The following is a 1,045,816-nucleotide window of genomic DNA, read 5'->3' on the forward strand; positions in this document are numbered from 1 at the left end:
AAACAGCAATATCACGAAATATGCAGAGAATGTGGTCAGAAACTGTATGGTATGTTTGAAGTACAATCCCGGTAGGGGAACCCCAACTCCAGCTGGTCATTTTGCGCCTCCAACGTATCCGTTCGAGGTTTTGCAGCTCGATTTCATTCACATGGAGAGATGCAACAATCTGAAGTATGTGCTCGTTGTTGTTTGCGCTTTCTCCAGGTGGGTGGAAGCGTACCCCCTTAAAGACAATACTGCCTTGTCAACTGCCAAAGCCCTTGTCAAAGAGTTCTTCCCGAGATTTGGCATGCCTAGAATCGTCTGGAGTGATAATGGAAGTGAATTCGTAGGACGTGTGATGAAGAGAGTGTGTGAGTGTTTAGGCATACAACAAAAATTCCACTCTGCGAATCACCCCCAATCAGCTGGATTGGTAGAGTGCTACAATGGCACTTTGAAGCTCAAATTAGCCAAGATCCAAGCCTGTACAGGTCTTAAGTGGCCTGACGCCTTGCCCCTGGCACTCTTGTCAACCAGAATGACAGTCCATTCCAGGTTAGGACTTAGCCCCCATGAGATAGTGTTTGGCCGCCCAGCCAACGTCTGGGGCGTGCCAAGACCAAACAAACTCAGCGAAATAGAGCACCCCGTACTGCTTGACTATTTGTGCGAATTGACAACTAAATTGCGTGTTTTACACCAACAGGTTCACAGTTCCTCTCCACCAGCCTCTGACGATCCAGGTCACTCCATCGCACCCGGCACGTGGGTCTTGGTGCGGAATTTCCAGCGCACAAACAACGGACAGCCGAGGTGGACCGGACCTTACCTGGTACTTCTTTCCACGAGATCAGCGGTTCGGGTGGAAGGCAAAAAGAACTGGGTGCACGGGACCCATTGTAAACGGGTCCCTCTGCCCCTTCCATACGACCGGTGGGTCAACGAAGGAATTGCCGACTCCGAGACAGAATCCATACCTCGCTTCATCCCTTTCAGCGATGCACGTTTAAAAGAAACTGGTACCGAAAAGGAGAGTGATCATATTTTACAAGGACTTGTGCCACCGTCTATGCAGTTGGACACTACCGAACCTGAGACATTGTTTGAAGACCACACCGTACCTGGGAAACAACAATATAATCTAAGGTCAAGACAAAGAGACTAATAAAAAACAAACGAATGTGATTTTCCCTTCCCCCAAGAACTATTTTTGATTTTTCATCTCTCTCTCACTCTCAAGAAACTTGCTCATTTTTGATTTTCGAACCGCCATTCGGTTCTGCTGCTAGGGTCGCGGTTGAAGGCTGGGGAGTGCAACTGGGGACGTTTAGGTCAACGGTTCTGGTTGGTCCAAGGGAGTTACCCCGGACTGAACAGAGCGCACTCCCTGGCAGAACCAACCTACCACCGCGGGCAGCAACTAGAGGATGGAGTTTCCTAGGGTAAAGAGACCTACCAGACTCACGAACTTTGAAAGACAACTATGCACTGTACTGGCCAAAAGAAGGTTTTTGATAACATGTATTTTAATGTTGTGTAGCATAACGATGTTTTTGACTGGTTATACTCTATTCGTATTCCAAGTTACTTTTTCAAATGACACCCGGCCACAGCCTCCTCCTACTATCTCTCCACACTACTTTCACCCTCTACCTGAACACGAGTCTGCCAGAAGACTCGAATTTGTAAATAACTCATTCATTCAACTTCTACACCAACACCAGTCCATAATGAACACATCGAACTGTTGGATATGTGGACTCATGCCACACACAACGGATAAGGGTATCCCATACTTCATCCTGCCTTTCAGTTATTATGGTTCTCTGTGGGCTTTCCAGACCATGTTCCTATTCGCCCTAGAACCATACCCGACCCGTTCTACTGAAAGTGATTCCAGTAACAAGGCACTAATAGCAGGGATAAGAAATATGAGTAGAGAGTTCGACACCTATCTTACGATTCCCAAAGATGAACTCACTCCGTACACTCGTTGGAACGTAACTAAATATGGGGTTTACCTGAGTAAGAGCCAGACAGCAAAGAAATCCCGCCCAGTTTGGATAGTACCCAACCGAGGTCACTTATGTTTACAAGGTATCGGCAGGGATCCCAAAGCACAATTAGGAAAGAGTATATGCACGGAAACCTATGTGTTCGCTTCCCGAACTTCCCCTATACTATTAGCAGCCAAAGGCACGTATTTCGTCTGCCATGACCAAGCTTACACCTGGTTGCCCCCTGACTTCTCAGGTACATGCTTTATCGCATTTCTGCTGCCTCCCACCTACATGGCCAGAGCAGATTACCATCGGACAAGGACAGCTAGAGGTGTCGTGAGTAAAGACGACACCGCGGGTCAGGAATTCGCTGACTTCGCAAAGGGTTTTCTGCCATTTTGGGGGCCTATGGTGAACAGCAGGAATATTCGCCAGTTATCGAGGATAGTTGAATCCGCCGTGATTACAACGGCCGGAGCTCTTGGCAATTTGACGACCGAACTTCAGTCGGATCGACTTATGACTCTTCAGAACCGAGTTGCCCTAGATATCATACTCGCCGATCGTGGTGGTGTGTGTAGAGTGATCTAATCCAGTTGTTGCATTTTCATCCCTGATAACGCACCGACAGTGTACCAGGCCATCTCTAAGTTACACGAGATATCTGGTTCCCTTCACGTAGAAAAAGGGGACTGGTCCTTACTAGGGTGGTTCTGGGGACTGATCGCTACATGGGGATGGAAAACACTGATCTTCATTGGGATGATCTTAGCACTTCTGTTTATGTTCTGCCTGTGTGAAAAGTGCGCTCCTGCACTATGTGGCCTCTGTGCTACCTCATGTGTACGGAAGCCTGTGTCAAGGGACGAACTGAGCAACAGAATGATGCTACAACAGCATCTCCACGAATTCCTTCATACAGATTTAGACTCGGATTAACATGAATTATTGCCTTATATGAGGGCAAAATGAGGGTCTGTGGTTCTGAAATTCTGGACCCTACCGTTGTCCCGGTATCGAGGTCCAATACTCGTGTCCCGAAACATCAACGTACCATGACGAATTTGGTGTCGACGAACCGATAATGATTAGGACATCATTCCTATGCATTTGCGTCATGATCGAGGCATGCTAACACCCCTGAATCGTAGTTTCCGTCCCGACCCCTCAGACTCCATTTTGTAAACGGTATCCATCTTGTGTCTTGCCCTCATGATAAGTCAATTAAAGGTCGAGCTTGATCTAAAAGGACACGTCCACCTTCCCTGACTTCCCCCTGACCTGTCCCAACTGACTCCCTTGCCTCCAGCCAAACCTGTTTAGGCAGCTCCTCGCCCAGTGGCCAAACACGATAGCATCAATGCACAACATACCACAAACCATTCACCACATACAGATCATGTTTTCTACACACATACACACCTGTCCACGCTCCCTGTTTATGGCCAGTTTTATGACTAGGAGGTGCCTTCTTTTATTGGGGCTTCACCGATATCTGATGGGAGTTCCGGGCCTGGCTACGTAATCTATCACGAATTGGACATCTAAAATACGGGCTTGCCTACATGACTTCGCTCTTTTGTATTATTGTAGAAATATGTATATAGCCATATCATAAACTCAAGAATTCTTGCTTGCAGCTATTATTTTTGTATATAAGGAGAAGGCTGGTTCTGTAAAAACGAACAGTCTCCTGAGAACACATGACCCGTGCTTGTCGTGCTTCTAGGACACCTGTTACTTGGTAGCTATCAATAAAACTTGATCTCTGACTGCGACTAGAAGACTCCGTGTTTCTGTGGTCCGAAACAAGGGGGAACTCAGAGGTCTTCGGGTGTTATTCCCTGACACCACCGGGTTCTTAAAAACCCGGTACCTCAATGGAGGATATTAAATTGAATGTTCCTGAAGCACGCATTCGTGGAGACCTTTTTGGGATATTCTAGGGCCTTTTCCCACTCTTTATCATTTAATACCCGTCCCGCTTCATCTTCCTGTGTCTGCTGTAACAAGTCTAATGGGTGGAAGAACAGTTCCCGAACGGCTTTGTATAGACAGGTAACTAAATGTCTACCTTCTCCCATATGTAGTATGGTGTGTATCAACGGGTGTGTCAGGGGTACCCCTCATTTAGATTCCAGTAGGGTTGACTGCTGTCTAATAGTTGCCTGTGCAGTAGGAACTGGCCCGGTGGAAGTTCATAGTGGGTGCCCATTTGGACATATGTCCTTAGCTGTCCATCTTCAAACAGGGATTCCACCTCTCTGACCTAATGATCAGTCCATACCTGAAGGGCTCGGGTGGTATAGTATTTATCGTTTTGGGGAAACCCTACCAATGGGAGCAGAGGTGAGTACAGGTGTTTCTCTCTGGACATAAGATGAATTTACAGCATGCACGAACGAGCTATGGATACTTGTAGGGGATAAGTGCGAAGTGGCTTTGTACCTAGCAATAGTAGTCTCCAGATTGCTGGGAGAGGTACCCGACCCTCCTCTGTGATTGTCTCTCTTATGTGACGCTCCGCTGTCCAGTGTGACAACCACCTCTAGGCATTAACTTTAGAAGAACCCTTCTTCCAACTTCACAGAGACAGGGTGGTCCTTCGCACCAACCCTAAATTCCTTCCAAAGGGCATCTCCCACTTTCATCCCAATCAATCAGTTGAGTTGCTATTATTCTTTCCACAACCAGACTCCGTTACAGAAAGGGCTCTCCATACATTAAATGTCAAAAGAGCCATTATGTACTACATTGACAGAACTAAAACATTTTGGAAAACAAAACAACTATTTGTTGCGTTCTCACCCTCCTCACAAAGGCAACCCTATATCCAAATCCGCAATCTCCAGATGGATAGTTTAATGCACTCAAACTTGTAATGTTAAGCCCTAAAGATCTTTACCTACACCCCCTAGAGCACACTCTACTCAAAGTAGGGGCTTCTATGGCTTTCCTAGGAAACCTCCCACTAGCTGACATATGCAAAGTAGCTACATGGTCTACACCACACACCTTCACTAAACATTATAGTGTGGATGATGTTTTAGCACACCAACAAACTAATGTGGGACAGGCAGTGTTACATACACTCTTTCAAACAACTACAACACCCACAGTTTAGCCACCGCTTTGAGGAGCACGGCTTTGCAGTCTATTCAAAGCATATGTATCTACAGCTACACATGCCTCAAACGCATTATGCTACTTACCTGTAAGCATCTGTTCGTGGCATGTAGTGCTGTAGATTCACATACGCCCACCCTCCTCCCCAGAAACCAGTGGCCGTTGCAGTTTCCTTTACCTTTTAACTGTGCATGGACATCTCTTTACTATAATTAAACTTTACACTCCATTCTCACCCGCCTATGGGGACACAATCTACAATGGAGTCGATGCCCATGCTCGTTATCACCAAGAGGAGGAGGAGGAGTCAATATAACTTGTGACTCAAAAGACTTCTTCGAAGAAAAACAATTTGCACACATCAGGATCCAACACTAGATGGCAAGAGTATGCAAAGCATGTGAACCTTCAGCACTCATTGCCACAACCAGAAGCCTACAGTTTGAGTAACATAAGCCTTTTCAAGTAGACAGGAAAAGGCCAGTGGTGTTCCGGTTTTTAAAATGTATGTTGACTGTTTGTCTACCTCTGCATTGACATTTAAATCTGGAACTGGCTCAGTTACTGTTTGCTCAATCCGCGCACTTATTTAGCCTTCAACTTTTCTTTCGTGCCTATGTTTGCGGCTAATTTTCATCTAATCTATTGTATACAGTTTCCTGTTTTTTTTTTTACTGCCTCATCCATCTAAGCTGAAAGAGTGATTGCACACAATGTATAATTACATCTCAATGGCTGATGGACACAGAAGGGAAAGCCAGTTGTTTTTACATATGGATATGCTCCCAAGGACATAAGTAACCAAAGCATTACAGGAGCATGCAAATGTAGGGAAGTCCGTATTTAAAACTATTTAAATAGATATTATCTAAATGGTCTGTTCACTATATTTCAAAATTCTATTTTCTTGGGATGGCAGGAGTTTTGCTCCTTAACATTATTGCCTAGAGTTGATGTTAATGGAGGGAGATGATAGTTTGGAAAATAAGTGGTTTAACACTTCATTAGGTAGTAATTTTTCTTGGTGTTACCTGAGATCCATCCTAAATGTGTTGAGAATTGATGGGTGAATGCTTCAACAGGTGATTAAATAATATCCACTGGAAGAAAAAGTTACTTTCTTGTGTAACATTACCGTTGATGGATATTGTGTTTCCTATGCAGATACATAATTATCCATCCATGCCGCTTAGTATTCCTTGAATTCTTTTCAGTTACTCTTGTTGTAATAAATGTAGGAACTATTAGGTCTCATTGTAGCAATGCACCCTAACATCACAGCCTATGACATTTGTAAAACTCAAAGCTGTAGTACTTGAAAATAGTAAATAATCTGTATTTTGAACACAGTACCCATCAGAACGAACTGTACCAAAGGTATATCTTTTTTCCCCTTTTGTCATCACCTGCAACATACAAAGCACACAAAACTCATGTTAGATACTATAACTGTAGTTTAATCTTTAGATTCGAGCCACCAACTCCTCTAGTACCCTTTCCTTTACTATCCTCTATGTATGTCCTACATTGCCGCATATCTAAGTAGTCTCAATTAGTTTGTCCCAAACTAACAAAATGTTGAATAAACTGTGATCATCTCCTGACAGGGCCCTGGCCTTAAACCAGTATGAGGCTGTTTATCTCCAGGATGAATGTGATATCTGACTTATAGTGCAGTGGGACCTTTGAGCTTCTTTTTGGTGTTTGCCATGGGATACCACTAACCATACAGTCTTTCCATTTTAGGATTAGTCTGAATATATTGCATCTTTTTGCCTCCTCCTTACCAGAAAGAATCCAATTTGTACACATATATATATTTACATCTCCACCTTTTCTACCTACACGTGGGTTGCCTCAAGGCTCTGTATATTTAACCTGTATTTAACTGTTCCCATATCAGCCGACAGAGGGACAGTTCACTAGATATATTTCAGAACATTTATTCTGGCAGTTACAGCACTCCTGAAGCAAGTGCTCTTTCAAATAAGGGTTTCCTAGTGAAGGAATAAGCAGTCCTGGTTGCAGTGCTCTTCATCCGTGCTTCTCCTGTAAGCCTGCATTAGGTCTGATCTTCCTAGCATGCTGCCCAAGGAAAGAATGTAACAGAGACCCCGATGTTGCAAGGTGCCTTCTCTATTATCCATGCCTCCTCTTCTATTGGTCGGCCTGTCTTTATACCTTCATCTCTTTCTTGTGTTTTGCACATTCAAATCTGCTGCTTTTGAGGCATAATCAGAGGAAAGCTGAAAGACTTGTTACCCTGTTGTTGCCAGCGACTTTTCTTCTGATGAATTTGTGTTGGGTAGTGTGGCCACTTCTTGTCTTTTCCAGGCTTAAAGCCTTCCCCAGACTCCCTGCAGGCTTCTCTGCTGGCTTGTGGGAGGAAGACTGTGAGGCATAGCACATCCTTGCTTTTCGTGCCTATCCGGCTCTGGTAAGTGTGTCGAGGAGGCTTGAGGACTACAAAGGCAGATGCAGCTGGTACTCCTTTACTCCTTTGAATGTAAGAGCGGTTGGATGGAGGCAGGCAGAGCAATGTTGCAATTTAGGTTAATAGGGCAGATTAGGGTGGACACAGGGAACAGGGCAGAGACAGACTGCAAGCGGAATATTGTTGCCTACTGCGGTTGCAACGCAGACTACGATGAGGTTACGGGAACAGGGCAGATATGAAAGGTGGCAGCAAGATCACTGTTGGGAACTTACGTTTCCTATAGTACGGAATTTTTTCAATATGCAAATTACAGTGAACCTAAGATAAGAGTTTATAATCTGGAAAACATCCGTAATATGAAGCTGTTAATAAACTGTGAGGAGGGATGGCCACAGGAGCCTACAAGCTGATTCAGCATGAAGCTCAATAACTTCTTTTTTTCTACAGAAGCATCACTTGCATTGTGTCTGTATTTCAGCAAGACATCTCAGCCCTCTAGGGATTGTGTCCATGGTGTCATCAGTCAAATAAATCTCTTCTGAAGTTTAAAATAGTTGATTTCACCACAAGATACAAACCAGTTATACTAGACCTAGCATGATCTCTGATTCGCAAACCTGATCCATTCATTCAGGATTGCTAAGGTCCTCTGTTCTCATGAAAGCTGTCCTTCATGTAGCGGAGCTGAGAAAAAAATACTTTCTATACACTTCTTTTGAGGAGCGTATTCCTTCCAAAACTGTATGCCTCACGTATATGGCCACACACTTAAATATAGACCAACTAGCCGATTATAATCTAGAGCCATCATCATAAGCAACTAAAGACCGAGTACTTGCCCTCAGTAATGCGTTTTCTGGTAGAGACTCTAGTTAGCCTCAGGTTCTTCATCTTCTGAATATCCTCCAGGTGTCAGACTGGATCTGGAAAATTTTCAGCAGTAACTCTGCATGCTGGTAGGTGGCACTGTATGGGTCTACCCTGATGCAGTTCGGTTCCGGAAATGACATGCGGAGCCTTATAGGTGCCACTTCCTGGTGTTGATGTTCATTGCTTTCAAGTGTGTCTGTGCCCCAGACACAGAGCCCCAACACCAAATTGGTTGTGACCAGTGTGCAGATTCCTAGACTTGGGATCTTATTAATGGAAAGAGTCCAGTCACAGAACGGGGATAATGGGAGGGTCAATGAGCAATCGGCAGCTAGAAGGAGACTGCCTGAAAGAGCTTTACAGAAGGTATGTAACTAATTTTTCTGATACAGACTTCTAGCTGCAGATTCCTCACTTTTTGAATAGATACCAAAGAAGTACCTATTTGGAGGTGGGCTGGTGAATGGACTCAAACCAAAAAGTCATGTAGGACCGAGAGGTCAAAATGTCCCTCTCGGCAAACCAGACTGTTCAGAAAATAGTGCTTTGTGAAAGTATGGAGGAACACCCATGTAGCTTCTTGACATATGTCCAAGAAAGGGACTCCCCATACCAAAACAGTGGTAGCAGCATTGGCTCTGGTAGAATGAGCATGCAGTCCTTACGCTGTGTTTTGGCCACTGCATAGCAGATCTTGATGCAGAGCATGATCCAGCATTGGTTGGTTCTCTTCTGCACAACCTTGCCTTTTTGTTTTACTGCCAGAGAACCCCACAAGAAGCCGATCTTCCACCCATTTTTTCAAGTATGATCATTATTAAAGTTTAGTTTGTTTGGGGTCCAAACAGTGGAGTCTCTCCTCCTCAGAGGGGTGAGATGGAGCATAGAACACCGGAAAGGTGATGTGTTGACTGACATAGAACGGTGTCACAACTTTAACAAAAAGGATGCTCTTGCCCACAGAACCAGCTTGTTTTGGAAGAAGGTGGTGTAAGAGGGTTAACACAGAGCTTGAAGCTCACTTATGCCGCTCTGATGTAATGGCAATGATAAACTCTGTCTTTAGAGTGAGAAGCCCCAAAGGGCAACTGTGAAACGGCTTAAAAGGGAGCACACATCAGTATGTGAGGACCAAGTTAAGGTCCCAATGTGGCATGACAAAAAGAGAGGAAGGTAACAAATGTAAACCTTTCAAAAAGCGAGTAATAGCTGGAGCCTTAAACAAAGAGGGCTTATTCAATAACCATAACAAAGCAGAAAGGGCCAAATGGTACCCAGAGCACAGCCTTGCCAGACTATGGACAAAACAAACACAAAAAACGTTAAATAACTTTGCCTGTAAGGGGCCTATCTGCTGTGTACCACACCAAACCACATAGTCTTCTCAACAATAGGAGTATACACTTTTTTCGAGTGACTCCTCGCTGCCAATATGACATCAGTCGCCTCTGGAGGAAGGTCGAAGGTGTTCAGCTGTTGCCGGTTAATCTTCAAGTTTGAATGTGTGGAGTGCGAAGGCCCGGGTGCTGTCCTCTGCCCTAATGCTGCAACCGCAGATCATCCTGAAGGTGCTCATGCCTTGGAGTTCTGGATGCCATACCCTCCACACCCAATCAGAACCACCAGGTTGACGTGGGCCTGGTTGGTACTCATCTTCCTGAGAACTCGTGGCAGGTGTGGTATCGGTCGTAAATGCATACAGGAGTCCTGAGTTCCACTTGAAGCGGAATAAGTCTCCGAGTGAGAGACACCTTGGAGACTTCCGCGTTCAGAACTGCGGACGTGTTTTCTCAGCAGTGGCGAACAGATTAAGCTAAGGTACTTTCCATTCATGAAAGAGATCTTGCGCCACCTCTGGTTGTAACTGCCACACATGATCCACTGAACTCATCTGCCCTGGCATTCAAAGAGCCTGTCAGTTGGTTTTCCACCAGGATAATTCTTTGGTGGTCCAGCCATGTCCAGAGGCACAGGGCCTCTTGACAACATCCATGACCCCTCAAAGCCCTGTTTTTTGCATTACCACATGGAGGTAGTGTTGTCCGTGAGCTCCTGCACCAGCCTCCCTTTAAGGGAGGACAAGTATACGAACATAGGAATCCTGCAGGTTCAATCATCCAGTCGCCAGGGTTTAGTGCAGACAAGACCTGAGCCAATGTGCGCAATTTGAATCTTTCCTTGTAAAGAAAGAACTTGAGAGAGCATAGGTCTAAAATAGGATGAAGACTAATGTATTTTTCTTGCACCAGAAAGTAGCAGGCATAACCAACACGTTCTTCTGGCATTGACACCCTCTCGATAGCCAAAAGGACTTGCATTGTTTGCATAAAACGGACAGATTGTCCTCTGTCAGTCGTTAAGGACATGGTGGAGGGTGTGGCAGTGTAGAAGGGCAGGGCAGAGCATACCCCTTCTGAATAACTTGGGGGACCCACCTGTCCAATATATTGGCCAGTCACCCGAGTGTGAATCATTGGATCCTGCCTCCCACCGGATGGCCATGCTCCACTAAGGGCATTCTAAACGGGGTTGTTAGTTGGAGCTGCAGTAGGGACACTGGACTGGGCAGCCCATTGACCTTGACTATTGGAGTGGTGTGTAACACATCCTCGACTGCAAAATTGCTGGGGACCTTGTTGATGTTGGATTGGCTGATGTTACAGGATGCCTCTAAAAACCACAAAAAGAGCAATAGGACTGATGCAGCTGAGGAGGTCAGGCAGCTTAGGGAGCATGCCATGGCCCCACTCTCTTTGGGCCGCTCCAGACTGGACCGGTCTTGTCTCCAAACAGACGAGTGCTATCAAAGGGGATGTCCTTGATGGACGACTTGACATCGCCTGAAAAACCAGTGGACCTCAACCAAGCGTGGGAGCCACAATGAATTGTGAACCTGCTGCGTCACAACCATCATGTACAGCCTGCTCATGGACAGGTAGGAGATCTTCAGGAACACCTGGGAGGACATGCGCTACCGAATCCAAAGGACATGAGAATAGAACCCCAAAAGTCAGCTGGCATTTACTGATCTAAGAGCCAACTGTTGGCTGAGAAGACTCTCTTGCCAAACATCTACACTTGTTTTGACTCCGTATTAAGGGTAGTATAGAAAATGTATTTGGGTTGGTCCTGTTTGTAGATGACTTCACAACCAAGCTTTCAGGGGAGGGGTGCTGAGATAAAAATGCAGAGTCGCCATGGATATGGCAATGGCAGCTTGGGATTTGGCGGTTGACTGGGGTATCAGAGCAAGGTGTGGCCCTAGCCCCCAACAAGGTATCGTATGTGCCTAATTGAAAGGCACTGGATGTTTGCCCCTTCTGTCTTGCCCTCCAAGGTGGGAAGCTGTAAGTTAAGGACCTCGGCCACCCTACACATCACCATGGCGTAAACAGCTCATTTCTGTTGCAGGACCAGGGGGTGACAGGAGCCTGTATTCAGGGGAGGTGTCAAGGCCGCTGGCTTCTTGTAGGTCATCTTATCAATTCTGTTCGTCGTATGGCTGGCTAATCTCATCACCCACGTCATAATCATTGTCTGAATCAGTGATGAACAGGGACTATTGGGTATGTGTTCTTGTGGAGGCGGCAGGTTGAGTGGAGAAAGTGGCTGGCCTTGGCCTCCGAGAGAACAATAGTTACCTCATCGTCTTGCATGGAACTGGCCTGGCCCGTAGCACTTGAGGAAAAGTCAAGAATGGAGCCAGATGTGGCTCCGTGATGGACTCGGAAGATCAACCTGGCACCAAGGGGGAACCTGCAGGCGTTATTTCCTATGGAGAGCGTCTTGGCTCTGCGGGCCCAAAGGGCACCAGAGGAAGTGTGCAAGGATCTGAAGAGTCGGAGCATGGCCTCATAGAAGTCTTTGATCTGCTTCAGAGTGACAGACGGCCCCAGAAACTCTGTTGTGCTGGAACAAGTTGCGGGATAGGCTCCGATGTTAAATGACTTTAGGAGCGAGATTGAGAGATATGACACCGCTGTCTCGCCTTCTCAGGAGAATGTGAGTGGTGGGAAGGGGCAAAATCACTGTTTTTTTATTTGACTTTGATCAAGACAAGGACTGAGCCCTGGAACTACTCCTTCAGCTTCTGGATCTGGAATGAGACCAGGACCAAATGTTCAACTTATACCCGTCTTGTTGCAGGGTATTTTGTTGCTTGGTGATGTATAGTTTTTTTGTTTTTTTTTTAATTCTCTTTATTGGATTTTCACAGCATCGTATAAACATTCAGCTATGATAAGCATCATGAACATAAAACAATAAAAATAAACCCTTTAGCGGTACAAATTGTGATCAGACGCTACAATACATGCGATCTTGTGGTCCCATTCCAATAAAACATACTATACAGACCAGGTAGTATGAGAACACACCACTATAGACATTGAAGCAATTTATTCTATTTCATTTTGAGTTTGTAGTAGTAAATAGTCTCTCAACGGCGACCATATGTCTTTAGGTCTGGATGACATCGGGAGTTCCTCTGCATACAACTCTAACTGTTCGCGGCAGTACACTAAGTATTTAAGCCAGTCAGCAACTTTGGGGGACAGTTTGCTATCCCAAGTGAACATAATTCGCCTTTTGGCGAGCAGGAGAGCCACCCTAAGAAATCTACTCCGAGCGACCTTCAAATGAGGGACATAGCCAAGGAGACATTCCAAAGGTGCACATTGTAAAGTGATTCCTGTCATGGAGTGCCTGCGTTTGCATTGATCGGTGTCCCTAAGGCCCATTTTGTACAATTTAACAGGAGTGTGATACATTTGATGAATGAATTTAAAATGTATGATATGTAGATTACCGTTAGAGGTAAGACGACCTGTTAATGTGCAAATCTGTTCCCACTCTTGTGGGAGCATCTGGAGAATCCGTACAGAGTTCCAGCGCTCCAGATTGTTGTCTGGCCCACGCACCGTTTCTCCCTGTACCGCCTTATGTAGTTTAGTAATCAATTTCTTCTTAGTTGGGGTAACCAATAACAATTGAAGCGACTGGAGAGTAAGGGGCTCCATAGGGAAGTTGGGATAGTGGTCTTTGATTGCACGTCTCAGGCGATAAAGGGAATATTGAAAAAGTAAAATAGGATTCTGAATGTAATCTAAATCATCCCCCAAAATATAATTACGCCCCGGAAAGAGATCGCCCATGTGTGTAATGCCAACCTCCTTCAGAGCTTTCATGGGCCCTTGTTCCAGAGTTACCGATAAGGATGCGTGACCAGCCAAAGGTAGAGCAGGTGCGTAAACAAGAAGCTTATGAGCGCGTTTGCCAATCACTTGACGGGCTGCAATTCTCGTGTCAGTGGTATTGATCTTAAGTTTAGGCGTGTGTCTATGAGTGTGCGTGAGGATGCTCGCGAGCGGAACAGGGTGTGCGTCCTCGTCCTCTACCGCAATGTGTGGGATAAAATCATGTGTCCGAAACCAGTAATAGGCGTATTGGGCTTGAGCACAGAGACATTATAAATAAAAATCAGGAGCCGCAAATCCCCCTCTATCATAAGCAAGCTTTAGCGTATGCCAGTTAATTCTGGGCTGTTTATCACCCCAAACCAATCTCAGGAGTTGGGTTTGTATTGTTTTGAAAAATTGCTTTGTGAGTTTAATCGGGATGTTGCAAAAAATGTATAAAAACCTGGGGTGGATTACCATTTTGATCAATGCAATACGGTCTGCCAATGACAACGGGAGATATACCCTCCCATCCACTTGTTGCACTAGGCTACTGTAAGCCTTGACATAATTCTCCTTAATTACAGTGTCGGGGTTGCGTGCACCCAAACACCGAGGTACTTTACCGGATCAGTGGATCACACCAGAGGGTACTCTTAACTGGGGCAGAGCAGTAACTAACGTCAAAGGGAGAACAATCGACTTCTTCCAATTTATCTTTAGTCCAGAGAACAATCCAAATCTGATATATTTGTGGATAACTGGGGAGAGATACTGCTGAGGATCCCGTATGAATAGGAGCATGTCGTCTGCATACATGGAGATACCAACCGGCCGATGATTAAAATTGAGAGCAGCATCCCTATGGCACTGCCGAATCTTACAAGCCAATGGCTAGGGGAGAGGGGTTGGCCTAACGGCTAAGGCGCTCGACCTCGGACCTGGGGATCTGGGTTCGAGTCTCGGTAACGACGCCAAAAACCTCCTGTGATTCTGGGCAAATCACTTAATCTCCCCGTGCCTAAAAAAAAAAAGAAAAAAAAAAATGAAAGTGTGTTCTCATGTAACGTAACTGGTGCTATGTAAAGCGCTCTGATACCTGATTCGGTTCGGGTCTAGTTCGCGCTATATAAAACTCTGCAAAAAAAATGGCTCCAAAACAAGAGCAAAAAGGAGAGGGGATGGGGGGCATCTGTGTCTAGGACCTCTTTCGATATTAAATGGTTCCGATATAAAACCACCCACTCGCACCCTCGCTGACACGTCAGTTTAAAGCACCTGTATCCATCTCGTCAATATCGGAGGGAATCCCAGCCTTTGCAGTATATGCAACATGTATCTCCATTCTATGGAGTCGAACGCTTTGGCCTCTTCGAGCATAAACCCAGCCGTTGACAACTCCGGGTTGAGAACATGGAACATAGCAAAAATAGTGCGCAGGTTGTGGGAGGTGGAACGCTCAGTAATAAACCCGGACTGATCTGGGAGCACAAGGAGTGGCATCAGAAGTTGGATTTTTATAGCCAGTATCTTTGCCAGTATTTTAGCATCTAAGTTAATCAATGATCGGGACGATACGACTCACACAATGTGGGAGATTTGTCCTTTTTAAGAAGAGTAATAATCAGGGCTTGTCTTAGGGAGGGGGGGAGGATCCCAGATTGGTGTGCCTCCATGTACATTTCTAAGAGATGAGGTACTATGAGATCATCATATGTCTTATAAAATTCTGCAGTCAGGCCATCTGGTCCGGGGCCCATATTATTAGTGAGAGAAAGAATGGTTTCCTTTACATCCGCCTCATCTATGGGCAGACTCATGTATTCCCTGTGAGCGTTCGATAACCACACACAGGCTATGTCTGATAGGTATTCATCCATTGCCTCTTCTTCCATCCCACCCGAGTGGTGTACATATCCGCATAGAATTGCCTGAATTGAGCCACTATGTTTTGAGGGGTAAAGTGTGCCGTATCGTGAGGATCAAGTATGTGATCAATCTGGTGATGGTCAGCCCAAAATCTCAATGTAGAAGCTATATCCTTACCAGGACGACCTCCTTCTCCATACTTACGAGCCACATGTCGCCTTGCAATGTATTTTGCCTCTGTGTCAGCTAATGTATTATATTCTGTCAATAGATCATGTACACGTGCTAGCAAGTCGCGGGTGGCGTAACAAAGTACTGCTTTTCCAGTTCACCCAGTGCTTTTTTGGTCTTCGTCAGCTGGCTCCTGATGTCTCTAAGGATCCCTGCTGTGGTACTGATGCACACTCCCCGTATCGTTACTTTAAATGCTTCCCAGAGTGTGGACTGGCTCTCCACCGAACCACATTAAACTCAAAGTATTGGGCAATAGCTGTCCTAATGGTGTCATTATAAATAGGGTCAAGTAGCGCCTTGGCCCTGAATCGCCAGGTGAAAGGACGGAGAGGATTTGTCGGGATGCAAAGACTTAAGCTAACGGGGTTATGATCTGATAGCGTCTGCAGCAGGGTATGCACATCTGTTGCCCAACCATTAGCCTCCTCGGTCAATAGCCAGTAGTCATATCGTGACCAGCTGTTGAACGCCGGAGTGACATGTGTACCCTCAAAAGCCTCTGTGTTGCGCAAGCGCCAACATCGACTAGCCCAAATTCCGCCATTGCATCACGCACGCACTGGGCCATCTTAACAGTGCGCACTCCTGATGGATTGGATTTATCTACTTGTGGGTTAAGATGAGTGTTTAGGTCGCCTCCCTATAAGACTGCGGATTCGGGCCATGATCGCAAGATATTGAGCATGCGTATAAAGGGCGTGGGATCATCCACTACAGGACCGTACATGTTAACAATCGTGATTAAGGACATACCCAGCTTGCCCTGAACCATGGTCCAGCGGCCCTCAGCATCTGTGCAAGTGTGTATAGGCAGAAATGTCAACCCTCTCTTGATGAGAATGAGCACCCCTCTGGCATAGTTAGAATAGGATGCCGATAGTCGGTAGCCTGCCCATCTATGTGCCACCCTGGTTTCTGTGTGTTTGCTTAAGTGCATCTCCTGCAACAACGTGAAGTGTGCTGCATGTCTATCCAAGTACGTTAAGACCTGGCGAATCTTCTTGGGGGTTTTGAGACCTCGTATATTCCATGTTATGCATTTATACATTTCACCCATTAACATATCCCAAGGTACTCACTATCCTCTGAATATTGGATTGCAGGTAATGAATGTACCATTTGATGAGGCCAATGACTGTAAAGCACAATCTGATCACCGTACCTTTAATTGTAATCAAAACTAAACCAATCCCTCCCCCACCCCCTTCAGAAACCCCCTTTTGCCAAAGACTGATCCCAATACCAAGACCAACCCCAACAATAACAAAATTCTGTAAAACAGAATGTGGGGTACACCCATTGAGTAATGTAGCGGCAAAAAAATCACTCCCAGATGAAGACGGGAGAGGGCCGCCTATGTGTGTAGAAACCCCCCCTCCCACCTTCCTCCCATCCGAGTCTCAAAGGAGAGAACCTTCTGACAACAGTACAGACTCGAGGAGCACCCACGATAGCAAACGTAGGAGCTGTAGAAAATGAAGGACCTGCAACTCAGCCTGCCCCCAGAAACGGCTGGGAGCCCAACATATTTTGTTAAATAGCAGAGGACATGAAGATAAGAGACCCCTATGCAGAATCATATAGGTGCAAAAACATATAACCTCTGCACATCATATTATGCAAACCTGCCAACCACCCTACGTGAGTATAGCAACTTCAACTGCGGGTGCAGCTCTACGATACAGAGCTATTCACTAGTGTGCAGCCCATTATAATAGAAACAAGCAGTAATGATAATAGGATCATACACTACTCAATCATCAACATCAGAGGTAGAGCCCGTGGAATTAGGTTTTCGTCGTAGGGATCTAGCATAGTCCAGGGCCAGCTTCGGATTTGTGAAGATTTTTGCTTTGTCCTCCGGGCCTATGCGCAGACGAGCTCGGTAAAGCATTGCGTACTGGATTTGTTCCTTCATGAGCAATTTCTTGACCCCCTGAAACTCCTTGCGTGCAGCCTGCACCGATGCTGTAAAGTCCGGGTAAACTACAGGACATTACCTTGATGGTTTACAGTTCCCTTTTGGCGAGTGTTGCGCAGTACAGTGTCTCTATCTCTAAAATTCAACACGCGAGCGACGATCGCCCTGGCGGGGGGCACCCGGTGTAGGACACGCCGCCAGCGATCTGTGCGCCCTTTCTATGGCGAACAAGTTGGATAGATTGTCCGTTCCACAAATATCCCGCAATAACGTCTCAACATAGTCTTCCAGGCGCCCTACATTTGTTGATTCCGGAAGGCCCAAAATGCGCACATTATTGTGCCTTGAACGCGCTTCAATGTGCTCATTCTTCGCCTGTATGACAGACAATAATGTTTCCATATCTGTGGTTTTGACGGTCACTTGTTATAGGCCATCCTCGGCATCCGAAATTCGCTGCTCAGCTTCACCTATCCTTGCCGCATGTTTGTCCAGCTTGGAAGAGAAATGATCCATGCAACCATTAAGGTCTTCAATCTTGCCAACGATGGCCTGCAGACTGGATTGGATAGCAGCCAGCAATTTTTTCAGTACGGAGGGGGCCGGAGACGTCGAATCCAGCTCTGAATCTGAGGCCGTGGTTTGTGAGGACTTGCCGCCTTTACGGAGTATAAAAGTAAGCCTGGGTTGATTTTTTTTTCCGGTTTGCCCATCTCTGCGTTAGAGTATAGGAGCGTGGGAGGCCCAGTCGCACCACCGATGGTCCACAAGTACAATGAGCAATCCACCACCCGGGGGGCAGCGCGGCAGAGTTTGTGGCGTGCAGTCCGCGCAGCACGGTCAGTCACTGGCAGCAAGCCTGATATCAAACCAGACAGCACAAGCAGGGCAGCAAAGAAGGATGTGGATGTGGATGGGTATCTGTAGTGAGCAGCTGCCCACGATGTGAAGATCTGTCCAAAATGACCAATTGTTTTACCAGCCTGTGGGGTGGGGTGTGGCACAGCCGGACACACCCTCTCAGATACCCCAGGCCACAGCACCGTCAGCCTTGAAACGCTAGTACCGGCAGAGGGGGGCCCTGTATCCCACAGCAGGAGGCCTTAGTCTATCCACAGCAGCCAAGTCGTCCTGTAAAGCGAGCAGCAGCAGGCAGACACTAGTCCAATGTGCGTGAGATTATGAATCCGCAGTACACTCAGCCGCCAATCTAATCCCGGGCAAACTTGCAGGACATATGGTCAGCGGTCCCGGCCCCGTAGCGGCCCACTTTCCAGAGCGGCACCGGGCCCCCGCGTAGCAACGCACGCCGAGTACCTCGCGGCTCCAGTACCCGCAGCCGAGGACGGGACCTCTCCTCAATCCGGGCCCCACACAGCTCCAATCCGCAGCAACGGGCACCCCGGGTTCCGGATCTTACCAGGGAGGCATCTAGGGTGCCGCACAGCAGGTAGTGAACTCAGGGAAGGGCGCCCGACAGCAGCCTCCTAGCCGCCATCTTAGCCGCAGTTAGGACGCTCATCAGTCGTTCCGCAACCCTCACAGACGATTCCACCGTCAGCTACCTCTCCGATGACGAGGCGCCAGCATCAGCGCTCACTGTCGTCCAAAATGCGCCGATGGATGGCACGGCAGGAGCAGGATAAAGTCAGGATAATTACGGCAGCCGGCAGAGCTACACTACTGTGCGGCTATCTTGCTGTGTGCCAAGCCACGCCCCCCTTGGTGATGTAGAGTTTGACCGCTATGTATCATATGGCCTTCTAGCTGATGGATGCGCATTCACTGCAGGCCTTGAAGTTGTGATTCAACCCCAGGCGCCACAAGCAAATTTGATGAGGTTCTGTCACAGGCATTTCTTTGTGACAGCCCTTACAGGGTTTAAAACCTATCATTTAGGGGCATGCCATTTCTCTTGCACGGTGTAAATTTTGGATGAGGTAAGGCCCTCAAAAAGATGTGAGGAAGCTACGGATCCATATCTTGTGGCGCGGGAAGAAAGGAACTGACATCAGCGCACATGAGTGGAATCTAAATAGGCTCCACGTAGTCTTTCCAGAGTGAAACGGCATGTTGCCACCTACTGGTGCGCAGGACTACAGCTGAAAACTTTCTGGATCCAGTCGGATGGCTGGGGAATGTTCAAAAGATGAGGAATCTGCTGCTATAAGTCTCTATCAGAAAGCAAAGTTCAAACACTCCACCTTGTTCTATTCTGTTCTAATGCACCTCTTCAAATTGTTCCCTAAAATTCTGAATCGTGCACAGAAATATCTTTGCTATATTATCTACATGTTTCCAAGGCTTTCTCCCTTTCTGGTTCACTATCATTCATGCTCATCATTATTTCCTCTGGTTTCTCTATCTCATTCACTCTCACAGCCCTCTTAATAACTCTGTCTGCCTACTTTCCATCAATCCTGTTTCTCTTTAGACATTTTTGTCTCTAATTTCTCCCCATTCTCTCTCTTGGCAAGCACATAATCTTGCTGTCCACTATCCCTGATAACTCTCTTATGTGTGAGGCACTATAAGGATGTTTTAAAGATGGATATAGCCCTAGTTGGGTATTATGACTTGTAACTTTATCAAAACCTTTTTCTTCTTGTGACCAGAGATATATTGAGTGAAGATGAAGAGGGAGAGAAAACCGATCAGTCTGTGGATGACGTGTTCGTTCCTTGTTCAGTTAAGAAGTATGTATCTTATTGTCTTTGTGTGACAGTCCTGGCTTTTCAATATGTTATGGTCAGCTGTTGATTCTGAGGATTGTTTAAACTGTAGCAGAAAGGTGGATTATTTTTGTAACTTTGTTAAAAAATAAACATTCGTCAAGAGCACCACTGTGAATTAAACAATGTGTCAGGATGGTTTATATTAATTCCTAGAAGATAAATATTTTAGGAATATTTTTCATGTTTTATGTATGGTGACAAACGATAGTTGGGTGTCTGTAACCTGTTTAATCGTTCAAACTGTAGCTAAAGATCTTGCGGACCCAAAGCTTTTGCATATAAAAAAGCACCTGAAAAGCTAGTGGATGCTGTGCCTTAATGGCATGCTCAGAGCAACAACTTCTTAAGGGGTGGAGAGGATACCAGTCCCCCTTTCCTTCAGACCTCTAGGGCCAATCTTAAACGTTTTTGAACTGCCATGTTAAATTTTTGATCATTTTGGTTTTCATTGAGAGATAACCGATCCTTGGAAGGCTTTGTCTGGGTAGGTTTTGATAGAATAAGCACATCAATCACAGGTCAAATACAACAGTGCACCCACTTTTGACCAAGTTTATTTTTAATTTGATGTGTCACTATTAAGAATAGCTGTGTCCTCAATGTGACCTTGAGCAAAACCTCTTGGAAATCGGGTCAGAATGAAGTTGGAGGAAGCAACTCCCTATTTAAAAAGAATATTCGATGTGAGGTTCCTTTTGTTGTTCTTTAAATGTCCTTACACATGTTTTGCGCTTATTGAGTCATGCAGCATCAAGTGCATAAGGGCCATAGGGAATGATGATAGTAAGATGCAAGAAATAAAGGAAGGACATGGTTTTTCTGCCTCTGTTTTCAGGGAATTAGTCTGCATCCATTGTTAGATGGGTCAAAGTAAAGTGTGTTCTTTCAGTGTTTAATATCTTTTTTAATTCCAGCTGCCTCCATCCCTAAACTGGGAGAAAAGATTACTAAAGCAACCTGTAGTAAGATTGCTCATGTGTGTTCTGGTGTGCCCAGGCTGCCCCATGAGATTTTCGACAAGCCATTACTTTTTTCACTAATGAATACATCTTTTATTTCTTCTGTGGAGATTTTTATGGCTGCTCGGTAAGTTAAGTTTTCTTGGTGTGTTAACACCCACACTGCTTCTAGTCTTTGCCTGTACTGCAAAGTAAGTACACCCTGCAGGCCTCCCAGTGAGAGAGAGCATAATAATCTGCAGAGTATCTTCCACTTGTGGAGAAATAGAGCAAGAGATGAAGACTTACCTTGATGGGTTGAGGGAGAGGTTGCTCCTTTAAGCTTTGGTTGGACTCTCCTTGAGAACTCTGCATTTGTGTCGAAAGAAAGCCAATGATGTGCAGGACCCCAAGGAAAAGTACCTTTGCCTAGTGACAAGCAGCAGAGAAACTGACCTCCACTATAGCTGAACAAATGTCCCCACTTCTAGCCAAGCGATACCAAAGGGGATGATGGACAGAGCGTTTGAGCAAATCAAACACTCACCCCCAGTCAACTGATCTGGGTTTAATCCATTATCATTCTTTAGCTCACTCCACCACCCTAGTTCAGACATGGCCATATGCAAATCAGACTGACCCAGTGCCTCATGGGAACAGTCCAGCCCGCACTGCCAAGCCATGTCTTCCCTGGACCAGAAACCAGCATCCTGGGACCGATTTCGGGTTCATAACCCTCATCAGCCAGGCCATCTTGAATCCAGTGGCAGAGTAAGCAAGGGACCCACGTCTGGGGATACCCTGCCAACTTAGGGCGAACAAAGTGATACCAAATGGAATGATGGACGGAGCGTTTGAGCAAATCAAACACTCACCCCCAGTTAACTGATCTGGGTTTAATCCATCATCATTCTTTAGCTCACTCCACCACCGCAGTTCAGACATGGGCATATGCAAATCAGTCTGACCCTGTGCCTCATGGGAACAGTCCAGCCCGAACTGCCAAACCATGTCTTCCCTGGACCGGAAACAAGCATCCTGGGCCCTGTTTCGGGTTCATAACACTCATCAGCCAGGCTATATTGATTCCAGTGGCAGAGTGAGCAAGGGACCCACGTCTGGGCATACCCTGCCAACTTAGGGCAAACAAAGCGATACCAAAGGGAATGATGGACGGAGCGTTTGAGAAAATCAAACACTCACCCCCAGTCAACTGATCTGGGTTTAATCCATCATCATTCTTTAGCTCACTCCACCACCCCAGTTCAGACATGGCCATATGCAAATCAGTCTTACCCTGTGCCTCATGGGAACAGTCCAGCCCGAACTGCCAAGCCATATCTTCCCTGGACCGGAAACAAGCATCCTGGGCCCGGTTTCGAGTTCATAACACTCATCAGCCAGGCTATCTTGAATCCAGTGGCAGAGTGAGCAAGGGACCCACGTCTGGGCATACCCTGCCAACTTAGGGCGAACAACGTGATGAGGGCTGAAAGCCCGAAACCGGTCCTAGGATGCTTGTTTCCAGTCCAGGGAGGACCTGGCTTGGCAGTTCGGGCTGGACTGTTCCCATGGAGCACAGGGTCAAGACTGATTTGCATGTGGCTAGGTTCAAACTGGAATGGCATGGTGAGCAAAAAAACGACAGATATAGGCCCATATCTCTGTACTGGGGTAAATGTTTGACATTGTTCTGCATTTTGTCCATCAACTGTTCTTTTTACATTTATCATTCTCACTTCTAGCCAGCCTGGCCAAAATCACAAGCCTTGTACCACATGTGCTGCATCAAGGACTGAGCCGTGCCAGAACTGTAGGGTTCAAACATATTTTGAGAGGGACTTGATGAACTTATCACCGAAGACCATTGGGATACTCACCAAAGTCTTCATAAGACACATTGGCAAATTTGGAGCTGGAGCTCAGGAGCATGGCCTTGTGCCTCCTCGCTGTGGATTGGGCACGACTTGGAGAAACAAGTATTGGAAAAGCCAATAGGTCTCATCAGTGCAAGATGTATTGGCTTTGTCAATGTTAATGTCTTTTAGTCATGTAGCCTAAGAGCACACAATGGCGATTCTCCTATTATCATGCCTAGAGAATCTAGATTTCATTAAAGAAATGGAGGCTCACATTATGCAATGACTTTTAATTACAGATCCAAGCCAGTCGCATCACAATACAAAGGTTTCATTAAGAACACTGAGAAAAGGTAAGACATTACACATAGCAACCAACAGCCTCTTTTAAATCAGGCGAAAGAAGATCCAGTAGATTCCAGAAGATTCGAAGTAAAAGAGAAACAAAATTGAAGAAGGTAACCAGTCGTCTTCCTGCTGATGAAACATCCAAAGTAGATTAAGTAGAAGGGTTATCTGAAAGAAAGGAGGCAATGAAAATTGTATCCTAAAAACAATGTAAACTGTTTCATAACCAGGTGAACAATTGAACAATAAATTATAAACATTTCAAAATACATAACATTAAGATTATAAATAACATCATGTTAAATTATACCCAATACCAAACAGGGATGGGTTGGGCGGGATAATGTGAGCCTCCGTTTCTTTAATGAAATCTAGATTCTCTAGGCATGATAATAGGAGAATCGCAATTTCATTACAAGAACTGAGGCTACATTATGCATGTTGGTAGTCCTGTAAAACTACATTAGACATGTGTTCAATTGGTTTACAATAATGTCTTGCAAAGGTATTTGCGTTAGACCAGTCAGCAGCTTTAAGGATATCATCCAACTTACCTCCGGACCAAAGAGACTTACTTGCCATGGCACCTCTAAGGGAATGAGCTTGAAATTTGGATATATCAATACCAACTAGAGACATAGCAGACTTAACCCATCTGGCAATGGAAGTGGAGGAAATAGCCTTATAAGGCTTAACAAAGGAAATGAGAAGCTGATTCTCATTAAGCGGACGAAGGTTAGACATAGCTATATCATAAGCTTTCATACATTCAAATACACAAAGTTTCGGACAAGGATCGAAACGAGGATAGAAGATTGAATCAGACATGGTCTTGGTTCTTTTATAGACCTCAAATTTTACTCCAAATAAATGATATGAACTATTAGAGATCTCAAGAGCTTTAGCATCAGAAACTCTACGACAGGAGATAAGGCAAAGAAGAGTTGCAAGTTTAAAAGAAAGAAACTTTCTGCTCAAAAATGAATTATTTGGCCAGGAAGTGAAGAGATCTAGAATCAAATTCACATCCCAGAGAGTATCATATTTCGGCCTTGGGGGTCTCTTTAGACGAATGCTCTTCATTACCCTACAAACAATCACATTTTTACCGATTGACTTGCCGTTAATAGGGACATGACCAGCAGAGATCGCCAATCTATAACAGTTGATTGATCTATAACTCAGTCCCTTGTCGAAGAGTTCAGCGAGGAAATTCACTATATCAACGATAGGTGCTTGAGTGGGATCCAAATCCCTCTCCATGCACCAACGAAGCCAGCATTTCCAGATATTGTTGTATCTGTAGTGAGTTCCCGGTGCCCATGACTCTCTGAGGAGATTAGAAGCTGATGACGAAAGTCCTGAGACTTCGTTAGATCGCCTGACACTCTCCAGGCAAGAAGGTTCAAACTCCCTGATAGGGTCATTAGGTGAGGATCTCCGTTTACATCCGTAAGGAGATCTTTCAGGGAAGGTATCAGAAATGGAATTTCGAAGGTCAGTTCCAGAACAGTGGGGAACCACGCCTGTGTTGGCCAGAAGGGAGTTATTAAGACTAGAGAGCATTGGTCTTGCCTCACTTTTTGCAGGACTCTCTGTATCATTGCGAATGGGGGAAAGGCATAAGCATTGATCCCTGACCAGGTTTGTAGAAATGCGTTCACTTCCTGTGCGCCGGGATCCGGCATCCAGCTGAAGTAACGCTCTAGTTGAAAGGTGAGACGGCTCGCAAATAGGTCTATCTCGAATGGACCCCAATGTTATGTTATGTTATGTTAATAACTTTTATTCGGCGCACAGCTGCCCCAGCGAAGGGGCGTCCTGGCGCCTGTCCAAATGCCACAACACAACAGATCAGAGCCGGAAAGAGAAGAGATCAATTGCCAGAAGCGAACAGGTGGGTTTTAATAGCGCGCCTGAAAAGAGTAAGACTATCCAGGGCACGGATGTGTACAGGGAGAGAATTCCATAGGTCAGCTGCCAGGACACGAAAGGAGCGCCCTCCCATCCTACTCAGTCTGAACCTAGGCTTAATCGCCAGATGGTGAGATTCAGACCTAAGGGACCGTGTGGGCAAATACGAAGCAATGAGGCCCGCAAGGGCAGGAGGGGAGGAAAGCTTCAGAATCTTAAATGTCAGACAGAGAGCCTTAAATTTGATTCTCTGTCTGACCGGAAGCCAATGAAGGGAGGTCAAAACAGTGGAAACAGAGCACCGTCTCGGGAGGCCCACGATGGCACGCGCAGCAGCATTCTGCACAATCTGAAGCCTAGAAGCCTCAGCCTGGTTCACTCCAAGTAGCAAGGCGCTCCCATAGTCCAATCGCGACAAGATGGAAGCCTGAACCACCAGTTGCCGCGTGGGGGGGTCGAAGAACTTAAGGACAGGTCTCAGTCCTCGCAGAATACCAAAACAGGTAGCTGCTACCTTCTTCGTATGGCTGGCAAAAGAAAGATGGGAATCCAGCCAAACCCCCAGATTTTTAACTTCGACCGCTGGAGTGGGAGAAACCCCCAGTTCGGGAGGCCACCACTGGTCTCCCCAAAGTTCCGTCTGCCTCCCTAAGATCAGGACCTCGTTTTTTTTAGCGTTAAGCTGTAAGCAGTTGCAACGCATCCACTCAGCCACAGCTATAAGTCCAGCTCGAAATCTGGGCGCATTCACCTCAGGGTCCCCGCTAAGTGTTACCGCCAGCTGCGTGTCGTCGGCGTACGATGTCATGGTAAGGCCACATTCCCTGACGACAGCAGCCAGCGGTTTCACATATAGATTAAACAGTGTAGGACTTAAGGCGGAGCCCTGGGGAACTCCCAGACCGAGAGGATGGAACGAGGACTGGCCCGGTGGAATGGCCACTTTAAAACACCGGTCCGAAAGGAAGGAGCGGAACCACTCAAGAGCTTTCCCGCCGATACCCACTTCCTCCAAGCGCCGCAATAAGATGTCATGAGACACCGTGTCAAATGCGGCGCTCAGGTCTAACAGCAGGAGCGCCGCTGTCTGCCCCGCATCAAGCACTGACCGCAAGTGCTCGGTCATGAAGAGCAGGGCCGTTTCAGTGCTGTGTTGAGTGCGGAACCCATTTTGACTCTCGTCAAGAATGTTATTACGAGAGAGATGGGTAGACAGAATGGTGTTCACGTGTGCCTCAGTGACCTTTGCGGTCCAAGGCAGGAGGGAGATGGGCCGGTAGTTTTCCGGGAGCAAGGGGTCAAGATTAGGTTTCTTCAAAATAGGGCTGACCACAGCTTGCTTCCAGGATGGAGGAACCACGCCCTCAGTAAGGGAAAGATTGATGAGATCCAGGATGGGCTCACGACACAGCGGCGGAAGAAGAGTAAAGAACTCCGGCTTCAATGGGTCTAAGGGAGAGCCAGATTTAATTTTGAGGCTTAGAGTGTCAAATACCTCAACAGACATAGCCGGCAAGGAGGACAAGGTCTCCACAACCAAAGTCTTCGCAGTACTCGGAGCTTCCGCGGGGACGGAAGATGTAAAACCTCGGTAGATTGCCTGCACCTTCTCCACGAAGAAGGATGCCAGGCTCTCACAGTGTGAATCCGTGCAAATTTCTATCGAGGTGGTCCGTTTCCCCATTAGATCCTTAAGTACCTTGAAGATAAGCTTGGAAGGATTGGAACTATTGGAGAACTCAGTTGCATAATAAGCTGCCCGAGTTTGACAGATGGCTCTGTGATAGTTTTTGAGCTGGGCAAAGTACAGTGATTTTAACATGGGGTCAAAGGACTTCCTCCAGACCCTCTCAGCTTGCCGGCACGTTCTTTTAAGCTCGGCAAGGTTCTCATTGTACCAAGGACTGCGGGTCTTAGCATGACATTTAGACCAGCGCAGAGGTATGAGAGAGTCGAGGGCCGTGAGAACCCAGTTACAGAACTGTTCATAGCCCTGTTCCACATTCTGCAGTTTGCCTAAGGGCTGTGCCTCCAGTATCCCAACAAACTCCTCCAACTTGAGTTTCCGCCAGCTACGCTTGAGGATCTGTTCATCCACAGGTTTCAATAAGAATTTAGTGAGTCGAAGACAGCGACGTTCAGTTTCCAATCGCTGTAGTCGGAAAGGAATCTGGAATTCCAATCGGCAGAAACGTTCGACTTCCCTGGGTAGTATTCCGCTCTGAGGGCAATTTTGTGTTCTAAACAGAACATCCAGAGTTTCCTTGCTAGGTTCGAAAGGTCGGCAGACTTCGTACCTCCCAACCGATTGATGTAGGCCACTGCCGAAACATTGTCCATTTTCAGAACAACCGATCTCCCTTGAATTGAGTGCTTGAAACTCACAAGGGCGTATAGGCCAGCAGTAAGTTCTAGGAAATTGATATGGTGAGATGACTCCTCCTGAGACCAAACACCACTTGTATTCTGGTCTAGGAAACAAGCACCCCAACCATGAAGGGAAGCGTCTGATTCCAGCACAAAATCCGGTTCTGACCCGAAAATTGCTTTCCCATTCCAAGCTTCCAGGTTTTCTAACCACAAGTTCAGTTCTGTTTTGGCCTCCAAATCTAGGGTGATTCGGTCTTCGTACCAAAGACCGGACCTCAACGCCCTTCCTTTTATCCTTTGCAAGGCCCGGTAATTCAGAGGGCCTGGGAAGATCGCCTGAATGGAAGAAGATAAGAGACCTAGAAGTCTTGCCAGTTCCCTTAAAGGGATTTCCTCCTGTATTAAAACATGACGAATCTCTTTCTTGATCTTCGAGATTTTTGAAGGAGGTAAAAGGAGAAGGCCCTTGGAAGTATTCAGAGTGAAACCCAAAAACTCCAGAGATTTGGAGGGGGTTAGAATAGACTTCTCTTTGTTGACAATAAAGCCTAGACTTTCCAACAGATTCAAAACCGTTTCCAGGTCTATACGAATCTGAGTCAGGTCTTGGGACATTATCAAAATGTCGTCGAGGTAAATAATAAGCCGAACGCCTCGTTCTCTTAGGAAGGAAGCTACTGCTCTCATTACCTTGGTAAAACACCAAGGGGCGGACGAAAGCCCGAAGGGGAGAGCCTTGAATTGATAAAGATGATTTGTATTTCTGCCATCGGGATAGTGAAGTAGGCGTCCTTCAAATCTAGTTTTACTAACCAGTTTTCTTTTTGAAGAAGGTCTCTTAGGAGATGTATTCCTTCCATTTTGAAGTGCCTGTAAACCAGAAATTTGTTGAGGCCCTTCAAATTTATAACCGGTCTCCAACCTTTTCCTTTTTTCTCCACAAGGAACAAAGAGCTTACGAAGGTTAGAGAATCCAAAGGAACTTCTATTATCGCTCCTTTCTCGAGCATAGAGTAGATCTCTTCCTCTACTATCTTCTCTTTTTCTATTGAAATAGGAATATCCCTCGGTAAAGAAATTTGAATCGGACTTTGAACGAAATCTATCATAAAGCCTGTCACTGTGGACAGGACCCAAGGGTCTTGTGTTATTTCCTCCCATTTTTTTGAAAAAAGACTGAGTCTCCCTCCCACCTTCGGAGGGATTGAAGCGGAAAGTAAAAGATTGGAACTTACTTTGAGGATTTGATGAGAATGCAGCTTGTGATCTTGCGCCTCTGGCTCTGTTTCCTCTTCCACGGTAGAAGCCGTTGTTATAATTATTTTGCTGTCCACCTCTTCCGTAAGGACGTGATCGCTGATAGGGCCTCTGGTTAAACCTCCCGGAAGAAAGGCCCCTTCTAAAAACATTATTGCTGAATACTCTCTTTATATTCTTTTGTGCCTTATCAAGTGCAGTAAAAGTTGAGACGTACTTTCCCAAAGATCTTATAAGCTCTTCACCAAAGAGCAGGCCTTTTGGGTTCGAGGATGGCTCCTTCTCAGCCATATCTGTAAGTTTAGGGTCTAGTTTAAAAAGGATGAGCCTACGCCTTTCAGCGTTAATGCTGGAATTGGCATTACCTAGGAGAATGAGGGCTCTTTGACTCCAACCTCTTATTAGATCTGTATCAAGCTGGGTACCTTTAAGGTAACACTCCTCAGCGGAGTCAAGAATTCTGCTAAGTGGACCAACCACATCCAGTAGGCGATCTTGGCACCCTTTAAAGGCTTTTTCAAGAGATTTAGGGGGGAGAACATCTCCTCTCCCAAGGGATTTAGAATACTATCCTTGGATGTAGAGGAGGGTTCGTCCTCCTGACCAAAAATTCCAACATCCCCATCATCCAAGTCCAGAACATATTCGTCTCGATCTATATCATCATCATCATCTGAGCCCTCCTGGTAGTCTTGAGCACTTTGTGGCAATGAGCCGCTAGGGGCATCCAAGGTATTTGGGCCACAAGTGGCACCCGATTTGATGTGTGTCATAAAAGACATCTCTATTATTTGAGGTGTAAAGACCTTCCAAAAATTTTGTGGTGCTAGGACCACCAACAATATCAGAGGTGCTAGGACCTCCCGTTCTCACATGGGTCTCGGTAGCGGTGTTGTTACTTTTTTTGGTACCTTTTGCTCCCACTTTCTCACCTTTTATAAGGGGCAAATTGGGCAAAGGTCTCCCTTAAACAGGATTTCATTTCCTTCTGGATCATAGTCCGAAAATCCTCTTTACTAAAATTAGGGATTGTAGCACTGTTTCCTTCTGAATCTGAGTCAGATACATTTTCCATCTTGTCCTTATATATTATTTATTTATTTATTTATTTAATATTTTTTGGTAATAAAATGCTATTCGCCCCTACTTGTATTCTGTACTCCCCACTGTTAATATAGGGGCTAAAACAAGGGGCTGAATATAATTAAGGGAGTCTTAAAGGAAGAGAGTAAGCATAGGCATAAAATATTGAAGTGCCTATAGCCCTCGGTTTATAAAATTTTAGCGCCCAGTGACTCAGTGAATAACTAGAGAGAAAGCTGAAACCGCGATGCTCCGATGCCTCCAAACAGCTGATTACCAACTGTCGGGCGAGTGAGGAAAGTCCCTAGGCGAGACACTCACGAAGCGTGAGACTCGCCAGGGAACTTTCCTCTAAAGCGCGTCATGTGCGTCTTGTCTGTTACCCTCGGCCGAGGTAGAGAAGGCTCCACAATATTCGCTAAGCAAGTGGAAGGCTCCACGTTATTTGCTAAGCGGTAAGAGCATTGGGCATGGCAGCGCTTCGTTTGTTAGAGGCAGCGCCTTAAGACTACGCCATGCATGTGCTACAAAGCGGAGGATTCCTCGGGCTCTCTGCGGGCCTTTCAGTTACATTGCGAGCTGCGCGTGGCTCATTGCAGGCGCGTGGCACAGTGCTGGTCTAACGTTCTACAAACATTTTGCGAAAAAAACAACAGTGTTTAATGCGGGTAATAACCCCCTGTGGGGTTATATGCACCTTAATCTAAACGATCTAAATCTCCCAGAACCATTCCCCCTTCAGCGAGCGAGTGACACGATCGCAGGGGAAAGGGTATCTCGTTAAAAGGAGTATAAAGCGACATAACTAAAGCTTTGAAAGGGAAAAGAGATAAAGGAGGAGAAGGATCTCCATAAATTGCAGATCCGGGGAGGAGGGAGGGTAGGAAGTGGGGTAAGGCCATAGAAAGATAATCAGAAAAGAATTCAAAAGCAGTATGATGTGAGAATTAACTCACCTTTAAGTTAAACCTCCCCAGAAAATAATGTCTATAACAAGGTTAAAAGACAATAATCTTAAAATAAGAGAGGATGAAGTGAGCTACTTATCTGTTTGGAGCCGCATTTAAAAGAGGCTGTTGGTTGCTATGTGTAATGTCTTACCTTTTCTCAGTGTTCTTAATGGAACCTTTGTATTGTGATGCGACTGGCTTGGATCTGCAATTAAAAGTCATTGCATAATGTAGCCTCCGTCTTGTAATGAAATTTAAGCAGGGAAGCCCGTTGAAAAATGTTTAATTTAGTCAGCTGAATGCGGGTAAAATGTGCGATTGCTTTAGAAGTTCTTCTGAAAAATATTCTTTATGGAAACGTGCACAGAACAGATCGGTATACACAACACTTTGTAAAATTTCAGAGAACCCTAATAAATGTCGCGTTGTAAACTCTCACTGTTCTTAGTGCAGTTATAATTGAAATGCAACAAGATATGCGCGCTCCTGTTCACCACAACGATCAGGAAAGAAGTAATGCTGTAGAAAGCGGCTGCAGAGAGCATAAAAAATAAGGTTACGATTTTGGCCTCCAACCCCAAACTCTCATCCTTGTATGCTGAAGCTTTGGCGGTGTCTTCACCGTTAATCAGCTCATGCTGACATCTGCAAACTCTTGCCGTGTCCACAGGAATGCAAAGAGATTTGCGCATGTGCAATGAGTGCTCAGGGAGTAGAGAGGGAGGGTGCCACGCAGCTCAGGCTTGGCAGATTGCAGTCAGTACCAATCCTCATTCACTTTACAATGTATGTATCAGCCATGTCTGAAAGGAAACCTTTTCAGCAGGATACCTTAGACTCTAAAACATTAGGATATAACAAGCCAAACTTACATTTCCCAGTTTCTTCAACGGATTTCAGCTATTTTCATGCTTTCGAAAATATGCACTTTTTTTTTCAATTGTAAAATGTTAACAATATAACATATTATAATATTACTTTATACAGGGATAATGACATGTCACTCTTGACAAATGGATGATTGTAGTGTTTAACTTGTATGAATGCTGGAGTATCTCTCGGCCCTAGGATTGAGTGGGTGGAAGGGGGGTGAGGCAACAGAAGATGGAGGACTGAGGGATTGAAAAAATGAGCCCTTGTGTGGAGTGCTCAAACACAAATAAAAAAGTAGCACCTAAAACAGGAGAAGTGGATGGACAAAAGTACTTGGTCCATGCTCTTGGGGAGGGCTAAACACAAGAGGAGGCATGACACATGCACGCCATGGACATATGGTGACAAAGGATATGAGAGTGACAATAGAGCAAGCAAATGTAAGCCTATGGGCGGGCTAAAGCCCACGGATTGAAAACAACGTGTCTCTTTGAGACAGTGTATGCGCTGTCTAGCTGAGACCTAACTAGGGCTTATCAGGCCAAGGACCTGCATGGGGCATCGGGTCTACCCAATCTTGATTTGCTATAACCTAGTTCCTGAAAGACCAAGGACTCAGCCAGGGCTCACAACAGGTGTTCTTCAGGAACCTTAGAAGGTGATGGCTGACTTTCGGAATGGTACACCCTCTTCTGGAGAAAGAGGGACAATGAGACTCAAAGTAAACAGGAGATTTCCACATTTTTCTTGCAGAAGTGAATAAACAGCGGCTGCTAAACTCACTGACGTGGAATAAGGATTCAAACACATGACTTCAGGTGTTTCAAATCGGCCAAATCGAACATTTGCTCACCTGGGAGTTCTAGAATGGTTGGCTTGGGTTGAGGGTTGGAGGCTGACCAGACTTGTGATGAAGAGCGAATTTAGGCAGAAGGCAGCGAGTTGCAAAAGGAAAACCAGCATTACTTTTCTTGCTCATATGCAGGGCTCTGGATATATGGAGTCTTTTTCAATAGCATCATTGTCATCAGTCTCTATCAGATCTGGTTTTCGGCATCTTTAAAGACACCCTATGAGTCGAAGGGCTCCTGAAGCACTAGCTGTGTGGAAGAAAGGACCGAGCTTCCATGAGAGAGAAGTGCCACACAAAAGATAACTGCTGGATAGCCTTATCCATAAAAGACTGTAGGCAGGCATTATATTCTTCAGTGGTGTGACTCCGCTGCGCTTTCTGAGGCAGAAGGGAGGGATGATGACCCCATCATGCCTATTCAGAGCATAATAGTTCAGGTAGTTTAGGTAGAATTAGAGGTTAGAAAGGCCAGTAATAAACCCAGTATTGGTACGATTGTAAATAATATATATAGTTGTTGAAAAGTCAAAGCTGAAATGAAGGGAATGTGAGCTATTGGCAAGGCAGCAAAGTTAATGTTTCCAGACAACATCAATTTTGACAGGCTTGCTGAAAATCCATTTAACTGATCTTTTTTCACCCTAAAGGTGTCAGTGGAGAAACTGCCCCAATCTGATCAGAGGAGAGTGGGACAAAGTAACCGCTGCTGTGCAAGGGGGTTACTATAGATATGAAAGATGTTTGATAAAGAGGATGAAGTAAACCATCCTAATGGGTGATAGCCCAAACCAAGATGGCCACTGCTTACTGAGTTTCACCACTTGCCCTGGAAGAGACTATCGTCAAGGCGGGAACATAAAAAATGGTAGACCACATTAAGGAGTAGGATTTACTTGGGCGCTCCCTCACTGGCCCTTGGATACTCAAGAAATGCGGAAAGAAAGGTGTATGCATAGAATGGTAATGAGACAAAAAGTGCTAATGGGAGTATAGTAGGGGTTCTTCCAGAGAAGATGTGTACTAGATAGACTGCCCTTGACAGAGGGAGGTCTTTGAGGAGCAAAGATATCTGCTCGAACATAGGAGAAAGGTTAAAAGCTAAACAAGAAGGGTCAAAGCAAGGGGATATTCTAAAGAATACGTACACAACAATAAAAAGAAAGGGCTTTGAGCATTGTATCTATATGTACTTCAAATGATTCCTTTGGGTTAAGTTTGCACAATACAAAATTAGGCAAATAAATAAAGGATTCAGTGAGTGAATAAAAATTAAGAGGATACAGCAACGCCAGGGTAAGGCATAGACACACAAATAGGTTTAATCTTTGCTCTTAGCTCCCTATCTCTACCAATAAACTTGGAACAGGTTTTCAAGAGGTGTCATAAAGTCGTTTTTCTTTATTGCTGGGATGAAAGTAATAAAAGGAATATGTACACAACGCCTTGTCTTTGTTGTGTCTGATGCAGGTGGGAAAGAGTTCATTACGTGAGCAGAGGTGTCTGAGGTCTTGGTTGAGGGTTTGGCATTGTGCAGGCAGTCCCAAAAGTGTGCTGCTGTCTAGTCTAGTCTTGAAAGAGAAAATACCCAGGGTGTAAAGAGGAAGTTAATTGAAAGTTAAAAGGTAGCAATAGGCTTGATTCTCTGAAGAAGTGAGAACTGGTAAGGCGATGCTGAGACCGGTTTACTAATGTAAAGTTTGAAATTAATGAAACAGTTGAGTGTGACATACGATTTTAACTGAAGAGGAACGAGGGGGAGTGTTGCCAAGAGCAGCCATACAAGAAATCCATGAAGCATCACGGGACTCAAGGGAGTAAAGAGAGATGAACACACTCTCTGTATTAGAGTGATTACGCTTCTCGATGTGAAAGGACCTCCAGGTGAAGGCTATGGCCTTTCAACCTTTGTGAGGCATAATTCAGTGGAGAGTGACAGCCAGGTGTAATCCTTAGTTACTCCCTTGGACTGTGTGGTATGTCAATCAAATTATAGCCAATCCTGCACAGGACAGCGGTAAGTCAACAACCACAACAGGAATAGCACAGGACTAGAGACAAGTCATATTTGTGTCTGGTTTTTTGAATATAAAGGTGGGAGCATGAGTCCCACAAGTTGTTCAACAAGACTGTTCAGGAGCGCAGTTAAACTGGATCACCAAGACTTTAGGTTGCTTGAACCAGGACAAGGCACCAATGTCTGCCAGTCTCCTTGCTGGGTGAGGGGCCATCACCCAGGACTTCAAAACTAATCAAAACATCAAAACCAATTACCCTGCATCTAGAGCACCAGCCTTCTGCCTGCCAACACCAGGGGATCCTCTGAGGAAGAGGTGGAGGAGAGGGCCTGGATGGAGCGAGGCCCTGTGAGGATCCTTTCATGTTGATCCTGGGAAGTCGATCCCGGGGAGCTAAGTGTGAGATGGCTGGTCTAGTCGGGACCCATGAACAATTGGTGGTACCAGTGTGCTGAATACTAACACAGGACCTTTTTAGCTATTAAATAATTGGGAGGTGGGATTATAATGCGGAATCTTCAGTTAGACAATCCACTAGAAAAAGCATTGCTGAAGGTAAGTTGCACTTTCTTGTAATGGATACTTTTAACTGCAGATGCCTCACCTTAGGATAGATACCAAAGCAGTTCCACACCCCACCACCATAACGTGGAGGTGAAATCAGACCAGAAAGTCTTGCAGGACTGAGCGGTCGAAATATCCTTCCATCCGGACTTGGCTTTCAAGGCAAACATGTTTTGTGAATGTATGGACTGATGCCTATGTTGCAGCCTAGCAAATGTCAAGGACAGGTACTCCGCATGCCAATGCAGTGGTAGCAGCCTTGGCTCTGGTCGAACGGGCTTTCAGATCTTCCAGACCCTGCATCTTGGCCAGTGTAGCAGATTGTAATGCAGAGGACAATCCTCAACTCAGTCCTGTTTAGTACAGTCTTTTTTTTCTGTGCCCCCAAATAACCCTGCAACAATGTAATTGTTGACTCGATGGTCCTTGCTCTGAAAAATGTCAAAACTTAAAGCCCTCTTGGTGTCCGATCGATGGAGTCTCTCCTTTTCTTTCAAGGGGTGAAGGAGATTAAAGAACGCTGTTAGAGTAATGGATTGTCCAATGTAGAAAGGAGTCACGACTTTTGGCAAGAATGCTGCCCGAGTCCTCAGCACCAGCTTTTCAGCAATAAAGGGGGTGTAGGGCAGTTGCACTAAAAATGTATGAAGTACACTTACGCGAGGAGCTGATGTAATCGCAGTGAGGAAGGCAGTCCAGATATACATCAGCTCAAGGGGCTCACATATGAAGCCACAGATAAAACAAACAAAAAGGATGTTTAACAGCTTTGCACACACCACACTAGGCCACAAATTTGTCGCAATGTTCAGCATTAATGGATTTTGTGGAAGGTAACCTGGTGGTAAGGATGGCATCCACTACTTCAGGTGTGAGATCAAAAGCTGGCAGTTGCTGCTGCTCAGTCTCCAGGCATGTAGGTGTAGATTGCGCAGATTCGTTGCCCTGTTGTTGAGACAGGAGGTCCTTGCAAAGTGGTAGCCTGATCAGAGGACGGATGCTCTGGTCATACCAGACTTCTGCTTTTTTACTTCACTCACTGCAACATCACGGATTGACTAACAACCAAACCCTGATGAAGCCCTCATGAACAAAACACATTGGATGGGCTGATGTGCAATTGTTCTAATAAATAAACTTCAATAAAGTGGATTGAAACTGACCTACACGACTCCTGAGAAAGTTTAATTGGACATTAACAATGAACATATGTGGATATAGAATTGCATGGAATTTGTCGTAATGCTGTGAATTGAGCTAAACTGATTAAATAATTGTATGCTCCTTTTAATTTGTGTTTGTTAGTATTGGATTGTTTTGTGACTGCAGTACAGAGGGGTCATGGAAAGGTGAGCATAGATAAAATATACTGTAACTCAATTTTACACAAAATTTTACACAAGCACAAACTACTCCACCTTTAAATATATACATAAAGCTTATGTTACCCCAAAACTGGTTGCAAAAATGGATCCAACTAGGCCTGACAACTGCCAGAAGTGTGCGGCTGAGCACGCTGACGACTTTCATCTGGCATGGAATTGCCCCCCTGACCTTGCATTCTGGGAGACTGTCTTTAAGCATCTGGCATTAATGGTGGAATCGGAGCTGACCCCCCTCCCCACTGCTTGCACTGCTGGGATAAGTCCGTCCTCCAGCGGCTGGGATGCTGCGCTTTACTGGTATTGCCCTGCTACTAGCCAAGAGGCAGATCTCTTTACACTGACACCTTCGGGTAAAGTCCGCGCTATATAAAAATGCATAAATAAATGAATAAATACATACATAAATAAATTGGGGGGTGCCTGCGCCACAGTCAGTGAAGGCCTGGATTAGGGCTCTCATGTACTGCAAGACTACTAGCAACAATTATGCAACACTGCTGTCCCTAGTTTCTCTATCCCAAGAACATTTCGCAGCCGCTCCGCTCCTATTTGCTACTCCTCCCTGAACTCACTGACTGATACAAATAGATGTGTTGTTAGCTAGCCAGCTATAAAGAATAAAACTGCATGTACCTATCCTTGTATGAATCTGCATTGTTATGTGATTGTTGATATTGTATTCGTCATTGCCATATCATATGCTAATGTCTACTTAACATACTATGTACTGCTTTTGTCATGGCAATCATTTTTTGAAAAAAGTATCCTTAATATTTCGTATGTGTGCAAAACGTCACGTAATACCTGTGTATGTGCTTGAATGACTTGTCTAACCTACAAACCACACAATGGATGAGTTTCCGAGAGGCCTCTTCAAAACATTCCTTTTTGTGTTCTCAGCACAGTGCTTAAAAAAAGTATTGCAACCAATGAAGCTAAAAGGCTAGAGGAGCCGAAGGAGAGAAAGAAACCAGGGCCAAAACCAGGCTGGAAAAATAAGTTCAAGCCTGAAAGGTGCGTAAAGATTGAGGAATGCATGGCAGGCATATAGAAACTGTTTTGAAAATGCACCATGAGAGGTTACCTTTGCTGAGTGAGTCTTATCACTGTGGTATTTTTGTTACTTTTCAGAGAAGAGCTGCCTACCATTTATAAGTGTCCTTACCAGGGATGTACTGCAGTATATAGAGGGGCAGATGGCATGAAGGTAGAGTATAGAAAGCATGATTGATTTTTTTATATCTGGTCTCCTATTACTCACGTTAAGTGCAAAGGCAAGTATATAAGATGCTTAAAGGTCTGTGTACAGTTAAGGGTTACACATTTTCCTTGATGAAGCTTTTTTATTTATCTGCGTTGATTGCTGTAAACATTGGTCAACTTCTTAGGCCCCAAGATTTATAGGTGCTACTACTGAATTGAATGATAATTAGAAACAACAAGGGCAACCCTGATTTAAGAATTATGTGTATTTTATCATCTCTTCCTCGCTTCTCTTTTTTTGTCCTGCAAGAGAGGTTCCTCTAATGCTAAGGCCCTTATTAAAAGTGGCCCTAATTCCCTGGAGCATTAACTCTGGGGGTGATACTACCACCTGGGATAGTAGCCTGGTGATTCTGGACCCAGTTACTCTATTAAACTGTTGCAAGGCAGGGGCTGCGGGCATTAGCACAAACTAGGCCCCACTCTAACCCTGCAGTATTCCAGGGAGAGCATACAGTGCTCAACCCTGGCCTGCAAATGTTCCCTTGACCCATTGCCACCCTTGGACCTCCCACTGACATTTTCAGGAGATTTGCCCCTGGAATTGGAGAACAAACACTGAAAAGAAATCTCATATTCATGAGTCCTTGAGTTATTCTTCATTCCAGGGACAGATCTTGTATTTGCATTTTTGTTTTGCAAGGGCTATTGACTGGGATGTGAGATTCCTCACCAAAATTCATCAAGCATAATGAGGACCAATGATTCTTTTCAGTTTCTAATTTCAAGCTGGTCTTTTCTTCAGTAAACCTATTTGCACTTTTCTATTTCTTCCTTTTGTAAAAATGCTAAAGGATATGTTTTTTCCTGTATTTATGGCTTTTCTTTTCATAACTGTGTTTAATGTGGAAAAATGAGGAGCAAAGAAGACTTGAAATTGCTGCTCTCCCTGTCTGAAAATCATGATATTAAAACTGCATGATTGTGAGATCGCATCTATTGCAGCTTAAAAGCATGAAGAAAGTAGGCTGCTCAAAGGCAGAATCAGACTTCTATATCTTTGTACTACTTCAAGTAGGGGCTGTGCTGAAGCCTAGAAGCAAGTGAGTAAAGTAATTATCAACCCCTTGTGAAAACATGGATTGATTTCTCTGCCTGTCATCTTTCGTGTTCAGAGATACCCTCGGAAGACCAACATAGTCTAACTTTTTCTATTGTACATGGAGTCCTTCTTGCATACCAAGAAACTCTTGCTTTTTGGGCTGGAGAATATGAAAAGATGTGTATATGCATATGTATATGTATATATATATATCTGGATGGAATTACACCAAATTTGGCAGAAAGCTAGCTTTTAGTTTTGCAGATTGTGCTTTTTGTTTTTTGGTGTAAATCAGTTCAATAGTTGTTGAGAAATGTAAGGAAATCCAAATTTGTATATCTACGACCTCAAATAATTTGGAAACCAGGACAATCTTGTGCTGAGATCTGCTGAACTCTGATTGGCTACCAACACATCAACCAGAAAGTGTTGGCAGCCGGCACAAACAAAATGCAAGAAACAGAAAAGGGGGCAGGTTAAGAATACCCTAACCCCCTAGCCTTGGTTGTGGGGTCCCAGAGGGACTCCACCAGGGCAAATAAACATTTTTTAGAAAAAGGTTTTTGCCACAAAATCCTGACAAATTCCAAATTTGCAGCAAAAAAACAAATGCTGGTTTTGATAAAGGTCCCCAGTAAGACCAGGTCCTGGTGGCATTTTATTTTTAAAAAAATAGAGGGGGGCACACAGGGGACCCCCTCCTGAAGCTCACTGGGCTTTATTTCAAATAATGAAGGGAGGGCCACCTGGACCCCTCTCCTGGGATTTCTAGTAGCCCTGCGGACCACCACCGCCCGGGGCTTTCCTATAAATATTGAGGTAGGGAGGGGGGGGGGGCACGCAGACCACCCCTCCTGGGCTTACAGATGCCCGTGGCCCACCACCTCCCCAGGTAAAAAAAATAAGTAAATTGTGGGGGGCCACATGGACCCCCTGGGCCACCACCTCCCCAGGGCCAAAATAATATTTTAAAGTGGGTCCACCTCCTGAGCCATATATGGCCCGAGGAACCACCACCTCCCCGAGGCAAGCCTGTCAACACAGAAGGAGAGGGCCATGCGGCCCCCTCCTGGAGCCGCAAATGGCCCTGGGGACCACCACCTGCTATGTCCCCGGGGTGCCCCACCACACAGACATAGCTGTTTCCTCTGACTTGGCGCTCCCGTCAAGTCAGAGCAAACACGAAATCCGATCCCAGCAAACGAGAGCTGTAAAACCGCACCCACTTGCAGAGAGCAGAGTTTTGGGCTGTTTCCGTGGGCAGGGACACAGACAAAAGAATTGCTCTCACACACAGGGAACTGTATGTTTAGCAGCTCCCTGTGTGTTAGAGCAATGCCGGCTCCCTCAGGAGGCCGGTAGCTCTTAGCGACCGCAGGGGCATGCAGGCTCCTCCCGCAGAACCCCAACGGTGCTGACTGGGTGCCCTGGGTGGGTTCCAGGACACCCAGAATTTGAAGTCCGGGCTCCGAAGATGGGGTCCCCAGGGCAGTTTTGGCCCTGATGCTCATTGCACAAAAAGTAACCTCAACAGTAAGCATCTACACACATAAACATAGCAGTGACTCCATTGAAGCTCCACTTTTCAAAGGACATATGATCCTAACTCCTGGGCTTGGTGAAGGCATAGCCAGTGTGTTTCCTCTGCAATTCCATAGTATATTGAAAAACGATCTTAAATCCTGCATTGAGGTGACTGCATTGTTGATCTATTGGAGCGCAATCTGTATGTGCCCATGATGAGTGGGCTGTTTCGTGGCCTCTCCTGGTGAGAGCAGAGTCCATGGTTCTTCCTTTAAATTGCTAGGAGTATGCAAATGTGAAAGTCACTTGGATGCTTCCCCATTTGGCCCTGCCCACCTTAGTAGTATCCAAAGGTCTTCCTGCCAGGATGATGGTCGACTTAACAAGCGCCCCCCCCCTCTGCGTGTTTCCCACTGATTTAGGTGAAGAGTTCTTGATACAGAGGAATATGAGGACATCTCCACTAAGCAAAGAAGCACTTATTTCCTATAGTTAAGAGGAAGGACCCTTGTTTGATGGAGATTTATCTCTTTGAATTCTCGTTGTCTTCTCTATATGAGGATTCATGTTATCATATTTTTCTGTATAAAGACACACTTAAAACAATCACATTGCCAAAACGCACACCACTGATAGCATTTCCTCGTGCTCCTTTACGCAGCTGTGTTGTTGAATACATACTGTACATTTACCCAAGGAGGTAGCGCTTAGTAATTAACAAGTAGAAAGAACTCTACTTGGGTAGATATTTTGTGCAAAATTGTAGACTCTTCTTGGATAAAAGGGCAGGTGTGGTTCCTTTGTGGTCGAGTCACCCACACAGACACTTAAACACTCACATATCCACTGACAGATGCACTCAGTCACTCACTCACACACCCACTCACTGACTCATATAGCCACTCATACACCCATTCAGAAACTCTCACATCCACTCAGACACATACACCCACTCACAGACCCTCTCAGACACTCATGCATTTACTGACAGACCCATACCTCCACTGACAGACCCATACATCCACTCATACACCGACTTACAGGCCCATTCAGAGACTAACACACTCACTCACAGACCCATTCCGAGATTAACAGAACCACTCATACACTCATGGAGGCACTTGCAAACCTACTAACAGACTCACTCAGACACCCACTCACACTCCCAGTGACACACTTATGCAGCCACTCCCAGACTCATATAGACATTCACAATCACATTGAGAGACTCACGCACTCCCTCACACACCCACTCATGCACTCATTACCTCACACACTCCCTCTCAAAGGTTACAGTTAGGAAATAAAATTTTTAAAAAACCTTAGAGATTCACTTAATATGGTGATGTTATGGTTAGGCAATAACATTAAAAAACCTTAGAAATCTAAAAGAAATCAAAGTTACAGGGGCATTATAGTTAGGAAATAGAATTTTAAAAAACATTCAAATTCACTGAAAAAAAACAAAGGTTACAGGGACGTTCTGCTTAGGCTCAGATTTTACTCGTAAACAAAACCGTACAAATTCAGCAGTTCTAGTTACCTGAGCTAACTACTACTTAGACCTCAAATATTACATCACTCATGACATTGTCCGTGAAGTAATTCTAGTACTTTAGGGAGAACCTTTCAATGTGTAGAAGCTTTTTCCCCCAAAAATAACTTATTTACTTCATTCACTGTCTTCAGCTAAAACCGTACAAATTCAGCAGTTCTAGTTACCTGAGCTAACTACTACTTAGACCTCAAATATTACATCACTCATGACATTGTCCGTGAAGTAATTCTAGTACTTTAGGGAGAACCTTTCAATTTGTAGAAGCTTTTTCCCCAAAAATAACTTACTTACTTCATTCACTGCCTTCAGCTAATCTACCTGTTCTCACAAATGTGTGAGGTAATTTATACTAACAAAGCCTTCACTTTTTGTGGTGTGCCTTTCCGGTGGGAGGAAGAAGACTGCCACAGACATCTCTCAGTATATGTAGTGTGCCTTTGACCTACACATTAGGTAAAATTATGTGGGTTCTGTCAGAAGATGTATAAACAAAAAACGTCTGCAGGACTGTGGGTGAGGAGCTCCAGGACAGCTGACCACCGCCCCTCCAGGGTCTCATGTGAAGAACTTTCTAGAGGTGGCCACTGCAGATTCCACAACCACAAAGGGGGCATGCTTGGAGACTCTGGTGATGCAGGTCCTGCTGGTGCGGGTAAGACTGATTTACAACCAAAGCAGCCTAGGGAAACTGTCCTGTCATAGCTCTTAGGTGCTTGAGCCTTTTTGACTTTAATATAAGTTGGTGTGGGATTCTTGAAACTCGGACTACTAGTTGGGCTTAACCTGAATGCCGCCTAAGGTGGGTGGAGAATTACCACTAGGGGAAGATGAGTGGGACTCGGGAATCTGCCTCTAAAATCACGAGAGACCATACCCAAGGGGACTCTGTATTGCTTGTGACTGCTGAATGTCACTTTATGTTATATAAATACTTTTTTTTTAATAAAAACAAGTATTTGATTAGGCAATCATTTATTGCTACTGATGACCATATTTTGAGTTGTGTGCCTATGTTCTTCCCCTTGTGTTCACCCACACCCGAGAAGTCTTCGACTGCTTGACCTGTACTACCACTGAGAATCAAGTACTGAAGGGGTACTTGGCCCATTTGCACAGGACCCATAGTAGGTCAGGCTGAGGGACATCAGGAGTAAAAGGCCCCTTGCCCCTAGTTAGGCTTAGTAGCTCCTGCTTGAATTAAACAATATTACTTTGAGGACGTTCTATGTAAATAGTAAAACACATGTACAATAAATGATAGATCTCAGCTAGTATGGACTTACTGTAATGCAACAATTCAGGAACAAAGTTGTTATGATAGAGCTCGATGGAGAGAGCAGAGTCATCGCTAATGGAAAATAGTAAGAATAGGCGGGTGGCAGCATGGGTTGAGGGGTGAAGAGGATTGAGTTCAGTCGTCCGCCCCGGTAAGAATTCGTTCATAAGGAAGATCTTAGCTCCCTTCTTGAAGGCAGAAGTAGAGCTTATTCCTCTGATGTGAGGGGGAAGCAAGTTCCAGATTTTAGGGGCCGCTCCAGGAAGGCTCTGTCATAGGTTTTCTTCTTCTGGAATAATGGTGGTTTCAGGACTAGATCTCTGGCGCTCCGCGAAGTTCCACCTCCCCCTGAAATCTTGATTTTGTTTTAGCAAGATACATCAGTGTTTTGTGGTGGCGGGCTTTGTGAGTAATACAGGCCAGTTTAAGTTGAATTATGGCTTCGAATAAAAGCTAGTTCAGAGCCTTCAGATGAGGAGAGATGTGGTCAAATTGTTTTGATCGTGTTAAGAGTCTTACTGCAGAGTTGAGGCACATTGTTAGGGGAGCAGTGGAGAATCTTTGAATCTTTTAGGGCTTGACTACCATACAGCTTTTTGCTTTCTGGTTGCGAAAGAACCCACTCATAGATTACCATTGGTTGGCTTTAATGTCACTCTCATTTTATTTGCTTGTTATTCAGTGACTTGTTTTGCTCTTCTTGTGTTTGTCTCTCCATTGAAGTGTAGCCTCTTTACCATCCTTATTATTGCATTGCTTTTATTCTTCCACTGTCTACATTCAGGTAACTTCTTTTTCCTTTTTCTCTCAGCATACACCCCATGAGAGTGTGTGTGTTTTCGAGCTCTCTCCCATATTTGCTGCATCCTCTTTAAATATCTCCCCCGCCCACACTCTGTGTATCTCTTCACCCCTCCCAGCTTGCCTGCGAAAGCATAGCAACAGATTTATTTTTGCCAAGGTATGACAAAGAGCAATCTTTATGGATTTCATTTCACAGATTGCATGAAAGATCAGGCCTTGGCACACAAAGGCATTTATGGTGCACTCATTTAGCTGACGTTTGAGGCAGAAGGTGTACTTACCATGACTGAAAAGGAGATGTGTGATCTTCAGGGGGTCCATAAATCTACCACTTAGGCTAAGGATGAGGACCAGCTGGTTCCTACATTTGTTTCAATTCTGAATCATGTGGAAAGTAAATTAGGCCTTGTTAAGCATTTTTCTTTAAATTCTGACACTTCCTTATAAAATTCTGTTCAGTTTCCTCAGTGAAAGATAGGTGTAAACTAGGCCATTCCTTTTATAAAGATTGAAAATAGTGGATTCAATGTAATGTTCGGAGATACCTTCAGATGTGCGTTTGTTTTTCCTGCAGTATTTTGATTTTGGTTATCTTTTGCCTCTTTTAAAATGCTGCTATTCCATCGAGCATTGTCAAAGTCAATAAGTTGGCAGTTGTATTATAAAGGCGAGATATTGGTTTTGTTAATACTTGTTTTAAAGCTGTTAAATTACACTATGATGGTGGTTAGTTATAAGGTCTTGAGTTTGTTTTCTTTTCGTTTTAGAAACACATTAAAGAGCATCATGAGCAGGTGCGAGAGAGGCCCTGCCCCCACCCTGGCTGTAACAAAGTATTCATGATCGATAGATACCTTCAGCGCCATGTAAAGCTCATACACACAGGTAAGTTTAATGAGCAAACTTTTCTTCCATGTGGCACAGAAGACTGCATTAAGAGGTTACATTTATGACCTTCTTGTGGAATAGGACAAAGAGATATAAGAACTAAAGTGGAATAAGATTGTTAAAATGAATGCCATCTGAATTTAAATAAAAATAGACCCTACTTAAGTGATAGTAATGTCGCAGTTTATTAATTTTCTATTATTTTATTAGTTTTGCAAGTAAAAAGAGCAACCAAATACAGACTAGTAAAAGAGTCCCCCAAATCCAAACTCCACTGTGTCTCAGTTCCCACACTACCCTGTGGCCAAACCCCAACAAGATTCTTTTCCCCAAGCTCTGTTGGCAATGTACTGGACTGATGACCCATCCCACTTCTCTGAAGCCACTTTAGAGTCCATGTAATTGCACATGCCCCCTTTTCTGACTGCTAACGTTCCTTCTGGAGCCCCATCAGAAGACCGTCATTGTTATCTAGCATGTTGGTTTCCTAAAGTCTTTGGACCGTACAGCCTCTTAAACTGGTGCTCGACCCATCCACCAGGGTAGTGTGCTACCTTTCCAATCCCAGCATGAACCACATTCTGTGATACAGACAAGCTGATCTGGGGACCCATAAGTGTCTCCACCTGCAAAAGATCACCTGTTAAACCACTAAGAAAAAGAAAACCTACAATATTCTGTGATTCTTCTCTCCCAGACGTCATCATCTATGGCAAGCAACTCAGTAGGACTAATTTAGTCTTGTACACCTCAAAAGTTCAAGTGGTCTGCTCAATATCTAACAGTAACCCATCTCAGTAGCAGCTTGATAGAGGACCGTGCCAAAAAATGTGGAACATTATTCCTCTCTCCCCACTGCCAAACCTCTGACTTATTGCTCTCTGTAGTATGATGTCAAACAGGAGTAGGATGCCATCTATACAGTATATTCTGATTTGTTTTTCTGGCAGAGTCTTCACCTTTTGAATTAAGTGCTGTGAGGAAATGTGGTGTATTATATGATGTAGTTGTGCAACTTCACCATGCTGTACACTTACCAACCCCTTTAGATCCATTAAGTTTAGTTTGTCAATCCCTCAGCTCAACTCAGGTTAGCTGTGTAGCTGTGAAACTGAGCAGCAGGCTTACACTGAGGGACGAGTGCAAAGCATTTAAATAGCGCCAAAACTATTGAAGAAGATACCGATACTCGAGAAACCCAACACCAGTTTATAAAAATGGACTGTATTTTATAAGAATTTAGACACTAGAACAAAAAGATGCACTGGATTGTTGCAGAGATATGAAATGTACAGATAATAATAAAGCATCTTCACTCACCCTCAAATGAGCCTTGGCAAAGTCAGCGAATTTGCCACCAAGACATTTTTTTTAGGAAACCTGGGTTAAATGTCAATGTGGTCGGGTAGAAGTACTTGGGGAGACCACCTCCAGCAGGGAGCTAGTTCGAAAGACAAGCAGGGTCCTTGGAAACAGTTACCTCCACAGAAGAAGCACTCCTCCAGGAGATCCAGGCACTTTATCTGTGTTGCAGTGGATTCCTATGGAGTGGTTCTGATGCAAGGGATGAAAGATGCTGAAGATGCTCTACGGATGCTAAATGGTTGACGGGGATCTTTCGACAGGCACTCCTCAGTCCATGAAGATGGTACGGGGGGTCCTGGTTGCAGGCTCGACTTAAACAAGGTGCTCTCACGTCTGGCCAAAGTCCAGTCGCCGCTGGACTACCAGTCGCACAGTGTCCTGGTCACAGGCCAAGCTTTCCTGACTTGATAACTTGCCTTCTGAGGTCTCCGACAGGGCTCAGTGAATTTGGGTGCAACTCTGTGCATTGAGTCTTGGTCGCTGGTGCTGCCCTGCAGCGGTGGTAGTGACTTGAAGATGTTAGGCTTCCAACTTGCTTCAGTTTCCAGCTTTTGTGTCCTGGTGCTACAAACAGAAGACCATTCGACTGGCCCTTGGAGTCACTAGGCTTCATTGGGCTCTGGAGATCACTTCTTCTTGAGCTGGACATGGCAGGCTTTCTTTCTAAAGAGACAATAGCAGCAACTCGGTACTGCGTGAACCAGTCGCACAGCTTCAAAGAAGTAATTTGCAAAACTTTTTGTATTCCTGATTTAATGTTTTATTCCATAGTTATCAAAGTTCATCCAACTTGACTTTTTCATTCACAATAAAACTGTCCAAAAGTCCATTTGATTCACAGGCTCTCTTTCTAGCCACCAGGTGCAGTAGGTGCAGCCCTCAACGGTGCAGCCTCTCTTTGCTGGCCCCTCAGTGAAGCAGGGTAGTCCTTCTTCCAGGTCAGTTGAGATCTGAGGTCTAAGTGCAAGGGTTGGCCCTTTTATACTCGAAAAATGCCCTGGGCAGGATGTGGTGGTAACCAATGGACTACCAGGTCCCTCCCACCTGGTGACCACTTGCTGTGGAGTGTGGCTTTTGGCTATCCCAGGATGCAACTTTCTGCCTACTCCCAAGCGTGTCCATCTCACTAGACCACCCCTGGGGTGTGGCTACCTTAGGGCTACATGCCCCTGGGGAACCCGGTTTAGGAACTGGTTTCCTCTCTCTGCTCCCCTTGCCAGCCTGTCTACCTAAACAGTGGGTCAGCCCTACCCCATAGTGTCACACATCTGCTCTTCAAAGGCTCCATGTGTGCCCAGAAAGTCACTGCCGTTTTAAAGGCAACAAAGTGGCAGCTTTGTAAAGACTGCACACTGCCACAAGTTACATTAATTTTGGTTGCACCATTCCGGAGTTAGCACAGCTGACATGTAAGCGTCCAATTCTGCACTCACCGATTGGGCGACCAAGTCTTTCCCTAATAAAAACTGTAGTTTTGCATGCTTACTGTTAAGACATGTAAGGTACATGTCCTGCCAGAGTCATATGTTACACCCTGCCTTAGGACTCTGTAGGCCTGCCAGAGGGGTGACTTACACAGATGTACAGGGGAGGTAGTGGGCAATGGCAAAGACGGGCTACCGGTGCACGACTGCTCTGCCAGTCTGTAGTGGCATACTGGGGGACTAGTTTTACTTGGGGGACCTGCGGGTGGCACAACTAGTACTGCAATCCCTGGGCTACCCCTCTAGCTTACAGGCCTATCTGTATCAGGGTACCATATATTAGGACTTGCAGGTAAGTATGCCATTACCAATTGGGTACAACCAATTTGACATACACTTTAGGGTCAGGGCACTGGTATTGAAGTCTGATTACCAGGCCTCAGTGGACTATCCGAGTCGAGAAACAGCAGCATGAGCCCAAGACTTGAGGGGATCATACAGAAAGAGCCATTTCCTTACAGGTGCCGGTCTGTATCTGGAAAAAACTTGAAATAGCTCCTGAATGCTGGAAGGGGACACCATCAGTCTCCTATGCAGCTGATTCAATCCTAGACATGACTTGCATAAGCACCACCCTACCATGTTGGCATTGATTCCTTTTTTTGTTCTTGAACGTCCTTTATTGTGAAACCAGAGCACTGAGTGACTTTGCTAAGAGCCTGCCAACCCCATCTCTGGCACAGAACTTCAACTGTGCCAAAGGCCCTGCTTGATGTTGTACCAGTGGCTTCTGTATTAGATCTGTTGGCGTCTCCCAAAGATATGGATCCCTATTCTGCAATTGGTTATCCCATGTTGCACTAGATAATTATAAAAGCGCAGCCATGTGGGAACCAAAGTCAATTTCTACTCTAGACAGTGATGTAATTCAAATTCCTGACCCAGTTCAGCACGATAAGGACAATGATGAGGAGGCAGACAACTTTCTCCCCATGCATTATACTGATCTCTGTATTAATTTATAGAATGCCAGTGGCCTTAACTCTGCTCTTCATTCTAAACATGTGCCCCCTACTTAGGAAAACCTCTTGTTTTTGGTTTCATTAAGGATGGTGGCTACCTCTTCCAAATGAAGAGACAAAAGCTAACCTACTTACAGAAACACTCTAAGGTTTTGGAAAAAGGCAGGCAGACCCAAGCACATGTCATTGTGGTGCGCCCTGGTTTGCACTTGGAGCATCTGGCACTCCAGACTTCAAACCCTGAGCATTTTCCTCTGCAACCGTTTCCCTTTCAGACAGATTTTATGCACCAGAAAGAGGGTAAGTTATAGCATCCGAATCTCCACTATTTACACCTTCATTCGTGGAGATTGGGAGGCTTTGACCTTCCACTGGAAGTGATGGATGTCCCTCTGGATGCCCCTGACCTTTCTTTAAATGTATATATTTGTTGACCTCTTGCAAGTGAAACTGTCAGAGTTGTTTTCTGCTCGTTTTGCCTTTGGCCCAGCAAACATTTGCCATGGGCATGGTTAAAGGATACTCATCTGCCCTTTCAGCCTCTCTTCGGTTGCCTGCTCATCCCTAGTTTCCTACTACTTCCTTTATCATGCTGCAGTGGGACCTCAATTTCCAATATGTACTGCTTCTTTGTTCATTATTCAATGGCATTTAATAATGAGTCTCAGTATCGTCTTAAAATTAAATATTATGTAGTACTCACATGTATAGGTGTTTGTAGGAAGGGATAAGTATGGGAAAAAAACTTCAAATCTAAATACATTCTAAATGGTTTTAAGAAGAGATGCATATTACCACCCCCTTCTTTTTAGCTTCCACATTTCAGGTCTCCTGGATGGAGGTTTCTTTACTGCAGAATTATTTCCTAGAGAATTAGCCAGCCAACTAACACCTGTACAATCCCATTGGATAGTATATGTCAATTACTACTCTTCAAAAATAAAATGTCACTAATACAAAGCATTTAAAACAAATGTTATCATACAGAGTGGTAAAGGTTTTTTTTATTCATAAAACAATTTATATTGATGTTATCAAAGAAAAAGACTAAACCACACAGTGCAAATGAGCTGTGACATTTGTGGATTAACAATCACATACATAGTTATAATGCAATGCTATAGTAATCCCAGCATTTTCCCAACCTTTTTATTTCCGCGTCCACCCTCATGAAAAATAGACTGGTTTCTTCTAACTTGCACACAGGTACATATCCTTGTGCCATGCCATCACTTCGAGTGAACTTGCTGAGTTCCACAACCGGGATATATCTCTTTTGGCAACCAAAGCGCCCAGTTCCACCAGAGTGCAGTGGCTTCTGCTGCCTCCCAGATCCTCCATTGGGCCAAGCCTCTGCACCATGTGGGCCTTCCTCCATTCAGTATCTTTCAAAGAGCCTATCCATGATTCTCAGCAGGTCTTCAGAGGGGTAAATAGGGTCTGTGAATTATTGACTAAGGATCTATAAACACAGGAAATGCCACTCTGTCCCAGGAGACCGATGAGCAGTTTGTCCTCTATGGAGATAAGCTGAGGTTCCTCCCCGATAGACGCTTGGTGGTTAGACAGGGCATAACAAAGTTGCAGTAACTTATAAAATTGGGACCGGTGAAGGTTAAAATCTGTCTGCAGCTCTTGCAAAGACCACATATATGCTCCCTGCCAAACGACTCCTAATGTGGAGATGCCTATAACATCAGAGTAGCCAAACCCATTTAAGTGAGCCACTTAGTCCAACCAGTTATCTCTCCAAAAGAGGGTCTGAATCGTCCATCTGGTCCAACGGAATGCTAATCTCCTCCAAGAAAACAAATCTAGTAAGATCAGGGAGGGTCCGGGGCACAGGTGTTCCATAGAGCCTGTCCATGATGGTTTTCCATCCTATAGATGCTAGTGTCACCTAATTAGCCTGGTCGTCCCAGCCTCCATCAAGCCAATTATTCAGGAACACCAGCTGAGAGGCTCAATGGTACAATTGTAAGTTGTTATACAACAAAAGTGGGGGACGCGGGCCTGTTTTCCACTCAGGCAAGAGTGGGAGGTCCAGCACAATGGAGGCCTCAATTGGCATTAACAAACAAAAAGGGGTGTTGTGCTGTTCCTCAGTGTCGAATAGTTGCTGGAGTCACAGGTGACTTGGTCCCACTATATCCCAGAAGGGTATAGTTGGGGATCCATATGTTGGATCTTACAGCTAGATTCATCATAGTCCCGTTTTGCGAGTCCTTAATAGCGATTATTAAGGAATCGCTATTAAGGACTTGCAAAACGGAATTCATGTAGGAATAGCAAAAAATATTGCGATTCCTACATCATCCTTATTTGCGATTAGCAAATTGCTAATCGCAAATAAAGAATAACTTCAGGCCCATAGGAATGAATGGGGAGTTATTCCTTACTTGCGATTAGCAATTTGCTAATCGCAAATAAGGATGCGATTTCAAGGGTGCCAGGGGTGTCCAAAGGACCCTGTAGCACCCCTGAAATGGAAATGTAGCCTGATGTTGCGCACACACATGTCCAAAGGGGAGAGGGGTTGGCCTAACGGCTAAGACGCTCGACCTCGGACCTGGGGATCTGGGTTCGAGTCTCAGTAACGACGCCAAAAACCCCCTGTGATTCTGGGCAAATCACTTAATCTCCCTGTGCCTAAAATGAAAGTGTTTCCTCATGTAACTTAACTGGTGCTATGTAAAGCGCTCTGATAACTGATTCGGTTCGGTTCTAGTTCGCGCTATATAAAACTCTGCAAAAAAAACAACAAAAAAAACCATACCATTTTTCTAAGTTTTCGCTATTTACCACGAAGTCAGACTTCGTGGTAAATAGCGGCAGGAAATTGCGAATTCGCATATTTTAAAAGTTTCATGAATTGCATTTAAGGAATCTCAAATAGAGATTCCTTAAATGCAATTCCTCGCAAATATGTGATTTCGCAAATAGCGATTTTTGCATTTGGGATAATGAATCCCAAATGCAAAAATTGCGCTCGCAAAGGGCCAGATTCTGAGAATCTGGCCCTTTGCGAGCCGATTTTTCGTTCATGAATCTAGCTGTAAATGCCCTCACTCACCCTTTCAGGTGTCATGCTTCATCATTTGGGCTGCTCCTCGTTTTATTCTGGGGGTCTCCGATCCTAATTAAAACAGTGTACAAGGCAATCGCCCGAGGATAATGACTCGTGTTGTCCTTGTTAGAGTGTCTTGGTCAACATGTTTCTCGCTAACCTGTTAATTCAACTAGCGATTCTTCAGGACCTAGAAATTGTTAACTACATCTAGAGTTGGCGGCGTGTTGTGTCATGCATAAGGGCAGTCTAGGTTAGACTCAGTTACCTTATTACAACCTGGAACTACCCAATTTAGATGGTCCCAAGGCTTCAACAGTTACCGGTGGATTCACGCACAAGGCAATGCTCCTGTTGGTAAACAAGGTTCACGCGTTGTGCGGATGCCTCTTGACCTGCCCAATCCACCGGGTCTGGGAGTCATTATCCTCGGACGATTGCCTTGTACACTGTTTTAATTAGGATAGGAAATCCCCAGAATAACATTTTGTCCTTCTAGGTACTCCCAATCCTATTTTAATCACTTCATCACATCTATACAATTCTGGCCCCACACCCGCACTTCACCAAACGGCAGTTAGACAGAAGATCTCCGGTAAAGTGCCCCTCTCTGAGGTGAGCCCGTTGGGTATTGCACCGCCTACCCAACGAGGAGCAGCCCAAATGATGAAGCATGACATCTGAAAGGGTGTGTGAGGGCATTAAGATCCAACATATGAATCCCCAACTATACCCTTCTGGGATATAGTGGGACCAAGTCACCTGTGACTCCAGGAACTATTCAACACTGAGGAACAGCACAACCCCCCTTTTTTTTGTTAATGACAATTGTAAGTCGGCCCTCATCAAAGGTGGATTTCATACATTTCCTGAAAGCAATGTGCTGACTCAGTCAGCCCAAAGGAAAGAGCACACCCTGGCCTGTATCCCCGTAAACCACTGTTTGGGAAGCGGATACGGGCTGTTTTGTAGAACATATAAAAAGCGCGGTATTGCCATCATCTTAAAGAGAGCCACCCTCTCCAGTATGTTGAGAGGCAGGCGGTTCCACCTCTCTAGGTCTCCCCGCATCTTACGGCCTAGTTAATGAGCAGGCCCAAGGCCCACCTATATAACTTGTGGAGGAGTCTCTGTCCTGCAGTCTCCAGGTTGGAAACAAAGAGCAGGACATTGTCTGCGTATAGGGCAATACGGTCTTCCAGGCCGACTCCCGATTAAAATCCCTGGATCTGTGCATTGCACTGCACCCGTGTCGCCAAGGTAAAAATGAGAGTGGACAAGGGGCACCCTCGTCTGGTGGCACGCGGTATCATCAGGGAAAACTAGGGAATTATTTAGCGCCGAGACGCCCACGGGTATTCGTTCGCGCTTAACAAATTGCAAAAATAAATAAAATAAATCAGTAACGGTAATTTGACCAATTTATAAGGGCTTTCATGTTAGAGAGGGTGCATCAATAAACCAATTGGGGGTATTGTTTATGATAATTACCAGATTTGTGGTATTGATTATGATAACGTTCAGATTAGTGGATTTAACAAATTGTTTCTTAGTCTTGGAAGGGTCGAAGGATTTACTCTGGATTTTTTCTTAGAAGCAGCAAATCTGAAGAATGATGCCCCATGTTGCATCTGCTCAAACTCAGCAGTACTTGAAGGAACAGCATTCCTACATAGCCACCCTTTCCTGTCTCTTATAGTGAAAGTGTCTTCAATCAATTTAGTGGAGGATTAATTCATGCTTAAATCATCAGTGCCATAGAAAACATCTACACTTCATAATGGATTGACAGAACTAACATTTCGTCTGCATGGAGTACCTTGGTGATCTACTTACAAATAATAGCATGAAATTTCACTACTAAGCAAACAACACTGCTTAAAATTCCTTCCTACTCCAGATATCCGAAGCATCAAATACAGACTACTCCCAATCCAGACTGGGGTACCTGACACCTCCATCAAGCTCTTCCCCACCTTAACCAAATTCCTACTACCTGGCAAGAACATCAAGAAACAACTAGTCCAAACCTGTTTCAAGGCCGTGAATGTGGACTGATTTGAACTTCAACTTTCGCCCAATGCCAAGTCATGTTGATTCTTCTGGGACAACAACTTCACCCCTCAAAGAACACATCACCAAGAAAACCAAGATGGCCTGGTATTGGCTCCCTATACTAAAAACTTGAAAAGGGTTCTTCCAAGAAAGACTTCAGAAATGCTGTTCAGTCTCTTTAACTCTGCTCCTAAATGCAATGGCACATCTCAAGTGCATGAAGAACAAGTAAATTACCTTTAGTGATGCTCTTTCTGGTGGATACTCTATCTAACCACAGAATTCTCACCTTTTGAGTACTCCCAGCCGTCAGAGTGGATGTGACACCTGGGGAAAAGCCGGTAGGTGGCATTGCTTAACTCCGTGTTGACTTTTGTTACGTTCCGGAAGTGACGTACGGAGCCTCATGTAAGCGCCACCCAAGCGTGCTGACATCAGTTACTTCTTAGCCTGTTGCGCCCTCAGATGCAGAGCTCAACAGCATATTGGTCCTGACAAGTGTGCAGCTCTATAAGCTTGGACCTTTGTAGATAGAAAAGAGTCTAGTTCACAGAATGCAAAGGCAGGAGGGTCAGTGAGGAATCTCCAATTACAAACCGTATCTACCAGAAAGAGCGTTCCCAAAGGTAAGTAACTTGTTCTTCTGATGGCTACTTCTAACTGCGTAGTCCTCACATTGTGCATATATACTAAAGTGTTACCTACCAGATGCTGTGTCTGTGAACTGGCTCAAACCAAAAAGCCCTGCAGGACTGAGCGAGCAAAGTGCCCACCTCGTAGGACCTGGCTGTCCAGACAGTGGTGTTTCATAATCTTTTGGAGCAACACCCATGTAGCAGATGTGAAATGTCCAGTAAAGAGTCTTCACACTGGTGCAGTGGTAGCAGCTTTAGGTCTAGTGGAATGAGCCTTCAAGTCTTCCGGGGTCAGCTTTTTAGCCAGTGCATAGCAGAGTTTGATGCGGAGAATGATCCAGCACTGCTCTGCTTTTCTTTGCTCTAGTGAATCCAACAAAGAGCTTATCGTCCACACTGTGTTTCTTGGTACAATCACTGTTGAAGCTGAGAGCTGATGTAATTCTTTCTCCTCCTTTGAGGGGTGAGATGGAGCAAAGAATGGTGGGAGAGTGATGTTTTGCCTGTCTTGAAAAGGAGTTACCACTTTCAGGAGAAAAGAGGCTTGGGTTCTCAACACCAGCTTGCCTAGTAAGAATGTTCTGTATGGTGGATTGGCAGAGAGAGTTTGTACTTTACTTACACGTCTTACCGATGTAATGGTGATGAGGTAAATGGTCTTCAGAGTAAGAAGTTGTAATGGACAGCTGTGCAAAGGGAGTACACATTGGGGATTTACTAACTAGATTCTTTTCCCACTGGGCCATGATGAGGGCTGTATCAGAAACAAATGTTGCAGTTGTTAAACCCCCTCCCAAAAAACGCATCACAACAATTTATTTAAATGAACAGGGCTGGTTTAGCGCCCACAAAAAAGCTGAAAGAGATGAAAAATAACCTTGAACCCCTCCCATGCTCATGACGAGCTGAGCTCGTCATGAGTCACGGCGCTCCAGTGCTCATGACAAGCTCAGCTCGTCATGGCCCGTGGAACGCTCAGGTGCGGGGAGAATTCATGTCATGAGCATGCGGGCGCTGTGCGCGCCCCCCTCCCCCCAGCACAGCAGGTGAATAATCCCTGCAGCGAAGGGGTTAACTGTGCCCATAATAAGTCCTTGCTGGGCTAGACACTGTTTGGTGTGAAGTGGGCAAATCTGCTGAGTACCACACCAAAACCCCTGACTTGTAATAGATCTATTCTGATTTCATGGAGGGACATCTGGTTTCTAGAATCACATCAACTACTTTGGAAGGAAGCATGAATAAAGCCACCTGGTGCCGTTCAATCTCCAAGCATGGAGATTAACATTGTGCCTGACCCTGTCGTGCTGCTGCGACAGAAGATCCTGCTGAAGTGACAGCCAGATCAAAGGACAGATGCTTATGCTCAGAAGTTCTGGGTACCAAACTCTCCTTGCCAAGTCTGGAGCCACAAGGATCACTTGGGTCCAGTTGTTCCTGATCTTCTTCAGATCTCTGGGCAGGAGAGGTAGCGTCAGAAAGGCATTCAGAAGTCCTGAGCTCCACCCTAGACAGAATGTGTCCCAGAGAGCAGCCTTGGAAACTTCCAACGCTCAAAAATCCAGACATTGCACGTTCTCTGTGAATCGAAAAGATCAAGCCAAGGTTCTTCGCAAAAAATACCTTATACCACCTTCAGGTGTAGTTGCCATTTATGATCTGCTAGTCGTCAGCGGCTGAGTTCATCCACCCTGATGTTCAAAGATTCCTCCAAGTGGTGTGCCACCCGGAAAGCCTATGGTGTTCCAGCCACTTCCTGAAGAATAGCGCCTCCTGACACAGGGTCAACGACCCCACCCCATCCTACTTATAGCAGTATCACATGGCGGTGGTGTTATCCATGAGCACCTGCAGCAGCCTCCCTTTTATGAATGGCAGGAAGCACTTAAATGCCAAGCAGACGGCCCGCAGTCCCAGGAGTTTAATTAGGAGCTGGGCCTCTGCCAGAGACAGATACCTCTTTTTTTAAACCAATACCTCCCCAACCCAGAAGCGATGTAACAGTCACTACTGCGGGTGGGGTAGGAAGAGGGGTCTACCACTGGCCCATTCGCTCTCCAGCGGCCACCACTGCAGATTATTTGTAGTCCCCGCTGAAATCTGGACCTAGTCGGACAGATCCAACCTGATGCTGCGACCATTGGGACTTCAGGTCCTACTGCAGAACCATATACAACACACAACAGAGCTGACCAGGTCTGGAAAAAGTGTGTAGCTGTACTGGCGAAGGTGCAAAAAATGGATGCATGCATGAACATATGATGCTGAGAATCACTGACTAGATGAATCCCATCAGACCACCCATTATGGTGGAATTTACGTCATGTGGGATCTTACTGATCATTCCAAAACACAACCGACCTTGTAGTGCCGATATGGAAATGGATGTCAGGAAACTAGCTGTGATATTCATCATGAAGTGATATTTACTAAAGTGCAGTGCTTATGTGACAGAAGTGAAATAAAATTGACTACACGGGCGTTGTAAAATATTCAAACCGCACTCCATGTGTCAAGAGTTAAAAACACGCCGAGTAATAAGATTACCCTATGGCGTTGTGCAAATCGGTCGACATGTTTCAGCCCATGGGGCATTGCCCCGGCTTTCTTCAGGACCATAACCAGAAATGCTACTGCAACTATGAGTGAAGTGTTAAATCAACAACAGACAATGTACTAAGAAATAGGTACATATCTACCAGGAACCATCACATTTGAATGCCCACTGGAAGGATAGGAGAACATCTTCTTCCCAGCTTTGTGTGGGTGAAGACCTCACCTCACCCGGCAACCGCTCGGGAGTATGAGGCCCCGCTCTGTCCGTCGGTGCCTCCGATGGTGAAACGAGCGGAAGTGGACCTGCATATCTGAGAGAAGTTGGCCTGATATAAAGTGCTCACTATTCTAGTGATCACTTTGTATCATACCAAACAACCCTTATTGATGATTGGTTGTAAGTCAACCTTTCAGACCAGCTATCCTAGTAGCATGGACACGAGCAGTCTTCAGGCTAAATTCTAGAGGGCGTGTTAAGCCAGCTGTTTTACCATCACATATACCCCTTGAACACCAAGTGAAAGGACACCACACAAGTTGTTATAAAAATATAGGATATTTATTAATAACAGTTCTACCCTGAACTCTTTATGAGTCAGGGAGCTAAGCACAATACAAAACTCTTACGAAAATACTTCAAGTTGCACAATTTACACAAATGCCCGAGGGGCACGAAAAACCATATACTACAAAAGTGGAATGCGAAATACTAGCAGGTAAGTAACAAGATCCAGAGGCTTCAGGATCGCTAGAACTACACTACTGAACCTTAAGATTACGAGCAGGAGGCCCAGGGAGATCGGGTGCAGAGTGTGCACTCTCACACGGGATGCGGGAAGAAGTCTATGGATGCTAGATTTCGTAAAGTTAGTGTTATCGGACGAATCGACCAGTTAGGCTGAAAACGAAAAAGGATCTGGACACTTAGATAGTGAACCTACATGGGAGCACCGAAATGCTCGAGTTACCTAGCTCAGGGGCTGCGGCTGCATAGGGTTCAAAAGACGTCTGGAATCCTCGTTACAGTCTATGGAGCCTGAAAGAAGAAGTTGCTGGCAGGCGACCAGTGATGAAGTTCGATAGGATCCAAGCCTGGATCGGAGTTGAAGATGACCTGAAAGCAGAGGGGACTCAGTTCTTGATCACTAGCCAGTGATCAGATGGGTACCAGGATGGCACCGGATGAGGGCACCTCGACCAGGTGAGTGGGCGACGCTTGGCTCTGCAGTCTCTCGGACCAGGAGGCGTTGTCGGCGACCAGGATGGAGGGCGAGCTGTCCCACGAGGGTGTCTGCTGTCGGCGCTGCTGAAACCAGAATTGGAGCAACAAGCCTTGGCAAAGGCAAGCCCACGCGGTGGACTCAAGATGGCGTCTGGAGTGGACCAGGAGGGTCCAGGGTGCTCCTCTGTTGGAGGGGAGCAAGGGCCAGTCTGGAGCAACCAGACCAGCGGTGAAATCGTCGTGGTACGTCGTCAGGAGGGTCACTAGCCAACGGGCAAGTGACCGGACAACGTGGCAAGCAGCAAAGAAGCAGAAGGGCCCCACGCAGATCTCGTGGATGCTGGGAGGCTGGACTTCGGTGCTGGAGCTGCTTAGGGTTAGGGCTTCTCAAACCCCAGTGCACTTACTCGAGGGTCTCTCGGGGGTCGTGCTGGTGAAGCGTCGTGCAGGTCTTGAAGATGGCTTGTCCCACGGGTCTCGTCGCACCCACGAATCTCAGCTGTGCTGGATGATGTAGGTAGAGGTCAGAGATGGCAGGGAATCCGGGTCTCGTCGAGCTGGGCAGTCTGGATCCAGAGGATGGACTTACAGCACACCGCAAGAGCTTCGGTGGTGCCTGCTGGTGCAGGGTGGCTACTCCTTAGCCACAAGGGAGAGTCTTCAGAAGAGTCAAGAGTTCCTTTCGTGGAAAGTAGTTTCAAGATTCAGAATTATCTAATTTGGGAAGGGGGCCTGCTCCTATCTTTATACTAAGAAAAGGGGCTGGCACGCGACTAAGTCCTGCCCTATGGGTGGGACTAGGAGGGGGGTGGTTACACCCCTCTCCTTTGTCCGGTCTCTCCCCAGCTCAGGGGCTGGTGTGCCCCAGGAACTGGTTTGAGCCGGCATATGCACAGTGAGCACCGGGGTGCCACTTGCAGTCACCTTCCTTTCAGCCCTGCCTACCTGGGATACACAAAATCCTGTCTGGGATGGTGCTGGCACCGCCCCTGACCGGAAACCCTTTGTCCATGCCTCCGTTGCTGGAAGGACTCCCAGCAGCAGGAGGGCAGACTTGTGTCTCGGTGGCAGCATCCATTTTGTGGAGCTGAGGCTATGTCTGACTTTAACCGGGGTTCACAGTTACATACATGTCGTGTCCCTCTAGAAGGGTGGAATACTAACCCCGTCGCCAGAATTGGCGAGGGGTTAGTATTCCAATTCGTATGACGCCTTACTCGACATGTTTTGATAATGCTATACCAAAGTTAGCATTTAACCGCGAGGATTATAATGCACTTAAGAGTATATGGTATCGCGTTATCATGGAACAGCTATTTGGACTTGGTTCCGCAAGCTGCAAACGGGCTCAGCTCATGCCAGAGCACCATCTCACATAATTCCAAGCACTCTGCCTTCAGGATTGATAAGGCCTGCCATAGGAGTGACTGATAGGAATATATGTGTCCATTTTAGGGTTAGATATAGGAATACTATATCTAAAGCAAAGGGTGTTTACACCACCTTGCCCCAGCTGTCGTGCAGCCAGTTGTGTCTGTTTGGATGGCCAGCCAGGGGTGGCATAATACATGCTTCAGCCCCTGGTAGGCCCTGGGTACACCTATGCCCTGGATACCTAAGGTATGCTGTACAGGGACTGATAAGGTGGCCCAGTACCAATTGGTAAAATGCACCTAAGGTACATGGTTGTAATTTAGAGAGAGAACAGCTAGGCTGTGGGTCTGATTAGCAGGCCCACAGCCAGGGAAAGTCGTAAATCAGTGAAGCAAAAAGCAAAAATCTGGGGTGGCCATGGGATTGCAGACCCCACTCTCCTACATAACCCCCCCCCCCCCCAACTTAGGGACATTAAACTAACCTTGACCAGGTGAGTCTTCTTGCTCTAAGTGGAAGTACCTGGAGAGACCATCTGCATTACCATAGTCAGTTCCTGGGCGGTGCTCCACTGTAAAGTCCATCCCCTGTAGGGAAATGGACCACCTAAGAAGTTTGGGGTTTTCACCCTTCATTTGATTTAGCCATAAGAGGGGCTTATGGTCGGTCTGAACTTTGAAGTGAGTACCAAACAAGTATGGCCTCAACTTCTTCAGGGCCCAAACCACAGCAAAGGCCTCCCTCTCAATAGCTGACCAACGTTTCTCTCTAGGGGTCAGCCTTCTGCTTATAAAAGCAATGGGCTGGTCATGACCATCAATATTCAGCTGAGATAGAACAGCTCCCACACCCAACTCAGAAGCATCTGTTTGGACAATGAATGGCTTGTAGTAGTCTGGACTCTTGAGAATAGGTGCAGTGCACATGGCCTGCTTTAGGTCATCGAATGCCTTCTGACAGCTAACTGTCCACTGAACTTTCTTTGGCATTTTCTTACTTGTCAGGTCATTAAGTGGAGTCACAATGGTTCCATAATTTCTGACAAATTTCCTGTAATAACCAGACAGGCCCAAGAAAGCTCTGACCTGTGTCTGGGTGGTTGGAGGCGCCCAGTCCTTTATGGCCTGTATCTTGCTCTCCAGAGGTTGAACTTGGCCTCCACCTACAAGGTGGCCCAAGTATACAACTTGACTCTGGCCTATCTGGCACCACTTAGTAGCCTTGATAGTGAGGCCTGCCTTTTGCAGTGCCTCTAAAACTTTCCTCAGGTGGATCAGGTGATCCTCCCAGGTGGAGCTAAAGACAGCAATATCATCTAGATATGCTGCACAAAAGTCATCCAACCCAGTGAGAACCTGGTTCACCAACCTTTGAAAAGTGGCAGGGGCATTTTTCAAACCAAAGGGCATCACCACAAATTGGTAATGACCTCCTGGGGTAGAAAATGCTGTCTTGGCCTTGGCATCCTCAGCTAACCTGATTTGCCAATAACCAGCTGTTAGGTCAAATGTACTTAAGAAAGTTGCAGAAGCCAACTTATCTATCAGTTCATCTGCCCTGGGTATTGGATGGGCATCTGTCTTAGTGACAGCATTGAGACCCCTGTAGTCTACGCAAAACCTCATCTCTCTCTTGCCATCCTGGGTGTGAGGTTTAAGCACTAGAACTACAGGACTAGCCCAAGGGCTCTCTGAGGGTTCAATGACTCCCAATTCCAACATCTTTTGTACTTCAGTTTTTATGCAGTCCCTGACGTGGTCAGGTTGCCTGTAGATTTTACTCTTTATAGGCAGACTGTCTCCAGTGTCCACCTCATGTGTGCACCAGTTTGTCTGACTGGGGGTCAGAGAAAACATTTGTCTGAAGGATTGCAGGACCTGCCTACAATCCTGTTGCTGATGCTCAGAGAGGCTGTCCAAAAAGACTACACCATCTACTGACCCATCATCAGGGTTCTGAGTGAGCAGGTCTGGGAGAGGGTCACTCTCTTCCTCCTGTCCCTCATCTGTGGCCATGAGCAAGCCCATGTCCTCCCTGTCAACAAATGCTTTGAGTCTATTCACATGAAGTACTCTGTGAGGGCTCCTGGGAGTTCCCATGTCCACCAAGTAGGTGACTTCTCCCTTTTGTTCAATGATGATGTGGGGTCCAGACCATTTGTCTTGGAGAGCTGCTGGGGCCACTGGCTCCAACACCCACACCTTCTGTCCTGCATGGTATACAGTTAGGATAGCCTTTTGGTCATGTCAAGCTTTTTGAAGTTCCTGGCTGGCCTCAAGGTTTTTAGATGCCTTCTCCATGTACTCTGCCATCCTGGAGCGGAGACCAAGTACATAGTCCACTATGTCAAGCTTAGGCTTTTTGAGAGGTAACTCCCATCCTTCCTTCACAAGACATAGGGGTCCTCTTACAGGATGTCCAAACAAAAGCTCAAAAGGGCTGTAACCAACCCCCTTCTGTGGGACCTCTCTGTAAGCAAACAGAAGGCAGGGTAAAAGGATGTCCCATCTTCGCCTAAGCTTTTCTGGTAACCCTTTTATCATCCCTTTGAGGGTCTTGTTGAATCTCTCAACAAGCCCATTGCATTGTGGGTGATAGGGTGTGGTGAATTTGTAATTGACACCACATTCCTTCCACATAGCAGTCAAGTATCCTGACATAAAGTTTGCACCTCTGTCAGAGATCACCTCCTTAGGGAACCCCACTCTGGAGAAAACTCCAACCAGGGCCCTTGCCACAACAGGAGCTGTAGTGGTTCTAAGGGGAATAGCTTCTGGATACCTGGTGGCATGATCCACTACCACCAGTATAAATCTGTGCCCAGATGCTGTTGGGGGGTCCATTGGTCCAACAATGTCAATCCCCACTCTTTCAAAGGGAACCCCCACCACAGGTAGTGGTATAAGGGGGGCCTTTGTTGTGCCACCTGATTTGCCACTGGCTTGGCAGGTGACACATGAACGACAAAAGTTCTTAGTGTCCTCAGACATATGGGGCCAGTGAAAGTGTGGGGCAAGCCTGTCCCAAGTCTTATTCTGGCCTAAGTGACCTGCAAGGGGAATTTCATGGGCCAAGGTGAGAAGGAAACCTCTCAGAGTCAAGGGGATGACCAGCCTCCTGGTAGCACCAGGCTTGGGGTCTCTTGCCTCAGAGTAAAGGAGTCCATCGTCCCAGTACACTTTATGGGCACCTGTGGCATTCCCTGCAGCCTCAGCAGCAGCCTGCTGCCTGAGGGGTTCAAGAGAGGAACAGTCTAACTGTGCCTGCCTCAAGTCTGCCCTGGAAGGGCCCCCTGTCCCAAGAAACTCAACCTGTTCAGGTTCAAGCTCTTCTAGGACAGTTCCTTCTGGGGTCTTGGGGTCAGTCTCCTGAGAGAGCTGATCCTGTTCCTGAGGCAGGGGGGGAAGGGTCAACCTTACCCCTACTGCTCTTTCTCTTGGTTAGTGTCTGGTCCATTGTTCCAGGATCCAGCACTAGTTCAGCTGGGCATTTCTTGGCCTGTGACCTAGTCACAGCAAGGACATGTGCTGACAAACCTAACATTTCCACATGAGTCCTATACTCCCCATCTGACCATAAGGAGGATTCCAAATCATTGCCCAAAAGACAGTCCTCAGGGAGGTCTGAACTAACAACAACCCTTTTGAGGCCATTTACCCCTCCCCAGGAGAAGTTAACAAGTGCCATACTATGGGAGGTAGTGGCATTGCTAGCATTGGTCACCAGGTAGTCTGCTCCCAGTATTACCTGGTCAGGGTCCACAAAGTTAGGTGTCATCATGGTGACACTGGCACAAGTGTCCCTGTAGGCCTGAGCCATTTTTCCATTAATCAAAGGCGTCTGCCTGTACTTGCCCAGAGTACTGGGACTTATTGTAGGGGTCATATTCATGTCCCCAGTACAAACAAGAACAGCCTGAGTAGGTGTTCTGACTAAGTCAGAGCCCGCCTCAGTTCCCAGGGTTAACCCCACTATAGCCTTAGGAGGATTACTACCACTACTAACTGTACTAGGGGGTGCAGGTGCCTTAGGGGCAGTAGTGGTTGGAGTTGGGCCTTTCTTGGTGCACTCACTAAACCAGTGAGTATTACTTTTGCAGTACTGGCACCATGGTTTCTTCTGACCATTCTTCTTCTTTTGGGAATTCTGGGAATTCTGGGACCCACCCTCTTTAGATTGTTGGGGCCCTGTTGAAGACTTCTGGTCATTTTGCTTGTTCTCATTACCCTTGGGATCTGCTTTCTTCTGGCCACCACCCTGGTTCTGGTTCTGCTGCTTGACCCTTGTCCTGACCCATCTGTCTGCCTTCTTTCCCAATTCTTGGGGAGAGGTCAGATCTGAGTCAATAAGGTGCTGATGCAACAACTGATTCTGACAATTACTTAAGATTTGCTCTCTCATAATTAGATTATACAATCCTGTGTAATCAGTAACTTTACTTCCCAGTAACCAGCCTTCAAAAGCCTTAGTGGCACAATCTACAAAGTCAGCCCAATCTTGAGACTGAATTTTCTGGGTGTCTCTGAACAGCAACCTGTACTGTTCAGTGGTTAAGCCAAACCCATCAATCAGTGTATTTTTCAAGACTTGGTAATTGTTAGCATCCTCAGCTCTAGTAGTGAGGAGCTTATCTCTACCTTTGCCTTCAAAGGAGAGCCACAAAATAGCTGCCCACTGACTCTGGGGGATGCACTGGACAGTGCAGGCCCTCTCCAAAGCAGTCATCCACTTGTGGATGTCATCCCCTTGTTTAAAGGGAGGCACTATTTTACTCAGGTGTCTAGTGTCAAAACTCCTGTCTTTATCCTTAGGGATATTGCTGCCACCAGTGGGGACTACCCCACTTAACTGGTGCTCTCTAGCAAAGGCAAGCTTCTCTTTGGCAAGGGCAAGTTCTTCCCTCTGAATCCTCAGATTAGCCTATTTCATCCTTGCTTCATGTTCTCTTCTCTGAGGGGAAGTCAGTCTCCTCTGGGGAGAGATCATTCTCCTCTGAGCAGAGGCATGAGAGTGCACAGAGATGTTGGAGTCCCTAGAATGAGATCTATCTCTTCTAACTCCAAAGTTAGGCCTGCTTAGGGTCAGTACTGGGGGTCCCCCAGATCCTTCCCTATGTAAGTCTATGTTGGCCCTAGTAAGCCTGACTAGCTCAGGACCATTGTCTGCCTCATCCCCAGAGATTTCCTCTTCCTCCACCTCCTCTTCTACTTCCTCAGTTTCAGGGAGGTCAGGATCACCAAGGGTACCTTCTAAGGGGGGCATGCTCCCATCTGTTTGAGAAGCTTTCCTAGCATCAAAAGTCTCTAAGAGACCTAACAGAAAAGGAGTGGTAGGGTTAGAACCCTGTTTTAGTTTCCTGGAGGTACACAATTGTCTCATCTCCTGGAAGCTAAGGCCTGCATATCTGGAAGTGACCTGTGGAGGGTCAACAGCCACAAGGGGAGTCTCTGAAGACTCTCCATGGGTAGACATGCTTCTAGTGTGGTGTAAGTGATGCACCTACCTACACTATGGGTTTACCTACTGATCCCTTGCTAAGAGTTGTAGTCAAGGTGTGCTAAGCCTTGTTGCACTACAACAGCTGGTTCAGTAGAACTCAGAGTATTCTAAGTTAAGTTATATGTACCTGGGTACTTATGTGATCTTTCAATTGATATTCTTAGGATACGTGCGAGGTAAACCAACAGCAAGCTCAAATCCCAACCGCTGCACACCAATGTGAGAAGTTGGCCTGATATATAGTGCTCACTATTCTAGTGATCACTTTGTATCATACCAAACAACCCTTATTGATGATTGGTTGTAAGTCAACCTTTCAGACCAGCTATCCTAGTAGCATGGACACGAGCAGTCTTCAGGCTAAACTCTAGAGGGCGTGTTAAGCCAGCTGTTTTACCATCACATATACCCCTTGAACACCAAGTGAAAGGACACCACACAAGTTGTTATAAAAATATAGGATATTTATTAATAACAGTTCTACCCTGAACTCTTTATGAGTCAGGGAGCTAAGCACAATACAAAACTCTTACGAAAATACTTCAAGTTGCACAATTTACACAAATGCCCGAGGGGCACGAAAAACCATATACTACAAAAGTGGAATGCGAAATACTAGCAGGTAAGTAACAAGATCCAGAGGCTTCAGGATCGCTAGAACTACACTACTGAACCTTAAGATTAAGAGCAGGAGGCCTAGGGAGATCGGGTGCAGAGTGTGCACTCTCACGCGGGATGCGGGAAGAAGTCTATGGATGCTAGATTTCGTAAAGTTAGTGTTATCGGACGAATCCGACCAGTTAGGCTGAAAACGAAAAAGGATCTGGACACTTAGATAGTGAACCTACGTGGGAGCACCGAAATGCTCGAGTTACCTAGCCCAGGGGCTGCGGCTGCATAGGGTTCAAAAGACGTCTGGAATCCTCGTTACAGTCTATGGAGCCTGAAAGAAGAAGTTGCTGGCAGGCAACCAGTGATGAAGTTCGATGGGATCCAAGCCTGGATCGGAGTTGAAGATGACCTGAAAGCAGAGGGGACTCAGTTCTTGATCACTAGCCAGTGATCAGATGGGTACCAGGATGGCACCGGATGAGGGCACCTCGACCAGGTGAGTGGGCGACGCTTGGCTCTGCAGTCTCTCGGACCAGGAGGCGTTGTCGGCGACCAGGATGGAGGGCGAGCTGTCCCACGAGGGTGTCTGCTGTCGGCGCTGCTGAAACCAGGATTGGAGCAACAAGCCTTGACAAAGGCAAGCCCACACGGTGGATTCAAGATGGCGTCTGGAGTGGACCAGGAGGGTCCAGGGTGCTCCTCTGTTGGAGGGGAGCAAGGGCCAGTCTGGAGCAACCAGACCAGCGGTGAAATCGTCGTGGTACGTCATCAAGAGGGTCACTAGCCAACGGGCAAGTGACCGGACAACGTGGCAAGCAGCAAAGAAGCAGAAGGGCCCCACGCAGATCTCGTGGATGCTGGGAGGCTGGACTTCGGTGCTGGAGCTGCTTAGGGTTAGGGCTTCTCAAACCCCAGTGCACTTACTCGAGGGTCTCTCGGGGGTCGTGCTGGTGAAGCGTCGTGCAGGTCTTGAAGATGGCCGGTCCCACGGGTCTCGTCGCACCCACGAATCTCAGCTGTGCTGGATGATGTAGGTAGAGGTCAGAGATGGCAGGGAATCCGGGTCTCGTCGAGCTGGGCAGTCTGGATCCAGAGGATGGACTTACAGCAAACCGCAAGAGCTTCGGTGGTGCCTGCTGGTGCAGGGTGGCTACTCCTTAGCCACAAGGGAGAGTCTTCAGAAGAGTCAAGAGTTCCTTTCGTGGAAAGTAGTTTCAAGATTCAGAATTATCTAATTTGGGAAGGGGGCCTGCTCCTATCTTTATACTAAGAAAAGGGGCTGGCACGCGACTAAGTCCTGCCCTAAGGGTGGGACTAGGAGGGGGGTGGTTACACCCCTCTCCTTTGTCCGGTCTCTCCCCAGCTCAGGGGCTGGTGTGCCCCAGGAACTGGTTTGAGCCGGCATATGCACAGTGAGCACCGGGGTGCCACTTGCAGTCACCTTCCTTTCCGCCCTGACTACCTGGGATACACAAAATCCTGTCTGGGATGGTGCTGGCACCGCCCCTGACCGGAAACCCTTTGTCCATGCCTCTGTTGCTGGAAGGACTCCCAGCAGCAGGAGGGCAGACTTGTGTCTCGGTGGCAGCATCCATTTTGTGGAGCTGAGGCTATGTCTGACTTTAACCGGGGTTCACAGTTACATACATGTCGTGTCCCTCTAGAAGGGTGGAATGCTAACCCCGTCGCCAGAATTGGCGAGGGGTTAGTATTCCAATTCGTATGACACCTTACTCGACATGTTTTGATAATGCTATACCAAAGTTAGCATTTAACCGCGAGGATTATAATGCACTTAAGAGTATATGGTATAGCGTTATCATGGAACAGCTATTTGGACTTGGTTCCGCAAGCTGCAAACGGGCTCAGCTCATGCCGGAGCACCATCTCACATAATTCCAAGCACTCTGCCTTCAGGATTGATAAGGCCTGCCATAGGAGTGACTGATAGGAATATATGTGTCCATTTTAGGGTTAGATATAGGAATACTATATCTAAAGCAAAGGGTGTTTACACCACCTTGCCCCAGCTGTCGTGCAGCCAGTTGTGTCTGTTTGGATGGCCAGCCAGGGGTGGCATAATACATGCTTCAGCCCCTGGTAGGCCCTGGGTACACCTATGCCCTGGATACCTAAGGTATGCTGTACAGGGACTGATAAGGTGGCCCAGTACCAATTGGTAAAATGCACCTAAGGTACATGGTTGTAATTTAGAGAGAGAACAGCTAGGCTGTGGGTCTGATTAGCAGGCCCACAGCCAGGGAAAGTCGTAAATCAGTGAAGCAAAAAGCAAAAATCTGGGGTGGCCATGGGATTGCAGACCCCACTCTCCTACATCTGACATCAGCAAAATGCTGGAGGCGAGGAGCCCCCATCAGCCTCAGAATCATCCTATTTGAGATCCAGGACAGAGGCTGAAACACAGCCCGAATGTCCTGGACTGTCTCTGAAGGGATGGCCCGGAACTTCACAGTGTATGGAATAGCTCCAATTAAGGGAAGCATCTGCAGTGGAGTCCGGTGTGACTGCTGCGCATTGATAGTGACCCCCAGTGATAAGAGGTTTGTGACAGTCTAGAGGTGGCTGACGATTGCAAGGGGCAAGTATGCCTTCAGCAGTCCGTCATCAAGGTAGTAGACCATACTCTTGACCGCTGAAGATGTGCTACAACCACTGCTATCACTTTTGTGAATACCTGAGGGGCACTGGTGTGGTTTATGGGGAGCCCAACAAACTCAAAATGGTCCTGCCCCACAGTGAACCACAGGTACTGCCTGTGGCCCTTTTGGATGGGGATGTGGATGTAAGCATCTTGCAGGTCCAGTGCACCATACACTCTCCAGTACCGAGTTCAAACAAGACCTGGGCCACGGTGAGGATCTTAAACTTGTCCCTCCTCAGAAAACATTGAGGGGGCTAATGTCTTGTATGGGTCGAAGGCCTCAGTCCTCCTTTGGCTCCAGAAATTAGTGGGAATAATAGTCAGTTCCCACTTCTGATACCAACACCATCTCTATGGCTTTCTTTTTTTTTGTTGTAACTTTTTTTATTATATAAAACAACAAAAATAAAACACATCAACAAACAAACAAGGCAATATGACGAAAGTACAATCATTAGGCATGTGCTCAAGGAGGACGGGAGATATGATAACAGGAGAAGAAATCGTCGATTACAGATGAGGGGGGGGTCGAAGGCGAAATTGCATATTAACAGCACAATATACCACAGCATTGCCGGAATGCAGGTCAGGGCGATTGAGAAGGACTAGTGATCTCTACTTCTGGTGGCGTACATATATCTCCCCGGTATGAGTTCCACTGGTTCCAGATCTTTCCCCATTTCCTGGGTCTACCTCTTGCTATATACACCGTTTTCTCTCTGAACATACACCAGTCCATACTCTCTTTCCAGGCAGTCACTGTAGGCGGCCTCTGGGACCCCCATAATTGTGCAATATCTCGTTTAGCTACCATATTCGCCAGAGTCACCCATCGAAGCTGCGACACACCATAATTATTTGGGCCCCACACGTTCAACAGACATTGCCGGGCCTCTGGCATCATCACAACACCCGTTACTTCATTCATCACTTCATGTATACGATTCCAAAAACGCATCACCTCAGGGCATTCCCATATTATATGAAGATAGGTGCCAAGGAGACCACAACCACGCCTACATAAGCCATCAGCGGAATAGCCCATATGGATCAAACTGGGGCCGGTGACATAGATTCGATGAAGGATCTTAAGTTGGACCAGGCGGAGACCGGCCGGAATAGCCACCTCCCTGGGAGAGGAGACCGCGGATTGCCAGTCCTCATCATCAAGTTCAATACCATCAGCAATCCAGGTGTCCCGCAGGCGATCAAGCAAACTCGATCGGTCATTAATCATCTTTTTATAAAACAATGAGATGGTACTATCCGGCACATAGCCTTCTAATATACGGTCTTCGAGGGGGGAGGATTCCGGAATGTCACTACCCACCGGAAACACAGAATTCAAGGCATGGCGTATTTGAACATAACGAAAAAATTCCCTGTCACTCAGCTGATATTCCACTTTTAAGTCCGAAAAGGTCTTCACCCCACCTTTAACCCAAAGATCATGCACTTTACTAATACCGATCATGTCCCATTTATCAAACCCCTTCGTCTTCCATAGACAACCTAGTTTTGCGGAGGCATAAAGCGGAGTAGCGCCGGTTAATCTGTTGCTCCAACCCATAGCTGCGGTAGCACTATGCCATACACGCACAGCTATAGCGGTAGGTCCCAAAAGTCGTGAATGGGAAGATCCGGAGTAGAACGCCCTGTTGTAATCACCACACGGGAGCAGCCACCTATCCATTTCAAATGCTGGATTCAGTGCCGGACCATACATTCCATGGTTGATGGCAGCAAGTTGGGAAGCCCAATAATACCGTAGAATATCCGGAAGCGCTATGCCGCCATCATACCAGGGAAGTGTCAATTTCGGAAGAGCGATGCGTGAACGTCCGCCCCATAGTAACAGCCTCTGCAAGGACTCTATCTCCCGAAAATATTTTGACAGGATCACATCAAAACTGCTACGAAGTGCATATAGGAATCGCGGTAAAGACATCATTTTAAAGAGGGCCGCACGCCCTCTAGGAGACAACGGTAATTTATGCCAGCGCACTACATCCGAGCGCAACCGTTGGAGTGGTGGGAGTAGATTGCGTTCATAGCGAACCGCCGGGTCCAGCGAGATAAACACACCCAAGTATTTAAAACCAGACTGTGACACCCAGACGGGGCAGCCCCGCGGTAAATGAGGGACACCACCCGCGAGCACATAAATATAGGATTTCGACCAGTGAATAACCAGGCCAGAGTTCTTCCCGAAGGAGTTAAGCACGTCGAACAACACGTTAAGCGATTTGTGGGGAGATGTGAGCTACAATAAAATATCATCCGCGTACAAGGAGATACGGTCTTCAAAGTCCGGAGTCCACCGTATACCATTCATTGAGGGCTCCCACCGTAGCCAAGCAGCAAGTAGCTCCAACGCAAGAGCAAAGAGAAGCGGGGATAACGGACAACCCTGCCGTGTGCCCCTTCCCAAGAGCAAAAGGCATGGAGACCCGACCATTGACCACTACTTGCGCCAGCGGCGTTTCATACAGGTGTTTGACCCAACTAATAAAGCCAGCGCCAAAACCAAACTTGGCGAGTGCGGCCCAAAGATACGACCATTCAATTGTGTCAAATGCCATTGTGGCGTCCAGGGACGCCAAGATGGCCGGTTCGCGCAACGTCTGGGCCCTCGCGAGAACACCATGCAAACGCCGCAAATTCAATGCCGTGTTACGATGAGGGATAAAGCCCGACTGATCCGGATGAATAAGGTCGCTGATCACCGTAATCAGACGATTAGCGAGTAACTTGGCAAGAATCTTAGGCTCCGCATTTAAGAGCGAAATAGGTCTGTAGGACGCGCAACGATCCCGTGGCTTACCCTCCTTGTGGATTACCACAATGGTCACCAGACGCTGATCTCGAGGGAGGGAGCCATTTTCTCGCGCAGCCAAAAACATATCTCGAAGATAAGGTGCCAGCGTATCAGGTCGTAGCTTATACAATTCGATAGGGAGGCCATTGGGACCCAAAGCCTTGCTGGAGCGAATAGAGCGGATCGCAAGAGCTACCTCATCCACCGAGGGCGCGGCATCCAAACAGTCCCGATCCGAGTCTGACAAACAAGGAAGTGCGATATTTTTAAGTAACGACTGAGAATCCTCCTCGGGCCTGTCGGACACTGAGGTATACACCTCTCGGAAATGATCAGCAAAGCATTCAACAATTGCAACTGGGTCTGTCACACGCATACCATCCAATTTCTCAATCACTGGAACCACACGACTCGCTCTCTCCTTTCTATCCAGCCAGGCAATCAATTTTCCTGCTTTGTCGCCCACATCATACAACCGTCCCTGCTGTTCTCTACTCATCATCTTGGCCGCATCAGTAACCAAAGTTTTATATTCCAACTGCTTAAGGTGGAGAATATGCAATGCGTCTCGAGTTACATCTCGCTCCAATGCAGACTCTAGTTCAGTAATTTCTGTCTCGAGACCGACAATTGCCTCATTCTTACATTTCTTGGCACATCCAATCAAAGACAAGGCCTGCCCCCTGATGACAGTCTTAAAAGCTTCCCACAACGAAACGGGCGAGGACACGGAACCCACGTTTTCAGCAAAATACAAATCTAGTGATTTAATCAATTCAGTGCGGGTTTTGGGGTTAAGAAGATACCAGGGGTTAATCGGGGCTACCCTCCCTCCAGCGCCTGTGCTCAAATTAAAATGAAACCAGAGAGGGGAATGGTCTGATATACCCCGAGCCAGGTGTCTAATCTCTCCAATCGAAGGGGACAGGGCAGCCGGAACTAGGATATAATCCAATCTAGAAAGACTACCATGTGCTCCCGAGTGGAAAGTAAACTGTGTCTGGTCCGGATGCATAAGCCGCCAACAATCCACCAGCCCCAATGTCTCCAGGAAGTCACCCAACCAGGATTGCGCAGCAGTAAGGTCTCTGGGTGGATAGCGGTCCGCTCTGCCGGAAACAACGGAATTAAAATCACCACCTAATATCAAAACACCCTCCGGGAGACCCAAAACCATCCGCCCCAAGTCTGCAAATGTTGTGGATTGTAGGCCAGGAGGAACATAGACTGACACCAACTAAACTGTTCTTCCTTCCCACCTCCCCACAAGCGCTACATAGCGACCCCAGGTGTCGAGAGCCACATCATCAACCTCGAGGGGGAGTGAAGTCTTAAGCAATATACCCACCCCTCTAGAGCTAGATGTAAATCCAGAATGGGCAGCAAGACGATAACCCCGTCTGTTAAGAGCGTATCAAGTATTCCCAATCAAGTGTATCTCTTGTAACAGTACAACGTCAGGCGAGAGGCGCCGCAACAGCTGCATAACCACCCCTCTCTTTATCCGATCACCCAACCCATTCACATTCCAGCACAGAACCCTCAATGCCCTACCCCCATCCAGACCCACGACGAACTCCCATCTCAGAACGAGCACCACACCAATGTCCGAAATAGTAATAGTCCGTTGCCTTGAAAAAGAAAAAACAAACAACCCCAACACATTTCCCCCCCTCCCCCCAATGTTCCCCGCATAACTCCCCCCCACCCTGCACCCCTGCACAGACTCGGAAGCCACCCCAATTTGCAGTGTGCCTGTCGCCCTAACAAAGAAAAAAAGGGAGAAACACAACTAATCTACACAAAGAAACCCCAGAGGAGGAAAGGGTCCCTTTGTCCCCGCTACCTCCCAGGATACACAGGGAATGATCAAAGAAGTCAGTGAGCCACAGCTGTCCACGGTGAATAGTACTTCGGACACAGAAACCATCATCATTCTTGGTCCATTAGGCCCCCTCAGCGCCACCAGTGTGGTCTTGGCCAGCACGGCGAGCGGGCAAAGTATCCAACCAATCACTTGCTTCCTCAGGCCGGATGAAAAAGAATGTCCGATCATCGTATTCAACACGCAGTCGGGCCGGGAACAACATCGCGTATTTCAACTCCATGTCTCTAAGCCTCCGTTTCACCCCTTGAAATCCCATTCGTTGCTTCTGGACCGACTGGGAGAAGTCCGGATAAAAGTTCACAGCAGCATTCTCGAACTGCGTAGGACCGCTTTTCCGCGCCGCCTGCAAAATGGCGTCGCAGTCCCTGAAGTTGAAGATTCGGGCGATAATCGGACAGGGGGGAAAACCGGGCTTTGCCTGACCCCCCGGCACCCTGTGTGCACGTTCAATAGCAAAGAGTTTGCTCAAGCCCTTGGGTGCGAGATGATTGAGGATAAGGTCTTCTACTCGAAGATCAGTAGAGCGTGAACTAGAGTCTTCCGGGACCCCAATAATACGCACGTTGTTGCGCCGTGCACGGCCCTCAAAATCCTCCAAGCGACGAGCAAAAAAGTCATTAGCAGTTCTAAGGTTGCGCACTTCTGTTTGCAAGTCGGAAACATCCGTAGTGAGGCTGGATGTCTTTAGATCAAGCGACTTCACCTTCTCGTTCGTCTTGGCCAAATCAGTTCTAATTAGGTTGACATCAATGGCCACCGTGTCCAGTTTCAGAGCCAGGGCTTCATACTGTTGGCCAATAGAGGTCTTGACACCAGCAATGGCACCCATTACGTCCTGCAGCGTTAGGTCCGCCGACATCGCAGGATCATCGACAGCCTGCTCCCGGGTCTTAGGTATGCCACCGGGGGATCCTTTAGAAAGTGTGTAGCGGTCCATGACATTCGTCTGGGCTGAGCCCCCTCGGAAAGTGGTCTTGACTTTCCGTTTTTCACCCTCGGACTTGCCCGTCATGGCGAGCCGGGTGCCCCGAAGGGAGGCTTGGGATCTGGTCCAAATGGCTCCTCGGAATTCACCCACAGGAATACCAAAGGCAGAGACGAATCAATATGAATCCACAGCCAAACTACCGTTAGCTCCGAGCCCAAAGAACTGGCATAGGGGCCAGCCCGACCAGTCCTCACCCGCAGAGGGGATACAGTGTGCAGGAGAAACGAAACCGAAAGTGAAGTGAGGCTGTGAACTGATCCCCGCCAGCCGCTGTTGTTGAATTACGCTCCGGGTGAGACCGCTACTCAAGGCCCAGGTTGTTCCATGGCGGAGGCCACAAACTTCAGGATGGCGTAACTCGGGGACCCGACGTCCGATTCCGATCCTGGAACCTGCTAGTACATCAGCCGGACTGTGTCTTCAATGATCTTCCGTCGAATCAGGATATTGTCCAGGATAAATGCAGGAGGCGGCGAGGGTCCTCTGGAGCCCTGTGCTCACGCGGCCATCTCGGATGCGCGCGAAGCTGCTCCCTCTATGGCTTTCTTGGCGGAAGGGCATGCACTTCCTCTGTAAGATGGACAGATGGTCTTCCGTCAGCAGCCCTGAGGTGACAATAAATGGAATGGCAAAATCCTGGTGGGTAAATTACAGGATCCACTTGTCTGAAGTGATTGTTTGACACCCTGGGAAACCATGCTGGATCCTGCCTCCAGCAGGGTGGCCATGTGTCTGGAGGGATACACTAAAGAGATTTTACGGCTGCTGCAGCTCTGGGGGCTGGGGATTGAGCTTTTGGCTGCCCCTGTCACAGTTGTCTATGAATGTTGTTGCCTTGACCATGAAGGGCTGTAGGGTCTGCTGAGCTGGCTGCATAGGTGAGTGCTGCCCATATTTTAATGCCCCTACCATAGCCACTGAGGGCACTAAACTGCAGGAAAATATGAAGCGTTGGAGCACGCAGGCCCAAGGAATACACTGTGGCCCTGCTATCCTTGGAGCTCTTGAGGGCTAAGTCCGCCTTTTTGTTGAAGAGGTGAGAGCCATGGAAGGGCATGTCTACTAAGGATGATTGGATATCCCTGGGGCAGCCTGTAGATCTCATGCCATCTTCTCTCCTGAGTCACATTGGTGTCAATTCCCTGACCAAGGCAATGTGTAGTATATATAACCCATAAAGAACTGTGAATTTTTCTGAATCTTGGCTGTTAGAAATTGGGTCTCTAGTTGGCAGAGGTATGCACCTTATCCAAGTAGGGACCACTCTCCTAATCAGGGAAAGCTACATACACACTAAAAGATAACCTGTGCTCACCTTCTGTTAGCTTGGCACAGAGCAGTCATTCTTATCTAAAGAGGCAATGTGTAAAGTGTTTCTGCAACACATATACAGAGTAACACAATGTCAAAACACCACAAAAATACTCCACAATGGTTTAGAAAACAGAGAATGTTTTTATGAGAACATAAAGACCAAAACTACAAAAATCAAATAAGTAGAATATGAGTTATTAATTTTGAAAGAATACATCAAAAAGTAGAGCTTGGTGTCAAATAACGCTTAGGGGTTACTTAAGGTCATGCTGACCCGGCCCAACCACGCAGGGATGTCCTCAGATTGTCTTGGCATCAAAGGGCACTGCGTTGGTTCAATCGGCACAAAGTTGTCACTGCGTCCATTATGACGCAAAAGCAGCAGTAGAATCCACTTCAAAGGCTCAGCACTGGATTGCCACCTAAGACAGGGTATGACTCACAGATAGCAGAGTCCAGCAGCAGTGGTGTAGGACGTCTTTGATGCCCTTAGACTTTAGAAACAGGGGGCAAGCCCTTGGAGTCACTCCGGGTTCAAGTGAGATGGGTCCAGCCCTTGTCATCAGCAGGCAGCAGGGCAGCTCAGCAAGGCAGAACGCAGTTCCCTCAGAGCAGCAGTCCGGCAAAGGGGTAATCCTTGTAGCACAGCAGTCTTTACTCTTGGCAGAGTTCTTCACATGTCCTGTAGTGTACTGTCTTTGTAGGGACATTGTCCCAGTACTTATACCCAAATGTGCCTTTAAAGTGGAGGTGACTTCAAAGCAAGCCCTTAAAGTGCACAGGCCCCCTTTCATTCCAGCCCTGCCTCCAGACTATCAGTAAGGGGTAATCAGGCCCTGCCTACTCAGATGTGTCAGCTCCCCCTCCCTCTTCCTGCCCAGGAAGAGCTATCAGAATGTGTAGATGAATGAAGATGAGTTTTCTGTCACACCCACCCCTCCTGTGTTTGTGGCTGTCTAGATGGAATGCACAAAAGTGAAGCTGTCACCCATCCCAGCCATATTTTTCGTGACAGGCTGCAGGCACACAGAGCAGTAAGACCAGAGAAATGCCCACTTTCTAAAAGTGGCATTTCTAAAATAGTAATGTTAAATACTACCTTGCCAGTAAAGATGATTTATCATTACCATTCCAAAGATACAAAACATGATGCAGTTACTCCTTTCTGATCAGGAATTACAGTTTAAAAGTGTTTTAGGGAATTCCCAATGTTAGACTATTTATTTTATTTATTTTATTTTATACACTTATAAGGCGCGCAGCTACCCAAAAAGGGTTTCCCGGCGCCGAGACACAGTACAAGATAGATTTAGTGGAACGAAGCCAGCAGAATCTATTTCTCAAACAACCAGGTCTTGATGCTTCTCCTGAACCTGGCGTAGTTCTCCTCCTTGCATATGTGGGGAGGGAGTGCATTCCAGAGAGTGGGTCCTAGATGTGAAAAGGACCTCCCTCCCATTCTTGCTAACTTTAACCTAGGTACACAAAATTTCGCTGCTGATTGTGAACGCAGGTTTTGTTCAGGAAAGTAAGGGCGGGGTAATGTCTGAAGATATTTGGGTGCCGTGCCGGCTTTAATCCTGAACATGTAGTTCAGGGCTTTGAACCTAATCCGGTTTTCAACCCTAAGCCAATGCAGGTCCCTAAGGTATTTTGATGCGCTGGTTGTTTTAGGGATTTTACATAGTAGTCTGGCGGCTGAGTTTTGTACTAGTTGCAGTCGCCTGACCACGGCCTGATTTGAGCCAAGGTACAGGATGTTGCCGTAGTCAAGCCGAGAGGTTATGATGGCATTGACTACGGTCTTTTGGGTAGCGGAGGGCAACATCCACAGGATTTTTCTTAGCCACTTCATGATGGTAAAACAGAGGCCGACGACCTTGTTGGCCTGTTGTCTCATGGAGAGAGCATTATCGACAAGTACCCCCAGATTACGTACATAGGTAGCTGGCTGGGGAAGTTTTCCCAGGCCAGAAGGCCAGTGTGCGGAGTTCCATAAGTCTTGGTTTTTTCCGAGAAGGAGGACCTCCGTTTTTTCTCCATTTAATTTCAACTGGTTGTTCGACATCCAGCTGAAAATGTCGTGGAGACCTTGCTTAAGAGTAGAAGGAACTGAGGAATTGGATTCGGACAGAGAAAAGATGATCTGAGAGTCATCAGCGTAGGTCGTGAGAGTAAGTCCTGATTTATCTGCAATGTCTGCCAAAGGACGAAGGTATAGGTTGAAAAATAAAGGGCTCAATATGGAGCCCTGAGGTACTCCATGGGGGTCACTGAACGTTTCAGAGCAGGCAAGGGAGGAGGTTATTTGGAACGTCCGGTTTGTCAGGAAGGACCTGACCCACTCAAGTGCAGTTCCACCGATGCCATTCCTATTTAGCGTAGTAAGTAGCTTTTCATGCGAGATGGTGTCAAAGGCCGCACTCAAATCAAGAAGAATGAGTGCGACCGTTTGACCGTCATCCAGGTGTTTCCGGATGTTCTCGGTTACCCCTAGCAGAGCAGTCTCAGTAGAGAAACCTGCCCTGAAACCTGACTGTGACGGATGAAGGAGAGAATTCTCTTCAGTGAAGTGGGTTAGAGCGGCGTGAATATGTCTTTCTAGGAGTTTTGAGAAAGCTGGTAGGAGTGATATGGGTCGGTAGTTGGCAAGTATCTCGGGGTCAGCTGTGGGTTTCTTCAAAAGTGGACTGACCATGGCGTGCTTCCAGAGTATAGGCACGGTCGAGAGCCTGAGAGACGAATTTAAAGTGTCAGCGATAATATTCAGGGAGGGAACCTCCAATTTTTTCAAGACACTGATGGGAATAGGGTCGCGGGGGGAGCCAGACTTTATGGTTTTGAGAGTGGACATCAGCGTCTCGATAGTAATCAGAGGCCAGTGGTCTAAGAAGTTAGTGGCACAGGGTGTGGACTGTGAGTCGTCTTGTGAGGCTGTTAAACAAGTATTCTGGTTTATGTTGCTGATTATTTTATCAATTTTTTCTGTGAAAAAAATGGCGAGATCTTGGCATTGAGCTTTGTTTAGCGGGCGTGTGGTAGCAGTAGTTTGTGCACCTGCTAATTCCTTCATTGAAAAGCGTTCTTGCCTTGTTAGTTGCAATGTTTATGGAGTTTGTGACGTAAAGGGCTCGGGCCTTTGAACAGGCCATGTGATATTCATTTCTTGCTTTTAGATATATCACTTTTTTTTCAGGTGCGTAGTCTTTTCGCCACTGTCTTTCGAGTGCTTTGCACTTAGATTTCACTGTTTAGATGATCATTAAACCAGGGGGCTGGGGGGTGATGATGAGTTCCCTTGAAGTGAAGGGGGGGGAAGACAAATGTCTGCGGCCTCGCTAAGCCATAGATGAGTGGTATTGGCAATGTTTTCCATATCATTGCTATGAGTTGGAGGGTTTATAGTTAACGTGTGATTTAGTTGGTCAGTGTTGAGTGTCTTCCAGTTTTTCATAGAGGTGCAGCTGGGTGGGGACTGGTAGTTTTAGACTGAACTGGATTAAGTAATGGTCTGACCAACAAACAGGAGTTGTTTTGAGCCATCTCAGATCATTAATATTAGAAAAGATTGGGTCGAGCAGGTGTCCTGCTTTGTGCGTGGGTCCGGAGTTCAGTAATCTAACGTTTAGTGCTGTCAAATCGTCCAGCAGGTTAGAACATGTGGTATTCGAAAGATCTTATAGATGCAAATTTAGATCTCCTATCAGCGAGACATTTTTTAAGGAAAGGTGGTAAGGCGTGATGTGATTCGCTAAGTTCCGAGCCCACGTGGTAGCATTTCCAGGGGGCCTGTACATCAATAAACCAGAAAAGGTAAAATTGGGATTTAGGGTACTTTTGAAGAGTGCAGATTCACATTCGGGGATGTCAACCGGCACAAGGCTACTAGTTAGTTCTCTACTGAAGATGATGGCGATCCCGCCACCAATTTTACCCATTCTATCTTTCCTGACTATGGCATAGTTAGGGGGGAGGGCAGTAGCTACATCAGAGCCAGCGCTGTCGTGAAGCCAAGTTTCTGTTAGAAAAAAAACACAGGCTTTGTCCTCCAGTAATAGGTTAAAAATGTCGTGTTTATGCTGAGGTAAAGAGCGGCAGTTTATACTGTAAAATAAAAGGTCTAAGGCCTTGGATTTGGGTTTATGTCTAGGAGTCATACTACCTTCTGTCGGGTCAGGGTGGGGTATGAAGTTGGTGAGAGTGAGTTGGCAGTTAGGGCATGAGGTTATACCTGCTTGGTCAGGCCTAAGTGAAATGCAGTTAGCATGGAAGGCAGTGCGTAAAGCCCGCAGCTGCTCAGAATTCATACCTGGGTTCCGTGTGGCAGACTCGACATAGCTAACGGCCTCGTGCTCCGTCCTGGCCCGGACGGGCCCAGACGGGCTGGTCTTTGGCTTGTCTTCGGAGCGTATACAGCGCTGACGCTGCGCGTTACCTCTGCGCGTTATAGGTGACATTAGGCTTATGTAGAGGATGGGCTCGTATTCAGCTCCGCCTCTACAACACTCGCCCAATCAGTGCCTGGACCGGGAGAGAACCCGGAAGAAGATACCGCCCTTCACCCTCCACTCAAACAAGCCTAGTGCTTGCGGTGGACCGGGGTTTCAGGGGCGCCAAGTGGCTCTGTAATAAGTAGCTCCAAACGTAGTTAAAAGGAACAGAGTGCAATTTTTCACATCAATCACACGGCGATAGGAAGAAACTTTCACGTCCGCGCTGCCACATACGTTCGTAACAGCACGCGGGTGAGTGTCTGTGTCAGATTCAATTTTTAACAAGGTACGAAGTGCAATTTTAAAATCTTAAACAATCAGGAAAGAATCAATATTATTGTTAAAAATCAATTCGACTTGCTTTCTGTTTGCGCTACAACATGCAATCTTTCCAGTGTCATCTGACTATGAGAGGAGTAGGCCTCACAGTAGTGAAAAATGAATTCAGCTGTTTGTCACTACGAGGATATGTAGAACTTAACAGTATATGTCCTACCTTTTAGTTATACAGCTCCCTCTCCTTAGGGCTGCCTATGGCCTACCTCAGGGGTGACCTATGTGTAATAAAAGGGAAGTTTAAGGCTTGGCAAGTGTTTTTAAATGCCAAGTCGAAATGGCAGTAAACTGCACACACACGCAATGGCAGGCCTGAGACCGGTTTGAAAGGCTACTTGTGTGGGTGGCACAATTAGTGCTGTGGGCCGACAAGTAGCATTTCATTTACAGGCCCTGGGTATATGGTATACCCCTCTAAAAGGGACTTACAAGTAGCTTAAAATATGCCAAACAGGTGTAAACCAATCATATCATGCTTAGAGAAGAGAGAACATGCACTTTGGCACTGGTTAGCAGTGGTTAAATGCTCAGAGTCCCAGAGCCAACAAAAGAGAATTCAGGAAAAGAGAGGAGGAGGAAGGCAAAATGTTTGGGTTGACCATTCAAAGTGAGCCATTTTCCAACAGTGGCTATCCTGAATGAATTGTGTAAGAGTGGGGTGCAAGTCCTCTAGGAACAACAGGAAGTACCTGGGCGATGGAGTCCCAAACATCTTGACTATATCAGCCCAAAAGATAGCTGGTGTTGACGGACTTTAATGCCAGGCCGGTCGAGAAGAACATGCAATTTCTAAAGGTTTTGATGCATTTGCACTCTATCAGGTGGTGTGGCAGACACGGCGTTTGGGTTCGACTGCTCATGGATGCTTACACCATTAAGTTTCTGGGGTATAGTGCTGCTCTGGGAAAGATGGGTCACCTGGCAGGATGGTGACACCTGGCTTTCTGCCTGTTTACCAGCAGTTGGAAACAGCTTTACCATGTTTCAAGAAGGGTATCCATGAGGACCTCATTTAAAGGTAATAGGGGCCTCAGTAATGGTCTGTCGGGGTTGGAAGACTTTGGTGAGAACATTGGTTTTCACTCCCACAGTAAGCAATTGTTGGTCAAGAACCTCAACCGCCCTTCGCATCACGACTGCGAAGGAGGAACTTACCTCAGTTGTTGTCCCACGTGGACAGATCAGCCCAGTGTTTGGAGAAGTACCTAGGCCGTTAGCATCTTGTCGCTCATTATACCAAGTGTCTTCAGTGTATGGTTGAGCAAACTTCATCATGGTCATTATCAGGGTCTGATTGTGGATGATTTGAGCCGATGGGTTGCTGAAAAAAAAGCAGACTATTGGGATCAGGCCGTAACCTTGGTCAAAGTCAGAGAGCACTTTTGTTGCACTTCGTCTGGCGTAGGTTGTGATGCCAAGGCCGATGTTAGCACCAAAGCCAGGGCAGGTCATGAAATGGGTCCATATGTTACAGATGGCGTCGAGGGCGGGCTCGCCAGCAGAGTCCGAGTCGGAGGTCTTCATGGTTCCTTGGGGCACAAAGGAGCGCTAGAGGGAGCCAGCAGCATGCTGAAGAGGCACAGCAAAGCTTCACATAATTCTTGGATTTGCTGCGATGTGGCTGAAGGACCTGGAAATTCGGGTTGCCCCGGAACAAGAGATTATATCAGCTTCGAAGGAAATCCAGTTCTGGAGCGACCAAGAGGCATGTTTACTTCCTGGCGCCTTATCAGCAGTTCAAGAGGGCAGGAGTTCTGCTTAGAATTCTTGTGCTTCTTTCTTGACATACTTGATGACTTTGACCGGAAGGAAGATTGGCTGCAGGAAGGTGGCCTTCCCTTAGACCTCAGCCTCTCTCGGCATGGAGCCTTTCTGGGTTTGGTGACATACCGCTTTGCCTCAGTGTCTCAGATGGCCTTCGGATTCATCATGGCGCAGTCGCTACGGAACTTGGATTCGTGGTCGGACCTCATGCACCAAAGACAAATGTGGTAGGGATCTGTCAGACATTTGCTTTCAACTGTGCATACAAGTCTTGAATCCTGTGGTTTTAAGGGGTGACATTTTCTCTTGCGCACCAGTACTAAAGTGTTCTAAATATGTTGGAAGTCTTGTGACAACATATCTGTCTGGTGGCACAGAATGAAAAGTACAATTCAGCGCACTTGGGTGATGCCTATATGCATCTGCATGCCACTTCTGGAGCTGAACGATGTTGATGCGGAGATGCGTGACGCCAACTACCGGTTTACAGGGGTACTGCTTGAACATTTTCAGATTCAATCTGATGCCTGGGGAACATTCATAAGATGAGAATTCTACAGTTCGAAGTGTCCATCACAAGAAATATGATCACATCACCCCCACACTGATAGAACTCTGCAGGCTTCTCTTGTCTACATGAACCATCTTTAAAACCAGCCACATTATCTACAAAGCTATCCTGACTAGCAGCCCAATGTATCCGGTTGCCCTAATACATCCATGGGCAGGGCACCTTCAGAATGGTAACAGAAGTGCAATAAGGAGAAAACAAGGCAACAGGCCTCTTCATAGCTGCACCTGGAACTGCTTCTCTTTGTGCATCAGAGCAACCCTTACCATGACTCAAATTAGGAAAAAGTAGAAAAGGCACCTCTTTAAAGAACATTACATCATATCACAGTAACAGTCCATTTCCAGTTTCACACCCCAGCTACCAGTCACTCTATGACTATATCTTTTGCCTTGACCATGTACAGATCTCTGTTGCCTTTTAGGTATGTGTACACATAGACACGCATACTTACACATACAGGTCCTTCCTTTCTGCCTTATCTCTGCACTAATTTCTCACCAAGTTCATGGCATTGAAGGCGCCTCTTCTACGTTGATGAGGAACGGGGTCAAGACTGATTTGCATATGGCTGGGTCCAAACTTGGGTGGCGTAATTAGCAAAGGAATGATGGATCTAACCTAGATCTCCTGCCTGGGAGTGAAAGTTTGATTCATTCAGCATTCCGTCCTTCATTTGTTGCAGCAGCATTTTTCACCCTAAGTGGACTGGGTATACCCAGACATGCGTCCCTTGCTCACTGTGCCACTGGATTCAAGCTAGCCTGGCTGATGAGGGGTGTTACCCCAAAACCAATCCCAGGATGCTTGTTTTCAATTCAGGGAGGACCTGGCTTGGCAGTTCGAGCTGGACTGTTCCCATGAGGAGCAGGGTCAAGACTGATTTGCATATGGCTAGGTCCAAACTGGGGTGGAGTAGTGAGCAAAAGAACGATTGATTTAACCCAGATCTCTTGGCTGGGCTGAATGTTTGATTTATGCAGCATTCCGTCCATCATTTGTTGCTACCGCACGTAAAGAAACATTAGCTGCTAGGAAACACAGTGGACTTCTAGGTTACATGTCTTCCTACATCCTGCTTCTGCTGCATTGCCCCTTCTGTATTTGGCCAACCAAAGAGAAACTATACATGCAATGGCAATATGTTAATAGAGACCAGAGCAATCTCGTCATAATCATTCCACAGTTGATAAAAACACTTGTGTGGAAGATAAACAGCTGCAGCATCTTTGCATGGCAAATTGGTAACAATCTTTCTAGTAAGTACTCCATCTATCTGCGGATTCCTTACCTGTTAACTATCCCCCAGCTCCGGACTGGATCCCAAAACTTTTCATAACTCTGTGGCAGTCATGGGCATTGGCTACATCTCAGAATATCAGGTGGAGGGAAGCCAGGCTTTCCTCCTCAAGGTTACAGAGGAACCCACAGTCCTCGCCCAGGGTCCACTGTGTCCAGTCCTACCAGGCTAGTCTGGCATGAGGCAACCTTCTCTGCAAACCTTGTAGAGACTGCCAAAAGTAAATGTTTGTGACATACGCCCAGCAGGTTTGCCTATGGCGCCTCCTGTTCTTTCTTCTGACGCCGGTCCCCTTTTTAGCAGATTCAGAATCTTTTTCCGGTGCCACGCTAATTTCTGGAGCCGTCAGTGACACTGCAGCATATCTAAGATTTCTGTCAAGCCAAGTTCCGGCTCGTTGGCACATTACTCGATCCTTCTGGGGTGCCTCCAGGCTTCAAAGAATCAGAAGGGCTACACCTGGGACTCGGCAGGTGCGTCTGCCCTTGGTGCCACTTGGACCTGCTACAGGCTCCACTCCGGCTTCACAGCCAACTTTGAATTCGAAAACCCGGTACAAAGAATTGCAACCCATTATCCCCTACTTATGCCATGTGCTTATAGGAGTGATTGGAGATGGTGGCAAAGTGGCAAAACTTAACATTTGTTGTGGCTTGGGCACCACAGATTGAATAGGTGAGGCACTGTACACCAGTGTGGTTCTCAGTAAGCATGCCTGGATGAGGTCCACAGGCTTCTCCGTCTACGTCCTGTCCATGTGAATGGATTTTGATGGCTCTTACCTTTTGGGCAAGAAAGAGAAAGTTACTTACTTGCAGTAATGATCTTTCTGGTAGATACTCTAGCTACCTGTAGATTTCTCACCTTTAGTACCACCCCAAATATCAGTCTAGATCCAGAAACTTCAAAGCTTTGAGGTTGCCAGTAGAGGACACGTGACTTGGTCGGCGCTGTGACGTCAGATGACGCCACTGATTTCATATAGCACCTAACCTGGCATACCGACGTCCGTTACCCTGTACTTTTTCTAAGCCTTCAAGGCGAGGACAGAGTGACACCAGTAAAAACTTTTCATAGTACCAAAAGAATGCATAAAGGGACTTTATTAAAGGTTTTTTATAAATCCTCCATCAAACCGGGAGTTGGATGAGTTGGTCAGGAATCTGCAGTTGATAGTATCTGATGGATACTTCTACCTTCAGATTCCTCACCTGTGGAACAGATTTCACAGCCATACTTTACCCAGTAAGAAGGTTGATGGATGATTATATGAGGAAGACTTATAAAACTGACCTAGAGAAGTGGCCATCTCTTCTCACTCCCAAGTTGAGTCAGTAGTGCTTAGCAAATGTGTGCAGGGAGTCCCAAGTTGCCGCCTTGCAAATATCTGCAATGGGAACGCCCTGAGCAACAGCAGATATGGAAGATATGACGCTGCTGGAATGAGCTCAGATCCCTTCAGGCGGCTGTGTTTATGCCAAGGAGTAACATGGTTTAATGCAAAGGATGATCCATCTTGATAGCGTCCTTTTCTAAACCAGCTACCCTTTATTGGCACCACCTTAGCCAATGAAGAGCTGATCATCCAACCTGTGCTCCTTGGTGTGGGTTGGTGTTAGTTGACTGATTGCCTAGGATCTAATTGAGTCAACCGCTCCTCCACCTTTGTGTGATAGGGAGAGGGTAAAACATTGCAAGGGTGATGGGCAAGATGGAAGGAAGTGACCACCTTGGGAAGGAAAATATCTCTGGTTAGCAACACAAACATGTTTGGGGAAAAAGGTAGTAAAAGGAGGATGACGGCTGAGGGCTTGTAACTCACTGACCCGCCTAGCAGACGTTATTGCAACCAAAACACAGTCTTGATTGTTATCATACCAAAGGTACAACTGTGAAGGGGCTCAAATGGAGTCCCCATCAAAAATGTAAGAACCAAATTAAAGTCCCATTGTGGAACCACAAAGGGAGTGTGAGGAAAAAGGTTGGTCAAGCCCTAGAGGAAACGCATAAGATCCGGGGACCTAAACTGGGAAGGGTGATCGGCAGACATAGGAAAGCAGACATGGTGCCTAAATTACCTTTCACAGTGCCAATGGTGCATCCTGTCTAAGCCAGGGAAAGCTCAAACTTCAACATGTTGGATTACTCTGCCTGCAAGGGATCCACACCGTTGACAGCATACCATGGAACAAAGTTGCCCCGTGGAGGGGCAACATGCAGTAAGATGACATCTACCCCCTTCTGTGGCAGCTGAAAAGAGTTCAGCTGTGCCCGCTCAGTCTCCAAGCATGTAGGTGGAGGTCTCGGAGTTTGTGGTGCAGATCTGTTCCCCCTGACTGGGAGAGAAGATCCAGCTTGAATTGCAGGTGGAGCAGTGGACACGTGGAGAAACGCAGGAGGTCTGCATGCCACATCCTTCTCAGCCTTTCCAGGGCGATCAGAATGACTTGGGTTTGGTCTTGGTGAATCTTCCTCAGAACTCAAGGAATTAAGCGTATTGGATGGGGGGCATGTAGTGTAGCTGAAAGTTCCAGCTCAACCAAAACGCTTCCCCCTAGACTCTCTTTAATGGATACTAGAAGCAGCAGAACTGTGGGCTTTGAGCATTTCCTGAAGAAGCTAACAAGTCCACCTGAGGAGGGCCCCAGTGGGCGAAGATGTTCTGGGCTTCCTCTGACGGAAGATGCCATTCATTATTGCGAAGATGATGCCGGCTCAGCCAGTCAGCTCTGACATTCAGAGACACCACTAGGTGATTGGTGATGAGCCATATCCCCTGGCTGTGTGCCCAAGACCACAGTCATAACGCTTCCAGACAAAGGTGGAGAGCCTACTTCCCCTTGTTTGTTGATACACCACATCGGAGTCGTGTTGCCTGTCAAGATCTGGACGGACCGACTGACAATAGAGGAGAGTAAGGCCGTGAACACCAGATGAAGCACCCGCAGTTGTAGCAGATTGATGTGAAATACCTGTTTCTGTGGAGACCAGAGGCCTCTGATCTCCAGATCTTCCAGATGAGCGCACCACCTCAGATTGGAGGCATACCTAGCCAAAGTTGATACAGGAGTGAATGCCATCCTGTACATTAGGTTCGCCTCGTTCCCTCACCAATCTGATGAAGTCCGCAAGATCTCCCCCGTATTGTATCCACTGCCTGTGAGACACCACTGTACGGCCCTCATGTGCCAACATGTGTGGATGACTAGATGAATGAGGAAACCAGCCAACCTAGAAATCACACAATTGCAGGACTGGAATTCTCATGCCTGGTTGGAAGAAGGGAATCATTTCCAGGATGTCTTAGACCAGTGATCCTCAAAGTACCACCCAGGGGCCGCCTGCGGCCCTCCTGACCTTCATATACACCCTCCGGGTTAACAGCAGCACTGGGCTGCTGTTTACCTCAGAGAGCACTAACATTCAGAAAGATGGTAAGTAAATGGGGAAGCTTTTACTTACAAGCTAACTGAAGTAAAGGAAAATAATCTACTAAGAATCTGCTAAGAATCAACATTTAACCACCCTCAAAGCCCCGCTCCCATCCTGCTAGCTTCAATGCGGCCCTCTGGATCACCACAGACCATACTTTGCGGCCCTCAGAAAATGTTTGTATCTATGTCTTTGACTCTCTTTGAAGGTAGAAAGGCGTGGGGAAAGTTGGTGTCCAGTACCAACCCTATAAACTAGATTCTTTGTGAGGGCCACATGTGAGAATTGCGCTCTTTGATCATAAAGCCCAGGTCAAACAGCAGAGATGCTGTCGACTGCAGAAGGTGCAACACCAACTCTGGCAAACTGGCTTTGAGGAGCCAGTAATCCAGGTATGGAACGACGAGAATGACTGACTGTCTGAGATAGGCCACCACCACTGCTATCACCTTTGTGAAGATTCAAGGTATCATTGTCAACCCAAAGGGTCGTACCTCATATTGGCATTGTGCAGATCCAACCACAACCGTAGGGACTTCCAGTGAGACTGCAAGATAGGAATGTGGAAGTACACATCCTGCATGTCTAGGGACACCATCCAGTCTCCAAGTTCCAATGCCAGCAGGCGTTTGGCACGGTCAGCATCTTGAAGTTTTTCTTTTTGAGGAAAAAGGCAAGGCTCCTGAGATCCAGGATAGGGCTTGACTGCCATCCTTCTTGGACACCAGGAAGTAACGCACTTAACAGTGTGGCCCTTTTTCTTCTCTAGCACTAACTCCACTGCTCCTTTAGTGGCCAGGTGGTCGGGAGGGAGGCAAGACGGCAGTGGGTGCAGAATAGTAGACAGAAGCTGTAGGAAAAGAACGGAGTAATCCTTTTCTACAATTTGGAAGACCCATTGGTTTGAAGTGAGGGCGTTCCTGGCCTGCAGAAATGGAACACCTGTCCTCCAACAAGCTTTGTGTGGGATTGAAGAAATTAACTAGGCCTGCTTTCATTGCGTCGCTGAGTAGGGAGAGGAGGAGGAGGAGGAGGAAGAGGAATAGGAATAGGGTTGCAGCGTAGATCCTTTTACCCTGCCACAACCTCCATACTGCTTGACAAGCAGGTTCTGCTGCTGTTGCTGCAGGAGTGACTGTGGGTAGTGGCGGGAACAAAAGGAGAATCCTCTTCCGAAGCCTTGAAAATGACAAACGTTTCTGTATTCCTTAGCATGCGGAGGCTGCAAGCCTAAGGATCTTGTGTTGGCTTTGCATGTCTCAAACGTATCCAGTGCAGGGGGCAGAGCCTGGCCAAGCAGCTAGATGGCCGCTCAATAGAGAGGCTCCGCCGGCTGAGTGAATAATCCTAACCTATCCTGTGCCCATCGGATCCCATTCAGAGTCCAATCGGCTGTCTATGTTGGTGAGGAGAGGAAGAACCTAAAATGGGCACACCGTTGACTCCTAGGGCCTGAGGAGAGCTGGGGTGGCGGCCTGTGAGACGCCAAACTAAAGTGACTGCCTGCCACAGCAATACTGTGTGCTCCTTTTGGATTGGCGATTACCTGGCAGGAGGCGTCATTTACTGCTGTTGCCAGAGCCGGTTTCACCTGCAGCAGGAGAGGAGCGCTCGAGTACTGCGCCAGTTGAGCAGACTGTGAGGGGTGTGCTGGCAGGCCCAAACAGGCTGTGGACGCTTCTCCAATGGGTGGGTGACTGACTGACTGACTGATTTTTCTTGTAAAGCGCACTACTGCCGAGGCGTCTTGGCGCTGCATTAAAGTCAGGCATTTACTTCGGGCCTGTTATTATTACTTGGGAAAAAGCCATGTTTTAATTTCCTTCCTGAACGCCCGTCTGTTTGACAGTCCTCTAAGTTGAAATGGAAGTGTGTTCCAGAGTTTGGATGCCAGGAACGAGAAGCGCTTTCCTCCACAGTGTACTCTTTTTATTTTTGGGATTTGGGCCAGTCCAAGGGATGAGGATCTGAGAGTTCTGTTTGGGACGTAATGTGCAAAAAGAGATTGATCATCTTTCGCGCCCTCTCCAAACAGAGCTTTGTGGACAAGACATAGTGATTTAAATTCTATTCTTCTCCGAACTGGAAGCCAATGAAGGTTTCTGATGGCTTTGGATGTAGGGTGATGTCTGGGAAGCCAGAGCAATACTTTGGCTGCTGCATTTTGAATGGCCTGAAGCTTATCCAGTTGCGCCACTGCCATTCCCAAATAAAGTGCATTGCAGTAGTCGATTCTGGACATGATGCTAGCGACAACTACCGTTTTCCTTAGGTCAAAAGGGATATTTGGGAGAATCTTTTTCAGTCCTCTTAAGGTGAAAAAACATGCGGACGTGACCTGAATAATTTGTGGAGCCCAAGTCAGGTTTTTATCAACTATTACTCCTAAATTCCTGACTTTTGAAACTGGTGTCGGTCGGCCCTGCCTCATTTGGCCACCATTGTTGACTCCAGATTTGATCCTTTGTGCTAAATTCCAGGACTTCTGTTTTTGCCGGATTAAGTTTTAAAAAATAAGTATTCATCCAGCTCATCAGGGATGAAATACAATTACAGAAGTCCGTGGTTCTGGTGTCTTCTGACTCCGCTAACGATACTATGAGTTGTGCATCGTCAGCATAAGATACCAATTTGAATCTGTGGCTTTTTATCATTCTGGCTAGTGGAGTTACATGTATATTGAATAATGTCGGTGATAAGGCCGATCCCTGAGGTACTCCTCCAGGCAGGGTAAACTCTTCTGATTTTAATCCGTTCCAGCAGATCAGTTGCTTTCTGTCTGCTAGAAAGGATAGTAGGAGGGAGAGTGCTGTGCCCCTTATTCCCACCTCCTGCAGTCTTTGACTCAGCACGGTGTGGTTCACCGTGTCAAAGGCTGCAGTTAGGTCCAACAGGACTAGTATGGCCCTTCCCCCTGCATCGGTTACCTTACGTATTTCTTCTGTTGCCATTATTAAAGCAGTCTCCGTAGAATGTTTAGCACGGAAACCATGCTGAGTGGAATCTAGCAAATTATTTGTCTCAATGAAGGTCATTAATTCACAGTTGATGGCCTTTTCTAGTACCTTTGCTGCAAAAGGCAGACAGGAGATGTGTCTGTAATTCATATCCACTTGAGGGTCCATTTTTGTTTTTTTCAAAAGTGGGCGTATGCAGGCTTTTTTCCATGCCTTGCGGAACATTCCGTCAGACATACTCTTGTTAATTAGTGGGGCTAGGGCAGCACTAATAACTTTTGATGCCATATGAACTATATGAGGAGGACAGGGGTCCAAAGGTGAGCCAGATTTTATGCTCAAGACCACTTCCTCCACCCTATCATCTGAGATTGGGGAGAACGACAACAGACCAGTCAGTTCCTTCTTCCCTTCAAGTTGTCCTATATTTACTTGATCTATACTTTGTCTTGACTTTTCTAAACCGTCATACACTGTTTGGACTTTATTTTGGAAGAAGCTGGCTAGCTTGTTTACAAAATCTTGTTCTGGGGTGAACACTATGTCTCGTGGACATCTCATCACTCCGTTAACTGTTTGAAATAATTCTTTAGACGAATTTGCAGCTTCTTGTATTCTTATCGTAAAGTAGGTAGTCTTTGCTTGTAAAATTGCCGCCTTAAATTCTTCTAGAGCTTTACAGTATTCTTTTTTAAGCTCAGAGCTATACTGGGATCTCCAATGTCGCTCTTTCTGTCTGCATTTAATCTTTATCTGCTTTAGGTCAGGTGAATACCATGGTGATGAAACTTTTCTCGTTTTTGACTTCTTAATTACCTCAGGTGCCACCTTATCTGCTGCTTCGTTTAACCAGTTGTAGAAGTTCTCGATTGATTTATTTAAATCATTGGATATATCTGGTTCCTTTGTTAAAGCTAATATGAGTTGCGGTTCCTCTATAGATTTCCATATCCTGTATTTATTATCAGGGGGCTGAACAGTGCGCCTTCTTGTAAATATTGTTGGTACTATGTCAAAATACACCGCATGGTGATCAGTCCATGGCAATGGGCAGATTTTCCTGATTGATAAACCAGAATTATTGGTACATATCCCGTCTAACGTATGTCCTGCTATATGTGTAGGCCCATCAATAATCTGAGTGAGATCAAAGCTGGCCAACTTATCTAGCAGGAAATTTGTTTCTGGATTGTTTTTATCCTCCAAATGGAAGTTAAAATCTCCCAGAATTGTAAAATGTTCCGAGTCGAAGCAGGCTTCTAGTTGATTAAGAATAGCTTGTAGGAAGCCTGCCTTGGGTCCTGGGGGTCTGTAGATTAGTAACCCTGGGAATATTTCTACTTTATTTTGTTTTATGGAGAAGGAGATAGCCTCTGTGTCTTCTATATACTCAGGACTTATCTTGACTGAGTATTCCGAGCGATATATTATCGCAATTCCTCCGCCTTTAGCTCCAACTCTGTCATGATTCGTGATGCGGTAACCTGCTGGAATTGTTATGTGCCAATCGAGGTCACTCCTTTCGTTAGCCCAGGTTTCTGTAAGAAAAACCAAATCGGGTTTTTCTAATTGAATCATACATTCTAGTTGGAATTTATGTTTTACCATAGATCTGGTGTTTAATAGAATACATTTCACAGGAGTAGGAGCCTCCATCTTTGGAGGACGATGTGATGACAAAACATTTCCTTCACATATATTACAGTTCGCATGTGATATCTCAATCAGACCTGGTGCTATGATGTGTGGATGACATACTCGATTATTTAGGCTATATAGTTGCTCATTTGTATAGGTCAGCCTAGAAGTTTGCACAGGGAATCTGGCCCTGGGCACGTCTCTGGCGCGGACGGGCGCAGACGGGCTTGCATTTGGCGCTCCGACGGCGTGCCCGCTGCGCTCGTCCGCTGCGCTGACTATACATCCCTCTTTAATATAAGAAGTGACGTGGGGAGGGAGTGAACCACAGTGGCGTCAGCACCAACTAGAGCGCTACTCTTCTAGTGGGTCCACTTCCTGGACTCCGCGTTAGCACAGAAGTTGTATTTGGTGTGCTTAAGCCCCAAAAGTAATTATGAAGGTGCCCGTGAGTTTTAAAATATTTACATCTATGTTAAAAATTCCCAAACCTTTGCAGCCTTAGCAAAATGTGTCCTCTAACAGCGAGCAGCGGTGCTTAGTCCTTTATATAGGAAGTGACGTGGGGAGGGAGTGAACCACAGTGGCGTCAGCACCAACTAGAGCGCTACTCTTCTAGCGGGTCCACTTCCTGGACTCCGCGTTAGCGCAGAAGTTGTATTTGGTGTGCTTAAGCCCCAAAAGTCATTACGAAGGTGCCCGTGAGTTTTAAAATATTTACATCTATGTTAAAAATTCCCAAACCTTTGCAGCCTTAGCAAAATGCTCCCCAAGGCTGGTTGTAAGGGCTGGCCCCTGAATAGAGGCACACCGCTTGCGGAATGTGCCGGCTGCACTCCAACAACGGTGCGCTGGGCCCCTGACTGCAGTGGGCAAGGCACCTGCAACCGATGCTAACAGGGATCATATCGCCGTGTGTGAGAGGGGAGCGCCCTAGTGCCACACCCACATGGGCCAAAGAGGTCTCCCAGGCCAGTGGGGATTCCCAAGGCTGGCTTTGAGGGAGGGACTCTGAAAATAACCCCACAGTCTGAACTCCTTACACAGAAGCACAAACTGCTCCCAAAAGCAGGACACACTGGCTTTCTTTGCTGAGCGCTGGGACTCCCCTGCCTATGTGAGGGTAATGCAGGGTTGACAGATTCCTTGCCCCCAAACAAAAGCGAAAGAACTGTAAGTAACAGCAAACTAGCATATACAAGCCCACGGTCCTGAGAATGATATTTTGGCCTACATGCTAAGGGAGAGGCAGAGTCCTCCATCTATTTCTTCACCCCTGACTACACGTGAATCCTTCTTAGGCGACTGCCTCCACACATTTATTGCCCACTGCTGCACCTGTGCCATCTGTGTTACAGGTCAAACAACAAGGTAGCAGAAGAGAGGTGAAGAGCCGCATCTGAGCCCATAGAAACAGACCAACCAGTGAGTCCGGGCAGGGAGCTTCACTGCTGTTTGCCAGTCACATAAGTGCCCCAGAGTACCAAGATGGAAAAACATGACACACAGCAATCAAGACGCCTATTCGAAAGCAAGAGTACCCAGCGCCGGATGGAGATGGAGCAGACACAAGAACACGGCTCAGCCCCACCTGTGGTGGAGGTCGGCCACGAAGACTATCTAAAAGAATTTCCAGTCAATGTCAAAACTAGCCTTAAAGCAATTGGCGCTGAAGTGTTCCTTCATGTTAAGTGATACTTGAGAGTGTATAATTTGCGCCATGTCCTACAATGCATGGTTGTATCGAGCGAGCACACAATTAGTATTAAGGGATTTTAGGCCCATGCTCCCTGCTGAAAGATTTTGTCCAAGCCTCCATTCATTTTGATTCCCTGTCAGGAGAGATTGTCGCAAAGGTGCCTCCAGATTCTGCCCTTGAACAGGAGGCTTGTATTACCGGCTTTCCTGAGATGGATGGGAAGTCAAGAAGGCTGGGTCGCCAGGTGCTGAGCGATACCGGCGGGACATAAGGCTATTCACTGCTGGCGATGAGGAGGGTTTCTCCCATGCTACTAGTACTGGGTCCAACAGAGCATTGTTCAATGTGAGAAGTGGCATAGCTGAAGTCACTGAAGAAAGAAGTGAGGACATTAATTTTCGTCTCAGTGAATGGCAATTTCAGATCCAACACCTCAGCAGTGTTGAGCATTACCTCTGCTGTAGATGGGCCTTTGGGACAGGCAATGGTGAGTTCAGGCAAGTGTTCAGGCAAGGTGTCCAGCCCTCTTGCAGAGGGCAGTCCTTGAAAATCTAAGGCGTCTTGGTTGAGGTTGGCCTCAGAATAGAGCTCCACTGGGTTGAATAAGTCAAGAAGATTTCATGGAGGCGAGCACTATACGCCTCCTCTTTCAGAATCCTCTGGGCTTCTCTTCGAGAATGAACTTGCGGTTCGATGTTGGGTTATGGTGCCGATGACGCCGTATCTGGACCCAAGCAGGTGGTTGAGGTGGAGGCAGCGATAGTGGAGGCAATATCGGAGCCATCCACAGCAATGGTTGTGGTGCCATGAAGCGAAGTTCAGGGTCAAAGCACTAAGGCATCCCAGATGGCTCTGAAGGAATGGCCATACAGGGCATGTAGAGTGGGGAGCGTTGTGGCTGCACTGGGCCCCCAGGGGCACCAGATGGCTTTTGATGCCTTTGCGAAGATGGCATGCATGGAGTTAATAAACTCTGCCAGAATCGCACCAGGCGCTGGGAAGTCAGGTAGTGCTGTGGAGTTGCTGGTTTCGAGACTGGAGGTTGATCTGGAGCCGGTTCCTCTGGGGAAGTAGGTCTGCACAGGGGACTCTCTGTGGGGGATAAGAACAAGCTCCAGCTCGGATGTCGAAGTTCCTGTTGGAGAAAGAGATTTACATTTAAGTCGCTTTTTGTCCTTCTTATGTTGGCAGTGCTTCTTATCCAACAATGTCGATGGAGAATGTGAGCGGGTAGACCGTTTTTGGTTGCATCAAGCATCCTTTGCCCGAACCATAAACAGTTTGGCCAGGTGCTCTTTAAAAGCTTTAGGATTCATGCTGAGGCATCAAGAACACGACTTAGTGTCCTGGTCAGAGCCAAGGTACCATAAACAAATAGCATGGGGATCTGTGATAGGCATTTCTCCTTCACAGTCTCTGCAAGGCTTAAACCCTGACTTTTTTGGGCTAATCATTCTGTTGAAGAAAGGTCATGTATTTTTGAAGAATGTGTGAGGAAAATATTTCTCTCAAAAGAGAAGCTCTGGCAAGGCAAAAAGTGGACTGATGATGATACGCCACTGTGGATCTTGAAGCTTTGAAGTTTTGGATCCAGTCTGACACCTGGGGTTGTTCTACAGGTAAGGAATAAACTGGTAGAAGTATCCATCAGACGTAGACTCAGCCCTTGACCGATTTAAAGATAGTAGGGCCACTGCACGCTCTTTGAGCCTGTCCACTCATCACTTCAACCACACCAACAGTTTTGTCCCCTCCGTGGCTATGGCAGGGGTTCCCAATATCGCTGTCACGTTCAGGCTGCCCAGCAAACTCTTCAGCCTTTTCGTGGCTGAGACTGTGGTTCCCACAGACCACATGGACAACAGTGGCAGCATGCAGCAGAGTCTTCTGCTTCTCCAGGAGCCTAAAAACCTCTTTAGTGGGTCTTTAAAGCCACACTTCATCCCTGTGGGAAGCTGATTCTGACATTTACTGTCAGGATGTCCGGTGACAACTTCAGACAAGTGTGTGCTGCAGATTATCCAGCTGGGTCACACCCTATCATTTTCTGTCACCGTGCCTGACCTTCCACCATCCTGAGAACAGCTGATGGGGGGACCACCTGTCCCCTCTTACAGCAGGAAGTGTAGGCTCTTTTGGCCAAATGTGTCATATAGCAAGTGCAGACATCAGAAGTAGGCTGTAGTTGTTACTCCTGATATTTTCTGGTGCCAAAGAAGAACGGAGGCCTCTGTTCTATTTTAGACCTTCACGTTCTCAGTGCCTTTCTGTGGAAGGACACATTTAAGATTCTCACCCTGGCCCGTGTCTTCTCTGCCCTCAACAATGGTGACTGGAATGTAGATTTAATGTGGACTCATGTCCCTATGAATCTGTAGTATTTGTAATCGTAATTTTTAATTCTGTGTGTATAATTAATTGCAAATGTGTATGATTTATGATGTTATTATGATGTATTTGTTTTTAATTTACTGAGATAAATTCTCTCCTTTTTTTATGATCATTTTATGTCATTATTTTATTGTCTCATATAGTTTGACTTGTGTCTTTGAGTCTCTATATGATTTTTATTGATGTGGAAATAAAAATATATATATTTTTTACATATACATTAGTTTATGACAATTACTTTGTCCACTGGTCCTAGACGTTTTGGTCACTTATTTTACAGATGGCCTAGGTTGTTTTACCCACATTGGTTTTTACCCTGCCCTAGGAATCTGTGTATTATCGATACCCAGGGGGTCCTTGTTTTTTCTCAATTGGAATGTAGATTTACACATACGTGATGCCTATATTTCCACATACGGGACGCCTATATTTCCACTTTTCAGATCCTGCAGGCTCAGAGACGCTATCTACAGTTCACGGTGGGGCAGAATCATTTTCAGTTCCCTGTAATCCTCTTTGGCCTCATCAGTTCCCTTCTGTTGATCACAAAAGTGATTGCAGTGGTTGTAGCACACCTCCGGAGGTTGGGGTTCCAGTCTACCTCTACTTCAATGACTGGATGTTGAAGGCAGGCTTGCCCCAGGCAGTAGTCATCCACCTCCAGACTGTAGAGAACCCCCTCACTTCATTGGGGGTTCACTATCAAAGTGGTGAAATCAAACCTGACAGCTTCGCCAACGCTCACCTTCATTGGAGCCACTCTACACACTGACGTTTCGTTCCTTTCCCCCGATCGGAAAGTCCAAGATATTCCACTGTGATCTCGATTTTTCAGCCTCTGTCCTGGGTTTCAGAGAGAATGACTCTTTGGCTATTCGGACTGATGGCTTCATGTATCCTATTGGTCAAGCATGCAGGTAGCATATGGGTGTTTTACACTGGGATCTGAAGCCAGTGGGCACAGCATCAGGAGGACCTCTCCGATCACGTCCATATTTCGGAGTAGACTATAAAAGACTTGCAGGGGTGGTTGCTTAACTGTAATTGAGCCTACAGCAGACCCTCTGCCTACCACACCCAGCGCTAATAGTGATGGGCAGCACCTTGGCAGAGGTGGAGATCAGAGACATCTGGTCTCTTGTGCTGTCCCAACTCCACATCAACCTTCTGGAGCTGCAAGCCATCCGCTTAATGTTGTTGAAAGCCTTCCAACCACCCCTCAAAGGGAGGCTGGTGCAGGTTCTCATGGACAGCACCACCATGTGTTATTACAACAAACCGGTCTAGTTAGGGTTGTGAATGCTTCATCAGGAGCACCACACCTCTGGAAGTGGCTGGAAAACCAAGGGATCTCCATGGCAGTACACCACCTGTCAGGATCTCTGACTGCCAGGGCAGACAATCTAGCGGATCACAAAAGTCAGTTACTTCAGGAAGTGGAGTGAGGTTTCTTCAGGGAATGAGGAGGTTGACTCGAGATGATCACCTCCTCTGAGAACATGCTGTGCCAGCACTTGCACGAGTTGATGTATCCAAGGCGTCTCTCCCACTGGGATGCGTAAAGCCTAGAATGGAACTCTGGATTCTTGCATGCCTTTTCTCTGATTATCTCGATGGTTGGAGATTGACTGATGACAGTTGACTGCCTTCAATCTTCCTTCTGAGGTTGTAGATGTCATCTTAGCAGCCAGACGCCCCGCAACAAAGTCAGTATACACCTATTGTTGGGACAAGTTTGTGGTTTGGTGCAGCACTCAAAAGATTGATTCATTTCAAGCCAGGTTATCTGAAGTATTGCTTTTTGTCTTGTCTCTAGCCTAGCAAGTACTAACTTTGGGCACAGTTAAAGGATACCTTTCGGTTCTTTAAGCTTTTTGCAATTAGATCAGCCGTCTTTGTTAAAATCACCCATTGTGATACGTTTTTTCAAGGGTTTCTGACATTTGTTTCCACTGTTTCCCTTTATCATTCCTCATTGAGGCCTTAACCTGGCCCCACCTTCTTGATGTTGACTCTCTTTGAACCACTGCACAGCTGTTGACTACGGCTTCTCATCCTCAAGACCATATTCTCATCCAATAACATCGGCGCAGCGGATGAGTGAGCTGCATGCCCTCTCTCTGTCTGCCATACACTAACTTCTTCCCATACACGCTGGTCCTGAGAACCCAAGCTTCCTTTCTTAGTGATGATTCCTTTTCACGTCGGGCAAAGCATCAACTACTGTCATTCTTCACTCCACCTCCCCCTCTAAGGAGGAGTGTCTCCATCGGCTGGATCCAGCTTTTATATCTATCATACCAGGGAACATCGTGTGGCCTATCAGCTCTTCGTGGGAATCGCTGCAACGAAGCAGGGCAATGCAGTGCAGAAGAGGGCCATCGCTCTGTGGAATGTGCTCTACATTAAGCTCTGGCCAGGGGGCAGCCCACAGACGGTTTGGTGGTTCACCAGAGACATGGCTGTGTGTATTGCATTGACACGCAAATGTTTGTTCTGGATATTTGCCTGGCTGCTACGTGAGCGTCACTTCATACATTTATGAACCACTATATCGTGCACAGCAGGGTCTGTCGGGGTGGGCATTTAGCCCGCTTGGTCCTGCAGAACGTTTTGGTTGGATAAAGTTCATAGAACCACCTCCTGGGAGGTAATTCTTTGGTATCTAATCAAAAGGTGAGTAATCTGCGGTTATAAGAAGCTATCAGAATTTACTTACCTTTGGTAACGCTCTTTCTGGAAGATACTGCACCAAGAGGTTCCTGTCCAACCCTCCCATCCTCACCGGTCTGTGACCTGGGCTCTTTTCCAACTAAAAAGGTCCAAAGTACAGAGATCTGGACACTTGGCAAAGCCAATTTATGGTCTGGCTCGGAGTCTGACGTGAGCACGCGCAAGTGGTGCCTATAATCTCTTGCCGAGTAGGACAACGACTGTGTGTAGCTGCAACGTGCCACCTACCGGCACACCAAGGTACTGCTTAAAAACTTCTGATGCAGTCTGACACTGAGGAATATTCAAAAAGAGAGCAATCTGCAGTTAGAGTATCTACCAGAAAGACCTTTACCAAACGTAAGTAACTTGTTTTTCTCTGTAAACCAAGTAGTGCAGCACAAATCCCTACACTGGCTTGACATTAAGATCTGTTTGCAGGGTAGGAAAGGCTATTGTCTGTCTGGCAAGAATTTTGTGGCTTTTGGTCAAACAAATGTGACAAGATGGACTGAATCCTGCATCGTGAGAGCTTATATTCAGGTGGTTAGACTGCTTTATGATGCGGTTAGAGCGCATTCTACCACAGGCATGTCCGTTATGACCAATGTTTTTGCCGCAGTTACCTTAAAGGCGATCTGCAGACCCACTTCAGGGATTACTAAATTCTTCTAAAAACATTATTACCCGTATGTGCAGTCCAGAGTAGAATCTACAATGGGGACAGTTGGTGCTTGCAAATCTGTTCACTAAAGGTGAGCCTCATTTCTGCCTACCATTTTTTTTTCTGTTAGGCTGCTTTGTTAAGCTTATTTTAAGAATGTAAATCTATTAAAGGGCCAGTGGTTAAGAACGAAGAAAACTACTTGTGTCTATGCTCTGGCATTTTTAGCTTTCATAGAGTTTTAAAGATCAGGGCAGTCGAACCTTGGAGAAGTTTTGAGGGCCGTGTCTCTCTACCTAGTTAGGCTGAAGTTTTGGTCACACTATTTTGTGGATAGACACCAAGCATTATGCAGCTGTTTAATTGTTGACTAGCTAGCAAGCAGTTCTCCTTGACGACAGGGGAAAATAGTTCAGGCATACTAATAATGAAAGATCCAGTACCGGAGAATTGAGTTATAAATAAAATGTCTTATTCGGAGTACTAAATGCTTTCAGTCTTAAGCTCATAGTCTTTGTTTTTTTGGGGAGGGGGAGAGGGGACTGGGACTCATCCTACATCCCTTGGTACAGTATTCAGTGCTGCAAAGCTAAGACTGTGAAATAAACTGTTACTCACCTTTGGGAACAATCTTTCTGGTGAATACAGCAACTACCCGCAATTTTCTCACCTGTTGAATATCAACAGATGCTAGAATGGATCTGGAAACTTTTCTTATCCCGAAGCAGCACCCACATGACATCATTGGAGCCTTATAACACCTACCTGTTGCACCAACATCAGTTCCCTGTCAGTTTTGTCTCTTCAGTTAAAAGCAGAGCTATTGAAACGGCAGCTCAGTCATGACAGTTCAATATAACAACTCGGTTGAACTCCTTTAGAATGGTGGCCTATGATCATCCTTCGAGGAGGTGGGTGGGATCTGAGAAGTCTGTAGATATCATATCCAACAGAAAGATAGTTACAGAAAGTAAGTAACTTTTTCTTCTGATGGATAAATCTAGCTGCAGATTTCTCACCTGATAAATAGATTCCGAAGCAGGCCTTCCTCCCAGTGGGCAGGGCTAAAGGAATAGTCAAACTAGGAAATCCTGTAGCACAGAGCTTGCAAAATGGTCATTCTGTTTACTGCAGCATCTAACTAATAGTGCTTTGCAAAAGTACAAAGACATGCCCATATTGCCATCTGCCAAATTTCAGCCATATGGACACTTCTGACTTTACTCTGGTGGAATGAGTGAAGATACCCTATTGTGGTTCATTTTTGGCAAAGTTCTGGCACATTCTGATGCTCAAAATAATCCACCACAATAACGTCTTCTTCTGGACTGCCGTGCACTTCTCTTGCTTTCAAAGAACTGGATACCATCAGACCTGATCTCCTTTTTTGGTCACTTTAGTAATTGAACCACACAAAAGGGGATGAGAGGCTGCTTGTAATAAGTCTAAGCACTAAAAAATCCATCAGTCTAAGTCCCATGTTTTCTCCAGATAGGCCTTATGCTCACTGTGCCACTGGAACCAAGCTTACTCTGCTGATGAGCTCAGAACTTTAGAGAAACCCGTCCTAGGTTGCTTGTGTGCCGGTTCAGGGAGGACCTGGCTTGTCAGTTCAGGCTGGACTGTTCCCATGACAAGCAGGGTCAATAACGATGGGTTAGAGTGCTACTCTGAGCCATTGCCAGTGATTAGACTTATTGCAAGCAGTCTCCCATCACCTTTTGTGTGTTTTGCTATAGTATTTGACTACCTTCCAGGTGGTGTACTCTCACCACCTCCTTGGTTGAATGTGGCAGAGGGTAGAAGGCAGGAAAGAAGTATGGATGATGGAATGACCCTATGGAAAGGCATTACCTTCTTGGGCACCAAAGCCTCTTTACCCCTGAAGACTAGTTTATATGGGTAGAAACCCGTAAAAGGCAGGTGAACACACATAACTGGGAAGGAAGACTCTCAAGGATGTTGTGCCTAGTACACCCCTATAAACAGGGGCCTTGAGAGGATTATAAGTGAGGAATGGTCACGTTGATAGAAAAGCCCAAGTCAAACAGCAGGGATGCAGTTGCCTGCAGGTGGCCAGACAAACTCTGCAGCAAGATGGTATTGAGATGGTATTGAGCAGCCAGTTATCTGGTACTAGAACAATGAACTCCCCAACTTTCTCAGATATGCTGCAACCAAAGCCATCAACTTTGTAAAGAACTGAGCTGCAGATGTTAGTCCAAATGAGAGGACTGCAAACTCTACCACAAAACGCAGTTAACTACTCTGTCACTGAAGTATCGGTATGTGGCTGAAGGACATCATCCAGTCTTTCATATCCGGTGCCAGAAGAACCTAAGTCAGGGACAGCATCTTGAACTTGCCCTTGTGCAGTAAAACAATTTAGAACCTGATGTCTAGTATCGGATGAAGACCACCATGCTTCCTGAGAACCAGGAAGGACAGAATAGCACCCTAACCCAATGTCTTCCTATGGGACCAATACCATTTATCCTACCTGCAGCAGGACTACCACCTTCTGCTGTAGCATCCAAAGGTGATCCTTGTATTGAAAGAACTCCGATGAGGGATGTGCGGACAAACCTGTTGGAAGGCTAGGGCATACCCCCTTTTTATTATTTGCAAACCCCACTAGTTTGAAATTATGGCATTCCAGGGCAGAAGAAAGGAGTATACAGGCCTTCGAACAGGCTCCTATAAGGGGAAGATAAAGCAGCTTTCCAGATGGCGCAGGATAAGAAGGAGGAGGGCTCCTGGGCTTCCCTTTGCCTCTATATTGGCAAAGCAGCTGGTGGTTCAGCTGTTAGATCAGGTATAGGGCTGGCTCAGCTGAAAGGAAAAGCCCCAAAACAACTTGAATCGTTAATCATCCCAGGCTGGGGATTGGAGACCAAGGGAGCGGGTGGTGGCCCCTCCAGCCTTTAACCTTTCCAAGGCAGAGCACTCCTTGTCCCATAACAGACGAGCCCTGTCATAGAGGGTATGCTGGACTGAAATAAGTCATGCCACCTCACGCTATGGAGGAACCAATAGCAGGCCACAGAATCCACTGTGTCCAAGCCTGCCCCGATGATGCAAGACATCTTGGCCCTTTTGCACCACTTAAGGTGGCTGGGAGACAATGAACCACCAGATTTGTCATCTCCCAGAAGGAATATGTGTATCTGGTGGGCAGAAGGGTAGCATTCATGGGTCTGAGGGCTAGGCTGTCGGCTTAGAAGCCCTTCTTGCCAAAAGTCTCCAAATATTTGGACTTTCTGTCATGTGGTGATGCCGGGAAGGAACCTGGGTTCTGTTTCAAACCGGATAAAACATTCACCATCCGATTCTCTGGCGTTGAATGGGTTGAAAGGAAGGTCTGATCTTCTGAGAACACGTGTGTACTACCTGGCAATAAGCCAATTCAGAGCTGTGACCAAGGTTGGTTTGTCTCATGCTGAATTGTCAGGCCAAGCAGCATTGAATGATAAGAGAGGCTCTGACGCCACCAAGGTGGACTCCAACACTGCAATTAATATATTTTACCTGGCTTCCACTGTGGGCAGGTGTAACCAAGTCCTCCACTGCCTTCCTGAGAAGTGTATGGAATGACATCTCATTTCCTTTAGGCATTCCATCTCGGCCTTAGAAGATGTATCAAGCCAAATCGCTTTTGGGAGAGCCTGGTAGTCCCCTGTGTTTAACAGCGTTGGTGTGGTATCAGTTCAGGCTGCAACATTTCTGATTTACTCTACCAGTCTCTGGCTCTCCCTCTTGGGCTTATGTATTCTATTTTTAATAGTGTGTATTCTTCCAGAGAAAGAGGCAAGGAATGCATGCAGGGGCTGCAACAGTGCTGGTAGTAGGATCCAGCTGGTGCAGACGCATTCCCTGAGCAGGAACCTTGCAGTCAAATGGCACAGAGTGGGGAACCGCCAGGAGAAATCCAAACCGAGCCCCAAACAGCAGACCCATGAGGGCTGAAGGTGCACCAGGGAAAAAAATAACCTGCCTGAACAGTGCTGTCATGCCATTGAGGAATTCATTTGGGAAGGCTCCTGGTGCCAGAACTCTTGGTAAGGTAAAGCCGGAGTTTTTTTGGGCGGTCATTTCCATAGGCACAGCAGTGAACTTTAAAACTAGAGGTCACAAACGCACTGGAAACATGAAAAATCACAGAGAGCAGCTCCGGATCAGCAGTGAGTGGCGTGAAAAAAATTGAACTGACATTGGTGCTCTAAGGTGGATGCCATGAGGTTCCAGTGATGTCATGCAGACACTGCCTCCAGTGCCGAGATGGAGCCAGCACCCCCTACGAATGCACAGGGCCATGAAAAGTTTCCGGATCCCACATGTCACCTTCGGATATGCAACAGGCGAAGAATCTGCACGTGAATGTATCCCATCAGAAATATATTCTCCTTTCTTGACAATTAATTGTTAGTGGCGCCTTCTGTGCATTTCGCTCCCTGTGACATTAAGATGTTTTCTTTATCTTATTTACAGAGGAAAGGAATTATATCTGTGATCAATGTGGACAGACATTCAAACAACGCAAGCACCTTTCAGTCCACCAGATGCGCCATTCGGGTGCAAAGCCCCTCCAGTAAGTATGTGCTATTAAGGTCTGTGCATATTCTTCACAATAAAACTGGTAGGACAGAACTGAAAGCAAGTATATTAAGGACCATCTGGCAAATAAAATAAACCATTTCCGATTAAAAAGTTAAGAAAGAGCAAGAGCAGGTTATCTCACAAGTCAATAAAATATGGCAATAAGCAATGTAGAATAGGATAGCCGTGTTACAACCAAAGTGCTGGTTTAAAAAAAGCTTTTTGCATCACCAGGTATTCATGAGATAGTGTGGGTTAACTTCCACTTTAAAGCAAAGTTTCATCTAAACAGCTGTAAAAAAAGGTGTGTTGTAGTGTGTTTTTTAGAGGGACGGAGTGCAAGAAACCAGTTTTATGTTAGTTTGCCTGCAGAACCAGTTATTTATAAACGTGTTACTGAAGGCAAAATAAAATGAAAACTTTCAGAAAGTTAAGCCGTTGACATACCAGCAGGTGCATCAATTCAGGTGGGTATCAGAGAATAATACTTGGCACTCAAACCTCTAACCACCAGTTACTTTGTCAGTGGTTTTTATATATGAAATACAAGTATAATTCCTTTTACGAGAGTTAATCACCGTTATTTTCTTGCAAAGTCCACGTAAATGCACCAGTCCTTTTATTCTGATTACAAAAGTAATTGAATTCTTTCCAAAATACAAGAGTATTCCGTTTTTTTTATTCATTCGTCACAGGGGAGATTTCAAATATCATCCAAATTTTACATACGATTTAACACGTATTTCTGTCCTTTTAAAGAGAGTCATGGCTCATGATTCCTGTCAATCACATTTTGATTTTTTCAAGAAATGAGATTGGCTGGATAAGGTCTCTAAAAATATTTTTTTCTGCCCATCTTGAGTCTCTCAAGTAAACTGGGATGCAACAGTTTCACACCTTGGAAAACATTTTTGCATAGCCCTGGGGCAACCCTTAGAGCTATCTGAACCAAGAGGAGTATTAAGGGGTTCGCAGGTACATGGAAAACTCACGTGCTACACTAGGAAAAACTAGCAAAACCGACATGTAACTCTTGAGTCACAATAGATGTGAGAGTCACACAGACGGCGATTTTAAAGCTGGAATTGACTGCCATTTTGCGTTTGACTCTCAAATCACTTGTGATTCGAGAGTTCCATGACTCTTGAGTCACTTCTGACTTGAGAGATTTCTGCTTAACAAACAAAACAAAGGCAAACTCTTCAACAAGTGTCTGACCATAAGCAAAGCACTTGCACCCACCCCCTCCTGTGCACATTTGAAGGCTATGCACTGAGGTGGTAGGCTAGAGGCAGGGGAGTGAGTATATGGCCTGCTGCAGGCAAGGCCCTTCAACCAACATCTGCAGTGCTCAGCCTTATGATGGGTTAACTGAAAACAGGGACCACAGGGCTCCAGTAGCAGTGGCTGATGACAGAGGGTTGGGTGGACGTATTCGTGCATGACTCTTGATTAATTTGTGATAACTCCAGTGTCTGTGTCTTGTTATGAAGTCCCTATTACTGGGGGTCAGTTTGTCGCCTATCCACAGACCGACTGACTGTCTGACTGGCATGCATGTGCATGGCTTAGGCCAAGTAGCCAGAAGGGCATTGAGAAAGGCCTCTTTAAATGGCAAGAAGGACTCGGATGAAGCTGGCCCTGATTAAAGAATCTCCCTTAACACATTCCATTCACATCTAAAGTGGGCAACTGCAGTTCCAGTGCTTCATTTGCCTTCCAAACTACCACTGCAATCAAAGCAATGTTTTCCACTAGTGGCGGAGCGGACAAGTCTTGCTCTGTTGGATGTGTATAGCCCACTGGCATTTTCTAAAAAGTAATCCTCAGCATAATAAGGGCAGGTGAACCTGTCCTCTTTCTCATTATTAGTGTCTTGAGGAAACATAGGGTGCTTCTTGCACTAGGTCTGAGTCAGAAGCAACAATGGTATGAATACTATGCTGGTACCGGCATAGAAGCAGAGGTATGGGATTGGAATCTAGTTGTATACCCACTGGTTCTGCTCCTGTAATTTCCTAGCTGGACATATGCCATAATCGAGTGATCTCAGTTCGGGGTCAGAAAGCCGTGCCACGGATGGCACCAGCACCGAAAGAACCAGCGTGGGCCTTAGCACCAATGTAGAAGTCAGTGATGGAGTTGGCACAGCCGGGTAGTGGGCCTCGCTGGTACAGATAGTGTTGGGGTTGGATCTGCCCACAGAAAACTGACTGGAGACCCTGGCAGTTTTTTTGGGGTCCAAAGTTGTGCCAGAGGGAACCAGAAGTGCACCAAAGATCTGCAGTAAGGCCTCTTTAAAGGCGGTTGTTTGCTTTGGCATCACAGATGACCCAGGAAATACAAGGTGCACCAGAACCAACTGGGTGATGGGAGATTGGTTTGGACTCAGGAGGCAGGGGGGTGATCTGTATTTTCTCACTAGATTTCTTACACTTGTGTCTAGACTTCGACTTACCAGAAGAGTTTGACCAGGAATTGGATTTTTCACAAGAGCTGCCTCTAGATCGGGACTGTAACTCATCATGCAACTTGGAGCAGAAACAGCAGCTGTGTCTCTACCAGGAACTCTACTTATGTTTGGAGTGGTAGAGTTTTACCTTCTGTTTTAGGTCGGGACATTGTTCTAAACTGTGAAAAGATTTTTTGGAGTCGTAATAAACATTTAAGGGCACAGAAAGAAAAGATCTGACCTTGATGTGCAGAGGTGGCGCTTTTATGTGACTCTGCTCTGTCATTCCAGGGCTTTACGAAGTCATCACATGGACACATGGCGCAACCTATTGGCACACAGTAGCATTGCTGAAGAATTCTCCAGATCCAATCTGGGGCCTGGAGATATTTTAAAGGTGAGGAATCTGCAGTTAGAGGTACCCATCAGAACATGTTCTTCTGTTGGATACTTCTTCCTGCAGATTCCTTACCTCTTTAACCAAATCCAAACAGTGCCTTTAAATTTAGGGGTCTGAGAAAAAGGTGAAACCAGAACATCCTGCAAAACAGATCTAGCAAAATAGCCACTGCACCAGACTTAAAAATCATAGATAATAATGCCTGGCAAAGGTATGGACTGAAGCCCAAGATGTAAGCTGGCAGATATCCATGATAGGAACACCCGCGGACAATACTGAAGAAGCACTCTATGCGCTGTTTTAGCGGGCTCTGATGTTCTCAGGAAGCTACTTCATGGCCATAGTATTGCAGATTTTGATATACTGCACGATCTAGTCGGAAATTGTCTACTTCTGAATTGCCTTGGTTTTCTAGGAACTAAAACCTCCAAAGATTAGTTGATCCACTATGCACAAGTCCTGTCATTGTAAAAACTGAGGATCCTTAAAGAATACAGACAATGCATTGTCACCTCCTCTTCTGTGGGATTAGGAGGTTGGTGGAGTGATGCACTGACCCACGTGAAACAGTAACTACTTTCGGCAGTAAAGAAGCCTTGGTCCGAAGGACCAGTTTGTCTGGAAAAAGTGTGGTAAAAGGACATCACACAGACAAAGCCTTCAACTCACTATCCTGTTAACCCGAGGGATTGGTATTCAAGAACACAAGGCCTGAGTCACAAGGGCTTCCACAATCGTGCCGGTGGCCACACAGTTGTGGAGGGGTCGCTGCACTCCGGGCGGAATTTCCACAGTGAAAATTCTCATTGCGGAATTTCCGCCAAGACAGGAGTCCACCATGACAAGAATGCAGAGACTACCCCCAACCGCTGGGCCTCCGCCATAGTGTGGAGGCCTTTTGTGAATCAGGTCCACAGTCATCAAGATAAACAGCCACACATGACAACAGTGCAAACACATCAATAAAGTGAGCATAAAGGTATGGCCCCATTGAGACATAACAGAGGGAGAAGGGGAACTCTTACAGAAAATGTATGCTAAATGGAGGCTTTAACAAAAGTAACAAGTGGCTCTTAACAGTGCCAGCAGAAGTGCTTTGGCAGCTCTAGCAAACGGCAACACATCATATAAGAAATGGTTAACATCTGCCTTGGCGCACCAAAGACAAAACAGGACCAACCTCCAAAACAACTATACAGATCAAAGGAACACGGATTGTCTGTCTCAGTATTAAGGCTCTGGAGTTTCAGGCGCCGCACATTCCCTGCCTACTGTGAGAGATCTGCCCCAAATGGTAAAGGAACTGGAAGGCCCTGAGATAGTCGAAACAGATCAGAGTACCACACCCTGATCGAGGCTAGTCCAGCGTTATTAGGATCAATTGTACTAAGGCCTCTGATTTCCAGTGCATCGAGAGGACCACCAAGACTGAGAGAGGAGGCGTTGGTAAACACTGTTGTCGCCTGCCCGGAGGGGGGTGGTGGTGGGGGGGGGGGTTGTAGAAACAATTGCCACACATAAGATGATCTGATGCCTACAAGCACTCCAGCTCTGAATCGGCATTCTCTCCAAAGAGGCAAACACCATCTGAAAGGCATATCTGTATAATTTATCTGCACATCCCCTAAGTCAGTGGAACACATCAATGCATGGTGGAGGATGGCAATAGAAGAGACATGGGTGGTGCCACTGATTTCCCTGTATCCAGAGGTGTGAGGTAAGCCATCAAAACATGTGTTCCCCAGGAGCTGGATGATGGGGACAGGTGACCTTGAGGTTTACCGCTGTGACTGGTTTGCTCTACAGGACAAAAATGGGGTCCATCAACGCCTCCTTGAAGGAAACAATGTTTTAGCCATGGAAGATGGCCGTAAAACGTCTATTCGCCTTATTTTCCTCTAGAGGAAAAGGCAACTGGAGGTCCTCTGTGGCTTTATGAAGAACAATAATCAACGAGACAACTTCCTCAGTGGAAGGCACCAAAGGGCAATCCAGATCAACCTTCAGGGACGTATCCATGCCATTGGCGTTCTGCAGGGCTAGATAGTCACCAACATCTGCACCAGGGGAAGTAAAGAAAGTTGCTCCTCTCACTGTTATGATCATTCTAATGATAAATGATACTTGCCATTTGAATACGTTCCGAGACAGAGTCAAACAAACACCTCCACTCTCCCAAAGTACTCATAATGAGGCAAAGGCCTTCAAGCAGATTGTTGTGTTTTGCGGCAGGACCTGATCAAAATATCCTTTGTCTTTGGAAAACGTGCTATACTTTGGCATTGATCCGAAGTCAGCATTGGAGCAGCTAACATGCCCTTTTGTGGAGAAAGTGTATGGTCAGTTGGTGACACAATGGCATCCAGAAGAGGCCAAGCGCGGTTGACTGGCGTCCGGGATGAAGCTGCTAGTGGAGGTCAACTTCTTGTGGCCTGCAGGCACTCCGAAGGGGGCTGGGATGCAGTGGATGGCCATCTCTGCTTGAGTGAAAGCCACAACTTTTATGAGGTCAGCAAAGAGCTGGAGGCTCCAGTTTTGGGGCCAAATCAATGGTTCCAACTCCACCAAGATACATACAACATACATTGTGCTGGTCCAAGAGCTTCACCTTGTTCTGACAGGAATAGATCTGTATGAAGGTGGGATCTCTTAGAACTTATCAAGGACTGAGGAACATCATTGAGATTCCAGCAGGGCAATTTTTGTCATAAAGGTCCCTGAAAGCGATGATGAGAGAGACAGAGGAGAAGAGACACTGAACCGGTGCACAAAGGGCTATGCGAGATATGCACAATAGGGAATGGGACCTGACACTATCACTTCTGCACCAGGCACTCTTGGCATAAGCCTGATGCATATGGAACAAAGACTTTTGGGCAGAAAACTCTTGGAAGAAGAGGATTGGGGCGATCTGTATTACATACTCCAGGAGTTTGCAGGAAAGTGCTGTTTAAATTCCTACAGTTCAATATCCTGTGTAAGACATACATTTCCCCGTTAACATGATGTATCCAGGTGCACTGGCAGGGTGTCCTACATGTGAGGCTCTAGAGACTAGGTATTTTCATATGATCTGGAGCTGCATGGATCTGAAAAACTATTGGGCAGTAGCAGTGCAACCACAGATAGTCGGTTGGAATTAATACCAGAATCATGCTTACTGGGTCTAGTCTCACGACCCTAGACAAGAAAGGCCACTAATAAATTCATAGACCATTCACTAGTAATGGTGAATAGCAATGAAAACCTGTAGGGGGGGAGAATATCACAAAGTGGAGCTCAGAAACAAGGCAATGGGCCCAGTGCCGGAGGGAGACTAAAAGAGGGCTGAGAATGCCAGACTTAGAAGGGGCAGGAACACAATCCTCACTACCCTTACAGGCAATGATGATAACCATAAACAAGCTTGACACAGCACTGGCAATCGCTGTCTAATAGATTATCAGAACTCTGGTAACTGGGTAGTCAATAAACAGGGGAGGAAAGCGGGTAATAAATTATTGACCCTGAACTGATGTCATCTATGCTCAGTGTTTGAGAAGCCAATAATGCACTGCCATATTTTATACAGGAGAACCAAGATTTCATTATGGAATGTGGCTTCCTGAAGAAACTAAACAACAGAAGTGCAAGAGAAAGAAGATAAATAAATATATGGACAGTAATGGCTGTTCAACAGTATGATTATGATTTTAAATAATAAATCGAACCATCACAAATAGCAGAGCTCATGCTCATAGTAAAACTATAAAATATCCTTTGAAAAGAAAATCCTGTTCTGACATAAGCGTCAAGGTTTAGACACTGCAGTTTTCAGGGAACTCATCCTATAAACACTGATACATTTTTTGAGAGGAAATGCTCTAAGAAGAGCAACTTCAGATCCCTGCTTAGGGTTGTTGAAAAATGCAATTGATGTCAGTGTGTCAGGCTGGTGCTTGAACTCTGTGATGTAATTTGCTGAATGGATCCCAGATATGAGGTGCCATCTATTGATGCAGGAGAGCTGTTTCCAGTTTTCTTATCCAGCCTGGCTCCTTGAGGAGATTAAAGAGGTTAAGAATCTGCAGGTCGAAGTATCCATCCAAATGTCATCTGCAATGGTTTACAGGCATGCATCCTTGTCAGAAGTTATCTAACTGTGAGTTTCCACGTTAACGCAGCTTTTTTGTGCCCTGCATGCTTGAGTCATGCCAGTATGCTTAGGCGTACCACAAGTAAGATTTTGAAACCTAGAGCAAGGCTCTGTGGTCTGTAAGGACGTGCCTAGCTTTCCTCTTTAATACGTGGGACTACTGCCCATGTACAGTGTTCTAGACGCTTGCTGTGGTGAAAATATACTGTAGAGTTTGGTGGAAGGTGGAGACCACAGTCTTCGTAGTGCAGAGGAAACAACTCTGCTGGAACCTGTCTTTTGTCTCTCCTATAGGTCTTCCTCCCAAAAAGTGAATGGAGACCAGGTGGAAGGTCTTTGCTTCTTACTGCTTTTCTTTTAGGTGCTCCACTTGGAGACACCCCTCGTCACTCCCAGCTGTGGAACCATCACTTGGGAACAAAGATTGTGGCAGCTCTCGAGAGGAGAGACACACAATTTGAGTGAACTACTTCAGACTGCTTCTAGAACGGTCTCATGGAATCAACATTCCCTGCCTGGAAACTGACTATAAGAAAGGGGCTGAAACTTCCCAAAGGTGAGGTGGCACTGCGCAGTGTGTCAAGGAATTCTTGTGATCCAGGACTGGTGTCACTCACAGGCAGTCTCCCTGAAGTGAGGGGGACAACAGCTGAAATATGCTTCTAACACTGGAAGAGAGCTGGTATGAAGCCTGTCTGGCCTACTGAGAGAGGGGAGCGGAGGGCAGGACGAAGACTGGTCTAGAGTAGAATCCCTGCTATGTGCCCAGTAGGAAGGACTGCTGAGGAGTCTGGACTGACAAGAGGGATGTTGCAAGAGCCAATCCAAGTCCTGAAGAAATGTGGGCGTGGCCCACCTGCATTACATCAAAGAAAGAACCTCGCGCAGAGTCCCACTAGCAGGTAAGCCAGAACTAATTTGGGACTAAGCTGACTCGGAGATCTGAGACCGGGACTAATTGCTAAGTGAGCTGAGAAGGAGCACCCTAGAGACTGAACTGAATTGGACCTAAGCTAACTTGAGGGTGTAGAACTGAGACCAGGGCCTAATTGCTATGTGAATTTCGAATGAGTGCCCGAGAGACTGACCTACAGGTCATAGATACGGTTTCACAGTAAGCTTGTGCCTGTAATTTTACATTTTCCTGTAGTACCTCATTAGAACCCTGTAGCCCTGCGTGCACGCATCTGATAGAGACATCTAGCCACAGATTCCTTAGTTTAGAATATCCCCAGGCGTCAGACTGGATCCGGAATTTTTTTTGCAGCAGCACTTCTGCGCGCTGGAGGACAGCGCCACACGACCCCGCCCTGACGTCGCCTTTGTACCTGACGTCAGCGAGGTCATATAAGTCCCTCCCGGTGAGTTGATGTCAGTTTCCTTCTTTTCTGCGTGTAACGCGAATCCGGAGTACGCGGTTCCTCTGGTCTGTTTTCAGGCCCCTTTTGATGCTTCGCGTTTGGAACAGTGTGCAATGCCTTCGGGCTTTAAAACGTGTACCTCCTGTTCTCGGCAAATGTCCGCGACGGACCCACATCTTATCTGTATGTGGTGTCTGGGTGACCACCACGACTCGATGGATTGCGACGCCTGCCAGCAGCTCAAGCCGAAGTCCCGGCGGGAGCTCCGGATGAAGCTCCTTTCAGCTCCCCTGTCCCAGTCAGAGTCATCTCGACCTCCGGCCTCCTCATCGCCAGAAGGTCCCTCTGGTTTCCAGTTCAGGCGTCTGTCGCCCTCTGGGGGCCCGGAGACGTCATTCGCCCCTTACGGGGAAGTCACGGCGCATGTCGCCGAGGTCCTCGACCTCTCTTCCCTCTGTTGTCGGGGCAGTAGTTGCAGTAGTTCCCGGAGCCCTCCGGACGTGCGCCCCCTGGAGTCACTGCTCCCCTATCAGTCTTTTCCAGGTGCAGGGGCGACTCGGACCCAGATGGAGGCTTATGCCGTGGCACTGCAGGTTTTCCTTGGGTCCTCTCCTGTGTTGTCAGGGTGCGGCCCAGCTGGGTCCCCCTCTATGACCGATATGGTGTTGTCACGGTGTGGCCCGGCTGGGTCCCCCTCATCGAACCATGGCACCGCTGCCACGCCGCATAGTCCCGTAGGGCTTCCTGTGGCATTGCGGGTGGTTGCTGGTGCTCCAAGCCATGCTTCGGGCACACCTCGGCCTTTCGGGCAGGCGGCCGCCTGTCCGGAGCCGGGGTTGGCGCCGGTCCGATACCCCTACCCCGACTCCGCTCCTTACTTCAGAGTTTAGAGCCTATTGTGGCTGAGGCTGAGTCGAAGGCTTGCCTCACCGGCTCTGGTGCTGTCCCCTTCTTCAGAAGCGGAGCTGGTTGTGGTGGATGTGGAGTCGGCGCCGGACGAGGCCGACTCGGCGCCGGACGAGGCGGGGTCGGCGCCGAACGATGTTGTTTTGGCACCGCCCCGACGCCGAATTGTTGACTTTTCTCCGGGCGCATCCGGAGAGAGTTTGGCATCGCCTTTATGTCCGGCGACGCCGGATATATCCTTGCCTGCCCCCCCCAACCCCCCTTTAGAATTTGTGGACCCGGCAGGATCCCCGCTTCCTCAGGAGCCCCATCAGGACCCCCATTCATCGATGGTGCTTCCTTCATTTAGGCATTGGTCGCATCCTCACTGTCTGGGAAGGCTTCGTTTACAGCCCTCACCTACAGATGTGTTGCTGTCCCCTCCTCGGAGGGCATCTGATGCCGGTGCGGCGTGTCTTAGAGTTTTCTCCATGGCCGCTCGTGTTCGAAACATACAGCCCATTGCCTGTGGACCCTCTACTTGATGTCCCTCACCACGGGTCGGGAAATGTGGAGCCACTTCTACCCTTTAAAGCTTCTCTTTATGATGCCCTTTTGGGCACCTGGGCTCGGCCGACTTCCGGTGATCCGGTGGCTCATTCTGTCTTACACCGCCACCGTCCTGCTCCACAAGATCCAGTTTGTTTATTTGTTCACCCAGACGTGCTTGGGTTTGTTTTACAAACTGCCTTCCCTTCTTTGCCTCAGTTACTGCTTCCTCCCTCCAGGGAGACCAGATGGCTTGAGTCGTGGGGTCGCAACATCTTCACCTCCATTAGTGCTGCCCTTCGTTCACTGAATACAGTGTGTGTTCTGGCTCGGGCTACCTCTGCCCTGTGGGACTCTGCAGAGTCTTTGCTTTCCACCACCTTTGAAGGCGCTCGTGTTGACCTCCTTCATCTTCTCAGGGATGGCTGTGAACTTGCTGAGTTTACGATTGGCTCGGCCTTGGATACTGCTGACTCCTTGGGCTGAGCTATGGCTGGTTCGGTTGCCTTACGACGCCATGCTTGGTTGCGGGATAGCGTCTTCCCGGAGAATATCCGCAAGCGCCTGGTTGATCTGCCTTTCGATGGGGTTCTGTTGTTTGATGCCCACACCGAACCAGCTGTTCAACGCCTCCTTGCGGGCTTTCGGCCTCCCCCATAGGTTTGTATTTAGCAGGCCTCTTTTTCTCATGATCTGGGGTGGTTACCTTCTGGTTTAGCATCCTTCAGATGCACTATACATTTTAGGCTGGCAGTAAGCCTACTGTGGCGTTGTTCCACAGATCATTTGTGTTTGGGCCTCTGACTGTGGTTTTCCCTATGAGGTGTTCCCCGTTGTTTAGGGGTGTGACATACTCCGAGTGGGGTCCTTGTATGCTATTGTATAGCTCTGCTATCTGTCAAATGGTCCTAGAAATCCTTTTTGGCTCTGTACGTCCACTGGCGCTTTTATCTTACCATTGTACTGTGTTTAAGGTTGTGACTTTTGACGCTCTCTCCTTTACGCCGTGGGTCACATTGTATATGTGCCTTAATCTCCTGTATTTATCACGCTTAGACTGAGGCTACCTTCTACCATGAATGCACTACGTGAGTTCCTCTTATGGGACTCCTTGTTTGAGATAGATAAATATATATATATATTTCCTCTCCGTTCCTGTGTCACCCACAGGAACCCAAATGAAGTCGCACTCTCACCATTCGTTTCTCAGCAGCAGTGTTGATTTATTATTTCAATCAAATTCCAAATGAAGGTACAGGCGAACAACCTATGCGTTTCGGTATGCTTATACCTTGGTCACGGTTGGTGTGTTCTCAACAAACAGCGTTTTTTGTAATTATCAATTCATTACATCATTTCCTGTTTCTTCACAATGAGTCCAATAGTACATTATGGGACATACAGCTTCTACATTTACAATTTCAAAATCGCAAAGAGTGTATTTTGGTTCACAATTACATTTTTAAATTATATTGTATCAGTTCCTTGTCATTTTGATGTTCACACAGTGTGGAAAAAAGTTGAATTAAGCATGTTCCAAGGATGTGATCTATTTGATGACTTCTTTTTTTTTTAATAACTTTATTGTTCAAGCCACGTTGCTTCTTGAATTGATTTCATTCTTTTTATTTGGTCCTTCCTGGCCCACGGGAAGGACCATTGACATTGACAAAGCCAGAGTGGGGAAATGCATCTGTCAACGCTGGAGGGGGATTTTAATATATGAAATAAATATTTCTGCACGGACCTGTTCTTGAGTTTGCTCCTGCTTGTGTAGGCTGACACGCATCCATCGCTGACTGTGTTTGGGATATGGATATATATATATATATATATATATATATATATATATATATATATATATATATATATATCTCCATGGATACCCTTTTTTCTATATATCTCCAACTCGCCCTTATTCTAAGTAAGTGTTTATGTTCAGCGCAGTTAGGTGCACTTCGCTGCTTCTTTCTTGGTGCCCACATGCTGGACTATATATATATATATATATATATATATATATATATATATATATATAACACGAACGCCGCTTGCCTGCTGAGCTGCTTGAGGCGGGTGCTTCTGTCGTGCAAACGGCATTGCACGTATGAATATTGAAACACGATTGTGTCCCTCTTCTAAAGACACGCAGAGCACACGGGGAATTTCGTTCAGCTTTTTTTATTGCATCTAGCATGACGCGTTTCGTCTTGCGACTTCCTCAGATGCTGTGTGCAATTCAGGAAAGCAGTTATTAGCACGAACATTTAAAAGACAGCCTGTGGCCCCTCCTTTCCCGGCACCAGCGAAGAAGGACTCTTTTCATGGTCCTCCCCCTCCGAATTACTTGGGTGCCATTACTCAGTGTGTTTATATATTAAGTTTTCTTTGGTGCAATTTTGTTTTCATTGCTAAATATACTGTTCATTGTCCTCCATCAGTTCTGGATGTTACACACTGTTTGTTCAATGGTATGTTGGTCCGGTGAACGTTTGTTCAGCCATTCGGTCCGCTTCTTCCCCTTGACACCAGCCGTCAATGACAATTCCGCTCCTGGGTGTGCCATTTTAGGTGCGTGGCATTCCCTTGTGTAAGTCACAATCCAACTCGGTTGGCAGGTGGCAGGATTCATTTGTGACGGCGGTTCAGGCAGGCATGTATCCACAGATGAAACACGAACGCCGCTTGCCTGCTGAGCTGCTTGAGGCGGGTGCTTCTGTCGTGCAAACGGCATTGCACGTATGAATATTGAAACACGATTGTGTCCCTCTTCTAAAGACACGCAGAGCACACGGGGAATTTCGTTCAGCTTTTTTTATTGCATCTAGCATGACGCGTTTCGTCTTGCGACTTCCTCAGATGCTGTGTGCAATTCAGGAAAGCAGTTATTAGCACGAACATTTAAAAGACAGCCTGTGGCCCCTCCTTTCCCGGCACCAGCGAAGAAGGACTCTTTTCATGGTCCTCCCCCTCCGAATTACTTGGGTGCCATTACTCAGTGTGTTTATATATTAAGTTTTCTTTGGTGCAATTTTGTTTTCATTGCTAAATATACTGTTCATTGTCCTCCATCAGTTCTGGATGTTACACACTGTTTGTTCAATGGTATGTTGGTCCGGTGAACGTTTGTTAAGCCATTCGGTCCGCTTCTTCCCCTTGACGCCAGCCGTCAATGACAATTCCGCTCCTGGGTGTGCCATTTTAGGTGCGTGGCATTCCCTTGTGTAAGTCACAATCCAACTCGGTTGGCAGGTGGCAGGATTCATTTGTGACGGCGGTTCAGGCAGGCATGTATCCACAGATGAAACACGAACGCCGCTTGCCTGCTGAGCTGCTTGAGGCGGGTGCTTCTGTCGTGCAAACGGCATTGCACGTATGAATATTGAAACACGATTGTGTCCCTCTTCTAAAGACACGCAGAGCACACGGGGAATTTCGTTCAGCTTTTTTTATTGCATCTAGCATGACGCGTTTCGTCTTGCGACTTCCTCAGATGCTGTGTGCAATTCAGGAAAGCAGTTATTAGCACGAACATTTAAAAGACAGCCTGTGGCCCCTCCTTTCCCGGCACCAGCGAAGAAGGACTCTTTTCATGGTCCTCCCCCTCCGAATTACTTGGGTGCCATTACTCAGTGTGTTTATATATTAAGTTTTCTTTGGTGCAATTGCACACAGCATCTGAGGAAGTCGCAAGACGAAACGCGTCATGCTAGATGCAATAAAAAAAGCTGAACGAAATTCCCCGTGTGCTCTGCGTGACTTACACAAGGGAATGCCACGCACCTAAAATGGCACACCCAGGAGCGGAATTGTCATTGACGGCTGGCGTCAAGGGGAAGAAGCGGACCGAATGGCTGAACAAACGTTCACCGGACCAACATACCATTGAACAAACAGTGTGTAACATCCAGAACTGATGGAGGACAATGAACAGTATATTTAGCAATGAAAACAAAATTGCACCAAAGAAAACTTAATATATAAACACACTGAGTAATGGCACCCAAGTAATTCGGAGGGGGAGGACCATGAAAAGAGTCCTTCTTCGCTGGTGCCGGGAAAGGAGGGGCCACAGGCTGTCTTTTAAATGTTCGTGCTAATAACTGCTTTCCTGAATTGCACACAGCATCTGAGGAAGTCGCAAGACGAAACGCGTCATGCTAGATGCAATAAAAAAAGCTGAACGAAATTCCCCGTGTGCTCTGCGTGTCTTTAGAAGAGGGACACAATCGTGTTTCAATATTCATACGTGCAATGCCGTTTGCACGACAGAAGCACCCGCCTCAAGCAGCTCAGCAGGCAAGCGGCGTTCGTGTTTCATCTGTGGATACATGCCTGCCTGAACCGCCGTCACAAATGAATCCTGCCACCTGCCAACCGAGTTGGATTGTGACTTACACAAGGGAATGCCACGCACCTAAAATGGCACACCCAGGAGCGGAATTGTCATTGACGGCTGGCGTCAAGGGGAAGAAGCGGACCGAATGGCTGAACAAACGTTCACCGGACCAACATACCATTGAACAAACAGTGTGTAACATCCAGAACTGATGGAGGACAATGAACAGTATATTTAGCAATGAAAACAAAATTGCACCAAAGAAAACTTAATATATAAACACACTGAGTAATGGCACCCAAGTAATTCGGAGGGGGAGGACCATGAAAAGAGTCCTTCTTCGCTGGTGCCGGGAAAGGAGGGGCCACAGGCTGTCTTTTAAATGTTCGTGCTAATAACTGCTTTCCTGAATTGCACACAGCATCTGAGGAAGTCGCAAGACGAAACGCGTCATGCTAGATGCAATAAAAAAAGCTGAACGAAATTCCCCGTGTGCTCTGCGTGTCTTTAGAAGAGGGACACAATCGTGTTTCAATATTCATACGTGCAATGCCGTTTGCACGACAGAAGCACCCGCCTCAAGCAGCTCAGCAGGCAAGCGGCGTTCGTGTTTCATCTGTGGATACATGCCTGCCTGAACCGCCGTCACAAATGAATCCTGCCACCTGCCAACCGAGTTGGATTGTGACTTACACAAGGGAATGCCACGCACCTAAAATGGCACACCCAGGAGCGGAATTGTCATTGACGGCTGGCGTCAAGGGGAAGAAGCGGACCGAATGGCTGAACAAACGTTCACCGGACCAACATACCATTGAACAAACAGTGTGTAACATCCAGAACTGATGGAGGACAATGAACAGTATATTTAGCAATGAAAACAAAATTGCACCAAAGAAAACTTAATATATAAACACACTGAGTAATGGCACCCAAGTAATTCGGAGGGGGAGGACCATGAAAAGAGTCCTTCTTCGCTGGTGCCGGGAAAGGAGGGGCCACAGGCTGTCTTTTAAATGTTCGTGCTGATAACTGCTTTCCTGAATTGCACACAGCATCTGAGGAAGTCGCAAGACGAAACGCGTCATGCTAGATGCAATAAAAAAAGCTGAACGAAATTCCCCGTGTGCTCGGCGTGTCTTTAGAAGAGGGACACAATCGTGTTTCAATATTCATACGTGCAATGCCGTTTGCACGACAGAAGCACCCGCCTCAAGCAGCTCAGCAGGCAAGCGGCGTTCGTGTTTCATCTGTGGATACATGCCTGCCTGAACCGCCGTCACAAATGAATCCTGCCACCTGCCAACCGAGTTGGATTGTGACTTACACAAGGGAATGCCACGCACCTAAAATGGCACACCCAGGAGCGGAATTGTCATTGACGGCTGGCGTCAAGGGGAAGAAGCGGACCGAATGGCTGAACAAACGTTCACCGGACCAACATACCATTGAACAAACAGTGTGTAACAACCAGAACTGATGGAGGACAATGAACAGTATATTTAGCAATGAAAACAAAATTGCACCAAAGAAAACTTAATATATAAACACACTGAGTAATGGCACCCAAGTAATTCGGAGGGGGAGGACCATGAAAAGAGTCCTTCTTCGCTGGTGCCGGGAAAGGAGGGGCCACAGGCTGTCTTTTAAATGTTCGTGCTAATAACTGCTTTCCTGAATTGCACACAGCATCTGAGGAAGTCGCAAGACGAAACGCGTCATGCTAGATGCAATAAAAAAAGCTGAACGAAATTCCCCGTGTGCTCTGCGTGTCTTTAGAAGAGGGACACAATCGTGTTTCAATATTCATACGTGCAATGCCGTTTGCACGACAGAAGCACCCGCCTCAAGCAGCTCAGCAGGCAAGCGGCGTTCGTGTTTCATCTGTGGATACATGCCTGCCTGAACCGCCATCACAAATGAATCCTGCCACCTGCCAACCGAGTTGGATTGTGACTTACACAAGGGAATGCCACGCACCTAAAATGGCACACCCAGGAGCGGAATTGTCATTGACGGCTGGCGTCAAGGGGAAGAAGCGGACCGAATGGCTGAACAAACGTTCACCGGACCAACATACCATTGAACAAACAGTGTGTAACATCCAGAACTGATGGAGGACAATGAACAGTATATTTAGCAATGAAAACAAAATTGCACCAAAGAAAACTTAATATATAAACACACTGAGTAATGGCACCCAAGTAATTCGGAGGGGGAGGACCATGAAAAGAGTCCTTCTTCGCTGGTGCCGGGAAAGGAGGGGCCACAGGCTGTCTTTTAAATGTTCGTGCTGATAACTGCTTTCCTGAATTGCACACAGCATCTGAGGAAGTCGCAAGACGAAACGCGTCATGCTAGATGCAATAAAAAAAGCTGAACGAAATTCCCCGTGTGCTCGGCGTGTCTTTAGAAGAGGGACACAATCGTGTTTCAATATTCATACGTGCAATGCCGTTTGCACGACAGAAGCACCCGCCTCAAGCAGCTCAGCAGGCAAGCGGCGTTCGTGTTTCATCTGTGGATACATGCCTGCCTGAACCGCCGTCACAAATGAATCCTGCCACCTGCCAACCGAGTTGGATTGTGACTTACACAAGGGAATGCCACGCACCTAAAATGGCACACCCAGGAGCGGAATTGTCATTGACGGCTGGCGTCAAGGGGAAGAAGCGGACCGAATGGCTGAACAAACGTTCACCGGACCAACATACCATTGAACAAACAGTGTGTAACAACCAGAACTGATGGAGGACAATGAACAGTATATTTAGCAATGAAAACAAAATTGCACCAAAGAAAACTTAATATATAAACACACTGAGTAATGGCACCCAAGTAATTCGGAGGGGGAGGACCATGAAAAGAGTCCTTCTTCGCTGGTGCCGGGAAAGGAGGGGCCACAGGCTGTCTTTTAAATGTTCGTGCTAATAACTGCTTTCCTGAATTGCACACAGCATCTGAGGAAGTCGCAAGACGAAACGCGTCATGCTAGATGCAATAAAAAAAGCTGAACGAAATTCCCCGTGTGCTCTGCGTGTCTTTAGAAGAGGGACACAATCGTGTTTCTATATATATATATATATATATATATATATATATATATATATATATATTATCTCTCTCTCGCTCTCTCTCTTTTTCTCGCTCTCTCTCTCTCTCGCTCTCTCTCTCTTTCTCTCGGTCTCTCTCTCTCTTTCTCTCTTTCTATCTATCTTTCCCACACTGTTGGAGGATGTGGTCTAGAACTCTGAGGTTCTTTTCATCGTTTAATACATGTTCCTCTTTACTGCTACTATTGGCACTTTTGTGTCTCTATTGTCATTCCGGTGGCGGCCTTTTCATTGGGATATAACCTTATGCTGTATCTGCGTACCTGTGGGACGGCTCCTTTAATGCCGGTCATTCCAGGTTTTGTGCCCTGCATTTCTGTATTTGTGGGTTAGTTTTCACCTTGGCCCTCAAGCTACCTACTTGGGCCGTACTATGTTCATTTTAGCTACGCCACCCTGTTGTCCCGGTGGCTGCGTGCTTTGTGCATGTATCAGTTATGGCCGCACCAGTGTGCTTCAGGTTGATACTGCTTGCCTCTGTCGCCCCAATGGTGGCTCGATGTGCACTTGGCGTGTTTCTTGCCTCCGCCTCTTCTCCTCACATGTTGTTCAGTTCCTGCCTCTTGCCCTTCGGTTCGTGGATATGGCTTCTCCGGCCTTCCTTCCATGGGCTAGCCTGAAAGGTTTCTGGTTACATATCTTCATGTTTTCCTCAACCTTTGGTTGGCGTCCACATAGTGCACCGTTCAGCTGAGAGTGCTCCTTCTTCCTCCTGCATTCTGGACTCTCTCGCTCTCTTTTGGCCTGGGATACAACTGGTGCCGTTATACCTCCATACTTATACGGGTATTGTGTCGCGCCATCCCATACTTATACGGGTATGGTGTCACGCCATCCTGGCTTTTTAAGATGCCTTGTTTCCCCATTATCTTTTGCTCTTCGTGAGCTACTTGGGTTACTGTCTGGCTGTTCTGCCACAGTTTTTTCCCATAGTCCATCATTAGTTGCTGGCTAAGTGCTTCGGGCACTTTCTGTTGTTCTGTCGCAGACCCACCTCCCTCCTGGGGTATGGCTGTGGTATCTATTCTAAGTTAAGGAATCTGCGGCTAGATGTCTCTATCAGATGTACGAGTTGCTTACCTTCAGTAACGATGTCTCTGGTAGAGACGTTGTCTAGCCGCAGATTCCTTAACGCCCACCCATTCTCCCCGTTCTGCGAGGACCTTGCTAGGTGGACTTCTCCATTTGCCTCCTTTCAGTTGCCATTTGTTTCCTTTCCAGGGCACTCACATTGTTGTGCCTCTTTGGGTGTTACCGTATGCGGCTGACTCCCTCCAAGGGGTTTCTTTCCTGTAGGATGGTGCCTTTTGATTCACCTTCATCAGGAGATTCTTCTTCTTCTTCTACTTCTTCTCCTTCTTCTCCTGCTGCCTTCCCTCCCTCTTCATTTACTCGGGGCTCTTGTCTCCTCTATGGTTGTCTTCTTTGGAGATCTGTTGAGCTCTGTTTCAGACTTCCATTACTATATGGGAAGTGCCAGTCTTTTTATACCTTCTTCCAGTGGGTTGTTATTCTTTCTGTGCTCCGTCCTTGTTGGACGGCACGATCCTACATAGTAATAACAGTCTATTTTGTCTGTTGAGATATTCTTTCTCACAGCTTTGTTCCACTTTTGCTTTTCACTTGTATGTAGACAGTGTCTGACACTGTCTTTTACGATGGTGTTTTGCACCATTCGTCTTCTTTATTTCATGGATTTTTCATCCTTTGCACACTGTTCCCATTCTTTCAGAGTATTTTGGGTGGCTCCGCAGCACAGGAGGGACTTATATGACCTCGCTGACGTCACGTACATAGGTGACGTCAGGGCAGGGTAGTGTGGCGCCATCCCCCGATGCGAAGAGGCTTCTGCAAAAAAAATTCCGGATCCAGTCTGACGCCTGGGGATATTCTAAAGTAACCCCTTCCATGCGTTAGTCGGCTAACGGCCGTCGCGAGCACTACCGCCGTAGTGCTGCGCACATCCGTTGGCCGACGCGGCCCCTCCCACTCCTTTAAACCGCCGCGGTAAAGGATTGTGATGCTAGACAACGTCTCTATCAGATACATCGTTACCGAAGGTAAGTAACTCGTACTATTTGTATAATATTGCCCAGTGGCTAATAAAATACTTCCCTTTTTCATAAAGATAAGCAGTGGTTTGGTAAGTCATTATTTTTATCCCTTGGGTGATTGTTGAGTGCTAAGTCTTTGTTCCACCCACTCTACCTCCATGAGGAAGCTTGGACTGCTCGCAACACTACCCTGAGATGCAAGTGATGAAAGGGTGTTTACTTGGTGCTCAGTTTTACGTGCCCTAGTAGATAAGGTCACAAGCTTGCAGTGCAAGGTCCCCAACCATCTCAGTTGTGTCCCAGTCACCCTTGCTTGCCCCGGGCCTCCAAACGGGTTCAGCAAGTTGTCTAATGTATTTTAGTAGTGTTTGTGTAAATATTGGTATTGGGAAACACTGTGTTTGAATTCTGTGGTGATCAATGGTATAGTCTGTTCATTTTCTCACTTCTTGCAACGTTGATTTTCAGGTGTGAAATTTGTGGTTTCCAGTGCAGGCAGCGCGCTTCTCTCAAGTACCACATGACAAAACACAAGGCCGAGGCAGAGCTGGAATTTGCCTGTGACCAATGTGGGAAGCGCTTTGAGAAAGCTCACAACCTGAATGTTCACATGTCGATGGTACATCCACTGACACAGAACCACGAGCAAGTCCGAGGTTTGGAGACTCCACAGGTCGTCGTACTGGGAGATAAAGACCAGACGCAGACTGTTGCTTCTAAAGACGTTAAACCAGAACTGGTTAAGGAACAGGTGCTCAGTTAATCTGCTGTTTGTATAGATTTGGGTGTGGTTACCCAAACCTTCCTTACACGTGTCCTCCATGAAAGGAGCAGGCATTAGGCACATTTTAAAAATTTCCTCAAAGGCACTGGACTTTGCATCCGCACCATCCAAATGAATTTTTTTATTGAATTTAATTATTGCTTTTTTGGCCAAGAGGCATTTTAATACTTCATGTGAAGGCATATGATGGCTTCTTTGTGCTCATGGTGATTCAGAAATAGAGGTTCCATCCATTTGTACTTTTAAAATCATGCATTTTTTTTAGCAATACACCTGAATTTTCATGACCATTAAACACTGCGCCTTGATCTCCCCTCACACAACAAACAAAACAGCCATGAGGTTAAACTTATCACCTGCTGTTTTTATTATGAAAAGAGCTTCATAGTTATGCATGGTAATAAATTATTTGCATAAACATGTGTTTTTTCATTTTAAATATTGAAACTTGTTCTAAATGACGCTATTCCCTCCCCAGATATTTCAAACATTCTAGCAGCAGACTGGATCCTCAGTGTGCTTTTTAATCACTCAGTCGCAGAGGCGGTTGGAGTTTTTATGTTCCAAGCTATCAGAATGTGTCACTTGCCCCATCATGGTACTTAAGCAATGCCGCCTTGTCCTATGCCTTCTGCTTCAATATTTCAAACCCAATTATCAGGCCACAAGAATGTACTGGGAGCCTGTCTGTTAGTTAGAGTTTATTCAGCTAATCCTATATTTTATTTTAAATGCTTTCAGGATTGAAGATTTGCAGCAAATGCAAGGAAGCTATGTGTAAGTTTGACACCCACAGTATGCAGCGTTTGGCTGGTTTTGCTATGCCTGCCGGTATGACGTTGATGTCTCCAAGCGGTAACTGAGGTCTTGGACCAAGAACCTGGTCTGTCATAGAAAATGTAGGAGAAGAGCTTCTTCCCTGGGCCACAACCACCCATGAATTAAATTGGTAAATGACTTTAATGGTAACAAATCGAGTTCGACTTGTACCAAGGGAAGAAAAACTGCTCTTGTGCCTTTGTCATCTTTTGTGCTTTAATGGTAGTTTTCTTTTCACCATATCTCTTTATTCAGTTTTAATGATAGCAATACATAACAGAGCAGTGCAGTGGAATGGGCATCATTTCGCATTCTTGCCACTACCAGTCAAGTCATATAATATAGGAATCACAATTCCATAATTACCTTGACCCAGTAGTTGGTATAAAATGTAACAGATGCATAAACTAAGATCCAGTAAAACCAAAATGAGCCTAGGAAAGCCATTCAGGGAGTTAGCAAATATAGGACAATTGTGGACTATTGCTTCGGCCCAGTATGGATGTGTATGTTATGTGGGATCAAGGTAACTTAGCCCCTCCGCAAGATTGTAGGTGCAATAACTGCCTGATACTGTACATGTTTTTCGCTTCAAGGACTATGGTTTGATTTGACCTCTATTTTTGACCGGAACCCGCTCCACTGTGTGGGGCGACTGCAATTCGACTCATTTTAATTCAACTGAACTACCGACATCAGACCTACCTTACGAGGTGCACAATGGTCGTGTAGGAGATTGGAAACGTTTTGGAGGTATATGTTCGCCTGTTTAGACGAAGTCCTGAGGGTTCTGGCCCTCATGCACGTCACCACGGACCTAAATTTGGGCCAGTATGAACTAACACATGCGATTAGGCCTCATGGTGGACAAAAGAGACATCACTTGTAGATGGAAAGAACATGGCTCTCCTTCCATGGAAGCCTGGGGAGGGGGTTGCAGGGGGTCTGGACTAGTGCATCAGTTGGGACATCTGTGTATGAAGCCAGGAGCTGTTCCCATAAACATGCTAACGTCTGGAAGAATTGGGCTGACTACAGAGGCATGATCCTAGACCAATGTAGACAGCAGCAATTGACTGGGAAATACAGGCATACAGGGCTTGACCCATAGACAATTTTTGTATGTAACTAGAGGTGTTGGGCCTGGAAGAGGGCAGAAGTTTTGGGGAAAAAACTGGGGACTTGTACACCATAACTGTTATGTTACTGCTTTGATGTTGGCAATGTCAAAAATATACCAAGATCAATAAAATGTGCTATAAAAAAAATCATGAACAAGCACTAACCACTGTGCTGTATCCCATATGTAAACGGGTTGCAAACATTGAGTATTACTTACAGCATTGAAGGACTTGCGTCACCTGACAAATATTTAAGGTAATTTCACAACACAAAGGGTCTTAACTCCCCAACTAAACATTTAGTAATACTTACCCTTCTTAAAGATTCAGGAGCTGACGTCTGCCTACTCCAAAAGACTGATCTCCTTATGTCTGACACCTGCAGAATGAAAGCCAAGTTCTCCTAGAAAGAAATCCAAGTTAAGGCTAAGAAAATGGAGGTGTCTATTCTCTGTAGCCGATCCTTTGATGGGGAAATAGTCGAAGTACACTCCGACAACAAAGGTAGGGCACGAGAGCTGATCCTCAAGATGATACCACTAATGCACCATTGTAAACGTATGTGCCCCCAACTCCCCTTAGGAGCCATTTCTGCGGACATCTATCTTTGATTGAGGGCAACTTGAATGTTGTAATGGGCAATAAGATCGAAAGAACACCCTCTTGACAAGACTCTACACTGGTGGATTCATCACACTTCAAAGAGTGGCTACAAGAACTTGACTTCGGGACACTTGGAGAAGTGTCCATGACTCCGAAAGGGTTTATGCTTTCTTATTATACTGCTCATAAAACATATGTACGACTAGACCACTTCCTCTTAGATCAGCGTTTGATGAGTGCAAAACAGGACATAGAGATAGTTTTGATGTCTCTCTCCAACCATGCTCCACTAACACTCAACCTGTACACACCCTCACTTAGACACTCTTTTTGGAGATTCAATGAGTAGCTGTTGTGACCCAATCAATGGAGGAGACTGGGAATATTGTGCAGGAGAATAATACCCTAGATATTGCTCACACAACCCTCTGGAAATCCCTTAAGGCATATACAAGGAGCATATTCATAACAAAAGGTTCGAGGCATGTGGGCTGCTGAATTCATATCTGTGCATAGATCGCCGCCTAGTGTTGGGTCCGGATGATTGCACTTTGTTGTCTTGGAAGAGTCTTCGAAGTATCACGAGATAGGTGACTCCTCCCCTGGACTACAGTGCGCATGGGCATCTTCTCCATCCTCAGATTGTTTTTTTCCGCCATTGGGTTCGGATGCAAACTCCTATACTCCAACTCGGAACCGAAAACAAAACTTTTGTAAAGGCCAAAAGACCTTCGACTTCGTCAGTATTGTTCTCGTTCGGTATCTCTCTACTCGATCGAAACTTCCTTCTCGAATCGGTCGTCGACGCGGGCCGTTGGGCCTTTTCGACGCCACGTGAGCCGACCGTCGATGGAAAGAAGCCCGTTTAAAAGGTGCCTACAATGCCACTCCAAGTTCCCACATACTGATTAACACTCAGTATGCAACAAGTGCCTTTCCCCAGACCATAGGGAAGAAACCTGCCCACCCTGCGCCCAGTTTCGATCCAAAAAAACTATACGAAACCGACGGGCTGCTAGACAAGAAATGCAGCGATGATGACCAGGATCTGCAGGACGCCCCAGACTCGGACCTCGAAATCGTCACAGTCGAGGACTACTCCAACTCCGACGATGAAATCCCATCGGGGCAAATCATGAGTACACTACCCCTGACACCAACTAGCCCGTTACCAAAGGCTCCGGTCGAGGCATCGCCAAAAGGCCTTAGCCAAGACCATAAAAAACTTTCGCCAGCCCTGCCTTCCGGCTCGGCTCCGAAACCGAAACCTTAAGAAACACCAGGGCCCAGTACCATCGGCCCGAAGAAGGTTCCAGAGCCAAAGAAGGTCACCGACCCGAAGGGCGTCGATCCAAAAAATGCCGCACAGCCAAAGAGCGTCTAGCCAAAGAAGACTGTCGACCCCACAAAGGCCGTTCAGCCAAAAACCGTCGACCCCAAAAGGCTGGTCGACCCGAACAAAGGCATACAGCCAAAGGGCGCCGAACCGAAAAAGGTCGCCGACCCGAACAAGCCTGCTGTTCCGAAAACCGTCGACCCGGCAACCGGTGCCCTATCGAAACCAGTATCGAAGCCGGACAAGCCTATCGACCCGAAGATAACGGCTCCTAAGACACCAGTCGATTCAAAAGAGAACATCGACTCGGTGAAAGACACTCATCCAAAGAAGTCTACAGAGCACAAAAAACGTGTCGACCCGAAAGTTCCGGTCGACCCGAACCACTCGTCGACCCGAAATCAGGGCCCGAGCCAAAAAAGTCCAACAAAACTCCAAAAGTCGTCGAAAAACCAAGTGTTACCGACCCAAAAAAGTCTAACACTAAACCCAGGACTGTAGAGAAAGAATTATTCCACCCAGATCCATCAGACGACCAAGCTAAAATATACATTAACCCAGAGACTAGTAAAGTTACCATCCTGCATATGAAAAAGAGGCCTTTGTACCAGATTCACCTATTCCACTGAAGAAAAAGGACTTTGGGACTTCTCCCTCAAGACCCTTCATCCCTTTTCAACCTATCATGCCTACCACACCTTTTGCTCCTTCCTCACCTTCTCACCACGAGGACGATGAGGGAGACACAGGGTATGAGCCACAGCCTCAATATGATTTCCCACAAGATCCTAACCAAGAGGAACCTTGGGAAGAGTCAACAGACCCTTATGACACCCATCCCATCCCTGATGTACCCACTTACCCTACTAAGCTGTCACCTACAGACGACACAGTAGTCTTAAACCAACTCATAGACAGGGCAGCACAATTCCATAATGTAGACATGCATAGTGACCCTGTGGAGGAAGACTTCCTGTTTGACACATTCACTAATGCAGACAAAAGTGTCAAAATGCTTCCAATGCTAAAGGGAGTTCTAAAACATGCACCTGACATATTTAAGGATACAGCCAGGGCACGAGTAATCAATCCCAGAATAGAAAAAAAGTATAGGCCAGCTCCCACAGACCCTACTTACATCAAGGGCCAGTTGCCACTAGACTCTCTGGTGGTTGCTAACGCATGAAAAAGAGCCAACTCTCAGACTACAGGGGAAGCACCTCCCCCTGACAAAGAGTCAAAAATTCTAGAGGCATCAGGCAAAAGGGTAGCTGCACAAGCCTCCAACTCATGGAGGATTGATAACACACAAGCCCTACTGGCTCGCTACGACAGGGCGCACTATGATCAGCTCGAAAGCCTTATGCAACACCTACCCGAGCCTTTTAAAGCACAAGCCAATGATCTCATCCAAGAGGGAAAGTTCATATCAAACGCCTCCATCAAATGTGCGCTCGACGCTGCTGACACTGCAGCCAGGTCAATTAATACTAGCGTCCTGCTACGCAGACATGCATGGCTGCGTATTTCCGGTTTTAGGAATGAGGTGCAGTCCACCATTCTTAACCAACCGTCAATCCAGATTTTCTATTTGGCCCTGCTGTCGACACCATATTGGACAAAATGAAAAAGGACACAGAAACCGCAAAATCTATGGGTGCTTTGCAATTTCAGCAAAATAGGGGCTCCTTTCGACGCTCCTCATACAGAGCAAACACACGAGGAAATGCTTCGCAAACATCTGCCTCATACAAAAGTAATACACACGGTTCCTTCAATAAGAACACATCCAGAGGAGGTTACAGAGGTAACAGTAATAAGGGAAGAGGGCGTGGAGGCAATAACACCAGAGCCTCCACTACCACAAAACAGTGACTTCATTACGCTGCCTCCAGACCACTTAACACCTGTCGGAGGCAGAATACAGCAGTTCCTACCTGTCTGGCACGCAATTACCACGGACAGGTGGGTAAGAGAAATTATCCAGTCTGGTTATTGCCTAGAACTGTTTTCTACGCCACCAAACATACCACCCAGACATCGTCCTATGTCCACAGAACACATCACCCTGCTACAACAAGAGGTGAAATGCATGCTGCAAAAGGGGGCCATAGAGCAAGTCCCTTTCCACCAACAGGGGACAGGAGTATACTCCCTATACTTCCTTATTCAAAAGAAGGACGGTTCCCTCAGACCAATATTGGACCTCAGACCCCTAAATCAATACATACTGTCGGAGCACTTCCATATGATCACACTACAACAAGTGCTCCCCTTGCTACAGCAAGGAGACTTCCTAGCAACACTAGACCTCAAGGATGCGTACTTCCATATACCCATCCATCCAGCCCACAGAAAATACCTCAGGTTCACAATAGAAGGTCAACACTACCAATTCAAGGTTTTGCCCTTTGGGGTTACCACGGCTCCAAGAGTGTTTACAAAATGCTTAGCGACAGTGGCGGCACATCTCGGGAGGCAACACGTCCATGTGGACCCTTACCTGGACGATTGGCTAATACAAGCAAAATATAAATACCTCAGTGGCAAAAGCATATCCAAACTCAGCAAGGATAGCCAGCATGCAGATACTCATTCGCAAATTCCTGCCACAACACTCCTTGCCAGCTCAAGTCTTCATGCAGGAATGCCTAGCACGGCAATGGAACCAGGCTCGTGGACAACTAAAAGACCTAGTGTTGGTAGACAGTCGCACTCACAACTCTCTGCAGTGGTGGAACCCACAAAACCTTTCCAAGGGGCGACTGTTCCAAGAGCCGGTTCCACAACTAGTACTAACAGCGGACGCATCACTGACAGGCTGGGGAGCCCATCTCCTTTAATACACAGTACAAGGGCTCTGGACAAACAAACAGAAACAGCTGCATATCAACCAACTAGAGTTGCTAGCAATATTCCTAGCCCTGAAGGCATTTCAGAAATACTTGTGCAACAACACGGTGTTGATCCGAACGGACAACATGACCGCAATGTACTATATCCAGAAACCGGGGGGGACGCACTCTCCACAGCTGTCCCATTTGGCACAGAGCATATGGAAATGGGCGATTCCCCCCAAAAAATTTCTCCTCGCAGAACACCTCCCGGGGAAGGACATTCAGATTGCCGACCTGCTCAGCAGGCACAGCCAACAAATACACAAATGGGAGATTCACCCCCAAGTTCTCCAGCCCTTCTTCGAAGAGTGGGGTCACCCAGAGGTAGACCTGTTTGCCACAAAAAAAAACTCCAAATGCCGGTACTTTGCCGCCAGGTTCCCACATCCGTTGTCACTGGGCAATGCGATATGGATGAAATGGTCAGGCAGATTTGTGTACACTTTTCCCCCAGCACCACTGATCCCGCTGGTGGCACGCAAACTGCGACAACACTCACTCACACTAATCCTAGTTGCTCCCACATGGGCGAGACAACCATGGTACACAACGTTCCTAGAAACTTTCAGTGGTTCCTCATCAAAGACTGTACCTTGCTCCCCATCTTCTAACCCAGAACCATGGAGAAATAAGACACCCAGCTCCCAATCAGATGAACCTAGCGATCTGGTTCCTGAAATCTTAGAGTTCAGATACCTTAACTTGCCCCCAGACTGCATGAACATCATTAGGGAGGCAAGACGACCAACCACACGAGCGTGCTATGCAGCTAAATGGAAGAGATTTGTTATTTACTGCAACAATAACCAAATCAATCCATTAGACGCTTCCATACAAAACATATGTTACCTGCTGCATTTACACACAAGTAACTTAACATACTTTTCTATACGACTACACCTTGCTGCTATAGCAGCATACCTTCAAAACAGGCAACACCTTTCACTGTTTAGAGTACCAGCAATCAAAGCCTTCATGGAAGGTTTAAAAAGGGTGATCCCTCCGCGACACCCCCTTCCCAGTCTGGAATCTAAATATCGTGCTTACCAGACTCATGGGACCTCCTTTCAAACCTTTACACTCATTCGAACTACAATTCTTAACGTTGGAGGTGGCATTCTTAGTTGCCATTACCTCACTCAGAAGAGTGAGCGAATTACAGGCACTAACAATTCAAGAACCTTTCATGCAGATACATGCTAACAGGGTGGTTCTTAGAATAAACCCCAAATTCATGCCTAAAGTTGTATCCAATTTCCATATCAATCAAGCAATTGAACTGCCAGTATTCTTTCAGAACCCACAGTCAGTAGCTGAGAGAGCCCTACACACACTAGATGTAAAAAGAGCTCTACTTTATTATGTGGACAGGACTAAATAATTTTAAAAAACAAAACAACTATTTGTTGCTTTTGCACCACAGCACAAAGGAAATCCTATTTCAAAGTCAGGAATAGCCAGATGGTTAGTTAAATGCATTCAAATATGTTATCTCAAAGCTAAACGCACTTTAACCGTCCCCCCTAGAGCACACTCTACTCGGAAAATGGGGGCATCCATGGCTTTCCTATGAAATATTCCCCTTGAAGACATCTGTAAGGCAGCCACTTGGTCCACCATACACACTTTCACTAAACACTACTGTGTAGACGTGCAACCAAAACAGCAAGCTGCTGTAGGCCAGGCTGTCCTCAAAACTCTTTTCCAAACTGCTGCAGCTGGCACAGGTGGCCACCGCTAGAGGAGATACTGCTATTCAGTCTATGCACAGATATGAATTCAGCAGCCCACATGCCTCGAACGGAATATGCTACTTACCAGTATGCATCTGTTTTTGGCATGTAGGGCTGTTGACATTCATATCGGTCAAATTCATAGAATAACCAACAGAGTGGGGAGTGCGGGGTCACAGTTCAGGAAGACCATGACATAGCCAATGTGTTTCACAGCTTCTACCAAAAACTGTACTATAGAGAACAGGTGAGTCAAACAGAAGTCTCTCAATATAAGCAAAATTCCCCTGATCGATCTCTTGGAATGGCAACAAGCCTCGATGAACCTATCTCCAAGGAAGAAATAGTGACGGCAATATCTAAGCTTTAAGCTAGAAAATCCCCATGCCCAGATGGCTACATAGCCAATTTTTATGAGTTATTCGGCTCAAGTGCCTTGAGCCTGATAAAGCTATTTAATGACATTGCTAACTCAGGCAAGCTTCCCAAAACAATGTCTAAGCGTCTGTGGTGGCCATGCACAAAACAGGCTAAGACCCAACCCTGTTCTTCTTGTATCCCCCTATCTCCCTCTTGAATATCAACCTGAATTTCTTCATAGGCATCCTTGTGCAATGACTTGGTCACTACCTCACAGACAAAATAGACATAGACCAGGTGGGTTTCATCCCTGATCGCCAATGAGGTGACAAATCGAAAACGTTGCTCCACATATTTGAGAACAAACAAAGAAAACGCAAAAATGTCCTACTCCTTTACTTTGATGCCGAAAAGGTAGTTGATTGAGTTGACTGGATGTTTGTGGAAGGCGCCCTGCACAGCTTGAAATTTGCACCCCTTCCCCATTTTCTTGAAATGGGTCATGGGAAGCTATCCCCATCCTACAGCTAGGAAAACAGTGAATGGCACTACACCCTCCCTTTTCAATAAAGAATAAGGCACAAGACAGGGATTCCCCATCTCTTTCCCCTTATCTTTGACCTCGCAATTGTACCCCTTTCCGGTGCAATGAGATAGAATGAGACAATTAAAAGGGCTTCCATTAACAAAGAGGCATTCAAACTCACAATGTTTGCTGATACAATGTGCTCTCTAGCGGACCCCCTGACATCCATGATGCAAGCGGTTGGGGGGCTCCTCAGCTTCCAATCACTTTCCAACTTTTAAATTCATCTCAGTAAATCAGAGGCCCTACTGTTACATCCCATGCCTCTCGAGGTCTCAGCCTTAAGCACACTCCTCTTTATCCCATGATCTAGAGACTCTTTAACGTCGCTGCGGATGATCTTAGCATGCACCACATTACAGATAGTAACCCTAAACTACGCTAAGATGTTAAGACTTATGACCATATTTCAACAAATGGCACACCAAACAAATTTCTTAGTTGGGGTGCCTGATGGTAGTCAAGAGGAGGGTCCTCCCCCAGATTCTTTACCTGTTTCATACTCTCACTCTGTCACTCCCACCCACAATGATTAAAAGACTCCAGACTTCCAGCAAAATAAACCACCTCGCACTGCCAGCAAGACCCTCTACTGCCTAATTAAAAAAGGAGGACTTGAACTTCCACACTTAGTATCATATTTTTCAGGTTTCCCAACTACACTATCTCATTGAACAGGGAGAGAAGCAAACCACAAAACGATGGTGCTTCGTCGACCGGATCATAGCTACAACTCCGCTCTAACAGTTTCAGTGGTTTTGTAGGTCACAGAGAAGCTGGGGGCTCTACTCCTATCCAGTCAGGAGAATTACAATGCCCATTTGGGACAGGGTAGATCTAAGACCTGGGTTCATGACCTTCGCCTCCCCGTTCACACCTATATTTTTTCATTCATATTTTACCTGTGCTTGAGAAGACCCAGCCTTTAAGGCATAGAGGGAGGGGGAAAGTGCCTCACAGTCGGTTCCTTCTTCAGAAACCAGCAGATACTCTCCGAAGAACTTAAAGGTAAATTTGGGTTATCAAAAATGGAACACTTTGCATATACCAACATTGGCTGCTAAACCCTACAATGAAAGTGGGAGCATCACGACCACTTACACGCCTAGAAAAATGGTTAAAGAATGGACCACATGATTGAGCACGAATATCCATATTATGCACATATTTCATTGACTTCCTCTCCCATGATAAGACACTGGGTCAGAGAAGATGGGGGTGGACGGTGGAGTAGTTCAAACATGTGGGAGCATTGCTGTGTCGCATCCTACCCTCATCAAGAGGATGAGGGAAGTCAGAATCACTGGGAACACCCTCAAGTGGCTGGAAGCCTTCCTGGAAAACAAGAGCTTCCTTGTGTGCGAAGGTTCACTTTACTCAACCGTCCCCCCTCTACAGTGTGGAGTCCCACAGTACTCCTCACTGTGCCCCTTTCTTTTTAATCTGCACGTACTCCCAGAAATCGTACAGTCACACAGTCTTGCCTTAGTGTCATACGCAGCTGAGACGCAAATCATCATGGCCCTTACATTCGATGTCAGCCGAAACTCCACTCAACTTAATTATTGCCTTAAGGAGGTCACAGACTAGATGTCCGCAAGCAGTCTGAAAATCAACAGCAAAAAAGCTGAGGTACTTGTTGTCGGGAACAAGTCAAGATGGCTGGAACTGTCATGGCCAGAACAACTAGGAGAATTGCCTAAGCCTGCCAAAGCAGTAAAAAGTCTGGGTTTCTGGATAGATATGAACTCACGATGGAAAAACAGGCCAGAACACTGGATGGGGTCCACTAGACGGATAGTGGTACAGGGTCTAATAAACTCACAATTAGACTATGGTAACTTCCTCTATTTAGGAATGTCCAAAATATGTGATAAAAAATACTCCAAGTGGTCCAGAAGGCTGCAGCAAGAGTCCTTCACAAAATATCTAAGCACCAATCAGCCACACCAGCCCTAGTAGCCCTTTACTATCTTCCGGTTCAAAAGAGAATCCGTTTCAAGGCTCTTTCCATCGCAGATCGGGGCTGTCATGGGAAAGGTCCACTCATCATCCAGAACCTACTTACCTCCTATGTTCCAGGGAGATCTCTTCGATCAAGCAGTCAAGGGATCCTGTCAGTGCCCAAGGTCAAAAGAGCGAAAAGCTGAGACCGCTCCTTTATGGTTCTTGTTCCCACGCTTTGCCTGCCTCCCTCAGCAGTTAGCAGTCTGCTTCAGAAAACTTCTTTAAACCCACCTTTTCTAAAGGGTGGGTTTTAGATGAAAGGTTCATGCAGGTATTCCAGAGAGGTTGCTGCAATTAGTGCAGGGAGGCCCGGTCTGGTAGCTATGAGCTATATAAAAACAACTGTATTGTTAAGATTTTCCAGATCCAGCGTAGTGTGTGTGGAAGCTTGGAAGGCCTGACTATAAGTTTGGCGTAGTGGAAATAACTTCATGCCAGGGTAAATATCACATGACTTTAATGAATCGTCTGACCGCGAGTTAAAAACTGCATGTGATCTTTAGTCCGCGTGCACCATTTAACATGTGCTATTTACCCCACGCAATATTTACCACATCAGAAAAAACGCATGTTATAAATAACACCCAATTACAAGTATAAGATGCCATTAAAAACCAGTGGAAAATAGAACCTAAAGATACCTCCAGTCAAAACCACAAGGTAAAAATTGCTTGAAGTATAGGGAATGAAAGAAAAGCTGTAAAACAATACATAAAATACAAGATCAACATAATACACAAAAAAATTATATAGAGCTTGAAAAATAAAATGTCACACACACACCTGAACACAGGGCCAGACCTACATAAACAGCCATGGACAGGTGATGCTCTCATAGGTTTATTGCAGTAGCTCCCTATTCCATTACTTAAAGCCACCATGGATAAAGTACTTCTAGGTCACTATATTATGCTGTGCCAGATCCATGTTTTTTCTACAACAAACATTGCAGCATGACAATGGAAACGAGGCCAATGACCACAATTGCTGCAGCAACAGGAGAGCCAGAATTGACACAGTAAATCTGGAATCCATAAACATGAATCAACTTAAGGTCCAGGGGATTCACAGCCTAGTTTGGACACCATACAAAACATATTTTCGTTATTACGGATACCGTGGAGCCCAACATAGGGATCAACTACCACCCCTCCTTCCTGAAAATGTTAGCAACATTAGAATTCTTTGCCACAAGCACCAGACAACAGGATTGGTGTGTGGCATGTCTCAGTCAACCTCAAGCAAAATACTCTTCTAAGAGATGGATCCTTTACAGAGATTGAGTGAACAGCATATACAGTTCTTTAGGACACCCACACTCCTAATGCCAGCAAAGCAAACCTATGTGCTACAGCAGGATTTCCTGGCATCCTTGGATCTATTGACTGCACTCATGTACACCTGGTGGCCTTCTGTGGACATAAACAAATGTGTTGAAATAGTAAATTGAAGCACACTGTTTATGTGCAAATGCTGTGTGATGCTTATCTGTGTATACTGAACTGGTGTGTTAGGTGTTTCAGACGAAACCACAAGGTCATGATCCTGACTAAGAGCAACATAAGTCAACCTCAACCTAAGTCATGCTGTGGTAACACATCACCCTAATTGTACTGGGCAGACAAATGACCTCTTTGTCATCAAGATTACAACGCAATATGATTATTGTAGTCCAATCTCAATACATATCATCAATACCATTGGAGGGATGGTAACCGATATGATGTTGTATTCATGGATCAAAGTGAATATGTGCAACAGATTACATGGGTTACTCTCCACAAGGATGATGAGTCTCTCACAAGTCAACTCTTTATGAACCTCATGTACTTCTACTAGAACTCTGATGTCTCCTACCTTGGGTTCCTCCGACCTCAAGACCTTCTTTTATCTCTTCCACACCAGACATATTGAGGATCGTCATAATTTTATCTTCCCAAAGTTTGATGTAGAGCTGAGGTGGAGAACTACAACCAATTGCCATGTTCTAGTACTTGCGCTTTGCTTGCAACTTGATCATGTACCTTGAGTTTCATAGTTTTTAACCTGTTTTTAATTTTCTCAACATCATGTGGATATGTTGATTCATTATTGATTTTGTCAATTATTTCCTCCATAAGTATGTTTTTGATGGCATCTTCAGCATGAGATGGCACAATACATGTCATGGTTTCTTACTACCTACTTGGCCAGGACCACCAGCTCACGATCAGTAAACTTTCACTTCTTTTCCCTGCCAGGCTCCATGATGGAAGAGTCTGGGAGATTTCTGCTTGTGATGAATGAGTAATATCAGAGGATGGCAATGGATTCTGTTAGTCTTATTATTTTTTTTTTTTTTATTGACAACACGAGAAAGAGGAAAACAATTTGATACAACAAAACCAACTGTGGAGAAAAGAGACAAAATACAAAATAGCAGAATGAAAATGAAAACAGTTACATTACAATGCAAAACATTAAAGAAAATATAGAAAATATGTTGTTGCGGGTAATTTTCCCTATATATATAAAAAAAAATAATGAAATAGGAATAAATGTTTAAATGTTTAGATAATAAAGGTAAAACCAACAAGATGATGGACGTAATGCTGCACATTGGCAAAACATTCACCCCCAGTCACATTTCTGGGTTTAATCCATCGTTATTTTGCTCACCACGCCACCCCAGTTCAAACATGGCCATATGCAAATCAGTCTTGACCCTGTACCTCATGGGAACAGTCCAGCCTGAACTGCCAAGCCATGTCTTCCCTGGACAGGAATCAAGCATCCTAGGACCGGTTTTTGGCTATCAGCCGTCATCATCCAGGATAGCTTGACTCCAGTGGCGTAGTGAGCAAGAGACCCACGTCTGGGCATACCCTTTCCACATAGGGCGAACAGCAAAACCAACAAGATGATGGACGGAATGCTGCACATTGGCAAAACATTCACCCCCAGTCACAGATCTGGGTTTAATCCATCGTTCTTTTGCTCACCACGCCACCCCAGTTCAAACATGGCCATATGCATATCAGTCTTGACCCTGTACCTCATGGGAACAGTCCAGCCTGAACTGCCAAGCCATGTCTTCCCTGGACAGGAATCAAGCATCCTAGGACCGGTTTCTGGCTATCAGCCGTCATCAGCAGGATAGCTTGACTCCAGTGGCGTAGATATTAAAGGGGCCCCAGATTTGATCACATTTTGATAATGAGCGAATACCTCTTAGTTTAGCCAGGGCATGCTCCATAGAATAGATTTCATTGACCAACGACCACCATTCCATGATATGTGGGGGTTTCGGGGAAATCCAGGCACGTGCGATGACTAACTTGGCACATGACAATACGATAGTTACTAAAGCTTGCTGCGGGATAGTGGTGGTATGTGTATCTAGTAATACAGAAGGTGCCGTAAGGGAGGGTGAGGAGACCAATTTTAATTTCATTATTTTGTCCAGAGCTGACCAGAACTCGGACAGTACTGGGCAAGAAAATAGCATATGTTCCAGATCCGCAGCAATAAGACCGCATTTGGGGCATTTAGTTCAATCACTGAACAAGATATTCGAAGACCACTTAGAAATCCTTTCTGGTGTGTGGTATAGCATGCAAGTGGTTTTAAATTGCTGGAGTCTTAAGCTTGAAGATTGAACAATATTGTTGATGTTACAGAGAGAGGAAGCAATCTTGTTAGTAGTTATATTAAGCCCCAGCTTAATGCTCCATTTTTCGGCTAATTTAGAGCAGTCGCTGATTTGATGAGCGGTGAGGCACCCATAACCCATACTAATTAAAGATTCATTCTTGGGTGAGTAAAAACAATCCCAAATATCAGAATCCGAGATTTCGTGTATTTTCATCTTCCGAATAAGAAAATAATAAATTTGAATATATTTGAATCTCATTGATTCTGTCACTTTCTATAGAATTTTAAGTTTCTCAAAGCTCAGAAAACCGTGAGTGCCATATAAGTCCCCCAGTGATCTGGCTTAATATTTTGGTTTTCTGTAAAACTTCTTTTTTTCATCCTAAACTTTTGTTATGCGGCAATCCCGGACTTCCAGGGGTTTTTAGTGATGGCTTGGCAAATATATGGTCGGCATATGGTATAAAAACACTGGGGGACTTATATGGCACTCATGGTAGTCTTATTTCAAGGTGCTTTGTCCACACAAAATGAATGTACACTCCCACACAGAAAAGAGTTGTTGGTGTACTTTCGGGATGTCCTAAAGTTATTTGTATGCTGCTCTGTCTGTTACTGATCTCTAGGGATTCATTTCCAGAATCCCGGAACTTCTGGTGCCTGAAAACGGGCACTTCCTGATGTTTTGTGTATGTGCTATTCAGGAACGGCTTGCATCGAGAAAAAGAGGGGTGGCGGGGAAAGGGGGTCAGGAGGTTGGGCAATGGGGGACAACGGAGACCAGAGGTGCAACTAGAGGGAAATTTCGGGGGCGGGGCTACTTAATATTTCAGGGGGCGGGGGTGCAAATTCTTCCAGCAATCCACAGAGTGAAGATGCAGGGGCTCTAAGAAGGGTTGAAAAACAACAGTCTCATTAACAAGCAAATGGTATTTTAAAGACCTGTGAAGTACTCAGGTACGGCGTATGTGTGCCCGGTAAGCAGTCTCAGCCAGGGCTGCCACATGCGACAGGGGGGCGCTGATGCCCTTTGAACCCAATGGGTGTTGCGCGCCTGACGCAGACAAACAGAAAAAAACCAAAAAGAACTTACCTGCAGTCCTCCAGGATCTAGTCGCACTCTTTTGCTTCTCTCCGCTACCGGCAGGCACAGGCTCCGAGCCTGCCCTGCAGCCAATCCTGAAGCTGCTCATGAATGACAGCAGCTTCAGGATTGACCGGAGCGCCTATTATTTGTGCTCCAGGACAGACTGGGAGCATGTGCCTGCATTCTCCAAACCCAGCAATGCAGCTGGGGTTGGAGCGAGCTTCACTGCGCATGTGGGTTTGGTCGGCCTCAGACGGATGGCCAAACCCTCATACGCAGGGAATGCAGTGCCCACCATGCCCCTCAAGCCTGTCACCACCCTGGTGGCCACGCCATCAAGACTCGGCACAAGAACAATAAAACGATAATAAAACAGGGTTTAAAGCTGTTTCATTAAACTTTTATTTTTCACAATTTTGAAAGTGCTGGCAGGGGGAGCGACGCTCCTCCGCCATAGCGGAGGAGCCGCTGCTAGTGCTATTTATCGGGTAGAGTATTCACCATGAGCACTAAATAACACACATTCCATATATAACACGTGCTAAATAGCAATTCCTGGGTGCAGGGTAAAAACTCATAATCAGTCTTATTTTCCACATATGCGATTTACCGAACCACGTGGGATTGGTATTTACCCTAAGTGCAAGTTTGGTGTTTTTTTATCACCAAACTCGTAAACCAGGCATAAGTGTGAGGTATCTGTGGTTAGGTTATCAACCACATATAGCTTACTAAAGCTAAGTAACTTGTTCATCCCTCCACTCTGAGAAGCCCAGAAGTATTGGCCAACTTTTGCATCTCTAATTAGGCGTTCCCCGAAAAATTCTTCAAAGAATGTTAATCAATCAACGTCAAGGCTATATCAACCAAAAGCCAGTCTTTATATGAATTCCTATGTGATTTACAACCTGTAAGACAAACAGAGTTAGACTGGAGGGCACTATAAATGATGAACACATCACCCTTGATAAGTATAAGCAGCCAGCCTCGATCCTTCTCAACCTTATTGGTGCTTATGGCACCACTGAGCTCAACATTCCGCTGTAGAACTTGAGAGGCTGGTTTGGTGTATGTGGCATCGCTCTTAAATTAATCAGTTTCGTATCCCCACTCGAGTTCAAATGCTACATGCGACTGTCTCAGTCAGTTTACAACATCATCAGTAAATAATCTGTCATATGTAAGGCGTAAATGCACACATTTAAACGGGCATGGTGGGCACTGGGTAGCCCTGATCATTATTACTACAGCCCGATTCCCACATCCTCCTGTGCTCGCGCCCTGCTGATTCGCCGGTCTGACTCCGACGTCCACGCCCCACGCTTGTTGCAGCTGCAGGCTGATTGCAGACGCTAAAGTTGGATTCAGCAAGTGACGCAGATAACCATTTCGTGCACCCCGGGTGAACCTTCTGCGTCAACCGGTATCTGGTGTGAGTTTAACCGTGAGCTGGTGAGTTTGTCGGTCCAGATAGTTGTGTCGCACTTGTTACGTGAACTTGTTAGCCTGTCAAGCACGCTGCGCGGCAGTGCACGAAGTCGACTTCTGGTAGTCGGGCCCGCGCGTGCTGCGGCAGTAGTGAGGCCGAGTGCGCGCGGGGCAGGAGGGGCAGCTGCACTGTGACTAGCGCCTGGTCTCGGCCGCTGGTGTCCAGTATCTGTATTAGGCCGTATGATTTAGCAAATCCAGACAACACATTTACATAACCTCCAAGGTTTTAAATTACTTTTGTGTGATATTTCTGTGTTTTCGGTGTGCTCACGTGTGACATTTCTTTGGCGTTGAGTGATACTGTAGGTAGCGAGTAAAAACAAGCAGTTGTGCTGTGCACCATTGTGCACAAACCCCGAACATAGGGTGTGTATAAATGTAGAGCTAGCATTTGTTTAACTTGGGAGCTATTAGTTGCAGCCTGGAAGACAGATCGCTGCTGTAGTAACACATTTATCTTACTGATGATAAGGATCTTGATCCCATGAAATCACTATTTGATTGGACCTGAGGCATTGAATACAGCCGCCCACACTAGCATTGGTCTGGTATGATTTACAGCTAATTCACCAGTGAGAAAAGGGAAATGCAGATACGAGAAAGTAAAGTGCCATTGGCTATAAAGCTAGAAAGCTGGTCGATATTAGTAACACAAGACACCTCATTTAAAATAAGGGTTCTGATTGATTTTCTCCATAGTCAGACAAAGAAATGTGAAATATGTATGCTTTTTATTTCACGTCATTTAACTTTTGGGGAAAAAAACATTTAGACTTCCCTACAAACGTCAAATGTATTATGCTGCTTCTGTGAAGTTTGTTTTACTAGTTCACTCAGACTCACCAAGAAGTGACACGTGTGATATTGCCTCATCTTTATGTTAGGAACGCTTCATGTCTCCCTTTCTCTGGTGCTGCAAGGAATTTTGTGCCTAAACAGGGCACATGTCCTAAAAAAGAAGTGGAAGGGGGGGGGGGGACTAACCAAGTTACACAGTAAGCAAGTGACATCGCACGTGGCATCACAGGAAGTGACCTCACAGCCCATGACCTCACAGGAAGTGACAGCAAATCTAAAGACCTCACGTATGTTTAGAAGGTCTATAATAAGTACATTTGAGTGCATTGTAATATTTTACAAATGAGATTTTGTGTTGGGGTTGTGCCCAAAACATTGATGCATCCCTGACACACAATCTGGGCCTCAACTAATACATTAATTTTTTTTAACCCCTCACCTGCTGGTGACGGAACCACTCCGTCATCAGCTGCGGTCGCGCTGTGCTGATGACGGAGCGGTTCCGACACGGCCCGCTCGGATCGCCTGCGCGGCGCGGATTCCGCGCCTCCGCGGCGCGGATTCCGCACCTGCGCTGAGCGTTCCATTGAACGGGCGGGGCCGTGACGGAACAGCTCCGTCATAAGCACAGCGCAACCGCTGCTGGTGACGGAGCGGTTCCGTCACCAGCATACGGCCGCCCCCCCCCCCCCCTTAGTACTGCGGCGGAATAGCCGCCGCAGTGAAGGGGTTAAACACTGCCACAAAGAAATTGGCAACAAGGATAAACGTGGCAGTACATGTGTTCTGCGTAATTTTTTGCAAAGTCTGTATTTTAAAATACATTACGGGGTGAAGGCACCTGCTGCAGAGATCTTTGTGTGCCCTAAAATCTCAGGGAGTAATAATATTGGTAAGATAACTCTGGAGTATAAAGTATTCGCTGGACAGATCAGTGTTTTGTCTAGTCTCAGTTTTGAATCAAAGTAGCATAGAGGGTTACTATGTCTCCTGCAAAGCACTTTATGTAACAGGCAGATTACAGATTTTTAAATTTATGTAAATGGGAAAGTGGTTACTGCTTTTAACACAGAAATCTTCTTTTTACTTGCAGTTCATAAATTGTAATCGTCTAAGCTAGCACAGTGAGCTATGAAGGACACGTGGCTCCTACACCTTGTAACCCTCACTGTATTATGTAACACATTCTGCACATTGATTTACACACATATGATTTATTGTCAGTGTATAATGTGTACGTGTGATGTAAATCGCTCTGATGCACTGCATAGGTATGAGGAGTGTTAAAACGCTATAAAAGCAATTAAAACAAAATAGTGGTATTTACATTATTTGTGTAAATACTGGGACAGACGAACACATCTGACATTGTTACAGTGCATGCATATATCTCATATACAGTGACTGTATGTAGAAAGTCAAAAGCATGCCTTTCTTAAGTACCTGTTAAGTGATAACAAGATTTGCGCCCTTGTTTTCCCTCCATTGCGTCTAGGTGTGAGGGTAAGGACTGGACTGGGAATCCAGATCAGCCCTGGAATTTTTGTCCGACCCTGCTTTGTTGATTATAATCTTGAAGCACTACTTCTTTTGTTACTGGCGTCCGATATTGTAGCACTGCTGCAAAACCAGCACCATGTAACAAAACCGCCCCCCCCCCCCCCCCCCCCCCCACCTCTGAAAAACCGGCACCACCCTCCCAGCCTCTCTGGGAAACGCCCGATGTCCGCTACGACCCAGGGCAAGTCTCCCAACAGCTCCCAGACAGGATATTCCAACTAAAGGATGCCTGATAAGCACTTAAATTTGGCTTCTGTTATGGACAATCTGGAATCTGAAAAGCCCCTTCCCAGCCTGCATGTTGGTGTTCGGAACAAAAGCAGACAACATGTAGGCGCTGCTGAAAGCATCCTGGTGTCTGAAAATTACACTTTGATACATTTAGCATATTTCTGTGGGTCCCAACCTCTTGGCAGGGTGAACTGTGTCCACCCTGTGAAAATAGTGAGTAGACACTCTCTACCCACGTGTACCATTGACATGTGGCCTGGGCCTAAAGTTCTTTGACAGGGCAGGGTGTTGGGGGGGCAACCAATGGGGATCAGTGTCAGATGGCAATAATAGGCTTTGTCCAAGTAGAAGGTGAGTTTCAGTCATCAATCCTTTCCCTCTCTCCTGTGTGTATCACTCTGGCTGGGAGGCGGTAGTGATGTTAAATAGTTAAGTACTTTGTCTAAATTGCACCAGCACTACTTTTTTGCGCCTTCGGCCGCCGTCCTTACCAGTCAGAGATTACAGGTTCACAATTAGCAGCCCACCCATGCCAGAAGATCCAGCAGCTGCATGTGTATCTCAGAATCCGGCGGAGATAACAGAGGGAGCACAATTTTTTTTGCAACCGGGAAAGATGCAATGTATCCCTTGTGCCGTGTTGCCATGTAACAAGTCCGCAAGGCCCACTGGCAGGCTAAATTGCTTCCCAGGCAGAGCGGTAAGTGCTGCACAGATGCTGTTTTTGAAGTGCCTCATGAGCCCCAAAGCATGTCCGAGAGCTATATATGCATGACCAATACATTTTAATGCAGTGTTGTGGACACCAGCATTGAAATGCGTTAGTCTAACGCTTGATGCGTGGTACTTGGCAGGGCAGCACCATTGGTGGAAGCCAGTTGATTGATAGAATTGAGGTGGGGACTTAGCTTTTGCCTTCGATCTCTTTCTGGGAGAATCGGAATGCATATTCTTATGATTATTTAATCTATTCTCAGCACGACTTCAATGAAGCACGGAGCAGTAGGCAGATCAAGTCTGTGAGGGCCTTAATTAGTGCTGATCACGACGGTCTTCCTTGCACAGGCCATAAACAGTTTGGCCTCCCTCTTGATGGCTTTAGGGTTCATCTTCAGACAAAGTCACAGGTTTTTTTTGTGTTTTTTTTAAATTTTTTTAAATACCTTTATTATCGAAAAAGCCATACAAATACAGACCTACAACCCCACAGGGCCGGTCAGTGATATTTCGCAACACAATTGAAAACAATACAAGGCCCAACATCCCCTAGACTCAGTTGCAATGTTCACATGCCAAGTTACAGGGTTGGTGACTATATGAGGATAAGCAAAAGGTATCATTTTTTATATTAAACAAACAACACAAAAACAAAGTCCGAGGTAAGAGTGTTATTGAAGTGACTATCTCCACAAGCAGGGGGGGGGGAAGGCCAGCCGACGTGGCTGGCCTAAAGAAGGATAAATCCTAAAGGGGCGGAAAGAAGGGCCAAGAGTGGACAAACAAACTGTGTGGTGTATGATAAGAGCGTTCCGAATGCGAGGTCATGGAGACAAGGGGACAGTAACGGGATCTACGGAAGGGGGAGTGCAAATCTCTCCTCGATACGCATTCCACTGACCCCACACCTTCCCCCATTTCCTAGGCCTACCACGGGCGATATATACAGTTTTCTCCCTAAACATACACCAATCCATGCATTCCATCCATGCCGATGACGAGGGTGCCCTCTGGGACCCCCACAGTTGGGCTATGTCCCGCTTGGCGATCATGTTACCAAGTGTGGCCCACAAAGTCTGTGACACGCTGTAATCATTGGGCTCCCAGACGTTCAGAAGGCATCGCCTAGCCTCTGGCATTAAAGACACACCCGTCACCTCTTCCATGATGCCATGCACACTTTTCCAATAAGACACCACATCCGGACATTCCCATATAATATGGAGAAAAGTAGCAAGCATACCACAGCCACGTCTGCACAACCCATCCAATGAATAACCCATCTTCATCAGCCCTGGACCCGTGACATAGACGCGGTGTAATATCTTCAATTGCACAAGCCGTAGACGCGCCGGAATCGCCACTTCCTTTGGAGACGACACAGCGGTCTGCCAGTCCTCGTCCTCCAGTTCAAGCCCATCCGCGGTCCAAATACTGCGGAGCTGCTCAAGAAGGTCAGAGCGATCGTTAATAAGCTTCTTATATATAAGAGAGATGGTACTATCAGGGAGGTATCCATCTAACACCCTATCTTCCAGGGGGGAAGATTCTGGGACAACGGCACCAGCCGGGAATACCGAAGCAAACGCATGGCGAATCTGGAGATAGCGGAAGTATTCCCTATCACTCAAACTATATTCCCGCTGGAGTTCGGCAAAAGTCTTGATCCTGTCCTTAATCAATAGGTCCCCCACTCGACTAATACCTATAAGGTCCCACTTGTCGAATCCCTTTGTCGCCCAGAGATTCCCCAGTCGTTCAGCCGTTGCTCTAGTCAGCCTGTCTGTCCACCCCGTGGCAGCCGTCGCACTAGTCCAAACTCGCACCGCGACTCCAGTGGGACCAGTGAGTGACTTCCTAGCCGCTTTAGAGTAAAGCGCCCTATTGTAGTCGCCACCCGGTAACTGCCATTTATCCATCTGGAATGCAGGATTGGAGATAGGGCCATACATAACGTGGTTAATGGCACTTAACTGAGACGCCCAGTAATAGCGCTTGATGTCGGGCAGTGCTATACCACCATCATACCAAGGCAGGGTCAGTTTCGATAACGCAATGCGAGGCCGCCCGCCCCATATCAATTGTCGTTGAAGGCCCTCAACCTCACGAAAATACCTAGCAGGGACCAGATCAAGCGTATTTTGAAGGGCATAAAGGAATCGGGGGAGAGACATCATCTTAAACAGGGCCGCCCTTCCCAACGGGGACAGCGGCAAGCCACACCAACCCGCGACGTCCGAACGCAGCCGACAAAGTAGCGGCAGTAAATTTCTCTCATACCGCACAACCGAGTCCAAGGAGATATAGATCCCCAGGTATTTGAAGCCGTCACGTACTACAGGTATCGGGCAGATACGGGGCAGCAAGGGCAGTTCTCCGGTGAGCGGGTAAATACAAGATTTGGTCCAATTAATGGACAAGCCGGAGTTTCTCCCGAAGGAGCGCAATACGTCAAACAACACTCCTAGAGATTTGCGAGGGGAAGTCAAGTACAGCAAGATATCATCCGCATATAATGAAACACGATCTTCATATCTCGGGGACCAACTAATGCCCTTAAGCGACGGTTCCCATCGAAGCCACGCCGCAAGGGGTTCAAGAGCCAGTGCGAAAAGCAAAGGTGACAGAGGACAGCCCTGTCTCGTACCTCTGCCAAGAACAAAGGGCTCCGAGGCCCTACCATTCACCACCACTTGAGCCAATGGTTGTTCATAAAGGAGCCGAACCCACCCGATGAAACGTGGGCCAAAACCGAACTTTGCGAGAGCCGCCCATAAATATGGCCATTCTATTGTATCAAAGGCCATCGAGGCGTCCAAAGAAACCAAGATGGCCGGCTCTCGAAGTGACTCCGCCCGTGCCAGAACGCCATTAAGACGGCGAAGGTTGAGCGCCGTATTACGGTGGGGGATGAAGCCCGACTGGTCCGGATGTACTAAGTCGCTAATCACCGTAATTAGACGATTCGCCAATACTTTCGCCAGAACCTTAGGCTCCACATTCAAAAGCGAAATCGGTCTATACGACGAACACTGTTCACGGGGCTTCCCATCTTTAGGAATTACCACAATGGACGCCAACCTTTGATCCCGGGGAAGGAGTCCAAGATCTCGCGATTCCAAGAACACGTGGCGAAGACGCTGCGCCATCTTGTCCGGGCACAACTTATACAGCTCCACCGGAATACCATTCGGGCCAGTGGCCTTGCCCGAACGAAGGGAACGGATAGCAGTCGCAATTTCATCGACGGAAAAGTCCGCTTCCATGAGCTCATGGTCAGACTCCGAAAGACTAGGCAGCGCAATGTCTCTCAATAATAAGTGTGAGTCCTCCTCCGGTCTATCCAAGACCGGCGCATAGACTCCACGGAAATGCTGAGCAAAAGCCGCAACTATCCCAACAGGGTCCACGACCCGCGAACCATCCACCCCTTCCACAACAGGCACAACCCTATTCAAACAGTCTCTCTTGTCCAACCAAGCAATCAACTTCCCAGCCTTATCACCAACATCATACATTCGACCCTGTTGCACACGATACAGCATCCTGGCTGCGTCCGTCACCAAGGCTTTATAATCAGCCTGCTTGAGGGCCAAAACATGTAGCTTCTCAGGTGTGACCCCGGACTCCAAATCCTCCTCCAAAGCCGTGATGTCACGTTCAAGGCAAACAACCTCCTCATTCTTACTTTTCTTCGCGCTAGCAATCAAGGACAGGGTCTGACCCCGAATCACCGTCTTATAGGCCTCCCAGAGGGAAACGGAGGAGGATACCGATCCCACATTCTCATTAAAGTAGTGTTCCACACATTGAACCACTGCGGCCCTAGTTTTGGGGTTGCGTAGGTGCCAGGGGTTGATCGGGGCTACACGGCCCTCCGCTCCCAAAGACAAATCAATCCCAAACCAGAGTGGGGAGTGATCCGAGATCCCCCTAGCCAGGTGACGCACTTCCGTTACGGAGACCATCTGCACCGCCGGCACCAGGATATAGTCAAGCCTCGAGAGACTACCATGTGCTCCCGAGTGGAAGGTATACTGTAACGTGCCAGGGTGCAAGTGTCTCCAACTATCCACTAAGCCCATCGCTTCCAGAAAATCACCCAGCCATGACTGCGATCTCAAGAGAGTTCTGGGGGGGTTACGATCGTCATCGCCACTAACCACTGAATTGAAGTCGCCACCCATTATCAACATGCCTTCGGGGAAGCCCAGAACAACCCCACCTAAATCAGAAAACGTAGTGGACTGTAGACCTGGCGGGACATAAACAGAAAGTATAGAAATCGTCTTCCCCTCCCATCGCCCCGTAATGGCCGCATATCGACCACGATCGTCGAGCACAACGTCATCTATCTCTAAGGGGAGGGAGTTACGAACCAAGACGCCCGCCCCCCGTGATCCCGTGGTGAAACCTGAGTGCGCTACCAGACGATACCCCCTCCTATTCAGCGCATGGCAAGTGTTCCCTATCAAATGAGTTTCCTGAAGCAACACAACATCGGGTGAAAGGCGTTTCAAGTATTGCAAAACCAACCCCCGCTTAATCCTATCACCCAGCCCGTTCACATTCCAACTCAACACCCTCAGCCCCCTACCCCCCATTGTAAAAAGGTACCCAACGTCCCCCCCGCATTAGGACAGCCACCTCCAGCAAAACTTGTATTGAAATAAAACCTCGGAGTAAACAAAGAAACAGAAACCCCACCCCCAACACACATCCCCCCACCCTGCACCCCTGCGTCGATCCAAAGAACCACCCCAACTTGCAGTGTGCCTGTCGCCCCATTAAACTAATCTACAAAAAGAGAGAAAAAACCCCTTGGAGGAGGAAGAAACCCGAACCCTCCCACCCCCGGGTAGTCAATTCACATGCGCTCAGTAATAGTCAAACCAGTGCTGCAAGTCATTAAAGCCGGTCCTCCGGAGGGGACTCACTCCATCCGTTCCTCCAGACCTCCCTCAGCACCGCCGGAATGTTCAGATCGATCGCGCTGCGTAGGCAAAGTATCGAGCCAGTCACTAGCAGACTCCGGGTGATCAAAAAAGAAAGTGCGCTCCTCATATTCGACCCTCAAGCGGGCCGGGAACAGCATAGCGTACTTTAGGCCCACATACCGGAGGCGTCGTTTCACACCCATGAAGCTCATGCGCTGCCTCTGGACTGACTGCGTGAAATCCGGGTAAAAAGTAATAGATGCATTGTCAAATTTCATGGGCCCACCAGAGCGCGATGCCTGGAGAATAGCATCTCTGTCCCGAAAGTTGAAGATCCTGGCTATAATGGGCCGTGGCGTCGCTCCCGATTTAGGCTTACCACCAGGGACTCTGTGGGCACGTTCCACAGTGAAGAAGTTACTGAGACCCTTAGGTGCCAAATGGTTTAACACGAGGTCCTCAACCAAGAGATCCACAGACACCGCTGCAGAACTTTCCGGAACGCCAATGATGCGGACGTTGTTCCGCCTGGCCCGGCTCTCGTAGTCATCCAGCCGACGCACAAACAAGTCATTAAATTTCCGGAGATTGCGGACTTCAGTCTGTAGTTCCGAAACATCAGTAGTAAGACTTGCAGGTTTAATGTCCAGCGATTTCACCCGCTCATTAGTCTTTGCAAGGTCTGTTCTGATGAGGTTAACCTCGATAGCCACAGTGTCAATTTTCGAGGCCAGTGTCTCATACTGCTGGCCCATGGAGGTCTTAACACTAGCAATGGCGCCCATGACGTCCCTCAGCGTCAGATCGTCGCCTGCAAGTAGATCTTCTCCAGAATCACCCGTGGTTTTACCCACCCCCCCAGGGGTGCCTTTCGGGCGGGCGAAACGATCAATGGGGTTAGACTGAGTCGAACCCCCACGATTCGTGACCCTGGTGGCCCGTTTCTCACTCTCAGGTCTACCCGACATGGTGGCCAAAGAGTCCTGGCAGACCCCTGGGAGGGTACGGTGAAGGCAACTCTCCGGAGATCCGCCGTGTATGATCAAAAGGAACGAGAGACAGGAGATGCGCTGGGGGCGGGCTGCTAGGCGTAGGGCAGCAGTACTGGCAGGCAGGAGGCCACAGAGGACAGCGACCAAAAACGAAACCGAAAGTACCACGAGGGTTGCAGACAAGTCTCAGTGGCCGTTGTTGTTCGATTACCACTCGGGCATTTCGGCAACTCGAGACCGTGGGCATCCGCTGATGTAGGCCATAAAACTCAAGATGCAGCAAGTCCGGAGTCCGGCGGCCAAATCGAATTCTGGAAGACAATTTGGTATCAGCAGGGCATCCTTCAATCGAACCCGTCGTCTAAATCAGGATATTAAACAGGATAGTCGTAGGAGGTGGATGGGGTCTCGGGAGCCCTGTGCTCACGCGTCCATCTTGGATCCGCGCGTAGCTCCTCCTAAGTCACAGGTTTTTTAATCATCTCTTGACCAGAGACACCACAGGCTTTGTAAGGGTACATGACGGGCTTTATAGCCAGACTTTTTGGTGAACACATGTTCCTAATGCTCTGCAATGTTTGAAGGAAAAAAGATTTTGGAGAGCAAATAAGAGAGAGATGATTCAGGCCTGCATCAAAAGGACAGAAGAAACAACTGATTTTTTTTTTAAACATATTTTATTGATGTTTCTCCAAGCATCTTACATTCATACAATACAATCTAGGTCCTCATTGCAGTGTTCCATCCTCAGGATACAAATCAACATTACCCAACAACCCAAAAATAAAGAATGTCTGTCAGGAAATGGGGAGTAGTATATGGTGTGGTTGTGTGACCTCACAGTGTAATACACTACCAGTCCCTTTAGGACCTGTCAGGTTTTGTTTGTCAAACCTTTTGCTAAACCCTGTGTGGCTGTGGCTGTGGCTCTGACCAGTCAGGCTTACACAGAGAAACACGTGCAAAGCATTTGAACAGCACTTAAAAAATCGAATAACAACCTAACAAGGGTCTCAAGAAATCTTCGGACTACAATTTGTAACAAGCATTTGTAATGCAATAGGTCTCGCATTTGCAAGAGTTTGGGCTATTGGCATTTTAAATGTAAATGCCTTTTTTATGTGTGAACCGGAACACAAGCAACCCAGGACTGGTTTTGCCCTAGTTCTGGGCTCATCAACCAGGCACATCTTGGTTAAAGACTGATTTGCCTATGGCTGGGTCTAAAGTGAGGTGGCATGGTGAGATGGATGGATTAACGATGGATGCAATGCAGCCCAGAGAAACGACCAGTGTTTGAGATTGATTCAGGCATTCCATCCATCACTTTTTATATACTTTAAGGAATTAAATAATGTAATTAAGGTGGAAATCGCTCTAAAAGTGTTGTGCACGATAGTATTAATGTATATATGATTAAAACGATATCTGGAAAACATCTGCTTCATTGCTAGGTTCTGCATCGAACCCAATGAAGTGGAAAGGTCTAAATCCACATTCCTATGAGGATACACCAAGGGAAAGTAATTGTAGTTGATGAGTAAGGAGAGTCATGAGAATCTGTAAAAGATGCCAACATCTTAGAAGGAAAATGTTACCCTCCTCTAACCACCAGTTTGCAGCTTATTTCGTTTTAGATTTTGCCACACAGCCAAGACAGAGTATTATAACACAGATATAAAACAGATACTTGCAAGCGAAGTTCAGAGGTGCCCGTTGGGACTTTAGGTGCTAGGGGGCCAAGGTCCAAAGTACCGCTTCCAGTTTTGTTTTACCTGCCCTGTGGTGTCCTGGTGCAGAGGTACTGGTTGGGATGGTAGCCTTGAGTGCTACACAATTGAAGTCAATGGGACTTGAAACAAGAGCTGCAAGGAGGGACTTGGGGGCAAGTCCGGGTGAACCCAAAAGAGGCTCAGGTCGAGGGGACCCCTAGGACAAGGGGACGCAATCAAAAGTTGTGGACCCTGACTGTGGCCCTCAGGTGCAGAGGGTCTTGGCTGGCTGGTCACTAGTGTTTAAGGGACTCACGGCTGTCTGTAGATCTTCGTAGTTAAGGAAAACAAAACCACAGAGCCACTCTGGTCGTGTGTCTTGTTTGTCTTGATGTCCCTCGATGTGCAGGAAGGCTTCCAAGGCAGTGGTGTCCAGGCTGGACACAGAAAAGCCTTGACAGATGCAAGTGCCCTGGTACGCTAGGTATTGGTGCAGGAGAGCTCCTAGAGGGTCTAGTGTCTCGAAATTCGACCTCCTCCTGAAGTTATGCTCTCCCTGTGGGCCCAATGGCCAGCATCACGGTAAACCGGCAAATTGTGGTCAGTGCTGCAGATGCAGGGGTGCGGCTCCTCTACCCCAAGGAAGATAATAGCTGGATGTGAAATTGCTGGACATGAAATTGCTGGACAACCCTCCAAGTGTTGGGAAGGATGCACAGCCACTGGACAAGTGGGGTCTTTGCAGTTGTTAAGCGCTGTGATATCCTTTGGTTTTTGTTTGCGCTATATAAAACTTTATAAATAAAATACAAATAAAATTAATTTAGGGGCGCTTTGGGGAATATGCTGAAGTAGCCAATGGGTGACTACACCCCCTATATGACCACTGTCTGTGAGGAGTGGGCATAACACTGACCCAGAAGTCCCTATTTCACCAAAAACAGATTGGTGAAACCCTTCTCTGGCTGTTCACTTCAAGCAGCCCACCTTAGGGGTGTGGGTAGCCTCTGGGTGCAACACGACGCCTGAATACCTAATTTCCCAACTGCTCTGGTGCTAACTGGGCCCCACGGGTTGTATTTCAAAGACAGCGGAGGCTAATAATTAATTTCCCTCCTGCTCTGGTGCCAAATGGGCCCCAGGGCAGGGGGTGGTGTTCCCAGGTCTGGGGTGAAGATGGGTTTGCATTTGAAAGGTGGCAGAGGCTTTGAAGCTTTGGCCTTGATCTGCTGAATTCTTCACCATCCTGCTGGAGACAGTGAGAACACCTTCTGGAGAGCAGGCATTGTTTTTGACCTCTGGGAGCCCGAGCTCTTCCTTGCAGGAGGTCGGAAACCCATTTGTGGTGGCAAGCTGGAAGATACCAGTCAGCCAACACACTAAGGGACTAGTAGGGCTATAGGGGGCACATCTAAGGAGCCCTATAGGTGCATGTCTAAATAAATCTGATACTGGCATCGGTACAAATTTAATAAGACAAGATGTTTGATACCAAACACCATTATCAGTGAAGCCCATATGCAGTTCGGTAACTGGCAATGACCAGTGCTCAGTACATGTCCTCAAAATGGCTTCCTGGGCACTTGCAATGCCTAGCAATGGAGCTAGGCATCACAGGGGTATATCTTCTCATTCAGATGTACCCTTCCATGTAATATAATGCACCCTGCCCTAAGTCTCTAAAGGCATGCTGTAGGGGTGACTTACATAAAGTATATACAGTGTACATGGGCATTACACACTGGGAGTGGGCAATGTTGTATTTTCGAAGTGGCTCGTGCCATCTCATGCATCCTACAATGGGAGTTTGCAGGTCATTGGTGTGCGGATCCCTTTGGGTAGCATAATGCATACTGCAGCCCTTAAGGACCTCTTTAGTACCCAATGCCCTTGGCACCAGGGGTACCATTTACCAGGGTCTTACAAGGGTGCCAAAGCATTTGTGAATTGGGTTATAATTAACATGTGTGTAGTTTCAGGTAACGAGTGGTGGGGCCTGGTTAGCAGGGACCCAGTGCACTTCCAACCAAAAGCATCAGTACCAGTGGCAAAAAGTGGAGGCAACCATGTCTGAAAGAAGCCCTTTGCTACAGTGTTCTTGACCAACAGTATGCAGGAGGCTACCAGTCTCAGAGTCTCAGAGTCAACCTCATTGAAATTCAGGACAGGGGCTGAAATACCTGGATCATATCCTGTCCGTGTCTGGATCATATCCTGTCCGTGTCCTGTACTCAACTTTCCGGGGGAAAGGCATAGAACCGAGCAGTGTCCCGAATGGCTCCATTGAAAGGAGCATCTGAGGAGTCAGGTATGCCTTTAGCTTGGTGATACTGAGCCCCAAAGATGTCAGGAGGTTTTCCGTGGTCTGGAGATGGGCGATGTCTGCCTGGGAGGAGCCCGCCTTCTGCAGCCGATTGGGCGTTCCAGTCTTCTCCTACCTTGGCAAAGATGTGCTGAAACGACTGCCATCCCATTCGTTAACACCCAAGGTGGGCTGAAGAGATCAAACGGTTGTGCAGCGAACTGGAAATGCTCATGTTCCACTTATCTGGAGTACAAGATTGGCAAGTCCTGTTTTCAACTTTTTATGTTTTTTCTTTGACTTATCTGAAGATTCGGAGTGCAATGACAACCGGCCTCAGGATTGACTCTGGTGAATCCTGGATTGGGATCTACCTTTAGACTTGGACTTGTCACGAAGTGGCGTTTTGTAGGGGTACGGAACGTAGAGTTTCGCCTTCTAGTCCCGTATGGCCTTTAGGTTCATCAGTGCGCAGTCATCTGCAGGCCTTGGAGTCATGACTCGACCCCAGGCACCAAAGGCAAACCTGATGAGTCTGTCACAGACATTTGCTTGCGACAGGTTTTAAACCCAGTAAGAACTGTTGTTTTGGGAGGGGACATTTCTCTTGCACAATACAAATATTAAAAAAAAATGATAGTGTGTTGTGGTGGGGAATAAAACATCTTGCTGCCAATACTTGGCTAAGCATCATTTGATCCACATTTAGCATGGACAGCGGTGGTACAAGCTTGCCACCTTGGGGTTTTTCTCTGGTTTTGATATTAGCACAATCAATACTTCTCACATAGAGGCAGGCAGGAGTCCTGTATCCCAGGCCTCCATATAACCTTTAGGAGCTTTTCTAATAAGGATCCCGTACAGGCCTCATAATCTGCTGGCAGCCCATCCCCTCCAGGTGTTTTAGCTGTCTTGAATGATTTCACAACCGTTCGCAGCTCCTGTAATGTCAGCGGCTCCCCCAAAGACTTTCCATCCTCTGGGGTAAGGTGCGGTAAGTGCAGGTCACAACACTGTGAACATTTTGAGTTAAAGGGTCTCAAGAGAGACAAGAGGGAATTCTGGAACTGGTCTGGTGGCACAGAAAGAAGGAAGTGATGTATGCTCGCTGGCCTGGTGCCTATATAAGCCCCTCACATCATTTCTCGAGCTAAAATGGGTCCTTCAGGGGGCGTGGCCAAGATGGCGAGGTGAGCGGACGCACTCTCCGCGAGCTCCTCCGACCTCAGGCCCCCAAGCCATAGAATCGCACTGATCTCCCCCCGGTTAGTGGCGGTGAGGTGGCAGAATCATACGTCCACCGGTGGTCCATCGCTGGACGGCTGTCCTGCAGGCGTTTTAGCGACCGGAGGTCTCAACGAGGCGGTGATTCCTGGAGCGTAGCCTTGACGCGGCTCCGAACGCGAGGCCTCCTGGGGGACGGGCGACACCGAGTCCAGTTCCGAGAGCCATCGGGCGCCCCGCGCGGCTTGACCCCTGCACACAGACACCGGCGGACTCCGAGGTGGGGGTGACGCCCAGAGGCGGTGTCGGGGGGTTCCGCCTGACCGGAAACGCTCACGCGAGGCCGGGGACGCGGCCTACTACTGGAGCATCCCGGCCCCTGCCGCAGACCAGGCCATCGCGGAGCTGCCGCATAGCGCCACGCCTGCGAGAGTAAGGAGCACCGCAGTAAACGCCCCCGAGAAGGACACAGCTGCCCGACAACGGCACCCGATGACAGGGGAGGCCCAGGGACCTGTCCCGCGTGGCGCTCGGGGGACACGCTGGGAGGGGACTGGGCGCTTAACCCACCTGAGCGCCAGTGGTCAGTGGAGCGCGGAGGCCCCAGCTCGACTCCGATCACAGTGTCGAACCGGCGGGGTGAGGGTCCCTGAACCCGAAGGCCGGCGGGAACACAACGCAGCGCAGGCCGGGGACGCAGCCTACAACTGGAACGGGGTGGCCCCCGCCTCGATCTGCACAGCCGCCCTCCCGGAGACGGACAAGTGGAGATCCCGCAACAGTGAGGAGAGCTACAGGACCCACGCTCCCCGGGGCCTAGGCCCCCGACGGCCAGCGAGGGAGTGGGCGCGAGTCTGGGCCGCACTGGGCCGCGGCTGGAGGCGGGGCCGGCCTGCGTGTCGGTGGGGGTGTAGCCACATCGAGCGCCCGGAGACACATTAGCGGCACCCCAGGAGTTCTACCCGGCCCTGAGGCTGGCCCCAGCACAGGCCTTTGAGGGGGCCCAACGGGCGGAGGACGACGGCCTCGACCCTGAGAGGGGGCTAACTACGCACTGTCGAAGAAGCCAGTTCTGCAGAGAGGAAAGGCCCGAGGGTCCCAACTGGGCCGACATAGCCCTCCCACCCGGAGGACTGCAACCGAAGGGGATTGGTGACCCCCGCAGAGAGAGGAGACGGCCTACAACCTCATACGGGAGAGGCAAGCTGCGACGCGGAGATTGACGACACCACCTCCCCGGCCGGACTCTAACCGGCGCGCGGCCGCCCCGCATCCAGGCCTAGCTGCCCGGCTGGCCCTGCCAGAGCACCAACACCTCCCATGATGGCGGGCAACAGGGGGCCGAAGAAGGGGGACCGGACTCTGCCCGAGATGTTGAACAAGGGAACTTCGAAATCTGACAAAGGACAACACTCGCCAGGCCCCTCGAGAACCCCGCAAGACGTGGAAGAGAGAGAGCCGCCGGTCACCAGATCCTTCCTGGAATCTTTATTTAGCTCACTGCGAGACGACTTTCAGACGCTGAAACAGGAGGTGGCCGGAGAAGTCAGAGAAGTACGGAGGGAGGTAGATGGCCTGGGCGAGAGAGTAGCCACCTTGGAGGAAACTGGTCACTCCAGAGACGAGGAGATCGAGCACTTACAGCAGGAGGTGCTCCGCCTTCGAGACCAACATCTGGACCTCCAAGCACACAACGAAGATCTTGAAAACCGGTCCCGCCGCAACAACATCCGGGTCCGGGGAGTGCCATCCATGGAAGAAGGAGAGGACGTTACCACTTATCTACAGTGCATGTTCAGAGAGGTACTGGGAGAGGCGGAGGACTTTCCTATCAGAATAGACAGAGCGCACAGAGTGGGCCTAGCGAGACGGACTTCTGCGCTGCCACCGGACATCCTGGCCTTCCTGCCGGACTACCCGCTTAAGGAACGCATCCTTCGTGAAGCTAGGAAGCAACAAGCAACAATCGCTCAGCTTCCGGGGGCACTCTATCGCGCTTTTCCAGGACTTGTCGGCAATTACGCTTCAAAAACGCAAGGCATTTAAGATTGCGACTGACTTTCTGAGAAGCCACGAGACGCAGTACTCTTGGGGGCACCCTTTCAGGCGTATCTTCCGCTGGAACGGCATTTTGCACCAACTACGCTCCCTCCAGGATACATGCGAGGTGCTGGGCATCACCGCATCGGACGAAGACCCACCCACACCGTGCCGCAGACGCACCACTAGGGATGGCTGGCAACGGATCTCGAACCGCCGGTCCTCTGCTTCGTCCACCCGCCCGGATTCACCCACTATCCGGTCCGGCATGGGCGGAGCGGTGCAGGAGGCTGCCAGGGGCACAGCCACCAATAACGTCGCGCTGACAGCTTAAGAAGCCTCCGGTGGCTGAGCGATGCAGCCTTTCCATGATGCAGGTTTGGGAGTACGGGGGGGTGGACGGGGGTGCAGTGGCCGGACGTCCACTACAGTAACCGACCACGGTCTTGTCCTTGAAGGGCCGGACTGGGACTATGAGAACCTGGGACTTGTTGCGGGGTAGGGGAGGAGGGTGGTGGGGATGGCTGGGGCGGTTTTTGTTGTTCTGGAACTTAGGGGTTGTTACAAGAGTTCAGGGGGAGTTGGGGGGAGAGGGGTGGGGATCGTCCAGTGCTTTTAAGGCACCTACTTTGACCGGGAAGTACCTCCATACACTATTTAGCACAGAGCCGCCCTTCCTAGGTCCCGATCCGCTGCGTGCACTACAGCTGTTCTTACAATGATGGCGGCCCTTAAGGTAGTGACCCTTAATGTAAAAGGGTTGAATAATCCCGTAAAGAGGAAAGCAGTCTTGTCCTTGCTTCAGAACACCCATGCAGATATTTGTCTCTTACAGGAGACCCATTTGCTGGCCCGTGATTGTCACAGGATGCGATCCCACAAATTTCTTACACAATTTTTTTCGTCCAACACCACCAAGACAGCGGGGGTGGCAATCTTGATTTCCCGAACATTCAGGGGGGAGGTTTTACATAAGTTTACAGAGCAGAAGGGGAGGCTTCTGGTGTACAGAGTTAAGTCAGGAGGGCTAGTGTTCACCGTAGGGTCGATATGTAGCCCCAACGAACATCAAGAGAGTTTTTTTCACTCAGCCTTAGTGGATGTCACAGCCACCGCATATAGACACATCATCACAGGAGGGGACCTAAACATGGTATTCGACTCATCTCTAGATAGATCGGCCCAGAGGTACCCACAAACGGGAGAGATTTCACGAAGTGGTAAGTCCCAACTAGAGGACCTAGATCTTCATGATCTTTGGCGCCACCTCCACCCCACCGACAGGGACTACTCCTATTACTCGCATGTGCACAAGACGTATGCGAGACTAGACCACCTCTTGGTCACAGGGCCAGTACGTGACCTGGCTACAGCGTCTGAAATAGGGGTTCTCTCCTTATCAGATCATGCACCCGTTACGGGCACCTTTCGCTTACCACCAGTGTCGTCATCACGCGGGGTTTGGCGCCTCAGAGACACACTGCTGCATAAAACAACAGTAGTGAAGCATATCACGGATTCGATCCGAGATTATCAGACCCACAATGATAATACCGACACCTCATTAGCAACGCAATGGGCGGCCCTGAAGGCGGTGCTCAGAGGCGAATTTATAGCAATATCATCTGCGGAGAATAGGGAACGACAGCTTAAACGTGACGAACTCACGAACAAGGTCCGCGAATTGGAACAGGTACATCAGCGCACGGGAGCCCCTAGGGTTTGGAAGCAACTTAAGGCAGCGAGGAAACTCCTGTCGGCTTTAGACATGGACAGAGCGGAGTATGCGGCGCTGCGTTTGAAGCATGCGTACTATACCGGGGGGGGGGGGGGGACAGGTGTGGCCGGCTGCTAGCGAACAAGCTCCAAGTGGTGCAGCAGCGACACTTGGTGAAGGAGCTCCGGGCCTCGAACGGCGAGACGGTCACGGAAGACGACCGGATAGCGGAAACTTTCCGTCGTTACAATGCAGACCTGTACACTGGTGGGCCCCCAACGCCGCGTGCGGAGGCGAGCTATCTGGACTCGGTCGACCTCCCTTCCTTAGCCCCGGAGCAAGCGGAATATCTAGAAAGGGACATCCGGATTGAAGAGGTGATCACGGCCATTTCTAATCTCAAGCGTGGGAAGGCCCCGGGCCCGGACGGGTATACCTCGCTCTTTTACAAAACGTTTTGCTCTGTGCTGGCCCCTGTCCTTACCAAGCTTTTCAACTCATTCTCCGCACCTGGAGCTATTCCGCCTGATTTACTCCAGGCAACTGTGTCAGTTATCCCCAAACCGGGGAAGGATCGAACTCACTGCGGCTCATACAGGCCGATTTCCCTCCTGAACGTTGATCTCAAGCTCTACACCGGGATCCTTGCGGCTCGGCTGGCACTCCACCTGCCTGGACTGATTGAACCAGACCAGGCGGGATTCGTCCCGGGACGTCAGACGATAGACAACACAAAGAGGGTGGTTCACCTCCTGGAGAAAGCCTCCCGGATCCCTGGGGAACGAATGTTGTTGGCTGTGGACGCGGAGAAGGCATTCGACCGGGTCCACTGGCCCTACTTGGAGCGGGTCCTGGCAAAGGTGGGGATAGGGGAGAAGTTCCGCACCCTAGTGTTCAACTGCTACAAACTCCCATCGGCGGTAGTGCGGGTGAATGGCTGTAGCTCCCGAAGGTTCACCATAGAGAGGGGCACCAGGCAGGGGTGCCCATTGTCACCGCTGCTATTTGCTTTATATATGGAGCCTCTGGCTCAAAGGCTCCGTCAGAACCCGGCTGCGACGGGGGTGAAAATGGGGGGTTATACCCACACGATTAGCCTCTATGCTGATGATGTCATACTGACGGTAGCTAACCCGAGGGGAGCGCTCCCGGCGTGTATTGCTGAGCTGGAGGCTTTCTCGGCGGTTGCGGGCTTCAAAATGAACATGGGAAAATCCGCAGCCCTTGATGTCTCCTTGACCGCGGCCACGAGAACTCAGCTTCAGAACCTGTTCCCCATGCATTGGTCTTCGGACCTTGTACCCTATTTGGGCATCCTCCTGGCACCCACTCTGCCCGCTATGGTGACCGCCAATTATGCGGCCCTGGGCAAGACAATCAAGGAGGAGCTGGGGCGTTGGGACAAAGGCACTCTGTCCTGGCTGGGTAGGGTGGCGGCCGTTAAGATGACGATCTTGCCACAGGTTCTCTATTTGTTCCGGGCCCTGCCGCTCATGCCCCCCAAGGGGTGGATCCAACAAACGCAGTCGGACCTTGCGCGCTTCATCTGGCAGGGCCGCAAACCCAGGCTGAAGAGGGCTCTCAGCACGCTGGCCCCGGAGGCAGGAGGTCTGGGTATACCGGACTTGCGCAAGTACTTTCAAGCGGCACAACTGCGCTATCTCGTTGAATGGAGCAGATGGGAGTCGGATAAACACTGGCTCTTCCAAGACCAGGCTGTAGCGGGCAGGCCTCTGCAAGAGGTGCCCTTCTTGCGCAGAGCACACCGCCCCCCCAATCTCTACGCGTCTTTCGTCACGCGTGTCCCTCTGGAGGTATGGTACGCCACCAATCTTGTTCATGACCTCACCACGTTCCCCTCCCCGTTTACACCATTAGTCGAGAACCCCGATTTCACCCCCGGCATGGAGCGGGGTGCCTTTCAGAGTTGGCGGCCAGCGGGGTGCAGAGCGTTGTTTCATATGTATGACCCAGAGGGCATTATCTCATTTCAGGACTTCAAACGCGAATATCGTCTACCGGAAACGGAGAGACTGCGATATATGCAGGTGCGACACTGGGCGTTGCAACCGCAAGTACGGGACTCGGCGGACAGAAAGCTTACACCCTACGAAAAGTGGCTTGTGACCCGCACTTCAGATGCGAAGTTGATCTCGGATCTTTACCGACTTTTGCAGCCCCCCTCTTCTCATCTTTATAATCCGGGTAGGGAGCGCTGGGAGCGGGAACTGGGGAGGACACTGAGTCATGCAGAGTGGGACCAGATTTCATACCGGGCACAACACTCTGCTTACCACACCGGACTTACCGAAACATTCACAAAGGTGACCACTTACTGGTATTACACTCCAGAGAGATTGCATGAAATGTATCACAGTGTGGAAGACAAATGCTGGCGGGAGTGTGGGCAGGTGGGCACACTTGTTATGTTATGTTATATTGAGTTTATGTAGCGCACGGCTATTCTGAAAGAGTGTCCCGGCGCTTTCCACAGGCAGCTCGGTGTAGAATAACACAACAAGGAACAACAGATACAAAGAAAGAAAAGAAAAACCCACCAGAAAAAGCCTAAAGATTAAAAAGCCTAAAGATTAAAAATCCAGGTCTTCAGGCTCTTCCTGAACTGAAGCAGATTGGAGGTGCTGCGTAGCGCCAGCGGAAGCGAGTTCCACAACTGGGGAGCCTTGAAGCTGAAGGAGCGCCCCCCAGTGCGGGCCTTCCTCACACGCGGGACCACGGCATTAAAGAGAGATTCGGACCGCAGTGAGCGGGCTGGGCGATATAAGGCCTATCTTCGCTGCAGGTATCCCGCACCTAAACCAAACAATGCTTTGTGCATCAGCGTCAGGGATTTAAACATGATCCGCTTCCGGATAGGCAGCCAGTGAAGCGTATGCAGCAACCCAGCAGCTCGTGCACGCCTATGCAGGCCAAAAATGGCGCGGGCAGCAGAGTTTTGTGCCACCTGCAGGCGCTGGACCAGATAATCAGGAAGGCCATGGAAAAGGGCGTTGGCGTAATCCAACCTGGATCCAATGAGCGCTTGCACAGTAATGCGCCTATGCTCCACAGACAGCAGTGGTAGAAACTTGTGGAGCATCTTCAGAATGCCGAAACAGGTGCCAGCCAGCCCAAGGACATGAGCTCTCAATGAAAGCTTATTGTCCAGCTTGACACCAAGGTTTTTGGCGACCTGTGATGACTGTGCGGGAGGACACATGTCAGACGGCCACCATTGCCGCCATTCAGGGTCGGTGACACAGCCAAAGAATAAGACCTCCGACTTACTGGAGTTGGCCTTCAAACTGTTCCGCTGGAACCAGTCGAAGACCATTCCCAGACAGCCCCGAATACTCTCTCCATCAAATGCCTGGTCTTTACCGCATGTGAAGAAGAGTTGCGTGTCGTCGGCGTAGGACACGATCTGGGCCCCATAGGCCTCCACCGCAGCCGCCAAAGGGGACATGAAGATGTTAAACAACGACGGGCTCAACACAGAACCCTGTGGAACCCCGACTCCCAATGGCGGCATCTCGGCGGAGCTCTGGGAAACCCAGATCGTCTGGCGGCGGCCTTCAAGAAAAGATGTAAACCATTTGAACACCGTCCCCCTAATGCCGATGTCATAAAGCCTGGCGAGAAGCATCTCATGGGGGACGGTGTCAAAGGCCGCCGACAGGTCCAACATGACTAACATGGCCTTGCCGCCCACATCCAAGGTCTCCCTGATGATCTCCGAGACCTCCAACAACGCCGTTTCCGTGCTGAAATTAGGACGGAATCCGGATTGGGATGGATGGAGCAGATTGTTGGCTTCCAAAAAGCTCGACAAGACTCCATGGACATGTTTCTCTGTGATCTTGGCCAGAGCCGGGAGAAGTGAAATTGGCCTATAATTGGCCAGAACCTCGGCATCAAGACCAGGCTTTTTCAGGAGGGGAATTACCATCGCCCTTTTCCAGGTGCGTGGGACACTCCCCTCCCTCAAGGAGGCATTGAGGATACGGTTGACCAGGGGGTTCACCACCGCCGCCATCCCGGCCAAAAATTTGGCAGGGCAGGGGTCTAGTGGCGAGCCTGATTTAAGACTGGCCAACAGCACCCGGGACGCATCGCTGGAAACAGCTGGAAAGTCTGACAGCACAGCGACAGGCATGGACGGTAACCCATGTCCCGCCCCGGGGCCGCAGCAACCCTCCTCCAAGCTCTCCAAGAAGGAGGCCTGAATCGCCTCGATCTTGTTGGTAAAAAAACTGGCGAGATCACACGCCCACGCATCCGATGATACTGGCGGGGTGAATGGGAGGTAGGGGTCGTGAACTCCTTCACAATGGTGAAGATCTCCTTACAGGAGTTCGCCGACGCCTCAATCCTCCTAGCAAGATATTCTTTCTTAGCACCTAGGATGTCCCGGTGATATGCCTTCACAACCGCCCTATAGGCAATTTTAGCCTCCCCGTCGTACTGAAGGCGCCAGGCCCGCTCAGCAACCTTACATTGGCTGCGAGCTACACGCAGCGCCTCCGTGAACCACGGCGCAGATTGCCGTATTACCGTGGAGCGGGGGGCTGCCTTAGGGGCAAGATCCTCCAACCTTTCAGTCAACCACAGCTGCAGAGCCTCAGTGTCTCTTTCCAGATCCCCCGAGAGGTGGCAGGGATGTTCCGTGAGCGCCTGCTCCAACATATCAGGCGTCACTCTGTGCAACGCTCTTGAGGCTGGTCTAGGCAGCGTGGGGGCGCTGTTGTCCGGCCGCCCATTCTCCAGCACGGAGAACCTAATCAGCCTATGGTCCGTCCAGAGCACCGGCAGGGTTTCGATATCAGCAATCGGGACTGACGAAAACACTTGATCGAGGGTGTGCCCTTTCTCATGTGTAGGACCCGACACAAACGGTGCGAGGCCCAACGGGGATGTAATGTCCAGCAGTTTAATAGCATCCGGGTCATCTATCACGTCAAGGTGGACATTGAAGTCGCCTGCTACCACACAATGCTGTGTAGATAGCACCAACTCGGAGATAGCTATCTGCAAGAAAGAGCCCATGGGGCCTGGTGGCCTGTAAACCAGCAGCCCCTTAAACGCTTGGCCCGGGGATAATCTAAGTGTAAAGGCAAGAAACTCAGAGCCCCCGATGGGATTCAAGGGGAGAACCGAGCAGGAGACGTTCTTCTTCACCACCACAGCTACTCCGCCACCCCTTCCCTTAGCTCTGTCCTGCCGGAAAATGTTATACGCCGGTGGAATGGCAGAGAAAATGTCCGGATTGGACGCCTCTCCCAACCAGGTTTCGGTCAGAAGAAGACATAGGGGATTTTCCCTAACAAGGAGATCATGTATGTGCTGGGCATGGCTACCTACTGACCTCGTATTGAGCAGCAGGCATAGATGTTTAACACGAGCCTCAACTAGCCTATGGGCGTTGGCTGGTGTCCAAGTAGGCGACCAGCCGCAGCCCGGGCAGCGCCGTTTACCCTTGAAGCGCCCCGGAAAAACCACGCGACAGGAGCAGGAATAGGTCTGCATTGCGCGTAGCGTCGCCGAGGTGTAACAAATCATCCTCACCCACGCCTGACCGGACCGTAGTCTACCGCCGCCCCGACGCCTCCGGAACTCTGACGGGCGCAGACGGGCAGACTCTGGTTCGGCTCAGGCGCGAGTCAGGTGCTTCCGCTGCGCGTCAACCACTTACGCATGTGTTATGGGAATGCCCATTGCTACACCCCTACTGGAAGGAGGTCTTGGACGAAATAGACAAGCACTTTGATATTGAATTGCCACGCTTCCCTGCGTATATACTACTAGGTCTCCCTAACCGGTTGATGTACCCCCTTAAGTCCCGTAGAGGCAGACAGATTGCAATAGCGCTGGGATCGGCCATTCAAAACATTCTTTTACACTGGCGCACCACCACGGGCTGGCTACATAGGTTATGGCATGTCTTGGGCATGGAGAAGTTGTCGCTCACAGTGGCGGGTGACGTGGAGCAGTTCAGAGAACTGTGGCAACCGTTTCACTCACTGTTGGTCACGGAGTTTAAGGAACTCACATGTCCACGATATCTTAGACTTCTGAGACTAACGTCGCCTGCAGATGCCACTGACTGATGGAGTGTACATTGGGATGGTTGAAGGGAGAGGGCGGCGGAGAGAAGAGTGCACAGGGAGGCACGCTAGGCACTGGACGGGGAGGGAAGGGGGGGAATAGGAGGGGGAGGAAGGGTGGGGGGAGTTTATAATGGGGATTGTTTATAGTGTATTGTTGTCGCTGTATAAATATCACTGACGAAGCCGGCTGGTTCCTTCGTTCGCAGAGCCTTTGCGCATCATTTGCACTCCAGCATGGCGATAATGTAACACAAACCTTTTTGCGACTGTGGTTTCTTGTTTTTGTAAATGACTCAATAAAATGCTTTAAACCTAAAATGGGTCCATCAGAGTCGCACTGTGCCACCTACTGGAACACAGAGGTATTACTGAACAGTTTCTGGATCTAGTCCATGGGTACTCACAAACTTTCTCTCGGAGCCAAATTTACAGTGTGGTTTGTGGCTGAGGGCCGCACCGGTGGAGGCGGGGTCAGTGGGGGAGGGGGAAGGGGCTAGAAAGAAAAAAACTGTGACCATGAAGTTGAACACAGGCCCCTGCAGCTGACGCGTTCATCCACTGAGCCAACAGACCAGCATACACACACATCTCTCTTTCTCTCTCTCCCTATCTCTCCCTCCCTCTCTCTGTCTCCCTCCTTCTATCTCTCTCTCGCTCCCTCCTTCCCTCTCTCTCTGTCTCCCTCTGTCTCTCTCCTTGTCTCTCTCTGTCTTACCTCTCTTTCTCCCTCCCTCTCTTTCCTTCCCTCTCTCCGTCTCCCTCCATCTGTCTCCCTCTATCTGTGTCCCACTGTCCATCTCCCTGTCTCCCTCCCTCGTCTGCCCTATGTCTGTCTCCCTCCCTCCCTCTGTCTGCCTCCCTCTGTCTGTCTCCCTCTATCCCTCTGCCTCCCTCTGTCTCCCTCCCTCCCTCCCTCTCTCCCTCTGTCTGTCTCCCTCCCTCCCTCTGTCTCCCTCCGTCCCTCTGTCTCCCTCCGTCTGTCTGTCTCCCTCGCTCTGTCTGTCTCCCTCGCTCTGTCTGTCTCCCTCGCTCTGTCTGTCTCCCTCGCTCTGTCTGTCTCCCTCGCTCTGTCTGTCTCCCTCGCTCTGTCTGTCTCCCTCGCTCTGTCTGTCTCCCTCGCTCTGTCTGTCTCCCTCGCTCTGTCTGTCTCCCTCGCTCTGTCTGTCTCCCTCGCTCTGTCTGTCTCCCTCGCTCTGTCTGTCTCCCTCGCTCTATCTGTCTCCCTCGCTCTGTCTGTCTCCCTCCCTCTGTCTGTCTCCCTCCCTCTGTCTGTCTCCCTCCCTCTGTCTGTCTCCCTCCCTCTGTCTGTCTCCCTCCCTCTGTCTGTCTCCCTCCCTCTGTCTGTCTCCCTCCCTCTGTCTGTCTCCCTCCCTCTGTCTGTCTCCCTCCCTCTGTCTGTCTGTCTCCCTCCCTCTGTCTGTCTGTCTCCCTCCCTCCCTCTGTCTGTCTGTCTCCCTCCCTCCCTCTGTCTGTCTGTCTCCCTCCCTCTGTCTGTCTGTCTCCCTCCCTCTGTCTGTCTGTCTCCCTCCCTCTGTCTGTCACCCTCCCTCTGTCTGTCTGTCTCCCTCCCTCTGTCTGTCTGTCTCCCTCCCTCTGTCTGTCTGTCTCCCTCCCTCTGTCTGTCTGTCTCCCTCCCTCCCTCTGTCTGCCTCCCTCCCTCTGTCTCCCTCCCTCGCTCTGTCTGTCTCCCTCTGTCTGTCTGCCTCCCTCCCTCTGTCTGTCTGCCTCCCTCCCTCTGTCTGTCTGCCTCCCTCCCTCTGTCTGTCTGCCTCCCTCCCTCTGTCTGTCTGTCTCCCTCCCTCTGTCTGTCTGTCTCCCTCGCTCTGTCTGTCTGTCTCCCTCGCTCTGTCTGTCTCCCTCGCTCTGTCTGTCTCCCTCGCTCTGTCTGTCTCCCTCGCTCTGTCTATCTCCCTCGCTCTGTCTGTCTCCCTCGCTCTGTCTGTCTCCCTCGCTCTGTCTGTCTCCCTCGCTCTGTCTGTCTCCCTCGCTCTGTCTGTCTCCCTCGCTCTGTCTGTCTCCCTCGCTCTGTCTGTCTCCCTCGCTCTGTCTGTCTCCCTCGCTCTGTCTGTCTCCCTCGCTCTGTCTGTCTCACTCGCTCTGTCTGTCTCCCTCGCTCTGTCTCCCTCCCTCCCTCTGTCTGTCTCCCTCCCTCTGTCTGTCTCCCTCCCTCCCTCTGTCTGTCTCCCTCCCTCCCTCTGTCTGTCTCCCTCCCTCTGTCTGTCTGCCTACCTCCCTCCGTCTGTCTGTCTCCCTCCCTCTGTCTGCCTCCCTCCCTCTCTCCCTCTGTCTGTCTCCCTACCTCCCTCTGTCTCCCTACCTCCCTCTGTCTCCCTGTCTCCCTCGCTCTGTCTGTCTCCCTCGCTCTGTCTGTCTCCCTCGCTCTGTCTGTCTCCCTCGCTCTGTCTGTCTCCCTCGCTCTGTCTGTCTCCCTCCCTCTGTCTGCCTCCCTCCCTCTGTCTGTCTCTCTCCCTCTGTCTGTCTCCCTCCCTCTGTCTCCCTCTGTCTGTCTCCCTCTATCCCTCTGCCTCCCTACCTCCCTCTGTCTAACCTACCTCCCTCTGTCTGTCTGTCTCCCTCGCTCTGTCTGTCTCCCTCGCTCTGTCTGTCTCCCTCGCTCTGTCTGTCTCCCTCGCTCTGTCTGTCTCCCTCGCTCTGTCTGTCTCCCTCGCTCTGTCTGTCTCCCTCGCTCTGTCTGTCTCCCTCGCTCTGTCTGTCTCCCTCGCTCTGTCTGTCTCCCTCGCTCTGTCTGTCTGCCTCCCTCCCTCTGTCTGTCTGCCTCCCTCCCTCTGTCTGTCTGTCTCCCTCCCTCTGTCTGTCTGTCTCCCTCCCTCTGTCTGTCTCCCTCCCTCTGTCTGTCTCCCTCGCTCTGTCTGTCTCCCTCCCTCTGTCTGTCTCCCTCCCTCCCTCTGTCTGTCTCCCTCCCTCCCTCTGTCTGTCTCCCTCCCTCCCTCTGTCTGTCTCCCTCCCTCTGTCTGTCTGCCTACCTCCCTCTGTCTGTCTGCCTACCTCCCTCCGTCTGTCTGTCTCCCTCCCTCTGTCTGTCTGTCTCCCTCCCTCTGTCTGTCTGTCTCCCTCCCTCTGTCTGTCTGTCTCCCTCCCTCTGTCTGTCTGTCTCCCTCCCTCTGTCTGTCTGTCTCCCTCCCTCTGTCTGTCTGTCTCCCTCCCTCTGTCTGTCTGTCTCCCTCCCTCTGTCTGTCTGTCTCCCTCCCTCTGTCTGTCTGTCTCCCTCCCTCTGTCTGTCTGTCTCCCTCTGTCTGTCTGTCTCCCTCTGTCTGTCTGTCTCCCACTGTCTGTCTGTCTCCCTCGCTCTGTCTGTCTCCCTCGCTCTGTCTGTCTCCCTCGCTCTGTCTGTCTCCCTCGCTCTGTCTGTCTCCCTCGCTCTGTCTGTCTCCCTCGCTCTGTCTGTCTCCCTCGCTCTGTCTGTCTCCCTCGCTCTGTCAGTCTCCCTCGCTCTGTCTGTCTCCCTCGCTCTGTCTGTCTCCCTCGCTCTGTCTCCCTCCCTCGCTCTGTCTCCCTCCCTCCCTCTGTCTGTCTCCCTCCCTCCCTCCCTCCCTCTGTCTTCCTCCCTCCCTCCTGTGGAAAAGTAAATTTTGCCATGTTTTGTGTCCCTACGCGTCCTCCATCATATGTTATCTGTGCATGATTAATATGCATATGTATTCCCCATGTTCGATTAATGACGCAATTACAGTTGTGTCCATCTCTAGTATGCCAGTTCCCAGGTCTCGTGAATACTACAAATATCAGGCCTATTTAAAGCTACGTTGCCACGTTTTTCAGTATGCACGTTATTTCATTGTAAAGTCCCCGTTTCTAGGCCTCAAAAGGGCCCGGACACTAGATTCAGCTCCTGTCTCCTGAGCCTCGCTGAGGAGCGATACAGCCCCCACCTGTATCCTCGACCCTTCACTTACTTCCTGCCTCGCAGTGCCCGGCTCGGCCTGGCTCTGCCTCTGAGTCTGCCAAGAGTATGTTATGATTCTAGTTATCAGTCCAGCCCTCCTTCTCTGCATTCCTAAGCTACTGAATCGCATCAATAGTTTCCGTCATTGTCTAGCCTTTACGTCTCCCTGTAAGAGAAATACTGTATTAATGGTCATTTAATATTCTTCATCACGCACTACATGTAGAATAATGCATGCTCCAGTCTTAGAATCAAGTTAGCCTCTCCCCTCCTGACTCTTAGTTTATATCAACATGTTCTCTAAACATCAGATACTAGATAGGGTTTAGGTACATGTCGCCCTGACTCTCCAGACTTCAGTCTCTGCTCCTAGCACAGAGTTCATAGCCCCCAGCTTCTCCTAGTAACACGTCATTGTCAGTTTGCGCGCACCACCAGGTTAGAGGTCCCGGCTCCTTAGGTAGCCCCCTCCATGTTTCCGCCCCATTTATGACATATTCTGTTACGTTTGCATCACATGTTTATGTATACGCCCCTGTTACACCCATTTTCACCCTTATCTTTCGCGACTGCTATTGACCACACCCACTGCTCCGCCTATCCTATGTACTGTAATGCAACTGTTTTTAGTATATATGTTCGTGTATTGTTATTAAATGTTAGCGCGCTCATCCCAGATCCTGCCCGGCAGCTGTCGGGGCCCCCCTGTCAAGAGCTGCCATCCTATTCCTGTGCAGGTTGTCCTGTTCCTGTCCTTATGCTGTATTAAACCTGCAAACTCCTACTACCTCGAATCTTGACTCTTATTTATTGAGCTATCTGTTATTGCTATGCCTAGTCAAACCTAGATCCGGTATTATTTATTTATATACCACATAATGGCGCCCGAACAGGTACTTGCCCTTTCCCCACGCGCCGGTGAAGCCACGCCGGCCCCCTGACCCTCTGCAGCCGTGACGGAACCATACCGTGCACGTGCAGATATTTCTGCTTCAAGTATCCCTCAGGCCCACGGAGGAGACGGAGGTGGCGGTCCAGCATCCAGACGAGGCGGTGGAGGAACGCGGCGAGTCCCGACCAGAGCCCAAGCCGAGAGTCCAAGGTCCGAGGTATCCGGAGGCCCACCCGTAACAGAAGTCCGAAGTTCGTCCGTCCGGCGTCGAAGCAGTCCAGTCCAGTCTGAGGCCTTTCCGTTCTTGCTGCCCGGTGAGTACCATTGCTGGGGTAGTATCTAGACAGGGTCAATCTAAATTGTCTCTGGTCCGATGGGTCTGGGTACGCAGATCTGAAACGAAGTGTTCACCTAGGTGGATACGGGTCTTGATGCGTCCCTTTATGGGACCGGTATGTTCCGTGCTGTTTCAGCAGCGCATCCAGTAATTCTAGTCTGTTCCGTTCTCGAGAAATTCATGTGTTTCTGTTCTCAGTGTTCCAGATAGTATTCTGTCCGAACTGTTGCTTCATAATGTTATTCAATGTATTTTCAATGTCGTGGTATGCCTGAATTGTTTTCTCAATTGTTATTGTTCCTCGTGTATTGTATTGTGTTCAGATTCAAGTTTGCAATGTCCCTCTTTTCGAGATTACGTCAGTTAAAAACTAGAAAGGGTCTGCTAGAAGAAGCAGTTCCTGTCCCGCCTAGGGACAGTCCAGGTCATTTTATGTATCAAAAGCATGGCATAAGTGCCATATTATATCTAGATTTATGGGTAGAGTATACCAAAGAATTAGAAGAAAAGTACAGATGGCCTGTATCAGGCACCTGGGATGCCGAGTGCATCATGCGAGTAGAAGAAGCATTATGGAAAAAGAAAGCCAGACAGTCACAGAAAGATGCCATCAAGTTATGGCGCAAAGAATCTCATAAAAGAACCGAAAAAGAAATCAGAAAGTCTGAATTAAGTAGAGAATCCTTAGAGCGAGCACAAGAAAAAGAATTAATCGAGATAGGTGAACGAGTTAAAACAGACAGTCAGACAGACAGAGGCATGCCCTCATCAAGGGTATGTATCCTCTTCTTGCCGAGGGCTTGCCAAAAGCGACCCCGGAGGCATCCAGTAATTTTCCGCCACCACTAGTTCCGACCAAGCTACGTCACAAACCGACCGCAGCTGATATTTTCATTTCGTCCTATTTGGACGACACAGTCCCGGAATATGCAAATCCTGTTCCTGTTCCGCCGGTCCCTGTAAATCAGGCAATTCCTGCTCCTCCAGACACCGGAGTACCTGCTACGGCACCCCCGGTCCAGCCCGCCATACAAGTCCAGCCTGCATTTCAATTTCCCACTTTGCCAGCACGAAGAGCATCAGTTGACGACTCTAGTTTAGGGGCCGCAGGGGGAGGTCTGTGTGGTATCCTTCCCTCTGTTAACCTGCCTCTTTACCTCACCCTTACTAGAATGTTTTCCTTAGAACCTGATGATGTACTCTTGTTATGGTTCTAATCAGTCCAGCACAACGACAGTTGCTGACTGCCTATCTCTGCTGTGGATGGGATCCTTTCTTCCTCTGATAAAAATAAAGAAACCTTTTTATCAATATACAATTGATATGTACTTCTTCACATTGGCGACGAGGATGGGATAGATGATAAAGACTCCCTTCTACTTTCAACATTATAAGAAGAAAAAGGAAAATTTTCTCTTGACAGAAAAGGATCTCAACACCAAGCCTCAACTCAAGGTACTATATAGTACAAATATAAACTCCATAACTTGCAGCTTAACAAGACTTGTTTTCAATTTACATTAATTAACTTTAGTTAATGTGTCTATTTTAATTTTAGAGGCTTGATACTACATCTATCTGCTTTCCACTTAATTTAAAAACAACAGACTTTAACCAAAATAAATGATTGGATGGCTTTAACCAATTTAAATAATTAAGTGCCTACAAGGTAAAATACCAATTTACTAAATACTCGAGCACTGGACTGTAGGAAAGACTATTTTAAGCGTCTGCCATGCGTAAAGCTCGTTATGAATGAAATGTCAAACTGAAGTGTCTGCTGTGAACGACACATGATTTAAGAATAAATGCCTTCGTTTTCCTGTCTGCCAAGCTGAATACAAAACTTCGTTTTCCTGTCTGCCAAGCTGAATACAAAACTTTCCACTTCTATTTTAAGCGTCTGCCATGCATAAAGCTTGTTATGAATGAAATGTCAAACTGAAGTGTCTGCTGTGAACGACGCATGATTTAAGAATAAATGCCTTCGTTTTCCTGTCTGCCAAGCTGAATACAAAACTTTCCACTTCATGAAAATACAAACAACAAAGCCTTTCATTGCTTAATTATCGTGGCTACATACGTGCAGTTTAAAAATAAATAACCATCGACATCTGCACGCTCCTTAGTCACGCTCCATTACAGGCATTCATGCACGCGTTAAACTGTTGTCTCTGTGACGCTCCAGACTATGTGGCACAGTGACGCTTCAAACAACGCTGCGTTTCAGGATTTCTACGCTGCGCTTCACTGACATCACAGTGAGCCTCCTTGCATGGCAACGCTTGCTATTCTTGGCAACCGGCTCGTCGGAGGTCTGTTTTCGACAGCGCTGCATTTCACAATTTACAACTGGTTACAACAACGTAAACAAAATAAATAAAATAAAAGGATGACAGCCTTTATTTTATAATTTCCTCGTAGCATTCATAGACTTCTACTGGACAGACTTTGCTGATTCTAAGTCCAAAGAGATCTTACCTGCGCTGACACACTCAGCTCATTTGATGTGTGCAGTTCAACTTTTACCTTTAAATATACATTTCTTCATGAAACTTAAAGGCTCATTCCACACTTACTAACTTCCTAGTGAGTCTCAAAGACTTCTGATAGACAGGTATTACTGGTTCTAAATCCTAGGACATCTTACCTACGCTGACACACTCAGCTTCTTCTATGTGTGTTACCTTAGCTGACGTACTCAGCTCCTTCTGCGCTGACACACTCAGCTATTACTTCCATTGACGCTTGATACATTTATTCTCGTTCTTTTATATTTAATCTCTTCTACTAATATTTGTTTTTTACAGGTCATAGTCAATTTCGATACTCAATGTTACTACTGTTGATGTCATTTTGTTTTGCATAGTATATTTACATTAATACTGTAAGTTACATTGATACTTGAAGTGATACTTACTCATCTTACATAGCAGTTTTGTTTTTGTATTTCTTTAATTTGCCAAAGTAATGCAGAACGTTACAGCTGCGCCGTTCTTCCTTTCAAAACCAGGTGATCCTCCTATTCGCTGGTCTAAATGGAAAAAAGTATTTTTAAATTATGCGAGAGTATGTGGCACTTCTCTTTCTGCAGAAAGGAAGTCCGCACTGCTAATGCACTGCTTAGGCTCTGAAGGGCAAGATGTATTTGAGCATTTGCCTGAATTAACTACTGAAGAGGCCGACAATTTAAATGAATTTGAGGTCAACATTAAAAAACTAGACAAACACTATCTGCCAAAAGTGAGTACCATCTTAGAAAGGTACCACTTTGGCAGACGCATGCAGAAAGAGGAAGAGTCTATTGAGACTTATGTCACGGCTTTACGAAAGTTAGCTGCCACTTGCAAATTTGATGGTACTTTAGAGGAAAGACTGCGTGATCAATTCATGCTAGGATGTTGTCTAGAAAAAATTAAGGACGAACTGTGGCAAAAAGATGATCCTAACTTAGACGAAGTTATTGCTATAGCCAAAAGACTAGAACACTCCAATGCATGTGTAAAAGTTTTTAAGAAACAGAAGGAGATCTTGGAGGAAAAGGTTTTTGTGGTTAATAAAAATAAACATACAGAGAGATCAGACCCAAGATCAACTTCTAAAACCTCTAAGAAAGTGTACGGTACATCTTCTTCTTCTCATACTTTTTCAAGAACCTCTACCAATTCTAAGTTAAAGTGTTACCGATGCAACGCCTTAGATCATTTAGCTAATGATAAGTCATGTCCTGCCTTGTCTTCTAAATGCAATAATTGTGGTAAAGTAGGACATTACTCTAAGGCTTGCAGGTCTCAGGTAATCAGAAAGAAAAAGCAAGTGAAGGAGGTATTGATTGACGATGACTCTGACTCTGATTCTGATGATTTACATTGTGAAGAAATTTCTGTATTTGATGATGACTATAATCCTGATCCGGATGAACTACACTGTGGTGAAGTATCCTTGTCCGATGGAAAAAAATGTAAGGGTGCTGTTGATGTTGTTTACATTGATAATTGTGAAGTCAAGATGCTATTTGACTCCGGAGCAAAGATCACTTTAATTCCTGAAACTTTCTTTGATGAAAAACTGTTTGGAAAGGTGAAAGTTTTTAAACCTGACATAAGGCCATTGGCCTATGGTAGGAAGCCTATAAAAATTGTGGGTTACTTCATTGGTCATATTGACTACAAGGGACGACTCACTACAGGTAAAATCTACATCTCATGTAGGGGTGACAGCATCTTAAGTTGGTTTCATCAGGCTGATTTACGTATTGCCTTATTTCCTGGTGAAGACCCCTGCATTGTGTTAAGAGATATGGTCCCTCACCCTGAGGACAATCTTTCTTCCTTAAAGGATGCAACTCCATCTACATCTGGCTGTAATGAGGTATCAATTCAAAAATTCTCTGATGTATGTAAGAAGGTTGGATCATTTCCTGATTGGCGCAGATTATATGAAGAAGTCTTTAGCGACAAACTTGGTTGTCTTTCTGGGTATATTCATAACATTATCTTAAAGACAAATGCTGTTCCAGTGGCATGTAAAGTGCGTAATGTTCCTTTGGCCATGCAAGAACCAATGCGATTGGAATTGAATAAACTTTTGAATGATGGGATTATTGTTAAGACGGAGGCGAGTGAATGGGTTTCGCCAGTTGTTTTAGCTCATAAACCCTCAGGCGAGATTCGTTTTTGTGTCGACCTCAGGGCTCTCAATAGGGAGGTTGTGGCAGATAGATATCCCCTTCCTAATATCAACACCATGTTGACTCAGTTAGGAGATGCCTGCATGTTCTCCACTCTAGACCTGAGGGCTGCTTACCATCAGGTGAGGATTGATGAGACTTCCATGGGATACACTACTTTCATCACGCCTTTAGGAACATTTAAGTTTACTCGCCTGCCTTTTGGTTTAATATCTGCAGCATCTGTTTTCCAGCGAGTGATGGAGGATGTATTAAAAGGTATTGTGGGAGTCAAAATTTATCAAGATGACGTGCTTGTGTTTGGCTCCTCACAGGATGAACATGATTTAAGAATTAGGTCTGTCTTGGAACGATTTAAGGACAGAGGTTTGACTTTAAGAGAAAACAAGTGTAGATTCAATTTGACTGAAATTGACTATCTAGGTCATTGTTTGACTCCTGATGGTGTCAAACCTAAAGACAAGTTGGTGAAGACCATACATAACTTGCCTACACCAAAGTCTAGGGAAGAGTTAGTCACCTTTTTAGGTATGGCGGAATATTATAATAAGTTTATACCACACTTCGCCAATAAAACTTCTAACATGAGGGCTTTGTTAAAGAAAGGGGTGAAATTTACTTGGTCTCAGCTTTGTCAAGAGGAATATGAACTTGTTAAACGAGATCTAAGTCTGGCTCCCTCATTGCGTAGCTTTGATGTTGATAATAGTTCCATTTTGGTCACAGATGCCAGTTCCCGGGGACTAGGTGCTGTACTCAAGCAAATGAGAAACGGAAAGGAGGTTACTATTTTGTTCTTATCAAGGTCTTTAGTTGGTCCAGAATTGTCATACTCGGTGATTGAAAAGGAGGCACTTTGTATTTATTGGGCCATTAAGAAACTGAAGAAGTTCTTGTGGGGCAATGCTTTTGTAGTTCACACTGATCACAAACCACTGAAGGAGGTCTTTTATAAAAAGGGTCTAGATGCCATTTCCTCACGTATCTGTAAATGGGTTATTGCTCTTCAAGAGTTTGAATTTGAAGTGAAGTACTTGCCGGGGGTGAACAATAAGGTTGCCGATTGTCTCTCTAGGTTGGTTGTGGAGCAAAATAACCAGAAGGATGAATCATCAGAGGATTCATGGGAGATTGATGAGTTTAAGGTGTGTGAGGTTGTAGAAGGAATTGTTCAGGAGTCTGATTGGCGGGAGGCAATATGTACAGATCCTGAGTTACAAGAGGTCTGTAAGTTGGTGAGTGAAGGTTGGCCATGTCTCAAGAATCTGAGCGATAGTGCCAAGAGATATTGGAACGTCAAAGATGAGTTATCTTTAAAGGATGGTTTATTGTGGAGAGGTACTAGACTCATACCACCTTCATTAATCAGGGAAAAAATTCTCCTCTTGGCTCACCAAGGACATCAGGGTATATCCAAAACTAAGGAAAGGATACGTCTGCATTTCTGGTGGCCAGGTATTGACCTTCTTGTGGAACGTATGATTCGTGATTGCATTGAATGTAGCTCCTCTGATAAGGTTTGTAAAACAAGATGGTTATTAGGGATGCCCCTGTGCGTTGTTGGCAAGATGTTGCATTGGACATCCTAGGTCCCATTTCTTCAGGAAACAACTCTCAACGGTATGTCTTAGTCATGGTAGATATGTTCTCTCGTTGGCCTGAGATAAAAATCACTCAAAACATTGAGACTAAAGATGTTGTCAAGTTTTTACGTGAAGTTTTCAGTAGGGAGGGGTTTCCTGAAACCATCCTTACTGATAACGGGGTACAGTTGATTTCAAAGGAGATGGAGGAATTTTTGGCTGGTAAAGGTGTTAAACACAAGCGTTGTTCACTTTATCATCCGGAAAGTAACGGTATGGTGGAAAGGTTCAACCGAGTCCTTAAAGAATCCATTCAAATCTCTAAAGACCAGGGTTCAGATTGGAAGGTTAATCTTATGGAGAGGGTCATGATCTATAGAATTACACCACATTCCTCCACAGGTGAGGTACCTTTTATACTTTTTCGTGGTCGCACTCCGAACACATCTTTATTTCAGACTTGGATGAGAAATTTGGGGGTGGAAGCTAGTACATTTAACAAGAATCCAGTCCTAAAGCAAAGCTAAGAAAAGAAAAATCTGAGCTAAGAAAAGAGAACTTTGATAGCAGACATGCTGTCTCTACTACCAAGGTTTGTGTTGGTGATCAGGTGAGAGTCCGTCTTCCACTCAAATCTTCAGGTCCGAAGTTCTCCTCTCCTTTTGTTGTTTCAAAATTGTTTCGTAATGCTGTTAAATTAAATGATGGAAGAATCTGGAATTTGAATCGCATTGCTCCCTTTTTAGGTTCAACTGGGAGACAAACTACGAACATCAGTCGGGCCAAGAAATGTGTGCATCTTAAATCTGATGTTAAGGCTGATGTCCCCACCAGGAAAAGTGGACGCTTATGTCATGCTCCTTCTGCTCTAAATGATTACATTTTAAAATAAAATTTTCATCCTGTGTTTTTTTGTGATTCAGGGGAAGGTGTGTGGTATCCTTCCCTCTGTTAACCTGCCTCTTTACCTCACCCTTACTAGAATGTTTTCCTTAGAACCTGATGATGTACTCTTGTTATGGTTCTAATCAGTCCAGCACAACGACAGTTGCTGACTGCCTATCTCTGCTGTGGATGGGATCCTTTCTTCCTCTGATAAAAATAAAGAAACCTTTTTATCAATATACAATTGATATGTACTTCTTCACAGTCCTCCTGGAACCCCGCCGCCACACAAGCGTTTAACGTTAGTCGAATTACATGCACAAGCGTCACAGCGTACGCCCAGACATCAGTCTGTTGCAGAAATAAGAAAAGCCCTTACCGAATGTGGCTATGACCCAGTCCCAGGCGAGGATAATATGGTTTTATATTCATTACGCGTAAGAAAGGTGACCGAGTATCTAGTCACCCTGCCAGATATGAAAGAAGATCTAGACAGAATATATCGTTTCATCCGTACAGGGGATGATCCAGAAAGTATTAGTGACGTCATGTCTCAAAGGAAAGTTGAGATCCAGCTCATGTTATTAAAGTTCTTGATTAATTGTTTAATAAGAGAACAAGATTACCCGACTAAAGATCAGGCCGAAATGAAAATCCTGACAAGGTGGAGTGATAATATAGCCGAGGGTAAGCATAAGAACATCAGTAGTATAGAGAGTATGTACAAGAAAATCCGTAAGGAAATAATAAGGTTACACGAACAACGTAAAGCAGCACAAGTAAGCGAGAAAGAAAATGACTCTTCTACAGAAGAGGTAGAGGACGAGAATCCCGCCAGAATAGCGTATGTAGGAAAATCTAGATTTCCAGACCGACATTCACGTCTAGACTACAAGAAAACTGTTCCTCATCCGGCACCAGAACAAGGTTCTCTAGAACAAGTATTTCAAGCTACCGATCACATTCTGAAATCACGAATCGGTTACAGTGAGTTAAGTACTATGCATGAACAAGAACTAGTCCGATCAGCAGTCCGATGGATTACTGATTCTACCACTTTTCCAGACGAAATAGTGGCACAAATGTTTCTGAAATTGCCTCCAGCCGAGCAACGACTGGTGGGTATGTATATGATCCAGCACCTCATTACATTGTATGAGGGTCAACATTCTGATCCAGGTCCGTTACATGATGTCCTGAACGAGTTACTCCAGTATAAATGGAAAGGTTTAAGTACCGATTTAATTAGTGTCATTCTAGAACAGCGCCACAAATATAGTATGTTTTTGAACCCACATTTTGTTCATGTCTCACCTCCAGAAAGTAAACCGTTTTACATAGACAGACAGAATCCGTTACGAGAAGTACACCCAGTTAGGACAACAGATGGTGAAATGCAACGAGTATTTGTTTACACCCCGATCACAAAGATGGAACTCCTAGAGATGAAAAAGTTAATTCCCTGTCATGATAAAGATCCAGCAGGGTTCCACCGAGAATTAAAAGACATGCTCCGTATGGGAGAATATACGTATCCAGACGTTATTAAAATGCTAAAGGTTCTGTTGCCCGCAAGGGTATATGAGAAACTCAAGGAAAAAGATTGGGAGGTGGGAGAGAAAAAGATCGATTGGACAGTCCTAGAAGCTGAAGACAAGGCACGAGTACCAGGTACCGGTCTTGGAGATAAATGTAAAGAATTACCAGAATTGTTAATACAAGTTTTGCCTAGACTATTGACAACTAGAAAGGAAGACTGGGATGCAATCTCAGCCTGTAAACAGAAACAAGACGAAGACACTAGTGATTTTTATTCTAGATTTGAGAAATGTTTTAGTATAAACAGTGGCCTCAAGACAAGTAGCGAGTCATACCCTCATCTTTTTGTTACTAAATTAGTCGAGAATTCAAGTCCACAAGTTAAGAATCGAGTTTTGAAAGTCGAAAGTACCTGGCAAGCTAGTACCCCGTCCCAGATGTTACAGATGCTTCAATATCACCAGAATAGAATCAGAGAAGAGCAAGAACACGAGAGAAAACGTATGAAAGACACGAAAATGAAAGTACTAGTTGCACAATCTGTTCCTCAAGACAGTCAGAAGAGGGGTCCGAATCAAGCCAGTCACCCTGCAGCTCCCGTTAAAGGGAACTGCAATTATTGTAAACAGCCAGGTCATTTCATAAACGAGTGTGCAGTTCTGAAACACAACATAGCTACCGGTAAGACTAAAGAAAGACCACGTCCGCCTAGACAAGAACAAGTTTCACAGACTTCTCAGCCACAGAATGCACAACAGACAGTTCCAGCACCGCAGCCTATTGCTGCAACACAGCATGTTACACAGCAGATGTACCAGTATGCACAATCCGAGTATCCAGAGTATCAGCCATATTCATGAAACAGCCTAGAGAGGGAGGTAGGCTTGCCTCTCATCGAGATACCTGTAGATCAAGAGGGTCCCTATGTTCATAGTCAAGTATTAGGGAAAGATAGAAAGTTTTTGATTGATACAGGGGCAAGTAGGACCACCATTAGTCACGCCGAAGTTCCAGGGGCTCCGCTCTCAGGCTCTAGAAATGTTTCCCTTGGATTTTCAGGAAAGCCTATCGTAAATGAAATATCAAAGCCAATTACTCTAGAAGTAGGTCCATTGTCCCGCACTACTGATCTGTTACTTACTAAGTCCTGTCCAGAAAATTTATTAGGCATTAAAACACTGAAAGAATTAGGTGCAGTTATTTGCTGTTCCCCAGAGGGAATACGATTGTTCCTACGTGACTTCAAGGGTCACTATGTATTACGAGATTTTGATCCAAGATTGTCTAATGTTCCGCAGCATCTATGGGCGCAAGGTCCAACTGATGTTGGTTATATGCAAATCACACCCCATCGTGTGACTCTCAAGCCAGGTGTAGTGTTACCACGAATCAGACAGTACAGACTGCCACCTGAGGCTGTAGCAGCCTTATCCAAAATTATTGACGAGCTCATCGCTCAGGGAGTAGTTGTAGAAACTGACTCCAATGTATGTAATTCTCCGATCATTCCAGTCATGAAACGTACTGATCCAAATGCACCCCCAGTATATCGATTAGTGATTGACCTTCGAGAACTCAACAAATGTATTATTCCCCAGTACCCAGTTGTCCCAGATATCTCTTCCCTATTGACAGCCATTGATTCAGAAGCTTCATTCTTCACAGTCATAGACCTCAAGAACGCATTTTTCAGTGTCCCCATTCATCCAGACAGCCAGTTTCTTTTCGGATTTTGTTTAAATGGAAGGAGCTATATGTTCGCACGCGCTCCTCAAGGTTTCACAGAAAGTCCTAGTATTTACAGTCAAGCACTTAAGAGACAACTAGACAATATTCACATGCCAACTGACACTGCCCTGCTCCAGTATGTCGATGATCTACTGATCACAGCCCGTTCTGAACGTGCTTGCGAGCGAGCATCCCTTACAGTCTTGTATTTCCTAGCCGAGATGGGGCACAAGGTGTCCCCTTCTAAGCTTCAATTCTGTGTCCAGCAAGTGATCTATTTAGGCCACTTACTGTCCAAGAGGGGTAGGCAGTTGACACCAGACCGTATCCAGTTAATAGCGAGTCTTCCTCAGCCCAAGACCCAGAAGGAGGTACGTGCTTTTATCGGCCTTACTTCTTATTGTAGACAATGGATTCCTCAGTATGCATTTCTAGCTAAACCACTGATACAGTTAACGACACAGGAGGCAGCCGTATCGACTGTCCTCCCTTGGACATCTGAACATACACTTAGTTTCAATGAGTTAAAGAAAGCTTTATGCCAAGCTCCAGCTCTAGCTACACCGAACTACAGTAAGCCTTTTACACTTTTTGTCACTGAACGCAAAGGTACAGCATTATCTGTTCTTACACAAGATCAAGCAGGACAATACAAGCCCTGTGCTTATTTTTCGAGCACATTAGATCCTGTAGCCCAGGCTCTGCCTGCGTGCCTCAAGTCAGTTGCAGCCACAGCACTAGCTATCAGACAAAGTGATTCCATAGTATTAGGACATTCCTTGACAGTACAAGTCCCACACTCCGTGGAAGTTCTTTTAAACCGAACACAGACTCAGCACTTGACAATTGCACGTTTAACAGGTTATGAATTGACACTGTTCCAGCCACACATAGAAATCAGACGCTGCAACGTTCTAAATCCTGCTACACTGTTACCGTCAGTTAATTCAAATCCTGCCACACACGACTGTGTGGAAGTAGTTAACATTATGACAAAGCCAAGACAAGATCTGACAGATATTCCATTACCAGATCCAGACCTGACACTTTATGTGGATGGTTCATGTATGAGAACAAGTACAGGAGAACTAGTAGCCGCGTATGCAGTGACTACTGACACTGAAGTTATTGAAACACACCGTATTGACACCCTGTCTGCTCAAGCAGCAGAGCTAGTTGCTCTGACTCAAGCCTGCATACACGCCAAGAATCTGAAAGTTAATGTTTACACAGACTCACGTTACGCATTTGGAGTCGTACACGACTTTGGAGTGCTCTGGCAGGAGAGAGGTTTCATGACTTCTCATGGAACCAAGATTCAGCATGGTCTCCTTATTCAGGCTCTGTTAGATGCCATACACTTACCGACATCCATTGCTATCATGAAATGCAAAGCACATACGAAAGTTACCGACATTATTTCTCAAGGTAATGATCTAGCAGATCGCACAGCCAAGCTTACAGCACAGACTCCAGACATTTCAGTTAAGCCAACACAGACACATACTCCAGATCTGACTACCTGTATGACAGTTAAGGACCCTACTCAAGATGTCATAGATATCCAGTTACATGCTACTCCCGATGAAATCAAGAAATGGTCCGAACAAGGAGGGGTCCAGACAGATCAGGGATGGGTAACGAAGGGTAAAGCCACATGGTTTCTCCCCGACTCCATGGTTCAAGTCATTATCAATACCGCACATAGTCCAGCACATTTAGGAGAAAAAGCTATGTTAGACAGTATCCAGAACATTTGGTTCAACAAGCATTTACGAGCTGCAGCCAAGCAGAAAGTCCGTACCTGTATGATATGTTGCCAGTTTAATCCAGGTATAAGTGTCCCGGTGGAACAAGGTGGTTTCCAGCCCCCTGACCACCCATTCGAGGTCCTCCAAATGGATTATATTCAGATGGAGCGATGTCGAGGTTTCAAGTATGTCCTTGTAGTGGTATGCGCTTTGTCCAGGTGGACAGAAGCATATCCAGTTCCAGATTACACAGCCACGACTACTGCCAAGCAGTTGGTTCGTGAATTCTTCCCCCGTTACGGACTCCCTAGAGTCGTATATTCTGATAACGGCCAGCCATTCTCATCTGAGTTGATGAAGCACGTTTCCCTATTGTTAGGGTACCAGTGGAAGTTCCATTGTGTACGCCATCCTGAAGCAGCCGGTCTCGTAGAGAGACATAATCAGACCCTGAAAATCCGAATTGCAAAAGTTTGTCAAGAGAAAGGTGTGGACTGGCTAGTAGCTCTGCCAGTTGCTCTGTTCTACATGCGCATGGTCGCACATTCCAGATCAGGTCTGTCCCCGTACGAGGTCGTATTCGGCCGCCCCCCTAACATGTGGGGTACACCTAGACCCCGAAGTATTACCGATGTTTCAAGTAATATGCTGACAGATTACCTAGCTTCCTTGATGTCTGCCCTCAACTCTTGTCGTTCACAGGTTGCCGCCGCATTTCCAGACAATACCGAGGTGGCACCGCATGAAATCATTCCCGGATCCATGGTTCTTGTCCGAAATTTTGATTGTTCAAGTCCGCTGGAGCCTCGCTGGAAGGAGCCCCGACAGGTCCTCCTGGCCACCCGTACAGCCGTGAAGTTGGAGGGACGCAAAGGCTGGGTGCATCTTTCGCACATCAAGAAATGTTATGGATTGAAGCCAGTTTCAAAGAACATTTCCGAGGATTTAAAGGACTGCCAAAGTACTATTCTTAAGGACTGTCCCGCAAAAGACAATGTTACTGCACCCTCCCTGTTAGAGAAAACTCCGCAACAGGAGTATAAACTTAAGTTAAGGTCTAGTAAAATAAGTCAGCCAGTTTGATTGTCTAAGTCCTCCCCTAGGTGAAACGGTTAGACCGGTTTCTGACATGTATAAAATAGACCCCCATAGTGAGAGAGTTAGTCAAAACTCAATCCGATGTATCGTTTTCCTAAGTTTCATATTATTTCTCAGTATTATGATTTCCTGCACCAGTTATGCGTTTTATCTGTATTTTCCAGTTTCTCATGTAAATAAGTCTTCTAATGTTACAGTAGAGCACACGTTTAGTGATCTGCCTCCTCATGAACTCTCTTATCGCCTCGCTATGCGTAACAATTCTTTTATCCGCATGTTACATTATTCACACCAGACCAGCAATGCCACAAATTGCTGGGTGTGTGGTCGACTCCCCCCTTTCCAGACACCGAAGGGAGTTCTGCCACTCTTTCCTTATCCATTTTCACATAATGGTTCGTGTGGAGCATGGTCCACGTTAACGTCATCCTCAACAGATATGTCTTTTCTTAACAGTACATGTTTTCCAGACAAGCAAGGTCTTCCCCACAGAACAGGGTTAGATCTAGAAAATGAAGTTTACAATTTAGGTAATTATTCTTCGAATTTCATGGTCCTGAATGTTCAGTCTGATTCTACTCCAGACTTACCTGCTATATCAGTACTACCAGTCAAAGGCGAATTATGTGTCCGAAATAATGGTTCCGTACATGTAGGACATAGTGATTGTACTACTATTGTCAAATATAGTGACAGTAGGAAATCTATTTTCAAAGCTTCACGTCATTCTTATTTTATTTGTGGTCAAACCGCATATGTTCGTCTGCCCCTCGATTGGGAGGGAACATGTTACATTGCCTTCCTACTGCCACCAGTTTTCCTAGCCCCATCTGATTATCATAGAAACACACATCTAGTACACGTTAGACATAGAAGGGAGTCCCCGATTGTCGATTATACTGAAACTGCTCTAGAACAATATACAGATTTCAATAGAGGTTTCTTCTTCTTTATAGGACCTATCCAGAACAGTAAGCTAATCCGTAGGTTAACCAGAACCCTTGAAGCCGTAGTGAATGAGACTGCCTCTGCCCTAGGTAATTTAACTGAAGAGCAATCTGCTATGAGATTTGTCGTGCTCCAAAATCGTCTCGTCCTTGACGTCATACTGGCCGATAGGGGCGGGGCCTGTAGAGTCATCGGATCTAGTTGCTGCATTTTCATTCCTAATAACGCACCGTCTGTTTATTCAGCTATAACCAGACTCCATAAAATTGCCCATCTGTTACACCAAGATCCAGGCACCTGGACATGGTCCGGTTGGTTCTGGAATATAATTTCCGCCTGGGGATGGAAAGTATTGTCCTTTTTAGGTATTGCAGTAGCGATCATATTCAGCTGCTGCCTCTGTATACAATGTGGCCCTGCGATTTGCGGCATTTGTGCTACCTCTTGTATTCCTAGTCCCAAGCCCCGTTCTAAGTCCCGTTCCAAGGCAATTCGGGACGAGCAAATGATACTGTATGAAATGATAGATGGTATCATGAATATTGATGTTTCCTGATGGAAACGTAGTGACAAGGAGGGAATGTGGAAAAGTAAATTTTGCCATGTTCTGTGTCCCTACGCGTCCTCCATCATATGTTATCTGTGCATGATTAATATGCATATGTATTCCCCATGTTCGATTAATGACGCAATTACAGTTGTGTCCATCTCTAGTATGCCAGTTCCCACGTCTCGTGAATACTACAAATATCAGGCCTATTTAAAGCTACGTTGCCACGTTTTTCAGTATGCACGTTATTTCATTGTAAAGTCCCCGTTTCTAGGCCTCAAAAGGGCCCGGACACTAGATTCAGCTCCTGTCTCCTGAGCCTCGCTGAGGAGCGATACAGCCCCCACCTGTATCCTCGACCCTTCACTTACTTCCTGCCTCGCAGTGCCCGGCTCGGCCTGGCTCTGCCTCTGAGTCTGCCAAGAGTATGTTATGATTCTAGTTATCAGTCCAGCCCTCCTTCTCTGCATTCCTAAGCTACTGAATCGCATCAATAGTTTCCGTCATTGTCTAGCCTTTACGTCTCCCTGTAAGAGAAATACTGTATTAATGGTCATTTAATATTCTTCATCACGCACTACATGTAGAATAATGCATGCTCCAGTCTTAGAATCAAGTTAGCCTCTCCCCTCCTGACTCTTAGTTTATATCAACATGTTCTCTAAACATCAGATACTAGATAGGGTTTAGGTACATGTCGCCCTGACTCTCCAGACTTCAGTCTCTGCTCCTAGCACAGAGTTCATAGCCCCCAGCTTCTCCTAGTAACACGTCATTGTCAGTTTGCGCGCACCACCAGGTTAGAGGTCCCGGCTCCTTAGGTAGCCCCCTCCATGTTTCCGCCCCATTTATGACATATTCTGTTACGTTTGCATCACATGTTTATGTATACGCCCCTGTTACACCCATTTTCACCCTTATCTTTCGCGACTGCTATTGACCACACCCACTGCTCCGCCTATCCTATGTACTGTAATGCAACTGTTTTTAGTATATATGTTCGTGTATTGTTATTAAATGTTAGCGCGCTCATCCCAGATCCTGCCCGGCAGCTGTCGGGGCCCCCCTGTCAAGAGCTGCCATCCTATTCCTGTGCAGGTTGTCCTGTTCCTGTCCTTATGCTGTATTAAACCTGCAAACTCCTACTACCTCGAATCTTGACTCTTATTTATTGAGCTATCTGTTATTGCTATGCCTAGTCAAACCTAGATCCGGTATTATTTATTTATATACCACACTCCCTCTGTCTGTCTCCCTCCCTCTGTCTGTCTGCCTGCCTCCCTCTGTCTGTCTGCCTACCTCCCTCCGTCTGTCTGTCTCCCTCCCTCTGTCTGTCTGTCTGTCTCCCTCCCTCTGTCTGTCTGTCTGTCTCCCTCCCTCTGTCTGTCTGTCTCCCTCCCTCTGTCTGTCTGTCTCCCTCCCTCTGTCTGTCTGTCTCCCACCCTCTGTCTGTCTGTCTCCCTCCCTCTGTCTGTCTGTCTCCCTCGCTCTGTCTGTCTCCCTCGCTCTGTCTGTCTCCCTCGCTCTGTCTCCCTCGCTCTGTCTGTCTCCCTCCCTCTGTCTGTCTCCCTCCCTCTGTCTGTCTCCCTCCCTCTGTCTGTCTGTCTCCCTCCCTCCCTCTGTCTGTCTCCCTCCCTCCCTCTGTCTGTCTCCCTCCCTCCCTCTGTCTGTCTTCCTCCCTCTGTCTGTCTCCCTCCCTCTGTCTGTCTGCCTACCTCCCTCCGTCTGTCTGTCTCCCTCCCTCTGTCTGTCTGTCTCCCTCCCTCTGTCTGTCTGTCTCCCTCCCTCTGTCTGTCTGTCTGTCTCCCTCTGTCTGTCTGTCTGTCTCCCTCCCTCTGTCTGTCTGTCTCCCTCCCTCTGTCTGTCTGTCTCCCTCCCTCTGTCTGTCTGTCTCCCTCTGTCTGTCTGTCTCCCTCTGTCTGTCTGTCTCCCACTGTCTGTCTGTCTCCCTCCCTCTGTCTGTCTCCCTCCCTCTGTCTGTCTGTCTCCCTCTGTCTGTCTGTCTCCCACTGTCTGTCTGTCTCCCTCCCTCTGTCTGTCTCCCTCGCTCTGTCTGTCTCCCTCCCTCTGTCTGTCTGTCTCCCTCCCTCTGTCTGTCTCCCTCCCTCCCTCTGTCTGCCTCCCTCCCTCTGTCTGTCTCCCTCCCTCTGTCTGTCTGCCTCCCTCCCTCTGTCTCCCTCTGTCTGTCTCCCTCTATCCCTCTGCCTCCCTCTGTCTCCCTCCCTCCCTCTCTCCCTCTGTCTGTCTCCCTACCTCCCTCTGTCTGTCTGTCTCCCTCTGTCTGTCTCCCTCTGTCTGTCTCTCTGTCTCCCTCTGTCTGTCTGTCTCCCTCGCTCTGTCTGTCTCCCTCGCTCTGTCTGTCTCCCTCGCTCTGTCTGTCTCCCTCGCTCTGTCTGTCTCCCTCGCTCTGTCTGTCTCCCTCGCTCTGTCTGTCTCCCTCGCTCTGTCTGTCTCCCTCGCTCTGTCTGTCTCCCTCGCTCTGTCTGCCTCCCTCGCTCTGTCTGCCTCCCTCGCTCTGTCTGCCTCCCTCGCTCTGTCTGCCTCCCTCGCTCTGTCTGCCTCCCTCGCTCTGTCTGCCTCCCTCGCTCTGTCTGTCTCCCTCGCTCTGTCTGTCTCCCTCGCTCTGTCTGTCTCCCTCGCTCTGTCTGTCTCCCTCGCTCTGTCTGTCTCCCTCGCTCTGTCTGTCTCCCTCGCTCTGTCTGTCTCCCTCGCTCTGTCTGTCTCCCTCGCTCTGTCTGTCTCCCTCGCTCTGTCTGTCTCCCTCGCTCTGTCTGTCTCCCTCGCTCTGTCTGTCTCCCTCGCTCTGTCTGTCTCCCTCGCTCTGTCTGTCTCTCTCGCTCTGTCTGTCTCCCTCCCTCTGTCTCCCTCCCTCCCTCTGTCTGTCTGTCTGTCTCCCTCCCTCCCTCCCTCTGTCTGTCTCCCTCCCTCCCTCCGTCTGTCTGTCTGTCTGTCTCCCTCCCTCCCTCTGTCTGTCTCCCTCCCTCCCTCTGTCTGTCTGTCTCCCTCCCTCTGTCTCTCTCCCTCCCTCTGTCTCTCTCCCTCCCTCTGTCTCCCTCCCTCCCTCTGTCTGTCTGTCTCCCTCCCTCCCTCTGTCTGTCTGTCTCCCTCTCTCCCTCTGTCTGTCTCCCTCCCTCCCTCTGTCTGTCTGTCTCCCTCCCTCCCTCTGTCTGTCTGTCTCCCTCCCTCCCTCTGTCTGTCTGTCTCCCTCCCTCTGTCTGTCTGTCTCCCTCCCTCTGTCTGTCTCCCTCCCTCTGTCTGTCTGTCTCCCTCCCTCTGTCTGTCTCCCTCCCTCCCTCTGTCTGTCTCCCTCCCTCCCTCTGTCTGTCTGTCTACCTCCCTCTGTCTGTCTGTCTACCTCCCTCTGTCTGTCTGTCTACCTCCCTCTGTCTGTCTACCTCCCTCTGTCTGTCTCCCTCCCTCTGTCTGTCTCCCTCCCTCTGTCTGTCTCCCTCCCTCTGTCTGTCTCCCTCCCTCTGTCTGTCTCCCTCCCTCTGTCTGTCTCCCTCCGTCTGTCTCCCTCCCTCCCTCTGTCTGTCTCCCTCTCTCTGTCTGTCTGTCTCCCTCTCTCTGTCTGTCTGTCTCCCTCTCTCTGTCTGTCTCCCTCTGTCTCCCTCTGTCTGTCTCCCTCTATCCCTCTGCCTCCCTCTGTCTCCCTCCCTCCCTCCCTCCCTCTGTCTGTCTCCCTCTCTCCCTCTGTCTATCTCCCTCCCTCCCTCCGTCTGTCTCCCTCCCTCCGTCTGTCTCCCTCCCTCTGTCTGTCTCCCTCCCTCTGTCTGTCTCCCTCCCTCTGTCTGTCTGTCTCCCTCCCTCTGTCTGTCTGTCTCCCTCCCTCTGTCTGTCTGTCTCCCTCCCTCTGTCTGTCTGTCTCCCTCCCTCTGTCTGTCTGTCTCCCTCCCTCTGTCTGTCTGTCTCCCTCCCTCTGTCTGTCTGTCTCCCTCCCTCTGTCTGTCTGCCTCCCTCCCTCTGTCTGCCTCCCTCCCTCTGTCTGCCTCCCTCCCTCTGTCTGCCTCCCTCCCTCTGTCTCCCTCCCTCCCTCTGTCTGTTTGCCTCCCTCCCTCTGTCTCCCTCTGTCTGTCTCCCTCTATCCCTCTGCCTCCCTCTGTCTCCCTCCCTCCCTCTCTCCCTCTGTCTGTCTCCCTACCTCCCTCTGTCTGTCTGTCTCCCTCCCTCTGTCTGTCTGTCTCCCTCCCTCTGTCTGTCTGTCTCCCTCCCTCTGTCTGTCTGTCTGTCTCCCTCCCTCTGTCTGTCTGTCTGTCTCCCTCCCTCTGTCTGTCTGTCTCCCTCCCTCTGTCTGTCTGTCTCCCTCCCTCTGTCTGTCTCCCTCTGTCTGTCTGTCTCCCTCCCTGTCTGTCTCCCTCCCTCTGTCTGTCTGTCTCCCTCTGTCTGTCTGTCTCCCTCTGTCTGTCTGTCTCCCTCCCTGTCTGTCTCCCTCCCTCTGTCTGTCTCCCTCCCTCTGTCTGCCTCCCTCCCTCTGTCTGCCTCCCTCCCTCTGTCTGTCTCCCTCCCTCTGTCTGTCTGCCTCCCTCCCTCTGTCTCCCTCTGTCTGTCTCCCTCTATCCCTCTGCCTCCCTCTGTCTCCCTGTCTCCCTACCTCCCTCTGTCTGTCTCCCTCTATCCCTCTGCCTCCCTCTGTCTCCCTCCCTCCCTCCCTCTGTCTGTCTCCCTCTCTCCCTCTGTCTATCTCCCTCCCTCCCTCCGTCTGTCTCCCTCCCTCCCTCTGTCTGTCTCCCTCTGTCTCCCTCTGTCTCCCTCTATCCCTCTGCCTCCCTCTGTCTCCCTCCCTCCCTCCCTCTGTCTGTCTCCCTCTCTCCCTCTGTCTGTCTCCCTCCCTCTGTCTGTCTCCCTCCCTCTGTCTGTCTCCCTCCCTCTGTCTGTCTCCCTCCCTCTGTCTGTCTGTCTCCCTCCCTCTGTCTGTCTGTCTCCCTCCCTCTGTCTGTCTGTCTCCCTCCCTCTGTCTGTCTGTCTCCCTCCCTCTGTCTGTCTGTCTCCCTCCCTCTGTCTGTCTGTCTCCCTCCCTCTGTCTGTCTGCCTCCCTCCCTCTGTCTGCCTCCCTCCCTCTGTCTGCCTCCCTCCCTCTGTCTGCCTCCCTCCCTCTGTCTCCCTCCCTCCCTCTGTCTGTTTGCCTCCCTCCCTCTGTCTCCCTCTGTCTGTCTCCCTCTATCCCTCTGCCTCCCTCTGTCTCCCTCCCTCCCTCTCTCCCTCTGTCTGTCTCCCTACCTCCCTCTGTCTGTCTGTCTCCCTCCCTCTGTCTGTCTGTCTCCCTCCCTCTGTCTGTCTGTCTCCCTCCCTCTGTCTGTCTGTCTGTCTCCCTCCCTCTGTCTGTCTGTCTGTCTCCCTCCCTCTGTCTGTCTGTCTCCCTCCCTCTGTCTGTCTGTCTCCCTCCCTCTGTCTGTCTGTCTCCCTCTGTCTGTCTGTCTCCCTCCCTGTCTGTCTCCCTCCCTCTGTCTGTCTGTCTCCTTCTGTCTGTCTGTCTCCCTCTGTCTGTCTGTCTCCCTCCCTGTCTGTCTCCCTCCCTCTGTCTGTCTCCCTCCCTCTGTCTGCCTCCCTCCCTCTGTCTGCCTCCCTCCCTCTGTCTGTCTCCCTCCCTCTGTCTGTCTGCCTCCCTCCCTCTGTCTCCCTCTGTCTGTCTCCCTCTATCCCTCTGCCTCCCTCTGTCTCCCTGTCTCCCTACCTCCCTCTGTCTGTCTCCCTACCTCCCTCTGTCTGTCTCCCTACCTCCCTCTGTCTGTCTGTCTCCCTCCCTCTGTCTGTCTCCCTCTATCCCTCTGCCTCCCTCTGTCTCCCTCCCTCCCTCCCTCTGTCTGTCTCCCTCCGTCTGTCTGTCTCCCTCCCTCTGTCTGTCTCCCTCCCTCTGTCTGTCTCCCTCCTTCTGTCTGCCTCCCTCCCTCCCTCTGTCTCCCTCCCTCTGTCTGTCTCCCTCCCTCTGTCTGTCTCCCTCCCTCCCTCTATCTGTCTCCCTCTGTCTGTCTCCCTCTATCCCTCTGCCTCCCTCCCTCCCTCTGTCTCCTTCCCTCTGTCTGTCTCCCTCTCTCCCTCTGTCTCCCTCTGTCTGTCTCCCTCTCTCCCTCCCTCTGTCTCCGTTTGTCTGTCTCCCTCCCTCTGTCTGTCTGTCTCCCTCCCTCTGTCTGTCTCCCTCCCTCCCTCCCTCTGTCTCCCTCCCTCTGTCTCCCTCCCTCCCTCTGTCTCCCTCCCTCTGTCTGTCTCCCTCCCTCTGTCTGTCTCCCTCCCTCTGTCTGTCTCCCTCCCTCTGTCTGTCTCCCTCCCTCCCTCTGTCTGTCTCCCTCCCTCTGTCTGTCTCCCTCCCTCTGTCTGTCTCCCTCCCTCTGTCTCCCTCCCTCTGTCGGTCTCCCTCTGTCTGTCTCCCTCCCTCTGTCTGTCTCCCTCCCTCTGTCTGTCTCCCGCTGTCTGTCTCTCTCCCTCTGTCTGTCTCCCTCTGTCTGTCTCCCTCTATCCCTCTGCCTCCCTCCCTCCCTCTCTCTCCCTCCCTCCCTCCCTCTGTCTGTCTCCCTCTCTCCCTCCCTCTGTCTCCGTTTGTCTGTCTCCCTCCCTCTGTCTGTCTGTCTCCCTCCCTCTGTCTGTCTCCCTCCCTCTGTCTGTCTGTCTCCCTCCCTCTGTCTGTCTGTCTCCCTCCCTCTGTCTGTCAGTCTCCCCCCCCCTCGGTCTGTCTGTCTCCCTCTGTCTGTCTCCCTCTGTCTGTCTGTCTCCCACTGTCTGTCTGTCTCCCTCTGTCTGTCTGTCTCCCTCTGTCTGTCTGTCTCCCTCTGTCTGTCTGTCTCCCTCCCTCTGTCGGTCTCCCTCCCTCTGTCTGTCTCCCTCCCTCCCTCTGTCTGTCTCCCTCCCTCTGTCTGTCTGCCTCCCTCCCTCTGTCTGTCTCCATCCCTCCCTCTGTCTATCTCCCTCCCTCCCTCTGTCTGTCTCCCTCCCTCTGTCTGTCTCCCTCCCTCTGTCTGTCTCCCTCCCTCTGTCTCCCTCCCTCTGTCTGTCTCCCTCTGTCTGTCTCGCTCCCTCTGTCTGTCTCCCTCTGTCTGTCTCCCTCTATCCCTCTGCCTCCCTCCCTCCCTCTCTCTCCCTCCCTCCCTCCCTCTGTCTGTCTCCCTCTCTCCCTCCCTCTGTCTCCGTTTGTCTGTCTCCCTCCCTCTGTCTGTCTGTCTCCCTCCCTCTGTCTGTCTCCCTCCCTCTGTCTGTCTGTCTCCCTCCCTCTGTCTGTCTGTCTCCCTCCCTCTGTCTGTCAGTCTCCCCCCCCCTCGGTCTGTCTGTCTCCCTCTGTCTGTCTCCCTCTGTCTGTCTGTCTCCCTCTGTCTGTCTGTCTCCCTCTGTCTGTCTGTCTCCCTCTGTCTGTCTCCCTCTGTCTGTCTGTCTCCCTCCCTCTGTCTGTCTCCCTCCCTCTGTCTGTCTCCCTCCCTCCCTCTGTCTGTCTCCCTCCCTCTGTCTGTCTGCCTCCCTCCCTCTGTCTGTCTCCATCCCTCCCTCTGTCTATCTCCCTCCCTCCCCCTGTCTGTCTCCCTCTCTCTGTCTGTCTCCCTCTGTCTCCCTCTGTCTGTCTCCCTCTATCCCTCTGCCTCCCTCTGTCTCCCTCCCTCCCTCCCTCTGTCTGTCTCCCTCTCTCCCTCTGTCTGTCTGTCTCCCTCCCTCTGTCTGTCTGTCTCCCTCCCTCCGTCTGTCTCCCTCCCTCCCTCTGTCTGTCTCCCTCTGTCTCCCTCTGTCTGTCTCCCTCTATCCCTCTGCCTCCCTCTGTCTCCCTCCCTCCCTCCCTCTGTCTGTCTCCCTCTCTCCCTCTGTCTGTCTCCCTCCCTCTGTCTGTCTCCCTCCCTCTGTCTGTCTCCCTCCCTCTGTCTGTCTCCCTCCCTCTGTCTGTCTCCCTCCCTCTGTCTGTCTGTCTCCCTCCCTCTGTCTGTCTGTCTCCCTCCCTCTGTCTGTCTGTCTCCCTCCCTCTGTCTGTCTGTCTCCCTCCCTCTGTCTGTCTGTCTCCCTCCCTCTGTCTGTCTGCCTCCCTCCCTCTGTCTGCCTCCCTCCCTCTGTCTGCCTCCCTCCCTCTGTCTGCCTCCCTCCCTCTGTCTCCCTCCCTCCCTCTGTCTGTTTGCCTCCCTCCCTCTGTCTCCCTCTGTCTGTCTCCCTCTATCCCTCTGCCTCCCTCTGTCTCTCTCCCTCCCTCTCTCCCTCTGTCTGTCTCCCTACCTCCCTCTGTCTGTCTGTCTCCCTCCCTCTGTCTGTCTGTCTCCCTCCCTCTGTCTGTCTGTCTCCCTCCCTCTGTCTGTCTGTCTGTCTCCCTCCCTCTGTCTGTCTGTCTGTCTCCCTCCCTCTGACTGTCTGTCTCCCTCCCTCTGTCTGTCTGTCTCCCTCCCTCTGTCTGTCTGTCTCCCTCCCTCTGTCTGTCTGTCTCCCTCTGTCTGTCTGTCTCCCTCTGTCTGTCTGTCTCCCTCCCTGTCTGTCTCCCTCCCTCTGTCTGTCTGTCTCCCTCTGTCTGTCTGTCTCCCTCTGTCTGTCTGTCTCCCTCCCTGTCTGTCTCCCTCCCTCTGTCTGTCTCCCTCCCTCTGTCTGCCTCCCTCCCTCTGTCTGTCTCCCTCCCTCTGTCTGTCTCCCTCCCTCTGTCTGTCTGCCTCCCTCCCTCTGTCTCCCTCTGTCTGTCTCCCTCTATCCCTCTGCCTCCCTCTGTCTCCCTGTCTCCCTACCTCCCTCTGTCTGTCTCCCTACCTCCCTCTGTCTGTCTGTCTCCCTCTGTCTGTCTCCCTCTATCCCTCTGCCTCCCTCTGTCTCCCTCCCTCCCTCCCTCTGTCTGTCTCCCTCCGTCTGTCTGTCTCCCTCCCTCTGTCTGTCTCCCTCCCTCTGTCTGTCTCCCTCCTTCTGTCTGCCTCCCTCCCTCCCTCTGTCTGTCTCCCTCCCTCTGTCTGTCTCCCTCCCTCTGTCTGTCTGTCTCCCTCCCTCCCTCTATCTGTCTCCCTCTGTCTGTCTCCCTCTATCCCTCTGCCTCCCTCCCTCCCTCCCTCTGTCTCCTTCCCTCTGTCTGTCTCCCTCTCTCCCTCTGTCTCCCTCTGTCTGTCTCCCTCTCTCCCTCCCTCTGTCTCCGTTTGTCTGTCTCCCTCCCTCTGTCTGTCTGTCTCCCTCCCTCTGTCTGTCTCCCTCCCTCCCTCCCTCTGTCTCCCTCCCTCTGTCTCCCTCCCTCCCTCTGTCTCCCTCCCTCTGTCTGTCTCCCTCCCTCTGTCTGTCTCCCTCCCTCTGTCTGTCTCCCTCCCTCTGTCTGTCTCCCTCCCTCTGTCTCCCTCCCTCTGTCTGTCTCCCTCTGTCTGTCTCCCTCCCTCTGTCTGTCTCCCTCCCTCTGTCTGTCTCCCTCCCTCTGTCTGTCTCCCTCTGTCTGTCTCGCTCCCTCTGTCTGTCTCCCTCTGTCTGTCTCCCTCTATCCCTCTGCCTCCCTCCCTCCCTCTCTCTCCCTCCCTCCCTCCCTCTGTCTGTCTCCCTCTCTCCCTCCCTCTGTCTCCGTTTGTCTGTCTCCCTCCCTCTGTCTGTCTGTCTCCCTCCCTCTGTCTGTCTCCCTCCCTCTGTCTGTCTGTCTCCCTCCCTCTGTCTGTCTGTCTCCCTCCCTCTGTCTGTCAGTCTCCCCCCCCTCGGTCTGTCTGTCTCCCTCTGTCTGTCTCCCTCTGTCTGTCTGTCTCCCTCTGTCTGTCTGTCTCCCTCTGTCTGTCTGTCTCCCTCTGTCTGTCTGTCTCCCTCTGTCTGTCTGTCTCCCTCCCTCTGTCTGTCTCCCTCCCTCTGTCTGTCTCCCTCCCTCCCTCTGTCTGTCTCCCTCCCTCTGTCTGTCTGCCTCCCTCCCTCTGTCTGTCTCCATCCCTCCCTCTGTCTATCTCCCTCCCTCCCCCTGTCTGTCTCCCTCCCTGTGTCTATCTCCCTCTCTCCCTCTGTCTGTCTCCCTCTCTCCCTCTCCCTCTCTCCCTCTGTCTGTCCCCCTCTCTCCCTCTGTCTCTCTCTCTGTCTGTCTCTATCGCTGTCTGTCTCTACCTCTATCTGTCTCTGCCTCTATCTGTCTCTGCCTGTCCCTGTCTCCGACCCTATCTAGCTCCGTCTGTCCCTGTCTCCAACCCTATCTAGCGCTGTCTGTCTCTGCCTCTATCTGTCTCTATATGTCTTTATCTGTCTCCATCTCTATCTGTCTCACCTCACCTGGCTCTCACCCCCTGCTGCCCTCCCACCTCACCCGGCTCTCACCCCCTGCTGCCCTCCCACCTCACCCGGCTCTCACCCCCTGCTGCCCTCCCACCTCACCCGGCTCTCACTCACTGCTGCCCTCCCACCTCACCCGGCTCTCACTCCCTGATGCCCTCCCACCTCACCCGGTTCTCACTCCCTGATGCCCTCTGTCACCTCACCCGGCTCTAACTCCCTGCTGCCCTCCGTCACCTCACCCGGCTCTAACTCCCTGCTGCCCTCCGTCACCTCACCCCGCTCTCACACCCTGCTGCCCTCAGTCACCTCACCCGGCTCTCACTCACTGCTGCCCTCCGTCACCTCACCCGGCTCTCACTCCCTGCTGCCATCTGTCACCTCACCCGGCTCTCACTCCCTGCTGCCCTCTGTCACCTCACCCGGCTCTCACTCTCTGCTGCCCTCCATCACCTCACCCGGCTCTCACTCGCTGCTGCCCTCCATCACCTCACCCGGCTCTCACTCGCTGCTGCCCTCCATCACCTCACCGGGCTCTCACTCCCTGCTGCCCTCCCACCTCACCGGGCTCTCACTCCCTGCTGCCCTCCCACCTCACCGGGCTCTCACTCCCTGCTCTGCCCTCCCACCTCACCGGGCTCTCACTCTCTGCTGCCCTCCCACCTCCCTCACCCGGGCTTTCAGTCCCTGCTCTGCCCTCCCACCTCACCCGGGCTCTCACTCCCTGCTGCCCTCTGTCATCTCACCCGGCTCTCACTCCCTGCTTCCCTCTGTCACCTCACCCGGCTCTCACTCCCAACTGCCCTCCATCACCTCACCGGGCTCTCACTCCCTACTGCCCTCCATCACCTCACCAGGCTCTCCCTCCCTGCTGCCCTCCCACCTCACCGGGGTCTCACTCCCTGCTCTGCCCTCCCACCTCACCCGGCACTCACTCCCTGCTTCCCTCTGTCACCTCACCCGGCTCTCACTCCCTACTGACCTCCATCACCTCACCGGGCTCTCACTCTCTACTGCCCTCCATCACCTCACCAGTCTCTCACTCCCTGCCCTACCACCTCACCCGGCTCTCAGTTCCTGCTGTCCCCCCCCCCCCCCCCCCCACCCCCCACTCCCCTGTGGTTCAGCCTGGGCTGACACAGCCTCCCGGGCACCCCAGTACTTCATAGGTCTTTAAACGACCATTTGTTTGTTAATGAGGCATTGTTCACCTTTTAGGGCCCCTGCAGCTCCACTCTTGACTGTGGCTGGAATCGCCCGGCCCCCACAGAGCAGTCTCTCTGATTACGCACTGCTGCTCCCCGAGGTGTTTGCTGAAGTTAAAAAAAAAAACACACACAGGTGCGATGTGTCTCAAGCTCCGCGGGCCGCCACTGAAGGCTTGCCGGGCCGCTACTGGCCCGCGGGCCGTACTTTGAGTACCCCTGATCTAGTCTGATGCCTGGGAACATGTCAAAAGGTGAGGAATCTGTGGTTATAGGTCTTTATTACAAAGAGCGTTACTGAAGGGAAGTAACTTGTTCTTCTGATGGATACTTCTAACCACAGATTTTTCACCTTACGAATAGATGCCAAAGCAGTGCCCTTCCCAGTTGGTATTAAAAGGAACAATGGTCCTTAGCAGACTGAAGAATGAAAAACGAAAATACAATATAGAACACAATGGGTTACTATATGAATCCACTGTCCAGCCGGACGTGGAGATTTATTCAACAATAGTTAAGAATATAGTCAACAATTTCTATGATGGGGCACAAGCCTGTACCCTATATTGGGAAAGAAGTGTGGAGAACAATAAAGAGTGATCAAACAAAACAAATAAACATAAATACAGGCAAAAACTTTGAGCTGTGGCCACTCGCATGTATTACACTATGCAGCGAGTTTAACCAGAAATAGAAACCACAAAAGTTAGGCACAATGGAAAACTGTGGTGCTATTTACAAATGTCGACGTTTCGATCCCATTGCTCATTAATTCTCGGGATCATCATCAGGACCAAATCAATACATTTGCCTGGGAAAAGTAATGATGGCCTGTTGGGGTAAAGAACAGGGAGGGAAAAATACAGTGGTCTATGAGAGACAGTTACAAAAATGGATATAACATTTAGGAAAACAGCTAGGCAGCGAAACAATTAGTGACTTGAGTAAAATTGGCATGGCGAGTACAATTTCAACCGGAAAGACACGTGTGTGGTTAAAAGGTGTCTTGACTCAAAACCTGAAACAACATGATGTTGCTGGGGTGCAAGGAATACTGTTTATCGTGCTTATGGTACACACACATTGCCGCGATGGTGGCTTAGGTGATCGAAGAGATTATGGGGCGTTCATCAATATTTGGAATTACACGAGGCTGTCGAGTAAAGGTGCTTCTACCGTTTAAACCAACAAGCGTTGAAGCAATGCGACGTGTTGATAATTAAGCGTTTGGGCGTGATTTAAGGAATCGGAAGTTGAACGCTGACTCGGTCGAGTGACTATGTAGGAGCCAGGGTGGGTGCCCGCAAGGTCGAGGGAGTGAGCTGAACAGTTCAAGATCTTACCAGAATTACATTTAGGCACTTGTTCCAGCCAAAGGGAACGGCGCGGTAGCCGCCGGATAAGTGCCGCTTTTTAAACCCAGACCCTATGGTGGAAAGGAAGGACCCGGGTTAGATTCCGTGCTAGTAAACGGGGGTGAGGCAAGTTATGGGTGGTGTTTGTAGAAGCCACATACCTAATTCGGCAGGGTGGGAAATTTACTTCGGGTGGAGGGGGTTACATGACCCGTATTGTCCAGGTGGTCGGGAGCGCCCGGGGATCAGGACTTCTGGTCTCTAAGTAGAGCCTGCTGTAAGAAATTAGGGAAGGAATAAGCCGTCTGGCAATGGGAAAAGCTGATTCCTCATGGTGATCAGACACACAAGGGGTCTGTTCTTACCTCAGTTTTGATAAGGAGGGCTAGAAACAGCAACGATGTGCTGCACGCGTCAATGGCACGATGGATTGTAAAGACAAGCTGGATTTCGCACGTAGCTCCTAAATAGGGAAGCCAAAATGGGCGCCAGTCCCGGGGGAGTCTAAATAAAGGAAGGACTTGTGTGTGGTTTCGCTGGGATATGATGTCGCCATCTTGGAGTGGTGTTTAGTTTGTTTGTGAGGGTGCGAATAGACATGCAAAGGGCATGCTGTGCGGCAAGAAGCATGCATTGAAACAAATAAATTTGCAATAAGGATTATACATGATGCGATAGCAGTAAGGAATTACAGGTTTGAATTAGCATTTAGAAATTAAAAAGTAAGGAATAAGAATTCGGGCAACAGTATCATTTTGGCAAGGTCATGCAGTTCAATACATTTTAATATAAAACCGTTTTGAAGGAGTAAAATTGTGATTCTCCTATAATTAACTAGTAGCAGAATTTACAATAGGGAGGCCCAATCCTCATTTCTGTTAAGGCCACTCCTAATTGTGTCAAAGAGAATAATTGCCTTAAGTTCTTCACGGTTTAATAATAATAATAATAATACCGGCATTTATAAAGCGCGAACAGCTACCTCACAAGGAGGTGTCCCGGCGCTGAGTGATCGTTTTTCCAGGTAGGAATGGGCGGAGAAAGGGGAGAGAGTGTTTAGTTATTCTGGGAAAAGAGCCAGGTCTTTAGCTGCCTCTTAAAACTGGCTTCCGTTGGAGCCAGTTGGATGTTGACCGGTAGGGCGTTCCAGAGTGTCGCCGTGCAGGCAGAGAAAGATCTGCCTCCGAGTCTGGCTCTCTTGGCGCGGGGGATGGAGAGCAGGTTTCGTGAATTAGAGCGCAAGCATCTCTCCTGATAGTATCTGGGGAGTCTAAGCTTTAAATAGGAGGGGCAGGTCCCCTTTTGGGCTCTAAACGCCAGAGTTAGAGCTTTAAACTTGATTCTGCAGGCTACAGGGAGCCAATGCAGATCGCGCAAGTACGGAGAGACATGCTGTTTAAAAGGGATGTTTTTTAGCAGTCTCGCAGCCGCGTTCTGCACGATCTGCAGTCGTTGCACCAGATATTTGGGTAGGCCGAGGTAGAGGCCGTTTGCGTAGTCCAGTCTGGAAGTGACTGTAGCATGGACCACCGACTTGCGACAGTCTTCAGGCAGGAGGGACAGAAATTTGCGAAGGTTTCTTAGTTTATGGAGACAGCACGCAGAGACCTGCTGTATATGTGAAGAAAAGGAGAGACTCTCATCCCATCTTACTCCCAGATTTTTCGCATTGGTGCTGGGTAGAGGAGGGATACCCATTTCGGAGGGCCACCACAGACTTGGGGGGGGCCGAGTATGTTTGCCAAAGAAGATGACTTCCGTCTTGCTTGCATTCAATTTGAGTTTGTTTGCATTCATCCATTTGGCAACATCTCGCAAGCATCCCTTCATATTGCTGAAGGCTGCCTCTGAGACGTCCGAGAAGGGGAAAATTAATTGTGTGTCGTCGGCGTATGAAATCGCCTTGACACCCCAATTAGCAATAAGGGAGAAGAGAGGAGCCAGATAAATATTAAAAAGTAGTGGACTGAGGGCCGAGCCCTGAGGGACACCACACCAGAGGGGTTTAGGTTTTGAGGAAAGGGGGCCCAAGGCTACTTTCTGGGTACGATCCGTGAGATAGGACTGTAGCCAGCCCAGAGCCTTATCTTCCAGGCCTGTGTTTTTTAGCCTTGACAGTAGCCTCACATGGTCCACAGTATCAAAAGCGGCAGATAGATCCAGGAGCACCAACATAGCCGATGCTCCTGAATCTAAAGACCACCTGACCGACTCAGCCACTTCTATCAGAGCGGTCTCAGTGCTAAAACCCGCCCTGAAACCCGACTGGGTTTCATGTAGTGTGTCTCTTTCTTCTATGAACCTGTTCAGTTGGCGCTGTATCAGTTTTTCAAACATTTTGCCAGGGGCTGCTAACAGGGAGATTGGCCGGAGATTGCTCAAATCATCCGGGGCACCGTTTGGTTTCTTTTTTAAAGGCAGGAGTGTGGCATGTTTCCAGCAATCAGGGAATAGACCAGTTTTGATAGATGTATTCCAGATATGTAGCAATGAAGTGGCAATTGAGTCCGACATCATTTTCCATAGCTTGGGCGGGCATGGGTCATCAGGAGCCCCTGATTTACATTTTTGTAGTTCCCTTTTGGCCTCGGCGAGGGAGATAGGATGAAATTGAGCTAAGGCGGGGAGGGAAGCCACATTATCATTTGTGTCGGACATAATTGTGGGCTCGGGACTGGTGAAGGTGTCGTAGACTTTCTCGATCTTTTTATCAAAAAAGACCGAGATGTCCTCGCAGAGTTTCTCCGACGGAGTCACTTCAGTTTCAATTGCCCGAGGTTTAAAAAAGGATTGAACAATTTTAAAAACTTCCTTGCTGGATTGTTCAGCTTGCTGAATGGAGGTCGCAAAGAACAATTGTTTTGCTTTTTTTATGGATTTGTGGAAAACACGCAGGGCTTCTTTATAGCAAATTTTTGCTGATGTGGAATAATTTATCCGCCAGAGACGCTCTAGTTTTTTGCAATGACTTTTTTCAGCCAATAGCTCAGTCGAGAACCATGGGGCCGAGGGGGATTCTCTGCGTGATGTAGCAATTTTTGCAGGCGCGATAGTATCCAGCGAATTACCTATCCAGAAATTTAGAGCCACGGCGTCCAAGTTCACATCTGATGACAGAGTTGGAGTAGTGGCTGAGAGAGCAGGACAGAGAGTCTCTGCTGATATGTTGGCCCAGTTTCTGCGAACATAGGATCGTCTCCCTTTTGTCTGGTGGTGGGAAGGGAAGGCGAAAGAAAAAGGGATTAAGAAGTTTAGAAACTGTCCCATATTTCCTCCTCTTGGTGGCAATTTAAGTGCTTTCAAAACTGTCCATCGTAGGTCATCTGCGTCCTGGTTTGCCTCTGAGAAATGTTCAACCAATGGTGCGTTGGGTGTTTTACATCTTATTCGGCTCCTGTGTTGGCCAATTCTGGTTTTGACTTTCTGAGTCGTTTGGCCAATGTATAGTTTCTTGCACGGACAGTGAATCAAATAAATGACATTTGTGGTGTCCCAGTTGGTAGGTCTGTGGAATGGCTCAGACCAAAAAGTCCTGCAGGACTAAATGGCCAAAATACCCTATCTGTCTGACTTGTCAGTAGTGCTCCATGAACATGTGTTCTGACACCTGCATCACCGGCTGACAGATATCAATGACAGGCACTCCATGTGCCAGCACATTGGTAGCTGCATAGACCCCCTTAGAATGGGGTCATGACCATTCTGGAGGATGCTTCATAAACAGTGTGTAGGAGATCTTTAAGGAGAAGATTTTCTACCTTGACAAAGTCCTTTTCTGCCCTGCCTTTCTTTGCCCCAGAGAACTCCAGAAAGTGCTGAACACGATGACCCTTGGTATGATCAAAGTAAAGGTTAAAGCCATTTTGGGGTCCTGCTAATGTAGCCTCTGGTTCTCTTTCAAAGAATAGGGGGAGCAAAGAACACATGCAGGGTGTTCGAGTCCCAACATGAAGGGAGTCGAACAACCTTTGGCAAGAATGTCGGCACGTACCCACTGGCACTAACTTGTATTTGAAAAAGATGATGTATGGCAATTGCACTGAAAATGCTTGGAGTTCACTGATGCGACTAGCTGACGTAATTGTAATGAGGAGGGCAGTCTACATGGCCAGGCGATACAGCAAGCAGCTATGCGTGGTTACAAGGGACATATGCATGAGGAAAGTCAAGACCAAGTCAAGATCCCACTGAGACATCACAAATGGCTTAGGAGGGAACATGTGTGCCAAACTTTAATAAATCTTATCACAACCAATAATTTAATGAAGGACAGTTGGTCCAGTAAAAGAAGAAAGGCCAAAAAGGCAGACAAATAACTTTTAAAGGTACCCACGGCAAGGCCTTGCTGGGCAAAAGATTAAAAAAAAACGCCAAACAGCTTTGCTTGTAAGGGATCAGTTATATGAGTGCCACATAAGGCTAGATCCAAGCAGTTGCTTCCACTTGCTTCCACACCCTTTGCATGCTCTAAAAGTTCTTTAGATGGCTCCCTGTCGAAACCAGGAAAACCGTCACCTAAGCCCTTGTCACCAACCAACTCTACTACAGCAACGCGCTCTACGCAGGAATCACCATCCAACTCCTGGAGAGACTCAAGACTATACAAAACTCAAAGGCCAGACTCATCCACAGCCTCCCCAAACAGACCCACATCACCCCCCACCTTAAGAACCTCCACTGGCTCCCTGTCCGGAAAAGATGCCAATTCAAGATGCTGATACACACCTACACGTCCCTTCATGACCAAGGACCAGCATGCATCAACCGCTGCTTGAACTCCCACTAACACTCCACAGACCTGCGCTCCATCGTCCTTGCTCACACTCCCCACACCCGTCGAAGCCACAGTGGAGGACGATCCTTCTCCTATCTCGCAGCCAAGTCCTGGAACAACCTTCCCTTCCACCTCTGAACAGCATCCTCTCTCACAGAATTCATAAAGGAACTCAAGATCTGGTTCTTTGACTGATCGCAGAAGGAGCCTAGCACCCGGATACCCTCTTGGGTGGTTAGCCACACTCTACAAATCCTGATTGATTGATTGATAGATTGATTGATTGACAAGTCTACTAATTTGTCCCAGTACCAAACCAAAATTGAGTTCATGCACCTCGTCTTTGGGCTCAGTAGGCCAGCCATGGGGTGTCTTATGAATATTACAAATGAAATTACCACCTCAGGCAGCAGATAAAACTGTCAGTTGCCACTGCTCAATCTCCATGCATGTAGAAGTAGATTCCACAGATTGGGGTTTATGACCCCGCCATGTTTCTGTGTCAGAAGATTGTCCTGAGCTTTGTCACAGGACAGATGTTCATGTCCAGAAGTTTCAGGTACCACACTTCACTAGCACAATCCAAAGTCACTAGGATGGCTGGGGCCTGTTGTTTTTTTTGTTTTTGTTTGTAATGAGTTTTATTTAAACAACTACATTAGTGGAGTGCACACAAAAATATTTAGCAGGTGGTCCCATATTTGCATAAGTATATTGACTGGTTGAGTATAGGCTAATATGGTGTCCATTATGAATTGTGAGTGTGCTAATCAAGTTGATGGTGAGATAGGAATTTAAAGAAGATTGTTAAGATATGGCAATCAGAAAAAGAAGGGAGGGACAGTAAGACAGGGGAGGGACATCGCCAGGAAAAGTGACTTTGGATGGGCGTAATCAGTATTGTATTTAGTATTGTATCATTTTGTCGATTTGATAAGAATGAGGAACATAGGTTTGAGGGATTTGGTCAAATGGCCTATTGGATTTAGAAAAGTGTCATAGTTGGTGAATTGTTTATGAGGACTTGTGGAATGACATGTAATCATCTAGCTTCCTCCAAATGTTAGTGTTTGAAGGGGTCTTGAGGCGTAGGAATGTGTTGAGGGAGTGGTCTGCAATTCTGATGAATTGTGTCCATGCCCTCCAAGTGTGTATAGATAATTGATTAAAGTCTTTCCATTCAGATCGGATGGATTTGAGGATGATTATGTTAAGGATGTCAAGCAACGAAATGTCATTTAGTTGAAGAGTGTGGGTGATCAGTGGAGAGAATATGCCAAAGGTGATGGAAGGGATGTCAGGTGGCCAAATAATGTTTAGTATTTTGTGAATAAATGAGCTGATATCAGTGCAGAAGTTTTTGTTCATATTACATTCTAGAATAATGCATTTAAGGTCGCCTACGCTAACCTAACAGCTCCAGCATAGATCAGAGTCAGCTACGCCTAGTTTGTGGATTTTCGCAAGAGTGCAGTGTGACCTATGAGCTGTCCTTAATCTACATTGTGCCAGAAAGGGGGCTATTTTGTTTTTCGTCAGATTGATCCATGTTTCGTCCCAGTTGGTGTCTGAGGGAGTGGGATCATATATGGTGTGGAATAACATTGTCATTTCTCTTGTATGCCAGTCAATAGTTTTGGCGTTTTAGGTATGAGCAATGATTATATTTTAGATGCTACTTGTCCGTTAGATTTCAGTTTATATAGAGTAGATAATAAGTCTGGTTCATGATGGGGTTTGAGATTAGACATTAGGACTTTGTTCTTTAGAAATTTGTAGAAGTCCAATTCATCTAGTTTAAATTTAGATTTGATGGTTGAGATGGGAAGGGGATCAGAAGAGGGGGCGAGGTCCTTCAAGTACTATGTCTTTTTGTGCCCAGCCTTTATAAAGATTGTTTTCCCTTCAATCTTGCATTTGATATTATGCCAAAGGGAGCCAAATAAGGAGTTGGATATTTTTTGATTTAGTTTATTATCTAGTTTACATGGGCTGTGCCTAAAAGTAATTAAGTGAAGGGGTCGTAACAATTTTTTTGTAAATAAGTATGGGGATAGCGGTTAGAGGATGTACATGTTTCCGTTGATAGACAGCCAAGTTGGTGCACGTGGGGAGGAGAGGTTGAACCAACATATGCTTTGCCTGGCCAGAAATGCTGTTTGGTACTTGCGATAATCTGGTAAGTTATGGCCAACTTGGTGTTCCTCTAGTCTGAGTTTCTTAAGTGCTATTCTCGGTCTTTTGGAGGACCTTAAAAGTAATTAATAATGTTATCCAGCCTTTTAGAGAAGTCATCAGGGAGTAGAATGGGGGACTGCTTACAAGGAAGTTATCAAATGAGATATAATCATTTTGGTGGTTTCTATGGAGCCCCACCATTTAATGTATTCGGAGGACTATTCTAGCAGGTCATTAATGTGTAGGAGTGTTTTTTTCGTTATATCTTATGGATGGTATCGGATTCTTTTTTTATCAAATACCCTAGATTTAAAAAAACATTTGCTCTCATTTTAGTACTGTATTGCCAATTGTTGAGCCGTTGTAATGATAATTGAATGAGAGAATGTCTGTCCTGTCTTTATTGAGGTGTATCCCAGCACCTGTGCATATTTGTGTATTGTGTCTAGGATAGCTGGTATGGTTGATGTGACTTGTTCTGTGAATATCAGTACGTCATCCGCATATGCTTCTAGTTTTTGGAGCTTCAAAAGGGGATGGGTTGCACACCTTGTTTTTCCTTTTAACGCGATTCATCCATTTATATCCTGTTTATAGTCAAGCGTGCTCAATGGTAGCGTGCCCAGCTCCTGTGACACGTGATTCATTAAGTCACTGCGTGGGGACACCATGTGAGTGCCCCAAACCATGGCACTGTCGCTGCTGCTTCTTGCCAACATCATAACCATTTACATCCATTTTCATCAAGTATATTCAATGTATTCATCTTTTCAATCATTATCTCAACCATTTTTTCACTCCACGAGCAAGGGATTGCCAATTTTCTACTGTTTCTCATATCCAAGATGGGCCATCCGAGCCTCGTCAATCAAGAATACGTATAAGAGCATGTTTCATCATAAGCAGTTTATTAAAAACCCAATGCATTTCGGGCCTCTGGGGGCCCTTCGTCAGGGGTAACTGTAAAGTTGATTAAACAAACATTAGTTTACACTTCGACACTGCATAAAATAAAATCTTAATTTTGTCAAATAAAGTTCATTTTAAAGAGACTATCATGCATTGTATGAACTCGCTGTGATTTAACTGGGAAGATGTAAAAATATTCCCTGGGAGTATATTAAATTTCAAACATTAGTTCATAAACAGTTGTTCATTGACAATCCGTGTGGTTACCTAACCCCTATGCATTCATATATTGACCTCCATGAGGCCCCACACGTCCCTGCACATAAAAAAATGATTACTGGTATTCAAACTACTCTTTTACTCACGCAAAGAACTAACGTACAAAGGCAAACACCTATGTGATTAATCAACCCCGTATCTAACAGAGATATACTATTCACCCCATTTGCCTACAACTCGTTGCGAACATCACGCTTTCTAATTAAACGATCGAACTTTACTTAACAGCACGACCTCATACTGAAGTGTGCTGTCTCTCTATCAAAGTTCAGCATAACATAATGCACCAAACGTCTGGGGATCCCTGATTTTAATATCCTATAACCACGTAACATTTCACATACCCCCGTTACATACCTGCTAAATAACATTCGTCTTTTGCGTTTAACGTTGAGAAAGATTTCGACTGTCTAGCGTGTCGCCTCCCATTTAACGCCTTCTACACCCCTCCTTCCAACTCCACCCTCTCATTACCACGACGGATGGAACACCTGTTAGACCACAATCAGCCCGGACCACGTCTAGTTTTTGGAGGCATGCTGAACATGGTATGCCTGGATATTTACGTTTATTCTAAAGCTAATGAGGAATGGTTTTAAGGCAATACAGGAGGGTGAGAGTGCATCCCTGTCTGGTGCCTTGTTGAAGATTGAAGCTATTGGTTAAATGCTCATTGAAATTATTTTGCTCATAGGCTGGTTGTAGAAAGATAGTAATTTTTGGAAAGTTGTGCCCTAAGTTAAAAGTGTTTCAAAGTAGCTTGGTGAAAGGCCCAGGAGGCTTTATCGAACACTTTTTCAGCATCTAGTGCTACCGCACAAGCTGGTTCATCCAGGGTATTTGCTTTTTCAACAGTCTGACTGAATAGTCTAATGTCCGTGCTGCCTTAAATGAAGCCAGTTTTTGAAGGGCGTATAATTGATTTAAGAATGGGTTCCAGTCTGAGTGGTAGAATTTTAGCATAAATGTTACAGTCAGTATTTATAAGGGATATCAGGCAATAGCTTTTCAATAGTTTGCGGTCTTTGCTGTCCTTTGGGATAAGTATATTAGTTGCATTTGATGGTGCACCTGTGTGGGCAAAATGATCAAAGCGAGTCTTAAGAGGATGAAATAATGATGGTTCCCAAGTGTGGTAAAAAGTAGCTGGGAAGCCGTCAGGGACCAGATCTTTCCCTGTTTTTAATGAAAAGGTGGCTTTAGCAACCTCTTGATGGGAGAGTGGCTTGTTTGGGAGTTCTCTTGAGTGATCATTAATATGAGAGATCATTAGTTTTTAAAGATATTGTACGCATTCTTCATATGTTACATGATTGCTTCTAAAGTAAAGTTTAAAATAAAATGAATTTAAAGAGGAGAGAATGTCTGATTCTTTAGAGGAAGTTTGCCCTTCCTTGGTGATAATGGTTGTAATTTTTTTTTTCTTTTAAAAAATGAAGCTAAACGTTTACTGATTTATTGCGGCCATGGAAATTAAGGCTTTTGTTTTTTTGAATGAGAAGGTAGGCCCTGTTGCTTAAAAGTTTGTTGAATTTGTATTTGAGTTTTACTAGGATCTCAAGAGTCTGTTTTGACGGATTAAAAAGGAGAATCTTTTCAGTTTAGATGTATGTACTAAATTTCAAAAATTTGTAGTTGTCCCCTTTGATTTTCTGGGCCATAATTTGGATAATTTGGTTCTGCGAATTGTAGATATTAGGGCATCATAATTAATTAGTGTAATTGGAGCAGGAGTCAGATTTATTAGAAAGGTAATTTGTTATTTCTTGTTATCTATTTCTATAGATGTGTGGTCTTCCAAAAGGATATTGTTCGTTTTCAGATTTTTGAGGGGTGGAGGGGAGGATTAACTTGTGTGAGAGAGTATGAGATAGTTATACATATATGATTGGATATCAAGATCGGTTCAGTAGTAGGGTTGGAAGTGTTGCCTACGCTATCCTCATCCACTAGTAAGTAGTCTATTCTTGAGTGAGTTGTGAGGGTTGGAGAAGAACGTAAAGTCTTTTCCTGTGGGTTAGTTAGTTGCCATAGATCTTTAAGTCTGTGTGTGTTGAATAGGTTCAGCATTTGGGTACTTCACTTCTTAGGTCTGAATATTAATTTGGACAGTCTATTGGTGGTTATTTCCTAAGGAGGGTTAAAGTTGCCCCCTAAAATTAGTATGGATTTATGGGGGTTCAAAACTAGCTTTTTGTTTAGTTGTTTCCAGAATTCCTGATTGTGGGACGTAAGGAACGTATATATTCATCAAATACATTTCACTGTCATTCTTTTGTAGTCTGGTAAGAAGCCATCTGCTGTTATCATCCAATTCTATTGATATGATTTGGAGGTTTGAGCTGTTGGATAGGAGTGTAGCAAGGCCTTTATTTTTCCATTTAGCCGAGCACAGGCAACGTCATTGGTCCACTTTTTATGCAGCAAGATAGAGTCCCTTATTCCTATTAATTCCTATTTCGTTTCTTGAAGGAGCACAATGCCTCCTTTTAGTTTTTGGCAGTAGTCTAGGGTTTTTTTCTTTTAAGAGTGTTGTTTACGCCATTTGTTTTAAGAGACAGTATTTTAATATTCTGCATCGTGAATGTGTGCATGTTTAGAGTATGCACCCTACGTGTGGGATAAAATATTATGTATGTTCGTTTTTCTATGAATGATCCATTGCAGAATTGTTTCAATGAATGTTAGAAAGATTGTATTGCGAGTGAAATGGTGGTGACCATGTTCATAAGATGGTAGGAGAGTAAAGAGAAGAATATGGGAAGGAAGAGCTAGAGAAAACAGCATACTTCAAAGAGCTGTGGCGCCTCCTCTCTGATTTGGTGTGGGGTGGAGCACGCAAACATGTATCCATTCGAATATTGCAATGTACGATTCTGGATGGTGGCCGGGAAGTGCCCGACCTCAAGTGTTATTTTGCAGCAGCGAAGTTGCAGTGGCCTATGCAATGGTTAGCAGGAGATGCTATGGGGAAAAGCAGGATGATTGCTGATTACCTGAATGGTCTAGGGATATTGGAATGGTTTTTATCGCCAGGAGGCCCCTCCAGAGGCTTGAACAGAATGGCGCGCATTGGAAAGCAGTGCTGGAAGAGATTCATTCAGCTGGGCTGAGGACTGCCACCGTGTGCCCCTCAGCTACCACTGTGGAGCGTGCCTGAGATGAGAACCCTAACCTGCACTATGTCATTAACTTCTTTTAAACCATGAATTCACTTGCCTCATGGTTTACAAGTATATCTCTGCCACAGTTCGACTTTGTAATATTGTTGGAAAATGAATTCCTGGGTAACATTTGAGTCGGTTAAAATTTTATTATGTGTTTTACTGTTAAATTTTATCTGTTCTTTTATGGCTGTCATTTAGCCGAATAAAGATTTTTGACTGACTTACTGACTGAGAACCCTAAGGGATACGCTCGACCCTGCTCCCTGGCAGCAGTGACCTATATCAGAGATTTCTAAGGAAGCAAATACTGCGTTGGGCGCTGGCCAGTTCCTGACTTCTAATGCCCTGATACTTGCAATCAGGAATATCTGGACGGTAGAGCAAGAGACCCCAGCCACTCATAATGGGCTGTAATGTATACTGAGCCATGGGCTGGGTCAACAGTGCTCTATGCAGTGCTGTGGGTGGTGCATGCGGGTTTGGCTCAACGCTGCAAACCCAGGTGGGACGCATGTCTGGGTACAGTGCTGACCCCTAAGCAATGGCAGATGACGCTGGGTCAGTTGAAGCGAATTTCCCGTAATGCTCGCCTAAAGTTACCCAGTTTAATTATCTACATCACACTTACCTCACCCCCTCCGCCTACACAAGGTGTTTCCGGGGGTTGTGTCGGTGTGCCCATAGCAATCCAACTTTTATTCACATGGTATTGGAGTGCCCCTCACTACTGTGTACGTGGGGACAGGTTATGACACATGTCTCTGAGATCATAGATGTTCAATTACCGGGGAACCTTTTGCTCTGCCTGCTGGGTGTTGCAGAACACAAGAAGTGCACTAAGTGCTATTTAAAACTAGCCGATTTGGCTGCGGGCCTCTACAAGCGCCTAATAGCTATATCATCGAAGGCTGCACAGCCTCCGTCCATAGATTGCCGGCTCCGGGTGGTTCCGAGGTGGGCGATGGCAGAGGCTGATGTTGTGGCAAGGGAGGCATGCATGCGGGTGGGCAGGGGCTCCACCAACAAGGAAAGGAGCTTGTGGGGGAGATGCAGTAGTGCAGCTGATCCTGGCAAAGGAAGCCTAAGTGATTTCCAAAAGGTGACCCTAAGTTGAAAGGGTTGTAGAAAGGAGGTCCAGCCTGGGAATTGCTTTTATTTTCAAGCACTCCCAAGGCTGGAGCTTTTGCTCTACTGCTAGGAGTGCAGTGCCCTCTAGGAGTGGACTTTATGGCTGGCTGCATTTTAGGTGGCCAGAAGGTTGTTAAAAAGACCGGCTAATGGAGTATGTTTAAAAAATGTTTAATTTAAAAGTGTTTTCAAATGGTTTGAACCATGTTTTATTTAAAGAGATAATTTAACCATTCAAGTAATTTAAAAAAAAGGAGCAGTATTGGCTCTAACTGACTGCACAGGTGTTTTGTATTTATGTGTACAATAGCACTAAACCTTCTAATGGTCCTACTGCTCCGAAACCAAGGATACTGATTGGGTGTTTTGAAATTTTGGATACAGTGATAGGTTACATTGCTCTAAAATACTTTATATTTACTAAAATTGATGACATAGAGACTTGTGATTGGAGGACTTCCTTGTCCAGTGAGTGAGTTAGCCTATGTGTCTCCTCTCTGGTCCGGACTTAACAATTGTATTCCATAATATGGATGGCATAGAGACTTGTGATTGGAGGTCTTCCTTGTCCAATCATGCCCTTGTGAACACAAAAGTTTAATGATAAAATAACAAGCCAAGGACACTGATTGGTTGATTTGAAATTTTATATACAGTGATTGGTTACACTGCTCCATAAATACTTTATATGTACGTACAATTGACGGCATAGAGGCTTGTGATTGGAGATCATCCTTGTCCAATCATGCCGTCTTGAACATTACGGTTTAATGATGAAATACCGAAAACAAGACCAGACACTGATTGGTTGATTTGAAATTTATTTTGGATAGTGATTGATTACATTGCTCTTTAAATACTTTAGTTAACAAACAATAGTGATATGAAAAGGCTTCATGTGGATGAGATGACGGAGGCTGGCTTAGTAAATGGTGCATACCTATTCAAGGGGTGCACCATGCACTAATCCAGGCAACCCATATGTTGTTTTTTTTTTTTAAATAAACAAATGTTATTGAAATTGTGAGTACATACAGGCCTCAAAGGCCTACACATTGCGAAATCATTAATAACACAGCAGACCTCAATGAACACAGAGAACTATACCCACAAAACATGTATAACATGGACACCTCTCCCCCCAGACGGCCACCCTGTGTCACCAGCCACTATGTGGTACAAATAACCTTATCCCAAACCAAATATCTGTATCTTCATGTCCAAGGCTGCATCTGCGGATTGAGCCGGGGGCAGTGGGATACCTCGGAAGTCTGCCTAATGCTTCCAAATGTTTCTGTGCTTCTGTGGGCATCCCCTTGCCTGGAATACTGCCACCTCCATCCCCATGCGGCTGTCCATGGCTATGCTCCATTAATTCACCACGGGTGGGGACTTTGGTTTCCAATATCGGGCGATGTCCCATTTGGCCAATACTAGTCCCAAAAACATCAGATGCTGCTTGTATTTGTTCCCCCTGATCTCCTCCGTACTATGGAGAAGAACTAGTTTGGGCTCCAAAGTGATCTCCCAACCCAGGAACCGGGCCAAGTCAGAGGTCACCCCCGCCTTGCAACGAAGGCACAGAGGAGATTATATCACTCCCTTCCGACATAGGCTGGGTCTAGTGTAGCAAGCTCTATGTAGGTGTTTGAAGTGGATGAGACAATAGCGTGATGAAATTAAAGCACCCTGGGGGCCGGTAAGGCCTCTGTCCAATTGTAGCTGTTGAGATTTTCTATCTCTCCCTCCCATGCCACCTGCAGCGTCTGTATTGTGGTAGGGCTGTGTGTACCCAGGGTCTGGTATAACTGCTGAATTTTGTACGGCCCATGTCCCCAAGAAGCAACCTTCCCTCTAATAGGGTGTATTCCGGCAGCTCTGTTAAACCTAGGATATGGGGGGCGTTGACATGTCGGAACTGTAGATATTTATAGAACTGGCTCCGGTGGAGGTGCGATTTCTCCTGCAACTGTTGGAAAGACTTTGAGTTTGGCACTGTATCACATCTCCTAGTATGGACAAACCTATAAGGTTCTGCCCTTTAAAACTCGTAGTCCTGCAACCTGGCGCAGGTCCACCCCGTGCCATAGCAGAGTCTCTCTTGTTAGTTAATTACCCCATCCCATTCGGCAGGTCGTCTGCAGCCATAATTGGATAACCACTCTGGTGGCCAGAGGCAGATGGTTGACGCCATCCCGACTGTATACATAATCGAGGACTGATCTGTTCCCCCTTGCCCGTCTCTCAACAGTGTATACAGGATGGGATTGATCAATGTACTACCAGTCATTAACAGTAAGAAGGTGAGAGGCGATATAATAGGACAACACATCCACATTCGTGATCCGCCCACAGTAAGTGGACTGAATGCACGTGCGAAGGGTCTCCTGGACCGCAAACCCCCCCTCACCCCTCCATAAGAAGTGATTGTGCGCCGCATTTACCTACTGGAACCATGAGTCTGGTATGTTGGGGGGATCATGCTTTTACCTCGTTGTGGACGAGGGGTAGTAAGGGGTTGCTGTTTTGCTGCCAGGAGATGGTCGGGCCCAGGGAGACATAGACCCTCAGATATTGGAAGACCTCAGTGGCCTTGGTCAATTCATCCACCCACACCACTCCCCCTGAGTCCCGCATACCAGTAATAATACCGAGTCTGTTGGGTTCATGTACAGCCTCAAGGTTTCCCTAATGACTCACAAGATCTGCAATATCTGTGGGCCAGACAATGCTGGGTCTGTGAGGAAAAACAGGACGTAGTCTGCGTATAGGTGGATTCTGTCCAACGTCTCTGCCGTCCAGTCAAGACCACGCACTAGTAGATCTCGTCTCACCCATGCAGCTAGCGGCTCAATTGCTAATGCAAATAGCAAAGGGGACAGCAGGCAATCTTGCCTGGTGCCCCTACATACTGGGAATGATTTGAATATCACACCCGCCACCTGGACAGACTCTGACAAGTCGGTGTATATGAAACGAATATAGGCGAGAAATAACCCTTATGGTGGTTTTAGTGGTTTTTGATAACCATAGAAAGCTCTCAAAGTGGTAGCTGTGGAGAGGAGCCTTCATCTTATCTTGGAGTGTTAAACAGCTTATTTTACCAGTTTATTCTTATGGTGTAAGTTAAATGAAAGAGAACCACACAGTATTTACATAAAAATACTTCTATTTATTACACAACACTTACTAACACATTGGTATATCTAGAAGACTCAGAGGAGCTCGGGACACCTGAAACCACCCAAGGTAAGTATCCTGGAACCCTACGGAGGCTGAATGCAAAGTGGAATCACAGTCGTGTGTCCAGTGGAAGTCAATCGAGAAGTCGCGGTTGCAGATTTTAAGAAGAAGGACCCTTGCCAGAGGACCCCGAAGAATTGCCTTAGAGGACGGAAGGTTACAAGCCACCACACCCGTAGATTCCCAGTGAACCCGGTTACCTACAGCAGGGAAGCCAGGTGTATAGGGGTCAAGAGACATTGGAAACCTCCGTAGACGACAATGGAAGACTTAGAAGAAAATCCCTCTGCAGAAGACAGTGAAGAAGTACGGTGGATTCCAAGGGTGTATTCTGTATGGGAAGAACCTGCAATCAGAGGGTGTTGTGTAGTTCCTACAAATCTATATAAGATTGGTGCGTTTAGACAACATAAACTAATGGATTGGTGTTCAGACTGATTCCAGACACCCCCAAAGTATATATTAGTCTGCAGCTAGCTCACAGTGCCACTATAAGCCCGACAACCTTACCAAGGAGCGAATAGTTTCTGGCAACTATGAAACATGACAACTTTGATCCGTCAGTGATCGTGGAAACAGTTCAGAACTTTTCGCTTAGTCACTTGTGCTCACTCATTCTCAGACAGATATACAGAATAAACTGTGGGGAAGTTTTCAATAAGCATTTATTGAACCAGCGTCATTCTAGTATAAAATATGTGTACTGCAACAACCATTAGGCAGAAACAGTAGTCATATAGATACATGGCAGTAATCATGAGTACTCCTAAGATACAAACCCTAACTAAATCTACTCATCATGTATGTAAGTGTATAGCCAATAATCCCTCTAGGAAACAGCCAACCCCATTACTTGATTGGAGATAAGGAAGGACCCCGTCTTGGTCTTGAGTTGGACACCCCGCGAGGGATGTCAGACCACTGTGTGCTGGAGAGTCTGCGTGCAGGGACTTCAGTGTCTCGTACCAGCATGGAAGCTTCTCCTCTGGTTTGCCCAGTGAAGATGTGGTACTTATATAACCAAAAGGTACCCTCAGGGATTCTACCTAGACGTGTCATGGTACTGTGGGCCTGTCGGCCAAGGAAGACGATTGTGGTGACTTTTGTACTGGGTTATTATACAGAAGATGATAACCCTGCTGTGATACTAAAAATTCTCATGCATAATAAATTAGGCTAGTTTTCGAAGAACCTTGTCGCTCCTGCTGTGAGAACCAGGCGATGCGGATGAAGACCAGGAGCCGTGCACAAACTGTCTCACGTCGGATGTTGGTGACTAGGTGGTCGGTGTCCGGCGCGAGCACCAACAGGCCTTGGTAGCCGCACCTAGAATGGAAAACTAAGAAGGAGCAACGTTGGGACCAACAAGGTCCAAGGGACTCACCAACAGCAGGAGAGTTAGAACAGGCCCAAGCAAGCAGGGGAGCCCACTGAAGCAGCAGAGGACCCTCAGGAGGACCCACATGCCGAAGGCACAGGGTTCGCAAGAGGACCTTGAGCAGTTCACCAAGAATGAAGGCCCATAGTGCAGAGGCTGTGGTGAGGATGCTGATCTTGGAGGAAAGAGATGCTGTAGAGTGGAGTTTCTTGTAGCCTTGTAGCCCGAAGATCTCTGGAATGCAGAGCCAAGAAGCCTCGGCAATGGCAAGTCAATGTGGTGCACAGGGATCAGGACCAGAGGTTCAGAAGAGGGATACTGGCCTGAAAATCGCAGAGAGGGCGGCTCATGCCTCAAGGAGTTGCAGAACCACCACCTGTACTTCTGAGCCTCGGGAAGTCCATAGGACGACAGGAGAAGCAGACCGGACAGCTTCATTGCGGTGCCTGCAGATGCAAGTGAGTGACTCCTTCACTCCAAGGGAGATTTCTTCAAGTGTCCTTGATGCTCACAGCTCTGTTGAAGAACCTGGCAGAAGCACAGAGACAGACGACGAAGACGACTTGCAGAAGGAAGACCGGGAGCAGCAGGAGTCTTCCTTGGTGCAGTCTCGGTTCCAATGGAAGCCCAAGTGTCCAGACGATCGAAGAGTGATGTAGTTTTAAGGTTGAGTCTTGTCCCGTGACAAATCTGAGGACCCAGAAGGGTAAACCCTTTAATACCCTAAGGAAATGGTTGGAACTACTCTGGGTTCCCTCTCAGAGGAGGAGCTGTACAGAGGGGAGGATACTTTATCCACATTCGCACCAGAGCAGGAGCCAAGGACTCCCTGAACTGGCTCAAACTGGATTATGCATGAAGGGAACCAAATGTGCCCTTCAAAGCAATCTGGTGGCTTCGCAGTGGGGATTTGAAACAGAACGGTTGGTCTTGCAGACTGAGGAACACTGACGAAGCTGTTAAATAACCCTTGGTAGTATCAATTGCTCAACTTCTCTGGGTAATGAAATGTAAAAATTGCAGAGCCTGGTATAACTGGAGTAAGCCAATTTTGTAGAGGGGTGAGGCACTGAAAGAATGACGTCACCCACCTGCTGTGGCAGCTGAAAGGAACTCTGATTTCCCTGCTCAATCTCCAGGAGATTGGGGTTATGAGGAAATGTGGTTTATTATATGATGTGGTTGTGAGAACTCACTGTGTAATAAACTCATGTAGGAAGGTGGCTCTGTATATACTATACCAAAGTACGGTATAGTGTGCACAGACTATAGGGATCCCCAGAGGTATAGCAGAGTCTAAATTAGGTAAGTACTAACAGCTCTTTGTGGTAGTGTGGGTAAGTAGTGAGGCTTATCCAGAGGGTGTGTTAAGCATTTATTGTATTCACTCAATCAAGGGCTGATTACACACACTCAGAGACAGAATCCAGACCAATTAGGTAAGTATTAAAAAAGTATACTAAAGTTTTATTTTAGAACTAAGCAGGACTTGGCACAGGTAAATTAAATATACTTTTAAATGCAAGACTGTTCAAAGAAATGCAGCTGTGCTTGAAATTGCAATTGTTACATTTTTGTATATGCTTTTGAAACAGTTTAAATTACACAGTAATTATTTTTCATTACTCTTGGATTACTTTGAGTACTGGGGCGGTATGCCTAGATACCACACCTTTGGCACTCCTAATACAAGGTAAGTACGACTTTTTATACTTTCCAATTAAGTTATCTTTTCTTCATACTACAACAGTTCAACAGGTACATTTTTAGGCCCAAAATCTCCGAACATCGGCTCCTATGGGGAAAAAGTGTTAGTGGTATCTTGGGTAAGTACACAACTTACGACGATGAGTTTTGGGGGTTAGGACCAAGGTTCCCCAAGGTCTAGATGGGCACTCTAGTTGCACCACCAGCGGCACTGCGGTGGCCGGGTGCAGAGTGCAGGGGCCCAATGTTAGCCAATGGGGCTAAGGGGGCCTGTGGTTAGGGTGTGTGGGACGAAAGCTCCTGGGGTTAAGGTTAAGGTCAAGGTCACCACTGGAGGTGCCAATGACCAGCACAGGAGCTGCTCCACTAGTGGCACCGGGTGCTGGGTGCAAAGAAGACGTCGGGACCCTTTGCTTTTTAATGGAGACCTTTGGTTTTGCAAAGTTGCTGCAGGCTCAGGCAGGGAGTTCAGGATCGCTGGGGAGACCTCCTTGGGGTGTTGGGCCACCCAAACTCGGGCCGTGGGCGTTGGGTGCAGAGTAGTGCAGAATCGTGGGGTCCGGATTCTGTGGTGAGTCTTTGCTTGAGCAAATCCAGTGCTCACCCGAGACAGAGTATATAACATTGTTGCAGGGCAGGTCCTCCGGGCTCTGGGTGTTGCTGGCTGCTAGGCTCGCCTTAGTTCTTGCTGTCAGCAGGTTGTAGATGGGACAGGCTGGTAGGGCTGAGGCCAAAGCAGTTGGTGTTCTCTTCTTCTTCCTGGATCAGTACGGCTCTTCATTCCTTCTTCTTTGTTCCTCGAAATCTGAGGAGGCAATGTTCAGGGTTACCCCTAAATACTAAAATTAGGGTTGTTAAAGGGATATGCAGGTCTGGACCAATGGGTGCCTTCCTTTGGGTGGGTACACCCCCTATTAATCCACCCTCCAGTGGGAGGAGACTGATATGTGTGCTTCACCTCTCCTCCTCCACCTGAGGGGGTGGGGTTGGCAATGGAAAGCACACATCTCTTCCTAGCTTGGTTATCCCGCCAATTATCCCGCCCAAAGTGGGAGCCAGAACTGGTGGAAGCCAGTTACTGGGGGCAGCAAGAGGCAGGGACAGCTTCCAGAGAGGGCAGGCCTTTGAAGCTTCCCCTTTCGTGGACCCAGCCTATCCGGAGGAGGAGGCATGACACCTCTGCCCAGGATGGGCTTTGTTTCTGGACCCAGAGAGTGGAGGCTGTCTGACCAGGGGTTCAGAAACCTGTCTGGTGGTGGCAAATGGCAGGCAGCCATTCAGGAACCACACCAGGGGTGGTCGATTTTCAGGAGGCATCTCTGAGATGCCCTCCGAGTGCATTTTCCATTAAATCCCACACTGGCATCAGTGTGGGTTTGATGTGCTGAGAAATTTGGTACCAATGTTCCCTATTTTTAGTAAAGCCATTATGAAATTGTGGAGTTCATAATGACAAACTCCCAGACCATATATTCTTTATGGCTTTACCACACTTACAATGTCTAAGAATGGACTTAGACACTGTAGGGGAACAGAGCTCATGCCACTGTACCCTCACCTTAGGGATAGTGCACCCTTTTAGAGGGGTGACTTACCTAGGCCTCGGGCAGTGAGTTTCAGGCATGGCACACAATGATGCTACAGGTGTGACCGGCGCATAAGTAAGAGATGAAAAAGCGCGCGCAGCAACATTTAGGCAATGTGACCAGTTGATCAGAGACGGCATAGAATAGTTACATACATCGTTTTTCAAGCAGGTAATCTGGAATCTTCTGAGGGTATTTTTGTTCAATGGCATAGAATGGGAATGCAGGCATTTAACACATGTACGTTAGTTGGGAGCAGAGAGGCAGTCATTTGATTTCAAGGTCACGTTAAACTCACTGGGGGCTGTTTAGTGTTTATCCAGCAATGCGGGCAAAGTTCTGGCAGGTTTTACATCGAGGTGGAGAGGGGAAGGTTACCGCGCTGAATTAACTCTACATTTGCAGAAGGGCATTGAGGGTTAGTTATTTTGTTAATCACTTAATCTAAAGGGGTGGATTATGTAGGTTTTGTTTACAGCATGCAAAGTTGAAAAAAAGTTTACTGTGTAGCAAAATGGCAAATTAACGTGGGTTATTTTATTGTAACAGCTTCCCTCGAAGAAGGGCAATTAAAGATGCCCGAAATGCATTGGGAATAAGATTTTTGCTGAAATCCATGGAATAAATGTCCTGACGCAGGGTAGTAAGAGGCCTGGATGGGCACAACTATTTTGTGTGAAGTTTATGGATATTTGGACAACTTTATCGTGATTAATCATGTCAAATTGGAAAATAAGTGAACATTTCAGAAATAAAACAAATTAAATATTGAAAAGCTTGCAACACATTTTTTGAAGCTGTGCGAATGGGTTGCAGCATATCCATGCTGCATGTTGTTGATTCTAAAGTTAATCCGCGCAAGGAGGCGAGGTGTGGGCCCAGACTGCACGCAAAAAAGGATTACAATGATAACTAAGAGGAAATTGACAAACAGGTGTGCAACGGCTTCCTTCATGTACACAGGGATGTGTGCCATGTTGACTCTTCACTTTTCTCTGCACCAAAACGTTCAGCCGGCTGTGGCAGTGTGTGTGTGTGTGTGTGTGTGTGTGTGTGTGTGTTAAGGTGCAGGGCCTCCAAGGGTGGCACAATAGGTGCTGCAGCCTTCATGGGCCTTCCCTGGGCACAGTGCTCTTGGTACCCATAGTACCTTTTACAAGGAGCTTACCTGTGGCCAGGGATGTGCCAATTTTGGAATCAAAGGTACAGTCTTGGGAAAGATCACAGGCCCTGAGAACCTGATTGGCCGGGACCCAGGGCACATCAAGTGAGGTTGTATCAGATGTCAGGCAGAAAGTGGGGGCTAACCATAAAAAGAGACACTTTCCTACAACTCACAACTATGTCTTGGGTCCAGTCAGGCTCGTTTGTCAAACCTTACCTCAACCCTGGGTAGCTGTGGCTTCGAGCAGTCAGGCTTAAACAAAGGAACATGTGTAAAGTATTTAAACACTACCTAAAACACTGGATAAGAAACAAACACAGCTCAAGACATTCAACACCAGTTTATAAAAAAAGACTGTATTTTTATACATTTTTAGACACTGAAATACGCATGGGAATTGTAAATTACAACTTTTCACTCAACCGCGAACAAGCAGTGGCAAATTCAACAATTTTGACACTTAAAAACTTTGTCAGGACTCTTTGGTCAAAGTATAATGCGGTTACTTCCAGGCTAATTTGGGCAACTAACTGACAGGGAGCAGGTCAGGGGGACTAACAAAGTCCCAAAGAACAGTTGCCTCCAAGAAGAAGCAGTCTCCAGTCCAGTTCCAGCGTTAATGGCAACTTCCTATTGACGTCTATGGAGTGTTCCTGATGGCAGTGATACAGGTTGCTAAAGATCCTGAGGATGCTTTGATGTCGACGGGGGACTTCCTGCTAATACTCATCGGTCCACAGTCCTGGTGAGGTGGCTTTGGCCATGTGGGTCTGTAGGAAGCTGGATTGTTATGTCGTAGTGCCAAGGTAAGGGCACACCATACAAAAAGTCCAGATTTTTTTTGGTAAAACAATTTTTATTGCAGAGGTCGGTGCAAGGTATACAACATCATAGCCATTATTTTCGGGGATCGTAAATATTCACGCCAGATCTAGTCAGTACGTACACAGCCTTATAACCCGCATCCCGGAGGCCGGGTGGCAATTAAGCGTAAAGCATAAGTTTCTAGCCTTTTGATGCAGACGTTGCCCGCAGATCACCGCCCTCCGCTTTTAAGTTTCCCCAAACCGTCTCCTCCTCAGCATCTAGTAGTGGGTGGATGAGCTTACTATAATTATTGGATTAGTACAACTTTCCCCCCCTCCCCGCCCTCCTGGTGTCTGTGCCTATAGTCGGTGTTCGCATACTCAGTGGAGTTGGTAGTGTCAGGATTTGAATGCCAATCATTGGGTGTGTGTGTCTGGTGTTAGTGCTGGGACTAGAACCGCCTCCCCCGGGGTCCCAGGGCCTACTATTTCCTCCTCCTCGTCACTCTCCGCCGCGCTGTCCCTAAGAGCCCGGACTAGAATCTCCCATGCTAGCGCCGCTTCCTGAGCTTTCTCATCTGCCTTACGCCTGGCCAGCTGGTACCTAAGTGTGCTCTCCGCCGTAGCCCATTTCAGAAATTCGTTCATCCATTTCTGGTGTGTCGGTGCCGTCTTTGATTTCCAGCCCTTGGTTAGCTCCCTCTTTGCAATAAGTAGGCCCATGTCAATAAATTTACTTGACAGTTTGGTTCTGCGTGTGTGCGGAAACCAGTGTAAGAGTACAACCGCGCTGTCATACTGCAGGTCTCTATCTGTTACCTCGTTCAGAGTATCCCCCACCCCTCTCCAGTAGTCTTGTAATTGTGGACAGCCTCTTAGCATGTGTAATAAGTCAGCACCTAGTAGTGCACATCTGGGGCACGCTGCATCCTCTGCGCCAAATTATTGTGCTATTTTGTTCGGAGTGAGGTAGGCCCTATGAAGAATGTAGAGATGTATTAATTGGAAGCGGGCGTTTCTGGTGCCTTTCCTAGCTCTCTGAACCAATTGGGACCATGTTGTATCTGGGATTTCTGTCTGTAGGTCAATCTCCCATTGTGTTTTGAGGCGCGCTAGTGGTGGCAGATTGTCCGTATGCATTCTGGAGTAAAGACATGTAACCGCCTTGTATGTCCCTGCTGCCATCATCATGTATTGGCACGCCGGTGATGTTTTGGGTTCAATTAGTCCTTCCCCCCAATGCGCTTGAATAGTCCTCACTACCGCCGCGTGCAGTAAATAGTCTCCTCGTGGGAGATCGTATTGCTCCTGCAGAGTCTGGTATGGTGTCAGCATCCCGTCGATGTATAGGTCACCCACCATCTGTAGACCCGCCTCCTCCTAAAATTGGAGGTTCGACCAATCCCCTCCATGTGGGAGCGCTGTTAACATACCTATTGGGATCTCGGGCGCATATGGGTGGCCAGGACCGGCACGCTTTTGCATGCTGTTCCAGCATAGCCTCAGCGTCCTTTCCTCCTGGGTCAACCCTCTGAGTATTAGTTTCTGCTGCAGAGCTATATACGCCAATACATGGCGGGGGGTACCCGCGTCTCTCTCTTGTTCAGGTCCCCGATACACCCTCGCTACCTCCTGCGTGAAGAACTGCAGTTGTGCAGCCAGGTAATAGAGCTCGAAGTCTGGGACCGCCAATCCCCCCTGATCCTTCGGGCGAGTTAAACCCTTCGACGCTCATGACGAGCTGGGCTCGTCATGAGGTAGCCTCCTCGCACGCTCATGACGAGCCCAGCTCGTCATGTAAAGTGCACTTTACAGATTCCCAGCGTACGGGCGGAATTCCGCCCGCACGCATGCGGTTAAAGTCGCCAATGCTATTCTCCTCCTGCCTGTCCCCATAGGAAGGACACTATGCTAGATTTCAGGCGTTTGAACATTTCTCCCGGTATCCATACAGGGAGGGTCCTAAAAAAGTACAACAATCGTGGCAGAGCGATCATTTTAAGTAGGGATACTCGTCCCGTCATGGATAGGGGGAGGGTAGCCCAGAAGGACATATTGCCCTTCAACGCTCGAATACAGCGACCAACATTTCCGTCTAATAGGTTTGCGGGTTCGTGGTAGATGTAAACCCCGAGATGGTGCAGGCAGTTAGGTTCCCAACGCAGATTGAGGTTGGTCGATGGACACCTCTCTGCCTTCCGGAGCGGAAATAGGCAAGTTTTCGTCCAGTTCACGTTTAAGCCTGAGATACCTCCGAATCTCGCTAGTAGGTCCTCCGCACCCTGTACTGCCTCTTCAGCATTATCTAAGAACAGCAGAAGATCATCTGCGTACAGCGATATATAGTGGCGGGTCCCTCCAGCTTCTAACCCATGGTAAGAGTCACCTCTTCTAGCCAGTGTCGCTAACGGCTCCATCGCCAGAGCAAACAACAGGGGAGAAAGTGCACACCCCTGTCTTGTTCCCCTGTTTACTTCGTATCGATCCGATATTAAAGCTCCCACTCTCACCCTAGCGCCCGCTGAGGCGTAAAGCACCCTAGTCCACTGTATATAACCATACAAAAAGTCCAGATGACCCTTACTTGTTTACATAGCTTACTTTAATAATCCCAAGTGCTCTATTTGTGGTAGTGTGGTTGAGCAGCTTAGGCTTATCAAAAAGGAGTGTTAAGCATTTGTGTACACACAGTCAATACATGGTTCACTCACTCCAGAAGAAATATGAGACTAATTTGTAAAAATAAAGTAGATTTTCATATCACTTTAGACACCAAACTTTTGAGAATAACTTTTGGAGATATCAATTTTACAAAGAAAATGCAAAAAGACTTCAATAACGGTTTTTGAGGTCTGAACCTGAAACTCTACAATGTTAACCTACTGGAGGAAAAACACTGGTAGCAAAACAATATGCAGTTGAAGTTCAGAGGTGCCCTTTTTGACTCCAGGTGCTTGGGTGCCAAGGTCCAAAGAACCGCCAGCAGTTTGGGTTTACCTGCCCTGGGGAGTTGGGTGCAGAGGTGCTGACCAGGATGGCAGCTTTAAGGTGCTACACTGGCAAAGGCAATGGTGCTTGAAACAAAAGGGCTGCAATGAGAGACCTGGGGACAAGTCCAGGAGAACCCAAAGGAGGGTTAAAGTTGTGACGACCCCTAGGCCAAGAGGACACAGTCAGTTGTGAACCCGGGCTACGGGGCTTGGGTACAGAGGTTCTTGGCTGCTGACCACTTGCGTTTGAGGCTCTCATGGTCATCGGGCGGTCCTGCAGAGGGAAGGAAAACAAGACAACAGGTCAACTCTGATAGTGGATCTCATTGTTCCTGGAGTCCCTTGTTGTGCAGAAAAGTCTCAAAGGCGGTGGTGTCCGGAGAACAAACCTTGGCTGTTGCAAGTGCCAAGGTACTCAGGGTATTGGTGCAGGGGGTTTTCTGGCTGGTCTAGCATCTAGAAACTCGGTGAAGAGACAGGGCTGACCTTCTAGAGCCACAAAGACCTCCTCCTGTTTTGCTGCTCTCTCTTTCAACTCGATGCCCAGCAACACAGGGTACCGGACAAGTGTATTCAGTGCCTGCAGATGCAGGAGAATGGCTCCTTCATCCCAACAGCTCAGCTAGATGGTTGGCGAAGTGTTGGGGAGGATGCACAGTTGCAGGACAATTCGGGTCTTTGCAATTGTCGAGGTACCAGCAGCCAGGCAGGGTGTGGCACCAATTTTACTGCAGGTCCTCAATTCTCATGGTGTCACCTCTTCTTTGTCCTTCTTCTGTTCCCAGGTAGTCGAATCTGTGTCTCTGGTGTCGGAGGGCCCTCTAAGTACTCGATTTAGGAGTGTGTAAGGGAATATATGGTAGTAGCCTTTGGGCTACCTACCACTGAGGTGACTACATCCCCTATATGACCACTTCCTGTGGGGAGTGGTCCTATCCGTGACCCAGAAGTCTCTATTTTCACCAAACACAAGATGCTGAAACCCTTCTCTGGCTGTCCACTTCCGGTAGCCCACCTTTGGGTTTGACTAGCCTGCGAGTGAAACACGCCTCCTGATCATCTAATCCAACCCCCCACCCTCTCCCCACCACTCTGGAGCCAAATGGCCCCCAGGGCAGAGGGGGGTGTTCGCCCCGTCTTGGCAGAAAACAGGATTGCTTTTCAAAGGCGAAAGAGGCTTTGAAGCCCCTGGACTTGAGATGGTATTCCACTAGCCATACTGCTGGAGGAGGGGAGACACCTTCTGCCGAGTAGGCATTGATCTGACCTCTGAGAGCGTGGGCTCTCCCGGCAAGGGGCAAGGAAAGCTTAACCTCACAAAAGCAAGGAAAGTGTGTCACCTGCCTTCTGATATTAGTAGAGCGTGGAAGGGTCTCAGAAATGATAAAAAGCAACAATTATCTATGACCCAAGAGAGAGTATGGAACAAAATATATGGAGAGAAAACAGGAGACAAATAAAGGCAACATTTATTAAAGACACAATCAATATATTCAAATGCAAAAATACAATGAATCAACAGATCAAGAGAGAATACGGATCCAAATTATATATTGTGCTGAAAAGAAGTTAAAAAGGAACAAAATAATTTTTTAATAATTTTTTTGACATACACAAATCAAGATATTTAGTCCCCACTAACAGAGATATCAGCAAATGGAAGACAAATTTCAGACGCATACAAACAAAAGCTCACATTCATAAATCTACTCACTCAATTGAACCACCTCGCATCCAGCATTTATACAATAAATATATATACATATATACAACAAAGCGAGGATAGAGACCACAACAAAATAATATGGGTGGACAATAGGATCCGAGCATTAACTAAAAGTCCTTGTCCAATGGTCTCAGTCCCGGCAAGGGGTCAGAAACGTGTCTGTGGTGGCAGGTTGGAAGGGACCAGTCAACCAACACACTTAGTGACTAGTAGGGCAAAGGGGTCACCTTTAAGGTGCCCTCTGGGTGCATGTCTTCATAAACACTATACAGGCATTATTATTGATTTATTAAGATTAGGTGTTTGATACCAAACACCATTATTTTCAGTAAATCCATTATGTAGTTGGGTGGCTTCAGTGTCCAGTACATATCTTTAAAATGGCTTCCTGATGACTTGCAATGACTTGCAATGGAACTAGGCATCACAGGGGCATATCTGCTCGTGCAGATGTGCTCTCACATATAATATAATGTACCCTGCCTTAGGATTCTAAAGGCCCGCTGTAGTGGTGACTTACATATAGTACATGCAGTGTAATTTGGCATTGCACACAGGGCCTATGCAATGTCGTGTTTTCCAAATGGTTTGCACCATTTCATGCAACCTGCTGCGGCAGTCTGCATGCAGTTTGTGTGTGGTTCCCTTAGGATGGCAAAATACATGCCACCATGCTTAGGGACCTTCTTTAGTACTCATGGCCTAAGTACCAGGGGTACCATTTACCAGGGACTTAAAGGAGTGCTAAAGTCCTTGCCAATTGGGTTACAATTAACATTTGTCTTGTTTTAGGGAAAGAGTACTGGCACTGGGGCCTGGTTAGCAGGGACCCAGTGCACTTCCAGCATCAGTACCAGTGTGCAAAAAGTGGGGGAGACCTTGTCAAAAAGAGGCACTTTGCTACAGGATCAATATCCATCGAAGTCCTCTTTGATCTATTAAATGTCCAGTTGCCACCAAACTCCCGGCCTCTGGTAATAGCCATACCAGCAGTACCCTTGTTCTGGCAATAGCGCTCCTTCAGGGCAACCAGGCAACAGAGAGATGCCTCTTCTGGGTCCAGCAGACTCAGGTGCAGCTTTAGAGCATTAGAACTCGGTCTCCCGGACTGCGCTGTGGTGAGGAGCGACGATCTGGTGATCTAGGCTACCAACCGACCGAAGCAGACTTGTTCAGCTTTTGTGGCCCTGGACTGCAAACAGGAAGAAAGCCAACTGACTCTTGGACTTACAGCTTCTAGCTGGGCTTGGGTTGAACTTTTCTACGAGTAGAACACCGCAGGCACAGTCCTCTCTTCCCTAGCCCAAGCAGCAGCGGGTGCAGCAATACATTCGGTACACTTTGGTGCAGCTCTTCTTTGCCATGTCCTCAGTCAGCAGAGCAATTCTTCTTCGGTCCTCTTTTCCAATATAGGCATGATCTGAATTCTGGGGTACAGTAGTGTCATCCTCTTTTCCAATCCAGGTAAGATCTAGGTTCTAGGGGACAGAGGGGCCTTAAGTATGACCAGGAAAGCCCTTAGGGGAGGTCGTGCTCACTAGCCAATGAGCTACTTGGTTCCCTCCCCTCCCCTCCCCTCCCCTCCTGATGACAACTTCCTGTGAAGTGGTTTCTGGCAATGCCAGAGTGCACTATTCTGCCCTCTCCCAAGATGCCTGAACCCTTCTCTTGGTGTGTGAAGCTTGGAAGCCAACCCTAGGGGTGTGGCTACCTCTGGGCTTGAATCCCACAGGAAAACTGGTCAGAGCAGTGTTTTCCCATCGCTGTCCCTGATGCCCTTCTGTCTACCTAGACAACTGAGCAACCCCTCTCGTGTTTCCTTGCAATTTGCCCATCAAAGGCAGCTTTCCCTTTGAAGCTCGCCTTTTGGATTCTCACCCTTTGTGACTTTTCCTGCCAGGAGGAGATCAACATAACTTATTATCAGTAGATCTTTTGTAAGCTTTCCTGGGAGTCGTTCACACTTGTCCCCAGGAAGTTGCCTTGAGGACAGACCTTTGTGAGCAACCAGAAACAGGTACCGGAAACCTTGGGCAACAAAGTGGAAAATTATTAAAGTTGAACTTTGCCTACCAGTGACATTAAATTCGATTTAACCAATAAATGCACTGATTCTTTTGATACCTTGAAGTACCAGTGTTAGTAGTTCTATTCAGGAGTAGCAGGGTTGAGAAGGAAGCTTGTAACACTGTACTTGCCAATGGGGCTACTAACCTCTTTCAGAGTAAAAACGACAATCAAGGGTTTCTACTGTCAAAACATGTAAAACACGTTCTACTTTTTAACATACTTAGGTCTCAATAGGTCTGCTTTAGGGGTGACATATATATTAAAATGGGTGGTTTGGCCTTGGTCATTGGCTTATAATGGTAAATTTGAGTTGGCAGTGTAAAACTGCTCTGTCAATGGCAGGCTGGGAGTCATGCTTTTGCCTTGTGGCACAACTAGTGCTGTAGTCCACAAGAGACACTTTAACTCACAGTCCCTAGATACCCCGGTACCATATATTTGGGACTTACAAATAAGCCAAGTTAAGCCAATTGGGGATAAGCCAATTAACCATGTACCTTTGTAACGGTTAGAGCACATGCACTGAGTCCTGATTAGCAGAGCTCAGTGTATTTTAGGGCCATTACACCAGTCAAATCAAATCAAAATGAGCTTTATTCGATTTTGAAAAGTTAAAATCATAAAAGCATACACATAATCCAATAATACATTTTCATTCTATACATAAAAATATACAGATATAAGCAGCAATCATTTTAAAAAGTTAGACTTAAAATCGGGGTAATTTCATTCTTCCATATAACCTATAATTCTGAGCATATGTCCCATGATTCAGTTGTTGACAGCTTTTCTAGTCCTCATAACATTCTTTAGGAACCCCACCATAGACCCAATACAGTAATAATTTTCAAGCATCTGTAAATATATAAAGGCAGGGCGACATTGTCTCCATCCGCCCTGCTTTAATAGGGTGTTAACCATCTTCTCCTCTCTTTGTTATATAATTTACAAATAAAACTACATGCATTGTACTTTGTCTGGATACCTTGTCACTGGGACATTTACATAATTCTCTTGACCAATCATTTACAGTTGGATATGTGGTTAAATGATGGAAAATCCCGAGCCTAAATCTTGTCCAAAGGTATCTGTCATATACACCAGTCAAATGGGGGGGGGGGAGGGGGAAGAAATGGGGTGAACCTGCTAAAAAGCCTCTTTTTTTCAAAGGGATGCAGCACTGTCCCTTCCGGTTGGGAGAGGAGGTCCGATCTGAATAGCTGCTCGAGTGAGGGACATAGGGAGAAGCTCTGAAGGCCTGCATACCAGACCCTCTTTGGCCAATCCAGGGCAATGAAAATTACTTGGACCTGTCTTGATTAATTTTTCCAAGGCATCAAAGGTATATGAAATGCTGCTGAAAGTTCCACATCAATTAAAACGTCACCCCCCCCCCCCCCTCTCAAGGCTCCCTTCAAAAGATACTGGAGGGCATAGAACTGTTTTCATGGAGTATTCCCATTGTGCGAATATGTCCTAGACTACCTATGATAGGAGACGCCACTCATGATTGGTAAGCTAATGCCAGCTCAGGTTCTTGGTTTTGATATTCAGTGACCCCTGCTAGGTGATTGGCAGTGAGCCAGATCCCTTGCCGGTGTACCCAAGTCCACTCTCAACACTCCGAACAAGGTGGTGAAACCTACTCCCCCTTGCTTGTTCACGTATCACATTACTGTTGTGTTGGCCTTCAAGATCTAGATGGACAGACCTTGAATGAAGTGGAGGAAAAACTTAAGTACTAACTGAATCGCCCACAGTTCCATAGGTTGATCGGAGAACCTATTCTTCAAGAAACCAGAGACCTCTGATTTCCAGATCCTTCAGGACAGCCCTCCACTCTGAGGTGGAGGCATCAGTCACTGCCACAGCTATGTTTGGATTGGGGAGAAGGCCATCCCGCAGCTCAGGTCAGCCTTGTTCCACCACTAAACCACTTTTTCCGTAACACTGGAGGAAATCACAATGGAATCAGACAGGTTCCTCCATACAGTAGCCACTGCTGGTGGAAGTAACACTGTAGGGCTCTCATGCACCAGTCTGCATGCTTGTCTTGGAGAATGCAGTAAGCCTGCAGACCTAGGAATCGTAGCATCCTCAGGACCGGAATGTACGTGCCTCATTGCAAGGACAGGACCATCTCCTTTATTGCTGTATATGTAGTGCATAGACGGCTAGTGTCCAGCACTGACTCTATATACTGGATTCGTTGGGCGCGGCTCAGGTCAGATTTGGGCTTGTTGATCAAAATGCCCAAGGCAAACATCAGGGACCGTGTTGACTAGACATGGCGCAACACCACCTCTGGCAACCCAGTGTTGATCAGTCAGACATCAATTTACTGAAAAATTGGGATGCCTGAACATCTGAGATGGCCCACACTTACAGTCATCACTTTGGTGAAAACTCTAGGCACCGATGCTAAGCCTAAGATGCATAAGGCAAACTGGCAATACATAAAACTGACTAGAAAGCGCAGATACCTCCAATGCGACCGCAGGATAGGCATGTGGAAATAGCATCCTACAGGTCCAGTGACACCATCCTGCGACACTTGTACTTCTCCTTTATGAGGAAATTCAACTCTCTGAGTTCCAGGATGAGACACACATTCTAACCCACTGGACAAATAAACTGGGACAGGTTAAAACACCTTACATCACTGGCAAACAGAAGTATTCCGGTGTTCATGTTTTAAATGTGGACACTCTTCTAACATGTCCCAGCCACACAACGTTTTCTACCAAGGTGGCTCATAAAGTCTAGAAAAACAATTGTCCACTAGAATTTCAAGACAGTGAAGCACTCAGTTTCTGCAAATTCGTCTTGGTTGACTTTAATTGCTTTATGGCACAAACCAACTTAGAAACACTTGCGCCCATAAAATACACACCTGTCTTTTTAAGTAAGGAACAACAAACACTGTGATAGCACTGTCTTTGGCCAGGCCGATTCTAGGAGCTGTATTGATACCCAGGCCTGAAATATATGCTGGAAATGAAGACACTATGCCTTGGGTGGAAACTCTTTTAAATAAAAAACGTCCTACGCATAGCTGTACATAAATTCGTGTTTTACAATATAATGTACTATAAATTAGGTTGACGAAAACTTCATATGCTTAGTAACCTTAATGACACTAAAAAGCAATAATATCATTAAAAAAACAAAGGCTACAACGCTGAGAAAAAATCCTCAACAAGCCATTGGGGCTTCTTCAATGCAAACTTAAAAGCTTTGCCAATTGCGGCAGTCAATTGGTTTGTTTTGAAGATCAGCCCACTTACCTTGGATAATGTGTGTACATTTTGCACTCGATGCACAGTAAAAGAAAAGTCAAAGAAAACCTACTTGCAAGAAAAAAAATTCAATTCTCAATTACTCCTTGTGAGAGAAATTTGCTGTGAGTAGCTTTCAGATGTTTTATCACTTGTATAGTGAAATTAAGGAAACCTGTTTTCCAGACGACATATAATTAGGACTACCCTGTCGGCATAAAAAAAAAAGGCAACTGGGCTTTATCGGAATAAAATGCATTCCATCCTGAAAAAAACAATGCTGAAAGCGGGCGCCGGGCTAAAATATAAAGCACGGAGTCTGTGCACATTTAACCTATGTTAACGGCAGCCCGTGAAGCGGGCACCACGGATAAAAAAAACAACCATGAAACTGGCGCCATGGTGGCAAAATATTAGTAGCACATAATAAAACCCAATACATAAACACTTTACTGCGTAATAAGACTGGTCGGTGCTCCTTCTGATAAAACGAAAGTGATGCATTGGGAGCACCAACCAACAAGGAGCCAGGAACGCAGGAGTTAAGCAATGACAAGCAGCAGGCGGGATTACACTTGCTATACTGCTTACAGCAGGTCTTACAGAAGAGCACGCATACTGGCTAGGCTCGATTTAAATATAGCCTGTATTTTTATGTATCACAACAAAAAAGATCTACCGGAGGACTTTTTCCCTTAGCGCGAACAAGCATTGTCAAATTCAACAAATTTGACAAACATTTTCAGGAGAAACTTAGGTAATTATCAATGCGGTTACTTTAGGTGACAAACTCTGGCAAGGATCTAGTCAGGGGGACCAGCACGGTCCTCAGAAACCGATAACTCTGAGAAGGAAGCAGTCTTCAGTAAGTTCCAGGCTCTATCATGCCTTTGCCATTGGTTCCGAAGGAAGTGCTCCTTATGAATGCCTTACCTGGTACAGCCTCTAACCGCACATTCCTCATCTTAGAATACGCCCCAGGCATCAGATTTGATCTGGAAAATCATGGACAGTACCTTTGCATGCCGGTAGATGGCATCAATCAGCTCCGCTTCGACACTGTCTGCGTCAGATGTGACAGTGCAGTGCCTTCATAAGCGCCACCCTGGCATGCTGACATCAATTTCTTTAAGGACTGCTTCTGTGCCAAGAAACGCAGAGCCATGTTAAAAACAATGTACCAGTGTTAAACAGAGTGCAGAATCTAGTGGGATCTTTTGGCGAAGAGCCCAGTTTGCAGAGCAGGGAGGATGTTCGGGTCAGTGAGGAATCTGCAGATAGATGAGTCTCTACCAGATAAGGCATTAGCAAAATAAGTATCTTGTTCATCTGATAGAGACTTCTAATCACAGATTCCTCGCCTTAGATACCCTAGCAATACCTCCCTGGAGGCGTGACTGCACACTGGCTAGACCATAACGTCCTGGAAGCCAAACTGGCATAATGCCTTTCACTGCGGACTTGGCTGTCAAAGCAGTGGTGTTTGGTGAACATGTGCAGAGATGCCCACGTGGCTGCCTGACAGATGTCAAGGATGGGGAGCCTAAGTGCTAATGCGGTGGTGGCGGCTTTACTGCTGGTGGATGGGTATGCAGCCCTTAAGGCGGTTGTTTCTTGGCTAGTGCGTAGCAGACTTTAATACACAGTACAATCCAGCAGTAGATGGTGCGCTACCGGACATCCTTGTCCTTCTGAGCCCCAGCAATCCGGATAAAAAGCTGATCATCCACCCTGTGGGGTTTGGTACAATCAATATAAAAGGAGTCAGCTTGTTTTTTATTGATTCAATGGAAGCAGGCAGAGCGCTGCTCTGGCCAACATGTAAGGGGATGATCCCTTTCAGGAATAAAGAGGCATGTGTTCAGAGGACCAGCTTCTCCAGAAAAAACGTGGTGTATGGAGGGTTTATGGCAAGAGCTTTAAGCTGGCTGGCCCTCCTGGCCGATATAACGGTACCAGAAAGGCAGTCAGCCTTTATGTTAAGGAGCAAGAATGGAGAAGCTACACATGAGGAAATGAGAGCAAGGTTCAAGTCCCATTGGGCACGACAAATTGGGTAGAAGGAAAAAGGGGGAAACCTTTAAGGAACCTAATCACAACTGGTGACTTAAAAAGGGAAAGCTGATCCGCAACCGCAGGAAAGCCTAAATGGCTGACAAATAACCTTTGACAATACCCAGTGTAATCCATTGGTAGGAAAGAACAAATAACAAAACCTCCTACGGAGGTGCAAAAAGGGTATCCACCCATTGTGTAGAGCACCGTGCCACAAACATATCCCAACAGCAGTTGTATATGAGTTTGGTAGAAGGATGCCTGTCTGCCAGAATAACATCACAGACCTCGGGAGGAAGCTAAAACACCTTCAATTGTCACTGCTTAATCTCCACGCATTAAGTTGTAGAGTGCGCAGGTTCGGGTGCATCACCCTGTCCTTTTGCTGCAAAAGGAGGTACTCCCGAAGGGGCAGCCTGATCGAAGGAGCAATGCTTGAGCTCAGGAGATATGGTACAACACCCTCTGAGCCCAATCCAGAGCCACTAGGATGACTTTGGCCATGACAGGTGATAGTCTCCTGAAATCTTTGAGATAGCAAATAGTCTTTAGAAATCCTTGGACCCTTTTGTAGGTTTTATTACCTCCTTTAGATCTTACAGTAAATCACAAAAAGTCGTTTACAATGGTGTGTGGCCCAAAAAGAACAAAATCTAAAGCATTGTCGTCCAGGGGAATGAGATTGAGAAGGTTAATAATTTATCTTACCTGGGAATTGTTTTTAACGCTCAGCTAACTTGGGACTCACTACTAACCTTAAGACATTGCAAACAGTGAGAGTAGTAGAGGCACTGTTTAGATTTGAAGTAAAGCTTGACCAGAAGCCAGTGAAAGAGTTACTTACTCTCCTCAGGACAAAGTGTTTCTCAATCGCCACTTACGGGGCGGGAGTGCGGGGTTACGCTAATTATGCCAAGCTCCAAAGAATAGAGAATGATTTCATCAGAAGACTCTTGATGGCCCCAAAAAGTGCTTCAACACTTTTGCCATCCAGAACTGGGTTTAGAGCAGTGGATGACCGAGTAGGTCTTGTTCCCCTTATTGCAATTGGCTAAGATGTGGAACACACCTGAATTGGATTTTACTAGATCCATTTTATTGGATTGCCTCGCTCATGTTAATGTTCAAAGCATCCCATGGTTAAATTACCGTAAGAGTATGTTTCTGAAGATCGGTTTGAGTGAATTATTCATTAACTCTATAAATATGCCACCCAAAGCTGTTATTAAAAATGTTCATGGAACTTGGACAAATGCATGTCATTTGCAGGCACTGAATCAGTGGAAATTCAGTGAGCCACTTATATTTAGCTATTAGGCCTATCATCCCCGTTTTGATCTTATTTACCTGATGAATTTTCAATATGGAGTCTATCTGATGAGATTTCGTCTTTCCCTGGTCCATTTCTTGGTGACCTTTCCACTGCAATGTACTTGGTCGAATAATTTATGTCCCTGTACATGTGATAATTTTCCAGCACTTTGCACTTTTTTCTTTTTTGTCCTAGCACAAATCTGCTGGTGGTAAGTATTTATCTCCAATATTAAAGTCTTTACGTCCCTGTTTCTTTATTGAAGGTTACAGGTTTTTACTGTCTTTGGATTCAGTTGCCATTTGCTGTGCTGTTTTAAATTTTATAAAAGGAACAATTGTAATTAGAAAGAAATATGCTTAAGGGGTGGGTGGCGTACCTTGTATAGCTTGACCTAAAATGAGACCGGGGGTTGTCAATCTAGTTTTATCCGAAGATTCTTTGTTTGAAATGTTCCTATGATGAAATTTTGTATTCTGTGGTTTAATGATTTATTTAAATCGAATAAAGCTTCATGAACCCTCTGACTTGGGTCTGGTCGGTCCGAATCTTCCTGAGAACTCGGGGCAGTAGTTGTATTTGCGGAAAGGCATACAGGAGTCTTGAACTCCACTTGAGACGAAACGCGTCTCTGAGGGAGAGCCACCTTGGAAACTCGAACACGCCAAACCTATGATAGTGCGCATTCTTGGCGGTAGTGAAGAGATTGAGCCAACGATTGCCCCACTCTAAGAAAAGAGAGCGTGCCACCTCTGGGTGCAGATGTCATTTGTGGTCCGGCAGGCACCTGGCTCAGCTCATCCGCCCTGGTGTAGCCCGCCAGGTGTTGAACAACTGGAAAAATGACCTAGCACTCCAGCTAGTTCCAGAGACACAGAGCAGAGCCTCTTGGTGCAGGGTCCACGACCCGACCCTGCCCTGTTTGTTGCACTACCACATGGCAGTGGTGTTTTCTGTAAACACCTGAACCAGGCTCCCTTTGTTGGATGGTAGGAAGCCTTTCAGTGGCAGAGGGATCGCTCTCAGCTCCAACAAACTGATGTAGAGCTGGGACTCAGCCAGAGACCACAGTCCTCTGATCTCCACTCTCCCAGATGGCTGTCCTGGCCCAGAAGTGACTCATCTGTCACCACTGCGAAATCCGGATGGGGAAGGGAGAGGAGTCTGCTGCTGACCCAATCACTGTTCATCAGCCCCCACTGCAGGTCATTTGCAGTGCCCTCCGCTATATGGACCAGATCAGAGAGATCTCTCTGATGCTGCGCCCATTGGTACTTCAGATCCCCACTGCAGAGCCTGCATATGCCAACAGGCATGCGTTACTGGAAGGATGCAGGAGGCCATCAGGCTCAACAGCCCCAAAGTCAGTCTCACCGACATCCAGGATATCGGCTGAAATATCTGTATCATAGTCTGAATGTCCCAGACTCTCCATTCCGGAGGATAAGTCCGATGCTGTACTCTGTCCAGAATTGTTCAAATAAAAGGGAGCGTATGGGAAGGAATTTGGTGCGACCTCCATACGTTGATGGGAATCCACAGCGAATGTAGGAGGTCTGCCATAGTCTGGAGGTGGTAGAAGACTACCAGGGGCGAGCAGGCCTTCAACAGCCAATCACTGAGGTTGGGGAAGACTGGAACCCCCAACCTCCACAGAGGCCAAAGGGTTTGATTTGATTGATCGATTTCGTATGTATTTTGAATAATTCCGTTTGATAACCAGTTAATTTATTCACAAATAATGTTGCAACTGATCCCCTTGCTAGAATGCTGCCTTTTAGTTCATATCAAAAGAAAAAAGCACTGTCTCTAACTCGGATGACATGGTACCGGCCGGTGCGAGAGTCTATGTTGGGGGATGGCAGTCCGGCTCCGTTTTGGAGTCTGGAATGACGAGGGGGTTGCCAACACAAGCCGTTGCCAGAAATGACAGAACTGAAGCATGCTCTGTGGAAGGCAGTGGTCTTGTAGGTGGAGTCACACCGGGTCCATTGGACCCACCTGGTGCCGTGGGTGAACCTGCCAGTGGTAATCCAGTAGGGGACCCTCCTGACCCCAGGGGGGCCAGAAGGTGCTCCAGAGGGGATATGGGGAGTCCTGATATGAGGAGTATGGCCTCATATAACTCCTTAAGTTAGGCTGAGGTCACTCTGAGAAACTCTGGGAGGTGCGGAGCAGACCTAGGCTCCGCGTAGGATCGAGGCCTTGAGCGATGTCATTGTTCCCGCACCTCATCCAAAGATGTAGACTGGCGTGGAGAAGTTGAAGAACACTTTAATGTTTTGCACTTGTGGGACTTGTCAAATGTTTTTGATTGGGTCAACAAACGTCAAGTGCGGCTCTGCGAACGGTCCCGGAACCTTCCGTGTGACCGGGATTGAGAGGGCCATGGGCTCTTCGGGTGGTTAGGAACTTCAGGAAATGTTCCCTTGCATGGCAGTGCTTTCCGGCTCTGGAGTCGTGGTCCTGCCCCAAGCACCACAGACAAACCAAGTGTTGGTCTGTTAAAGACATCTACCTGTGACAGGCACCACAGGGTTTAAAAGTTGCTGTTTTTTTGGGAGACTACCCTCACACAGCAGGAGAAAGTATTTCTCTAAACGTCTTCCACTAAATGTTGAAAAGAAGTAAAAAAAAATGACTGAGGGTAGCTCTTCCTGATATGCGCTAGCTGTCATAGAAAGAGAAGAACTAATAACAGAGCGCCAGGGTGGTGTCTTTATAGGCACCACGCACATCACTTCGGGCATAGCCAAAGCAGAGTTGAGGACGCCACCTACCAGCGTGCAGGGGTACTGCTCGAAAATTTGCGGATCCAGTCTGATGCCTGGGATAATTTTAAGGTAAGGAATCTGCAGCTAAATGTGTCTATCAAATATAGCACTGCACTAGAGTAAAATAACTGAGAAAAACTAAGGATTATCAGGAAAGAGCACGCTCCAGATCCGCATCGAAGGCATGGAAAAAAGGGAAACAGCATTATTGCATCGGGATAGGCGATATATGGCTTCAGTGACGACATTTGACACCACTTCTGGCACCCATATTGAGCCAGCACCCGAGGGTTGGCGTGAGATCTTTACCATTTCAGGATGCAGTCTAAAGCCTGGGATTATTCTACAGGAGAGGAACCTGCAGATAGAAGTATCCATTAGAACCTAAAATTCCATTAGGACAATGTATCTCAAGCCAAGGTGTGTTCTGGTGGCATCGTTGGTGGTGGTGAAGTTTGAACTGGAGCCAATAGAGAAGAGCAAAAAGGTATAATACATCTCAGATCAATAAAACAAATTAAGAACAACTCAGGCCATTACACTACAGCATTCTCCAACTCAGTAAGTCCTGTAGCTACATGTGAGTACACACACATTGCATATATGTAACAGTTACAAAGAAGTTTAAGAATTGCACTGTAGCGGGCTGAGGAGTAATGGGCAACAACCTAGTTTTTCTTCGTGCTGGTTTTATTTGTTGAAACAAAATATCGGTACAAGTTTTCCGAATGTGTGTTCTTCTCGGAGATCTGCTTCTCTCGGGACGCTGTTTCCTTCGGGTAGCCTCCTCCTTCCTCCGAATCGGGCTCCGTCTCGTCTCCACCTGGTCGGTCTCCGTGGTTACGGTACTCGCCGCCTCGGTCGAAGAGACAAGAAAGGGCGTCTCAGTGCTATGTTACAGCCACACTCGTGAGGGGAAGGGAGTGATGGGATTCACCGGGGTCTATATACAGCTAGTGACGGGACTGAATGGATAGGGGGTCCAATTATTCTAGGTTCCCTCTTCTCTTAACCCAGCCCGAGATACGATCACGTACCTCTGTGAGCCACACGCCTCCAGGTCGCGTGTGGCTGGGCGGCTTGTGTTGCCGTCGGCCTCCAGGCTCCCGCGCCGACAACGGGTCACTCTGCACCTCCACTCCCTTGGTAGATGTTACACCGGGTCCTCTTCCTTCCGTACTTCCTTCGGTCCTTTCTCTCCAACACACTTCTCTCCGTTCGCCGTCCTCCACTCCGGTGTACAAGCACACCTGACAGTCATCACCTGCTGGTTTTACGTCGTGTCGGGGCTCCTCCTCTTCCCCGTGGCTCTCCCAGTTAAAGGGGCAGTCCTCGATATCCTCCTCGTTGCAGCTGTAACGTTCTGCAGGCATCGACCAGACCTGTGTTTGAGAAGGCTGAAAAGACAGGAGGGGGGGGGGTCACAAGGTAAATACCCACGTGGGGTGGAAGCGGTCTTCGAGGTGCCACACTTAGCAATCCCAAGAGGCATATCTTAACATTACATTCAATGGTCACACCTACCATCTCTGTCAACGTCGTTGTGACTTGTTCCCATTATTCGTGTATCTTTAAACAAGCCCATGCCAAATGTATGAAGTCAGCTTCGTCCTGACCACATCTCTTACAACACGCTTCCGTACGGAACCATACTTGTACAGTTTTACAGGAGTATGATACGTCTGGTGCAGATACTTGAAATGCACCAAGCGCAAATTTCCATTTGACGTTAACATTCGAATGAAATCACAAGATATATGCCAATCTTCTTCTGTTAGTGTTGCGTCTAGTACTGAGCTCCATCTGTCCCTGGCTGCGTGTGTGCTCCCGTTCATCTCATTTTGCGCTACAGTATACAGACGGGATACTAAATGTGTGGTATTCTTAGACGCAAGTATCAATTGCAATGTGTCTAGTTGTGGTGGTTCATCAGGGAATGTGGGATATCATTTTTTGACCGCTTCCTGCAATCTAAAATGAGTAAGGCGAAACAGTAGAGTTTGATTCTGCACATACGACAGATCTTGCATGGTTATGAACTTCCCATTTTTATATAGGTCTCCTAGTGTGTCCAGGCCTATCTGCTGCAATAATCCCATGCCTACCTTTTCGTTGGTTACCGATATTTCAGGATGGAAGTGAAGTGGTTGGGTCGGTGCGTACAGTGGTAGTTTGTTTGCCATCTTTCCAAGTCTATACCATGCGTTATTCGTGGCGTCAATAGTGTTAATATCTTTATCGTGTAATGGCTGGCGCTTGTGCGTGATGATTGCTGTCAGTGGTATGGGTAGTGCGTCTCCTTACTCTACAGCCGTGTGTGTGAGGTATGGTATTTGGTGATACCAGTATGTTGCATACTGCGCTTGTGCACATAGGTAATATAACAGAAAGTCTGGAACACATAGCCCTCTTTTGGAGTATGGTAGTGTTAATGTGCGGAGTCCAACACGAGCTTGTTTGCCTGCCCAGATCAGCCTGGTCACTGCTGATGTTATATGCCGGAAAACCTCCCTTGGTGTGGGAATTGGGATATTATTAAATAGGTAAAGGAGTTTGGGGAGAATTACCATTTTTACAATCGCTATACGATCGGCCATAGAGAGTGGCAGCTGTATCCAGCGATTTACTTTCTCTTCAATGGAAAGCAGTGCTCTACCATAGTTAGTTCGAATGACAATGTCTGGGTCCCTGTGAAACCATATGCCTAAGTATTTGATGGGATCTTCTTGCCACTCCAACAGGAAATCAGTGGTGTGTGGCAATGTGGTGTCCGTAAGTGGGATAATGGATTTGTCCCAATTTATCTTGAGTCCAGACTGCCCTCCAAATTTAATATATTCCCGTAACAAGGGTGCTAGATGAATCTCGGGGTCACGAACATATAGCAACATGTCATCTGCATATAATGATATGTGCAATGGCCTGCCAGGGAATTGTAGCGCAGATGGGTGATGATTTTGCCGTATTGTGCATGCTAGCGGCTCTAGGGCCAGGGCAAATAATAGGGGAGATAGCGGACATCCCTGTCGCGTGCCGCGCTCTATCACTATGGAGTCGGAGGTGTAGCCATTGATTCGTATCCGAGCCACTGGCTGTGTGTACAATAGTTTGACCCACTGGACGAACAGCTGCGGGAAGCCCATCCTGTTTAGTACTGTAACAAGGTAAGTCCATTCAATGGAATCAAACGCTTTGGCAGCGTCCAACATTACTGCCACCGCTTTAGTACGTGGTATCAGATAGTGGGATATTGCGAACAGGCTGCGAGTGTTATGTGTGGTTGCTCTTGATGGTATAAAACCAGATTGGTCTGGGAGGACCAAGTTGGCCATAAGAGGCTGCAGACGTGTTGCAAGTATTTTAGCCAATATTTTTGAGTCCACATTTATAAGGGATAAAGGGCGATATGAATCGCATATCTCTGGGTCTTTGGATGGTTTTAACAGTGCAATCACCATCGCTTCCCTGAGGGTCGGTGGGAGTATACTTTTATCAAAAGCGTCCCCAAACATCGCAACTAGATGCGGAGCTAATATGTCAGCATAGCGTTTGTAAAATTCACACGTGAACCCGTCGGGTCCGGGAGCTTTGCCATTCGGCAGGGTCTTAATTACGTCAGTAACTTCCTCCACAGTAATCGGGAGTGATAGATATGACCTCTGTGTGTCCGAGAGCCAGGCAATAGCAACGTCCTCAAGATACTTGAATATTTCATCAGGTGTTACAGTAATCTGGGTTTTATAAAGTACGCTGTATGTTTTAACAAATTCTCTCAGGATACCTTGGGGGTCTGTGCTTATGGCTCCCTCCTCGCCACATATTTTTAATATCTCTTGGGATCCCCTTCCTTCACATATTTTGGCTGCTAGTACCCTGCCAGGTGTGCCCCCTTCCCCAAACGCACGGGCTCTGGGACGTTTGTGTATGTATTTGACCTCATCTTCTGCAAATGTTTGATACTCAGTGAGTGCCGCCCTTATTTCCCCCAAAAGTACTGTGTCTTGGGTTAATTCGTATTGGTGTTCAAGCGACTTCAACTTCATCTCACAACGCTCTAATTGTGCCCTAATATCGCGCAGTATCCCTACCGTGGTGCTGATGCATACCCCTCGTATCGTGGCTTGAAAAGCCTTCCACAGTAAGCTTGGATCTTCCGTCGAGCTGACGTTCAGTTGAAAGTAGTCTTCGATCGCTGTGGTTGTAGTGTTGTCGTACAATGAGTCAATGAGTGCAGTGGCGTTGAACCTCCAGCTATATGGAGGTGGTGCGTAATGTGGTATTTTAAGGGTCAACACTATTGGGTTGTGATCAGATAGGGATTTGGGCATGTGTTTAATGTCTGTTGTCCATAACAACTCGTTCTTGGAGCCCAGCCAGTAGTCAATACGTGACCAGCTGTTGTGGGCAATGGAGGTGTGTGTTGCTTCGCTAGCGTCTGGATGTCTTGTCCTCCATATATCATGTAAGTGTAAGTCCACCATCATGTCTAGCACTTTGGTTCACGCTTTTCTATGTGGTTCAGTCGTCGTTCCCGATCTGTCTACTCGATCATCTAGTGCTAGGTTTAGATCCCCACCCCCTAGCAGGACATCGTCTCGTCTATCATGTAGTTGTTGCCATAGTTCGTGATAAAATTCAGGAGCATCAACATTCGGACCATATGTATTAATAAGGGTGATCTTGTGCCCCCTCAGCACTCCTGCCACTATCACATATCTTCCTTGTACATCACTTATGACGTTTTCAATTTTAAAACTCGTACCTTTCTTTACCAGGATCGAGACACCTCTTGCATATGAGGAATATGTAGAGTGATAAGCTGTCTCTGCCCACTTCTGGCCTATTCGGGTATGTGTGGTTGGCGCAATATGGGTTTCCTGCAACAGTGCTACATCTATATGCCACCTGTCCATGCAGGCAAACAACTGTCTTATCTTTTTTGGATTGGCAAAACCTCTTATGTTCCACGTTAGCCGATTTAACGTGGATCTACCAGGTATCTTGTGAGTCATGATGCATCTAGATATGCAAACGTAAGAGCGTGAATATGGTGTAACTGCAGCTCTCGTCGGTCACAGGTCCAAACGTACGTACTCATTAAACATAGATCATACAGAAACAGTGTACTCTGAGTCTCAGCAATGCCTCTTAAGCGCCATGGCCTAAAAACAACAACATTATCCCCATCCCACCTCCCTCCTCCCACATGGGCAGCCCAATTCTGCCGAAGACATGACCCCTTCTTAAACTTCAGAAACTTCATAAACCGTGTGGGGAGTACCCATGTAGAGGTCAGCCTAGGGTGCACTTCACCATCCAGTGTATGGATGTGGGCAGATCATCATTAGGTTATAGGCAAATGTTACATGTCTTAACCGAAACCTGGATGATCCACATGTTAGGGTATGAGCGCTATCTCATCGTACAGTCAGCTGCATTTATATCAACGATTGAACATAACAGTCTTCTACAGCAGATTACAGTTTCCCAAACTTGAGATATGTTCAACAGTTTCATGGTATTAATCATTGTAATTGTGATAGGGAAATGACAAAAAGAATTGATCTCTAACTTGCTCGAGTTACTAGAGCTTAAGATATCAGTAAGGTGGGTTACTGACACCGTGTTGACCATATCGTCATATATCTTGCTGGCCTAAATAGCATGATAGAATTCAGTCTTTCTCAAAGCTGCATGTATTACTAGTTAGGCCTGTGTATGTCTGAGGAGTTACAGGTCCATTCAGTTCTCAATACTGAGCCAGTCTTTTGTGAGCAGGTTGACGTTTGCTTGGAGTATTTTAGTAGCCATAAACACTCCAGTGGGTACTTTACTGTATGCATTACAGAGGTTGATTCCACCTCACCTCTGCGTAAGATGTTCTATCATGAGAGCGGTGTGCTAAGGTGTAACTACGAGCGTGGAACAGAAGTCCGAGGCCTTCATTTGGGCCGTATATGTATTATTGTGCATCCCATAACTCACCCCTTTATATTCCAACGCACAACTCATTTTGTGTTACCTCTGTACATCGTATCATTCATGGACTGGTTGTTTCCGATACAGTGCAAATGCTGATTATAGCACACTGTTACGTGAAGTAGTCTAATATGCAGGCAGTTTGCCAACGTGGAGCTAAGAGCGCGGAGTGGGATATCGTGGCCATCATTTGGGTATCAAGTTCCTTATTATACACTCCATAACCCACTTCAGTACATTCCACAGCACAACTTATCGTGTGTTACCTTTGCTATGCGTACCACTCTCATACATTTCGGAACCGATCAGTCCCGTTCAGAGGAGTCGTAGTGTAACCAGATGCACAACAGTTCTGAGATGTACACTGGCCACTGTGTCACATACATGCCTGTGCCCGAAATCACTCATTCTGAGTCATGTGACTGACCAGCTTGGTTACATTCCTTGCGTTGCTTCGCGATTTTCTTAAGGAAGTCTTGTGCTGCCTTCGACGTGGAGAGGATTGTTGTCTTGTCATCCCAGTTGACCTTTAACCGTGCAGGATACAGCATTGCATAGTCTATCTGCATGGTGCGCAATTTAGCCTTTACATTCGCGTATTCCTTGTGCGCCTGTTGTACCGCCATGGTATAATTAGGGTAGAATTCCAACTTGTTGCCTTGATGGGTCACTTGCTGCTTTTCTCTCGCCATCCGTAAGATACAGTCTCGATCCCGGTAATTCAATATTCGAGCCACTATAGGTCTCGGAGCCGCTCCCAGAGGTGGACGAGGGGCCAGCGATCTGTGGGCTCGCTCCACTATTAACAGCGGGGATAATTGTTCCGCACCGAAGATCTCCCGACATAGATCCTCTACATAGGTTTCCATGCGTCCCGTGTTTGTTGACTCCGGGACGCCCGCGATGCGGATGTTATTTTGGCGGGAGCAAGCTTCTAAATCCTCGGCCTTGCTTTTTATCACCTCCAGCACTTTCTCCATGTCATCACATTTAGTAGTGGTTGCCTGCGCCTCATCTTCTACCGCCGACAGCCGATTTTCAGCTTCGTCTAGGCTCTTACCTTGTCTGTCCAGCTTTGCTGCCATGTTGTTCACGCGAGTCGTGAGATGGTCCAGTTTACCATTAATATCTTGGAGACTTGTTTGAATAGCTTTCAGAATGGACTCCATGTTAGGCTCCGGCGCTCTTTCTGTTACCGCTTCGGCATCAGATTGGGTTGTCGGCCCTCGAACTGATCTTCGTGCCTCAAACGTCAGTTTTGCCTGCTGCTTATCTGGTTTCCCCATTGTGTTCAAGTGTTGACCGTTGACGGGTGGTTAATGGAGCAATGTCTGGTCGCAAGTTGTGTCCTGGTTCGCGCCTGAGCGCTCACAGTATCGATGAAGCAGTGAGGGTTGCACAATGGTGGATCAGAGGTAGGCGCGAGTCTTTCAAGCCCTGTTTGCCGGCTGCAGCATGTTTGCGGACGTGGTGATCTGCCGTGGTCAATTATCTCAGCTGGAAGGTATATATAAGCGCTGTTATTCGTTCACGAGGGAGATTTTCTGAACAGCCATTCCAACTAGATTTGCGGGACTTAGCGCAATAGTTGCAGGATGTGCTGGTGTACTGTCTCGAAATTGCCCACAGTAGCGAAGGCTCTGGACGTCTCTGTCTTCCGTTGCCAGCCCGTGTCAGCGCAGTTTCCTCCACAAAATGGCTGTCCCCAGTTCACAGCATGGATGACCCCACCCTTGAAGAATTAGCAGTGGTGCGCTTCTTGAATCAACAGGCGCGCATGAAAGAAACCAACTATAGCATTTCACGTCGAAAGCATTCTGCGCACATTGTTGGTCGCATGGTATGTTATCGTGCCGGGCGCTGTACTTGAGGTCATAAAGCATGTAGAGTCATACTGACTGCGCACGCGTTGTTATCCATGCGCCCAGAGATTAGCCTTTACATCTAGCTGCCGTGTCCTATATGAGCGCATTGGGGCTGCATACATCCATAGACGATTCGCCACATTTGCCGTGATCTGCAGCAGTTATTTGGCAAATCAAATAGGAGCATATCTTCAGCTCATTATTGCGAGAGAGCTGTGGGCGCCGCCATCTTGTGCCATTGCGTGCGCTCGTACCTCTTAATTACGATTTCGGCCGTATATTCCCAAAACTATACTGCACTGTTGCAATGCGCACTCACCGCTAGTCACCGCATGTTTATTTCAAGCCGCTGCGTCTCTGTTTGCAATCGCGGCCGCTGGAGACTTTGGTTACGCGGCTCCAGTATTTCTTCATTCCGCGGCCGCCATCTTGCTTGTCACCGGCCGCAGCTCACAGCCACCTCGCGGCGTTTTAATACTTCATTCACCGGCCAGTTCCACTGCCAGCAACCCTCTTCGGCTGCCCAGTACTTTCCAGCGCCCGATGTTGTGTTCGGCTACATTTGGGATGTCATTTCACCGCTGTTTGAAGTCAGGTCTGAGATCTGCCCGGCGGAGCTGCCTCAAAAATCAGCCATGCCGCTGTGCGCCCTCTAGCGCCCCCCGAGAAGAGCGAAAAGGGATAGTAAGAGGGGGCAATGTTAGTCTTGGCACTGGGCACCGGGCCTGAGAAGGCAACTGGAATCAGAGTCCGAGCCAAAGGTACTGGAAGCAATGGGAGAAAGGGAGCAAAAGGAGCTAGGGTAAAGCCAATTGGTGTCTCACCAAAGGCAAAACCCAATGTACCCATGGGTCCTGAATGTGCTCCAGAGGGGACCGCGGTCTTGTGAAATATGTCAAACACGGCTTCAAGAATAAGGCAGGGTCCGTTCCAGGGGCCAGAATTTCCGGGTTTTGCTGACTGGGTTGAGGTCTGAATGACTGTTTCACAGGCGTCCGTGGATCAGGGACCAGCACCAGGTCCGAAGGAGATGTAGGTGCCAGATGCTCTGGAGAAAGGTGAATGATCTTCAGCTCTGACATAGAATCCCAAGGGAAGGAAGAGTGTCTTGGTGACTTGCCTGGATTTGTCGTTTCACTGCTTATGGTTTTTTTTTGGGAGGACTTTTAACAACTGCGGCGACTCCTTCGAATTCATCCTGGGTTATGACTTTCGGATGGCTCGATGATAGTATAGAGCCCGGGCCATAAATAGTTTGGCCCCCTTTCCTTTATGGCCGTGGAGTGCATACTCCTGCATGATTGGTAAGACTTTGCAGTGTGGTCTGGCCCAAGGCAACAGAGGCCAATGTAATGTGTGGATCGATGATAGATATTTGTCCTTCACACTCCCTGCAGGGTTTGAAGCCTGAACAGTTGGCAAGTAACATTGTTATTCTGCACCTAGATGTTTTGTTGTAGAAGACAAAAACGTCATGTGGAATTCCGTGAGTAGAGTGAAGCTTTGGATCCACATCAATGGCATGGAAAAAAGGAAACTGATGTCAGGGCGTCAGTGAAGGTGCTTAATGCCTCCAGTAATATCAGGATGACATTGTTTCTAGAGCTGAAGTGGAATCTTCAAGGACCAAAGACTGGATACCAACCGGACTGCTACTACTTTCAGATAAGTGTGAACCCCAGGATTTTCTACCTTTTGTGTTTTTCTGGTCAGAAACCAAAGACCTGATGCTGCTTTTTTAAATTCTCTGTAGAACTGGTTGTCCGTTCTCAGAGGGGCTGATAATATCTCTCTACACTCTTCACCCTGGCGCCCCCCACATAGGAAGCTATGGAAATCCCTTGATGCCTTTTCCTTTAAATATGATCCTCCTTGAATCACATAACGTCCAATAAACTCATACATCAATTTTACTGAATCTCTTGATGACTACCAGTACACAACCACTCGAAATAGGACACCCTCCCTATGGGTCTCTGTCACGAATATGAGCCCTCTCACCTGTCCCTCCACATAAGGACTGTTCCACATAAGACTAGCCTCACGCTACCCCATTATGTCTTCATTATTACATCGACGATGCGATACGGGAGGAAATGTGAGAGTTTCTTGTTACCTACTGTTTTGACATTAGGTTTGTACTTGGGATATGTGACTACGATTACAATATCTGAAAGAAACACGTAGTAATAGATTACTTACCTTAGAATTACCCCCAGGCATCCGCCTGGATCCGGAAAGTTTTCGTCAGCAGTACCCCTGCGCGTCGATAGGCGTCGTCGTGCGGCTCCGCGTGCGTCGTTCAAGGGATTTTAATGAACATAGGGATTTTTGATCACTTATAAGATGAAATCGTGTGGGTTTAGTAATTTAGGCCCAGTAATGCTATTTATGCAACCATAAAGAAATTAACTCTATGATCCGGACTCTTTTTAGGATAGACATATGCGACTACATTATTGAGGGTACTCAAGATATGAAACACATGTCCTGAGGAAGGTCTCCTGCACGAAAGAATAGAGACCGAAACGTCGACTGTGGCTTTATCTACCACTGAATGTTTACTGAATTTTGTTTATCGTAGAAAGCTCATGCAATTGATGTAACTAGGGCTTTGTGAATTAATGGTTTCCCTTTTACATCTTTGCTATTCATCTTGTACCCAACCTTTTATGTTGTTTTGAAAAAGAAAAAGATTAAATATTCTTTGTTTATACACACTTGCTCCTTAATCTTTGTTTGCTCTCTCTCCTCACTGATTACTTATGAGTAACAGCGCTAGAACATATATCATCTTTATGGTTGCATAAATAGCATTACTGGGCCTAAATTACTAAACCCACACGATTTCATCTTATAAGTGATCAAAAATCCCTATGTTCATTAAAATCCCTTGAAGGTACTCTTACCCTACTATACGTTTTGCCCAAACCCTCAAGGGTATACTGGGTCGCCCACTATCAATTTCCGCGTGCGTCGTTGGCGTCAGGATGACATTGCTGGAGCTACTTAGACTCACCCACGCACGCTTACGTCAGTTTTCTTTTTATGCGCCGACAAGCGCAGATCCGGGAAGAGCAAGTACCCCCAGTCCCTTTTTGACTGAATTTTTTCGAGGCCTTTTACCTCATTTCTTCTGAGTTGATCGACTCCTGGTGTCATAGGGATGCTCAGCTTCAAGAACTGCGGGACTGTCACTGCATTATGTCGGTGACGGACCCTCACCGCGTGTGTCTCTGCTGCCTGGGGTGCGACCATGACTCCAAGTCGTGCCCCGAATGCCGGGCCATGGCGCCAAAGACTTTGCGGGAGCGGTCCCAAAAGTTGCTGGAAGTCCGGCAGTCGGCTCCGCGCCGCTCAAGGTCCCGGTCCCGTGGGAGGTCGAGGGAACGGTCGCGGAGCCGTCACCATCGTTCCTCTGGATCTAAGTCTTCGCACTTAGGGTCAGGTAAGTCGAAGCATTCCAAGAAGAAGTTGAAGAAGCGCTGTTGCTTTTCGACTTTTCCTTGCCTGTCGCGCGACTCGGCTGAGGGTGGTGCCTACCCCGCGGCTCCGGCGGAGCCTGCAATGTCGCCGCCGACCTACCCACCCTTACCGGGGCTCTCTGCGATGCCTGCACAGGTGCAAGAGTTTCTTGCTACCATAGCCCGACTCTTTGGGCCGTCTGACCTGCTGGTGCGCCTTCGGGCCCCGCAGGCCCGACTGGGGGTCCTTCCTTTCCGACGCCAGTGGCTTCGGCGCCGCCGTCTGCTTCGGCGCTGCACCACTGCCCTGGATCCGGGCTCGGATCCCGGGCGACACTGGGTGACCTGATTACACCTCCACCAGTGTCGGCCCCACCTTCGACGTTGTCCGGTACTACTGCTGACGTCGGCCCCGGTTTCAGCCCTGAACCGGACGCCTTGCCGGAACAGCGTCGCTGGACGCAGATTCAAACGCCGATGGGGCCTTTTTACCCCTACATCCGTCCGTCCTTATTTTCGGCCTGTTTCACAGACTTCGGAGGAAGGGGAGGACTGGGAGGGGTCTGAGGACCCTCTCACACAAATGTGGTTATGACCCGGACTGGACAGAGGATTTGGAGGATGCCAGAGGTCTAGACACCGCGTCTGACCTAGGCATGCTGTCTCCTCCTTCCGTGGCTACGGAGGAGGGAGCAAGTTACGCAGTGGTGTTGCGTAGGGCGGCTGAGGCTCTCCACCTCGAACTCACTACAGTGGCTGTCAAGACTAACCTCCTGACAAAAGTGCTTCAGCCGGCGGCTACCTCTTCGGAGCCCTTGCTGCCCTTTAACGATGCACTATCTGACGTTCTTTTGGGCACTTGGTCCAGGCCCAACACAGGGGCTCCTGTGGACAGGAACATGGTCCAACACCGTCGCCGGGCTCCGGGGGACCCCTCCTTCTCTCCCAACACCCCACAGCCGAGAACTTGGTTGTCCAAGCCTCTGCATCCCAGAGCGCATTCCCTTCCAAACCCCCGGATAGGGAATCCAAGAGGCTGGAGCAGCTTGGCAAGAAGCTGTTTTTATCTGCCAGCTTAGGGCTGCGGTCAGTGAACACCGCATGCTTCTTGGGCCATTACTCCCACTCTGTGTGTGACACGGTTGCGCAGGTGCTGCCCAGCTGTCCGGAGAAGGCCCAGACCGTACTCTCCCAAGCTATTGCAACTGGGAGGGATGCAGGTAAGTTTACCATTTGTTGTGGGCTTGATACCGCCGACTCGCTAGGCAGGGCAATTTCCACGACGGTGGCGCTTTGGCACCACGCCTGGCTGAGAACCACTGGCTTCTCGGGGATGTCCAGAACACTTTGATGGACATGCCCTTTGATGGCATTCACCTTTTTGGCAATAAAGCGGATAGTGTGTTGGAGCGCTTTAAGGACTCACGGGCTACGGCCAAGTCCTTGGGCCTGTCGACCACTCGGCCTCCCCGCCTTCTGCTTTTTGCTTCTTTCGTAGCCACGGAAGGGGTGCCCCATCATGTTCATTCCAGAGCCACTGGCCTGCGCAGCAACAACCTCAGCGAGGCCGCGGATGTGGGAACCGTCGAGGCGGTTCTGGGGCCAGCGGGCAGGTCAGTCCACACCCACAGCATCCACTTCAAAGCTTTCCTAGTCCGAACTTTCAGGCCCATCAAACGCCAGTGGGCGGCAGAATACACCATCATCTCCCCCACGAGCAGGACATCACCTCGGACAGGTGGGTGCTGCAAATAGTCCAAAGGAGCTACTCCCTCCCATTTGCGACTACCCCTCCAGCCATGCCACCTCAGTACCCCCGCATGTCGGGGGACCATTGTGCGCTTCTTCAGCAGGATGTAACGGCCCTCTCGGCCAAGGGGGCCATCAAGCTCGTTCCTGGGCCAGAAGTAGGTCGTGGTTGCTATTCCCACTACTTTCTGGTCCCCAAGAAAGACAAGGGCCTGCGTCCTATCTTGGACCTCAGGGACGTCAACGGCTATCTCCGGAAGGAGAAGTTCAAGATGTTGACACTAGCTCAGGTCTTTGCTGCTCTCGATCCTGGAGACTGGATGGTAGCATTGGACTTGCAGGACGCATATATCCACATCCCCGTCCTGCCGGCCCACCAGCATTACCTGCAGTTCACAGTGGGCCACGAGCATTTTCAGTTTACCGTGCGCCCCTCAGGTGTTCACAAAAGTGATGCCGGAGGTCGCAGCTTATCTGTGCAGATCAGGGGTCCCAGTCTTCCCCTATCTCGACGACTGGCTGTTGAAGGAGGGCTCGCCCTAAGCTCTTGTTTCCCACTTCCAGACTATGGATGACCTCCTGCATTTGCTGGGGTTTTCTATCAATGTGCCGAAATCGCACCTGATTCCCTCTCAGAAGCTCCTCTTCATCGGAGCGGTTCAGGACTTGGCGCAGTTTCGGGGTTATCCTCCGGAGCAGCGAGTTCGGGATATTCAGGCTATGATTCTGATCTTTCAGCCTCTATCCCGGGTTTCGGTCAGTATGACCCTCCGGCTACTGGGCCTAATGGACTCCTGCATCCTGCTAGTGGATCATGCCAGATGGCATATGCGGGCTCTGCAGTGGGACCTGAAGTTCCAGTGGGCACAGCATCCGGGCAACCTGTCCGATCCCGTCCAGATCTTGGAGGGCACTGCATGACAAGTACAGTGGTGGCTCACAAATCGCAATTGGGTCAATGGCAGATCCCTCTCCCTTCCCCAACCGGAACACCACACAGTTGTGATGGACGCGTCCCTTCTGGGATGGGGCGGCCATATGGGAGAGGTGGAGATCAGAGGCCTATGATCTCCGGTGAAGTCTCGGCTCCATGTCAACCTTCTGGAGCTTTGGGCAACCCGACCTGCACTGAAGGCATTTTTTCCCTCTGTCATGGGGAGAGTAGTGCAGGTGTTCACAGACAACACCACCGCCATGTGGTACTGCAACAAACAGGGCGGGGTAGGGTCGTGGACCCTATATCAGGACGCTCTGCGCCTCTGGACATGGCTGGAACATCAGGGCATTTCCCTGATGGTTCAACACCTGGCAGGTTCTCTAAACGCCAGGGCAGACAAACTCGGACGTGGCACAAGGTTTCTTTCAGCAGTGGGGAGAGCCTTGGTTAGATCTATTCGCCACCGAAGAGAACGCGCAATGTCATCAGTACTGTGCGTTGGAATTTCCAAAGCGGCACTCGCTAGGCGATGCTTTTCGTTGCGAGTGGAGTTGCGGTCTACTATACGCCTTTCCGCCTATACCACTGCTACCCAGAGTGCTGAAGAAGATCAAGCGCGACCAGGCCCAAGTCATTATTGTGGCTCCGGACTGGGCTCGAAGAGTATGGTATCCCGAGCTACTCCGCATGGCGATCGATCCCCCGCTCCGACTGCCTCTTTGGGAGGATCTTCTGTTGCAGCAGCAGGGGAGGGTCCTCCACCCGAACCTGTCCAGTCTCCTCCTCCTTACGTGGAGATTGAGCGGCGGCAGTTGACGTCTTTTGACCTGCATCCCCACGTTTGTGATGTTATCTTGGCAGCCAGGCATCCCTCCACTAAAACGGTTTACGCCTGCAGGTGGAATACATTTGTGACATGGTGCACAGCAAAGGCTGTGGATCCCCTTTCTGCCCCTCTTTCAGAGGTTCTTCTATTTCTCCTTTCTTTGGCCCAGCAGGGCTCTGCTCTGGGCACTGTCAAGGGTTATCTCTCGGCCATTTCAGCCTTTTTTACAGCTTCCAGATCAGCCTTCCCTTTTCAAGTCCCCTGTTGTAAATAGAGTCTTAAATTAAAAGGCATTACTCATCTTTTCCCTCCTGTTCCTTTCATAATGCCTCAGTGGGACCTGAACCTGGTTCTGACCCATCTGATGTGTGCTCCCTTTGAGCCACTTCACAACTGTCCTCTTCGTCTTCTCACTTTAAAGACTGCTTTCCTGGTTGCCATCACCTCTGCCAGAAGAGTGAGTGAGCTCCACGCTTTTTCATCTAAACCTCCTTTTCTCTCTGTCCATCCGGACAAAGTTGTTCTAAGGACTTGTCCATCTTTTCTGCCAAGGTTGTCACTGCCTTTCACATCGGGCAGACCATCACTTTACCCACCTTCTTTCTGCCTCCGCATTCCTCAAAAGAGGAAGAGAGGCTCCACCGGCTGGACCCAAAACGTGAGCTCTCATTCTACCTTAACCGCACACAACAGTTCCGGGTGGATGACCAGCTATTTGTTGGCTACGTGGGCGCCAAGAAAGGTCAGGCCGTGCACAAGCGGACCATCTCTCGATGGGTCATTCTGTGCATTAAGGCTTGTTATTCTTCGGCTAAAAAGGAGCCTCCGGTGAGGCTACGCACCCATTCTACCAGGGCGATGGTAGCCACTACTGCTATGGGACGGAGAGTCCCCTCGCATGACATCCGTCAGGCAGCTACGTGGGCCTTGCTGCACACGTTTACCAAGCATTACTGCCTGGACAGCCAAGTCCGGAGAGACAGCTTCTTTGGCTGTTCTGTTCTCCAGGACTTTCTGGTGTGATCTTGGTTCGTAGACCCACCACCGGGGTTGGTATTGCTGGGGTATCTACTCTAAGGTAAGGAATCTCTCACTACGTAACGATATATCTGTAAAAAACATTAGTGGTGATAGATTCCTTACCGCCCCACCCATCCTCTCCGTTCTGCGAACTGATTTCTAGGGTTAAGGTCATCCCTTTTCAGAGCCGTAGTTTCATGGCTCCAGTGGTCAGTTTCTTGCATGGCTCTGTGTTCCTGGCGCGGAAAGTTGTGTACAGAACTGACGTCCGCGCACGTGGGCGCATCTAAGTAGCTCCAGCGACATCATCCTGGCGCCAACGATGCACTCGGAGCCGCACGACGACGCCTACCGACGCGCAGGGGTACTGCTGACGAAAACGTTCCAGATCCAGTCTGAAGCCTGGGGGTAATTCCTTCTTCTTTTGTAGTTCTTTCTATGTTCTTGTTTTTCTTTGAAAACCCAATAAAAATGATTTGAAAATAAAAATAAAAAAAGGACTGGTTTGGGCATAACCTTTATACAAGGCCGCACCCAAGGTAGCCACAGAGAGTTAAGAGATCTCGCAAGACCTAGTGCAAGGTCCAATGAGATCTCTGAGAAAATGCGCTCTCAAGCGCAGTCTTAAGAATTGTGTTAGTTGGTGTTCTTGTGGGTGGCAGATGGCTTTTTGACTAGTGAGGTCATTGTACTGGTCTGACTAGTACCTGCTGCACTTAGGGCACAGTGGATGTCATCACCAGAGACAACCTCTCCCTCTGCCACAGTCTTTTGTCTTCTTCTCCTATGTGTTTTTGGGAGGTGTTTTATCAGTTCCTCCGTCTCCTCACATTTGTATTTATCATATCAGCATAGAAGACCCATAAAATGGTGATGGGCCCGGGAGTGGTGGCCCCCACCAACACATACTTGCTAACTGCGCCAATACCCTTGCTATCCTGGTCTGAAAGGGTGGAGTTTCATGTTGCCTATGCCAAAGCGTGTTTTCTCTCTGCATGAATGACTATGGAGTCTGGGGGAACCAGACTCATTGTAAAGTGGATCCAAGGGTGAGACCGTATGATTTTTTTGGGGCCACCCTGGGCTTTACTGGCTCTTTAAAACTGTCTGGGGCAGTTATCAACATGACCTTTAGTATAGAGCTGCACTTCCCTTTCAGTTTTAGAAAGGGTCTCTCTACTAGGAAGTCATCCTCTTGAAGGACGTGCAGGTCCACCTTGCAGTGTTGGGCAGCCCTCGAAATAATTGTATGTTCGGTGGTAGCATAGTGGATTGTGATGGTTTGGTGGGTTAGGGGTACTATGTCCTGGTCCTCAGTAGGATTGATCATGTAGTCCTCCCATGGGCAACCACTTCCCTAGGTAATAGGGGCTCATTATACTGGTCCAGCAGCTCTTAGGGCTTCCTGGTTCTAAAACAGTGTGGACTGACCTGCCAGGGGAGTCAGGAGATGGTGGCCGAGGTGGAGTCAGATGTTGGGGGGTAGTGGTTGGAGGGAGTGCCTGGGATTAGGAGGCTGGGTGGTGGGCTTGTGTTCCTGTCCTGTTTGTTTCTGTAGGTTGGGGAGACCTGGGGTGCCTTGAAGGCCAATTCTTCTTCAAACTCAAGCCAGTGCTCAGGCGTTAGAGCACATGTGGGAAGCTTATCGAGAGGCACCTTGTTAAGGATGCTTGGAGTCATGGATCTTAGCGGTAGAAGGATGGGAGCCTCTGCCGTGCCCAACTTCAGCATTCAAGGAGGTTTCAGCATCAGTCTGGTAGCAGCTTTCAGTAGTTATCTCAACTCCTAGGATATTTGACATTTCAGATTGAAATCAGAGTAGACTGCCTTCAAGGCTCAATGCATTTGGGAGGCAGTTTTGCAGGCTTCAAGGGCTATCCTCGAGGTCAACCAGCACCTGGTGTTGGAACTGTACTCAAAGGTCGCTACCTTTTAGGGCTTGACATGCAACTCCCATATAAGTGGTGCTCTACATGGGCAGCATGCTTTTGAGGTTAAAGGCTTCATTACTAGATATTTGGCCACCACAGCTACTGACTTAGGCGTGGTCCTGATGTGAGAACCTGAAGGTTTCAGAGCTGGAGCCTCTGCTTTGTCGTGCGAGGAGACTGTGTTGGAGTGGGGTGTGCACTGCACTGGCAGAAGGCCTAAGGGGCCTGCTTCCACTGTTTTGGTGTCTAGAGTGTCTCCTTCCCCGAAGATGTCAGCCTTTTCGCGTAAAGTTTCTCTTTGCATCTTTGATGCACCTAGCATCTCTCTACAGTACCTGAGTGTTTCTTTGCACCAGATCGTGAGGAAGAAGTCGCAGAAGGTGTTGTTGTAATCGGGGGAAACATTAAAGCGGTGTTGTGGAAGGGAAAGGCGTACATTGTGTTTCTTCGATGGTTGTGGACTGGTGGCTGGTCATTTATTCAGGACATGGGTTACCGAAGGGTGTTGACCAGGAGTCACAGAGGAAGCTGTTGTGTAGAGAAGGTTCACGGGTTGTCTTCCAAATCGTTGGTCTCAAAAAGTCAGCAAGAATGTGTTGGTCTCAAAGCCTATACTTGAAACGTCCAAATCCAATATCTGAAGACAACAATCTGAGGTGGCCTGTGTCTTTATGCACTGTAGACTACGGGGGAAATCACAACAGGTCTTGTGATACTGAGTTCTTTGAACAAAACAAAGTTGGAAAGTCCAGCCTCAATTCTAGATGCAGGAGTATGTAGAGCTTGTGTATCAAAAGCCACACATGCTACAAATGAAGTGTGACTGAAGTAAAGTAACTTGTTCTCTTGGAAAAGATAACCACGTTGTGGGAAGGTGACCATTATAATCTGGCAGCCTGCCTAGGTTAGAACGTGAAAGTGTGCTCCAGCTTTGAAGGTATTGCTGCAGAGCATCTGCAGTAGGGCCACTTGATAACACTGCTTTTTTGACCCACCACCATTCTCCCTCCCTTCATTAGCAAGATCAGCATAAAACATGACAAGATCCACTCTAAAGGAGTTACATTTTTTATAGAGAGTTTCGTGCAGATTTGTCTAACAATGCCAGAGTTCTAAACAAAAAATAAAATCATAGTATCAATTTGAAACTCTGACCTATACACATGTATATATCGCCTTTGAGCTGTGTGGTCTTTTTAAAATCATGCCATATTATTGAAGCATTAAAAAGGCATTCCATTTCCATCCCAAGCCGTTCCTTAGTGTTATGTTTTTAATTTCAGGACATTCAGACACAGACTTCTCAGAGAAAAATATATTTCAGTTTATTTAATGAAATACTGACACATTAATTTCACATAAAGGTAAGTCACAAAGAGAAAATATAAAAATAAATAACTTTTCACTTTCTTTTCGAGTAGTTTGTTAATGTGCAACTGGCTTAACTAGTCATAAGAACTCTTCTTGAACTAGTACTCCTTCCAGGGCCCACCATGTCCGTCATCTGTTCGGGTTGAGAAATATCCATTTCTCGCCTGTGTATCACCATGGCCCCTTTATAAATGTTTCATTTAGAAAAGGATAGGTTCATCATACAAAGTTTGATCCAACGACGATGAGGACATGTTGAGAAGTGCAGCTCTCACTTCTGGATCAAATTCTCCACAGAAACCAAGTATCTGCAGAAAACACACAGAAGAAACAAAGTATAAATCATACAGTACCAAAGGGACAGTGCAACAAATTCCCCACAGAGTACCAGTGTAGCAATATTTAATGACCATTAGCCGCCCCCTAGCTTCTGTTAAATCATATTTACATATCTTAGGTATGCTTGAGTTGGCCCTAAAGATTTAAAACTGTAGGGTACCAGCTCATTGGCACCATCGATTCCAAGCAAGCACATCGCAATGACGGAACCCATGATTTTGAAGAGTGTTCTCAAAAGCCATGGCTTAAGCAATTATTTCTCAATCATACATTTATAAAGCACTGCAAATCACCCCTAGGGGTCGCGAGGCGCTGGAGCTGTTGCTGTTGCATGAAGGTTAGGTTATTCAAACATCCAGGTCTCCAGTTCTCTCATGAATTGCTGTAGTGTCAGTGCGGTCCAGAGGTGCAGGGGGAGGTTGTTCCAGGCCATAGCAGCCAGGTGCGAGAAGGCACGTGCTCCACTGTTGGCTCAGTGGATTTTTAGTGTTATGTGAGGGATGCTGAGTGAAGGTGTCTGGTCAATTGGTAAAAGGTCAGGTGTTTTTTAATGTATGCTGGCCCTTCGCTATGCAGGGTCTAGTATGCGTGGATCAGCATCTTATATATTTATTTTATTTATAAAGTTTTATATAGCGCGAACAAGATCCCGAAGGATATCAGAGGGCTTTACAAAGGATGAAAGGCAGGACATAAATCAAAATAACGACATCAAGAATATGCCACAAGAATAATAGCATAATTCCCAGATAGATGAATCAAGGAGAGTAGTGCAAAAAACAGGTATAAAGCAGGCTACGGTCGGGGGCACACATAATGAGGAAAAGAAGAGCATAGATCCAATATCAACATCAAGTAGGAATACACAACAGGAATAATGGCATGATTCCTAGACAAATGAATCCAGGAGAGTAATACAATAAAGAGGAAGATAGCAGGCTACGAAGGGGGGCACATAATACGGTGCAGAGGAGCAACATCACATGATGGTACCTGAAGGTACAATGGTTGTAGGATCAATGATTTCGAACAAATTATCCCAACCCAGTTAAGGTACAAATTTGTTCATTAGGAACCTTTTTTAAAGCAAAGGGATCTTACCAGTGGCAAGTATTCTGATTAGTTGAACTGGCACCTCTTCTGGATCAGGAGCCAGTGTCGTTTCTTAAGATGGGGTGTGATGTGAGTCCTTCTGGGGAGGTCGAGTGTGATTCTTGCTGCTGAATTCTGTACTTGCTGAAGACTTTTCAGTAGCTGTGAGGTGATTTCTAAGTAGAGCTTGTTTACAAATTCCAGTCTGCTGATGATGAGGGCCTGTGTGACAGTCCATCTGATGTTGATCGGGAGCCATCTGAAGATATTGCATAGCATGCAAAGGGTTAGGAAGCAGCCGGATGAGATTGTGTTGACTTGTTTCTTCAGGGTTAGCTTGCTATTCAGGATGATGCCAAGGTTGTGGGTGTAGTCTGTTGGGGCTGGGGGTTGGCCAAGATCTGCAGACCACCACGTGTCATTCCATGGCGAGGGGTTGTTTCCAAAGATGTGTACCTCTGTCTTCTCTGTGTTGAGTTTAAAACAGTTGTCTTTCATCCAGTCCGCGACGTTCATCATGCCTTTGTGGAAGTTGGCTTTGGTGGTGTCTTCGGTTAGTGATAGGATGAGCTGGGTGTTGTTGGCGTAGGAGATGATGGTGAGTCCGTACAATCTGACTGCGTCGGCCAGTCGGATCATGAAGGTGTTGAGGAGGGTGGAGCTGTGGGATGATCAGCAGGTGATTTTCTTGTGCTCTGAGGTGAACGGCGGGAAGCAGATCCTTTGGGTTCTGCCGGTTAGGTAGGAGGCCATCCATTTGAGGGTGTCTCCTTGGATCCCGATGTGGTGGAGTCTGTTGATCAGGATGTGATGAGATAGTGTCAAACATGGCGGACAGGTCGCGGAGGATGAGGGCTGCCATTTCGCCACGGTCAAGGAGTGCTCTGATGTTGTCGGTGGCTGCAATGAGCGCTGTCTCAGTGCTATGGTTGGCTCGAAATCCGTATTTGGAGGGGTCCAGGAGGTTGTGGTCTTCTGGGTGTTGGGTGAGTTACTGGTTGATTGCTTTCTCAAGGACTTTAGCTGGATAGGGGAGCAGCGAGATGAGTCGTTTGTTCTTCAGATTGGCTGGGTTGGTTGATGGTTTTTTCAAGAGGGGTCTAGCTTCCCCATGCTTCCAGTCCTCCAGGAAAGGTGATGGTGGTGTTCAGGACCTTCCTGAGCTTTTTGCCAATTGTCTTGTATCTATGGTTGAAGACATGGTGGGGACGGGGTCAGTGGGTGCTCCCGAGTGCATAGAGTTCATAATGGCGATGGTGTCTTGCGTGGTGAGGGGCTCCAAGTGGGTAAGCAGGGGTTTGTGTTCGTAGGTGTGAGCTGGTTGATGCTTTTGATGGTTGGAGTTCGATATTCTTGTAGATGGCTGAAATCTTGTTGTGGAAAACATCAGCAAGGTTGTCGCACAGTTCTGAGAGGGTGTGATGCCGTTCTCTGTGGCTGCGGGGCTGGAGAAATCCCTCAGGATGGTGGGGATTTCCTTGCTGCCGTTTGTGCTAGCTTTGATGCAGTCTGCTAGGGCGTTCTACTTTGTGTCTTTAAGTAGGGGGTGGTACTGCTTGAATTAGGTTTTGAAGGCGGTGTGATCTTCCGTCTTTTTGCTGATGCACCACTTCCTTTAAAGTTCCCAGCAGATGCATTTGGTGGAGTGCAGTTCTTAGTTATACCAGAATCCTATTTTGGTTGATCTTATGGCCTTGCCCGTCTTGGTGGGCGATGGTGTTGGCGCATTTGGTAAACCATTGGAAGAAGTTTTTTTCTGCTTGTTCTGGGTTGTGTAGTGTCTGGGAGGCAGAAGCCTAGGGTGTTGTCCCACTGGTCTTCTGATACTTATTTCCATACTCTGTATGTAGACTTGGTGCGAGGGTGGGTGGGTCCTGAGATGGTGATGTGGACGCGGTGGTGGTCGGAGCAGGTGAGTTGTATGGCGTGGCTGTACTTGAATCTGTTGCTGGAGGTGAAGATCGGGTCCAAAGTGTGTCCCGCACTGCGGGTAGGTCCTGTACCGCAGACCTCAGAATACTCCTCGACCATGGAGAAACGGCGGCCCTGATTATCCTTGACCTCTCCATGACATTCAACAAAACTACCACAACATCCTCATCAACAGACTATATCAAATTGGCATATGGCAAGACGCCACCAAATATATAATTTGCGGCATACCACAAGGATCATCCCTGTTTTACATGATCGCACTCGCAGATGTTGTCAGATCCCACGGTCTCAACATAATCCCCTACGCAGACGAGACTCAACTGATCCTCTCACTCACAGAGGACCCCGCCAATGCCAAAACGAACTTCTGCAGCGCCATGACCAACATAGCCAAATAGATAAGAGAACTGCCTCCAACTCAACTCTGACAAAACTGAAGAACTGATGTTCGGGAAGAACACCTCCGCATTGGATTACTGCTGGTGGCCTGCAGAACTTGGACTGACACCGACCGACCATGCACGAAACCTTGGCATCATCCTCGACAGCCAACTGACCATGAAACGACAAGTTAATGCAGTCTCCTCCTCCTGCTTCCACGCACTTCACATGCACCGCAGAATCTTCAGATGGATCCCAACCAAAACCAGAAAAACCGTCACTCAGGCCCTTGTCACCAGCCACCTGGACTATGGCAACACCCTCTACGCTGACATCGCCATCCAGCTCCTCAGAAGACTCCAGACCATACAGAATGCTGCAGCCAGACTCATCACAGTAAGAGCATGCTGACGGGCCGTGCTGGGTGGGAGAGGGGCTGCTGCTGCGGGGTACCGGCCCACACCTGACCCGGGGCCCCGGCCGAATCCGACCCTGGGTGCAGGCTGCTGCACTTTGGAAGGGAAGAGGGGGCCGTAAACGCAGGCTGAAGGTGCTTTGCCAAGGCTCTGCTACTGCGCTCTCCGGTTTCGGCCACAGTCAGTCAGTGGCCCCGGATCGGTAGTGGCCCGGCCTCTCTCTCCTTCTGGGCTGTGAAGGTTGATGGGAATGTGACAAATGTAGTGTAACTACACTATAAAGAAGTAAAACAAACAAGATGGTCGACTGGTAGGAGCTCTCCGGAGATGCTCCAAACGCTTGGGATCCCTACAAACAACTGGGAGGTTTTTTAGGTGTTCCAGAATTACAAGGCGCACAGCCAGAGTATCCGTAAAGTTAGGGTAGAAACAAAGGTTATTCAATGGTTGGTACAGGCAATAGGGCGAACGGTAAATCCTCACAACCGCTCAAAGATGGACCAAGCTTGGTCCATACAAGAACAAAAGAAAACCACAGTGCCCCTGCACTATACAATAATGTTAGGCCTACTTATAGGAACAATAAACGGAACTTTTCGCACCAACAACGGATCACATCCAAAACTTCTTTCTCTATTTTGTCTAAACATGGTCGCCAACTGTTTAGCTATTTGAATGAATTGGGTGTTGTTCTATTTGTTCTTTATACTTATCGAAGTGACATTGTTGATACCATACACCCTAATAACATTATTGTATAGTGCAGGGGCACTGTGGTTTTCGCTTGGGATCCCTACCTTTGTTATATCCCTGTTAGCGACAGTCACTCTATTGGAAAAGAATGCCTAAGAGTAACAGGATATTTTCGTTTCACACGGAGCTTATCGCACATGGCCCTGGTCACGATTTGATCTCCTACCTTAACTCGGACACCGGAGGGGACGAACGGTCGGACGCCACTGGCGAGACGGATTATGGTTGGGCAGGCTAGACAGATCACCGGATTATAGCAAGCCTCGGAGACTCCAGGTGGAACCTGCAACGAATCCATTGCCTACTGAGCGAGACCTCGGGATCCAGATCTGGCCGCTCCTATTTGCGACCTTGGTGTGCTCCTGCGACCTCCCGGACGAGGTTGTGCAGCGGGACCAGCACGCATGTAGGGGTCAGTTCAGACCGATCGCCGCTGTAGCAAGCCCTGTGACCCTGGATGCAGTGGCAGCGGATCTATCACGCTCTGCAGTTGCAGTTTCTACGCGGTGATGGATTAGGTTTTAGGTCAGCTGATCCACTCCCTGCGGCTTCAGTAAGGAAACTACTCCCAGCCCGCCCCCCATCCGGATTATCACACAATAACGCCGATATCACGTTGGCTTAGACTCATATGGCGGAAGCTTTCTTTTGCAAGGTTTTTCATACGGCGATCATGACAGCATAACCCCAGTTCATCAGGGTGGACATGAGCTGAACTACAACCCGATCGGACGATTAGGAGAACGAGTGCAGCGGCGACTGCCTGAACGGTACTAGTGCTCTTGTATTTTGCGGTTATCCTGTCCCTATTATTATTTTTATCTTTGATAGAACTTTACACTTATTAGGAGGGCAGTGGAACTGGATATTACACCCCAAAATGGCTGATCACATGTTAGTACAGGAACAAAGGGGCCACGTCCATTCATTGGCCTCTCCTCAAAATGATTAGCAGCAACAACTACAACTGAAATAGGACTTCTCCCTGGTCAATCCCAGCTCCCTCGCTGTCCCCCTACCACTACAACAGATTTAGGACACTTCATTGAAACAAATAAAGGACTACAATGCCTTTACCTTCTCCCCATCAGAAGTAGGTCTGGTCCTTGAAACAAACATAGGACTATGCCACCACTACCTTTTCCTCTCTAAACTGTCGGCCATCTTGGACTAGTCTTCTGACTATTCTTTGCCTCTCTAAACTGTCGGCCATCTTGGACTAGTCTTCTGACTATTCTTTGACTAACCTCTTGGCAGACATGCTCGGAACGCTCTCTTCAGCTGCTAATCTCCATTTTAGCCTCTCTCTTCCCTCCTTATAGTATCGGCCCTCTACATCATCTATTTCTTGACTAGTCTTAGTTAACCACTCCAGATACCTCAATCACACTCCCCCAGCTGCTCCCCACCTCCACAGTTCTACATACTCACAGCACCCTCACCCACAACATACTTACCACCATGGAACTCTCCGGCACTCACACATACATTATCATCTACCCCCCCCAAGCTCTCAAAAAAATCTGCCAAAAACTTCAAACACAACTTTCTGAAATCCCACCCAGAAACACCCTTTGCAGATCCCCATTTTTCACCCCGTATTGGACGCATGACCACCGACATCATATTCTACACTAAACGCAGAGCAAAATGGAGGAAAGCCTTCCATGCCCTACTCACGGTCTCCTCTTCGAGGAAGTCCGCACATGGTTTTATGATGACCATTACCCCATCACAATTCTTCCAAGCAACAGCAACCATTACTATTTACAACAATGGGACTTTTCTCATCCAGGCCACAGATCCTAACCTTAACCTATTTGATACTCTATTTCCCACCATTAAAGATAATGTAGCCAATTCACTGACCCCCCTCCCAACCCATCCCTACTCCCAACACCCAATCCACTGCTTCTCCCACTCAGTCCCACACCCTCCCACCCCCTACATTCTTGACTCCTGGATCCCCAGAACCGCACGCCATCCTGAACCACTCTACCCCACCCCACAACACAGACACCCTTTCTACATCTATCCACACTGGTTTCCCCAGCCCCCCTCCGCCTCGCACACCACCTCACATTCAGCTCCAACGCCCCACACCCTTAACACCTGGGTGCCCAGAGTCTGATGCAATCCTTAAGCCCTCTACTCCTCCTCACAACATAAATCTCCTCTCCCCTTATAGCCTCCTCGCCTCCATCACCACCCCCCCACCTCTCACATCCAGCCCCTCCCGTCTATCATAACGCCCATACCTCCCACACCGATCATACCTTCATCCTGTCACTTCCCCTCCCCGCCACCTCCCACACCCAGCTCACCTCCTCTCACACCACCAACGCTCCCCCTCGCTACACTTGCTCCCCCCCTTCCTCATCACCCCTCAACCTCTCACACCTTAGCTCCTCTCCCCCGCTCACATCAACACACTCCTGCCCTCCACACCGTGCCCCCCCTCCACCCCCATCCCGCCTTCCTACACCATCCCACGCTCCCCCTATTCCTATACCACCTCAAGTCTCCCGTCCTCCTTCACCTCCCTCCCCTACCGCATCTCTCCCCGCCCTCCCCATCTCGATAATCACCCACGTACCTACCAGGGAAACTCCCACCCCTACTCCTCCTCCTCCTCCTCCTCCACCCACCCTAACATCCCCCACACCTACGTCTAACCCACACCCATCTTTCTACCCTCCCCCCACCCATACCTTTCCCATGAACCCATTGAACCGAATCAACTCTCCTCAACCTACCCTTGGCTCTCCCACTACCCCCACTTCTACTGTCCCTAACCACACTCTTGACAAGATCATGTCCACCCTTCAACAAATCAAAGACGAGCTTCAAACATTCAAACTACTTTTCGCAAGCCATCTTAGGCTCCCCTCTCCACCTTGTACCGTGTTATCCGGCAAGCACCCCAACCATCCCACACTCTTTCACAAACTCAACCCCCCTTACTGGACTTCTATCCCTGCCCCTAATTCTTCCAACCGCCCTCTCCGCTGCACCAATCCATGGACACGATATGACATACGTACCCTACTACATTCCTACAAATCCGCTCCCACCACCCACATAGCCTCTACGCATCTACCCATCCCCACCAATCAGTTCAACCCTCGCACGCACCCCCCCCCCCCAAAATAACTCACCTTTGTCCACTCACCTTCCTATCCCCACCATCCTCTCCAACCCTCACAGGCCCCCCACTCAAAATATTAGAGGCACTATCTCCAACAATCTGAAAACAGTCACCCTCACATTGGACCCCTCCACCTCCCTTCTTAGCCCACGGCTCAAATGCACACTACTTAGCTGCAGATCTGCCCCCAGACACGCATCTGACATAGCTGACCTCATTATCGCACATGACTTAGACCTTACCATACTCACCGAAACCTGGTTAACTGAATCCTCATCCCCCCTCATCGACATTCTAGTTCCCCCTAACTATCACATCATCAGATTAGATAGGACCGGCAAAACAGGAGGTGGGATAGCATGTATTTTTCGCAGTAGCTTTTCAGTAACCAAAGCCATCTCCCCTACATTCTCCTCTTGTGAACACTTCTGCCTCGATGTCAACAGCGAGGGCAATCCAGTGTGCTCTCTACATATTATCTACCACCCACCAGGTGACAACCTCGTCTTCACTGAACACCTCATGGACATGATCACAACTAATTCGGGTCGACAAAACACACAAATATTCCTTGGTGACTTCAACCTTCATTGGAATGATCAGAACGACTCAGTGGTTAACAGTCTCAAAAACTTCCTCAAAACCTTAGACCTAACCCAAATCTGCAACAGCCCTGCCCCATGACAAAGGCTCTATCCTTGACCTCATTATCTCCAAAGATCACACCACCCACCTTGACTCAATCCAACCTTGTGACTGGTCCGACCACCACATTATCACATTCTTCATCAATGAACTGGTGAAACTTCACCCAGCCCAATCCACCAAACCCAAGGTATGGAAAAGAGACTTGAGGAATCTCAATCCCATCTCCTCACCCTCCCCCAGCTACAACCTACTCATACCCCCCTATGGCAACGACGACGTCCAGGCCCTTACCGAGCACTACCTCAACTCAATGACTACGATAATCAACGAAGTTGCCCCCCCTCAGCTAAAGAGAATCTCTTCCAAAAGCTCAAAGCCGTGGTATGACAGTCTGCTTACAATCAGAAAAAAGTTCCCTTGTTGGCCACAGCTATTTTAACCACGTGTACATCATATACTTAATGCTACGGGTGACAAATACACAACAATTTTTTGGGATTTTTCTTCACCAATATATATCCTTTTTATTTTTATCAAGTATAATTTATTCGTAGCTTTGCTTACATATGTATATTTTCATTGAAGAAAAAATTTCATATAAGGTACAAAAATTGTTCACACATCATAAATACATCTATAATAATTCAATAATACATTCAAAGGAAAACAATATACCATATCACACACAATTGAAAAGAAAAAAAGAATGAAGGTAATTACATAGCTAATTCTCTAACCCTGGCAATCCACAACGATTCAAAACATACATACTCATTCATACTAACATTGCATACACATACACTACGTGCGAAAAAAGGGGAGTCTGAGTACTCGACAGCAGGGAACTCTGCTGATTAGCAGGTCTCAGGAATCAAATATGAGACCCCGCACTCTGGTCTACGCGCGTTTCGGCGGCATATACAGCCACCTTCCTCAGGACCTTTTTCCTCTAACAGACACAGGAAACCAGGGGACACTGTGATGCATCAGCAAATACTATGATCAATGGAACCGATAACTTGGGCCATAGTGGAGACGATATCGCAGTCTAGCAAATCCCTATATTGGGCTTGTGGGAGTTCATATGGTATTTAGGAGATGGCACGAAGGTATAATGCTTCAATGCAAGGAAAGTTTCTTCTGAGCTGGCTTACATCCTACGTATGGGGTCACTGTACTGAGTCCCAATTCTTCTGTTGTCGTTACTTATTTCCACGGACATGCGCGAATCTCTCCATCAGAAAATCCAAAGTACGTCACCAATTCTTACTACACTGGTTGTCAGATCCTGCACGAAGTGCAGCGCCAAGGTCGGAACTCCCACCGGTACAGATGGTTCCAAACCAGTCTGCTTAACAAGGACAGGCGAGACATGAGACTAGCAGAACGCAATTGGCGATCCACCCCATCAGCTATGCACCTCAACACTCTGAAGAAAAAAAGAAATGCCTACTTCAGAAAAACCAAACGAACAAAAGCAAACTTCTTTAGCCAGCAACTAGACCAAGCAAAAAACCGACCAAAAAAGCTATTTGAACTAATCAAAACTCAGTCCAAAGATGAACCACAGCGAGTACATAGTACAACCAGCACGCTACCATCCTGTGAAGAATTTTCTTCCTTCTTCAACACAAAAACAATCATCAAGAAAGATCTCCTCACGGATCTAAACCTATTCTCTAACCCCAGCAGCATAACACCCGCCAAACTAAAGAACAATGCTTCCTGGGAATCCTTTGAGACTTACACGGAAGTCTCTATAGGCAAGATCCTAAGTACCCTGAAGCCCTCTAACCACTTCTCGGATCCTCTACCTGCAAACGCCGTAAAGGACCTCAGCCCTTGGCTTCTCCAGCTCTGGACCAAAATCATTAACAGTACTCTTCAACAAGAATCTATCACAGACTCCCTCAAAGTGGGACAAGTATCACCCATACTTAAGAAACCCACAGCTGACCCTACTGACCTCAACAACTACCGCCCCATCACTAATATCCCCACCTTAGCCAAACTGTTAGAAAAATGTGTCCACCTCCAACTGACTAAACACATCACTCATTTTGACCTCCTCAACCAACACCAATCTGGCTTCCGTGCAGGACACAGCACAGAATCAGCCATGACTCACATTATTGATGACGCACTCCAAATTCTAGACCAAATTGGCACCTGCCTCCTCATCCTACTTGACCTCTCATCTGCATTTGACACGGTCAAACACGAGAACCTACTCGATCTCTTGAATATCAGAATGGGCATCTCTGGGACAGTACTCAAATGGTTCACCTCCTTCCTTCATAATCGGACCCAGAAATTCAAAATTAATAACGCCATGTCCACACCTGTTCCAGTTACACTTGGTGTCCCGCAAGGTTCCTCCCTATCACCGACTTTGTTCAACCTAGTCATGGAGCCACTCTCCGCACTGCTTCATGCCTCTAATGTGCAATTCCACATGTATGCGGATGATACCCAACTCTACCTAAAACTACAATCCCCTGAAGACCTCAAACTTCTCAACTCAACACTTAAAGACACACAATCATGGCTGGCAGAGAACCATCTCAAACTTAATGCCCTAAAAACTGAATTCCTCCTAATAGCACCCCCTGCCAAAATCCCCATCGCCCAGGACTGGCTAAAACACCTCACTGCCTTCAACGTCCAACCTATCATTGTGGACTCAGCCAAATCCTTAGGCATCACCCTCGACTCCAATCTTAATATGCAACGACATATTAGCAATGCAACCAAGGGAGCTAATTTCCAAATCAATACTCTGAGAAAGCTGAAACCCTTCCTCCCAGCCAACGACTTTAGAACTGCCGTTCAAGCACTAGTAATCCCTCGGATTGACTATGGAAATACCACCCTCTGCGGCCTCCCACTATCAACAACCGCACCATTAAGAGCCTCCATCAATGCTGCAGCTAGGCTCATAACCGGATCAAAAAGACGCTCCCATATCTCTCCAGACTTAAAATCTCTGAATTGGCTACCGCTCGAAGCCAGAATAATACTGAAAATCGCATGCATCCCTCCCAAAGCCTTACATCACAGCTCGCCCAGCTACATTGCTCAAAAATTGACAATCTCAGGAGGCTCAAGAACCACAAGAAGCACAGGCACTCTCCTTTTGAAACCACAAAAATTCCACAAGAAAAAAAACTACAAACTGAGGGCACTCTGATTGCAGGAGTGCACCAGCAGAGGGGAGTGGCTCACACAACCGGGAGGTCAGGAGCTACTCAAAGGTAAATGTTATGTTAAACTGAATATTCTTCATTCCATTCTCCTGGAAGCTAATGGAAATAGGTAGGAACATTTTTTAAAACTGTTTTTATTGAAACATTAGCAGGGCACATTACAGTCAATTGGCACAAACAGTGGGTATCATAGGTTAAAGTAGACGTCAGTGACAGTATATTCATCAACAAAGCCTGATATAACAGACTCATCTCCGTTGGCACATCTCTGGAGCCCCTCCCTCCCCCCGCCCCCTAGTCAGATTCACTCACCCCATCTAGCATTGGTGGATCACATAAATAACCTCTGTACTTGTTCCAGGCACCCCAAATTTTGTCCCATTTTCGGGGGCACCCACGGTGCAGGGACACCACTCTCTCCGCCATCATAGCCGCATCCAAATCAATGCACCAGTCTTTAAGCATCGGTACCTCCCCGGAACCCCAATATTTGGCAATATTTTGTTTGGCATACATTACACCCAGCGTCGCCCAATCCTGAGCAGGGTGGGAAAGATCATTCGGCTCCCATAGGTTCAGCAGGCAGCATGTCGGCTCCGGGACAACTGATACCTCCACCACCTGCGACAGTGTTCTCATGATTTTATTCCAATATGCTGTAATCTGGGGGCATTGCCATATAGTGTGAAAGAATGTTCCCACCTCCCCGCAGCCTCTAAGGCAGAAGTGGTGCGTGGGCCTTCCTATGGTGTGTAGGGTGACCCTAGTGTAGTATACGCGATGAAGTATCTTAAGCTGTACCAGCCGGAGTCTCGAGGGTATAGCCACCTCCCGCAGGGAGGACAGCGCTGTCTGCCAGTCCGCCTCGTCGATTTCTCCCAAGTCCGTGGACCATCTGTGCTTAAGTTTCAGTGTTGGGTCCGGTGTGTTATTAACTAGTTTGCGATATGTGAATGAGGTCGCTTTTTTGGGCATGTGCTCAGTAAGCAGTATGTCCTTTAAAGGGGTGACCTCAGGTACATCGGTGCCTGGTGAAAGAACCGATTATAGCGCATGTTTGATCTGTATATATCTAAATTTCTTGGTGGGTGCTAACTCATACTGGTTCTGAAGCTGGTCAAACGGTATCACAGCACCTCTCTTCCATAGATCTCCCACCGTGGAGATACGTATCAGGTCCCATGCCCGGAATCCCTTGGATTTGCGAAGTCAGAGTCAGAGTCCGAGTCAAAAACACTTTATTCGATTAAATTAAAATCATAAAAGTATGCTATACATTCAAAGTTGATCACTGGGATATACAAAAGAATTTTTATATAAACAACGTTAAAACAAGAGACATTATGTGCAAATTTCCAATAGTACGATTTGCGAAGTCTATCCAGCTGCCGTGCCGACCAGAGAGGAGTAAAAAATAAAATAAAATGTAAATGTAGTGCTTATATAGCGCACGAATCACCCCCGAAGGGGTCTCAAGGCGCTGTACACATACCGCTGTGGAACCCCTCCTGGCCTTTCCCTGTGAAGTGCCCACTCCTGGGCACCCCCAAGGTGAAGCCAGCAATCCTAGCGCTGTTGGGGCCGTTGTGGAGATTAAGCAAGCTATTGCCCAGAGTTGCAGAGTGGGACGCATGACTAGAATAGGCACCGAGGCGAGAATGATCAGGTCCGGGGAAATTGAGCCCAAGACCCGCCGAGGCGGGAATTGAACCCTGGTCCCGGGCCAGACCTCTGCATCAGGGTCTGCCGCTTTAACCATTGAGGCAATAGGGTAGGATGAGGCGACCTCTCGCCCCAAGTCAAATGCACAGCAAATAGAAGCCTTTGTGGCTGTTCAATAGTTAGTCCATCATGTAATCCTCTGTAACCATTTCTACCAGTATTTAATTCTGTTTTTTAAACTTTTTGTTCTCTCCAGTTTATTCAGTACTCCACACACGGGATCAGTTGTCAATTTTCCAAGCTTCTCATGCATAAACTGTGCCCATCCGGACCTCTTGCTTAAACACAACAGTTGCAAAGGTTCGTTCCACGCAGTGTTTATTTAAAACCCAATGCATTCGGGGCTGAAAGCCCCTTCGTCAGGGGACACTATAAAGTAACAACAATGAACACATGTCACTATTACAGAACTCCACACTACTATAACATTGATGAAAAAATATAAAACAGTATACCATGTACATAAACGCTATTGTCTTAATAAAATCCATTATCTGCGAGTTGCTGATTGACAACAAGTGAATGATTTAAATAAACATTAGCTCCCTGTTCACTGGGCGCACCCTTCTTTATACTACTAGGGAATATTTTTACTAAATATAGCACTCGACCTAAACAGAGAATACGAATCAACCCGCCCCCCACGGTACCCCACACGATTTATGACCACATTAAAATGTAACCTCTAATCTCCGCCGTAATTAGCCAGGTGTTCACATTGCACTTGGATCTTACATTACCTTCACGGTTCACCCAAATCTTTACTTAGTGCTCTAACTACGTGTTCCTAAGTGTGCAAAACGCACTTACCCCTCATTCTATTCCTCCCTCCCTATCTCGTAAACGGCGTAAGAGTCCCTTCAAGAACCACATTATTCCGTTTAGGAGCATCTGTTTAACTTAACGGACATTCACGTACCTGCTAAAGAAGAATAAACTTCGTACTCCTCACATTTCACATGGTGTGACTGTTCGGCATTTCTAGTGCTTTTAAACCTTACCCTACCAACAAACTCTTCCCTGATTGGTGCTGCTCTCATTATGTTCCCACCATATTTCTAATGAAACACTACTACACGGATGTCAAAAAACTCTAAAACCCACAATGCATTGCAACAGTACATTTGTAAAATTTGAATAGGCACTATTTTAATCTCCATCAATACACATTTCACAGTTATAATGTTCGTTCATTCCAAAGTAACATGTTACAAAAGCCTCATCCTACCCTATTGTCTAAATTAGAGGGCCACAGGGCAAGGCTCGATGTCAAGCTGCACGCATTCTTATCAATGATGGATAAAAACTGTGAAAAATGATTACATAAAAAATGGTGTGCATCCCGATCTTTCCGAATTGCTTTAACCATTGAGCCACACTTCTCCTTTGAGTGATAGTATTTTTGCATTTAAGATGGATCTGTGCCGCCTACCAGATGCTGACTGTGTGCGCGGTCGGTCCCAAGAGGGAGGAAGAGGCACCCTAATCATATAGTGCAAAGAGAATTCCTGCCTCTCCCAGCTCATACCTGTCCGCCTGGAACGCCGGTTCCGTCTGGGGCGCGTGTAACCATTGGTTAAATATTTTCAATTGGGCTACCCAATATTATAACTGAATATCCGGAACGGCTATACCGCCGTCGTACCAGCCCCGAATCAACTTGCCCTGCGAAATGCGTGCCGGCTTATTTCCCCAGAGCAGGCAAGAGACCACTGCATCGATATTTTTTAAATACTTTAAAGAGACGGGAAATGGGGCATTCTCCAATACATATAAAAAGTCGTGGAAGCGTCATCATTTTAAAAAGGGCTGCCTTGCCCAGGAGGGTCAGAGGCAGGCTATGCCAGTGTTTCACATCATTCCGACAGCGTTCAAGGGGGGGCTCTAAATTTTTAAGGAGAAAATCGTCTGATCTGGCCGTTAACTACTTGTGTAACGATATATCTGTAAGAGACATTAGTTAGTATTAGATTCCTTACCTTAGAATATCCCCAGGCGTCAGACTGGATCCGGAAATGTTTGCGTAGCAGTACCCTTGCGCGTCGGTAGGCGTCGTCTGCGGCTCCGCGTCCGTCGTTGGCGTCGTGGGCGCCGTGAAGACGTCGTCGGAAAACTTAGACGCCGCCTCCGCGTGCTGACGTCAGTTCGTAGACACAGCTTTTCCGCGCCAGAAACGCAGAGCCATGTTAAAAACCAACACCAGTGCCATTGAAACTAGGGCCCTGAAAGGGTACAACCCTAACCCTAGATATTGGTTCGCAGAACGGGGAGGATGGGTGGGTCGGTAAGGAATCTAATACTAACTAATGTCTCTTACAGATATATCGTTACACAAGTAGTAACTTGTGCATCTGAAAGAGACACGTTAGTATTAGATTCCTTACCTTAGAATAGATACCCCAGCAATACCAACCCCGGTGGTGGGTCTGCGAACCAATAATCACACCAGAAAGTCCTGGAGGACGGAACGGCCAAAGAAGCCATCCCTCCGGACTTGGCTGTCCAGGCAGTAGTGTCCTGCAAACGTGTGCAGCGATGCCCACGTAGCTGCCTGACAGATGTCTTGTAAGGGCACACCCCTGCCCAGGGCAGTGGTAGCCGCCGTCGCTCGGGTAGAATGAGCCCGCAGTCCAACAGGGGGCTCCTTCCTAGCCAAGGAGTAGCATGCCTGGATACACAGGATGATCCACCGGGAGATGGTCCTCTTGTGCACCGCTTTCCCCTTCTTCGCGCCCACGTAACCAACAAAGAGTTGGTCATCCACCCGGAACTGGCGTGTGCGATCCAAGTAGAATGAGAGCGCACGTTTTGGGTCCAGACGGTGGAGCCGCTCTTCCTCTTTAGAGGGATGCGGTGGCGGGAAGAAGGTTGGCAAGGTGATAGACTGCCAGATGTGGAAGGCCGTGACAACCTTGAGCAGGAAAGAAGGTTTGGTACGCAGACAGAAAGGAAAGGTGGAGTACAAGAAAGGGCCTGGAGCTCACTCACTCTCCTGGCAGAGGTGATGGCAACCAGGAAAGCAGACTTCAAAGTAAGAAGGCGAAGAGGACAGTTGTGAAGTGGCTCAAAGGGAGGACACATCAGAAACGTAAGAACCAGGTTCAAGTCCCACTGAGGCATCACAAACGGAACAGGAGGAAACGTGTGTGTCATGCCCTTAAGAAATCTATTTACAATAGGGGACTTGAATAAAGAAGGTTGATCAGGCAGCCTGAGAAAGGCTGAAAGGGCAGAAAGGTAGCCCTTGATAGTGCCCAGAGCAGAGCCCTGCTGGGCAAGAGAAAGAAGGAAGAGAAGGACCTCAGAAAGAGGGGCATTGAGGGGATCCACAGCCTTTGCTGTGCACCATGCCACAAATCTGTTACACCTGCAGGCGTATACCGACTTCGTGGAGGGACGCCTGGCTGCCAGAATGATGTTACAAACTTCAGGAGGCAAGTCAAATGGCCTCAACTGTCGCCGCTCAATCTCCAAGCATGGTGGTGGAGACTGGACAGGTTCGGGTGGAGGACCGTCCCCTGCTGCTGCGACAGAAGGTCCTCCTGAAGAGGCAGACGAACCGGGGGATCGACTGACATACTGAGTAGCTCTGGATACCAGTACCTTCTCGCCCAGTCCGGAGCCACAAGGATGACTCGGGCCCGGTCGCGCTTGATCTTCTTCAGCACTCTGGGCAGAAGTGGAATAGGCGGAAAGGCGTACAACAGACCGCAACTCCACTCGCGACGAAAAGCGTCTCCGAGCGAGTGCCGCCTTGGAAATTCCAACGCGCAGAACTGATGACATTGCGCGTTCTCTTCGGTGGCGAATAGATCTAACCAAGGCTCTCCCCATCGCTGAAAGAGGCCTTGCGCCACGTCCGAGTTCAGACGCCATTCGTGATCCATCATGCACCGACGGCTGAGCTAGTCTGCCCTGGCGTTCAGAGAACCTGCCAGGTGTTGAGCCACCAGGGTCACGCCCTGGCGTTCCAGCCATTGCCAAAGGCGAAGAGCCTCTTGACAAAGGGTCCACGCCCACCCCGCCTTGTTTGTTGCAGTACCACATGGCGGTGGTGTTTTCCGTGAACACCTGCACTACACTCTCCCGGACAGAGGGGAGGAATGCCTTCAGTGCCAGACGAAACGCCCGGAGCTCCAACAGGTTGATGTGGAGCCGGGCCTCCGCCAGAGACCAGAGGCCTCTGATCTCCGCCTCTCCCATGTGGCCTCCCCAGCCCTGGAGGGACGCGTCCGTCACAACTACGTGCTCCGGTTGGGGAAGGGAGAGGGATCTGCCGCTGACCCAATCGCGGTCCGTAAGCCACCACTGCAGCTGTCTCCCAGTGCCCTCCGAGATCAGGACGTGGTCGGATAGGTTGCCCTGATGCTGGGCCCACTGAAACTTCAGGTCCCACTGCAGAGCCTGCATCCGCCACCTGGCGTGATGCACCAGTAGGATGCAGGAGGCCATCTGCCCCAGAAGCCGCAGCGTCAACCTGACCGAAACCCGGGATAACGGCTGAAAGATGGGAATCAGAGCCTGAATATCCCGGACCCGCTGTTCGGGTGGATAAACCCGAAACCGTGCCGAGTCCAGAACCGCTCCGATGAAGAGGAGCTTCTGAGAGGGGCACAGGTGTGACTTCGGCACATTGATGGAGAACCCCAGCTGGTGCAGGAGGTCTGCCGTAGTCTGGAGGTGGCTGACGACTGTCTGGGGCGAGCCCGCCTTCAACAACCAGTCGTCGAGGTAGGGGAAGATTGAAACCCTTAACCTGCGCAGATGAGCTGCGACCACCGCCATCACCTTTGTGAACACACGTGGGGCGCTGGTAAGGCCGAAGGGGTGCACGGTAAACTGAAAGTGCTTGTGGCCAACCATGAACCGCAGGTAGCGCCGGTGGGCAGGCAGGACGGGGATATGAAAATAAGCGTCCTGCAAGTCCAACGCTACCATCCAGTCTCCTGGGTCCAGGGCAGCTAGGACCTGAGCCAGTGTCAGCATCTTGAACTTCTTCTTCCGGAGGAAGCCGTTGACGTTCCTTAGGTCCAAGATAGGCCCCTTTGCCCTTCTTGGGTACCAGAAAGTAGAGGGAGTAGCAACCACACCCTACTTCTGGCCCAGGAACGCGCTCGATGGCCCCCTTGGCCAAGAGGGCCGTAACTTCCTCCTGCAGAAGTCGCAAATGATCCCCCGATACACGGTGGTTCTGCGGTGGCATGGCTGGAGGAGTCGCCTCGAAGGGGAGGGAGTAGCCCCTTCGGACGATTTGCAGCACCCACCTGTCCGATGTGACAGTGCGCCAGTGGAGGTGGTGATGGCGAACCCTGCCCCCCACTGGCGTCTCATGGGCCTGAAAGCACGGACTAGGAGGGTTTTGAGACGGATGCTGCGGGGGAAGGTGTGGACTGACCTCGCCATTGCCCTCAACCGCCCGGACGGCGGTTCCCACGGCCACCACCGCGTTGGGTATTGCCCTGCGGAGCGTGGCTGTCGTCGTGTGTGGGCGCACCCCTTCCGTGGCCAGGAAAGGAGTAAAAAGCAGCCGATTGCTGGCACGGCCCGAGAGGCCCAAGGACTTGGCTGTAGCCCTGGAGTCCTTAAAGCGCTCAAGCGCATGGTCTGCTTTGTCGCCAAAGAGGCGACGGCCATCAAACGGCATGTCCATGAGTGTGTTCTGGACATCTGCCGAAAAGTTAGTGGACCTCAGCCAGGCGTGGCGTCTGACCGCCACCGTCGTTGCCATCGCTCTACCTAGCGAGTCGGTGGTATCCAGCCCACACCTGATGGAATATTTGGCTGCATCCCGGCCCTCCACAAGGGCTTGGCCGAGTTTGGCCCGTACCTCCAACGGACACTCTGGCAGCACCTCCGCGACCTTATGCCACACAGAGTGGGTGTAACGTCCCAAGAGGCAGGCGGTGTTGGAAGACCGCAGGCCCAGACTAAGGGATGAGAAGATCTTCTTCCCATACTGGTCATACCTCTTGGATTCCCTGTCCGGTGGGGCCGACGGGAACGCGGTCTGGGAATTGGAGGCCTGGATGACCAGGCTCTCGGGGGTAGGGTGGGTGGACAGGAAACATGGGTCGCCCGGGGCTGGGCGGTGGCGTCTGGCCACGTTCCTATCTACGGGCGAACCCATAGCGGGCTTGGACCAAGTGCCCAGAAGAACGTCGGTCAAGGCCTCATTAAAGGGCAGCAGAGACTCGGCCGAGCTTGACTGCGGTTTAAGGACCTCAGTGAGGAGATTAGTCCTCACGGCCGCGACGGGGAGCTCAATGCCCAAGGCCTTGGCAGCCCTCATCAGCCCCACACTGTAGGTTGCCCCCTCCTCCGTAGCCACGGTAGGAGGGGAGACAAAACCAGTGTCTGGAGAGGTGTCCAGGCCACTTGCCTCCCCAAGGTCTCCTGTCCAGTCCTCATGAGACTGACACTCTCTGGTCAGAGGGTCCTCAGACCCCTCCCAGTCCTCTTCAGCACCCATCTCCTGAAACTCAGGGTCCTCAACTAATGGGGCCTGTTCATAGAAGTTAAATTCTCCAAACGACGTCTGGAGCGGCGCCCATCGGGGCGGTCCCGACGCCGGAACAGGAACGAAGGGAGGACCGGGGACGGCGCCGCCCGAGGCGACACCTGAGGGTCCGACGCCGGGGAGGTCGTAAGGTCCACCGGCGACGAACCAGATCCCAAAGGAGGTCCAGCGGTGTCCCGCGGCGCCGGGCCCGAAGGCGCCGGAACAACTGAACCCCTCGGCGCCGGGCCCGGCGGCGTCGGGATAGCGGGAACCTGCGGTGCCAGGCCCGAAGGCGGCGTCGGGGCCGTAGCACCCGACGGCGTCGGGCCGAACCCCCCGACCCGCTAGGGTTCCCAGACGGGTCCGCTGGGCCCGAAGGCGCCGCGGAGCCCGTCGGAGGAGATTCCTCATGGCCATGAGGAAGCGCTCAATCTCCTCCTGCGTCGCGTGAAGCCCAGGGACCGTAGGGTATGGGGCTGGACGCGGCGCCTGCGACTCCGTTGGAGCCGTGTGGGTGGTGTCACCCGAACCCCCGGCCGCATCGCGCGAGCGACGAGGGGAGTCCGCAGAGCGATGACGCCGCTTGGAATTCTTGTGCCTCTTACCTGACGACGACTTCGACCCGGAGGAGTGCGGCCTACTCTCGGAGCTGTGGAGGCTCCGAGCCCGCGACCTGTCCAACGACCTCCCATGGGACCGAGACCTCTCGCGGCGCGGGACCGACTGCCGGAGTTCGAGTCGCCTGCGGGACCGCTCCCGCCTGGCTTTCGAAGAGAGGGCGCGGCAGTCGGAGCAGGCATTGTCGTCGTGATCGACGCCGAGACAAGTTAAACACCATCGGTGAGGATCCGTGACCGACATCAGACGGTCGCAATCCTCACAGTGCTTAAAGCCGGGCATCCCTACGGCACCGTTAGAGTCGAAGACTCGAGAAAAGATCAAAAGCGATCAAAAAGGTTAGTCAAAAATGACTAGGGTTACTGCTTTTTCCAGATCTGCGCTTGCTGGCGCGGAAAAAAGAAGAACTGACGTCAGCACGCGGAGGCGGCGTCTAAGTACTCCGACGACGTCATCGCGGCGCCCACGACGCCGACGACGGACGCGGAGCCGCAGACCACGCCTACCGACGCGCAAGGGTACTGCTACGCAAAAATTTCCGGATCCAGTCTGACGCCTGGGGATATTCTAAGGTAAGGAATCTAATACTAACGTGTCTCTTTCAGATATTTAAAAGAGCCTTCCGTGACCATAAGTGGGACGTCCTCCGGGAGCAGCGGGGGCGGGCCTCTAAGGACGAACAAAACTGATTTGGACCAATTGATGGTATATCCCGACACCCGACCAAAGATCTCGCAAATATTCAAAAGTACTAAGATAGAGCATCTGGGGGAGGACAGGTATAAGAGCACATCATCCGCATATAGGGAAATGCGGTCCTCCCATGTCGCAGTCCAATTAAGTCCCCGAATCATGGGGTCCCATCGAATCCAGGCAGCCAATGGCTCCAGCACCAGGGTAGGAACATTTTTAAGTGCAATGTGAATAAACGCCTGATACAAAATGCTAACAATACCAGAACTGCAAACTAATATCTGCCACTGTTGAGGAAAGCAATAATTAAGGCAAGTCTGCTTTAATGTTGTAATGAAGGTATAAACTGACTTATATACAGTATAATGCCTTTCTGTAGCTTAGTTGGGGTAGGAAAATTGCACAGTTGCAAGTAACATTGCAAAATAAATTTTTAAATAGAACATTTAAAAACGGAGCACTTATAACGTTATGGGGCAACGTTACTGACCGTATACCACAAAAACCACTCATAGCAGTTTGAACAGGTGGTCTGCAGTCTCATCGTCAATAGTCCAATAAAATATCTATGCTGAGTGAGTCATCATATGCCAAGGCAAGCAAGCCACCACAGACCTATCAGGCTTTTCTGTCCTGTATTTTGGGCAAACCCCACACTGCATATCCTTCAATAACGCATGTCTCTCCACAGGGCATGGGGCACAGATTTGACTTCATTTTCTATATTATCTCTGTAAAAATGATGTGGGTAATGTGATTATGCAGTTTCATCTTTAAGATGATTTGCAGTATTTGTAATAGCGTCTGTTTTTATTAAGGGTGAGATGAGAATTGCATGTGGTGATCGTGTTGACTACTTGCCTTTGGAAATGCTTTTTCTGGTAGATACTTTAACTGCAAAATAATCCCAAGACGCCGTCTAGATCCAGAATTTTCACAGTAGTGCTCCCGCTACTCCCCGTGCCGCCTCCCCATCACCGTTAGCCTTGTTCCGCCCCAGAAGTGACAAAGCAGAGACATTTATAAGCCCCAAGCCTGACCTCTGTCAATTCCTTGCTTGAATTTCCATTCTCTCAGACGCAGTGCACAAAGAATTAGCTTGGAGCTCACTCATGCATCAAGCCGAAGTGATTGCAATTAAGATAATTTTGGGAGCCAGAACAGGCAACGAGCAGCAGTGCATTGGTTCGAAGAGGAATATCAGAACTAAATGAAGATCCCACTATAGCAGTACAAATGGTTTGGGATGGAACATGTGTCAAACCTTTAATAACTATCATCACAACAAGGTGATTTAAACAATGACAGCTATTCTGGCAAACATAAAAAGGCCTGAAGTGCTGACAAATGACCTTTAATAGTGCTCACCACTAGACCTGCCTGGGGCAAAGACAAAACAAACAATAAAACATCCATCGGTTTGGCTTGTAAGTGGTCTCTATTACAGACTCCACACCAGGTCTCAAATCATTCCCAGCGGCTGGTATAAATGGACTTTTATGAGGGATGCCTGGAAGCAAAGAGGCCATCCACAACTTGGGGAAGGAGGGAGATTGAATGCTGTCAATTGTGCTGTTTTAGGTGCAGGACCCTGTCCTGCTGTTGCAACAAGGGATCCACCCGAAGCTGTAGCCTGATCGGTGGGACAGATATTCAGGGACAGAAGGTATTGGTACCACACTTTTCTAGTCCAATCTGGAGCCACTAAGATAACTTGGGCTCAGTTGTTCCTGGTCTTTTTCAGACCTTAGGGCAGGAGAGGCAGCGGCGGAAAGACATACAGGAATCCCGTGCTCCACAATAACCAGAATGCATCTACAAAAGAGAGCCTTATTTGAAAAATCCAGCCTGCAAAAGTTTTGACAAGGCGCAGTCTCGATAGTGGTGAAAAGTTCTAGCCAGCGAACTCTCCATTGCTGGAAGAATACCCTGCACTACCTAGAAGTACACACACCATCCAATCTGGCGATCAAAGATCCCACCAGGTAATGTAAGACCATGCCATGACGGTCCAGCCAAGTCCAGAGACCAAAGGCCTCTTGACGCACAACCATTGCCCTGCTTTTTTCAGTACGACATGGCTGTGATGTTGTCTGTGAGGACCTGAACCAAGCTCCTTTTGGTGGCAGGTAGGAACGCTTTCTGCGCCAGGCGAATGGTCTGCAACTCCAGTAGGCTGATGTGGAGGCAAATCACTGCTAGAGATCAAGGTCCTCTGAGCTCCACATCTCCCAGATGATCTCCTGAGCCCATAAGTGATACATCAGTAACCTGCATCAACTCTGGGTATGGTAGGAAGAGGAGTCTGCCTGCTGATTCAATTGCATTTGAGCAGCCACCACTGCAGATCTTTTGCAGCCTCCTCTGAAACCAAGGGAATCCTTCAAGTGGTGGGCCCATTGATACTTCAGGTTCCACTAAGAAGTCTCCCAGCTACTGTTACTGAGACACAGGTCTGAGGCTGAAATAGTAGGATCATAACCTGAATGCCACGGAACCGCACCATATCCAGGATGGCTCCAAGGAAAGTAAGCATCCGCAAAGGAGCCTTGTGTGACTTTACTAGTTGATAGTGAATCCTGATAATGTCAGGAGGCTTGCCATAGTCTGGAGGTGGTCTACAATTGACTGTGGCAAGCCCACCTTCGGCATTCAGCGATCGAGGTAAGGGAAAACAGGAATCCTGAACCTTCAAAGGTGTTCTGTGACCACCGCCATCACTTTCATGAACACCAGAGGGACACTAGTGAGGCAAAAGGGGAGCATGGCAAATTGAAAAAGCTCCTGGCCTACTTTGAACTGCAAGTAGCATATGGCGAGTGCAGGATGGGTACATAAAAGTTGGCATACTGCAAGCCCGAAGCCACAATCCACATGCCTGGATCCAGGGTATACCAAATCTGGGTAAATGTGAGCATCTTTAATTTTTCCTTCCGTAAGAAGGCATTCAGAGAGCAGAGGTACAACAAGCGTAACCACCAGTTACTATTTCCTGGGCTAGAATGCTCTCTATAGCTTCTTTAGCCAAAAAAGCCTGTACCTCTTGCAACCACGATAGACAGATGGTCCTCTGAGAACCACTCTAACGTGGGTATAAGATGCGGCGGATCGGAAAGGAATGGCAGGGTATTGCCCTACTAAATGATCTGAAGGAGCCATCTGTTGGATGCTGTATTTTGCCACCGGTAGAGGAAATGCCTAAGCCTGGCTCCCACATGGAGGTTGTGTGCCACTAGGGGCAAACTAAAGTGATTTGAAGGCTGTTGTAAGAGTAGCGGGGAACTGGATGGTTTGTTGACCCTGGTGACCTGCATATAGTCTGCTTTGCCAGCATCTCGACCCCAAAAGGACAAGGGTGCCTGTGGTGGTGGTGGCGGCGGGCCTATACGGAACAACCACAGGAGCGCCCTGAAGGAATACCACCAGCGCATAAGAGACACCAAACGGACCTTCATAAGAGACAAAAGTCTGGACCAACAGCAAGGAACTGTTCAACGTCATACAGCAGTTCTCAAAACCCCCCAGCGAAGCCGCGGACGTCACACCGTCCCAGGAACTCTGTGACATGCTCAGCTCCTACTTCCATCGGAAGATCAAGGTCCTCTAAGACAACTTCAGCGAACAGACGCCAGACACCACCCCCCTCCCCACCGCCACCGATAAGCCAACCATCATGACCTGGAATCCCGCCACAGTCAATCACATCACCGCAACCATGAAGAAAACGCACTCAGGAGCCCCAACGGACCAATGCCCACCGCACATATTCCACAGGGCCACTGCCGCCATCACACCCAAACTAGGTCGGACCATCAACGCCTCCTTCAGATCCGGCATCTTCCCAGACAACTGGAAGCAGGCAGAGGTTAAACCCCTCCTCAAGAAACCTACGGCTGACCCAACGGACCTGAAAAACTACCGGCCCATCTCGCTCCTCCCCAACGTGGCCAAAGTCACTGAGAGACTCGTAAACACCCAGCTGACTGCCTTCTTCGATGAGAACTCCATCCTAGACACCTCCCAGTCTGGATTCCGCAACAATCACAGCACTGAGACCGCCCTCCTCGCCGCCACTGAAGACATCCGCATGCTACTCGACCAGGGACACACTGCAGCCCTCCTCCTTCTAGACCTCTTGGCAGCCTTCGACACCGTTTCACATTGCACGCTCGCAGCCAGACTTCACGACGCGGGGATACAAGGAGCCGCCCTCGACTGGATCCAATCCTTTCTCTCCTTCAGAACACAGAGGATCAGACTCCCTTTCTTCCTCTCCGCTTCCACCGATATCAACTACGGAGTACCCTAAGGATCCTCACTCAGCCCCACCATAGTATCCTATGCCGACGACATTCAGCTCATCCTCTAACTCACGAAGATACCTGACTCTGCTTCCATGAAGGAATGAAGAACGTTGCAGTCTGGATGAAATACAGCTCCTTGAAGCGCAACTCAGAGAAACCCAAGGTCCTCATCCTCGGACCCTGCACCTCTGCCTGGGACAACACCTAGTGGCCTTCCGCCCTTGGAAATCCACCCACCCCTACAGATCACGCACGAAACCTCGGCATCATCCTCAACTCCTCCCTCTCCATGAACCCCCAGATCAACGCCGTTGCTTCCACCAGTTTCAACTGCCTGCGCATCCTCCGCAAGACCTTCAAATGGATGCTCCCAACTGCAGAAGGACCGTCAGCCACACACTCATAACCAGTAGACTGGACTACCGAAACGCCCTATATGCCAGAATCAACAGAACGCTTCAACACAGACTCCAACCCATGCAGAACGCAGCAGCAGCCAGACTCGTCCTCGGGACACCGCATCAAGAACACATGACCCAACACTTACGAGACCTCCACTGGCTCTCCGTCGGGAAGAGGGTCACCTTCAAACTCCTTAACCACGCCTACAAATTACTCAACAACATCGGACCCAAATACCTCAACGAGAGAGTCTCCTTCCACGTACCCAAGAGGAACCTCTGCTCTGCCGACCTCGCCCTGGCAGAGGTTCCCCGCATCCGCAGAAACAAAGCAGGCGAGAGAGCTTTCTCCTACATAGCAGCTAGGACCTGGAACGAGCTCCTGTGAACATCAGACGCTCCCCGGCCCTGCACATGTTCAGGAAGGACCTCAAGACCCGGCTCTACAAATGATCAGGAGCTGCTCCCCCCCAGCCCCCTAGCGCCTCGAGACCCTCTCGGGTGAGTAGTGCACTTTATAACCCCCTGATTGATTTACACTGATGGTATGCTGAACCTCTGGAGTATTCCTGAGATGGAGGAAACTGCTGAGGAATTTGCCTAGCATGAATAGAAAGGCCCAAGAAACGTGCCATGGCCTGGCTCTGTTTCAAGCATTTCAGTTCTGTTTAAACATTCTAGGGCATAATCAGCCTTCTCATCAAGCCAGCGAGACCTGTCAAAAGGCATATACATGAGTGAAGCCTACATGTCTCCAGAGAGGCCTGTGGATCCATGTGTGATGCAAAAGTACCAGGCTAGTTCCAACTGCTCTGCCCAAGCAGTCAGTAGTGTTTACTCAAAAACAAATGATCTAGTTAACATCCTGACCATCTGGACGATTGCAGCCAAGGAGGCACAAAAGGTTTAATGGATTGCTGGCAAGATCTCACTGACCATGTCCCCAGAGTCATGTGAATATTGCCCGAACAAAAAGCTGGCACTGACCAACCAGAGGGCCAGGCTGGATGATGAGAACACCGAAATGGGTTCAAGAAGCACAGACAGTGCAGAGGACGGATCTGCCGGCGGTAAAACTACTGGAGGCCTCCGCAGATTCTAAGGGCCTGAAGGCGTGCCTGAGCGAGCCTAGTGTGGGAAAATGGTGTATATTATATGGCATGGTTGTGCAACCTCACTGTGTAATTCACTTACCAACCCCTTTAGGACCCTGAAGTTTCATTTATCACACCTTCAGCTCAACCCTGGGTAGTTGTGACTGAGCAGCAAGGCTTACACAAAGAAACTAGTGTTAAGCATTTAAACAGCACCAAAACAATTGAAGAAGCAATCGAAAGGACACCAAAGAAATCCAACACTAATTTATAAAAACAAACTGTATTTTTATGTATTTTGAGACACCACGATGAAAAAGATCCAGTGGAAGGTTCTGCAGATATAGAATTTGCAAGGTATAGTAAATCGATTATTTCACTTAAGCGCGAACAAGCACTGGCAAATTCAGCACCTAGACACTTTTAACCAAAATAGTTTGGCTAGTTGAAATGCGGTCACTTGGAGTCACCTTAGGTGATCAACTCCAGTAGGGAGCCAATCAAGGGGGACCAGCAAGGTCCCCAGAGGCAGTTACCTCAGTGAATGAAGCAGTCTTGAGTCTGTTCCAGGCACTTTTATCCATTGCAGGGCTTTCCAATGGAAGTGGTCCTGATGCAAGGGATGAAGTATGCTGAAAGGATGCCGTAATGTGTCTTGCTGTGACTACTCCTTGGTCCACAATTGGGGTGAGGCGGGGTCCTGGTCACAGGGTTGATGTCCCTCGAAGTCCTCTCGGGCCTGGCAGAAGTCCAGTCAACACTGGGCTACTGGTCACCCAGTATCGTGGTCACAGACCAATCCTTCCTGGGTCGATAACTCGTCCTTTGGGGGTCCCAGCTGCACCCCAATGACACTTCCAGGCTCAGCGAACTGGGGTGCAACTTTGTGCATCAGGTCCTGCTCCCTTGTGCTGCACGGCGGCGGTTCGATGACTTTGGTCTACCAACTTGCTATTGCGTCCCCCTCTGCTGTGAATAGGAGGCTAGCTCACTGACACTTGGAATCTCTTGGCTTTGGTTGGGCTCTGGAGTCTGCTTCTCATGTAGATCACAGCAGGCATAGTCTGTGTTCTTTGCTAGCCACCAGGTTCAGCAGGAGCAGTCCACGCTGGTGCAGCCTCTCTTTGCTAATTCCACAGTGCAGCAGGGCAGTCCTTCCAGTCCAGCCGCAATCTGAATTAGGGGTGCCAGGGGTGCCCTTCTTATGTTAAGTAAGTGCCCTCAGGGCAGGATCCTGGTGCTAGCCAATGGGCTACTAAGTTCCTTCCCACCTGATTCCCACCTCCTGCGAAGTGTGGCATCTGGGCATCCCAGGATGAACCATTCTGCCCACTCTCAATATGGCAGGGCCCCTCTCCCGGTGTGTGGTGCTCCCTAGCCTACCCAGAGGTGTGGCTACAAAGGGGGCTTCTAGCCTCAGGAAAACCAGTTTGGCAACTGGCTTCCCCTCTCCACCCATAAGTGCTAGCCTGTCTGCCTGAACAATGGAGTAGCCCCTCTCTCAAGTGTTACCTATTTGCTCTTCAAAAGTGGCTTCACCTTCTTTCAGGAGGGAGTTGATACCTTCTTCCAGAGCATGCCCTTATTGTATCTATTCCTTGTAGTTGTTTGCACATGTCCCCAAGGGGTTAACAATCTGTCTCGGCTACAGGACCGCATGTACAACCAGTATGTGCACAGGGGACTGAGGGCAACAAAGTGGCAACTTTGCTAAAGTGTCAAACTGCAACTTGTAACATTAATTTTGAATCAGGTTGGGCTTAATGTAGCAAGTTGTTTAATGCCTTGGATGACACACTTTGGTCACACCATTCTGGAGTTAGCACAGCTGGGGGGTTGACATGGAACTCTGCACTAGCCAATTGGGCAACCAAGCTTTTCCATAGTAAAAAGGACAGTTTAACGATTTTACTACCATAACATGTAAAATACATGCTCCGCCCATGAGAAGCATTGCACCCTGTCTTAGGACTCTGTAGTAACTGACTCCACGCAGGTTGGTGATATTCAGGTAGATTTATTGAAGATAGATGGAGATCAGTAGTACATCAGTAGATAGCCCCACCAGGAGTACCCAGCTAGGCACTCAGCCCTACTCCAACTGACAGCTTCATAGAACAACACTCCAAATGACATCACACCAGAGTGTTCTACAGATGGAGTAGTGGGAAATATGCATACAAATAATATACAGGATACTACATATCCTCTTTTCTAATAAAAGCGAAAAGAACATAATCAGGTGTATAATCATGTAGACAGAATTAAAGAGAAGAGAAGTGTAGAAACAAAGCCGTAGATAGAAATAAAGAGAGAAGACGTGTAGAAACAAATCTAAAACTTAGATAAGAAAATAACACACCACAGAAAAGCATAAGAGTGAGCAGAACCAGAATAAAAGGCGTATAATAGAGAAACAAAGAGTGTTGAGGAACCAGCAGAGAAGAGAGATGAGGAAGTATATAAAATACAAATAGAGATACCATATTAGATCCCATAATAGACATATTACTCATCCTCCTCTCTAAACACGAAAAATGAAGGAAAGTTAAAGAAAAAGCAGGAAAACCATCAATGGCAGTTCAAATCACACCTACTGGCCAGGTAAGCTAGAAAAGGACAGCACAAATCAGGGGAAAACGAATAGATAGTGAAGGAAAAGAGAAATTAAACTCAACCCTCACTATCACAAATAAGAAGAAAATTAAACACAAGAAAATTTTAACTGGGCATAAGTGAAAAACACCAAACAAGTATTAGGAATAATTCGCCTAGAGTAAACTGACCCATGGATAAAGGAAAGAGAAATTTTGTACCTACAGGGGTAAAAGAACTAACATGGTCAATCTCCGGAGAGATACTAACATGCGTAAAGTTAGTAACAACACAAACTTACACCAAAAACCAAAAAAAAACGGAGGTGAGAGTAACATAACAATACCATATGGAAAATTATAGTGCACAGAACTAATGGGACAACATCCATTAAACATTACCCATATACATGAGAAAAAGTGCACAGAACTAAATTTAGTACCTGAAAACAAATCTATCTCTCAAGAGAGAAAAAGATAGTGTACTATGTGAGACAGGACTAAGTCCACGCAAACACCTCATGTGTATCAGACAGAATGTGCATTAAAATTAGGAATATAATTCCAACACACTTCATGAAGAGGGAAAACGCACCTTACATAGAGGTGAAAAGTTAAATAAATTATGCACATATGAAATTGTGGGAATAGTTCCACGTAACTAAAGACATAAATAATGGGGAAAACCCAAAACACACCTCGCGGAGAGGTAGCAAATTTGTGTACATATGAGTGGGACGAAAGTTCACATATACTTAGTGAATTTATTTGCAAGAAAAGACAATATACACCTCAGTAGAGGTAGAACCATAGTGTACTTGTGAGGTAAGTATGGAGTAAATGTGATTACTAAAATTGAAAACTTCACCATAAAAACAAATCCTCACTATCTTATAACAAAAAATAATGTACACTAAACATAATATCATATAACAAAACACTGTATATTTGTGGTGTGAATTGAAATAGATCAATACTGATGCACAAGAATAATGACTAAAAGTGTAGGAAAAGACTAGCACTATGAACATGTGAAAATGGACATTTCAAAACTGCATCAAATAAGTACTAAAATTAGACACTAGATGGCAGTGTAATACCGGAACTCTGATGATTGTCTCAAACTCGTTCTTCTGTCAAAAGTTACTGGAGCTCCGATATTTCTTTTACTTTTGCTCTGCCAACATCCCTTATTTTGTATATGTCCTCGAACACTACAAGTATATCATTACTCACCACCGATGTCGACTGTAGGACTCGAAAGTTGACATTTTTTGCGAACTTTCACAATGTTATTCACTTCGATAACTAAACAAACTGTAATGATAATTTTAATAAATTGTTATGCGTATCAGCGAAGTCACGCGTTGCTGGTTATGCGGTAAACCTGCGAGTGAATATTGTTTTCATTACTCTCGATTATAAATGTCAAAAGATAGTACACAGCTGGAATCTAGAAGATGGAGTGAAATGAAGATGATCAGTCCAATAATTAAGGAAGATCCTTTATTCAGTCGAAGAGCATAGTACAAGTAATCCAGCAAGATCAACATCCAAGAATAACTGACACATACAAAGGATGCACATAGCTATGACATGTATAACATTCTACATCAATGATGACATAACTAGAATGTGTGAGGTTAAAGGAACAGAGCATAAAGTAAGCAACACAACACATCTCCCTTTCTAATAATAAAAATAAAAAAATAAAAGAACCCGGAAAAATACAATGAGTGGATAAACTTAAACAAACATAAACTAAAAGAAAAAGGAAACCACTACTAATGGTTTGTGATTTCCTCTTTGTGATTTCCTCTCTAACTATTGTTAGTGATATAATCTTTAAGCCACAGAGGAACCACCCTCTTCCTTGAGGAATGGCGGAGAGAAGGATCCTCACAAGTAACAGAACCATCTTCCATAGGAATGACAACAGAATCCTCAGGTATGTTACTAGAAGAATCTAAATTGTCACTTCCAGAAACAACTGCACTAGGAATATCACTAGAACCAGAACAAATCGCTGCTTCAGAATTGTCAATCAAATCATTGTTCCCACTAGAACCATCCATATCCAAATCTTCTGGTTTCCATTTGTTAGAGAGATCAGGTTTAGAAGTACAATTAGGACTACATCTGGCAACTCTACTTAAATTCCAGACTTTCCCATTGCTAAGTTTAACGGAATTCTTTAAAACTTCCATTACTTGAAAGGGTTCAGAAAAGGTAGATTCGCCTTTCTGTACCTTAAAAGGTTTTTTAATTCGAATCCAATCACCAATACTTATCTTGACCTCTTTAGATCCATGTCTCAAATCATGATACTTTTTACTTTTGTCATGGACCTGTACCAATCGTGCCTTAACTAGATCATTAGAGTAAGGCTCAATCCCACCAGAAAACAACCAAGTAGGGATGCTTTTAGAACGTGGTTTCCTACCTTTCATTAAGACAAATGGGGAAACACCAGTTGAGTCATTTACAGTAATACGATAATTCCAAACAACTTTCCCAACTTGAGTTGGCCAATCCAAATTATTGCTAATGGAAAGTTGAATAGTGTTTTTCAAAACTCTGTTAAAACGTTCTACTACTCCATTGCCACCAGGATTATAGAGGGAAGTGGTTCTATGTCTAATACCAAGTTTACTGAAATATCTTTTCGCCTTAACAGATAAGAACTGAACACCATTATCGGTGAGAATGCAAGAAGGAATACCCTCCGTAACAAAAGTTTCATCCAAGAAACTTAAAACAGAATCAGTATCTGCTCTCTCTACAACCTTAACAACCGGCCATTTCGAAAACAAATCAATAATGACTATCAAATACCGATTAGAACCATCTTGATCTTGAATAGGACCCATAATATCCACAGCGACAGATTCCCAAGTAGATTCAGGAGGAGAACACTCCAACATAGGAGGGCGAAGGGTACGTAGGGTTTTGTCTGCAGAAGCACAAATGACACAATCTCTAACAATCTTTTCTATTTGAGAATCACAACCAGGCCACCAGAATAAATTCTTTACCAAGGATTTGGATCTCACAATCCCGGGGTGACCTTCATGGCAAAGTTCAATGATCCCTTCACGCAAACCACCAGGAGGAACTATTCTTTCACCCCTTAATAAAGTCTCGTGAGCAACAGAGAGTTCAGACCTGACTTCCCAAAAAGGTCTAAACATATCGTCCAACATATCTTTTTTATCTGGCCAACCTTCAATAGTGTAAGAAATTACCTTTTGTAAACATTCATCAAGCATGTACTCATTATTCCATTCTTCTTTGCCGAAAGCTGATAGGCCTTCATCATGAACATATGCTATTTGTAATTCATTCCACTCATTATTATCAACCTCCTCTAACATTACGGGCATCCTTGATAGAAAATCTGCAAGGACATTGCTTTTGCCCGGCACATAAACAATCTTGTAAATGAAGTTCTGTAGTCTCATAGAAATTCTAGCCAGGCGAGCAGAAGCATTGATAACTCCTTCGGTAGTCAAAATTTTTACCAATGGCTTGTGATCGCTGCGTAATAAACACATTTTACCCCATACGAAAGATTTGAAATGATCCAGTGCCCAAGCACAGGCTAAGGCCTCCCTTTCTATAATAGGATACTTTTCCTCACAAGGAGAAAGAGATCTTGAGGCATAGGCTATTACATTTTCCTTCCCCTTCTCATTTATTTGCACCAAAACAGCTCCTAGACCCTTGTTACTAGCATCAGTAGTAATTACATTGTCTAAAGATGGATCAAAACTGTGTAGAGCAGTGGTCTGGGCAATAGCGTTTTTGATATTCATGAAGTCTTCATTACAAGATTTACACCATTCAAACTTCACACCCTTTTTTAAAAGTTGCCGAATATTGAATGAGACACTCGCAAAATTAGGAACATATTTAGAGCAAAACTCAGCCATTCCTAAGAACGACTTGATGTCATCCTTACTTGTAGGAACAGGAGCTTCAGAGATTGCTGAAACCAAAGAGGGTTTGGGTTTAACCCCTTCAGCGTCAATGATATGGCCTAGGTAAGTTACACTTTTCTGAGCAAATTTACATTTTGAATGTTCAATAGTAAGGCCTTTATTTTCAAGAATATTCAAAACTTTATGTAGCCTTGATAAATGTTCATTTTCATCATCTCCGAAAACCAGAATATCGTCCTGAAAAAATCGGACACCTTTTTCTCCCTTAAATAATTGGTACATAAGTCGTTGAAAAACAGCAGCCGCTGAGGCTAAGCCAAATGGCATGCGTTTATAACGGAAGCAACCAAAAGGTGTCACGAAGGACGTAAACTTCATTGAATTAGGGCATAAGGAAATCTGGTGGTATGCAGATGACAGGTCTATGGTAGAAAACCATTGGGCATTACCAACACTAGAGACCATCTCATTGATTTTGGGAAGTGGGAATTTATCAACCACTATGTTGTTGTTTAAATACCTTAGGTCTACACACAACCTGATTTTGCCGTTGCTACGTCTTGCGACGACAATTGGCGAAACCCATTCACTCGCCTCAATAGGTTCTATGATGTCTGTAGACACAAGTTTGTCCAGTTCTTTACTGACTTCATCTCTCACTAAGATAGGCACATTTCTACACTTGTGGACCTTTGGACAGGCATCATCCTTTAGTATGATTTTATGTTCAAAACCAACTAAATTCCCCAAAGTTTTACTAAAAACTTTTGGAAATTTCTTTAAAATGCTATCCGTAACAATAGAACAATCATCAACTACTAGGACTTGTTCTTTACTATTAGGATCTAAGATGATGTGGAGTTGTTTTTGGTCGAACCATCCTAAAACAGGTGGTCCTTTCTTCGAGATGTACAGTTTCCCTCTACACTCCCTATCTTTGAACCTGAAAACAAACCAGCGAAAACCCAAGATGGAAATAGGGTCTCCTAAATAACCTTCAGGGTGGATATCCGATGGTAATAATCTCTCCCCCACATGTTGAATAAATGAAGATTTCCACATGTCTTCATTAACAATGGTATAAGGTGAGCCCGAATCGGCATAAATTTTTACAATTACACCACCAATACTCATTGTACAAATAGGTTTGTTAACCATATCCTCATCTCTTATTCTTAGCACTAACTTATCATGAACATTCATCACAAGATTGTCCTCAACATCATTTTCAAAATTCTCTTCTTCATCAATGTCATTTACGAAATTTACTTTGCTTCTCTTTTTCCTATTACATGCTTTCGTTAAATGACCTTTCAAACCGCAACTAGCGCATTTGGTTTTTAACCCAGGACAACTTTTGAAATCAGCCAAATGGTCTAAACTGTTACATCTGTAACATTTAAGTTTAGTTGAAGAAAATTTGTTGTTAGAACTAAAAGACTGCCTAGAATTGTAGTTATACCTTTTTTTATCAGTAGCATTAACTTTGCAAACTACATCATTAGACATTGCACTATTATCCTTCTTTATCACATTAGCGCATCTGCCAGACATTTCTGCTTTGCGTGCAATGGCAAGAATATCATCTAAAGGAGAATCTCCATTTATCCATAACCTATCCTGTATGGATGTATTATAGGAATGCATAACAATTTGGTCTCTAATTAACTCTTCTTGTAGAACACCAAATTTGCAATCCAAAGACAATTTCTTCAAATCAGCAAGAAAATGGTCAATGTTTTCCTCTTTAGTCTGTTTCCTGGAGAAAAACTTATACCTCGTTACGCCAATACACACTTTAGGAGCAAAATAAGTGTCTAAATGTAAAAGCGCTAACATATAAACATTTAAGTCTCCAGGAAAAGAGGGTTTAGTCATGGTTTCATATACTTTTAGTCCCACAGGACCTAAGGAATGAAGAAGAAGTCTCTTTTTTTGAGCATGAGACATATTTCCATCCTCATCTAAGGCATCTATATAGTTGCAGAAATATGGTTTCCACTCCAACCATTTAAGTGGTGGTTCGTTAGCTGAAACCCAAAATGCCTGAGGAGGACTAATATTATAATTAGGTTGAGTCATTCTAAATGTGAAACCTAGACAATTCAATCAAAATAAAAATGCTGGATACAGTACTTAAATATCAATAGCAAAAAGAACTAATGCATAAATATATAATATGCTTATAGCGGTAAAGCAGTGTTAAATGCTCATTTAAGTTATCAAAAACTGCCTGAATAAATAATTCAAAAAAAATAATAAAATGAAGAGGTGTGCGAATCACCGTAGGTAGTAACTCGCTGATGAGAGTGAGGAAGGTGTGCGAATCACCGCTGATGAATAAAGATGTCACTTTCTTTCCGATCGTAAAACTCCCCCTTTTAAGTCTCTCACGAAGGACTTCGTATCTTTCCTGACTTCCAGTTTACTTAAGATGGCCGCCAACGTGTTACGTCACACGCAATAGTCCCACAATGTAACGGAGCGTCAGACGCCACACGCAAATGTCCCAGAATGCAAAACAGAGCATTAGACTTCAGAGCGTAGCATTCTGTTCTTCGAAGGTGGAATCCGAAGGAAGAAGCTGACGGCAAACACGGAGGATAGGCGCAAGGTGATTACTTTTAAAATAAGAATGGTGCGAGCTGTTGAGCGAACAGAAATGATTGTGAGCTGTGACGTGAGGTTGGTACAACGGTAACGGTAAAATGCTTCGTATCCTTCGTTACCATAGTACTAATGTCACACAAAATCAACAATTCCACTCCTATTCAAAATCCGGTCGCTGTAAAGTTCTTCTTATATTTTTTTAAAGGCAATAATCCAAAATATAAAAGCGCTTGCCAAATTAAACGTAGAATATTTTAAGAAAAAGGAGTTCAATAAGTTCAATAACAGGCTCAAGCACACGAAAGTCAAATCATACTAGTCAATAAAAAAATGGTATAATCACCAAACAGGAAAATCCTTCCTTGTCTGTTGAGAAGTAAATGTTCTTTCCTCCAAAAAAAAAATTTTTTCCAAAGCAGGTAAAAGGAATATTCCGCGTAGGTTCTGCTCTTCGAATCCCGTCGCCAGTGAAATGAAGATGATCAGTCCAATAATTAAGGAAGATCCTTTATTCAGTCGAAGAGCATAGTACAAGTAATCCAGCAAGATCAACATCCAAGAATAACTGACACATACAAAGGATGCACATAGCTATGACATGTATAACATTCTACATCAATGATGACATAACTAGAATGTGTGAGGTTAAAGGAACAGAGCATAAAGTAAGCAACACAACATGGAGGCACGTACTTTACGCTGTGCCGGGTGGTTGCAGGCACGTACTTGCTGCGAGATGTCTGATAGTAGCAAGTACGTCATAAATAGATCGCCATAGTCTGGAGGTCATGACGAAGGACGAACGAACACAGAAGAGCTTCACCATTATCCTTTGTGATCCTTAATACGTCATCATTAGGAAGGCAGCGCTGAAAAGGTGAAGAGCTCGCCTGACCAACCGTCACTCACTGACACTACACGGTGAGATGATGAATTGCCAGGCATAGTATATTTCAACGCTGAGAAGTATTACAAGTAATTTCTTTTTTTTTTTTGTAGATGGAGATACTTATCCATTGTTTCAGACAAGATAAAACGCTGGTATTCAGTTAGGCTCAGAGTTAAAGAATTGTATTAGTTTTTATGCTTGGAAATTACTGAGAGTTAATGAAGACAATTTAACCCTATCAGTTCTGTGTATCCTCTGGAACAATACTTCACGAGGATGATAGTTTGGTGGCAGTAAATATTCATTCCTTTTTTCAGGAATCGTGTTATAGATGAGTAGTGGCAGTTGTCTGGTGTAGGGTATAGCACGCTTTGGCTTGTTCAAAGTCACACACACACAGCACGCTTGAGCAGGGCTGTCGGAAAGTTTGAGGTGCTGCCAGCGTTGCTAAGAAAGACTTTTGCACACACTGTAGAAGAAGCAGGCAAAATGTGTAGTCATGTAATAGGTGAACAGATCACGCAGGACACATACTGGCAAGCTTACCCTAACTGAAGAAACTGGAACTTAAACTGGCACTTTGAGCGTTGAGGGCGACCGATGGAGGTCACTGGTGAAAGCTTGAGGTTCAGAGTAGGAACAAAGGATGTCTTCAGTGGTCCTCAGAGGTAGCAGATGCAGGTTCTTTAGTTCAAATCGTCGCCAAATAAATGTAGTAACTGACTCCACGCAGGTTGGTGATATTCAGGTAGATTTATTGAAGATAGATGGAGATCAGTAGTACATCAGTAGATAGCCCCACCAGGAGTACCCAGCTAGGCACTCAGCCCTACTCCAACTGACAGCTTCATAGAACAACACTCCAAATGACATCACACCAGAGTGTTCTACAGATGGAGTAGTGGGAAATATGCATACACATAATATACAGGATACTACAGACTCGCTAGGCCTGCCTTAGAGGTGACTTGCACGCATGCAGGGGTAAGTCGGGCTTGGCCATTGCTTTGAAAGTGAAGTCAGGCCAACAGTTAAACTGCCTTCAGCCTGCAAAAGGCAGGCTGGGAGTCTTGCTTCATCGTGTCCCACCCAGTATGGCACAACCAGTGCTGCAATTCCAGGGGGGACCCTCTAGCTTACATTCATTGGGTACAATTTACGAGGGACTTAAAGGTAAGATAGCCCAGCCAATTAGGTAGACATTCAGACATATCGGTTTAAAGGTAAGGAACAGGCACTGAGGTCTGGGTAGTAGGCTCAGTGCTGCAGAGGATCCTTACACACTGACAGGAGGGGGTGCTTGCAGGGGATCCAGCAAGGGCTATGTGTCCCCAACGTTCAAAGTCTTGTGGGTGCCTCAGGTGGGTCCGGGGCACCCACCTTAGGCCTCAGGGGATGGGTTCCTCGGGGCCAGTATAGCCTTTAGAAGGGACTTCACACACCCTCCCCTTTAAATGAATGTCAACCCTGGGGGATTGAGGCCCCAGGGCCAGTATTAGCTCAGGGAGGGGGCTGAACGCCCTCTCCCCTTTAAATGAATGTCAGCCCCAGGGGTTAGGGTACCCAGGGCCTTTTGAGGCTTGGGAAGGAGCCACCTCCACATAAAAAAAAACAATTAGCCTCCGGGGCAAGGGGTCCCGAGGGCCAGACATGGACGCATACCCCCCAATATTAAAAAAATCTATATATTAATTTCTGACTCTGGCTGCCAACCAGGATGGGTGCTGGTAAGGGATCTGGCAGGGCTACAGGGACCCTAGGGCTCCCTCCGCAGCCCACAACTAAAACAAAACAAGGAGGGTGTCTTAGGTGGGCCCGGAACACCCACAATAATACACAAAAAAATAAAAAGAGGGGAAATTAATAATAAGTGAGCGGCAAAGTGACACCAGATTGTTATTCACTGCTCCGAGCAAGGAGCACCCCATGATACTCTAGGGCTCTTTTCAAGTACATATTTTCTTGCTGGTGGTCCCCTAGAAGATGTAAGAGCACCACCAAGCATTTTAAAAAGAAATGTTGTGGGGTGCTTCATAGAGTGGCTCACCCCACAGCAGCATGTTAAAAAAAAATAAACAGCAAGTCTCCTGGGTGATTAAATCCATGACCCAAGGAGAGCTTACCATAATTTTTAAAAGCACTCAAAGGCATGTTCATGTTTTTTTAAATACTTTATTTAAAATATTTTGACAATTACTTTTATTAAACACTGCAATATGTGAATTTATGAAATATACATTGATTATTATTTGGTGACTTTTTGACAACGCCAGTATGTCTGCCTTACTTAAAATGACACCCTTTCTACATGTTCTGTGATATCATTGATAACATCACTGCAACATCTGAAATGACATCATTGTTGACAACACTGCATGGCAGGGCGCGAGTTACAGTTACTTTAGGGCGCAAGTTGTAATTACTCTGGCTGTTGAAGTTACTCTTGGGGGTGGGGTGCTGGGTGAGTAATGTAGGGTCCCCAGGCACAGGACAAGCTATCTGGCAGTTGTATGGGAGCCCTGAGCAGGGTTTGGACCAGAGCCCCAGAAGGATATACGTAAGAACTTTGTTAAATGAAAGCAGGATATCTGCACTGGTCTGCCCCAATTGAAGAGCCTTAGTTAAAACATTAGTTTTAACTTCCACTGATGGGAGCTGGATATCAAAGGCCTCAGCTGCCCTTCTCATGACCCTGGTGAATGATGTACTCTCCTTAGTGGCCCGACCAGGTGGCAACACCAAACCGGAGTCTGGAGAAGTGTCTATCCCGCTGGTGTCACCCTGCTCTTTGTATCAGTTCTTCTCAGGGAAGGACTGAGCCATATCCTCAGTGGGGTTGTCCTCAAAATCAGCATAAAAAGACAGGAGCCCTGTATTCGAGCCCAACGATTGCAGGGGTCCAGGCAGCGTCAGTCTTGACCCTGGACAGGGCCACTGCAGTGCAGCCTCAAAGTCAGATAGAACTATAGGATCGCCACCGTGCGGCATAGGTGGCGGTCGGTAACAGTGTTGAGGGACTGAACTCTGGCAAGGGTTGCGCAGCCCGAAAGGGGCTCAGGACTGGAGTCAGTCCGGGAATGGATCCAGAGGTGCCAGCCGGTGTCAGTGAGGACCAGCGACGGTAATCCTGGTGGAATATTTCTTGGCCAAAAAGCGTGCCAGAAGGGGCTCAGGACTGGAGTCAGTCCGGGAATGGATCCAGAGGTGCCAGCCGGTGTCAGGGAGGACCAGCGACGGTAATCCTGGTGGAATATTTCTTGGCCAAAAAGCGTGCCAGAAGGGGCTCAGGACTGGAGTCAGTCCGGGAATGGATCCAGAGGTGCCAGCCGGTGTCAGGGAGGACCAGCGACGGTAATCCTGGTGGAATATTTCTTGGCCAAAAAGCGTGCCAGAGGAAGTCGGTAGCTCAAATATGTGGGCCAAAGCCTCATAAAACCCTGGAAGTTAGGCTGGAGTTGCTTCAGCTCCAGGAAAGTCCTAGAGGTGTGGAAATGGGGTCCACGCTGACTCTGCAGTTTGAGTGCACAAGCGGAGCCTAGAGGCATGGGGACGCCCCATGCTCCTTCCGGGGTATTCGAAGGGTGTGGAGTAGTCTGGCAACTTTATGATTTCTTTTTTTATTTAAGTACCCAAAGACAATGTCAAGGATGACAGGTCGAGGAACAGCTCTGGACTCTGGAAGTGGGCTTGAGATTGCCTGCGGGACCGAGTTCATCCCCAGGAGTGACGCATGGTCTTGCATTGCTACCCCGCAAGGATCTTAATAGACCGCTTTCAAATCGCCTTCAGGTTCATCGAGAGACATTTGAGCAAAGACTTGGAGTCATGGCCTGACCCCAAGCACCATGGACAAACCACGTGGGGATCAGTCACAGACATCTACTCTATGTAAGCCTGTAAACCTGTAGATTTTGGAGGGCCCATGTTCCTAGCACACTGGAAACAAGTAGAGAAAAATGGCCCGACAAATTTCGAGAAAAGGTTGTTAAAAAAGTGACATGGCAGCTCTCAGAATCTGTGACTGGAGGTGCCGAAATAAGAAACTGACATCAGTCTGCTGGGATCCCGCCTAAATTGGAACTGCGCACATCACATCCGGCACGGACGACTTTGACACAGAGTTGTTGGCACCATCTACTGGCACCCAGAGGCTCAAGATTTTCCAAATCCAGTCTAGAGCCGGAGGAATATTCTAAGGTAAGGAATCTGTGGTTAGAAGTTTCTTCCAGAAAGAGTAGCGAATCTGAAAGAAGCACAGGGTGAGGTTCAGATATAGCAGGAGTTAGCTATAGAAAAAAACAACAGTAATAGGGTCATCCAAATAAGGGTTGAAACTGTCAGTACCCTGATGGGATAGAGGATTCGGTAAAAAGTGATAAGGCAGCGGAGTATAACCACTCTGTATATCACATTTAAAAGAATAATGCTGTAATATAGAAAACTGGACATCACTTAATGGATCTGTATTATCAGGACCAACTTATCCAAGTGTTACTTACATTTTGCATGTCATACTCTTCAAAAGCCTGTATGACCTAGCTCCAGAAGTCAGCCATTCCCCTCCTACGCCATCCACAAGCCTCCTCTGTAGCCCAAGCCCACTGAGACACATACGGCATCCAAGTATGGTTGGCTCTTTGTTTGCTTTACCACAAATGCCAGTAACTGGTGAAAGTGTGCTAACGTTAAGTGATGCTCACCCAGATGTATGAACCATACATTGCACCAAGGTCTCATCAGTCTAGCCTAGAGGAATGGTGCTGCCCACTAGAAACATAAGCTTGGGCCATTACTAAATCTAAGGTGTAGTCTGTTTTAAGTGTTGGTTTTTTCACCAGTAACTGCTTCCTGTTCCTAGAAGGTGGAGATCCTCTTCCAGTCATGGAAGGAAGCATCACAATGGAAATCATATAAATGTAGGGTAGAAGTACGAGTTACTTACCTTCGGTAACGATGTATCTGGTAGAGAAGATTCTAGCCGCAGATTCCTTAACGTAGTAGTATCCCCAGGCGCAAGACTGGATCCGGAAAACTTTTTGCCACGGCATAGCGCGACTCCGCCCAGGCGTCGATCGCGCACGTGACGTCAGAGAGGTCACATAAATCCCACTCCGGCGCACCTACGTCAGTTTTCTTCAGAGAACTTTTCCGCTCCACAACGCGGAGCCACCAGACAAACTGTAAGGACATGGGAACAGTGTGCGAATAGCAGAACATTTGGAAAAAGGGAAAGCAGTGCCAGACACTGTAGTACCCAAAGGCAGGGAAAAGAATAAAGAAGAACAGAGCCCGGCCCTGAACCGCCACCCTGCCAGAATGTAGACAGTCCCTCCCCCCTTGAGACAAGGAACGCATGCAAAATGTCATGAGAACATGTAGCAGGACTATAACCCCAACCAAGAACAACAAAGGGGAACCAGTCCCAGGACAAACAGGGAACGACAACCCTCCAAGGCAACCCTAGCACAGAGTGCGACAATCCCCCAAGGAAGAAGGGCAAGACACAGCCAGGTGACCCCAATGCAAAGGGTAGCAGAGGGGCCAGGACCCTAGAAACAAGAGGGAGGAAGGGGAGGGACGAGATGAAGGCAAAACACCAACCCTGAAGAAACCAGGGCAGAGGAGCACAGGAGTACGTATAGACCCATCCTCCACATTGCCAAAGAGGAGGCAGGAACAAGAAACTAGACAAAAACATCCTGTCAAAAGAGCGAAGAATGCACTCACAGAAAGAAAACAAATTACTTATCTGTAACTTTTGTTCTCTAGTATTGGTAACATTCATAGATTCCCAAAGCTTGTATCATTCCCCGTCGTCGGAATGGGAGTCTCGGTAACAAAATATCATAGCAGTAGGTACATTCCCTTTTGTAGCATATCCACCTCTTTTTTGCAAAAGAGACCAAAGCAAAGCAACAGCCAATCAGATTAGCCTCACCCCATAGAACCCTCCTGAGAGAACCTCAGAGCCTCAGAATTTCGTAGCCGTTGTATAACAGTTATAACCAAACCTGCTGAGGGCTGAGCTTTCCCAGGGGAGGAGGGTGGGCGCATGGGAATCTATGAAAGTTACCAATGCTGGAGAACCAAAGTTACAGGTAAGTAACTTGTTTTCTTACTCCAGTATTGGAACTTTCATAGATTCCCATAGTTTGTATCGGAGTGGCTAGCAGTCAGAGAGCACGTTTTGCTCCCTCTTTATCATCTCTTCCTCCATTACCTCTTTTTTTTTTAAACCTTAATAAACATTGCAATCACATAAAGAACACATAGCAAAATGTGCAAGTAACAGTAAGAAAAGGAAGGAGGGAAGAAAGGAAAGCTCACCACTCAATGGAAGAGGTTCCTCAGGACTGCCTGGCCTACAGCCGTGTCTTCTAGGCAGTAATGTCTCGTGAAGGTGTGCGTGCTGCTCCAAGTTGCAGCTCTGCAAATGTCTTTAATCTGAACTCCCGCAAAGAGAGCCGTAGAGGAAGCCATGGACCTTGTGGAGTGTGCTCTAACTCTGCCTTCTAGAGGCTTGCCCGCTGCAGAGTGACAGTAATGTATGGCACTGGAGATCCATCTAGCAATACCCTGCTTAGACAGGGGTAAGCCCTTGCGAGGAGCACTAAAATGCGATGAATAATTGAGAAGATTTTCGTAATCCTTTAGTGTGGTCCAGATAAAATTTCAAGCACTGCTGCACATCCAGTGAATGGAGTGACCTTTCCGCCGGCGTGGAAGGTTGAGGAAAGAAAGCCTTGAGAATCACTGGTTCGTTGAGATGAAAGTCTGAAGGCACTTTTGGTATGAACTTTGGATTAGTCCTTAGAATTACAGTATTTTTTTTAATTGGAAAAAAGGTTCCCGTGTTGTGAGAGCTTGCAATTCCCCAATGCGTCTTGCAGAAGTGAGAGCAAGAAGGAGTGCCAGTTTCCACGAGAGAAATTCCATATCTGCCCGATGAATCGGTTCGAAGGGATGTTTCATCAGCTGGGCGAGAACCAAGTTCAAATGCCATGTGGGAGGCGGAGGCCTCACAGGAGGAAAACCTGAAACAGACCCCTGAGAAACTGTTTTGACAATTCTGGATGACCAGAGAGAAGGTCCAGATGCAGTGCGGCTGTAGCGAGAAACTGCCGCTAAGTGAACCGTTATGGATGAATGAGCCAATCCTGCCTTAGCCAAGGACAGGAGATAAGGAAGAACCTGATGAGGCAGAGATGAGAAAGGGTCAACACCCTTCTTCTGGCACCAGATGCAAAATCCTTTCCATTTCAAATGGTAAGTCTTGTTAGTGGAAGGAGCTCTAGCCTGAGAGAGAACATCTCTTATCTCGTCAGAGAGGTGAAGGTTTAGGAACTCTCGCTGCTCAGGAGCCATGCTGACAGGTGTAAGGAAGGAGGATCCGGATGTCAGATCTGACCCTGGGACATCGTGAGAAGATCCAGGATCACCCGCAAAAGATGTGGAGGGGCCAGAGAAAGGAGGTGAAGCTCCGTGAACCAAAACTGCCTCGGCCAAGCTGGAGCTATTAGGATCATCCTGCACGAGTCCGTCTTGATCTTCTTGAGTAGCCTTGGAATCAAAGGAATGGGGGGAAAGGTGTACACAAATGCTCTTGACCAAGCTATCGAAAGCGCATTCCCCAGCGATCCTCGATGGTGTAGCCTGCTTGCGTAAAACTGGCATTTTCTGTTCACCAGGGTGGCAAAGAGATCTATTGATGGTTTGCCCCACCGATGGAAAATCTCTTCCAAGACAGTCTGGTTCAGTTCCCATTTGTGGCTGACTGACGAAAGCCTGCTGAGCCTGTCCACCTTTTCGTTTAGCACTCCTGGTAGGTGCTCTGCTTGTAGTGATATTCCGTGTAGGATTGCCCATTCCCAAATTTCTTGGGCCTCCTGTGACAACAGAAGAGGTATGGTGCCCCCTTCCTTGTTTATGTAGTGCTTGGCTGTGGTGTTGTCCATGCGGACGTGAAACCGCTGAATCCTGCAATCGTTGAAGAAATGCTTGCAACGCCAGACGTATCGCTCTGAGCTCCAGTAGGTTGATGTGAAGAAGGCGGTGCTGGGGCAACCAATGCCCGCTTACATGTAAGCGCTGAAGCACCGCACCCCAGCCCTCCAGCGAGGCATCTGTCGTTACCACTTGAGGAGCTGGATCGCTTACGAAGGATAGACCTTGGGATAAGTTCTCTTCCTTCGTCCACCACAAGGCTGCCTTTCTCATTGCCACAGTAATCACCACCTTGTAGTCGAATGAGCCGTGAACTTGTTGCCATTGCATGTCCAGTTGCTCCTGAAGAGATCGCATCGCAATCTGCAGTGGGGTATTAGAGGAATGCATGAAGAAATCACTCCTAGAAGGGATTTGTAACGGTGTACTGAAAGACACTTTCTTTTTCTCAACAAATGATCCATGGACCTCAGTTTTTCTTGCCTTTCGAAGGATGGAGAAGCCTTGCTGAGAGTCGTGTCCAGGATAGCCCCCAAGAACCGTGCTGTCCTGGAAGGGAAGAGAGACGAATTCTCCCTGTTGAGAGTGAGACCCAGATTCCTGAAAAGGTTCGTACATGCCTTGACCGTTTCCTCCGCTGCCCCCCTGGACGGGGTCTTCAGTAACCAGTCATCCAGGTAAGGGAAGACCTGAAAATGCTGCTTCTTTAGGAAGGCTGCCACCGGTGCCAGCACCTTGGTAAAGATGCTTGGGGCAGAGCGAAGTCCGAAGGGTAAAACTTTGAATTGGAAGTGGCTCTTGGCTACTGTGAATCGAAGAAAATACGCATCTTCGAGATCGAGAGTGGCCATGAAATCTCCCGGATTGAGGAGACGTAAGATATCCTGGAGCGAGACCATCCGAAAGGATTGAGAAATTAGATAGGTGTTTAGCTCCCTGAGATCTAAGATGGGGCGCCATTTCTCTAGCGTCCTCTTGACCAGGAAAAACCTGGAATAGAAACCTTCCCCTTTTTGAGAGGAGGGAACCAGCTCTACCGCTCCCTTGAGGAGCATCTGATTAACTTCGAGCCGCAAGAGCCGCAGATGTTTCGAAGGCATGGCAGCAGGGGGTTTGGAAGGTGGTATTTGAATAAATTCCAGTGTATGGCCCTCTTGAATGATGTTGAGCACCCAACGGTCTGATGTTATCCGTTTCCAGTTGTGGAGGTATTGAGACACCCTGCCTCCCACAGATGTTGATGGGGAGGTGGGTACAGCAGGCAGAGCCAGAATGCCGCTATTGCCTCTTGGAAGAATCACGTCCCTGGCGATTCTACTTTCCTCTAGCACTGGACCTAGAGAAAGACGAAGTTTGGCCTTGTTTCTGCTGGTAAGGTTGTCGATACGATTAGGCGTTGACCCATAAGAAGAGTACCGTTGTTGTTGGTACGAACCTCTGTAAGAAGTAGTACTCTTTCCTCTGGCTCCCCAGAAAGGAACCTTACGATACGGAAGAGTACCGAGAGATCTAGCCGTCTCCGTATCCTTTTTTTATGTCCTGGAGGGCATCATCGATATGCTTGCCAAACAATGCCTCGCCATAAAATGGGAGGTCCAGGATCTTGTTTTGGACCTCCGGCCTGAACCATGTCGCCCTGAGCCATCCTTGGCGACGAAAAACCGCTGCGCCTGCCAGCGAACGGAAAGCCGTAGTGGCAATATCCATGGCACAGTCTATCACCTCTGCCGATGTCCCCTCCCGCTCCTGCAGCATCTTCTTGGCCTCCGCCTTGGACTCCTGGAGGAGTTGGTCCAAATATGGTGATAGATCACACCACATTTGGCGATCATATCTGCCAAGGATCACCAACGCATTCGCTGCCCGTACCGGAAGACTTGCCATTGAGGAACATCTCTTCCCCACATTATCAAGGCGCCTGGCCTTTTTATCAGGAGGAGTTGTCAAGGGTGCAGAAGGATTACGTGACTTTCTCTGCGCCAACTGCGATATTACTGAATCCGGTTTCGGTTGCCCAATCAAAGACGCCGGACTATCCTCAGGGGCCTTGTACTTCTTTTCCAGGCGTGGCAAAACTGGAATCCCCGTAGCTGGGTTCTTCATTGCCTTCAAACCCTCATCCTAGACATGGCGGACAATGGGAATGGACCGGATTACATTCCTGTAGGGCTCCTTAAAATCATAGCGGAAGCACTCTGTTTGCACAAAAGGCATTGGAAGTGTGAACCTACTGGAGGGCTCTCTCCATCAGCTTGTGAAAACCCCCAATATCTGCCGGGGGAGAGTCCACTGGGTCCGGATTAGGTGACGCTGGGTCCGGGATCACATAATCATCCCACTCTTAACCTAATTGTGAAGGACCATGTGCATAGCCAAAAGAGTCCTGATCATCCCCATCAGAATCCTCTTCTTCCTCAAGCAACAGTGTGGGAGGCAAGGGGGTAACCCCTCCTTGGAGATGTCATATCCGGCGTTATCCTCTTTAAGGAAATTGTAATCCTCTCCGTCGTCGACGGTACCGTCGGCGATGGGGTTGCCAAAGAAACCCTAGTCGACGAGGTCCTCGACGGAAGATCCACCGTCGATGGCTGAATTTATTTATTTTATTTATTTAAAGAGTTTTATATAGCGCTGGCTAGACCCAAAGGTATCAGAGCGCTTTACATGAGAATCAACAATGTAACAGAAAAAGTTCAACAATTACACAATAGATCGAAAAATAGGATGAGACATGTAGGACTGTTTGGAAGAGAATCAAGACCGTACAATGCTTTTGCTAATAATTACACTTCTGGAACAGAAAGGTAACTTCATTATACTTCTGAAAATAATAATTAAAAAATCTATTTTGATTAGGCGAGAAGCTGCCTTTACTATAAACAGTAAATACCAAGATAAAGACGGTAGAAAGTGGGCATCAAAGGTAGGCCAGGTACACTTCTAATTACTTTATTCGTTATTCTTCATTCCAAATGATGACAAAAAGCTATTTTTGTTAACTTTTCTCTAGCATAGTGCATTGTGGAGAGGGAGAACTACGCATAGGAGGTGAATTCAACACAATACTACACACAGATATAAACAGGTTCAAAGCATGTTATAATACTCAGAAAAACTCCAACTTCACTCACACAACTAATCATCGATCTAAATTTAACGGATGTTTGGAGGGAGCAACATTTAGACAAAAGAGAGCACGCTTTTTCATAGTGTGCACTAAACACATCCCCTTTGAGAGCATTAATAGCCTAAATACTAGATAACTTGATATTAGACTATGCATCGGTCCAACTCTCGTTAAAATAGTCGACGACGAGCTGGGCGTCATCGACACCGCCATCGACGAGACCGTCAACGCTCCTGCCGTCATCTTCATCGTAATTGCTCCCGTCGACGATACCGTCGTCACTACTGCCGTCGTCGACACCCTTATCGTCGCCGCTGTCGTCGACACCTTCGTCGACACTCTCGTCGTTGTAACCGTCATCGACGCGCCCGTCGACGCTGCCTGCACCGTCAAAGGTGTAACTTTCTTCACCGGAGATTTAGAAGCATTCGTCGGCTGAGTCTTTTGTAGCGTCGTCGACGACTTGGAATCTTTCTCTGACTTCTCAGATGTTAGAGAAGAGGCCTTCTTAAACGCTTCTGTAGCTGAAGATAGTGCTTCCCTATCCTTTACACTGTGGTGAGGAGATTTGCCAGGACTCCGGCTTTCAGACTCACGAGGGGTCTTTTTTGAGGCCTTAACAGGACGCTCTGAGGATGGTGAAGGGGAAGCCCTACCCCTTTTGACTGACCTTCTGGATGAGGTAGCAGATGACGAATCCTCACTGTCACTTGACAGAGTTTCCTTCCTCGACTTCAGCTTCTGGAGTCAAGTGAGGAGGCGACCCTCAAGGTCCCAGACGGTCTTTAATAGAGAAGGTGCGGCAGATCTTGCAGTCCGCAGCCTTATGATCAGGGTACAGGCAATAAATGCAGTCCTTATGCCTGTCCTCCACATACAGCCTTTTTTTGCCACAGGTGGAACAAGCCTTGAAAAGGGCTTTCTTCTCCTTGTCAGACATTTCAGGTGAAACACCTAACAATTCTGAAGGAAAAATGCTGGAAAATCTGAGGCTCTGAGGTTCTCTCAGGAGGGTTCTATGGGGTGAGGCTAATCTGATTGGCTGTTGCTTTGCTTTGGTCTCTTTTGCAAAAAGAGGTAGATATGCTACAAAAGGAAATGAGGCCTAGGCCTTTTTTCTTTCGTACCTACTGCTATGATATTTTGTTACCGAGACTCCCATTCCGACGACGGGGAATGATACAAGCTATGGGAATCTATGAAAGTTCCAATACTGGAGTAACATAGCAATCCACCAGAAGGTGGGTGCAGAAGAACAAGCTAAAGGTCTTCGCAGAACGGGGAGGAAGGGTGGAATGGGAAGGAATCTGCGGCTAGAATCGTCTCTACCAGATACATCGTTACCGAAGGTAAGTAACTCACACATCTGATAGAGACTACTAGCCGCAGATTCCTTAACGTAGAATAGATACCCTAGCCATACCCAAGGGGAAGGAGGGTCTGCGAAAGGACACCACCAGTCCGGACAGAACAGAGGGCCCCAAGGGAACAAGTACAACGACCGGTCGAGGAGCCCCGTCCTCCCAGGCAAGGGGAACCCCCACAAGCAAAACACCACCGACCCCAGAAGGGTGTGGGAGAAAGAAAAGAAGAAAGAGGAAGCCCTTCCACACTCAACAGAGGAACAAGGGCAAGGCCAGGGAGGGCCGAAGCACCCCACGCCCTGCCAAGGCAACAGAACCCCCAGCCTATGCCAGGCAAGCAAGAGGGAGAAGAAAAGCCTAGAGGGCCAAAGGAAACAAGGGAAAAGAAGGCGAGCCCACCATAGGCGGAAGGTCACAGACCAGACAAAGCGGCGCAGGCAGCAAGAAGCAGCCAGAAGAACAGCCCGGGGCCCTTAGGAAGACCGGACCGGTTACGCCTGAAAAAAAGGGGGGGGGGACACAAACCGTCCCAGCCTCCAGGACAGGAGCATGAAGGTGAGGAAAGGCCCGGATACACCACCCAGAGGGGTCCGCGCACACAAAAAGAAGCATCTGCAACATACAGAAACGCCACGGAGCGGAGAGGCCCGAAAGCGACCACAACTCCCCAGCACAGCGCAAGCTATATAACAGCTACCACTACCCCACATTGGGTACGTTAAGTCCCAAAACATGGGAACCCTCTTTGGAAGAAACTTCCGCAGCAGAGGACAACCAAAAGAGCCACGGGGGAAAAAAACCAGCAGAAGGCTTATCAAGCACCCCAAGAGAAAAACAGAAGGCCTATTCTCAGGACCAATCTGTGCACATGACTGAAGGAAAAAACACACCGTCAACAAAGGGCCGACAGGCAGCCAACAAAACCACAGTCTCAGCAAGGAGGACTCGAGTGGCCATAAAACACACAGCACAGCAAGGACAACTTGCCCAAATGGAGGTCCAAGAACCAGATCAACTCACCAGTCACTGAGGGGGAGGAGGAGGACGAAGCCCTGCCAAGAACCTCTGGATGGCCGAGTCTGCTGGGACGGTGGAGACAGCATGGAGGGGAAGGCAGTTTGCAAAAGTGGGCTGGAGGTAGAGGAGTGGAGGGAAAGACACGCCGGGTCACCCGGTGCTGGAAGGTGCCGGTGCAGGAGGGGTTGGGGCACTGTGTCCCCCGTAGCGGGACGCTTCCAAGTCCCCATCAGGGACAAAAGAAGAAAACCCTCAAAGGGAAGCAAAAGCTCCCTCCCACCAGAGACCTGGTGGAGAACCTCCAAACGATGATCAGCAGGGAAATGAGCCACCGGGTCACCCATGCGCAAAATACCCATAGCCGTAGACACAGCGCGAGCGTAGGCCGCACCCGCCTTCGTATGGCCTCGCGGCGGAGAAAGCAGCTCCTCCGTGGGCGACGGCTGCAAACTAAGGCGGACGTCCCCGAAGCCAAGCGGTGCTGGCAAAGGCCAGACCTGAAAGGTAGAAGGAGGGACCGAGGAGTGAGGGACCTGACGACGCCAGGGAAAAAGCCACCACGCGGCGGCCTGTCTCCGTTGAGGACGACAACAGCAGGCACCCAACCTCCGGAGAAGAGAGAGCTTCCGAAGACAAGTCCGCAACTCGACGCCCGTCGGGCGCCGTAGAGTCCGCAGCCTGAGGCAGGACGTCATCACCGTCCGGCGGCAAAGGAGACGCCGGGCAGGTGTCCCCGAGGTCACACAGCGCCGGAGCGGACCTAGAGCCAAATTGGCCAAGGGGCGGTGCTGGAACGGCGCCGACGAGGAAACTGCCTGCGTGGAGGGACGAGAGGGACCGGGGGAGTGACAAGAAGCCCTCCGCCAGCTTCGACCCTGAATGGGATGTAGGGGGTCCACCGACTCATGCGGCACCGCCGAGGCCGATTCAACCGCCGACTCGACTTCCGACAAGGCAGCCACTTGCGCGGAGGGGCCCGGAGGTGGATGAGGGGTCCCCGCCCAGCCTCGACCCATAGCGGGATGAGGGGGGTCCGCCCACCCCTGTGGTGCCGCTCGGGCCAGCAGCTGCCAGTGCCGTAGTGGGGTCACCTCAGCCGTGGACAAGGCTGCTGCCTGTCCAGAGGGCCGAGAGGGGTTCGGGGATGAGGGCCGAGAGGGGTTCGGGGATGCGACCCGAGCCCCGGCGACCTCCTGCTACACCACAGGGACTCCCCGCAGGAGTTTGCGGCGAGGCAGAGGCGCCGTGGTCCAAAGGAGGGACCCCTGAAGGGCCACACCCCAACAGCACCACATCCTCCAAGCCTGGAGCCGAGCCAGTCGGGGCCGGAATCGCCGACGACGCTGCTGAGGGCCCCGCACAATGCAAAGGATACGCCGACGTCCCAGGAAGGGAAGGAAGAGGGAGAGATGCCAGCGAGGCCTGCAAAGCCGCCACATATGTCCCCATTTGGGCTCTCGATGCCCCTCACCGGGAAACAGTGGATAGGGAGACGAGATGCGGGGCCGCATCACCCGCGGAGAGCCCACGCCCCCAACAGGCCGGAAACCAGCTCTCGGGGACAAACTGCGGCACTTACCCACCGGGGAGCGATGCTCGTGTGGGGCAGGAGAGGGATGAGGACGACGACGACCTCTTCGAGAACCTTACGCCGAAGCTGATCGAGGGGAAGAAGCCGACCCCCGCCGCGACTTAGGCTTCAACTGTTGGCACGCCTCGCAATCAGGGGAGCTGTGATCTTCCCCCAAACACCACATGCAAATGAGGTGCGGTTCCGTCGGCGACATAAGGCGTCCACACGTTGAGCACGACTTAAAGCCTGAAGGTATTCGCACACTGTTCCACAGATAACACACAAGGTGAAAAGAAAAAAGAGGGGTCTAAACAGGCCCAGGAAAGAGAATGGATCCGCGTTGCACGCGGAAAAGGAAAAAACTGACGTAGGCGTGCCGGGGTGGAACTTATGTGACTTCGCTGACGACGCCTGGGCGGAGTCGCGCGATGACGTCCCCCCGGCGCGCAGGGATGCTGTGGCAAAAAGTTTTCCGGATCACGTCTCACGCCTGGGTATAATTCTACATTAAGGAATCTGCGGCTAGTAGTCGCCATCAGATGATGTGGCATTACTTTTAATACTGTTACCGTGGGACTCCACCCATGACGACAGGGACAATTCAAGCATGTGAATCTATAAAAGATACAATAATGGAGAACTCATATAACCAAAATCAACTTAAATATACAAAATATCTATGGTGCCTTCAGGCAAACTTGACAATGGACAAATTCAACTACCTGGTTTATGTGCAAAAGGCTCTTCTTTGGGCACTGTGGAATTGAGCGAAGCAGATAGTGACGGCTCTGGGTTATCAGCTCCAGAGAATCAATCTAGAAAAAAGAAAGTAGGAGTATATTCAATATATGTTAGTGAGTCACCTTGCTGACCCCACCGTAAAAATGAGTATCACAGAACGCAAAGAAATTGAACTTGTATCATAAAATTGGTGAATTTCCACCGAACATTTAATTTTTTTTTGCTAGTTTAAAGGCTCAGTTAGAATCAGTAGACTTAGGAGTTGTCATTTGTACATTAACACTAGCTGTCACCATTTGTCTATGGGGGACTAAATCGCATGATGAACAAGTTACTTAACCTCTGTAATGCCTTATCTGTTAGAGACTCTATCTGGTTGCAGACTCCTTACCTTAGAATATTCCCAAGGCATCAGAGTGCACTAGAAAGTTTTTAAGCAGTACTCCTGTGTGCCGGTAGGTGGCGCTGTTGGGCTCGGTGTCGGCCACACCAGAAATGACGTAGACCGTGCCTATATAGTTGCCACCGCAGCATGCTGGCATTAGTTCCCTTCACAACTTTCCACGAGAGGAGCGCAAAGCTATGATAAAGACTGACAACTGATTAAAATGTTAAGGCCCTTAGAACAGTGACCCTTACACTCTAATTAGTTTGCAGAGCAAGGAGGATCGGTAAGGATTCCACGTCTAGATAGAGTCTCTACCAGATAAGGCGTTACCGAAGGTAAGTAACTTGTTCATCTGATAGTGACTTCTAGCTGCAGATTTCTTAATTTCGATTAGATCCCCAAGCAATGCCTCCCCAGAGGTGGGTCTGCGAATCTGATTTAAACTAGGGAGACCTGCAGTATCGAATGGGGAAAGTGCCCGTCACAATGGACCTGACTGTTCAGGCAGGAGTACTGGTAAGCATGTGCTGAGATGTCTACGTTGCTGCGTGACAGATGTCCAGGAAAGGGAATTTGCAGGCTAAAGCCTTGGGTCTGGTGGAATGTGCACACAAGCCCTCACGGGATTGCTTTTTGGCCAACTTGAGATGGTCAGTTTGTACACGGCCTTCTCTTTCTTGACCCCTACATACCCCACGAAGGCTTGATCATCCACCCAAAACGCTCTGGCCTACATGTAAAGGAGTCACAACCTTCAGAAGGAAGGAGACACGGGTCCGGACTACCAGCTTACATAGATATATGGTGGCGTAGGGAGGGATGTACCAAAAGTGACTGCAATTCGCTGATCCTCTTGGCTGATGTAATGGCCACTAGAAAAGCATTCTTGATGGTCAATAACTGGAGAGAGCAATTGTGCAATGGCTAAAAGGGTGCACACATTAACAAGGTCAGGACGAGGTTTAAGTCCACTGGGGCATGATGAATGGCCTGGGGGGGGGGGAAGAAACATATTGCAAACTGTTGAGAAACCTAGCCACAGCCAGTTACTTGAACAAAGAAGATTGTTCTGGAAACCGCTGAAATAGCTGATAAGAAGCCTTAAACCATGCCCAGAGAAGGCAGAAGACCATGAGAAAGGGGTGCAGAAAAAGGACTGATGTTCCTAAATGCACCCCATGCCACAAAAGTATTACAGTGTCAGGCATATACAGACTTGGTGAAGGAACACCTGCTGGCAGAATTACATCTCAGACTTCGGGAGGAAGTCCAAAAGCTGTGAACTGTTGCAGCTCAATATTCACACATGAAGGTGAAGGGTGCTCAGGTTTGGGTGCATGATTTTCTCTGTTGCTGTGACAGAAGATCCTCTCGAGGAGTAAACCTGATCAGGGGACCAATGCTCATGCTCAGCAGCTTGGGATACCAGACTCTCCGTGCCCAATCTGGAGACACAAGAATGGCTTGGACTTGGTCGTTCCTGATCTTCTTGAGACCTCTAGGCAGGAGTGGTATTGGCCAGAAAAGCGTGCAAGAGGCCAGAGCTCACTCGAGACTAAAAGTGTCTCTGAGCGAGAGCCACCTTGGAAACTCCAGCACGCAAAATTGCTGACATTGTGCGTGCTCAGCAGTGGCGAAAAGATCTAAACACGCTCTCCTAACTCTTGAAAGAGACCTTGCACCACCTCCGGATGTCAATGCCATTCGTGATCCGCTAGGCATTGACAGCTGAGTTTGGCGCCATGGGGTTCAGAGAACCTGCCAGGTGCTGAACAAAAAGGGAAATGCTGTGACGTCCCAGCCATGTCCAGAAACGCATGGGCTCTTCACAAATGGTTCACAACCCTACCTTGCCTTGTTTGTTGCAGTACCACATGGTTGTGGTGTTGTCCATGAACACCTGCACCAGCTTTCTCCTTATCGAAGGAAGAAAGGATTTCAATGCCAGTCGGATCGCCTGGAGCTCCAGAAAGCTGATGTGAAGCCCAGACTCCGCCGGAGACCAGAGTCCTCTGATCGCCACCTCCCCCAGTTGGCAATCCCAAAAGGGATGCATCTGTCACTACAGTCAACAATGGCTGGGGAATAGAGAAGGGTCTGCCACTAACCCAATTGCAGTTCGTCAGCCACCACTGCAGGTCTTTTGCAGTTCACTTCAAGATCCAAACAATGTCTGAGAGATTCCCCTGATGCTGTGCCCACTGGATCTTCAGGTCCCAATGCAGAGCCCTCCCATGCCAATTGGCATGTGTCATCAGAAAGATGCTGGAGGCCATGAGAAACAACAGCCTCATAATCAGTCTCACTTAAAACCAGGATAGAGGCTGAAACATCTATATCATAGCCTGAATATCCTAGACTTGCCGTTCAGGAAGATAGACCTGAAACTGCACTTTGTTCAGAACAACTCTGATGAAAGGAAGCGCCTGAGAGGGAGTCATATGTGACTTTCGCACCGTTGATCGCGAGCTCCAGCAAGTGCAGGAGATTTGCCATAGCCTAGAGGTGACTACCTGTGTCGAGCTCGTGTTCAACAGGCAATTATGGTAGATGGGGTAGACTAGAACTCCAGACTTTCGTGGATGAGCTGCAACCACCAAAATCACCTTGGTGAACACCCAAGGGGCGCTGGTAAGGCCAAACGGGAGGACGGCAAACTGCAAGTGCTCTTGTCCCACAGTGAACTGCAGGTAACTTCTGTGGGCAGGCAGGACGGGGATGTGGAAATATGCATCCTGCAAGTCCAGCGCTAGAAGGTGCAGGTCAAGGATAGGACGAAGGCCTCCATCCTTTTTGGGCACCAAAAAGTAGCCGGAATAACAGCCAATGTCTAATTCTGATACCAAAACCCTCTTGATGGCTCTGTTGGCCAAGAGAGCTAGCACTTACTGATGGAGCAATGAGAGGTGGTCATACGTCGACTGTCATATGTGGGTTGCCTGGGTGGTCACAAAGGATATGGAGTAGCCTCTTTGGACAATCTATAAAGCCAGCAGTCTGATGTTACTGACTTTCGGTGGGGAGGATGATAGCATATCCTGCCCCCTACTGGATGCCCATGATGGTAGGATGGCAAACTAAAGTGGTTTGGAGGCTGTGGCGGCTGGAGGGCAGGGGATGAAGGACTAGCCCGACCTCCAGCTAACTGTCCCACGTGGACCTGCGTCAAAAGCTACAAAAAGGATAGGAAAGGGTGGAAGGCGAGCTGGGTTTGAGGAGAGGCGATGGGGAAGCCCAAGGACCTGGCTGTCCCCCTGCTATCCTTAAAGCTCTTCAGTGCTGAGTCCGCCTACCTCTCAGAAAAAACAAGAGCCATCAAAGGGCATTTCCATAAATGAGACTTTAACACCCCCTGAAAAGCCAGTGGTTCTCAGCCAGACGTGGTGCCAAAGGGCCACCGACAATGAAATCATTCAACATAGTCCACATCAGATGGTAAACTTTGCTGTCTCTCTCTGGTCAGCAGGAACTTGGACGAGAATGGCTCGGGCCTCCTCCGAGACCAAAGGCAGCACTTGCGCAGCCAAATCCCAGATCGTATGAGAGTATCTACCCAAAATACACACGGTGTTCATCGTCTGTAGCGCAAGGCTTGCAGATGAGAACATCCTCTTCCCAAAGGAATCCAGCCGATTGGATTCTCTATCTGGTGGGGTGGTAGGGAATACACCAGGGTTGACTGTAGAGGTGGAGGCTCGGACTACCAAACTCTCTGGGCTGGGGTGCTGTGTAAGGAAACTCGGGTCCCCAGGATTGAGACAATAGGGCAGGGAATCGTCTATTGGTAAGGGCTGTCAAGGTGTTCGTCTTGACTGCCACAGAGGGCAACTGTAGGTCAGCCGGCCTACACACCACCATAGCGAAAGAGGCACCCTTCTCAGTAGCCATGGGTGGGGGAGAGACCAAGCCAGTGTCTGGTGAGGTGTCTAACCAGCTGGCCTCCCCCAGTTCTTCATACCAGTTGACCTCAGTATCATCTAGGGGATGCTAATATCCATAAGGTCCTCAGACCCTTCTTATTCATCTCCCTCCCCTGGCCTTTGGAATGAAAAAGCCACTGGCTCTGACCTGGAGGGCATGGTCCAGTCAGTGTCGGATGACACCAATCTGGCTCTGTGTCGGAGTCAGGAATGACTATGAAGATGGTGCCACCAGGGGAGTCGGCACTAGAGTGGGCGCCAGGGAAGGTCTCAGTCTCACAGGCAGCTCTGCTCTAGTTCCAACACCGGATCCATGGGGCTTCGCTGGTGCTGAGGGCAAACCTGCTGGCAAGGATCCAGTGGGGCCCCCTTCCGGGCACTATGAGGCCCAGAGGCGCTCCGGAGGGGTCGCCCAAATATGAGGTGTTTGACCTCTTAAAATTCGTTCAGCTGGGTGGAGATCACTCAGGGAAAGTCAGGGTAGAGTGGATCACCCGACGTCATTTGTTAGCTTAGGCTGTTTCCACCCTCAGATTCAGAGCGTGTAAGCAGATTGGCATGGCCAGTGTGCAGATCTCTAAATTGGGACTTTTTTAGATGGAAAAATAGTCCAGACCACAGAATGGGGAGGCAGGAGTGTGGGAGAGGAATCTGCAGTTAGGGTACCCACCAGAAAGATCTCTACTGAAAGTAAGTAACCTGTTCTTCTGATGGATAGTTCTAACTGAAGACACCTCACATTGTGAATAGATACCATAGCAATGCTTCCCAAGGAGGTGGGTCTGTGAAATAGTTCAAACCAAAAAGTCCTTCAGGTCTGAGAGGGCAAAATGCCCCTCTCAACTGACTTGACAGTCGAGGACGTAGTGCTTCATGAACCTATGTACTGATACCCAAGTAGCTGCCTGACAAATGTCTAGGATAGGCCATCCATGTGCCAATGCCGTTGCAGTAGCTGTGACTCTGGTGGAATGAGCCCATAAGCTTCTTGGTTTTATGGCGATGTGAAAGATAGTCTTCTACGGACAACTGTGCAGCGATTCAAAAGTGGTGTACATCAAAAAGTGAGGACTAAGTTCAAGACCTCGTGTGGCAGCATAAAGTGTTTTGACAAAAATGAATGAAGCAAACCTTTCAAAAATCTCAGTACACCAAGTGTCAATGTGTTGGGTGCCGCACCAGTCCCCAAATTTGTTGCAAAACTAGCGGACACTGATTTTGTGGAAGGATGCCTCGTTTCCAGGGGTGAAGCGGTGTTAAGAACTACAGAAGTGTGATAGCCTGTGCAGCATGAAAGTGTCTTACCACATTAGGCAGGAATGCCACTTATGTTCTCAAAACCGGTTTGTCAGGAAAATATTATGTGTGAGGTTGGTGCGCCAAGAGTGCCTCAGGTTCTTTCAAACACCGAAGCAATGTTATGGCAATTAAAAAGACAGTTTTTAATGGTAAAAGATGCAGTGGACAACTATGCAATGGTTTAAAAGGGGTACACGTGAGGAAGGAAAGGACTACATTTAAGCCCACTGTGGCATCACAAAGAGCTCTGGCTGAAACAAATGCTGCAAATATTTGAGGAACCGCATCACAAAAGGTGATTTAATCTAATAAGGTTGCTCCGGCAACTGTAAAAATACAGAAAAGCTGTCAACTAAACATTAACAGTGCCCAACACAAGTTCTTGCTGGGACAATGACAAAAGGAAACAACTCTTCAAACAGTTAAACTTGTGGCGGGCCAATATGGCGGGTGCAGTATCAAACCTCAAAGTTGGCCCGTGCCCAGTGTACACTGATTTTGAATATGGGTGCCTGTCTGCGAGAATATCTTCAACGACCTCAGGAGGTCAAATGAGGTCAACTGTTGTGGCTCAATCTCCAAGAAGGGCGATGCAGATTATTCAGGCTTTGATGCAGTACCGTGCCCTGCTACTGTGAAAGAAGATTTTCCCAAAGTGGCAGCTTGATAAGAGGACAGATGCTAATGCCCAGGAGTTCTGAGTACCCCTTTCTCTTTACCCAATCTAGTGCCGGTAGGATGACTAACCCTCAGTTGGTCCTGGTCTTTTTCAGAACTCCAGGCAGGAGATGCAGCATCTGGAAAGCATACAGGTGTCCTGAGTGCCACTGTAGGCAGAATTTGTCTTTGTCTGAGAGCCTCATTTGGAACTCAATTGCTCAAAAGAGCTGCCTGAGCGTTTTCGGCAGTGGAAGAAAGATTGAGCCAGGGTTCTACTCATAGATGGAAGACGTGGGGCGCCGCTTTTTAAGTTTAACTAGATTTCATCTGCAAGTTGTTGGTGGCTCAATTCATCTGCCTGGCGTTAGGGAATCTCGCCAGGTGGCTCACCACCAGAGAAATGTCATCTTCTAAAGGTGTAAAGCTTCTTGACACAGGATTCAAGAACCGATCACACCCTGTATATCGCAAAACCACATGTCAGACGTGTTGTCCATGAACCCCCACACCAGCCTTCCTCTGATGGTGAGAATGAAGGCCTTTAATGCCAAGTGAATCACCCTCACCTCCAACAAAAGTATGTGGAGTCAGGCTTTTGCAGGAGACCAGTGGGCTCTGATCTACACTCCTCCCTGATAGCCTCCCCAACTCAGAAGTGATGCACCCATAATCAGGGTTAAATTTAGGAGAGGTAAGGAGAAGGGTCTGCCACTTATTTAATCGCGATCCATCAGTACCACTGCAGATCTTTTGCATTTTCCTCCGAAATCTGTTTTAAAAAAAAAAGTTTTTATTCGCATTTTAACAATTAATACATACATTCACCCCCCACCCCCACCGAAGACCAAGTTCATGAAACAGATTAAATTAAACCATCTGAAAAAACATAAGCATAACAGAAGCAGATTTCAAAAGCAAATTGCATCATACAAAATCTAAATAAACGAATGTCCATGGAAGAATTATAGAGTCATACAACATCATATTCCTGTAGGGAAGAGATAATGTCTAAGACTAAAGTTCGACATACCTCTAGTTCTTATCTTTTAATAATGCCCCCCCTTAGTCGTGAGCTTGTATCCACTGTAGTAATGGATCCCATATCTGCATACCTTTTAGCTTCTTTTTTATCCCCTTATTTTTATATATTGCAACCTCCACGCTACAAATTGCAAGTAGTCTAGCCCTCCTTTGTGTGAAGGACGGCGGCTGAGGGTCCAGCCATGAGGAGGCTATACATAATCTGAGAGCTGCCATAGCTACAAAAATCAGTCCCTGTTGGTTTGGAGGTCGCTCGGTTCCCGCCACTCCGAGTATTATTTCTTCTGTGAATAAAGTGAATTCTACATGAAATATGTCAGATATAAAGTTGGATAGTTCTCTCCTAAGATTTGCAAGTGCTGGGCAGGTGGCGAACATATGAATGTCATCGGCGTCAGCCAATGAACAGCGTGGACACGCCGTTCCCATATCGCTGGCCCATTTGGACATTTTAAAAGGGGTATAATATAGGGCAAAGAATGTTTTATAGAATTGCGCTTGCAGTTTTATTGACATTAGCCAGGTTTGTGCGAGCTCCAGCGCATGAGCCGGTATTGCTAGCTGAACCGCTAGGTTGGTCTGCCACCTTGCTAGATGCTTGTCTAAATCGTCCGGTAAAGTGCTATCAAACTCCTTGTATATTTCCTCGATTTTAGGGGTGGTTTCCAAACACAAGTTATCTATTACTGCAATATGTTGGAATTTGCCTGGCCCCACCATTTTTTTTGACAAAAAAATCCCTAATCTGTAGATATTTAAAAAAAATCCCTATTGCTGATATTGTATTTGTAGCGCAGCTCTGAGAAGTTTTTAACCCGATTTGCGGTAAAAAAGCAGCCCAGCTGGGTAATCCCTGCCCCGACCCACCTAGACATGCACACATCTTGAAAAATCTCTGGGAGATCGGAATTGCAGTTAACTGGAGTATAGTATGAAAAGCGTCCAAGCCCTAGAAGTTTGCGGATATTGTTCCAAGCTTTCCAAATACTGGAAATAGTCTTGTTTAGTTTTCTTAAAAAAATTATTGTTAAGATGTCGCCATAAACACCCTTTACTTCTATCCCCTAGAACTAATTCCTGTGGGGTAGGGATAAAAAGATTACTAGAATCATCAGCTATCATGTTCGCACAATATTTAGCCACTGTTGCCCAGCAATACATTCTAAAGTTTGGCATAGCTAACCCCCCTCTTTCTTTCGGTAGCATAATCCATTTGAGTGCTCTTCGAGGTTTCTTAAATCCCCAGATAAATCTAGAGAACAAAGATTCAATACTTTTAAAGTAGGGTGGGGAGAACTCAAGACAGATTGTTCTAAAGAAATATAGAAATCTAGGTAAGAACAACATATTAATCAAATTACACCTACCACCAATTGTCAAATGTAAATTATCCAATTGGATCAAATCTTTTCTGGTGCGTCCTATTAATGGGTCGAGATTTATCTGTACAATTTTGTCTACCTTTGCACTAATATTAACGCCAAGATAAACTGCATGCTCCACTACTCTAATGTCCCTCATCTCTACTTTATCATTAATGACAATCTGTGTTATCCGTGTGTTCAGCTTGTATCCAGAGGTTTTACCAAATTGTAACGCCTCCTCCTCGACGATCTTAATAGCCTCCTTGGGGTTAGTGGTAACTAGAGCAATATCGTCCGCGTAAGCTAGGACTTTTGAATCATAATTATTGATCCTAATCGGTAACACACGAGGATGATTTTCAAATTTTCAAATGAATTGATCAATATATACCGCAAATAAGAGAGGCGAGCAGGGGCATCCTTGTCTGGTTCCCCTCGTGATCATAACATTCTCAGACATACTCCCATTTATCGCAACGCTAGCACTTGGGTTGACATAGAGTCCTTGGATAGCCTTAATAAATCCCTTCGTTATTCCCTGGTTTGACATAGCTTCCCATAAAAACTTCCAGGAGACCCTATCGAACGCCTTTTCTGCATCCAGCAGAATAAGGGCTATAGGGTCTCCTGTAGTCTGCATAGTCAAAGAGGGAGATCACTCTCTGTATGTGGTCAGTTGTCGATCTGCCGGGGATAAATCCGTGTTGACACCATCTTATGGATTATAGGTGCCAATCATCCTGCCAGGAGTTTCGAGTAGATCTTTGAGTCTCCATTAAACAATGTTATCGGGCGGTACAAGCCCATTTCCAGCGGGTTTTTATTTTTCTTCAGGAAGATCATGATCTTTGCCATGGACCAGGATGGAGGTGGGTTCCCTCCCTGAAGTATGGATTTAAAGAGCTGTAGCATGATAGTTTTTAGTTGTTATGCAATGTTATGGGATCCCATCAACCCCTGCTGCTTTACCAGCGGTCAAAGATTTCATGGATAGTACTATTTCATCCCAGCTAAGGGGAGAATCCAATCCCTCCTGGTCCTCTTGATTCAGGCGCCCACTCAAGTCCTCCTCAAGATATTCTCCCGCATCCTCTTGCTCTCTCAGCGGTTCCTTATACAGCTCTGTATAAAACCTTTGAAAAGCCCCTCTAATTTCGGATTCTTTTATTCTCAGCGCGCCATTACTATCCTTAATAGATTTGATCATATTTCCAGTCATCTCCTCCCTTGTACGTACTGCCAGCTTGTGCCCAACTGGTTCACTAAGTTCGTAAGTTTTTTCCTTGTAGACTGCTGCTTTAGTGATGGCTTTTTCCATAAAGATCTCAGAGATCCTATTTCTAGCGATGGCGACTTGCGCTAATCCCTCAGTACCCTGACCTGGGGAGAGCACCATCAACTGCTGCAACAAGAAACGTCTGACAGCAGTTTGAGGCCGGCGCTTCCAAACTGGTTGGAGGTGTGGCACAGGACTCCTCGATGAAAATCACAGCGCATCGAACCACAACGCAGCCTACTATAGGTTTGAAATGTGCCTCAATAGTCAGTGACTCTTGTCTTTACTTAAAAGAGAACATTTACAGTGCAGCGTAAAGGACTACAAATCCCAGCCAAACTCAGTATGACGGCGCACTTAGCACACGCCTACTGTTGGGACTTGAATGAACAAAAAAGCCCAGAATACATCGCTGCACGAACGAGTCTGGCTGATGGCAGCCCCCTGATGACGGGAGTGATTCCCAGAAACGCGTCGGGCATTTTAATGACTTGCAAAGTGGGGTGACGCGCTGAATGTGAAGCCGGGAAAGGCGGAGACCTGTCGTGTGCCTCCTAAATGCTAAGGGCAATTTGGTGAACAATCTACAGCACGGCAACCTAGTCGTGGGGAGAGCACCATCAACTGCTGCAACAAGAAACGTCTGACAGCAGTTTGAGGCCGGCGCTTCCAAACTGGTTGGAGGTGTGGCACAGGACTCCTCGATTAAAATCACAGCGCATCGAACCACAACGCAGCCTACTATAGGTTTGAAGGAGTAGTTTCTGTCCTGTAACTCCAGTTCTGTAGTAGGGGTATCTCTGTTATAGTCATAATCTAGTGAATAGTCCCGCCCATGTGCGAGGACCCCGGCAATCAAAAATAATCTCTTAAGTTGTCAAAAAATTGCAGAACTGCAAAGACACTTAAGAGAAAATTTAAAGACAAATAATGCAGCCTATATTCACAGGCTACACTGTCCAGTACTTCAACTAGAAATTCCACCAAAAATCCACAAACAGCAAAGCCTGTCCAGATTTCCCTTGCTTTTACTGCAAAACCCCTCAGAATGATAGAGAGGAAGGCCTGGACAGACAAGCCCCATAGGCTGCCATTATGTGGTTTAAATAGGATACTGTGCCTTTAAGAGAATCTTCCAGAACTTTCTCCCAGAATGCATAGCAGGTCCAACTTACTTCAGTTCTTTTTGAAGGCGTAACACGCCCAGACCTGTCGCATTCCGTAAAGGAACATTTTCTCTCTCTCTCTCTCTCTCCACCGGGGAGGCGGGAGGGCGCTTATGACTATAACAGAGATACCACTACTACAGAACTGGAGTTACAGGACAGAAACTACTCCTTCTGTAGTAGGGGATCTCTGTGTATAGTCATAATCTAGTGAATAGAATGGCAAGCCCATCCCCACACCAAAGCGGCGGTGGATAAGAGAGAATTAACACCACTATTGTGCGAACAGATTTCGCAGCGAAGCCTGTCCAACTTGAGCATCTGCCCTGGCATCAGTGTCCAGGCAGTAATGCTTAGCAAAGGTATGAACCGACTTCCAAGTGGCCGCCTTGCATATTTCTGCAATCGGAACATTACGGAGCAAGGCTGTCGTGGCAGCTTTGCCCCTGGTGGAATGAGCCTTAGGCTTACCCCCTAAGGTCTTATTAGCTTTTTGGTAACATAGCTGTATGCAGGACACAATCCACCTAGAGATAGACTGCTTAGAGGTCGCAAGACCCGTCCTGACTGATCCATAATTGACAAACAATTGGTCAGACCTACGAATATCTTTGGTCTTATCAAGATAAAATTTCAACACCCTCCTAACATCCAGGGAATGTAAGGACCTCTCCGCTGGAGATGAAGGATTCTGAAAAAACGTAGGCAAAGTTATGGTCTGGTTAACATGAAAATCAGAAATAACCTTGGGAAGAAATTTAGGGTGAGTACGCATAACAACCTTAGCAGCATGAAATACAGTATAAGGTTCTTGGCAACACAGCGCCTGAATTTCACTCACCCTACGGGCCGATGTAATGGCCACGAGGAACGCAGCCTTCCAGGACAGGTGCTGCAACGAAGCCTTATGAATAGGTTCAAAAGGCTCCTTCATCAATCTGGACAGCACCACGTTCAATTCCCATGAAGGCGAAGGAAGCCTGACAGGAGGGAACACTTTCTTCAAGCCTTCCAAAAAATCTTTGATCACAGGGATCTGGAAGAAGGAAGTCTGTGAAGGGCATTTCCTGTAGGCAGTCAAAGCAGCAAGATGAACCTTAATAGAGTGGACATTAAGGCCAGACTGCGCCAACTGTAGAAGATAAGGAAGGATGACATCTTCCTTACAAGTCGTCGGATCATAGTTCTTAGACTGACACCAGATACAAAATCTCTTCCACTTGTAAGCATAGGAAGTCCTAGTGGAAGGTCTCTTAGACTCCTTCAGTATGTTCATACAATCTGCAGGAAGATTCAGATGACCATACTGTACTAACTCAGGAGCCATGCTGCCAAACTCAACGACGAGAGGTTGGGGTGCAACATCAGCCCCCCGAACTTTGTGAGAAGGTCCGGCCTGCACGGCAGCCGAATATGAGGAAGTAGAGACCGGTGAAGCAGGTCTGTGAACCACCACTGTCTGGGCCATTCCGGGGCAATCAGTATCAACCGAGCCCTGGACTGGGACAACTTGATGAGAACCGCTGGAATCAGGGGAATGGGTGGAAAAGCGTACAGAAAGCTGTTCGACCAGTCGATCCATAACGCGTTCCCCAGCGTCCCTGGCTGGTAGTACCTGGAGGCGAAGTCTCGGCATTTGCTGTTTTCGGCGGTGGCGAACAGATCTACGTCTGGAGTTCCCCACCTTGCGAAGACTTCTCCTAGTACTTCGTCGTTTATGACCCATTCGTGGTTTTCCTGAATCAGTCTGCTCAGTGCGTCCGCCTAAACATTCTGCACACCTGGCAGATGGGTAGCCGTTATCGTCAGTCCTCGAGCCAGAAGCCAGCGCCAGATCGCCTGTGCCTCCTGCGACAGGGTGCGTGACCTCGATCCTCCCTGCTTGTTGAGGTAATACATTGTGGTCGTATTGTCCGTTTGCACAAGGAGAGAGTCGGTCCGGAAGGACGGATGAAAAGCCTTCAGTGCCAAGTGAACAGCTCTGAGTTCCAGGAAATTTATGTGGTACGTGGACTCCATCGGTGACCACGTCCCTTGAATCTGTAGGTCTCCGGAATGCGCTCCCCAGCCCTGGAGAGAAGCATCCGTCACGACAACCTGAATGGGAATGTCCTTGTGGAAGGGAACCCCTCTGAGGAGATTCTCCGCTGAGCACCACCACTTCAGAGACTGAAGAGCATGTAGAGACAGTCGTATCTTGTCGTCCCAAGATCCTCTCCTCTGGTCCCACTGATCTTCCAAGCACTCCTGCAGCGGTCTCATGTGCAGCCGCGCATGTGGCGTCAGGAAGATGCAAGAGGCCATCGATCCCAGTAGAGAAGACACCGTCCTCACTGTCGTGGATGGAGCGGCCATGAGAGCCTGAGCCTTCCGAAGCAGTGATAATCGTCGCTCCTCCGAAGGAGACACGCTTGCTGACAGCGTATCGATGGAGGCTCCCAAGTACTGAATGCACTGGACTGGAGTCGGAACCGACTTGGTCATGTTGATGTGCAACCCCAGCCTGTTCAATAGAACGCACGTCTTCTGGAAGTGTGCTTGCGCTTCCGTGAAGGAGGAGGCCTTGATCAACCAGTCGTCCAGGTACGGGTAGACAAACACCTTGTTCTTCCTTAGGTGTGCCGCTACCACAGCCATGCACTTTGAGAATGTTCTCGGCGCAGACTTCAGTCCGAATGGCAGTACTGTGTATTGATAGTGATTGGCGCCGACGTGGAACCGCAGGAACTTCCTGTGTTTGTGTGCAATGGGCACATGGAAGTAAGCATCCTGGAGGTCGATGGCACACAGCCAGTCTCCCCGTTGCAGCTGAGGATAAATCTGATGCAACGACAGCATGCGAAACTTTTCTCTGCGAATCCACTTGTTTGCTTGTCGCAAATCCAGAATGGGCCTGAACTCGTTCTTGTCCTTTTTTCGAACCAGAAAGAACCGGGAGTACAGACCTCTTCCTCTTTGAGACAGAGGTACGACTTCGATCGCCCTTTTCCTTAACAGGATATCGGCCTCCGCCTGGAGCACTCGCAGCTGATACTGGGAGCCGGCCGGAGGGATCGATGGGGGAGGGCTGATGAACCGAAGACTGTATCCATTGCAAACAATATTCAGCACCCACTTGTCCTGAGTAATTTTTCTCCACTCTGCCAGAAAAGATTGAAAGCTTCCCCCCACCGGAGCGGGTAACAGTTGACGGGGAAGTAAGTGCTCAGGGCCTAGACCCGGCCTGGCCCTTAGTCGCTGGTGCCGACTGATGGCCTCCTCTGCCCTTCTGGCGTTTCTGGAATGGTCTTCTGAACTGCTGCTGTTGTTGTTGCTGCTGTTGTCCGGAAGATTGGCCACGCCCTCTGCCTTGACCACCGAACCGCCGTTGGAACGGGCGGTACGTCTTCTTGGTCTCCTTGGGCTTCTCCAAACCCACCGCCGTGAGCGTTTCAGCTTCCGCCTTCATGCGGGCCATCTCATCGTCCGCGTGCTTCCCGAACAGGGTTTCGCCAGAGAATGGCAGATTAGCAACCCTCTGCTGAGCGTCCAGTTTCAAAGACGTAAGGCGGAGCCATGCATGTCGTCGCTGGTTTATTCCGTGGCAGAAACCATGCGCAGCCAGAAGAGAAGAGTCAGCTGCAGCGCTGATGATTTGGTTCGACACCAACAACCCTTCGTTAAGCACCTCCTGGAAGTCTTCCCGCTTGTCCCGCGGAAGAAGTTCCACAAATTGTTGAAGCGATTCCCAGAGGGCTCTGTCATACCGACCCAACAAGGCAGTGGCACTAGCTGCCTTCATTGAGGTCGCTGAGGTCCCACAAACTCTTCTACCAGAGGAATCCAACCACCTTGATTCCTTGTCTGGCGGAACTGTGGAGGAAGGCGTGGTGGCATGTTGTTTGCGCGCCGCTGTCACAATCACCGAGTCTGGAGGAGGCTCCAGCCTCAGAAAGGCCGGGTCCGAGTCAGGAGCCCAGTATTTCTTCTGTAGCCTGGAAGGTGCTGTCTTAGTCACTGCTGGCGTGAGGAAGAGGTCCAGGGCCGGTTCTTCCAGGCCCGGCACCAGTGGTAGTAACGGCCGAGACAAATGCTTCTGGTGGAGCGTCTCGAAGATGACCGAAGTCTTCGGAGTGGGCACCGTCAGAGTAATGCCCAATTTCGCCGCACCCCGTAGCAGCACGTCCTGGAAGGACACCAGATCGTCGACCGGTGAAACCCTCGTGTCCGGTGAATCCGACAAGGTCGGGGAGTAGTCCCTGGTCCCAGATGACCTGGTCCGTGACCTGTGTCTCCTGTGGCGCCGTCTAGATCGGGTTGAAGACCTGTGACGCGAACGGTCCCTTCTCCCGGAGCGGGAGCGCGATCTCCCATCGCGTGGGCGCTCCACCGGTTTCCGCGGAGGAGTCTTCCGCGGCCTCTCCTGGGGTTTCGGGGTAGGCGTACCCTTAGGAGATGTCGGAAGCAGAGGCAGGGACACCGACCTCGGTGGTCTATGAGGAGGGATAGGCGGCAGAGGCTGCCCCGCCGGAGAAGGCGGAGGCATGGAGGGGAGCGGCGGCTTAGCCGGAGAAGCCTCCTTCGGTAGAGGAGGAGGGGTCACAGGCCTGGTAGGCGTATATACCACCGAGTACCTCGTGCCCGATGACTTCTTGGAGGAAGGGGCCTTTGATCCAGACCCTCCAGAGCGTGAACGACGCCTCTTACGTCCTCCATCAGATCCAGCGTGACTTTTGGCGCCAGAATCCCTCCTGCGCCTCTTAGAGGAAGTTGAGATCCTAGGCGACGCCGATCTCTTCCTGCTCGACGTCGAGCGTCGTTTTTCAGGCGTGGAACGGCGATCCCTTGACTCCGGCGCCGAACGCCGTCTCCTCGACGTCGAGTGTCTCTTTCTCGACGTCGATCGTCGCCCCCTCGACGACGAGCGGTCAGATCTCGACGGCGAGCGTCGACCCTTCTTCCTTGATGACCGCTTCCTCGCGGTCCTCGACGCCGAGGAGCCCCTCGACGTCGAACTGGTCGACGGCGACCGGCGGTGTCGCCTCGACGGCGAGCGCCGGTGTCTGCGTCGACGGCGATGCCTCGACGTCGACGACGCCGTCGGCGGTGACTTCGACGGCGGCCTGGCCAGGCCTCTCGACGTCGATCTTCCACGCTGTCTCGACCCGGAGCCCCGGGGAGAAGGGGAACACACCGTCGTCATCCCTCTCGACGTCGATGCTATCGACGTCGACGGAGACCGGGACCTTTTGCTGGTCTTCCTGCCTCTGGGGAGCCCCCCAGAGGCCTCAGCAGGGGCAGAGGGAGCCTTCCCAGCCTGCCCAGACCCACCTGCAGCCTGCAGACGCCTCTCTTCTAGGCCTTGGAGCCTAATCTTCTGTCTTTCCCTCAGGGTCCTTGTAGAAAAGGCCTGGCAGATGTCACAATCCTCAGGGAGATGTTCAGCAGGGAGGCAAATAATGCAGACGTCGTGTGGATCAGTCTTGGCCTTCTTCCTTCCACATGCTGGGCACTTGTTGAACAAAGCAGGCATTTTAGATCCCTAAAAGCCTGAACAAACACACACAGAAGTGAAAGGCAACACCAAGAATCAAATGAGAACACTTTAAAAACCAAAAAGTGTCAAAAAAATCCAATAAACCCTTGACAAAGGGGGAGCTCAATGCACAGGGTCCTGCTTGCAGGAGCCGGAAAAAATAACTTAAGTAAGTTGGACCTGCTATGCATTCTGGGATAATGGGAGAAAGTTCTGGAAGATTCTCTTAAAGGCACAGTATCCTATTTAAACCACATAATGGCAGCCTATGGGGCTTGTCTGTCCAGGCCTTCCTCTCTATCATTCTGAGGGGTTTTGCAGTAAAAGCAAGGGAAATCTGGACAGGCTTTGCTGTTTGTGGATTTTTGGTGGAATTTCTAGTTGAAGTACTGGACAGTGTAGCCTGTGAATATAGGCTGCATTATTTGTCTTTAAATTTTCTCTTAAGTGTCTTTGCAGTTCTGCAATTTTTTGACAACTTAAGAGATTATTTTTGATTGCCGGGGTCCTCGCACATGGGCGGGACTATTCACTAGATTATGACTATAACAGAGATACCCCTACTACAGAACTGGAGTTACAGGACAGAAACTACTCCTTCAAACCTATAGTAGGCTGCGTTGTGGTTCGATGCGCTGTGATTTTAATCGAGGAGTCCTGTGCCACACCTCCAACCAGTTTGGAAGCGCCGGCCTCAAACTGCTGTCAGACGTTTCTTGTTGCAGCAGTTGATGGTGCTCTCCCCACGACTAGGTTGCCGTGCTGTAGATTGTTCACCAAATTGCCCTTAGCATTTAGGAGGCACACGACAGGTCTCCGCCTTTCCCGGCTTCACATTCAGCGCGTCACCCCACTTTGCAAGTCATTAAAATGCCCGACGCGTTTCTGGGAATCACTCCCGTCATCAGGGGGCTGCCATCAGCCAGACTCGTTCGTGCAGCGATGTATTCTGGGCTTTTTTGTTCATTCAAGTCCCAACAGTAGGCGTGTGCTAAGTGCGCCGTCATACTGAGTTTGGCTGGGATTTGTAGTCCTTTACGCTGCACTGTAAATGTTCTCTTTTAAGTAAAGACAAGAGTCACTGACTATTGAGGCACATTTCAAACCTATAGTAGGCTGCGTTGTGGTTCGATGCGCTGTGATTTTCATCGAGGAGTCCTGTGCCACACCTCCAACCAGTTTGGAAGCGCCGGCCTCAAACTGCTGTCAGACGTTTCTTGTTGCAGCAGGGTCCTCGCACATGGGCGGGACTATTCACTAGATTATGACTATACACAGAGATCCCCTACTACAGAAATGTGCCTCAATAGTCAGTGACTCTTGTCCCAGAATACATCGCTGCACGAACGAGTCTCGCTGATGGCAGCCCCTGATGACGGGAGTGATTCCCCGAAACGCGTCGGGCATTTTAATGACTTGCAAAGTGGGGTGACGCGCTGAATGTGAAGCCGGGAAAGGCGGAGACCTGTTGTGTGCCTCCTAAATGCTAAGGGCAATTTGGTGAACAATCTACAGCACGGCAGCCTAGTCGTGGGGAGAGCACCATCAACTGCTGCAACAAGAAACGTCTGACAGCAGTTTGAGGCCGGCGCTTCCAAACTGGTTGGAGGTGTGGCACAGGACTCCTCGATGAAAATCACAGCGCATCGAACCACAACGCAGCCTACTATAGGTTTGAAATGTGCCTCAATAGTCAGTGACTCTTGTCTTTACTTAAAAGAGAACATTTACAGTGCAGCGTAAAGGACTACAAATCCCAGCCAAACTCAGTATGACGGCGCACTTAGCACACGCCTACTGTTGGGACTTGAATGAATAAAAAAGCCCAGAATACATCGCTGCACGAACGAGTCTCGCTGATGGCAGCCCCTGATGACGGGAGTGATTCCCAGAAACGCGTCGGGCATTTTAATGACTTGCAAAGTGGGGTGACGCGCTGAATGTGAAGCCGGGAAAGGCGGAGACCTGTCGTGTGCCTCCTAAATGCTAAGGGCAATTTGGTGAACAATCTACAGCACGGCAGCCTAGTCGTGGGGAGAGCACCATCAACTGCTGCAACAAGAAACGTCTGACAGCAGTTTGAGGCCGGCGCTTCCAAACTGGTTGGAGGTGTGGCACAGGACTCCTCGATGAAAATCACAGCGCATCGAACCACAACGCAGCCTACTATAGGTTTGAAATGTGCCTCAATAGTCAGTGACTCTTGTCTTTACTTAAAAGAGAACATTTACAGTGCAGCGTAAAGGACTACAAATCCCAGCCAAACTCAGTATGACGGCGCACTTAGCACACGCCTACTGTTGGGACTTGAATGAATAAAAAAGCCCAGAATACATCGCTGCACGAACGAGTCTCGCTGATGGCAGCCCCTGATGACGGGAGTGATTCCCAGAAACGCGTCGGGCATTTTAATGACTTGCAAAGTGGGGTGACGCGCTGAATGTGAAGGCGGAGACCTGTCGTGTGCCTCCTAAATGCTAAGGGCAATTTGGTGAACAATATATATATATATATATATTCATTCATTTTTTTTTATTTGCAATTGTTATGTTTTACTCTCTCTGATATCTCCTTAAGGTAAGTCTCTGCTTGGATTTCACTTGTGAAACTTCTCGTTGATCCCCTGAAAATGATTTTTAGATGGGCGGGGTTTTGCAAGAATACTGTAGCTCCCAATTTTTCAAAGGGGGTGAAAAGTTGTCGCAAGCGCCATCTGCGTTCGACAGTTGCGTGTGTGAAATCCGGTCTGACAAAGAACATAAATCCCTTGTGTTTTCTTTTGGTCGTAGGCCTGGCTAAGTCATAAATGGCTTCACGTAGCAAAAAGTTTCCGAAATTGACCAGCATAGCCCTGGGATATTGAGGTGGTTTGTCAGATCTTTTCGGCAAAGTTAGAGGAAAACGATGGGCATGATGAATTTCCTTGTCCATTTAACAAGATTCAAGTTCCGGGAATGCAGATTTGATGAGGTACGACATGAAGCCCCTTGGATCGCTTCCTTCAATGCCCTCAGGAATCCCGAGAAAACGCAAGTTATTTCTCCTTGCTCGGTTTTCTTGATCGTCAACTTTTGCCATTAAGTCTTTTATTATGCCATCTTGTTCCTTTGCTTGAAATTGAAGCTTACCGACATCTGTCTCTAAATTTTCTGTACTTATTTCTACTGCTCCCGTTCTGTCAGAGATCTCCAAACAGGTGTTACCCACTTTGTTAATAGCACCTTCCAGTTTTTGAATAGCCACATGGTTCCGTTGACTATCTTTTTTTACGTCTTGGTGGAAAATCTTTATTGAGCTGAGGACTTCTCTCAGTGAAGGCTCTATGGTCTCTCCCATGTCGCTTACATTTCTATTTTTCCTTTGCCACCCCTCTTCGGGTTCGTCCGTAATGCTCTGATTCCGTTTTGGTTCATCATTTGTTTTTGAGTGGGAGCTTTTGCATATTATTTTAGTTTTCCCTGAGGTTCGCTCAGTGTTACTCCTCGGATCTGTAGTTTCTTCGTGGGTTGATTTAGATTGTCTCTTGTGCCTAGTTCTTTTTTTTCCCAGTTTTTTCCTAGGCGTTGTGCTTAGTCCCGATTAATTTATACGTCTAAGATCCGTGAGATCAGATGCCTCTGAAGTCGGTCCATCTAGCTTAAGATCTCCACTTGCTTCCCTCTCCTCGCTGGAGATGGAAACGCCTGTCTCATATAGATCCGAATCTGATCCTTCGGAGATTACATCGTTGAGAGGTTGAGGTACCTTACCCGGGGTATAAGTTTGCATCACAGGAGGAGGGGAGTCATAGTTCTCTAGGCTGGCTTTAATCTTGAGACATCTCTCAATTTGAGCCCCTTTGGTTGTGGTAGTGCCAGACCCTTCTGCCCCGGGGCATGAATCCGGAATTGATTCTAAGTTGGGGTCCATCATAGCCTTTTCCCCCGCATCGGCCTGATCGAATCGTGCGGCAGAGTTCATGCCGTCAGCAACACCCTCTTGATTACCTGTTGATGCATGGTGTTCTTTAGTTTCTCATTATTGATACTAGGACATAGCCCGTCCTTAGTGAGTGGGCTGAATATGTTAGAGATCCTCGGCTGAGAATCTATCAAATGTCCGGATGATTTAGCTGCTGCTTTCAAATTTTTGATTGCTTGTAATCTTTTTATCTTTTTTGCTAATAACTCCGACTTTTCCGTATCTTCTGCTTCCTTTCCCAGTTCTTTCTCTTGCTCCTTCTCTTTCCCTTTCTTTTTTCCCTTCTCAATTTCTCAGTCTCTATTCTTTTCCGATTCTGTTTCAATGTTTCTGCTGTTTTCATCTTGTCTTTTAGTTTTTGCAATGCCATCCTGTTTTTCATCGTTATTTTCCTTTGCCTTGGACCCCCTAGTTTCCGGTCTTCTCTGCGTTTCTTTAGCCTCTGTGGACCTTGTGTGTTTCGAGTGTTTTAATACTTCCCATGTTCTCCAATCTTGCCAAATTCTCTTGATTCTCCGGGGGCTCAGGCTCAATCAGCGTATGGTTCTCTTGCGGTGTATGTAGTCTATTTGGGACTTGTGGGCTCTGTAGGTCTTGTATGTCTGAAGCGTCTCTTTCTTGAGCAGATTTTTAAAAGATTGAGTCATTTGACTGGTCCCCTTCTCCGCATACACCTGACCCTGTATATCCAGCCATAATCCGTGTCTGTGCTAGTGCTAACGTCTGTGACAATGACAATGATAGTATCAGTGGCAGTGGTAATGACCGTGGCTCTGACCGTAGCCCTAGTAGTCTTGGTTTCAATGATGGTTTTATTGGTACAATTTTTCTCCTTTTGTGGATTATTGCATTTGCCCTTGCAAATGTAAGAGATCCTTCTCGTGCTACCCCAGTTCCTATTTCGATTTTAACAGCTATTTTTATAGCAATCCGAACCCCTTTTGCAGCCCCTTCGGCAGCCTTTGGTATTCTTATTCTAGCTTTCTTGGCTAATACCTCTCTCTGTCTCGTGGGAGCCAGCGTACTTAAAGCATGCAGGTTGGAAGTCTGAACAGTCTACCTGAGTTGATATCATACGGCTCATTAGTGTTATTTATGGGCTGCCCTCCAGCTTCCTCCGTTTGTTTCGGGTTTCTCGTTTTTTTTTTTGCTTTTGGTTTTCCCTTTATTCCACCTTTTTTTTGCGCTACTTAGCGCCAATTTGAGTTACTATGTGCTATGTGTTGTCCGGTTACTTATACACCCCCGCTGTGTATCTCCGTTTGTATCCGTTTCTAGTCCGTTTGCTTTCTTCTATTTTTCCCTTCTTCCTTCCACCACCTTCTTGCCTGCCGTTGCCAATCCCTGATTCGAGATTCCAAGTTCCCGATTATGGCTCGGGTTCCGCTTGTCTCAATGAGGTAATCCGATCAGAGTTAGAATTAGGATGCTGCTTTCACTCGTCAGCAGCGCCAGCGCCGTTCCCTTGACAACGTGTAACTTGCGTCTCCTCAAGCACGTCCTACCATGTCTGCCGATGGAATGATTGGAATGATTAACTCGACGATGACGAGTTCAGATGAAGGTGACGCTTGATGGAAGCGGACCACGAGGGCCTCGCGAGCGACGAGGATATTAAGATCAGCACAGTTGTAATACAAGTAATACACTGTAATTCTGTATACTGTAATACTGTATAGCTGCTAAGTCAGAGGGTGTATTTCACGGTCACTGGGTTTTTAATGAACTAACACCCTGCCGGGCTGTAAACTGCAGGGCTGCACGTCGGGCTTGTTACTGCCGTTTACTGAGACTGTTCGGATTGCTCGGATAGCTCGATTGCTGTGATCTGCTAGATTGCTTGATTTGCTCGACTGAACCATCAAATAGTCAGAAACGGTTCGCCTTTTCTCCCGGGTTCTCCATTTTCAGTTTTTGTACCAGTTTATATATAGGGGGGATAATTAGGCACCTCGAGTCTGGGGGTTAGAAGTTAGTTTTTCCGCATACAATTATAGGACTTATAATGATAACTGCGAGTTAGTTAAAGTCGGAGTGGTTACTCACGGTTATGTGAATGCTGCCAAAATGTGCAGGGCCCCCAAACAAAACTTCACAAGACTCCACCAGGCACCACACGTCTCTGGTCTCAGTCCCAGTCCATGAGCAACCCCAGACGCCCTAAGGGTAAAGGTAAGGACACAAGTGGAGCCACAGGGGTACAGGCAGTAGTTTCTCAGAAAGACTTCAAAAGGCCGCCGCGTAGATTTCAATACTGAATTTCTCCCTCCATCTTGTTACTTGCAACTTGATACTTAATACTTGATACTGGGGCGCTAGTTTCAGGCTCTAGTTTCTTGGCTTTTTATCTGGTTCTTAGTTTTGGACAGTTATCTTCGGGATCAACCCTTGCATCCCAGAGCTTCTTCAGGCGTACGCGGTATCTGCATCAATCAGCGCAAAAGCCGCGGTCATCTCGCTGTAATCTTTGCCGTCATCTCGCAGTTTCTGGCTTTCTTGGCTTTCTCTCTCTCTCCGGACGGCAATAGTGACAACGGTGGCAGTGATGACTTCTCCTACCATATCATAGTGCCTGCTACACCGAGTTGTCCTACGCCACAAAATATCGCACTGCATACTTCGGTCGCTGACATGATCGCAATCTGACCCTACTCCTTTTTCCAGTTCGTTAAACACATGGAAAGACTCACAGCCACGGAGCAAGACTTTCAACGTACTCTCACACCGACGCCATCTTGTCTCTATGCAGCCTTACCTCCGAAATCTGGATACAATCTGACAGATCTCACTGGTGTGCCCATTGGGACTTTTGATCCTATGGGAGAGCCTGCATGTTCCATCTGGCATGTGGCACCTGCAGGATAAACAGCAGAGCCTGCAAAGGTGTTGGGTGTAACTTTCTTATGTTGATAGCGAATCACAAAGTTGTTGAGGTTCCCTGTTGTCTGGAGGTGGTTGGCGACTGCCTGGGGCAAGCCCATCTTCAAAAGCAGTCACTGAAGTAGGGGAAGCCTTAAACCGGCAAACTGATGCTCCTTGCTCACTATGAACAGCATGGTAGCCCTGCAGGATTGGGATATGAAAATAAGTATCCTGCAGGTCCAACGCTACCATCCAGTCTCCGGGGTCCATGGCAGACTGGGCCTGGACTAACATGAGCATCTTGAAATTGACATTCCGCAGGAAGGTGTTGGTGCGGCAAAGATCTACGACAGGAAAAAGGCTTTTGTCCTTCGGCACAAGGAAGTAGCAGGAGTAGCCCCTAGTTCTGAGGCCGAAACCCTCTTGATGGCCCCTTTGGCCTAAGGGGCCTGCACTTCCTGCTGCAAGACGGACCTAAGGTCTTCCATTAGCTGTCCTGATGGTGGTGGAAGGTGCAGGGTAATAGAAAGAAATGGGAGGGCGTGGCACCGATTGACAATTTGGAGTAATCGTCTGAGGTGACGGCTTGCCACCCTTGGAGGAGATATTGGATCTTGCCACCAGCAGGGTAGCTGTGTGACGGCAAGGATACACTAAATTGGTGTTGCGGATGCTGGAGAGATGGGTCAGGCGCGGGCCCTGCTGTCCTGGTCATTGTGTACATGAGCAGCAGCCTTCGGCAACAAAAAGGGCTGAAAGCCTGCTGGGGTGGTGAAACTGAGAACCCCTGCCATAACCACAAAAGGGGCAACATTGTTGGGATTGCCTTATAGGGGCGGAAAGACCCAAGGAACGCAGTGTGGTCCTGGTTTCTTGAAAGTGTTCTAGGGTCGAACATGCTTTGTCGCTGAAAAGGTGAAAGCCATTGAATGAGAACACCGTAGTCCTCATCCAGGCTTAGTGCGTAAGTGCCACACTCTTACTCATCACTCGACCTACAGTCGGTCATGTCCAAAGCAGACCGTATTACAAAGTTCTCTACGTTGCGGCAACAGACACTTTAATGTTGTTCAGAACCAGAGGCAGTACTTGAACAATTATGTCCCACAAGGCATGGTGGTAGCAGTGCAGAAGGCAACTGGCATTTATCGACCACAGATCTAGGCTTGTGGAAGAAAAGATGTTTCCCAAAGGTTTCTATTCTTTTATACTTGTAATCCAATGTGACAGTGGGAAAGGCACTGTGAATTACATGACTGGTAGGCACCTGCACATCAAACTCTCTGGCTTAGGATGTTGTGTAAGAAAAGCAGGGTCACCTCGAGATGGGCGATGGAGACGAACGAACTGCTTATTAACTGGTGGATTTGACAAGCTTTCGCCCATGTGCACAAGAGGTTATCCGTAAGGACTTCATTGAATGGTAACCGAGGTTCTGTAGGTGCATAACAATGCTGGAGCATCTACGTCAAAACTTTAGTCTTGACCTCCACAGTGTGGCATCTTGAAGATCTTTATACCAATTTTCCTCGTCATATTGGGGGACAAAAACACATCTGTCTGAATCAGTGCTGAAAAGATTGTGTAAATTCTAGGCTCTAGAGTGCGGTAAGGGCAAAATATATAAGAAAAAGAGGGAATGCCCGCTGGCTGCAGAAGTGGCCTTACGGCTATAGTAGTCGACATCGGAGCTGGGGAACCGGGTTTGAGTCCCGTTAGGGACGCTCAACATTTAGTGCTTCTGGGCAAATCACTTAATCTTAATCGTACCCACCAAAAATAAATGTGTCCATGTGTAACGCAACTAGTGCTCATGTTAAGCGCTCTGATACCTTCAGGTCAAGTTCACGCTACATAAAACTCCGGTGGTAAAAAGAAAAAAAAAAGAACTTGGCATGGCCTCGGTCAATGTGGATTCTGCTCAGGTTGGAAAGCACAATGGGCTGTAAATCCTCCGGCATCGATGTGAACACAACCGGTGCGGAACCCGATTTGGGTTTGAGGGGCACAGATCAGAGGCCCCTGTGGAGCTTTGGGTCCCGAAGGCACACCTCAGGGAACTGATAAAGTGCTGAAAATGTACAGCATGGCCTTACTAAAGAGCTCCACTTGCTGTAACATCACCAATGGACCCAGAAATTCGAGCTGCATTCGGACTAGACTCTAAATCAGCTTAGATGGAGATCGGGAGCAAAACTGGGAGGCAGGCTGATGCCCTTGTGCATACTCTGGAGTTCAGGAGTGGTGAGAAGGGGTTGATTCCCACTTGCAGTTCTTGTTTTTTTCTTTGACTTACCTGAAGATTTGAAGTGCGATGACAATCAGCCTCAGCATTGACTGGTGACTCCTAGACCCGGGACGACCTTTAGACTTTGACCACAATGACTATCTGCTACTAGAACAATTTCAGAAGCGGAAACTGGACATTGCTTTCGACTTCGACCAGTCACGGCATGAAGTCTTCGGGTGTTTGGTGACATACATTTTCTCCTTGTGGTCCAGTATGACCTTTGGATTCATCTGGGAACTGTAATCACAAGCCATGGAATCATGCTCAGACTGCAGGCATCATAGACACACTTTGTGAGGGTCTGTCACAGACATCTGTTTATGAAAGTCAGTACACAGCTTAAACTCTGTTTTATGAGGCAAAATTTTCTCCTGCACACAGGACAGGTTTGGGGAAAAAGGGTCTTGAGAAGACCAAGGAGTATCTCTGGATCTGCTTCTGAAGGTGCAGACAGAAAGGAACTGACATTATTGTGCATGGGTTGAGTTTATATGTCGGTCAGCTCATCACTTTTGGAGTTTTCTTCACGGGGCTGCACGACACCACCTACTAGTGCACAGGAGTATTGATTTGAAGTTTCTGGATCCGGTCTGATACCTGAAGAATATTCACAAAGTGAGGAATATTTGGTTAGCGGTATCCATCAGAAATATTACTGCTCTATTACAAAAACTAAAAAAGAAAATTATTTAAAAAAAAAATAAAACATACGCCCAAAGAACAAGTTACTTACATATATTAGTTATAGATTCCTTACTTTAGAATTACCCCCAGGCATCAGACTGGATCCAGAAAATGTGTTCTTAGCAGTACCCCTGCGCGTCCGTAGGTGGCATCAGTCGAGATTGCGTCCGTCATCTGCGTCATGTTCACCGGGATGACTTCGCGTTGTCTATTTAGCCGCCACCCCTGAGCGCTGACGTCAGGTCTGATACGACTTTCCACACCAGAAGTGCAGAGCCATGCCAGACACTGACTACTGGTGCGCCACAGCTAGGGACCTGCGAGGGAGTCCCTGTCCCTAGAAGTCCGTTTGCAGAGCGGGGAGCGGGGAGTATGGGGGGGCGGTAAGGAATCTATAACTAACATATGTCTCGTACATATACACCGTTACCAAAGGTAAGTAACTTGTTCATCTGAAAGAGACAATAAGTTATAGATTCCTTACCTTAGAATGGATACCTCAGCAATACCAACCTTGGAGGACGGTCTGCGAACTAAGTTCACACCAGAAAGTTCTGGAGGACAGAACGGTCAAAATAGCCATCCCTCCGGACTTGGCAGTAATGTCTGGTGAACGTGTGCAAAGATGTCCACGTGCCCGCCTGACAGATGTCAAGGAGTGGAACTCAGCGAGCAAGAGTAGTGGTGGCCACCGTAGCTCTGGTAGAATTTTCCCCACTGGAGGTTCCAAAGCATAGCATATTTTAATACAAAGGAAAACCCATCTAGAGATGGTCCGCTTTTGGATGGCCTGGCCTTTTTTGGCACCCACATAGCCAATGAAGAGTTAATCGTCCACACGGAAATCTTTTGTGTGGTCAAGGTAGAAAGATAGCACACGTTTGGGGTCCAGACGGTGGAGTCTCTTCTCCTTGGAAGGGTGCGGCGGAGGGAAAAAGGAGGTCAAAGTAATGGTTTCTCCAATGTGAAAAGGTGTAACCACTTTGGGAAGGAACAAAGGCCTTATCCTAAGCACCACTTTGTCTGGATGCACAGAGAAGAAAGGGGGCTTAGAAGAAAGAGCTTAGAGCTCACTCACTCAGAGTGAGGAGCATGAGAGGACAGTTGTGAAGAGGCTCGAAGGGAGCGCACATAAGATAGGTTAAGACCAGGTTCAAGTCCCACTGGGGCATTACAAAGGAAAAGTAGGAAAGAGATGAGTAATGCCCTTGAAAAATCTATCTACAAAAGGGGACTTGAACAAAGATGGCTGATCTGGTAGCTGAAAGAAAGCAGAGATGGCCGTAAGATAGCCTTTAAGAGTGCCCAGGCCAGAGCCCTCTGGGCCAAAGAAAGTATATACAACAGGACCTCTGAAAGAGGTGCAGAAAGGGAATCCACAGCCTTTGCTGTGCACCACGCCACAAACTTGTTCCATTGACCGGCATTAACTGTGTTAGTGGAGGGACGCCCGGCTACCAAGATGACGTTACAGGGAGGAAGGAGGAATGTCAACAGCTGTCAACTGTCATCGCTCAATCTCCACGCAAGGAGGTTGAGGTTGGACAGGTTCGGGTGAAGAACCCTCCACTGCTGTTGCAACAAAAGATCCTCCCGAAGAGGCAGTCGGATTGTAGGATCGATGGCCATGCTCGGGAGCTCTGGGTACCAGACTCTTCGTGCCCAGTCGGCAGCCACAAGAATGACTTGGGCCCGGTCGTGCCTGATCTTCTTTAGCACTGTGGACAGAAGTGGTACAGGCGGAAAGGTGTACAGGAAGCCGCAGTTCCAAAATAATAAGCATCGCCGAGCGAGTGCCGCCCTGCAAATTCCAACGAGCAGAATTGCTGACATTGCGCGTTCTCTTCAGTAGTGAACAGATCTAACCAGGGCTCTCCCAACAGCTGAAAGAGACCTTGCACCATCTCAGAGTGAAGACGCCATTTGTGATCCACCAGCGGCTGAGTTTGTCCGCCCTGGCGTTCAGAGAACCTGCCAGGTGTTGAACTACCAGGGTCATGCCCTGATATTCCAGCCATGTCATGAGACAAAGAGCCTCTTGATATAGGGTCCACGACCCTACCCGCCCTGTTTGTTGCAGCACCACATGGCAGTTGTGTTGTCTGTGAACACCTGTGCCACTTTCCCTTTGAGAGAGAAGGAAGGAATGCCTTCCGTGCCAGGCAAATTGCCCAGAGCTCTATCAGGTTAATATGGAGCCCGGACTCCTTCAGAGACCAGTCGCCTCTGATCTCCGCTTCTCCCAGATGGCCGCCCCATCCCAGGAGCGACCCATCTGTCACCACTGTGAGGTCTGCTTGGGAAGGGAGACCCAAGTTTGGTTGGTTAGCCACCACTGCAGTTGTTGCGCAGTCGCATATACCATCTGGCAAGATGTAGGAAGCTATAAGGCCCAGCAGCCTCAGGGCCATCCTCACCAAAATCTGGGATAGAAGCTGAAATATCGGTATCATAGCCCGAATATTCCGGACTCGCTGCTCAGGAGGATAGGCCTGAAACTGCACTGTGTCTAGAACAGCTCAGATGAAAGGGAGAGTCTGAGAGGGAGTCAGGTGTGACTTTGGCATGTTCATAGTGAACCCCAGCCAGTGCAGGAGGTCCACAGCAGCCTGGAGGTGAGGGACAACAGCCTGGGACGAGCCCGCCTTCAACAGCTGGTTGTCGAGATAGGGGAAGACTAGAATCCCTAATCTGCGCAGATGAGCTTCGACCACCGCCATTCCTTTCATGAACACCGAGGGGCACTGGTAAGGCCAAAGGGAAGCACCGTGAATTGAAAATGCTCGTGGCTACCGTGAACCGCAGGTAGTGTCTTTTCGCTGGCAGGGATGTGAAAATAGGCGTCCTGCAAGTCCAGTGCCACCATCCAGTCTCCATGGTCGTGGGCATACAGGACCTGAGCCAAGGTTAGCATTTTGAACTTCTCCTTCCGGAGGAGGCGGTTGAGGGCCCTGAGGTCTAGAATAGGACGCAGGCCTTTGTCATTTTTCGGCACCACAAAGTAGCGGGAATATCAACCACAACCTACTTCTGGCATAGAAACCGTCTCAATAGCTCCCTTGGCCAAGAGAGCTGAGACTTCCTGGCGGAGAAGTGCCAGATGATCCTCCGACATGCGATCGGAAGATGGTTGCATGGAGGGAGGGATAGTCTTGAAGGGGAGTATCCCCTTCGGACTATCTGATAAACCCACCTGCTCGACGTGATGGTTTGCCAGTGGGGAGGTCATGGCAAATCCTGCTGCCCACTGGCTTTTGATGGCCCTGAAAGGTTGGACTAAGAAGGTTTGGACTGGCCTGCCCGCTGGCCAGCATTGCTGGGTCCCACGGCCACGCCGAGACTGGGTAGCTTGCGTGAACCGGTGGCTGGTTTGGGCTGGACGTGTTTGGATGCCCGTTCTGTAGGCACGAAAGGGGCGAAAAGCAGACTGAGGTAGATGAGTCGACGCTGCGAGGCCCAAGGATCTGGCTGTAGCTCGAGAATCCTTAAAGTGCTCCAGTGCCGAGTCTGCCTAATCATCAAAAAGGTGACAGCCATCAAAGGGCATGTCCTACAAGGTTGCCTGGACAACCCCTGAAAAGCCAGATGTCCTCAACCAGGTGTAGCAACCAAGGGCTACCGACGTTGCAATCGTTCTGCCTAGTGAGTCGGTGGTATCCAGTCCACATCGAATCGTGAATTTCCCTGTCTCTCTCCCATCCGCCACTGCCTGAGAGAGAATGGCCCGGGCCTCCTCCGTGCACTGCGGCAGCACCTGCACAACCATACCTAGATAGTTTGGGAGTATCGGCCCAAGAGGCATGCAGTATTCACGGACCGCAATGCAAAGTTGGAGGAAGAGAACATGTGCTCCCCAAGATGATCTAGCTTCTTGGATTGCCTATCTGAGGGAGCAGAAGGGAATGCGCCATTAGAGGCTTGGACTACCAAGCTCCCTGTGGAAGGGAGTTAGATGAGGAAAACTGGGTCACCCGGAGCTGGGCAGTGGCGGCGGGCGATCATCCTTTCCACAAGAGCCCCTGTGCCGGGCTTGGACCAGGTGCCCAGAAGGACATCAGTGAGGTCTTCATTGAACGACAAAAGGGGCTCAGATGAGTTTGCTGCAGGTTGAAGTACCTACGTCAGGAGGTTAGTCCTGACTGCTACCAAAGAGAGCTCCAGGGCCTCAGCTGTCCTTCTCACCACCACAACATAAGACTCTCCCTCCTCCTTAGCCATGGTAGGGGGAGGAAGCATGCCAAGGTCTGGAGAAGTGTCCAGACCACTGGCGTGACCCAGGTCCTGTCAGAAGACCCCTCCCAAACCTCATCACCACCTTCTGGGTGATAGGAAACACCAGGGATGAACAGGGGAACAAAAGTACCCTCCAGCATCGGATTAGACTTCGGCCGACGTCAATAAGGGTCCATCTCTAGGGTGAAAATGGGGATGGTGTCAGCCGGGGGTATAGCCAGGGGTGTCATCGCCGGGATCGGCACCGGGGCAGGTCGAGTAAGATCGACCAGCGTTGATCCGTATCCATGCCTAGATACTCGGGGGTTCTCCGGCACCAGAGCCGGAGCTGCGGGCATAGAAGGCGCAGAACCCCCGATCGGCTCTGCGGGGCCCATAGGCGCACCGGCGGAGTCGGGCTGCCAAAGATGGAGTGGAGAGCTTTGTAAAATGCACGAAACTGGGCAGGGGATGCTCTGTCTCCCGGAAAGGGAAGGAGGCGTGGAGTCATCCCAGAAGGAGGCACGGATGACGGAGCCTTTGAGCGACAACGCTCCGAGTCCCGCGTTGCATCAGTCGACCAACAGGGAGAAGGCAAAGAGCATCGGTGCTTCTTTGCCTTCTTCTTGTGCTTCGACTTACCCGAAGACTTGGAGTGCGACGAGGTGTGGTGGCTCTGCGAACACTCTCGATACCTTCCTCTAGAGTGGGACCGGGAACGACGTGGAGCAGACTTCTGGGCCTCCAAAAGCTGTCAGAGCCGCTCCTGCAAAGACTTAGGATTCATGGCCCGGCAGTCGGAGCACGACTTCGAGTCGTGGTCACGCTCCAGGCACTAGAGGCACACGAGGTGCGGGTCCATCACCGACATCAGTTTGTGACAGGCCTCGCAGGGCTTTAAACTGATTCCACGAAAAGAAGTCGACAAAAGTCAAAAGAAGTATAGTCAAAAAGTGACTTAAGGGGTAGCTGTCTCCGGATCTGCGCTAGGCTGGTGGGGATAAAGAAAGAAATTACGTCAGGGCGCAGGGGCGGCCTCTAAATAGACACCGTAACGTCATCCTGGCAAACAAGATGCTGGCGACGGAAGCCACCTACTGACGCGCAGGGGTACTGCTAAGAAAAAATTCTCCAGGGGGTAGTTCTAATGTAAGGAATCTATAACTAACTGTCTCTTTCAGATGTCATCTTTATGTTGAATGCGCAATGAAGATATTCATTAAACTGGAGATTGTCCATCACACAATGCTGTTTTTCTTACCATAAAATAGTTAACAAAACTAACCCTGATAGCTGAGCATTTGTTAGTGGCATTTTTATCAGCAGGGAAGGTTTACTGAGTAACAAACTAAATTAGAGATTTAATAAACTGAATCAAGAAGCTGGTATTCCATAAAGCCGAACCATTCTTTGGAGAACATAGTGTTCTTTGCATTTGAATTTGTATCTTGCCTAAAACGCTTGCCAGAAAGCTTCTATGTGCTTCAAATTTCTAGTTGTTAAATTGAGACAAGAAACAGAAAAGGGCAACTGTCTGCACCTGTTCCATGCCTGGATCCTCTCCATCTACGAAAAGGTGGACCAGCCCAGCATACATCTGCACTGCAATGTCTAGGAAGTTTTCCTCTTGAATCAGGAGTCTCTGCTCAAGGAGTGGCACCAGGCTGTAATGAAAGAGTAGCAGTAAACAATTTGAGTGCATTGTGCGAGTGGACAAGAGACACAATGTATTTAAAATCCTTAAACTAGCATAGCACGAGCAACTAAAGGACAGTGCCCTCTAAAAAATAAATCTTCACCCGTACACATAACTTCCAGGTAACTTGCAACACGCACAAGTAAAAACACAGCAATAACACCAGTGGATTGGGATGGGCCAACATCCAGACAATAAGAAGAGGATGGTTACCTGTAGAATGCGACTGGCAGCATCCTGAGATGGTGTTCAGAGGCTGTTCTGAGTAAGATGTGGTGTGATCCCTGCTCTGTAGTGGGGAAAAACAAAGGCAAGTAATGACTAATGACCTGCTGCAAGAGCTAAGAAAGAATGTGTGTTGCTGCATGGTCAGGGGGGCTACCAAGATATGAACCTACCTTTCTCTGATGAATGGAAGAGATGCAACCAGCGTATACCCCTCTCCTCTAAACAACCAAGTATCTCCTGACTCAGGTTTAAGCACTTCTGGAATTCTGTTCCTTCCTTACAATTCCAAGGTGTGGCAGAAAAGAGAAGAGAAAGATAATAAAACATGTTGGCGGTGTGACAGCAAGGGTAGAATAATCCAAACACTTGCAAATCTAACTTACCAGGGTAGCAAACTGTTATAATAGTTACATTCTTTTCTTTTTTTTATTGCCAGCATATGCCACAAAAATAAGGGGGAAAAAGAATTCATGTTGATATTTAATCTTAACTAAAAAGATTTTAAATGAAAAAAAAAAAATTGCTTTTCAATAAAACAGTACAGGTGCCCGCAGAAAAACATGATTTTTAATAGTGTGCAGAAAAAGAACTACTACCTTTCAATTATTGCAAACTGAAGACAAAGCTTAAACACACAAGGATGACAACAAAAAAAACAAAGGAAAAAGAATGGAAAGAAAAAAGATTTGCAAAGGAATGTATTGGCCAACCAGCCCTGACAAAGAAATGGAACTTCTTTTTAGACAAATCTGCACTTACAATTAAGCGCAATAATGCCACTGTGCGAGAAAGCCATTGTCTGAGGGAAGGCTGAGAATGCTCCATGCTCTATGCTGTGGTAGGCAGAAGCGAAATAAAACAGACCAATATATGAAGAGGACTGAGCCATAGTTCCTCAATCCATGTATATATGTATGTATATATACATACATATGAAGCTGCCTCCAGGCTGGAGCTAGAAAAACATTTAATGTGTTTCAGGTAAGACAAAGCCACGTATGGCACAGATACTAGAAGCCACTATTTCCAAATGACTTTATCATGCATAATAGTCCTGCTTTTGGACAACACAAAAATATTAAGTTTCGATAACCTATACTATCCTTAAACAACATGAGTAGATCAACAAGTTGACCTACGTATGGTAATGCTCTTTCTGATGGATACTTTAAACGTTTATTCCTCACCTGTAAAATATCCCCAAGTTCCAGACTGGATCAGAAGAGCTCTTCCAGCAATGCTCCTGTGTGACAATAGGTGCTGCTTTGCAGTGACTCCATACAGTTCCTGAGGTTACAAAGTCCTGCATGCTGATGTCAGTTTCTGGTGTCTTTCTCCTTTTGCACCCTCCGAAACAGAGCATAGAACAAATTGTCTCAGACATTGTGCAGAATCCTGTCCTGGGGCCAGTTAAGATGGCAAAAAGGTCACTCCACAGTAGGGGGTGGTGAGGAATCTGAGATTAGATAGTGTATCAACTATAGAGAGCATTCCAAATGTAAGTTACTTGTTCGTCTGACGGATACATCTAACTACTTATTCCTCACCTTCAGGATAGATACCAAGGCAGTATCCCACAAGGTGGAGGGTCGGTAGACTTCACTCAGGCCACAAAACTGTGCCGGACTGAGTAGGTGAAATGCCCCCTAGCCCCGAACCCCACCCCTTCCCCTGGATTTGGCTGTTTAGGGCAGTAGTGTTTCTTGAACATTTGCACCGAAGTCCATGTTGCAGTCTGGCAGATATCAAGGACAAGCACTAGATGTTCCAATGTAGTGGTATCAAGCAACATTAGCCCTAGTGGAATGAACCCTCAGAACTTCCAGAGTTTTTTTTTAGCACAGCCTTTTTTACATTGCCTCAAAGAACCTTACAAAAAGTTGATCATCCCCCGCTGGTCCTCGGTACAGGTAATGGAAATGCCTAAAGGTCTTTTGGGGTCCAACCGATGGAGTCTCCTCTTTCGAGCGGTGAAGAAGGGCAAAAAATGCTGCGAGTGTGATGGATTGCCCAACTTAGAAAGAAGCCACGACTTTCAGCAAGAAGGCTGCCTGAGTCGTCAGCACCAATTAGTCTGGAAAAAAGGTGGTGTAGGGTGGTTACACAGATAGGACTTGGAGTTCACTCATGCGATGACCTGAAGTGATTGCAATTAAAAAGAAAGTCCTTAGGTCAGAAGACACAACGAGCAGCTGTGCACCAGCTTGATGGAGTACATATGAGCAACATCAAGACAAAGTTAAGGTCCCACTGTGACATCACAGACAGTTTGGAACAGAATATGTGTGTCAAAAACCTTTGGTAAACTGCATTACAACAGTTGATTTAAACAGGTACGGTTGGCCCAGCAACTGTAAACAGGCCAAAAGGGCTGGCAATCATCCTTTAATATTACCCACTGCAAGGCTGTGCTGGGCTAACAACAAAACAAGCACTATAACAGCCAACAGTTTGGCTTGCAAACGGTCTGTTTTATGGACTCCAAACCAGGCCACAAACTTGTACTAGTGACTTTGTAGATGAACACAGAGCAGCAACAATGATATCCGCAACCTAAGCTGATAGATTGAACACAGCCAACTGCTGCTGCTCAACCACCACACATGGAGGTGTGGATTGTGCAGGTTCTGGTGCATAACACGGCCCTGCTGCTGTGGCAAAAGATCCTCCCGGAGTGGCAACCTAAATTGGGTACAAACACAGATGCCCAGAAGCTCTGGGTCCCATACTCTTCTGGACGATTTCACAGCCACCAGGATGATTCAGAGTTGGTCTTGCCTGATCTTATTTATAACTAGGGCAGGGGAGGATGCGGCAGGAAGGTGAACAGCAGTCCTGTGTTCCACTCCAGACGTAATGCATTGTCTAGAGTTTCTGTGGGAACTCCAACATGCAAAGAACAAGTTACATACCTTCGGTAATGATCTTTCTGATGGATACTCTATTGAAATGCAGATAATTCACCTTGTGAATATTCCCCAGATGCCCAAATGGATCCAGTAACTTTAAAGCAGTACTCCTGCGCACCAGCCAGTGGCATCTTGCGGCTCCATTCCAACGAGTTAACCTTTCGGAAGGGATGACTGGAGCCACATATAAGAGCCACCCATGACTGCTGATGTCACTTTTTCTCTTAGGCTGTTTGTGCCCTCAGATGCAGAGTCTATAAGCTGATTATCATGACCAGTATGCAGTTCTCTAAATTGGGACCTTTTTAGATGAAAAAGATTTCAGTCTACAGAACAGGAAGGCAGGAACATGGGTGAGAAATCTGCAGTTAGAATATCCACCAGAAAAATCGCTACCAAAGGTAAGTAACTTGTTCTTCTGATAGACCGTTCTAACAATAGTGAAAAAAGCAGAAAGAACCAATAAAGTGCCTTAAACAGTGCCCAAAGCGAATCCTTAATGGGCCATGGATGAACAAACAACAAAACTTCTGATAACTTTGCTTGCAGTGAGTCAATTTGTAGAGTGCCACACCAATCCAAAAATGTGTTGCAACTACTGGCATACACTGATTTTGTGGAAGGACGCCTTGCTGCCGGGATGACAAAAAACAACTTTAGGGGAAAAGTTGAAGGAGGTCAACAGCCACCACTCAATCGCCAAGCATGTAGATGCAAAATGTGCAGTCTGGGTGCAGTACACTAACCTGCTGCTGTAACAGAAGATACCCCCGAAGCTACAGCTTGATCAGGGGACAGAAGCTCATATCCAGGCGCTCCCAGTACCACACTCTTCTGGCCCTATCTGATGTCAATAGATTGACTTGGGCCTGTTGTTCTCAATCTTCATTTGTATTTGGGGCATTAGAGACAGAGGCAGGAAGGCATACAGGAGTTATGAGCTACAGTCTGGACAGATTGCATCTTGGGGAAGAGACACCTTAGAACAGTGAAACTCAAAAGTACGGCCCGGGGGCTGCATACAGACCTCCTGGCCTTTACATGTGCCCCCCTTGTCAATAGCGGCACTCGGCTGCTGTTTACTCAACTCAGCACTAATATTAAAAGAAGTTAAATGGCGTCGGTCGACGCTACGTTTGTCGCTGGCGTCCTGATCGCCGGAATGATGATGCGGTATTTACTTAGACGCCGCCCCTGCGCGCTGACGTCAGACATTCCACGCCAGAAGCGCAGAGCCATGCAAGAAACTAACCACTGGTGCACAAAACTAGGGCCCTGAAAGGAAGTCCCTTACCAAAGAAGTCAGTTCACAGAATGAAGAGGATGGGTGGGGCAATAAGGAATCCATAACTAATATATGTCTCCCACAGATATATCTTTACCAAAGGTAAGTAACTTGTTCATCTGAAAGAGACTATTAGTTATGGATTTCTTACCTTACAATAGATACCCCAGCAATCGCAACCCTGGAGGTGGGTCTGCAAACTAAGTTCACACCAGAAAGTCCTGGAGAACTGAACGGCCAAAGAAGAAGTCTCTCCAGACTTGGCTGTCCAGGCAGTAATGTTTGGTAAACGTGTGCAATGAAGCCCACGTGGCTGCCTGGCAGATATCATGAAGGGGACTCAATAACCCAAAGCAGTAGTGGCTGCCGTCGCCCTGGTGGAATGGACACGCAGCCACAGCGGAGGTTCCTTTTTCGCTAAGGAATAACACATTTTGATGCAAGGAACGACCCATCAAAAATGTTCTGCTTTTGCACGGCCCGACCTCTCTTGGCGCCCACATAGCCAACAAAGAGCTGATCATCCACCCGGAATTATTTTGTTGGATCCAGATAGAATGAAAGCGCACGTTTTGGATCCAGACAGAAGGATGTGGGGGCAGAAAGAAGGTGGGCAAAGTGATGGTCTGTCCTATAAGGAAAGAGGTAATCACTTTGGGAAGAAAAGAAGGTCGAGCTCGTAGGGTTAGTGAGCCTGAAGCTCACTCACCCTACGAGCAGAGGTGATGGCAACCAAAAAGGCAGTGTTGAATGTCAAAAGTCTGGGAGGACAGTTATGTAGCGGCTCGAAAGGAGAGCACATAAGGTAAGTCAAGTCCCACTGGGGTATTACGAAAGGAATAGGAGGAAACGTGAGTAATGCTCAAGTTCAAGTTCGAGAATTTGTATAGCGCACTACTCACCCAGAGGGTCTCAAGGCGCTTGAGGGAGGGTGGTACTTTACTTATCGAATATCCAAGTTTTTAGTTGCTTTCTGAAGGAGAGGTGGTTCTGTGTAAGGCGGAGGTGGGTGGGGAGGGAATTCCAAGTCTTGGCCGCTAAGTAGGAGCAGGATCTTCCACCCATGGTGGATCTATGGATGCGCGGAATTGCGGCGAGGGCTTGGTTGGACGATCGTAGTTGGCGGGTGGGGGTGTAGAAGGACAGTCGCGTGTTGAGGCATTCGGGACCTAGGTCATAGAGGGCTTTGTGTGCGTGGGTGAGGAGACGGAACGTTATTCTCTTGTTGACGGGGAGCCAGTGGAGGTCTTTCAGGTGACTGGCAATGTGAGCTTGACGGGGGATGTCCAGTATGAGTCTGGCTGAGGCGTTTTGGATGCGTTGGAGTTTTTTCTGTAGTTTGGCTGTGGTTCCGGCGTAAAGGGTGTTTCCGTAATCCAGTCGGCTTGTGACCAGTGCGTGGGTGACCGTCTTTCTTGTTTCGGTGGGGATCTAGCGGAAGATTTTTTTGAGCATGTGTAGGATGTTGAAGCATGATGATGAGACGGCGTTGACTTGTCTGGTCATCGAGAGGGAGGAGTCCAGGATGAAGCCCAGGTTACGTGCGTGGTCCGTAGGTATGGGTGCGGTTCCCAGGGCCGGTGGCCACCATGAGTTGTCCCAGGCAGCGGGGGATGAGCCTAAGATGAGGACTTCCGTTTTGTCCGAGTTCAGTTTTAAATGGCTGTTCTTCATCCACGCGGCTACTTCTTTCATTCCTTCGTGTAAGTTGGTTTTGGCGGTGTTTGGGTCTTTGGTGAGGGAGAGGATCAGCTGGGTGTCGTCTGCGTAAGAGATGATGTTGAGGTTGTGTTGGCGTGCGATGGATGCGAGGGGACTCATGTAAATGTTGAAGAGGGTGGGACTGAGTGATGATCCTTGTGGTACGCCGCAGATGACTTCGGTGGCCTCTGATCTAAAAGGGGGGAGGCGGACTCTCTGGGTTCTTCCGGCGAGGAACGAGATGATCCAGTCCAATGCTTTTCCTTGTATTCCGACGTTGTGAAGGCGTTGTATGAGGGTGCTATGACAGACTGTGTCGAAGGCTGCGGAGAGGTCAAGTAGGATGAGGGCAACTGTTTCTCCGTTGTCCAGTAGAGTTCGAATGTCGTCTGTTGCTGCGATGAGGGCGGTTTCGGTGCTGTGTTTGGCTCGGAAGCCGGACTGTGAGGGGTCGAGGGATTTGTTGGATTCGAGGAAGGCGGCGAGCTGACTGTTGACGGTTTTCTCAATGACTTTGGCAGGGAATGGGAGGAGCGAAATGGGGCGGTAGTTCTTAAGTTCAGTGGGGTCCGCTGTGTTTTTTATTTTTAGAAGGGCGCTGAGTTCGGCATGTTTCCAGCTTTCCGGGACGGTAGCGGAGTTGAAGGAGCAGTTGATGACGTCACGGAGATGGGGTGCGATAATGGAGTTTGCTTTGTTGAAAATGTGGTGGGGGCATGGGTCAGTTGGCGATCCCGAGTTGATGGAGTTCATCAGGCGGATGGTGTCTTCAGTGGTGATTGGGTTCCAGTCGCAAAGGATGTTAGAGGGTGGTTTAGGTTCGGAGGTGGGTGGAGTGGACTGGTCTTCGGATTGGTTTCCAAAGCTGTTGTGTATGTCAGCGATTTTGTTGTGGAAGAATGAGGCTAGGGAGTTGCAGAGGTCTTGGGAGGGAGTGATGTCGTTGGTGCCGGCGGTAGGGTTGGTGAATTCTTTGACGATGTTGAATAGTTCCTTGCTGTTTTGGGCGTTGTTGTCAAGGCAATCCTTGAATGCTGATTTCTTGGTGGATCGGATCAGTTGGTGGTGTTTGCGGGTGGCGTTCTTGAAGGTGGTCAGGTTGTCAGTGGTAGGGTTTTTTCTCCAGGCTTTCTCGAGGGTACGACAGAACTTCTTGGATTTCAACCACTTCCATGCTGATGACGAGCTCAGCTCGTCATGGAGTGCCCATTGATTTCAATGGAAATTACATTAAATGTCCAGGCACTGGCTTAGCATCCAAGTGGTTAAGGTCATCGTTGAACCAGGGGGCTTTTTTGCTACCTTGCTTGATTTGATGGTTTTTCAAGGGTGCTAGTTCGTCGGCGCTGTGGGTGATCCATTGTGTGAGGTTGGTGGCTGCTTGGTTTGGGTCCGATGATTTGGCGGGGGGGTGTTTTGGTGAAGCGATGTGAAGAGCTGGTCTGTGGTAATTTTGTTCCACTTTCTTCGGGGAATAGGTTGTGGGTCGAGGTCTTTTTGTAGTTGAAATGAACGCAGCTGTGGTCAGTCCAGTGGAGAGCTGTGGTGTGATTGAAGGAGATGTGCTTGCTGGAGGTGAAGATTGGGTCGAGCGTGTGTCCGGCATAGTGGGTGGGGGTGTCAACAAGTTGTTTGAGTCCGAGATTGGCGAGGTTGTCTAGAAGGGTGGTGGTGTTGCTGTCGTTGTTCTTTTCCAGGTGGAAGTTGAGGTCTCCCAGTAGAATGTAGTCCTCGGAGGGGAGAGCGTGTGGGCTGATGAATTCAGTGATGTCTTCGCTGAATTGTGTGCGGGGTCCTGGTGGCCTGTAGATGAGGGTGCCTCTGAGTGTGGTCTTGGGGTCGGTGCGGATCTGGAAGTGAAGGTGTTCGGCGGCTGCGAGGTCATCGTCGGAACTGGTTGTGATGCGGATGGTGTTCTTATGGACAATGGCGATGCCTCCTCCTGTTTGGTTGATGCGGTCCTTTCGGATGATCTTGTAGCCGTCAGGGATGGCTATGGCGATGTCGGGTGCAGATGGAGGTGAAGATTGGGTCGAGTGTGTGTCCGGCATAGTGGGTGGTGGTATTGACAAGTTGTTCGAGTCCGAGGTTGGCCAGGTTGTCCAGAAGGGTGGTAGTGTTGCTGTCGTTTTTCTTTTCCAGGTGGAAGTTTAGGTCTCCCAGTAGAATGTAGTCCTCGGAGGGGAGGGCGTGTGGGCTGATGAAGTCGGTCATGTCTTCGCTGAATTGTGTGCGGGGTCCTGGTGGTCTGTAGATGAGGGTGCCTCTGAGTGTGGTCTTGGGGTCGGTGTGGATCTGGAAGTGAAGGTGTTCGGCGGTTGTGAGGTAATCGTCGGAGCTGGTCGTGATGTGGATGGTGTTCTTATGTACGATGGCGATGCCTCCTCCTGTTTGGTTGGTTCGGTCCTTTCGGATGATCTTGTAGCCGTCCGGGATGGCTATGGCGATGTCGGGCGCTGATGAGGCATTCATCCAGGTTTCTGTAAGGAAGGCGACATCCGGCGATGTAGTGCCGAGTAGGTTCCAGAGTTCAACGGCGTGTTTGTGGACCGAGCGGGTGTTGAGCAGGATGCACTTTAGGTGGTTGGTGTCGGAGCTCTGTTTGGAGTTTGTGAATTTGGTGTGAGTTCTGATGCAGTCGAACTTGCAGGAGTGGCAGGTGAAGGGTCCATGGGTGTGTCCTGGGACGGCTTGGTAGCAGATGGGTGGGCGGCCGGGGTTAAGGGCTGAGAGGGTTGCGGCGTCGTACGTAATGCGGGCGGAGTGGATTTTGCGGGGGCCAGGGGGTTTGGCGCTGGGCGCGGTCCAGGCGCGGACGGGCGCAGACGGGCTTACCTTTGGCGCACCTTCGGCGCGCATAGGGCGCGTCCGCTACGCGTGAACGCTGCGCGCAAAAGCATCTGTCATATGTGGATAGTGGAGTGGGGATGGGCGAGGGAGGAGCAGCTGGGAGGCGGGAGCGGGGTGGAGAGCCGGGCAGGGAGGCACAAACAACAAACAACAAAATGGCAGCAAGCCAAAAGCTAAACTGGATTGGGGCACAACCTTAGTGAGCGCTATGTAGTGGGCAGTGGCACCGGCACAATCAGGCACAAAAGATTTATACAGGCAAAGGCGGCAAGCGCTACGATACAAAAATTTACAGCAAGTAGGCACTAATGATTGCAGGAGCAAAGCGAGCTTTCAAAGACCAATCTGAGCAAAGCGAGCTTTCAAAGACCAATCTGAACAATGCGAGCTTTTAAAGAGCAAACTGAGCAATGCGAGCTTTTAAAGAGCAATCTGGTAGTAAAGCGCTACGATACCACAGGGAGCAGCGTAAGGAGCGACCGCTTCTGAAGGCTTCAGGACGCTCCTAAGGAAACGATTTACAATAGGGGAAAAAGAGAAGGTTGATCAGGAAGGTGAAGAAAGGCCGAAATGGCAGAAAGATAGCCTTTTAGAGTGCCTAGAGCAGAACCCTGCTGGGCCAAAGAAAGAATGAAGAGGAGAACCTCTGAAAGATGGGCAGAAAGGGGATCCACAGCCTTTGCTGTGCACCATGCCACAAATTTGCTCCATCTACAGGCGTATACCGTTTTGGTGGAGGGGTGCCTGGCTGCCAAGATAAAGTTACAGACTTCGGGAGGAAGGTCGAAAGCTGTCAACTGTCATCGCTCAATCTCCACGCAAGGAAGTGGAGGCTGGACAGGTTTGGGTGGAGGACTGCTCACTGCTGCTGCTACAGAAGACCCTCCCAAAGGGGCAGTCTGATCGGAGGATCGATGGCCATGTTCCAGAGCTCGGGATATCAGGCTCTTTGTACCCAGTCACGCTTGATCTTCTTCAGCACCCTGGGCAGAAGTGGTGTAGTCGGAAAGGCATATAGTGGACCGCAACTGCACGAGTGCCGCCTTGGAATTTCCAATGAGCAGAACTACTGACATTGTGTGTTCTCTTCGGGGGCCAACAGATCTAACCAAGGCTCTCCCTTCTGCTTAAGGAGACCTTGCACCACCTCTGAGTGAAGACGCCATTCGTGATCTATCATGCACCAGTGGCTGAGTTTGTTGTCCTGACGTTCAGGGAACCTGCCAGGTGTTGCCGCTTCCTTCTCCTTCCGGAGAAAGCGGTTGAGGCCCCTGAGGTTTAAGATAGGACGCAGGCCTTTGTCCTTCTTGGGTACCAGAAAGTAGCGGGAGTAACAACCACGACCTACTTCTGTCACAGGGAACCTTTCGATAGCTCCCTTGGCCAAGAGGGCTGCATCTTCCTTGTGAAGAAGGGTCAAGTGATCATCTGACATGCAATGGAGTGCTGGTGGCATGGAAGGAGAGTTAGTCTTGAAGGGGAGGGAGTAGCCCCTTTGGACTATCTGTAAAACCCAAATGTCCGACGTGATGTTTTGCCAGTGGGAGAGGTGATAGTGAATCCTGCCGCCCACTGGCCTCTGGTGGGCGTGAAGCACAAGTTACTACTTGTGTAACGATATATCTGTAAGAGACATTAGTTAGTGATAGATTCCTTACCTTAGAATATCCCCAGGCGTCAGACTGGATCCGGAAATTTTTTGCGTAGCAGTACCCTTGCGCGTCGGTAGGCGTCGTCTGCGGCTCCGCGTCCGTCATCGGCGCCGTGATGATGTCGTCGGAGTACTTAGATGCCGCCTCCGCGTGCTGACGTCAGTTCTTATACACAGCTTTTTCGAGCCAGAAGCGCTGAGCCATGTAAAAAACCAACACTGGTGCCATTGAAACTAGGGCCCTGAAAGGGGATAACCCTAACCCTAGATATCGGTTTGCAGAACGGGGGGGATGGGTGGGTCGGTAAGGAATCTATCACTAACTAATGTCTCTTACAGATATATCGTTACACAAGTAGTAACTTGTGCATCTGAAAGAGACACGTTAGTGATAGATTCCTTACCTTAGAATAGATACCCCAGCAATACCAACCCCGGTGGTGGGTCTGCGAACCAATAATCACACCAGAAAGTCCTGGAGGACAGAACGGCCAAAGAAGCCATCCCTCCGGACTTGGCTGTCGAGGCAGTAGTGTCTTGCAAACGTGTGCAGCGAGGCCCACGTAGCTGCCTGACAGATGTCTTGTAAGGGCACTCCCCGGCCCAGGGCAGTTGTAGTCGCCGTGGCTCGGGTGGAATGAGCCCGCAATCCAACAGGGGGCTCCTTTTTAGCCAAGGAGTAACATGCCTGGATACACAAGATGATCCACCAGGAGATGGTCCTCTTGTGCACCGCTTTCCCCTTCTTGGCGCCCACGTAACCAACAAAGAGTTGGTCATCCACCCGGAACTGGCGTGTGCGATCCAAATAGAACGAGAGCGCACGTTTTGGGTCCAGACGGTGGAGCCGCTCTTCCTCTTTAGAGGGATGCGGTGGCGGAAAGAAGGTGGACAAGGTGATAGACTGCCCGATGTGGAAGGCCGTGACAACCTTGGACAGGAAAGATGGCTTAGTACGCAACACAACTTTGTCCGGATGGACAGAAAGGAAAGGAGGAGTACAAGAAAGGGCCTGGAGCTCACTCACTCTCCTGGCAGAGGTGATGGCAACCAGGAAAGCAGTCTTCAAAGTAAGAAGGCGGAGAGGACAGTTGTGAAGTGGCTCAAAGGGAGCGCACATCAGAAATGTAAGAACCAGGTTCAAGTCCCACTGAGGCATCACAAACGGAACAGGAGGGAACGTGTGTGTGATGCCCTTCAGAAAGCGATTTACAATAGGGGACTTGAACAAAGAAGGTTGATCAGGCATCCTTAGAAAGGCTGAAAGTGCAGAAAGGTAGCCCTTGATAGTGCCCAGAGCAGAGCCCTGCTGGGCAAGAGAAAGAAGGAAGATAAGAACCTCAGAGAGAGGGGCAGCAAGAGGATCCACAGCCTTTGCTGTGCACCATGCCACAAATCTGTTCCACCTGCAGGCGTATACGGACTTTGTGGAGGGACGCCTGGCTGCCAGAATGACGTTACAGACTTCAGGAGGCAAGTCAAATGGCCTCAACTGTCGCCGCTCAATCTCCAAGCATGGAGGTGGAGACTGGACAGGTTCGGGTGGAGGACCGTCCCCTGCTGCTGCGACAGAAGGTCCTCCTGAAGAGGCAGACGAACCGGGGGATCGACTGACATACTGAGTAGCTCTGGATACCAGTACCTTCGTGCCCAGTCCGGAGCCACAAGGATGACTTGTGCCCGGTCGCGCTTGATCTTCTTCAGCACTCTGGGCAGAAGTGGTATAGGCGGAAAGGCGTACAACAGACCGCAACTCCACTCACGACGAAAAGCGTCTCCGAGCGAGTGCCGCCTTGGAAATTCCAACTCGCAGAACAGATGACATTGCGCGTTCTCTTCGGTGGCGAATAGATCTAACCAAGGCTCTCCCCATCGCTGAAAGAGGCCTTGCGCCACGTCCGAGTTCAGATGCCATTCGTGATCCATCATGCACCGACGGCTGAGCTCGTCCGCCCTGGCGTTCAGGGAACCTGCCAGGTGTTGAGCCACCAGGGTCACGCCCTGGCGTTCCAGCCACTGCCAGAGACGCAGAGCCTCCTGGCAAAGGGTCCACGACCCCACCCCGCCCTGTTTGTTGCAGTACCACATGGCGGTGGTGGTGTCCGTGAACACCTGCACTACACTCCCCGGACAGAGGGGAGGAATGCTTTCAGTGCTAGACGAATTGCCGGCAACTCCAAAAGGTTGATGTGGAGCCGGGCCCCCGCCGGAGACCAGAGGCCTCTGATCTCCGCCTCTCCCATGTGGCCTCCCCAGCCCTGGAGGGACGCATCCGTCACGACTACGTGCTCCGGTTGGGGAAGGGAGAGGGATCTACCGCTGACCCAATCGCGGTCCGTGAGCCACCACTGCAGTTGTCTCGCAGTGCCCTCCGAGATCAGGACGTGGTCGGACAGGTTGCCCTGATGCTGGGCCCACTGAAACTTCAGGTCCCACTGCAGAGCCCGCATCCGCCGCCTGGCGTGATGCACCAGTAGGATGCAGGAGGCCATCAGCCCCAGAAGCCGCAGCGTCAACCTGACCGAGACCCGGGATAAAGGCTGAAAGAGTGGAATGAGAGCTTGAATATCCCGGACCCGCTGTTCGGGAGGATAAACCCGAAACTGCGCTGAGTCCAGAACCGCTCCGATGAAGAGGAGCTTCTGAGAGGGGCACAGGTGTGACTTCGGCACATTGAGGGAGAACCCCAGCTGGTGCAGGAGGTCTGCCGTTGTCTGGAGTTGGCTGACGACTGTTTGGGGCGAGCCCGCCTTTAACAACCAGTCGTCGAGGTAAGGGAAGACTGAAACCCCTAACCTGCGCAGATGAGCTGCGACCACCGCCATCACCTTTGTGAACACCCGTGGGGCGCTGGTAAGGCCGAAGGGGAGCACGGTAAACTGAAAGTGCTCTTGGCCAACCGTGAACCGCAGGTAGCGCCGGTGGGCCGGTAGGACGGGGATGTGGAAATAAGCGTCCTGCAAGTTCAACGCTACCATCCAGTCTCCTGGGTCCAGGGCTGCTAAGACCTGAGCCAGTGTCAGCATTTCGAACTTCTCCTTCCGGAGGAAGCCGTTGACGTTCCTTAGGTCCAAGATAGGGCGTAGGCCCCCTTTGCCCTTCTTGGGTACCAGAAAGTAGTGGGAGTAGCAACCACACCCTACTTCTGGCCCAGGAACGCGCTCAATGGCCCCCTTGGCCAAGAGGGCCGTAACTTCCTCCTGCAGAAGCCGCAAATGATCCCCCGATACTCAGTGGTACTGCGGTGGCATGGCTGGAGGGGTCGCCTCGAAGGGGAGGGAGTAGCCTCTTCGGATGATTTGCAGCACCCACCTGTCCGAAGTGACAGTGCGCCAGTGGAGGAGGTGATGGCGAACCCTGCCCCCCACTGGCGTCACATGGGCCTGAAAGCATGGACTAGGAGGGTTTTGAGGCGGATGCTGCGGGGGAAGGTGTGGACTGACCTCGCCGTTGTCCCCGGCCGCCTCCACAGCGGTTTCCACAGCCGCCACCGCGTTGGGTATTACCCTGCGGAGCGTGGCTGGCAGCACGTGTGGGTACACCCCTTCCGTGGCCACGAAAGGAGTGAAAGGCAGCCGATTGCTGGCACGGGGCCGAGAGGCCCAAGGACTTGGCCGTAGCCCTGGAGTCCTTAAAGCGCTCAAGCGCATGGTCTGCCTTGTCGCCAAAAAGGCGACGGCCATCAAACGGCATGGCCATCAGTGTGTTTTGGACATCGGCCGAAAAGTTGACGGACCTCAACCAGGCGTGACCTCTGACCGCCACTGTCGTTGCCATCGCTCTACCTAGTGAGTCGGTGGTATCCAGCCCACACCGGATAGAATATCTGGCTGCATCCCGGCCCTCCACAAGGGCTTGGCCGAGTTTGGCCCGTACCTCCAACGGACACTCTGGCAGCACTTCCGCAACCGTATCCCACAGAGAGTGGGTGTAGCGGCCCAAGAGGCATGCTGTGTTGGAAGACCGCAGTCCCAGACTAAGGGAGGCGAAGATCTTTTTGCCGTACTGCTCATACCTCTTGGATTCCCTGTCCGGCGGAGCCGACGGGAATGCGTTCTGGGAATTGGAGGCCTGGATAACCAGGCTCTCGGGGTGGGGTGGGTGGACAGGAAACATGGGTCACCCGGAGCCGGGCGGTGGCGTCTGGCCACGTTCCTATCTACAGGCGAACCTGTAGCGGGCTTGGACCAAGTGCCCAAAAGAACGTCGGTCAAGGCCTCGTTAAACGGCAGCAGAGGCTCAGCTGAGCATGACTGCGGCTTAAGGACCTCAGTGAGGAGGTTAGTCCTCACGGCCGCGACGGGGAGCTCAAGGCCCAAGGCCTTGGCTGCCCTCATTAACACCACACTATAGGTTGCCCCCTCCTCCGTAGCCACGGTAGGAGGTGAGACAAAGCCAGTGTCCGGCGAAGTGTCCAGACCACTGGCATCCCCAAGTTCACCTGTCCAGTCCTCCTGGGACTGACATTCACGTGTCAGAGGGTCTTCAGACCCCTCCCAATACTCCTCATCACCCATCTCCTGATACTCAGGGTCAGAAAATGATGGGGCCGGTTCATGGAAAGTAAACTCTCCGAACGGCGTCTGAAGCGGCGCCGCTTCGGTGCCAGAACCGGGTCGAGGGAGGCATCGGGGACGGCGCCGCCCGAGTGCGGCGCCGGGGGTGACACCTGGGGGGTCGGCGCCGGAGAGGTCGTCAAGTCCACCGGCGGCGACCCGGATCCGGATCCAGTGGGGCCCTGCGGCGCCGGCGGCGTCTGAGCCGAAGCACCCAACGGCGTCGGGACCGAAGCCCCCGACCCGCTAGGCCCCCCAGACGGGTCGGCTGGGCCCGGAGGCGCCGCGGGGCCCGTCGGAGGAGAGAGGGACCTCATGGCCATTAGGAAACGCTCGATCTCCTCCGGCGTCGCGTTAGGCCCAGGGACCGGAGGGTATGAGGCCGGACGCGTCGCCTGCGACTCCGACGGAGCCGCGTGGGCGGTGTCACCAGAACCCCCGGTCGCGTCGTGCGAGCGTCGGGGGGAGTCAGAAGAGCGATGACGTCTCTTCGACTTCTTGTGTCGACTCCCGGAGCTCCGATGGCTCCTCTCCGGCGACCGGTCCCTCGACCTCCGTGCGGACCGGGACCGTTCTCGGCGCGGGGCCGACTGCCGGAGTTCGAGCCGCTTACGGACCGCTCCCGCCTAGCTTTCGAAGTCAGAGCCCGACAGTCGGAGCAAGTCTTGTCGTCGTGATCGACGCCGAGGCAGTGGAGACACCGACAGTGAGGGTCGGTGACCGACATCAGTCGGTCGCACTCCTCACAGGGCTTGAAACCTGGCATCCCTACCGGCACCGTTCGGAGTCGAAGACTTCGAAAAAGGATGATCAAAAGATCAAAAAAGGTTAGTCAAAAAGTGACTAAGGTACCACTTTTTCCGGATCTGCGCTGCTGGCGCGGAAAAAAGAAGAACTGACGTCAGCACGCGGAGGCGGCGTCTAAGTACTCCGACGACGTCATAACGGCGCCCACGACGCCGACGACGGACACGGAGCCGCAGACGACGCCTACCGACGCGCAAGGGTACTGCTACGCAAAAAAATTCCGGATCCAGTCTGACGCCTGGGGATATTCTAAGGTAAGGAATCTATCACTAACGTGTCTCTTTCAGATAGGTCAGACTAGGAGGGTTTGGAGGCTGGTGGTGGTGTTATAAACCCAAATTCATGCTGTGGAACAAGCATGGCGAAGCAGAGAAAACCATTTGATGGTTCATTTATCTTATATGTAGATAATTACTGGACCTCTGAATAGGCTGTGATGGAATACTATTATCCAGATGGGTGGTAACGATTACAAACAAATAGCAATACCAATGCTCACCTCGAGTGTTTCAGACTGCAATGCATTAGGCGGTGCCAGATTTGCAGAAGTATACAGAACCCACCACTCGGCCCTCACCTTGCCCACGTTCACACAGACATGTGCGTTCCAGACCTCAAAATGTTTTCATATCTTTTCAGCATCAGCTCTGGTTCTTTCTTTGGTCCTGGTAAGGGAGTTCCTTTCTTTATTTATACCCAGAGGAATGCATATACATTCCAGGGCACAGTTTGCTAAGAGACCTGTATGATATTCAAATACCACAGAGAGTTCACTGAAATCAACTTGTGGCTTCACCTTTTTCTCAACAAAAAAACTAAATTAATTTAAGCATTGCTTGACCTTTGGATACAGGTGTGCAGAGTGTTTAGTAATCCATACACCAGTGGACCATCACAGGGACTTAGAAGAATCTAGCATTGGGTGTCATTTATGTGTTAATATGGCGTTAGGATCAGAAGACACTACAAAAAACACCAGAGTGACACCATGGAACACAAGTCCCAGTGTTGTGAAAACATGAACAATGTTTCCAGGGTCCTATCAAGGGACTAAGCTATTTACTGAATAATGCCCGGTAGAAGCAAAGGTATGATTTCAAATGACTTATAATGGCCAAAAGTGAAGTGTATAGTTAAAAAATCTTTGGAAATACAATGTGTCAACATTGTGGTAATCTGTTGAAGACGTTTAGTTTTGCACGCAGTACAGTTGAATCTCACATGTATCCATGCACCTTAAGGTAAGCATGTGTCTGCTTCCAGTTATTTGGTAATTTTATGAAACTATAACTAAAATTGTGCTAATGTGAACTTACCTTTGATGTTAATCTTGAAGAGATGAGATCCATTGTAGAAAAGAACAACAGAGGCACCAGGAGCTACAAAAAAAGCAGATAGGATACCAATCAATAACATCACCAGCTCTCCTGACAATGGTATACATGGGTCTTTTAAGGTAGCATGTCTGCAGCAATTGGTAATATCAGTCTCCTTGACATCAGATTTAAAATACAAGCCAGGGAGGGGAGTGGCCAAGATGGCGGCTTGGAAGGAGCATCTTGGTGAAGATCCTATGCCTGTGCCCTCCAAATACTGGCAACGCCATGCTAGACGAAGCCCCTTTGCCCCGAAAAGGCCCCCAGGGATCAACAACAGATGGCAGAGGCCCGCTGGTGAGCAACAAACCCCAAGCAACTTCGCATCGGCAGCCACGTGGCATATGACCAACCTCAGAGGGGAGGATGGAGGGACCCGGGGAAAGCAACAGGTGCCGCCCAGTCTTCTCAAGGGAAACTTTGTGCAATGAGGAGGCCAGGTAGGGGTTAGATAGGGACAGGGGATGGTGCTAAGGAAAGCACTTAAGGAGTCGGGAGAGGTGGGGACAGCTGTTTCCTGACTCCTACACACCACCAGCAAGAGGGGAAAAGTGCAATTAATACCACCCACCCACCCTGCGCAATTTGGGAGAGGGGTGGGAGATCATTTTGAACAGCGAATGCCATAAGAAAACAGGTTGCAGAAGTGGTGGTGGTAATTGTGGTGGGAATGTGGTAAATAAATAAATAATACCCTATTTTTGACTAGACATATATCATAACAGATAGCTCAATAAATAAGAGTCAAGATTCGAGGTAGTAGGAGTTTTGCAGGTTTAATACAGCATAAGGACAGGAACAGGACAACCTGCATGGGAATAGGATGACAGGGCCCAGCAGCTGCTGGGGCTGGATCTGGGATGAGCGCGCTGACTTTTAATAACAATACATGAGCATATATACATAACGCAAACACATAGCATTACATTGCAGTAGGCGTAGCAGTGGGTGGAGCAGAAGGCGTGACGCGTAGCAGTCGCGAAAGATAAGGGGGAAAAGTAGGTGTAACTGGGCGTATACATAGACATGTGATGCAAACGTAACGGAATATGTCATGAATGGGGCGGAAACCATGGAGGGGGCTACCTGAGGAGCCGGGACCTCTAACCTAGTGGTGCGCGCAAACTGGCAATGACGTGTTACTAGGAGAAGCTGGGGGCTATGAACTCTGTACTAGGAGCAGAGACTGAAGTCTGGAGGGTCGGAGCGACATGTACCTAAACAGTATCTAGTATCTGATGTTTAGAGAACATGTTGATATAAACTAGAAGTCAAGAGAGGAAAGGCTAACTTGATTCTAAGACTGGACCATGCATTATTCTACATGTAGTGCGTGATGAAGAATATGAAGAATATGAAATGACCATTAAATGCAGTATTTCTCTAACGTGGAGACGTGAAGGCTAGACAATGACGGAAACTATTGATGCAGTTCAGTAGCTTAGGAATGCAGAGAAGGAGGACTGAACTGATAACTGGAATCATAACATACTCTTGGCAGACTCAGAGACTGAGCCAGGCTGGGCCGGGCACTGCGAGGCAGGAAGTAAGTGAAGGGTCGAGGATACAGGTGGGGGCTGTATCGCTCCTCAGCGAGGTTTCAGGAGACAGGAGCTGAATCTGATGTCCAGGCCCTTTTGAGGCCTAGAAACGGGGACTTTATAATAGAATAACGTGCACACTGAGAAACGTGGCAACATAACTTTACATAGGCCTGACACTCATATTACTCACGAGAACTGGGAAATGACATACCAGAGGTGGACACAACTATAATTGCGTCTTGAATCGGACATGGGGAATACATATGCATATTTAATCATGCACACATAACATATGATGGATGACACGTAGGGACACAGAACATGGCAAAATTTACTTTTCCACATTCCCTCCTTGTCACTACGTTTCCATCAGGAAACATCAATATTCATGATACCATCTATCATTTCATACAGTATCATTTGCTCATCTCGAATTGTCTTGGAACGAGATTTAGAACGGGGCTTGGGACTAGGAATACAAGAGGTAGCACAAATGCCGCAAATCGCAGGGCCACATTGTATACAGAGGCAGCAGCTGAATATGATCGCTACTGCGATACCTAGAAAGGACAGGACTTTCCATCCCCAGGCGGAAATTATATTCCAGAACCAACCGGACCATGTCCAGGTGCCTGGATCTTGGTGTAACAGATGGGCAATTTTATGGAGTCTGGTTATAGCTGAATAAACAGACGGCGCGTTATTTGGAATGAAAATGCAGCAACTAGATCCGATGACTCTACAGGCCCCACCCCTATCGGCCAGTATGACGTCAAGGACGAGACGATTCTGGAGCACAACAATTCTCATAAAGGATTGCTCTTCGGTTAAGTTACCTAGAGCGGAGGCAGTCTCATCTACTACAGCTTCAAGGGTTCTTGTTAACCTACGGATTAGCTTACTATTTACAACTGTACCTAAATAAGGGAAAACACCTTTATCAATATCAATGAATTGCTCTGCAGCAGTTTCAGTATAGTCGACAATCGGGAGATTTCTCTTGTGTCTAGTATGTACTAGGTAGGAATTCCTATGGTAGTCAGGTGGGGCTAGAAAAACAGGTGGCAGTAGGAAGGCAATGTAACAGGTTCCCTCCCAATCGAGGGGCAGACGAACATATGCAGTTTGACCACAAACAAAATAAGAATGACGTGAAGCTTTAAAAATAGATTTCCCACTGTCACTATACTTGACAATAGTAGTACAATCACTATGTCCTACATGTACAGAACCATTATTACGAACACATAATTCGCCTTTGACTGGTAATACTGAAATAGCAGGTGAGTCTGGAGTAGTATCAGACTGAACATTCAGGACCATAAAATTCGACGAATAGTTACCTAAATTATACACTTCATTTTCTAGATCTAAACCTGTTCTGTGGGGGGGACCATGCTTGTCTGGGAAACATGTGCTGTTAAGAAAAGACATATCTGTTGAGGATGACGTTAACGTGGACCATGCTCCACACGAACCATTATGTGAAAATGGATAAGGAAAAAGTGGCAGAACTCCCTTCGGTGTCTGGAAAGGGGGGAGTCGACCACACACCCAACAATTAGTGGCATTGCTGGTCTGGTGCGAGTAATGTTACATGCGGACAAAGGAATTATTACGCATAGCGAGGCGGTAGGACAGTTCATGAGGGGGCAGATCACTAAACGTGTGCTCTACTGTAGCATTAGCAGACTTATTTACATGTGAAACTGGGAAACATAGGAAAAATGCATAACTGGTGCAGGAAATCATAAGGCTGGAAAACAATATGAAACATAGAAAAACGATACATCGGATAGAGTTTTGACTGACTCTCTCACTATGGGGGTCTATTTTATACATGTCAGAAACAGTCTAACCGTTTCACCTAGGGGAGGACTTAGACAATCAAACTGGCTGACTTATTTTACTAGACCGTAGCTTTTGCTTATACTCCTGCTGCGGAGTTTTCTCTAACAGGGGAGGGGTTGTGTCAATGTCATTTGCGGGACAGTCCTTAGGAACAATGTTTTGACAAGTTTTTAAATCCTGGGAAATGTTCTTGGAGACCGGCTTTAATCCGTAGAATTTCTTGACGTGCGAAAGGTGTACCCAGCCGCGGCGTCCTTCCAATTTCACGGCTGTACGGGTGGTGAGGAGGACCTGACGGGGCTCCTTCCAACGTGGCTCCAGCGGACTTGATCTGTCGAAGTTACGTACGAGGACCATTGAACCTGGAACGATTTCATGCGGGGGCACCTCAGTATTGTCTGGAAATGCGGCGGCAACCTGTGAACGACATGAGTTGAGGGCAGACATCAAGGAAGCTAGGTAATCTGTCAGCATATTACATGAAACATCAGTAATACTTCGGGGTCTAGGAGTACCCCACATGTTAGGGGGGCGGCCGAAAACGACCTCATACGGGGACAGACCTGATCTGGAATGTGCGACCATGCGCATATAAAACAAAGCAACTGGCAGAGCTACTAGCCAGTCCACACCTTTCTCTTTACATATTTTGGCAATTCGGATTTTCAGAGTCTGATTATGTCTCTCGACCAGACCAGCTGCTTCAGGATGGCGTACACAATGAAACTTCCACTGGTACCCTAACAACAGGGAAACGTGCTTCATGAGTTCAGATGAGAATGGCTGACCGTTATCAGAATATACGACTCTAGGGAGTCCATATCGAGGGAAAAATTCACGAACCAACTGCTTGGCAGTGGTCGCGGCTGTGTAATCTGGGACTGGATATGCTTCTGTCCACCTGGACAAAGCGCATACAACTACAAGGACATACTTGAAACCTCGACATCGCTCCATCTGAATATAATCCATCTGGAGGACTTCAAAAGGGTGGTCAGGAGGCTGGAAACCACCTTGTTCCACCGGGACACTTTTACCTGGATTAAACTGACAACATATCATACAGGTACGGACTTTCTGCTTGGCTGCAGCTCGTAAATGCTTGTTGAACCAAATGTTCTGGATACTGTCTAACATAGCTTTTTCTCCTAAATGTGCTGGACTATGTGCGGTATTAATAATGACTTGAACCATAGAGTCGGGGAGAAACCATGTGGCTCTACCCTTTGTTAACCATCCTTGATCTGTCTGGACCCCTCCTTGTTCGGACCATTTCTTGATTTCTTCAGGAGTAGCATGTAACTGGATATCTATGACATCCTGTGTAGGGTCCTTAACTGTCATACATGTAATCGGATCTAGAGTATGTGTCATGTTAACTGGAATGTCTGGAGTCTGTGCTGTAAGCTTGGCTGTGCGATCTGCTAGATCATTACCTTGGGAAATAATGTCAGTAACTTTCGTATGTGCTTTGCATTTCATAATAGCAATGGATGTCGGTAAATGTATTGCATCTAACAGAGCTTGAATAAGGAAACCATGCTGAATTTTGGTTCCATGAGAAGTCATGAAACCTCTCTCCTGCCAGAGCACTCCAAAGTCGTGAACGACTCCAAATGCGTATCGTGAATCTGTGTAAATATTAACTTTCTTTTCCTTGGCGTGTATACAAGCTTGTGTCAGAGCAACTAGCTCTGCTGCTTGAGCGGACAGAGTGTCAATGCGGTGTGTCTCAATAACTTCAGTGTCAGTAGTCACTGCATACGCGGCAACTAAATCTCCTGTACTAGTTCTCATGCATGACCCATCCACATAAAGTGTCAGGTCGGGATCTAGTAACGGAATGTCTGTCAGGTCTTGTCTTGGCTTTGTCGTAATGTTGACTACTTCCACACAGTCATGTGGGTCAGGATTCGAAGTAACTGATGGTAACAGTGTAGCAGGGTTCAGGACGTTGCAGCGTCTGATTTCTATGTGTGGCTGGAACAGTGTCAATTCATAACCCGTTAAACGTGCAATTGTCAAGTGCTGTGTTTGTGTTCTATTTAAAAGAACTTCCACGGAGTGTGGAACTTGTACTGTCAGGGAGTGTCCTAAAACTATGGAATCACTTTGTCTGATAGCTAGTGCTGTGGCTGCAACTGACTTGAGGCACGCAGGCAACGCCTGGGCGACTGGATCTAATATGCTAGAAAAATAAGCACAGGGCTTGTATTGTCCTGCTTGATCTTGTGTGAGAACAGATAATGCTGTACCTTCACGTTCTGTGACGAAAAGTGTAAAAGGCTTACTGTAGTTCGGTGTCGCTAGAACTGGAGCTTGGCATAGGGCTTTCTTTAACTCATTGAAACTAAGTGTATGTTCAGATGTCCAAGGGAGGACAGTCGATGCGGCTGCCTCCTGTGTCGTTAACTGTATCAGTGGCTTGGCTAGAAATGCATACTGAGGAATCCATTGTCTGCAATAAGAAGTAAGGCCGATAAAAGCACGTACCTCCTTCTGGGTCTTGGGCTGAGGAAGACTCGCTATTAACTGAATACGGTCTGGTGTCAACTGCCTACCCCTCTTGGACAGTAAGTGTCCTAAGTATACCACTTGCTGGACACAGAATTGAAGCTTCGAAGGGGACACCTTGTGCCCCATCTCGGCTAGGAAATACAAGACTGTAAGGGATGCTCGCTCGCAAGCACGTTCAGAACGGGCTGTGATCAATAAATCATCGACATACTGGAGCAGGGCAGTGTCAGTTGGCATGTGAATATTGTCTAGTTGTCTCTTAAGTGCTTGACTGTAAATACTAGGGCTTTCTGTGAAACCTTGAGGAGCTCGTGTAAACATATAGCTCCTTCCATTTAAACAAAATCCGAAAAGAAACTGGCTGTCTGGATGGATGGGAACACTAAAAAATGCATTCTTAAGATCGATTACTGTAAAGAACATGGCTTCGGAATCAATGGCTGTCAATAGGGAAGAGATATCTGGGACAACTGGGTACTGAGGAATAATACATTTGTTAAGTTCTCGTAAATCAATCACTAATCGATATACTGGGGGTGCATTTGGATCAGTACGTTTCATGACTGGAATGATCGGAGAATTACATACATTGGAGTCAGTTTCTACAACCACTCCTTGAGCGATGAGCTCGTCAATAATTTTGGATAAGGCTGCTACAGCCTCAGGTGGCAATCTATACTGCCTGATTCGTGGTAACACTACACCTGGTTTGAGAGTCACACGATGGGGTGTGATTTGCATGTAACCTACATCAGTTGGACCTTGCGCCCATAAATGCTGCGGAACATTAGACAGTCTTGGATCAAAATCTCGTAACACATAGTGACCATTGAAGTCACGTAGGAACAATCGTATTCCCTCTGGGGAACAACATATAACTGCACCTAACTCTTTCAGTGTTTTAATACCTAATAGGTTTTCTGGACATGACTTAGTAAGTAACAGATCAGTAGTACGGGACAATGGACCTACTTCTAGAGTAACTGGCTTTGAAATCTCATTCACGATAGGTTTTCCTGAAAATCCAAGGGAAACATTTCTTGAGCCTGAGAGCGGAGCCCCTGGAACTTCGGCATGACTAATTGTGGTCCTACTTGCCCCTGTATCAATCAAAAACTTTCTGTCTTTCCCTAATACTTGACTGTGAACATAGGGACCTTCTTGATCTACAGGTATCTCGATGAGAGGCAAGCCTACCTCCCTCTCTAGGCTGTTTCATGAATACTGCTGATACTCTGGATACTCAGACTGTGCATACTGGTACATCTGTGATGTAACATGCTGTGTTGCAGCAATAGGCTGCGGTGCTGTAACTGTCTGTGGTGCATTCTGTGACTGAGGAGTCTGTGAAACTTGTTCTTGTCTAGGCGGACGTGGTCTTTCTTTAGTCTTACCAGTAGCTATGTTATGTTTCAGAACTGTACACTCGTTTATGAAATGACCTGGCTGTTTACAATAATTGCAGTTCCCTTTAACGGGTGCTGCAGGATGACTGGCTTGATTCGGACCCCTCTTCTGACTGTCTTGAGGAACAGATTGTGCAACTAGTACTTTCATTTTCGTGTCTTTCATACGTTTTCTTTCGTGTTCTTGCTCTTCCCTGATTCTATTCTGGTGGTACTGGAGCATCTGGAGCATCTGGGACGGAGTATTAGCTTGCCAGGTGCTTTCGACTTTCAAAACTCGATTTTTAATTTGTGGGCTTGAATTCTCGACTAATTTAGTAACAAAAAGGTGAGGGTATGACTCACTACTTGTCTTGAGACCACTGTTGATACTAAAACATTTTTCAAATCTAGAATAAAAATCACTAATATCCTCGTCTTGCTTCTGTTTACAGGCTGAGATTGCATCCCAGTCTTCTTTTCTAGTTGTCAATAATCTGGGTAGAACTTGAATCAATAATTCTGGTAATTCTTTACATTTCTCTCCTAGACCGGTACCTGGTACTCGTGCCTTGTCTTCGGCTTCTAGAACTGCCCAATCGATCTTTTTCTCTCCCACCTCCCATTCTTTTTCCTTTAGCTTTTCATACACCCCTGCGGGCAGCAGAACCTTTAACATTTTAATGATATCTGGGTAAGTGTATTCTCCCATACGGAGCATGTCTTTTAATTCTCTATGGAACCCTGCTGGATCTTTGTCATGACAGGGAATTAATTTCTTCATCTCGAGGAGTTCCATCTTTGTAATCGGGGTGTAAACAAACACTCGTTGCATTTCACCGTCCTCTGTCTTAACTGGATGCACTTCTCGTAACGGATTCTGTCTTTCTATGTAAAATGGTTTACTTTCTGGGGGTGAGACATGAACAAAATGCGGGTTCAGAAACGTTCTATATTTGTGGCGCTGTTCTAGAATGACACTAATTAAATCGGTACCTAAACCTCTCCATCTGTACTGGAGTAACTCGTTCAGGATATCATGTAACGGGCCTGGATCAGAATGTTGACCCTCATACAGAGTAATGAGGTGCTGAATCATATACATACCCACCAGTCGCTGCTCGGCTGGGGGCATTTTCAGAAACATTTGTGCCACTATTTCGTCTGGAAAAGTGGTAGAATCAGTAATCCATCGGACTGCTGATCGGGCTAGTTCTTGTTCATGCATGGTACTTAACTCACTGTAACCGATTCGTGATTTCAGAATGTGATCGGTAGCTTGGAATACTTGTTCTAGGGAACCTTGTTCTGGTGCTGAATGATGGGAAATTGGCTTGTGTTCTAGACGTAAATGGCGATCTGGAAATCTAGGTTTTCCTACATACGCTATTCTGGCGGTATTCTCATCGTCTTCTTCTTCAGGATCAGAGGTACTTTCTTTCTCGCTTACTTGTGCTGCTTTACGCTGTTCGTGTATCTTTATTATCTCTCTACGGATTTTCTTGTACATACTTTCCATGGCACCAATGGTATTGTGCTTACCCTCGGCTATATTATCACTCCACTTTGTTAGAGTTTTCATTTCTTCCGGGTCTTTAGACGGATGATCCTGTTCTCTTATTAGACAGTTAATTAAGAACTTTAATATCATGCGCTGAATCTCGGCTTTCCTTTGAGACATGGCATCACTAATACTTTGTGGGTCATCCCCTGTACGGATGAAACGATATATCCTGTCTAGATCTTCTTTCATATTCGGCAGGGTGACTAGATACTCGGTCACTCTCCTTACGCGTACGGAATATAAAACCATATTAAACTCGCCTGGAACTGGGTCATAGACACATTCGCCAAGGGTTTGCCTGATCTCTGCAACAGACTTATTATTTTTAGGAGTACGCTGTGATGCTTGAGCATGTAATTCGAGTGCTGATAAACGCTTGTATGGCGGCGGGGTTTGAGGAAGACCTCCTTCTGCAGCCCCTATACTAGAATCATCAACTGATGCTTTTCGTCCTGGCAGGGTGGGTAATTGTAACGTGGGCTGGACTTGTATGGCGGGCTGCCCCGGGGGGGCTGTTAAGGGCACCCCGGTGTCTGGGGGAGTAGGAATTACCTGATTTATAGGGACTGGCGGAGCGCGGACAGGATTTACATATTCAGGGATTGTGTCGTCCAAATAGGACGAGATGAAAATATCAGCTGCGGTCGGTTTGTGACGTAGCTTGGTCGGAACTAACGGTGGCGGGAAATTACTAGATGCCTCCGGGGTCGCTTTTGGCAAGCCCTCGGCAAGAAGAGGATACATACCCTTAATGAGGGCATGCCTCTGTCTGTCTGACTGTTCGGCTTTGACTTGTTCACCTATCTCGATTAATTCTTTTTCTTGGGCTCGCTCTTGGGATTCTCTACTTAGTTCTGACTTTCTGATTTCTTTTTCGGTTCTTTTATGAGCTTCTTTGCGCCATAACTCGATGGCATCTTTCTGTGACTGTCTGGCTTTCTTTTTCCATAATGCTTCTTCTACTCGCATGATGCATTCGGCATCCCATGTACCCGATACGGGCCATCTATACTTTTCTTCTAACTGTTTGGTATACTCTACCCATAAATCTAGATACAATATGGCACTTATGCCATGTTTCTGATACATAAAGTGACCTGGACTGTCCCTGGGCGGGACGGGAACTGCTGCTTCCAGCAGACCCTTTCTAGTTTTTAACTGACGTAACTTGGAAAATATGGGCATGACTGAACTGTAATCTGGACACAATACAATACACAATGAACACGATACTTATACCCCATTCATACCACGACATTAAAATACATGAAAAACATTTAAAAATAACAGCTCGAACAGAATACTACCTGGAAATACTGAGAACAGGACACATAAATTTTCTCGAGAACAGAAACTGACTAGAACAGAAACTAGATGCACTGCTGAAACAGTACGAAACTTACCGGTCTCGTAAAGAGACACGTCAGGACCCGCATCCACCGAAGTGGACACTTCGTTTGTGGGACTGTGTACCACCAACCCACAGACCAGAGTCAATTAAATTGACCCTGTCTAGATACCACCCCAGTAACGGTACTCACCGGGCAGCAAGAACGGAAGGCCTCAGACTGGACTGGACTGCTACGACGACGGACGACGAACTTCGGACTTCAGTTACGGGTGGACCTCCGGATACCTCGGACCTTGGACTCTTGGCTTGGGCTCTGGTCGGGACTCGCCGCGTTCCTCCACCGTCTCGTCTGGATGCTGGACCGCCTCCTCCGTCTCCTCCGTGGGCCTGAGGGATACTTGAGCAGAAATATCTGCCACTGCGCAGAAGAGTTCCGTCACGACTGCAGAGGGTCAGGGGGTCGGCGTGGCTTCACCGACGCGTGGGGAAAGGGCAAGTCCCTGTTCGGGCGCCATTATGTGGTAAATAAATAAATAATACCCTATTTTTGACTAGACATATATCATAACAGATAGCTCAATAAATAAGAGTCAAGATTCGAGGTAGTAGGAGTTTTGCAGGTTTAATACAGCATAAGGACAGGAACAGGACAACCTGCATGGGAATAGGATGACAGGGCCCAGCAGCTGCTGGGGCTGGATCTGGGATGAGCGCGCTGACTTTTAATTACAATACATGAGCATATATACATAACGCAAACACATAGCATTACATTGCAGTAGGCGTAGCAGTGGGTGGAGCAGAAGGCGTGACGCGTAGCTGTCGCGAAAGATAAGGGGGAAAAGTAGGTGTAACTGGGCGTATACATAGACATGTGATGCAAACGTAACGGAATATGTCATGAATGGGGCGGAAACCATGGAGGGGGCTACCTGAGGAGCCGGGACCTCTAACCTAGTGGTGCGCGCAAACTGGCAATGACGTGTTACTAGGAGAAGCTGGGGGCTATGAACTCTGTACTAGGAGCAGAGACTGAAGTCTGGAGGGTCGGAGCGACATGTACCTAAACAGTATCTAGTATCTGATGTTTAGAGAACATGTTGATATAAACTAGAAGTCAAGAGAGGAAAGGCTAACTTGATTCTAAGACTGGACCATGCATTATTCTACATGTAGTGCGTGATGAAGAATATGAAGAATATGAAATGACCATTAAATGCAGTATTTCTCTAACGTGGAGACGTGAAGGCTAGACAATGACGGAAACTATTGATGCAGTTCAGTAGCTTAGGAATGCAGAGAAGGAGGACTGAACTGATAACTGGAATCATAACATACTCTTGGCAGACTCAGAGACTGAGCCAGGCTGGGCCGGGCACTGCGAGGCAGGAAGTAAGTGAAGGGTCGAGGATACAGGTGGGGGCTGTATCGCTCCTCAGCGAGGTTTCAGGAGACAGGAGCTGAATCTGATGTCCAGGCCCTTTTGAGGCCTAGAAACGGGGACTTTATAATAGAATAACGTGCACACTGAGAAACGTGGCAACATAACTTTACATAGGCCTGACACTCATATTACTCACGAGAACTGGGAAATGACATACCAGAGGTGGACACAACTATAATTGCGTCTTGAATCGGACATGGGGAATACATATGCATATTTAATCATGCACACATAACATATGATGGATGACACGTAGGGACACAGAACATGGCAAAATTTACTTTTCCACAGGAAGGAGAGTCAGAAGCAGGCGTATCCATCCCTTGAGGGAGGCGGGTGGGGGGTGAGTGGAGCACAGGCAAAGGAAGCAGGTGTGCAGCATTCTTTGAACAGGACAAGGGGATTTCATAGGTGGATGTTTTGGAAGGGGAAGTGAGAGAGAGAGATTGGGGAATGGAATGAGGTCAGTGAGAGAAATGGGGAAAAATGAAGCAAGGTATGGGATGTTGGGGTGAAAGCTCGGTGAGAATTGTTGGATGAAGAAGGGGATGACCTATCACAGATGTTTTACGTTATGTTAATGTTGTTTCAAAGTTCACTAACTGTTTTCGCAACCCTGTCCAAATAAAATGGCCTTTTACGCTTATGGTGGTAAGGCGTGTGATTATTTCATGAACTGCAAGGCCTAAAATCCGGGCGCATGTTGGACTGCGAGGAGGCAGACAACGACTATGTAGCAGTGCCCACCAACCCAGATGAATCCCCGCTAACCCATCAGTGAAGGAACTACAGAAGGAAGCCCATCGACGCAGATGAATCCCGCTAACCCATCAGTAAAGGAACTACAGAGGGAATGCCATTCAGAGACCCTCTTCCTGCCTTGTCTCTGAGGGGCTAGAGCACCAAGGAGCAGATCAGGGGGCCTAGTGGTGGCTATGATTCACTGAGGGCGCCTGGACCAACAGACGTGCCACCTGGCTGGCTGTGGAGCGGACCGAGCACTGGGGAGCTAACAGGCGACAGCTGAGCATGAATCAAGGCCCGGAGGAGTCACCTCTTCTTCAACCTAGTGGTAAGAGGGGGTGGGCCTCTTTAACACGGTCACTGATAAAACCTGAGGGGGTTGTCCCAGCAAATCAACCCGCTGAAACCACTTGATGAACTGAACCCTCACCCTCATAACAGGGTCCACAGCAGTGCCCAAGGCAATACAAGGAGGTCCTGCCTCGAGCACTTCTAGAATTCTGCCCCAGCAACAACAGCGGCCTCACCAGCCCTCCTCTGTGCTCACACCTAGCACCACACACAGGACGGTACCTCAATTTGGGAAGGTGCTCCACAACTGGGGATCCCCGAATGGAGACACATGCCCCACTGGAGACAATCTACCCATGACCATGTACAGTTCCCCAGCACACCAATTGGATAACTGGCATGTCAGGGCTGACAACCCGCCATTCCCGAGCCGTCCCACGTCAGATGTCAAGAGTTGAGGAGTCAGTGTCGGTCGAGAACACCATCAAGCCTTGGCAACTGCAAACAACGTGGCAAGCGAAGAAGTTGCAGTGTCGGGACCAGCAAGGTCCAGGTGACTCACCACAAGCAGGAGAGTCAGGGCAGGCCCTGAGCAATCAGGTGAGCCCACAGAAATCAAGGAAGACCCTCAACAGGAACCACAGGCTGGAGGCACTGGAGTCACGAGAGGAACTCGAGCAGCTCACCAAAGATGCAGCACCACAGTGCAAGTGATGGGGTGAGGATGAAGATCTTGGTCACAGGAGATGCTTGAGGTGGGAGCTACTCGCTGCCCAAAGATCTTGATTTAAGGAAGCCAACAAGCCTTTGCAACAGCAAGTCGACGCAGTGCACAGAGGTTTGGTTCCTGCGGCTCTAACGAGGGATAGTGGCCTCAAACTTGGTGAGAGGACAGGGCAGTCCTCCAGGGATGTGAAGAACCATCTCCTGTGTTGCTGAGCCTTTCATACTCCGTGGGAGCCCAGGATCAGCAGACCGGTCAGCTTAGTTGCAATGCCTGCAGATGCAGGGAAGTGACTCCTTCACTTCAAGGGGGATTCCTTCAGGTGTCTTGGATGCCCGCAGGCCTTGGAAGGTTCCTGTATGAAGCACAGGCAAGGATGTTGCAGCAGACTAGCAGGGCGACGAGATCCGGAGCAGCAAGAGTCATCCCAGTTGCACCCTTGATGCCCAGAGCGAAGTCCAGAGTGCCCAGACGGTCAAAGTAGAAGTGGTGTTGTTGAAATGAATCTTGTCTCATGAAGAATCTAGGGACCCACACTCAGGTAAGCCCTTAAGGACCCTAAGGAAAGGGTTGGGACGATTCAGGGTTCCCTAACAGGGGAGGGGACGGACAGTGGGGAGGATACTCCCATGTCCTTTGTCCAGTTTTGCATCAGAGCGGGAGCCAACGGCTCCCTGAGCTGGTTTGAACTGGACTATACAAGGAGGGAACTGTGCCCTTCAAGCAGACTGAGTGGTGCTGGCAAGCACTCCCAACCGGTCCCAATGCACTAAACCCTGTTTGGGAGGTGGTCACACCTCCCTGTGACTAACACGGAGTCGACCGACGCCACCTATCGACGTGCAGGGGTACTCCTGACAAAAAAGTTCTGCGGATCCAGTCTGTCGCCTGGAGGTAATTCTCAGGTAAGGAATCTATAACTCATTGTCTCTTTCAGATATATCAATTTAGGGGAAAAAGCACAGAGACTGGGGTCCTAATTAGCAGGATCCCAGTCAGACTAGTCTGAAACAGCTTAGCGCCAGGCAATGAGTGGGGGTAACCATAAAAGCAGATCCTACTTTCCTGCATCCTCCATTTGAAGAGATGTAGCCTCTCCCTGGCCGGAAGGCCAAACAAGAAATGAGCGCAAAAGGCAAGCTTCGAAGGAGAAGCTGCCTTTAAAGGGCAGATGGTGGCACACACCTGGGAGGCTGCTCTTTTCTTGCAGACAGGTTGGAGGACAGAGGGAAAGCAGTTGCCAAACCATTTTATCAGTGGGCTTGTAGCCCCAGGTAGCCACACATCTGGGGGAGCTCCATGCACGGAGAGAAGGGTTCTGCCATCTTCGGAATAGGGAGAATACTGCTTTCTGGGCTAGTAAGATTCCACACTTCATAGGGAGTCATCATTAAGAAGGAAGGGACTTCGAAGCCCAGTAGGCTAGTAGTCACCACAAATCCCAAGGGCACAACTTGGGCATAAAAGTGGCATCCCTAGCACCCATACCTTAGATCACATCCGTACTGAGGAGTGGACTGAAGGAGTTGCTTCTTTACCCTGGACTCAGCAAAGAGAGGCTTCAGCAAAGCTGGACTGCACCAGTTGCTCCTTGGGCTGGAAAAGAGAGGAGAGTGTGTGTGGTGCCCTGCTTGCAGAACCATCGTCCCTGAGCCTCAAATAGAAGAAGTAACTCCAAGAGTCAGTAGCCTTACTTGGCCGCCCAGAATGCCTCTCTGCCGCTGACTGGTGAAATAGCAACCTGGGAGGCCAAATACCGACCCTCAAAAGTTGCACCTGAGTCTGCTGGACCATCAAAGTCATCCTAGTGCAGGAATTATCACCAGTTAAAGGGAAGGTATAGTTTCTTACCTGTAATTCCATCTCTCCTAGGGGTATTTCCATGGTAGTCATAAGAGTTAAATAGTCCCGCCCTCTGCGGGGACCCCGGAGCACTTTATCCAATATAACTTCTTAAGTGCTGAAGTTTGCCTTTCTTCTGGAAGGCCTTGAAAAGTCAATTAAGAAAGTCATAATGCAGCCAAGGACAAGGCAACAGCGGCCAGAGTTCTTCATCTTGGAGTGGCAAAAGAACAGGTTGCAGTGAAATATGCGCCCAGTACCTAAATAATTTTGTATGGGCACAGAAAAAGAACCTTCACAACCCCTTTTGCCATGTGAGAAACAAAGATGAAGAAGTGCAAGGCAATGTAGCCCATAGGCTGCCATTATAATCAGAAGAAAAAAGGAGGCTGTGTCTTTAAGAGCACAGCGACCTCCAATATCCTATCATGCTCCGCCAGAGGCAGTTACCGCAATTTTTTATGAAGGCTGTTCTAGATGAGTAATAACGGAGTATGAAAATTGTCTGTCTGTCTACTCCATCGGGGAGGAGGGAGGGTTGCTTATGACTATCATGGAAATACCCCTATGAGAGAAGTGGACTTATAGGAAGGAAACTATTTCTTCTCTCATAGAGGATTTTCATGTATAGTCATAAGCGTTGAATAGAATAGCAAGCTCATCCACCCTGAAGCAGTTGTTAAAGTAGAAAAATATGCTTTAGCATTGTTTCACGTAAGTTATCATTTGCGGATCCATTTTGTGTAAGGGCGCCATTTTGTATCATGATCAAAACTAATCCTTTTGCCATTTCCGAGAAACGGCCTTCTCTAGGTTGTTTCTTCGGAGCAGAGATTTGCTACACTAATTAATGCACTGATCTAATTAGCGCATACCTTTTCTTTAGACGTAGGCCTCCTCCCACTTGTCTAGTGGTGGGTACAGGCAGAGTGATCTTGAATAGTAGATAATGTGTGCCCCGCTTCAGAATCGAAACGTACTCCTTTGTAATTAACTGTCCAGCTGCATCTCCTTGGAAAATTCCATGGTGGTCGTGCTTTCATTGGTTTCGAAGTGTACATAATGTATCGTTATGCTTGCTGATGTCAGTCCCTCTGCAGCACTCCTAGCGACTGGGCAGACAGGGCTCCGCTCTGAGTGTACTTTGAAGAATCTGGTATTGGTTTGTATTCTCTTCATTTGGTATGGAAGGCTGAGAGGTGGTTCTCTTCATTTGGTATCTGAAGAGTCGGCAGTGAAGAATCAGTTTGTTTGACCTGCATATATCCGGTGAGTTTGTTTTGGTTCTTTGTGGATATGGTAAAATTTTGGTTTGTATTTTGTATGGTCTAAGGTCTGTCTTTTGGATAAAAGCTTTTACAATGGCTTTGCTAGGCATAAATAACATACCATAACATGTGTATTTGTAAAGCGCACATTCACCACTACGCTAATCTTGGCGCTGAATAACAGATGTTTGTTGTTATCCAACTCAATGGTACTCATTTTATCGACCTCAGATGGATGAAAGGCTGAGTCGACCCGCCGTTATTTGAACCTGTGACCATGAGGTCGAACACAGGCCCCTGCAGTAGACGCCTAGATTCAGTAAGTTGTTTTCCTTCTGCTGTCGCTGTTGTTCTGCTGATGCTCTATTGAAAGAAGCTCATTCGGCGCCTCCAGAAGGCACTCCAAATGTTGATATGTATGTGAATCATGGTCTTGGCCCTATTATGTTTAGTACATTATGGCACAAATATACGAGAGACAATGCCAAGTTGCAGTGGCCATTGACGGGCACTTTTGATGAACAAAAGATTGAGTATTTACAAGAACAGTTGTTTAAGAGACGAAGTAGGCAGTCTATGTTTGATTCCCTCAGAAAAAGGCAGAAAGCAGCTAGACAGAAGCGATTGAAGGCAGAAAAAGAGGCCCGGAAAGAGAAAAAAAACAGACATTGACTTAGAAGGCTGTAGCAAATGACAGTGAAAAACAGGAAAAGGGTGTTGAATGTTAAGACAGGAGGTTTCGATTACACATTGATAAATCGTAAGTGGTTCAGGAAGAAGATGACGCTTTTGTGGAAGAATTGTTAGATACTCGACCCCACCTCCTATCTCCCACAAAGAATATATTCCACTGTTCAGGTGCCCTTGCAGCCACCTGTTACAGTTACTTCCGCTGTCTCTGTTCCTGTATCTACTACCATGGCTTTGGCTCCTCCTCTTCCTTCTGTTTCTTTGCCATCTGTGACAATTGTGACTGTTAGAACCCCTGCCACATCTATTGCCCCAGCATCCCTCTCGCCAGCTCTTTCTCCCACAACACAATTAGCGACAATAGTGCCTGTTACATCTGTTGCTTCTCCCACTATGGTTTTTCAACCTCTGATATTAGTAGGTAGTGGGACGCCTGTACGTGGATTTGAGGCTAGGAATTGGATGAAATTTAAGGAGCGTATGGGACCGTTAGTGTGATCTGATGTGGGAGATGATGAAAAACAGGTAATAGCCAATCAGGCTACACAGTGGGCCTGTAATGCTATTTATAGTGTAGAGGATGTGTGGGTGACTATGAGAGATTTTGAGCCCTTTATACAGCAGCATGCCCTTAAACACATGCACAACTTTAATTGGTCTTTTGCAACAGTGTTTTGAAGCAGAAGCACCTCATGTTTTATATGACATAAGAGATCGAGTGTATATTAGTGATTTGGGGCCAGAACAAGTTTTTGCTAATGTCACGACAATAATAGCTTATAGGGCAAGACTACATGTTCCAGACGGTGTCTCAGGTTCCAATGAGAGAGGATCATCCCATATATCATCCAGAATTGCCGGAATTAATGGATGGCCATAGTAATGTTACTCGAGCGGCAGTGACTGCCAGGTTTCAGGAGCAATGGGTTTATACTCCGTGGAAAATAAGTGAAGTTTTGTCTCTTAAGACTCATTTGCCTGACCCTAAGAAAAATCCTACTGCATATTATAAAGAATTGACGGAAGCTGCATCTTCCACTGTAATGACTCTTGCTGATATTGAAATGCTTTTTGGTTTATTGGTTCCGGTTGATATTTGGAGGCAGGTGCACACGCAAGATCATGTAGTGGAATTGGGATCAAATTAAAGCATGGGACCGGGAAAGAAAACCAGGTGATAAGCCCGAGGAGAAGTTTTAGCATTGCCAGGCCATATTATTACATATATGCATTCCCTTATTCTGCCAAGAAAAGTAGTCTGGGATAAACTGTTGGCTGGTCGACAAAATAAAGATGAGAGTGTGTCAGATTTTTTCACTCGGTTTGAAGGTACATTTTAGGATTACAGTGTGCAGGATTTGTCTATTGAGGGAGGTGTTCGGTTGTTTGTTAACCACTTGCGTGCGGCCGGAATTCCAGTGCTGTGCTGGACATTCCAATCGCGGGCGTGGTCGTAACGGAACCATTCCGTCATCAGCACAGCCCAACCGTGACTGATGACGGAATGGTTCCGTCACAAGCATCGAAGGGGTCAATAGATTTGTTTCTAATCTGCTTCCTAAAATTGTGACTAGATTGCAGGCCTCTAAAAGTACTTGGTCCACTTATTCCCCCTCTATTATTTTGAATATGGCACAGTATTATGAGCATAAGGATAATGAGAAAAAGAGAGGACAGAAAAGGTATAAGGATTTGAAGACGAAGGTGTTGTTACAGCAGGCTTTTAGAGGGAATAGCAGAGGACGTGGTGGTCCTGCCCGACAGTTTCCACGCACTAGTAGGCAGCCAAATACGATGCCCCTGGGTCCGATTCAGTGTGTAAGGAGGAGGGACATTGGCGTAGTAAGTGTCCTGTGCTTTTGCAGGAAGTGACGGTCCCTAGAAGACGAGGTTCTCGTGGACGGAGTCGTGGAGCTGGTGGGGCTGATAGGGCACAAAGTGCTGCAGCCTCACAGGTTTGTTCTGATATTAATTATTTTGATGACCTTCGGGACGGACAGTGTTATCATCATATGGAGGAAGTGATGGGGATGTCTTACAGCTAGGACAGCCAGGGACAGAGTGGGGGACCAGTTCAGATACCTGTAGACCAGCGTGGCCCTTATGTGACAGCGGAACTGCAAGGTTCGACGAAAGAACTTATGGTGGATAGAGGTGTGACGAAAAGTTCTGTTTCTCGAAATATGGTCCCGGGGCCGCTCTGTCTGGCCAGAATAACGTTTCGGTAGGTTTTTCTGGTGTACCGGTTGTAAGCCCCATTTCCAGACCCCTTTCATTGACTACTGGTCCTTTCACTGTAGATTCACAATTCTTGCTGATATCTAATTGGGGTGGAAATTTGATGGGTTTGGATTTGTTGATGAAATTGCATGGTACGATTTATTGTCCTCTGGCGGGTGTCTATATGACAATGGGTCCAGATATAGAAAGAGCTAAACAGTGTTTGTCCAAAGATGCGCCTCTTCCTGTTGAACTTGCTCATGTGCCACCCGGTCTGTGGGCGACAGGTGACACAGACGTGGGACTGCTGCAGATTCCACCAGTTTCAATACAGGTTAAGGATGGTGCTATTTTGCCTCGTATCCCTCAGTATAAAATACCACAGGCAGGAGAGCGAGCCTTGCTGCAAATTATACAGGATTTGATTAAGAAGGGAGTGGTTGAGGAGACGACTAACATATTTAATAGCCCTATTCTTCCAATTCTTAAACGGATGTCCTCAGGTTCCCTTGATAAACATGAAGATGTTTATCGTTTTGTGATTGATTTGCGCGGTTAATAAAATAGTGGTTCCCCAGTTTCCAGGAGTCCTCGACATTACTACTCTTTTGACAATGATTCCTTCTGCTAAATTCTTATCTGTCATTGATTTGAAAAATACGTTCTTCAGTATTCCTATTCATCCTCATAGCCGATATCTGTTTGGGTTCACCCAAGCTGGTAGGAGCTTTAGGTTCTGTCGAGCTCCTCAGGGCTATACAGAGGATCCAAGTGTTTATAGTCAGGCACTTAAAGGTCAGTTGGACTGCTTCCCACAGGTAATGTATTGGTGCAGTATGTCATTGACCTCCAAATTGCTTCCGATACCGAACAAGGTTGTAAAGACAGTACAGTTAAGTTATTGCTATATTTAGCTCAGCATGGACATAAAGTTTCTCTTTCTAAATTTCAGTATTGTCTACAGGACGTCACCTACTTAGTTCACCTACTGTCGAAGGAGGGTAGGAGATTGACCCTTGAGCGCATCAGTACCATTGTTAAAATGCCCATCCCACAGAATCAGAAACATGTGTGTGCTTTTATAGATATCACTTCCAATTTTCGGCAGTGGATACCTAACTACTCCTTACTAATCAAACCCTTACTTGCACTAACCACTAAAGATGTGCATGAACCCTTGCCTTGGATGCCTGAATGTCAGCAGTCTTTTGAGCAATTGAAAACTGAGCTTTGTTCAGCTCCAGTACTGGGCACCCCTGACTATAGCAAACCGTTTGTATTCTTCCTCCATGAGATGGCTGGTTTCGCGCTTTCTGTTTTAACACAAAAAGTTGGAGATAAGCAACGGCTGTGTGCTTATTTCTCTGCTGTTCTAGATCCTGTCACAAGTACCCTCCCAAGCTGTCTAAGAACGGTCATGGCTGTGCCCGCCTCGATAAGATAATCGGCTAGTCTCGTACTTGATACTGACCTCACAGTTATTGTACCTCATGCTCTGGATACACTTTTGAATAAGACAAAGACACAGCACCTCACCAGTGCAGGTCTGAGTGGCTATGAATTAACATTGTTCGCTAAACATATTACGTTCAAAAGATGTGCCACTCTGAATCCAGTCACGTTACTGCCCGTCCCTACTGAGACTGATGAAGTCGACAAACATGATTGCATCTTCCGGACAGAAGAAGAGACAAAAGGATGGGTAGACTTGACTGATGTTCCCTTATCTGACCCACATGGGGAACTATATGTCAAGGGATCTTGTTTTAAAATTACCAGATGGCACTACAACTGCTGTGTATGCCATCACCACGCCGCGTACAGTAGTTGAGATTTCACAAATTCCTTATCAGTCGACCCAAGCTGCTGACCTTGTTGCCTTAATACGAGCTTGTGAATTGAGTGAGGGACTGGTTGTCAATATTTATACTGACTGCCAGTACGCCTTTGGAGTCACACATAACTTTGGGAGACTCTGGGCAGAGAGTTTCTTACTTCGCATGGCACAAAAATTCAGCATGGGCATCTCATATTGAGGCTCTAGTCTGCTTTGACACTCCCTAAGAAATTAGCCATAGTAAGGTGTAGTGCCCACCAGAAAGTCACTGACAATGTAGGTAAAGGAAATGCTTTTGCAGATCAGATAGCTAAGGAAACAGCCCGGACAAAAATGAAAAGAATGTTTGTAGCAGGTCCTGCTAGGTGGGTGCCTGAAGCATATGTTCTACCTGTAGTCACAATGGCCCATGGCCCAGCCCATATTAGTGCTAAGGGTATTTGCAATTTGTTAGACCCTTTATAGCAGATTCATAACATTTCAAAAACAGCAGCACATTTAGTGAATTACTGCATGGTGTGCATGATGCACAATTCTGGAAAAGGTACCCCTACATCACCTGGCAATTTTGTCCCACCCACTTTCACTTTTGAGGTCCTTCAGATGGACTACGTAGAGTTGGACAGGTGCAATGATTTGAAGTATGTCTTGGTGCTTGTTTGTGCATTCAGTAAATGGGTTGAGGGGTTACAGACAGTTGAAAATACATTTCTACATTTCCTCCTGTCTGTACCTCAATCCACTGCTACTTTTTCAATTCACCAGAAATTAGGTGTTGGTTACGTGGCAGACAGGTTGAGGCAGACTCCGGTGCTTTGCTGGCTTAAAACCTGGCTTAACCCCCAATTAACACTGAACGATAAGATAATCAGGGATTGTGTCACCCTGGACCGAGCTAACAAAATTCCATGGTTAAACTATGTTAAGAATACTTTAACTAAGCTTGGACGTCGAGACTTATTCGATTCCCTGGATAAAGTAAGAAAAGATGATTTGGCATGGGTAAAAATACACTTACTGGATCGGATGAAGGTAGAGCGGGAGGAGATCGAATTAATGAAACCAACAGTTAAAATCCATTTTTTGCTAAAAACCACCCCGTGATTGAACCTTATCTGAGGATTGTCACGAAGCCGTTTCACCTCCTGCTCTCAACCAGATTTCGTTTTAATCTAATTAATTTTTTTCTGGGTCATTTGCAAGGTTGGAGCAGGACGTGTGATTCAGGTCTTTGTACCTGTGATAAATTTTTGATACATGATACAATTCATTTCATTATGTTTTGTGACCACTATAGCGATATCCGCAGGAGGTTCTTAGTCCCAATTTTAAAAGGGAAAGGTTTTATTCAGGCAAAACCCGCTTTACTGTACTTACAAATGCTTAATGACCCATGGGAGATTTTTAATATTGCAAGCTTTCTTGTTGCAGCTGTGAGACTTAGGAAAATTCGGCACCCTATGTTAGCATAAGAGTATTTGTAAAGTCCATGTTATTACTCTTTTACTACTTGCCTTATTACTAAATTATTTTATTGCAATGATGTACTGTTTTAATGGTTTAAACCACAGCCAATATTTTTATGCATCTTTATGAACTTTCTCTTATTCCCTCCATAATTTTCTCAAATCGCCCTATTATTGATGATTCGGTTATGATATTTTACTGTGTACTGTTTGTGTTTTTATTGTGTACTGTTTGTGTTTTATGTATTGTATTGCGATTTAATGCATGGTACTTTTATGGTTTTTAGTAACCGAATAAAGTGGTTTTGATAATGGGTTGAGGCTTATCCTACTAAAGGCAATACATCCATTACAACTGCAAAGGTACTTCTGAATGAGTTATTTCCTTGTTTCAGTTTGCCCTGTTTGATATAGAGTGATAACGGAAGTCATTTTAATGTCAAAGTGATCCAATTGATTTGTGATGGTTTAAGTATCAAGCAGAAGTTCCATGCTGCCAATCATCCACAGTCAGCAGGTTTAGTAGAGAAGTACAATGGTACTCTCAAACTGGCAAAAATTCAGGAACAACAGGGTTACAGTGTTCAGATGCTTTACCATTAGCTCTCTTGTCAACGAGAACGACAGCACATTCTAGGACAAGATTGTCACCGTACGAGGTTGTGTTTGGACGCCCGGCAAATGTCAGGGGCGTCCCGCACACTCTGCGGTTTTCATATATTGAGTACCCGTTGTTGATGGACTATCTTTGTCAGTTAACTGAAAGTGTGCGTTCTATTCACCAACAGGTCCGGAAAGCCCTGCTAGCTACACCAGAGGGGCCGGGATGCGATATTCAGCCTGGCAATTTTGTGTGGGTGACGAACTTCCAGCGGAAGAAGAGTTTGGAGCCACGGTGGAAGGGACAGGAGCAGGTCCTCCTATCAACACGCACAGCAGTCAAGACTGATGGCCGCAAGAACTGGATCCATGCGACTCATTGTCGCAGGGTGCCTCTGCCCTATGAACAGTGGACGAAAGATGGAGTAGGGGACTCCAAGTGTGAGGCGGTGACTCGATTTGTCCTCTTCAGCGACCTGGACCAAAACGAATGGGGAAAATTATGAAGTGCTGAATGCAGCAGTTCGTCTGGAAATATGGGCTATCAAGGAGCCCCTTTTCACTGATCCCTCTGTGCCTGGAGTCACTAGGTACAATCTGCACCCTCGGCTGAGAAACAGTGCACCAAAGGAGAAGTCAGATTAGTTAGGGATGGACTGTGTAAGTTGGAGGTTACTTGGCTATAGTACCAACGGAGTTAGTTCAGAGTGATGTGAGATTTCTGCACTGTTTGAACATTGGACAGGATAGATTGAAAGTATCCTTTTGGGGGTAGATTATCCTGGTCAACGTGGGAACCCGAGCTTAGGACAGAGCAAGCTCTACCGCCGGTGCTCAAGAGCACCAACGTTTTGATGGACAATAGGAGCCTGTACCAGTGAGGCTCTGACAGACAGTGGGAACTTGTATATTCCTCTTGCTGCCATTTTGCCCCTTTGCTTCATCATTTGCTATGCATCCCTTTGGCAGAACGGTTGCTGATGAAGAGCAGCCAGTAATTCCACCTCTTCACACACGTATATTTTGGTGTACCCCCAAAAAATATTATGTGCTGTTTTTGTGATTTTACTGCTATTGATTTTGGGTGGCGTGTCCTGGGTTTTGGAATGCAATCATGATGCACCGTCATGTACTAAACCTAAGGTTGTTTCTAAAATTTGTTAAAAAAGGACAGCCCGAGTAATGTATTTCTAGACACACACAAAAGATTTTTTGGAGAAGGTACAGCTTGTTATCCCAACAAATCCGTTACTAGTTTATGGACTGTTTACCCATTGTCACTTGTCAATTAAACGTATACTTGCCCAGCCCACTTCTTCGTAGAGGTAAGGGGTGAGTTTGGTATGGGGTATCCGGGCCCTTGTTTGTATTACAGAAAGCCATGAGGAAAAGGTATCCAGGGTGTAATAATAACACGTATTGTGATAACTTGTACATGAGAGAGCAGAACATCACCTATTGGGCTGGCATTAACAAGATTTAACGGTTATGCGAAAAGTTGGTTATTATCCCGAATGTTGTCCGAAAGTAAATAGTACTGATGCATTTTTGTATGTCAATTGATCTGGAATAATATCGTTCAAAAAACAATGTCTCAAGTGAAGAAGAAGGATCCGAGTACTTTTGAAATGAACACCAGATATGCTCCTGTAGACTATCAAGGTCCATTTTATGCACACCCAGGATTTTATTTTCTGTCTAATGGTACTTATTCAAATGTTTATAATAGTAATGATGATGTTGCTTTAGCAATGGTACTCCCTCTGGGCGTGCCTTGCAAGTATAGTAAGCCAAATGTAAGGTGGGTTAAAAGAACCTTAACTGCAGAGTTTTGTGATGGAATAACAAATTTGGAAAGCAAAACACACAAGATGATGGACGGAATGTTGCACATTGGCAAAACATTAACCCTCAGTCACAGATCTGGGTTTAATCCATCGTTATTTTGCTTACCACGCCACCTCAGTTCAGACATGGCAATATGCAAATCAGTCTTGACCCTGTGCCTCATGGGAACAGTCCAGCTCGAACTGCCAAGCCATGTCTTCCCTGGACCGGAATCAAGCATCCGAGGACCGGTTTCTGGCTATCAGCCGTCATCAGCCAGGATAGCTTGACTCCAGTGGCGTAGTGAGCACGGGACCCATGTCTGGGCATACCCTTCTCACATAGGGCGAACAGCAAAACACACAAGATAATGGACTGAATGTTATTTTGCTCACCACGCTATCCAAGTTCAGACATGGCCATAGTGTGCGAATGCCTTCTGGTTTCAAAACTTGCACGTCGTGTGGGCGTCTTATGTCGGCGACGGACCTTCATCGTATTTGTATGTAGGGTTTGGGGGAGGATCACGGCACCACTGATTGTGAGGCGTGTCAACAGTTGAAACCGAAGTCGCGGCAGGAGCGCGCATGAAACTTCTATTGGCTTCGGCAGACGGCTTCAGATACGGCCGTGGTCGTCGTCCGATTTCACAAGAGCGTCGCTCCCCGGTGGGTGTCGCAGTTTGTCCCCGGGGGCTGGTGTTCGGCCTTCCAGGGGCGTGGACTCTCCGCGGGTGATGTGTCCCCACGTGTCGTCCTCCTATCCACGTTTCCCGGTGAGGGGGCATCGAGAGTCCAGATGGAGACATACGTGCCGGCTTTGCAGGCCTCGCTGGCGTCTCCACCTCCTTCCCTTCCTGGGGCGTTGGCAGATTCCTTGCCTCGGGCGGGGCCCGGCCCCGGCGCTGACTGGTTCGGATCCAGGCTTGGAGGATGTGGAGCTGTTGGGGTGCAGCCCCTCTGGGGTCCCTCCTTCGCCCCATGGTGCCTCTGCCTTGCAGCAAACTCCCGCGTGAGACCCTGTGGTGTCGCGGGAGGTCACCGGAGCTCGGTCGATGGAGGTCCCCGAGCCCCGCTCGGCCTTCTGGGCAGGCGAAGGCCCGTCCAAGGTTGAGCTGACGCCGTCCAGGCGCCGGTGTCTGCTTCAGGCAGCACCACAAGGATCAGTGACCTCTTCTCGTCCCGCTCTGGGCCGAGGTGGGGTGAGGACTCCTCGTCCTCCTCCGGGCCTTTCTCGTTCCTCCCGGCAGGCGGCTGCCTTGTCGGAGGGTGAGTGGGAGGTTGAGTCGTCTCTGGCGCCACCACATGGGTTGCCGGACCGCCTCCGCAGTATTCTGGGCCAAGGCTGGCGGAGAACTTTGGGTCACTCCCCCGGTCCCTCTCGTCCCTCCACGCAGCCGGCTGCCTCGGCGGAGGTCGAGTTGTTGCCGTTCCGGCACCGCCCTTTGGCCACTTCGGCTCTGGCCCCATTCCCAGTCACAGATCTGGGTTTAATCCATAGTTATTTTGCTCACCACGCCACCCCAGTTCAGACATGGCCATATGCAAATCAGTCTTGACCCTGTGCCTCATGGGAACAGTCCAGCCAGAACTGCCAAGCCATGTCTTCCCTGGATCGGAATCAAGCATCCTAGGACCGGTTTCTGGCTATCAGCCGTCATCAGCCAGGATAGCTTGACTCCAGTGGCGTAGTGAGCACGGGCCCCACTTCTGGGCATACCCTTCCCACATAGGACGAACAGCAAAACACACAACATGATGGACGGAATGTTGCACATTGGCAAAACAATCACCCCAGTCACAGATCTGGGTTTAATCCACCATAATTTTTTTGCATACCACGCCACCCCAGTTCAGACATGGCCATATATATGTAAATCAATCTTGACCCTGTGCCGCATGGGAACAGTCCAGCCCGAACTGCCGAGCCATGTCTACCCTGGACGTTGACATCACCACCCAATTGGAAAGTATGCGGATACATTCCGAGCAGACTAGATATGCTGTTGATTTCATTCTAGCTACGAGTGGTGGTGTGTGCGCTGTAGTAGGACGCAAGGTGTGTAGTCGGGATCACTAATATGGAAAAGAACATTACCCAACACATTTCAGATATCCTAGAAAATGTTAAAGGGATGGAGAGTGGGAACTGGAGTTGGTCACTTCTGGTAGTTGGAGTTGGATCTTGACAAGGTGATTGACTTCATTGTGATTTTGATTTCTTGTTGTGTCCTGGTCCAGTGCCTCCTTTTATGTTGCTCTTATAGCACCACCCTTCGCACCCCTAAGAGAATATTGATTCATGATACTAATGCAACAATTATGATTCAAAAGGAAGTAGAAGACCTCATGCAAATAGATGAGGGTGTTTTTTAGACTTCTTCCCTCCTTACTGCCTCCCTTCCTGAAGCTATGGAGTGCTCCTAAAACAATGTATTCATGACTTATTGAATTATATGTCTTTTTGCTATTATACAAAATGTTTAGCTCATGCTAAAAGGAGGGCCTGTTAGAATAGAAAAATATGCTTTAGCATTGTTTTATGTAAGTTAGCATTTGCAGCGCCATTTTGTGTAAAGACGCCATTTTGTATCATGATCAAAACTAATCCTTTTGCCATTTTTGAGAAACTGCCTTCTCTAGGTTATGTTTCTTCGGAGCTGAGTTTTGCTACACTAATGAATGCACTGTTCTCATTAGTGCATACTGCTCCTTTAGACGTAGGCCTTCTCCCACTTGTCTAGTGGTGGGTACAGGCAGAGTGACCTTGATTAGTAGACAATGTGTGCCCGGCCTCAGAATAGAAAGGTACTCCTTTGTGATTTACTGTCCAGCTGCATCTCCTTGGAAAATTACATGGTGGGGGTGCTTTCATTGGTTTCGAAGCGTACATAATGTATTGTTATGCTTGCTGATGTCAGTCCCTCTGCAGCACTCCTAGCGACTGGACAGACAGGGCTCCGCTCTGAGTGTACTTTAAATAAACTGTTATTGGTTCTAATTCTCGTCGGAGCCACAGAAACTGAACCCCTGTGCATAGTGTCACGTTGGCTTCCTTCCACCAAGATCTTCGGGCTCCAAGAAGCCTCAATCTCAAAAATCTCCAGTGACCAAGATCTTTGTCCTCACCGCATCACCTGCATCTTTGGTGATCTACTCGAGGTCCTCTCGTCACTCCAGTGCCTCCGGCCTGTGGGTCCTCTTGAGGGTCATCTTTTGAATTCTTTGGGCTCCCCTGATTGCTCAGGCCTGCCCTGATTCTCCTGCTTGTGGTGAGTTTCCTAGACCTTGCTGATCTCGACATAGTACCTTCTTCGACTTCTACATTGGTTGCAGTTGCCAAGGCTTGTCGGTGCTCCCGACGGCCACGACCCCTCAACTCTCGACATCCGACATGGGACAGCTCATATCCGGCTCCTGGCCATCCTGGTCCACGCAGCTGCAGTTTCAAGGTCACCTCCAGCTTCCCTGCAAAACCTGGCATCATTGGGCATTCATCTTCCGTGCCTCCTGGTCACGCCTGAGTGGCATATACTCTGTCCCCTCTGCTTGCAGGTACTTCTCTTCTTGAATCCACCTTTAGGTTCCACTGGATACTTTCACCTTCTCCAGCAGAGGCATCTTCCTGAAGTCCTCCATTGAAACGACAGCAGTTTCCGACGCCACTTCACACCTATGCAACTGGCTTCCCTGGTGTAGGTATCCTGGTTCCTAGGGTATCCACGGGTGGGGTGGCTCTGCAACCTTCTGTCTTCCACTGGGTTTCTTCAGGGCCCTGGGGAAGGATCCTTCTACTTTAAAATTGCAACCGCGACTTACCAATTGACTTGCATTGATCCTGCGGTCGTGTTTCCACTCTGCACACGGCCTCCGCGGGGCTCCTGGTTACTTACCATGTGTGGATCCATGGATCCCCGGCACTTCTACATCTTCTGGGTATAGTCTTGACTCGAGTTGTGGTTCGCATACCACTATTTTAGAACATGATTTGGTCTACCCCTGGGGACCACTGCGTATTTTGTGCTACCTACCTGTTTCTGTTGAAAAGTATTGTATGCATTATGTATATCTCCGGCTAGGAGATACCTGTATGTGTTAGTGAGAGTCTTATAATAAATACATATTTTTATAAATACACTGTGTGGTTCTTTTTCATTTAATCTATACCTACAAGATTTTGTTCTGGTAAAACAAGCTGCTTTACACTCCTTCTCGGCTAAGCCTGAAGGCTGCTCTCCACAGCTACCACTTAGAGAGCTTTCTAATGTTGTCTTAGACCATTAAAATCACCATAAGGGTTATCTGGGTTGGTGCAAGGTGCCCACTTACATAAGTGTACACATGAAGGAAGGTTGAAACCCATTGAGTGCCAGGTGAACCACACAGAGTTCCAGGGGGTTGATATGGTATGTCTGTTTTTAAAGGACTAAGTTATGTGTATTTTCAGGTGATCCATGTGGGCTTCCCACTGCAGCAGAGAGGCAGTCGTCACTATGGTCTGTGTTGTGTCCTGCTGATGAAAAGGCATTCCCCTCTGCAGATTTTTCAGTGAACACCACCACTGGAGGGATTCCACAGCATGAGTGGAAAGGCTGACCTTGTCCACCCAGTTCCCTGAGAAGTGGTTTCACTGATCCTCCAAGCACACCGGGAAAGGGACGCATGTGAAGGCGAGCACAAGGAGTTCAACATATGCAGGAGGCCATCGAGCCAAGGAGAGAGGAGACTATGCGGACCATTGGACAGGCCATCTTCTGCAGGTTGTGGCATTTCTGGAGAATAGATAAACGCCGTTCCTCTGAACGAGATACGTTGTCCTGCATGTCGATTGTGGCTCCTAAGTAATGCAATGTCTGGACTGGTGTTGACATGGACTTTTGAAAGTTGATGTGAAGACCCAGGCGATGGAGCAGATCGCAAGTCCACTAGAAATACTCTTGGGCTTCTGTGGAAGTGGAAGCCTTGATCAGCCAGTTGTTCAGATAGGGATAGGCAAAGATTCTGTGTTTTCGTAGATGAGCTGCCACCAAAGCCATGCATTTGGAAAAAATGCTTGGTACTGATTTGAGGCCGAATGACAGAACAGAGTATTGGTACTGGTTCTGCCCCCACGACAAATCTGAGGAATTTCCGATGTGACTTTGCGATGGGAATGTGGAAATAAGCACCGTGAAGGTCTAGTGAACAAAGCCAGTCTCCCACTGAAGTTGAGGGTAAATTCGACACCAACATCCTAAACGTTTCCTTTCGGATCCAGTTGTTTGCGATTCAGAAGTCAAGAATAGGCCTGAACTCTGGTCTACCCTTTTTTGGCACGAGGAAGTACCTGGAGTAAATTCCTTGGCCTCGGTTTCGTAGGACCGATTCCACCGCCTTTTTATGGCATATCGTGTTTTGTAGGAGCTCGAGGCGAGACGTGAATGACCTTGGTGGACTGGATTGTGGTGGGGCAGTGAATCGGAAACAACAGCCATGTTTGACAGTATTCAAGACCCAGGCATCGGTTGTAATTCTTTGCCACTCTGTCAGGTAATTTGCAATGCTTCCCCCTACCGGAGTGGTTAACAGGAGAGGGGGAAGAGAGGATTTAGGGTTTTGATGCCGCGGGTTGTCGGCCTCCCTATTTTGGCTGGTTGAGAAGTACGTCCCCTCTGTTGCTTGAGTTGTGACTGGTAGGGCCATTGATACTGGTGTGATCTTCCGGACTGTCACTGAGGGGTTTGAGCCCTCTGTGACGAGAAATGACAGTGGTAGGGTCAGAAAGGTGTTGATGTTATCATCAGTCGTTGAGGATTGAGCTTGAGGAGAGTCTGACAAGGTCAGAGAGTATCCTCTGGTGGAAGAGGACATATCCCTTTGGCAATGACAGTATGAACGTGATCTTGAACTGCGATTAGATCGGTGATGCAACCTTGAATGGTGTGATGCAGTAGAGGAACATAAGTGCCAATAGTGAGATCGAAGGCGTGTCCTTGATTGAGACCTCCTAGGGGCTGGTGTAACAGGAACCTGAGGTACCACAGGAGGTGGAATGACAGGTGTCGGTATAGCTGGCGGAGGTGGAAGTTGAGGTGCCAGTTTTGGAGGAGGAGTTGCTGGAAGCGGGGGCGCTGGTGGAGCCGATGAATCTGGTTGAGGAGGTACCGGGATGGGAGAAGAGGGTAACTCTACCAGAGACGGAGATCTGCAGTGAGAATCTAATGAAGAGTAGATTCTCCTTCTCTTGGATTGTCGCTGTCACCCCGACATCGAGGATCTTCTCGACCTCCATCGTCGACTGGTTTTCGACGACAATCTCCTACTCTACGTCAATCCCTGTCAACACGTGCTGGCTCGTGATGTCGACCGGCTTTTCGACATCGTCCACTCTCATCGTTGCTTGGCTCTCGAAGTCGACTACCCACTACTCGGTGACGGCGAGTTGGAATCCCTCGATGTATGTCTCGACGTCAGTTGTAAGGTGCAAGGTAGTTCTCGACGCTGCAAGTGTGGTTCTGGATGTTGAGCGTTGACGTTTGTGTGATGTCGAGCCAGTCAATGATGGCGAGCATGTCAGTCCTGTACCTCCTTTCGATGCCTGTTAGACCTTCCGCGACCACTGGAGGCTGAGGGGAGAGCTTTGGTGGAAGAATTACTTCCCTCTCAATCTGAGGTCCCACTGGCTTCTTGCTGTCTTCTTTCTTCTCTTCCCTGCAGGCAAATCTTCTCCTTGTCACACAAGGTTCGTCTGGAGAAGGTATTGCAGATGTCACAGGAGGCAGGAAGGAGAGAAGATGGTAGGCAAATAATACAGACCTGGGGGGGGGGGGTGGCCTTTTTTCTGCCTTAGGGTCAAAGAGAGATGGAATTTTAACTAGGAAAAAAGCCTTTTTCCTATCAGGAAAAACTTCACTCAACAGAGAGAGACAAAAGATGCAGAGTGAAGCAAAGCAAAAAAGACTGTATTTTAAAGTTCTATACTGAAGAAAAAACATAAAAAGGTCAAGTTCAACTCCAAGTGTCCTTCAGAAAGAGCCGGAAAAAAGAACTGAGGTTCTCTTCCAGGGGATACTCATCAAAGTCATAAGCACTGAATAGTCCCGCCCACGTGCGGGACCCCGGAGAAATAGCCAATAATATGCATATATCTACATATATATATAAATACATATAAATATGCATAAAATAACCATATATATATAGATAATATGCATATACATATACATATGCAGCCCAATATACACCATACTAGGCTCAAAAACTGCCATTATTGCCTGAAAAATCTTTACATTTGCTAAATAAAGACATATAAATTACATTATAAGATAATGCAAAGAAGAAAACACTGCCCTGGTTTTCTTTGAAACACACAACCTTTATTTTCAAAGGTAAAACAGGCAGGATCATAGAGGCAGCTTTAGCCTAGATAGGCTGCATAGTAACAACAGAAAAATCTGGTGCCGTGCCTTTAAGACCTCTGTGAGCCTCCAGGCTCCCATCATGCACCACAGGTGACAGTTAGGTCAGTTCTTTTTTCCGGCTCCTTCTGTGAGGATCCTGGAGCATTGAACTCGCCAGTTGGTGATATTTTTTCACTTTCTTCTGGTTTTTCTCTAATTTTTTCGTCTTTACTCGACGTCTTTAGTCATTATCTGACTAATTCAAATCGAAATCACCGTCGCGGTGTCCGTCGACGTCGAAACATCCCTCACCATCGAAGAAGATTTCGCCGTCGAAGCAAGGTGAGAAGAGGCATGAGCATAGGCGATCCAGGTCTGGCTCCCCTACGACTGTAAGAGGACGGGACTCGACGTCGTCTCATCGACGTCGACGGTCACCGCTGAGAGGCTCGGAACATAAGTCAAGGTCGCCGTTGAGAGGTGCCATGACGTCGAACCGGGCAGTAGAGGTTTCGACGTCGAAGAGCCCAAGTCATGTGGCGTCGAGACACACGACGCCGAGAAAATCATCGCCGTTGAGGCGTATGACGTCGACACCGAAGACACCATCGTCGTCGAGGAGGTTGCCGCCGAGGAGATCGCCGTCGAGGAGATCGCCGCTGGAAAAATCGACGTCGAGGAGGCTGTCGTCGACGTCTCCTGCAGCAAAGAGGCCTAGAACGGTGTCTAAAGACCGGTCTAAGGTTTCTATTGTGTCTTCTGGGAGTTCCTCTTCCTCCCCTGGGCTGCGGATTGTGCAAATCTCTCCAGAGCTCTCAAGGGCACCTTCACCTACAGGGGCTAATATCTCGCCACGATGGCTGGGGGAGATCAGAGACTGGAAGATAAGGAGGATTAATCTTCCAAGGTCTTATTCCAGGTCTCCGGTGTCGGCAAGACCTGCTTCAAGATCAAGATCGCCCCTAATACAGTTGGTGCACTCTCCGAGAAGACGTGAGCGTACTCCTCCGAGAAAGTCTCCATCGGAGAGGAGGCGGACTTCACCCTCTCCTAGGTCTTCACGTCACCATTCTTCGAGGAGACGCGATACTAGATCCTCGACAAAGTCTACAAATTCAATGAGGAACTACTCACCGACACTGTCATCAACTCCTCCGAGTAGGATATTACCGATTGATGATGTGATTACCTTTAATGAAGTTCTCTGTTGTGGAGCTGTACCTGGAAACAAGCAGCAGCAACAAAAACAGTGAGTTTTTGCTTCCCCTGAGCCCGTTACCCACTCCGGTGGGGGGAAGTGTTCATTTTTGCCTGGAAGAGTGGAAAAGCATCACAATCGACAAATGGGTGCTGAATATTGTAAAAAATGGATATGCAATCAGGTTCAAGTCCCCTCCACCTTCCATTCTTCCTCAAAAGACTGTGATTCATCGACTTCATCTTTTGAAGCAAGAGGTGTCTGCATTAATCCTAAAGAAGGCCATCGAGGAGGTCCCGAAGACACAGCGTCGTCAAGGCATTTACTCCCAATATTTTCTAGTTCCAAAGAAAGGTCCAAACAAGGAGTTCAGGCCCATACTAGATCTCAGGCGCCTCAATCAATTCATTCGGCGAGAAAAGTTCAGAATGCTGGCGTTACATCAAATAATTCCACTGTTGCATCAAGGGGATTGGATGTGCTCCATAGGATGCTTATTCCCGCATCCCCATCGCCCCAAAGCATCGGAAGTTTCTAAGGTTTTGCATACAAACCAGCCATTACCAGTTCAGTCTTGCCCTTCGGGCTAAAGGCAGCTCCTCGCACCTTCTCAAAGTGTATGGCAGTCGTAGCGGCTTTCCTAAGGAAAAGACACATTTTCGTCTACCCCTATCTAGACAATTGGCTGCTAAAGAGTGCGTCTCCGATTCTGCTTCTGCAACATCTCACGTTCTGCATACATCAGCTGCGGAGGCTTGGCTTACACGTAAACTTCAAAAAGTCTATCCTCAATCCCACGCAGAGGATACACTATCTGGGCGCACTTCTGGATTCAAAGGACGCAAAAGCGTATCCTTCGGAGGAGAGACTATCCTCCATTCTCCTCAAGGGTCAAACTTTACTAAAGATTCCTCGACCAACGGCCAGGCAGATCTCGTCTCTGCTAGGGTCCATGGCGTCTTGTATTTTCCTCGTTCCGAACGCCAGGCTGCACATGAGACCTCTGCAGCAGTCTCTGGAGGATCAGTGGTCCCAGTTTTCAAACCGTTGGGAGGACAAGCTGTCACTACCCCTGTCAGTGCGGATCTCCATTCGATGGTGGATGCAACGGAGTCATCTGGTAGTGGGAGTGCCTTTCCAAGAGGACATGCCCAGGCGATCGCTGGTGACGGATGCGTCCCTTCAGAGATGGGGCGCCCATCTGGGGTCGCTTCAAGTTCAAGGAGTGTGGTCAGAGAAAGAAAGACTGTATCATATAAACATGTTGGAACTCAGAGCTGTCCATCTAGCTCTCAAGGCTTTCTTTCCTGTGATCAAGACATCCTCCCTGCTTGTTCAAACGGACAACACGACAACGATGTACTATCTGAACAAGCAGGGCGGAACGAGATCCAGACCTCTGTCGCTAGAAGCGCAAGCAATCTGGAAGTGGCTTCTGGCTCGGGGTATGAAAATTTCAGCTGTCCATCTGCCGGGTGTCCTCAACATCCAAGCAGACGACCTAAGCATACACTTCGCAGAAGCACATGACTGGGTCTTAAAAGACGAAGTGATAAGAGATGTCTTCCAGGTCTGTGGGTCACCAGAAATCGATCTCTTTGCGGAAAATGCTGCGTCTTCGCATCCAGGTACCCACAACGAGGGTCCAAGGGGAATGCTTCATGGATGGACTGGTCAGAGACATTACTCTACGCTTTTCCGCCGATTCCACTCATTCCCTTGGTGATCAAGAAGCTGTACAAGTCCAAGACAGACATGATCCTGGTGGCTCCGGATTGGCCTCGCCAATGGTGGTACCCGGATCTCCTGTATCTATCCAAAGTACCGCACAGGAGGCTTCCTTGTTGTCCGGATCTGCTGACCAGAGAGAACGGCAGGGTGTTCCATCCCAACCTGCCGTCCCTGAAGCTAGCAGTATGGTTCCTGAGTTCGTCCAGTATGGACATCTAGGCCTCTCGCAGGACTGTATGCACATTTTAAGAGAGGCGAGAAGAGCTTCTACAAGAAAGTTGTATGCTTTCAAGTGGAAGCGGTTTTTCATGTGGTGTGCTGCTGAAGGTCATGACCCTATTCGAGGTCAGGAACAGGTACTGTTACCATACTTACTTTCTTTGGCCAAAGCAGGCTTACAATATTCCTCTATAAAGGTCCATCTGGCAGCAATAACAGCATATCGAAAGTCCCCTACTCAGGTTTCTTTCTTTCAAATGCCAGTTGTGAAGGATTTTCTGGAGGGTCTCAAGAAAGTGTATCCTCCCGTGAGGGCTCCATCTCCTCCTTGGGAGCTTAATGTGGTTTTGTCTAAATTGATGGGTCCTCCATTCGAACCTATTCATAAGGCCTCCCTTCAACATCTGTCGTGGAAGGTGTCCTTCCTTGTAGCTATCCCTTCTGCGCAGAGGGTGAGCGAGATTCAGGCTTTTTGTGCTACAGAACCCTATCTCGTTTTCCATGCGAATAGAGTGGTGCTTCGGACTCATCCAAGATTCCTTTCTAAGGTAGTCTCGGATTTTCACTGCCTACGTTTTTTGCTAATCCGAACACTTCAGCTGAAAATGCTCTACACTCTTTGGATTTAAAAAGAGTTTTGAAGTTTTATCTTGATAAAACTAAGAGTGTTAGAAAGACTGATCATTTGTTTGTGAACTACGGTCCTCTGAATACGGGCTTGCCTGCGTCTAAGAGGTCCATTTCTAGATCGATTGTGTCATGCATTATGTTATCTTATCAGTTGGCACGGAAACAACTCCCGGGCAAACCGAGAGCGCATTCCACTAGAGGAAAAGCTGCTACTATAGCAATGCTTAAAAATGTTCCTGTTCATGAAATTTGTAAGGCAGCTACGTGGCGTTCGGTTCATACTTTTGCTCGCCATTACTGCCTTGATTCTGATACTCAGGCGGATGCTCAAGTTGGTCAAGCATCCCTGAGGAATTTGTTTGGGTAATATATATATTAGTATACTGTTTAGAGATTCTGGTAATCGTCCGCAGTGTATGGGATGGGCTTGCTACTCTATTCAGTGCTTATGACTATTGATGAGTATCCCCTGGAAGAGAAGGATAAGTTACTTACCTGTAATCCTAGTTCTCTTCCAGGGGTATACTCATCAAAGTCATAAGCAACCCACCCTCCTCCCCGGGCGAATACCAGAACTGTCTATTTTACATGTTACCCATGCGGTTATCACACTGTATACGCCGTCCAAAAGAACTGACCTAACTGTCACCTGTGGTGCATGATGGGAGCCTGGAGGCTCACAGAGGTCTTAAAGGCACGGCGCCAGATTTTTCTGTTGTTACTATGCAGCCTATCTAGGCTAAAGCTGCCTCTATGATCCTGCCTGTTTTACCTTTGAAAATAAAGGTTGTGTGTTTCAAAGAAAACCAGGGCAGTGTTTTCTTCTTTGCATTATCTTATAATGTAATTTATGTCTTTATTTAGCAAATGTAAAGATTTTACAGGCAATAATGGCAGTTTTTGAGCCTAGTATGGTGTATATTGGGCTGTATATGTATATTATCTATATATATATGGTTATTTTATGCGTATTTATATGTATTTATATATATATGTAGATATATGCATATTATTGGCTATTGCTCCGGGGTCCCGCACGTGGGCAGGACTATTCAGTGCTTATGACTTTGATGAGTATACCCCTGGAAGAGAACTAGGATTACAGGTAAGTAACTTATCCTAACTGCCACTGGTTGAGCATGATGGGATATTGGAGGTCTCTCTGCTCTTAAAGACACAGCCTCCTTTTTTCTTCTGATTATAATGGCAGCCTATGGGCTACATTGCCTTGCACTTCTTCATCTCGGTTTCTCACATAGCTAAAGGGTTTGTGAAGGTTCTATTCCTGTACCCTTCCAAAATTATTCAGGTAGTGGGCGCATATTTCACTGCAACCTGTTCTTTTACCACTCCAAGTTGAAGAATTCCGGCCACTGTATTCTTGTCTTTGGCGGCATCATGACTTTCTTAAGTGACTTTTCAAGGCCTTCTCGAAGAATGGTGAACTTCAGCACTTGAGAAGTTATGTTGGATAAAGTGCTCCGGGGTCCCCGCAGATGGGCAGGACTATTCAACGCTTATTACTATAGATGGCAATCCCCTACGAGAGAACTGCTGGTTTCGCTGTAACCAGAGACCAGTGGCAAATGGTTTTTGGCTGGATTTTGAGGGAGATCGATCCCTGTGGCCAAAGTCACCCCGCTGTGGCCGTGGACTAAGAAGTAGCCTCAGGAGACCCCTCCTCCCTTCGTTACTGGAACAGCATCCTCAGCTTCATGTATCTCATGCATCAGGACCATGCTATTATAGTCAATGGTGGTTCAACCATAGAGACTGGAACTTGATTGGAGACTGGTTGACTGCAAGGTAATTGCCCAACTAAGCCTCTTTGGCCATTGTGACTCGCTCCGTGGCAGAGTTAGTTTACAACTTTATAAAAGTTTTCAAAAGGTTGCAAATTTTTACCGCGAGTGTGGTCCATTACAATGATTTATCGCCTTGAATGAAAAGCAGTGATTTATTCTTCCTTTGAAACCCTCCAGTAGATTTTTGTCAGTTTCAGATTCATACGTCTTTATTTCGAGATATTTCATCATAAAAGACATCATAAAAACATTTTTAACCATAAAATTGCTATTTACATAATATACACATTTCCCCAGCATAAAAACATTGCCCATAAATTGTAAAACCTTGTAAGCATAGAATATTTCTTCAAACAAAGATAATCACAATGTAGTACTTAAAAAACGATTCTTACAAATTCATAAAACATGATTAAATCCATAGTTAAAGACGTACGGAATTTATTAAAACTAAAAGCTATCAATAGTTCGGTAGATCAACTAGCTTTGGGAGTGTCTGGCTCTAATGATCCAAGCCCACCCCAAAAATGTTGCCACTGCTATCGACACAAGCTCAGATGTGTTGGTTCTTAAGAGCCATAGTGCCTCTGCACTCACACGTGTTCTCAACTTGAGACAAACTGGTTTGAGCCATTTTTTTCCGTGGGGCTATGTAAGTTGGACAAACGAAAAAGATGTGTTCTATCGATTCTATTTGGTCAATACACCAAGGACAATTTACGGATGTCTGGCCCCTCCACTTATATGTAAAGGACCGCACAGGAAGCGTTCCAACTCTGAACTGATGATAAATCTTCCTGTCATTACTACTAGTAATGGTATCCCAGTAGTCCTCTAGTTGGGGGTCAAGCTTGTGTGCCAAGAACTGACCAGACAAGGTAGATGACTCTGTCGTCATTGCGGAATAATGTCTAACGGATGCCCAGTAAAAAGTTTTAAATTCTTCTTTAACTGGAAAACCATTATTTCTAGGATCCGACCACTGCAGACTAAGGCCCATATCACCCAATATGGACTTCACTTCTCTAAACCACGGGAGGTTACCAGAGCCTGTAATTGATCTAAGATCCGAAATCTCATTAGCAAAAAGAGACAGTTCCGGAGTTGACCATATTCTCCTCCACAGTGCTACCATTCTATACCGTGCTAAGTCTTTCATGGAGTGACAGCCCATGTCCAGGTGGAGAGGTTTCATTGGGGATGATTGGGGAAGACTAATTAAGTTACGTAGAAATTTGTTATGAATTTTAACCAAAGGGGATAAGACATGGCTTGGTAGTTCGGACTAGAATGTTCCCATGAGGCACAGGGTCAGAGCTGATTTGCATATAGCCAGTGTCTAACCCAGGGTGGTGTGGAGTGCAAAAAAACGATGGATTTAGGCCCAGATCCTTGTACTGGGGTGAATGTATGACATTGTTCTACATTCTGTCCATCAACTGTGTTTTTTGCAATTTTCACCCCGAGTGGGCTGGGTATGCTCAGACGTGAGTCCCAGGCTCTCCACACCACTGGAGTCAAGCTATCCAGGCTGATGAAGGCTGATATCCAGAAACCGGTCCTTGGATGCTTGATTCCGGTCTGGGAAAAACATGGCTTGGTAGTTCGGACTGGACTGTTCCCATGAGGCACAGGGTCAGAGCTGATTTGCATATAGCCAGTGTCTAACCCAGGGTGGTGTGGAGTGCAAAAAAACGATGGAGTTAGGCCCAGATTCTTGTACTGGGGTGAATGTATGACATTGTTCTACATTCTGTCCATCAACTGTGTTTTTTGCAATTTTCACCCCGAGTGGGCTGGGTATGCTCAGACGTGAGTCCCAGGCTCTCCACACCACTGGAGTCAAGCTATCCAGGCTGATGAAGGCTGATAGCCAGAAACCGGTCCTTGGATGCTTGATTCCGGTCTGGGAAAGACATGGCTTGGTAGTTCGGACTGGACTGTTCCCATGAGGCACAGGGTCAGAGCTGATTTGCATATAGCCAGTGTCTAACCCAGGGTGGTGTGGAGTGCAAAAAAACGATGGATTTAGGCCCAGATCCTTGTACTGGGGTGAATGTAGGACATTGTTCTACATTCTGTCCATCAACTGTGTTTTTTGCGATAAATCCATGCAGCCCCATAAGTCCGCACCGTACAGGATTGCTGAACTTATTTTCGCGTCATAGATTTTTAGCACTGGCATTATCCTTTTGGATAGGGATGTTCTTTGTTCCTTTAATAGACACCCTGTTAACCTAGCAGATTTGAGACAGAGGGCATCAATCTGTGGTTTCCGACGGAACCTATAATCTAAGATCACCCCAAGAAAGGTCATTACTTCCACCTGCTCAAGATCGATTCCATTCATTCTAACGTGGCTCTTCAATGGCCTATTTTTCGTTAAAACAATGAATTTGGTTTTGCTCACGTTCACGTGTAACTCGTTAAGTTTGCAAAAATCCTCAAACTTATCTATCGCTAATTGGAGTCCCTTTTGAGTTTTAGAGAGGATAAGGGTGTCATCTGCAAAGATTAGAAGGGGAAACTTAGTGCCGCCCAAGGTTGGGGCATCTGTGGGCGTGTCTGCTAGAAACTGCACAACTTGATTGATGAATAACAAGAATAAAGTTGGTGCGGGGACACACCCCTGTCTGACGCCACGAGTGACAGGGAATCGCGCAGTCACCTGCCCCTGTCTACCCCATCTAACCCTCGCAAAGTTATCCTCATGCAGTCTAATTACTTTGTCCAGGAGTTTGATGGAGCGAGATAGAAAACAAAATTTTGTTTAATCTCGTGAAGTCACATTTCCATAACATGAATAATAATATTAATGATTTGTGATATGTCGTGCTAATACAACTTAGATTAAACTTTACACATGGGGGGACTAACATGTGTGCTCATAAACGTGCATAATTGTTGCATCTTTTTGTTCGTGCAAAATAATAAAATAATTTATTGTTTTCGTTTTTGTCATTACTAACTGCTGCAAACTTAAAAGAAGCATGTGCTTGTTTTGCTTTTCCTTGTTAGTGTGATGTCATTTCTACTATTCTAGGTGCATATAAGTCTCATGGAATAACGGAGACTGGTAGATATAAACGCTGCTTTATTTGTTTGCATTGGCTAGGTAACATTTTGATTAATCGGGTGGGTTAATTAATTAGTAAATCTTGGGGTGGATACAGAATCTACATTATTTCTTACATTAATACTTTTCTTGTGTTTGTTTTATATTAGAAATCATAAGTTGTCTGCTTTTGGGCCTAGTCACTTGAGTCGCAGAAAAGAGCTGACTTGTAATTCTGCAAAAGTCACGAGACGCCCATTCTGAATTAAAGCGTTTATCAAAGCTGCATTCACAAAGCAAAAACTGATGTGCTGTCATCATTCTGTCGGACATGGCCAAGGTCGAAAGTGAACATTTTGTCAGCCTTAACTTGGCATCCGCGGAAGTTGCTTGGACGTAGTGAGAACAAATTTGAACATTTGTTGCAAACTCAGGAAGCTCCTGGTTTCACGTGGAAGAGACAATGGTCTTTATGAAACATGATCTAATGGAACTTTTGAAAAGTGGGTGACATGTCACTTGTCACTCTCAGCCAATGGGACGTCGAAGATTTCTGAAAACTTTCCTTTGCGTAGTTTAGTTAGCGTAGAAAGGTATAAAAAGTCATGCCCCTAGGGATGGGCTGGCTGCTGCTTTCTGACTTTCCGATGAGGGTGATGTGCTGTTGGACTTTGCGTGGAGCACGTAAGAATCCTCAAAGAACTTTACTTTAATTTCTATCTATTTAGCTCAGTTAAGGAATTAGGTTTTAGAAATGCTAAACTTTATATATTTACTTTAAATTTAATTCACTTGCTTAAATTGTATTTTCTCATATTTCTTTACAATCATGCTTGCTTTATTGCTAATAAAATTCATTTATAAAACTATCAACTTATATACCATAATTTAGTAAATAAAATCTTACTTTTGACAAACAAGCTGGTCTTGGTTATTCAGAAGTGTAGGTTACTATTAGCTAGATCACGTCGCCAATGGTGGTCATTTAAATGGTTAAGTTTTATTCTAATGACAATATTCCTTTCGCAGATGTATAAATTGTATATAGATTGTAGATAATGTGTATATAGATTTGATCTGACCACCTGATTCAGTAGGCCCAAAATATGTCAGGTTTATAAATGGGTCCATATTTAGTATAGAATTTTGTTTATAGGTTATGAAGTTGGGTAGCGTTGTTTATGATATATTTTCTATAGGCCGCTGGATCAATTCTCTGGTAGCAGAAATTGATGGTTGCTAAGAGTAACCAAGGTAATATGGTGGTTGCTAAGGGTTACTAAAATATTATGGTATGGAAATAGGATCGATGTTTTAACACATGTTGAGTTCGTTTTTCGTGCTATCTGTAAGCTATACCGGTATAGATTGTGTGGCGAGAAATTAGTCACGCAAGCCATCTGTTCTGTTTGTAGTGATATCGCCGAGTATCACAAGAGGTATCGCCGTGTACCATAGTGTTGTCGCCGAGCAGCACAGTTTTAGGGCTAGGTCTAAATCTTGTAAAGTGAGGGTTTTCTAAGAAATTAAAACAGCATGAGAATAGGGACAAAGCGCCTTCCATAAAACTCACTGTGATGAGAGTATTAGTTATATCCGAGCTTGAGTGAAGGGTAAATTAGCGTCGGTGCATGATTATCTATAAACAGGTTAGAGTCCTGTACGGGTACATGTTTCATATCTATAAACAGGTGAGAGCCCTGTACGGATAACGTCGTTATTTTGCTAACGGTGCATGATTTCTATAAACAGGTGAGAGTCCTGTACGGATTTCATGTGTGTTTGAAATTAGGGAAATTTCAGTGTGAAAGTGCGAGTTTGAATTGTATTTTATGTTCAAGTGGAACTCTTAGAACTTTCACTTCGCGGTGGGTTCAGAGCAAAGCGAGTTCATAATTATACGTGTTAGAAGGGTGGGGTAAGGTTACTCTACTAACAATTGAATATTATCCTTAGTGTGAATAGCGCCGTCTATTCCGAAGTGTGGATACTTGAATGTATGTAAACTATCCTAAATAGTGAAACGAACAGATGTTGTCTTTATAGTCATTGTTAAGAATTAATTTACACTGAAAAGTGTTCTTAAAATGGCGCTGTGAAAAGATTTTGTGAAGGAGGGGTAAGCGCCAGGAGTGAGAAACGAGAAACCGCAGCTGCTGTGTACGTCACAGAGCCGCGCTGGGATTGGGTGACCTACGTCACAAGCTATATTCTGATTGGCTCTTGAGTCGCTGACGGCCTGTGAGCTGATTGGTCTTTCGGAAAAACTCCAAATTTATTGGTTGAGCAGAAAAGTGACGTAGCTCAACTGTCATTGGCTTGTTGGTGTGTTTCGCGAACGGATTGGTTGTTTTACGGAACATCCCGGAAATATTTTACGAACGATTTTGTGAATTAGATTTAACTCTTAAAAATGAGTTATCATTTTAAACATGTTGAGAAAAAGCCAACATTATTTCAGAAGTTCAAGAATTTATTTTCACCTGACAAGAAAATCGAAACGCGAGGTGGTAAACTACTTCATAAGTATAAAACACCTGCAGCGTATATGGAAGGTGAATATGGATATCATACTGTCTTATGGTTCGATAGTTGGAAACGCTATACTAAAAACGACGGTGTTTTAACTTGGCCTGATGATGGTTCATTTAATGTAAAAGTTTTAAGAAATTTACGAGAGAAAATGAATGCTCTTGTTCCGAAACCGAGACCAACTCAATTTGAAGCTTTAGTTGAGTGGGAAGACGAGATGTATCAATTACAAAGAGAAGCTAGTGGAATTAAAAGACCTTCTAAAAATCCACCTTGGAGAAGAGAAACTCATGAAGATAGATTGCGAATGTGGAGACAGGGAAACATGAGTGAAGGATTGTATTTAATTCATGAAATGGTAATGGGTACTCCTACAGGGAAATCTATGGAAAGTGAATCTGAGGATGCAGTTATGGAAGAAATATATACAACTGCTAGAAAGAATCAGCCTTTGAGACCTCCTAGATCATGGTCTACTCCGGTGGTTTCTACTGAAACTTCACCGAGTGCACCTCCAATTAATGAAGCTCCTAAACTTTATCCAAATAATTGTGAAATCATTGAAACTCCTAGAAGACCAGAATTCGAGAATGCTCGAAATGAAGGTAGACATTTTACAATGGCTCCAAGAGCAAGAGAACCTCCAAAAGATTATACAAGAGAGGCAAGAAATGTTGAAGATGTTGATTATAATGAATATTTAAGATCTAAAGAAGAATTAATAAAAAGAATGACAAAAGGCATGGAAGCTGTGACAGTTCCAGTAACAATTGGTCCTGTTCAGCCCGTATTTGATCAAAAGGAAACAAACAAAACTGGATTAACTATTCCTTTAAATACAGAAATTCAAAAAGCTGCTGAAAAATTTTATTCAGACTTATCTGAAATAAACTCTTCTAAATCGAGAATGCCTGATTTAACCTTTAATGAGGATTTATCTCCAAAAACACCAATGGGTGCTATATCAGATATAGGGAGTCCTGAAGTCAGGGTAACTACACCAAAACTTGATGTGGCCAAATTAAAAGCGAATATCGAAGAATTAATAATTGGAACAATTGGTCCAGATAGTTTAAATTACTATCGAGATGATGAACTACTGTTCATTTGCAAAAGCATACAGTGGAAAACGAAAAACAAATATGATCAACTAGAGGATCTAGCAGCAGAACTTGAAATTGATGTGAGTAAACAAAAGAATTTTGCGAAACATTACAGATTAGACTTTTCAGAAAGTGACATCGAGAGTTTAAACTCAATGGGAAGAATAGTTCATATTAAAGATTTGATTGTCTATATCAAAAAGCTAGGAGAACTGAACAAATGGAGAGTAAAATGGACGAAAAAGAAGGAAGATGAAAGATTGGAAAAATTGTCAAAACAATTTCCAATGAGAGAAATTGCAGGTGGAGGATATGTTCATGTCCCTTGGTCGAGACAGGACATTCTGTTATTTACAAATGACTTTCCGAAATTGAGGGAGAAACCAGTTGAGTGGTACAGGCAAGTCGATAGATTTATCAAAGTGTCAAAAGTTCTGTGGATTGATTTAGATGGATTTTTTGACATTGTTGTTCCATCAGATCTTTGGACAGAATGCAAAATATCGATTAGTTGGCCAAAAACAGAACCTGAGCGAATCAAAGAAACAGGTGCTCCAAATCCACTTGTAATGGATTTCTATGAGAAAGTAATTGTTTGGATGAAAAACAAAATTCCACCCAAAGAAGTCGATTGGGTTAAAATAGAAAGAACAGAACAGGAAACAAAAGAATCAGTTCATTCTTTTTATGAAAGACTACTGTTAATTTTTAAACAATACAGTGGTTATGAAAAATTAGATGAAAAAGACATGAGCCATTTTGTCTATAGATTTGTTTATGGACTAAAACCTGAAATTGGAGAAATGATCAGAAATAGTATTGTCGGATGGCAATCACTATCTGTAGATGATATTCTAAGAAAAGCAAAGTATTGTAGCGATGAAATAGAAGTAAAACAGAAGAAGCTGAAGGAGAAAGCCATGTGGGCTCAAGTAAAAGTGGCTGAGCAACAAATTGCCAGTATGGGAAATAAGAACACTAATTTTGTTCAAACTGGGAATACAAACCAGATACAAGGAAAGTTTAAAGGTAATAATTTCCCAAAGAAATTTAGCCCAAAGATTGAGGAATTGAAACAAAGATTACCTTGTTTTAATTGTGGCGAAATTGGACATTGGAGAGACGAGTGTCCTCATCCTCCTAAAAACTTAAAGAATCCCTTATTGAATTCACAGATGCAGAATGGTGTTGAACTGCAGCGACAGCTACAGATACAACAGGGGTTAAACGAATTAAATATTCAACGACAGTTACAGCAACAGCAACAACAACAGGTGAATAATCGTCAAGACCAATTGCCACAACCACCTTTTCCGAATTGTGGGGGAGTTCAAAAATATAATCCAAACGTGGGATTTCAGGGAAGTGAACAGGTAATAAAACCACAAAAACAGCAAAAGCAGCAAAGGGTTCAAATGCAAAATGCTTCACAACAATTTTTATTAGCAGAAAGTCAAGACAGCGATTCTGATGATTATTGTTGACGGTGCCCGAGAGAGGAGGAAGAGTGTGTTGTTGGAGCCACTCTTGAGGTTGACCAGTCTGGTCCTTTTGTAAACGGGAAAGTTAATGATGTAGACATCACTTTTCTAGTGGACACTGGTGCTACCCGTTCTACTGTTAGATCAGTGGAAATTGAAAACCTACCTCTCTCTGGGGATACCATCCAAGTTGTCGGAGTAAGTAATCAGCAAATTAAAACTGACTTAACTGATCCAGTACCAGTTGAAATTGGAAACTACAAAGATAAACACAGATTTGTGGTTTGTAATAGTAGTCCAGTAAATCTATTGGGCAGAGACATCCTTTGTAAAATGAATTGTAGAATATATTGTTCTCCTGATGGAGTTGAGTTACAAACAATGGAGGAAGATGGTTTATACAGAATGACAATGATGATGATGGAAGCAGAAGAAACAAAATTGTTTCCTGCATTTGAAGAAAAAGATTTACCTGAAGAACTCAAAGAAACAGTGAAATCTGAAATATGGGATTTTACTGGAAATGAGATGGGTCTGATGAAAAACGTAGATCCAGTAAAAATTACATTGAAACAGGGAATAGAATTTCCAAACACTCCACAATATAAAATGAAAACAGAAACAATTGAAGGTATTACACCTATAATTGAAAAATTAATCAAGCAAGGTGTATTAAAAGAAATGGAAAGTAGCTCTTGTAATTCACCAATTATGGGAGTTAAAAAGTCTAACGGAACATTTAGAATCGTACAAGATTTGAGAAAGGTTAATCAAATTGTCGTTCCATGTTGTCCTGTGGTTCCAAATCCAGCAGTAATTCTATTTCAGATTCCACATGATGCTGAATGGTATACAGTCATTGACCTTTGCAATGCATTTTTTACTGTTCCCTTACATCCAGACAGTTATGAAATCTTTGCTTTCAGATTCCAAGGTAAGACCCTCGGATGGTCAAGAATCCCTCAGGGCTATACAGAAAGTCCTTCAATTTTTAACGAACTGTTAAAAAGATCATTAGAAGACCTAGACTTACCTGGTAGGTCTACGCTAGTGCAGTATATTGATGATTTGTTAATAGCTGCAAAGACAAGAGAAAATTGTGTAACAGACACAATAATTCTGTTAAATCGCCTTGCAGAAGAAGGACATAAAGTGTCCCCAGCAAAACTACAGTTTTGCAAACAAGAAGTAAAATATCTTGGTCACAGAATTGCAAAGGGAAAAAGACAAGTAACAATAGAGAGAATAAAAATGATTCAAGCAATGTTACCACCAAGAACACAAAGACAGGTAAGAATGTTCTTGGGAATGGTTGGTTACTGTCGACAATGGATAAGTGGATTTTCAGTAATTGCAAAACCACTACAAAGACTGACAAAGTCAGATGTAAAAGATCCAATTATTCTCAATGATGCTGAGATGGACTCTTTTGAGAACCTGAAAAAGAGCTTATGCCAAGCTCCTGCTTTAGGTATGCCAAATTATGAGAAAGATTTCGAACTGTATTGCAGTGAGAGAGAAGGATGTGCATTATCTGTGTTAATTCAGAGACACGGAAATTTAAAGAAACCTATTGCATACTTCTCTGCAGTTCTTGATCCAATTGCTAAAGCATTACCAGGTTGTTTGAAAGCAGTTGCAGCTACAAGTATCAGCCTCGAACAAAGTGAGGGGATCATTATGGGATTTCCTGTGAAAGTTTTTGTGCCTCATTCAGTTGAAATATTACTGACAAGAGGTAAGACTCAACATTTAACAAGTAGCAGATTGACAAAGTATGAGAAAATCATACTAGGAGCAGATAATGTTTCGATTTCAAGATGTTTAAATCTGAATCCTTCTACATTACTGTCTGATTCTGAAATTGTTGATGACACTGAAACAGAACATGAATGTTTAGATGTCATGGAATTCTGCACTAAACCAAGAAAAGACATCAAAGACAGACCTTTGTCTGAATCGGATTTTGTCTACTTTGTAGATGGGTCATGCTTAAGATCCGAAGGAGGTGTCTTAAAAGCTTCATATTCAGTTTGTACAGTCGTAGATGTTGAAGAAGCATCATGTCTTGAAGGAGTTCGTTCAGCACAGGTGGCTGAATTAATTGCTTTAATTCGTGCATGTGAAATATCAAAGGATATAAGAGTTACCATCATTACTGATAGTCAGTATGGGTACGGAGTTGTGCATGATTATGGACAACTCTGGTCACAGAGAGAATACATGACATCAGCAGGATCACCAATTAAAAATGCAGTTTTCATTAGGAGATTAATTGAAGCAATACAATTGCCAAAAGAAATCGCCATTGTTAAGTGTGCAGCACACACTAGAGGAACTGATTATATTTCAAAGGGAAATGCCTTCGCAGATGAAACAGCTAAATACTGCGCAAGGAAAAATTATTCATACAATCAGGAGAGGAGTAAAGAAACTGATTCAAATTCATTAATGCTAACAACTGTTGTAGAAACATGGCATGAGATTAGAGATTTACAAAATGAAGCAGAAGATGAAGAAAAAGACTTATGGTTAAGATCAGATTGTAGACCACGTGAAGAAGATGGAGTGTGGGTTTACAAAGATGGCAGAGTAGTCTTACCAAATTGTTTGATTGCTGACATGGCCAGATTATATCATGGTCCAGCACATCTAGGAAGAGATTCTATGGTTAGACTTTTCAGAGAAACATGGTTCAATACCAAGTTTAGAACTATTGCTGAATCTTTTTGTCAAAGGTGTTTGTCATGCCAACAAATGAATCCAAACAGAAAATCAGTGGTGGGGACAGGAATAATTGGTCGAGAAGGTGGTCCCTTTACCAGGTTACAAATGGATTTCATTGAAATGCCCTTACACAATTGTTTGAAATATGTGCTTGTAATTGTGTGCTTATTTTCAAGATGGGTAGAGGCTTTCCCTACACGACATTGTGATTCAATTACAGTGGCAAAACTAATGCTCAGAGAAATCATCCCAAGGTACGGTTTTCCAGTCACTATTGAGAGTGATGGAGGAAGCCATTTTGATAATAAACTGATGAAGTTAATTTGCGAAGCTTTGAGCATTGAGCAGAAAATACACTGTGCATACAGACCAGAGGCATCAGGAGTAGTTGAACAAATAAATGGAACGATTAAAAACAGAATTGGAAAAATGTGTCTTGAAACAGGTATAAAATGGACTGATGCTCTTCCACTTGTTTTGATGTCATTAAGAAGTACACCAGATAAAAAGACAGGTTTGAGTCCTCATGAAATTTTAATGGGAAGAGTTATGAGGCAAGCTTTTGTACCTGTAGGTAAACTGTTGAGCATAAATGACAGTGCTATTTTGGATTACTGTAAAAGGTTATCTGATATGGTAACTTCTGTGTCTAATCAGGTGGGAACTGAAGCTCAATCAGATGAAAATGTTTTGACACATGATCTGAGACCTGGCGATTGGGTAAGAACGAAAGTACATCGGAGAAGGAATTGTCTAGCTCCTAGATGGCAGAAACCTAGGCAGATAATTTTGATCACTACTAATGCTGTAAAGTGCAGAGGATTGAAACGTTGGATTCATCCTAGTCATACTATTCCAGTACCAACTCCTGAGAGTTCTGATGTTGAAAGTGATACCACAGATGATTCTGATTCTGAAGCAGAAGGCGAAACAGAAGGTGAAATAATTCCAGATTCTGAAGATCGACAAGAAAGTCGACATCAGGAAACTGTGCCAGTGAATGGAAATTTGACAAGAAAAGACTTGGAAATAATTGAAATAGATTCTGAAGGTGAAGAGAATCTGTTAAAAGGAAAGATAACTGAAGATTCGGTTGTCTCCATTGAAGACAAAGAAACTGAACAAAAGGAAGTTTCAGACCAGGAGAGTATCGAAAGGCAGAGAACAAACTCTGAAGTAAGAACAGAAATCCGAAATCTGGGAAGTTGGGGGTAATTGAGGAAGAGGAGGAAGACGAATTACCGAGTACCAGTGATGGAAGACAAAGTGTTCCTGAAGGAGTGAAATTGCCGAATAGAGAAGTTCCTGAGTCAATTGAGATTTCAGACTACGAAACTGAAGAAAGTGACGTGGAAGGTGAAAGTGAAAACAGAAAGAAAAGGACTTGGAAGTCAGAATCAAATAATTCTGAACCAAAGAAGAAGTACGTGAGAAAAGCAGACTACTGGCCAGGTGGAAGATTGAGAGTCAGATTGATCAAAAAGCCAAAAGAACAAGTTGAAGAAATAAGTAGTCAAAAGAGTCCTGGAAAAGAAGTTGGAGTTGGAAGAAAAATTGAAGTGATATCGAGAAAAGGGAAAAGAATAATAAGACCAAACCAAAAATACAAGTCTCCTGAGTGGACTTACTTAGTAATTCCACCTGTTATTGACATATATGATAGTAGTGAAGAAGAAAACGAAATCCAAGAAATTAGTGACAATGATTGAAGTACAAAAATATTAAATTGGCAAAAGGCTGAAGAAAATTTGTTAGTTGACACAAGGTCGAAGAAAAACTGTTTAGTTGAAGAAAACTTATGTATGACATAAGGTCGAAGAAATCTTGTTTAGGGTTTTAAAAAAAAAAAATATATATATATATTTTAAAAGGGGGGTGTAAATATAAATTTAGAATTTTAAAATTTATTTTTATTTTTTTAAGGCTAAAATTAACCAAGAATGCCTTATGTTAAGGAGAGCACTTCAAAGTGTTCTGTTTTTAAAAGATGCTGTAAGATGACTCTGGTGTGTCTGCTCATTTTAATTCTGCTCTGGTTGGTTCTAGCTGTGATTATCCCTTTGGAAATGAATAGAGAATCACACAAAGTTAACATAACAAGCAAAGCTCTGGTTAGCCAAACTAAACATAGTGCGTCTGCAAAAGTTATTGATCATCAGCCTAACATTCATCAAGATAAATCAATTGGTGATTTCTCAAGTAATACATTCACAAAGCTATTGAGTGAATATGTTAAAGTAATGGATGCAAAAGACTGTTACGTCTGCGTTAAGTTACCTGCTTCTGTTTCTGAGGGAGTAACATATAATATGCTTCCTCTCACTTATGCTGTAACATGTAGTGTATTAACTAGTTTATTTTATCAAACTGGACGTTTAGAATATTACTATTCAAATTATGATGAAATTTTTGCAAATATTAAGATTGATAATGCTTTAAATAAGCATAAGAAAGCAAAGCAAATGAGAGAATTTTTCCTTGTTACTAACGAACTCACTTACGAGTATGCTTACAAGAATAATCTAACATGTACATTAAGTGCTGAAGGAAAGAAATTTTTGAATATGGTTGAGGAGAGAAGAGCAATTTATAAAAGGAATGAATTAGTCAAGCAGACTAAGTCAAGTTACTGGCAGAGAGAGGATGAGAAATTAAATGGCAAAATGCTTGAAAATATTGCAATTCACATAGACAAACCAGTTAGTGGAAAACTTTGCATTAGAAGAGATAATACACTCTTTGATAATTACTTTGTAGGTGCAAGTAACTGTGAAGATACTTATCAGATTTTGGGAGGTTGGGGATTCAAAGGTGGAAAAGATCCTATCTTTCCTGGGATTTATTTTGTTTGTGGTGACAAAGCCTACTACAACCTTCCAGACCACTGGTATGGAACTTGTTATGTGGGAATTGTTTTTCCTAAAGTGTTTCATGTTGACAGAGATTCAGAAGGATTGTTTAAAATTCATAATTATGTAAATAGAGTTAAAAGAGAAACTTTTACTGAAGTTCTGGGAGATATTTTTCAAGCTGTAATACCTTTTGTTGGTATAACCCTAAATGCAGGGAGAATCAGAAAATTGTCCACTATAGTTGATAGATTGTCAACTGACACAGCTGATGGATTTCAATTAGTGAATGTTGAAGTTATTGCAATTAGATCTATGGTAATTCAAGACCGCCTTGCTTTAGACATACTCCTAGCAAAAGAGGGAGGAGTCTGTGGCATTTTACATGTACAACATTGTTGTACATATATACCTGATGAAAGTAAGAATATTGAAATGTATATTAAGAATATTACACAAATGCATTCAGAGATAATTCCTTTAGAAGAAGATGATTTTACAGGGAAACTTTCAAAAAGGTTTCAAGCAATTAAAAACTGGTTTCATAATATTGGAAGTTCAATTCTTGGCAAGATTCTGGCACCTTTGATTATAATAGTATTCATTTTTATTTTGACCAAAATAGGTTGTTTGTTACATAAAAGAAAGAAACAGTTGAAAGAAAAGAAAAGAATCTATAAACTCAGAAAAGAAGAAGAAAGAGAGATCGAATTACAGGAGTTACATAGAGAGCGTTATGCTAATTCCAAAGATTATGCAGAAACAGACTTTTAGGTTTACTGATACAAATGAATTTGAATCGATTTCTTAGAAATTTAAATTATCAAAATTTTGAATGCTGGTGTGGTGATTTGTTAATCACCAGATGAGGGAGTTGATGGAGCGAGATAGAAAACAAAATTTTGTTTAATCTCGTGAAGTCACATTTCCATAACATGAATAATAATATTAATGATTTGTGATATGTCGTGCTAATACAACTTAGATTAAACTTTACACATGGGGGGACTAACATGTGTGCTCATAAACGTGCATAATTGTTGCATCTTTTTGTTCGTGCAAAATAATAAAATAATTTATTGTTTTCGTTTTTGTCATTACTAACTGCTGCAAACTTAAAAGAAGCATGTGCTTGTTTTGCTTTTCCTTGTTAGTGTGATGTCATTTCTACTATTCTAGGTGCATATAAGTCTCATGGAATAACGGAGACTGGTAGATATAAACGCTGCTTTATTTGTTTGCATTGGCTAGGTAACATTTTGATTAATCGGGTGGGTTAATTAATTAGTAAATCTTGGGGTGGATACAGAATCTACATTATTTCTTACATTAATACTTTTCTTGTGTTTGTTTTATATTAGAAATCATAAGTTGTCTGCTTTTGGGCCTAGTCACTTGAGTCGCAGAAAAGAGCTGACTTGTAATTCTGCAAAAGTCACGAGACGCCCATTCTGAATTAAAGCGTTTATCAAAGCTGCATTCACAAAGCAAAAACTGATGTGCTGTCATCATTCTGTCGGACATGGCCAAGGTCGAAAGTGAACATTTTGTCAGCCTTAACTTGGCATCCGCGGAAGTTGCTTGGACGTAGTGAGAACAAATTTGAACATTTGTTGCAAACTCAGGAAGCTCCTGGTTTCACGTGGAAGAGACAATGGTCTTTATGAAACATGATCTAATGGAACTTTTGAAAAGTGGGTGACATGTCACTTGTCACTCTCAGCCAATGGGACGTCGAAGATTTCTGAAAACTTTCCTTTGCGTAGTTTAGTTAGCGTAGAAAGGTATAAAAAGTCATGCCCCTAGGGATGGGCTGGCTGCTGCTTTCTGACTTTCCGATGAGGGTGATGTGCTGTTGGACTTTGCGTGGAGCACGTAAGAATCCTCAAAGAACTTTACTTTAATTTCTATCTATTTAGCTCAGTTAAGGAATTAGGTTTTAGAAATGCTAAACTTTATATATTTACTTTAAATTTAATTCACTTGCTTAAATTGTATTTTCTCATATTTCTTTACAATCATGCTTGCTTTATTGCTAATAAAATTCATTTATAAAACTATCAACTTATATACCATAATTTAGTAAATAAAATCTTACTTTTGACAAACAAGCTGGTCTTGGTTATTCAGAAGTGTAGGTTACTATTAGCTAGATCACGTCGCCAATGGTGGTCATTTAAATGGTTAAGTTTTATTCTAATGACAATATTCCTTTCGCAGATGTATAAATTGTATATAGATTGTAGATAATGTGTATATAGATTTGATCTGACCACCTGATTCAGTAGGCCCAAAATATGTCAGGTTTATAAATGGGTCCATATTTAGTATAGAATTTTGTTTATAGGTTATGAAGTTGGGTAGCGTTGTTTATGATATATTTTCTATAGGCCGCTGGATCAAGTTCACGGGGCATTCCCATGTTTCTTAGGGCGACCCATAACTTATCTCTTGGGACAAGGTCGAACGCGGATTTGAGATCCACGAACGCTGCATAAATAGTTCCTCCACCCAGGAACACCACCTTCCAATATATCAGGATAAACCTAAATACCTGGTCAATAGTGCTGATGTTCGATCTAAAACCAGCTTGCATCGGGGATAAGATTTTCTCATTATCCATCCAGACCAGTATTTTAGCCAGCACCATCCTTGCTATAACTTTCTGTAGTGCATCTATTAAGCTAATGGGGCGATAGTTCCCAGGGGACGAACGGTCCCCCTTTTTAAAGATAGGTAACATTTCGGCCCCTTTCCATGAGTCTGGGATCCGTGCCCCCCTAGCAATAGCATTAGCTAGCGTCATGATGTATGGGACCCTGTTCAGCAGATCAAACTTAAACAAGTCAGCCGGAATACTATCCATACCTGGGGCTTTCCCACCTTGAACCAAACTCAAAGCATTCTCTACATCTTTGCTTGTAAAAACTAGGATCGCACTTGACATTAAAGACTCTGAAGGGGGGCTGGCCAGTACGTGAGGTTGATCCACCTCTGAGCCCCTGAACTGTGAAGCATAGTGCTCGACCCAGTCCTCTGCAGGAACATGATTCGCCGGGGTTTGCGAGTCTATGTTCCCTCCCCATTTAATAACCTGCCAGAACTTATTCTGATTAGATGACCTGCAAGCTTCAAACAAATCCAGCCAGCGACTATCGTCCCAAGCGCTCTTAGACACACTTTGGGCCTTTTTATACTCAGTTCTTGCCTTTCTGATGTCAGCAACCACTCGGGATTTTATGGCTTTGATCAATGAGCTGTGTGCCTGTCGGCAAGTATTATTGTACCATTTAGATCCTACCGTTACAGAAACGGTTCCTGGTTTAACTGTTTTAGTAAAAAGATCTTTCAGAGTGTTAAACAGCTGCTCATGATAATCACTTATGTGTACCAAAAACCCTGGGGAATTGGTAAGTGCTTGAATAGCACTCCGGGTAGAAGAGATTTCATGGGAGACACTATCTTAGATGGCTGGGTCTTCTAATACCCTACTCCATCTGACCCTTCGTCTATCATTGGTTAAAAAGGCTTCTGCTGTAGCACAATCTGTAGCGCATGAGCGCCCTGGACTATCCTCTAAGTTCAGGGTTAGGATCAACGGGTTGTGGTCACTTTCTGGACGTGCAGAGACTATCATATCATTTAAAAGTGACCAGTACTCAATTTTTATTAAAAAATAATCAATCCTGCTAGTGCTGGTGCCATTATCAAAAGTTGCCCGACCATTTTTATCAGAAAGAGAATGGCCGTTTGCTGCTCTCAGCCCCCAGTCAAGGCACAGACCCAGCCAATGGAGAGCAGCCTCAGTTCCCCTTTTTATCGGGTGTATGGTAAGTTGTGGGACGTTCCATAGCTCATCCTCTTCGGCATAAATGGTTTAACTTTTACAAAGAAGGGGTTCAAAGGAGCAGTTTATGTCCCCAGCTACGATTAGAAACTTGCCCCTCCCAATGCCATCGAGGAACAGCTCTAGCTCATTAATAATTGCCGGACATCGCCCTCCTGGTAAACCCAGTGCATAGATGTTAATAATGAAGATGTCCTGATGGTCTTCTTTGCTGAGCTTAATCCCAAGAATATCGGGATTATGTACTAACACTTCTGCCGGACTATAGTTGAGGGACTGACGGACCCAGATGGTTAATCCGCCTGACGGTCTCCCTTTCTTTCCCCGTATAGCGGGTTTGTAAAAGTTTAAAAAACCTACACGAAAAATAGGGTCGATAGCCCAACTTTCTTGGAAAATCATTATGTCATGCGCATCTACAAAATCAGCCTATTCACATATGTCCAATTTCCCCTTTGGACCTGCGATGTTCCACGAAACTATTTTTAGTAGAGAATCCTGTGTAGACAGTAAACTGTGCTTGGGAGCCTTCAGAAGTATATTTGTTGCTTTGTGTGGTGTATCTATTGCTTTGCTATGCGTGGGTCCCGGGGGGGGGGCGTCCACCCCAAAGCCAACAACCTGGCCGCCCATGCCCACCACAACGGGCCTGCCATCTTCAGGATCGCTATTAACCATCACCCCGGCCACTAAGATACTGGAGCCCACGCACGCCATTCCTGAGGTAACAGACAGAATTTCACAATCATGCTTGGGCGAAAGTCAATCCACACCTTCCAAGCCTGAAAGGGGTTCAAAACGATTAAACAAATAAGGATAATGTGGGATATGAAGTGCCCGCTCAGAGGGAAACCTTCCAATAGGAATTTGCCATCTAAGCTTGAGTGTATGTGAAGGAAGACTGCAGAGACCCTTGGCGTAAAAGTAATGTAGGCCTAAGGATTGGACATCACCCACCCAACCAAACCTGGGCTCTCTGCGGACAAAATCCACCACCCAAGGGTCCCTAAAACTAATTATAATGCAGTCTCCCTCTAAGTCCTTTGGGCAGTGTCCCACCCAGCTCACTCTTCTAACATTCAGGATCTCCGTTCTAGAGGAGGGAGGGAGAGTCCTATTCTTATTTAACCAAAAAGAGACTTTATTTTCCAACTCCCTATATGATTCCGATTTATCCACCCCAATAGCTGGAACTCCCGTCAGTATGATGGTGTAGGGAGCAGACTCGGGGGGTAGGTTAATACAGAGAGTACTCAATTTGTTGGCCTCTTTCCCCAGTGAACTTAACTCTTTGAGCTGGGTGCTAATGTCTATATCTCTCGAAACAGGCTTCGTACTAGGCGCTTCTCCGTCCTTTGTGGCGCTACCTCTGGGTTTAACCAAGGGATGATTTCGTGCGGAATGATTCCCCTGACTTGGTTGACCAGGCTTTTTGTTTGATTGTACAGTAGGGACTGGAATAGCCACCTTTACAACCTCACAAGGACCCATTGCCTGGGGATCTTTAAGTGGGGCTGTGGAGTTTCCCAAAGCTTTTACTATTTTATCCAAAGTGTTAGAATTAGCTGAGACTGTCAACTCCAGCTGATCGAGTTTGGAATTGATCAGCCTCGTTCGTTCCAAAAGGGGCAGCATCAATGATTTAATAAGGACTTCCATCTTGCCTAAGAGCCCATCCTCTATACTATGAGAGAGATGTTGAGCAGCAACATTTGAGGGGGCCGTTGTGGTGTTAGAAGGGCTAGATAGGACTGGTGCGGGCTGTGGAATACAGTTTTTTTTTACCCTTTTTACAACTGCCCCTTTCAGGGAATCACCCCCTCTTTTCCCTTTACTTGGATTTGGATTATTTGAATCTCCCATATTATGGACTGGCTGAACAGGGCTAAGTTGCAATGAGCACTCGACATCTCCAAGAATAAGACTACTCGAGGGCGTACTGATAATGGAACTATTTAGTGTAAGACAGTTCGCCCCAATAGAAGGAGTTGCCACCAAGTGCTCTGAACCTGTATCTTTGATAATTAAAGGGGCCCGATTGCTTGTTGTAATGGGGGATGCCGCTGAACCAATGATTTTTGTCACTATGGTGTCTTTTTGAAGTTACAAAATACAACTTTTGTTATAAATTGGTGTTAAGATTTTTATTGAGTCCTGTTTCTTTCTTATTCAACTGTTTTGGCACTTAATAAAGCTGTACACTTATTCCTTTGATGAAGCCTGACTGCTCAGAGGCACAGCTACAAAGGTTGAGCTAAGGTTTTTCAAACGAATATGACTGGACCCAGTACAGGTAGGTAGTGAGTTTGCTACATGGTGAGATCTCACAAATACACCATTTGCTTAACTGCTTTCCTCACAAAAAGAAAGGCTAAAGGCAGCATGTTTGGGAAAAGACACTTGTCTCAGGGAAATTTCATGGAAGTCTAAACATCTTACTGCCTTCTAAGTGGGCAGAAACTGGGTCCAAAGGCATACAATACCATTTTATCACTACGGTTGGCACTAAGTCATCAGACAGCCAAAGCTTTACTGTCGCAAACTATCAGTCTCTGAACCAAATTACCTCATCAGCGCCGCTCCCATGTCTCCTCAGATAGTCCCCAAACTTTTCCTGGGAAGTTCCCCTCCGAAAACTGAAATATACGAAGGCTGCATAACTCCAAACAGGGTCAGAGGGCATAAACACGTCTCTTGTAGAAAGGGAACTACAAAATAAAAGAATTTGCATTAGCATGAGGACAGAATGAATAATAAAAGACAGAATGAGTTAAATTTAAAAAAGAAAAACAGGTTTATTTTAGTGCAGGAATCTTGACAATTATAGATTTACCCCATCCCACTCAAATAAATAAAAATTGTAGCCGCTCACACCACCTCCCACCCCAGTAACCTCAACTCTACATTTCTAATATTGAAACATATCCAACAATAACGTTATGGCTGATGTTTGGTTTTCAATGGTGGAGAGTATTGGTGATAGGTAAGAGTCAGCTGGTCTTAAAGTGCCAGAATGCGGGAAAGAATACAGTGTGGACTGATGCTGACATTGCAGCCTGGCAGATGTACAGCACTGGAATGCCCCTAGCTAAAGCCATAGAGGTGATTTTGGGATCGGGTGGGATGAGTCCGAGTGCCGTCCACAGGCTCCTTGTTGGCAAAGGCATAGCACAACTTAATACAGAGGATTATCCAACTTGGGAGGGATTGCTTTTGGAAAGTAATTCCCCTCTTAGCACCTTCAAATCTATTGAAGAGTTGGCCGTTCACCATTGTGAGGCACATCATCTTACCTCCATCTAGAGATAGAAGTACTCCCTAGGGTGTTGAAAAGGTGCTGCACACAGTTGGGCTAAACTGGAAGTAAGGAGGTAAAATGCTTTTAAACAGGAACCCCCGTCTCCTGCATCCTCATACGGGGGAAGCAGAGGACGAGGGTAGGTGCGACAACCCGATCGCACTCAGAAAACGTGAGCACTAAATACCTGGCGCTATTACAACCTATGTGATCCTCCGGTTTGAATCCTCCTTGTTTATCTTAACTATTTCCAGTTTAGCACAACTGAGTGTGGCACCTCTGCCACACCTCAGGGAGTATTTTTATCTCAATTTGGAGGTAGGATTATGTGTCTCACGATGTAGAAGAGAGTAAGGGAAACACAACGACCCTCCTGTTTTTAATACTGCGACCATTTTTAACACTGTGACCACTTAGCAGCACGCATTATGGTGATCTCTCTTGTGTGTATAAAACAGTTGATTGCTATACTGGCAATCTACACTATTTGCACAGTGGCTTCACATTTATGAAGCTTGTGCCACTTACACAATGAAAATTCCTTTTCTCATGCTGCATGCCATGTATTGTGATTGGCGACAATTTCGTTGTACGGGTGTACCAGCCTCTGATTCTTTATGCTGAGAACTTCCCTGAAAGAAATTCTAAATGCAAGCAAGCTATTCTCTTAGATTGGCTCTTCATCTTATCTATTTTTACGTTGTTTATGTCTTGTATACGTCTTTATGTGTCTGGACGCCACTCCAGCACCAGACAAACATTTTGCTCCACATCCTGGTCAATAAGACGCTCTTATGCCTGGAACATGATAATTCTGTTTCCTTTTTCTCTCCTGTCAGGATGGAAAGCCAACATCAAAAAGTAGGTACCGCTCAAAGGACCCTACTTGTGACACATTTGTGGGGTAGGAAGATTCACTCATTATTCCTGTCCAGACGAAGCGCCATAAATCATCCTAAGAACAAGGGGCGCGAAACATGTTGACTGACTAGAGTTGGACCCTAAAGAGGGAACTCACATCAGACTACCAGGGTACTTTATGACCCCATTGGTAGCATTTACCTATAAAAGTTTTTAATCTGACAGGGCGGTCCAGTAATTAAAAGCAGTTGGTGACCTCCCTGACCAGTTTTAACCTACACCATCACACATGAATACCACCCCACCTAGACTCTACCTTGCATTCATCATACATACAGCATAACAATAAAAGATCTCCGCCAAAGTGACCCTTCGGGGGACCTGCTGGGCATTACAGTGCCGGCCCAACAAGGAGCAATAGCCCTATGATGAAGCATGACATCCCTCTGGGATGTGGGAGGGCAACATGAAACAGTCCTGTTGACTGCCACCGTGTATACGCTCGAGTCCTGCACAACCTGTCGATATCTCCTCTTTCTCTTTAGGAACAGTAGCCCTAATTTTTTTGTGACATAAACCAAGGAGAACAGTCACTGGACCTCTCATCCAGCTCCTAGTCCCCCACCTCCTCTCTCTAGGAAATCCTTTGATACACCAAATTTGCTACAACAAGTGGAGACGCGATTTGAAGCCTAGGGACAGGGATCTAGGGTGATGTGGAGGGACAGAACAGGTGGAGACCCAGCTGGGTCAGTCAGTGATTCTGAAACCAGCACAAGTCTAACCAGGGGTCCCATCAGATCCAGGGGACTCAAAGGTTTTTCCCTGAGGAGCCAGATCATCGAATGTCTAAAACAGCTGTAGCATCGCCTACACAGACTCTACCTTCCACAATTCGAAGACTGGCCCAGGAAATTCAGGGTACATCAGCTCCAATTGAGGGGTCTGAGTTGGACGAATGACACTGAGTTGGGTCATTTGAGTAGCAACTGGTCACTCTCTTCCTACAGCAGGAGCAATGGGGAGAGGACTCCCATCTGGACTTCTTATATTTGCGCCAAAACTTTTCCATCGGCTTCTAGAGACCTGGTCGGAGAAAAGGACTTGGCTGGGGACAATCCAAGATTTTGAGAGTGACCCAGCTAATTTCTTGTGCTCTGCAATGTACAACTTTGAGTCTCACTTCCTGATAGTCTTTAGGTGCATCATGGACCATCTAAAGTATGAATTTGAATCATGCTTGAATCCTACACACCAAAGACAGAGGTCATGTAGGTCTATCATGGACATCTGGTTTCTGCAGGTCAGGCTCCATTTGAAACTTGTAGTCTTTAGGGGAGACATACCCTAGTACACTGTACACATTCTGGTAGCTGATAAAGTATCAAAAGAAAATCAGAGAGTAGCAGTTTGGCACTACATCAAAAGGTGCAGAAAAAAAGGAACTGCCATCAGCTTAGGGATGGCGCCCTACATCTGCTCTGATGAGGCTGCAAAAAGTCCAATGGAGCCACCTTCTAGTGTACAACAGCAACCGTTGTAAAGTTTCCATATTCCATCTAGCACCTGCTGGAATTCAAAATGTGTGTACCGTGAGATTATAAGTATTCATCAGAAAAAAGTATTGCTTATTAAATCTTGTCACTCCTGGTTATCAGGTCCACTTTTATAACCAACTACTTGGAAACTAAGTAGAGCCATCAACTGGGATAATCAGTTTAAAAAGTCTGAAATCACGGTACACAGTGTGCCTCTCACCAATGCCCTATACCTTCTTCTCATCTGGTCTCTCACATACACCATCAACTCAATTCAAAATATGGAGTACCTGCAATACTACAACCTTTGATGAGAACTAATCAACTTTGTAGTGTAAAACTAGATGTGATACTTTAAAAAAGAAATCAGACCCTCCTTTGCCTGGAACTTTAGAAGGTTTGCTAACTTATCTTCAGTTTCAATATTTCTGATGGATATAACATTATCCTCAGAATCCTCACCCTATAAATATCCTCCTGGCACCAGACTGGATGAGGAAACCTTTGTCCCACAGTAATAGCAGTCCAGTGCTGCCATATGGCACCCTATGACTCCATGCATAGCTTCTTCAGCACCTTTCAAACAATGTGCCACAAGGGGTGACATAACTAAAGAGGACTGATCGAGGAGACACATGCTGGTGAACAGAGCAGTCCAATATTGTTTTACATTGATCACGGCTAAGCATTGTTGAGCAGGCAAAGTAAAAAGCAAGGAACATCGAAAAGGCAGGACTTGAAAGGGTTTCAGCCCTCAGATTCACAACAAGTCACAAATCTGGACTAGTGGGGTGCACTGACTGATTTGGCACTAGGTTGTTTTGTCAGTCAATATGATATCCATCACTTCCAGTGGAAAAAGTCTCTAGTAGACACCACTCAATCTCCATATGTGCAGATGAAGTGTCTGAGTACTACGAGGATGACCCAGCCATAAATAGCACATGTCTGTCACACCTTCTGCAAGACCCTCGAAAGGAGAAGGACTGGCTGAAGCACTTACAGCAGACCCCAGTACCAGCTGAAATTAATCATTTGTAATCAACAATGTTTATACCGGGTATACTTTAAATAATAATACATTATTATTCAAGTGGCTTACTAGTGTACATTATTCATCTCACACATCAATGAATGAAAAGGAAAAGAAGGGTAAGCTCATTGCATCAAATTAATAGTGTTTCTTGTATTGAATACTGTATCCTAAACAATTCATAAGTAACTGCAGTGCTCGCACATCCAGAAGTGAACAGAAATATAAATGTTGAGGTGTGCAAGGGATTCTAGGTAACAGAACCTGGTAAGAGCCACAAAAGTCACAGCATCCTAGATTCCCCTGGGTGTCTAGATTTAAAAAAAATATACAAGTTTTCTAGGTTACCTAGGTGCCTGCTGAGCTAGCGCCCAAAATCCACAACTAGGCACATTGCAAAAAAAGGGTCAGTTTTCAGTGGAAATATTTGATGTGCCCACGTTGCGTTTTGGGCCGTTTCCTGTCGCGATCACTACGCCTACCCAGAAAAGAGAGGCACCATTTTTATCGGTAGACTTAGGGGAACACAGACTAGTAAAACAAGTGTTATTAACAATTGTCATTCTATGCATTTCTGCCTTCCACATGTAAGACAGTGTGTACAAAATAAGTATTTTTGAAAAATGCCCTCTAATTCACATGCTTGTATGTATGGGACCCTCAAATTCAGATATGTACAAATAACCACTGCTTCTAAACTCCATATCTTGTTCCCATTATGGAAATACATAGGTTCACTTGATACCTATTTTTCACTCTTCATATTTTACTAAATGAATTGCTGTATAGCCGGTACACAATGAAAAACCATCACAAGGTGCAGCTCAGTTATTGACTCTGGGTACCTCGGCAACGAAGAGGTTAAAGATCCTGCCAAATGGTTCACCACCAGAGAACTCCCTTGGTGGTTCAGCCACTGCCAGAGGCAGAGCGCCTCTTGACACAGGGTCCAAGACACCACCCCACATTGCTTGTTGCAGTATCACATGGGGTGGTGTTTTCCATGAGCACCTGCACCAACCTTCCTTTGGTGGTAGGTAGGAAGGCCTTCAACGCTAAGGGAATCATCCTCAACTCCAACAAGTTGCTGTGGAATTAAACCTTCACCAGTGACCTCTAATCTCCACCTCTCCGAGATAGCCTCAACATCCCAGCAGAGATGCATCTGAGATCACGGTCAGCTCTGGGTGGGGTAAGGAGAGGGGCTTGCCACTGACCCAATCGCAATCCAGTTGTCACCACTGCATATTGTTTGTAGTCTCCTCCGAAATCTGGACACAATCTGACACAGTTCCCTGATGTTGCACCCACTGTAATTTTAAGTCCCATGGCAGAGTCTGAATGTGCTATCTGTCAAAGGTCACCAACAGTATTCAGGAATCCAGCAATCCCCTATCAGCCTCAGAGTCAACCGCACAGATTTTCAGTACAGATGCTGGAGCATCAGGATCACAGCCTGAATGTCCTGGACAATCCATTCCGAAGGAAAGGCCCAAAACCATACCATATCCAAAATCTCTCCAATGACTGAGCGTGCATGTGATGAAGTTGTGTGTGACTTCAGCTCATTGATAGTGAACCCCAACAATGTTAGAAGGTACAACACCATCTGCAAGTGGTTGATCAAGGCCTGGGTCAATCCTGCCTTCAAGCTAGTCAGTCATTGAGATAGGGGAAGACTAGTACCCCTGACGTCTGTAGATGTCCTACGAACACTGCAATCATGTTTGTGAACACCTAAGGGAGCACCACAAACTGAAAATACTCCTGGCCCACCGTGAATTGCAGGTAGTGCCTAGTGCCTGCAGGAAAGGAATGTGAAAATAAGCATCCTGCAGGTCCAACACCACCAATCAGTCTCCTGGGTCTAATGTAGACAGTGCATGGGCTAGTGTGACCATCTTGAATTTATCCTTGCACATGAAGGCGCTGAAAGGGTGAAGACCTAAAATAGTATGATGAAGCCCCCCCCATCCTTCTTCAAGACATAAATGTAGCAGGAGTAACAGCCAGTTCCTACTTACAAGGCCAGAACTCTCTCTATGGTCCCTTTGACCAAAAGGGCCTCCGTTTCTTGCCATAAGACGGACTGATGGTCCTCAGTGAGCCAAACTAAAGGTTGTGGAAGGTGCTGCAGGGTAGAAAGGAACAGGAGGGTGTGGTCCCTAGCGACAATTTGGGGGACCCACTTGTTTGTTGTTATGGCTTTTCACCCATAGAGGAAATATCGAATCCTGCCCCTGACAGACTTGTAATGTTTTCAGATTGAGAGTTAGAACGGGAGGCACATCTTTCTTGCTTGGATTTTTTGTTTTTTTCTTCATTTTACCAGAGAACTTTGACCGTGACCTGCTGTAGAATTGACTTTGGGAGCGAGAATGGGGCCTTCCTTTTTTTTATTTCGAATTATCACAGCATGGAATATTCTTGTGCTAGGCAACCGATTTTGGCTTCACAATGGCCTTTGGATTAATCTGGGCGCAATCGCCACAGGCCTTGAAGTCGCAGTCTGGCCCAGGCAACACAAACAGACTTTGTGAGGTATGTCACAGACATCAGTATGTGATAGTCCTTGTACAGTTTGAATCCTGTGGCTTCAGTGGGTGATATTTCTCTTGCACGCAGGATACGTTTCCCTAGGAAAGTCTGGCCAAAGACCAGGGAGAAGCTCCAGATCTATGTCTGAAGGCTCAGAAAAAAGTCACGTCAGCACGCTTGGATGGGACATACTTGCAACTCCGCTCATCACTTCTGGAGGGGAACAACATTGTTGCAGAGCTGCATGACAGCACCTATTGCCATGCAGGAGAACACGTTTCTGTATCCAGTCTTATAGCTGGGTAATAGTCACAAGGTGAGGAATCTGCAGTTAGAAGTGTCCATCAGAAGACGTTGTTTAGGAGCATGAGATCCAGAAGGAATCTGAGAATCCGGTATTCCTCGGCGACCAAGAAGTAAAAAAAGAAAAATCTCTTGTCATTCTCCAAAGGCATCACTTCTATAGCTCTTTGTTTGACTGGGCAAGAACCTCTGCATCCAAAATCGAAGCAGGAGCTGCAGCGCACTTCCTTGTGGGGAGTGGGTGATCAAGTGGTAAGGACAGAGGGAAGATCAGGGATCTTGCAAATAAAGTGGAGCACCTGGAGATCAATCATGGTAGTCTCCCAATTGTTGGTGAAATGGAAGACTCTTCTATGGGAAGCAGGTGATAAGTGTGGTTTGAAGCAGCATATCCTGCAGAGGACAGGGCAGGCTGGAGTTGCTGCTGATGCTATTGGTTTCCCCAAGGTCCATGCTTGCCTCAAAAGAGCCAGTAGACCTGGTGTGAGCACTGTTGCAGCTGAATAGGTTGCCACTGCTGTGAAGGTGGTCCCTTGGAGAATATTCAGAAATACTGGTACTGTTGGCAGAATTGCTCTGAAAGTGTTTGAGGGAAGTTAGCCTTCTTACAGAACAAAGCCAAGTCGGTTAAAGCAGCCGGACATCCCTCGAAAAGCTTAAGGATCACATCCAGGCATGCCATTACAGGCTGACCACCATGGATCAAACCATTTTATATGCAGATTCCAGGCCACAATTAAGGATCTACTTGGAAGCATCAAAACCATTGCTCACCAAATGACAGAAGGGATTCTTCATATGATGAGGAAGGATAATTACAGCCATCTTTCCCATATGCTTAGACGACCATCTAAGAAGACACACTGCATTGTCATTCAAAGGCGCTGAACTGACAGACATAAAAACATTTCAGCCCATGGAATCAAGCCTTTTCGATGCACGATCCAGAGGAGTGTTGGAAATACATCACAATTTTGATTAGCTGTTAAATCTTGGACCACCAAACTCTCCAGTGATGGATGTGTTCATCAGAATTGAAGATTAGAAGGCACTGGCCTATGGGTCTGTCCAATCTGCCTGTGAACTGCCAGTCCTGAGAAACCAAACAGGCTCCAACAGTACTTTAATGAATGGCAGCAGAGGGTTAGGAGCCGCCGAAGAGAGATGCAGGATTTCTGTCAACATGATGGATTTTGTCTCAGCAGTCAGCAAAAGCAACCCCAGCATCTCTTCTGCCTACTCTAACGCAGGTATGAAAAAATAACTTTCTTTGAAGTATTGCCCAAGGGGTAAGGCATGCCCCCTTTAGAGGTGTGTCAAGGCTACTGGTATTTTGCACATTAGATAAAGGCCAACATCTATGTAATGATCAGATAGGTCGTTAGACTCTGAATTATCATCCTTTATGGGCCCATAATTTGTATTGGGCATGTCCAAGTCATTGATGTATGAGCTGAACAATTCCTTCATCTCATCATATATTTGGGCCCCTGGAAGGTGTTGAAACTTCATCAGAAGGATGCTCAAAATCCTTTTGCCACTTGAATAATGTCTGCTGACCTTGAGGGCTGATGTGGCACAGTAATCAGCTCCTAATGATGTTGTGGACAGTGCAGAAGTTAAGAGGGGTGGCATCTTAGTAGACAAGGAGTTCCTTAAAAGCGGTACCAAGGATGCAGCCTGTGGAGGCACAGCCACAGCTGCAAGACTGAGCCCTTCATAGTGGAATGGCTAAGAGAGTTACTGCACCAGATGGAGATGTGGACACTGCAGAAGGCAACAGGGGTAGCATCTTAGTAGACAAGGTCTTCCTTAAAAGTGGCACCAAAGATAAAGTCTGTGGAGGCACGAGTCAGGTGGTGGCGGGGTTTCAGCCAGCAGAATTGCCACAGCCGCAGTATTGGGCTCTCCATAGTGGAATGGCTGAGAGAATTGCAGCACCCTCTTGTAAATATCCAACATGGCTTGTCAAAAAGTCGTGGTCTGGAAGGGGTCAGTGGGAGGAGTTGTAAACTCAGTTTCATCTTCTGCTCTTACAATGAAGAGATCTGTGTCAAGGAACTCCACTGCAGAGTCTCCTCAAGATTCTGCTTGCAGCACCATTCCTGCAAGCAGAATCTTGCAGGATTCTGCAATCCTGCAAGAAAGAGAACATCTCCTTCCTGTGGCATTTTTTGGGGGAGGATACCACCCTTCAGGAGATGTACTTGAATTAGAGTAAAGGAACCTCTTGAGTGTCTTGCAGGCCCCTACCAAGAATAATCTGTCTGTCTGCTTCCTAATGGTCTTTAGGTGCCTAGAAAAAAAGGGGCATGCCGAAGGAGGATGGTCAGATGTCACATACCACATACAGATGTTATAAATCCACCAATAAAATGTTCTCGCCACACCTTAGGCATGGGTTATGTCCAGAGATGTTAGGAGGTGACAACTGAACTAGCAGATGAAGGCTATTGTCTAAGAAAACGCATACCCTAACTGTGCGACAGTAACAAGTGGATGTCAAATTTGACACTTTCATGGTGGCGGAAGATGCATTCTCAGACCCAGAACTAACAGGACCAAGATGGCCATCTAAAATGACAGTTAACTGGGTTTGTCCTTGATTTTCTGTAGAACTTATTGGCTGGGAGGGACGACTGGAACAGGATCAGTAGTACCTCTAGTGAAAGAGGATAAGGCACATGTGAATGATCTTTAAATGCAGGAGCTGCACTGCACCACCATACTTGAGAGGACTCTGTGGCATTTAACTTTGTGAAGATGAAGGACAGCATAGAGGGAATGTTATCATTTGGGTTTGGGAGGAGCAAGGAGGAATTATGCAACTCCTGAACTTGTCAACAATGAGGTCGAAAGGGGTACAGCCAGGGAGAGAAAGTAACCCACACTTGCCCCTAGTAAACTGATGCCAAGCCCTGCCTCACCAAGATGTGGACGAGGCAGTAGGGTGGAAAGGTCTTGTGATATTGGGTGGGTTATGTTTTAAGTGTCAGCTATACCTTCCAACACGACAGCAACAGCTGAATGACTTAAGAGACAGTCACTGCCTGTTTCCTGTGCTTTTGTGGCAGGTGATGAGTATAATAGCGCTGAGAGATCCCCTTGGGCTGAAGTAGGAATTACATCCTAACTCAGGTGATAGTTGAGAAGTCACTGGAATAAATTGAGGTTTAATCCTGTTACCTGTATCAAGGGAGGGAGGCTTGCTCGGCCTCTCGATGCAAACGGTCTGCAGCACAGCACCCAAATTAAGAACAATACTTACACTGAGGCAGTGAACTGGGCTTGATGCAATAGTCTCCAGAGCTGGAGAGAGTTTGGTCCCTATAAGGCAGTTAGCCACTTGTTACTTGGCACCACTTCCCTTCCTAATCAGTGCCACCGCAAGCAGGTAATTCAGAATAGAGGAAAGATGACCCATGACCGGGTGCAATCACCTTTCCCGCGTTACTTGCGCCATTCACGTAGGTCTGTGGAGTAATACCTATATTCTTATCCTTGTACTTATTTCTAAGTATGAAATTCAAATGCTACTGCAGGATTGGTTAACCCCTTACCCTGCATGCAAATGGACATTTCTGAAAGGACCTCTTAGTGATATTACCACATTCAGAGCAAGCATGCACTAGATGACTTTTCCCCAGGCAAGAGAGACAGAGGTTGTGTAGGTCAGCTGTAGAATGAAAATAAATGAGGAATAAAAATAAAAAAAAATGTAAAAAGCTTCAGGCCAGGGCAAGACATATGAAATCATTGAGCACATGAAGAACAGGTTCCAACCCACACTGTCCAGCAGCAAAAAAGCAACTGGCGGTGTTATACAAACATACAAGAAAGAGAAAGTGTGCTCCACATGAGGTTTTCTGTGCAGTACAGATGGGCAAAGCTTTGTTAAACAACTTTTGAAGCAGATCAAATCCCATCTACATTAAGAGTGGGAATGAACCGTGAAGTGGGGTGAAAGACAAGTGATCTTTCTGGTAGATACTTTATATATGTGCAGACTCCTCCCAGTCAGTCAATCAAACTCCTCATTTTCAATATCCTCAGGCACCAGAGTGGTTCTGGAAAAGCTGTCATCGCTTGCCTCCACTGGTTGGTGGCATTCAGCTTCTTCTTTGCTTTGGATACTATCCTAGGCATGATGAAACCGGAATCATATAGATGACACCCCTGCACCTAAGGGCAGTTCCACATCTATTTTTTCACACCCTAAGAGACTAAATACAATTAACTGTTATGCAGTGTACGAAATCTAACTTGGACCCTTAATTTCGTGGTACCTAGCACCACTGTTCAAAACAGCGAAGCGGGCGGCTTGGATGAGACATCTGCAGGTAGACTAGAGTATCAACCAAAAAAAAACCTCTACTGAAATGAAGGTAAGTAACTTGTTCTTATGGTGGGTACTTCTACCTGCAGGTTCATCACATTATGATCCAATATCACAACAATACCTATCCAAAGTGGAGGGTCTGAGGAAATGGTCACACCAGAAAGGCCTGCAGCACAGATCTTGTGAAATGGGCATCCCTGCAGACTTCAGAGTCTAAAGAATAATGTTTGGTGAAAGTGTGGATCAAAGCCCATGTTGAGGCAATGCATTCTGAAACAGGAACTCCTCATGAAAAAACTAAAGAAGTTGCTTTCACCCTACAATGTGGACTCTGAAACCTTTCGAAGGATTATTAAGACAAGGCAAGGGCATAACAGACCGTAATACATCTGCACAGCATCCTATTCTTGACAGCTTTGCCTTTCTTGGCACCTACAAAACCTTTAAATAGCTGATCTGCAGAGTGAAATTCCAGTGTCCTCTCTGTGTAACAGCTGACACCCAATGAGGATCCAAACAATGGAGTATCTCCTCTTCCTTAGTGGGATGAGGTGGAGGATGAAAAGTAGGGTGATAGACTGACTCGAGGAGCAGTGTCACTACTTTTGGGACGTATGTAAAAGATACTTTTCATCTGTAACACACTTTCTGGTGGCAACTATAACTACCTGCACATTCCTCATGTTTTGAGTATCCCAGGTGCCAGTCTGGAACTGGAAACTCTTGAACAGCTCTCTCACTCTGGTAGGGGCGTTAGCTCCATCTCGGCACCGCACATGACTCCCTCATGACGTCAATGTAGCTATAAAGTGCCCCCATCAGCATAATGATTCTTTTGAACAAGCTTTAGGGTGATCTGATGACACTAACAGCCATAAGATAGGCACAGTTTTCGCCAGTATGTTGAAGCCACATCAAGTGAACATGTGATATAGCCAGCCATGTAAAGGAGTTGTGGGTGGATCGGTTAGGACTATGCAGGTAGATATAAATTTCACCAGAAAGCGCGATACTAAACGTAAGTAACTTTTCCTTTCGTTGGATACTTCTGCCTAAAGATTTCTCACCTTTTGAATATATTCCCTTAGCAGTCCCCCATCAGGAGGTGGGTGCATGGTTGGTTAAACCAATAAATCCTGAAGAACTGGGCGAGCGAAGTGACCTTCTCTCCCCCATCCAGACCCCAAACAATAATGCTTTGCAAAGGTGTGGTGGTACACCCAGGTTGCTGCTTTACAGATGTCTGCAATAGGCATGCCTCTCACCAGCGTAGAAAAAGAACACTTGCCCCTGATCGAATGAGCATTAACGCCCTCTGGTGGCTCCTTGTATGCCATGGAATAGCAACGTTTAGTGTACAGAATTATCCACCTCAATATGTCCTCTTATGCACTGCCTCTCTCCTCTTCATCTTTTCAATGCATTCCACAAAGATTTGGTCACCCAGTCTGAGTTCACTGCTTCTTTTCACATAGATGTTGCTGCTCTTTTGGGGTTTAGATGGTGACGTTTTTCTTCCGCCTTCGTAGGATAAGGAGAAGGGTGGTGTGCTTGAAGGGTAATGGAATGGGCCAGGTGGCAGGGGGTAACCTCCTTTGGCAGGAATGCAGCCTGGTTCTCACCACACACGTGCCTGGAAAAAAGGAAGTAAATGGAGACTTCACAGATAAGATTTGTGCTCCACTAACCCATATGACTGATGTAATAGCGATCAGAAAGATCATCTTAGCAGTTAGTAATCTTAAAGGGGAACTGAGCAATAGTTCCAACAAGGAACCCATAAGGAATGTAAGAACAAGGTTGAGGTCCCATTGGGACATAATGAATGAAGTAAGAGGAACTTGTTATTGAGCCTCTTGAAGAATCTGATAACGATGGGTGACTTACAGAAGGACAGCTGATCAGGTAAGCATAGATGATACATAACCTTTAACAGTGCTCACCGCGCATCTTAGTTGGGCCAGCGAAAGGGCAAATTGTAGAATGTCAGATTAACAGGCCTGTAGAAGATCTATGGAGTTTTCACAACACTGTATCCCAAAATTGATCCATCTGCTTGAATAGACTGTGTTGGTGGATTGTCTTCATGAATATAATAAACCATCCACCGCTTTTGGATAGAAAGGTAAAAACACTCGGGTTGCCCCATTCAATATCCAGGCATGCAGATGTTGCCCCTGGAGGCTGTGGTTAAGAACCTGCTTCTTCGACTGCGAACGGAGGTCTACCCTGTAAGGAAGACAGAGCAGAGTGTACAGGAAGAAGTGAATTAGGTCTGCATACCACACCCTACATGGCCAATCAGGGGCAATCAGGATTACTTGGGCCCAGTCAAGAGGAATCTTCTGCAACACACGGGGAATCAAAGATATGGGAGGAAACCTGTAATGAAGAGGAAAGTTCCACCTCAAGCGAAATGCATCCTTCAGTGCTCCCTGCATCAGATACTGGAAGTCACAGAATTTACGGCAGTGAGCATTCTCGTGGGTAGCAAAGAGGTCTATCTGAGGAATACTTCACAGCAGGAAATCGACATGGATTTTCTCTGGATGAAAACGCCACTAGTGGTCGGCAAGATGGCGCTGGCTCAGATTGTCCTCTCATGGAGGTGAGCATTCCATCCAGGTGATTTGCTACCAGGCAGATCTGATGGCCCTGAATCCAGGACCTGAGCCACAGAACTTATTGGCGGAGGAGATGCAACCCTACTCCCCCTTATTTGTTGATGTACCGCACTGTGGTTGTGTTGTCTGTCAAGATCTAGACCAACTCATCGCAAATGGAACGGAGCAACACTTTGACTGCCCGACATATGACTCATAAATCTAGCAGACTGTTGTGACATTTCTGTTCCTCTGGAGACCAGAGGCATCTGATCTACAATCATTCAGATGGGCTTCCCACCCAAGAGAGAGGCTTCTGCAATCACTTTTATCACCAGAGGGAGAGAGTTGGATAACTTTTGTTTTGTACGGTTGCTGTTCACACTCCAACATCATAGATCAGCTGTAGTGTCGCTGGAGATTTTGATACAACTTTGGAGATCTCTGTTGTGTTGGAACCACTGCCTGTGAAGGCACCGCTGGAGGGCTCTCATATGCCATAGTGCATGTGTGACCTATAGAATGCAGGAGGCTATCCGACCGAGCAGACATACGACCATGGAATGATTGCTCCATTGTGAAACATCGGGATCATAGCCTTGAGCTCTCAGTGGAGGAGGTAAGGCTTGAGCCAATGTGTTGTTCATTATTGCCCCTGTAAACAGGATGCACTGAGAAGTCACCAGATGAGGCTTGGGTTTATTGATTGAAATTTCCAGTTAGAACAATGGTGTGGTTGTTGCTTGCAAATGGCGGGCCACCATTTCTGGAGAGCTGGCCTTGATGAGCCAGTCGTCCCGGTAAAAGGATACTGGGATTCCCACCAGTCTGAGATGGGCCACAACCCCCACTGTCACCTTTGGTAAGACGCGAGGGGCAGAATTGAGATCAAACAGAAGAACAGCAAACTGGTAGTGTTCAGATCAGACTGTCAAAAGTCAAGATGCTTCCTGTGTGACTACAGGAAAGGGATATGGAAGTAGCCATCGAGCAGATCAACAGACACCATATAGTCTTCCTCTTCCAGCTCAAGTAGAAGCTAGGGACATCATTTTGAACTTTTCTTTTCGAGGAACCACCATAGAATTCACAGTTGTAGGAACAGACGGGGGCATCACCCTTTTGGGGGATCAGGAAGCACAGAAAGTAGCACTCCTGACCCAGTTCCTGCTTTCAAACCAACGCTATTGCATCTTGAGGAGCAAAGACTGAACCTCTTGTAGAAGGACCAGCAGCTGATCTGGTAGGGGCATATCGGACAGGTAGAGAAAGCGGGGGGTGGGGGTGTTTGTTGGAAGGATAGGGCATACCTCATTCCAATTTGCAACACCCAAAGGTCTGAAGTTATGACCTTCCAAGCTTGTGCAAAGGAGGATACCTATCCTCCAACAGACTATGTGTGTTCAGGAAAGGCAGAACTCAGGCTCTTTCCCTGTGATGGCTGAGGAAGACGAAGAGGAGGAGGAGGTAGAGAGCAGGATAGCCTGTGTTTGACCCTTGCCTAACCCCTTATATTGTTTGTAGAGGGGGTTCGCCTGCTGTTGCTACGTTTGGTGAGCTGCAAATCGTTGATGGCCTCGAAATGAAAAGCCTCTGCTGAAGCCACAAATCTTTCAAAACTGACGGTAGTCTCTAGGTTGTGTTTGGAGAACAAGAGACCTGGCTGTGGCTTTACTATCTTTAAACCGCAGCAAAATGGGTGTCCCCATGGCTCTTGCAACTCAATCTGGGATATCCAGGCCTGACTATATCACTTACTTTGCAGCAGCCTGACCCTCTCAGATGAGCTCTGCGAAATGTTAGAGTAGGTCACCTGAAAGTGTGAGGATGACCACCTGTGCAGAATCTAATACGACATGTACATACCTACCAAGAAGGCAGGTGGCATTTATTGATTTGAGGGTTATACTCTCAGCAGAAACATTTTCTTCAAAAATTGCTACAGCTTCTTTGTTTTCCTGTTGGGTGGTGTGGAGGGAAAATAGCCTGCTGCACGTTTAAAAGAGCAAGTCCTCTGAAGGTGGATGAGCCGATAAGAAGCTGGGATCTTCGGGGTTTGGCTTATATCACCAGGCAATCTGCCTTGAGACAGAGGTGGATTTTGTTGGTTTGTCCCATACGGCTAGGATGGACTCCATCAGTGCCTCACTGAATGGAAATAAGGGTTCCTCTGGGTGGGAGATGGAATGCAGGACTTCATTGAGGATGCGAGATTTGACCACTGTGAATAGGAGCTACAGGTATAACACGTTTGCTGCCCTGCTAATTACTGTGAGATAGGAGATCACCTCCAGTAGAGGAATGCCTGTTAGTAACAATAGTTCTTACTCCAGTGAGGTATCGAGGCCACTGGCAGCCTTTGAACCTGCAAAGTCTGGATCTAGAGATTCTTCCCTTTCATTATCTGCTCTAGGGTCTTCTTGAGGGTCCATCTCCCCATAGAAATATCCACCTTCTTCTAAGAGCTGCTCAGCCTCCCTTCTGGAGTGGTGGGGCACCAACGGAGGTTGTAATAGCAGTGGCATTAACTGTGCCATTGAGTTGGGGTAGGTGACATCGTCTGTGATGTCCTCAAGATGTTTGTGTATGGGTCAGAGGACGAGGAACACTGGATGACAAAGGGAGGTGGAAGCAGTCTGGACTGCTGCATAGTCGGATTCTGATTGGCCCATAAGGCAGAAGGCAACAGCAGGAAGGGCACGGAGATGTAGGACATCTGCAAACTTCCTAAGAAGTATACCATTAGAATAAAGGGACCTGCAGGAACACCAGATGGAATCGTGGTCCTGCTGAAAATGCTGAACAGGGAATATCCCTGAGTATCCAGAAAACTTGCTGTATCATCTGTGGAACTGGCACACATGGGAAGGCATCCCAAGAACAAACCAATGTCTGTCCCTGTTTGAATCATTCAATGGCCAAGGTCCCTTTTTGCAGAAGAGGACTGAGCCGTTAAAGGGCAGGTCCCTTAAATTTGCTTAGACATCCCCCAAGAACCCTATAGAGGGGACTCAGGCATGTCACCTAATGGCCATTTAGGAGCCTACAGAGCAGCATGGTGCTGAGTCCAGTGTCAAGCACACCCTCAGAATTTGCTTGGTTGCTTCCTGCCCATCACTGAAGACCTCAGCAAAGTTGTCTCTAAGATAGTCCGGGAGACTACGTACAACCATCTGTACCCTGTCCCACGATGCATGGGAGAACTTAGTCAAGAGGCAAGATGTATTATGGACTCTAAGGCCAGTTTTACAGAGAACACTTTCTTTTCCACAGTGTCTACATTTTTTTTATTCTAGGTCGGGGAAGTGCATTGGTAAAAAGAACCCCGGATTTTATTTTGGGTGGGACAGCACTTGTGCCACTACGCTTTCCGAAGCAAGCGTGAGACAAGAAGAAGCTGGGATCTCATGGCACCAGCTGATGACACAGAGTTATTTGGTGGCTTACCGCTGGGGTAGAAGATGGCTTGGAACACATTGCTTAAATGGGCTCAAATAGGGCCTAATTAAATGGGATCAATGGATCTGAAGATGATCAAGATGGGTGCAAAATCTCCGTTAAATGATTCACTTTATTTACTTCCATAGGGAGAAGTACCTCCAGAATCCCCAGTGCCTTCCCTACTGCTTTGAAAGAGGCCACCTCAGTAGATGGCGGCCCTAAAGGGCACACACATTCTACCTCCAGGGAGGTATCAAGCTTGCTAGAATTTAAAAGGGCTAAGTAATCTGATGCATCAGTAGGAGTTAGCAAGTTGGCGCTTAACTATGGTCACTGTCATCATGGTGTATGATGTGGGTCATCTAGATTTAGTCAGAATCTGAACCAGAGTTGTCCTCTAGAAACTGGCAATATTCGTCTCTAGGCAAAGGCCTAGACTGAGACTTTTCCCTACATGGTGCTCCCGCCTTTAACCTCTGTGCTTGCCTTCATGAATTAATGAGGATAGCTTTTTTCAGTGGATGAGTTCTGGAGTCAGTGGTGGCGCTGCAAACAGCACCAGTCGAAGAGCTACCAGTAGAGCCTTCAGCACCAGCACAGCTGGAATCGGTAGATGTGAGAAGCTGGGTTTCTGTTGCAGTAAGCCCCCCACTGTTTGCCAAAACTACTGATGCACTATGACTTGATGTGCCCTGGGTCTCTGCCAATCAGGTTCCCAAGGCCTGTGTTCTTTTCCCCAAACTATACCAAACTCAATTGGCACCCTGGCCACAGTACAGCCCCTGGTAAATGGTACCACAAGTTCCCAAGGCACTGTGACCAGAGAAGGCCACTAAGGGCTGCAGCACATATTGTGCCACCCTTAGAGGCCCTATACCTTTACACTCGCACACTGCCTTCGAAAGCTGCGTGTTTTGGTGCAGAACAAAGTGAGAGTCGACATGGCACACATTCCTGTGTGACTAGTAGGTGATGCACTGCGTGAGGTTCAGTGAGAACTTTTATAGTTTACTCAATGAGGTTCTGGGTGCTCTGTCAGGGTGGTGTTATCCGTCCGAACACCATTAAATCATCAAATAGGTCGTGTATGCAGAGATCTGCTAATACATCCCCTGATTAGGCACTCCGGGGGTGATCAATGAATTGATTCATAAACTTGTAAAACTTTCGATGCTTTAATTCAGCAAAAATGTTCAATTTGATATTGGTTGCATATCAATTGGCGACATGTACTTCATACAGGTAATTCTATGAACAATCATCTCCAATGCATTTCGGGCGAGGGCCCTTGATCACGGAGCGCTGTGGAGGAAGGCAAAGTGGACTGGGTAAGTGGAATGCTTTAGGTCGAAATGTCGATCCAATGCGTGCTCAAAGGGTGAAAGTGCAACTGCATGCACCTACGGTACAATATACTAGTGCTCGTAGTGCTACGTGAGGGTAGGGGTTAGTGAGGGGAAAGTTACCACGTGTGGTGCATAAGCGCGTATTTAACAGATAACCTAATGGTAGGCGTGCAATCAAGCAGGGCGAAAGAACTTACTTCATAGTGTCGGGTGGCAGATGCCGTCCGTGTGCTGTTAGTAAACGCTGCGCGGGGTTCCGGCAAAAGCGCACTGATATATGTCGCTGGGGGTTATGACGTGGGTTAAGAGAGTGAAGTAAACGACGGACTGATACCAAAACGGTACGGTCGCGGCCATCTTAGAATGTAGTGAAAGTGACGTGTAAGGTACACTAAAAGATGGGGAAAAGGGAGCAAATGTAAATAAACAGTTACATTTTTAAGTAAACATGATCATCAACCATGACTGATGTGAAAACATTACAGATGACAACTGTATTCGATGCGGTCATTAAGACCGTGTGGCTTCTGGGTCTGTAGTCGATAGATCCATTCAAGTTCACGTTTTAGCAAAAGTTTGTTATTGTCAATACCTTCACCTTTAGTGAGTTTTACTGAACGCAAAATCAAAACTCGTCTTAACGAGCATAAATCAAACATCAGGTTGAAAGCTGAAAAATCCAATGTTGCGATGCACTTTGCAGAGGCTCGACACACCATTGCACAACTCAAATACATTGTGCTTGAGATTCTCACTAAACGTGAAGGTATTGACAATAACAAACTTTTGCTAAAACGTGAACTTGAACCCTTCCTGTCTCCCCTCGTTTTGGCAGGAAGACAGGTGGGAAAAATTAGCCAGCCCAGAAGTTGTGCCCACCTCTGTCAACCCCACCCCTCAGGTGGAAGAGGCGAGTTGAAGCCCGCTCTCAGTGCCCGCCATCTTGCAGATGGAATTATTAAAGAAATGTAAATATCAAAATATATGAATATGTTCATAAGTGAACATTATGTGTTTGAACGATTGATGGGTATATATTATTTGTGTGTATAGACAGACGCTTTGGGCTTTTCCGTTTCTTTATGTATCTTGCTAAGGATTAATTCCTATGAGAAAAATATTAATTGATTCATCTGTTTGAATACAAAGTATAGGTCTAGGACAAATTTTGTCATTCTTACCATCTTGCAGATGGCAGGCACTCCTCAATCAGGATTAGGGATTGTGCTCACTCCCCCACGAGGGGTGAGCACACCAAGGGTGTAGTCACCCTAAGGTCAGTAGCCCATTGGCTACTGACCCGAGACCCCTTAAACGCCCCCTAAATACAGTATTTATGGGGCAGCCCTGTACCAAGAAGGCAGATTCCGCAGCCTAAGAAAAAGGTCAAAAGAAGATGACCAGCAGAGGAGACTGCAGAGAACCACTGACTTGCCATACCAGCTGTCTGCAGGTTCCAGAGATCCTGCGACAAAAGTCACCTTGTGTTACAGCAAGTGACCTCCAGAACCCTGGGAGGACTGACTGCCTTCAACAAAAAATGGATCTCCTGTGAACAGCAGCTCTGTTTAAAAGAAAACTCCCAAGATAGACTCTGAGCCTGCTGAGGAAAAAGAACCCCGCGCTTGGAACCACCTCTGCACCCGTCGCCTACGGCCCCAGTTTGAGTGGCCCACCGGTCCAAGCGAGGTCCCCCAGCACTCCGGAGGCCGAGTCCACCGTGGGTTGGTCCTTCTAGGACTCCCCGACGTTGCCTGCAGCCTCTGCACGGAGACCCCCCAACCGCGAGTAGCCCACTAAGGTGAAATCCAACCTCAGAAGACACCCCTGCATCCAGCTGCCCTGTGCCCTGGGGAAGAGAACCCAAGGTGTACCTACGTCCCCTAGCCCTCCAACTTACAAGCCCAGCTGTTGGTTCTTCCCGGAAGTCTTTCTGGACCGAGCCTGCAGCTGTAAAACCAAAACCAAAACTCACCATTGAAACCAACAGGGCACCTGACGACAAAACAGCACCCTGCACCCAGCCGCCCCTGAGGGTGCACTTTGTGTGCTAAACTTGATCTCCCTTTGCCCTGAGCCTAACACCAGGAGCTTTGCTCCCACAACCCTGTGGCCTGCTCGTAAGCAGACACCAACTGAAGGCCCCCTATCCCCCATTGGATAACATTGGGCCTCAGCACTTTGCACCCGGCCGCCCTAGTGCAGCAGAGGGTGTATCAAGAGTGCATCCTTGACCCTGGGATAACCCTTGTTCTAACCCCAGAAGCTCAATCCCATAGACCGATTACTTACCTGGTAACTGGTAACTTCCTTTCTCTCTATAGGAACCTATTGACTGTTTTTCTCTGAAAAATGTTTTAAATGTGGAGTTGATTTATTTGGAAACCTGAAAAATAACAATTGTGCAAACCTAATTTTACTCACTTTTTCTCTAGGATATGTCCAAGTGTGATATCTAGGCGTATCACACTGAGTAGAAAACGTAATCTAAAACGTAATCTAAAAAGTAACTAAAAAGTAATCTGTACAGTAATTTCAATACCTTGACTTACCTGTATTTCAAACAACTGCCTTTGAACTTGCATTCACTTGTAAACACTGCATAATATATTGCAAAACATTTATTTCACTTATCTGTGCCAGGCTTGGCTTGGTTCTAAAAATAAAATAACTTAATATTTTTAAACAAACAAAATTGGTCTGAGTTCAGTCTTTGAGTATGTGACATCATTTGCTGATTGAGTGTGTACAACAAATGCTTAGCACTACCCTCTGATAAAGCCTTACTGCTCGCCCACACTACCACAAATAGAGAGTAAGGTCCTATCTACTTTTACCTCTGCCTACCTTTGGGGTTCCACTGGACTCTGTGCACACCACACCTCATTTTGGTATATTATATACAGAGCCAGCTTCCAACAATAGGGCACCCTCAAGGGTTTGGGTTGGGGAATAGCCAGCTGGCGGTTGTCCAGTTTGAGTCTTTGTAGGTACCATGGGGCCCATAGGCACGCATTCAGAGCCAGGACTCCACAAAACAACGTCAACATGGCCTTTGTGAATGCCAAAAATCAAGATTGCCATGATTGGTGCTGGCACTGGGGCTAAAACTGGTTTAGACGCGGGATGACCACTACCACCTCCAGTTCTGAGGAAGACACAGCAGCCTGAGAAGAAGAACAGCACCAGGACCTATCCCTCAAGTGGGATCAGTGTCTTGATGCTGAATACCCCCTCCTGCACCGTTTCTTGGGCTTCCACTTTTTTGTATGCAGTAGAATGACAGGACCTGGAGCATGACCAATGCCAAACATAGTGCTCATCACGAGCCCACTCCATAATGCGATTTGCCGCCTGCTCCTTTACAACTTTGGAATGTACGAAGTCACATTGATCGCATGACTTCAAATCGTGCTTGGGCCTCAAGCACATTTGTCCACAGCAGGAACGTCAGGGTTTGAAGCCTGAGTTTTTAGATGGAGGTATTATGTGTAGCCCTTGAAAAACATTTTTGGCGAGGTCACATTGATCGCATGACTTCAAATCGTGCTTAGGCCGCAAGCACATTTGTCCACAGCAGGAACGTCAGGGTTTGAAGCCTGAGTTTTTAGATGGAGATATCATGTGTAGCACTTGAAAAACATTTTTGGGTGAAAAAAATGTCATAGAGAGCCACAAGATCCATGTCAAGGTGCAGAAAAAGGTGCTGCAGTAGCATCAGTAAGGAATATGCTACTTAGCAGTATGCATCTGTTCTTGGCATGTAGGGCTGCTGACATTTATATCTATGCATAGATCGCCGCCTAGTGTTTGGTCCGGATGATTGCACATTTTTGTCTTGGAAGAGTCTTCGAAGTATCACGAGATAGGTGGCTCCTCCCCTGGAGTACAGTGCGCATGGGCATCCACTCCATGCTCAGATTGTTTTTCGCCATTGTGGCAGAGATGGAGTATGATACAGTAAGTGATGACCATGCTTGAGAATAATTATGAATGTTACAGCTGCGACAGGCAGCGGGGAGGAGGGCGGGCGATATAAATGTCAGCAGCCCTACATGCCAAGAACAGATGCATACTGGTAAGTAGCATATTCCGTTCGAGGCATGTGGGCTGCTGAATTTATATCTATGCATAGAATAAATAGTAGTACCCTCCTTAGCGGCGGTTGCCTGTGCCAGCTGCAGCAGTCTGAAAAAGAGTTCTGAGAACAGCCTGACCTACAGCAGCTTGCTGTTTGGAGTGTACATCCACACAGTAGTGTTTGGTGAATGTGTGTATGGTGGTAAATGTGGCTGCTCTGCATATATCCTCTAGAGGAATGTTACCTAGGAAAGCCATGGATGCCCCTAACTTGCGTGTGGAATGCGCTCGTGGGGGAACTGTTAATGTGCGTTTAGCCTTTTGATAACAGATTTGGATGCACTTAACAATCCATCTGGCTATACCTGATTTTGAAATTGGGTTGCCTTTGTGCTGCGGAGAGAAGGCAAAAAACAGTTACTGAGTTTTCCTGAAATCTTTAGTTCTGTCTATATAATACAGGAGAGCCCTTTTAACATCTAGTGTATGTAGTGCTCTGTTTGCCACTGAATAGGATTTGGGAAGAATACTGGCAGTTCAATAGTTTGGTTAATGTGGAATTGTGACACTACCTTAGGCATAAATTTAGGGTTGGTACGCAGCACCACCCTATTAGCATGAATTTGAATGAAAGGCTCCTGAATAGTGAGGGCTTGCAGCTCACTAACCCGTCTTAGCGATGTGATCGCTACCAGAAAAGCCACTTTCCATGTTAGAAATTGTATCTCACAAGAGTGAAGAGGTTCAAATGGTGGACCCATGAGTCTGGTGAGAACTATGTTTAGATTCCAGACAGGCGAAGGCGGGTGTCTTGGAGGAATTACCCTTTTGAGTCCCTCCAAAAAAGCTTTAATGGCAGGCACTTTGAAAAGGGAAAGGTGCTGTCTGATTTGAAGTTAAGCAGCCATTGCTGCTAAACGTATCCTGATGGAACTGTATGCCAGATTGCATCTGTATAGGTGCAATAAGTAACATATCATGTTTTGCGTTGATGCATCTAGCGGATTTATGTTATTATTGGAACAATAGACGACAAAACGCTTCCATTTTGCCGCATAGCACGCCCTGGTTGTAGGCCGCCTATCCTCCTTGATGATGGCCATACAGTCAGGGGGCAGGTCCAGGTAGCCAAACTCTATGACCTCAGGAGCCATATTGCAAGGCTCAACTGTTGCGGATCTGGGTGCTGAATGTCTCCATGGTTCTGAGTGAGGAGACTGGGTGTGAGCCGTAGTCGCTGGTGGGGCACCGCTGAAAGTTCTAGGAACGTGGTGTACCATGCTTGCCTTGCCCACGTTGGAGCAACCAGGATGAGGGTCATGGAGTGCTGCCTCAGTTTGCGCGCTACCAGCGGTATGAGCGGTGCTGGAGGAAAAGCGTACGCAAATCTGTTTGACCAGTTCATTCATATTGCATTCCCCTGAGACTGCGGGTGTGGGAACCTGGCGGCGAAGGTGTGGCATTTTGCGTTTTCTTGAGTGGCGAATAGGTCTATTTCTGGATGACCCCACTGCTGGAAATACGGTTGTAGCACTGAGGGATGGATCTCCCACTCGTACATTTGATGGCTGTGTCTGCTGAGCAGGTCCGCCATCTGGTTGTCCTTGCCCGGGAGGTGTTCCGCCATGAGGAACATGTTCCTTTGAATGGCCCACTTCCACATGCACTGTGCTGGGTGTGACAATGGTGGAGAGCGTGTCCCTCCCTGTTTCTAGATGTAATACATTGCAGTCATGTTGTCCGTCCGGATCAGCACGACTTTGTTGCACAAATGCAACTTGAATGCCTTCATCGCCATGAAGATTGCCATCAGTTCTAGTAGGTTGATGTGCATCTTTCGCTGCTGTGTTGTCCATAGGCCCTGCACGATGTACTTGAGGACATGCGCTCCCCAGCCCTGGAGAGATGCGTCCGCCGTCAGCACTATCTGTGGTACAGGCTCCTGGAACGGTCGTCCCCTGCAAAGGTTTTGTGTGTTCCACCAATGCAGAGAGTTGTATGCACGACCGGTCACCAACACTAGGTCTTTCAGCTGTCCATGAGCCTGGTTCCACTGTTGCGCCAAGCACTCCTGAAGCGGACGCATGTGCAGCCTCGCGTGTGGGACTATAAAGATACAGGAGGCCATCATGCCTATTAGTTGCATGAACACTTGCGCTGGGAGTGAGTGTTGGGGCTTGAATTTTTGAATGAGCACCTGCATGCTGTTGACTCTTGCTGAGTTCGGCTGTGCTGTTGATGTCAGAGTGTTTATTTCCACGCCTAAGTACTGTTGGACAGGTGCGGGTTGTAGATGGGATTTTTGGTAATTGAGGGAAAACCCTAGACTGTGTAGGAGGTGAATTGTGCGGGACATGTGGCTGGCACATGGCTGGGCCGACTTTGCTTGGACAAGCCAGTCGTCCAGATATGGATAGACATGGATGTGTTGTCTCCGAAGGTGTGCAGCTACTGTCGCTAAGCACTTGGCAAACACTCTGGGGGCAGTAGTGACCCCGAAAGGCAGGACTTTGAACTGGTAATGCTGGTTGTTGATGGTGAACCTGAGATATTTCCTGTGACTGGGGTGAACGGGAATGTGGAAATATGCATCCTTCAGATCTAGTGTTGCTAGGAAATCTCCCTGACTGAGCAATGGTAGAACTTGCTGCAAAGTGAGCATGTGAAAGTGTTCTGACAGGATGTATTCGTTCAGGGGTCGGAGGTCCAGAATGGGCCTGAGAGACCCGTCCTTTTTTGGGATTAAGAAATACAGTGAGTACACCCCTGTACCTTGTTGTTCTAAAGGCACGAGTTCTATGGCCCCTTTTTGCAGCATGGATATGACTTCTTGCTGCAATAAGTGCATGTGCTCTGCGGACATAGGACGGTGCCTTGGCGGTATGTTGGGTGGAGCGGATGTTTGTTCCAGACAATAACCGTGTTGTATAAGTTGTCTCACCCACCTGTCCGTGGTAATGCCTGCCCAGACTGGCAGGAACTGCTGTAGTCTTCCCCCGACCGGTGTTATATGGTCTGGGGGCAGTGACAAGACGTCACTGTTTATTAGTGGCGGAGGACCTGGCATTGTTATTTCCTCGTCCTCTGCCCTTGGTACTTTTCCCACGGTATCCACCTCTATTGTTTTTGTTATAGGTGGTTTGTGTGCCTCCTTTGCTGTATTGGGTTTGTTGCGACGTTTGTCCTCTAGACGCTCCCCTGCTACCGGAGCGACGAAAGGAACAGCCCCTGAACGGCTGTGACTGCAGAGCTCCCATGGATTTTGCAGTTTCTGTGTCTTTTTTAATTTTCTCTAAGGTGGTGTCTACCTCAGGACCAAAGAGAAAGTCAGGGTTAACTGGCTGATTAAGCAGTTGTTTGGATCTCTGACTTGAACCCAGAGATGCGGAGCAGGCATGCCTCCTAAGCATTACACTAGTGTTAATGGCCCTAGCTGCAGTGTCAGCTGCATCCAACGCACATTTAATAGATGCGTTTGAGATTAACTTCCCCTCCTGTATGAGCATTTCCGCCCCCTCCTTATAAGCATCAGGCAGGTGTTGCAGTAGCTGCTCTAGCGTGTCGTAGTGAGCCCTATCATATCTTGCTAATAGGGCCTGTGTGTTTGAGATTCTCCAAATATTAGCCGCTTGAGCTGCCACACGTTTGCCAGAAGCTTCCAAGATTTTGGATTCTTTGTCCGGAGGAGGAGCATCACCACTTGTTTGAGAGTTTGCTCTCTTTCGAGCACTAGCCACCACCAAGGAGTCCAGAGGGAGATGTCCTTTGATATACGTAGGGTCCACAGATGCAGGTCGGTACTTCCTCTCAATCCTGGGGTTTATTACCCTTGCCTTTGTTGGCTCTTTAAAAATGTCACTAGCATGTTTGAGCACACCCTTGAGCATAGGCAAAGTTTTTACCGATCTTTCTGAGGTAGAGAAGGTATCAAACAGAAAGTCTTCCTCCACGGGGTCAGTGTGCATGTCCACATCATGGTTAAGGGCTGCCCTTTCAATCAAAGCGTTAAACGCAGCAGTATCCTCAGTAGGCGATGTTTTGACCGCATAGGACTGAGTGTCAGGGGTGGTGTGTGGCTCATCAGGGTCAACAGGGTCAGTCCATGGTTGGGACTCCTCCTGGCTTGTGTCAATGGGATAATTAAACTGGTCCTCATTGTACCCGTCCTCCACCTCCTCAGTGGCAGGTGTGGGGGAATAGGCATATTCTTGTCCATAGGATGGTATGGGTTCAAAAAGAGCAGGGGAGGTGGCAGAGTATCTCTTTCTCTTGAGTGGTATCTTGTAGGACTCCATAGGAGTTTCAGGAATGATTTTCCTTTTATAAATAGTGAGTCGCCCTGTTTCGGAGTCGATGAACAGTTTCGACTGGTTATCATAGGACGGTGGCTGGAACAGAACGTCCTCCTGCATGGGCTGAGCACCTGCGGCTACCGATGACGACTTGGATGCGTCGGTGCCCTTTGGGAGCTGGACCATCTTAGGTCGTGCCGTTGGGGGCAGTCCGTATTTAATTGGCGCCGTAAGCGTCGGCGACGGACTGACCTGCTTGGAGGTAGGCGTCGTCTTCGATCCGACTGACTTCGACTGTTCAGTCTGTTGCTTGTGGCCTTGCGTCGACTCGAGCTGTTGTTGCACAGCAGGTGCGCCCTTGTGCTTCGACTTGCTCTGTTCTTGCGGGGCGAGTTTTGTCTTCGACTCGAAGGCCTTCACCAGTAGTGGCTTCCGAGTCTTCGGATCGAGGCTCTTTTGGCTCTCGCGTCCCTTGGAAGAGTCGCCATCTTTGGACCCCGACGTGAGTGTGACGTGCTTAACAGTAGACACGGGCTTCGGCGCCCCAATCTTCGGCTCGACACCCCCTTGCGACCCCGAGGGGTCAAGCACACGTTTCGACTTGGTATGTTCCGAAGTCGTCGAGCCGATGACTGTCTTTACCAGTTTCGGTTTCGATTTAGTGTCTTTAGGTTTCGGTTTCGATTTTTCCACTGATTGTGGCCGATCGACCGATGGCTCTTTGGAAATGTTCTTAGCCTGGCCCAGAAGCGAGGCTATAGAACGTAGATGAAGATCTTGGCTAAGGCCTTCCGGCGATGCCTCGACCTGAGCCGTGGAAGTGTGTGTACCGGGCCCCACTACTGCGGTTGGGCCATGCTCATCGGCTGAGTCGTCATCGACGGCTCCGATGGGTTGTGCGTCGTCTCCTACCTCGACGATGTCTTCATCAAGGACGTAGAATTCTTCTTCGTCCTCATCGTAGTTGGATTCTCGCCCTGACGCGGGATCCGACTGTCGATCAGGATCCTCCTCTTCTACACGTTCTTCGTCGTCGGCTCCGAAGATGTTTTCTGGATCGGGCGCCGACTCCCGCGCCGACTGTCGTTCAGCGCGTCGAAGGCGAAAAGTTTTCTTTGATCTAAATCGAGAACAGGCCATGCAGCTGGCCTCGTCGTGGTCCGGTGAGAGACATTTATTACACACCGGGTGCACATCGATGTGAGGGTATTTTGAATTGTAAACGGGGCATAGTTTGAACGGGCTCCGTTCCATCGTCGATGGGGCCTTTGGTGTCGAAAGGCAAACGGCCGTCGACGTCCGTCTTGAGGAACTGGAACAAATATCAGGCACCGAACGAAAGACAATACCGACGCCCGAAGGTCTTTTGGCCTTGATAAAGTTTCTATATATATATTCCGAACGTGAGTTAAGAAAGTACATCCGAACCCAATGGCGGAAAAAAATCTGAGCATGGAGTGGATGCCCATGCGCACTGTAGTCCAGGGGAGGAGCCACCTATCTCGTGATACTTCGAAGACTCTTCCAGGACAACAATGTGCAATCATCCAGACCCAACACTAGGCGGCAATCTATTCATAGATATAAATTCAGCAGCCCACATGCCTCGAACAGCTTCGGTATCTATGTCCAGGGAAGTATCCAAAATTGAGATGGAGCCCAACACTACCTGCTGATGCATGAGAACCAGTACAACTTTTCTGGTCCAGTCTGACCCTGGAGAAACTGGAACCTCTGTGAGGAATTTTCAGGTGAAGTATCTATATAGGAATTGAGAGACAAGCTAACATAGGAACTATTCAACTGAGTGAAAGCTGGAATGACAGAGAAACTTATGGTCGCACCCAATTACTTCCAGATATTAGAAACTAAGGGGACGCTTCGCGTGACAGTCCAGCACAGAGGCACTATGAGAAAGAGCAAGGCACCGACATGCGGGTGACAAGAAGTTTCTATCTTCAGAGAAGAAGACTGAGAGGACAATAACAGAAAGGAAAGTAGACTTAAAGGAAGAGCGGGAAACCAGAAGATAGGGATACTGAGAGGAGCTAAACACTGGCAAGGATAGGTAGAACAGCATTGAAACTCCCCACACTTTAGTACCTTGTTATGGAGTACTGCCAATCCCGCAGCCTTTGCAGTTTCTTTGATAATGGGGTTTCATAGTGTTTCTTCCACTGACAGCAAAGTATGGGTTCCAGCTGAGGCCACCATAGCTGTGAAGAACATATGAAGTCAATTATAGTGCCAGCTTTAATCAAACACATTTTTCATACAGTTTTTCAAATGGTGTTATTCCCTTCTTACCTCATAGAACAAATATGTGATACAAGTGTTGGTGAGTTTGTAGCTAAGGATGCACACAAATTACCAAGGGTGGTGAGGGATTTCTTTGTTATTATTCACTGGATCTATACTTAGTCTCCAGCTTCACTCCTGTCAAAATACAAAGTTCCTTACCTTTAGTAACAATGTTTATGATGGATCCTCTGGGCTTTATTAACAGTTTGGAAGGCAGGCCACTCTGCCAAGCACAATGCAGAGTACCCTGTCCTCCAAACACGTGGATCCTCCACTCTGTTTAGAGTTGGGGGCAACTGCCATGGTTCAGACAGTGAAGTCTAAATTGACTCCACAGCAGAAACCCGTGATTGACAGCCCAACTGACACTGAGTCATCAGTCAACAGATGTCAGACTGCCCAAGCTACTAAAGATGGATGTTCTGACATCTTTTTTTCTGGATCAGGACTACGAGGGAAACCTTGGTGGTCCTAATCAGGAAACACAATTAAAGACCAGAACACACTGTAAAAAATTCCTACCGCATGCCAGGGCCATGAATTATTTGATTTTCAGCAGCAAACTCCTGCTTTGGGAGTTTATTTTTGAAAAACAAAAAGCTTTGCTATGTGGGAGCATAAACATGATGCATGCACACCAAAGCTTCAATGCCTGCAGCAGAGCTGCTGTGGTGCAGCGATCTCTACATGCCAGCACAGGGTTTCTAAACATTGCGAGCAGCACTCCCCAGGATAGCGAAGCACATCCCTCCACTGACGTGTCACCACATAGTACATCCTGGCATGCTTTCAACAAGGCCCTTTATATTCCTAGAGCTTCTGCATATTACAAGTATACTCCAGGCATCAGCTCGCTCCACAAATGTTGATCCCCAGCAATAGCTTCTAACCCTGCCTGTTAGCTCCATGTGATTCATGATATGTCTCCAATCCCTAAAAAGTGGCAACGCCGACCTATTTATAGCACACCACCAAGTGTACGACATTGAGTTTCTTACTTTTTTAATGGTGTCTCCGTGAAAGAGCATTATGGAATGGGATGACAGGAAGGTTCGTCCAAGGTGGTGACTTGGTATAAGTGCCACCAGATGGGACAATACAAGAGGCACTGTCAGGTGTATGGGGTTTGTGCAGGAAGTTAGTACAAATGGGAGGAATTTGCCTGCCCTACGAGATACTGGAGCCTTCCGCACTATTGTTGACACATACATTAAACCTGAGGAGATTCTCCCTGGTATATAGGACATAGGTGGGGAGCCAGGGAATGGCACTAAGTATTCCTTGCCCGAGTTGAGACTGAGCGCAACATCAAGGAGACCATGGTCAATGTTGGGGCAAGGGAAAAGCAGGGGTCTGGATGTCTCTTAGGTAATTATTTGAATGCCCATGGCTTGATGCCAAGACCAGAAGCCTTTGTGGCTTTGGCCACGTCAGCTGTGTTGACCAGAGCACAGGGGGCACTTCAATCTCATGACGAGACAGAGACCATTCTCAATTTGCAGGAAGGGGCAGAGAACGGGAAGGCACGGGACATAGAGGTCATTGCTTCTGCTCCAAAGAGAGAGGAGGATGAGGCTCCTGAAGTTGACCAGGTGCTGGAGTGTGGGTCGCTTTCAGAGCTGCAGGGTTTGTTAGCTGCTGGAGGGCTTAAAAGGAGGTAATATTCTGGAGGCATGGAAAGAGTTTGGACTTTGCCAGGAAGCAAAGGAACAGGTCAGCAAAGGAGTAGTTGGGAAACTCCATGTTAGCTTGGAGGATGGCCTGTAGTGACTCAGTGAATCCTGATCCAGGACCCGGCAAAAGGCTAGGGGTACTGTTACTGCACATGAATTCCCTGTTGTCACTGTACCTCTGAGGAGCATGACTGAAAAGGTGGTAGCAAAAGCTCTCCTCTGGATCTTTTCAAGGATCTTTTTCTTGGCTTCAATGTATGGTAATCTCTGACCAGCAAACCAATTTCAGCTCCTCTTGGATGATAGAGATGTGGGAGCAAGTTGGTGTGCGATACTCCTTCTCCATGGCATGCCACCTACATACCAATGGCTTTTTGGAGCAGTTTAACAAAACACTAAATAGCATGATATGAACTCTGTCAGAGAACCTCAGGAGGAAGTGGGATCTTCTCCAGCCATGTCTATTGTTTGCCTGACAAGAGATTCTAGAGAAGGAAGTAGGGTCCAGTCTCCTTGACCTTCTTTATAAATACCTGGTGCAGAGTTCGCTCATTTTAATCAGAAGGGTGGGAAGAAACCTCAGAGTATACAGAAAAGGATAATGTGGACTATGTAATTGGCCTCAGGAAATTTATAGAGCACTACATAAGTCGGGCACAGGAAAACTTTCAGGCTACCCAAGCACTGCTGAAGGACTGGTATGGCTAGAAAGCTATGCTAATGGTGTGGGCCACACAAGGTAGTTCAGAAGATTTGTGAGGTTAACTACTTGATGGACAGAGGTGCTACAAGGGAACCAAGAAGGGTGATCCATGCGAACCGGCGGAAGTCTTATCTCGTGAGAGATTACACAGTTAATATTGTGGCTGTGGCAGAGAAAGTTTAGGAAGACAGCAAGCCTTTTCCTGACCTTCTGCATACTGACATGAATAATAGCACTGTGGAAAGGGTTCAATTAACCCGAGTTATCACTTGAGCAGCAGAGAGAACGTAGAGAGGTGCTGGAACGATTTTCCAACTTCTTATCTCTGACTCCTGGGTTCACAACTATCTGTGTACCCAATTTAGACACATGATACAGTCTACCAGTAAAGGTCAGAAAGTACAGAATGCCTGACCGGGTTCAGCAACGCATCAAGATGGAAGTTGTCAAGATGTTGTAGCTGGGTGTCATTAAGAGATGTTGTAGTCCTTGGTCTAGTCCTGTGGTACTAGTACCAAAGCAATGGTCTACAGACTTATGGTTTTATGTGGAATATCAAGCCCTCAATAAGGGACCCAAGACAGAAACCCCTTCAATCTCAAGAGAGGATTAGCCTGTGAGTTAGGTGCTGCAAAGTACTTGAGCATTTTTTTTATCTGATGGCTGATTTTTTTCTTACACCTGGTGCCAAGAAAAAGACTACATGTTCTACCCAAGAGGGATTGTATCAGTTTAAGGTGATGCCCTTGCGTTGAAAAATGCTCAAGCCACATTTCAGCACCTGGTGAACCATGTTCTTGCAGGGTTGGATGAGTTATGTGTGGCCTACCTAGATGATACTGCAGTGTTTAGCAATCCATGACAGGATCACTTGAGGCACCTAGGACAGATATTGGGTAGGATACAGGTGGTGAAACTGACCATTAAGGCTACCAAGTGTGAGGTGGGGCAGTCCTCTGAGGTCGTGAGGTAGGTAACAGGAAGATCTGCCTGTTGGATGCCAAGATTCAGTCTGTGAAGGATTTGAGAGGTACTTACTACCCATACTGAAGGAGGGCCTTTCTAGGACACACCAGGTAATACAGGACACTTGTGGTGAACTATGGCAGTATAGTTGCCACAATGAATGCTTTGACCTAAAGAAGCAGTCCAGAAAGGTGATCTATTTTATTTATTTATTTATTTTATTGAACTTATATTGCGCACAGCTACCCGCAATGGGTTTCCCGGCGCCAGGGACAGACTAGAGAAGAAAACAAGCAGAGGCTGAAGATAGAAACAGAATTAAGAAAAAATTAAAACAAAAAAGTCTTTAATTTTTTACGGAAAACAGAAAGACTAGTTTCTGTTTTTAACGCCAACGGGAGAGCATTCCACATCTTGGGGTCCCAGATATGCGAATGAGCGACCTCCCATTTTTGTCAGTCGAATCCTAGGAATCACAAGATTATTGTTGTTGGATGACCTAAGAGAGCGGCCAGGCTGATATGGCTGGGCAAGATTGGACAGATAGCTGGGCGCAGAACCCTGACGAATCTTAAATAAAAAGCACAGAGTTTTAAAGACCACACGATCAGAAATTTTTAGCCAATGGAGGTCACGCAAAGCTTGCATTGCGGACGTTCTCCGTGGGACATTGCGCAGCAGGCGCGCAGCTGAGTTCTGTACTACCTGGAGTTTGTTGATTGTAGCTTTATCTGCTCCTATATAGAGCACATTGCCATAGTCGATACGAGACATCACAAGAGCCTGTACGACAGTTCTTCGGGTGGACTCAGGCAACATCCATATGATCTTCTGCAACCAGCGTAGAGTATTAAAGCAGATTGCAGCGACCTTTGTTGCCTGCTGCCTCATTGAAAGATTGTCGTCAATCAGGACACCGAGGTTGCGGGCAACAGACACGGGGATAGGCAGCGGGCCCATATCACTGGGCCAGTGTCTAGAGCCCCACAGATCTTTATGTTTACCCAGTATAATCACCTCGGTCTTGTCTCCGTTGAGCTTTAGCAGATGTGCTTGCATCCAAGCTGCAACACGAGAAAGGCCAATTTTGAGGGCAGAAATGTCCTGGGTCCTGCTGCTAGACAAAGAGAACACTATCTGCGTGTCGTCTGCATATGAGTATATAGACAAACTGGCGTCCTCAACGATAGATGCAAGTGGTCTGATATAAATATTGAACAACAAAGGGCTCAATATAGACCCTTGAGTGACGCCGTAGGCAGAGAAATAAACTGCAGATTCAGCTTTGTTCGAGAAAACCTGAAAGGTGCGCTCATTAAGAAATGAGGCCACCCAGGCAAGCGCTGGTCCAGCAACACCGAGGGAGCAGAGAGACTCCAGCAAGATGGAATGGGAAATCTAGACTGGGAAGTGTCAAAATGTATTTGAGGAACTAAAGGCACAATGTAATGTACCTGCGCTGAAAGCTCCTGACTACAATCAGCCTTTCATGGTACAGACGGATGCCTCTGACAAGGGAGTTGGGACTGTGTTTGGTCAATGGGATGACAAAGATGGAGAGCATTCGGTAGCCTTTATTAGTAGGAAGTTACTACCCAGGGAGCAGAACTAGGTGCATTAAACACCCAAACGAGAAGCAACACTAGTGCATGAAAGTTTAAACATTCTCACCATTTTGCCCAAGTGCTTCCAGTAAATCAAGCAAATGGTTTTTATGACACAAGTTTGCCATGAATTACAAGCAATACCTTTTTTTAGCAACAAGTTTGTGATGATCAAAGTTTGGAAAAAAGGATTTTGTTTTTATGTTGGCTGACATTACAGATGTTGCTCTATTTTTCTACATGCTTGTTCATAGTCACAAATTCTATGTGAATCTTAGCACTGTATAATTTTGTGTAGCGTAGATCTCTAGACCAACTGTATGATAGACTGTGATGTTATGTTATGTGCAAATATCTTCTTTGTGTGTGTATAAAAGGATCTCCTTTTTTATCTTTGATCTGTATTTTGATTGGTTAATGTGGTGTGGATTTGTAATTATTGATTTTTGTCAACTGATATATTACTGAAGTTTGTATCTTTTACTGAATAGGCACATCTTTAAATGTTCTTTACATGTCTGCAGCCCTGAGGAAGTCTTTTGTTGAGGCAAAACGTGCTGGCTGCATTTGTGCTTTTTGAAGAGGAACACGAATTAAAGACAGATGCTAACAAAAATGACCCACTTGTGTTATTTTCATTGCTTCCTGACTAATTCTCTCTGTGTTCACTTTGTTTTGATGCCTCTCCATTGGGTGTTCAATGTTCTTAATGCATGAGCAGCTAATCATTGGAAGCAGGAAACGTGCTTTGAACACAGTAACAACTTCGGGTGGTGGAACACCACTTTCCCTAGCTGCCATCATTGGTTCAATAGCAGAACTAGGTGCCTGGTGAGTACTGAAAAAGAGTGCTTCGCCATAGTGTAGATCTTGTAAAAGTTCAACCGTTGTTGTTTGGCACTAGGTTTGCAGTGCAGACGGATCATACAGCATTTAAGTGGTTGATGGCTATGAAGAGAGATCAGAGTCCTCTGATCTCCACCACCCAATTCCTGGAGTGACACATCGGTCACTATTGTCTGATTGGAGTGGGGAAGAGAGAGGGGTCTGCCGCTAACCCAATAGGGTTTTGTAAGTCACTACTGCAGGTACTTCGCAGTTCCCGACAACATCTGGACCATGTCGGAGAGATTCCCCTGATGCTGCGCCTACTGGAACTTGAGGTTCCTCTGCAGAGTCCACATATGCCATGGGGCATATGTCACAAGCAAGATGAAGGAGGCCATGAGGCACAGCAGCCTCAGAGTCTCACCGAAATCCAAGATAGAGGAGGAACATGGAGGCCTGTGACTAAACGGCCGCGGATGTGCTCCCTCGGGTTCCGCATAGGGGTCCAAAACTGAAGCCCAAATGAGATTAAACAAAAATTCCTGCCGTACTTTTCCTTTTTCGCGCTTTTCCTTCTGTTGTGGAATGCGGGGGACCCCGCTCTTTCTTTATCGAGACGGTTCAGCGATTCCAGCCACCCTCGACACTCACGGCGTTTGCATTGGCGGCAGAGGAGTCGGGTCGGGAGCCCGGAGCTGGAGGTGGGGAGAGGCCGTGCATGAGAGGAGACGCCGGGGGATTGCATCCTTGTTGCTCCGGTTTGTGAGAGGAAGAGTCAGCACCAGTTCAGGAGCATGACCAAGTTGCTGGTTTGAAGGGCGTCTCAAGGAGGTTGCTGAGCAGGTAGCGGGGTCACAGGTGCCGGCTCCTGCAGAGGAGATCAAGGACATAATTTTTTTCTTAAACTATCTACCTGACGGTAAGTCAATATAGGGAAGCCTGACTGGGAAAGACAATTTCATGAGCAGTGATTCGAGGGGTAGAAAGCATTCCTCAATATGGTAGCGGTAGTTTGAATGCATCTGGCCCCCAGGAACATATGGTAAAGGATCATATGGTTTCAGCTCCTAGTACACATTCACTAACTGATTTACTTCTGGCAATGAAGGAAGAAATGACCAGCAGGTTTATTGTGTCGGAGACAAATCAAGCAGAGTTGGCTAGTAGGTTTTCTGTATCTGAAGCGAATCAGGCTGCAATCCGTTCATCATGCGAGGTATTGGCTCAGAAGATGAAGGAAATCATTTTGAGGACTGAAGCAATTAAGGCTGAAATCCCCCAAATAAAAGAAACAATCAAAACAACCCCTGCTGACCTGGCAAAATGATCACTTAAAAATAAGGAACTGAAGGACGATCTCGAGTGATTGGAAAACCACTCCAGAAAAAACAACTTTAAGTTTCTAAATACTCCGGAAGCTCTGGAGGGAGAGGACATAAAGGGGTTTCTGATTTCCCTATTAAAAAGCTCTGTTTGCAAAAACGTTCCAAATATTGATCTAGCATATGAGATCCAAAGAGCCCATAGGGATCCCTTTAAGAGGAACCCGGGGAGACAGAAACACCGAAAAATCCTTGTAAATTTTCTGCCCTATTCAGTTAAGGAGATGATCTTGACAGCCGCACTTAAGGAAAGGGACAATATTGTCTCCATTCTCGGATATGCCCTCCTTTTCTTTCTCTATCAGATCTGATATTACACACACTACTGCTACTAGACATTGGGAGTTGGGGAAGAGGTTAGCAGAGTTAAATAGTCTTGGGTCAAAGGCCCAACTGAGGTTTCCTGCCACACTACATGTGATGTGGAATAATCACATGTATATCATTCGTGCAACGGAAGAGGTGTATGCTCTGATTGCTAGGATTCAACAGGAAAAGGACGAAGGGAAATAGGGGTAGGATTAAAGGTTTAGGAGGGCTCGGTTTCAAGCACCCAAAATCTTAAGGGCTAAATATTAGTAACATATAACCTGAGAGAGTGGCGACCGAATAGGCTTAGCCTATTGGAAGGGAGGGTGCCTCAGGGGGTAAGGGGCCACAGGGGGGGAGGGGTAGGGGGGGATAGGGGTCACTGGTTGGGGAGCAGAGAGTGAATTTTTTTTTTTAAAAGAGTCATCATCTCATCTGTACTTTAAAGAATGCCGTATAAGTCAAAGAAGGGGTACATTAGTTGATGGCAGGTAATACCAAAAGTGACAGTAACATTTGTTTTATTCCTTGGAATTTTAATGGTTTGAGATACCCACGTAGGCAGAGATTGATATTTAAGTATCTAGAACTCTCTCTTATCGAGGTCTGTCTTTTACAAGAGACACATCTGACCTCTATTGAATCACAAGCAATTTTTTCAAAAATTCCCTGGATAAATTCTTTTTGTTATTCACAGCAATCGATTAACAGCAGGAGTGTTGTGATTTTGGTGAAGAAAGGGACTCCCTGAGTGGTTAAATCAGTATAGACAGACCAAACAGGGAGAAGGATTGTGGCTCAGATGGATTTGGGGGGATTGGCCTTGACTTGTTATTCTTATTACGGCCCTAATGCCGATGATTCCTCATATCTAAGTAAATTACAAGATAAATTAATGATGGCAACTCCTCCTTTAATAATATGAGGCGATTTTAGTGTCCGTCTAGATCCACTTAAGGATAGGTCTAATGTGCGTCGTCTAGTAGGGACCCCGCGATCTCACCGGGCCATGAAAAATATGTTACTCGATATGAACTTAGTAGACCTTTGGAGGGCCAAGAAGGGAGATCTCCCAGGATTTACTTTTTATAGTAAAAAAAAATCACCATTCTTCCAGAATAGATTACATTTTAGTCAATAGGGAAGTGTTAGATAATCTGTGTGATGTATCTGTCCTGCCCAGCCACCTCTCTGACAATGCCCCTGTCATGTTTTCATATTCTAAGGAAGGCAACAGGCCACAAATTAGATGGACATTGAACAGATTAATATTGTCAGATTCTGGTATTGTTCAGTTCATCAGATCCTCCACGTTAGAATTTTTTTCATTTAATTTGAGTTCCACGTCTATAGATTATGTATGGGATGCCTATAAAGCTAGTCTGAGAGGCACGCTGCATGGTCTAATAAGCTCTAAAAATAGAGCCAAGGCTTTGGAACTACATTCCATCGAGAATAAGATAACTGAATTGGAAATGGAAGGGAACAGTCTTAGTCAGGAGAACTCAGGAAAATTTATACAAGTTCAGAAAAACTTGGAGAAGGCTAGGCAGCAGCTTAGGAACTTGTTGGACCAGAAATGTAAGGCACAATGGTTAGCGAAGAATATGGAAAATTTTGATTATGGGGAAAAAGCAGGCGCTTTATTAGCCTGGAAGGCCAGGACTGATCGTTCAAAAAATAACATCAACAAACTAATTATTAACAGTAATGGAGATAAATCCAGTAAGGCGGAATATCTACAAAAATATCTTTTATCTCTTTTTTCAGATCTGTATAAGGAAGATTTGGTTCCTTCTCAGGAGAAAATACTTTCCTGGATAAGGGACAAATCAATACCCATTTTAACTGAAGCTAGTCGGCTTTCCCTTGATGCCCCTATAACTACAGAAGAAATTAGGGATCAAATAAAGAGGTCTAAAAATAATAAAGCCTCTGGTCTGGATGCTCTTCCGAATGAAGGTTATAAACTTCTTTCAGATCAATTGACCCCGGTATTTAACACAGTTTATAGTTCAACTAGTGTTTTACCCAGATCCTGGAAGGAGGCCACTATTGTTCTGATTCTGAAGCCAGGGGTGGATCCACTAAAGGCTGATTTCTACTGCCCGATTTCCCTGCGGAATGCAGATTATAAGATCTTCATGGGCATTCTGGCAGGGAGAGTGGCGAAACTGGCTCTGAGTCTGATTAACACCGACCAGAAAGGTTTTATGGCAGGGAGGTTTATGCAGGAAAAGACCCAACTTCTGATTGGGAATATTGACCTGACTATGGTGAGAGTGGACCTCTTAGCTGTAGTGGCCTTGAACGCAGCTAAGGCCTTTGACCGGGTCTGTTGGAGCTATCTCTGGGGGGTTCTTCAGGACTAGGTATGGGCCCTTTTTTTGTCCAGACTTTAAGGAATTGTTACCAGGGAGCCTCTGCAAAGATTCTGTTGAACGGCACACTGACCCCTAGTTTTGTCATCCAGAGAGGGACTAGACAGGGGTGCCCCATATCCCCTCTTTTGTTTAGTATATATATTGAGCCTTTGGCGCAAGCTATTAGGTTAGATGATTTTATCTGTCTCTTTAAATCATTAAACTATCAGTGTAAAATAGCACTGTATGCTGATGACGTTATTATCTATACCAGCGACCCGTAGGCAACTATCCCACGGCTTGGAAATCTGCTGGAGGAATTTGGCTTAATTTCTGGGTATCTAGCCAATTCCGCTAAAATGGAAGTGATGTGATGGAACACCGATTATAGGGGAGGCCCCATTAGTAAAGAATTTAAGTACTTGGGTATAAAAATTGTTAAAGACCTGAATAAAACTCCCCAGATTAATCTGGAAAAAGCCATAAAGGAAATCTACCATCTCTACACCAGACGGAAAAATCTCCCTTTGACGATCTATGGGAGGGTTAATCTGGTGAAGATGACTATTCTTCCTAAATTGACGTACCTGTTTAATGCTATTCCCTTAACCTTCCCTAGTAAGAGCATTAGTAAAATCCAGGGGAAAATTGGGAGTTTCATTTGGGGGCATATAAGTGCCAGGAAGTCCTGGAAAAAGCTGAGGAGGAAGCTCTTAAAAGTTAGGTTGGCCCTCCCGGTCATTAGCTGGTATCTAACAGCTTTTCAATTTAAGGGTATTAGGATGCTGTTGTCTATACCAGAGGATACAACATGGGGTAGGCTTCTGGGTGAGATGGCAGTGGTCGAGGGGGTGAAGCGGAGGTGAAGGGTTTCTCTATAAGTTTGGGGCCCCAAGATACTTTAAAGGTGTCCGTCTTAAGGTCCTTAAAGCCGCCTTAGAGACATGGCATAAAGTAAGATATAGATGGGGTATTGGATACTTCTCTGGTTTTGCTCCCATATGGGATTCCTCTGGGACCCCACTCTGCCTGAGAGGTAGCTTAGCGATACCAATTAGGAGAGCTGGTGTCAATAAATGGTCTGATTTGTTGGATGTAGATGGGATTTTTCCATGGGAGGTTTTAAGAGCTAAGATAGGTCCCACACTCTCTAAGTTCAAGTATCTCCAACTCAAATCATGGTATGAGGCAGATGTGGGTGAAGTAGCAGTGAATTGGGAACTAGAGCGTCTATTACAAGATGTCCAGCCAAAAAAGAAAGAAATAACCATGTGATATACAGGCTTCTTGAAGTAGATGATACAGACATTCCACCTCAATCATCGGTTTGGAACCAATCACCGCTTGATCACAATATTGAAGATTTTTTTGAGCCATCTTTCAAATGACTTTATAAATACATCAAACTGCAGCCTAAAAAAGAATCATCTTTTTGTACTTAATAGACTCTATTACACCCCGGCCAAGATAGCTACGTTTGCTACGCTCCCTCCACCAAAATGCCCCAGATGTAAAACACCGAATGCAGATGACATCCACATCTTCTTTGAGTGCCCAGAGTTAAGATCATATTGGAATGATGTGGGGAACTCCCTATCGGGCATTTTCGAAATCAACATCGAGACCAATCTTCAACTAGTGTTTTTTAGGGGCAATGACTCTACTAATGGGGTGTTATCTCAGATCCACAGGGGATTGTTGCTATATCTTATACTGCTCGCTCAGAGGGAGATTTGTATAAAGTGGAAAGACCCTACCACCCCGAATAGAAAGAGCTGGCTTAAAGCCTCATTTGGCATGGAACGTATGGAGCAAGAAATTTCGCTTAGCATTTGGCATCCTCTGTAAAACTGGGTCCGGGATTTATGTTTGTTAACTTTTTAAGAGTGCTGCCCCTCCCCCCCGGTCCTATGATTACACCAAGCCTCTACTATGGGCAGGTCGGGTTAACCTAAACAAAATCATTGAGCCGTGAGGCGCCCAGGTGTAAAGTATGACTGCTTGTTAAATCTGCAGATGTCTGTTGCTGAGATGAGGACTAAACAAAAAAAAAGGAGAAAAAAAAGATGAAGGAGGCTATGAGGAACAGCAGCCTCAGAGTCTGTCTCACCGAAATCCAAGATAGAGGCTGGAACATCGGTATCACAGCCTGAATATCCTAGAATCGCCATTTGGGAGCATATCCCAAAACTGCACTGTGTTCAGAACAGCTCCAATGAAAGGAAGCAACTGAGAGGGAGTCAGGTGTGACTTCAACATGTTGATAGTGAAACCCAGCCATTGCATGAGGTTCGCCATAGACTGCAGGACGGAGACAACAGCCTGGGAAGACCCCCCGTCAACAGCGAGTCATTGAGATAGAGGAAGACTGGCAACCCTGAGCTCCACAGATGTGCGGCAACCACCGACATCACCTTAGTGAACACCAGAGGGGAGCTGGTGAGGTCAAAAGGGAGCACAGCAAACTGAAAATGCCTGTGGCCCACCATGAACTGTAGGTAACAACTGTGGGCAGGCAGGATGGGAATATGGAAGTACGCATCCTGCAAGTCCAACTCTACCATACAGTCTCCAGGGTCCAGGGCAGACAGGACCTGAGCAAGAGTGAGCATCATGAGTTTCTCAAGAAAGAGCAGGTTGAGGATAGGACAAAGGCCTTCGTCCTTCTTGGGCCCCAGAAAGTAGCAGGAATAGCAACCTACTATTGGTGTCAGCACTCGCTCTGTGGCTTTTTTGGCAAAAAGAGCAGTCACTTCCTGGAGGAGAAGAGATAGGTGGTCCTACATCATCCTGTCGGAAGCAAGCGGCATGGAGGGAGGGGTAATCTCGAAGGGTAGGGAGTAGCCGATGCGGAGAACATGCAGAACCCATCTGTCCAATATTATGGACTGCCAGTGGGGCAGCTGATGGCGAACCTTGCCACCCAGTGGGTGCTCATGATGGTAAACGGGGAGATTAGAAAGGGTTGGAGGCTGCAGCTGCTAGGCGGTTTGTAAACTGACCCGACCACTGGCCACCCAACCCAGAAGGCCGATAGGAAACATGTCCACGACCATGCAAAGCAAGTAAGGACGCAAAAGGAACAAAAGGAGGATTGAGGGTGACGAGGGGCCATAGAAAGGCCCAAGGACATGGCCATAACCCTGCTGTCCCTAAAGTGCTCCAGTGCCGAATCCACCTTGTCTCAGAAGAGACGGGAGCCATCAAAGGGCATGTCCATGAGTGAGGACTGGACATCCTCAGAAAAGCCAGTAGTCCTCAACTAGGCATGACATCACAGGGGCACTGTCGACTAAACCACTGCCTAGTGAGTTGGTGGTGTCTAGTCCACAGCGAATGGTGAACTTAGCTGCATTCCTCCCATCAGAAACAGCCTGGGAGATCACGCCCTAAGCCTAATGCCAGGCTGGTGAAGAGAACAATTTCTTGCCTAAGTTGTCCAGCCTCCTGGATTTCCGATCCGGCGGGGTGGTTGGAAATGCACCAGGATTTACCCCAGATCTGCGCTGGCTGGCACGGAAAGAAAATAAATTATGTCAGCTCGCAAGGGTGGCGCCTACGTAGGCACCACAAAACATCACTTCCGGCATGGATGACGCTAGCAGCGCCACGTGGAGCCGGATAACACCACCTACTGGCATGCAAGGGTACTGCTCACAAAACATTTCCGGATCCAGTCTGACGCCTGGGGATAATTCTATGGTAAGGAATCTGCAGCTAGAAGTCTATCAGATTAGTCCAAAGCAAATGGTGATCTTAGCTACATCCCTCCCATCGGCAACAGCCTGGGAGAGCATGGCTCATACCTCTTCCGGGACAGTTGCCAGCACCTGTGCAACTATATCCAACAGAGCGTGGGAAAAGTTGTCCAAAAGGCATGCAGTGTTCACAGACCAAACAAGCTGGTGTAAGAAAACATTTTCTTGTCAAAGTTGTCCATCCTCTTGGATTCTGATCAGACAGTGCGGTTAGGTATGCACCAGGATTTGAGTGAGATATGGGGGACCACCAAGCTCTCTGGAGTGGGCTGTTAGGTGAGGAACTTTCTGTCCCCTGGAGCGGGGTGGTGGCGATGGGCAATTGTCCTGTTCACTTCCAGCTGAAGCACTTTCATCAAGACATTAGTCTTGACTGCCACCTAAGGCAAGCTAAAGTCCAGGACCCAGGAGGAGAGGAAGGCCTTGAATGCCACCCGAATCACTCACACATTCAATGTGAAGAATCTGAGCATAAATAAGAAAGGAGGGTTGGAATTGGGAGGGAAGGGAGGGGGAAGGTGAAGCCTAAACTTAGGGAAGGATGTAGCCCTTTTCTACGATTTGAAGGACTCAATGGTTCAAAGTGATGGCCTTCCAGGCGGGAAGAAAACAAGAGACAGCCCTCCCACAGGCTCCGTGTTACCTGCTTTTCTGGTGGTTCGGGTGAGGAGGAGGAGCAAGAGGAGGAGAAGGGTTGCAAGGTTGAAGCTGTCCGGGGTGAAAGGAAGATCATCTTGAGAAGTAGCCAAACCTGCAAAAATGGGTAAAAGTCTCTTGATTGAGGCAGAAGCGGTAAACCAAAGGAAACTGAGGTGGCTTTTCTGGTTTTATAAAGTTCGAAGGCTGAGCCAGCTTCATTTCCAAAGAGTCGCTCCCCAGCAAAGGAAAGGTCGATCAGGTTGGTCTTGATATCGCAAAAAAAATTCGAAGTACATAACCAAGCATGCCTCCATATAGTAATCGAAGTGCCCATGACCTGGGCTACTGAATCTGCCGTATCAAGGCCTGGCTGAATAAAATGATAGGACACAACTTAGCTATCTGAGATATGCTCCTGAAAATGGCCATTCATATTGTCAGGGGTATGTGGTAAAATAATCATAATTGAGATGATATTATTATGAATGTTTGAGGTAATGGCAATTCTCTATATTAATATGTTCAGTGACCCCTAAAGAAGGACTTGTGTCAAGCCCGAAATGCATTTGGTAACAATAAAGAACTGCTGCTTTGAACGTACCATGCGCTTCGATCGTGTTTTGGATAGAGGCTTGGATGAGTACATCTGTGACATGTGAAGCATTCGAAAAGCAGGATTCGAGTACTTGTGGATTCAAAAGACAAACTTAAAAATGGACTAAAGCTGGTTAAATTAATGGAATAGATATGGTTAATGTTGATAAAGACAGTTTCTAGGTAGTCAGTATACCCACTTACTGCTGTGTGGCTGGGTGTGGAACGAATGTTCGCTCCCCAGAGTATAAATTATATTGGTATGCCGCCAGGGCAAGGCATTACTCAGCAATGCACGCACTTTCCTGTTGATTATGATAAACAATTGAGTAAACAAGCTGAACCAAACGGTGTGCACACCACCACTTTGATGATTATACATTTTTTGCCCTACCGTTGGTATGCACCGGGACTGAATATTTGGCGACAAAGATTTGCGATCACCACACGTATGGCGAAATAAAACGTTTCAGAAAGCAGACTGATAACATCATGTCACTGAGAATTACAAAGCGGGAGATTTTTAAACGGTGAACACAGGATCGTTAATATTTACATATGAAATTATGTAGCATTTATTTATATGACTGTCTGTAAAATTTATTTTCAGGCAAACGTTTGAATACAGGGGTTATATTTTGTTGTTGGAAGGATTGTCTTTACGGTGTGGAACGACAATTTAGTGTAATCAGTTCGCACTAAAGCAAGGAGGCATTGCAATGTAAGCGTTTGGCTGAGGGTAATGATGCAATGTGGGAATTGTAGTTCACACGTAGAGTAGTGTGAATCAGGTGACTAATTAGCTATACACCAAACAAAATAGACATTCTAGTAGGCTGACGGTTTAAATTTAAAACGGTTATGTGGGGTGGGAAACATCGTCTAGTGGACTTGAAGAAAGGATATAACTGGAAATGCAGCATTTTACGGGTACGTGCTTAAGCGAGTTGACCACGATATATGAGAGAGAGAGAGAGAGAGAGAGAGAGAGAGAGAGAGAGAGAGAGAGAGAGAGAGAGAGAGAGAGAGAGAGAGAGAGAGATTCGAATGTCATTAGTGCAAGAATGAGAGGTGAAGTAATAGGGTGGTCTAGGGAACATTTTACATTTTTTTTGGGGGTAGAGGAGCGTTATTAGGGTGGCACTTAGGGAACTTAGTAGTAAAAATGTTGTTTGTTTGAATTTATGAGGATAGATAAAAAAAAGGGGTTGGTTGCATTTAACCTGTTGTCATATAATTGAGATGATATTATTATGAATGCTTTTGTATATACATGAGGTAATGGTGATTCTCTATATTAATATTTTCAGTGATCCCTGAAGAAGGGCTTTTGTCAAGCCCGAGGTGCATTGGGTAATAATAAAGAACTGCTGCTTTGAACGTACCGTGTGTTTCGATCGTGTTTTGGATAGAGGCTTGGATGAGTACATCTATAACATGTGAAGCATTCGAAAAGCAGGATTCGAGTACTTGTGAATTCAAAAGACGAACTTAAAAATGGACTAAAGCTAGTTAAATTAATGGAATAAATAAGGTTAATTTTCATAAAGACAATTTCTAGGTAGTCAGTATACCCACTTACTGCTGTGCGGCTGGGTGTGGAACGAATCTTCGCTCCCCACAGTATGTAAAATAATCTAGGCCATCTACGTTTAAGTCACGAGTTTACCTGGCTAATAGGCAGTAAGCATTAAGATATTTTACGACCCTACTGCCTGCTGAAAAACCCTTTTTGCCTCAACATGCTTGGACTCCCTAGTCTTTTAACTGCCAAGGAAGATGAAGGTTTATTCCATGCGGCTAACACAGGATCTGAAAGAGCCTTGATCAAGTGGTGAAGGGGCTCTGTAGTAGCAGCAGACGGCAGGACCACCTCAGTGAGGACGTTCTACTTGTTCTCTGTGAAGGGCAACTAAAGATTTAAGGCCTCAACAGCCTTTATCATCACTATATCTAAGAAAACTACTTCAGGCGTTGGTGTGCCAACATAGAAGTCTATAACTAGCTCTGGTGAAGTATCAATGCCACTTGCTGAGTAGAGACCATGACATTCATAAATACTTGCCCAGGGCCTCCAGAAATAATGGGATCAGAATTCGTCCCAAAGACATCAGGCAGTCAGTTTCTATATTCTTCTTTTAAAAGTAATTGGGCATCTCTGCATGATGTAATCTGATGGGGGGGAGGGGGCGATGTTGAGCTACCGACAACGGTGGTGCCGAATCCAGCACCAGTGGTTAAGTGGGAAGAGGCACAGTGCACTATGTCAGCTGTTGAGGTGCCGTATGCCCGAGGGCAAAATCAAAGGAATGTTGCGTTCCCCCGAATCCATTGGTGCTGTGCCTAAGGGCATAAAAATCAGAAGTAGGAACTGGGATGCCAGTCGGCATCGTGGCCTACGAAAAGATGGAATACATGGGTTGAGGAATGTCGCTGTGTTCACCCAGGTGTTGGGAACTCGGGAAGGGCAGGCGTCGACATCTCGGGCAATGGAAGCACTGACACCGAAGGGCTCAGTGGACCAGTGGCGAAACAGGACATTGCGGAGGTAGAGCAGTCCAATTCAAGTCAGCCAGCTCCAAGGATGAAGATCCTGTGGGAGACTGAGAGCAATAAAGAAACTTACGCCTAGAATGTTACAGTTGTTTCTAGTGCTTCTTTCTTTTCATACCCACTGAAGAAAAGAATGGGGATTTCGAGTGGTGTCTTGGCCGTTTGCGGTGTCAACAACCCTTCCTGGCCCATTCTTTTTATGGCCCTAATGTGCTTGGGGTGCCAGCTGAGGTACGGAAAACATGTCTGGGAGTCATGAACCAACCCCAAATACCTTTTGGGGGCTCCTTGAGTGCCGTGGCATAGCACATCTTGGTGTACAGGATTATCCATTTTGATAATATATTCTTGTGGACTGCATTCCCTTTCATCTTTCCAACCTATCCCATAAAGTGTTGATCATCCAGTCTAAACTCATATATTCTGCCCTTGCAGAAGCTGACGACTCTCTTGGGTTCAAGACGGTGAAGCTTCTCCTCCTTTTTAGTTGGTTGTAGAGGACAATAGATCATTGAAAGAGTAATGGATTGACCCTACTGGAAAAGGGTAACCAACTTAGGCAGGAAGGCAGCCCTGTAATACCAACATGTCTGGGAAAAAAGGTGAAAGGTGGTTTGACACTCAATGCATGTAATTTGCTTAAACGCCTTGCTGACATGATAGAAATTAAACTTATTGTTTTAAATGTTACTAACCACAATGGACAACTATGTAACGGTTCAGATGGGAAACACATTAGAAAAGTAGGAACTAGATTGAGATCTCATTGAGGCATGATAAAGGAAGTAGGTGGATATTTATTAGCAATGCCTTTTTAAGAATCTTGTATGAGTGGGCGACTTAAAAATGGATAGCTGACAGGATAAACATAAAAAAGCCAAAGAGACTGGTAAATAACTTCTAACTGTACCCACTGCGCATCCCTGCCAGGTCAGCGCAAGGGTTTACTGTTGAATGTCAGCTAGGTGATCTTGAAGAGGATCTATGGAGTTGTCCGTATACCATTTAACAAACTTGTCACATCTGCCAGAAAAACTGCCTGGGTGGGGTGTCTTTAGGCATAGGAAATAATGCCCACCACTTCCAGGGACAAGAAAAATGCAATCAGGTTGCCCTGCTCAATCTCCAGGCATGAATGTGGTGACTCTAAAGCTCGGGTATAGAATCTGCCCCTGCACCTGCAATAGGCGGACTACCCTGTGAGGGCGACGGAGCAGAGGGAACATAGATAGGTGACTGAGGTCTGCATACCACACTCTTCATGGCCAGTTCAAGGTAATTAGGATTACTAAGGGCCTGGTGATGACTAATCTTCATCAAAATGCGTGGGATCTAAGCTATGGGAGGAAATGCGTAGTTAAGCAGAAAGTTCCACCTCAAGCTAAACATGTCCCCAAATGCTCTCTGTATCAGATAATGGAAGGCACAAAATTCGAGGCAGTGAGTATTCTCGTGAGAGGCAAAGAGGTCTACCTGAGGAGCCCCTCACAGTTGGAAAATATCATGGAGCACCTCTAGGTAAAGTCATCACTCTTGGTCATCAAGAAGAAGCCGACTGAGACTGCCTGCTTACACACTGAGCACTCCGGCCAAGTGGTTCACTACTAATCAGATCTAATGGTCTTGATCTCAGGACCAGAGCTGCAGAGCTTCTGGGCAGAGGAGCTATGCCCCTCCTCCTCCTTGTTTGTTGATTAACCACATTGCAGTTGTGTTGGCCATCAGGATCTGAACGGACTGAAGACAAAGGGAAGTGCCAGACGTATCACCCGTAACTCCAACAGATTGAGGTGCAATATCTGTTCTTTTGGAGCCCATACGCCGCTGATCTCCAATTGCTCCAGTTGAGCTCCCCACACTAAAATAGAGACATCTGGGACTACTGTTGCCACAGGATGAAGTGGGTGAAATCGCTTCCCTTGAGTAATGTTAGTGCTCACTCTCCAACACTGCAGATCTGCTGCAGTGTCCCTGAAGATCTCGATAAAGGTCAGGTTGTGTTGGATCCCTAACCATTGATGTATGACCTCTAGATGAACTTTTAAATATAGCAAAAGACTTTGAATGAATGAATGAATTTGAGTTTTATAAAGCACATAGCTACTCCTATAAGGAGTGTCCCAGCCTTAAGAAGTCAGTAGCAACTGAGGAATAGCAAACAAAGTGAATAGGCTATCTAAATAAGCCAAGTCTTCAGATATTTCCGAAACTGAGGTACTGTTGGAGATTGCCTCAGTTGCAGCAGAAGGGAGTTCCAGAGTTTAGACGCAAAAAAGCTAGAAGCAAGAATACTGCTAAAGATCGACTGCTTGACTCACATAGCTCTCTATCTTAAAACCCCAATTATCTATGCCAAAAGCTAGAACTTTCTGGAGGCGGTAGATCCTCAAGAAGTGCTAACACCTTCCTTCTGAAACCACAGATATTTCACAAAAAGAGAATTTGTCAAAGAGCTTTATCCGGCTCCGCGGATCTGGTACTCTCACCCACCTAAAGACTGCAGACTCACCTCCAAGGTTGCCTTCAAAATGGAAGTAAAACGATTCCTTATGTGCAAGTTCTTACCTTAATTGGGCCACGATCCTTTGCTTGAGACACTGGACTTACACATTCATCTCTTGAATGGATTTATTTTATCCTCTAATTTTTTCTTCCCCTCTTAGTCCCGCTTATTTTTTTAACTAGTGTGATGCTGTGTTGCACCTGTTGTAACTGTTTCCTTTGATATGTATTTGACGCCTGCTTAACCCTGATCATCCATAATTGTGAAGCGCTCTGATATCCTTCGGTATCATGTTTGCGCTATATAAAGCTTTATAAATAAATAAATATAAGATGTTGCAGTTGTCCAACCTGAAACCACTAAAGCTTGGATCACTGTCTTCTGGGCCGAGACAGGCAAAAGATTAATACATCTTTTGAGAGATTTAATAATGCCATAACACCTGCCAGCTTAACTGCCTTCCAACACTGGGACGGTTGTGTTGGAAACACTGCCTGAGGAGGCAACACTGGAGGGCCCTCATGTGTCGAGTGCATGATTGACAAACAGAATGCAGGAGGCTAGCGAAACAAGCAGAACTGGAATGCTCACTCTACCTGAAACATCAGAATCATATCCTGAATATCTTGAACCCTCTAAGAAGGAAAGACTTGATGTGATGTCCAGTGTTGCCCCTCCAAACAGGATACCCAGGCAACAGATAAGATCTGGGCTTGTTGATCGAAAAGCCTCAGTCGAACAACAACTCGGTGTGTCACCTGCAAGTAGCAGGAAACCATCTTTGGAGAATGGACTTTAATAAGCCAGTTGTCCAGATAAGGGAATACAGGGATTCCTTGTCATCTGAGATGGGCTGCAACCACTGCCATCACCTTTGTGAAGACTCAAGGAGTGTAAGTGAGACCAAATGGAAGGACCACTTACTGGCTCGGATCCGACCAGGAAGTGGTGATACTTCCTGTGTGACTGAAGGCTAGTAGGGGCCGGACAAACAGTCATGCACACTTTGCATGTTCCCCACCAGGCTGTAATACACAGGTTGGTTAACATGCACAGGCTCCCATGACCTGTCTTGAGCGCCAAACCACGGCTCTCAGACCAATCACAATGCTGCGTTGCAGTGTTGATTGACTCAGGGGAGCTTGTGTGCTTCTGGCACCGAAGCTGAGGAAAAGGCAGCCGTGAAAAGGGACCAAAGCTGAGGAGAGATGGCAGCAGTGAATAGGTACCCCCCCCCATCTCACCCCCGTTGACTGCCAGACGCCACTGCAGGCTAGGGAGGTGGAAGTAGGCATCCTACAGGTTGACAGACACCATACAGTCTTCCGCTTCCTGAGCAAGCAGAGGCTGAGCCAGGGTCAACAGTTTGAACTTTCCTTTTTGAGGAATTAGTTGAAACCCCGAGTTCTATGATCAGATGTAGCCCACCGTCTTTCTGGGGATCTGGGAATACCGGGAGGAGCATCCCTGACCCCGTTCCGGCTTCGGAACCAACTCCACAGCGCACTTTAGGAGTAAGGATTGGACATCCTTTTGAAGAACACACAGATGATCTTGCAGGAGCACATCTGGTAGGGGAGAAGTGGGAGGGGTTCTTTGTTAAAAGGGTAGATCATAAACTTTTTCCCCAATTTGCAAGTCCCAAAGGTCTAAAGTGATGGTCCCCGATGCTTGTGGAAAGGAGAATACCTGTCCTCCAACAAGTTGAGTGTGTTCGGGTAAATTGAAACTAGGGCTGCTTCCTTGGGGTAGCTGGGGAAGAGGAGGAGGGAGGTAGAGGTAGGACTTGTTGTCTTCCTTTGCCTCATCCTCTATATTGTTTGTAGAGGGGTTTGCTCATTGTTGTTTCTGTTGATTGATAAACTGCTGACAGTCTCAAAAGGAGAAGCCCCTGCTGAAGCCTCAAAACTTCTAAAATTGTCTGCAGTCCCTGGTTTGGGTCTGAAGACCAATGGACTTGGCTGCGGCAGCCTACCTGTCTTTGAATATCTCTATTGCAGAGTGTGCTTTAGCACCAAATGGAAGGTCCATAGGTGTGGCCTGTACGTCCTGTGAAATACCTGAATTTTGCAACCGAGAATGGCATCAAATGGAGACAGATGTTCCCATGCGTCTTGCCGCTGAATCAGAATTATTCATGCCAGATTGAATAACCGTTTCCCAGTATACTCACCATCCTCAATCAACTCTGTAAAATGAATCTGAAGTTCATCCGATAAAGTGGGAATGACTGCTTGTGCTGAGTCCAGAAAGGCATTATCATATCTGCCAAGCGTATTGATAGATTTCTGAGGCCTTCTCCCTGCTGAAACCATCTACTTCACAAACTGCTTAATTTACTTTGATTCAAGGCAGTTAAGGTAGCGGGAAAAGATCTTGTGGTAACCTTCGATAAACAAGAAGCCTGCATCAGTAGGCTCTCAGGAAATGGATGTACTGAAAGAAAATCAATAACCCTTAGAGCTAGTGTATAGTGCCTAGTGACTGTTCCTGAGACAGCAATATGACATTGGTCCATATCAGTATGGGTTCTGTCAGGGCTTCATTAAACAGACGTAAGGGTGCCGCTGTGTAGGAGATGATTTGTAAGACCTCACTGAGGATGTTTGATTTTACTTCTGTTGATGGCAGCAAAGACCCATTAAGTCTGCTGCCTTTCTTTATACCATATGGTATAAGGTCACTTTTGGTGGTGGAATATCAGTAGGGGATAAAAACCCTCTGCTGGAATCCATTAAGCCTGCACAATCTGGGTCAAAAATGATTTGCCCATGTCCGTGACCATTTTAGGACAGGACTTACATCTGCGGGCGTCATGATCTGCACCTAGGCACCACAGACAAATGTTGTGTGGGTCAATGATGCACATTTAGCCCTCACAGTCTCGACATGGCTTGAACCTTAACTGTTTGGGTGGCAACATTTTGAATGAAAACTGCATCTAAGATAATTTAAATTGAAGAAAGAGTCAAACAAGATTGACAATTCCTGAGGTTAATTGAGAGTTCCTGAATGAGTTGATGGTACCGAAAAAAGGGAACTGATGTCATCACGCGGAAGGTGGTGCTTTATGGCTCCAGTGAGGTCAAGAGGTGCTGCGCGCAGAGCTGAAGTACAGGTTACACACCTTACTGGTGAGGGCGAGCTATTGAACAGTTTCTGGATCCAGACTGATGCCTGGGATATTCAAAAAGAGAGAAATCTGCAGGTAGAAGTATCCATCAGGAATTGTTCTTTTGAGCACTTTCTTGAAGAAGTTAATATGGTGAAGACCCCATTAACATAAATTATATACTTTACAGATACCTTAAGAAAACAGCATTCTTTGTTTGGAAGGTCATGCACAGGTTACACAACATAGTGCTTCGCAACCCAAAAAAGAAAGGGTCCAAGGATGAGAGAATGAGTGAACATTGGAGCTGGAAACACATGAAGACAAAGCAAGAAAAGGACGTATGCAACAATTTTTCAAAGGCAGGACAACACGGATTGGTTGTGCTATTTTCACATAAAAAAAGGTGGTAGACTCAGTCTGCCAGAATGGGTCTGATGAGACACACCATGGAAAGTATATACAGGCATTAAGCAGAAACCAGGCATCTGGTCAACTGAAGAAATGTGGTTCTGGATAACCCTCACAGTCTGCTGAAGATGGATTGTAGAATGAACCATGAGAAAGGAAGCCGTGAACATTTAGAATAGCTGGAACAGAAGTGATCACATAAAGTTAGAAACTAGCTCTGCAGAGAACACGTTGAATTAAATGTAATAGTGCTCCAGCTTGCTGTGAGACAAAGAGGGGAGAAAACATAGTAGCCATGTTTCTTAGGGAAATAGATGAAAATGGATACACTGTCCAAATAGAGCAGCTATCTAGGACAGGATAGAAGAGTATAAAAAGTTACAGTTGAAGAAAAGTTTTCAGTCTTGCTTTCTCACGTGGCACGAACTAATGAATCAACAGGAAGGCAGATTGGTAACCAAGACAAGAGAAGAGGTTGTAAGGAGCACAGTGGGAAGAAGATAGCTCCAGTAAACATACAGAAGACCACAATCTGCAGGTCACACAAAAGAAAAGTGGGGAATCTTAAAGAATATTATGCATCCACCAGCGGTATTATTACCGGAGGGAAAGCATTTTTCTCCTTACATCTTCCCACAAATTTCTCTAAGTAATAACTTCCTCGGAGGAGCCTTGGCAAAGTACCAGTCACTGCTAATGGCTTGAGGACCTATCTTCCCACCTTTTCTGTTTCTGAGGAGATTTCCCCGGAGGCTAATGAGTTGGAGGTTTCAGCCCAGAGAGGCTTAGCTATCAACAGCTTAGTTTCCCTTCTCTTATATCGCTTTTGTGTGTATAATAGCTCAATCATCAAATTTTGCAGAGTCATTTTGTATCTACAGACAATATTACAAATGTTATGGGGAACCAAAATTTACATTGTTAATCTGCAAAAACAACAGTTTAAATCTGGAAATCTTTTGGGGAGACATATTTTGCACAGGAATATTGAGCAGAAAACACAGAAGAACAACAATAGGAACGTCTTATCTGGTAGAAAAAATATCTAGCTGAAGATTCCTTACCTTTGAATTCCCCCAGGCATCAGACTGGATCCGGAAGATTTTTTGTGAACAGTACCCTGGCGCGCCAGTCGGCTCCGCGTGTCATCGTCAGTGCCAGAAGTGACGTCTGCGTCACCTATATAGGCACCACCTCGGCACGCTGTCAGTTCTTTACTTTCAGCACCAGCCAGTGCTAATATGAGAGAAGAGCTACCCCTATGACGGATTTTGACAGGATTTTTGCAATGTTCTATGGAATGTTAGTACGCAGGGTACACCTTAAAAGGTCTGCAATGTCATATTAGGCGTTACATAGAAAGATGCAGGATTCAGTCTGGTGCCTGTGGAATCACTCAAAACATGAGGAATCTGCAGGAAGATACACAAATATCTCATAAGTACAAGTTTAGAGGTTTGCACGGTGTATTGACCCGAAACAATAAACATAACATTTCAGCATTAAATGTGACTGCCCAAAAAATAAAAAAATATATAACGAAGGATCGTACTTACAGCTGCTGAGGTTATGAGTATAGGACACTTGTCTTGACAGACCGACACAGCAGAATCAACAACTTCGGCTGGGTCTTCACATACCAAACTGGAACTCAGCAAGCCCTGTGGGAGGATGTGGGATAAAAGCTATACATTATTACTGTTCAAAGAAATTTCAGAAAAGAATAATACCTAAATTGTGTTACAACATAGGAAGGTGTGTGCTCCCTTCCTAACGCTAAGACCCAAAAGGGCTGCAAGATGGGCTTCAACAAGAAGGCTGGACTTGCACAAAATATCAGCACCCTTTATACAGTGAAGGTAAGCTGCTTCAATGAGCCAGTTTATGGAGTCTCCCTCCACGTTTACAAAAGGTTGAAAGGTATCAAGATTTTAAGCGAAGATAGAAAAGTTAGCATTTCCTACATGCCAGAACCAGCTCTATGAATTGCGCTAGAATGTTAATCTGAGATTTTCATAATATTATAATTTTTCATTATTTTAAGTGAAATTCATTGAGTTTCTTTCTTTGTATTGAGACAGTTTTTGGGTTGAATCGCTGGAATGCAGCAAGAACTCTGAAGCGGTCAGCTGATGGAATTCAGCACTGAAGATGTAAGCTAATAAACCGGTTGTGACCCTAGTACATGTAGCATGTGCATGAACTGGCGAACAGTGATATCTGGCAAAATGTGTTTGGAAGTGTACCCACAAGAGGTAACAAACATGATATGGGCTAGCATCATCCACGAAAGAAACATATAGTGCCCACATCCCGCTTTCTCCCTCTTCTGTACCACTCACCAAAAACCCATATTGGTTAAGGAGCAAACATTTTAAAACTCAAAATAAGACACAGAATAAAACAGTAGCACCACAAAGCAAATAAGGTAAAGCAAGGCCAAAGACAGCGCCGAGACACCCTCGGATATTTGAGCGCTTTATAAATCTCAAAAAGAAATAAATAAAATAAATAAATAAATAAATAAAGATGACTGCTGGAATGCAGAGTGTCCATTAAGAGTTACTACAGGTGCCTAATCAATACTGAACCTCTAGTCATGTTACCCACAAATTACCGGAGTCACACCCAGTAGATCCAAGAAGTAACTGTGACATTTTAAAATAAAAGGAAAACTGGCAGGTGTTGTTCACCACTGTCCTACTGAGTAATGCTCCGGTAGGCAGGAGTGTTAGGAGTCAGGCAAACCCTGTTAGACAACCTCTCTTCTACAGGTAGTAAACATAGAGCCCCGCCTGGTTCCCCAAATTCAATATGCACATTCAATGGCTTGCTGTTCACACTACATCATTATACATTATTCCTCAGCAAATCATATACATTACAATAATTGTAAGTATTATAAACAGCCTAGCACTAATTATACAAATTAAGTCAAAGGATGGATAAGCTCTACCAAATTCTATCACGTACCCCTATTCCTATTAGTTTAGAAAATGCCTTAATTATAGCCAGTCGTCCAACAGCACGGTTGTATTAATTCTTCATAATATCCCAATTTTTGTAATGCCCCCTTGCATACTTTATTGAGCCATCAGGTCTGAAGTAAGAACAACGTATTCCAGCACCCGCTCCAGTAAGAAGTCCATGTGCTTTACCCTGCCAGCACCCCCTCCAGAAAGAAGTCCATGTGCCTTACCCTACCTGATCTCAAGGCCACACTAGCGGAAGAAAAGAGACTACGAGCATAAGTATCCAACCACCTGGAGTCCTTGCCAGGGGGAACTACCGGAAGGGCGCTATGGTCTGCTGACGCATTAGCAGCCTGTACTACGAGCCCTTTAGTGGTAGGGTGTAGGAAAAGGAAGACAAAAGAGGTACAGTGTTCATGGGTGGCAAGTTGGCCACCTGGTGAGTACTCAGAGTGGTGGGGAGGTGGGGAATACCTCCTTTCGGAACTAGGACCCTCACACACCCAGCAAGCTAGGTGTCATTCTTCATCATATAGGTCTGCTCCTCATCGAGCCGGCGCTGCAATGTTTGACGGGCACCCGTAAAGGGGCTCTTTATTGGAGATCTTTTGTTCCTTGCCGTATAGGTGCCGTGGGCGTGAGGGGCCTGGTCAGATGTAGACGTGGTGTGTGGGTTAAAACAGGTAAAGGAATCCTCTAGAATTATTTTTATTCTGGAGAGGTCACAACCTGATAAAAAAGTAAGAAGAAGGAGGACGACTATTTTGTTTTAATCTGACAAAAATTCCGCTTGCATAAAAAATTAGACACCCCTCCCCCTTTTATATTCATCATTTGTCATGAAAAACATATCTGCATTGTTGTTTCCAACAGTCCACAGCCTTTCCTCGCATCTCTAGTCTTCCCTATAGTTGAGCCATGCACCATACTAGTGCTGGCTCTTCCAAGAATCCCTCAGAGGCAGATACACGCTGCAACAGAGCAACTACACCTCAGAGAGTTAGCAACCTGAGACCAGGGGAAATCCAGGAAGCAGCTGCCTTGATTGCGATACTGCCAAAACATCGGCTTCCGATGCGGGTGAGATCAATAATCCTCCCTCCTCTAACTTTGTCACCAAATTGATAGCAGAGTGCACACAGCACCTTCCACGCTTGCACCAGTCAGCAAAGTATTAACCCAACCCCCTGAGGGAACCGCTGCGGCATCAACCGTCCGCACTATTCCCGATCCCAAAAAAGGATCCAATTAAACCAGATTCTTATACACCCTTATCTCATTTGAACTTGGAGTTCAAGGTTTTATTGGGAATTATACATGAAGCTTAGCAGGCGCACTGTCACACTTTTCAATTTAAGAACTGCTAAATGCTGGCAGTGAAGCCTGGTAAGTCAGATATTGGGTGAAATTATGCAGCTATGTTGAAGAAGTTTGGTCAAGAAAATCATTTATATACATTTTGGGACCCAATGTTTTATTAAAAAGTGAGGCTAAATGTTTTCTTAACAGCTTTGAAACAATGGTATTAACTTAAAAAGGTCTTTGGCATTCACTATTACATGTTCTTAGCGCCAGTATGGGCCTTTCCTGGGACCCCTCACGGTTTAAGGGACAAGCTTATTGTTCCTTATAGACAAGCAGATTACACTACCTGGAGTGAGTGTAGCAATGTAACTAGGTTGGTTGAGTGGGAGGATGTATTAGCAGCAACAGACAGAAAGTTGTCGAAATTTTAATATTTTCAGCTGAGCTCATGGTGGTCAGCTCAAAAGTGGATGGATTTGAACTGGTGGGAGCTAGATCTCACAAAGAGGTGGCCTTCTGGTAATGCAGAGGAAAAACACTTAGCCGAACATATGGAGCATGACTTGCCGGATCTGGCAACAAAAGATTTATGGCAAGTATCTCTAAGATTCCTTTGATCTACAACAGGCTGCTCCCTTAAAGAAGAACAATTTCTTCACTCTCCATAGGATATACTGGACACCACAAAGACTCGCTAAGTTTGCACAAGAGATGCTGCGATGTAACCAGCCTGAGGTGGACAACAGGCAAATGTTTGTGGACTGCCCAGGGCTTCATGTCTATCGGGAAGCTGTAAATCAGACTTTAAGTGAAATAATGTTAAGGGAGATCAAGGTAAGCCACACTCTAATTCTAATGAGGACTCATCAATTCATTAGCATATCGCTGTGTAAACCCCAGCAAAGACTGGTGTTATACATAATTCTGTTGGCAAAGACCAACATTTGTAAAAAAAAATAAAAAAAAGAATAAATTCTTTATGTTTCCCATTAGCCACTTCTTGGATTAAATCAGCTAACTAGGTAGACCGAATGAATTTTACATGTGACCCTAAAAGTCTGAATAAAATATGGAATGATTTCAGGATGGTATTTTGTTCACTGATTATATCTCAATTTTGTGGCACCTGGGGGCATATTCCCTAGTCCTTCCCCCATGAGCACCATCTGCAAACAATATCAACAGTATCTCCGAAGTTTGGAAGGCATGGTAAGAACTATCAGAAGTAATACTGAGGGTGAAATGAGGACAAAAAGTTATTTTTGTTTTTTAAAGAGAAAAAGACAATTGGGTCTGCGAGGAGCATCAGTGAGTTGCAAGCACTGGGCATTCACCTGGAAATCGATGGTACCAAAAAAAGTCAGGGAGATGATTTAGGGTTTAAGACTGGGACACAGCTATATTGTCATCATTTACGTTGTTGTTTAATGTTTAAGATGAAATGTGAGTTTGGGAGGAACCAAAAATATAAAGCCACTCACAACATAATAGTGCAACTGGACAAAATAGTAAATTGATGATGTGCAGTTAATGTGAATGTTGAAAAAGTAGTGGATGCATATGTAGTGACACATTCAACTAAGGAACAGTTACAATAGGCATGTTTCTTAATATATTCTGTCTGCCCCAATTCTCTATTGGCTAATAATGTGAAGAAGCAAACCTAAAAGTAAATATGATGAGGCAAAAGAGAGAATCTCTTATCATCCACACAGACGTGCCATGAAAAACAACGGACAAGCTGTTCTTACCCTAAAAAAATGTTCAGTAATATCATATGGAAGGGCACACCCTCTGGAGCAAATGTTTTTCTGTAAGACATAAAAAAAAAAAGATTTGTTCATCAGATTAAGAAACTTATTTTATAATTATTTACTTTTGTAAAGGGTTTACCAAAACATCATCAACAAAGGGAAACTAAGGATAAGAACCAATGTCAGATAGTGTTCAATCTTAAAATTTACTGGTCGGAATATTTATGTTTGTCTCTACCAGATGCACAAGTTACTACTTGTGTAAGAGACATTAGTTAGTGATAGATTCCTTACCTTAGAATATCCCCAGGCGTCAGACTGGATCCGGAAAGTTTTTCGTCAGCTGTACCCCTGCGAGTCGTAAGGTGGTGTCGTGCTGCTCTGCGTCTGTCGCTGGCGTCGTTGGTGCCAAGCTGACATCACGGAGACTACTTAGGCACCACCCATGCGCGCTGACGTCAGTTCTGTACTAACCTTGGGCAAAGCACTACGCTACGCTACGCTGGCGTAGCTTGCGAAGCTTACGCTACTTCTCACTACGCAAATTGCACGTAGCACAGTGCAAACACGAGCTGCGTAGCGCAGCGGTCTTTGGGTCTCGCTGAGTCAGCGCGCATGCGCTGCTTGGAGAGACATTTAGTAGCGGCTTTAAGAAGTGCTCCCAAAGCGGCCACCACCTTACTCTCGCGCGCACAAGCGCGCACAAGCGCGCACGCATCCCTCGCGTGCTTTAGCAGCGCGTCATCGCGATCACTTTCACTTTCACAGTGATCGCGATGACTTTCGCTTTGCCCATTGGTTATGCAGACCCAGAAACATATGATTTACAATAGGTAAACCTCTAAATGCTCTCTCTGCACATGGCAATATGGGTTAATACCGAGTTCATTTTTGTTTTATATGTGTTTCTTGGTCACGCCTTCCTCTCAATGCCACCCATGTGCCTTCATGTTTCCACATTTGCATGTGTGAGTTCATGTGCAACCTACGCACCCTGGCTCTTCCCCTTCCTGCTCCGCTCGGTGGTGGCACTGTGCATTCCATTATCACGGTTTCTCGTATACGCCCAGTGCCTTCTAAGCACTCACTGTGCCGTTTATGCCCACACTACCTCCCATGCCTTACCTGCCCCCTTCCTCGCGGCCTTGATCCTGCGACTCAGTCTTTTCTCCTCTATGCCACTGAATGCCCCTTCCGTCCATGGCCATGATTCACATTTATCACACTGCTTCCTGTTCTCTCACGGTGGTTCCCATTGGTCCATGTGGCTTTGCCCCTCCCACTTCTTCCTTTATAATTCTCCTTCCGTGCCTTCCTGGTTGTGCCCCTCCTATGTTTCCCTGCTGATGCCCATCTCTGCCTCTGACATCGATCCTCAGCATTGCCTCTAGACTTTTGCACCTTCCGTGTTTACCTACCCTTACTCTCCGGTTCTACCTGCCTGTGCCCCTCCTGGACATCCTGCTCTATCTCACTCTTTTCTCTAACACTAGCCCACAGTGGTGCCCATGTTTCCAAGTCATCTGATCCTGCACCACTTTTAATCCTTGCACTACTTTCACTCACAGTGACTTCTTGACACTCTTACACCTTGCACCCCTCTGAAAGTCTCACCCTCCACCCCACTCTGCCATTCCAACTTCCCCATGCCATTTAATCCACTTGTACGACCAGCATCAGTTGCCTTATCACCCTGCTTCGTTGCCCATGCCTTGCTCAATAGTGTCTTCTTTACCCCTATGCCTACCCTCTCATTGCACCTCGATTTACCCTCCTGCACCTTTGTCTCCAGTGCTCCTTTTCAACCTTCCCTCCCACAGCACCGGTCCTCTGTCCCTTTTCTCCGAATATCTTTGTGCCCCTTCTGGTGTGCCACCTCTGTATCCATGCACATGTGCCATCTATTCCTGCATGCTCTTGCGCTCACTGCAGCTATTTGCCTCTGTGCACCCTGCGCCACATTTACCATGTGACCCCTTCTGAAATCAATTAAGCTCTTTTGTGGCAGAGTAATGCACTACACATCCTGAAGCAGTTACTCATGTATTACTTCTGCATGATTGAACCTTGAGTTGTTGCTCTTCTGCTGAACTTGTGTGTAAAATATGCTCTGGTGCTGCCCATGTGGTTTTTGTTAAAAGCGGCATAAAATGCCCACTCCCATGTCTCCCTAAATAAATTGCGTGAACAACTCATGTACAACACAATATATGCCTCTGATCTTTGACTATAAGCATACTTAAACCCTTTTAATCTTATTATATACCTATAGAGATCTTAAAAAATTCTAACAGCCAAGGATTCCAAACAGGACCTATCTACAACAAGCATTGGCATAGCCAATAGGTCTTGCTTTTGGGACCTTATAAGTATTTAGTTATGCAGCACAATATCCTTAGTGCAACAACAACTGTTGCATGGCTAAGCACTTATACGGTCCCAAAGGCGAGACCTATTGGCTATGCCAATGCTTGTTTTTTGCTTGCTCGCGGTCCTCAACGTCAAGCTTGCGACCGCGAGCAAGCAAAATGACATCCCGGCTAGACTTTTTCCTCGTTTGCGATCAGCAACATCAAGTTGCCGATCGAGAGCGTGAAAAATAAACCTCCTGGAAAGATTCTCAACGCGAGGAGGTCAGGTTTCTCATTGCGAGTGGTCGCGACCGCTCGAGCGGCAGAAAACAACAGCTCACACTGTGCAAGATGTCGTTTTCAATGATTGCACAGTGTGGACAAGCATCCGGCACTGTGCAATCATAGCGAACAACGCACTATGCAGTTCGCATAGCACTACGTGTGTCTCGCGTACTGCGAAGTGCACTTCGCATATCTAAGCGTAGCGCTACTTCGCAAACTACTCCCAGGTTTATTCTGTACAAGACTGTAACAGAGTGGACACGCAGAATACACCTGTCCATGATCAAGAGACGGTACAGGACAATTTTCTACCCTCAATACCCCTCTTCTACTCTTCACAGCACCTCAATGACAGAACCGGCACACAGGAGAACGAAGAGATACACTGGCCCTTTAATTCGGAGTCAGCAGAAGAATGGGCAGGGCTGTACAATGAGGCGGAGACGTCTTATACGGAGGAACGCCAGGACCACGTGTGCTTGTTCACCCGGAGAGAGGAGGAGTTGCAGAGCGAAGTTATCGAGAAGCGGAGAAGTACGGAAAAGGAGAGAATGGAGGAGTTAGACTGCGACGAAGTACCGGCTCCAGGAACTGAAGATAAGCCAGGAGGCCAACGGCTTCATGAGTCGCCCAGCCACACATCCAAGGGAGGTGTGTGGCTAACTCAGGTACGCGATACTATCCGGAACTGGGTGGGACGTAAGGGCGGTCTGCCAGTTTAAACCAGACTCCTTTCTGTCCCGGTGTACCCTTACCCGAGCACTATCCCTCACTTGTAGAATCTCGTAGTCAAGAGTGCTGCACGGGTTACTGTGTCCTCACTCCTTTTCCCCTTCACTTGTGTAAATATAAGAACATCCTTCTCATAAGACATTATCTTTGTCTGCTTAATCCGAGAGACAAAACGGACATGGAGGAAGAAAGACCACGACGGAGTCCAGAAGGATTTCGCCGACTCGACCCCTCCAAACACTACCATCCGAGGCCGAGTCGAAGTAGATCTCCACGTCGAACTTCTTATTTGAGAAAGATATGTACTGATCATCTATACAATATAATAACACGCGTTAAAACCAAGACCCGCTTACTGCCGATTTCTCTTGATCCCGTCACAGTGGTGGAGAATGCGGGCAGCGACACCATCTGCATAGAAAAGATGGAAACAGTCGTCCAGCAGTTGGTGAAAGGGCAAGAGAGACTAGAGTGGGTCGTAGAACAACAACTGTCCTCTGCACAAGCAGACCGAGAAATATGGAAAAAAGCCTTAGAAACTCGAACCGAAATTTCCCAGCCCTGGAGTGACCCGGTACAGAGAACTGGGAGTGGGGATAGACCAATTACACATGGAGCACCAGCAGTATCCCTCCAGAAATATCAACCCGGCGAAGACCCCGACTCGTTCTTATTGAACTTCGAACGAGCAGCTAGAGCATGCTGGTGGCCTATCAGTAAATGGACCTTCTTCCTAGCACCCTTAATAGGAGGTGAGGCACAGGCCGCCTATCAAGTAGCCAACCCCACCGGCGATACTCCTTACAATGATATAAAAAAAATAATATTAGATCACCTAGGTCTCGATGCAGAGGCCTACCGCCTACGTTTTCGAAAAGAAAGGGGGAACGCCGGAGAAAATCCGAAAACTCTTTTTGTAAGACTCAAAATGGCAGCCGATAAGTGGCTCACTCCAGCGACTAGTAGCAAAGAAGAAATACTAGATCGCATTTACTTAGAACAATTCCTGGAGACTCTACCTTATGCAACGCAGAGATGGCTTAGACAACACCATAATCTGACGACCCATCAGGCCGTCGAGATGGCCTCCACATTTTCTCGAGCGCAACCTAAACACCCCAGGTGGGATTATGAAAAATCATATAAAATGAACCCAAAATCTGAGAAACGGTCTACCCGACCAGTGGATCCTCCCGACCTCGTACATGGAGAAACAAACATGCTGGAACCTCAGAACCACAGTGTTTCGACTGCGGTAACTGGGGACACATCGCCCGACTATGCCCAAAAAGAAAAAGCACAGAAGAACCGATGGAGGTGGGGTACCTACCCAGAACCGTACTCTATTCTGCAGAATTGGGAGGTGCATACAGAGTAAGTGTTAAGGTGAATGGTTCCTATATACAAGCACTTTTAGATTCAGGCTGTCGCCAATCAGTCATTCAATCCCAACACGTGCCTCTTGCTCAATATATTCCAAGGGAAGAAGTACATATCAGGTGTGTACACAGGGACATTAAACCTTACCCTTTGGCCAACGTACCTATCCAACCCGCCCTGGGACAACCTCATACTATTAGGGTGGGAGTCCTAGCCACTCTCCCTGAAGACTTAATTATAGGGACAGATAATCCACGATTTTTACAAATGTTTAAAGACACGTTGGAACAGGGGGCATACATACAAAACCGGGATATTTATTGTCCAAGAAGTGACACAAAGGAAAATAACTGCAAAGAGACAAATGGGGTTGTCTTACGCTTCGTAAAATTATCTGAACACGCCACTACTCCAACAAAGGGTTCTAATAAAGCAGCATTGTATGATTTATACAGTGCTTATGAATATGTATTCCTGCACAAGAGAAAGCGCTAATAAAAACTGATATCCAAATTGCCGTCCCACCAGGCTGCTACGGTAGACTCGCACCACGATCTGGGTTGACGGCGAAATATTTAATTGACGTAGGAGCTGGCGTCATCGATGAAGACTACAGAGGGAATGTTGGAATAATACTTTTTAACTTTGGAAAAAAATAATTTCAAGTGAAAAAAGGCGATCGAGTGGCGCAGCTGATTTGTGAACGCATATCCTATCCTACCTTGAAAGAACTAAAGGTTCTAGATCATACTGAACATGGTTCAGGAGGTTTTGGTTCCACTGATAAGCCTCATGGTCCATTTCCAGCTTTGCTCTCCCCAGATCCCTGGGTTATGGATAAGAGTTTCCGATTTGCACAGCTTAACGATCCTACCCTCTTCAATGCATGGGAACAGGCTCATGAAAACCAGGATAAAAATATCAACGTCTTTCCCAAGTTCGTGATACACAACGAACTACTCTATAGACAAGGAAAACCGGATGATTCGCTCCAACTTATAGTTCCCACATCCTTTCGGGACCAGGTACTATTCTTCGGCCACAGCCATTTAATAGCTGGACATACAGGAACAGAAAAAACTACACAAAGCATCCTCAAAAAATGTTTTGGGCCTGGAATATATAAAGACACATCCGTATATTGCAAGGAATGCTGAATATGTCAGAAGAAGAAAATGACCAAACCACCGTTGGTACCTTTACAGCCATTACCCATCATTGGTAGGCCATTTGAGAGGGTCGGTATGGATCTTATTGGACCCTTACCCAAAACCAGGAAGGGATTCCAACACATACTTGTGGTTGTCGATTATGCCACGCGATTTCGGAAGGCTTTTCCACTATCCACCGCTACATCGAAACAAGTGGGCGAGAAAATGATTGAATTATTCAGCCGAGTTGGGTTCCCCAAGGAGATCCTGACGGATTAGGGCACCCCATTTGTGTCGAAATTGATGAAAGAAATTTGCCACAACCTGAATATCCACCAAATTCGAACATCAGTTTACCACCCTCAAACGGACGGTCTGGTGGAACGTTATAATCGCACTCTGAAGTCGACCCTTAGGAAAATGATGGAAGTAAGTGGTGCCAACTGGGATCAAATGCTGCCCCTGGCGCTGTATACCACACGAGGCCAGAAACAGAGCAGCATGGGAACATCTCCATTTGAGCTGCTATATGGAAGGCACCCACGCTCCCTGCTCGAGATGACCAGAGATGCCTGGGAGAACGAGACACAGGAAGAAACGGCCGCCACGCTGGACTATGCAAAAAACTTGAGAGCCAGACTTGGGAAACTGAGAGAATTGGCTTCGGCTCACCTTGAAGTGAGTCAGATGCGTCAGAAAATTGCCTATGATAAAGGAAAAAAATGGAGACAACTTAAGATAAACGACTGGGCCCTGGTGCTCCTCCCCTCGTCTACACAGAAGTTCCGTGCTGAATGGGTCGGACCCTATAAAGTGGTTGAGACGATTGGGAGAACTAGCTACAGACTGCAACTGACTCCGCACAAACAACAGACAAACCACATAAATTTGCTGAAGAAGTGGTTGGGTCCATTACCTGCAGGGGTACACATGGTGTCGGAGCCAGGACAACAATCCTCTACTCGTGACCAGCTGATAATGAACGACAAGCTTAGCGAAGTTCCACAAAAGGACCTTCAGAACGTGTTACAGAGACATGATTCCTTATTCTCAAATACGCCGGGTAGGACAACACTCGCAGAACATTGCATAGACACGCCTCCCGGTCAGAGAGTGAAAATACGCCCTTATAGAATACCACAGGCGAGACGAGATGCCATCAGGAAGGAAGTCAACGACATGTTGGACATGGGGGTTATTCGACCATCTAAAAGCGATTGGTCTAGCCCCATTGTGATGGTTCCGAAGCCAGACGGCAGTCGGCGCTTTGCATGGATTTTCGTGCCCTTAACGAGATCTCACTTTTTGATGCATACCCGATTCCTCGAGTGGACGAACTTATCGAGAAACTGGGTGACTCCCAATATATCACGACGCTGGACCTCACAAAGGGGTATTGGCAAGTGCCCCTCAGAGAGGAAGACAAAAAGAAAACGGCGTTTTCCACGGAAGACGGACACTTCGAATTTACAGTGCTCCCATTTGGCCTACACGGGGCTCCCGCCACGTTTCAGCTTCTCATGAATACTGTTTTGAAAGGCTTGACAGAATTCACGTCGGCATATCTTGACGACATTGTCATCTTCAGTCCTGATTGTCCACACATCTTTCCAACTTACATGCGGTTTTTCAAAAGTTGGTACACGCCGGACTACGAATCAATGCAAAAAAATCTAGATTGGCCTTTCAAAAGGTGAAGTACCTTGGATACTTGTTGGGGCACGGAGTTATTGAGCCTCAAATTGAGAAAATTCGAGCCATAGCCGACACCCCATTCCCTACGAACAGGAAAGAAATGAGGGCCTTCCTGGGGCTGGTCGGATATTACCGACGATTTATCCCACAGTTTGATCACGTAGCTGCTCCCCTCACGGACTCGCTAAAAAGTCTGGGAAAATCCAAAGCTCCCATTCAGCCCACAACTGCCATGCAGGAGGCATTTCATAGGTTAAAAACAGTAATAACATCTGCTCCAGTCCATACCTCTCCAGACTTCTCGAAACCCTTTCTTTTATATACCGATGCCTCGGACTATGGTATTGGAGCGGTGCTCTCCCAGATGGGGTCCGACAATCATGAACATCCTATATTGTACGTGAGCCGCAAACTTTTCCCCAGTGAGCTGAAATATGCAACAATTGAAAAAGAATGCCTCGCCATTAAGTGGGTAGTGGAGAAACTTACATACTATCTTGAAGGACACACATTTGCCCTGTACACAGACCATGCCCCCCTGTTGTGGATGGCTCGCAACAAATCAAACAATGCCAGGGTTATGAGTTGGTTTTTGTCCCTACAGCCATTTACATTCACAATACATCATCGCAAAGGTTGGAGCTAATTTCCTGTCCCGTCACCCACTCCCCGATCGTGAGTGTCTAAGGGGGGAGGTGTGTAACAGAGTGGACACGCAGAATACACCTGTCCATGATCAAGAGACGGTACAGGACAATTCTCTACCCTCAATAACCCTCTTCTACCCTTCACAGCACCTCGATGACAGAACCGGCACACAGGAGAATGAAGAGATACACTGGCCCTTTAATTCGGAGTCAGCAGAAGAATGGGCGGGGCTGTACAATGAGGCGGAGACGTCTTATACGGAGGAACGCCAGGACCAGGTGTGCTTGTTCACCCGGAGAGAGGAGGAGTTGCAGAGCGAAGTTATCGAGAAGCGGAGAAGTACGGAAAAGGAGAGAATGGAGGAGTTAGACTGCGACGAAGTACCGGCTCCAGGAACTGAAGATAAGCCAGGAGGCCAACGGCTTCACGAGTCGCCCAGCCACACATCCAAGGGAGGTGTGTGGCTAACTCAGGTACGCGATACTATCCGGAACTGGGTGGGACGTAAGGGCGGTCCGCCAGTTTAAACCCGACTCCTTTCTGTCCCGGTGTACCCTTACCCGAGCACTATCCCTCACTTGTAGAATCTCGTAGTCAAGAGTGCTGCACGGGTTACTGTGTCCTCACTCCTTTTCCCCATCACTTGTGTAAATATAAGAACACCCTTCTCATAAGACATTATCTTTGTCTGCTTAATCCGAGAGACAAAACGGACACGGAGGAAGAAAGACCACGACGGAGTCCAGAAGGATTTCGCCGACTCGACCCCTCCAAACACCACCATCCAAGGCCGAGTCGAAGTAGATCTCCACGTCGAACTTCTTATTTGAGAAAGACATGTACTGATCATCTATACAATATAATAAAACCCGTTAAAACCAAGACCCGCTTACTGCCGATTTCTCTTGACCCCATCACAAAGACTTTCCGCGCCAGGAACCCAGAGCCATGCAAGACATTGACCACTGGTGCCATGAAACTAGGGCCCTGAAAGGGACGACCTTAACCCTAGAAATCAGTTCACAGAACGGGGAGGATGGGTGGGGCGATAAGGAATCTATCACTAACTAATGTCTCTTACAGATATACCGTTACACAAGTAGTAACTTGTGCATCTGAAAGAGACACATTAGTGATAGATTCCTTACCTTAGAATAGATACCCCAGCAATACCAACCACGGTGGTGGGTCTGCGAACAAGATAACACCAGAATGTCACAGAGAACAGAACGGCCAAAGAAGCCATCTCTCCGGACTTGACTGTCAAGGCAGTAATGCTTGGTAACCGTGTGTAGTGAGGCCCACGTAGCTGCCTGACAAATGTCCTGCAAGGGAACGCCGCATCCAAAGCCAGTAATGGCTGCCGTTGCCCTGGTAGAATGGGCACGCAGCCCCACAGAAGGCTCCTTCTTAGCCAATGAGTAACATGCTTTGATGCACAGAACGACCCACCGAGTGATGGTTTGTTTGTGCACGGCCCAACCTTTTTTGGCGCCCATGGGACCAACAAAGAGCTGTTCATCCACCTGGAACTGTTGTGTGTGCTTCAGATAGAAAGAGAGGGCATGTTTTGGGTCAGAGCTGGTCATCCACCTGGAACTGTTGTGTGTGCTTCAGATAGAACGAGAGGGCATGTTTTGGGTCCAGACGGTGGAGCCTCTCTTCCTCTTTCAAAGGATGGAGAGGCGGAAAGAAGGTGGGCAAAGTGATGGTCTGCCCGATGTGGAAGGGCATGACAACCTTTGGCAGGAAAGAAGGATGGGTCCTTAAAATCACCATGAACAGAAAGGAAAGGAGGTTGAGAAGAAAGAGTCTGGAGCTCACTCACTCTTCTGGCAGAGGTGATAGCTACCAGGAAAGCCGTCTTGAGAGTGAGAAGAAGTAAGGGATAGTTCTGAAGGGGCTCAAAGGGAGCGCACATCAGAAAAGTCACAACAAGATTTAAGTCCCACTGAGGCATTATGAAAGGCACAGGAGGAAACGTGTGTGTAATGCCTTTGAGGAAGCGATTAACAACCGGGGACTTAAAAAGAGAAGGCTGATCTGGAAGCCGTAGAAAGGCGGAGATGGCCGGAAGATAACCTTTGATAGTGCCCAGAGCAGAGCCCTTCTGGGTCACAGAGAGAAGGAACAGAAGGACCTCGGAAAGAGGGACAGAAAGGGGATCCACAGCCTTTGCTGTGCACCATGCCACAAATGTGTTCCATCTGCAGGCGTATACCGTTTTAGTGGAGGGACGCCTGACTGCCAGAATGACATCACAGACTTCGGGAGGAAGATCGAAAGCTGTCAACTGTTGCCGCTCAATCTCCACGCATGGAGGTGGAGGCTGGACAGGTTCGGGTGGAGGACCGTCCCCTGCTGCTGCGACAGAAGGTCCTCCTGAAGAGGCAGACGAATCGGGGGATGGACTGACATGCTGAGTAGCTCAGGATACCAGTATCTTTGTGCCCAGTCTGGAGCCACAAGGATGACTTGGGCCCGGTCTCGCCTGATCTTCTTCAGCACTCTGGGCAGTAGTGGTATAGGCGGAAAGGAGTACAACAGACCGCAGCTCCACTCGCGACGAAAAGCGTCGCCAAGCGAGTGCCGGCTTGGAAAGTCCAACGCGCAGAACCGATGACCTTGCGCGTTCTCTTCGGTGGCGAATAGATCTAACCAAGGCTCTCCCCACTGCTGAAAGAGACCTTGCGCCACGTCCGAGTTCAGGCGCCATTCGTGATCCATCATGCACCGGCGGCTGAGTTTGTCCACTCTGGCGTTCAGGAAACCTGCCAGGTGTTGAACCACCAGGGTGACGCCCTGGTGTTCCAGCCATTGCCAGAGGGGCAGAGCCTCCTGGCAAAGGGTCCACGACCCCACCCCGCCCTGTTAGTTGCAGTACCACATGGCGGTGGTGTTGTCCATGAACACCTGCACTACACTTCCCCGGACAGAGGGATCAATCAATCAATCAATCAATCAAGCATTTATATAGCGCACTACTCACCCGGGGGGTCTCAAGGCGCTGGGGGGGGTCCGCTACTGCTCGAACAGCCAGGTCTTGAGCTGCTTCCTGAAGGCGAGGTGGTCTTGGGTCAGGCGGAGGTGGGTCGGAAGGGAGTTCCAGGTCTTGGCGGCCAGGTAGGAGAAGGACCTTCCTCCTGTGGTGGCTCTTCGGATGCGGGGGACGGCGGCGAGGGCGTGGCTGGTCGATCGAAGCTGGCGTTTGGGAGCGTAGAAGTTGAGGCGGCTGTTGAGGTATCCTGGGCCTTGGTTGTGTAGGGCTTTGTGTGCGTGGGTGAGGAGCCGGAAAGTGATTCTCTTGTTGACCGGGAGCCAGTGCAGGTCTCTCAGGTGTCCGGAGATGTGGCTTCGGCGGGGGATGTCCAGGATGAGTGTTCTGGATCCGCTGGAGTCTCTTTTGGAGTTTGGCGGTGGTTCCGGCATAGAGGGAGTTGCCGTAGTCCAGACGGCTGGTGACGAGGGCCTGGGTGACCGTCTTCCTGGTCTCGGTGGGGATCCATCGGAAGATCTTACGAAGCATGCGCAAGATGTTGAAGCATGACGAGGAGACGGCGTTGACTTGTCTGGTCATGGAGAGGGAGGAGTCCAGGATGAAGCCCAGGTTGCGTGCGTGGTCTGTTGGTTTGGGGGCGCTGCCCAGGGCGGTGGGCCACCAGGAGTCGTCCCAGGCGGAGGGTGAGGATCCCAGGATGAGGACTTCCGTCTTGTCCGAGTTCAGTTTCAGGCGGCTGTTCGACATCCATTTGGCTATGTCTGTCATCCCTTCGTGCAGGTTGGCTCTGGCGGTGGCGGGGTCGTTGGTGAGGGAGACGATCAGCTGGGTGTCGTCGGCGTAGGAGATGATGTTGAGGTTGTGCTGGCGTGCGATGGCTGCGAGGGGGCTCATGTACACGTTGAAGAGTGTTGGGCTGAGCGAGGATCCTTGAGGAACGCCGCAGATGACTTCGGTGGCCTCCGATCTGAACGGGGGGAGGCGGACTCTCTGTGTCCTTCTGGCGAGGAAGGAGGTGATCCACTCAAGTGCCTTCTCCTGGATTCCGACGTTGCAGAGGCGCTGTACTAGGGTACGGTGGCAGACGGTGTCGAAGGCCGCGGAGAGGTCCAGGAGGATGAGGGCCGCTGTTTCTCCGTTGTGGAGCAGGGCTCGGATGTCATCGGTAGCTGCGATCAGGGCGGTCTCGGTGCTGTGGTTGGACCGGAAGCCAGACTGTGAGACGTCGAGGGAACCGTTCTTCTCGAGGGAAGGAATGCCTTCAGTGCAAGTCGGATCGCCCGCAGCTCCAGAAGGTTAATATGGAGCCGGGACTCCACCGGAGACCAGAGGCCTCTGATCTCCCTCTCTCCCATGTGGCCCCCCCATTCCAGGAGGGGTGCATCAGTCACCACTACGTGCTCCGGTTGGGGTAGGGAGAGAGATCTGCCGCTGACCCAATCGCGGTTTGTGAGCCACCACTGCAAATGACTCGCAGTGCCCTCTGAGATCAGGACGTGGTCGGACAGGTTGCCCTGATGCTGTGCCCACTGAAACTTCAGGTCCCACTGCAGAGCCCGCATCCGCCATCTGGCGTGATGCACCAAAATGATGCAGGAGGCCATCAGCCTCAGGAGCTGCAGCGTCAACCTGACTGAGACTAGGGATAAAGGCTGAAAGATTGGAATCAGAGCCTGAATATCCCGAACCCGTTGCTCGGGGGGAAAAACCCGAAACTGCGCCGAGTCCAGAACCGCTCCGATGAAAAGGAGCTTCTGAGAGGGGCACAGTTGTGACTTCGGCATGTTGATGGAGAACCCCAGTGAGTGCAGGAGGTCGGCCGTAGTCTGGAGGTGGAAGACGACTGTCACAACCAATTGACGAAATACGGGAAGACTGAAACCCCTGACCTGCGAAGATGAGCTGCGACCACCGCCATCACTTTCGTGAACACCCGAGGGGCGCTGGTAAGGCCGAAGGGGAGCACGGTAAACTGAAAGTGCTCGTGGCCTACTGTGAACCGCAGGTAGCGCCGGCAGGACGGGGATGTGGAAATACGCGTCCTGCAAGTCCAACGCTACCATCCAGTCTCCTGGGTCCAGGGCAGCTAGGACCTGAGCCAAAGTCAGCATCTTGAACTTCTCCTTCCGGAGGAAGCCATTGATGCTCCGTAGGTCCAAGAAAGCGCGTAGGCCTCCTTTGCCCTTCTTGGGTACCAGAAAGTAGTGGGAATAGCAACCATGTACTACTTCTGGCCCAGGAATGTGCTTGATGGCCCCCTTGGCCAAGAGGACCGTAACTTCCTCTTGCAGAAGTTGCAAGTGATCCCCCGATATGCGGTGGTACTGTGGTGGCATGGCTGGAGGGGTCACCTCGAAGGGGAGGGAGTAGCCCTTAGGACCATTTGCAGCACCCACCTGTCCGACGTGATGGTACGCCAGTGGAGGAAGTGATGGCGGACCATGCCCCCCACTGGCGTCAAATGGGCCTGAAATGCCGGACTAGGAAGGCTTAGAGGCAGATGCTGCAGGGGCGGGTGTGGACTGACCCTACCGGTGTCCCCCGGTACCACCACAACGGTAACCACGTCCTCATTGAGCCTGGGTCTGCGGCCTATGGCTGGCTGGACGTGTGGGGGCGCCCCTTCCTTGGCCACGAAAGGAGCGAAAACCGGAAGTTTGCTTGCTTTGGCCTAGTCCCAAGGACTTGGCCGTAGCCCTTGAAACGCTCCAGCGCACTGTCGGCCTTGTCGCCAAAGAGGCGACGGCCATCAAAGGGCATGTCCATGAGGGTGGCCTGGACATCCCCCGAAAAGTTGGCGGACCTTAGCCAGGCGTGGTGGCGAACCGACACCGTCGTTGCAATCACCCTACCCAGCGAGTCCGTGGTGTCAAGTCCACACCGTATCGAGTAGCGTGCTGCATCCCGCCCTTGCGCCAGGGCTTGGGTGAGCTTTGCCCGGGCCTCCTCCGAGCACTGTGGCAGCACTTCCGCAACCGTGTCCCACAGAGAGTGGGTGTAATGGCTCAAAAGGCAGGCGGTGTTGACAGACCGCAGCCCCAAACTCAAGGAGGAGAACAGTTTCTTCCCAAACTGATCGTACCTTTAGGATTCCTGATCCGGAGGAGCGGTCGGGAATGCGGTTTGAGATGTAGAGGCCTGGATCACTAGGCTCTCGGGGTGGGGTGAACGGACAGAAAGCTTGGGTCGCCCGGAGCCGGACTGTGGCGTCGGGCCACGTTCCGATCCACAGGGAGGCCTGTGGAGGGCTTGGACCAGGTGCCCAGCAGAACGTCAGTGAGGGCCTTGTTAATCTGCAGCAGAGGCTCAGAGGAGCTTTCCTGCGGTTTACGCACCTCAGTGAGGAGGTTAGTCCTCACGGCCGCAACAGGGAGCTCAAGAGCCAAGGCCTTGGCCACCCTGTTCAACACCACGCTATAAGCAGCCCCCTCCTCCGTAGCCATGAAGGGAGGAGATACGAATCCAGTGTCGGGCGAAGTGTCCAGACCACTGGCCTCCCCTAGCTCATCTGCCCAGTCCTGGCTCAACTGGCAAGGTAGTGCCAGAGGGTCCTCAGACCCCTTCCAGTCCTCCTCATCATCCATCCCCTGATAGTCAAGTAAAAATGATGGAGCCGGGTCGTAGGTGAATTGCCCACCCATCGACGCCAGTGACGGCGCCGGACCCGGACCGGGGCTGAGACTGGGGGCGACGTCGTCCGGAGACGGCGCCGGTGGCGATGCCCTCGGGGTCGGCGCCAGCGGAGGAGTCGTAAGGTCGACTGGCGACGACCCGGATCCAGGCCTGGATCCTGTGGGGGCCTGCGGCGTCAGGACCGGAGTCAACGACGGTGCCGGGGCTGAAAAACCCAACGGCGCTGGGGCCGAAGCACCCGACGGCACCGGGGCCGAAGCACCCGACGGCGCCGAGGCCGAAGCACCCGACGGCGCCGGGGCCAAAGCACCCGACGGCGCTGGGGCTGAAGCACCCGCTGGGGCCAGAGCCACCGGCCCGCTAGGGCTCCCAGACGGACCAGTGGGGCCTGAAGGCACCTTGACAGGTTCAACCAGAGGTAAGTAAGACCTCATTGCCACGTGGAAGTCACAAATCTCCTCCGGCGTCGCGTGCAGCCCAGCGACCGACGGGTGTGGAGCTGGACGCGTGGGCGGTGTCGCCCAAACCCCCGGCCGTGTCGCGCGAGCGTCGGGGGGAGTCAGAAGAGTGATGACGCCTCGTCTTCCCTGAGGACTTGGAGCCCGACGAGTGGTGGGGACTCGTTGAGCAGCGATGACTGCGGCTCCGCGATCGGTCCCTCAACTTCCTCCTTGACCGGGACCCCGAGCGGCGCGGAGCCGACTGCCGGAGCTCGAGGAGCTTACGGGACCGCTCCCGTCTAGCCTTCGAGGTCAAGGTCCGGCAGTCGGGGCACGACTTGTCATCATGGTCGGCCCGAGGCAGTAAAGGCACCGACAGTGGGGGTCGGTCACCGATATCAAGGGGTGACAGTCCTCGCAAGGTTTAAAAAGGCATCTCTATCGCACCGCGAGTCGAAGGTCGACTTGAAAAATGATCAAAATAGATCAAAAAAGTTAGTCAAAAAATGACTACGAGTACTGCTCTTCCCGGATCTGCGCTTGCTGGCGCGGAAAAAAGAAGAACTGACGTCAGCACTAGAGGGCGGCGTCTAAGTACTCTGACGACGTCATCCCGGCGATCACGACACCGACAACGGACGCAGAGCCGCAGACGACGCCTAGCGACGCGCAGGGGTACTGCTGATGAAAACTTTCTGGATCCAGTCTGACACCTGGGGATATTCTAAGGTAAGGAATCTAACACAAAACTGTTTCTTTCAGATAGTAGGAGCACGAATTTGGGTCGTGGGTGCGCTCCAGGCACCAAAGGCACACGAGGTGCGGATCCGTGGCCAACATCAACTTGTGACAAAAGTCACAAGGCTTGAATCTGGCCACCGATGTGACATCCCTGCGTGTACCAGGAGTCGAACAACTCTAAAAAGATGTCAACAAAAAGTCGAAAAACACCAGTCAAAAAATGACTAAGGGTACAGCTCTCTCTGGATCTGCGCTGGCTGGCGCGGAAAAAAAAAGAACTGACGTCGGCACACAGGGGCGGCGTCTAAGTAGATACTGCACGTCATTCGGGTGATCACGACGCCAACGACAAACACGGAGTCGACTGACGCCACCTACTGATGCGTACGGGTACTGCTGAAGAAAAACTCTCTGGATCCAGTCGGACGTCTGGGGGTAGTTCTAAGGTAAGGAATCTATAACTAATAGTCTCTTTCAACTGGGGTTGTTTCCCAGGTGATTTTGAGACTAGGATCTCGACCAGTGAGGTCAATCCAATATAGCGCCCAATATTTGTTTCGCAAGTGGTTTGACATTAATTGTCAGCCCCTTGCAGTCTAGAAGACCTGGTAACAGGTAACTGGGTAACTCTAGTCTCCACAGGCGGTGTTCAATTGTTTTACTCTGGTTTTGTTCCTCACAAAGGGGAGTTTTGAGGCATGGAATCATAGAGACCTGGTCCTGGCAGCCTTATTGGAAGGCAGTCACAACTGCACTGGAGAAGTGCACAGAGATACCTCTCATATACATATGGGAGGTCTGTATTCTGGGCCTATATGCTTGATCCAAAAAGAATAGGGTGACCTCCCGCTTTAGGGATTTGGGACTAATAGTGGCAGAACATCTTATTACTAAAAGATGGAAACTTGACGCCTCCCATAGCGGCAAGCTGGGAGAGATCCCTACTTATATGGGCGCAAGCGGAGAGTACCACGTTGCATAGAGAAGAAACCGCAGGCCTGTGCAAATACCCAATAGCGCAACCCTGGGATGCCATCCTCGACACTTTTTCATGGGGGTGTAGTAATGGAGTCACCCACTCCTCGTAGGTGGCCGATGCTGGTGCGGATATCCCTGCCATATAAGTGATAGGTACTATACAATTCATCAGACACTTCTGAGGTACATCACACACGACAAATACCCTTCGCCACATATACGTACAGGAATTCTACGGGCCTAGCGTGTCCGGTCATTGTCCACAGGCACCAATAATGCTACTGCCCTGGTGAAATCCCCTCGCCACATGTGTGCCCTCTCTCCATATCGGGGCCGGACTGCAGCAGATGTGTTGGATGGCATGTATTATTTTTGGTAGTTGGCAACAGTTTCGATTAATAGTTATACAAAACTATATATGTTTCTTATTTGCTCAAACTCCTGATTTTTCATTCACTAAATATTGTGTTGATCGCATGTCTCCTGTTTAAAGGCAATACACTGTAAAGCAATATATCAAATGTTTGCGTTCAGACAGCAACAAACTGCTGTCTTTTTGGGCCGCAGGAGTGCCATCACCTGACTTTAAGGAAGTGCTTTGACAATCCCTGGATGCACTATGTGACTTTCTGATCTGTATAAGACCCACACAGATGTATTGATGCTCCTTTTGTACATGTAACCATGGTCTGCACTCTCAATATCTTATTATACTATATTGTTGTCCATAATGCATCTAAAAAACTGTTCCTCAGCATCTGTATGGTATGAATTGCAATGTATGAAAATGCAAAAAATGCAAATAAAGATATTTAAACAAAGAAAATTGAGTCATAGAGACCTGGTTGGCATGTTTTGATGGTCATTGTATTTGTTTAGCTGTTGACACGTGAGGAAAATGCTATTAAAGTCTCCAATCCAGTATGGCAACTGGGAAAATTCACAAGTTGAGGAATTTGCAGTTGGAACCCTCTATCAGAAGTGGGAATACAATACTTTCTTTTCTGATAGATGTATGTAAATGAAGTTTATATCGTCATGCACACAGGCTGTTACAGACATGTTAAAGCATATTATTCATTAACAGTTCTGAAAGAGGTCTTCCAAATCAAAAAATCTAAATTTGGCGTTACTAAACAATTCCCCATTAAATATCAGACGGAATTTCAGAAGAACATTACAGCTGTATCTATTGCACAGATTAAATTAAGTTTAAAGGAAGTTGTGACTGAGATATCATTAACTGATAACTTGTGGTTTTCTTCTATGAACACTTTTGCAAGTAATAAATTGTACATAACATTATTAGGCAAATTTATCTTGATAGTGCATTGAAACCTAGTAAACGAGTAATTTCAGGGTTTAAGTTTGTTGCATATCATCATGGTAATGAAATTTAAACAGTCATGAGTAAGAATTTCTATTCAACATAGAAGGTGCTAATTGCACATAACCTGCGAAGTAAGTGCTCTTGAATCATATATTACTTGTATATTCAGTTAAACCTAATCCCTGGAAAACATAGGTTCATTCTCTTTTTAAACTCGCAGACTGTGCTGCTATAGCCAGCATAGTCCGAGAATGTTTTGAAGGTCCTATAGTGTGACAGTTTGAGTCAAGAAATGTGTACAGCTTGTTTTACAAATAATGGAATAACTGTTATGCATAATTTTCAAGCTATTGGAGAATAACATGGTTGACACAGTGTATACTCCAGTTCAGTTGATAAGGCTGCGATTAACTAGTCTTTTTGTTTCTGCAATTGGAGGGTTAGTTGTAAAATACATGCGAGACGGTCTTGGTTGGCTTGTGTTCAGGTTCAGCAACGAGACAGCATTGATAAATAATGTATGATTCACATGTAGCTTTATTGTAGTTCTAGCTTGCAGGTTAAGCATAATGTAAAATCCCACCAGGAGCCATGCTGTTCGTTCCCTGTAGCTCGGTCCACGTAACTTTGACTCTCCCAACACGCAAACACAGAAACCTGAAAGCATGCAGCTCAATTGTATCACCACAACATAGAATCAGGGAGAAACATAGAACTTGTACATTGTAAACATAATATACAAAGCAGGATATTTCTGTTCTTCCTTCTTTTAATAATCTACAGAAACAGAAAGAAACACAAAGGCCACATGACTCAAGAACTTACCAGAACACAGAACAGTAGGACACATAGTCATAACCAACTACAATAAACAACCAACCAAAACAACAGAGACAACAATCTATACTAAACATCAGCATCTAAACCACACGTAATCAACATCTCATACAACTCCTTTGACACATTATATCAATTCCATACATCAATCCCCCTTCTAAACAAAAAAAAACACTGAATAGTGTAAACATACAAAATGAAAAATCGCTAACAAATGACCAAAATATAAACGCATGCTACACCAGGGTTAGGAAGAATGATCTAGACCGATACTCAACCATGCAGTATCTGAACTGCTTTCTGTAAGTTTATTGTTAGAGCTAAAACACTGTGATTATCAGTGAAACACAAACCAAAATAATTTTTAGCAAGTGTAACACTGCACTTTGGAAAATAGAGATATGCGGACTATAGCTGCACAAGCAGTAGGTTGGTGCTCTCAGGAGGTTTCTATTCTCTGATATACAGGTAAAGCGCTCTCTGCAAATGCACGATTAGTACAATGCAGTACTGCACGTCGAGTGTACTGTGTAACTGCATAAAAATGTGCTCTCTGTCTTGAGTGTGTGTAAATCGGGGATTGTGCAGAGCCAATGCTCTACTCTCCTGTGCATGTCGTATATATGTAAAGACAATGCTCCTTTCCTTGGATGCCATTACCCAAGCGTTTTAGGTTGTCAGATTAGTGCTGACTTGATGACTGCAACTACTGGGCTCCAAGAAGGAGATGGACATCAGGATAGGGCATGCCACATAACAAAAAGAATGGCACATTTCATGGCATGATTATACCCACCTACTCTGGCACACCATTTCTTTCAATGCTTATTGTGTCTTTCATGACTCACTGGTTAAAAGCAAAAAAGAGAAGGGCATCGACATCATATACAAATAGCTTTGCTGCAGGAGACCGACGTGGCCAAATCAGAGATACAACACTTACACCGTTCCTGGCGTGGCCAACTGTTCACCACAGTGTATTCGGCTTTTGCACGAGGTGCGCTAATATGGGTGAGGGCGGGCGTTCCACTCACGGTAACACAGTCGCTGGTAGATGCAGAGGCGAGGTATGTGATAGTTAGGGGCGCACTGGATGGCCGACAAATAGTACTTGCATCAATATATGCTCCTAACACAGAACAGGCTGCATTCCTCGACAAGGTATCACACACTCTTGCGCCATGGCACGACATCCCCATGATACTAGGGGGCGACAATAATTGCGTCCTAAACGCGTCGCTGGACCGATCCTTTCCACCCCTCCCAGGTACAAGCACGCACCATGCCATGCTAGCTTTAAATAACTGGGCTACACAATGACTCTTGTGGGATGCTTGGAGGCACCGTCATCCCCGCAACAGGGTATATTCCTATTACTCGGGGGCTCATGACCTGCACGTGCGGCTGGACCATCATATGCTTTCGGATGCACTGCTCCCTCATGTGTCAGCAGTTTACTATTTAGGCAGAACGCACTCTGACCATAATTCGCATGTCTTGGAGGTGTCTTGGGAACGGCACAGCCCGCCCGCCAATCCCGACCTGGAGGCTGCAGTCAGATCTTTTACTGGATGCACCCTTCCGTGACCTACTGGCCGCTGATGTCACATGGTACTTAGAAGAAAATGCTGGCACGGCCATGACACCTTTGGTGGAGTGGGACGAATTCAAAGTCGTGATTAGGGGAGGCTGCCTAGGCGCACAGGCAGGCATGCGGCGACAGTTGGAGGCAGACCTCACGCGCCTCGAAACTGACCTGCTTTGCAGGGAGGGAGAGGCGTTGGAAGGTAACGCTGGTCCTTTTGAACACCTTAGGGAAGAACATACTTGATTACTGGACCGACTCCGTAATTTAAACTACTCAGCACACTCAGCGCGCACACATCATATGGGAGACAAACCCGGCAGGTTGCTGTCGTGGCTGATCTAGCAAGAAGTAACTACCGCACCTGTGACACCGCGCTTTTGAGTAACACTACTCCACGATATACAGATCCTACTTGATAGCTACGGATACATACATACAGAATTTCCTGTCCACACTAATATTGCCACAGCTTACGGACTGTCAGCAGGGAGAAGTACGCGCTCCTCTGTTGCCGGAGGTAATAAGGGATAGTATTCACTCTCTATCGAATGGCAAGACGGATGGGCTGAATTTTATAAGGCATACTCAGATGTGCTTGTAACAGAGTTGTTGCGAGTATACGCGGCAGCGCTGGAATACTCAACACTAACCCCCAGACAAAACGAGGCAACGTTGGTTTCTCTTTTGAAACCGGGCAGGAACCCTGACCTCCTGGGCTCTTATCGTACACTGGCCCTGTTAAATACGGATTATAAAATTCTTGCCTCAGCCCTGGCCAAACGCATTGCCCCATTTGTGCCAACTCTGGTACATGCTGGCCAGAACGGATTTGTACCCACCAGAAGCACCTCCCTAGATATTCGTAGACTATTTCGAATTCAACAATATGCCACAGAACACTGGCCCAGATCTGGCTGCCTAGTGTTGGACCTGGAGAAGGCTTTTGATTTTTTGGTGAGGCCTTACCTTGCAGAAGTCTTACGTAAATACGAGTTGGGGGACGATTATCTACAGCTGGTGCAATTACTGTACCAGCGCCCCACAGTGCGGGCTCATACGGGCAAGCTCCTATCTGACGAGATCAGGGTGAGACGAGGAACCAGACAGGGATGCCCCCTGTCTCCGTTACTCTATTCCCTAGCTATGGAACTATTGTCAGCTCTCTTTCGAGAGGGTGGCCCTAAGTGGGGCAGTGATGGACTGCATACGGTGTCCCTATATGCAGACAACCTGTTATTATATATACAAGACCTTCATGCAGTGCAGCCGGAGATATCCGCATTGTTCTGCAGGTTTGAGGCGGTACTGGGCCTCAGGATAAACTGGGCCAAGTCAGGCGCTTACTCTTTCCGTGAAGATGTAACTGAAGCCGATATAATCATTAATGGAACTGCACTAAATTGGTATCAGACTACATTCAGGGACCTAGCAATATATGTTTACAGGTCCCAGACCGATATAAGGGAGGGTAATCTGATTCGCGCCATCTCCTCAATAAGGGCACAGATGCAATTCTGGAAGTCCTTACCGCTCAATGTGCGAGAATGATAGTTCTGCCCAGGTTATTATATTATTTTGCGAATCTTCCACTATATGTCCCAGTGAAGATCTTTAGAGAATTGGAGGGTTACTCTGTGGTTTGATATGGAATGCAGGGCGGCCCAGGATAGCACTGCAGAAATTATATGCACCCCCCGGATGTGGCGGCTTAGGAGGTCCTCATCTGGAACTATATTACCTAGCTGCACAACTACAATGGGTCGCAAGGTGGCTAAGTGGCAAGAATCTGGCGGACACGGCAACCGAGAACACAGCTTGGACACAAGCCCAGATATGTGGTTTGTTTTACTCGCTAGGGAAAACTCATCGCCCGGCACAAATACACGTCGAGCTAGCCATACAGGTGTTTCAGGAGAAGCCTTCCTCTCACAAAAGACACAACCCCATATGCCCCGGTACGGCCACTTCTCGGGACGCCCAGAGGCAGAGGCCAAATAACGGACATGATATTGATGCCCTGGGTTGAAGCGGGAGTGGAGACACTTGGAGACTTATATGCAGACGGTGCCTTGCTACCTTTTGCGACATTGATAGCAGAAAATGGATTACCGGTATGCCAGTTCCTTTTACACGCAGCCATTATGCGAACGTTCACACTGGCATGGGGTGATATGATCAACGAGCCGCCGACACACCAGCTATTGCAGTACCTGCATGTAATGGGGGAGGGATCGCATGTGATACACTGCCTGGTGCAAGCCCTACTCATCTATGTTTTGAAGCCACTGCAGAGACTCCGCATACACTGGACTGAGGACAGATGCCGCCCCTGGACTGATAAAGAGTCGGAGCGAGTTTTGGCTAGTGCCATAAATATACTGCGAAATTCGCGATTCAAACTCATACAAACTTATATATTGCACAGGACATATCTTTCACCGGACAAAATTAACAAGTACTTCACCACTAACACTTCCGAATGTCCAAGGTGCCGTCTCCTTGGTGCTGATCTATTACATATGCTGTGGTCCTGTCCCCTGCTTCTACACTACTGGCGTGTGATATTGGATACGGTCGCCAACTGTACTAGCACTGAGGTACCTTCCACGTGGGAGGTCTGCATCCTGGGGCTTTACAGGAGAACCAAGGACAACAAGGTAGGCTCCAGATTTCGTGACCTGGGCCTCATAACAGCAATATGACTTCTAACTAAGAGGTGGAAGCACAAGGATCCACCAGAGACATCACATTGGGTAAAATCCCTTGAGGTCTGGGCACGGGCGGAGGGAACTACCTTGGGGAGCAATTGATAAAGGGGTCTTTCACAGATTCATGATGACCTGCAGCTGGACGGTGCATGACTCTAAAATAGTGGCTGTGTAAGATGGAGGGGATCGCTTTACTTTCCTTGATATGATCTAGTGTGGTATATTAGCCATATAAACAGTGCTTTTGGTTCAACACCTGTATCTCCTGTTGAACGCTTCATCGCACAACTGATTTTGCTTCCACGGTGAGACTTTGCCAGACTATACCAGAGTTGTGTCTTTCTACCTGCTATGTAGAGTATAAGAGATGTTAAGGGCTGAAACTTTTGAGGGGGGCACCCCGGGTGTAATGAGAGCCGACTCCCAAGGGTGGGAGATGTCCAGGAGAAAGCTGCAGAAGCCCCAGCAGGTCACCACTGACTGCGAGACTCCACCGGCTCCGAGAATGGCACTTCAGATGCCACCTATTAAGTTCAGGCAAGGGCCGTGCCGTTACCGGTGCACATGATGGAACTTTTTAACGATGGCCCCCCCTAGGCAGAATCTAGAACCTTCTGTATGTACTGCGGTGCCCGAGCAACCTTTGGCCAATGACCGGTGGAGCTGCCCTATGCAGCTAAGAGGAGTTTGGCTTGGGTTCACCCCTCGGCCGTCACCTACCCAGCCGGACGTCGGACACTGTTTTTCCTCGTATCCCTGTTGAACAAGTTACTTACCTTCGGTAACGATATATCTGTAAGAAACAGTAGTTAGTATCAGATTCCTTACCTTAGAATATCCCCAGGCGTCAGTCTGGATCAGGAAACTTTTGCGTAGCAGTACCCCTGCGCGTCGGTAGGCGTCGTCTGCAGGCGTCCCCTGCGGCTCCGCGTCCGTCATCGGCGTCGTGCGCCGTGATGACGTCGCTGGAGTATATAGACGCCGCCTCCGCGCGCTGACGTCAGTTCTTTGTACATAGCTTTTCCGCGCCAGAACACGCAGAGCCATGTGAGAACCAACACTGGTGCCATTTGAAACTAGGGCCCTGAAAGGGATGTCCTTAACCCTAGGTATCAGTTCGCAGAACGGGGAGGATGGGCGGGGCGGTAAGAAATCTAATACTAACTACTGTTTCTTACAGATATATCGTTACCGAAGGTAAGTAACTTGTTCATCTGAAAGAAACAGGTTAGTATTAGATTCCTTACCTTAGAATAGATACCCCAGCAATACCAACCCCGGTGGTGGGTCTGCGAACCAATACAAACCTACACCAGAAAGTCCTGGAGAACCGAACGGCCAAAGAAGCCATCCCTCCGGACTTGACAGTCCAGGCAGTAGTGCCTCGCAAAGGTGTGCAGCGAGGCCCACGTAGCCGCCTGGCAAATGTCCTGCAAAGGGACTCCCCGGCCCAGGGCAGTAGTAGCCGCCGTGGCCCGAGTGGAATGGGCCCTCAGCCCAACAGGAGGCTCCTTCCGAGCCAAAGAGTAGCACGCTTTGATGCACAGAACGACCCACCGAGAGATGGTCCGTTTATGTACCGCCCGTCCCTTCTTCGCACCCACGTAGCCAACAAACAGTTGGTCATCCACCTGGAACTGGCGTGTGCGATCCATATAAAATGAAAGCGCACGTTTCGGGTCCAGACGATGGAGCCGCTCTTCATCCTTTGAAGGATGCGGAGGCGGGAAGAAGGAGGGTAAGGTGATGGACTGCCCGATGTGAAAAGCAGATACTACTTTGGGCAGGAAAGAAGGTCTAGTTCTCAGAACCACCTTGTCTGGATGAATGGACATGAAAGGAGGTTTGACAGAAAGAGCCTGGAGCTCACTCACTCTCCTGGCAGAGGTGATGGCAACCAGGAAGGCCGTCTTTAAAGTCAGGAGACGGAGAGGACAGGAATGAAGTGGCTCAAAGGGAGCGCACATCAAGAATGTCAGAACCAGGTTCAAGTCCCACTGAGGCATCACGAACGGAACAGGTGGATACATGTGCGTGATGCCCTTCAAGAATCTCGTTACAATAGGGGACTTGAACAAGGAAGGTTGATCAGGCAGCCTTAGAAAGGCCGAAAGGGCAGAAAGGTAGCCCTTGATAGTGCCCAGAGCAGAGCCCTGCTGGGCAAGAGAGAGAAGAAAGAGGAGAACCTCGGAAAGAGGGGCAGAGAGAGGGTCCACAGCCTTTGCTGTGCACCATGCCACAAATCTGTTCCACCGGCAGGCGTATACCGACTTTGTGGAGGGACGCCTGGCTGCCAGAATCACATCACAAACCTCAGGAGGCAAGTCAAATGGCCTCAACTGTCGCCGCTCAATCTCCACGCATGGAGGTGGAGACTGGACAGGTTCGGGTGGAGGACCGTCCCCTGCTGCTGCGACAGAAGGTCCTCCCGAAGGGGCAGGCGGATCGAGGGACCGACTGACATGCTGAGTAGCTCGGGATACCAGTACCTTCGAGCCCAGTCCGGAGCCACAAGGATAACTTGGGCCCGGTCGCGCCTGATCTTCTTCAGCACTCTGGGCAGAAGTGGTATAGGCGGAAAGGCGTACAACAGAACGCAGCTCCACTCGCGCCGAAAGGCGTCGCCGAGCGAGTGCCGTCTTGGAAACTCCAACGCGCAGAACTGATGACATTGCGCGTTCTCTTCTGTGGCGAATAGATCTAACCAAGGCTCTCCCCATTGCAGAAAGAGGCCTTTCGCCACGTCCGAGTTCAGACGCCATTCGTGATCCACCGAGCACCGACGGCTGAGTTCGTCCGCCCTGGCGTTCAGAGAACCTGCCAGGTGTTGAACCGTCAGAGTCACGCCCTGACGTTCCAGCCATTGCCAGAGACGCAGAGCCTCCTGGCAAAGGGTCCATGACCCCACTCCGCCCTGCTTGTTGCAGTACCACATGGCGGTGGTGTTGTCCGTGAACACCTGCACTACACTCCCGTTGACAAAGGGGAGGAATGCCTTCAGTGCTAGGCGAATCGCCCGCAGCTCCAACATGTTGATGTGGAGCCGGGATTCCGCCGGAGACCAGATACCTCTGATCTCCGCCTCTCCCAAGTGGCCTCCCCAGCCCTGGAGGGACGCGTCCGTCACAACCACGTGCTCCGGTTGGGGAAGGGAGAGGCATCTGCCTCTGACCCAATCGCGGTCCGTAAGCCACCACTGCAACTGGCTCGCAGTGCCCTCCGAGATCAGGACATGGTCGGATAGGTTGCCTTGATGCTGGGCCCACTGAAACTTCAGGTCCCACTGCAGAGCCCGCATCCGCCACCGGGCGTGATGCACCAGAAGGATGCAGGAAGCCATCAGCCCCAGCAGCCGCAGCGTCAACCTGACCGAAACCCGGGATAACGGCTGAAAGATGGGAATCAAAGCCTGGATATCCCGGATCCGCCGTTCCGGAGGATAAACCCGAAACTGCGCCGAGTCGAGAACCGCTCCGATGAAAAGGAGCTTTGAGAGGGACACAGGTGTGATTTCGGCACATTGATGGAAAACCCCAGCTCGTGCAGGAGGTCTGCCGTCATCTGAAGGTGGTGGACGACTGTCTGGGGTGAGCCCGCCTTCAACAACCAGTCGTCGAGGTAGGGGAAGACTGAAACCCCTAACCGGCGCAGATGAGCTGCGACCACCGCCATCACTTTTGTGAACACCCGTGGGGCGCTGGTAAGGCCGAATGGGAGCACGATAAACTGAAAGTGCTCGTGGCCTACCGTGAACCGCAGGTAACGCCGGTGGGCCGGCAGGACGGGGATGTGAAAATACGCATCCTGCAAGTCCAACGCCACCATCCAGTCTTGTGGGTCTAGAGCAGCCAAGACCTGAGCCAAAGTCAACATCTTGAACTTCTCCTTCCGGAGGAAGCCGTTGACGTTCCGTAGATCCAAGATAGGACGGAGGCCCCCCTTGTCCTTCTTGGGTACCAGAAAGTAGTGGGAATAGCAACCACGCCCTACTTCTGGCCCAGGAACGCGCTCGATGGCCCCCTTGGCCAAGAGGGCCGTAACTTCCTCCTGCAGAAGTGTCAAGTGGTCCCCCGACACACGGTGGTTCTGCGGTGGCATGGCTGGAGGAGAGGTCTCGAAGGGGAGGGAGTAGCCCCTTCGGACGAGCTGCAGCACCCACCTGTCCGATGTGATAGAGCGCCAGCGGGAGTGGTGATGGCGAACCCTGCCACCCACTGGCGTCACATGGGCCTGAAAGCACGGACTAGGAGGATTTGGAGGCTGATGCTGCGGGGGGAGGTGTGGTCTGACCTCGCCGTTGTCCCCGACCGCCTCCACGGCGGAATCCACGGCCGCCACCGCATTGAAAAGTGTTCTGCGGTGCGTGGCTGGCAGCACGTGTGGGACCGCCCCTTCCGTGGCCACGAAAGGAGCGAAACGAACCAGTTTGCTGGCGCTGGGTCGAGAGACCCAAGGACTTGGCCGTGACCCTGGAGTCCTTGAAGCGCTCCAGCGCGTGGTCCGCCTTGTCGCCAAACAAGCGACTGCCATCGAACGGCATGTCCATCAAAGTATTTTGGACATCTGCCGAAAAGTTGGCGGATCTCAGCCAGGCGTGGCGACGAATCGCCACCGTCGTGGACATCGCTCTGCCCAGCGAGTCGGTCGTATCAAGACCACACCTGATGGAGTATCTTGCTGCATCTCGGCCTTCAATCATAGCCTTGCAGAGCTTTGCCCGTACCTCCTGCGGGCATTCTGGCAGCAACTCCGCGACCGTATCCCACAGAGAGTGGGTGTAGCGGCCCAAGAGGCATGCGGTGTTGCAAGACCGCAGTCCCAGACTCAGGGACGAGAAGACCTTCTTTCCATATTGGTCGTACCTCTTGGATTCCCGGTCGGGCGGGGCCGACGGGAATGCGGTCTGGGAGGTCGAGGCCTGGATCACCAGACTCTCAGGGGTGGGATGGGTGGACAGGAACTTGGGGTCGTCCGGACACGGACGGTGGCGTCTGGCCACGTTCCTATCAACAGGCGAACCTGAAGCGGGCCTGGACCACGTGCCCAAAAGAACGTCTGTCAAGGCTTCGTTGAACGGCAGCAGAGGCTCCTGTGATCATGACTGTGGTTTGAAGACCTCAGTGAGGATGTTAGGCCTCACGACCGCGACGGGGAGCTCAAGGTGTAAGGCCTTGGCAGCCCTCATCAACACCACTGAATAAGCAGCCCCAGCCTCCGAAGCCACAGTAGGAGGCGAGACAAAACCAGGGTTAGGAGAGTCGTCCAGACCACTGGCGTCACCCAAATCACCTGTCCAGTCCACATTGTACTGACACTCACGTGACAGAGGGTCCTCAGACCCCTCCCAAACCTCTCCGTATTCTACATCTTCCCCATATTTGGAGTCAACAATGTAGACCGGCTCCTCGGGGTCCACAGGCCCCATCGGCGTCGGACTCGGCGTCGGGCGACGCCGGTCCGACTCCGCGTCCGGAGTCGGAGAGGTCATGGGGACGGCGCCGCCCGGAGCCGGCCCCGGGAGAACCGGCGCCGCGCGGTGGCGGCGTCGGAGCACCGGCGCCGCGCGGGAGCGGCGTCGGGGGCAACCCCGATGGAACCGGCGCCGGAGAGGCCGGTAGACCAGCCGGCGTCGACCCTGAGGGTCTCTGCGGCGCCGGGGTCGGAGCCGTCGGCGGCGTCGGAGCCGGAGCACCCGACGGCGTCGAGGCAGGAACACCCAAACCGCTAGGACCCCCGGACGGGAGCACAGGGCCCGAAGGCGCCGTAGGCCCCGTCGGAGGAGACAGTGCCCTCATGGCCATAAGGAACTCCTCTGTCTCCGCACGCGACGCGCCTTGCGCAGGGACCGCAGGGTATGGAGCAGGCCGCGCCGGCGACTCACGCGGAGCCGCGGGGGTGGGGCCACCCAAACCCCCGGCCGCATCACGCGCACGTCGGGGGTACGATGACGACGCCCCGACTTCTTGTGTCTCCTACCTGAGGAGCCAGAGGAATGGTGACGACTTCCGGAGCGCTCGTGATGGCTCCGCGACCGCTCCCTCGACCGTTCCCTCGACCTCCGGCCGGACCGGGACCGCTCTCGACGTGGGTCCGACACCCGCAGTTCGAGTAGCTTGCGGGACCGCTCCCGCCTAGCTTTACTCGTCAGGGCCCGGCAATCGACACAGTCGTCCACGGCGTGGTCGGGGCCAGGACACCGGAGGCAGAGTCGGTGATGATCCGTGACCGACATGGTGCGGTCACAACCGTCACAGTTCTTAAAACCGGGCATCCTACCGGCACCGTAACAATTATTAAAGATTCAAAAACTTTGGTCAAAAGACCGGAGTACTGCACTTCTCGGATCTGCGCTAACTGGCGCGGAAAAAAGAAGAACTGACGTCAGCGCGCGGAGGCGGCGTCTATATACTCCAGCGACGTCATCACGGCGCACGACGCCGACGACGGACGCGGAGCGGCAGGGGACGCCTGCAGACGACGCCTACCGACGCGCAGGGGTACTGCTACGCAAAAGTTTCCGGATCCAGACTGACGCCTGGGGATATTCTAAGGTAAGGAATCTAATACTAACCTGTTTCTTTCAGATGTATTTCTTACCCCCTCCACCCTATGTTTATGATATGCTTTTGTAACTCATGTAACTATTCTACAACACCTATTTGGCCGTCACCTACACAGCTGGTCTTCTGACATTCTTTTCCTCGTCTCCCCATATGTATCTCCTTCCCTCCCCCTCCTCCTCCCTCTTTTGAGCCTTTGTTTCAAACTGATGTAACCATATAACCCGTAACTTGCTGATTCAACTGATGTAAATTACAAAACTGTTTGTACCTATCATGGAGCCTGAGCAACCTTGGCGGATGCCCGGTGGAGCTGTCCTATGCAGATATAGAGGAGTCTGGCCCCTTGGCCGTCACCTACCCAGCCGGTCATCTGACATTGTTTTCCTCTTCTCCCCGTTCGTGTCTCCTTCACTCCCCCTCCCTCTGTTATTCTTTGATTCAAACGGTTGTAACTATGTAACCTGTAACTCGCTGATTCAACTGATATAACTATGTAGCCTGTAACTTGCTGATCCTCATGTAAAGCGCTCTGATACCTCCGGGTCTAGCCAGTGTTATATAAAACTTTGCAAATAAATAAAATAAATACATAGGGAAGAAACGGCAGGGTTACGTAAATATCCCATTGCACAGACCTGGGACGAAATGCTCAGAACTCTTACAGGCACTAACGCCGCGCTGCACACACCCCCTGCGCAACAAGCGGGACCTGACACCTAATGAGCTACCTAGACACAGATGGCTTCCTGTCTCTATATGCCACCCCAACTGTAATAGTTGGATCGAGCGTGAACCTCGTAATCCTTACAAACACCACACGGAAGTAGCTCCTGCCAAGCGTCACCTTAACAATCATACAACTGCATAAAAGGAAGAAATAGCAGCCCACACACTACACTCGCACGCTAGCCTGGCCACGACTGCACCCAGATGACACACTAGATACTTAATACTTACACCCTCGGTTATTTGATGTCTCTTTGCATTGATTTATTATTTGTTGTTATTGGATGTGGTTTATTTATTTTATAAAATGATATCTAATGAACGGACTTGATGTTTACATGTACGTTGAGCTACTCGCTTAGGAAACAGCATGTGATGCACTTTGAAAGTTGAATCCAGATGTGAACGGTATTCATCAGTATGCATTGATATTCTCACGCATTACTCTTACTGCCACAGAGAGGCGTACTGAGCGCATTTCTATTGGCCCTCCATTGGAGATAACAGAATGTGCGGGCCGCGGGAGCCCAAGATGACTTACAAATGCAAGTGCAACCTCATATCCCAGGTGTAGATGACACTGATATACTGTGAAGGTAATGTTTAGCTATATATGTATAGTGTTATGGAACGAGTGGCATTATTGCCACAGCGCTGTATGTCGATGATTGTAAATTATTGTACCAGAAAAGTAAAATGCAATAAAGATATTTATTTAAAAAAAAAAAAAAAGAGAATGGCACTGCTCAGTTCTTCCACTTCCATACCCACACTCACCATATGTTTCTGCTCATTGGGTAAGAAACGAACAGCCTCTACATAAGAAATCGAAAAATCCTAGGGTTCTCTGATAGAATCTCACTTACCAGCTCAGTATTGACAAATTGAAAGAAATGGTCACTGTCCAGCGATGCATGCTTTCTCTCCCGGCTTACGCCCACCAAAACACAAGGAGGAAGAGTGACCAGAACCCTAATTATGAACACAAAGAAAGAGAGTCCAAGTTATGGGACTACGCAACAGGCTTCTTAAGAAAGTGTATCTAAGTGATCCAATGAAAGGAAATCCTCACAGTCATCATCAATAAAAACAATTAGAAACTACAGTACATATTTATCAATTACGAGACTTCCTATTTTATGGCCTTAGACCAATAGCGCATCTTAACCTTCTTTGTCTAGGCAGTGTTTGCCACCACAGAATGGTTCCAACCATATGTGAACAAATCCAACCCTAAACTAAAAGTGAATTGAAAGTACCAGGGTTTCTTGTTTACTTACATGAGATGAGATCTACAAACTTACGTTGTATGGATGCTTTGGTGCCAGATCTGGCAGTTAGCATATTATTTGTGGCTAACGTAATGGTACAGAAAATGTGACAACGGCTGGAATGCTTCTCAAGAGACACAAAGTCAATAGCCATAGAGGTTACAAACCAGTGGTTCAAGCACTCCCATCACATTTTCTTTTCTTTGCAACGTACGACAACCAAAGACCCTCATCTCACACTGCTAACCTCCCACATTCCCACCCTTTATAAAACACAACAAACTTGAAAATATACGTTTCTTAATTAGGAAAGCTACTTTGGGAGATACCAGTTTTATTCTTTCACTAAGCAATACTTTATGAGGGCCCTAATGGGGAAAAAGTGCGTAGATCTCCAAGGGGTTATTATTTAAGCAGGCTACCAATAATAAGAACCTTTTCCATACACTGACATGTTTGCCTGTAGTAGGAAATCACTTTGTAGGCAGAACTGTCATGCTTTCTAACTCACTAATATATCCATAGTCTTAACTCCTGCTCCCTACCTAGATACCATTTAATAGGTAGGTATGCCTCAACAGATTTGTGTAATCTCAAAATAGACAGCCGGTCTCCCTGGGGGTAGTTGTCAGGTAGTGAAGACATGAAATATTCATTGCCACATCCAAACTACAAACATCATTTACTATGGTCTGCCTTAAAGGAATTTATATTTTCTTTAGAAGTCAACCTTTTACATGCTGTAGAAATCGATAAAGGAAATGCATTACATCTGTAAATGCGGATAATGTGGCACATCAAGAACTTCAGCTTTCCCAGTTTAGCAATTTTTCAATTTCCGTTTTACAAAGGTTATCCCTTTTTCAAATTGCTTACATAAAATGCTCAATGTTCAAATTACCTTCTCTGGCTGTACTTCTGTTTTTTAAATAGTTTGCATTTTTTGGGGATATAATATATCCTCCTGCAATTGTGTTCCACTGCCCGGATGTTCCACAGCGTGTAACTTGTATCCTTTTAATTTCGGTCCCAGGCTCCTGCTAATCTAGCAGGTTTGCAAAGTCTTAGGCCTGTGCTTAGACATGAGAGAGATTCTGGACCTGGATGAGCATCCCAAGTGTGCTCTCTCTTTTTAGACAGAGGGCTACTGTCATGGTTTTATGGAATGGTATATAGTGCAGTGTTAGTATGCAGCGTAGAGGTGGTAGTGTACTGTTGTTCATTAATATGTAGTTGTGATTTGACTTTTTTATGTGATGGCAGTGAAGGGCTACTGGCCCCCTCGTGTAAAGTTCTTCTGCTGCACACTAACCGAGGTCGTAGCACTAATAACCTAGTGCATATTTTAGTGAATGTCTGAGGGTGACTTGCATGGTGCATCCATCGTTTGTATAAGGAAACTTTACTGGATCCCTTTTGGAAGCCCCTTGTCTGATCATGCGCACAAGACGAAGGTAAAGTTGTTTCCCCAGACAGTGGAAGTGTATTACTGAAATTTCTGAAGGTGGTGGAAGGAGAAATAGACACACGTTGGTAAACAGGAAACAGTTTTCCCTTTAGAAATCTATTACTTCCTTTTGCTACAAGAGCTGCTGATGAAGACTTCCTCAGCACTGACATTTGGTAGATGGTGGGAGTGAAGGGTGGGACTGCAGACAGTTGTTCCGAGCATGAAGGGTCCTTTAGGTGAGGCCAGACTTTTGTCTCTCTTCTTGATCACTGTTAAGTGTGACTATTGTTAGCCAGGAGCCATGAAGAACACTGACCATTGGAGCGCCAAAACTAGAGCCCTGAAAGGGGGACATCCCTGTCCCTAAAAATCCATTCGAAGAACAGGGAGGTTGGATGAATCAGTAAGAAATCTGCAGATAGAGATAGTCTCCACCAGATAATGCATTAACAAAGGCAAGTAACTTGTTCATCTGATAGAAATGTCTAGCCGCAGATTCCTTACCTTAGAATAGATATCCAAGCAAAAGCATCCCCAGAGGAGGGTCTGCGAACCAATTTTAAAAGAGACAGTCCTGCAGAACAGAACTGTCAAAGTGTGCATATCGTACGAGTTACTTACCTTCGGTAACGATGTATCTGGTAGACATGATTCTAGCTGCAGATTCCTTAACGTAGAATTACCCTCAGGCGTGAGACTGGATCGGGAAAACTTTTCTTGCCATAGCATCCCTGCGTGCCGGGAGAACGGCATCACGCGACTCCGCCCAGGTGTCGTCCGCGTACGTGACGTCAGCGAGGCACATAAGTCCCACTCTGGCGCGCCTTCATCAGTTTTCTTCTGAGAACTTTTTCACGCCACAACGCGGACCGTCAGACAAACTGTGGGAGCATGGGAACAGTGTGCGAAAGCGCAGGAAAGGTGGAAAAAAGAGGATGGTGACGAACAACACCATAAGAAGCAGTGCCAACACTTCAGCACCCAAAGGCAGGGAAAGAAGAAAAAACAGAGCACAGCCCTGAGCAGCCACCCTGCCAGCATGTAGACAGTCAAACCCCTCTCCCCCCCCGGCAAGGAACATATGCAAAATGACATGACAACATGTAGCAGGAGAATACACCCCAACCAAGAACAACGAAGGGGAACCTGTTCCAGGACAAACCAGGAACAACAACCTCCAAGGCAACCCCAGCAGAGAGAGTGACAACCCTCCAAAGGAGCAAGGACACGGCATGGCCAGATGACCCTGTCAGGATTTAACCTCATCTGACCTCGTGAAACATACCAGAGACTTATCTATGTTAAACCCCTCTGCTTCTTCACAGCTCGCGGACAGAGACATAGAGGAACCTGGCACCAGCGACGTCCCCGGCTTCTGGCCCTTTAACCCTGAGGCCGGCCCTCTAGCTGCCTCTGGAGCTATGTTTGGAGCCTTCAGAATCCATTTTCAGAAGGAAACTTAAGACTCACCTATTTGGAAGGTAGGCGGCTGTGAGGGCTGCTTGGACTGTTTACCCCACTGACCATAGCGCGGGGACATGCCGGTGCGCGTAACCAGGAGCTCTACAAATTTCCCTAATAATAATAATAATAGCAATCCCCGCCCCTAAGGACGTCCAGGCGGATGACTGGTCCGATTTAAAGAGCAGTCCGCCCCATCAGGAAGTCGTCGACCAGGAACAGAGAGGAGCCCGTGTTCGTCTACTGACGGAGGAGACTTCAGGGAGATTCTACCAGGCTGACGCTGTTCCCGATCCGAAGAGAACGACCCAGGATCCCGGAGGCTCATCCACTGCGGGCGCTGCCGGTGAACAGAAGAGGACGACCCAGAAGCCAGGAGGCTTTCCCCACGCATCGCCCAGCCACGTTCCTGGAGGTTCGTGGCTGAAACAGGTGCGTGATCGGCTTCGGGTGTCTAGTGAAAGGGTGGCGGAATCCCTGCAGGGCAGTAGCTGAGCAGGGTGGGTTCCTTTCCGTAGGCTAATGGGGCTGAGTACTAAATCCCGTTCCCGGTGTTGGTAACCCTCGCACCCCCTCACAGCCTCTAGAAAGCGGTGATCCTTCCCACCCCCTCCTGGACACTTTAAAGACCGTGGCCTGCCATTAAGGCTTTGTTTGTTTTTCTTCTTCTTTTTCACGCCCCACTGCGAGGAGGAGTCCGTGGAAGTAAACGCGACCCCAGATCCTTGAAGAGGCTGAAAACCCCAAGAAGGGAACCCAAGACCGACGGAGACCTCCGCTACCTTTATCATTTATTTGAACTTTATTCCCCAAAAACTGCATCTTGTGAAAAAATAAAAGAGAATCTGAGACAAAACCATATTTCTGTCTCCCGGCCTTATATCGCCAGTTAACACATGGTGGAGAATGCGGGCATTAGGCTCCATTGAACGCAAAACCACAAATGGAGGCTCTAATACAGCATCTAGTTGACGGACAAAAGAAACTTGAATGGGCGGTAGAAAGGCAGTTGTCCAGTGCCCAAGCAGAAAGAGATGCCTTCAGGAATCAGATGCGGGCTCAGTTGGATACCCTGCTGAAAGTGGCCGAAGGGTCTCCCTCCTCCAGCCTGACGCCAAAACTAAACCGTAGCCCGGCAGCTGCGCCTACTGTCTCCTTGCAAAAATACATTCCGGGAGAGGACCCAGACGCCTTCCTCCTAAACTTTGAGAGGGCCGCAAGAGCTTCAGGGTGGCCGGTGGCTAAATGGCCGTTCTTCTTGGCACCACTCTTAACAGGGGAGGCCCAAGCCGCCTATCAGGTGGCCAATGCGGGAGGCGTCACCCCATATGAAGAGGTCAAAAACGTGATTCTCGATCACCTAGGGATGGACGCCGAAGCTTACCGATTACGGTTCCATCAAGAGAAAGGGGTTCCTGGAGACACTCCTAAGACTTTGTACTTCAAATTAAAATTGGCAGCTGAAAAATGGCTTCGACCGGGCGAACAGTCAAAGGAGGAGATCATGAGTAACATCGTGTTGGAGCAGTTCCTAGACGCCCTTCCCTATGCCACACAAAAATGGCTGAGGCAGCATGCAGGCCTCACGATGGAGAAGGCGGTGGAGATGGCTACCTCATTCACTAGAGCCCAACCGAAAATCTCCTCCTGGGAACCAGAAAAAGGAATGAGGTCCAGTACGCTGCCACGAAGACCACTTAGACCTATAAAAGAGCCAGAGAAAGTCCGAGCCCCAAAACCTGAGCCCCACATTCAGAAACAACCACAATGTTTCAAATGTGGCGAGTGGGGCCACATTGCCCGGTTCTGCCCACGGAGAAAAACCGACGAACCCATGGACGTTAGTTACATGCCTCGTAACCTCATGTACAGCGTAGAGATGGGGGCCTGTTATTATGTAAGTGTCACCGTGAATGCACAGGTTGTCACCGCCCTGCTGGACTCAGGGTGGTGACAGTCAATGACTAGGAGTCATTGGGTGGCCCCAGAACAGAAGATTCCCCAAGGACAAGTAGCAATACGCTGTGTTCATGGGGATGTCAGGGTCTACCCTACAGCCAGAATACCCATCCTTTGCCCGGGAACAGAGGGCCCCGCAATTGTCACTGTGGGTCTCATGGATAATCTGCCGGAAGACCTCATATTGGGAACAGATAACCCCGATTTTCTCTCGCTCTTTCGGGACCTCCTTTACTCCCCGCACCAACCAAAAACCTCCTTAGCTTTCCTGACCCAGGAACCGTGGGAAATTAATAAGAACTTTCGCTGGGCCCAAACTATTGATATTTCCCTTGAGCATGCATGGCAAGAGGCCAGGACAACTCATCTAGGACGCCCCTTATCTTATCCTTCCTTTTCCATTCAGAACGATCTCCTGTACCGGATTGCTAACCCCACTGCTTCCCCGCAACTGTTGGTCCCTTGTGAATTCAGGGAGCAGGTTATGTTTTTTGCTCACTCTCACTTGTTGATACAAAAGGGGATGATGGACAGAGTGTTTGAGCAAATCAAACACTCACCCCCAGTCAACTGATCTGGGTTTAATCCATCACCATTCTTTAGACCACTCAGCCACCCGATTTCAGACATGGCCATATGCAAATCAGTCTGACCCTGTGCCTCATGGGAACAGTCCAGCCCGAACTGCCAAGCCATGTCTTCCATGGACCGGAAACAAGCATCCTGGGACCGGTTTCGGATTCATAATCCTCATCAGCCAGGCTATCTTGAATCCAGTGGCCAAGTGAGCAAGGGACTCACGTCTGAGCATACCCTGCCACACTTAGGGCGAACAAAGCGATACAAAAGGGGATGATGGACAGAGTGTTTGAGCAAATCAAACACTCACCACCAGTCAACTGATCTGGGTTTAATCCATCACCATTCTTTAGCCCACTCAGCCGCCCCATTTCAGACATGGCCATATGCAAATCAGTCTGACCCTGTGCCTCATGGGAACAGTCCAGCCCGGGAAAGTTGCGTGCGGGATTCCATCGCGTAAAAAATCTAGGATATTTGCTAGGCAACGGGTGCATCGAACCACAGAGAAAAAAATCAAGGCAATAACCGAAACACCTGTCACTACCACAAAAAGGAAGTCAGGGCCTTTCTGGGTCTCCTGGGGTATTACCGGCGGTTCATTCCCCAGTATTCAGAGATAGCTACCCCCTTAACTGATCTGTTAAAGAAAAACACCCCTGGACACCTCCTACTGCATCCTTCTTCCCTTGTAATTGAGGCAGTTAACAAACTGAAGAAGGCAATCACTAGTGGTCCAGTACTAACCTCTCCCAACTTTGACCTGCCGTTTATCCTGCAAACTGATGCCTCGGATCTAGGCATAGGAGCCGTCTTGTCCCAATTAACATCAGATGGTACTGAGAAGCCTGTCCTCTTCATTAGCCGCAAACTGTTTCCACGCGAAAGAAACTATCCAGTCATTGAAAACGAATGTTTAGCGGTCAAATGGGCCATAGAAAAGTTACAATATTACCCCGAGGGAAAAAAATTCCAGTTATATACCGACCATGCCCCGTTAGTCTGGCTAAGCAGAAACAAGGGCAACGATCCCCGCATCATGCGGTGGTTTCTGTCTCTTCACCCTTATGCTTTTGACATTCGTCACCGAAAGGGGTCTGAAAACTCGAACGCGGACTTCCTCTCTCTCATACCCTACATTCCCGAACGGGACTATTCAAGGGGGAGGGTGTGTCAGGCTTTAACCCCATCTGACCCCGTGAAACATACCAGAGACATGTCTATGTTACACCCCTCTGCTTCTTCATAGCTCGCGGACAGAGACATAGAGAAACCCGGCACCAGCGACGTCCCAGGCTTCTGGCCCTTTAACCCTGAGGCCGGCCCTCTAGCAATAAAATAGCAGAGGTACCAGGTCCCCTAGTAACAAGAGGGAAGGGACGAGAGTAAAGGCAAACCTCAAGCCCGGAGCAACCAGAGCAGAGGGGCACAGGAGTACCCATGGACCCCTCCTCCGAAGTGCCAAGTTGGAGGAAAGAAGCAAGACAAAACCTCCTGTCAAAGAACGAAAGAATGTATTCACAGAAGACATAACCACCCACCGGAAGGCGAGTGCAGAAGCCAAAGGCCCTCGCAGAACGGGGAGGAAGGGCGGGGCGTGAAGGAATCTGCGGCTAGAATCGTCTCTACCAGATACATTGTTACCGAAGGTAAGTAACTCGTACATCTGATAGAGACTACTAGCCGTAGATTCCATAACGTAGAATATATACCCTAGCCATACCCACGTGGAAGGAGGGTCTGTGAAAGGACCCCACCAGCCTGGACATAACAGAGGGTCCCACAAGGGACTAGTCCAACAGACAGGGCGAGGAGCCCCGTCCCCCCAGGCAAGGGGAACCCCTACAAGCAGAACACCACCAAACCCAGGAGGGGTGTGGGAAGAAGAAAGAAGAAAGAGTAAGCCCTTGCACACTCAACAGAAGAACCAAGGGCAAGGCCAGGGGAGGCCGAAGCACCCCACGCCCCTACAAGGCAACAGAACCCCATCCGAATCCAAGGCAGGGAAGGAGAAGAAGAACAACCCAGAGGGCAAAGAAGGCAAGCCCACCACAGTTGAAAGTCAATAGACCCAACAGAACGGCTCCGACAGCAATAAGCAGCCGGAAGCAGGAAGAAGAGCCCGGGGCCTCCAGGAAGACCGGGCAGGCTGCGCCTGAAAGAAGGAGGAACACAAAACCATCTCAGCCCCAGGACAGAGAACAGGAAGGCGAAGAAGGGCCCGGACACACCTCAGGGAGGGGTCCACACCCACGACACAAAAAGAGGAGGAACCAGAGCCATGACGCCAGGACAGCAGGTCAGACCTGGCGAACAGCGCAGCGACCGCGGAGAAGGACACCAAAGCATTCCAATCCAACAAAAGGGAATTGCACCTGCAACGTACATAAAAGCCATGGAGAGCAGAGGCCCGAAGGCGACCACAACTCCCCAGCACAGCACAAGCTATATACCGATAAACAGCCTTTACTGAGCGGCTGAAACTGTGCATACCATTACTTCGCAAGCGTTACTAAGCTTGTGATGTTGCAATGCGTACCATTAGTACGCAAGTTGTTACATCGCGTGAGGAAGGTTCCAGGAGGAGAGAGGAGCCACGAGGAGAGTGAGGTAAGGGGGATGTAGTGTGTTTTTGTAGTGTAGGGGGTCGTGCTAGGAGTAGTGTTAGGGTACAGGGTAGTGTTGTGTTTTTGTAGTGTAGGGAGTCGTGCTGTGAGTAGTGTTAGGGTGCAGGGTAGTGTTGTGTTTTTGTAGTGTAGGGGGTCGTGCTGTGAGCAGTGTTAGGGTGCAGGGTAGTGTTGTGTTTTTGTAGTGTAGGGGGTCGTGCTGGGAGTAGTGTTAGGGTTCGGGGTAGTGTTGTGTTTTTGTAGTGTAGGGGTTGTTCTGGGGGTAGTGAGTTAGGGTTTTGGTTAGAGTAGGGGTCTTGCTGGGAGTAGTGTATTAGGGTTCAGGGTAGTGTTGTGTTTTTGTAGTGTAGGTGTTGTGCTGTAGTTTGTGAGTTAGGGTTTAGGGTAGAGTAGGGGTCGTGCTGGGAGTAGTGTATTAGGGTTCAGGGTAGTGTTGTGTTTTAGTAGTGTAGGGAGTTGTGCTGGTAGTAGTGTATTAGGGTTCAGGGTAGTGTTGTGTTTAAGAAGCGTAGGGGGTCGTGCTGGGAGTAGTGTTAGGGTTCAGGGTAGTGTGTGTTTTTGTAGTGTAGGGGTTAGTCTGGGGTAGTGAGTTAGGGTTTTGGGTAGAGTAGGGTCTTGCTGGGAGTAGTGTATTAGCGTTTAGGGTAGTGTTGTGTTTTTGTGCTTTAGGGGTTGTGCTGGGGTTTAGGGTAGAGTAGGGGTCGTGCTGGGAGTAGTGTATTAGGGTTCAGGGTAGTGTTGTGTTTTAGTAGTGTAGGGAGTTGTGCTGGTAGTAGTGTAATAGGGTTCAGGGTAGTGTTGTGTTTAAGTAGCGTAGGGGGTCGTGCTGGGAGTAGTGTTAGGGTTCAGGGTAGTGTGCGTAGTTGTAGTGTAGGGGTTGTGCTGGGGGTAGTGTGTTAGGGTTTAGGGTACAGTAGGGGTCGTTCTGGGAGTAGTGTATTAGGGTTCAGGGTAGTGTTGTGTTTTTGTAGTGTAGGGGATTGTGCTAGGAGTAGTGTTAGGGTGCAGGGTAGTGTTTTTTTGTAGAGTAGGGGTTGTTCTGGGGTAAAGTTAGGGTTTAGGGTAGAATAGTGGTGTGTAGTCTTAATGGTTTCAGTGTAGTGTCGTCATGTATGTGTAGTGTAGGGGCATGTACGCATAGTAGTGCTTTGCGAAGTAATGGTCAGCGCATTAAAATACATTCTTCATATTTGTAATGCTTTTGCGAAGTAATGGTAAGCGTAGTAATATAATACGTACTAATGCCATTTGCGATGTAAAAAGGTCGCACCAAAAGCATGCGTAGTAATGGTATGCTATGTATCGTCATACATTCTATATAAAAGCTACCACTACCCCACATAGGGTATGTTAAGTCCCAAGACATGGGACACCTCTTTGGAAGAAACTTCCGCAGCAGAGGACAACAGAAAGAGCCGCGGGGAAAAAAAACTCCTGCAGAAGGCTTGTCAAGCAGCCCAAGAGAATAACAGAAGGCCTAATCTCAGGGCTAACCTGCTGCAGATAACCCAAAGCAAAAACACACAGTGAAGAAGGGCTGTCCAGCAGCCAACAGAACCACAGTCTCAACAAGGAGGACTAGAGTGGCCATGAAGCACACAGAACTACACAACGAGGGCGACTCGCCCAAAAGGAGAAGCATCTTCAAGAACTAGACCAACTCACAGGTCACTGAGGGGTAGGAGGGGTAGGAGGAGAAGGAGGAGGAGGCCGAAGCCTGCCAAGAACCTGCGGATGGCCGAGTCTGCCGGGGCATGGAACAGAAGAGTGCCACCGAAGGGAAGGTCAACCAGCCGTTCCCTAACATTTTCCGTGAACACACTGTCCCGAAGCCAAGCATGGCGGCGAATGGCAACCGAGGAAGCCATGGTACGACCAAGCACCTAAGATATAACCAGAGCGGAGCAAAGAATAAACGCCGCCAGCTCCAGGCCATCCAAGGCACAGTGCCCCAAATCAACCCGAGCATCCTCCTGTGAAGCAGCGGATCCCAGGGACTCAGCCGAGTCCCACAAGCAAGAGGTGGCCTTAGCCAACACACAAAGTGTTAAGGGCCCGTAGAGCTGCACTGGTCGAAGTGAACATGTTGCGCCCCCAAAAGTCAAGTCAGCGGGCCTCCCGTGATGGTGGAAACAACAGCGGCGGCAGGGAGGGAAAGGCGGTCGGCAAAAGGGGGCTCGAGGCAGAGGGGTGGAGGGAAAGACACACAGGGTCATGTGGTGCCGGAAGGTGCCGGTGCAGAAGGTGTTGGGGCGCCAGATCCCCGTGGCGGGACGCCCCCAAGTCCCCATCAGAGAAGAAAGGAGCGAACCCTCAAAGGGAAGCAGCAGCTCCCTCCCACCAGAGCCCTGTGGAGAACTTCCAGAAGGTGATCCGCGGGGAAATGGGCAACCGGATCACCCATGCGCAAAATACCCACATCGGTGGACATAGCACGAGCAAAGGCCGCACCCGCCTCCGTAGGGCCCTGCGGTGGGAAAAGCAGCTCCTCCGTGGGTGATGGCTGCAAGCTAAGGCGGCCGTCCCTGAAGCCAACCGGAGCGGGCAAAGGCCAGGTTCGGAAAGGCGAAAGAGGGAGAGAGGAGTGGGGGACCTGTGGCTCCTCTGGTGAAAACGGCGGTCGCGCCAACCGTGAGGAGCCACCCTTTGATGAAGTCGGGGAAAAATCCACGATGCGTCGGCCCGTCTCCGGCGAGGACACCAGCAGGCACCCAACCTCCGGGGAAGAGGGGGCGTCCGAAGACGAGTCCGCGACCCGACGCCTGTCCAGCGCCGTAGAGTCCGCAGCTCGAGTCAGGATGTCCGGCACCAACGGAGACGCTGGACAGGCTTCCTCCACACCACACAGCTCAGGGGACCGGGACTGGTCGGGAACCGAGGCAGCAAAGGGATGGCGCCTTTTCGACCTCCGACGAGGCAGCTGCCTGCGTGAAGGGACGAGAGGGACCCTGGGGTTGATAAGGAGCCCTGCCAGCCTCGACCCATAATGGGACGAGGGGGGTCCGCCTACCCATGTGGTGACGCCAAGGCCGACTCAACCTCCGACTCGACCTCCAACGAGGCAGCCGCCTGCGTGGAGGGACGAGAGGAGCCCAGAGGGGGACGAGGGGTCCCCCGCCAGTTCTGACCCATAACGGGACGAGGAGGGTCCGCCGACCCCTGTGACGTCGCCAGGTCCAGACCAGCCTCAGACAAGGCCGCTGCCTGTCCAGAGGGCCGAGAGCAGCTTGGGGAGGCGACCCAAGCCCCGGCGACCTCCCGTGACACCACAGGGACTCCCGTGGGAGTTTGCGGCGAGGCAGAGGCGCCGTGGACCGAAGGAGGGACCCCCGAAGGGCCGCACCCCAATGGCGAAACATCCTCCAAGACTGGACCCGAGCCAGTCGGCGCCGGGGCCAGAGCCGCCAGCGACGCAACGGAGGATCCCGCACACTACAAGGGATCTGCTGACGTCCCAGGACGGGAAGGAGGAGGAGGAGAAGCCAGCGAGGCCTGCAAGGCCGCCACATATGTCTCCATCTGGGCTCTCTATGCCCCCTCACCGGGAAATGGTGGATAGGGGGACGATACGCGGGGCCGCATCACCTGCGGAGAGCCCACGCCCCCAACAGTCCGGAAACCAGTCCTCAGGGACAAACGGCTACACTTACCAATAGGGGAGCAACGCTCTTGCGGCACAGGAGAGGGATGGGGACGATGGTGGCTGCTTCGAAACTCTTTCACAGAAGCTGATCGGGGTGACGAAGCCAACCTGGACAGAGGAGCCGAGAGAAGTTTCATCCGGCGCTCCCGCTTCGACTTCAACTGTTGGCACCCCTCGCAATCAGTGGAGCCGTGATCTTCCCACAAACACCACATGCAAATGAGGTGAGGGTCCGTCGCCGAAATAAGGCGTCCACACGACAAGTATGTCTTAAAGCCCGAAGGCATCCGCACACTATTCCACAGATACACACAATAACGAAGGAAAGGGCCTAAATAGGCCTGGAGCATGAAACGGATCCGCGTTGCATGCGGAAAAGGAAAAAACTGACGTAGGCGCGCCGGGGGTGGGACTTATGTGACCTCGCTGACGTCACGTATGCGGACGACGCCTGGGCGGATTCGCGTGATGCCGTCCTCCCGGCGCGCAGGGATGCTGTGGCAAGAAAAGTTTTACGGATCCAGTCTCACGCCTGTGGGTAATTTTACGTTAAGGAAACTGCGGCTAGTAGTCTCTATTAGATTGCAAACGTACCTGTCCATACAGTAATGTTTGGTGGACGTGTGCAGGGATGCCCACTTTGCTGCCTGACAGATATCCAGAAACAAACTCTGCCTGCAAATACAGGGGTGGCTGCTTTAGCTCTGGTGGAATGAGCTTGCACACCTTCAGTAGGTTGCTTCTTGGCCAGTGAGTAGCAGATGTTTATGCACAGCACAACCTATTGGGTCTCATTTATCCATCTTACTTAGCCCAACTTAGAGACTGGGTAACCTAAGTAGGGTTTTGCAAATGCAACAAGAGTTATTTTGTGAATATATTTTGTACGGTCAATGTTTTACATTAATGCCCTCTTTACAGCTATTGTATGCAATACTCTTTCTGCAAATGACTTGTGTCGTGAAAAGAAAATAGGCAAACTAATTATCTAATTAACATGTAACAGGGAGAACACCTTTGATTAGAAAGAAAATAAAACGCAAGTTTGTCCTCAGGGCGATCCAATCCTCATGAGTCTGAATGCAAGGCTCCTCCACCATTAATGCTTGCAATTCACTACCTTCACATAAGAAAGTAATTGGCACCGGGAAGGGACTTTCCATATGAATGTAAGGGTGCGAAAGGAGGTTGCATGAGTTGTGTGGTGACTACATTACTGTCCCAAGTAGGAATTGGTGGTGTCCTTGGAGGGATAGCTCTTTTAAGGCACCCCATAAACGCTTTATCAGCTGGGATTGTAAATAAAGATCAATGTTGTCTGTTTCTCAAATAAGCAACTACAGCTGCTAAGTAAAATCTAATAGATGTCTATGGCATTCCAGATTACTGTAGGTGGAAGAGATAGAAGATTATGTCTTGGAATGAGTTCGGAAGAGGTTGTTGTGTATATCTACTGCTGTAGTTAGGTAGACATTATTTCCATTTTGTGGCATAACAATCTTGTGTGAAAGGTCTACAAGCTTCTTGCATCATACATTCATTAGGAAGCTGCAGGTAAACACAGTCTAAGATCTCAGGTGCCAAATCACAAGGTTTATGTCCTTGAGATTTGGATATCTCAGTTGCTGTTGCTGAGGGGGTAACCTCTTGCGTGGGTGGATAGAAATGTACAGCAGCACTGAGTACAATAGTTGCATTGTCCATCTTGGAGCAATTTGAGTAAGTGTCATGGACACAATTCTAGTAGATCCCACTACACGTGGGATCAAAGACAATGGAGGAAGATCATAGGAATATATCCCTGACCAGTTCCTCCACACAGCACTGCCCCAGGACTGCGGTTGTGGGTACTTGGAGACAAAGCTTGAGCATTCTGCATTTTCTTTGATGACCAAAAAGGTTGCTGTGGGCGCCCCCCCTTTCTGAGCTTACTGCTGAAGTTCCTAAAGATTCGTCATCCACTTGTGTATTTGTTTATGTACTCTGTTTAACCGGTCCACAAAGTCATTGTCCACCCTCATGACATGCTCTGCTTGGAGTAATATATGGTGACGAATGGCCCAATAACATAATGATTGTGCCAATGCTGACAGTTGGAACGAGTGAGTGCCCCTTTGCTTCTGGATATAAATATATTACAGTCATATTGACTGTTCGCACAAGAACAGTCTTGTTGCGAATTATGGTGTAAAACACTCTGAGTGCCATTTGGACTTCTGTCATCTCCGAGAAATTGATGTGTATGGTCAGGTTGTCTAAATGTGCCCCCTGACCTGACTGGAAGGCATCTGTAGTAACGTTCTCATATGGGTAAGAGTTAGCAAAGAAACCTGTCCTATAACATGTTTTTGTTGTTTCACAATTTGAGCTGCATTGAAGTCTGGGTTCTAACAACACTAGACTTACCCACTGACCAAACAGCACATGTAAAGTTGGACATTCAGAACTACTGCAATACAAGACACTTTCATCCCCAGCAATTTCATGATCATTTTCACTGTCTGAGACGTGCATCTGATAATAAAGAAGCATTCTATGAAATGCCATCCCTCTCTCTTGGTTGCAGTAAGTTTTGCCCACTACAGTGGTTAGTACAGTTCCCAAAAAGGGTTGTACCTGTTGAGGGCGGAAATTAGGTTTTTATGGCATTCACGGTAAAGCTTAGTCTGTGAAGAAGTGACAGCACATGCTAAGCGTGTAATAGTCATTGTTTATGGCTGCTGCTTCTGATCAGTCAGCTATCCACCTACAGGAAGATATGAATGAAGTTACTGGGCAATTGTGCTGTAACCGCCTCTAAGCATTTGGCAAATACCCTTGCATCTGTTGTGACCCTGAAAGAATAACTGGTAGTGTTATCCACTTACCACAAATCTGAGGGAGTCTAGATGTACTGGATGAATGGCAGGTGGAAGTATGCATCCTTGTCTTTGCTTGGAGGCAGAGCGGTCCTTTCTTAGCCGCCTTCCCTGTTTCCTCTGCTGTTGCCTCTGAAGTCTTCTCTGGAGTATGCTTTCTTACACTGTCCCTCAAGAAAGGATGGCCAATGCAGAAAACTGGGATGCTGTGGTATTGATCTAGCCTTGGCACTTCCTTTCACCTGCTGGAACCAACAACCAGGCCAGCAGGCTTGAGTCTGGATGTACCCATAACTTTTGCTGTATCTACGCCCTTTATTGGTCGAGCCTGTGTCTCACATGCGCTCTGCGAGGCATGCTGTATTGAGGAAAGGCACAGAAGCTCGGTCCATCTTTTTAATTGGCGCCTGTTACTGTACTTGCGAAATTGTTGCTTTTCATTTGTGAATAGGCTTAATAGTCCCTCTTTTGTACCACCTTGTCTGCATTTGTAACGCCCCATTACGACTGGACTTTTTACTTGTGTTGTTACACGGTCTGCTTTATAAGTAGGTGAGCACTAATGATCTTCCTCTATTCCACCCATGACGTGGCAGCACACCCCTCGCTTTTATATTATTAGTAATGCATTCATTTATATTACAGCGCGGTCCGCTTGAACTATAGCGGCTGCGCCTATTTCATTATTTCATTTACAGCACGGTCCGCTTTCTCTTTAGTGGCCATGCTTATTTCATTATTTAGTTTACAACGCTGCCCCTTTCACTTTAGGGGCAGCGGTTATTTATTTAATTACCAGCACGGGCCGCTTTCACTTTAGCGTGTTCGCTACAGAACCTTTGGAAATTCATTCCACTTTGGGTGAAATCGCTCCATACACGATTTCACTATAATGTTGATCGCGCCCCTTTCTTTACACGCTGCTCACTGTAACCTGAATACATGAGCAGCATCTAAGAAAAGGGGCGCGGCCACTATTAAAGTGGTTTCGCATTTGCGAGAGTTTGAGCTCTTGCCATTAGAAATGACAATGCCTTTTATATATGTGTTGCTTTTAAAAACAAATAAATAAAAGGCATTGTCATTTACAATGCCAATAGCTTAAATGCTTGCAAATGCAAGACCTATTGCATTGAAAATGCTGGTTTATTTTTCCAAGAATGGAGTCCACTTGAGGCCCAAACAAGCATTCTCCTTCAAACGGGACTGATCAGGTGCTATTGTACCTTAGGACAAAATCCTGACACTGAGCCATTTCATGTCTCCTCAAGATGATGCTGGTTTTCACTCCTCATGACAGATGGCCTGATACACACAAGGCACAACAAATGAAGACACCGGATATGATTTGGCCTTCCGGAATCAGTCTTTGCCTCACTTGTGGTAGGTTTCTAGCAGAAGTGAGATGGTCATACCTGGAGAGGAGGCCCACTGAGTTGGCTATGCAGCACTACATCTTCTGCTGCATGTATCTTGCGGCTCTCCTTATCTAGTGGTGGAGCCTCTCTGGTCCAATGAGCAAAGCCCTCTTCCAAACAGTATGTACTACTAGGGATTCAGGTGGTACGTGGCCTCAGATGTAGAGAGGGTTATCGGTTGCTGGTTTGTACTTTTTCTCCAAGTTGATGTTACCACTCTAGCTTTTACAGAGACCTTTTATTCCGCACACCTGTTTATGCTGTTTAGCATGGGAAGAAACTGGACTGAGGGCTACGTCTTCAACATAGTCTCCACCAGGAAATACTCCTTCTCCTCAATGACATGCGGTTTCACTGGTAATATCAGAGCAGTACTCCTCCTCTGATGGGAGTCTGTGGAACGGCTCAGACCAGGAAATCCTGCACGACAGACCCGAAACCAGCCTGCTAGCCATAATGCTTTCTGCCTTGTGGCGGGACGCCCGCGTAGCAGGCGGGAACATTTCCACGACTGGCACACTGCATGAAAACACAGTGGTTGCAGCCTTCAGAGAAAAGGCTACCCATCTGGAGCCTGCTTCTTGCCTAGCCCATAGCAGATCTTGGGCCAGATGTACAACCCACCAATTTACAACGTGCAAATTGCATCACATTTGCGACTCGCAAATTGGGATGTATAACAGTGTCTCAGACATTGTTAGCGATTTCTAATGGGGTCGCAAATTGCATGCATCATGAAAATTAATGAGGCTGTCTCAATTTGCGACCCCATTAGGAATGGGTAGCACTCCCAGGAATGGTGGCATACTGGGGTCAGTAGACCACCATGTCTGGGACTGCTTTTAAATAAAGAAATCATTTTTTTTTAAAAATGCAGCCTGTTTTCCTTAAAGGAAAACGGGATGCATTTAAAAAAAGAAAAATGAAAATTCAGTTTCATGTTTTTTAAGGGAAGGCACTGGTCCCTGGGAGCACTGCCTGCTTTTCAAAATATTTTCTCACATACTCACAAAGGGGAGTTTGCAAGTTGTTTACCACCTACTTGAAATAGGTGGTAAACTCCGAGTGTTTTGCGGCCGCAAATGCGGTTGCAAAACAATTGTACATGGCATGGTAACTTGCTTTTAGGAAGGGACGCCCCTTCCTAATTGCGGGAGTCGTAATTGCTATTTTGCGAGTCAATGAATCGCAAAATAGCATTTGTATATGCCATTACCCATTACCCTTTTTTGGGGTCACAAACGGGAGGATCACCAATTTGCTGCCGCAATAATGGTCATACATCTGGACCCTTGATGCATAGCACAATCCATTTTGAGATGGTCTTCTTTTGCACTGGTTTGCCTTCCTTAGCCCCAGAAAAACCGATGAGAAGTTGGGAGTCCGGTTGGTAATCTCTGGTTCGATCTACATAGAAGCCAAGTGCCTACTTTGGGGCAAGGCAATGAAGTCATTCTTCCTCCTTGGAGGGGTGAAGTGGTGCATAGAAAACCAGCAAGGTGGTGGGTCGCCCTATGTAAAGGGTGTGACTACCTTGGGCAGGAATGACTTTTGTCCAGGAAGAAAGATGTATATAGGGGGACCACAGACAATGCTTGGAGTTTGTTCACTAACCTGGCAGATGTTATGGTAATGAGCAATACTGACTGTCTTGATGGAAAGAAGACGAAGGGAGTAACTGTACATGGGTTTGAAGGAAGAGAACACCAAGTAGGTGAGTACCAAATTGGGGACCCACTACGGCATCGCAAACGGTGTTTGCGGAAACACACGAATCAGCCCTTTCATAAAACGTATCACAACAGGGGACCTGAAAAGGGGTGGCTGATCAGGTAAAAGTAGGAAGACCGAAAGGGCCAAAATAAGACCTTTGACTGTTGCCACAGCAACACCTTACTGGACTAGGGTCAGCCAACCAGAAGACTATATGATAACTGTGTATTCTGTGGTTGGATGCGTCTTGAGGACCCTGGAGGAACTTCTCCTAGCGCCCTGAATAGACCGATTTCATAGATGGATGTCTGACTGCCAAGATGATATCAACAGCTTTGGGAGGAAGATTAAAAGCCATCAGCTATTGCTGCTCAATCTCCACGCATGGAGGTTTAAGTTGCGAAGGCTCAGGTGCACAAATATGTCTTGATCCTGCAACAGGAAGTCCTCCGGAAGGAGCAGCTAGACTGGAAGACACATGCTCAAGGCTAGAAATTCTGGGTACCTCACTCTCCTGACACAGTCCAGGGCATCTAGCTTGGATGACTTGGGCCTGTCTGTTTTGACCTTTTCCAGTACTCTGGGCAGGAGAGGGTGTCACATAGCCGATGGGGACATTGTCAACATCACTAAGTTAGCATGAGCCCTGCAGCCATGATGCACCTTTCCGCATGTTACTACATAGCTTTATTTTTGCAAAAGACTTAGGGGCTCATTACGATGGCGGGAGGACATGAGTCCGCCCGCCATCGTTGCGGTGGTTGGGACCACCTACCAGTAATGTGGCGGTCCCACCCCGCATATTACAATACTGGCGGGCGCATCCCGGGTCATTAACATTATAGACGGTGCTGCTGGCAGCAGCACCGTTCGCAATGTTAATGTGGCATGCACTGCATTTCCCTGCACTGCGTGGCAGGCACCACGCTGTGCGTGCCACGCAGTGCAGGGAAATGCAGTACCATGGGTACTCCCCAGTGCAGCAACACCTCCCCCCAGAACAAGGGGGGGCCCGTAGCACCCCGCCAGCCTTTCCATAGCGGCATTGCCACCATGGAAAGGCCTTTACTTAACAACATCCTAATTTGGTGGACGGTGCCTGCTAGGCACCACCACCATAATCGGTAAGATTGCCTTTGGCGGTGTAGTGGCGGACAGACTTTGCGTCCTCCGCGGTACTCACCGCCATCCTAATTGGGCTGGTGTAAATCGCTTTGGGATGGCAGAAGGACCATCGCCGCCCCCGCGGTGGCAGATCTTCCGCCATCCTAACTGGCCCCTTTGCTTATGACTTTCACATGAGAACTGTCCACTGTGCTCATTCTCGGTCTGTTTCTGGAGTTTAGTCTGCACATTGTGAGCAAGGCCGATAAATAATGCCCCTTGTTATTCTGTTCTGGTCAAGGACCTCGCATCTAGACAAAATATACCAATGCAGTTGCTGCTGGAAGCTTGTACTTTGATATGATGGGGATGCATGCTTAGGTGAAACACAGTTGGAGAGGGACCTTTCCAGGGAGAAGAGTAACAGGCACCTATGATGTAGAAATACCATAAATCGTCTAAGGTATGGGGTCTGCTGACAAACCCAGAGATCTTTTGTTATGTAATACTTATTCTTAGCAAGGGGAGGGAGGTTAGGCACTATGGCTTTAATCCATTGTCTTTTTATAATGACATCTCCCTTTATGATGTATGGACTAGCTGCTATGCTGACTTTATTAGTTGTATGCATTGTACTGCTTGTTGGGGCACGTATACTGCATGTTAGAGCATGTTAGTTAAATTAAATATTTTAAACAATTTTCATGTCTCTGTCAAATCTTATTGTGGACAGGTACAAGAGTGTGAGTAAAAAGGTGTGTCTTGTTACATCGATTCCTGAGCGATCCGGGAGTGCTGTGTTCTTGGGTGTCTAATCATTTGCTTCTTCGTGAGCGAGAAGGAGAGCGAGTGGAACACTATACCTAGTCGGTCCTGGGTTTGTTGGCACTGAGTTGGTAGGAAGGCTCAAGCCCTATACACCAAGGTCCCATAATCCTGCGCATAGTTCTGTGTATGTGCATAATGCCTGCAACAAGGGAGCGGCAAAAAGACCTAGAAAAGTCTAATACCACAATGCTAGCAGAAGGTGTCTCTCAGGTAGGACAGCCTTGGGAACTCCAATACATAACGTGTGTATACTGAGGGTTCTCTGTGGTGGTGAATAGATATAACCAGGTTTCTCCATATTGCTGGAAGAAGACCAGTGCCTCCCACCAGTCTGACAGCTAAGCAAGGCCGGCTTAGTTCATCAGCCCTGGCGTTTAAAGATCCTGCCAGGTGCCAGGCAGTCAAGTAGATACCCTGAGCAGTCAGCCATGTTCAGGGACTCAAGGCCTCCTGGCACAGAACCCATGACACCACACTGTCTGCTTGCTGCAGCACCACTTGGGGCTCATGTTGTCAGTGAGAATCTATACCAGTTCCTCTTTGACAGCCGGATGGAATGCCTTCAGTGTCAAGCAAATTACTCGTAACTCCAGCAAGCTGATGTGGAGGCAAGTCTCTGCCAGAGATCATAGTCCTCTGATCTCCGCTCTGCCAGATGACCATTCAACCCAACAATGATGTATCAGTAATGGCCCCTTCTGGGTGAGGTAGGGAGAAGGATCTGCCGCCAGTCCAATCACGGCTGAACAGCCACCATTGCAGATCTTCCACAGTCTACTTCAACATATGGATGGAGTCTGATAGATTTCCTTGGTGCTGAGCTCTATGAAACTTCAGATCCCACTGCAGAGCCCGCATGTACCACCTGGCATGGTCCACATGTGGGATGCAGGAAACCTGGAGACCCAGTAGCCTCAGAACTGTTCTCACTGAGATCCATGCCAAGTTTTAAGACATCAGCATCATAGCCCAAATACCCTGGACTCGTTGAGGTGGAGGAAGGGCTCAGAAGAGCACCCTGTCTAGGATGGCTCCAATGAAGGGGAGCAGCTGCGAAGGAGTCAGGTGTGTACTTTAAATGAGTAGCCAACAACAAATTGGCCATGATCTGGAGGTGTCCTACGACAGTTTAAGGTGAGCCGCCTTCAGTAGCCAATCATTGAGGTAAGGGAAGACAGGCATTCCCTGGGTTGGTGTTAACACTATCACTTTGGTGAACAGATGAGGTGAACTGTTAATGCCAAAGGGGAGCACCAGGAATTGAAAGTGCTCATGGCCTACTTTAAATCGCAGGTAATGCCCATGGAATAGCAGAAAGGGGATGTGAAAATCCACATTCTATAAGTCCAGTGCTACTATTCAGTCTGCTGGATCCTGAACAAACAAAACTTGGGCCAAGGTGAGCATCTTGAACTTGTCCTTCCGGAGAAAGAAACTGAGAGGGTTAAGGTCAAGGATGTGGCACCAGAAATAAACAGGAGTGCCACCAGAAATAACAGGAGAAGCAACCAGTCCAGATCCCTGATGCTGGCACCTTGTCTATTGCTCCCTTAGCCTGCATTTCACCGTGAAGTATGGACAAGTGGTCCTCTGGGAAATTTTGTGGTGTGGGTGGCATATATGGAAGATAGGATAAGAGGATAGGGAGCAGCAGTGTTTCAAGATCTGAGTACCCATTGGTCAAATGTAATGTTCCGAAATTCTGGGAGGTGAAGGGCGACTTGACCTCCCACACTGCAATTGTGTGCTGCAAGGATAATTTAAAGGGGTTTTGCGACAAGTCCTGGGGCAGGAGTTGGGATTTGAGTAGTGCACTGCCCCATGTGACCTGCGCTCTTGACCTGCTCCCTGGCCTCGCCCTCGAAAGAACTGGGAGGTCTTTTGCTGCTGAGGCAGGTATTGGTTCTGCCCTGCTGTTATTCCCTATCAAAGCCTCAAAAGGGGCATTGTTGTTGGAAGAACTGCCAAGCTGGCTGAGCAAGGCCCAGAGGGTGCATGGTGTTCTTGCTCTCATTATCCTTAGCTCCAGAAAGTTTTGAGACTTCATAGGGAATGTCAATGAGAGACTGCTGCATGTTCAATGAAAAGCTTGTGAAGAGAATCCAGGCGTGGCACTGAAGCAACATTCTGGTCTTAACTGCCCTACCCAAGCAGTTGATAATGAACATGTCTGAACAGATGGTACATTTCGCTGCATCCTGTCCATCTAGCATAAAAAGCTGCAGGGTTGGTCTTATTTTGTCGGGATAGCCAGCAAGATGTGTGCCACATTGTCCCTAAATATATTTGCGCACCTTCCCGGGAAGCATGAGGTATCAACGGACCATAGGACAAGACCAGCACCGAAAAAAATCTTTAATTCAAAGGTTTCCGTTCTTTTGGATTTCCTGCCAGGTGAAGTGGTAGGCAAGGAACTGGGGTTTAGGTGACAGGAGGGTGTCTGTACAACCAAGCTCTCTAGGTGGCGAGCCGCAACAAAAAAAAAATTGGAGTGCCCAGAAACAGGCCAATATTCTCATGCTACCTGCCTATTTACTGGGTGACAAGATCCTGGTTTTGCTCTGCTGCCAGCATGTAGGTCAATGAGTGCCTCAATTGAGGGCTAGGGGGGCTCTTGTGTAGTAGCTGCAGGGTTAAAAACTCCATTAAGATGTTGGTTTATACTTCTAGTGTTGGTGAGGTGAGGTTCAAGACTTCCACCCCGCCCCCTTGATATACGTGGAAAAGGATGCAGAGTCCTCAGTAGACATAGCTTGGTTTGGGGAGACTAATCCAATCTCAGGGATGTTGTCCAACAGAATAGTATCGTGAAGGACTTCAAATACTTTGCCTTCCTCATAAAAATCATCACTCTAATCACCACCATCTTCATCTTCATAGTGCCGGTATGTCTCTTTGTTGGAGTGAGCATACAGTCTGGGACATAGAGGCTGAAATTCTGGCACTACCAGATGTGGCTCCGACATCAGTGACGTGGGTACCGGAGTAATGGCTCACATTTAGCTGATATAACTTGTCAGTCAGTCAGTCAATCAGCTTTATTTCGACAATAAAATAATATTAAAAGCATTACATAAAACAACAATTAAAACCATGTTAGTTAAAATCCAGTTACTAATCGAATAAGTATAAAACGCTTTCCAATAAATTAGTTAAGAAGGTCCGATACATGACCCCAATTAAACAATGAGTTTTAGCCTTTTACATCTGATTGACCAAGCCCAGCAAAGGTATTTGGCCATACCACAAACGTACAGGGGCCTGGCATCATACCTCAAGATTCTCAAGGCGACTGTATGGTATCTGGTACCAAGCTCCCTGCATAAGGGCTTTAGCCACAGAGACCTTGGAGATTTGTAGGCCGGGCATTCGAATAAAAAATGGGCGACAGACTCCACTCTGGAAGTACAAAATATGCAGAATGGAGAAGTTTGGGCTGGAATGTTCCAGCGGGCAGACAATTCTCTCAGAGGGAGCAAACCTACCCTGAACTTAAAGTACAGCGCTCGGTCAAAGGATTTAGAAATCAGATCCATATACGGTTCGCAAAAAGGGACATCCTTAATCCTAAGGAACTCAGTGGAAGTCCAGCTAAGCTTAGAGTTTGAGTTTAGTTTGTTAGCTACCCACTGTCAATACATGGTTTTGAGGACAGATTTAGGGGGAGCACTCCTAGATGCCTAAGCATCTCCAAGACCCAGACTGTCAAACATTGATTTTACTTTGGTTAGCCACCCGATTTTTGACCAGCCGGGCAGTGACAATATTTCTAATAGCCCCTCCGCGTAACTAGCAAGTTCGGCGGTTCTCCATAAACGTGCCCCCAGTAGAAGCGGGCGCAGTTGGGCCTGGTCTCTAATCGAGCGACACCCCATATCCAACAGTAGGGGAAGCGTGGACATGCTATGGGGAAGTGACATTAAGTCCTTTAAAAATTTATTTTCGGATTTTAGGAGATGGTCAATAGAACCTAATCCCCAAAGTTCAGCCCCATAAAGCGCTGCACTAACTCCCTTTGCTCTATAGATATCTAAGACTGGGGTTATAGGCCTAAATGAGGATGAACATTGCTCTTTGATCAGTGCCCCCACAACCCTTTTGTGACCCAGCAACATTTTCTGGAGGTGGGGGCCCCACTGCATAGAGTCAGATAATCGAATACCCAAATAGTCAAATTCCCTCACCCTTTCGAAGGGTACCAGGTTTAAAGAAGGTGGGCGACCAAGCTTCCTGGGGGGGTTCAACACTAGATACTTAGTTTTGTCAGTGTTGATTTTGAGGCCCCTGCTATTACAAAAAGATTGAAATATAACTTGTCCATTGCAGCTGTCTGCTGAGAATAGAGGTTGGGAGGCAGCAATGCAAGAGGGAGTCCGCTCCGTGGAGCAGCTTCGCTGCTTCGAGTTACCTGGAGCATCATGCGACTCCTAACATGCAAGTGGCAGGACTTTGAGGAGTCATGTTTGGATTATTTGTATTTAAGGGATTTACGGGACTTACTGGAGCTCCACGTCCTTCGATGTGGTCCAGTCCCGTTAATGGTGTCAGGACTAGGAGAATATGCTCTAAGTCGATCAACTCTGGCGGCAAGGATGAAGATCCTGTTAGAGACCAGAGCCGCCTAGAGACCTTACCCCTTTCAAACCGTTTCTGTTTTTGTTTCTTCTTCTTGATCTCTGAAGAAGGCGGTGACCTCGACTGGGTTCCGGATGGACAATGACTCCTCCTGTAGTCACTGGCTTGGGGCATGAAAAGCTTTGCCTCCCGTTCCTTCAGGTTCATGCTGAGAAAAGAGTTGCAATGATGGGAATCATGGTCGGAAAAAGAAATCTTGGAAATGGGCAATAAACTCTTCTGTATTTTGGCTGATCTATCTACCTTGCACTGTTGAATCAAGCAGGTCAAAATGAACCATAACTTATACATTTTGGCTCAATAGCCAGCAAACATTCTTTGGGAACAACCACTAAACCTCTTTTTAAACCAACCTAAAAAATGCTAAACAATAAAAGTTAGGGAATAAATAAGTTGCTTTAAAATGAGCACATTTTTTTTCCGCCGACAGAAACAAGCAAAAATAAAGAAAGGATGCAGAACTGTTAATGCACATTTGCCTTTTCTAAGCGTTCCAAATATCAGGTTCTATGATCCTACCCAATTTAATAATTTCCATGTACTAAACTTGCAAAGATGGATGCCAAATCTGTGACACGCGAACCACAACAGGTGTAAGAGGCCAACATTAACATTCTGGTACAACAATGCCTTTGATGAGGTCACTGATACTAAAAGTTAATGGGTTAATATATCTTAAAAGGGCCTTGAGTTGCCCCTAACAAACTAAAGTGATTGTTGTATATGATCTACAGTACCTCATGTATGATTAAATTTCACTTAAAGATGAGTCACACCATTTTAAAAACTCTTTGAAGATTGATGTCATTGCCATTAATTACATGTTCTGAAACCCTAGAGAAATTTGACCTCAATTACAAATATCATATAATACAGGCAAATGTTCATACAAATCTGAACTCCTTCAATTGCCCCTTTATCAGTGTTGGCATGGGCTGTGCAGAGCTCCTGTTTACAAAGACTCCCCATACCCCTGAGTTGCAAAATAAATGCCGAAATATAGATAAGAGATAAAGATAAATTCACAAAAAAGACAGACAACTCCAGAAAGCAATTGATAAAACAATGCTTCTCATAAGTAACCAGCTCTCTTACCTGCTTATCATAAGCAATTCTTGTTGTCTGATTAGACGGTCGCCTGTAGCACAGCTTTCTCCAGTGGCCTTTATCCTCTCTTGAAAAACCTTGAAGAGGAAATGGCCACGATGATCTTTGGACCTTGTACAGCTCTTGGAAACCGAGGCCACCTTATTTACCAGCTCTAGCTCAAAGACCATCTCCTGGAAGAGAGGAAGCAACAGTTCAGAGACTGTCCATCAGTTTGAGAAAAAAAATATTATTTAATAAAAAACAACTAAATGAATGACCACCTTGCACCATGTTTGTGACTATCATCAGCAACATGTAAAAAACAAGAGACCTTCCCTCCAACACAATTATATGTTGTACTGCTTTGGTGGTTAACCATCGGCTCTGAAATGTCAGTTCCGACCTATGTTCCCTGCAACCTGCGCGCCAGTGCGTGCGCACACAGCCTTCACCAAGCGCTCAGAATTAACCTGAAAGCGCGCAGATCACTCAAGGAATTAAGGAATCAATCAATCAATCAAGAGTATTTGTAAAGCACGCTACTCACCCGCTAGGGTCTCAAGGCGCTGGGGGGGGGGCTGCTACTGCTTGAAAAGCCAGGTCTTGAGTTGCTTCCTAAAGGAGAGATGGTCCTGGGTGAGTCGTAGGTGGGTGGGGAGGGTGTTCCAGGTCTTGGCCGCCACGTAGGTGAAGGATCTTCCTCCGGTGGTGGTTCTGCGGATCTGTGGGACGGTGGCGAGGGCGAGGCTGGCGGAGCGGAGCTGGCGGGTTGGCGTGTAGAACGTGAGGCGGTTGTTGAGGTATTCGGGGTCCAAGTTGTGGAGAGCCTTGTGTGCGTGGGTGAGGAGTCTGAACGTGATCTTCTTGCTGACGGGGAGCCAGTGCAGGTCCCTCAGGTGGGCGGAGATGTGCCTGTGTCGGGGGATGTCCAAGACGAGTCGTGCTGAGGCGTTCTGGATGCGCTGGAGTCTTTTCTGTAGTTTGGCGGTGGTCCCAGCTTAGAGGGCGTTCCCGTAATCCAGACGGCTGGTGACGAGGGCCTGGGTGACCGTTTTCCTGGTTCCAGTGGGGATCCAGCGGAAGATCTTACGGAGCATGCGGAGTGTGTTGAAGCAGGAGGAGGTAACGGCGTTAACTTGCCTGGCCATCGTGAGGGAGGAGTCAAGGATGAAGCCTGGATGAAGGAGAGAGCCTGCTTATTGTTAGCAGAGCGTCTTTTAGAAAGACAATCAGTGTGAAAGGCTAGTGTCTCTTTTCGCCGACAAAGATAAAGAGTCCCCGCTGGGAAGGGGATCGGTGTGCCGGACCCCCTGTGGTGATAGAAAGCTGCACATTAGCCTGGGCGTGCAAAGCAAACAATGGGGCTACCGAGGTACCGAGCAGGCAGTTTTAACTTACACCGCCTATACTATTAGCCTGGGGGTATGAGCTGCGCAGAGAGGTTTTCACAAGGTCTGCCTCCTGCCACATCTGTGTGGTATAAACACGAAATGACCTGTTTTTGAAAGACAATAAATGACAGAGCTGTGAAATGGCAGCATTTATTCACAGGGCTGTTATCAAGAAGGAGGTGCAGTTAGGGTCGCCACCTTTCAAGGGGAAAAATATTAGCCACGTTTAACAGTCTGCAAGGGCACGACACTAAATAGGAATGTAAACAAAACCGAAAGCCCGGGGCCCGCAAAGGGACTCCGTGCACCTTCCAGACAGAAGGAATCCTGCGAAAAGAAAGGTATTTGTGTTGCATGTTTTATTTATTTAATCTGCTCAGTACACAAAATAAATTCCACGCTGTACAGGGGTCATATGGTGTCAAGAAAAGGTGTATTATCCATAGACAGTCCTGCTCTTCCCACAGCACTTGTTCTGGTGTTACCTTCCTTGTGCAAGCATTAGTGCACTGTCAAGTCGCCTGGGGACAAGTCACCCCATTACTAAAAAAAACAGGCCTTGATACAAATGACTTAAACAACTTCAGACCCGTTTCCAACCTTCCTCTCCTTTCCAAAACACTAGAAAGATGTGGTCTCCAACAACTAACACAGCACTTGGACAATACCAACCTCCTTGACTCACATCAGTCAGGATTTAGGAAAGGATGCAGCACGGAAACTGCAATCCTCAACATCATTGATGACATACACAAATCACTGGACTCAGACCAATGCTGCCTTTTCATTCTCCTCGACCTATCGGCAGCATTCGACACAGTTGACCATATTCTTCTCCTCAAAGCCCTTGAAGAAAGGGCTGGACTAGATGATGGGGTCCTCAACTGGTTCTCCTCATTCCTGCATAATCGCTCCCAAAGAATCAAAATGAGAAGCTTTGAATCCGACCTTCAACCAGTCAAACGAGGAGTTCCACAAGGTTCAGTGCTCTCCCCTCAACTCTTCAACATTTACACGGAGCCCCTCTCCACCTTACTCAGCAAATCTAACATCCCCTTCCACCTCTACACGGACGATACCCAAATCTATCTGAAAATCTCCTCCGCTAAAGATATTCACAGACTCAACGAAACACTAAAGGAAGTTCAACGCTGGCTGTCAAGCAACCATCTAAAGTTGAACCCTGACAAAACTGAATTACTCCTCATCTCGAACAAAGAAGAGAACCCACAAATGATCGAATGGCTAAAAGATATAGACGCGCTCAATGAGAACCTTACCCTAGCGGACTCCGTCAAATCACTTAGCATCACACTTGACTCCAAACTAGACCTGACCAAACACATCAAGATCTCGGCAAAGAGCGCCTTCCTTAATCTGAAGCTACTAAGCAAAATAAAACCTTTCATCCCACCCAATGATCTCAAACAAGCCACCCAAGCATTGGTGCTGTCAAGACTTGACTATGGTAATGCAATCCTCTCTGGAATACCCAAAATCCATCTTGCTCCTCTGAAAACAACCCTCAACGCGGCTGCCAGAATGGTCACTAGAATAATGAAATTTGACCACATCTCTCCGGCACTAAAGGAACTCAAATAGTTACCCATAGAATTGCGGGCGAACTTTCGAACAGCCTGCCTCACCCACAAAGCCTTTCACACTGGCAAACCTGAATATCTGACTTCCAAACTTAAAAAAGCAGGTCAGAACAGGAACCTCCGAAGCTCTAACACCTTACTTCTGATCCCACTAAAAACTCGAAAACAAAAAACCAAGGACCGGTCCTTTGCTGGTAATGCGCCCACAATTTGGAACTCTATCCCCCCCACATCAGAACTATTTCTTCCTTCCCGAAATTCAAAAGTCAGCTCAAAATCCTGTTCCTTGATCGCTCCTTAACTATCAGATAGAACCAGCCTGGAATGTCTTAAGAGATACTGCTCCCCGCCCAGATGGGGATTGCCAAAACCCTGTAATGGATGTCTCCCTCTTCCTCCTACTGCGACTCGTACCCTGAATGTCTCGTTGTACTGTACTGCATTGTGCTTTGCTTTGTTTGCTCTCTTTTGCACCGCTTTGTAATTATGTGAAGCGCTCCGATACCTTACGGTCTGGCTAGCGCTATATAAAACTTCCTAAATAAATACAAAATATATAAAAATGAGTCACTGCTTGAAACCGAGGTGGGTGAGCTGAATGTTTCGAACATCCTCGAAAACTGCAGGAGGGAAAATCAGCGGCCCTCATTGTGAGGTGTGGGGAACCCACAGGGAGAGGGCTTATGCTCCCCGGGGATGGAGGTGTCCAGAGGTGAGATGAGAAGCTGGAGAGAGCATTGCCACAGCTCTACTTTCCTCTCTGCCCTTCCTCCTGTTATTGGTGCCTGTTCGCAGGAGGCGCACACCCCTTGTTTATACTGGAACTTCAAGGGATGTGTAATAGAAAAATGCAGGTGAGAATTGTGTCAGAGCAGCAGTCCTGCCACACTCCTTAAATGTGCCCCCAAACACGACATCTGTTAATGCAGGGTATTCACAGGAGGGGGACACCCTTGTTTTATATGCCGTGGGGGTGGGTTCCAAGAGGGCGGCAGGCGACGTGCATGTTCTGATGACGGGGCTGGAACCCCTGTCAGTGCTGTGATTACTACAGGCTCGCACGAAAGGGATATGGATGACAACTGGAACAATCTTTGGCCTCCCTCGAGACATGCAGCGAGTGTGGTGAAACATTGCTTAACATGAACAAGTGCAGACCAGACATGTATGAAAGGACGGGGCTAACCGGGCTAGAGGGTGCATGGTAAGTGTTGAGCCAGGAAGGATAAGATGAGGAGGGGTCTTGATGTGATAGTCCTTGAGGGAACACAGTCGAAATAGGCCAGACCAAACTTTTGGGATTTTTTTTAAATTTATTTTTTATTCAAAAAGTCACTGGTTGGGGCATCAGAGATCAAGAGGCGTCAAGAACTGCCCTTTAAGAGAACCAGATTCTGTGATTGTGTGGACGAAGGGCGGTCCCCTGCAGAGGATGCCAGCGCCAAGAATGGGAGCAGGGGGCAGAAGTGGCAGAATCAGCTGTGTGAAGTAGACGTTGGTGGCAGATTTCGGAGCAGGGGAGTGAGGGGGTGTGAAGAGGGTTCGAGGCGAGGGAAAGGGAGTGGATAGGAGAACGTGAGTATGTATATGTGTGTGTGAGAGAGAGAGGCAAGTGTGTGTGTGTGTGTGTGTGTGTTAGAGAGAGATAATGGAATGTGCTAGTGAGATAAAAGTGTGTGTGTGCTAGAGAGACAAAGAAGGAGCCAGTGAGAGACCTTCTACTATGTACCTTAGAGATAGACTACACCTCAGTGAGGGTAGGTGCTGGAGTAAACAAAAGTCTGTTTATTTTCCAAGAGCACCTAAACACGCTATACAGGTCTGTTTCGTGGCAACTGTTGGCGCTACTTTTCACATAACTGTTTTTTTTCTTTATTTTATTAAGATCCCAAAAGGTGCAAAACAGGGATGCTCTCAGCATTCAACCTAAAACATTCCATCTTGCTAAATATGTTGCCCATGCAAGGAATTATTGTTCACCTTCTCCCCTGAGAAATCTTCAGAATTCAGCCTGTATTCAAAGCCTGAGTTAACATCTTTCCCGCTCAAGCAATGGTGAAAAAGACTGCGGATTATCACTTTCGAGCTCTGGGCATGTTTTCCACTTACTGCGCATGTCTGAAGTCAAGAATATTAACCCTTGTGTGGAGCCATGGCCACAATACGTAAGTTACTTCCCATTGAAATCAGGAACAAAATTTACGGGGGTAGGTAAAGTGCCACGTTCAGCTTGTGGCCACGAGCCCATGCACCGCCCTAGTGCATAGAAGCCATGGCACTCTTATTAATCACACACAAGTGCTTCAAATAATGAGTGTTGTCACCGGTATCACCGGTGCAGGCAACATGTAGCTGCCACTATGTGATTTAAATAGCTGAAATCCCAGCCTCCCACCATACATCAAGCACTATATAAATATAAACCTTTTTTTCCCTTTTCTACCCCTCCCCAACACTTCTCAATCCAAATAACTGACTAACATATCCACTACTCAAATTAACTTCATGTTTCACCATACTAATTCAACACTAATCCTTATGGGTTCCAGAGTAGCGTGCTACTTGCCAAAAAAGAACTTCAAAACCCCATCGGGGGTAGCAAGCACTATATAAATACAAACCTTTTTCCCTCTCGTATGCCGCCACCTACCACTCTCTATACGAATAACTGTATAACATATCCGCCACTCAAATTACTTCATATTTCACTATACTAATTTTCAACGCTAATACTTTATGGGTTCCGGAGTAGCGTGCTACTCGTCAGAAAAGAGCTTCAACACCCATCAGGGATAGCAGGTGCTGTATGAAAGCAAACCTTTCTTTTCCTTCTGTCCCTTCGCTATCCTTCTCACTCCAAATAACTGACTAATATCCACCACTCAAATTATTACCATATTTCACCAATCCTTTATGGGTTTCCGGAGTAGCATGCTTCAACACCCCATCAGGGTTAACAAACACTATATAAATACAAACCTTTTTTCCTCTTCTATCCTTCTGAATCCAAATAACTAGCTAACCTATCCACCACTTAAAAATGTACTTACATGTTTAACTATAATAATTCAACACTAATCCTCTATGGGTCTCAGAGTAGCGTGCTACTCGCCAAAAAAAGCGCTTTGACGCCTCGTCAGACATAGTAAGCACTATACAAATGCAATTACAATACAATACAATACAATACAATACAATACAATACAATTAGTATTATGACTTTTCTCCCTTTTTTACCTTAGTTATTTTTAACGCAATGTTAACTCCGCTCTGGGACACCTTTGAAAGTGTTTTCTATTTATATTTTCTGTTTAAAGTTGTACAGATAAGGGCTAAAAATACTGGCTTTAAGCGTTTGCTTATTTTTGTAGCCACCGGGACAATACAATAGCTGTGGTAGAAAACCAACCAGGAGGCTACCCTTGCTACAGTCCATCATGCATCCTGCACAAAGAAAGTACATTACCTGGAAATTATATGGCACAGTAGTTATGAAGCCTACTTAAACCCAAAGTACTGAAGCACTTAGATGCCACTGAGGAATATAAACTGCTTCACTAAATGAGACAGACTGAGCAAAATGTTAATGTAGCCCCTGGTGAAGACCACTTCAATTGTGCAGCAGGAGAGAGCCAAATTATGTGGCAGGGTTGTCTAAATTATGCAGCACGAAAAGGCACAATATGCGGGATACTGCTGCATATTTAGTGATAGTATTACCTCATTATTTTGTCTCTTTGGACATAAGTTGCATCTCATTAGTATAGGTTTAACACTCAAATTGAGCAATAAGCAACAGAAAGTTCCCTCGATGACAGAGGGTTGTGTCTCTCCTTATGATATTGGGACTATACACAAGAGTGAGGGGGAAGGGTGTTATTCTGGTTTTTATTGTTGCTGTTTTTTATCTTTTAGGTTCTGGTTTTAGAATTGTTATGTGTACAACTGTTTGCCTCACATAACTAATAATGATCATTTGTTACTATTATTGCAAGCATCCAGAGATCCTGCTTACTTATTTGTGTTCAGTTAGAGCCTGCAAAACATGTTTCTTGTTCGAGTATTTCCAGCATGCCGACCCCAAAGCAAATAACAAGTGATTAATCTGTGCTGAATTAGAAATTCCTGTTTATATTTTCATGCTCGCAGAGCTTGAGCAGTGGAAAGTGATGTTATGTATTAAAATGAGACTCCTACATTGTACTGATTGGTGAACTTTACCCAAAGTTTATTCAAAATAAAACCAAGAGAAAGGTGACCATTCAACCTTTGCAAAGGGCCTTCCAATGCAAGTAACAGATGCTGTTGCATTTTTAGTATCTTTCTGGATGTTTGATTAAGAAATGTTGTTGTAGTACGGTATAAGTGGCAGAGTGTTTGTTTGTACTGACCTAAAGGTAGTATATTTAGTGCCATAAGGGAGATTGAAGGTGTGCTCCAATTGTGAAGCAGTTAGTCTGTAGGAACATTTATGCATGGAAGTGAATGTGAGCCAGAAATAGCACATTGAGTTGCCTACATCTCCGGTTACATCCTGTCACCTGCACCTGATGGAGCGGTTGCTAGGGAGCAGTTACTTCTTGGCGGTCCAACATGGCAGACCCACCTTAGCAAAGCTCTCGTAGCCCGCTAATAAATCCTTCGTTAATCCTGCCACAGCTGCAAATCATACCCTTCTATAAGAATCTGTGGAGTCCTGAAACACTCAGCAGAGACATATTGAGTGCTCCGGAGGGGGCGATACCGTGAATTGGTGGCTGTGGCGTGGTCGCTTGGTGCGCGCCCTCTGACACAGTGGTGAGACGCACTGCCGACACACCTGGACGCCTGCTCAGCGGAGGGCTGTGGGGGAAGCACCTGGAAGTGTGGAGTCGGCTGTTCCCGATCAAATCCTGCCGGTGAATCGGGCCGTGACGCGGGGACAGACGTGGCCCGTGCGATCACCTGGGCCCTGTCATGTAGGGGCGGCCCCCGCTCCCGGTCCTCCCAGGTGGGCGCTGAAGACACCTGCGGTGAGAAAGGCCCCGGGGACGGGGCGGAGGGAGGCTTCACACTCCGCGCCCGAATGGGAGAGGAGACTGCTGCTGGGCGGTGGTGCCGTCGGGAGGCCAGGACACTACCTTGGCAGGCCTCGACACTGCCGATATTGAGCCGCCTTGGCCCTGCGTTGGAGTAGGTGGTGGAGGCACCCCTACTTGAGTGCCACAAGACCGCGAGAGACACCCCTGATACGCTTTGTGTCGTGCAGCCTAGTGGGCCTCGGCGGCTCGATCGAGCTGCGGTGTGCGTGCCCTTCTCCCCCAGCAGGAGGCGCGCCTGGAACTGTTGTGACCAAGGGTAGATCTGTCGACATAGCAGGTGCTGCACGCACATTGCGCCCTGCGCAGGCCGCGGAGATGTTCGATTGGCCCCTTTGAGAATTGGGGATAGATTAGGAACGGGGCCTTTCCCCTCCATCCCTCACTATTTCTCCTCTCCTCCTGGCTCTTTCCTGTTGCAGCTGTGGTGGGGTGGGGGGGAACTCTGGACTTTGGTCAGATATCTGGTCTGATATTGGGGCCCCCCGCTGGCAGAAGAGCCTGGACACCTGTTCCTGTTTGGTGATCCCCACCAATAACAAACAGATACCTTCAGTGACTTGCCTACTGGGACAGTATCTGATTGGGGGGGGGGGGGGGGGGGGTGTAGGCGCCCACTAGGGGAGGTGGGGGTGCCTAGCTCGCAGAAAAGGTCGGACTAGGTGCGATGCAGCTTGCTGGTGTGGTGCTCTCTCCTGGCTGACACCTTGTTTATGCCTGCCTAGGAGATAAAACTAGTGCCATTGTCCTGCGCTGAGTGTGGGGTGTTGGGTCACTATTTGGCTCTACGCTCAGAAGACCTCCCAGTTCATACATATACAAAATATCTAACGATAAGCCTCCAGGCACATCATCCAAGCAGAGCACGATGGTTAAATATATTGTTGCGAGGTCCCAGGTGCAGGCTGAGGGTGTCCAGGAGGAGGTCATGCCGGAAAATGCCGCACTGCTTGCAGCAATCACACAGTCCCGGGAAATGCTGGAGGTCAAGATAGCCGCTGCAGGCTCAGACGTGATGCTGTTTAGGCAAGATCAGAATCCTGGATCTCAGCAGTGGAAGACACAGTAAACACCCTCCAAAAGAAAGTATCTTCCCTAGACACACTCACAAAGGGCCTGGCAAAGCACGTGGAAGATGCAGAAGGGCGAGCTCATAGGAATAACCTCCTTTTCGTTGGATACCCCGAGGGCTGTGAGGGTGGCAGCGTGGAGGACTTCCTCGTCAAATGGCTTACATTATGGCTCCCGCCTAACACAGTCGCTCCAGGCTTTATAATCGGGCGTGCACATCAGGCATTGCTGCAGAAGCCCACGCCGGGTGCCCGCCCAAGACCAATCATAGTGAGGCTCCTTAATTACAAGGACAGAGACGTTATATTGCAGCAAGGCAGACTTAAAGCAACTCTTTTGTTTGCCTCTCATGATATTATGATTTTCCCAGACTATACCAAACTGGTACAACAGCGCTGACAAGATCTAGTACTCCCTGCTGTTTCCGGCCTGCCTGAGAGTATCTTACCAGTCATGCACGCACTGCTTCGAGATGCCGGAGGAGGCGTTTCACTGGACAGACGACGTTGTGAAACTTAGGCCTCATACTCCACCCAGACTTGAGTCCGACTCTGTGGATCCCCTGGGGCGGCTGGCAACGATGGCGCTCCAAGAAAATATCTATAACTCGCAGTAAATCCCGTAGACGATTGGCAGTGGACGAGACGATCGATGCTCTGCCGAGGTTAGCATAAAAACTTCTACAACTCAGATGCCTAACATACTTGGATTCCTCTGCTACTAGACGTTATTATGTACAGGGGACTCCTATTGGGGATCCATTGCTGAATGTTGCATCTACTCCTCGATTGGGATGGGAGACACATGGTACAAACGTATACCTGCAGCATCAATCCCTGGAATTTGTGGTCTGTTTTCATGCACACATCTACAGTGTATGCATGTATACAGATATCTATGGTTAGAAGAAAAAAAAATGGTGTAAAGATTGATCTATTCTATGGTTAGATATGCAAATGTATTTCATTGTGCGCTCATCAACTTCAATGTATATAGTTTATTAGAACAGTACTAATAAAGTTGATACTGTAAATTCTGGGAAGGGCACAGCTTGTCAACCAAAAAGTTATTACCTGAACTAGGATGTCTTTTTAATAACAAACAACAAATTCAGCTAGCTAAAATGTATCTTGAAAAGCAAAATAAGTAGAATAGACCTAAGTGCATCGTTCGTCAGACATCCTTCGAACTAGTAAGGGGTGGGGTTTCATGTGGTGCCTCGAGCTATTAAAGCTCCTGTTTTCGATTGAACGTTGATTCTAATATCATTAGGATGTTTTGCCAAAGTAGAGAGTAGAAAACCCTTTGCTCCAATTTCATCCTTCTGACTTAAAGCGATTTACCTGTAAGCGGCAAATAATATCGGCATAACTCGTCCGGCTGTAAACAGGTGACAATGATCTATCCATTGAGGATCCTGGACTCAACTCGCACCTAAAATGAAAAATGATACAACATCATGAAATGGAATATTACAACTTCTCGTAGACTTACAACACTCTCTGACCTAACCTTGCATTAGAGCTACAGATTCTATCCCACACAATCAAATAATGAGTTGAAACAAGAAAACAAACTTGACTGAGTAGAACAGCCAAATGGAGGTGTAGACTCAGTAGATTCGGGTGGAGGACTCTGTCCGGTTGCTGACAAAGTAGATCATTGCAAAGTAGCAGCCTGATTGCAGGACAGATGCTCATGCCCAGGAATTCAGGGTACCACACCTTCCTGGCCCAATCTGGGGCCACTATTATCACTTGGGACTGGTCTTTCTTGATCTTTTTCAGAACTCAGGATAGGCGATGTAGTTACAGGAAGGCGTACAAAGCTCCCTTCCAGTTGGAAAGTGTTTCCTAATGAGTATCATTGTGGAAAAACCAACGCACAATATTTTTGACACTGCATGTTCTTAACGGTGGTAAAAAGATCTAGCCAGGGTTTCCCCTCTAGCACTGGTGGAAGACACCCTGCAACACTTCCACATGTAGATGCCACTTGTGATCTGCCAGTTGCCAGCTCGGTTTGACCGCTCTGGAATTCAAGAAACCTGCCAGGTGGTTGGCAACAAGAAAAATACGCTGGGGCTACAGGTACATCCAGGGTTAAAAAGTCTCCAGATACAGGACCTAGCAACCCATTCTGCACTGTTTGTAGCAGTACCACAAGGCGGTGGTGTTGTCCATAAGTAACGTCCACATTGCTGACTCTACCTTCAAGAAAGGGTTGTAGTTGTTGTCGAAGGACTTCCAGCGATATTGATGTCTCCTTAGCAATCTTAATTTACTGCAGAGCGTTGTGTACATGTGTGCCAAAAAGCACCTCCGTATTGTAAGGAATGTTTAAAATATTTTGTATTGTCATGTTTGTTCTTTTTTTTCCATTTGTCCAGTCAGTTTAATTGCGAATGTCAGGCACCAAACATGCAGGCTAGTACTTTTCTGCAGTTGCCCAAAGAAGATCTATGTTGTCTCTTTGCAAAGGCAGAACTGGTAAAACTCTGTGTGTAAGTCAGTTCCAAACTCCTGACACTTAATATTTACCAGCTAAACTAGTCACTGTTGAGTGAGGGATTAAGGTTTCTGTTTATTTCCTTTCTAAGGAGTCAGGTCCTTTAAAAGAGTCCACAATTTGGAGGGGATGAAGATGACTTGGGCCCGGTCTGGACAAATCTTTCTCCATGCCTGAAGACTTAAGGGTATGTGAAGAAACGTGTAGTGAAGTGGAAAGTTCCCCTTCAACAGAATCATGTCCAGAAGGTCTGTCAAATGGATACTGCAAGGTTCAGAACTGTGGGCAATGAGCATTGGTAAAAGTGGCAAAAATATCCACCAGACATGTGCCCCACAGGGCAATGATTTCCTGCATTACATGCAGGTGAAGGTGGTACTCGTAATCAGCATGATGAGGCTGACTCAGGCTAACATTCAGGAACGAAGAGAGATGGCTGACAACTACTCAACTTCAATGGTGGTGCATCTTCACACAGAAGATGAGACGTCCTTTCCCCTACGTATTGATAAAACAAGGTACAGTCATACAGCTCTTTAAGATCTACATAGACTGACCACATATAAAAAGAAGGATGGTTGTGAGTGTGCATTGAATAGACCTCCGTTTGAGCAGGTTGATGTGAAGAACCTGCTCTTCTGGACACCAGAGGGCTCCGATCTTCGGTTTCTCCACCAGCCTCATCCTGCAGAGGAGGCATCCATCGTCACGGCTGGTGTGGATGTAAAACATAACTAGTAGTAGGTTCTTCTCCACTGACCATCAAGTCAGATCTGCTGCAGCACTTCGAGAAACCACCAAGGTGTCCGATAGAGCTCCCTCATGCCTGTTGAGGCACCACTAGAGAGCCATTGTGTGCCAGCATGCACGTGAAACTAGGAGGATGTCAGAGGCCAGCAGACCTAGCAGACAGTAGACCATCATAACTGCATTCCAATCTCCTCCTGAAACATTGGAATCATAACCTGAATGACTCAAATCCTCTGAGGAGACGGGCAAGTCGAAGAAAAGCTGTATCCTGAATCACTACGATGAACAGGAGGAAATGAAAGGCCTCTAGGTGAGACTTGGGTACGTTTATGGCTAAATACAGATAGAACAGCATGGATGCTATCAATTGGAGATGGTGCAACACAATCTGTCGCAAACCAGCTTTGAGTAGCCAGTCATCCAAGTAAGGGAATACAGGATTATTGACCTCCTGAGATGGGCTGATACCACCGCCATGACCTCTGTGAAGACTTGTGGTGCCAATGTCACTCTGAACAGCAGGACTGCAAACTGGTAGTGAGTAGGATCTACCACGAAACGCAGGGACCCCCTATAAGAGTGCAGGATCAGTATGTAGAAATACACATCATGAAAGTCAACTGACACCATCTCAAGCAAGTCTCCTGCTTTCAACACCAAAAGAACATGAGCCTAGGACAGCATCTGGAACTTTTCCTTTTGAGTGAGAAAGGCTGGGTCGCTTGGTTGGACGATAGTGCAGGGTGACCTGCCTATTAATTGGTGGCACTGAACATGGTTTTGCACATGTACTTCGGAGGGTATCTGTGAGGGTCTCAGTAAATGGAAATAAAGAACAAGTTACTTGCCTTCGGTAACAGCTTATCTCCGTGTCAGAATTGTGGTGCGCAGTACATATATATGTGCCTCCCTAGCGTGCTGATGCCAGGTTCTTTTTGCGATTTTCCACACCAGAAGCGCAGGGGAACGAGGAGCACTAACATCCTGTTATGCATGTCTAAGGCCCTCAGAAGGGTGACCCTCATACTGTGAACTGTTCAGAAAGCGGTGAGGATGGGTAGGGAGTCTGTGGCTAGATAAATGTCTACCAGATAAGGTGTTTCCAAAGGTAAGTAACTTGTTCATCTGATAGAGACTTCTAGTCGCAGACTCCTTACTTTATAATAGATGCCCAGGCAATAGCTCCGTGGAGGTGGGTCTGCAAAATAGATTTCAGACCAAAATGTCTGGCAAGATCGAACAGTCAAAATGCCAGTCACTGCAGACCTGACCGTCCAGGCAGTAGTGTTTAACAAATGTATGCAGATGCCCACTAAGCTGACTAAAAGATCTCCAGGACAGGGACTCTGTGAGATAACGCAGTGATGGCAGCCTAGGCTCTGGTGGATTGAGCCCCCAAGAGTTGCTTTTTGGTCAAAGCGTAGCAGATCTTTATGACGAGTACTATCCACTCTGGCCTGTTTCTGCACTACCTTCCCTTTCGTAGCTCCTACATAGCCCAGAAAGAGTTGATCATCCACCCAGAACTCTTTTGTTCGATCAATGTAGAACGACAATGCTTTTTTGGGGTCCAGAAGGTGGAATCTCTTCTCTTCCTTAGAAGGATGAGACAGAACAAAGAAGGTAGACAAGGTGATGTTATGGCCAACATGAAAGGGTGTCACAATCTTCGGAAGAAAGGAGCCACGAGTTCTCAGATCCAGCTTGTCAGGGTAAAAGGTGGAATAAGGAGGGTGCATAGATAATCAGGGCTCGGAAATCCCCTCGCCCTCTCGCATTTGCGAGCCAGATTTAATTAATACAAGCTATTTTTAGGTCCTCCTCGCCCTTTCTGGCGAGTAGGAAGACAAACTGACTTTTGACCTCTGTCTCTGAAAGCAGAGGAAATGTGACAAGATAGCAAGATTCAAAGGCATCTTTATTGCTTACAAAGTAAATGAGCAATAAAAATGTATTTAAATCTTGTTAAATTGTTACATTTGCTCCGCTTTCAGAGACTGAGGTCAAGTGCATTTCAGGTAGGTTGAGTACATTTTTCAGGTTACTAGACCTGCAGGTCTAGTAAAAACTAGATGATTTTTCGAGCCCTGCTTGCATTTCACTGAACCTCCTGGCTGTTATGGCCACTAAGAAAGCCATCTTGATGGTTAGTAAACGGGGTTGGTAGTGCAGCAGCCCGAAAGGCGCACATATCAAAAAAGTATGGACAAAGTTCATATCCCTTTGAAGCATGATAAATGGTCTGGGAGGAATATATAATGGAGACCTCTAAGGAACAAAGAAGGTTGGTCCGGCAACCGCAAAAATGCTGAAATGGCAGATAAATAGCCCTTAACTGTGCCCAAGAGGGTCGATGTTCTTGGAGTACACCATAGCACAATTTTGTCCCAACAGCAGGAGTAGACTGTCTTGGTAGAGAGATGCCTGGCTGCTAGAATAACATTGCAGACTCCGGGAGGAAGATTGAAAGTTGTCAACAGTCGATGCTCAATCTTCACACAAATAGGCGGAGAGTATGCAGGTTCGGTTTCAGAACTGTCCACTATTGCTGCGACAGAAGATCCTCCCAAAGAGGCAGCCTGACCGGAAGACCGATGCTTAGACTCAATAGCACAGGATACCAGACTCTCCGTGCCCAATCTAGAGCTACAAGAATGATTTGGGCTCGGTTGTTCCTAACCTTCTTGAGAACTCTGGGCAGGAGTAGATTTGGCCAGAAAAGCATGCAGGAGGCCGGAGCTCCCCTCAAGGCTAAAAGCATCGTTGAGTGAGAGCTGCATTGGAAACTCCAGCATGGAAAATTGCTGACCTTGTCCGTGCTCTGCAGTGGCAAACAGATCTGACCAAGGCTCTCCCCACTCTTGAAAGAGACCTTGCACCACCCCCGGATGAAGATGCAATTTGTGATCCGCTAGGCATTGACAGTCGAGTTTGTCGACCTGATGTCCAAGCCATGTCCATATACGCAGGGCCTCCTGACACAGGGTTCACATCCCCAACCTTGCCTTGTTTGTACCATGGTTGTGGTGTTGTCCATGAACACCTGCAACAGCCTTCCCCTATCAAAGGAAGAAATGCTTTCAAGGCAGAAAGGCTTTCAATGCCAGCCAGATTGCATTGAGCTCCAGAATGTTGATGTGAAGCCTAGACTCCGCCGGAGACCAGAGTCCTCTGATCGCCACCTTTCCCAGTTGGCCATCCCAGCCCAGGAGTGAAGCATCTGTCACTACAATAATCATAGGCTGGAGAATGGAGAGGGGTCTGCCGCTAAACCAATTGTGGTTCGTCAGCCACCACAGCAGGTCTTTTGCAGCTCCCTCCTTGATTCGGACCATGTCAGAGAGATTCCCCTGATACTGTGCCCACTGAAACTTCAGGTCCCACTGCAGAGCCCTCATATGCCAATGGGCATGTGCCATCAGAAGAATGCAGAAGGCCATGAGAACCAACAGCCTCATAATCAGCCTCACCTAAATCCAGGATAGAGGCTGAAACATCAGTATCATAGACTGAAAACTATGGACTTGCCGTTTGGGAGGATAAATCCGAAACTGCACCTTGTCCAGAACAGCTCCGATAAAAGGGAGCATCTGAGAGGAATTCAGTTGTGACCTCTGCACATTGATAGTGAACCCCAGCGAATGCATGAGGTCCTTCATAGTCTGATGGTAGGAGACGCCTGGGACGAGCCCGCCTTCAACAGCCAATTGTCGAGAAAGGGGAAGAATGGAACCCCTGACCTCCGCAGATGAGCTGCAACCATCACCTTGATGAACACAGAAGAGACAATGGTAAGGCCAATTGGGAGCACAGCAAACTGAAAGTGATCTTGGCCCTCCATGAACCACAGATAACGCCTATGGGAAGGCAGGATAGGGTTGTGGAAGTATACGTCCCTCTATCATACAGTGTCCGGGATCCAGGAGAGACAGTACTAGAGCCAGAGCAAGCATTTTGAACTTCTCCTTTTTCAGGCAGAAATTGTGAAGGTGCAGGTCTAGGGTAGGACAAAGGAGTCCATCCTTCTTTGGCACCAGAAAGTAGAGGGAATATCAACCACCCCCTATTTCTGATGCTCGCACCCTCTCAATGGCTACCCAGGCCAAGAGAGCCAAGCCTTCCTGAAGGAAAAAGGACAAATGGTCCCCGTCAGCCAGACATCAGTGGGTAGCATGAGTGAAATGGTGTCCAGAAAGGGGATGAAGTAACCCCTTTGGACTATCCGTAAAACCCACTTGTCGGACGTAATATACTGCCAGTAGTGCAGGTGATGGCGAATCCTGCCCCCAACTGGACTGGTATGAGGGCGAACTAAAGGGGTTTGGCGGCTGCAGCTGCCAGGGGAGTGGTGGATTGGCCCGACCTCTGGCTAGTGGACCCACGTTATCTGTGGGAAGTGTGTTCTTAGCCATGAAAAGGCTGGGAAGCCTGTTGGCCTTGCTGGCTGGGAAAGAATGGAGACAGTCAGAAGCCCCATCTGTAGCAACTAAAGGGGGCGGAAGACGGACTGGCGTTGGCGAGGGACCTTGGATAGGTTCAAGGACCTGGCCGCAGCTCTGCTATCCTTGAAGTGCTCTAATGCTAAGCCCACTATCTCACCAAAAAGGAAAGGAGAGAGTCATCATGAGCGAGGCTTGAACATCACTTGAGAAGCCAGTGATTCTCAGTCCGGCACGACGCCTAAGGGCCACCGGCGATTACATCAGTCTGCCCATCGAGTGAGTTGTGTCCAGTCCACATCTGATGGTGAACGTTGCTGCATCTCTCCCTTCTGCATTAGCCTGGGAAAGTATGGCCAGAGACTCCTTCAAGACCATATGCAGCACTTGCGCAGCTGAAGCCCAGATCGTATGGGCGTATCAACCCAAGAGTCACAGGGTGTTCACTGACAACAGTAACTTGGCTGGCGGAATAGAACATTCTCTTTCCAAAGGTGTTAAGCCTGTTCGATTTCTTATCTGGTAGAGGGGTGGGGAACGCACCAAAGTTGACTCGCCCAAGCTCTCCGGGGTGACTATGCTGGGTGAGGAAATTAGGGTCCCAGGAGCGTGGTGATGGTGGCGGGCCATTGTCCTGCAGAGGGCTTGAACCAGACTTCAATGGGGACATCTGCAAGAGCTTCATTAAAGGGAGTAAGTGTTCAGTTGGAGCAACTCCCTGGTGAAGCACCTCCATCAAGCTGTTCGTCTTGACTGCCACTAGCGTAAGGTCTAAGACTCCCCTCTGCACTACCATAGCAAATAAGGCACCGACCTCCATAACCTTGCTAGGGGAAGGGACCAAGCCAGCTTCTGGTGATGTGTCCAAACCACTGGCATCTATCCACCAGTTCCTCATACCAGATGTCCTCCTAGTCATCTAGGGGATAATGGTATCCATAAGGGTCACCGACCCCTCCCATTCGTCGTCCAATCCAGGCATATAAAATAACAAAAGTGCTGGCTCCAACTCTGAGGCCATGTCCCCGGACGGTGCCAGAGCAGGACAACGCCTATCCGGCTCCAAGACGGAGTCGGGTATAACGATGGGGATGGTGTTGATGGCCCAAAGCGCAAAGGAAGGTCGTGGTCTCATGGACAGCGCTGCTTCATATCAAAAAACTTCAAAAAACATAAGAGGGTCCCTGAAGAAACACTCAATACTAGGAGAGGGATGCAGGGAAATCAGAAAGACATGAAACAAACCTCTTCCAAGTAGTAATTATATATCTAGGCACACAATCCTTCATTCAATCATATATTGACATTGTCCCTTACACAAATTATTCTGTAAACATATTCTCTTTTTTTTATTTTTATACTTTTTTGATTATAAGATCATCAAAGCAAAGTAACAGTCATCATATTCTTTCTATATATACAATCTCATATACAGTATATACAAAGTATATAATCACACTATATACAAAAAAAAAAAAAAAAGTACGTATAAAGCCATTCATACATCTCATCAAACCACGATATACAGCATCCATCAAAACACTCACACACACAAATATGTTATAGTGCAACGATAAAGACAAAAAACTCACAATACGAAATAACAGAAATAATACATAAAAACACAGCACAACAAAAGTGAAGCGCCGCTTCATATCCAGCACCACATCCAAGCGGCCAGGCTGGCGCAAAGGGTGAACATGTTGCCGAAATTGTCCCCATCTTGAAGAAACCCAACGTCGACCCCTTGATACTGAGCAACTTCCGCCCTATTTCGTTACTCCCCTATCTTAGTAAGATTTTAGAAGCTCATGTAGCTAATTGCCTCAGCTCTTTTATCAAACATTCACAATTTCTTGACCCCCAGCAAGCAGGATTTAGACCATCACACTCTACAGAGCTAGCCATCCTAGCAGTCATGGACAAACTTAGGAAGGGGGCCGATCAAAACATCACCCAGACTCTGGTACTCCTGGATTTGTCGGCTGCATTTGACACAGTCGATCATGATCTCCTTATCGACCGTGTCAAGAATGCTGGCATCCAGGGACTGGCCCTGAGGTGGATCTCCTCCTTCTTGGGCAATCCTTTCCAGGCAGTCCGTCTCGCCAACTTCTCAGCTGAGAAGGTTAGGCTAACCTGCGGGGTTCCCCAGGGGTCCTCTCTTTCACCCCTTCTTTTTAATTTATACATATCACCCCTGATCCGGTCTCTAAGCAACAGTAAAGTTGCTGCTTTCAACTATGCTGATGACCTTCAGCTGGTGTTCGACATTGATTCTTGTGCCACCTCAGTTTCTAACTTTCAATCCACCATGAACCTCATTAGCGACTGGATGTATGCCAGTCAACTAAAGCTCAACCCCGACAAGACTGAGCTGATCCTGACTGGAGGCCCCTCCAGCCTTGGCATTCTAACTTCTGGCCCTCTCTACTGGGCAATCCTCCTTGCCCAGGTGAATCTGTAAAAAGCCTAGGGGTTATAATCAGCAAACACCGGTCTATGAAATCCCAGATTGGCGCGGTGGTTTCATCCTGCTTCTTCCACCTGCGAAGAATCTGGAAAATGTGTAGATTCCTAACCACAGAAGTGTTAACTTTAGTCCTTCTGGCCCTGGTCATCTCCTGCATTGATTATGTCAACTCACTCTATGTTGGCATACCAGCTCCATCGCCTACAACTGGTCCAAAACCAAGCAGCTAGGCTCATCTTCCATTAACCCAGACACCAACACGTCCGCCCTATGATGAAGAGCCTTCATTGGCTCCCGGTGGCCAAACGCTGTGCATTTAAACTGGGATGTACTATCTTCAAAGCCCTGGCCGGCAACGGCCCGGCATTTATCTCCTCCTTGATACATCGTTATACCCCTGCTCGCGAACTTCGTTCCTCCCACCTGAACCTGCTCACCATCCCCACTATCAGACGGAAAAAACATGGTGGCCTTAGATATTCCCTCTTGGCCCCTCAATTCTGGAATTCCCTCCCCATGGAATTCAGATCAGTAATCCACTACACCCAGTTCAGAACTCTCCTTAAAACCTTCTTGTTTTCTCAGGCATACGAGTAAGCTTCTGTCACCACTCTACTGTTGCATCCCGTTCATAGCGCAATGAAACCGCCTGGTGTAAGTGCGCTCTACAAATGATTTTAACATACCATACCATTCATTTTATTTATTTTTCATTAAAAGTTATTTATTCAGTATTCTGTTCATTGGGGTTTTCCATGCATAATAGGTCAATGATCTTATTATTATTTTTATTTTTTTGTTAAATATTTTTTTATTGCAGACTTATATATCGTACAACCAATTCGAGCAACAATCCAGCTGTCAGCATTTGCATTACACAGGTCTCTAAAAAAAGCATCACACGGCCATTCAGCCCACACCCCGGAGGTCGGGCGGCATTAGACAGGAGAGTACTAGACGCTGAACAGCAAGGGAACAAAACAATTGCAACCATTCCGTAGGAAGTTCTCGTAAACGCTTTTCTTGTTCTTCTGTCCACCCATCCCCCAGCATTCAAACCCCTAGGAAACAAACGCCCCCCCTCCCTCAACCCCCAAGCCCCCCCAACCTCCGCCCCCCAGCATCGCCCCCCACCCCCCCCCCCCCCACCAGGCGTGTCAGAGTACTACCAGAGCAACCTAAGATCCGTCGTTAGTAGTTCAGGCCCAAGACAGACTATTAGGATTAAGCAGTAGGAGACTGCAGTCATCACGTGGGAGGTGGAGCAATCTAAGGGAAAGATCCTGGACAACCTTAAACCCAGGCTATGTTGCCTAAGGAGCAGGGCTACGTGTGGGGGAGCCAACGCCGTCAGACTCCGAAAGTGTGAGTTCCAGAATCAATCATTCCCAGGCTCGTGCCCTCTCCAAAGCTGGATCATTGCCTGCCCTAAGCGCTAACTGCAGACGGACCTCCCCCTCGCAGCGGGCCCACTTGCTGAGTTCCGCCTGCCATCTCTCTACCGTGGGACCCCTAGTCGCCTTCCACTGGGATGTTATGGCACGTTTCGCTAAAAGCAGGCCCAGGTCCAGAAACTTACTAGTAATTTTGTTCTTTAATGTGTGTGGGAACCAGTGTAGGACGCAGTGCGCCATTGAGGTCTGCAAATCCCTTTCTGTGACCTCTCGTAAGCGCTCCACCACCCCTTGCCAAAAGGAGCCCAGCGCTGGGCAGGACCAGAACATGTGTTGGAAATCAGTCAGCTCTGCTGGGCAGCGTGGACAGGCCACCAAGTGGGTCGGGAAATACTTATGTAATTTATCGGGGGTCAGGTACGCCCTGTGAAGGATATGAAAATGCACCAGCTGAAACCTCGCGTTGCGCGTCCCTTTCCAGGCCCATTCTACTATACCAGACCACGCCGCCTCCGGGATCTCCGTCGCTAAATCCGCCTCCCATTTCGCCTTCAGAGCCAGTAGTGGGGTCAAAGTTTCCATAGTCAGATGCTTATAGAGGCACGTAATAGCCTTAACCGTCCCCGCAGCCATCACCACGTATTGACAGCCCATGGACAATGGCGGTTCCGTCATTCCTGTCCCCCAATGCTTGCGGATCGCCGCTGTCAGCGCCGCATGAAGGTGGAAGTCTCCCCCCGGCAGCTCAAAGAGATCTCTCAGAAGATCAAAAGGCAGCAGCACTCCGTTATCATACAGATCCCCAAAGGTCGCTAATCCCTGTTGTTCCCAGTTTTTCAAGTGGCGCCATGTGCCGCGGTGCGGGAGCGCCCTGCATAGTTTGAGTGGGATCTCGGGTGCGTATGGAACCTTTATATGCCCCTTCCGCAGATATCTATTCCAACATTTCCGGACCGTCAAGAATTCTTGGGAAAGGTGAAGGTCCCCCATCGGGAGGCCCAGGACGATCCGGGATAACACCTGAACCGGCCCAGTCGGCTCGCCGGACCCGTCCTCTTCTCTCGTGGCCCTCGCTACCCATTGTGTAAGCCACTGCAGCTGGGCCACCAGGTAGTACATCTCGTAATCCGGCACCGCGAGTACTCCCTCCGCCCGAGGTCTCAGAAGCGTGCTGTGTGCCACTCTGTGCCTGCCCGAACCCCACAGAAAACCAGTCACCATGGACCGTAGACGCCGGAAGTAACTCGGCGGAATCCAGACCGGGAGAGTGCGGAAAAAGTAGAGCAATCTCGGCAGGGTCACCATCTTAAGGAGCGCCACTCTCCCCGCCAGTGACAATGGAAGCGTACTCCAGAAATCGAAATTCGTTTTAGCAAGTCTGATCGCCGATCCGACATTGCCCTCTAAAATGTCTACCCTATTATGGTAGATTGAACTGCCCAGGTAGTGAAGACTTCTCTCCACCCAGGTCACCCCTTCAGCAGAGTGTGGACACCCACTACGCGCGCGAGTCGGGAACAGGTAAGATTTCGCCCAGTTCACTCTGAGGCCAGAGACCGTACTTAGCGATTTTAGGAGGGATTTTGCCCCCCCGCAGGGAGGCAGCAGAGTCCGTCAAGAACATCAGGGGGTCATCGGCGTATAATGCAATATGGTGCACCTGTCCGTAGACGTCCAACCCCTGATAAGCCTGTCCCAACCGGGCTCGCACCGCCAAAGGCTCGATCGCTATGGCAAATAACAAGGGGGTTTGGGGGGCACCCCTGACAAAAACCCCTGCCCACGGCGCAAGGTTCGGATATGACACCTCCCGTTCTGACCCTCGCCGTAGCGTTCCGGTATAACAGCGCCGTCCAATCCACGAAGTCCTTACCCAGTCCCATTGTGCGCATAACATGGAAAAGGTAGGGCCACTCCAGGCTGTCGAAGGCCTTCTCCATGTCGACGGCAAACACCGCCGCCTCATCCGCTTCATAGGTGTCAGCCTCCAGAACATGTAGGAGTTGTCGTACATTAAGCGCGGTATTGCGGGTCGGGATAAAACCGGATTGGTCCACGTGGATCAGTGTGGACATGTGGGGGAGTAAACGTGTCGCCAAGATTTTACTCAAAATGTTATAGTCCTGGTTGAGCATGGACAGTGGGCGGTACGCCGACCTGTCCCAAGGCTGCTTGCCAGGTTTTAATAGTGGGACAATGAGCGCCTCTCTAGTGGACTCCGGCAATCTGCCCAGTCTTTTAGCCTCATTGTAGAGCCACGCCAGCCGGGGCGCCAGGAGGTCGATATAGGTGTGATAGAATTCCGTCGGGAGACCATCCGAGCCTGGTGTTTTGTTCCTTGCCATACTCTTGATGGCGACTCTCACCTCCCTCACCGCTATCTTATCTCCCAGCGGTTTTGCGTCCTCCTCGTCCAGCTCCGGCAAGCTCAGGCCCTCCAAGAATCTCTGTAACTCGACCTCCGACGGAAGGACCCGACTTCGGTACAGTTCCGTGTAATAGTAATAGAATAGCTCATTGATTCCCTGTTGAGTTCCAGGATAACCGAACCTCGGCGAGCCGGATTGGCCAGCCAGGCCAAGAGAGCTCCCGTTTTGTCACGTTCCGAGTGCACTCGCGTGAGGTAGGATTTGTAATCGAAACATCTAAGGCGTTCCACCGTCGCCGCCGTAGATTCCCTCGCCTCGAGTAGGGCCTCTTGTTTGTCCGGCCGCACTGGTCGTTCTTTCTCCAGTGCGCGTAACTTCTCGTCCGACGGCGAATGTCATTTAGTAAGGTCTTCCGAACCCCCGACACCGTCGCAATGCATCTCCCCCGCACTACCGTTTGAAGGCGTCCCACTCAATTGTGGCCGACCTCGCGGACCCCTCATTGATTTGAAAGTACGTCTCTATACTCGAGGCTATCGTGGTCCGGAAGACCTGATCGTCAAGTGCCTCCGGGCGCAGCCTCCAGGTGGGAATCCGTGGGCGACGCTGTGACCACCTCAGCTGTACTAGCAGCGGGTTATGGTCAGAGACCGTGCGCGTAAGGTATTCACTGTGGCAGACCTCTCCATGCACTTCCGGGGAGCACAAGGAGGAGTCTATACGGACATGCAGTTCGTGAAGGGAGAAAAAGAAGGAATAATCCCTATCTAAGGGGTGGGTAGCTCTCCATGAGTCAATCAGACCCCATTGTCGTTGCCAGGCAGAACGCGCAAGCGCCAGTTTGCTCGCCGGTGCATTTGGTAAGGGGGTGTGTGAACGGTCCAATGCAGTGTCAGATACACTATTAAAGTCCCCTCCAAGGAGCAATGGCTCCACCAAAAACTGGGCTAGTTTGCGGGACAACGAGGAGAAGAAGGCAGGCTGTTCTACGTTCGGCGCATATAGACAACCCAACATTAAGTTCCTCCCATCCAGTTTCCCCCGCACCACAACATATCTCCCCTCCGGGTCAACAAGCTGCAGTGTGCATTGAAATGGAACCCCCGCCCTTATCCAAATGACCACCCCCCTAGCGTAGGACGAGTAATCAGTGTGGTAGACTTGCCCCCTCCATCTCCGCTGTAAAGCTTTCCCCTCCTTCGATAAGAGATGCGTTTCCTGAAGGAAGGCAATGTGAATGCCCCGCCTAATTAAATATGAGTGAATCTTGTGGCGTCTATGCATGGTGTGCAGCCCCCTAACATTCCACGTGAGACATTTGTAGCCTAAGTCGGGTCCCATGGCAGCCCACAGTGCACTTCACATGTTCCTCATAGGTCCCTCTGACACGCCCAGGCCACCCCCCAACATACCCCACAAACATGGCCAAACAACCCTACCCAACTCCCTCTCCCCAGGACAGACAACCAACGTGGAAACCCCATCCAAACCAAACAAACAAAGGCTAGGCTGTTTGGAACGTCAATCCATGCAGAACCGGAGCACCCCCCCCTCCCCCGAGTGTTCAGAAGCAACCCACAGCTCCCCCCCCTCAACATTGCATTAACAATCATAAGCAGGCAACTACATCCCACCCCCCAGCACTAGTGGGCAGGGCCCGTCCTGCATCCCAGTACCTTACATAAGTGTTCCCGATGTCCATACAGCCACATCAGCCAAAGATGCCATCCGCCGTTTGTGGAGTGACCACCGGTAGGTCCACCTCTGATAGACCATGAGCACTGCTGGAGCCAGGACTTAGATCAGCATTCCTCGAGCGCTCCGAGGTATTGCTGGAGGGGCTGACATCCCCCTGGCTGATAGCCGCCACTGCCGGCACCGCCCTACTCCGTTCCTGTTGCAACCCAGCCAAGGAGCCAGGCCGCCGCGTCGGTGTCAAGCCGGTGGAGCGTCGTCTAGGCGTGGACGCAGGGGGGGTGCCTCCACCAGTCTCTCCCCTGGCTTCTATCCAGTCCCAAGCCGCTTGCGGTGTAAGGAAGAAATGTGTGTCCCCCTCAGCGATGACCCTCAGTCTGGCCGGGAACAGCACGGTATAGGGCAGTTGCATTGCTCTCAATTTTCGTTTGACCGCCAGGAAGGAGGCCCGTTGCCGCTGGACGTCCCTGGTGAAGTCCGGGAAAATCATGACTCTGCTGTTGTTAATGCGCAAGTACGGCAGGCCCCTGGCCGTCTGAAGGAAATGGTCACGATACCGGAAGTGCAGGAGCCGCACTACCATCGGGCGCGGCGAGCCGCCAGATCGAGGCGGACGCGCCGGGACTCTGTGGGCACGTTCCAGGGCGAAAAATGGGGAGAGCCCTTCCGGAGCCACCTCTGCTCGCAACCAGGTTTCCAAGAAGGACACCGCATCTTGGCCCTCCTCTCTCTCCGGGATACCCACGATGCGGAGGTTGTTTCGTCTAGAACGCTCTTCGCTGTCCTCGGCCCTGAGTTCTAGCACCCGGACTTTCTGCGCCACTTCAGCCAACGAGGCCGTCAGGGTAGTCACCGCGTCAGGAATGTCCTTCATGGCCGCCTCCGAAGTCATTACTCGCTCCTTCAGTTTCCTGTGGTCGTCCTTCAAGAGTGACAGGTCAGACCCTATAGTGTCCATCCGTTTCTCCAGGGCTTCACGTGATGCCACGATGGCTTGCATAATGTCACTCAGGGAAGGGTCTCGCGGCTGGGCGGAGCCCCCAGGACCAGACACCGTCTCGTTTTCCTCCATAGAATGACCCGGGTCATCGAGTCTCAGCGCGCCGAAGCTGTTCTTTCTGCCCCCCCTGACCATCTTGCGCAGACCCAGGCCTCGAAGTCCACTCCTAGTACACGAAGCAGTTATAGCACAGGTCGGGTAGGGTCCCTCCACGGGTATAGGGCACGTGGAACCAGCGGCCCTCAGGAAAGGCCCTCCCCACCCCCGTGTCTTCACTGCAGTACCCACTCCAGATGCTGCAGGTGTCGTCCACCTGGCTCCAGGTCACTCGGCCTACTAGTCTGTCACCGTATCACCAGGGGAGGCACCGACACTGGTCCCACACCTCCCGCTGCATCGTGTAGGGAAGTCCCACTGTATCGCCAGTGAGTGCAGGAGTAAGGCCACTACAGGGTAAGCGCCCTAACAAGGATCCACAGGCAGCACTCCTGGGCTTGTGCAAAGCGGTTGGTTGTAGGGGTCAGCAAGGTCCGTGGACGTCCCACAAGCAGCAGAGGCTGCGTTTCCCCTCAGGGAGCAACACTATATGCCCCCATGCCTCTTCAATGCAGTTGTGCAGTGTCCCCTGTCAATGCCGCAGCGCCCGGTGCAGATCAAGGATGGTGCGCGAGTTCTGGGCCCACGCACCACGGGGGGGGGGGGCAACAAAACCCCCGCATATAGTTAGTGCCCGCGCAACCAGCCTCGGCGCGGCGCCGCCGACCTCCCGCGGTCCTGAGACTACAACCACGAGGCACTCCAGCACCGCTCCGGGAACACGAGGGCGCCGCCATCTTAAGGCCAGGCAGGAAGTATACAAGCATCTCCCACTCCTGCAGTGCTGCACCACGAACTTCTGCAGACGGTGCGGGCACCGCGCCAAGGCCTCCTCACCTTCCGCTCCTCAGTCCTCGCGCCCTGAGTCGTGTCAGTCATCCGAGGGGGAGCCCAGTCAGGCAATAGATCTCGGGACCGCCGCCGCCATTTTGGGAGGCTCCGGGCTCGTTACCATGAGGGCATCAAAGTCGTCCGTTTCCTCCGTTCCAGGGATCAAATGCACCCGTCCCCCAGTGCAGAAGGGGCACGGGACACCGTGGCTCAAATTCCGTGCCCGGGGAGCCGGAAATGTGTTCAGGATGGTGTCGGGAGAAGGGCGGCCGCGGAGGAGCTCCGAGAGCCGCTGCCGCCTGTGAGAAGTTGGCCTGATATGCAGTGCTCACTATTCTAGTGATCACTATGTATCAGTCCAAACACCCCTTATTGATGATTGGTTGTAAGTCAACCTTATAGACCAGCTATCCTAGTAGCATGGATACGAGCAGTCTAAGGCTAAGACTCGTATAACAGCTGGCGTGTTAAGCCAGCTGTTTTACCATCACATTACCCCTTGAACACCAAGTGAAAGGACACCACACAAGTTGTTATCAAAAATAAAGTATATTTATTTATAACAGGACTACCCTGGCTCTTTATGAGACAGGGAGCTAAGCACACAACAAAACTCTTAAAGAATTACTGAAAGTCGCACAATTTACACAGATGCCCGAGGGGCACGAAAAACCATATACACAAGAAGTGGAATGCGAAGTTACTAGCAGGTAAGTAATACTTTTCTAGACTGTAGAAACGCTAGGCCTACAATGCTGAACCCTTGGATTAGAAGCAGGAGGTCTAGGGACGCCGTGTGCAGAGTGGGAACTCTCACGCGTAATGCGGGAACAAGTCTATGGATACTAGCAATTGTAAAGTTACTGTTCTCGGACGAACCCGACTAGGTGGGTCGAAAACGAGAGTGGATCCGAACACTTAGGGTGTTGGACTATGCTGGAGCACCGGAGTACTCAGTTTACCTAGCCCAGGGGCTGCGGCTGCATAGGGTTCAAGTTGCGTCGGAAACCCTCGGTGAAGATCCAGGAGCCTGAAGAAAGAAGTTGCTGGCAGGCGGCCAGTGAAGAAGTTCGTGGTGATCCAAGCCTGGATCAGGGGAGAAGAAGACCTGTAAGCAGAGGGGACCAAGTTCTGAATCACTAGCCAGTGATTTAGGTGGGCACCAGATGGCACCGGACGAAGTCACCTCGACCAGGTGAGTGGGCGCTGCTGGGCTCTGCAGTCTCTCGGACCAGGAGGCGTTGTCGGCGACCAGGATGGAGGTGCGAGCTGTCCCACGAAGGTCTCTGCTGTCGACGTCGCTGGACCCAGGATTGGGGCAACAAGTCTTGGCAAATGCAAGCCCACGCGGTGGACTTAAAATGGAGTCTGGAGTGGACCAGGAGGGTCCAGGGTGCTCCTCTTTTGGAGGGGAGCAAGGGCTAGTCTGGAGCAACCAAACCAGCGGTGTTTGTCGTCGTGAAGCGTCGTAAGAGGGCCACTAGCCAACGGGCAAGTGACCGGGACAACGCGGTGAGCAGCAAAGAGCAGAAGGGCCCCACGCAGATCTCGTGGATGCAGGGGGGCTGAACTTCGGTGCTGGAGCTGCTCAGGGTCGGGGCTTCTCTTACCCCAAAGCACTCAGTCGAGGGTCACTCGGTGGTCGTGCTGGACAAGCGTCGTGCAGTCTTCAAAGATGGCCGGTCCCTCGAGGTCTCGTCACACCCACGGATCACAGCTGGGCTGATGATGCAGGTTGAGGTCAGAGGTGCCAGGGAAGCCGGTTCTCGTCGTGCTGGGCAGTCTTGATCCGGAGGAGAGACTTACAGCAGACCGCGATGCTTGGTTGGTGCCTGCTGCTGCAGGGTGACTACTCCTTAGTCACAAGGGAGAAATCTTGAGAAGAGTCTTGAGGTCCTTTCGTGGAAAGTTGGTTCAGGATTCAAAGATGATCTAATTTGGAAGGGGGCCAGTTCCTACCTTTATCCTGCAAAAAGGGGCTGGCACGCGACTAAGTCCTGCCCTATGGGTGGGACTAGGAGGGGGGTGGTTACACCCCTCTCCTTTGGCGGGCTTTCCCCAGATCAGGGGCTGGAGTGCCCCTGGAACTGGTTCCAGCCGGCCTATGCACAGTGAGCACCGGGGTGCCACTTGCAGTCACCTTCCTCTAAAGCCCTGCCTACATAGGATACCCAAAATCCTGTCTGGGACGGTGCTGGCACCGCCCCTGGCAGGAAACCCTTTGTCCTTGCCTCCTGTGCTGGGAGGACTCCCAGCAGCAGGAGGGCAGACTTGTGTCTCGGTGGCAGCATCCATCTTGTGGAGCTGAGGCTATGTCTGACTTTAACCGGGGTTACAGGTTACATACATGTCGTGTCCCTCTAGAAGGGTGGAATGCTAACCCCGTCGCCAGAATTGGCGAGGGGTTAGTATTCCAATTCGTATGACACCTTACTCGACATGTTTTGATAAAGCGATACCAGAGTTGGCATATAACCGCGAGGATTATAATGCACTTAAGAGTATATGGTATGCGTTATCATGGAACAGCTATTAGGACTTGGTTCCGCAAGCTGCAAACGGGCTCAGCTCATGCCAGAGCACCATTTCACCTTATCCCATGCACTCTGCCTTCAGGATTGTTAAGGCCTGCCATAGGAGTGACTGATAGGAATATAGGTGTCCATTGTAGGTTTAGATATAGGAATACTATATCTAAAGCAAAGGGTGATTACACCACCTTGCCCCAGCTGTCAAGCAGCCAGTTGTGTCTGATTTAGTTAGTCAACCCAGGGGTGGCATAATACATGCTGCAGCCCCTGGGAGACTTCTGGGTCACTCAGCCCTGGGTACAGGGACTTGGAGAGGGCCCAGTGCCAATTCAGTACCTGGGTACAATTTGGAATAGAGAGAACAGCTAGGCTGTGGGTCTGATTAGCAGGCCCACAGCCAGGGAAAGTCATAAACCAGTGAAGCAAAAAGCAAAAATCTGGGTGATCATAGGATTGCAGACCCTACTCTCCTACATGACCCCCCCCAAAACTTTGGGACAATAAGCTAACCTTGACCAGGTGAGTCTTCTTGCTCTAAGTGGAAATACCTGGAGAGCCCATCAGCATTGCCATGATCAGTACCAGGTCTATGCTCCACTGTAAAATCCATCCCCTGTAGGGAAATGGACCACCTAAGTAGTTTGGGGTTTTCACCCTTCATCTGATTTAGCCATAAGAGGGGCGTCGGTCGGAATCTTAAAGTGAGTGCAAAACAAATATGACCTCAACTTTTTCAGGGCCCACAGCAAAGGCCTCCCTCTCAATAGCTGACCAATTTTTCTCTCTGGGGGTCAGCCTTCTGCTAATAAAAGCAATGGGCTGGTCGTTACCATCAAAATTCAGCTGAGATAGAACAGCTCCCACACCCAACTCAGAAGCATCTGTTTGGACAATGAAGGTCTTGGAGTAATCTGGACTCTTTAGGATAGGTGCTGTGCACATGGCCTGCTTTAGGTCATTGAATGCTTTCTGACAGCTTGCTGTCCACTGAACTTTCTTTGGCATCTTTTTACTTGTCAGGTCATTAAGTGGAGTCACAATGGACCCATAATTCTTGACAAATTTCCTATAGTAACCAGTCAGGCCCAAGAAAGCTCGAACCTGAGTCTGGGTGGTTGGAGGAGCCCAGTCCTTGATGGCCTGTATCTTGCTCTCCAAGGGTTGAACCTGGCCTCCACCTACAAGGTGGCCCAGGTATACAACCTGTGTCTGCCCTATCTGGCACTTGGTGGCCTTGATAGTGAGACCTGCCTTTTGCAGTGCCTCTAACACTCTCCTCAGGTGGACCAGGTGATCCTCCCAGGTGGAACTAAAGACAGCTATATCATCAAGATATGCTGCACAGAAGTCATCCAACCCAGTGAGAACTTGATTCACCAGCCTTTGGAAGGTGGCAGGTGCATTTTTCAAACCAAAGGGCATTACCACAAATTGATAATGCCCACCAGGGGTAGAAAATGCTGTCTTGGGGTTGGCCTCCTCAGCTAACCTGATTTGCCAATACCCAGCTGTCAGGTCAAATGCACTTAAGTAGTTGGCAGAATCCAATCTATCTATAAGTTCATCTGCTCTTGGTATTGGGTGGGCATCAGTCTTAGTGACTGCATTGAGTCCTCTGTAGTCTACGCAAAACCTCATCTCTTTCTTACCACCCTGGGTGTGAGGCTTTGGCACTAGAACTACTGGGCTAGCCCAAGGGCTATCTGAGGGCTCAATGACTCCCAGCTCCAACATTTTCTGCACTTCTGTCTTGATGCAGTCTCTGACATGATCAGACTGTCTGTAGATTTTACTCTTGACAGGCAGACTGTCTCCAGTGTCCACTTCATGGGTACACCAATCAGTTTGACTGGGTGTCATAGAGAACATATGTCTAAAGGATTGCAGAACTTGTCTACAATCCTGTTGCTGATGTTCAGAGAGGCTGCCACAAAGGACAACACCATCTACTGATCCATCATCAGGATTCTGAGTGAGCAGGTCTGGGAGAGGGTCACTCTCTTCCTCCCGTCCCTCATCTGTGGCCATGAGCAAGCTCATGTCCTTCCTGTCGACATATGCCTTGAGCCTGTTCACATGGAGCACCCTGAGGGGGCTCCTGGGAGTTCCAAGGTCCACCAGGTAGGTGACCTCTCCCTTTTGCTCAATGATGGTGTGGGGCCCAGACCATTTGTCTTTGAGTGCTGCTGGGGCCACTGGCTCCAGCACCCACACCTTCTGTCCAGGCTGGTACACAGTCAGGACAGCCTTCTGGTCATGCCAAGCTTTTTGGAGTTCTTGGCTGGCCTCAAGGTTTTTAGTTGCCTTCTCCATGTATTCAGCCATCCTGGAGCGGAGACCAAGTACATAGTCCACTATGTTGGTTGCAGGCTTTTTGAGAGGTCTCTCCCATCCTTCCTTCACCAAACACAGGGGTCCTCTTACAGGATGCCCATACAGAAGTTCAAAAGGGCTGTAGCCAACCCCCTTCTGTGGGACCTCTCTGTAAGCAAACAAGAGGCAGGGTATCAGGACATCCCATCTACGCCTGAGCTTTTCAGGTAGTCCATGAATCATCCCTTTGATGGTCCTGTTGAATCTTTCAACAAGCCCATGCACTGTGGATGATAGGGTGTGGTGAACTTGTAGTTGACACCACATTCCTTCCACAATGCAGTCAGATATCCTGACATGAAGTTTGCACCTCTGTCAGAAACAACCTCCTTAGGGAAGCCCACTCTGGAGAACACTCCAACTAGGGCCCTTGCCACTACAGGTGCTGTAGTGGTCCTAAGTGGAATAGCGTCAGGATACCTGGTGGCATGGTCCACCACCACCAGTATAAACTTGTGCCCTGATGCTGTCTGGGGTTCCATTGGACCAACAATGTCAATCCCCACTCTTTCAAAGGGAACCCCCACCACAGGTAGTGGTATGAGGGGGGCCTTTGTTGTGCCACCTGACTTACCACTGGCTTGGCAAGTGACACAGGAGCGACAAAACTCCTTGGTATTCTCACTCATGTGAGGCCAGTGAAAGTGTGAGACAAGCCTGTCCCAAGTCTTTGTCTGGCCTAAGTGACCTGCAAGGGGAATCTCATGGGCCAAGGTGAGAAGGAAACCCCTCTGAGACAAGGGGATGACCAGCCTCCTGGTTGCACCAGGCTTGGGGTCTCTTGACTCAGAGTATAGGAGTCCATCTTCCCAGTATACCCTATGGGCACCTGTGGCATTCCCTGCAGCCTCAGCAGCAGCCTGCTGTCTGAGGGGTTCAAGGGAAGGGCAGTCTAACTGTGCCTTCCCCAGGTCTTCTCTGGAGGGTCCCCCTGAGCCCAGAAACTCAACTTGATCAAGTTCAAGCTCTTTAGGCTCAGTTTCCCTCAGCTCTCTCAGATCAGCCTCCTCAGAGACCTGATCCTCAACCTGGGGCAAGGGGGAAGGCAATGCCTTAACCCTACTGCTCTTCTTCTTGGAAGGTGTCTGGTCCATTGTTCCAGGATCCAGCACCTGTTCAGTGGGGCATCTTCTGGCCTGTGACCTAGTCACAGCAAGCACATGTGCTGGCAAGCCGAACATTTCCATGTGAGTCCTCTGCTCCACTTCTGACCATAGTGATGACTCCAAATCATTGCCCAACAAACAATCCACTGGGAGGTCTGAACTAACCACAACTTTCTTTTGGCCACTTACCCCTCCCCAGGAGAAAGCAACAATCGTCATACTATGACTGGTAGTGACGTTGCTGGCATTGGTCACCAGGAAATCTGTACCTGGCATGATCTGTCCAGGGTCCACAAAGTTAGGTGTCACCATGGTGACACTGGCACAAGTGTCCCCATAGGCCTGAGCCATTTTGCAATTTATCAAAGGTGTCTGCCTGTATTTGCCCAAAGTATTGGGACTTACATCAGGGGACATATCCATATCCCCTGTACAGACAAGGACAGCCTGAGTGAGTGTGCCAACTAAGTTGTCAGACTCCTCAGTTCCCAAGGTTAACCCAACTAGTCCCTTGGGAGGTGCACTACCACTACTGACTGTACTAGGGGGTGCAGTTGCCTTAGGGGCTGTAGTGGTAGGAGTTTGCCCTCCTCTTTTGGTGCACTCACTAAACCAGTGAGACTTACTTTTACAGTACTGGCACCACCTTTTTGACTGGCCTTCTTGAGTCTTCTTTTTCTTTGGTTTGTTGGGGACCTGTTGAAGACTTCTGGTCATTTTGTTCACTCTTGGTATTACCCTTCTGGTCTGCTTTCTTCTGACCACCCTGGTTCTGGTTCTGGTTCTGCTTGATCCTTGTTCTGACCCATTTGTCTGCCTTCTTTCCCAATTCTTGGGGAGAGGTCAGATCTGAATCAACAAGGTGCTGGTGCAACAACTGGTTCTGACAGTTATTTAAAATCTGTTCTCTCATCATGAGATTATACAATCCTGTGTAATCAGTAACCTTGCTACCCAGCAACCAGCCCTCCAAAGCCTTAGTGGCACAATCCACAAAGTCAGACCAGTCCTGAGACTGAGTTTTCTGGGTGTCTCTGAACAGCAACCTGTAAAGGAGAGCCACAGTATAGCTGCCCACTGACTCTGGGGAATGCACTGCACAGTGCAGGCCCTCTCCAAAGCAGCCATCCATTTCTGGATGTCATCCCCTTGTTTAAAGGGGGGCACTATCTTTGTCAGGTGTTTAGTATCTAAACCCTTCTCTTTATCTCTTGGGAGATTGCTGCCACCAGTGGGGACTACCCCACTCATCTGCTGCTCTCTAGCAAAGGCAAGCTTCTCTTTGGCCAGGGCAAGTTCTTCCCTTTCAATCCTCAGATTAGCCTGTCTCATCCTTGCTTCATGCTCTATTCTCTGAGGGGAAGTCAATCTCCTCTGGGGAGAGTTCCTTCTCCTCTGAGAAGAGGCATTAGAGTGCAGAGATCTATTGGAGTCCCTAGAATGAGATCTATCTCTTCTAACTCCAAGGTTAGGCCTCATTAGGGTCAGTACTGGGGGCCCCCCAGATCCTTCCCTAAGTAGGTCTAAGTTGGCCCTAGTAAGTCTGCTGACTAACTCAGACCTCTTGTCTGCCTCATCCCCAGAGAGTTCCTCTTGATCCCCCTCCTCAACTCTGTCTTCAGTGTCAAGGAGGTCTGGATCTCCAATGGTACCCTCTAGGGCTGGCATAGTCCCATCTAGCTGAGAAATCTTTCTCGCATGATATGTCTCTAAGAGACCTATCAGAAAGGGAATGGTGGGGTTAGACCCTTGTTTCAGTTTTCTGGAGGTACACACTTGTCTCATCTCCTGGAAACTGAGAGCTGCATATCTTGATTTGAGCTGTGGAGGGTCAATAACCACAAGGGGAGTCTCAGTAGACTCTCCATGGGTAGACATGCTTTTCTAGTGAGGTGTAAGTGGTGCACTTACCTACACTATATGTTTACCTACTGATCCCTTGCTAGAGTTGTAGTTTAGGGTGTGCTAGGCCCTAGGAGCTACAACAGCTGGTTCAGTAGAACTCAGAGTATTCTAAGCTAAGTTATATGTACCTTAGTACTTATGTGATCTTTCAAATGATATTTTAAGGATATGTGTGGTAAAACAACAGCAAGCTCAAATCCCAACCGCTGCTCACCAATGTGAGAAGTTGGCCTGATATGCAGTGCTCACTATTCTAGTGATCACTATGTATCAGTTCAAACACCCCTTATTGATGATTGGTTGTAAGTCAACCTTATAGACCAGCTATCCTAGTAGCATGGATACGAGCAGTCTAAGGCTAAGACTCTAGAGGGCGTGTTAAGCCAGCTGTTTTACCATCACATTACCCCTTGAACACCAAGTGAAAGGACACCACACAAGTTGTTATAAAAAATAAAGTATATTTATTTATAACAGGACTACCCTGGCTCTTTATGAGACAGGGAGCTAAGCACACAACAAAACTCTTAAAGAATTACTGAAAGTCGCACAATTTACACAGATGCCCGAGGGGCACGAAAAACCATATACACAAGAAGTGGAATGCGAAGTTACTAGCAGGTAAGTAATACTTTTCTAGACTGTAGAAACGCTAGGCCTACAATGCTGAACCCTTGGATTAGAAGCAGGAGGTCTAGGGACGCCGTGTGCAGAGTGGGAACTCTCACGCGTAATGCGGGAACAAGTCTATGGATACTAGCAATTGTAAAGTTACTGTTCTCGGGCGAACCCGACTAGGTGGGTCGAAAACGAGAGTGGATCCGAACACTTAGGGTGTTGGACTATGCTGGAGCACCGGAGTACTCAGTTTACCTAGCCCAGGGGCTGCGGCTGCATAGGGTTCAAGTTGCGTCGGAAACCCTCGGTGAAGATCCAGGAGCCTGAAGAAAGAAGTTGCTGGCAGGCGGCCAGTGAAGAAGTTCGTGGTGATCCAAGCCTGGATCAGGGGAGAAGAAGACCTGTAAGCAGAGGGGACCAAGTTCTGAATCACTAGCCAGTGATTTAGGTGGGCACCAGGATGGCACCGGACGAAGTCACCTCGACCAGGTGAGTGGGCGCTGCTGGGCTCTGCAGTCTCTCGGACCAGGAGGCGTTGTCGGCGACCAGGATGGAGGTGCGAGCTGTCCCACGAAGGTCTCTGCTGTCGACGTCGCTGGACCCAGGATTGGGGCAACAAGTCTTGGCAAATGCAAGCCCACGCGGTGGACTTAAAATGGAGTCTGGAGTGGACCAAGAGGGTCCAGGGTGCTCCTCTTTTGGAGGGGAGCAAGGGCTAGTCTGGAGCAACCAAACCAGCGGTGTTTGTCGTCGTGAAGCGTCGTAAGAGGGCCACTAGCCAACGGGCAAGTGACCGGGACAACGCGGTGAGCAGCAAAGAGCAGAAGGGCCCCACGCAGATCTCGTGGATGCAGGGGGGCTGAACTTCGGTGCTGGAGCTGCTCAGGGTCGGGGCTTCTCTTACCCCAAAGCACTCAGTCGAGGGTCACTCGGTGGTCGTGCTGGACAAGCGTCGTGCAGTCTTCAAAGATGGCCGGTCCCTCGAGGTCTCGTCACACCCACGGATCACAGCTGGGCTGATGATGCAGGTTGAGGTCAGAGGTGCCAGGGAAGCCGGTTCTCGTCGTGCTGGGCAGTCTTGATCCGGAGGAGAGACTTACAGCAGACCGCGATGCTTGGTTGGTGCCTGCTGCTGCAGGGTGACTACTCCTTAGTCACAAGGGAGAAATCTTGAGAAGAGTCTTGAGGTCCTTTCGTGGAAAGTTGGTTCAGGATTCAAAGATGATCTAATTTGGAAGGGGGCCAGTTCCTACCTTTATCCTGCAAAAAGGGGCTGGCACGCGACTAAGTCCTGCCCTATGGGTGGGACTAGGAGGGGGGTGGTTACACCCCTCTCCTTTGGCGGGCTTTCCCCAGATCAGGGGCTGGAGTGCCCCTGGAACTGGTTCCAGCCGGCCTATGCACAGTGAGCACCGGGGTGCCACTTGCAGTCACCTTCCTCTAAAGCCCTGCCTACCTAGGATACACAAAATCCTGTCTGGGACGGTGCTGGCACCGCCCCTGGTAGGAAACCCTTTGTCCTTGCCTCCTGTGCTGGGAGGACTCCCAGCAGCAGGAGGGCAGACTTGTGTCTCGGTGGCAGCATCCATCTTGTGGAGCTGAGGCTATGTCTGACTTTAACCGGGGTTACAGGTTACATACATGTCGTGTCCCTCTAGAAGGGTGGAATGCTAACCCCGTCGCCAGAATTGGCGAGGGGTTAGTATTCCAATTCGTATGACACCTTACTCGACATGTTTTGATAAAGCGATACCAGAGTTGGCATATAACCGCGAGGATTATAATGCACTTAAGAGTATATGGTATGCGTTATCATGGAACATCTATTAGGACTTGGTTCCGCAAGCTGCAAACGGGCTCAGCTCATGCCAGAGCACCATTTCACCTTATCCCATGCACTCTGCCTTCAGGATTGTTAAGGCCTGCCATAGGAGTGACTGATAGGAATATAGGTGTCCATTGTAGGTTTAGATATAGGAATACTATATCTAAAGCAAAGGGTGATTACACCACCTTGCCCCAGCTGTCAAGCAGCCAGTTGTGTCTGATTTAGTTAGTCAACCCAGGGGTGGCATAATACATGCTGCAGCCCCTGGGAGACTTCTGGGTCACTCAGCCCTGGGTACAGGGACTTGGAGAGGGCCCAGTGCCAATTCAGTACCTGGGTACAATTTGGAATAGAGAGAACAGCTAGGCTGTGGGTCTGATTAGCAGGCCCACAGCCAGGGAAAGTCGTAAACCAGTGAAGCAAAAAGCAAAAATCTGGGTGATCATAGGATTGCAGACCCTACTCTCTTACACCGCCTACATCGGCGTCCAAGCCACGCCTCCCCACATAACATAACATTCATATGCACGCATAAAACATCTGAACAAAAACATACATGCACACACCATTCCCACTGTCTGAAACAAACTCCATTGTCAATCCAGCCTCTGCTCTCCGTGACCACAGAGCAGGCTAGCGCGTAGTTATCATATACTCCCAACTCTGTCTCTGGCAATCTCACATTCTAGCAACTCCACTCTGGCTGTTGCTGGCACTTCTTTTTCGGGGATGGCTATCATGGTATACTCTATGACTGACAGAGAAAGGGCTGCACAGTGACAAAGCTTCATGTGACTTTGCTAAACTAAGAAAGGAAGAAGGTGGTCATATTGCAGGTATTGTAGGCGGTCACAGTATATGTCTGTGTGTAAGGGTGAGATCCCATTGGTTTGGCTGGCTGCTACTCCAAGGATGCCAAGATTATGAACTGTGCTGGGATGCACTTTGGGGAGCTACTTTAAGGGCAGTGGCGAGCTACCAGTGTGAAGGTGTGGAAATAAGAGAACTGAAATCACAACGCCCAGGGTAGGCATTTTATAGCTCTAGTGAGATCACAGAGGCCTTGTTTATGGCACTAAAATGCAGTCAGTGTCCCCTACCTATGTGGTAGAGCTATTGAAAGTTTCCAGATCCAGTACAGTGCCTGCGATATTCGAAAGGTGAAAAATCTGAAACTATTACTATCCATTGCAAATTAGTTTTCCTAAAATGTTATGTAGATCTTCAATTGAGTTAACCCTGGACCCTGTGTCATGTCATGTAGAATATGCTCTGGATCCTGTGGGATCAAGTGACCAGTTCTTAGTTGTTCTCCTCCTCTTAAGATGTGTTTTTATCTTTTAAAGATTGAGGAGCTTTATCCTTAGCGCAATAGTATCATTTTCTATGCATAGCCTTGCAGAAGAAGTCACCTATAAACATGTTAATTGTTTCTACTAACTACTTCAAGACTATCACAGCGTTAAACTGCCCCCCTACCATTGTAGACTCTGCTAAATCCCTAGGGAATAACTTTTGACTGCAGCTTGAATATGTGTGGCCATATCAACTCGATGGCCAAAACCGCCAGATTCCACCTGAGGTACCTAAGAAACCTGAAACCCTTCCTCGACACTCCCGACCTAAAAATGGCAATCCAAGCGCTAGTCGTCTCCAGACTAGACTGAAAGCCTGCCTTAATGCCGCCGCCAGCAATTCTAGCACATCTCCCCCCACTTGAAAGCTCTAAAATGGCTTCCTCTCGAGGCCACACTCCAACTTAAGCTGGCTTGCATCACTCACAAGGTTCTATACTCCAGATCTCCGGCATTTCTTGCCCAGTAACTCGTGATTTCCGGAGGAGCCAGAAATTCCCGGTCTGCCAGAGACCTCTTGCTCCAACCGGCATGCTTGCGAAAAAAAAACCAGTACAATCGGGCCTTCTCTGGGGCCGCTCCAAGAATTTGGAATTCACTCCCACCCGCAATCAGAAGACTTCCCTCTCTGGCATGATCCAAAAAAGAGGCCAAAACTTTCCTAATGGGCAAATTCCTCCCCGAACGCTGGCATTACATTCACCTCAGTGACCGTGTTCCACCCACTATTTCATTCATTCATTCATTTAAGTACTAGCACTGGTGCAGTATTACCTGTTACCGAAATCCACTAAAGCATTGACAATAACAGAGCATGCTACTTCCAGGTCTCCGTCACAGCCGCCAGCTGCTGAGGGGGATGGCAGGTAGTGCTGATACACTGCCCAACGATGGTAGTCCAGCCTGCAAGTAAAGAAACACAACACATCATTCTACTGTTATGTCACAGCTGTATTCAAATGATCAGCAGCTGTGCTCCAGACATATCTATTGCTAGTTTGGTGTTCAAAGGCGCCACTCAGGTACTCTCTAATGATTAACTGATTAAAGGCTGCCGTGTCCTTGGATTCTGAGGACAAGACATAATAGTGCATGCTCCGGGTTTTGAAAGATCACACGTTTGTTGACATGTGCAGCAAGATGAAATAGTTTTTGGTCTATATGCCAGAAGTAGAAATCAGCCTGCAGATTCCAAACAGGTTGATTCAGTCTTTCTTTTGTTTGAGGCTGATAATAAAATAAAACTAGAATGATTAATAAATGGTGATACTAGTTGATTCTCTACCAGCGAGATAGTTTGTAAATTCACGTCAGAATATTTGTCACTGTTATGGAAGGCAATCCACAGAACTTCTACTTCTAGAACACACCGATGATAGGAAAAGTTACTAAATATAAAAGAAAGGCACAAGTGGGCTGTCCCGAGAGTGTCACTTAAAGCTTGCTTCTTATTGGGGTCTTTGAGTACCGAATTCCTGACTGCTCTAAGTCAACCTCAGCCCAACAAGTCAAAGCTTCTGATTAACATTAATTTCAGCATATAGATGAATGCAAACACCCATTTTGCAGTTCAGAGGTTAATTAATCAAGAAATAATGTGTTGTCTTTATGCTACGGTGTGTGCAGAGTATTCTCAATGGACTCTGTTAGATGCAAATGGGCAAGAAAAGCTGGCATCTTCTTATGTGTATATCTTCACTATATGCCTTACGCTGTCAGTGTCAGGCAGGATGGTGCCAGCCTTCGTAATGAAAAACGAAAATGAAAAACAATTTTTTAACGCGCAACTAAGCCCGAGGGGCGTCAAGGCGCCTAACCAAACAATACCAGCTACCAGAGTGTGCTCCTGATTACGGGTAAGCTCTGACAAAACACCAGGTCTTAAGCGCTTTTTTAAAGGAGATCAGAGAAGGTTGTGTCTTAATCTCATAGGGCAGCAGATTCCATAGTTTGGGAGCAACAATGGAAAATGCTCTGTTTCCCCAGCGTACCCTTTTGGCACGTGGGACCACCAGTAGATTCATCTCTGAAGATCTCAGAGATCTACTAGGTTGGTAGCAGGTCAGCAAGGCACCCAGGGGATCCGAAAGACCCTCAGCCAAAGCTCGGTAGGCAAGGCAGAGGATCTTAAACGAGATCCTACGGTGAATAGGGAGCCAATGAAGGCTCTTTCTGGCCATCGTTGCAGAGGAAGTTTTGGGAAGTGCTAGAACAAAACGAGCAGCCGCGTTTTGCACAACCTGTAGTCGCTGGATGAGCCCCTTGTTGGAGTCTGCATAAAGCGCATTGCAGTAGTCCAACCTTGAGCTCACCAATGCGACCGCCACCTGCTTACGCGCTGAGGGGGAGAGATAGTGAACAATCCTCCTAAGAATCTTTAACACCCCCCAGCAGGTGGCAACTGTACGGTTGACCTGCAGAGTCATGGACAGGGAGGTGTCAAAGATTACTCCCAGATTTCTTGCCGACTGGGAGGGAGATGGACAGGTTCCCAGTGAGTCCGGCCACCACTCATCTGACCAAATATCCTGGTCTTTGCCAAAGACCAGGATCTCAGTTTTGTCGCCGTTCAACTTCAGGGAATTCTGAAGCATCCAGTCAGAGACTGTCTGCATACAGATCCTGAAGTTGGTGGCAGATGTTAAAACTGAGTGGGTCAGTGACACCATAATTTGAGTGTCATCGGCGTATGACACCAATTCCATCCCCTGAGATTTTACTAGCCTTGCAAGAGGGGCGACATAAATGTTAAATAGGGTCGGGCTAAGAGCCGACCCTTGTGGCACCCCACATTGCAAGGACATAGCAGGGGAAAGGAATTCACCAAGCTTGACTCTTTGCTCCCTCCGTTGTAGAAAGGAGCATAGAAGGTTAAGAGCCATGCCGGAGATCCCTGCCTCCCTCAGCCGAGATGTAAGAGTAGAGGGAGACAGGGTGTCAAACGCCGCTGTGAGGTCCAGTAGCACCAACACAGTAGTTTGGCCTGCATCCACCCTCATACGTATGTTATTTGCCACCATGGTTAGAGCTGTCTCAGTACTATGTGCCTTTCGGAACCCATGCTGGGAGCTATCAAGATACCCAGATGAGTCCAGAAAGGTAGTGAGATGGCAGTTGAGGTGTGACTCAATAATCTTCGCAGGAGCGGGTAACAGTGAAATAGGTCTAAAATTTTTCAACTGTTCCGGATCCAGCGTGGGCTTCTTGAGTAGAGGCTTCACTATTGCCCTCTTCCATATTGAGGGGAAGGTACCCTGGGTTATGGCACCATTCATGACTTCCAGGAGTGGCGGAAGCAAGGTCGCTCTGCATTCCTTCAGTATTCTCAGAGGGCAAGGATCAAGAGGGGATGAGGATTTAATTCTATCGAGCAAGAGCTCAAGTCCTTCTTGCGTGAGAAGCGGAAAGTCCATTAAACTTTCGGAATAGTCTGTGGTCCAAGCTTCTGAGGTAGTCAAGGTTTGGAGAGAAGAGTCGGCTAGCGACTTTCTCTGGGTTTCTAGTGCAAGATATATATCATCAATTTTCTTGTAGAAGAACTCTGATATCTTGTTACAGAGCTCCTGCGAGCCGACCACCGGATCAGGAACCTGTAGAGAACAGAGGGAGCCGACAATTTTGAAAAGCTCCCTAGGGGAAGTAAGGGAGGTAGTGAGATTCGAGAAGTACTGCTGCTTTTCCCTGATAACCCTAGATTTATAATCGGCAAGCAGACCCTTATGTACTACCCTTTCAGTGGGATCCCACGCTTTCCTCCATTTTCGTTCCTGTCTCCTACAGCCTTGTCGAAGAAGTCTTAGTGAGTCCGTGTACCACGGAGCAGCGGGCTTACGGCGAGCCGAATATCTAAGTGACGGGGGAGCTAGCTCATCAACAGCCCTGGTGATAGAGTCGGAGAGTCGTACCGCTGCTTCCTCAGCATCTCCTAAAGAAGAGTAGATAGACGTCTTTATGTATGGCTCAAGTGTATCATTATCGATGTTTTTATAACTTCTTTTCGGACCTCTGGTAGTAGGGAATGAGTCAGAAGTTACTTCCCGGGGGAGGGCCATCAAGAGAGGAATTGCCGAATGGTCTGACCAGACCAGGGGCACTGGAGTGTCGACAGACAGTCTGTCGTCATTAGAGAAGACTCCGTCTAGGATGTGGCCCGCCAGATGGGTAGGCTTGTTGACCAGCTGGATGCATTCACAAGCTGCTAGTGTGTCCACCAACCTAATGGTATCCGGGTCTCTTATGTTGTCCAAATGAAAGTTAAAATCTCCAAGAATGGACAGATGGGAATTGCCAAAATATGGTTCCAGGATTCTAAGAAGGTCTTCAGTGAACGTAACTCTGGAGCCGGGGGGTCTATACATAAGAATTCCTGAGAAGGAGACCGAGGGAGCACACAGGATAGAGAAGTGCAGAGCCTCAAAAGAATCCGAGGCTTCCGACAGAGGTTTAATCGTGCAGGGCGACTTTGCAAACAATAGCAAGTCCACCCCCTCTGCGTTTAACTCTGTCTTGTCGCAGCAGTTTATATCCCTCCGGGATGGCCATCAATAGATCATGGCCAGAAGACTCCGAGGCCCATGTTTCTGTGACAAACATCCATTCCGGCTGCCTGTTTTCCACAAAATCATGGAAAGAGATATTATTTTTAATAAGGGACCTGGCATTAATCAGAAAACCCTTCTTTATCGATGTATTCCTAGATGGACGAGAATAGTCTCGAGTGGACACCTTGAAAGATGTAGAAGGTAAAATCACAGATTTGCAGGTGTGGCAGCGGGGGGAATGCAGGATACCCTCCGGAGAAAATGTATGTATACAAGGCAAGCATGGGGGCTTCAAAGCTATAAAATCAGCAAAGGAGTAAAATAGAATTCCCAGGGGTTGCGTAGGTGTAAGTCCAGTGTCCAGCGCGTCCTCTGCGCGGACGGGCGCAGACGGGCTGGACTCTGGCTTGACTCCGGCATGCGAACGGCATGCCCGCTGAGCGCGTCCGCTGCGCGGAGTCATGGCCGTCTATTTTTATATTGCCTAGCCCTACCCAAAATGGCCGCCACCGTATTCCGCCCGTGCCCCAGCCAAGCCTGCCCTGAATTGGCCGGTTGTTCTGGGGGGAGACACAGGAGCTGTCCTTGCAGCGCGGAGGTCAGGGGTGCACAAGGTGAATTAAAAAATAAATAATCAGATGAAGGCCTCCACCCTCAGTCGGTGGAGACACGCGCTGCGATAAATCCGCGCGCTATAACAGGGAGGGGGTAGGACACACCGGGAGTAATCACACAATAAAGTTTTTAAGAGCAAGTAAAATATCAGCTGCCCGGCTCAAGCCTCAGGCATGGAATAGCATGGAATAACTCCTTAAATAAGAATAGAAAGGAACAGTTGAGGTGGGACATGTCAACAAAGGCAGCACTGAGAAACAGAAGAGTTTAGACACAGTAACATGTAAATTCTCTGGGTCTCCCTTAGAGTTGATGGGTCAAAGCTTACCGCATGCAGTTGTTAGTAAATCTCCATTGATGGCTACTGGAGGCAAAGTAGGGGCAAAAAAATATGAACATGACCAATGAGATGGCATGAAAAATCAAATGAAAGTAAGCAGAAAAAATGTGTATAGTTAAAGGAGGCCTTTTTTATCAAAACATAGGCGTTATACTGAGCCACACAATTCACAAGAGTTTCTTTAATCCTGCAGCAGAACAGTCTACATAAACCACATATAACAACAGAAAGTAGCAGTGGGTCAATGACAGCCCAGAAGGACGTCTGGAGTACCGACCGGACGTGCGGGGCTCCATTTACCTGAGCTGTGGCCAGGTGGGGTGGAGCATTTCTCTCCTACAACTTTGGTAGGAGAATGATGAACTACTAAAATACCCAGGTGATAGTTTTCTCATTTTTTTCACTTTTAAATGAGCAGTTGCGATTATGGTCCTGAAGAAAGCAGCAGGATACCTTTGAGGCTCCAAAATTCAGTCTGCAGAAACATGTTGACCGTACATAGGGATTAGTGGCTATTTATTAAAACCACTAGTATCGCACGCCTTTTATTATATTGAGAGTAGAAAGGTGTATATTAAAGTTGTTTGTCCTTTCTATTACCCAATTTTATCTGTTCTTATCACAGTTCACACTTTTTCACTTTACACATGCACTGCTCTATAGTTGTCTGTCCACACCTTGATATATGAGAACATCTAAAGGTTTCCATTTCCATCATTAACATTGGTTGAAACCTACCTTCCCGGTGTGAAGGAAACCCAAATGATGAACAGGGCGTCCAGGATCGACAACTGATGGGTATTTTTCCACGCAGGAAAGATGCTTATTATTGATGTAGTTTAGTTCTACCTTCAGATTCCAGACACATACTTGAGCTAACTAATCATTGACCCACTGCTACTTTCTGTTGTTATAGTTTGTATTAAGGGGCTGTAGTAGTGTGAGGTCTCTAAACATCCCCTTAGACCCTCCTTTCCCTTTTTGTGTTTATATACATAAACCACATACCTTTCTGCCTCAGACAACACATCCTTGCAAGATTCCAACTGCATTTCAAACAAAAGCCAATCTCTGAAAGAGAGCTGAGGAAACATATTATTAGAACAGAAGAAAAAAGGATCTGCTAGGGTACAAAAATGTAATCATTTTAAATACATTTCTCTGTAAAACACACCACTTCTCCCATCATTCAGCAGAATTTAACACTGACAAGTTTCCAATGTGTTTGACTATTTGAGAACTTTCATGCTTTGTACACATTGGTAAAGTGAGTGCGGCTTTATGCCTATGAATTGCTTCTAAGTGTAGTCCTGAATGTTAGCAGGACAGGTGATATAACACCTCTTCCCTCCCAAGAATTCAAAATGCTACTGCTAAACTGCCGATCAATGCCTAAACACGCTACAGATATTAGGATGATCTTGGAAGAAAGGGACCCGGATGTGTGTTCCTGACAGAAACCTGGCTCAAGGACTGGTCGGACCCAGATGTTGTCCAGGCCCTTCCACCAGGATACAGCATACAAAGGCAAGACCGCCCACTTAACAGAGGTGGAGGTCTTGCTATCATATATAGAGGGGTTGATCCGTGACTGTGAAAGCCTAGTTTTCGCTATCGGTTTTTCACAGACATGCACCTTCTCCGGGGGCCTAATTTACCGTCCCCCGGGACCTCTAGGAAACTTCAATTTGGATCTCCCTGAAAAAATAGCCACTTTAGCTAGCTCCCTGTCTAACTTCACAATATTAGGAGACCTTAATATCCATTTCGATGATGCCTCCTCTGCCAGCACTAACTGGTAGATAACCTAGGAGCCCTTGCCCTTGATCTAAAAGTAAACGGCCCTACCCATCTCAAAGGACACTTATTGGAACCCATCTTTACGAACTCCAATATAACAGCCAATAACCCAATTCCCCTACCTTGGAGTGACCATTATCTTTCACCCTTTACTTGGGTATCTACAACCAGTAATCGATCTGAGCCCGCAACAAAAAAACTTGGACACAACTGGGCTAAGATTAGTGTGGAGTCCTGGTCAGACATCCTGAATAACACCCAACCATCATTAAAAGGGGATCCAGAATCAGCTAATCAGGATTTTAATGGTTGTCTGGAAGCCTCCCTAGACCTGGTGGCCCCTAGGCAACTCAGGAAAGATAAGAAAGGCCAAAAAAAGATAGCCTGGTACACTCCAACCCTTAGAGAACTCAAACTCAAGTGTAAACAAAAGGAGAGACAGTGGAGGAAAGATTTCTCAAAAGAAAAAAAACAAATCTACAGAGATACCATAAAAATTTACAAATTGGAAATTTGCTAAACCCAAGCGAAATACTATGAATCCAAAATCTCATCAGCTGCTAATGCCCCGCTTGAAATGTTCAGAATTTTTAAAACAATCACTTCCACAGCTCCTCCCTCACCTTCAGCAGAGAATACACTTAAACGCTGTAATGACTTAGCGGAATTCTTCCACACTACAATTCAATCTATCTATCTCACCTTTCCACCTCCTACCATTCCTCAAAACGCCACGCAGTTGGACACCTATGAGAGCAGGGCTGGAAATGTCCTGGAGGTTTTTCACCCTATGAATCTGGAACCCTTAAAGTCATATCTCAACAAATTAAAATCCGGCTCCCCAGAAGACACGGCTCCACCCAATGTCCTAAACCAAGTTTCCCACATAGTAGCACCCACCATTCTAGAACTCATTAACTTGTCACTAAATACTGGCATTGTCCCCTCACCCTGGAAACAAGCCATGGTGAAGGCACTGCTAAAAAAAAAAGCAGGATCCGACCCAGATACCCTCTCGAATTATAGACCTATATCCCTACTGCCAGGAATTGCTAAAATCACAGAGAAACATGTAAATGCTATACTTTCAGCGTTCCTCGAGGAGAACGGTCGCCTCCACCCTACACAAACAGGCTTTAGACCCCAACAAGGCACAGAAACTGCTCTAACTGCCGTTACCGAAGAAACTAGAAAAATCATGGACGCCGGAGGTTCGGCAGCCATTCTCCTCCTGGACCCGAGTGCAGCCTTCGATACCATTAACCACCGTCTGCTTATCTCTAGGACTAGAGAAGCAGGGGTATCGGGGGTTGCACTAGGATGGCTGAAGTCCTTCCTGGAGGGCCGATCGTTCCGGTTCTATGAGGAAAACTGTACATCCAGGAGCATGCCTTTGAGATGTGGGGTTCCTCAGGGTTCCTCCCTGAGCCCCACTCTTTTTAACATTTATATGAGCCCCCTGGCCAAAATCGTGGAACCCTTTGGAATTTGAATCATTACATACGCTGATGACACCCAATTGATAGTCTCTCTCAACCAACCAGGAAATAGTCCAGACAATCTAGCCAATTGTATGAAAACAATTTCAACCTGGATGGAAAGCTCCTTTCTGCAACTTAATGGAACTAAAACCGAACTGATGCTCTTGGGTAAACCACCTGCGGAGGGGGTAATTACCCTTTGGCCCAACTGTTTAGGTAAAGCTCCAACTCCCAAAGATAAAATGAAATCCCAGGGAGTCTGGCTGGAAAATAAACTAAACATGAAAGTCCAAGCTCAGAAAGTTGCAGGATGCTGCTTTGGATTAATTAGGATGATGAGGAAAGTCTTCCCACTGCTATCATGGGAGTCCAAGAAATTAGTGGTCCAAACATTAATTCTCTCACGCTTGGACTACGCTAATGCTCTTTATGCGGGTTCACCACAGTCCACAATAATGAGCCTCCAGGCGGTGCAGAATTGTGCCGCTAGACTGCTAATGAACATCCTTCGCAGAGAATCAGCCAGAAGAGCCATAGCCTCACTGCATTGGCTACCCGTGGCAGAAAGGATCCAGTTCAAAACCCTCTGTGTTACGCACAAGATCCTGACTGCAAAAAACCCTGCAATACTTCAGGCACTCATTGTCCCTTACCATCCTAATAGAACTCTTCGCTCAGGCGATAAACGCCTAGCAATAACTCCCAGAATTCTGAAAACTAGAAGTGGAGGCCAGCGCTTCTCCTATGTTGTTTCCAGAAGATGGAACACCCTCCCAGACCACATTCGCCTGGTGGACAACCATCTGGTGTTCCGCAAACTTTTGAAAACATTGCTATTTCCATCTAGCTAAATGAAGCATTCGCAGTCCAGAGTCCACAGCGCTGGGAGGCCTTAGGGTAGCCATGCGCTCTACAAATGCCATTACAATTACAATTTCAGCAAAAGAGGTTTTGGCAGGTTATAACTTAAGAAAGTATATAGCCTTAGAAAAAATGTGGTGCCTATCAGCTTTAAATTATAAAAATCACTTCTCGGATCTATTTAATGTGAAGATGTGCATTTGAAAGGGGCTTTAGAAAGCAGGAAACAATATATATGTGAATATGGGAAACCGGAATCCTTTCATGATCAACAGATGCTGGAAGCACAAAACAGAGTCATTCCATCTGAGGATTGTTATGGGAAATACCCAAGTCATGCAGCTCTTGAGGGGTTCAAGAGTATTATTTACAGAGAGCACCTACTCTACAAATACATACAGGTTCCTTCTTAGCTAGCAATATCCTAATTGTAGGTCCCAGTCACACATTCAGACATACTTTTAAACTTTTCACCAGAACTCTCTCGCTACTACATATTACCTACACACATCATCAATAAATGCCATGCTTGAAACAACATAAGAAAGATATGTTGATTATAGGGATCAGATGATTTTAAAGCATCACTTGTGAAAATATTTCTTTCTAAAACTAAGGCTTCATTAAAATGTATTTCTTTTTAAATGTGAATACCTGGACATGTATTGTTGTTCTAGTGAAGGTTTCAGTACTACTGCTAATGTTAGCTGTGCTTCTTCTGTAGAAAAGAGTTTCGCCCTAGGCCTATTGCCAAACAGAGAGTAAGGGCCCCCATTTATGATATTTGTGAGGAAACGTGCTCCTAGTTGTGTGGCCTGCACAAGTAATGGGTCCACATTCCCCTCCAAGGGGAACCAAACAACCCATTGTAGTGCTGGACTCTCTCAGGGTTGCGAAGCAGAGCAGTATAAGGTCTATTCAAGGGAGGTGGTGTGGGCTAGTAATCACCATTCGCTGGCACCCAGTAATACCTCTCCATAAATGATTGTCCAGCCTGTGTTTTTTCTTTCGAAAAGTAAAAGCACATTTATTACACACAACAACTTAATACTATGCGATAATTTATAAATAAATGTATATATATATATGGGTGATGGAAATACCTTTGGCAACATTACATCTGACCACAAAATTGACAGTACACCCCCTTCATGTGCAATACAGCACATAACCCTATATGAAGGTGTCAGTTTACCTTAGTTACATAAATTTTGGGACCCCCTCTACGGTTACTTTAACGACCAGGGAAAGGAGAGGACAACACTTGCGAAAAAATATATACTGATATTCCCCCGTGGTCAAATCATAGTTTCTTATGTGGCAAAGCTCACAAAGTGAATCAGATAACCTTCAAATTGATACAGGTACAACAATATTCGTTCTCTCATTTTACATATTTTATTTCTTTTTTCTTTTGTAGTAGCTTCAAATCGCCATGAGGACGGAAGCACGGAGGAGCAGGGAGGCCGCATTTTAAACTGAAGATCTCTTCATCATATTAAGAAGGTGAAAATCTGGATAAAGAGGTTGTTTCCCATTAAACCACATCTACAAGATCTACCTAAGAACATAAACAGGTCCAATGAAAAAGAGGACCCTACCCTGCTATTGACGGTGGCCCCTCCGTGCACACAGAGGCTTTATTCAATTGACAGTTAAGCCTGCGAAAGATCAATAACACGTGAAATACAAATCTGTATGGAAGGAAAATTAAATCCTTTTTTCACATTATAATCAGATATTAAGTCAAATTGTTGCGAAAGTCCTGAAGAAGGTGTGAAGATTTAGAAAACACCGAAACGCCGCGTCGACTGGTTTTGTTCACTTTTTGACTGAATACATATTCACTGCCTCACCACCGCTGGTGGTTTTTAAAATCTTAATGTTTTTATTATGTTTTAGAATGTAACCCATATTGGGAGGGAATAAATTTAACAACTATTTTTGCAATTGACCAACATTGGCTTATTGAGTATACTTTTATATGACTTTGTGTGATTGTCCATTTTTTGCCTTGCTTGAATAGGTTTTTATTTGTTAAAGATAATAGGGAGATCTACCCACATATCTCCTACCTCCCTTTTTTTATTGTTCTTTGTTTGGCCACTCCAGCCTATTACGTTTTTAACAGGGATTCTTGTTTTGCTGATGCTAACCCCCTTCCCTGTCATATACCTCAGGGGTACCTCCTTCTTTTGAATCCCGAATACATCAATTCATAAACATGGGTAATAATCCAATCAATATTAAAAATTCAGTGAACAATACCATGATTTTAACAATATGTTAAAAAAACAAGCGATTTACAGTGAAAAGCTAACACCCTGTCTATCACACACCAACCAACATACATACTAACTCATTCATACAACTCTACAATCTACCAAACTCAAAAGTAACTTCTAAGGTTGAGGTAACACAGATATTATTTGTGTGATGTCCACGCCAGGTCTACGCGCGTTTCGGTGGGTTCAGACCACCTTCCTCAGGACCAAATCAGAAAGAGTTGTTCACTGAATTTTTAATATTGATTGGATTATTACCCATGTTTATGAATTGATGTATACACAAGAATTTTGTTTTGATATACTACAAAAGAAAAAAGAAATAAAATATGTAAAATGAGAGAACGAATATTGTTGTACCTGTATCAATTTGAAGGTTATCTGATTCACTTTGTGAGCTTTGCCACATAAGAAACTATGATTTGACCACGGGGGAATATCAATATATATTTTTTCGTCAGTTTACCTTAGTTCAATGTTGTCCCATTTCAAGATTGGACTCACATGCTATGGTAGTACCTCATTCCATCACTGACTTCAGTAAGCCTAATCCCTCTGCACGTATTAAGAAAAAATAGACAAGCATTGAAATAATGTGCCCGCATTATCAGTAATAAGGCATGACATCCCTTTCACACTTATGAGTGATCAGGCATTGCAATAAGGCGCTAACATCATAATTAATGAAAAGGTGCAGCCTTTTTGGAATAGGAATTATTGACAGCAAAGAAAACCCTTTAAATAAAGGATTGTTGACATCTTGGAATAAGGCATTGCTTCAATAAAGCATTTTGCAATAAGCCATGTCTCTGTGCCTTTCATGACAACCTGTAAGCCACAGAATTTGAATTTCATTTTATCAATGTGATTTTGGCCCCTAATACAAAACATAGCTGCTTTTCATACATACAATTAAAAACAAAATATAAAAAAACTTTTAGAAGAGTTTAAAAAACAAGGTAAAATACTGTATACCAAATATATAAGACCAGAGAAGACCAAGGACGTACAACAGCACTGAGCTGACAGGTGAGGCGACTCGCAAAATAAAAACGGGATAGCAAGCATTAATACTGAAAATGTTCATGTTAAGCGATCTGAAGGTTTGAGCGAATGTCCCAGTTGAGTCTCCGATATACAGGCCTGTTGCCCTGGTCACATATGCCAGGTCGCTTAACAAAAAGAATATTTAGTCTGCCTTTTTTCCAGGTTGTTGTTTGCGAAGATCATAGCTATTGTATTGGACCTAGCCTTGCCATAATGGCCGCAAACCAACATAAAATATTCCAAGTCCTCTTCTTCATCACAAAGGCTTTTGATTTGTCTGTAGCCTCCGGGTTGTGCCTGTTCTTGATTTTATTTAAGGAACAGGCAACACCCCCCATCCCCTATACCTTTGACCTCCCACTTTTGCCTGAAAAACTTTACCAGTGTAACTGGAGAACCTGTGACTGTGCTTATACGCCATCCTCAAAATTGCATTTGTGGTGTCTCCTGAGTGGTTTGTATATGGGTTGGCCAGTGAAGTGCATTGCTAATTATTGCAGCAAGACATTTGAAAGCCACCATTGCCTCCAATTTCTCATGGTTTATAGAGAATGAGTGGAGTGGTGTGGCTCACTGGTTAGAGGCGGCAGACCCGTAAGCAGAGGACGGCCCGGGACCAGGGTTCGATTCCTGACGCGGCAGGGTTGTGGACCAGGGTCAGCGGGCTCGATAATTCTCGCCTCGGTGCCTACTCCAGTCAGGGACCACACTCGGCAACTCTGGGCATTAGCTTGCCTCATCTTCACAATGGCCCCCCAGACCACCGGGGATGCTTGGTCGCACCTTAGAGATATCCATTAAGGACCATCTCTCAGGGTGAGCCAGGACGGGTTCCCCAGCGGTCGAAGCGCGGAGATACTCTTCCGGGAGTTGATTCTAGCGCTATATAAACCCACAATTAAATGATACAAAAGGGGATGATGGACGGAGCGCTTGAACAAATCAAACACTCACCCCCAGTCAACTGATCTGGGTTTAATCCATCACCATTCTTTAGTTCACTCAGCCACCCCAGTTCAGACATGGCTATATGCAAATCAGTCTGACCCTGTGCCTCATGGGAACAGTCCAGCCCAAACTGCCAAGCCATATCTTCCATGGACGGAAACAAGCATCCTGGGACCGGTTTCGGATTCATAATCCTCATCAGCCAGGCTATCTTGAATCCAGTGGCCAAGTGAGCAAGGGACTCACGTCTGAGCATACCCTGCCACACTTATAGAGAATGATAACTTCTTTGTATGCTTGCTCCTGAAAATCATTATCGTGGATTTACTGGTGTTAAGTACCAAATAATTTGTTTTACAAAAGGTTCCCCTCGCTAGGAGCAGGGCCTGCCGAGCTTTAGGAGTTTTTGCAATGAGAATAGAGGCATCAGCAAAGAGGAGAGCTGGAATCCTAAATCCGTTAATTGATGGAACATCAGCTGACGCTTTCATGGCTTCTCCATAGATATTAATAATGTAGAGAAAGAACAAAATTGGTTCCAAAAGGTAGCCCTGCTTGACCCTCGATTGGCATATACATTTCTTTTAACTTGCCCCCTTTGACTAAGTCTCACCTGAGTATAACATTGAAATTAGTGGCAAAAGCTGCGTCTCTATACCCAGCATATGTAATTTTTCCCAGAGGCGAATATTTGAAACCAGATTGAAGTCAGATGAAGAGTCTTCAAATGCCACATACAGGGGCATTTTCGTCACTGTGCTGGTCTTATAAATCAAATGCAGTAAATTAAACATCTGGTCAGTCGCTGACAGCCCTTTTCTGAAGCCACCTTGAATCGGTGAAAGGATACTCTCATTACTGACCCACTCGTCCAAGGCATTCAGCACCAAATTTGAAAATATGTACAGTCTATGTCAATTAAACCTATTGGTCTGTAGGATTCTGGGTCATCTTTTTGGCTTTTATCATATAGGGGAACAATAATACTGTTTAGCCAGGAATAGGGACAGTGATCAAGCACAACAATTGCCCAGAAGACTTCTGCAGGTATATGCAGCCTCCATTCTATGTCAGTTAGATCGCCAAAGGAATCATATTAGGGCCCAGGTCTTTCCTTTATGAAGGCTTTTCATGGCTTCACTTATTTTTTCTTTTGTAAACATTTCCAGCTGGATGGTACCTGGCACACTACTGCGGACTCTGTTGAAGGCACTAAGGGAAAATGATTCCTGACCCAAGTCAGTTGTAGCATTGAAGATTGAGCTTAAATGTGTCACCCTAGTTGCTTCATCAATATTAGCTTCCAAATATTTTCACCTTACTCCAAGGCCTTCCCCGATCATCCTTACAAAAGACATTTGTGAAATTCGCTACAACAAATCTTTGAAGCTCCAACCACTGTCTGTTTGCAAAATCTGCCCTTTTTTTCATAATTACCAACTTATAACTAAGTCGGCCCGCCTTTATAAGCTGTCCGGAGGATTCACTTTGAAGCACGCTTTGTAATTCCAATTTAATTGTCTTACATTCTTCATCAAACCATCCCTGTTTTCCACAATTTGTTTTGTTAGTGTAGAATTTTTGAAGGTGCAATATCTTGGAACGATTGGGGGTTAATAATTTCAGCAAAAGATCCTAGAGGGATAATGAGTTGTCCCCATTTGCTCCATTCACCAGCAGGATCTGAAGGTCCGCTGTTGACAGATCCTGTTTCTAATCATTAATTTCGGATTCAAGGTTGGTGGTCCACTTTATTCTGACCTATTCCCCAAACTCCCAGTTGTGGTTTGAATTCTACATTTCTCTTGGCTCGGCCTCCGCATGGTTAATTACATCTATTGACTGTGGGTTATGATCACTATTTAGTCTTCATTTCAATTTCATGTTTTCATACCTATGACAATCTGTGATATTGTTATAATCTATTGCAGATTGTGCTCTGTGAGCATTGTAGGTAGGTATAATAGATGTGGTGGGTCTTCATTTTCATAGAAGTTGCGAGCTGAGATGAGGCTTTCGGCCGAGCAGAAGCAGGCCAAATATTTCCCTTTGGCATCTGTTTTTGGGAAAGCATGTCGAATTGACAGGATACTGCATGCTGATTTCAGTTCGGCTATTGTCTCATCGTCATTTCCCCAGTCTCCCATGTTGCAGTTCAAATCACCTCAGACTAGAGGTACAGCTTTCAGCTCGAAGGGGAAACCTAATGCCTCCTCGATGCCCTTCAGGAGGCCGTTAAAACCAAATGTCTTCTTCTGTTGGGTGTAGATATTTATTACTCTCAGGATGGAATAGTCTAGGAGTTGAATATGAACATTTTGTAGGTCCTTATGGGAATCGTCACAGGCTTTGGTTGAAACGTATATCTATTCTACATGATATCTGCAGGTTATTGCTGTCTTTTGGTTTTCTCCAACACTCTTGCCTGCTTTGTGTGGGTGGCATATCCAGGAATGTCCTATGCTGATGGAGGCCCAGATTTCTTGAAGTATAATCACATAATGAGCCATTAGATAGTTTAGAAGGTTACTGTCTCCCAATTTCCGGGGAATTCCTGCAGTATTCAAGGAGGCATTTTAATTATTTGGGAGCTGGTTGTGGCACTTTTGGATGTGTATCCTGTGGCTCTGGGATATTCAGTACGAATCTATGTTCTGAACCAGATCATCTCTGGCGCAGTCCAAGTAAAGATTTTTCAGCGGAAATGTTACTGCCTTGTGATGCCTTTTTAGTCACTATGTTGTTATACATGTTTACTGAAGGCTTGGGGCTCTCCTTATTCATAGGTGGGTGTACTTTTTTATTGTGTACTTTGATTGAAGTGGACTGATTTAGCTGAAACAAGTGTTTGTTTGCCCAGAAATTCAAGTGGACTTAGCACTATTCTGATCGCTGGGGGATGATGCGCAAGCAATGCCAATTTGATCATATATGCAATTAAATGAGCTCTACTGGCCCCTATCAGGATGCAACTAGCATTACTCGCAGTGTTAGATTGGTGGCGCCTAACAATTTGTAAATCATTCCACTTAACTTTATTGTTCTCAAGCTTTTCAGACAGTCATTTGTAAGTCTTTTGTTTCTCAGTGCCGCTCTTCCTTCTTTTTCGGTCACTGCGAGTAAGTTACAGAAGGCAAATTCCTGGGATATTTTATCCACTTTGACACCACCTGATATTCAGGCATGAGAAGACTTGTTGGGATGGTTGAGTACGAGGTACCAGGCCAATCTGTTTCCCCAACTTCATCCCTTCGAAGTTAGCCTGATGTATCCAATATTTCCAGAGACCCTCGAACAAATGCATCACAAGGTACAACTCTGTATTCTTCCACTAGATTATCTTGTATGGAGATTCCTTTAATGTCAATTTCCCCTGCCTCCTGAGGAAAAGACTGGTTAGGCTGAACAGGGAGTGGTATGTTTGCCTCAAATATCTACTGATAGAGAAAATGTCAGGGCACCATATGCCCCATTATGTGTGCATATACGGAATTTACACCTCTCCATCTGCTCAGTTTGTTTTAGCTCTTTAGGTTCCTTCCTTAGGTCAGTGATTTCACCAAAGAGTTTAGTTATTAATACTCGCAACTCAGCACTGTCTGTTGAAAGTTAGAACTGTATGGACCTGTTGTCCAATTTAAACTAAACGGATTCTAGCATGGAAGACTCAGAGTACACTGTAACGTACACAGTGGAACACATGTCTGATATTTGAGATAAAAGAGAACCTCTGTGAATATTATGCACACTAAATGCCAATAAAATCTGTTTTGAAAAAAATACTCAGCACACTGTCTTTGGGATGTAATCATTAAGAGGTTCTGAGTTCCACAAAATCTTTGAGGGTCTGGGCCAGAATGTGTGCGGTTTGTTACTATGGCTCACAAATGGACCATGATTGGGTCATCACCTAAGTTTACTACATTTCTGTCATGCGATTTCTCTCTTTCCTTTCCTAATGCTCTTTTTTTAGTCTTTCTTTCCTACCCAGGCTATCAGCCATTACTCTATTCAGTTGCGTAGATGGAAAAAATAATTAGAATGGTGTTTCAATTTAAATAGCCTTTTCCGAGTCGAGATGTGTGTTCCCGGGTACTGTTGCTGGTGTGGATCTCCTGCCATGGGATATTTCTTGGTAGACATTTACAAAGTTCAGCTTTGTTGCAGCCACTGCGCGCCGCATATTGAGACTCTAAATAAGTCTATGTAATGGTGTGCCAATCACAGGGAAAAGTAGGACGAGAGAGGTGAAAGATTGAGCTACTTACAAAGACTTACTTGGCTCTACTGTCCAGCAAGCATACAGGGCTTAAAGAGCTATAGACTTGCTGGCTTACAGGGCTAAGCAAACCTTAAACTTGACTGGTCACATCTGTACTGCTCAGCTCTGCTCAGCACTCAATTCGAGCACCATGACCAGCATGCCTAGGTGACATGAAGAAAGCAATGGTGCTCTACGGCTAACAAGGGTATTCAAAAGTTGTCAGGCGCCTCAAGCTTACAAGGCGCACACTATATGGACTGAGTCAAAAACAAAATTCTAGTCATCAAAGGGACACCATTACAACAACCATTATCGCTGAATTATGCTCCCAGAGGGCAAGAGACAGGCATCAGGCGAAGACCAGACTTACCTCGAGTTCCCAAAACGCCTCTGGAAAAAATAATAAGCAAGACAGCAAGCACCGAGCAGCAGCAGCGATAAGGGCAGGGCAAGCCAGTGCCGCATCTGCTGCACTTGCCGCTGTAGAAGAGGCGTCCAAGCTACTTGCGGAGATCGTCACATCTACCTGGGCAAGGCAGGGCACTGTGCGGAGCCTAGGGTCCAGTGGAGGTGAACCGAAAAAACAACAGGAGAGCAGCGGGTGCAAGGCGTGCAAGCCGATCCGCCAGTTATGCTGACCGCTTCTGCCCACCAAGCAATGCTGTCATGCCACATCACGCCTAGCGTGCTGACGCTCTCTCTACCTCTATAAGTTCAGACCACATAGCTTGCTGCCATTAACTCAGGCTCCCCAGTCCATGAACCGGCCTGTGTTTGGGATCCCCAGGCCTCCCCGAGCTCTGTGGAGGGGCCCTACGCACGCACCCTTGCAGGCCTTAAAATCTAAAAGTACTCCTTGCGGCAGGGCCATGGCCCACCCCAGGGGGTTTTAGCAGCCAGGCAGCAGAGTTCCACGTGCTTTGTGATAGCACTGAGAGGTCAAAAGGTCAAATCCTTCTCCTGCTGATCTCTCAGGCCCATTGGACAATTTCACTCACTTTTGGGCAAATTGTTCTCCTGGTGCGGGCAATCCGGAACACTTTAGTCATGCCTCCTAAACTCCAAAGTGGCAAACTTTGCAGGGAGCTGGTTCTACTGGCTCCCTGCCCCAGCCTTCCTGCTCTTTCTCCTATTGTGCTTCTCTACTCCTTGGCACAGAAGTCCAGTTCATTCCCCATCTAGTCCTTAGGGGGGGTAAGGGGACCAGCTTCCCGGTCCTGGGAAAAGCCCCACTGGTTCTGGGTTCAACTGTAGTCAGTAAAGATTGCATCAGGGGGTTCCTGTTTTCAGTTGTCCGTGTCTGCCACCTCCAGTCCAGTGTCCAGCAGAAAAGCTCAACCAAGACAGCTCTTCACCTTGGGCAAGACCTTTTAAGTGGTGGCGGAATGTTCTAGAAGCGAGGCAACTCTGGCCTATCCTGGGGTGCCGCATCACCTCTTCGCCCCGTCCAAACACTCCTGCACGACATGCTGGGAAAATTCAAAATGGCATCACCCAGAAGTCACTAGTCACATCTCACTGCCAGGGCCTTTCCACCAAGTCTTCAAAGGGGAGACCGCTACTGTGTTGGTTCGAGAGGTCTAGGCTCCTTCCTTTGTTCAGTGGGCTTGGGCTGCCCATCCCGGGTAGAGTGTGACAGCTGATTGATTGATGCAGTTCTTTCACCTCTACCCCTTTTCTCCTCAGGAGTTGAGTGAAGCACTGTAATTAACTTAGCACAGAAGTGTGATAACAAGGCCTGGACTCTGAGCTTAGCCATAAAATATGACAATCCTGGAAGATCCATAAGTTGCACACATATTGTCTTAAAACACACAGATTTGGAATATAGGTTCCACCCCATTTCAATATGGCACTGGTTTCTGTAGGCCAAAGGAAAGCAAGGCTGAACCTTAAGGCAGTCTTCCCCAGAGGTGTATAATGGTGTGTCACTACAGACAAGTCAACCACAGTGACTTTCCCTATTAGTGCACACTAACATTATAAGGCCTTCCCCAGGACAATATACAATCCTGTAAAGTCTCATCTGCCCCAGGCTACCTGTGCAAAAATAACCAGGCTATGCACAACCCTCACATGTGTAGCCAGCCAAGTACCCCTTAAACTTGTTGCGTCCCAGTGGCTTTATCTTAAAAGGCAAACACCAGCGGCAAGCATGTGTAGTCCATTTACATTGCGTTTACTGTGAGCGAGTCACCAGTTGTGAGGCTGACCCAGAGCAAAAAGGTAAAAAACCAGATGATCAAAAAGCAAATATTCCACGCGGATTTATGTCCAGAACACATCGTCTCACAATATTATTCTCACAATGCGCTGAAGTAGAACTGGCAGGAGATATGGCATACCACTCTACAAACTCATAACATTCCTTAAATGAATGCCTACTTTAAATCTCATTACCATAACATTTCTCACTACATTCAGCTCAGCGAAGCACCCTGTTCAACCACGAAACACCCATTATTCAAATGCATAAACACATCTTCCCAACCTTTAAATATGAACCTCAGCTGTGAACACAAAACATTTTACAATTAAACGGAGTACAACGCCTCCACTACCATTCAGACTGGCGAAGAGCACCTCTTCTACGATTCAGCTGTGCCCAACTTGACCCCTCTTCTACCACTAAACTTCGTAAAAACCCAGCACTTCCTTTTCTATTCAGCTGAGTACAAAGCACCACATTCTCTACCATTCAGTTTCACCCAGCATAACATCTCCTACCATACAACTGTATATTGCACAAGCACCTCCCCTGCTAGTCACCTGTGTACAAAAACACTTCACTTTCTAGTCAGCTGAGCAGACAATGGCATAGCTCCCATTATCCTGCTGTGTACCAAACCAGTATCCTCCTTGCCTTTTAGCTGTTTAAAACATACCTCCTCTTCCAATCCAATGTTCATACAATAGAACCTCTTAGACCATTTAAATCTATACCAAAGCCAGTCTTCCCTTGCCATTCAGATATGTACAACACAACATGTCCTGGCCTTTCAGTTTTACTTAAGGCAAACATCTCTCTAACCATTCAGATGCATACAACGCTCTATAGATTTACAAACTGATAACTCCAATCTCTAATCCCCGGTTCAGAAACAATGTGAAGAGCTCTGCAGGAGAAAAAAAGAGCACTTGGGATGGCAAATACAACGAGGAGAGGCATTTCAATGGTTCTCAAGGTGCAAGCATAAATATTTACCTGGAATATTTCTAACTGGAGAAGCTTTGAGAAAAGACTCTGCTTCCACAATGACTGGGCAGCTTTTTTCCAGTTCAGTGAAAGATCGGTCATGCTTCTCCATGAATCAGTAGCATCCTGGGCCTCTTCATCACAGCACACTCCTCGAGCCTCCAAGCACTCACGTGGCAGAGCATGCCAGATCTGAAGAAAAATTGCAATGCTTGAATTTGGAAGGATTAGCTACTCACCAGCTTCATCCACTCAGAAATGCTTCACAGTAATGTTAAATCCTTTTTTACTCTCTATTGCATAAAGCATTTACTAATACAGGTTGAAGCCGCAGACAATATGTCAGTTTGTGCACATTATGGAAATGACATTTAGAGGCCACAATATAATACAGAACTTTAATTGCAGGTACATACATCACATGGCTGAGTCCACTAGCATCCAGATTTTTGAAAAACTCCATTATCTAGATGTACAATTGTTTAAACCCAATAACCTGGTCATCTGCAATCTTTGCAATGTTTACGGCTGCTTCAGCTCCACCACTGGGCCACAGCAGAGTAGTGAGGCACCAAGGCTGCCTTGTGGGCACAAGCAAAAAAAGAGGAACAGCAGGGCACCAAGAGTGCCCACTCTTACACGGAGTATATCCATGGGGTATCTAAGGCAGCTGATATCACTTCCATTTGGCTCTACCTAGTGCTATTAGGTTAGGTGAACTAAATCTACGTAATGTTTTGGCCGAGCTTCAGCATTCTGAAGAATGCTAATACCTACAGTAATGTGCCTACAACCAGTTACACTGTGGCCCGACTGGAGGGACTAGGTCTGAAGCAAGCCTTTGTGATACACAGGAGCTCTCGGGCCTGACCGCCCACCCACCACAGAGAAAAGCATAGGAGCAGGGAGTTTCTTAATGCTCTGCATAATTTCCCACTAACAACTTAAGGTGAAGTAAAAAAGTGGTGGCTAGGACATTAGAGCCCCCCACTCATGTCACTGCCATTGAAGTACATTGGAGGAGGTATGGTAAGCTCAACATCAGTAACACTTGAGAGGTAGGCATTTGATGAGCAAATTCTGATTAAATTGAAGGCAATTCACCAGAACTTGGTTACTCTTTCAAACCTCATCTTTTTGGGTGATATGAGGTCACCACTGCTGTGGGCAGGGGGAGGCCCAGGAAGGGTAATTGAGCACTACAGAAAGAGGCTGTATCCAATTAGTGGTGTTCCGTCAACAGAGGTCCAGACTTTTAAGGAGAGGTGTCTGAAAGGGAATGTTGGACTTGGCCCTTTTGGCAGGTCCACCCCTGCAGTTTTTGCTTGTTATATGTGACCTGGGGATGGTGATTCCCACTCTGAGTGCGTGTGGTGAGAGAGGCCTGCCCTCCCATAGGAATGCATGGGGAATGTGTGTGTGTCCCTGGTAGTTCTTGATGCGTAGGGGGTACAGGCTCGAGTCTGGTATGTGCGGACGCGTGTGATTGAATGCTGCGTGATGATGTATGCGGCGTGTGTGTGCTAGTGTGGAAGTGCCACTTCTAGACATGGGTGTGCGTGTGCAGTAAGTATGCTGGCGCGTGATTGGCTGAAGCTGGCTGGGGAGCCTGGCTCCAGAAGTCTGTGTGGGTCTGTCCCGGTGGTGAATGGAGAGATTAGCATGCTGATGTGAGTGAGGGGCTGCGCCTGGGTCCTGAATAGGGCTGGGCTTTTCCCACACAATGCTGGCTCCGCCCCCTGTGGTGCGACTAAAGACCCTAGCCTGCGTGGTGAATAAAAAGGGGTGGCTGGGGAAAACAAAGTACTCCCAAAACCAGCTGCGACTGGTTTCTCCCCCACCCTGCACCTTTAGACAAAGGAATCTCATGTATAAAAATAGGCTGTGACCTCTTCTAAAATGTTCTTGTTCCCAACTTGAATCTACCAGGGGCATGCTGCTGCTTGGGCCCGGGGGAAGGCTTGCCTCCCTGGGCCCTGCCCAGCCCCTGGACTGCTGGGGTCCTGGACCCCTGAAGGACTTTGATGCTTGCTGTTGCCCTAGCGTCTGGGAGCGCTTTTCTTTGGCCCCTAGCGCTTGAGAGCGTTTTTTTCTCCTGCCTAGTGTTTGGAGCGCTGGTTATCTCCTTCTAGCGCTTGGGAGCGCTTCCTTTCTGCCCTAGCGCTGAGAGCGCTTTATTTGCCAAGCCGGTGCCCGCCCGGCATTTGCCCCGGTTCACGAAGGTTCCTGGACCCCCAGCGAGTGCCTACCTCTCTTTATCCCTTATTCAATTGCTTCTCGAGGGAGCCTATCCATCATCGTTTCCACCCCCCCCCCCAGGTAACCGCCGCTGGCCCGGGACCCCTCGTGAAGTCCTCCCCGGGCCGCGCTGTGATTGGCCGTCGCCCAGAGGAGATTCTGAATCCGGCCCACGAAGCGCGACAAGGCAGGAAGCGGCGGGCGCCTACTCCGCGCTCCTGCATTCCCCTGAGAAACCGCCGCCCCCCGCGCGGGGCTCCCGAGAGCGAGGGAGAGCCCCGGAGAGCGAGAGGACGCCGCGACACCGTTGCCGTCAGACCGGTGAGTGCATGGAAGGAGAGGAGGGGCGTCGGGGCACATTGCCGGTGCCCGCCCCTCCCCTCCAGCGCGAGTGCCTGGGTGCGCAGAGGCCCGTGGGGCCTCCCCTGATACCGAGTCCCCCGAGAGGGACTCCTCCTATTTGAATCGGAGCCCCAGAGGCTCAGGGGGCAATCCTCGATCGCGAGTCCCCCGAGAGGGACTCCACCAACTCCTCCACGTTTGTTCTCAGAGCCCCGAGTCCCCACCGATAGCATTTGTCCTCAGAGACTGCGAGGCTCAACCCCCGCATCTGTGTTCTCGAGCCAGAGGCTCCACCAAATACCTTATTGTTCAGAGCCTGCAACGTTGGCCCCCTCATCATCATCTACAGCTGCCCAGCACTTCGTGGGCAGCTGCCACGTGTAGGTTTGTTCATGGCTACCTGCAGCCTGTCCTGACACTGCGACATTGGGCGTCCTAGCCCCAGAGAGGCCAGTTAGCCTGTTGAAAGTTGTGAGCTCATGCTAATATGATTCCCGAGAGTTATTCTGTGTTGCACCTCTGAAGGTGCTGCTGATGTGTTATGGCACTCTGCCGCTTGACCCTGGATTGAGAATTCTCTCCTGGAACGTGGCAGGAATTGAGAACAAGGAAGGCTCTCCGGAATGGGATTGCTTGGTAGAGGGAGGCGATATACTCCTCTTCCAGGAGACTTGGGCGAGGGCCGCTCAATCCAGGAGAGGGTTTGAAATTTTCGAAATCCCTGCCAAATGGGCTGGCAGGGGGAGGCCATCTGGTGGCTTGGCAATCTGGATCGCGAGTCACATTGGGTGCCAGGCGGAGCAGGTCCACACGAATTCGCAGGACATCCAGTGTGTGCGGCTCATTTGGCCTGGCAAGACGCAGTGGGCCATTGTCAATGTCTACTCGCGTCCAGTGCCCTTGCTAAATGAATCACCTACCTTAAATGATTTGGCCTCCTTCTTGGGCCAACTTCCAGGTGATCTCAAGGTGGTGCTTGGAGGAGACTTCAATTGCCACTTTGAACCTCTGGAGGGACTACTGGATGGTGTCCTTACGGCCGAGGATGACCATTGGGGGGTCCCACCCTCAGCTTCTCCTCACCCTAAAGTCTGGTCCCCCCTAGCCTTACAACTTATGTCCCTTACCCTGAATTGCGCACTGAGGGCGTGTAATGGTCGTACTCCCTCCGATACCCCCTCAGTGTGCACTTTCAACAGGAGGGGCCATGAGTCGAGGCTAGATTACATCATGGTGGACATTACTCTTTGGCCCAAAGTGCTTGACTTCAGGGTAATTAAGAGGTCAGACAGTGACCACAATGCCCTGTGCCTAAATATCCTGTGTCCTCTACCTAAGACGGATCTACCCCCAGTCGGTCTAGGGGATGATCCAGGGGATTTGACCATCACTACAAATAGGCGCCGGGTCAAGTGGGGAAAATTGGTGAACTCGGAAGAGTCCATCAAAAAACTATATGAGGCGGCCCTCCCCAGCTTCATGGAAGTGGATGCTCTCCTGAATGGACTGAGAACCCCAGATTTCCATGAGAAACTGGGAAATATTCACCAGGATTTAGTGAGGGACTTGGCCGAGGTCCTCCATCCGGAAGTCCCAATCCGAAAGAAAAGGACTCCTGTTCCCTCCTGGTATACCTCAGATTGCAGGGCCGTAAAATCTGAGCTCGTTGCAGCAATAAAAGAGGGGTCAGATAAGACCAAAGTATGCGACCTTAGAAAGCACTATAAATCGGTGCTGGCGGCTGCAAGGACCGAGTGGGACTGGAACCGCTGGCAGGATCTTTATGATGCCCTTAAAGTAAGGGACTCCAGGAAATTCTGGGCCCTAGTAAATAATGGGTCAAGGGATCTTGGTAAAGCGATTGAGCCTAACATAGCCTCCGCGGTCTGGGAGGATCACTTTGGGGCTCTTTACCAAGAAACTAGTTCCTGCCCGGCTGCAGAGCTGCAACTGCCCCTTGGGTATTCAGGAGGCTGGAATGGATCTATCCCTGGGGGAAGTGAAGCTCGCCCTAGAACGTTTAGCAGTGGGGAAGGCGCCAGGCTTGGATAGGTTACCCGGGGATCTATTTAGGCACCATCCGGACATCTGGGGCCCTTACCTTCTTATTCTTTTCAATGCTATTCTTGGAGGTATGGCGATTCCTGAGTCGTGGTTGGGGGCAGAGATCGTGCCCATCCATAAGAAGGGTTCTACTCTGCTCCCTTCCAACTACAGGCCTATAAGTCTTATAGATGTGCCCCAGAAGGTCTTTGCGCGCCTCATCTTGGATCATCTCCTGGACTGGGTCGAGGACAACGACATCATGAGCCCCCTTCAGGCTGGCTTCAGGAAGAACACGTCGACCATGGACCAAATCTTTCGCCTCCTTCTCCTGTATTGGAAGACGGTCACGCTAGAGGGAGGTCGACTGTACATGGTCTTCGTGGACCTGAGGTCAGCCTTCGACCTGGTCCCAAGGGGGAAGTTGTGGGAGGTTCTTCAGAAGCTAGGAGTTCCCCCCCACCTCCTCAGAATCATCATTAGGCTGCATAAGAACAACTTTGCGGTAGTGAGGTGTGGGAGGGATGGCAAGCCCTCGGGTAAATTCCCAGTCCGCCGAGGTGTCAGACAGGGCTGCGTTCTGGCTCCGACGCTGTTCTGTCTGTACATCAACAGTGTCATACAACACCTTGACGCTGTTGGGGACAATGATGCCCCGGTTTTGGCAGGAAGGAGGGTTCCGGCAATAATGTTTGCCGATGATACCCTCCTTCTTTCCAAATCCCCCATGGGGATCCAGAGGATTGTGGATGGTTTTGGCCACTTCTGTAGACAACATGGGTTGGAGGTGAACACGGATAAAACCAAGTTCATGATCTTCAACCCCCCTTCCAAGACCAGACCCAATCCAAAATTGGGGGGAACTAGCCTTGAAAGGGTCTCCACTTTTATATATCTGGGGGTTTCCCTACAAGAAAATCTGACATGGGACTCTCAGGTAGCAAGATCCAGGTTGAAACTTTCCCAGCTAACGGGCGCTCTCCTCAGGGTGTCCAATAGATCTACTTTTAAACCTGTTAGCCCGGCTCTTGAAATGTACAGGACCCAGGCGAAGGCAGCTGCCTTGTATGGCAGTGAGCTATGGGGTCACAAAGCTGGGAAGGCTATGGTAGGGGTGGAAAACTGTTTCTTTAGACGCTTACTTGCTCTCCCGCAGGGCACACCACTCCTCCCTCTAAGACTCGACCTGGGCATTCCGTCGATCACAGAGGACCTACGGTCGAAACCTATGAAGTTCTGGCACCGGGTATGGTCCACCGATGAGCTGCACCATTATAGGCAGGACCTTATACACATCATGAGGCTGGACGTTAATGGTAAGATTCCTTGGCTGGCATACATCAAGTCGGAATGCTCTAGCCTGAAACTGCCTGACCTTTGGGACGATCCTGCTCAGGGCTGTAGAAGGATTTCACGCAAGTCCCTCGCTCAACTCTATAAGAATGAAAGCCTTGCTGATATGGCCAATGCACATGACAGCGGAACTCTGACGGGGCGTTTTTTAGCATCCAAAAATTCGTATGCCTTTGAACCTTTTATGGATTTTATTTACCCGCTTCTGGCGAGGAAATTGTTCCTGCAATGGAGGTTTGGCACGCTCCCTACTAAAGTTTTTACCTACAAATGGGCGTCAGGGGGCGACAAGCTCTGTCCATGCTGCAAAGCCAGGGATGAAGACGACCTGCACATAATGTTCTGTTGTTATGCCTATCGGAGCCCGAGGAGGCGCTGGTTAGCTCCACTATGCCGGAACCTGGGCTTCAGGAACTATTTACAGGCTTACAGGGTCCTGAAAACTAACACCCTGGGCCACATTGTGTTTGCGGTTTCTAAATTCCTAATGGTAGCATGGCTAATAAGGAAGAAAATGTCAGGTTAACTTATTTTACCCTGTACTTTCTAAACATTGCAGCCCAATTGGTTTTATTGTATATATTGTGTTTTATCTGTTTGTATTTTTACTGCTTCTTTTATGGCCTATGTGGCCGAAATAAAGAATTTTTGGATTGGATTGGATTGGATTGGATTGGTTATGTGCCTTGTCCTCTTTCCCTCCTAAATATCCTGGGCATCATGTATGTTGCTTCTAGTTGTTGTGGGTTGTAATGCTAGTTCTATGAAGCTCCTGGTTGTTATGTGTTCTAAATGCCAATTCCACCAAGTGCATATTCCTGGCAGTGGTCCCATGGCCCTGTCCTGTACATAGTTCCCCTGTAAATTCTGCCCGTGCCTCTGGCACATTGTAAAATGTGTGTTCCTATCTAATGTGTTTTTCAATACAAAGGCTATTTTTATATATACCTTGTGTGGAGTTCCTTTTGTGGGGGGTTTTGTGTCTGGAGGTTGCTGCTGGTGGGTGCGTGCGCACATACTTTACACATCGCCTCCGAGATAGGCCTGACTGCTCGTGCTAAGCTACCAAGGGGGTGAGCAGGGGTTGTCTTGGCGGGTGACTTCCTTACCCTGGCTGCGAATGGTGGTTTCTGCCTGACCTTGGCGCAAGCCTTGGCCGGTCTGGAATCCCATTTCCAACATGGAACAACAGTCCAATGTGGAAGACAATGAGGGGGACTAAATGGAGCCATAATAAGCAAAGGCTTTTTTACTGGAGCACTGTGTCCTTTCAGCAGCAGCCAGACAAGATATGGTATTTATTAGGCTGGAGTGCTTATCAGAACTCAAGTCTGACCTGAGTGTGGAGCTGAACAAGGTGTCCCCAGGACACTCTACTGCAGAGAAAGTACCATCAACTGTGAGACTATGATCCGAGCCTTGTGTTCTACCTACTGATTGCTTTCCTTGCTCATCTTTTCTGATACAGATATTCTTAGCAAAAAAAAAACCAGAGGTATATTGGTTAAGTTAGATAGCGTTGTTTGGCTCCATGTCAGCAGAGTTGTCTGCACCGGATGTGACATGCACGGTGCCTATATAGGTGCCACCCTAGCATGCTGATGTCAGTGTCTTTTTGCGACATTCTGTGTCAGGAATGCAGAGCTGGAAGAACACTGACAACTGTGATGAATTTCTAAGACCCTTAGAAAGGTGACCCTCACATTATAATGAGTTCGTATAGCGGGAGGATCTATAAGGAATTTGCAGCTATATCCAGTCTCTACCACATAACATGTTACCGGAGGTAACACAGTAACCAAACAATGCCTCCCTGAAGATGGGTATGCTATACAGATTCACACAAAATGTCCTGCAGGGCTGAACAGGAAAAGTGCCCATCACAACAGACCTGACTGTCCAGACAGTAGTGCTGGTAAATGTGCAGAGATGCCCCCGTAGCTGCCTGACAGATGTCCACACAAGGGACTCCACGAACAAACGCAGTGCTCGCAGCCTTAGCTCTGGTAGGATGAGCACACAAGCCCTCGGGGGGTTGCTTCTTGCCCAATCCATAGCATATCTTTATGCACAGCGCTATCCATAGTGAAATGGTCCAATTCTGCACAGCTCCAACATACCCTACAAAGAGTTGATTGTTTACCTGGAACTCTTTAGTTAGAGTATTGTAGAATGACAACGCTCTTTTTGGGTCCAGCCAGTGGAGTCTCTCCTCTTCCTTAGAAGGATGAGGCAGAGCAAAGAATGTAGGCAAGGGAATCTGTTGGCCTACATGAAAGAGTGAAGTAACCTTTGGAAGAAAGGAGGCATGTGTTAGAAGAACTAGCTTGTCTGGGTAAAAGTGGTATGAAGAGAGTCCACAGAGTACCTGTAGTTTGCCGACTCTCCTGGCCAATGTTATGGCCACAAGGAAAGACATCTTGATAGTTAGCAACTAGAAGGACAATTGTGCATCGACTCAAAGGGAACACACATCGGAAATGCCAGAACCTGATGTAAGTCCCATTAGGGCAAGATAAATGGCCTAGGAGGAAACGCATTGTTATCCCTGTGAGGAACCTAGACACAACAGGTGAGTTAAACAAAGAAGGTTGGCAGGCAATGACAAAAATGCAGAAATGGCTGATATGATAAATAGACCTTAACTGTGCCCACAACAGACCTCTGCTGGGCCAAGGAGAGAACAAACAGTAGAACTGGAGAAACTGGTGTAGAAAGAAGGTTGATGTTCCTAGGTGCACACCACTCCACATATTTGTCCCAGAGGCACACATTTACGCATTTGTGGCGGGACACCTGGCTACCAGAATAACATCACTGACTTCAGGGGGAAAGTCAAAGGCTGTCAACTGCAGCCACTCAAAAAGGAGGGTGTGCAGGTTCGGGTGCATAACCCTCCCCTGTTGCTGCAACAGAAAATCCTCCCAAAGAGGAAGCCTAATCAGAGGATCAATGCTCATGCTCAATAGCTTAGGATACCAGACTCTCCGGCCCAATCCGAAACCACAAGAATAACTTTGGTCCGGTCGTTCCTGATCTCCTTGAGAACTCTGGGAAGGGTGGTAATGGCGTTGGTGGCTAGGTGTTTCAATGATTCCGGAAAGTTGACTGTACTGATGGAGGTGTTGACGATGGGAGTGAGGACCTCGCTAATTAATGTCATTATTAATGTCAATGTTATATTATTTATATTATATCAAGTATTTTCAGTCATTCATTGTTGAATAAATCAAAGCACTGGATTTTAGAAAAAACACCAAATGCTAAAAAACATGTTGCTGCAAAGTCATTTATATTATTTATTTAAGAAGTTTTATATAGCGCTGGCCTGACCCTAGGGTATCGGTGTGCTTTACATTGCAGAGATTCACAAAAAAGAAGAGCGACACATTAACAGTGCAGGACAGTCTTAGTCTTCGGAGTCCTATGTTCTTAATAGTAACTGGATTCTCATAGCTAAATATAGCTAGCTTTGAATATTCTACAAATGAGTAAGTTAAATTCAGTTAGGTCAATCAGGGAAAATACATTTCTTTTGTGAATTACTTCACCTTCTTAATCAAAACTGGAGGAATGTAGCTGGATAAACTATCTTGCGAAACAGATGGAAATTTGCAGAGTGTATAAGAAACTGCAGCTGTGCAAAACCTAGAACAGAAAAAAATTAATTGAGCATCCCTCAATGTTCCTTTTAAATCATATATTCCTTATACAGCTCTAGTAGTTATTACCACATGTCCCATGTATTGCAATTCACTGCACAAAAAGAGGGTGCAATAGGGAATAACCATCAGCAGAGGGTGAATTTCGACAGATCGTGTACTTGAGCACTTTCTAAGCAAGTGAGAATAATTATGTGCATGTGTTGCGAGAGAATACGTGGTGCTGCTCCACATTTTATTCAATGGTCTAGCTACATCTACCTTTCAGCATTATATCTTGCTTAAAACATTTTTTGTGCTACCACTGTGTTTACAGGATTAACAATTAATCTGCAATCTTCAATAAACCATCCAACTCACATATGTAGAGTGCAGGAAGAGACGTTACACAAACAGTTGATGCAAATAAATTACTTTCATTTCATAAACATTAAGAATCAATTAATTGGTGCCATGATTCATTGAATGACGTTGGATGGCACTGTACCCCAACGTTGAATCCATTACTTTTACATACCATATCTTTGACCCATTGCCTAAATCTACACAGTTAGTTCAACTGCTGTTACTTTGAATGTACTTAGACTTAAACGGCAAGGAAAAATATCGTTTAAGATGCATATTTTTATTAATATAACTTTTCATATAGTTTAATTACTGCTAAACTTAAAGTTAAAGTTAGGGTGAGGGTTAGTCCAGGAACTTTTTTCCAGAGGTACAGTGTTAGCCTTTTTAAAGAAACTAATTACAATTTAAGTGATACATTTAGCTTTAAAGTAAGGTATAAAGCTGTGGTTAGGATTAATTTAGACTACATGTTCATGAATTTAATATTTTGGTTTCCTTTTCAAATAAACTTATTTTAATGTAATCAACGACAACAATATAATGTAAATACCAACACTAATTTAATTATTGACATTTAAACATAATGTGTACTTTGGTCAAGGGTTGGTGAGTGGGGTGCCTATATTCTTTTTTGATAGAATGCAATTAAATTGAATTAAATACTTTGCACTTTACTTTTATATACTGTATGAATCGGCTTGATTTGTTTTATATTTCTGCGGATGTCAGAAGTCTTGAAGGGAATATTGCAAATATTGAACTGGGTTTCACAGTAAATCGGGGGCTTAGGCTTCTTTACCCATTTCATCTTGAGCTGGGCTCCGTAATTTTTACTTCGGCCGGCCTTCCCTCACTAAGGCGGCTATTTTGGATAGCATGAGTTCTAGTTTTTCATTCACGCGATGTGCAGACTGTCCTATTGATATTTAAGGACGGCAGACGCCAAAGGCATGCCGGTCTGCACCTATCCGTGCCTTCTCTAAGCCCAGGGCCTAGCATGCTCCCCATTTTGCTCCAGACTCTGCATGCATTGAGTTATCTTGTGACCGCAGGGTTGTGGGGATGGGCTTGCTACTCTAGTCAGTGCTTATGACTATTGATGAGTATCCCCTGGAAGACTGGAAGAGGAGGATAAGTTACTTACCTGTTATTCTAGTTCTCTTCAAGGGGTATACTCATCAAAGTCATAAACAACCCTCCCCGTACGAATATCATCTATAACAGCACTCTGTCTCCTTATTATCACTACACAGTGTAACAAGCTATAAACAAGACCTGATCTAACTGTCACCTGTGAGGCATGATGGGTCTTGGAGGTCCTAAAGGCACAGCGCAAGTTTTAATCTGCTGTGTTTCTATATGAAGCCTCCGGGCTAACTGCCTGCTATTACCTTGCCTTTTTCTTTGAAAATAAAGGCTATGTTGAAACAAGTGAAGAATACATGTTTCTATGTCAGAAATGTTGAATAGATACGTATTATTTTAAATAAAAAATACAATGCATGTTTAGGCTATTTGGTGGTTTAGGCTGCATATGTGTGTGTGTGTATAAATACTAGATTTTTGATTTGGTTAAACTTATATATATATATATATATATAACTGCTCCACTTGCTCCAAAATATCCCAGCCGGGATTAAAAGCAAAGTAAGGCACTCACGGGTTCTGTCAATCTCAGCAACAGTATTTATTCAACAGACGCGTTTCGGGAGAGCGCTCCCTTCGTCAGTGTTTCACACAAAACGCGCGTAGCAGCAGCATGTTATAACATTTCATTTCAAAATTAGTGAGGAGTATCCCTTACGGAGAACTACTCAGATTGAGACGCAACTGCACTTTAGACAGTGATTTTGAAAAGTCTGCACGAGAGAGTATCGAGAGATTCTCTGAAAGAGGATATAAACGCAACCTCCTAAACAGTGCACTTGATCGAGTCAGAGGACTCTCAGGATGCTCTCTTTTTGAACCTAAGACCAAAACCAAGTCGAATGTGGCAAATCAATTTCGAATGATAACCCCCTACTCAGCTAACTCCTGGCAATTAAGAGCAATTATGCATAAACACTGGCACATTTTAAAAACTGATCAGATAGTTGGACCAGATTTGCCAGCTGCTCCTTTGATCACTTTTGGTAAGGCCAGAAGCATACGAGATCATCTGATCCACAGCCATCTTAGCTCTACGAAAAAGAGTTCTGGGACCCTGAATGAAACCAAAGGCTTCTTCCCGTGTGGCAAATGTAAGGCCTGCGCCTTCAGTAGGCGTACATTGTCATACGAGGTAAGAGGTGTCAAAGGGGGAAAGAGAATACAGAAGTTTATGTCCTGCCACACGGACCACGCAGTTTACTGTTTGGTATGTCCATGCCAACTTAGATACGTTGGCAGCACAATCAATCCGGTAAAACTACGAATACTCGAGCATATGCGAGCGATCGCGAATAAGGATTTTTCTTATCCGGTCGCGCGTCACTTCGCTATCAAGCACAACAGCAATAGGGATCTACTTAGGTTCTTCTGTGTGGATTATGTAGTGGATAATCCCAGAGGAGGAAATAGGTTACAGATGCTCAGAAGGTTGGAGTCCCGCTACATATTAGATATGGAAACGAAGGCCCCAGGGGGGCTTAACATGGGGGAGGAATTATCAACACACCTGGGCTAGACAATAAAAGATTAGTTTTTGCTGTGAAATGCTCTTGAAATAATGTCAGCAGAGTAAGCTGACATGGTTTTGGTTCACATTGTGGTATGGACAAATTCTGTTGATTTTGGTTTTGATTTTGACCTTTGAATTGTCATTTGGTTGACCGAGTTACATCTGGTAAATGCTTAGGTCCTGTTCTGATAACTGAAGCTTTGGTACCGTTTATAACAGATGATGTGTGTGTATTATGCAGTAATCTGCCTTTGAATTTAAAAGTGTGGAGTTATGGCCATGAGGCATACTGAGATATTGAGCAGCCGTATGGGCTGCGATGCCGATCCACGGCGAGATTCTGACAGGCAGACCTGTTGGTCTGTAGTCGTTATGCACTACATTGGTGCTTGTAACTAAGGGGCAGTATGATTTCTGCCAAAGCCGATTCACGGCGGTAAATTGAGATCCTTTCATTTAGAGGGTCACTGAATACGCATTTTAGCGTTTTAAAATGTTCGCGTTTATGTGAATTACCAGTAAACCTCATGGCCATCAACATTGAATATAATGAATAATAACTACTATTCATGCAATAAGGTTGAAGGTTTAATGAGATCACACACTTATCTTTTGCAAATGAGGGTATTAGACACTACAAGATGGCGCGTATGACTAAGACTTACAGTCTGTCCTTTGTTTATGTCTATGCCCGCTTTGACGGAAATGAAATGTTATAACATGCTGCTGCTACGCGCGTTTTGTGTGAAACACTGACGAAGGGAGCGCTCTCCCGAAACGCGTCTGTTGAATAAATACTGTTGCTGAGATTGACAGACCCCGTGAGTGCCTTACTTTGCTTTTAATCCCGGCTGGGATATTTTGGAGCAAGTGGAGCAGTTATTTTGTATCGCGGTGCACCACCGCGAAAAACGGCACCCGCTGCAGGAGTGACTCGTGAATGGTGCAACAGGAGCGTTCATATATATATATATATATATATATATATATATCCCAGCATGTGACCTTCCTTTCTCCCACAGTCATGAAATGAGGCGCACACTGGCAAAGGGAGTTTTGCAAATTTAATAGTCACACGCTGCAGGGGTAATTCCCCCATGGTGCGGGGGTCCGCGGTGCTTGTGACGAGCCCAGCTCGTCATGAGTCACAGTGGTGCTGTGCTCATGACGAGCTGGGCTCCTCACAACCCCGCCCACTGATTAATTCGCCCGCACAGGCGGGGAATCAATCGTGCGACGCGCAGCGGTTATGACGAGCCCAGCTCGTCATGAGCACAGCTCCATTGTGACTCATGACAAGCTGGGCTCGTCATGAGCACCGAAGGAGTTAATGGACAGACGCGTTTCGGCTACACGCCTTCCTCAATATCACATTACATTCCCAAACAATTCCATTTTTAAAACATGAATTAAATCATAACAAACGAGAGAGGACTTGCAGTTCATCAGTCATTAACATCAAAAAGGGCAACTCTGGTTAATCTTTGTGTTCCTTTGGCGGCCATGATGGAATGCCTAAATTCATTCATTCTCATGGACATAAACATAGTGCAAATAGAAAATACACATAATTAATTCATCATTATACTGTGCAAAATGTCTTATTGGGCGAGCGTTATTATTTAACCATACAATGCCTTACCACGCGTGTCAATTAATTAACATGTCATTAATCGGTTTCACTCAGGTTAAATATATGACAGAACACCGATCCTGCCCTGTATGGGCTTCCTGCCAAATCATAGCAGAACACCGATCCTGCCCTGAATGGGCTTCCTCCCAAATCATAGCCTTGATGCTCATCCCAATCTCAATAAAAAAAAATACATATATATGTATGTATATATGTATATATATATGTATGTATGTATTTTTGTATATGCTATGACTATTGATGAGCATCCCCTGGAAGAGAACCTACATTTGATTGTTTATTTGTAACTGAAACATGGCCAAAAGACAAATCTGACCCTGATTTATTATTGCCATTACCTCAGGGCTGTGTAATACGCTCAGTTAACCAGACACTAGAAATGGTGGACGTGTAGATATAATTCAGGAGGAAACACAAATGCTCCACGTGGACCATTTTACCTTTGCACGAGGCTGAATACCTCAGCATTTATAAGTTAATTATACCTATATAATAAAATGTGTTAATTTACTGACCCCCAATCTCAGTAAAAAAAATTGCGAACTCACTTCAAAAGACAATAAAGCAGCATATCTTGAGACAAATTTTCTGGTTGTACTCTGGGATTTAAATATTCATTATGACAATGTATTGAATACCAATAGTTGGCAGCTTGTCAATATATGTTCGATATTTGATCTACAGCAACATGTTCAATACCCAACCCATCTAGCTGGACACAACCTACACCATCTCTATGATGCCACTATATGGCCAGATCATAAGGTTATTTTGTTTCCACCTTCTTATGGTAGAAGACAGGCCATCAACTGCATCAGCCAAAAAAGCACCTTATATTCTTGGTCAATACCGAATGGTGAAAAACTACAAAATCTCAGTCCAATGTCCAGTCAACTAACAGCATGGAGAATGTTGCTAATCAGTTTAACCGCATGCGCGCTAGCGGTTTTCCCGCTGTGCGCGGCGGTTTTTAAAACCCCACGTTACATGACGAGCTGAGCTCGTCATGAGCGTACGAGAGGCGTAACTCATGACGAGCTCAGCTCGTCATCAGCGTCGAAGGGGTTAACACTTGGATCTCAAAAACTTTAGATGAGGTGGTAACTCACAAAATTGGATTATCCCATTGTAAAACCTTGTTGGCCCCCTAGTATTTGCAAGAACTAACACTAGCAAAAAGGAAATTTAAACAGCTAGAGAGAACATGAAGAAGCTTGTATGCCGCATCATATAAGAAGGCATACAAACAGGAACTCAGAGCCTATAAAACACTAATAAGATCCACTAGATGTGGTTACAGAAAAACATTCTTTCAGGAAAAAATCATTTTAAGGAACTCTTTGTTTCAAAATAAGGACATACTTGCTTAAAGTTCCACCTTAGAAAAAGCTTTTCACTGAGCTGGTTGAGTTCTTCCAGAATAAGATCTCGACCTCATCATCATCTTTTACATCAGTGACTATAACAGATGAAAAGGTTGATTTTGTGGATCATGCTGTCACATCCTGGTCTAAACATTACGCCTATAACTGAGGAGATGGTAGCATCTAAAATTTCTCTTATAAATTCGAGTTCACTTCTAGATCCTTAACAAATTAAGATTTTTAAAGCACTGTCTTCTACTTTCATTCCAATAATGACTACAAAATGCAATAAGTCTTAGGTAACTGCTATTTTACCTGCCTTTTGTAACACACCACATGTCTCTATCCCTCTAAAGAAATGAAACTTCAGACCCAAACCACCTTATAAATTCCCGTTCAATCTCTCTGCTTCGTATTCATACCAAAATCTTAGAGAGTTGAGTCAAAACATAGTGATCCTCACACACTGAGGAAAATATCATCCTAAATAAATATCAATTGGGGTTCAGATCCTCTCTTAGTACTGAAATGGTGCTAACAGGGGCTGTCAATGATATTCACATGATTTTGGATGTGGGGGAACTCAGCAGCTCTCAACATTCTTGGTTTGTCAGCAACATTTGACACCGTCACACACCCGGTCTTTTTAGAAAGTTTAAATATGACTGGTCAGCATAATAACAGTCTATGCTGGTTTGAATCCTTCTTAAAAAACAAAACGCAAGCCAATCAAATGGCTTCATTTCATTCAAACTTCACAGATATACCCTTGTGGGATTCCCCAAGAATCAGCCTTGAGTCCGGCTCTATTTAATATATATGTCGCTCCTTTAGTGATCTGATTGCCTCGCGTGGGTTGACCAATGGAGAGGAGCAGCCCGAGGTGACGGTGAGTACTTGAGTGGAAGGCAATGGGATGGGGGAATGCCATGGTTGTGCCTCCACTAGACATCGGAAATGTCTAGTGAGACAATCACCTGACCCACTCAGGGAAACATGCAACAGGCAAGCAGATCTTACCACAGCACAACCTAGACCCTGGGGCGCAGGCTGATGAGGAACCTTAGGAAGCCTGTAAGTGGTGGTGAGAAAAAGTGACTGCAGGGGCTGGCTGTCCAGGCACAGATGGCGTGAGCCAGGAGAAAGGCAGAGGTAGAGCACAGTGAGGCTTCCGTGGGGGCTTAAGTGAGACACGGCATAGAGTGCTTGGGAGCAGCACTACTAAAGGAGAAAAATGAAGGAGAAAACAAAGGGGAAAGAAGGAAGGGTAAAAGGAAAAGGTACTATAGCCTCTCCATACTGTCCAACTATGAATGAGGAGAGAAAAGTCCCAAAGCAGCAGAGAGGGTACACCACAAGCATCATTTGCAGGCCCACAAAGGTGGTCTGGTGAATAAATTGGGCCCAACCACTGGAGAACATTAATTTGGGGAAACTGAGCAAGAGCAGAGAGGTCAATGATGGCTGTGGTGGCTGCAGGTCAGGTAGAAAGAACAGTTCCCCTGACGACAAACCACTTTACTGGGGGACAAGGCTTGATCCCCAAGACTCCTCAAGGGGTGGCAATGCATGAGGGACCACTTCCTCCCAAAACCTCAGATAGCAGAAACATATCAGACGTTTCCGCACAAGACAGCATTATGAAGAGAATAAGAGTTACTCAAACATGGCAGCTTCAACTACAGCAGAGAAACAGACAGATGGTGTGTTAACAAGTAAGGAACACCTGAGGGAGCTCCTACAAGATTCGAGAAGTAAATGGAAGGAGGACTTACTTTAGGAGCTGCAGAATGTCTGACAAACTCTAACAGAAGCCCTGACATCACAGAGAGCGGATGTCGATCAAGTTGGCCACAGAGGAATTATGAACAAAAACACCTGATATTGAGACGAGGGACACTGCAGTAGATAGGTTGCGGGCACTAAATGACAAATGCAAAGACTTGAAAAACCACACAAAGCACAATATATACAAGCATGCAAATTTAAAGAAGCTGCAGAAGAAACTGACACCCAGAGCTCGATTGAACTACTCTTTTCTCAGATAATACAGCTTAAAGCAAGGGAAGAAGCCGGTATCAAGAGAGTTGACAGAGTAGGCCCCAAAACAGTGAGCCCAGGGAACGGGTTACAAAACATCCTTACCAAGATGACCCCATTACTACAGAATGCTGATTACTAAAGTGCGATGCCAGGCACCTATCCTGTTCATGTGCTACGGTCTTCCTGCTCAAGGACCTTTCACAAACTACTTTCTCAACAGACAGGGCCAGCAGATGCCAGAACAGTGAACTCTGACAGAAAATCATATTCTGCTGGACACTTCATGTGGATTCAGGCGGGGTAAATAAACGACCATGTGATTGAAGTGAACAAGGGACTGAAGGTCTTAGGGATTGAACCGCTGAATGGCACTGCGGCCACCCATAACCAGGCTTTCAACAAGGCCTGCAAGCAGAGTACATCTAGATGAAAAAGGCAGCATTCGCAATGGCAAAAGAAGGCAGCTCGAGCAGAGACAAATGTTGTGGGATAAAAAGAAACGATCACAGAAAATGCTGTCCTAGCAATGCTACAAATTATATGTCCCAAATCTGATCAGCCACCAACAAAATTTGGAATGTCCAAAGCGAAGGCCAGTCAGACAATGCTTAAGCCAAATCACCTGTACTAATTCTGGGAGTGTGGGACTCTACTGCATTAAAGAGACTACATTTCCAGGAATATCCGGGAATTTTCCACAAGCCCATTCGGTTGCACTGTTTTTAAGAGTCTTCCTGTTAGACATATAAGGTTCTGTTGGAGTGTACAATTTGATGGGTGGGGGATCATGAGTTTTCAAAGGGGTATACTGTGCGTTTCTCATGGACACCAGGGTCCAACAATGGCTAAACATAGTTTACAAAAACAGAACTAGGGAAAAAGACATAAGGTATAAGAAAACAATCTCACCTTAGAATGAAGGACAAGGATTTGCCTGTCCTACACTCGAGTAGATGGTTCCAGAATTTGCCTAGTGAATCTTTATCCTCAGCAGCCTTGCTTTGGCCATAGTCCCCAAGATCCAATGGTGGGAGAAGCGACTTTGATTCATTCAGGTGAACTGCAAAAACAGCTAGTCCTAGTGTGTGAGCATCATTCAGTAAAATCCCCTAAAAAATACATAGCAGAAATAATCAACAATACAGTGATGATTCTCGCACGTGGGCACAATAGCATTTGTCAGCCCAAAGGAGACCCATTAAAACACACAGCCACGACCCATTTTTAGATTTAGCTTTAAATTCCCTTTTAATGTGTAATTGTGTGTCAGAGAAATCAACTTACAAGTGGCTTAACATAACTCAGCTTTCTTTTGGTTTTCAATGGGCCCTTGCTTAGTGTTTTTAGGACTGGGGGGATTGGCTCCTCCATCACATTTACATTATTTCCCCTCAAATTCTACGGTCAGTATGCTATTCTACATGAACACATACATCACACTGTTGAGGTTGTTTCCTCAGAAGGTCATGCAATTTAAAAAAAAAATACTTTTCTGCAATAGGTTGAATTACTAAAGAACAAGTTACTTACCTTTTGTAACGATATACCTATAAGAGACAGATTAGTTATAGATTCCTTACCTTTAGAATTATCCCCAGGCGTCAGACTGGATCCGGAGGACTTTTTTCGTCAGCAGTACCCCTGCGCGTCGAAAAGTGGCATCGTCGGTTCCGCGTTCGTCGTTAGCTTCGTGGTCACCGGGATAACATTGTGGTAGCTATTTAGACGCCGCCCTCGCGCGCCGACGTCAGTTCTTTTACACAACATTCCATGCCAAAAGCGCAAAGCCATGCAAGACACTAACCACTGGTGCACAAAACTAGGGCCCTGAAAAGGGATTCCCTGACCCTAGAAGTCAGTTTGCAGAACTGGGAGGATGGGTGGGGCGGTAAGGAATCTATAACTAATCTATGTCTCTTACAGATCTATCGTTACCGAAGGTAAGTAACTTGTTAATCTGAAAGAGAGAATTAGTTATAGATTCCTTACCTTTAGTATAGATACCCCAGAAATACCAACCCTGGAGGTGGGTCTGCGAACCAAGTTCACACCAGAAAGTCCTGGAGAACAGAACAGCCAAAGAATCCATCCCTCCGGACGCGGCTGCCCAGGCAGTAGTGTTTTGTGAAGGTGTGCAGAGATGACCACGTAGCTGCCTAACAAATGTCATTGAGGGGGACTACCCAACCCAAAGCAGTGGTAGCTGGCGTCGCCCTGGTGGAATGGGCGTGCAATCCCACTGGAGGCTCCTTCTTTGCCAAAGAGTAGCAAGCTTTAATGCACAAAACGACCCACCAAGAGATGGTCCGTTTGTGCGAAGCCGAACATTTTTTGGCCCCCAAGTAGCCAACAAAGAGCTGGTCATCCACCCAGAATTGATTGGTGCGATCCAAATAAAATGAAAGCACATGTTTTGGGTCCAGACGGTGGAGCTTCTCTTCCTCCTTAGAAGGATGCGGAGGCAAAAAGAAGGTTGGCAAAGTGATGGTTTGACCAATGTAGAAAGAAGTAACCACTTTGGGAAGAAAAGAGAGTTGAGTTCGAAGGAAAACCTTGTCCGGATGAACCGCCAGAAAAGGAGATTTTGAAGAAAGATCTTGGAGCTCGATCACCCTACGAGCAGAGGTGATGGCAACCAGAAATGCAGTCTTGAAAGTGAGAATGTAGCGGGTCAAAGGGAGGGCACATAAGAAAAGTAAGAACCAAGTTCAAGTCCCACTGAGGCATTACGCAGGGAACAGGAGCAAAATGATGAGTAATGCCCTTAAGAAAGCGATTTACAACAAGGGACTTGAAAAGAGAAGGCTGATCAGGAAGCCTAAAAAAGACTGAAATGGCTGGGAGATAGCCCTTAAGAGTGCCCAGAGCGGAACCCTGCCAAAGAAAGGAGGAACAACAGAACCTCAGAAAGAGGGCCAGAAACGGGATCCACAGCCTTTGCTGCGCACCATGCCACAAATTTGTTCCATCTACAGGTGTAGACCGTCTTAGTGGAGGGACGCATGGCTGCCAAGATCACATCACAGACTTCGGGAGGAAGGTCAAAAACTGTCAACTGTCGCTGCTCAATATCCATGCAAGGAGGTGAAGGCTGGACAGGTTCGGGTGGAGGACTGTAACCTGCTGCTGCGATAGAAGATCCTTCCGAAGAGGCAGTCTGATCGAAGGATCGATGGCCATGTGTAACGGCTCAGAATACCAGACTCTTCGTGCCCAATCCGGAGCCACAAGAATGACTTGGGCCCGGTGGTGCTTGATCTTCTTCAGCACTCTGGGCAGAAGTGGTATAGGGGAGGGCGGATAGAAGACCGCAACTCCACTTGCGATGAAAAGCGTTGCCTAGCGAGTGCCGCCTTGGAAATTCCAATGCGCAGAAGTGTTGACATTGCACGTTCTCTTCGGTGGCGAATAGATCTAACCAAGGCTCTCCCCACTGCCGAAAGAGACCTTTCACCACCTCCGAGTGAAGACGTCATTTGTGATCCATCATGCATCTGCAGTTGAGTTTGTCCGCCCTGGCGATCAGTGAACCTGCCAGGTGTTGAACCACCAGGATTATGCCCTGATGTTCCACCCATGTCCAGAGACGGAGAGCCTCGTGACACAGGGCCCACAACCCCACCCTGCCCTGTTTGTTGCAGTACCACATGGCGGTGGTGTTCTCTGTGAACACCTGCGCTACTCTTCCCCGGATAGAGGGGAGGAATGCTTTTAGCACAAGACGGATCGCCCGCAGAGGTTTGATGTGGAGCCCGGACTCCGCCGGAGACCAGAGTCTTCTGATCTCCGCCTCTCCCATGTGGCTGCCCCACCCCAGAAGTGATGCATCCATCACCACTGTGAACTCCGGTTGGGGAAGGGAGAGGGATCTGCCATTGACTCAATCCTGGTCCGTTAGCCACCACTGTAATTGTCGTGCAGTGCCCTCCGAGATCTGAACGCAATAGGACAGATTCCCCTGATGCTGTGCCCACTAGAACTTCAGGTCCCACTCCAGAGCCTGCATATGTCACCTGGCATGTTCTACCAGCAGGATGCAGGAGGCCATGAGGCCCAGCAGCCTCAGGGTCATTCTGACCGAAATCCGGGATAGAGGCTGAAAGTTCGGAACCAGAGCCGAATATCCCAGACTCGCTGCTCGGGAGGATAAGCCCAAAACGTCGTTGTATTCAGGATCGCTCCGATAAAAAGGAGCTTCTGAGAGGGAGTAAGGTGTCACTTCGGCATGTTGATAGTGAACCCCAGCGAATGCAGGAGGTCCGCCGTAGTCTGGACGTGGGAGACGACTGTCTGGGGTGAGCCCATCTTCAACAGCCAGTCGTCGAGACAGGGGGAAGACTGGAACCCCTGATCTACGCAGATGAGCTGCGACCAGAGCCATCACTTTTGTGAAAACACCCGAGGGGCGCTGGTAACACCAAAGGGGAGCACGGTAAACTGAAAGTGCTCGTGGCCCACCGTGAACCGCAGGTAAAGCCGGGGGGGGGGGGGAGGAGGGCAGCAGGTCGGGGATGTAAAGTAAGCGTCCTGCAAGTCCAACACTACCATCCAGTCTCCAGGGTCGAGGGCAGACAGGACCTGACCCAGTGTCAACATTTTGAACTTCTCCGTTCGGAGGAAGCAGTTGACGTTCCTGAGATGCAAGATAGGACTCAGGCCTTTGTCCTTCTTGGGCACCAGCAAGGAGTGGGAATAACAACCAGGACCTACTTCTGGAGCAGGAACTCACTCGAGAGCCCCCTTGGCCAAGAGAGCCGTAACTTCCTGTTGGAGAAGGGCCAAATGATCCTCCAACATGTGATGGTATTGAGGTGGCATGGATGAGGGGCAGTCTCGAAGGGGAGGGAGTAGCACCTTCGGACTATCTGCAAAACCCACCTGTCCAACATGATGGTGCGCCAGTGGAGGAGGTTATGGTGAATCCTGATGCCCACTGGCGATTGGTGGCCCTGAAAGGTCAGACTAGGAGGGTTTGGAGGCTGCTGCAGAAGGGGCGCTGGTGGACTGGCCAGCTCGCTGGCGCCCAAACCCACGACGGAGGATCGTCGTGGGTTGAGCAGCTTGCTCTGGCCTGTGGTTCTGGGTGGAATGTGGCAGGGCACCCCTTCCGTAGCCACGAAAGGGGCGAAAAGCAGACTGCGCAGGGCGGGTGGTGGAGAGGCCCAAGGAGTTGGCCTTAGCCCAAGAGTCCTTGAAGCACTGTAGCGCGTTGTTTGCTTTGTCGCTGAACAGGCAATGGCCATCAAAGGGCATGTCCATCAGGGTAGTCTGGACATTCCCGTAAAAAACAGTCTACCTCAGCTAGGTGTAGCATTAAAGGGCTACCGATGTTGAAATTGTCTTGCCTAGCGAGTCGGAGGTATCCAGTACACATAGTATGGTTAACTTGGCTGCGTCTCTCCCCTCAGCGGCTGTACGGAAGAGCAAGGACCGGGCCTCCTCCCGGCACTAGGGCAGCACCTGCACTACCGTATACCACACAGAGTGGGTGTAACGGCCCAACAGACATGCAGTGTTTACCAACCACAGCCCCAAGCTGGAGGAAGAAAAGATCTTTCCAAGCTGATCTAGCTTTTTACGTTCCCTATGAGGTGGCGCGATAGGGAACGCGCCTTTGGGCGTCGAGGCTTTGACCACCAAGCTCTCAGGGGAGGGGTGTTGGGGGAGGAAAGTGGGGTCACTTGGAGCTGGGCGGTGGCGTCGGGCAATCATCTTATCCACAGGAGCCGATGTGTTGGGCCTGGACCAGGTGCCCAAAAGAATGTCAGTTAGGGCTTCATTGAACGGCAGCAGGGGCTCTGAAGAGTTTGCTGTCAGTTGAAGCACCTCTGTCAGGAGGTTAGTCCTGACTGCCACCATAGGTAGCTCGAGGTTGAGAGCCTCGGCCGCCCTACACAACACCAATGCGTAAGAAGCTCCCTCCACCGTATCCACGGTAGGAGGAGACAACATGCCAAGGTCTGGGGAGGTATCCAGAGCACTGGTTTCCCCAAACTCCTCTCTCCAGTCCGGTTCATCCAACTGGTCAGTCAAAGGGTCTCCAGTTATATCAAGTTAATTGATGAACTTAAAAACTTCTCTTTTTTTTTTTTTTAAAGTGAAGTGGTCTGTTAACTACAATAACAAAATAGGTTGGGTGAATGAGTTTTGTAAAGCAGCATAGAAAGAACTAATGGGAGCTATTAAAATGGGACACCAAGCACCGTGGCACAAAAAAGCTATCATTACAACAAAGTCCAAAGTCTAGCAAGAAGAAAACGGGAAGAAGGACATTGGAGAGATTTAACTTCAGCGGCCAAAACCAAGAATAGCAAGTTGTTCTGCCATATCGTGGCTCAGGGTAACTAGAGACAGGTCATAAATGAAGATTTTCACATTCAACTAATGACATGGATAAACCATTTTAGTACACTTTATGCCGGCGTGACCTAAATGGTACTGAAAATTGATAACTTACTATGTGTTGACTTAAATATTGAATCCAGGGACACTGACACTATTGACTTTCAGCCTTGAGGAAGTCAGGCTAGCCCTCTATGCGCTACAGAGATGGAAAGCCCCTGGTTTCGATAAAATCCCTGGGGCCCTCTTCCTCTCAGAAGTGGATGTATGGAGTCTCATTCTTAGTTTTAATTCTATCTACAGTGGTACACAGGTCTGCGACTCTTGGCTAGGGGCAGAGGTGGTCCCAGTGTATAAAAGGGGAGACAAATAATAACCCTGCTAATTACAGGCCAATAAGCCTGATAGATATCTCGCAAAAATTGTTCAGCAGGAACCTATTGGGGAGGTTACATGACTGGATTAGGAAACATTTGATTCTCTTGTCCCTTCAGGCAGGTTTTAGAGAGAATACTGGGACAATTGTCCAGCTATTTAGATATATGGAAGTACGTGGTGATTAGAAAAGAACACGTGTACGTCGTATTCGTGGACTTATGTGCTACCTTTCACCTAATCCCCAGGAGGAAAATGTGGGGAGTTCTAACACATCTAGGTGTTCTAGGCTACCTCCTTCAAACGATTATCAGGTTCCACTAGGGAACTTATGCTCAGAAAAAATAGGACAAATAGCAAACTTACTGAATGCCTTAAGGTGGGTAGAGGGGTGAGACAAGGGTGCGTCTTGGCCCAACTCTGTTCACCCTATACATTAATAGGCTACTAGAGTCCCTAAATGATTGTAATGGGGACCCTCCTGAGATAACTGATAGCCCAGTTAATGTTTGCTGATGACACTCTACTAGTTTTTAGGACACCCATGGGGCTACATATTTACTGAAAAGGTTTTCAGCTGCATGTGATGCTTGCGGTCTTGAAGTCAAAGTTAAAAAGACAAAATGTATGGCATTTAATCTCCATAAATGTTTTAAGGGAAAAGTGAAGCTGGGAAACTCTATACTATGAATTTGTTTATTTAGTGGTCAGATTTACTCATACAATGGCATGGTCCTCACATATTTCCAATTCCCAGCTTACTGTTCAGCATGTTAGCTCTGCCCTGTTTAAGAAGCTGAAATGCAGTTACCAGTTACCCCTGCTATTCATATCTATCTGGCAAAGGGAGTAAGTGCCACTTTATACAGGGCTGAGATCTGGGGTTACCAGAAGAGAGCCAATAGAGAAAACAGACAATATCTTTAAGAGATCAATTCTGGGCTTACCACGCAGTGAGCCCTTAACCCCTATGTGGCTGGACCTCGGTCTCTGTAACCTAGCACACGTGGCAGTGTTCAGAACCTCTAGCCTACCGGACACGTGTCTGGAATAACAATACACCACTCCCCACGACAGAATCATTTCTAGAACTAATAGCATTGGACACTAAAGGGAATATCATCTAGTTACAACATGTTAAAAACTGGCTATTTAACACTGGCACGAGTGAGCTAAAGACCAATCCTCACTGCATTAAGAAAAATACTTTGATGTCTTTTAAACAGAGATATTGGCAATATATAGGTGCCCAATCGATGAACCCGAACACTATGGGGGATTTAACTGGCAGGTTTGGGAATTTCAAAGATATCCCACATTGTGAGGAGTTCCTGAATGAGATTGAACCCCCGCAAGCGAAATCCTTATACCTACAAATTATATGCAGCATTTTACCACTTAACGTCTTTCGCTGTAGATGGAATGGCCAAAACATCTCGGCCCTATGTCCATTCTGTCCAGATAGCCCTAAAACTGAGGAGCATTTTCTATTCCTTTATCCCAGTTATGCTGTGAATAGGAGATCTTGGTTAGTTCCAATTTGTCGCATTCTGTCTGTAAGACAAAGAAGACCCACCATTAGGATTTTCAGAAGTGGTACAACTGCATGGCTGATTTTTGCTCTATCAAAATATTTTCTACACTCATGGCGTCTTAGATGCAAGAGCATGCCCTGGTGTGATAAGTAACCAAACGTGACCTGGGATTGGATCTCTTTAAATCTACCAACAGGACGGGGCCTGAGAAAACTTTACCGGAAAGGAATTGGCGCGCGAATGCAGGAGACGCCAACTAGGGGTCCTCTACTCCGACCCTGATAGGTAAGACTCACACTCCCCCATTTCGTCTGGGACATGCGAATAAAATGATTTTCGGCATGTTAACAATCTGAAAAACATAGCGGACCGTTTTGATAAAAGCATGCACTTTGGTTGGGGGTCCCTTGCGGTATGGAATACCGCGCTGTGGGTACTTCACATAATCGTGCCGTGCTCTGGCGCCATGGAGGAAGTGGGGTTCATGTACGTCCCGCTGAACCATTGAGGTCGACAGGGTCGGAATTGGCGGTTATTACTTTTGGCTTAAATATTTTTGGCTTAATCACTAAAGCTCGAAAGAATGGGGAATTTTAGAAAGTAAATGCAACATTAGACGTTTCCCTTGTGAGTAACCGGTCAATCATAATATATGACCATCTATACCCATATCGTGTTTTTCCTAGGTGACTGCCTTTAAATAACTTGATATTAAAAGTCGACTGAGGATTCTGAAGTCAGACTATCATAACGGTGCAGGACGTGCACGCTATGATTTTCAAGGTATGTGACCTATAATAACAATACCCAAAAGCGAATGTTATTATTTCGCTCTTGGGAAGTAATGCATGACAGTTTTGAGACTAATCAGAGATCGTATTAGAATCAGGTTATATTGTGCAATATCTATACATTTTCTGTAGGCTAGTGCCAGATGAGGAATAAGAAGAATTAATTACATCGGAAATCATGATGGAGAAATAGAAAAACACATCAGCTTAAAATATAAGGTATGGAATGGAATTTATTTTCGGTACATACCTGAAATTGCGATGGGGATGCAAAACCGTTTTCTTATTTAAAATGTGCTATTGAAGGAGGAGGTGAGATCCGAAGGATGCATTTCATGGACTATGTCTTACAACATTCTTACATGATTTCTAGGTATATACTACATCGCTACCAATTACTTTGAAAGAACTGGCGCAAAATAGCCTATTTGAAAGGAAGAAGGACATATACGGAGGAAACGGACTAAGCGTATAGTTGTTTTTGGACACACTCCGTTTATTATTGATCGATATTGGGAGAATATAATAACATCCCATCTCAACATTTATTGCGGTAGGAAGACTATATGCCTTGTTACATGACTTTTCTGTGTGTCCTGTTGTGTGGCATTAAGATCTGAACTCGTAGGGATTTGCTGCTGACTTTTTCATATGGCCATGGCTGGCTTCAATGGTGGTTGGGATCAAGGGTTACTCACTAAGAGAGTTTGTACCCGGGATACTGCCCCGCTGATAGGGTGGGGAGAAATATGAGAAGGGTACAATGTGACCGCATATCTAAAAAAAAACCTGATGGAGAAACTATATGGTTGTAATAATAACAATATAACATTTTCAGTTTGATAACCAATGAGTTTTGGCTGACAATGTAATTGAATGGTGCAAAGTATTGATTACAGTTATTTGTGAATGATCATAACAATGATGACGCTGTTGCCAATATTTGAAAATGAAATGGAGGAATCCGTGTGGATTTACTTTTTAATACATGACCTAGTGAAGGAATCTTTTGTCTTCAGTCTTAGTTTCACTGTGTAATATTGGTGATTATACAGTGAGGACTTTTATCCAAGTTGAGTTTGCAGCACATACAAATGATCCAAGAAATTGTTGAATCAGTATATGCTAAGAATGCTGCAATTTTAAGTGTAAATGAGGTTTTTAATGTCTTTCTAGATATTTAATGTTGTCTGTTTATTATTTCACGTGTGGGTTATCTAGAAGTATTCACAAGGGTTTTTGTATGTTTTATTTTTTTGTCTCACAGCCCTGAAGAAGTTCCGCTTGACGGAACGAAACGCGTTGGCTGGTACCTTAAAGGATTATTAAAGGAACATTGAACTTTTTTGGCATTTACGGATTCAGCGTCTCTTATTTTGAAAAATAATTCTCGCATATAGAACTTTGTCAACCACACATACGGTGGAGATTGAGAAAAAAAACTTCTTTGGCGGTGCATTTCAAAGCTTGGTTCATGTGTGATAAGTAATAATTTACCTTTCAGAATTTATGTTTTACCCCGTAGGAGTCGGTTGGACCCTGAAATGAGTTATAAGAATGCAGCTCTTCTCCTTTACTGGTTAAATGTTACATTCTCTGGTGACTCCTAGATAGATTTTGTATTGCCATTGGTTTTATTATGTACATAATGTGTAGTAACTAATTTCGACCCTTTCACGGATTGTTTTTATTATGGAAGATATTGTTGTGAATAGGATTCTCCGTCTTTAAAAATTTACTGATTATTATACATTTAATATGGCAATATTATGTATGATGATAATAATAAATGATGTACTTTTATCGTTTTATTATTAACCGAATAAATATCAATAATACTACTGCTATTCATAGTCAGTTATACTTTAATGCGCAACTATAACTTTTACCTCCTCTTTGCACTGCTTACGATATTACATCATTCATGACATGTTCAGTGACATTATTGATGACACAACTGATGGCATCAGTCAAGGAGTTTGACAGTTTGGTATCTGCTTCTTACACTAAAAAATATTTATTGAGCTATAGCAAGAGGAAAATTTCTACAGCTTCTGTATTGCTTATGATTGAAAGCTTTTGCACAGTGCTTGACCTTCTAAAAGGGCTTACATGTTTAGAGGGCGTGGGTTCTCCGAGACGAGTTGTCAAGAGAACAAAGGCTGTGCACAGTAGAGCCTCTTCCACCTAACAGAGTTTGAGTGTGTGTAAGTAGTGGGGTCTCTATGAAGAGCTGTGCAGAGGACGAAGGCTAGGGGTAGTAGGGGCTTGGCCACCTAATAGTACTTGGATGCCTGGAGGGAGTGGGCTCCCAGTATAGACCTCGGGCCAGGGAGAAGGCTGGACATCGCAGGAGTTTGAACTTCTAATGCAGTTTGGGTGTCTGGAGGGAGTGGGCTGTGCATGAAGATTTTTGGTCTGGGTGAAGGGTGTGAATAGTAGGGGCTGGGCACCTAAAGAGGCTTGTGTTCCAGAGGAAATGGGACTACAATCTAATTATTTTATACAAGCACATATGATTATCCAATTTAGTATTTATTTACATATTTCAAATGCTGTACTGATAGGTAGAATATTTGACAATAGTATGGTGGATGATGTCATCTATTATATAATTTGAGATAATCAGTGATATCATCAATACCAAAGTAAAACTTGGTGTGATTCTGTTCAGCAGTTTTGGCTGCAGTGTTGCCTAAAATCCCCTGGAGAAAAAGCATTTTGGGAACCCCACTTTTTCGTAGGCCTTACTTTACAGATCACCCTGAAACTTTCAGGCACGATCTAAGGTGGGTGAACTTTTGGGTTTTTTCGAAAGTTTTGTGACGATTTGTCAAATAGCGTTAAAGTTATTTGCAAAACAAAAAAATTGCTCTTCCTATGAGTAAACTCTGTCCTAAATAGAATTAGACAGTGGTGACCGCCACTGTGTAAAAACACACACACACAAATATGTATATATTTTTACTGAAAAACCAAAGGTTACAGGAACTTTATAGGTAGGAAATGGAATTTAAAAAAACTTAGAAATTCATTAAAAAACAAAGGTTACAAGGATGGTATAGTTAGGCTTAGATTTTACACGCACAAAACCATAGAAATTCAGCAGTTCTAGTTACTTGAGCTAACTATAACGTACCCCCTGCAATGCCCTGCTTATGTCCTCACATATTACATCACTCATGACATGGTCAGTGACATCGCTGATGACATCATCCACAGAAGCATTCACACACCCACACAACCTCACATACACCCACTCAGACACCAATACAACTCACATACCCACTAACTCATCCACAGAGCCGCTCACACACACACACACACACACACACACACACTGACTCACACAGCCACTCATTTGCCCACACACCTAATCACACATTTGAAAAATATTACACCATTCTCAATAACACTGCGAATCTTACATTCACGTATAAAATCAGTGAGATAAGAGTAGTATTCTTAGACAAAGAGATCAATATAGATGAAAACATGGTTCAAAAACCTTACATCGAAAGATAACCATGACTAACTCAGTGCTACATGCTGATAATTTCCACCAACACAGTTTAAAATAGAGCAACCAAAATGGGGAATTCCTCGGTATAATAAGAGATTGTGCTCAGGAAAAAGAACTGGAAAGGCACGGTACAGAAAACAAAAAACATTTTCTAACTAGAAAATAGCCGAGACATGTAATCAACATAGGATTGGTCAAGATTAAAATAATGAACAGATCACAAATCTTGAAAGGAAGAAAGAAAGAAACTTATCTGATCAGTCTGATAACATTCTCTGCAGAAGCTAATCAGGTACTTCACGTACAGAGAAAACAATGGGGTCCACTCAAATTAGACCCAACAATCACCAATATCGTTGGCAATCACCCAAACATCACGTTCAGGAGAGCAAAAAACGTTAAAAACAAACTAGTGCACAGTCAAATAAATCAACTAGCACAAACTAGATGACACGCCTAGGATTCTGGAAATGCAAACAATGCAAAGCCTGTAGAATGGGAATCAATACACAAGACTTCACCACAAGCAAAGAAACAAATATTGAAAATCAAGCAAAATATTACATCCTAAAGCAAATACGTAATTTACGTAATAGAATGTCAGTGTGGATTGAAATTTATTGGGAGCACAATTTGCGAACTTTGTAAGCGAATCCTGGAACATGTGAGAGCCACAAGTAACAAAGATAGAAGTAACGCAAGTGGCCAAACATATGGAGCAGTATCATCAAATTGACTGGTACCAATTGAAGTTTTATGCAATAGACCAAATCAAGAAATGTTATATATGGAATTACTGTGATTTGCAAAAACAACCCATCAGAGACCTGTGGAAGGCCACCAACCAGCATTGAAGATGGACATAATGCTGTAAAACCCAGCAAAATCAGCATAATTTCGAGATAATTCTGAGTAAATGTACTTGTAGGAAATTATGATCTGCGATCAGACAGATAAAAGTTAAAGTGCCCGAAGGTATGACATATGGTTAAAAACAACCTGATGACTATATCCTTGAACCAACCTGTAATGTTAAAAATAGGGCACATTCATGACCTTGAAATAGTGAAATGTTAACTAGCAAAGCCATTGGATGTTTCTCTGCCACCACAAGAACCAGCATCCATAGCTGGGGCTAATCCGCAAAAGGACTGCCATGCCCTGCATTTGAATAATTATGCACCAAAACCAAAGGTGGTAAACCTCAATGAATACAAATGAATTGTGGATGGACATAAGAGTGAAATATTGTGGTTTAAAACCGAATAAAGTTCAAGAAATATAATTGTTTTATGATCAGTTGACATGGCACAAAAAAATGCTGCATATTTTTAATTGCGGGTGCATTCGCCACACTTTATCTGTAAGGTCACACACTATTTTGTACTTTATCACCTCATTTATTTGACTTATTAATTTGTTTCATCACACAGTGCACCATGAGCACAGTAAAAAGAAAACGACAGCTCCCATTTATAGGAAGGAGTCAAGAAATAGAAAAATATGTAAAATGGATATAAACATAAAAAGACGACTGTGATATTCAACCCGTGAGCATGGTCCGGGGGGGACCGAAAATCATCAGGGGCATTTTCCATGCTATTTCCACCATCAAATTGCCCATATATGAAATTCTGATCCAAATTTGAGAGTGCTGCTCAATTTGTGTACTGGTAACAGTAACATTACAGCGTACAGTAAATACCTCATGCTCTACTGCAAATGGAACCCCTTCAGTTAAAAGGGCGAAGGCCTCTAGCCACGTGGTACACAGGGTATTAACAACATTTTCCTTTGCATGAATCTATGCTGTGTTCAAATCACTCACCTGTTGATGGACCAGCTGCATGTACCTCAGCAGAATAGCTGTCAGGACCCGTCGATGGCCGCAAAGCATCTTTACAAATAAAGCTGGCCAGAGACCCTGACTGTGGAGCCAAAAAGAGAAATTAAGTTAAGGATCAGTAAATACATTGAGCTATAGTGCTATAATGTTAAATTGCTGTGAAGATTACAAGGATATGTTCTTGTATCATGCACAGGTGAATATCAAGGGCACTGAGAAGTATCTGCAGCAAAGACATGCAGTAAACATTATACATCAGTATGTCAGAATAAGTCTGTAGTTACCAAAAACCGACCTTTCAAATAAATGCATAACCTGCTGGTCCATGCGGATACACATTCAAGCAGACTCACAACCGATCTGTCTTTTATACTGCACCAAATGTTTTTCATTTAACATGCTTCCATTTTATCATGCTTCCATATTTACTTCTGCAAATGCCTCTTGGGTTAAAGATAAGATGTAAGCAAGTGTTACATATGTATGGTTCACTAAAATAAATAAATAAATATATATATTTAGCAAGGTAGACGGAGCTACCGAAACGCGTTGGTTAAATCTGTGCTGTGATAGAAAATAAAATTGCGGCTCATTTCACGTCTTTTCCGCGGAACAAACGTTGTTGAAAAAAAAAAAAAATATATATATATATATATATATATATATATATATATATATAATATATATATATATATATATATATATATATATATATTCCCAATCCTGACTTAGGCTTCAGAAGAACAGGCACCGACTCCGTGGGTCAAATCAAAGGTTTTTATTCACCAATACATACGATCAGACGCGTTTCGGCGGACAAGTCCGCCTTGTTCACTTCATCATATATATATATCACTCCAAACTCGCCTTCACTTCTCTCTGCCACACGAACAGACGAGAGTGGACCCACTAATTTAGTGCAGGTATTCTTTATTCAGCCAATGCCGCCATTACGCGTTTCGGACGATCCCGTCCTTGATCCCGTGACTGCTGCCGCTGGTCCTAAACTCTACTGGAGAATTACAAAGTGGAGACTCCAAGTACCAGAAGCATTATGCTTACACGCCCATGAGGCGGGACTTACCTTCCTGCTCCAATTCACGCTGCAAGCCGCCCGTTCATAGAAGCCATCCCCTGTGAACAAGGACTAATGGGTGCCAGAAACGCGTAAGGGAGTATGATGGCAGATTGGCGGTGTACACGGAGGTTATGGAACGAGGCTTCCTGGCAAAAATAAAGATTGTTGCACAAACGTTTGAGGTTATCCAAGTGTGGGTGCTTTCATTTGGAATAAATATATATATGTATATGTATCCAGTGGTGGTCACGTCTGTAGGGCCACCCTCCTCAACCCATAAAGGGTTCCTTAAACCCCCATCACCCGGGCTGGCTATATTTAAGGGGTGGGCATGCTGTCCCCTCTCTGAGCTGTTTCGACCCGGGTCCCACCCCTGGGGTACAATGCATCGATGAAGGGGAGGTGGGTGTATGGCCCCCTCCCTGAGCCGTTTTCTGCCCCGGGTACCTCATTCCCAAGGTCCAATGAATTTACTAAGGGGAGCGGATGCTGCTCGGCCTCCCTCCAGAGCCTTAAAAAAGCCCTGGTAACCCCATCCACAGGGTAGCCAGTCTGATTAAATGAGAGGTGGGCAGCCCGGTCCCCCTTCCTGAGCCTTTAATGGGCCCGGGAACCCGATCATCTGGGGATGGTTCACTTACTGTGCACCAGGGAGTACAGCCCCGGGACACACTAATTTCCCTGCCAGCACTACTGGAAACGGGTTTGCTCCAATCTGGCTGGAGAATTTTCAAATCTCCAGCCAAACAGAAGCAAATACTAATTCTCCTCCCAGCAAGCAGGAGCTTTAAAAATGCACCTGCCAGCAAGCTGGGAGCAGACTTGTGTTCTGTTTACGTGCCCTCACTGACGTGGGCAGGGAAACAGAACACTTACTGCACCCACCTAGAGGGAGCAGCATAAATATCCAGGCGGGTAGAATACAGGGAGACGGCTAGCACCGCAGGGATCCTGGGGCTCTTTTCGCAACCTCCAACGTTGTGTTTGGTGGGTAAGGCTCGAGGAGGGGAGCCTCACTCCACTCCCCTTTTTAATTGGCTTTGGCCCCTTAGGATGGGGTCCTTGAACCCTAATAAGGCTAGATAGGAAGGCCAGGGAGCCCCCTTCAGTTTCAAAAGACTGCAACCACCGCCATTACCTTGGTCAACACACGAGGGGCAAAGTAAGGCCAAAAGGTAGCCCGGTGAACTGAGAGTGCTTGTGGCCAACTTGAACTGCAGGATGTGGATCCTGCAAGTCGAACGCTATCAACCAGTCTTCCTGGTCTAGGGTAGACAAGTACTGCACTAACATGGGCATCTTGAATTTCTCCTTTTTGAGGAAGCGATTGAAGGTCCAGAACAGGCTGTATACTTTTGTTCTTTTTTGTAAAGCTGTAGACCTTTGTTCTTTTTCGTAAGAAATTAGCGGGAGTTATTCGGCGAATATACTACCTGCAGATAACCCATGGTTACCCCCTACTACTGAAGCCCTTACCAAACGTACGTTACTTAGCATTGAATTCCAGACTGTCCATGCACCACAGCAGAACTTATTACAACCGGAGATGCTCCTTATATGGACAGATTCCTTCTAAATAGGGGGCGTGGATCTCTGATTGGGGCAATCTCAGATGCTGCATCGGTGCCAGCAGATTCCCCCCTCTCTGGGCACTTGCTGTAATGTCACCGGATGGAACCCATTTGGTTTCACGCCTGTACCATCTTTCATTATCTCTTCTCTCCATGATTGGCACCAAGGCGCGGACTGCCTGGGAACGAGACCTTGATATGTCAATAACAGACAATATATGGCATTATTGCTGTGCGCAAACATGTTATATTTCCAATAACCATCGGCACAAACTATTGCATTTTAACCCTTTGTAATTCCGCCGCGGCGCTGGGGGGAGGGAGGGCTGCGCGGCGCCGCCATGCTCGTGACGGAACCACTCCGTCACGAGCCACGGACGCGCTGTGCTTGTGACGGAGTGGTTCCGTCACGGCCCCGCCCGCTCATTAAAACTGCCGCGCGGGCGTGGAATTCCTGCGGAATTCCTGCAGCGTGGGCGGGGTGGCCGCGCCGTGACGGAACCACTCCGTCACCAGCACAGCGCGTCCGTGGCTCCTGACGGAGTGGTTCCGTCACGAGCACGGAAGGGGTTAAATACATAGACTGTGCTTATATAACCCCCAAATCACTGTCCAAAATCGATCCGAGCACCTCTCGTACGTGTGCTCGATGCTCAGCTCCAGATCCTGTTTTTTCACATCTGGCATGGCACTGCGCACCAGTTCAGCATACTGGAGAGAGATTTTTTACCATTTATCTCTTATGGTGGAACAAACTATACAACATGCACCAGTGGCAGCTCTGTGTGGATACGTCCAACCTTTAAAAAAGATCATTAGAAGGTTCACAGCAATAGCTCTGCTCATTGCAAAGCGCCAGATCTCTTTACATTGGAGCAGAACACAAACAACGACTGTTAGGGCCCGGCTTCGTGACATGGTACATTGCGACAAAATGAGGGACATATAGGCTACCCTGCTTCCACCGACTTCACGCCCACGAGGCATCTGGCAACCTTTGAAAAATTATTTATCGATAGACCCTCTGGACGTAGACTAAAACGCTCTAGTAGGTATGGATAGCTGGAATATGAGTTCTGAAGATACTAACACGCAGTGGCTTATTAGTGGATATTGAGAAATGTATCACATGGACAGTTCTTGATGCAATGTGCACTATGTGCAACCAGCTGTATTTAATGTGATCCATTTTACGAGTCATCGTCATTTTTGTTTAACACTCCTGTACCCTGTTTTATTGCTGGAATTTAGTTTTTTGTTAAATATTGAATGGCTTCAATCGATTTGAGATGTTAAATATGGTCAAGCACTATCAATGTGTTTGTTAACTGATGATCTCAATAAAGAAGAAAAAAAAGTAGCAGGAGTAACAGCCACTGCCTACTTAAAATTGGAAAGTTTTCTGTAGCTCTCTTAGCCAGGAGAGCTTTAATTCCTCTTGGTGTAATGACAGATGATCCTCCACCAGCGGTTCTCGAGTTGGCAGTTAAGGAGGAGGAAAAGAAAGAAAGGGAAGAGAATAGACATCCTGCATGATCTGCCAGACTCATTGGTCCGATGTTATGGACCTCCAGCGCAGGAGATGATGTTGAATACTCCCTTCAATTGAGTGGCCTGGTCTTGCAGAATCAAACGAGTAACGCTAGGAGGCTGCAGCTGCCATGGGCTGGGTGGTATTTGGCTTCTGGCTTACATTCCCACGAGGTCAGACTGTACGCGTCCACATCCTCACACAACTTGGGGAGTCTGTGCAGGACGGTGGCTGGGATAAGGCTAACGATGTTGATAACTCCTATTGCCACGAAAAGTAGACTGGCCACAATGTGTAATTGAAAGGCCCCCAGATCTGGCCATAGTACGAGATTACTTGCAGCCTGGATATCACCCATGAAGTCAGATGTTCTCAACCGAGAATGGCACCGTAAGGCCATCGTCGACAAAACTGCTCTACCCAGCGAGTCAGTCGTATGCAAGCCACACCTAATGGTGAACTTTGCTGCATATCTCCCATTTTTCACCTCCTGGGAGAGCATGGGATGGGCATCTTCCGGGACCTGTGGCAGCCCTTACGCAACTGTATACCATTAGGTGTGCGAGAAACGGCTCAATAAGCATGTGGTGTTCACCCACTGCAGTGCAATGCTGGTGGAGAAAACCTCTTCTCCCCAAGTGTGTCTAGACTCTTGCATTCCCAATCCGGAGGAGCAGAAGGGAACATGCCTTGGGATGTTAAAGCTTGAACAACAAAACTCTTAGCGGTAAGGTGTTGGCTGAAGAAACTTGGATCACACTTTGCAGGGCGATGGCATTGTGTTAATGTCCTGTTCACAGGAGCCCCTGTCCTAGGCTTGAACCACGTGCCTAGAAGGACATCTGTCTGTGCTACAATAAAGGGCAAAAAGGGGTTCTGATAAGGAAGCCCCTGGTTGAAGCAGTTTGGTCAAGAGATTAGTCTTGACCAGCACCAAGGGTAACTGTAGGTTTAGGACCTCCGCTGCCCTCCTTACCACACCCCCTCCTCCATAGCCACACTAGGCGGAGACAGCATACCAGTATCTGGAGATGTGTCCAGTCCACTGGCCACTCCAAGCTCGTCATGCCAGTTCCAATTCCCCAGGGTCGATTCTCCCATGCCTAAAACCTCTTCTAAATGAACAGGCAATAATTGTTGGTTTTGCCAATGTGGGCTGCAATTTAAACTTCAAAATATCAAAAATTGCCCATTCTCAGCATCCTATTTCTAAGATATGAGTTTTAAGTGAAGGCAAAAGCCTGGCTGTGATTTGTTTTAGAAAAATGTGCTCTAATCTAGCCTCCAAAGAATCTGAAGGGTTTACCACCCATTTTAGGATTTCTAAATTTCGGCAGCACATACATTCGAGACTACGCAGAAAGAGTCAAACCTTTCTACAACTTAATCAGACCAGATTTTACTGCAAACAAGTGGACTCAACAACATACAGATATTTTACGTTCAGTTCAGGCTGACATGATAGCTTTAAAACACTTGCAGACACGAGCAAACTTCAGTAACATGGTAATACGGGTCGGCCCCGGGTTATCAGGGTACACTTACAACACGTTCAATGAAGGTGGGACAGTTCCTTTAGCATAAAAATCTCATTTGTACACAAATGCTGAAAATCAATTTGCAGCAACAGAAAAATTTTTGACGACAGCACAGACTGCTGTATTGAGAGAAAGAGCACTGGCACAGGGAAAACACAGCATTTGGGCTCCATCAGTGGCATCGATCCAACTCAGAGTCGTCTGGTATCAGAATGGGGCTGGCGCTGGAAGCATCAACTCGGGGCCGGTGCCGGGGAAGTTTGCGTTAGCATAAGCAGCGCAGACCTGGAATCGGATCCTTGAGACCACACCAGCGCCGAGGCTGGAGCCGCCAGCGTGGAACCTGGTGGGGCCTCTCCTGACCACGCAAGGCCCAAATGCGTACCAGAGGTCCGCCTGCTCAAATAAGCACCGTATAGAATTATTTCACCTGAGCGGGGGTCGCTCCGGCTCCCGGAAATGGGGGGAGGCGCAGAGTCTAACCCAGCAATGATTCAGTTGACTCGTGCCTAGAGCATTGATGCTCCTTAACTTTTCACCGGACGACAGACGAGGCAAAGTCGAAGTCCATTTGGACTTCTTCTTATGCCTCTTCCCTAAGTGTCTTGAGGATCTAGAGTGAGACGAAGAGGACTTTGGGCTCCTGGAGTTGACCTGGGACCTTGTTTTCTTTGAACGGGACCTCAGAGGAGTAGCAGCTGGATGTCAACTACAGAGACACAAGGAGCTTCATGGATCGCTCCTACAAGGCCTTCGTTGCCATGGACCAACAGTCCAAGCACGTTGCGAGTCATGATCGCACTCAAGACACCACAAATGGACCAGATGGGGTCGGTTACCAACATGGCACGGTGACAGGAGCCACATGCCTTGAAACCTACTCATCTAGAGGATGTCTCTTGACACACAAAAAAACTCTCCCAACCAAATGTAAAAAAAAAATCTGCCAAAAAGAGACCAGAGCTAACTGGTGCGGAAAGAAAATGACTGATGCCGCACAACTGGGTGGCACCTATACAGGTGACTGCGAAGTCACAATGGAGCCAGATGGAGCCACCCCACGGCGCACGGGGTTACTGTTCAAGCAAAACGTTTCTGGATCTAGTCTGAAGCCTGGGAAATTCAGAGGTAAGGAATCTGCAGCTAGAAGTCTCTATCAGATAGTGTCTTACAGAACAAGGAACAAGCTAAAAGTGAAACTGGCAATGCGTCAAATTACCTAAAATGGCCCCCTTATACAGTAATGTTAATTGATGACCTGGAAGTAGTTTGATGTAATAAAAGGACATGAATTCCTGCCATTCTGCTTTGGATAAAAGGGATAGAAGAACTTGGATTCACCAGTAAGAAAACAAATCTGAAACCCTAGATTGGATTTCCTAGTCAAACAAACATGAGGGAAAGACAAGGACTGATGAATATGTAGGTAGGTAGTTTCAGTGGACCAGGCAGGCGTGACTAAAGTCTGTGGCTTCAGCAGAGCAGGCATCCAGCTTGTAAATTGCTGTGCATTAGTGGCATTGGTAAGTCGGTGCCTGGTCTGTAACTGCACTGCTGGCACAGAAATATGCAGTGCAGCTAAGTCCAAAACACATAAGGCCTCATTATGATTGCGGATAATCCTCATACTCCGGGCCGGCGGAAGCCACCGCCGGCCCGGAGTATGCGGATTATCCGCCACAGTGACATAGAAGACCCACCGCCAGATCAGGATGGCGGCGGGAGTGCGGTTGGACCAGCGGCGGACGGCAGGTCCGTCCGCCGCTGATCCGCGGTGTGAGGAGGGCAATTTGGTGACAGTGTCTGCAAGACACCGTCAGCCAAATTAGGAATTGCACAAACACATGCTTTTCCGCCGTGGAAAAGCATGTGGACTTTGGCTTTTGGGGGCCCGTTGCGGGCCCCCAGGGTGTCGGGGGGTGGGGGGTGCACATGGGGGGTACCTATGGTACCCCCCAACATTTACATGCTCAAAGCGGCAGGCACCGCGCGGTGCCTGCCGCTTTGTGCATGTAAATGTAACACATGCAGTTTTAACATTGCGGCGGGTGCTGCTTCAAGCAGCACCCGCCGCAATGTTAAAACATACAGGATGTGACCGCCAGGGTGGCGGTCACATCCTAATTTGCACGGAGGGACCGCCGCTGCCCCTGCGGACGGTCCCTCCACCTCTGGGGTGGCGGACGGACGCAAGTCCGTCCGCCATCCTAATCGGCCCCATAGTGTTTAACAATTTCAGTGGGGGGGAGACAAAAGCTAATAATTTTTTCAATTCAAAAGAAAAGATAATGTTAGTGGAATATTCCACAATTAGTTTGTAGTTGTGTAACTGGCTTGATTAAATGAAAATAGCAGCCTTTTCGGAGGGTTTCAGTGTTGGTTTTAATTATAATGATTATTGTTAGACCTGGCATCTTTGGCGTGGTTTTCCCCTATCTTTTTGCCTCTACCTCCTGTATTTTTGATGCTGTGCTGGCTTTCGTTTTTGCTGGTTTAGATGCTTTGGACACTCTACCACTGCTGATCAGTGCCAGAGTGTAAGTGCTCCCTATGTAAAGTGTTATTCATGATTGGATATACATATTTGGCATATTTGTATCACCATGAAGTCCCTAGTAAAGTGCACTGGGTGTGCCAGGGCTGGTGATGACAAATGCTACTAATGGGCCTGCAGCACTGATTGTGCCACCCACAGGAGTAGCCCTAAAATGATGTCTCAGGCCTGACACTACAGTGCCTGTGTGCAGTTTAGAAACTGCCATGTTCTCCTGGTCAGTGTCACCACTGACCAGGCCTAACCCTTCCATTTTTGTGCTCATCAGTCACCCCTATGGAAGGCCCAAGGTACCCCCCTGGGCAGGGTGCAGTGTATGTAAAAGGTAGAGCATGTACTAGTGCAGGTAACATGCTCTGATAGTGAATGGCAGCAATTTTCGTTTTCACTATTGTAAGGCTATCTTGCTCCATAGATTAACATGGAGGATGCTGGCTACAGTGGTTAACAGCATTTCTTCTCATAGGAACAAGATAGGACATAAGTATCTAGTATCCCTGAACTCAGAATTTATTAACACATCTTTTAGGAAAGGTTGTTTTTAAATCCTGTGTTTTAGAACAGCACTTTTAGAAAGTTGCTGTTCTCTAGTCTGACCCTTCTGTGTGCCTTGGTCTTTTTGTGGATTGACTGTCTGGTTTGAGAGTGACAGGGGCTGGGGATTCCCCAGGAGGCTGGCTGAGTCAGCTCTAGGCTCAATGACTGCATTTGCAACTGGAGTGGTGGGAGGAGTTAGCACCTGGGCCTGAATAGGGCTGTGCCTGCCTTCCACAATGCTGGCTCCACCTCCTCCTGGGCGGCTGACGACCCTGCCCCTCACTCTGAAAGGAAAGAAGAAGCCAGCAAAACAAAGCACTCAGGAGACACCCAGAACTGGTTCAGACCGGGCTCAGGGCCCACATGCACAAAGAGAACAAAGACTTTTAGGGGTATAAGTAAAGGACCCCTGACAACAGAAAATTAGATCATCCTGGAATCAAGAAGGAACCTCTGTCAAGGAGAAAGCTGAAACTGAAGAAGGAAGACTGTCCTGCTGTTGCTCTGCTGGGCTGACCTGCTGTTGCTTTGCTGCCAAGGAGAGGGGAAGGACTTTGCTAGTGTGCTGTGTCCCCTGTCTTGAAGGAATCTCCAAGGGCCTGAGAAGAGCTGGCTCCCTGTTCTAAAGTCCCAGGAACAAAAGGGCTTCACCCCCAGCTTCCCTGAACTCTGCTGAGAGAGTGCTGTCCTTCCTAGAGTGCTTGATCCAGTTGTGGGGTCTCTGGAAGTTGTACCTGTGCTGGGAAGCTTGAAACTAAGCTTGAGAGACTTTTGCAATTGAAAAGTGTCGCATCGCTCGCTTGCGGAGCGCATCCCCGACAGTGCGAGAAGTTTCCCGCCGCTAGGAAGGCCGAGATCGTCGCAGCGCCTGATGCCGCTGCCAGAGCCGTCGCATCCTTCGTTTGCGGGACGCACCAGATCGGTGCGGGAAAGTCGAACATCGCTGCGAGTGTCGTCGCAGAGCCTGTCATCGCTGGGTGAGATCGCCGCCCCGCTTGCTTGCGGACCGCATCACGTCGCTGCGAGCATCGTCGCAGAGCCATCGCATCGAGGAGCTGCGAGAGAGAGGATCACCGCTGGACCGCGCATCGTCGCCCCGGAGATCGTCGCAGCCCCTACGAGATCGTCGCATCGTGCCTTTGCGAGAACAAACTTCCTACAGAACCTACGCACCGGAATCCATACAAGTGGCCTTCCTCCCAACACAGACCGGATTTGTCGCAACACGTCCACTGCTGCAGCGGGGTTGTCGCATCACCTCCCCAGGGTCTCAGGAGCAACGCGCCGCTTGCTTTCCACCGCACCAGCTTCTGCTTTTGGAACTTTGTTGCAACTAAAAGGTACTGTGAGTAAACGTGACGCAACTGTGAACTTTTCACGCATCTGTAGAGAATTCTATCGCAACGTAGAGAATTCTATCGCAAACCTTAAGAACTCTTTTTGAAACCATATTCTTGAACTGTGTATGTTGGATTTTTGTCGTTTTGGCCTTGTGTAGTTTAGATTAAATACCTTTATTTTTCTAAACTGTTGTGGAGTCAGTTTGTGGTGTTTTTATTGTGTTACTGTGAGTGTTGGTACAAATACTTTACACATTGCCTCTGGTTAGCCTAGACTACTCGTGCCAAGCTACCTAGAGGGTGAGCAGGGGTTATCTCAGAGGATTTCCTCCTTATCCTGACTAGAAGCAAGGGTCCCTATTTGGACAGTGGTACATATCCCTGCCAACTAGAGACCCCCAGTTCTAACATTGGTGGTCAGCGGTGCGGATTGAACTTGTATTTGTACTAGACCCACAGTAATCGGTGTACATCACTAGTGAGTGCAGACCACTACGCCACCACATACTACTGGTTTTTGATTTTTGATTCTATTTTTGAGTAACTCTTCTAAAAACATCATGTCTTTGAATGGGAAGGCACCCAGTAAGGAAGCAGAATTAGAGTTTTGCATTGAGGATATGTATTCTTACAAAGTTACACAGCTTCAGCAATTCTGCATCCAGTTTGAGTGCCCCATAAAGAGCAGCTACAGGAAGGAGGAGCTGCAAAAAGTCTTGAAGGCCCATTGGGAGGCACAAGAGGGAAATGATGATGTGGATGCAGGGAATGCTTTTCAAGTCACAGATCTGCCAGTGGGCAGAGTAGGTGCAGGAGCTGGCAGCAACCATTCCAGCAGGGGCCTCACCCAGAAGAGTTACAAGAAAATCAGAGAGTGGGAGAATATGACTTGGAAGTCATGAAAATGAAAATGAAGCCATTAGAAGTAGAAAAGGCAGCGGAGGAGAGCAACAATGCCCGTGCCTTAGAAGAGAAGAAATTGCTTTTGGCTCATGAGTTGAGCATGAGAGAACTGGATCTTAAAGCCAAGGAGGTGGATGCCAGTTCAAATGGTGGCAGCGCACAGCCAGTGTAGGGGGGTAAAGTATATATTCCCAAAGACCTGGTACAGAATTACCATAGGAGTGAGGATATTTATGCCTGGTTCACTTCGTATGAAATTGCATTGAAATGAATGGTGTGCCTGATCAGCATTGGGGGGCGGGCCTGTGGAAACATTTTGAGGCTTCTGGGAGGAGTGCTCTAGAGCCCTTAGAGATGGCAGGTGCCATGACATACCCCAATATGAAGGAGGCCTTATGTCTCAGGTATGGCCTTACCCCAGAGCAGTATAGACTGCAGTTTAGAAACTCCAAGAAGAGAGTCTGAGACTTGGATGGAATGTGTGAATCAGTACTCACGTGCACTGGAAGGTTGGATGAAGGGCAGTAAAGTCACTGATTTTAAGGGTTTGTTGCATTTAATCAGTTGGGAGCACTTGAGTAGACTCTGTGTTCCAGAGCTGCGCCAGCATCTTTTAGACAGCAAGCTGACAAACCCCATTGAGCTTGCTAAGGAGGCGGACCGCTGGACCAGTACCAGGGTCCTCAGAGGAATTGTGGGTACCACAGCCAAAGGTGGGCAGGGTCCCCAGCAGAAGAGTGGGGGGGACAAGGGTAACCAAAAGGAGTTCTCACAAGGGCCCCAAAATAGTTCCCAGGGAAAGGAATCCCAACCCACCAAACCTACACAGCCATGGCCCCCTAAGGGCAGGCGGGACATTAGAGACAGAAGAGATAACCAAGGTCCCCCTACCTGCTATCACTGCAATGAGGTGGGCCACATTGCTCCAAAATGTCCCAAGAAGAAGCTAGCACCCACTGGTGCTCCCGCCCCAGCGTTAGCTAGTGTAGCTTTGGGAGGGGATTTGGTTTCTAGTGACTGGGGGGAGCTAGCAGTTACGACCCTTGTCTCTCTAGGAGAACAAGAGATGGTCCAGAAAACCTTACTGCCCTCTAACACTAAGAAGTATGGGCAGAAGGTGACCATCAATGGGAAGGAGGTTGAGGCTCTGAGAGACACAGGAGCCAGCGTGACATCCGTGAGGTGTCAGTGGGTGTCTGAAGAGCAAATCATCCCTGATGTACTCCGCCCTGTAGTGGCAGCTGACAGCTCAGTGCGCCTCTGCAAGCTGGTGCGTGTTCCCTTTGAATGGGGGGAGTCTCTGGTCTTTTGGAAGTAGTTGTCAGTGATGCCTTGCCTGTAGACTGTCTGTTAGGTAACGACCTGGAGAGTTCTCCATAGAAGGATGTAGAACACAGAACTCATTTGGAGATGTTGGGTTTGCCTGCGTGGATCTGTGTGACCACGCTTGCTATGGCAGCCAGTAGGGGTGATTCAGCAGAACTGGAGCCTGAAAAAGTGGCCCAGAGACCTGCCAGGAGAGGAAGAGGCAAGGGGCGCGGGAAACCCGCACCAGCAGTTCCCACGGTCCAGGAAGGAGCAGAACCTGAGGGGGATGCCCTGGAACCTATGGGGGAACAGGTGGCCAAACTGGGAGACCTACCTGAGCTGACCCATTGGCAGCAAGAAGGTGGTCCCTCCAGGGAGGAGTCTGCCAGGCGCAGAAGGAATGCCCTTCCCTCGATGGTTTGCGGCAACAGGCTGTAGATCAGGCAGCAGGTGGAGCAGCCAGAGATCACTTTATCTACTGGAAAGATGACCTACTATATAGCGAGCCTAAGTTTGCTGAGCCCGGTGCAGCCCGTGTGCTGGTGGTACCCGAGCGCTTCAGGAGCTTCCTAATGGGTCTGGCTCATGACGTGCCTCTTGCAGGACATCTGGGGCAAGACAAGACCCTGAACCGGCTTGTCACCCACTTCCACTGGCCCCAGATGAGGAAGCACGTTGGTTCCTTTTGCAGATCTTGCCAAACCTGTCAAGCCAGTGGCAAGACTGGAATGAAGTTGAAGGCACCCCTTCAACCCTTCCCAGTAGTGAGCACCCCTTTCGAGCGGGTGGGCATAGACATAGTAGGGCCCCTGGACACCAAGACAGCCTTAGGCAACAGGTTCATCCTGGTCTTGGTGGACCATGCCACCCGGTACCCGGAAGCAGTCCCTCTCAGGACAATCACAGCACCCGTGGTGGGCCGTGCATTGATGGGGATCTTTTCCCGTGTGGGGTTCCCCAGAGAGGTGGTCTCCGACCGGGGTACCAACTTCATCTCTAAGTACATGAAGTCTCTGGGGGAGGAGTGTGGGGTAACTTATAAGTTCACCACTCCTTACCACCCTCAAGGAAATGGGTTGGTTGAAAGGTTTAAACGGACCCTAAAAGGTATGATTATGGGCCTAGCGGAGCCCATGAGACGGAAGTGGGACGTCTTGTTACCATGCCTGTTGTTTGCCTACAGGGAAGTGCCTCAGAAGTCCTTAGGGTTCAGTCCCTTTGAACACCTGTATGGTCACCCTGTTAGAGGACCTCTCTCACTGGTGAAGGAGGGTTGGGAAAAGTCCTGTGGGAAAACCCCACAGGATGTGTTCCGCTATGTGCTGGCCATCCGCAACCAGACACAACGCTTCAGGAAGCTCGCTCAGGCGAACCTGGAAGCAAGCCAGGAAGAAATGAAAAGATGGTACGACCAGAATACCACTCTGGTCGAATTTCAACCTGGGCAGAAAGTGTGGGTGATGGCGTGTCAAGTACCCCACAAGACTCACCTGGGCTTGTGAGGTGATCCCGCAGAGACGACAGTAGCCACCGCCCCTGGCCCCAACAAAACCCCGCGGGGAATAACGCCCGACAAGGATGAGGTGGAACCAGGGATGGGGGCCAAAGGAAGTGGCTTTGGTGGTAGGGACGTGGGATGGGTCTTGGCACAGCTGAGGGAACAAGGAACACCAGATTAGAGCTAGGGATTACGCTCGTGCTGTCAACCACCCCACAAGATACATGCAGACAGGAGCCCCTGTTTCTGACACTCACCACCAGGGTCGTTCGGGTTGTCTTCTAGAACAGGCCAATGCTGTGTCGTCTAGGAGCCTCACGTCCGTGGAAAAGGATATGAAGAAGGAGGCGCTTCTGCGCTTGGACCACCAAGGAACCAAAAGGAACTTGAAGGAAAGCGCTTCTGCGCTGCACAGCAGGTACTGACAAGAACTCCAGGGTAAGCGCTGTAGCGCGGCCCAAATGTACAATGCTCCCACGCAACCTGCGTGTAGGAGCCAAGCTGGAGCCCACCTGCGCCACTGCCAAGCAAGGTCCGAAGTATAAGGAAGCGCTCCTGCGCCTTGGGCAAAACAACAGAAAAACAAAATGTGGAAGTACGCCTGCACTATGAAGAGAAACCCGCAATAGCGCTCCTGCGCTACTGCAAACAAAGGAACTGAGGCTTGTAAATAGCAGCGTGCCAGAAGCAGCTGCTTCAGGACACGTATCAGCAGCGCTCCCGCGCGGCTGACAGGAACAGGAACAAGCAGTCACGTAACGCGTGAGGAATGGCAGCGTTACCGTGACCTAAAGAACCCTCGTCGTCAGCTGGGCTCAAGCGCGTCTGTCCGGAGGAATCAGAAGCACCGATCCGGCGGCCACACGCACTTTTAAACGTGTGGCCCGGAAGTGCAAGATGCGGGGAGGACTAGAACGGGACTCTCCTCCGGCCGGAAGTGAGTATCCCAATGTCTGTGGTGAGGACTAGAACGGGACTCTACCTCCGGCCGGAAGTGAGTATCCCGCTCTCTGCATGCATCCTGCGGCGCCCGGGACTGCGGAAAGCCGCCACACGACAGTACCCCCCCCCTCAAAACAGAACCCCCGGGGAGTCAGAGAAGGGAAGCAGGGCGGGGGCTCAGAGGGTGGCTCAGATGGAAAGCACGGACCAGAACAGGGGCATGACGTACATGGGATCGGGGTTCCCAGGACCGTTCCTCAGGACCGTAACCCTTCCAGTCTATGAGGTAGAACAACCGCCCCTTGGTACGACGGGAACCCAGAATGGCCCTGACCTCGTATTCCACATGGTCCTCCACCACCACCGGAGAAGGAGGAGAGGGGACGGAGCAGCCGGGATGGACCGCACGCAAAAGAGAGACATGGAAAGCCGGGTGCATCTTCATGTGGGCCGGGAGCGACAGTCTCATGGCCACTGGATTGATCACCTTCTCAATGTCGAAAGGACCCACAAACCGAGGCAGCAGCTTCTTGGGACCATGCACGTTGAGATGACGGATGGAGAGCCACACCTTGTCGCCGGTGCGGTACTCTGGTTCCGGCTGCCTGTGAGCGTCAGCGTGTGACTTGTAGGTGTCCTTTGCTTTGGCTAGCTCGAATCTGGCCAGTTGCCAGAGTTGACACAGAGTCTTGTGATAAGCCCGAACCGTGGGTAATGGACTCTCCGCTGGAACTTCCCACGCCGAGGTGCGTGGGTGTTTCCCTTGAAGACAGAAAAAGGGGGACATCCCTATGGCGGAGTGTTTGCTGTTGTTGTAGGCGTACTCAGCCATCCATAGTACATCAGACCATTCCCTCTCGACAGAGAGCAACAAACAGCGCAGGTATTGTTCCATGGTGTGGTTGGTTCGTTCCGCCTGCCCGTCTGTCTGGGGATGGTAGGCAGAAGATAGACGGAATTCCATCTCCATGAGTTTGCACACTGCCTTCCAGAATCGGGAAACGAACTGCGACCCCCGGTCCGTTATCACCACCTCAGGGACACCATGGAGGCGAACCACGTTGTGTACGAACACCAATGCCAGTTCCGCCGCCGTGGGTATTTTGGGCAGAGGTACGAAATGAGCCATCTTGGTGAGGTGGTCCACCACGGTCAGTACTGTGGTATGGCCGGTTTTGGTCAGCGGTAGCTCCACCACGAAATCCATAGATATAGTGTGCCATGGGAAGGGCGGCACCGGGATGGGACGGAGTTGGCCCACTGGGGGCTCTGATCTGTTCTTGCCTAGCAGGCATATGGTACAACGGGAGACATGGTTTCTTGTGTCGTTTTCTATAGTCGGCCACCAGAACTGTCGTTGTATCAGGTCAAGCGTTTTGTGGTATCCCGGATGGCCAGCGATGGCATGGTCATGACACATCCGGATCGCTTGTTGTTGACAGGGTTCCCTTGGCAGGTACAGCCTGTTTCCTTTGACTAGGAATCCGTTTTCTCGTACCACGCCTTTGTGTTCCTGCACTAGAGCGGCTGGATCAATTCCGTCCGTGTCTTTTCGTAACTGGGTCATGAAGTCCGTGGAGGCCACTACTCCCTGAAAGTGGTCATCCGAGATGACGGGAACTGGTTCCGTGTCGTCGGTGGCGTCCTCGGCCTCGTCTAATCTTGAGAGGGCATCCGCCTTGGCGTTGTCCTTTCCGGGTCGGTAGGTGATGGTGAAGTTGTATTCATTAAAGAACAGGGTCCATCTTAGCTGTCGGGCGGTCAGGGCGCGTGCCGAGCGTAAGAACTGCAGGTTTCTGTGGTCCGTGTAGATGGTGACCGTATGCTTAGCATCCTTCAGGTAATGACGCCATTCCTCGAACGCCGTCTTGATGGCCAGGAGCTCCCTGTCAGATACCGTGTAGTTCTTTTCTGCCGGCTGCAGTTTTTTGGAATAAAAGGCCACCGGATGCAGCAGTCCGGTGTTGACGTCCCTTTGTGACAACACGCCTCCCAAGGCGTCTTTCGAGGCGTCTGCTTCAACCACGAAAGGCTGTTCGGCATCCGGATGTATCAGCACCGGTGCTGTGGTAAACCGCCTCTTCAGTTCCTGGAACGCTTCGTCTGCTTTCCGGTCCCAACAAAAACGCAGTCCTTTGCGCAATAAGCGCGAGATAGGTGCCACCATCCCGGAGAATCCAGTAATAAAACGGCGGTAGTAGTTGGCAAACCCCAAGAACCGTTGCACCCCTTTCACGGAGTCCGGCGTGGGCCAAAGAAGAATGGCCTCCACTTTCTTTTTGTCCATCTGTATGCCGGCGGGTGTGATGATATGACCCAGGAACTCCACGGAGGTAACGTGGAACACGCTTTTCTCCAGTTTCACGTATAGTCTGTTTTTTCCTAGTTGTCGCAGAACCGAACGCACGTGTTGTACGTGCTCGGTGATGGTCTGGGAGAAGATCAAAATATCGTCAATGTACACGATACAGAAGACGTCGAGGAACTCCCTCAAGACCTCATCAATGAAGTACTGGAACGCGGCGGGGGCATTGCAGAGTCCGAAAGGCATGACTTGGTACTCGAAGAGGCCGAACTTGGTCCGAAAGGCGTTCTTCCATTCGTCTCCCTTCCGGACCCTGACTAGATGGTAAGCACCCCGCAGATCCAGTTTCGTGTAAACCGAGGCGTTCTTGACTTGGTCCAGGAGGTTGGAGATGAGCGGAAGCGGGTATCGGTTTTTCACCGTGATGGTGTTCATCGCCCTAAAGTCGATGCAGGTCCTCAGGTCCCCTTCCTTCTTCGATACAAAGAAAAGGGGAGATGACACCGGGGACCTGGAATGGCGGATGAACCCATTTTCCAAGTACTCATCCAGATAGGAACGTAGATGGACGTTCTCCTTTTCAGTAAGGGAATAGATCCTGCTACAGGGCAAGGTAGAGCCGGGTATCAGATCAATCCGACAATCGAAGGAACGATGCGGTGGTAGAGTGTTGGCTCCTTTTTTGTCGAAAACGTCTGCCAGGTCCTGATAGTCTTCTGGTACTTCGGCTTGAGACACCAACCCCATGCCTTGTCCTGATAATGACCGAGCTTGTATGGACCGGATACCATGCATGTTGTCCTCTTCGTAGCAGGTACTACAACAGTGTTCGGAATCCAGACTGATTACCCGTGAAACCCAATCGACTCGGGGATTGTGTTGTACCAGCCATGGCAGCCCCAGGATGACCTTAAACAGTGGTGCGTCAATGACGTCGAAGCTGATGGATTCGGCATGATTGTTTGTGAAGCACATCGTCAAGGCTTCAGTCTGATTCCTGATAAGTCCAGAGGTCAGATCAGTACCGTCGACGGCTTTAACCGTTTCTGGTTGTTTCTTGGGTGTCGTCCTCATTCCCAGAGATTGCGAATAGATTGTGTCGATAAAGTTGCCGGTGGCTCCGGAATCAAGCATCGCGATGACCTTCCAAGAGGCGCCGGTTTGGTTCCGCAAGGTCACTTCCATGCCTATGTGATGGTTGCCATCGAAGACTGCAGGGATCTCTGTAGTGCAGGAAGAAAAACCCAGAGGACGGACCCCCTTGTCTACTGGGTTGCTTCGTTTCCCGCCTGGTTTCCTTTCTCGACGGGCAAGGCGAAAGGCCGTTTGTTCCGTGGACGACTCGGTTTCACCGGGCACTCCCTAACGAAGTGTCCGCTCTTACCGCAGTAGAGGCACTGGTTCTGCTTCCTCCTTTTTAGGTTTTGCCTAGCGAAAGCTGCGCTCTGCGCAGCTTTTCGCGCAGGCGAAATCCTGTTGAGAACTGTAGGGTGCTTTGGGTCGGCCCTCGTCATTGATTGGCTGGCTCCGTAAACGGAGCCTTGCCATTGGACGAGGGGCCTGTCCGTCAATGCCGGACCAGACACGGGGGCGTTCCTGACATTCTTTGCCTTTTGCCGACGTCACGCGACGCCGGGAACGCCCCCGAGTCTGGTCCGGCATTGCCGGCACCTCCCTTGCTCTACTGTCATCACCACAACACTGCGCCCATTTTATCCCAAGCTAAACACTCGGAGAGGCGCAGTGACCGGGTCTTTGAAGGCCGCTCTCCCAATGAAAACAAGTTTTCTCTCCGAGTCAGCACGAGCAGGAAGACGAGCAGCGCGCCTCCCAGCTGGCCTCTCGCATCAGCATCCAGAGCTGCCCTGCGCGGTGTGTAGCTTCAGTGGAGCTTCAGAGTGCAGAGTGGAGCTTCAGAGTGGAGCTTCAGAGTGCAGAGTGGAGCTTCAGAGTGGAGCTTCAGAGTGCAGAGTGGAGCTTCAGAGTGGAGCTTCAGAGTGGAGCTTCAGAGTGGAGCTTCAGAGTGGAGCTTCAGAGTGCAGAGTGGAGCTTCAGAGTGGAGCTTCAGAGTGCAGAGTGGAGCTTCAGAGTGGAGCTTCAGAGTGCAGAGTGGAGCTTCAGAGTGGAGCTTCAGAGTGGAGCTTCAGAGTGCAGAGTGGAGCTTCAGAGTGGAGCTTCAGAGTGGAGCTTCAGAGTGGAGCTTCAGAGTGGAGCTTCAGAGTGGAGCTTCAGAGTGCAGAGTGGAGCTTCAGAGTGGAGCTTCAGAGTGCAGAGTGGAGCTTCAGAGTGCAGATTCAGAGTGGAGCTTCAGAGTGCAGAGTGGAGCTTCAGAGTGCAGATTCAGAGTGGAGCTTCAGAGTGCAGAGTGGAGCTTCAGAGTGCAGATTCAGAGTGGAGCTTCAGAGTGCAGAGTGGAGCTTCAGAGTGCAGATTCAGAGTGGAGCTTCAGAGTGCAGAGTGGAGCTTCAGAGTGCAGATTCAGAGTGGAGCTTCAGAGTGCAGAGTGGAGCTTCAGAGTGGAGCTTCAGAGTGGAGCTTCAGAGTGGAGCTTCAGAGTGGAGCTTCAGAGTGCAGCTTCAGAGTGGAGCTTCAGAGTGCAGAGTGGAGCTTCAGAGTGGAGCTTCAGAGTGGAGCTTCAGAGTGGAGCTTCAGAGTGGAGCTTCAGAGTGGAGCTTCAGAGTGGAGCTTCAGAGTGCAGCTTCAGAGTGGAGCTTCAGAGTGCAGAGTGGAGCTTCAGAGTGCAGATTCAGAGTGGAGCTTCAGAGTGCAGAGTGGAGCTTCAGAGTGCAGATTCAGAGTGGAGCTTCAGAGTGCAGAGTGGAGCTTCAGAGTGGAGCTTCAGAGTGCAGAGTGGAGCTTCAGAGTGCAGAGTGGAGCTTCAGAGTGGAGCTTCAGAGTGCAGAGTGGAGCTTCAGAGTGCAGAGTGGAGCTTCAGAGTGGAGCTTCAGAGTACAGAGTGGAGCTTCAGAGTGCAGAGTGGAGCTTCAGAGTGGAGCTTCAGAGTGCAGAGTGGAGCTTCAGAGTGGAGCTTCAGAGTGCAGAGTGGAGCTTCAGAGTGGAGCTTCAGAGTGCAGAGTGGAGCTTCAGAGTGGAGCTTCAGAGTGGAGCTTCAGAGTGCAGAGTGGAGCTTCAGAGTGGAGCTTCAGAGTGGAGCTTCAGAGTGGAGCTTCAGAGTGGAGCTTCAGAGTGGAGCTTCAGAGTGGAGCTTCAGAGTTCAGAGTGGAGCTTCAGAGTGGAGCTTCAGAGTGGAGCTTCAGAGTGGAGCTTCAGAGTGGAGCTTCAGAGTGGAGCTTCAGAGTGGAGCTTCAGAGTGGAGCTTCAGAGTGGAGCTTCAGAGTGGAGAGTGGAGCTTCAGAGTGGAGCTTCAGAGTGGAGAGTGGAGCTTCAGAGTGGAGCTTCAGAGTGGAGCTTCAGAGTGGAGCTTCAGAGTGGAGCTTCAGAGTGGAGCTTCAGAGTGGAGCTTCAGAGTGCAGAGTGGAGCTTCAGAGTGCAGAGTGGAGCTTCAGAGTGCAGATTCAGAGTGGAGCTTCAGAGTGCAGAGTGGAGCTTCAGAGTGCAGATTCAGAGTGGAGCTTCAGAGTGCAGAGTGGAGCTTCAGAGTGGAGCTTCAGAGTGCAGAGTGGAGCTTCAGAGTGCAGATTCAGAGTGGAGCTTCAGAGTGCAGAGTGGAGCTTCAGAGTGGAGCTTCAGAGTGCAGAGTGGAGCTTCAGAGTGGAGCTTCAGAGTGCAGAGTGGAGCTTCAGAGTGGAGCTTCAGAGTGGAGCTTCAGAGTGGAGCTTCAGAGTGGAGCTTCAGAGTGGAGCTTCAGAGTGGAGCTTCAGAGTGGAGCTTCAGAGTGCAGAGTGGAGCTTCAGAGTGCAGAGTGGAGCTTCAGAGTGGAGCTTCAGAGTGCAGAGTGGAGCTTCAGAGTGGAGCTTCAGAGTGCAGAGTGGAGCTTCAGAGTGCAGAGTGGAGCTTCAGAGTGCAGATTCAGAGTGGAGCTTCAGAGTGCAGAGTGGAGCTTCAGAGTGGAGCTTCAGAGTGGAGCTTCAGAGTGGAGCTTCAGAGTGGAGCTTCAGAGTGGAGCTTCAGAGTGGAGCTTCAGAGTGGAGCTTCAGAGTGCAGATTCAGAGTGGAGCTTCAGAGTGCAGATTCAGAGTGGAGCTTCAGAGTGCAGAGTGGAGCTTCAGAGTGGAGCTTCAGAGTGCAGAGTGGAGCTTCAGAGTGCAGAGTGGAGCTTCAGAGTGGAGCTTCAGAGTGCAGAGTGGAGCTTCAGAGTGGAGCTTCAGAGTGCAGAGTGGAGCTTCAGAGTGGAGCTTCAGAGTGGAGCTTCAGAGTGGAGCTTCAGAGTGGAGCTTCAGAGTGGAGCTTCAGAGTGCAGAGTGGAGCTTCAGAGTGGAGCTTCAGAGTGCAGAGTGGAGCTTCAGAGTGCAGATTCAGAGTGGAGCTTCAGAGTGCAGAGTGGAGCTTCAGAGTGGAGCTTCAGAGTGCAGAGTGGAGCTTCAGAGTGCAGAGTGGAGCTTCAGAGTGGAGCTTCAGAGTGCAGAGTGGAGCTTCAGAGTGGAGCTTCAGAGTGCAGAGTGGAGCTTCAGAGTGGAGCTTCAGAGTGCAGAGTGGAGCTTCAGAGTGGAGCTTCAGAGTGCAGAGTGGAGCTTCAGAGTGGAGCTTCAGAGTGGAGCTTCAGAGTGCAGAGTGGAGCTTCAGAGTGCAGATTCAGAGTGGAGCTTCAGAGTGCAGAGTGGAGCTTCAGAGTGGAGCTTCAGAGTGCAGAGTGGAGCTTCAGAGTGGAGCTTCAGAGTGCAGAGTGGAGCTTCAGAGTGGAGCTTCAGAGTGGAGCTTCAGAGTGGAGCTTCAGAGTGGAGCTTCAGAGTGGAGCTTCAGAGTGGAGCTTCAGAGTGGAGCTTCAGAGTGGAGCTTCAGAGTGGAGCTTCAGAGTGGAGCTTCAGAGTGCAGAGTGGAGCTTCAGAGTGCAGATTCAGAGTGGAGCTTCAGAGTGCAGAGTGGAGCTTCAGAGTGGAGCTTCAGAGTGCAGAGTGGAGCTTCAGAGTGGAGCTTCAGAGTGCAGAGTGGAGCTTCAGAGTGGAGCTTCAGAGTGGAGAGTGGAGCTTCAGAGTGGAGCTTCAGAGTGGAGCTTCAGAGTGGAGCTTCAGAGTGGAGCTTCAGAGTGGAGCTTCAGAGTGGAGCTTCAGAGTGGAGATTCAGAGTGGAGATTCAGAGTGGAGCTTCAGAGTGGAGATTCAGAGTGGAGCTTCAGAGTGGAGATTCAGAGTGGAGCTTCAGAGTGCAGAGTGGAGCTGCAGATTCAGAGTGGAGCTGCAGAGTGCAGATTCAGAGTGCAGAGTGGAGCTTCAGAGTGCAGATTCAGAGTGGAGCATCAGAGTGCAGATTCAGAGTGGAGCTTCAGAGTGCAGAGTGGAGCTTCAGAGTGCAGATTCAGAGTGGAGCTTCAGAGTGCAGAGTGGAGCTTCAGAGTGCAGATTCAGAGTGGAGCTTCAGAGTGCAGAGTGGAGCTTCAGAGTGGAGCTTCAGAGTGCAGAGTGGAGCTTCAGAGTGCAGAGTGGAGCTTCAGAGTGCAGAGTGGAGCTTCAGAGTGCAGAGTGGAGCTTCAGAGTGCAGAGTGGAGCTTCAGAGTGGAGCTTCAGAGTGGAGCTTCAGAGTGGAGCTTCAGAGTGGAGCTTCAGAGTGGAGCTTCAGAGTGGAGCATCAGAGTGGAGCATCAGAGTGGAGCTTCAGAGTGGAGCTTCAGAGTGGAGCTTCAGAGTGGAGCTTCAGAGTGGAGCTTCAGAGTGGAGCTTCAGAGTGGAGCTTCAGAGTGGAGCTTCAGAGTGGAGCATCAGAGTGCAGAGTGGAGCTTCAGAGTGCAGAGTGGAGCTTCAGAGTGCAGAGTGGAGCTTCAGAGTGCAGATTCAGAGTGGAGCTTCAGAGTGCAGAGTGGAGCTTCAGAGTGCAGAGTGGAGCTTCAGAGTGCAGATTCAGAGTGGAGCTTCAGAGTGCAGAGTGGAGCTTCAGAGTGCAGAGTGGAGCTTCAGAGTGCAGAGTGGAGCTTCAGAGTGCAGATTCAGAGTGCAGAGTGGAGCTTCAGAGTGGAGCTTCAGAGTGGAGCTTCAGAGTGGAGCTTCAGAGTGGAGCTTCAGAGTGGAGCTTCAGAGTGGAGCTTCAGAGTGGAGCTTCAGAGTGCAGATTCAGAGTGCAGATTCAGAGTGGAGCTTCAGAGTGCAGAGTGGAGCTTCAGAGTGCAGATTCAGAGTGGAGCTTCAGAGTGCAGATTCAGAGTGGAGCTTCAGAGTGCAGATTCAGAGTGGAGCTTCAGAGTGCAGATTCAGAGTGGAGCTTCAGAGTGCAGATTCAGAGTGGAGCTTCAGAGTGGAGCTTCAGAGTGGAGCTTAAGAGTGGAGCTTCAGAGTGGAGCTTCAGAGTGGAGCTTCAGAGTGGAGCTTCAGAGTGGAGCTTCAGAGTGGAGCTTCAGAGTGGAGCTTCAGAGTGCAGAGTGGAGCTTCAGAGTGCAGAGTGGAGCTTCAGAGTGGAGCTTCAGAGTGCAGAGTGGAGCTTCAGAGTGGAGCTTCAGAGTGGAGCTTCAGAGTGGAGCTTCAGAGTGGAGCTTCAGAGTGGAGCTTCAGAGTGGAGCTTCAGAGTGGAGCTTCAGAGTGGAGCTTCAGAGTGGAGCTTCAGAGTGGAGCTTCAGAGTGGAGAGTGGAGCTTCAGAGTGGAGCTTCAGAGTGGAGCTTCAGAGTGGAGCTTCAGAGTGGAGCTTCAGAGTGGAGCTTCAGAGTGGAGCTTCAGAGTGCAGAGTGGAGCTTCAGAGTGCAGAGTGGAGCTTCAGAGTGCAGATTCAGAGTGGAGCTTCAGAGTGCAGAGTGGAGCTTCAGAGTGCAGATTCAGAGTGGAGCTTCAGAGTGCAGAGTGGAGCTTCAGAGTGGAGCTTCAGAGTGCAGAGTGGAGCTTCAGAGTGGAGCTTCAGAGTGCAGAGTGGAGCTTCAGAGTGGAGCTTCAGAGTGGAGCTTCAGAGTGGAGCTTCAGAGTGGAGCTTCAGAGTGGAGCTTCAGAGTGGAGCTTCAGAGTGGAGCTTCAGAGTGGAGCTTCAGAGTGCAGAGTGGAGCTTCAGAGTGGAGCTTCAGAGTGGAGCTTCAGAGTGGAGCTTCAGAGTGGAGCTTCAGAGTGGAGCTTCAGAGTGCAGAGTGGAGCTTCAGAGTGCAGAGTGGATCTTCAGAGTGCAGAGTGGAGCTTCAGAGTGGAGCTTCAGAGTGCAGAGTGGAGCTTCAGAGTGCAGAGTGGAGCTTCAGAGTGCAGATTCAGAGTGGAGCTTCAGAGTGCAGAGTGGAGCTTCAGAGTGGAGCTTCAGAGTGGAGCTTCAGAGTGGAGCTTCAGAGTGGAGCTTCAGAGTGGAGCTTCAGAGTGGAGCTTCAGAGTGGAGCTTCAGAGTGGAGCTTCAGAGTGGAGCTTCAGAGTGGAGCTTCAGAGTGCAGATTCAGAGTGGAGCTTCAGAGTGGAGCTTCAGAGTGCAGATTCAGAGTGGAGCTTCAGAGTGCAGAGTGGAGCTTCAGAGTGCAGATTCAGAGTGGAGCTTCAGAGTGCAGAGTGGAGCTTCAGAGTGGAGCTTCAGAGTGCAGAGTGGAGCTTCAGAGTGCAGAGTGGAGCTTCAGAGTGGAGCTTCAGAGTGCAGAGTGGAGCTTCAGAGTGGAGCTTCAGAGTGCAGAGTGGAGCTTCAGAGTGGAGCTTCAGAGTGGAGCTTCAGAGTGGAGCTTCAGAGTGGAGCTTCAGAGTGGAGCTTCAGAGTGGAGCTTCAGAGTGCAGAGTGGAGCTTCAGAGTGGAGCTTCAGAGTGCAGAGTGGAGCTTCAGAGTGGAGCTTCAGAGTGCAGAGTGGAGCTTCAGAGTGCAGAGTGGAGCTTCAGAGTGCAGATTCAGAGTGGAGCTTCAGAGTGCAGAGTGGAGCTTCAGAGTGGAGCTTCAGAGTGCAGAGTGGAGCTTCAGAGTGGAGCTTCAGAGTGGAGCTTCAGAGTGGAGCTTCAGAGTGGAGCTTCAGAGTGGAGCTTCAGAGTGGAGCTTCAGAGTGGAGCTTCAGAGTGGAGCTTCAGAGTGCAGCTTCAGAGTGCAGCTTCAGAGTGCAGAGTGGAGCTTCAGAGTGCAGATTCAGAGTGGAGCTTCAGAGTGCAGAGTGGAGCTTCAGAGTGGAGCTTCAGAGTGCAGAGTGGAGCTTCAGAGTGGAGCTTCAGAGTGCAGAGTGGAGCTTCAGAGTGGAGCTTCAGAGTGCAGAGTGGAGCTTCAGAGTGGAGCTTCAGAGTGGAGCTTCAGAGTGGAGCTTCAGAGTGGAGCTTCAGAGTGGAGCTTCAGAGTGGAGCTTCAGAGTGGAGCTTCAGAGTGGAGCTTCAGAGTGGAGCTTCAGAGTGCAGATTCAGAGTGCAGAGTGGAGCTTCAGAGTGCAGAGTGGAGCTTCAGAGTGCAGAGTGGAGCTTCAGAGTGGAGCTTCAGAGTGGAGCTTCAGAGTGGAGCTTCAGAGTGGAGCTTCAGAGTGGAGCTTCAGAGTGGAGCTTCAGAGTGGAGCTTCAGAGTGGAGCTTCAGAGTGGAGATTCAGAGTGGAGATTCAGAGTGGAGATTCAGAGTGGAGCTTCAGAGTGGAGCTTCAGAGTGGAGCTTCAGAGTGGAGCTTCAGAGTGCAGAGTGGAGCTGCAGATTCAGAGTGGAGCTGCAGAGTGCAGATTCAGAGTGCAGAGTGGAGCTTCAGAGTGCAGATTCAGAGTGGAGCATCAGAGTGCAGATTCAGAGTGGAGCTTCAGAGTGCAGAGTGGAGCTTCAGAGTGCAGATTCAGAGTGGAGCTTCAGAGTGCAGAGTGGAGCTTCAGAGTGCAGATTCAGAGTGGAGCTTCAGAGTGCAGAGTGGAGCTTCAGAGTGCAGATTCAGAGTGGAGCTTCAGAGTGCAGAGTGGAGCTTCAGAGTGCAGATTCAGAGTGGAGCTTCAGAGTGCAGAGTGGAGCTTCAGAGTGGAGCTTCAGAGTGCAGAGTGGAGCTTCAGAGTGCAGAGTGGAGCTTCAGAGTGCAGAGTGGAGCTTCAGAGTGCAGAGTGGAGCTTCAGAGTGCAGAGTGGAGCTTCAGAGTGGAGCTTCAGAGTGGAGCTTCAGAGTGGAGCTTCAGAGTGGAGCTTCAGAGTGGAGCTTCAGAGTGGAGCTTCAGAGTGGAGCTTCAGAGTGGAGCTTCAGAGTGGAGCTTCAGAGTGGAGCATCAGAGTGGAGCATCAGAGTGGAGCTTCAGAGTGGAGCTTCAGAGTGGAGCTTCAGAGTGGAGCTTCAGAGTGGAGCTTCAGAGTGGAGCTTCAGAGTGGAGCTTCAGAGTGCAGCTTCAGAGTGCAGAGTGGAGCTTCAGAGTGCAGCTTCAGAGTGCAGAGTGGAGCTTCAGAGTGCAGAGTGGAGCTTCAGAGTGCAGAGTGGAGCTTCAGAGTGCAGAGTGGAGCTTCAGAGTGCAGAGTGGAGCTTCAGAGTGGAGCTTCAGAGTGGAGCTTCAGAGTGGAGCTTCAGAGTGGAGCTTCAGAGTGGAGCTTCAGAGTGGAGCTTCAGAGTGCAGCTTCAGAGTGCAGAGTGGAGCTTCAGAGTGCAGCTTCAGAGTGCAGAGTGGAGCTTCAGAGTGCAGAGTGGAGCTTCAGAGTGCAGAGTGGAGCTTCAGAGTGCAGAGTGGAGCTTCAGAGTGCAGAGTGGAGCTTCAGAGTGCAGAGTGGAGCTTCAGAGTGCAGAGTGGAGCTTCAGAGTGGAGCTTCAGAGTGTCAAGAGCAATGCCAATAGCTCTAACTTTAACAAAGGCAAAACCATTGCATTGTAAATGCTTGTTTCTCTCTCTTGGCTGGTTAGGGCCCCTCTAACGCCGCCGATCTGCATGGGTTCCTGGGTGTCGCTGGACGAGGGAGCGTCCACCTTGCTTTTCTCGGAGGCCTTCTCAGAGAAGGGAAGGAAACGGTTGTCGCTGTTTTTCCCTTTTTCGGTTTTCCTCTCTTGCAACCGGAAATTCATCTTGACCACCATGTCGATGAACGGCCCTATCATGTCTGGTGGGTCGGGGTGTTGGGCAATAAGGTCCTTCAGGTCGTCATGTAACCCTCGATAAAACACCGACACCTTTTTGTCCTCCGGCCACTGCGCCTCTATGACCAGACGGCTAAAGGTCGTGATGTAGTGAAGCAGATCACTGTTTCCTTGCTTTAACCCAAGCAGCTGGTTATCTGCGGCTTGTACGAACGTATGGCGAGCGAACATCCGTCGCATGGTCTCCTTAAACGTTGGCAAGTGGTTAAGCATGGGGTCATCGTTTTCAACCAACGAGATGGACCACTGCGCGGCGTCCCCGCCCATGTAGGACAGTATGAACGCCACCTTTGAAGCATCGTCAGGGAAGGCGGCTGTTCTGGCCATGAAATGCAGATGGCATTGGTGGATGAAAACCCCATACTTGGTGCTGTCGCCATAGAAACGTTCGGGTGGAGCCAATTGCACCGGGTGGGGCGTGATGACCTGAATAGCCGTGTCCTGACCGGTGGCAGAGGAGGACCCTCCAAAGGAGAACGTAGGCGGTCTAAGCAACCCCTCTGTTCTGGTTCTGGGGCTAGGAGTGGTTCCCCAAGGGTTGGTGAAGCCCGCCGTCACTTGGCCCTGTAGGACCGTCATGTCTTGGCGTAAGCTGAGGTTCTCTGCTTGCATGGCAGCCAGCATGGTTGCTATGTCCTGCAGGGTGACCTCCGTGTCTCCCATGTCGTCTGGGCAGGATGTGAGTACGTGGGCTTCTGATTCTGTCAAGTACCCCACAAGACTCACCTGGGCTTGTGAGGTGATCCCGCAGAGACGACAGTAGCCACCGCCCCTGGCCCCAACAAAACCCCGCGGGGAATAACGCCCGACAAGGATGAGGTGGAACCAGGGATGGGGGCCAAAGGCAGTGGCTTTGGTGGTAGGGACGTGGGATGGGTCTTGGCACAGCTGAGGGAACAAGGAACACCAGATTAGAGCTAGGGATTACGCTCGTGCTGTCAACCACCCCACAAGATACATGCAGACAGGAGCCCCTGTTTCTGACACTCACCACCAGGGTCGTTCGGGTTGTCTTCTAGAACAGGCCAATGCTGTGTCGTCTAGGAGCCTCACGTCCGTGGAAAAGGATATGAAGAAGGAGGCGCTTCTGCGCTTGGACCACCAAGGAACCAAAAGGAACTTGAAGGAAAGCGCTTCTGCGCTGCACAGCAGGTACTGACAAGAACTCCAGGGTAAGCGCTGTAGCGCGGCCCAAATGTACAATGCTCCCACGCAACCTGCGTGTAGGAGCCAAGCTGGAGCCCACCTGCGCCATTGCCAAGCAAGGTCCGAAGTATAAGGAAGCGCTCCTGCGCCTTGGGCAAAACAACAGAAAAACAAAATGTGGAAGTGCGCCTGCACTATGAAGAGAAACCCGCAATAGCGCTCCTGCGCTACTGCAAACAAAGGAACTGAGGCTTGTAAATAGCAGCGTGCCAGAAGCAGCTGCTTCAGGACACGTATCAGCAGCGCTCCCGCGCGGCTGACAGGAACAGGAACAAGCAGTCACGTAACGCGTGAGGAATGGCAGCGTTACCGTGACCTGAAGAACCCTCGTCGTCAGCTGGGCTCAAGCGCGTCTGTCCGGAGGAATCAGAAGCACCGATCCGGCGGCCACACGCACTTTTAAACGTGTGGCCCGGAAGTGCAAGATGCGGGGAGGACTAGAACGGGACTCTCCTCCGGCCGGAAGTGAGTATCCCAATGTCTGTGGTGAGGACTAGAACGGGACTCTACCTCCGGCCGGAAGTGAGTATCCCGCTCTCTGCATGCATCCTGCGGCGCCCGGGACTGCGGAAAGCCGCCACACGACATGGCGCCAGTGGAGCCTTGTGCGCTCCAAGACAAGTGGACTGGACCATATGAGGTGGTGGAAAGGAAGAGTGAGGTAACCTACCTGGTTAACCTGAGGACCCCCAGGCAGCCCCTGAGAGTCTTGCATGTGAACCGCCTCAAACCACACTTTGAGAGGTCTGAAGTGACAATGCTTATGGCTACAGATGCAGGAATGGAAGAGGATAGTGATCCTCTCCCTGACCTCCTGGCAGTTAAGGAGGAAGATGGGTCAGTGGATGGTGTGGTCCTCTCGCCCACCCTGACCCCAGAGCAGCAGAGGGACTGTCCCTAAGTGTTGGGTCAGTTCTCCTCCCTGTTCTCCCTGACCCCAGGTGTCACCAACTGATGCGTCCATGATGTGGACACTGGAGACAGTCTGCCTGGGAAACACAAATTTTACAGGGTAGCTGACAAGGTCAGGGCCAGCATCAAGGAAGAGGTTTCCAAGATGTTGGCGCTAGGGGTGATTGAGCCCTCCAGCAGCCCCTGGGCTAGCCCAGTGGTCTTAGTGCCCAAGAAAGCTGCTACGCCCGGTGGCCCTCCAGAACTCCGGTTTTGCGTGGACTACAGTGGGCTCAATGCGGTCATGAAGACTGACGCACACCCCATCCCCAGAGCTGATGAGCTCGTGGATCGGTTGGGAGCTGCCCAGTACCTCAGTACATTTGATTTGACTTCTGGGTACTGGCAGATTGCCTTAACTGATGGGGCCAAAGAGAGGTCAGCATTTTCAACGCCAGAGGGGCACTTCCAGTTCCGAGTCATGCCCTTTGGGTTGAAAAATGCCCCTGCCACGTTCCAGAGATTGGTTAACCAGGTACTGTCCGGGCTGGAGGAATTCAGCGCCGCATACCTGGATGACATTGCTGTGTTCAGCTCCACGTGGGAGGAACACTTGCAAGACCTCTGCGAAGTGTTGAAGGCTCTGCAAAGGGCAGGCCTCACTAGCAAGGGCAGCAAGTGCCAGATAGGGCAGGGATCTGTGGTGTATTTGGGACACCAGGTGGGGAGCGGCCAGGTGGCGCCCCTACAGGCAAAGATGGATACCATTCTGGCTTGGGAGCCCCCCAAGACCCAGACAGAGGTGAGAGCCTTCTTAGGACTCACCGGGTATTACAGACAGTTTGTCAAAGGATATGGCACCATTGTCGCCCCCTTGACAGAACTCACTTTCAAGAAATCGCCCAAAAGAGTGGACTGGACTGAAGCTTGCCAGGCTGCTTTTGAAACCCTGAAAACTGCTGTGTGCACAGCACTGGTGCTCAAGGCACAGTGGGTTCATAGTACAGACAGACGCTTCAGAGCATGGTGTGGGAGCAGTACTCTCACAAATCACTGAGGAGGGAGGAGACCAGCCGGTAGCTTTCATTAGTAGGAGGCTACTCCCCAGGGAACAGAGGTGGAGTGCGATTGAGAGAGAAGCATTTGCTGTGGTCTGGGCTCTGAAGAAGTTGAGGCCCTACCTGTTTGGTACTCACTTCCGTGTTCAGACCAACCACAGGCCCTTCAGATGGTTAATGCAAATGAGGGGTGAGAACCCAAAACTGTTGAGGTGGTCCATCTCCCTACAGGGATTGGACTTCACGGTGGAACACCGCCCTGGCACAGAACACGCCAATGCTGATGGTCTGTCCAGGTTTTTCCGCCTTAGTGAAGAGAACTCCCAAGCGGGTGGGTAGTTCTCCCCACTCTCAGCTGGAGGGGACACGTGTTAGAACTGGCATCTTTGGCGTGGTTGTCCCCTATCTTTTCGCCTCTACCGCCTGTATTTTTGATGCTGTGCTGGATTTTGTTTTTGCTGGTTTAGATGCTTTGGACACTCTGCCACTGCTGATCAGTGCCAGAGTGTACGTGCTCCCTATGTAAAGTGTTATTCTGATTGGATATACATGTTTGGCATATTTGTATCACCATGAAGTCCCTAGTAAAGTGCACTGGGTGTGCCAGGGCTGGTGATGACAAATGCTACTAGTGGGTCTGCAGCACTGATTGTGCCACCCACAGGAGTACCCCTAAAATGATGTCTCAGGCCTGACACTGCAGTGCCTGTGTGCAGTTTAGAAACTGCCATGTCCTCCTGGTCAGTGTCCCCACTGACCAGGCCTAACCCTTCCCTTTTTGTGCACATCAGTCACCCCTATGGAAGGCCCAAGGTACCCCCCTGGGCAGGGTGCAGTGTATGTAAAAGGCAGAGCATGTAGTAGTGCAGGTAACATGCTCTGATAGTGAATGGCAGCCATTTTCGTTTTCACTATTGTAAGGCTATCTTGCTCCATAGATTAACATGGGGGATGCTGGCTACAGTGGTTAACAACATTTCTTCTCATAGGAACAAGATAGGACATAAGTATCTAGTATCCCTGAACTCAGAATTTAATAACACATCTTTTAGGAAAGGTTGTTTTCAAATCCTGTGTTTGAGAACAGCACTTTTAGAAAGTTGCTGTTCTCTTGTCTGACCCTTCTGTGTGCCTTGGCCTGTTTGTGGATTGACTGTCTGGTTTGAGAGTGACAGGGGCTGGGGATTCCCCAGGAGGCTGGCTGAGTCAGCTCTAGGTTGAATGACTGCATTTGCAACTGGAGTGGTGGGAGGAGTTAGCACCTGGGCCTGAATAGGGCTGTGCCTGCCTTCCACAATGCTGGCTCCACCTCCTGCTGGGCGGCTGACGACCCTGCCCCTCACTCTGAAATGAAAGAAGAAGCCAGCAAAACAAAGTACTCAGGAGACACCCAGAACTGGTTCAGACCGAGCTCAGGGCCCACATGCACAAAGAGAACAAAGACTTTTAGGGGTATAAGTAAAGGACCCCTGACAACAGAAAATTAGATCATCCTGGAATCAAGAAGGAACCTCTGCCAAGGAGAAAGCTGAAACTGAAGAAGGAAGACTGTCCTGCTGTTGCTCTGCTGGACTGACCTGCTGTTGCTTTGCTGCCAAGGAGAGGTGAAGGACTTTGCTAGTGTGCTGTGTCCCCTGTCTTGAAGGAATCTCCAAGGGCCTGAGAAGAGCTGGCTCCCTGTTCTGAAGTCCCAGGAACAAAAGGACTTCACCCCCAGCTTCCCTGAACTCTGCTGAGAGAGTTCTGTCCTTCCTAGAGTGCTTGATCCAGTTGTGGGGCCTCTGGAAGTTGTACTAGTGCTGGGAAGCTTGAAACTAAGCTTGAGAGACTTTTGCAATTGAAAAGTGTTGCATCGCTCGCTTGCGGAGCGCATCCCCGACAGTGCGAGAAGTTTCCCGCCGCTATGAAGGCCGAGATCGTCGCAGAGCCTGACGCCGCTGCCAGAGCCGTCGCATCCTTCGTTTGCGGGACGCACCAGACCGGTGCGGGAAAGTCGAACATCGCTGCGAGTGTCGTCGCAGAGCCTGTCGTCGCTGGGTGAGATCGCCGCACCGCTTGCTTGCGGACCGCATCACGTCGCTGCGAGCATCGTCGCAGAGCCATCGCATCGAGGAGCTGCGAGAGAGAGGATCACCGCTGGACCGCGCATCGTTGCCCCGGAGATCGTCGCAGCCCCTACGAGATCGTCGCATCGTGCCTTTGCGAGAACAAACTTCCTACGGAACCTACGCACCGGAATCCATACTAGTGGCCTTCCTCCACATACAGGCCGGATTCGTCGCAACACGCCCGCTGCTGCAGCGGGGTTGTCGCATCGCCTCCCCAGGGTCTCAGGAGCAACGCATCGCTTGTTTTCCACCGCACCAGCTTCTGCTTTTGGAACTTTGTTGCAACTAAAAGGTACTGTGAGTAAACGTGACGCAACTGAACTTTTCACGCATCTGTAGAGAATTCTATCGCAACGTAGAGAATTCTATCGCAAACCTTAAGAACTCTTTTTGAAACCATATTCTTGAACTGTGTATGTGGAATTTTTGTCGTTTTGGTCTTGTGTAGTTTAAATTAAATACCTTTATTTTTCTTAACTGTTGTGGAGTCAGTTTGTGGTGTTTTCACTGTGTTACTGTGAGTGTTGGTACAAATAATTTACACATTGCCTCTGGTTAGCCTAGACTGCTCGTGCCAAGCTACCTAGAGGGTGAGCAGGGGTTATCTCAGAGGATTTCCTCCTTATCCTGACTAGAAGCAAGGGTCCCTATTTGGACAGTGGTACCTACCCCTGCCAACTAGAGACCCCCAGTTCTAACAATTATTATTAGATATTTAAAGTCCTTAATTTATTTATCATTGTAATTTATTCATTGTAGGTTGAGGTTTGCTTCTTGGTGAAAGGGCTCAGATAAAAGTAATATTGTTACAGATATTGCCCATGTATTTCATAGGATCGAAAAAATTGGGGTAGGAAGTGAAAGGCCCATCCATGAGCCACTCAGGTGACTATGTTAGTGGTGGCATGTTTGTGGCATTGCTGACATTTTTTCTTCTGTTGTTATTTTTATTACCTTATTGTATGAAGTCTTACTTAGTGAGTGTTATACTTTGGTTGGGGGAATTGGAGTGAAGTTCATCATTTATTGAAAACATTTGTGTTTGGGTGTATTCTTTTAACAGTCTGTACTAGTTTAATTTGACCAGCTCATTGTGCAAGGATTTGGAGGGCATTATCTTTAATAACCGTGCCCATAGAAGTTGTAGAGGTAGACAAAATTATGTTGTGTTCAATTCCTCAAATTGTAATTACAGTCATTGAAGGCGGATGATTGTGGCCGCTGATGTTTTCAGAGGCCTCATTACCAGTGTAGCTGCACCACTGGAATAGGATTTAATACATTTACAATATTTTCTGTCATTTACAGTGCTTTCTTTAGAGACTCTCATGTACGTTTTACGAGGCTGTGTTGACACTTTTAGAGCAGAAAATTATATACATTAAAAAGGACGGAATGTGCTATGTTTAGTTAAATGTTCTTACACTGTTGGATTAAATCTGCTGTGGTAGTATTGTTAATAAAGCTTTTTAGGTAATGTATCTATCTATACATCATACATGAGAATATAATAAGAATTTATGCATTTAATAAATATAATTTTAAATTAATTGAACGCTTGATGAAAGGCTTTACATTAATAAATACAGGTGTACTTCTGTTAGAAATGTAGTTGCATCTAAGATACAGAAAAATGTTCTTCTCTCAGGCAGGTTTGGGGAGTCATGATTGTGGAATGTAGTAATTATATAATCTTAGTTGGTAATTGAGGTTTTGGACTCATTACTGGTTGTGGGTTTGAATCTGATTAGTCGAGTAATTAATTTTGCTTTGGGGGGTTGAAATTGCATTTAAGTTACTTTTAATTAAAGTTGGCTTGTTCATGTTTTTGGATTAGAGATGTATTTCGTTTATTAAGATACATATACAATACTGTTGTTGACAACGTTTATGTTGTTGATATTTCGCTTTCTTCCACTGTGTTGTTTTGACAACATGTCCTATGGTCAATATTGTTTTGACAATATTTTCTTTTATTATATTTGTGTTGTCGATACTATGGTGCTTTACATCGCTGCATGAAAAGTCAATACTGTTAAAGACACTTATTGTAATCATCAGTTTTAGCTTCCCTGCTACCCCTTACCCTACTCCTCCCCTCTTTCCATTACTCCCACATGGTACCTTCCTACACCCCTTCACCCTGCTCCCCTGTTGGAACGTTCCATGAGAGTTTAGATTAGAATGTTGATGATTGAGAGTTGAAGAGAGCGGATGACTAGAATAAAGAAGCTTCCATCTTACCTTCTGTAAAGAATAATTATTTTTGGAACTTCTACACTGGCGACGATCTGCGCAGGGGGCAGCTGGTCATCTCCACTTTCAATAATCTCTCCGCCTCATTCTCTGCTTTTCTACAATTGCCAAGGATAGTGGTGCTTTGCCGGTGACCTCTGCCTACATGCCTGTGAACTTTGCTTCACTCGTTTTGTGTCTGTGTGACCGGTCGCTGAGCCATGCCTTCCTTTGGCGTGGCACTGTACCTTCTACCGGCTGTCCTGCGGTAATACCGATGTGGGAGGGGTAGGTGACTAGACGCCCTCTGCCAGCAACAAACAGGTTATTTACACCCAGTTCTGGCCCCACCAGGTCAGCGTGAGGGATTTCCAACCCTGGGACTACGGTTCTGGGGAGGGACTGGACGAAGGATTGCCCTACGACACACACCAGGTCGTATACTCGATTCCTCTGACCACTGAGGGATCTACAGCAATTATATGAGCACTTTTTTGGTCCTGATGAATTGCCTTAGTGGCAAGAAACATGTTGACCATACGTTCACTAAGGGTTGAATGAGGCTCGATTACTTTAATTGTCTCGCCTCAATACCCCTTATCGTTCCTTTTAATAAAGCAGTGAGCCATGCCATTAAAATTTTGCCCTATGGACTCTACTGACTTTTTTTAGACTACACTCACGCTCACTATTGCACTTTTTTAGGCCCCTCACACCCACACACCCTTTGGCTAAGGAATAAAAGATCCCCGCCAAAGTGCAGCATCCGTTGTTGCCCGACAGGCATTGCACCGCCAGTCTGTCGCAGGGGCAGGATACCGATGATGACGCTGGACGATCACCGGGTGGGATGACAATAGTCGTCCAACCGGTGACCTGTGTGAGGTATCCCTAAATTCCGTAAAGGGTTCACAACATTCACTTTTTCTGTTGAACTCAATGAGAGAGAGGTTAACGTTAGTCATTTAGTTGACTTTTCCCGGGGAACTCTGTATTTTTTGTTGTTGGTTAGACTGTACCTTCTACCCCAGTATCCTTGAGCCTTTCCAAAATCCACAAGTGTGTCTAAGACTTCTTGTGCGCGTGTTACACGGAATTCTCCCAGTTTTACTGGCAGTGCTGTTGGGGATTGTTGCCGTGTGGTTGCAGCGATGCATCACAGTTCCTTCAACATCTGTGGGAGTCCCTCGTCAGTCTTCTGATCCCGGCGCCTGCCTCTTCGATTTGGAGTAGTGTGTTGGTCCTGCGTGCCTCCCTCGGAAACTCAAAGTACCAGTCAGCACCTGAGCCTCACAGCTCATCGTTGCTACCGGCGTTTCCTGTCAGGGCGGCCGCGTGTCAATTTCCCGGCGCGCCAGTCTCCTCAAAGCCGCCAGTTTACGAAACCTCCGGCACACCATCCTCTACAGAACCGGCCAAAGCAACACGATCTTTCCGATCCCGGGCACTAGATGCACCAGACAAAGGTGTTCCACACTCCTACTCACCGTGAAGTTCCGCATCCACTCAAGTAAAGATATTTTTTTCCTTATCTTCACATCGATTTCGTCAGTTAATTTTCGGTGACACACTCGCCATTTCTCTGCCACATTACTGTGGGTCTATTCCGCCTTGTATGTCAACCTCCTGCGGCAATACCCACACCTGCTTTGCTTCACGTCAACTTCTGGCTTTGTCATACCCATCTCTCCCCTATTATCCTGTGCGTCAATTCTGCGGTGACACACACACCCTACTCTGGAGTTCTAAGAAGTACATACCGATCACAAGTAATTTTCCTGCTTTTACCAACTCCATATCATGGGTACTCCTGGTATATGCCAACCACCATCCCTCCTAATGGAGTGTGGTGATCCCGAAATTCATTGGACAGACTGGACCAAATTGTTTGAGTCCTATCTCATAGCGATGGGGGGAGAAAAATTCTATGCATTACGCAAACAGCACATCCTGTTACACAACTTGTGTGTTCATGGGCGCAAAGTATATGAAACACTACCCGAGCCAGATTTGGAGGAGGATAATGATACAGATGCATATGATATCACTCTCATGAAATTAGACACACAGTTTGGGGATAAAGTCAATGTGGTCCTCGAACGCCACCAGTTTTTTTTAGCAGAGTGCAAGGTAAACATGAGTCCATAAATAATTACATTGCAGCCCTTAGAGGTCTCACTCAGTTATGTTAATTTGGTGAACTAAATGATTCTCTGATAAGGGACCAACTGGTCAGGTGCACTAATAGTAGCAGAGTGCAAGAGAAACTACTAGCAAAAACCCCACATTGAGAGAAGCCATATCTTTAGCGCAATCTATAGAGCATACGGCTAAATGCATAAAAGAAATGAAAGTCAAGGAGGAAGTAGTGGCTTCTGTCCAAGATGAAGCCTCTAACAGTGAAGTACTCAGAGTCACAAACTTGCAAAATAGATTCCTACCACTAAACTCATGAAGGAAGGGCAGGATTTTAAATGTTTTATATGTGGCAGCAGCAATCATTTGGCTAACAGCCCTTTCTGTACAGTGTAGAGCGCCTTGTGCAAAAAATGCAATAGAAGAAAGCACATCCAAGAGTTTGCAGTTTCTCAGTAAAAGTAGTCAATGTAGTGGATGAACCACGTGCCAAATTCATTTTTCAATTAAAAGACTGTGATGAGCCCTCCAAACCCAACTATCCTAAATGTACCGTACACATTGACAACAAGCCAATTGAAATGTACGCAGACTCCTGTTCTCCATTCACCTTGATCAATCTTATAGACTTCGAGAAATCCCTCAGCGGAAATACATTTGAGTTGAGTCCTCCAGATATTTAGCCTGAAGGGGACACCAGGGATCCTATTCCCCTTGTTGGCGTAGTAAAAACCCATATAAACTTTAAAGGGAGATCCACAGTAGGGAAAATATACCTAGTTGAGAGTGGGGTAAATCTACTGGGCTGGCAACATCAAAAAGAGCTGGGATTCATACTTGATCCTAATAATGAGAACCAAGTCATTCTAGTGGAAACTCCCAACAGCAACAGCCTCTTGCAGGATTCCTTTCCTGATCTGTTTGCAGACAAATTAGGGAAGTTGAAGGACTTTCAACATAAAATCAAAGTCAGACAGGGCGCTAAACCAAATGTTCACAAGATACACCCGGTACCCCTTCGGTTGAGAGAAACCCTCAAGGCTGAGTTAGATAAGTAAGCTCTGTGACATAGGGGTCACCCAACCCTTAGATTCGTCTGAATGGTTGGCGCCTTTAGTTTTAGCATCCAAAGCTAATTGGCAAGGTCTTCGCCTCTGTGTGGACCTGCACATCTGGGTGGAGCGGTTTCCCCTCCCCAACATAAATGAGATGTTGAGCACCATGGGGAGGGCGAGTTTTTTTTCAGTCATTGAACTTTTAATGGCTTACCATCAAGTGAAGTTGCACCCGGAGTCCAGACCGTTGACTGCATTCACCTCGCCTTTTGTGCCTACATATTTATCAGAATGCCGTTCGACCTGGCCTCATCAGCATCTATTTTTCAAAAGATTATGCAACATATCCTTAGAGGCATATCAAACACTCTGCTTCCAGGTTGATATACTCATGTATGGTTCAACTGAGGAAGCGTCATGATAGCATCCTTAACTCAGTGTGCCAAAGGCTCACGGAAGCTGGGTAAACCGTTAAGTTGGACAAGTGCAAGATCAAGGTAAATTCCATAGACTACCTGGGGCACACTATTTCCCAAGAAGGTTTTAGACCCAAGTACAGTTTAATACAAGCAGTCAAGGACGTTCCATACCCAACCAACAAATCTGAATTGAAATCTTTTTTAGGGTTGGTAGAATATATGACCAAGTATGTAAAGAATTTTTCAGATCTGTTTGATGGCTTGCGTGATCTCCTAAAAAAGCTAAGAATTTACTTGGGAGGACAAACACAACAAATTGGTGGACATGGTGAAGATAAGCATCCTAGTCTCCTGCTCCAGGGTCCTTCGACACCTCAAGAAAAACAATGCTAACCACGGATGCATCCAACAAGGGGGTAGGAGCGACTCTGTCTCAAAAAGGAGAGGATGGTGAAACCATAATAGCGTTTGCTTCCCGGTCCCTCAGCCCCTCTGAACGCAACTACTCTGTCATCGAGAGGGAAGTGTTAGGATGCTTCTGGGCTGTGAATCATTTAAAGTTTTTCTGTGGGGAATAAAATTCAATATACGCACAGATCACAAGACTTTGACATGCATTTTCTCATTTAAAAACATACAAAACAAATCCCCACACATAGCCAAATGGGTGCTGGGTTTGGAAAACTACTGTTTCAGAGTGGAATATCTACCTGGTCCAGAGAATGTGGTTGCGGACTACTTGTCGAGGTCCCCTCTCAACGTCAGCCATTGTGAGGACCAGCTTGACATTCCTATTTTAGCCATGCACCTCTCCTCCTTAACCAAAGAAGAATGGGAAGAGAGTACGTCGAAGACTCGGATATGAGTGTCCTCAAAGACACTATTGTCAATGGCTGGCCTGAGAATCGGTCTAAACTTCCTGAGACCATTAAAGACTTCTGGGAAGTACGTTACGAGCTGACCCTTCTGGCTGGTAGAATACATGGCAATGGGAAGATAGTTCCACTCAGGGACCTCAGGAACAAAATAATTTACCTAGCCTACGAAGGACACTTAGGCAGAAGCCAAACCTTACAAAATACAATGTCAGGAGCTGCTTCTGGTTCCCCAAGATGGACTCAAAGGTGGAACTTACAGTGAAAGAATCCAGTAGCTGTGCCAAAAGTGACAAAAGTAAAATCTTAACCGCATGCGCGCTAGCGGAATTCTGCTCCTGTGCTGAGTTTTTTAAAACCGCACTTTACATGACGAGCTGGGCTCGTCATGAGCGTGCGAGGAGGCTACCTCATGACGAGCCCAGCTCGTCATGAGCGTCGAAGGGGTTAAGGAAAGTTCCATTATCTCCAGTCGAAGTCCCAGAGGTACCATGGACTAAGCTTGCCATGGACATTATCGGGCCCATGGATGTATTGGGACCCCAAAAAAGATTCATGTTTGTCCTCATAGACTAAACATTTCATTGGATCAACATCAAATTTACATCCTCCACTACAACTAATAATGTCATCTCCTTCTTGAAAGGTGTATTTGTATACGAAGGCGTACAGGGACATTGGTGACAGATAATGAAGTGCAGTTCACTTCCGAAAGGATGAGAGAATTCCTAGAGGAGTTAAATATAAAGCAAGAGAAAACTGCACTCTATTGTCCAAAAGTCAACGGACTAGTAGAAAGGGCTAATTGCCAGGTGAAAGATCACATTCAACTAGCCATCACCAATGGACTCAAAGTAGAAGACTCTCTAAAGGATTGTATCTGGGCATACCACACCACACCCAACCCAACCTAGTCACAGGTGTATCCCCTTTCGTGACACTGAGAGGGAGAGAACCCAGCACCAAGATAAATCCCCACTGGCTGGATGGTTACAGAAAGGTAGTGCCTGATCAAGAGCAGAACAAACTGAAAATCCTACAACACCAACAAAAATACATGAGCTGGTATGACGAGAAACATGGGGTCAAAGACCATGACTACAAGGTTGATATTCCTGTAATAGTAAGGAAACCCACCCATGTACAACCGGGTTTAAGTAAGTGCTAACCTCCCCTACGTGTGGAAAAGGCCAGAAAAATGAGGTCCGCTTAGAAAATGGACAGACATGGAGCGGGGATAGACTAGTTGACATGTCTTAAATTCTCAGTCTCTCCATGTAGGGAGATGTGTTGTAATCATCAGTTTTAGCTTCCCTGCTTCCCCTTCCCCTACTCCTCTCCTCTTTCCATTACTCCCACATGGTACCTTGCTACACCCCTTCACCCTGCTCCCCTATTGGAACGTTGCATCAGAGTTTAGATTAGAATGTTGATGGTTGTGAGTTGAGGAGAGCGGATGACTAGAATAAAGAAGCTTCCATCTTATCTTCTATCAAAACTCATTATTTTGGGAACTTCTATAAAACTTTTTTGTAGCAAAAAGATTTTGTAGCACAGTATTTTTGTGGTTAATATTCTGGGTCTCTTCGGCATGAGAAATGGCAACTCCTTCATTCTCAAGTTAGAAGCTTTAGGGTTTAAAAGAATGAATGTATGTTTTTGGGAGGTGGGGCGATCTCTGGTCAAATTAGATAAATAAACAAGCATTCGCATAGCCAATAGGTCTCGCCTTTGGGACCTTATAAAGCCAATAGGCTGGGCTTGTTTTAAGTGCATGTCAGTTGTTCTGTTATATATCTGAATACAATATCAGAAAGAAGCAGCAAAGTACCTGTCAGGCAGCAGAGATGTTTATCTTACATGTTTAAGCCACGCCCTTTATTACATAGGTTACGCCCCTTAGTGGGCGCCCCAACCCAGTTTTTTCACCCCACTTAAAGCCATGACTGTGTTGGGAATCAGGTGAAAGCCTGATTGCTGCACTGTGTTGGGTGCGCGTGCAAAGGGCTGTTGAAAGTGCACTGATTGTAAGTGCGCTGGTTGTGTCTTGGCCGACTGTAAAGTGTGCATTCTTCACGGGCCTTCTGAAGGCTGATCTCTGCCCATCTGCTCACAGCACACACCTCACTAGTGTTACTGTTTGCGATTATATAACAACTGCACATATAGAAATGTGACACTAGATGCTGATGTCTCACAAAAAGTGTGCATGCACCTAATAGTCTTCTGGGTGCGTATGAAGGCCGGCCGCAGTGTGTGCCTGGCACCGGGCCTGAATCTTGGCGGGCTGGGTGAGGCTCACAGCTATTGTGCCTAGATGCTTGTGCGCTGTGCCAGTGCGGGAACGCGGAGCGTAGCAGACTCCGTTTACTGAATGGATGTGTTCAGCTATGTGTTGGAAATCCGTGTTGACATCTGAAATGCCCTTTGGAAGCAGCCAACCCCGAGCGGGAAGACTCTGCGGGTGAAAGGGAGGGGGGAAAGGGGCCAGGAGAAGATTGCGAGGGGTTGGGGCCGCGCGGGCTCATTGTTAGCAGGAGCCGAGAGGTGAAGCCCCTGCTCCACACGCACGGCATGGGCTGAGGGGCTCCGGAGCTGTCCTGCATGCCGGACTTCATTAGACCAGGCATCGCTGCTCGGGAACTACCACAGGTGCAAGCATGCAGGGGGTCACTTTCCGGTGCTGTTGTAAAAAAATAAGCCCAAATAAAAAGTGGAGTGTTCGGTGCCCTTGTTGCAGCGCACTCCGAAACAGGTACATGTTACAGATTTCTTTCGGCTGTCGGTTCTGTTGGTGGCCTAGGGGCTTCACCTGTCACAGCAGCGCACTCGTGCCCGTGGAAAGCACCCGGGTATGTGACTGCCTCTAAAGAGACTGTTGCAACCCGGGAATGCTTTCCGTAGAGTCGGCTTTCTATACAGTGCAATAGCAATCTGACGAACTGTACCATAATACATTCCGTTGCGACTATTTACTTCATTAATAAAAACATGCATTAATACACGAAACTATACTACGCAGTGCTATGCGGTGCATCAAGATGGTGTTTCGTTACTTTAGAGCTTTCCATACTATAAGCTAGTACGGCTAATTACAGTTAAAATGCGTATGGAAGAATATAGCGTAGAGCGATACTATATTGCACAGTATGGTAAGGCGTCAAAGCGCTTTTCATCGAGTAGCACGCTGCTCGGGAAACCAAAGCGGTTTATCATTGTGTATTCCTCTTTTGTTCAGCATCGCAGCCTGTTGGCAGAGTCAATTTCCCTTCAAATGTGAGCCAGAGGCCTTTACACACATTCTATCACTGTAAACTTACTATTTGGAAGATGCCGATGCCTCCCTCCCTATCGTTAAAGTGGTTGAAGTTCCTCTCTCAAGTGGTCGATGTCGAATAAGCCGAAGATCTGTTTTTTCCTCAGAGCGGTCGATCTCTGCCACACTCTTGTGAATTTAGAACGAGAAAAACAAACACACGTGCTAAAGGAGGAGACAGCAGGGGGAGGGGAGACAGGAGGGGGCCTGCACAGAGAGCAAGAAGAGTTGGGCTAAAAAAGAGTGGGTGAATAGATGGAAGGAGGGTATAACAGAGTGAACAAGCTCTCGCGGGAGCAGGGGGGAGGAGGGAGGCCTGCACTTGTGGGAGCGATAATTGCTGCCATTTGGCAGCGCGCGTTTCCGCAAGTAGATCGCCTCACGTGCACGCGTTGCCATTGATGGCAATGCAACGCGTGCACTTTTTTGCCCAAAAAGCAAGTCAATTACATGAGGTCCCCTTCTAAGCAACGCGGCGAGACCTTACAACTGTTATCAAATTTTAAGCTATGTGGAGGCACCAAGTACATTTTGGGATAACCAAGTATTATATTAATTTTGTGATTCCTTAGAGTTCTTAGAATTCATTGCAGAAAAATAAGGTAGAATGTTCCTTTTTCGTTTCCGATGGTAATTATCTATTCGAGGGAGATGATCCATTTTTATCCATTTATTTGTGATTTTCACGTACCTTTCAATGTCATTTATTAGAGTATACTATGTCAATCTGCTTCATATCATTGCAACTTCCTGTGATGTCACACTGGCCTGCAGATGTCTGCTGTTTCCTGTGATATCATGAAATGTACATTTTAGTGGTTAAATATATATTTTAATATATGTGCTTCGCTGTGCAACAAGTTTTAGATTGCCTGAGAAGGATAAGATTGTTTTCAAGATCCAGGAGCTGAGCAACCTCTCCCCAGTCATTTCCAAAAATACTTCAGAGCAACCTTTAGTATGCCTCTAAAGGCTGGGTTGCATTTGATTTTCATTGTCTCTATGATGTTATACACTATGGAAACCTCCAAGAATGTTCTATTGCTTACCTTCCAGGGGGGTGCCAGGAGGAGGCCACCATGACATTCTTGCAAAAGGATTTCAATAACATATCGGCCACCTGCAATGAAACAATCAAGAACAAGATAGCCCAAGAAGGGTAGAACCTTATATGATAACAACACATACATAAACACATTGCCTTGCTTTTGTAAAAAATATTGTGCATTTCACACCAGAGAAAGCAATTGTATTTTCACTCACAATATATGCTACCCCTTTCCCACCTCTTTTGAATTCTGTCAGATTAAGCAAATTATGGAGCACAGGAAGAAATAATGCAGTCTCTCTGTGCAATAATGGAAAAGTATCAGTGTAAAGCACCGAGGGCTCAACCTGTCTTAGAAGGGATTTTAAGTTTGCCTTCAAACATCCCAAAAAGGTCTGTGAAGGAAATCACACCTGGGGGTTGGCCTCTGATAATGTTTTTCTAGCTCCTCTTCTCCCAAACAATTGTCTGTGACTTTTTTAGGTCTTCCGTATAATTTGGGCTCTGTAATCCAACATATTGCACTGCAGATTCTTAGGTCAAGAGAACACACTGAGCATCCTTTGGTCACTGAAACATTTTCGATCATCTAACATTATAGGTAACAGTCTGATGCTACCCATGTCCTAATAATGTCCTGCACCTTCTTATGGTCCAGATAAGGTCCTGCAGTTGACAGGTACCTGTGACATTTAAGTTCCTAGATACTTTCTTGGGACTCTACAGGTTACATAGTATCCAGGGGTCCTCAGATCATCAGGATCATCCACAATGTAAAGGTCCAATGCAATCTTCGAAGAAAATATGAAGAGTTAGTGGACTATGGTTTGATGACTTAAAATACCACATTACTATCACGTGCATTAGAGAAGACTCCTGCCTCTTACTGAGCATGTGGAAACAAGATGGCCTAGTACAGTCTAGAAAGTGCACTACCAGGAAAGCTCATTAGGCAACAGCAGAGTCTGATTTAAACTTCCTGACTCTCATACCAAACTCACCGTGCAATCTAGATGGTCAATTTTTGGGGCTACAAACTCGAGCTTGATTGGTAAACTTAAGGCTGAAACATCACCACCACTGCTGCTGCAGAACAACACGCCAAGCCTTTCAGAGATCACAGCTATCTGAGCTGGGACTGCTGCAGGAATGAGACAAAGGAGAGACTGTTACTACATATGTTTGTAAAAATAGGTGGAGCGACATAATGGTTAGCAACACAAGGAATAAAGTAGGGTGTAAGGCATGCTAGATAGTTGCACCACTGAGGGAGGACAGTGAGACACTCAGTTGTTCATAGGACAGAGGACCACATGACACACTGGACAGCTAATTATGGGAGACAGGACAGACAAAGGCGTTCTTAAGATTTGCAGAATAAAAAAAAGAGGGCAGCTTTACAACTCTAGGAGCTGTACAAGGTGGTAAGATGGCAAGGGAAGACACCCCCAAGACGCATGAGTCGTGAGACATTCTGAAAGTGTTTCCCTTTTCCATACCTCCAAATCTGTTAGGGTCTGTAATTAGAGGCACAAGTTCTCCCAGAGCCGATTTCAAGTTCTCCATGGGCTCCGCTGATTGATTGGTCTCCATTGGTTCACCTGAATACAAAAGAGAGAAATGTCTGAGATTGAATGCCCTATGAATTTCTGAAGAGAAGAGTAAGAAAAGAACGTAACTGAAGGGAGGGGAATAGAGAGGCATAAATGGAAAACATAACTGTGGAATTTATTGCCCAGCAAAGTTTTATGGAAAAAACACATTAGGATGAATGGTCATCTCAGACTACTCTGAGGTCAAAATGATCTGCATTTAAGCTCCTTTCTTGTGGGCCCAGTTAACCACATCATCGCAGAAAAGGATCTCGGAGCAGCTTTTGATACTGCGTCCCATCCCACCCTATTTTAACGATTAGGAAATATTGGGGTCAGAGGACCCGTATAGACTGGCTTAGTTCTTTTCTATCGGACAGCAGTCAAGCGGACTGGATGGCACCCTACATCAGAACCTAAGCCCCTAGAGCTCGGTGTTCTCCAAAGGTCAGTACTGAGCCCAACATTGTTTAATATGTAAATGAAACTGCTTGCTGTGCTAATCGAAATCTATGGCGTGCAAGTCGTGTTGTACGCCGATGACACACTGATTGTCTTCAAGTTAGACAAAAATGCTCTTAATTCCTTAATTAACTTCAAGGCATGCTTTTCAGCTGTGTTCCAATGGATGTGCATGAGCAGTATGCAGTAAACACTAATAAAACATGAAATTGGACTGAGAGTGCTAACCACCAGTGTCTACCTTTTATAATTAGGTCGCTGCTGAGCAGCTAATGTAACAGGCTCTGGGCTGGTTACACACAAACATGTGAGCACACACATGGTATTCTAAAGCGTCCAGTGGCCCCTCCCAGTCTTCCCTGAAGCCTAGCTGAGGAAAATAAGGCTCACACTCCAATCTAGGAGGCATGGCTCCTGCTGACGTCAGAGTCTGCATTTGGGGACGCCCCTCAGGTTCCATTTCGGAGTTAGGGAGGACAATGGGGATGGTACCGCTGGAGCCATCGGCATCGGTGCCAGGGAAGTTCGAAGTGGCATGACCAGTGTCAGTGCGGATCCAGAAGTAGATCCCTGGGTCCCCACTCAGCATGGAAGCAGATGGGGTGCATGGCCTCAAAGAACTCTTTCTGTTGGGTGGGGGTCGCTCCGGCCTTCGGAAATTCAGGGAGGAGCAGAGTCGGCCCCGGCACAGGTTCCAGGGAACGAGGCCTAGAACGCCTAGGCTCCCTCGTCTAATCGACAGACAAAGATAAGTTAAAGAGCACTTTGATTTCTTGTGCTTTATTTTGTGCCTCATACCTGGTGTTCTGAGAACTTCGAATGGGGCGAAGAGGACTTCAGGCTCAGTGAAAAATCCCTCTCAACTGGGATCTCAACTTCCATGGAGTTCCATGCCAGGTTGCTAGCTTCAGAGACTGCTCCCTCAAAGCATTCGGGGCCACGGCCGAGCAATCAGAGCACAACTTGGTGTCATGGTCGTGCACCAAAGACAAACGATGTTTGGGTCCAACTTCCGCACCTCGTTTGTCCTGCTGATGTTGCAATTAGTGTGGGTTCTCTGTTCCCACAACAATGGCAGTCCAGGATCCAGTATTTTTGACTGTTCAGTTAGTGGGTATACGGCGCAGTTACCATATGGGTAAAGCCCTGTTACTGAAGGAAGGTTCCACAATGTTGTTTGTCGTTCGGGGCTCCTTGACATGTTACTGTGGGCCTATCTGTTTCTAATGCCTTTGTTCCGTTTGAACAAAAACATAGGTTTAGTAAAGGATAGCTGGTTGGATGTAAGTATCCTCCTGTATTTGTTAACAATCTTCTTGATGGTGTTAGAAGAGGAATGTTAAGTAATGATGATCAAGGGGTCCTTGTCCTGCATGTTGTTGGTTTGCAGTAGTGCTTCCCTTGGTATGTAATGTGCCCATTTCTAAGATCTCTAAATGATCCTATAAGGATATGCTTTTTCTTTAGGCTTCATGGTGAGAATCTCAGCTGCCTTCTTGAAATCCGAAACATCAGAGCTGTTCCTCCTAATCTTAAAAAACTGTCCTATGGGTAGATTTTCTCTGAGAGCTCGGGGTGTGCACTATTAAAGTGAAGGAGGCTATTTCGATCCGTGGGTTTTTTATATAGCGAGGTCTTAAGTCTCCCACCCTTCGCTGAAATTATGACATTGATAAAGGACATGGAGTTCCTATCTGTTGTCATGGTAAATCTCAAAAAGGGGTTTCTGTCATTGAGCGTTGTCATAAATGGTTGGATGATAGTATTGGCACCATGCCAGATGGCCAGAACGTCATCAATGTATCGCCGCCATAGGGGAATGTCAGCACTGAAAGGGTGGCTGTAATTTAGTGCCCACAGTTACCATGATGCTCCACACAGGCAAGCAGCAGGTTCCGGAAGGTGTAACCCTGGCTGCAATCGGAGGCACACGTCTCATTTAAGTAGCGTGCAGGAGGAACCTAGTGTGCACATCATCAGTCTCATTAGACCCTCCTAACATGAGCCCCAGGGACATCTGCGAGAGTTTTAGCAGCATTAGTAGCCACACATGATTCTTCCCACAGGATGTGCTGCTCTTCTGCTGCATCGGTTAATGTCACCAGTCAGTATCTGCTGGACTGGACCCGGGGGATAAATACCACCTCACCCGGCATTTGTTTGAGAGCAGCAGGGAAAAGAGGAGGCTGAGCAGTTTTACAGAGGGTAGGGACCCTTGATGATGTGAGTCTTTGTGACACTGGGGTGTTCTTTGCCAGGAGTAACCTTGTGTGTAGTTTGGTGCTTGCCATTTCAGTAATTGATCAAAAACCACCATTTTCAGTCCCTTTATTCAATAAGAAATGCTGACACCATGGCAGTTTTTTGTTTTTCCTTTTCCATTAAATTTCGGCGACATGAACCCCAGGGTTTGACTACAGGGCATACCCCTGCCGCACCTCGAAGGGTGTCATTTACCCATCAGTTTGGTAAGTGTATGAGGCATGTCACTGCCTTTGGCTAAAATGTCATGTAATTGTTCTTATTAGCATCAAATGGTCGTCATAAATGGTTATATGTTGAGTATATGGTGGGCTATTGAAAGTGAGTGATCGGATAACAGCACCATAATTAGGTCTAGAAATGAATTTGATAAACATGCCAGGTACAATGTGACATGCTGTGAGTGAGTGCAACACCTAAAGTGGAAGAACGCACCAGTCACCACCGGCAGTATTTAAGGCACTTCACATCAGAGTGATGAGCGCAACGGGAAACGGCCATTACAACGAAGCCTTTACAACGAAATCGTTAACCACGCATGCAGTACAACGCATGCGTGGTTAACACGAAAACCTTTACCACGCATACCTTTACTACGAGGTCTCCCCCCAAAAAAGAAACTCACCTGAAGTCACGTCGGGTATCAGCGTCGTTTAAGAGAAAACGGAAAATAAACTTCCGTTTTCTCTTAACGACGTATGACGTCACCACGCTAGTAATTGTGGTAAATGTTATGCGTGGTAAACGAATTCCGTTGTAACGCATGCGTGGTAAAGGCATGCGTTGCAACGGAATTCGTTGTAACGTCATATATTCGAGCGCAACTATTACAAACACACGCTGTGGCATTAATTCTCCAAGCTATATACTGTTTTTTCTTTCAGGTACTCTTAAAAAGGCGACTAAATATAGTTATTGCATTCACAAATAATTTTCTGTCTGCATGCAACCTACTATCCCAATAGGACATAATATGACGTTATTGGGGAAGCAATAATAGTTTTCTACCCTGATGAATGCCCAGGACCTTTTTAGGCCAGTATTGTAGGGCAGAACCATGTTGGCGTTTTAATGGGGTCAATTCCTGAATGCCCCGTTAACAGTTTTTAATCTTTCCCATCCTCTCTGCCAAGAAAGGGATACATTTGGACTGGCTAAGGAATTTTATTTCATTGCATCACCGCCCCTAGACAGAAATGTTCAAAGTGCTCCCTGGAATACAGTCGAGCCCGCCCGACATTTATAAGTTAGGGTGAACTCGATGATGAAGCATGCCCCTACTAGACTTGGTGAGGGATATATCAGTCAGTCAGTCAAATTTGCTTTATTCGAGATAAAAACTCATAAAAGCATAATTAATAAAACATTCCTTTGTTAATACAAGATCTTTACAATTAACAACGTCTGATACATTTAATAATACAATTAAAAGAGATAATTTACCAAAAGTAGTAAAAAAGCATTTTGACAGCACTAATTTAAAACCCCCCAATAAATAACAGTCACAAAATTCATATATTCACGGAAGCACTATGATCTCTATCATTTGCTTTAGACACAAGTTTAGTACACTTAAATTTCTAAAGTCATATACACACTGAGGGAGCTCAAATTAATCATAGCAAAAGTTTTTTTCTGATGGCCCACACCCACCCCAGGTATTTAGCAACTGCAACTGTAATAACCGGTAAAGTGCTAGTGCAAATTAATCTTAATGCCACCGTGCTATCCCTTGTGCCTAACAATTTGCATATAGCTTTTAACCAAACTCGTCTGGGGGTGTTGTAGGCTATACAGACAAAAAGAAGATGGGCAATAGTTTCTTTGTCAGTTTGGCAAGCCGGACAGATATTGGAACTACCTTCAGCCCATCTACCGGTTAGTGATCTTATAGGGAGTGACCCTGCTCAGAGCTGAAAATAGAGGTTCCTATCTCCGGGTTTTGTGATACCATCCCAATAGGGCTCTAAACTGGGAGAAGATTTTAATTCCAGGAAACGACCCCCCATAGTAGAGGGATCAGCACCATTCCAATTCCGGTACGCAACCATTTCCCAGTACTTTTCTTTTAGGATGTCTTTAGATGGAAATGGAGCTACCTCGGGGTTCTCCCACAACCCCTGCATACCCATTCCCACCAGAGTTTTGCAAAGTTCCTTTAGCCAGGTTATCTTATGAAAATCATCATTTCTGATTACGTCCAAAAAACCCTGGGCATAATGGGCAAGTTACCCAGATCCGTCGCCAATATAATATAGGGCGCAATCTAGCCATATCTACTAGGGGCTTCCTGCCTAAGTTGTGTCGCAGTGGTTTCATCGGTGTACTCTTGGGAAGACCGACAAGATTACGCAATAATTTGTTCTCTGCAAGTGTTAGTGATGTTAGTTTTTCATAGCCCCATATCTCAGCACCATAGAGTGCCGAGCTTAGGGCTTTCGCCTCATACACTTGGAGAGCTTACTGTATCGGCTTAGTCTGGGATTTCTTGTGCCCAGAGATTATCGCTCCCGCATTTTGGCAGAGTTTTAAAGTCGCCATTTCAACGTGTTTCCCCCACTTAATACCTTTTGCCACATGGATACCCAAATAGATAAAATCCGACACCATTTCCACCTTTTGCCCATTCATAAAGAAATTCCCTTTAAAGCTACAGTGCGGATTAAATGCCATGAGCTTTGTTTTTGCTACATTGACTTCCAGCCCTTGGTCAACACAGAAATCCTCAAAAATCTTCAAGGCTCGCTGAAGACCACTAGGAGTTTTAGATATAATAAGGGTATCATACGCAAATAATAAAATAGGAGTTTTCACTCCAGCCAAAGTAAGGGCGTCTACACATCCCGAGAGCATACGTTCAACTACCCCGTTGATGTATAATGAAAAGAGCGTGGGGGCCATAGCACAGCCTTGGCGCACCCCACGCTCTACCGGCAATTCAGGTGTGACTTGCCCATGCCCCCACCCCCTTGGATTTTCACGTAATTCAACTCATGCAGCCTCATCACTATCGTTAAAGTTTCTGGTGGCATGCCCAACTTATTTAACACGTTCCATAGCTGAGATCATGGCACCAAGTCGAAAGATGCACGCAAGTCAATAAAAGCAGCGTAAATGCTGCCTTTTCCTAATAATACAGTCTTCCAGTGAAGTAAGATAAAACGAAAGATCTGAACAGTAGTACTAGTTATTTTGCGGAAGCCAGCCTGAAAGGGGGACAAAATGTTTTCTCCTACCCAATCTAATATTTTGTCTAGGGTCATTTTTCCAATCACCTTTTGTACCGTGTCAATCAAGCTTATAGGCCTATAGTTCCCAGGCTGTGTTTTGTCGCCTTTCTTATATACAGGGATTATTAGGGCCCCTTGCCATGACTTTGGTACTGGTGCCCCTAAAGCCACGGCATTGGCCAGCTTCATAATATACAGGCCCCAGTGCATTTTATCATGGAGAAAGACGTCCGCTGGGACCCCGTCTGGCCTTGGTGCTTTTCCCCTTGAGACAGATTGAAGGGCCACTGCTACATCACTGATATTAAAGGGTGGGTCTAAACATAGGGTATTATTGACGGATTCTCTAAACCTGTCCTCAGGGCAGCATGCGTATTGGGGACCGAAATGATCTATCCAACTTACATAATTTATAGGTGGTTCTGGATGGCCTCCTTTCCCCCACTTAACAATACTCCAGAAGAGTTTTGAGTCCTTTGCGGTACTAGCTATTTTGAGGTCCTGCCAATGTTGTTCGCCCCATAGTTTCTTTGCCATATATAAACTTTTCTTGTAATTCTGCCTGGCTATACTGACAGCATTAGGGTCTCTTCTTTTGATGGCAGTTCCTAGGGATGTTTTTGCGGATCTACAAGCATCGTTGTACCACCCCACTCTTTTTGGGCATTTTTTTTGCCCATTGGCTTTGTTACTACCTTAATGAAGTGGCCCCTTATGTTTTCAATCAGTCAGTCAATTAGCTTTATTTCGATAAAAGAAATATCTTAAAAGCATTACATAAAACAGGGGAATAAAAAACCATAACTTTTCAAATTCAAAGAAACTATCATGGAGATTGGTGATTTCCCGCAAATCATTCTCTGCCCCAGCTATGGTGTCCATGGCGGAAATAGTTTTATCCAGTTCCTCATTAATATTATCCAACACCATTTTATTCATCATAACTTGTGCCCACCTCACCCGACTAGTTGGAACAATCTCAGATAAAGCCTGCTCGACCCTATTCAACCCCCCTTGCCCCCCCCCGCACAAATGATGGATAATGCATAGGGGGTTATGATCACTCTCTTGCCTGGCAACTACCTTCATATAATGCCAAATTGCCATATTACAAATAACATAATCAATCCTGCTTTTTGAGCGACCATTGTCAAAAGTGTTTTCACCTGGTCCGTCACTCATGGTTCTGCCATTCAAAGCTCTGAGCCCTCTTTCACAGCATATCGCATTAACCCCTTCGGGGCTGATGACGAGCTGGGCTCGTCATGGCGTAACCTCCTCGCACGCTCATGACGAGCCCAGCTCGTCATGAGCCCCACCCTCGGGGGAAGCGCCAGCGCTCCCCCCGAGTCAGCCCGATTTTTTTAGTTTCTGCGGGGATGGCAGGGGAAGACCTTCCCCTGCCTCCCCCCGCCCTCCCCGCCCGCGTCATCAATGACGTCAGCGCGCGAGGCGCGCTGACGTCACCGGAGGCTCCATTTGTTTACCGACGCGCAGGGAAGCCATTTGCTTCCTGCGCGTCGGATTGCAAACAGGTTAGTTTTGCGGCTGGGGCGGGGGAGATTGCAGTATTACTTCTAAGGAGGGAAAGGAAAGGCTTTTCCTTTCCCTCGGTGGCATTTAGAGGTTTCCTGCTGCACGATCGTGCGATCGTGCAGCAGGAATGTTAGGGATTTTGTTTTTTTTTTGATTGATGATCAATTTCGTTGTTCGGGGAGCGGCCCCTTGGGGAAGGGTCGCTCCCCTTGTTGGGGGAACATTATCTATGAAGTCTTCTCTTGGCTGCAATGTTGTTGAAAGGCCGTTTTTTCTACAAAAATGCTGATGGGGTCATTTATAAAGTAAAATAATAGTGCTCATTGTAATGAAGGATGCAAGTGCCTCTGTCCTTCATTACTTATACTGATGTGTGTTTCTGAAGTGGCTAAAAAACACACCTGTGCTGCCTAGGCAAAGCTCACTAGTGTTTTTGGCCTGATGAATGTTTTTTTTTGTGTGCTGCTTTTCAAACACATGCTTTGTCTCCAGTGACCATGTGTGTGTTACTATGCCATGTGCGAAGGGGTCCCTTGAGTGAGCTGTCCATCATAGTGGGAAGCTCACAAATGTTTTTGGGCTGTTGATTGTTACCTGAATTTGTGCTGCAACTCTAGCGCCATCTTTGTCTCCATTGACCATGGGTGCGTTACTATGCAACTGCACAAATGTGCGCAGGGGTCCCTTGAGTGAGCTGTCCATCATAGTGGGAAGCTCACAAATTTTTTTGTGTTGATGATTGTTTTCCTGAGTTTGTGCCGCAACTCGAGCGCCATCTTTGTCTCCAGTGTCCATGTGTGCGTTACTATGCAATTGCACAGATGTGCGCAGGGGTCCCTTGTGTGAGCTGTCCATCATAGTGTTTGGGGTATGCACGAAACATGTCGACGATAGGAGTTGATAGGTACATCTGGACACATTACGTTTAGGGCAGCCTATCTTTGCACCCCGTTTATTACCACCTAGAGGCAAGAATAAAGTTTATTGTAAACCTACTGGGCAGGTATTTCACACATCACATAGTCCACTCCTCAAATACACATGCACCACACATAGTCTAATAAAGTGCTCCTACGTAACTTTCGCAAGTCGCAGCACGCCCCAGCCCGTAGAGGACTGGGATGGCCCCAATGATGAAGCATGTCACCGTGGGGCAACCCTGGTGAGTGAGGGGACACCTAAAAGAGGAGCATTTCTCCCCTTTTTTGTACACAATACCATATTTTCACAATCGACCCCAGTGTGTGTTGGTTGTTATCTGAATAAACTAGGAAGGCTCTTAGGTATCTGGAAGCAGAGACCATTTGTTCATCATAGTGGGAAGTTCACAAATGTTTTTGGGCTGATGATTGCTTTCCTGAGTTTGTGCTGCAACTCGAGCCCCATCTTTGTCTCCAGTGTCCATGTGTGCGTTACTATGCAATTGCACAGATGTGCGCAGGGGTCCCTTGTGTGAGCTGTGAATCATAGTGGGAAGGTCACAAATGTTTTTGGGCTGATGAATGTTTTCCTGAATTTGTGCTGCAACTCGAGCGCTTGCTTTGTCTCCAGTGTCCGTGTGTGTTACTATGCCATCGCACCAATGTGTGCACAGGTCCCTTGAGTGAGCTGTCCATCATAGTGGGTAAATTTAGGAAAGATGGTGCACTCCGCTAGTTGGTGGGCGTTGCCAAACGGGGATCTTCTGTGTGAGTTCACATGCCTCTTATGTGTATAAATGGTCAGAGACTGTTGAGAGCAGCAGATGGGGAGAAAGAAGCTCCTGGTTATAGGAACTGTTTTAGGATTGCGCTTGTGAAAATCAAGGATGCAAGTGCCTCTGTCCAGCATCGCAGTGAACCACAGTAATTCTGTTGTCCCCCTCCCCATGAGAATCCCTGATGATGTCAGCGCGCACAGCACGTGCCAACATCTTCAGGGATTCCCAGGCGGTCGGGAAGCCATTTGCTTCCTGCGCCTGGAGGTGTTAGGTTGGTTTTGAGATATTTGGGGGGGTTTGCAAAGAGGCATCAGGGGAGAGGTAAGTGATTTTCCTCTCTTCTGATGTCTCTTTGCAGGGCATTTCTGGCTCACGGTCGCGCACAGCATTGCGATTGTGCGGTGGAAATGCCCCCACTAGCACCAGGGATTTTATTTTAGATTGCAGGAAGTGACCCATTGTGCAAGGGTCGCTTTCAGGTGGGTCGGATTTTAAATTTAGATTTTCTGGCCTCCCCCCCCGGTGGGCAAATCAACCCGTACTTTTGTCCGTTTTGCCCTTTTTGATGGCCCATCTGTGTGGATGTGATTTTGGGGGTAAATTTGTGTATTGTTTATTCATTTGTTATGTTGTTTGTGAAATGTAGTATTAAATTATTTTTTTTCTTCTTTGTTTTTGATCCAGGCTTTTGCTGTTTGTATTGGTGTAGGTTGTGGTTCGGTTAATGCTGGTTTTGCAGCTTGTGTAGTTGCATGTGCTTGGTAAGTAAATGTTTTTTGTACTATTTTTCCTAGATAAATGTGTTGTTATGAAAAGTGAAGTTATTGCTGTGTGTGTGGCTTTGTGTTTCTTGATTGTTAACTTTTTTTTTTGTATTGCTGCTTGATGTGTACTTTGTCTAATCTATACTTTTTTTTTTCTTTCCAGTGGGATTTCCTTTCTTTTTGCTGTGTTTCAGCAGAGTAGGTGCTGGTGAGTCTTCTTATATTTGGTTAGATTTGAATTGTTTTTGAGTGTATTGATTTTTGTGTGAAGACTCTACCTTGTTTACTTCTTCCTTTGCACAGTGTAGGTTGTTGTTCACTTGTGTGTGTAGTCTTCTTGATTTGTAAGGATAATGGCTGCTCGCAGGATTACTGCTAAGCAGGTTGTTAGTTTGCTTTTTGAGTCTTCCTCTGACCATGGTCCAGACACTGACTCCGATTCGGAGCATGAGGTAGGTGCAGAAGATTCAGGCAGTGAGTTTTCTCTTCGCATGGTATCATCGGATGATGATTCTTCTTCTAGTGCTGATGAAGTGCCTGTGGTAGAGAGGGACATTGATGTGCCGGTAGAGAGGCAAGAGCCATGTGAGTGGCAGCCTAGGTCCTCAAGGTTTCCCTTTTTTTCACGTCAGGAACAGCAAGTGTGGTAAAGGCTGCGCCCAAAAGGTTTCACATTGCTGTGGTGCGCCAAAGGTTATCTGGTGCTGCTAGTCTTCCTGTTGTAGAGCAGCATGAGGCATCTGGTGCTGCTAGTCTTTCTGTTGTTGTTGAGCAGCAAGTGGCATCTGGGGATGCGAGTTCTTCTGTTGATGTTGAGATGCAAGAGGCAGCTGGGGATGTGAGTTCTCCTGTTGGTGAAGAGATGCAAAATGTATCTGGGGATGCTAGTATTCCTGTTGGTGTAGTGAGGCAAGAGGCATCTGGGGATGCTAGTGTTCCCGTTGATGTAGTGCAGCAAGAGGCATCTGGCCTGCAGGCTAGGGTGGCTTCTTCTCCTCATGTTAGTGATGACGTCTGGGTTGCCCCTGGCATGGTGCAGCCGGAATTGCCAGACTTCACTGGTGTTCCAGGGTGTAGAGTGGATACTGACAATTTTTTGCCAATTCAATATTTTCAGTTGTTTTTTGACGATGAGTTTTTGCAGGAGATTGTGGAGCAAACTAATTTGTATGCAGAGCAGTATTTGAGGGACCACAGTGCCAGCCTTAAGCCCCATTCCAGAGCTACCCATTGGTCTCCCACATATGTTGAAGAGATGAAGAAGTTTTTGGGATTAACTTTTTTGATGGGCTTGCTAAGGAAGCCATCAATGTCTTCTTATTGGTCCACTAGTCCCTTGATGGCAACATCTATATTTCCAGCAGTTATGACTCGTGATCGATATATGCTTCTTCTTCGCATGATGCATTTTGTTGATAATGATTTAGCGTTGCCACGCGATCACCCTGATTGTGACCGTCTTTTTAAGATTCGGCCTGTCCTTGATCACTTTGTTGATCGTTTTCCTGAGATGTTTGCACCTGGAAGAGAAATAGCTGTGGACGAGTCTTTGGTATTGTTCAAGGGCCGCTTGGTTTTTAGGCAATACATTCCTAGTAAGAGGGCACGCTATGGCATCAAACTGTATATGCTGTGTGACAGTGAGACTGGATATGTTTATAATTTCAGGGTGTACACCGGTAAGGATTCCAGCATTAACACTTCTGCTTGTCCGTCCACTTTTGGAGTGACTGAGAAAATTGTGTGGGAACTAGGTAGACGATTATTTAACAAAGGCCACCATTTATATGTAGATAACTTCTACACTAGTGTGCGTTTGTTCAAGGAGTTGGCCAAAGTGGGCACTGTTGCATGTGGCACGATGCGCAGTAACCGGAAAGGTTTTCCAATAGAACTTGTTTGCAAAAGGCTTGTGCGGGGACAGTCTACTGCATTGCGATGTGGGAAGCTTCTAGCTGTGAAGTTTTCAGACAGGAGAGATGTTTACATGCTGACTACTATCCATGACGAAAGCACTGAAGCTCTGCCAGTTCGGGGTGAGACTGCTGAAGTGCGTAAACCTGTGTGCATTTTAGACTATAATAGGCACATGGGTGATGTTGACAGAGTAGATCAGAGGTTGGAACCTTATGCTGCTCTTCGAAAGGCTTACGTTTGGTACAAGAAGTTGGCTATCCATCTTTTCCACTTGGCATCCTTTAATGCTTTTGTTGTTTTCCAGAAATCTTGTCCTGAGTCAAAGATGCCTTTTGTTAAGTTTCAGGAGACTATAATAGGCAGCCTTGTACTAGTGGAACAGGCAAGTGTGCCAAGATTTGGAGTGGTGGAGGAAGTGGCTAGACTGAAAGATCGCCACTTTCCAGAATACATTCCTCCCACAACTGCAAAAGACAAACCCACTAAAAGATGTAGAGTCTGTTGGCGAAGAGAAGTGCGGAGGGAGTCTCGTATGCACTGTCCTGACTGTCCTTCAAATCCTGGATTGTGTGTGCCAGCTTGTTTTAAATCGTACCACACACAAAAGAAGTTTTGGGAGTTTCATTGAGCTTGTAAGTGTACTGTCTGGTCTTTTTTCTGTAATATTTTTTTGTTTGCTTTTAGGTTTCCATTAGTGCAAAGCATTTAGGTTTTGAATTTGTGTTAGCAGATTTGTAGGTTTCTACATTTGATTTGCGGTATTTCTTTAAAAAAATTCTAATTTCGATGGTGGTGTGTGCAGGATTGTGCTTGGATTGTTGGTGTGCGTGGACTGGCGCTTGGCTGGTGGTGTGCGTGGTCTGGTGCTTGGCTGGCATAGTGCATGGATTGGAGTTGTGCTGGGGGGGTGAGTGGATTTTTGCTTGGCTGGCTGAGTGCATGGTTAGGTGCTTGGCTGGTGGTGTGAGTGGATGGCGCTTGGCTGGTGGTGTGCGTGGTCTGGTGCTTGGCTGGCATAGTGCATGGATTGGAGTTGTGCTGGGGGTGTGCGTGGATTTTTGCTTGGCTGGCGGAGTGCATGGTTAGGTGCTTGGCTGGTGGTGTGAGTGGATGGCGCTTGGCTGGTGGTGTGCGTGGTCTGGTGCTTGGCTGGCATAGTGCATGGATTGGAGTTGTGCTGAGGGGGTGCGTGGATTTTTGCTTGGCTGGCGGAGTGTATGGTTAGGTGCTTGGCTGGCGGTGTGAGTGGAGTGGTGCTTGGCTGGCGGTGTGTGTGGAGTGGTGCTTGGCTGGCGGCGTGTGTGGAGTGGTGCTTGGATGGTGTTGTGTTTGTGGAGTGGCGCTTGGCTGGTGGTGTGCGTGGAGTGATGCTTGGCTGGTGGTGTGTGTGGAGTGGTAGTTGGCTGTCGGTGTGCGCTGAGTGGTGTTTGGCTGGCAGTGTGCATGGTCTGGTGCTTGGATGGTGGTGTGGGTGGACTGGCGCTCGGCAGGCGGTGTGTGAGTAGTTACTTTCTGTTGGTCAATACACACACTGCTAGTTGAGTGACACTCCACACAGTCCATCATTTTGTGTAGTTGCAGTGTCAGAAATGTGGGCGTGTGAAAGTGATGGACCCTTGAATGGCGGTGTTTGCTGGTGTGAGTGTTGAAATGTGATGGGTCCGCGGCTGGCGGTGTGAATGTTTTGTATGTGTCACGCGTACGAAAGGTGTATGAATGGCCTGTAAAGAGGTTGGTGCCTTGACGTGGCTTTACAGCTCACGAGCTGCGAGTCAGTGGTTCAGTTTATCATACTTTCAATTATACGCAGTGTATTTCATTTTTGATGAAATTACTTGCGTATCCAATTGTATGTACTGAATCATCACTCACCCTCGTGCCAAATCCAACCAGTATGTGTGTGTGCTTGCGGATTAGATGGGTGTGCAGTAATAATTGTTTTTTTTCTCTTTCTGCAGTAGGGTGTACCTTGCCCCTTATTGTGATTGTTCTTATGTGTTGCTTTTCCATTCGGATGGTGTCAATGGTCTGGTTTGTATCAGGTATGAAAGGTGCGTGAATGGCCTGTAAAACGGTTGGTGCCTTGTCGTGGCTTTACAGCTCACGAGTTGCGAGTCACTGGTTCAGTTTTTATGCATTTATTTATTGACAGAGTATTTCATTTTTTTGAAATATCTTGTTAATAAAATTTTATGTACTGAACCATCACTCGCCCTCGTGCCAAATCCAACCTGTATGTGTGTGTCTTTGAGGAATAGATAGCCGTGCTTGAATGTTTGACTTTTGAGTAACTCTGTTAAGGTGTGGTATCCTTTTACTCGGGAGAACAAGGGGAGCGCAGGGTGGTAGGACTTTTTTGCCGGCACGGCGATCCCACGCCAAAATGTTTGGAAAATTGCTATTTTTACCTATTTTTAAGGTTTGCAAGGAGTTCTGGGTAGGAAAACATTGGTGGACCCACACATGCCATACCTCCCTGGACTCTCCCGGGTGTCTAGTTTTCAGAACTGTTTGGGTTTGCTACTTTCCAAAGAATACCACCCACCCCGGCCCAAAAACTCAGGTGCCTCCCCCCAAAAAAATCAAAGTTATATTGCTTCAGGGTATTTTATATTCACCACTGTTAGATTTGGACCTTTTCCTGTTGCAGCCACTATGGCTACCCACGCAAGTGAGGTACCGTTTTTATCGGGAGACCTGGGGGAATGCTGGGTGGGAGGTAATTTGTGTGAGCCCAGTGATGCCACGCTTTCCCAGACTACAACGTGTGAAAAATTGATTTTTTTCTGCTAAAATTGAGGTTTGCAAGTGATTCTGGGTAAAGGAACGTTGGCGGATCCACGCAAGCCATACCTCCTTGGAAGCGCCCGGGTGTCTACTTTTCAGAAATGTGTGGGTTTGGTAGGTTTCCATAGATGGCTGTCTCGCACGGGGCCAGAAACCCAGGTAACCCCTAAGTCCACCAGCTTTTGCAAGAGGGGTTACCTGGGTTTTTGGCCCCGTGCGAGACAGCCATCTAGGGAAACCTACCAATCCCACACATTTCTGAAAAGTAGACAACCGGGGGCTTCCAAGGAGGTATGGCTTGCGTGGATCCTCCAACGTTCCTTTACCCAGAATCCCTTGCAAACCTCATTTTTTGCATGGAAAAAATCAGTTTTTTCACACGTTTTAGTGTGGGAAAGCGTGGCATCACTGGGCACACACAAATTACCTCCCACCCAGCGTTCCCCAAGGTCTCCCGATAAAAATGGTACCTCACTTGCGTGGGTAGGCATAGCGGCTGCTTTATGAAAAGGCCCAATTCATACTGTGGAGACGAAAACATTACCTTTAGCCAAATAATCTTATTTTTTGAGGGGGTCACCTGAGCTTTTGGCCCGGGGCTTGGCAGGCATCTTTGGAAACTACCAAACCCAAACAGTTCTGAGAACTAGACACCCGGGGGAGTCCAGGGTGGTATGGCATGCGTGGGTCCCCCAATGTTTTCCTACCCAGAAACCCCTGCAAACCTGAAATTTTGGTCAAAAAACCCACTTTTCCATACTTTTTTGGGTGGGATCTCGCTGCCGGAACAAATGTCCTACCACCCAGTGTTTCCCTTGTTCTCCCGAGTAAAATGATACCTCACTTGTGTGGGTGGGCCAAAGGCATGTGACTTAGGCTGGGGTGCTTAATTTGTAAAACGTAAATATGAGTAAAAACTACTTTTTTCAAAATTCATTTTTGGCGTATTCTGCTTTGGGGCACCCACACAAGTGAGGTATCCTTTTACTCGGGAGAACAAGGGGAACGCAGGGTGGTATGACTTTTTTGCCGGCCCGGCGATCCCACGCCAAAAAGTTTGGAAAAGTGCAATTTTTACCTAATTTTAAGGTTTGCAGAGAGTTCTGGGTAGGAAAACATTGGGGGACCCATGCATGACATACCTCCCTGGACTCCCCCGGGTGTCTAGTTTTCAGAACTGTTTGGGTTTGCTACTTTGCAAAGAATACCACCGAGCCCCGGGCCACAAACTCAGATGCCCCCCCCCCAAAATCAAGGTAGTTTTGCAATAAGGTAATGTAAATTCACCACCGTACGATTTGAACCGTTTCCTGTTGCAGCCACTATGTCTACCCACGCAAGTGAGGTACCATTTTTTTCGGGAGACCTGGGGGCACGCTGGGTGGGTGGAAATTTGTTGATCCACGCAGATTCCAGAACTTTCCACCACAGAAATGTGAGGAAAATGTGTTTTTTTGGTCAAATTTTTATGTTTTCAAGGGATTCTGGGTAACAAAACCTGGGGGTAGGCAGGCGAGTCACCCCATCCTGAATTCCCCTGGGTGTCTAGTTTTCAAAAATGTATAGGTTTGCTAGGTTTCCCTAGGTGCTGGCAGAGCTACGGCGCAAAAACAAAAGGTAGTCTTTTTGTCCGAATCGTGCTAAATTTCACTGGGAAATTGAGGTGCGACCATGCTGCGTTTTGCGCTGTTTCATGTCGCAGCCACTATGCCTACCCACGCAAGTGAGGTACCATTTTTTTCGGGAGACCTGGGGGCACGCTGGGTGGGTGGAAATTTGTTGATCCACGCAGATTCCAGAACTTTCCACCACAGAAATGTGAGGAAAATGTGTTTTTTTGGTCAAATTTTTATGTTTGCAAGGGATTCTGGGTAACAAAACCTGGGGGTGGGCAGGCGAGTCACCCCATCCTGAATTGCCCTGGGTGTCTAGTTTTCAAAAATGTATAGGTTTGCTAGGTTTCCCTAGGTGCTGGCAGAGCTACGGCGCAAAAACAAAAGGTAGTCCTTTTGTCCAAATCGTGCTAAATTTCACTGGGAAATTGAGGTGCGACCATGCTGCGTTTTGCGCTGTTTCATGTCGCAGCCACTATGCCTACCCACGCAAGTGAGGTACCATTTTTTTCGGGAGACCTGGGGGCACGCTGGGTGGGTGGAAATTTGTTGATCCACGCAGATTCCAGAACTTTCCACCACAGAAATGTGAGGAAAATGTGTTTTTTTGGTCAATTTTTTATGTTTTCAAGGGATTCTGGGTAACAAAACCTGGGGGTAGGCAGGCGAGTCACCCCATCCTGAATTCCCCTGGGTGTCTAGTTTTCAAAAATGTAGAGGTTTGCTAGGTTTCCCTAGGTGCTGGCAGAGCTACGGCGCAAAAACAAAAGGTAGTCTTTTTGTCCGAATCGTGCTAAATTTCACTGGGAAATTGAGGTGCGACCATGCTGCGTTTTGCGCTGTTTCATGTCGCAGCCACTATGCCTACCCACGCAAGTGAGGTACCATTTTTTTTGGGAGACCTGGGGGCACGCTGGGTGGGTGGAAATTTGTTGATCCACGCAGATTCCAGAACTTTCCACCACAGAAATGTGAGGAAAATGTGTTTTTTGGTCAAATTTTTATGTTTGCAAGGGATTCTGGGTAACAAAACCTGGGGGTGGGCAGGCGAGTCACCCCATCCTGAATTGCCCTGGGTGTCTAGTTTTCAAAAATGTATAGGTTTGCTAGGTTTCCCTAGGTGCTGGCAGAGCTACGGCGCAAAAACAAAAGGTAGTCTTTTTGTCCAAATCGTGCTAAATTTCACTGGGAAATTGAGGTGCGACCATGCTGCGTTTTGCGCTGTTTCATGTCGCAGCCACTATGCCTACCCACGCAAGTGAGGTACCATTTTTTTTGGGAGACCTGGGGGCACGCTGGGTGGGTGGAAATTTGTTGATCCACGCAGATTCCAGAACTTTCCACCACAGAAATGTGAGGAAAATGTGTTTTTTTGGTCAAATTTTTATGTTTGCAAGGGATTCTGGGTAACAAAACCTGGGGGTGGGCAGGCGAGTCACCCCATCCTGAATTGCCCTGGGTGTCTAGTTTTCAAAAATGTATAGGTTTGCTAGGTTTCCCTAGGTGCTGGCAGAGCTACGGCGCAAAAACAAAAGGTAGTCTTTTTGTCCAAATCGTGCTAAATTTCACTGGGAAATTGAGGTGCGACCATGCTGCGTTTTGCGCTGTTTCATGTCGCAGCCACTATGCCTACCCAAGCAAGTGAGGTACCATTTTTTTCGGGAGACCTGGGGGCACGCTGGGTGGGTGGAAATTTGTTGATCCACGCAGATTCCAGAACTTTCCACCACAGAAATGTGAGGAAAATGTGGTTTTTTGGTCAAATTTTTATGTTTGCAAGGGATTCTGGGTAACAAAACCTGGGGGTGGGCAGGCGAGTCACCCCATCCTGAATTGCCCTGGGTGTCTAGTTTTCAAAAATGTATAGGTTTGCTAGGTTTCCCTAGGTGCTGGCAGAGCTACGGCGCAAAAACAAAAGGTAGTCTTTTTGTCCAAATCGTGCTAAATTTCACTGGGAAATTGAGGTGCGACCATGCTGCGTTTTGCGCTGTTTCATGTCGCAGCCACTATGCCTACCCACGCAAGTGAGGTACCATTTTTTTCGGGAGACCTGGGGGCACGCTGGGTGGGTGGAAATTTGTTGATCCACGCAGATTCCAGAACTTTCCACCACAGAAATGTGAGGAAAATGTGTTTTTTTGGTCAAATTTTTATGTTTGCAAGGGATTCTGGGTAACAAAACCTGGGGGTGGGCAGGCGAGTCACCCCATCCTGAATTGCCCTGGGTGTCTAGTTTTCAAAAATGTATAGGTTTGCTAGGTTTCCCTAGGTGCTGGCAGAGCTACGGCGCAAAAACAAAAGGTAGTCTTTTTGTCCAATCGTGCTAAATTTCACTGGGAAATTGAGGTGCGACCATGCTGCGTTTTGCGCTGTTTCATGTCGCAGCCACTATGCCTACCCACGCAAGTGAGGTACCATTTTTTACGGGAGACCTGGGGCCACGCTGGGTGAGTGGAAATTTGTTGATCCACGCAGATTCCAGAACTTTCCACCACAGAAATGTGAGGAAAATGTGTTTTTTTGGTCAAATTTTTATGTTTTCAAGGGATTCTGGGTAACAAAACCTGGGGGTAGGCAGGCGAGTCACCCCATCCTGAATTCCCCTGGGTGTCTAGTTTTCAAAAATGTATAGGTTTGCTAGGTTTCCCTAGGTGCTGGCAGAGCTACGGCGCAAAAACAAAAGGTAGTCTTTTTGTCCGAATCGTGCTAAATTTCACTGGGAAATTGAGGTGCGACCATGCTGCGTTTTGCGCTGTTTCATGTCGCAGCCACTATGCCTACCCACGCAAGTGAGGTACCATTTTTTTTGGGAGACCTGGGGGCACGCTGGGTGGGTGGAAATTTGTTGATCCACGCAGATTCCAGAACTTTCCACCACAGAAATGTGAGGAAAATGTGTTTTTTTGGTCAAATTTTTATGTTTGCAAGGGATTCTGGGTAACAAAACCTGGGGGTGGGCAGGCGAGTCACCCCATCCTGAATTGCCCTGGGTGTCTAGTTTTCAAAAATGTATAGGTTTGCTAGGTTTCCCTAGGTGCTGGCAGAGCTACGGCGCAAAAACAAAAGGTAGTCTTTTTGTCCAAATCGTGCTAAATTTCACTGGGAAATTGAGGTGCGACCATGCTGCGTTTTGCGCTGTTTCATGTCGCAGCCACTATGCCTACCCACGCAAGTGAGGTACCATTTTTTACGGGAGACCTGGGGCCACGCTGGGTGAGTGGAAATTTGTTGATCCACGCAGATTCCAGAACTTTCCACCACAGAAATGTGAGGAAAATGTGTTTTTTTGGTCAAATTTTTATGTTTTCAAGGGATTCTGGGTAACAAAACCTGGGGGTAGGCAGGCGAGTCACCCCATCCTGAATTCCCCTGGGTGTCTAGTTTTCAAAAATGTATAGGTTTGCTAGGTTTCCCTAGGTGCTGGCAGAGCTACGGCGCAAAAACAAAAGGTAGTCTTTTTGTCCGGATCGTGCTAAATTTCACTGGGAAATTGAGGTGCGACCATGCTGCGTTTTGCGCTGTTTCATGTCGCAGCCACTATGCCTACCCACGCAAGTGAGGTACCATTTTTTTTGGGAGACCTGGGGGCACGCTGGGTGGGTGGAAATTTGTTGATCCACGCAGATTCCAGAACTTTCCACCACAGAAATGTGAGGAAAATGTGTTTTTTTGGTCAAATTTTTATGTTTTCAAGGGATTCTGGGTAACAAAACCTGGGGGTAGGCAGGCGAGTCACCCCATCCTGAATTCCCCTGGGTGTCTAGTTTTCAAAAATGTATAGGTTTGCTAGGTTTCCCTAGGTGCTGGCAGAGCTACGGCGCAAAAACAAAAGGTAGTCTTTTTGTCCGAATCGTGCTAAATTTCACTGGGAAATTGAGGTGCGACCATGCTGCGTTTTGCGCCGTTTCATGTCGCAGCCACTATGCCTACCCACGCAAGTGAGGTACCATTTTTTTCGGGAGACCTGGGGCCACGCTGGGTGAGTAAAAATTTGTTGATCCACGCAGATTCCAGAACTTTCCACCACAGAAATGTGAGGAAAATGTGTTTTTTTTATCAAATTTTTATGTTTTCAAGGGATTCTGGGTAACAAACCCTGGGGGTAGGCAGGCGAGTCACCCCATCCTGAATTCCCCTGGGTGTCTAGTTTTCAAAAATGTATAGGTTTCCTAGGTTTCCCTAGGTGCCGGCAGAGCTAGGGTGCAAAAACTACAGGTAGGCACTTTGCCAAAAAAGGGTCAATTTGTAACTGCTAAATTTAGGTGTGACCACGTTGCATTTTGCGCCGTTTCCTGTCGCAGGCACAAGGCCGACCCACACAAGTGAGGTACCGTTTTTATCGGGACACTTGGGGTAATTCAGATTTGTAAATCAACTGTTATTACCAATTGAGCTTTCATGGATTTCTCCCTTTGAATGAAAGACATTGTGTAAAAAAAAAATCTTTATGAAAAATGACCAATAATTCTCATGCTAGTATGAGTATTCCCAACTTTGAAAATGTGCAATTATATACTGTTTCTGAACTCTATAATTTGTACCCAATTCAGAAATACATAGGTGTCTTTCATACAGCTTATTCCATGTATACATTTTCCAAGACAAAGTGCACTATACCCAGTAAATGAAAAAATACCATTGCAAGTTGCTGCTCAGTTTTTGGATCTGGGTTCGTCGGGTTCTTGGCGAAACTACAAGTCCTATATATCCCCACAACCAGGAAGGTCTAACGGATGTAACGGTATATTGCTTTCCAAGAGCTGTCAAAATTAGAAAAAGTTATAGGTGAAAACGTTGAGACAAAAGGCTGTTTTTTTCAACAAAATTTCAAATATTCCAATATCTAACTGTTAGTTTCTATAACGAAACCTTCATGGATTTAGACAAATGACCCCTTTCTGAATTCAGAATTTTGTCTACTTTTCGAAAATGTAAAGCTTTCCAGGATCCATTATTGCTTTCAAACTCATTTCTACCATTAACTGGAAGGAGGTGGAAAGCTCTAAAAATAGCAAAAATAGGCTATGTCCCAGAAAAATGCCAAAACTGAGTGAAAAATTTCGGTTCTCTGACAAAAGTCTGTCATTCCCTGAAAGCTGAGAAAATGGAGATTTCAGCCCCACAAACCCTTTTGTGATACCATTTTCAGGGAAACACCCAGAGGCTTTCATTTGCAGCCCGTTTTTCCCATTTTTCTGAAAAAAACAAAAAAATCACTATATTTTGGTTAATTTCTGGGCCCCCTCCAAGGGAATCCACAAACCCTGGGCGCCTTTAGAATCCACATGATGTTGGAAGAAAAGGACGCAAATTTGGCGTGGATACCTTATGTGGTCAAAAAGTTACAAGGGCCTAAGCGCGCACTACTCCAAAACGCCAAAAAAAGCCTCAGCACAGGAGGGGAAAAGGCCTAGCAGCGAAGGGGTTAATCTGGATTATACTATCTGTCCATCTGTCTATCGGTTTTAGACCCAATTTGGGAATCCCCCACTGGGAATCATCTTCTTCTCCTGAGTACCAATCACCTATTGTAAGTGGCTCAAAGGTCATGTTTAGGTCGCCGGCGATTATCATGTTATTCTCGCTCGGCTGTAGTCCAATCAGGGAATCCAGGGCTGCCAAAACCTGAGATTTCCCTCCCCCTGACCCTCTAACATAAAGGTTATAGATGTCCAAAGTACCCAAAGAACCCATTGTCAGCCTAATCAACTGAATATCTCTATTCTTAGTAGGGAGCTCTATAACTCTATCAAAGAGTTCTTGTCATAACCAAATAGTTAGCCCCCCTTTCGGCCGACCTTTGGGACCCTTAAGGGCAGGTACAAAGAAATTCAGGAAACCCTGGAGAAACTGGGGCTCACACGCCCAGGTCTCTTGAAAGAGACAGATATCGAAACCATTTATAAAAGTAAGCCATTCAGGGGATTGCAATCTAGAACTCAGCCCCGCAATATTCCAGGAGATTATCTTCCCCCATCCCCACTAGATTCTTGCAGTAGCCCCGTAGTAACTAGATTAGGTGTACTTGAACCATTCACACATAAAAATTCCGTTCCTGTATTTAGAGCTAAGTTTGGGAGAGAGGACACCACTCCAGCAGTAGTGCAGGGCTTGTCACCATTTACGGGGTAGTCCCCTACCTGGCCCTCATTATCAGTCCCCTCACCCACTATGTGAGCAACATCAGGATCCATCTCTCTCGTCCCCGATATTTCATTGAAAATTTTTCCCATCCCAATATTTGGCAGTCAATCTATGGCTTCCAGCCCAGAGCTACTTTTCCTAAGCCTATTTCTATTTGAAGACATAAGGGGAAGACGTTAAAATTGAGGGGGGGGGGGGGGGGGGCACCTTCCTCAGCTGTATGCCTGAATAAGTTGGCGGGCTGGATCTAAACTCTAATTAGAATAGATTCTCAGCTAATTCCTCAGAGCACAGTGTTAATTCAATAACATCATGGATTTCCCCAGAGTGACTCAATATCGTTGCTTTTAATATGTCGTCTCTTATGACCGATCGACAGCCTCTGACATAGCGCAGCCAATGAATGGCTTTGTTAGTCAGTGAGTCCACTCCTTCTCTGAGACAGTCACCTCTCCTATCTTGTTTTGGGACGTTAGTCATGTATATTTTGTTTGTAACTAAATTACCCTTCATATGTACCTCCCCCCTAGTAGGCTCTACACTACAATTTGATGTCCCATTGTTTTGATAATTAGAGGTGCTACTTTGCGGTACCCCTGCAGTCGATCTTATTGCCTTTCGTTGAGCCATCCCCACTAGACCACTGCCCCCACTAGGGCTCCTCTGGGTCCTCTGTTCGCTAGTTATAATCTGGTTTTTTAATCTATTGTCCTTCGGGGAACATTGTACCCTACTTGTGGTAGCCTTAGTGATACTTGGCAAACTTTTCGCACCTCCTTCTACAGGACGAGTCGAAGATAGTTTATTACCTATAGAGGCCCATCAGCAACCAGGCCAACCAACCCAGGCCCATCAGCAACGTATTAATGTTGCATCCCTTTCCGAATTTCTCTCTGGCTGCCAGCCGACGCCGACTACTGAAATCAATGCAGCGGTTGACGCTTTTAACACCTGGATGGCTAGCGGTTCAGCAGTTTCCTTGCAGAATAATCGTATCTGCCGACCTCGCTTCTTGCCTTCCCAGCCCTGGTTCACCCATGGGCTACGGGAGCAGAAGCTGAAGTGTAAGAAACTGGAGAGGACATGGAGGCTTGACTATTCGCCTGAGGCGAAGAAGCGGCTGCGCTGCTCCCAAAAGGAATACTACAATAAAATTAAGGCGGCTAAAAGCAGCTATTATGCTGGACGTATTGAAAAAGCCAGTAATAATAGCAAAGAAATTTTCGCTATAGTCCAGAGTTTTCTTTCTCCTAGAGCCGCGCTACCCACTCTACCTTCTTCCAATCAATGGTGTGAGGAACTCTCAAATTTCTTCTCCGAAAAGATTCTGAAGATCCAGCAGGATCTCCAAACTGCCTTGAACAAGTCCCAGACATCCACTTCACTGCCCATATTGACAGCTGCTCCGACGGAGGGTTTGTTTACTTCCTTCTCCCCAGCTTCTGAATTGGATGTTCTGCCAATCCTGTCTGCCCTTAAATCTGGATCGCCCTCCGACCCCTGCCCTGCTAGAGTTTTGGGAGGGGTGTCGTCTATAGTCTGCCAGGAGGTAACTAGGATTGTTAATTTATCGCTTTGTTCGGCTTCTGTGCCTCTGAGTTGGAAGCAAGCCAAGCTCCTCCCGCTATTGAAAAAGTCCGGCCTGGATCCGGCTGTGCCCTCCAGCTATCGGCCCATATCTCTTCTGCCAGCCTTGGCTAAAACATGTGAAAAGATTGTTTTTAGACAACTTGAAGGGTTCATTGAGTCTTCCCACGCGCTCCACCCTGCCCAATCGGGGTTTAGAGCGGCCTACAGCACCGAAACGGCATTAATTGAGGTTTCAGAGGCTATTCGGGAGTGCCTGGATGGAGGTGGCAGGGCGGTTCTGATTTTACTAGACCTCTCTGCCGCCTTCGATACGGTGCCCCATTCGATGCTTCTGGCCAGATTGGGTGCTATTGGTATTTCAGGCTGTGCTCTGGACTGGGTGACCTCTTTCTGGAAAGATAGATCACAGCAAGTGTGGATGCCCCCCTATGCATCCAAGGTTAAGGAACTAACCACAGGAGTTCCGCAGGGGTCCACCTTAAGCCCTTTACTTTTTAATGTTTATGTGACCCCTCTGGTCTATCTAGCTGAGCAGCTAGCTGCCAAAATAATGGCTTATGCTGACGATACCCAGCTGCTCTTCACCTGGCCAAAAAACCACTTAGACCCCTTGACCGTCCAGAGCTGCTTGTCGCGAGTTTTTCGTTGGTTGGCATTGGCCCAACTTAAATGTAATGAGGAGAAGACGGAGATCCTCCTCTATGGATCTTTCCCGGATAATTTCAGGGAACAAATCTGGCCCTCCGATCTACCCTGTCCGAACTCAACAGGTGACCCTGTAAAGAACCTAGGTGTCTGGTTCGGGCAGGATTTAAAGTTCGGGGAGCATATTAAGAAACTAACCGGGACCTGCTATGCCACTCTAAAGGCCCTCAGAAGGTTTTTCCCCCTCATTCCTGGCGAGGCTAGAGAGACTGTGCTAAGAGCGTTGATCTTGTCACGCTTAGACTATGCAAATGCACTCTTTAGTGGCCTACCAGACTATATGGTCCATCGACTCCAGGTGATTCAAAACTCGGCAGTCAGACTGATGTTCCAATTACCCAGGAGATCCAGTGTTCGTGGACATCTGCGTAGTCTCCATTGGTTACCTATTGCCAATAGAATTCTGTTTAAAATTCTGGTCCTGGCCTATCGTGCTATCCACCAGTTGGGTCCAGTATATCTGCGGAATAGATTTGTTCTTTATGCTCCTAAACGGGCTCTTCGCTCCGCCAACTTGTGCCAGATGGTCCAGCCTAAGTTTAAGCTTGCAAGAACAGGAGGCAAATCCATCTCTGTTAAGGCAGCCAGAGCATGGAATGCTCTTCCCTTGGCCCTTCGCACTGTTTCCTCACTTTCTCAGTTTAAGAAGGGACTCAAAACACATTTGTTTAATATCACTTTGTAATTTCTCTATTTGTTATGTTGGCTGCCCCGCTTTTTCTCACTTACTCACCGCGCCAGGATACTCCTGAGTAATAGAGCGCGCAATAAAAGGCTTTATAACATAACATATAACATATAACATAGAGTCACATTTTCCTAGGGATGGATGATTTCTTTGGGTAGGTTTGGTTGGATAAGCGATAGGTTTCTTTTGTGCGTCCCCAGATTGACACCATGGATCGCCAGGAGTAAGTTTTATTGTTGAAGTTAGGTTAATGATTAATGTTTTCAGGACCTCAATCTCATCTCTCAATAATGAGACTAGTTTAACCCCTTCGACGCTCATGACGAGCTGGGCTCGTCATGAGGTAGCCTCCTCGCACGCTCATGACGAGCCCAGCTCGTCATGAATAATGGGTTTTTGTAAATCCCAGCGCAGCAGCAGAATATCGACCGCACGCATGCGGTTAACTAAGTCGCTAACAGTTCCTAAACTATCTTTGGAGCTTGTAAGGTCACAATCCTTTCCTACTTCTATACTTTGGGGCGAGATGGCTACTTAACCAGGGATGACATTAGACTCCTCGTGCTGTATATCCGCCAATACCGTAAATCTGTTGGAACATGGTATTAGGTCATTATCAATTACAGATTGGGCAGGGGCTTCTCTATCTTGACCAGGGCTTTCATCACCAGGATGACCCTCCTTCCTACCTGGGGAAGCCCTTTCTCTCTTTGGCACGATAGATTTACCACAACAGATTTACCTTTGCTCGAAACATATCGGGGATCATAATAGATGGACCTACTAGCTGTTGTACGACAGCCTCCGCCCCTCACACCACAGGGGCAGAGCCCATCATCCCAGAGGTCCCCATTTCATTAGTCAAAATTACGTGGCATTCATCAATGACAGAATCGATCCTGTCAAGAACACAATTCATGGCTGCATGTTTTGGTACATGTTTTGGTGCCCCCTTCAATTTCTTTCTTTTACTCAGTTTTGATGGCTTCTCCGACTTATTCACTCCCCCTCCTTCTTCCATTTTTTTCCGCTTACCCATACCTTAACCAACTTTCTAAAAGACTTAATACAAAAAGTCTTAAATTTTGATAGAACTGTGTTGAGAGATTGGTCATAACAGAGTTTCGTTGGGTATGAAGACAAATTACGCCCCTAATATTTGTTTCACCTGGATTTGGGCGTGATCTAAATAGACAAGACCACTTTTCTCCCCAGTCAGTTCCGAGAAATGTTAGTAATTCCCCTGCAGTCTCACCCAAAAAACTTGCAAACAATAGATGTTGTAGTAAATGGATGAAAATGTTGATGGTGTGGCCCGGCCCGACCTCTTGCGTCCTCGGACGGCCACAGACGGCCCGTCCTTTGCCCGGGCTTCTCCCGGGATGTTCCCGTGACGCTGGGAATGATGCGGTGATTTGTGCGCCTCCTGGTGCGATTTTCCCGTAGGCGGCTTCCGGCCGCAAAGGCAGCTGGGGATTGTAGTTCACTGCGCCACAGACCCCCCCACACACAGCGGCCGCACCTAGGTGGTATGGAGATGCGGCGGCGGGGGGTGAGCGGGCACAGCATCACAATGCAGCGGGACCGGCAAGAAAAGCAGGCCCCAGGTCAGAACGCCCCCAACAAGGCAAGTAGGGATCACAAAGTTCGCCAAGAGTCCTAGTGAGGTCCCCACTCCACCGGGAATGACGCAGTGATTTGTGCGCCCCCATGCGCGATTTTCCCGTAGGCAGCTTCCGGCCGCAAAGGCAGCTGGGGATTGCAGTTCTCTGCGCCACAGACGCCCCCACACAGCGGCCTCACTCAGGTGGTATGGAGATGCGGCGGCGGGGGGGGAGCGGGCACAGCAGCACAATGCAGCGGGACTGGCAAGAAAAGCAGGCTCCAGGTCAGAACGCCCCCAACAAGTCAAGTAGGGATCATAAAGTTCGCCAAGAGTCCTAGTGAGGGTTATATAAAAAAAGGAATCTTTTCCCTTTTTCCCACCTATGTGAGAGGTGGTGTCTAGGCGTGGTTCATTTTCCCTCCTCATGAGAATTGACTTCACTAGGAGAGGAATACCATACAGGTTATTTGATATTTGTATGTAATACAACGAATTTCTGTAAAAACTTGTTGACAGGCAGGACTGTTTGTTTTAAGAATTGATCATCTGAAATGGAGTAAGAGTGCGGAGTAACTTCCAGTGGAAAGAAACTCATTGGTTGGGACTATATTTTGGATGTCAATGAAGAAATGAATAAAGAGTCATTTTAAAGAGTATTGGAAGCTGTTGAGGAATTCAGTTGCATGAACTGAAAGGATTATGTTACTTACCCAGTAAGCATCTGTACTTAGTATGTAAAGGTGTAGATTCGCATTCTTTGCATACTTCTCCGATCTAGTGTTGGGTCCGGGTAATTGCAAGTTGCTTTTCTTCGAAGAAGTCTATTCTAGTCACAAGGTAAGGTGACTCCTCCTTTCGGCGATGGTGCGCATGGTCATTGACTCCATTGTTAGATTGTTTTCCCACAAGAGAGTGAGAATGGAGTAAGTGTAGTATAGAGATGTGTTGTAAAATTGATAAAAGTCTGAGGCAGAGATGAGAAGAAGTAGACTTTATTCCGTCACCCACTCTCCAAGACTGACAGAGGCATGCCAACATTCTAAGGTAAGCTCCAGCGGAACGTACCATTCGAGGAGGGGAGTAAAAGTGAGGAACATACTAAATAGGGAGGAGGAACCAGGGGAAAGAAGATCACAACACATCTCCCTTCGACTAGCACTGAAAGGAATAATAACATTTTATGATTGCATGTGTAACCCTATAAAATAGTGGAGACTAGTAGATTTTCAAAACGTATCGCCTCGGTAGATGAAACATAACGAATTAATACATTTTCATGTACAGCGTGTGAAAAATCCCTATAAAACATAAGGAGAATAATAACCAACACCCCATGGCAGGATACAGGGGACTAACAAGGAGTAGTACCATGCAGATTGTTGTAGTACCATGGATCTCTCCTTCTGATGGAGGAAAAAGGGGAGATTCTCATTCCCTCAATGGGAGATGTATGATATGTCCATATATCATCTCTTAACATCTTATCCACATCAAGCTTGTTGTCAAGAGCCAAATGAATAAGTTTGATAACTAATTCAGTAGACTTGTTAATTAGCTCTTTGGCTAAGGAAAAGCACTTGTTGGTTCCTTCGTGTTTGATTCTTAAATTATCCAGGAACTTTTCCATTTCGCTAGAAGAGATAAATACATAATTCTCAGAGACTAAGGTCTCTGGCACCCCTTCACAAGTGAAAGAATCTTTTAAAAATTCAATGAGGTCGCCAGTTGTGGCGTCTGATACAAAAATTGTACTTGATCCACTTGGAAGTGTAAACGATGAGCAAGAACATGAATTTAAACGAAAAACAAATTCTGCAGCACACTTGTAGGAAAAATGAAGTTAAGGCAATGTCTCAATGGACATAAGGTGCAAAGTTCAAGGGCGAAGAAGTTGTCCACAAAATTAAAGAATCTTCTTTTATTGTTCGTACATGAGCCAGCCGACACATGTTTCGTCGCAAGAAACCACACTGTTTCTGCGACTCCTCAGGTTGTAGGAGAGAGGTATAAGAACAGCAGGTCGTGGTGCCGGTGATAATTCCGACCCGGCTCCGCTCGAGACCGGGTATTGTTGAAAACACGGATTTCGCAAAAATGGAGTTGCCTTAAACTCTGGAGACACGGAGGTCCGGTTCAGCATTAATACGCACACTTCGAGAAACCAGGTCCTCATCAAGGTTTTCCAACTAAGGACCATCACAGCACTGCGCGATAAACATCGCTCCATTTTTGCGAAATCCGTGTTTTCAACAATACCCGGTCTCGAGCGGAGCCGGGTCGGAATTATCACCGGCACCGCGACCTGCTGTTCTTATACCTCTCTCCTACAGCCCTGAGGAGTCGCAGAAACAGTGTGTTTTCTTGCGACGAAACACGTGTCGGCTGGCTCATGTACGAACAATAAAAGAAGATTCTTTAATTTTGTGGACAACTTCTTCGCCCTTGAACTTTGCACCTTATGTCCATTGAGACATCGCCTTAACTTCATTTTTCCTACAAGTGTGCTGCAGAATTTGTTTTTCGTGTACTTGTGTGTCCCAAAAACACATCGTGAGGGGTTACAGGGCTTTGCCTCTCTTCTGCATGCACCTTTTTGCCTTCAAACATCCAACTGTGCGCCAACCTAGCAGTGCGCCCATTTATTGCCTCACACCTGAAACCCTGCTCTTTTCTGTTGAAGAACATGAATTTCATTTTGGCTCCTAACTGGTCTAAAGGACCAATTACTTCTAAGGCAAGTTTAGTCCACGGGACACCTGGTACTCTAGATTACTGGACGTGCTTACATTTTCAACATCTGACAGAAAATGTTCCCTTTCATTCTCTGACAAGGTGGACAATAGGTCTGGAGTATTTTTCTCCAACACCGGGAACCATATACTCTGTTTTTATCGCAGACATTACTGTGGCTTTTTACTAAAAGCCCCTCTTGGGACCCATCCCGAGCCTTATGGAAATCCTTGTCAAACATCCCCTATGTTGTTGGGGTCCAGCCTGATCCCTAACTCTCTTTGATGGTGCCAACCTAATAGGTTTGAACCTTCTTTTACAATATACACAGTGCCACATATGGATCTTCCCCTGAAATCTATGCACACTTCTACCATGCCCACCAGGGGTATAGATTCTTTAGTATACCCAATAGGTGATATGTGGGGTTCTAACACATTCAGACTTGACATACTAATTAAGTCCTTCATATCATCGAGATTAATCAAGGTAATTGGAGAACAGGAATCAGCATAAACAACCAGGGGTTTTTTGTTCAATGGAATGGTACATTTAGGATACTTGTTTTGTTTGGGATGCATCATTGAAGTATCACTATCAACATTTTTTACTCGGAATATGTACTTAGAAGACTATTCCTCTCCACTGCAAACCATTTCACCTGATTGTTCTCCCCCTCTCTGCACACTCTTGCGAAATGACCCTTCTTATTGCACTTCATACATGTTGCATTACATGCAGTACAATGAACATTATTCGCAGGATGGTTGCTGCTGCCGCACCGGAAACATTTTAAACCTTCAGTCACGCTAATAGCTTGATCAACCTTTACATCTCTGGGTCTGATCTTGTAAATCTCACCATCGTTGCTGTCATCAATAGCACACTTGGAGTTGGTTACACTACAGACTGGCACTTTGAGTGGGTTCATTTCCAAAATGCACTTGGCTGTGTGTTCTATAGATTGTGCTATACTAATAGCTTATTTTAAAGAAGGGTTTTTGGACAAAAGTTTCTCTTTTATACGGCTGTTATGAGTACACCTGACTAACTGATCCCTAATAAGGGAGTCATTAAGCTTGCCAAACTCGCATAATTGAGTATGTCCTCTGAGTGCAGCTACATAGTTAGTGACCGACTCTTGTTTGCCCTGAACTCGAGTAAAAAACTTATGCCACTCTAGGACAACATTCTCCTTGTCCCCGAAGTGAGTTTCTAATTGCAAAAGAATGATCTTAAAAACATCCATGTCACCTTCATAATCTTTTAACTCAGGATCAGGTAGGGTATCATACATTTTCCTGCCTTGAACACCTAAGTTGTGTAAAAGGACATGTTGTTTACGGACAGCAGAAAACTTTTCCCCCCAATGGCAATAAGGTAAGAATCAAATAAGTTGAACCAATCCTTCCATTGGATTTCAGGATCACCAATTTAGTTTAAAAAGGAAGGCGGTTGACTCATGGATGACGCAGCCATGGTAAAGGAGGAACAACAAGAAAGGTACTTCCCACTGAAAGTGATAAACGCAGAGTTCAAAGTTAACTAGAGAAGCAATTAGATAAAGATAATAATCACTGAATAGATGGCACACTTCCCAATAACTAGAAGTACACGGGAATGGTAACTTACCATCACCTAGCTATGGCGTAAGTAAACGATCCGCCCTGAAGAGGTGACAATAGCTACTAGATATAACATGAATAAATGCACCTGGTTCACAAGTCACTGGATTAACATCATAATGCGTACACTGTTGACAAAATGCAAGGTGTAATGGGAGCACCAAAGTCTTACCAGAATACCCAAAAATTAAATGAAGTGAACAGGTAAGGCGGGGTGATGTAGAGGATACAGGAAAAGGTGTGCGTATCACCATAAGGTAACACACAGGCCACACAAGAAAGCAAGGAAAAAAAACAAGAAATTAACATCCGCACGATATGACCTGAGGGGAAAGCACAACAATCACACTGTAATGGAACAGTAATTCAAAACTATACAGCATGTTATGTTTTAGGATACTAGTTAAACTGGGAGAACAGAGGTTAGAACAAGAGAGCAAGTGATCTTAATCTTGGTTCCTGGACGGGTGGTGAAGAAACCAACAGGAAGTCTCTGAGGTGAGTGTGTCACCATGTAAAGACACACCGCAAGGCAAGGTTTTGAGGAAGGAAAAAAAGTATGCTGAAGTCACCTAATACATGTAACTAAAGTAGAGAGTAAATAGAAATTTCTCCTGAAAAGTAACCGGAATAGTCTTACTTCTGCTGCATCTCAGGTACTGAATAACGGGAAAGGAACGCTATCTCAATCCTTTTTCTTTTTTTTTTTTAAACGTCTTACTTGTCAACTAATAGCTGGTAATTGAAGAACTGGGGTTATGCAGTTGACCGCAGGGTGGAGGGAGCTAAGTGTAGTTGAAAAACAGCTTAGTAGGAATTTCTCGATGCTTGAATGAGGAGATCAAAAGGTCGCCGGGAGGTTTTCTCTGAGAAATTACTGTAATAGTGGCGGGGGCGCTGGAGCACGTCGGCTGACAGGAATAACAAAAGCTGAGGCGGCCGAAAGAGGCTGGTGCGCCGGAACCCAATTTGAGGGAAGAAACCTTCGACGCGCATCTGAGGAACACTGAGGAGAAAGCCGGAACGCTGGAACTGCAGGCGGCAACTCGACGTCTCTGGGGAACACGAGGCGTCTGGCAGCAAACTACGGGGACTGCCGTCGGTTGCGCTGCTCAAGAACCAATGGCAACAAAATCGCTGAATTTAAGACAGCTGCGGAGTGCCTCAGGGGATCGTGAGGCAACTGACACCGACCACCGGAACTGCACTCAGCCACGCACCACTTCCAAAGGCACTGGGGCGGCTGAAACGAACCTCTGAGCTGCTGTCGGCTAAGATGCACGGAAACAGCGCTGAAGAAAATAAGTCTTACCGCAGGGCACCACACTGCCAGTACAATTTCCAGGGAACAGAAGTTCAAGGAAGGCGGTGGCAGACCACGACTGCTCTTCAGTACCAAGAACGCCAAGACTCGCCAAAAGAACAAGGTAAGGGTTCCTTGTTCCTGTTGCAAAACTCCTCCACTGCATGCACAGATGGCTGAAGGGACTTCTGACGTGAGGCAGGCGGGGACCTCACCACCCCGACAACGTCGGCAGCGGAAGGAAGCTACTGGCAATCTCCACAAAACACAAACGGCAAAGGCAGTCCAGGGGGAATCTTCGTAGAAAAGTCACAAAAGAAGGAAGCGGCAACCAATGCCAGGCGTAGATCTCACCAACTTGTGCCAAGACAGGAAGGAGGCAGCAGGCGATATCCACAAAATCGGCAAGGACTTGAAACTGTGGAGACAGTTCCCCTCTTGGCACAAGGATCACATGTAGAACATGACGATGAAGACAAATTGGCACAACTCCAACTATCAGAAGAAAGCAGGCATGGAACGCAGCACTGCAGAATGAACCCAGACTCCTCCACAGCAACAACAGCAACAGTGAACGCCGAACTTGAAGAGAATGGAGAGAGCACTGAAAGGGGAGGTGACGGAAGAGGGCCCCTGCGCCAACTCGTCGCCAGTGTTGTAAAAATGATAAAAGTCTGAGGCAGAGATGAGAAGAAGCAGACTTTGTTCCGTCACCCACTCTCCAAGACTGACAGAGGCATGCCAACATTCTAAGGTAAGCTCCAGCGGAAAGTACCATTCGGGGAGGGGAGTAATAGGGAGGAACATACCAAATAGGTAGGAGGAAACAGGGGAAAGAAGATTACAACAAGATGTCCATCCGTATGAATGTATAATGAAGAACTGCAACAACTATAGGTGCCCAGGGAGGCGGATGGGCGCACGTTAATCTACAGCTCATATGCCAAGAACAGATGCTTACTGGGAAAGTAACAATCCGTTCGAGGCACGTTTGCTGTAGATACTCATGCGTTGCATAGACTACAAAGCAGTATAATCCCAAAGCGGTGGCAAACATGTAGATGTTGCAATTGTTTGCAACAGTGTTTTAAGTACTGCTTGGCCTACATTAGCTAGTTGACGTGCTAACACGTCTACAAAATAGTGTCTGGTAAATGTGTGTGTTGTTGACCATGTAGCTGCCTTACATGTGTCAGCTAGAGGAATGTGACCTAAAAAGGCCACAAAAGCCCCTATTTTGCAAGTGGAATGCACTCTAGGGGGTGTGGATAAAGTTATTTAAGCTTTTGCGTAGCATGTTTGAATGCATCTAACAATCCATGTTGCAATACCAAATTTAGAGATGGGATTGCATTTGTGAGGTGGAGCGAATGAGACACAAAGTTGCTTTGTTTTGCGAAAGTCTTTTGTCCTATCTTTGTAGTACAATAAAGCTCTTTACGTCAAGCGTGTGAACAGCCCGTTCTGCTACAAAATCAGGTTGAGGAAAAAATACAGGTAACTCAGCCGATTAGTTTACATGAAAAGCAGAAACCACTTTGGGGAGTAATTTAGGGATGGTGCGGAGAACTACCCTGTCTTTGTGTAGCTGAAAGAAGTGTTCTTCCAATGTTAATGCCGGTAGCTCAACAACTCTCCTTAATGAGGTGATGGCAATGAGGAAAGCAACTTTTCACGAGAGAAACTGCAAAGGGCACTTATGCAATGGTTCAAAGGGTGGACCCATAAACCTTGTAAGGACAATGTTGAGATTCCATACTGGGGCAGGAGGAACTCTCCTGCCCCAGTATGGAGGCAGGCGAAGGCTTTGATTACTGGAACTTTAAATAGTGATAAATGCTGCCAGTTTTGCAAATACGCAGCTACCGCTGCAAGGTGCAAACCAATAGATGTGTAAACTAATTCAGTTTGCGGTAAGTGTAACAGGTAATAGATAATGTTTTGAACAGAAGAATCTAGGGGATTGATTTTGTTGTTATGACAGTAGACAACCCATCTTTTCCACTTTGCAGCGTAGCAAACTCTAGTGGTAGGCGTCCTTGCTTCCTTTAGAATAGTCATGCAGTCTGGTGGTAGATTTAAATAACCAAACTCTATGACTTCAGGAGCCAGATCACTAAGTTTAGTTCTCTGGGATTTGGATGCCTGATTTCTCCACGGTTCTTTGTGAGGAGCTTGGAGGTAAGATGCAGTTTATGATGTGAAACTAGAGACAGCTCCAACAGTGTGGTGTACCATGGTTGACGGGCCCATGTGGTAGCTACTACAATTAGTGTAAAGGGTGTTTGCCTAAGCTCCCGAACCAGACACGGATGAGTGGTAGAGGCGGAAAAGCGTAGGCAAATATCCCTGACCAGTTCATCTATAGGGCATTGCCCTTTGAGAGCGGGTGTAGGAACCTGGAGCTGAAGTTTGGGCATTTTGGGTTGTCGACTGTGGCAAACAAGTCTATTTGTGGGAATGCCCATTTTTGGAAGTATGGAAGGAGAACTTGGGCATGAAGTTCCCACTCGTTAATTTGCTGTCTTCTTCTGAGGAGGTCGGCAATCTGATTACTTAGTCCGGGGAGGAATTCTGCCAGAAGATAATTCTTGTGATGGAATGCCCGATTCCAAATGGCTTAAGAGAGTAGTGACAGTTGGAGAGAGTGCACCCCCCCTTGCTTTTGCACATAATACATTGCTGTCATGTTGTCTGATCAGACTAGGACAGATTTGCCCATCAAGTTATTTTGAAAAGCTTCGAGCACTAGAGAGACTGTTAGAAGCTCTAGACAGTTGATGTGGAGGCTTTTGTGCTTGTTGCTCCACAGGCCTTGTGTTGTGGTATGTGGAGATGGGCATCCCAACCTGTCAGAGATGCGTCTGCTGTGAGCACGATCTGTGGAATAGGGTTGATTTAAGGCCCTTCTTTTGATAAATATTGTGGGTTGCACCACTGTAGAGAGCGATGGGTGAGACAGTCTATCAAAACTAGATCGGTTAATTGGCCCTGCAAATGATTTCACTGTCGTGCTAAGCACTCTTGTAGGGAACGCATGTTAAGTCTTGCATGGAGTACAACTGCGATGCAAGACGCCATCATTCCCAGCAGCACATGAACACTCTGGCTGGTAATGTTTGGTTGAACTGAAACTGTAGAATCATAGATTGATTGTTATGAATTCTGGCTACATTGGGAGACGCTGGAGCTTTGACTGTCTCTAGAGTGGCCCCTAGGTAAGATTGCATCTGCGAGGGGTGCCGATGAGATTTTTGTGAATTGACCATAAAGCCCAATTGATGGAGCAGGTCTATTGTGATTCGAGTACATTGCAGACAGTTTTGGGAAGTGCTGGCTTTGATGAGCCAGTCGTCTAGGTAGGGGAAAACGTGAATATGCTGTCTTCTTAGATGAGCTGCCACTACTGCCGGGCATTTGGTAAATGCTCTAAACACTGTAGTCACTCCAAACAGGAGTACTTTGACTTGGTAATGTTTGTCTGCTATCACAAATCGGAGGTATTTGTGAAGAGCTGAGTGAATCGGAACATGAAAATGTGTTTTTTAAGTCTAGGGCAGACAAAAAAATCTCCTTTCTGTAAACTGAAAGTGCCTGTTGAAGGATCACCAAGTAAAAATGTTCTGACAGTATATAATGCTTTAACTCTCTGAGATACAGAATAGGTCTTAAGGAGCCATCCTTTTTGGGAATCAGAAAATACAGAGAGTAAACACCTGAACCTTGGGACTGGTTCTATAGCTCCTTTTAATAAAAGAGAGATTACACTTCCTGTTTGAGCAATTACAAGTGGTCTGTAGACAATTTGTGAGAGCAAGGTGGAATGTTTGGAGGATTGGTGTTAATAATAATAATAAATAATAATTGGTGGTAAGCTCCAGGCAATAACCATGTTGGATCATTCCAATTACCCATTTGTCGGTTGTTTTAGATTGCCAAATGGGGAGAAATTGCTGAAGTCTTCCCCCGACAGGTGTGGTATGGTTGGGGGGGGAAGCGTGGGCAAGTCACTGCTTATTAGAAGAAGAAGAGTTCCGGGGTGTGTCGCCCTTACCTCTACCTTTAGAGTTATTTCCTCTATAACCTCCTTGAAAAAAACCTCTTGAAGGAGAGGACTGGTTATTACCTTTGTTATTGGAGGTATTCTGGTCTGTGGGTGTGGTTTTGGACCCTCTCCATAAAAGGAGCGACAAAAGGAGACTCTGTTTGAAGGAAACTGGAGAATTCCCATGGATTTAGCAACTTCAGTGTCGTTTTTTATTTTTCCAAGTGCCTGGTCGACCTCCGGGCCAAATATTTTTTTTTCATCAAATGGTGTGTTCAAGATAAATTGTTGAACTTCAGCTTGAGCAGGAAATTCTTAACCAAGCACGTCTCCTGAGCAAAATGCTAGTGTTGACCTCTCTAGCCACAGTATCTGCAGCATTTAGAGCACATCTTATGGAAGAATTGGAAATTAGCTTTCCCTCATTTATCAAATCTTGTCCTTTGTTGTATGCTCATCTGGGAGATATTGAAGCAATTGCTCCATTTCATCCCAGTGTGCCCTGTCATACCTGGCTAATAGGAACTGCGTGTTTGCAAAGAGCCAGTGATTGGCAGCTATGCATTTGCAGAAGCGTCAATCAGCTTGGACTCTTGATCTGTGGGAAGTTTGTTCCATGATGTTTGGAAATTAGCCCATTTATGAACATTGGACACTACTAGTGAATCTAGTGGCAACTGGCCCTTAATAAATACTGGATCTGTTGGGGAGGCTTTATACTTTTTGTCAACTCCAGGAGTCAAGATGCATGCATGAACAGGATCTTCAAACATTTCGTCAGCGTGTCTCATCATACCCTTAAGAATTGGACATGTATGTGACAACCTATGTGTGGATCCTAATGTCTCAAAGAAAAAAATCCTCTTCTAATGATTCTTTGTGCAGTGCCACTCCAGGATATTGTGCAGCCCTGGCAAGGAGTTCCCGATATAATACATTGTCATCAGGAGGAGTTGGCTTGGCAGGGTAAAGTTAAGGATAATTGTCTGTTGGAGGGTCAATTGTGTAATCCGTCCATGGATCTACTGGTAAATGCGTGCCCCCATCATCAATATAACCCCCATCATGGCGAGATTGTGGAGAATCCTGCGGTGTGATATGTAAAGGATTTAAAGGTGGAGATAGGGATGCTGATGGTGAATGAAAAGGACTGGTAGCAACAGTCTTCCTTTTTAAAGGGATCTTGTGATGAGTGTCATCAGGAAGCTTGTGTTTCTGAGTAAGCTTGGAATGAATACGACTCATTTCAGGGTTAATATAGAGTTTCTTTTGTTTAAGGGATTGATTTTTTGTGGAACAATGTCTAAATTTAGATCCGAAGGGACATCTTTTGGTTATGGTGCCGGCATTTTCGGTGCAGGCATGGGCTGGCCTTTGGGGAATCAAGATTTCGGCTCTGAAGGCTGTTTAATTCTCGGCAGGCAGGGTTTCGATCCCGAACCGGTTTTCTGTTTGGAACCGTAGGGCTTTGGCTCCAACGAGGATTTGTGTTGACTCTGTACTGAGCCGGAAGGCTTAACTGGGTGTTTCGGAGCTGAGCCGGAAGGCGGGGGGTCGGAAATGTCGTATCGGTGCCAACCTTGGCCAGAAGGCAGAGGTGGTGCTGAAGCCTGTGGGTGAGTTAATGGGGCAAGGGGGCTTCTGTACTCGCGTCACCTTGTCCCTGCGGAAGTTCTTCAGCATCGAGGTCTATCTCGAGCTTCGAATCAGAGTCCTGCATAGAGAAGGCTTCATCCTCCCCTGCCGCTGATACACCAACATCTTCTTGTCTGGATCCTTCACCGAAGATGTCCGGTGTGTCTTCAATGCTTTGATGCTGCATCTCTCGAAGTCGAGCCTGACGATCATGAAGAGTTTTTTTCAACCAAAATGATCTGCAAGCTCCGTAGTCGTCTTCTTTGTGCTCTGGACACAAGCACAAGTTACACACCTGGAATGAGTCAGTGTGCATATACTTTGCGTGGCACTGAGGGCAGAATTTAAATGGTGCCCGTTCCATCGACGGAGAGCTGAACCGATGCGGTCAGGCACGAATGCCATCCACGAAGCATCACGATCGAAAAGTAAATTCCGTTGACCGAAACAATTCCCGGAGAAGTGGGAAACGCATACGAAACAATATCATGGAGGGTAGTGAGGATTGCGCGTCAAGGGGAACCCAAAGAACGTTATTGAACGGGAGCACAGCAATACACTTCCGAACCCAATGGCGGAAAAAACAATCTAACAATGGAGTCGATGATCATGCGCACTATCACCGAAAGGTGGAGTCACCTTACCGCATGACTAGGAAAGACTTCTTCCAAGAAAAACGACTTGCAAACATCCGGACCCAACACTAGATGGCAGGAGTATGCAAAGTATGTGTATCTACAGCACACATGTCTCACACAGATACCTACCAAGACATCACCAAAGACTCCTATCAGGGAGTAACATTTAATGAATTGCACAATAATGTAGGATGCATCTTTTGCTCTTGAATAAATTAATTGCTTTTGGGGTCTTTGTGATGGTGGATGCAAAAAGGTGGGCACTGTTAACTCACAATATTGTGGTATGACTCATGTATTGCCCTTTGTAAATTAGCAATGCCTATGTTAGATGCCTGGACACACTTGCTTGAACAACCCCTTTTTTAATCTAATTTGATATAATGGTGTTGTCAATTTACATTTGCACACATTTTTTTGTCTCATGTATGTCACCATGTGATCACAATGTACACATAATACTTTTGGGGATCCCTGTTGAAGCATTTTGACAAATAAAAACTCCTTCCATAAATATTGTTTGAACCTCTTCCTTTCCAATAGCACAGTGGCATTTCACAATACACACACAAAAATCACTACTACAGGAGAATAAAAGTCTTTGGCATACACCAATTTTAAAAACATACAATGGTAAAGCTCTAGCAGGCCAAGCACTATGACAGAATTAGCCACTAGAGTGGCATTGCTGAAAAGGTTTTGAACAATTTAGTAAACATGAAAACAAGTATGAAACCCAAAACCTATTAGGAAAATGGAACACAATATCTGACATACCCAAACCTGGGACACAAATCGAGGACAATAATGTAGACTTTAGGGATGACGATCCCACTGGAAAAGTGACTGAAAAAATTGGACTGTACCTGCCGATGGAGACTTTTATAGTGGCAAAGAAAGGTGTCAGATAGGAAATCATTGCATCATCTGAAAATGGGTATGTTTCTGCACTGGAAAAAGGAAGGGTGCCACCTTGGAACAGGTATGAATACCTAAGAATCTCCAATTTAGCCTATCACTCAACAGCAGCTTCTAAAGTTGAAACACAGTTGGCGCCTCCAAAATCAGCTATGATAACTACATGGAGCAAGTTTCAAACTAAGGATATGTTGGGGTCGTGCCCTAGAGAGTCTTTACTCACACTGTCCAATGGAAGACAATGGAGCAAAATAGGTCAGAGCAAGGTAAAAGCAAAAGGGGCTCAGAACTGGGTTTGATCCAGCAGACACTCCTCAAACAGTCCCAAAGACACAACTTATTTTCTGGTAGGTCCTTTCAGGGACTTCACCCAGAATTTATAGTGGAGTTGCAGGCAAAAGAGTGCATCAGACATCAAGAAGTACCAAAAAGGTAGGTAACAGAGTGGCTGGCACAAAGATCCAATCATGCTGTGCTGCTAAGGAATCCTCATGAACTTTGCAATGCACCTATAAACCATCACCAGTGTGACTACGAAGGAAGCATTCAGCAAATAAACCATACGAGATTCTATTCATGTTGTAATACTATTACCTTGTTTCTGTCTTTCCTTCTCCTGGTGGCAGGCCTGCAGATATCCAGAATACACAGTTGCAGGAATTTTATCAGCCCTGTAGTGGGATATAAAAGTGACATCAATAAATTCAGAGGCTTGCCATCAACTAGCCCTCTTTTGGACCCTTCCTGTCACTTCCCACTCCAACACGGCTTCAACCTTAATTAAGGGAACTCAGAAGATTTCCTAGATACTGTCTACTTTATTTCAGAAGCGTTTATATGATTATGTTCCCTCTGTGCCTTTTAATGCATTCTTGATTACTGATGCATAAACTATGGGATCAATGACACCTGTACTTTTTAATTAGGAAGCATACCATCACTTATCTCTGCCCAGTCATTCTGACTGTGATAGCAAAGACAAGATAGGAACAGGGTCCAAACCAGCATAGGCCCCAGGAGTTATGAAGCATGAGCTGAAGCATTTAGACTGCTTGTCTGTTCTCTCCTGAGTGTTCTGAACAGGGGTGACTATTATCACACCTGCATTCGTCCATCATTTAGTGTGAAAACTCATGGCATACCCAACTGATGATGCCCAGAAACAAAGAAAAGTATTACAGATTATGTGTTATTTGAATAGACAATTTCCTGTGAAACCTCTCAATAGTGGATTTTCATTCTCTCCCTATTCCCCACCTTGCTTCCCCCACTACCTTATAGGACAAGTGGGTTTATTTTGCCCTCTGTCTGAAGCTACACATGGGAGGTTTGTGATGAACATCAGCAAGGTTTGTGATGAGCATCTGGGAGGATGCTAATGACAGATCCCGGTCACTACTAGGATCCGATGAAGCAACTCAAGCAATGGCACATATGTTTGATCCTCTGCAATCACGGTCATATCATACCTCCGCAGATGCTCTCTCCCAATACGTTTTATGGTAGGAAGGCAAGTCATTTTGGTCCTAATCCGCTTTTTTATTTTTTACTTGTTCTTTATATTCAGTTGATGTTCATTACAGGTGTTCAGGCTAAATGAGAGGCTGCGGGCAATTAGATCCTCCAGTCTCTCCATCAGACAGTAGTATTAAGCTTGTTGCACAATGCGCAAGGAGGCCACCGCACTGGCACAGCTGCAGGCAACACTACCACATCAAAAAGAAGTCTATATGGAAGCCTTGCCTTGTTTGGACTTTCAGGAACATATATACCTCCAGAGTGTTCTTTTTGGGGGAAGTGTGAGGAGATTTGCGTGTGAATTTTATGTGGAGTGGAGAATAGCTGAACAGTGAGGATTGGAGTCAATCATCCTCCCTCATCACAGAGGCTGTAATGCATATTTCTTACACAATCCTGCGCCTTTGGCAATTGGAATTATTACCACATCAGATACATGGTTGCCCTATCATCCTCGCTTTGAGATACATAAATAAATGGGCTCACTTACAATAAAGAGAAAGAAAAATGCTTGCGCATAACCTCTATTCTTTAGCTTCCCAACTGAGAAAGAATCCTATCTATTTTCAGATGTGCAAATTCGGCAGGATAGGTTTTGAGAAAGTGGCAAATCAATACCCGAAAAGGTGTAATAGAACTTCAATAACTCAGCTGGAGCCCCAAAATCCCTTCAAATATTGACAAGAAACAACCTCCTGCAGAAACATAGATCAAACCTGTGATACGCCCTACGCAAGAGGAGTTCATGAATTAATACATTACACCAAACAGTAGCAGGACAATGCCTACTGGTTGAAAGATGAGACATATAAGCAAATCCTGAATCAAAGTTGCTTTAAAACCGATAACAAGAGGGCATTGCTGGACTAGCAATCCCTGAAGGCCAAATGTCTAGCTAGCTGAACTCTCAACAGAACAATTCAAACTCTCAAGAGTTTAATCTAAACACAAAACACCCAGCGTAACTTATTTCAAGGGCAGACTTCAAATCATATGATGTTCTACTGAGAGGTGCAAAGATTTTGAATGGCCTGTGCAGCGGCTTGTCTCATCAGGCGACATAAATGTGCTCTTGCTCTCTCTCAACAGCAAACTAAAAGGGAACATACTTGGGGTGACTGCCTTCCTGCATTGTGCAAGAAATGGAGGGGACAATTATATGCAACGTCATAAACTGGGTTTGTGCAGGGCACACTTATATGGGAAGCCACAGGGACACCGTTTAAATACAGAGGACAAGTAATAGACGTGGAGGGGCGATTTGTGGTCTTGGCTGCTCAGTTGGACGGGCGTGAGATCTGTTGCATCTTGGTCATTGCCCGAAATGATGATAACCCAGCAAAAAAAAAAAAAATAACAACAAACAAAAACAAAACTAAATGGGAAGAGGTTACATCAAGCTTAATCTCCTACGGCCTGTAGACATCTCTAAAATAATGGCTAGTGACCAAAAACCCCAAAATGGAACTTAACTGCACTGTATACATGCACAGAAGGGGGTTGCACTTTGTTGCTTCATTCTATCAGGAGCTAGAAAGATGCGTGTACCCGAGTAAGCACAACTTAGTACACTGAAGGCTGCTCAGTGAAGATATACATTTTATGCTTTATATGCCACTTTTTCTATTCAGCTGCCTATTTGCCACGGTTCTTATGTGGTGATGCGTGTACGGGGACAGATATTTAAAAGCCTGACATCTTGTGGGACAGAGGAGGGTTGCAGATTTTAAAATAAATAGACCAACAAATAAATTGCTTTTACTTTTGCCCCCTTCTTCCAATCGCCTCATCTTCACAGTCATCCATTTTCTGATGCACTCCTATTTGCTTTAATTTCACTATCCCCTCCACCACACTTTGCCCTCATTTTCCAAATTCTAAAGCCCTCAAACTGCTCTAAAGTGAAGGAACCACAATACAATACAAAACATCAAAATAATGTCATAAAAGGATATGAATAATAAGGAAAGCTAGTCACTTGCTCTCACCTCTTCAGTGAATCTATGAAGCGCATGCGCATGTCGGGAACGCTGGGAAGCTGAGAAACAAAAACTTAGGTTAGAGAGCAAATCCAGTTGGACCATGACCACCCATCAGCAGTGAAGATTTAAAAGATACTTACTGGGCGCGGTGACAGCAAAGCAGGAAGGAAACGTGAATTGTAATAAGGTCTTCTAAAAATACTGTAAAAGAAAAAGATAGGTTACAGTTTAGTGAACCTAGATTACCTGTTGGGAAAACAACCAAAATGAAACTTAAATAACTAGGACTGTTTAGGTTTTCGAAAAAGCAAGTGTCATCACACAAACAAATAACTAACTGGGTATCTGTAAGTCTAGTAGATGATACACAGAAAAATTAGATTACTTCCAAAGCTGCTTTCAAGAGATTTAGTATGAGGAATTCTAGTCTTCAGAGAGATGGGACTAAGAAATCATTGCCTCACTCCAGCAAGTAATCTCAAAAATTGGAGCAAAAGACAACAAAACCCCGAGAGTTCTCCTGAATGCAAGATGAGTGAAGAGAATCTGTGGAGAATTCTGACTGGTTAAGCCAGGTGTGTCAGCCTGAGTGTTTACGAGATATGCTTCCTGAATATAAATGGGCCATTACAGCCAGAAAATATTGCATTTTCAGCTGAATTGATATCTCGTGCAGACAGATTCCCAATGTTGTTGTTTCTGTGTGCAACACATGGTACATAAGTGATGCTTGTTAGTTTAACAGGTAGTCAGGTAAAAGATATTCTGTCTGTAAATGATTGAGATGTCTTGCCAATGTGCTAGTTACATGCGCAGTAGAGTGATCCAGCTGACTGAAAATTTCAAGAGGATACATTTTACAGAGATAATTTTACACTTAAAAAATAAGTATTCAAAAGCCTATTTCGAACTAAAAGATATTCTATTCATTGGTTTCTACGAAAAGGTAAATGCCATTCATTCTGAAAATTTCCTTTTAAACAGTTTAGATGAAATCGTTTCTCATTAATGGTATTCAATTAAATTATTTTTCTATGAAATCATGTACAACCACAGAAAATGTGTTAGAATTAATGAAAAACGAAGACAGAGAAACCACACTGGAGGAAAGTAAATCATGGAAAACCAGTTATGAGAAAAGACAATTTTAAGGAAATTAAAAAGAAATTAAAAATCAATGGAAACATAACTGGATTACTGTGGGTTTTTTGGGTTCATGTTTGGATGATGAGGGGCTTTTAGTGGTCAGGAATAATTGGCACTCAGAATCGAAAGGGTCTTTAGGGTTCGGAGGTGGATGAATGTTAATAGTTCCATAGTTCCTGGGCAAAACCCCAGTTCCACAACATTGGTAACTATTCGAGTTCATTAACTGATACATTTTAATGCACATTATTTATATAAAATATAGCCTTGGCAATCCAACCCTCTTATAAAGGGAGGATGAGTCCAGTGTCTTAATAAGCATTACCTAAAACAAATAAGAATTAATTATCACTCTCTAAAGGTATGGTACAACTTTAACTTAATAGATATAGATTTTATGTCCAGAGATGGACAAGAAGTTATTAACCCACAAACTGCCTCTTCATACTGAGTTAACCGAGGTAAAAAAAAATTACTGAGGGTTAGCAGCTAAAGGTGCATAGTCTTTGTAGGAAACCCAGCATTTCTGCGTGGTCACCCTAGATTTCTCACCTTTTTCCGGACTTAAAGCTTTGTGCACTTTACCCCTACTTAATATGAAAACAAAGCCTTTGCTCCCCCCTCTAAACTTGTCAAAATTGGCTTAAACCTGATTGGCGCAAAAACCGTACCTATAAGGCCAAAGTATGTAGCATACAATTACATCACTGTCATGGAAAGCTAAATATGACCTGTGTACTGCAGCACCTATTGTGCCCACCACTACAGTGAAAACATAGCTTTCGGCCACCCGGTATAGCCTAACAGCTGCAGCAGCTTGAACCGTGCTGCACAGACCTGTCAAAATCACCATTTTGACAGGTAGGAAAGCCAGATTTTAAATATAAAATATGCTACCCCTAAGAAACTTGCCCCGCACAATGTAGTGTGCATAATATTTACAATTGGAACGTGTCATAATATAATTGGCACGTTCCCACAGTGACTAGGCCCAAAATTACATTTTCACAGGCCAGGCGGTACCTAGCCCATAGGAAAATTAAAACTATGGATTCTAAACTTTAATCTATAGCAATTGGCCTTTACCAGCAACAGACTACATTCAAAGGTATTTTTAATGAAAATCCAATCTAATGGTAGTCAGTTTTTTCTTTTTAAACATGGGAAATTTAGCTTTTAGTATTTGTTTAGAAAGTTACCTTTGTCCTGCCTGACGCTGCTGGAGGCTAATTCGCATTAGTTCTACAGAAACTGTCCTGATTGTACTTGGCTTTAATTAGATATGAAAGAGGTGTGTACACTGCTCACAGTGCAGATTCAGTGGTCTAGGAGTGTGGAGATGTTTTCTTTGATTAGCAGGAAGCCTAGCTGGGTTGGGCACAGTAACTTAATTTACTTCAAAGGGGACTGCCCTGTCACAAGAAAATGTTAGGTGACACCTCGAAAGGCCTAGCCTTTGTCTTTATAGCCAGGCAGGTGCCAAACCCAGTGGGAGGGAACCTACCCACAGAACCGGTTTTGAGTGACCACAGATAAGGGGACTGCTCGTTACCCACACCAAACATCTAGGCGGGCACATATGCTCTGCACAAGGGGGGGGAAGGGTTTCTCTTTCTTAAATACCGAGAGTGAGGGGCACTGTGGAATTGTTAGAAGTTGGGCAAACAGAAACTGCTAAAAAGCTGGGCAGGATTGCTCTTGAGAACTTTTACTCCCTTGATTAAGGAGTGCCCAAGAGTCACGCCAACCACTAGCTGGGGCCAGACATAAATGTAGCTCCCTAAGGTACAATCCTCAGAACACTTTCTGGACCTGCGGAAGATAAGAATATGACTGGACCTGTCGACTGTGACAATAGAGGAGCCTTGAAGGACCGGAACTGCTCCTCCTTGTAACCAGGACAAAGTGATTACCTCAAAGGTCAGCTGGCTGACCTCCTGTGGGGCTTCAGACACGCAACAAGTTGCAAGAGGCCTTTTTTCCAGATGTACCCAGCTTACCAGAGCAAATGAGTCTATATTGCACTTTTCTGCTGTCTTCTGTCTCTCAACCTGAGAGTCTAAGTGACTCCCTTGAGGTCATGGGGCATTACTAGTGTACTCCTGTGGTTGTTTGGGTACCAGAAGAAAGTTTGGAAACTTTCTGAAAACCTTTCCTTCAAGGCTCCAGAGTATCAGCGAGACATTCCAGAAAACGTATCCAACCGGTAGTAACAGAATGTCTAATTGAATTTTAGCTTAGTTTCAGTCAAGGCTCCCACCACCTCCGGAAAAAAACACTAAGTCCCATTCTGCGATGGGACTTACAAAAATTCTGAGAGAAATCTCAAAAGCACCAGCAGGACCAAACTGCATCATGTATCAAGACTCTTCAGTTTGATGGTAGTGGCTACAACTTCAGCAGCGTCCCATGTGGAGAGGATTTTTCTTCTCAAAAAGTGACTTCTGCATTGGGACTTGGAAGAAATGTTAACTATTTTTCATTTTTATTTGAGTCCCTTTATGAAGTGGGACTGAAAAACCTTTTCAAACTTTTTTTCACTTCCAGACTTTCATTATGACCAATTTACTTGCCATTGACTACCAATAACTCTTTGCACTTTTTGGTGCTATTTTCACTTATCCCCCTTTAAAACCCATATCCCTGGTTCGACCCGTTTGGATTTTTGTTGTTTTTGTGCCATTTTGTAGATTACATTTTACTCTATTCATCTAATTCGATTAGGGATTTTTATTGGTTGATATTTAACTTTATTACTGTTTTGGTATTGCCCTAAGTTAAGCTTGTCTGCTCTGTGTCATAACTACCAGAGGGTGAGCTCAGGTCAAATTAGTGACTTAGAAGAGTCACCCACGCCAAATTATAATTCCCTTTCTTACAACCTGTTTTTGCATAATTACGATAAAGGGTTGAGTTTATTTTCTTCTTTTATTTATGTGGCACCTTTTTCTGTGTTGATCAGGTCGGCTGGGTTTCTATTTTATTGCAAAGTCAACAAACAACTCATGCGGTTAGAAAATGTCAAACACCCAAGCCAGAGTTCAAGTGTCTTATGAGTCGGAAACTGCTTCAAAGTAAAGTCTTTTTAACTTGCATAGTATAAGAGTCTGAGAGCTGTGTTATGGATTACAGGTGTTTGGCTCAAACAACTATTACAAATTCGTTAACAATTTGAACATGACATTGTATGATTTATGGATGTTGTGATCACGCTCAACTTTATGTCACTATAAGTAGAATTTCTGGATTTGAATAAAAATGTAAAATGGATAAATTAATAAATAATACAAAGGTAGTCATGCTCAGTGGTTGCATTTAAATCTGACTGACATGCCCAGTGCTTAATCCACCAACAACAGTTTGAAACCTTGATTTCATTTGAGTGATCTTTCACTCAAACTACAGATTCACAAAGAGTCTTTCTTATGTTGTTTCGGCTCATCGACTTTATGATAAACCTGGTTAACTTTTCCAGCTTACTTTTTGTTAAACTGGTTATTATGTGGTAGAATCCATCCAAGTGGACTGTAGCCATTCCTTATATTTGGGAATCCCTAAATGTTAAATTACTCAGCACCAGTCAGTCAATGTTGTGGTACATCTCATTCTGTGCTTTTCTGCCGCCATGCCATAACAAGCAACCCTTTCATTTCTAAAAGATTGTGTTTTTACATACATACCCTATCACTGCCTCTGGTCTACATCTGTCCATCTTTAAAAGATGCCTCCTGTCCTGCCTCAAGTCATGTACCATCAGCTGGGTCGTCATTAAGTCAGCCTTCAAATTTGGAAAAATTTCGCCCTAACACTTCATGTTCAATCTAAGCTGTTTCTTAATCAAATCAATTTAGTTCCCCAAATCCAGGCCCTTCACTTGCCAGATTGTGCGCACAAGTTATGACTGGTGAGTTTGAAAACCCATGAGCAGTATGAAATGACTGGAGGCCCGTCAATGCTGAATTGGGGTCCAGTTAGAACTGAACTTAAGATACAAGGAGATGTTTGGGAAAAAGGAATTTCCAATTGGTCCTAATGTTGTTAATCCATGAGACACACCAATGCTACCCTTTACCAAGAAATTAAATTGTAGATTCTCATTACATATTCTGACAGTGTTATCACATCTGTGGTGGTTTCATTTGCTTATAGTGTTAACAAGAGTGTGAAAGTTATAGCACCTCAATGCATGAGCAAGCCCAGTGTGCACACAACAAAAATAAGAAATTAAATAGGAAATATCAAAGTCACCCAATAAGAAGAAAATATCTGGAAGATTGCTCACCTGGCCTCCATCACACTTGCAGGGATCTTGCCAGTGTTTTCATAAATATGAATTGCTTTCTCCACATCTGAGGCAGCCTGGAACTGTGGCTGATTCTTCAATGTTATAGGTGTAAAAGGAAAGAAAACATCAGTATTATGCAAGATGGAATTTTTTATGACAGCAAAGTATACACACACACGCACATTAAAAAAGATCTTGGGCTGTAACTGTGGGAGGTGGTAATAAAAACACCTCTTACTAAGACTGTGATGCCAAGCTAGCCTGACTCAGAAGGAAAGCCGGTCACAAAAGTAGCCACATGATATTAATGTCCATTGGCCAAAGATGACTTCAAGATTTGATGCTGCAGTAGCCAAGCTGTCAATTGTGGAAAAATGGGGCTCAGGTTCAGGAACAACACCAGACTGTGTGATACAGGTTTAAACCCTGGCAGCAAGAACTAAATTAATCAGTGTCTATATTGATGACTTGCGAGTTGAGGAGTCACCCAAAAAACATGCTAACCATTGACACAGCAGACCTCTGGAAATAAACTCAGCTAAATAGATCGATTTATCTCCTTTCAAGTATCTGCCTTGCTCTAATTTCCAGTCCAGTACTGCTAATGGAGGGTGGGGGTGGAGAGACAGAGAGATGTCTAAATAGAGGTAAAAACAATTGGTGTCTGCGTGCCTTACAATAGGACAACTTTAGAGACAAATATATCATTACAAAGAGCTAAGATAGAAATCAACTATGGAGACAGAATGTATTGCAACAAATAATCAGTTATGGAGTTATTAAACGTCTTTGCATTCTAAGATGCCACTTTCCATGAACTGTATTTGTAATTTCTTTCAGTGAGCCACTCCATTCCCGTTCTACAATCAAAAGTGATAGCACCCTTAGTCATATACATATGTATGCTCCTTGCGAGATGTTAAACCTTCCTGTGAAGGCTGTCTTTTTATTAAGTCTTAGTATTCATAATACTGGCCCTCAGTGTTTTGTCCTATAAACTACATGCATATGCCACTCATGCATTTCTCTATCCTGCAATTATAGATCAACCTTTAAGTCCTGTTAGACATTTGGTGATCCATAGTTGATTTACTGCCAACAGTAAATCGACAATGTAGCTATCATCACCACGAGGTAATTGCATGAACTGTATTTTACTCCGGTACAACAGTTTCAGGTGTAGCTCAAATGGGTTAAAAGTACCATATTATTTTCATCATAGGCAAATACTAATAACCTTCTCCAAGTTCAAACTGAAGCAGCAGCTTCAGCTGGAGTGGCACAACATAATGTGAGCGCTCTTCTCCACAAGGTTCCTCAATATTGCCAAGAGAATATGAAATAAAGTGGAAGCTACACTACCGCACCGTAGATAGTAGACACAATCACCTTTGTGGCATGAGTTTATTTTTACTGGTGCAACTATCTTGCATCCCGTCTTCACCTAAAGCTTAACAATGTGTTCATTAACTAATTCACTATTCATTTTTACTTTGTTAGCTTATTTTATCAACTCTAATTCCGAGTTGTTAGACCTGGCCCTTTTGACAGGTTTACCCCCAAACCTTTTGCCTCCTTGTTTTCTGACCCTGTTATCATTGGCAATAGGATTCTGGACGCTTTGCCACTGCTGATCAGTGTTAAAGTGCACATGCTCTCTGTATAAATTATGATATGATTGGTTATCCATGATTGGCATATGTGATTTACTGCTAAGTCCCTAGTAAAGTGCACAGTCTGTGCCAGGGCCTGTAAATCAGATGCTACTAGTGGGCTTGCAGCACATGAGTATCCCTGTGTCTGCGCGCACAGTTTTAAACTACCATGTTGCCCTGGCAACTACACCCACTTGCCAGACCCCCAACTTTCCCTTTTCTTACATGTAAGGCACTTCTAAGGTAGGCCCAAGGTGCAGAGCATGGGCAGGGTGCAGAGCATGTGAAAGGTAGGACATGCACTGGTGTGTGTGACATGTTCGGATAGTGAAATACTGTGTATTTCGTTCTTCACTATTGAAAGGCTATCTGTCAAAACGGCTAACATAGGAGTTGCTTTTAACATCTTACAAGTATAACTTTCCAGAGGGACAAGATAAAGAAATGGAGTATAGGCTCTCTGATTAACGCACCTTTTGATGAAGGTGTTTTTTTTCATTCTGTGTTTGAAAATGCCACTTTTAGAAAGTAAGCATTTACTTACTTTACCATCCTTTGCGCCTCTGGCTGTTTGTGTATTCAGTGTCTGGTGTTTGAGTGACAGGAGCTGGGATCTGCCTTCACTCTAGGGGGGTTGAGGTGTGTCCTGCCTTGCCTGGGTGACTCATTGCTGGGCTGAATAGACCTGGCCTGCATTTAGAATGGTGGGAGGAGTCTCACTTGCACTGGAAAAGGCTGTGTCTCTTTTTCACAATCCTGTCTCCGCCCATGTGGTCAAGCTGCCCCAGGGAGGAAAGGACTGGTTTGGACTGGGTTCAGAGACCCTTGCCACAAAAAGAACAATGACAATTTGGGGTATAGGTATTAGACCTAAAACCCCAGGACTTTAGATTACTTCATGGAACAGGAGGACGCTGCCAGGAAGAGCGGGCTGCTCCATTAAGGAAAAAACAAACTCCCAAAGACACTTCTGAAATCCGTCGCCATTGGGCTGCGGGAAGAGGACCAAAGGTGTCCCTACGTAACTCGCATCGTGAAGCCTGAGCTCATCTAGTGGTTCAGCCTGACTGGCCTGCTAGCCGGAGGCTACAGCCTTTTTTCGCAGAGACCCATCTCCATAGACAAACGTTGGGCTTCCAATATTGTTTTGCACCCTGCACTCGGCCACCCTCGTGCCACTTGTGGTGTACTGTTGTGCTGCCTTGGACTTTGCCCACAACTCATCTTAACTCCTGGAGATTGTTCCATAAGTTGCTATACTATACCTGTTTGCAGAACTTGTTCTTCCTTTAATAGGATAATATTGCAGAACTCAAAAATTGCACTGTATCCACTTTCTGAACTGAAAAGAATTCATATTTAAAAACGTACTTACCTGAACGATTTCTCTCTGATGCCTAAACATATATAAAGAACTTGCTATTTTTATAACTTGGTGTGGATCTCGTTCTTGAGTCGTGTGTGTCATTTATTTATCATTGTGAGTATTTACAGAGGTCTTGCACTCCTCTTGGTTAAGCTTAAGGATGCTTGACAATACTACCCCTAGTAGAGCACCTTGGGATTGCTAGAGCAAGCCCCTGTTCACTTATGAGGGGACCCCTGTCCTCTTTACACGGTATAGCAGATTTATTGATATATCACATAAAGAGCCAGCTTCCTACAATCTCTGATGTATGTTCAGACACAATTCTCCTCCCGTGAGACATGTCTATCCACCTTTGCGTGTTAAGTAAAGCTTCAATGATTTTCATCAGTAACCTTTTTAGATTCTGCAACAGAGAAGCTGGCTGGGAAGATATGGTGAAATCAATTATGCATGCATCAGTCTGGCAGCTATTGATACAGGGAATACATATTGAGTAATAGCACTTTACGTCTTTGTGAAATAGTGGAATTAAACTAGTGTAAGAGCAATAGAATTCACAAATATGGGCAAATAATTACTTCAAGTACTAGAGGCCCTCTTGGGTGTGAGTGTGCTTTATACAAGCTTTTAGTCACGATGGTAGCAGTACAGAAAGGAGTCTGCTCTTGTGCTTCTGTGACATTTGTATTCAGTACATTATTGTCATTTTTCAATTAGTTTAGTTTCCGGTAGGATAGGGGTACAGAACAAGCAATTTGGGTTGGATCACATGTTGACTAAGCTATTTGTCCCCATCACACTCATTATTGTCTTCGTTTCTCACACAGGCGCATTGGGCATCCTGTTACTTTGGGTTTGTTTTCTTCTTTATCAGTTTACTGATCCCTGCTATGAAGACAAAAACAATGTTCTTTGCTCAATGCATTTTATTTAGTGTTTGGATGGTAGAAAATCCAGAGTGCCTGGCTTCTGTTAGATTCCATGTGATTTGTCAGCTCCTAGTCCTCCCTCAACACCGGATTGTCACTAACTGCCCTTAACTGATGAACTACACTTGCCCAAGAAAACAGTTAAATGAATAAGAGTACATAAAATAATAATTTCCACTTATTACACAGTGCCCTTTCCCCTTGCCCCGCCTTTCACATTCTGAGTGATTTCCACTACCAACCATTTAATCAAGTTTCATATGCCAGTATACACATGTAACTACTGCTCTCTGTTAGCTATTTCTAGTTTTTTTCCAAATAATCTTGCTTAAATGGAATTTGTGAGCTGCATATGTATCCAACTTATAGTTTGTTGTATACTGAACATTCTTTTACTGTTCTTTCAGACAAGTTCTCATCTGTTGCATCGATCAGCATCACCCAATGTTATTTCTGTGCAGTAGGTGCCTGCTACTCCACCTCACCCTGATAGCTTTTCCAAGACTCTCCTTGTCGATTATGCAATGTAGCTTTTGCAACTGTTCTCCCCACTTCAATAAAGAATTTTCCTCCTGTAAGGACTGTCCTGTTGACAACCGACCAATGCACTCAAGAGCGGTCTGCAAACTAGGGCAAACTTTACCACATAAAGCTTCCCGGCAAGTCATTGTTCACCCTTTTTTGTTTCTCCTACTCCACCAGCGTGCTCCTCACACTCACTTCCCAGTAAACCACTCAACATTTCCTTCGGGGCACTCCAACCTACCTGCTCGAGTATCCTCTGCCTTCAATGCTCCCTGCTCCTACAACCATTTCCTTTCACAAACGTCTCTCAATAACAAATCTTTCTCCAGCCTCACAAGCGCATCTCCAGGAGCAACAAGAGACCTAAATAGCAATGCTGGTCCCCATCAAGTCTAATGTTAAGACCTTGTTCTGGTAGCTCCTTGCTGGGGCTGTGCACTGTCCAGGTTCACCAGGTGAGAGCTATTTTAACCTGTTTAAAGATCTCTTTAGCCACAATAAGATGGAGGGAGTGGTCAGTGTATTGCGTAGTAGAACCTAAATCAAGGTGGTGCACAACCACTTTCAGGGCAATGCGGTAAAGGCCTTCATGGACTCTTCTAAGTAATATTTTAATTTTCCTCACACAGCTTGGAAGATTTCTTATGTCCACTCTAATCTACACCCTGCAACATTGTAGTCATATTCACTATACCAAATATTACTAATTCCTCTTTTTAAAAAAAAAGAACTTTAAGGTCTCCTGTATATGATTACTTATATATGAACCTGAATTTTCCTTTCCAACACGAGACCAAGCAAGGTGGTACCAGTTGAGGACCTCCCTTATAATCCTTTATACTAAAATAATTAAGGGAAGGTAAAAAGAAAGGCAAATCACAGGTAAAGATTTGATGCTACCTGGATATAGATCAGGTTCCTGGGGTCATTTAACTTCTTTGGTACTTGATCAACCAGTAGACCCAAGGTTCGGAAGGGATCACCCTATTTTCCCACCCAGGCTCTATTTGAGTAATAACCTGAATCCATGTCTTCAAACGATTGTGAACCTAAGATTGCAAACAGCCCAGAACACACCTTTTTACAAGATTAAGAAATAATAGAAATGTAGCTGCAACAATGATGGCCGCTTAAACCCTCGGCTCCGCCGACCCTCCCGCTTTCCTCCAGCATTGCGATCTATCCTGCAAATTATCCTGTCTACGAGCGGAGTTTTCTGAACGGGGAAGTGACTCCGATCCCAATGGTGTGCTCCCCGGCATGTTTCTAGCGGCGAAGGTGGAGGAACGTCCTCGCTTCTTCCCCGGCTTTTCATGGCGGCGAGACCGGCTCTTTGTACGTGAGAGACGGCCAGCCCGACCACAATAACAGCGGCTATCGGAGACGGGGAGGAGTCGGACGGCCGGAGAGAGGTAGCCTCACTGCGTTTCCCACTGCAGGGATCTACTCTGCTCCGCGATTCTGCACGTTTGGACAGTGTTGCAGTTGCGAGGGATACACTGTATCGCCTCCCCAGCCCGTAGAAGACCCGGACAGTTCTTTCATCTCTCCCTGCGCTGTGGTGGGAGCCATTTTGTGTGTCGCTCACTCGGCACTTGTGACTGCAGACCCTGGGCCGCTACTGGGGGTCCAGGTGATTGCCGACATTGCGTCAGCGCTGTGTGGGGTGACGGAATGAAGTCTGCTGTTCCTGCGCCTCTGGCCCGGTTGTGCTATGCAGAGTATCGGCGGGGTGAACAGCTGGTCGCACGGGATGATGGCGGTCAGCATCGAGGGCTATTACATGCCTGTGAGCCCCGTATGAAGAGAATAGCTGCATCCTTTCTTCCTGGGGCACCGCTGGTGATCAGCGATATTCTGGGCGCTCTAGGTGCTTTGCGAGCTGCCCTGCATATTAGTGCCCAGGATCTGGGGGGCCGGCTGGATGCTATTGCTTCTGATGTGCCCTCGACGGGCCGTGATTGTTCTCGAGTGCGGGGTACTGCGCCACACCCTGTCTCCGAACGCAGTGGACTGCCTATCCGGGTATGTACGGAGGTATTGGAGTAACGGGATCTTGATACCGACGCGGTGCTGACCGCGATGGTCGTGAAGAGGTCTGATGTTCGTGGATTCGTGCGATGGCTGGGAAATCGTCTCCGGATGCCATGTCCGGCAACTCCTTTGTGGTCTGATGACGTGACTCCCCGTCCTTTTTCGGAACCGATGTTATTGCTCCGGCCAGCCGGCCTTGGAGGATTGCTGCTGTGCGTTGCTTCTTTTTGTACCGTTATTGAACTCACAGTGTTGGATCGGACAGACTTTATTGGACAGCATCCAATTCTGTCGTGGCCCTCCTGTTCGCCTTTTTCATCTAAGATGGCGCCTGGACGGCTAGTCTTCGTCGACGCACTGGATCGCAGGGGGCAGGGTTGAGGATGTTTTCTTGGTTGTGGTTGCTCGCACTGCTGAGATTATGTAGGACTGGCTGGACATTGACTGGGTTGAACGTTGGTATTTATCGGTTCGGGGTCCGGGGTTGGGCGGCTGAGAACACACCTGTTGGTTGTCTTCCTCCTCCATCTTTTCACTGCCGGCGGGGGGTGCTGGGTGTCCGGGGGTATATTTGTTTCTCTCCTCCTCCACTTCTTGTACTTTTTCTCTTCTGTGGGGCAGTTCCGGGGCGACAGGCACGCTGTTAGTGGGTTGGGCCGTAGCCATTACAGGGGTGCAGGGTGGCGGGTGCGGGGGGGGTTTCTTATTTTAGTTTGTTTTGTTCTATGGTCCCTATCGCTCTTTTCCGGCTTTGGGAGGGTTCTTTCCTCTTTAGTAGGGTTGGCTGTCTCTTGGTCTTGCATCTTACCTCTTCTTTCGGCATCTCCACTAGCCCCTGTTTCTTTGTTCTTGGGGGTGGGCTCTCTGGGGTGATATTTAGGAACGTTGTTTACTGTAATATTGTCTGTAGTTTAATGTTACCGCCGCGGCTGCCTAGATTATATTGTTGCCATAGCCATAGCCTATCTCTGACTGCCATTGGGGTGCGTCCCCCTCGTCTTTTCTGTATATCTCTCCTGTAAGGTGTTGTGTCCTTGCTGTTGCAGCCCCTACTCTTCTTCAAAATTTTAAAATGAAAACCTCGTATCCTGTGTTGCGAGCCTCACAACCGCGCCTGGTATACTTTAACATATCCTGTTTGCTGATTGACCTGAAATTTCTCCTGTTTTTATTGAATGTATTTGCGGCCGGCCATGAGGGTTGTGGGCCTGCGCATGTATCTCCCTGTTTTTTTTTTAATAAAGGTTTTAAAAAAAATAAAAAAAAATAAAAAAATAATACTCACCTATCCCTCAATGCATATTCTACTTTGATAACTGTTTGACAATCGCATCCAGTTTAGGTGTGTATTTTTTTTCCAAACTTGGATTCTGCCAGGATAAGCATGCATTGTGTCAAGACTCAACAACTATACTCCAGCCAGAAAACTACCCACAGTATCTGATAAACTCTTCTGTTATCAGAAAAATCCGCTCTCTTGGTCTTGCCTTTTAATTTATCACATCACAACCTCAGAATATACAATTGCCCCTCACACCATCTCTGTCCACTCAAACATGTAGAAGGTTTTAAGAATCTGACATTTAAAAAGGACTTCCTAGGTACTGCTATGCTGTAAGGGAAGCTTCTGGATAAGCACCAAGCAGCCACTATGAAGGTGGATTTAAAAAACATCAACAGATGTGTCATTGGGTTAATACTTGTATCTTTTTGTAAAGAACTCAAGTTCTTCATGGGTTCTATGCTGTACATATGCAAAGCATTAAACTAAAACTAGAGTCAAGCAATGTTTTAGGCTTTGAGGTGCAAGCCGCAGAGCCTACACAAAATAAGTTTAGCTCCAATCCATGCAGAAGTGAAAAATAAAAAGAGGTAGTGGAAAAGTAAGACACCAGCAGAGGATTATGAGCACCATTGAGCATGAGTGCTGGAACCTTACCAGACTCAAAATTCATGGGAAACATTATCTGGCCAGTATGCTTGAATCTAGATAAACAGAATCTCAAGGCAAGGACACCAACACACCTGAGTGCTGTCATTCACTGAAGATAAGTCTTCATAGAGTCCCATATCCTCAATTGAAACCTGAAAAGAAAAAATCAATTATGTAATCCAGAAAACGAGAGGCCCAAATAGTCAAACATGTGACGTGATTTAAAAAACAGAAAAATTAGGTGGAAAAGCGTTGGGGTTAGAAACATTTGGAACAAAACAAGAAGATGAGAGGTAAGGATGCAGTATTAATGGTATTAAAAAAGTGAAACCTTAAGGGAACAACAGAAAAAGGAGGACATGGTTAAGATAAAAGGGGGGACAAGGGTTTCACAAGCAATACCAAAAAATTACATACAGAAATGTAAAAGTGAAAAAAGGTTAAGCAACACAAGTACACAAGGGTGTTGTCCCTCCCCCTACCACCACCAATCTGGTGCAGAAAAACCACTAAAACACCCACCAAAGACTACTACCAGATTAACATATTATTAAAAACCAAAATTATTACACAAACACGAACTAAAATACAAAACCATCCTTAATCATCCGAAGATAAAACACTTAAGAGTAATCTGGAAGAGTGTAAGGCAGGCAATACATTTGCTTGGAAGCACCAAATGAGCAATCCAAAACTCTTTCATTTGTGAAAAGAAAGCAATGTTTGAAATAACAAAGGCAGTGTTGGTAAACAATGTTGAACAAGAAAGGTGACAACTAGTAAAGAAAGGCAGACAATACACTTTCTGTGGTCAGCTAAAATAGTGAGGGCAATGGTCATGGTGAGAGCCTAGCCTCATCCTTGACTCCTAGATTCAATTCTTTAGCCCTATTCCTTAAGCACTGGGAGGATCTGTGGCCTTTGTAACTGCAGTAAAGTGGCTAAGTACAGTCTTCTTATAACCCGTTGTTAAGCTCAGTATGCACCCTGTACCTTCTTAGTGCAGAGGGAGCAAAAGCAACAACAAAGCCATTTGCTAATAATGATAAAGTCAGGATTTACATTTTTTTTTGCAATTAAGACGGCCAAGTTGTTTGCAAAGGGTGATCAGAAGAGAATTTACATGAACGACAAGTTGGAAATGGCACACTGCTTTATGGACCACATATACAGCCAGATTCCTCATTGTCCCGTTTTGCGGAGTCCTTAATAGCGATTATTAAGGAATCGCTATTAAGGACTTGCAAAACGGTATTCATGTAGAAATTGCAAAAAGAATTGTGATTCCTACATCTTCCTTATTTGCGATTAGCAAATTGCTAATCGCAAATAAGGAATAACTCCCCATTCATTCCTATGGGCCTAAAGGCCTAAAGGCCCATAGGAATGAATGGGGAGTTATTCCCTATTTGCGATTAGCAATTTGCTAATCGCAAATAAGGATGCGATTTCAAGGGTGCCAGGGGTGTCCAAAGGACACCCTGTAGCACCCCTGAAATGAAAATGTAGACTGATGTTGCGCACACACATGTCCAAAGGACATGTGTGTGTGTAACATACAACTTAGAAAAATGCACTAAAGTGCATTTTTATAATTGTTCGCTATTTACCACGAAGTCAGACTTCGCGGTAAATAGCGGCCAAAAATTGCGAATTCGCAATTTAAAAATGGTTAATGAATTGCATTTAAGGAATCTCAAATAGAGATTCCTTAAATGCAATTCCTCGCAATTTTGCGATTTTGCTATTAGCGATTTTTGCATTTGGGATGATGAATCCCAAATGCAAAAATTGCGCTCGCAAAGGGCCCGATTCTCAGAATCGGGCCCTTTGCAAGCCGATTTTACAATGATGAATCTAGCTGATAGTGCCTTAACCTGATTAGGTCATGGACTGGTACCCAATTTCAGTTAGTAATGGCAGTATAATATGGTCCATTTCTTCAGTTGCAGTAATAGTGGAGCAGCTGTATTCTAAATTAACTGCAGTTCCTGAAGTGGTTTTGGAAAGACCCACGTAAGGAGTATTATAATAATGAAGGCTATAAAAAACAAAGGTATTGACTTCCAAACCTGTGTACAAGAAAAAGAAGCATCGAAACTGGCAGATACAAATAGCAGGCTCAAGATGCAACTTCTAACTTGGGATTTAAACTTGATCAGTTAAAAACTGGGGTTGGTATAGGAAGAGATCCCAATGCTGTTGGAAATTGCCCAACAGGAAGAGGGTCTTAATAAATAAGAGTAACATTTCAGTATTACTTTCACTTAGTTTGAGTCTTTTCTCAAACATCCCACAACACTGAGTGGGCAGACAAGATGTATATTTGTAGATGGTTGTAACGAGGTCGCTCTTGGCAAAACAAAACCTAGGTGTAATATGCTAAGGTGTAAAAAAGGAACCCGAACAACTGGACAAGGTGGGCTAGAGGAAAAATATAAATGTAAAACAGAAAGAAGTGTGTTGGTACATAGTTCCTTTTAGACATCAGTATGACAAAAACAAGACTAAAGAAACATTTGACAGTTATCTGAATGCAAATATTATGCAGTCTGGTAAGAAGTGGATGGTCCACTGTACCAAATGCAGCCACAGGTCCAAAAGGCCCAGTTCAGCTGCCGGACCCTCATTCACTTTGTCGTATTTAATCTATGAACGTGACAACCATTGATTCTCTGTCCATTTTAGGATGAAGTCCGACCCGGCTACTGAGGAGCCCGTTTTAGCAGGCATGGCCATTGAGAAGTAGATCTATCATTTTTAGACCTTCAGGAGTATTTCTGAGGCAAATGGGTTACCACTGCATATTTCAAAGGGGCTGAGACAATTCATGTGGTAATTCATGTGGTAAATAAATAAATAATACCTCTATTTTTGACTGGACATAACAATAACAGATAGCTCAATAAATAAGAGTCAAGATTCGAGGTAGTAGGAGTTTGCAGGTTTTAATACAGCATAAAGGACAGGAACAGGACAACCTGCACGGGCAAGATCTGGGATGGCTAGCCAACAGGGGGGCCCCGACAGCTGTCGGGCAGGAGCTGGAATGAGCGCGCTGGCTTTTAATAACAGTACACAAGTATATATACTAAAACAATTGCATTACAGTACATACAGTAGGCGTAACAGTGGGTGGGGCTTGTAACAGTCGCGAAAGATAAGGGTGAAAGTAGGTGTAACAAGAGGCGTGTACATGGCCATGTGATGTAAACGTAACAGAATATGTCATAAACGGGGCGGAAACATGGAGGGGGCTACCTAAGGAGCCGGGACCTCTAACCTAGTGGTGCGCGCAAACTGACAATGACGTGTTACTAGGAGAAGCTGGGGGCTATGACTTCTGCGCTAGAAGGAGAGACTGAAGTCTGGAGAGTCAGAGCGACATGTACCTAAACACTATCTAGTATCTGATGTTTAGAGAACATGTTGATGGAATCCAAAAGTTATCAGGGCAAAGGCTAACAGACACTAAGACTGGTGCATGCATTATTCTACATGTAGTGTGTGTTGAGGAATATTAAATGACCATAAATACAGTATTTCTCTTACATGGAGACGTAAAGGCTAGACGATGACTGAAACTATTGATGCGATTCAGTAGCTTAGGAATGCAGAGAAGGAGGGCTGGACTGATAACTAGAATCATAACATACTCTTGGCAGACTGGCAGGCAGAGCCAGGCCGAGCCGGGCACTGTGAGGCAGGAAGTAAGTGAAGGGTCAGGGATACAGGTGGGGGCTGTATCGCTCCTCAGCGAGGGTTCAGGAGACAGGAGCTGAATCTGAGTCCGGGCCCTTTTGAGGCCTAGAAACGGGGATTTTACAATGAAATAACGTGCACACTGAGAAACGTGGCAACGTAGCTTTACATAGGCCTAATACTCGTAGCTTTCACGAGAACTGGAAACTGGCATACTGGAGATGGACACAACTGTAATTGCGTCTTTAATCGATCATGGGGAATACATATGCATATTAATCATGCACATACAACATAAGATGGGGGACACGTAGGGACACAGAACATGGCAAAATTTACTTTTCCACATTCCCTCCTTGTCACTAAGTTTCCATCAGGAAACATCAATATTCATGATACCATCTATCATTTCATACAGTATCATTTGCTCGTCTCGAATTTTCTTGGAACGGGATCTAGGACGGGACTTGGGACTAGGAATACAAGAGGTAGCACAAATGCCGCAAATCGCAGGGCCACATTGTATACAGAGGCAGCAACTGAATATGATCGCTACTGCAATACCTAGAAATGACAATACTTTCCATCCCCAGGCAGAAATTATACTCCAAAACCAACCGGACCATGTCCAGGTGCCGGGATTCTGGTGTAACTGATGGGCAATTTTATGAAGTCTGGTTATAGCTGAATAAACAGACGGCGCGTTATTTGGAATGAAAATGCAGCAACTAGATCCGATGACTCTACATGCTCCTCCTCTATCGGCCAGTATGACGTCAAGAACGAGACGATTTTGGAGCACGACAAATCTCATAGCAGATTGCTCTTCGGTTAAGTTACCTAGGGCAGAAGCAGTCTCATTCACTACTGCTTCAAGGGTTCTGGTTAATCTACGTATTAACTTACTATTCTGGATAGGTCCTATAAAGAAAAAGAATCCTTTATTGAAATCTGTATACTGTTCTAGAGCAGTTTCAGTTTGATCGACAATCGGGGATTCAATCTCCCTTCTATGTCTAATGTGTACTAGATGTGTGTTTCTATGATAATCAGATGGGGCTAGAAAAACTGGTGGCAGTAGGAAGGCAATGTAACAGGTTCCCTCCCAATCGAGGGGCAGACGAACATATGCGGTCTGACCACAAACAAAATAAGAATGACGTGAAGCTTTGAAAATAGATTTCCCACTGTCACTATACTCGACAATAGTAGTACAATCACTATGTCCTACATGTACGGAACCATTATTTCTGACACATAATTCGCCTTTGACTGGTAGTACTGAAATAGCAGGTAAGTCTGGAGCAGGATCAGACTGAACATTCAGGACCATGAATTTCGAAGAATAATTACCTAAATTATAAACTTCATTTTCTAGATCTAACCCTGTTCTGTGGGGAAGACCTTGCTTGTCTGGAAAACATGTACTGTTCAGAAGGGACATATCATTTGAAGATGACGTTAACATGGACCAGGCTCCACATGAACCGTTATGTGAAAATGGATAAGGAAAGAGTGGCAGAACTCCCTTCGGTGTCTGGAAAGGGGGGAGTCGACCACACACCCAACAATTTGTGGCATTGCTGGTCTGGTGTGAATAATGTAACATACGGATGAATGAATTGTTGCGCATAGCAAGACGATAAGATAGTTCGTGAGGAGGCAGATCACTAAACGTGTGCTCTACTGTAGCATTAGAAAACTTATTTACATGAGAAATTGGAAAACATAAATGAAATGCATAACTTGTGCAGGTAATCATCAGGCTGAGAAACAATATAAAACTTAGAAAAACGATACATCGGATAGAGTTTTGACTAACTCTCTCACTATGGGGGTCTATCTCATACATGTCAGATACCTGTCTAACCGTTTCACCTAGGGGAGGACTTAGACAATTAAACTGGCTGACTTATTTTACTAGACCGGAGCTTACTTTTATACTCCTACTGTGGAGTTTTCACTAACAGGGGAGGTTTGATATCAATGTCATTTGCGGGACAGTCCTTAAGAATAGTATCTTGGCAGTCTTTAAAATCTTGACAATCCTTGGAAAAGTTCTTGGAAACAGCTTTTAGTCCGTGAAATTTCTTGACGTGTGACAGATGCACCCACCCCTTCCTGCCTTCCAACTTGACGGCAGTACGGGTGGTCAGGAGGACTAACTTCGGCTCCTTCCAGCGAGGCTCCAGCGGACTCGAACGATCAAAATTCCGGACGAGAACCAAGCTTCCTGGAACAATTTCATGCGGTTTCACCTCGGTATTGTCTGGAAATGCGGCGGCAACCTGTGAACGACAAGAGTGTAGGGCAGACATCAAGGAAGCTAGGTAATCTGTCAGCATATTACTGGAAACATCTGTAATACTTCGGGGTCTGGGTGTACCCCACATATTTGGGGGGCGGCCGAATACGACCTCATACGGGGACAGACCTGATCTGGAATGTGCGACCATGCGCATATAGAACAGGGCAACTGGCAGGGCTACTAGCCAGTCTACACCTTTCTCTTTGCATACTTTGGCAATACGGATTTTCAAGGTTTGATTATGTCTCTCTACGAGACCGGCTGCTTCTGGATGGCGTACACAATGGAACTTCCACTGGTACCCTAACAAAAGGGAAACGTGCTTCATTAATTCAGATGAGAATGGCTGGCCGTTATCAGAATACACGACCCTAGGTAGTCCATAACGGGGGAAGAATTCACGAACCAGCTGCTTGGCAGTGGTCGCGGCTGTGTAATCTGGGACTGGATATGCTTCTGTCCACCTGGACAAAGCGCATACAACTACAAGGACATACTTGAAACCTCGACATCGCTCCATCTGAATATAATCCATCTGGAGGACTTCAAAAGGGTGGTCAGGGGGTTGGAATCCACCTTGTTCCACCGGGACACTTTTACCTGGATTGAATTGACAACATATCATACAAGTACGGACTTTCTGCTTGGCTGCAGCTCGTAAATGCTTGTTAAACCAGATGTTCTGGATACTGCCTATCATGGCTTTTTCTCCTAAATGTGCAGGACTATGTGCGGTATTGATAATGACTTGAACCATTGAGTCGGGGAGAAACCATGTGGCTTTTCCCTTCGTCACCCATCCCTGGTCTGTCTGGACCCCTCCTTGTTCGGACCATTTCTTGATTTCTTCGGGAGTAGCATGTAACTGGATATCTATGACATCTTGAGTAGGGTCCTTAACTGTCATACAAGTAGTCTGTTCTAGAGTGGATGTCGGTGTCTTGTTAACTGGTATGTCTGGTGTCTGTGCTGTAAGCTTGGCTGTTCGATCTGCTAGATCATTACCTTGGGAAATAATGTCAGTGACTTTCGTATGTGCTTTGCACTTCATGATAGCGATAGATGTCGGTAAATGTATTGCATCTAACAGAGCTTGAATAAGGAAACCATGCTGAATCTTGGTTCCATGAGAAGTCATGAAACCTCTCTCCTGCCAGAGCACTCCGAAGTCGTGTACAACTCCGAATGCGTAACGTGAATCTGTGTAAATATTAACTTTCAGGTTCTTGGCGTGTATGCAGGCTTGTGTCAGAGCGACTAGCTCTGCTGCTTGAGCAGACAGGGTGTCAATACGATGTGTTTCAATAACTTCAGTGTCAGTAGTCACTGCATACGCGGCTACTAGTTCTCCTGTACTTGTTCTCATACATGAACCATCCACATAAAGTGTCAGGTCGGGGTCTGGTAATGGAATATCTGTCAGGTCTTGTCTTGGTTTAGTCATAGTGTTAACAACTTCCACACAGTCATGTGTGGCAGGATTTGAAGTAACTGACGGTAACAGTGTAGCAGGATTTAGAACGTTGCAGCGTCTGATTTCTATGTGTGGCTGGAACAGTGTCAGTTCATAACCTGTCAAACGTGCAATTGTCAAGTGCTGAGTCTGTGTTCGGTTTAAAAGAACTTCCACGGAGTGTGGAACTTGTACTGTCAGGGAGTGTCCTAATACTATGGAATCACTTTGTCTGATAGCTAGTGCTGTGGCTGCAACTGACTTGAGGCACGCAGGCAGAGCCTGGGCTACTGGATCTAGTGTGCTCGAAAAATAAGCACAGGGCTTGTATTGTCCTGCTTGATCTTGTGTGAGAACAGATAATGCTGTACCATTACGTTCTGTGACAAAAAGTGTAAAAGGCTTACTGTAGTTCGGTGTTGCTAGAACAGGAGCTTGGCATAAGGCTTTCTTTAATTCATTAAAAGCAAGTGTATGTTCAGATGTCCAAGGGAGAACAGTCGATACGGCTGCCTCCTGTGTCATTAACTGTATCAGTGGTTTAGCTAGAAATGCATACTGAGGAATCCATTGTCTGCACTAAGAAGTGAGGCCGATAAAAGCACGTACCTCCTTCTGGGTCTTGGGCTGAGGAAGACTCGCTATTAACTGGATACGATCGGGTGTCAACTGCCTACCCCACTTGGACAGCAAGTGGCCTAAGTAGATCACTTGCTGGACACAGAATTGGAGCTTCGAAGGGGACACCTTGTGCCCCATCTCGGCTAGGAAATACAGAACTGTAAGTGATGCTCGCTCGCAAGCACGTTCAGAACGGGCTGTGATCAGTAGATCATCGACATACTGGAGCAGGGCAGTGTCAGTTGGCATGTGAATATTGTCTAGTTGTCTCTTAAGTGCTTGACTGTAAATACTAGGACTTTCTGTGAAACCTTGAGGAGCTCGTGTAAATTTATAGCTCCTTCCATTTAAACAAAAACCAAAAAGGTACTGGCTGTCTGGATGAATGGGGACACTGAAAAATGCGTTTTTGAGGTCTATGACTGTGAAAAATATTGCCTCAGAATCAATGGCTGTCAATAGGGATGAGATATCTGGAACAACTGGATACTGGGGAATGATACATTTATTGAGTTCTCGAAGGTCAATCACTAATCGATATACTGGAGGTGCATTTGGATCAGTACGTTTCATGACTGGAATAATAGGAGAATTACATACATTGGAGTCAGTGTCTACAACTACTCCTTGAGCAATGAGCTCGTCAATAATTTTGGATAAGGCTGCTACAGCCTCAGGTGGCAATCTGTACTGTCTGATTCGTGGCAAGACTATACCTTGCTTGAGAGTCACACGATGGGGTGTGATTTGCATAAAACCAACAACAGTTGGACCTTGCGCCCATAGATGCTGCGGGACATTAGACAATCTTGGATCAAAATCTCGTAATACATAGTGACCCTTGAAGTCACGTAAAAACAAACGTACCCCCTCTGGGGAACAACAAATAACTGCACCTAACTCTTTCAGTGTCTTAATACCTAACAAATTTTCTGGACAGGACTTCGTAAGCAATAGATCAGTAGTTCGGGACAATGGACCTACTTCCAGAGTAACTGGTTTTGATATCTCGTTAACAATTGGCTTTCCTGAAAATCCAAGGGAAACATTTCTAGAGCCTGAGAGCGGAGCCCCTGGAACCTCGTCGTGACTAATGGTAGTCCTACTTGCCCCTGTATCAATCAGAAACTTTCTGTCTTTCCCTAATACTTGACTATGAACATAGGGACCTTCTTGATCTACAGGAATCTCGATGAGAGGCAAGCCTACCTCCCTCTCTAGGCTGTTTCATGAATACGCTTGATACTCTGGATACTCTGACTGAGCATACTGGTACATCTGCTGTGTAACATGCTGTGTTGCAGCGATAGGCTGCGGTGCTGGAACTGTCTGTTGTGCATTCTGTGGCTGAGAAGTCTGTGAAACTTGTTCTTGTCTAGGCGGACGTGGTCTTTCTTTAGTTTTACCAGTGGCTATATTGTGTTTCAGAACTGCACACTCGTTTATAAAATGACCTGGCTGTTTACAATAATTGCATGTCCCTTTAACGGGAGCTGCAGGATGACTGGCTTGATTCGGACCCCTCTTCTGACTGTCTTGAGGAACAGATTGTGCAACTAGTGCTTTCATATTCGTGTCTTTCATACGTCTTCTCTCGTGTTCTTGCTCTTCTCTGATTCTATTCTGGTGATACTGGAGCATCTGTAACATCTGGGACGGGGTACTAGCTTGCCAGGTACTTTCGACTTTCAAAACTCGATTCTTAACTTGTGGACTTGAATTCTCGACTAATTTAGTAACAAAAAGATGAGGGTATGACTCACTACTCGTCTTCAAACCACTGTTTATTATGAAACATTTCTCAAATCTAGAATAAAAATCACTAGTATCTTCGTCTTGTTTCTGTTTACAGGCTGAGATTGCATCCCAGTCTTCCTTTTTAGTGGCTAATAATCTAGGTAAAACTTGTATTAATAATTCTGGTAATTCTTTACATTTATCTCCAAGACCGGTACCTGGTACTCGTATCTTATCTTCAGCTTCTAGAGCTGTCCAATCGATCTTTTTCTCTCCCACCTCCCAATCCTTTTCCTTGAGTTTTTCATATATGCCTGCAGGCAACAGGACTTTTAACATTTTAATAATATCTGGATACGTGTATTCTCCCATACGGAGCATGTCTTTTAATTCTCGGTGGAACCCTGCTGGATCTTTGTCGTGACAGGGAATTAATTTCTTCATCTCTAAGAGTTCCATCTTGGTAACTGGGGTGTAAACAAATACTCGTTGCATTTCACCATCTGGTGTCCTAACTGGGTGTACTTCTCGTAACGGATGCTGTCTATCTATGTAAAACGGTTTACTTTCTGGAGGTGAGACATGAACAAAATGCGGATTCAGAAACGTTCTATATTTGTGGCGCTGTTCTAGAATGACACTAATTAAATCAGTACCTAAACCTTTCCATCTATACTGGAGTAGCTCGTTCAGGATATCATGTAACGGACCTGGATCAGAATGTTGACCCTCATACAGCGTAATGAGGTGCTGGATCATGTACATACCCACCAGTCGCTGCTCGGCTGGGGGCAGTTTCAGAAACATTTGTGCCACTATTTCGTCTGGAAAAGTGGTAGAATCAGTAATCCATCGGACTGCTGATCGGGCTAGTTCTTGTTCATGCATAGTACTTAATTCACTATAACCGATTCGTGATTTCAGAATTTGATCGGTAGCTTGAAATACTTGTTCTAGAGAACCTTGTTCTGGTGCTGGAAGATGAACAGTTTTCTTGTGTTCTAGGCGTAAATGTCGGTCTAGAATTCTAGATTTACCCACATACGCTATTCTGGCGGGATTCTCGTCGTCTACCTCTTCAGTAGAAGAGTCATTTTCTTTCTCGCTTCCTAGAGCTTCTTTGCGTTGTTCGTGTAACCTTATTATTTCTTTACGTATTTTCTTGTACATACTCTCTATACTATTGAGTGTCTTGTGCTTACCCTCGGCTATATTATCACTCCACTTTGTCAGAATTTTCATTTCGGTCGGATCTTTAGTCGGGGAATCTTGTTCCCTAATTAAACAATTGATCAGAAACTTTAATAGCATGAACTGGATCTCAGATTTTCTGTGAGACATGACTTCACCAATACTTTCTGGATCTTGTCCTGTACGAATGAAACGATACATTCTGTCTAGATCTTCTTTCATATTCGGTAGGGTGTCCAAATACTCGGTCACCCGTCTTACACGTAATGAATATATAACCATACTATCATCACCTGGGACCGGATCATAACGGCATTCGGTAAGAGCTCGTCTGATATCTGCAACAGACTGATGTTTGGGCGTGCGCTGTAACGCACGTTCATGTAACTCGACTGACGTTACACGTTTGTGTGGCGGCGGGGTTCCCGGAAGACCTCCTCCCGCGGCCCCTAAACTGGAATCGTCGACTGATACTCTTCGTGCTGGCAGAGTGACCAGTGTAGCGGGTACTTGTAATGTAGGCTGGACCGGGGGTACCGTAACAGGTGCTGTAACAGGTGCCCCGGTGACTGGAGGAGCAGGATTTACATTATTTACAGGAGCTGGCGGAACAGGATTTGCATATTCTGGGACTGTGTCGTCCAAATAGGACGAGAGAAAAATATCAGCTGCGGTCTGTTTGTGACGTAGCTTGGTCGGAACTAAGGGTGGCGGAAAATTACTGGATGCCTCCGGGGTTGCTTTTGGCAAGCCCTCGGCAAGAAGAGGATACATACCCTTAATGAGGGCATTCCTCTGTCTGTCTGACTGTTCGGTTTTAACTCGTTCACCTATTTCGATTAGTTCCCTTTCTTGGCTCTTTCTGAGGTTTCTCTACTTAATTCTGACTTTCTGATTTCTTTTTCGGTTCTTTTATGAGATTCTTTGCGCCATAACTCGATGGCATCTTTCTGTGACTGTCTGGCTGTCTTTTTCCATAATGCTTCTTCTACTCGCATGATGCACTCGGCATCCCATGTACCCGATACGGGCCATCTATACTTTTCTTCTAACTGTTTGGTGTACTCCACCCATAAATCTAGATATAATATGGCACTTATGCCATGCTTTTGATACATAAAATGACCTGGACTGTCCCTAGGCGGGACAGGAACTGCTTCTTCTAACAGACCTTTCCTAGTTTTTAACTGACGTAATTTGGAAAACAAAGGCATGACTGGGCTGGAGTCTAGACACAATACAATACACAAAATAATTACACCACTTTCATACCACGACATTGAAATACATGAATGACATTTAAAATAACAGTTTTGACAAAATACTACCTGGAATACTGAAAACAGAATACATGAATTTCTCGAGAACAGAACGGACTAGAACAGAAACTAGATGCACTGCTAAAACAGTACGAAACTTACCGGTCTCATAAAGAGACACGTCAGGACCCGCATCCACCTAAGTGGACACTTCGTGTTGGATCTGTGTACCCCAAACCCACGGACCAGAGACAATGCAATTGACCCTGTCTAGATACTACCCCAGCAACGGTACTCACCGGGCAGCAAGAACGGAAGGCCTCGGACTGGACTGAACTGCTACGATGACGGACGGACGAACTTCGGACTTCTGTTACGGGTGGGCCTCCGGATACCTCGGACCTTGGACTCTCGGCTTGGGCTCTGGTCGGGACTCGCCGCGTTCCTCCACCGCCTCGTCTGGATGCTGGACCGCAACCTCCGTCTCCTCCGTGGGCCTGAGGGATACTTGAAGCAGAAATATCTGCACGTGCACGGTATGGTTCCGTCACGGCTGCAGAGGATCAGGGGGCTTGCGTGGCTTCACCGGCGCGTGGGGAAAGGGCAAGTCCCTATTCGGGCGCCATTATGTGGTAAATAAATAAATAATACCTCTATTTTTGACTGGACATAACAATAACAGATAGCTCAATAAATAAGAGTCAAGATTCGAGGTAGTAGGAGTTTGCAGGTTTTAATACAGCATAAAGGACAGGAACAGGACAACCTGCACGGGCAAGATCTGGGATGGCTAGCCAACAGGGGGGCCCCGACAGCTGTCGGGCAGGAGCTGGAATGAGCGCGTGGCTTTTAATAACAGTACACAAGTATATATACTAAAACAATTGCATTACAGTACATACAGTAGGCGTAACAGTGGGTGGGGCTTGTAACAGTCGCGAAAGATAAGGGTGAAAGTAGGTGTAACAAGAGGCGTGTACATGGCCATGTGATGTAAACGTAACAGAATATGTCATAAACGGGGCGGAAACATGGAGGGGGCTACCTAAGGAGCCGGGACCTCTAACCTAGTGGTGCGCGCAAACTGACAATGACGTGTTACTAGGAGAAGCTGGGGGCTATGACTTCTGCGCTAGAAGGAGAGACTGAAGTCTGGAGAGTCAGAGCGACATGTACCTAAACACTATCTAGTATCTGATGTTTAGAGAACATGTTGATGGAATCCAAAAGTTATCAGGGCAAAGGCTAACAGACACTAAGACTGGTGCATGCATTATTCTACATGTAGTGTGTGTTGAGGAATATTAAATGACCATAAATACAGTATTTCTCTTACATGGAGACGTAAAGGCTAGACGATGACTGAAACTATTGATGCGATTCAGTAGCTTAGGAATGCAGAGAAGGAGGGCTGGACTGATAACTAGAATCATAACATACTCTTGGCAGACTGGCAGGCAGAGCCAGGCCGAGCCGGGCACTGTGAGGCAGGAAGTAAGTGAAGGGTCAGGGATACAGGTGGGGGCTGTATCGCTCCTCAGCGAGGGTTCAGGAGACAGGAGCTGAATCTGAGTCCGGGCCCTTTTGAGGCCTAGAAACGGGGATTTTACAATGAAATAACGTGCACACTGAGAAACGTGGCAACGTAGCTTTACATAGGCCTAATACTCGTAGCTTTCACGAGAACTGGAAACTGGCATACTGGAGATGGACACAACTGTAATTGCGTCTTTAATCGATCATGGGGAATACATATGCATATTAATCATGCACATACAACATAAGATGGGGGACACGTAGGGACACAGAACATGGCAAAATTTACTTTTCCACAGAAGGTAGGGATACATTTAATGTTATAGATGGGAGGGACATGATGAAAATGAAAGCTTAGTGTACACTTGTTTATGGGTCTACAGGAAGGTAGGTAGTTGGCTCCAACTCATAAACATAACCTTACATGTCTGTGAACAGTATACCTCTTGCTTCAAGAGAATATGGCACGAAAAGGTGCACGCATTATCAGGGAAAAGTGAATATGCCTTTTAAGTGACAGGCTCTGCCTGTATTCTCTGAAAGACTGCACCTGTAAGCTTCATACCACACTTTCCCTGTTAGAGAAGGGAGGATCTGAACCAGCCAAGACAGAAGAGATCAATTACTCCTGCAACAAGAGAGTTGTGGTTGCAGGACCAATACTAGAGCAATCCCCTACCTACTGGCTGCTTGATGACGGTACTTGGCTGGTATACACGTCACATACAATCTGAACTTTGGGGCATTCTTAGTCTGAAGTATGGAGAACATCCCATTTATTCTAATTTATTTCACTATTATAGTATTTACTCATCACCTACAATTTAATCACAAAGTAGATCGTCATTAGGCATTTCACTGTAAGCAATATAATGAAAAATATAAAAAGTAAAATTAAATGGATGATATTTTTAGGATAGGATTCTGATAGGGTTACATGGGTAAGGCTAAGAGGGTAGGTAGGTAATGGTTAAAGGTGACAGTAGTGGGTTAAATATAATGGTGAGGGGGTAAGTGTGAGGTATTAGGAGAGCTAAGATAAAGGGTAAGGGTAAGAGCTAATTTAGGATAAGGGTGGCAAGTGTGCTTTATAAGAAAGTAAAATATAAATAAGGGGTTAATGCTAAAGCTTGTCCTCTACCCCCACAACAGTTTGGTATAAAAATGTCTTTCAATCAGGATGTTCAAACTCTGGTATATGAGGGATATTTAAATTCAGGTTTACAGCATATCAAATAGGAGTATAAAAAACATTTTTCCTAAAAGTAAAAAAGAGTTGACTAGAGTGAGTTCAATTATATTGAGAATGGAAAGCCCAGCCTTTATATATACAAGGACATTTAGAGCCACTGGTAACCGTGAACCGGAGATGCAACCAGCTAAACATGGGGACCTCAGAAGAAAAAAGAATAAAGCCGTTTCAGAAAGGGACAAGTGTAAAAGGTAAAGAAGTCCGGCTGCATGTAGGAGGGGTATAATACTGACAGACCGCTAGTGGCACTGCAAGCAAAGCACAAGACACTCACAACAAGAAAGTGGTTGTCCCTACTGTGATTAGCACCCAGTTCACTAGCAAAAAGGGTTGAACACAAATTATCCAGATTAGAAATCGTCAACTTTTGTGTATATTCAACAAAATATGAATGGACGGGGGATCAAAAGACTAGTGGGCCCTATCAAAGGAGATACTCTGCGAGCGCTTAGACAATCAAAAAATGCAGCAGCATCGGGGGAAGAACTGCAATAAGCTGTGAACTTATGGATGGCACATTAGTCACTGAACAACCTACAGCAATTCAACATAGTAAGCACATATAGTACTATGTTGGGTGATAATAGAACGTTGACTTGAGCAGGTGTAAACTGGCAAGGGCGGAGAGAAATTTTATTGACTAACGAGGAATACCTCTTAAATTCATTTGTGTACAGGAACACTGGGGATACGCAAGAAAAAAAGTGTGTGGCCTATGGATACTTCTTGGGGAAGGGGCTAGTCGACTCAACTTGAAAACTCTGTGACCAACAATACACAAAGACAGACACTTGGGCAACTACTTAAAGTTGGCCCAAGATGATACCATTGTGCTGTGAGGCCAGAGGCTCTTTAATCTGCACTGTTCTCCCAGACAATGTGAAAACAAGTTAAGCCTTGGAGGGTATCGGCATTGTATACTGTGAGACAGGCAAGAAAGAGCCGACCACCTTAGGGTAAGGAGTGCCAGCCAGAAAATTAGCTATGGTGTCACTCCTCTCCCAACAAAGAGCCTTACGGAATGCATTAGAGGCCTTCAAAAAGAACTCACTAAGGCCATGGAGAACATTGAGAATGGCCCGAGTCAAGCAATGAAGGGCACCTAATAAAAAGTTAAGCCCTTAGATGAAAGAGTATTCGAGAACGAAACAGTCATTTAAGATCTAATATAGAATATAGGGTAAAGTATTCGAAATCTAGAAAAGCAAGCACATGTGCTAGAAGATAAATGAAAAGATCTTGAAAACTGTTCAAACTGGGAAAACTCACAAACCAAAACGTCAAAGAAGAAGAGAACAAAGATCGGCAGAGCTGTGAGTAAACCCAGTTCAGAACAATTCTGCAAGGAGAGATGACTATGAAAATGGGCAGGTACAGTGTTGGCAGAAGGATGATAGATGCAAATCAGCCAAGAGACATTTTGGTTAAAATGCACTCTTTCTCCCAAGGAAAGACTCATGGGAACAAAAAACTCTGAATATATCTTTAAAAAAAGAGAAAATCACACAGGTAGAGTTTATTCCAGATAATGTAAGTAAGGAGGATATCCATACTGGTGACAATGATTTGCATCAAGGAGCACAAAACCAGATATGGTTGGACTTATCCATATGTCCTATATTTTCAGTGGGATGGGAAACTATACAAAATTGTTACAGCAAGGGAGGGAATGAAGATCCTGAAAATGGACACATCAGCTCTAACTGCCACCGAATGACCCAAGAAAATCACAGAAATATGATGGCCATGGCACCAACAACATCGAAACAGGCCTAGGAGAACATACAGGAAAGAAGTTACAATGAACTACAAAGATACTGAAGATGGATGGAAAGTGAGTCATGATGTCGTAAGACGTGCCCCTCGGGGAGTGGGCTGGAAGGAATAATGCACAGAAGAAAATCTAAACTTATAGAGAGCAAGGGGGCCACCAAAAATGTTTTGGTGCTGGAAGAGCCAGGTGTCCTCAATTTGGCAATATGCAGTTCGGATCCTGGGTATTTGGGGGAATTATAGTCCAAGGTTACCTAATTGAAGAAGTTTTCTAAATGGGAGAGGTTGGGGGCCGGAGATTTTTTTTTACGGGAATGGGGGTTGCAAAGGCACAAACATATTTGAGTGGAATTCCTGAATAGGGAGGGAGGCAACATAAACATAACACAGTTGTAAGGAACGAGTATGAAACTTACATCTTCTACATTTCTTACAAAGCATCCCAACAAGCACATAAGAAACCTAACACTAATATACGTATGTGTCAAGTCAGGATGAGAAGAAAAACATTCCCCATGCTATATTATTCCTCTGAAGATACTGAATCTTGTGGAGCTGCTATTTTACTTGGAGAAGGATTCGACTTTACAAGTAAAGAACTCCAAAGACTTAAGGTGGGCTGCATTAATTATCATAATAGAAATCTGCAGCAGTCTAGGCACGGAAACATGGTCAGTTGGAATTCTGTATATTTTTAGGGGGGATGAGGGGGGAGACCAGAGTAAATGGCAGCAATATCAATATGGTCATGAGAGTGACAGGTCAAATAAAGTGCACATGCAGCAGGCGGTTTCTAAAACTGTTTTAATCACAGGACCATAATTCTTATACAAGAATAAATTCTACGTGGCAATGGAGATAGAGGATTTAGAAATTCTGAAATAGGAAATATCACAATATCACATTGTGCACCAGTAAGAAAACTATATACAGTAAATAAGAAATGTATGCCTGGCATGTGTAGGATTAGTGCTGCCATAAGTAAGCACCCTTTAACAATCACTAAAAAAACACTACTAAACAATAGTTTGAAAACAAATGCAATTGTGATTAAACCATTGCTGGGTATTGGAAGCTTGAGACACACATACAAAGCAGTAAGTGGGAAGGCTACGCCTTCTGCAGCGGAAATTAACAGACTATATGGTCAGATGAAAGAAAATAGGAATGGGAAGTGAAGTACCTAGAACGGATGGACCAAGAAATGGGATCCACAACAGACTTAAGGAGAATGACGGCAGTGGAGCACAACTCAGCCTACTTCTGACCAATAAGACACAAAGTTTTCTATAGAAAACCAGACACTGTTTCTTGAGAACTGTAAAATAATGGCTCAGGCTCTGTCATCCAGGCTGACAGCAAAAGGCATTTAGGTCACTCATGGCGTATCTTAGGGATGGATGGATGGATGAGGGCATCTTCCACAAACGAAAATCAAAGCAGGATTCTCTTAACACAAATTACGAGATTTAGACCTTCTAGAAAGACAAAACTGAACGTGCCTCCATGGAACCTACTCTACCCCTGAAATACCACCACAATAAAAAGAAGTAAACGAATGTCCAACCAAACCACAAAAAGGAGATCCCTAAAGCGATAATATCCATCATGCATAATAAAATTCCAGACTTAGATGGGTTGCTGGAACTTTTCTATAAGAAAAAGTAGCATAATCTCCCGAGACACACAGAAAAGCACTCAAAGTTATTCCCTGCGATAGAGAAGGTGACAGAGACAAAGGCTGCAGCCACATTAAACATTACAGGGAAACTGGAGAAAGATCAGTAGCAGTGTGCTTCGCATAGGTCGACTGTATTCAACTGCATTCAATACATTAATTGCCTACTAAACTAGTAATTGTTCTATCTTATCTAGAGGATGCTGAATAAGATTTCCAACACACTGACTGGTTTTACCGGCAAAAGGTCCTATAAAAATGCAGGTTAATGGGAAGTGTAGATTGATGGGTCAGGGCAAATGACGCTACTTCGACAGCGAGGGTCTTGATCAATGAGATTCTATCGGACAAGAATGGGCTAAAGAGGGACACAAAAAGGGATGCCCACTGTCCCCGATATGGTTTGTGCTAACGCTCAAACTACTGGCTGTGAAAACAAGGGGCCCCAAGGGGATGAAGGTAATTGGGGTGAAAGAAATAAACAGAATATGTTTGCAAACAATATGCTGCTGACATTACTCGACCCACTGACATCCATGCCAACACTCCTTTCACAAATAGAATTTTTTTAAGACGTGTCCAAGTTAAAATTAACATTGGGAAATAATCAAAAATGGACAAATAGCTCTTGTGTACTTAATAGAGATAGAAAAACCTGAATTACACATGTACATATATAAAACCAGAGATATCGATTCCACAAGTATAGTTACTTATACAAAACCGGCAAAGGTCACTGAGACCGCTTTAGCAGGTTAAACGGACAATATACATAATGAAAAAGTATTCACTGCCCTTATGAGGATGGCAACACTCCTATACCTCTTATCACCGTCACTAGTGGCCAGTAGAGCTCACAAAACAGGAGCTGAGAAAATTACAATAGTGCTTGTTCCAATTTATTTGGAGGAAAAAGAGCAAGAGTGAGCAGGAAGATACTCATTCCACTGAGAGAGGTGGGAAGGGGTGGACAGGGGTGTCAAAATACATAAGCATGCAACAAGGCTTCTCAAGTGGGAATACTGGTAGAACGTATTGCACTGAGACAGAAAAGTGATGATCTACAGTAGGTGGTAACGGGTCAGCTATTGTGGGCGATACATTGGCTTCCGAAACAACTCTGACCTAAACTGAAATACATTAACCCTTAAAACATTTGGGACTTTATCTGACAAGGCCAGACTGGACCACACTCAGTGCTATTCCTGCTCATACACACAAAAAATCTTTAAAACTAATAAAAGATAAATAAGCCAGAGACATTTAAGAAGGACTTTAGATCCAATGAAAGATATAACCTCCAATACTATGAGTTAGAACATGGAGTTCTTAAACAGGCACTAATCATGAATGCAACAAGAGAGAATGTGCCTGGTAGGTGTGTAGAAGTGTAAGAGGCTGTTAAGGTATGCAGGGTCGGTGTTGAGTAGTGCTTTGTACGTGTGCGAGCAGTTTGAACTGAGTGCATGTGTGGATTGGGAGCCAGTGCAGTTCTCCTAATGTGATAAGGTTGGTGGAGTATGAGTTGTGCCACGGCGTTTTGAATGGTCTGGACACTGTTAAGGAGCTTCTTAGTGATTCCTGTGTAGAGTGTGTTGTAGTAATCGAATCTGTTGGTGATCAAGGCCTGTGTAACAGTTTTCCTGTTTTCTGGTAGCCATTTGAAGGTCTTTCGCAGCATCCTAAGGATGTGGAAACCGGTGGCGGACATTGTCTTTGCTTAGGCTGTCATTTCAAGCTTGTTGTCCAGGATGATTCCAAGATTTCTTGAGTGGGTGGTGGGGTAGGTGAGGGTCCGAGATTAGTTGGCAACCGTGTGGAGTCCCAGATTAGTTGGCCACCGTGTGGAGTCCCAGGCCGCGGCTTTCTTTCCAAAGATCACCACTTTAGTTTTGTCTGTGTTTAGTTTGAGGAAGTGTGTTTTCATCCATGAGGTTATCGCAGTCACACATGTGGCAAAGTAGCTTTTTGTAGTGGAGGTCTTGTCTGACAGGGAGAGTATCAGTTGGATATCGTCTACGTAGGACAGTATGTTGATGTTGTATGATATGACAAGGTCTGCTAGCAGAGTCATGTATATGTCAAATAATTACAAGTACCATAATGTTGGAACGAGGGAAGATCCTTTGGGGACTCCACATATGAGGTTCTTTGCCTTAGACATCTAAGGTGGCAGGTTGATTCTTTGTGTTCTTCTTGCGAGGAAAGAGCAAACCCAATTGAGGGCAGGTCCTTGTAAGCCTGTTTTGTGTAGTCTTCTGATCAATGTGGAGTGGGAGACCTCCAGTGGGAGCTGCAGAGGTGTCAAGTAGTATGAGGGTACTGTGTCCCCAGGGTCAAGGGCAAGCACACATAGACAGTTCCATTGCCACCATACACTAAAGAAAAGCTATTTTAATTCATGCCTCTACAGTGTTGCTTAAAAGTCGGGTTCAACACCTGTTAAGGTTTTGGTTTTTTCACCCAAACAAAATAATGCCAATGAGTAACACCAATGCAAAAGATGTCAGAGCTACTATAGTAATCTTGCTCTTAATTTGGGATTAGACCCTCAAAGGACCATAGTCAAGCAAAGTTAGGGCAGTAAAGACATTCCGAAAGGACAGCGAACATATGGACAGAGAAGCTAGATGAAGGTAGATGATTATGGCACAAAGGAATAGAAAAGACATGGGCGAGCGGGTATAAATAGGAAACAGAGAAAAGTACAATGCATAAATTAGCAAAAAGGGAAAGAAGCCTCAGGCATGCGACCATATAGGGAAGAAAACTTACTATTAGTGGGGAAATTATATCTGGCAATACACACTGTCAAATAGGAGGATAGAAACTGGGAAAGAAGGAATGAGCACACACAAAGGTAATCAAGAATGTACGAGACTCAGGTGTATGGAAGTGGCAATACTTTGGTACCTTTAAATATTGAGAAAATCATATACATCTGAAAGGATCAAATAGTTAACTGTCAGTCAGTGGGAGAAGATTTGTATGGAAATCTCAATGAGCACTAACCTTGAGATCTGCCAATCGAGTTTTGGCCAGAGAAATGTACTCCAACAGCACAGGGCGATATTTTGTTGGCACAAATGGAGGGTAGATTAAGTGGACCTAAAATAAAGAATCAGATGCAGTGTAATTTAACACTAATTTAGAGAGGAAATATGCACACAATATTGAATTGACAAACTGAACATAATCAGTAGTAAACTTTTGATTCAATTACTCAATGGAACTTATTTAAGAAATTTGGAAAATATTTGAGATAACTTGAAACTCTGTCCTACAGGCTACACCAAGATCTCTAAATTAGACCCTCGTGCCACTCAGCTGTTTTTACTGGGCTCTAGAGCAGACGTTCTTCTTCAACCAGTTTTCTGGTGATTAGAAATGCCAGGAAAGCTACAATAAGCTCAAGAGGACAGTGGTATTGCTTGCGGAGGTTGGGCCTGATTCACAAAGCCATTTGTGCATCTAAGTTCAAACTTAGGTGCTGACATGCCTTTATTTATAAGTGTGAAACCACAGTTTTTATTCTCAAAGCAAGGATTTTAAACACTTATAAAAATATACTCTCACATACCTTTAAAGTAAATCTTCACCCATAGACATCAAATAAGTACTCTAGGGAAGAAATGCCTCAGAAAGTTTTGGCCCACTCACAATAAAACATTTTAATGGGTAGTCACAAACTGTTTCACAAACCATTCCCACCTTAAGTCACACTATGATATATACCTTGCGATCCTGAATAATAATAAACTGATAAACATACTAGCCCCCTTGTTGTGGAAAAGTATGAATTCTCCTCTCTGATGATCACAAAAATCATACATTTGCTCTGTGAAGATTGCCAGTATTCACGCAGCAGTAATGGTCTGAGGACAGTAATTGGAAAAACAGAGGTTTTAACACTGACAGTGTGGCACTGGGACCCTCACCCTCCTTTAACAGTCTCAGTCTAAGAACATTCAACATTACAAGTACCAGAATGTGTGGGGAGGCTAGGAACTCTGCACAACCATGGCATGTGAATAATATACATGAATATGCTGAGGAGTTTGCTGCCAGAACTTGCAATAGGTAAATGTACGAAATGTAAATTTACACATGCAAAAACACTTTTGCATGTCCAGAAAAAGAATTCCCAAAAGAAATCCAGGAGTGTTATTTAAAAAACCCTCAAAATATCAGTTTCCCACATATCATCCTACTCTCTAGTGAATAATAAAAAAAAGTCAGGGGTTTATTCCAAATGTAGGTAGAAACCTATGGAAATTCATCTGAGCTTTCTGAATATGGCACTGTAACTATCACTAGATCTGCCATGTTGCATCAAGATAATAGATTCTGTTATATCCTCTCACCTTCAGGTATTGGGGAGCTTCGAAGGGCACCAAGTCAGAGAGGAACTTGAAGAGGAAAACCAAAGACTTCTTACTGCCACTGTGGTAGCCTACAGTGCTTCCAAAGGAAACCTAAAAAGAAAATGAACACTGCAAGTGTTTCACCACATTGGGAGGTAAACTGTAACTTTATGAATCCATCCTCCATTTACTCACTTCTGTCCCCAAATAGGGTTTATGGGCCTGACACATTCTTCAGGGCCAGTAAGCTCCACATGCCCTCCCCACCAAGACGTTTCCAGCCCATACTAAATTATAGCGAAGATTTCAATTATCCATAAGAAGACTGATGTGAATGTAGTAAGAAATAACTCACAAAAAAGAGAAATAGTCAAATCAAATTCTAATGCGATGGCACACAATTAAATGTCCAAACCAGAGGAATATTAACAGCATTGCAGAATAAGGTAAAAATGTATAAGACATTAACCACCCTCCCACCTCCCAAGGTGCCAGCTGCCCTCCATATCATCAGTTGGGGTTTTAGGAAAGGGATTTTACCTTAAACCACTCCGTGTAGGACAGAAAAGCAGCAGGGCCCTCAAGCGCTGCCTGGCGCGCGATTAGGAATGCAGTGATTATGTTCTCCAGCTCATAGCTCTCAAAAGCCTTGCTGAGCAGGCGAGCCAGGAGGTCTGATAAGGTGTCCCCAAAGAAAAGAAACAAAAGTGGTTCAGTTAGTGAGTGTAATAATGTACTAAAGGCAACTACAAAGAGCTATGTGAGACAGTCCTTGTAGTGTTATGTGTTATGATTTTAACTCCACTCTTTACTATAAATATGAAATTGACTGCATACAAAATGAGAGAATATTCCCAAATGAATTAGGCTTGTGCTAATAATAGAAGAGTCTGTTTACAATCTCAATGGCATTGCGTCAAACTACATGATCACATAAATAAGCAAGAATGTCGGCGTATCGCCATAAGTGGACAAGGCTGAGTTTCAGCCGTAACGCGTATGATGTGGCCGTAAAAAAGGAAATTTTCACATAATCTCACCCACTGTGTCATATATATGTTTGTTTTTCCTCAGGGAAGCAAACTGCCTGATGAAGGACAACAAAGGTCCGAAATGCATTGGGGACTGATGGGATAGATGTGATACAAAAGGAATATTGTCTTCATAAACTATGAATGAAATCTTGAGTAAATAAATAAACCAATAAAATTAATTGAAGGATTTTTCTGAAGATTGTTTTGAAGATATACATAAATTTGCTGATGCAAATTATACCTAAGAACAATATAAAACTTCAGAGAAGAAAGCTTATGGAAATAGAATAAACACAAGGTGGAACCCTATTGGGAATATTGGTGGTGCAGGAGGGAGACATTGGACCACAAAAGGAACAGTGCTGAATTATGAAGGAGACACACACCCATGATCAGGAGGCAATACCCCACTAGCACACTGACCATTACGTATAAACAAATAACCATTGGAAGAGGGGAATGCACGGTTTTTCACCAAATGTTTTTGAAGGTTATAGCTTGTCATCTGCGGACAAATTACTGATTCTGCCTCCCACAAGGTGGTCATGTGCCGCTATGCGCAAACTAAAGTGGCTTGGAGGCTCCTGACCAAGGAGTGGGAGGATTGGAAGTTTCTCTACCCCTGTAGGTCTGCATGTTATATGCTAGATCCCCCGCCCCAACCCTGAAAGAACTTGGGCGCCTGTTGTTGAGGTGGTGGGTCTGTAAGCAAAAATACCTATCAATGCCTTGAACTGTGAGAAACTGTTGGGAGATCTTAAAAGATCTTGTAGTCCACTCACGTTACACTGCAGCGACTACCAAAACCCCTTTTATACAAAAATCAATATATGGCACCAACCAAGTTAGGGTACCTCCCGATGTGGCTCCTGTCAATCTTGCGACGGCATCATACCGGGAGAGTCATTCACCTTCAACCAATTCAATATGCAAGCAAAAGAACTATGGACGTGTAATAGACGTAACATAGTATATCTGATTATATGCCCATGCAATTTGGGCTATGTGGGAGAGACCTCACGTCCAATAAAAACACGTCTTACAGAACATAGGTCCGCCATAAAAACACGTAAATTGACATCTCCGCTAGTTAACCACTTTTCTGAATTCAAACACTCTCCGTCTGATATCAGATGGCGCATCCTAGAAAAGACCCATACGCCAAACAACAACGGTGGCGATAAAATTAGAAAGAAAAAAGAAGTATTTTGGATTTTTTCCTTGGGAACATTCACCCAGGGTTTAAATAACGAATTACCCTGGGAGAACGCTATCTTGTAAAACCAAAAGACAACAGAAAGCCCCTACAAATGAAGTCCATATCTGCAATACTATACTTAATGACCTATCATTATGTCTCCCCTAATGTACCCAACCAATTTTATTTATTTTACTTTATTAATTTGGCCTTCCCTCGTGAATAATGCAAGTATGTCATTTTTTTAACATCCAACTGTTAACTATGTTCATCTATGACTATTTCGTCCCTACATAGAAATAGATAACACATCTTTGGTAAATGTAATCAACAACACTTATCAGTACCGTATGAGACCTTTTAGGCATATCCCTTTAAAAGGAGGTTATGCAAATGACAACTACCAATGGTAGAGCTCAGTTTATAAACCAATTGGAACAACTGAGCCAAAATTCCATCCATTGAATTTTGAGACGTTAGACCACGCCATTTGTTCAGCTAATACAGGTAAGAAGCCAAATAGAAACTCCCGTTATTGATAACACTTAATACGTCACATTTTTCGCACTTCTTATTTTTCTGAACGGCTATTTTTATCCTAGACAACCGGTAATCTGTAGCCGATCAAACATCTATCGACAGTATAATTACGTGACACCGGCATGCCTATACCTTACTAAACATAGGTAAGAACCAAAAAAAAGGTACTTTAGTTCATTTTAAAACTATACCGTCCCGCATTTCAATACGCTTATCGTATGCGTTGTTGTTTATCCCTTAGAGCCGGTTATTTGATCACGATAAAATTACAGTCATCTGAGCAAGCACGTTACCCCGGCACGCCCTGATTTAGTTTAAAAAAGGTAAGGAATCCCAAGACATCGCGTCTTCTATTAACCATTCCGGAAATGCCTTCTGTAATGCCGACTCTCATGCACGGCTATTTTTGATTCCAGACAGCCGTTAATTTGAGCCCGACCACATCCTACCTGGCTGTGAAGACACACGGTTCAACGGGGGATCGTTTCCCACCTTTTAGCGTCACTCATCCAACATAGCCTTTAAACATAGGTAAGAAATGAGAGAGGAAATAATCACCTGTATCCCTAAGAACAATTATAATAATGTACTGATATATAGCTTACACTTACCATTAACCTATTATTCTTCAAGACAGTGAACACCCCGAATCTACATAGAGCGTGTTTTCGCAGAACAATTTTGCCGTCTCGATATATCACAGTTCCCGCAGTACAGGTAATTAGCAATATAGATAGCACTTTATAACCCCTGTGACAATTTAAATAATTAATCGATATTATGCTCCTTTTTTATGGCCACCTGTGTTTCTATTAACAGCTGGCTCTACGTATTCAGGCATACTCTTCGCACCTTAAACGCTACAACAAGAGCCCCGACCGTAATAACCACGCCATATAAGTCTAATATAAAGATCTTAAAACAGGTAATAAAACGCGTAGACATATTGCCACACTGTAAATAATCTGATAAATATTTTTTGAAGCAACCTTTTAACGAGGGAATAAAAAGTCTCGACCTCATCTAGTAAAGGACCCCTTCCCCTTTCAATACCAGTAAATATGTTAAAACCAGTACTTTAGTAGCTTAAAACCTGCAAGGAACAAATAAACACCAGTTTTCTTCTTTTTTCTTTCTTCTTTTGTTCATGATCTGTGCATTTCCCTTTATATGCCTTCTCTTTGAAAATCTTAATGTGACGTAATATGAAATGTCAATATATCTGTTCTAAATATTTCATTGAGACTGTAACCATGCCCTTGTTAGTAGCTTTCTATATGTTAAATGAATTAATGTTACGCGGTATATCATGAAAATTCATCTACTTACTGGCCCAGATATTCTAGCAAACTGTATCTATTATTGTAAATAGTTTAGCATAAGGACAGATTTTTAAATATTGTTTATTTACTTTTAGTACCATGATGGTAGTGTCCTGAGGAAGACACCTTCAACGTGTCGAAACGCATAGACAGGAAACCATCCCTCCACTATATCATCTTACTGTATAAACACTATATATTCATCAATAGAATTTGTTTTATCATGTTTTATCAATATGTCAATGATTCAATGCATGACACTTTTTATGAAATTTATTAAAAAGTCTTTTCTATGCTAAACTTAGTGCTTTATTATTAATTTTGTTCTGTTTGCTAATTGAATTGTGCCAGTTTTTGTTCTGTTTGCCTGGGTATGTTATTTCACATATAGAAACTGTTGGGGATACAGCCTTGCAGACATGGTGAGGCCGAATGAGCAAACTCTAGATGTACTTTCTTTAAAGCACTCTAGGACATAGTCAGCGTTGTCACCAAAGAGACTAGGACCGTCAAACGGCATATCCATGAGTGACACCTGGCCGTCACTCAAGAAGCTTGTGGTTTTATCCATGCATGACACCGGAGTACCACAGTAGTGCCGAAAGCTCTGCCTAAACAGGCAGGGATCCAGGTATGACCAAATTACATATTTGGCCCAGTCCTAGCCATCCTGAATGGTTTGCTCCAAGTGGGTGTGGAATTTTTGCAGGTCTGCTTGTAAGATTTTTGCAACCATGTCCGGGACAACCTACCCAGCAAACAGCTGGCACTATTCACCAAAGGGTGAGACTGGCTGAAGAGAACACTAGTTTCCAAATGCCTCAATTCTCTATAACTCTCTATCTGGGGTGGTCGAAGGGAATTAGTTTTTTTCCAGGCTGTCTTGAGTAGGGTGTTGTGTCAAAAAGGCTGGATCACTCAGCGCAGGTCTGTGGCATCATACTACCTCTCTGTTTACAGGTGGCCAGGAACAAGATTTCGCCCGGGTGCCGATGAGGATGTCAGTCAGGACTTCGTTGAATGGCTGCAAGAGCTCAGAAGAGGTCAAGCCAAGCTGTGACACTTCAGTGACGACAGAGGTCTCTCACCTCAACAGACAGCAACTGTAAAGTGCACATCTTCCTGTGCCCTTTTCAGAATGCAGCTGCCCATCTGGTTCTGAATTTCCCCAAACATCTCTCAGTGAGGGAGGGTATGCCCTCCCTTCACTGCTTCCTGTTAGAAAGCGTGCGACAATCAAGGCGCTCTGCATGGTAAATCAGGCTCTACACCAGTAAGGGTCTGTGCCTCAGAGCAGCTTTTCATTGGTACACCCCCATAAGACATCTTAGGTCATCTTCCCTTAGGAAGGTGACAATTCCAAAATTTCGGAAAGCTAGATGGGGCGGCCGCTTCTTTTCTGTAGCAGCTGCCAAAGTGTGGATCACCCTAACCACTCTGATTGCCGCCTTTTAGAAGCAATTGAAAATGTGGCTCTTTTCTCTTCTTTAGTATCATGTTCTCTTTTCTTTTAAATTTAGTGGATGTTTCTTTTTGTTGCTTTCTAGCACTTTGACACATTGGTATAATGCGCTTTATGAGTTTCTTCCCATTCATTTCCATTACAAATAAGTCTGTCTCTTCGTTGAAGAACCAGGGGCAGATCCCAGCCTCGTGTCCAGGCCTCTGACCTCTTATAGGGCCAAATAGAAATTGCCATCATCAGATTGTGGGAGAAATTCAGCCCCATCAGTTTCATCGTCACCAAAGGCTTTAGTCTATCAGGGCTTTGGTCAATCGCAACCTCAAGCAAGGTCATGTCTTAAAACAGAATCAATGCGACCAGACATAGTTCATTCTGATTCAGACAAAAAAGCACCTCTGCCTAGGAGCTGCTGTCCAGTGCCACGGAGTAAGAACGCGTCTGCTCTCAACTTCAAGTGGAAACAGAGCTTACGCTACTTCCGGCAATGTTCAGCAATTTCCAGCTTGGTTTCACAATCCTGAATCACTTTGGGTGCTTAAAGGCACAATCATCACACGACTTGGAGTTGTGGCAAGAACCAAAACACTAGAGACATAGCTCATGGGGATATGAGACAGACATTTGATTGAGACAGTCTCAATAAAGCTTAAACGTGGTAGTTTTCGGAGGTGACATGTCCCTTTTACACTAGAGAATTGCTTTTGTTTTTTAAACTTGTCAACTGACAAGAAAAAGTTAGGAGCTAGTCAGCTCAGTGCAGAATAAGTACATTTAATCTTTGGCTCTGAATCATAAAAAGCACATACCTTTAACCAGAGACTGAGCTTCAGACTGGCAGATCACGAGTGTGGACACGCAGGTCAGCACATTTTGCCAGTTCACCTCATGTGTCTCCAGAACTTGCTGTAGGTGAACAATCAGCGTCTCTGCACTGAACATAACGAACAACTGTGGATGAAGGAGTATAAGAAATACCATCACCAACGGAGGTATAAACTGTCAATTTCACAATTGAAAAGAAGGCCCTAGTTCCCTTTAGCACCGCATTGTTATTTTTTCTGAGGATCACCAAAACTGCAGAAGGCTTTACCTAACTGGGTGTACATTAGGACTTAATTGCATTTCAGTGCAAAGGAAAGGTCTTGCTACCCCTCACAGTGCACACTATAGATCACCATCCCCCGTACGGTGCACACTTTCACATACCACACACTTCCTATCTTCATGGCCCTCAAAGGGTCTGAATTATGTCAGATTCGATTCTTAGAGGGAATGCAGTGGACTGATTCTTTCCCAGCAGTAAGTAGTTCGGACCTTACTGCCTCCTTATATTGTCTATCCATAGCATCATTGCAATCCCTTATTATTTATCATCCAGGGCCCTGTTATATGAAAGTATATATCCTTATAGGGTGTGCTGCAGGTCTCCTCACTACCTGCCTCTCCTCCTTCCCAGACCATCATGTCCTAAAGATTGGGTGACTATTCTGCTGTATACAACAAAGGCAGTCAATGGAGAAAAAAGAAATGCAACGGTGTATACAAACTCAAAAAGTGACCTGCAGGGTAAATTATAGTTGCCAGCTCATCATAATTTTCTATGCATGCCTAAATCTCACATATCCCTCCCTCTATCACAACACAAAGCACTGTGTCCCAATAGAAGACAGATTTTGGAAAAAGGGGGTGGTGATGGACAGAGTTTCTGAATGATGCAGAATACTCTTACCAAGTCAAGAGATCATGGTTTTAATCCATCACCTGTTTTTTAGCTCATTGCACCATCCCAGCTCAGAACCTGGCTATATGCAAATTAGTCTGTTCCTGTCCCAGTGCATGATGGGAACAGGGCAAACCAAACTAGGCTGGGTATGCTCAGACGTGAGTCCCAGGCTCTCCACACCACTGGAGTCAAGCTATCCAGGCTGATGAAGGCTGATAGCCAGAAACCGGTCCTTGGATGCTTGATTCCGGTCTGGGAAAGACATGGCTTGGTAGTTCGGACTGGACTGTTCCCATGAGGCACAGGGTCAGAGCTGATTTGCATATAGCCAGTGTCTAACACAGGGTGGTGTGGAGTGCAAAAAAACGATGGATTTAGGCCCAGATCCTTGTACTGGGGTGAATGTATGACATTGTTCTACATTCTGTCCATCAACTGTGTTTTTTCCAATAGAAGACAGAGCACCTCACTGGTAGCACACACATGTTACCAGTACACTTCCCACATAGGCTTACAACCTGTCTAACAATGCAAGCACTCTCCTCTGAGGTAGCGTGCTACCTGTTTGATTATGCACTTCAGCGCCCCACAATAGTAGGGCTAGATTCCAATCCAAAATCAGTCCTTGTTAAAAATGTTCAAAACAGCTCCACGCCTTTTCTCCCTCTCTCTCTTCCCCACAGTATCTGCTACAATAATATCAGGTGAGCTGAAGAGTCTTTTTGAAAGTCCAGTGGGAGCTCTGTACTGTCAAAAATCGAGCTACTGGCTTTAGGTCCACAGAGAAATGACTAATAGATTAAATGGCCAGTTCGCCCTTGCCCACTGGGGTGCGGAGCGTTACCCAAATCTAACTCAGCTCCGACTATTTCTATGTCAGGTTTAACTTTCCACCCATTGTATGAACGAAGGAGGCCAATTAAAGTTGACAGTACATATTCATTTGACTCTCAGTGTGTGTCCTGTGAATCTGAATCTCCCACGTCTTACAGCTTGCACTGTGCATCTCACTCACATAATTTATTTGCTTAGGGTCCTCTGAGTGTTTTATTCATCTCGATATAAGTCTGTGTCTGGCTGTATCTCACTACATACAAAAGTTTTCGTTCAGACCATGCATTGAATCCCATACATTAATATAACTGCAAAAAACACAACAAGTTAAATGGCACGGTGTATTGTCTGGACTCACCTTACGATAAAGGCCTGTGAGAAGCGGGGAAGCCTTGGCGAAGCTCCATTCGCTCTGCATGCGGACAGCATCAGAAACTGTAGAATGTGAAGTAAACCGAATGTACCATTAATGAGCAAAACCAAATATTAAAGTTAGATTCTGATCAACTATCTTTTGTATGCCAAGGTTGTATGCCAAAGTGGTAGATGCCAGGGGTTAGATTGTAAGGTTGTGCTTGTGATGATCGCTCACTGGAATGGTTTGATGATTCCACGCAAAGATGCTTGGAGGACCCAGTTAAGGCGAAAAGATGACATCTGGTATGGGGCTTCATTCTATTGAATAAACCTCTTAAAGTTACTCACCGGCTCCTGAGTCTTCATTGAACCCAACAATATCATACTAATTTGCTTTAGATCCCCGTCAGATAATACCCGACCTTAATGAGGACAAAAAGACCTATCAGACCCAACTGACATACTATTAAAAAACCATATAATAAATATAAAATGGGAGATGTGGAAGTTTAGCCACTGCCCTAGTCTAGACACAAAAGAAAAGGGAGTCTTAGCAAGGAGTCAGACAGGAGGTACAGCTGCTTTGAGGAGTAAAGGTGGACTAAACAGTTCAACTGGCAAAAGAAAACTACCACCAGAAGCAGGCAGGGTGTTAAAGGTGATACAGCAAAAAGCATAGCACAATCACGGCATTAGAAGAGAAACAGATCTGTGTTTTACAATTTTTCATCTTGTGATCTTACTACAGAGCGATATTTTACTAGAGATATTATGCAAGATTTCAGTGCTCAGAGGCACAGGGTCAGACTGATTTGCATATAGCCATGTCTGAACTCGGGTGGCAGAGTGGGCTAAAGAACGGTGATGGATTAAACCCAGATCTTTTGACTGGGTGTGAGTGTTTGATTGATTCAGATGCTCCGTCCATCACCACCCCCTTTTGTACCACTTTTGGCCACCATAAGTGTGGCAGGGTATGCTCAGACATGAGTCCCTTGCTCACTTTGCCACTGGATTCAAGCAAGCCGGGCTGAAGACGGCTGGAATGCCAGAAACCGGTCCTCGGAAGCTTGTTTCCGGTCCAGGGAAGGCATGGCTTGGCAGTTCGGGCTGGACTGTTCCCATGAGGCACAGGGTCAGACTGATTTGCATATAGCCATGTCTGAACTCGGGTGGCAGAATGGGCTAAAGAACGGTGATGGATTAAACCCAGATCTTTTGACTGGATGTGAGTGTTTGATTGATTCAGATGCTCCGTCCATCACCACCCCCTTTTGTACCGCTTTTGGCCACCATAAGTGTGGCAGGGTATGCTCAGACGTGAGTCCCTTGCTCACTTTGCCACTGGATTCAAGCAAGCCGGGCTGAAGACGGCTGGAATGCCAGAAACCGGTCCTCGGAAGCTTGTTTCCGGTCCAGGGAAGGCATGGCTTGGCAGTTCGGGCTGGACTGTTCCCATGAGGCACAGGGTCAGACTGATTTGCATATAGCCATGTCTGAACTCGGGTGGCAGAGTGGGCTAAAGAACTGTGATGGATTAAACCCAGATCTTTTGACTGGGTGTGAGTGTTTGATTGATTCAGATGCTCCGTCCATCACCACCCCCTTTTATAAGGCAGGGTGCACTATATCTCCTGTAAGGACATATCTGCACGAGCTGATATGCCCTGCAATATCCATGTTGATTCTTGGATATTGTAAGTGAACAGGGAAGGCATAGAGAGTACATGGGATGGACACTCGTGTTTACGAGTTCTCCAACTCCATAATGTCTTCACTGTATTATGGGATGTTTGGTACCTGCACTGATTCCGGTGTCAGATCTATTAATAATTGCTGCTAGCAGACCCTTTTGGAAGGGTCCTCTGAAACCTATTGACTTCTAGTGTGTTCCTGATTGATCTCCACCCGCCTGCCAGTACTAGACATGTTTCTGGACCCGTGGGGTGAGAGCCTCCACTCTCAGGAGCCAAAACCAAGGCTTGCACTGGGCGGAGGTGCTTCACACCTCCTTCAAGCAGGAGCAGCTTGTCAGGGCAGGAAGCTTCAAAGGCAATGCCGCCTGTGAATGCCAGCGCACGCCTCTCCTTCTATCAGAAGAGGCAACCCCCCGGTATTGACCCCACTTTCGGTAGGAAGACAGGCAGGAAAATTAGTTCGATGAGGAGGAGAGTCTTCAGCCAACATACACCACCCCTAAGGGGGACGCCACAGCTCACTTTCCACCATCTTGAAGATGGGGGAAAATAACCTACTGGGTCTAGGGTCATGCCCACCCCCGTGATGTGAGCATGTAGAGGGTGTAGTCACTCTAAAGGTAGGTAGCCCATTGGCAACTACCTGGCACTCCCTTTAACACCCCTAAATTGAGTATTTAGGTGGCACCCCTGAACCTTTTATTTCAGATTCAGCATACACAAGAATACCAATGCCAAAAAAGAGCGGCTGACCCCAAGAACAGAGAGCCTGGACTGAATTTTGGCACAAAACCCTGCCTGCAGCCAAAAGACTCAACAATCGCGAAACACTGTTTCATCCTGCTGCTGAAAAATTGCTACAAACCCCAAGGGCCCTCCACTACTTCGCCAAATTGAGAAGAGGCGCTACTCCCCTGCATCGCAGGCACCAAAACCGCAGAGTCCGAACTCTCGACTTGCAGCTTTCTGGCCCCGCCAACACTGCACCTGCCCAGGGGAAGGTACAGTAGCTCTGAAGGATAAACACAACCTACTCACCAAGTTTGGGGGCACCAGAATCTTTTGGAGCCGAGTAGCACCAGCCCCAGGGTACCGGAAGCCCTGCAACCCACGTCCGACTGCAAGAGTCCAAGCCAGACTCCAACTGCATGAAGACCAAGCACTCGTCAACGGACGTCAGCAGCATGAGACCATTCGCTGAGGTGTTTGCCTCTGACTGCGAGATGCGCTTTGAGCACCAGAGCTTGGATCACCTGTTTGCTCTGCACCCGGCCCCTACCATCTGGAGAATCTCTGAAACCCTTGTGCTCCCATGGTCACCAGGCCCTTGCGAAATCTCTGCACTCGTTTGAGTGCCCTGAGACTTGCCCACTAGTCCTCCTGTGCAGCCTGTTTTTAGTTGGCCCCCATTTTTCATAGCGCACCAGCTACTCACTCTCCCAGCTGAATCCATGACGCTCCCGAGAAACTGCTGGTCAAACTCTGGACCCTTGCTCTCTAACATTCGAATTTCCAAAGATGAACCCCTAAACCCTTATGCATGTTTTACTCCATAAGATAAGGTCGTACTTAACTGCGCACAACTGTATATTGCTTGTACTTACCTTGCTTATTGCTGAAACATATTACTTGCTTACCTGCAAGTGAAGTTCTTGGTTCAAAATATATATATAAAAAGATGTGCTATTTTTCTATAAAATCAGTCGACTTCATTCTTGAGTGTGTGTTCCATTTATTGCCTTTGTGAGTACAACAAATGCTTAGCACTACATCTGATAAGCCTAACTGCTCACCCACACTACCACATAATAGAGTGTTAGTATTATCTACTTTTGCCTCTGTAAACCAATACTGCCCCAACACTGAGCACCACCATCAGTGAAATGAGGGGGTTCAAACAGTCACGTTACCACGAGTTCCCCAAAAACATTCATGGAAATGCTCACCTTTTAACAAGGGTCTGTATGTGAGTACTTGTGTCAGCGAGTGAACGAAGAACTGTTCACTGCATTCCAGAGGTACAGAGCTCCTGTATTTCGTCACCTCAAAAGCACGTAGCCTGTAGATCGACAAGACAAATAATTAGTTAATAAGGATTGAACGGTGACAAAGAACAGGAGGGGGTGTGAGCACGAGCACTATAGAACGGATGGGTGCAGAGAGCATCTAAGAATACTGGAGTAAGAGATAGCATTCCCCATGCTAGCAGAAATACAGCTCAACAAGTGAATGACCCTAGTGAAATGTCATGCAACTTAGAGGTCAGAGGTTTGAATCCCACAGGAGCCCAGCTTAGATTTTTAAACTTCAGAGTAGTAAGTACACTGGTTAACAAGAAACAATATAAAATTCCTCAGAGTCTCTGTTAAAACACTGTATTAAAGCCATAATACGTGTAGTAATGTAAATATTGTACAATTCCGCTCAATCCACCTATTTTAAGAAATTCAAAAAAATTCACTGGTGGTAATTCTGCATGAAGAAAACAGCAAACAAAATGTGTCAGTTAAGACTCCTAAAAAAGGATTGGATAATCACGCCAATTCAATGAAAAATTAGCATCAGTGAACAAGCTATAATCCTTGCCGTTATTCAAGTTGCAATACAAAGAGTTCAAATCATTTACGTGTAAAGAGCCCCTGATTTCAACACATCTAGTACCGTACATGTTAATAGGTGTTACAAAGGAAGATACATGATTTGAACCATGAAAAATACCATGTGCGATTGCTTTAAAACGAGTAAATACCAGTAGTGCAGGAGGTGTGGAACACCTCCAAGATTGCGATAAAACTTTAACAATAAATGTACGTAGGTGTTACTGCTATTTATCACGAGTGATTTTCTTTCTTCCTTTGAAATCTGTTTACTAGTTATGTCTCTTATTGAATACATGAATGTAATATTTGTATAGTGCAAACCTAAACAAAAGGCAGTGGAGAGTGGTACAGTGCCTAAGGCAAACAAGGAGTCAGTGAACAAATAGAGTAGCTGGGGTCTGAGAGTGAAGGTGGAATGCAACTTTGTCATTAAGTACTATTTTCTTAAAGAGGTGCATTTCCAGCTGTTTCCCAAATTGAAGCATGGAAGCCATACAGCCTCTATCACTCTGGCTCATCCACACACACATGTACTGCAAAGTAATCCATTGAGATGCCCAGCTCGCTGGCTCTGGGTGCTAGAATTCCAGGTTCGCTGTGAGCAGAGGAACTTTAAGATGAATGGTCTGGTAGGCTCACATTCACACGACGCAGGTAAAAAAACAACTCTTGGTCACTGTAAACCTGCGAGTGCTGCCACCCCGTGCAACACCTGCGAAACCCAGAACCGGGACAGTGGTCCTCCAGTCAGTATTTGAGCACACTTTGTGTTGCCCTCCATGTTTAGGACTCGCCAAAAACATATTTTAGTTCACGGCAGGCCTAGGCCTTATCTGATACACTAGATAATGTACAAAGTGATGAAAATCTGTTTTAGTAGAGATGTGCTCTAGCCGTGAAATTGCCTACTCTGGAGGCAGATGACAAAAGTTACCTGTACCTCCCATATTGCCCAAATACTATCCCCTAGATTCATCATTGTCCCGTTTTGCGAGTCCTTAATAGCGATTATTAAGGAATCGCTATTAAGGACTTGCAAAACGGGATTCATGTAGAAATCGCAATTTTAATTGCGATTTCTACAGCTTCCTTATTTGCGATTAGCAAATTGCTAATCACAAATAAGGAATGACTCCCCATTCATTACTAAGGGCCCAAAGGCCCATAGGAATGAATGGGGAGTCATTCCTTATTTGCGATTAACAATTTGCTAATCGCAAATAAGGATGCGATTTCAAGGGTGCCAGGGGTGTCCAAAGGACACCCTGTAGCACCCCTGAAATGTAAATGTAGCCTGATGTTGCGCACACACATGTCCAAAGGACATGTGTGTGTGTAACATACCACTTAGAAAAATGCACTAAAGTGCATTTTTCTAAGTTTTCGCTATTTACCACGAAGTCAGACTTCGTGGTAAATAGCGGCCAGAAATAGCGAATTCGCAAATAAGAAATGGTTAATGAATTGCATTTAAGGAATCTCAAATAGAGATTCCTTAAATGCAATTCCGCGCAAATATGCGATTTCGCAATTAGCGATTTTTGCATTTGGGATGATGAATCCCAAATGCAAAAATTGCGCTTGCAAAGGGCCAGATTCTCAGAATCTGGCCCTTTGCGAGACGGATTTCCTTTCATGAATCTAGCTGTATGTTCCTAGTGACATCGAATAGACAACAAGGGCGAAGCTCGAGTTGTCTATGATGTCAATCCGAACCCCAAGGTGAATAACAGCCCCGTAATTCTATTTTTACCCATCTAGACTTTTAGGTTATGTATTGCCCGAAAAACATCTGCCCTTGTTTTTAACAGCTACATAGGGGCAGAGGAGTTATGGGGGAGCCATACAAAACAAGGCCTTGCCTCTGTGTCCCAAATTAAAAACAAGCATCTGCAATGCAATAGGTTTCGCATTTATGCAAGTTTGAGCTATTGACATTGTAAATGACCAAGCCTTTTATGTTTTAAAAACCAAAATATAAATAAAAGGCATTGTCATTAACAATAACAATAGCTCAAACTTGCGTAAATACGAGACCATTTGCATTGCAAATGCTTGTTTTCCGGGCTGCAGTGACAGCAGGCACATCGATGTGCGTGTGCTCCAACTGCTCACTTCTCACTAGTGGAGAAGTGACAGCATGACCTCATGCCAGCTGAGCGTTGTAGGGGAAGGGAAATCCTTTAACCTCTTGGCCACGGCGGTAATTCCGCTGCGACGCTGGGGGGTAAGGGGGATAGCGCGGCGCCGCCATGCTCGTGACGGAACCACGCCGTCATGAGCCACGGGCGGGCTGTGCTTATGACGGAGTGGTTCCGTCACGACTCCGCCCTCTCACTAATTCGCCTGCACAGACGGGGAATCAGTTCCGGTTTTCCCTTCTCTTTTTGAAACAAAGGAGCAGCAACATTATTGTGGTGTCACCAGGGCTTTAGTGGAAGCTTTTTCAATATTATATACTAGCCATAGTTTCTGCTTATTATCTTATGCAACTAACAATAATTGACAAAGCCAATAGGCCTGACTTGTTGTAGGTATGATGTTACTTGTTGTCTCATATATCTGGATGCAATGACAGAAACAGCAAAATACAAGTCGGGGGCACTCTTTTTACCTTATGTGTTTTTAAGCCACGCCCTTAATTGCATTGGCCACGCCCCTTTGAGCGACCCCCCACAAGTTTTTTCATCCCACTTAAAGCCCTGGTTATATGTAGTGTTTTGATACGTAAGCAGCAGCGCTGTGGCACCAGGTGACATCTCTCAGCCTCATGGGAATGGGAAGCTAATCCTTTAAACTTCACTATTTACACGAGCGTCCGACTTGTGCCCTGGATTTTCATGATTATATTGCCAGCTGCACAGAGAACCGTTTTCACCGTTTACTGTTGTCCGATGCTGTTGCAAAGTCGTGAAGAAAATCAAACTTATTTTATTTTTATTTTATTTTACTACTCGCTGAGTTAATTTATAACTCCAGGTCGTCATTAGATATGTGCCTTTTTGAGTGCATTTCTTCCATGCAAACATTCATAGTGTGATTAAAAGAAATTGCATAATAACTGCCCTGTTGCCTTTCGTATGAACGCAGCGCTATGAACCTTATAGGTCCCCTCAAGCACAATCGTAGGCACAGCAGTTATTACCCAGAATTGGTACTCATTTAACCGACCTCGGAAGGATGAAAGGCTGAGTAAACCTAGACTGGGGCTCGAACCGTCATCAAGGATAGTAGCGGCACTCTCTGTCCTCTCCCTATGCGCGTGAGCCAACCCAACAGTCATAAGGGCGACCCTGATTTGACGACTCTTCATCTAGCGTCGTCAGCGAATGGTAGTCTGTCCTCAGTTTCCTTCCTCACCTTGATGTTCTATGGTGACTCCTACGCGTTATATTGAAAATCAATACTGCTTACGAACTGTTCTGACAGACATTCATCAAACACAACACGAACTTTCCGTACAAATGCAAAAAAAATAATGCTGTGGATGTGACCGGCGCAGTAACAATCATTCCATGAGAACCTTTATTGGGGGCGAACTTGCAACCCGTTTTAACAATGAGAGTGAGGTTCTTCACTTTGCCAATCTTTTTATATCCTATTACTTGTAAATAACAGCAACAAATGTTTTAATAATAGCGCTATTTTCTCAATAACCACTCGCATCCCTATTTCATTGGGTGGTCATTAATCAGAGGCCCGAAACGCTCCGTAGTCTGTTCTCTCTTTCTCTTGCCTTGGACGAACACTTCCTTTATCGAGCTTTTATTTCGGACAGCAGATCACTGAATTCCTCAACCAGATGCATTAATCCACTGAACCACCAGATTCGATTACAAATAGCCTAAAGTGGAAGCTATTATTGCCTGGGCCGCTGTGAACTAGAGAAAGAAGTCCGTAAATGGAGAATTTTTCTAAGCATAGGAAGAAAGAAAAACATTTGGCAGAGATCCTATTAATCTTATGCGAGTGTGTCAAAGACCCTAGACCCCACGGCCACTTGATCAAGTAGTAGAAGGTACGCTAAAAATAAAACCGAGTCGCAGCTGCATTGGTTTGACCCATGTTTACTCCCCCGCTGAAGATATAGCATTTGGCAAGCTAATCTGTACCGGTTGACGCTTACTATCCATTTTCTAAATGATACGAGTTTCATCTCCCTACGCCAGAAGAATCTGTAAAATCGTAAAGGAAGTCAAAGAGACGGCGTATAAATTAATCAAGGTTGGGATCGAAAAGGAGCGATAAATGATGCCACATAATAGGGCTCTGGAAGGATTACTAGGGCATTGATTTAGTGACCACGTTCAGATTGAATTTATGAAAAGATTTCACTGTGTCAACAAATGCGACTGAAAGCAAACGATTGATAACATTTCACTTTTTTGTTATATTCATCGCAGCGCTGATTTGTTAAAAATCACATACATGGCTAATTTCTTCGAATCTCACTCGGATTTTCAGGTTTAAAAAAGTACCAGAAGCTTTCATATATGTAGCCAAATTCTTAATGTTCAAGCATGATGCCCCTACAAATCACTCGTTGACACATCAGAAGAGACTTTTGAACCCAATTCACTTAAAAACAGATAATATGTAAAAAAAATATGTAAAAAAAAGAGTAACTGCTCGATGACATAATACTCGACTGCACTCTCCGCAACTCCAGTCTATGCCCGTCTATGCCCCTCTACTCTACAACCCTCAACAGCACTCTACTCCACTCTGCGACACTCTACTTCTACACCGCTGTGACTTTCCACTCTACAACCCTCAACAAAACTCTACTCCACTCTGCAACAATCTACTCTATGACACTCTACCCCATTCTAATAACACTCTACAACTCTCTACTCTACGCCACCCCACTCTACACCAATCTATGACCCTCCACAACACTCTACGGCACTCTACGACTCTGAACTCTACTCCACTCCATTCTATTCTATGCCGCTCCACTCTTCATCAGTGTACCCTACTGCACTCTACTCCATTCTATGACACTTCTTCCACTCTATCACACTTAACACCACTCAATGCAACGCCACTCTGTGCCCCTCCACTCCAATACACTCTATGCCACCACACTCTAAGCCCCCCCACTCTACATCATTACACTCTACACCACTCTGTTGCACTCTACTGTACTCTACTGTATTCCACTAGACTCCACTCAATGCAATGCCACTCTGTGCCCCTCCACTCCAATACACTCTATGCCACCACACTCTACATCATTACACTCTACACCACTCTGTTGCACTCTACTGTACTCTACTGTATTCCACTAGACTCCACTCAATGCAATGCCACTCTGTGCCCCTCCACTCCAATACACTCTATGCCACCACCCTCTAAGCCCCTCCACTCTACATCATTACACTCTACACCACTCTGTTGCACTCTACTGTACTCTACTGTATTCCACTAGACTCCACTCAATGCAATGCCACTCTGTGCCCCTCCACTCCAATACACTCTATGCCCCTCCACTCTACATCATTACACTCTACACCACTCTGTTGCACTCTACTGTACTCTACTGTATTCCACTAGACTCCACTCAATGCAATGCCACTCTGTGCCCCTCCACTCCAATACACTCTATGCCACCACACTCTAAGCCCCTCCACTCTACATCATTACACTCTACACCACTCTGTTGCACTCTACTGTACTCTACTGTATTCCACTAGACTCCACTCAATGCAATGCCACTCTGTGCCCCTCCACTCCAATACACTCTATGCCACTACACTCTAAGCCCCTCCACTCTACATCATTACACTCTATACCACTCCACTCTATTGCACTCTACTGTACTCCACTAGACTCCACTCAAATCCACCCCACTCCACGACACACTTGACACTCCACCGTACGCCACTCCACTTTACGCCACTGCACTCCACGTCTCTATCCTCTATGTAACAAAGATTTAGCCATGGTGAAGAGCAGCAATGCTGGTGTATAACATGGCTAAAACACATTAACAAAGTCCATAGCTCTTGCACAGGTGAGACCCATTGGCTTTGCTAACGCTTGTTTACGCACAGTTTTTTCATGAGAGGAAGTGTGGACCAGAACTGGAAACCTTTCCTCTTCCGTGGGTTGGTCTATGCTAGTTATGGAGCAGTGCAGTGTGTATGCTGTTTCCGGTTTCAGCTGAATACTGCTGAGACCGAGTTACTATGTGTCTTGGTGTTATTGGTGCATATTTTTATGACAGCTTCCGTGATGTGATCTGACATCTGTTTCTCTTCCAGCTTTCCCAGCCGTCTGTCTCCTCTATTTACTTTGTTCATCACAATATTAACATGCTGACCAAGTCCAGTTTCCAAGGCCTGGATCGCCTTTCTGTTTTCTTTTTCTTCGCCAAATGAAATTGAAAGCATTGACCCCTGGACATTCACCAGCTTTAGGAGTGTGCGCTTGCTCGACCTGAGCGACAACCAGCTGAAAATCTGTATTTTGCATTCTGGGAGAAGCAGTTGCATTTTGTTGTTGCCTGGGCACTACCTAACCTTAAGCTAATGTCCTTCTGCGGATTTGGTTATACTGTTTTGAGATGGCCACTTACTGGTTTAAGGCTGCAGAAGTGCTCTGCATATGATCACATTTCTCATTATTATCAACAAAGGAGAATGGGACGATTAATGTTTTTATAAAACTGCTGTGCATAGTACCTTGTTTTCTTATCGCGTACAAGTGATACAAAGTCATGAATGCATTTCAATGGATCAGTCTTTGCTGAAGAGAGGTTTCCATGAAAAACAAGCATTTGCAATGCAATAGGTCTCGCATTTACACGAGTTTGAGCTATTGACATTGTAAATAACAATACCTTTTAGTTTTAAAAACATAAATGAAAGGCATTGTCGTTTACAATGCAAATAGATTAAACTTGTGTAACAGCGAGACCTATTGCATTGCAAATGCTGGTTTACATTACTGTTAACAACTCTCCTGATGCACTAAGGTGATCACTGCTTGTAAACTTGGACATAGTGGTCACTATTGTAATCTTGTCTAAAGTGGTCACTGTTACAACAGTAGTATAAGTAGCTGGTGATGATTTATGTTCACCATAGGAAGTTCTTATTACAAAAACGGTAGGAGACGTCTGGTACAGTCATTTGCAGTGACCTTGTAAATGTTAAGTATTTTGTACCTTAGGCCCAAGACCTGCAAGACCTGATTGGGGCAGAACCCAGATGGATAGGGGCTAAAATGGGGGTTTGCTTTGTGAGCCACACAATGGTAGGAGCCATTTTAGATTGAACAGCGACGGAGCGGTGGGGTATAAGCACGCTTTCTTCAATTAGTTTGGACTTGCAGGGGTTGGCATTTGATGTACCTCAAGCTTTGGGGGAAGTATAAGGGAGTGTACGGCAATAGAAACAAGAACAACGCCGAAGATCAAATTCTTTTATAAGGTCAAAGACTTCCATGGGTTTGCACTATTGTTTTAACATATAGCATATTGTATATTTCTCTTTAAAATACATGGTCACATCATCAACCTCTTCGATCCTTAGTGTCTTGATGTTTCATATGAAAGAAAAAGTATGTTTGTAGAAATGAACAAGCATTAGAAATGCAATAGGGCTCGCATTAGAAAAGTTTGAGCTATTGGTCTTATAAATGAATTTTTTTTATGTGTTATTTTTTAAAATAGCTAAATTAATAACTGTCATTTACAATGCCAATAGTTATAACTTTCGCAAATGTGACACCTATAGCATTTGTAATGCAGCATGTTTTGTATTTACGTGACGTAGATGTATTGATATTACAAATAACAATGGCTTTTAATTTTTTTAAATAATTAATACTTAAATAATTTATTTAATTTGTAATGGCAATAGCTTAAAATTTTGTAAATAACTTTTGTGAAGATTATGTTCAGTGTTTTTTATTGTGACGAAAATCGTCATTTATTGTGACGAAATTGAAAGAACATATTTGAACCAGTGATGCTGTGGTTGCGCTAAGTGATGCTGTGGTTGCGCTGAGTGATGCTGTGGTTGCGCTGAGTGGTGTGTGCATCGGTTGAGCTTAGTGGGTGCATTAGTGGAGCTGTGTGGTGGGTGCATTGGTGGAGCTAAGTTGGAGCATCGGTGGAGCTGTGTGGTGGGTGCCTCGGCGGAGCTGTGGGGTGGGTGCATCGGTGGAGCTGTGTGGTGGGTGCTTCGGTGGAGCTGTGTGGTGGGTGCATCTGTGGAGCTGTGTGGTGGGTGCATCTGTGGAGCTGTGTGGTGGGTGAATCGGTGGAGCTGTGTGGTGGGTGCCTTGGTGGAGCTGTGTGGTGGGTGCCTCGGTGGAGCTGTGTGGTGGGTGCATCGGTGGAGCTGTGTGGTGGGTGCATTGGTGGAGCTGTGTGGTGGCTGCATCTGTGGAGCTGTGTGGTGGGTGCCTCGCTGGAGCTGTGTGGTGGGTGCATTGGTGGAGCTGTGTCAGTGGAGCTGCGTGGTGGGTGCATCGGTGGAGCTGTGTGGTGGCTGCATCGGTGGAGCTGTGTGGTGGCTGCATCGGTGGAGCTGTGTGGTGGGTGCATCGGTGGAGCTGTGTGGTGGGTGCCTCGCTGGAGCTGTGTGGTGGGTGCCTCGGTGGAGCTGTGTTGGTGGGTGCATCGGTGGAGCTGTGTGGTGGGTGCATCGGTGGAGCTGTGTCGGTGGAGCTGTGTGGTGGGTGTATCGGTGGAGCTGGGTGGTGGATGCATCGGTGGAGCTGTGTCGGTGGAGCTGTGTGGTGGGTGCATCGGTGGAGCTGTGTGGTGGGTGCATCGGTGGAGCTCTGTGGTGGGTGCATCGGTGGAGCTGTGTGGTGGGTGCATCGGTGGAGCTGTGTGGTGGGTGCATCGGTGGAGCTGTGTGGTGGGTGCATCGGTGGAGCTGTGTGGTGGGTGCATCGGTGGAGCTGTGTGGTGGGTGCATCGGTGGAGCTGTGTAGGTGGAGCTGTGTGGTGGGTGCATCGATGGAGCTGTGTGGTGGGTGCCTCGGTGGAGCTGTGTGGTGGGTGCATCGGTGGAGCTGTGTGGTGGGTGCATCGGTGGAGCTGTATGGTGGGTGCCTCGGTGGAGCTGTGTGGTGGTGCATCGGTGGAGCTGTGTGGTGGGTGCATCGGTGGAGCTGTATGGTGGGTGCCTCGGTGGAGCTGTGTGGTGGGTGCATCGGTGGAGCTGTGTGGTGGGTCCATCGGTGGAGCTGTGTGGTGGCTGCATCAGTGGAGCTGTGTGGTGGGTGCATCCGTGGAGCTGTGTGGTGGGTGCATCTGTGGAGCTGTGTGGTGGGTGCATCTGTGGAGCTGTGTGGTGGGTGCCTCGGTGGGGCTGTGTGGTGGGTGCATCGGTGGAGCTGGGTGATGGGTGCATCGTGGAGCTGTATGGTGGGTGCCTCGGTGGAGCTGTGTGGTGGGTGCCTCGTGGAGCTGTGTGGTGGGTGCATCGGTGGAGCTGTGAGGTGGGTGCCTCGGTGGAGCTGTATGGTGGGTGCCTCGGTGTAGCTGTGTGGTGGGTGCATCGGTGGAGCTGTGTGGTGGGTGCATCGGTGGAGCTGTGTGGTGGGTGCATCAGTGGAGCTGTGTCGGTGGAGCTGTGTGGTGGCTGCATCGGTGGAGCTGTGTGGTGGCTGCATCGGTGGAGCTGTGTGGTGGGTGCATCGGTGGAGCTAAGTTGGAGCATCAGTGGAGCTGGGTGGTGGGTGCTCTGGTGGAGCTGTGTGGTGGGTACATCTGTGGAGCTGTGTGGTGGGTGCATCTGTGGAGCTGTGTGGTGGGTGCATCTGTGGAGCTGTGTGGTGGGTGCATCTGTGGAGCTGCGTGGTGGGTGCATCGGTGGAGCTATGTCGGTGGAGCTGTGTGGTGGGTGCTTTGGTGGAGCTGTGTGATGGGTGCATCTGTGAAGCTGTGTGGTGGGTGCATCGGTGGAGCTGTGTCGGTGGAGCTGTGTGGTGGGTGCTTTGGTGGAGCTGTGTGATGGGTGCATCTGTGGAGCTGTGTGGTGGGTGCATCGGTGGAGCTGTGTCGGTGGAGCTGTGTGGTGGCTGCATCGGTGGAGCTGCGTGGTGGGTGCATCGGTGGAGCTGGGTGGTGGGTGCATCGGTGGAGCTGGGTGGTGGGTGCATCGGTGGAGCTGGGTGGTAGGTGAATCGGTGGAGCTGTGTCGGTGGAGCTGTGTGGTGGGTGCATCGGTGGAGCTGTGTGGTGGGTGCATCTGTGGAGCTGTGTGGTGGGTGCCTCGGTGGAGCTGTGTGATGGGTGCATCGGTCGAGCTGTGTGGTGGGTGCATCGGTCGAACTGTATGGAGTTCTGCGGTGCAGTGCACATAAATAAAAGGCATTATTTACAATACCAATGGGTCAAAGTTTCGGATATGCGAGACCTACTCCATAGCAAATGCTTTTTTTTTTTTAACCCAAGCGGGCCAGTTTGTCTGCGGGTGATTGGGATGCAAAAAATATTTAAAGAGGTGTGTGTGTTGAGCCATGACTGTGTAGGCTTGCAGGGTAAAGAGTCACATCTGTGTGAGACACTGAGCCAATCCAACAAACCCTGCCCCGGAGACACAGACAAACAAGAACAGGCAATGCCAATCATTTTAACTGGTGAGAAGTTAAGCAACGTGATTAATAAACAAAAGAGGCAGTGTGTGGGTAGCTGCGAAGGGTATGCATTTCCAACACACATTTTTAATCTGCTGTTGCCGGTGCTGCATCTGTTTTGTGGGGAGGAAGCAAACTTTACAACTTCCACCCAGAGTTAGAAAGTTTTCTCCTTCCGCTGACAATGCCGCACTTGTGTTGCACGTTGAAACAACTTTCCTCTGCAATTGTAAAGTGCAGGATGATTTTTCAACAGAAAAGGAAGGTAGGATGCACAGTTTAAGGGGGACAAGCAGGGTGCAAGTTCTACCCGCCGCTTCCAACTGTTGTGTAATGCCACCCCAACATCCACGCGAGTCAGGGAGAGCAGGATTGTGCAGTGGGTGGAAGAGAAGGGAGACTCCGAAGGGGACATGATCCTGGCAGTGTCTGCCATGGTCACCTCTGCAGTCACCATTGTGCTGTCTTTGCAGCACCTTATACTGGGCAGGCCCGTGGAGGTAAGGAGAGGCTGTCCCCCTTACCATTTCACAAAGCAGCCCTGCTATACAATCGGGCAATCTTAATGCACAGATCATGTGGTTATGCGTACACCTCTATGACCCAAAGCTCCAGCCTTGCTGTGCGGTAGGCATCTGAAATCGCTACACAAACATGCCGACCATCTTTAAGTGTAGAAACTTTCTTTTAATTTAAAGTCTAACAGGGGCATAAACTATGAAAAAGGAATATTTGAGCAAAACTGTAGAACATTTGGAAACAATACATATATTAAGAAATCCACGAGAGAAATGTATGCAATATTTTTCACATACTATGAAAATGCAATAGTATTTTTCGCGTGTGTGCACCAATTTTTGTTAAATTGCGAAAACAACGTGATTATTTGACCCTTCTATTTGAAGAGCTGTGTATTTAAATTTCGTCATACCAAAGTGTTGGTTTTAAGTACAAATAAGCCTCCTGACCAGAATAACTTTACCATTCCTTCTTCGTGTGTTGCATCATTGTTTGAAAACCGTGTGGGATGTTACATGGCAGTATGCAATGGCAACATACAAATGAAAGCAACACAGAGGTAAATATCAGCCAGGAGAAAATCACTAAGTTGCGGAAGACAGGCGAGCTACCATGATTTAATGTTAGCCGTGAATAATTAGGGGATGAGGAATGCGCTGGGAGGAGAAATGCAGAGCGCACGCTGAGAAGCTTGTGGGAGGGAGGCTGGGCTGCCTTTGATGTGGTAATGCCAGGCAGGCAGGCAGGCAGGCGGCTGGTGGCATTGTGCACGCGCTTTTTAGGGCTTGCGCTTGCGCAATGACCTAAAAAGCGCACATGCACGGCATGGAATCGCCAGTGGTTAAACTCTGGATAAGCCACTATAGAGCTTCGCCAGCTATGCGCATGCGCATCAGCAGGCGAGCCGAAAGCAACACAGAGGTAAATATCAGCCAGGAGAAAATCACTAAGTTGCGGAAGACAGGCGAGCTACCATGATTTAATGTCAGCCGTGAATAATTAGGGGATGAGGAATGTTCTGGGAGGAGAAATGCAGAGTACACGCTGAGAAGCTTGTGGGAGGGAGGCTGGGCTGCCTTTGATGTGGTAATGCGAGGCAGGCAGGCGGCTGGTGGCATTGTGCACGCGCTTTTTAGGGCTTGCGCAATGACCTAAAAAGCACACATGCATGGCATGGAATCGCCAGTGGTTAAACTCTGGATAAGCCACTATAGAGCTTCGCCAGCTATGCGCATGCGCATCAGCAGGCGAGCCCTAAAAATGGAAGTAGAATCTGTACAGTGAAACTAAACACACCAAAAAGCAGTAATTTGTTGAAAAGAAGATATTCAAATTAGTTTTATGTTAGTTGAGACTTAAATAAATTATGGGGCTCGCAAAGTATAGATAAATTCAGAAATATTCTTTTTATCCTGTAATGATCTTTAATGTACAAAAAAGTCCCATAAATATCTGTTTTCTACTGATCACTGTACACTAAAAAAAGAAAGACAAGAAGATTGAAAATCCAGTTCCCCCTTTCCTTACTAAAACTGTAGCTGTAATGGTGCCCTGTGACCTGCATTTAGGCTTGGATGCGGACTCTAGTTTAGAGAAATTATGTTGCCGCAACTCAACTGTAATAAGTTACTAGTCATACAGCTGTGTCATTCATCATTTACAGTTGAATAGAAATTAGAGCTGGTTAGTTATACTGGCATTGCAGGCTCCTATGTAACACAGTTGAGATAATTGTGATATACCTACTGTCCCTTGCCTCAAGTTTCACATCCTTCCATTGAACTACACACTCGATTAAGCTACCTGGAGATTCAAGGAAACCAGCAATCTGTTGCTGACTGAGTGTGGGTGTTATGATTACTGGGGAACAACTATGGCTACAAGGATCCCTGGGAGAAGACTAACATATAGTGATCTAGATAAATAGACACAGAAGGCAGATGGAAACCTCAGGCAGATTTCATCTGCTTATTTCCTGATTTCTATTGCACAATACACTCCTCTTAGCTCTGGACCTGTCTTTGCTCCTATGTAATCCTTAAATTCCACCGTTGAATAAACTACTAATCTTGCCACACTATGGCCCTGATTACAAGTTGTGCACCTTGGAATGTGTGGAATTCCAATCGGCACAATTAGAACTAATTTGGTGTTTCTGCCCCTGGATTTACTGGGTGCAGGGACACTGGACTCGGTTTTACCAGCCAGTATAATATCCCAGAGGGAAAATGCTTCAGTGACCCCCCTCCCGAGCCTCGGTCAAAGCACGGGAGGGCATGTGAAACATGGCGAAATCTTTCCCTTCTATTCTCCCCCCTCCATAACTCCCTTCCTCCAGCTCCTGACCCGCATCAGACCCCTGCAGACATTTATCACCAGCTAAAAGGACGTGGCAACTGTCTGAATTAAAACCTCCAGAATAGGGAAGCCGGTATACACTGCATCCAGTGATTGCTGATTCACATAGTTATTCCCCATTCAAGAGAATTAACTGGGAATTCAAGGAAACTAACATCGAGACTCCGGACAGTTTAAAAAATTCAGTCTGTCCGGAATCGCTGCATACAATTCTTCACGGGTGGAAATAAGGCCGCAAGTTTTACAAAACAACCACCAGCCTCAAACTCAGTGTGCTAATGATTTACCCTATAAAAGTCGCATTTGTTGCAATTGTCAAGCCTTATATCTTAAGGTGTCAGTTAATGGGTTTTTAAGCTTCTCAGATGTGGAGGCGTTATGGTTTTATCTTTGCAAGTATGTGAAGGGAATTATAAACGGATCATTGTATATTTGATTCCAAAGAACGGAGGGGATGGGTGAGGGTGAGGGGGAGGGGGAGGGGAGGGGGGAGGGGGAGGGAGGAGGGGGGGGAGGGGAGGGAGGAGGGGGGAGGGGGAGGGAGGAGGGGGGAGGAGAGGGAGGGGACGGGGGAGGGGGGATGGGTGTCTCTGTACGCTTGTGTGTGTGCGCTCGTGTGTGTGTGTGTGTGCGCGCGCGGCTGCGGGGGGGTGTCCCTATGTGTGCGTGTATGTGTGCACGTGTGTGTCTCTGTGTGTGCGCTCGTGTGTGTCTGCTTACATGGAGCTAAAAGGGAGACAGGAGATGGTGAACGCGCGCGCGACCTGATCTGATTCCTGAGGCTGCGCGTGCCCATCTCTTGTCTCCCTTATCTCCTTGTAAGTAGAACCGACGACAATAGGCCTCGCAGAGACATCGCTTCGCGATCATCGCAGGTGCGAGACCTAACAATACATGGCATCCTGCGAGCACCGCACCACTGTCGGTGCCTTCCCTTCTCTTTCCTCCAGAAGCTGTGCTCTCTGCTTTTCAACACCACTCTGACAGGCTCCCAGAGACCCCTACCGGACCAGCCTGAAACTCCTTTATCAGGCGCAACAGTGCTATGTAACTGCAGCGAATGACTGGATCGACAATCCATTCATTCTCTTTGAAGGTGCTCTATGAGCGCTATGCTTAACAATTCTTTTTTTGCTAAACAGATTTGATTGATTCTTGCACAGAGAGAAATATTAATAATACGACACACAAGTAGCTTGCTGGAGAAAGGTATACAACGTTCACTCGAGGCATTGGCATCCCGGTGATACAGCACAATAATATAAAGCAACAACATCAGCACTCCAGTGTTTAGTTGGGACCATAGGCCAAATGGCCGGGCCATTTCCCCCAAATTCGATCATGGTTATGGGGATAGCCCCTGGCCTCTTAAACTGGGTTTTCCTGTTGTGCACACCAGTCCACCCCCAGGTGCCAATGCGAAAGAGGAGTGAACTTCCAGCGAGTGACAATGTTGCATTTGGTGACCAAAATGACCATCCCTAAGAAGGACCGATCAGCCCTCGTGACCCAGAGCCGTCAAGGACATCCAGCCGAAGCATTAAAGGGGAGAGGGGGACTTCCCACCCCAGCACCTCAGTCACCCCTCCCACCACCGTGACCGCAGTTCAGGACTTTTGAATCCTGGGGCATAGCCAGACCATGCAATAGAAATTGATGCTGTTACCACAGCTGGGGCAAGTTGGCTCATATAGAAGTTAAGCACATTCTTATTATTTCTTTAATTGAAACCATGATCTGTCTGTATTACGCAATGTCACAAGTTTACATATGATTTTAGTATTTCATTCATGCACTGGAGCAAGGATTGTTGGAGATTATTGTGCTTTGATTCTGGTGTAACTCCATTCATGAAGGGCTGCGTGTGATGATCTGAGATCAATTCTGCTGGAGAGTGTTATTTCCTATTAAGATCAAGGAGGGGAGTGTGTTCTTACCAGTGCTCCGCCGTCTGAAGCCTCTCTCTCGCAGCCTGTTTTCCTTCAGTGATGGCATCAAGGACCCCTGAGGCAAAGAAAAAAAGAGAAGCTTGGACTCATACAGTGAGCATGCCTCAACAGGCAACATACAACTGAGGAACAGCAAAGACACCATGCAAGTGTTCTATGAAGCATACAAATAAGCAAAATTAAAATAGAGTGATGCAATTCAATTGTGTGTTCACCGCCTCTTTAATGTAAAGGCACACATCATCCCAATGCTCCTCTGGCTGGAAAGGTGCGATATAGCTGCACCTGTGTTTTGGTCCAAACTGTTCCCTAGTTGCTTAGCACTGCCCCACTGGTTGGCTGGTTCTGGATTGGTCCTGCATGGTGTATATACTCAGGTTCCTTTATAAGCACCCAGAGTAGAAGTAAACGGACCACACACTTAAGAGCTGTGACCCAAGATAAGAGCACCTCTCGCCTCACTTGTGCATAAGACCAAAACACTTACCACACTAGCTTACAATACACTGATGGAGCAAGGATTCGCACGTTACGCGACTTGCTTGTACTCATGAACCTCGAATAACTATAATGGATTAATTCAACATGTTTGTCTTACTAATTTCCCCGTTATTCTGACATTTTGGGTGTCCCAGAGACGCTTGCATATGTGTTTATTAACCTTAACAAACGCTTGTCATTAAAATGGCCGCTGCTTGGCGGGGTTTTCTTTGGCGCATGCGTTGGTCACACTCACGTGACTTGACGTACTCGCAGTTCTGGTGGGAAATGTTTGCTCATACGCAATACAGGTAAAATGGCCGCTTTGTTTTCTCATATGCTCTGTGCTTGCAAAGCTGCTTTCGCAAAGTTGTTTGTTCCGCATTTACCCTAATGCTATAGTTATTATAAAGTAAGGGGTATAGAGTAGCTATTCATGGTATACAGTGTGTTCATTTTTTCCTGTATTTCTAAATTGTTTTCGCTTACTTTTCATGTATCGCATTCTTTGGGGCCCGAGGAACACTCGTGATTCCATATTGAACAGCCTTTCTGCGCATGACAGTCTTCTGCCGGTGGCATTGAAACCGTGCCAACCTGAAGTCCCAGCCAAGATGTGCCTGGGAAGATGCACCTTCGCCTAGCAGAAGAAGCTGAACTGTTCTCAATGTATCATAATTCATAGATGCGCTATTGTAATGTAGAGATTTAGGTCATGGGAACCCCAAATTCAATAGGCGGTCCCAGATCATGCAAATTAAGTCTTGTAGAAATGAAATGTGGTTGGTGTGTTGACCTATCCTACTTGTGGACCAATCGAAATTGGGGATTCTTACACTTGCAACATTTGGGGGGGGGTACACTGACCCGAAAACAGTATAACTAGCCTAGGTTTAGCTAGAGAAATCGTCCGACTTGTCCGAATAGCTGACCTGTCACTGACCCAACGCACTCAATAGGTGACTGATACAGAGGGCTGTGGAGCACTCTGTCCGAAATTTCTAGAGACTCAAGGGGTTTTGTTGAGAGACCTTAAGTGCTGGCCGAGCACTTTGCTGGGGAATTCGATAACCCAATCGGGGTTCTGACTGATAGCTGCAGAGAGGGTGGAGCGCAGGCGCTGCTTCCGAACTGCGGGTGCTGGTCTTACCTTGATGGTCCTGTCCTGATCCTAACCTGGTTTTCCTGTCCTGTCCTGGGGTGTCCATTCTGCACTTACTGGCCTACTGGCGACTGTCCGTCCGTGGGGTTTCTCCCGTCCTTAACTGACCCGTGGCCAGGGTTGGTCTTCACACCATACTAGGTAAATATAGTGCTGGAAAGTCTACTCTGCATTTTCTATTTTTCCTTTCTTTTGCTTTAATAAAGTCATACTCATGCATATTTGAATTTCCATGCTTTCCGCAAACCATTAAATGAAAAGGTCATACATTATCATTATTTTTCTAGCATGTTCCTATTTTCCCTTCCTTTAAGTTTAATCCTCTATACCGTTCATGAAATATAGGTGTGTTTTATCGTTACCTTCCTCCCTTTTGTTGACTAAAGTGATGGTACTGGAATTCTAGCGTGTTCCACTTTTGCCTTCCCATAGTTATATGGTATCCCAGAGTTCTCGAAATATAAACTAAAGTTCTTTTCTATACCCACATCTCGGGGGTATTATTTCAACTGTGACATGCTAGTATGTTCCATAATCTTCCCCGTCTTTAGTTATTCCATTAAATCTAAACTCTGAAATTACTGATTAGCATGTTCCCTGTTCCTACCTTCCTTTAGACTCATAAATGGTTGGCTTGATTTATTTCCTAATGGATATGTGCTCTTTGTAATTTTGGTTATTGATAGTTTAATTGCTGTAAACCTAATGCTTTCAGAACTTGATGAACCTAAGATAAAGGTTTTTAAACTTTCTTGAGTCTGTGGTCATTATAGGAGTGCAAAGAAAATTACAATAGTTGGTATTTTGTATCTGCCTTTCTTTTACAGCTAGCTCCCTGATCCATTGTGGTCATAGGTACCCGTAACAGTGGATTGGTAAGTCGGGTACGGTAGGAATAAATAGGAAGGAACAAGGGATACTGGTAGTAGAGTGTAAGGTCACCTGATTAATAAATATTGGTAAACTGAAGTTTATGGGCCCGATATGTATATGGTAAAATTGTTGGTCGGGTGATCTGCGCGCTCTATCAGTATTTTTCTGGTAGCAGAGCTATGGTTAGGGACTAGTTAAAGTTAGGTAGGACTAGTTAAGATAGGTAGGTAGGTTATATGCTGCTAAAAAATGTATTTGCTGCTAAAAGATTGATCAATCGTACTGTTTTGAACTTGCTTTGAAATTGCTATGAAATGTTTTAAATTGTTTTTCTTGCTGCTATATTGATATATGTTCTAACAAAACTCGTTAGTAATTGTTATATGTTGTCTGGAATCCCCGGGGCAAAATAGCGAGTGGTGAGGAGAATCCACTTTGCACGGAGGTCAGTGGCTCGAGGAAAATTAGTGCATAGTTAGGCAGAACTGGAAGCGCTAATTAGGGTTTCTGTATGAAAAATTGAATAAATGATAGCAACGAGTTGGCTAATGAAACTTCAATTGTGATATAACCTAGTAAGGGTCACACGAGAAAGGAGTAGTAGGTTCGTCGGAGCTTGGGTGATAGCAAAAGGGTTCGCTAGTGAAACTTTAGACTTAGTATATATCCCGGACAGAGTGGATGAGTCAAAGAAGTAGCAGGTTCTCTAATGCTTGAGTGAAGGGTAGGCAGAAGAGATCTATCCGTAGTGTATGAAAAGTAGACAAAAGAGGTTTACTTGCAGTAAAACAAATCTTTCCTTTCTAGACACTCGAGTACAGTGGCGAATGTTTTACGTCGTAAATTAAATAAAGCACTTGCACTTTAAGAAAGAAATCAAGTTTCCGTTACCTTGTGAAGGAGGGAGTCAGTTGCGGAGCTGCTCTGACGTCACGCTGTGCCGCGCTGGTATTGGTAGAGACAGCGGGTGTGTAGCGGAGCTGGTATTGAAAAGGAGGGGTGAGCGCAGAAGCATGAGAACCTGTCTCGCGAAAAAGGCCGCGCACCCATTGGTCAGAAAATTTTGCAACCACCGTGTTGATTGCTTGTTGAGGAATAAAAGACGCATTTGGATTAGAAGTGATTTTGTAAACAAAGTCGCTTGCTGAAAGTATATGTGGCATTCATATACTCCGGAGACTAGACCTGATCCAAGATATCTAGGGTTTGGAAAGGATCAGTGGAAAGGTCGTAACTGCAACATTATGTACGGAAGCAAGAGGAAAATGACTCTTGTAAACAAAGTAAAGAATTATTTAAAAAAAGACAAACCTATTAAAACTCGAGAAGGAGTTGTCATTCTGCCACCTAATACTCCCGCAACTTTTATGATGTTTGATAAAGGGTACCGCTCGTGTGTATGGTTGGAAAATTGGGTGGAATACACGAAGAATGACGGAATTTTGGCCTTTCCGTTAGATGGTACATTTAATAGCAGGATTCTATTCAATTTGAGAACCCGAATGAATGACTTGCATCCCAGTACCAGATTGACACAGTACGAAGCCTTAGAGGAATGGGAGATAGAGGCTTTTAAGAGAGACAAACCCCGAATGGATAAAGGTTTAACCAAATGGTATCCTAAAGTGAAACAAGAAACCCGAGAGAAAAGAATGAAACAATGGAGGCAGAATATGATAGTAGGAGGACTGTACCCTATGATGGCACTAGAAGAACCAGTGGGAGGAAAAAAGACAGAAAAGACCAAACATTGGGTGACCAGTGGGGATTCAGATGACGATTATTTGGAGGACTTGTTAATGAAGAATCCACGTCCTTATAATGAAGGACCCAGATCCTCAAGTGTAGGGGATGCTTGCCAAAGACCCCCTTATCAGGAGGGATCTAGACCAGTAAATGTAAGAGACGGTTGTCAAATACCTCCTTATCAGGAGATGCCGAGACCTTTAAGTACAGGAAACCCGTTCATGAAACCTAATTATGGTGAGGGACCCAGTATGACGCATCCAACTGCCCCGAATTATGCCCCAACCTTGACTCCGCAAATAGTACATGAAACAACCCTGGAAAGAGTACTGCAGAAAAGAGAGCGAGAGGCTATAGCTAAACAGAGAACAGAATTAATTCAGAAAATTTCCCAACTAGATACAAGTCCTGAAGCCTTGACAATTCCAGTAACTATTGGACCAGTGGTTACATTGTACGGGGATAAACAGGGGTGTTCAAAGACTCCAATTATTACCCCAGCTGTAGTGCAGCCTAGAAAAGAGCCTTTAATTGTAGATGACCAAGAAAGTGAATGTGAGTCTGTGATTTCCTTAATGGATTTACCGATAAGAGAACCAGAAAGGGGTTCAAGAAAGAAGAACACTCCTTTCAGTTCAGGAGAAGTACAGACAGAGTCAGCTTCTTGTACTAGAAGTGCTACCGTAGTGACTCCTGATGAAATTGAGAGATGGAGTCGAGAATTAGAGAAACAAAATCCCCAGTCAAAACCATTAGATATTTACAAATTGAGAATAGAATTGGAAGAACTGATGGCTGGAAATGTGGGGTTAGACAGACTAAATACCTTTTCTGAGGAAGAGTTGCTGTTTATCTGCAAGAGTATCACCCGTAATACCAGGGTGTTCCATGAGAAATTAATGGACACCGCAGCTAGTAAGGGTATAGATATTGGGAAATCAAAAGCGTTGCAAAAACCCTACAGAGCAGAGTTTTCAGACAAAGATTTAGAAAATATGAATGTGTCCGGGAAAAAGGTACAGATCAGAGAATTGTTGAACCTGTTGCAAAAATGGGGAGAACTAGAAAAATGGAAAGCCAGATGGGCAAGGAAAAAGGAGGAGATTAGATCAAAACAGATGACTTCTGAGTATGTTTTAAAAGAAGCTGACAAGCCAGAGCTATTATATCCTATGCGAGAAGTGCCAGGTGGAAAGTGTGTGCATGTTCCATGGTCCCGACAGGATATTGTGTCCTTTACAAACGATTTCCCTAAATTACGAGAGAAACCTGTAGATTGGTACCGGCAGGTTGAGAGGTTTGTGAAGGTACAAAAATGCCTGTGGAAGGATCTGGATGGGTTTTTCGATATTGTAGTTACTGTAGATTTGTGGACAGAATGTAAAATTGCTATTGATTGGCCTAGTAAGGAATTCCCGAGGGACCCTATCACAGGGGCTCCTTCTGATGATGTAATGAAAAAATACAATCAGGTAATGTTGCATCTAAAGGGAAAAGTGCCTGCAAAAGAAACTGATTGGACCCGGATAGATAGAACTACCCAGGATAGAGATGAAACTGTGCATTCCTATTATGAACGACTGTTACAGGTGTTTAAAACATACAGCGGCATAGATAACATTGAGATGAAGGACATGACCCATTTTATTTACAGGTTTGTATCAGGTTTAAGACCTGAAATTTGCCAATGGATCAAAGACAATAAAATCTGTTGGCAGTCTAAGAAAATTGACGAGGTGTTAAGATATGCCAAATATTGCGAGGATGAGATGGCTGACAAACGAAAGGCTTTAAAGGAAAAGGTCATGTGGGCACAAGTAAAATTAGCCGAACAGCAGGAAAAGCAGTTGAGTAAAATGAACAATAATACCCAAAATCAAGGTTCTGGGGGTGGAGGGAAGCCCAAAGTAAAAATGAGCCGAGAGGAGGGCAAAAAGAAGTTCCCCTGTCACGGGTGCGGACAGATAGGGCACTGGAGAGACGAGTGTCCATACGCACAGAATGGTAACATCCAAATTAATGATTTAAATCCACAGACGCCGAATGAAAAACCAAGAAAGACCCAGCAACAGGTAAAACAGAATCAGTTGCCCCGTGCACCTAGACCGAATTTTAAGGGCAAAGCACAGCAGGGTGAAGACATCGAGGTGTGGGGAGGAAAGGAGGATAGAAATGCAGCAACTTCGCAATTTCTGATGTATGATACCTTCCTCTGTGATGAACCTTACTGATGGTTCCTGAGGGGGGAGGACGAGGAGTGCGTACTTGGCGCCTCCTTGCCGGTAGACCAGTCAGGGCCATACATTGAAGGAAAGGTTGAAGGAAATGATGTCACCTTTCTGTTGGACACTGGGGCTACCCGTTCTACTGTAAGAACAGCAGACGTTCCAAACCTACCCCTCTCGGGAGAAGCGATCCAAGTAATGGGCGTATCTAATCAATTGATTAGTACCCCAGTTACCTATCCCTTGGAGATTACAATAGGGAATTTCAAAGAAATGCTTAGATTTGTTGTCTGTGATTCCAGTCCTGTAAACCTATTGGGACGTGATTTGTTGTGCAAAATGAACTGTACCATCTTTTGCACACCAAAGGGCGTCGAAATACAAACCCCAGACGAAGATGGAATATACAAATTAATGCTAATAAGACCTGACTCAGAAATTAAAAGACTGACAATACAAGACTTACCTGAAGAACTCCAACAGACAGTGAAACCAGAAGTATGGGATTTTACTAGAAAAGATGTAGGATTAATGGCGAATGTTGACCCAATTAAAATAGCCATAAAGGAAGATGAAGTTTACCCAAATACTAAACCATACAAAATGAGTGCAGAAGTGAAAACGGGAGTTGCCATTGAAATAAAAAGATTGCTAGAAGCAAACATCATACAAGAAGTGTTGAGTAGTCCTTGTAACTCGCCCATAATCAGAATCAAGAAACCTAGTGGGAAGTACAGGGTAGAGCAGGACCTAAGAAAAGTAAATAAAATCGTTGTTCCTTGCTGTCCCATTATTCCGAACCCAGCAGTGATCTTGTATCAAATCCCATGGAATGCTGAGTGGTTCACCGTAATTGACTTATGTCACGCATTCTTTTCAATCCCATTGCATCCAGACAGCAAATTTCTATTCTCATTTGAATTCAACAGTCACGTGTTCGTCAGGAATCGCGTCCCTCAGGGGTATACAGAAAGCCCCTCAATTTTCAATCAGATTTTGAAAAAGTGCCTTGAATCCTTGGTTTTACCTGGAGAATCAGTTGTGGTGCAATATATAGACAACCTCTTGGTGGCGTCTAAAAGTCAGAAAGACTGTGTTGTTGACACCATTGCCTTGCTGAACCACTTAGGAGAAGGAGGACACAAAATATCACCTGACAAACTACAGTTCTGTACTTCTTCAGTAAAATATCTGGGGCACCAGATAGAGAAGGGTATCAGGAAAGTTACTTCAGAAAGAATTAGAATAATTCGAAACATGCAATTACCCAATTACTCAGAAAGAGATCAGAATGTTCCTTGGAGTTGTAGGATACTGCATACAATGGATTGTGGGATTTGCAGTCCTATCAAAACCTTTGATAAAAATGACAAAGAAAGGAGCAAAGGACCCAGTGGAATGGGATGAGGAAAGCATGACAGCATTTACTAAATTACGAGAATGTCTATGTACAGCCCCCGCATTAGGAATGCCTGATTATTCGAAAGAATTCGCACTGTTTTGTGATACACGAGACAATTGTGCACTGTCAGTCCTAACTCAAGAGCATGGTTTGACTAGACGTCCAGTAGCATACTTCTCTGCTACCTTGGATCCAGTGGCTGCTGGATTGCCCGGATGTCTGAAAGCAGTGGCTGCAACTTGCATGAGTAACAGAGTGAATCCATCATTATGGGACATCCGGTAACTGTGTATGCTCCACATGTAGTTGTAATCTTACTAACCAGAACTAAAACCCAGTATCTCACACCTAGTCGGCTGACTAAATATGAAAGGATCCTGGTGGGTGCAGCAAATGTAACCATTACTCGGTGTAACATATTGAATCCAGCTACCCTATTACCAAATTCACTGATTGCAGAAGCAAAGGGAGAGGTCGAGCATGACTGCATTGACCTGACTGAGTTTAGTACCAAACCACGCCCAGATATCAAGGAAATGCCCCTGCCTGTCGAAGATTACGAGCTGTTTGTAGATGGCTCATGTCTGAGACATGAGGATGGAGGCCTAAGTGCTGCTTATGCTGTAGTTACAATATCACGTGCCGTAGAAGCATCCTATCTATTTGGTGTAAAGTCTGCACAAGTAGCCGAATTGATTGGCTTGGCAAGAGCCTGTAAAGTTGGGAAAAATAAAAGAGTAACCATATATACTGACAGCCAATATGGTTACGGGGTTGTGCATGACTTCGGCCAATTATGGCTGCAAAGAGAGTTCCTGACTTCTTCAGGTACTCCCATCAGAAATGGAAAAGTGGTACAGGAATTACTGGAAGCAATCCAGTTACCAAAAGAATTGGCAGTGGTCACGTGTGCTGCTCACAAATCTGGCGATGACAATGTGACAGCGGGTAATCGATATGCTGACCAATTGGCCCAACATTGTGCAAGACATAAAATGTCAGTCAATATCAAATTGGGGGGAAGCGGAAACAGCTGCCAACTTATGGTGTTTGAGAATGTACAAACATGGGAGGAAGTGAGAGATTTACAGAATGCAGCAGGACCAAAGGAAAAGAGAAGATGGAGAAAGTTTGGTTGTCAACAGAGGAACGAGGATGGTGTCATTGTTTGCTCTGATGGTATGCATGTGTTGCATGACAGCTTGCTTGCTCCTATGGCCCGGTTAATACATGGAGATGCACACATTAGTAGGGATGCCATGGTTCGTGTTTTTAAACAGACATGGTTCAAATCGAAATTCAGGAAAGTAGCAGAGGCACTCTGCCAGAGGTGCTTGACATGTCAGCAATACAATGCTGGGAAGAAAACAGTAGTTTCACTGGGTAAAATTGGGAAAGCAAAAGGTCCTTTTATAAGATTACAAATTCACTTCATTCAGTTACCCCCTTGTAGAGGAATGAGATACGTCCTTGTCACTGTTTGCCTGTTTTCAAAATGGGTAGAGGCTTACCCGGCAAAGAAAAATGATGCCATCACTGTGGCCAAATTGTTATTGTGAGAACTAATACCTAGGTACAGTTTTCCAGTCACAATTGAATCAGACAGAGGTGGGCATTTTCAGAATGAAATAATAGGTCAGATTTGTGAAGCATTCAAAATTACTCAAAAACTGCACTGTGCATATCTCCCAGAGGCTTCTGGAGTGGTGGAACAACTGAATGGCACTATCAAGTCGAGACTAGGAAAGATGTGTGAATCTACTGGCATGAACTGGATAGAGGCTTTACCTCTTGTCCTAATGGGAATCAGAAGTATTCCAGACCGAAAAACAGGCCTAAGTCCCCATGAGATCCTGATGGGAAGAGTAATGCGACAAGCATGGGTACCAGGACACAAACTTATAAGCATTTCTGATGATTTGGTACTAGATTACTGCAAGCAACTGGGTGACCAAGTGCGTTCTCTCTCTCACCAGATTGGGGAAGACGCCGTCGCCAGGCCAGCAACTCCAGTCCATAATCTGAATCCAGGTGATTGGGTGGTACTAAAGAAACACACCCGTTCAAGTTGCCTTGCACCGAAGTGGGGAAAACCAAGACAAGTGATTCTGGTAACCACAACAGCTGTGAAGTGTGCCGGTGTGCCAAAGTGGATCCATGCAAGCCATACAAAAAAGGTAACGAAGACGAAGAAACTGACGCTGAAGGTTGTCCAGCTGAGGGGTCTCCAGATGTTGGTCCTGAAGTAGCTGATGACGAACAACCGAGCACCAGTCAAGATGAATGGATCCCAGTAATCGACCTGACATTCGATCCAATAAGAACCAGAAGCCAAACATACTCAGACAGAGAGTGGAATAGTGAGGAGGAGACAGGAATAGAAGGAGATAATCAGATTATCGAAATACATGTCAAATCTGATGAGGAGGAAGGTCATATAGGGACAGAACAGGTTATCAACACACCTCCAAGAACTCCTGAAACTGAAAAGGGACAGATAAGAATTAGGGCGAAAGTTCAAGCGGAAGAAAATCAAAGGTTCGAAGTGCTTGAACAGGATCAGATAGAAATAGACGAATGTGTTCAGGACACAGAAATTGAAATGTCCAAAAGTCAAATCCAGTACATACCTGAACAAGGCCAGCTTAGCAACCAGGCAGAAGAAACTGAAAAAAGACCTGGGACTAGTCACATAGAAAGGGAAGAAGAAGAAGCAGAAGTGCCACAACAGAAAATAAAAGAGCATTAGAAGAAAGTCAAACAACAGTGCCAGTTAAAAGATTCAAGAAAAAGAATAGAGAACCAAGGTACATCAAAAGACTGAGACTAAGACTGAAAACAGTAGAAGAGAAGCTTGAGCAAAGAAAACAAGGCTCCAGTAAAACAGAACAAACTGAAGAGAACTCTAAGCGGAGGAGTGCCCGAATAAAAAGACTGAACGATAAGTATCAGGATCCTGAATGGACTTACCTGGTGTTGGAGGAATTAGAGGATCTTGATATAAGTGACGAAAGTGATGAAGAATTGACTGCTAACCAGTCTACCGAAGAAGAAGAGCCAACCTGAAGTTGCCCTGTGTAAGCAACCTGTGCAAAGTTACAAAGAGGGGTTGGAAAGCTTCTTTTGAGCGAAAATGTCTGATTCCAATGTGAATGGAAGACCTAGACGCAATTGTTGTAAAACATGCTGCAAAGTATGTGTATGTAGTGTAGCTTTAGTATTAATATTATGGATAGGACTAACAATTACTATTCCTTATATGATGAGTAAAGATACTAATATTGACTCTACAAAGACTATGACAAAAGACACGGAAGAGCTGACACCACAAAGTGTAGAAGGACATGAGAGAGCACTTAGCATTAGACAAACTAAAATGGACTTAGAAGCACCAGATGAGGAAGGACTACATTATCACGGAATAAAGAACAGGACTCATTTAAACGTATTAGCAAACCTTTTAGTGTATTATGTAGAAACCATGGAAATAGAAGACTGTTATGTTTGCATGAAGCTACCTACTTCTGTAGCTGAGGGAGTGACATACCATCACTTGCCACTAACATATGGAATTTCTTGTAGTATTTTAGCTAGCTTATTCTACAAAAGAGGACCGTTACAGTACTATTACTCTAACTCAGTCGTGATATTTTCGGAACTTCCTATACGTGGAAATCTGAACCCTGTACATACCAAAAGTGATGTCACACGTTATATGGGAGAATATTTTCTGACTATAGGTACCATAGATCTAGGTGAAGCACATAGAGATAACTTGACCTGTTCATTACATGAACAAGAGAAAATGTTTCTAAACATGGCAGAGAAAAGAAGAGAAAGTTTCCAAAGAAAGGCGAATGATAAAAGGCAGAAAACTCCTAAGTGGGCTGAAAACATGGGAAGCACCTCAAATGGTGGAGCTAATCCTGCTTTGTTGCTGGATTTCGAAAGAAAAGGGAAACTTTGTCTTCACCGAGAAAAGACTAGTTATCATAATAACATTTTCATTGGTTCCAGTCAATGCGAACACAATTATAAGGTAATTGGAGGTTGGGGTTTCAAAAATGGGTCAGAACCTGTGTTTCCCGGAATTTATTACATATGTGGAAACAAGGCTTATTTCAAATTGCGGGATCACTGGTATGGAAGCTGCTATTTCGGAATTGTCTTCCCGAAAATATACCATGTGAATGAAATTGCTGGAAGCAGTGAAAACACTAATGGTTTAGTACGTACTAGAAGAGAAAGTATAGGGGAAATAATGGGTGATATATTTAGTGCATTGATACCTGCAGTGGGAGTGGTTCTGAACACACACAAAATTTGCAAATTGTCAACAGTAGTGGATCGGTTATCTACTGACACTGCTGGTGGATTTCTGATGATCAATACCGAAATGGTTGCGATCAGATCTATGGTTTTACAGAACAGGCTTGCTCTTGACACTCTATTGGCAAAAGAGGGCGGAGTCTGCATAATGTTGAAAGCGCAACATTGTTGCACTTGCATACCTGACAAAAGTGTGGAAATCAAAAGGTATGTAAGGAACATTACAAAATTGGAAAAAGAGCTCAAACCACTGGAGGTTGACAGTGCCTGGAAGACTTACTGATGGTCTCTCCGCTGTAGGTCATTGGTTTTCCAATTTAGGTAAAGGTTTTTTGATTAAGGTACTGATGCCAATTGCAGGAATAGGTTTGATCATATTCCTCATATTTGTCTGTTGCAAATGTAGCAAACACCAGAAGAACTATACTGTGAACAAGAGAGGAGTGAAACGGAATGTGGATGAACTTGAATTAGAGGAACTGAATAATCAGATTTATAAAAGGGTGAAAAATTCTCACCCTAACAAAGAGACCAAAGAGAAGTTGAATCGAAAGTTGGAAGAGATTGAATTGGGAAAAATTTAAGTTGGCATCTGATTCTATTATTTTTGTGATGATAGTAAATATCATCAAAGAGGGGATTGATGGAGCAAGGATTCGCACGTTACGCGACTTGCTTGTACTCATGAACCTCGAATAACTATAATGAATTAATTCAACATGTTTGTCTTGCTAATTTCCCCGTTATTCTGACATTTTGGGTGTCCCAGAGACGCTTGCATATGTGTTTATTAACCTTAACAAACGCTTGTCATTAAAATGGCCGCTGCTTGGCGGGGTTTTCTTCGGCGCATGCGTTGGTCACACTCACGTGACGTGACGTACTCGCAGTTCTGGTGGGAAATGTTTGCTCACGCGCAATACAGATAAAATGGCCGCTTTGTTTTCTCATATGCTCCGTGCTTGCAAAGCTGCTTTCGCAAAGTTGTTTGTTCCGCATTTACCCTAATGCTATAGTTATTATAAAGTAAGGGGTATAGAGTAGCTATTCATGGTATACAGTGTGTTCATTTTTTCCTGTATTTCTAAATTGTTTTCGCTTACTTTTCATGTATCGCATTCTTTGGGGCCCGAGGAACACTCGTGATTCCATATTGAACAGCCTTTCTGCGCATGACAATCTTCTGCCGGTGGCATTGAAACCTTGCCAACCTGAAGTCCCAGCCAAGATGTGCCTGGGAAGATGCACCTTCGCCTAGCAGAAGAAGCTGAACTGTTCTCAATGTATCATAATTCATAGATGCGCTATTGTAATGTAGAGATTTAGGTCATGGGAACCCCAAATTCAATAGGCGGTCCCAGATCATGCAAATTAAGTCTTGTAGAAATGAAATGTGGTTGGTGTGTTGACCTATCCTACTTGTGGACCAATCGAAATTGGGGATTCTTACACTTCATTTGGGGGGTGGTACACTGACCCGAAAACAGTATAACTAGCCTAGGTTTAGCTAGAGAAATCGTCCGACTTGTCCGAATAGCTGACCTGTCACTGACCCAACGCACTCAATAGGTGACTGATACAGAGGGCTGCGGAGCACTCTGTCCGAAATTTCTAGAGACTCAAGGGGTTTTGTTGAGAGACCTTAAGTGCTGGCGGAGCACTTTGCTGGGGAATTCGATAACCCAATCGGGGTTCTGACTGATAGCTACAGAGAGGGTGGAGCACAGGCGTTGCTTCCGAACTGCGGGTGCTGGTCTTACCTTGGTGGTCCTGTCCTGATCCTAACCTGGTTTTCCTGTCCTGTCCTGGGGTGTCCATTCTGCACTTACTGGCCTACTGGCGACTGTCCGTCCGTGGGGTTTCTCCCGTCCTTAACTGACCCGTGGCCAGGGTTGGTCTTCACACCATACTAGGTAAATATAGTGCTGGAAAGTCTACTCTGCATTTTCTATTTTTCCTTTCTTTTGCTTTAATAAAGTCATACTCGTGCATATTTGAATTTCCATGCTTTCCGCAAACCATTAAATGAAAAGGTCATACATTATCATTGTTTAGTCCCTTTTGTTGACTAAAGTGATGGTACTGGAATTCTAGCATGTTCCACTTTTGCCTTCCCATAGTTATATGGTATGCCAGAGTTCTCGAAATATAAACATAAAGTTATTTTCTATACCCACATCTCGGGGGTATTATTTCAACTGTGACATGCTAGTATGTTCCATAATCTTCCCCGTCTTTAGTTATTCCATTAAATCTAAACTCTGAAATTACTGATTAGCATGTTCCCTGTTCTTACCTTCCTTTAGACTCATAAATGGTTGGCTTGATTTATTTCCTAATGGATATGTGCTCTTTGTAATTTTGGTTATTGATAGTTTAATTGCTGTAAACCTAATGCTTTCAGAACTTGATGAACCCTAGATAAAGGTTTTTAAACTTTCTTGAGTCTGTGGTCATTATAGGAGTGCAAAGAAAATTACAATAGTTGGTATTTTGTATCTGCCTTTCTTTTACAGCTAGCTCCCTGATCCATTGTGGTCATAGGTACCCGTAACAGTGGATTGGTAAGTCGGGTACGGTAGGAATAAATAGGAAGGAACAAGGGATACTGGTAGTAGAGTGTAAGGTTCACCTGATTAATAAATATTGGTAAATTGAAGTTTATGGGCCCGATATGTATATGGTAAAATTGTTGGTCGGGTGACCTGCGCGCTCTATCAACACAACATAAACAACACACTTCCAACCACACACAGAACAGTGTAGCTTGTCGTCGAGGCAGAGCTTCAGGTGCCCGCATAAGAGGAGCAAGTATTAAATAAATGCTACAGTACAATACAATGACTGGAAAAGCTTCTTCAGAACACTCCTGAGAGTCATTCATTGATGTACCACCATCAACAACAGGACTCATTACTACACCATAAGGTGTTCTGCTGTTAAAAAGAAATCCTATTCTAATTCTTAAGTTTCAGACTAAATGAGACCTAGAAGGAGCTTACATTTTAATGTAAAATGCGTGAGGAGAATGAAGGGCTGTGAGGTGGAATTGTGTGGAGCTGGCAAAAATAAGATCTATGTCCTGTTGAGTAAATAAAGCTATTTATTACTATCATACCAGCAAAGGGAAAGAAACGTCCTTACAGAGCAGTCAGCAATACCTCTGACTTCCACTGGTCTACCCATGGACAATCGAAGAATGTTTATCACCACTTGTTATCTTCTAGTCTCCTCATTACTGAACTAACAATGTAACTGCTACCAAACACCTGTCCCCTCATGTCCATTCCCACATTCACACACTCACCGCTCCCGGGCTACCGAACACCTGTCCCCTCATGTCCATTACCACATTCACACACTCACTGCTCCAGGAACACCTGTCCCCTCACGTCCATTACCACATTCACCGTCTCACCGCTCCCGGGGCTACCGCACACATGTCTCCTCATGTCCATTACCACATTCACACTCTCACAACACGTGGGTCTACCGCACAGATGTCTCCTCATGTCCATTACCACATTCACACTCTCACCACACCTGGGGCTACCGCACACATGTCTCCTCCTGTCCATTACCACATTCACACTCTCACCACACGTGGGGCTACCGCACACATGTCTCCTCATGTGAATTACCACTCTCACCACACCTGGGGCTACCGCACACATGTCTCCTCATGTCCATTACCACATTCACACTCTCACCACACCTGGGGCTACCAAACACCTGTCCCCTCATGTCCATTACCACATTCACACTCTCACAGCTCCCGGGGCTACCAAACACTTGTCTCCTCATGTCCATTACCACATTCACACTCTCACCACACCTGGGGCTACCAAACACCTGTCCCCTCATGTCCATTACCACATTCACACTCTCACCGCTCGTAGGGCTACCGAACACCTGTCCCCTCATGTCCATTACGACATTCACACACTCACCGCTCCCGGGCTACCGAACACCTGTCCCGTCATGTCCATTACCACATTCACACACTCACCACTCCCGGGCTACCAAACACCTGTCCCCTCATGTCCATTCCCACATTCACACACTCACCACTCCTGGGCTACCAAACACCTGTCCCCTCATGTCCATTCCCACATTCACCGCTCCCGGGGCTACCGAACACCTGTCCCCTCATGGCCATTACCACATTCACACACTCACTGCTCCAGGAACACCTGTCCCTTCATGTCCATTACCACATTCACACACTCACTGCTCCAGGGGCTACCGAACACCTGTCCCCTCATGTCCATTACCACATTCACACACTCACTGCTCCATGGGCTACAGAACACCTGTCCCCTCATGTCCATTACCGCATTCACACTCCTACAGCTCCCGGGACTACCACACACCTGTCCCCTTATGTCCATTTACCATATTCACACACTCACCACTCCTGCCGCTACCAAACACCTGTCCCCTCATGTCCATTACCACATTCACACACTCACCGCTCCGGGCTACCGAACACCTGTCCCCTCATGTTCATTACCATATTCACACACTCACCACTCCTGCTGCTACCAAACACCTGTCCCCTCATGTCCATTACCACATTCACACACTCACAGCTCCCGGGCTACAGAACATCTGTCCCCTCATGTCCATTACCACATTCACACACTCACTGCTCCAGGGGCTACCGAACACCTGTCCCCTCATGTCCATTACCACATTCACACACTCACCGCTCCCGGGCTACCAAACACCTGTCCGCTCATGTCCATTACCACATTCACACACTCACTGCTCCAGGGGCTACCGAACACCTGTCCCCTCATGTCCATTACCACATTCATAATCTCAAAGCTCCCGGGGCTACCGAACACCTGTCCCCCCCATGTCCATTACCACATTCACACTCACACCACTCCCGCCGCTACCAAACACCTGTCCCCTCATGTTCATTACCATATTCACACACTCACCACTCCTGCTGCTACCAAACACCTGTCCCCTCATGTCCATTACCACATTCACACACTCACCGCTCCCGGGCTTCAGAACACCTGTCCCCTCATGTCCATTACCACATTCACACACTCACTACTCCAGGGGCTACCGAACACCTGTCCCCTCATGTCCATTACCACATTCACACACTCACCGCTCCCGGGCTACCAAACACCTGTCCGCTCATGTCCATTACCACATTCACACACTCACTGCTCCAGGGGCTACCGAACACCTGTCCCCTCATGTCCATTACCACATTCATAATCTCAAAGCTCCCGGGGCTACCGAACACCTGTCCCCCCCCATGTCCATTACCACATTCACACTCACACCACTCCCGCCGCTACCAAACACCTGTCCCCTCATGTTCATTACCATATTCACACTCTCACCACTCCTGCTGCTACCAAACACCTGTCCCCTCATGTCCATTACCGCATTCACACACTCACCGCTCCCGGGCTACAGAACACCTGTCCCCTCATATCCATTACCACATTCACACACTCACTGCTCCAGGGGCTACCGAACATCTGTCCCATCATGTCCATTACCACATTCACACACTCACCGCTCCCGGGCTACCAAACACCTGTCCGCTCATGTCCATTACCACATTCACACACTCACTGCTTCAGGGGCTACCGAACACCTGTCCCCTCATGTCCATTACCACATTCACAATCTCACAGCTCCCAGGGCTACCAAACACCTTTCCCCTCATGTCCATTACCACATTCACACACTCACCGCTCCCGGGGCTACCGAACATCTATCCCCTCATGTCCATTACCACATTCACACTCTCACCACTCCCGGGGCTACCGAACACCTGTTCCCTCATGTCCATTACCACATTCACACTCTCACTGCTCCCGGGTCTGCCGAACACCTGTCCCCTAATGTCCATTACCACATTCACCGTCTCACCGCTCCCGGGGCTACCGCACACATGTCTCCTCATGTCCATTACCACATTCACACTCTCACCACACGTGGGGCTACCGCACACATGTCTCCTCATGTCCATTACCACATTCACACTCTCACCACACCTGGGGCTACCGCACACATGTCTCCTCCTGTCCATTACCACATTCACACTCTCACCACACGTGGGGCTACCGCACACATGTCTCCTCATGTGAATTACCACATTCACACTCTCACCACACCTGGGGCTACCGCACACATGTCTCCTCATGTCCATTACCACATTCACACTCTCACCACACCTGGGGCTACCAAACACCTGTCCCCTCATGTCCATTACCACATTCACACTCTCACAGCTCCCGGGGCTACCAAACACTTGTCTCCTCATGTCCATTACCACATTCACACTCTCACCACACCTGGGGCTACCAAACACCTGTCCCCTCATGTCCATTACCACATTCACACTCTCACCGCTCGTAGGGCTACCGAACACCTGTCCCCTCATGTCCATTACGACATTCACACACTCACCGCTCCCGGGCTACCGAACACCTGTCCCGTCATGTCCATTACCACATTCACACACTCACCACTCCCGGGCTACCAAACACCTGTCCCCTCATGTCCATTCCCACATTCACACACTCACCACTCCCGGGCTACCAAACACCTGTCCCCTCATGTCCATTCCCACATTCACACACTCACCGCTCCCGGGGCTACCGAACACCTGTCCCCTCATGTCCATTACCACATTCACACACTCACTGCTCCAGGAACACCTGTCCCTTCATGTCCATTACCACATTCACACACTCACTGCTCCAGGGGCTACCGAACACCTGTCCCCTCATGTCCATTACCACATTCACACACTCACTGCTCCATGGGCTACAGAACACCTGTCCCCTCATGTCCATTACCGCATTCACACTCCTACAGCTCCCGGGACTACCACACACCTGTCCCCTTATGTCCATTTACCATATTCACACACTCACCACTCCTGCCGCTACCAAACACCTGTCCCCTCATGTCCATTACCACATTCACACACTCACCGCTCCGGGCTACCGAACACCTGTCCCCTCATGTTCATTACCATATTCACACACTCACCACTCCTGCTGCTACCAAACACCTGTCCCCTCATGTCCATTACCACATTCACACACTCACCGCTCCCGGGCTACAGAACACCTGTCCCCTCATGTCCATTACCACATTCACACACTCACTGCTCCAGGGGCTACCGAACACCTGTCCCCTCATGTCCATTACCACATTCACACACTCACCGCTCCCGGGCTACCAAACACCTGTCCGCTCATGTCCATTACCACATTCACACACTCACTGCTCCAGGGGCTACCGAACACCTGTCCCCTCATGTCCATTACCACATTCATAATCTCAAAGCTCCCGGGGCTACCGAACACCTGTCCCCCCCATGTCCATTACCACATTCACACTCACACCACTCCCGCCGCTACCAAACACCTGTCCCCTCATGTTCATTACCATATTCACACACTCACCACTCCTGCTGCTACCAAACACCTGTCCCCTCATGTCCATTACCACATTCACACACTCACCGCTCCCGGGCTACAGAACACCTGTCCCCTCATGTCCATTACCACATTCACACACTCACTGCTCCAGGGGCTACCGAACACCTGTCCCCTCATGTCCATTACCACATTCACACACTCACCGCTCCCGGGCTACCAAACACCTGTCCGCTCATGTCCATTACCACATTCACACACTCACTGCTCCAGGGGCTACCGAACACCTGTCCCCTCATGTCCATTACCACATTCATAATCTCAAAGCTCCCGGGGCTACCGAACACCTGTCCCCCCCATGTCCATTACCACATTCACACTCACACCACTCCCGTCGCTACCAAACACCTGTCCCCTCATGTTCATTACCATATTCACACTCTCACCACTCCTGCTGCTACCAAACACCTGTCCCCTCATGTCCATTACCACATTCACACACTCACCGCTCCCGGGCTACAGAACACCTGTCCCCTCATATCCATTACCACATTCACACACTCACTGCTCGAGGGGCTACCGAACATCTGTCCCATCATGTCCATTACCACATTCACACACTCACCGCTCCCGGGCTACCAAACACCTGTCCGCTCATGTCCATTACCACATTCACACACTCACTGCTTCAGGGGCTACCGAACACCTGTCCCCTCATGTCCATTACCACATTCACAATCTCACAGCTCCCAGGGCTACCAAACACCTTTCCCCTCATGTCCATTACCACATTCACACACTCACCGCTCCCGGGGCTACCAAACATCTATCCCCTCATGTCCATTACCACATTCACACTCTCACCACTCCCGGGGCTACCGAACACCTGTTCCCTCATGTCCATTACCACATTCACACTCTCACTGCTCCCGGGTCTACCGAACACCTGTCCCCTAATGTCCATTACCACATTCACACACTACCTGCTCCAGGGGCTACCGAACACCTGTCCATTACCGCATTCACACTCTCACCGATCCCGGGGCTATCGCACACCTGTCCCCTTATGTCCATTACCACAGTCACTGTCTGACCGCTCCTGGGTCTACCAAACACCTGTCCCCTCACGGCCATTACCACATTCAAACTCTCACCGCTCCTGAAGCTACCAAACACCCATCCCCTCATGTCCATTACCACATTCACACACTCACCGCTCCCAGGTCTACCGCACACCTGTCCCCTCATGTTCATTATCACATTCACCGTCTCACAGCTCCCGGGCTACCAAACACCTGTCCCCTCATGTCCATTCCCACATTCACACACTCACCGCTCCCGGGGCTACCGAACACCTGTCCCCTCATGTCCATTACCACATTCACACACTCACTGCTCCAGGAACACCTGTCCCTTCATGTCCATTACCACATTCACACACTCACTGCTCCAGGGGCTACCGAACACCTGTCCCCTCATGTCCATTACCACATTCACACACTCACTGCTCCATGGGCTACAGAACACCTGTCCCCTCATGTCCATTACCGCATTCACACTCCTACAGCTCCCGGGACTACCACACACCTGTCCCCTTATGTCCATTTACCATATTCACACACTCACCACTCCTGCCGCTACCAAACACCTGTCCCCTCATGTCCATTACCACATTCACACACTCACCGCTCCGGGCTACCGAACACCTGTCCCCTCATGTTCATTACCATATTCACACACTCACCACTCCTGCTGCTACCAAACACCTGTCCCCTCATGTCCATTACCACATTCACACACTCACCGCTCCCGGGCTACAGAACACCTGTCCCCTCATGTCCATTACCACATTCACACACTCACTGCTCCAGGGGCTACCGAACACCTGTCCCCTCATGTCCATTACCACATTCACACACTCACCGCTCCCGGGCTACCAAACACCTGTCCGCTCATGTCCATTACCACATTCACACACTCACTGCTCCAGGGGCTACCGAACACCTGTCCCCTCATGTCCATTACCACATTCATAATCTCAAAGCTCCCGGGGCTACCGAACACCTGTCCCCCCCATGTCCATTACCACATTCACACTCACACCACTCCCGCCGCTACCAAACACCTGTCCCCTCATGTTCATTACCATATTCACACACTCACCACTCCTGCTGCTACCAAACACCTGTCCCCTCATGTCCATTACCACATTCACACACTCACCGCTCCCGGGCTACAGAACACCTGTCCCCTCATGTCCATTACCACATTCACACACTCACTGCTCCAGGGGCTACCGAACACCTGTCCCCTCATGTCCATTACCACATTCACACACTCACCGCTCCCGGGCTACCAAACACCTGTCCGCTCATGTCCATTACCACATTCACACACTCACTGCTCCAGGGGCTACCGAACACCTGTCCCCTCATGTCCATTACCACATTCATAATCTCAAAGCTCCCGGGGCTACCGAACACCTGTCCCCCCCATGTCCATTACCACATTCACACTCACACCACTCCCGCCGCTACCAAACACCTGTCCCCTCATGTTCATTACCATATTCACACTCTCACCACTCCTGCTGCTACCAAACACCTGTCCCCTCATGTCCATTACCACATTCACACACTCACCGCTCCCGGGCTACAGAACACCTGTCCCCTCATATCCATTACCACATTCACACACTCACTGCTCGAGGGGCTACCGAACATCTGTCCCATCATGTCCATTACCACATTCACACACTCACCGCTCCCGGGCTACCAAACACCTGTCCGCTCATGTCCATTACCACATTCACACACTCACTGCTTCAGGGGCTACCGAACACCTGTCCCCTCATGTCCATTACCACATTCACAATCTCACAGCTCCCAGGGCTACCAAACACCTTTCCCCTCATGTCCATTACCACATTCACACACTCACCGCTCCCGGGGCTACCAAACATCTATCCCCTCATGTCCATTACCACATTCACACTCTCACCACTCCCGGGGCTACCGAACACCTGTTCCCTCATGTCCATTACCACATTCACACTCTCACTGCTCCCGGGTCTACCGAACACCTGTCCCCTAATGTCCATTACCACATTCACACACTACCTGCTCCAGGGGCTACCGAACACCTGTCCATTACCGCATTCACACTCTCACCGATCCCGGGGCTATCGCACACCTGTCCCCTTATGTCCATTACCACATTCACACACTCACCGCTCCCGGGGCTACCAAACATCTATCCCCTCATGTCCATTACCACATTCACACTCTCACCACTCCCGGGGCTACCGAACACCTGTCCCCTCACGGCCATTACCACATTCAAACTCTCACCGCTCCTGAAGCTACCAAACACCCATCCCCTCATGTCCATTACCACATTCACACACTCACCGCTCCCAGGTCTACCGCACACCTGTCCCCTCATGTTCATTATCACATTCACCGTCTCACAGCTCCCGGGGCTACCAAACAGCTGTCCCCTCATGTCCTTTACCACATTCACACTCTCACTGCTCCCGGGGCTTCCGAACACCTGTCCCCTCATGTCCATTATCACATTCAGATTCTCACTGCTCCTGGGGCTACCGAAGACCTGTCCCCTTATGTCCATTACCACACTCTCACTGCTCCCGGGGCTACCGAACACCTGTACCCTCATTTCCATGACCACATTCACATTCTCATTGCTCGCATGGCTACCGAAGACCTGTCCCCTCATATCCATTACCACATTCACACTCTCACAGCTCCCGGGGCTTCTGAACAGCTGTCCCCTCATGTCCATTACCACATTCACACTCTCACTGCTCGCGGGGCTACCGAAGACCTGTCCCCTTCATGTCCATTACCACAATCACACTCTCACCACTCCTGGGGCTACCAAACACCTGTCCCCTCATGTCCATTACCGCATTCACACTCTCACTGCTCCTGGGACTACTGAACACTTGTCCCCTCATGTTCATTACCAAATTCACACACTCACTACTCCTGGGGCTACCGAAGACCTGTCCCCTTATGTCCATTACCGAACACCTGTCCCTTCATGTCCATTACCGCATTCACACTCTTACAGCTCCTGGGGCTACCACACACCTGTCCCCTTATGTCCATTACCACAGTCACCGTCTCACCGCTCCTGGGGCTACCAAACACCTGTCCCCTTATATCCATTCCACAGTCACCGTCTCACTGCTCCCGGGGGGTAAATAACGTTTACCGTGAAACTTTTTTAACGTAGGGAATCACAACGCTGTGCAGGACTGGCTACAGTGTATCCATTTATCCACCCAGCCAGCCATCTATCCAACCGTTTGTCATGCATCCATCAAATCAGCTCTCTGCTCTTCCCTTTATCTCTACCCTTTTGGTGCGGCGTTCATTAGAAGAGAGTTAAGTGTGTATCTTCCTCTCTATCCTTTTGGTGCTGCATTCAATAGAAGAGAGTTAAGTGTGTATCCCCAGCACCCTCTAAATAAGACCATCCAATTGCAGGACTAATGGTGCAACTTTGAATGTCCATCCCATATATGCCTTCATCTGCTACGTTACTGCGATAACTTCAAAATGGGTATTCCTCCTATTAACTCTCCACGTTCACTAATGCAACATCTTTATGTTTTTTATCTGACCACTATAGAAGTTAAAAAGTTATTTTACAACATTCAAACAACTGCTCCCCCTCTCCCCCGCTCCACCCTTGGGCTTTGCAGTCCTGCAAGGGCTTTTTCCACAGCTCTCATACCCAACAGTCCACTGAGCACAACCAATACTCACAGCATAGCATATGGTCCAGAACAGCGAGGGACACCTGCAGAGGACGAAGAGACAGGGCACAGATTGGTACTGAGAATCTCAGGTCACTCACAGAACAATGTTCATGTCAGCAGATCAGTATTCAGTCCCTGGACACTATCACAGGCGGGGATCAGGGAGGAACAAGATCATCAGAGACTGAGATTTCACAAACACTTTGACTACAAATAATTCTGCAACCAGGAGGACAAGGACAAACTGAGTCCCTGGAAGACTTGAACGTTGACTCCTAAATGTACTTACAGATGAAGTGGCTCAAATCTAGGAGGCAGAGGTGACAACAAAGAATTCTAAATTGGTGGGATTTACTAAAGATGCGGCCCCTTAAGAGACAAAGACAGGTGGTCAGAGAATGAAGGGATGCATATTGCCCTAGATGTACTTAGAACTGTGATTCCTATTTGTCAGCATGCACAGCACAATCCGGACCCACAGGAGGTGAGGAGCCAGTTGGAGAAAGGAAAATTACCAGTGAATATAGGGCAGATGGATTGCCTTGGGCCCATGCCAAATGATCAAGGGTGTACTTATTCAGCGGTGTAAGGAGAGATAGTCGGGAAGAGAACTGCCCCAGCCTTTCTTACTGAGCAAGAAGAATGAGGATTTGACTCCATCACCAAGAATCTATAGGCCATAGTGTGGGTAGAATTCTCAGATACTTTCCAAGAACCAGCTGAGCACAGTGCAGACAGAAAATATAAAACTTTGTCATCAGACGCAAAACAGAAAAAGGAGAACTTGTGTTTTCTAAACAATATTTTTTGCAAGAAGAGTGATGCTTGTTTCTTTTCTAGATCATACTGCGCAGTCTTGGTGTACCTGATGTCCCTGCCATGCGTGTGGGTGCCTGTGTCCGAGTGGAGCTGTAAGGGTGTGGGAGCCCCCAACCCCAAAGTGACCACCTGACAGCGCACACTGACACTGTTAGGGACATCCTTTGGCTAACTCAACTAGATGGGATTACCAAGCACAGACTATTTTTGAATGTGCTCAAATGAGACTGAACTGAACCAAGCATACTTTTGAATTAAAAATGTAAAAAGATATAATTTTAAATACAGCAGGAGGGCTGTATATATTTACACAGTCAGGACTGATCGAGGATATTTTTATTAAATCCAGCATTGCAGGGGGGCGTGGCCAAGCACGGGCTGAAGATGTCCGTGTAGGATGAGGGCTCTGTCGCCCGTCCTATCCCGCAGCAATCCGGATTAACAATCCGCTATATCCCTCGACAGAACACGAGACTGGAACGCTAGCAGAGCCCATCCCGCCAGTTCCGAGGTTTGGAGGAGGCCCAGCAGAGGAGTTATCATGCTCGGAAGTCTCGGCCTACGACTAGGCCTGAGGCCGGGGCGTCCAGTGGCGAGTCTGCCCAGAGGAGGGATCCGGCCGGCACCTGGAGACTTGGCGGTGGCGCCGTGGGCCCGGGAACAGTCAACGGAGACCTGCACAGCGTGTGGCCCGGGCAGGGAGGTTACCGCTGCTCGGCGGAGGTGGCCGCGGTGCCTTCTCCGGTGCGGCAGACGGAGGGGAGAACTGGGGCGAGGCGGGGCAAGCCGGCCGCGAAAAGCAAGATGGCGGCGGCTCGTCCCTGAAGTCGGACGCTCTCTGTTGCCCCCCTACCGTGTTTACCATTGACCCACCCCGGGGATACCGATACCGAGACTTGCGCCAGGGCCTGCGACCCGAGGCCCCCTGCTGACTGTGGAACCTGGAGTGGCGCTCCTGGCAGCACATTGCTGCACGGCGGTGGCGTAATGGCCCAGCGCACCGACTGACACCATAAGCGAGGTCCTGAAGACTGTGGGGGGGCCATCACCACAAGTCCGGATTGCCGCATTTGAACTGCTGGGGAGGACCGCTCGCCACCGCTCTTGACTGTGGGACCCTGTGCTGGCGGAGCGATGAGTACTCAGAGGCTTGTGTGACCTGGGGCTGGCTGCGGTGCCTGGTCCCTGAGTAATAACGGGGACAAAGATGCTGCCTGTGCGGAGAGCCTGGGCAGTGGCCTAAGGGGACAGTGCTGAGCAATCTTCCCTGCAGGAATATTTAAGCGGCACCTGCCCATTACACCTGGGAGGGAGCTGTGGAGCCGGTGGTGGAGACTGGGTCCTGTTGTGGAGTGACAGGGAAGCAGTGGGGCGCATGGTGGTGTGCGCGGCTGAGGCACCGGCTGTGAAGTGGTCAACGACGACGGCGCATCCCCAACAGTGAAGAACATCCTGCGCAGTCCGTGCCTCTGCCTTCTTTGCCAGATCGCAGGGGGAGCCTCGGCGTCCTGTCCAATATAACCTGCTGCATTTGTAATTCTTCCGGCTGGAGCGGTTTGGAGCTGGTCGGGATGGATCGCGCCAAGACCACGGGGGCCCATGGTTCCAAAACCACGCAGTCTAACAAGCTGGACCGGTATACCATACCTAAGGAGGCGCAACAGGCCAGAGCGCCCAGGGACTCCGGCTGCGGGGGACTGGGCGAAGAGGAGCAGGAAATCTCGCTCAAAGATGTCATGACCGCCATCACTGGGGTCAAGACCTCTCTGGACACCGTGGCTATCGAGGTAAATCTCATCACAGCTGACAAGGGCAAGCTCAACGAAAAGGTTAAGTAAGTGGAACTCACGACGGCTAGCCTGGTAAATGATGTTGCACAGCTCCAGGGAGCATTTAGGGAGCTCCAGGAGTTCTGCAAGTTTACTGACCTCAAATTGGATGACTACAAAGGCCGCCTGCGTCGGAACAACCTGTGCATTCTTGGGGTTCCGGAGAAGTCCTTGGGGCAGGCACTGGACCTTTTCGTGGAGGACCTTATTTTAAAACACTTGCAACCAAAAGGCCTCATTAATTTCCTCGCCATTGAACGCGCCCACAGAATCCCGGGAGGCCGTCCGAAACCGGGCGCCCCCCTTTGGCCCATGATGGCGCGGGTCCTAAACTTCCACGACAGGGATGTTATCCTCCAACACTCCAGAGATGGTGCCCCCGTGCGCTACGAGAACTCGATATCTCATTTTTTCCGGATTTTACCCAACGGGTGCAGCGACAAAGACGGTTGTTTATGTCAATCAAGCGTGTTCTTCGAGATTAGGGCTTGAAGTATTCCATGATGTTCCCGGCCTGTCTCCGGGTTGAGGCGGATGGGCGAGCGTAGTTTTTCGACCACCCCGAGGCAGCAGCAGACTGGGCCGAGAGCAAAGGTGCAAGGAGCCAGGCCGATCAAGGTGGAGGTGGCACCGACAATAGTCAACCGGCCTGAGAAGATGCCCGCCCAGTGGTTGGACTGCACTGTTTGCAGTGAATTGACATCCTCTCAGTGGTCAGACTGTATTGTTTGCAGTGTGGGGTGTGCGATGGGAATGGGTGGAGGGCTCCTTTGGGACTCTGGATCGAGTGGTAATCGATTCTGAAGAGATCTGGGGTATGTGTTTAGAAGGGATATGATGTAGAACTTCTGGGCTTGGGTGGGAAGGACACTGCCTCCCCCCTACAGGGGTTTTTCTCTTTTCTTCCTTGAATTTTTCCGGGGCGACAGGCACTCTGCCAGTTTTTTCATGGGCAGTTCCAGACCCAGAGGGCAGGGCAGCGGGGTGGGGGGGGGGAGTTGGGAGGGGTTGTTTAATTCTTTGGTTGCAATTTGGATCGCATCAGCAGCGGCTATGGATATATTGATTGAGGGAGCAATACTGTTTTTTGTGATGTTCAACAAACTTAGAGATGGCATCGGTCAGGGACAGTGGGGTTAGATTGATGAGTTGGAATGTCAACGGGTTTGGGGACAAGATCAAGCAGCGTAGCGTAGTTCTTCAGTGCATTAAGCGCCAGGCACCTGATATTGTCCTTCTGCAGGAGACCCATTTGATCGGAGGCACACGTAAAGCGTTGCATTGGGGGGGGGATATGTTTTGTTAGCCCACGCAGGTTTCACTACGGGCTCCAGGGGAGTTGGCATATTAATGAAAAAATCCTTCCCCCTCGTGGTGCAGGATACTTGGTCTGATGCGAGGGGAAGGTATGTGGGAGTCTCGGGCACGTGGGAGGGCCGCCCTATCACCTTCCTCTCGATTTATGTGCCTCCGGGCCTTCAGGCCTCCACTTTCAGGGACTTGGGTTTGCTGCTGTTGGAAATCCCGGATGGCATCTTGGTGCTGGACTTTAACTCGGTGGTCACTAGAGATTTGGACCAGCACCCCCCGTTCGAGCTCCCCCGTTCGCACAGCTGATTGCTAAGTTTTTAGATTCCATGGGGATGTCGGATGGGTGGTGGGCCTTTCATCCTGACTCCTCCCAGTATACTTTCCATTGAGGGGCTCACAGGAGTCTATCCAGAATTGGCTATTTCCTGTTACCTGCTTCGCAACTCATACAGGAGACAAAGCATCTTGCCAGAGGCATTTCAGATCACTCGCCGGTATGGCTCCATTTGACGCTTGGTTTCCAATAGGTGGGGCGAGTGGCCCCCATCGATTCATGGTATTTGCGTGATCCCCATATGTGGCGGGAGCTCCTTAAAGCCATTGAGACTTACTTCAATGAGAATGAGGGCCTGGATAAGACCCCCCCAGGTGCTCTCGGAGACATTTAAGACGGAGATAAGGGGTCAGGCCCTTTCTCTTATCTCGGGGAAGAAGAAGGAACAGCACAAGGAGTTGGTGGCACTGGAGGCAGAGGAGGCACTGGAGGAAGAGGTGGGGAGGCTGGAGGCAGATTTGGGACCAGACGTCACACCCGGCAAACTCCATCTTCTGAAACTTAAAGCAACAGGAATACAGGGCGCTAGCGACGGACCAGGCAAGGGCCATAGGCAGAGCAGCTCAGGGCCAAATATATGAGGTAGGCAATAAGTTTGGGAAACTCTTGGCCTGGTTGGACAAGAAGGAATGGTCAAGTAGACTTGTTCCGGAACTTCGCAGTCCTGAAGGTATTCCCCTGTCAGATCCGCAAGTTATAGTGGACTCATTTTCAGCCCACTTCCAGGCTATATACACCACGGTTGCTCCCTACCCGGTTAAAGACTCCCGCCGGCTGATCGCTGACATTACTTTACCCAAACTGTCAGGGGTCGAATGTGACCTCATGGACAGCGACTTAAATAACGAGGAAGTGGAGGCAGCAATCCGTGCTCTCAAGCCGGGCAAAGCTACGGGCCCTAACGGGTTACCGGCCGAATTGTACAAGCTTAAACCTGACAAACTGGCCCCGTACCTGGGAACCATGTACGAGGACTCGAGACAATCGGGCCTCTTGCCTTTGGACCAGCGTACTGCCACCATAGTTACCATCCACAAGGAAGGAAAGCCCAAGACCGAATGTGGCTCTTATAGGCCGATATCTCTGCTAAATGCGGAGCCCAAAATCCTTGCTAAGCTCCTCGCCACTCGCCTCTTGCCGGTGATTGGGACCTTAGTCCATCCGGACCAGTCAGGTTTCATACCGCACCGTAACACGGCGCTGAACCTGCACAGAGTTCACTGGGTATTGAGCAGGACGTCTACTATACTGGAACCGGCAGTGATAGTTTCCCTAGACGCAGCTATGGCCTTTGACACCATTGAGTGGCCATACCTATGGGCTGTGTTAGAAAAACTGGGCTTTGGTCCGAAGTACGTCCAGTGGGTGCAGGTATTGTACTCCCTGCCTATGGCCCAGGTAGTGGTTAACAACAAGAAGTCAGCAACTTGTTTGCAGGGCAGAGGGACCCGGCAGGGTTGCCCTCTGTCCCCCCTGCTGTTTACCTTAGCGCTGGAGCCACTGGCAGCCTGGATTCGTTAAGACTTGATGATTCGGGCATGCATTGGTCCTTAGATTGGGAAGATCGGATTTCCCTTTATGCGGACGACATACTCCTTTATTTGACCTCCCCCAGGAGGTCCTTGAGTGTGATTCTGGACATTTTCGCAACTTATGGAAGGTATTCCGGTTATTCCATAAACTGGAGCAAGTCTCTCATGTTTGTGGTGGCAGGCGAGCCTCGGATCCCGCCGAGTGGGTGCCCGTTACTGAATCGCACCAACGGGTTTACGTATCTGGGTATCTTCCTCTCCTTGGACCATTCTCTCCGCTATTCTGGCAACCTCCAGCCCCCATTGCTCCAGCTGCGCAAAGATATCGCCAGGTGGAAGACTCTTCCCCTCTCCCTGTTGGGAAAGGCCGCCTTGTTTAAGATGATGTCCCTGCCCAGATTTCTGTATGCACTACAGAACTCTATGGACCCGATACCTGCACCATATTTTCGGAAGGTGGAGAGCCTCCAGCGGGATCTTTTGTGGAATGGTAAACCTCGTATTGCCCTTGCCAAACTATCACAGAACTGGGAGTTGAGTAGGATAGTGGAGGTGCCGTTGGTGTTGGATCCCGCGCTTGCGCTTTTAGGATACTCTAAAAAGCTACCCAGGGCTGTGCGCCGTTTGGTAGATATGGTCATGCTGGTTGCCCGGCAGGTGGTGGCACTGTGCTGGATGCGGGGACCGACACCCACTGTTAAACGCTGGCTGCATGATATGCTGTACTGCTGTACGCAGTCGGAAAATTACAATGAATTGCTGCCACCAAGGAGTCGCCCCAAAAAAATTTGGGGGCTATTCAGAGCGCAGACACATGACGGTGTCAAAGGGGCGGGATCTGTGAGGTCGGATTGCCAAGGGGAGGAGGAAGTGCTACATGAGAAGACACGTGAGTAGAGTGGGAGTTAGCTGATACAAGTTGAGGTGGATGGAGTCAAACGCGGAAGGTGGGGGCAGACAGGGGGCACATCAGGGGATCACTGGAGGGGAATAGAGACTGTGTCAGGGGACATGTGCGTTGTGCTGGCTGGATGAGTGACAATACTACCCTGTGGCAATTATGATATGTGCTGAAAGCGCCGCCTGCCCCCGGATGGGGTTGTTGGCATTAAGGCTGTGTACTTACTGGAATGTAGACACTATTCCTACAGCATCTGAACGACGCACTGTGTACGATTGTGTGGGGGGAGAGGGGTTTGAAGTTATTGAGTAGATTATTTGTAAAAACTAATAAAAACATTTTTAAATTTAAAAAAAAGAAAAAAAACTATCACAGAACTGGTATGACGGGGGCATAAGCCTCCCTGATATAAAATTGCACTATTGGGCATCTAACCTATCCTTCATCAACAAATGCACCTATGCCCAGCCCAGTCACCCGGGATTCAATATGGATAGGTGGCTCTCCGGGGGGACCTTCACTAGAGCTCTCTACTCTAAGCCACGGCGCTATCCACTAACGGGCCCCACTAAACATGCAGTGCACGTTTGGCACACTGCTACCTCCCGTTTGGGTTGGTGACGGAAGCTAACACTAGCATAGGGGACCTGTGGGACAAAACGGATATTAAGCCTTTTTCAGCGCTGCAGCACCAATATCACATAGCTGACTCGGAGCGCTTCCGCTATACACAGGTTCGACATGCACTTCACGCACATCTCAGGCCTGGGACCACACTGCCGTAAACATCCCCATTGGAGGATAGAGTACTGGATGGCCATCTCTCTGATAGTACCATTTCCCTGATATACAAAAAGTTGGTAAATAATCTCTCGGACCCTCTCAAGGCTCTACGAGAGAAATGGCTCAGCAATGGTATAGAAATGGATGACGAGGAGTGGCAGGAGGCAGTCTCCTCCCCCAGAGTCGTAGCTATACCGGCCCGTCTCCGCCTTGTCCAGTTCAAATTTCTCCACCATATTTATGCAATGGGGCCCCAACTGGTGCGAATGGGAAGGGTGGATGAGGGCGCCTGCAGGAGGGGATGTGGCCAGCTGGGAACCTTTTTCCACATAGTTTGGGAGTGTACGCGCATCCAACCCTTCAGACGCGAAATCCACGACATTACTAACACTGTTATGTCTGTGTAGCTTCGAGTGGGGGCCCGTAGGTGTCTCCGGAGCATTTCGGAGCCAACTGATTTAAATGTTTGTATGACACAGTGGGTGGCAATGGGGCTAATGCTGGCTAAGAGGAATATCGCACAGCGGTGGGGTGCATTGACCCCGCCCTCGGTCCAGGACTGGGAAAAGGACTTGGATTGGGCAATGTTTCGAGAAAAGACTGTGTATATAGCATGTGGGTGCCCTTAGAAATGGTCGCGAGTTTGAGGCCCTTGAATTCCTACCGTGGAGAAATATGTCAGCCTCCATTGGCCCCAGTGATGGACGATCCCCCAACACCCTAGACTTTCCGTTGAGGTATATATGTATTTCTGTAATCTCTCCAGCTGTACCGATGATGCTGATTGTGATGCTTTGCTGATGGTTGTTTGTTATTTTTTTTTCTCAATGAAAAATGTTTTACAAAAAGAAATCCAGAATTGCAGACAAGAGAAACTGTTCAGTTTGATAAAAAATTATTTTGATGTTCATTTTTTATTTTTAGATAGCAGATTTAAGTTTGGGCTGCTTCAATAGTAGAAGTTCCAGGATTAGCCACTTATAACACTAGGATCATTAATGAGTTAACATGTTTGATTCTATTTGTGTATTCATCACACATTTATTTCTGTAGCTAAGTTATTATTGAATATACATGAATTATTTTAGATGGAACCCTTATAGTAATGTTTGTCATAATTTTATGATGTCACTGTTTCAATGTGTGCTTCATTTTATATTTGTGTTTTCACTTAAAAAGTTGATTTTAGATATGTATGTTATGATAGTCAAAGGTCATGAGATGGAATGTAGGGCCAGAGGAACTCCTATATATTGGAACCACGTGGTGACCTTTGACTACCATTGAACCACTTGGATGCTAATGACAAGGGTAACTCGTCATGGAGTGCCCATTCATTTCAATGGAAATATACAGTAAATTGCGAGATAGCCTTAGCACCCAAGTGGTTATTAATTGAATGTATGTGTTTTAATTCACTCTGCCTTGTGACCTCATTTTGTGTCTCCTTGTGGCTTAAGAGTGGGAGTGTGTACAGCCTTACCAGGAACAGAACGTGTGGGATGAGCGTGTGAAAGCATGAAAGAGAGAAAGGTGTGGAATGTACTCTGAGTGTAGTGTTATATGCAGTGGTGTGCAATTGTGCATTATATTGTATATTAAGAAGTTGTATGACGTTTTTAATATTGGCTTTGACATGCCCTCATGTCATCTTGAACTCTGACTCTGTCTAGCTTGAGCTTTGCACACACAAGCAGTACCCCAGATTACTCACGTTATTTAGGTTATTCACGTTCAAGATTGTTTTCTGTACTTTTGAAGATGTTTTCTACTTTCTCAAGCTTCACTTTAGGGCTTCACTACGGGGCTGGAACTTGGCCAACTCCAGGAAGTTTCCTTGGCGCGGAGGAGGTTTTCTGAGAAACTTCTAGTGCACTGAGATTAAAAAACTGGGGTTTCTTGAATTGGGAAGCGGGATTTTGTTTTGCCCTGAAGGGACAGATGTGTCTTATTCAGTGTAGCAGTTCCCGGCTTGTTGAGTCTCTTGACCCCGGCTGTGAATCCCCCAGTCTGGTGTGGGTTAAAATGAAATTATTGCAGCCGGTAATGTTTTTTCTCTGATTATTGGCATTGTGATGTGTGAGTATCTGTGTGCACATTCAAGTCCCCAGTGGTCATAATCCTTTGATGTATTTTTTGTATATTTCTTTGTCTTTTCGTGCTTTCCTTTGATTCCTTGTGTCTGATTACTTGCATTTAACAGTGCTTATTTCTTGGAGTGGACGTCTAGTATTATTATCTGCTTGTATTTTATCCCATGCATTTAACGGTTGCATTTACTTGTAAGTGTGTTAATATTGCTTGCACACAGACACACATACATACGCAAACATTTGAAAAATTGTTTCATTTGACATCTGGGAAAGCCTATCTGTTAGAGTGTTGCACAAAGAAAACCCCACACTTTATTCTGAAAACAATCTTTTGATGTGCCTGATTTTATGAGAGTGAAAGCCCTTTTCAGGTGTTTTCTTGCTTCGCCGTGTGTGTGCCTTCGCGTGGGAGTGCTGTATTTCTTTTATTTGGGAGTGCGGAGCAGGACAGCTTGTTTTTCTTTTTATTGCAGTCCGTTTTCCTTAAAGCAAAAGGGGATGCGTTTAAAAATATATATTTGGTTTTTTTAAGTATGTTTAAAAGTTGGCAGTGGTCCCCTGGAAGGCATGTAATGGCATCTTTTATTATGCTTTTGATACTTTAACAGATTCTCCTAATGTAGATGTTTATGCTAAAGATTCCCAGATTATTGCCCATGAAGGTCAGCTGGAGGTTCAATACCATCAAAGAACGAGGGAGGGAAAGATCTACACATTGTAAGGGGTAGTGAAGTTCAAACAAAAGATTAAGGTCCCAGGGAAAATCTGCACCAAGTGACATTTGCACAGGGATAAGGTTGCAGACACATCGGACCATAAGATATTTCCTCAACTATACAAGCATGCTGCGTCACTGTGAGCCGGGTCGCTCTAACTAGATATGTTGGGCAGTCTCAGCTGTCACATAATCCCAGAGCCAACATCTTCCGTCATTATGAGTGTCTGATAAGATTGCACATGCCCCCTAGATAATATGGTCACATATGCACAGAATCAACTCGCATTAGCAGTGCTATTTCTTATTATCTTACTCAGTTGATGTCTTCATGTGTTCATCTGACCTGTATAAGTGTTTAATTATTTCTTTGGCAGGTGAGAGACTGGGGAGACAGAAGAAAAGAAAGCCATGCAGTGTCCACCCTACACATGCAACAGGATCTTTAAGAAGCATTTCCAACCCCATTTCTTGGTGCCCCAAATTCAAAATGGAAGAGAGTCAGATAGGTCTGTATTCAATAATAAATAAAGTGCAACATTCTCACAGAAGTCTGAAAATCATACAAAAAGCCAGTTTCTTGTACACACCATGAAATCAGATAAGACCCTTATATAAATTAACCTCTTACTTGAGATGCTTTATGTTCAGGCTTCTTTCCCTGATCTGGAGTTCTAAGAAATCCATGATGAATCAACGTCACAACAACATCTGCAAACAGAAAACATTGTGTGTTGGTATCATGTAACGTATATGTGCCTGTGCAACAATGTGAGTGAGCAGATGGCAAATACAGTCTGTACAACAGCGAGGGATCCAGCTTCAGCTATGCAAATGCAAACTACCACAGGGCTTAAAAAACACAAACAATGCAGCTGTGACAGAGCTGAACAACTGGGAAACGTTGAGACAGCTCCAGCAGAAGGTCCACACAACGAGTAACCGGGAACAAGCTTCAATGTGACATCTAGGAGCTGCAGCACTGAGACTGCTCCATTGCTACATCTAGAGGCTTTACGAAGGGGGGAGAGGGCCGCACTAAGAAGGCACAGTGAGTTAAACATTCATCACTGATACCTGCTTTGAACTGCAGGCGACATGATAAATCCCATCAAACTCTGCTTTTCACCCTTCCATTGCTGAGAATCTGGGCTCTATTAAATGGATACCAGCAACATCTATTGTTAATAGTGTATGGAGGGTAGAAGTGCAGTATCATTCACTATATGAAAGTCGTTATTTACACAGAATGTGTCAACACCCCCCAAAAAATGTTTGGCTAATCCCTTCAGGCCTAAAACTGAAGCACAGACCAGCTTTTTACAATTGTTCTGTAGACATAATGAACAACAACTTAGTGGAATATGGGTACAGCAGCAGCTGCCAACACTTCTTCTGTGGCTGAGTAGAGTCAGGCTTATCTATGAGAAAAAATGTCAGACATCCCAGACCCCTGCTTCTACTCTGTACACAGACCAAGCTAAGGACTTGGCAGTCCACCTCAAAGTTGGATATGACTGCCCATGAACACTAAATTAACTTCAACTTCTGATACAGATTGAAGATTCATCACCACTGAGAGTCTCCCCTTCCCATCTAATCAGTGAATTTCGACAAGCGGGAGACTGGCACAAGCTGCAAGCCCAAAAATAAAAGTGCCTACCCACAATGGACGTAGGCAAGTGCGTGAGGCATAGAACACAGAAATACTGAGGCCAGTTCTGTTGTGGATTCTGTCAAACGTTCATTCCACAGTTGGTGCCATGAAGCAACCAGGTAAACGAACGGAACCAACAGGAATGCGAACACTGCTGCTCGTAGTACGAGAATGATCTCCAACCTCTTGTTTCTGTCTCCTGTCGGCATCCATGGACATATTTCAGCCCTCTTTACACCACCCCACTTTCACTGCAACGGGTTCCTGCGCAGCAGTAATGCCAAGGATGGACTTCAATGCAATGAGCACTTTGTCTAGACCCCAGGTCTTGTTCCTTGTTGCCTTCAGGTGCCATTACGACTCTCCCTAGCCCGAGGACTTGTCCTTTATGCCTTAAGGTGCCTAGACCCGAGGAGTTGCCGCTTGATGTCTTCAGGTTCCATTACCGCTCTCTCTAGACCCGAGGACTTGTCCCTTGATGCCATCGGTTGCCATAACGGCTCTCTCTCTCTAGACCTGAGGACTTTCTGTGGATTTCTTCAGGTTCCATTGCAGCTCTCTCTAGACACGAGGACTTGCCTCTTGATGCCTTCAGGTGCCCTTACGGCTCTCTCTCTAGACCTGAAGACTTGCCTCTTGATGCCTTCAGGTGCCGCTACGGCTCTCTCTCTATATACAAGGTCCCTTGATGGCTTGAGTTACCTTTACGTCTCTGTCTAGACCCGAGGATTTGCCCTTGATGCCTTCATGTGCCATTACGGCCCTCTCTCTAGACTCGAGAACTTGCCTCTTGATGCCTTCAGGTGCAATTACGACTCTTTCTAGACCCGAGGTCTTGTCCCTTGATGCCTTCATGTGCCATTAAGGCTCTCTCTCTAGACCCGAGAACTTGCCTCTTGATTCCTTCAGGTGGCATTACGACTCTCTCTAGACCCGAGGTCTTGTCCCTTGATGCCTTCAGGTACCATTACGGCTCTCTCTAGACTCGAGGACTTGGGTCTTGATGCCTTCAGGTGCCATTACGGCTCTCTCTAGACCCGAGGACATGGGTCTTGATGGCTTCAGGTGCCATTACGGCTCTCTCTAGACTCGAGGACTTGCGTCTTGATGCCTTCAGGTGCCATTACGCTCTCTCTAGACTCGAGGACTTGTCCCTTGATGCCTTCAGGTGCCATTACGCTCTCTCTAGACTCGAGGACTTGGGTCTTGATGCCTTCAGGTGCCATTACGACTCTCTCTAGACCCGAGGACTTGGGTCTTGATGCCTTCAGGTGCCATTACGGCTCTCTCTAGACTCGAGGACTTGGGTCTTGATGCCTTCAGGTGCCATTACGACTCTCCCTAGACCCGAGGTCTGGTCCCTTGATGCCTTCAGGTGCCGATACAGCTCTGTAGATTGGTCCGCTCCACTCTGTATCCCTGCAAGTCCTCAGAGGAGAGATTGCTTAAGCAGAGGTGTAGCCTACATGCACAATATTCTTTTTCTTTCCATTCTGTTTCTTGTAACTTACTTATTTTTGGCTACGATACTGAATGGATTATCCAGTGGTTTGTGGCTAGTGGCATGAAAATAGGCGCTATACATTTTCTAATTGTTCTACCACTGAGCTATAGAACTACGTTGGCTCCCAACCTTTGTCTAAACGTATTAATATGTATGACCTGTAGCTCCTTAAACGATCCTTTGTCGCCCTAGTTAGTGGCAGGTTTACAGAGATCACTGCCTCAAAGGATACTGTCCCTTTTTAGGTTAGACGAGTATGGCGCAGACGTAATTTACAAGGACCACATCACATTCAAAACAGACTACAGGTCAGCCTCCTTAAGCTAAAGGCCTTTTTTGCTGCAGAAGCTTCAGCAATGGGTTCAAGACATATTGGTATCACACGAGGTGCTGCTGTTCAGGCTAGAGGAGGCAGGAATATCGGGACAAGCCCTTAATTGGCTTAAAGAATTCCTCTCTGGGAGATCATTCAGGGTGTCCATCCCCCCATTCCTCTATAAAGAGCACTCCATCGGACAAGGAGTTCCCCAGGGTTCGGCACTCAGCCCTACTCTATTTAACCTATATGTCCAACCACTAGCGGAGGTAGCCAGGAGAGGTGGGTTGTCGTTGGTATCTTATGCTGATGACACCCAGCTAGTGGTGACATTAAGGGATGAAGGTGGGCTGAGTGCACAGAACTTCAAACAGAGTCTCACCGACATAACCAGCTGGATGACATCTAACTTCCTTCAGCTTAACGCTGGTAAGACGGAGGTACTGGTGGTGGGAAAAGAGGCGGCAGCCTGGGGCGACAGATGGTGGCCGGAGTCACTTGGCAAACTGCCCGAGCCTAAAAGCCATGTGAAAAACCTTGGAGTATGAGTGGATTCCGTCCTTAATTTCACTCATCAGGCCAAAAAGTTTGCTGCCACGTGCTTTGGGATCTTACGGAACCTTAAGCCGATCCTTAGGTTCTTCGACCCTCAGACGCGCCAACTCGTAGTGCAGGCAGCCATCCTCTCCCGGCTGGACTATGCAAGCTCGCTTCGCCTAGGGGTAAACATAGCTGAGAAAGCAAGACTACAACGAGTCTAGAATGCAGCAGTAAGAGCCTTGACTGGTCTCTCTCGGCATCAATCAGTGGCAAGTACGCTAACCAAACTCCACTGGCTTCCGGTAGAGAAGAGGATACACTTCAAGACCCTATGTCTTGCATTCAAAATCTTGAAAACTGCTTCTCCACCCATGCTAAGTCCACTATTAACACCGTATACACGTCGGCGCACTTTGCGCTCGGAAGGACAGAACCTCGCAGTCGTCCCCCCATGTCAAGCTGGCACGGATGGGCGGCCGATTCTTCCGGTACCTGGCAGCCAAGCTTTGGAATGCCTTACCTCCCCAGATTCGCGGTCTGAATGATCTTTTGTCCTTTAGGAAAGCTATAAAAACCCACCTCTTCTGCTAAATATGTCTATGTTATGTAAGTTGCAACCAACATCCGCAGCAGTCCTCCCTCCTCATTGGTGCAAGCGCCGGGACGCCCCTTTGCTGGGCAAGCCGAGCGCTATAGAAAACTATATAACATAGCATAACATTACATCCTGGATCGGACCACAGGAGTATTTTAATCTCACTGTTTTCCTACTGACTGTTTTGGTGTGTAATTCCACGTCCATTGAAATGTATGACTACAGCTACACTCAACCTAATCAGCGAGAGTGAGTGAGCTCTGACAAACCATCTGAAAAATAAATGCTACAAAAAACCAACAGGTACCCGCATTTTAATGAGAACATTTGTGTGTCCTTAAAAAGCTTCAATCAGCTCTTTCTCAATGCAGGTTGCATAACGGCTGTTGAGTGAAGCAAGTGTTTGATGGAGGAGGGCCCCAATGTCTGTGAAGGATTTAATGTTATTTGCATGATTAATAAAAAACAATTGCAATTGGGTATTGAAAAACAAAAATAACCTAATGCATTAATTACTTCAAGAACTGGAGAAAACGGAGGACAAAAAACATATTAAAAGAATTTCAAATCATCATGATGAGCTAATAAATACAGTAAAGGCCAAAATGTCATACACCAGCATTAATTGCAAAAAACAGTAAAACACTAAAAGTACAGTTCGTCAGTGATTAACCTGGTCCAAATCCAGCAGAAGGTTAAGTGCTGAAGTGCCCTTATTCCGCTATAGTGGTGATGAACAGGTGGGGTGTTCCACCTCGTTGATTTAAGTTCTGGCACCATACGTTCTGAAATCCTCCCTACAGGGTTGCACAAAGACTAAAGTGCATATCTTCGTTATTCATTAATTGCTTGTGTGAGGTGCATCCCACAAAACTTTGGCTCAAGTTCTTGTTAATGGCAGGTGACCAGTCACAGATCCCAAGGTCTGTTTACATGGAGGATGAACTTAATTCTTATAATCAATGCTTGAAAACTCTGATATTTATGTTGCCACTACGGAAGTGAAGGGAACTGGGCTTAGGTTGCACTCACCCCCCATCCCCACACACACACACTTTTCACCCTGTTTTTAGCTACTAGATGCTGATTTTTGACTCTCTCAGTGCACTGAGGCCTGCTAAGCAGACCTCAGTGGTCCTTACCTAAAACCATGTTTTGTCTAATTGTGCTACAACTGGCAGATGACTTTAGCACCCCTGTAAGTCCCTAGTAGATGGTACCCCAGGTACCTAGGGCATAGGAACTAAAGAGGGTCCCTGAGGGCTGCAGCATATCTTATGCCACCCTAAGGGACCCACATACAAATTCCACATAAACTGCCATTGCAGGCTGCATGACATGGTGGAAACCATGAGTGAACACATGACATGACACAGTCCTGTGTGTCATGCCAAAGTAACTGCATTTAATATATGTAAGTCACCCCTACAGCAGGCCTCTGAGCATAAGGCAGGGTGCATTGCACTTTATGTGAGAACATATCTGCATGAGTAGATGTGACCCTGTAATGTCTAGTTTTCCTGCTAGATATTGTAAGTGAGCAGGGAATCCATCTTAAGGTATGTGTTGGGCACTGGTCAAAACAAGTTCCCCAGCTACATAATGGCTTCACTGAAACATATGGGGTTTGATATCAAACACCTCGGATTAATAAACCCACACTGATTCCAGTGATGGATTTATTAGTACATGCACCCAGAGGGCACCTTAGAGGTGCCCTCTGAAAACCTACCAACTACTAGTGTGCTGACGGACTTGTCTTAGCAAGACTGCCGCCACAGACGAGTTTCTGACCCCCAGGGGTGAGGGCCTTTGCTCTCAGGAGGTCAGAAGCAAAGCTAGCTCGGGCAGAGATGTTTACACCCCCTACCATAGGATGACTTGCAAATTAGCATTCCAAGGTAGGGTGCTTCAAGGAGCCCAACGCCTTTGGTATGAGCATCTGGCTTCCCTCACAGGAGAGGATGCCGACCCCCTTGCCCTGGGCGATCTAGGCACTAGGACATGCAGTAAAATCATCTATGCAGGAGGCGTGTTACACTGCCAGGCTGGACACACCTCTAGGGTGACCAAGTCTGACCTGAACACAACTTTAGAAATTCCGCCATATTGTGTCTGGAACAGGGTTATGCCCACTCCCCAAAGGAAGTGATCATCTACGGGGTGTAGTGACCCCAGCGGTACGTAGCCCATTGGCCACTGGCCCTCACTCCCCATAACGCCCCTAAATTGAGCATTTAGGGGGATTCCCCTATTACAAGGACTTCAGATTTCTACGAACCAGAAGAAGAAGTGGACAAAAAAGAAGACTGCTGACCCGAGAACCGAGGAGAACGACGGACTTGGAGTCAACCCTGCGAGCCTGCCTGCTCTACTGACCCTCGTGGAGCAACTAATTCATCCGGCCACTGTGCAGACCTCATGAAACCCAAATGGATACCAGTGCTTCGCAAATTGCCAAAGGAACTCCCCTGGAGTAGAGGAGCGACCCCCCTGCAGGCGCAGGCACCCAAAAAGCAGGATCAGGTACACCGACCTGCCGCCTTCGGGGACTACTGACGCAGCACCGCCCAGGAAGAGGTAGCAGTGCTTCTACAGGTCAGATACGTCCAACCTCCAAGTGTGGGGACGCCAGGACTAACCAGAGCAGCACAACATCAACACCTGGGGTACCGGACCCCTTGCAGCAGCCAAGGCTTGTTGTGTCCAGCCTGGACACCAACGCCGAGGAATACCGACCTGCCTGTCGAGGGACTTCAGGGACAATGAGACCTACATCGAGAGTGGGCCAACTGTCTTGTTGGTCCCTCTGCAGCAAAAAAAAAGACCAAGAGTAAGTCTTTTGACTGGCACCATCCAAAGCCTCAAAGTAACTACACTATACAGCCACAGTCCAAGGGAGGTGATAGTGCCATTGGAGTCTTCAGACCCACAAGAGCTCTGCCTTTTCTTGGGTTTGCCCAGACTGGACTTCCAGGTGGCGCCTGCAGCCTCTTTGTGCAGGCCCGCTTCAACCACAAGAGACTCCAGCATCAGATCCGGACATGTTGGTGTGGCCTTGAACTTTATCCATACTCACCTTAAGTCCTGAAGAACAGTCCTGTAAATCACTGCTAAGTGCTCAAATTCAATACATGTTTTTCCTCCACAGGAACACATTACAGCTTCAGAAACTGCATTGTGTACATTTTTGAAACCTGTAGAAATTCCTAACTCAAAATCTATTTTACCGATTCTGATCATCTTGGTATCTAAATGTATATAAAAGTATGTGTTATTTTTAATAAATTGGTGTCAGATTTCTTCACGGAGTTTGCGTCTCACTTACTGCCTTTGTGTGTATAATAAATGCTTAGCACTACCCTCTGATATGCTTAACTACTCGCCCACACTACCACCAAAGAGCATTTGGGGTGTCATTTGTGCCTCTGTGATTCCTTTGGGGCTTACCTTGACTCTTTACACAATGTACCTCTTTTCATTCCATTATGTAAAATGCAAGCTTCCTACTGAAAGGGGGTACCTTTTCCCTTAAGAAATAATTCAGGTCTATAGCTTACTGTGGTTCTACTGTGATTTCCACATGGAATCCCCATTCACATTGGACATATTTCTTCTTGAACAGGCTTTATTTTACCATTGCCAACTTTGTCGCCCAGGTACAATCAAGACTATGCATACCACTCACGCGTTTTATTAGTCAGGTTAGCCTCTTAGCACATTTCAAGGGAGTGCTTCAATACTAGGTAGACCTTCCAGGTGGAACTATATGCCAATCAAGCAGAAATGCTGAGAGTTCCCAGTCCAGTCAGAGCCTGGTTAACCTGACCTTGGAAGATGGCTAAGGCATTCTTCAACTCAAAGTAGACAGAAATTAACTATCAAGTTTGGAAAATGTTGCCATTTCCCTTGCACCTTTATTTAGGGCAACCTGTTGGTACACTGATATGTATTCAAAATGGCTTAGAAATGGGGTGGGGCTAACTGATGAAGATTATTCAATCAAAGAACTACCACAGACGTAGGCTAAAAGGAATGAAATAGCATGACACTCACACCTCCAATAACAGTTGGGAGAACCCAATGTGCACCAGAGAGCAGAGAAGTCACTGTTTTTCCCCAATAAACACCAGATTCCAGTAAGACTGTGATAGAGTTAAAGACACCATGTGTGCCAGGAAAGGAGAAAACTATGACTTGCATATCTTGCAGAAGGCATTCCCCTTCACAAGAAAAGCCAGAGACAACAACAGGGACAGGACTGCAAAATGGCCCAGCACCTTACTGAAACTCAAACTAAAGGCAGACAACAGAAGAGAGAGACACTGGGTTAAGCATGACGGCTGTGGTAAAATACTGCCCTATAATGTCATAGATACAGGAGGGTTGCCATTATGACAAGTTGAATTAAAATCAGCAGACAGGAGAAAAGGCACCACTCGGAAAGAGGCCTTCAGATAAGTTACAAAACGACATAGGCATCTTGGCTGTCATGTTGCAGTCACCCTCTCATTAATGTAGACTGCCATAAAAACAGAGCCAGAAGCTGCGAGCCAGAGCGGTGATGATAAAAGCAAACAGGCAAAACTAGAGAGAAACACTCATAAAAGGACAGGTCTAAAGGAGGACAGGCCTGTCAGAAAAGGAGCCACAGAGGGCCATTCACCACTGCACTCTTTCACCCTAACAAATTAAACAAGCATTTGCAATGCAATAAGTCTCGCATTATTAAAAGTTGGTTTCACTCCAAAATTGCGGTGCAGCATCTGTGACTACTAGGTACATGGGCTCTGCAATACAGAAGGTCACAGAACAGGGCCTGCAGCAGGAGCATCCAGAGAGGGGGAGAGGACGGGTGTCCCAGCAGTGCGGGAGAGTTGTCTGTAGAGCTCCTGTGCTGAATCCAAAGCCCCTCGTTGGCTAGAAATGGAGCTGTTTTAGGAGCTATCTGATAACGTGTGTTAGGAACGATATGTATAGGGTGCTGTTTATGTTTGGAGGATTCGTCTGAGGCGTGTTAGGAGCAAGTAATGCGTTTATGGTCTCTGGATATAAAGGTGTAAAATATCTGACTTTTAAAAGAGATGTGTATTGGAGACTGCGGCTTTCCTGTCGCTAAGGATGTGGAAGACTTTGGTAAACCGGCGACGTCTTTCAAAAGGAACAACCACTACACAAAAATGAATCTAACAAATATTAACTAATGAGAACAAGGAACGGCGGAAATGGAGTACAAATATGATACAACGACAGACTACGAGGATCGAGGCTTTGGAAAGAGGGATATTGCCCTCTACGACTTTTTTTTAGCAGGTCAGTTACATGAACTGAACTACTGCAGCGTATAAATATAATGCTGACAGATGCAAAAACACAGGTCAGAGGTTTTGATGCATAACAAGGCTAGTGCTGCGATTCTAATGTAGATTCACAGCCACTTTAATTAAGGACAAGTCTCCATATCATCGCGCAAAGCGTGATGTTTTTTTCAATGTGTTTGTTTTCTCCCTACTTAAATAGCCACAATTTCAACCTGAATATAGGTCTTTATTGCTTGATTAACAAAGTGTTCACTGTAGCAAACATAATACATCATCTTAAGTGTCGGTAAAAGTTTGCATGTATGATTCCCAGGCTAAAGCTGTATCTTACCTATCCCTCACCCCGTTTACCACCAGTTGCCCCTAAGAAAATAAATGTCTACTTCCTAGAAGCCACTATCTTAACGCTGCGAGTACCATTCACTGATTATATAAAAACCATTAACCGACAACGGAAATAAATAACTCCTAAGAGGAACTAAGAGCCAACCCTTGCTTCCAGTATGGACACAGCAGCGTAAGTTCAAGCGAACGTCAAACAAGTGATCCGAAGAGCTGCAGAGAAGTATGGGAGCAAGCAGGACAAAACTCTCCATTTGAACATTTCGATGCTTCCCCGTGAAATGGATCGAAACACAGAAACCCGCTAGTGGTGCGCACGTGCGCCACTGCGAGCCATGGCCTATTGGTGTCTATTACACGTGCACCAAGCATGTAATAGACACCAATAGGCCGTGGGTGGAGCAATGTGCCCGCCTTTTGCCAATAGCGTGCAGTCTTTCATTAAAAGTCGCGCGCTAGGGCCAATGGGGTAGCTGAAAAGGAAACGCACGCGCTTGTGCGATTCCTAAGTCAGCTTAGATTCCCCGTTTTTCACCTACAAAATGCCTTGCGCCTGCGCGCGCACTGCTGTGCAGTGCAACGCTGGCGCGAGACCTACAAATAAATGATGGCATATAGGAAAGGGGGGAAGAACGCGTCTAGAAAATCCAGAAGGTACCCTTGTAGCAATGGAAGACTTATGGGCTTCTAAATATGGACAAAAGGAAGAGCTCTGGATTCAGTCATTCATAAATCTACTTTACCTTGCACTCACCAGGAACAGAATAAACTGCAGTCATTTGAGCTATTTATACAACATTTCTGATGCTCAAACAGTAGCTTTCCACCTCATCTAAAGACCTCCAGGACCCAACTTATCCTTCAGCATTAATCTCTGACCTGATGACCAGAACTTGAATTAACTATGTTAAAACACCTTCCTCAACTACCTCAATCTCTTAAGGGATAGCCACCAAAACCATTAAGGTACAACTATTTCACTTTCTGAAAACTACCAACCACACGTCATTTTTGACACACGTCTAAGTTAATACCTTTGACTTAGTCTTTTACTCCAGGACCACCCTGGTCTGCTATCTACCATTGCCCCTTGACTAAACTGACCACACTGACATCCTCATTGGCATCGATCACACCAGACCTTCACATCATGAGAGTCAAAACGGGCCAAATAGTACCTTCACTACTTTATAGACTATTATACACACACCCATGTAATGTAATGCAATGTAACAATTTCTAAAGCGCACACCTATATTGAAGAGTGTGCTGGCACTAGGACACTGACAACCAGCTAAATCCTATTCAGTAAGCATCCGCAAAAAGCCAGGTTTTGAGAAGCTTTCGATATTTAAGTTAATTGTCAGTCTTACGAAGATGAAGTGGAAGATGCTTTCAGGCTTGGTATGCCAAGAAATAATTTAGAAAATTAAGAACTGCTTATCATCTGCATTAAGACTATCTTCATGTCAAAAGACTCCACCAAGGAAGCCAACGTGAACATATAGTTATTGATTGAAGTACGGCTCAAAGCAGAGCCCTGGGTTAACTTGAAATTTAGGGCCTTGGTGGCGGAAGAGTAGGTAGCCTTACTAGTATTTTCTAAAAAGGATCAAATCCAGGCCAGTGCCAGGCCCGACTCTAATGTTTTCTAAATGTTGTAGAAGAATGGTGTGGGATGCAGTATCACATGCCACAGGTAGGATCAAGGCAGCATTTATTCCTTGTTCTAATGACATTTTAACAGAGTCAAACACCTCCAAGAGAGCAGTCTCAGTGCTGTGCCGATGCTAGAATCCTGGTCCTAGACTAATGTAACTTGAAATGCAAAACATTTTTTATATCATAAACATACTTGTTGATGCACATGAGATCATAGGCACACACAGAAAATCAGAAGTAATGTAAAGGCCACCTCCAGAGAAGGTTGATACCTCGAATGTAATCATTCAACCAATGAGTTATATTGTAGAAACACACTTTGGTTATTTCTTATATACAATGTTGTATCCACAAGGTTATTACCAGAAAGAAGAGGTACGTGAAAAGGTAGTGCTCAGGTGAAAGAATAAATGGAAAAAGAAAAAGCAATGGTAGTAGCATAGGCGATACTTAAAAATATTTACAAAAATATATATAGGAAGCCAACATAGGTTGTAATGGTCTCCCTTACGAAATAATTCGGCCTACCCACTAGACACAGTTGCATACAATGTTTTAAGAGTAGGCAAATACAGCAAGTATATGTGTAAGAGTAGTTGGTCTTTATTGGCGCATCCATGCATGGTCAAAGCAAGAGCCACCTGATCCAGAATATCCCATGAGACCTCAGAATATAATACAAGGACTAACAATGCTTGACCAATGATTATGAAGTTAAACACCAATTACGTTGGGAAGTACGTATCAGTACGAGTAACTTGGTTATAGAACATAGAACAAGTAGAATGTGTAATACGTAACCTACCACAGTTTGCTTTCAGCTCTTGTGAGCCCATCGAGGGAACTAACACAAAAAGATCAAACGAGATTTCTCAATCTGCATTCCAAGGACTTTTATTATTTTGAGTCAATATTTGGGGGGGGGGAATATATTAATATAATCTGAAGACAAAATGTAACGTTTTTAAAAAAATAGGAACAGTCAATTCAATTATGAAGAAAAGTCAAGAATTTAGATAGAAGGGCTTCTTAACAAAATGGATCACTAACTGCAATTCAATATTATTGCCTATAGGTGTCCTCATAACATGCTTCCAAGGAAACGGAACAAACGAAAGAGCATGAAAGACGACTTACAAGAACGCATGCAATGGTCTTATGACGTAGGTTTTTTTTGTTGCTATTGGCCTCCAAATGGCGTCAATTCCCGTAATAATTATGGTTTTCAATGTCGTAGCACATACCCTTCATGTGCAAAAATGGATGTCAAATGTGCATTTAACCACAACAGAAAGTAGCTAAAGAACGTCTTACGATGATGCAATCTCGTTATCTTTAGAGCTCATTCATCTCTTCATATTTTTTTTGTAGGGGGGGTGCGGCGGAAGGGAGTGACGTGGGAGGTTAGAAGGGTAGAGAAAATTAAACTATTGCGTTTTGTGCATATGACGTTTTTCCATTCTATGCTTGTGTGGAATTAGTTGCATAATACAGCATTGATCGAAATATACTGCATGACATTTTGCATGTTCTATTATGTACCAAGCTTCTTCGCACAATGTGCCAAACGCGCAGGTGCTTCACCGCCAATGTCAGGCCCCCTGCATTATACAACCAGCAAGTAACAGGCGCGTGCACATTCATACTTGTGGCGCCATCCTCCTTGCGGCAGCGAGCAGCAGCAAATTAGCACGCGTGCCGCTGCTCGCTCCCGCAAGGTGGATGCCTCCACAAGCACGAGTGTGCTTCAAAATGAGCAGACCGATGGCTAAAGGCCCTCCTAGAGCAGCGTATGCGTGCTGCCTAGGCGAGACCTAAAAAGGGGCAAGGGGAAATGGGAAAAACTGATATGTGATATCTAAGCCACTGTAGAGTGCTGCCCTTACCTTTCTCATTCTAGATAACGTAACCTTCATTCTAGAGAAGACAGATCCTTCTGCCTTTGAAAAATACTCTACCCAAAGTACTTCACCAACTACTGATTTACCACTCGCCTTCCAATGCTGAGTAAGCAGTTAACAAGGCAGTTGACATCAAGACCAACGCTCTCCTACCAATAAGGATTTAAGCCACAGGAGAGACAACAACGATCTAGGTGGCAGATGATGCCTTCAACAACACTTATGCATTATGTTTGGGCTTTCATGGCACAGTCCTACAGTGGGTAATCAACTACCTAAACAACATAAACCACCTCATGCAAATTAGGACCTAATGATCAGAGTGTATATAAGGACTATCTTATCTCCAGTCATCTTCAACCTCTACAAGAAACTTCTAGGCAGGCTTGTGACTTTACACACAGTTCAACTTAAAGGTCTCAACTCTTGGCAACACAGCTGGCTGAAGGATCCATTTGCCATAGTTCAAGCCTCCATGTTGAAGGGCTCTTTCAATCTAACTCCCCTAAAATAGGTTCCTGATTGATTGCTACAAACCGCAAACAAGTTAATGTACAAGAATAACTCAGAAAAAAGAACCTCAACAACTTTACACCCCAACTATTGAACTGTGCCAAATCACTGGTCCTCCACATTGCACTAGGCTCAGTTCAAAATTCACATGGGCAAGAAGACCCAGATAGCCAGTCACCAGATTTTTCTTCCTCATATTATCCTGAAGCCAGAGTTCTGAACTGTTGTTCAAGCTGGGTTCTAGTCTCACCTGGACCACAGCAACGCCTACTCACCAGCATTGCAGACAGCCATCTAACATTACAGAATAGCTATTCAAGTATGACTTGATCCCACTGATGCTTAAAGAACTTAACTAATAACCCAGCACAATCACCAAAAACATATTGATTCATCTAGAAGGCATTTATCTTCAATAAGGAGGATTTCAGCACAGATTGAAGAGCTCCATGAAAAACAGCCAAACAAAGAAACTTGAACAAGATTAACACAAAGGCCCAACAAGAGGCCAGGTGATAAATTTAGCAGAGAGCAACAAGACATGAATTAATTCCCAAGAAAAGGATAGATATGCCATGTAGAGCACATACACATGATAGAAGATTTTCAAAATTTGGAGGAAACAGGCAATAAAAAAAACAACAACACCGAAATGCAAATGATTCAGTGCACAATAAACCAAGATGGGATAGTGGAGTTGGAATGTCGGGACCAAGGACTAACAAATAATTATAGACAGGCCTAATGGAGAGTAAGGTCCATAGCAGAACACAAAACTCTATAAATTAACCCCATAGAGTGAGTTTCTAGCTGCATGAAGAAAAACAAGATATCAACAGGGCACATCAATGCCTAGGAGAGAGGATAAACTAGAAAAAAAAGACAAGAGCCTGGTTCATAAAATATGCCATTGAGGGCTGGATGTCAGAAATGTTAGAGGAGTTTTGCTGAACCATGGCATACAGTCTGAGACTTGTCTAAAGGGGTCAGGGACAGCAGACTAAAGTTACAGATAGCATGGAACTAAGAAAAACAAAGGTCGCCCATACATATGAGGGTTGAGCAAGGCAGATAGTCTAATAATTCTGGTAAATGAACAAAAAAAACGCAGAGGAGCGGATGATTTAGCGGAAGTGTAGAAACGTTGAGGTCAACTTTAGAGTTAAAAATTACAACTCTTATTGAACCAATATCTCTGTGCAAGGGTTTTATAAGATTCTTGCAGTGGGAATCACACACTGTAATGACAGTGTTATCAGACGGAGCACTGGGGACGGATGGCTGATGTGGTGATAATAGGTATTACAGATCAGTGAAATGAAATTTGAATTTGGTGAGGGATATCACAAACTAAGCTAACCACATGAGAAGACTGATTAACTTAGTGCGGGTGAATAAGGATTAAAAAATTATGGATGCCTCTTCTAACTAGATACCAAAAAGGTGCTCAATAGAGTAGTATGAGCAGTTAGGAGAAACTAATGTGGTTTGGGCTGCATGCAGAATTTCTGAAGTGGAGATGTATACTATGTAAACAACAGAAGGTGGCTGTAGCAGTAAACGGACAATTCCAGTGAAATGTAAACATAAAGGGAGAATAAGGCAGATCGACAGCACCAACTTGAAATGTCAGTAGACTACACTGTAGGTCATTTGCACTGTAATAATCGAAACAAATGAAGAATCCCAACAGAGATATCCCTTGAATAGCCAAAACGAGATATACATAAAACACTTATGTAAAAACAGAGGAAGAAGAAGCTGCAGAAAAGAAGCGCAAGCAAACACCTGAGGCAGACTTACCTGTAAGAACCACAGTGGAAAGTTCCTGGTCAGAGGGGTGACCTGTCATGCACCGACACATGAGAGACAGACCACTGCACAGCCATTCCACTGCCACGCCATGGTCAGGAGAGCTGTAAAAGGGACACAACATTTAAGGTTATTCACTTATGATTAAGCAACACCGAGGAATATAAGTCAGCTTTCACCATACATACGACATAAGCTCTGGTTGATGAAGCTCTTCCATCAAAGAGAATTGCTGTAGCATCACAAGTGTTGTTTATGAGTGTGCATTGTGCTAAGCAAAGACTGCGCAGGCTTGAATTATTGTCAGGGCCAGCTTTAGCACTGGTGGCGACTGGTGTGACAATCTTTGTTGGCACACCCCCAATAACTGCCTCCACCACGGAGTCCCTCACTACCAATTAAGTTCAAAGTTATCTGTTTAGCATATAAGGCTCTAAACAACACAGGACCTCTTTCTCTTCTACCAACCGTCCAGACAGTTGCAGTTCTCAGGTGCAAGACTGATGAAAGTGCCAAGAATACGAACCGCAGGTTGGGGCGGCCGAAGTTCATCTTACAGTACCGCAAAATTGTGGAATACGCTTCCGGCCGAGCTCAGAGGGGCACCTTCCCTCACTACTTTCAGAAAAAAGTTAAAAACATGGCTTTTCCGGAACTGATTCCTGGTGGTGAATACTGCAGTCACAGCGCCAAGACACCTCTGAGTATTCTTGTGCTCAATAAGTCTCATTAACATTAACATCCTCCAACTTGGACACTCATCTCGCCATAGCCCGGCTCTCACAGGTATTCCATTTGTTTTATAGGACTAGTCTTACCAGTGTAGGGTGTCAGAGCACATTACATCACACACACATTACACAAAGGCAAATAGACATTCTTGTGTAAATCAGTGTTAAGGAAAGGTTACATAATACAAAGAGGACTATAAGGTGTAGGAGTCAGTCAGTCAGTCATATTAGCTTTATTTCGATAAAAACATATCTTAAAAGCTACGGTACATAAGTTAAAATCAGGAGTATTATTAAAAACACAAGACATTTTCACAAGCAATAGTAACACTCTAAATGACTGAACAAGAAAATTCATCAGAACCTTAATAATAGTAAAATAATTAAAATAGCATTAAGAGATAATATGTACAGCATATGATGAGAAAAGGTACAGTTTCTAAAGTGCGGGTAGCTCATAGCAGAAACAGTACTTAAAGGTTGGCTTTTAGAGATTTCGACCTAATGTTCCATGCCCAGCTCAGGAATTTGGCCAAACCACACGCACACAGGGCTCGCGCATCAGATCTTCAAATGCGCAACGCTGCAAGAGGGTTACGAGTGCCCAATTCCCTGCAGAGTGGTTTAAGCGAGCGTTCCCTTGGAACTTTATAAGCTGGGCATGCAAACATAATATGCGCCACTGACTTCTAAATTGGCTTCACAGATCGGACAGGAGGCTGGTGTCTGGTAAGGAACCTTCCATCGGGCAGTCATTTCACGTGTAGGGAGCGAACCAACCCTAAATGCAAAGAACAAAGCTCTATCATGAGGTTTCTGTATAACATCTAGGTACGGTTCGTAAAAAGTAGAGTTTTTAAATTGCATGAACTCCTCAGAAAGTCTGCCGGATTTGGTATCCAAAAAACCCTTAGTACGAACCCATGACCAGTAGATTTTCTTGAGTTCTGCCTTCGGCGGACCAGTTCTATTTGTCCATGCTTCGCCAAGATCAAGATCGCATAAGTGTTTTCAGGTCCTTCAGCCGTTTAATCTTGTGCCATCCGTCCATATTCAATATTTCGTTTAGCCCTGCCGCATACCCTGCCAATTCTGGCGTCCGCCATAGGCGGGCCCACAGCTGGAGGGGGCGCAATCTGGCCAAGTCTCTAAGTGAATGGCACCCTAGGTCTTGCAGCAAGGGCCTAGTAGGAGTCCTCGAGGGCAACATCATAAGTTCTTTTATAAATTTATTTTCAGATCTCACTATTTGGTCTACATTGGAGAAGCCCCAGAGTTCAGCACCGTAAACTGCTGAGCTCACTCCTCTTGCCTTATATATATATCAATTGCAGGAGCAATAGGTCTACTCGCTGAGGTACAGTGCTCTTTAAGTATTGCCCCCGTAACCCTCTTGTGGTTCAGGAGCATTTTCTGTATGTGGCTATTCCAGAGCATGGAGTCAGAAATACGGATGCCCAAATAATCGAACATGGTGACCCTTTCTAGTGGGACGGAATTCAGTACAGTGGGAGTCCTAAGGTTCTTCGGAGTATTCAACACCAAATACTTTGTTTTTTCAGAATTAATAACCAGCCCTCGGTTGCTACAAAACGACTGGAAGCTGTTTCTGTAAGCCCCGCGGGGCTTGGAGATAAGGAGGGTTTTCAATCTAAAAACAACCAACATCAAGAATGATCTCCTCTCTGATCTAAACCTATACTCTAGCTCCCTCAGCAAAACCCCCATCAAACTAAAAAACAATGCTTCCTGGTCATCCTTTGACACCTACACAGAAGATTCCATAGGCAAGATCCTGGGCACCCTAAAGCCCTCCAATCACCTCTCAGATCCTCTACCTGCTAATGCTGTAAAGGATCTTATCCCATGGCTTCTACCGCTCTGGACCAAAATCATTAACAGCTCTCTCCAACAAGGATGCATCCGTGACTCCCTCAAAGTGGGACAAGTATCGCCCATACTCAAGAAACCCACAGCTGACCCTACTGATCTTAATAACTATCGCCCTATCTCCAACATCCCTACCTTAGCCAAACTGTTAGAAAAATGTGTTCACATCCAACTGACAAAACACATCGATCACTTTGACCTCCTCAACCGACACCAATCCGGCTTCCGCGCTGGCCACAGCACAGAAACAGCCATGACTCACATTATTGATGATGCACTTCCAAATTCTTGACCAAAATGGTACCTGCCTCCTCATCCTTCTCGGCCTGTCCTCAGCATTCGACACGGTCAAACACGAGAACTTACTCGATCTGCTGAACACCAGAATGGGTCTTTCGGGAACAGTACTCAAATGGTTCACTTCCTTCCTCCACAATCGGACTCAGAAATTCAAAATCAACAACACTTTATCCAGCCCTGCCCCAGTAACACTAGGAGTCCCGCAATGATCAGCCTTATCCCCTACACTTTTCAATCTAGTCATGGAGCCACTCACCGTACTGCTTCATGCCTCCAATGTGCAATTCCACATGTATGCTGACGACACCCAACTCTACCTCTACCTCAAACTACAATCCCCGGATGACATCAAACTTCTCAACTCAACTCTTAAGGAAACACAGACATGGTTGGCAGAGAATCATCTCAAACTTAATGCTCTGAAAACTGAGTTCTTACTAATAGCCCCCCCCCGCCAAAATCCACATCGCTCAGGATTGGCTTAAACACCTCAATGCATTCAACGTCCAACCCATCATTGTAGACTCAGCAAAATCTTTAGGTATAACCCTGGACTCCAATCTCAATATGCAACGACATATCAGCAATGCTACAAAGGGAGCTAATTTCCAAATCAACACCTTGAGGAAGCTGAAACCATTCCTCCCAGCCAACGACTTCCGAATTGCGGTCCAAGCGTTAGTTATCCCTCGGATCGATTATGGAAGCACCACACTCTGTGGCCTCCTCCTATCAACAACCGCACCACTAAAAGCCTCTACCAATGCTGCAGCAAGACTCATCACGGGATCAAAAAAACGCTCACACATCTCCCCTAACTTAAAATCTCTGAACTGGTTACCCTATGAAGCCAGAATACACCTGAAAATTGCATGCATTACTCATAAGGCCTTACACCACAATTCGCCTAGCTACATCGCACAGAAATTGACAATCTCAGGAGGCTCAAGAACAACAAGAAGCGCACAAACTCTCCTCCTGAAACCACAAAAATTCCGCAAGACAAAAACATACAAATGATCCTTCTCAGGGATGGCCCCCAGGATTTGGAATGCCCTCCCCAGAAATAAGACTTATCTCATCCACTGCATCCTTCAAAAAGGAAGTCAAATCGATCCTCCTGGCTAAACTCACTTGAACTTAAAACTGTGTATATACTATTTAACTGTTTATCTTTCCCCTATATTACATCGTTTTTTTGTCTTCCCATTCCATGTAAAGCGCTCTGATATCTGTAAGGATCTTGTTCGCGCTATATAAAACCTTGAAAATAAATCGGCGAACAGGAGGGTAGGAATTTTTTCGCCCGCCATGGCTGCTGCGTCAGATGGTATTCGCTGTAAATGCTCAACCACCCCGTTCACGTACAGAGAAAATAGGGTGGGAGCTAAAACACAGCCCTGGCGAACGCCCCTGTTCACTGGTATTCTATCAGTCTTCTGTCCTTGGGTACCCCATCTTACTTGGGCATAATTGCACTCGTGGAGACTGCATCAGCAGGATTAGAATATACTTTGGGACGCCCAGTTCAGCCAGTACCTGCCACAGGCGCCCTTGAGGGACCAGGTCAAAGGCAGTCTTTAGATCTATAAATGCGAGGTAAAGACTGCCTTTGCCTATCCGTACCACCTTCCAGTAGAGGAGGATCAGCCTGAACACCTGCTCTATTGTCCCAGTACCGGCCCTAAAGCCTGCTTGGAAGTCGGAGAGGATCGTGTTATCATCAGCCCATTCCAAGATCCTCTCCAACACCACCCTCCCAACAACCTTTTGAACTGAGTCGATTAGGCTTATTGGGCGATAATTAGCAGGGTCGTCGAGCGCCCTTTTTGTAGATAGGGACAACCTCTGCTCCCTTTCAGGAATCTGGAACAGGGGAGCCTTTGTCAATGGCGTTAATTAAGATCGTAATAAATTTCTCCCATTTTGCCAGGTCTGCCCGGAGAAGATCGCCGGGGATGCCATCTGGACCCGCTGCCTTGGCTGGGACTATACGCTGAATGGCGGTTTCCACCTCTTTTTCAGGAAAGGGATAGCTATTTTTGTCCCTCTGGCCTATTCTGGAGTCAGTTAGTGTGCCTTCCTGTATAGCATCCTCAGTAGTAGAATAAAGATTCAAAAAATGATCCTGCCAAATATGGCTTGGGATGTTACAGGTAATTGATTCGCTATCAGGTCGTGTCTTAGATCTGATAAGATTCCAGAATCGGCTAGCATCCTTCTCCAGACTGGCTGATTTTAGGTCTTGCCAGTGCTGCTCTTCCCACTCTTTTTTAGCATGGGTCACACTGCCTCCTTATAGTCCCTTCTTGCTGACTGAATCTTTCGGAGCGATTTGCTTTTCACTGCCGCGACCAAGTCGTTTTTTTTCCATCTACAGTCTTTCGTATACCATTTGTCATTGCCGTTGGACTTCTCGCACACTGAAGGAGGGCCTGACCTAACGGTAACACAAAAGAGGTTCCTCAGTGTGCTGATCGTTTTTTCGTAAATGTCGGGGATTTTATCAGTGGTGACAGGGTCTATAGAGGCTTCACTTAGTGCCCCCCAAGGCCTCTGCCACAGTGCCTCTGTCACCAAGTTTTTTATCGTCCAGAAGGACTCTATGCCATTTCAGATATCTGTTACAGTTGGAGGGAATTATTTCCCTTGTTGGTATTAGATGTTCTGGGCCACGAATATCATAGTTGGACAGCCATGAGGATTTTAAGGATAAAGACAGTGGATTGTGGTCACTAATGACTGTTGGTATTATTGCCATGTCTATTAGGTGCTGCCACAATTTATAATTTAAAAGAATATAATCAATTCGCGAAGAGCAACCCACCCTATTGTAGGTGTGTGCCCCTTTTGAATCAGACACTGACCTACCGTTGGCCGCCCTTAGCCCATACTCTATGACCATAGAATTCAATTGGACAGCCAGTTTGGTCCATCTTTTTATTGGTGGGATGCTCAGCGAGGGGATACCCCGTTTCGCATCATCCTCTTCGATGTCCAGCACATCCTCGGCAGCGAGAGGCTCGAAAGTGCAATTGAAGTCTCCCGCTACCAGGATGTGCGAGTCGTGAGGGCAATTAGAGAGCTCAGCCTCTAGAGATGTAACTATTGGGAATTCTACTCCTCCCTTTGTTCCCCGAACATAGATATTAATAATTTCTAAGGTTCTACCTCCTTTGTTTTCCCTAACAGTCAATCTTAGCAAATCAGGGGAAATGCAATGGATTTGTTTCATTGAGCAATCCAGAGATATACTAATCCATACCAATAACCCCCCCAGAGGAGCGCCCTTTCCCTGTTAGCACCGGTACTGCTGGAACATAATAGGACACAAAGCCTGGTTTGTGGTGGACATCCTGGCTCCACGTCTCTTGGAAGATACAAATAGCGTAGCCTTCAATGAAGCTATTCCAATCTGGAAGGGATAGACTCTTGGAAAGGCCAGCTATGTTCCAGCAGAGGACCTTCAGGCTTACGTTGTCTGCTTTCCGATACCCCTGTTTATTAGACAATTCAGTCTGAATACAATCAGGTTCCATAGTGGGATTCGCAATACATGGACTTGAACTTAAGGCTATCTGTCCAGAGTCTGGAATCTTCGGGGGGGAATGGGAAAGAGCAGGCTGGTTTGAGCCTATCTGCTTACATGCACTCCGTAGAGCAATAGTGGTAATAGGGACGCTAGATGTAGAAGGTGATGCAAAGTCACAGATATGGGGCGCTGGTAAACGGGGAGTTCCTATCAGTCAATCGTTGTTATCTAACTGGGACCCTCCAGAAGACTCGGTGGTTTCCTCACCACTATTGGCATTACTTGCCAATAGTGAGCATCTAAATTGTATATCTGAGGTGCCGGGAGGGCAGGTCCTATACTCCAAAGCCAGTAGTCCCTCGGCCAAATAAGGGGATATCAATGTAAGCTCAAGTGTCTAATCTCTGCGCTGGGTGGGAGTGTCTTGTTACCTTCACGATGTCCTCTCTTATCAGTGAACGGCAACCCCTAACATGTCTAATCCAGTGTATCACCTTGTTGCCCAGCGAGTCCCCATATTCGCGACCTGCCACCTTGGGGACATTGGCCATAAAAACTGTCTGATTTGAGGGTATAGGACGGCATCGCCATCCATCAAGAGGTGTCCCTTGCGCTGCTGTGTTAAGTGGGTGTATCTAGGGTGTGGGAGGAAGTGGGGTAAGTTGGGCACTAGCTTTCTTCCTACTCTGCACTGTCGTCTCAGACCCCTTAGGCGGCCCTGCCTTGTACGTAGGAATAATACTCGATGGTTGCTTGGGTGCAGGGCATGGCCTGCCAGCTTGTCTTTGGTTTTTCAAGAGTGAATTCAAGGGGTGCGGTATTGCTGGGTAGTTCTGGGGGGTGTGGTGTAACGCCAACACTTCCACTGATGCTCTTAGGTTTGAAACTAAGGCTTTTAAAGCCCTTACCTCCGCTGTTAGCAGATTTATGGTCGATATCAAAAATGAGGTCCCACTGCTTACATTCAAATCACCCTCTAGTTGGATGCCGGTTGGTGCATCCACTGACCCATGAGCTGGCAAATTATTATGGGTGACTGATTCTTTAGCCAGGGCCGCAAACCTGTTGGAGCACACTACGACAGTAAGCTCCAAGTGGTTCGGCTTATGTTGCTCCAAAGGCTGAGATTGTCTCGGCGAGGGCCGGCTAAAATCACAGGGAGGGCTAAGCTGTTTTTTTACTTGGGGCAGGCAATTTACGGAACATCTCAGGTACATGTATGTGAACTGACTGGGAGGATTTGGGAGCATCACCCGCCTGCAGTATACTAGTTTCTTGGTCTGCAGCTGGATCTCTAAGCAATAAACTTTCGCATTCCTCAACTAACGTTTCTATGCGGTCCATTACATCAGTTTTAGAAGTCTTCTTGTTATTTTTCTTTATTTTCTTTGCTTTCCTTGGACCTTGCATTAGGTTAGTTCCTCCCCCTGCCCCCTCCATGGCTTACCTCTTACCCATGGGAGATCAGCCCAGAAATCGATATAACAATTATAGTGGTAGAGTTGGGCGGGGGCGGGACTTGAGTGTGGGGGGACTTCTTACAGATATAGTGGGGCGTATACACTGCATAATTTTATAGGGCAAACGGTAGCTGTTAGCGGGCAGATTAACATGTTGGGGGGGGGTGTTGGATATAGTTCATATTTAGTTTAGCGGGAAGGGACACAACAGGTCTATCTCATAGCTGTGCAGCCGCAAAGATGTTCTATGACAGAGAGACTGCCCTCATTCTTCTGAGGCTAGGCTGGGTGGAGGGTTCCGCTGCAGCATTGGACTTGGAACTAACTGCAAGTTATTTTCCTGCACGCCGCCGGACCCCTGGGTTGTCGGCTTGCCGGCTGTGTTTGATCCGTTCTGATAACTTGATTTTTCTGCTCATGATTTGCTGCCGGCCCTCTGGGTTGTAGGCTGATAGCTGTGAGAACTGTGTAATACCTTAATAAAGTTTTTTTGAAAAACAAAAAAAAAAACAACAACAAAAACAATTTTATAATTTCTTCTGAGTGTGTGATAGACAGTGCCTTTAGTCAGAATCACGGTTTGATTCAGTCCTCAATGGAGTCCACCCAATAGGCGTAAGGGGGGGCGGCCCTGCCCTGGCTGTTCCTGGCTGTGACGGGCCCGCCCGCCCGCGCGCGTCCCGCGGAAGTTGGTGAAAAATTAAATAGCCCCCGGTAGTGGAAGGGGAGGGGCCGCCGGTGCTCACACAGCCGTGCTGGATGCTGGGGCTCCGAGTCCTGCCCCCGTCTGTGCCGGTGAGTTTTCCCCGCTTCAAGGACGCAGCGTCACCCAAGGTGTAGGAGTCACATGTTATCTATACTGACAGGTAGTATATTTTAACAGTGCTTTGCTTGGGGAAGCACAAAATTAAGATCTAAAACGTAACACAGTGGTGGGAGTGGACTTTACTAATAAGAATGTATTTCTGTCTAAATCAACACTTTTTAGCAACATTAGGATAACAAAGGATAACAAAAGACTGGGGGAAAAAACATGGTAACATATACCTTGCAGTTTGCGCGCAGCTCTTTGATGACCGCTCATACATTACTGTGCTACATTAGGATTGTGACTTATGAACTACAAGTAACAAAATGATCTCTCTGACAAAACAAGTAATTCACTGAGCAATTCTGCCATCTGCAAGGTAAGCGTGCTTTGCAGCAGACATATTAACCCTTTGCACCACTTTATTTTGAGTCAAACACGTCACTAGACAAAACTCAGAGTTTTATATAACACAAACTAGACCTGAAGGTATCAGAGCGCTTTACATGAGCACCAGTTGCGTTACCGACGGACACATTTCTTTTCTTGTTACGCACGGTAAGATTAAGTGATTTGCCCAGAATCACAGGATGTTGAGCGTCCCTGCCAAGACTCGAACCCGGTTCACCAGCTTGAAGGTCGACCGCCCTAGCCGTTATGCCACATATTATCCCCTCTTGACAAGTTATGTTGACATTTTTATTGTTGCCCAAAAATTGCCGCAAACACAAGGAACTGTGCAGCTGGTGGTTTTAAACTCATAATTTATTTCAAAACATAGCTACCCTGAGCTTGGCACCTGATGCGGTGGCACCAGTCGCACCACCCTAAAGACGGCCATGATGATGGTTAAATATCTCAATTGTCAGTGCCCGTTTGGGAGGCCACATGGCAACCAGGCCCCAATCATTGCGGCTGAGGTTGTTTGCCACTGGTGACCTATGGCCGGTAATGGTAATATTATGGTAGTGGTGATATAGTGCACAGCAAGTGAATCTAGATTAAGTTAATGATGCGAAACACACAACCTCAATCAAATGGCTAGTACAGTGCAGAAGAAAACGCACATCTATTATCTACACACAGGAGAGCATTTTGAAACAGTTTCGCCACAAAATAAAAACACATGCAGGAGCTGTGGATGTCCAGTTTTCCACTGGGAAATGGTCACACTTTCGTTTAGATAATTCCAAGCAGAATTTACAAATGTTGGAACCTAACCCTGCAGATTGAACTCTGAAACGCTCTAAACAGGACACACCTTTCCAGAAGTTCCTCCAACTCCACAACCTCCTTGTGCAGGTGCCAGACAGCCTCCAACGCTGGGGGAGTCTAAGGGTGAAGAGAAACAAAGTCAGGCAGCAGACAAAGCACCAACAGACACACTTTACACCATCACAGACTGTCCATGACAATTCTATTGAAAGTTGTATTGTTCTCTTCTCTAACAACAAGCAAGTTGTGGATTCATTATGAGGATTCATTTTAGAATTCTCATTAATAGTGATGTTAACCAGAAAAATTCATTTGGTCCCAGTGTAAAAGCGTCCTTAGATAGGTTATCTGATATAATCAAATAACCTATCTATCTCGCTTATAATATCGCCACTTCAATACGTTTCAAAGGTTTAAACACAGAGAATTATACAATTAAAAAAGATTAGCTTGAATTTGACTGAAATTTGCTTTTCTTGTCATTGATGGACAATAGGTACGTGGGACGTGTGCCGCCTGGGGGAGATTAAGACTGCTTCTGAATTTAGCCTCAGACAGCTTCTGGCCACCTCCAAGTGTCATCAGAGAGCACAAGTGGGGTAATACTTCAGAAGCCACTCTATCCATCAAGACCTGTCTTGAACTGTGGGCCTGCCCAGGAAGCTGAGCCCTCTCAGCACACAACAACAAACGAAGCAACAGGAACAAAAATATGAAACCGGAGCACGCTAATGGGATCTTCACCAATATTGTAAAAAATTGGTCCATTCGGGTACACAATATTTCTTTTACCTTCCCATAGATTATGTAGAATTGTGAAGTAAACAACAGAATCCAAGGCCAACAGTGTATTTATCTACTGTTTTATAAATTCTTATATCATGTATTAGTTTCAAGATAGGCTGTACAAGAATAGACTATACAAAAGGTGAACAAGTCGTGTAAATACTGACTTATAGTGCTCAGTGCTTACGGCGCAACAATAACCAACAAAACTGTACAATTATATACAGGGGGAATGTCAAAACAATAATTTGGCGTGGTCTATACTAATTTCAAATATACAACTGTACACTGCATTTGTCAGTACTTAATACAGAATATTAATACAATGGATCCACTTATTAGTCGACGTTTCAACCCTGGACGAGCACACATACGGAGTCACACACGGGTCTTCATCAGGACTGTGAGGGGGGGGGGGGGGGGGCAGCAACCAGTCTTCAAATAAACCCACCTGGGTTTTAAGGTGTAGTGGGAACCGTATTCATCTGTTCTGTCGGCGTAGTGAAAAATGCACACCCGACACTTGTTGTGATTAGCGGCTCATCAAAGTATAAAAGCTGAACTGGGTATCTTGATAGATAGTCTACCCAGTAGTGCTGAATGATGGTTCGGGAAGGAGGTGACCGAACAGTAAATACAATCAATGTATTAGCACTTCTTTACTAAGATGCAAGAGTCTGTGGATGCACGGCACCGGAGGAGAGGATTCTTCCAAAACGGGACGGCTCCAAACAAACAAATTTGTTTGGAGCCGTCCCGTTTTGGAAGAATCCTCTCCTCCGGTACCGTGCATCCACAGTCTCTTGCATCCTAGTAAAGAAGTGCTAATACATTGATTGTATTTACTGTTCGGTCACCTCCTTCCCGAACCATCATTCAGCACTACTGGGTAGACTATCTATCAAGATACCCAGTTCGGCTTTCATACTTTGATGAGCCGCAAACAAATTTGTTTGGAGCCGTCCCGTTTTGGAAGAATCCTCTCCTCCGGTACCGTGCATCCACAGACTCTTGCATCTTAGTAAAGAAGTGCTAATACATCGATTGTATTTACTGTTCGGTCACCTCCTTCCCGAACCATCATTCAGCACTACTGGGTAGACTATCTATCAAGATACTCAGTTCGGCTTTCATACTTTGATGAGCCCCTAATCACAACAAGTGTCGGGTGTGCATTTTTCACTACGCCGACAGAACAGATGAATACGGTTCCCACTACACCTTAAAACCCGGCTGGGTTTATTTGAAGGCTGGTTGCTACCCCCCCCTCACAGTCCTGATGAAGACCCGTGTGTGACGCCCTATGTGCGCTCGTCCAGGGTTGAAACGTCGACTAATAAGTGGATCCTTTGTATTAATATTCTGTATTAAGTACTGACAAATGCAGTGTACAGTTGTATATTTGAAATTAGTATAGACCACGGCGAATTATTGTTTTGATATTCCCCCTGTATATAATTGTACAGTTTTGTTGGTTATTGTTGCGCCGTAAGCACTGAGCACTATAAGTCACTATTTGCACGACTTGTTCACCTTTTGTATAGTCTATTCTTGTACAGCCTATCTTGAAACTAATACATGATATAAGAATTTATAAAACAGTAGATAAATACACTGTTGGCCTTGGATTCTGTTGTTTACTTCACAATTCTACATAATCTATGGGAAGGTAAAAGAAATATTGTGTACCCGAATGGACCAATTGTTTACAATATTGATTAACTGCCCAGGTTCATAGGGATACTGGGTTTACCCCATTTTTGACTTAACTAATGGGATCTTCACAGCAAGGATAATATGAGAAAGCTTAGATGTTAACGGATCAACTATAGTACTTTATTTTATCAAATTTAAAGGGAAATAATGCCGGCATTCCGTAAATGCTATATACAATAAATATAAAGACATTAGGTTCCGAAATTGAACTCCACGACTGAAAAGAGTTTCTTGCTTTGTGTTATACTTTTGTGTTCATTCTTCAATTACACGAGTTACACTGATGGCAATGAGGAGGATAGAAAACTTGGATACAGGTTGGATTGTAGGGTGTTTTATTGCTTTTCACCAGTCAGTTTACTACAATTGTCATTTTAGTTCTAAGGGGAAAAAATACCTTGTTTGGAACAATTGCTTTTTTGTATTCAACTTGACACTACATATGCTTTCCGCGGAACCCTGGTCGAACACATATAGCCTACTTTAAGTGCTGTGTCCTCCCAAGTGCTGGGAGACTCGTTGTGATGGCATGGGTGATCTTCACAACTCACCTGCACTCTCCAAAGCTCCTGGCAGAACACTGAGCGGCAAAAAGCGTTCTGGGCCAACAAACCCTTCACCATCTGCAGCAAAGACAACAACTTCTCCTGGAAAGAAACAAAGAAAGTGAGTGGCAAACTATGCCTACGAGAAATACGAGGGAGGAGAAATCAACTGAGGAAGAGAGTGCTTCAGTAAACATTCTAAGCACTATAAAGCCAGCAGCGGAAATGACATCATCAACAAACACGCTATATTGTTCAAACTGTACACTTGCCAGCTCTGAGTGATCATACTGTCAGTGGTCTGTGGTAAACACCAAGTCGACAAATTCAAAAAATATAGTGGTGTTTTATTCTGTACATACAACTTGCTTTGTGAGCAGCTTTGTTTAGAGAATGTTCGACAAACAGCATTTAGGGCTGATGCGCCACATTATGGATCTCTGTCGCAGAGAATAAAATAATTTTTCACTACTTCGAGCATCCAACTTCAAATAAACTACCGGTGCCAGTTAAGGAGGACAGCACTATCAGTGAAAGGGTAAAGTTCTAAGAGCTTTGCGGAAAAGTGGTGCCAAAGGTTTTACAGAAGGTCACTGCATAATGCGGTATTTACAAATAGATATAACGTGCCTGTAGAATGTTAACAAACACGGTCCTTGAACCTTCCTCGGATTTTGAACAGAATATAGCAAAGTTGGTTAAGTCCTCACTCCTGCTTTCTTACTCTTCAATGCCGACTCTTGCCCAAGTCCCTCCAAATTAGAAACATCTCTATAACATGATGCTGCCAATACAATGCTTCTCAATAGGGATTAGACACTGTGTTGGGTTCGCACAAAATTTAAAGCTGTGCATTCGTGCCAAAAAAGTTCCATTTTAGTTTTGTCAGACCCCAAATGTTTTTCCACAGGCTACATAATCTCCTCCAGAGATTGAAAACTGGATCCAAGGTAGGCTTTGAGCAATGGCTGCCTTTGGACACTATCCCATACGGTGTACACTTGACTGCTCGTTACAGAAGCACGCTTGCAGTCTTGCAAAAGAAAAGCCTGTGGCTCCTTTAAAATGGCCAAAGGGCTCTCGGCAGCCTCTATGAACAGACACTTTGCTCGCTGAGCCAATTTAAAGGGAGGTTGCGCTCAGAGAGGGTCTTGGTGGTGCCACCTAAGGTACAGAAATCTACAGGAATTTCTGAACCTACCCAGATATCATCTGACTCACGATAATTTAACACAGGCGGACGCCATTTACATTTGTATGCAATCTGTGTATTCTCCTAAAGATAATACACATTATCACTCGTACCCCGAAGTCTGAAAAATAATAAGGGAGAAAAAAAGGAACCCCCTACTCACCCCTATTCTAAACCCTCCGTATTCAGAGTCGACCAAATAAAAAGTACAAGATATTTTTGGCGCACCTGCCCACAGCTGAACCCGTATAGGGGCCATGGTAGCCTTAACAATGACATAATAATAATACTGCTGAGCAGGCAAGGAAATCAAGCGAATAGGCCCAAAGCCCGAATGCATGTGGAAGAGGCCACAGTCCTGTGACCTAAACATATGATCTATTTTATATATGGTTTCATCATCGTATTGAATTGCATATGTTCTCTTCACACACTGGCAGTGGACAGCTCCACTATATATGCATTGCTGAACACATCTCCTCCAACAACTGGGAATTCTGTGTAGGGTCTAATACCAGTGGTGCATTATTTCATAATATACCTCTTACCTCAGACACACAGTGCTACTATGGGCATCCCTCCCAGAGTGCCCCACTCTTTGAACGACACCTCCTCGCCTTGATCCCTCGCCCATCTGCTCTCATACGAAGCATGGGCTGCGTATATGGATCCTACCAGAATCTTACTTATTTTAGATCGAGCTCCCTTAGTTGTCGCGAGGATAGAGAAAAGCTTTTCAAATGCGGTTCGATCTCTAACCACTGCTGCCTTTAATGTAGAATATTATAACCAATGGCGGAGCTGTAGGTAATTAAGGCATTCAGAGTTGTCAACCCCAAACCCCAATTTACAATGTGTGAAGGGTTTAATAGTTTATTTATTTATTTATTTTGAAAGTTTTATATAGCGCGAACAAGATCTTTGCAGATATCAGAGCGCTTTACAAAAACAAGGGGTAAGAAAACAAGAGAGTGATTAACAGACTTTTGAGCACAGAATAGTTGTAGGTAATAAATGAGTAGCAAAATAGGGTAGGTACATGAGGGAGCATAGCCAATCAGATAAGCCAATAATACAAATAGACAATCAGATAAACAGATAATACAAATAGGTGCAGAGACTCAAATAGATCCAGAGTAAAAGTTCAGGTGAATTTAGCCATGAGGATAGCTTTTACTTCTTTCTTAAAAAATGTAGTGGAGGAGATACGCCTGGTTTCTGGAGGGAGTGAATTCCAGATCCTGGGTGCCATTCCTGAAAAGGAGCGTTTATATGTTTTTTCCTTCCGGAATCTTCGAGGTTTCAGAAGAAGATTTTTTGTGCTTCTAGTGGTTCTTGCGCCACCAGATATTGTCAGTTTCTGAGTGAGGTAGCCGGGTGAGTTGTGGTGTACAGCCCTGTGTGTCATGCAGACAATTTTCAGATGTATTCTGGCTTCAAAAGGCAGCCAGTTCAGGGATTTTAAGTCAGGGGAAATATGCAAGTGTTTTTTTGATCCAGTGATGAGTCTCGCTGCAGCGTTCAAAGAGGCTCTAAGGGGGGCAGTTGTAGATTGGGGAAGTCCGCAGAGGGCGACGCTACCGTAGTCTATGCGAGGAATGACTAGGGCTTGTACTGCAGTTTGGAAGTCCTTGGCTGGGAGTAAGGGTTTAATATTCCTCAAGGTATTGATTTGGAAATTAGCTCCCTTAGTTGCCTTGCTGATATGCTGCTGCATGTTGAGATTGGCGTCAAGTGTTATGCCTAAAGATTTCGCTGAGTCCACGATGGTAGGTTGGACATTGAGTGCAGTTAGGTGCTTAAGCCAAGTTTGAGTGGTGGAGATTTTCGCAGGAGGTGAGATCAGAAGGAACTCGGTTTTCAGAGCATTGAGTTTGAGGTGATTATCGGCAAGCCATGATTGGGTGTTTCTGAGCGTTGAGTTCAGAAGTTTGATGTCTTTAGGGGATTGTAATTTGAGAAATAGTTGGGTGTCGTCGGCGTACATGTGAAAGTGTACATTAGATGCTTGTAACAAGGTGGTGAGAGGTTCCATGACTAGGTTGAACAATGTTGGGGATAGAGAAGATCCTTGTGGGACGCCTAATGTTACAGGCACTGGTGGGGACATCAAGTTGTTGCTCTTGAATTTCTGAGACCGGTTATGCAGAAAGGAAGTGAACCACTTGAGAACAGTCCCAGATAGACCCATTCTGGTGTTTAACAGCTCGAGTAGGTTCTCGTGTTTGACGGTGTCAAATGCTGAGGAGAGATCAAGAAGGATGAGGAGGCATGTATCGTTTTGATCTAGGATTTGGAGGGCGTCATCAATTATGTGTGTCATAGCAGTTTCAGTACTGTGCCCTGCTCAGAAGCCTGATTGATGAGGGTTGAGGAGGTCAAACTGATCAATGTGTTTTGTCAATTGGAGTTGTACGCATTTTTCCAACAGTTTGGCAAGGGTGGGAATATTGGTAATAGGACGGTAATTGTTGAGGTCAGTAGGGTCAGCTGTTGGTTTCTTGAGTATAGGTGTGACTTGTCCAACTTTGAGGGAGTCAGGGGTGAGTCCTTGTTGAAGTGAGCTGTTAATAATTTTGGTCCAGAGTAGGAGGAGCAGTGGGATAAAGTCTTTTACAGCGTTAGCAGGAAGGGGGTCTGTGAGGTGATTAGAGGGTTTCAAGGTGCCGAGCAGTTTGTCAATAGTTTCTTCTGAGTAGGTGTCAAAGGATGACCATGCAGCATTGTTTTTTGGTTCAGTGTGTGTTATGCTGTGGGGGTTGGAGGAAAGGCTTGCGTCATTGAGGAGACCGCTCCTTATGTTATCAGTCTTTAGGTTAAAGAAAGCAGCGAAGTCTTCACAGGATGGTATATCGCCCATTGTGCTATGTGATTGTTGGGGTTGTTCCTTGGATTGTGTTTTGATTAGTTCAAACAGTTTTCTTGGCCGTTTTTTTGCCTGGTCGAGCTGGAGGCTGAAGAAATCTGATTTTGAGCGCTTGATTTTCCTAAAGTAGGCGTTGCTCTTTTTCTTCAGAGTTTTAAGGTGCAGTGCCGAAGGGGCTGATCTCCAGGTGCGCTCTGCCATTCGCATGGCCCGTCTATCTTCGTTGAGTCTACCATCGTACCATGGGTTGGAGTTCTTAGTGGAGACTCTTTTCAGTTGCAAGGGGGCGGCCTCATTGATTATTGAAGTCATAGAGTTGAGGTAGTGGTCGGTCAAAGATTGAACATCAGAGGCGCCAGTAGGGGGAAGGAGGAGATTGCAGCTGTGGGAGGGTAAAGAGTTTGGGTTGAGTTTCTTCAGGTCCCTTTTCCAGACCTTGGATTTGGTGGATTGAACCGGGTTAAATTTAACTTTTTCATTGATGAAGAATGTGATAATGTGGTGGTCTGACCAGTCACAGGGTTGGATTGACCCAAGTTGGGTAGAGTCCTCTTTGGAGATGATAAGGTCGAGGATAGAGCCTTTGTCGTGGGTCGGGCTGTTGCAGATTTGGGTGAGGTCAAGAGCGTTGAGGAATGTTTGAGACTATTTACCATCGCGTCATTGTGATCGTTCCAGTGGAGATTGAAATCACCAAGGAAAATGTGAGTGTTTTGCCGTCCGGAATTGGTTGAGATTGTGTCCATGAGTTGTTGGGTGAAGATGAGGTTGTCCCCAGGTGGGTGGTAGATGATGTGTAGAGAGCATACAGGTTTGCTCTCGCTGATGACATCGAGACAGATGTATTCAAAGGAGGTAAGAGAGGGGGAGGTGACTCTAGTAACTGAGAGGTTGCTCCTATAAATACATGCGATTCCACCGCCAGTTTTGCTGGACCTGTCAAGTCTAATGATGTGGTAGTTGGGGGGAACTAGAATATCCATGATAGGCGTGGAAGATTCAGTTAACCAGGTTTCAGTCAGAATGGTTAGGTCAAGATCCAGTGTTTTGATGAGATCAGCAATGTCGGCGGAGTGTCTAGGGGCCAATCTGCAGTTGAGAAGTGTGCATTTGAGCCTGGGGGTGCAAAGGGTGGTAGAGGGTTCTAGAGTGAGGGGGACTTTTTTAAGGTTATATGGGACGGAGCCTATGTTGTTTTGTGTGGGGTGCCTAAGGGGGTTAGAGTGAATCGTGGGGATGGAAAGGTGTGTGGTGGCTAAGTGGTTTTGGGGAACTGGGTCATATGAGCAGAGGAGGGAGCGTATGTCGTGGTCCGAAAGTGGATTGATGGTGCGTCGGGAGCGGTTAGTGGGATTGCGAGCGGGGATTGAGGTCCAGTGTGGGGAGTTTTGTGTGAGAGGGTGAGTAGGATGGGTGGGGGATTTGTTAGTGGGGAAGTGGTGGTGGTGGGTAGGGGGTGTCTGGGGTGTGTAAAGAGTAACTCTTTGAGGGTGTGGAGATCTTCTTTGACTTGGAGGAGGGTGGACATAATCATGTCCAGCGTGGGATTGGGAAAGGAGTTGGGGATGGGCACTGGAGGTGAATAAGTGTCTAGGTTACTGGAGTGGGGGGGCGGGGTGTGGTGGTGTTAGTGCAGGGGTTGGTGGTATTAGTGAGTAGGTTGGTGTTCGGAAGGGTAGGGAGGTTGGGGGGAGGGGTGTGGTTGAATTAGGGAGGAGGTTAGTGGTATAGGTGAGGGTGTTGGTGGTAAGAGGAGTATGAAAGTTGGGGGGGAGGGGTGTGAAAGGATTAGTAAGGGGGTTGGTGTTATTGGGCCGGGAGTAAGTGGTAGGAGGGGGAGGGAAGTTGGGGGATGAGTGTGGTCTGGGGGAGGCGGGGGTGCAGGTGAGGTAGTGGGGACTGAGAATGAGGGGGAGAAGTTGAGAGATGGGTGAAGGCTAGGGATGGCGGGGATGCAGGTGAGGTAGTGGGGACTGAGAATGGGGGGGAGATGGGATGGGAGAAGGTCCTGTTGTGGGGAGGGGGAGTGCAGTTAAGGGAGGTGGGTTGTTCTGAGAGTCTAGTTGGAAGTGGGAGTGGAGGGTTATGTTGGGGGTAGAGGGGGTGGGGTTGGGCGTGGGGAGGATGTAAGAATCTACGCCTGGGATGGAGGGGTGTAAGGTGACTGTAGCGGGTGGATGATACGAGTAGAGTACTGGGGGAGGGAGGAGGTGTGTGTTAGTGGTAGGAGGCGCTGTGGAGTAGGGATTGTTAGGATTGGAGGCCAGATGGATTGGAGTCTGAGGGTTGGAGATATATTCTTTGAAAGTGGGGAACAAGTTGTCGAAAAGGTCAAGGTTCCTGTCTGTGAATTGAATTAAGATAATGCAGTTGTTGTATATAGTGATGGTTGCTCTAGCTGGGAAGAGTTGGGATGGTGTGGTGGAAAGTGTTAAGCCATGGGCGGATTTCCTGGTGGCGGAGATAGTGAGTAAGGTGAGGAACGCTTTTTTCCATTGTGCTCTACGTATAGTATATAAGATGATGTTGGTGCTCTTGGCTCCATTGTTTAGTGAGAAGTAGGTGTCTACAAAGGGGGTTTCAGGGTGGGACTTCAGGAAGTTGTGTTTAAATCGTTTGGCGGTATTTTTGGAGAGCTCGGGGGGTAGTTAATTTTATATGTGTGCTTGCCCGTGGGTCCCATGTTGGGAGTAGAGGTGAAGGTAGGTGAAGGAGGTTGTGTGGGTAGGTGTAGATAGAGAGCTATGGTAAGTGCGTGTAAGGTGTGGGTAGTTAGGCTAAAAAGTGGACACGAAGGAGTAGAGATTGTGACTAGTCTTAAAATGGTCGCTTTCTTAGGCATGGTAAAGTAAAGAGGATTAACTAGTCTAAGATGGCCACCAAGTTGGAGAGAGAGAGAAATGTATTGTAGTCCTTTGTTTGTTATTATGTTTTGGGACCAGGGGTGTAGACCAGTTTCACTTTCTAATCAGGGGCAGATCGTGGAAGTCCAGGTTCTAGCTTGCTGAGTGGGGAGTGGGTAGTCCTATGTCTATTTTGGAAATACCAGTGCCAAGCAGAGTTATCAGCTTTATGAGGGTCTTGTAAAAATGGCGGCGATTTATTGCTGCAGTTTTATGACCCCAGCCATTTTGGGCAATAGATCTCAGAGGGTAAATTGTTAAAAATCAAAGTAAAAGCAGAGCAGGAACAATACCTAATCCTGTGCATCAAATGAGCTGGTGTTATCAGCACTTAGTTCGTTTCAATCTTCTTGGGAATCATCGTTGTGTGCATCGGGTCTGCTCACGAAGGTCTCGGGAGCAGCAGGGTGGCCTCGGGAGAGCCGCGAATCGAAGGCCAGGAGCGGAAGCACGGGCAGTAGGCAGATCCGTGATACAAGGATCAGTGCAGGGCACCAGTGCAGGCGGCGTGCAGCCGAGGGCCAGGACACTGTCGTCGTCGACGGGAGCAGGGGCTGCCGTGTAACATCCAGGGGGACAGGTCGGGTCGGGAGCCCAGCCCGCCTCGATAGCAGTTGTCGCGTGAAACTACAAATCACTCCATGAGGCACCGCGGGGCACTGTGCAACATCCAGGGGGACAGGTCGGGAGCCCAGCCCGCCTCGATAACAGTTGTCGCGTGCAACTTAGATCACTCCATGAGGTACTAGCAAGTCTGTCCCAGGGCTCCACTCCAGCCGCTTAACCCGGGCAACGGCGCAATCACTCCAGGCGCAGAGCCAGTCTTCGGCAGTTCGGTGAGGGTGGGGGTGACTGCAGAAGAGTCTGACACCTCCGATGGGCAGAGAAGCTCTCCAGCAGACACTGGCGGGCTCCAGCCCTCAATCTCGGGCTCATCGATGTCCCGCAGCAGTCAGGTGAAGGTGGGGAAGATTCCAGGCGATGACTTCCCAGGGGAATGCAAGACCCTAAGCAGGCTCCAGTCATCCGTCTCTGTTTCCACCGATGGCCGGAGGCAGTTCGGCGAAGGTGACTCCAGACGACACGGGCTCCTCCGATGACCACAGCTTCCCGGGCGACCGCAGGACTCTCAGCAGGCTCCAGACATTTGCCAGTCAGGTAAGAGTACTATCCAGTTACTTGTGGTTGTTGAATTCCTTGAGAGAGTAGGTGCTAACAGGGATAAATCCAAAAGTGGGATCCCAAGCACTAGGAGCTCTTAACAAGAGCTCCTACCAGGCGGCCATCTTGCATCACTGACCACCACCATGGCTATTCTGCACCTTCCCTCCTTCCATCTGTTAAACGGAGAATCATGAAGAACAGGCGGTGTGTGGGGTGAGGGAAAAGAGGTGAGCTTCAGTTTTGTATCTACACTATCCCAGCTTATCAGAGTGAGACGAAATGGAGTGCTGAGTTACGTGCTAAAGGGTCTCAGTGCCCTCAAGCCAGGCCACATCCCGAAGGAACTGCCCCATCGCCACACTTCCCATGTGTGTCCAGATCTTGTCTAGTTCGACTCTAGATAGTCTGACTAAGATTTCCAACTGCACAGCCTGGTCATACAGCAGGAAATCAGGTATAGCCAGCCCCACCATCTATTTTATGATGCTGTTGAATTTTCATTGTAATTCTTGGCAGCACCTTTTCCATAGAAGCACTGGCAAAACCAAAAGATCTGGCATTTAATTCGTGAAAGCGTTTACTAAGTGACTGTGGGTTTATATTTGTGCGTGAGATTGTAGGATTTGGTGAGTCAGTGGATGTGGACAGGTTTGGTGAGCTGGTGGGTGAATATAGATGATTGGGTACATTTAAAAAAAATAGAATTATAACTAAACATCTGACAAAACTACAATCTCTTAGCTCTACTGAAGCACAATTTTTCCAAAACAAATTCATTTACAGTTTAAATATTTTTTATTGAATCAGGGATGCAAAATACCAAATATTACACTCATAAGACTCCAGCTACGTAGCAAATGACAAGCTTTATATTTGCACACCTGAGTATAAAACAACCCTTTTATCAATTAACAACAATGCCAGAGTCGAAAAAAACTTAAGATACACATGCACAAGTATGGGAAGAAGGATGGGGAGGTGAACAAAAACCTGGCGTTTCAGCTTTTATTCAGGAACTTCTTCTAGCTGATTACCCTGAACTCAAACAGTACTTCCAGCTGGTTCTCGCACTTTGTATTAATTGTCATCTGAACCCCGGGTGGCCTTCGGGTCGAGCATCCACTTTTCTCTTCTCTAAAAAGCTTCTTGCTGCGTGGGTGTCATTAAAGGCAGAACCAAAGGAAGTCCTCGCAGCTTGACGCCAGTTCTTTTTTTTAAAGTTGAAGTTCTGCCCTTTGGTTTGGCCTGCTCAAATCCAAGAAAATCAATACATTTCTGTCCTTACAGAATGGAGCTCAGATTTGGAAGACTTTGGATGGAACCTACTCTCTCAGGTGCAAACTCCCTAAGTCAACCAGTTACTTCCTTCCAGATCGCTTCTCTGAAGATGAATTGCTTGACGCACTTCCAAGCTGTGACATCAGAGCAGAAAACTTCCAACCTCAAAAAAACGCCTCAGTGTCTCCTTAATGGTGTCTTTGTAGTCTATGCATGGACTCTTATGCGTGAGGCCTGCAAAGAGATATCAAAGGTACCCACTTCTCTCAATAGCCAGAGAATGGTGGTAATCACACATTTCTTGAATTCCTTCAAATTTGCCTTTGTGTCCACCATCGGTTTCCTCTACATTATCGCAGAGGAGCGCCGCCGCCCGCCACCATCTGCAAATAAAAAGATAATAAAATGGGTTCTAAACCCGCTTTATTCTTGTTTGATTTTGAATCCCTTTGGACCCGCCGCCAGGACTCTGACGAGTCTAGGGGGCAAGTCCAGGTGGATGACACTATGGTGAAGCTTTCTTCAACCCCAGCTGAGTTGCTGGGGCTGGAGAAAGCAGGCACAGGCTCCCTCTGCTTGACTTTATGTAAGGGCTTTTTAAATATCACCACACGGTCGCACATGCTCGTGCGTGCACTTTTCGTTTTGTCGCCAGCTATTGGGATTTGTGTGCATCTTTTTAACAAAGACAGTACGCAATTGGGCAAAGGTGGGCGCATGTCCTGCCTTTGCTCCGCCCACGGCCTATTGCGTGTGGTTACCCACACAGACCACATCTGTTTTCAATTATCGTGCCCAGACACAGGCACGATAATTGAAAACAGATCGCTCGCTGTGGCGCGCGCACCACTCGCGTGCTTGTTCTGTCTGGGGTTGCTGATTTATTTGCTCGGAATACAAAAGTAGAACAGCCTGCTCAGCACACACGCCAAGAAAACGAAAAGGGAGCTTTGGAGCCGTTAATACTCAGCACGCATGCTGCACGTTTACTGCGCTTTTTGAGGGACACTGTGATGTTGTTGGTTTTACACAGCCAAGTGTGGGATTTTGGGTCATGTGGCGTTAACGTCATGTTGCTGTGTTAATGTTATGGTACGCACATGCGATGCACCTTGAGATTCATCAAACTCATAGCTGAAGTGATGAGGGGTGAGCAAATCGTTCTTTCAAATAATCAGGTCTGGTCCATTCGCGCTCTCAAAGATCAGTGTATGAGGCGCTTAACGCTCAAACCAAGTCGTGCTCACCCGGCTACTTTCGAGGTTCTGAGGTCGATAGACCGTGTGACATGTAAAGGACAACAACAGCGCTATAAGGTATTTATAGTGCTACGAACCAGTGCATCGACTGGATGGTCAGTGAACTAAACACCCGCCACTGACAACATGCAGTGTTCTGAACTTTAAGAGTTGAAATGCTCTATATATAGGAAGCGTGGGTCCTTAAGCCTTTAGAAGAAGAAAATTGACTACCATAAATTGAGTATTATGACCTTGTTTTGCCACAAAATTTAGAAACGCAGAAGTGCGGCATATATGGCCATATAGTGAAAGAAAGTTATTAATATTACACCTAGGCGCCAATGACACTTAGGGCACAAAGAAGTGTCCGTGAGGCTGGTGCTGATAGCAGTACACTGGAGACTCGCAGACATGTTGTTCAGGGCGGCTCTCAGTTCGGCTTCTCCCTTAAAAAAATCTTGTGCCCCTCAGCGTCAGTTGGGCAGAGGTTGTGGCCTTACGATCACAGCTGCAACTTTAGAGCCGGGGAACCAGGTTCAACCCTAGGAGTCTGCTCAGTGTCCTGTGATTCTGGGCAAATTACAATCTCCCTGTGCCTACCAAAAATGAATGTGTCCTTGTGTAACATAACTGGAGCTCATGTAAAGAGCTTCAATACCTTCTGGTCGAGTTCGCACTATGTAAATGTGCACATAAAAAAAAATGACTACCTCTCCACACCGACCAGCTAAGGTGCCACCACTTCCGGAGAAAGGAGGGAAAGTGCGCCAAGAATTTTTTCAGCTTCTATATCCAAATACAGTAGTTACAGACCCCCATGTGCAGGGCACTGGGCTGCTGCTGTGTATGCTTTAAAAATAAATCTATGTAATTTACCTTTGCTGACGCATCCATTGGTGTTTCCATAATATATGGAATTATGAAATTTGGATGCAAAGTAGCAGCTTTTGCTGATAAATTGAACAAGAAGAAAGTTGCTAAAGCCCACGAGGTGAAAGATTCAGCAATTGATGCCCTCAATCAGGCAATTACAGACGAGAGCAAAGTACAGTGGCGGGTTGGACGCCATTACATTTTTGATGCCAAGAGAAACACCGTTGTCATGGTACTCGAATCAAATTACCGGGAAGACTTCTTACCGTTCACCACGAGGCGCAGATGCGCTTAGACTATCACGACAACCTGCAGCACGTGAAGTTCCGCCGGGAGCAAGGTGAAGGTGGCATGTTGAAATGGGTGGAGAAAAACGTTATTCAGAGTATCTCTGCATAATAGGAGAAGGGGAGTACAGTAAAGTGTATTTCGGGCATCAAGGCGCTATCCGAGACTGTATAAGCCAGCTTGCAACCTTAAGACTTCACACCTCCATGTGAGAGAGGAACTGGACTTGAGCTGTTCAGATAATAATCTAATATATATATATATATATATATATATATATATATATATATATATTTACACCCAAGAAAGAAAAAAGATGATGATACACCCTGGATCCTCGATTATAGATTGCATTCGCATAGCCATTATCCCTATAAAAATTATTGTTCATATCTTGCACAAATACTTTCACAAGTGCACAACAATAAAAATATGTCATTGAACAAAATGCAAAAATGCTATTACAAAAAATGTAGATTACATTTCATGTACGCCTACACATACAAACGTTTTGCTTTACGTGTATTTGCTATACAAAAATAGCCAATAGGTATTGACTTCCAGGTTTTCAATCTTTAGCCATGCAACACTTTCTATTACTGCACATATCAATATCTGCTGGATAAGTAACCACTTATAAAATACCAAAAGCGAGACCTATTGGCTATGCCAATGCTTGTTAATTCACTCACTCCAACTAGACCGATTGCGCCGGGAAGCCAAGCGCTTTACAAAACCGATGGATGTAATAGAATAGAACTAGGCAGCCAAACTCATCCTTAACCTCTCACACAGAAGTCTCATCACACCACACCTCATGCAGCTCGGCTGGCTCCCGATACACAAAGGTGCTTATTTCGTTCCAGGCACTACTACACAACTAAGACCCCACCTACCTGAACAGTTGCATCTCCTTCCACCAACCACCCATACATTTTTGCTCCGCAGGACTCCTATTCACACACAACCCACACATACACAAAACAAGATCATGATGACTGGCGGTCTCTTACATCGCTCCTAAAGCATGGAATGGCCTCCCACTCCACGTCAAAGCCTACAACACTCTTCTTAAATTCCTGAAGAAGCTGAACACCTGGTTTTTCAATTAACAAACCTACCATAGGCAGACCCAAGCACACACACCTGATACCACCATTGTGGTGATAGTGCACTTTAAAAATACACATAACATAACCTTGAAGAGATTATTACGAAACAGTCAATAATGAAGTTCATTCTGCTGGATCACTAACTGACTTGAGGTTCTAAGGCATGAGCATTTAAAAACCAGCCACTTTTGCTTTCTCTAGTTTAGATCTTTCCATATGAGGCACGGGAAGACCTCGTTCAGAATAAGGAGGGGGTGGGGCACGGAGCAGGCAGATGCTACTGGGCCGTAACCGTGGGGAGAGGGGGCGAGATCATTTGCTACTGATGACCCTGGGAAAGTCCTACTGTGGCTCTGCCACCTGGGCCAAGTACAATCCCTTCCTCTCTGGGCTCTCGGTGCAGCAGGGGTGTGCAGTCACAGGCTTCTCATAGTAGTGTGGGGTTGCTCGAGCTCATCACTCAATCAATCAATAGACAGAATAATCTTAATGTCCAGCCCAGTGCTGGGCTTTACAAGACAAAAAGTACATCAATCACAGCTGCAATAAATGCTACACAATTCAATGATCAAATAAGTCAGTGTACTTGAGAGCAATCCCCCTGAAGGCGCTACACCCTCACCACTCCCTCTACAAATCCCTCCCACATGGTCCACCCTAACTCTTAGTTCCCTCCCCTCCGTGAAATCAGGAGTAGTGTGGTCAAGCTAATGTCCAGTTTATGTGCTCACTTTACACCTTTGGTCTTATCCCCCTTCATATGTGCTTTGTATAACTTTGGTCTTATCTCTTCTCTGGATGGGTGACACTTTATGAGTCCATGCCTGCTGCCTTGCACCGGGGCAGCCATCATGCATACCTGGCAGGGGCTGCAGTGAGCCATCAAGTCCACTGGGATGTCAGAGGTGGCCCCAGGCCGCATCTAGCAGCAGCCATGGACCCAGAGGCTGTGCATTGGCAGGCAAGGGCCAAGTCACACCAGTCTTCATCTGGTTTGGTGATTCAGTACCACCTGGGCCTAAGCAGATATAACCCAAGGGTCAGGCGATGTCAGTCATGGAGGGCCCTGTCCTAACTGGATCGTAGATGGGTGCAGCCCCACCTGGGCTTACATGAACTAGACTGTTGTTGCCGCTCTCTTCCATTTGGACCGCAATCACATTTTTGCAGCCCTCATCTGGGTTGCCGACAGTCTTGTAGGTGCAGCTCTCATCTAGGCTAATGGCAATTGCGCAGTTGAAGCCCATGTCCAAGCCTTCGGCAATCGGGTAGTTGAAGCCCTTGTCCAGGCGGAAAGCAATCGCCTATTAGCAGGCTTGATCTAGGCTGGTAACAATCCTGTATTTACAGCCCCCTTCTGAACCTTTAGCAATCACGCAGCAGGGGCCCCAGTTAGGCAGGTGAGTGCAATGGTACCGGCCGGGAACCAGGATGAGAGGTCTCAGAGCCGGGGGTACAATGGTCGTCTCTAGTTTGCTCTTGAGCAATCTGCTTTTTTGGGACATCCCACAGCTAACTGGTACATACTGGGCCTCACTCCTTTCAAGACAGTCTCTCCTTTAGGGCGATGCAAACTCCTTCCCTCCCTAAGCAGGCAGGAAGGCAGGCGTCTCTGTGCTTCAGGACGAATCCACAACTTCGCTGGGAGAAGACTTTTGAGACAGTCAGCATTCTCTGTTGTATAGCAGTCCTTTAAGTATTCTCCAGAGCCCTCCCTTGCTTGGTCATGAAGAACTGGGGTGGTTTGGGTCCCACTTTTATACATAACTGTTAGACAGGTGAAGTGGATCTATGGTCTTAAACTATACAACTGGTTTAGGGAGGTTCTTCTTTGAAATGTCCTCTTCAGGCTACACTCCAGGTTCAACCTTTGTGTGGACTGATGCTTATCAAAGCAGGTAGCACTTGGGAAGGAAGACTCCATCCATGGGCACACACAGACACAAAGAGGTGTAAGGTTTATGCATCTGGCTGCCATCAGGCACTTCTGAATAAATAACAAGGGATAGGCAAAGGGCCGGCCTCAACTAGAAATGTCCTCACCTTTCACAATTGATGAAATACATATAAAATTAGAACTTTACACAGAAGAGCCAATAGAAGCCAACCCACGTGACAGAGAAAACAAGTGAGAGTGGGATTAAGGTAACACGGCAGACAAAGAGGAGAAGGATGGGACAAAAGGTAAAGTGACAGACAACGGCAAAAGGTAACATGTCTGAGAATGGGGGGGTGAAGCAACACGGCGGGCAACAGGATGGAGGGTTGATCAACTGGCAACGCTGCAGACAATGGGAGGGTCGGCATGTAATGAACAACAATATGTCCATTCTTTGTTATTTAAATGATGTGTTTATTTTAGTTGTATTCAAGATGAAGAGAGCCCCACCAGGAGCGGTCTGCGTCCTGCTCAGCCCATTCAGCAACTGATGACATCCAATCCACATTCTAACATTCCACATTCTCTCACGTCATACATCCTGGCTGAGCAGTACACTACAGGGCATTCGGCAAGGCAACATGGCGGACAACGGGAGAGAGGGTGGAGGGAAATGCAAAACAGAGGACAATGGGAGGGAGGGTGGGGGGCAAGGCAACATGGTGGACAATGGGAGGAGGGTGGTGAGGAGCACAGAGGAGGGAGAAGGACACGATGGAGACAGCTGAAAAAGACGCACTCAAAGAGTGCTTTAATACAAAAAAGTAGTGCCTAAAAAATAAGCAGTGGAAGGACACAAGTAATGCATCCATACTCTCGGGATGGGACAAACAAGCAAGAAGAAGGAAGACTACAGCAGGTGACCAATAAAAAAGCAAGCAAGAGCGACTATGAAGCCAACCAATAGGAAGCAATGGGTGCTCTCTAACCCCACTGAAATAAACACAGGGAGGTCTCAAGAAGCATATGAGTAATGCATTCGTCGACTTAATTCTCCAGCAAAGACATGACTGAGATTTAATAATTTCCACTTCAGAAATGTTGTGGACTTGTTAAGACAGTAAAGAGAAGTATACACTTTGAAACAATCCAGCGGTACCCAGCAATCTATAAATAGTGCCCCTTTCACTTTCTCCTTTCTTATAAACACGGTTTCATAAGGCCCAAACATCTCCGATTTCAACACAAAAATACCAAGAAGAGTTTATAAGGCTGTGTGCTTCGAAACTGAGCTAAAAAAAAAGAAGTAAAGAAAAGCAACGGATAATGCCCACGAGTTCAGTGCGGACAAATAAATAAATGAACCATCTTAAATAAAATACAACTAACACCGTTCGCTTCACAAGCTCAAAACTCCGGTGAACCCCTATTGGTAAAAAGTCGGCTGACCAACGTGATACTTGATCAAAATTATAAAAACACCATTATAGAATACGATTGGGGAGCTATACACTCAAAAAATAAAAACAAACAAATGTCTGAAAATACCGTGCTAATGAAGGGAAATATTGGTTTAAAAATTATCACCATTATGAAGAAAATGCTACAGATTCCCACGTTTACACCTGCTCCGGCTGCCCTTGAAGCAGAACTGTGAAGTGGCCGGCAGAATTCAAGGGGGCAGTGTTCCAGTGGAGCGCTGTGATGTCAGAGGGCACATTGTGATGTCACAGTGGTCACTGTGAAGCCAATCTGATAGCAGCCATTTTGTCTTTTAGTTCAGACTCGCACAGCTGTAAGTAGCATGGCTATCCAAAATTAGGAATCAAAATAAAGGGGAGGGGCACGAAAAATGCACAATCCTTTTATCTTCCTCCTACCTCCGACATTGAGCATTGCTTCCAGTCCAGGCCCGGACTGGCTGTTGCGGGCACCGGGCAATCCCCCGGTGCGCAGCAAGGGTGGGGGACGTTTTTGTTACAGGGCCGTTTTTGAGCCCCTGGTTCCAAATAGTACGTCACTCAGCAATCTTCAAAGGTCTTCCTACCAATTTTAACAATACTGACATGTTCCTTTCCAAACGGCCCCCGTCCTTTCCCCGAAGAGTCTGAATCGGACTGTTTTTTTATTTTTTTCAGGCAGTACAATTGCATCTCAGTTTATCTCCATGGAAGTTTGCAAACAGTCACGCAGTTCTTTGTGAGTTCGTGGTCCTTGGGGAGCAAAACTGGAATTCTAGCTTGAGCTATCCAACTCTACCCAAACCCTAAAAGTCTCTCAGCCACCATAGTAGTGGCCAGGCAATCAATAAGTGGTCTGAGAGCACATCTGTGCCTTAGTTTTTTTCCTGATACCTTCTATCAGCACAATAAATTAACTACAGCTGGTGAAGTCCACAGAGATTTGAAAACAAGGATAGTATCCACCTGAATGAGTTTCCATAGGTAGGACACAGTTGACTATATCGTCCTCTGCTAGGGAGTCACAGACATCACTAATCAGTAGCACTAAATGCTGTTCTCTGTAAGCTTGTAAAGCGATCTGATAACCGCAATGGTCAAGTTTGTACTATATAAAACTGGCAAATAAATACAGTATTTTCCAGTGGAATTGGCATGTGCGGTAAAACTTGGGAAGAAAGATAAAATATAAAAGCCAAGGCTACGGTTAAAAAAACCTCCTTTTGTGGTCCTCGTCTCACCCTGCCACGGTCTTGCACGTAAGGGTTGAAGGAGCAGGCAATACTAGGCAGTACGGCAGAACTGGACCCACCTGCACATGAGAGTTCCTTGTCCTACGCACCTAGTTCTTTTATGGAACTTCAGCATCTGATGCTTGAAAGTGAGTTGTTTCCACCGCCATTCCCCGGGTATAGATGGAGCTCGAGCAATTCCTGCCAATCAGATCATATACAAGGCTTACTCCAAAGAATGGTGAGCTTAACAAGCAAATAATGTAATGTAATGTCATGCCCATTTGTATAGAGTGCTAATTAGCCGTGAGGGTCGCTGGATGCTTTGCAGGCGGGTAGAAGGTGGTCTCCCAAGGTGAAATTATTCAAAAAGCCAAGGCTTCAGATTTTTGTGGAATCCGAGAAGCGATGAGGAGGCTCTGATGTGCTGAGGGAGGTCATTCCATGCTTTTGGGGAGATATACAAAGTGTGACCGCCGGCCTTGCTTCTCTGTATACAGGTTGCATTTGCTAGTCCGGGTGAGCGGAGACGTCTGGAGGGTTGGTGGAAGTGCATTCAATGGTTAAGTAATTCAGGGCCTATGTTGTGTAGTGCTTGGTAAGTGTGTGTGATGAGTTTGAACTGAGTGCGTTTGCGTGTGGTGAGATAGTAGAGTTCCTAGTGGTATGAAGTGGTGCAGCGATGAAGGTTGAGGAAAAGTCTTGCTACAGCATTTTGCAAGGCCTGGGGCCTGTTCAGGAGCTGTTTGGCGATTCTTGAGTAGAGTTTGTTGCTGTAGTCAAGTTTGCTGGTTATCAGGGCCTGTATAAATGTTTTCCTGGTGTTCTCAGGTAGCCACTTGAAGATTTTTCGCAGCATCCTCAGGATGGGGAAACAGATGGAGGTGCTTACCCGGGCTGTCATTTCAAGCTTGTGGTCAAAGATAATTCCTAAGTTTCTGCAGTGGGCGGTGGGGGTTGGTGTGGAGCCTAAATCTGCCAGCCACCAGGTGGAATGCCAAGCAGAGGATTTCTTTCCGAAGATAACCACTTCGGTCTTGTCTGAGTTGAGCTTGCGGCAATTGGATTTCATCCAGGTGGTTACTGTGGTCATGGAGGTTGGAGAAGTTGTTTTTTGTCATGGAGTCTTGCCTGTCGGAGAAAGTATCAGTTGGGTGTCGTATGTGTAGGAAAGAATGTTGATGCTGGGCAATTTGATGAGGTTAGTCAGTGCTGGTCATGTAGACGTTAAATAAGGTTGGGCTGAGAAAATATCCTTCGGGGGTACTCCGCAGATGCAGTTCTTGGCTTCAGATGTGTAGGATGGCAGACTGACTTTTTGTGTTTTTCCTGTGAGGAAGCAGCAGATCCAGTTTAGGGCGGGTCATTGGATGCATGTTTCATGTGGTCTTCTGATCAGGGTGTAGAGGGAGAACATGTTGAAGGCTGCAGAGAGGAGGAGCAGAATGAGGTCCACGGTTTCTCTTCGATCGAGGATCCTCCTGATGTCGTTGGTTGCTGCAATGAGGGAAGCTGTGATTGAGTTTGAAGCCTGATTGAGTGTTGTCTAGAAGCTGGCGTGTGTCTGGCTTTCTCCATGACCTTGGCTGGGTAAGGTAATAGGTCAGATCGGTCTGTAGTTTGCTGGGTGGGTGGGTGGGGTCTGCCAAAGGTTTCTTTAGTAATGCGAGTGTGTAACAGGACCAGGATCACTTAGTTTTGACACAGCTTCTTTCTGTCTGTGGCAAGTGTCTCCAAACCCAATTTTCATTGAACACCAGTTTGCAATGGAACGCTGCACTAAGTCGGTTGGTCCAGCACCATCTAATTTTGCTGAGGGAGAGTGACAAGCCAAAAAGGCACTTCTGCGACACCCTGTCCACTGGTGGTATATGTTTTGTGATTAAATCGTTATCATAGATGATTGATCAGCAATGCCAATTTACATCATTGCAATATCAATCTAGCAAATAAGCAACGCAACATGCAGCGCTCAATATAACTGCATAAAACAATCCCTACCACAATTGTTTTGATATATGATACAAGGAATGTTCCACTCTCACTTATTTATAATGAAAACATCAACCATTGGAGGGTCAACATGCCTGCAGTAAAAGAAAATGGGTACATAATAGGAATAAACAGCTTAGGTGGCAAGTAAAGGTGATCCCTGGGCAGTAACTAGGACATGTAAAAGGATGGCTTTAACTCTTCCAGGAGGAAGAATCACAGAGACCAGTAGTTGACACGGCAGTAACAAACAGAACCCTAAGTGCATCTATTTGGTTTGGAAAGGGACTGCACATTATAGAAACTTCAAGGGGCCAGAGAGATAGCATATTCAAAAAGTAAAACGTTGGGCAAAGGATCCAGAGATGAGGCAGGTCTTGTCTTCACCAATTTCCTGACTGAGGAAAGCGGGGTATGTCTCTGAGAAGCAGAAGTAAAACATTACATAAGGTTGCTGTCTGGTACTGAAGCCTCAAGGGTCTGGGACTGGAACATTCCAATAGGGTATCCTCATGGGGCAGTTATATGGGTATCATTATAAGGCAGATATAGGGAGGTCCTAAGAAGACACGTACAAGACTACGATGCGGCCATTGCTTTTTTTTCTGGAGTGATGGGCAGGACAAGAAACAAAACGCAAAAAGGGGGCAAGGGGAACAGAGCAATCAACACAATGCAAGAGGTGATGGGGGCAAACAACAAGGACGAGGTGGCTAGCAAAAAGGATGTGGCGGCTAGCAGCAAGGATGTGGGGGCAAGCAACAAGGACGTGACAGCAAGCAACAAGGAAGTGACATCAAGCAACAAGCAAGTGACTGCGAGCAACAGTGATGTGGCAGCAAGCAACAAGGAAAGGACAAGCAAACACATGCACTATTAAGAAGTGTTGTAAAATGCAACTTTAAGAACAAAAAAGTACCCCCAAAAGAGCACAGAAGCAGTAAGTGAGCTATGCTCCCGGGGAGGGACAAACATACCAAGATGAAGAGAATCCTAAACGCACGCACTGGTAAAGGAGCAGCCAGCACGAGTGTCAATGAAGCCAACGTTTGGTAAGCAATGGGCGGCTTTAAGCCCTCTGCTAGTATAAAAAAGATCTCTCAAGCAACAGCACATGCGCTTTCTGAGGCGGGACTCAAAAAAGGTCTGGTTACATTATGGTTTCCTTTGACCATCTAAGACAAGGATACTAGCCCATTGCTAGCAATGGGACATGTTTGGTGCACTTCTCCAAGCCCCAGGACAGGCCCAGGGACTCACAGAATACGGGACAGGCCAACGCCCTTGCGTTCATGCTTAGATTAGCATATCCGGATTCAATAAAAATCGGGATACAACAAATACAGCTTGGGACAGAGGGCAGGGCAATACGCACATTTACCATGCATGGGACATTCACATCCCAACAAGTATAATTCGCCAAAACAAGCCTCAACTGAATATGAGGTATTATATTGGTATAAACCATTGGTCATTTGGTGTGAATATGTTATGGGTAAAGTACAGACACAAAATATTTTCCACTTCTTGATATCTTGATACAGGGCACAGAGGGTCCCATGCCAAAGTAATGCCACTTGGGAAACGCTAACTAAAATAAACTGTGGCGGGGGGGCTGGATCATAGAAGAACCAAGCATTCAACTGACTTGCTTAGAAAACAACTTAGCCGAATACTTGCCTTCTTGCAACCTCTTATCTTTTACACTTTGAATCTACACGAGAACTGTATCGGTCACTTACTCTCTGCTCAGGATTTAGTATGGCAGAAGGACTGTAGTCCACTGGAGTCCGGCATATCTGGTCAAATTGAGCTGCGGCAATCCGGGCAGAGAGGATTCCGATGGGTAACCCCAGGTGAGAGGCTTGACCTTGCAGAGCGGAGTCTGGAAAGAAAAGCAAGGAAGGGGAGTCACTGTGAGTAAAGAAATTAATTCTGTGGAGTACGGTTAGGATATGCACTTTGATGGACACATGAATGGCCATCAGGACCTCTGACATCAGGACACCCAATTTACATCATGTCCAAAGGTATTTGGTTACACGCCCCTACGTATTCAGTGGTTCACTGGGCACCGCCCGTTATTCTCAGACTCACAGCGATCACTACTCATCCGGCTTAATTGAACTTTAGACTTTCTACCTCTGGGCAACAGTTCATCAAAGCATTAAACTACGGGGTCAAGATGGTATGTTGATACCATTTCAAACTATTAACCAAACACTTTAAGGAAATCCAATGGAATCCTCACTGTTGCCCAGGGGAGTAACAATCCATATATGGTAACATGATTTGAATTCACCTCCCTAACTTTAAGGGATAACAAATGCTTGCTTCCCAGAACCTTGCCTTGGATACACTGGAAGCCAAAACGAACATATTCCTTGCACTTTGTTGATAGCTGTCCCATTTGGCCCTTTCCTACTTCTCTGTTTTTCTCAGTCCATCGCCCCTTCCCCCCAGTGAGCGTAACATCTTCGAGTGCACTCCGATTACCCTACACTTTTTTAGCTTCACCAGAAGAAAACAAGGCACTTCTTGATGGAGAGTGCAACAAAATCACACTCTTACCCTTAGAGGACAGTTGATCCTGACACTTGCCAGGTTATGTTAATACTCTTGGCTGTTTTGTAATGCAGGGACACCTGTCTTATTTACTTCTACCACTTGGGGATATGTCTATGTCCCCTCTTGTTAAAGCTAAATCTGTTCAGTCCCCTTAACCTAGATGAGCAAGAGAAAAAGAGATCAAGAGACACAGAGGAAGAGGAAAAGGGAGAGAAAGATGGAGAAACAAAGAAAAAAAGAAAAAGTGTGCTTTTTTAGGTCTCGCTAGACGAAAGCAAAAGCGAAGCTTTTGCTGTCTATGCGAGACAACTTATGTAGTTACTTTTGGGGGAATGTGGACAGCAGACTGTCACGAGCGTTTTCTGGCCGAGATTTGACCTCGTGGGCGCGCACGCCCAGCACGGCGCCGTGCACGTCCGCTGAACACACACATGCAGGAAGGCACACACACGCGCGCACCCCCCCTACTTCCCCGCACTCACCGGCACCCCCCGCCGCACACACACAGGAGCGCACCTACACACACACACACACATACAGAGCCCCCCCCCAACCCCCCCGCCGCCGCATACATCGAAGCGCTCAACCACCCCCCCGCGCCGCCACCGCATACATGGAAGAGCCCCCCTCCCCTCCCCTCCCCCGGCCGCCGCCGCATACATAGAAGAGCCCCCCCCTCCCCCTCCCCCGGCCGCCGCATACATACAAGGCCCCCCTCCCCCCCCAAAGCTGCCGCATACATACAAGGGCCCCCCCCCCCACAGGCCCCACTTACCGTCATTTTAAAGTCTTGCAGCCTCCGCGGGGCTCTCCCTCGGGCATGGGAGCCCCGCGTCACCAGCACTGCTTCTCTTTTTCATTCGCGGCCCATGAGAGGCGGGCCGCTTTGAACTACAAAATGACGTAACCAACGTAACGTTTGTAGTTCAACGCGGCCCATTCCTCAGTCGCGCCACAAAAAAAAACCAGGGGTTACAACAACCTAATGCTTGTTGTTATTCCGTTTCCAACCACAGGAAGCACCGATTGGACTCCAGCATGTGATGCTCTTTGTAGGATCCGATTTGGGCTAGGTGTGATTTCTGCTTCTGTGTAAGCATTCCTGTCGGCTTCCTACCTGCAGCACCAGCTTTCAAAGAAAATGGAGGAGTGTGAAGCCGCAGAGCCCGGCATGGGGAGCTCTGCTGTCCCGCCGGGTCACGGGAGGACACTCGCATCCCGGCCATAGGATTACTGACCGATCCTCAGCCCTCTGCATTCGGGGACAGCTGGGAGTCCGTGCACATCTGGGCGTAGGAGAGCGGCGCGGCGCTGCAGCAGACTGGTGAGTGCTCCGCGGGATGCTGTGTGGGGTTTCCGCCCTTATTCCGTTATCAACCAGATATGGCTCCGTGTTTGGCTCTGAAACTGTGGTACACTGTGCTGTGGCTGGCTGCTTGTTAGTAGCGGGGGTCTGCATTTCAGGGATGGCCCCCGCAAGTTCGCGGATTCCTAATGTTCTCCCATTAGCCTGGGCGTTTGCAAGCAGAGACACGCCTGCTTGCTCCCCTGGGTGCCCGAGCAGGATGCGCGCCCCTGCGGGTCCCGTCTGGTCACGTACGAGGGAGGTCACCCCTTCCTGTGCGCTCTCAGGCCCCCCAGCTGCAGCCTTCCCTCTATCTTCCTTAACTTGAAAATAACCCTGTTTGTATGAACAGCACGTTTTGTTAGCCGATAAGTAACGGGGAATAATGCCACGCGCACTTACAAATGTAAAGCGCTCTCTGCATCTCCCCACTTTTAACCTTTCATTTAGATGAAATAAATATACTTCCAATGAACCAATGCGCATGTTTCAATCGCAGGGCACTGAAAGACCAGGGAAGCTTACTCCGTAGCCCAAAATCTTTTGCACGAATGGTGCTCTGCGGACAGGGTTAGCTGTTCTTATTACTTCCTGTAGCTGCACCACCCCGGAAGTGGTCTTCATGGATGATGTGTTGACCTTGTTTAAGTGCCTCATGCAAATCGACGGAAAATACAAAACTGCGACTGATCACAGACTCATTAGTCAGGCCTCTTTATTAGGCCTGGGTGTCCCGAGAATGGGCCCTGTAGTGGGATTGAAAAAAAGTGCATGGTGTCATTAAAAAATGTGTCATTTACAATACCAATAGCTCACACTTTACTAATGCGAGACCTATTGCATTGCAAATGCTTGTTTATAGTTACATGTGAAATGCAAAGAGATAATGTGCATTGTATCGCCTTTGAAGATATTCTACATTTAGCACAAAATGAAGCCTCTGTTGAAATCCTACATTGGTACTAACAGCGCATGAGGCCTTCTACTGTTCCCAAGAATAGACGTATCACTGCCCTTTGAGATGCAGGATAATAGCCTGTCTGACACTCAATCGCCTTTGGATCTAACTTGGGTAGGGAGAACTTTAATAAAAGCAGAGACCCATTAGGAAAGGAGAGAGGCGAGTCTTTACAGGAGAACACTGCTCATAGACTGAAGGGTAATTTCACCATAGCAACCTGCTGGCAAAGTGATGGAATACCATTTGGGTTCTTTGTCAACTGTAATGCTAGGACCTTCTGGTTTTCTACGGAACATCTAATATTAATGTCCCAACAAACCCTTTACTGTTTAAATATAATGATTTAGCTCTGAATAGACAGTGATTTTATTGTGAGAGATTACTGTCCCCTCTGAGTTCCAAAGGTTCAAACACACCCTGGAGTAAATTGTGATTGCTCACTCAAGTTACACATTGAGATAGTCAGGAATACTGAGGGAAGTTGTGTCAATCGAACTGGCATGCAAAGGTTTCCAAAACACAAGAACAGGAGCGGTTAAAAAGTGGAGATTAGGCACAATGAATGGTGGGTTATTTATAAAACCGTTAAAGGCAGCCCATTTATGAAAGAGACCCGAGAGATTCCCCACAAAGATATTGGCTGATTGCAGTGCTGGACACACATTGGACAATATTTGTAAAGCATGTACTATCTCATCTTCAAAAATGAGCAGAGACAAAAAATAATCCTCCTTCAGACAGGTTTCCAACAAAAATGATTCACTGTAGATAACACAGTGGCACTGTCCACCTTGACCCAAAAAGCTTGTCAGGATAAGTGGATCATCTTCTTAGCTTGCTTTATTGACTATTCCACTGCCTTCGATGAAGTCAATAGAGCTGAGCTTCGGGCCAAAGTAGATGCATTGGGGAATAGGCAAAGGCTTGCTAAAGATCCTAATCGAACTCCATGGCTTCAACCTCTCCATGTGTTGCTATCGGATGGCAAAGGACTAACACCAAAAATGTATGCCTTTAACGGATTAAAATAAGAACGTGTCCTGGCTCCACTACTGTTTAGCCTACACATCTCAGACCTAGCAGCAGTTTCACAGCAGAAAAGAGGAACCTCTCCTAAACTGGTAAACACAAAAAATCCATATCTCGCATACACCAATGACATAGTGATCCTTTCAACAAAATAAATTAGCCTACAAGCGCAATTGTCCAGAGTGCACACCTTTCATATGTACAACAATTTTGTGATTAACATCAGCAAACAAAGGTTTTGTCATTCAGAGGCAAGAACCCAAAATATTCATGGTTTATAAGCCACAACAAAGTTGATCTGGTGTCAAATTACTTATACCAAGGCGCTGTGATGGATAATAAACTAGGTTGGAATATCCACCTATCGTACCTGCACTAGTGACAGTGGCCTTAGTAAAAAGATTTGCTCTGAAATATGGTGGAGGGGCAGTAAGTCCAACTCTCACGGTTGCAAATACCAAAATAGTTCCAGCTCTTACATTCAGCTCTATGTGCTGGTCTCCAGACTTAATAAGCAAACCAGATACAGTCTACCTGGATGGCATTAGGAAGCCCTTCTCTCTATGAAACTTCACACCCCAATGTCAACTAAGACTTACATTTGGACTTATGTCCAAAAGTAATTCATCGTAGTTCCTACTTTGTCGACTGCTACTGGGCAGTCGACGGCACCCTAAAAATGGCCATCAAGAAAAAGCTATTAAGTCCACTCGCTGAAGTATCACTAGCGGAACATCTTATAAAGAATGATCTGGCAAAACAAACTCCCCACTTTAAATGACCTATATAAAATGAATAGGACTGAACAAAAGGTATCATTAAAACATGAAGTAGGAATATCCTACTGTCTAATAGATTTGGAGAAGCTGTCCAACTACAATAATTCGAGGTATACCTTGGAAACGTACACCTTGCACAATCAACCATACATGGATTTTAACATGAATTTGAAAGTGGAAAACAATTCCTTCATTTTAGGCATTTTTATCTCCCCTTTAGTCTATTTGACATAACATGGAAACCCCCCCAGAGACTTAGCAACACATGTCTGCTCTGCAGGGTGAATGAGGAATCACTGGTGCCGCTTGAACGGAGGGGTCCAATCACCAACTAGCCTCACTTCCGGTATCCAAGACCTGTTAGCGCTCCACACACACAGCTGCCAGCGGTCCCGCCCACTCAGGGATAAAACAGAGTGCGCCGAGCGGACACGCGCAGACAGAATATCGCCACAACATTGCTGAGAGATTGAATTGATAGGTTGCTCTTGCTACACTGTAGCCACTGTTTTTAATTGCGCCGCTTTGTTTCTGATTTGAAACCTAATTTTACTTGAAAGCAACCTGCCTACCTGCCCTTGGTGTTCCCCTGGTCCGTCACGGCGTGTGCCGCTTGAACGGAGGGGTCCAATCACCAACTAGCCTCACTTCCGGTATCCAAGACCGGTTAGCGCTCTACACACACAGCTGCCAGCGGTCCCGCCCACTCAGGGAAAAAACAGAGTGCGCCGAGCGGACACGCGCAGACAGAATATCGCCACAACATTGCTGAGAGATTGAATTGATAGGTTGCTCTTGCTTCACTGTAGCCACTGTTTTTAATTGCGCCGCTTTGTTTCTGATTTGAAACCTAATTTTACTTGAAAGCAACCTGCCTACCTGCCCTTGGTGTTCCCCTGGTCCGTCACGGCGTGTGCCGCTTGAACGGAGGGGTCCAATCACCAACTAGCCTCACTTCCGGTATCCAAGACCGGTTAGCGCTCCACACACACAGCTGCCAGCGGTCCCGCCCACTCAGGGATAAAACAGAGTGCGCCGAGCGGACACGCGCAGACAGAATATCGCCACAACATTGCTGAGAGATTGAATTGATAGGTTGCTCTTGCTTCACTGTAGCCACTGTTTTTAATTGTGCCGCTTTGTTTCTGATTTGAAACCTAATTTTACTTGAAAGCAACCTGCCTACCTGCCCTTGGTGTTCCCCTGGTCCGTCACTGCGTGTGCCGCTTGAACGGAGGGGTCCAATCACCAACCAGCCTCACTTCCGGTATCCAAGACCGGTTAGCGCTCCACACACACAGCTGCCAGCGGTCCCGCCCACTCAGGGATAAAACAGAGTGCGCCGAGCGGACACGCGCAGCGGCGTGCGCCTAAGTCGTGCCAAATTCAAGCCCCGCCCGTCCGCGCCACACCAGCGCCAGCCGCCATCCCCCCTGGTCTTTCTCTTAGATAATCTTCTTATGGCCACCCTTAGATACTTATATTAGATTGTATAATCGACAAACATATCACTACTTGGGGCGAAATTCTTATTTTTTCCCTTGACTTAAACAATAAGGAATCCTGGAAAGGAGCGCTTGTTTATAGACCTCCGGAAAATAAAGCCAACTTTGCTGCTCAGCTACTTGATACTCTGGCCCCTCATGTCTTAGCCTGTAAAAAAATTCTGCTAATAGGAGACTTTAATCATCACATTGAATTGCGAACTGATCCACACACCTCCGAATTAATTAAAAGCATTCACTCATTAGACCTCACACTTCTAGAAACCGGCCCCACCCACACGGCCGGACACACGTTAGACCTTCTATGTACTAACTCCCAGGGAATCCACATAACTGAACTCTACCCAGTCGTATGGTCAGACCATGCGATAATCAAATTTACCATCAGAGTGAATGTGATCAAATCCGACCATCAAAAGAAGCCAAAAATGAGTCGACCCTGGAACAATATTAACTCAGACTCCTTTTCCAATATTTTCGTGCCCCCCACCTAACGCAGGACACCGACCCAAATAGGGCTGTAGTAGAATTAGATATAGCAATCACTAGGGCGTTAGATTCTATAGCCCCAAAACAGCTAACCAAATGCCCCAACAAGCGATCACCTTGGTTTACACCAGACCTAAAACTAGTCAAACAGACCACGAGGTCCGCCGAGCGACAGTGGCGTAAAACAAAGAACCCAGCGGATAAACAACAATATAAAATTGCACACAAAGACTATATGAGTCAGATAGCCGTAGCAAAGAAAACGTATTTGAGAACTAGAATTAATCAAGCGGGAAACTCCTACAAAGAACTGTACTCAATAGTAAAAGAGTTCTCAAATCCCCCTTCCTGTCAGCCACCCATCACTGAGTCCCAAGAGTGGGCCGACAAGCTCTCCACTTATTTTAAGGATAAAATTAACGATATACACCAATCATTTCCCAAAGGAGAACTACCTAAAGGCACTAGTTTATCCAACTCGCCTACCCTAGAACAAGTATTCCCATACAAAACTTTATTAGAATTCCATACCCTCTCGGAGGAAGAGGTAAGCGACAAACTGAGTAAAGCTAAGTCGGGGTCCCCAAATGATCCAGCATCTGCCCAGATCCTGGCAAAAATAGCTCCAGCCATGGCCACAGAAATAACCGCAATTTTTAATTTATCATTATCGCAAGCTATATTTCCGGCGTCTTGGAAAGAAGCTACTGTCAGACCTATTCTAAAAAAAAAAACAATGCTGAACCGAAACAACCAGTGAAGTACCGTCCCATCTCCCTTCCACCACTCTTTGGGAAAATAATGGAGTCCTTAATAAACACACAACTAACTAAACATCTGGAGGATAAAATGCTTTTGGACACCTCCCAATCGGGTTTCAGAGCCTTCCACAGTACCGAGACCGCTTTGCTGGAGGTGGTGGATAACATCCGGATGGCTCTGGACTCTAAGCAATCTGCCATCCTGATCCTATTGGACCTGTCGGCGGCCTTCGACACCATCTCTCACAGTGTTCTGTTAGAGCGGCTGGGTGGGATTGGTGTCGGGGGTCCCGCCCTTAGCTGGATCTAGAGCTACCTAACTGGAAGGCGTTCAAAGGTTAAAACCGGTTCATTTTCTTCAGCATTTATTGAAAATGATAAAGGTGTCCCTCAGGGCTCAATATTGAGTCCAACCTTATTTAATATATATTTATCACCATTGGCCAAGGTAATCAAAGCCTATGGCTTTGATACGGTATCATACGCCGATGATACCCACATTTTAATTACCTTAGGTTCTAACCCCTTAGATGCCAAAGACAGATTCCAGCAATGCATGATCTCCATAAAAGAGTGGATGACAAACAACTATTTAATGCTAAACGCTGGAAAAACTGAAATCATGTTATTTGGCATGGCCAATAAAGTCTGGACGGATGAATGGTGGCCTCCGTCACTTGGCCCTTGCCCTGCCCCGAAAAACACTGTTAGGAACTTTGGAGTCACAATTGACGACAAACTGTTCATGTCACCCCACATAAATAAAGTTGTGCACACTAGTATTGGCCTAATGCGAAGTCTCAGAAAATTTTTCAAGTGGATACCTTTAGCATCTCGGAAACCCCTTATTCAGAGCCTAATAATCAGTCGCTTGGATTACGGCAATGCTCTATTCGCCGACATAAACGAAAACTGCCTAACCAAGCTTCAGACCCTCCAAAACTCAGCAGCTAGGCTGACCCTCGACCTTCCACCTCGCACTCCCTCCGCCCCATGCTTAAAGAAACTGTACTGGCTCCCAGTTAGAAAACGGATCAAATTCAAAATATGCTGTCTGGTTCATAAATCAATAAACGGACATGGACCCAAATACCTGAAGAGAAAACTCCAGGGATATTGCCCAGAGATCATCCAACAAACTTCTTCTAAAATTCCCAAAAGTCCGAACAGTCAGAAATGGGGATAGAAGTTTCTCCAAGATTGGCCCTGCCACATGGAATGCCATACCACTATCTATCAGAACTGACTCTGATCATAAAACGTTTCGAAAAAATCTGAAAACATGGCTCTTTTAACCTGTTGCACAATTTTCTTTCTGTTTATCTCTCTCCGATCCTTCTGCAAGCGCTATGAGACCGATTGGTGATGTATGCGCTATACAAAAATAAATACATAACATAACTGGAACATATCTCTGCCAATAACCTGAACTGCTTTTTTTTCGTAGAAGGTACCTGAAGCTGAACCATTGCAAAGGCAATTTTATTCTGCTTTGGGGGCAATAACCCAAAATATGATGGATATCTTACAAAATTCTTAGCTCTGGCAACCAAGAGGTGGAAAAGTACTGCGAAGAGAAGCAATACATTGTGAAAGGATGGTGGACATGCATAATCCACCCTCATTTGCTACCTGTGTATCAGTTTTAACAACAACGTTTTGAATTTATATATTATAAATGTTATTATTTATTGTATTTTATTGTACAATGTTTTAAGAAACTAAAACAATATAGTATTTCCTAACATATATAACCAACCATGAATAATGCATAATATCCACTTACTGTTCAAGACAGACTTCTACAACATTGTAAAAGCAAGATAACAATTTAAAAAAATAGAGGTGTTAAAAGGCTCTACCTTCAGCTTAAATAAAAGTTTGTTAATGTTTGGATCTCCCATGTATATCAGAAGAGGAAGAGGAAAATGCAGAAGAAAATGGAAAAAAATCAAATAAACGATTCAAAAGGTAAAGACAGCATCTAACTGTTCAATAAGAATCAATGTTCAATAAGAAACAATGGGAACAAACATTTTGAAACACACTAATGACAAAAGAAGAAACCTAGATCAAACTAGGATAACCAATGAGTAAACATGGGCAGTTGGATGATGGGGTTTTCAAAGCTATTATCTTTTGACTCTGAAACATTTATTAAAGTATATTTGACTCTGGAGTTCGAATCATGTGCCTGTATCGGACAAGGTCATGTCAACTGTCAGATACTTACGTTTTGAAACCTTTATCAGTAGCACAAGATGGACAAATCTGCTCTTCAATCAGTGGACATTTTGGATTTCTAAACTGGTGTGGCTTGGTCCTTTCAATCTCAAAAGACTCCTCGAGGCAAAAGCCGAACTTTAGACAATGCGAAAAGCTGTTTCTGTGTTGTTTTTCCCTCTGAGTAGAATGGCCCCAGTTGACTCAGTCCATTACAGACAAGTTTAAGGAAAACTTAAGCACCACAAGTTAAACAACAGGTACCAATGTATCTACAGTAATTCACCAGCACAAGAGCCGTTTTTTTTTTCTCCCAGCATCTTTTAGCTACACGTATTTGAACGCCTAGGTGTAGAAAGTTGGCTTTTTTTGGGGGTTACGCCAATATAAGGGCATACCATACAAAATGTACAGACAACCCTTATTCGTTTACAGGGCTTAAATTAATAATCCAAAGTCAAAAACAAATACCAAATGCACACCAATATACAGTACAGAAAGATGTCTCAATGGGCATAAATTAGTACAAATGACAAGGTTGTGGAAAAGTAAATTTTGCCATGTTCTGTGTCCCTACGTGTCATCCATAATATGTTATGTGTGCATGATTAAATATGCATATGCATTCCCCATGTCTGATTAATGACGCAATTACAGTTGTGTCCACCTCTAGTATGCCAGTTTCCAGTCCTCGTGAATACTACGAATATCAGGCCTATGTAAAGCTACGTTGCCACGTTTCTCAGTGTGCACGTTATTCTATTATAAAGTCCCCGTTTCTAGGCCTCAAAAGGGCCCGGACACCAGATTCAGCTCCTGTCTCCTGAAGCCTCGCTGAGGAGGGATACAGCCCCCACCTGTATCCTCGACCCTTCACTTACTTCCTGCCTCGCAGTGCCCGGCCCAGCCTGGCTCAGTCTCTGAGTCTGCCAAGAATATGTTATGATTCCAGTTATCAGTTCAGTCCTCCTTCTCTGCATTCCTAAGCTACTGAACTGCATCAATAGTTTCCGTCATTGTCTAGCCTTCACGTCTCCACGTTAGAGAAATACTGCATTCAATGGTCATTTAATATTCTTCATCACGTACTACATGTAGAATAATGCATGGTCCAGTCTTAGAATCAAGTTAGCCTTTCCTCTCCTGACTTATAGTTTATATCAACATGTTCTCTAAACATCAGATACTAGATACTGTTTAGGTACATGTCGCTCCGACCCTCCAGACTTCAGTCTCTGCTCCTAGCACAGAGTTCATAGCCCCCAGCTTCTCCTAGTGATACGTCATTGCCAGTTTGCGCGCACCATCAGGTTAGAGGTCCCGGCTCCTCAGGTAGCCCCCTCCATGGTTTCCGCCCCATTCATGACATATCCTGTTACGTTTGCATCACATGTCTATGTATACGCCCAGTTACACCTACTTTCGCCCTTATCTTTCGCGACTGCTACGCGTCACACCTACTGCTCCACCCACTGCTACGCCTACTGCAATGTAATGCTATGTGTTTGCGTTATGTATATATGCTCATGTATTGTTATTAAAAGCCAGCGCGCTCATCCCAGACCCAGCCCCAGCAGCTGCTGGGCCCTGTCATCCTATTCCTATGCAGGTTGTCCTGTTCCTGTCCTTATGCTGTATTAAACCTGCAAAACTCCTACTACCTCGAATCTTGACTCTTATTTATTGAGCTATCTGTTATGATATATGTCTAGTCAAAAAGAGAGGTATTATTTATTTATTTACCACATAATGGCGCCCGAACAGGGACTTGCCCTTTCCCCACGCGTCGGTGAAGCCACGCCGACCCCCTGACCCTCTGCAGTCGTGACGGAACTCTTCTGCGCAGTGGCAGATATTTCTGCTCAAGTATCCCTCAGGCCCACGGAGGAGACGGAGGAGGCGGTCCAGCATCCAGACGAGACGGTGGAGGAACGCGGCGAGTCCCGACCAGAGCCCAAGCCAAGAGTCCAAGGTCCGAGGTATCCGGAGGTCCACCCGTAACTGAAGTCCGAAGTCCGAAGTTCGTCGTCCGTCGTCGTAGCAGTCCAGTCCAGTCTGAGGCCTTCCGTTCTTGCTGCCCGGTGAGTACCGTTACTGGGGTGGTATCTAGACAGGGTCAATTTAATTGACTCTGGTCTGTGGGTTGGTGGTACACAGTCCCACAAACGAAGTGTCCACGTCGGTGGATGCGGGTCCTGACGTGTCTCTTTACGAGACCGGTAAGTTTCGTACTGTTTCAGCAGTGCATCTAGTTTCTGTTCTAGTCAGTTCTGTTCTCGAGAAATTTAAATTCATGTGTTCTGTTCTCAGTATTTCCAGGTAGTATTCTGTTCGAACTGTTATTTTTAAATGTTTTACATGTATTTTAATGTCGTGGTATGAATGGGGAATAAGTATCGTGTTCATTGTGTATTGTATTGTGTCCAGATTACAGTTCAGTCATGCCCATATTTTCCAAGTTACGTCAGTTAAAAACTAGAAAGGGTCTGCTGGAAGCAGCAGTTCCCGTCCCGCCCAGGGACAGTCCAGGTCACTTTATGTATCAGAAACATGGCATAAGTGCCATATTGTATCTAGACTTATGGGTGGAGTATACCAAACAGTTAGAAGAAAAGTATAGATGGCCCGTATCGGGTACATGGGATGCCGAATGCATCATGCGAGTAGAAGAGGCATTATGGAAAAAGAAAGCCAGACAGTCACAGAAAGATGCCATCGAGTTATGGCGCAAAGAAGCTCATAAAAGAACTGAAAAAGAAATCAGAAAGTCAGAATTAAGTAGAGAATCCTTAGAGCGAGCCCAAGAAAAAGAATTAATCGAGATAGGTGAACAAGTCAAAACTGAACAGAGAGACAGACAGAGGAATGCCCTTATTAAGGGTATGTACCCTCTTCTTGCCGAGGGCTTGCCAAAAGCGACCCCAGAGGCATCCAGTAATTTCCCGCCACCACTAGTTCCGACCAAACTATGTCACAAACCGACCGCAGCTGATATTTTTATTTCGTCCTATCTGGACGACACAGTCCCTGAATATGCAAATCCTGTTCGCGCTCCGCCAGTCCCAGTAAATCAGGCACATCCTGCTTCTCCAGACACCGGGGCACCCCATGCAGTACCTGCTACGGTACCCCCGGTCCAACCAGCATTTCAATTTCCCGCTCCGCCACGAAGAATATCAGTCGATGATTCTAGTCTAGGGGCCGCAGGAGGAGGTCCTCCTCAAACCCCGCCGCCACGCAAGCGTTTATCAGCACTCGAATTACATGCTCAAGCATCACAGCGTACTCCCAAGAGTAATAAGTCTGTTGCAGAAATCAGGCAAGCCCTTGGCGAATGTGCCTATGACCCAGTCCCAGGCGAGAATAATATGGTTTTATATTCAGTACGCGTAAGGAGGGTGACCGAGTATCTAGTCACCCTACCCAATATGAAAGAAGATCTAGACAGAATATATCGTTTCATCCGTACAGGGGATGATCCAGAAAGTATTAGTGATGCCATGTCTCAAAGGAAAGCTGAGATCCAGCGTATGATATTAAAGTTTTTAATTAACTGTCTAATAAGAGAACAAGATTACCCGTCTAAAGATCCGGCCGAAATGAAAACCCTGACAAAGTGGAGTGATAATATAGCCGAGGGTAAGCACAATACCATTAGTGCCATGGAGAGTATGTACAAGAAAATCCGTAGAGAAATAATAAAGATACACGAACAACGTAAAGCAGCACAAGTAAGCGAGAAAGAAAGTAACTCTGATCCTGAAGAGGAAGACGACGAGAATACCGCCAGAATAGCGTATGTAGGAAAATCTAGATTTCCAGATCGCCATTTACGCCTAGAACACAAGCCAATTTTTCATCATTCAGCACCAGAACAAGGTTCCCTAGAACAAGTGTTCCAAGCTACCGATCACATTCTGAAATCACGAATCGGTTACAGTGAGTTAAGTACCATGCATGAACAAGAACTAGCCCGATCAGCAGTCCGATGGATTACTGATTCTACCACTTTTCCAGACGAAATAGTGGCACAAATGTTTCTGAAAATGCCCCCAGCCGAACAACGACTGGTGGGTATGTATATGATCCAGCACCTCATTACTCTGTATGAGGGTCAGCACTCTGATCCAGGTCCGTTACACGATGTCCTGAACGAGTTACTCCAGTATAGATGGAGAGGTCTAGGTACCGACTTAATTAGTGTCATTCTAGAACAGCGCCACAAATATAGAACGTTTCTGAACCCGCATTTTGTTCATGTCTCACCCCCAGAAAGTAAACCATTTTACATGGAAAGACAGAACCCGTTACGAGAAGTGCATCCAGTTAAGACAGAGGACGGTGAAATGCAACGAGTGTTTGTATACACTCCAATAACAAAGATGGAACTCCTCGAAATGAAGAAATTAATTCCCTGTCATGACAAAGATCCAGCAGGGTTCCATAGAGAATTAAAAGACATGCTCCGTATGGGAGAATACACTTACCCAGATATCATTAAAATGTTAAAGGTCCTGTTGCCCGCAGGGGTGTATGAAAAGCTAAAGGAAAAAGAATGGGAGGTGGGAGAGAAAAAGATAGATTGGGCAGTTCTAGAAGCTGAAGACAAGGCACGAGTACCAGGTACTGGTCTAGGAGAGAAATGTAAAGAATTACCAGAATTATTGATTCAAGTTTTACCCAGATTATTGACAACTAGAAAAGAAGACTGGGATGCAATCTCAGCCTGTAAACAGAAGCAAGATGAGGATATTAGTGATTTTTATTCTAGATTTGAAAAATGTTTTAGTATCAACAGTGGCCTCAAGACAAGTAGTGAGTCATACCCTCATCTTTTTGTTACTAAATTAGTCGAGAATTCAAGCCCACAAATTAAAAATCGAGTTTTGAAAGTTGAAAGCACCTGGCAAGCTAATACTCCGTCCCAGATGCTCCAGATGCTCCAGTACCACCAGAATAGAATCAGGGAAGAGCAAGAACACGAGAGAAAACGTATGAAAGACACGAAAATGAAAGTACTAGTTGCACAATCTGTTCCTCAAGACAGTCAGAAGAGGGGTCCGAATCAAGCCAGTCATCCTGCAGCTCCCGTTAAAGGGAACTGCAATTATTGTAAACAGCCAGGTCATTTTATAAACGAGTGTGCAGTTCTGAAACACAACATAGCTACTGGTAAGACTAAGGAAAGACCACGTCCGCCTAGACAAGAGCAAGTTTCACAGACTCCTCAGCCACAGAATGCACAACAGACAGTTACCGCACCGCAGCCTATCGCTGCAACACAGCATGTCACACAGCAGATGTACCAGTATGCACAGTCTGAGTATCCAGAGTACCAGCAGTATTCATGAAACAGCCTAGAGAGGGAGGTAGGCTTGCCTCTCATCGAGATACCTGTAGATCAAGAAGGTCCCTATGTTCACAGTCAAGTATTAGGGAAAGACAGAAAGTTTTTGATTGATACAGGGGCAAGTAGGACCACAATTAGTCACGCCGAAGTTCCAGGGGCTCCGCTCTCAGGCTCAAGAAATGTTTCCCTTGGATTTTCAGGAAAACCTATCGTAAATGAGATTTCAAAGCCAGTTACTCTAGAAGTAGGTCCATTGTCCCGTACTACTGATCTGTTACTTACTAAGTCATGTCCAGAAAACCTATTAGGCATTAAGACACTGAAAGAGTTGGGTGCAGTTATATGCTGTTCCCCAGAGGGAATACGATTGTTCCTACGTGACTTTAAGGGTCACTATGTATTACGAGATTTTGATTCAAGACTGTCTAATGTTCCACAGCACTTATGGGCGCAAGGTCCAACTGATGTAGGTTACATGCAAATCACACCCTATCGTGTGACTCTCAAGCCAGGTGTAGTGTTACCACGAATCAGACAGTACAGATTGCCACCCGAGGCTGTAGCAGCCTTATCCAAAATTATTGACGAGCTCATCGCTCAAGGAGTAGTTGTAGAAACTGACTCCAATGTATGTAATTCTCCGATCATTCCAGTCATGAAACGTACTGATCCGAATGCACCCCCAGTATATCGATTAGTGATTGACCTACGAGAGCTTAATAAATGTATTATTCCGCAGTACCCAGTTGTCCCAGACATCTCTTCCCTATTAACCGCCATTGATTCCGAAGCCACGTTCTTCACTGTCATAGACCTCAAGAACGCATTTTTCAGTGTCCCTATTCATCCAGACAGCCAGTTCCTTTTCGGATTTTGTTTAAATGGAAGGAGCTATATGTTCACACGAGCTCCTCAAGGTTTCACAGAAAGTCCTAGTATTTACAGTCAAGCACTTAAGAGACAACTAGACAACATTCACATGCCAACTGACACTGCCCTGCTCCAGTATGTCGATGATCTACTGGTCACAGCCCGTTCTGAACGTGCTTGCGAGCGGGCATCCCTTACAGTCTTGTATTTCCTAGCCGAGATGGGGCACAAGGTGTCCCCTTCTAAGCTTCAATTCTGTGTCCAGCAAGTGGTCTACTTAGGACACTTACTGTCCAAGAGGGGTAGGCAGTTGACACCAGACCGTATCCAGTTAATAGCGAGTCTTCCTCAGCCCAAGACCCAGAAGGAGGTACGAGCTTTTATCGGCCTCACTTCTTACTGCAGACAATGGATTCCTCAGTATGCATTTCTAGCCAAGCCACTGATACAGTTAACGACACAGGAGACAGCCGTATCGACTGTCCTCCCTTGGACATCTGAACATACACTTAGTTTCAATGAGTTAAAGAAAGCCCTATGCCAAGCTCCAGTTCTAGCGACACCGAACTACAGTAAGCCTTTTACACTTTTCGTTACTGAACGTGAAGGTACAGCATTATCAGTTCTCACACAAGATCAAGCAGGACAAAACAAGCCCTGTGCTTATTTTTCTAGCACATTAGATCCAGTCGCCCAGGCTTTGCCTGCGTGCCTTAAGTCAGTTGCAGCCACAGCACTAGCTATCAGACAAAGTGATTCCATAGTCTTAGGACATACCTTGACAGTACAAGTTCCACATTCTGTGGAAGTTCTTCTGAACCGAACACAAACTCAGCACTTGACAATTGCACGTTTAACAGGTTATGAATTGACACTGTTCCAGCCACACATAGAAATCAGACGCTGCAACATTTTAAATCCTGCTACACTGTTACCATCAGTTACTTCAAATCCTGACCCACATGACTGTGTGGAAGTAGTTAACATTATGACAAAGCCAAGACAAGATCTGACAGATACTCCGTTACCAGACCCCGACCTGACACTTTATGTGGATGGTTCATGCCTAAGAACAAGTACAGGAGAACTAGTCGCCGCGTATGCAGTGACTACTGACACTAAAGTTATTGAGACACACCGTATTGATACCCTGTCCGCTCAAGCAGCAGAGCTAGTTGCTCTGACACAAGCCTGCATACACGCCAAGAACTTCAAAGTTAACGTTTACACAGATTCACGCTACGCATTTGGAGTCGTACACGACTTTGGAGTGCTCTGGCAGGAGAGAGGTTTCATGACTTCTCATGGAACCAAGATTCAGCATGGTCTCCTTATTCAAGCTCTGTTAGATGCCATACATTTACCGACATCCATTGCTATCATGAAATGCAAAGCACATACGAAAGTCACTGATATTATTTCCCAAGGTAATGATCTAGCAGATCGCACAGCCAAGCTTACAGCACAGACTCTAGACAGTCCAGTTAACATGACACACACTCCAGATCCGATTACATGTATGACAGTTAAGGACCCTACTCAAGATGTCATAGATATCCAGTTACATGCTACTCCTGAAGAAATCAAGAAATGGTCCGAACAAGGAGGGGTCCAGACAGATCAAGGATGGTTAACAAAGGGTAGAGCCACATGGTTTCTCCCCGACTCCATGGTTCAAGTCATTATTAATACCGCACATAGTCCAGCACATTTAGGAGAAAAAGCTATGTTAGATAGTATCCAGAACATTTGGTTCAACAAGCATTTACGAGCTGCAGCTAAGCAGAAAGTCCGTACCTGTATGATATGTTGTCAGTTTAATCCAGGTAAAAGTGTCCCGGTGGAACAAGGTGGTTTCCAGCCCCCTGACCACCCTTTTGAAGTCCTCCAGATGGATTATATTCAGATGGAGCGATGTCGAGGTTTCAAGTATGTCCTTGTAGTTGTATGCGCTTTGTCCAGGTGGACAGAAGCATATCCAGTCCCAGATTACACAGCCACGACCACTGCCAAGCAGTTGGTTCGTGAATTCTTCCCTCGTTATGGACTCCCTAGAGTCGTATATTCTGATAACGGCCAGCCATTCTCCTCAGAGTTAATGAAGCATGTTTCCCTTTTGTTAGGGTACCAGTGGAAGTTCCATTGTGTACGCCATCCTGAAGCAGCCGGTCTCGTTGAGAGACATAACCAGACTCTGAAAGTCCGAGTCGCCAAAATATGTAAAGAAAAAGGTGTGGACTGGCTAGTAGCCCTGCCAGTCGCTTTATTTTATATGCGCATGGTCGCACATTCCAGATCAGGTCTGTCCCCGTATGAGGTCGTTTTCGGCCGCCCCCCTAATATGTGGGGTACTCCTAGACCCCGAAGTATTACCGATGTTTCAAGTAATATGCTGACAGATTACCTAGCTTCCTTGATGTCTGCCCTCAACTCATGTCGTTCACAGGTTGCCGCCGCATTTCCAGACAATACCGAGGTGGCACCGCATGAAATCGTCCCAGGATCCATGGTGATGGTCCGCAACTTTGACAGATCAAGTCCGCTGGAGCCTCGATGGAAAGAGCCCCGACAGGTCCTCCTCACCACCCGTACAGCCGTGAAGTTGGAAGGACGCAAGGGCTGGGTGCACCTTTCTCATATTAAACTTTTTAATGGACTGAAACCCGTCTTTAAGAACATTTCCCAGGATTTGAAGGATTGCCAGAATATTGTTCTCAAGGACTGTCCCGCAAAAGACATTGCTACAACCCCTCCCCTGTTAGAGAAAACTCCGCAGCAGGAGTATAAACAGAAATTAAGGTCTAGTAAAATAAGTCAGCCAGTTTGATTGTCTAAGTCCTCCCCTAGGTAAAACGGTTAGACTGTTTCTGACATGTATAAAATAGACCCCCATAGTGAGAGAGTTAGTCAAAACTCAATCCGATGTATCGTTTTTCTATGTTTCATATTGTTTTCCAGCCTTATGATTTCCTGCACCAGTTATGCATTTTACCTATGTTTCCCAGTTTCACATGTAAATAAGTCTGCTAATGCTACAGTAGAGCACACGTTTAGTGATCTGCCCCCTCATGAACTGTCCTACCGCCTCGCTATGCGTAATAACTCATTTATCCGCATGTTACATTACTCACACCAGACCAGCAATGCCACTAATTGTTGGGTGTGTGGTCGACTCCCCCCTTTCCAGACACCGAAGGGAGTTCTGCCACTTTTTCCTTATCCATTTTCACATAATGGTTCGTGTGGAGCATGGTCCACGTTAACGTCATCCTCAACAGATATGTTTTTTCTTAACAGTACATGTTTCCCAGACAAGCAAGGTTTCCCTCACCGAACAGGTTTAGATCTAGAAAATGAAGTGTATAATTTAGGTAATTATTCGTCGAATTTCATGGTCTTGAATGTTCAGTCTGATACTACTCCAGACTTACCTGCTATTTCAGTACTACCAGTCAAAGGCGAATTATGTGTCCGAAATAATGGTTCCGTACATGTAGGACATAGTGATTGTACTACTATTGTCAAGTATAGTGACAGTGGGAAATCTATTTTCAAAGCTTCACGTCATTCATATTTTATTTGTGGTCAAACCGCATATATTCGTCTGCCCCTCGATTGGGAGGGAACCTGTTACATTGCCTTCCTACTGCCACCAGTTTTCCTAGCCCCACCTGATTATCATAGGAATACACATCTAGTACACATTAGACATAGAAGGGAGTCCCCAATTGTCGATTATACTGAAACTACTCTAGAACAGTATACAGATTTCAACAGAGGTTTCTTTTTCTTTATAGGACCTATCCAGAATAGTAAATTAATCCGTAGATTAACCAGAACCCTTGAAGCTGTGATAAATGAGACTGCCTCTGCTCTAGGTAACCTAACCGAAGAGCAATCTGCTATGAGATTTGTCGTTTTGCAAAATCGTCTCGTCCTTGACGTCATACTGGCCGATAGGGGCGGGGCCTGTAGAGTCATCGGATCTAGTTGCTGCATTTTCATTCCAAATAACGCGCCGTCTGTTTATTCAGCTATAACCAGACTCCATAAAATTGCCCATCTGATACACCAAGATCCAGGCACCTGGACATGGTCCGGTTGGTTCTGGAATATAATTTCCGCATGGGGATGGAAAATATTTTCCTTTCTAGGTATTGCAGTAGCGATCATATTCAGCTGCTGCCTCTGTATACAATGTGGCCCTGCGATTTGCGGCATTTGTGCTACCTCTTGTATTCCTAGTCCCAAGCCCAGTTCTAAATCCCGTTCCAGGATAATTCGAGACGAGCAAATGATACTGTATGAAATGATAGATGGTATCATGAATATTGATGTTTCCTGATGGAAACGTAGTGACAAGGAGGGAATGTGGAAAAGTAAATTTTGCCATGTTCTGTGTCCCTACGTGTCATCCATAATATGTTATGTGTGCATGATTAAATATGCATATGCATTCCCCATGTCTGATTAATGACGCAATTACAGTTGTGTCCACCTCTAGTATGCCAGTTTCCAGTCCTCGTGAATACTACGAATATCAGGCCTATGTAAAGCTACGTTGCCACGTTTCTCAGTGTGCACGTTATTCTATTATAAAGTCCCCGTTTCTAGGCCTCAAAAGGGCCCGGACACCAGATTCAGCTCCTGTCTCCTGAAGCCTCGCTGAGGAGGGATACAGCCCCCACCTGTATCCTCGACCCTTCACTTACTTCCTGCCTCGCAGTGCCCGGCCCAGCCTGGCTCAGTCTCTGAGTCTGCCAAGAATATGTTATGATTCCAGTTATCAGTTCAGTCCTCCTTCTCTGCATTCCTAAGCTACTGAACTGCATCAATAGTTTCCGTCATTGTCTAGCCTTCACGTCTCCACGTTAGAGAAATACTGCATTCAATGGTCATTTAATATTCTTCATCACGTACTACATGTAGAATAATGCATGGTCCAGTCTTAGAATCAAGTTAGCCTTTCCTCTCCTGACTTATAGTTTATATCAACATGTTCTCTAAACATCAGATACTAGATACTGTTTAGGTACATGTCGCTCCGACCCTCCAGACTTCAGTCTCTGCTCCTAGCACAGAGTTCATAGCCCCCAGCTTCTCCTAGTGATACGTCATTGCCAGTTTGCGCGGACCATCAGGTTAGAGGTCCCGGCTCCTCAGGTAGCCCCCTCCATGGTTTCCGCCCCATTCATGACATATCCTGTTACGTTTGCATCACATGTCTATGTATACGCCCAGTTACACCTACTTTCGCCCTTATCTTTCGCGACTGCTACGCGTCACACCTACTGCTCCACCCACTGCTACGCCTACTGCAATGTAATGCTATGTGTTTGCGTTATGTATATATGCTCATGTATTGTTATTAAAAGCCAGCGCGCTCATCCCAGACCCAGCCCCAGCAGCTGCTGGGCCCTGTCATCCTATTCCTATGCAGGTTGTCCTGTTCCTGTCCTTATGCTGTATTAAACCTGCAAAACTCCTACTACCTCGAATCTTGACTCTTATTTATTGAGCTATCTGTTATGATATATGTCTAGTCAAAAAGAGAGGTATTATTTATTTATTTACCACAAGGTTCAGAACAGAAGAGGGGAAGCGAAGTAGTGCGATTCCTCTTTAATTGTATGGATGGCCAGCCGACACGTGTTTCGTCGTCAAGCGGTAACAATGCTTGTACGACTCATCAGGGCTGTAGCGCGAAGGATTAGGACCATAGGTCGCTAAGCCGGTGATACTTCCGACCCGGCCCCTGCTCGAGACCAGGTAGACGCTCGTCGGTGGTTATGGCTCCAAATTCAAGGGTCATGTAGTATGGGCGATGCTTTGTGTTGAAAAAACAGTGCTCCAGGCTATTCAGGTATGTGAATGCCACAAGTGAAGTACAACAAAGCCTCTGCTTCTGGGGTGCTGGAGTGACTCAATGGGACGATCCGAATTGATCGTTAAGGTTCTTTTGATCACACATGGATGTGTGTTCTCAGAAGTTTGAGCACAAAGCTGATAGCGCGACCTGCGAGATGAGTACCTCCTCGCAGCGGTTCCGGGTGCGGACCCGGAACCGCTGCGAGGAGGTACTCATCTCGCAGGTCGCGCTATCAGCTTTGTGCTCAAACTTCTGAGAACACACATCCATGTGTGATCAAAAGAACCTTAACGATCAATTCGGATCGTCCCATTGAGTCACTCCAGCACCCCAGAAGCAGAGGCTTTGTTGTACTTCACTTGTGGCATTCACATACCTGAATAGCCTGGAGCACTGTTTTTTCAACACAAAGCATCGCCCATACTACATGACCCTTGAATTTGGAGCCATAACCACCGACGAGCGTCTACCTGGTCTCGAGCAGGGGCCGGGTCGGAAGTATCACCGGCTTAGCGACCTATGGTCCTAATCCTTCGCGCTACAGCCCTGATGAGTCGTACAAGCATTGTTACCGCTTGACGACGAAACACGTGTCGGCTGGCCATCCATACAATTAAAGAGGAATCGCACTACTTCGCTTCCCCTCTTCTGTTCTGAACCTTGTCATTTGTACTAATTTATGCCCATTGAGACATCTCTTTCTGTACTGTATATTGGTGTGCATTTGGTATTTGTTTTTGTATTTGTCAAGCGTGTGCCCTGCACACCCTTAAGAGGGGTTTAGGGCCTTTTCCCCTCACCTTTTTGCACCCTGACCTAACCTTTTGTCTACACTAGCGTGTGCTGTGCGCCCAGTATCTCCCTGAACTTCTAAAAAACCCGAGTTCTCCATAGCCTTTATTTTAATAATCCAAAGTGCCCTATTTGTGGTAGTGTGGTCAAGTAGATTAGGTTTATCAGAGGATAGTGTTAAACATATGTTGTACACACAGAGTCAATAAATGAGACACACCAACAAAGAAACTCAAGACCAATTTAGAACTTCAGAATCAGGTAAGAACTTTCGGAGTTCTAGATTTTTCTAGTATTAGCAAAAATACAGTCAAATAACGGTTAATGAGGTATAAGCCTCAAACGCAGTAATGTTATTCTATGGGAGAAATACACACTGCATAGATACACTTGTGAATGGTCTTAGAGGATAACTTTAAGAACTTAAGGTGCTTAGGGGCCAAGGTCCAAAAAACCACCAGCAGTTCGGGTTTACCTGCCCTGGTGAGTCCGGGTGCAGAGGTGCTGGTAGCGTTTGCAGTCTCAAACACTACGCATAAAAGACAATGGAAAAGGTATCTGCAAAAGAAAGGCTGCAAGTGTTGACAAGTCCGGTAGAACCCAAAGGGGATCGACTCTTGAGGGTCTCTGAAGTACAGGGACACAGTTGGTTTACGTGAACCCCAGTTGGGGGGCTCGGGTGCAGTTGAGTTTTGTCCGGCGGGTCATTGAAGCTAGGAGCTCTCACCTGGCTTCGATGACCTGGAGAAGGAGAGAAAACAAGACTGCAGGGCCGCTCCCAGTGATGACCTTGGAGATCCTGACGTCCCTCGCAGCAGGTCGGTGTTGGAGTCCAGGCTGGACACACAACAAGCCTGTATGCTTGTATGTTTGCTAGGGATCCGGCACCCCAGGTATTGGTGCAGGGGGGTTCCAGGAAGGCTCGGCGTCTCGAGACTTGGTGAAGCAGTTGACCTCCTGAGACGATTGATAACCTTTTCCTGCCCATTGGCTTTAAAATGGTGAACCAGGCATATTCGGTCAAGGCCGGCAGATGTAGGGAGATGGCTCCTCCACCTCAAGAGAGATGCTGCTTGGTTGGCGGTGTACTGGACAGTAGTCCAACGGTTTGGGAAGGCTGGTCAGCAGCAGGACGAGTCATTTCTTGCTATTTTAGGGAGAGCAGCAGCCAGGCAGAGTTTTGCACCAATTTCAATGCAGGTCCACAGTTTCTGGCGTTGTTGGCTCTTCTTTGTCCTTATTCTATTCCCAGGTAGACAAATCTGAGTACTTGATGTCAGGAGACCACATAAATACTGAATTTAGGGGCATTAAGGGGAGTGTAAGATAGTAGCCAATGGGCTACCTACCCCTGGGATGACTACACGCTTTATATGACCACTTCCTGTGGAGAGCAGGCATAAATCTGATCCAGAGTTCCTAGTTTCACCAAAAATAAGATGGTGAAGCCCTTCTTTGAGTGTCCACTTTAAGTTGGCCCATCTAGCCTGATAGTGCAACATGCATACTGACTAGCTCATTTTCCCGCCTGCTCTGGTGTCAAATGGGCCCATGGCAGGAGGTGGCATTCCCCAGGTATGGAGGAAGAGGAGGTTGCAGATCAAAGGCGGCAGAGGCTTTGAAATCCTTGCCTTAGTATGCTAATTCACTAGCCATCCTGCTGGAGGAGTTTGATCACCTTCCTCCGGAGCAGCGATTGTTCCTGACCATTGAGAGTGTTGGCTTTCCTGGGCAGTGTGTCAGAAACTTGTCTGTGGTGGCAAGCTGGAAGAGTCCAATCAGCCAGCACACTAAATGACTGGTGGGTGTCAGGGTGTACCTCTAAGGTTCCCTATGGGTGAATGTCATAACAAATTCAACACTGGCATCAGTGTGGATGTATTAAGACAAGGTGTTTGGTACCAAACACCATTATTTTCAGTTAAGCCATTATGTAGCTGGGTAACCCGTAATTTTTTTTTTTTTATAACAAATTTTTATTAATTTAAAACAAAGCATACATCAATTGGAACAGTCCCCACCTCCCCACAATCACATTCAGGTGGGTCCGTCCGATGGAGTGCTCAGTAGTAGTCTCCACATTAAGCTCGACCCACCGGATTCCAACCCATAAGGGCGACCCTAATGAAATGTTCATAGCATTCAAGGGATTTCAAGGGTAAAACACAACATCCCCCCCGCCACCCCCACCCCCCGCCATCGGTGCCTTGAACCAGGACAGTCGCTGTGGGTATGAAGCTAAGGATTGTCAGTGAGTGAATCATGCAATGTACCTGTCGTGGTATGGGTGTACCGTCTAATTATGGTGTTAGTCTTCATGAACAAGTCGTGTATCATAGTCGCGTAGTGTTTGCACCAGGGCCTCCCACGCTTGCGCCGCCTCCAAAGCCTTATCATTCTGCTGTCGTCGCGCTAATTGGAAACGCAATGCACTCTCCCCACCCGCCCATTTAAGAAACTCAGCGCGCCACTTAGTATCCGCCGGGCCCATTTGTGCCTTCCAGTGTCGTGTGATTTCGCGCTTCGCTAAGATGAGTCCCATATATCTATAAATTTGCTCGTAATCTTGTTTTTATGGGTGTGCGGGAACCAATGGAGGATCCCAACAGCCATGTCAAACTGTAGATCGCGCTCTGACACCGTGTTAAGTGTATCTCCCACCTTTTGCCAGTAAAGACTCAAACTAGGGCATGACCAGAGCATGTGGGCAATCTCCACTCCCCCCGTCCCACATCTAGGGCAAGCCGCAGTATCAATCGCAAAATATTTCTTGATCCTTCCCGGGGTCAAGTACGCCCTGTGAAGGACATAAAAATGAACCAATTGAAATCGCGCATTACGCGTGCTCTTCCAGGCCCGACGTTGCAATTGTGCCCAAACTGTTTCGGGAATTTCTTTCCCTATATCAGCTTCCCATTTATTCTTAAGCATCTCTAGCGGCGGCAACCCCTCATTAAGCATTCTGGTATACAGGCATGTAACTGCCTTAACCGTACCAGCTGCCATCATGGTATACTGGCAGGCCATTGTCGTTGTTGGCTCGGTCGTCCCCCCCTTCCAATGTAGTTGTATTGCCGTGTGTAACAGGAAGTCGCCTCTAGGCAGGTCATAGCGGTCCAAGAGTGCCGGGAAGGACAGCAATACCCCGTCCTCATATAAATCTCCCAAGACCTGTATCCCCGCGTCCTCCCAGGACTGTAGCCGACCAGTCCCCACCATGTGGCAATGCCGTCAGCATCCCCAACGGGATTTCCGGGGCATATGGGTGTCTCACCCCCGCTTTACGCTGTGTACGGTTCCAGCATAGCCTAAGCGTGCGTTCTTCTTGCGTGAGGGCACTGAGGGCTAGTCTCTGCTGCATGGCTATATAGGAGAGTACATGCCTGGGTATACCCAGACCCCGCTTATCCTCCGGCCTTCGGAACTCACGTGCTATCTCCTGGGTATAGATCTGTAATTGAGCCGCTAGGTAATACCCTTCAAAATCGGGAACAGCTAACCCGCCTTCCGATTTAGGTCTCGTTAGTGTTGCAAGTGCCACTCTACATCTGCCCGTTCCTCATAGAAAGGACACCACTAACGATTTCAAGAGGCGGAAGACAGCGGAAGGGATCCAAATGGGGAGCGTTCTAAAATAATACAGTAGGCGTGGAAGCGCCGCCATTTTCAGCAGCGCTACTCGGCCCGCCACTGATAGCGGGAGGGTCGCCCAAAAGGACATGCTACCCCTTAATGCCTTGATACAACGAGAGATGTTGCCCTCCAGCACATCAGCCGGGGCATGATATATATAGACCCCCAAGTATTTCAGACAACTGGGTTCCCATCGTACTGCCCGTGTCGTAATGGGCTGGGGTTCTCCTCTGCGTATCGGGAACAGGCATGTCTTAGGCCAGTTTACTTTAAGGCCAGAGATTGCACCGAAGGTGGTCAATAGATCATCGGCTCCCCTCAGGGCCCCGTCAGCATCCTCCAAGAAGAGCAACAGGTCGTCAGCGTAGAGGGAAATGCGCTGCTGCCCCGTTAAGCTCCGCAGACCCTTGTAATGAGCTCCCATTCGGACCGCCATCGCGAGGGGTTCCACCGCCAGTGCAAAGAGCAACGGGGATAATGAACACCCCTGCCTTGTGCCTCTTTCCACCGAGTATTGCGGGGATATCAGTGCACCCGACTTCACTCTGGCCTTCGCCGAAGCATAGAGCACTGAGGGCCATCTCAGGTATCCGTCACCTACCCCGTAGCACCCGAGGACCTTATATAAGTATTCCCATTCGAGGCTGTCGAATGCCTTTTCCAGGTCATCCGACAATATCATGGGGTGAGGGGCTTCCGCATGATCCTCTTCTAGTACACGCATCAGGCGGCGTATGTTCATGGTGGTATTACGTTTAGGTATAAAACCCGCTTGATCCTCATGAACCAGTGTGGTCATGTGCTCTAACAGTCGGGAAGCCAAAATGCTACTCAGGATTTTGTAATCCGTCGTGAGCATCGACAGCGGTCTATAGGACGCCGTATCATTGCTCTCCTTATCAGGCTTAAGTAAAGGGATCACTAATGCTTCGAGCATAGTATGCAGTAGTTGACCCAGTTCCTGCCCTTCTCTGTAGACTGCCAGTAGCCGGGGAGCTAACAGGTCGACGTATGTGGGGTAAAACTCAATAGGCAAACCGTCCAACCCTGGGGTCTTATTACGTGCCATCTGTTTCATGGCGCGGCGAATTTCCCCCAGTTCAATATCTTTGCCCAGATCCTTCGCCTGCTCAGGGTCTAACCTCGGGAAGGGGAGAACCTTCAAAATTTCACTGATGGCTGGAGATCCAGCCACTAGTTTACTCCTATACAGAGCCTCATAATAGCTCGAGAAACTGCGCAGGATTGCGGGCTGGGTATACACCTCCACCCCTTCAGCCGTGCGCATGGACACGATAGGGGAGCCTCGTCGTGTGGGGTTGGCAAGCCAGGCTAGCAAGGCTCCTGATTTGTCTCCCTCTGCATGGGCTCTGGTAATAATCGAGGTCCACATCCAACACCGAGTTGAAGTCGCCTCCTAGGAGCAGGGGTCCTACCAAAAAGTGGGCCAGGGAGCCTGACAGTGTCGCAAGAAAGGCCAGCTGGTCCACGTTGGGCGCATAGACGCTGCAGATGGCAACATCCTTGCCTCCTAATCTTCCTGTGACAGCCACAAACTGCCCCTCAGGATCTACCACTTGTTTGGTAACGTGAAATGGGATTCCAGCCCTAATCCAAATCAACGCACCCCTGGCATACGCTGAGTATGTAGTGTTGAATACCTGGCCTCGCCATCTGCGCTGTAGTGCCAACCCCTCTGCCTTCGTCAGATGTGTTTCCTGCAATAACGCTATCTGGACCCCTCTACGTGTTAAGTATGCATGCACTTTGTGTCGTCTCGACATGGTATGTAGACATTCCAGGTAATGCATTTCAAGTTAGACATTTCACCCATTGTCCCTCAAGGCACCGCATCCTTTCCCCCTCTCCCCCTCCACGTATTTCAAGTTCAATGAATTGTCAACACCGATGGCGTGTCCACCCCCCAAAAATATAACATCACCCAATACCCCCTCACCCCCAGAACAGGACCCAAAGATCGCAATCTAGTTCCCATCCAAACACTCCCAATAGGAACAGTCAAATAAACCTAACGGTAGTTACCGGAGGAATGCCGTAAGGGCAATAGAGGGGGGGGGACGAGGACCAACGGGTAGCCACCTTCCGCCCGAGTTACCAGTGGGCGACCGAGCCCTATGAAAGTCCGCACATCGCCGAGCTTCCCTCTCCAACACCCCACAAATCAACCACCAACCTCCCTCTCCGCATTACTCAGCAATCAGGACACCACAGTTCGTTCCGCTGCGACAACAGCTCATCAGGGGATCTCACTGTTCGTCCAGTATTCCTTCAGCTGTCTCCGGTGTGACCGTGGGCAGCGGCACACTGTCAGTTTCCGAAAACTCGGTTTCAGAACGGTCATCGCCCCTGCCGGACTCCGTGCCTTCCGTCATGGGGGCATCCTGAGATCCCGAAATGCTGGACACCACTTCCAGGACACCCCGTCGTTCCGCCGCCGTTTCCAGCAGCGAAGGGCGCCCCAGTCCCCTGCGCCTATTGCGTATCCGCTTGGACTTCCATCGCAGTTGTTCCTCCGGTGCTATTGCCAAGTGCAGGTCAGAGCCGTCTTTACCAGCTCTGTAGAGTTCCAACCAGTTGCACGCTTCATCTGGTGTGTCAAAAAATCTGGTGGTGCCATCAACTATTATCCGCAGTTTGGCCGGGAACAGTAAGGAGTATTGGATGCCCTCACTGCGCAGTTCTCGCTTCATCGCCAGAAAAGAGGTTAGTTTGCGCTGCGTGTCATATGTGTAATCCGGGAAAATGTTGACATTACTGTTTTCCAGCTGGAAGGGGCCATTCAGGCGGGCATTTTGGAGCAGTTTGTCCCTGTCCTTGTAGTGCAGCAATCGCGCCACCACTGGGCGAGGGGGGCGACCCTGTTGCAGCGGGCGAGATGGGACCCTGTGTGCCCGTTCCAGCGTATAAAAGGAGGACAACCCTTCCGGCGCCACCACTGTGTTAAGCCATTCTTCAAGAAAGCGTACCATATCCCCTCCTTCAATTTTTTCCGGAAGGCCTACAATTCGGATATTGTTCCGGCGGTTACGCCCTTCAGCATCCTCCGCCCTCCTCTCCAGCGCATCTAAGCGGTCCAACACCTCAGTCATTGTGGTCGAGAGGGCCTTTTGCGCTGGCTCCAGGGTGCGAACCGTGTCCTCCACCTCCTTGACCTTATCAGAGAGCTTACCGTGATCCGCTCTAAGCAGCCCAAGCCCCGTTGCCACCTGCGCTATGTCCTGCTGGAGGGCCGCATGCGTATCCGTAATCGCCGTCAAGATCTTGTCCAGTTGTTGTTGTAGGTGTGGGTCTCTTGTCGTCTCCGGGTCCAGCAGGTCTCCTTTGTCCGGCAATTCCGTGTCCGACGTGGATTGCATGGCGCCCTTGGGTCCCTTTGGTTTCCCCATGACAGGATCGGCGTCCAACGTCGATGGTCACAAGCAGAGGGCGAGCCGCCCAACGACAGCTGAAGCCGGCCAAGGTCTGCCCCAGCCAACAGATCCCCGGCCACCAGGAGGAATCTTATGCGAGCTCTAGTGCTGCCGCCACAGTGCCCTTCCACCCATTCCACCGAGGCCGCCGACCGGTCCTTCTTCGCCTTCTCACACGGGAATGTTCTCACCAGAGCCTCCGTCCGCTCTCACCTCCTTACAACCCGCTGAGGCGGGTAGTGCGAGCTCACGAGGGGGAGATCAGGAAGGGCCAGCACGGCCCACTGAGGCGCCCCCGCTTCCAGTCGTCTCTCCCAAGTACAAATGGGCCAAAGAGCAGGATCTGTCACCCAGCGGGGACTCCCACGGCGTGGTGCGCGCTCCGGGCAGGCCACAGCACAAGGGGGGGGGCAAGTCACATTTCCCCTTCCAGTCGCCAAATGGGGCTCAGCAGCCTCAGGGCCGATGTTGCTTTGCACTCCCGTTGTCCTCAGATAGGCACTCCGTTATTTTTGCTGGGCCTCCGGGGAGTCTATTCAAGAGCCTACCTTTCATAGACATGGAGCAAGAGTTTGGAAGCAACATTTCTGGTTTATGATGAATATAACCTATCTGGTATTTCCTACAACAGGTAAAATAGCTCTTATTCATTCTTGCAGCTGAGCAGGGATTCTTTAATATACCTTCTAATTCGAAGCTTGAACTGATGAAGTGCGTCCAACGCGGTTTCTAAAAGTTGACTAGCAAACTATTCAATGGTATCCTCAAACCAAGCACTAGCTGTCCCTTGTGTGCCACCCCTTCCTCTTTCCTAGCAATATGATGTAATTTCAGGTCTGTAAAGCATGGCTTAAAATATGAACACAAGTATTTGTAAAGTGCATGGTCAACCAGAAGTGCATAATGTTTGCCGCCCCGCCCCCGCAGGTACGGCCGGCGGTGGAAGTATGCCGGTCGCCCTCCGCAGCACAAACCACCAGCGCCGCTCCCTCGATGTCCCGCCGCGCACCGGGTGTCCACAAGAAGCCCCGGTGGTGCAATCCGGGAGTGGAGGGGTCCGTAGGCCGCTCAGCGGTTTCGGCCGCCCGGGAGCTCAGATTTCTCCCGCAGGCGCCATCTTAGGTCCGGCTTCGGCGGCCCCCCGGTCGACACTCAAGCGAGCTTCCACGGGTCCCCAGGGCCACTCGAGCAGCGCCGTACTGCTCCGATTCAGGAGAACCCCTTCCCCCGCCTTTCAAGGGGATAGAGGGGTCAGCATGCAGCGTTGGTCAGGATAACTGCCGGCTCGATCCCGGAGCCCGGCTCTCGGGCAGCCACCGCCATCGGCACCAAGCCACGCCCCCTAGCTGGGTAACCCGTAATGACCAGTGCCCAGTACATATGCTTAAAACAGCTTCCTGTTTACTTGCAATGTCGTGGTAATGGAATCAGACATCACAGGGCCATATCTGCTCATGTAGATATGTCATCATGTACAGTATAATGCACTCTGCCTTAGGGCTCTAAGGCCAGCTGTAGGGGTGACTTACATATAATGTATGCAGTGTGCATGGTTACGGCACACAGGGATTGTGCCATGTCGTGTTTTCAAAATGGTTTGCACCATTTCATGCATCCTGCAATGGCAGGCTGCATGCAGCTTTTGTGTGGATCCCTTTAGGTGGCACAACACATGCTGCAGCCCTTAGGGACCCTCTTTAGCACCCATGACCGGGGTACCAGAGGTACCATTTACTAGGGACTTAAAGTACTTGACAATTGGGTTACAATTAAGCATTTCGTTTTAGGAGAAAGAACATTGGCACTGGAGCCTGGTTTGCAGGCTTCCGTGCACTGTCAAGAGTCAAAAACCAGCATCTAGCAGTTCGAATGGGGGCAAAAAGTGGGGGAACATCTGCAAAGAGAAGTACAGCTTCATACACGAGGAGGCACGATCCAGAAAAGATTGCAGCAGGTGTCAGCTTCAGTATTCCGGGGAGTCTATTCAAGAGCCTACCTTTCATAGACCTGGAGCAAGAGCTTGGAAGCAACATTTCTGGTTTATGATGAATATAACCTATCTGGTATTTCCTACAACAGGTAAAATAGCTCCTATTCATTCTTGCAGCTGAGCAGGGATTCTTTAATATACCTTCTAATTCGAAGCTTGAACTGATGAAGTGCGTCCAACGCGGTTTCTAAAAGTTGACTAGCAAACTATTCAATGGTATCCTCAAACCAAGCACTAGCTGTCCCTTGTGTGCCACCCCTTCCTCTTTCCTAGCAATATGATGTAATTTCAGGTCTGTAAAGCATGGCTTAAAATATGAACACAAGTAGTTGTACAGTGCATGGTCAACCAGAAGTGCATCATTTTTGCTTCCCAACTCAATCATGATCATTTTATTGATCTCAGAATGATGAAAGGCTGAGTGGACCCCTGAGAATAGAACCTGTGACCACAAAAAAAATCCCAGGCCCTCGGTGGCTCAATGGACTAATGCATCTCGTCTTAATAGGCTCCAAGGGAATGTGTGCAGGTTCCCTATGATGATAGACTGGGAAAACAGGACACCCAGGCAACTATTGGGCTTCCCAACCGACAATCTGCTCTTTTGCCAAAGATTCAACTCAGCTGTGAGGCTAAAGTTAGTTCTTCTGGTGCTGTGCGACCAACATGCCCTGCTATATGCCACCCATTACAAAAACACCTTTAATATGCTTGAATGCAGCCTTGAGGCAAATTAAATCGCAGAGCAAGCCGACAAATTCCTTTGTGGCATGGGACGTTGCTTCCTCAAGTAGCCCGATTGTAGGGATTTCACTCTTGTGACCTTATTGGTATCTCTAAATTGGGAGACATCCAGGCCTCAAGCTACATTAAGTCATTGGACCAATTAGTAGACAATTTCGCTCTGTGTGAAACCTGTTTTTTTAGATACCTGCAGCTTCAATATGCACTGGATCTACACAAAAAGAAACTAATGGCGGTACACAAATTTAATTTGCTAGAAGCCAAGAAGGGCATTTCCAAGATGTAGAGCTCACTGCAGCTTAGCACACCAGATCCTCTCACACTGTTAACCACTTGGCTGCTATGGCTTTTCCCCTCCTGTGCTGAAAAGCTTTGAAACCCATTGTTCATGACGAGCTCACCTTGTCATGAGCACAGCTCCAGTGTGCCTCATGACGAGCTGAGCTCGTCATGAGCCTCGAAGAGGTTAAGAGAGAAATGGGAACAGGATGTTCGGGAGCTTGAAGATGGGGAGTGGCCAGATGCAACAATGGCCCCCGCACTCTAACCCTTTCTTTGAGTATTATGGCTCACTCAATTTAAATATCTCCATATGGTTTACTTTCTCCCAACTAGATTTTGGCAATTGTCAATGATGTAGGAGCCCACATGGCACCTTTCTATACATCTCAGACTAAAAGGGGCTGCAGGTCACCCAGTGACATTAGTTCTTAATGTAGAAATAATGGGTATTATGGGCAACTGGCTCTCAGGTTCTCGTGGGGGTGGGACTCCTAGTGGCTAAGCGAGAAATCGTGTGGAAATGGAGGAGTACAGATCCTACCACGCTGACAGAATGGCTCAGAGGAATGGACAATTGTTCATCAGCAGAGAAAACTTTAAAAAAGTTTGCGGTTGCATGAGGAAATGCCAGAAAATCTGGCCTTCCCGATGACAGGTTGTAGGCCTTAGCGGGCAGTGATGAGGGGTTCATGAGGTTGTTTGTTAATAACCTTTAGTCAGGTTAAGAACCATACTGGGGAAGGTGGGAAAAGCAGCCAGAGTTATCAAATGTGTTCAGTACATATACATTGTAAGGTGCACCGTGTCTCACTGTGTGAACAGTGCCTTGCCTATAAAATTAAAGAAAATAATAAAACTTAGTTACAAAAATAATGACTGTGGAAGGGACCTATGCCTTCAGTTACACACATAGGTCATCTGCTTAAACATCAACTGGGAGTCAAAATTCACATATGTATCAAAATGCGCAAGCCGAATCTGGTTATTGAGAGGTATATATCTTGCTCTTTGCATTCTAGACAAGATCAGCCAGCGAAATGACGCAAACTTCTTTTCCAATCTTGGCATTTCTAAGGTTACCAAGGAACTGGAGGAGAGGTCTCGGAGAATCACCACGTTTGCACGTCATCTAAGCCTCTCCTGGTATAAAAGCCTTGACGTTGGTGTGTGCTCTGCTAATGTGGCACTATGAAGAAGAATTCTGACACATCATCCAAGTCATTCAAACTAAGTTACAGTGACTGCAGCACGCTAATTGCAAAATTGGCGAACACATAACACATTTGGCAACGACTCTAATGCTGCTCATGATGAAAATCTGATACTCAACAATGCCACAGAAGAGCCTCCCCTCAAGATTTTCAGCCACATTCTCTTTAGATATCATGCATCCTGACCATGAGAAAGAAAGTAAAGGCTCTTGCGTACATCTCCGCTACTAAGAGATCATTTTGTCCATCATTATTGGGATGGCCAGGTATTGTGAGCGATACTTTCTAGACTTTACCAGTCTTAGTGGTATTTTGATACCTAGCCAAGGGGTCCCATAACACAAAAGGCCAAAGAAATGCCAGTCAGCATCTAAAATCATTCTGTCACGAATAACAGAAACTAAGAAATGTGCTTATTTTTATCGCATTTTGCACATTAAAATTAAGTCGATGCATTCCTTGTGGTACTGGATGTAATATGGTCTCAAGAAGATGCTGAAGGCCCAATACTGAGTTCTTGCCTATTACAAGTCACAGCCAAACGCATGAAAAAGGACTCTCACACTATGTCATATGGTCTCAAGAAGATGCTGAAGGCCCAATACTGAGTAACTGCCTAGCCAGTCACAGCTTGACACACACGAAAAAAGACAATTACAATAAGGTCACAAGAGAGAAATCCCTTCAATCCGGCTACCTGGAGGAGCCATGTCTCATACCACAAAGACATTTGTCAAATGGCCCTGCTATTCAATTTGTCTCAGGGCCTCATTCCAGCATATGAAAGGTGTTTTTGTAAAAGGGTGGCGGGCATTGGGGTTGACGCTCCATAGAGCATGATTAAATATAAAGTGGTTCTGTCGGGTGACAACACAAATTATTTGCAAATGCTATTACATGCAATAAAGGAACCTCCCTCTGACAATACCACAAAACAGGTTCTTACAATGAATGAGAAGAAAGCCTGTGTATAATTTGTTGTATTTTTATATTTATCAAAATTCATTCAAAACAATTCACAAATGACTGTCAATATATTGAAAAAAGTGCAAAAAGTGACAATAGTGAATAGTGATCACGTGACAGAAGCAATATGTACAATAATGATGAATTTCAATATAAACAATCTATACAAATATATACAAGTTTTAATTTCATAAAGGCTATCCGCTAGTATGATTTTACAGAATCCTATTTGTTTCTGTCAATGTGCTAGGATTCTGGAATTGTAAGGCCTATGAGGAAATGTCGACGTTTCGACCCTTAGGGCGCCAATGTTTGAGGTCGCGGCGGGTCTTTCTCAAGACAGGTATACAGGGCACGACAGTCCTGGGTTCCAAGTGCGTGTAAGTCACCTGGACCGAGTTGGCGCAAAGTCCTTTAATCGAGCAATTTGTAATAGTGTTCGCTGTATTACGCGGCTACTCATCCATCGGCTGCAGAAAGTCAGCTGACCTGTTTTGTGGTTTTGTCAGAGGGAGGTTCCTTTATTGCATGTAATAGCATTTGCAAATCATTTGTGTTGTCACCCGACAGAACCACTTTATATTTAATCATTAACTACCCAGGTTCTGAGGGACAAAGGGTTAACCCCGTTGCTCCATAGAGCATGGCATGTAGGTCTCATGGCTCCAGGAGATCCAGCTTTAGCCTTACAAATGAGTAATTTCTATGGCAAAAGAGACAATTGTTAATTTAACTCAGTTGGGAGGCCCAGTGGTACAGCCGGATTTCAGTTATTCCCAGATAGCCACTATTATTTAGTTTTGGGGGATGAAGTGTCGACTGGCATTTGCATGATTTCTGATGCACCCACCATGACATGTTTCCTCTGTGATTCCCTTGGACGTGCAGGTGAGCCCAACGATGAGCAGTGCCGTTTAGGATTTCCTGACTAGTCCACAGTTTTTCTTGCTACACGATCCTGTCCTTTGACCTTTACGAATTACGAACCGCAGAAGATACTAGCGGTCTTCGGTGCAAACCTCCACGTTTCATGGTACTCCTGCGTTTGCTAGATTTCACTTTGTGGAGCTGACGAGGACCGCCACAACACACTATTCAGCGGTGACCCATGCACATCTGTGTTTAAAACTACAGTTGAACCCCAACCCTCCCCCCTTTTTCTGCTGAATCTCTGCCTTTGCAGTTTTGTTGAGCTGACGAGGACCGCCACACCATACGATTCAGCGGTGAGCCACGCACGTCATTGTTTAAAACTACAGCTGAACCCCCTTTTCTGCTGCATTCTTGCTATTGGCAGAGTCTACATTCTTGTGTTCAACTATTCACAGTTCGACAGCGACTAATACCCGCCACCTTATACATCTACGTGTACATCTATGTGTGAACCCCCTATTGTCAACGGCAGTGTTTATTGAAAGATTTCGAGCCACTCGCACCACTTCATTCCCCAATTAGACATTGACGTAAGACGTAACTTTACTTCTGCATCTTCAAGAGACTACCACTATTGAACCATACCTACTACATTACAGTATCAATTTAAGATCTATTGCCCCACCTCCCGCAACCCTTGTCCTGATGAAGACCCTCTAGCAAGGTTTATACCACGCCTGCATCTATTTGGGTCGAAACGTCGACACTTCCTCCTGTGTTCAGCCTCTTGCCTGATTTATCATTTGTGACTTTATTTGAGGCATGATCGTTCAAATTAATTGATGAATTAATTGTTCCATTGTGTTAATTTGTCATTATTTCTGGTGTATTCTGGTCTTAGTGACCTATACTTTGGTTTCTATACTTTCACTATCCCAGCACTACCCTTCCCCACTCCATTCTTTTAGGGGCATTATATGTGATTTACTATGTATTTATTTTTATGATTGAATCTTTTACGATACACGTTGTGAGTAAAAACAATGTTGTTATAATTCTTTTTGTATGTACTTATTTGTTGTTACGATTGAGTTAATTGTGTGTCTATCTGGGGCCGCTTTGTTTGTATCAATATTTCACCCAGGTCCCAGTGACTTCTTGGGTTAACCCGTGTTTTTGTAGCACGAGAACAAGGGAAGCAGAGCCAGGGCAGAGTGAGGCTGCCACTCATCAGCACTCTTTGATTTCAAGTCTTCTGTCGCCCGTATGCAGGTGTTATGAATAAATGTGCATGATAGACATCGGGTTGAGTGCCTCTGCTTAATTATAAGTCAACACTATGGTTATCGATAGTTAGCAATGCCTACGACTCAATTCAATAGGTTAATTTCATTCAACAGAAGTATTTGGGTGTAGTCTACTGTTCCAGTGATTAAACAGTGTGATGCTATGTTTTGTCTTATTTATGGGAGTTATGGCATGTCACATTCAGATATTTGCTGACATAATTTGATTGTACCCTTGAGGAGGACATCTGGTCTGAGGCATCCCACAAGAAGAGTGTTGGATCGGAGAAAGAAAAACACAGAAGCCTTCTCTAATCATAGTTTGGATATTACAATGCTTGTACCATACATTTCTAGAAACAGAATCTTACACCAAATGTAAATATACCCAGTTTTCACTCACCAATAAACGAAGCAGGGAATGCAGGAGGGGTTTTGGAGTATCTGGGATCCGATGACGTGTTTGGACAGACAAGTTTGTTGCATGGTGGACTTTCAATCTATCAAAACACATACCCGTGAGTATTGGCAATTAAAAGGTGCAGGAACGTTTTTCAAAATGAGAATATATACCATTATTTAAGCAGCTTTTACTTTATAATAATCCCGATATTTTCCAGGGGAAACTGTTACCTATGCCATCCTAAATTTCTGTTAACTAACATCAGCCACTTAAACATCAGAGGAGTTGAGTAATCACAAAAGCCGAAAAATAAAGACCAGCATTGCCTTCTCATGACCTTCCCTTCCTCTGAGCTACTCCAACCTGCACTCCCAATGTTGCATATTCCTTATGTCTCACACTCTTTAATACTCTACAGGTTCTACCTCTCACAAAATGAATGCTCTAGGGTGATTGCACAGTCAGCTCAACAAAAATACAACTAACTTTCTGGATGCACATTCTTCTCTTCACTCTCTGCATCAGAGGCGGTGACACCCTCTGTCGTTTCTTCATGGGGAAAATCGATTTGCCAACTTTTTAGATCCATGGCAGAATTCAAGGAAGAGTTGCTCCACCAGAATTTTTACTGTCTTACTGCACTTTTTTAAAGTCTCAGATTCTTAATGTCTCGCACTCGCTATTCTATGTTATCTTAAAATTCAATCTTCAAGGTGCTAGCCTTCTCCTAGTTCCGTTGTCAATGCCTGTCTTTTCTTCTTCTCCAATCCTACAACTCTACATATCATCAAATACCTTGCGGAGTAGCATATTTTCCCAGTGTCAATGCCTGTCTTTTCTTCTTCTCAGATCCTACCACTCTACATATCATCAAATACCTTGCGGAGTAGCATATTTTCCCAGTGTCAATGACTGTCTTTTCTTCTTCTCAGATCCTGCCACTCTACATATCATCAAATACCTTGCGGAGTAGCATATTTTGAATACACAATCACAGTTTTAAACCAATTGTGGTTTATTTTATGATACCCACACTTTCAGTGTCTTACATCTGTAAGCTTACAATCAATAACTTTGAAATGTATCGTCCGCGTTCTCTAAACCTTACATAGTTAATGCCATGGTTTTACATGTTTCACAAAAACAACATGCTTTATTTTGTGAGGCCAGACAACACGAATCCTAACATTTTTTTCCACGCTCACATATAAATGCCTTAATTTTTTTGGTGGCAACTTTTAGCCACTACAATGTCTACATTTTATTCAGCTGCCCAAGACGTATTCACATTTTCTCAACTAGGTAAAATGCGGTATACAGACATAATATCGATTCAAAAATATAGAATGGCACAAATATCGAAGTAAAAATATAGAATGGGCAAAATATCGAATGGACAGAATATAGAGGTGAAAAATATCGTTTTGAAGGTAAGTAATTTAATATCGATTTTTAAAATATAGTTAAAATATCGAAGTATATAATATAGTAATTAAGATATATCGAATTTTTAATAATATCGAGAGAAAAAATCAGTGTATTTTTTTATGTTATTTAATTTTTGTGTAATTTAATTCTGTAGCGGGTTGTGAGTTTATAGGGGAATAGGGTGTTAAGTAATTTAATTGTAATTAATTAAATCTGTTAATTTATTGGTATTTATTTTGACTTAATTGTTAATTAATTATTAAATTGTAATTAATTAATTTTTAATTGGTAATTATGTTTTTAATTGTTAATTAATTTTTCTTAATTGATAATTATGTTAATGTTATTAATTTATTTTCCGTTGTGGGTTTATAGGGGAATAGGGTGGGAAGTAATTTAATTGTAATTAATTAAATAGGTTTATTTATTTATTGGTATTTTTAGAATTGTTATTAATTTTTAAATGGTAATTAATTAATTTTAATTGGTAATTAATTTTTATTAATTGGTTAATTGATAATTATGTTAATTTATTTTCTGTAGCGGGTTATGGGTTTATAGGGGAATAGGGTGGGAAGTAATTTAATTGTAATTAGTTATGTTAATTTATTGGTATTTATTTTGAATTAATTATTAATTTGTAAATACTTAATTTTTAATTGGTAATTAATTTGTATTAGGAAAATAATTTTAATAACTAATATTTATTTGTATTTTTATTTGATTCATTATTACATAAGTTTAAATTTGTAATTTAGTTTAATTAATTTTTTATTGGTATTGATATTTAATTTATTTATATTAATATATTAAATGTTTACTTTCCCTACTGTTAAACTCACTAGAGTGGGCATAGTATTTTTTACCCCTACGCTATCCAAAGCTTTCCCTACTGATGCACCCTCTAGACTAGGAATAGTAATTTTTACCCCTACGCTATCCAACGCTTTCCCTACTGTTGCACTCTCTGGAGTGGGAATAGTAAATTTTACCCCTACGCTATCCAACGCTTTCCCTACTGTTGCACTCTCTGGAGTGGGAATAGTAATTTTTACCCCTGCGCTATCCAACGCTTTCCCTACTGTTGCACTCTCTGTCTGGAGTGGGAATAGTAATTTTTACCCCTACGCTATCCAACGCCTTCCCTACTGTTGCACCCTCTGGAGTGGGAATAGTAATTTATACCCCTACGCTATCCAACGCTTTCCCTACTGTTGCACTCTCTGTCTGGAGTGGGAATAGTAATTTTTACCCCTACGCTATCCAACGCTTTCCCTACTGTTGCACTCTCTGGAGTGGGACTAGTCATTTTTACCCCTACGCTATCCAACGCTTTCCCTACTGTTGCACTCTCTGGAGTGGTAATAGTAATTTTTACCACTACGCTATCCAACGCTTTCCCTACTATTGCACTCTCTGGAGTGGGAATAGTAATTTTTACCCCTACGCTATCCAACGCTTTCCCTACGTTGCACTCTCTGGAGTGGGAATAGTAATTTTTACCCCTACGCTATCCAACGTTTACCCTACTGTTGCAGTTGCTGGTGTGGTAATAGCAAATTTTAACCTCTTGCTATACTACAGTAAAAATATTGTATATTTTTAATTAATATTATATTAATATATATATATATATATATATATATATGTGTGTGTGTGTGTTAAAAACTAAAATTGTATTTTTATTTTTTTAACTTAAATTAATTATTTAATAATGTTTGTTATTTAAGTATTTTTAAGTATGTTTTAAATAATTATAGTTATTATTGCATTAATTTTAAATTACTTTTAAGATATTTAAATAAATTCGATATTTTGACTAAGTATATATGTTTTTTCGATATTTTTGTACTTACCTGTTTGTAGATAGGACTTCGATATTTTGTCTTTCTAGATTTTTTCTTTGATATTTTTTTATCTATATTTTTGTATTCTATATTTTTTCAGTGATCCTGTAAAATGCATATCTTTAATTTCATTTCTTTAAACTGTATTCATTCAATACATTCCTTTTGAGCACAATTATGGCTTTCCGCTGAGGTAAATCCCATTTCTATTTACGAGTGTGTAACTAACAGAACGAAAATTGATGATGTGTAGAATCTTTCTTTTTTTGCATAACAACTTAGTTTTCTGACTCTGACAAAGTTATATCCTAGAACAGTGGTTCCCAAACTTTTGACTCCTGAGGACCCCCATTAAGTCACCGCTGGAACCCGGGGACCCCCAAGCAAGTTGTATGATTAAAAATTCAAATATTAAAACAGTAGTGCGAAAAAAAACACATCTGTGCACACAAAAAAAATACTCAAAGTACTAAGGATTTTGGGGCCAGATGTCCGACCATTTCATTTAGCGCCTCCCAATTGGCGACACATTGCGAGTGGCAAATTCCAAGTCGCTAAATGAAATGTACAACAGTGTGTTTAACACTGTTTGGGATTGCGAGGCTCATTAATATTAATGAGCCACTCGCAATTTGCGAGCCTATTGGGAATGCCAGCCCTCCCAGGGATTGTGGCCTGCTGGGCTCAACAGACCACCATGTCTGGGACTGCTTTTAAAGAAAGCCGTTTAAAAAAAAAAAATGCAGACCGTTTTCCATGCATTTAAAAAAAAAAGAAAATGAAACGTTTTTGTGTCATTTTCTAAGGGCCGGCAGTGGTCCCTGGGACCACTGCCTGCCCTTAAAAAATAATTTTGCATACATTTGCAAAGGGGACCCCTTCCCATTTGCGAATGCATTACCATCTACTTGAAGTAGATGGTAATTGCGAGTTTTTTGCGACCGCAATTGCAGTTGCAAAACATTTGTACATGGTTTTGAGTTGCAAAACCTATTTAGCGAGTCACAAAAAAACTGCGACTTGCGAAATAGGCTATGTACATGGCCCAATAGACTTTTGCATGCGCAAAACCAGTTTGCGAACCTGTTTGCGCAAAAAAAAACGGGCCGTACATCTGGCCCTTAGTATTTTATATTGAAGGAATAGCCCCTCTGTCACATGTATTTCATTTGTTTTACAGCATCTCTCATACCATTGTATGATGTCAGCACTTTACATCACACACATATAGAGACAATGAATCATACATGCAAATCAGTGTATAGAAAATGTTACATAAGGTAAAGGGGACTACAAGGTGTAGTATTCACATGTCATTCATACTGGTAGGTATTTTTAAAGAGTGCTTGGTCTGGAAAAGCACAAACTCAGGATTCAGAACATAACACAGTGGCTAGCAGTGACTTTAACATTAAAAATGTATTTCCACCCAAATAATTTTTTAGCAGCTCCAGGATAATGAATAACTGGGAAAAACACATAAGTTACCAACTGGTACCATGCAGTTTGCAAGCAGCTCTTTGATGACAGTTTATAGGTCCCTCTGCTAGATTACAATTGTCACTTATGAAGTGCACACTAACACAAGAATCTCTGTGACAAAAGCAGTAACCACAGACCTATGCACATAAAATACTGCTTTTTAAAATGCATGTTACATGTTCTTTGCAGTAGGCATATTAACCCTCTGTGCTATATCAGTTAAGTCAAACATGCCACTGAACAAAACTCTCATGATCTCTCTCCAGCAAGTACATTAATCACTGGCATGATCTTGACACTTTTATTGTTGATGGAAATCTGCTAATTATACAAGAAATGTTGCTGTGCTTTTAAATCTTCTGCCTATGGACCCCCTGGGAATGTGTCACGGACCCCTGGGGGCCCGCGGACCCCAGTTTGGGAAACACTGTCCTAGAAGGTAACGTTTTTATGTGGAAAAAATGGAGACACTGATCTGAACCTTAACAAATGAGTTTAATGTTTTTCTTCAATGTTTTCTTGGCATCATACACAATGTCTCTAAAATAAAGGGCTGGTCCAACATTGTATTTCTACAAAGAAAGACTGTCTTTTATACAACTTCCTTTTCTTTAAATATACAAATACATCTAATTGCCAAGAAAATTATTTTCTTAAATATCCTCAAGAATTTCTTAGATTAATTTGGAATGTCACAGATTTGACTATTTGGTGGTGATTATTTCAGAATAAACAAGGAGCTAAGACCAACCTAACAATAAACAGCAGCTGCAGTTTTTTCCTTCAATATATTAGATTTCCTATATCTTATTACAGGAATTCAATGGGTGCTTACATTTATCATTCCATTATTTAGATCTCAACTATAACACCAATGTATGTTCTGATTTTTTTTTTAAAACAAACTTTTATTAAGGATATTTAAGACAACTGGTATATTTAACACTACTTTTTTCCCATGTCGGGAGTAATTTGATGTGTTTAACAAAACAGATACAGTTATAAAAAATGTCAAAGCATGTTGTCTAGCAAAAACAGGGTATATAGTACAATATTTGCAACTGCTATGGCATTTCAGTCCTTTGGTGTTCGTAGGATGACCATCCAAACAGTACTAGGGTTTCTTTTGCAGACAGGAGTTGGATTGTGTTTACGGAAATGTGCAGTCAGGTTAGATCAAAATGTACTTCACTGTCTTAGGTGTATGCGTCAGATTTAATGTGTTGTGAGACTGGCACACGAGAGTTTTAACAAGTCCCTTACATGTATTCTCGGCCACGACCCGTTGCAGGCAGATATGGGTGATAGGGGGCAGTTAGCGCCCTAATCGCTAGTTAACATCACAATCGGTATGTGTGATGCATGCATGCATAGGTTTACGCCTAAATGTGATCTCTTGTAGAGCAGTGTCTGGTCTGCCTTGATGAACAGTGCTGTTATGAGCACGTGATACCCAACTACACAGTAAATCAGTGCTGAGTTCCAGTTTGTCTACTGAATGGTGGTATGTAAAATATATGTAATTAGAGATGCATGCCTTTATGAAATCACCCTATTTACGATATACCCAAAAAATAATGTGCTGGCTTAAAGCGCTAGGATACTAACATTGATTCACTGATTGTCTGAAATAAGAAAAGTAAGTTAAAATCATGTAGAGTTATGATCGCAGGACATGTAGAATTGGGCAGGTTTGGGGAACATTGTCTACTAAATAGATAACGTTGCTGACTTTTGGCAGGCTGTATTAATTCTTTATGGATTTGTATTGTGATGAAGGTTTTACTACTGGCTTAGCCATCCTCTGGTGTGGAGAGCCAATGTTAAATAGAGAAACCACCCTCTGCTTTGAAGAAGCTTGGACAGCAATCCATCCCTAAATATCTCAAACCTTCTGGTCTGCTGCAGTAGAGACGCATGCCTATATGTTGGCGAGTGGTCTGTTTGGCTGCATGGGTGGCGGCTCCACAGGGAAAGGGGCTGTGAGAGGGCAATCCTCACCTCATCCAGGAGGTCACTCAGGTCCTGGTGACTGTTCAACAAGTAGACGGCAGATTCTTGAAGCCTCTGGGTGTCGTTGACACCTTCAATCTTCCGCTTGCTGGCTCTGCCCGCTAGGGGACACAAAACAATACCAGTCAAGATTAGAAAAATAATTTTTGTCGAAAAACACCATCTGCATCATTCTCTAGTGTATGATATCCTTAAACAACTCTCAATAAAACAAGTACTTTTTTATTGGAAGCATGTGCCACACAAATACAAAGAAAGAAACAAGGAAAAAGAAAGTAAGAAACAAGGAAAAAGAAAGAAAGAAACAAGGAAAGAAAGCAAGTAAGCAAGAAAGCAAGCAAGAAAGAAAGCAAGAAAGCAAGAATGAAAGAAAGAGCACATGCCACTATCTAAACGTGCTTGCAGTAATGTTTTATAAGTTAAAAAGACAGACCGCAGTAGACTTAATATCCATCGAAAGGAAAACATGGTTACTATAGGAACAAAGAAGGGTATTATTAGCTTTAAATTACTGTAATCCTAAAACAAAGTTTCCATGCAGAAGAATTACTTAACAAGACTCTCTCCTTTCCGGCAGTACCCCTCTGGAAAAAATACCCGCTCAGCTGGGACATGGTCCAAGAGCAAGCATCTGGCCAAAAGCAGATTCCTTTGGGTCGGAGGCCATTGCTCAAAAGGGGAGCTGATCAGGAGTGATAGCCCCCACACCCGACCTGCGCAAAGGATAATGTTTTGCGCTACAAAAAAACACAGAAACCTAGTCAGAGTTAAGGTTTTTGGCAGCAGGTTTGGCTCTCCAGCCTCTACCCATCTCAATTTCAGCTCCCCTGGCACAGCAGATTGAGGCCGGCCTTGCACGATCTTCCACCCTTCTGTGGACGTGCAGCGCCCCCACTCCTCAGAGGAGTGGAATGTACAAAACTGCATATGCATGTGTCTAGATTTTGTATATGGTTTATTGTTCAAGTAAAATATTTTCAGGATTTGATCCTGAGTTTGCCCCACATCACAAAAAAATGATGACCTCTAAACCTTTTTAAAAACTAAAGGCACTGGAGAATGTAAGGAGGGGCGCTACATCTACTGCATCAGCTCCCTGCGCACTTAAAAAATCCAATACTGATGCATACCCTCGAAGTAATAATGTATATCTTGGGGGCAATGCTGTGTCGTCACGACCTTGTGTACTGGACTTCCTACAGTTGGATTGGACTTGCATGTAACTATACAATTATGAGTTATTTCTTTTATGTCTTTATTTATTTATTTCTACATATGTTATACTTACATCAAGCATTATTTGTTTATTTCAGCATATATTGTTCTTACATCAAGCATTATCAAACAATGGTATTTTCATTTTGTATTACTGTCGACCAGCTATTTTGATCTCATCTCTGTGTATGAACCTTACTGTATTGTCTCCTTTTTCTTATTCTTCAATAAAAAAAGATTTGAATTAAAAAAAATCCATATTGGTAGAACATTGTTATTTCCTCACATTTACATATCATTGAATACCGGAACTCGCTGCCAACTGCAATGTGCTGTCAACATGCATTCACACACTCCTCCTAGTATAAATGGCACCACACGTCTGGGTGGGAATAACATACATGAGAGGTTCCAGGCAAAACCACTATCATGTAAAGCCTGTTTTCCAAAGAGCTTTTTGCCACACATTTATGATAAGCAGTTTTGGGCTATAATTCGCCTGGCACCCAGGCAACATATCAAACACTAGCTACCTTTGAAAAGTACCAAACCTTAGCAATCCAGCAAGGTGTGCACCACATATGGATACCCAAATGCCATGCAGAACTGAAACTACTGCAAAAATACACTTTTTCCTCATATTTACATGCTGCCAAAGACTGAAATGTGTTGCCAGTGGCAAACCCCATTATTATTAATCCCCACACTTCTGGTAACAATTGTGCTAAGGTATGTTTATGTGTGAGCACGATACAGGAAATAAATGGGCCAAAACAGAGTGCATGTCAAATCCACATTCATTTAACATGGTCTCTGTTTTAGACTGTTTTTTGTGCTGTACAACGGGCTCACCCACACATGTGTCCCTCCAACACTGTTTCCTGGGGAGTAGCCTCCTGCTTATAGAAGCAGCAGGTTGGTCCTGAGCTTCATCATTTGTCTGGGATAGGACCACTCCTATCCCTAGCTCACAGGCATCCTTTGCACAATGAATTGCTTGGATTAGTCTTGAGAATAGGTGCTGAGCACATTGTCTTTCAAGGTGTCAAAAGCCTTTTGACAGTCAACTGTCCAGTTCACTTTCTTGGACATCCTCTTGGAGGTAAGTTCTGTGAGGGAGTCCCAGTGGACCCATATCCCTTCACATACCTCCTGTAAATAGCCCCTCAAGCCCAGGAATGCCCGTACTTGGGTTTGGGTTGTTGGGGTCTCCCAGTTCAGAATAGTCTGTATCTTGGGCTGTAAAGGTTGCACTTGGCCTCCACCTACAAGGTGGACGAAGTGTACAACACTCCCCTTCCCTAACTGGCACTTGATTGTATTGATAGTTAGGCCTGCAGTCTGCAGGGCCTGTAAAACCTTCCCCGGGGGACCAGGTGAACCTGCCAGGTGGAGCTAAAAACAGGAGTATCATCAAGATATCGTGCACTAAAGGTCTCCAACCTAGCAAGGACTTGATTCACCAACGTTTGGAAGGTGGCAGGGGCATTCTTTAAACCGAAGAGCATCACAGTGAACTTATAATGCCCATCAGATGTAGAGAATGCAGTATTTTCTTTGACTCCTGGGGCCATGCCAATCTGCCAGTACCCTGCAGTTAAGTCAAAGGTGCTGAGAAATTGAGCTGCTCCTAGTTTATCTATCAATTAATCAGCTCGGGGTATGGTGTGAGCATCTGTCTTGGTGACAGCATTGAGACCTCTATAGTCCACACAGAACCTCATCTTTCTTTTTCCACACTGGGGGTAAGGTTTGGTGACTAAGATCACCGGGCTGGCCCAGGGACTAGCAGAGGGTTCAATAACCCCTAATTCCAGCATCTTGCTGACTTCAGCTTTGATGTTCAATCAATCATGGGTTTGTTAAAGCGCGACTACTCACGCATAAGGGTCTCAAGGAGCAGGGGAGGAGGGGGTTCCAGTCCATCAAGGAGGGGGTCTGTCGTAGAGCCAGGACTTGAGGTTTCTTGTGAAGGTGGGGAGTGCTGTTCCTGAGGTGGAGCAGTAGGGTGTTCTATGCACTGCCCGCAAGGAAGGAGAAGGAGCAGCCTCCTAATCTGATCTTTCTGGCACTGGGGACCACGGCGTAGGAAAGCTGGGCTGATCGTAGGGTTCTTTGGGGTGCGTGGAAGTTGATACAGCTGTTGAGGTTTGCTGGTCCAGTGTTGTGGAGGGTTTTGTGTGCGTGGGTGAGGATCTTGAAGGTGATTCTTGCCCAATGGGGAGCCAGTGGAGTGTGCACAGGTGTTGGGAGATGTGGCAGTGTTGTGGTAAGTTGAGGACTGGTCTTGCGGCGGCATTCTAACTTTGACTTGGTCAGACTCTTGATAGATTTTGCTTTTGACAGGCAGTGTCCACATCATGGGTACACCGGTGGGTCTGACCAGAGGTCAAAGAAGAGCCTGACCTACTGTTGTAGGACATGCCTGCAATCAGCCTGCTGTTGGGCTGTGATGGTTGTTGAATAGATAACTTTAGCAGCTGTCCCATCTTGTGGGCTGTAGGAGAGGAGGTCAGTTAGAGTTTTGCTCTCTTTTCCTGATCCTGATCACTGACCAACAACATGGGCACATCAGCCCTGTCACAATAATGTTTCAGGCGGTACACATGGATCACCCTCTTCGGTTGCCTGCTAGTGCCCAGATCTACCATATAGGTGACCTCACTATTTCTCTCTACAATAGGGTAACAGAAACTCCATTTGTCATAGAGGGCACTTGGTGCCCAGCCTCCAAAACCCACACCTGTTGCCCTGGTTGGAACTGCACCAGTGCAGCTTTTTGGTCATACCACAACTTCTCGAGCTGTTGACTGGCCTCAAGGTATTAGGATGCTCTTTCCATGTGCTCTGCCATCAAGGAACGAAGGCTTAGCACATAGTCCACCACATCTTATTTAGGTTCATGGAGAGGTCCCTCCCAACCTTCTTTTACTAGTGCAAGTTGTCCTCTCATACGATGGGCAAACAGAAGTTCAAAGGGAGAAAACCCTACTCCCTTCTGGGGCACTTCCCTGTAAGTGAAGAGCAGGAATGGCAAGAGGACATTCCATCTCCTTTTGAGTTATTCAGGGAGCCCGATGATCATGTCCTTCAATGTCTTGTTGAATCTCTCAACAAGACCATTTGTTTGTGGGTGGTAAGGTGTAGTGAATTTGTAGTTCACCCCACACTCATCCCACATGTGCTTCAGGTATGCAGACATGAAGTTGGTAGCTCTATATGGCACCACCTCCTTAGGAAACCCTACCCTGGTGAAGACAACAATGAGGCCCTTGGCTACTGTAGGAGCTGTGGTAGTCCTAAGTGGAATTGCTTCAGGATACCTGGTAGCACGATCCACTACTACTAGTATGTATTTTTTTCCTGGGGCTGTGGGTGGTTCCAGTGGACGCACTATGTCCACACCAATCCTTTCAAAAGGAACACCAACCACTGGTAGTGGAATTAAGGGGGACATTGTGTGGCCACCTGTTTTGCCACTGGCTTGCAGGTGACACAGAAGCTGACAAACTCCTTCACTTTCTGGGACATCTGAGGCCAGTAGAAATGGCTGACAAGCCTTTCCCAAGTATTGGTGTGGCCTAGGTGCCCAGCTAGGAAGATGGCATGGGCCAAAGTGAGTAAGAATTCACTATACCGTTGAGGTACTACCTCTATACTAGTGGTTCCAGGATTGGGGTCTCTGGCCTCAGGGTACAGGAGTCTCTTCTCCCAATAGACCCTGTGGGAGCCACTGACATCTTTCTTTTCCTGGTCAGCAGCTTGGTGTCGCAGGCTCTCAAAAGTGGGACAGGCTTGCTGTCCAAGGCACATCTGTTCCCTTGAGGGCCCCCCTGGGCACAGGAGTTCAACCTGGTAAGGTCGAAGTTCCATGGGCTCAGTTCCATCTGGGACTGACAAGTCCTCCCCCCGAGGATAGGGGTCCTGAGCTTGTTGCTATGTAAATCCTGGTACCCCAGTCTTCTTACCCTTTCTCTTGGGAGGGTGGGCAATCCTTTCAGGCTCCAACACGCCTTGTTCACCCTGTGCTTGAGTTTGTGCTCTTGCCTTCACACACACTACCTCAGGGATTTTCAGAATGACTGCATGTGTCTTTCGTTCCACCTCAGCTCATGTTGAGGTTTACAGGTCATTTTCCTTTCATAAAGCTTTATTCGGTACATATAAAACAATGACCATAAAAGCACAAGATAACATACACATATAGGCAAAAATGAAAATACAGAGGGTATTAATTCAATTAAACACTCATAATATTAAAACATCATACTTTTCCTTGCATGAATTGATTTATATAAAAAGGTAGCGGTAAAAAAGCAAACATCTGGGTTATGCATGTGTGGGCTTTGCGATGGGAATAGACTCACAGAGACAGGTACTGTGGGCAACGCAGGCTTTATTTTTAGAAGGCGTCTGCGATGTTTCAATTTGCGATAGTAGGGAAGGGGTATTTCAGCTGCAGCCTCTGTGGAGGAACGCCGCTCCCTGCGTCTTTCCGGTCCAGTTCCTCTTCTTTCCCGAGGGCTTCTGGGACTGGTAGTCCGGTCCTCTGCTCTGGCGCCTTCCAGCTCGGAAAACAGAGATATGGGGCAGTTTTAGTCCTAGCATATGTATACAGTGAGTAGGGAGGGGAGTGTGGGTCACACGTGCAGAAACACACCACACAGTCCTCGGTGTCGGTACAGTGCAGATAAGGGTGGGGGTTAGTGCAGAGGATGCTGTGTGAGTTTTCAGGGTGGTTTGTTCCACCTACGTCCAACCCAGCCCGAAAAGCGAGATCGTACCTGTGCAAGCCACACTTCCCTTGAAGTGTGGCTGGGCGAAGCGCTTTTCCGTTGGCCTCCTGGCTTGCTGCTGTAGTCATCGTCTCTCGCTCCCGGCTCGCCTCCAGCCGCTTCTTCTTCCTCAATGGTCCGGAATCCTGCACCGTCACTGCTCTCCGCTTCAGTTTCTCCTCCTGTTCTCCTCAGCTCCCGTACTTCTCTCCACTTCGTCGCTCTTCTCCACGTCTCTCAAACCGCCTACTCCTCCGGGTGATGAACACACCTGTGTGTGTTCAAGGCTGGGATTTACGTCGGACTCGTGGGCGGAGCTCGCTTCTAGTTCCGCCCAGTTAAAGAAACAGTGGTCTTCTCGGAGGTCAGTCTCAGGTCGGTGATCGTCTTCCTTCCAGTGTTCCGGGTGCTGTGTGACAAAGGGTGAAAGCAACATGGTTTCGTGCACATTCAAGTCTCGTTGTATCAGGTCTTCCGGGTCCCCCTCGTAACAGCATGTTAAAAAGCAATTTCATAGAATCATTAACAGTGCGGACTCCATATTTTACAAAGATCGGTTTTAAATAAGCAATGCGTAAATTCCTATAAAGATTGCATATCAGAAGAAAGTGCAGGGTGCATTTTACCGATTGGCCGTCACACGGGCAGGGACCAGCTGGGTGTTTTTTAAGACACGGAAAGGCCACCAGATGATGTACGAGCCCAAGCCTCAACCTGGTAAGAACAAATCTATGCGAGGGTCTGGTCACATGACTTAAATGTAGTTGAAACCCCTCATTTTCCCCAAATTTGTTATAAAACAAGCAGGTAGATAATTGACCAGTGCTACTCGCCCGTCTCTCTGCCCTGTAATTCATAAACGTACTCTTCATTTCCTGTTTTGAAAATGCTACAGCAGCATAGGGGTCGGCTACAACATTTATATCAAAAATTTCCTGGAAACTGCGTGTTATATATTTTAACCAAGGGATCTTATGGTGGGTATCAACAGAGAGGCAGCTCTATTCAAGGCTGTCTCATCTTTTTGCCAGATCGAACGCCATAGCATCAACGGCCTCAAAGATATCAGGTCTGACAGGTAATTGATCCCTAGTTCTCTGTGGGTTAAATCATTTGGGGGGGATTTTGGTAGACACAAAAGTTTTTTGAGAAAAATGTTTTCCTCTATTTGTAGGCAACCATTAGAACTGTGTCCCCAAGCCCCAGCCCCATATAAGGCAATAGACACACATCGTGATTGATAAATCTGTAACATATCCCTAATGCGTCTATCCCCTATCTTGGCTGCAAATCTAAAAACCCCATAGGCACTTTTTGCCATTTTGGCCCGCACATTGGTAATTTCATGTACCCAGGTGCAGTCTTTGGCAAATGTAATTCCTAGGTAACAAAATTTGTCAACTTGGAGCACTCTGTGCCCATCAATGAAAAAGGAATGGGATCTCCTGCGGCCTGCCCCACAGATCATGGTGTAAGTTTTGGTTTTATTTATAAGTAGTTTCCTATCTTTAATAAAAATGGAGAACCTATCTATTAAGCGCTGGAGGGTGATGGGGGTCCTTGACAGTAACACGGCATCGTCCGCATATAACAATACCGGTACGTCAAGGCCATTTACCTTTGGGGCATCGGCGCTGACTGTTTTTAAAACCGCATCTACCTCATTGATAAAAAGTATAAAAAGCAGGGGAGCAAGTACACAACCTTGTCTTATCCCACTCCTAACCTTAAATTTAGGAGTGCACTCCCCATTTATGCCATAACGAACACTAGTTTGAAGGTTATCATATAATCGTGCTAAGAAGAAAATAATACCTTCTGGGGCCCCCATTTCTAGCAACTTCGCCCAAAGAATAGAGTGATCCACCAAGTTGAAGGCACTGCTCAAATCTGCAAAGCAGAGGTAGAGAGAGCCCTTTTTGGCCTGGGTATACTTCCCAATAAGCAGTTTTAAATGTAAGCACTGGTCCAGAGTTCCACGCCCTTTCCGAAGCCATACTGGGTGCTGGCCACGATACCGTTCACTTCTGCCCATTCTTCCAGCCTTACCAGTAATACCCTGCTCATAATTTTTACAGATGAATCAAGTAGGGAGATGGGACGATGATTTTTAGCATCCCCCATCCCCTTTCTTATAGATAGGGATTATAATAGATTCCCCCAGGTCGGTGGAACTCCATTGCATACCGCAGCATTAAATACATTGGTTAACACGGGCCCCACATCGTCGGAACGGTTTTATAGACATCGATGGGGCCCCGTCCGGCTCCTGGGCCTTCCCCCCCTTTGCTGGCACTAATGCCTTGTTCGACCTCAGCAATAGTGAAATCCAGCGGCACTATGGGCCAGGAACTATGATTAGCACATTGCGGTTTATCAGACTTAAATATGGTGGAAAAGTGAGCTACCCATGCCTCCCTGGTGACATTAGACGTGAGTTCTGGGACCATGTCTTCTTTAAGAAAGGGGGAATTAACTGTTGCCCAGAATAGCGCACAATTAGAAGTTTCCGAAGTGTGTGTCAACTTTTCCCAGGGCTCTTGCTGAAGTTCTATCTTTCTGTGCTTAAGGGCTACCTTATAATCACGTCTAAGTTTGGATACCGCTTTCTTATCTCTCGGCCTGGCTGCCAAGGCCTGTTTTAATTCGGTGAGCATTGCAGTACATGCGTGAACAAACCACCCCTTATTATGGACAGGTTTCCCCGAGCCGGTTTTAGTGAACATAGTGTCGATGACCTTATTAATAATCGTAAAATCCCTTAAAATATCTACTGGGTCATGATCAGTATTAAGAATGGCATTAATCTCTCCAATGTACCCTATGACAATGGATTTTAATACCACCTCAGATTTTTCTCCTTTCCATCTTACTCTCACACTATTGGGTCTGTGGGGTTCAATATGCATTACAGTGCGTGAAATGGATAAGGGCCTGCATTCCTAGATAATAGCTTCTAAAATAATACAGTTGTAGTCACTTAACATGGTTTCATCAATCTTTGGGACATTACACAATGAAGTATTATTAGATGATACACATACATGGTCGATCATGGTATTAGCATTCCGGCCCGTATATGTAGGAATAATATCACCAAGTTTGTCCTTGGCCTAAGCCAGGATTTCTAAATCATAATCCGCCATTTTTTTATTTAGTGACTCACCATATAAGTTGAGTGGGAAGTGCAAGTCATCTTCCTCTAAATTATTTTTGACCCCACATACCCCCAAGGTAGACATGGAACAGATAGGAATATTGAAATCTCCCACCCAGATAAAATCAAAAATAACGTTTTCCCCTGCAATCAGTTTGCCTACAGCGACCTCCAAGTCCTTCACAACTTGGTGCCGCGTTTTATCAAAAACATTATTATAATAATTGATTAAAAGAACATTACGGGCTTGTTTCTGATGCAGCCACAGGATCTGAGAGTGAACCCCGACCTTCAGATACCTTTTCACAGTGATGGGGAGGTTGACAGATACCAGTATCAAAAGGCCTCCCTTAGCTCTACCAGAGACCGAGGCCTGCGCTGGTAGATTAAAGGAGACGTGACCATCATAACTAACCATATCCTGGCACCAGGTTTCCTGGAAACAAATAATATGCGACTTAATAAAATCTGTCCATCCCAATTTGTCCCCTTTTGAGGCTAATCCGGCGATGTTCCAGCTAACGATGGACCTGTGCGGGAGATGTTTCCCTTTGTTCGGCGGGATGGTGGTCGGACCTAGACCTGGGCCCCCAATGCCATCACCCCCCTCTCTTCGCGTATTAATAGGGCCAACCTCATCTTGGACATCATTACTAAGTTTAATCCCATGCATGGTCCCTGACTCTCCTGGATTATCCCTCTCCTTTTCAACATTTCTGGGGCTGACCACCTCCACCGTAGCAGTATGGTCCCGATTATGTCAATCGTTAACGTCCAAGGTGCTCGAAGGTTGAAACCGGTTAAAGATAGGGACCTCATATTTTCTAGATATATCAATGGGGTGGGGGGGTGGTGGGTCTATGTTGGGTTCACCATTAATTTGGTGCATTAGGTGGCTATAAAAATAACCAAGGGGGCGTAAAATAATTCCCTGGTCATTATATGGTAATGATGTTGCTCTAATCAGGGATGTGGTAGCAAAATGAGGATTTTTAAAATGTATGATAACACAGTCCCCCTTGGTGTTTTTGGTCGATTTTTCAATCCAATTGACCCTTCTCGTGGTAAGGATCTGATTGGATAATGCCACCGGGAACCCACATTCACGATTTAGCCATGAAAGTTTTATTTTTAAGGGATTCATGGGTCTCCAGCTTATTAGGGGACAGAGTTTCATTCAGCGTGGAACGTTGGTTAAGACTGCCACATACGGGACACAGTCAGGGGGTAAATTTATAGACTTACTACGCTTGGTAATGTTCGTTGCTGTTTCCCCCCTAAGGTCTGGAACTGTCTTGCTCTTTTCAGCATTAGGGGATTGCCTATTCAGCTCTCCTGTAAATGTATGAGCCCTCCCATTACTATTTTGTGCTTCGGGTTTAGCCACTTCCCCGGTGGCCGTCCTAACCCGGCAATTAGCCAGGGCATTCATATGGGTTTTTAATAATTCATTTTGAAGTGCAATCTCACCCCCAATCCGCTTGACCTCACTGTTTAAACTATCCAGTCTATCTGATGGGGGTTTATTAGATCCTTCAATTTTGGCAACAAAGATATTCATCAGTTGCTCAATCTGTGCATTATTTAATATTACTGCATTAGTATTGCCCAAATGGTCATCTACGGTTGGTGCATTCCCAGTTAACTTTTTGCCTCCCTTGTCCGAATTAATTGCACCTCGTTTGGATTGAGCTTTCCTACATCCCCTTCTAGTTCTGGGAGCAGGAGATCCGGGTGTTGATAAATTAGGTGTAACAACCGGTACAGTAGATGGCTCAACTAAGCTAATATGCGGAGTAGTATTAATACTAATATTCTCCCTATTTTCTTCGGCAGCTACTAACGCGGCTGGGGCAATGCTGATGAGTTACTTAAATCGAGCGAGAGTCGCTGCTCAGCTCTAATTATTTGGTCATTGATGACACTCACAGCTTTTACAAGATAATTATCGAGAGTAGAACTGGCATGCTCAACTGGGGTTTTACTTCCCTTACGCCGTGACATTATGAGGTTTTAAAATTAACCAGTTAAAAGACAGATAATAATAAAGCATATGAAATGACCATACACACAGAACTATTATGATTGGATAAGATAATGAAATAAAGGTGCAGCACAAGGACAAATAGCCAAGCCAGTCCAAAAGAGGAGTGTTCAGATAGGCCTTACCCACAGAGTGATCTTAAAGGTCCTTTTCTTTACCACTGGGGCTCGGTCCTAATAACAAGGTCTGAAAAATATTAACCAAGAGCTCTGGCCCAGCCCAGCCTCAACAGTCTCGGACGGGCAGCGCCCGCCCGCGCGCGTTCCACGCCGCGGAGGAAGCAGGGCTAAGATATACTGAGGGGAGGAGGGGCTAACTGTCCTCAGGTGTTGCCGGCGCTGTGGCGAGCGCTGTGTTTCCTGGGACTTGTAGTCTCCGAGTCCCTCCCGGCAGGCAGGTGAGCGCGGGGCAGGCCGTGTTTTAGCCTTCTCCTTCCTTCCAGCCCCCAGCAGGAGCGCAGCAAAGCTCCCCCCGCAGAAGACAGCGAAGAGCCCCAACAGGACACGGCAGCGGTGGCAGGCCACGGCAGACTCCTCCACGAAGCGGCACCCGCGCCAGCGGGTGCTGCGAGAGGTTAAGTACTGATCACGATGGGGCTAACTGTCCTCAGGTGTTGCCGGCGCTGTGGCGAGCGCTGGGTTTGCTGGGACTTGTGGTCTCTGAGTCCCTCCTGGCAGGCAGGTGAGTGTGGGGCAGGCCGGTGTTTTAGCCTTCTCCTTCCTTCCAGCCCCCAGCAGTAGCGCAGCAAAGCTCCCCCCGCAGAAGACAGCGAAGAGCCACAACAGGACACGGCAGCGTGGCAGGCCATGGCTGACTCCTCCACGAAGCGACACCGGTTTACAGGTCATGTCCAAGCTGACAGGCAACTGTTTTTTGGATTTTCCAGTTGGAAATAGCTCTGGGGAACCAGTGTATCTATCACAATAGTGACACTGGCACCTGTATCTCTCAGGGCTTCAATCCTAGTCCCATTCACTAAAGGGTATTGCAAGTACTTTTTCAAGTTAGGGGGCTAGACCGCCAAAGTGGCTCCATCTCCTTCAGATAAAAGAACAGCCTCAGTGTGAACCCTGATTTGATATGGCACACTGTTGATCCCATCTGGAAATGTGCCATACCAGTACTAACTGGGGGAGGGGGGCATTTTTATTGGAACAGGCAGTATCTCCAGTAGAGTGTCCAACCTTACTTCAGTTACGACACCAGTCCTTTAAGGGATCACATTTTTTCCCTCATAACCACCAGTGGATTGAGAAGACTTCTGGGACCCAGCCTCATGAACAGGTTTTTGGGGGTCTTTAGAAGACGCTTGGTTTTATCCTGGGGGGGGGGGGGTTTACCCCCTTTCCACTGGGGAGGTTTTGTAACCCCTTTCTTTTGGTCACCCCCAGTGGAAGTTTGATCAACCTTGTTTTGACTCAGTAGTCTGCCTTCTTTCCCAGTTCTTGGGGAGGAATTCAACCTAGGTCTACCAGATACTGGTGCAACGTTTCATTAGTGCAATTACTTACGACATGTCCTTTCATCAAGAGATTGTAAAGCCAAACATAGTCATGCACATCACTTCAAGTCAACCAACCATCTAGTGTTTTTACTGAGTAGTCCATGAAATCAACCCAGAATTGGCTTGGGGTTTTGTGAGCACCCCTAATACAAATCATATACTCCTCAGTTGTGAGTTCAAAGCCCTCAATCAGGGTGCCATTCATGAGGTCATAGGACTCGCCATCTGGCCCAGTGTGGGTCATTAGTCTGTCTCTGCAGTTACCAGAGAACAGTTCTCAAAGTAAAGCCCCCCAGTGTGACTTCTTCAGTTGCCTCATAACACAAGCCCTCTCAAAGGCTGTGAACAATTTCGTGATGTCATCACCTTGCTCATAATTGGGGATAATCCCTCTGGAGATTTTAGGATCATAAGAACTTTCTTTCTCCCTAGGTTTGAAATTGCTCCCACCATTGATGTGGGGTATGCCCATCTCTCATCTTTCTTTTTCTAGAGCCAGGAGTCTGGACTCTAAGGGGTCGATTCCGATTCGGGAAAAAAAACGTCCGTACGATTTGTATCCGGAGCCCTCTTCGTACGAATCGTACCCGTCCGTCCGAGTCGCGAAGTACGATCCGTATTCCATGAATCCGTCTGAATCGTCGCGATCCGTATGTATTGCAAGGCTGAAACCGTGAACCGTACGACTCGTACACATACCGTACGACTCGTACACATACCGTACGACTCGTACACATGCCGTACGACCCGACGAGTACGATCCGGACCGGGGTATGAGGACGCGATTCGTACGGTCCACGTCAGGTAAGGGGGAGTCGTATGGAAAAGCACACAAACACATACACACCGTACGGTCCGTACCCCCCATGATCGCAGGGGTACGCACCGTACCCCTGCGATCATGGGGTGTACGAGCCGTACCCCCATTGTACGATCGGTGTACGAGCCGTACCCCCATTGTACGATCGGTGTACGAGCCGTACCCCCATTGTACGATCGGTGTACGAGCCGTACCCGATGTACGATGGGTGTACGAGCCGTACCCCCATCGTACAATGGGGGTACGGCTCGTACACTCATCGTACATGGGGTATGGCTCGTACACCCATCGTACAATGGGGGTACGGCTCGTACACCCCATGATCGCAGGGGTACGGTGCGTACCCCTGCGATCATGGGGGGTACGCACCGTACCCGGGGGGGCCGTTCCGTACCTGTTTCGGCGCAAACTCTGCTTTTACGGCTGTTTTCAGCTCCCGTAGGAGAAGGGTCGTACGGTGCATACCCGACACGTATCGTACTTGCTGGGTCGTAAAAACCAGCCGCGAACCGTACAGATGTCGCGTACAACGGGTTCCGAGGGAGAATCGTACGGAGATTAGAGTCGTACGGTGTCTTGTACGACTCGTACGGAGCACGGCTCCTGGTACGAATCGTACTTCGTCGTACTTACGGAGGACGTTGCAGGGTACGATTCGTATGGGAAAAACGCTCCGAACGGCTATTCGGAGCGGTTTTTCCCGATTTGGAATCGACCCCTAAGCTTCATTTCTAGGTCAACCTTACTAGAAGGTTGTCCTCTTCACTGAGGCTGTCCTCACTGCTCTCACCAACACCTGGCCCACCTGTGTGGGTTCTAGGTGCTGTGAGCACTATCCTTGGAGTCAGGGGCATGTTCTCCCTATTTAGTGGTGGGGGTTAGATGAGATACTCCCCATCACTGGTTTCATCTATTTCTGAGGGGGGATCTTCCCTCTCAGAAGGGTGGTCCTTAGCATAATCTGCTAAAAGCTCCATGAGCTTGGCCATGGAAGGATGAATATTTTTAACCTTGCACAGAGACCTTAACTCTCTCGTCTCTAAATGGAGGTAGGGGATGAGGTTGAGCTGCTCAACCACAATCTGTGCATCAGTAATTTTACTAATAGTGGGGATCTTTTTACCAGAGGTCAAAAACGTATAGAATACGTTTACCCCTACTGTAGTCAGTTTAAGACTTTTGAAGTACTAACACGGACTTAAACAAATCCCTAGGAAGACTTTTTTAAAATTCGGAACAAATGTAAATTCAAAAAATGAGTTAGGTGTTGACTAAGTAGTCCAATAAATGCAAAGTTGTAGACCCCACTGCTGATCCACCAATGTAGGAAGCTGGCCTTGTACATACTATACCAAAGTAAGGTATAGTGTGCACAGAGTCCAGTAGATCCCCAGAGGTCTAGCAGAAGCTAAAGTAGATAATACCTTACTCTCTTTTTTAGTAGTGTTGTTGAGCACTCGGGCTTATCAGAGGGGAGTGTTAAGCATTTGTTGTGCATACCCAGGCAAGAAATTATGTCAAATGGTGTTAACTCACTCATATTTGACACCACAATGACCCTTTCACACGGGGTGAGAGAAGTGGGAATCTATCTGTTTTTCCCCTCTCAATTAGCATAAAGTGCTTCTCCATCCCCGTTCAGATTTTAGCTTAACCCTGAGGACCCTCTAATAAACATGTTGGGGTACCAACGGGGTATTTTATCTTCACCCACACTCACCACTTGGCCCACACACACACGCAGAACTGCGGCAACTCCTAAAAGATCTCAGAGTGCCCTCCTGTAGGGCCCGTGAGGGACTGCAGCGCCACCCCCACGAGGAGCAGTGCCCAATGATGATGCTTTACACTTGAAAGGGTGTGTGAGGGCACAACACACACAGGAGTACCACTCCCCACACTTACACACTCATTCCTTGTCTTCTGAGACACCCATCCTGACTTGCAACCATAATAGGCTGCCGTCCTCTCACTTTCTGTTAGGAACTAGTACCATTTTCAGTATTCTACATTACCTTCAGGAGCGTCTGTACTAGGACCTATTTCCAATCAGCTCCTTGTCCCTCCTTCTTCAGAATTGAGGTAACACGAAATTATGTCACACACTCAAGTTCTGAATCCAGACCAATTTTTTGTATAAAAAGTTATTATTTTGTTGTTTTATTTCTAGAACCAAGATAGACTCAGTAGCAGGTAGGGTAAACACTTCATACAATGTTATTATCCAAAAGACAGTGAATACTGGTTTGGAAAGAACATTTAGATTACTTTTGCAGTTGAGAAAACGACTGGTAAGTTGTTCAAAAACACTTGAGATTACATTTAAAGTACTTTTAGATTACTTTTCTAGTTTGGCATGAAACACACTCCTAACACGGTTTAAGCAACACAGGACATTGGTAAACAGGTTAACTCTGGTGAAATTTCTAAGTTGCTTTTTGTTGCAGTACAAGACAGTTCAACACAAAAGAATTTTCAGAGAAAACCTATCGTTCAGTCCCATGGAGAAAAACGAAGTGTTAACTTTGCAGGTAAGTAAACGGTTTGGGAGTTGGAGTTTTGGATGGTAGAACCATGGTTCCCCAAGGTTCAGGCTAGGGGCATCACCAGTAGCACTAGGGCGGCAAGGTGCAGGGTGCCAAAGTTAGCAAATGTGGCTGGGGCCACCTCGGTTGGTGGCTGCTCACGGGCAGGGCACTCGGTATCGGGAGCCAAGCTCCAAGGGTTAAGGTAAGGGCAAAGGGGGTCCGAGGTTGGCACCAAGTCCACATCACCAGCGGCGCAGGATGGCCAGGTGCAGGGTGCTCAGTAGGTGTAAGGAGCCCTGTGCTTTACAATGGAGGACTTTGGTCGCGGAAAAGGGCTGCAGGCTGGAGCCAGAAGACTGCATGAAGGGAACCAACGCCTGGAGGATAAAGATGATGAGTTTCTGGACACATCAGGACTCAGGAGCTGCGGTTGCAGGCGTGTCCTTTCATGTCAGATTCTTCTCACCGGTTACAGTTGCTGTTGGTGGGGACCCTTCAGGAAAAGGCTGCAGACATCGAGGAGGCTCCTGGCTGCAGTACACGCCAGGTTAATCTTTCAGAGGTTCACAGCAGGAGACAGGCCGGTAGGGCTAGGACCAAAGCAGTTGTTGTTGTCATAGTCTTCTGCAGCACAGCTCTTTGGTCCTCCTTGTCACGTTGAATCTGAAGAGAGAAGAATCAGGGGTGCCTCTAAATACTAGATTTAGGGGTGTGCAGGTTGGGACCCTTTCCTGGGGTGTCTACACCCCATAGCATTCCACCCTCCATGGGAGGCGGGCATACGCCTCTTCCTGATTGGAGGAGCCTCCCCCATCTACAAGATGGCGAGGACTGAGATGTGGGCTTCACCTCGCCTGCCCCACCTGAGGGGTGGGGTTGGCACAGGTGGGCACACCTCCTTTCCTAGCTAGGTTTTCCCACCGGTTCTCATGCCTAAAATGGGTGTCGGAACCGGTGGGAGCCAGTTGCTGATAGCAGCAAAAGGCTGGGTGTAGCTAACAAAGGCGTCGGGGACCATGCCAAGAATGGGCTTTTTTCCAGACCTACAGAGAGGAGGGCTCTCTACCCAGGGGTCTGGGGTGTGCGTGGTCTGGTTATCGCCGCAGGTTGCCAGAACGCGCAGCGCACACGCAGCTTCAAAGCGCTTTACACAGGACCACGCACCTTTATGGTAGCCTGACTCCAGTTCCAGGAGTATCTACCCACATGCCGTATGACGTATGGCGCCGACTAGGAGGAACACCTCTTCGGTCTGGTCAACAGATCCACTTATCTCTGGACAAGTACACTTATCTTAAGAAGGACTATTTCCCAGGCCAGCGGGGACAGAATAACAACCGGCGGAGAGATCGATCACCACCCAGCATTATTGCCTACAAGCCCTGAAGAAGTCTTGGGTTACTACCCAGAAGAAACAAGTGTTGGCAGGGCAACCGCTCTGAATTAAATACAGAGAACACAAGAAACCTTTGCATGTTTTACGGGTTACATGAATCATTGTCATTTGTTTGTTTTGCTTAAATAACTTATAGTATCAAAAACGTAGATTTTATCCTGATTACAACATAGACATGTGCACTGACCATTTGTAAAAATCCCTGCGTGACACTCCATCCCTTGAAAACTGTAAGCAGAGGAGGCCTTGACATTGGGGGAACAAGGAGGCCTGTTCAGAAATCATCTTGGTGATGGCATGAGTCAGTTACTTTCATGGGATACTAAAGATGGGAGAGCGCCTGACACCCCCAACTACATATGGGTGAGTCATAGTTATCATTCGAGGTTATAGTTGTGAGGTGGAGTTCTTATTGTTCTACTGAACTGGGGATTTTACGGGAAACTCCCCCATTGCTCTCACATAAATTTCAAATCTCCTCTCCTTCAACTTCACAGGAATACTGTTGTAACAAATCAGTCACTTCATGCACGGGCTAATAGACCCAGATCAGCCTGGGATCACCCCAGAGATAAGATGTAGTGACACAAAAAAATCCTACATATCCTAGATACAATCTCCTGCACAAGGACACTGGTCCACCTATTGATGCCGAGAAGGTGTTCAATCGTGTACACTGGCCCTTCTTACAAATGACCCTAGGCAACCTGGAACTAGTCGCCCAGGCTTAGGCTCAATAACGTGCTCCTGAGCCATTCGCAGTACACAGGGGCACAAGACAGAGGTGCCCCTTGCCTCCCCTCTCATACAAGCTTTATCTGTAACACTTTGCTAGGAAAAACAGGTCTAATTGCAAGATTAGGGTGTTGTCAATAGGCAGGCATGAAGATAAATGGTGCTATAAGCCAACTAAATCATAATTATGCTGCCTGAGCCGCTAAGGTCGATCACAGCCTTGCAGAAGGAGCTTGGCCTATTTGGGGGAGTGTCCGGTTTTAAAATGAATACCCAGAAATTGCAGATATTGAATGTCTCTGCCCTGAAAAGAACGCGGGACACACGACAACAATGTTTCCCACTATTCTGGGTGAAGCACTAAGTTCAATAGAATAGTTAAAATCGGCCCTTAGTTATACTAACCTGCTTAACGAGAGTTGAAGGGGCTTGCAGCAGTGCCATATGTCAGGCCTCTCTCTACTAAGCTGAATTGTAGCAATCAAGATGACCTGTTGCCCAAGATTCTTAATGAGTTCTAGACTCTCCGACTGTAACCTTCTCCCCCTGAAAATCCTAGATAAGGTTTAGAAACAAATGAAAAGTTCTATATGGGACAGCAAGAAGCTTTGCATAGTGAGGAAACTCACCTACATGCCCTAAGAAATATGAGGCCTGGGATTCTCAAATCCTAACTATTACCTTACAGCCCAGCTTAAATATATTGTGGAATGGAACAGAAGTGAATCTGAGAAGCACTGGTTATTTAAAGACCAGTAGATCGCTGGAACCCACATATGGAAAGTACCATGGCTGTGCAAAAAAACTAGCTGTGCGGATTTAATCCTCCCCAGTCCCTAGATCCACGATACAAGCCTGGGCCAGAGTGACTGACAAGAAGGGTCTCACTTCATCCCCATCACCACTAACCCCGATTATAGGCAACCTAGATTTTATGCATGTGGTGTCTGAAGAGACCTATATTAAATGGCAGAAAGCTAACTGTAAAAGAATTAGGACTTGTATGACATGGCGCCAATACAATCGTTCAAACAAATCAAGGCAAACTATGGGGTCCCTTAAAAATGTTTGAGGTACTGGTATATAAGGCTTCAATTAAATCCCATGCTAGTATACGCCTTACCTCCTTTGGTAACCAAAAAGAACAACAGGCACCTTCTATCTGACATGTATAACTTTCTCAGGGGAAGCCCCTCTACTGGGATACCCTCAGACAAATTAGATGGGGAAGTTGGGCTGCACTCTCTCAGGGGAGAAATTGGCCAATGTTTTCCACAAAACCCACACAAAAGCAAAGAACACAGTAAGTAAGGAGGTCACCAGTGTGCACTACCTGCGCTTGAGACATTTGAAAATGTTGTTGATAAACCGGGAGGAACACTCCGGGACCCTTGTGAGCATCGAATGACTCACCTCACATCTAAGAGACTGTGTTCGCACATAGGATTGGATGCACCTGTGAACGGTGCATAACTTGGATGGAGTTAAAAAAAACAGTAGAATTTAAAATGGGATTGGAGGGGTCTTTTACGTTACTATGTTGGGGTTCGATTTACGTTTTTCCTTGTTGCATTGCAGCTCTCCTAGGGTTCTCCTCACCGGCAGTTGGATGCAGGTGAGTTTGCGTAAGTAATATACAAAAAAAAGAGTTGCGTTGTTAAAGTGTTTTTTGTCATCTCCCTCAACGAAGCCTTTGTATAATTGATCAGGGGGTAGCCATAGTGAGTCGCAGCATCCAATGTTTTAGCATATGTGCCCATCAGTCCAAATTCTAGTTCCAATACTTGGATAGTGACTGAGGGGCCCAAGGAACAAAACATGTGCAATATTTCCCCCTTTGCGTGTACACACATGCTCCACTAAGTATTTGGTCTACTACATAGAGCAGTGTGTCAAGAATGTTTACCTTGAAGATGTGAATTCAATGCTTCAAGTGCCTATCACTTGATTTATAAAAGGAACTTAAACCTTCCCCTGCCCGATGGGCCAAACCCTTACCAACCTGGTGATTAACACGATGCTTCGTTTTCAAGTCATAATAACGCACTCCACATTAATAAGAGAAAGGTTTTTACACATTTCATTTTTTCATGACCAAACACCGATTTATATAGAATATACTTCCTCCTTCCTCTGAAATCCACATCGTGCTCTTTAAAACATTAAAAATGTTTAGCTGCTTAGCAATCCATTTCACCTAAGCCATGTTGGAGACCTACTAGTTTGAGAACGGAGTATCACATTGTGTATATATAAAAATATGGAGAACAGGCAGCCCAAGTAGTGGGGGGAAACTATGCAAATGAAGGTATAAATCATCTAACTGGGTATACTGATAATATGTAATATCTATTCAATATCAATAAGCATACTTTCCTGTTAATTGTGCTTACTCCTTACTTCTGCTCCACAGACTAACTTGCAACAACTTAAAATTTAAAGGCACCTTACCAGATGCAATAACCATGACTATACTACACTACCTCAATCTATACATCCTGCGAGGGCTGGAAAACCTGGTTTGACATGAAGGATTTAACAAATTAAAGCTAACTGTCCAACCTCGAGACCCTCAACCGCCAACACATCTATATGGTTCACTCACATAGATGGTCATTCACTGGATATCATTTTTCAGCTCCGATCTTTTTGTTAACTGATGCATTCTGGTAGTTGCAGTCTTGGTTCATTTCAAACGAACTAACTGTGAAAATAGAGATTACCAAAAGGAAAGCCCAATGCTAGATCAAGGTATGCTTTATGACATGGAGTCATGTGCTAACCTAGGGGGAGAAGGGATATGGGGGCGGGACAGGCAGATGTCCAGTCTATAGTGCAACAAAATCCCACTGGAGTGCAATTGAGCAGCGAGAGTCACCCAGAGACAAAGGGAAGGGCTAGAGCACGAGTTGGGGGTACACCCACTATTTTCACAGGGTGAATGCCGTCCACCCTGCCAAGAATTTGGGCCCAACTGAATAATGTGCTGAACTCGTCCTGGTGTCATTTCCAAACACCGGGACACTTTCAGCAGCGCCTAAACATTGTCTGCTTTCCATCTGCAACAAGCAACAACGTGCAGGTGGGGCTTTCTTATTTAAGACTCCTGCTGGGTCCATACCAAAGGCCGACTTTTGTGAGTCTCTTGGCTGGGAGCAGTCAGGAGCCTCACACCTAGATGCAAATGAAGCAGAGGGGAAACAAAGGTTAGCACGTCACACATACTTATAGGCAGCTTTACACTTTGTTTTCACTTTGTTTAGTCCCTGTTTAGGAGCTATGCATGCACTGTAAGAATGTCAGATGTGGTGTACTTTCCCAGTATTTACACACAGCAAATTGCATTTATCTAAAGCTTACTACACCTGGACGCGTCGAAATAATTTAAGAACCACTATTTTTCTTGTATAGCCCTACTCATCCCAATGCAGGGTGTCAGAGCACTTCACATCAACACGTGCATATTACATGAACATTATATAAGTTTGTAAATTAATATACATTATGTGTTACATAAAACTGGGGGATTGCAAGGTGTAGAAGTCACATATCATCTTCCATCGCCCACTGTGCTATTATCCTCGCAATGCGCTCAAACCTACACATGATAGACCTGCTAAACATATATGTGAGGGCTTTATATCTGATGTCACTTGTGATGCCACTTCCTATAAAGTCGTGGGCATGTGATGCTACTTTCTATGATGTCAATTCCTGGGATGCCATGTGTGATGTCACGTGCTGTGATGTCGTGCGCCGTGATGTCATTGCATAATGCCTAACTAGGTTAGTCCCCCCACTTCTTTTAGGACGTGTGCCCAGGGAATGGCTGTAGCAACTGAAGAGATAAGAAGGGCCAGTACTCAGAACTGAAGAGCAACCGTCAGGGAGAGGATAAGGGCAAGACCCTGCAGCAGAGGAAGAGACAGTGAAAGAGAAATGGACTGGAGCAGCACGACAGATGGGTAAAGTGAAAGCTGCCAGGCAGCTAGGAGAGCAACAAGAAGCGTCAGGTTTTTATCAAAAAATATACAAAAGCATAGCGGTATGGGGCAAGAGCAGAAGCTCTTAAGCGGCTTCGGGGGCGGGGGTGGGTGTTGAAACAATGAAAAACACAGGCAGGGTTAGGAGGGCGGAAGAAGCAAACGAAGGAGAGAACAGGCGCTTCTCTGTCCCAGAAAAGACAGCATTTTCTCAATATACATACATAACTGGATTCCATGAATTAAAAAAACCCACCCAGTAGCTCAGACAGCGATTTCCGCTGCTCCCTCACAGCAGGTTCCATTAGCCCAGACATGCCCTGTTCGAGTTAAGCTATCTGAAAATTAGCACAGATGTACCCGCTAAACGTGGGAGCGAATACATTCCATAAACATCCGTGGCGGGCATAGACACAGAAGAAAGACAGCCATCAGATGCGTAATGGTAGCGGAGTCACTCTGCAACTGGAGATTAGAGTTCTTTTCCTAAAAGAATTTGGCAAGAACACTGGAAAACAACGAAATTAACCAACACGTTTTTATGTTTTACTAAATTTTGATAGCAAATTAAAATTCACAATACAATATTTTATTAGCTTTATGTTTGAACACCATTGCATTATGCCACTCCCGAAAACAACTATTCGTTTCTAAGAGTCTCTCACAAAATCTATTATTCAATGCTGGGGGTGGCAAGGCAGCTCTGTATAACCAAGGCTTTGGAATACTAGTCCGACACGGCTGATGTGCTATTGGCTGAGGATACCGCTAAAGACGATACATTTATTGTCCCTTTTTAGTGTTTATACAACTAAAGCAACAAGTGTCCACAACAGAAAGCCACGAGACGCTTTACACTCCTCCTCGAGCACGGTTCTCTCGTTCTACTGGCTAAAGTTTTGGTTGTGCGTCAATCCTTTTTTTTTTTTAAAGTTTGAAAAGCTTTATTGAGTAAATAAAGACAATGTAAAACATCAGTACAACTGCAAAAAGATAAAATACAGTATAAGAAGAAACAAAAGTAAGCCTTGCGTGTATAAATAAAAACCTCAAAGAGGTAAAGAATATACCAAGGGAAGATGCTTTTATAACTTTTTGAATTTTGGGGAGGGAAAAGAAAGAAGAAGAAGGAAAAGAGAGAGAGGGGAAGGAGGAAAGGGGGGAGAAACATCAATAATAGAGCAATAATAAACTAATACATAATATAATTATATTAATAGTATGTAAAAAAAAAAACATCATATAGCAGACAAATGAATATGAAGCTAAATGGCACATCTGGATAGGTAATTTGTTAAAGGGGACCATAATAAATGTCTCCAATCTATGGCTAAAGTTCTCCGACTTTTGGCCATCCTCTCTTTCCTATCTTTTTTCTCGGGAGGTTTCTCCCACCTTTTCCTCCTTTCTTTTTCCCTCTCTTCTTTCCCTCCTCTCTCTATCTCTCTTTCCCTTGTTCTCTTCTTTTCTTTTTTCCACTGCTCTTCATTCTGGACTATTCCTTCTCTTTTAGGTTTTTTCTTGTCTTCTTCCCTCTTCTCACTCTGGCACTATGGCAATAAATTCTCCACTCTTTTCCTCTTTCGTACATATTTCCTCGTTTTGCACGTTTATCTGCTACTCCTGCTTTGTTTTCATTGGTTTTCCTATTTCCATTTTGATTGTTCTCTTACCTATTTAGTCTTCCTTCCTACTTTGTATGCTACTCATTTCTTCCAATTATTCCTTTGTCTATTTTCTCCTCTCACTTGTCTTGTTTCCTTTCCCTATTTCTCTTTTACTCTCTCCTCATGAAATGTTTCCGATTCATTTCTTGGAATGTTAAGGGTCTTCGGAACCCTATTAAGAAACAGCGTGTTTTATCCCACCTTGCCCGGTTGCAATGTCAAATTGCCTTTCTTCAGGAGACACATCTCTCTACACAAGATTTATCAATGTTACGTCGACAATGGGTTGGCGAAGTTTTCTGTTCTCCTGCTGTTAATCATAAAAATGGTGTGGTTATACTCTTTCATAAGACTTTATCTGTTCAAATACAAAAAGAAACTGTTGATGCTGATGGTAGATGGTTGTTCCTAGACTGTACTGTAAATAATGTTCATCTCTCCCTCTGTAACGTTTATGGTCCGAATGGTACTGATCCCTCCTTTTGGCACGATTTTTCCTCCCTCCTCTCTTCCAATGCTAGTGAAGACATGATTGTTGGGGGGGACTGCAATCAATTGATGGACCCGTTTTTGGATCGCAAATCACAAACGCGTTATGTTTCTAATAAAATGCAGAAATCCTTCCATAAATCCATCTCCTCCAGAGGTCTCATAGATTCTTGGAGAATCTCTCATCCTGACTCCCTGGAATCGTCTTTTTTTTCTCCTGTGCATACTTCCCTTTCCCGTATCGATTATATCTTTCTAACACATCACGCTTTTCAATTCATGACTAATTCCGAAATAGGCTCCATCCTCATTTCTGACCATGCCCCCGTTATTCTGGATATGGACTACCCTTTCCCTACACCTCAGTCTTCCCGATGGCGTTTTAATAATTCCCTTTTACTGGATCCTGCCTTTACAACACACTTCACTCAATTTATGGATGAGTTCTTTACTAATAATTCTCATACTTCCTCTGATTTTCACTTCCTTTGGGATGCTTTTAAAGCTACTGCTCGTGGCTGTATTATCGATTATGTGTCACGCAAAAAGAAGAAAGCACTTTCCCAAGCTTCTTCTTTTCTTACATGCATTAAAGAACTTGAACATCTCTATTATACCTCCAACTCCCCCGATTCTTTATCTTCTCTCATCTCCGCTAAAATGCAGTTTAATAAACACACCTGGGACTCTGCTTCTAATCAACTTCTCCAATTTAATGCAAAAATTTACGGTGGTCGTAATAAAGCCGGTAGAGCTCTTGCGAATTATCTTAAAATCAAAAAACAAAAATCTAAAATAGTTTCCATCAAAGACCCACAAGGTTCTATTCACTCCTCTGATGCTAAAATCCTCGACTGCTTTGTACAGTTCTATTCCTCTCTTTACACCCCTGAATCCACTCCCTCTACTGATCAATTAGATGCTTTTTTTCAGTCAATTCCCAAACCCTCCACTCCGCTGATTGACTTTTCTTCTCTTGATGCTCCACTTTCAGAAAAAGAAATTCTTGCTGCCCTCTCCCTCTTACCCAAAGATAAAACTCCTGGTCCCGATGGTTTTACAGTTCGCTTTTATTTTCATTTCAAATCTGTTTTACTTCCCTATTTACTCCAGTTGCTCAATCACTTTTTCATCACCGGTGAGTCCAAAGGTTCTTTCACACAGGCTATGCTTGTCCTTTTACCCAAAAAAGATAAAGATCCCTCCCTGTGCAAGAATTACAGGCCTATTTCATTAATCAATACCGTCTGCAAGATCTTTGCGAAACTCTTGGCTCTTCGCATCAATTCCATTATTCCTGAACTGGTTAATATCCATCAATCCGGTTTCGTTAAAGGTAGATCCATCACCGATAATTCTAGAACTTTTCTCAATATTATTCACCTCTCCGCTAAAATGAATACTCCACTTGCTGCAATTACTCTTGATGCTGAGAAGGCTTTTGATCGGGTTAATTGGGACTTCATGTTTGGTGCTTTACGTTGGCATGGCTTTAGCCCCACTTTCCTTAAATATGTCCAAATCCTCTATTCCGCTCCATCTACCTCTATCTGGATCAACGGTATGCAGCCCAAATACTTTCCCCTTTATAGAGGTACCAGACAGGGTTGTCCTCTTTCCCCTCTCCTTTTCATTTTGGCGTTGGAACCCTTCCTCGTTGTGCGTCAATCCTGATTGGCTAATTGGCCTCGATGTTTCCCGCTCCGAACCTTCTATTTATGAATAGTTTTGAATTAGACTAGTTCTTAGCTTTTAGATTGTGTTGTTGTGGTGCAGAGACGCTGAGGACAACAGTGTGTTTCTCTGCGATATAAATAGTTTCGTTTCGTTTCCCCACCGTTTCATTTTGAGCTTGAGTCATGGGGTGCATTTGTGGTGCTAACCAGGTTTCAGCAAGTTGATTTTAGTTCTGTAATTCAGGCTTATGGGTTTCATTTTCATATCATCCTTCCCCCGCCCTGGCTTTTCATTCAACATTGTTTTCATTGTGGCATTTAGTTTCCTGTGCATCATTTATAAGTATGAAGTTTAAAACAGCAGGCAAGAGTTATTAGCAGAAAAACCAGGACTGGTTTAAAATGTCACACCAAATTTCGGGTCACGCAAGTCCCTGATAACTTATGTCATCAAGGAGCACCATTTCGTGTAGTAATTATTACCATTTTGCCCCTTATCCCCTATTCTTTTTGCTTTTTTTATTGAACCGTTAGACACAGCAATTCGCGAATCTGTAAATATCCCTCCACCGATCGTATCTATGGCCAAAATTAAACTCTACGCCGATGATATCATGTTGATAATTAAGACGGATATCCAATCTCAGACTGCTGTTTTACAGCTTTTTGAAGAATTCGAGGCCTTAGGAGGTTACCGAATTAATAAAAAAAAACTGAAATATTAGTGTGCGGGGGGGGGGGAGGTGGATTTACATGCGGATTTAGTTGGATGTATTAGTTCAAGACCAAAACGGTGTTTAGGGGTTATGTTTTCTAATTTGGTATCCAATTTAGTTAAGCTGAATTTTGACCCACTTTTACGGAAGGTGCATTCCTTATTTACTAGATGGGATCCATTGCCATTCACTATCATGGTACGGGTGGCACTTATAAAGATGTCTATACTTCCACTTTTTAATTTCTTATTCTCAGCTATTCCGTGCTACTTACCTAGTAGCTTTTTTTCAAAAGTAGAATCACTATTTTCAAGTTTTATATGGGCTAAAAAACGCCCCAGGATAGCAATGAAGACACTCTATGTGGACATCGAATTGGGAGGCTTATCTGTTCCCAACCTTAGAGATTATTATAGCGGATATTTCGCCCAATATTTAGAACGATTTAAATCAGGAACACAAAGTCCAAAATTATTTATTAATTTCTTTTTTGACCAAATCAGTCAAGAGGCTCAAACCCCAGTTCCTCTGCACATCCCTAAATCGCCAAAACTTACCCTCTAAGGAATGCTCTGATTTTTATGGGAATTAAAATCAGAGCAGATATTGTTTCTCAATGGGAACGGGCTGGGTTTGGTACTTTGTCAGACTTCTTAAGAGAAGGGGCCTGGCTGTCACCAGGAGAGATGCAGCGATTAATCTCAGGGAACTTTATGTTATTAAACTCTTATGTTTCGATTTTAAAAAAATATCGGAAAAGTTGAGCCAAGAATGATTGACTCTCCTTCTCAGTTGAGGCACGATTTGTTTTTGATTCCTCAGAGTAAGAAGCCTGGGGTATGGAAACGATGTTTAGCTCAACATATTGAAATAGATCTCAGTATAAGAGTCATTGAAAAATGGTACGATCAAGAAAATCATGTTCTTACCTTGAATACCTGGAAATGTATAAATAAGATGAATTTTAGTGTTCTTCGAGGTTCTAATTGGAGGAGAATTATTTTTTTCAGCAAATGGCTCCTTTATCGAACTCCTGCCGTCATCTCCAAAATGTTTGTGAATGTTAGTGCCATATGTTTTAGATGTCAGCAATATAGTCCTGCTAACTGGTCTCACACTATAGCTCACTGTGTTAAAATTGTGCCTTTTTGGAATGAAATTTTCGAATATTTACAAAAGTATTGTGGGATTCAGATTGTTTATAATGTTAAATTAATACTTTATGGATATGATTCTGATCTTGGATTGTTCGAACAGATGGTTAAATTACTATTTATTATGATGGCAGTAGCGAGATCTCTGGTGCTCCAGAATTGGAAATTAACACAATCCCCTTCGTTTAATACCTGCTTCAGAAAATGAGGAACGTTCGAATTAGTAATATTGGAAGATGTTTTCTGTAAACTATGATTTTGTACTCTTTGGTTGCTAATATTCGTATGATCTTTTTATTAACTGAATATGATACAAGAACTTCAATAATAAAAAATAAAAAAAAGTAATTATTAGCATTTTTGGAATTTTAGTTTAGGTTCATTTCAACTGGACTAATATTAAAACAATGATTTGTAAATGGAAATCACAGCATTGGAACATGGTGTCCTTGATGACAAAGTCATCTGGTAACCTTAATTTTAACTGGTTTGTTTAAGTATTGATAAACCTATTCCTGATTTCATGATATCTTATTTCTTTAGTTTTAGTCAGATATATGGCAGTGCCACCACTTCAAAGTACTTGGGCAACACTCTGAGCTATGGAAGGGAAGTAGAGAGGTGGGGGGAGAGCAAAGAAGAGTGCACAATTTACTATGGGATAGCAGCTCAAGTAAACAGTAATTTAGTACTGCAGAGAGGAATAGTCTGAAGGAAACAGAGGAGTACAGATAAGACCAAATAAAAAAAATGTGGACAAATTAGGCACTTCTCTTCGTTTTGTGTAATCAGAAAACCATTTTTTTGTTTAATAATTTTTATTGATAATCACTATGAACAACATTATAAATAAAATTACATGGGGGTGCTAGGGAGCGGGCGGTAAGATGGCTGCTTTCTGAAGCAGCTCTGCCGGCCGAGTGAAAGCATCCAACTACTATCCTGGCAAATAAGGCGCATCTGAAGTTGTCTGCCAAAGATCTTGGTGGAGGGAAGTGGCGTGCATATTCTGGGATCCAGAGCCGCGTACAAGATAACTCAAGGTGCTAGAAATATGCGATCGACCTCGGATGGATAGACGCGCATCGAAACGGCAAGATGGCGCCAGCCAGAGATGCGTAGTGACACTAGAGCTGCCGGAGGGTAGAGGAGGAGCTGACGGCACCAGATGATAGCAGCAACAAACAGTAAATTCCTGGCGGCGTGAATGAGCAGTCGATCGGACTGCTGCGTTGACCGGAGAGAGCGCTGGGATTGCTGCTGCAAACCAGGGTAAGGAGTGTGGAGAGCCCCGTTTGCTTGGGCGGCTTGCTCGCTGTGCAGCCAAGGGAGCTGTGGCTGAATCGGATCTCTTGGGAGAGTATTTGGAGAGCATGAACTGGAGCAGCGTGATTTGTGAGCCTGCGCCTTGGGGCCTATCGAACACTCCTGGTAGTGAACTGCAGAGACTGACGGAGCGTGTGGGGGCATAGCAGCTGACAACCCGCATCAGCCTAAACTGACTACAACTAGCTGCAGCGTGTTAGCGGGAATAATTTGAGTGTGGAGAGCCCCGTTTGCTTGGGAGGCCTGCTCGCAGTGTAAGCGAAGGCAGCTGCGACTGAATTGGATCCTCTTGAGGAGTATTTGGAGAGCCTGGACTCGAGCAGCGTGATTTGTGTGGCTGCGGCCTGGGGCCTACCAAGACTGACGGAAAGTGTGGGGGCGTTACAGCTGACAACCTGCATCGGCCTAAACTGAATACGGTTGACTGCAGCAAGTGAGCAGGAATATTTTGAGCCGCAGCGAGGTGAGATCCTGGAGCCTGAAGGCTGCTGGCTGGCGGTAAAAGCTGTGAGTCCTGCTGCGCATTAACTGGAGAGAGTGCAGTGCTGACGCTAAGGGACATAGTCATGGGGAAACTGGGAAGAAGCGCATGAGAGTTGAGGGGAGGCCAGGCCTGCATTACTACTTCCTCTAGCCTGAACGCAGCCTACGAGTTTGGGAGCGGGATAGTGGTGGGCAGTGGACCCTCGGCCCAGTATGGGAAGACAGAAAAGCAGCAAACACGCCTCACGTTTGATGCCCGCAATCCCTCTCGGTCCCAACAGTGAGCCCTGTTTGACTCTGATCAGGACCCCCCAGAAACAAGCTCTTCTGTAGCTCGTGGTGATGCAAAGTAGCCTACAATCCATTGTTAGAAAACTAGATGCATTGAATATGCATATGGACCATTTTGCAACTAGATCAGATAAGCAGGGAGCTTGAAAAGGAGAGGCAGAGCAGCGTATCTCAACTATGGAAGACAACCTCCAAGCATTCGCAACCAAAAGTCTAAACATGGAGAAGGTGCTGGCTGTGATTCAGGCCAAAAATAAAGACTTGGAGGCGCGGTCCAGACGTAATAACCTTTGCATTCTGGGAATTTGCCAGAGATCACCAACACGGGCTGGATGGAAATCTACATTGAGTCGATGCTCAAAGCGGTGTTTGGGACTGAAAACTTGTCTGTGGTGATGCAAGCCCATCGGATGCTGGCGGCACGGCTGGTTCCGGGGGCTCCGCCGCACCCGGTGATAGCGTGGCTTCTCAATTACCTCAATAGGGACACTATCCTGCGTTTGGTCAGGGAGAATAAAGCATAACATATATGGGGAACGCGATTGGATTCTACTCGGATTTCACAGCTACAGTACAGGCAACAAGGCTCACATTTCTGCCAGTAAAAAAGAAACTGCAGGCGGAGAACATTCCATATACAATGCTGTATCCTGCTCGACTGCGCATTGAGGTGGAGGGCAAGCAAAAGATTTTCGCGACTCCCAAGAGTGCAATGGAATATGTAAAATGCTGCAATGGAATCGGAAGAGTTTGGCAAATTCACAGGCTGACGACGAGTAAGACAACATGCGGCCCTGGTCCCTTTTGCTGTACATGACACTAGGGGTATTAGTAGTGAACTGGAGCCGCACTGCGGCACGTCTCAGAAACATTGTTATGGGTCACTCTTACTAGACTTTTAAACACAATGAAAGATGATGGGACAACTTGACAAACTAACAGAAGTAAATATATACGTTGCAGAGTTATGTGGTTCCCTTGGCCTCCTCCCATGTAAACGGCAATGGACTCCTAGGCACCAGCGGCCCCCTGATGGGAACACCCGACTGCAAATGTTGGTATGCGATTGTTGCGTGCACAGGGTTCTGTTGTTGGGGAATGTCTTTGATGAGTTGGGTAGGCTGAAGTGGGTGGGGTTGCCATGCACTAGATAAGTGTCCTTGCGGGCTGTTTGGCGGTGGGTGGTATCATGCCCACTTATGAGACCTGGTCATATGAATCGCACCTCTGGGAGGTATAATTAAAATGCTGACATGGAATATACGGGGCCTAAATTTCCCCAAAAAATCAGGCAGGTGTTCGCATATTTTGACAGACATGTTCAAGTGGCTTTGTTGTAGGAAACCCACCTGACCAGATATACAGAGCATAATGTGGGGAAGAGGTGGTCAGCTGTTAAGGTGGCTTCGTCATACTCTGCATACTCGAGAGGTGTCATGCTTCTAGTGAAAAAGGGTACACCCATTTGCCCTTATCTACACTGAAACGGATGATCAGGGCAGATTTTTATTGGCACAATGCGCTTTAGGAGGTTCAAAAGTTGTGTTGGTTAACCCGTATGGGCCAATTATCGATGGTCCCGCTTTCTACAGCGAGATTTGGAGGCGGTTGTGTTCATTCTCCCCTTCCCTGATTATCTAGGGTGGCGATTTAATGTATATCTGGATCTGGGAATGGATAGGTCTGCCGCCACAGATTAGCAGTGGAAACACGCTGAACGTACATTCAAAGAGATCATGAATGCAGAAGACTTGATTGATGCATGGAGAGTGAGAAACCCAGGTGCGAAAGAAGGTACCTTTGTTTTGTCTGTGCACAGCTCGTGGTTCAGGCTGGATTATTGGCTGGTTTCAAAATAGGTGTGTGCATGGACTGTGAGGGTGGAGCATTTGGCTAGAACACTATCTGACCATGCTCTAGTATTGCTGGAGCTTCCGATCACGATGTTCACCAGACCCCCATTTCAGTGGCGATTGCAACTGTGTCCTTGATGGACCCGGTATTTCGCACCATAATAGAGACGGCTATTTGCAATTCTTTCCATGACAATGAGGGGTCAGTAGAAAAAGCAGGAACATTATGGGAAGCTTTTAAGGTAACGATATGTGGGGAATGTATGGGGGTACAAGCTGACATTCTAAAGGCACTAACAAGCTGTGAGACAGTAAGCTCGAGAATCTTGAATGGCAATATGAGTCGCAACTGGCGCCCGATGCACTAGTAAGAATGAGAGAGTTAACTACTGAATACGCTGCGATTGCAAAACAGGATGTGCAATATATGTCCAGACGCTGGACAGCAAGAGCATATGGGGAAGGAGGTAGAGCGGGAAGGACACTGGCCACAAAACTGAATACAAAGAACAGGGGCATATAGTCGAAATACTGGACAAAGACTCTGAGCCAAAATACATGAGACAGGAGATATTATCGGTGTTCACTGACTTCTATGCTGATTTATATGCACACCAGCCAGCAGCTACAGAGGGTGAGATAGCTGACTATCTTGAGGATGTGGGGCGGGGCTGGCTGTACCCGGAACTAAGGGAATTCCTTCTCCAACCGCTAACAGTAGATAATGTTAAGGAGGCCATACCAAAGTACCAAATGGTAGGGTAGCAGGTACAGATGGCCTGCCTAGTGAATTTTATAAAACATATGCCGACCAGCTGGCCCCACAACTGGTGGAGGAATATGCGGAGGCATTTGATATTGGGACTTTACCACCCATGTTACGTGAGGCCCTGATTGTTATGCTGTTAAAACCGGTAAGGACTCCAAAAAATGTGAATCGTAGCGGCCACTTTCCTTAATGAATAGAGACGTGAAAATTGTTGCTAAAATAATTGCAATGAAGCTACATCCCCTGTTGCCTGCCTTGGTGCTACCAGATCAATCTGGCTTTGTGTAGGAGAGGTCCATGAGGCATAATCTGAGAACTTTGTGTGCACTACTACATCAATTAGATACTGAACTGAAAGCTGCTGCAGTGTTACTTGATGCCGCCAAGGCTTTCAACCATATGGTGGGGCTATATGTTTATAGTGTTGAGTCCAATGGGGCTCCCCTTTCCATACATGCAATGGTACGTCTGCTCTACTCTGAGCCAACTGCGAGGGTTCGGGTTAATAAGTTTGTATCTGACCCTATCAGAATAGAGACTTGGCAAGGCTGCCTGCTACCACCAATGCTATTCTCTCTTCTGCTAGAACCTTTGGGCTGCAAAATTAGACAGCGGCAAAGGCAGGCTGCACTGGAGTTCCGGCAGCGGCTGCTAGCCATTTCCCTATATGCGGACGATATGCTGCTATATGTGCGAGAACCTGAGGCAAATCTAAACCCCTTGCTCAGGGAGTATGTAAAATTCGGAGGGTATTCAGGTCTTAATGTAAACTGGGAAAAATCGGTAATACTACCCTTAACACAGTGCACCACATCGTATGAGTTGGAATTCTCTTTGACATGGGCTACAGAATCTGTTAAATATCTTGGAGTTTGGATACATAGGGACCCGGAGGTAGTAGTGCAAATCAATTATGGGCAAGCGATCACAACGCTAACTGACCAGGTATCCAGTTGGATACGCCTCCCACTGTCCTTATCGGTTCGTATTGCAGTAATAAAGATAATGATACTGCCTAGATTCTTGTACTTGTTCGAGAACATTCCCATAGTGTTGAAAAAAGCGTTCTTCAAATCGCTCCAGGCATGTTTGTTGATACTGGTGTGGGCAGGTAAGAAACTGTGAAGCAGCTGGGATACTCTGGTGCAGCCTTTTGAGCGTGGCGGCTTTGGAGTGCCGGATATGAGACAGTACTATCTGTGTGCGCAGGCACGCATTGCGCATTATTGGCGACTTCTGCAACAATTGCTGCCGCATCTGGCGATGGAGGCGGATGAAGCTTACCCAATTCCACTTTCGGCTGTACTACTCTATAATCGTCCTCTGAACTCTATGGTACACATCAACACAGTGAGCTGCACCACTCATGCATGGCGGGAGTTACGGGTAAGTACAGGCAGGAACTACCTATATGCGCCTGCCTTGCTGGTAGATACACGGTGATGCACCGTTACATCGCAACTTTTACAACGGGAGGCTTTTACAACGGAACTTTTACAACGCAGGATCCATTACATCGGATGCCATTACAACGCATGGCATTACATAGCAGATGCTATTACAACGCATGGCATTACATCGTAAGTATAGGTAAGTATTTAATTTTTTTTAAATTTTATTAATATTAATTATAATTAAATATATTTATTTATGTTTTTTAATATTATTAATTTATTATTTATTATATTAATTAAAGTAATTTTTAAAATAAGTACAGGTGTACAGGGGTGTTTTTAGGTTTCAGGGTAGGGTTTGGGTTTTGGGGTACAGGGGTGTTTTTAGGTTTCAGGGTAGGGTTTGGGTTTTGGGGTACAGGGGTGTTTTTAGGTTTCAGGGCAGGGTTTGGGTTTTGGGGTACAGGGGTGTTTTTAGGTTTCAGGGTAGGGTTTGGGTTTTGGGGTACAGGGGTGTTTTTAGGTTTCAGGGTAGGGTTTGGGTTTTGGGGTACAGGGGTGTTTTTAGGTTTCAGGGTAGGGTTTGGGTTTTGGGGTACAGGGGTGTTTTTAGGTTTCAGGGTTGGGTTTGTGCTTAGGGCTAATTAAATTATATTTTCCATTTATAAATTAATTAAAATATATTTATTAAATTAAATTAATTATATTATATTAATTACATTTTTTAATTAAATTAATTAAAGTAAATAAAATATTTTAATTAATTTATTTTAATTATAATTTTTAAAAATATTTACATTAAATTAATTTCATTATATTAATTAATTAAAATAATTACAATTTTTATTAAAATTAAATTAAATAAATAGATTTAAATTTATTAAATTAAATTAATTACTATTTTAAAATGTATTTTAATTAAATTAATTAAATTAAATTAATTAAATTAACTTAATTACATTTTTTTTAAAAAGATATACTTACCTATACTTACGATGTAATGCCATGCGTTGTAATAGCATCTGCTATGTAATGCCATGCGTTGTAATGCCATCCGATGTAATGGATCCTGCGTTGTAAAAAATCCGATGTAACGGAATGCGTTGTAAAAAACCGCGTTGTAGTGACACCAATCCAGATACACAACCTGGCATCTCAGTTACACAGGAACAGGGGCCATTAGACACTCTGAAGGCGGCTGGGGTCGCCACGCTAGGTGACCTATACCCAAGTGGAACATTTATAACCGAGGAGCCCTAACTGCTAAAAAAACATACACCGCTATGTTAGGTTTTGTGTATGCAAGACTGCGTGCAGCAATTTGGACAATATATCTGGATGAGCCGATGGTTTTACACGCCCTTCAGGTGCTGCTGTCCATGGAAGACAGAAAGGGCCTGATAACTAGATCATACAATGCCTCTCTTGTTGAGAACACAATAGCCACACCTGTGGAGTATGAAAGATGGAAAGCCTTACTGAACACACCAATGGTATGGGATGATTGGGTAATGTGCTGTGCTGTGCATTGACTGGGCGCCACATGGCGAATTGTAACCTTAGGATAATTCATTTTAAGTTCCTTTAACAGATGTACTATACACCAGAGCGCTTACACTGGTATGGGTTGTGTGGGGATTCACACTGTGTGAGATGGAGAACGCAGACTTTATGCTTCTTGCCTGGCATTGCAAAAATGTGTCGCTATTTTGGATCAGGGTGACGCAACTTCTCTCACAGATGATTATGGAAGTGGTCGAATGCACACCGCAGGTATGTTTGTTGGGTCTGCTTAAAGCAATTCAACTGAGCTATCGCAAAATGGTAGCTATTGTTTTATTACTGGCCAAAAGACTAGTAGCAAAAAACTGGGGTGGGAAAACAGTGCCGACAGTGACTGCATGGTTAAAAGATGTTGTGTATTGTATGTTTGCGCATGTACTGTACGTTTTTATTCCTGTTGTACTTGTATTGAGTGTATGTACTGAATACATATGTAATATGCAATGATGGAATGATAAAACTCAATAAAATAAATAAATAAATAAAATTACATTTGTATACTTAAATAAACTGGAACAGCAGAAGATGTTGAGAAGGAGTTTCATATAAAAGGTAGAATAAAGGTGAAACAAAAAGAATGAAGATGAAAGAGTAAGGAAAAGTAAGAAGGGAAGAAAGAAGACAGAAGAAACTATGCAAAGGTAGATTAAGAATGAATTGAGTGGGAAAAACAAATAGTAAAAGTTAGCCAGAATAAATCAAATATAATATTTTGATCTATACTACTAGATGACGCAGTATGGATTCTATGTTTATCCAATACAAAATTACATCATAAGAGTTTGGAGAAATCTTTCCAACACAATAGTATAACTTTAAAAGCAAGTGCAATAAAAAGATCCAATAACATTGGTTTATGTGACAAACAACAATCATCATTTGAGACGGAACCTAGGAAAATATTATGGTGTCTAAGAGGTATATTACATTTGAGAATCTTCAAACAGACCAAACTAGAATCCAAAAATGGTGAACATGTTGGCATTCATATAACATATGAACTAATTTACCATCATGGTCAGAACAGGACCAACAAAGAGATAGAGTTGAAGCATCATATTACAATCAATCAATCAGGAGCTTGTAAAGTGAGGCTACTCACCCGTGAGTGTCTCAAGGCGCTGGGGGAAGGGGGCTGCAGATCGGACTAGGTGGAAGATCATTTGAAGAGCCAGGTCTTGAGGTCCTGCCTAAATTGGGTCAGTGACGGTGACTGTCTGAGGTGCAGGGGCAGGGTGTTCCAGGTCTTGGCTGCGAGGTAGGAGAACAATCATCCTCAGCTTCTGGTCTTGTGGATTCTGGGGATGGAGGCAAGGGCGAGTTGGGAGGTTCGGAGTTGTCTGGTGGGTACGTGGAATGTGAGGCAGTGATTCAGGTACGCTGGTCCTTTGTCGTTTAGGTTTCTGTAGGCGTGAGTGAGGAGCTTGAAGGTGACTCTCTTGTTGACTGGGAGCCAGTGGAGTTGTCGGAGGTGTTGTATGATGTAGCTGTTTCTGGGTAATGCTGGTGTAGAGCACATTGCCATAGTCGAGTCTACTTGTGATGAGTGCATGGATGACCGTCCTTCTGGAATCTGTGGGGATCCATTTAAAACATTTTCAGAGCAGGCGGAGCAGTGGAAGCAGGCTGCGTTGATTTGGCGGTTCATTGTGAGCGAATAGTTCAGTATAATGCCAAGGTTGCGTGCGTGGTCCATTGGGGTCGGTGGAGCACCGAGAGCGCCTAGCCACCAGGAGTCATTTCAGGCTGACGGGGTGAGTCCCAGGATGAGGACTTCGGTCTTGTCCGAGTTTAGCTTGAGGCAGCTATCCTTCATCCATGTAGCGACGGCCTTCATTCCACTGTGGAAGTTGGTGTAGGCGGTTAAGGATTAGTTGGTGATGGAGAGGGTCAGCTGGGTATCGTCGGCGTAGGAAACAATGATGAGTCTGTGGCCTATGACGATGACGGCGAGAAGGGCCATGTAGAGGTTAAAGAGGGTGGGGCTCAGGGAGGAACCCTGTAGAACTCCACAGCTGATCTCTGTGGGTTCTGAGAGGAACAGTGGTAGTCTGACTCGCTGGGTCTGACCGGTGAGGAAGGAGTGGATCCAGTCCAGGGCCTTGTCTCGGATGCCAGCGTTGTGGAGTATGGTGATTAGGGTGCAGTAGAGACGGTGTTGAAGGTGGCCGAGAGGTCTAGTAGGATGAGGGCTGCGGTTTCACCCCGGCCGAGGAGGGAGCGGATATCATCTGTGGCGGCAAGGAATGCAGTCTCTGTGCTTTGGTTGCCTCGGAAGCCGGACAGGGAGGTGTCCAGAACATGGTTCACATCGAGGAACTCGGAGAGGAGAGCTGGGCGTTGATGGCCTTCTTCATGACCTTGGCTGGGAAGGGGAGGAGGGAGATCGGTCTGAAGTTCTTCAGGTCTGTCGGGTCTGAAGATGGCTTCTTCAGCAGGGGGTTGATCTGGGCGTGTTTACAGTCATCGGGGAAGGTGGCGGTTTCGATGGATCAGTTGATGGTGCGGCGGAGCTGGGGGGCGATGGCAGCGACTGCTCTGTGGAAGATGTGATGCGGGCATGGGTCCATCTGGGCTCCTGAGTGGATGCTCTTCATGGTCTTGAGCGTGTCCTCTGTAGTGAGCGGTGTCCAGCAGAGCACAGTCTGTTGAGGGACGGCTTGGTTGTGCACGATGGTGGCAGGCATGGTGGCCGAATCTAGGTTGTCGAAGCTGTCGTAGATCTTCCTGATATTGTGGTGGAAGAAGGTGCCAAGTTTGTTACAGAGGTCTTGGGAGGGGGGAACGTCTGTGATCTCGCTGTTGGGCCTGGCGAACTCCTTGACGATGGCGAAGAGTTCTTTGCAGTTGTGTGCATTGGTGTTGATTCTGTCTTGGATGGTGGATTTCTTGGCGGTTTCCAGGAGGAGGTGATGTGCATTGATGCTGAATTTGAAGGTTGCGTGAGTTTCCGCGGTTTTGTTGCTCCTCCATATCTTCTCGAGATGTCTGCAGGTGCGTCTGGACTGATGGAGGGCGGAGGTGAACCAGGTGCCCGCCTTTGAGCGGTGTTTGCCTAGTCTTCTCTTGAGGGGGATGCGAAGGTGTCGGCGCAGTTGGAGATCCATTTGTGGAAGTTGCGTGCTGCGGAGTTGGCGTCCGTGGATTTTGGCAGAGAAGTTGGGCTGAGAAAGCTATGGAAAAGTTCTTTGGTAGCCTTGATTCAGCTGCGGGGGGGTTCAATGATGGTGGTGGTGCAGGCAGGGGAATGTTGAAGAAGATTTGTTCGCAGTGGTGGTCAGTCCAGGAGAGTTCGGTGGTGTGACTGTAGCTGATGTTACCCCTGACGGAGAAGACAGGGTCGAGCGTGTATCCGGCTATGTGGGTTGGTGCGGTGACTAGCTACTTGAGTCCGATGTTGGCGAGGGTCTCCAGGAGAGAGGTGGTGTTCTGGTCGCTGGGGTTGTCCGTGTTGAAGTTGAGGTTTCCCAGTAGGATGTAGTCAGTAGATGCGAGAGCCTGGGGTGCGATGAGGCCTTCGATGGAGACGGTGAAGCGGGGGTTGGAGGCCGGGAGGCCTGTAGATGAGGGTGCCACGAAGGGTGGTGTTGGAGTTGGTCCGGATCCGGCAGTGGAGGTGTTCCATGGTAGTCGTTGGGTCGATAGAGTGCTTGGTTAGTCGGAGTGGGCTTTTGTGGACGATGGCAATGCCTCCTCTTGGGCGGTCAGGTGGTCCTTGCGGGTGATCTTGTAGCCGTCCTGGACGGCAATGGCAATTTCCAGTCCGGAGCAGGAGTTGGTCCAGGTTTCCATGAAGAAAGAGATGTCAGGAGTGGTGGCGTTGAGGCGGTCCCAAATTTCTGTCGCGTGTTTGTGGAGGATGCAGTTGAGGCTGCCGGGTGCATTGTTGGTCAGCTGGGTGGTGATGGGCACTGGCGTGATGGTGTGGCTGCAGTTCCGGCAGGCGAAAGGTCCAAGAATCTTCTTTGGTGATGCTAGGAGGCGTGTCGTCCCAGGTTGGGGGTGAGGAGGGTGCTGGTGTCGTAGCGGTGGGTGGGTCCAAGAACCAGGGTCCCTGGCGCTGGGCACGGTCCTGGGGCAGACGGGTTTGCCTTTGACGCGCCTTTGTCGCATCGGCCGCCATTGAGTAGTCCTGCGGGGGGGGGGGGGCGCTGCACAGCTGGGAGGCGGGAAACGCAGAAGCAGGAAAGGACACTGAAGGGGCCGGGCCCACAGGGGATCGCAACAAGGGAGAGGGGAGCAAAACACAGGAGTATAGGAGGAAAAAGCGAGCAAGCAAGGGAAAAGCAAAAGCCAAAGGCAGAGGCAGTAAAAAGGAAAAAAACTGAGAGAGGGATAGAAAACAGCAAAAAGAGGGACAGGAGGGCAGCCAAGTAGCATAGCGGGGACGCTCTACCACTGGACCACCAGGGATGAGGCGCAGGCAGGAGCCTGCGGTGGAGGAGGGCATCTAACCCCTGACCTCCAGGTCAGAGGCATCAGCAGCAGCAAAAGGGAACTGCAGCAGCAGCTACCAGACGGCATTGCGCTGTGGAAGGAGCAAGTCTACTAACGGTAGTAGACTCCACTTTCTCCGCGCAGTGGCCGCCATTAAGTAGTGCTGTGGGGGCGCTGGACAGCTGGGAGGTGGGAAGCGCAGGAGTGGGACAGGACACTGGAGGAGGGCGGGCCACAAGGGATCGCAGTGGCAATGAGGGAGAGGAGAGCAAAAAACTAATACAGGAAGAAAAAGAGAGCAAGCAAGAGAAAGGCAAAAGGCAGAGGCAGAAAAACAGCGAGGAATAGAAAACAGCAAAAAGAGGGGCAGGAGGGCAGTCAAGTAGCAGATCAGTGACACTCTACCACTGGACCACCAGGGATGGGGCGCAGGCAGGAGCCTCCACGTGGAGGAGGGCCTCGAACTCCTGACCTCCGGGTCAGAGGACCAGCAGCAACAGGAGGGGACTGCAGCAGCAGCTACCAGATGGGGCTGTGCTGTGGAAGGAGCAAGTCCACTTAGTATAGTGGCCAGCGTTTGGCCACGCCCCTGTGTTTAGTACATTTGAGAAAGCTATTTACTGAGGGCTTGAAACCTGTAAAAGGGTTTGATTTGTTTTGATTTTGAGTTTTATAAAGTGCAAACAATTACCCTGAGGCATCTCTGTGCTAAAGAAAAAGGAATTAAACGAAAGCAGTTAGGGTTTAGTAAAGAGCCATGTTTTTAAAAGCTTGTGGAAACTCAAAAGAGAGGGAGCAGATTTTATCTCTAAGGGAAGACGATTCCATAAGGGAAGACGATTCCAATTTTGAGTCGTGCTGAACATAAAGCTCCTGCTTCCCCAGGAGAGCTTGTAAGGTGGCACAACCAGATTCCTAGCTGAGCAGGATCTAAGAGTCCTATTAGAGACATACCACCTGAGGTTTTCTCCTAAGAAGGCAGGACCTTGCCCCAGAAGCACCGTATATGTAATACAAAGTGTTTTAAAACGAATCCTTTGAAACACAGGGAGCCAATGAAAGCTCACCAAGGCCTTTGAGGTTGACTGGAACTTCAGGATTTTCATCAGCAGCCTTGCCACTGTATTCTGTAGAGTCAGCAGTTTTTTTCAAGGGAGCTTTAGGTAAGTTTACATATAGTCTGTTGCAGTAGTCCAACTTGGACATTACAAGGCACAGGACCACGGTGTTTAGCAGGTTAGGTGGAAGAAACTGTGCTAATTTCCTGATTGTCCGGAGCATAAAGAAGGCTGTAGAAGTTACCTTATTGACTTGTTCTTTATAAGTCAATTGATCATCAATCAGGATACCCAGGTTTTTTAACCTTTTTCACTGGAACCAGGAGTGAACCCAATTTGACCAGCCAACCTGAAGGGTTCCAAAAGGAGGTGTTTTCCCAAATAAGATGACCTCTGTTTTTTTCAGAATTAGGTCTAAGGCAATTTTCATTCAGCCACGCACTGACCTTCCACATGCAGTTCTGGAATCTCTATTAACGTCGGGACCATTCTTAGAAAGGGAGGCAACATTATGTGTGTCATCCGCAAATGAGACAATAGAACATTTCACCAGGGCAGCCAACGGGGTAACATAAATGTTGAAAAAAGTTGGACTTACTGAGGAGCCCTGGCGAACTCCGCTCGGTAAAGAAAATGGTTTAAATGCAAATTCACCTATAAACACTGTCTGGATATGTTCTGTAAGAAAGGATCTAAAAAGGGCCACAATTGCCCCTTCTATACCCAGATCATCCATTCGATTTAACAAAAGATCATGATTCACCGTGTCAAAAGCCATGGTAAGAGCGAGAAGGATGAGGGCAGAATTGTCCCCACCATCCACCCATCTCTGTACCTGCAATAAGCGCAGATTCTGTGGAATGCCCCTTGTGTAACCCATATTGGGAGTCATCTAGTAGCTGATTGCTATCCAGGAAGGCCGATTGTTGACAATTCATTCCTTTCTTCAGTATTTTAGATAGAAAGGGCAGTCTGGAGATCGGTCTCTAGCTATTGGGGTCGAGCGCATTCATTATGGTTTTCTTAATCAACGGGAGAATTGAGGCAGGTTAGAAATGGGGGTCTCTACTTGGCAATGGCTGGCGCCAATGTTCAAATAGGGACCCTTCTTCGTCAGGGTAAGTGGGCTACCCCCTTTGATAACCCCTGCTCAACCCTGTGGTTACGTAGAACAAGCAGTTAGGCCTATCTCCGAGGCAGTGTATGAAACATTTATGACCATGCACAATAAGGCAGTAACGACACCACAAAAGGACATAACTGAAGTAGGTATAGAAAAATAGTATCTTTATCTAAGGTTTAACACAAGTCTCTCAAAGCGTTTTAAAAAGCCACAATGCACGTAAATCAGTAGGGACTTAAAAATGCAATAACGTATTCACCAGAACGTGGCACTGACTGAGTTCAAGGCCTGGGCCTACGCGACCCGCTGTGCACCAGGTACATGCCGTTGGAAGGGGACACAGCACACAGCTTCTCGAAGAAGTGGAGACGGTGACAGTCGGACTCCCAGGGACCACAACTCTTGGCTGCAGTTGTCCGCAGCGTGCACTCACAATGATTCGGGCACTCGGGGACAGGTGGTGATGGCGATGACTCTCGTCGTGCAGCTCCGTGGTGGGCTCACAGCGGCCGCAGCTCTCTCTTAGCTGCGGCAGCCCACAAGACAATAGCGACAATCTTGGACAATGGTGATCAAGGTGTGGGCACACAGCGGGGGCAGCTCTCTCTTAGCTGTGATGGCCCACAGGACAAATCACGATGAAGCAAAGATGGCAAAGGTACGGGCACACAGCGGCGGCAGCTCTCTCTTAGCTGCAACTGCCTACAGGACAAATCACGATGATGCAAAGTTGGCAAAGGTGCGGGCACTCAGCGGCAGTAGCTCTCTCTTAGCTGCGGCAGCCCACAGGACAAATCACGATGATGCAAATTTGGCAAAGGTGCGGGCACTCAGCGGCAGCAGCTCTCTCTTAGCTGCGGCGACCCACAGGACAAATCACGATGAGGCAAAGTTAGCAAAGGTGCGGACTCTCAGCGGCAGCAGCTCTCTCTTAGCTGCGGCGGCCCACAGGACAAATCACGATGATGCAAAGTCGGCCAAGGTGCGGGCACTCAGCGGCAGCAGCTCTCTCTTAGGTGTGGCGGCCCGCAGGAAAAATCACGATGATGCACAGCTGACACAAGTGCGGGCACTCAGCGGCAGCAGCTCTCGCTCAGCTGCGGCGGCCCACAGGACAAAGGATGATCTCAACCAGGCTGGCACTACGGCGGGCACTCAGCGATTACAGCTCTCTCTTTTTTTTAATTTTTTTTTTACATTTTTAAATTCCTCATATGACCTTCGAAGCTACTGCCACCTCTCGACCTGTCCCGCCCCTGGCGCAAATAGCTGTTGGTGGATACTTCAGTCTCAGCTGATATATCAACTTGAGCTGACCCAGAGGTGTTAATCATTGGAAATTTCCAAAATGCACGTCTAACCAGAATACATCTGATAGAGCAAGATTTCGCATATATACGCGACTTGCTTGAGTCATGAACCTCGAATTATGTATAACTCTGTAATCCAATTTGTATGTCTTACTAATTTCCTTTATTTTGGATGTGCGTGTATATTAGTGACGCTTGCCTATGTGTTTTTCTAATACAAATTACCCTTGTACTTTAAATGGCCGTCGCTTGGGAATTTTCTACTGCGCATGCGTTAGTCACACTCACGTGAAGTGACGTAGTTGCAGTTCTGGTGGGAAAATGTGCGCATGCGTATTTGCCTCTAATATGGCTGTCCGAATACTCACATGGTGAAGCTTGCGCAGATGCTCTCGTGTTATTGTCTGTTGCACTAATTCATAATCGCATAGTATATTTTTATAGTAAGAAGTATAAAGTGGCTACTCATGGTATATAGTACATTCATTTATTTCTATGTTTTAATTTGTTTTCGCTTACTTTTCATGTACTGCGATATGGGGGGGTCTGGATGAGACGAGAACCATCTTGAAGGTCCCTTCTGCGCATGTCGCGCAGGCAGGGAGAAGGTAGCCTTGAGCAGTGGAACTCAGCCAGCTGGCAGCCACAGTCAAGATGCTCCTGTGAAAGCAACCTCTGACCCAGCAAGATGGAGTCGACTGTACTGAAATTGTTACAATGAAATTTTTCTATTGTATTCTGTGTATTCTCTCATGGGAACCCCAAATCCGCTAGGCGGTCCCAGAAGATGTAAAACTGGGCTTGTAGAAGTTTGTTCTGATTGGTGTGTTAACCTATCCTACGTGGGGACCAATCGAAATTGGGGATTCTGACACTTTGCAACATTGGGGGGGTGGTACACTGACCCAAAAACAGTATATCTAGCCTAGGTTCAGCTAGAGAATTTGTCCGACTTGTCTGAATAGCTGACCTGTCACTGACCCAACGCACTCAATAGGTGACTGAATACAGAGCGCTGCGGAGCACTCTGTCCGAATTTGACCATAGACTTTAAAGGTTTTACTAAACCTTAAGTGCTGGCGGAGCACTTTGCTGGGGAGTTTGCTAACCCAATCGGGGTTCTGACTGATAGCTGCAGAGAGGGTGGAGCGCAGGCGTTGCTTCCGAACTGCGGGTGCTGGTCGTGCCTTGGTGGTCCTGTCCTGATCCTAATCTGGTTTTCCTGTCCTGTCCTGGGGTGTCCAATCTGCACCTGCTGTCCCATAGATGACTGTCCTTCCTTGGGGTATTTCCTGTCCTTGACTGATCCGTGGCCAGGGTTGGTCTGCACACCTTTCTAGGTAAATATAGTGCGAAAACTCTATACTGCATCTTCTAATTTTCTGTCTTTGCTTAAATAAAGACATTTCTTTGCATATGTTAATTTCCATGCTTTCCGCAACCTATTATAAAAGTCATTCAGTATATTTTCCTTAGCATGTTCCTATGTTCCCCTACCTTTTAGAACACATTCTCTCCATTCTGTTTATGAAACATAACTGTGGTATATAAATTCTCCTGAAATCTGATTTTACGTAAAGATGCTAGAACTATAGCGTGTTCCAATTTTCCCCCCCTATAGATGTATAGGATTTCCAAGTTTCTAAAATCCATTTAGTAGATCGCATTGTTATAACTTTCTTATAGACTCATAAATGGTTGCCCTGACACTGTTCCTCTATGGCTATGTTCTTTTCGTTATCTTGATTATTGATTGCCTTCTAACTGTAAACTTGCTGATTTCCGACCCTGATTTCTAGATAAACTTTTAAAACTTCCCAGTTGTCTGTGATCATTTAATGCGAAATAGAAATAAGTTGGGTTTTGTATTTTGCCTGCCTTTCTTTTACAGCTAGCTCCCTGATCCATTGTAGATCTTAGGTACCTGTAACGGTGGATTGGTAAGTCAGGTACAATGGAAATAAATAGGAAGGAATCAGGGTTACTGGTAGACGAATTGGTAGGTCACCCGATTAATGTATATGATGAATTGGAAAAATATGGGCCTGGTACGTGGATGGTGAAAATGTATAGGCCGGGTGACCTGCGATCTCTATCAGTAATTTTCTGTTAGCAGAGGTATGGTTAGGGACTAGTTAAAGTTAGGTAGGACTAGTTAAGCTAGATAGGTTGGATGCTGCTAAAATTTTATGATAACATTTTATTTCTGCTACAAGGGTAAACAGTTTGTGTGAATTGATCACTCACGTGAAATGTTTGCTTTGAAAAATTATGAAATGTTTTAAATTGTTTTTCTTATTATTGTACTGATATATGTATTAACCCACTCGTTAGTAAAGTGTTTATATGTTTGTTAGGAATCCCCGGGGAATTGAATCGCGAGTGGTGAAGAGAATCCACTTCGCGTTGAGGTCACTGGCTTAAGGAAGGTTAGTGCAGGTTAGGCAGAACTGGAAGCACTAACTAGGGTTTTTTCTGAATGTATGTTTGAATAAATGATAGCGACGAGATCACTGGCAAAACTTCTATTGTGAGAAAAACCTAGTAGGGGTCACATCGGAAGGAGTAGCAGGCTCATCGGAGCTTGGGTGATAGCAAAGGGGTTCGCTGGTGAAACTTTAGACTTAGTATATATCCCGGAAAGAAGTGGATAAGTCCAAAGAAGTATCAGGTTCCCTAATGCTTGCGTGAAGGGTAGGCAGAAGAGATCTATCCGTAGTGAGTGAAAAGTAAATGGAAGTAGTTTACTTGCAGTGAAACAAAGCTTTGCTATCTAGACACTTGGGTACAGTGGCGAATGTGTATTCGTTTGTAAAATAACAAAGCACTTGCACTTTAGAGAGAAATTAAGTTTCCGTTACCTTGCGAGGGAGGGAGTCAGTTGCGGAGCTGCTTTGACGTCACTCTGTGCCGCGCTGGGATTGGTAGACGCAGCGGGTGTGTAGAGGAGCTGGAATTGTAAAGGAGGGGTGAGTGCCGAAGCGTGAGAACCTGTCTCGCGAAAGGCCGCGCACCCATTGGTCGAGATTATTTGAAACTGTGCACTTCATTGGTTGCACGAAAATAAAAAACGCACTTGGATTGGAAGTAATTTGTAAACAGAGTCACTAGCAGAAATCGTATGTGGCACTCGTATAGACCACATACTAGACCTGATCCACGACATTTAGGGTTTGAGAACGATCAGTGGAAAGGGCATAAAACCGACATTATGTACGGAAATAAGAGAAAATTATCTCTTGTAAATAAGGTGAAGAATTATTTTAAAAAGGACAAGCCGATTAAAACCAGAGAAGGTGTTGTCATTCCGCCACCTAATACTCCCGCATCTTTCATGATGTTTGATAAAGGGTACCACTCGTGTGTATGGTTGGAAAACTGGGCGGAATACACCAAGGATGACGGAATTTTGGCTTTTCCGTTAGAGGGTACATTTAATGGGAGAATTCTATTTAATTTGCGAACCCGAATGAATGACTTACATCCCAGACCTAGATTAACGCAGTACGAAGCTTTAGAGGAATGGGAGATCGAAGCTTTTGAGAGAGACAAGCCCCGAATGGATAAAGGGTTAACAAAATTTTATCCAAAGTTAAAACAAGAGACCCGTGATAAAAAAATGAAACAGTGGAGACAGAATATCATCGTAGAAGGGTTGTTTCCCATGATGCCAATGGGTGGTCCTCCCGCAGGAGAGAAGAGAACAGAAAAATGCAAACATTGGGTGCCCATGGGGGAGTCGAATGATGAATTATTAGATGACATGTTTATGAGAAGTCCGCCTCCTTATAATGAAGGACACCGACCCTCTAGTGAAGGGGATAATTCACGGAGACCTCCTCCCCAGGAAGAGGCCAGATCAGTAAGTGTAGGAGAGAGTCGTCAAATACCTCCGTATAATGAGGGTTTGGGACCTCTAGGGGCTAGAGATATCTGTCAAAGAGCACCATTTTGTGGGGAGTCAAGATATTCAAGAGAAAGAGACTTCTGCTCTAGACCTCCCTACGAGGGTGAGGCAAGGCCTTCCACGTCAGGAATTCCGTTCTCAAGACCCCCGTCTGAGGAAGAACCAAGATCCCTAGGCACAGGAAGTCTGTTCCCAAAACCTAATTACGGTGAAGGACCAAGTGAGACACATCCCACTGCCCCGAGTTATGCCCCAACTTTGACCCCGCATTTATTACATGACAATTCTTTAGATAGGATACTGGAGGACAGGGAACGAGAGGCATTAGCTAAGCAGAGAGCCGAGATAATTCAGAAAATCTCCCAGTTAAATACAAGTCCTGAAGCCTTGACAATCCCGGTAACTATTGGACCAGTGGTTCCGCTGTATGGGGATAGACAGGGAAGTCCGAAGACTCCAGTTATTACTCCAGTTGTAGCACAGCCAAGACCGGAGCCCTTAATTGTGGATGACCAGACCAGTGAATGTGAGTCCGAGGTCTTGCTAATGGATCTGCCCATTAGGGGTGCAGGGAAAAGGTTACAGAAAAGACATAATCCTTTTAACACGAGGGAGATTCAAATGGAATCGACTTCGGGTACCAAGAGTGTCACCCTGGTGACTCCTGAAGAAGTTGAAAGGTGGAGTCGAGAATTAGCAAAACAAACTCCTCAGTCGAAACCTTTAGATATTTTCAAGCTCAGAATAGAAATGGAAGAGCTAATGGCAGGAAATGTAGGTTTAGACAGATTAAATACCTATTCTGAAGAAGAGTTGCTGTTTATTGGCAAACGTTTTACCCGAAATACCAGAGTGCTCCATGAAAAATTAACAGACACTGCCGCTAGTATGGGAATCGATATTTCAAAATCAAAGCCACTGCAGAAACCCTATAGAGCTGATTTTTCAGACAAAGATCTGGAAAATATGAGTGTGTCAGGGAAAAAGGCGCAGGTTAAAGAATTATTGACAATATTGCAAAAATGGGGAGACGTAGAAAAGTGGAAAGCCAGGTGGGCAAAGAAGAATGATGAGGCCAGATCTAAACAGACGTCTTCCGAGTTCGTTCTAAAAGAAGCTGACAAACCTGAGCAGTTATACCCTATGCGTGAAGTACCAGGTGGAAAATACGTGCACGTTCCATGGTCCAGACAGGATATTGTGTCATTTACCAATGACTTTCCAAAATTACGAGAAAAGCCTGTGGACTGGTACAGGCAGGTGGAAAGGTTTGTAAAGGTGCAAAAGTGCTTGTGGAAAGACCTGGATGGGTTTTTCGACATTGTGGTTCCTGTGGATTTATGGACCGAATGCAAGGTTGCCATTGATTGGCCCAACAAAGAGTATGATAGGGACCCTGTAACAGGTGCTCCCTCTGATGAGGTAATGAGAAAATATGACCAGGTCATGTTACATCTGAAAATGAAGGTGCCTGCAAAGGAAACTGATTGGACCAAAATAGATAGAACTACGCAAGAAAGGGATGAGTCTGTACACTCCTTTTATGAAAGACTGTTGCAGGTGTTCAAAACTTACAGTGGAATAGATAACATCGCGATGAAGGACATGACCCACTTCATTTACAGGTTTGTAAACGGTTTAAGACCCGAAATTTGCCAGTGGATCAAAGACAATAAGATTTGTTGGCAGTCTAAGAAAATGGATGAGGTCCTACGGTATGCAAAGTACTGTGAGGACGAGATGGCAGATAAGAAAAAGGCACTCAAGGAGAAGGTCATGTGGGCACAAGTGAAGTTAGCAGAACAACAGGAAAAGCAGTTGAATAAGATGAATAAGAATACCCAAAATCAAGGCTCTGGGGGTGGAGGGAAGCCCAAGGTAAAAATGAGCAGAGAAGAAGCTAAAAAGAAATTTCCCTGCCACCAGTGCGGAGAAATCGGGCACTGGAGAGACGAGTGTCCATATTTACAGCATGATAATACCCAAACCCCTGATTTAACTCCACAGACGCAGAGTGAAAAACCAAGAAAGACTCAGCATCAGGTAAAGGCAAGTCAATTGCCCCGAGCGCCAAAACCGAATTATAAGGGAAAATCACCACAGGGTGATGACATAGAGATCTGGGGAGGCGATGAAAATAGAAATGCAGCAACTTCGCAGTTCTTGTTGAATGATACCTTTTTCTGTGACGACCAGTACTGACGAGGCCTGAGAGGGGAGGACAAGGAGTGTGTTCTTGGCGCCTCCTTGCCGGTAGACCAGTCAGGGCCATACATTGAAGGAAAGGTTGATGGAAATGATGTCACCTTACTATTGGACACTGGTGCTACCTGGTCTACTGTGAGAACAGCGGACGTTCCAAACCTACCCCTCTCGGGAGAAGCAATCCAAGTAGTGGGTGTATCTAATCAATTGATTAGTACCCCAGTTACCAAGCCCATGGAAATCACAATAGGGAATTTTAAAGAAATGCATAGATTTGTAGTGTATGATACCAGTCCAGTAAACTTACTGGGACGTGATTTGTTGTGCAAAATGAACTGCACCATCTTTTGCACACCAAAAGGTGTCGAAATCCAAACCCCAGACGAGGATGGCATATATAAATTAATGTTAATCAGACCTGACTCAGAGATTAAACGAATGACTATACAAGACTTACCCGAAGAACTCCAAAAGACAGTGAAATCAGAAGTATGGGACTTTACTGGAAAAGATGTAGGATTAATGGCCAATGTAGACCCAATACAAATAGCCATGAAAGAAAATGCAGTTTACCCCAATACCAAGCCATACAAAATGAGTGCCGAAGTAAGAGCAGAAGTTGCGATTGAAATACAAAAGTTGCTAGAAGCAAACATCATACAAGAAGTGATGAGTAGTCCGTGTAACTCACCCATAATTGGAATCAAGAAACCTAGTGGCAAATACAGAGTAGTGCAGGACCTGAGGAAGGTAAACAAAATAGTGGTTCCTTGTTGTCCTATTGTTCCAAACCCAGCAGTGATCCTATATCAGATTCCCTGGGATGCTGAGTGGTTTACCGTGATAGACCTATGTCATGCATTCTTTTCGATCCCATTGCATCCAGATAGCACATTTCTTTTCTCATTTGCTTTCGACAGTCACGTGTACGTCTGGAATAGGGTCCCCCAAGGGTACACCGAAAGTCCCTCTATCTTTAATCAGATCCTGAAAAAATGCCTTGAATCTTTAGTCTTACCTGGAAAGTCTGTATTGGTGCAATATATCGATGACCTCTTGGTGGCGTCCAAAAGTCATAGAGATTGTGTGATTGACACCATTGCTTTACTGAATCACCTAGGTGAAAAAGGACATAAAGTGGCCCCTGAAAAATTGCAGTTCTGTTCAAAATCAGTGAAATATCTGGGGCACCAGATCGAAAAAGGCATCAGAAAGGTCACCTCAGAGAGAGTCAGGATAATTCAAAAGATGCAGTTACCCCGTACCCAGAAAGAAGTCAGAATGTTTCTTGGAGTGGTAGGTTATTGCAGGCAATGTATTGTGGGATTCGCAGTCCTGGCAAAGCCTTTGATAAAAATGACAAAGAAAGGAGCAAAGGACCCAGTTGAATGGGATGATGAAAGCTTAACAGCATTCACTAAATTACGAGACTGCCTGTGTACAGCCCCTGCTTTAGGGATGCCTGACTATTCTAAGGAGTTTGCACTGTTCTGTGACACACGTGACAATTGTGCATTGTCAGTCTTAACACAGGAACATGGTCTGACTAGACGTCCAGTGGCCTATTTTTCTGCCACTTTGGATCCAGTAGCTGCTGGATTACCCGGATGTCTGAAAGCAGTAGCTGCAACTTGCACAAGTTTAGAGCAGAGTGAATCCATTGTAATGGGACATCCTGTCACTGGGTATGTTCCTCATGCAGTTGTAATTTTACTAACCCGAACTAAGACCCCGTATCTCACCCCTAGTCGGCTGACTAAATACGAGAGGATTCTCGTGGGTGCTGCAAATGTGGTTATTACTCGGTGTAATATCCTGAATCCAGCTACCCTACTCCCTGACTCAATGATTATGGAAGCAAAGGGAGAGGATGAACATGACTGCATAGATTTGACAGAATTCAGTACTAAACCACGCCCAGACATTAGAGAAGTACCTTTGCCTGTAGAAGATGAGGAGTTGTTCGTGGATGGCTCATGTATGAGACACGAACTTGTAGGCCTAAGCGCTGCTTATGCTGTAGTCTCTATAAACGCCATTAAAGAAGCTTCCTGTTTATATGGGGTGAAGTCTGCACAAGTAGCCAAATTGATTGCATTGATAAGAGCTTGTAAAATTGGGAAAAACAAAAGAATAACAGTATATACTGACAGTCAGTACTGTTATGGGGTCGTGCATGACTTCGGCCAATTGTGGCTACAAAGGGAGTTTCTGACTTCATCAGGTACTCCTATTCGAAATGGGAAAGTTGTACAGGATTTACTGGAAGCAATCCAATTACCAAAAGAATTGGCAGTGGTCAAATGTGCTGCTCATAAATCGGGCCTTGACCATGTATCTTTGGGAAATAACTTTGCTGATGAAGGGGCCAAACATTGTGCCAGAAATCGCATGTCTGTAAATGTTAAACTGGGGGGACCTGGAAACAGCTGCCAACTTATGGTGTTTGAAGAAGTGCCTACCTGGGAGGAGGTGAGAGATTGGCAGCATGCGGTACCAGATAAAGAGAAAGAAAAATGGAAGAAACTTGGTTGTCGACCGAGAAGTGAGGATGGTGTCATTGTGGGCCCAAATGGTATGCCTGTGTTGCCTAGACATCTGCTTGCTTCTATGGCCCGACTGATACATGGAAATTCACACACTGGTAGGGATGCCAGGGTTCTGGTTTTCCAACAAACGTGGTACAATCCGAAGTTCAGGAAGGTAGCAGAGTAACTCTGCCAGAGGTGCTTGACATGTCAGCAGTGCAACGCTGGCAAAAGAACAGTAGTTGAATTAGGGAAAATTGGGAAATCAGGGGGTCCCTTTGTGAGAATACAGATTGACTTCATCACCATGCCTCGTTGTGAGGGAAAAAGATATGTCCTTGTCGTTGTCTGCCTGTTTTCAAAATGGGTGGAAGCCTACCCTACCAAACAGAGTGACGCCATAACAGTAGCCAAATTGTTACTACGAGAATTGATACCTAGGTTCGGGGTTCCAGTCACAATTGAATCAGATAGAGGCAAACATTTTCAGAATGAAATAATCGATCAGCTCTGTAAAGCATTCCAGATCACCCAAAAGCTGCACTGTGCATATCGTCCAGAGGCTTCTGGAGTAGTAGAGCAAATAAATGGCACTATAAAATCGAGATTAGCAAAAATGTGTGATTCTACTGGCATGAACTGGATAAATGCATTGCCTCTTGTTCTGATGGGACTCAGAAGTATTCCAGACCGAAAGACAGGCCTGAGCCCTCATGAAATCCTGATGGGAAGAGTGATGAGACAAGCATGGGTACCAGGATACAAATTGTTAAACATTTCTGATGATTTGGTACTTGAGTACTGCAAGCAACTAGGTGACCAAGTGCGTTCTATCTCTCGCCAGATTGGGGAAGACGCCGTCGCCAATCCAACAACCCCAGTCCACAAATTGGTTCCTGGCGACTGGGTTAGAATCAAGAAACATACTTGTTCGAGTTGCCTTGCACCGAGGTGGGGAGAAAAACGCCAAATAATACTGGTGACCACGACAGCGGTGAAGTGTGCCGGCGTTCCAAAGTGGATCCATGCCAGCCATACACAAAAGGTGATTCCAGACGGGAAGACTGACGCTGAAGGTTGTACAGCTGAGGGGTCTGCAGAAGTTGGTCCTGAAGTAGCTGATGACGAACAACCGAGCACCAGTCAAGACGATTGGATACCCATAATCGACCTAACTGGAGACCCAATCAGAGCAAGAAGTCAAATCTATGAAGATAGAGAGTGGAATAGAGAGGAAGAAGTAGGCACAGGTGAAGATCCTCGGATTATTGAGATTCACGTCAAGTCTGAGGAAGAAGAAGGTCAGACAGGGACAGAGCAGGTGATCGACACACCTCCACAAACCCCTGAAATTGAAAAGGGACAGACAAGAATTAGTGAAAAGGTTCAAGCAGAAGAAAATCAAGGGATCGAAGTGCTTGAACAGGATCAGATAGACTTAGAAGAACGTGTTCAGGACACAGAAACAGAGACGCTCGAAAGTCAAAATCAGAATACACCTGAACAAGGCCAGCTTAGTAACCAGGCAGAAGAAATAGAAGAAAGACCTGGAACTAGTCAGACAGGAAGGGAAGAATCAGAAGTGCCACAAACAAACGAAAATAAAAGAACATTAGAAGAAAGCCAAAACACAGTGCCAACTAAAAGACTCAAGAAAAAGAAACATATCGAACCAAGATATATTAAGAGACTGAAACTGAGAATAAAAACAGTAGAGGAGAAACTTGCAGAAAGAAGGAAAAGTCCTCGTATTACAGAGCAAGTTGGAGAAAGTTCACAAAGGAGGAGTGAACGAATAAAAAGACTGAACGAAAAATACCGAGATCCTGAATGGACATATTTAGTGTTAGAAGAATTCGAAGATCTTGATATTACTGACGAAAGTGACGAAGAACAGACAGCTGATTATTCTGCCGAGGAAGACGAACCAACCTGAAGTTGTGCAGGGTAAGCTACCTGTGCAGAGTTACAAAGAGGGGTTGAGAAATCTTCTTCTGAACGAAAATGTCTGATTCAAATGTGAATGGAAGGCCTAGACGCAGTTGTTGCAAAACATGCTGCAGAGTATGTATATGTAGCATAGCTATAGTGTTAATAATTTGGATAGGACTAACAGTTTTCATTCCTTATATGGTGAGCAAAAATACTAATATTGACCCTACTCAGACTGTGACCACTGACACTGAAGAACTGACAACACGAAGTGTAGAAAGACGTGAAAAAGCACTCAGACAAACAAAACGAGACTTAGAAGCATCAGATGAGGAAGGACTACATTATCATGGAGTTAAAAACCAGACACAGTTAAATGTTTTCGCTAATCTTTTAGTGCACTATGTAGAAACTATGGAAATAGAAGACTGCTATGTCTGCATGAAGCTACCTACTTCTGTAGCTGAAGGCGTGACTTACCATCACCTACCATTGACCTATGGAATTTCCTGTAGCATTTTAGCTAGTTTATTTTACAAAAGAGGACCGTTACAGTACTACTATTCTAACTCAGACGTGATGTTTTCTGAACTTCCCATACGTGGAAATTTGAATCCTGTACATACTAAAAGTGATGTTACACGTTATATGGGAGAATACTTTCTGACAATAGGTACTATAGATTTAAATGAAGCACACAGAGATAACTTGACCTGTTCATTACATGAACAAGAAAAAATGTTTTTAAACATGGCAGAGAAAAGAAGGGAGAGTTTCCAAAGAAAGGCAAATGATAAGAGACAGAAAACTCCTAAATGGGCTGAAAACATGGAAAGAACCTCAAATGGTGGGAGTGGTCCTGCTTTGTTGCTGGATTTCGAAAGGAAAGGGAAACTCTGTCTTCATCGCAAGAAGACTAGTTATTATAATAACATTTTCATTGGTTCCAGTCAATGTGAACACAATTACAAGGTAATTGGAGGTTGGGGTTTTAAAAATGGGTCAGAACCTGTGTTTCCCGGAATTTATTATATATGTGGAAACAAGGCTTATTTCAAATTGCCGGATCACTGGTATGGAAGCTGCTACTTTGGCATTGTCTTCCCGAAAATATACCATGTGAGGGAAATTGCTGGAAGCAATGAAAACACTAATGGCTTAGTGCGTAGTAAAAGAGAAAGCGTAGGTGAAATAATGGGTAGTATTTTTAGTGCACTGATACCTGGAGTGGGAGTGGTTCTGAATACACACAGAATTTGCAAATTATCCACAATAGTGGATGTGCTGTCTACTGACACAGCTCATGGATTTCTATTGGTCAATACCGAAATGGTTGCGATCAGATCAATGGTTTTGCAGAACAGACTTGCGCTTGACACCTTATTAGCAAAAGAGGGCGGAGTCTGCCGGATGCTGAAAGCGCAACATTGTTGCACTTACATACCGGATAAAAGTGTACAGATCAAAAGATATGTGAAAAACATTACTCATTTGGAAAAGGAACTCAAACCACTGGAGGTTGACAGTGCCTGGAAGAGACTTGTCGATGGTCTCTCCAATGTAGGTCATTGGTTTGTTAATTTAGGTAAAAGTTTATTGTTTAAGGTACTGATGCCAATTGGAATGATAGGTTTCATCATTTTCCTCATATTTGTCTGCTGCAAATGTCGCAAACACACAAAGAAATACGCTGTGAATAAGAGAGGTGTGAAACGGAGTGTGGATGAACTTGAATTGGAAGACTTGAATAATCAAATTTACAAAAGGGTGAAAAATTCTCACCCTAATAAAGATGTGAAAGAGAAATTGAATAGGATGTTGGAAGAAATCGAACTGCACAAAGTGTGAGAAAAGTTGGCATCTGGTTCCATATGTTTGTGATGATAGTAAATATCATCAAAGAGGGGATTGATAGAGCAAGATTTCGCATATATATGCGACTTGCTTGAGTCATGAACCTCGAATTATGTATAACTCTGTAATCCAATTTGTATGTCTTACTAATTTCCTTTATTTTGGATGTGCGTGTATATTAGTGACGCTTGCCTATGTGTTTTTCTAATACAAAAAACCCTTGTACTTTAAATGGCCGTCGCTTGGGAATTTTCTACTGCGCATGCGTTAGTCACACTCATGTGACGTGACGTAGTTGCAGTTCTGGTGGGAAAATGTGCGCATGCGTATTTGCCTCTAATATGGCTGTCCGAATACTCACATGGTGAAGCTTGCGCAGATGCTCTCGTGTTATTGTCTGTTGCACTAATTCATAATCGCATAGTATATTTTTATAGTAAGAAGTATAAAGTGGCTACTCATGGTATATAGTACATTCATTTATTTCTATGTTTTGATTTGTTTTCGCTTACTTTTCATGTACCGCGATATGGGGGGGTCTGGATGAGACGAGAACCATCTTGAAGGTCCCTTCTGCGCATGTCGCGCAGGCAGGGAGAAGGTAGCCTTGAGCAGTGGAACTCAGCCAGCTGGCAGCCACAGTCAAGATGCTCCTGTGAAAGCAACCTCTGACCCAGCAAGATGGAGTCGACTGTACTGAAATTGTTACAATGACATTTTTCTATTGTATTCTGTGTATTCTCTCATGGGAACCCCAAATCCGCTAGGCGGTCCCAGAAGATGTAAAACTGGGCTTGTAGAAGTTTGTTCTAATTGGTGTGTTAATCTATCCTACGTGGGGACTAATCGAAATTGGGGATTCTGACACTTTGCAACATTGGGGGGTGGTACACTGACCCAAAAACAGTATATCTAGCCTAGGTTCAGCTAGAGAATTTGTCCGACTTGTCTGAATAGCTGACCTGTCACTGACCCAACGCACTCAATAGGTGACTGAATACAGAGCGCTGCAGAGCACTCTGTCCGAATTTGACCATAGACTTTAAAAGGTTTTACTAAACCTTAAGTGCTGGCGGAGCACTTTGCTGGGGAGTTCGCTAACCCAATCGGGGTTCCGACTGATAGCTGCAGAGAGGGTGGAGCGCAGGCGTTGCTTCCGAACTGCGGGTGCTGATCGTGCCTTGGTGGTCCTGTCCTGATCCTAATCTGGTTTTCCTGTCCTGTCCTGGGGTGTCCAATCTGCACCTGCTGTCCCATAGATGACTGTCCTTCCTTGGGGTATTTCCTGTCCTTGACTGATCCGTGGCCAGGGTTGGTCTGCACACCTTTCTAGGTAAATATAGTGCGAAAACTCTATGCTGCATCTTCTAATTTTCTGTCTTTGCTTAAATAAAGACATTTCTTTGCATATGTTAATTTCCATGCTTTCCGCAACCTATTATAAGTCATTCATTATATTTTCCTTAGCATGTTCCTATGTTCCCCTACCTTTTAGAACACATTCTCTCCATTCTGTTTATGAAACATAACTGTGGTATATAAATTCTCCTGAAATCTGATTTTACGTAAAGATGCTAGAACTATAGCGTGTTCCAATTTTCCCCCTCCCATAGATGTATAGGATTTCCAATCCATACCTTGCAGTATTTTCCCCAACAGTAAAGTCTAGTTCGTGATCCAAGTTTCTAAAATCCATTTAGTAGATCGCATTGTTATAACTTTCTTATAGACTCATAAATGGTTGCCCTGACACTGTTCCTCTATGGCTATGTTCTTTTCGTTATCTTGATTATTGATTGCCTTCTAACTGTAAACTTGCTGATTTCCGAACCTGATTTCTAGATAAACTTTTAAAACTTCCCAGTTGTCTGTGATCATTTAATGCGAAATAGAAATAAGTTGGGTTTTGTATTTTGCCTGCCTTTCTTTTACAGCTAGCTCCCTGATCCATTGTGGATCTTAGGTACCTGTAACGGTGGATTGGTAAGTCAGGTACAATAGAAATAAATAGGAAGGAATCAGGGTTACTGGTAGACGAATTGGTAGGTCACCCGATTAATGTATATGATGAATTGGAAAAATATGGGCCTGGTACGTGGATTGTGAAAATTTATTGGCCGGGTGACCTGCGATCTCTATCACATCCATGATCTATAATCTAGACTCTACTCAGGGAGAGGGGGGGGGGTCATTCAGCCAATTCCAGAACAACCCAGAATCAGACCTGCCCCTCGAAAGATTAACCCTCTGTTCTATGGCTCGATAATATTTAACAGACTTTCACCAATCGTTCCAAATAGGGGGCATTTCCTGTTGCCACAACAGGCAAATCTCCCTCGTTGCCAACAATATCAAATAAAACACCAATTTGCATTGGGACCCAGACTGAGATCGTAACCCACCCAGCATATCTGCCACACCAAAGAAAATGAGAATTGGGCTTACCTCCATTTCTAGACCCAGAACCCTGGAAATGGTCTTACCGACGTCCAACCAAAATTTGTGTATTCTGGGGCAGGACATGAATATATGGACATCATTCGCACTCTGAAAACCACACCTCCAGCAGCTTGCTGCACCTCCACCCCTCAGTTTAGAGACCTTAAGCGGAGTCCAGTATATCCTATGGAGTGTGAAGAAATGATTTCTTCTGAGAGCAGCAGATTTAATCACTGAATAAAGTATGTCAATAGATACTTGCCAAAACTCCTTCCAGTCTTCGCCTGGCAAGTAATTCTCCCAGACCCGGTACGGCTTATCCACTCTTCTTTTCTGCTGCCGCCAGAAGATAGGTGTACCATAGGGCAACTTCTTTCTTCCTCGGGAGTTGATTTTGCAAGTCATTCTCCATATCATCATCCAGACTACATGACCAACTTTGCGATTTACACCATTACAAAAGCTGGTAGTACTTAAATCTGGACAAAGTTCCAGCAGTGGTTTGATTCCAAAACTCCCAGGGAAGACATTTGCTGTCCTGTACCAGACCCCCAATACAGCTCTCTCTTAACTGCGGTGGCCCACACAGATTCAGCTAAGGTTCCGAAGGTTCAAATTAAGGCGGGCTGTCAGCGGTGGCATCTCTCTCTTAGCTGCGGCGGCCCACACAGAGTTAACAAGGGTTATCAGTCCGCGTTCCTCACAGTAGAACTAGAGGCTCCGTATTACTCGACTGAGGCCTCACCTGCAAGTAATATTCCTCGCACAGGAATTCAGAGAGCTGACGGGGTGAAGTCTAATGTCCCTGAGACTTCAGCAGGAGGCGCTCTCAATTCAGGCCCTCGGGTAGTTTCTTCAGCAAGCTTGGTGAAAGTTTCAAAGTCCATTCCTCTGTTCACTCGGACAGAGTTCCGTCTTGACATCCAGAAGGAACACACCAAAAAAGGTTTCAGCGCAGCGTTTTATACCTGAAAAGTCTTTGTTCTCTAAAGTCACAAATTACTGAATCCAGCCAGAACCAGTTTTGGTGGGGTCGGGGAGCACTTGGTTTACGAGGCGACATCCTGCCCTCTGAGAATGAGGGGGTCTGCTATCAGACGCCCAGTGGGAGGTGGAGCCTTCATTCACCTTGCCAGGCACGGCCCTGCTCAGATCGAAGAGTCACCCCTCCACATGCTCTGAATGCCGATCTCTTTCTCGCCAGCCAGGTCTGACCCAGCTGGCCCTGCTGCTCCAAAACCAGACGGCCAATATACATACTAGCAAAGTCTACAGGAAAGCTTAGGCAAAAAAATACCTCGTTTCTAGAAGAGGCATTTTCGAACACAGGATATACAAATGATCCTTACTAAAAGATGTATCTCAATGTCCTGAGCTTAAACATATCAAATTCGAATTTCCTATCAGGTTCCTAGGGTCAGGTAGGATTATGGAAGGTAATACTCAGCCTGCCCATTCTGGCCTCTGAGAACGGACAGCCTCACAATAGTAAACAGTGAAATGGAGGGTAACTCGCTATTAGAACATGCTACACAGACCTAGACATGTTCTTCCTGTCACAGACAACGCACCCTGCCATAGGGGTGTCTGACATGGTGCGAAGGGAAGATGCAGTGACTGGGAAGTGGGTTCACCTCACAGTTACAAAGGCAGTTCTGGACTGCCTATAGACTCTTAAATGGCAGGTCTGAAACATACTTTAAAAGCTGCTTCTGTGGGTAGCACAAATCAGCGCTGCACGCCCACCAGCAGTATTTGGTCTACCAGCCCTGGGCACACACAGTGCACTTATACTAGGGACTGACAGTTAAACCAAACGAGCCAATTATGGTTATCCCAATTCATACAGTCATCTTTACACAGGGAGCATTCGCGCTGTGGCACTGATTAGCAGTGGCACAGCGCCCAGAGCACCTAAATTCAGCCAACATAAAAGATAGGAAGCAAAAAGAGGAAGGGAGACTCACGCCAATGATGCCAGGTCTAACAAGGCAGCTTTCCAGTCTTCTGGAAAGACACCAGTCGTAAATGTAGCATCATAAATGGACATCAATTGGACAGCTACCAGGTCAGGAATGAGCTGAACAATTTTGGGAGAGCAAGTATTGTGAGATGAGCCAGATTTGGTTGAGAGAACCAGATGTCTAACTTGATCTACTGAGAGAAGATTAAACTCAGCAAAAGAAACATTCTTGCTATCCCTTAGACAAATGTCCTTCCTAATAGGAGGTTTTACTGTATTTGAAGTGAATTTATTATAGATAACCTCCACTTTATTCAGAAAGAAAGAAGCTAGAGAATAACAGAATTCCGGATCAATATTATCCATATTCTTGACAGTCAGAGAGGAAAGCCTGGATATGGCTTGAAAAAGGGATTTGGAGGTACCAAAGGCTTTTTTGATAGAATTAATAAAGTAGTGCAATTTTTCCTTCATTATAAACTTTTTAGAATCTGCCAGCAAAGATTTATATTTTTCTTTTTCATTATTATCATAGTTTTCCCTCCACCTATGTTCTTATTTGCGGCAGGCTTTCTTAGCAGCCCAAAGCGATTCCCCGAACCACGGAGATGTAGGTTTATTTCTCCTTGATACATTCTGCTTATCTTGAGCAAGCCTATTGACAGCTCCACTCAGCCATGAATAATAATTAGATACCATCTTGTCAGGGTCTTCTGCCATGGCTGGTTGAGAATTAAGCAGGAGTAAATTAACTTCTTGCACAATAATCTGGTTCCATGCCCGGAAATGAATTAACTTCTTAGAAACTTTCTCCTGGACTGTACTATGACACAGAAGGATATCCCATGTGACTGCGCTGTGATCGGCCCACATTACTGGCAATATTGCTAAATTCACAAGATCACTACAGTTGGAAAAGATACCATCAAGGGTATGGCCAATGCAGGATTTATGGCGAAAGTTTTTGTAAATCAGGGGAGTCGGTACATGCTGGCCTCCTTGGTTGGGTATAGGAGTTTGTCATCTACACTCTCACGCTGAGGGAAGGTCTCCTCTCTTAATGATTTACCCTAACTCATTCTCCCTTACTTAATACCTAGAGACAACACTTAACAAGTTCTGAAGCGTTTTGTGTAGTGATCATATCACATATCCCACTCAGGCGCTTAATAGATCTATGACGCCATGAAGATGTACATTTAAGAGAGCCAATTTCATGTTAACATAGTAGTACTGTGCGGAAACAGGCAGGACTGGTCTGACAATTTTCCATCCTGTTTTATTAGCACTCTATAATGTTCATGAACATACGTACACAACAGGGTTCTACAATAGTCACATTGCACGCTTTACCTACCTTTCTTCCATGCAGCAATGATCATGGTGGGCAATTTACAATCAAGTTTTACGCACAATTTAATAACATGACAATAGGCTTAGGGCATCTATCAGGGCTCTGACTATGTCCTATATATGATTTCTTGTGCACAGAGCGGGGCCTCATCCTCCGAGCCTTTGCCGGGTGAGGTGAGGCTGGATTCCCACAAATAGTTGGGTAAGTCCAATTGTATATTTAAAACTAAAACAAACAGAACTGTTATGTCTGGCCCTAATGGCAATCATTTTATATGATACTGGCCGTCACAAAGATGACTGGCCTGAGCTGAGTTCTGTTAATACTCATTTGTTGACAATATGTTGTGTCCAGGACTGCTTGTTCCCTGGAATTTAGTTATCACTTGTTTCACAACTATGTTTGGTGTGTTTCTCTGTTTTTTCTCTCCCTGCAGGGACGGTATCCTTCACTTATCACAGAACTCGTAAGGATACGGTAGGGTGGTCTAGTGACCACATTCGCCAAAATTTGTTGTAGTGTCATATTTCACTCTTTATGTCACTCAAATCTAGAGTGTATCTTTGCAGTAGCATACATCATTGGCCCTGAAGAATGCCGGTGTACTTTCACCTTATGGCAGAAACATGTTGGCCCCTTTTCACCTTTAAGCAAAGATTACAGTGATTTTTTCACACTGTTCTTTCACCCTTTTTAATGTGACGTCCAGGTGAATACGAATAAATTTTGTTTTTGCCTTGACCGTCATTTTAACTTCACTCACTATATTCACACTGCACTGCATTATACCAGCACCGCTAATGGCGAGGACACTTTCATCAACTTTGAACCCTAAATCGTGTGGTATCTAGCCAATACATCTGGGCATGGAGACACCGGTTTGGTTCCTGATGTCCTAAATGACGATGCTCCGCCATGAGGGTGGGCTGATAGGACTTTAATCTAAGTCTATTCCACAGTGTCCTCTGATCATCTGTGGGCTGGCTCAATGCATGTTCAGTCTATTTTGTTTCTTTTGAGGACCTAGCAGACTCAGCTTCACTCCAGACCTTCAAGTTGTTTAGTGTTTCTTATGGGTTGGCCCTACCACAAGTTGCTCTAAACCGAAACTGGACATAACTTCTAGCAGAGCAAGAGTGTTAGGGTCACTACAATTCTCTAGTGGAAATTGAGGTTGCCCAACATAGTAAAATCAGCAGTAAATAAAGAGGATTCTAAGGGTGAGCAATTGCTTCAAGAAAACTGGCTTTTGAACCTGGTGGTCTGTACAACAGGAGACCATTAAATGACTGGATATTTGTGAGCTCTAATTTATAGACCAATCCTTCAAACAGTAAATTGGGGACGGGAGAAAAGACGTCTGAATAGATATCATGATGAATTACAGCCAGCCCCCCTCCTTTCCTATCTTCTCAATCCTGACTTTGTATCCTGTAGTTGGTGAGGACTAACACATCTATGTCAGGTCCCAAGGACTGATCTGCCAGGTTTCTGTCACAAAAACAATATCCAACTGGTGGGTGTCTATTAACTCGCCATTTCCAAGTGGTACATAACTAAAGATCTAGCATTAATTAGGGTGCATTTAATCATAGGACCTGAATCAGGATGAGTGGCCAACTAACCGCACAAATGTGTTTGTTTTCTGCACTTTTACGTAGAATACGCATTGTAAAAGCATAGATCTGTTCTTGTCCCGTGAAAAATGACTTCCTGTTTTCCATATGATAAAATACAAATATGGTTGTCAGCATGGGATAAAATACAAATGTGGTTGTTAATTGTATTTTATAGGTCGATGTGTTCAAAGTATGACCTCGCATTGAACTCCCAAGCCGAACACGCAAACCTTATTCCTGGTCTTAATACCTTGGGATATGACTACACAGATCCCCGAGCATTCCATCCAGTGGGCCATTCAGACAGGAATTTTACCAGACGTTTTGTTTAGCGTCTCACGTCCCCTCATTGATTGGGCCAATTTCGGCTTGTCGTCACTCTGTAAACGTTACCTAGTAACCGACGCGCAGAGCGTCCTCGAGGCGAAAGGCACCACGTTGTCTTAGGCTACGCCACCATTGTAATTGGCTAAGCCTTTCCTGCCTCGTTTCCACTTGTGGTTGCCTGGCTACGAGTATACTTAGCGTCCTAGGTGGAGCACCGCAGTTCGAGCATTTCTCCCGGACAGCTCGGTTTGGCGCTCATTTCCAGGTCGCTGTGTTTAACTGCAGACAAATACTGCATCGAAGGTAAGAGTTTTGAGACCCTTGAACTCGGACACCTACCGAGTGATATCCGTAATAATCTAACCCACTGTCAGGGCTCGGGTTTCATTTCCGAAATCGGACTTGCACCCGTTTTTAATTAATTTCAAATCACTTAGGCACATCCCTTGCCAGCCCCGAAATCACAGAGGCACGTTTTGCAAATTCCATTACACCGAGTAACTGAAGTAATCAGATCACCTGGCTCCATAACCACCTAGTCACTTTAAATATGTCTTTTGACCAATGCCCGGCATACGTGTGGACTTCAAACACATGGACCTAAAAGGCTTTTTCTATTTAGGTTGACCATCGGGCTACCTTCAGGAATACTTTCACCATTTGACCGATCCCCGTGTAAGTAACCTTGAGCGTTTCTCGTCATTCTTTGACGCTATTTACAAGCACTTCTCTGATCCCTATCGTTTTCCTTCCAGCCCTCCCCCTGTCTTGATAAAGACCCGCCGCAACCACCAACTGGGGTGCAACGAGGGTCGAAACGTCGACGCTATTACCTTGGCCAAGTTAAAAAATCCAGGAACTTGGATATTAACCATTTTGTTTTCCTTGGAATATCTACTTGAAAAAACTGGCCTCTTAAACGACAAAAAATACCTCGTTTTCCTCCTTCCTCTCCAAACCAATCCCCCCACCGCCCCTGGTCATTTCTCTTTAAGGTTTTATTGTAAATAATTGTTGTGTATATAAGTGTCACTGTATACACTACACTTGTCACCTTAATCACCATTGTCACCTTTTCACAAAGTTAATGCATTTACTAGCAATGTAACGGAATGAAGTAATTCCAGGATATTGTCTTTTGTTCTGTTTTTAATACATATAAAAACTTTGTATATCAGAGAGTGTGTGCTTGTTGCTTGTCTTTTGAGCTGTTCTAAGCCTCTCCCAAAGGAATTGTTTTTGCTACCCAACAGAACCATTTTGTTTGTTAATCGCATATACCCAGGTTCTGAGGGACACAGGGTTACCCCTTTTTATAAATCATCAACTAACCAGAACCCCCAGGGGCAGGCACCAATACCCCTGTCCCCAAGAATAGAAGGAGTCTTGCAAGTTACACACTTAACCACTAACATGTCCGGTAGCAGTGGGAGATTTTGGGGGCAATCATTCTATTACCTGGAGTATTTAGAAATGAAATGAGGGCATTTGTAAAGCGCACAGCTACCTCACCCGAGGTGTCCCGGCGCTGTCCGTATACCGCTTAGGAACCCTTCCTGGCTTTATCCCTGTGAAATGTCTACTCCTGGGCATCCCCAAGGTGAAACCAGGCATCCAAGCGCTGTTGGGGCCGTTGTGGAGATTAAGCAAGCTATTTCCCAGAGTTGGAGAGTGGGACCCATGATTAGAATAGGCACCGTGGCGAGAATTATCAGGTCCGAGGAAATAGAGCCCAGGACCCGCCGAGGCGGGTATTGAACGCTGGTCCCGGACCAGACCTCTGCATCAGGGTCTGCCGCTCTAACCATTGAGCCACACTTCTCCACTCTGAAAATGTCTTCCGCACCCCTACCTTATTGTTTTGCCGACCAGGGAGACAAGATCTGGGCCTGATCCAGGCACGGACGGATGCAGACGGGCTTGCCTTCGGCTCAATGGCGGTGCGTCCGCTGCATGGCCGTACAAGCATTGGCTTATGTATTTGTAGAGCGCCACTAGCCTGCTAACCCCCCTCCACCTAACCGGAAGTGAACGAATCAAGAAGAGCGACACTCTCTCCACTACAAACGGCAGTGCTGCGGTGGAACGGAGAGCGATGCCGCTGCTTACAAGGTAAGTTCAAAATAAAATTAGGACACCAAACTAAAGAAGAAAATAAGACACATTTAGTTTAAAAATCGCACACTATGTTAGAAAGGCACTTATGCCATGACGGCGAGTCAGCTTCGTATCTGCGCAGCCGTACAAGCAATGGTTAGTACATCAGGTTCTCTTTCTACTTTCCCTCTTAAACAGTAGCTATATTTTCACTTCCCACAAGATACTATCTAATCTTTCTTCTGAATTGAATGTACTCTTTTTTAATATTAATTGTTTAATTTGTTTTTAATAACACAAAGAAATAATACAGATCAAAGAGGAGAGATACGTTCATGAGAAACAAAGGAAGTGTGAGTTAACACATAGGTGTATAACAAACGTAATGGGAGCTGTCAAGACCTACCACAAACTGATCCGGAAATCATGAGCTGACTATATCGCAGAAACAATAAAGAGCTGTAATAATCCGGCCAAAAGTATTTTCTCCTTACTAAACGACATAAAAGATCCACCATCAGCAAGGGCCTCGACTACTCTTTCCAACTCACAATGTGAGGCGTAAGGCACTTTCTTTGTTAATAAAGTTGAGGGGATCTATAAATCTTTCCCGCCCATTATTAATAGCAAAAAGCGTACTGATCCTACCAGTTGCCCAGGCACTCTTTTATCTTCGTTTCCAGCACTATCTTGCAAGACACTAGGGACTCTGTGCCATAAAATTAAATCTGGTTCTCCAGGGCATCCTTTTAAACCTGATCAGCTTTTACAATTCCTACACTTACTCCTACCCACACTCTGTGAATTAATAAACTTGTCCCTTACTTCCGCTACTGTTCCCACTTCATGGAAACACGCCAAGGTCATCCCTCTGTTAAAGAAGCCTACGTTAGACGCCTCTAAACCTGAAAGTTTTCACCCATTCTCTTTACTTCTTTTTGCAGCTAAAATCACAGAATCCTATATTAACTCTATCTTTACTAAATTTATAGAGGCTAATAACATCCTAGACCCGGTGCAGAATGGTTTCAGGCCTGGCCACAGCACTGAATCTGGTCTGCTGGCTGTGACTGAACAACTGCGGAGCACTTTGGACGAGGGCCATACCTCTGCTTTGATTCTCCTTGATCTAAGTGCTGCTTTTGACACAGTATCCCATAAAATCCTGCTGCAACACCTCCAAGAGTTTGCCCTAGGAGATTCTGCTCTTGACTGGTTTGTGTCTTTTTTATCTGACAGATCCTTTCAAGTCATCTCTCCTCCCTTTGGCTCCCAGACGTAGCCTGTCCACCATGGGGTTCCCCAGGGCTCAGCTTTGAGTCCTACATTATTTAATATCTATGTCCAGCCCCTGGTGGAAGTTGCTAAAAGCAGAGGCCTTTCTATGGTCTCATATCCTGATGACACTCAGCTTGTCATCTCGATATCCAATACCACTGACCAACATATCACCAAATTCCGCGATGACATGTTGGCCATTGCTGAATGGATGACGACCAATTGTTTGCAACTGAATGCAAGTAAATCTGAGATCTTCCTGGTAGACTGGGATACACACCTCTAGAATGACCAATGGTGGCCCACGGCCTTGGGTGTTTCTCCCACTCCTAAGGGTAACGTAAAAAATCTGGGGGTGTGGCTGGACAGCGCACTTACCTTTCAGGCACAGACAAAACTAGTGGCGGGCAGCTGCTTCGGCCTCTTACGCGGCCTGAGGCTGCTGCTTGGGTTCTTCGACATTCATAATCGCCAAGTCATCGTCCAGTCTACCATCCTTTCTAGACTGGACTATTGCAACTCTCTGTATCTGGGTGCCAATAAGGTAGGCATCACTAGATTACAGAGATTGCAAAATGCCACTGCCCGTTCCATCTTTGCCCTCCCGCGGTCTTGCTCCATATCCGAATAAATCATAAACTACACTGGCTCCCAGTGGAAAAAATAATTAAATTCATATCTCTGTGCATCGCCCACGGAATTTTCCATACCCAGGCACCTTCCAATCTAACCAATCTTATCACTCTGTGTATACCAGAACGTGCCCTCCGCTCATCACACCAACTACTGGTTTGCATCCCCGTGTCAGAAGAGCCCAGGCAGGCGGTTGTTCTTTCCGTGCTCTGGCTGCATCTCTTTGGAATGCTCTCCCGAGCATCATCAGGAACTTACAAGACCTTAGGGTGTTCAGGAAGGCAGTCAATACTTGGCTCTTCCCTTGATTGCTTCCTATGTCTTTGTCTCTCCTTTCAGTCTTTTCTCCGCGGATCCAGCGCTGTGACCCCCGTCTCTGGGGCAGCCATGCGCTCTACAAATCCAATAACATAACAAGGGCATACAACTAGTGGCCATTCGGTCAGATGTGTGGAAAATTAGTCTATGCTTGTGAGTGCTGATGTCATTCAGTAGGTCATGAATGTGAATGATTAGTGCCATATTTGGAGAGCTTTTGTTTCAAGATAAAAGAATGGGTAGTTCATGTAGGAAATTGCTTGGGGACAGGGGGGGGGACATGTAGAACAGGTATATACAAATTTGCAAGAAATATTGAGTTCAGTTTTGAAGGAGTCAAAAGGAAACATCTTCATCTGTGGAGAGGCCTGGTGTCCCAAAGGTTACTTTACTTCTTTGTTCTTGCTGTGGTGTATTTTGTGTGTCCTCATTTGAGCAAGTAATGTTTACGAGTTGACCAGGATGATCCATGTGGTGTAATGGTTAGATAATCGAGAGTATGGGATGAGAGTCTGCAATTTTGTGTTCTAGCTTGTGAGTTTGACATACAGAGTTCCACCAATGGGAGTATCCTGGAGTGTGGCCCTGGAAAGCATTTGATATTAATAGATCTAGTAATCCAAGTTCAATATTGCTTTAGGTTGAGGACTGGAAGCGGGACCTGAACTGGTGCCAAAGGACCAAAGAAAGCGTGTACAAAAGTAGGGGGTGTGCAAAAAAATTGAAAAAAGTTTGGGCGTCATGGCAGAACTACAGAGGGTTTGGAGGTGCCACGTAGGGGTTGATGGGATGGGGATAATCGATTGTTTTGGTTGCTCCCTCATGGTTGTGTTACTGGTGACTGTAGTGATATCTCCAAATAAGGACTTTTGTTACTTCTTGGTGGTATATGGTCTCATGAGCATGGTTAATAAAAAGATTAAAAAAATAAAAAATAAAATATTCCTTTAGGTTGAATGGTAATCAGGGTTTAAGAGGAGCAGATAGTTTAGGGAGCCCGAGTTGGGGGCAACATTACCAGCAGTGGGTTTTGCTAAATGGTAATATTTTAAAAATGTTTTCAATTCCAGTATCAGGTTCTTGGCATCACCAACATAGGTTGATTTAAGGAGGCCAGCCTTGTGAAGATTATAGGTGACCTAAGAGTTTGGTGGGGTACAGAAAATATTGGTTGTGGTGGTGGGTGCAGGTGTGACACAATGGTGGGCACTTTTCCATATTTTTCCTGTGCATATATTGACCATGGAATGTTGAGTACTATGGCCCTAGTTTTAAGGTTGAATGTATTACAGGTCGTGTGATTCATCTCATGTAAGACCAGTATCTGAAAAGATTGGTTTAGGTATTGATGACCTGTGGGAGGACCGTAGAGCAACATGTGAATTTGCTTGAGACGGAGGTATTAGGGATCTTTCGGGACAGCATCTGAAATGTTTTTAGCAGATCTGTCAAAATTCTCTTTAGTTCGGAAGTCCCAAAAGTTGAAGGACTTGCCTTTTGAACGAAATTGTTAATAGTGAAGACTCTTTCTTCATCCATTTGTTCCACACGGACTCTGAGATGTTATGCTCAGAGTGCTATTGCATTAAACTGCTATATTAAGCCAGTCTACTTTAGGCTTTTTATGTATATTTGTAAATGATTTCCTTGTAGCAGATAAGATTTTGAGATTTTGGTCAGGACTTTGGGTATGTAGTGGAAACATTGACTGATAAAGTAAGGGATCTATGAGCGAGTCTTTGAGATTAACTCCCAGGGGGTGACCTTGGTTTGTTGGTTGGAGAGTACCACAAGTGTGCTTGAAATATTTGTAAGGAATCTTGATAGATAATCTGGAAAATTACCATCACTGTTTTCCTTTGGGAGTTGCAATTTCTGGGTGACAATTTTGAGGTGTTCCCATTACATAGGAAATGACCTCTAATAGTCTGATCATTCACTCACATCACAGTCTCCTGGTCTCTCCTTCCTTTCTGTTACTGTCTTTTCTGCAATTGGGATAGACCTTGCACCAGTACCATTAAAATGAGGATCCTTGTGGTTCACCTTCAATTCTGTATTTGTAGGGGCTGCCGCCAACCCTCTGATCCTTAAAGTAAATGTTAACTTGACTGAAAAAAGTCCAATATTTAGGAGTCTATGTGTTTTCTCATAATAAGTATGAGAAGGCTGTCAAGATGCACTAAACTTGCAATCGAGATTGAGCGGAAGCAATATGTGCATTCACACTTCACCTAATCCCCTGCCGACCATACACTCACAATATGTATAGTTGGCCCACAATATGTAGGTTTAAAGAAGTCCCAGGAAAAGGAGAATGGGGCACAAGAGATCATTATGAAATACCAGGGGTGTCAATCACATGGAAGGATTTTTCACCAATATTATACTAGGGATAGTATTAGTTATGTGAAGAACAGCAATCACAATTCAAGAGTGGGCACCATGGTGCAAGAGGCACCATTAGTCACCAGATAACCACAATTACAATCATGTCAACAACTTTCACAATTTGTCAAGACGGGCACCATTATGCCAGAGAAAGTCTGAATGTTGAAAAGAATGACAATAAAATATCATGGTGGGTCCACTGTTTTGCGAGGGATACCTAGAATCATGTTGCTAACAAAACTCACCATATGTCATGGACCTATGCTTCATTCCCCTCACTCACATTAATCACATATGCACCTGCACGCAAAACACACACAGACACGCCTGACTCGGGTCTCTCTCTCTCTCCTTCTCTCGCCACTCCTTCTCTCCGCACTCTCTCTCTCTCTCTCTCTCTCTCTCTCTCTCTCTATCTCTCTATCTCTCGCACCACTCTTTCTCTCAGGCTGGTCTCTCTCTTAAACTAGTCTGTCTTTCAGGTCTGTCTCTCTCTGACATGCCACCATTCTCTCTCCATCAGGATAGTTGTGCTCTCTGCCTCTGTCTCTCTCTCTCTTCTTCAGCCTGGTTCGTAAGGCTCTCGCTCTGTCTCTTACAGGCTGTTCACTCTCTCTATACCAGCCCTGATAAACACTTTAGTGTAGCCCACCAAGAGTCAAGGTGGAAATCATTTTCAACGTCCTTACTGCCAGACAGCTAATCCTGTTTATCACCTTTACAATAATATCTTTACTAGAGCAACCATCATTTTGGAATCAGTGGCCGTCATGGTCAGGCAACTTCTTAGCAACAGGGTTTACTATAGTGGTCTTTCCGTGGTTCGGTGTTGCTCCCCAACTTTTGATTACAGCCCCCAGTTTTCTGTTTTTACTGATTTTTACAGATAAGTACAGATAGAAAACAATGTTTTTCCTGTCTGCATTTCTTTTTTAATATGGGAAAAATACAAAACAATCGGTCTACTTTTGAGTGCCTTTCTATAATATCTTTCATTAATTCGAGGCCATAAGCTAAGCAGATAGATGGCATGGGAAGTTAAAAAACAGGATGAGATTTCATTAAATAACGATATATGTCAACATCCATTTGAAGTATAATGCCAATAGTTACCTGTGGATGTATTGTTATGTCATATTTGGCTGCTTAATTTGCTAAAACATGACAGGCGTCAAAGTATAAGAACATATGTATTAGTTAAATAAATGCGGAAATATACCATCTTACAACTTCATCTATTCAGAGAACACAAAATAAATATGAATAAATATAGACGGAAATGTTAAAAAAATAGATACCATAAAACTGGGAGCCCTACTTATGATCTGTGTATAAATCTCAGGACCAATGGAATTATGCGGCAGTAGTGGGACAAATTATGTGTCATGGTTGAGTAAATTATGCAGCAAGAAAAGGCAAATAGTGCTGCCTGATTTGGCACATTTTGTGATAGTATTACTTCATTATTTTGTCATTTTTACACTGTCTGCACCACATTAGTACCAGTTTAACACCCAAAATAAAGCAGTTAGCAACAGAAAGGTCCCAGTCAACCTTCGGAAAGGGCCTTCCACTGCGCAGTAACACGTTTTGCTCTGTTTTTAGTAAATTTTGAACTGCTTGAGCTAGAAACTATTTTTTGTTAAAATCTGCAGATTGTGCAGCAGATGATGGGTAATGTGGTAAATGCAGCAAGTCTATTAGTATGCACCAAAAGCAGCAGTCACACAAATGCATCATTCTAGTGGCCCTGAAATGTCTACATCCAAAATGGCTAGTACATTCATAACTCCAAGCCACTGGCCTATTGATGCATTGTAACTTACTGCCAGTATAATGCATTCAGTGAAACAAGACATTTTCAGGTTTCTGAGACAGTAGCTCGGAACTACACCTTTCCAAATCACACCGTGAAATGGTGGACGTGCAGTTCGTTTAAAATAAGAAATCAAGAAATCAAAAACATTTCAACTGAAATCAGTGAGTGCAGCTCCTCTCAATGGTAGTGCTTCGAGGACACAGTGTGCGTAGATGCATTACACTGCCTGCTTTCAGGCATTATTGAGGAGTGCCTAGCCTTAGGGTGCTTAAAATACTTTGGGTCCTATAGCACCTGCACCCTCACTATTAATTCCTTGCTGAGTATATTGATGAATAAACTGCCTCAGTGGATTGAAAAAGGGTACAGTCTCATACATGAGATATGCGCATGCAGCAATTTACAGCTTATGAGTTCAAATCCTGCCAAGGAGTAGGCTGCCTTCCATCAGTGCTTAATTTTAGCAGGTGGTTTCTGGTGCTCGGCAGAGGCACTTAATTCCCAACAGCAGCACTTATTACAGCCAACCACATGGTGGCTCTGTTTGTTTAATTTTGAGATGAGCACAACCACAGTGTTTACTAATGTAACATACATTAAAATGAATACTACCAGCCACCCACGGCGTTCTTATAGCTTTGGCTGACCTGGTAATAAGTGTAAGCTGTCAAACTTGCAGGAGTGTGATGTTAGTAGTTGTGCTGGTACTGTCATTGGCGGCTCTGGCTGGGGCAGTGGGTGGGGCTAGCTGCAGTGGCCTCCTGAGAAGAGCCCTGGCACTTGTTTTGCTACAAATTAAGCGCTGCATTTCATGCTTCCAATGTGGGTAAATTGAGTACTGTCAAATAATCTGTGAGTTAAAGTGGTGAGACACAGTACTAAGTGATAAGTGCTATGTAAAAAAAATATTACTGGAAAAGTTAGTTTTATTGATGGACAGTTTTACATGTGACACTGCTGCAGTCACACATGTAAGCCTTAATTAAGCACGTCTATATCTGAGAGCTGCTCTGTGTCACGCCTTCTGGAGCCTCCAGCAGAACTACAAAAGGTAAAACATAAAATGTTAGTGTCCTATTTTGCCCTTGCCTAGGAGCAGACTAGATAACAGTTTTGGGGGAGGAGAGGTGGCGGAGATGGAACTCACATAGTTGTTGAAAGGAACGGCCCACCTCAACCATGTAACACATAAGAAGCACATGTCTTCCTAAACATTGCTAAAGGAAGACTTTGCAAATAGATGCTAATTGCTGATACAGAGAGAGAGAAAGTAGACTTTAACCTCCTGCCGACTCAGCCTAACGTCTAATGCAGGTTTGCAGCAAGTAAGTGGTGTAGGAAGGGGGGTGCAGTGGGTTCGGGCCGCACCGGGTGTCACCACTTGTAGAGGTTGGCCTGGGGTAAATATGAGGCAGACACGGAGTCTTTACTACAAGTTATTTATTTAATACAGGAGAGCGAAAGGAACAATACCAGCTCGTAGCGCGGCTAGGCTCTATCGGCTAAAATGGCCGTCCGCACTCCCAGCGTTCCCTGCCACCACATGACAGGAACACTAGAGCGCTACACTACATATCTCCCCCCCTTTACAATATCCCAATGCAAAACAATACCAACGTAGTATACAATTGAAGATGGGTGGTCACGATGAGAGGCCAGGGTGGTGAGAGGTCACAGGAGAGGTGGTTATACTTTCATGTCGTACTCCCGATACCTTTTAGGTAGTACTACAGCCCTGCCTGTGCGTGTGTGTTTCAAGGGGGTGCGTGTTCTGGTGTCTCTACTACTACTGGGTAGAACATTGCTTGGTGTCTCAGGTGTTTGGCCCCTAGTGTCCAGTCCGCTAGCGCCTTGGTTCTCTTGCTGTACGTGTCGTCCTGTGTCTTCATGAATCCTCTGTGTTCTGGTGGTGTTTGTCTCTTCGTCACTGGTGCCCATGGTACTACTGCTCGGTACTTCTGTGTCCGTAGTATGTTCCTCCTCCAGGTTCCAACTGTCATTCCTTTCTGGTTGCGTTACTCCCGTCTTGTCCCATTTCATCACTTTGTTGCACCTGGATATTCTGTCTTGGTACCATATCTTTCCGTCACTTAATAGGGCAGATCTGTCATAAATCTCTCGTACTTGCAGGGGCGCACTAAACTTGCTGTCACCCTTTCTGCGCAGCTGGGCCAGCTTGACTCTGACCCATTCCCCTCTCCCCAGTGACGTTTCTTTGACATTGTGCCGCTTGTTGTAGTGGTCCATGTAGATCTTTTGTGTTTTTTCTAGGTTACTACGCACAACCGCTGGAGACCATTTGCTCTGTACCGTAAGTTGCTTCCACACCACATTGTCTCTAGTGAATGGGTCACGGCCCCTCAATATCTTGAATGGGCTATATCCTGTCTTGGTGGGAGTAATACGGTAAGCTCATACTGTGCATCTGAGTTCTGACTCCCAATTCTTCCCCACGTTGATGGCTGCTTGTACTGACCCCATGATTACCCGGTTAAATCTTTCTGCTAGGCCGTTCCCGGCTGAGTGATATGCCAGGCTGTGTTTTGTCTCTATTCCATTGCATTCCATGAATACGTTCCATTTGTCGGACGTGAATTGGGGTCCGTTGTCACGCGTTATGACCCTTGGTATACCTTCTCTCAGAAATGTGGAGGTAAGGAAAGCAAGGACGGTATCTGTGTCAGCTGTTTCACATATCTCGATTTCAGGCCACTTACAATACCGATCTATAAGCATGATGGCATACTTGGGAACGCTCTGCACATCTAAAATGGGACCCAGGATGTCCACTGACAATGTGTCCCATGGATTGACTGCATTGGTGAACTTCCCTAATAGAGGTCGCAGTGTGGTCTGCGTCTTGTCGGCGTTGCTGCACTGCGCGCATTCTCTGACATGCCTCTCCATTTGGTTGTCTAGTGCTGGCTACCAGTACACTTGTTTGACTACTTGCTTTGTTTTGACTATCCCCAAGTGTCCTTCGTGCATGATCGTGAGTAAGCAATGTACTAGTTGGCTTGGAGGGATTACTTTGTCTCCTCGTAGTAAGAATATGTCCTTGTTCCCTACCGACATCTCCTCTCGGACCTCCCAGAATTTCCGATGTTCTGTGTCCAAATGCTTCTTCTCTGGCCACCCTGTAACTATGAGCCGCTTGACCGCTGTGAGGCATGCATCGTTGTCATATGCAGTTTTCCACTCTTGTGCACTTATAACTGCCTCCTGGTCCTCCGCGAATGCTATGTGTGGTCGTCTCCTTCCGTTTGCTTAGGTGCTTCCTCCATCGCTGCCGCTCTGCTGAGGTAGTCAGCGACTTTGTTCTTTGCACCCGGGATGTATTCAACGGCATACACATAGTCTAGCAACCGAAGAGTCATTTTTGCTATGCGTGGCATAGCACCTGCATGTCCGCTTGATGTGAGCACCTTGACTAACAGCTTGTGGTCCGTTCTGAGCAGAAATCTGGAGCCCCAAAGAAATTGGCGAAATCTTTCCATTGCCCAGATTGCCGCTAGCATCTCTTTCTCTACAACACTAAACTTTTCTTCATTCGGGCCAGGGATCGAGACGCAAAGTTGACAGTAGTCATTTCGCCCTCCATGGATCTCTACATGAGAACTGCCCCCAACCCTCTGTCACTCGTGTCGGTGGTGAGGACCAATAATGCCTTTTGGTCAAATCCGTGTAGAGGCACCGCCTCGCAGATGTCATCCTTGAGTTGTAGAAATTCTTCTTGGGATGCCTCTGACCATGAGAAGGCGTTTTTCTCCTTTAGTAGTTGGCGCAGATTGTGTGTTTTGGTGGCAAAATTTGGTACGAATTTACTATAGAATTCTGCCATTCCTAGGAAGGAACGGACATTGTCTTTGTTTCTGGGTGTGGGTGCATCCTTGATTGCTTTTACATTCGCCTGCTTTGGTGCGACCCCTTTATCACTTATTTCATGGCTCAGGTACATGACTGAGGTTACCCCAAATTGGCACCTGTCCCATTCTGCAGTGAGGCCGTTCTGTATCAGAATGCGCAGCACTATGGCCAGCTTGGTGTCATGGTCTGCTTTGGTCCTCCCCATGATCAGGATGTCGTCCTGGAAATACTGCACCCCTTCCGTGTCTCTGAAGAGTTTATGCATCAACTTCTGAAATACTGCTGCAGCGGATGCCAGTCCGAAGGGCATCCGCCGGAACTGGTAGCACCCAAATGGCGTGATAAATGAAGTTAGTTTCTTGCTCGTAGGGTGTAGCGCAATCTGGTGGTATGCCGAGGTGAGGTCTATTGTGGAGAACCATTTGATGCCTTTCGTCTGGGCCAACATCTCATTTATCTGTGGCAACAGGAACTTATCTACTATTATATTTTTGTTGAGTTCTCGCAAGTCTATGCAAAGGCGCACTTTTCCGTTTGGCTTCCTGGCTACTACCAAAGGTGCCAGCCATTCCGCGCACTCGATGGGCTCAATTACTCCGTTGTCCTCCAAGCGTTGCAATTCTTGTTGCACTGCGTCTCTACAATTAAAAGGAATGTTCCTTACTTTGTGACTCACTGGTTTGGCACCCTCCTTGAGGCATATCTTGTGAGTACACTTCGTTAGCTTGCCAATGGTGCCGCAAAAGACAGCCGGTAAGTGTGTTTTCCACGTGTTGGCTTCGTATGGTTTATATAGTTTATTGTTCGATTACTTAAAATCATGACAATTTAAAAACAACCAATAAAATATATTTCATCTTAAGATATGTTTAAGAATGTAATGACATTATTGGTGAGTTTAAAACCAGTCCCCGACTTTCAGTAAAACATACAAGGGTTCCACCAGTAAGAGTCATGGAGTAGAATAGGAGACAGGAGGTCCCAGACCAGTCATGAGTTTGGAGATTGCGGCGATGGGTCCTGCAACCCCATGAAGTTAAGTTTTTTTGCAATTTGAGAAACAAATTTTGCGAACTTAACATTGAGCATTGTGTTGTTGGGGTTCATTGCTGATATAATGGCTTGCCGGCATGATCGAACGCCGTGCTTGATCCATTCACCGCGTAACAACCGCCTTCTATCCTTGAGAAATGCTGCGCAAACACACACCACATGCTCAATTGATTCCGTGTAATGACCACAGCCCCTACAGTTAGTGTCTTCGTTTGGACGAAGCCATGCAGGCAAGTGTTTTAAAAAGGGCCATTTGCCCATCCTCAGGGCCATAAATCTTTGCTTCCAAACCACTGCGTAGGTGCTCGAAAGGTAAGGGGCCTCTGATCTGGGTTTGAGCACAGTAATTATCGACCAGGCATGTTTTTGTTTGGACAGTTGTGCCCTGTCCTGATGAAAAGACCAGAGGCGAACACTTCTTTTAATGGACAATTTGAGTGCCTGCTGGGGCGGATTGGTTCCCCAATAGTACGCGGCATCGAGCAGTTTTAAAGAGTGGTCAAGGAAATATCGATGTTTTTGACTGGGGTGACCTGCTGATATTTCTTGCTTCGTATGTGTGTACAGGGTCTGTAATCAGTACTTGCGTCATGCCACCAGAGTTTAGTTGAATCCCTAATGCTCCCTGGTCTACCCACCCCAACACTGAGGGCCCCTTCACCGCCACATAAAGCTTCCCTTCTGCCGTGCGGCCTTTGAATTCAAACTGCAGTGGGCGGAACTATACCATGGTAATAGGTTTCCCTGTGAAGGTGACTGGGTGGATGTCCTTGGGGAGTAGGTGTGTGCCTATGACATGTGCAAAATCTCTGTCCCAAACGCTGCGTTGTATGATGGTGTATGGGGAACCTGAATCAGCAACCACAAGATACTTGTATCCCCCCAATGGAAAGTTCACACAACGGCTTATGTGTCCTGAAACAGTCAATGCCCAAGACCTGGTCATCTATGCACAGCACGCTATCTTCGTCATTTTCACCCCCCCCCCTCTTCTGTTTCTGAGTCCTGCATTACGTACTTCACTGACGTTTTCCGGGGTTTGCATCTACATACTTTCTCGAAGTATCCCAAAATCCGCAGTACAACCATTTTGCGCTGAAGGCCGGGCATTGTTTGTCGTTGGCTGCGTGCACCCGGCTGCTACACCTGTAGCAATTATTCCTGTCCTCCCCCTGAGGCCTCAGGGGTGCAGCCGCCCTGGATGTATATTTCTTGGGCAGCCTATTGCCCACTGTGGACAACGGCTTACGCTCCTGGGAGGGGGCATCTGTTACCTTGCTCACTGTGGCTTTACTAGCATTGTCCTTTTTAGCTGCTTCCGCACACCGCTTTGATTGTTCCGCCTTCTTGACCATGGCCACTATCTCCTTGAGAGGGGCATCGCCACTAACCCATAGCTTCTCTTGTATGGACGTGTTCACTGTGTGCATGATGATTTGGTCCCGTTTAAAGTCATCATGAAGCACTCCAAATTTGCAAGTAACTGCTAATCTCTTCAGTGCTGCCACATAATCATCTACGGACTCCCCTGCTTTCTGTTTCCGTTGAAAGAAGTGGAAATGGTCTATTGCAGTGCACACTACTGGCTGATAATAGCTATCCAGGTCCGCTATCGCGTGTTGGAACTCATCATCGTCATCTTGGGACCTGATCTTCTTTACCAAGTTTATGTACACTCTGATACCTTCTGGGCCCAGAATGTGCAATAGGATCTTCTTTTTCCACTTACTCAGAAAGACTTCATCTCCTTCGTCTTCCAGTGCCGACAGATAGTTCAGAAAGTACTCCTTCCAATCCTCCCATTTCATGGCCGGCTCCCCTGGTTTTGGCAGGAAGGGAACCGGGTTCGTGAGGGAGAAAGTTTGGGTGCACATGTTGGCTTTTCTTCTTGGTGGCGCTTCGTCTGTCCTGGGTGGGGGGCTTCCAGGCACACTTTGCTCGTGCTAATCCGTTGCCTCTACTGGGGGCGTGAGGTCCTCGCCCACGTGGCGTTGTCCTTGGTGCGCAAAGATCGGGTGTCCTACGGCTGCGTTGGCCTGCAGGAGCCGCTGGAGCGGGGGGCACAGTACGTCGCTCCTGCTGGGACCACAGCGTCCACTCGGCGTCCAGTGGGGCTGGAGACAGGGGAAGGCCGTGCGTCGGCGCCTGCAGACTAGTGTGGCTGCTGAGGTGTGGCTGTCTGTCCTTGTAGGTTTGGGACGTGGCAGGGTTGGGGCGGTTGCTCAGGAGGCTCCCCCTGCGCACTTCCGCTTCGTTAGGCTGGCCCTCGAGCTCCCCTGCGCGCCCTTATCACCCCTGCGCTGGGGAAGGGGGGCACCGCTGCACTCACAGTTCTGTTGCCGGGCCTGAGGTTCCAGGTGTGTGGCCGGGGCAAGATGCACGGTGTGAGGGAGCTTTGTCTGTTTTCGCCGCTCTGCGGGGGCCAGGCGCACAGCGCCGTCAGGTAGGCTCCTTTCCGTTCCGCTGCTGCGCTCTCCAGTCGATGCAGCCGTCGCCGGGTCCAAAGAAGAACAGGGCGTGCATGCGCCACGTGGTGGGACCGGCGATCGCTGTGTCCGCTTCCCTAGCCTTGTCACCAATTTGTAGAGGTTGGCCTGGGGTAAATATGAGGCAGACACAGAGTCTTTACTGCAAGTTATTTATTTAGTATAGGAGAGCGCCGGGAACAATACCAGCTCGTAGCGCGGCTGGGCTCTATCGGCTAAAATGGCTGTTCGCACTCCCAGCGTTCCCTTCCACCACGTGACAGGAACACTAGAGCGCCACACCACACCACTGAGAGGGGTGACAAAATGGCACTGAGAGGGGTGAAAAAGGCAAAAATATGTATAACTATCTTTTTTTTCCTTATTTTAATAATTTCAATGTGGGCGGGGGTGGGTGACAAGAGGTTTTCTGCACCGGGTACCATCTGACCTTGCTACCCCACTAGGGCCACTTCACTGCACCAATTGGCATTCCTTCTAATTAGTGTAAAGGTGAAACCACATTTCTATTACTAAAGCTTTGTTCGGCCTCACAGCTTCTGTGCTGCAGCTCAGCTGCTTTGTTGTTTCTAACACTGCTGCAGAGTTTAACATTCATACATGGGTATTCAGAGCTTTTCAATCTGTGGCTCGGGTGGCATAAAGGGGTAGGCAAAGTTATTATGAAGATGTGCAAAGTTTAGTGGTATTGGCTTCAACAAAATTGACAGCAACATCAACTGGAGTCAAATTCACAAATACTTAATTGTTTTAATTAGTTAGAACCATAACAATATACTGTAAATAATTATAATAAATTTAAAAGAATTATACAAAAGAGATTTCTTTTCTTTTTAAAACATCAGTTAATTCACAATACATTGGTTACAGCGCTCGTCTAAACGTTAAAGGTTACAAAGTGCAATAAAATCTTGCCCTTCTGTGTCTTGCTAGGTGAAGCAGCTCTGCCGATTTCCAGGTACACGCTACGGGGCTACAGCAATTTTTGACAAGAAAATACAAACGGCGATAAAATTGCAGTGTTAATGGATCTCTGCTGCCATCTACTGGCAAAATCCTGGTGGTTTTTGGTTTGAAACAAAAACCTATATTTTATTCTTGCAACTTTTTTTCCCGTGGGGAATTGGCTGAAACCAGAAACTCTAAAAAATGTAATGACAATGTTGGTGAGTTTAAAACCAGTCCCAGACTTTCAGTAAAACATACAAGGGTTCCACCAGTAAGAGTCTTGGAGTAGAATAGGAGACAGGAGGTCCCAGACCAGTCATGAGTTTGGAGATTGAGGCGATGGGTCCTGCAACCCCATAAAGTTAAGTTTTTTTGCAATTTGAGAAACAAATTTTGCGAATTTAACATTGAGCATTGTGGTGTTGGGGTTCATTGCTGATATAATGTCTTGCCGGCATGATCGAACGCCGTGCTTGATCCATTCACCGCGTAACAACTGCCTTCTATCCTTGAGAAATGCTCGGCAAACACACACCACATGCTCAATTGATTCCGTGTAATGACCACAGCCCCTACAGTTAGTGTCCTCGTTTGGACGAAGCCATGCAGGCAAGTGTTTTAAAAAGGGCCTTTCGCCCATCCTCAGGGCCATAAATCTTTGCTTCCAAACCACTGCGTAGGTGCTCGAAAGGTAAGGGGCCTCTGATCTGGGTTTGAGCACAGTAATTATCGACCAGGCATGTTTTCGTTTGGACAGTTGTGCCCTGTCCTGATGAAAAGACCAGAGGCGAACACTTCTTTTAATGGACAATTTGAGTGCCTGCTGGGGCGGATTGGTTCCCCAATAGTCCGCGGCATCGAGCAGTTTCAAAGAGTGGTCAAGGAAACATCGATGTTTTTGACTGGGGTGACTTTGCTGATATTTCTTGCTTCGTATGTGTGTACAGGGTCTGTCATCAGTACTTGCGTCATGCCACCAGGGTTTAGTTGAATCCCTAATGCTCCCTGGTCTACCCACCCCAACACTGAGGGCCCCTTCACCGCCACATAAAGCTTCCTTTCTGCCGTGCGGCCTTTGAATTCAAACTGCAGTGGGCGGAACTATACCATGGTAATAGGTTCCCCTGTGAAGGTGACTGGGTGGATGTCCGTGGGGAGTAGGTATGTGCCTATGACATGTGCAAAATCTCTGTCCCAAACGCTGCGTTGTATGATGGTGTATGGGGAACCTGAATCAGCAACCACAAGATATTTGTATCCCCCCAATGGAAAGTTCACACAACGGCTTATGTGTCCTGAAACAGTCAATGCCCAAGACCTGGTCATCCATGCACAGCACGCTACCTTCGTCATTTTCACCCCCCCCCCCCCTCTTCTGTTTCTGAGTCCTGCATTACGCACTTCACTGACGTTTTCCGGGGTTTGCATCTACATACTTTCTCGAAGTGTCCCATAATCCGCAGTACAACCATTTTGCTCTGAAGGCCGGGCATTGTTTGGGGGTAGGTAAAGTTATTATGAAGATGTGCAACGTTTAGTGGTATTAGCTTCAACAAAATTGAGAGCAACATCGGCTGGAGTCAAATTCAAAAATACTTAATTGTTTTAATTAGTTAGAACCATAACAATATACTGTAGATAATTATAATAAATGTAAAAGAATTATACAAAAGAGATTTCTTTTCTTTTTAAAACATCAGTTAATTCACAATACATTGGTTACAGCGCTCGTCTAAACGTTAAAGGTGACAAAGTGCAATAAAATCTTGCCCTTCTGTGTCTTGCTAGGCGAAGCAGCTCTGCCGATTTCCAGGTACACGCTACGGGGCTACAGCAATTTTTGACAAGAAAATACAAACGGCGATAAAATTGCAGTGTTAATGGATCTCTGCTGCCATCTACTGGCAAAATCCTGGTGGTTTTCGGTTTGAAACAAAAACCTATATTTTATTCTTGCAACTTTTTTTCCCGTGGGGAATTGGCTGAAACCAGAAACTCTAAATATATGCACATAATATTCTACGTCATTACGTTTGTTGGTTAAAAAGAGCTACCTTCAAAGATATGGAATAAAATGATGTAGTTGTACTTACTTTCAACACAAATGGTTCATAAAATGTATCATAATGTTCATTATCATCATATAGTTCACCTAAACACTGAACAATCATTTGCTCATTTAAGCAATATCTTAATACCAAGCATCTTCTAATCAGGTTATTATCGTCAGTTGTTGCAGCCAGTGCGTCTCAGTCGCCTGCCTCCCGAGAACCGTGATACATTGTCTGGCGGTTCCAGGGTCACAGGAAATGCTGCATGAAGCCCGCAGCTGCAGGCTGAGAGCTTCACTCACCTGGGGCTGCCCTCCCTCATGCTTCTGGGCTCCTAGCTGTTTATTGCTCCTCCAGCTCGAAAATGGAAATCAACCGCCCCACGGTTTGCAGAGGCCTTTTAAAGCTCTTCTGCAGCTACTCCGGTTCAGGTTTTCTTTCACGTTTCTTTCACTTTTCCATCATGCTGTTCGCTCCTTGATTCCTTTCTGTTTTTTTTCCAATTCTTTGTGTTTCTTGTCCTGTGATGTTTAGTATCATTTCCTATTCCTGTTCTTTTACTATACAAAATCTTCACTCTGGTTGGGGGTCATTTGTAACAAAGCCACCTTCCCTTGTTTGTTTCCTCCCTCCCTCTACCTGCTGATCCTGACTTCTACATTTCGGACTTGGGGTTTTCTTCAATCCTTTGAAATCTTCGTCCAGCAAGGAGATTTTTTATGCCGTTGGCTTTTTCCTCCTGGTAAGGTTGCAGTTTCTTGAGAGCACTTGCCAACCGTACATTCCAGTGTGTGGTGACATTGTGGCTTCTGGAAACAGTCGCTCATACATCGGACAGTGGAAGACCCAATCCAGGATTACTGGAAAACGTCCAGACCTGAACATCAGTGCAAGATGAGGTTCTTAGTCACAACTCCTGTACAAACAAATGCAAGATAAGAGTTTGCGATCCTTGATGGATGACTTCTACAAACAAACAAGTGCAATATAAGAGTTTGTACCTGTAATTGATGACTACTTCTGAGAACAAACAAACGCAATATGAGTTCACAATCCTTAATGGTTCTTGAAATAGTGTTCAAGTGTGAAGTCTATATCCTTTAACACAAGTGTGCTAGACTATGTCTCAGAGACCAGTTCAGACTTTTGTCGAATGTCAGTAAATAGCACATTGTGAGATTTCCGAAATTCTGACAATAAATCCTGGCTGCCACAACTTTGTAATAAGATTGCCTGACAAGGAGGCTGTGGAGTAAGAGGAGCCTATATTCTAAGCACTACAGATGACCCCACCATTTCAAAGTATGTGAGAGTCTTGTTGTTGCATGTGACATGTAGTCCTTCTTGTCTTCATTCACATGGTTAGTGTAGAGCATCTGTTGGAGATGCAAAGTATCTTTCCAGGCGGCACCCACACTCTATTCACCTCATCATTCTCTTCTTTTCCGGAAGACATGTATGTTCAAGAGGTTCACAGTGACACACAATCAGGTAAGCGCGTCCTGGGCATCATAAATGTAAATGTAAATGTAAATGTAAATGTTTTTCGATTTATATAGCGCGCGTTTCACCCAGGGGTCTCAAGGCACTTGCTTAGGGAACCCGTCCTGGTATTCCCCTGTGAGAGATACCCCGGCAGGGTATTCACAAGGTGAAAGCCAGGCATCCCGCCGCGAGGGGCCGTAGTGGAGATTAAGCAAGCTATTGCCCAGAGTCGCAGAGTGTGACCCCGTGAGTCGAGTAGGCACCGGAGCGAGAATTGTCGAGTCCATGGAATTTTTGAGCCCGAGACCCGCCGAGGCGGGGAATCGAACCCTGGTCCACGGCTGATCTCAGCTTCCGGGTCTGCCGCCTCTAACCACTGAGCCAAACTTCTACTAACAGACGCCAAGGGCTAATAATCAGCATATGAAGGTTCTTCAGGACCTGAAGTAAATATCTCCTTCCCAGTCTTTGGCCTCTTACTCTGAACTGCTTCTGACTAAGGGGCCATCACAGCCTTCAGTCTGCTCCCAGCCACAACCTGCCATGATGCCATCGCAGAAACTGCTGCTGCTCTGGCCATAGAGTGTTCCCCGAGTAAAAGCACAAACAGCATCCACACAGACAGACCCCAGTCCAAATACAGACCAAAGTATAACCATCTGCCCTGAGGTGCATTGACACCAGCCAATGCACCTCACTGCCCCTTCTGCTAAGTAGTATTCAAACACTAGTATTATCACAACCCTATAAGGTGTTGAGATCAGATTTGATTTTTAAATATTTGTATTATTTTGCCATGTATGCAACTATACATACAATACATACAGGCATATTCGGTGAGAGCACGTCCGTTTCTGGCTTCAGGTCCGGAATGGCCTATAGAACAATCAAGCCTTGCTCAATGGGCTGGTCTCACAGATCAGTGTGTGGGTCATAGTTTTTAACAGTTTGTGGGCCTGTTTTATGGGCAACTGGGCCCGTTTTCGCTGTTGATTTCTCTGATATTAATGCAAATAGTGCCTGCAGCAACACAAATGCATACAGTCTTCCAAACCTTGCGAAATACTCATGGAGTGGGTCGCGACAAGTTAAAACGGGCAAGATTTGCAAATGTGGCCCATTTTCTTTTAGCCATCTGGTTCTCTAAGGGGTGCCCGGGCCTATGTGTTTCCCAGTCGAACCCTGTCTGTGTCTGTCTTAGTCCAGGCTGCTACAAAGCTCGAGACTCTATCTCCAGCGTCGCAAGGTCCCAAAGTCTGCGGGGTAAGGAGCTGGCGTGTCGCTCCCAATACAGAATCTACACCTTGTGTAGTACAAAAGTAAGTGAATGTAAACAAAAATATAAATCGTGAAATAACCTCCCACCACCCCACTTGGCCCATTCCACTCCAGTGTAGATTGGAGGGGAATCGTTATCAAGGGCCGGCCTGGACTAGACTATGTCATGGCTCCCCCCGTCAACCAATGTCCACATTCTCCACAGTCATACAGGGCAGTGGTATCAGCACTCACCTCTTCCCCTTAAAGACCAGATTTTGGGGGGGGGTGTTCTATTCACCTGGTAAACCTTTTCTGCTACCAATAAAGACCTAGGCCCCCAATCCAACTTTGGTGTCAGTCCTGATTCAGTTGTAAACAGTGCGGGAATGCCACAATTTCATCCCCCTCCCCCCACATTGCACCATCTAAAAAGGCTGAGTACCACTGAGTGGGGTTACAATAAAATGTTGTTGTTTCACAGCCAAGAGACCCAAGGGTGAACATACACTCTATAAATGCGCATGTTATGTTATGTTTAAAACTGTATTGAGGTTGGAAATCTGTGATTTTCCCGCAAATTGGATTACTGTAGTATTCCAGCATTTTGGGATTACCTATACCCCCGGTAATTGTTAATTCCCGGTGTGAGAATAGCACTTTGGCTTTTCCACACATCTCAGCATGCGGGCCTATTTATTATGTATTTATTTATTTTTTAATTTCAAACGCTTTATTACATTTTCTGTCACAACAAACAAAAATAGCATGTTTGGAACCGTGTACCTACTGAACATTCGAGTCCATGTTACATGCTGTCATCACATGAAACTTTTTGCAGTAATTCAAAATTAGAATTCCAAACCATATATAAACCAAAAAAAGAAAAAAGAAAAGAAAGAAGAAAGAAAGAGAGGAAAAAAGTAAAAGAAAAAAGACCAAGAGAGAAGTTTTTAAACGAGATATCTCTGACTGGGAGTTTACATTTGTTGACGGTGGTTTTCAGTTGTATGCGAAATTCGCACTTTCTAACACCCACTGGAGGACGCTTCCACTGCATGATCTAGATACTGTTAAAGAGCCAATAGAATGAAGGAACACATTACAATTGGAGTTGGATGCTACCATTGTCTGTAGGACCCCAGAGGTAAACATCAGCACTCACAGACACTCGATGCAGGCTGCCCGAGAAACCAAAGAAGGGCCTCTCTCTGTACGAAAAGATAATATAAAACCAACATCAACTATGAGGCTATTATGGTATGGTCCAATATTTTTTCAAGTGGCCGGGGTAGGGGGCGGCGAGGAGGCGGGGCGAGTACAGGCCCATTCAGAGGTTCTCGAGTTTGAGATGGCTTGTGAATGGCAGCGCCTGTGTTAACAGACAGCCAGCCCCATGTGAGCTGTCACCAGCAAAGACACAATCGTTCGCTCTGTGCCAAGGGCTCGAGAGATAAAACAATGCGTGGCAGGCCCTAGCCAGCTCTCTCTGGGAAACAGCTGCCTCAGGGAACAGCGAATAATGCTCCTGAACATCTGTCTACAGTGCACAAAGAAAGCAACAGATATCCCTGGGTGGAACTAGGATCGCCTCCATATGTAAACAACGTTCGCGTGAACTGTTTCAGGCTTGAGAGGGAAGTCTGCAAGAGGCTGGATTGTATTACATTGTAATAGCATTTATATAGCTCCTACTGTTCCTGGCGAGTCCTTGAAGCGCTTTATGGCGAGAAGCTCCAGAGCCCGAGGTTAGTGGTTAAACCAGTAGTTATTGCTGCTCTCAAGGAAACCATTCCATTCTTTTATTGTACCCCATTAATGGATCAAAATGTTTCTTTTTCAAATCAGATTATGTGACAACACGGGGTACTTGAAGTTTCAGAATAATTCTAGAGCTCATCTCCAAAGAATGTCAGTAAACACTATATCATTTCGTCAGTTCAGCATGGTGAACTTTGGAACAGGTGGGGCATACTTATACCATATGAAATGCACTGAGCAAGCAAACTAACACAGCAGGCAGGACCCCCCCCCTTCCATCAAGGGTGGAAGAAGGATATCTAATCCATACAAAAGTAAACTTGAATTAAATAGGGACAGTTGTGCATTTTCATTACAATTTCCCAAAGAAATTGGCTGCGGAAGCTCCTCTGTTAAGGTGGAGGAGCATTGCCCCACTGCTCTGTGAGCAGTTCAAAAAGGAAAAGTAAGTTCGCATGACGGTTTGGCCGGCCATCTTGGGGCGGCCCAACAGTCATGCGCGGCCAAATAGTCAATCCAGTCCCTGTCTGAGCGCCAAACCACAGCGCTCAGACCAGTCATGATGCTGCTGTCATGCTAGTGACAGCAGCATCGTGATTGGCTAGGGGAGTCTGGGAGCCTGTGTGCTTCCTGCTTCTAGTGTCACCCCACCTCCCCAACCCCCAGCCCCGCCACCCACATTAAGTAGCAGTTTCCACTGGAAATTGTGTTAAAATTCATAGTATTTCAATTTCTAAGGGGGCACTAACCAAATAGCCAACCTTCATGTTAGCTGAAGAGCATACAGCTCCAGCTCAGAATGTTCAAAAAGAATATATGTTAAGCTCAACTGGGGTCATAGTTTCAATGACCCAGGAGATTTAGTTTTTTTTAATGTTGCTGGTTGGCTCCTGGCTTCCTACAGCCCTCCAGAACATTACAAAAATGGTTGGAGGTGCCCTTGCCCCTAGTAGTAACTGCAAACACAACAATGATGGACAGAATGTGGATCAATGTCACACATTCACCCCAGTCCAAAGATCTGGGCCCAAATCCATCGTTTTTCCACTCCACACCACCCTGGGTTAGACAATGGCAATATGCAAATCAGCGCTGACCCTGTGCCCCATGGGAACAGTCCAGTCCGAACTACAAAAGCCATGTCCTTCCCAGAACGGAAACAAGCATCCGAGGACCGGCCCGGTTTCGAGGTAACACCTCTCTTCAGCCCGGCTAGCTTGATTCCAGTGGTGTGGAGTGCCTGGGACTCACGTCTGAGCATCCCCAGTACACTTAGAGCGGTAACTGCAAACACAACAACGATGGACAGAATGTGGATCAATGTCACACATTCACCCCCGTCCAAAGATCTGGGCCCAAATCCATCGTTTTTCCACTCCACACCACCCTGGGTTAGACAATGGCGATATGCAAATCAGCGCTGACCCTGTGCCCCATGGGAACAGTCCAGTCCGAACTACAAAAGCCATGTCCTTCCCAGAACGGAAACAAGCATCCGAGGACCGGCCCGGTTTCGAGGTAACACCTCTCTTCAGCCCGGCTAGCTTGATTCCAGTGGTGTGGAGTGCCTGGGACTCACGTCTGAGCATCCCCAGTACACTTAGAGCGGTAACTGCAAACACAACAATGATGGACAGAATGTGGATCAATGTCACACATTCACCCCAGTCCAAAGATCTGGGCCCAAATCCATTGTTTTTCCACTCCACACCACCCTGGGTTAGACAATGGCGATATGCAAATCAGCGCTGACCCTGTGCCCCATGGGAACAGTCCAGTCCGAACTACAAAAGCCATGTCCTTCCCAGAACGGAAACAAGCATCCGAGGACCGGCCCGGTTTCGAGGTAACACCTCTCTTCAGCCCGGCTAGCTTGATTCCAGTGGTGTGGAGTGCCTGGGACTCACGTCTGAGCATCCCCAGTACACTTAGAGCGGTAACTGCAAACACAACAATGATGGACAGAATGTGGATCAATGTCACACATTCACCCCAGTCCAAAGATCTGGGCCCAAATCCATCGTTTTTCCACTCCACACCACCCTGGGTTAGACAATGGCGATATGCAAATCAGCGCTGACCCTGTGCCCCATGGGAACAGTCCAGTCCGAACTACAAAAGCCATGTCCTTCCCAGAACGGAAACAAGCATCCGAGGACCGGCCCGGTTTCGAGGTAACACCTCTCTTCAGCCCGGCTAGCTTGATTCCAGTGGTGTGGAGTGCCTGGGACTCACGTCTGAGCATATCCAGTACACTTAGAGCGGTAACTGCAAACACAACAATGATGGACAGAATGTGGATCAATGTCACACATTCACCCCAGTCCAAAGATCTGGGCCCAAATCCATTGTTTTTCCACTCCACACCACCCTGGGTTAGACAATGGCGATATGCAAATCAGCGCTGACCCTGTGCCCCATGGGAACAGTCCAGTCCGAACTACAAAAGCCATGTCCTTCCCAGAACGGAAACAAGCATCCGAGGACCGGCCCGGTTTCGAGGTAACACCTCTCTTCAGCCCGGCTAGCTTGATTCCAGTGGTGTGGAGTGCCTGGGACTCACGTCTGAGCATCCCCAGTACACTTAGAGCGGTAACTGCAAACACAACAATGATGGACAGAATGTGTACACGGCGCCGGGAAACTCAAGAGGGAGAACTTCGTCTATTAGGCAAGGCAATCCGTGGACTTAGGCGCACCCGCCCTACCACGAAGACCTTACTCCTCCCGGTTTTCACCTTACTCGTGAAATATCGAGATCTATCACTATATTTAATCTACTTGCGATTGAAAATCTGATACTTGGGACTCCTTACTACGCCCCGACCAGGGTCATACACCCATTTCAACACAAATCAAGAAACATACTTTTGCTTTCCCGACATAACCAGAGTCTACACACTGACCGGCCCTCTCCCCCTCCTTCTTTTGTTCTCGTGGAACAAGCACATCCTATCGTGAAAGCCACACTTTCCAGCCCTGAAGATTCGCAGTTGTTCCCTGCGATGAAACACGTGTTGGCTTATGAAATGGAACATTAAACAGAAAATGGATACTCTAAGAACAGACTACCTATCTACTTACGCTTTTCACTTTTGTTCTTGTTCACTGAGTTATGTACTTCTACTATCTGTTTAGATTGATGTGCTAAGTTACACTATTACGTTTAATAACTCAATTCGCACCTTGGAATTTTTTTTTCACATATTGGTTTAGTGCATTGACTCCTTAGATCACCCTTGATTCCACCACAAGGGATCCTCAAGCGACTTTTGCCCCTGGGTCAGTTTCTGGTTTTCATTGACATCACCTGCTGAGATGATCACGCGACTCCAACTTCTGGGTAGTTTGAGAGATTTGACTCCAGTGGGTGGTGTTAACGATGATTTACGATAATTAGTTCAAGATTATACATCTTTATCTCTCTTTCGTGCCCCCTTCTCACTTTTCTTGTCAAGAATTGGATCCTATAGATTGCTTAAGTGTTTACTTTTAGTGCATGCATCCTAAAAGCATGGTTGATGTGGGGTGTAGCTTATCATTGAGAGGCACAGGGAGGGATTTATTATAATATGTTTAAAATTAACGCTATAATTAATGTTTCAATAAAAAGACGGTTCAAACTATGCAGTTGCCTCTCGTTCATTCACCTGTGAGAGTGGGTTGCACCAGGAAGGACTGCTCCCGAGACAACCCCCACATTTACATAATAAAAGGAAGTAACCCGGAATAAACACAGCGGAGAACTTGCCTTCGCTTCCTCGTGCCTCACCTCTGTCCTCCACTCTCCCTTACACGTTGCACCTGTGACAGGAAGAGTGAACTTTGAGTTTATTGACAAGCCCTTAGCTTCGCCCACAGGTGCCTTATCACTCGTTGAGTAACATGACGCCATTGTTTCATCTGAGCCTGGTCGCCCAAAGTGCACACGATCATCACCAGGACACCTTCCCCTGAGTCAGGAGCCGCGTGCGACTCGATGATGTCATCGCAGCCTGCAGCCCGATGCCACGCTCTCTGGGGAGCACCCTTCTCCCAAGCCATGCCCCCAGCTCCCTCCCTGTACTCCCTCAACCCTGTCAGGCACCTTCGGCCCCCATGTGCCTCTCCATCTACCCTCTCTCATCCACACCGCGTGTCCCCTTTCCCAGTAATACTACACCTGTCTCTTGTAAAGCACTGACTTGATTTCTAGCTCACTTTATACTTCATGTCACATACATACATGCATGCATGTATACATATATACATACATAGGTTGGTGGACAGGTGCACATAGCCACTACCTGAGGCTGTAGGGAATTCAGGTATATTTACAACATGGAGCTCATTGTTTCTTTTCCTCTCTTGGCCACAATACCCCGTGGGAGGTTGGCGCCGCAGTACTTCTTGACTCCGATTTGTCCTTCCCTGTCCAGGTGCTCACATTGCTGAAGTGGTTACTTCTCACCAAAATCCAATTCATTTTTTAAGTTTGTCACCCTGTAGACTGACCGATGCTGACAAGGCAAAGTTTCATTCAAGGCCAGATACTGTGAAAAAGTATTGTTCCCATAGCCTATGGCGACCCAGTCGAGCGTGGGGCCGGAGCACCATCCATCTATGTAGGTCCTCTGTATATTTACAATGTTGTGAGGCCGGATTATACCTCAGCCACCCTGATCATGCAACCAGCCCATTACTTGGTTTTTCAGACCTGCCCACCTTAGCACTTGGTCTCCAGAGCGGTGTGGTTAAAAAACAAACATGGCTTCTTAGCATGTCACTGTATTTGTTTACATAGGGTACCTTTCTTTGATGGCCCACTTCAAAATCATAAGAAGAACAGCTATGGAGGCCTGCAAGACAACAGCTCCAAGCCTGTCACTGCAACCAGTGATACATTGAAAAGCTACTTGCCTTTAAGGGCTCACCCTTGTGTTATGGAACCAAGGAATTTCGGATTAGGGCGTCTCTTCTTCAAGGTCAAGTGCATCTGTTGAGTTTTTGAGCCACTTGACCTGTAATTTTGGGAATGGTTGTGGACCTCTCGTGGATGGGCTGTCGTGGTGCTTTTTCATGTCAGATTTATTTAGTTTGTCTTTCTGAACAGTACCTCCAGCCCACTTCTGGAGCCCCCGAGTCCTTGGCCCGTCGCTTCTCCTCACTGTACATCTTCTTTTCCTGATGTGGATTTCTTTCCCAAAGAGGGTGCCCTGCTTCTTACGGTTCTGATCCCAGCTGGCCACTGGTAGGTACAGCTCCCAATCCGGTAGAAGTGTGGCCAGGCTTTGAACAGTGCTGCTGTGTTGGTTGTATCTGCATGCACAACACTGTGTATTAGGGCTGGGTGATGCGGCATCCATTTTGTTTCTGTGTTCTTATGTCATTTTCTTAGTCCCTGATGCCCTCAAGCATCCTGTTTGCAGGGGTCAAAGAGCTGTGATTTTCAAGGCATGGGTTGTAGGCGGTCTTTTTCATGATGGTGTGAATGTCGGTTGTAGTGTTTGTTTATAAGTGTTATAGGGCAAAGGTGGTGTAGGATGTATGTAAGAGCAGATGAGATGAAAAGGTAAAAGGAGAAGTGGCATAGATGTAATGTGCAGCTGGTGCTGTAAGAGGTGGCCAATGGAGGTCAGGGAAAAAACAGCATGTAGGAAACAGGTGGGTGGGATTGAAATGTTCCTGCCTGTTCCTAGTTCCACCACTGGAATTTGGTGACTGGTGATTGATATAAGTAATGCTGATTGAATTTTGAATGAGGTGTCGAAGGAAGTGGTTTGTAGTTGCGGTTGTTGACGTATATGGTGTAGGTGTTGTCATAGGGTGTAGGTGGTGATTTGGCTGATACTCTGGGGTGGAAAATGTACTTGGTGGCAATGGATGAGTCAGTGATGTAGATGGGGTGGAGTTAAGGTAGATAAGATTTGTGCTCAGTGGTGTAGCTGGTGATTTAGGGTTTGGATGGGGATATAGGTTGTAGGTACTATATAGTATATAGGCAACGGTGTAGCATTTTGAAGGATATAATTTGGGGAAGCGTGGTGATGTGGATGATGGTGTAGAAGTATGGATGTAGTGGCATAAAATGTGTACAGTATAGTGGCGACAGCAATGTAGGTGAAAATGATGGTGCAGGTATTACCAAACTTTATCCTTCTCCTTCCCTGCTCCTTCCCTAGAACTAAACCAAGCCTGTGGGCCCACCTTTGATGTCCAAGGAAAGGTGCATGTGCCAGGTCTGCACTGCACTATGATGCACAGAATGCTTGCGCTTTTCAGAGGACGAAAATGTTAAGCTTGCTGTAACTTTTTGCCTATTATCCTCTCTTGCAGGAATAGCATCTGTTACCACGCATACCAAAACTACGGGTGGCTTAACAACGCAGTTCATACCACGACTGTGTTGTTACCACGAGTTCCATTACACCGCAAGTCATTACAACGACTTGCTTTAGGGAAGCGCTGGATGGTGGAATAGTTTAAATTACTATTCCAACTCTAGTCGGTGTATCAGAAGGGAGGGGGTGGGACTTAAAATCCAACACCAGTCCAACACTGCATTCCCTAAAGCAAAACATTGTAATGACTTGCGCTGTTATGGAACTCGTGGTAACGTCGCAGTCATCCTACTGACTGCATTGTAAAGGTACTACGATGTAATGGCTGCGTTGTAATGGATGTTTCCCTTTTTGCAGTACTACTGCAATGGTTTAGTCGCCAAAGCTAACATGCATTCACAAAGCCAATAATTTTGGTTTTGCCGCATGTTGTCTAAAAAAAGGGGCGACCCTGCATTCCTCAGTACCTAAACAACTACAAAAAGTGGCAGGTAGAACAGCTCGCACCTCCCCTGTCCCTAGAATTAGATGTGGAGCACATCCTAATCATACCAGCCCCTTCTAGACACCTTCGGCAACCTAAATAACATAAATTCATAAATATGAATGATTACAGCCTCAGCTCAGGTGTTTTTAGTGGTTCCATTCCTTTGGAGACGCTCTCCTGTTCTGGATGTCAGTGGGACTCCGAGTCCCAGAACAGCTTAAGGGAGGGGGCAGAGGAGGTGTCCATGATGTGGTTTACTAATCTGGAATATGAGAATTTTGGTAGAAGGTATGAATTGTTGGATCCATTAAATTGAATCGTTACCTTGTGGGGCAGAAAGGAAAAAAGGCCATGCGCCATTGCTTCATTTGGAGTAATACTTTGCCCATGGATTCACAAATGAACAATTGTGGTCCTTTAATTAGAACGCCCTGAAGAAGTTCACATTTGTGAATGAAACACGTTGGCTGAGGCTGTAACAATTAAAATATGGACATTGAAAAAAATATAAAATAAAGAAGAAACAAGAAACTTGCATAATTCGATTGAACTCTTTTATGGATTGGGTCCCCCGATTTATTTATGAATTCCTCACTACCTATTTATGGAACACAAAACAATTGTTCGTAAGGGTTTATTTAATGCAATTGTTAAACATAAAAGCTCAGCAAAAAATGTGTGCGGCCCAAAACCACACAAGAAGTCAGTGATCTATGTTTGCTCACTTAAACCCTCAGCAGAGAAAGAAAGACGATGACTACAGATTGCAAAAGCATATGACAAGAAACATGTTTAATTACAATAGCAGGAAAATAATAATTAATAGATACGGCTGCTCTAAAGTGGGGCAAGGGTGCTGAGGTAAGCAGGTAAAAGTGCTCCACTAATTTAAAGCTGGTTTGGCTATACAATGTGTCTATGTGGACGGTTTAATATTTAAGAGAACGGTTTTTAGGCAGGGCTTTAAATGAGCCATGTCTCTCCGGTGCTGAGCACCTGCAGTTTTTTAAAGGGTGCCTTGAAACGGGGACCTCTGACCCTGGTCAACGGCCGGTCGCTCCACGCACCGCACGGCTCCCCGTGGGTGTGCACAGCCTTCCACCGTTGCTGCCGCGAGTTAGCCGCTGCCCCTGCTGCTAAGTATCCTAGGCATCACTGTATACTGTGCCCTGTGATTTGTCCAGTGCCTCTGTTATTTTCGACTGTGTTTTGTTCTGTGCCACTGGTTTCCTGATTGTGTTTTTGCCCCCTGCCGCCCGCTTTCGGGATCGTTTTTCCCGCTCTTCACTCCCCCCCGCCGCTGCTCCCCTGCGACCTCGCCCCTTTTTCTCTTCTGTACCCTCTCCCCGTCCTATTCGCCGCCCCGCTCCTGCCTCCCAGCTGCTCCTCCCTCCCTCTTGGACATTTAAGGCGATCCGCGCGGTGGTAAGCAGTGACCTCTGACCCTGGTTCAGGGCCGGTCGCTCCACGCACCGCACGACTCCCCGTGGGTGTGCACAGCCTTCCACTGTTGCTGCCGCGAGTTAGCCGCTGCCCCTGATGCTAAGTATCCTGCGCTTCACTGTATACTGTGCCCTGTGATTTGTCCTGTGCCTCTGTTATTTTCGACTGTGTTTTGTTCTGTGCCACTGGTTTCCTGATTGTGTTCTTGCCCCCTGCTGCCCGCTCTCAGGACCGTTTTTCCCGCTCTTCGCTCCCCCCGCCCCCCTGCCGCTGCTCCCCTGCGACCCCGCCCCTTTTTCCCTTCTGTACCCTCTCCCCTTCCCATTCGCCACCCTGCTCCCGCCTCCCAGCTGCTCCTCCCTCCCTCCTCGCCATTTATGGCAGAGACCACACGAACGTGCAGCGGTCATGCGCAGCGGTCACGCGCAGTGGGCACACCGATTGCGTGCCAAAGGCAAGCCCATCTATGCCCGTCCACGCCTGGACTGCGCCCAGCGCCATAACCCCTGGTCCCCGCCGGACCCAGACCAACCGACTAAGATACGACGCTGCCGCCCTCACCGCACTCAACACCGGACGACCGCCCGCCTGCTATCAAGCCACCCCCTGGCACACCCACGGACCCTTCACCTGCCAAGCCTGCAAATTCACCTGCCTCCATAACCGCCCCACGCCCGCCAAACCCAGCACCAACAACCACCTCAAGTGCATCCTCCTCAACACCCGCTCCGTACACAAGCACGCCATCGACCTCTGGGACCTCCTCGACACAACAGCACCTGACGTCGCCTTCATCACCGAAACCTGGATGAACGCCTCCTCAGCCTCCGACATCGCCATCGCCATCCCGGACGGCTACAAAATCACCAGGAAGGACCGCATCAACAAAACCGGAGGAGGAATCGCCATCATCTAGAAGAACACCGTCAGCGTCACAACCAACACCGAAGACACCATGCCCACCGCCGAACACCTACACTTCCAGATCCACACCGACCCCCAGGCCACCCTCAGAGGAACACTCATTCACAGACCCCCGGGCCCGCGCGCACAATTCAGCGAAACTATCGCCGACCTCATCAGCCCGCACGCCCTAGCTTCACCAGACTACATACTCCTCGGAGACCTGAACTTTCACCTAGAAAACAACGACGACAACACCACCGCCACACTGCTCGACAACCTCGCCAGCCTCGGACTCAAGCAACTAGTGGATTCCCCCACCCACCTCGCCGGCCACACCCTCGACGCCATCTTCTCAGCCAGCAATCTCATCGCTTTCAACCACGCCACAGGACTGCACTGGACCAACCACAGCTGCGTACACTTCACATTCAAAAGGACCACATCTCACCACCACACGCTTCGGATACCCCACAGATGCTGGAGCAAAGTCACCACGGACCAGCTTACCACATCGCTGGGCCAGAACCCTCCCGCAGACACCAACACACCTGACGCCAACACCGCAGCACTCAACCTTGCACACTGGATCACCAACTGCGCCGACGACCTCGCTCCACTAAAAAACGCCCACAGCAAGACCACCACCAGAAAACCCTCATGGTTCACAGACGCCCTCAAGTCGCAAAGAAATCCTGCCGCACCCTCGAAAAGACCTGGCGCAAAGAACGGACAACGGAGAACAGGACACCCCTCAAAACCGCCACCCGCGAATACCACCAGCAGATCCGGAACACCAAGAGGACATAGATCAAGGAACGACTAGACAACAACACCCACAACAGCAAGGAACTCTTCAGCATCATCAAAGAGTTCTCGAACCCTGATGCCAGCAGCAACGACATCACCCCTTCGCAAGACCTCTGCAACTCCCTCGCCACGTTCTTCCACCGCAAGATCACTGACATACACGAAAGCTTCGGACCGCAACTGACACCCCCGGATACCAGCCCAATGACCCCCACCACCACCATCAACTCCTGGACCCCCATCAGCAGTGAAGACACCATCCACACCATGAACACCATCCACTCCGACTCCCCCGCAGACCCGTGCCCGCATCACATCTTCAACAAGGCCGAAACCATCATCGCACCCCACCTACGGAACGTCATCATCAGCTCCTTCACGTCAGCCACCTTCCCGGAGAGCTGGAAGCACGCTGAGATCCACGCACTCCTGAAAAAACCCACTGCAGACCCCAGGGACCTCAAGAACTTCCGGCCCATCTCGCTCCTTCCCTTCCCGGCCAAAGTCATCGAGAAGACCGTCAACAAACAGCTGACCGCCTTCCTTGAGGACATCAACTTGCTCGACCCCTCCCAGTCCGGATTTCAAGCAAATCACAGCACCGAGACCGCCCTCATCGCAGCCACTGACAACATCAGAACCGTGATGGACAACGGAGAAACAGACGCCCTCATCCTCCTGGACCTCTCCGCAGCCTTCGACACCGTATGCCACCGCACCCTAGCACACCGCCGCCAACAACACGGGCATCCAGGGGAAGGCTCTGGAATGGATCACCTTGTTCCTCACCGGCAGAACCCAGAGAGTCCGCTTTCCCCCTTCCGATCTTCGGCAACCGAAATCATCTGCGGCGTACCCCAAGGATCCTCTCTCAGCCCAACACTCTTCAACATCTACATGAGCCCCCTTGCCACCATCGCACGAAAACACAACATCAACATCATCTCCTATGCCGACGACAACCAGCTGATACTCTCCATCACCAAGGACCCAGCCACCGCCAAATCAAACTTCCAGGAATGAATGAAAGTGGTAGCTGACTGGATGAAGCACAGCCGCCTCAAACTCAACTCGGATAAGATGGAGGTCCTCATCCTCGGACTAACCCTCTCGGCATGGGACGACTACTGGTGGCCTTCACACTGGGCACCGCACCGACACCCACAGACCACACACGAAACCTGGGCTTCATCCTGGACTCCTCGCTCACAATTACCAAACAAGTCCACGCCGTCTCTTCCTCATGCTTCAACACCCTGCTCATGCTCCGGAAGATCTTCCGATGGATCCCCACCGAAACCAGAAGAACAGTCACCCAGGCCCTTGTCACCAGCCGACTGGACTACGGGAACGCCCTCTACGCTGGGACAACCACCAAACTCCAGAACCGTCTCCAGCGCATACAAAACGCCTCCGCACGACTCATCCTCAACATCCCCCAACACGGCCACATCTCAACCCACCTGAGAAATCTCCACTGGCTTCCGGTCAGCAAAAGAATCACGTTCAGACTGCTCAGCCACGCACACAAAGCACTCCACAACCTGGACCCGGAATACCTCAACAGCCGACTCACGTTCTACACCCCCGCCCGCCAGCTCTGCTCAGCCAACCTCGCCCTCGCAACCATCCCACGGATCCGCAGAGCCACCGCTGGAGAAAGATCGTTCTCCTACCTGGCAGCAAAGACCTGGAACTCCCTCCCCACCCACCTACGAATGACCCAGGACCACCTCAGCTTCAGGAAGCACCTCAAGACCTGGCTCTTCGAGCAGTAGCAGCTCCCCGCACCCCCAGCGCCTTGAGACCCTAACGGGTGAGTAGCGCGCTCTACAAATATCTGATTGAATGATTGATTGATTGGTCCCTATCTGCCTCTGTGTTGTGCCCTGGCACAGGCGGTCCGTTTTTTTTCCAGACTACAGTAACAGCAGACACACCGATGTGCGCGTGCTCACACTTCTCACTAGTGGAGAACTTACGGCATGGCGTCATGCCAGGTGAGTGTTGTAGGGGAAGGGAATTCCTTTAAAGAGAGTCATTTTCTCTCTGGATTTCCATTCTCTTTTTGAAACTCAGGAGCAGCAATATCGTTGTGGTGTCACCAGGGCTTTAAGTGGAAGTTTTTTCAATATTATATACAACAAGCCATAGATGCTGCTTATTTATCTTATGCAACTAACAGCCATTGACAAAGGCAATAGTCCTGACTCGTAGGTATGATGTTACTTGTGGTATTATATATGTGCAATGACAGAAACAGCAAAATACAAGGAATATGACTCATTACATTTCATAGCAATACCACGCATGCCATTACAACGCGGGTATTATTACGCGATGTCAATTACAACGACATACCATTACAACGCAACATTTTACCACGACTATGCCTTTACAACGCATGCCATTACAACGCGGGTATTACTACGCGATGTGAATTACGACATACCATTACAACGCAAACTTTTACCACGACTAAGCCTTTATCACGCGTGCCATTACAACACAAAGGCATGCATGGTAAATGTATACTCATGGTAAACGTTTGCAATGTAAGTGACTCCACCCTACCCTACCCTAAACTCTAATTTAGTACCACTGCACAACCCTCCCTGACCCCCAGTCCTTTCCCTACCATAACACTATGCTACCCTGCACGACCCCAACACTACCCTAAATCCTAAAACACTACCCTACACTACACAAACACCACAACCCTAAACCTTAAAACACTACTCCCAGCACGACCCTCCCCCTACCCCAGTCCGGTCCCTACACTCAAACACTACTCTGTACGAACCCCCTGACACTACCCTAAAACCTAAAACACTACCCTACACTACACAAACACCACAACACTACCCTAAACCCTAAAACACTACCCCAGCACAACCTACCCCCAGTCCGATCCATACACTCAAACATAACCCTGCACGAACCCCAGACACTACCCTAACAAATCCTAAAACACTACCCTACACTACACACACACCACAACACTACCCTAAACCCTAAAATACTACCCCCAGCACGACCCACCCCCTACCCCCAGTCCAGTCTCTACACTCAAACACTACCCTGCACGACCCCCGACATTACCCTAAACCCTAAAACACTACCCTACACTACACAAACAGCACATCACTACCCTAAACCCTAAAACACAACCCCCAGCTCGACCCTCACCCACCCCCCAGTTCGGTCCCTACACTCAAACACTACCCTGCACGACCCCTGACACTACCCTAAAAACTAAAACACTACCCTACACTACACAAACACAACAACACTACCCTAAACCACCACCCCCAGCACGACCCTCCTCCTACCCCCAGTCCGGTCTCTACACTCAAACACTACCCTGCATGACCCCCGACACTACCCTAAACCCTAAAACACTACCCTACACACACACCACAACACTACCCTAAACCCTAAAAGACTCCCCCTAGCACAACCCTTCCACTACCCCCAGTCCGGTCCCTACACTCAAATACAACCCTGCACGACCCCCGACACTACCCTAAAACCTAAAACACAACCCTACACTACACAAACACCACAGCACTACCCTAAACCACTACCCCCAGCACGACCCTCCCCCTACCCCAAGTCCGGTCTCTACACTCAAACACTACCCTGCACGAACCCCAGACACTACCCTAACAAATCCTAAAACACTACCCTACACTACACACACACCACAACACTACCCTAAACCCTAAAATACTACCCCCAGCACGACCCACCCCCTACCCCCAGTCCAGTTTCTACACTCAAACACTACCCTGCACGACCCCCGACACTACCCTAAACCCTAAAACACTACCCTACACTACACAAACAGCACATCACTACCCTAAACCCTAAAACACTACCCCCAGCTCGACCCTCACCCACCCCCAAGTTCGGTCCCTACACTCAAACACTACCCTGCACGACCCCTGACACTACCCTAAAACCTAAAACACTACCCTACACTACACAAACACAACAACACTACCCTAAACCACTACCCCCAGCAAGACCCTCCCCCTACCCCCAGTCCGGTCTCTACACTCAAACCCTACCCTGCATGACCCCCGACACTACCCTAAACCCTAAAACACTACCCTACACTACAAAAACACCACAACACTACCCTAAACGCTAAAAGACTCCCCCTAGCACGACCCTTCCCCTACCCCCAGTCCGGTCCCTACACTCAAACACGACCCTGCACTACCCCCGACACTACCCTAAAACCTAAAACACAACCCTACACTACACAAACACCACAGCACTACCCTAAATCCTAAAACACTACCCCCAGCACGACCCTCCCCCTACCCCCAGTCCGGTCCCTACACTTAAACACTACCCTGCACGACTCCCGACACAACCCTAAATCTTAAAATACAAGCCTACACTACACAAACATTACAACACTCCTTCGACACTACCCTAAACCCTAAAAAAGTAACCCCCACCTCAAGTGCAATCTCCTTACCGCTCTCTACTCGTGGTTCCTCTCTCCTGGTTCCAGCGTCGTCTGAGGGACGGCGCACAGCGTTGTGAGGAAACGGAACAGCCTCAGTTTCCTCCCAACGATGTAGATAGCCAATACACCACATGTGTTGTAAAAGCGCATGCAATGTAATGGTATGCGTAGTAATGGCTACGCATTATTGTAACGCACACGATGTAATGACTTGCAGGGCAACAGCCGCATTGTAATGGCTGTTTACTAAATACAAGTCGGGTGTCACACTATGCTAAGCACAAATTTTTAACTGACATGATTTTAAGGCGCATCCTCAATTACATAGGCCATGCCTCTTTGAGAGACCCCCCCCCCCCCCCCCAGTTTTTTCATCCCACTCAAAGCCCTGGTTCCAGGCCAGGGCAATTATCAGTCCAGACACGGCAAGCATCCAATTAGTCGACGTCTGACCCCTCTGGTAAGCAAAACTGGATTTTTAATCAGGACAAAGTCACACGAGGTATGTACAGCAACATTTCACCCGACAACCAGCTGTGTGGAGCTGGTGTGGTCTAAAGATAAATCCACTGGTGGGTTGAAGGACACACTCAAGGGTATATTGGAGCATTTGTTTTAATTTTCGCAGTAAGCCAGCAGTTAATGTCTACTACATTCAGTAAATTATTTACTGAAACGTGTTCCATCATGGGCTGCAGCAATGCAGAGTTCCCTCTCACTCAAAATATTCATACTCACAAAGAAAACACACACAGGCACGCACACAGAAACAAACGAGAGCAGGACCTCAAGTTATTCTCAGGTACACAGACCTTGTACAGTTTACACAAGAGTTTTGCAACATTCTTTCTCATCCACCCTCTTCTCTCACACACACAGAACATACATCAGTTGTGCACGTTTCCCTCACATACCGAACAGAACAGTTCCATTGCACTCAGCAGCAGTGCATGTTTCTCTCAGGCACAGGATGGGCAGCAGCAGTGCATGTTTCTCTCAGGCACAGGATGGGCAGCAGCAGTGCATGTTTCTCTTAGGCATAGGATGAGCAGCAGCAGTGCCGGTTTCTCTCAGGCATAGGATGGGCAGCAGCAGTGCATGTTTCTCTCAGGCACAGGATGGGCAGCAGCAGTGCATGTTTCTCTCAGGCACAGGATGGGCAGCAGCAGTGCATGTTTCTCTCAGGCACAGGATGGGCAGCAGCAGTGCATGTTTCTCTTAGGCATAGGATGAGCAGCAGCAGTGCCGGTTTCTCTCAGGCATAGGATGGGCAGCAGCAGTGCATGTTTCTCTCAGGCACAGGATGGGCAGCAGCAGTGCATGTTTCTCTCAGGCACAGGATGGGCAGCAGCAGTGCATGTTTCTCTCAGGCACAGGATGGGCAGCAGCAGTGCATGTTTCTCTTAGGCACAGGATGAGCAACAGCAGTGCTGGTTTCTCTCAGGCATAGGATGGGCAGCAGCAATGTTCCCTCTAATTTCTTTCCTCTGTGTGCGGCAGTGTAAGGTCTCTGTGTGCTGCAGCCAAGGCTATGGGCACCAGGAACCAGGCCGCACATGTGGGGGCGTCGACCAATGTTCCATCTAATTTTTTTCTCTGTGTGCGGCAGTGTAAGGTCACCTGACAGGGAACAGTGGTTGGTTGGATACATTCTTCAATTCCCGAGAGACATTAAAGAACTCAGTCACAGCTCTAACTGAGTAAGAAGCAATGCACAAGACCTGATCCTCTCTCACCTGGGTGGTGGCAATGTCCTACTCAACAGCTTCCATCACTCCGCATTCGCTCCATGGCATTGCATCCAATGTGCCACCGCCCATCATCTCATCACGAGGTTAAAAAAGAAATACAGCAGGTGCCACTTGCTGACAAACTTCGAGTGATCTCCCTCTGCCTTTTGCGCCGCACGCATTTCAAAAGCGGCGGCGCGAACTCTCCTCCGATGAATGTGCGCGCTTCGCAATATTACACTGCGCGCTCTGGGAGACATTCGTGCGTGGGCGCCCAGCTGTGCACATTAGCAGGAACAGTGGTTGAGGGTGGTTTTCAGAGCTGGGAGGGGGTCAGGGTAGTTTACAGAGATGATGGTGAGTCGGGAGGGCTGGGGGAGTCAATAGTTTTAGGTCTCAGGGCAGGGGACGGAGGTGGGGTAGATTATTTGGATTGGGGTAGTTATGTGGGTGGGGGTCTGGAGGTTTAGGGCTCAGGGCAGGGGACAGTAAAGGGACAGTTTTTAGACTAAGGGGGCAGATGGGCTGGGGCGGGGTAGGTGGGGTTAGGTTTTAGGAGGTAGGGGCTTGTTTTAGGGCTCAGGGAGGGGGCTGGGGTCGGAGTAGTTGTTAAGGGGCTGTTGTATAGCTCAGGGCAGGGGACAGGATAGGGGCAGTTTTCAAGTAGAGGGAGTTTTAAGTCTCAGGGCAGGGGACGGAGGTGGGGGTAGATTATTTGAATGGGGGTATTTCTGGGGGTGGGAGGGTCAGAGTAGTGTTCAGGCCTGGGGGGTCTGGAGTTTTAGGGCTCGGGCAGTGGACAGGAAAGGGACAGTTTTAAGATTAAGGGGGTAGTTGGGCTGGGTGTGGGTAGGTGGGGTTAGGTTTTAGCGGGTGGGGCAGTTTGGCTCGGGTACGAGGAGGTAGGAATTTTAGGTTTAGGGTATTTTTAGGGTTTATCTAGATGGCAGTAGCGTCTTTATATAATCTTTCCTCGCCCCCAGCTCTGCCCCTTGCCCTGCCCCCTAGCTCAATTTGATGAGTACTAAACTTATGATTTCCTATTTAAAGCACTGGTGCCTTTGGTGTCGGAAGGTAGTGAGGGACTGGGAACAATGTTTTCCCCTGAATTTGTGGATTGTGGGGGTAGACTGTCCATGGTTTAAGCATTGCACTGGGATGTATGCTTCCTTTTTGGATAGATTTGTCATCATGATAGCAGACCTTTTGTTGACAGAGGCAATTCTTGTGATTCTAGCATGTTGCTTCATTTTGCAATGTCACTTGCACTGTATCAACTCCCTCAGTGTAAAGAAGTCAATCTAACCACATTCTTCAAAAGGGTAGCATCAGCTTCCGCATTGTAAGTCACCTGGATGCTTAGGTGAGACTCCACTGACGATCAGTGAAGGCCAGATGGTTTATCACCAGCCCTCAATTATGATGCTTGTGAGGCAGAGGAAGGCCTTATGGTTCCTCCAGTGAAGAACGACAACGATCCCTCAACGGATAAGGCTAGCAGAAAAAGAAAGAGAGAAAAAAGAATATTCTTCCATGTCCAAAAAGAAACGCAAACAGCAGTCCAGGAGGCCACTCCAACTTGAAAAATTGTTGCATTTATAATGGCATGCAGCTTAGTCTGAGTGTCCTGCACGCTGCCGGATAATGTCCGACCTGCACTTCCCCCTCCCACGGCCATGCCTGAAAAACGTCTCTGAAGTCTACCAGCATGACGTGTGCTTTCAGGTGTTTCTAAAGCACACGTCCTGCCTGTAGACTTGCTGCATTTCATTTGTAAATAGAGCGGGCACACAATCTGCCCCGCTTTATTATCAAACGAAATGCAGCAAGTCTACAGGCAGGACGTGTGCTTTTAGAAACACCTGAAAGCACACGTCATACAGGTAGATTTGCTGCCTTTCATTTGTTAATAGGGCACAGCTGCGGGGCAGATTATGTGCCTTTGTTAAAGTAATCATGTTAATTGCAGCGCACACTAGCGCTGTGATTAACATGATTACTTTAAAAAAAGCACACAATCTGCCCCAGAGCCGAGTCCTTTTAAACAAAAAAAATGTAGCGGGAGCCACTTGCTGACAAACTTCGAGTGGTCTCCCTCTGCCTTTCTCGCCTCACACATTTCAAAAGCGGCGGCGCGAACTGTACTCAGCTGAGTGTGCGCGCTTCGCAAATTACACTGCGCCCTCTGGGAGACATTCGTGCGCTGGCGCCGAGGCGCGCACGTTAGCGGGAAAAGTGGGCAGCAGCAGTGCATGTTTCTCTCAGGCACATGATGGGCAGCAGCAGTGCAGGTTTCTCTCAGGCAGAGGATGGCGTGCAGTAGTGCATGTTTCTCTCAGGCACAGGATGGGCAGCAGTGGAGGTTTCTCTCAGGCAGAGGATGGGCAGCAGCAGTGCATGTTTCTCTCAGGCATAGGATGGGCAGCCACTTCAGAGCGCTAAAAGAGGTCTGTTTCTAAACAGAGCGCTATATACGTTTAATGACTCACCCAATGGAAACAGACAATTACCCCAAACCTCATGTACCACATTGCATTTTAAATAATATATCAGTTTCAAATGCACATGCTGACCTTCCTCTAGCGCTGCTGTAGAACTGTTTGGCCTAGGGTTTCCAATACACACCTGGGTGGCACAGCGCCTACTGGTGTGACCTTGGGCCTGTGCAGAAAGCCTGTGAAGCAGCCAGGAACATGTCCTCTGCTCAGACTGGCTGATCCCATTGACTAACATGCTTTACTTCTGATGGGAAACTGAGTCTTGCAATGATTACTGGCTATCTCCAGCCTTGAAGAATCTGTTGTCTAGGTGGTGGTGAATAAATGTATTTTAGGACCAGGATTCTGTCATTGGTCCGCTCGAGAAAGTGGCACTGAAAGAGTCGCATCCTGGAGGAACAGCAGCTGCCTAAAGCTCACCTTAGAATAGACAGACGTCCTCAACCTCAGACCCTTCCCCCACCGCATGGGACAACACCTGGTGGCCCACCGCCCTCGTCAACCCGCCCTCTCCCACGGACTACACTGGAACCTCGGCATCATACTTGACTCCTCCCTCTCCATGACCCAACAGGTCACCGCCATCCCCTCCCCCTGCTTCAAAACCCACTGCATCCTATGCAAGACCTTCAAATGGACCCCCCCCCCCGAATCTAGCAAAACTGTCACCCACGCACTCATAACCAGCAGACTGGACTAAGGAAACACTCTCAATGCCGTAATCAACAAGCCTCTGCTCCGCAAACTCTCGACCATACAGAACACCGCAGCTAGACTCGTCCTCGGCATCCCTCAACAAAAACACATCACCCAACACCTGCGAGTCCTCCACTGGCTCCCCGTCGAGAAGAGAGTAAGCTACAAGATACTCATCCACGCTTTCAAATGCCTCCACAACACCGGATCCAAATACCTCAACGAGAGAATCTCCTTCCACGTACCCAAGAGAAACCTCTGATCCGCCAACCTCGCCAAAACCTCACACATCCGCAGAGCCAGAATGGGTGGAAGAGCCTTCTCCTACATCGTGGCCAAGCCCTGGAACGAGCTCCCAATCGACATCAGACACGCCCCCTTTCTGAACATCTCCAGGAAGACCCTCAAGACCTGGCTCCTCGACTGGATAGAGCTGCTTATCCCCCCCTCCCAGTGCCTTGAGGCCCTCACGGGTGAGTAGCGTGCTTCACTATTCCCTGATTGATTGATTGATTGATTGGAACCGTGATGCATTGCAGATGAAGAGGAGCTCAGTTATGGTCCCTAGTGAAAGAGTGCTCCAGACCAGCATTACAGGCTCATCTGACCTGCCCAGCTTTGAGCCCTGGAGCAGCCAGGGTAATTAGATCTCATAGAGGTGAACTAGGAGTGATGATGTAGGGCCTGACGAGTTTGCTGAACGTATGCATGCAAGAGACCTTGAAGCTTTCTCCTAGGGCAGCCGCCTGCCTTTCCCACAAACCGACGTCGGTCCCACTGGATGGAAATGCGGGTTTCATCAAGGTCATTGGGCTTTGTGGGAGTCTAAAGTCAAACTGGGTTCCCTGAAGTCCAAACCTCTGAAGGTTCGTGGCTGACTCCTAGTAGGCCTTTGCCTCTGGAAGCTTGCCCACTATTCCAAATAGTGCCCAGAGCTGGTAGAGTGCCCCCATGAAATAATTTTTCTTCTACAACTTGTGGTTCCTAAGGTATAGGTCTCTCCTAAGGTGGATCTCCTGGGAACCAGTTGGGAAGTAGGGGACCCCTATATAATACTAGTACACTTGCTATACATAGGGAGAGAAATTTACTTTGAAAAAAGGTCTATAGCCAAGTGAAGAAAGACTCAATAGAACAACAATTGAATGAATAAAAAATTATATAAGGAAGACAATGATTAAATATATAATCAAACTAACTACCCGCTTGATGGATCAATTCTCTCATTTTATTATTCAAAATATGTAATCTTTTTTTATCACCTTTTCTTTTTTGTTTCTTTTTAGTTATAAATACTTTTCAATTCATATACAAGAATTCATTAAAAACCATATAACAAACAGACATATAGCTTTTAGACATGACAGGTGATGGAGGCAATGCGGTAGATGGGCACTACGCGCGTTTCGGCTTGGCAGCCTTCCTCAGGATCTCCCGGGAACCACCTTAAGGGGAGACTTTCAGATTCCCCATATTTACCAGGACCCCTAAAGTCCTGTGACTCAAAATGTTTTGACCCTAGCTGCCCCTTGTAGCGGTAGGGGAGCTATGTCAACAAGTACCTCGGGGACCACACATTCCAACTGCACCAGGCCGTTTCTGAGATAGTGGTTGACGAACCTCATCTGGTAGCCCCTTACGATCCCTGTGAGCGCATCGAGGCTGCGGGCCCTCAGATTACTCTGTCCCTAATATTTTTATATCCCCTTATGAGTATCTACCTCCCTTTGTGTACTGCATCGTCTCTGGCATCTTGTGGCTGGATCACTGAGGGGGGAACTACTGTTTATTCTTTCTCTGTGGTATCTGACGTGAATTTTCTTCAATGATTTATTGTGTCTATGTGACACCCTACACTGGGATGAGTAGCGCTATAAAAGAATGAAATAAATAAAATAGTAGGAGCCATATAAATAATTTTGTAATTACTCATATACACAGACACATTTTGCATTCCTACAGCTCATGCGCGTCTGTACATAGAGTGTTGAAGAAAGTCAAAAACCTGCCTCCAAGTCATAAAACATACTTGTGAAGTGATAATCAGTGCACCTTTGTTTCCTTCCATTGCATTGCAGTCTACGTAATAGGAGATTGCTCCTAGATAGGGTGATACTTGAACAAAAGAAGGGCTGACGGCCCTTTAAATCAAGCCTTTTTTTGAGTCCCGCTGCAAGTGAAAAGTGAAAAGCCCTCTCGCCGCCTCCACGTTGCTGCTCGAAATGAAATGCAGACAATGTACAGGCACTGAGATGATTCTATTGTGCAGCCTGATCTCCTCACTTTGGGATATCCACCACCTTGGGTGGTGTGCATGCGTTCATGCTGATCTGTAGAAGGTTGAACTTACATCCTGGTCCAGTGCATGGGAATATCACAGATGTATCACATGCCTTCTTGGTAGCCATCACAATATGATATACAAAGTTCCTCCATTTGATTTGCAGGATCCGGGAGCCCTATGTACTTATGTCTCACACAGGCACAACAAACATTGCAAAGCCAATATGTCTGACTTTAAACTGCCAACTAATGTAAACACGGGCACTCACAAGTGCTGTTTACACGTGTTGTATGTTCAAAAAATTTATTTATCACACCAAAGCCTTTCATATTGGGTTTACCAATGCTTGACAAATTAGCAAAAAAAGGGTTTTTTTCTGTATAGAATTCCCATAGCAGCTAAGGAGTTGAATGTAACAAACAGGTTGATGGTTGAGTGTACTTTCATGATGTTGAATAGCCACTAAAGAATTCCAATGGCAGCACTACTTCAAAGACAGAATAGGATGCCAAACAGACAACAGCCTAAGGTGAGAGATTAAAACTCCCCAGGTGAAGCCAAAGCACACTCTATGTATATATTAATGAACTGACAACAATACGTCATGCAGACGGCTGCGCTGTCAAGCCAGACCTAAAAATAACTCTGCATTCAGCAGGCTGGGTGCATAATTGTGAAGTTTATTTACACATAATCCAAGCACCTGAGGGAGCAGGAGGTAAGCTGTTTAACAATATACAAAGCCAAAGCCAAGCTCTGTCTTGGTAACACAAGTCACTCACTCACAACATATCCTCAGTGTACACATTAGATCATGTCTATCTAATATTGATTTTGGCTTTGGAAAAAAAGGAAGGGTGCAGTTTTTCTATCCTATCCACCTGCTCAAGAGTCAGGCCGAAATGCAAATCCTCTTCCCCTTTTTCCTCCATTAACATCACAGAGATACCAAAGATATAAATTAAAATTCTCATAAAAATCACATTTCCTCTCTGAACGCAGATGCACACATAAATAATATGAACAATTTTTTAATGGCACGTTTTATTGAAAACTTTATGTGATGTTGTAATTTTTAATAACATGACGTCTGATTTGCCCCAGAAGCATACTGGAAGGTCAAACTGCTAGGTGCTGCAAATCTGTTAAGCCACCAATTTTTAGTATCAATTTTTTTTAGCATTGGGCTTGAGATATTTTTTATCAAACACACAAAAGTGTTTGGATGGAATGCTTGCAAACAGTCTAAGTTATAAGTAACAAGGGAACCAGGGAGTTGTCTTGGACCTTGGTAAGCTTCTGTCTGAAAACACAGTGGTTCCTGGACTAGCAATATTAAAGTCAAATAAACCAGCCAAATGGTTTCTGTTTATGAACGTGATACACACATGTGACAAATAGTGATGTAGAGTTCGCTTCCAACAACCTAGGAAATTTCTTATCATATAGACAATTGAGATAGGGTCCGTGATACCCATGTTCATAAGCGCCAGGATACCCGTAGGGAGGCAGTTTGCGTTATATAGGAACCTTTTACATTACATTACATAGGAGCACTGAGCATGTTTCTCACTACAAACCCACTGCGCTGTCACTGATGTTTTTATGCAAAGGTTTTTCAAATGTAACTAATAGAGGTAACCATTTGATTGGTTGATTTGACTTTGATATCACTAGTCCAGGGACCACTGTGTTTTCAGACACATGCAAATAGTCTAAATCACTGGCAATCATTCTGGGTGGCATCCAAACTCAGTGTTTTGCCTCCCACAGTGCTACTCTGGACAGAGGCCAGCCTTATGCAAATCAGTACTGACCCTGCTCCTCATGGGAGCGGTGCGTCCCGAGCTGTCAGATGAGACACCCTCCAGAAGCGAACACAAGCAATCGCTCACTGGTTTCAGCCGTATAAGGCCTTTGTCAATGAGAAATACAGATTGAATGCTGTGGTACAGCAAGCAAGGGACCCACATCCAGGCATATCCTTGGCCACTTGGGGGTATTACATCAAACACACAAAACGTGATGGGAGGAACGATTGCAAATAACCTAAACCACTGGCAAGCATTCTAACTGATTGTTTTCACTCACTGTGCAACTCTAGACAGAGGCGCCGCTTTCTGCAAATCAGAACCAGCCCATCCCGAATTGCTAAGCGAGGTCCACTCCAGAAGGGAACACGATCACCCCAGACCAGTTTCAACCTTGCCTGGCCTCATCGGTGGCTGAGATTTATTAGAGAATTCCTTCCATCACTTTGTTTTTGTTGTCCAGACGTAGGTGGGGGTCTTACTGTGCTACAGGAGTCAAGCTATAGCTCATTGATGGGGTTTAAGTAGCCAGACACATCCCTGGGGTTGCTTATGGCTCCATCTGGAGGGGGCATCCACGCCTGCCAGTTTGGGCTTCACTGTTCCTATTGGAGCATGAACATGAACAAGACTGACTTCCATATGGCATGTCTCTGTCTTGAGTGGCAAACTGGCCAAAAAATAGTAGACTAGAATAATGTTGACTGGTAAGCCAGCTTCTGAATAGAGGTCCATTCTACACCCCGTTCATAAAAAGACGATGTTCTAAGACCAATGACATCATCTAAGAGCATTTGACCAACAAGGAAGCTTAACTTTTTGTACAGAATAGGTGGAATAGGAATCCCTTCTTGCTTAGATACACTTTAAGGCAGATAGGCATTAGCTAACACTGATAATTCTGTGGCCATTATAATGATCGTCATATAGGTTAGATTGTGCTCGCGGTCTAACTTGCATTTATGCTACACTGATGATGTATGTCTGTTCCACAAGACCGAGTCAAAGTGGGCCACTTTGGGGCTGGATAGGCCTTTCATCACCTTTTTATGGCAATTCCATACTAATGCCCTGGTCAGTACTCTTCGGATCAGGGACCTATCTTTCATCCAAAGTTCATACAAAAAATGGCCTCAGAGAACGTTCCCTTCTGGCTTTAGCTTTTGTGCTGCAGATCTGGGAACCAAAAGCTCCAAAACCGGAAGTCTAGCTCTTGAGGTACCGGATACACACAGATGATGCATTATAGAAATGGATGAAATTTAAATTTCACATTTAGAAAATGTCTTCAAATTTTACAGTTTGCAATTTTGAGTAATATTAGCTTAGAGTAGAATAATAAACAGAGAAAATGTATCCCAAAGCGCCATTTCCTGCATGAGCCAATCTCCTGCCAGTATCTTTCTTGTGTGAAGTATTCGTCGAAAGCCAGGCTAGACACTAGCACATACTTTAGTAACAAAAGTATAATTTCAAGAAACTTCCATGAAATTTTGTGGAATTTCCTTTTTTTTTTTTAAATCACAGTGATAAATACAACATTTTACACGCCTCTAAATTGATGCTGTCATCTTTACGACACAACAAAGACACTCCTGGGGAGTGTGCATCACCTGACTATCTAGTATTGCCAAGATTCTTTCACTCACTATACCCCAGTACTCCTGGGCTCTCGGACACTCCCATATGCTGTGTATTAAGGTACCTTTCCGAAGGCAGTCCCATGGGCATTGACCATTATCAATCCTCCCCATCTGGAATAGCCGGGTTCTAGTGTAATATGCCCTGCAGAGCAACTTACATGGATCAGCAATAAACCTGCCCTGATAGCGGATGTATGACATTACAACGCATGCTTTTACATCCCATGCTTTTACAACGCGGTGTTTACCACGCATACAATTACAACGCATAGCGCTTTGGGGTGCTGGATAGTGAATAGTTTAATTTACTATTCCAACTCCAGTCCCCGTGGACACTAGGGAAGGTGTTGGATAGTAAATTAAATCTATTCCCTATCCTAGAGCGCCCCCCAGCGCAATGCGTTGTAATGGTTTGCGTTGTAAAAGTTGCATCGTAAAGGCACTGCGTGGTAAAAGTTGCGTTGTAAAGGATGTTTCCCCTGATAGCTACCTATCCCAGGTATCGACATGTCATTTCCCAGTCGTCACCCTCCCATTTCTCTCTCAGTGCACCTAATGATGTAAGGCTTATTTGTAGGAGCTTGGAGTAGATTTGGGATATCGCATGGCTCGTCAAGGGAGACCCCAGCACTCTCTATTCTATTGGGGACTCCTCTGCAACGTCTGTCAGGAGGGCCCCATATCCTCGTAATGTATGTCTCAGTTGCTGGGACCAAAAGAATTGGCTCCCTGTCAGTTGATATGCCTCTTGTAATTCTGAGAAGGGGATCACATCTCCATCGTGCCAGATGTTCCCTAGTTTAGAAATGCCCTGTGTGTCCCATTTTTGTAGCCCTTTATCACCTCCAGGCTACTCAGCAGATCTGAGTCCCAATGGGGGTCTCCAACATTAGTTTGCTCTCCCGAATCCAAGGCCTGGGTCGCCTCCTACATCATTTTACAACAGTAGCCATTGGTGGGGGCAGGGAAGCCACCCCACACCCATAATAGAGCCACCAAATATAGAATTCTGGGTCCATTTCCCTTCTATCCGCCAACAGTGACAGCTCTTGTAGCGTGCAGAAGGCTCAGTCACTAAATACCAACAACTGCACGGCCCGATAGTACAGTCTTAGGGTTGGTAGTGCAACCACCCCCTTCCCAAACAGAAATGTGGGCAAATAAACCTTCATATTAAGAGCCGCCAGTCCTTATAGAGAGATTGAGAATTTCCTTCACCTCCCCACAACATCACATCTATATGCGTCTAGGACTCTAATTACATTTTGTTGGAAAAGTAGGTCCCAGTCCGTCGTTATGTATATCCGGAGGTATGTGAAACCTCAAGGCTCCCATCTGGGGAGATATCTCCGTTCTTGGTCCGGCTCTTCAGTAGAGAGCGGGAATGCCACAGACATGTCAGAAAATAGGGCTCCCTGCTTGAGATCCTAAAAGTTCGAGGATGTGTACCACTTTTGGGAGGGAACTCTCTGGATCCGCCATATATAGTAGGATATCGTCCACATAGAGCGAAATGACGTCCTCTCATTCGGGTTTTTATCAAGGCCGCAAATCATCCTTGGGTCTCCATGTAACCATTGGCTCCATCGCTACATTGACAAACCGTATATCCTAAAGCCCTGATTTACTTCAGGATGTGATTGATTTTTTTCACTGATAAAATTTTCACAATAAACAACGCTCAAGCTGAGTTTTATGTTGGTGTCTTTTTTAACTAAAAGGAGTCGTAATGGGGCGATTCACAAAGATATCTATAAGCATACGAAACAGTACTCCTGTAGCATTATTTCACTCACACTAAAATATACAAGCCTGATATATTTAGGGCAAATAAAATGGACTGTGCCTTTTTGCATGTTTAGCTCTTGCATACCTAGCGCTGGAGCGCTCATGTGCCTCTCGCTCTGTGAGGCTTATTGTATTCGATAAGATTTCAGAAGGGGACTTAAAGCCCCGCCCATCATTCCCATTGGCTGGCCTCCGATTGAAAACGAGTTTTTTTGTTACCGCCCTGTCTCCTTCTCGGGCGGCCCATCCGGACTGGATCATTTGCTTGTGGCTTGAGACTGTCTCCTTCAAATAGTGGGTGAGCACTTCTTTTTATCATGCCGGTTGTTTAACATCTCGGCAGTCTCAGCACTATTAATGGGTGGCATGTGATTCTTTTGTGACTTGCGATTGCTCTAAATTGTATGTGTTTTATTACTTGAATGAGCGCGGTGCCGCTAGGGACACCACGCTCACTTTATTTCTTTTTATTCTACATTTATGTTGAGCGCGGCATCCACTTCAGGGACACCGCGCTCTGTGTTTTTTTTCTTCCTTGTTATTTTAGCCAGGGCTGAGTTGGATCCAGTGTGTAAGCCTTACTCAGTGGCTAGCTGCTTTTCAAATGCAGAAACTTCGAAGGCGAGGGCGTGAGGGAGCGGGTGCTCAGTGTCCATAAGTGGCACCTGCTAGCTCGCCAACACTTCTATTCCATCTGAAACACTCTTTCTTCTCCGTGCATATTCTGTCTGCAATCCCTTCTCTGCCCTCAGACCCCACCCGTCACCTCCATACCCCCCTCCTTAAAGTCAAAAACTCAATTTACTTAAAGCAGTTGACTTAAACCCCCTCCCACCCACGTACACCCATGGAGTTTCCTCTACATTTTCTGTGTTATCATAACTTAATTGGAATAATGTCACCTACAGTCAGCTCTGAATCACTGCCCCCTAATCTGAACTTCTACCCATGCCCCCTGTTCACTAAGCCCCTCCCCCCCATCGATCTGCCTCTCGGGGTAGAGTTTGCCACGATGAGAATCATGGTGGCAGGTGGGGTAGTAAAGGGGGAGGGCATAGGTAGAAGCTCAGGTTAGGGGGCAGTGATTCAGAGACTCTCTTTTGCTCCTGGCTGGTAGGTGTCAGAGGGCTCCCAGCGCTGCCAAGGAGTGAAAGTCAAGTATCATACCATGGACATACGAGGTGAGATTTAGAGCCATGGAGTGCCAACGTACACCTTGTTTAAGTAGTCATTACTCTGCCACTGACCCGCATGTTCAAGTCCCCACTAGCCATCTCTTCTGGTATCGTTGCTCGTCCAGAGGGCATTTCACAGTAGGGTTGGGTTGGCACCAGCCGGTTGTTCATTTTTGTTGTTGTTGACCCTGCTCTTCCTGGGGACATGCCTGGCATTTTTAGGACATACTGTGGCAAACATGGGGCTATCTGGCCGAACACTGCAGTCAATACTGAACAAGCCTTTGCAATGCAATAGGTCTCGCATTTACACGAGTTTGAGCTATTGATATTGCAAATAACAATGCCTTTTATTTTTGATTCGTTTTTAAAACATAAATAAAAGGCATTGTCATTTACAATACCAATAGCTTAGACTTGTGTCAATGCGAGACCTATTGCATTGACAATGCTTGTTACTAAAAGGGAGGAGGGCATTTCAGGGTCGATTCCCAAAAGGAATTTATGAGCATTTGAAGTAGGCCCTAATAAGCTTCACTGTGTGCAGAATAGTTAACAGGATACAACTAGATAACATAGAAAAAAAAACTCTACCAACTCCTTAGAAGTTGCTTACTTATGGGTGTGACACGTAAATTAGAGCTATACTGTCAGGAGTTCTTGATTTCTCATCAATTGTTAAGTGTAATGAAAGGTTTCTCTTAGGAGCAGGACAAAGACGATATTAACCTCTCTGTGAGTTGTGCAATATGTGCTAAAGTCCGATAATAAACCCTGTTAACAGCCTTATTAAATAAGAATGTGAGCGCGAGGACAAACTCAATTAAGGGCCTCGATTTGTGCAATTACCTCCATTAAAGATTATTGGATTGTGAATCTGTGCTGCTGCAAAATACAATCTCGTCTTTTATTTCTCGTGGAGACCTTAACATGAAGGTTTTACAACTTTTGTTTATATCAGGCAATAATGTCTGTTACCTCTACAGGTAAATTTAACTGGTGTTTAGGTATATTGTGAACTGGAATCGCTATCCAAATTTACACTTTTACAAGAAATTTCTCTTAGCAAAGCCATAAAGGGAAATCGCAACTGTGTTGTACAGCCGGCCGGTGATTTTACTTTTAGCATATGAATTTCGAGCCTTATCAGGATTAATTTTCGCCATAGTAATACATTTGGTGTTTAATGGTGTTGTGAATTTCACCTATTGTTGTTTAAAAGAAATTAAGTATATGTCATATATGCATTTTGCTGAAACGTGGATGGAATAAGAAACTTTGTTACACAACATTTTGATAGTACTGTTTTTCATATTTTCAACCTTTTTATTTAGATTGTTTACATTACCTTACAGATTCAAAGGTCCCAAAATATAAATTGCTGCAAATGAAGGTGACAAAGGTATGACTTGCAGATCAGTGGCGTAGCTAGACCTTTAGCCGCCCGTGGTGTCCGTGTGTTTGCTGCCCGCAAAGCTCGCATGTAAGAAAGGGGTGGGCAAGTGGGCGGTGCTGGCGATTCCTGGGTTTGTCGCTCCGCAACGCCCGCAGGTAAGACCAGGGTCACTGCCCATTCCTGCAATTGCCACCCATCAATGGGCACAGGTAAGGTGGGTGCGCCGCTGCCTCCAAAATTCGTGCCGCCCAGGGCATACCGCCCTCCCACGCCCCTTTTGCTACGCCAGTGTTTCTGAACCACTTTTTAAAGGCAGTGCTGCGATAATGTGCACACATCCTTCAACTGCAATTGCCTGCTTTTAAGATGATTTATGCGACGATAGGAGTCATTTTAGGCCTTCCTTGACAGCACAGCTGTCAGACAGACATTCTGCTTACAATACACTTCAAGTGGGCTTTGGGTCACATCATTTGTGTTTGTTACCAGTCTGTTTCAGCCTTAGGCTTGATACTTTATCATCATTCCTGGGTTCACCCATGAGAATATTTCTCTCTCACCGAATGCTATTGGATGTCAATGTATATGTTTACACCCAGTGTGATCTCAACTTCCACCTCGACAACCAACTTGACACCAGCACCACATCCCTCCTGGACGACCTCCGCAACATTGGACTCCGCCAGATCGTGACGGAACCTTCGCACTTAGCAGGACACACCCTCGACCCATTCTTCACAACAGGAAACTCCATCACCTTCAGCCACACCACCGAACTCCCATGGACTGACCATCGATGCGTCCACTTCACCTTCAGAACACCCACCATCCACAGACACCAGCACCTGCTCCCACGAAGAAACTGGATCAGAATCACTGACGACCAGCTAACCTCATCATTCAGCAACTCCACCCCAACCATCGTGGAAAACGACGACCCCAACATCGCAGCCCGAACCCTCCACAGATAAATCTCCGACAGCACTAACACCATAGCCCCCCTCAAGAAAAACAACAACATCCATGCCAAGAGAGCTAGATGGTTTACCACCAAACTTTGAGATTCAAGACGCCGCCTGGAAAAGGCCTGGAGGAACACCAAATCCACAGAAGCCCACAATAACTTCAGAGCCGTCACCAACACCCAACACCAACTCATCAGAAAAATTAGGAAAATTGCGATTGGAGACAGAATCTCCACTCATGCACACAACAGCAAAGAACTCTTCAACATTATCAAGGAGTTCGCCCCACCCACCAGCGAGTCCACCGACATCCCTCCCTCAGAAGACCTCTGCCACAAACTCAGCACCATTTTCCACCACAAAATCAAGAGCATCTACGAAAACTTCAACGAAGACAACTAACACACTGAACCCTCACCAACCACCCCCGACACCCTGATGCCAGCGATCAACAACTGGACAGCCCTCACCACCGAAGACACACTGAATACGATGAAGACAATCCACTCCGGGGCCTCCACGGACCCATGCACTCACCACATTTTCAACAAAGCCGCTGACACTATCGCACCCATACTCTGCCACACCATCAACCACTCCCTGGCGACCACCTTGTTCCCCGAGGACTGGAAACACGCCAAGACCAACCCCCTCCTGAAGAAACCCCCGGCGGACCCCCGCCGACCTCAAAAACTACAGACCCATCTCCCTGCTCCCGTTCCCAGCGAAAGTAATCAAGAAAGCCATCAACAGCCAACTTGCCATATTCAACGAGCACAACATCCTCAACTCCTTCCAATCGGCTTCAGACAAAAACACAGTACCGATGCCGCCCTCCGTGCCGCAACAGATGATATATGCACCCTATTGGACATAGGAGAAACAGCAGCCCTCATCCTCCTCAACCTCTCAGCGGCGTTCAACACAGTCTCTCACCAAACCCTAATACGCAGACTCCACGATGCAGGGATCCAAGACAAGGTCCTCGACTGGATCCGCTCCTTCCTCTCCGGCAGAAGGCAGCAGGTCAGACTCCCCCCTTTCCTCTCGGACCCTACAACTACCACCTGCGGAGTCCTCCAGGGGTCCTCCCTCAGCCATACGCTCTTCAACGTCTACATGGCTCCGCTCGCCCCCATCGTCAGAACCTACGGACTCAACATTGTGTCATACGCAACCGACACCCAAATCATCCTCTTCCTATCCAACAAACCCAACACCGCCAGACACAAATTTTGAGAAGGCATGGAAGCCGTCGCCCAAACCCAGATGCCTGGAATAACACCTGGTGGCCCCCTGCCCTCATAAGCCCGCCCACCCCCACGGACCACGCATAACACCTGGGAATCATCCTGGACTCAGAGCTCAAAATGGACTGCCAGATCAACTCCGTCTCGTCCTCCTGCTTCCACACCCTCTGCCTCCTACGTAAAACCTTCAAATGGATCCCCCTCGAACACAGAAAGACCGGCACTCACGCCCTGGTCACCAGCAGACTCAACTACGGCAACGCACTCTATGCCGGAATAAACAAAAACCTCACCGTAAGCTACAGAACATCCAAAACGCCGCCGCAAGACTGGCTCTCAACCTGCCAAGACACTACCACATCTCCCACCACCAGGTGCTAACCCACACTCACAAGGCCCTCCATGACACCAGACCAGCATACCTGAACAGCTGACTCAAATTCCACGCACCCCGAAGGACCCTACGATCAGCCCAGCTCTCCTACGCCATGGTCCCCCACACCAGAAGAACCAGACCGGGAGTCCGCTCCTTCTCCTTCGTCACGGCCAGAGCCTGGAACGACCTTCCGCTCCACCTCAGACAACATCGCTCCCCATCTTTGCAAAAACCTCAAAACCTGGCTCTTCGACAGACCCCCTCCTCGATGGACTGGAACCTGCAAACCCCCCACAGCGCCATGAGACCCTTAAGGGGTGAGTAGTCGCGCTTAACAAACACCTGATTGATTGATTGATTGAACTACATGAATTTCTGTCTGCTCCTGCTGACTCTCTCTCCACTACCCTGTTTCCTGATTGTCTAGCTCTTATTTGCTCAGTTTATCTCTCACACTTTCCCTTTCCATCCCAGTGACTGATCATTTTTAGGTTTTGCTTGGCAATGCGTACGAAGTACGCATGCGCTAGCAAAATCTTATGTTTTGCAGTGGGGAACAGGGACTCGCCCCCTCCTCCCATTGGCTAGCTCCATAAATGGAGGCTAGCCATTGGGAGAAGGCTCTGTCCGTCAATCTCGGACCAGATTCGGGGGCGTTCCCGAGAATTTTTCCCTTTTGGTGACGTCAGCCGAAAGCCTGTTCTCGGGAACGCCCCCGAGTCTGGTCCGGCACCCGAAAGCCTGTTCTCGGGAACGCCCCCGAGTCTGGTCCGGCATTGCCGGCACCCGCTTTCCTGCTCGGGGTTGTGGACAGATGTGTACATTTGGCCTCCGTGCATGGTTCCTTTGCTGTCATGGAGCCTTTCTTTGTGTTCCCTACTCCCTATCACTTCCAGAATACCTGCGAGTATTCCTTGCCCAGACAGTGTTTGCAAGTGAGCCGCAGCGCTGACAAGAAACTCACCACAACTTCCACACGTGCAGGAGCGACGGGCACACCCCTCTCTCAACCGCTGGCAGGAGCCGCCCTCCCGCCGTTAGACATGCTACCTCTCCCCCTCCACTAGCAGCACCCTCTGCTGAGAGAGAAGCACCACGCTCCCTGAACTGGAATGTGCACTCCCCACTCTGTCACTACAAATACCCGCTCCTTCCCAAGAGGTGCCGACCCTCTCGTTCCAGCAGCACACTTCTCTCTTCTCCACCCAGAAGCAACTCTCCCCCCTCCCTCCCTAAGCTCCCCTCTCCTCAATAAGCAAAGCATTTAATTCCCTTACAGGAGGGGCATTTTTCTGTCACCCACCAGAGCGTGCGTCTCTCTCCTCGACGGAAAGTGCACCCTCCTCTGTCCGGCACGAGAAGGACTCTTCCCTCTCCACTACTAGATGTAAACTCTCCATTACAAATGTACAAAAGAAAGCACCTCAGGCTCTCCAACTCTCTCTCGCAACTCTACTGAAATTCCCTCCTCCTCCCTATGAGAGGCTTACTACTCTCCACAACGGAAGCAGGCAGAAATGAGGCATAACCTCAGGAACAATAATGCGTTATTTTTGGACAGGTGAACGCTGAGACTGACAGTTTCTGGAGAGGCAGCATGTTCTGTGTGCCCGCTGCTCTAGAAAATGAGGATGTGGCACAACGGCTAGAGCGGCCGACCGCGAAGCTGAGGAAACAGGTTCGAGTATGGCGGGAGGCTCAAGCACCATCACCGACTCTTCTCGTGCCTAAACTGAATCTGTCTACCCCAATGACTGTTACTGGTGCTCAAGTAATGTGCACTGATGCCTTTCAATGAAAACTATGCTGCACTGGCCTATCTATAAAGCTGCAGTGTGTTGTTTAAGGGAATGGCGGGGTGTAAAAGCAGAAAACGCATTATTTTAGTGATTTCATTTTGAGCCGTGCTATGGTGCAAAGTACTCACTCACTCACACACACTCTCACTCACTCATTCACTCGCATACTCACACACACACTCACTCACACACACACACACACACACTCAGTCAGTCACACACTCACTCACTCAATCACTCACTCAATCACTCACTCACTCAATCACTCACTCCTGCCAGCCCTCCAATCATAAGGGAATAAGGCGCCAGGGTGCTTGGAGTACTCCAACAGTGTTAATGGGATCAGGGGAAGTGACAATTCCCCCAAAGAGTGGGTCACTTTGGGGAGTGGGCTCAGGAGAGACCCCCATGCCTGGGTGGTATGGGGTGAACTGGGGTTAACACTGCCCCTCTCATGCCAGGGCAGTCACTCCTCGCCTTCAGTCATTACTGTGACTTCCCCCATCCCCTTCTCTTAGCTCCGTCATTCCCCCCCCCCCGTGGCTAATAACTATCTCTCTTCGTGCTTCCTTCCACTGCAGCACCTCTCTCACCTCTCCTCCCTCCCGTCTCTTCTTCCTCTGCCCAGCCGTCTGCACCCCACCCCCCTTTCTGCTGCCCCCCCCCTCGATCCAATCACCCTTTTTTTAATGCTTTCTTCTAACCTCCCCCCCCCCCCCCCCCACGTGGTTGATGGCTCGGCATAGTCATGCGTGTACCGACTGCGGGGATCTGTGTTAGACCCCATGGCCACAGGCTGAAATCCGTGCGGGCCGCTCGGCTTATCAGCCGCCCAATGTCGATACATCCTCTATAATTCATCAGACACTGCACCGCCCTCACTGCTCAACACACACATCACTGAACTCAAATCCCATGTGTTCGTATAAGACCATGTATTGGAAACGTGCTTTTTATGTCTTAAGTCAACTCATGGTCGACTTGCACCTGGTGTTTTTTTCATACCTGCCTATATAAAGCGCTTCGAATACCCGCAGTGATGTCAGTGGTATAGTAAATACAAATACATTCTTACAATGAGCGCCGTTGAGTGGGATTAGAATAAGCATCTGTTAGGCAGCGCCAAGATACCCAGGGGTGAACATGTGCTTTACAAATGTTACCTTTACTCCTCCCTGCCCCTACAATATTACTCACACTCACCCCTTTGATACGCTTCTTTTCTATCCCCAGCATTCAATCAGTCAACTTATGAAGCACACTTTACACCCACCTCTTACACCCTCATTGTGTTTATATCTTCTGTACTCTCCTAACCCAATGTCTGACCTCGACCCATCCCCTCCAAGCTCACACCCCTTTACCCCTCCTTGAACCGTCTCCTCTGACTCGTTCCTTTACTCTGTCTGCTAGATCCACTCTTTCTTTTTATTTTCCCTTACTACTCCCTCTGCTCCTATGTCTTCTGCTTTTAGTTCCTCCCGACGCTCCTTAGCCCCCCCTTTCTGCTTTCTCATTCTTTCGCCTTTCTTTCCATAATTCCTAAATTGTTTTCTTAATCCTTCCTTACCCCGGCCAGCCCCCCTTCACCACCTGCTTCCGCCTTCTTTACCCACTGTAGTAATTTTCTCTTCACCATGTTTTCTTTACTTTTTTGAGTCCCTGCTCCCCCCCCTTCTTTACACACACCTCCCCTTGCCCCTCCTTCTGTGCCCTCCCGCTCCACGCGGTGCACTCTACCTGCCCGCCCCTCCCTCCTCGGCAGGGGTGCCCTCGGGGGAGGGGTCCCTGCCAGGCTGTGGTTATCCGGGGGTGCCCAGTCCCGCCGGTGATGCTTCATTGAGCTGTAATGAACGTGACACTGCGCCCCACCCGGGCCTGCACGCACCAGGGCACCAGGGTGGGCGTGGCCTCACTTCCCAGGTGTATTGTTGTGGTGACAATGCACGGAAGTGGCTCCTGCGGGAGTGGAGAATGGTAAACTGTGCGTGTAGGGATGGGGGCGTAGTGATCAGCCCCCTGTGATCACCCAGACATCCCGGGCATGTGTGGTGTAAACTTGGCGGGGGGGTGGGGGAGATGTAGAGGTACCTCCCCGCCCCCTCTGATAACCCAGGCAGCCTGGCATGTTTTTTTTTTTTCAAACCGTGGTTGGGTGGGGAGGGGGTTGATGTAGTGACCCCTCCCCGCCCTCTGATAGCTCTGCAGGTCTGGCCTGGTGTTTGTTTGCCTGCCAGGTGTGTGGCTCACATTACAGCCGCAGTGACTTGTCTCCCGCGGGCAGGCTGGGAGCCTGTCTCACACCCAAGGCCTATTCTGGGGGGAGGGGTGGGGTGGACGCTAATACCGACTGCCACAGGTCCCTACCTATGCAGCACCAAGCCACCCCCATTCCGTCCCGGCTGCCGCCACTCCCAGTCCTACTGCACCACCCCCACTACCTTGTTTCCCCTGTCCCAATCTTATCTTACTGCCCACCCCCAGTCCTTCCCCCTTACTGCCCTGTCCTCTCCCAGCCTGCCCTCTCCCAGCCTGCCCTCTCCCAGCCTGCCCTCTCGCAGCCTGTCCTCTCGCATCATGTCCTCTCCTAGCCTGCCCACTCCCAGCCTGCCCACTCCCAGCCTGCCCTCTCACAGCCTGCCCTCTCCCAGCCTGCCCTCTCCCAGCCTGTCCTCTCCCAGCCTGTCCTCTCCCAGCCTGTCCTCTCCCAGCCTGCCCACTCCCAGCCTGCCCTCTCCCAGCCTGTCCTCTCCCAGCCTGCCCACTCCCAGCCTGTCCTCTCGCAGCCTGTCCTCTCGCAGCCTGTCCTCTCGCAGCCTGTCCTCTCGCAGCCTGTCCTCTTCCGGCCTGCCCACTCCCAGCCTGCCCTCTCCCAGCCTGTCCCCTCCCAGCCTGTCCCCTCCCTGCCCTTTCCCAGCCTGTCCTCTTCCAGCCTGTCCGCTTCCAGCCTGCCCTCTCCCAGCCTGTCCCCTCCATGACCTTTCTCAGCCTGTCCTCTTCCAGCCTGTCCACTTCCAGCCTGCCCTCTCCCAGCCTGTCCCCTCCATGACCTTTCCCAGCCTGTCCTCTCCCAGCTTGTCCACTTCCAGCCTGCCCTCTCCCAACCTGCCCTCTCCCAGCCTGTCCCCTCCCTGCCCTCTCCCAGCTTGCCCTCTCCCAGCCTGTCCCCTCCCTGCCCTCTCCCAGCCTGTCCTCTCCCTGCCTGTTGTCGTGTCCCGGCGGCAGCAGGCAGCAGGCAAGAGCGTGCACTGCGTCCCCGAAGTAACAGCCCTAAAGCAAGCAAGAAGTACGCCCCCCTCCCACCAATCCCTGTTAGGTAGTGGAAACTGTCCAAACTGAGGTGCAGACAGCCCCTCTCACCTTTCGGCCTGGTACCACTGCACCAGCCGCACTACTTCCCTACTGACCGTTCTCCACTTCAGCCCCGTCTAATTACAATTCCTGCTTGTGACCCTTTTGCCTGCTTGTGCTTGTTTTCGTGACCCTGTTGCCTGCTTGTGCCTCCGTGTGCCCCTGTTGCCTGCTTGTGCCTCCGTGTGCCCCTGTTGCCTGCTTGTGCCTCCGTTTTCGTGCCCCTGTCGCCTGCTTGTGCCTCAGTTTTCGTGCCCCTGTTGCCTGCTTGTGCCTCCGTTTTCGTGCCCCTGTCGCCTGCTTGTGCCTCAGTTTTCGTGCCCCTGTCGCCTGCTTGTGCCTCCGTGTGCCCCTGTCGCCTGCTTGTGCCTCCGTGTGCCCCTGTTGCCTGCTTGTGCCTCCGTGTGCCCCTGTTGCCTGCTTGTGCCTCCGTTTTCGTGCCCCTGTTGCCTGCTTGTGCCTCCGTGTGCCCCTGTTGCCTGCTTGTGCCTCCGTGTGCCCCTGTTGCCTGCTTGTGCCTCCGTGTGCCCCTGTTGCCTGCTTGTTCCTCCGTGTGCCCCTGTTGCCTGCTTGTGCTGTGTGGGTGTGTGTGGAAGGCTCTGTGTGGGTGTGTGGAGGGCTCTGTGTGGCTGTGTGTGTGGGGGGCTTTGTGTGGCTGTGTGTGTGGGGGGGCTCTGTGTGGCTGTGTGTGTGGGGGGCTTTGTGTGGCTGTGTGTGTGGGGGCTCTGTGTGGCTGTGTGTGGGGGGGGCTCTGTGTGGGGGGGCTCTGTGTGTGTTTGTGTGTGTCATTTGCGAGAGATAAAGCTAGTGGCATTGTAAATGACAATGCCATTTATTTATGTTAAAAAAAAAACATAAATAAAAATAATGTCAAGAGCAATGCCAATAGCTCTAACTTTAACAAAGGCAAAACCATTGCATTGTAAATGCTTGTTGATTCTGGGAACAATTTCTTTTCATCATCAAAGCACTAAAGGCTCTTTATATTGTAGGCTTCTTTGCCTTCGATCAGCCGTGGATCATGCAGGTAAGAGCGGTAGGGCCGGTGGGAGGGTTTTCGACAGACGATGATGAGGGAAAATTAAATAAATAACTATTTTCCCCTCGTCATTGTCCGTCGAAATCCTCCCCCCACCCGGTCCCACCACCCTTACCTGCATGGCCCACGACTGCCTTCAATATGCGCTTCTTTTTGTTTCTATGCCAAATTACTTAAAGAAGGGCTATAACGAATGCTCTGTTGTCAGCGCTTAATTTGTACAGGTATTTGTTGGTGCTTGACACCAGGACCTATTTCTCAACACTTAACATTTTTAGGAAAGCCCACCACATGGTGGCATTGAGTCTATTATTGGAAGAGCACACAAGCAGTGTTTAACCCATTGACCGCGGTGCAAATTCCACTGCGGTGCGGGTGATTTAATCAGTGGGCGGGGTTCGGACGGCCCCCGGCCATTCTCTGCACCCGCTCACCATCACGTGGGACAGCCGGGGGGTGGTCTGCAGCACCGAAGGGGTTAACAATCTGATATACCAGTAATAAGTAGTAGCAATAATACCAGTGTGCCCCGGCCATTCTTATACCTTTAGGTGACCTGGTATATTACAAATTGTCACATTTGTAGGAGTTGATGGTTAGAAGGTGGTGTTAATATTAGTATTTGGTAGTCTAGGAAGGACCTGTCGGTGGTGCAAGCTACAGTGGCCTCCTGGGGCCTGCACTTTTTTTAAAATTAAGCACTGTATATTGACATCCTCCCTTTATTTAGCACAGAAAAAAGGACTGTATCAAAGAAAAAGGAGCATTCAATATAAACACTATTTTGTTTCTTACATTTGTGACTTTAATCTGATTACGTGAGCACAGAAAATACTGACCTATTGCCTTTGCCAGTGTTTGTTTAAAAGTGCCATCAACTATAACAGCCCACATTAGCCGTACTCAGCTCCTAAAATCTTTAACGAAGCATAGCTGAGTCCCTTTTAAATATATTTGGAAATTATTTGGCATGATTTAACGCTGCAAGTCACATTAATTATATCAAACATAACAAGCACTGGCAATGCCAATCAATATGGCTGTTCTGGGTTAGAAACTCGTACCAGAGCTGCACACAAAAATAACACACAATGAATCAGTATCCAATCCATGTTTATTCTTTAAAAAAGAAAAGTGCTTTAATACTCACACAACTAAATACTTAACTCAAAATAGCAATCATCTATTCATTTTCAGGTGGAATTACGCATTGGAACCACTCCTTTAGGAGCCTTGCGGTGAACAGATGTGTAAATCACACAGCCTATAGAAATACCATAGGGGGCAACTAACCCTGTAAATGCAGTCTGATCCCGCTATCCATCAGGTACCTTGTGACACTTTGCACACCAGTAGGCTGTAATTATAAAAAAAAAAATGTAAAAAGCATTGGCAGAGCCAATAGGTCTTGTTTTTGGGACCTAATGTGTTTAGCTATGCAGCACATTATCCTGGCTGCTGCGCTGTCATGGGTTGAAGAGCTATACAATTACTGCGCACTGGGTCATACAATGCGATTCAGGAATACAGGCTTGCATCAGGAAACATTTATGTACACATTCCAAGGCTTTTTAATGCACAGAGAGAAAGATAAGTGCCTCGATGCAAATCAACAGCACTGTAACATTCTAAACCACAATATATTTAAGAGGTTTCCTGGTACAAGTGGGCACCATTAGCTCATAGTGGAGGGGATGCCAAGGAGCAAACAGCAACTGAGAAATGCAGTAAGAAGATCAACAATGTAATGAACATATGTTGCAAAGGTATGGGTTGGAGAGTCATAACATTAACCTTCAAGTGCCAGGCTAAATGTTGTAAATGTTTTTGAGCTTGTAAAGCGCGCTGCTACCCGTCTGTAGGTTTCCTGGCGCTGTATAACTCTGGGGAACCCGTCCTGGCTTTCCCTGTGGGATGGTCCCTTGCTGGGAGTCCCCAAAGTGGAGCCAGGCATCCCCGGAATTGGTGGGGCCGTTGTGGAGATTAGGCAAGCTAATGCCCAGAGTTGCCGAGTGGAACCCCTGATTAGAGTAAGCACCGAAGCGAGAATTATCGAGTCCGCTGACCCAAGTCCACGACCCTGGCGCGTCGGGAATTGAACCCTGGTCCCGGGCCGACTTCTGCTCTCGGGCCTGCCGCCTCTAACCAGTGAGCCACACTACTCCAGGCTACCTTGTAGTGTACGAGGTCCACTTCTCAGGAGAAGGAATATATATGTTTCTAGTCAACAATACATGGGTACTAGAGCCAGCAGATAGCTCAGAAAGTGGCGGGTGGCGGGGGAGCTGACCCGAAGCATAGATACCTGGGCAGTGTGGCAGAGGATGAATGGTCATTTTACAAGGGCAAGGCAGTGTGCTCTGTCCTAGAGGACATTTGTATGTCAGACGGCAGGGCCCCCAGGAGTGGATGAATAAAGGTAAGGCACTTGTGACTTGGCCTGGGACAGAACCAGCCATTAAGATGACATTGATCAAACCTGCAGAAACGCCCCCTTAACCGCATGCGCGCTAGCGGTTTTTCCCGCTGTGCGCTGCGTTTTTTCAAAAGCCGCGTTACATGACGAGCTCAGCTCGTCATCAGCGTACGAGCGCCGTAACTCATGACGAGCTGAGCTCGTCATGAGCGCCGAAGTGGTTAATAAATTTATGATCTGCTATTGAAGATCATATCAATGAGTGTGACACCTTTGTGTGGGTAATAGTTCAAGTGAGTCTGCATAATTTGTGAGCAGGGGTTGGTTGATGAGGAAGGGGGAGGGTCGAGTGGCATGGGTTGAACAGGATACAGTGAAGCCCTAGCCGGCAAAGCAGAATTGCTGACAGACAGTGCCAGAGGCACTTGCTTAACCAATAATTGTTTATTTGGAAGAAACTTGGGTATGGCCAGTCTGTGGTCCGAACTGAACAGGGGCAATTACATTTGTATCATTTTTTTTGTCAAATCAGTTTTTATTGTTTTAAGTTTACACATGGTTATGACAGACATCTCATATCTCAACTGACAGTCATGTGGAAGGCTGCTCGCCAGCACATAAGTGTGCGGTAACCCCGGATTCGCATTCATTCTAACATTTACTTTAATTGAAACTCGGGGTGCTCACGCAGAAGCCAACTGTACTTCGGTCCGAAAGTCATGATGTAGTCTCTGAAGGTACAATATAGAGGCAGCATGTTAACCTTCTGATAGCCTGTGCGGACCTTTACTGACCATTAACCTCGGTCACTGAAACAGATGTTTTACTTATAAAACAAACGAACCATAACAGTAGCAGCATCAACCCTTGTGTGCATATATAACACCTTGCATGCTCATGATGAGCTCTACTCGTCATGAGCCACGGTGCTCGTGGGCTCATGATGAGCTGAGCTCGTCATGACCGTTGGAACGTTCGCACGCTGGGCAAATTCCCCTGCTGTGCGAGCATTCTAATGAAACGGGTATGGTCATGAAGAGCTCAGCTCGTCATGAGCACACGACCACTGTGGCTGATGACAAGCTCAGCGGGGCGCGACCCCCTCACCCCAGCACAGCGGGGGGAATATGCCCCGCACGGAAGGGGTTAACTCCCACTCCCCTTCCCCGCATCCCGCCCCTGTGGCCCCTTAAGCGCTCCGGGACTATGACCTCATTAGTGTGGTTGCACTCGCGCCTGGACCAAAGCAAGAATAAATCACCACCAGAGTATCACGTCAGTGTATTGGCATGTGGCGTGTCTCCACCTGGGCCGTCATTGTCTGTTCCCTCCGGGTATCTCCCGTGCCCCTCCCTTTCGTATCATTAAAAATCTCTTAATAGTTAAAATTGGTGCAAAAGAGGAGTGTGCTAAAGTAGTGTTGATTTTTCAACCCGCACACCAACTCATGATTTGTAGATGTTCTGGCTGTTTCATGCTCCTTTTCCAGTACTTGTACAATCTGCTTCTTTGTTTTTGTTCAACGGGCTTCTTGATCAGACTCTGGATTCGTGAATGCTATCGCTGACTTCATTCTTTCCATTACCTTTTCGATTAAAAACACACATGGCTTTATTTGGCTTAAGCATTTGCTTATAACGCATCTCCTATTGCCCCAAAGACTTGTCTTTTCAAAGATGGTGTCCACATTTACCCAGCCAGGAGGACAGGTGCATGATCTGTGTTCAGCTGTGACCTACCGCTGTTATCCTGTGGCGTCAATGAGGTTCAACCTCTATGGTTTTATTGTCACTGTTACATTGGAGCCTACGCAGGTGGGTAACATATCAACCCCACGTGAGCACACTGTGGGAGGAGAGGGGCAGGGGGGAGGAATCTTTGAAGCCAGGTTTACATGATCCACACAAGATATGGAGCAGTCTGTTGGTACTTCAGTAGTAGAGACATGGCGCAGTCTGTTGATACTTCAGTGGTAGAGATATGGAGCAGTCTGTTGGTACTTCAGTAGTAGAGATATGGCGCAGTCTGTTGATACTTTAGTAGTAGCGATATGGCGCAGTCTGTTGGTACTTCAGTGGTAAAGATATGGCGCAGTCTGTTGATACTTCAGTGGTAGAGATATGGCGCAGTCTGTTGATACTTCAGTGGTAGAGATATGGCGCAGTCTGTTGATACTTCAGTAGTAGCGATATGGCGCAGTCTGTTGATACTTCAGTGGTAGAGATATGGAGCAGTCTGTTGATACTTCAGTGGTAGAGATATGGCGCAGTCTGTTGGTACTTCGGTAGTTGAAATATGGTGCAGTCTGTTGGTACTTCAGTGGTAGAGATATGGCATAGTCTGTTGATACTTCAGTGGTAGAGATATGGCGCAGTCTGTTGGTACTTCGGTAGTAGAGATATGGCGCAGTCTGTTAGTACTTCAGTAGTAGCAATATGGAGCAGTCTGTTGATACTTCAGTGGTAGAGATATGGCGCAGTCTGTTGGTACTTCGGTAGTAGAGATATGGCGCAGTCTGTTAGTACTTCAGTAGTAGCAATATGGAGCAGTCTGTTGATACTTCAGTGGTAGGGATATGGCGCAGTCTTTTGGTACTTCGGCAGTAGAGATATGGCGCAGTCTGTTGGAACTTCAGTAGTAGCGATATGGCGCAGTCTGTTGATACTTCAGTGATAGAGATAAGGAGCGGTCTGTTGATACTTCAGTGGTAGAGATATGGCACAGTCTGTTGATACTTCAGTGGTAGAGATATGGCGCAGTCTGTTGGTACTTTGGTAGTAGAGATATGGCACAGTCTGTTGGAAATTCAGTAGTAGCGATATGGCACAGTCTGTTGATACTTCAGTGGTATAGAGATATGGTGCAGTCTGTTGATACTTCAGTGGTAGAGATATGGCGCGGTCTGTTGGTACTTCGGTAGTAGAGATATGGCGCAGTCTGTTGGTACTTCAGTAGTAGAGATATGGCACAGTCTGTTTATACTTCAGTGATAGAGATAAGGCGCAGTCTGTTGATACTTCAGTGATAGAGATAAGGCGCAGTGTGTTGATACTTCAGTGGTAGAGATATGGCGCAGTCTGTTGGTACTTTAGTGGTAGAGATATGGCACAGTCTGTTGGTACTTCAGTAGTAGCGATATGGCGCAGTCTGTTGATACTTCAGTGGTAGAGATATGGCGCAGTCTGTTGATACTTCAGTGGCAGAGATTTGGCGCAGTCTGTTGGTACTTCAGTACTAGCAATATGGCGCAGTCTGTTGGTACTTCAGTACTAGCAATATGGTGCAGTCTGTTGGTACTTCAGTAGTAGCCATATGGTGCAGACTGTTGGTACCTCAGTGGTAGTGGGATGGCGCAGTCTATTGGTACTTCAGTGGTAGAGATATGGCGCAGTCTGTTGATACTTCAGTGGTAGAGATATGGCGCAGTCTGTTGGTACTTCGGTAGTAGAGATATGGCGCAGTCTGTTGGTACTTCGGTAGTAGAGATATGGCGCTGTCTGTTGGTACTTCAGTAGTAGCCATATGGCGCAGTCTGTTGGTACTTTAGTAGTAGAGATGTAGCGCAGTCTGTTGTTACTTCAGTAGTAGCGATATGGCACAGTCTGTTGGTACTTCAGTAGTAGCGATATGGCACAGTCTGTTGGTACTTTAGTAACAGCGATAAGGTGCAGTCTGTTGGTACTTCATTAGTAGAGGTAGGGGGCAGTCTGTTGATACTTCAGTGGTAGAGATTTGGCGCAGTCTGTTGGTACTTCAGTAGTAGCGATATGGCGCAGTCTGTTGGTATTTCAGTAGTAGAGATATGGGGCAGTCTGTTGGTACTTCAGTAGTAGCCGTATGGCGCAGTCAGTTGGTACTTCAGTAGTAACCATTTGGCGCAGTCTGTTGATACTTCAGTGGTTGAGATGTGGCACGGTCTGTTGGTACTTCAGTGGTAGTGATATGGCGCAGTATGTTGGTACTTCAGTAGTAGCCATATGGCACAGTCTATTTATTTATTTATTTTTAAAGTTCGTACTTCAGTGGTAGAGATATGGCGCAGTCTGTTGGTACTTCAGTATTAGCCATATGGCGCAGTCTTGATACTTCAGTGGTAGGCTTGTACTGTCAACCAAGACAACTATAATTCAGGTAATGAATCAAAAGTACAAAATGGTAAAGAGAGGCAGTTTGGATTTGAACTAAGGCCTAAAATAGTTTCTCCCTTTTTTCCAATCAGATTCAAAACGCAGCTTTATCACTAATGACGTCTCGTTACTGACGCGCAGCTACAACACAATTTACTTTTTGTTCACCACATCGAGATGAGTTCTTCCGGATGCCTACGAGTAACTAATGTAAGCAAGCATTGCATAGCCAATAGGTCGTACCTTTGGGATCTATAAGTTTTGAACCATGCATGTTGTTGCATCAAGGATATTGTGCTGCATAAGTAAATACTTATAAGGTCCCAAAAGCGAGACCTATTGGCTATGCCAATGGTTGTCTTTTAAGTTATGGCTGGTGCTCTCTTCTCTTATGTTACGTTGTAGGAACGTAGCATAGCGCAACGACTCACCCCGGAAGGGGTTTCTCGGTCTCTGTTTTTAATTACCATAATTACAAGTCATAAACAGCTCTTTAAAACATTAAAGGTGGCTTCTAAACGGGTTGCCTTCTTGCAAGTCAGAAGTTTCTCTGAAATGTCTATCCTCTGCTGTTAATTCAGAGGCAGGGTGCTACTCATTAAAGAATGTGACTCTTGGGTCACAGGTGAGCGCGGGGCTGACTCAGGGAGTATTTTCTGCAAGCTGCCAACCAGAGACCAGCCCACGACACGTTTAATGGATTGACAACTATGCTAAATGCTGGAACACTCGCACGCTGAGATGCTTCCTAAATGAACATGAAAGACAATCAGAAGGGTGACTGACCACTCTAAAAAGCACAAAGTCACGGTACGTACCGCTAGAACATACCCGTTTAGGGATTTTTTTTAAGAAACGCAGTCTGTAGCTTAGTTATCTTTCATTGAAAATGTAACTATAGAAGGTAAACAAACACATCTGAAATATATAAGTAAATAGGGAACTATGACAAGCTTTTAAAACGAGTAGCCTTTCCATTCTAATTGTTAGTTGCTAGTGCTAATTGCCCGGGGCTCTGCACTCAAGTGGTCGCCAGTTGTGCTGGTTTCCACGGAAGGAATGGTTCTAAGGAGACACTTCTGCATGTTTCTTTTAACACCTTCGCTGCAGCGGCTATTTCGCCGCAGTGCTAAGGGGGCAGGTGGGGGCTGCGCGGCGCTCACACGCTGGTGACGGACCCGCTCCGTCACCAGCCTGGGGTGAGCTGTGCTGATGACGGAGCGGTTCCATCATGGCCCCACCCGCTCAATAGAACGCGCCGCGCAGGTGCGTCGGGCAGGCCATGACGGAACCGCTCCATCATCAGCACAGCACCACCGCGGCTGATGACGGAGCGGTTCCGTCATCAGCGTCGAAAAGGTTAAGAGCGACTCTTCGTAAAGTACTTCTCGGCATAGGTCACTTTTGCACATGAAGGGGGGGAGACACAGGGGAGGAGGGAGGTAAGAAAAAAAGGGATTGTGACGCTTACATTACATTGCAACAAAGGCAATATCGAAATATGAACTACTTACAGAAAATGGAAAGTAAGTTGATTGCAGGAGTCAAAGTGGTATCAGACATTTCTTGTGTGTTTTTTTAACCCCTCCATGCAGTTGAAGTCTTTCATCGCCACCATGGCCAATGCAGCAAGACATCAAGTTTTAGTGTTTATTTTTTTAAAAGGGGCCTTTCGAACTGCCAAAAGCTCCAAGCATCAAAGAGAAAAACAAAGTTTAAACAATCGCAGCTGCGAAAGTGACCATGCTTTTTTAAATTAATAACATGAGCCAAGACAAGATAACGATAAGGGAGGAATTCAGCTGGCACAATGCGCGCCGCTGCTTGCTTCCGAAACCCCTAGGCCATGGGAGTGATAGTTTATAGGAAAGGCAGGACATGCACCCGTCTTTAGCCATTTGCGTACTTTCATTATTGAAAGCCACACGCAAAGGTCAATGGAATGTGTGGGAGGAGTCCGGCCCACACGGAGAAGTCTCTTGGAAGTCTGGAGTGATTCCAAGAGGCCCTCTAGTAGAGTAGCGCATGCGCACTGCGCTAGGCTCGACCTAAAAAAAAGCGCTGCTGAGAGCTGATGGGATCTACAGATCTCCGTTTGAAAAAGAGAACGCTGAAAGCCTTTCACTGCTCTGAGGTCGGAAAACTTTGTTTCAGTTTCAAATGTGTAAGAAATGCATGTAAAATGTTGAACTATTATCTACAAAAATTCTTTGGCTATATTAAAGTAAAATCTATATAACAAAGCCCTGAATTCGAAGTTGTGAGCAATAAAAAAAAAACATTTGTGATTAAGAAAGGATACGATAGACGTGGTACATCTCCAAAGTCAGGGGAGACAGAAACCGCAATGGCAGCCATGCATCACTCAACCTTATCTCCTGCTCACATTTCGGGTTAAGTTTTGAGTTTTACTTAAAGGGGGTACCAAGCGCGCTAAAACTACATACCTCGTGTAGAAAGGCAACCGAGTCGCAACTAGAGACACATTTCGGGAGGGAGGGGGGGATTAAAAGGGGAAAGAATAAAAAGACAAATGTATGAGCAGAAAAACTGAAGAAATACCAAGGGGAAATAGGGGGAACGAAAGACTGAAGATAAAAAGGGGGCAGAGCTTGAAAAGACGGATAGAGAATACAAAGAGAAAATGAAGGAACAATAAAAGAGCATCTGAATATGATATTTAAAAAACAAGCGACAGGCATCAATGGGTTAATGACCCATTGCCCACATCTACGTGTGACCTGTGGGTCAGTGGCTCCAGTCATAGGGAACCATATCCGGGGCTTCTCGTTTTCAAGGAGGTCCGCTTGTACCATGGCTTTTACAAGCAGTAACTTCAGTCAGGTGGCTCAGCTGGTAAATGCAAATACTGCCGAGCGCAGCACTGTGGTTACTGGTTCTTAACCCGGTGAAAAGCTAAGTGGGTTAATACACCTGCAGCATAGGGTGACCAACTGGCATTGGTGCAAATTCAGGACGGTGAGTGTAAAAATTCAGGACAAAGGGTCAAAATTCAGGACACAAATTCAGGACAGGAGGTCAAAATTCAGGACAAAACTTCAGGACAATTGGATACGTTTTACAGACACATCAGAGGTCGCGCAATAGTATATAAGTAAGTCCAGGCATAGCCAAACATATTCAACCATTTGTAAGCCTAGCCATCATGTATCCTTCCATCTATCCTTTCACTCATCCATCCCTTCATCCATCCTTTATCCATCCATCCACCCTTTCACCCTAGCCATCTGTACACTCACCCATCCACTCTTCTACCCATCCATCCATTCACTCATCCACACAGCCATCCTTTCTCTTACTCATCCATCCACCCAGTCACTCATACTTCCACCCATCCACCCTTTCAGTCATCCATTATCCTCCCTTTCTCTCTCCATCACCTCTTTCACTTAGCAATCCTTCCTTCCATCCATCCACCCACCCATCCATCTACTCATCCACTCATGAATCCATCCATTGACCATATCACTCATCCATCCTTTCTCTCATCCATTTATCCTTTCATTCCTTCACTCATCTATTCATTCTTTAGCCCATCTACCCTCCCTTTCACTCACTCATCCATCCTTACATCCACCCTTTCACTCATCTGTCCATCCATTCACCCTTGCACTTATCAATTCATCAATCCATCCATCCTTTCACTCAGATCCACCCTTTTACCCATCCAGCTACCCTTCCACCCATACATCCATCTATTTACCTTTTCTCCCTTCCATCCTTCCACCACTCACTCATCAATCCATCCATCCTCTTGTATTATCCATCTATTCAATCTTTCAGTCATCCATTCACCCTTTCACTAATTCATCCAGCCATCCACCCATCCCTTCACGTACTCACTCGCCCACCTTTTCATATTAATTTTGAGCTGAGCTTTTTTGAGGTGCAGGAGCCATTCCTGGACTGGGGCAGAAGCCACCCAGTGCAGAGACAGGATCCACCACAGGGGGGAGGGACAGGAGCCATCACCGGTGTGGATGAGGGGGCAGGAGGGGGACCAGGATCAACCAGGGTGGGCACAGGAGTGGGCATGCGGTATTCTAGTATCATCTTGGTCTCTTCCAGGGTGGGGTAGGGCTCCTCGCCCCTCCTGGACAAGACAATGAGAAGTCAGTCTCTCTTTCCAAAATGTTAGTTTTACCAGCCCCCACTGTGATGTACAGTACTTAACGGAGATTCTCCAAGAGAACTGATTTAACTGAATGTCCTCCATACTTTGTCAATAATCAGTGTGGGTGCGATTGTGCCATTTCTTTATTTTATTACATTATAGATTTCATGTATGAAGAACCGAGGTTTGTTTACAATTTAGAGACAGCAATTATGCACTGTGAAGAGAACCACGTGCTGACTCGTAATCCAGGCCGGTTGTAGGGTGTTTGGGGCCCTGGGCAGAAAGGGAATGTCTCACACCAATTGCAGATACAAGACGCATTCAGTGCTGTTTGCATCTGAATAGATGCCCCTGCTCCTGAAGCTGCAGCCCCTCCCTCTCATTCACCTTCAAGCACCTCTTAACAGCTCATCAAGGGCTGGAGGTGTGAGGGGGGGGCGCAGCTTCAAGAGCAGGGGCAGCATCTATTCAGATGGAAACAGCCCTGAATGCGTCATGTCAAGTCAAGAAGGGAGGTGGGTGCTAGCTGTGCCGGCTTTAGGGAGGTGCGACCGTGCCCGGTTGAAATTACGGACAAATTGCGTCCTATAAAGAATCCTTCACGGACAACGGACAGACGGCCGAAATTACGGACTGTCCGTGAAATTTACGGACGGTTGGTCACCCTAGTGCAGCAGTATGTTTAACGACTAAAACACATGTTCCAATATTAGTGGTATCAAGGAGTGGGTTAATGCACCAACTGCAGAAGTCTGTTGATTATTCAGAGGACACGGAGTCCAGTCCGTGTAAGGTGTCTCCCTCCCAGCAGAGAAACTAAGTAAAGAGCGTGAGTTCTGTTGTATAAAAAGAAAAAAAAACAAGACGTACTTTTAATGCATTTGCTCCTAACATACCACTTCGTCTCGAACAGTCCTACAAGCCACGCCCACGACAAGTGCCGCCACTACCCCTGGCACTCGAGATATTGCCTAGAGGTATTGTGCCTTAAATGTGCCACGGTGGTTCCCTCTCTGCATTCCCTCGTTAAATTCTCGTCGTCAGCGCTCTAGCCCGTCGTTTCAGTATTTCGCGTGTCCCTCCGCCCTCCTTCCTTTCGCATCGCCTGCCTTACCCTACTGCCCCCCAAACTCTCTTCCCCCCACCCCCCACCATCCGTCTCTCTTCCCGTCCCAAG

General features: G+C 46.7%; 2 protein-coding genes, 1 long non-coding RNA gene and 1 pseudogene across 7 annotated transcripts in view; 3 read left to right on the top strand and 1 right to left on the bottom strand.

The window, feature by feature from the left end:
* The window catches only part of ZNF276 (zinc finger protein 276), a 300,147-nt gene extending 175,485 nt beyond the window's left edge, over positions 1 to 124,662 (top strand). For 3 of the 5 annotated variants that reach the window (XM_078668236.1, XM_078668240.1, XM_078668238.1), the window contains 6 exons: positions 20,235 to 20,315; positions 37,664 to 37,777; positions 37,895 to 37,970; positions 44,998 to 45,115; positions 104,065 to 104,164; positions 123,929 to 124,662. In XM_078668236.1, coding sequence (XP_078524362.1) covers positions 20,235 to 20,315; positions 37,664 to 37,777; positions 37,895 to 37,970; positions 44,998 to 45,115; positions 104,065 to 104,164; positions 123,929 to 124,223 — 784 coding nt within the window. In that variant the 3' untranslated portion in view covers positions 124,224 to 124,662. The remainder of the gene's footprint in view (positions 1 to 20,234; positions 20,316 to 37,663; positions 37,778 to 37,894; positions 37,971 to 44,997; positions 45,116 to 104,064; positions 104,165 to 123,928) is intronic. The other 2 variants (XM_078668239.1, XM_078668237.1) reach the window with 2 other exon arrangements.
* Positions 124,663 to 256,470: 131,808 nt separating this feature from the next.
* Positions 256,471 to 931,248, bottom strand: FANCA (FA complementation group A). Its single transcript, XM_078671408.1, has 43 exons — positions 931,087 to 931,248; positions 908,662 to 908,774; positions 901,904 to 902,000; positions 864,286 to 864,428; positions 843,070 to 843,165; positions 840,063 to 840,133; positions 830,072 to 830,184; positions 814,549 to 814,628; positions 803,608 to 803,641; positions 779,156 to 779,222; positions 763,086 to 763,198; positions 759,444 to 759,520; positions 757,335 to 757,476; positions 751,510 to 751,643; positions 750,970 to 751,080; positions 749,618 to 749,713; positions 728,188 to 728,247; positions 719,648 to 719,742; positions 714,360 to 714,420; positions 714,226 to 714,275; positions 711,314 to 711,390; positions 670,730 to 670,831; positions 670,232 to 670,371; positions 669,232 to 669,302; positions 625,715 to 625,814; positions 612,230 to 612,429; positions 603,142 to 603,238; positions 593,624 to 593,806; positions 578,741 to 578,814; positions 573,011 to 573,139; positions 544,309 to 544,399; positions 533,831 to 534,015; positions 508,056 to 508,161; positions 476,403 to 476,462; positions 471,931 to 472,035; positions 446,779 to 446,891; positions 417,570 to 417,711; positions 359,224 to 359,286; positions 342,319 to 342,424; positions 342,134 to 342,209; positions 341,765 to 341,888; positions 309,569 to 309,661; positions 256,471 to 256,846 (listed from the first exon to the last, which is right to left on the bottom strand). Exons 1-43 carry the CDS (start codon positions 931,145 to 931,147, stop codon positions 256,739 to 256,741), a joined length of 4,359 nt encoding a protein of 1,452 aa, XP_078527534.1. The 5' UTR covers positions 931,148 to 931,248; the 3' UTR covers positions 256,471 to 256,738.
* Positions 293,767 to 384,221, top strand: LOC144799833 (uncharacterized). Its single transcript, XR_013603883.1, has 3 exons — positions 293,767 to 293,853; positions 376,040 to 376,127; positions 382,810 to 384,221. It is a non-coding gene; the product is annotated as an uncharacterized LOC144799833 (long non-coding RNA).
* On the top strand, positions 854,410 to 855,060 carry LOC144799232 (ATP synthase peripheral stalk subunit b, mitochondrial pseudogene; annotated as a pseudogene).
* Positions 931,249 to 1,045,816: the final 114,568 nt, after the last annotated feature.

Source organism: Lissotriton helveticus, chromosome 12 (genome assembly GCF_964261635.1).
Source record: "Lissotriton helveticus chromosome 12, aLisHel1.1, whole genome shotgun sequence".
NCBI classification, from domain to species: domain Eukaryota; kingdom Metazoa; phylum Chordata; class Amphibia; order Caudata; family Salamandridae; genus Lissotriton; species Lissotriton helveticus.

Bases quoted from the DNA above. Each gene is read 5' to 3' on its own strand.
- FANCA (XM_078671408.1), bottom strand. From the start codon at position 931,147: ATGTCTGGGCTAATGGAACCTGCTGTGAGGGAGCAGCGGAAATCGCTG. The intron at 417,712-446,778 runs GTACTAAAGTGT...TTTATTTTGTAG, and splicing joins TGGCAGTACTCCATAACAAG to TTCCCTTTCTACAAGAGACG. The intron at 359,287-417,569 runs GTAATTTGGTTC...CTTTTTTTGTAG, and splicing joins ATGGGAGCGGCGCTGATGAG to CTCCTGGTGCCTCTGTTGTT.